This window comes from Bos grunniens, chromosome 7 (genome assembly GCF_055505025.1).
Source record: "Bos grunniens cultivar Pamir isolate PY7600 chromosome 7, Bosgru_T2T1.0, whole genome shotgun sequence".
Taxonomy (NCBI): Eukaryota; Metazoa; Chordata; class Mammalia; order Artiodactyla; family Bovidae; genus Bos; species Bos grunniens.
Window position 1 is genome coordinate 12,034,583 of NC_141171.1, and position 1,130,045 is coordinate 13,164,627.

Below are 1,130,045 nucleotides of genomic sequence, written 5' to 3' on the forward strand. Positions count from 1 at the left end.
TACTGTGATGTTTCTGAGCTGAGAAGCACTTTGGACCTTTGATCCTGCAACACGACTGTGGTAACATCACAGGTTGTGATATATCACTGCCTCTGCTATTTGGAGGAGGTAATTATCCACTTCTTTCTAATTACCTGGTCAGAAGGGAGATGAATAGTCCTGAAGTCACCAGGGGATTTAGCAGCCTTGGTGGATTTAGGATACTTCCCCATGTGTGGGTGGCTGATTAGCTATATTTGCCAAGTACCTAACAGCTGCTATTAGCGTTTAATGATCTTAATTCCCCAAGTGGCTTGGTGGCAGAAAAGCTGTTCTCTGGATTTTTCCCTGCCAAGGTTCCCAGGAGACAAATATTTGCTCTCCGCATCTGTATGTTAGGGACCAGGAAGGCGTGTTCTCCGGATCCTGAAAATTTCTATCCAAGGAAATTTGTAATAGAGCCCACATTTGGTGAAAAGATTAAACCCTGAGATTGAAACTGCTCTGACTTCATCCCAGCGGCAAATGGATTATGTTCTCTCAAAGCATTTGCCTCTAGAGATGAACCAGGGAAATTTTTTTCCCCCTCTATATTCAATAAGAGTTTGGCTTCTTAGTACTAAACTGCAACTCGTTGCTTTGCTAGCTTTCTTGTTCACAGTCTTAGGAATGTCCTTACTAGTCCCCCAAAGAATTACTTTGCAGATAAACACAAAGTAATGTTTGGAAATGGATTTTCTTAAGATTTTCAGCTAGAGTTTTAAAACTTCAGCTATGCTACTTAGCGGCTGTGGGTCACTGGTCCCATCACTTAGTCTTTCTAGACCTTTATTTTTTTGTTTATAAAATAAGATTAACAATAGTAACTACTTCATCGAGTTGAAGATTAAATGAATTAATACAAATAAAATATTGGGTTGGTCAAAAAGTTAGTTTGGATTTTCCCATAACATCTTGTGGAAACTCAAAAGAATTTTTTTGCCAACCCAATACTCAGAATGGTGCCTGGCATAGCATATGTAAATATTAGCTATATTATTACTGTTAGTAAAGACAAATGTAAGTAAATCCCAGCATGCTCTCATCCCCTTCCTTCCATGGCAGGCACTGTCTTTGGTGTCTCCAGTTTCACCAAGATAAGCTTAGTTATATATTTCTTTTTATTTATTCTGTTTGGGCTATGTTATGCTTCTTGAATCAGAGGATTAATTTTTTATACGTTCTAGAAAATTTGTAGTTCTTGATCTCATTAAGTGTTGCCTTTCCTCCATTTTCTGTTTTTGACCCTCCTGGGTCTTTGATTAGATGTGCCTTGGGTTTAATCATTTTATTCTTCGTTTCTCTTATTCTTATTCTATATATTACCTTTTTGTGTGTGTTACAGTCCAGTTTATTTCCTCAGCTATTCTCCCAGTTCACTCATTTTCTCTTGGGTTGTGTTTAAGCTGCTTTTAATTAGTTGAGTTTTATATTTTTTTATTTTTACAGATTTTATTTAAAAAACTCTATTTCCCCCTCAACTTTCTTGTTGTTTGATCTTTGTTACTGCATCCTTAATTTTATTTTTACTATTTCACCTGTTGTTGCCTTTGTACCTGACAATTCCAGTATCTGAGGGCCTTGGAAAGGGGTTCAAGTCTGTTGCTGATTATTTCTCCAATCTTTGGGGCAGAGCGGTTTCTCATGGCTTTGGACTTTTTAAAATTTTGAAATTAAAAGTATGAATTTAAAATTACTCATCTAGTGCTGTGCCTGTGTATAAGACTCCTGGGACTGAATCATTTCTTTGCCACCTGCTAGCATTGTGAATGCTACTTTTCTGTGTCTCGGCTCCCTATCCAAAAATGGGGTGAGTAGGGGTATCTCATAAGGGTGTTTCTGAGTTTCATGAGTTGATAACTGCAAAGGGTTTACAACAGTGCCTGACACATACTTAGTCCTCATTAGGGTGACACTTTGTTTATACCAATACTCATTTATTGAATGAATGATAAGTGGATGAATGCAGTCTTGGTTTTCTCACCTTAAAATAAAGGAGTTAAGTTAAACAAATTGGCTGTACAGTCCTTTCAAGTTTAAAATTCATTGGTTTCCATATTTAATATGTATGGCTTGTAATATTTCTGCAGGCATATGAGCATATAAGTGTGACATTTTACTAACAAAATTTGTTAATAAAATTCACAAGGAATAAAGGATAATATAACTAAAGGCACAGGCTATGCCCCAAATGGAACTTGGCTGCATTGCACCTCTGGGCTTAAGTTTCCCCATCTGTAAATGTAGGGATAATGATGTTCATATCACTGAGGATTAAATCTATTATGCTAAGAATGCAATGATATTATTCAAAGGAGTGAAAATTGGGTTACATGTTTGAAAATGGAACAGAGGTAGCAGGACAGAGAAGCTGGGAAATGCAAGAGGAAAGGATGGTTGGGGAAAGGAGTGAGAGCTCTTCCAGTGCCCTGAAATAAAGCCCTGCTATATCAGATAGCTCCCCTGTCTCAGTTACTCATAAATTAACATGAAGTCTTTAAATTTATCAAAATTACTCTGGTTTCGAAGGTGAATGATATCAATGCCATATGAGTGATGTTTCATGCAGAAATCAGAGTCCCTCACCCAATGGAATGGTTCAGGTTGGCAAGGCAGTTCCCAGTGGTCACTCAGGTTCCCAGATTCCTCTTCTTGCTTCATCCTCCCTAAGGCATTAGTTCCCATCCTGACCACACACTGAAATCACCTGGAAAGGTACTTTTTCTCTGGCTGCTTTCAAGATCTTCCCTCAGTCTTTGATGTTCACAGTTAGGGTTAAGCTTAGGGTTAGGTATAAAAATATATGGATCCCTGACCCTGCCATTAGAGATCTGAATTAATTGGTCTGCAGTGGGATCTGGGCATAGGTTTTTTTTTAAAGCTCCCCAGGAGATTTAATGTATAGCCGTGTTTATGACCCACTGTCCTGTAGCACTGGTGTATTCCTCTGATCAACACCAGGTCACCATTACATCTCAGTTCCAGCCAGTAGGAAGGAGAAAGAAAGCACACAGGAAATGTGTGTGTTATCCATAAGATTCAAGCCAGGGAGTGAAATATGTCACTTCCTCTCATGCCCCATTGGTGGGAACTCAGTCACATGGCCTCACCTAGCTGCAAGGGAGGCTGGGAAATGTCTAACTGGGCAGTTATGTTCCTGGCTACCATTCTTTATTTATTTTTTAAAAATAATTTTACTTATTTATTTTTTGGCTGTCCTGGGTCTTTGCTGCTTTGCACAGGCTTTCTCTAGTTGCAGTGAGTGGGGGGCCACTCTTCGTTGCCATGCTTGGGCTTCTCATTATGGTGGCTTCTCTAGTTGTGGAGCACAGACTCGCGGCATGTGGGCTTAGTAGTCATGGCTCCCAGGCTGTAGAGCACAGGCTCAGTAATTGTGGCCAACTGGCTTAGCTGCTCTGTGGCATGGAATCTTCTGGGACCTGGGATGGAACCCATGTCCCCTGCATTGGCAGGCAGATTCCCATCCACTGCGCCACCTGGGAAGTCCCTGGCTACCATTCTGTTGCTTTGGAAGAAGAGGATTTGGGACAAAGGATGGGGTTCAGAAAACAAGTGGGCTGGTAGAGCTGGCTCTGGCAGTGACTGGCACTGGCCAATGTATTAATTTCCAAGGCTTGCCACAAATTGGGTCACTTAAAACAATAAAATGTATTTCCTCCTAGTTCTGGTGGCTAGAAGTCTAAAATTAAGATGTTGGTGGGGCCACAATCCCTCTAAAACTTGTAGGGGAGAAACTGTCTTTTCCCAGCTTTCAGTGGTTTGTCTGCAATAAACCTTGGCATTCCTTGACTTGCAGCTATACCACTTCAATCTCTGCCTCCTTGCTATGTGATGTTCTTGTGTCTCAGTGTCTTCTCTCTCCTCTTTCTTTTTATTTATTTTTTGTAAACACTTGGCAATCCTATTCTTTTTCATATGGTTACATTTATTTATGTTTTGCCTGAGCTGAGTGTTCACTGCTGCTTGGGCTTTTCTCTAGCTGGGGAGAGCAGGGGCTACTCTCTAATGGCTACTCTCCCATTTTTTAAGATTTTTTTTTTAATGTGGACCATTGTTAAAGTCTTTATTGAATCTGTTACAATATTGCTTCTGTTTTATGTTTTGTTTTTTTGTGTGTGTGTGGGCTTCAGTGTGTGGGCTTCTCACTGTGGTGGCTCCTCTTGTTGTGGAGCACAAGCTCTAGGGCATGCAGGCTTGAGCAGCTGTTGCATAAGGGCCCAGTAGTTGTGCTTCCCAGGCTCTAGAGCATTGGCTAAATACTTGTAGTGCTTAGGCTTAACTGCTCAGTGGCATGTGGAATCTTCCCAGACCAGGGATCAAATCTGAGTCTCTTGCATTGGCAGGCGGATTCTTTACCAGGGGAGCCCCATCCTCTTCTCTTTTTAGAAGGACACCAGGGACTTCCCTGGTGGTCCTGTGGTCAAGACTGCCTTCCAAGGCAGGGAGTATGGTTTCAATCCCTGGTTGGGGAACTAAGATCCCACATGCCTAGAGGACAAAAAAACAAAACATAAAACAGAAGCAATATCGTAACAGATTCAATAAAGACTTAAACAATGGTCCACATTAAAAAAAATCTTTAAAAATGGGCAAGAGTCATATCTACAATGATCCTAATAAGGTCATAATTTGAGGTACTGAGGTTTAGTGCCGGAGTTCAGCTCCAGCAGCCAGGGATTCAACCTGAAGAGATGAACGGTGTCAGCGATGAGACAGCCTCTCAGTTTTCTTGGACTGCCTATTTATTTCAACTTTAAGATTCTCTTTTATACTTTTACAAAAGCATTAGGTCAGAGGTTTGACATTTTCAGTTCCCCCTCATCCAGATTTATTATGTCCATAAATCACTGTTGCTCTTCAAACAGAGTTCCTGCTTCAGTGATTCTCTCAGGATCAGCCTTACCGTCTATTACCTACTTCCTCTAATGTGTCCTATAGTTAACTTGTGGTTACTTTGTAACTCATGCTACATTCCTCAGTTTACTACTTGTCTTCCTAAATCCTGTTTGCCCCTAACATCCTGAGCTCACTATCTCTTAAAAAGGCTTCTAGCTATAGTGTTTCTAAAAATTCCTAATTTCTATAAGCTATAGTAAAATATGCTAACTTTACAACATTCCTTAAATCTTTAACTTCTAACTATTTTAATTATTTTTAACCCCTAGATTCCGGAGAAGGCAATGGCACCCCACTCCAGTACTCTTGCCTGGCAAGTCCCATGGATGGAGGAGCCTGGTGGGCTGCAGTCCACGGGGTCGCCAAGAGTCAGACTTGACTGAGCGACTTCATTTTCACATTTCACTTTCATGGATTGGAGAAGGAAATGGCAACCCACTCCAGTGTTCTTGCCTGGAGAATCCCAGGGACGGGGGAGCCTGGTGGGCTGCCGTCTATGGGGTCGCACAGAGTCGGACATGACTGAAGTGACTTAGCAGCAGCAGCAACCCCTAAATTCAGTAAACTCCTTTGCCATAAACATTTTCCTCACAAATAGGCTTCAGATAGCAATCCCTCCCATGGCCTCAAGCTGAGGCCTATGTGCTCATCCTGGAACACTCTTTTGTAAAAGTCCTTAAACAAATATCAATGATTAACTTTATGAATTATTCTCTGAGCACAGCTGCAGAAGAATAGGCTTTGTGCTTTCTCATGCTCCTCTCAAGAGCAATAAGCACCTTAATATTCCTTTTCAGTCAACTCAGATGAGGAGAGGAAAAAACAAGTCAGAATTACAAGGCCTAACTCCTTCGTCCCGGGTCCGTGCCTGCGGAATGAGGAGAGGGGGCTGGGGCCATGCCTCCATTTTGTCAGTAATGCCTAACGTGGCTCCCAACAGTTTAAGACTTAAACATTTTGTTGTTGTTGTTGAGGATCACAATTCAATCCATAGCAGCCAGGAATCAAGAACGAAAATGATAAGGCACCTTTCAATGTGGCCATCACAGAGAGACAGTGACTTGGCAACTTATCCTTCCTTTCTCTGTGCCTCATCCCCATCCTAGGCACCATGTGAGGCCCAAAAAATTAAGATGCAGCATTATGGCACCAAGAAAAAGCACCCCACCAAGCAGAAGAGAACCCTAAATTGTCTGAGATGAAGTTTCCCATTGCACAGAATAAGGGTTGGAACTAGTCATGAAAGTAAAAGTGCTAGTTGCTTAGTCGTGTGTTGTGACTCCATGGTCTGTAACCCATAGGCTCCTCTGTCCATGAGATTTTTCAGGCAAGAATACTGGAATTGACTGCCATTCCCTTCTCCAGGGGGTCTTCCTGACCCAGGGATTGAACACATTCTTTACCATCTGAGCCACCAAATTGTTACCAAAAAACAATTAACATCTCTCAGGTATGTAAACTGGGCACTGAAATTGACATAAGCAACATCCTCAAGGGTTCAACAGAACGAAGTGTTAACAAACTCCCAGATCAGGTGTTGGCAAACTATGGCTCACCAGCCAAATTTGCTGGCTACCTATTTTCGTAAATAAAGTTTTACTGACAGCCACACCCATTCATATACCTACTGTTTATGGCTGTTTTTTAAAATAACAGTTAACATTTATTTATTTATGGCTGTGTTGCGTCTTTGTTGCTGCGCGTGGGCTTTCCCTAGTTGCGGTGTGCAGGCTTCTTATTGTGGTGGCTTCTCTGGCTGCACAGCATGGGCTCTGGGGTGTGTGGACTTCAGTAGTGGCAGCGTGTGGGCTCTAGAGCACAGGTTGAGCAGTGACACAGGGGGTTAGTCTCCCCAAGTCATGTGGGATCTTCCTGGACCATGGATCGAACCCATGTCCCCTGTATTGGCAGGTGGATTCTTAACCACTGGGTCACCAGGGAAGTTACCTATGGCTGTTTTTAATGCTAAAAAGTTAGATTTAAGTCACCTCGATAGAGACTGTACAATCTGCAAAGCCCAGAATATTTATCATCTGGTCCTTTACAGGAGTTTGCCAACCCCAGTCTGGATCAAGCTTTCAGATCCTCTACAATTTAAGACCAGTTTTTCAAACATATACTCCAGTACTCTTCCACCTAAACTTTCCAATATATTAAAACTAGTATCTGCAACATAGGCACTTCCTATGTTCAGAGCAGCACTATTCACAAGTGGCAAGACATGGAAGCAACCTCAATGTCCACTGACAGGTGACTGGATAGAGAAGATGTGGAGCATGTATATGACAGAATACTACTCAGCTATAGAAAAGAATAAAATAGTGTCATTGTCAGCAACACAGATGGGACTAGAGATTATCATACTAAGCGAAGTAAGTCAGAGGGAGAAAGACAAATATCATGTGATATCACTATGTAAGTGATATCACACTTACATATCGTATTTTAGATATCCATTCCTTAAGTAATGGAATCTAAAATATGACACAAATGGATTTATCTTTGAAACAGAAACAGCCCCACAGATACAGAGATCAGATTTGTGGTTGCCAGGGAGAAGAGGGTGGAGGAAGGAGCACTGGGAGTTTGGGGTTAACCGATGCAAACTATTATACACAGAATGGATAAACAACAAGGTCCTACTATATAGCACAGGGAACCATATTCAATATGCTGCGATAAATGGTAAGAAGGCCTTGTGTTAGCCAGTTATGTCTGACTCTGCCACCCCATGGACTGTAGCCTACCAGGCTTCTCTGTCCATGGAATTCACCAGGTTCCTGTGAAACCTGTATGCAGGTCAAGAAGCAACAGTTAGAACTGGACACAGAACACACTGGTTCAAAATTGGGAAAGGAGTATGTCAAGGATGTATATTGTCACCTTGCTTATTTAACTTATATGCAGAGCACATCATGAGAAATGCTGGGCTGGAAGAAGCACAAGCTGGAATCAAGATTTCTGGGAGAAATATCAATAACCTCAAATACGCTGATGACACTACCCTTATGGCAGAAAGTGAAGAGGAACTGAAGAGCCACTTGATGAAAGTGAAAGAGGAGAGTGAAAAGGCTGGCTTAAAGCTCAACATTCAAACAACAAAGATCATGGCATCTGGTCCCATCACTTCATGGCAAATAGATGGGGAAACAATGGAAACAGTGATAGACTTTACTTTCTTGGGTTCCAAAATCACAGCAGATGATGACTGCAGCCACAAAATTAAAAGACACTTGCTCCTTGGAGGAAAAGCTATGACAAACCTAGACAGTGTATTAAAAAGCAGACACATTGCTTTGCCAACAAAGATCCGTCTAGTCAAAGTTATGGTTTTTCCAGGAGTCATGTATGGATGTGAGAGCTGGACCATAAAGAAGGCTGAGTGCTGAAGACTTGATGCTTTTGAACTGTGGTGTTGGAGAAGACTCTTGAGAGTCCCTTGAACTGCAAGGAGATCAAGCCAGTCAACCCTAAAAGAAATCAATCCTGAATATTTATTAAAAGGACTAATGCTGAAGCTGAAGCTCCAATACTTTGTCCACCTGATGTAAGGAGCCTGTCCAACATACATTTCTCTTTCTTCTGTTAATATAGTTCTTCTGATTTTCTTTTTGGGGAATCATTGTCATTAGAAAAGAACCTGATGCTGGGAAAGATTGAAGACAGGAGGAGAAGGGGATAACAGAGGACAAGATGGTTGGACAGCATCACTGACTCAGTGGACATGAGTTTGAGCTAGCTCCGGGAGATGGTGAAGGAGAGGGAAGCCTGGTGTGCTGCAGTGCTGCTGCTGCTGCTGATAAGTCGCTTCAGTCTTGTCCGACTCTGTGCGACCCCATAGACGGCAGCCCATCCCTGGGATTCTCCAGGAAAGAACACTGGAGTGGGTTGCCATTTCCTTCTCCGTGCTGCAGTGCATCGGGTCACAAAGAGTCGGACACGACTGAGTGACTGAACAACAACAGCAACAAGAATACTGGAGTGGGGAGCCATTCCCTTCCCCAGGGGATCTTCTCAACTCAGGGATCGAACCTGGGTCTCCTGCATTGCAGGCAGATTTTTTTAACATCTGAGCCACCAGGGAAGCCGGTGATAAACCATAATGGATATTAAAAAGGAATATATGTATGTATAACTCAATCACTTTGCTGTATATCATAAATTAAGACATTTAAATCAACTATGCTTCAACAGAAAAATTAAAAATAAATGATATCCATAAAGCCCTTTGGAGAAGGCAATGGCACCCCACTCCAGTACTGTTGCCTGGAAAATCCCATGGGTGGAGGAGCCTGGTGGGCTGCAGTCCATGGGGTCGAGAAGAGTCAGACATGACTGAGTGACTTCACTTTCACTTTCCACTTTCATGCATTGGAGAGGGAAATGGCAACCCACTCCAGTGTTCTTGCCTGGAGAATCCCATGGACAGAGAAGCCTGTTAGGCTGCAGTCCATGGGGTCGCACAGAGTCGGACACGACTGAAGCGACTTGGCAGGCAGCATAAAGCCCTTTAAATCAATTATCTCTAAAAAATTTTTGTCCCCCAGGAGAGAATCAAGACCCCACCTCTTCCCACCATCCAGTGGATGACAGTTGGATGGTTAAGAAGACACGTCATCCTGAACACATCCTAAAACTTAGGTAATAGTGTGTACATATGCTTTAGCAGTAAGAGCAGAGCTCCTCTTTTCATTCCATACATATATGACTTAAAGTCTACTTATTGAAAAATTATAGGCCAAAAGTACTGCTGATGCAAATGAGTGTTATTAAATACTGTAGGATTTGCCAAACAACCCACGACAAATTAAACTGATAATAACAAGCTAAGCCCACAGTAATTTATCATTAGCTAAGCAAAAAGAACAGCATTCAAAAACCATGGCCAACTCAAGAGAATACAAAGGCAAAATGTTCCTTCAGGGAATTATCGAAATTCCTACTATTGGTGTATACATGTGTGTGTGATACTGTGGGTTATTATTTGGCAGCCAGACTTCTAGGTGGAATACCAAATAAAAATGCTCAGTTAGCTGTAGTGACTTGCTATTTTAAATTTATGAACACTATGTTTTAGTAAGCCTCAATGACTCACTTAGCATATATAGGCATAATGGATATCTGTTGGGTTTGCCTGTCCAACATACATTTCTGTTAAAATGTTTCTTCTGATTTTCTTTTGGGGAATCATTGTCTCATTCTATTTTTTTTTTTTTTTTTAATTTATTTGGCTGCACCGGGTCTTAGCTGTGGAAACACGGAATCTTTGTTGCCACATGCAGGATCTTTGCTTCGCCATGAGGATCATCTGTTGTGGCATGCAGGCTCTTAATTGCAGCATGTGGGATCTTAGTTCCCTGACCAGGGGTCGAACCCAGGCTCCTCTGCATTGTGAGTGTGGAGTCTTAACCACTGGACCACCAGGGAAGTCCCAATTGTCCCATTCTTATCCATGTGACTTGAGAAGGGCCAGCTTTAGAACTGGGCCTAGAACCAAGACTGGCCATTCAGTGTATGACATCTCTTTGCTCATAGTTCAGCCATGAGCACATATCTCAAGGTGATGAGACTTGCTTCCAGGATTTCTGCCATGGTTGCTAAGCTTGGAGAATGAAACTGCCTACAGCAGGGAGAACCAGACAGCTAACGGAGACAACAGAAAGGGAAGCAGGGCTGGGAATGGACAGATTCCTGACACTGTTTGAACACATGCATCCAGCCAAGCCTGAAGCCTTAGGTGAAGTCTCCCTTAAGAATCAAGGGATTTGTACTTTTGGAAGGAATGATGCTAAAGCTGAAACTCCAGTACTTTGGCCACCTCATGCGAAGAGTTGACTCATTGGAAAAGACTCTGATGCTGGGAGGGATTGGGGGCAAGAGGAGAAGGGGACGACAGAGGATGAGATGACTGGATGGCATCACTGACTCGATGGACGTTGAGTCTGAGTGAACTCCGGGAGTTGGTGATGGACAGGGAGGCCTGGCGTGCTGCTATTCATGGGGTCGCAAAGAGTCGGACACGACTGAGTGACTGAACTGAACTGACTGAGGTGTCTCGAGGGGCTTCCCTGGTAGCTCAGCTGGTGAAGAATCCTCCTGCAATGTGGGAGACCTAGGTTCAATCCCTGGGTTGGGAAGATCCCTTGCAGTGGATTGCAGGGCAATCCACTCCAGTACTCTTGCCTGGAGCATCCCCACGGAAGAGTCGGACATGACTGAGCAACTAAGCACAGCATAGCACAGGTGTCGCAAGACCATACTCTGGAAGAAATTCTAACCTGCACATGCTGAAACCTTGTACAAGCCCCTGTGTCTTTGTCTTTTGAAGTAAAATGCTGACTCAAGAGCGAATGAGTGGGAAATGTGAAGGTGTAGAAACAAAGAATAACTATTGGGCTAAGGAACTGGTAACAATTTAGACAATAATTCCGCTGCATAGCAGAATCACTGAATTCCCAGTTCCCTGAAAGATACAGATAAAGGCCTGGCACACAGTCCTAAGTTGTTTTTACAGGAAGCAGACCAGATGAAAACTGCTTACCACAAGAACACAGACCCCAGACTGGATGAAACCAGAAGGTTGATGAGGCTTGAAACTTCATCTTGATGCCAACCAATCCAAGAACTGTCCATGAGCTGATCATGCCCCTTCTCCTTGAACACTATAAAACTCCTTGCTACCCGCTCCAAGGTGGGTCACATGATCTTGAGGGCATTGGCCCACTGTGGAGAAGGCGATGGCACCCCACTCCAGTACTCTTGCCTGGAAAATCCCATGGACGGAGGAGCCTGGTGGGCTGCAGTCCATGGGGTCGTGAAGAGTCGGACACCACTGAGCGACTTCACTTTCACTTTTCACTTTCATGCATTGGAGGAGGAAATGGAAACCCACTCCAGTATTCTTGCCTGGAGAATCCCAGGGACGGGGGAGCCTGGTGGGCTGCTGTCTGTGGGGTCGCACAGAGTCAGACACGACTGAAGCGACTTAGCAGCAGCAGCAGCAGCAGCAGCCCACTGTGGCCCCCTGTGCCTGGCAAAGGAATAAAAGCTGCTCTTTGCTACTTCACCCCAAACTCCCTCTGTGTGTTTCTGTTCAGCACCTGTGAACAGAGGCCAAGTTTCGGCAGCAATGCCAATAAAGTCATATTTTATTTTTTTAAATTTATGTGGCCATGCGGAGTCATAGTTGCGGCATATGGAATCTTTGGTTGTGGCACATGGGCTTAGTTGCGGGCCCCGGGCCCCCACATTGGGAGCTTAAAGTCCTAACCACTGGACCACCAGGGAGGTCCCTAAGTCACATTTTATAACTGAGGATATGTGTTGGAAAAATAAACCCCAGATGGGATTTTTTTTTTTAATGTTTGCTATTGGTTGCTGAGTGAAATTCAAGAGCATTTCTTCTTCCCAGAGATTATGAGGGAAAAATAAGCATACCTCCTCCTGTAAGCCGGTTCTCTGATGTGATATGAGCTCAAAACTTTAGGCTTCAGGATATGATAATAAATGATGAAAGCAAATCACCCAGAGAAAAAGAGAAATGGAGAGAGAAGATGAGAGTGGAGTGACTGTGTTTTGAGAGGTCACTTGACAGTTATTTTTCCAGTTGTTCCAAAATGTTCATTACAGATGTTAGACAAGGCTTGGCAAACATGTGCTTCAAATTTCCTGTGTGGTTGTGTTTGTTTGCTAGGATTGCCGTAACAAAGTGCCATAAGCTCAGGGGCTTAACAGCAGGGATTTATCGTCTCATAGTTCTGGAGGCTGAAATCTGGGATCAAGGTGTCAGCGGGTTCTTTTTTCTTTCTAATAATTTTATTTCTTTAGTTTTGGCTGTGGTGGGTCTTCATTTCTGGGCACTTTTTTTTCTCTAGTTGCAGCAAGTGGGGTTACTCTCTCGTGGCAGGGGCTTTTCTTTGCGGTGGCTCTAGGGCTCATGGGCTTCAGGAGTTGCGGTTTCCAGGCTCTAGAGCACAGGCTCAGTAGTTGTGGCGCAGAATTAGTTACTCCCAGGCATATGGGATCTTCCCGCGCCAGGGATGGAATGGGTGTCTTCTGCATTGACAGGCAGATTCTTTACTACTGAGCTAATCAGGCAAGCCCAGCGCTGATTCTTCCTGCAGGTCATGAAGGAGAATCTGTCTCATGTCTCTCGCCTTACTTTTAGTGACTGGCTAGCAATCTTTGGTGTTCCTTGACTTGTAGAAGCATCTCCCCAATCTCTGCCTTCATCTTCATAATGGTGTTCCTCTTGAGTGTGTTTGTATGGGTGTGTGTGTCTGTCCAAATTTCTCCCTTTTCTAAGGACACTGGTCATATTGGATTAGGAGCCCACCCTAGTTCAGTATGGGGGCTTCCCTGGTGGCTCAAACAGTAAAGAATCTGCTTGCAGTGCAGGAGGTGAAAGTGACACGGCTTCGATCCCTGGGTCAGGAAGATGCCCTGGAGCAGGAAATGGCAACCCACCCCAGTATTCTTGCCTGGAGAATCCCACGAACAGAGGAGTCTGGCGGACTACAGTCCATGGGGACTCAAAGAGTTGGACACGACTGAGCGATTAACACACTAGTCCAGTAGGACTTTAACTAATCACATCTGCTGTGACCCTATTTCCAAATAAGTTCCCATTCTGAAGTATTGGGGGTTAGGACTCCAGCATATCTTTTTTTTTTTAATTTAAAAAGTTCGTTTATTTTTCATTTGGATGCTCCAAGTCTTAAGTTACGGCACTCAGGGTCTTCATTGCCACGTGGGGAGTCTTCCTTGCAGCTTGCAGTCTCTTTAGTTGCGGCATGAAGGATCTAATTCCCTGACCAGGGACTAAACCCAGGTTCCCTGCATTGGGAGCACAGAGTTTAAACCAATGGACCAAAATGGAAATCTGCTAATTTGCCTTTTTTTTTTTTTGGTAGGGGGACACAATTCAACCCAGAATTCTCCATCTCATTTTATAAAGTCTTCAGTATAGCTGTGCTCTCAGGGACACATTTGAGGGGTTTTGTAGAGCTGGACTCTCTCACCCATTGGTTTCTCCAGCCTCCCATGTTTACCTCCCTGGAAAGCCTTGTCCTGCTTTCATCAGTGGGGTTAGTTGCTCCATTGTGTCTGACTCTTTGCAACCGCATGGACTGTAGCCACTAGGTTCCTCTGTGGATGGGGATTCTTCAGTCAAGAATACTGGAGTGGGTTGCCTAGCCCTCCTCCAGGGGATCTTCCCAACCCAGGGATCGAACCCAGGTCTCCTGCACTGCAGGCTGATTCTTTACCAGCTGAGCCACCAGGGAAGCCCTCAAATGTCAGTGTATGTCTCCCCAAATGGGTAGGAGGATCCTCTCCCCAAGGACCTTGGCTCATTCAGGAATGCCCCTCCAACAGCCAGGAATATAACCTCAGGTGACAGAAAGTCCTCTCTTGTCTGTGCATCCAAACCACTCATGGATTTTTTTTGGGGGGGGGTAGTTTTTAAACTTTCATTTTCTATGCAAAGAGCTAATATTGTTTCCACATAAGGTAGATGTGCTGAATGATCTATCCAAGGAACTTCAGTTAGTCTGATTTAACAAAGCCAACGTCCTTCATGTACTGGTGGCCCATATTGAGGCAGTGTTTCCGGATCAGACCGTGCCTGTTTGAGCAGACCCGGCAAGCGAGAGAACCTTCGCTGAATTTTCTCAAATGGCCCCATTAGAGCTGCTGGTGACCCACGTTGCTGTCTTGACTGCAATGAGGCAAAAGGCTCACATATTTTTTTAAATTAAACACATTAAGTTGTAGTCAACTATGTGTCATATACCATTTTAAAGTGCATACAGTGCAGTGGCATTTACTAGTTTCATGGTGTTCTGCAGCTCTCACCTCCATCTAGTTCCAAAACATTTTCATCACCCCAAAGGAAGCTCCATACGATTTAGCACTCCCTCCCCAGTCCTTCCCTCCCCCCCGTCCCTGTCAACCACTCATCGGCTTTCTGTCCCTATGGATTTATCCTGAATGTTTCAATACATGGAATCACTCAATATGTGACCTTTTCTGAGCGGCTACTTTCACTCAGCAAAATGTTTTTGAGGCTCATCCACACTGTACCAGGTATCAGTGCCTCTTTTCTTGTGGAGACCTTTTGGTTTTATTAATTTTGATTGGAGTACAGTTGCTTTACAGTGCTGTCTTAGTTTCTGCTGTGCAACAAAGTCAATCAGTTATACGCATACGCGTACCCACTCTGTTTTTTAAGAATTCCTTCCCATTTAGGTCACCACAGAGCACTGAGTAGAGTTCCCTGTGCTATACGGTAAGTTTTCATTTGTTATCTATTTTATACATAGTGGTATATATATGTCGATCCCAATCTCCCAATTCATCCCATCTCCTCTTCCCCCATGGTAACCCTCAGTTTGTCCTCTAAATCTGTGACTCTATTTCAGCTTTGCAAATAAGTTCATCTGTACCGTTTTTCTAGATTGCCTTGTGTAGCTTTTTAAAGACAGACTTGCCTGGACAAATACATCTAGGTAAGGGTTGAAAAACTACGCCCGATGCGGGGTGGGGCTTCCCAAGTATGGCTCCCTGCCTCTTTATATAGCCTGTGAACTAAGAATGATTTTTACCTTTTAAAATCATTTTAAAAAGTTAAGTGAAGAATAGTCCATGGTGAGAATGATATAAATCTGAAAATTCAGTGTCTACAAAGTTTTTCTGAACCACAGCTACTCCCATTTGTTTCCATTTTGTCTATGGCCCCTTTCAAGCTACCAAGACAGAGTACAAGACAGAGTTCAAGGCTGGTCTGAAGGTAGTGAGTTATCTCAATTGATTGTTCACAGTCAGTTACAGATCGAACTCCTCGTTCTGCTGACTAGAAAAAAAAAAAAAGAAAAGAAAAAAAAAGACACAAAAAAGACAGAGTTCAAGACGGAGACGGTCTGGCCCCCAAACTAATGATACTGACCACTTGGCCCTTTAAGGAAAGTCAGCAGATCACTGTCCCAGGGAATGGACACCACCTAAATTTTCATCCATTCCTTATAAAGGACTCTTTCTCTTTCCCCTCATCTTCCCCCCCGACAAATGAAGCCAAACTCCTCCCAGAATCCACACGGAGACCCCTCAGTTAGAAAGATTAGTTCAAACCCATACATATCAGTTTGCTATACACTTGAAACTAACACAACATTGTAAATTAATTATATTTCTGGGAATTCCCTGTCAGTCCAGTGGTTAGGACTCCAAGTTTCCACTGCAGGGGACATGAGTTCAATCCCTGGCAGGGGAACTAAGGTCTTACATGTTGTGAGGTGCAGCCAAAAAAAAAAAAAATAGAGCAATGATGGAATAGAATCAGAGGACCTGGTTTAGAACGAGGAGATAAAGTAAGCCTCTCTCCAAGGAAGAATTTTGATTCTGATGATTCTGATACTAATTCCAATGTGTGGCTTCCCCTTCTCCCCGCTATACCACCAAGCAATTTTCCAACGTACTGGGTGTCTTGCATTTCCACTCAGTTTTGACACAACCTGCAGATAGCATCAGGGTCCACAGGTTAAGGACTCGGTCCCATATGACTGCCCCCACTGCAGATGCCGAGCACAGTTCCAGGTTGTTACCTGTGTTTCTGACCAACTGGGTATAAATCAGAGGTTCCCATTGAGTCAGGAGATGGATGAGCCCCCGGAGGAAACAGTTAGAGTTGGTTCTCTGTGGACCGATTCTCTAAGAAGAAAATAGTAGGACAGTCGAGGGAGGAGGCTAAGCCCTGCCCAGATCGAAGATAAAAGCACCACGTATTTCCCATTCTTGAAGTCAAGGAAACTCTCTTGATTAGAAAGCTCCTTGGAGGTAAAAAAATGGAGGGGGTGTCACACACCCTCTTGGCCTCTTCGGTGGAATATATCTTGACTGACAGATGTTCATACACACATAGGGGGATCCTGAGATATACCACATATAGACTCAGAAGCAGGTGAATCAAAATGATTGGCCAAAGGAAACCCCGAAATGAATGCCCCTTAAAAGTAATTGACTACCAGAAAGGGGTGACTCTCTCTCTGAGTCTGCCCACGAGACTATCCACATGTACTATACTCTTTTCTTCCTCCTAGTAAACACTTGTTTCGCTGTGTGCTGTGCTAAGTTGCTTCAGTCATGTCTGGCTCTTTGTAACCCCATAGACTGTAGTCCGCCAGGCTCCTCTGTCCGTGGAATCCTCCAGGCAAGAATACTGGAGTGGGTTGCCATACTCTTCTTCAGGGCATCTTCCTGACCCAGGGATGGAACTCGGGTCTCCTGCATCGCGGGTGAATTCTTTACCTGCTGAGCCACCAGGGAAGCCCCACTTGTTTCACTACTTCTGTCTTTGTGGGAATTCTTTTTCTGCAAAGTTGAAGAGCCAGGGTCTTGTCACTGGCCTCTGGTCTAGCGGCTAGGATTTGGTGCTCTCACCGTTATGACCCAATCCCAGTCTCTGGCGGGGAACTGAAACCCTGCTTCAAGGCACTGCAGGACGAGGCCACCTGAGATCACCGTGACCCCCTTCTTGGGTTTGATTAATTTCCTACAGTGGCTCACTGAACTCAGAATACTAGAGTTTACTCACTAGATCATTTGTTTATTACAGTGAGACTCAACAGCCAGATGCAGAGAGATACACAGGCAAGATCCTGAACAAAGGAACTTCTGAAAGTGTTCTGGTTCACCAACCTAGAAGTTCTCTGGACCCCAATCTTTGAGTTTTTATGGAAGCTTCATTACATAGACATGATTGATTAAGTCCTTGATCACTGGTGATTGAACTCAATCACCCCAGAGGTTGGGAAGTAGGAGTGAAATTTTCAACCCTCTAATGACAAAGCTGGTTCCAATGGCAACCCACCCACGTCTCTGTGTGCTTTCCCTAGCATAACAAGACACGTTTATCACTCTTATCACAGAAATTCCAAGGTTTTAAGAGCTGTATGATAGAAACAAGGATGAAGACCAAATATATATATTTCTTTTTATTTCTTTATTTTAGTTTTGATGTGCTGGGTCTTCCTTGCTGTGCTTGGGCTTTCTCTAGTTGCGGAGAGTGGGGGCTACTCTCTGGTTGCAGTGTGCGGGTTTCTCACTGTGGTGACTTCTCTTGTTGGGGAGCAGGGCCCTAGAGAGTGGGCTCAGTAGCTGTGGCACATGGGCTTAGTTGCTCCAAACCATGTGGATCTTCCTGGACCAGGGATTGAGCCCATGTCCCCTGCATTGGCAGGCAGATTCTTAACCACTGGACCATCAGGGAAGTCGCAAATATATGTATTTCGTATTATAAATCACAATATCACAGATCTCAAGCTTCCCTTTCTTGACTTGTCAATCCCAGGAAATTCCCATGATTTTCTGCCTGTCCATAAAGTATCTGGAATTGTCGATGGCCAGCTGCCTTATCACCTTAGGAAATCCTTGTGTAAACTCTCTTTCCCCCCATGAGTGAGAAACGTGGTCTCCATGGCAGCGAGGTTAAAGTTCTCTCTGATTTCATGTCACTTCATTGGCAGTTTAATTGTCCAGGACATGAGAAAAACAAAACACCAAACGCCTTATACTGATATGTGTACAACACAGATTTTGAATAATGCCCCTGAGGGAAACATTTCTACCTTTCTTTTCTGTTGCTCCATAATAAATTCTCAAAAATATTTCCCTGAAGCAATGTGCTTCAGTGCTTAAAATCTGCCTTAACATCTAGTGGAAATGAGACAGGAGGGAAGGGGGCAGACACAGCCTTTAAAAGAATGATGTAATCACTGAGGATACAACAAAAACTGATTAAAACTAATTAGCCCCAAGATGACAGGCTGCCCTGGGGGCTCAGATGGTGAAGAATCCACCTGCAATGTGGGAAACCTGGGTTCGATCCCTGGGCTGGGAAGACGCCCTGGAGAAGGGAATGGCTACCCACTCCAGTATTCTTGCCTGGAGAATTCCATGGGCAGAAGAGCCTGGAGGGCTACAGCCCTGGTGGGCTGTACTCCACAGGGCCACAAAGAGTCAGACCCGACCGAGCAAATAACACTATAGCACAGGGAACAATATTCGATATTCTGTGATAAACCATAACAGAAATATGTGTGTAGCTGAATCACTTTTACTATACAGCATATACTGCCACAATAAAATTTTTTACAGAGTCAGCCAATCTGAGATATTCTGTTATAGCAGCCCAAACAGACTAAGACAGTTTCTATAATGGAAGAATTACTATTAAAAAAAGAACTCCACCTTGCTTATGTATCCTTCAGGTCTATGTCCTTGCGGGCAATGTGTCACTTGGAAAATCCCATGATCCAGATGGGAGCAAAAGTTCCCAGCTGTAGCCAACTGGCTTCCTAAATTGAGACTAGATGTTTGGATTGGCTTCTCTGGTGGCTCAGATGGTAAAGAATCCACCTGCAATGTGGGAGACCTGGGTTCGATTCCTGGGTTGGGAAGATGCCCTGGAGAAGGGAACAGCTACCCATTCCAGTATTCTGGCCTGGAGAATTCCATGGACAGAGGAGGCTGGCAGGCTACAGTCCATGCGGTCTCAAAGAGTTGGACACAACTGAGTGACTTTCACTTTCAGAGGTACCGTGTGTGCCTGGGCTGATCACTAGTGTCTAAGGCTGTTCAATTTCTTAGTACATGTGATGCTGAAATTCTGTGATGTTCTGCCACTGGAAAGACACTCAGCCGTGGGATTCTGAGAGATACTCTGTGGTTGTCATGGGAGCACTTCAGGCAGAAGAGATGATCAGTTCCTAGAGTTAGGAGAAAGCTGTCCTCATAGAGTTAGGAGAGAGTGAAGGGCATCAGGAAGAAATTTAATGTTCAGAATGGCTAGCTGAAGTGAAGCCAGAAAGAAAAACAAAAGCCATATGATATCACTTATATATGGGGCTTCCCAAGTGGTGCAGTGGTAAAGAATCCACCTGCCAGTGAAGGAGATGCAGGAGACGTGGGTTCAATCCTTAGGTTGGGAGGATCCCCTGGAGTAGGAAATGGCACCCCACTCCAGTATTTCTGCCCGGGAAAATCCCATGGACAGAGAAGTCTGGCAGCCTACAGTCCATGGAGTTGCAAAGAGTCAGACGTGAATGAGCAGCTGAAAACACACACACGCACACACACACACACAAGCATACATACATATATGTGTGTGTGTGTTCTTTTATCAGATTACTGATATATATATATATATGTATGTATCTGCCATGTGCGCTCAGCCATGCCCGACTCTTTGTGACCCCATGGACTGGAGCCTGCCAGGTTCCTCTGTCCATGGAATTTTCCAGGCAAGACCTGGAGTGGGTTTCCATTTCTTACTCCAATATATATGTGACTGAATCACTGTGCTGTACACCTTAAACTAAAATGATATTGTAAGTCAACTATACTTCAATTAAAGAAAAGAAAAAAACATTATTATTAGAGCACTAATTCTTAAACTTTTTGGTCTCAGGCCCCCCTCTTCACTCTTAAAGTTACTGAGGACCCTACACAGCTTTCTTAAATGTAAGTTGTAGCTATCAATACTTACTGTTTAAACATTAAAATTGAGAAAATTTACAATGTGGATTTAAAATTTACTTAAAATAACAATAAAACCCATTGAATGGTAACATGAACAACATATTTTATTATATTTTCCAAACCAAAAAATTTAGTTAGAAGAATAGCATTGCTTTACATATTTGCAAATCTCCTAGAAGACAGTTGTATTCTCATTTGTGAGACTACCTTATTACTCTGTTGTGAAATGTCATTTTAGTCCAAGTCTATGAAGAAAACCTACAAGCATCTAGCTGAAAAAAGTATTTCAGTAGACTTCTCAGGAACTCAAGAATTCTTCTTTCAGATCAGATCAGATCAGTCGCTCAGTCGTGTCCGACTCTTTGCAACCCCATGAATCGCAGCACGCCAGGCCTCCCTGTCCAACACCAACGCCCAGAGTTCACTCAGACTCACGTCCATCGAGTCAGTGATGCCATCCAGCCATCTCATCCTCTGTCGTCCCCTTCTCCTCCTGCCCCCAATCCCTCCCAGCATCAGAGTCTTTTCCAATGAGTCAACCTTTGGCATGAGGTGGCCAAAGTACTGGAGTTTCAGCTTCAGCATCATTCCTTCCAAAGAAATCCCAGGGCTGATGTCCTTCAGAATGGACTGGTTGGATCTTCTTGCAGTTCAAGGGACTCTCAAGAGTCTTCTCCAACACCACAGTTCAAAAGCATCAATTCTTCGGTGCTCAGCCTTCTTCACAGTCCAACTCTCACATCCATACATGACCACAGGAAAAACCATAGCCTTGACTAGATGAACCTTTGTTGGCAAAGTAATGTCTCTGCTTTTGAATATACTATCTAGGTTGGTCATAACTTTCCTTCCAAGGAGTAAGCGTCTTTTAATTTCATGGCTGAATTCTTCTTTAATGCTATACTAAAACTTGAAAAACTGGTAATTTAGTCAAGGTTAGTTGTAGTGGGGACTCTCCATTTCAGTGAGTTCTATTTTATTAAAATCCATTTGTCTACCTTGCACTTTTCATGTATTTCTTTTTTTTCTCAATATCACACACATGTGGGATCTTAATTCCCTGACCAGGGATCAAATCCATGCCCCCTGCCTTGGAAGCACAGTGTCTTAATCACTAGACTGAAAGGACAAGTCCTACCTTGCACTTTTTATGACTCGTTCATTGGTCTTTTGAATAATATTACTTCACTAAGTCATACAGATCTTCCAAACATCGACGCATTTCATTACATAATATTTTAAAAACTCCGTTTGTTAATATCACCACCAATCTCAGAAAAGTCTTTCAGCGTTGGAACATTGTCAAACATGGTGACAAACACGTGTCTTCCAAAATTAAAATTTTCCCTTGAAGCTCAAATTTTACCACTGGCAACAAACACTGTCAGTTGTTTTCCTTGAACCAGCAAGTTCATTTCATTCATTTTTGAGAAAATTTCTGCCAGAACCCAAGTAGAAACCTCATAGACTGTCAGTTTTTTCCAACAAATTATAGTTCATGGAAAACTGGCCAATTCAACTCTTAAACACTCAACCAACTGCGGGCCTTAAGGTATCTACTATCTGTCTATTGTGATTTGCTCAGAGGTGGTCATGTGATAAAGGCTGGACCAATCAGAGTGCATCTCAGAACAAAGAATTTCTATCTCCTTCCCTGAAGTTTGAAGCTTCAGGGCTACTGGCAGAGAGCTTTTGACCATAGGGTTGGCCAACCATAGTTTGAAGCCAACATCGTGAAGGGCACAGCAGAGAGACGGGAAGAAACTAAATTATTGATCACATCGCTGAGCCAGAATACCAAGTCGTTCTTAAAAACACATCTTACTTTTTCATTTATGATGTCTGCTTGGGTGTATCATCCACTGGGTGACTTAAATAACAGACATTTAATTCTTACAGTTCTGGAGGCTAAGAAACCAACATCAGTGTTCCAGTCAATCAGGTTTCTAGTGAGAGCTCTGTTTTTGATTTTCCGATGGCCTCCTTCTTGCTATATCCGCACATGGCCTTTCCTTGGTTCAGGAACATGGTTGTTCGGTCACTCTGTCATGTCCCACTCTTTGCAACTCTATAGACTGCAGCATGACAGGCTTCCCTATCCTTCACCATCTCCCGGAGTTTGCTCACACTCAGATCCATAGAGTCAATGATGCCATCCAACCATCTCATTTTCTATTGCCCTCTTCTCCTCCTGCCTTCAATCTTTCCCAGCATCAGGGTCTTTTCAAGAACATAGAGACAGTGTGATTTCTCTCACTTCCTCTTTTAAAAATGTTTTATTTATTTATTATTTTTGTCTGTGCTGGGTCTTCATTGCTGCACAGGCTTTCTCTGGTTGTGGTGAGTGGGGGCTACTCCCTAGCTGAGGTGTGTGGGCTTCTTATTGTGGTGGCTTCTCTCATTGTGGAGCGTGGGCTCTAGGGAACACGGGCTCCAGAATTGCAGCATACAGGCTTAGTTGCTGTATGGCAAGTGGGATCTTCCTGGACCAGGGATTGAATCTTTGTCCCCTGCACTGCATTGGCAGGCAGATTCTTAATCACTAGACCACCAGAGAAGTCCCTCTCTTTGTATCAGGACTGCAGCTTTACTGAATTAGGCCCCACCTTTATGGCCTTATTTAGCCTTGGAAGTGAAAAATGTTAGTCATTCAGTCACATCCAACTCTTTGCCACCCACAAACTTGCAGCCCATCAGGCTCCTCTGTCCATGGAATTCTCCAGAATTCTGGAATAGAGAGTCCAATATTGGACTAGAAGTCATAGAATACTTAGAATTCTCTACATAGAATACATGGAACAGAAGAATACTGGACTAGATAGTCATTCTCTTTCTCTAGGGGATGTTCCCAACCTAGAGATCGAAATCAGGCCTCTTCCTTTGCAGGCATATTCTTTACCATAATTGCCTCCTAAAAGCCCTAATCCAAATACAGTCAAGTTGGGGGTTAGGGCTTTAGCATATGAATTTTAAAAGGATGCAATTTGGTCCAGGGCACCTAATGCTATGTCCAATTCAGTTTGAGATTTTAGTCACAACCAGAAGTATCCTAAACAATGCAGTGGAAACTTAAGTGATTTTTAGTAAGTCTGAGCCTCAGTTTTCTCATCTGCAGAAGGTTTAAAAGCAGGAGGTCCTTGTCATCATCCACCACGGAGATTAAGTGAAACAATAAATTTGTGAATATTTGGAATAATATAAAGTTCATGGAAGATATTAATTAAAATTAACAAGAAGGTTGGAGGACTTCCCTGGCAGTCCAGTGGTTAAGAATTCATGCTTCCAATGCAGGGGCTGTGCGTCCAATCCCTAGTCTGGAACTGGGATCCTGCATGCTTCGTGTTTGGGTCAGAAAAATAAGCAAATAAAATAAACAAGAAGGCTGCCAGACCAAGGGTCAGAGGTAGGCACAGCAAGGTGAGGAAAAAAGAGAGAAATGATAACCCTGTTTTTCTAAAGAGATAGATAAATAGTGATAGGAGCATGCATACTTGGGATATGCATGCCTGTCTCAGAAATACAAAAATAAACCTTCAGACCCTAAATGGGAAGAGTAATTATAAATAGAGCAATATTAGCTGTGAGTGACAAGCCCAATTAGAGAATGTAAAGATGATTTAGAAGGTCTTCATGCAAAGCATCTTGGGTTGCTATAAAAATATTTGATATTTACAGCTCAAGAAAGAGATGAAAATTAAGAGAAGATAGTTCAGGATCTGACTGTTGATCTGCTCTGTTGTAGGTGCTGTCAATGCCCAGTTTTTTCCTTCTCACTGTCAGTCATTACACCCTGGCCCAACTTCCAAAGGCCAGCTCTGCTGAGCTGTGCTCAGTCACTCAGTCGTGTCTGACTCTTTGGGGCCCCATGGACTGTAGCCAGCCAAGTTCCTCTGCCCGTGGGATTTTCCAGGCAAGAATACTGGAGTGGGGTGCCATTTCCTTCTCCAGGGGATCTTCCTGACCCAGGGATTGAACCTGCATCTCTTGTGTCTCCTGCATTGGAATCAGATTCTTTACCTGCGGAGCCAATGGGGAAAGCCATCAAGGTTGCCTGGAACCACTTTTAAAGTGGTTGGCATTGAAATGAAAACTGACCTTTTCCAGTCTGGTGGCCACTGCTGAGTTTTCCAAATTTGCTGACATTGAGTGAAGCACTTGAACAGCATCATCTTTTAGGATTTGAAATAGCTCAGCTGGATTCCATCCCCTCCACTAGCTTTGTTTGTAGTAGTGCTTCCTAAGGCAAACGACTTCACACTCCAGGATGTCTGGCTCTAGGTGAGTGATGAGACTGTCATGAGCATCCTGGTCATTAAGATCTTTTTTTGTACAGTTCTGTGTATTCTTGCCACCACCTTTTCCTTTTAATTTCTTCTGCTTCTGTTAGGTCCTTACCATTTTTGTTCTTTATTGTGCTTGCTTCATCCTTGCATGAAATGTTCCCTTGGTATCTCTAATTTTCTTGAAGAGATCTCTAGTCTTTCCAATTCTGTTGTTTTCCTCTATTTCTTTGGACTGTTCACTTAAGAAGGCTTTCTTCTCGCTCCTTGCTATTTTCTGGAACTCTGCATTCAGATGGGTGTATCTTTCCCATTCTCTCTTGCTTTTCACTTCTCTTCTTTCCTTGGCTATTAGTAAAGCCTTACCAGACAATCACTTTGCCCTCTTGCATTTCTTTTTTGTGGGGATGGTTTTGGTCACTGCCTCCTTTACAATGTTACGATCCTCCATCCATAGTTCTTCAGGCACTCTATCATATTTAATCCCTTAAATCTATTTGTCACTTCCACTGTATAATCATAGGGATTTGATTCAGGTCACTCCTGAATGGCCTACTGGTTTTCCCTACTTTCTTCAATTTAAAACTGAATTTTGCAATAAGGAGCTGATGATCTGAACCACAGTCAGCTTCCAGTGTTGTTTTTGATGACCACAAAACAACTTAGAGCTTCTCCATCTTCAGCTGCAAAAACATGATCAATCTGATTTCGATATTGACCGTTTGGTGATGCTCATGTGTAGAGCCATCTCTTGTGTTGTTGGAAAAGGGTGTTTGCTATGACCAGTGTGTTCTGTTGGCAAAATTCTATTAGCTTTTGCTCTGCTTCATTTTGTACACCAAGGCCAAATTTTCCTGTTACTCCAAGTGTCTCTCGGAGAAGGCAATGGCAACCCACTTCAGTACTCTTGCCTGGAAAATCCCATGGACGGAGGGGCCTGGTGGGCTGCAGTCCATGGGGTCGATAGGAGTCGGACACGACTGAGCAACTTCACTTTCACTTTTCACTTTCACGCATTGGAGAAGGCAATGGCAACCCACTCCAGTACTCTTGCCTGGAAAATCCCATGGACTGGGGAGCCTGGTGGGCTGCCGTCTATGGGATCTCACAGAGTTGAACACGACTGAAGTGACTTAGCAGTAGTAGCCAAGTGTCTCTTGACTTCTTGCTTTTGCATTCCAGTGCCCTATGATGAAAAGGACATCTTTTTTGTGTGTGATGAAAAGGACATCAAAAGATCTTGTAGGTCTTCATAGAACTGGCCAGCTTCAGCTTCTTTGGCATCAGTGGTTGGGGCATAGATTTGGAGTACTGTGATATTGAATGGTTTGCCTTGGAAACAAACCAAGATCATTCTGTTGTTTTGGAGATTGCACCCAAGTACCATGCATTGGGTTTTGCAAGTAAATGCAAAACTTGCATTTACTTGCACTTTGGACTCTTTTGTTGACTTTGAGGGCTACTCCCTTTCTTCTAAGGGATCCTTGCCCACAGCAGTAGATATAACGGTCGTCTGAATTAAATTCACCCATTCCCATTCATTTTAGTTCACTGATTCCTAAGATGTCAGTGTTCACTCTTGCCATCTCCTGCTTGATCACATTCAATTTACCTTGATTTATGGACCTAACATTCCAGGTACCTACGTGATATTCTTCTTCACAGCATTGGACTTTACTTTCATCACCAGATACATCCACAACTGTCATTTCCACTTTGGCCCATCCGCTTCATTCTTTCTGGGGCTATTAGTAATTGCCCTCCACTCTTCGCTGGTAGCATATTGGACATTTTCCAACACGGGGGGCTCACTTTTCAGTGTCATATCTTTTTGCTTTTTTTTTTTAACTTTTATTTTATTTTTAAACTTTACAATATTGTATTAGTTTTGCCAAATATCGAAATGAATCCGCCACAGGTATACCCGCGTTCCCCATCCTGAACCCTCCTCCCTCCTCCCTCCCCTACCCTCCCTCTGGGTCGTCCCAGTGCACCAGCCCCAAGCATCCAGTACCGTGCATTGAACCTGGACTGGCGACTTTTTGCTTTTTTATGCTGTTCATTGGGTTCTTGCGGCAAGAATACTAGAGGGGTTTGCCATTCCCTCCTCCAGTAGACTATATTTTGTTAGAGCTCTCCGCCATGACCCGCCCATCTTGGGTGGCCCTGCACAGCATGGCTCATAGCTTCATTGAGTTCCACAAGCCCCTTGGCCACGACAAGGCTGTAATCCATGAAGGGGACATACACTGTACTTCCATTTATATGATCTCCCGGTAATGACAAAACTGTAGGGACAGATTGCTATGGGCTGAAGATGCCGGGAGGAGTTAATTACAAAGGGTCTTGAGGGAACTGCTTGGGGTTGATGAAACTGTTCTATATCTTGATTTTGGAGATGGTTCCACAGCTGCGTGCATTTTTCAAAACTCATAGGACTGTACACTAATCAAGGGTGAATTTGGCTGGATGTAAATTAAGCCTCAATAGAAAAGGTCACTTAAAGAAAGAGCGTTCATCATCATTGTCTTAGCTGGTTGTCATGACAACCCGGCAACAATCAGGCATGATTATTCATTTTTTCAGCCAACTGTTTTGAGCCTATCCGCACTTTGCAATGCCGCGTCCTTCTAAACCTGCTACTGATTGCTTTCTAGCCCACCAGTCCTCTCAAATTGTTCTTGTCGAGGTCATTAGTGACCGCATATTTGCTCAAGCCCGTGGTTAATTTTCAGCTCTCACTTCCTTGACCTTTTTTCTTTCTTCCTTTCTTCCTTCCTTTCGCTCCTCCCTCCCTCCCCCTCTTTCCTTTCTTTTTTAATTTTTTTCAAGAAACAATCTCAATTTTTTAAAATGTTTTTTAAAAATTTTAATTGGAGGCTAATTACAATATTGTGGTGATTGTTGCCATACATTCACATGAATCAGCCATGGGTGTACATGTGTCCCCCATCCTGACCCTCCTTCCCACCTCCTTCCCCATCCCATCCCTCAGGGTCAAGGTTATTTATTTATTTATTTGGCTACACTGGGTCCTAGTTACAGCAGGTGAGGTATTTTAGCCGCAGCACACAGAATCTTTTGTTGGGGCACACAGACTCTTAGTTGCGGCATGTGGGATCTTGTTCCCTGCCCGAGGGTCAAGCCCAGTCCTCCTGTATTGGGATCAGGGAGTTTTAGGCATTGGACCACCAGGGAAGTCCCTCCTTCTTTCTTTTTCTCTCTCTTTCATTCTCTCTTTCCCTCCCTCTCTCTCTCTCACTGTCTTTCATTCTTTCTTTCCCACTTGGCATCCCAGATGCTCACACCACAGCTCTGTCTCCTCCAGCCTGCAGCTTTCTCGATGCTGCTCTTTCCTGCTCTGCCTTTGACTGTCCTCAGTTTCTTCTTTACCCCATCCCTCCCCATTCACCTGCTTTTCCTCTCCTCCCCACCTCCCTAGGGGAGCACATCCAGCCTTTTGGCACCAGATAGCTCTTAGATACTCATGACTGCCAAATCTGGTTTGCATCTTATCCCCTTCCTTCCTGCGTACCTGGATTTCCAGTGTAATTTTCGTCAGTTGATTTTGCAGTCTCCAAAAAGACATTAAATCAGGGAAGCTTTGACTCACAGCTCAGGGCTGCTGTCACTAGGTTTCGGGCCACTTACTTCACTTCACATTTTCTTTAACTGTTTATTTATTGATGGACATTTAGCTTGTTTTCATATCTTGGTCATTGTGAATAATACTGCAATGAACATGTGAGCCTCAGATATCTCATCAAGACCCAGATTTCTTTTTCTTTGGATATACACCCTGAAGTGGGATTGCTGTCTCACAGGGTAGTTCTATTTTTAATTTCTTGAGAAACCTCCATACTGTTTTCTGTGATGGCTGCACCAATTTGTATTTCCTCCAACAGTGCACAAGTGTTGCTTTTCTCTACATCATTGCCAATACTTGTTATCTCCTGTCTTGTTGAGAATAGCAAAGGTTCATAATCTTGACCTCAACTGGCTAAAAACAACACTGTCCTGAATAAAGCTGATTAAAAGAGCACTATTTCATCTTCTTTTGAATTTGTATAGCTGTAAAAGCTATACACTTCAAAAATGCAAAAACTGGAAACTGATGACCTCCATTAATCTCTCATGGAGAGCTCACCCATATTTGTAGCTGTTGTTCAGTGGCTAAGTCATGTCCGACTCTTTGTAACCCCATGTACTACAGCACGACAGTGTCCCCTGTCTGTCACTATCTCCCAGGGTTTGCTCAAACCCATGTCCATTGAGTTGGTGATACCATCCAACCATCTCATCCTCTGCCACCCCCTTCTCCTTTTGCCTTCAATCTTTCCCAGTGTCAGAGTCTTTTCCAATGAGTCAGTTCTTTGCATCAGGTGGCCAAAGTATTGAAGCTTCAGCTTCAGCACCAGTTCTGCTGTTGCTGCTGCTGCTAAGTCGCTTCAGTCGTGTCCTACTCTATGCGACCCCATAGACGGCAGCCCACCAGTCTCCCCCGTCCCTGGGATTCTCCAGGCAAGAGTACTGGAGTGGGTTGCCATTTCCTTCTCCAATGCATGAAAGTGAAAAGTGAAAGTAAAGTCGCTCAGTCGTGTCCAACCCTTAGCATGGACTGCAGCCTACCAGGCTCCTCTGTCCATGGGATTTTCCAGGCAAGAGTACTGGAGTGGGGTGCCATTGCCTTCTCCACAGCACCAGTTCTTCCTGTGAATATTCAGGGTTGATTCCCTTTAGGATTGACTGGCTTGATCTCCTTGCTGTCCATGGGACTGTCAAGAGTCTTCTCCAGCACTACAATTAGAAAGCATCAATTCTTCAGCGCTCAGCCTTCTTTATGGTCCAACTCTCACATCTGTTCATGACTACTGGAAAAACCATATTAGTGATTTGCAATTAATCCTCTCAAACATTTATTAAAAATGCCAATTTTCAAAGTCAGAACATGTTGTACATTCTGTTCTATCTGATTTATTTACTTGATAAGATATATTGGCTGTTTGGTGATTTGGTAATTGATTAATTAATTGCATATTTTTGGTTGCTCTGGATTCTCGTTGCACGTGGGCTTTCTCTAGTAGTTGGGAGCAGGGGCTACTCTTTGTTGCGGTGCGTGGGCTTCTCATTGCAGTGGCTTCTCTTGTTGAGGAAACAGGCTCTAGGTGTGCAGGTTTCAGTAGTTACAGCTCGTGGGCTCAGTAGTTGCGGCTCATGGGCTCTAGAGAGCAAGCTCAGGAGCTGTGGTGCTCAAGGGCCCAGCTGCTTCTTGGCATGCGCAATCCTCCCAGACCAGGGATCAAACCTGTGTCCTCTGCACTGACAGGTGGATTCTTATCCACTGCACCACCAGGGAAGTCCAGAGACAGGATGTCTTTTAATTTTTGCCTCTGGTCAGTGTTTCTCAATGGGGGAGAGTTGTCCCCCAGGGGACATTTGGTTATAACATTTGAGGGTGGTCGTGTCCATGGTATCTTGGGGGTGGAGGCTGAATATGCTATTAGATGGAAACATCTTACAGAGAACAAGACAGCCCTGCCCTACCCCCCACCACAAAGAGACATCCTGGATTATCCAAGTGGTTCCAAATGTAATCACGTGCATGCTCCATTGCTTTAGTCGTGTCCAACTCTTTGCAATCCCATGAACTGTAGCGCACCAGGCTCCTCTGTCCATGGGATTCTCCAGGCAATACTGGAGTGGGTGTCATGCCCTCCTCCAGGGGATCTTCCCAATCCAGGGATCAAATCTGGGTCTCCTGCATTGCAGGCAGATTCTTTATTGCTGAGTCACTAGGGAAGTCCAATGTAATCACAGGTGTCTTTATATTAACAAGGGGCAGGAGATCAGAGGCAATGTGATGATGGAAGATGGGGGAGAAAGGTACCTGAAGATACTACACTGCTGCCTTTGAAGATGGAGGAAGGGGATGAATCAAGGGATACAAGAAATGCATCTCTAGAACCTGGAAAAGTCGAGGAAGTATGTTCTCTTCTAGAGCTTCCAGAGACATCAAGCACAGGCCTACCAACACTTTGGTTTCAGGTCAGTGGAACCCAGCTGTGAAGTTAAAAGATGCTTGCTCCTTGGAAGAAAAATTATGATGAACCTAGACAGCATATTAAAAAGCAGAGACATCACTTTACCAACAAAGGTCCATGTAGTCAAAGCTATGGATTTTCCACTGGTCATGTATGGATGTGAGAGCTGGACCATAAAGAAGAATGAGCACTGAAGAATTAATGCTTTTAAACTATGGTGTGGGAAAATACTCTTGAAAGTCCTTTGGACAGCAAGGAGATCAAGTTAGCCAATCCTAAAGGAAATCAACCCTGAATGTTCATTGGAAGTACTGGTGCTGAAGCTGAAGCTCCATTACTTTGGCCACCTGATGCAAAGAGTGACTCTGTGCAAAAGACCCTGATGCTGGGAAAGATGGAGGGCAGGAGGAGAAGGGGGGGGCAGAGGATGGTTGGATGGTAGGATCAACTCAATGGACATGAGTTTGAGCATACTCTGGGAGATAGTGAAGGACAGGCAAGCTTGGGGTGATGCAGTGCGTGGGGTCGCAAAGAGTCAGACACGACTGAGCAACTGAACAGCAACTACAGTGGAACCCATTTCAGACAATACAGTTGTGCTATTTTAAGCAACTGAGTTAATGCATGTTTGTTAGAGCAGTGAGAAGAAACTAATACAGATGCTGTTCCATGTTGTGGCTTAATTTATCTAACCAATTTCCTACTGATGTCATTTAGGTTACTTAGAAAAGGTTATTTTATTTTGTGGTTTGTTTGTTTAGAAGGATAATTGTTTTACAGAATTTTGCTGTTTTCTGTCAAACCTCAACACGAATCAGCCCGTGTTTGTTTGTTTTTGTTTCTTTGGCAATTACAAATGATGCACATGGTAGATTGCCAAAATGGTATCAATTCTTCACGCTTCTCTTTTGCCAGTCACTTTGTAGCATTTTATTATTTTTGAATTTTAATTAAAATTTATTTATTAATTTATTTTCGGTTGCACTGACTCTTCGTTGCTGCACAAGGGCTTTCTCTAGTTGTGGTGAGTGGGGGCTGCTCTCTGTTGTGGTTCAGGAGCGTCCCATCGCAGCGGCTTCTCTTGTTGGGGAAAGCCCTGGGAATGTGAGCTGCTCAGTGGTTTGCTGGCTTTAGAGCTTGGGCTCAGTAGTTGTGGCACATGGTCTCAGTTGCTCTGAGGCACGTGGAAAGTTCCCAGACCAGGGATCAAACTTGTTTTCCCTGCTTTGGCAGGTGGATTCTCAATCACTAGACTACCAGGCAAGTCCTAGCATCCTACTGCTTTTACTGTGGGTTTACTATGACTTGCTTTGGGTCAATGGCATGTTGGTAGGAACATGCTTGAAAGGTCCCTATGTGACTAGGCTAACTCTTGCACCACTGACATCACCACGAGGACACACTGGGGATAGCCTTCAGGAGAGTGAGAGACGTGCGGCACAGAGCCAAGTTGCTCTTGTCACTCCACGGTCAGCCAGCTAACCATCAGTCATGTGAGCAAAAAGAGCTAAGATCAGCAAAGCCATTTGATCCTCCACTGACCTCAGACATATGTGCAACAAATTTACTGTCGTATGCCATTGATCACGACGCAGACTTTCTTATCTCTCCTTGCTATTCTTAGGAACTCTGCATTCAGATAGGTAAACCTTTCCTTTTCTCCTTTGCCTTTAGCTTCTCTTCTTTTCTCAGCTATTTTGTAAGGCCTCCTCAGACAACCATTTTGCCTTTTTGCATTTCTTTTTCTTGGGGATGATCTTGATCACTGCCTCCTGTACAATGTCACAAACCTCTGTCCAGAGTTCTTCAGGCACTCCATCAGACCTAATCCCTTGAATCTATTTGTCACTTCCACTGTATAATTGTAAGGGATTTGATTTAGGTCAAACCTGAATGGTCTAGTAGTTTTCCCTGCTTTATTCAATTTAATTCTGACTTTTGCAATAAGGAGTTCATGATCAGAGCCACAGTCTGCACCAGGTCTTGTTTTTGCTGACTGTATAGAGCTTCTCCATCTTCGGCTGCAAAGATTATAATCAACCTGATTTCTGTATTGACCATCTTGTGATGTCCATGTGTAGAGTCATCTCTTGTGTTGTTGGAAGAGGCAAAGGAGAAAAGGAAAGATATACCCATCTGAATGCAGAGTTCCAAAGAATAGCAAGGAGAGATGAGAAAACCTTCCTAAGTGATCAATGAAAAGAAATAGAGGAAAACAATAGAATGGGAAAGACTCTTCAAGAAAATTAGAGATACCAAGGGAACATTTCATGCAAAGATGGGCACAATAAAGGACAGAAATGGTATGGACTAACAGAAGCAGAAGATATTAAGAAAAGGTGGAAAGAATACACATAAAAACTATACAAAAAAGATCTTAATGACCAAGATAACCACAATAATGTGATCATTCACCTAGAGCCAGACATCCTGGAGTGTGAAGTCAAGTGGGCCTTAGGAAGCATCACTACAAACAAAACTAGTGGAGTGATGGAATTCCAGATGAGCTATTTCAAATCCTAAAAGATGATGCTGTTAAAATGCTGCATTCAATATGTCAGCAAATTTGGAAAACTCAGCAGTGGTCACAGGATTGGAAAAGGTCAGTTTTCATTCCAGTCCCAAAGAAGGGCAATGCCAAAGAATGCTCAAACTACTGCACAATTGCACTCATCTCACACACTAGCAAAGTAATGCTCAAAATTCTCCAAGTGAGTTTTCAACAGTATGTATACCTTGAACTTCCAGATGTTCAAGCTCGATTTAGAAAAGGCAGAGGAACCAGAGATCAAATCGCCTACATCCATTGGATCATAGAAAAGCAAGAGTTCGAGAAAAACATCTGCTTTTGCTTCACTGACTATGCCAAAGCCTTCACTGCGTGGATCACAACAAACAGTGGAAAATTCTGCAAGAGATGGGAATACCAGACCACCTTACCTGCCTCCTGAGAAATCTGTATGCAGGTCAAGAAGCAACAGTTAGAATCGGACATGGGAAAAAAAAAAAAAAGAATCGGACATGGAGGAAAGGAATACATCAAGGCTGTATACTGCCACCCTGCTTTTTTAACTTATATGCAGAGTACATCATGCGAAATGCCAGGCTGGATGAAGCAAAGCTGAAATCAAGATTGCTGGGACAAATATCAATAACCTCAGATATGCAGATGATACCACCCTTATAGGAGAAAGCCAAGAGTAATAAAGAGCCTCTTGATGAAAGTGAAAGAGAAGAGTGAAAAAGCTGGCTTAAAACTCAACATTCAGGGACTTCCCTGATGGTCCAGTGGTGAAGACTCCAAGCTCCCAGTGCAGGGGGCCTGGGTTTGATCCCTGGTCAGGGAACTAGATCGCATATGCTGCAACTAGGACCTGATGCAGCCAAATATATATATATATGAACTCAACATTCAAAAAATCAAAGGTCATGGCATATGGCACCATCACTTCATGGCAAATAGATGGGGAAACAATGGAAACAGTGACAGACTTTATTTCCCTGGACTCCAAAATCACTACAGATGGTGATTGCAGCCTTGAAATTAAAAGGAACTTGTTCCTTGGAAGAAAAGCTATGACAAACCTAGACAGGATATTAAAAAGCAGAGATGTTACTTTGCCAACAAAGGTCCATCTAGTCAAAGCTATGGTTTTTCCAGTAGTCATAAATGGATGTGAAAGTTGGACCATAAAGAAAGCTGAGCACCAAAGAATTGAACTGTGGTGTTGGAGAAGACTCTTGAGAGTCCCTTAGACTGCAAGGAGAGCAAACCAGTCAATCCTAAAGGAAATCAGTCTTGAATATTCATTGGAAGGACTAATGTTGAAGGTGAAGCTTCAATACTTTGGCCAGCTGATGTGAAGAACTGACTCACTGGAAAAGACCCTGATGCTGGGAAAGATTGAAGGCATGAGGAGAAGGGGATGACAGAGGATGAAATGGTTGGATGGCATCACTGACTCTATGGACACGAGTTTGAGCAAGCTCCAGGAGTTGGTGATGGACAGGGAAGCCTGGCGTGCTGCAGTCCATGGGGTTGCAGAGTCGCACACGACTGAACGACTGAACTGATGCCACTGATATTTTGTGTTTATTTGTTACACAATATTATCATAGAAATAGGTAACTGATACAAGGTTGTTCTGAACATTTTTACAATTATCTCTCTGGGTTAGGGTTAATGTCAGAAGTGAAATGTTAAGAAATTGGATATCATAGTGGATACCTTTTGGAGTATCTACTTGTCCACAATCCTCTAACCTCCACCCCCTCTCTCTGGGAATCATTCTCCCATCCAAAGGAATGGTTCAGGAAGCCATGTTGGTGCAATGTGATTGCTCTTTCCTCCTAAATTCCAGACACAGTTGATTAGATTTGGAAGTGTATCTCACCCAAACTGTTTTAAAGCCTTAACTCTCCTTTGTAATTGGGACTAAAAGATTTTTTGGTTTAATGTACGCTTGTCCATTGATTGGAAAGCACCATGGAAAGGGGATTATTTTTATTTCATTCCCAACATACTGCATGTAAGAAAAGAATCACCAACCACAGGGAGTGATTACTGGGTTCCAGTCATTCTGCGTTTATTATCTAATTTTCTCACACTAGCCCTATTATTCAAGTCCCACGGTCATTCCCAATTTACAGATGAGAAAACTGAGACTTAGATTAAATACTTTGCCCAAGAGCACGTGTCAGAAAGAAGCAGAGACAGATCTGCCTTTCACATAGCCAACCACAGTGCCGTGTATTCTGCCAGCACGTGGCAGGTGGTCAATAAACATTTGAACATGAATGAAGGGATGGAATCTTTTTTGGTGTTAATTCTAGCAGGTCCTGTAGGTCTGTATAGAATTGTTCAACTTCAGCTTCTTTGGCATTAGTGATTGGGGCATAGACTTGGATTACTATGATGCTGAATGGTTTGCCTTGGAAACAAACCAAGATCATTCTGTCGTTTGTGAGGTTGCACCCAAGTACTGCATTTCGAATTCTTTTGTTGACTATGTGGGCTACTCCATTTCTTCTGAGGGATTCTTGACCACAATAGTAGGTATAATGGTCATCTGAATTAAATTTTTCCTTTCTGTCCATTTTAGTTCAACTGATTCCTAAAATATCAGTATTCACTCTTGCCATCTCTTGCCTGATCACATCCAGTTTACTTTGATTCATGGACCTAATATTCCAGGTTCCCATGCAGTATTGTTATTTACAGCATCAGACTTTACTTTCACCACCAGACACATCCACAACTGGGCATTGTTTCTGTTTTTGCCCAGCCTCTTCACTCTTTCTGGAGCTATTTCTCCGCTCTTCCCCAGTGGCATATGGACATCTACCCACCTGGGGGGCTCATCTTCCGGTGTCGTATCTTTTTTGCCTTTTCATACTGTTCATGGGGTTCTTGAGGCAAGAATACTGGAGTGGTTTGCCATTCCCTTCTCCAGTGGACCACACTTCATCACCGACTCAATGCACGTGAGTTTGAGCCAACTTTGGGAAATAGTGAAGAACAGGGGAGCCTGGTGTGCTGTAGTCCATGGGGTCACAAAGAGTTGGACATGACTTAGCGACTGAGCAACAGCAATAGGGATGGTGCAGAGTGAGAAGACTGAAGCTAACGTGCAGGTATTGAAGACCTACTACGTTGTGATGATTTTTTAGGACAGGTCCTAGTTCCTGTGAGAAGAAAATTTGTTCTGCATTATATGCGGTAAGGCATGTCCTTCCCTTTTAACATCATTATCAGCATAATCATAATTTTGCTTAAGCTACCTTTATTTAGCTTATGCTAAGAACTTCTAAAAAATAAATAAACATAAGATGCATATTTAGGTTTTAAATAATATTTCTGTAATATAAATGTAATAAATAATATTAATATAACCTTGCCCTCCCAACAGTTTATAACAATGTTTACTCCCACAACAGCATAAATTAATGTCTGTCTTTCCACATCCTAGCCCACACTAGATATTACCAATTAAAAAATTTTTTAATTTACTTTTTGTTTAAAAAAAAATTTATTTATTAATTTGACTGTGCTAGGTCTCAGTTGCAGCATGCAATGTCTTTAGTTGCAGTGTCCAGGATCTTAGTTCCCTGACCAGGGATCTAACCCTGGGCCCCCTGCATTGGGAGCGTGGAGTCTTAGCCACTGGACCACCAGGGAAGTCCTTCAGTTTTTTTTTTTTTAATGTACAGGGAAGAGACAAGCTTCCTTTTATTTTCTCCGGGCTGGTAGATAAAGTTCTCCTGGTACCCATTCCCTAGGGTACTACCTAGTCCCACCGGAGTTCCAGCTCTATGTGGAAAATGTCAATTGCTATTTATCTGTTCACTCAGGACATGAGGCCCCATCTCTTGCCTTGCAGAGTCAGTAAAGCCCCTAATACTTCCTCTGTATTATGCTCTACAAGCTTTCTTGGTGCCATGTTGCATGCTTACCTCCTGACTCTCAGCTGTCTCTTTTCTGACTTCTGGGAAACCTTTTATTTCTTTTAAACGTTTTGTTTATTGTTTATTGGCTGCACCGGGCCTCTGTTGCTGTGAAAGGGCTTTCTCTAGTTGCGGCGAGGTGGGCTACTCTCTAGTCGCGGTGCGAGGGCTTCTCATCATGGCAGCTTCTCTCGTGGTGGAGCATGGCCTCTAGAGCATGCAGGCTTCAGTAGCTGTGGCACATGGATTTAGTTGCCCCTTGGCATGTGGGATCTTCCCAGACCAGGAATCGAACCCATGTCTCCTGTACTGGCAGGTGAATTCTCAACCGCTGGACCACCAGGGATGTCTCTTTTATTACTTTAAAGCTCACTTGTGCGTGTATGGGGCTTCCCAGGTGGCTCAGTGGTAAAGAATCTGCCTGCCAATGCAGGAGCCACAGGAGACTCTGGTTCAATCCCTGGGTCGGGAAGATCCCCTAGAGGAGGAAATGACAATCCACTCCAGTATTCTTGCCTGGATAATTCCACGGACAGAGGAGGCTGGTGGGCTATAGTCCATAGGGTCACAGAGTCAGATATGACTGAACACGAATGCAGAGACACACACGTGTCTATTTGTATGGCATCATTGAACATTAGGGAAATGCAAATGAGAACCCCAGCAAGATTTGACTACACACTCACCAGAATGACTATCATCCAAAGGATGGATGATGCCAATTGCTGGCAAGGCTGGGGAGTATCGTGCCCACTGCCGATGGAAAGCAGTATGGTAAAAGCTTTTTTATGGAGTTAAATGTATGCTCACCAGATGGTATTTCCGAAGCTGAGTACTTTCCCAGGATAAATGAAAACACATGTCCACACCAGAGCTTGTATGTGATCATTCACAGCAGCTCTGTTTGTAATAGGCAAACATTAGCAGCAAGCCAAATGTCTATCAACAGGTGAGCAGACAAACCGTGGTCCAGCCATACAATGGCATATAATACAAAGGAACAGAAACTGGTACACAGACCAATGTGGATGAATCTCAAAAGCATTATGTTTCGTGAAAGGAGCCGGACACAAAAGAGGAGTTCATTTGTGTAAAATTATAGAATAGATGAGTTTACTCTACAGTGACAGAGAACAGATTGGTGGTGACTTGGAGGCAGGGATAGGGTGTTGATAATAAAGGGGCAAGAGGGAACTTTTGGGGTGATGGAAATGTTCTGAATGTTGATGGTGTTGGTGGTGATTACAGGTGGTGTGCGCTAGTAAAAACGCATCAAACTGTATACATCAGATGGATGCATTGTATTGTAGGCAATTTCTATCTCCATAACATTGATTACAGTGTGTTCTGTGTTATCTGGTAAGGACTCAATATATTGTCAGGGTTTTCTCCATCAGACTCCACCTGGAGGTCTTCAGCATATCTTTTGCCAGACCAACCGTTTTTAAGGACCCACTTTGTGGGGGACAGTAAAGTGATGTCTTTTTAAAAATAATTGTATTTATTTATTTATTTTTGGCTGTGCTGGGTCTTCATTGCTGCGCATGGACTTTCTAGTTGAGACCAGCTGGGGTTGCTCTCTGGTTGTGATGTGGGGTTGCTCTCTGGTTGTGATGTGCAGGCTTCTCATCGCAGTGACAACTCTTGTTGCAGAATATGGGCTCTAGGTGTGTGGGCTTCAATAGTTGTGACTTCTGGGTTCTCGAGCACAGGCTAGATAGGTGTGGCCAACAGGCTTAGTTGCTCTGCGGCATGTGGGACCTTCCCGGATCAGGGATGGAACCTGTGTCTCCTGCATTGGCAGGCAAATTCTTTATCACTGAGCCACCAGGCAAGCCCCATAAAGTGCTTTCTTATTTAATAATCCCTTCATCATGATTATCCATTCAAGATTTTTAATTTTATAAGGCTTCATAGTAACTGTTATGGATTGAATAATTTTTCCCCACAGTCTTAGACCCTTCAGGCTGCTATAACAGAATATGATAGTCTGGATGGCTTAAAAACAACAGAATTTATTTCTCCCAGTTGTGGAGGTTGGGAAGTTCAAGATCAAGGCACTTATAGATTCAGTACCTGTCGAGGGCCTGCTTCCTAGATGGCCAACTTCTCCTTGTGTTCTCAGGTGGCAGAAGGGATGAGGGAGCCCTCTAGGGTCTCTTCTTAAAAGGACATGAATCAGGACTTCCCTGGTGGTCCAGTGGTTAAGAATCCACCTTGCAATGCAAGGGACACTGGTTCAACCTCTGGCCCAGGAACTAAGATCCCACATGTTGCAGAGCAACTAAGCCCATGTGCCACAGCTACTGAGCCAGCACTCTAGAGCTTGGAAGCTGCAACCACTGAGCCCATGTACTACAGCTACTGAAGCCTGCGCACCCTAGAGCTCACGCTGCACAACAAGAGAAGCCGTTGCAGTGAGAAGGCTGCGCGTGGCTATGAATAGTGCCCTTGCTTGCTGAACTGAAGAAAGCTAACATGTAGCAATGAACACCCAACACAGCCAATAAATAAATAAATCTACAACAAAAAAGGACATGAATCTGAATCCCACTCTAGAAGGCTCCACCTTGATAGCCTGATTGCCACCCAAAGATCCCCTACCGGCAATTCCATCACATTAGGGTTAGGATTTCAACATATGACTTTTGGAGGAATACATTCAGTCCATAGCATACTTGAAAGTCTTACCTTGAAGCCCTATCTCCCAGAACATGGGAACCTGACCGTATTTGGAAATAGGGTCATTGCAGATGTAACTGGTTAAAATGAGGTCATTAGAGTGGACTCTAATCCAATATGACTGATGTCCTTGTAAAAAATGGGAAGCACAGTCACAGCCATGCCTATAGGGAGAATGCCATGTGAGCATGAAGACAGCCATCTAGAAGCCAAGGAGAGAGGCGGGAGCGGACTCTTCCCTCACAGCTCTCAGAAAGGACCAGTGCTGTTGCCGGCTTGAGTTTGGACTTTTAGTCTCCAGCACCATGAGTGAACAGTTTGATTGTTTAAATGTCCCAGTCTTCCTTCAGTATCTGTGGGGCATTCTTTTCAGCACCCCCACGGGTACCAAAACTCAGGGATGTTCAAATCCCTTACAGTTGGATTTATGAATTCATGGGTCCCCAGATCTGAGGACTGGTTGAATCCCTGGAATCCCTAGAACCCACATATGCCGAGGGCCAATTGTAGTTCATCCTGGCTGACCTAGAAAACTAAAACAGCAACTTAGGGTTCACTTTGTTATACAGCAGAAACCAACACATCATTGTAAATCAACTATATCCAATAAAATTAATTATACCACATACATACTCACACACACATATGTACATGTATATATATATGTGTGTGTATATATATATATAAATCATTAAGATAGGATGTGCCAAAGCTGGTCTGACCACAGATTCAATTCCAGAGTTTGATCGCTTTCACTGTGTCCTTTCTTGGTTAAATGATTGGCTCACACGAGTAAGGGACGGGGGCATTTCATCTAGCATTTTGATCTCTTGCTTACCTCTCTCCTGATTGCCTCCCCCTCACTTTACAGAGAGACTGGACTTTGCTCAGGATTTATAAGCAGCAATTCTCCAGCCTGGGTGGCTGGCAAAGACATTCGCCGTGTGGGCGGTGGATGGTGTCAGAGTGTCGTATTTCCCAGCAGCTCCCTGTGTGCAGTTTCAGCTATGGGACTCAGAGAGTGACCTCCACCATGCTGGAGGGCATGATATGTTTGGCCAGCTGCCTGCTCTTTCGGCCAAAGGAAACATGATTGGGAGAACATAAATAATGACCCTCTTCCTTTGGGAGAGCTGGCTTAACGAGAGAGATCACTATAGATGTAAATGTGTATGTGGAACAGTTCTTAAGATTTATTGGGGGTGAGTGGGATGGATTAGGAGATTGGGATTGATATATATACACTGCTATATATAAAATAGATAATTAATGGAACCTACTGTATAGCACAGGGAACTCTACTCAGTGCTCTGTGGGGACTTAAATGGGAAGGAAATCCAAGGAAGAGGGGATATATATAGACACTTGTGGCTTCACTTTGCTGTGTAACGGAAACGAACACAACATTGCAGAGCAACTACATGCCAATAAAAATGATTTACTGGGGATTCCTTGGAGAATGTATTTTCCCTTTTGTATCTGTTCCCTTTGGTAGCCAGTGAAGAAAAAAAAAAATCAGGTCAAGCACACTGCTGAGAAAAATGACCTGAATCACAGGGATTCAGAAAGTAACTGATGGTGCTCTGGCAACAAAAAACTCGTTAAAACTCCATTTGCCATCCGGTTCCACTCTCTCCTGTTTTCTACCTTGTTCTGTGCCGTTGGAGGCTAACCAGTAAGAATGACATCACTGGGTTTTATTGTCTCCTGGCGTACTGGTGAGTGTTCTCCTGAGTAACAACCAATGTGGTTGTTGTTCAGTCGCTAAGCCATGTCCGATTCTTTGCAACCCCATGGACTGCAGCATGCCAGGCTTTCCTGTCCTTCACTATCTCCTGGAGTTTGCTCAAACTCATGTCCATCGAGTCCGTGATGCCATCCAACCATCTCATCCTCTGTCACCCCCTTCTCCTCTTGCCCCCAGTTTTCCCCAGCATCAGGATCTTTTCCAGTTGAGTTGGCTCTTCACATCAGGTGGTCAAAGTATTGGAGCTTTAGCTGCAGCATCAGTCCTTCCAATGAATATTCAGGACTGATTTCCTTTGACGGGTTTGATCTCCTTGCAGTCCAAGGGACTCTGGAGTCTTCTCCAGCACCACAGTTTGAAAGCATCAATTCTTCGGCACTGAGCCTTCTTTATAGTCCATACATGACTACTGGAAAAACCATGGCTTGGTTAAAGAGCCTCTTGACGAGGGTAAAACAGGAGAGTGAAAAAGCTGGCTTAAAAGTCAATGTTTGAAAAACTAAGATCATGGCATCCAGTCCCATCACTTCATGGCAAATAGAAGGGGAAAAAGTGGAAACAGTGACAGATTTTATTTTCTTGGGCTCCAAAATCACTGTGGATGGTGACTGTAGCCATTAAATTAAAAGACGCTAGTTTTCAGGTTAGGTACAGAAATGACCTCTCTGAGTGAGTGATATTGTTAATGAAAGTGGGGGTCCAGCTGCTCACTGCTCACAAGTGCATAAAGGGGCAAAGTCGGTGGAAGGGAAAGTTTACTTTATCTGGGATGTTGGCAACTAAGTGGGTCGGGGAGGTGGGTCCAAAGGCTGACCTCCCATTCTGCACTCTACACTTTCCACCTGAGCCCCGATTTTCCCCTCTCACACAGTCCCCGCCCTGGGAAGGCCACTGACAATCAGCGGGCAAGAGCTTTTATAGATGGAGGGAGGGGAATACATGCAGAAAAAGCACAGTCAGCTCTGACAATCATCTTGAAATTGCTCGTGCAGTCTGACAAATGTCATCTTGATTTTTTTTTTGGCCCTGCCTCACAGCTTGTGGGATCTTAGTTCCCTGCCCCGTAATTGAACTTGGGACCCCAGGAGAGAAAGCGCAGCATCCTAACCACTGGACCGCTAAGGACTTCCCCCATCTTGATTTTAGTCGAGTTAATCTTCAGTTCCAGGGTCAGTTTGTCCCCATTTCCTTGAGGCCAGTTCTTGGAACTGTGGAAGCTTATGTCACGGCTAAAGTTTGGTCATCATGTCGTTAACTTCTTCCACCTGGTGGGGGTTTCAGTATCTACCAGACAGCTCACAGAATGTGGCTCAGAATATTATCTGTAGCCCTTGGGAAGGAACTAAAGGGCCTGGACTTTGGTTACTGACTAAACTATTGTTGTGTAGTCTTGTTTGACTGCTTGTCTTTGTTTCTGCATTTTCTTGCTTCTCTGATTAAACTTACTCTGTGGGTAAAGTTTTTTCACAAAAGGCAGGTGGAGAACATGGTGGGAAGGACCATAGGGTCCCACTCCATTACAGTATTATATCAGAGACCTGAACAAGTGATGGGGTGAGCTTGTGGGTTCCCTGAGACAAGGCAGAGGGAACAGCTGGTATGAAGCCCCTGAGGCCTAGTTTTTTGGCTAAATGTTCAGTGGGGAGAACACGTTTATTGAACACCTTAGCATCTCGCAGAAAGTTTATTAAGTGATCTCACCACACATTAAATCATTCCAGCAATGACTGCTGAGCATTTACCAAAATCCACCCCCTCTTCTTCTCAGGGATGCAGCTAGAATACATTCTCTAGCCTTTCTTGCAGTGGGTGCAGCTGATTTAAGTGGGAATTAAATGAAGTACCATCCTGGATATGTCTGAACTGGCTGACCATTATCCTCCCAGTCTTCTGATTGGCTCAGCACGTTACACTGCCTTCTAAAACGTCTTCGGTCATCATTTTTGTGGGCAGAATTGGAAAAGCAGTGGAAATTGTTGAGAAGGTACCCAGACTTTATCTGTTGGGCCAACTTCATCTTTCTTTGGGCTTCCTTGATAGCTCAGTTGGTAAAGAATCTGCCTCCAATGCAGGAGACCCAGTTCAATTCCTGGATTGGGAATATCTGCTGGAGAAGGGAATGGCTACCCACTCCAATATTCTGGCCTGTATAGTCGATGGGGTCGCAAAGAGTTGGATAAAACTGAGTGACTTTCATCTTTATTCCTTTGAAATTCTGTTTTAAACTTTTTAATTGGAGGATAATTGTTTTACAGTGTTGTGTTGGTTTCTGCTGTACAACAATGCAAATCGGCCATAAGAATATATATCCCCTCCCTCTCGAATCCCTCCCACTCCACCCCCATCCTACCCCTCTAGGTGGTCACAGAGTGCCAGACTGGGCTCCCTGTGTTATATAGCAGCTTCCCACTACTTATCTATTTTACACATGAGTGAGTGAAGTCGCTCAGTCGTGTCCGAATCTTTGCGACCCCATGGACGGTAGCCTACCAGGCTTCTCGGTCTATGGGATTTTCCAGGCAAGAATACTGGAGTGGGCTGCCATTTCCTTCTCCAGGGGATCTTCCTAACCCAGGGATCGAACCCAGGTCTCCTGCATTGCAGACAGATGCTTTACCGTCTGAGCCACTAGGGAAGCCCTATTTTACACATAGTAGTGTATATATGTCAATGCTACTGCCTCAATTAGTCCCACTTTCTCCTTTCCCTGCTGTGTTCTCAAGTCCATTTTCTGCATCTGCATCTCTATTCCTGCCCTGCAGATAGTTTCATCAGCACCATTTTTCTAGATTCTGTATATATATGTGTATGTGTGTGCATTAATATACGATATTTGTTTTTCTCTTTATAACTTACTTCACTCTGTATAACAGGCTCTAGGTTAATCCACCTCAGTTCAACTGACTCATCAATACTTTAATAAGTCCACGTAAAAATTCACTCTAGGTGCCTTGATTATACGCTGCTTATATAGAATGTTTAGACATGGAAGCAATATCTAGACCATGCGAAAGAGATGAAATGGTTACTCCATCTCAATGTACATTGTTTTACCCCATGCATATAACTGCTCATAGCATGGAGAAACTGTCACAACAAATCAATGGGAAGCATCTTTCTTTTTACTTGTAAGCAGTAAAAAGAAAATTAAAAGTAATTTTTTTTCTGAAGAAGTAAATTTCTTTAATTAATTATTTTTTTGTTTGTAAAATTTTTACAATTTTGTGTGGGTTTCTGCCATACAACAACATGAATCAGCCATAGGTACACATATATCCCCTCCTTTCTGAACCTCCCTCCCATGTCCCTCCCCATCCCACCTCTCTAGATTGATACAGAAGCCCTGTTTGAGTTTCCTGAGCTATACAGCAAATTCCTGTTGGCTATATATTTTACACATGCTAATATGAGTTTCCCTGTTACTCTTTCCATACATCTCACCCTCTCCACCCCTCTCCCCATGTCCATAAGTCTGTTCTCTATGTCTGTTTCTCCACTGCTGCCCTGTAAATAAATTCTTCAGCACCATTTTTATAGATTCTATATATATGCATTAGAATACGATATTTATCTTTCTCTTTCTGACTTACTTCACTCTGTATAATAGGTTCCAGGTCCATCCACCTCATCAGAACTGACTCAAATGCATTCCTTTTTATGGCTGAGTAATTTTCCATTGTGTATGTGTACCACAACTTCTTTATCCATTCACCTGTTGATGGACATCTAGGTTGCTTCCATGTTCTAGCTATTGTAAATAGTGCTGCAATGAACAATGGGATACATGTGTCTTTTTCAATTTTGGTTCCCTCAGAGTATATGCCTAGGAGTGGGACTGCTGGGTCATATGGTGGTTTTATTCCTATTTTTTTAAGGACTCTCCATACCATCTCCCATAGTGGCTGTATCAATTTACATTCCCACTGACAGTGCAAGAGCTTTCCCTTTTCTCCACACCCTCTCCAGCATTTATTGTTTGTAAACGTTTTGATGATGGCCATTCTGACTGGTGTGAGGTGATATCTCATTGTGGTTTTGATTTGCATTTCTCTAATAATGAGTGATGTTGAGTATCTTTTCATGTGTTTGTTAGCCATCTGTATGTCTTCTTTGGCAAAATGTCTGTTTAGGTCTTTTTCCTACTTTTTGATTGGGTTGTTTGTTTTTCTGGTATTGAGTTGTATGAGCTGCTTGTATATTTTGGAAATTAATCCTTTGTCAGCTGTTTCATTTGCTATTATTTTCTCCCATTCCGAGGGTTGTCTTTTCACCTTGCTTGTAGTTTCCTTTGCTGTGCAAAAGCTTTTAAGTTTAATCATGTCCCACTTGTTTACTTTTGTTTTTATTTCCGTTACTCTAGGAGGGGGGTCATGGAGGATCTTGCTTTGATTCATGTCATCAAGTGTTCTGCCTGTGTTTTCCTCTGAGAGTTTTATAGTTTTGGGTCTTACATTTAGGTCTTTAATGCATTTTGAGTTTATCTTTGTGTTTGATGTTAGGAAGTGTTGTAATTTCTTTCTTTTACATGTAGGTGTCCAGTTCCTAGCACCGTTTATTGAAGAGGCTGTCTTTGCCCCATTGCGTATACTTGTCTCCTTTGTCAACAATAAGGTACCCATGAGGGCACCTTGCGCTGCAAATGCCTGCACAGCGGAGCAACCCTGAGTGGTTGGCCCAGCCGACAGGTCTTACCAGTTAGTGCGGATGACTCAACCAGAGAACATGTACACTCTGAATGGATTTACTGTCAGATCCAAATGTGTTGTGTGGTCAAGTCTCAGAAACATGTGGTCTAAACGTGAGATTTTGGAAATAACTGAAGAGGGCACAAAGGTTTTGGACCTTTCAAATGGCGTAGAGGAGGTGGTGAACACTGAGATGTCTGGAACGGTACACCCAAATTGGATAAGAGTCCGTCTGAGAAAAGAGGCCTGGAGATGACAGAGATTTAACTGTGGATCTGTACGTGTGATCAGTCAGTCCAAAGCTGCTCTGCAATAAGTGCCATCTTTACCAGACCAACAAAAATATTTGAGAAAATTGAGAGGTGTAGACGAGAAATTGTCATTTTTGAAAACTTTGTGTTGAAAACAAAACAGATCTTAGACTGCCTGTGTGGTGTATTCATAGTGCTGTTTCTGTATATGTGGAGGTGAGATGTTTCCTCTCCCTTTAAATATGTCGTCTTTCTAATCAGTTGGGAGGATTTATTTTGCTAAACAGTTTGCTAACACATTACTCACATTGCAAAAAAAAAAAAGTGTATTTTGGTTTCTTCTGAATAATAGTGTTTAAGATAGAAAATTATAGGTTTCTGACAAGCATATTATATGATACTACTTGGGGGGATGGCTTTGTTAGCAGTAACTCCTACAAAATTTTTGTTTTGTTTCTGAAGCTTTGCTGTTCCAGTTTGACTAATACTCTGAATTTAGAAGTATACTAATATGACACAAGATTTAAATCAAGTTTGTCCTTAAAAGTTAAAAAAAAAAAAAGATACTCATAGGTGCGTGGATTTATTTCTGGGCTTTCTATCTTGTTCTGTTGGTCAATATTTCTGTTTTTGTGACAGCACCATACTGTCTCGTTGACTGTAGCTTTATAGTATAATCTGAAGTCAGGAAGGTTGATTCCTCCAGCTCCATTCTTCTTTTTCCAGATCGCTTTGGCTGTTCGGGATCATTTGTGTTTCCATGTGAATTGTGAAATTTTTTGTTCTAGTTCTGTGAAAAATGTCATTGGTAATTTGATAGGTATCTCATTGAATCTGTAGATTGCATTTGGTAGTATAGTCATTTTCACAATATTGATTCTTCCTACCCAGGAGCATGGAATATCTCTCCATCTGTTTGTGTCATCTTTGATTTCTTTCATTAGTGTCTTATAATTTTCTGTGTACAGTTCTTTTGTCTCCTGAGGTAAGTTTATTCTAGATATTTAATTCTTTTTGTTGCAATGGTGAATGGGAATGATTCCTTAATTTCTCTTTCTGATTTTTCATTGTTAGTATATAGAAATGCAAGTGATTTCTGTGTATTGATTTTGTATCCTGTAACTTTGCTAAATTCACTGATTAGCTCTAGTAATTTTCTGACACTATCTTTAGGGTTTTCTATATACAGTATCATGTCATCTGCAAAGAGAGAGAGGCTTACTTCTTTTCTGATCTGGAATCCTTTTATTTTTTTTCTTCTCTGATTGCTGTAGCTGGGACTTCCAGAATTATATTGAATAATAGTGGAGAAAGTGGACACCCTTGTCTTGTTCCTGATCTTAGGGGGAATGCTTTCAGTTTTTCACCATTGAGAATAATGTTTGCTGTAGGCTTATCATATATGGGTTTTACTATGTTGAGGTAGGTTCCTTTTATGCCCATTTTTTGAAGAGTTTCAACCATAAATGGGTGCTAAATTTTGTCAAAGGCTTCTTCTGCATCTATTGAGATTATCATATGATTTTTATCTTTCAATTTATTAATATGGTGTATCACATTGATTGACTTGCATACATTTAGGAATCCTTGCATCCCTGGAACAAATCCAAGTTGATCATGGTGTATGAGCTTTTTCATGTGTTGCTGAATTCTGTTTGCAAAAATTGTGTTGAGGATTTTTGCATCTATGCTCATCAGTGATGTTGGCCTGTAGTTTTCTTTTTTGTGTGTTGTCTTTGTCTGGTTTTGATATCAGGATGAATGGTGGCCTTGTAGAATGAGTTTGGAAGTGCTCCTTCCTCTGCAATTTTTTGAAAGAATTTTAGAAGGATAGGCATTGGCTCTTCTCTAAATGTTTGATAGAATTCTCCCTTGAAGCCATCTGGTCCTGGGCTTTTGTTTTTTGGGAGAATTTTGATCACAGCTTCAATTTTAGTACTTATAATTGGGTTGTCCATAACTTCTATTTCTTCCTGGTTCAGTCTTGGAAGATTGAATTTTTCTAAGAATCTGTCCACTTTTTTCAGTTTATCCATTTTATTGCCATATAGTTGTTCATAATAGTCTCTATAATCCTTTGTATTTCTTCATTGTCTGTTTTAATCTCTCCTTTTTCATTTCTAATTTTGTTGATTTGATTCTTCTCTCTTTTTTTCTTGATGTGTCTGGCTAAAGGTTTGTCAATTTTGTTTATTTTCTCAAAGAACCAGCTTTCAATTTTATTAATGTTTACTATTATTTCTTTCATTTCTTTTTCATTTATTTCTGCTCTGATCTGTATTATTTCTTTCCTTCTACTAATTTTGGTGTGTGGGTGTGTGTTTGGTTCTTTTTCCAGTTGTTTTAGGTATAAAGTTAGGTTGTCTATTCGATGTTTTTCTTGTTTCTTGAGGTAGGATTGTATTACTATAAACTTCCCTCTTGGAATGTGGCACCCCACTCTAGTACTCTTGCCTGGAAAATCCCATGGATGGAAGAGCCTGGTAGGCTGCAGTCCATGGGGTCGTGAAGAGTCGGACACAACTGAGCGACTTCACTTTCACTTTTCACTTTCATGCATTGGAGAAGGAAATGGCAACCCACTCCAGTGTTCTTGCCTGGAGAATCCCAGGGATGGGGAAGCCTGGTGGGCTGCTGTCTCTGGGGGTGCACAGAGTCGGACATGACTGAAGTGACTTAGCAGCAGCAGCAGCATAGGTTTTTGAGTTGTCATGTTTTCATTGTCATTTGTTTCTAGAAATTTTTTTACTTCCCTTTGATTTCTCCAGTAACCTATTCGTTATTTAGAAATGTATTGTTTAATCTCCATGTGTTTGTGTTTCTTACAATTTTTTCTTGTAATTGATATCTAGTCTCATAGCATTGTGGTTGGAGAAGATGCTTGATGTGATTTCAATTTTCTTTAATTTACTGAGGTTTGGTTTGTGACCTAAGATGTGGTCTATTCTGGAAAACGTTCCACGTGCACTTGAGAAGAAGGTGTATTCTTCTGCATTTGGATGGAATGTCCTGAAGATATCAATGAGAATCCATCTCATCTAAGACTTGTGTATCATTTAAGACTTGTGTTTCCTTATTAATTTTCTGTTTTGATGATCTGTCCATTGGTGTGACAGGTGTTAAAGTCTACTATTATTGTGTTACTGTCAGTTTCTCCTTATATGTCTGTTAGTGTTTGTCTTATGTATTGAGGTGCTCCTATGTTGGGTACATAGATATTTACAATTGTTATGTCTTCCTCTTGGATTGATCCTTTGATCATTATGTAGTGTCCTTCCTTATCTCTTGTAATCTTCTTTATTTTAAGGTCTATTTTGTCTGATATGAGGTATTCTCCAGCTTTCTTTTGCTTCCCATTTGCATGGAATATATTTTCCCATCCTCTCACTTTCAGTCTATATGTGTCTTTAAGCCTGAAGTGGGTTTCTTGTAGACAGCATACACATGGGTCTTGTTTTTGTAACCATTCAGCCAGTCAGTGTCCTTTGGTTGGAACATTTAATCCATTTATATTTAAAGTAATTATTGATATGTATATTCCTATTGCCATTTTTTTAATTGTTTGAGATTGATTTTGTAGAACTTTTTTCTTCTCTTGTATTTCTTGTCTATATAAGCCCATTTAACTTTTGTTGTAAAGCTGGTTTGGTGATACTGAATTCTCTTAACTTCTGCTTGTCTGAAAAGCTTTTTATTCCTCCATCAATTTTGAATGAGATCCTTCCCGGGTACAGTAATCTTAGTTGTAGGTTTTTCCCTTTCAGTACTTTAAATATATCCTGCCATTCCCTTCTGGCCTGCAGAATTTCTGCTGAAGGATCAGCTGTTAAATCTTTGGGGTTTCTCTTGTATGTTACTTGTTGCTTTTCCCTTGCTACTTTTAATATTCTTTCTTTGTGTTTAGTCTTTACTAGTTTGATTAGTGTCTTGGTGTGTTTCTCCTTGGGTTTATCCTGTATGGGACTCTGTTCCTCTTGGACTTGATTGACTATTTCCATTTCCATGTTGCGGAAATTTTCAACTATAATCTCTTAAAAATTTTCCTATACCCTTTATTTTTCTCTTCTTTTTCTGAAACTTCTATAATTCAAATGTTGGTGCATTTGATAATATCCCAGAGGTCTTGGAGACTATCCTCAGTTCTTTTCATTCTTTCTACTCTATTCTGCTCTTCAGAAGTTATTTCCAGCATTTTATCTTCCAGCCCACTGACTCATTCTTCTGCTTCAGATATTCTGTGATTGATTCCTTCTAGAGTATTTTTAATTTCAGTAATTGTGTTGTTTGTCTCTGTATGTTTATTCTTTAATTCTTCTAGGTCTTTGTTAATTGATTCTTGCTTCTTCTCCATTCTGTTTTCAAGGTTTTTGATCATCTTTACTATCATTATTCTGAATTCTTTTTCAGGTAGTTTGCCTATTTACTCTTCATTTATTTGGACTTATGTGTTTCTAGTTTGTTCCTTTTCATTGTTATTTTTTTAAACTTACTGTGTTTGCAGTCTCCTTTTCCCAGGCTTCAAATTTGAATTCTTTATTCCTTTTGGTTTCTGCCCTCCTAAGCTTCGACATGGAACAACAGACTGGCTCCAAATAGGAAAAGGAGTACGCCAAGGCTGTATATTGTCACCCTGCTTATTTAACTTATATGCAGAGTACATCATGAGAAACGCTGGGCTGGAAGAAACACAATTTTCCTGGAATCAAGATTGCCAGGAGAAATATCAATAACCTCAGATATGCAGATGACACCACCCTTATGGCAGAAAGTGAAGAGGAACTAAAAAGCCTCTTGATGAAAGTGAAAGTGGAGAGTGAAAAAGTTGGCTTAAAGCTCAACATTCAGAAAACGAAGATCATGGCATCCGGTCCCATCACTTCATGGGAAATAGATGGGGAAACAGTGGAAACAGTGTCAGACTTTATTTTTGGGGGCTCCAAAATCACTACAGATGGTGACTACAGCCATGAAATTAAAAGACGCTTACTCCTTGGAAGGAAAGTTATGTCCAACCTAGATAGCATATTCAAAAGTAGAGACATTGCTTTGCCAACAAAGGTCCGTCTAGTCAAGGCTATGGTTTTTCCAGCGGTCATGTATGGATGTGAGAGTTGGACTGTGAAGAAAGCTGAGTGCTGAAGAATTGATGCTTTTGAACTGTGGTGTTGGAGAAGACTCTTGAGAGTCCCTTGAACTGCAAGGAGATCCAACCAGTCCATTCTGAAGGAGATCAGCCCTGGGATTTCTTTGGAAGGACTGATGCTAAAGCTGAAACTCCAATACTTTGGCCACCTCATGTGAAGAGTTGACTCACTGGAAAAGACTCTGATACTGGGAGGGATTGGGGGCAGGAGGAGAAGGGGACGACAGAGGATGAGATGGCTGGATGGCATCACTGACTTGATGGACGTTAGTCTGAGTGAACTCTGGGAGTTGGTGATGGACAGGGAGGCCTGGCGTGCTGCGATTCATGGGGTCGCAAAGAGTCGGACACGACTGAGCGACTGAACTGAACTGAAGCTTGGTCCTGTGGTTTGTGTAAGTTTTATATAGGGTGAGATTTGTGCTGAGGTTTTGTTTGTTTGTTTGTTTGTTTTCCTCTGATGTGCAGCATTGAGTGAGGTGGTGATCCTGTCTGCTGATGATTTGGTTTGTATTTTTGTTTGTTGTTTAGATGAGGTGTGCTGCACAGGGTGCTACTGGTAGTTGGGTGATGCCAGGTCTTGTATTCAAGTGGTTTCGTTTGTATGAGTTCTCACTATTTGATCCTCCCTAGGGTTAGTTCTCTGGTAGTCTAGGGTCTTGGAGTCAGTGCTCCCACTCAAAAGGCTCAAGGCTTGATCTCTGGTCTTAAGACTCAGTGAAGTGAAGTGAAGTCACTCAGTTGTGTCCAACTCTTTGCGACCCCATGGGCTGTAGCCTACCAGGCTCTGAATAGCCTCTCAGTCCATGGAATTTCCAGGCAAGAGCACTGGAGTGGGTTGCCATTTCCTTCTCCAGGGGATCTTCCCAACCCAGGGATGGAACCCGGGTCCCCCGCACTGCAGGCAGATGCTTTACTGTCTGAGTCACCAGGAAGCCTATAAGATTCAGAGGGAGGAGCAAATCTGAAAGGCTAAAGCTGAAATACAGTGAAAGTCTATCTTCATTAAATTCTTTTACCCACAGATCCTATGTCTAGGAGCTGTCTTCACAGGATTCAGCAACTTTCTGTGGGTCTCACTTTGTTGCCAAAAATATAGTCATTGCTTTTACATCCTTCATTAAAGAGACAACAATCCATGGATTGGGATAACAAGCAGCACAGCCCTCTTTACAAGGGATTTGGGACAAAAGCGAGTTCTACAGAGCATTAGAAGGGACAATGCAGAAGTGGGGCACCAGAAGTATTTTTAATTCAGTCTCATTGTGCTTGAATTTCACAGGCTTTGGGCTTCTTCTCTGGGCCAGTGGATCAGATGTTGTTGTTCAGTTGCTCAGTCATGCCTGACTCTTTGCGACCCTATGGACTGCAGCATGCCAGGCTTCCCTGTCCTACACCTTCTCCTGGAGTTCCTTCAACTCATGTCCACTGAGTTGGTGTTGCCAACTCAATGCCAACCATCTCATCCTCTGTCGCCCCTTCTCCTCCTGCCCTCCATCTTTCCCAGCATTAGGGTCTTTTTCAATGAGTCAGCTCTTTGTATCAGGTGGCCAAAGTATTGGAGCTTCAGCTTCAGCAGCAGTCCTCCCAGTGACTATTCAGGGTTAATTTCCTTTAGGATTGACTGGTTTGATCTTGCAGTCCATGGGACTCTCAAGAGATTGTTGCAATTGTGCTGCATTACAAACTACCCCAAAGCTCAGTGAAGTGAAGTGAAGAGAAGTGAAGTGTTTGTTGCTCAGCCATGTCTGACTCTTTGACCGCATAGAATGTAGCCTGCCAGGTGACTCTGTCCATGGGATTCTCCAGGCAAGAATACTAGAGTAGTAGTCATTCTTTTCTCCAGGGGATCTTCCTGACCCAGGGATTGAATCTGGGTCTCCCACATTGCCAGTGGATTCTTTACCATCTGAGCCACCAGGGAAGCCTAAAGCTCAGTGGCTTAAAGCAATAGACATATATACCCATGCACCTCTGAGTCTGCTGGGTTGGCCAATCTGGATAGGGCTCGACTGGTTGACTCAGCTCCATTGGTCTTTTATCTTTATTCTGGGATAGTTGTGCTCATGCTGACAACTCTTTTGAGAAGCAAGAGGGCAGGTGGGGCATGGGAGGTCTCTTTAGACCCAGGCTTGGAACTGGCTTATTGCCACTTCCGCCCACATGCTGTTGATCAAAGCAAGTCCAAAGTCAAGGGTTGAGGAAACACATGACACTCACAATAAGCTGTGACGAAGAGGGATACAGGAAGGAGTGAATAATTGAGGCCAACCTATTATTCACCAACTCTTGCAAAAGGCACAAGAGTTTAAAAGTTGGTTGACTCAGGATGGCCTCATTTGCATAAAGGAAAAAGCAGAACTTTTTGACATTTTCAAAGGACTTTTAAAGAAACCAGGATGGCTATTTATGTTCATCATCAAGTGACTCATACAAGTCATGTGATTTAAAAATAGGAAAATTCAATGCTAATTGCATAGACTTCTGGCTTCTGGCATAACAATAATAACATCTTACATTGCAGAGCATTTTACAGCACACAATGCCTTTTCATATCATATGTCTCATTTTATACCCAAAACAGTCCTCCTCAAGTGTTATTATCCTAGTTTTGAACAGGAGGTGATGGAGGCTTAAGTGACTTGCTCAGGGTCACACAGCTTGCCACAGTTCAGCTCTGTCCTCCACACTCTGGCTTTTCTTTGAGTTACTTTGAAGCCTGGGGGTTCACCTAGTTGCTGAACTGAGGTTCCAGTCTCCCACAGAGAATCCCCCTCTACCCCACTTCTGTTGGTCCAAACCCACCTTCAAGGGCTGCATTTTTCCTAATTAATGTTTACCTCCATCTCTTTAAAAAAAAGAACATTTTAAGCACAAAGCAAAGAGAACACAATGAAAATAACAGTGGACGCCCTTGTCCCCAGAAGCCAGCTTCTTCAGTGAGCAATGTTGTGTTGGTCATGTTTATTTTCCCCTCCCTTTTGCACTGCATTAAAAAAAAATTGGTGGGAAATTCCTTTCACATGAAATTAACCTTTTTATTTATTTACAATTTTTTTTTTTTTCTGGCTGTGCCAGGTCTTAGTTGTGGCATGTGGGATCCAATTCCCTGACCAGGGATTGAACTTCAGGCCCTCTCCACTGGGACTCTGGAGCCTTAGCCGCTGGCCCACCAGGGAAGTCCCTAAAGATTTTTTTATGTGGATCATTTTTAAAGTCTTTATTGAGTTTGTTACAATATTGCTTCTGTTTTATGGGGGTTTTTGTTTGTTTTTTGGCTCCTTGACCAGCCAGGGATTGAACCTGGCTGGTTTGAACCTCCTGCCCTGGAAGGCAAAGTTTTAACCACTGGACCACCAAGGAAGTCTCTAACCCTTTCAAAGAGAACAATTCAGAGCATTTAGTACATTCACAGTATCATGCCACTTTTCTATCTCATTTTAGAACATTTCCATCACCTCAAAATGCAACCCTATACCCACTAGCAGGCACCCCCTATCTCCCCATCCCCCTGCTCCTGGCAACTGCCAATCTACTTTCTGTCTCTGTGGATTTGCCTATTTTGGATATTTCATATAAAGGGAATCATACACTACATGACATTTTGTGTCTGGCTTCTTTCACTCAGCATCATGTTTTCGAGGTTCAGCCATGTTGTAGTATGTCTCAGTGCTTCTTTACCTTTAATGTGTGTGCGTTAATCACTCAGTCATGTCTGACTCTTTGAGATCCCATGGACTGTACCCCTCCAGGCTCCTCTGTCCATGGAATTCCCCAGGCAAGGATACTGGAGTGGGTTGCCATTCCCTTCTCCATCAGATCTTTCTGACCAGGGATTGAACCTGATTCTCCCACATTTCAAGCAGATTTTTTACAGTCTGAGCCATCAGATCAGATCAAATCAGATCAGTCGCTCAGTCGTGTCCAACTCTTTGCTACCCCATGAATCGCAGCACGCCAGGCCTCCCTGTCCATCACCAATCAGGGAACCATTATTTTTAATGACTGAACAATATTCCACTGTACAGAGGTGTTACTGAATCCAAGTTCCTACTGCTTGCTGCACAACAGGCCAATAAATCAAGAAACAAGTTGTGGGTAAGCAATATCGACTTTATTTGGAAAGCCAGCTAACTGAGAAGATGGTGGGCTAATATTCCAAAGAACCATCTTCCCTGAGTTAGAATTCAGGCTTCTTTGATACTGAAAGGGGAGGAGGTGTGGTTGGTTGCTGCAAACTTCTTGATGTCAAGAATCCTTTGTTCGTGCAGCTGTCTGGGTAGGTCAGGTCACCATGTTCAAGTAAACCTCCAGCAAGACAAATGTCATTCTCTGTTCTGCAACTTTGGGGGGGGTGGTGCAAACTGTGTTCATTGTAGTCTGCTGCTAAGTCACTTCAGTCGTGTCCGACTCTGTGTGACCCCATAGACGGCAGCCCACCAGGCTCCCCCAGCCCTGGGATTCTCCAGGCAAGAACACTGGAGTGGGTTGCCATTTCCTTCTCCAATGCATGAAAGTGAAAAGTGAAAGTGAAGTCGCTCAGTCACGCCTGACCCTTAGCGACCCCATGGACTGCAGCCTACCAGGCTCCTCCATCCATGGGATTTTCCAGGCAGGAGTACTGGAGTGGGGTGCCATTGCCTTCTCCGTTATTGTAGTCTAGGGCTTATAAAAAGAGATTGGAAAACACGTGGAATTAGAAAAAAACATTTAAACAGCAAACATTGATAAACACAGTACATCTGTGGCTACAAGGGGGGAAATCCATGGACGTTTGGCCAGAGTACACTGTTTGGGGCAGGCACTCAACAGGGGGTCTTTCCAGCAGAGCATGAGAACCAATGGCTAGAAGCGTACCCAGTACTGACTCTGGTCAGGGCGAGCTGGTATGTGTATCCAAACCAAGCAAGTTCAGTCGGAGGAACCCAAGCACGTATTCAGCAGAATGTGCCAGCTGCCCTCTGAAACAGCTGTTACATAATCATTTATAAAACAGGGGGCAAGAGCGAGAGGCTGTGGGGCAAGAGAGCCTGACCACGCCATCTTGGCTAATTTGCTCTCCCCCCACAAAAAGAGGAAATTGTAGGAAGGCAGGAGGAATCAGCATTTTCAAGAACCCAAATCTGCACATCCTGTGATTCCCATCAGCAACGTCAACCCATCTTGTTGCAATTGTTGTTTAGTCACTAAGCCGTGTTCTACTCTTTGCAACCCTATGGGCTGTAGCCCACCAGGCTCCTCTATGAATGGAACTTCCCAGGTAACAATGCTGGAGAGGGTTGCCATTTCCTTCTCCACATTCTGCAACTTGTTATTTCTATGTGAATGGTAAAGTGTTATACCTTTAAAGGTCAGAGGCTTGAAAATGGGCTATCCAGTATATTTCAGGCTATAGGCAACATTATTGTAGCAAAAGCAATAGACTACAAAGGTTAAAGTAAAAGATTCAATATGGAGTCACATTTCTTCTCCCCTATTACAGAGGATCTGAAATTTTGTTTATGCATTCATTACTCCTGGAAACGACCTATCACCTTAAGCATAAATACTTCAATATGCATCCCTAATACATAAAGACTTTAAAAAACAACATAATCAAAATACTGGGATTCCCAGGTGGTAACAGTGGTAAAGAATCCACCTGCCAATGCAGGAGACACAAGGGATATGAGTTTGATCCCTGGGTAGGGAAGATCCCCTGGAGTAGGAAGTGGCAACCCAGTACAGTATTCTTGCCTGGAAAATCCCATGGTCAGATGAGCCTGGCGGGCTACAGTCCATGGGGCAGCAAAGAGTCAGACAGGACTGAGCACAATCAAAATACTACTAAGAAACTTTATAAAAAGAACACTAATGCTTTAATATTCCTTAACACCCAGCCCAGGTTTAATTGCTCCTGTCTAAACAATGCTTCTTTCCCCACCGAGGTAAATCCTCCCATTTTGATTCCACCTTACGAAAAACATGAGGCTTCTCTCTGCCCTAGATGCCTCTTATAAGACATACAGCTCATCTTTAAAAGGAGCTTCCTTTAAAAGGAGAAAGGGGGTCACCCCAGTTTTGGAAACCTAAGTCTACGCATGCAGCAAACAAACCTGTGAAGCTTGCCATCAATTGCCTTTTTGCATCCAAAGACTCAAATTTTCTTCTTGCTGCCTTTGTATTCAAATCATACAACTGCCTTTGCCTTAAGGGGGTGGGAGGGAGCTCAAAGAAAAGCTATTTCGCCGGAGAACAGAAGAGGCTGGGGGTGGGGTGGGGTTAGCAGCTGTCCTCTAATTAGTGTTTTTGTAAGGGCATCAATAATTTAGGTAATCTGGCGGAGGGGAGATGGTTAAATTATAAGTGTGATTCCACATCCATGCTGCTTCCCGCCTGCTACACACGCCCCTTCCGCAAACCCACTAAGTAGGAGAGACAGAGCCTTTTCTGGCTCCTTAAAAGAAGCTGCTCTGGAAGAAGGTAGAGGGGTGATACACAGCATCCTTCCAGAGAGTCCTGCCCCGTGCTGGGAGGTCGCGGTCCAGTGTTAAGGGGCAGAGAGAGGAGAGTAAGAATTCCCTTTTATTTTCCCCTGAGGAGCACTGTGGATGGGAGGCTGGATAGTCTCCCTGTGGTGGGTTCCCGAGCACTAAGTACTTTGCTGGAGATGATCAGGGGCTGATGACACGTTAGTCCTCCCCTGTCTCCTCCCAACATTAGGGAAACCTCCTCCTCTTCCTTCTCCCTTTCCCCCCTGTCAGCTGGCACAGAAGCCCTGTTTGGCACCTGCCTTTGTGGGGAGCCCTCAGCTCCGAGCTTGGCTGCTCTTGGCATCCCCTTTCTCTCTCCTTTCTCCGGGGCCCCCTTTTCCTTTCCATTGGGCAGGCAATGGATGCGTGGGCATCTGCTGGCTTGGACCCCTGGGCGCTGACAAGGTGGGACCCTCGGGACAGCCAGAGGACTCGCTGCGCTGCCCACTAACCAAACAGCCTGAGCGCCAGAGCCCATGCCACACAGGTGAGTGAGCGATAAAATCTGGGGGGCAGAGTTTTGCAGGGAGTCTAATCTTTATTTCCTTTTTGCAACCTTACCTATATAGGCAAAGGTAAGAACCCAATGACTCCCTCTTTCCTCTGAATAGCTTTTCTTTGGGGGTGGGCAGTTTATTTCTCTCCGCAGTTTCTCTTGCTGGGGGCAGACCCCCTGATTTCCAGCTTTTACTTCTTGCTGAAATATTCATTTTCTCTCGACTGCCCTTAGCCCTCGTGTACTACTTGATGTCTCTGCCACCTGCTCTGGGCCTGTGACATTTCCCCAATATTGATAGTTTCTAAGCTAAGTCTAATTCTACTTTTTTTTTAATGTCTCCCCCAACCCCGTCTCCTGTCCTCCACCCCGCCCCCGGCCATCACTCAAGTCTAAATTAGTCTCTTTTTGCTTTAAGATCCAGGCAGGCTGGACTAAGTGACGAGCTTAGAATCTTGCGCGCCTTCCCCTCCCCCATCGCCTACGACTTTGTTGTGGGGTGGGGGGACGGGGTGGTGGTCCCGGAAACAAAAGTTCACATCGCCCGTGTCGCCGGTCCTTGTTTGCTGTGCTCTAAGCAGCGTAAATGCGTTTGGAAAAAGGGAGATGGCAGATGGCTGTTGAGGATAATTACGCCGTCTTAGGCAACCTCTTGTTCTGTTTAATATTTAATATTCTGCCCTCCCTTGCTCCAAATGAAAAGCAGAGACAGTGCTTGGCACCCCTCTAGACCAACCCCTCCTTTAGGAAATGTTTGGACAGAGCTGACTCTCCGGGTGGCTTTTATTTCTCAAGAAATGAGAGAAATCACTCTCCTTTCTGGCTCTCGCCCGCTGACAGCTTCTGAGAACACGTGGCTGGTGGGGGCGGGAGGGGGAAGCACCCCGCGGGCTGGGCTTCTCTGCCTTTTCCCGGGGCTCGGGCTTTGAGGGTTCCTGAGGGACTGAGCTGGAAGAAGGAATCAAAAGGAAATGTAAACAGGAGGACCAAATAGCTTCCAAGAGGCAGTGGCCTCCGCCGTGGTGAACAGACAAGAGGGGGCGCTCTTCCCTGGGCCGCCGCCTCATTCCTTAGCTCCTAGGTGCGGGGGTGGGAGTGGGGTAGGGATCTCCACTAGGTATTCCGGCTCCATCCTGAGTTTCCTGTTCAGAGTCTGACCTGCCATTTCCCCTGCGGGGTCTTTCAGGGACAGTCTTAGGTCTCTGGGGGATGGAGGAGGGATGCGGGGGCGGTGGGGAGGTGGGGAGAAAGGCAGTCTCCTGTGTCTATGGCTGACTCTGGCCCTTCACCCCCAACTTGGCTTCTAGACTTTCGAAACCCAAGCCCGGGGTTGCAGGAAAGCTCCCAGCTCCAGAGGTCTTAGTAGCTGACTATCCCATTGGTGTTTTCCTCTAAAACACTGGGATATACAGGCACGCATAAAGGTATTCCACCCAATGTATGGTGCCTAACTCTGCTTTTTGTAGAAGGAAATGGAAACCCACTCCAGTATTCTTGACTGGAGAATTCCACGGACAGGGAAGCCTGGCGGGCTATATAGTCCTTGGGGTTGCAAAGAGTCCGAAACGACCAAGTCATTGAGCACATAAAGATATTACTTGAGGCAAATGCCATCATCCCTCTAGATAAGACTAGATTACTTCAGTGCTGCCCCTCTTGCTCCCCCAAAGTAAGTGGAAAGATCAGAACTAAGGTTTTGGAGGCAAAGGGCAGATTTTTTTTCTTAACGTGTGTTTTTTGGGGTGGGGTGGAGTCGGGGGAGGTGGGCAGCACTGGCATATGGGATCTTAGTTCTCCCAGCAGGGATCAAACCCATGCCCCCTGCAATGGACGTGTAGAGTCTTAACCACTGGACCACCAGGGAAGTCCCCCAAGGGTGGATTTGACATTGAACAAATTACTGGGTAAATGACCTGCAAAGTAATGCCAAGTGCAGCTCTTGAACATCATAGCATCAGCAGAAGGTTTGACTTACTTGTTTTCTTATTCTTTTCAAAATGCTAGCTTACAGGACAAGAGGGCCCTTAGTGGCCGAGGGCAAGTGAGAGAAAATCTTATTCCAGGATCTTTCAAGCCAACTGTCTTCACAGTGACAGGCGAGGGCTCTTGGCATGCTCTCCTAACCCCCTCCCGGCAAGGCCAAGCCTGTCTGATGGCGGTCAGCGAGACTGACTTAACTGAGCGGAGGAGGGGAGGGGAGCTGGTCAGAATCCTCAGACCTTCATCTCAAAGTGCAGACCCTGGACTGACAGCATACTCTGCGAATGCAGAGTCTCAGGCCCCACCCAGGCCTATTGAGTTAGAATCTGCATTTCAACTGGTTTCCAGGGCAGAATCAGTTTCTTAGAAACTGGGGGCATAAGTCTGTTCATCAGTGTTCCTAGTTGACAGGCCAATTGTGGCATCCCAATAGTAGAGGTCCTGGGAGACCAGGCCAGGTGATGCTCAGTGCTGGGCACACAGTAAGTGCTCACTAAATCTTGGCTACTTGTTTGTTGTTGATATTCTTGCAAGAATTGATTAATGAATGTAATGTGGTTTTGTAAAGTTTCATTTATTATGGGCTTCCTAGGTGGCTCAGTGAAAGAATCTGTCTGCCAATGCAGGAGATGTAGGAGATGCAATTTCAATCTGTGGATCAGGAAGATCCCCTGGAGGAGGAAATGGCAACCCACTCCAATATTCTTGCCTGGGAAATCCCATGGACTGAAGAGCCCGGTGGGCTACAGTCCATGGAGTCACAAAGAGTTGGACACTACTGAATGACCGACTTGTTGTTCAGTTGCGAAGTTGTGTTCGATTCTTCACTACCCCATGGACTGCAGCACCCCAGGCTTCCCTGTCCCTCACCATCTCCCAGAGTTTGCCCAAGTTCATGTCCATTGAATTGGTGATGCCATCCAACCATCTCATCGTCTGTCACCCTCTTCTCCTTCTGCCTTCAATCTACCCAGGATCAGGGTCTTTTCCAGTGAGTTAGCTGTTCTCCTCAGGTAGCCAAAGTATTGCAGCTTCAGCATTAATCCTACCGAAGAGTATTCAGGGTTGACTTCCTTTTGGATTGACTGGTTTGATATCCTTGCTTTTCAAGGGACTCTCAAGAGTCTTCTCTAGCACCACAGTTCAAAGGCATCGGTTCTTCAATGCTCTACCTTCTTTATTGTCCAGCTCTCACATCCGTACAAGACTGTGAAAAGACCATAGCCTTGACTATGTGGACATTTGTCAGCAAAGTGATGTCTTTGCTTTTGAGCACACTGTCCAGGTTTGTGATAGCTTTCCTGCCAATAAGCAACCGTCTTCTAATTTCATGGCCGTATGCACCATCCACAGTGATTTTAGAACTCAAGAACAGGAAATCTATCATTGCTTACACCTTTTCCCCTTCTATTTGCCATGAAGTGATGGGACTGGATGCCATGATCTTAGTTTAATATGGAGTTGTAAGCCGGATTTTTCACTCTCCTCCTTCACCCTTATCAAGAGGCTCTTTAGTTCCTCTTCATTTTCTGCCATTAGAGTGGTATAATCCATGTATCTGAGGTTGTTGACATTTCTCCCGGCAGTCTTGATTCCAGCTTGTAACTCATCCAGCTCGGCATTTCCCATGATGTTCTCTGCATATAAGTTAAATAAACAGGGTGACAATAAACAGCCTTGTCGTACTCCTTTCTCAATCCTGAACCAGTCAGTTCCGTATAGAATTCTAACTGTTGCTTCTTGGCCCGCATACAGGTTTCTAGGAAGACAGGTAATATGGTCTGGTATTCCCGTCTCTTTAAGAATTTTCCACAGTTTGTTATGATCCACACAATCAAAGGCTTTAGTGTAGTCAATGAAACAGAAGTCGATGTTTTTCTAGAATTCCCCTGGTTTCTCTATGATCCAGCAAATGTTGGCAATTTGATCTCTGGTTCCTGTGTCTTTTCTAAACCCAGCTTGGACATATGGACGCTCTTGGTGCACATAATGCTGAAGTGTAACATGCAGGATATTGAGTATGACCTTTCTAGCATGGGAGATGAGTACAATTGTCCGATGGTGTGAACATTCTTTGATACTGCCCTTCTTGGGAACTGGGATGCGGTCTGAACTTTTCCAGTCCTATGGCCACTGCTGGGTTTTCCGATTTGCAGACATATTGAGTGCAGCACTTTAATAGCATGATCTTTTAGGATTTTAAATAGCTCTGCTGGAATTCCAGCACCTCCAATAGCTTTATTGGCAGCAGTGCTTCCTAAGGCCCACTTGACTTCACACTCCAGAATGTCTGGCTGTACAAAAAAGATCTTAATGACCCAGATAACACAAGGATGTAGTCTCTTACTCAGAGCCAGAATGAACGACTTAGCACAAACTTATTTATTACCTTTCTAATCATTAAAAAATTGAAGTATAGTTATTTTACAGTGTTGTTAATTTAATGTTGTGTTAGTTTTAGGCGTACAGCAAAGTAATTTATATATACACACACACAATGCAGGAGACCCTGGTTTGAATTCTGGGGTCGGGAAGATTCCCTGGAGAAGTGATAGGCTACCCACTCCAGTATTTTTGGGCTTCCCTAATGGCTCAGCTGGTAATTATCCACCTTCAATGTGGGAGACCTGGGTTTGATCCCTGAGTTGGGAAGATCCCTGGAGGAGGTCATGGCATCCCATTCTAGTATTCTTGCCTGGAGAATCCCCATGGACAGAGGAGCCGGGTAGGTTATAGTCCAGGGGGTCTCAAAGAGTCAGACACGACTGAGTGACTAAACACAGCACAGCATATGTATGTATATATTTTCTTTCTCAGATTCTTTTCCACTATAGGTTATTACAAGATATTGATCACAGTTCTCTGTGCTAATTTTGGCTACTTTTAAATTTCTCTCCAGAGCAAGGATGTGTATCCAGTTTCTTTTCTAATTTAAAATACACCCAACATAAAGTTTACTGTTTTTACCATTTTAATTTCACCAGTTAAGCAATATTAGTATATTTGTAATGTTGTGCCACCATTAACTCTATTTATTAATAGTTCCAGAATTTTCTGTTCATTTCAAAGGGAAACTCTCTACCATGAAACAGTTGCTCTCATTCCTCAATCCCCTGGCACCTGGCAACCACCTACCGGCTTTCTCTCTTTATGGATTTCCCTCTTCTCCGTACTTCATAGAAATGTGTCTGGCTTCTTTTCACTTCTGATTTCTTTTGTAGCTCAGACTTCAACTTTCCCTTTCTTTCACGTGTCCCACCCACCCCTCCCTTAGGGCATGCAGGTCAGATGAGTATTGGAAACATATCCTAAACCCTATTATTTCACACATTCATTCTTTTTTATTTTGAACTTTTTTTAAAATTGGCGTAGAGCCGATTAATGTTGTGATAGTTTCCGGTGAGCAATGAAGGGACTCAGCCATACACATACATGTATCCATTCTTCCCAAATCCCTTCCCATCCAGGCTGCCACACCACACTGAGCAGAGTTCCCTGTGCTATACAATACGTTCTTGTTGATTATCCATTTTAAATACAACAGTGTGTACATGACTGTCTCAAACTCTCTATCCCTTCCTCCCCTGCCCCAGCAACCGTAAGTCTGTTTTCTAAGTCTGTGAGTCTCTTTCTATTTTGTAAGTAAGTTCATTTGTATCATTTCTTTTTAGATTCCACAAATAATAGATATCATATGCTATTTCTTATTCTCTGTCTGAATTGCTTCACTCAATATGACACTCTCTGGGTACATCCGTGTTGCCATGAATGGCATTATTTCATTCTTTTAATGGCTGAGTGATATTCCATCGTGTATCCACATCTTCTTCATCTATTCCTCTGTCAATGGACATTTAGGTTGCTTCCATGCCTTGGCTGTTGTAAATAGTTCTGAAAGAACGTTGGAGTGCACATATCCCTTCGGATCATGTTTTTCTCTGGATATATGCCCTGGAGTGAGATTGCAGGGTCATATAGTAGTTCTAGTTTTGGTTACCTTAAAGAACCTCTGTCCTGTTCTCCATAGTGGATGCACCAATTTACATTCCCACCAACAGTCCCATGTTCATTCTTAGTGAGCAAGAACAATGTAGGGAGGCTCAGTCTTCAAATATTCTTTTTTCAGGACTGGACACCCAGACTACTCACATTTTCTTTTTCTAAAAGTGATTCCGATTTTGGTATCCAGCTCTTTCCCTCCAGCCAAAACCATCACTACAATTTCTTTCAGCTCCAATGGGGAGGCTGTTTCTAGATGATATCTTGAGAGTTTTAAGCTCTCAAGGTGTGGAATAATTGAGTCACAGTGCCACAGAGTTGGTACACAGTAAATATTTGCTGAACAAACGATGTATGTCAGCACTGACGATTACTGTCATAACGGATTCATGTCTTCACGTAGTAATATGTTGATAATCATCCACAGCCGCTGGCTGGTCAAAGGGGCAGAATGAATGAGGGAGATCATGAAGTTCCTATTAATGCTAAATGCCAAGTGAAAAACACATGTACTGGGGACTTCCCTGGAGCTCCAGTGGCTAAGACTCCGTGCTCCTAATGCAGGGGGCCTGGGTTCCATCCCTGGTCAGGGAACTAAATCCTGCATGCTGCAACTAAGAGTTTGAATGCTGCAACTAAACATTCTGTGTGCTGCAGCTAAGCCCCGGTGCAAGCAAATAAATGAATAAAACCCATGTATTGAAGGCAAAGGATTCCAAAGATGCAGTTTGTAGGCAAAACTGTGCCCCTAACCCTGAGAACACAGAGGACAGCAAATGTCCCTTAAATGTTTAGTTTAAGGGAACAACATTAGAGCCTCATTCTCTCCTGGGAGGAGTTCTATTTTATTTTTTCCTGGCAGTCTATTTTTTTTTCCATTTAACCTTCCGGTTCCAATGGATTCAAGTAAGTTTAAGAGAGAAAGCGACAATAAAGGATGACAAGTGGAGTCAGTCGTCTGGAGCATGACTCCAGTTGTGATATTGCTCTGCACAAGAGGATCTGCCTTGTTTTTTTTGCCACACAACTTGTGGAATCTTGGGTTTCCCTGGTGGCTCAGACGGTAAAGAACCTGCCTACAATGCAGGAGACCCAGGTTCGAATCTTGGGTTGAGAATATCCCCTGGAAAAGGAAATGGCAACCCACTCCAGTATTCTTGGCTGGGAAATCCCACGGACAGAGGAGCCTGGCGGACTACAGTCCAGACACAACTGAGCATGCGTGCACTCCTCACATGTAGGAAATTACCATGTGTGGGTCACTGTTGCAAGCACATTACGTAGAATGAAATGATTTCATCTTCACAAGAGCTTGATGAAGTCTGTGCTCTCATCATCCTCATTCTACAGATGGGGAAACTAGCTCAGAGAGGTGAAGTGGCCTGCCCAAGGTCACACAGCAGGAAGGGACTGATCCAGGAACCAAGCAGGCTGGTTGCAAAGCTGGGGGCATTTCTCCACCAACTCTCATCAATCATTAGTTGAGGAATATTCCAAGGGTATTAACTTCGCAGAACCTCTGGCCTGTCCTTCGATCCTGCAGCCAGAGCTAGCCCCATGCAGGGAGTGGCAGATGCTGGAGGTAGAGAGCCATGGACACGTGAGCAGGTGAAGGATTTGGGCGCTGGTAAATTCTCTTGGAGGCTTCATAGCAGAATAATCTTTTTTTTTTTTTTTAAGATTCATTTATTTTTGGCTGTTCTGGGTTTTCATTTCTGCCTGAAGGCTTTCTTGAGTTGTGGTAATCAGGGGCTACACTTTGTTGCGATGCTCGGGCTTCTCACTGCAGTGGTTTCTCCTGTTGCAGAGCACAGGTTCTCAGTTCGCAGGCTTCAGTGGTTGTGGCCCAAAGGCTTTGTCTCTCTGAGGCATGTGGGATTCTCCCGGACCAGGGATCAAATGTGTGTCCCCTGCATGGGCTGGTGTTTTCTTAACCACAATTTGTCATTGTTGTTCAGTTGTGTCTGACTCTGCAACCCCATGGACTGCAGCACGCCAGGCTTCCCTGTCCTTCACTATCCCCTGGAGTTTACTCAAACTCATGTCCATTGAGTTGATGATGCCATCCAACCATTTCATCCTTTGTTGGCCTCTTCTCCTCCTGCCCTCAATTGCCACTCATTAACCACTAGACCACCAGGGAAGCCCCAGAAACATCTTAAAAAAAAAAAAAAAACAACTACAATTCCCCTTTTATTTATTTATTTTGGCTGTGCCCAGGGGCATGGAAGATCTTAGTTCCTTGACCAGGGATCAAACCTATGTCCTCTAGCACTGGAAACGTGCAGTCTTACCACTGGACTGCCAGGAAAGATCCGCAGAAACATCTTTTGAGCTGGACTTTGGAGGTGGGGAGATAGAAGGATATTCAGGATGGAGGCAAAGAGGTGTGGAAGTTAGGATGTGTTCAGGATTGGCAGTGGGAAGTCTTTTGGGGATTGGCCAACAGATAACCTGATAGGCTATGATGAATTGAAGGGAGAGTTAGGGCTCAGAACACAGAGGAAAAGATTACAGTCCCTCAGCATGGATCGAATGAGGGTCTGAACCTTGGCAAGTGAAAGTGAAGTATGAGGCAGAGTTAGTAGCCCTGATGATGAGTAGAATGTGGGGTGAAGCAGGGAGAGAGGGAGCCCCACAATGGTTGGGTGATCACTTCTACGACTTTTTGGGTTTCTTACAAATCTGACCTCCAGGGAACGCCTGAGAACACCTGAGTCAGGTCATGTCCCTCCTCTGCTTAGAATCTTCCATGGCTCCCATCTTCAGTCAAATCAGTTCAGTCGCTCAATCGTGTCCAACTCTTTGTGACCCCATGGACTGCAGCACACCAGGCCTCCCTGTCCATCACCCACTCCTGGAGTTTACTCAAACTCATGTCCTTTGAATTGGTGATGCCATCCAACCATCTCATCCTCTGTCATCCCTTTCTCTTCCCACCTTCAATCTTTCCCAGCATCAGGGTCTTTTCCAATGAGTCAGTTCTTTACATCAGCTGGCCAAAGTGTTGGAGTTTCAGCTTCACCATCAGTCCTTCCAGTGAATATTCAGGACTGATTTCCTTTAGGATGGACTGGTTGGATCTCCTTGCAGTCCAAGGAGACTCTCAAGAGTCTTCTCCAACAGTTCAAAAGCATCAGTTTTTCGGTGCTCAGCTTTCTTTGTAGTCCAACTCTCACATTCATACATGACTACTGGAAAAACCATAGCCTTGACTAGACGGACCTTTGTTGGCAAAGTAATGTCTCTGCTTTTTAATATGCTGTCTAAGTTGGTCATAACTTTTCTTCCAAGGAGTAAGCGTCTTTTAATTTCATGGCTACAGTCACCATCTGCAGTGATTTTGGAACTCCCCAAAATAAAGTCTGTCACTGTTTCCATTGTTTCCCTACTATTTGACATGAAGTGATGGGACTGAATGCCATGATCTTAGTTCTTTGAATGTTGAGTTTTAAGCCAACTTTTTCACTCTCCTCTTTCCTTTTCATAAAAAACAACAAAAACAGCAACAGCAAAATCCTATGTCCTCTCTGTAATCCAGAAGGCTCTCTACCATCTATCCCTGTCACCTTCCTCTCTCAGCTCACTCGCTCACTGTACTCCAGCCACACGGGCCTCCTTGTTTTTCCTTGAACTCATCAGGCACGCTCCAGCCATGGGGCCTTTGCACGGGCTGTTCCCTCTGCCTGGACCTCTCTCTCCCTCTCCTCCCCCCACCCTCATGGCTCCTCCCTTACCTCCTTGAGATCTTTGCTCAAATGGATCTTTCCCACAAGGGTCCTTTCTGACTACCTTCTTCTTCTTTTTTAAATTATTATTATTATTTTTATTTTGGCTGTGCAAGGTCTTTTTTTGCTACATGTGGGCTTCTCTAATTGTGGAGCATGGTCTCTGGCTCAGTAATTGCGACAGGCAGACTGAGTTGCCCCACAGCAATGTGGGATCTTAGTTCCCCAACCATAGATGGAACCCGCTTCCCCTGCATTGGAAAGTGGATTCTTAACCGCTGGACCACCCGGGAAATCCTACCTTCTGTAAATGACATTCCGCTTCCCCTTCCTTTTCCTCCTCTTCTGTTTTCTTTCCTCTGTCTGCATACTTTTACTTGTTTATCTTGCTTCTTGTCTGTCTCGCTTACTAGAATGTCAGTTCCATGAGGGCAGGGAATCCATACTCCCTTTTGTTTACATATTCTCCTTTGATTACTGCTGGGTCCCCTACGATAGACACATAGTAGGTGCTCAATAAATATCACTGGCTAGATGAATGAATGAATGATGGAAAGGATAATGGAGCCATGAAACTATAATTGGGAGGAAGAATTCAGCTTGCGGTGTTTCCCTGGTGGTCAAGTGGTTAAGAATCCACCTCCCATTGCAGGGGATGTGGGTTCGATCCCTGATTGGGGAATTAAGATCCCACATGCTGCGGGGTAGCTAAGCCTGCCAGCCTCAGCTAGAGAGGCTGCTTGCTGCAACTACGGAGGCTGTGCACTCTGGAGTCCGAGCACCACAACTGGAGGGAAGCCCATGCCCTGAAAGTACGACCTGATGCAGCCATAAATAAATAAATATCAGTGGTTCACCTGGATGTTGCCCAGAAGCCTGCACCGCAAGGGTTTCCCCTCCTTTCTCCTTCCTAAAGCCCAATCGGTGTCCAGAGGCTGCTGTGAAAAATCATCCAGCAATCCCAGGGAATCTGTTCATCCTGGTGGGAGGGAGTGTGTGTCTCCCTGCACTGTGATGGGCAACTGAGCAAGCAGGTGAAAACCAAGCCCAGCTGCGACATAGTTTCTTCTCACCAGGGGAGGGACCTTTGCAGCTGTACTCAGGGCTATTGCTGGCGTGCTGGTCTCAGCCTAGCCTTCAGCCTTTGCCATCTGGCTTGGCATTTTCTGTAGCTCTGTTCTCGTGTATGTGGGGCAATTCTGGAGTTTGGCCCCAAGTGACAAGAGCTCTTATTGGCCCTGGTTTTTTTCATTTCACCTGTCTCTTAGCTTCTCTTGGCGTAGGTGGGGTATGGGGTGAATTCACTCTGCCTTAGACAGAGTGGCTTTGGGTTGTCTGAATTAGCATGAAAGCTCTGATCTATGTCTAGATCTACTTATTGGTGCCCTCAATAAGTGGATGTCTGCACTGCTATATTTAAAATGGATAACCAGCAAGTACCTACTGTACAACACAGGGAACTCAGCTCACTCCGCTCCTTATTATGTAACAACCTAAATGAGGAAAGAGTTTGAAAAAGAAGAGACATATGTATATGTATAACTGAATCACTTTGCTGTACACCTGAAACCAACACATTGTTAATCAGCTATACTCCAATATAAAAGAAAAAGTTTAAAAAACAGGGTATTTTTAAAAATTTATTTATTTTTGATTGTGCTGGGTCTTTGTTGCTGTGCTCAGACTTTCTCCAGTTGCAGCGATGGGCGGCTTCTCTCTGTGGTTGCTTCTCTTGTTTTAGAGCACTGGCTCTAGGCAGGCTGGCTTCAGTAATTGCAGCATGCGGACTCAGCGGTTGCAACTCAAGGGCTCTAGAGTGCTGGCTCAATAGTTGTGGCACGTGTGGGATCCTCCTGGACCAGGGTTTGAACCCGGGTCCCCTGCACCAGCAGCCAGATTCTTAACCACTGGACCACAGGTAAGTCCCATAAGTGGGCATTTGACAAGACAAGAAGGCTGAAATGCTGGGGCAACTGTGAATAGTTAAGTACCTCCAAGAAGATGAGTGGATGTTTTTTGATCACCTGTTAAAGAGTTTTTTCCTATATGTTTTTTTGGGGGTAAGATAGACATAACATATCATTTACCAGTTTAACAATTTTTCGGTGGTCTTATGTGAAAGTGAAAGTCACTCAGTCATGTCCAGCTCTTTGCCACCCCATAGACTATACAGTCCATGGAATTCTCCAGGCCAGAGTACTGGAGTGGGTATCCTTTCCCTTCTCCAGGGGGTCTTCCCAGCCCAAGGATCGAACCCAGGTATCCCGCATTGCAGGCAGATTCTTTATCAGCTGAGCCACAAGGGAAGCCCAGGAATACTGGAGTGGGTAGCCTATGCCTTCTCCAGCGGATCTTCCCTACCCAGGAATCGAACCAGGGTCTACTGCATTGCAGGTGGATTTTTTACCAACTGAGCTATCAGGGAATTATGTACATTCATAATATTTTGCATCATCGCTATTCATCTCCAGGACTCTTCTTCGTCTTCTCAAGTGGAAACTCTGTCCCCATTAAACATTAAATCCCATTTGTCTTCCTCCCAGCCCCTGGCAACCCACCATTCTACTTTCTGTCTCTATAATTTGGCCTCATATAAGTGGAATCACAATAAACTGTGGAAAATTCTGAAAGAGATGGGAATACCAGACCACCTGACCTGCCTCTTGAGAAACCTATATGCAGGTCAGGAAGCAACAGTTAGAACTGGACATGGAACAACAGACTGGTTCCAAATAGGAAAAGGAGTACATCAAGGCTGTATACTGTCACCCTGCTTATTTAACTTCTATGCAGAGTACATCATGAGAAACGCTGGGCTGGAAGAAGCACAAGCTGGAATCAAGATAGCTGGGAGAAATATCAATAACCTCAGATATGCAGATGACACCACCCTTATGGCAGAAAGTGAAGAGGAACTCAAAAGTCTCTTGATGAAAGTGAAAGAGGAGAGTGAAAAAGTTGGCTTAAAGCTCAACATTCAGAAAACTAAGATCATGACATCTGACCCCATCACTTCATGGGAAATAGATGGGGAAACAGTGGAAACAGTGTCACACTTTATTTTTGGGGGTTCCAAAATCACTGCAGATGGTGATTGCAGCCATGAAATTAAAAGACCCTTACTCCTTGGAAGGAAAGTTATGACCAATCTAGATAGCATATTAAAAAGCAGAGACATTACTTTGCCAACAAAGGTCCATCTAGTCAAGGCTATAGTTTTTCCAGCGGTCATGTATGGATGTGAGAGTTGGACTGTGAAGAAAGCTGAGCGCCGAAGAATTGATGCTTTTGAACTGTGGTGTTGGAGAAGACTCTTGAGAGTCCCTTGGACTGCAAGGAGATCTAACCAGTCCATCCTAAAGGAGACCAGTCCTGGGTGTCCATTGGAAGGATTGATGCTGAAGCTGAAACTCCAATACTTTGGCCACCTCATACAAAGGGTTGACTCATTGGAAAAGACTGATGCTGGGAGTGATTGGGGGCAGGAGAAGGGGATGACAGAGGGTGAGATGGCTTGATGACATCACTGATTAGATGGACGTGAGTTGGGTGAACTCTGGGAGTTGGTGATGGACAGGGAGGCCTGGCGTGCTGCGATTCATGGGGTTGCAAAGACTCGGACACGACTGAGCAACTGAACTGAACTGAACTGAAGTGGAATCATACAGCACTGTCCTCTTGTAACTAGTCTCTTTCATTGAGCATAATACTCTCAAGGTGCATTCATATTGTAGCATGTGACTGGATTTCCTTCCTTCTCAAAGCCAAAAAACATGCCATTGGATATTTCGTTTGTCTTCATCTATCGATGGACATTTGGATTATTTCCCTGTTACCTTTCAGCTCTTCCACCAACAGTGCACGAGGGTTCGCTTTTCTCTGTATCCTTGCCATCACTTGTCATCTTTTATCCTTTTAAAATAATTTTATTTATTTATTTACTGGTTGTGCTGGGTCTTCGTGGCTGCTCAGGCTTTTCTCTAGTTGGGGCGAGCAGGGGCTATTCTCTAGTGGTGCAGACTTCTCCTTGTGGCGGCTTTTCATTGTGGAGCATGGGCTCAAGGGCGGGAGAGTTTCAGTAGCAGAGGCACATGGGCTTAGTAGGTGCGAGTCCCGGGCTCTGCAGCACAGGCTCAGTAGTTGTGGCATATGGGGTTAGTTGCCTGCCGGCAGGCGGTATCATCCTGTATCAGGGGTCCCACCCATGTCTCCTGCGTTGGTAGAAGGATTCTTTACCACTGAGCTGCCTGGGAAGCCCTCTTGTCTTTTTGATGGTAGTGATTCTAAACAGCGTGAAACAGTATCTCATTGTGGTTTTGATTTGCATCTCCCTGAGAATTGGTGATGTTGAGCACATTTTCATTTGACTATTGGCCATTTGGATGTCTCTTTTAGAAACATGTCTATTTAGTGCCTCCATTTATTTTTTTTTTAAACTATGTTTTGACTGCACTGCAAAGCATGGGGCATCTTCATTCCCTAACCAGGGATCAAACCCATGCCCCCTGCAGTGGAATGTTGAAGTCTTAATCACTGGACCACCAGAGAAATCCCCTCTGCCAAGTTTTTTAATTAAAATTTTTATTTTGTATTGGAGTATGGCTGATGAACAGTGTTGTGATAGTTTCAGGTAGACAGCAAAGGGACTCAGCCAGACAATCAGTTTTTTTTTTTTTTTTTAAGCTACTGAGTTGTATGAGTTCTTTACAGATTTTGGATACCAACCCTGTATCTGATATATGGGGCTTCCCCCAAGTGGTGCTGGTGGTAAAAAATCCACCTACCAATGCAGGTAGATTTTAGAGACCCAGGTTCCATCCCTGGGTCCAGACGAGCCCCTGGAAAAGGAAATGGCAACTCACTCCAATATTCTTGCCTGGAGAATCCCGTGGACAGAGGCACCTGGTGGGCTACAGTCCTTAGGGTCGCGCAGAGTTGGACACAACTGAAGCGACTTAGCACTCACATCCGATGCATAACTTGCAAGTATCTGCTCCCATTCTGTAGACTGCCCTTTTGTTTTGTTGATGGTCCTTTTGCTGTACAAAATCTTTTTAGTTTGATGCAGTCCCACTTATCGATTTTTGTTTTTGTTACTCCCTATTTTTTTTAATTTGAAGAATTATTTTTAAGTCTTTTTTTCTTCCCATTTTAAAAAAGTTTTAATTGAAGGATAATTGCTTTACAATATTGTGTTGGTTTGTGCCATACATCAACATGAATCAGCCCTAGGTATACATATGTCCCCTACCCCTTGAACCTCCTTCATCTTTTTTTTTTTTTTTGGCCTCACTTCGTGGCATGTGGGATCTTTCCTGACCAGGCTTCAAACCCATGCCCTCTGCATTGGAAGTGTGGAGTCTTAACCACTGGACTGCCAGGGAAGTCCTTTTTTTTGTTATAAGTTTTTACTTCTGGGTAGAACCCTGCACTTGTCCCTTACCTGTTCCAGAGATTGTTTAGGATCCAGAAATCACTTTTGCTGCTGCTAAGTCGCTTCAGTCGTGTCCAACTCTGTGCGACCCCATAGACCACAGCCCACCAGGCTCCCCTGTCCCTGGGATTCTCCAGACAAGAACAGTGGAGTGGGTTGCCATTTCCTTCTCCAATGCATGAAAGTGAAAAGTGAAAGTGAAGTTGCTCAGTCGTGTCCGACTCTTAGCGACCCCATGGACTGCAGCCTACCAGGCTCCTCTGTCCATGGGATTTTCCAGGCAAGAGTACTGGAGTGGGTTGCCATTGCCTCCTCCAAGAAATCACTTTTACTATCAGCCAAGTAAAACATCTAGAAAGCGATGAATGCATTTGAAGGGCGGTTGAAAATGACATTTGAATTAGCTTCGTCCTGGCTGTTAGAATCCACGGTCTGTTGACTTTCATACTCTTCAGCCTAGAACTCAGGAAGAGATACCATTTTTTCCATAGGTCTTAGCAACACTTGTTTAGCCTGGGGCTAGTTAAGATGCCTTATTAACGGAGATCTTAGCACACAGAGCAATACAGGAAGGCATGAAACTACCTAAGAGAGCTCAAACAGCAAGTGGAAGAGAGAGAATGAAGGCTGAGAGAGAGGACAAGAGGGAAGAGGTGAGAGCAAATGGTTTTGTGCAGAGATGCTATCTTTAGCTGTCTTTTTAATGAACACTTTGGTGTTCTCAACAGGACTCCACACCTGTGTGAATTCTCCTTGAATGCAAAGCTTTCAAGGCATGAGAAAAACATTCATTGAATGAAACCAGTGTTGCTTCTATGAAGTAGTGTATCAGTTGTGTGTGTTAGTCACTCAGTCATGTCTGGCTCTTTGTGACCCCATTGACTGTAGCCTACCAGGCTCTTCTGTCCATGGAATTCTCCAGGTAAGAATATTGAAGTGGGTTGCCATTTCCTTCTCCAGGGGATCTTCTTGACCCAGGTCTCCTATATTGCAGGCAGATTCTTTACCATTAGGGAAATGCTATGTACTGGCTTATGTCCCCCTAAATTCATATCTTGAAGTCTCTAACTTCCAATGGGATGCTATTTGGAGATGGGAGGTCATGAGGTTTAAGTGAGATCAGGAGGTTGGGGCCCTCGTGATGGGATTGTTGCTGTTCAGTTGCTAAGTCGTGTCTGACTCTGTGACCCTATGGACTGTAGCCAACCAGGGTCCTCTGTCCATGGGATTTTCCCAGCAAGAGTACTTGAGTAGGTTGCCATTTCCTTCTCCAGGAATTACTGCCCATATAAGAAGAGACACCAGAGCACGCAGTCTCTTTCTTTCTCCTCCATGTAAGGACACAGAGAGAACGTGGTCATCTATACACCAGGAAGAAAACCCTCCTCAGGAACTGACCTGGTCTTGGAGTTCCAGCTTCCCAAACTGCGAGAAAATAAACGTTTGTTATTTAAGCCACTCAGTCTACGGTATTTTATTATAGCAGCCAAGCTAAGACAGGAATCCTACAGTAACAAATAGGCCCCCAATTGGGTGGAAAGTTAAAGGAAGAAGTTTGTTTCTAACTCACCTGATTACCCTGGAAGGCTGTTTCTGGTCAGTGGATGACTCTCCTCCTCCACATGGTGACTCAAGAACCCAGGTCCCCACCTTTTCATGGCTCCAGCACGCACAGGGCCCTTACTGTCTCCCATGTCTAGCCAGCAGAGGAGAAAAGGAACTTGTTGAGGGCGTGCCTGCTCCTTAAAGCTTTGACCCAGGGTGACTCTTTTCACTGCTGCTCACATTCCATGGGTGAAGATGAGGCACATGGCCACACCAATTCAAGAGGAGCTGGGAAGGTAATCCCTGGCCACTGTTTATTCCCCAGGGTGGTGCCTCGATTTTGGTTGCAATATCTGTCAAATTTTCTTTTCTTTTACCATTTGATTGGTTGATTGATTTTTGGCTGCTCTGGGTCTTCATTGGTGCATGCTGGCTCTCCGGTTGTGGCAAGTGGTGGCTACTTTCTAGTTGAGGTACATGGGCTTCTCACTGCGGTGACTTCTTTTCTGCAGAACACAAGCTTGGGTCTCCCAGGCTTCAGTAGCTGTGGCTCACGGACTCTGGGGCACAGGCATAATAGCTGTCGTGCACGGGCTTAGTTGCTCTGTACCACGAGGGATCTTCCTGGATCAGGGATGGAACCTGCGTCTCCTGTATTGGCAGGCAAATTCTTTATCACTGAACCACCAGGGAAGCCCTTCTGGCAAAATTTAAAATGCACACAATCTTTGAAACAGCAATGCTTCTTCTAGAATTCATTCTACAGAAATACTTGTAGCATGGACTTCCCTGATGGTCCAATGGTTAAGACTCTGCACTTCCAATGCAGGGGGCACGGGTTCAATCCCTGGTCAGGGAACTGGGTCCTGCATGCTGCATGACATGGCCAAGAAATAAAAATAAATAAGAAAAGTAAAGAAGTTAATAAAAGAAATACTTGCAGCAGCTTCATGGGGATTTATATATAAAATGATGGCTACAACATTTTGAGGAATAGAAAAAATGAAAAGATCCAGATGTCCACACTAGATAAATTCTATGGGTTCGTGGAAAACTATAGGAACTGGTGTAGAATGTTGTTTAAGATATAATATTAAGTGCAAAAAAATTCAGACTTTTATGTATATACACAATACATAAAACATATATGTATGTGTCTATATAGACAACTATGTGTATATGTGAATATATGTATATATATGTATATGTGTGGTCAGTTGGGCCTGACTCTTTGTGACCCCATGGACTGTAGCTGACCCACCGGGCTCCTCCATCCATGGCATTCTCCAGGCAAGAACACTGGTGTGGATTGGCATGCCCTCTTCCAGGGGATCTTCCTGTCTCAGTGATTGAACCAGAGTCTCTATGTCTTCTGCATTGGCAGGTGGATTCTTTACCATTGTACCACCTGGGGAGCACCCATATGTGTGTGTATATATATGTATAATTTCACTTTTTTTGGGCTAAGCCACGTGGCATGGGGGATCTTAGTTCCCTGACCAGGGATTGAACCTTGGCCCCTGCAGTGGAAGCATGGAGTCCTAACCAGTGGACTGACAGGGAATTTCCTTTTTTTTTAAATCTCACTTTTTTTTTTTAAACAAATGCTTGTACAGTTCTTTTTGTACACATATGGGATTGTGTAGTATTTTTTCTATGCTGCCATATCTAATTACCACAAATTGAGTGGCTTACCAACAGCATGCCGTTTCCATGGGTTGGAGGTCTGATAGGCTTGACTGGGTTGCAGTCAAGGTGTTGGTGGGCTGCGTGCTTTTCTGGACACTAGGGAGAGTCTATTTCCTTGTTCATTCAGGCTGTTGGCAGAAGTTGGCTTCAAGCTCTTGCAACTGACCTGGGGTTCTGTTTCCTTGCTGGCTGGCAGCTGGACGTTGTTCTTAGCTTCTTGAGGGTACCAGCATTCCTTTGCTTGTGGCTCCTTCATCTCAGAAGTAATGACCCAGGGTCAAGTCCCTCTCTCTCCCATGCTTCAAATCTCTCCTGCCTCATCTTCTGTTGCATTGCTGACCTATTCTTCTGCCTCCCTCTTACTTTTTTTCTTTTCTTTTTTTTCCCTTTTCTCTGTCTCTCTCTCTTTTATTTTTTTTTTTTTTTCGGTTTATTTTCAGCCTGGTGTTGAGGGCTGACTTTCAATACATCGCAGCGAGGGAGCTTCTCTGCTACTTCTGAAACTCTGACCTCTTTTACTTTTTAAAAAAATTTAATTTATTTTCAGCTGGATCTTCATTGCTGCTTTTGTTTGAGTTGTGGTGAGTGGGGGGCTACTCTCTGGTTGCAATGCTTGGGCTTCTCACTGTGGCGGTTTCTCCTGTTGGGGAGCGTGGGCTCTAGAGTGCAGCCTCAGTAGTTATGGCTCACAGGCTCAGTTCCCCCTCGGTATGCTGAATCTTCCTGGACCAGGGAACAAACCTGTGTCCCCTGCATTGGCAGGTGGATTCTTAACCCCTAGGCCACCAGGGACGTCCTGCCTCTTCTTTTAAAGACCTGTGTGATGAGCTTGGGCCCACGGAAATAACCCAGGATATCCTCCCTATTTTAAAGTGTGTAACCTAGGACCAGTTTCTTTCACCATGTAATATAACATACTCAGGTGCCAAGATCATGGGGGACACACTCTTGCCTACTACAGATTATGTTTCGGGAGAAGTGTTCTTGGTATGAAAAAGGCTTAGTGTCAGACTCTGGGTTGGACCTCAGAGAGAGGTGTTAGGAACCCCGAGAAACCTAGATTTGTATCCCTGGCCTGTTTGTTCCATGCCGTGGGACCTTTGGTGAGTGGTTGCACCTCTGAACCTCAGTCTTATCTATAACACAAGGGAGTAGATTTCCCACTTCCTCTGGGACTTGTGTTTGGGTGGGGAGATTTGGCTAATATCCCTTTTTCTGCCCAAATCAAAGCTTAATTGTAGGGAGGAAGGGCATATCTACTTGCTCTTAGTGAATTTAATATGATTATTTTGCCTTTAAAAATATTTGTTGGTATTGTTGTTCAGTCACTTCCTGTCTGACTCTTTGTGACCCCTATGGACTGCTGCACACCAGGCTTCCCTGTCCTTCACTATCTCCCGGAGTTTGCTTAAACTCATGTCCATTGATTCAGTGATGCCATCAAATCATCTTATTCTCTTTTGCCCCTTTTCCTCCTGCCCTCAATCTTTCCCAGCATCAGGGTCTTTTCCAATGAGTTGGCTCTTCGCATCAACCCACTCCAGTGTTCTTGCCTGGAGAATCCCAGGGACGGGGCAGCCTGGTGGGCTGCCGTCTATGGGGTCGCACAGAGTCGGACACACTGACGTGACTTAGCAGCAGTCCTCTTTATGGTCCAACTCTCACATCCGTGCATGACTACTGGAAAAACCATAGCTCTAACTACACGGATACCTCTGCTTTTTAATACACCGTCTAGGTTTGTCATAGCTTTTCTTCCAAGGAGCAAGCGTCTTTTAATTTCAACAAACATGCCGAAAAATGCACAAATGAATTTTTACACAGAGTGTCAGACTTTATTTTTCTGGGCTCCAAAATCACTACAGATGGTGACTGCAGCCATGAAATTAAAAGACGCTTACTCCTTGGAAAGAAAGTTATGACCAACCTGGATAGCATATTCAAAAGCAGAGACATTACTTTGTCAACAAAGGTCCGTCTAGTCAAGGCTATGGTTTTTCCTGTGGTCATGTATGGATGTGAGAGTTGGACTGTGAAGAAGGCTGAGCGCTGAAGAATTGATGCTTTTGAACTGTGGTGTTGGAGAAGACTCTTGAGAGTCCCTTGGACTGCAAGGAGATCAAACCAGTCCATTCTGAAGGAGATCAGCCCTGGGATTTCTTTGGAAGGAATGATGCTAAAGCTGAAACTCCAGTACTTTGGCCACCTCATGTGAAGAGTTGACTCATTGGAAAAGACTCTGATGCTGGGAGGGATTGGGGGCAGGAGGAGAAGGGGACGACAGAGGATGAGATGGCTGGATGGCATCACTGACTCGATGGATGTGAGTCTGAGTGAACTCCATGAGTTGGTGATGGACAGGGAGGCCTGGTGTGCTGCGATTCATGGGGTCGCAAAGAGTCGGACATGACTGAGCGACTGATCTGATCTGATCTGATATACTATGTTCCTACCAGGAACCACGTAAAGAGTTAAGGAATTTCTAACCCTCAGTGGGCTGTCAGTTTAAACAAATTAAAAAATATAGAGAACACGTAGTTAAATTTGAATTTCAGATAAACAGTGAATAGATTTTGAACTTCCTATCAGTAGAATCACACAGTGGGTCCTCCTCTGTGTTGTTCTGTGAGATTCATCCACGCTGGTGCCTGTAATGCTTTCTTTTTCATTGATGTGTAGTGTTCCACTATACGGATACACCACAATCTTCCTATTTTCTTGTTAATAGACCTTTGGGTTGCTTCTAGTTTTAACCTACTAAAAATAGAGCTTTGTGAACCTGACTTTCAGTGGCTAGATGCACTTAGGAGCGAAACTACTGGCCATTTTTAGTTTAAAAATTTTCCTCCCAGATGGGAGAAAAAGACATCCTCCCACACCAGTGAATAAATTGAAGTCTTGTAGGTTACATTCCAGCCCCCAGCCTGGTCTTATTTTTATTTCCTGAATGAAGGACCTTGTGAGCATTTTGAGTTTCCATCTTCTCTAATGGGTCTAAGGAGCCTGTGAAGCTTTAGAGAATGTTTTTTCTCTACTTTTAATTTTATTTTCAATTTTGTAATTGAAGTATAATTGATTTACAATGTTATGTTAGTTTCAGGTATGTGGAAAAGTGATAGTTTCACAGTGATTCAGGAACATGTCCTTCAGTCACTAAGCTGTGTCTGACTCTTTAGACCCTGTGGTACTCTGGGCTTCTCTGTCCTTCACCATGTCCCGGAGTTTGTTCAAACTCACGTCTATTGAGTCGGTGATGCTATCCAACCGTCTGTCCTCTGTCGCCCCTCTTCTCCTCCTGCCCTCAATCTTTCCCAGCTTCAGGCTCTATTTTCAGTGAATCAGCTCTTTGTATGGTGGCCAAATACCTTTTCAGATTCTTTTCCTGTATAGGTTATTACAAAATACTGAGTATAGATCCCTGTTCTATACAGTAGGTTCCTGTTGCTTATCTGGTGTTGTATGTTACTCTCAAACTCCTAATTTATCCCTCCCCTCCCCTCTACGTTTCCCCTTTGGTAGCCTTAAGTCCTCTAATTTTAGGGGCCATATCTTTTACTGATTTTTAGGAGAGAGAAGGCTGCTTCAGGAGTTATTGGTACTTGTTTAACCCATGGATGGTGAATCCTGGTGCCCAGCACAGCCATGTAACTGTCCCTGTCCAAGTGGGGGTGGTGCACAGAAGCCACGCAGACTGCCTTGCAGTCCCTGCCTCCCTGCTCCCTCTCCCATAGCTCCTCAACCAGCTATATTCATCAGGAGCATCTCCAGGTGCCATCTGGTTGCTATGGCAACTCAGGCTGGTCCAGGCTTGGCAGTGGGGGTCAACCCCCATCTCGGCTGCAGTTCCAATTTGGATTCAGGGAAATAGATACACACGATACCTGGTGCTTTGAGGAAGTCCTGTTCTGATTACATTAACAGTAAGATTTTTTTTGTGGTCTCAGGCTTAATGCCGCTTCTTTTCTTCTATTTGCTTTACCTCCGTTGTCATCTCTTTGCACCGTCTGTTCGTGAAACCTGGCCTCTTTCTAAGGGATGCAAACCCCACGCGCTTTGCCATTTCCTCTGTGCTGTGGTTGAGCAAACAGAGAGGGAGCAGCACACCTGGTCACAAGGCCCCGCAGGCGCCAGGAACGGACCCCCGGCTGGAAGCGCCCATTGGCTGGGGATGTGTTTGCTTCTTGTGTGTACACACGGGGCAGCTGGGGCTCTGTTGTTGGAAGCGCGCGTGATGGCTCTGCAGAGTGAGCTCCGTGGTGTTGCTTGAGCAGCCGTCCCCATCGCCCCCTACCCTGCCCCAACCCATCCAGCTTCCAGGCTCCACCCACCTGCCACAATGTCAACCTGAGAGCCAGTGTTGACCAAGCGCTTTCCATGGCCTGGCGCTGTGATCAGAGCTCTGACAGGCGCCCACTGACCCTTCACTATGGCTCCCTGTACTACTTATCCTTATCCCCACCTTGTGCAGGAGAAAGAGACTCAGAGGATTAAATAATGTTGGGGAACACACAGCTAGTTGATTGTGTGCTGGAGTCTGACGGGCCTGGCTCTGGAATAAATCTTTCCCACCACAATTTATCCCTTCCCTGCCCTAGACCCCAGGGAGCAGTGTTCTATGTGTTTGGTGATGTTTTCTTGGGTAGACTCATCCTTAAGATCATTCATCCATTCAGAATGCATGCAGGCTCAGTCGCTCAGTTGTGTCTGACTCTTTGCAACCTTATGGACTGGTGGGCTACAGATCTTCCCGACCTAGGAATGGAACCAGCATCACCCAAGTTGGCACATACATCCTTTACCATCGAGCCACCTGGGAAGCCCAAGTTGTCAGGGACCCAGTGGCAAGCAACATAGATCAAGATCCTTGTATGCATAACACTGACATCCTACAGGGGACACCAAAAGGCCACGAGGAAGACCTCATTGGAGGATGTGATGAGGAGTGCCTACATCCGACCGCAGCCTGAATAATGAGAGGGAGCCGACCCGTCACAGACGAGGGGAAGAGCATTCTAGGAAGTGGCCTGTCTGCATGCTTGCTCAGTCATGTCCGACTCTTTGTGACCCCATGGACTCTAGCCCACCAGTCTCCTCTGTCCGTGGGATTTTCCACACAAGATATACTAGAGTGGGTTGCCGTTTCCTACTCCAGGGGGTCTTGCAGACCCAGGGTTCGAACCCGTGTCTCTTGCAGCTCTTGTGTCTTCTGCACTGGCAGGCAAATTGTTTAGCGCTGCTCCACTAGGAAGAGGGAACAGCAATTGCAAAGATGGAATGAGCTTGGCAGAGACCAGGAGTGGCCAGGCCAGTGACTCTGGAGCTTAGAGGCAAGAGGGGGAAGGGGAGGGGTTGGGGCAGCCTGTAGGGAGTGGCTTTTATTTCTCTAAGAGCAAAAGAGTGACTGGCTCTTTTCAGAAGCTTCTCCACTGACTGCAGAGCAGAATGCAGGCTGGACGTGGGGAGTGAGAAAGCCAGCTGGCCCAGGAGAGGCAACTGCCCAAGTCCAGGCCAGCAGCGAGGGAGGCTTTGCCATGGAGGAAAGTGATTGCATATGGGATCTATTTTGGAGGTGAATGGATGGCACCAGCTGATGGCTTTCAATCAGAGAGTGAAGGGAAAGGGAGAACCATGTGATTTGGGCACCAAGTTAAATTGGGAGGCCTGTGATGAGATGGGGGATATTGGGAGCAAAGGGCTGTAGAGAAGGAGCAGGGAAGGGAGGTTTCTGTCTTGAGCCTGTGGGACCAGCAGGTGGATGTCTCAAAAGATGGCACTTGGGCCTGTGCCTTAGGTTTTGTCTTTCCCACTCCGTCTCCCATTTTCCCAGGTACAAACCTCCCTTCTCTAGGTGCCTGAAGCTTTTTCCATCACGCCTTGGCTCTGGGGTTTTAGTTGCATTGGGGATACTACACGGAACATCCAAGTTGTAAGCTAGGTTCTTTTCATTTTTCAAAAATTTTAAAGTATGATTGATTTTCAATGTTGTGTTAGTATTGAAACAGGAATCTGAATTCATGTTCACAGAGCTGAAGAATGAACTTAACAAACATGCAATCAATCACAGTAGCAAGCACATAGGATTTATTTTAAAGAGACGAAAAGAACAAAGCTCTCAGCATAGACACTGAGAGACACTGAAGTGCCCCCAAATGTGGGACTTACAGCATTTATAATTAAAATGCTTACAGCACTTAACAGCATTATATCCTTTCTAGTATCGATCTGTACTTTTTTGGTTGGCTCTTGTCCTTAACGTATGTCATTTCTAGCCAATCAGTTTAAAGGTTACAGTGTTTAACTTGGCATCTTTATGGCTTCTTTTGATCCCCAGTTTCTAAGTCTCACACTTTCAGTCACCATCGTGTGACCCTATCTTACGAGCCCTGGCCATTTCACAGAGGATCAGATATGGGCCAAAAGTTGATGGTCTACCTGTTGCTTTTCTTTTAGATAAGAGGGCCAGGAGTTAATGGTTGTCCTGTCCTGCATCTGGGTGTTGATGATCTACCAGACCAAGGATGCATTCCTCTGAAAGTCAGGAAACTGGAACAAAGGATATAGCTTTAGGTTAGTAGAGTGAGATGTTTACTGAAAAAAAGACTGAGGTCTCAGTCTCACACTGACTGCCTAGCAATTTCTACCTCAGTTTCAGGTATACAGCCCAGTGATTCAGTTTTATAATCTGTGTCTATATCTATTCCTTTCCAGATTCTTTTCTCTTATAGGTTATCACAAAAATATTGAATATAGTTCCCTGTGGTGAATTCTTTCTTTAATATTGACACAGTAAGCACATTTTGGGGAATGGGACGGGCGACTCCAGGAAGTAGAAATGGAACAGGTAGCAAGACACTTGAACCTTCCTTTTATCCTCAGTTTTTTAAAAGTGTGTGTGTGTGTGTGTGTACACATACATATATTTATTTTGGCTGCACCAGGTCTTAGTTGAAACATGCAGGATCTTTTTTAGTTGCAGCATGCAAACTCTTCTTTTTCAGATCTGGCATGTGGGATCTAGTTCCCTGACCAGGGATCAAACCCAGGCCCCTTGCATTGGGAGCGGGGAGTCTTAGCCACTGGACCACCTGGGAAGTCCCAGTCTTCAGTTTTATTTCTATAAAATGGGAAGGAAAATGCCTTTGAGGCATAAGTGCTTATAAAAGGAATAAAAGGCTTTTTTTTTTTTTTTCAATGCGAAGGGAATGTATTTAGAAAAACACAAAAGGCTTTATAAATTCACAGTTGTAGGCGATTAAGAGTAAGTTTTCATGGGAGTAAATTGAACCTTAAAGGCGTCATGAAGATAGGCCTATTAAACTCCATTAGTTACAAGATTTGAAAAAAGAAACCTCCCCGGAGGGAAACAGCGTTCATTAAACTGATATTGAGTTGATCTACTTAGGAGAGGCTTACTTAGGAGAGGGAACGTTCTTACTTCTTGGAAGCCTTCAAGCAGAGCAAGAAGAAATAGTCAGCAGGGAGATAAGCCTCCACTCCCACTCCCGTTTCTTTGCACCATCTTCTTACGCCTCTGGGTGTTGAGGTGACTCTTGCAATGTTTATGCATGGGATTTAGGCTCCTAATTCTGTGTCATTCAGGCTGGCCTTCCTGTGGATTTCCTTTTCTTGGACAGACACTGGGAGGCTAGTGATGGGGGGCTGTTAGGTGGAAAAACTCAGTTTGGGTTGAAAATATGTTGTTGGGTAAGCTGTGGATCTGAACACCATGGGCCATCTCACTCCTAGAAGGAACAAGAAAAATTTTCTTCCCATGGCCCACAAGGTCCTGTGTGATCTGCTCCATTACCTCCCCACCCTCAACCCTATTACACTTCTCCTCTCACAGCCACTCAGGCCTCCTCATTGTTCCTTGAGCAAATCACACATAGCCCTGCCTCAGGACTTTTGCACATGCTGTTCTCTGCCTGGAATGCTCTTCTCTCATACCCAGCATGGCTACTGCTTCAAGGTTCAGATGTCACTTCCTCAGAGAGGCCATCTCCGACCCCCTATTTAATACAATAGCCCACCCACCACTTCCTGTCATCCTGTGGTGAGCAGAATTGTGTCTCCTGCCCCCAAATTCATGTGGTACAGTTCTAACCCACAGTAGCATGTGACTGTATTTTTTCTTAAAGATTTTTTTTTTCTTTTGACATGGGCCATTTTTAAAGTCTTTATTGAATTTGTTACAATATTGCTTCTGTTTTATGTTTTGGTTTTTTGGCCCCACGGTATGTGGGATCTTAGCTCCCTGACCAGGGATGGAACCCGCCCCACCCTGCGTTGGAAGGCAAAGTCTTAACCAGTAAGACTGCCAGGGAAGTCCCAGCATGGGACCATATTTGGAGATAGAGCCTTTACAGACATAATTAAGGCTCCTCTCCCCTGGCTGCATTCCTGCTAGGCCTCCACATGAATCCCTCGTGTCCTGCCTTGGCCTGATCAGCTTGGGATGCCCTGTAGACCCTGGAGGTGGGTGCTGTAGGGCCGTAGGAACCTGGTGGGCTGAGGCTGTCTGCCCCCTGGACTGCCTGGCTGCTCCTGCTGGCTGGAGATCCAGATCAAAAGCCCAAGGATGCTGGTGTTCAGTTTCTCTTGACTTTGAGGACCTGGGAAGGTCATATGCACCACGGGTATGACTAGTGTCAGATTGCCCAGCAGTATTTTAAGAAAGCCAGATGCCTGGATTGGAGACTGCAGACACCTTCACACAGACACTGTGCTTTCCTGTAACTGATACTTCTATTTTTCTAGCATCAAGTTAAATGCATAATATTATAAAACTTTTTTTTTCTTTTTTGCCACATGTCAAAGCTTGCAGGATCTTGGTTCCCCAACCAGGGATGGAAACCAGTCCTCCTGCAGTGGAAGTACAGGAAGTGTGGATTCCTAACCACTGGACTACCAGGGAATTCCCATAAAATACTCTTTTATAACATCATCTCACTGAGATCTCCAGGGCTTTTATGTTCACTTTTTTTTTAGTTTTTTTAAGAATTTTTTTTTGATGTGGACCATGTTTTTTTAAAAGTCTTTATTGAATTTGTTACAGTATTGCTTCTGTACTATTTTATTTTAATTTTTGGTTGCGAAGCATGTGGGATCTTAACTCACTGACTAGGGATTGAACCCACACCTCCTACCTTGGAAGACAGTCTTAACCACTAGACCACCAGGGAAGTTCCCCCAAGGCTTTTAATATCTTCAGAATCTATATTCCCACTTTCCGAAAGACTCAAAAGTCATATAAACTCTAAGAAATCTACTAAAAAGATGATGAAAAAAATCAGAAGATGAAGGGGACTCTGATGAAGAGTGTGACCATAAATGAGATGAGTGAGCAAGAAGAGAAGCCCGAGGACAAACCCAGGGTGGTTAGACAATCTTTATTAGGTGAAAGTGGTGTAGTCTTTTCCATAGGATGTTATCCTGAAGCCAGACCCAGATAGTGGAAGAAATAAGTGAACGCTCCAAAGGTGGACTCAGGCTGAATAGGGGAAAAATTATGGAAGACGAGAAGAAGGTTGAAAGTGGGAGATACACTGGCTCTTCTAATGGGAGAGGATAAATAAGCAGAAATAGAGATGGTGATGCAGATTCTCCTGGAAAAAAAAAAAGTGTTTGAAGAGAAGACTGACAGAAATACCGAGTGGTGCTACGACGGTGGAAAAAGTAAAAATTGCCTAAAAAGAATATGCTCAAATAAATGAATTGTTTTTAGCAATAAACCTGCTTTCTAGTGGTGGGGCAAAGGACCAGGTTAAAAAGAGGATTTTTTTTTTTAATTAAAATTAAGTTCTCCTATCATTTGGAGTGGGAAAGAAAAAAGAGAAAAAATGAGAGAAGAAAAAAGAGGCAATTAGGGGCTTCCCAGGTGATGCTAGTGGTAAAGAACCCGGCTGCCAATACAGGAAATGTAAGAGACTCGGGTTTGACCCCTGGGTTGGGAAGATTCCCTGGAGGAGCGCATGACAACCCACTCCAGTATTGCTTGGGGGATCCCATGGACAAAGCAGCCTGGTGGGCTACAGTCCATAGGGTTGCAAGAAGTCGGGCACGACTGAAGCAGTTTAGCAGGCATGCATGCAAAGTAAAATTAGAAGGACATTAAGACACACACATACCCCGAGGGGAGACCATGAGAAGACACAGGGAGAAGACGGCAGTCTACGAGCCAAGGAGAGAGGCCTCTGAAGAAACCAGCCTTGCTGACCCCCTTGATCTCCAACTGTAGCCTTCAGAACTGGGAGGAAATAGATTGCTGTTGTTTAAGGCACCCTGCATGTGGTACTTTGTTACGGCAACTCCAGCAAATGAATATACCTCTCCTGCTGAATTGCCCTCCATGGCACTTTAAACAATTTTTATTTATTCATATGGCTGTGCTGGGTCTCCATCGCTGCTTGGGCTTTTCTCTGGTTGCGGCAAGCAGGGGGCTACTCTTTAGTTGTGGCGCTTGGGCTTCACGCTGTTTGAGGCTTCTCTTGCTTTGGAGCTTGAGCTCTGGGTGTGTGGGTCTCCATAGCTGCAGACACTGGGCTCGGTATTTGCGGCTCCCGGGCTCTAGAGCACAGGTTCAGTAGTTGTGGCACATGGGCTTAGTGGCTCCACTGCATGTGGAGTCTTCCCAGACCAGGGATCGAACAGGTGTCCCCCCACATTCAAGGGCAGATTCATATCCGCTGGGCCATCAGGGAATTCCCTCCACAGCACTTTTCAACTCCCAGGCTCCACATGAGGTATTTATTTTCTCCACAGGCTGCCTCCCCCTCTAGAACCTCCATTCCAGCATAAGGGTGACATTTGTTTGTCTCATCCACACTGTGTCCCCGGCAGCCAGCGCAAGACCTGGATGCAGCGGTGGCTCACTCGGCGTTTGTTGAGTGAATAAGTGAATGATATGGAGACAAAGCTTTTTCCCGGCTCTTAGACCCTCTGGGGTTTAACCACCTGATGCATTCATAAAGGACAAGAACTCTGTCCCTTTTCTCTTTTATTAAAATTTTTTAAATTTATTTTTTTGGCTATGCCTCACAGCATGTGGGATCTGAGTTCCCAGACCAGGGATCGAACCCACATCCCCTGCAGTGGAAGTGTCCACCCCAGGGAAGTCCCCATTTTCTCTTTTTAAAAAACCAGCCAAGGTGGCAAAGGGCAGGGCTCACTCACAGATGGCCATATCCTGTGTGGGTTTTAAAGCCAACCCATAAACTCCCCCTTTTAGTTTTCTAAGTGACTCTCTGGAGCTCAGAGGATCCAGGGACCAGAGGAGAGTGAACAAGTAGGCTCCTGGCGGCCCATTTTGCAGAGAACGCTGAGATGCTGAGAAATCACCAGAACCGCCCTCGGTGGCCGGCACCTGGGAAGTGGAGCGAGTGTCCTGCGACACAGCCTCCGCGGTCTTTTGCGCCACGGTGCTGCCTTGGTTGCCGGGCAGCTCCTAAGAACTGGCTTCCCAGGCCTGAGTTGCCAAGGAAATACTAATTCCCGTTGGGCCGGTCCTGGGGTGTTTTTTGACTTCCTGTGAAGGAGGCTGGTCGCCTGTGCGGTCCTGGTCCCCTGAGCGCCCTTCTCTCTGCATCTCCCTCACCTTTCCTCTTTCTTGCTCTCTCCTGTCTCCTCCTCTAGTGTCCTCCCGGGCTGGAGGCAGAAGACCCTGGGATTTCTGAGTGAGGCCCATGGATGTCGAAGTCCTCCCGGGTCCTGGACCCCATGTTCTCGCCCCGCAGTTACTATGATGCCCTGTACGACCGCGGCTTGGGCCCCTCAGGTCCGGACGGCGCCCCCGCGGGCACAGCCCGCGTCCCGCCGGACGCGCGGTCCCACCTGATGAGCGGCGGCAGCTGCGAGGGGCCCCCTCTGAAGCGACGGGGCGGCGTGGTCGACCACCGCGATGTCATCTTGGCCCACCAGGCGCACAAAATCCACAGCACCCCGCAGGCCAGAAGGAAAGAATGGGAGTGAGTATGCACGGGGTGGGCGACCGACCCCCAGCATCCCGGGATGGGGAGCAGCAGTAAACCGGGGTCTCTTGGGGTCAGGAAACGCCTATTTCTGACAAGCTTCTGGGGCGGGGGAGGGGGGGCCATTCGTATGGCTGGTTGCTGAAGTCTCCAATTCCTTTCCTACCAGTTGATCGCATAGCCTTTGCCTTGAGTCCCTTCGGTGAACCCCCGGGGCACACACGGTGCAGCAGCAAAGGGGTTAATTGTGGGCGTGGCAGGGCGTGCTCAGGATCCTGCTCTGTGAGTGTCCACTCAGAGGGGTCGGCAAATATTTCCCATGGGATGGACATTCCCGAACCAGGCTGAGAAATGCTCCTTTCTCGGGGGTGGGGGTGGGGGTGAGGTGGGGGGATGGGGTGGGCAGGTGAGGGGTGGGAAGAGGAAATCACACTGTTACCTCAAGGCTTCAGTCTAAACCTGAAAAGTGGTGTGGGAGTGGGGGTGGGGGTTTGGGAGGATGTGATTCTGATCCCGGGTTCCCTTTCTCTTGGCCAGTGACCCTGAAAGTGGGTCTTCTCCTGGGAGCCATCGTTGGATGGACGAGTGGGGTTAGAAATGGCTCCGGGGGCTCGCTCTCCACAGTGAAATCTTTCCAGGCTGTTTGAAGATTAAAAGCGGTTTGTGTGGAGAAGGTTCAGTCCCCCATATGGAGGGAGAGCCGGTGCTTTTTTTCTTTCTCTTTTTCTCAAGAGCTGCTTTGGCCAAGGCTTAGAGCTGGGGGGATTCTTGGGCAGACAGCAGGCAAGTGGGATGTGAATACGAATTCAAGGCTATTGGAGCTGAGGCTGTCAGGGTTGCTAATCACTCTTGTAGCCCCAGAAATCCCGTCTCCCACCCACCTCACATCTGCCAGGTCTGACCTCTTGGAAACTAGCAACTTCATCACTAGGCTTAGGCTCCGGCCTCCCCCACCTCATGCCCCTCATCCCCATTTTCTGTCTGCTTGAAGAGGGAACTGGGTTATAATGCCAGTTGGGTTCTGGCTGTAGTGATGAGGGAAGTATAATTACAGAATGCAATGAAAACTGTATTATCAAAATGTTCAGTTGCTCAGTTGTGTCCCAACTCTTTTCGACCCCATGCACTGCAGCACACCAGGCTTCCCTGTCCTTCACTATCTCCCGGAGCTTGCTCAAACTCCCATCCATTGAATCAGTGATGCCATCCAACCATCTCATTCTCTGTCGTCTCCTTCTCCTCCTGCCTTCAGTCTTTCCCAACATCAGGGTCTTTTCCAATGAGTCGGATCTTCTTATCATATGGCCAAAGTTATGGAGCTTGGAGCTTTAGCTGAAGCATCAGTCCTTCCATTGAGTATTCAGGGTTGATTTTCTTTAGGATTGACTGGTTTGATTATTATCAAAATGAGCCAGTGTTTGTTTTGAATCAGAGGGCTTCAGGTAAAGTGAAAACTCCAATGTGGACTCTGACATGGTTTCCTGAGGTTAGACTGACATCTGGTGGCATGTTTGGGCATCACATATAATAGGAAATGGTGTAACCAAACTATTTTTTTTTGCCCATGCTGTCTTCCTTTTGACATTCGCTCCTCTCCATCCATACATCTAGCCACCCGCCCACCCACCTTCCTACTGACCGTCCATCATCTGTTCATCCATCCACCCATCCATCCATCCACGCAGCAATCTTCCTATCCATCTATCCATTCATCCATCTCCCCACCCCTCCCTCCTTTTACCTACACATATTTCTATCCATCCATCCATCCATCCATCCATTTACTCACCCATCTTTTTATGCGTCTATCAATTCATCATCTCCCTGTCTTTCCTCCCCTCCACTCATTCATCCATTGGCCTTCCCTGTTTCTATTCATCCAACCTCCCACCCACCCATCCATCTTCCATTTGTTCACCCATCGTATGCCATTCATATACCCACTGATCTATATCTCTGTCTAGTCTTCCTCTCTCTACCCATCCTTCTATTCCTCAGTACATTCATCCATCCGTCCACCCACCTATCATTTCATATTTCATAAATAACCAGTGTTTTAGTCGCTAAGTCCTGTCTGACTCTTGCGACCCCATGGACTGTATAACCCACCAGGCTCTTCTGTCCATGGGATTTCCCAGGCAAACATACTGGAGTGGGTTGCCATTTCCTTCTCCAGGGAATCTTCCTGACTCAGGCACTGAACCCACATCTGCATTGCAGGTGGATTCTTTACCTACTGAGCCACCAGGGAAGCCCTAAAGTGTTTGTTGCTCAGTTGTTTCTGACTCTTTGCAATCCCATGCACTGTAGCCCACCAGGTTCCTCTGCCCAAGGAATTCTCCAGGCAAGAATACTGGAGTGGGTAGCCATTCCTTTCTCCAGGGGATCTTCCTGACCCAGGGATTGAACCCACGTCTCCTGCATTGCAAGCAAATTCTTTACTTTCTGATCCAGCAGGGAAATGGTACGTCTAATAAATGCAGCTGCAACGCTAAATACCGCTCCTCTATTATGCCCTCTCTGGGCTTCCCTGGTGGCTCAGATGATAAAGAATTTGATTGCAATGCTGGAGACCTGGGTTCGATCCCTGGGTTGGGAAGATGCCCTGGAGAAGGGAACAGCTACCCACTCCAATATTCTGGCCCAGAGAATTTCATGGACTGTATAGTCCATGGGTTCACAAAGAGTCAGACATGACTGAGCAACTTTCACTTTTTCACTTTCATTATCCCCTCTCTAGGATTCACCTGCTCTCTCCTCTCTTTTCCCATTTATTTCCATTCTCCTCTTGTTTTATTTTTTATTGAAAAAGAAATTTGATTAACTCTCAAAGAAACAGCGAAGCTTCTTTAAGGGGTTAGAATGAGTTATATCAGATGACCTGCAGAAAAGAGATTTTTGGGATAAGGAAAAGTGTCAGTGAATTAAAGAATTAAAAAACCCGTTGCTCAAGGGAAATGATAACTATAATTTCTAACAATAATGACAGCTAATGTTTATTGGCCACCTACTGTATGCCAGACACTTTTTAAAAAAATGTTTATTTATGGCTGTGCTGGGTCTTCGTTGCTGCGTGGGCTTTTCTCTAGTTGTGGTGAGCGAGGGCTACTCTTGAGTCGTGGTGCTTGGGCTTCTCATTCCTGTGGCTTTCTTGTTGCAGAGCACAGGCTCTAGGGTGCATGGGCTTGAGTCATTGTGGTGCCCAGGCGCCAGAGCACAGGCTCAATAGTGGTGGCGCATAGGCTTAGTTGCTCCGCGGCCGTGGGATCTCCCCGGATCAGGGATTGAACCCGTGTCTCCTGCATTGGCAGGCAGATTCTTTGCCACTGAGCTACCAGGGAAGCCCTGCTTGATACTTCTTGTCATACCTCTGTCCGCTGTAGATTCTGCATTATCTGTACATTACAGATGAAACCAGAGAGGGTGGGATAGGCAAAGTAACTTGCTAGAAAGTGGCAGAACTGAGATTCGAACTCCGGCCTGTCAGACTCTGAAACTCAAGCTCTTTGTCATTTGGCCAAAGAGTTTTTACTTGCCAAATAGTAAGTGGCAAAGATTTGCTTTCCGCTAACTCAGAAAACAAAGAAAGTCAATCACATCAGGGAGAAAGACAGAAGAACCATGGGATTAGGTGTCTCGTCTACCACAGCCTCACTGGATGGTTAACTTCTGCCTTAGCTTGCCATCGCTTTCCCCCAGTCTCTTTCTGGGACCATAAAATAGTCCTGGAGAATCTTTCTAGCCATAATCTCCAAACTTCTGAACGCCTACCTCTGCCAGCAAAGCCAACACATTTTCAGCACGTGTACATATTTTTTCAGCTTTATTTTTGTTGTTTATTGCCTATTTTTCTTTTCCATTATGGTTTATTATAGGATATTGAACATAGTTCCCTGTGCTATGTAGTAGAACCGTGTCGTTTATCTGTTCTGTGTACAGTAGCTTGCTTCTGCTAATCCCAAACTCCCAGTCCTTCCCTCTTCACCTCCCCTCCAGCTCGGCAACCATAGGTCTGTTCTTTATGTCTTTGAGTGTGTTTCTGTTTTGTAAGTTCATTTGTGTCTTTTTTTAGATCCCACGTGTAAGTGATATCATATTGTATTTGTCTTTCTCTTTCTGAGTTGATTCACTTAGTGTGATCATCTCTAGGTCTATTCATGTGGCTGCAAGTGCTGGCATTATTTCACTTTTCACGACTGAGTAATATTCCATTGTATATGTGTACATGTTTATTCATTCAGTGGTCAATGGACGTGTAGGTTGTCTCCATGTCCTGGCTATCGTGAATAGTGCTGATATGAACATAGGGGTGCATATATCTTTTCTTTTCTTTTTAAACTATAGGATTTTTTTATTTAAAAAAATTTTTTTTTAAATTTTATTTTATTTTTAAACTTTACAATATTGTATTAGTTTTGCCAAATATCGAAATGAATCCGCCACAGGTATACCTGTGTTCCCCATCCTGAACCCTCCTCCCTCCTCCCTCCCCATACCCTCCCTCTGGGTCGTCCCAGTGCACCAGCCCCAAGCATCCAGTATCGTGCATCGAACCTGGACTGGCGACTAGTTTCATACATGGTATTATACATGTTTCAATGCCATTCTCCCGAATCTTCCCACCCTCTCCCTCTCCCACAGAGTCCATAAGACTGATCTATACATCAGTGTCTCTTTTGCTGTCTCGTACACAGGGTTATTGTTACCATCTTTCTAAATTCCATATATATGCGTTAGTATACTGTATTGGTGTTTTTCTTTCTGGCTTACTTCACTCTGTATAATAGGCTCCAGTTTCATCCACCTCATTAGAACTGATTCAAATGTATTCTTTTTAATGGCTGAGTAATACTCCATTGTGTATATGTACCACAGCTTTCTTGGAGTATAGTTGAGTTGCAGTGTTGTGTTAGTTTCTGCTGTAAGGCAGAGTGAATCAGTTATGCATATACATATATCCACTCTTTTTTAGATTCTTTTCCTGTATAGGCCATTACAGCATGTTGAGTAGAGTTCCTTATGCTATACAGTGGATATGTATTAGTTATCTATTTAATATATATATGTATATAGTATTGTATATATGTCAATCCCTATCTCCCAATTTATCATTTGCCCCCTTACCCCTGGTAACCATGAGTTTGTTCTCTACATCTGTAACTCTGTTTGCTTTGTAGATAAGTTCATCTGTACCCTTTCTTAGATTCCACATATAAGCAATATCTTAGATTTGTCTTTGTTTGACTTACTTCACTCAGTATGACAATCTCTGGGTTTACCAGTGTTGCTGCAAATGGCAGTGTCTTTTTCTTTTTCTTTTTCTAGCTGAATGCCCTTCCGCTGTATTTGTGCACCTGTCTTCTTTATCTAGTCCCCTGTTGATGGACGTTTGAGGGTGGTCCCGCGTTCCGGCTGTGGTGGACAGTGCTGCTGTGAACCGTGGGGTGCATGTATCTTTTCAAATTGGTTTTGCCCAGATAAACGCCCAGGAGTGGCACTGCTGGAGCACATGGCAACTCTGTTTCTGGTTCACTGAGGAACCTCCGTATGGTTCTCCATAGTGGCTCTTCCTCACATTCCCATCAACAGTGTGGGAGGGTTCCCCTTTCTCCACACCCTCTACGGCACTTCTTATTTGTAGACTTTTTAATAATGGTCATTTCTGACCAGTGTGGGGTGATACTTCATTGTAGTTTTGATTTGTATTTCACTAATAATTACTGATTTTGAACATCTTTCCATTAACATATTTTTATTTATGTGTTTATATAAATATTCCACTAAAATTATTATATGCACTATAAAATCTACAAAAATCAAAATGTTAAAAGAGATAAACATTTTTAAGTGGCTTTAATTTTTGAAAGTTATCCTGTGTTTTGTAAGAGCTTTTAAGGGCTTCCCAGGTGTCACAGTGGTAAAGAATCTGCCTAACAATGCGGGAGACACAGAACATGGAGCTCAATCACTGGGAGGAGGAAATGGCACGCCACTCCAGTGTTCTTGTCTAGAGAATCCCATGGACAAAGGAGCCTGGAATGCTGCAGTCCACGGGGTGGAAAAGAGTCAGGCACGACTGAGCACGCACGCACGAGCTTATTCTGAAAATATTCAAATACACTAAGAGTAGAGAGAAACCCACATACCCATTACCCAAATATAATTATCAGCATTTAGACTTATAAGTCCATTTTTCTCTTTATTTTTGAGCTACTTTAAAGCAAATTCCAGACCTCATATGATTTTACAATCTTCCGTCTACATCTCTTAAAAGCACACACGTATTTTCTTACTGCTATCACACTGACAAAATTAACAATGATTTTTAAATGTCATCTAATTTACAGTCCACATTCGGATTTTCCTGCTTGTCTTTTTACAGTCAGTTTCTTTGAATCGAGAAAGTCTGTCTCTTACATTTGGTAGTCATATCTCTTTTTACAAACTGTAGTGAAATAGACATAATATAAAATTTGCCATTTTCACCACTCTGAAATGGTGACGTTCAGTACATTCATATTTTTATGCAGCCACCACCGCCATTCATCTCTAGAACTCTATTCATTTTGCAAAGCTGAAACTCTGTCCCCATTAAGTACTAGCTCCCATCCCTCTCCCCCTTCTTTCGGCAACCACCATTCTACTTTCTGTCTCTATGAATGTGGCTGTTCTGGGGACCTCATATGTGGAATCATACAGCATTTGCCTTTTAGCATAATGTCCTCAAGGTTCATCCATGTCACACGTGTCAGAATTTAGTTCTTTTTTGAGGCTGAATACTATTCCACTGTGTGAATGAACTGCATTTTGTTTATCCATTCGTCCACTGATGGACACTTGGGTTCTTTCTGCCTTTTGGTGATTATGAACAATGCTGCTGTGAAAATACGTATATATCTATATCTATCTTTGAGACCCTGCTTTCAGCTCCACTGGGTCTGGTACACAGAGTGGGAATTGCTGGATCATATGGTAATTCTGAATCATATGGGCTTCCTAGGTGGCTCAGTGGTAAAGAATGCCAGCCAGTGCAGGAGCTACAGGAGAGGCAGGTTCGATCCCTGAGGTGGGAAGATTCCCTGGAAGAGGAAATGGCACCTGACTCCAGTATTCTTGCCTGGAAAGTTCCGATGGACAGAGGAACCTGGTGGGTTACAGTCCATGGGGTCTCAGAAGAGTCAGACACAACTGAGTGACTGAGCACACACTCATGGTAATGCTATAGACTTTTTTTTTCAAACGTTTATTTATTTGACTGCGTCTGGCTTAGTTGAGGCATGTGTTGTGGCATATGGGCTTCCCTAACTGCAGCACACAGGCCCAGCTGCCCTGAGGCATGTAGAATGCCAGTTTCTTGACCAGGAATCAAATCCGAGTCCCCTGCACTCTAAGGTGGATTCTTAACCACTGGGCCACCAGGGAAGTCCCCTATATTTGTATCTTTGAGACTCTACTTTCAGCTCCTCTGGGTCTGTTGTACACAGAATGGGAATTGCTGGATGATATAATTCTATGGGCTTCCCAGGGGGCGCTAGTGGTAAAGAACCTGCTTGTCAATGCAGGAGACGTAAGAGACGTGGGTTCTATCACTGGGTCAGGAAGGTCCCCCGGAGGAAGGCACAGCAACACACTCTAGTACTCTTGCCTGAAAAATCCCATGGACAGAGGAGCCTGGCAGGCTACAGTCCATAGGGTCACAAAGAGTCAGACATGGCTCTTTGAGCACAAGAGCACGAAGGAAAATGAAGTGTATCGCCACAACACGGTTATTTATCTTGTTTCTAGTCTGTCTTGCGCAATAGAATGTCCACGGAAGGGATGGTTGTCTGGGTCCTCAGTACCTGAGACTGAGGCTGGCACTCACAGGTGCTCAGGAAATATCTGTTGAATGAAAGCACCAGATAAGAATGAGTGAGCGGGGGTTGAGCTCAGACATGTGGATTTGGTCCACCATATACGCAGGATTAAGAAAGTGCAACACTTTGTTTCAGATGAAACAATAGCAGACATGGAAGTTTGAGTATTTGGTTCTACACGTTCACAGATGTCCTCTCTGGGGTGGCCCTGATCCACTCTGGAGGTTCTTAGACCCAGAGTTGATTGCAAAGAGGCTCACTCCCCCTCCTCCTCTCCCTCTGTGTTTTCCCTTCTCTCCTTCACTGCTCCCTCCTTTCGTCTCGCTGGCTCCTCCCTCCCTTCTTCCCTCTACCACTCCATCTCTTTTTCTCAGCCCCACATCTCTTCGTCCTTCTTTACTACAGCACCCTCTCTCTGCCTCCCTCCTATCCATCCCCTCCTCCCTTCTCCTCTCCACACCCTCCCTCCTCCCTTCTCTCCACCCTTCCCTCCTCCCCTCTCCTCTCCATCCCAGCCCTCCTCCCTTCTCTCCCCTCCTCCCTCCTCCCTTCTCCCCTCCACTCACCCCATCTCCTTTCCTCACCCCTTCACCTCTCCCTGCCTTCCTCCCCTCTCTCCCTCCACCAGTATTTAGGACACCACCATGCTCAGCTCAGTGAGGGGCCTTGGGGATGCATCAGTCAACAGTCAGCTCTTTCCAGAATGACACTCTGCAGTCAGCAGGAAAATCCAGCATGAAGCAAATGGTGACAAGCAGGAAGAGTGCCCAGAAAGGGGCTGTATAACAGTCTGGGGGGAGCCTGGGGAGTGTCCCCAGGAAGAAATTTCCAGGCTAGTTCCTCTCACACTTGACTATACTTTTGAACCTCTATAGAGGGATTTTTTTGGAAGGAATGATTCTAAAGCTGAAACTCCAGTACTTTGGCTACCTCATGCGAAGAGTTGACTCATTGGAAAAGACTCTGATGCTGGGAGGGATTGGGGGCAGGAGGAGAAGGGGACGACAGAGGATGAGATGGCTGGATGGCATCACTGACTCGATGGACGTGAGTCTGGGTGAACTCCGGGAGTTGGTGATGGACAGGGAGGCCTGGCATGCTGCGATTCATGGGGTTGCAAAGAGTCGGACACGACTGAGCGACTGAACTGAACTGAACTGGAGGGTCTTGTTAAATGCAGATTCTGACTCAGCAGATCTGGGCCAGGGCCTGAGACTCTGTGTTTCTTTCTAAGAGTCTCCCAGCTGGAATCAGTGCTGTTGACTGTGGACAGTAGTCTGAGTAGCCAATTCTGAGCCATCATTATCATTATCATCAAACAGAGGATGTGGGTGGGAGAATGGAGGGCAGGGAGAGAAGAGCTAAGCAAACTGCAAAGAGTATCGTGAATAATACTCGTGCTGTGATGATAACGATGATAACAAATATTTGTGGAGGACTTAATATCTGCAGGGCACAGTTCCGAGCCCTTTATATTAACTCATTTAGTTCTCATCATTGTTATAAATAAGATTGGGCAGCATGCTATTGTTTTCCTAAGCATTTCTAAGTTTCATATCTGACTGCAAGCACATAACAGTCTCATGAAGCAGCCAGGGCAGGCATTTTTGCTGTTATTATTTTTTTATTGTGAATTTATTATTATTATTTTGGCTGTTCTTTGATCTTCGTTGTGGGGCTTCCCTGGTGGCTCAGATGATAAAGAATCCTTCTGCAATGCAGGAGGCCCAGTTTTATCCCCAGGGTCAGAAAGATGCCCTGGAGAAGGGAATGATAACCCACTCCAGTATTCTTGCCTAGATAGTCCCATGGACAGAGGAGCCTGGCAGGAGTCCGTGGGGGTCGCAAAGAATTGAACACGACTGGGCTGGAACAGCGCCTGGCACAGAGTAAGTGTTCTGTAAGCAACCAGCTTTGGTCATTGCGTGGGGAGAAGGAGGCCGGGGGACCCTACTCTCCCCTGGGTTCACCCCTTTTCACTTGCGGCTGCCACCAGGTGGCGCTGTGGCTTCCGCGTCTGGAGAGCACAGAACAGAAGCGAGGTGCTGGAAGCGGTCCGCGAACCTTCCACAGTACCTATTTCCTGGCTTCATCCTTCCTGCTCTCGGTGGTCTGAGAAATGGACTGCTGCTGCTGCTAAGTCGCTTCAGTCGTGTCCGACTCTGTGCGACCTCATAGAGAAGACAGCCCCAAATCAAGAATCCAGTTTTCATCAGCTAGTACTCAATCGTTCCATATATGGCGATTTCTTTTCCATACACAAAGTGCTTGGTAAAGACGCATTGAGAGGACTCAGGGCTTGATTAGCTTCCAGAAGCGCTAAAAGGTTTCAGGTGGGTCCTGGGGTCAAGTGTGGGGCCCAGCTGTCTTTGTTCGGGGGTGTGGTTGAATTCCTGGACTAGGAGCCAGATACTGCTAAGTCACTTCAGTCGTGTCCGACTCTGTGCGATCCCATAGACGGCAGCCCACCAGGCTCCCCCGTCCCTGGAATTCTCCAGGCAAGAACACTGGAGTGGGTTGCCATTTCCTTCTCCAATGCATGAAAGTGAAAAGTGAAAGTGAAGTCGCTCAGTCGTGTCCGACTCCTAGCGACCCCATGGACCGCAGCCTACCAGGCTCCTCCGTCCATGGGATTTGCCAGGCAAGAGTACTGGAGTGGGTTGCCATTGCCTTCTCCGAGGAGCCAGATAGCAGGGGTTCAAATTGCAGCTCTGGCTCTCCCTGACTCTGGGATTATTCTCTGCTTTGCCTCAGTTTCCTCATCTGTAAAATGGGGACAACGGTAACACCCGCTTTTGGGCTTCTGACAAAGATGAAATTCAATGCATTATTAGATAGCAAGCGTTTAGAACAGTGCAGGTGTATAGTAAGCCTTGATAACCATTTGCTATGGTCTGGAGAAGGGTAGGCCTTTAAGCTTCTGGAAGCCTAAGTTAACACACAGTTACAAAGAAGAAAGAACAGCAGGTTGTGAAGACATCAAAACTGAAACCTGGCCTTTAAAGAAGACCTGCTTGAGAATCAGAGCACCTTTTTTTTTTTTTTTTTTTCCTTCTCTTTTCAGGGAGGCAGTTGGACAATTCTAGCCTAGTTGATATTAAAAAAAAAAAATAGGTCTGGTCCCAGGGAGCTTCTTTTTCAGTGCTGCTGTCTGGTTTTAGTGCAGAAAGACCCTCCTTTTGTCCTTTGAATTAGCAGCTTTGGCTGCAGCTAGCAGTGGAGGGCCTGGGGAAGCCACCCTGCCCCCCAGAGATGGCGTCCTTTTTGATCTATCAGATTTTCCACGTGGGTCTTTGGAACCCAAGCAGCTGGTGCGATCCTCCCAGAGTCACCATCCTGCTTACCGCTGCCGCCATCTTTTATTCTGCCACCATCACTCCGAAAGTCTGCCCTTACAGCCCTGCAAGGCTCTTTTGATGGTGTCTGTGCACTTTCGCTCCAGGCTCTCGCAACCGCTTCCACCCAGGGGGCTCTATCGGCTTCATCTCTGCCTACGCTTTTACTATTATTATTCTCACTTTTGGCCAGGGCTCACTAGACACTTTGCTGTTCTCTGTGTTTGCAAGTGCTGCTCACCTCAGGACCTTTGCACTGGCTCTTCCCTGACCTGCAGTGCTTTTGCCATGGCTGGCTCCAGCTTGCCTTCCAATCTCAGCACAGATGTCACCTCACGTAAAGCTGCCCCCTCCCCTTCCCAGGGATCACATCACTCTGTTCATTACCGTTAGGTATTTTCTCTTACATTATTAGACTGCCAGCAACTTGAGGGCAGGTTTTCTTTTGATCTTTCTTGTCCACTACTGTGTCCCCAGGGCTTGGGAAAGTGCCCAGAGCATAGAAGGGGCCAGTGTTTGTTGTTGCTCAGTCGCTAAGTCATGTCTGACTCTTTGAGACCCCATGGACTGCAGCACATCAGGCTTCCCTGTCCTTCACTATCTCCTGGAGCTTGCTCAAACTCTTGTCCATTGATTTGGTGATGCCATCCAACCATCTCATCCTCTGTTACCCGCTTCTCCTCCTCCTGCCCTCAATCTTTCCCAGCATCAGGGTCTTTTCCGATGAGTCGGCTCTTTGCATTAGGTGTTTGTTGAGTGAATAGCCAATCAATCCTTGGGAACCTGAACATCTGTATTGATGATCTTTCTATGTCTCTGGCTTAGAGACCCAAAAGCCCCTTAAAACAAGTGAACCCAATTTTCTTTTTTTAGTTCTCTGCCCGGGGCATCCTCTGGTTCCAAGTTCTGCATGCTCTACTCAAGGGGGTCTGCCTGGAAGAGGAGACAGACAAGCAGACTAGTGATTGCCCACAGTCTCCAGTACACTGGGACCAGTCTCTGTTTATCCCACAACTGCCAAAAGGCCAGCCTTGGGCTGACGGGCTTAAGGTATGGGCTCAAGATGCCCTTCCCCCAGCACCCATTTCACAGAGGAGGCAACTGAGGCACAGAAAGAAAAATAATGAATCCAGTAGGGCAGAACCAACCTTGGAACCAGATCTGTTCAAGTCCAGAACCCAGGTTCTTGATTTCTCTCCTTACATGATCATGAATTTGGAAACACTTGGCACACAGTGGAATGAATGAATGAAGTGTAATCATTAAGTTTCCCCCTGCATTTTAGGTACTCAAATCCACAGAGGCAAAGCCTTTCTCTATTGATCCTTGAATCTTTGGAATTGTTGGCACAGAGCTTGTGGGTAGAAGGCACACATATCTGTTGAACTTGATTGTGTCAAGTCTGAGATGGTTTCAGAATGAAATCTATAAAATCCTGAAGGCATGACTCATTCTCTAAATCCTGGCCACTAGAATGAGCCTGATGAAGGCCAAATTGGGATAAAATGATATAACTTCTTACCTTCTAACATTTCCAATGTTTCAAAGCTCCTTTGGATAGGGGCAGGCCTTATAACCCTCAGATGAGCCCAGAGCCACAGAGCAGATCAACAACAGTGCAGTTCAAAAATAATTCCACCATCTCCTTGAAATGCCACTTTGCAAAGCCAATGTGTTCTGTGGGCTTCCAAGAAGGCTATTCTTGCCTGTTTAAAGGTTTTCTGGACTCCTCCAGGCAGACCCTCTGAAGTAAATCACACAGGACTTGGAACCAGAGAATGCCCTGGGCAGAGAACTAAAGAGAAAATGGAGTTCACTTATCTTAAGCGATTTTCAGGTCAGCTCTCTAAGCCAGAGACATAGAAAGAGCATCAGTACAGATATTCAGGTTCCCCGGGATTGCCTAGTTATTCACTCAACGAACATTCCCTGGAGACGGAAATGGCAACCCACTCCAGTATTCTTGCCTGGAAAATCCCATGGATAGAGGACCATGGCAGGCTACAGTTCATGGGGTCACAAAGAGTTGGACACAACTGAGCGACTGAGCACAACAAACATTGTTGCCTTCTATGCACTGGGCATAGCACTGGGGACACAGTAGTGGACAAGAAAGACCAAAAGAAATCCTGTCTTCAAGTTGCTGGCAGTCTTAACATAGGAGAAAATACCTACCTGTAGATAATAACCAGAGAGATATGATCCTTGGGGCGGTGGGTGTGGGTGTGTGCTCTGTATGAGGTAACATCTGTGCTGAGATTGGACGGCAAGTTTAGGCCAGCCATGACAAAATCACTGCAGGTCTGGGAAGAGCCAGTGCAAAGGTCCTGGGGTGAGCAAGCACGTGCAAATACCAAGAACAGCAAAGTGTCTAGTGAGCCTTGGCCAAAAATGAGAGCAATAATAGTACTGCTTTTCTGGAGGGCCCCAAATGTGGGACAAAGAAGAGATTGGAAAGCAAAAGGAGCTGCCTTCCAATCTGAGACCATCCCATTAGAGCTGGGTGATCCTGAGCAAATGCCACAGCCTCTCTGAGTGCTGGGGGAGGTTACAAAAGTTCCTGGTCTCGGGAGTGCATTGATGAGGCAGGGCTCAGATCACAGGGTTTTGGAGGAAAATTCACTCTCGTCTTTCCCCCTTTCTAGTCTGTGGACCACCATGTAGCTCCTCCAGTTTGCATCTTGGCTCAAGGGGTGCTGAATAAGAGACCCACACAGCTTAGGGGTTCTGGAGTTAGCCTGGCTGGATTTATGCTCTGGTTCTTCTATTTGCTGTGTGACCTTGGACAAGTGACCCCACCTCTCTGAGCATTGGGAGCACGGAGTCTCAGGCACTACACCACCAGGGAAGACCCTGAATGTGTTGAGTTTTTCTGCAGCTGTGTGGTTGAAATTCCTTACAAATTGGTGTGGAGCCTGCCTGTGCATTGGGCCTATTGATCAGCCTATTGGAACATTCTGGAACTCTTCAGTTCTTGCTTCTGAATAAGAAGTCCCCATTTAAAAGAGGTTTCATCAAATGAGGCCATACTGGAGAGCTGATTTGGTTTCTTAGCCATGAATTAGTTCCTGTAAGTGCTGCCAACTCTTTAGATCTGTGTCTGAAATCTCCGGTCCTGAGTTGGGTATGTGTACTGGACTCCAGCTGATCTCAGCAGGTTAGCAGCATGGCAAGTCTTGGATTTCTTTGTGGTGGAAAAGAGTTTTTGGTGACAGTGCATCCGTGTGGCTTTGGCTGTCCTGCAGGATAATCAGTAGAAATGTTTTAATTCTGGCAGCCTTCACAGCTCTAAGCACCCTTTTGTTGTTGTTCAGTCAGTAAGTCGTGTCCAACTCTTTGCGACCCCATGGACTGCAGCATGCCAGGCTTCGCTGTCCTTCACCATCTCCCGGAGTCTGCTCAAACTCATGTCCATTGAGTCGGTGATGCCATCCAACCATCTCGTCCTCTGTCATCCCCTTCTCGTCCTGCCTTCAGTCTTTCCCAGCATCAGGGTCTTTTCCAATGAGTCGACTCTGCATCAGATGGCCAAAGTATTGGAGCTTCAGCCTCAGCATCAGTTCCTCCAATGAATATTCAGGGTTTCTTTCCTTTAGGATTGACTGGTTTGATCTCCTTGCTGTCCAAGGGACTCTCAAGAGTCTTCTCCAGCACCAGCATTCGAAAGCATCAATTCTTCAGCACTTAGCCTTCTTTATGGTACAACTCTCACATCCATACTCTTTAGAGGGACTGTGAAAAAAACTCAGGTATGGGGCTTCCCCGGTGGTCCAGTGGTTAAGAATCTGCCCACAAATGCAGGGGACACAGGTTCCATCCCTGGTCCGAGAAGATCCCACATGCCATGGAGCAACTAAGCTCGTGCGTGCGTTTCACAAGTACTGAGCCTTCAGGCCTACAGCCCATGCTCTGCAAGAGGAGAAGCCACTGCAAGGAAAAGCCCTCACATCACAGCTAGAGTAGTCCCTGCACGCCACAACCAGAGAAAGCCTATGCACAGCAACAAAGACCCAGCACAGCCAAATAAATAAATTAAAACAAACAAACAGATCACAGGTATTGCAGGGCCCACTTGGAGGTTTTGATTCAGCAGTTCGGGGGCCTGAGCATCTGTACTTCTTACAAGTTTCCAGGTGATGCTACTGCTGGTCCAGGGAGCACATTTTGAGAAGCATGTATTTCATTAAGTAGTTTCCAACTTAAATGCACATGAAGATCACCCGGGAAGGGACTTGCCTGGTGTCCAGCAGCTAAGACTCCACACTCCCAATGCAGGGGTTCAATCCCTGGTGAGGGAACTAGATCCCACATGCCACAACTAAGAGATTGCATACTGCAACTAAAAAAAAAATTAAAAAAAGATCTTGTGTGCTGCAAGCAGGGTCCGGCACAGTCAAATAAATAAATGAATGTTGTTGTTGTCATTCAGTCACTAAGTCGTGTCTGACTCTTTACGACCCCATGTACTGTAGCCCACCGGGCTCCTTTGTCCATGGGATTTCCCAGGCAAGAATGCTGGAGTGGGTTTCCTTTCCCTTCTCCAAGGGAATCTATCCGAACCAGTGATAGAACCCACGTCTCCTGACTTGGCCGGCAAATTCTTCACCACTGAGCCAGTTGGGAAATCCCCTTGGGAAGCCCTAAATAAAAAAATATTTTTTAAAAAAGGTTACCTGAAATGTTTTTAAAAATTCCCAACACCCAGGTGGTACCCCCATTAAATCTCTGTCTGGGGTGGAGTCCAAGCATGGGCACTTTGAAAGTTTCCAGGTGATTCTCATTGGCTATTATGCTTGAGAACCAAAGGGTAGGTCGTCACTCTTCACTTTGCTCATGATACACTCACAGGAAGCTCCCAAGTTTACATACAACTAGCAAATTAAAAATCTGCTGGGGGGATTAAAAAAAAAAATCCTGGTGTACTAATCCATTCCTCAATGTGAAATTATTCTCCTCTGATTCGTGGCTTGGATTCTTACTCTTTTGGCTTCAGTGATCTCCTCTTTGTGTATTCAGTAGAGATGTTCAGCTGGGAAACATCGGTATAGCTGACTGTTCAAATACTAGCATAGTTCCATACTGGTTCAGTTCAGTCAGTCGCTCAGTCGTGTCCGACTCTTTGCGACCCTATGAACTGCAGCACACCAGGGCTCCCTGTCCATCACCAACTCCCGGAGTTCACTCAGAGTCATGTCCATCAAGTCGGTGATGCCATCCAGCCATCTCATCCTCTGTCGTCCCCTTTTCCTCCTGCCCTCAATCCCTCCCAGCATCAGGGTCTTTTCCAATGAGTCAACTCTTTGCATGAGGTGGCCAAAGTACTGGAGTTTCAGCTTCAGCATCAGTCCTTCCAAAGAACACCCAGGACCTATCTCCTCTAGAATGGACTGGTTGGATCTCCTTGCAGTCCAAGGGACTCTCAAGAGTCTTCTCCAACACCACACTTCAAAAGCATCAATTTTTTGGCACTCAGCTTTCTTCATAGTCTAATTCTCACATCCATACATGACCACTGGAAAAACCGTACTGGTTAGTAGCTATTGTCTGGAGCCCCTGAGTCAGTTCCACCTCCAGTCACGTCCCTTCCTGGGTTCTCCTATGCCTCCTGGTAACCTACATTCCAAGGGTGGTACCTCTTGCTGGTCATTAAGTATTCTGAATTTCTACACAGTGCATTTGACCTGTTTGCCCATCTCTATATTTTTAGCTGTTTTTTTTTTTTTTTTTTTTGTCTGAGCAAAGGGGTATCTGGAATAGGTAGAAGGTGGGTTTGCAAACTCAGGAATGCATGAAAGTGCCTTTATGTTTGGAGATGGGGTGGTGCTGATTCCAGTCCTGGCTGTGATCTTGACCTGCTGGGGAAGTCCTCTAACCTCTCTGTGCTTCAGTTTCCCTCTATGGTTTGGGTGAAGCTCAAATGAATTAATGCATGGACAGGTCTTAGAATGGGACCTGCTCTGTAGTTATCATCATTTAAGTGCTAGCTATTTCTGCTTTATTGATTATGGCAAAGCCTTTAACTGTGTGGATCACAATTAACTGTGGAAAATTCTGAAAGAGATGGGAATACCAGACCACCTGACCTGCCTCTTGTGAAACCTATATGCAGGTCAGGAAACAACAGTTAGAGCTGGACATGGAACAACAGACTGGTTCCAAATAGGGAAAGGAGTACGTCAAGGCTGTATATTGTCACCCTGCTTATTTAACTTATATGCAGAGTACATCATGAGAAATGCTGGGCTGGAAGAAGCACAAGCTAGAATCAAGATTGCCAGGAGAAATATCAATAACCTCAGATATGCAGATGACACCACCCTTATGGCAGAAAGTGAAGAGGAACTAAAGAGCCTCTTGATAAAAGTGAATGAGGAGAGTGAAAAAGTTGGCTTAAAGCTCAACATTCAGAAAACTAAGATCATGGCATCTGGTCCCATCACTTCATGGCAAATAGATGGGGAAACAGTGGAAACAGTGTCAGACTTTATTTTGGGGGGCTCCAAAATCACTGCAGATGGTGATTGCAGCCATGAAATTAAAAGATGCTTACTCCTTGGAAGGAAAGTTATGACCAACCTAGATAGCATATTCAAAAGCAGAGACATTGCTTTGCCAACAAAGGTCCGTCTAGTCAAGGCTATGGTTTTTCCAGTGGTCATGTATGGATGTAAGAGTTGGACTGTGAAGAAAGCTGAGTGCCGAAGAATTGATGCTTTTGAACTGTGGTGTTGGAGAAGACTCTTGAGAGTCCCTTGGACTGCAAGGAGATCCAACCAGTCCATCTTAAAGGAGATCAGTCCTGGGCGTTCATTGGAAGGACTGATGCTGAAGCTGAAACTCCAATACTTTGGCTACCTCATGCGAAGAGTTGACTCATTGGAAAAGACTCTGATGCTGGGAGGGATTGGGGGCAGGAGGAGAAGGGGACGACAGAGGATGAGATGGCTGGATGGCATCACTGACTCAATGGACATGAGTTTGAGTGAACTCCGGGAGTTGGTGATGGACAGGGAGGCCTGGTGTGCTGCGATTCATGGGGTCGCAGAGTCGGACGCGACTGAGCGACTGAACTGAACTGAACTGAAGTGCTTGTGTTTGTATTAGTTATCTAGTGCTGGGTAACAAATGGTCATAAACCATGTAACAAATTCCCACAAACTTAGTGACCTTTTTGTGTGTGTGTGTGTGGCCACGCCATGTGGCATGCAGGATCTTAGTTCCCTGACCAGAGATCGAACCTGTGCCCTGTGCCCTGGAAGTGCAGAGTCTTAACCATTGGACCACCAGGAAAGTCCCTGTAGTGGCTTTAAATAACACATGTTTATTATCTCACAGTTCTTATGGATCAGGGATCTCCATGTTACCTCACTGGACCCTCTGCTTTTGGATCACTCACAAGGCTATAATCAGAGTGTTGGACAGAGTTGGGTCTCATTCAAAGGCTCGACTGGGGAAGGATCTGCCTTCAAGCCACACCTGGTTGTTGGCAATGTTCAGTCCTTGCAAACTGTTGAACTAAAGGCCTCAGTTCCTAATTGTTGGACAGAGGCCACCCTCAGCTCATCCCCAATATGACAGCTTGCTTTGTCAAAGTCAATATAGAGAGTCTGCTAGCAAGACAAGCTGGAATGTTTTGCAGCCTAATTACAAAAGTAACATCTTTTTGATACATGGATACAATGGAATACTGTTGTTGTCTTGTGTTTATCACTCCAGTTGTCTCAGACTCTTTGTGACCCCATGGACTGGAGCCTGCTAGGCTCCTCTGTCCATGGAATTCTCCAGGCAGGGGATACTGGAGTGGGTTGCCATTTCCTTCTCCAAAGGATCTTCCTGACCCAGGGATTGAACCCAGGTCTCCTCATTGCAGGCAGATTCTTTACTGTCTGAACCACTAGGGAAGCACACAATGGAATACTGCTCAGCCACAAAAAAACCAAAATAATGCCATTTGCAGGAACACAGATGCAATTAGATATTATCATACTAAGTGAAGTAAGTCAGACAGAGAAAGACAAATACCATATGATATCACTTATATGTGGAATCTAAAATATGGCAGAAATGAACTTATCTACAAAGCAGAAACAGACTCACAGACGTAGAGGTCAGATGTGTGGTTGCCAAGGGGATGGGGTAGGGAGAAGGATGGACTGGGAATTTGGGGTTGGTTCAGTTCAGTTCAGTTCAGTTTGGTCACTCAGTCGTGTCCAACTCTTTGCAGCTCCATGAATCGCAGCGCGCCAGGCCTCCCTGTCCATCGCCAACTCCCGGAGTTCACTCAAACTCACGTCCACCGAGTCGGTGATGCCATCCAGCCATCTCATCCTCTATCGTCCCCTTCTCCTCCTGCCCCCAATCCCTCCCAGCGTTAGGGTCTTTTCCAATGAGTCAACTCTTTGCATGAGGTGGCCAAAGTACTGGAGTTTCAGCTTTAGAATTGGGGTTGGTAGATGCAAGCTATTACATTGAGCATGGGTAAACGACAAAGTCCTGCTGTATAGTACAGGGAATTATATCCAGTCTCCTGGGATAAAGCATAATGGAAGCGAATATTAAAGAATGTATAAAGTGTGTGTTAGTCGCTCAGTCTACACGTGTAAAACTGAGTCACTTTGCTGTACAGCAGATGGCACAATAATGTAAATCAGCTCAACTTCAGTAAAGTGACATCGTCTCAATGCTGAGATATTCCATTGGTCAGAAACAACCTCTTCAGGAAAGAGAACTCTGCAGAGCCGTGAGAACAAGCAGGTGGAGTCCATTGGTGCTGTCTTAGAAGCTGCCTTCTGCAGTATTTTTTTTTTTTTCATTTTTGGATATAGGTAATATAACCTTGGCCTTCCTTGGTGGCTCAGATGGTAAAGAATTTGCCTACAATGAAGGAGATTCAGATTCAGTCCCTGGGTCAGGAACATCTGCTGGAGAAGGGAATGGCAACCCACTCCAGTATTCTTGCCTGGAGAATTTCATGGACAGAGGAGCCTGACAGCCTACAGTCCATGGGGTCACAAAGAGTCAGACACAACTGAGCAACACACACACACACACACACACACACACTGTAACCTCAGTCATCATTTTTCCCTCTTGGGGCATGGGTATCTTGGGGCAGTATCAAAGCATCCAGAAGCCCCTTGAATCATCAGTCCTCACTGGTTACCTTTGAGACCTTCCCACGTCCCAGAATGCAGGACTCCTTCAAGTTGGAGATTCATTGGCTTCTGAGACAAGTTGGGGACCTAGGAATCTTTGGGGTTGCCTAGAACTTTTCACGAGGGCCTAGCCACCCTGGATACTCCATGCATCCTTCTGCTCTTTGGGAACATTTTGCTCATGGGGAATCCCCCAACCTCCAGGTCTTCTACTTGCTGACCCTTCAAGGCATCTGGGGACCTTTGGGCACAGCTAATGTAAGTTCCTCAGTGAGTTCAGGATTTCGTAAGAGACAAGGAAGGTGTTGACTTCAAAGCTTTTTTGTCTCTTCTGAGGCAGGAGACCACAGCTTTCTGTAACAGAAAGATGTTCCGTGTTGGAAGAGAGTCATACAGCAAATTTCCACTGGCCATCTATCTTACATATGTTAGTGTATATGTTTCCATGCTACTCTCTCCATCCTGTGGGGATTTTAATGTAATGTGTTCAGTCGTGTCCAACTCTTTGTGGCCCCATAGACTGTAGCCTGCCAGGTTCCTGTGTTCATGGAATTTTCCAGGCCAGAGTACTGGAGTGGGTTGCCATTTTGTCCTCCAGGGGATCTTCCCGACTCAGGGATTGAACCTGCATTTCAACATCTTCTACATTGACAGGCAGGTTCTTTACCACTAGCACCACTTGGGAAGCCCTATGGGGCTTTTATAAGGATTAAATAAGGAAGTATTTGTAGAACATTTTGTAAACCAGCATTGCCAGACTTAGTTGTCAAGTAACAAAGGATTGGAGCAGGCTTGATTTAAGGTGAGACGTTTGAGTGAATTCTCAGCTTCCATCCCAGACAACAGGGAATGGTGAGGCCTGTGGCCAGTTGGAAAGCTCCAGCCCTGCCCCCTCTCCCCCTCCCCAAGGATACGGTCGTCATTTGAAAGAAGCTGGTTGATGCCAGATGGGGATATGGCTCAGTGTGGCTAAACCTACTGATTTTATGAGAAGAGGCAAAAATTCCATCTTTATGTGTAATCTCCTGATTGTCCTTGTATTTATATCTTAAGATGTAGGTAGACCAAGGATGTTTTTGTGAGCTCTCTTTAGCATCTGCCATAAAACCTAGTACTCTAGATACTAGTTATTAATTTCCCAAGGGTTCGTAAAACTGGAAGGCAAGGTGAACCAGAGGGAGACCTAGAAGGAGGAGATGCCTTGTGACAGTGAAGATAAGGTGGATCTGTACTGGGACAGTAGTGTGCGGAGCAAAGATTGGAAAGACCCAGAAACATTTCAGATGGAGGATCAGTATCATTGACTAGGGCAGAGATCCTTCACATTTGCTGAGTCATGGAGCCCTATGGGGGCTTCCCTTGTGGATCAGCTGGTAAAGAATCCACCTGCAATGTGGGAGACCTGGGTTCTATCCCCGGGTTGGGAAAATCCCCTGGAGAAGGGAAAGGCTACCCACTCCAGTATTCTGGCCTGGAGAGTTCCATGGACTGTATAGTCCAAGGGGTCGCAAAGAGTCGGACACGATGGAGCCCTTTGGAGTCCAACGAAGCCCAGGAACCCTTTCCCAGAATTTGCGGATTTTTTTTTTTTTTTTTGGCCATGCCATGCAGCATCCAGGATCTTGGTTCCCCAACCAGGGATCAATCCCTTGACCCCATGCATTTGGAAGCGCAGAGTCTTAACCACTGGACCATCAGGGAAGTCCCCAGAATTGTGTTTAAATGCATAAAATCAAACACAAATAAGACCAATTATATTGAAAATTCATTATCAAAATATCTTTAAGTGGTGGATTTGCATACGTAACTAATGTGCTTCTTTAATAACCTGTGAGAAATAAGACCTGATGACAGGCCCGACAATTTCAAGTAGTGATGAGAAGCCATGATATTTTAAGACACCTACGGTGATTGTAATGCAACATAAACAGACACTTTCTGTCTATGACAGAGTCACAGGTGCTGCTAACACTGTTAATACGACTGTGATTTGTTACCCCCATTCATAGTTTTGGCTAGAGGTAGTGAAAATTAAGATGTGACTTTTTTTTTTCCCAACCAAAGTCACAGACTCCTCGAATTAAAAACAAGTTCAGTACCACTTCGTCTTGGAAGTGAAGGAAGAGGTAGGTTCAGAGGGAACTCTGGGGAAGATCATGGTGGAGTTACCCAGCAACCTGTCAGAAATTACAGGAGAGAGCATAGTGGTTAAACCCATGGGCTTGGGAGCCTGAGTGCCTGGGTTCAAATCCTGATCCAATTTCTTATCAGCTTTATAATCATAGTGTGTTCAACAGCACTCCACTTCTGGTACCAAATCTAGACTCCACGGGCTTGTATATGCACTACTGGCTCAACCTCTTGTGCCTCAGTTTACCCAACTGTAACATGGGGTGATAATTGTACCACCTACCTTCTAGAGGTAGTACAGCGTCAAATGAGTGAATTCATACATGCAAAGCATTTGGCAAACAAGTACTGTAAATTCTTGGCACATAATAAGTACTGTACATGCATGCTTAGTCACTCAGTTGTGTCTGACTTTTTGTGACCCCATGGACTGTAGCCCACCAGGCTCCTCTGTCAATGGGATTCTTCAGGCAAGAATATTGAAGTGGGTTGCCATTTTCTCCTCCACGGGATCTTCCCAGCCCAGGGATCAAACTTGCATCTCCTGTGTCTCCTGTATTGGCAGGTGTATTCTTTACTACTGAGCCACTAGGGAAGTCCCCAGTAAGCACTCTATAGACATAGCCATTATTATTAAAAGGAACGGAAGTGGATGTTTATTCATTAATCACTCATTCAACGCATATTCATTGGATACTTTGAGATAGAGGACAAATCAGACAAGGACCCTACTCTGATGGGGTTTAAATTCCCTAAGGGGAGACAGATGATATGTAAGTAAATAGATAATGGAATAATTTTAGAAAGTGATAAGTGACAATAAAACAGGGTGACGGGTGAAATGTGATCAGGACAGGATCTTGTTTTTTAAGCATTCTTTTTTCTTTTTTTGGCTATGTCACACACTGTGTGACTGTTCCAGTGAAGTAAATGCTTTCAGAGAGGTATAATCGAGAAATTAGTCACAGCTTTTTAAATTTATTTTTATTAAAATTTTTTTGTAGGAGTATAGTTGATTTACAATGTTATGTGAGTTTCAGGTGTACAGCAAGATGAATGTATTATACGTATACCTATATCTACTCTTTTTTAGATTTTTTTCCATATAGTTCATTACAGAGTATTGAGTAGAGTTATCTGTGCTATACAATAGATCCTTATTATTTACCTATTCTTTTTGTAGTGTGTATATGTCAGTCCCAATCCCCAAGTTTATCCTTCCCCCTCACCCCTAGTAACTATAAGATTGTTTTCAATGTCTGTGACTCTGTTTATGTTTTGTAAATAAGCTCATTTCCCCCCTTTTTTTTTTAAGATTCCACATATAAGCAATATCATATGGTATTTGTTTCTCTGACTTACTTCACTCAGGATGATAATCTCGAGGTCTAGTATTGCTGCAAATGGCATCATTTCCTTTTTTATGGCTAAATAATATTTCATTGTATATAGGTACCCCATCTTCTTTAGTCACAGCTTTCTCAAGGACTCCACAATCAAGACCCAAATCAGGAAATCAACTCCAGAACAGAACAAGAAAGATCATAGATGCTACCTAGAAGAACCAGCTAAAGAGATCACAATTAGATCACGAAAAGCAAGGGAAGGTAGTGTTTTGAGGAGAATGGGGTCCTCAGGGTCAGATCCAACAAAGAGACAAGTAGAGAGACTGGGAAGGAGTCAGGTATTGGCCAAGTGGGGGATTTCCAGGTGAGCAATGGCTGAAAACCAGATGGTTGACTCATGGGAGTGGAGAGGGACTTGGGTGAGCTGTACATTCTTTTCCTAATCACTGAGCATCAGGATGTAGGAGTCAGGTTTTGACTCATCTCTTCCTTTCAGTTTTGGTAATCAGTGTGTCATCGAGCACTTTCCATTCTTGCTTTGAAATGTCTTGCTCATCCACCATTGGTGGGTATCAAAGAACCCCACTTCCAACACCAAGTTCTGTTCTTCATAACTTCTGTGCCAGTGAATGGACCAACCTCTTCACTATTTTCTCAAACTTCTGCCTCCTCCATCCATGTATCATTTGTACTTTTTCAGTGTGCTGCACTTTCATTTGCTGCCAAACCTTCGCATTTGATTTATCATCAGACATTTACTCTGCTCCTATGTTGTTCCAGACATTGGGATGGGGGTTCAATATAGCCATTGTTACCATTTATTGAGCACCTAACTTTGCAAAGTCAACTTGAATGAGGTTCTTACTCATGAGCAGTCTGATGGGAAGAGCAATTAGGGAAGTGATGATCAACCTAGTTATTGGTAATATTTATCGCTAGTGATATTCACTGAATATTATCCTTGGTGCTATTTCTGGCCCTCTGATTCTTCTACGTGGAGGATAGATATGACCACATGACTTGCTCTGGTTAGTAAGATGTAAGTGAAAGGGACTTGAGTCATTTCTAGGTGGGAGTTTTAAAAGCCAGCGTGTGACATGCCACATTCCCTTTTTCCTGCCGTGATGAGATGGAACTTCTGTCATCCTGGATCCAAATTATAACCTCCTGTCTCCTCTGTTGGGAATGAAGCAGGGGAAAATGAAACATTTGTTTTGTTAAGTCCCTGGGACTTGGAATTCTTTGTTATAGTGGTGAAATTGGGCAATCCTTTGGTCATAGCATTTGTGAATCACCTAGATATTGCATGCTGGTTTCTCCTTTACTATTATGACCACATTCTTCCTTTTGTTTCTTTTTCTTCTTAAGATTTTTGTTTTATGTGGATCATTTTTCAAGTCTGTATTGAATCTGTTGTGATATTCCTTTTGTTGTTTATGTTCTGGTATTTTGGCCAGGAGGCCTGTGGGATCTTAGCTTCCAGACCAGGGATTGAACCCCCACTCCCTGCATTGGAAGGTGAAATCTTTACCACCGGACCTTCCCTTCCCTTCACTTCTGATTCCTTTCCAAATCCTGCTGCTGCTGCTAAGTCGCTTCAGTCGTGTCCGACTCTGTGCGACCCCATAGACAGTAGCCCACTAGGCTCCTCTGTCCCTGGGATTCTCCAGGCAAGAACACTGGAGTGGGTTGCCATTTCCTTCCTATCACTGTTTAAAAAACAGTTTCAGTGAAGCCTTCTTTCTTGAAAATTGAAGTATAGTTGATTCACAATGTTGTGTTGGTTTCTGGTACAGCAAAGTGATTCAGTTATAAATATATATATGCATATTCTTTTTCATATTCTTTTCTATTATGGTTTATTACAGGATATTGAATATAGGGTTTCTCTGATGGGAATACCAGACCACCTGACCTGCCTCTTGAGAAATCTGTATGCAGGTCAGTAAGCAACAGTTAGAACTGGACATGGAACAACAGACTGGTTCCAAATAGGGAAAAGAGTACGTCAAGGCTGTATATTGTCACCCTGCTTATTAACTTATATGCAGAGTGCATCATGAGAAACGCTGGGCTGGATGAAGCACAAGCTGGAATCAAGATTGCCAGGAGAAATATCGATAACCTCAGATATGCAGATGACACCACCCTTATGGCAGAAAGTGAAGAGCCTCTTGATGAAAGTGAAAGAGGAGAGTGAAAAAGTTGGCTTAAAGCTCAACATTCAGAAAACTAAGATCATGGCATCTGGTCCCATCACTTGATGACACATAGGTGGGGAAACAGTGGAAACAGTGTCAAACTATTTTTTTGGGCTCCAAAATCACTGCAGATGGTGACTGCAGCCATGAAATTAAAAGACGCTTACTCCTTGAAAGGAAAGTTATGACCAACCTAGATATCATATTGAAAAGCAGAGACATTACTTTGCAAACAAAGGTCTATCTTGTCAAGGCTATGGTTTTTCCAGTGGTCATGTATGGATGTGAGAGTTGGACTACAGAGAAAGCCGAGCACTGAAGAATTGATGCTTTTGAACTGTGGTGTTGGAGAAGACTCTTGAGAGTCCCTTGGACTGCAAGGAGATCCAACCAGTCCGTCCTAAAGGAGATCAGTCCTAAATATTCATTGGAATATTGAAGCTGAACCTCCAATACTTTGGCCACCTGATGCAAAGAGCTGACTCATTTGGAAAGACCCTGATGCTGGGAAAGATTGAAGGCAGGAGGAGAAGGGTATGACAGAGGATGAGATGGTTGGATGGCATCACCTACTCAATGGACATGAGTTTTAGTAAACTCCAGGAGTTGGTGATGGACAAGGAAGCCTGGTGTGCTGCAGTCCATAGAGTCGAGAAGAGTTGGACACGACTGAGCGACTGAAGTGAAGTGAACTGAACTGAACTGGTAGCTCAGCTGGTGAAGAATTCACCTGTAATGCAGGAGATCCCAGTTCAATTCCTGGGTCAGGAAGATCCACTGGAGAAAGGAACAGCTACCCACTCCAGTATTCCGGGCTGGAGAATTCCATGGACTGTATACTCCATGGGGTCACAAAGAGTCAGACACGACTGAGCGACTCACTTTTCTTTCCCTTTCATTGAATGTAGTTCTCTGTGCTATACAGTAGGACCTTGCTGTTTATCTGTTTTACATACAGGAGTGTGTATCTGCTGTTTATCCCTCCCCCTGCCCCCACAAACACAACTCTGTTCTCTACGTCTGTTTCTGTTTCATAGATAAACTCATTTGTATCGGATTTTAGATTCCACATACAAGTGATATCGTATGGTATTTGTCTTTCCCTGTCTGACTTACTTCGCTTGATATGATCATCTCTAGATCCATCCATGTTTCTTCGGATGGCATCATTTCATTCTTTTTTATGGCTGAGTAATATTCCATTGCATATATGTACCACATCTTCTTTATCCATTCCTCTGTCAACGGACATTTAGGTTGGGTGAAGCCTCCTTTTTATGCTCATAACGTTTACAGTCCCTCCATCACTATTTAACAGCTGGTTGTTTGCTGCGGAGTTTTGGCCAGTTTCATAGGTTAGTCTTATTTCACTATTAGGGGCTGAATCATGTTCCCCACCCCCCCACCCGCCCAAATTTACATGCTGAACTTCTAACCCATAGAACTTAAGAGTGTGGCTGAATTTGGAGATGGGGCCTTGAAAGAGGCAAGTAATGTAAAATGAAGTCATTAGGGTAGGTCCTCCCCCAGCGTGACTGGGATCCTTTTAAGAAGAGGGGCCTAGGACAGACATGCCCCGAGGCAAGGTGATCATGAAGACACAGGGAGACGATGCCAGCAGCCAACCGAGGAGAAAGGCCTCAGACATACTGATCTCAGGCTTCCAGCCTCCTGAGCTGTAAGGAAATACAGTTCTGCTGTGTAAGTTGCCCGGTCTGTGGCGCTCCGTTATGGTGGCTCTAAAAGACATTTACCATGGAGACCAAGAACTTCTTGAATGTTGGGACTTGGAAGTTTCTATTCCCTCTTCTTGAAATGCTTTTCCCCTGGATATTCTCATGGCTCCTCCCTCACCTTCAAGGCTTTCTTCAGATGTCACCTTTCTAGTGAGGCCTTTCCGGCTACTCTGTCTATAATAGGAGCCCACGCATTTTCCCTATTCCCCATTCCTTTGAATATCTTTTCTTTCCTCTCTCTCTTTTTTAAGGTAGAAGAGTTCTTTTTTTTTAAATATTTATTTTGATTAATTTATTTATTCATTTGGCTGCCCCGGTTCTTAGTTGTGGCACACAGGATCTTCAACCGTCTTTGGGGCGTCTTCTAGCTGCGGTGTGAGGAATCTTTAGATGTGGCGTGGGATCTAGTTCTCTGACCAGGGTTTGAACTGGGGCCCTCGGCTTTGGGAACACAGAGTCTTAGCCACTGGACCACTAGCTGCCACTGCTGCTGCTAAGTCACTTCAGTCGTGTCCGACTCTGTGCGACCCCATGGACTGCAGCCTACCAGGCTTCTCCGTCCATGGGATTCTCCAGGCAAGAACACTGGAGTGGGTTGCCATTTCCTTCTCCAATGCATGAAAGTGGAAAGTGAAAGTGAAGTCACTCAGTCGTGTCTGACTCTTAGCAACCCCATGGACTGCAGCCTAACAGGTTTCTCCATCCATGGGATTTTCCAGGCAAGAGTACTGGAGTGGGCCACTAGGGAAGTCCCCCAAATCTCGAACAGTTTGCCCAATCTATTATACACTTTACTTATTTATCCTGCTTATTGTTCATTTCTCTCCACTTACAATCCAGAACATCGGCCCTCCCTAGGTAGGACTTTTATCTGTTTGCTGTCTCTCAGTATCTAGAACCGTGCCAGGAGTCAGTAGGTATTCAGCACTATCTCTGAATGAATGAGCAGATTGATGAATAAAGAATGAGAACTTTTGTGGAACTTCTTTTGAATCCCTCATATTGCCTTGGCAGTGCAAAGTATATAGTAGTTGCATAATAAAAGCAGGCTGATTGAATGAGTGAAATCACAGCTTCTTCCCAGGAATGTAGGTCTTAAATTTTTTTTCTTTAATTTGGAGTATAATTGGCTCAGATGGTAAAGAATCTGCTTGCAATGCGGGAGACCTGGGTTCGATCCCTGGGTTGGGAAGATCCTTTGGAGGAGGGCATGGCAACTCAATCCAGTATTCTTGCCTGGAGAATTCCCATGGACAGGGGAGCCTGACAGGCCGTATTCCATGGGGTCACAAAGAGTCAGACATGACTGAGCGACTAAGCACAGCGCACAGCACATAATTGCTTTACGATGTTGGTTAGTTTCTGCTATGCAACAACATGAATCAGCTATATGTGTACATACATCCCCCATCCTCTGTGTCTCCCTCCCACACTGCACCCTTCTAGGTCGTCGGAGAGCATCCAGCTGAGCTCCCTGGGCTACACAGCAGGTTCACACAACCTGTCTATTTCACGCATGGTAGTGTATATATATCAATGCTACTCTCTCAGTTCATCCTACCTTCTTCTTAAATTTTTCTGAAAATTGAAGTAAGCCAGAAAGAAAAACACCAGTACAGTATACTAACGCATATATATGGAATTTAGAAAGATGGTAATGATAACCCTGTATGTGAGACAGCAAAAGAGACACAGATGTATAGAACAGTCTTTTGGACTCTGTGGGAGAGGGAGAGGGTGGGATGATTTGGGAGAATGGCATTGAAACATGTATAATATCATATAAGAAACGAATCGCCAGTCCAGGTTCGATGCAGGATACAGGATGCTTGGGGCTGGTGCACTGGGATGACCCAGAGGGATGGTACAGGGAGGGAGGTGGGAGGGGGGTTTAGGATGGGGAACACGGGTACACCCGTGGCAGATTCATGTTGATGTATGGCAAAACCAATACAATATTGTAAAGTAATTAGCCTCCAATTAAAATAAATAAATTTAAATTAAAAAAAATTCTATCTGGAATTTTAGGTAGAGACTTGCTAATAAAAGACAAGATGAAAAAAAAAAAGACAAGATGAATATGGGCTAGCATAAGGAAGACAGAGTCTGAAGGTTGGTAATGCAAACAAGTCTGAGAAATATGGACACAGGAAATCATGTCCATAGGATTCAGGGTAGGAGAGTGGAAAACTCAGTTTTGGGGTCATGGTTATGAAGTTTTGGCTGTGAGTAACAGAAAACTCAACTCACATTTTTTTAAATTGAAGTATAATTCATATAATATAAAATGAACCACTAGTCACTTAAAAATATGCAATTCAGTGGCATTTGGTACATTCACAATGCTGTGCAACAATCACAAGACATTTTCATCACCCTAGAAGGAAACCCCATATTTATTATTGTCTTTTGTTGATTCTCATAGCCACAGGTCTAGTGGGATGTGGGCTTCAGGCAGAGTTTGATCAAGGATCCAGTTTTATCTGTCTGCTATTCTTTCAGCATTCACCTTCCCTGAGAGCTGGTTTTGTTTCCAGGCTGGCTACTCTCAGGTTTGCACAATGGTTGTTATCCCAGGTAACAAGGCCTTTGCTTACATCTAGGAAGAAGGAAAGACTGGCTTCCTGGGATGCTCTCTTTAGAACAAGAAGCTTCCTTACCAGAACCTCCTCCTGCGCTGTAAATCTTTCCTTGGATCATTTTGATCCTTGCTGTCCCCTGCCATCCATCCATGAACCAATTGCTAACAATGGTTGACCATTGTTGTCATTCAGTCATTAAGTTGTGTCCAATGCTTTGCAGCCCCATGGACTATAGCATGCCAGGTTTCTCTGTCCTCCATTATCTCCCAGAGTTTGTTCAAACTCATGTCCATTGAGTCAGTGATGCTATCTAAGCATCTCATCCTCTGCCGCCCCTTTCTCCTTTTGCCCTCAATCTTTCCCAGCATCAGGTCTTTTCCAGTGAGTCAGCTCTTCACATCAGGTGGCCAACATACTGTAGTTTCAGCTTCAGCATCAATTCTTCCAATGAATAGAGTTGATTTCCTTTAGGACTGACTGGTTTGATGTCTTTGCAGTCCAAGGGACTCTCAAGAGTCTTCTCCAGCACAGTTTGAAAGCATCATATTTTGGTGCTCAGCCTTCTTTATGGTCTGGCTCTCATGTACTTTCCAGTAGTATATGACTACTGGAAAAATCATATACAGACTTTTGACTATACGGACCTTTGTTGGCAAAACAAGCATCTTTTAATTTCATGGCTGTAGTCACCGTCTGCAGAGATTTTGGAGCCTAAGAAAATAAAATCTGTCATTGCTTCCACTTTTCCCCCTTCTATTTGCCATGAAATGATGGCACTGGATGCCATGATCTTAGCTTTTAAAATTATGGTTGACCATAATCCACCTAAGGGCTTTGCTCATAGCTCAGTCGGTAAAGAATCTGACTGCAGTCAAGGAGACCCTGATTGAATTCCTGGGTTGGGAAGATCTCCTGGAGAAGGAGATGACAACCCACTCCAGTATTCTTGCCTGGAGAATCCCTTGGGCAGAGGAGCCTGCAGGCTACAGTCCATGGGGTCTCAAGAGTCGGACATGACTTAGCAACTAAACCACTGCATAATCCACCTAAATTAGCTAGTTAGATGGCTGGGCTCTGACCCACTGCCTGAAATGAGCATGAGTGTGCATTCCTAATCCATCAACTCCTAGCTGTGTGATTATTCACCGATGACTCAACCTCTCTGAGCTTCAGTTTCCTAATCTGTGAAATGGAGATCAATAATGACACCTGTTCATAGAGTTCCTAGGAGGATAAAGTGAGTGACAGATACAAAACACCCAGTGTAGTCACTGACAATTTTTCCCACAACCAACATCCTAGCAGATAAAGGTGTTAGCAATAGCAGCTATGTGCTGCTGCTTTGCACAAGTCCTGGATCACCCTTTACACAAGCTAAATACGCAGTGGTGCCCCCTGGAATTGTATAGCATGGCCAATTTCCAAAATGTTTTCTAAGGATTAACTTTAAGGATCTTAGGACTTCCCTGGTGGTGCAGCAGACAAGAATCCGCCTGCCAATTCAGGGGACACAGGTTTGATCTCTGGTCTGGGAAGATTTCACATGCCTCAGAGCAACTAAGCCCTGTGCCCCAGCTACTGAGCCCGAGCTCTAGAGCCTGTGAGCTGTGTGTCTGTGTGTCGCAACTACTGAATTGCACGCACCCTAGAATTCGCATGCCACAACTACTGAGCCCCCGAGCCCAGAGCCTATGGAGAAGCCGCTGCAGTGAGAAGCCTTCGCACAACAAAGAGTAGCCCCCGCTTGCCGCAAGCAGAGGAAGCCTACGCACAGCTATGAAGACCTAGCACAGCCAAAAATAAATAAATGATGTTTTCTTTAAAAAGAAATCTTACGACAACTCCATGAGTTAGGTAGTATCATTGGCCCCGTTTTGCACATGGGGACTCTGAGGCAAAGAGAGGTGAGGTCACTTGCCCTGGATCACACAGGGCTCATGTGACGCTTGAGCCCAAGCAGCCTGCCTCCAGTTCTTGTTCCTTGTAACCACTGAGCTGTTGGTCTCCAGTTATGCGTGTGTGCTCAGTTTCCGAGTCGTGTCTGACTCTGTGACCCTATGGAGTGTAACTCACCAGGCTCCTCTGTCCATGGGATTTCCCAGGCAAGAATACTGCAGTGGGTTACCATTCCCTCCTTCAGGGGATCTTCTTGACCCAGGGGTTGAACCCAGGTCTCCTGCGTGTCCTGCATCTGTCTCCAGGCGGATTCTTTACCACTGAGCCACTTGGGCAGCCCCTTGGTCATCAGTATTGCCAGCCATTGTGCTCAGCCCCCAACATTTCATCATTGAGGCACAAATCATCAGTACCATTTACAGGTGCACTGAAACAGAATGCCCTAGTGCTGGGCAGGTCAGTTACAGGAGCTGGGATCGAACTCATGTCTGCTTGACGCAAGCGTGCAGCCTCTTAACCCCTGTACCAGGTATCACAGACGGTTTGCACCAACCTGAGCTCCCAAGAGACAACCAAGATGGAAATCCAAGCCATTATTGTGATGGTTGCAAATATTTTAGTGAGTGGGTTTCAAACACTGTTAACAGGTTTAGTCGTCTTCCACTTTTTTTGCAGTGAGGCAATTTACTCAGCACAGAGTAACCCGAGCTAAATTTAACCAACCAAAAAGCTGGTGAGCCAGGGCAGGAGCCTGGAGGAGGGACTACCTAGGCAGTACCACATAAGATAGCTCGGTGCTCTGTGATGACCTAAAGGGGTGGGATGAAGGGGTGGGAGGGAGGTTCAAGAGGGAGAGGATATGTGCTGGGAAAGATTGAAGGCAGAAGGAGAAGAAGGTGACAGAGGATGACATGGTTGGATGGCATCATCAATTCAATGGACATGAACTTGGGCAATCTTCAGGAGGTGGTGAGGGCAGGGAAGCCTAGCATACTGCAGTCGGTGAGGTTGCAAAGAGTCAGACATGACTTGGCAACTGAACAACAACAAATAGCTGATTCACTTTGTTGTAGCAGAAACTAACACAACATTGTAAAGCAATTTTACTCCAGTAATAATGATAATAATAAAAAGGCAGCCAGTGCATCCCAGTGCCTTGGAGCCCAGTCGGTGTTGGGGCAGGAAGTGGGTAGAGCTCCCAGGACCTTAACATGGATTGTAGTCATGCCTTTGGACACTGGGGCCAAACCTTTTGCATCACTCCCATCACCAATGTTTCCCACAACTGTGCCTTGTCAGTCCCATTTTACAGATAAGGAAACTGAGGCATGGTAATTGTAATCACTCTATCTCCTTCAGATCCCAGTTTAAAAGTTTTTTTTTTTTTTTTTTTTGCCACACCCCGTGCCTATGTGGGATCTTAGTTCCCAGACCTGGGATCGAACCTGAAACACCCTGAATTGGAAGCATGGAGTCCTCACCACTGGACTACCAGGGAAGTCCCATAAATGTATACATATATCTGAAGTTATCTTTACACACTTGTGGCCTGATCAATAACCCTTATCTCTTTATTAGAACATCAGCTCATTGAGGGCAGGGATATTTATTTTGTTCACAGCTGTATCCTCAGACTAGAACAACATTTGGCATACAGCAGGTGCTCATTTGTTGCCTCTCTGACTGGTGTTTTGATTGAGTGACCCAGATAGTTCATTAATGTGCACTGGATTCCACCCTGAAGGGATCCAGAAATTCTGAATTTTCAAGTGGAAGAAAGCCTAAAAATATGGCCAAAGGAGTCAGCTTGGCTCATTCAGTGCCTTACCAAGGCTAAGACTCTAATGAGAGCTGCTACATCCATCGGAGGGGAAATGTCAGCTGTCCTGAGAGGGAGGCTGCTGTGTGCAGTGGAAGAGAAGAGAATTAAAAATAGTGTGTGATCTTTCTTGTTTCGTGGGCAATTGTGATGTGGTCCAAGGGTTTTGTGGCTCCAAGCCCAGCTGCAGGATGGACGGTTGGCTGTGTGTCTTGAGCAAGGTCCCTGGCCTCTGTGAACCCATTGCCACATCTGAAGAATGGGGACAAGAGAGTCTCTCTCCCAGTTTTGTTAGAAGAACCCTAGGGAAGACTCTGGCTTGGGTGTCTTGTGTGCAGTAAATAAACTCTCTCCAAATGAGGCAGCGTTACATTGCTATTAGAATCAACTAATAATTATTAGTAATGAATATTCCTGATGATTAATGTTATTATCATTAGAGTAATCATTAAGACTGTTATAGCCACAATAGTCAGGGGGCAGCTGTAACATAGCAGTTCAGAGACTGGACAGTTGGCCCAAATGGTCTGGGTTCGAGTCCTGCTTCTGCCACTTACAAGCTGTGTGACTTTGGGCAAGTCACTTCACCTCTCTGGGCCTGGGTTTCCTTATCTGTAGGGTGGGATGGTGATCACATCTGCCTTGTTAAGGTGAGTTAATATGTGTAAAGTGCCTGGTATGTAGGTAACACTAGGAAAGTACTTCCTATTTAATCTTTTAAAACATTTTTATTTATTGATTTATTTTTGGCTGTGCTGGGTCTTCATTGATGTGCAGGCTTTTCTGTAGCTGCAGCGAGCAGGGGCTGCTTTCTAGTTACAGTACATGGACTTCTCATTGCGGTGCCTTCTCTTTTTGTGGAGCACAGGCTCTAGGGCACGCAGGCTTCAGTGATTGCGATTCCTGGGCTCTGGAGCACAGGCTCAATAGTTGTGGTGCATGGGCTTAATTGCTCCACTGCATGTGGGATCTTCCCGGACCAGAGATCGAACCCATGTCTCCTGCACTGGCAGGTGGATTCTTTACCTCTGAACCACCAGGGAAGCCCCCTAATTATTCATATTCCTATTCTCGTCACTACTATTACATCTGTCAAGTTTGAACCTTCCCTGTAATTTGAGATTTCTTCTTTGTGCAGAAAAATGGGTAATAAAATAGCTGTTTCCAAAATAACCTCTTTGGATGGTGCCTACACCCCTGAGTGGCTTCCCTCTTCTCTTCCTCTCCAGCACTTCTGTCCCTTCCCCCAGTTCTTGCGTATGTGTTAGTCACTCAGTTGTGTCTGACTCTTTGCGACTCCGTGGACTGTAGCCCACCAGTCTCCTCTTTCCGTGGAGTTCTCCAGGCAAGGATACTGGAGAGGGTTGCCATTTCCTTCTCCAGGGGATCTTCCTGACCCAGGAATTGGACCCAGGTCTCCTGCATCACAGGTGGAGTCTTTATCATCAGAGCCACCAGGGACTCCCAGTTCTTAGGAAGATGCTGAAGGTCAGTGGAAAGGTCAGAGAGATCCAGCCCAGGCAGCCTTCAGCAGGCTTGCATTCACACGGTTGATGTGCCAGGAGGATTTTGGTGTGTCTTGAAATGGTCGAAGTGTCACCAAAGTGTTGCATCTCAAGACGGCCAGTGCCATGGTTCCCACATACTAATGACCAAGGATAAAGGCTTTCTTCAAAGTGGCTTTCACACCTCAGAAGCAAACATAAGAAGTAGATGAACAAGGCAGAGCTGAAATTGCCAAGGGGGTCAACTTGAGAGATGACAGAGACAGCATCAGTCTTGCCACTTGCTTTCTTTTTTTATGGTTTATCAGAAGATATTGAATTCAGTTCCCTGTGCTACACAGTAAGGACCCTCTTGTTTATCCATCCTATACATGATAGTTTGCATCTGCTAACCTCAAACTCCCAATCCATCTCTCTCCTACCCCCTCCCCCTTGACAACCAAGTCTGTTCTCTGTGTCTGGGAGTCTGTTTTGAAGGTAAGTTCGTTTGTGTATATTTGTGTGTATTTTAGATCTCACATGCAAGTGATATCATATGCTATTTGTCTTTCTGTATCTGACTTCCTTCACCTGGTATGATAATCTCTAGGTCCATCCATGGTGCTGCAGATGGCATTGTTTCATTCTTTTTCATGGCCAAGTAATATTCCATTGTGTACATGCACCACATCTTTATCTATTCAGCTATTAATAGACATTTAGGTTGCTTCCATGTCTTGGGTATTGTGAATACTGCTGCAGCGGACAAGGGATGCATGTATCCTTTTGAAATAGAGTTTTGTCTGGATATAGGCCCAAGAATGGAATTGCTGGATCATAGGGTAGCTCTATTTTTATTTTTTTGAGGAACCTCCATACTGTTCTCCATAGCGGCTGCATCCCTTTACATTCCCGCCAACAGTGTAGGAGGGTTCCCTTTTCTCCACGCCCTCTCCAGCATTTATTTGTAGACTTTTAATGATGGCCATTCTGACTGGCGTGAGGTGGTACTTCGTTGTAGTTTTGATTTGCACTCTCTAATCATTTTGCTTCTCTCTCAAAACATCTTTGAGGGGGAATGAGGGATGCAGAAAGAATAGCCTTGGGGAAGGGAGAGGTGAAGCCCCAGGATGGCAGCAGGGGCGGATAAGAAAGAGACCAGTTTCTTTAAGCTTCCTCAGCCTGAACATGTCTCTTTGGAAGGCAGAGAAGGAATATGCAGAGGTGGGTGAGGACCCACTGGCCACAAACTTTAAATCATGGAAAATGCCAGACAATGATTGCCTGGATCAAGGGGAGGCAAGTGAGACATTTGGTTTGCATGCAGAATTTAAGAGGCACCCCAAAAACTCAGTCTTCAAGATACATATTTTAATGCAATATTTGAAAACATAAAAATCAATGCAAAAATCCTTCATGAACAAAATACCACCATTTTATTTTTTTTAGTGTTTTTTTAAAGTTTTATTTTGTTTTTGGTCACTGTGTCTTCATTGCTTCATGGGCTTTTTTTCTCTAGTTGCGGCAGGTAGCGTAGTTGCGGTGCACAGGCTTCTCGTTGCGGTGGCTTCTCTTGTTGAAGAGCACAGACTCTAGGGCATGTGTCTGCTGTCACCCTGTTTATTTAACCTATACGCTGAGCACATCACAAGAAATGCCGGGCTGGATGAGTTACAAGCTGGAATCAAGGTGAAGTGAAGTGAAGTGAAGTCGCTCAGTCATGTCCAACTCTTTGCGACCCCATGGACTGTAGCCCACCAGGCTCCTCTGTCTATGGGATTCTCCAGGCAAGAATACTGGAGTGGGTTGCCATTTTCCTTCTCCAGGGGATCTTCCCAACCCAGGGATCCAACCCAGGCCTCCTGCATTGCAGGCAGATGCTTTATCCTCTGAGCCACCAGGGAAGCCATCAACAACCTCAGATAAGCAGATGATACCACTCTAAAGGCAGAAAGCCAAGAGGAACTAAAGAGCCTCTTGATGAGGGTGAAGGAGGAGAGTGAAAGAGCCGGCTTAAAACTAAATATTAAAAAAATGAACATCATGGCATCTGGCCCCATTACTTCATGGCAAATAGAAGGGGAAAAGGTGGAAGTAGTGGCAGATTTCCTCTTCTTGGGCTCTAAAATCACTGCGGATGGTGACTGCAGCCGTGAAATCAGAAGACGATTGCTTCTTGGCAGGGAAGCTATGGCAAACCTAGACAATATGTTAAAAAGCAGAGACATTACTCTGCTGATGAAAGTCTGTATTGTCAAGGCTTTGGTTTTCCCACTGGTCACATATGGTTGTGAGAGCTGGACCGTAAAGAAGGCAGAGCACTGAAGAATTGATGCCTTTGAACTGTGGTGCTGGAGAAGACTTCTGAGAGTCCCTTGGACAGAAAGGAGACCAAACCAATCAATCTTAAGGGAAATCAACCCTGAATACTCATTAGAAGGACTGACGCTGAAGCTGAAGTTCCAGCATTTTGGTCATCTGATGCAAACAATTGACTCACTGGAAAAGACCCTGACGCTGGGAAAGATTGATGGAAAAAGGAGAAGAGGGTGTCAGAGGATGAGATGGCTGGATGGCATCACCAGTGCAATGGACATGAACTTGGGCAAACTCTGGGAGACAATGAGGGACAGGGAGGCCTGGCGCGTTGCCAGGGTGTCCATGGGTTTGCAAAGAGTTGGACACAACTGAGCAACTGAACAACAACAACTTTTCCTTTTAGGGCTGCCCTGGTGGCTCAGACAGTCAAGAATCTGCCTGCAATGCAGGAGACCCAGGTTCGATCCCTGAGTTGGGAAGATCCCCCAGAGAAGGGAATGGCAATCCACTCCATTATTCTTGCCTGGAGAATTCCACAGACAGATGAGCTTAGCTGGCTACAGTCCATAGGGTCACAAAGAGTTGGATGTGACTGAGTGACTAACACTTAACTTGTTTCTTTCCTCCCTCCTTCATTCTCTCCCTTCCCTTCTAACTTCCTCCCTCCTTCTTTCTTTTAAATAACAGCTTTTAAAATGTGATTTACAATATTATATTAGTTTCAGGTGTACAGCAGAGTGTTTCAGTATTTTTGCAGATTGTATTCCATTATAAGTTATGACAAGATAATGGCTATTAATTCCTGTGCTATGCAATATATCCTTGTTGTTTATCTATTTGTTTATATAGATATATCATATGTTTATAGACATGTATGTCTATATCATATATGTTTATGTATATATTTATACATAATAGTTTGTATCTGTTAATCCCATGCACCTCTTTTGCCCCTCCCTCTTACCTCTCCCCTTTGGTAAACACAAGTTGTTTTCTATATCTGTGAGTCTGTTTTTGCTTTGCATATACATTCATTTGTATTATTTTTTTTAGATTTCATATACAAGTGATATCCTACAGTATTTGTTTTTCTCAGTCTGAGTTTAAATAACAACTTTCTTGAATTCACATCCATAAAATCCACCCCTTTAAAGTGTTTAATTCAGTGCCTTTTTAGAATATTCATAAGGTTGTTCAACCATCACTAACATCTAATTCCAGAACATTTTCATCATCTCCCTAAGAATCCCATATGCATTCTAGGCTATTGTCTTCTGGGTTCAACATAAAACCAAAATGACTTAGCTCAGGTCTTACCTGACCAGCTCACATAAAGCTGATGACACGTGAGTTTCCCCACCAAGGACTCATCTCTGTGATAATCGGATCGGGCACTGGGGTCAGTCAGTCAGAGTTCGTAACCCTAGTGTAGGGTCCTGGGTCTCCTTTAAGTACCGAAATCACCCCTTTAAATGCTGGTGTAAGGGGAGGTCCAGGATGGCTTGGAGGAAGCTCCCAGACAGCAGATGGTAGGCCCTCAGGGAGACTAGAAATAGTAGTTATATATCAACTGGAATAAAAGTATTTCACAGTTGTAACAGCCCAAAGGGTGAACAACAATTGCGATTATATCCTCCCAGTTGGAGATTTCTTCTTTTAAACACTAACTTCCCAATTAGACCTTGAGCTATTTAAGAGCAGCGATCCACAAATCAGTTATCAGTGGCTTTGGTGCATACATGGCCATTTTGTGAGTGCTCAACAAACGTTTGTCCAATTGAAATTTAAAGCCTGGAGAGTAACCAAGTTTGTGGGGGGAAAAGATGGTGAGCCGGGTTTCCCCCACGATGAGCTTGCAAGAAGAGTACTCCCTTTTGGAGGGGTGCAGCTTGTTGGACAGTGATGTGGTTAAAAGGTGGAATCTTGCGCTCATCCATGTTACCTCCTTACTGTGTCACCTGGAATGGCCTTGAGCTTTTTATGTTTCCAGGTCTGTAAGTTGGAGGTGATAACAATTCCTCCTCTGGCTGAGTTTGGGGTCTCCGGAGGCAGATCCCGAGATAAGAATTCAAGTGCAGGACTTCTCTGGTGGTCCAGTGGTTAAGACTCCGTGCTTCCAATGCAAGGGATGCAGGTTCGATCCTTGGTGGGGGAAACAAGTTTCCACATGTTGCATGTTGTCGGTCAGTTGCTCAGTTGTGTCTGACTCTGCCACCCCATGGACTACAGCGTGCCAGGCTTCCCTGTCCTTCACCACCTCCCGGAGTTTGCTCAAACTCATGTCCATTGAGTCGGTGATGCCATCCAACCATCTCATCCTGTGTTGTCCCCTTCTCCTCCTGCCTTCAATCTTTCCCAGCATCAGGGTCTTTTCCAGTGAGCTGGCTCTTTGCATCAGGTGGCCAAAGTATTAGAGCTTCAGCTTCAGCATCAGTCCTTCCAATGAATATTCAGAGTTGATTTCCTTTAGGATGGACTGGTTGGATCTCCTTGCAGTCCCAGGGACTCTCAAGAGCCTCTTTAATGCCACAGTTCGAAAGCATCAATTGTGTGGTGCTCAGCCTTCTTTATGGTCCAACTCTCACATCCATAAGTGACTACTGGAAAAACCATGGCTTTAACTATCTGGACCTTTGTCGGTTAAAAAAAAGATCGCAAAAAATTAAGTGCACATACTTATGTGGAAGGTGATCCCAGGAAACACTAGGAGAGAAAGGGGGAGGGAAACAGGGAGAGGAACTAGCTGGTGGGTGGTGTTATCAAACCAGTTACCACTGTGGGAACTGGGGCTCTGTTCCAACAGTGACCTCCATGAGGCAGCAGACAGCATGCTCTTCAGATTCATCCCACTTAAGTAGAGATAGAGCTAGCATATTTATCTACCAGTTCCCATCTGGTGTTGATTGAGGACATTAATTACTTCTCAGGATGTTAGCCACCCAGCACTTCTGTCTGTCTTCCCTCTTTTAAAACTCACCAGGGGCGATGTCATGGGTGGGACGTCCAATAGCAGCTGGCTTAGGGTTCTTATGAAAATTTGCTGAAACAATGCAAAAATTTTGAGACAATTTCAAACAAAAATTTTGAAACAATTTCAAAATTTGCTGAAAACCACAGGTCCTCAGCTTTGGGTGCTCTTATCTCTGAAGCTTTTATCTTATCTCTTAGCTCCCAAGCTCAATGTAAAGAAGGCAAATATAAGGTTAGGCGAGGCTGCTAGTACTAATTCAGTGACTTAAAGAGGGTAGGAGTTTAATCCTCTCTTTTGTTGTAGACTGGATTGGTGGTGTGGCTCTGCTCCAGGCAATCATTCAGGGGCCAGGTTCCTTCTATTCTCTGGTTCTGCCATTGAGTAGATGCGACTGATGCTTCACCCATAACTCCCCGGCACTTTTGCACCTGCAATTACCATTCTCAACAGACAGCACCTGCACCTCTTTGTCTGAGAGCTTTTCCTGGTAGCTGGAGCTCACTGGGTGTACAAGTAAGGTAAGCTTGAAGTGCTGGAGAACTTCCCCTCTCCAGGGAGCAACTCCCGCCAATGACCACTGAGGCTTGGTGGATAAATACAACTCCCTCCCCCTTGCATGGGATGGCTTTGAAGTGTGTGTTCTCTGCTGCCTTCTAGCACTCTAGCAGGATTGAATCTCAGGCACCCATGGTGATAACTGGCTGCTTCCCCTACTCTGCCTTACTTTCCCACTCCCTTGCTGTATTTTTTTCTGGGATCACTTCACAAATAAATATTTACATTTGAAACCTTGTCTCAGGGTCTCCTTTTGGGGAACCCAAGCCTAGATAGCATCATCCTCTAGGTATTGTCATTTGCTGGCTCACCAAAGGTGGCAGCTAAATGGGAAGAGATGTCCTTTTCCTTAAGGTCCAGAATGCATTTCACTGGTCATTTGACCACACTGAATCACAAGGGTAGCTGGGAAATGTAGTCCATCTTCATGCTAGGAGATTGGTGAATATGACTAATCTCTTCTGCAAAGGTGACTGATGGAGAATGAAAACGTGACAACCTTTTTTTGTAAAGTGCACAGTTCGCTGGTGGATAGCATCGTGTTCATAATCACGTCTTCCTCCCTACCTTAACCTAAAGTTTTCTTTTTGACTCATTTCCAAGAGCAAAACAAGTTACCTGCCCGAAATCTTAGTATAACAGCACCTGAAAAGTGAAATGTAGAGAAATCTGCCTTTTTTTTTTTTTTTCTGATTAGATGATACATCTAAGGATTAGATGTCTGGACCCTAAATTACCTGCCCTGATACAAGGCTGCCAACCAGACAGTCACAGAGCCCCAAAATACGCATGCATTTTTTTAGTTAGGTTGACCTAGTATTTGTACCCAGTTTTCTTGGGAACACTTTCTGGCTAAATATTCTTTAGAGGGCTTAAAAATATTTTTTAAAGTGAGCTCTATTATCATTTTCTGTGGGGGGAAGGGGAAGTTGCTGGTGAAGCTTAAACATCCTGACTCTTTTCTCTAGAGGAAGCAGGTATGGGTGGGAATGTCTCCAGCCTGCCAGGCAATGCATCCAGAGCCCAGAAAAGCTGGTTCTTCATCCTTTTTGCCTTGGAAGCATTTTTTTCCACCACCCCAGCATCTTGCCAGCCAGTTCTTCCATGCTCTCCTTTTCCTCCCCCGACTCAGAGCCTTTCTTCAAAGCTCTCAGATTAAAAAGTGCTGAGGCCAGTGTCTCTCAGTGCTCTGCCATCCTGTTGCCATGGCAAAAGGAGCTGACAAAGATGCACTAACTCATTCCTTCTCGGGACTAGCAACCTGGGGCCATGGTTGAACCTAGGGCTTTAGCCCCTCATAATTCCCAGTAGCAGCCCGAAACCAGCTTGAGTGTCACCCTTACTTATTATTTACTTACTTGTTTGTTTAGTTAGTCATTGCATTGAACAAGTCTTTTAAAAAATGAAATGTGCAAAGCATATATACTTTAACTTCATAGCTTCTTGAATTCTTTTTTATTTTTAGTTGGAGGATGGTTGCTTTACAGTGTTGTTAGTATTTGCCATATAACAATGTGAATCAGCCATATGTACACATATGTGCCTCCGTCTTGGGCCCCCCGCCCACTCTCCCCCCATCCCACCCCTTCTGGCCATCGCAGGGTACCGAGCTGAGTCCCCTGCGTTGTGCAGCGTTCCATTAGCTGTTTCACGCATGGTAGTGTACACATGCCAACGCCACTCTTTCCGTTTGTCCCACCCTCTCCTTCCCCCGTTGTGTCCACAAGTCTGTCTTCTGTGTCTGTCTCTCTTCCTGCCCTGCAAGGTTCATCAGGACCGTTTTTCTAGATTCCATATATGTGCATTAATATATGATATTTCTAATCTTTACCAAGGTGTATAACAATGCCAACATACTCCGATCCAGATGTAGAACAACCCTGCCCCTGCAAGCCTCCTCAATGCCCCTTCCCAGTGCCCCCCATTATTCTATTCTATTACTATTGGTTAAGTTTACCTATCTTTGAACTTCAATACATGGAAACCCCCACTGTGTTCTTACTCTTTGCCATAGACAATTGTCATTTTCCCAGCTATAATTGTAACTAAAAACATTTTTATGAAACTTTCCTGTATTTGATTGACTTATGACAATAATAGCAAGTGTTTTCATTGTTCTTACTGTATGCTGGACACTGGTCTGAGTGCCTTGCTTATATCAATTCTTTTTTTAAAAAGCTATTTTTATTTATATGGCCGTACTGGGTCTTTGTTGCAGCATGCGGGTTCTTTAGTTGCAGAGTGTGAGATCTAGTTCTCTGACAATGGCACCCCACTCCAGTACTCTTGCCTGGAAAATCCCATGAATGGAGGAGCCTGGTAGGCTGCAGTCCATGGGGTCCCTAAGAGTCGGACACGACTGAGCGACTTCACTTTCACTTTTCACTTTCATGCATTGGAGAAGGAAATGGCAACCCATTCCAGTGTTCTTGCCTGGAGAATCCCAGGGACGGGGGAGCCTGGTGGGCTGCCGTCTATGGGGTCACACAGAGTCGGACACGACTGAAGCGACTTAGCAGCAGCAGCAGCATGATCATTTCTCCTTTATCTTTTCCCTTCTTTTCTTCCTCCATCCATTTCTCTTTTGCGTGCCTTCTCCCTTTTCCTTTTCATAGGGAGGAAGGGTGCTTGAATTCCGACAGTATTCTGTGTGGGTCTGTTACCAGTGGCTGGGAAGAGAAGAATGAACTAAATTAGAAGATGCATTTGGCTAGCTCAGGGAGCAGTGGTGGAGAGTTGGAGCCAGCTGGAATGAAATAGACACATCTTCCTCCCTTTTTCCATCCGATCTCCCCCGCCCCCTCCTCAGACAAATTATTTCTCATTGTTTCTGGGGATCCAGAGGAGCTGAGCCTGGCAGGTGGGCACGGGGGGCCAAGGCTGGACACACAGCAGAAGATGAAAGAAAGGCCGGCTGCTGGCAAGAGCCACCCACTCCTTTATCTGCCTGTCTCTGAAGTCCCTCTGTTCCCTTCCCACACACCTTGCCTGCTATTTAATTGGGGGAGAGAATGCAAGCCTGAGCCCTGAAGCCACCATCCGGCCTTTGTTTTTCTTTCCCTTTATAAAAATAAATCCATTGTCAGAGGAAGGTGACACTTTTACTATTTAATCATTCATTTACTTGTTCATTCAACACAACAGCTATTTACTGGGTGCCGCTGGGGTCAGCACTGTGAACATAAACGTAAAAAGGCCCTCATATTTTCTTGCCAAGAGTGAGCAGTCTAGTGCGGCTGAAACATAGATCAACAGTCATCGCGGTGTCAGACAAATGCTGCAGTGGGGAACATGCAGAGTGCAGTGGGAACCCCCTAGCTTTGCTCTGTGGAATCATGGAAGCTTACCCAGTGGAGGAAACGTTGAGTGGTCAGCTAAAGTTTGTTAGGCTGATAAATGTGTTGGTCTTGGGGAGGGCATTCCAGATGGATAGGAAAACCCAGAGTTATCATTTTTTCGGGCTTCCCTGGTACCTCAGCTGGGAAAGAATCTGCCTGCAATGCAGCAGACCCTGGTTCGATTCCTGGGTTGGGAAGATCCCCTGGAGAAGGAATAGGCTACCCACTCCAGTATTCATGGGCATCCCTGGTGGCTCAGATGGTAAAGAATCCACCCGCAATGCGGGATACCTGGGTTCAATCCCTGGGTCGGAAAAATTCCCTGGAGGAGGGCATGGGAACCCACTCCAGTATTCTTACTTAGGGAATCCCCATGGACAGAGGGCTCTCGTGGGCTACAATCCATGGGGCCGCAAAGAGTCAAACACAGCTGAGTGACTAAACAGCATATCATTCTTTTAGTTGTAAGAGGTGGAAACAATGCAAACTGACTCAGGTTAAAAAAAAAGAGTGGTGGTACTGGTGAATTTTATTGATTCAGATAACTTTAAAATAAGGCTTCAGTGCTTGTATCCAGGGACTGAAATAAGGTCGGTTTTTAGGAATGGCTGCATTCTGGGGCTGGAACGAGGTCCTCAACCAGTGGCATATTAATAATAAAAAATATCTGGGCTTTGTCCCCAGTTCCAGAATACAGCTTCTAAAACCCCTGGGATCTTCAGAGTGATGGGTGCTTTTGGTATGCTAATAGGGTGACTTTGGGCTGAGGGGCTCCTGTTTGTCAGCAACTGTTCCGATGGAGGGGGCTGCAAAAGATAAGCCGCAAGCTGTCCTCTCAGGAGTCTTACGTTCTAGACGGAGCAAGCAGCCATGGTGAGATAGGGATACACAGGGACTCCAGGGGCGACTGGTTGGTTCTTTTGAGAACTATTAGAAAAGAATTTATTAAGTGTGGGGTTCTTTTTAAAATTCATTCATTCATTAATTTTTGGCTGAGCTGGGTCTTCATTGCTGTGCACAGGCCTTCTCTAGTTAGGCTCAGTGGGGGCTGTGCTTCCCTGCGGCTCGAGGGCTTCTCATTGTGGTAGCTTCTCTTATTGCAGAGCCCAGCCTTTAGGCTGCATGGGCTTCAGGAGCGGTGGCACCCAACCTTAGTTGCTTCATGGCAGATGGAGTCTTCCCAGGCCAGGGACTGAACCCATGTCCCCTGCATTGGCAGGCAGATTCTTAACCCCTGGACCACCAGGGAAGTCCCAGAGTGTGATTCTTGATATGGGTTGGTGCATATCAGACACTCAGGGAGAGAGTGGGTTTCCAGGGTGAAGGGAAATTGGTACCCAAAGGCCTAGAGGTACGATACATCTTTGGAACTGCTGCGGCTGTGCTGTGCTCAGTGTGTCCAACTCTACAACCCCATGGACTGTCGCCCTGCCAGGCTTCTCTGTCCTTGGGATTTTCCAGGCAAGATTACTGGAGTGGGTTGCCATTTTCTTCTCCAGATCTTAAGTACTAGAGGAATGGAAAGTGGCTGAGCACAGCTGCCTATGCTTCTCCAAGAAGCCTGCTCATCTGAAGTTCTGGGGATCTTAAAAAATAAAATGCCAATGCCAGGACCATGCTGCCGACCTAACGAAACAGACTCTCAGAAGGTAGGTTCTGGAGACTCTAATGGGCAACCAACATCTCTGGGCTAGAATTTATGGTTCAAGAAGGATGCAGCAAGATAATGATCAGGTACACAGAAATAAAATCAAGGCTTTTGACTTTATCCAGTGGGCAGAGGGCAATCTCTGGTAACTGTGGGTGCTGAGTGAGAGGCATAGAGACCTAGAGCAAAGGAGTTAACCAAGAAGCAAGAGTCATTAAATGAATTACCATTGGTTGCTGTGTTGTTCAGTTGCTCAGTCATGTCCGACTCTTTGCAACCCCATGGACTGCAGTATGCCAGGTTCCCCCATCTCCTGGAGTTTGCCCGATTCATGTCCATAGAGTTGATGATGTCATCCAACCATCTCATCTTCTGTCGCCCCCTTCTTCTCCTGCCCTCAATCTTTCCCAGCATTGGGGTCTTTTCCAGTAAGTCAGCTCTTTGCATCAGGTGGCCAAAGTATTGGAGCTTCAGCTTCAGTCCTTCCAATGAATATTCAGGGTTGATGTCCTTTAGGATTGACTGGTTTGTTCTCCTTCCTGTCCAAGGGATTCTCAAGAGTCTTCTCCAGCACCACACTTTGGAAGCATCAATTCTTTGGTGCTTACGAGTATATACCCATAAGAATTGAAATCTGGGTCTTGAAGAGATGTTTGTATACCATGTTCCTCGAAGCACTATCCACAATAATCAAAAGGTAGAAGCAGCCTAAGTGTTTACCGATGGGTGAGTGGATTTAAAAATGTGATGCATACATGTAGTAAAGTATTAATTCAGCCTTAAAAGGGAAGGAAGTTCTGACACATGCCATGACATGGATGAATCTTGAGGATATTACACTGAGTGAAATAAATACAAAAGGACTAATACTGTATGATTCCGCTTATATGAGATCTCTAAATTAGTCAGAGTCATAGAGGCAGAAAGTGTAAGACTGTCCTTAACGCCACTGAGCTGTATATTTCTGCTGTGCTGTGCTGCTGCTGCTGCTACTGCTGCTAAGTCGCTTCAGTCGTGTCCGACTCTGTGTGACCCCATAGATGGCAGCCCACCAGGCTCCCGCTTCAATCATGTCCAATTCTTTGTGACTTCGTGGACTATAACCCTCCAGAAGAGAATACTGAAGTGGGTTGCCATTTCTTCCTCCAGGGGATCCTCCTGACCCAGGGATCAAACCCAAGTCTCTTTCGTTCTCCTGCATTGACAGGTGATTCTTTAGCACCACCATACACTCAAATGTACTTAAAATGGTAAGTTTTATGTTATATGTGTTTTCCCACAATTTAACAAAAAAGAGAGTCACCAAAGGATTTTGAACCAGAGAGTCCTCGGTCAGAAGTGTGAGAAAGAGTCGTCTAGGGGCAGTGTGAGAGATGATGGAAGGAAATTAATAGGGAGGATACTGCAATGGTCCAGGCAATTGATGTCGGAGGCCTGAACTGACTGGTAATGGGGATGAAGAGGAAAGGATGGGCTAGAGGGGCATTTGACAAGTGCCTGGTTGATTATTTGAACAGTGATGGTAAAGAAGACCTTGAATCTCTTTAGTTCTATCTGTTGTTCAGTTGGTAAGTCGTGTCCAACTCTGTGACCACATGGACTGTAGACCGCCAGGCTCCTCTGTCCATGGGGTTTCCCAGGCAAGAATACAGGAGTGGGCTGTCATTTCCTTCTCATGAATTGACAGATTCTTTACCACTGAGCCAGTTGGGAAGCCCAGGAAACTATATAACACAGGGAACTATATTCAGTATCTTATAATAACCTATAATGGAAAAGAATCTGAAATGAATATATATACATATTCTGAGAAGATATAGATCCTTATATCTATATATAGCTATAGATATATATGATTGAATCACTTTGCTGCACACCTGAAACCTTGTAAATCAACTATACCTCAAGAAAATAAAAATAAACCCACATGATTTAAAAAAGAGTCCATTAAAAATTGCAATTTTTAATTGCAAACACAATACCATTTTTTCAAAATAAACTTTTAATTTTTATTATTATTATTTTCGGCTTCACCACGTGACATGTGGGAATCTTAGTTCCCTGACCAGGGATTGAACCCATGCCCCCTGCTGTGAAAGCACAGCACCCTCACCACTGGACTGCCAGGGAATTCCCTAAAACTTTTCATTTAAAAATGATTTCAGATTTACAAAAAGTTGGAAAGATAATGAGGAATTCCTGTGTGCCCCTTGCCCAGTGTCTGCTAATGTTATCATTTTACATTAGTGTGATCGTTATAGTGGTACATTCCTATTGACTGAACCACAGGTTTTATTCAGATTTTACCAATTCAAAAATGACAATAGTTTTATAAAATAATTCTATTTATTGTTTGACGGTGCTGGGTCTTTGTTGCTGCTCAGGCTTTTTCCAGCTGTGGTAAGAGGGGGATATGCTTTGGTCCATGGGCTTCTCATTGCAGTGGCTTCTCTTGTTGCAGAGCACGTGCTCTGTGGCACGTGGCTCAGTGACTGCAGCTGCCTGGCTCTAGAGCATAGGCTCACGAGTGTGGCACACAGGCCTAGTTTCTCTGGGTCATGTAGGATCTTCCCGGACCAGGGATCGAACCTGTGTCTCCTGCATCGGTCAGCAGATTCTTTACCACTGAGCCACCAGGAAAGCCCCAACTATAGTTCTTTAATATCATCAAATATCCGGTTATTATCATCACCACCCTCGTTGGTTGATACGTCTCATAAGTCTCTTGAAATCTGTAACTGTTCAACCGCCTTTTTGTCTTATTGTCATTTATTTATGGAAGGAACTGGATCGTTTGTCCTGGAGACCATTCCACACATTGAATCTTGCTGATTGTATCATTTGCGTGCGTGCTAAGTCACTTCAGTTGTGTCCGACTCTCTGAAACCCTATGGACAGTAGCCCGCCAGGCTCCTCTGTTCATGAGATTCTCCAGGCAAGAATACTGAAGTGGGTTGCCGTGCCCTCCTCCAGGGGATCTTGCTGACTCAGGGATCAAACCCACATCTCTATGTCTCCCGCATTGGTAGGCAGGTTCTTTACCACTAGCTGCCAGCTGGCATCCTTGGTAGTGTTGGTTTAGCATGGTCCTCTGTCTTCCAGATGCCCTGTGAACTGGTGCCTAGATCAAGCACAGAAGGACAGTATTACAGTGGCACGATTGAGGATGGCTGAGGAAGAGGGAGAAGTTGAGGTTCCCTCCTCCGTCTCACCCATGAATCCCTTCCCCGGTGCCTGAGTGTGATGCAAAGGCGATCACAGCATCCTGCTCCCCTGCGCACCATCACTTCTTTCCTGTGCTCCAATCTCTCTTTTTTATAGACACATAACTGTGCCTGTTCCCAGGTGCCCCATCATCCCCCCTCCTCCCTGACCTGACTACACACACAGGTGCAATGCTACCCAGCTGTGTAATTTGGGCGAGTTACTGACCCTCTCCGGACCTCAGTTTTTTCACCTGTGAGATGGGTTGGCTGTTAGGGTATATCTACATGGCTGTAATGAGTTAATACGTTGTTGTTCAGTTGCCAGATTGTGACCGACCTTTGCGACCCCATGGACTGAAATGCCAGATTTCCCTGACCCTCACCATCTCCCAGAGTTTGCCCAAGTTTGTGTCCATTGAATCAGTGATGCCATCCAATTTGATTGAAATATAGTTGGTTTACAAAGTTGTGTTAACTGCAGGTGTACAGCAAAGTGATTCAGTTAAGCACGCTCAGTCACTCAATCATGTTCAACTCTTTGCAGCCCTAAGTTCGGTAGCCTCCAGGCTCCTCTGTCCATGGAATTGTCTGGGCAAGAATACTGGTGTGGGTTGCTGTTTCCTCCTCCAGAGGATCTTCCCAACCCAGGGATTGAACCTGTGTCTTGTGCATTGGCAAGCAGATTCTTTACCACTGAGTCACCTGGAAATCCTGCTTCAGTTATGCGTATGTGTATATCTTACCTGCCTCCTGAGAAATCTGTATGCAGGTCAAGAAGCAACAGAACTGGACATAGAGCAATAGACTGGTTCCAAATTGGGAAAAGAGTACATTAAAGGTTGTATATTGTCACCTTGCTTATGTAACTAATATGCAGAGCATCATGAGAAATGCTAGACTGGATGAAGGACAAACTGGAATCAAGATTGCCAAGAGAAATATCAATAACCTCAGATATGCAGATGACACCACCCTTATGGCAGAAAGCGAAGAGGAACTAAAAAGCCTCTTGATGAAAGAGAAATGTGAAAACACTGGCTTAAAACTCAACATTCAAAAACTAAGATCATTTCATTTTGATATTTGGCAAAACTAATACAATTATGTAAAGTTTAAAAATAAAATTAAAAAAAAAACACAAAAAAACTAAGATCATGGCATCTGGTCCCATCACTTCATGGAAAATAGATGGGGAATCAATGAAAACAGTCAAAGACTTAATTTGGGGGGCTCCAAAATCACTGCAGATGGTGACTGCAGCCATGATATTAAAAGATACTTGCTCCTTGGAAGAAAAGCTATGACTAACCTAGATAGCATATGAAAAAGCAGAGACATTACTGACAAAGGTCCATGTAGTCAAAGCTACAGTTTTTCCAGTCATGTATGGATGTGAGAGTTGGATCATAAAGAAAGTTGAGTGCCAAAGAATTGATGCTTTTGAATTGTGGTGTTGGGAGAGTCCCTAGGACAGCAAGGAGATCAAACCAGCCAATCCTAAAGGAAATCAGTCCTGATACCTTGGCTACCGGATGCAGAAAACTGACTCATTTACCCTGATGCTGAGAAAGATAGAAGGCAGGAGGAGAAGGGGACGACAGAGGATGAGATGGTTGGATGGCATCACCGACTTGATGGATATGAGTTTGAGCAAGCTCTGGGCGTTGGTGATGGATAGGGAAGCCTGGCATGCTGCAGTCCATGGGGTCACAAAGAGTAGGACACAACTGAGCAACTGAAATGAACTGAACTGATATATCTTTTCAAGATTCTTTGCCTTATAGGTTATTGCAAGATATTGAGTATAATTCCACATGCTATACGTAGGTTGTTTTTGATTGTCTATTTTATGTGTAGTAAGTATATATTAATCCCAGACTCCTAATTTATCCCTCCCTCCCCTTTCCCCTTTGGTAACCATACCTTTGTTTGCTGTGTCTGTGAATCTACTTCTGTTTTGTAAATAAGTTCATTTGTAACATTTTTTAAGATTCCATATAAAAGTGATACCGTGTGTTTGTCCTTACTTCACTTAGTATGATAATCCCTAGATCCATCAGTGTTGCTGCAAACGACATTGCCTCATTCTTGGCGATGGCACCCACTCCAGGACTCTTGCCTGGAAAATCCCATGGACGGAGGAGCCTCGTGGGCTGCAGTCCATGGGGTCGCTAAGAGTCGGACACGACTGAGCGACTTCACTTTCACTTTTCACTTTCATGCATTGGAGAAGGAAATGGCAACCCACCCCAGTGTTCTTGCCTGGAGAATCCCCGGGACGGGGGAGCCTGATGGGCTGCCGTCTATGGGGTCACACAGAGTCGGACATGACTGAAGCGACTTAGCAGTAGCAGTAGCAATGTTCTGTTATATGTGTGTGTGTGTGTGTGTGTGTGTGTATAGTGTATATATATCCATTCATCTGTCTATGAACACTTAGGTTCTTTCCACGTGCTGGCTATTGTAAATAGTGCTGTTATGAACCTAGAGGTGCATGTGTCTTTTCAAATTAAATTTATGTCCGTATATTTGCTCCGGAGTGGGATCACTGGTTCCTATGGTAACTCTATTTTGAGCTTTCTGAGGAGCCTCCGCACTGTTCTGCGTAGTGAGTGCACCATTCACACCTCCAGCAGCAGTGTCGGAGGGTTCCCTGTTATCCACACCTTCGCCAGCACTTACTGTTTGTGGACTTTTTGATGATGCCCGTTCTGACCATATAATGCATTTAGAATAGTGCCTGGCATGAAGTGGGTGATACGAATCTGAACTATGATTATTATTTTTTGTGGTGGTCCATAATGCATTAAACCACTGATGGATACAGGGGTTGTTTCCAATACCGTACCATTCTATCCAATGCTGCAATGAGTAATACTGTGCCTCTGCTGCTTTGAAAAGCATGTCAAGTGTAACATGGACAATGGGAATGATACGTTTGGAGACATTGGATTGCTGGTCAAAGAGTAAAAGCCTGGGTAATTTTGACTGACACTGCCAAATGACCTTCCATGAGGCCCACACCAATTTCCATTCCCTCCTACCCCCCTGGTGCCCCTCAGCCCAGCTGGCAGGGCCCATTATCATGCCTTCAGATTTCTGCCCATGTGCTAGGTGGGAAGTGGCATCTCAGTGCAATTTTTGTTTTGTTTTAAATTTATTTATTTTTTTAATTGAAGGATAATTCCTTTACAGAATTTTGTTGTTTTCTGTCAAACCTCAACATGAATCAGTGATGGGTATACATAATCCCCTCCTTTTGAACCTCCCTCTCATCTCCCTCCCCATCTCACCCCTGTAGATTGATACAGAGCCCCTGTTTAAGTTTCTTGAGCCATACAGGAAATTCCCATTGGCTATCTGTTTTACATATGGTAATGCAAGTTTCCATGTTACTCTTCCCATACATCTCAGATTCTCCTCCCCTCTCCCCATGTCCATAAGTTTATTCTCTATGTCTGTTTCTCCATTGCTGTCCTGTAAATAAGTTCTTCAGTATCATTTTTCTAGATTCCATATACATGTGTTTGAATACTGTGTGTATCATTCTCTTTCTGACTTACTTCACTCTGTATAATAGGTTCTAGATTTGTCCACCTTAGTAGAACTGACTCAAATGCATTCCTTCCTTTTTATTGCTGAGCAATATTCTATTGTGTATATATACAAGAACTTCTTTATCCATTCATCTGTCGATGGACGTCTAGGTTGCTTCCATGTTCTAGCTATTGTAAATGGTGCTGCAATGAACAATGGGATACATGTGTCTTTTTCAATTTTGGTTTCCTCAGGGTATATGCCTAGGAGTGGGACTGCTGGGTCATATGGTGGTTTTATTCCTTGTTTTTTAAGGAATCTCCTTACCATCTTCCATAGTGGCTGTATCAATTTACATTCCTACCAATAGTGCAAGAACGTTCCCTTTCTCCACATCCTCTCCAGCATTTATTGTTTGTAGACTTTTTGATGATGGCCATTCTGACTGGTGTGAGGTGATATCTCATTGTGGTTTTGATTTGCATTTCTCTAATAATGAGCGATGCTGAGCATCTTTTCATGTGTTTGTTAGCCATCTGTATGTCTTCTTTGGCGAAATGTCTGTTTAGGTCTTTTTCCTACTTTTTGATTGGGTTGTTTGTTTTTCTGGTATTGAGTTGTATGAGCTGCTTGTATATTTTGGAAATTAATCCTTTGTCAGTTGCTTCATTTGCTATTATTTTCTCCCATTCCGAGGGTTGTCTTTTCACCTTGCTTATAGTTTCCTTTCTGTGCAAAACCTTTTAAGTTTAATCAGGTTCCACTTGTTTACTTTTGTTTTTATTTCCGTTACTCTAGGAGGGGGGTCATGGAGGATCTTGCTTTGATGCATGTCATCAAGAGTTCTGCCTATGTTTTCTTCTAAGAGTTTTATAGTTTCGGGTCTTACATTTAGGTCTTTAATGCATTTTGAGTTTATCTTTGTGTTTGATGTTAGAAAGTGTTGTAATTTCATTCTTTTACATGTACCTGTCCAGTTTTCCCAGAACCATTTATTGAAGAGGCTGTCTTTGCCCCATTGTGTATTCTTGTCTTCTTTGTCAAAAATAAGGTGCCCATGGGTGCATGGATTTATTTCTGGGCTTTCTATCTTGTTATATTGGTCTATATTTCTGTTTTTGTGCCAGTACCATACTGTCTGATGACTGTAGCTTTGTAGTATAACCTGAAGTCAGGAAGGTTGATTCCTCCAGCTCCATTCTTCTTTCTCAAAACTGCTTTGGCTATTTGGGGTCTTTTGTGTTTTCATATGAATTGTGAAATTTTTTGTTCTAGTTCTGTGAAAAATGTCATTGGTAATTTGATAGGGGTCTCATTGAATCTGTAGATTGCATTTGGTAGTATAGTCATTTTCACAATATTGATTCTTCCTACCCAGGAGCATGGAATATCTCTCCATCCGTTTATGACATCTTTGATTTCTTCGTTAGTGTCTTATAATTTTCTGTGTACAGTTCTTTTGCCTCCTGAGCTAAGTTTATTCCTAGATGTTTAATCCTTTTTGATGCAATGGTGAATGGGATTGATTCCTTAATTTCTCTTTCTGATTTTTCATTGTTAGTATATAGAAATGCAAGCGATTTCTGTGTATTGATTTTGTATCCTGTAACTTTGCTAAATTCACTGATTAGCTCTAGTAATTTTCTGACACTATCTTTAGGGTTTTCTATGTACAGTATCATGTCATCTGCAGACAGGGAGAGTTTTACTTCTTCTTTTCTGATCTGGAGTTATTTTATTTCTTTTTCTTCTCTGATTGCTGTAGCTGGGACTTCCAGAACTATGTTGAATAATAGTGGTGAAAGTGGACACCCTTGTTTTGTTCTTGATCTTAGGGTGAATGCTTTCAGTTTTTCACCATTGAGAATAATGTTTGCAGTAGGCTTATCATACATGGGCTTTACTATGTTGAGGTAGTTCACTTCTATGCCCATTTTTTGAAGAGTTTCAATCATAAATGGATGCTTAATTTTGTCAAAGGCTTTTTCGGCATCTATTGAGCTTATATTGTATTTATCTTTCAATTTGTCAATATGGTGTATCACATTGATTGATTTGCATATATTGAAGAATACTTACATCCCTGGAATAAACCCAAGCTGATCGTGGTATATGACCTTTTTGATGTGTTGCTGAATTCTGTTTGCTAAAATTGTATTGAGGATTTTTGCATCTATGTTCATTAGTGATATTGGCCTGTAATTTTGTGTGTGTTGTCTTTGTCTGATTTTGGTATCAGGGTGATGGTGGCCTTGTAGAATGAGTTTGGAAGTGCTCCTTCCTCTGAAATTTTTGGAAAGAGTTTTAGAAGGATAGGCATTAGCTCTTCTCTAAAATGTTTGATAGAATTCTCCTGTGAAGCGATATGGTCCTGGGCTTTTGTTTTTTTGGGAGATTTTTGACCACAGCTTCAATTTCAGTGCTTGTAATTGGGTTATTCATAATTTCTATTTCTCCTGATTGCATCTTGGAAGATTGAATTTTTCTAATAATCTGTCCATTTCTTCCAGGTTATCCATTTTATTACCATATAGTTGTTCATAATAGTCCCTTATAATCCTTTGTATTTCTACATTATCTGCTGTAACCTCTCCTTTTTCATTTCTAATTTTGCTAACTTGATTCTTCTCTCTTTTTTTCTTGATGAATCTGGCTAACGGTTTGTCAATTTTGTTTATCTTAAAGAATCAGCTTTTAGTTTTATTAATCTTTACTGTTGTTTCTTTCATTTCTTTTTCATTTCTTTCTGCTCTGATCTTTATCATTTCTTTCCTTCTACTAATTTTGGGAGTTTTTTTGTTGTTGTTGTTGTTCTTCTTTTTCCAGTTGTTTAGGCATAAGGTTAGGTTGTCTGATGTTTTTCTTGTTTCTTGAGGTAGGATTGTATTGCTATAAATTTCCCTCTTAGAACTGCTTTTGCTGCATCCCATAGGTTTTGAATTGTTATTTCATTGTCATTTGTTTCTAGAAATATTTTGATTTCCCTTTTGATTTCTTCAGTAACCTGTTGGTTATTTAGAAACGTGTTGTTTAAACTCCATGTGTTTGTGTTTCTTGCAGTTTTTTTCTTGTAATTGATATCTAGTCTCATAGTGTTGTGGTCAGAGAAGATGCTTGATATGATTTCAATTTTCTTAAATTTACTGAGGTTTGATTTGTGGCCCAAGATGTGGTCTATCCTGGAGAATGGTCCATGTGCACTTGAAAAGAAGGTATATTCTTCTGCATTTGGATGGAATGTCCTGAAGATATCAATGAGATCCATCTCATCTAATGTATTGTTTAAGACTTGTGTTTCCTTATTAATTTTCTGCTTTGATGATCTGTCCATTGGTGTGACAGGTGTTAAAGTCTCCTATTATTATTGTGTTACTGTCAGTTTCTCCTTTTATGTCTGTTAGTGTTTGTCTTACGTATTGAGGTGCTCCTATGTTGGGTGCGTAGATTTTACAATTGTTATGTCTTCGTCTTGGACTGATCCCTTGATCATTATGTAGTGTCCTTCCTTATCTCTTGTAATCTATTTTAAGGTCTGTTTTGTCTGATTGCTATTCCATCTTTCTTTTGCTTCCCATTTGCATGGAATATATTTTCCCATCCTCTCACTTTCAGTTTATATGTGTCTTTAGGTCTGAAGTGGGTTTCTTGTAGAAAACATATATATGGGTCTTGTTTTCATATCCATTCAGCCAGTTTGTATCTTTTGGTTGGAGCATTTAGCCCATTTATATTTAAAGTAGTTATTGATGTATGTGTTCCTATTGCCATTTTCTTGTTTGGGGTTGATTTTGTATATCTTTTTCCTCTCTTGTATTTCTTGACTACATAAGTCCCTTTAACATTTGTTGTAAAGCTGGTTTGGTGATACTGAATTCTTTTAACTTCTGCTTGTCTGAAAAGCTTTTTATTCCTCCATCAATTTTGAATGAGATCCTTGCCAGGTACAGTAATCTTAGTTGCAGTTTTTTCCTTTTCAGTACTTTAAATATATCCTGCCATTCCTTCTTGCCTGCAGAGTTTCTGCTGAAAGATCAGCAGTTAAACATATGGGGTTTTCCTTGTATGTTACTTGTTGCTTTTCCCTTACTGCTTTTAATATTCTTTCTTTCTGTTTAGTCTTTGTTAGTTTGATTAGTATGTGTCTGGGTGTGTTTCTCCTTGGGTTTATCCTGTATGGGACTCTTTGTCCCTCTTGAACTAGATTGACTATTTCCTTTTCCATGTTGGGGAAATTTTCAACTATAATCTCTTCAAAAATTTTCTCATGCCCTTTGTTTCTCTTCTTCTTCTGGGACCCCTATAATTTGAATGTTGGTGCATTTGATATTGTCCCAGAGGTCTCAGAGACTATCCTCAGTTCTTTTCATTCTTTTTACTCTATTCGGCTCTTCAGGAGTCATTTCCACCATTTTATCTTCCAGCTCACTGATTGATTCTTCTGCTTCAGATATTCTGCTATTGATTCCTTCTAGAGTATTTTTAATTTCAGTAATTGTGTTGTTTGTCTCTGTTTATTCTTTAATTCTTCTAGGTCTTTGTTAATTGATTCTTGCATTTTCTCCATTCTGTTTTCAAGGTTTTTGATCATCTTTACTATCATTATTCTGAATTCTTTTTCAGGTAGTTTGCCTATTTCTTCTTCATTTATTTGGACTTCGGTGTTTCTAGCTTATTTCTCTGTTTGTGTAGTATTTCTCTGCCTTTTCATTGTTATTTTTTTAAACTTATTGTGTTTGAGGTCTCTTTTCCCAGGCTTCAGGGCTGAATTATTTCTTCCTTTTGGTTTCTGCCCTCCTAAGGAGAAGGAAATGGCAACCCACTCCAGTACTCTCGCCTAGAAAATCCCATGGATGGAGGAGACTGGTGTCCATGGGGTCGCAAAGAGTCGGACACGACTGAGTGACTTCACTTTGACTTTGACTTTGAAAGTTAGTCCAGTGGTTTGTGTAAACTTTGTATAGGGTGAGATTTGTGCTGAGTTTTGTTTGTATGTTTGTATGTTTTTCCTCTGATGTGCAACATTGAGTGAGGTGGTGATCCTGTCTGCTGATGATTTGGTTCGTATTTTTGTTTTGTTTGTTGTTTAGATGAGTTGTGCTGCACAGGGTGCTACTGGTGGTTGGGTGATGCCAGGTCTTGTATTCAAGTGGTTTCCTTTGCGTGAGTTCTCACTATTTGATCCTCCCTAGGGTTAGTTCTCTGGTAGTCTAGGGTCTTGTCGTCAATGCTCCCACTCCAAAGGCTCAGGGCTTGATCTCTGGCAAATGCTTGTGCCAGGGCTCTGGCCCCACTGTACCAGTCACCACCTGGGTAAGCCTTGGACTGTGGTTGTTTTCTTCAATATTTCCCTATGCACAATTCTGATATGAATTCTTTACATCTCTCAGCTGCGTTTTTTTTTTTTTTTTTTGCTCGTTGGCTTTATTTCCTCCAGATGGTGATCTTTCCTGTGCCCTTTAACACTGGTGGAGATGGATGAACTGGAGCTCCAGAATAAGGCTTATTATCCAAAAGGAGGGCTTCAGTGCAATTTTAATTGCTTTTGTCTTATTATGAGTGAAAATGGGCCCCTTGTCGTCTATTTCGGGGCCATTTGCATTTCCTCGGGCACCTGGGGAAAGTGATTACTAAAGCAAAAGGCAGGACATGCATAATAGGTTGACTGGCCTATTTTTAAATCCCAGCCTCTGCTGCCAGTCAACAGTGGCAGCCCTGATTATCATTTGGCTTGGTTTTTGGCATGGAATTGGCATTCTCACCTGCTTAAGTGCCTGAAGTCTCGGATTAAACGACACCTCCCCAGAACACGTCTTGTGTGTCATCTTCTGGTGCCACCCAGTTCATTTGTATGTTTTCTATTGTCTTTGCTTGCTCCCTCGCCCTCATCTGCTCGCCCCCAAAGAGAATGCAAACCCCATGAAAACAAAGATGAAGGAGGATGTGGTTTTAGAGTTTTCAAAAATGGTTTTAGATGAGTTGTGCTCATCTAAATGGTTTTAGATGAGTTTTCATGGTTTTGCTGTGCTATGCTATGCTAAGTCACTTCAGTCGTGTCCGACTCTGTGCGACCCCATAGATGGCAGCCCAGCAGGTTCCCCCGTCCCTGGGATTCTCCAGGCAAGAACACTGGAGTGGGTTGCCATTTCCTTCTCCAATGCATGAAAGTGAAAAGTGAAAGTGAAGTCGCTCAGTTGTGTCTGACTCTTAGCGACCCCATGGATTGCAGCCTAACAGGCTCCTCTGTCCATGGGATTTTCCATGCAAGAGTACTGGAGTGGAGTGCCATTGCCTTCTCCTTCATGGTTTTAGAGTAGTCAAAATGACAGCTGTCCCTGGTTTCCTTTGGTCTCACAGGTTCAAACTCAGCATCTTGAGGAGAAATCCATCCATCCATTCATCCATCCATTCAAGCATCTACCTGTCTATACATCCTTCCATCCAATTGTCCATCCATCCAATCATCCATCCAACTTTCCCTCCAGTCATCCATCCAGCCATTCATCTATATTTATTAAAACATATTAATAAACCTGCTAAATGCCATGTGCCATGCTAGACCCTGCAAGCACAATAATGAACTGTACAGACATAGTCCCTGCCAGCCAGCATCCTAGTCAAGCAGGTAATTGGAGTTCTCTGAATGAAGGACAAGGTTTATAATTTCAGGGTCAAATTATAATTCCAAAAAAGGCTTCTTGGAACAGTGGTTCAGTTGATAAAGAATCTTCCTGCAGTGCTGGAGACTTGGGTTTGATCCCTGGGTTGGGAAGACTGCCTAGAGAAGGAACTGGCAACCCACTCCAGTATTCTTGCCTGGAGAATCCCATGGACAGAGGAGCCTGGCAGGTTACAGCTCATGGGGTCGCACATGACCTAGAGACTAAACCATCGCCACCCAAGCTGAAACCTGGAGTGAGCAGAAGTTGGTTGGGGAAGGGAGAAAGTAGGGGAGAATGCTTCTGACTATGAGGATGGTATTACAAAGATGAGAAAAAGTGATGGTGCATTTAAAGAAGTGAAGGAAGTCCAGGGCAGCTATTGATAGAATATAGAGTATGAGAGAGAGGAGGCTGGGACTGGGGTAGGGGCCAGATCATAGAGGGTCACATTAATGGAATTGGAATTCTTGCTAAGAGATGATGGTGGCCTGGAATTTGATGGAAACGATGATGGAGAGAAATGGATGGATTTGAGAGATATTTGGACATAGAATCAATACCTCTTGGCAACTGACTGAACAGAGTGGGATAAGGAAGAGGGAAGAGTTAAAAAAAATATTTACCCCCAGCTCTTCATTTCAGTAACTGAATTATCTTAAAAGCGTACATGCTTGGTTTGCTTAGTGGCTAGAGAACAGTATCTCCAAGGCCAAAGTCATGGATATGTTGTTTCCAACTGGCTTTTAATCTGGACTATAGCAGTAGACAGCATCTCTGCCCATTTGAAGCACATGCTTCAAAGTGAAATTGTTAATCCCTCAGTTGTGTCTGACTCTTTGTGACCCCATGGACTGTAGCCCACCGGGCTCCTCTGACCACAGAATTCTCCAGGAAAGATTACTGGAGTGGGTTGCCATTCCCTTCTCCAGGGGATCTTTTTGATCTAGGGATTGAACCTGGGTCTCCCACATCGCAGGCAGAGTCTTGACCGTCTGAACCACCAGGAAGCACATGCATGGTCCTGCCATATTCTTTTGTATTCCAGGTGGTGACCCGGGCAGGGGCAAAGACACAGAGGTGAGAAACCGGTTAGAGGGATTGTGACAGAGATGGGGATACCTAACAGACAGAGGTGCAGGTGCTCCAAGGATGGTCTGGGTCTTGAAGGAGGATGGATTCTCCCTCACGGGGAGGAAAATAAAGGTTGAGAGGCAGAATTGAAGAGAATGTCAGCTCTCCTCAAAACCTGTTGGCTACCCGCACCATTATTGAAAAGGTGTATCAGTCATGATAAGTAATGCCAGCTGCTGTAACAAATAAGCCCTGAATGCTCAGTGGCTGGATATAGTGGAAATGTCCTTGCTCACTCTATCATCCAAGGTGGATGGTTCTCGTATGTAAACCAGATAGCCAGAGGGAAGCTTCTGTGTGACACAGGGCACTCAGTCCAGTGCTCTTTGACAAATGAGGGGTGGGATGGGGTGGGCAATGGGAAGGAGGAGACGTATGTATACTATGGCTGTTTCGTGTTGGTGTATGGCAGCAACCAACACAGTGCTGTAAAGCCATTATCCTCCAGTGAAAAAAAGGAACAGTGGATGGTTCTCTTGGGAAGCTTTTATCCAGGTGGTGACTCAGGGATCCAGGGTCCTCCATATTGTGCTTCTGCTTTCTCCTAGGTGGAGCTTTGGAACTCCCTGGTGGGTGCTTTTGTATTTGGCTGGCAGATGAGTAAAGAGAAAGAAGAATCTGGGGGACTGTGCTGGGCATTTCTTAGGGACCAGGCTTGGAAGAGGTTTATGTTACTTCTGTTTCAACATCATTGGCCAGAACACAGCTCCAGAGCCCTAACTAACTGCAGTGAAAGTTGGGACATGTAGCCTTGCTGTATGCCCAGGAGAAAAAGGAAATAGGATTTGGCAGATGTGTAGCTTTTTCTCCGCCACAAATGAGACTAGCAAGAGAGAGTGGTTGAATAAATAAAAATCCATCTCCACAATTTACTAAACTTGGAGGAAAATGAGTGCATACCCAGGGTATACCCTTGGTGGTGAAGGGTCAGGAACATGTACTGTGAAGATAGATAGCATTTTTAAAAAAATGAAATATAGTTGATTTACAATGGTGTATTTGTTTCAGGTGAATGGTAAAGTGACTCAGTTACACATATATAAATATATCTATTCTTTTCTCAGATTCTTTTCAATTATAGGTTATTACAAGATATCAAGGGATTCTCCAGGTGGCTCAGTGGTAAAGAACCTGCCTGCCATTGCAGGAGACACAGGAGACCTGTGTTCGATCCCTGGGTTGGGAAGATCACCTGGAGGAGGAAATCACAACCCGCTCCAGTATTCTTTCCTGGAAAATCCCACAAACAAAGGAGCCTGGTGGGCTACAGTCTGTGGGGTGGCAAAGAGTCGGAGGTGACTGGGTATGCACAGGATATTAAGTATAGTTCCCTGTGCTATATAGCAAGTCTTTGTTGGTGATGGATAGCACTTTAGGGTCAAAAGCCTTTTTCATCCTACCAAGATCCTACTGAATATCAGAAACTACTTTAGAAATAGCTTCTCCTTTTTTAAATACCCACCTTCCTTCCTGACCTCAGGGTCTCTTTATTTTGACAGGGCCTTCAGAGTATATATATATATATTTTGGCCAATGCCTAGCTCCTAGGCTGATTTTCCTTTCAAATGTCTCCTTAAGCCCTTGGTCGTTTCTCCAGTACAATTGATTATTTTCTTTGCCAGCCGCAGGCAAGAGAGAGACTGAGCAGTTGTATACTAATTACTAGGCTATTACTGTTATTATTCAGCTGTGGAAGAGAGCATTCAGAAAGCTCCAAATATAATTCACCTTGTTGACACCTCTCTCTGTCTCTGTCTCTCTGCCTCTCTCTGTGTATTTCTCTGTTTCTCCATCTTCATCCCTCTCCTATGCATACATATGCATGCTAAGTCACTTCAGTCGTGTCCAACTCTTTGTGACCCCATGGACTGTAGCCCTCTAGGATCCTCTGTCCATGGGATTCTCCAGGCAAGAATACTGGAGTGGGTTGCCACACCCTCCTCCAGGGGATCTTCCCGATGGAACCTGTATTTCTTGTGTCTCCTGCACAGGCAGGCGGGTTCTTTTCTAGTGCTACCTAGGAAGCCCCTCTCTCCTATACCTCCTTCTACATACTTTGCTTCCGTCACACGCCATTCTTCCATTACCCTTGATGTATGATTAAACCAGTAAAGGAACTTTTATTAGTAGTAAAGTAGAACAGATTATGATTGGAGAAGAAACTTCTCTACCGTGGAGAGCAAAGAAAATCTGAGGATGAGAAAAAACGAATCTGGCAGCAATAGAAGGGTTTTTGACATAAATGATTTTATTTTTCCTGATAACATTTTTATTATTTATTGGAAATTGATTTTTGTTTTGTTCAAAGCACAGAAAACAGAAGGCAAAAACCACCCATAAATGGGACAGCACTAAATTTTCCTACTATCATTGTAATGGCTCTATAAGTTTCTTTTCCTTAGAACCTACCTAACAATTCTGCTATTTGGGGGCATGCTTTGACATTATAAAAAAATGCTACAATAAAATTTCTACATACCTTTCCTTTCTTTTGGATTATTTCCTTTGTGTAAGATTTCTAGGAGCAGTCGTACTGGGTCAGAATAAAGAACCTATTTAAATTATTTCTGATACATATGGCCAAATGGTTTCTCTAAAGGCCATTGTAAATTACATATCTACTACTGATACCTGACTCTCCTGATCTAAGTGTACACTGACCAGCACTCAGGTACCCAGCTGGCCCCTGAACAATGCAGGTTTGAATGGCAGGGATTCACTTGTATGAGAATTCTTTCAGTAAATAGGTACTGCAATACTACAGGACCCAGGGTTAGCTGAATCCATGAACTTGGACTTGGAAACTCGAATAACAGTGTGGACTACAAAGTCATCCAGGGATTTCTGACTTCTGGGGGTTGGCGCCCCAACCACTTCCATGTTGTTCAAGGGTCAACTGTATTAATGTCTTAAAATATTTTTGATAATTTCATAGACAAAAAGATATCTCCTTATAATTTTTTCTTTCTAAACATTTTTTTTTAATTCCTGGGTTCGTTTTATTTTATTATTTTTTTAAAAAAACATTTTGGCTGAACCCTGCAGCATGTGGGACCTAAGTTCTCCAACCAGGGATTGAACCCTTGCCCCCTGAATTGGAAATGAGAGTCTTAACCACTGGACTGCTGGGGGAAAGTCCCTCCTTATTATTTCCTAATTCTGATATGTTTGATGGGAAGTGAGTTTAGTTATCCCACGAATGTTTGTTAAACTTCTCCATGCCTGGCTGTGTTCTGGGACTGGGGAAATTGGTGAGTAAAACAGGTGTATATTCTCTACTTTCATGGAATTTACCGCCTGGTAGGAGTTTCTCTCAAGGTTCACAGAGGAAATAATTCACTTGCCTGCCCATCTCCAACCTCACACCACAGCTCAAGTCAAGAAGCTTTAAGGAGGAGTTTCCTTGAAGAGGGGTGTGTGTGTGTGTGTGTGTGTGTGTGTGTGTGTGTGTTTACTCAACCACTCAGTCATGTCTAACTCTTTGTGATCCCATGGACTGTAGTGCACCAGGCTCCTCTGTCCATAGGATTTTCCAGGCAGGAATACTGGAGTGGGTTGCCATTTCCTTCTCCAGGGGATCTTCCCAATCCAGGGATGGAACCAGAGTCTCTTGCATCTCTTGCATTGGCAGGTGGATTCTTTTCCTCTGGCGCCACCTAGGAAGCCCCTTCAAGAGGTGTAGACAGAGTTAAAGGGGACCCACAAGGGATTGGGGAGTACCCAGTTGCTAGCAATAGCAGAGAGCCTTGAGTTGAAGAAATGGCAGTGCTGGAGCCATTAAGAGTTGGAATCATGGAGGGACTTACCTGGGGGTCCAGTGGTTAAGCATCTGCTTTCCAATACTGGGGGATGCATGTTCAGTCCCTGGCATTCTGGAGCAAGTGAGCCACAGTGAAGAGTCTGTGTGCTGCAGGGAAAGATCCTGCATGCCTCAACTAAGACCTGAAGCAGCCAAATAAATAAATAAGTAAAATTAAAAAAAAAAAAGAATTGGAATGATGGAGGAGGAGCTGCTTCATAGGAGCCGTCATTGTGGAGGGACCCAGCCACTGACCAGACACATGACACCAAAGCAAGGAGGCAATGGGGAAGAAATACCGCGATCTCTTTCTCCTCCCCTGCTCTGAGTTCCTCCTGGTTCCTCCAACTGGCTGAAAGCAACAGATCCCAAAGGATCCGGAAACTAGATGATGCTCAGAGTAGAAAAGAGCCGAGAATGGGTCTGGCATGGGTGGGGTGGGCAAATGAAGAACAACCTTCTCAAGTGAAGATGCTTATAAAGTGAATAAATGAAAATAGTTGTTGCAAGGACTCTGAGGGAAACCAACGAGGTGTTGAGATGTAGAGCAATGATGGGGTACCAGTGTGGGAGGTCAGATCTACTCTTGCTAGGGCTGGTGGGGTTCATGCGGTCCCAAAGAGTCAGACACGACTGCACACAAGCACACACATACATGCACATTGGGAAAGAATAAGAGCGAGGGCAACATTTAAGCAGCACTTAGAATAGAACTGTTAGCATTCTTGATCTTTGGGTGACTAATGTGACCCTCACAGAAAGTCCGTCAGTAGATACTGCTGCTATTCTCATTTCACAGATGTGCTTTTCCCAGGCTGTAGGAATTCACTGGGGTAGGAGGTCTCAGATGGCATCCCTGGGCATTTTGTCATTTAAAAGTTGTCCCGTTGTTTTTTAATTGTAAAAGTAGAGTTGCCTTGCTCACTCAGTAATTCATTCAACATGATTTTTAGGTGACACTGGACACAGCACATGGGATCTTAATTCCCTGACCAGGAATTGAGCCTGTGCTGCAGCAGAAGGGCAGAGCTTTAACCACTGAAGCACCAGGAAAGTCGCTTCATTTGATATTTCTTGAGGGCTCAGAAAGCGAAGTAAAACTAGTTTCTGGACTCAAGGAGTCTTATGAAGAGGAACAGGTGAAAATACAGCTTGTTCAGCTGTCTGTGTGTATCAGTCAAAAATTGTATTTGTCTGTTCATAAAGTGCTATAATAGCCCACGAATGTCATGGCTGAGGTACTCTTTACCTTCCTCTCATGATCAGCCTCAGAGTGGCTTCTGCAGCCCCAGACATCACATCTGCATTCCAGGCAGAAAAGAGGTCAAATGGCAAAGAATACTTGAGACCAGTGCCCGGTGTTTCATTGACTAGCATTTTTGACAGGGCTAAACCTCCCTGCAAAGGAGTCTAGGAAATGTAGTTCTCTTTTATTGCTGGATACTGAAAGCTAGAGAAGAGTGGATAAAATGTGGGCAACCAGCTGTCAATAAGATTCTCTTATTTCTGGTGTCTATTGCAGTGCCTGGAACACAGTAGACATAAATAAATGAACAAGCTAGAATATGGCAGGACCATTACTATATAATAGTTACACAAATAATAGCAATAGAACTGGGGACTCTAATCCAGTGTTGGCAGAGGATAAGAGGGATAGAGTGCGGCTGCCAGTGGGAGGAAGTATTTCCTTTCATTTTCTCCTAGGTTGAGAAGTCCTTATCTCCTCAGTCCTTAAATTGCTAAATATCCATCCCTGCAATTATTTTCTTGTTTCCTTCAGAAAATATTTTCTAATTCTCTTCAGCTCTATTTGTGGTCTTATAGAAGAGTAGATGAAGGAATGATAACGTTAGATTTCTTTCTTTTTCTTCTTTTTTTGGCTGCACTGCACCTTGCAGCCTTTGGGATCTTAGTTTCCCAACTAGGGATCAAACTCACGCCCCCTGCAGTGGAAGCACACAGTCTTAACCACTGGACCACCGGGGAAGTCCTGATAATGTTAGATTAAAAAAGATTCTCACACGAGGCAGAGACTGCTTTTCTCCATATTCTCCCTGATGGCACTTTATTGGCTTTGATAGCTGTAGAGCTTAGTTTGGGATTCTTCTGGCAAAATTCCCAGAGAGAAGGGTTTATCTAAACTACCTAATATGCAGCATTTGCAAATAATTATTAATAGATGTTTGCACTTTCATTCTTTATGAATGCTGCTGTGGGGTGATTCTGTAATTCAAGGGGGACGTGGCAAGTCAGTGTGAATTGCTTCATCCCTCCCGACACTCCCCCTCCCTCCGTCTTCATCTTAGCCGATAGCAGCTGTGTCCTTAGGCTGTTCATGTTAAAGTCCCCGAGGTGTCCTTGGCTTCTCTCCTTCACTCACCTCCCCACGTCTAATCCATAAGCAACACCTGTCTGCTTAGCCTTCATAATAAATGCAGAAATAACTCTCTATGGTACACACCTGGTTCCAGCTCCAATCATTTCCCACCTGCACCAGTGCAGCTGCCTCTTCCCTAGTCTCTCAGTTTTTACTTCTCCCTCTGCTTTCCTGGTCAGAGGGAGACCATGAATGCATGATTCAGGGCATGTCCCTCCTCTGCTCAGAACCCTCTATAGCTCCCCAAACCCAAAGACTTGACTGCAATCCATAAGACCCTGAACAATGCACCCTCACCAACTTATCTGTATACATGAAGCACGTGCCTGCCTCTGGACCTTTGCAGTTGCTGCTGCCTTAGCCTTCCCATACCGTCTTCCCTGGTGGCATGGACAGTAAAGAATCTGCCTGCAGTGTGAAAGACCTGGGTTTGATCCCTGGGTCGGGAAGATCCTCTGGAGAAGGGAATGGCTACCCACTCCAGTATTCTTGCCTGGAGAATCCCATGGACAGAGGAGCCTGATGGGCTACAGTCCATGGGGTTGCAAAGAGTAGGACACAACTGAGCAACTAACACTTTGACTTTTAGCCTTCCCATAGATTTTTTTAAAATTAATTTGTGTTGGAGTAGAGTTGCTTTACAATGTTGTATTGGTTTCTACTGTACAGCAAAATGAATCAGCCATGCATGTACATACACCCCCTCACCTTTACTGCATTAAGTAGAGTTCCTTGAGCTATACGGTGCTTTCTCGTTATTTAGTCACTAAGTCTTGTCTGACTCTTTGTGACCCCCCTTGGAGTGTAGCCTGCCTGGCTTCTCTGTCCATGGTATTCTCCAGGTAAGAATACTGGAGTAGGTTGCCATTTCCTTCTCCAGGGGCATCTTCCTGACCCAGGGCTTGAAGCTGCATCTCCTACGGCTGAGCTACCTGGGTTCTCATTACTTATGTTCTCATTTCTTATCTATTTCATACATTGTATCAATAGTGTGCATGTGTCAATTCCAATCTCCCAATTCCTCCCACTCCTCCTTCCCCTTAGCATCCATATATTTGTTCTCTCTATCTGTGTCTCTATTTCTGCTTTGCAAATAAGATAATGTACACCATTTGAGGCTCCCTTCCTCACCTCCTTCAAGTTTCTTCCAGAATGTTACCTTACCAAGGAGGCTCTCTGAATATTAACTCTCTACCCAACCCTACCTTTACTGCCATGCCCTAGTTCATGCTTTGCTACCATATCTGCCATATTAAATGATTATTGTCTGAAAGTGAAAGTGTTAGTTCCTCAGTCGTGTCCTACTCTTTGGGACCCCATGGACTGTAAACCTGCCAGGCTCCTCTGTCCCTGAGATTCTCCAGGCAAGGATACTGTAGTGAGTTGTCATTCCGTTCTCCAGGGGTACTTCCCGACCCAGGAATTGAACCCACGTCACTTGTGTCTCCTGCATTGCAGGCAGATTCTTTACCATCTGAGCCACCAGGGAAGCATGTTTACTGTCTATCTTCCCCCAATTAAAATATCAGTTCTATGATGGCAGAGATTTGAGGCTCTGTTGTTCTGAGTTGTGTCCCAGGTGCCTAGAACAGCTCCTGGCACACAGTAGGGACTCAACAAATATGTCTAATATACAAGAAGCAGAATCATCTCGAATGTTTCTGATGGCCAGGTACATCTGTGCAGCCTGTTTAGAGAAACACTGGAAATATGTATCAAGGATTTTACAAATGCAATGGTTCCACAGAAGGGACATATCTTTGTGTTCAAAACACCAGGAAACTACATCACTTGTTGCCCTATTATATTTAAAAGCCCCTGAAAGTGAAAGTGAAAGTTGCTCAGTCGTGTCCGACTCTTTGTGACCCCAAGGAATTCTCCAGGCCAGAATACTGGAGTGGCTAGCCTTTCCCTTCTCCAGGGGATTTTCCCAACCCAGGGTTCGAACCCAGGTCTCCCGCATTGCAGGCAGATTCTTTACTACCTGAGCCACAAGGGAAGCTAAAAGGACCCAGTTGGAGACGTTATTAAAAGCCAAATGGAAATAAGTAAATGTAACCTTTAAAATGATAGTTATACTATGGTATTCAGTGAGAAAGTGATCGAAGCTTCCATTTGAGAATACTTACTACTGGCAAAAGCTTCATGGAGACTTCCTCGGTGGTCCAACGGCTAAGACTCCTCTCCTAGTGCAGGGGCCCAGGGTGAACCCCTGGTCAGGGAACTAAATCCCACATGCCACAACTAAGAGCAAGACGAAACTAAAGGTCCTTGTGCTGCAACTAAAACCTGGCGAAGCCAAGTAAGTTTGTTGTTGTTTTTTAAAACAAAAATCTCTTTAGAGTGAACCCAGTGAAAATAGGAATCCAATTGGGACTTTGTCCTGTACAAGGAATCCAAACTTCATAAACCTGAATTTATTTTTAGATCCTGTTTAACAAAATTTAAATAATAGTCACAAATACGCTGTAATTCATTAATTAACAAAGAATGAGTCAAAAGTTGATATTTTTGCATGTATATAATTTCCTATTGAAAACTTGTATGGCGGATAGTGGAACATCTCTCATTTCATCTTTGGCTTTTGGGAGGTGTTCCTTTTGTTTTTCAGTCAAAGTCTGACTCTTTGACTCTTTGTGACCCCGTGGATTGCAGCACGCCAGGCTTCCCTGTCCTTCATCATCTCCTGGAGTTTGCTCAAATTCATGTTCATTGAGTTGGTGATGACATCCAACCATCTCATCCTCTGTCATCCCCTTCTTCTCCTGCTCTCAATCTTTCCCAGCATCAGGTGTTCCTACAGGGGGTCTTTATTTATTTATTTTTGGCACACTTATGCGAGATTTTCATCCATTTTCCCACAGGGCTTTTAAAATCATTTGCTGGTCAGTTACCACTCTCTGGAGCATCACTGTTTCTTGTTTTCTGACTTTCCATTGGTGGGACTTTACAGGTTCCTCATTTGTCAGTGGGGTCCTCTGCATTGCAAATGTTTCTCCCACATCACTTTCACTGACTTCAGAAATCCTGCTGTCTTTTGCAAAGACTTCCAATTTTCATATTACAATCAATTCCCATCATTTTGAATTGTATTGTAAAATCTCAAACAAACATCAACAATCAGAGGTAAACACTGGCAAATACATTGATTGGTGGGGCTTCAAAGTGGTGTTTCTGTTAGTCCAGAATGAATCATTGTGTAATTGTAAGTTTATTTGTGAATATTTTTATGTTAGGACAACGTTTGCTTCCCTAAACTCATAACTATGTGGGTATCTAGATAATGAATACTCAGATGATAAGGAACTATTATATATAAAATATCTTTTCACTGTAATTACCTCTATATGTAAAATAAAAACACAGGGGGTGAGAGAGAAACTAGACAGAAATGCAGTAAAATTCCCACTGTGTTTGTTGTGTTAAGGGTAGTCTGGGGATAGAGGCCTAAAATTTTTTTAATGTGAAAATACTTGACTTTTGAAAGCTATTTAAAAACAAATTATAATTAAAAAAAAAAAAGCATCACACTTATTTGGAAATCTGTTTGGTAACCAAAAAAGACTCCAAGTTGGAGGCAAGGAAAAGTAGGTTCTGAGTTTAACGGTTAGACACCCAGGTTCTGAGTCTAGCATGGTCTGTGGATTATCTCATTTAATTCTCACAACCAGCAATTGAGTGAACACTGTTATCAGGGTTTTCTCGGGTGGGAGGGCCATGCAGTTTGTGGGATCTCAGTTCCCTGATCAGAGATTGAGCCCAGGCTGTGACTGTGAAAGTGCCAAATCCTAACCACTAGACCATCAAGGAACTCCCTGAATGAACACTGTAATTTCCCTGTTTTACAAATGAATATGCTGAAGCCAGAGAATTTGGACAACTTGTCCAAAGCCACACAGTTGGATCACACATTACACTGCCTTGAAACAAATCTGTAAGCCCAGTTAAACTTCCTTGCTTCTGGTCCCAACAGGGTGACTTGGGTTTTTTTTCTTGATTTGAGACAAGTTTGAGACACAGCCCTTAAGTGAGTGTCTCAGATACATGAGAGTGAAGTGATTTATCTTGGCATGGGATAAAAGTATTTTCCACAACAAAAGACATGGGTGATGCCAGAGAAGGGAATAAAAAAGGCCTAGAAAAGAGGTTTAATGTTGTGTCAAGTCAACCCTCAGTTGGTAAAGAATCTGCCTGCAGTGCAGGAGATGCTGGTTCAATTCCTGGGTCGGGCAAATCCAGGGATAGGCTACCCACTCCAGTATTCTTGGGCTTCTCTTATGGCTCAGCTGGTAAAGAATCCACCTGCTATGTGGGATACCTGGGCTTGATCCCTGGGTTGGGAAGATCCATTGGAGAAGGGAAAGGCTACGCACTCCAGTATTCTGGCCTGAAAGTTCTATGTCCATGGAGTCGCAAAGAGTTGGACACGACTGGGCAACCTTCACTTTCACTTTCAAGTCAACCCTTTAGCGTGTCTCTATGAGACAACAGATATTCCAGAAGCCTGAACACAAATACAGTCATGTTTCTCTCTGAGTGTAATTCTTAGATGGAGCTTTTATTGTCTTCTGATGACTTGTTGGGCTCTGTTCCCTATTATTTTGTCTGTGACTTTGGTGGGTCCTTCCCTGCGTTTTGCCTGTCTTGTTTCTGAGGCATCAGATGCTTTCAGGGAATACTTCCTTTTAACCCAAGGTGCAATTTCACCTACACACACAGAAAATACTATCATCAACACAGCCAACATTCATTCTCTGCTAATCTGTGCCCAGCCCATCACATACAGGGTGTCATCTCTTTCTTGATCACACAGGGTGCATACTGCCCTCATTCCCATTTTGCGATGAAGAGACTGAGGCTTGGAGAGATTCAGTGATGAGTCAAGCCCACAGTAGAACATAGCTTGGACATTAGTGTGGAGAGGTGGTATTATTACATTGTTATTGTTGCCGTGTTGTTTCTAAATGAGGAAACCCTCTTCATGGGATTAAATATCTTTAAAAATAATTTTATTTATTCATTTTTTTTTATTTATAGCTGTGCTGGATCTTCATTGCTGTGCAGGCTTTTCTCTAGTTGTAGCAAGCAGGAACTATTCTCCCACTGTGGTGTGAGAGCTTCTCTTGTTGCAAAGCAAAGGCTCCAGGCTGCTCAGGCTCCAGTAGTTGTAGCTTGCAGGCGCTAGAGCACCAGGTCAAAAGTTGTGGCGTATGGCTTAATTGCTCCGAGCAAGGCATGTGGGCTCTTCTGGGGCCAGGAATGGAACCCCTGAGGCCTGCGTTGGCAGGCGGATTCTTTACTACTGAGCCACCAGGGAAGCCCTGGATTAAATGTCTTGCCTAAGTCATGGAGCTCCAAAGTACAGAGCTGGGTAATCATCCAGACCAGCGCTGTCCTGTAGAAATACAGCATAGTCACCTATGCAATTTTAAATGTTCAAGCAGCCACATTAGAAGACGTACAAAGAAACAGGTAAAGTTAGTTTTAGTAATACATTTCAGATAACCGAACATATTGCAAGTGCTATTGCTTCCACCTATAATAAATATAAAAATTATTGAATGTTTCACATATTTTTCTTGTACCAAGTTTTCAATATCTGGTGTGTATTTTACTTTATTGTTTTTTTTTTTTTTTTTGGATTACACATGTGTAAGGGCTTAGTTCCCTGACCAGCAATTGAACTGTTTGCTGCTTGCATTGGAAGCTCAGAGTCTTAACCCCTAGAGCACTAGGGAAGTCCCCTGGTGTGTATTTTATTCTATTTTTACCTATTTTTAAATGAATTCTATTATTTATTTATTTGACTGCCTTGGGCTTTAGTTGTGGCAGGCAGCATCTTCTTCCTAAAGTCACATGGGATCTTTCACTGTGGCACAAAGACTGTGGTTGGGGTGCGTGACCTTAGTTGCTCCTTGGCACGTGGAATCTTAGTTCCCCGACTGGGGGTCCATGAACCGCCAGGGAAGTCCCCCTCTGGGGTGTATTTTAAGACATCTCATTTTGGGCCACATTGCCAGTACTCAGTGGTCACCTGAGGCTTGTGGCTACATTTGAAGACGGTGAGTCCAAATCTTCTGACAAGTAGTTCTGTGTTTTTTTTCTATGACACAGTGAGGCCAGAATAGCACATATATTGAGGGGTAACTAAACGTTTGTATTCAACTTTTATCCTACAAGGCTTTCAGACTCTTTTTTGAAGAAGGAAGAGTGGCAGGGGTGGGGAGGGGAGCGAGAGAGAAAGGGAGAAGAGGAAGAGGAGGGGAAGGAAGGAAAAAGGAAGGAAGAAGGGAAAGGAAGATTTTCCTGTTGCCTAAAGATTTTGAAATAACTAATAACAGACTCTGTCCAACTCCATTGTCATAGTTGGATTCCCCCCAGAAGCAGTTTTGGAAGCAAAGATTCACTTGTTTTGTGGTGAGGTCATAGGACACATTGGCAGAGAAGCCAGGAAGGGAAGAACCAACGAGTAATGAATGGATGTGCCCTCAGGCAAGTTATTAATACTGCAGCAAATCACTACTGTATTCTGTATACTGTATGAATACTGTAGCCAATTACTACTGGTTTTTCCAGTAGTCATGTATGGATGTGAGAGATAGACTATAAAGAAAGCTGAGCACCAAAGAATTGATACTTTTGAACTGTGGTGTTGAAGAAGACTCTTGAGAGTCCCTTGGACTGCAAAAAGATCAACCAGTCAATCCTAAGGAGATCAGTCCTGAATATTCATTGGAAGGACTGATGCTGAAGCTGAAGCTCCAGTACTTTGGCCACCTGATGCAAAGAACCGACTCATTGGAAAAGACCCTGATGCTGGGAAAGATTGAAGGCAGGAGGAGAAGGGGATGACAGAGGATGAGATGGTTGGATGGCATCACTGATTCGATGGACATGAGTTTCAGCAAGCTCCGGGAGTTGGTGATGGACATAGAAGCCTAGCATGCTCCAGTCCATGGGGTTGCAAAGAGCCGGAACCGACTGAGCGACTGAACTGAACTGAGCGAATCACTGGGACTCGGTACCGGTGGAGACCTCTGGGGGGGCAGCAGAGAGCACCTTGCTCAGAGTTACCACATCCTAGGACCAAGGACTGATGCCAGAGAATTGATGCTTTTGAATTGTGGTGCTGGAGAAGATTCTTGAGAATCCCTTGGACTGCAAAGAGATCAAACAGTCAATCCTAAAGGAAATAAACTCTGAATATTCATTAGAAGGACTGTTGCTGAAGCTCCAATACTCTGGCCGCCTGATTTGAAGAGCCGACTCATTGGAAAACACCCTGATGCTGGGAAAAATTGAAGGCAAAAGGAGAAGAGAGTGGCAGAGGATCAGATGGTTGGATGGCATCATCGACTCAATGGACATGAGTTTGAACAAACTCCGGGAGGGAGATAGTGAAGAACAGGGTAGTCTGGCAGGCATGCTATAGTCTGTGGGGTCGAAAAGAGTCAGACTTAGCAACTGAACAACAAAAGACCCAGGGAGCTGAGGTATTTATCCACCAGCTTCCATCAATCACAAGTTGCAGGATGCTCCCAGAGAAATTCCCCTGAGGGCTGGTAGTGGGAAGCCTCTCCTGTATGCACGGAGGTGGCCAGATCTAAGCTGGACAGTGCCAGCAACATCCACGACACGTCTACCTTTTCATAATTCAAAAGGTTTTCTTTTTCATCACAAACTCTCTTTAACTTTGTGCATTAACTTGGTGACAGTCGGGATGCCATATGGGACATGAAATTATTTAGCTGTTGTCATCTCAGTGACAGAAAAGCAGAACGGCTATGAAAGGACATCACAGATGTATGCATATATTTACGCGTAACCTCGTGAACACGTGTACGTGTTCCCATTCATGTTGTCACTAAGCTTAACTCTTACCACCTTCTTTGTTGTGTGTGTGTGTGTGTTTCCTGCTCTTTTTTAGTCACGGAGGAAAACACAAGAAAATAAAAGGAGTAAGTCCACATTTTCTGGGGAAATAATTCTGCTTTGATTTTAAGCAGGTGTCAGGATTAGACTTCCCCTCAGCTCTGCCTTCATTCACTTCCTCTCCCTTTTGGGAAGTCATTTATTGGTCTCTTGTTTCTTTTTAAAAAAAATATGAACAAGCACTTTTTATATTTTCATGCATTCTGTCTATCTCATAAAGATTGCTCACGTTCCTTACTTCTCTGTAACTTGCCCTTTTCATTGATCAAGACAGTGGGGTTCTTTTTTAAAATATTATTTATTTAGTTTTTGGCTGTGCTGGGTCTTCGTTGCTGTGTGGGCTTTTCTCTAGTTGTGGAGAGCGGGGCTACTCTCTAGTTGCTGTGTGCAGGCTCTGCGCTGCAGTGGCTTATCTCATTGAGCACAGGCTCTAGAGCACATGGGCTTCAGTAGTTAGGGCATGTGAGCTCAGCAGTTGCAGCTCCTGGGCTCTAGAGCACAGGCTCAGTAGTTACGGCACACGGGCTTAGTTGCTCCTCGGTATGTGGGATCTTTCTGGACCAGCAGACTGTGTCTCCTGCATCGGCAGGCAGATTCTTTATCACTGAGCCACGAGGGGAGCCTGGGTTCCTTTTTCTTGTTTTAATATTTATTTGTTTATTTGGCTGCACGGGGGTCCTAATTGTGGCACGGGATCCTTTATCTGGCATGCAGGAACTTTTTTTTAAGAGTTGTGACATTCGGAATCTTCTAGCTAGAGCATGTGGGATCATTAGCTGCAGCATGCAGAATCCCATAGCTGGGACATATGGGATCCAGTTCCCCAACCAGGGATGGAACCTAACCCCCCCAAACACACACGTGGGGAGTGTGGAGCCCAGCCACTGGACCACCAGGGAAGTCCCAAGATAGTGTGTTTTTATTTTGACCTTTCTCAGTTGCTGAGGCTGTAGCAGTGAACAGGTTAGGCAAGACCTTGTTGTTTAGTTGCTAAGTCGTGTCCCACTCTTTTGCAACCCTATGGGCTGTCCATGGAATTCTCCAGGCAAGAATACTGGAGTGGGTTGCTGTTTCCTTCTCCAGGGGATCTTCCCAACCCAGGGATCAAACCTGTGGCTTCTGTCACATCTCCTGCATTGCAGGTGGGTTCTTTACCACTGAACCACTGGAGGAGACTTTATATAAAAGGCAAGACCTTGGGGTTCCAGAACTTAAAACACTTTAGGAGGCATGAAGTGACTTTACAAGAGGAAAAGTCTTCTGGGCACATGTCATAATATAAATGTATTAACCATGTCTGATGTAGTGCTTTGGAATCTGGGTAACTCTGCAGGACTGCTTCTTCCAGGGTTAGCCTATCCTCTGAGACAGGAAAGGATTCAGCCATGAGCATGCATTTCAAATACAAACACACCAGTCCAGAGCTTACACCCCAACAACCTCCTCTATCGGACTCTCATATTCAAGACCACTGCCCTTATCACCCCAAGGCAAGTACCAGACAACTAGGAAGAGCCCCTATGCCCCATAGCCTGCTAACATTACTAACACCAGCCAATCCTAAGCCTGCGTAGCCTGACTTACCTTTTCCTTTCTGCAGAAGCTACAGTGAAGTCTCTGGTCCACTTTCTCATCCTGCTGTCATTGCCTCCTGACCAACCGGCCCTGGTGCTTCCCCGACCTCCATTTTGGGATTTTTTAAAAATATTTATTTATTTAGCTTCCCCAGGTATTAGTTGTGGCATGTCAGACCTTCAATCTTCGTTGTGGCATGCGAGATCTTTTTTTTTTTTCTTTTCCAGTTGTGGCATGCAACTAGTTCCCTAACCAGAAACTGAACTCGACAGGCCCCCTGAACTGGGAGCACGGACCTCCAGGGCAGTCCCTCTGCACCGGGAGCATGGAACCTTAGTCACTGGGCCACCAGGGCAGTCCTCTCTTGGGGTCTTGGAGTAAAACAAGCTATTTACTCAATGGCAGTTGACTCTTGATCTTTTGGCCTCATCATGCTGTATGTTGTGCTTAGTCGCTCAGTCTTCACCATACCTGAAAAATAATAAACTTTGTTGTTCCATCGCCAAGTCATGTCTGACTCTTCGAAACCCCATGGACTGCAGCACGCCAGTCTTCCCCGTCCCTCACCATCTCTGGAGTTTGCCCAAGTTCATGTCCATTGAATCGGTGATGCCATCCAACCATCTCATCCTTTGTCACCCTCTTCCCCTTCTGCCTTCCATCTCTCTCAGCATCAGGGCCTTTTCCAATGAGTCAACTGTTTGCATCAGGTGGCCAAAGTATTGGAGCTACATTGTAAACAAAGCTACATGATAACAGCTACGTTTTTAAACAATAAAGCCCCAATAGGGCTCCGTCCACCTCCCTTATCTCATCCCCTCTCACCTCTTCACTCTGGCCATGTGAGCCTCCTGTTTTGAACACCCCAGTCACTGTCTTCACAAGCTTTTGCTGTTGACGCTTCCTCGGCCTGCAAACTCCTCCCCCTGTATCTGCATCTTTGTCCCTTTCTCTCCTCCAGTCGCTGCTTCAGTGTCACCTTCACAGAGAGGTCTTTCCCACATAATTCCCTTCCCCTTTCTAGCTGGACCCATGCCTGCTCCTATTTTTCTAAAAATGATCTCTACTTGACACATGCTAGAGCTATCCAAGTTCTCTTATTCCTTGTTTCTCTGACCTAAAACATGAGTTTCTTATTTGTTCTATTCATGGCTGTGTCTATCCTCAGGGCCTGGGGGTGAGGCCTCATAGTGAGCATAGGCGCTCAATAAACATTTATCAAAGGCTCACAGACATAGAATGGGAAAGGGGGAGAGGGATAAATTAAGAGTTGGGGATTGAAATATACACGCTATCATATACAAAATAGATAAACAACAGGACCTACTGTATCGTACAAGGAACTATACTCAAAATCTTCTAGTAATATATAATGGAAAAGAATCTGAAAAAGAATATATGCATATATATACACACACACACACAAGGGGGTTCCCTGGTGGCTCAGTCGGTAAAGAATTCATCTGCAATGCAGGAGAGCCAGGTTTGATTCCTGGGTCGGGAAGATCCCATGGAGAAGGAAATGGCAACCCACTTCAGTATTCATGCTTGGAGAATTCCATGGACGGAGGAGTCAAGCCTGGTGAGCTACAGTTCATGGGATCACAAAGAGTTGGACACAACTGAGTGACTGACAATTTCACTTTCCTATATATTCATACATACACACATATGTATCTGAATCATTTTGCTGTACACCTGAAACTAACACAACATTGTAAATCAACTCTACTTCAATAAAAATTTTTAAAAAGAATAGATATTTTTAAAAACTCATTTGTCAAATGGATGAGTAACTGAGCAAATGAAGCTGATTATTTTTCTCAAGTGTTCCAGGTGGAATGACATGCTCTATTCTGCCACCTGTGACTTTATCTCTGGGTGTGGTAAACTTATGAATTTGCAAATCGAGGGGATCTAGCTCAGTTCTCACGGAGAAGGCAATGGCACCCCACTCCAGTACTCTTGCCTGGAGAATCCCATGGACGGAGGAGCCTGGTGGGCTGCAGTCCATGGGGTCGTGAAAAGTTGGACACGACTGAGCCACTTCACTTTCACTTTTCACTTTCATGCTTTGGAGAAGGAAATGGCAGCCTGCTCCAGTGTTCTTGCCTGGAGAATCCCAGGGCTGGGGGAGCCTGGTGGGCTGCCGACTATGGGGTCGCACAGTCAGACACGACTGAAGCGACTTAGCAGCAGCAGCAGCAGCAGCTCAGTTCTCAAGAAAAACTGAGACAGGAATTTCTATAAGCAGATGTAGTTCATTTGATTAAATTTCCCTTCCTAACTTCTCAGGATACACAGGAATATATAAGTAAGCATTTAATCAAGCTTCTGACTTAACAGAGGGGCTAGATGCTGAATATAATTTGTAATTGCCTGAGAATATAGTAAGCTTAGTACTTTTGTTTCTATAATTGTGAGGTTCTTGTTGCAATATGAATCAAGATTATTTCAAGTACTTTATATGAAAAGAAACTCTTTCTTTTCCTTTTGGAAAAGCTCAGATATATACAGAAGAGAGAATAGAATAATGGCCCTCCACGGTGCTATCTTCCATCTTCAACAATTATCAGCTTAGGACGTATCTAGTTACTGTATCACAACCTTTAGCATAACCTTACTCTGCAAATCAAAGCAAACCTTTTATTTTCTCTATAACCCTGGGTCATGTTAAAGCAAATCTCAGGCATCCTGTGATTTCATCTGTAAATATTTTGATATGTACTTCTAAAAGCTAAGGACTCTGCATCTACTATGGAAAATGGTACTGGGATCCCTCAAAAAATGAAACATAGGGACTTCCCTGGTGGTCCAGTGGTTAAGAATCTGCCTGCCCAAGTAGGGGACATGGGTTCCAGCCCCGGTCTGGGAAGAACCCACATGCCACCGGGCAATTAAGCCCATGCACCTCAACTGCTGAAGCCTGCACACTCTAAAGCCCTCATGCCACAGCAGGAGAAGCCCCTGTGATGCGAAGCTCACCCACCACAATGAAGAGTAGTCCTGGATTGCCACAGCTCAAAAAAGCCCAAGTGCACCAACAAAGACTCAGTGCAGCCAAAAATAAAGAGGTGCTCAGTTGCTCAGATTCTTTGTGACCCCATGAACTGTAGCCTGCCAGGCTCCTCTGTCTATGGGATTCTCCAGGCAAAGAAGGCTGGACTGGGTTGCCATTTCCTCCTCCAGGGAATCTTCCCAACCCAGGGATAGAACCCACATCTCTTGACTCTCCTGCATTGACAGGCAGATTCTTTACCACTAATGCTACCTGGGAAGCCCCCCAAAATAAACAAATTTTTTTTAAAAAAAAGAAGTATTAAATTACCGTTTGATCCACCAGTCCCCATTCTGAGTCTATACCTTAAAGAATTGAAAGCAGGGACTCAAAGAGCTCCTGGTATACCCACGTTCATAGCAGCATGGGGCAGAATAGTCCAAAGGTGGATGCGACCCAAATGTGTATTAATGGATGGTTGGATAAACAAAATGTGGTCCATCTAGACAATAAAATATTATTCAGCCTTAAAAAGGAAAGAAATTCTGACACATGGATGAATGTTAGAGACTTTATGCTAAGGGAAACAGGTCGGTTACAAAAGGACAAGTATTATATGATGCCACCATGGCAGGGAGCTGGAGTGGTCAGATTCATAGAGACAAAGTAGAAGGGTGGTTGCCAGGCACTGAAGTGAGAGTGGGAAATGGAGAGTCAGTATGTAATGGGCACAGAATTTCAGTTTGGGAGCAAGACAGAGTCCCGGGGTTGGCGGGTGCTGCTGCTGTGAGCACTGGTGTGCGTGTGTCGTTTCAAATTAGAGTTTTCTTCTTTTCTGGATATATGCCCAGGAGTGGGATTGCTGGATCATATGGTAGCTCTATTTTCAGTTTTTTTTTAAAGAACCACCATACTGTTTTCTTTAGTGGTTGCACCAATTTATATTCCCACCAACTGTGTAGACAGGTGCCGGAAACGTTCTCGATTGTGCTGTCCCGTGAGATGGCCGCTAGACACATGTACGAAGAGTCGACTCCTTGGAAAAGACCCTGATGCTAGGAAAGTTTGAAGGCGCAAGGAGAAGGGAGAGGCAGAGGAGGAGATGGTTAGATAGCATCACGGACTCAATGGACACGAATCTGAGCAAACTCTGGGAGACAGTGAAGGACAGGGAAGTCTGGCATGCTGCAGTCCGTGGGGTCACAAGGAATCAGACACGATTTAGCAACTTAACAACAGCAACGAGACACATGTGGCTTTTGAGTTCTAGAAATGTGGCTTGTATAACTGGGGGCTGGGTTTTCCATTTGTTTAATTATAAGAGTCACATAAAATAGGCTAGTCACTGCAGCACCAGAGAGATTTACACTGGCCACTAAATGCTCCAACTTGGAAGCCACCCACTTCCTTCCCACCAAGAGCTCACGGCCAGAACTAGTTGCATGGCCTCAGCAAACACAAGGGGATCAAGGAATGCCATCTCATCATGTGCTGGAATATGGAAAAAGGGATATAGCTGGTGAACAGCTCTAATGCCGCTGCCTGAGGATAAGTTTTTTTTTGGAAACCTGAAGAAGAAACACAGTTTTTTAAATTTTAGGATGAGAAGGTAAACTTCCCTGGTGACTCAGACGGTAAAGAATCTGCCTGCAATGCAGGAGATTCGGGTTCCATCCCTGGGTTGGAATCCCCTGGAGGAGGAAACGGCAACCTGATCCAGTATTCTTGCCTGGGAAATCCCATGGACAGAGGAGCCTGGTGGGCTGCAGTCTATGGGGTCACAAAGAGTTGGACACAACTGAGAGACTAACACTTTCACTTCACTTTCAATATGATAGTTCTCTCTTGCTATGTCACCAATTATCCAAAACTTAGCATCTTTAAAGAGCAATCATTTAGGACTTCCCTGGTGGTCTGGTGGTTAAGAATCCACCTGCCAATGCAGGGGACATGGGTTCGATCCCTAGTCCAGGAAGATTCCCCGTGCCATGGACAACTAAACTCATGGACCGGAACTACTGAAGCCTGTGCACCCGAGAGCCCATGCTCTGCAACAAGAGAAGCCACTGCGGTTAGAAGCCCAAGGGCTTCAGCTAGAGAGTAGCCCCTACTCACTGCAACTAACAGGTACCTGCAGCAGGGAAGATCCAGCACAGCCAGAAATAAACAAAAAGTAAAAGAGCAATCGTTTATTACCTTACAGTTTCTGTGGGGCAGGAACCAGGGTCCTCTGTTTCAGGGTCTCTCATGAGGCTGCCAACAAGGTATCAGTAGAGGCTTCATCTTCATCCGAAGGCTTAACTGGGGAAGACTTCCCTTCCCAGCATGAACATGTGACAGTTGGCAGAATTCAGTTTTTCATGGGCTGCAAGACTGGGGGTCTCTGCTCCTCACTAGATGTTTTCTGGACACTGCTCTTGGTTCTTGGCCATGTGGGGCCCTCCATAAGGCAGCTCACAGCATGGAACCTGGCTTCCCTCAGAGTAAGCAGTAGAGAGAGCTAGAGAGGGCATGTAATGTGCAAACCACAGTCGCTTTGTAACTTGATCTCAAAAGTGCCATCCCATCACGCTTTCATCTTTTATTCATTAAAAGTGAGTCACTAGGTTCACAGATATGGAAAATGAACTAGTGGTTACCAGTGGGGGAGGGGAGGGGCAACATAGGAGTCGGGGAATGGGACTCCCTGACAGGCTCAAGGATGCATTGTACCCCACAGGGGAAGGGACTTCCCTGGTGATCCAGTGCTGAAGACTCCACACTCACAGTGCAGGGGGCCCAGGTTCAATCCCTGCGTGTTGCAGTTAAGACGCAGCGCAGCCAAATAAATGATTTTAAAAAATGGGGGAAATAGTCAATATTTTGTAATATCTGTAAATGGAAAGTTACCTTTAAAAGTTGTATGTGCTGTGCTTAGTCGCTCAGTCATGTCTGACTCTTTGCCACCCCATGGAGTGTAGCCCACCAGGTTCCTCTGTTCATGGGGATTTTTCCAGGCGAGAATACTGGAGTGGGTTGCCATGCCCTGCTCCAGGAGATCTTCCCAACCCAGGGATCGAACCCAGTCTCCTGAATTGCAGGCAGATTCTTTACCATCTGAGTCACCAGGGAAGCCCTGTTTGTATAAAAAAATATTTAAAAAAATTTTAAAGGCAAAGAATTTTTAAAAAGTTACTAGGTCCCACTTTCAAGGGGAGGGTGTTGCACAAGAGTGTGAACACCAAAAGGCAAGAATCATCACAGGCCTTGTCAGAAGCTGCCTTCTACATTGAGAGATCCGAATTTAAGTGATATTCAGTTGACAAATTCTTATGGGAAGCAGATAGTATATATTGTCTGCACTGCTTTGTGTAACGTGTCCCAAAGACCTTTTTGACTCTAATTCCCAGTTTCTGCACTCTCTATTCCCCTTTCCTGCTGTGTTCTTCTCCTTTTAAAAATATTTATTTATTTATGTATTTATTGGCTGCAGCAAGCGGGATCCTTTGTTCTGGCACTCAGGCTCAGTAATCGTGCTATGCAGACTTAGTAGTTGCTCTGTGGAAGTGGGATCTTAGTTCCCTGACCAAGGATCGAACCCACATCCCATGCACTGGAGAGCAGATTTTTTAACCACTGGACCACCAGCAAAGTCCCTGCCCTACTCAGCACTCAATACCATCTGACAAACTATGACTTTCCTTCTTTATTCCATTTCCTGCCCCTGTTTCCACCCAGTCCCACAATGGTAGGGTTTTTGTCTGTCTTGTTCTGCACTTGGAAAAACCACCTGGCACATAACAGGTGCTCAACAAAATGCATGAAGGAGTGAATGGAACTTGTACACATGTAACTTTTTGTAGCCACTTGTTTATTTATTTTGACTTTTTATTTTGACAGAATTTCAGACTCACCAAAGAGTTGCAAGCACAGTAATGAGAATTCCTGTACATTCTTCATCCAGGTTCCCCAAATGTTGACATACACCACTTCCACTTCATTCCCTCTCTTTCTCTCTCTCCTCTTGAGCCATTGAGGAAAATTTATAGGTATGATGGCCCTTCAGCCTTATATACTTCAGTGTATTCTGAAGGGCAGTTGCTTCTGTAACACAGCACAATGATCAAAATCAGGAAATTGGCATTGATACTCTATTTAATCTACAGACCTTATTCAGCTGTCCCAATAACATCCTTCATAGCAAAAGAAGATCCTGACTCCCTTGTTAGATTCAGTCCTCATGCCTCCTTTAGTCTGGAGAAGTTCCTCAGTCTTTATTTGAGCTTCCTGACATTAACAGTTTCAAAGAATACAGAAAAGCTATTTTGTAGAAGGCCCCTCATTTTGAACATGATGGAATTCAGTTTATTCAAATGATACAATCATGGCAGGAAATCCCCAGAAGTCATGTTGTAGCCTTCTTGATACATCATACCAAGACCCACTTGAAGTCAATTTGCCCCCTCACTGGTGTGGCTCTTGAACGATTGCTTATCTGCCAAGGCACTCTGCAATACAGTTGCTACTTTTACCATTAAAATGAACCATCATCTGTGGGGAGTAACTGTATAAATCTGTTACTCCTTGAACTTTCATCTATAATAGTTCTTGTAAGTTTTGGGGGATTGCCAAGTTGCCTCCACATATAATTTCCACCAAAATAAAAACTAAAAATGCAGCACTGCACCCAGCTCTGAGATTACTAAATATCATTCTTCAATGAAAGGAACCAGGGATCCTTGGAGAAATGGCTGATTCTAGTGCATGGCAGTGAGGGATGATCCTGGAGCCTTGTGTGATGCCAGAAAGTAAGGAAGCTTTGAAAAAAAATGGGAGCACATCAAAGGAACACAGGAACCAGTCTGAAGGAACTCCCAATGGCCAACGGGCATATTTCAAGGAACAAAATAAATAACATAGTCTGGATAATCCAAAGAAAAAAATAAATATATGAGTCTGTATTGATATAAATAAAAGATTAAATAAGTGGGTAAATGAATATGGGAGAAGAGACAAATTTTTTTTTTACAAAAGAATTCTAAAGAATGTAGAGCTACCATATGATCCTGAAATCCCACTCCTGGTCATATATCCAAAGAAAACCATAATTCTAAAAGATATGTGCACCCCAGTGTTCATTGCAGCACTATTTACAACAGCCAAAAACACGGAAGCCACCTAAATGTTCATTGACAGATGAATGGATAAAGATGTAGTACATACATACAATGGAATATTATTCAGCCATAGAATTGAATGACATAATTCTATTTACAGCAACATGGATGAAACGAGATTATCATACTAAGTAAATCAGATAGAGAAAGACAGATATCATTTGATATCACTTACATGTTGAATCTAAAAAAAAAGGTACAAATAGATTTATTTCCAAACAGAAATAGATTCACAGACGTAGAAAGCAAACTAATGGTTGCTAAAGGGGAAAAGGAGGTAGGGAGGAGGGTTAAATCAGGAGGTTGGGATTAACATATACGTACTACTGTGTATAAAATAGATAGTCAGCAAGGATCTACTGTGTAGCATAGGGAACTATACTCAAAATTTTGTAATGAACTGTAAGGGAAATGAATCTGAAGTATATGCATGTGTACAGGCTCAGTTGCTCAGTCGCATCTGACTCTTTTATGACCCCACGGACTGTAGCCCGCCAACCTCCTCAGTCCGTGGGATTATCCTGGCAGAATACTGGGGTGGGTTGCCATTTCCTCCTACAGGAGATCTTCCTGACCCAGGAACTGAACCTGAGTCTCCTGCGGCTGCTGCATTGGCAGGCAGATTCTTTACCACTGAGTCACCTGGGAAGCCCAAAGTATATATATTCAGTTATATATGTATATACACATAGAAGTGAATTGCTGTGCCATACACCTGAAACTAACACAATCAGATCAGATCAGTCGCTCAGTCGTGTCCGACTCTTTGCGACCCCATGAATCGCAGCACGACAGGCCTCCCTGTTCATCACCAACTCCCGGAGTTCACTGAGATTCACGTCCATCGAGTCAGTGATGCCATCCAGCCATCTCATCCTCTGTCGTCCCCTTCTCCTCTTGCTCCCAATCCCTCCCAGCATCAGAGTCTTTTCCAATGAGTCAAAACAATAATATAAATCAACTATACTTCAATTGAAAAAAAAAAAAAGAATATATGTAAATACACTTCCCTCCAGGAGATGGAGCTTAATCTCCCCTCTCCTAACCAGTTGGGCTTCCCTTGTGGTTCAGCTGGTAAAGAATCTGCCTGCAACACGGGACACCCGGGTTTGATCCCTGGGTTGGGAAGATCCCCTGGAGAAGGGAAAGGCTAGTCACTCCAGTATTCTGGCCTGGAGAATTCCATGGACCGTATTCCATGGGGTTACAAAGAGTCAGACACAACTGAGCGACTTTCACTCCTAACCAGTGTGGGCTGGGGTTAGTGATCATTCCCAAAGAGTAGGTTAGGTAAAGGGAAAAATAGTAACTCGACAGTGCAGAAACCTGATAGAGATCATTTTAACCAAGGGATCAAGGTCAACATCATAGTAATAAGTCACCTGGACATCATGACTCACTGATACGATGCAATGAGGACATCATTTCATCTCTCTAGACTTATTCCCCCAAATCCATCATCATATTCTAATCATGAGAAAACAACTGGCAAACCCAAATTGAGAAACATTTTAAATACTGCCTGACTAGTACTCCTAAAAATGATCAAAGTTTTGAGAAACAAGAAAAGAAACTGTCACAGGCCAGAAGGGGACTATGGAGAAAAGATGATGCAAAAGAATGTGGTATCCTAGATGAGATCCTGAAACGGAAAAGGATATTAATGGGAAAACCAGGGAAATCTGGGAGAAAAAAAAAAAAGGTGTACAGTTTAGTTAATAGAATTGCACTCTGTTGGTTTATCAGTTTTAACAAATGTACCTGCCCCAACCCTCCCCATTATCAACATCCCTTTCAGAGCAGTGAATTTGTTACAATTGATGAACCTACATTGACACATCGTTAACACATCATGTCAATGTAGTACATGGTATAACAAATGTATGTACAATGTATGGACACTTTATAACCAAAGTCCATAGTTAAGGTTCACTCTGGTGTGTACCTTTATGGATTTGGACCTCTATAGTCTCATACTGAGTAATTTACTGCCTTAAAATTCCTCTGTGATCCACCTATGCATCCCTCCCTCTACCCTAACCCCTGACAACCACTGATCTTTTTACTGTCTCCACAGCTTTGCCTTTTCCAGAATGTTGTATGCTGCTAAGTCACTTCAGTCGTGTCCGACTCTGTGCGACCCCATAGACGGCAGCCCACCAGGCTCCCCCGTCCCTGGGATTCTCCAGGCAAGAACACTGGAGTGGGTTGCCATTTCCTTCTCCAATGCATGAAAGTGAAAAGTGAAAGTGAAGTCGCTCAGTCGTGTCCAACCCTCAGCGACCCCATGGACTGCAGCCTACCAGGCTCCTCCGTCCATGGGATTTTCCAGGCAAGAAGTACTGGAGTGGGGTGCCATTGCCTTCTCCGGAATGTTGTATAGTTGGAATCATACAATATGCACAGCCTCTTATCTTGGTAATATGAATTTAAGTTTCAACCATATCTTTTCATGGCTTGGATAACTCATTTCTTTTAACACTGAATGATATTACATTGGGGCTTCCCAGGTGGCTCAGTGGGTAAAGAATCTGCCTGCAATGCAGGAGATGTGGACTTGATCCCTGGGTCAGGAAGGTCCCCTGGAGGAGGAGGGCGTGGCAATCGGCTCCAGTATTCTTGCCTGGAGAATCCCATGGACAGAGGAGTTTGGTGGGCTATAGTCCACGGGGTTGCAGAGTCGGACATGACTGAAGTGACTGACCACACACGCATGCATGCAACATTCCATTGTCTGGATATATCACAGTTTATCCACTCATGTACTGACGGATGTCTTGGTTCTTCCAAGTTTTGGCAATTATGAATAAAGCTGATATGAGCAACTGTGTGCGGGTTTTTGTATGGACAGTTTTCAACTCCTTTGGGTAAATACCAAGTAGGGCTGTTGCTGGATTGTATGACAAGAGTGAGTTTAGTTTTCTAAGAAACCAAAGTAGCTGGACCACTGGCATTCCTGCCAGCAGTGAGTGAAAGTACCTGTCGCTCCACATCCTCACCAGTGTCTGGTGCCGTCAGGGTTTTGGATTTTAGCCATTCTGATAGGTCTGTAGCAGTGTCTCGTTGCTTTAGGTTGCATTTTCCTGATGACATACCAGGTGGGGAATTTTTTCACATGCTTATCTGCCATTTGTATATCTTCTTTGGCAAGGTGTCCTTTGAGATCTTTGACCCATTTAAAAATCAGGTTTGTGTTCTTATTGTTGAGTCTTAAGAATTCTTTTAGTATTTTGGATAACTGTCTTTTATTAGTGTTGAGTTTTCCTATCCATGAACATGGACAATCTCTCCAGACTCTGGTGATTTAAAAAAAAATCTATTTACCATCATTCTTGGATTGCTTATTATGTATTAGTCATTGTGCATGCTTACTGGCTTGGTCTTAATTAATCCTTACAGTAATCTGTGGCGCAAGGAGTCATGTCTCCATTTTACACAAAGAAACTGAGGTTCAGAGAGGTTAAGCACTTTTCCAAGAGCTCACAGCTAGGAAGTGTTAGAGCTACGATTTTTACCTGAGTCTGCATCCAGAATTTGACTCTATCTCATTTGTTTTTGGAAATACTGCTATGCAATGTTATGCCTGGAGTGACAGCCATATTTCATCTCTGGATTCACTCTTGACTGCCTATATCATGACCTGGAAATGTCTAGATTATCAGATTTGGTTTTTGTGTTTTTACCCTTCAACTCCCAAAGATCTTGGTACTCACTCCCAATGAGTATCCAGACCAGAAGTTGGAGACCAAATGTCTTTTGGCTGATCCATTCTTGCAACTCAAAATGACTGGATTAGTTGATAATTGTTTTAGCAGCCAAATGAATGCAATTTGCTGTTATTTATTTAGGGCATTTATTTCAGAGATGCCTGCACTGTTCAATTGAATATAATTCTCAAAGCCAGTCTGGTAGTGCTGCTGCTGATTGATAAATTAAGTCTCCAGCTTGCAAATGTGTTAAAGATTAGAACCAGTGGCTAAGACTGATTTTTAGAGTCCCACTATTAAACTGCTTCTGTCTGCAATGCTAATGAGTTTCTAAATCTTTCTACTGGGTCAGTGTTTACTAATTTGGATTAATGGTGGAAAGAGGACAAGGAACTACCTACTGCACTAATTTGAGGAGTCTATGATGATTTCTTGCCCATTCACTTCCATTTGCTGGATGGTATGTAAGATTCCAATATTAGAGATTCATTCCTTTGGCTATATAGAAATTTTTGGTCTTTGAAAAGTGAACCCATTAGATCCCTGTCACACTTTAGCGTATGTGAGTTGAGTTCTTTCCAGAAAAGGGAAATAGAGCAATTGAGAGGGTTGGAAGACTTTGGAAGTTTCTGAGGAAAGAGAGAGGAACTCCACCATGTCAAACTTTAGAGTTAAGCAAGCTTTGGGAATACCATCTGGTGAGATGAAAGCATAGACTCTTCTGCCACTTTGACAGGGGGAGGGTAGATTTGGAAATGAGTGGGGGTATTTTTGCTTTTCACAAGACTGGGATGCTACTGACCCTACATTGGACATATGCCAGGGGTGCTGAACAGCCCAGGATGTACCAGACACGTGAATGCCAAAAACTGTTACATCAAAAATGCCAGCATTGCCACCATTGATAATTCTTATTGTTCAATCACTAAGCCATGTCTGACTCTTTGCAACCCCATGAGCTGCTGCACACCAGGCTTTCCTGTCCCTCACCATCTCCCAGAGTTTGTTCAAATTCATGTCCATTCAGTCAGTAATGCTATCTAACCATCTCATCCTCGGTCACCCCCTTCTCCTCCTGCTCTCAATCTTTCCCAGCATCCGGGTCTTTTCCAATGAGTCAGCTCTTCACATCAGGTTATTGGAGTTTCATCTTCAGCATCAGTCCTTCCAGTGAACACCCAGGACTGATCTCCTTTAGAATGGACTGGTTGGATCTCCTTGCAGTCCAAGGGACTCTCAAGAGTCTTCTCCAACACCACAGTTCAAAAGCATCAATTCTTTGGTGCTCAGCTTTCTTTATGGTCCAATTCTCACATCCCTGCATGACTACTGGAAAAACCATAGCTTTGACTATATAGACTTTTGTCAGCAAAGTGATGGTCTCTGCTTTTTAATATGATGTCTAGGTTTGTCATAGCTTGTCTTCCAAGGAGCAAGTGTCTTTTAATTTCATGGCTGCAGTCATCATCTGCTGTGATTTTGGAGCCCAAGAAAATAAAGTCTGTCACTGTTTCCACTTTTTCCCCCATCTATTTGCCATGAAGTGATAGGACTGGATACCATGATCTTAGTTTTTTGAACAGTGAGTTTTAAGCCAGCTTTTTCACTCTCCTCTTTCACTTTCATCAAGAGGCTCTTTAGTTCCTCTTTGCTTTGATAACTCTAGATAATGGTAAGATAGGAATAGTAAGTTTGTATGTTCCAGAGCAGTGATTAGCAAACCTAGATGTACCCCTATAGACTGGCTGAATGAAAGTCAGGGCAGAAGGAAGGCCCAGGACTCAAAAGTTTTACAACACTTTGCAGGCAGTTCTGACAAGCAGCCAGCTTGTTTCCTGTCTAGACTTGGGTCAGGGCATCTAGGAAGATTTCTCTTTGTCTTCTGGTTGAAAAGGCTGCCAAAGTTTGTTGTAGGACTTCATGGTTCAAGTCCACAAGGAGAACTATCACAGATCACTATAATGAGTAGTGCTCCCTGAAATCTACATTCAGAAGCATTCCAAACATTTTCTATTGAGCTGGAGGACACATAGAAAACCATACAACTCATAGGTGCAGCTTAATGAAATCTTACCAAATGCACGGTATTTACAAAGTGAATACACCCGTATCATTACCACTCAGATCAAGAAGCTTCCAGAAGGCACCCCTTGTGCCAGTTTCTCCCCAGCCCTCCAGAGTGACTACTACTTTGACTTCTAACAGCATGGATTCATTGTGCCCATTTTGAACTTTATATAACAGAGATTCCACACCATGTTCTATTGTACTCTTGGCTCCTTTGGCACAAAATGGTGTGTGTGAGACTCATCCAAGCACTTGTGTGTGGCTGCCAACTGGTCATTATTGCTGCAGAGGGCTCCTTGTGCAAACACTCCACAGTGCATTGACCTATTCTGCTATTGGTAGACGTTTGGGAAGTTTCCAGTCTTTAACTAGTATGAATATGATGCTATTCACATCCCAGGGAGTGGACTTACATCCACGTACATCCTCATTCCTCTTGCGTATATACCCAGGAGTGCCAATCCTGGGTCACAGGGTATTCAGATGTTCAGCATTGGAAAAAATGGCCAGTTTTCCAAAGTGTTTCTATAAAATTCTCTCCACCCAATAGAGGCAGAAGTAGTTTCAGACCCATTAGTGACCTAGGCATATTTTAAAATTCTCTCTTAGCCTCAGTATTTCCATCTGTAAAGTGGGACTTCTATGAAGACTTGTAGATGCTTCATCTTAGTAAGGACTTTCCCAGTGAGGAGTTAACTCTTTTCTGAAAAGCTCTGGGATCTTTAGAAATCCCTGTAGGTAATGCTTATGCTATGAAACTCAACTGTCTTCTCAGAAAAGTCCATCGTAACAAATTATGTGCATAAGTTCGCTTTGCAGTGCAGCCTTCTTATATGACTGGCTATTTACATCCGTGCATGTGAGATTACTTCTCAATGCATATTAACTATTTGCCTTTGAATTCTGAAACATTAAGTAGAAAAATCTTCAATGCTTACTGAGAATCCTACACAACCCATCTCCTTGCAACTCTGATCACTCTTGGTTTAATCATTTTGTCCATACCTTGACAAGATAGAAAATCTCGAAAGTGCTACAAGCAACCTGTAAAGTCTTACCCACAGGCACAGAATGGAGAATTTATGTAAAGTCACCTTTTCTAGTGTGTTTCAAATGAACTCAAATACTGATGTTCAGTTCAGTTCAGTCACTCAGTCCTATCTGACTTTTTCTGACCCCATGGACTGCAGGGTGCCAGGCTTCCCTGTCTAACACCAACTCCTGGAGCTTGCTCAAACTCATGTCCGTCGAGTCAGAGATGCCATCCAACCATCTTATCCTCTGTTGTCCCCTTCTCCTCCTGGAGATACTAAACAGTATCTGATACAATATTGATACAGATACTGATGGGAGAGCACTAACTAGGATTCGACCAGCTGAAGCTTGGAAAAATATTTATCTTCTTCATCCTCTTCCCTTTCTCCTCCCTCACCCCTGCCTTCCAGTCGATATATTGCTTTTGTGAAAATTCAGTGGTTTCTTGGTAGAAAGAAACCACTTTGGAAGACAGTTTAATGACATATTACAAATCTGAAGATATGCTACTTGGGACCCAGAAATTCCATGCTTAAGGCTCTTCCTATAGAAATGTATACTTATAGGAACCAGGATTACTCAAAGCAGGAATTTGTTTAAGAGCCTCAACTGGAAACAACTTAGATATGTATCAAGAAGATAATGGGTAAACAGATTCTGGCTATTCTTTCACTGAAATACTATACAGCAGTGAAAATGCGATCAGTTGCAGTTACATGTGACAAAAGTAGATGAATCTTAAAGACAATTAAAAAATCTTATTTCATTGAATTACAGTTGATTTACAATGTGTTAATTTCTGCCATACAGCAAAGTGATTCAGTTTTATATATATATATATGTGTGTGTGTGTGTGTGTGTATACACACATACATTCTTTTTCGTATTCTTTTCCATTATGGTTTATGAACTGTATAGTTCTCTGTGCTATACAGTAGGATCTTGTTCATCCATTCTGTATATAATAGTTTGCATACACTTATCCCAAACTCACAGTCCTCCCCTTTGCCACCTACCCTCTACCCACCTTGGCAACTACAGTCTTCTCTATGTCAAAGACATAATGTTGAACCAAAGAAATCAGACATCATAGAGCATATACTGATGATTATATTCATATAAGGGGCTTCCCAGGTAGCACAAGTGGTAAAGAACCTGAAGGCCAATGCAGGAGACATAAAAGACTCAGGTTCGATCCCTGGATTGGGAAGATCCCCTGGAGAAGGAAATGGCAACCCACTCCAGTATTCTGGCCTGGGGAATCCCATGGACAGAGAAGCCTGGCAGGCAACAGTCCTTAGGGTTGCAAAAGAGTCAGACAAGACCGAAGTGATGTAGCACACACACACATACTCATTGAAAATCTAAGGAGATGCAAAGTGGAACTGTATTGTTTAGGAATGCACAGTAAAGTAGTAAAAGTATAAAGAATAGCAAAGTTATTAATACCATACAGTCAGGATGTGGTTACATTGCTGAGGAGAATGGGTATATGTCTGTTTCCAGAGAGGCAGCAAGGTGCCCTTTCCATCTGAACTTGGGTGTTGGTTTCATGTGTGTTTGTTTCACAGCAAATTCTTAAACTGTGTATTTATGCTCTGGGTATTTTTCTGTGTGTTTTCAGTTTCACAATATAAAAAAGGCCCTGTAGTGGCTCTGGAGGGAAGCAAACACCATGGGACACACATAAGCCAGACCTTTATCCAGCCAAGCAGGACCTGGTTAGTTATCTGCTCCTGGCCATTCAGATTTGACACCCCTGAGGGTCTTTCCGAAGACAGGGGTCAATATTTCATTCCAGTTTGCAGGGCCTGGGTGATTTGAAACTTTCGCAGAAGTATCATCAAACCATGCTCCCGGTTTTTCAAATTGGTGTATTGCTAAATAGAGCAAATTTGGGTAGAGGACCCTAGACTTGCATTTCCATCCTTCTCTGTCTGTAAGTTTCTTCCTCCCTCCTTCTCCTTGCAAGATGCTAGGAGCGTCCGGCTGTCTGCAACCGAAATGGAACCCGTTGGAAAACAAGGTTTCCTCCCAAGGGAGGAGAAATCTGTCGTCCCAACTTCCCCCTTGCCACCCGACCATCCGGCTGTCCCCTCTCTCCCCCACAAAACTCCGCGGAGCCAGGTCCCCTCGCGCCTCCGCGATTGGTCGCAGGCCATCATGTGTCCCCCACTTGGGGTGGGTCTTTCTCCCGTTAAACTCATCAAACGCTCCTCTTTGGAGCTTCGCTGGCCAGTGGTTCAGACCTTTGCGCCCGTTTCCCCCACTTCTTTCCTCTTCCCCCCGCCATCCTTCCACACCAGTCTTATTTTAGCAAAATCTAGAGAAGAAGGAGGAGGAGGCATTGGGGCGGGGAGAGGGGTGGTGGACGCTAGGCATTGCAGCATCCGGAGCAGCTATTGAGCGGCTAAGAGAACCGCGCATCCCTCTCCCCCTCTCGCGCTCTCTCTCTCGTTTTTTTTTTTTTTTCCCCTCTTGTTGGGAATTTTCAGGATTTCATTGCTGCAATTTAACCCCAAGATGAGGCACGGTTGAGTGAAACGCTGCGCGCACACGCACATTCACACTCCTCCTTGGGCAGAAGAGGCAGCCGCTGGTGATTCAGGAAGGAAAAAAAAATCACCGGGACCCTGCGGCTTCAAGACTCCTTAAGACCTCTTCGGAGTGTTTCCCTCCCCCTTCCCCTTCTTTCCTTTCCCCTTAATACTCTTAATTTAATTTTTTGGCTACAGATCTTTCAGCATTTTTAAGGTCTAGGAACTCAAAACAGAAAGGGTTCTTTTCTTTTTTTTTTTTTCTTTTGTAATTTGGGGGCTGCCTTTCCCCTTCCCCCCAGGAAAGACTTGCTTTTTTTTTTTTTTAAATAAAAACTGTTTTAATGGGCCGAGCGCACTGCTTTTGCAAGATGCCAGCCTGACCCGGACCCCGGAGGGGATTTGAAGCTTCCACTGCGTCCCGGGGGGAGTCCTTTGCAAATCCTTCGAGTCTTAAAGGGGGTGTGCGTTTTTTTTTTTTTAAACTGCCTTCCCCCCCTCCCTTTTTTTTTTTCCGGAGTGGGTGGATTGGGGATTGCCTGGATTCCTTCCTCGGTTATTTTTTGCCTCGCTTCTCTCTCCCCTCCCCCCTTCCCCGGCCCCCGCGCCCCGCCCCCGCACCCTCCTCCAGCCCCTCCTTCTCCGGGGTCAGCCAGGAAGATGTCCCGAGCTGCTGCTATCCCCGGCTGGGGCCGGGCAGCCGCCTTGTGAGCCCCCGACCCGAGGCGCCGAGCCGCCGCCGCCCGATGGGCTGGGCCGTGGAGCGTCTCCGCAGTCGCAGCTCCGGCCGCCGTCTTCACAGCATCGGCGGCGGCGGCGGCGCCTTCCGCATCGTTCGCCGCAGCGTAACCCGGAGCCCTTTGCTCTTTGCAGAATGGCCCGCTTCGGAGACGAGATGCCGGCCCGCTACGGGGGAGGAGGCTCCGGGGCAGCCGCCGGGGTGGTCGTGGGCGCCGGAGGCGGGCGAGGAGCCGGGGGCAGCCGGCAGGGCGGGCAGCCCGGGGCGCAAAGGATGTACAAGCAGTCAATGGCGCAGAGAGCGCGGACCATGGCCCTCTACAACCCCATCCCCGTCCGACAGAACTGCCTCACGGTCAACCGGTCTCTATTCCTCTTCAGCGAGGACAACGTGGTGAGAAAATACGCCAAAAAGATCACCGAATGGCCATATCCTTTGCCCCGAACCCCCGGCAGCTGCGCCTCCCCCTCCTCCCTCCGCTTCCCCTCTTCCAGGCTGGGAGAGAGACCCGGGGGTTGATGGGAGGTGGTGGGGGGGGGGGTCTTCCAGGGGGTGGGAGAGGGGGCACCAGGGAGGAGTGCGGAGCGTCTCTCCACCCCGATCTGGGTTGAGCTACTGTGCAGGCTTGGGGTTGGGGGGTGCCAGGGGGAGTGGATTCCTTCTAAGGACCGATTTCGGAAGGAGGGCTGGGCCCTGGGGGTCGTACAGGGGCCTTTAGAGCCAGTTCCGGGTGGGTCAGAGTTCTCCGGAATGAGCATGGACCCGGCCAGGGCCTGGGTGCTCTGGCCGGGGCAGGGGAAGGACCGGGGCGGGGGAAGGCCTTGGCTGGGTTTCCCTAGCCGCCCCTCACCAGAGTCCACGGTTATCTCTAGAGCCGGGCCCAGTCTCAGCTCTCAGCCTCTCCACCTCTGCTGGCCCCGAGGTTGGGGGCCGCCCTCTCAAGGAGGGGACCTAGGGGCTCCCAGGGCCAAGAGCCAGTATGAGAGCATATGGCCTTCATACGGAGGGGCCAGCACTGGCCAGAATGAATATTCCCTAGTGGGCCGCTGGCTGGGAAGGGATGAGGGGCATTTATTCTCCCCCATGTCTGCAGGTTCCATTGCCTTCTGCCACTGATTAGGGATCTCATCATCTTTCGGGGTGTAGGATACATCCCAGTTTGCCCCATCTGGGGCCCTGACCTGAAAGACCCAGGATGGGCCACTTCCATAAGAAAGACAGGACAAGAGAAAATGAGGTGCCAGGTCCTTCCTGGGGTGCCGTGTCAGGCCTTGGGTTGGAATCGGCTTCTTCCACCCTAGAGACCCAGGAGGGGACACCAGGAGAGTCAGCCTCCATGTGGACATCTCAGGCAGGTAAATGCCTTTTTTTTTTTTTTTAAATTAAAGCTCCAGAGGAAGAAGGTGGAGTCCAGATTTCCCTCTGTGGAGATGCTATTAAAATGCAGATCCCCCCGTGTTTCTTTAAATTCGTGCCTGCTTGAAATAAACCTTGAGGAGGGCTTAACATCTGTTGAGATGTAGGCAGACAAGGATGGGTAATTAGTCGGGCTTTCTAGCAGTTATCTAAGCATGACCCAGATTCCAAGTCGGGGGAATGCACCCTGCTCCCCAGGCTGGCCGGACACCGTGCCGTGCCCAAGTGTGCCGCTCCTCGGCTGGGTTCCAACTGGCTGCCCTCAGTGTAAAAATGAACAGGACTGGCTGGGTCCCTGGGCTTCACTGATGAGCCCCCCATCCTCTTTGCATATGGTTTTGACTGTTATACACCCTACAAGGCTGAGCCCTGGGTGGTCCTGGGGTTGCTTATTGGAGGAACATGTTGGCTGGTGGATCCACTTTGAGCAGGATTTGGGCTTCTGGGCGCCGAAACTGCAACAGAGGGCTCTGAGCTTTTGGAGTGTGTGTGAACAGTCTACTTGGAGGGTGGTGAAAATTCAGAGGTTCAGCGGCTGTCTTTTGGGAGGGGTGTACCACTAATCATGATGTCATTTTGATGGGTGCCCCAGGCAGGAGCCAGGTCTTTGCCTCCCAAGTTTCAACCTTGTGATGATCTGTTGAAATGGTCCGGCGTCTTGTATTCACTCTGCCTGTCTCCTCTCAATCCCTGGAGGAGTAGGAGGGCACAGAGAATGGCAAGATGTCAGTGTGTGCAGGATCAGATAAGTCGGAGGTGCCCAGGAAGGATTCACTGGGCTGACAGGTTTCCGGGTTGAAAATGGTTTTAGATTGCCTTCCGGAGCCTGTATTTAGAGTCTTCTAAGAGGAAAGGAAGAAGGTGGGAGTCCAAATGTGTCCTTAGCTCACCCCAGTCCAGCTTGAATCCTGCAGATCAGAGGACTGTTGGGGAGGGGATGGCAACAGTCCTTTGGAAGGAGGAATCTTAAAAGAGAGATGCAGGTGACCTGGGAGCATTCGGTCCTTGAGAGGTTTTCTCTGGCTTTCATGCTCTCAGGAGCTTCGTGATGAGTTTGTGCATTTTGCTGTTTGCTGTCAGTTTCTGTTCACTCTCTGGGCCCGAGGCAGCAAACACATTATACAGTCCCACTCTCAAAGGGTCAAAGGGGAGAGCTCTCCACTCCCCTAATCTGTCCCCAAGCAGAATCATCCAGGACTGAGCTTTCTGGGGAGGAGCGGGGGGAAGGAGAAAGGATGAGAGGGGAGGGGACAGAGAGATGGGGGCTGGGTAAGGAAATCTGGGCCAGTGCAAAGAGACGGGATGTATGGAAACATGAGGAGTCAGGGTACCGGGGCAGAACATTGACTTGAGTATCCAAATATTTCTGCCATTCAAAAATGTGTTTAAGTACTTATTTAGAACTTTAAAAGTAATGACTTACATATATGTATATATTTCCCTGTGTTTATATAGAGAGAGGAAAGTACCCAAGTCAAGTCCAGCTTAGTAAGTGAACATTCATGCCATTAGCATCTGGGCCAAGGAAAAGAAAGTGACCAGCTCCCCAAAAGTCCCCTCCTGCCCCCTTCCAGTTAATCCCCCTACAAGGGTTACCGCTACCCCGACTTCTGACCCCATGGGTTCATTTGGACTCCTTTTAAGCCTCCTGGAAATGGAGTCAGAGGCTGTGTTCCTCTGTGTCTGGCTTTTTTTTTTTTCCCCGCTCAACAATCTGTCTGTGAGATGGATCCATGTCACTTCAGGTCATTGTTGGTTTTCCTTCTCAACACTGTGTGCTACTTTATTGTTGACTCTCTGCAGTGTAGCTCTCCGTTCTATGGTTGAGGGCCATTTGAGTAATTTCCAGACTGTGGTGCTGGGATCATTCTTGTGTGTGTCTTTGGTGGAACTTTGTGGGGAAGGCGTTTCTCTTTGAGTTTGTACCTAATAGCGGATGACGTGTACTTGGAAGTAGCATTTACTGAGGGTCGCAGGTGAGTGGGCAAAGCAGATTTCTCACTGTCATGTGAAGGAGGAGTCATTACGCATCCCATGAACTTGGCTGTGGGCTCCTAGGGCCTAAGCGTTACCTCCACATGCAAATTCCAGCATGGTACGCTGGCGGAGGGTGCAACCTTGCATTCTCCATGCTCATGGGCACTTTGCCACTGTGATCCACCACCCCGCCCCAAGCTCCATTTCTGCACCCCACTGTCCTCGGCAGCTTCAGCTTGAAGCCAGCAGATTTAAAGAGATTCTCAGGAATTTCATTTTTCTCTTCCTAAGTCAGAAAACCCACATGGAAATCTTTGATGTTCGGGTTTCCATTGGTTTCCTTCACTCTCGAAGGAGTCCAGTCAGCAGAGCTGTCTGGACCACACACCTGGGTTCCGTGTTCTCGTGGATGGGAAGGCTGATTTAAATATGGCTGTGACGGGCTCTGATGATGACTTCTAAAGAGCTCAAATCTGTCAGCTCAATAAGGTGCATCTGTCAACCTTCCTCAAGCCCCCATTTAATGCCACTCACTCCTGACGCTCTTCCTGGCGCCAGTGTGAATGTCATCTTCCTCCAGCCCTGCTGATGCCAGCAGATCGTCCCCTGAGCACTGTGTAGGAATGTGGGCCATGGCAAGAGCCGCAGACTCTGGTCTCTGTCTTATCCTGCTCCTTCTCCTGAAGCACATGCAGGATCCCAGGTTTTCACCCTTTATTTTCGGGAATCTCAGTGAGAAACCCAGAGTGCCCTCACATCAGATGCCCACTTTTTTTTTTTTAATAAAAAACTCTCTAAAGAGGAATGTTCTGTATCGGAAGCAGACGTCGACGCCCTGGGAGATGTTGGAGCATATTATCAGAGCCTTGGCCCACTCAGAAAAGTAGATTGTGCTAGAAGGGCAAGGGAGAATGGCTATCTGATTCTTCTCCTAGATCAGTGTGGCAGATATTTCCAGAAGAGCAAAACTCTGTGGAGTAGATATTAGTGTGACTTTTCCCTTGGGATTTTTTTTTTCCCCTCCACAATCCCCAAATGCTGACAAATAAAAGATCAGCTCATTGAGGAGTTAAAAACCTACCTGGAGCTGACCCCAGTGTCTACTCTTAATTTACGGTCTTCATTGATCCTACTTGGTGTGCATTTTGGGCTTCCCAGATGGTGCTAGTGGTAAAGAACCCACCTGCCAATGCAGGAGGCATGGAGGTGCAGATTCACTCCCTGGATTGGGAAGATCCCTTGCAGGAAGATATGGCAACCCACTCCAGTATTCTTGCCTAGAGAATCCCATGGGCAGAGGAGCCTGGCAGGCTTCAGTCCATAGGGTTGAAAAGAGTTGGACATGACTGAAGCGACTTAGCGTGGTGTGCATTTTGGTATATTTTACTGAAGAAATGGTAGGTATGCTTGATTCTGGGGTGCTGCTCCAGCCATCCCACTGCAAGTGTTATTTATATACATTGTAGTACTTTCTAGACTTAACTGAGTGTGAGGATTGCCTTGTTAAAATGGTGAGTTTTGTCCAGCAAGTTTGGAGTGGGGTTTGAAGTCAGATGGGGCTTCCCAGGTGACTCAATGGTGAAGAACTCACCTGCCAGTACAGGAGACATAAGAGACGTGGGTTCCATCCCTGGGTCAGGAAGATTCCCCTGGAGGAGGGCATGACAACCCACTCCAGTATTCTCACCTGGAGAATCCCATGGACGGAGGAGCCTGGTGGGCTACAGTCCATGGGGTCACAGAGTCAGACACAACTGTAGCAACTTAGCACGCACGCTGGAGTCAGACAGGCTACCATTGCACCATGAAGTCACTGGGGTGGGGTCTTTTCTAACAAGCCTCCAGGGATTGACCATGCTGTTTGTCCACAAGTTATAGTTGGAGTATCCAGGTCACATCATAGATGCATCCTTTTTTTTTTTTCTTTTTCTCAAAAACCGGGTTTATTGAAGTATTCAATATAAATTACTTCCAGTGAAATTCACCCTTTTAAGCATATAGTTCTGAGTTTTGACAGATGCATGCAGTCATGTAGCCAACACCAGAATCAAAATAGGGAATAATTTCATCAACCTAGAATATCCCCTGGTCCTCTCTGAGTCAGCGTCCCACTATGCAAGCCCTGATCTTTTTTCCATCCTTATTGCTGTTGTCTAGTCACAAAGTTGTGTCCGACTCTTTTCGACCCCATGGACTGTAGACCACCAGGTTCTTCTGTCCATGGGATTTCCTAGGCAAGTATACTGGAGTGGGTTGCCATTTCCTTCTCCAGAGGATCTTCTCAATCCAGGGATCGAGGCTTCTGCATTGGCAGGCGGATTCTTTACCACTGAGCTATCTGAGAAGACTCTTTATATCCTTACAGTTTTGCCTTTTTTAGGAGGTCATATAAATAGAATCAGACAGGACGCAGCCTTTGAGATTCACTCATGTTGTTGTGTGTATCATTTATTCATTCTTTTGAGTGCTGAGTCGTATTCCATGGGATGGTTGGAGCAGAGTGCATTCTTCCATTTCCCAGGACATTTTGGGTGTTTCCAGTTTGGGCGATTATGAATAGAGCTGCTACAAACATTGGTAGATGGGTTTTAGTGGGAACATTTGGGAAGGTACATTTTATTTCTCAGATAAATACCCAGGAGTAGGTTTGCTGGGTTATGTGGTAAGAATGTGTTTAGCTTTGTAAGAGAATGCCAAACTGTTTTCCAAAGTGGTTGTGCCATTTTGCATTCCCATCGTGTGATCCCTTTAAAAGCAGCGTGTTCTAAGCTCCAAAGTGCGTCTGGCCTCAAGGGTTTAGCATAAAGGGTTGTGGATGTGTGGAGAGTAGCAGAAGTGATAGCAGTAAGTGCCAGTCAGAGAAATTAGAAGGGGTGAGGATGTCATATGAAGCTATGTGCCTGCTCTGGTTTGAAGTCTAGCAATGGAGTGGAATCTCCAGTGTGGCAGAAGAAGGTCTCTGATGGAGAGGGGTGCTTTGGTTCGGTGCCTCGGCAATAAAAAGTCGACCTCTGAGGCTGTGAGACCTTTGCCCACCACCCTTTTCCCCACTGCCACCCCAGCACATTTGGCACAAAGTAGGTACTCCATAAATGTTTGTCCAATGAATGACAAAAATGTCCCTCTTTACCCATTTTCCAAATTATAGGGATCTGATTCACCTGTGTACCCATGTTTTAGGTTTTCAGTGGGTTTTAGGTTCGGATGGTGGGATGATGGGAGGCATGTGTATACATGAGGTTAATAGACCAAAGAAGATCTCTGAAGTGTTAGTGCTAGAGAAATCGGGGAGCAGTGGCCCCTTGAGAGTGGAGTCTTCCCCTGGGGCTTTTGAGGGGACATCTGTTGGGTTGTTGTTCGGTAGCTAAGTCATGTCTGACTCTTTGTGACCCCATGGACTGTAGCACGCCAGACTTCCCTGTCCTGCACTATCTCCCGGAGTTTGCTCGAATTCATGTCCACTCAGTCAGTGAGGCCGTCCAGCCATCTCATCCTCTGCCACCCCCTTCTCCTCTTGCCCTCAATCTTTCCCAGCATCAGAGTCTTTTCCAGTGAGTTGGCTCTTCACTTCAGGTGGCCAAAGTATCGGCGCTTCAGCATCAGTCCCTTTCCAGTGAATATTCAGGCTTGATTTCTGTTGGGTACCTGGAGCTTATGGACACCCCGCCCCATTGCTCGCCCAGTAGCAAGCACACACATGCACTCCTTCAACCATGGAAGGCACCGCTAGGAAGGTGGAATCAGTCCAGAGATATGGGGTCTATCGTTCATCCTGAAGCCCCAGTTTATACATTTCCAGGGATGCTAACTCAGCTCCTCATAAAAGGATGCAGGTGGTACCGTGAAATATAACAGAGGTGAGGGAGAGCACTGTGAGCTTTAGGTCAGCCAGGCCTGGGTTCAGATGACTCACGAGTAGCCTTGAGCATCAGAGCCTCAGTTTCCTCATGCAGTTGATGAGGATATTGCTTCTGAGTTCATGTTCCTGGGCAGACTCTCGAGGAGGTCACAGGGGATCAGGCATGAGAAATGCTCAGCCCAGTTTCCTGTTACAGAGAAAGCTCCAAAATGCATGAACCATCACATTGGAGAGTACTTTCTTCTCCTTACGTTCTATTTTGGAAACGTTGTCGAGAAACCAGGCTCTCTGGGTAGGAGTGGGAGAGAAGGGCCCCTCTGTTGACTGGCTGGTTTGGATTTATTAATCTGAGCGTGCACCCTTTTCTTTTAAATTGAAATACAATTGATTTACAGTGTTGTTAGTTTCAGATATACAGCTTAAAGCTTTAAGATTCAGTTATGCATATGTATTTTTTTTCAGAGTCTTTTCCCTTATAGATTATTATAAACTATTGAATACAGTTCCCTGGGCTGTACAGCAGGTCCTTGCTGTTTGCCTATTTTTTATATAGTGGTCTGTTTATCTCAATCCCAAAGCCTTAATTTATCCCTCCCCTCCCCCTTTCCCCTTTGGAAGCCCATTTGCGTTCTCCTTTCTCTCTGGAAGCTTTAAGTTGGGGGCGGGGAGGAGAAATACATGGCCACTTGACCTATTTTTCTATTCTCTTTGGTCTGAGGTAAAATTGTCTTCCTCTCCCTTGGTTCCTTCCTTTGTGGGTGACAAGGTGAGGGAGTTTCAAAGTGTATAATTAGCTTCCCTGCCCCACCCCTTCTCCTTCTTCTGAGCCAAAGGGTCCAACACAGGATGGAGACTGCAGGCCTAGGACAGTTGCTGTGGCCGTCCTGGGCGACTCCTGAGAGTTGAGCAGTAGACCCCTGCTCAGCTTTGCAGTTAGATTACATCCCCTTCCCTTCCCCAACAGTTTCTGTCTTTCTTCTTTCTCCCTTCTCCCTCACTTCCTGGGAGCATAGAGGAAGACAAGGAACATTCCAGGAGAGGAATCCAGGTGTTCAAAAACCACCGGGCGTTAGTCCTTGTCTGGGTAGGGTGACCAGATGTCCCTGTTTGCCTGGCCCTGTCCTGGTTTTAACATCTTGCAAAGCCCAGCAATTTGGGGCTAACAAGGACTTTGGTGGCCCTACTGTTGAGTTTTTCTTTTTAACTGGAGGATAATTGCATTGCAGTGTTGCGCTGGTTTCTGCTGGACAACAATGTGAATCAGCTATAGGTATACATATATCCCCTCCTTCCTGAGCCTCCCACCCACCCTTGCATCCCAGCCCTCTAGGTCATCGAAGAGCACCAAGCTGAGCTCCCTGTGCTATTCAGCTGCTTCCGGCTCGCTATCGATCTACTAGTGAATTCTTAACACCCCAGGGATGTAGGGAGCCAGAGATGGTGCCAGTGCCCAGGAAAGATGAAGATAAGTAAGTTTTTTTCCTCTGAAAAGCTGAGACTTTATCTTGGAATGAATTGTGCTTTTGGAAGCTACTTATTTAAGGCAGCTAATGCGAGAGAGATCCCAGCTCTGAAGCGCGAAATTCCAGAGTTAAATACGGATCAAGTTTTGTCGTCTCTCTTGGGTCAGAGGCGGCTTTATCTTCTTTTCAGCTTCGGAACATTCTTGGGTCTTCCTATAAGGTGTTCTTTACTCAGGTTGGACCTGGAACTCGGGTATTAGCAGCCCTTCCCCCAACAACACTATTTAAGAGGCCCACCCCGCCCCCTCCACGGAGCAATGAAGGAAAACGCAATTTCATCGCCCACCTGCCAGTAAATAATATTCATGCTGTTAAGTTCTGTTCTCATTTTAGGTCTGTGCGTAAAGTATTATATAATTTTAAACCAATTTTAAAGTATTTTTATACAAGCGTTTGCAGGAGGGCGAAGTCTGATCTTAAGAATAAAACCGACAGATTCGTCTTAAACGAGACTTGGGTACAGACCTAGAACTTGTTCTGTGAGGGGGTTACCCAGTTTCTGACCTTCCAGAACTTGCTATATCCTTTTTTAAAACTTTTTTTTAAAATTAAACTTTTTATTTGATCCTGGAGTATAGCTGATTAACAATGTTGTGATAGTTTCAGGAGAACAGCAAAGGGGCTCAGCCATCCATATACATGTATCCATTGTCCCCTAAACTCTTCTCCCATCCAGGCTGCCACATAACCTTGAAGAGAGTGCCCTGTGCTGTACAGTAGGTCCTTGTTGGTTATCCATTTAATTTTAATTAACAAAAATTTTTTTTGGCAAGGGGATTTTCTTTATTTGAAGAGGCACTCTTGGTTTGTTTGTTTGTTTTAAAAAGACTTCTTATTTTGTATTGGGATATTTCCCTGTCTTATAAAATAGGTCCTTGTTGGTTATCCATTTAAAATATAGCAGTGTGTACATGTCCATCCCAAGCTCCCTAACTGTCCCTTCTCCCCATCCTTCCTCCGCCCCCTGCCAGCAACCATAAGTTTGGAGAACCTGTTGTGTTTTTTTATTCCATTAACCTTTATTATTTCCTTTATTAGTAATAATGGGCATGGGAACCTCTGCTGATCCTCACTTGCTGCTATGAAATGTTTGTGGTGTCCATGGAGGGATGTGCTTGTTTGAGTAATAAGCACCAGGGTTGGAGGCTAAAAGGAGAAGAGGTTGGGAGGGAAGGTGATACTGGTGGAGGTGAAGCAAAGGGTTTGGGAATAGGTGGCCCCGGTTGTGCATCTTAGCTCCAACTCCCAGTAGCTGTGCCTCAGTCTCTTCGTCTGTAAAATGGGCATAATAGTCCTACAACCAGGACATCATGAGAGGATTAAAAGATACATGAAAGCATGTGGTGGATATGATTATTTTGTAAAAAGCATCGGAATGGGGGAGAGTATCAGAATGGATACTGTAGATCCATGATTGCCAGGGCTAGGTCTGTTGTGGTCACCACTCTGGCCCTGTGCTTGACACCTACAGTAGCTGAATACGTGACTCTGGGATGTTTTCTTGCACCTTATTTGAACAGTGACTTGCTTTAATCCTGTTCTGGGTTCACAACACATTCTGAATATTGTCTCTCCTTTCGTTTGTTTTTCCTTATTTATTTTAATACCATATGGAAACACACTGATGGATCCACTACCTGAGTAAAGAACTAGAACAGTGGCTCCCAAAGTGTGGTCCCCAGGCCTGCAGCGTCAGCAGCACCTGCTGCAGGGCCGAGATGCTTACCCTTGGGCCCACACCACTGTGTCCTGGGGGGCTGTTGAAGCACAGGTGGTTGGGCTTTGCCCCCAGAGTTTCCGATTCAAAAGGTTTCAGGTGGAACCCGAGAATTTTCATTTCTAGCAAGTTCCCGGGAGCTGCTGATCCTGCTGGTTTGGGGATCCCTCTGAACTAGAACATGCTCAGTAATTTACTTCTACCTATAGCCTCTGACCCTGCCTTGGCTTCCCGCCCCTCCCCCACTCACTCCCCCAAAGGCAACACTCTCTCTTGGATTGGGTGTGTAATTTTATTTATTTATTCATTTATTTACTTAGGCTGTGGTGGGTCTTCGTTACTGCGTGGGCTCTCTCTAGTTTCAGGGAGCAGGGGCTGCGCTCTGGTTGTGGAGTGCAGGCTCCTCATTGTGGTGGCTTCTCTTGCCTTGGAGCTCGGGCTCTAGGGCACGCGGGCTTCAGTAGCTCTGGTTCCCAGGCTCTGGAGCACAAGCTCAGTAGTTAGACGCATGGGCTTAGTTGCTCTGCACAACGTGTGGAATCTTCCCAGACCAGGGATCGAACCCATGTCTCTGGCACTGGCAAGCGGCTTGTTTACCACTGAGCCACCAGGGAAGCCCCTGGATTGGGTGTGTCTTATTCCCTTTCTTTCTTTTTAAAGATGTTTTATCACACATTTACATATGCCTTAACTCTAATGTTTTACTTTCGTGGTTTCTGAGCCTTTTTAGCCTTCTGGAACTTGCCCTTGCTTTTTTCACTCAATTGTATGTTTCTAAGATTCATCTCTCTTATTTGAGTGTAGCTGGAGGTCATTTATTTTTCTCCGTATAATATTATATTCTGCGATGATACAACAATTTATCCACCTTCCTGGATGATGGACATTTGGGATGTTTCCAGGTTTCTTGTTTTTTTTTGCTATTATGAACAGTGCTGCAGTACTGAATAAATAATTTTGGAATGAATGAATTCAAGGTGTTAATTTTAGTCTGTGTACTTGGGAATGTCGCTTCAGCTAGAATCAGCTGAGATTCATCAGCATTTATGGAACACCAGCCATCTGACAGGCACTGGCTAAGCCATTTCACAGTCTACCCATCCTTCTCTCTAAGGGCTGGGTCAGCCAGACAGCCTCTGTTCTTCCTTGTCTTCTGAAAGTCAACCTGTGTCTTAGGCATTGGCAATTGCTGTTAGTAGAGGGGTATCAGGGCTGATTTGAGAGCATGGACTCTGGAGCCAGGGGAATGGGGTTCCAATACTAACTCTTGCTAGTCACTAGCTGTGTGACCTTGCTCAAGTCATTTAAGTTATTCTATGCCTCAGTTTCCCAGTTTGTCTAAAGGGGGTTCTAATAGCACCTATCTGGGAAGATCAAATTAGTTAATACATGTTACGCTTAGAAAATAGTGCCTGGAACTTAGCGCTATATGTGTTTATATATGGATGAATGGAACAATGGATTGATGAGAGGGAAGAAGGAAGGATGGGCTTATTTGAGTGGCCTTTCTGACCCAATGCTTGGAATAGTGCATGACACATAGTAGGTGCTATGTGAAAGTGAAAGTGTTCGTCGCTCAGTCGTGTCTGACTCTTTGCAACCCCATCAACTGTAGCCTGGCAGGCTCCTCTGTCCATGGAATTCTCTAGGCAAGAATACCGGAGTGGGTTGCCATTCTCTTCTCCAAGGGATTTTCCCAACCCAGGGATCAAACCTAGGCTTCCTGCATTTCAGGCAGATTCGTTACCACTTGAGCCACCAGGAAAGTCCTACGTGCTGCATAGTATTAGTTATTATTCTGCCTTTGCTTGCCAAGGCTCTTAATCCCCTTGATCTCTCTTATTCTTTGGTATCTATCTTGAGACCCCATCTTCCTGGATTATCAACTGAACCACCATTGCGCCAATGTAGAATTCAAGGGGAAAACAATCAGGGGGGTCATGTTATCAATATTTGTAGATACTAGAATTCCATGATTCCAAGGCCCAGGCAAATTTTTTCTCATCTCAGCAATCCTTGTCTATATCCCTGATCAACTTCCTCTCCCATTCCCTATACCCCACTGCCAGGCTCTTTCCAGTCTGCTTACAACTTCCCCTTCTTCTAACCATACCCTGCTTTCTAAGTGTACCATCTTTGAAGACATCAAAGACTTCAAACCAGTGAGAATAGGCCAGCTTCTGTGCAGGTCTTATAAGGACTTGGAGCATTTGGGTCTTGCACAAATTAGAATAGTCAAAATTTTTTGGAAGAGTTGTTAGAATGTAGAATTTTAACAATTTGGCCTGTTCCTAATCACAACAGAGTCTAAAGTTTAGGATCATTGATGAATATTTGTGATTTAGAGGGGAGAAGTATCTTATGCAGATGAGTGGATAGTTGGATAGATTTGTGGATGGTTGGACAGATGGACAAATAGGTGAATGGGTTAGATGGAATGAAGGAGGGCAGGATGGATTGATGAGACAAAGAAAAGATGAATGATACTGGATGGATGGGTTATAAGTGGGTGGGTAAGTAGATTGATGGGTGATAAGGAGATGGGTGGTAGACAGATGGATGAATGAATGAGTGATGAAGGAAAGAAAGGATGAATGGGTAAATACATGAGTGGATAATAGATGGCAGGTGACTGGACTGAAGAGTAAAAAGATGAATGGATGGATGAATAGATGGATGGAAATGGATGGATGGGTGGGTGGATGGGTGGTGTTAGATCTCAGGGTGTGTGGAAGGGTGGGTGTCCGTGTCTGGGTCTCTGATACTTGATGTTCTTATTGGCTTGGAGATTGAATCCTTCCACTTACCACCCTCAATGCTAAGTGACTCTTGCTTGCTTTGTGAAAAGCAGTAAGATGGTATGCTTGTGTCTTACCTCCCATTAGAAAGCTCCTTGAGGGCAGGGAACAGTGATGTACCTTCCTCACATCCCCCAACAGTTCCCACATTGTATGATGCACGAGTGTTTGAGTAGTGATGAGGAAAATTAACAGTGTTCTTGACAAAGATTATTAAAATTCTGGAAACAGCACTTCCATTTTTTTTTTAATTTCAGTACTGGGACTAAAAGTGGAATTCCTTGGATTTTGCTCCCTTGGTTAATAGTGGTGGGCTAATGGAATATGTCTCTTCCAAGTAGGTTGGGTAAATGTCCCAGATGCTTCCTCACTGGTCAGAGATTGCAGATTATAGATGTACTAGGTTCTACAAGGCCCCTCATGATCTAAAAAGTCCCTGTTTTGTCTTTGATCTCATTTCTTCCATTCTCTACCCCTTCCACTCTGTCCCAGCCCCACTGACCCTTTTTGCTCAAATCCGGCTTTTGCATCTGGAGGCATCTGTGCTGGCGCTTCCCGCTGCTTGCATCATTGTTTCTCCAGGTCTCCCAATGGCTGACTCCTTCTCTTCGTTTAAGTCTCAGCCCAAAAGTAACCTCCTCCAGGAGGCCTATCCTCTTCATTTGTTGAATATCTGAAGTACAAAGAATATGAAATACATGCATACTCTCCTATCCAGAGTGAATCTCTGGTGACATTTTAATCTATTTCATTCCATCTATGCTTATGGATATAAGCTTTTATGAACACATTTCCATGCCACTAGATATTCCTGGACAGCAACATCAGGACTACCGTGTAGAGCTGTATAGACTGCACACTGCACAAGGGTATTGTATCTCCTATCATAACTGTACATTTATTATTTTAGTTTCTCAGATGATGAAAGCTTAAGTATCTTGTTCTAGCAAAATGAAGATATTATGACAATCTTTTGACAGATGGACCTAACAACTTGCTAAAGGGGCGTCTTATTTAAATCCACACAGTGGTGCTGTATGGGTTGGCATCAACTCCAGAAAAGACTGTTGCTAATATCTGATGACATTCCACTTTATGGATATACCATACTTCTTGTAACCAACCCCAGTCATTTGTTTTGTTTATAAACAACAGCACAATGAACATCTTTGTGCGTAAAGCTGTGTCCACAGTGCTGAATATTTTCAGACTGAAAATAATCTGGTCTAGAGGTTGCATTCAAGTCTTAAAACTGTTGCCGCCTCTTTCCTTGAATCTGAAAAGAGATTTGGAGACTAGGTGACTTGAAATTTGGGAAGTCGAGGAGGAGTATGGAAAGAACAGTTGATTGGTTTGGAGTTTTTCCTAGGCTGCATGTGGAGCAGTGCTTTTGAACTGGGGGGTGATTTTGCCTTCCAGGGGACTTTTGGCAATGTCTGGAGATATTTTTGGTTGTCACGAATGTGGAGGGCGGGGTGCCACTGGTACTTAGCAGATAGAAGCTGGGGATGTACTGAGCATCCTAAAATGCATAGGACGGCACACTCCTGCTCCCATCCATGAAAAACTATCTAACCCTAGATGTCAATATTGCAGAGACTGAGAAATCTTGATGTAAAAGATGTCACGGATTCCTTGAGTGGGTGGATTTAGGGTTTGGGGGTTACTGAAATTTTACTTACAGTTTCTCTTGCTAGCTGGGTGTCTGAGCCAGCTTTCTCTGAACTTTAGATCCCACACTATCAGCAACAGGCTTGCTACTGACAGATTCGTTGATGTAAATATAGATGAGTATATAGAAGGAAGTCTCAGCTGGAGTTGGAAAATGTTGGAATGAAAGCTGCTGCAACCTTCCTTTCTCTCTCCTTCTCCTTCTGTTGCCCAGTTTTTAAATCGTGTCTCACTTTCTTTGGGCTCCTGGCATGGTGAGTACTGCTGGAAGAGACAGTGGTTCTGTTTCTTTAGTCTCCACACCCAGGGCTGGCCTTGGGCATGTCTAGGACACCCCTGAGACAGATAAGCTTGGAGATGTGAAGGGGGAGAAGAGTGCGTTCATGATAAATTCATTCATTCTTACTGAGCACCTCCTATGTGTCAGGCAAGGGAGGGGAGGTGCAGGGAGGCAGGTGACAAGGGTAGATTGTGTGGACCACAGAGAAGACTTTTACTCCAAAGGAAATGGCAGCATCATTCCTGTTTTCCACCTGACACGTGTATACCTTTTGTTTTCCATCACAGAAAATAGGGTCTTTTGTGTGTACACAGTGTTTTGCTGTCTTTCCTCCAATACCAGCCACACTACAAGGACCTCACTATTTCCTTAGGACAGATTGCTGGAGGTGGCATGGCTGGGTCATCTATCAGGCTTTGGGGCCAGGTTGCCAGGAACAGCTAGACTGTGTCTTTTTAAACTCTGAGGTCCTGTTTCCCTGATCATGTGGCCCAGCTAGCTGTCCTTGATTTTACATCATAACCAATCAGATAAGTGAAAAAAAATGGACTCTCTTTGTGATGCAATATACGTTTCTTCAGTTTGCAAAGATGCAGAGCATTTTCCAGATCCATACGGGCTATCTGTGTTTCCTTTGTGATGTCCCTGGTCGCATCGTTAGCTCCATTTTCTCTAGAGACATCTGTCACAGATAGCTTTTGGGGAAGTGGCACCAGGTTCTATAGACACTGAGGGGTTCTTTGATTCTACATCGGGTTTGAAGCAGTGTAGTGGTTAAGAGGGAGGGCTGTAGAACCAGGCTACCTGGGTTAAATCCCAGCTCTGCTTCTTTCCAACCTCTTAATGCTGGACAAGTACTTCACCTTCTGGACCTCAATTTCCTCATCTGTAAAATGGGTATAACATGAGTTCCTGTCTCGTGGGGTTGTTATAAGGCTTAAACAGCACTTAATGCCTGGCACATGGTGGGTGTGGAATCAGAGTTTGCCCTTATTATTGTGTGCTTATGTTGGTGCTGAAAACCCTCTTATTTCAGGGTGTGGTAGCTACCACGTGATTTAGAGCAAGCTGTCCAAGCATTTAGTGCTAGTCACAGCTCTTCCAACTAACCAAACAGGATCTGCGCCTTGCTGTCCCCCCAAAAGCAACTGGATCATTTGCCGCATTTATGATGGGTTTCGTCTCTTCAGTCCTTATGCCTGTTCGTGCCTGGAATTTCACTGGAGCTCCAATAAAGAGGAAGTGTTTTTCAAGTCTAGTTGGTAGCGTCTCTGTATGGAGAGCTTAGGAGTCCTCAGGCTAGATGGGAAGCTCTTTGACTGATTTAATCTTTACATCAGTCCTGCGGGCTTGGTGGGTTTATTTTTGCCCCCGTGTAACATATGTTCGCACTGAGGCTCAGAGACTAAACTCGATCCCTGGCTCTGAAGGACAAGGACTCGTTCTTGCTGGAAACAACTTTTACTTTCTTTGGGCATCTTAACTCCACTCTTTTTTTCTGGAAGGTGGTCTCCTCCACTCCTGGCTTGCACCAGTGCTCTGCCAAGGTCTCACATCTAACAAATGGGGAAACCTCATGGGACAGCTAATGGCATGGCAGGAACAAAGGCCCAGATGGGGCAGATGCTCAGGTTATGCCTGGGAAAACGTGTGCTTCAGAGAGGTTGGCATGCCTATAGGAAGAGATAGTATAAGGGAATAGTTAAGAGACATTGAGGTCAGCCAGGACTGGGGCCCTCTCTGACAGTTGGTGTTGCCAACTGTCAGAGAGGAAAGATATTGAACTTCAGCGATCCTCAGTTTCTTCATCCGCACAATGGGAATAGTGTTTTCTGCCCAGGGATGTTTTAAGGATGAAATCAATATGATGAGTGAAAAATATCATGCTTGGCACAGTGTAGATGCTTGGCAGGTGGCTGAAGCTCTTTGCTTTCTCCTTAGTACAAGCACTAGAACACAGACACAGACAGACAGACCCAAACCTCTGCCCTGATGCGGCTAACATCTAGCTGGGGGACAGACCAAGGACCACATAAAGGCTCCAGTTGACATGCGGTTAAGTGCTACAGTGCAGAAATAAAGCAGGAGAGAAGACAGGGTGGTGAAGACAGAGGGTGTTGGTACTGACACCTGAACTAGAAGAGATCTGAGGAGAGGTGTGGGCTTGATTTGGGTCGCTCTAGGGAGCAGGACGGAGAAGGCGATGGCACCCCACTCCAGTACTCTTGCCTGGAAAATCCCATGGACGGAGGAGCCTGGTAGGCTGCAGTCCATGGGGTCTCGAAGAGTCGGACACGACTGAGTGACTTCACTTTCACTTTTCACTTTCATGCATTGGAGAAGGAAATGGCAACCCACTCCAGTGTTCTTGCCTAGAGAATCCCAGGGACGGGGGAGCCTGGTGGGCTGCCGTCTATGGGGTCGCACAGAGTCAGACACAACTGAAGCAACTTAGCAGTAGCAGCAGCAGGGAGCAGGAACGGAGAAGGCACTGGCGACCCACTCCAGTACTCTTGCCTGGAAAATCCCATGGACAGAGGAGCCTGATAGGCTGCAGTCCATGGGGTCGCTAAGAGTTGGACATGACTGAGTGACTTCACTTTCACTTTTCACTCTCATGCATTGGAGAAGGAAATGGCAACCCACTCCAGTGTTCTTGCCTGGAGAATCCCAGGGACAGAAGAGCCTGGTGAGCTGCCGTCTATGGGGTCGCACAGAGTCGAACACGACTGACGTGACTTAGCAGCAGCAGCAGGGAGCAGGAAAGATGAGGAGCAGGTGTGGTGAGGCTGGCGGTCTCTTTCCTAGAGGATTCTGTCTAGATGGTGAAAGGGGTAGGTTGGGGAGACCCAAGGTAGGGCTGATGAAGGGAACAGGCGAGGGTTTCTGAGCAGGTGAGAGATGCTTTAAAAAAAAAAAAAAAGAACGGAGAAGAATCAACTTTTTGGCTCTTGAAGATGTCTTCTCATCCTTTGTGCCAGGTCTTGGGTCATTTAAAGATGTAGTCAGGGACTTCCCTAGCCATCTAGTGTTTAAGACTCCCAACTTCTGCTGCAGGGAGTGCAGGTTCGATTCCTCATCAGGGAACTAAGATCCGGCATGCTGGGTGGTGCAGCCAAAAATTAAGGAGAAAAATGACACAGGCAAAGAGAATGAGCTCTGGGTTATTTTCAAGACTCTACGTTATTTATTCAAGTTCGAGGATATAATTTTTTCTAACTTGTTGGATGTCTTGCATCTTTCTTTCCTTGGAATTTGTCTAGACCTACACTGCCCAGTAAGGTAGCCACTAGCCCCACAGAGCTATTTCCACTTAAAAATTCATTACAATTAAACAAAATAAACAAGTCAGTCCCTTAGTTGCAGCAGCCAAATGTCACGTGCTTAGTTACCATGTGTGGCTAGTAACTATTGTATCAGACCTTACAGATGAGAGCATTCCGTCATCGTGGCAAATTCTGTGGATGTGCTGTTGCAGAACCTTCCTGGAGGGGAGCTTGTTGGAAATGAGAATCTCTGTCCCTCACCCCAGACCTGCTCAATCCCAAACTGTATCTCAGCAAAATCCCCCAGGTGAGGTTGGCTCTAGTTGCAGTCTACCTCAAAGTTTTAAAGATGCTGATGCCCTGAGCCTCACCCCACAGATGGTGATGAGATTGGTCCAGGACTATCCCTAGGCATGGGGATTTAAAAAAACTCCCCAGGTGATTCTAAAGTTCCGCTGGGATTGGCAGAGAGCACTGGGTAGTTAAGAACACTCAGACAGTAGGTGGACTGGAGTTGGAGCTGTGCGACCTAGGGCAAGGCACTTACCCTCTCTGAGCTGTGGATTCACCTCTCTGTAAAACCAAGGACCTGTTGGCATCTCCCTCCCAGGACCGTGAGCATAAATGATATGATGGTTCCTTGTGCTAAGTAGGGGGCCAGGGATGTGGGTAGTGAGCACTTCGTACATAAATGTGTTAATTTTTAAGAAATTAGTTCATCAGCCTTAGAGCTAATAGTTGGAGTAGAGGAAACAGAACTCTTTATAATGGGTAATTTTTCCATTTTTTAAAAGATGGTAGTAAAATTCACATATAATTAACCATCAACCTTTTTATTTTTTAATCTGTATTTTGTATATTACATAGTTGATTAACAGTGTTGTGTTAAGTTTCAGGTGTACAACAAGGTGTTTCAGTTTTATTAATACATATAACTGTTCTTTTTCAAATTATTTTTCCATTTAGATCATCAGCCATTTTAAAGTGTACAGTTCAGTGGCATTTAGTGCACTCACAGTATTGTACACCAGTCTCGTTCCAGGACATTTTCATCACCCCAAAAGGAAACCCCACACCTATTAAGCAGTCACTCCCCACCCCCACTTCCTCCCCCGGTTGCTAGTCTGCATTCTTTCTTTATGAATTTACCTATTCTGGCTGTAGACTTTTATAAGTGTCCTGTCCCTGGCTCCATCACCCCTTGGCATCCTGTGTGAGACTGGGAAAAGGCCCAGCTCTCTTTATCTCTGGGTCTTTCCGCCTCGGATGAGGGATGTCCCCGCCTGTGGCCCCCTCCGGCACCCTGGGTCTCACCCGTCAGCCGCACTTAATCCCAGCAGCAGGCCCCGTGTTCTTCTCTCCTGGGGCTGCCACAAATGAGAGGTTTCATCTCAGCTGGGTTCCTCCTAGTTAAATATTTAATAAATAAGACCTACAACTTGTGATGCTGGGAGTGTTTGATAGTGAAATTAATGAGGAGGAGAGAGTCGCAGGCTGCCCACAGGTCCGTCCATGTCTGAGCCTGGCCACAAGTGCCCTGGGGGCAGACATCGAGGCCACCACGATGGACCCTGCCATCCTGTGTTCCCCTGGCTATTGACTCCCTAGCACTGTGTCTGGCACAGAGTAACTACGTGATAAATATATGTTAAAGAGAGATCATGTGTTAAATATAAATTATGTGTTAATAAATATGTATTAAGGAGACAGTGTCTTAAAAAGCAAAGATATTACTTTGCCGATAAAGGTCCGTGTATTCAAAGCAATGGTTTTTCCAATAGTCATGTACACATGTGAGGGATCATAAAGAAGGCTGAGTGCCAAAGAATTGATGCCTTCGAACTGTGGTGCTGGAGAAGACTCTTGAAGAGTCCCTTGGACTGCAAGGAAATCAAACCAGTCAATCATAAAGGTAATCAATCCTGAATATTCATTGGAAGGGCTGATGCCAAACCTGAAGCTCCAATACTTTGGCCACCTGATGTGAACAGCCGACTCATTGGAAAAGACCTTGATGCTGGGAAAGATTGAAGGCAAAGGAAGAGAGCGGCAGAGGAGGAGATGGTTGGATGGCATCACCTGCTCAATGGACATGAGTTTGAGCAAACTCTGGGAGATGATGAAGGACAGGAGAGCCTGGCATTGTTGCAGTCCATGGGGTTGCAAAGAGTCAGACATGACTTAGCGACTGAACAACAAAGAGAGATTGTATGTGATGTGTGTGTGTGTTTCTAGAAGAGGTGGAGAAGGGAAGGAAAAGGAGGGAGAAAGAAAAATGGAAAGAGAGAGAGATGGAAGGGGAAAGAAAAAGATCTGGAGGAAGGCAAGGAAGACGATGATGGGGGTGGGAGAAAGAGACCCAGAGAGAGATGGAGAGGGAGAAAGATGGAGGAAGAGAGAAATAGAGGGAAAGTTCATACAAAGAAAAAAGAACAGAAAGAAGAGAGACAATATCGCTTCATGTATCTTTTCCCCTCCTCATTATCCTTGACAGCCCTTTCCCCCCTTATTTCGCTCTGTCTCCCCACTTTTCATTTCCTTACTGATGCCTCTTGCCAGTCCCTCATCCCTTTTCATTTCCTGTGTCTCCGTTATCTTTTAATTTTCTGTCTCAGTGTTTGTCCCTTTTCTCTTTCTCTTCATAAACCAGCATATGTGTCTTGTTTTTTCTTAGTCTTTGGCTGACTCTCTGTGTGTGTGAGAGAGGAAGGGACGGGGAGAAAACAAACTTAGCGGAGAATGTTGGAACATAGATTAGCACTTTAAAAACTATCAGTTCACTTCTGTTCAGTCGCTCAGTTGTGTCCGACTCTTTGCGACCCCACGGACTGCAGTACACCAGGCTTCCCTGTTCATCACCAACTCCTCGAGTTCACTCAAACTCATGTCCACTGAGTCGGTGATGCCATCCAACCATCTCATCCTCTGTTGTCCCCATCTCCTCCCGCCTTCAATCTTTCCCAGCCTCAGCGTCTTTTCAAATGAGTCAGCTCTTTGCATCAGGCGGCCAAAATATTGGAGTTTCAGCTTCAGCATCAGTCCTTCCAATGAATAGTCAGGACGGATTTCCTTTAAAACTCATGTCATGATATAAATGAACATATTTACAAAACAGAAAAAGGCTTATAGACACAGAAAGCAAATTTATGATTACCAAAGGAGGGAGGGATAAATTAGGAGTTTGGGATTAACAGATACACACTGCTATATATAAAAGAGATAAGCAACAAGGTCCAAAGTATATAGCACAGGGAACTATGTTTCATATTGTATGATAACCTATAGTGGAAAAGAATCTGAAAAAGAATGGATATGTATTTATACGTATAATGGAATCACTTTTCTGTACATCCAAAACTAACACAACATTGTAAATCAACTTTATTTCCTTTTTTAATCAACTAATTAGTTTTTGTTGTTGTTGCATTGGGTTTTTGTTGCTGTGCATGGGCTTTCTGTAGTTGCGGCGCGTGGGGGCTGTTTGTCATTGGAGTGCAGTGGCTTCTCTTGTTTCAGAGCACAGTCCCTAGCGCTCAGTCTCAGGTGTCGTGGTGTGCAGCTCTAGGGTGCTCAGGCTGCAGTAGTTGTGGCTCATGGGCTCCAGAGCACACAGGCTTAAGTAGTGATGGCTCGTGGGCTCTAGAACATAGGCTCAGAAGCTGTGGTGCATGGGCCTACTTGCTCTATGGCATGTGGAATCTTCTCGGACTAGGGATCAAACCCATGTCCCCTGCATTGGCAGGTGGATTCTTATCCACTGTGCCACTAGGGAAGCCCAGCTATATTTCAATTTAAAACATTTTTTAAATTAATTTATTTATTTTAATTGGAGGCTAATTATTTTACAATATTATAGTGGGTTTTGCCATACATTGACATGAATCAGCCATGGGTTTTTTGCCCAGATCAAGAGCCAGGACACCACCATCTCCTCAGATTTTCCCATATCTTCCATCACAACCCCTCCTTCCCTCCTGGATGAACCACAATTGAGGATTTTATGAGGACCTTTAGCTTGCTTTTCTTCATGGTTTTACCATCTAGCTTTGTGATATAGTTAAACGTTTTATGGTTTTTAACTTTATAAATTTAAAATTCTGTGATATGAATTGTTTTATATTTTGACTCCTGATTGCATTGGAAAGATCCATTTTTACTGTGGTCACTGTGGCTCCTTCATGGTCATATTTGTTCGCCAGTGATGAACATGTTAGTTTGTTCTTTTTGTTGCTAACGATAAACGGCGTTGCTAGTTGTTGTGGGTTTTGTTGCACACGTACAGGAGTCTCTCAGAGGTACATGCCTCTGCAAAATTGCTGTATATTAAGAGGCGTGTGTCTTTAATTTGACTAAATACCTCTAAACCATTCTTACACAGCGTTTGTGCTAATTTACACTCCTGCCAGCAGGAGCTGAGCGTTCAGGTTGCTTCACATCCTCACCAACACTTGGTGACTTTTTTTAACTGCAGCCTTTCTGGCAGATGTGTGTCAATTTCTTGCTTGTGAGCCGCGTTTGTGCTACCCGATGACAAGGTGGGTGAATGTATTTTAATGCGTTTATTGGCTGGTCAAGTTTCTTTTGTGAAATGCCTCCTCATGCCCTGTTCACTGTCTTTTTTGTTGGGTTGCTTGGTTTCTTTTATTGATATGTAGGTGATCCTTATGTATTCTGAAAACTAGTCCTTCATCATTATATGCCATGCAATATCTTCTCTTGGCTTGTCTTTTTGTCTTTTTTTTATGACATCTTTTGATCAATAGCAGTTCTTAATTTTAATATAGTTGAATTTGGAGCTCCTCTCCTTTATGGTGTGTGGGTGTTGTATCTTATTTAATAACATTTTTTCTACCCTGAGGCCGTATTATTTCTAAAACATTTACAGTTTTGCTCACTGTATGGCTTTGATCAGCGTGGTATTGATTTTCGTGTATGGTGTGAGGTAGGGGTCCGATTTCCTTTTTATTCCATAAGAGTTGTCCCTGCACCATTTTCCAAAAAGCCCATCCTTGCCTCAGTGATTTGCAAGGCGACCTCCCTCACTGTTTAACTTTTACCTCTTTTGGTCTTGAGTATTTTCATGCTCAGAAAGTCAAACCACACATATGTATTAAGTGCCAACCATGTACAAGGCACTGGGTTACCATGATGAACATGGCAGACGCAGTCAGTGCGTCCATGGAGCTTACAGTATGGCAAGGACGACAGGTGAATAGCTACGGCCACTTAATTTACAATTATAAATGCTATAAGGCCTTAGGAGGGACAAATCTTGCTCTGAGAGGAACAGAGAAAACAGCTTGTACCCAAGGAAGTGGTGATAAAGCGAGTCTTTAGTGGAACTTTGATATAGAGATGGCAGGAATGGTGGGAAATATGTTCTAACCAGAGGGAACAGCATGTGAAAAGGCCCTGTGGTAGATGCTTAAAAATTTGATATTTATCCTAAAGGCACCGTCCAGTCACTGGAGTATCAATGCAATTAGATTATATCTGTGAACAGCCCCACTAACTGCTGTGTGGAGAATAAATTCTATGGGGGCAAGAAAGAAAGCCCTGAGACCAGTGAGGAAATTATTGTAGTCCTTAAAGGAAGAGACAGTGTGTCATAGACTGGCATGATGGCTGCGGAGATGGCAATCATTGGTCAGATTAAAAGGTATTTTGAGCTAATATTTCAAATGGATAACCAACAAAAACCTTTTGTATAGCATACGGAACTCTACTCAAAGTCATGTGCCAGCCTGGTTGGGAAGGGGTTTTGGGGGAGAATGGATCCATGTATATGAGTCCCTTGACTATTCACCTAAAACTATCACAGCATTGTTAATTGGCTATACCCCAATACAAAACGTTTTTGGTGTTAAAAAACTAAATTAAAATTATATATATATATGAAAGGTTCAAAAAAATCTTGATATGGCAAAATTTTAAAAAAGTTAATTTTGGGCTAACATGATTTTTCCTGGGGGCTTCCTAGGTGGCTCAGTGGTAAAGAATCCACCTGCAATGCAGGAGACTCAGTTTGATCCCTGGGTTGGGACGATCCTCTAGAGAAGGAAATGGTGACCCACTCTAGTATTCTTGCCAAGGAAATCCCATAGACAGAGGAGCCTGGAGGGCTACAGTCTGTGGGGTCGCAAGAGAGTTGGACACTATTGAGTGATTAAACAGCAGCAGCAATGATTTTTCCTTCTCTGCTCGATCGCTGTTCCTTTTCTGGTTGAGTTTTCTGGGTGAGAAAAGCTGTGTTCCTGCCAAAGATACGTATGTGTTCTGGAGGATATATTTGCCACAGATGGTCTTTGGAATTCTAGCCAAGAGAGTCACTGGACAGCCCCTGGACCCCAGGGTTTTCTGGAATTAATTCAACAATGGCCACCTATTAATAGCAGTATGTTATTTATGAACAATGAGTGGATAGTTCTTTCTTCAAAACACTGATTAGCTATTGCATCCTGTGTCACCCCAGCTAATGCTAACGAGATAAGTAAGGGAGAGGGGGAAGAGTTTTTATCTGTTTTATTTTGCATTAGGGCGTGCTTGAAATCTCACCAAAAAATGTTGGTTTGGGGATTGGAATTCAGTACTTTGACTTCTGGCCCAACCCCATTTATATAAGATCACAAAATACTCTTTTGCAAGCCATTTCCTACTAGAGTGCTTCAGGGTAATTAATAGGGTATAAGAATACCCACTCCCATATTCTTGCCTGGGAAATCCCATGGACAGAGGAGCCTGGAGGGCTACAGTCCACAAAGTCGCAGAAAAGTCACACCCGACTTAGCAACTGAACAACTGGACGTTTAGTCCATCTATGCGTCTAGGAGGTGGAGGCTTGGTGAGCATATTACATTGTCTATTACATAAGCCCAGGTGGCCAAAAAAAAAAAAAAATCTACTTTTCTGCTATTATTAGTGGTGATGGTGGTGATTATTGTTTTGCTCTACATGCTAATACCTCCTTCACTCTTTCCTTGCTCTGAGAGTTCTTTCTCTTTTAGTGGAAATCTTTGGGTGTCCTTGAAAGGTGTTCAGTTCTATGCCAGGTTTGAGTGCGGGGCCCTCTGCTTAAGACACATGATAGTTTGGCTGTCAGCAGGCAATCTGTGCCCCTGGCAAGACTCTTGGCGTCATCTCAGGCTGTGGTGGGGGAAGGAAGGTACGTGGATGGAGTCAGAGAGGGAAGCTTCCTGTCCAAAGAAACTGATCATCTAGCTGGAGGTGAAACCTAAGGGAGGTGCCTCAGGCTGAGCCAGGGAGGTGGATTACAGGCAGGAAGCAGGAAGCAGCTCCCCAACACCCCTCATCTGCTCCTCCTTCTCTTTGGCAGCCAGAAGTAGGTGCACAGGTGAAATTGTAGCCCGGAGATGCTAACAATGGCTCGTGCCCTCCCTGCCCCAATCTAGTGCAGCTGTATTATCAGTGGATCCCCCATCTCCAGCCTCCTCCGGGGTCAGCCCAGTGGCTGAAACAATGGCCTGTTCCCTCCCAGCCTTGCCCATTTCTTTGAATCCCTCGAAACTCCATGTTGATAAGGCAGCACTGTCTTGACTTCCTCCATTCAAGCTTAACTGGCCTCTTCCCACCTCGCGGTGAGCGGAAGAGCAGCCCCTCATTGCCTCTGGCAGCCAACCAGCCAGGTCCCTTCCCACCCCCGGCCCCGCAACAACTCCAAGATCGAGGACAATGAGGAGAGAGGTGGTCAGACCCAAGTCCCCAGGGTGATGTGTGGGGTCTGCCTCTCATGAGCTCCATGGTTCCTGATTTTCATCACCCTCTTCCCAACTTTGCTGGATCCCTGCTTCTGACCATAATGGCAGCACAGGTTCATATCTCAACCGGACCACTGGACCAATGGGCAAGTGACTTCCCTTCCCTCTGCTCCAGTTTTCTCATCTGTCAACAAAGACAGTCATAGGAACAGGAGTTCCTATGACTCCAGGAGTTCGGGACAATAGGGCAACCACCTCAGGAGTTCGAGACAATAGGACAAGCACCTCACTTGCATCAATTAAGTTCGTCCTCTAGATGCCTTAAGGCGTGGGCACCACTGTCATCATCCCATGTAACAAAAGAGAAAACCAGGATGGGGAGAGGTTCAGTAGCTTGTCTGAGCTTGCCAGGAGCAACAGCGGTGGGGTTTGAACCCAGGCTCCCTGGTTCCAGAGTCTGTGTTCTTTATCAACAACAGTATTAATGATAACGTCCTAATTTAATGAGCTGTTGAACAGATTTAACGCGATGACATAGGCAAAAAAAGCTTCATCCAGTGCCCAGCACCTGATGAGTACTTACAGTAGATGTGAGTTATAATCATAATTACCTCATTTTATGTTGTAGAGTTATATATTAATATATAAACATATGCTGTAAGTACTTCACGTTTTAATATGTAGTTCTACCTTGTTGTTATGGTTACAGGGGCCGGCGTAACTTTTTCTGCAAAGGGCCAGGTAGTAAAGATCTGAAGCTTTGTGGGCTGTAAATCTCTGTCAGGGCCACTCAGCTCCACTGCTCTAGCAGAGGCACCCATGGATAATACGTGAAGAAATGGGTGTGGCTGTTTTTCAATAAAACTTTATTTATAAAAGCACACCATGAACATCAGCTTCCAGGTGGCACAAGTAGTATGAAGAACCCACCTGCCAGTGCAGGAGACGTAAGAGGCATGGATTTGATCCCTGGGTTGGGAAGATCCACTGGAGGAGGCATGGCAACCCACTGCAGTATCGTTGCCTGGAGAATCCCATGGACAAGCGAGCCTGGTGGGCTACATTCCATGGGGTCACAAAGAGTTGGACACTGCTGAAGTGACTTATCACACAGGCACGCCCACCACAAAGGGCCGTACTTTGCCAAGACCAGATATAGTAAGTATTAATATGTATCAGCAGTTTCTTTTCCGTGTTCCTCTGTTTAGATCCTGCTTTTCCCTTCCTTTTTCGCCAGGCCAACCTTTCTCTCCGTTGTTCTGGTCTTTTAGGAGGCGTGTCAGGCCACTGGAATGTACTTGCTCTCCTGACACCAGGCTTGTTTGTGTGATAGAGACACGCAGGCTGAGGGTGGTGGGAACTCAGCTCAGGCTGCTCTTCCCGCCCCCATTCCTGAAATGTAGAAGTCACTGTTCCCCTAAACCGTCACTGGGCTTCTGTGCCTCAGAGAAGCCCAGGAGGATTTCTAGGCTCCTCTCCCCAAAGCCCTCACTCCTGCCATGCTGGCCTCTCTCCTCTTCCTCAGAGCAAGAGTAGCGCCTCCGTCGCTTCCTCAGACACACCAGCTATGCTCCTACCTCCGGATCTTAGCACTGGCTCTTCCCTCTGCCCGGATCCTCCTTCCCTTCCTCCTAGCAACCTCATGGCTTCTCTCTTATCTCCTCCAGGTCTTTACCAGAAGGCCACCTTCTCAGCATCCACCCGATTAAAAAAAAAAAAATTATTTATTTGCCTGTGTCAAGTCTTAGCTGCGTCCCATGTGGGATCTTCCATTGCGATGCTTGGGTCAGTAGCTGTGACACAGGGGCTCAGTTGCTCCGAGGCATGTGGGATCTTCCTGGACAAGGGATTGAACCTGCATTCCCTGGGGTTCAATTCTTAGCCACTGGACTGCCAGGGAAGTCCCCACCCAATTTTTAAATTGCCCACCCAGCACTTCCCACTCAGTCCCCTGCTTTGTTTCTCCCTTTGGCACGCTCTAGTTATATGTCTCCCCACTTTACTGTGGCCTCCACAATGGCAGGCGGTTTTATTGGTTTTGTCCACCAATGTGAATTGGAACCTTCTAGAACATGAATAGTAGGTGGCTAATAAACATGTGTTGGATGAGTGAGTACTACAGTTTCATTCATTTTTATTGCTGAGTAGTATCCTATGGAGGTATCACAGTCTGCTTATCCTGTTGATGGACATTGGTTTTATTCTTGATTTATCTTATAAACAGAGTCGTTGTGAAATTCTCTGACCTTCCCCCAACTCTTCACTTGGAGAAGGCTTATAAATGCTTATAAATCTCCCATTAAATGGTACATTCTTAGAGACCTTTTCCTGGCCCAGTCACCACCACCTTCAAGTCTAAATTAGGTCTCTCCTCAGCATTCCTCAGAGTGCTTATCAGAGATGGGGAAGCAATGGAAACAGTGACAGATTTTATTTTCTTGAGCTCCAGAATCACTATGGCAGCTATGAAATTAAAAGACACTTGCTCCTTGGAAGAGAAGCTGTGACAGACCTAGGCAGTGTATTAAAAAGCAGAGAAATCACTTTGCCGACAAGGATCCATATAGTCGAATCTATAGTTTTCCAGTAGTCATGTATGGATGAGAGATTTGGACCATAAAAAAGGCTGAGCATCAAAGAATGGATGCTTTTGAACTGTGGTGCTGGAGAAGACTCTTGAGAGTCCCTTGGACTGCCAGGAGATAAAACCAGTCAATTCTAGAGGAAATCAGTCCTGAATATTCATTGGAAGGACTGATGCTGAAGCTGAAGCTCCAGTACTTCGGCCACCTGATATGGAGAGCTGACTCATTAGAAAAGACCTTGATGTGGGGAAAGGTTGAAGGCAAAAGGAGAAGAGGGAGGCAGAGGATTAGATGGTTGGATGATATCACCGACTCAATGGACATGAGTTTGAGAAAACTCTGGGAGACGGTGAAGGACAGGGAAGCCTGGTGTGCTGCAGTCCGTAGGGTCACAAAGAGTCGGATGTGACTTAGCAGCTGAGCAAAAAAAAAAAAAATGGTGGGAACCATGGAGGGTTCTGAGCAGAGGAGAGACGTGATCTGATTCAGAGGTGCACAAGCTCCTCTGAACACTGTGGGGGAGGTGGAATCAAATTGTGGCAGGGGGAGGGTAGAAACTGGAGATTGGGGAGGAAGCGACAGTACTGGTTCAGGCCGATAGGGGGTGGGACTAGCTGTGGAAATAATGAGTGGTTGGATTCGGGCAACCTTTTTTAAATGTTTCATTGTGGTAAGATACATATAACATGGGTTCCCAGGTGGCTCAGTGGGTAAAGAATCCACTTGCAATGCAGGAGACACAGGAAACAGAGGTTCGAGCCCTGGAGGAGGACATGGCGACCCACTCCAGTATTCTGGCCTGGAGAATCCCAGGGACCAAGGAGCCTGGCAGGCCACAGTCCATTGGGTTGCAGAGAGTCGGACACAGCTGACGAGGCTGAGCATGCACACACACATAACATAATATTTACTATTTTGAGGTATACGATGTAGTGGCCTTTGGTACATTCACAATGTTGTACAACCATCAGCTCTTTTAGTTTTACAGCACTTCATCACCCCAGTAGGAAACCTTATACCTGTAACTATGTGCTCAGTCTAGCTAAGTCGTGTCCAACTCTTTGAGACCCCACAGACTATAGCCCACCAGTCTCCTCTGTCCCTGGGATTTCCCAGGCAAGTATACTGGAGTGGGTTGCCACTTCTTCTCTACTACTTGTTGCTAGTCACTTCCTATTCTCCTTCCCTTCCTCCCCAGTTCCTGGCAACCACCAGTTCCAGATATGATTTGAAGGTTGACCAGTAGGATTTCTGGATGGATGGTTGGTGAGGGCTCAATGAATTAATGTGCAGAAAATACATAGGCGACTGAGCAACTTCACTTTCACTTTTCACTTCCATGCATTGGAGAAGGAAATGGCAACCCACTCCAGTGTTCTTGCCTGGAGAATCCCAGGGACGGGGGAGCCTGGTGGGCTGCCATCTCAGGGGTCGCACAGAGTCGGACACGACTGAAGCAACTTAGCAGCAGCAGTAGCAGCACATACTAGGTGCTCTCAACTGAAATGGTGGTGATGGAGAATGCTTTCCTACAGCTTTGCTCTAATGCTAAACTGGCCTCCCTATCTAATTAGAATTCTTGCTTGCTGGCTGAGTGTACAGTAGAGCCAGGATCTCTCGCACTTCCAGTCTGGCTTGGGTAGGGGTGGGGGAAGAGTACTGAGAAAAGCCAAGCCAGCACCATTCGTTCTGGAACACCATCCAACTCCAGCCCTGATTTCCCAGAACCGTGCAGGAAAATGTCCAGGGAAGGGACAATGCCACTGATGGGAGTTCTGGCAAGCGTGGCCTTGGCTTCCTGAGGCTGCTGTTATACCAACGAGTGGTTGTTGGCTCTCCAACCAAGATGGTGGCTTTCAGCGCAAGATCAAGAAGCAAACTCGTCCTCATCATGGTTGTGCCCCCATGTCCTTACGTGGTTTCACACAGATCCCTACTCCATCCTCTGTTGCTGACATCTCTGAAAGATGCGTAAGACTCTTTGTTATTGTCATTGTTGTTTAGTCACAAAGTCATGTCTGACTCTTTTGCAACCCCATAGACTGTAGCCTGCTAGGCTCCTCTGTTCGTGGGATTTCCCCAGACAAGAATACTGGAGTGAGTTGCCATTTCCTTCTCCAGGGAATCTTCCTGACCCAAGGACTGAACCCAAGTCCCCTGCATCGCAGGTGGATTCTTTACTGCTGAGCCACCACGGAGGTCATGAGACTCTTCATCCCTTTCCTTATATTGGTGATGTGTTGTGCTTTCTAAACAGACCTCTTTGCTTGGGCTCTGTTCTTAGCTTTCTGCCTCCCACCATCTCTCCCTCACTCAGTGCATTATCCTCCTTTGTCCCTTCTCCCCCTACCTCCATTGATATTTATCCTCCCTGTTATCTAGACTTTATTGCCAGTTCTTGTCCTGTGCAGGATGGTAGAGCTTAAAGAACAGGCCCCATAGAGTCCTGAACTCTGATCCCACTTCTGCCACCTTTGAAGTTGTTTTGATTTTGAGCAAGGCATTTAATCTTCCTAAGTGGAATTTATTCACCTTGCTTAGCTAAGATTTTCTGGTTCTTCTCTGATTACACAATGGGATGTCTTTTCCCCTACCTCCTTCAAGACAGGCATGGCCATGTAACTTGCTTTAACCCATAGAATATGAGAGGAACATCACAGGTGTCTCTTCCAGGTAGAAGCTTTAAGAGGCAGTATATGATTCACTGCGTTTCCTTTTTCCTGCCTCCACCATCAGACACACCCAGAGAGGGAGCCTTCCTCAGTCTAGATGCTGGAGAGAGAATGGTGTAGAACAGAGTCCTCAGCCCAGCTGCAGTGGACATGTAGCATGAGCAAGAAAATAGACCTGTGATGTTTTCAGTCACTAAGATTTGGAGTTTTTGTTACTGTAGGATGATGTAGAATATTCAGAATGTATATTCATCATCTGTTCACTGGGGCTAATGTCTAAGCACAATATTCTCATGAGGGGTATGTAGACTCACATTTCAATTTCCAGCTAACAAAGATTATTTCCCTTCTGCTTTCTTCCTGTGGGGAGGGCTCCACTTCCTGTCTCTGTTTTTCAGTCTTTAAAAAATTATTTATTATTTGGCTGTGTCGGGTCTTAATTGCGGCACGAGGGTGCACAGACTCTCTAGTTGCGGCGTGCAGGCTCAGTCGTGGCATTGGCTTAGTTGTTCCGCAGCATGTGAGGTCTTAGTTCCCCGATCAGGGATCGAAGAACCCACATCCCCTGCATTGCAAGGCAGATTTTTAACCACTGGACCACCAGGGAAGTCCCTGTTTTTCAATCTGGAAAAAAAACATTGACAAAGAGTTGACTTTTCCTTTGGGGGAGATGAATGGTTTCTAACCCCCTGGGCATTGATTCAGTCACCCTCAACCTCCTTTTTCTTATGACTTCTTTCTCTCTCCTTCCCTAACCACATTGTAACTGTGGAGGGGTGAAGGAATCTCTGTTTTAACTCATTCAGTTTTTAACTCTTACCATCTTCAGCTTCCTTTTCCCCACCTCCCCTTTGCCTGCTCTACTCCCGCTCACCCCACCAGGGAGTTTATCCTCGGGTTCTAGAACCCACAGTGTTCCTCCACTATCTTTGATTTCTTGCTTGCTTAGCACCCCCTGGGAATCAGCTGTAGTAGCAAATTAACAAATAGCGCTGAGGTACCTCAAGTTTGAAGACATTTCCTTTTGCTCACCTAAGCAGGATGCTGGAGCAACTGCAAATCCACTGTCCACTACTGTAAATCCTTCTTCATCATTGCGAGAGAATCCGTCAGGATCACTGAAGACCCAAGCAGAAGATCTTGGCCAAGCCTTCTTGCTGTTTCGGCTGCACTGGCTGTTGTCATATTGATGAAGCTCCTGGGACCGTTGCCAGCAGCCTCTAGGATTAAATCAATAGAGTTTGCAAAAGTAAAAGCTTCTTTTGGAGGCAGGGAATATATTGGTTTATTTTTTAATGATAAAGCCTCAAGGAGCATCTTCATGGATGGCAGAGCCAGCAGAGAAAAAGGCCGGGAAGACCCAGATATTTGAAGACGTGCATAGGGGAGCAAATGAAGGAGGTGTCACCTGGGGCTTGGGGCTTTCCAGAAAATCTGTTTAACTTGGGTTGCCAATGCAACAGCTGGGAGAGTTGGAAGAGAACGTGAAAGATGCAGACGGACCGCTGCTGAGATGTAGAGAGAAATGAAATAGATGAGGATTCATTTACTCATTAGACCAACATTTATTGCGGTCTTGCTGTGTGCTCAGCACTGGGATGGGTGCTGAGGATGTAATGGTGAGTGAATTCTGTGACAAGTGTTCTTAGAAGAGGTGAGGAGGAGAGAAGATCCAGGAGAAGGTCATGTGAAGACAGAGGCAGAGATTGGAGTGATGCTCCTGAAAGCCAAGAAACACCCAGAGTCACCAGAAGCTAGGAGAAACAAGAAAGGATCCTCCCCCAGAACCTTTGGAGGGAACTTCTTGCTGACGCTTGAATTGTGGATTCCTAGCCTGGATAACTGCTAGGGAATAAATTTCTTTTATGGGTTTTTATGGGTGGGTTTTAAGCCAGTCAGTCTGTGGTAATTTATTACAGGAGCCATAGAAAATGAATATAGATGTACCTATGAAGTTTGAGATGTCTCTGGGAAGGTACAACAGGACACAACCATTGCCAGAACCTCACTATGGATCAGGGAGGAAATGGAGGATGAAGAAATACCCCAACTCCCCATCTTTTCCTCCAGTCTCTTGCTTCCCATTGGCCAAACCCACCCAGAAGGCAGGAGATGAGGAAGGCTGGATAATGCCATTTACCAGAGGAAGTCCTGCTTTTCCCAGGACACAGAGCAAAGCAATGAGTAGATAGATGGGAGGAAAGGGCAGAAGGAGGCAACAAAACACATCAAAATGTGTAAGGCCCCCTAGAAAGTGGATCTAGGTAAAAAATGGAAGAAAACTGAGCCCCAAGGAGAACCAACATTGAGAGATTTAGTAGAAAAGGGGGCGTGAGAAGGAGAAAACAGAGAAATAGTGACAAGAAAGTTAATAGGAAGACATCAAAGGGGGGCATGACCAAGTCACCTGAGTGGAGAAATGTGGCCCTGGGATTTGGCAATCTAGAGGAATTTGGCGACCCTCGCTAGAAGAGTTTGAAGAGGGACTTAGTTGTGGCACATGGGATCATCGATCTTTCCGTGCAGTGCGCAGGATCTTTAATTGGCCTTTGAACTCTTAGTTTCAGCATGTGGGATCGGGTTCCTTGACCAGGAGTCAAACCCAGGCCCCCTGCACTGGGAGCGCAGTCTTAGCCACCGGACCACCAGGCAAGTCTCCAGGATGCTATAAATCTTGAATGGCCATACAAGGTTTAGAATCAGAAAAGCAACTGGTTGGGTTCATCCAGAGGTGTACTTTTCCTGGGAGTGATATATAACCATCCTACGTGAGACTGACAAGGAAGGTGATTAAGGTAGGAGAGAGTGCTGGGAAATGGTGGAGTCAGCGGGGTACAGGACTTCCGAGTTGGTTAGCTGGGAGGAGGAGTGGTTAAAGAGAAAGATGATGGGAGGGGCATTTGGCATTTTGTTGCTTGCGGGTGTGCATGGCTCAAGTGGCTTGGAGTTGACATTGGTTGTTGAGGAGGAGGTAAAGATGTCCTCCAGTGATCAGGGATAGAAGGGATGAGCTTGGACAATGGTCTCTCCACATGGAAATTGAAGATCATAGTTATAGGCTCTCCCAGAGTCTTGGGACTTCCTTGGTGGCTCATCAGTGAAAGATCCACCTGCCAATGCAGGAGACACAGGTTTCATACCTGGGTCAGGAAGATCCCCTGGAGAAGTGGCAACCCACTTCATTATTCCTGCCTGGGAAATCACATGGACAGAGATGTCGCAAAAGAGTTGGACACGACTTAGCAACTAACCAACAGCCAGATTTGCTCCTAGCTTTTGTTTTCCTGTGGACCCCAGCATCCTGGCTGCAGAGGCTTTGACCTTGGGCTTCCTGCTGAGCCCAGTGGCCCTGGGAGGGACCTTTGTGGCCTTGTTTGGTTTGGGGGAGGGGATCTCTTGGCCTTGCTGCCTTCTCAGGGCCTTCTCATTGGCTGCACCTGGTTTTGAGGGAGCCTTCTTCACCTCAGCTGGCTTCTTGCATACCTTTCTCACCTCACCTGGGTTGGGAGGGTCCTTCTTTGACTCTCTTGCGGCTCTTCTTAGGGTCATCATTGCAGATGTCTCCCTGGTTTGGATTTTCCTTTTATTTGGGGGAACTAATTTGAAGCCACCACTGGCCCTCTGTGCTCGGAGTTAATTGTTTTCAGGATATTTCCAGGTTTGGATTTAAGCCAAAGGGTAGATGGAATGTATAGAGAAGATGCCAAGGGAATGGAGGATCTCGCTGACCACGGCACAGGAATGACAGTACAACGAGATCGGAGAACAAATCTCCCCTCGGTAGCCTGAACATACTGGGGAGCGCGGCTATAAATTGGACCAGGAGCCAGAGTTCTCACATCATTCAGGTGTCTCCAGGGTGTCTCCAGGTGTCTCCTTACTGGGAAGACTGTCTTTTTTTACGTGAACTCTAGTTGGTTCACAATAATTTTTAAAGTAATTAATTACTTTACAATATTGTGATGGTTTTTGCCATACCTCAACATGAATCGGCCAGAGGTGTTAGTTTCAGGTGTACAGCAAGGTGGTTCAGACATATATACACACACACACACATAATCTTTTTCAGATTCTTTTTCATTCTAATTACTACAAGACATCGAATGTAGTTCCCCATGCTGTACAGTAAATTCTTGTTGTCTGTCTATATATTGTGGTGTGTATTTGTTAATCCCATACTCCTAATTTATTCATTCCCCCACCCCCTTTCGCCTTTGGTAACCATAAATTTGTTTTCTGTATCTGTGAGTCTGTTTCTCTTTTGTAAAAAGTTCATTTGTATCATTTTTTTTTTAGATCCCACGTATAAACCATATCATGTATGTGTCTTTCTCTGACTTGCTTCAGTTAGTATGATAATCTGTAGGTTCATCTGTGTTGCTGCAAATGGCATTCCTTCCTTTTTTATGGCCGAGTAATATTCCATTGTTTATAGGCACCACATCTTGCTTATCCATTCCTCTGTTGATGGACATTTAGGTTGCTTCCATGTCTTGGCCGTTTTAAATAGTGCTGCTATGAATATTGGGGTGCATAGATCTTTTCAAATTAGAGTTTTCATGTTTCCCAGAGGTATGCCGGGGAGTGGGATTGCTGGATCGCATGGTAGCTCTAATTTTTGTTTTCTAAGGAGCCTCCATACTGTTTTCCCATAGTGGCTGCACCAGTTTACACTCCCGCCAACAGTGTAGGAGGTGTTTTAGTACAGCCTGAAGGAGGTGAGAGAGAGCAGCCAGTGTGAAGCATGTGTGTAGAGGAAAATCCGAAAGAGAAACACCAAACTGCTAGCACTGATTATCTCTGGGAAGTGCAGTGGTGTAAGGACTTTTCACTTTTCAAGTGACGTATTATACATTTTAAGAACTAAACATACAATAAACACATATTCCTATTATAATTAAAACCATTTGTTTTCTAAAAGGGATCTTGAGGGCTGTCTGAGGAAAAAGTTATCTGCAAAGGTCAGTGACTAAAAGCGTATGAGGGGAACTCTGAAAATCAAGGGGTGGGGGAAAGGAGAAAGATAAAGAACAGGGTTTTTTTTTTTTTTAATTAAGATTCACATAACTAAAGTGAACAGTTCAGCAAATCAACTATATTTCACAACCTAAATGTCCATCAACAGATGAATGGATAAAGAAAATTTGGTGCACTTATACGATGGAATATTACTCAGCCGTGAATAGGAGGGAAATGGGGTCATTTGTAGAGATGTGGATGGACCTAGAGAGTATCACACAGTGAAGTAAATCAGAAAGAGAAAACTGAATATTGTATATTAGCACATATATGTGGAATCTAGAAAAATGGTATTGATGATCTTATTTGCAAAGCAGAAATAGAGACACAGAAGTAGAGAATAAATGTATGGATACCAAGGGGGGAAGTGGGGAGAGAATTGAGAAGGGGAGGAATTGAGAGGCTGGGATTGACACATACACACTCTTGATACTATGTATAAAATAGATAACTAATGAGAACATGACTGTTCACAGCACAGGGAACTCTGCTTAATGCACGGTGGTGGCGTGAATGGGAAGGAAGTCCCATAAGGAGGGATATATGTACATGGCAGGTTCACTCTGCTGTACAGTAGAGACAACAACATTGTAAAGCAACTATACTCCAATAAAAATTAATTAATAAAAAGTAAAATGACAGTTGAGTGGCATTTAGTAGTTCTCCACCACCACCTTGATCTAGTTCTCAAATATCTTCATCACCCCAAAAGGAAACACTGTAGCCATTATGCATTCCCCCTCTTCCTCCCCGCTATTCTTGAGGTAAACAGAAGATTGAAACCACCCCAAAGTGGGTAAATGGATAAATAAATTGTGATGTATCCATACAATGGGATATTTTTCAGCCATAAGAAGAAGCAAATTATGGATACATGCCACAGTGTGGATAAACCCAAGAACATTATGCTATGTGAAGGAAGCCAGACACAAAAGCTTGTGTATTATAGGATCCCGTTTGTATGAAACATCTGATGGGTGTTTTTGCAACATTTATTTTAAGCCTGATATTCAGGGAGTGGACTCACTGTGTTTTGTTCCTGAAAATGCTTCGGATTTGAAAGACAACCTGATCAGCCATGATAAGAGTAGGTGTTTATACTCTTCAGTGAAGGGAGGGGAATGAGACTACATGACTAAAAAAGAAATTGAAAAAGTTAATAATACTAGTGGTGGCATTTGAAATAAAAACAATAAACATTGATTGCATGATTACAATGAGATGAACCTCGTGTTATGCTTTCATAAGCATAGAACGTTTTCTGATCATCATAAGAACCAGAGTAAACAAGAACAAAATACTCAGATTTACTGAATACATACTGGGTTGGCCAAAAATTCATTCGGGTTTTCAGAAACATCTTACAGAAAAACCTGAGTGAACTTTTTGGCCAACCCAATACTATGTACCAGGCCCTGTTCTGCATGTATTATTGAGTGTATCCACTCATTACATTCTCAGTCAGCCCTAGGAGGTAGGTGCTACATTTCACATTATATGTGTGTGTGGAAACCAAGGCTTGGAGAAGGAAACTCCTTTGCCCCAGGCCAAAACCATGTCTGACCCTGAAATCCTTTCAACTGCCCTGCTCTATGATTTCTCATGCAGATATATCCAGTTTTCTGAGCAAAAGCACAATTTAACTGCCCTGGTAGACTTCTCTTTTCAGAACCAAAGAATTGGAAATCATTGTGTACTTTAAAAAATAAATAGCACATAAATCTATTTAAATTTGTATTTATTATTTGGCTGTTCTGGGTCTTCGTTGCTGCACACAGACTTTCTCTAGTTGCAACGAGTGGGGGTTACTGCCTAGTTGCTGTGTGCAGGCTTCTCGTTGCAATGGCTTCTCTTATTGCGGAGCACTAGCTCTAGGCACACAGGCTCCATACTTGCCAGACACAGGCTCTAGAGTGCAGGCTCAGTAGCTGTGGCACCTAGCTTAGTTCCCCTGCGGCATGCGAGGTCTTCCTGGACCAGGGATCGAACCTGTGTCCCTGCAATGACAAAGGATTCTTAACCACTGGACCGCCAGGGAAGCCCCAAAACTTTTAGTGTTGGGATTTAAATTTTCTCTGAGATTTTCCTGCTGACATAAAGGATCTTTTGTGTGTATGTGCCTGTACTGTGTATGTTAAAAGTAGGTCTTTGCAGTTGTCTCCGAGACTTGACTTGCCGTGTAATTAAAAGCCCGCCTCATGCCACTGGCCATGGTGCTGAAACATTCTGGGCATCGCCAGAGTTGCCCTTGTTAGTGCTTCACATCCATCGGTCTCAAGCTGATCCGCTGGTGGAGAGAGTTCGAGATATCTGCGATTTCAAGAAAGACCCTTTGGATTGTTGGAAGTTGATATTGATTGTTATGACCCATTCTGGCTGGTCTTATGAAGAAGTGGACTAGTATGCAACGGTTGATAATTACTATATTAGATTGTGTCAGTGGCTGGAACTCAGGTGAAGACTGATCCAGTTGGCCTCATCATGGTTAAAATCCCAGGTATACCCCAACTCCAGTTTTTAAGTAAAGGCCAAAACATCCACCTTCTAGCAAGTAGGCGTAAGCTGTTGAGTGGTCTGTGGGGACCCCCACCAGCATGACTTTGAAGTGAACCATAGCATATATATGACCTTGAGCAATCTGTTTAGCCTCTCTGAGCCATAATTTTCTTATCTGGAAAGTGGAGCTTGCAATAGAACCTACCTTGTAGAATTTTTGCAAGGAATTAACTGAAACAGTGAGTATATAGTGGTTAACTTGGTGTCTGCCCAACAAAGTGCTCAATAAATTGCAGCTGTAATTATGATTGTTGTATCTGTTAATGGCCTCATAATAGTTGATCATATTTCTAAATTAAACCATGGCATCTGTTTAGTGGAGCAGGAAATATGTCCTATACCCAAGGCCTTGGTACCCCCTACTCTTTTCCTGGTAATGGTGAAAAGCATGGAAGTAACATGAAAATAAGACTTGCTTGGCTTCTCCCCACAATCTCAACTGCCTGATTGACTCATTGAAGTATCTGTTTCCTCAGAACACATCCATCAGGCAGCCCCTGTAGTAGAGACAAGACTTTGATGGGTTAACAAACCTGATTTGATTTTTCGCACTAACTGCAGAAGGCTGGAAATGAGATGGGAATGGGGCAAGGTACCACAAAGAGAAGGATGGATCATTTGGACGTTCTGCAAGGTCTTGCTAAGGGGCTGGGATCATCAGCTATGCCCACTTTACAAATTGATTTTCCTTGATGCTCTGGCTCCCAAGAACAGCTCCTATTCACAGACACGGCCCTTGTTCCCTGTAAAGAAATCACTGGGTCATTTCCTGTGTCACACACAGCCCCTCTCTAGGGCCACTGGGGGTCCTGATCTATCTTATTGTGGGGGAAGTTTTGTGTATCTGTATTCGCCTGTAGGGCTGTTTGCTAGTCTGACTTCCATGAGCCATTTCAGGAGCCAGCTTTTCCTCCCACCAGGGGTGCGTCTCTCCTCCTCATCTCCCTCCCTCTTCTTTTGGCCTCTTTGGCTGGCTGATTAGTCTGGATCCCGCTGACACAGGTGTTTTCTCCGTGAACCAATCGGGGAGCAGGAAGGCTCAGCTCAGCTCACAGAGGCATTGCTCACCACAGCTGTGAGTTAGAACCCAGGCTTTCTAAATAGGGAGGATCAGGCACAACTCAGGGTTGGGCTGAAAATGCCTCATCTCCCCCTGCCTGGACAACCTTTGACCTCTACCTGGGGAAAGAATCTCCTGTGCCAAGAACTCAGTACAGTGCACCAGGCACATCACTGCAGATTTCAAGGAGTTGATCTGTGTCCTTAACGTGCCTACAGAGATTTGGCACATGACGAAGTGAGGGGAGAGATGTGGACAGCAGGACCCACCCACCCTTCCTTTCTTCCATAGGTGTTTACTGAGCACCTACTCTGGAACAGATGCCCTCTTAGGTGCTGAGAACAAAGCATCAAACAAAACAAAGTGTTTTGCTTGTACAGGGCTTATAGTCTGTTAGGCAAAAGAAACAGAGAAACCAGGTAAAGGAGAAAAATACAGCAGGTGTTTGGGGGCAAGGGCCAAGGAAAAAATTAAGTAGGGAGATGGGGTAAAGGGCCTCACTGAGGATGAGAAAAGAGAAAAGACCTAGAAGAGAGGGAGGGAATCTTGTGGGTCTCTGGGGAAAGAGCATTCTAGGAGAGAGAATAGCAGGTGCAAAGGCCCTGGCAGTAAAAGGTGCCTTGTGTGTTTGAGAAAGATGGAGAGGCCAGTATGGTTATAGGTAAATGAACCAGGGGGAGAATGGAGGAGATGGGGGCAGGTCGTGCAGGACTGCTGGGAGGGCTTTGACTTTTCTTCTGAGTGAGGTAGTAGCCATGGGAGGGCTGTGACTGTTTCCATGTGCAGTAAACCAGAATTTTCTGTGCTGCGTCTTCATCTCATTCCAACATCACTCTTGATCCATGAAGGTCTTGGGTTTCACCTTGAGTGGAGGCAGAATACTGGTCCAGGCCTCCTGAATTCTCCTCCTCTGGGGTCAGAACATGGAGGAGAAGGCTTGGAGCAGAAAGGCGAGCCCCCACTTCTTTCTGGATGACTCAAAGCCACAGTAACCGGGGCTCCTCCTCCCCCCTGAAATAGATCTAAGGCAGCACTTTCCAAACTTCAGTGTGCACAGAGCCCCTAGAGATCTTGCTGAAGTGTATGTTCTGACTCAGCAGGTCAGCATGGGGCCTGATGCTCTGCTTTTTTTGCTGGGTGTTGGCCTCTGCTGTTTGGTTCCTGGACCATGTGTTAAGTAGCAAGGGTGTGGACCACACCTTAAGTAACAAGGGTGTAAGGTCAGTGTTGCAGGTTCCCATTTGGGGCGTGTCTTTGGACATTGGCAGGGTGCATGGAGAGAGAGGGAGGTGACATTTGATAGCCAGTGTATCTATGCATGCATGCCTGCTAAGTGGCTTCAGTCATGTCTGACTCTTTGCTACCCCATGGACTGTAGCCCACCAAGCTTCTCTGTTCATGGCATTCTCCAGTCAAGAATACTGGAATGAGTTGCCATGCCCTCCTCCAGGGGATCTTCTCAACCTAGGGATTGAACCCATGTCTTCTGCATTGCAGACAGATTCTTTACTGCTAAGCCATCAGGGAAGCCAGTGTATCCATACCTGACCAAAAAAAAATAAGAAAAAGAAATAAGATGGGCATGGGCAGCCTCTTTCTGTTGGTTTGCATGCTGACTAAGACTTCATTGTCATACTGGAGAGCTCTGGGTCTGAAACCCAGGTGACCACGGCAATTGAAAGCCCGATAATGCAGCCCATGAAAGTGCAGCTTGCTGCTGGTCTTGTGGGACTCTTCCTGGAACCTCAGCTCGAATCAGATACAAAGGAAGTCACATAGGGGCAGGAGGCCAGGGGGCCCCAAAAGTGAGGCAGCAGCTTGGTGCAGAAGCACACAGGGAGCTAGTTGGCAGAGAAGGAAAGCGAAATCATCAGATTCAAATCATGGCTTCAGAAGCCTCGGCAAGGGGAGGCCGGGGAAGGGCTTGGCATTGCTTCTTTGTGTACAAATATTGTCTCTTATTTTCTGGGCTGCAGGGTGAGGCAGAATGGAGTATTTGTGCAACACAGCCCAGCTTTGTTCTCTGTACTTCTAATGACCGTCAGCTCGGAGGCAGGAAGCCAATCAGAGATGATCGTCAGCAGGAATGGCTTTTGTTGACTCCCCAAATTGCCCTGAGTCTTGGATTTGCTTTTCAAAGTGTGCATGGAGCGTGGCTCGACTGCTTTCAGCTGAAGGCAAAGGCTGAAGCGGGTGACAAAGAAGACCTCTTTTCCTTTCTTAGACTCTTATTCCCAGGTTGCCTATTTCAGACTTTATTTTCACACCTGGAAAGTGGGTATATATTCCAACTCCTCCTCCTCCAGCCTGTAAGATCCCTTGGTTTTTATGAAACGTCCATGATACTAAATGTAACTCTAGAGCCAAACAGGATACCGAGGCTAGTTAAGTTTCCAAGAGAGAAAGCTGGGAGGAGGGCAGTAGTTCATCAACATGGCCAAGTTCAAGATATGCTATTTAATCCTTCTGCACAACAGTGGATTTCAGTGTTCCCAGAGGACACTGGACAATATCTGGAGATGAATTTTGGTTGTTATAAGTTTTGATTCTCATAACTGGAGAGGAGGATGCTACTGGCATCTAGTGGGTAGAGGCCAGGGATGCTGGTCAACACCCTACAAAATGCAGGACAGCTCCTGTGAAACCCCACCCACAGAGAATTGTTATTGTTGTTCGGTTGCTAAGTCATGCCTGACTCCCTGTGACCCCATAGACTGCCTCATGCCAGGCTTCCCTGTCCGTCACTATCTCCCGGGGTTTGCTCGAACTCATGTCCATTGAGTTGGTGATACCATCCAACCATCTCTCCTCTGCCACCCCCTTCTCCTTTTGCCTTCTGTCTTTCCCAGCATCAAGGTCTTTTCCAATGAGTTGGCTCTTTGCATCAGATGGCCAAAGTATTGGAGCTTCAGCGTCAGTCTTTGCAGTGAATCTTCAGGATTAATTTCCTTTAGGATTGACTGATTTGATCTCCTTGCTGTTCGAGGGACCCTCAAGAGTCTTCTCCAGCCCCACAGTCAGCCCCTCATCATGTCAGTAGTGTGGGAGTTGGGAGACCCAGCTCCAGAGTAACCAATTCCCTCAGGCTTTCTCCCTCTGGCATCCATTTCTCCACACCTAAGCCTCCTTCTCAGAAATTTCCAGCTTTGTTGTGTCAGTGTGTTAGTTGCTCAGTCGTGCCCGACTCTTTGCGACCCCATGGACTGTAGCCCACCAGGCTCCCCTGTCCATGAGATTTTCCAGGCCAGGATACTGGAGTGGGTCACCATTTCCTTCTCCAGGGGATCTTCCCAACCCAGGGATTGAACCTGGGTCTACTGCACTGCGGGCAGATTCTTTACTGACTTTTTTATTTAAAGTAATTATTGATATGTATGTTCTTATGGCCATTTTGTTAATTGTTTTGAATTTGTCTTCCTAGGTCCTTTCTCTTCTCTTCCTCTTTTGTTCTCTTCCAATATAAAATTTTAAAAATTAAATTAAAAAGAAAAGAAATTGCCAATTTTGTTTATTAAGGCTGTTGGCCTGAGGATGCTTCTGCAGATCTGGCCGGGGAAACAGGGATATTGTGGATCACCCGCTGATCAGCAGATCAGGTCCTGATATGAGTGAGCAGGACAGACCCTCCCCAAGGGCAAACCCTCCAGTGGGACTGTCTAGTGGCTGGAGCAGTGTTCCAGGTTTCAGGGAGGCACTTGTGCCCAGAGAGAGAGGGAATATGCCTCTAGAAATGGCCATATGACCTACACCTTCCCTCCTTTGGATCTTGAAAGGGCTGATTCTTGGAGGCTTGACTACCATGTTGTTCTTTATTGAGGTGAAATTCACATAGCAGTACTAGCCATTTTTAATTCCTTGGTATTCAGTACATTTGGAATGTGTTCAGCTATCACCTTTATCTAGTTCTAAAACATTAAGTAACCACTCACCATTGCCCACTCTCCCAGCCCCCTCAGTCCTTGGCAACCACCAGTCTGCTTTCGGACTATGGACTTGCTTGTTTTGAACATTTCATATCAATGGAATTCATACAATACATGGTCTTTTGTATCTGGCTTCTTTGACTCAGCATGATGTTTTTGAGGCCCCTCCACACTGCAGTGTGAGTTAGTGCTTCATTTTTATGGCAGAATAATATTCCATTCTATAGATATATCATATATTGTTTAACTATTCATTCCCTGATGGACATTTGGGTTGTTTCCACCTTTTGGCTAATTGTGAGTATTGCTTCTGTGAACATGTATCTGAGTACTGGTTGTCCAGTGCTTTTGGTGTATACCTAGGAGTGGAATTGCTAGCTTTTATGGTAATTCTATGTCTTAACTTTTTGAGGAGTCATCAAACTATTTTGCTCAGTGGCTGTACTGTTTTACATTCTCACTAGCAATGTACAGTGGTTCCAGTTTCTCACATTCTCACCAACACTTTATTTTTTAAATAAATCAACCCAGTTCTTTTTTTTAAAGATTTATTTATTTATAGCTGCACTGGCCTTTATTGCTGTGTGTGGGCTTTCTCCAGTTGCAGAGGGTGGGGGCTCCTCCGTTGTTGCCAGGCACGGGCTCTAGGGACATGGGCTTCACCAGTTGCAGCTCATTGGCTCAGCAGCTATGGTGTCCAGGCTTACTTGTCCTGCAGGGTGTGGGATCTTCCTGGACCAGGGATCAAACCCATGTCCCCTGCATTGGCAGGCTGATTCTTTACCACTAAGCCGCCAGGGAAGCCCACCAACACTTGACTGTTTTCTGTTTTTTTCATTCTTATCATCCTACTGGATGTGAAGTGGTATCTCATTGTGGTTTGATTTGCATTTTTCTAACCTTCTTTGGAGAAATGTCTTTTCAAACTCTGCCTGTTATTTAATTGGGTTGTCTTCTTATTGTCTAGTTGTAAGTGTTCTTTATTCTGATACTAGACCCTTATCAGATATATGATTTGCAAACATTTTCTTGCATTCTGTTGGTTTTTTTTTTCACTTTCTTGACAATGTCCTTTGATGCACCAATGTTCTAAATTTTGGCAAAGTCTGATTTGTCTATTTTTGCTTTTGTTGATCATGCTTTTGATATCAAACCTGATCACTGTATTTTATTTTTAATTTAATTTTTATTTTAAATTGGGATGTAGTTGATTTACAGTGTTGTGTTCGTTTCAGGTGTAAGCAAAGTGAATCAGTTATGTACACACACACACACACGTATATATATTCATTCCTTTTCAGATTCTTTCCCCATATAGGTTATTACAGAATGTTGAATAGAGTTCTCTGTGCTATAGAGTAGGTCCTTGTTGATTGTCTATTTTATATATAATAGTGTGTATATGTTAATCCCAAACTCCTAATTTATCCCTTCCCAACCCCACTTTCCGCTTTGGTAACCATAAGTTTGTTTTCTGAGTCTGTGAGGCTGTTTCTATCTTGTGAATAAGTTCATTTGTATCATACTTTAGAATCTACATATAAGTGATGTCATATGGCATTTGTATGTATCTGACTTACTGTATATGATAATCTCTAATTGCCTCCATGTTGCCACAAATAGCATTATTTCATTCTTTTTTATGGCTCAGTAATAGCCCATCGTATGTATGTACCACATCTTTATCCATTCTTCTGTGGATGGACATTTAAGATGGACATTTTGATATCTGATCTGATCACTGTATTTTAAATTGCGACCACCAACCTCCTCTCCTGCTTTTTCTCTCTGTGGCATTCACCGTACAGTACCGTATGCCTCTCTTCTACAAGGGCAGAAATTTCTGTGAGTTTTACTCTCAGCTGTGACCCTGTGCCCAGGACCTGGCACGCAATAGGTGCTAAATTGATATTTGTCCAATGAAGGTTGGAGGTGAGATGGAGGAAGAACATCTACAGTTTCCTTACGGAGTCATCTGCTGGGTTTTCATGGCAGTGAAACTCCTCTGTATGAAGCTATGTTGGTAGATCCATGTCATCATACGCTTGCTCAGACTCACAGAATGTATGACACCAAGCATGAACCATAGTGTAAGCTAAGGACTTTGGATGATAGTGATATGTCAGTGTAGGTTCATCACGGGTGACAAAATGCACCGCTCCAGTGGGGGACGTTCATAACAGGGCAGGCTGTGCCTATGTGGGGGCAGGGGACATGTGGGAAATCCCTGTATCTTCCACTCAGTTGTGCTTTGAATCTAAACAAAGCTGAAAAGATTTTCCTTAACTCTGTGATACTCCCTTTGAATATATGATTTTAGCCACCATCATAGCAAACTGCATCGTCCTCGCCCTGGAGCAACACCTACCTGATGATGACAAGACTCCGATGTCTGAACGACTGGTGAGTGATGTTTCCCCGCCGGGGTCTCTGCTTTGGGGGCAAACTGATGTGCCTGTGGGATCTGAGAGCAGACTGGGCTCTTAGTCTTGTCTCCAAGAACCAGATCCTGGGCCCCCTGCCTGTTGTTGTTTAGCTGCTAAGTCCTGTCCAACTCTTTTGTGACCCCATAAACTGGAACCCACCAGGCTTCTCTGTCCATGGGATTTCCCAGGCCAGAATATTGGAGTGGGTTACCATTTCCTTCTCCAGGGGGTCTTCCCAACCTAGGGATCAAACCCGTGTCTTCTGCATTGCAGGAGGATTCTTTACCACTGAGCCACCATGAAAGCCCTGGGGAACCTAAATTTCATGAATACTAATAATCTGGGGAGAGAGAAGTCCTCGCTGCCCATCCTCCACTCTTGCCCCCCAGCAGACCTTTTGTTAATCTGGAGAGGGATGGAGGGGTTACGTTGTCCATGAGGAGTCACATTCAGAACAAAATTTTGGGGAATTCTCTGGCAATTGGGTGGTTAGGACTTGATGCTTTCACTATCAGGGCCCAGGTTCAGTCCCTGGATGGGGAACTAAGATCTTGCAAGTCTGGTGGCACAGCCAAAAGAATTTAAATAAATAAATAAGTTTTTAAAAAAGAAAAACAAACAAAAATTCTTGTGAAAAATATTAACCATACATAGATACATGGAGAACAGTACCATGAACCCCTCATGAACTCCTCATCCAGAGACAACAAATATCAAGATTTTGCCTCACTTCATGTTTCCTTTTGTTTTTTATTTCCTTGGTTTGTTTTTCTTGGCCAAAGTATGTTAGGGCAAATCCCAGGCAATACGTCAATTCACTGCCATATACTTAAGTCTGCATTGCTCAAAATATGGGCACTTTCTGGGACTTCCTGGCAGTCCAGTGGTTAGTACTTAGTGCTTTCAATGCCATGGCCTGGGTTCAAACCCTGGTTGAAGAACTAAGATCCCGCAAGGCACATAGAGTGGCCAAAAAAGATGCTTTCTTACATCACCCCAGTGACATGTTGACATCCAGCACGCCAGTGGTTCCTGGGAATCATCAAAAACCCAGCCAGTAATCAAATATCCACAATTACATCAGAAATGGCATCTTACAGGTTGTTTTGTTTGAACCAAGATCCGTACATGGTCTAGATTTGATGTTAAGGCTTGTAATCTAAGGCAGTTATCTTCCCTCCTGCCATTGACTCTGCAGAAACCAGTCCAGTTGCCCTAAGGAAGGTCCCACATTCTGACTTTTGCGTGATTGCATGCTTGCTGCTGCTGCTGCTGCTAAGTCGCTTCATTCGTGTTCGACTCTGTGCAACCCCGTAGACGGCAGCCCACCAGGCTCTGCTGTCCCTGGGATTCTCCAGGCAAGAACACTGGAGTGGGTTGCCATTGCCTTCCCCATTGTGTGAAAGTGAAAAGTGAAAGTCAAGTTGCTCAGTCGTGTCTGACTCCTAGTGACCCCATGGACTACAGCCTACTAGGCTCCTCCATCCATGGGATTTTCTAGGCAACAGTCCTGGAGTGGCTTGCCATTGCCTTCTCTGGATTGCTTGCTTAGGGTATCATTTAGCTGGTTTCTCTTTCCCCAGGTTTACTACACATGAATATCAGCTCTGGAGTCAAAATCCAGTCAAAATCCAGTTTGATCTGGTGGAACTCTGCAGAGCTGTCAAGTAGCACTAAGTTCTCTCTTGATCCCAAGCCATCCCCCATCCCCCTGGTTTGCCTCCTGGCATTCTGACAACCCCAAGAAGGAGACCTCGCTCCTTCCCATCACCATTTCAAAGCCAGCTTTCAAAACTCAAGTGTAGGGAGAGAGAGATTTTAAAAGTCATTCCTTCCTAATCCACATAGTATTGATGATTTCAAGGCTCTTACATGTTAATAGCTGTGTATTGGGCTTCCAAGGTGGTGCTGCAGAAGAGCCTGCCTGCCAGTGCGGGAGATGCGGGTTTGATTCCTGGGTCGGGAAGATCCCCTGGAGTAGGAAATGGCAACCCACACCAGTATTCTTGCCTGGGAAATCTCATAGACAGAGGAGCCTGGTGGGCTACAGTTCATGGGGTCACAAAGAGTCAGACACAACCTAACACACATGCATGCAGTTATGTATTATAATGTGTTTCCTAAAAATAGATAACTAGTCCAGAAAAACAATGACTTAAAACTTTTTTGTTTGTTTTTGCTTAAGATCAGGCTAAGTAAAAAGAGTTTGTTTAAAGAATAGTAAGCAAATAGTAGTAGCGATGGTGAGCTGGTATGGGAAAGCTCATAGAGGCAGAATGAAAATGACTGAAGCTTGAGAAGCATTGTCATTAACAGATGAGGGAGACAGCAATGGAGAGGCTCTGAGGGAACAAAGCTTATAGCTTAATTCCAAGTATTAATACTATAGAGTGTCAGCTGGAAGCCAGGCCTGGCCGGAGGCCTGGTGGGGAGCTGGGAGCTGGAACATCAGTCATTTACCAGCCAGTGCAGAAGTATTCATTCCAATATTTTCTCAACCTGAACTGCTCTACTGGTGCACACCAGCTTAGAATCATCACAAGTGTCAGATTTGGGGGCTTGGAGGTGAGGTCAGTGCACAGGGACCAACCCCAGGGTCCTGGATGATGTATGTGACAAGTAAACATTCTAAACCAACGCTTTCTTGTGGAACTTTCTACAGTGATGGAAATATCCAACATCTGCACCGTCCAATATGTTAGCCTGGAATGGGACTAGTGTGACAGCAGAACTGAGTCTTTCGTTTTATTTCACTTAAATTTATTTTTTATTATATATTTATTATTCTTGGCTGTGCTGGGTCTTCGTTGCTCTGCCTGGGCTTTCTCTAGTGGCAGTGAGTGGGGGCTACTCTTTATTGCAGTGCACAGGCTTTTCATAGCAGAGACTTCTCTTGTAGAGCAAGGCTCCAGGTGCATAGACATCGTAGTTGTGGCACTCAGGCTTAGTTGCCCCATGGCATAGGGGATCTTCCCCAATCAAGGATCGAACCCGTGTCCCCTGCATTGGCAGGCAGATTCCCAACCACTGAACCACCAGGAAATCCCTTCATTTCAATTTAAATAGTCACACATGGCTGCCTAAGTAGTGTGTAAAGTTGGCCAAATGGAAAGGAGTCGTCTTCTCCATGCTTCTGTTTTTCTCGCAGTAGCCTTTGGACAAGGTTACTCCAGGCAGAATGCAGTGAGGCGCGGTGAGGGCTGGAAAGTCTGGAGAGGTGAGGGGAAGTGGGTAGAGATTCTGAGTGGGTGGTTCCCTGTTCATGCCGCCCTCTGTCCAGCCAAAGACACTAATCTTACCTTCTCCCCCTTCCAGGATGACACAGAACCATACTTCATTGGAATTTTTTGTTTCGAGGCTGGAATTAAAATCATCGCCCTTGGATTTGCCTTCCATAAAGGCTCTTACTTGAGGAACGGCTGGAATGTGATGGACTTTGTGGTGGTGCTAACAGGGTAAGTGGTCTGTGGTGTGTTTCTTAGAATTATCTTGAATGATGAGAACTCTGGAAACATAAGGATTGGCGGCATCCGGGCTGGGCTCAGAAATGCTGAGCCCCCATGTTCTTCCATGTGCTTCTGCCCTCTTACCCAACCCCCCTCACCTCCTCATCTCGGCTGGAGATCACGGCAGATGCTTTCTGTTACAATTAGAATAAATAGCTTTTAGAATTGACTGCTTCCAAAGTGCTTTACGTGCATTCTCTCATTTAATCCTCACAACAATCCAATGAATTAGGAAACATTAATATTCCCATGTGAGCGCTGAAGAATCTGAAGCATAGAAGGAACTTGCTCGCGATCACCCAGCTAGTAAGTGATGGAGCTGGGATTTGAACCTGAGATGATATCATTCCGGAACTCGAGTTTGTAACTATTGCGCACACATAGTCCTTTTGCTTTGCTTGGGCGAATACCTTGCCTTTATTTTAAATTGGTAAATGCTTTTTGAGGACTTCAGGGTGCGAGAGATTGTGGTGGGATTATGGAGAAAACCAGCTGAAGTAAGGTGCAGTCAGTGCCTCTGAGGAGGTTTCAGATCTGATACAATGAGCCAGAGGTAAAAGGTAAAAGGTGAAGGTGTATACTCTGTCCACCTTGTATAAGGTAACTCTAGCTACTATAACAGCAACAACAAAATCCAAAACTAGGTAATGACTTAAACACAACAGAAGTTTTATTTCTTGCTCGTTGAAAGATCAAAACAGTTGTTTCTCACTGGCAGGCTTCTCTCCTCTGCACAGTGACTGAGGGACTCAGGCCCTTAATATACATTGTGGTTTTTCCTATTGTTGACTCACAGATTGGGTCTGCTTGTCTACAGGAAATCATGGAAGAGACATGAACGTGGATGGTGATGCTTGGGGCAGGGAGGCGGTTGTAGAGTCCTGGCTGGAACCTGGCTCATAACCTCTTTCACTCATACAGACTTCTGCTCGAATTCAGGCACATGCCCATACATGGCTCAGGGAAGCTGGGAAACAGCACACTGTGCTTAGAAGGAAATGGAAATGGATTTGGTGGATGGTCAGCCAGTCTCCGTTACTGACCCCAAAGCCCTTTATCCAGTCCCAGTATAGACTTTACCATTTTGTGATGATTTTGAACTCCTTTGCTTACTTATTCCTCCCCTCCAAGCTAAGTCTTTTTCTTCTCTCCCAAGAGCCCTATTCACTGAGAGATATTCCTCATAGTTCTCCTACATGAGAGCCCAGTTTTCCTCTATGGGATTATAATCCTCTATGGGATCATTTTTGGGGGGTGCTCCAAAATCACTGCAGATGGTGATTGCAGCCATGAAATTAAAAGATGCTTACTCCTTGGAAAGAAAGTTATGACCAACCTAGACAGCATATTAAAAAGCAGAGACATTACTTTGTCAACAAAGGTCCATCTAGTCAAGGCTATGGTTTTTCCAGTGGTCATGTATGGGTGTGAGAGGTGGACTATAAAGAAAGCTGAGCGCCGAAGAATTGATGCTTTTGAACCATGGTGTTGGAGAAGACTCTTGAGAGTCCCTTGGACTGCAAGGAGATCCAACCAGTTCATCCTAAAGGAGATTAGTCCTAAGTGTTCATTGGAAGGACTGATGTTGAAGTTGAAACTCCCAATACTTTGGCCACCTGATGTGAAGAGGTGACTCATTTGAAAAGACCCTGATGCTGGGAAAGATTGAAGGTGGGAGGAGAAGGGGACGACAAAGGATGAGATGGCTGGATGGCATCACCAACACAGTGGACATGGGTTTGGATAAACTCCGGGAGTTGGTGATGGACAGGGAGGCCAGGTGTGCTGCGGTTCATGGGGTTGCAAAGAGTCGGACACGACTGAGCAACTGAACTGAACTGAACTGATGGGATCATTTCTGTGTGGGAATCACAGTTCTCTCTGTTATTTAGTCGCTAAGTCGTGTCCAGCTCTTTGTGACACCATGGAATGTAGCCCACCAGGCTCCTCTGTCCACGGGATTTCCCAGGCAAGAAGACTGGAGTGGGTTACCACTTCCTTCTCCAAGTTTTCTTCCATGGGATTCTATTTCTCCTCTGGGCCTTGTTGCTGCTCCAGGTCCGTTCTCTCTTGGCAGACGTCATGGGTCTTAGTGACCATGCTGTGTTGGCTGGCCTTTCATAATTCAGGTTTTAAATGTATCTGTTGTTTCAAAGCAACATTGCTTCTCACAGAAGGAGCTGTGTCAGTTGGGCTATTTTGGTAGAGGCTTTCAGGTTTGAGTGGTCTTTTATGAGGGCTAGCTCTAGTGTTTTCTGACAGGGGCTCTGCTGTGCCCACGGTCCTTTGCCTCATGACCTTGGAAGGTTCCTTGGATGTGTCATGGCATTGAGCACTTTTCTCTTTGCTTACTAGGAAACTTGTGTGTGCAATAGCTCAGTGGTTGACTTTGTTGTTGTTGTTTAAAAATGTATTATAAAAAAAGGTGTGATAGAAATAATCATTTCTAAAAAGGTATAATAGAATAATTCTAAAAGAAGTAGAGAATCATATAACAAATGCCTGTGTAACAAATTCTAAAAGAAGTGGAAAATCATATAGCAAATCATATAACAAATATTCGTTGAATGAATATTTGCATTCATTGAATGCAAATATTGAATGAACAATATTCATTCAGTGAATATTTATTAGGCAACTACCATATGCTCTCGAACACAGCAATGGTCAAAACAGACAAAAATCCCTCCTCTTGTAGTGCTGACATTCTAGTGGTGAAGAAAGACAAGATGCATGAATGAATACAATATCTAGTGTGTTAGATGTTGATGAGATATTTTTAGAGAAAAAATAAAGCAGAGAAGGGATGGGTCGTATTATGGGCAGGAGGGCTAGAAGTCAGGGAAGACTAGCATGGGGAGGTAGTATTTGAATGAAAACCTGGAGGAAGTGAGTGAATAAGCCATGAGCCGAAGGAGGAGAGTGCCAGGCAGAGAGAGCAGCAAGTGCCAAGGGCCGGAGGTTGAGCTGCATCTGGTGGGTTTGAGGAACAGTGACGAGGCCAGCATGCCTGGAGCAGAGTGGGTGAGGGGAAAAGTCGGGGAGGTGAGCACAGGGAGGTGATGGGGCAAACTGCCATCGAAATGAAACCTTTACCTGATTAAGAATTTGATATTCCATTTAAAGACTACTTGTTCAAGTAGATTAACCTTTACACAGATTCAACAATACATCATTTGATTTTCTTTTATCTTTTCCTTTTCTCCTTCAGTCAGTAACTTTAGGAAGATCTAGTAAAAAGGTCTTATCCATATTTCACTGAAGGTTCTTTTTGACTAAGAAAACAGTATATTTCAACTGTCCTTGAAAGCACATGGAAGTTGCAGTAAAATATACAACCAATGAAAGTAAACATATTGGTGACCAAAAAAAGCAAAACCTTTATGTATAGCATAGAGAACTCTACTCAGTACTCTGTAATGACCCATGTGGGAAAAGAATTTAAAAAGAGTGGATGTGTGTATATGCAAAGCTAATTCACTTTGCTCTATACCTGAAACCAACACAGCATTGTAAATCAACTATACTCCAATAATAACTTTTTTCTTAAAAATGCAACCGTTTTAATACGGCGTAAGCCCCTGCATTCCCTTTCCTGGCCCCATTCTTTTCTCTCCATCCAAAAGCACTTTCCTGAATTTGTGCTCATCATTTCCATTTATGTATTTACACTTTTATATAAGAATATAAGAAATATGTGATACTTATGTTACAGTTAATTAGATAAGCATGTAAGAAGTATGAGCTTAATCTGCTTGACAAGAATGGTCCCATCCATCCGTTTTCGCTGCTTCATGGTATTCTGTGGTATGAACATTCTACCACGTATTTATACATTTGGGTTGTTTCCAGCTTTGTGCTATTTTGAACAAAGCTGTCCCCTCGTTCTTGTGAGTGCATTTCTCTAGGGCATATGCCCAGGAGTGGAATTGCTGAGTTGTATGCTCTATGCATTCCCAGCTTCACTAGATCCTGCCAAATTGCTCTGCAAAGTGGTTGTACTAACTTATGCTCCCTGGGGGCTGACTTCTGCTGCCAGAGGCTGGCTTGACCTTGATGGCAGGAAGAAGCCTTCAAAACCCCTGTTTTCTGTGACATGGTTCTTAAAACACCTAGGGAAGCTCATACACTGTTGAGCATATAGTAAGTCTCAATAAGTGATTAGTAAGTTGAAAGGCAGGGCTTCCTTGGTGGCTCACATAGTCAGGAAACTGCCTGCAATGCAGAAGACCCAGGTTTGGTCCCTGAGTCGGGAACATCCTCTGGAGAAGGGAATGGCACCCTGCTCCAGTATTCTTGTGTGGAGAATTCCGTGGGCAGAGGAGCCTGGCAGGCTACAGTCCATGGGGTCGCCAAGGGTCAGACATGACTGAGCGACCAAGACACGCACACACACACAAGTTGAAAGGCAGCCTTGATAGGTCAGTCTGCTGCCTGGATGTTTCTATCTACTACTCAGTTACAACAAGGTGATCTTTTTTTCTCAGCTTCCTGATATTTGATGAGCCTCTAGAGGAGAGAGTCTTCCTCTGGGGCAGATTGATCCTAAGGATGCAAGCTCGTAGTTGGAATTAATGGGATCCATGAGCCATCTGAAATTTCATGCCAAAATTGTGTATGTGTGTGTGTGTGTATTTTCCTGGTCTGTAGTTTTCATCAGAGTCTCAGTGGGGTCCTGATTTGAACGCTACAAGGAGCCCCCCTGCTGTGGATTCTATTCATTTCTTAACCCCCTCTCCTTTCCTTCTTTATTTGTCTTCTTTTTTCCTTTCTCTTGCTTTCATCTTACTTCTCCAGTAATCAGCCCTTCTTTCTTACTGTCTGGTGGTTCTGTCTCCTTCAGATCGGGCACATAGCTCAAATTTTATTACTTCAAATTCCAAGGGGCTGTTGAGTCTCCTCTTGGGTTATAAGCCAGGAACAGACAGAGAAGACTTTAGTGTCCCTGCACGCCTAGACTTCTGTGCAATGTCAGCGATGGGGAAATGCAATAAACTCTTAATTTTGTGTTCTTGGGGGAAGGGGACTCAAGTGTATCAATTTGACATTGAAACAAAGATGACTTGAATGTGCGCTTTCTGATTAAAGCATTGTGTTCTCATATTTCAAAGCAATCTGCAGCATTAAAATACCATTCACTTCTCATGGATTACCAATGTTTTGGCCATCTTTTGGTGTGCCATTTGGTGAAAAAGATCTTATCCGTGGATTTTTGTGTGCTCTGTGTAGCTCAAAGCCTCAGAGACATTTTAACTTTGTAGTTGATCAACCCTATTTATAGCATCCTCCACTTGTATTTGAAATTTGATCATTAAACTGAAAATGTATAAGAGGAAGATTTGAGAAGCTTGGTTATATTTCTGAGATAACAGAGATACTGTAATGTTCAAATATATGTATACATCAAAGAAGTCAAATAATACACTTGTGCATGTTAAGAAAAGAGATTGCAAATACTGCCAGGGTAAGAGCGAAGATGATTGTTTTTTTAATTCATGAGCTTAGCCCTGTACCTGACATATAATAGGTGACCAGTAAAATAAATGTTTTGCCAAGCTGGAAGGTGGTAACATTTCTGATAATCAGAGTGTTCTGGAAAAATCTGTTTTTGCTGTTTAGTTGCTAAGTCATGTCCAACTCATTTGTGACCCCATGGACTGAGCCCCACCAGGCTCCTCTGTCCATTGGGTTTCCCAGGCAAGAATACTGGAGTAGGTTGCCATTTGTTTCTCCAAGAGATCTTCATGACCCGTGGATTGAACCCATGTCTCCTGTATTGGCAGATGGATTCTTTACCACTGAGCCACCTGAGAAGCCCTCTGGGAAATTTACCAAGCTATTTAAGGAGATGGGGACCACTGCTTTGATATAAATAGTTGAACAGTCTAGGAGTCTAGATACCCGGATACCCAGATACCCCGTTCAGATACCCTGACATCAGCTAAGGCAGACAAGGGGCAGTTGAGTAGGTCTTTACCTGCTCTCATATTTTGTGACTATAAAAAAACAAAGGTTCCTTTTTTGAAAGGTCCTATGAACCACCCCAGGCTTTGGGCAGTTTTGTGTTAAGGACAGAAGTGAGGAAAAGACTCAAGTACTTGGAGACCAGCAGGAAAGGATGTTGACTTTGTTTTCACAGCATCATTGAATGTTAGGACTCAGTGGACTCTGGCAGGCCCAACCCCTTTATTTTACTCACAGGGAGTAAAGACACAGAGGGGAGAAGTAATTTGCCCAAAGTCACGTGGAGATGGTGGGTGATCAGAAGTCTTCCAAAATCAGAAGGTATGTTCATGTCAAGGAGGCTTGGTGTCCCAGTTTGGAGGTCAGTGGGGGTGGTGTAGATAACTAATGCCACCCCTTGGACTCCACCATCAGAGCTTTGCCTTCTCTTTCCCTCGTCTCCCCAAATGCCCAGCTTCTGGTCCCTTTCTAGAGATATAGGAAGCCTCAGAGAGTAATTCCAGTTTCCCATTTTTTTCCTTAAATAGTTGAAGAAACTGAGGGCCAGAAGGGTCAAAGTGACTTGGCTAGAGTCATACACCTCTCACATTCTCTTGCTTTTTTGATTAATTGAACAGCACATGTAGTTGTTCCTCAGCCTCTGCTGCATTGCTTGCAAATGAAAACAGCATTCCAGACAACAATAAAGCACAACTAACATTCTGACTCACAGGACCAACTAATGGCTCCTATAAATGCCAGCAGCATTTTATTTTAATGTCTCTTTGCATTAATCCCCACCCCACCCCCCAGCAGAGGATCAGTCAGTCACCCCTGGTACCAGAAAGATTCCCCACTGTGGCACAAATGCTTTTTATCGTTCAGAGAGTTTTGTCGTTGAGAGCGCATCGATCTTTTTAGTGTTCAGAGCATTTGGTTGTCATGATATTTGCTGAACCATGTTCCATCAAGAATCGCTTCACTTCCTAGCGGCAGGAGCTTGTTTGTCCATCTTGGAGCAACAGTGATGATAAAGATGCTGGCTGCCATGATTTTTATTCTCATCATTTATTGAGCACTTACTGTGTGCCAGCACTATATTAACAATTTCATGTTTGTTATCACTTTTCACTTTCACAAGACCTTTCTTTAGAGGTGAATTTGAGGCTCAGAGAGATCAAGCTACTTACAAAGGGTCCCACAGTTAGTAAATGGCAGATTAGGATCTCAGCTGCCCTGCTAGGACACATCCCTAAGTCTAGGATATCCCTGGGTCAAATTAAGTTCAGACAAAGAGCTATATTCAGCCCAGTATCCTTATGAACATAATACTTGTTATTAAGAACAGTGACAATATCGACACTCTAGAACTTACAAAGCAGTTATAACATGATATACTGTATATATATTAATATATGCTCAATTAATTCTTACAACCCTCTGAGTTAAGTACCACTGTTATCCCCACTTCACAGATGAACAAACTGAGGCTCAAAGGACTTCAATAACTTGCCCAAATTCACCTACCTCAAAATAGTGCATCCAGGATTTGAACTCAGGCGGATATGGATCTAGAATCCATTTTTCTTGAGTCCATTTTCCCTAAAGTCAAGTTTTTCAGGGAAGTCAGCAAGCAGTCCTTCATTTTCTCCCTCATCTTGGGCTCTGTGGTGGCAGGAAAGAACTGGGCAATGTAGGTTTCCAAAAATGGGAAATTGGCATAGTCTACATAGCTAAGACCTGGGTCTCAAAGTCAGGGGCTGACTGTCTGCCACTGATGAACTTGAGAATGTGAGTTGATCTCTCTGAACCTTGGTTTTCTCACCTGGAAAATATGAGTAATGAGAGCGTCTACCTGTTAGAGCTGTGGTAGGGAATTGTTGTTTAGTCACTAAGTTGTGTCCAACTCTTTTGTGACTCCATGGACTGTAGCCTGCCAGGTTCCTCTGTCTGTGGGATTTCCCCAGGTGAAAATACTGGGAAGAGTTATCATTTCCTCCTCCAGGGGACCTTCCCAACTCAGGAATGGAACCTGCACCTCCTGCTTAGCAGGCAGATTCTTTAACCCTGAGTCACCTGGGAATAGAGAAGGCAAAATAAGTGTCAGATACTGTGACCTGTGCCCCTGAAGGTGTTTGAGTGCTTCATAAATGGGAGTTGGTGAACTGAAGGGAAAGTTAAAGCAGATTCTTTTGGTGGAGTGTGGTTGTTGCTGCATGTGTCCCTCTTCATTAGTTCATCTCACCTCTGGGTTTACCAGCAACTGTAATGGGCAGTTCCTATGCAGCTCACCTCTTTGCACCTCCAGCACTCTCATCTTTCTGCATCTCTGATGCAGAGTCTTTTCCAGAATCATAGGAGTTTGTTCAGCCCATGTGACAGACATTGAACACCAGCCAGGAGCAGCCCTCAACCAATGAGCAAGGATGCTGATGTATAAATACCCTTGCTTTCCCATTGTTCAGTGAGAAAACTCAGAGGTTTGTTCTACAGCCTCTTAAAGAGTCTTAGCAGGATTGAATTCCAGTTGCTCACATTGAAACCTATTCATTGGTACACATGTTACCAACTTTTTGCTTCACTCTCTTGTAATTCCGTGGCCTCCCAAAAGTCCTTGTCTTGGATCTCCTTTCAGGGAATCTCAAATCAACACAAGGAGTAGTAGCCAGACACCCAATGGGTTAGAGATTTCAGCACCCTGGACAGCGCCCAGCACACTTGCTTGTCTAAAAGCGTCCTCCTTTATCGCTCTGCCCCCACCTGGGGTGGGGCAGGATTGAGAGAAGGCCAGATGGCCAGGTGACGTTGTTCTGTGCTGAGCTTCTTGGCCATTTTCCCTGTGTGGCTGGAGAAGACCTTGCCATCTATCTCTCTGCAGGTTTGGGGGCTGATAGAGGTCTTGTCCTCTTGAATTGCTGTGACAAATGCCAGCCGGCCTCTGAAGAGGCATCTGGTCACTGCTTCTATAGTTTTCAGGGCTGATGACTGCTCTCTTCTCACCAAGGCAGGGAGACAGCTGTCCTGCGGGCAGAGGAAATCTCAATGGAATGGGAAGCAAGTGGGTGCCTGGGGCCAAGGTGGAGGCTGCCAGCTGAAAAGACACTGTGCTTTGATTTATGCCGGAAGGAACTATGGGACCTAACGATGCTGTGTTGTGACAGAGGTTGTAGAAGCTGGACAGCCTCTCCTCTCTCCAAAAACCTGGGCCTGATCCAGAGACAAAAGGCTGTCACCTTCAGTGGGGTTGTGTAGTAGAAGGATGAAGCTAAGAACTTGGGAGGGGGTAGAAGAAATCGAGGGGGGTGGTCATTTAAGAAAAACAAAGAACCCATTTTCATGACTTCTCTGGTTACATTCAGCCCTTTGGCTATCTCATCCAACTTTAAGAGTTTAAATACTCCTTCTAGGGACGTCCCTGGTGGTTCAGTGGCTAAGACTCTGTGTTCCCTAGTCAGGGAACTAGATCCCACATGCTGCAACTAAGATCTGGCACATCCAAATAAATAAAAATTTTAAAGTATTTTAACATAAATAAATACATACTCCTTCTATGTTGCTGTTTCCCAAACTTACATCTCCAACCTGGACCTCTCTCAAAATCCCACTTTGGAGGAGGAGTTAGTTCACCATCCAAAACTAAGCTCCTGATCATCCAATATTGTCCCTCCATCTCTTCCCCTGACAGTGAACAGCAGCTCTGTCCTTCCAGGAGCTCTGACCAACAATCTTGATGCCTCCTGGCATGGACATAGCAGTAATGTTTGACTCTTTGTGACCCCATGGACTGGAGCCCACCATGCTCCTCTGTCCATGGGATTTCTCAGGTAAGAATACTGGAATGGGTTGCCTTTCCCTTCTGTAGGGGCATCTTCCTGACGCAGGGATCGAACCCAAGTCTCCTCCATCATAGGCAGATTCTTTACCATCTGAGCCACCAGGGAAGCCCCCAATTCTATAGGTTCCAACTTTAACATGCATTCAGTACTTATTCCACCTCTGCTGTCTCCACCCTGGGCTGGGCCATCATCATCTCTTGCCTGGCTTGTTAGAGCAGTGTCTACCCAGGGCTCTCTGCTTCTGCCCTCCTTCCCCACAGTCTGTTATCAACACAAGCAGCCAGAAGGATCCCTTTAACACCTAAATTAGATCAAATCACTTTTCTGCTCACTTTTCTACTTTGGCTTCTCCACTGAGTGAACCATCCCTCCTGTGGTTCACTCATTGGAGAAGCCAAAGCCCTCAGCCTGGCCCACAAGGACCTACCTGCATCACCTTGCAACTTCATCACTCCCTATTCTCCTTCTCACTCACTTGGCTTCAGTTGCACCAGGCTCCTGTTCTTACTGTTCCTTGAACACTTAAGGCAAGTTTGAAAACTCAGGGCTTTTGCACTTCTAGTTCTTCTGCCTGGTATGCTCTTTCCCCAAATATCTGCTCTATCCATTCCCTCATCTTCACGACTTTACTCCAGGGTTCTCTGACCTCTTACTTACAATTTTAACATTCCCAACGCTTTCTGTCCTCTTTCATTTATTGATTTTTTCCCACATACTTGGCACTTTCTGACAAGTTGAACACTTTACCTATTTATTTTTTGCCCATCTTCTTCACTAGGTCAAATACCATGAGGCAGGGATTTCATTTCTTCTGCTCAAGGTTGTATTCCCCAGTGCCTGGAGTAGTGCCTGGCACAATAAGTGTTCAATAAATGTTTCTGAATGAATGAACCAATCAATGGTACTTATGACCTGCCACTGTTAAGGGAAGTTTCACTGAAAAATAAACTGATCCAGAGGTCGAGAAGTCCCTACCTGAATGCTCATGCATGTTGGCTGGTCTAGGTGAAGTGGTGCAGTTTTGGAGGGCTGTAGCCATGAAATTAAAAGACACTTACTCCTTGGAAGGAAAGTTATGACCAACCTAGATAACATATTCAAAAGCAGAGACATTACTTTGCCAACAAAGATTTGTCTAGTCAAGGCTATGGTTTTTCCTATGGTCATGTATGGATGTGAGAGTTGGACTGTGATGCTTTTGAACTGTGGTGTTGGAGAAGACTGTTGAGAGTCCCTTGGACTGCAAGGAGATCCAACCAGTCCATTCTAAAGGAGATGAGCCCTGGGATTTCTTTGGAAGGAATGATGCTAAAGCTGAAACTCCAGTACTTTGGCCACCTCATGCGAAGAGTTGACTCATTGGAAAAGACTGATGCTGGGAGGGATTGAGGGCAGGAGGAGAAGGGGACAACAGAGGATGAGATGGCTGGATGGCATCACTGACTCAGTGGAGTCAGACTCACTCAGTGAGTCTGAATGAACTCCTGGAGTTGGTGATGGACAGGGAGGCCTGGCGTGCTGTGATTCATGGGGTCGCAAAGATTCGGACACGACTGAGTGACTGAACTGAACTGAGGAGTGTCAACTTAATTAACTGCTGCATGTACTGGGGGCTGGAATATACCTACACCTGGTTGTGGTCCTACTCCAGGAGTTATGGCATATCTTTTGCGTCATAGCTCTGAGTGGACTAAAACTCCATTGAAATCAGCTTCGCTAGCTACCTTGCATCAATAAAGTGGTATAAGTATGAACAGATTTGTGCAGAAGGGGGAGAGCCTGCTCAAGGATGTGTTCTCAGGCTTACTGTGTGTGGTTTTACACAGAACCAGGCAGCTGGAGTACATTTTCTTTTTTAAAAAAATTTCTTATTTATTTTGGCTGGGCTGGGTCTTTTTCGCTGTGCGAGGGCTTTTGAGTGAGTGGGGGCTACTCTTTCGTTGTGGTGTGTGGGCTTCTCATTGTAGTGGCTTCTCTACAATGTAGAAGAAGACCACTAAAGGGAACGATAGGAAGAACTGACCTCGCTATTCAAGCGTTATATTCTTCCTTTTTCTTTTTATATATGTGCTAATTCCATATTGATGATTGCATGCAGGCTTCAGTAGTTGCAGCTCTTGGGCCCCAGAGCACAGGTTTAGTAGTTGTGACACTCAGGCTTAGTTGCGCCGCAGCCTGTGGGATCTTCCTACACCAGGGATTGAATCTGTCCCCTGCATTGGCAGGTGGATTCTTATCCACTGTACCACCAGGGAAGTCCTGGAGTACATTTTCTTTCTTTTTATTTTATTTAAAAAAAATTTTTTTAGGAGTACATTTTCTAAGTGTATAATTCACCTATGTGTAAATCTCTTTTGGAGACATCATGACTAACGAGTATCGAATACTTTGCTCCCAAGACTGCCTTCAGCCTTATGAAGCTTTGATTTCAGAAGTCAAGTTTTTTTAGGTGGTATTGAAGGGACATAGGCTGTGGCTTGTTTTGTTTTCACTGCTCACGGGCACATTTGGAGACCACCCACAGAATTTCAGGACATGAAACTCTGGCATCAGGGACAGAGGCAGGAAGGAAACCCAAGATTCTTAAGTCTTGCTCTGGGCATGAAAATGTGGCTGGTGCTGTTTCTTTTGCTTCATGTTGGTATTCTAGAGATTATAGGATATTAATAAGATTTAACGGACAGAAGGGATCAGACTGGGAGGTCTTCATAAACTAAACTGAGGAGTTTATACTGATAGGAAGTAGCCTGGATGTTTTCAAAGAAGAAACTGCAAAGTGTGCAGCAGAATCACATCTTATGCAAATTTGACTTTCACAAAATCATCAATATGTAATTAGCACATATATAAAAAGAAAAAGGAAGAATATAGTAATTGAATAGTGAGGTCATTTCTCCCAATCATTCCATTTAGTGAACTTTTTCCAAAGAGTCAGCTGAAACCATTCATAGATCCTAGTACATCAGTTTGGAATGCTTTTTTTCTGTAAGTAACAGTAGAGACAACTTTCACATTAGAGGCTTTTGTCACCTGACTTGGAAATCCACAAGTCAGTGGACCAGGACTAGTGAATGGCCCAGTGATGTTGTTCTACCTTCCTCAGGGTGTCGTATTTTTACTTCAGGCTTTCTTGCCTCGAGGTTGCAAAGTGGCTGTCATGTCTCCTTCTCTCACAGCTTCATGCAAAATTAGAAATATAATGGTAGAAAGAGAAAACCTCCATTGGAGGCTTTTCTCTTTTTAATCCAGGAAATCTTCCCCAGAAGTTCCCAGCAGGCTTCCCCCTACATCTTATTGGTCATAACTGGGTCACATGACCATTTCTAGCTTCAGGAAAGACCAGAAACATGAATCCCTAGCACTTTTGCTATTTTGGGAGATTGGCTCTGCCTGTAGAAAAGATGGGAGAGGGAAATGGCTGTGACAGCAGTGTCCGATGTGGCATGCTATTCTAATTCTTTTGTATTGCACATTATATACACTTATTACTGCTCAGGTTTAACCACACAAAACTGTACTTCGTGGATCATTTAAGAGTTTTTCAAATGTATTTTTGAAGTATATACAATTTTTCCTTTCTGCACTGACTTCAGAACCATAACTCTCCCATGTAAGACAAAATATCAGTTTGGAGATGTGGATTCAAACCCTGACTCTGCCACTAAGATACGTGACTCTGGGAAATGACTTATTCCACTTAGTCCTTATTTTACTTATTTGTTAAGCGAGGCTCGTCTTAACACCTCTTTGGGCTGAGGTGAAGATTTGTTGTTGTTCAGTTGCTTAGTTGTGTCCAGCTCTTTGCAACCTCACGTACAGATAGCACGCCAGGCTCCTCTGTCCTCCACTATCTCCTGGAGTTTGCTTAGATTCATGTCCATTACTTGGTAAAGATTAGATGGGATAATTCTTAGTCCATAATAGAGTCTCAATAAAATACAGTCAAGAGGAAGAGGGAGAAGGGGGAGGAGGAAGAGAAGGGAAAAGGGCAGAAGAGGAGGAGGTTCCTGACTGTGATGGACTAAGTCCCTTGAGATGATTCTAAGTCTGGGATGATTTGGGACTCACTTAGTGGCAATAGGAAGGAAAAGATGGACTTAAGGTCTAGTTCACCAGGAAAAAGAACATTCCAGAACATGACTATCAACTATTTTTTTATTTTTTCAGTTGAAATATAGCTGATTTACAGTATTGTGGCTGTTGAATTTTTATTTATTTTGGGCTATGCTAGGTCTTCATTCCTTCACTCGGGCTTTCCTCTAGCTGCAGTGAGCGGGGGCGACCCTTTGCAGTGCGTGAGCTTCTCATTGTGGGGGCTTCTCGTTGTGGAGCTTGGGCTCTAGGGCACATGGGCTTCGGTAGTTGTGGTGCGTGGGCTCAGTAGTTACGGCTCGAGGACTCTAGAGTGCAGGCTCGGTAGTTGAGGTGCACTGGCTTAATCGCTCCATGGCATGTGGGATCTTCCCGGACCAGGGATGGAACCCGTGTCCCCTGAATTGGCAGGCAGATTCTTTACTGCTGGACTACCAGGGAAGTCCTCAGCTGACTACTGACTGGTATGATGGTGCTGCCATTGCAGGAGTACAGGATGCTTCTAGTGAGAAGAACTTCTTTCAGTCATGTTGAGGTCCCTGCAAGACATCAAAGCAGAAATATTGCTTTGCAGACAGATGGGGATATGTTTAAAGCTTGACTGCCTGTCCAGATTTGAGAGTCATCCACAGAAAAGGTTGGTTAAAGCTGAAAGTGACTGAGCCCTGTAGGCGTGATGGTGTCACAGACAGGAACACAGGGTCAGAGGGGCACCCACAGCTAGGGAACAGAGGGAGAAAGAGGAACAGAGAAGGAAGCAGACGTGGTAGACAGGTAGTTAGGAAGACAGACCAGCTGTGTTGATTGCAGCAGAAGAGACAAGAAAATCCCTCGGGCTTTGGGGCTTTCTACTGACATACCTCGGAGATATCGTGGGTTCAGTTCCAGGCCACCACAATAAAGTAAATAGTGCAGTAAAGTGAGTCACATGACTTTTTTGGTTTCCCAGTACATGTGAAAATTATTTTCGCACTATACTGGTGGTCTATGAAGAGTGCACTAGCATTCTATCTTTTTTCCATGTTGTTGAATGTATCAGAGCTTTTTAAGTTTTTTAAATCTTTATTGGAATATAATTGCTTTACACTGTTAGTTTCTGCTGTACAACGAAGTGAATCAGCTGTAAGGATACATATATCCCCTCCTCCTTGAGCCTCCCTCCAGTCTCCCCATCCTACCCCTCTAGGTCATCACAGAGCACCGAGCTGAGTTCCCGGTGCTACACAGCAACTTCCCACTAGCTAGCTATTTTACACATGGTAGTAAATATATGTCAGTGCAATAGCATTCTATTTTAAAAATGTACATACCTTAATTTTAAAATATTTTATTGCTAAAAAATGCTGACCATCCAAGTAGTAACATCAAAGAGCCCTGATCACAGATCCCCATGCCAAATATATTATGTTAATAATATTGTATGTGTTATTATTAATAATGAAAAGTTTGAAATACTGTAAGAATTATCAAAATATGACACAGAGGCATGACGTGAGAAAATGCTTTTGGAAGAAATGGCAATAGATTTGCTCAATGCAGGGTTCCTACAAGCCTCCAATTTGTAAAAAATGCAATGTCTCCAAAGCACAATAAAATGAAGTATTTCTGAAAAGGGGCTTCCTCTATAGCTCAGCAGTAAAGAATCTGCCTGCCAATGCAGGAGACATGGGTTCAATCCTTGGGTCAGGAAGATCCCCTGGAGAAGGAATTGACAACCCACTCCAGTATTCTTGCCTGGGAAATCCCATGGAGTGGGGTGCCTGACAGGCCTCATTCCATAGCGTCGCAAAGAGTCAGACATGCCTGAAGGACCGAGCATACACATATATGCCTAAATATGAGAGAAAAAGAGGGTTGTTTATAGGGAATTTTGGGGTGCATGAAATTTTGGCAGCAGATGTCTGATTGAAAAGGAAAGTAAGCAATAAGTCTAACTCATTCAGGAAGCTTGTCAAAGACAGGAAGAAAGAAAACATTTGGTCATTCCTACCATCTCTGCCCAAGATATGATGGGTTAGGTGGTCTCATTGGAGAATAGCTCAATTTCCTGGGCCTTTTTCCTCTCCTTAAAATTTTGTATCAGAAGTGTTAGATCGTAGGCATGTTTAGAAAGATGAAGAAAATGAGCATCACATATGTATTGTGTGCTGTGCTAAGTCACTTCAGTCGTATCCAACTCTTTGCGACCCCATGGGGTAGCCCGCCAGGCTTCTCTGTCCATGGGATTCTCCAGGCAAGGGTACTGGAGTGGATTACCGCCTCCTCCTTTAGGGGATCTTCCCGACCCAGGGGCTGAATCCACCACTCTTAAGTCTCTGGCATTGACAGGCAGGTTCTTTACCACTAGCACCACCTGGGAAGCCCATATTATTATATATCTCTTCATAAATAAAATTCTGGTTATATTATACCATGGTGACTAAGACCACGGGCTTTGGAATTGGAACAGATTTAAAACCCAGCCCTATTGTATCCAAGTTGTGTGGCCTTGGGCAAGTGACTATATCTCTCTGAATGTTAGCTTCTTCAGATGAAAAACAGGAGTAATGATACTCCCTTCCCATGTAGAGTTGTTTCTAAAGGTTTAATGTGTTACTGTCTGACACATTGTGCATTGAGTGTATGTATGATATTTACCAATGGTTGGTCTGAAGAAAGAGGAAGGGATATGACGCTTCTTTGGACCTCAGCTTCCTCATCTGTGAAATGGGAATAATGATTGTACCTACCTATCAGGTACGATTCAATGAGATAATAGTTGTAAAACACTTAGAAACTGGCAGAGAGTAAGTGCTCAATATTAGCTATTATAAGACTAATAACTATAATTATAGTGATGATAATAATTATTACTACTGCTCCAGGCACAGTTCGATAGACTAGCAAGTTAACTGTAGAGAACATTTGCTCTTATTAGTTGGGGACTCAAATTCCAATCTCTTCTTCCAGTCTGGGGAGAAGCCCCCCCCCTTTGTGTGCCATCCTGCTGAACCACTGGGCCTCATACTCACAAGCTGAAGGTTGAAGCAGGGGGATGTCTTCCTCTCTCCATCCCTTGGTAGTCAAGGCATGTGAGTTAACCTCAGCCAGTCCCAAGCTTCCTCCCTCAGGAATGTGAAAATGGAGTAAGTGCTTCCCCAGTGGCTCAGTGGCAAAGAATCTGCCTGCAGGGTAGGAGATGCAGGCTTGATCCCTGGGTTGGGAATACCCCTGGAGAAGGAAATGGCAACCCACCCCAATTTTCTTGCCTGGAGAATCCCATGGACAAAGGAGCCTGGTATGTTATAGTCCTATAGTCCATGGGGTCGCAAAACGAGTTGGACATGACTTAGCAACTAAACCTCTGACTCAATCATAAAGGATGGTTCTGGATTCCTTCATGGTAGCCTGCTGCAATGAGGGTTAGTCTGGCTGTATTTTTCCTGCTGATTGTCCAAGCCCCCTCCTCTGGCCTCTTGATAATTATCATCTGAGCTTCCTAAAAATCCCTTTTATGCCTAAGACATCTGGTCAGTTTTTAGGTTTTGCAACCCAGAACCCAGACCAACCTTGAGACAAGGATTTGAGGGCCAGTGGTTGTATGCCGATGCCAGGAAACGAAGGAGAGGAGAGGGCTCAGATAATGAAGATGAGGCAGCCAGTAGAACAATCCAGCCAGTCAGTGCAAGGGGTGCAGGTTCGATTCCTGGTCGGTGAGCTAAGATCCCACAGGCCTTGCGGCCAAAAAACCAAACCATAAAACAGAAGCAGTATTGTAACAAATACAATAAAAACTTTAAAAATGATACACATTTTTTTAATGCTAAAATTTTTAAAAATTTAAAGAAAAGAAAAATAAACAAACAAAAAAAAAGGTTGGATTAGCAAATGAGTTAATATGGGCAACTGGGCTTCCCTGGTGGCTCAGCGGTAAAGAATCTGCCTGCAGTGTAGGAGATGCAGGAGACATGGGTTTGATCCCTGGGTCAGAAAGATCCCCTAGAGGAGGGCAGGGCAATCCACTCCAGTATTCTTGCCTGGAGAGTCCCATGGACAGAGGAGTCTAGTGGGCTGCAGTCTGTAAGGTCACACTGAGTCGGACACGACTCAAGCAACTTAGCTTGCACATGTGGGCAACTAGCTCTTGTTTAATCTCTCTGAAGAACATTGTGAGGCCAAGTGGAACATGCCCCACAGAGTCAGCCCACCAGAGAAGTGAGGGAACTGGACTGTGGGAGGCCTTCTGGGGTGTGAGCTCTCTAGTTCTCCGGGCTTACTCCGCACTTGGGTTGAGCATGCTTCTGTGGCCAGGAAGTCGTAGCTGTTCACAGTGAAGTGTGGGACACAGGCATGGCAGCCACGGTTTCTGCCTTGCTGGCCACACTCTCTTCGTCCTGCTGTGAATTGTTGCTCAACTGCTTATGTCTCCTGGTGAAACGGTTGGAGAATCAGTTCATCCGTAAGCCTCACCCGTTTGGCCCCAAATACAAAGTGAGAAAACAGGTGCTGCTCTGTAGGGAAGGGAGAAATAAGGGGTGGCTGAAAGCCTGACCCTTGTTTTTTGGGGAGTTTTGGCTCCATCCATATTCCTGAGACAGAGCACTCCCTCTCCTTCCTGGCCTGGGTCACAGGATTTCAGTGCAGAGAAGAACAGAGGCCAGCGTGAATTAAAGGCATGGAAATTCAAAGCAGAAGAGTCCAACAGGATTCAGGTGGATCCAGGACCCAGGATTGGGGATGAGTTAGCAGTGTTTTTTACTGACTTTGGCTGGCAATAATGAGAAGAATTTGTCCCCGGAAGGGAGAAATGAGCAAACTGGGCTTTTCTCACTGGGAGGTGAGAATTGCATCAGCAGGGTAGCCTCTGCACCAAGGATGGCACAGCAACCTGTGTCTTCATGCCTGAAAAAGGAAGAAGTGTGGGTCCTCTGTTCCTATTGTGGCATCTTGCTGCTGCTGCTGCTGCTGCTAAGTCGCTTCAGTCGTGTCCGACTCTGTGCGACCCCATAGACGGCAGCCCACCAGGCTCCCCCGTCCCTGGGATTCTCCAGGCAAGAACACTGGAGTGGGTTGCCATTTCCTTCTCCAATGCATGAAAGTGAAAAGTGAAAGTGAAGTCGCTCAGTCGTGTCGGACTCTTCTCGACCCCATGGACTGCAGCCTACCAGGCTCCTCCGTCCATGGTATTTTCCAGGCAGGAGTACTGGAGTCGGTGGCATCTTTTGTGGCCTAGAAACAGGGCCACGTTTGAAAGCTGTGTTAGGAGTGCATTCAGTGACATGGAACAGAAAATTAAAACTCGTGGAGGCTTAAACAAAGCAAACAATATTCATTCTTACCTTGCAAAATGTCTGGGTGGGTACTGGTTGGCATCTCTAATATGCCTGGCCTTTACCTCGTGGTTGCAGAATGGTTGCCAGAGCTCCTAGCATCACGTCCACATTCAAGACAAGGGAAGAAGCAGGCTGGCAGTTTAGGTGAGACTTAGCTGTGTGCTTTACCTGGTCTCAGTTGAGCTCATTCAAGCCTCTGTGGTCAACTGTGGGGCAGCTGGGTGGCTCTCCTGTTTAGGTGTTGGCTGGCTGTAGGGCGACCTTGCCTGGGACCACTGTGCTCTGCTCCACGTGGTCTGGTCCTCCCACAGGCTAGCTTGAGCTTGTTCACACGGAAGAAGCAGGGTTCTAGGAGAAAGAGGAAGCACATGGGGTCTCTGGAGAGCTAGTCTAAGGAATGGACACCCTCAATTTGGCCACTGTTGGGCAAAACAAACGAGTCTAGTCCAGATTCAAGGGGTAGGGGGCGGGGGGAGGTTGGGGGAAGAAATAATACATAATATCACAAAGGGTATGTATCCAAGAATTTACTTACTAGGGCCATTGTGGCCCCAATTCCTGTCCCGTGAGGCCTTCTGCCCCCTTTCATTTCATTCCTGACTCTTAGCGAGAAATGAGGATGATGTACTATTATTACCATGTCAGTCTCCTTTGCAGTGTAAAGGAGAGAATATGCCAGCAAAGGCTGTGCCCAGAGTCCAGGGCCTGTCATACAATCACCTGGGAATTAAAGGTGGGAAAGATTACAAGCCTCTTCAGATTCCTTCCGCTTTTATCAAATCTCAACTTGGTATCTGAGTTCTGAGCCCTCGTGGGTGGCTAAAGCAAGATAAAAGATTTCTTGCCTGCCATGTTGACCCGGCATAGTTCACAGTCATGCAGCCCAGCTCCCTATGTTAACGGGGGCTTTTGATTTCATTTTTCCTTTTAAATGTCACTCACTGCTGATTATAGCTGGATGGAAAACTTATTCTGACTCTGTCAGCTCAGAGGGACAGAGGCCAGGCTGGTGAGCGTCTACTTGGAGACCTTTTTGTCCATCCCAATGCTTTCTTTTGGTTTCTGCCTTCTTTTTTGTAACTACCCCACCTCTCTTTCCTCTTGCAATTCTAGCTTTATGAGAAGCCAGGCCAGTGGGGGAGATCAAACTCAGAGAAAGGAAATTGGCATTAATTGAGCATCAGCTATGTGCCAGGCCTTTTACATACCTTATCACCTTCAAGCCTCCCTCCAACTCCATAAGTATTATCACAGATGAGGAAAACTAGACTCAAGAGAGGTAAAGTCGCATGTCCAAAGTAACACAGATTGGAGGTCCTAGAGCCAGGATTTTGAATGCAGATCCACCCCATTGTAGAGTTAGGCTTCTTGCTGTCCACTGTTGCAAGTTAGAGGGAGAAGATAAGGAAAGGAATGCCAGCCTCCTCTACCAGCTGTACCTGCCCAGTCACCCTGGGATCTTCGCACACACTATTGCCTGTGTCTGGAATATGTTGTCTTCTCTGTGTCTGATTAATTCTTACTCAAACATGATATTCTAAAGGGGAGGGTGGGACAAATTGGAAGATTGGGATTGACATGTATGTATACACTACCGTGTCTAAAATAGATTGCTAGTGGGAAGCTGCTGTATAGCACAGGGAGCTCAGCTCGGTGCTCTGTGATGGCCTAGAGGGGTGGGCTTGGGGGACGGGGGAATGGGAGATTCAAGAGGAAGGGGCTATGTGGATACATAGAGCTGATTCACTTCATTGTACAGCAGAGGCTAACACAACACTGTAAAGCAATTATACTCCAATAAATAAAGTGTGTAACATCCAGATGGCATGAGCCCTGACCAGTTAGGAGGGAGGCTCCCTTTTTGGGCCAAGTGTGGGCCTTTTGTCTTCTGCATCATGGGAAGCTCCAGGAGACTTAGAAAGGGGCTGAGATGCTGGGGAGCACTCACGGGCCTCAGGGAAGTGCATATTTAATGATATAAATGGTCTCTTCCTGGGACTTCCCCTGGTGATCCAGTGGTTTAGAACCTGCCTTCCAATGCCAGGGGACACAGATTCAATCCCTGGTCAGGGAACTAAGATCCCACATATCACTGGGCAGCTAAACCTGCATTCTATAGCTACTGAGCTCCTGTGCTCTAGAGCCCACGTGCCACAGCTAGAGAAGCCCCCGTGTACCACCATTGGAGAAAGACCGCACACCGCAACGAAGGACCTGTGTAGCCCCCGCCAAAAAAAAAAATTGTTTCTTCCTTTAGCAAACCTTCCTGGCCTCCCCACCTAACGGCTACCATGAGGCCAGTTCAGATCTCTTCTTCACGGGCATCTGGTGGTATCTGTGTGAAAACCCTCACCGTTGTTTACTGGGTTAATCGCCTATCTTCTTCCTCTGGAGGACAAACCTAGAACCTAGACCCTAGACCCTAGAACCTAGTACAGAACCTGAGAATGCAGCTTGGTGAACACCTATTGAGTGCAAAAGTGATTGAATGAATGAATAAATGAATGAATGAGTTTATAGCTGGTGTTAGAGAGAACCACACCTTTAAAAAATTTATTTTTAATTGGAGAACACTTGCTTTGCAATGTTCTGTTGGTTTCTACTGTACAACATGAATCAGCTGCAAGTGTGTCTATATCCCTTCCCTCTTAAGCCTCCCTGCCACCACCCCCACCCCATCCCTCTAGGTCATCACAGAGCGCTGCACCAGGCTCCCTGTGCTGTAGAGCTGCTTCCCTCTAGCTGCCTATTTTACACAGGGCAGTGTATATATGTTGGTGCTCCTCAATTTGTCCCACCCTCTCCATTCCCTACTGTGTCCACAAGCCATTCTCTGTGTCTGTATCTTTATTCCTGTCCTGCAAATGGGCTCATCAGGACCATTTTTCTCCATTTCATTGATCAGTTAGTCACTCAGTCATGTCCAGCTCTCTGGGACCCATGGACTGTAGCCCACTGGGCTCCTCTGTCCATGGAAGTCTCCAGGCAAGAATACTGGAGGGGGTTGCCATTATATACGTTAATATGTTATTTGTTTTTCTATTTCTGATTTACTTCATTCTGTATAAGAGAATCTAGGTTCATCTACTTCACTACAAGTAGTGAATTTGGATAACTGAGTAATATCCCATTGTCTTCCATGATGGCTCAGCAGGGAAAGAATCTGCCTGCAGTGCGGGAGACATAGAAGACTCAGATGCAGTCTCTGGGTCAGGAACATAACCTGAAGAAGGAAACGGCAACCAGCTCCAGTATTCTTGCCTGGAGAATCCCGTGGACAGAGGAGCCTTGCGGGCTGTGGTCCACAGGGTTGCAAAGAGCTGGACACGGCTGAAGCGACTTAGCATACACAGTGTTTTCTGCATGCCAGGGGCTTGTCCAAACCCTTTACATAGATCCACTCATAGGTGCCTTGTGGTGATTCTGAAATTGGGGCCATTAGTATCCCTATTTGTGCCTGAGACCCCAGGGATGAGGTTAATGATCTGACCTGCACCCCTCAATCAGACCAAGGTTGATCTCAGCCCAACTCAGGCCCCGATCCAAGGCTCTGGGTACAAGCTAGTTTCCACATCTCTAGGAGTCCATCTCAGCTGATGTAGGATGTACTGAACTGAGTATGACTCTGACAGAAGAATTCTGGTCATTGTTGCCCAAACCAGCCATCCTCTCCATCTTGGTTAAGACAGCTTCATCATTCCAGGTGCTGGGGCCCCAAACCTCGGGGTCTTTCTCTTGTCTCTTTTTTCCCAATCCCCTGTGACACACATGCTCAGTCACATCCAACTCTCTGTGACCCCGTGGACTGTAGCCCACCGGGCTCCACGGCCCATGGGATTCTCCAGTTAACAATACTGGAGTGGGTTGCCATTCCCTTCTCCAGGGGAATCTTCCTGACCCAGGGATTGAACCTGAGTCTCCTGCATTGGCAGGCAGATCCTTTACCATTTGAACCATTGGGGAAGCCCATTAGCAAATCGTGTTGGCTTCTGCTTCAGCATCCACCCAGAAATCCCCCTGCTTCTCACCATCTTCACAGCCCCACTCTGGTTGTGCCGCCATATCCTGGTCTCTTCATGTCCCCAGTCACCCTTTCCCCCATGATCTATTCCTCTCCCACCCACCATAGAAGCCAGAGGGCGCCTCTGAGTTCCTGAGTCGGTCCATGTTCCTCCTCTGCTCAGAACCCTCTGTGGCACCCACCTTCCTCAGAGAAAAAGCCCAAGTCATTGTCATAACCCACAGGGATCTGCATCCTCTGCCGCATCCTTTGCCCAGCTTCACCTCCCCCTGCTGTGCTCACTCACTCACCCAGATCCAGCCACTTCGGCCTCTTCACTGTTCCTTAAACACACCAGTCATCATCTAGCCTCAGGGCCTTTGCGTGGGCTGTTGCCTCTCACTGGTCTCCACATGACTCCTCATTTGCTCTGGGTCTTTGCTTAAATGTCCTATGACACTGTAGCCACCCCACCCCTCTCCGCCATCTCCATTTTACTGCTCTAATTGGGTGGCAAGGTGCCCAATCCTGCCTGATACTCCAAGGCACTCACCTTCCTCCTCCTGCACACCCTGTTCCGTCTCCTTCTGACCAGCTTGCCTCACTGTTCCTCCTTTCTTTAAAAATTTTAATTACAGTAAAGTATGTAACAAAATTTACCATTGTAACCATTTAAAAAAATTATTGATGTATAGGTAATTTACAATATCTTATTAGTCTCAGGTGTACAGCATGGGGATTCAGAATGTGTGTGTGTGTGTGTGTGTGTGTGTGTGTGTGTGTAGGCTTCCTGCTACTGCTAAGTCACTTCAGTTGTGTCCGACTCTGTGTGACCCCATAGACGGCAGCCCACCAGGCTCCCCCGTCCCTGGGATACTCCAGGCAAGAACACTGGAGTGGGTTGCCATTTCCTTCTCCAATGCATGAAAGTGAAAAGTGAAAGTGAAGTCACTCAGTCATGTCCGACTCTCAGCGACCCCATGGACTGCAGCCTACCAGGCTCCTCCATCCATAGGATTTTCCAGGCAAGAGTACTGGAGTGGGATGCCATTGCCTTCTCTATGTAGGCTTCCTAGGTAGTGGTAAAGAATCCACCTGCCAGTGCAGGAGGCAAGAGACTTGGGGTCGATCCCTGGGTCGGGACGATCCCTTGGAGTAGGAAATGGCAATGTACTACAATATTCTTTACCAGCTGAGCCACAAGGGAAGACTTGCCTTGGAAATCTCATGGACAGTGGAGCCTGGTGGGCTACAGTCCATGGGGTCTCAAAAGAGTCAGACATGACGTAGTGACTAAACAACATCTATAGTCTTTTCTCAGGTTCTTTTTATAGGTTATTACAAAATATTGAGTAGAGTTCCCTGTGCTATACAGTGGGTCCTCACTGGTTACCTATTTTGTACATAGTATTATATATATGTTAATACTAACCTCCTAATTTACCTCCTTCCAACCCCTTTTCCCTTTTAGTAACCGTAAGCTTGTTTTCCATGTCTGTGAGTCTCTTCCTGTTTTAGATTCCTCATATATGCAATATCATTTGGTATTTGTCTTTCTCTGTCTGGCTTACTAAGCTTAGTATGATAATCTCATTTTAACCATTTTTAAGTGTACATTAAAGTTCAGTGGCATTAAGAACATGCACATTGTCATGCAGCCACCACCACCATCCATCCCCAGAACTTTGTCATTTTCCGAAACTGAAGCTCTGTCCCCATTAACACAAACTCCCCGTTCCCCTCCCCCCAGCCCCTGGCAACCCCCATTCTACTTTCTATCTTGTGAATTTGATGCCTCTAGGGACCTCATATGAGTGGAATAACACAGTATTTGTCCATTTTTTTGACTGGCTTATTTCACTGAGGGTAATGTCCTCAAGGTTCATCCATGTTGCAGCGTGTGTCAGAAAGGCTTTCCTTCTTAAGGCAGAATAATATCCCATTGTGTGGATGGACCTCATTTTACTTATCCTGTCGTCCATTAATGGACACTTGGGTTGCTTCCCCCTCTTGGCTATTGCAAAGAATGCTGCAATGCACATTGCTTGTGCAAGGATCTATTTAAGTCCCTGCTTTCAGTTCTTTTGGGTATATACCCAGAAGTAAAATTGCTGGATCATTGTTCTTCCATAAAAAAAAAAAAAAAATCAAGATTTTTTTACTCCCTGGGGCCCTAGAGGTCTCATTAGCTAAAGCTTTCCTCCGACCTATTGGAACTAGAAATGGGGTGAGGGGTACAGTGTTGGGGGAGGGGAAGCGGCATCTCTTGTGTTAGCTTTTTTTTAAAATAGACCAGGAGGAAGACCTGTGAAATCTCTCCCACCTCACCCGCTCCAGTATCTCAAAATACCCGCCCTGCTTTAGGAAATGGCGGTGGCATCAGGAAGGCAGCGTGTGACATCTGAGACACAATATCTAAAGTGGCTGGGAGCCCAGAGAGAAACCAGGACAGACGCGCTGGGGACACGGGCTGGAGATGGAGCTAATTTTAGGGGCTGAAGAGGCTGCGAGAAGAGAAGGCTTGTGTGCGCGCGCGCGCACGCGCGCATACACGGCACGCACGCGCGGTGTCCGGGGCCTCGTGGGGGAGGAGCTGCTGAAGAAGTTAGCTTGGGGAAACGGAAGTTGACGGGGGACCAAGACCCAGCACACGGGGGTGGTAAGGAAGTCCCAAGGTGTGAACCCCAGGATCATGGCGATGGGAGGTGTTCGTGGACACGTGGAATCGAGGCGATTGCATTTATGGAGACCTGCCGTATGAGGCGCTTTTCACTCACATTATCCTCACAGTCATTTTTTTTTTTAATATTTATGTATTTATTTGGTTACACTAGGTCTTAGTTGCGACATGCGGGATCTAGTTCCCTGACCAGGGATCAAACCAAGGCCCCCTGCATGGGGAGCACAGAGTCTTAGCCACCGGACCACCAAGGAAGTCCCATGATGGTCATTCTGTGAGAAAGACACCATTATTATCTTGAATTTGTGATCAGGGAAACTGAGGCACTGGACTAAATAACTTCCTCCGTAAAAAGGAGGGAATGGACCAAGAGGAGGAGGGGAGGTACAGGGTCAAGGGAGAGACAAAACCATAGGAGCCAGCAGGCTCTCCCGGCATGCTGATTAGCTATGAAATCTCTAAGGATGGTCAGATTGAAGGGAAAATTCGAGGTGACTGAGCACTTAGGATGGAGGTGGTGGAAATTCTGGCTCTTCCACTCACTGGCTGTGGGAATCTCTCTGACCCTCGATTCTCTTCTGTGAAATGTGGTGGTGCCACCTGTTTCCCAGCGTTGTTCTGAGAATGTAATACACCCAGCAGGGAGCCTGCCCCAGGCAAAATTCTCTGTAAATGGTAGTCATGGGAATGATAACTAGCAGGTAAAGGAAGAATCCTCTATTAATTCAAAAATCGCTTAGTTCCTACTATGTGCCAGGCTGTGAGGATGCAGTGGTCAGTAAGACAGACATTGCTCCTGCCCTGGGGAACTTCAGTCTAACCACACTGCACTCACTCATCAACCTAATGATTCTCTTTAATCGTGGTAAGAATAGCAACTAGCACTTAGTACGAACCAAGCACTGTTTTGAGCCCTTTTCCAACATGAGCTCATTTCCTCTGTGACAACATAGAGGGGTGGGAGGGAGGTTCAAGGGAGAGGGGACATGTGTATATTTGTGGCTGATTTGCGTTGTATGGCAGAAACCAACACAACATTGTAAAGCAACTATCCTCGTTATTAAAAAAAAATAATAAAAATAAAAATAACTCACTTAATCTTCACGACGTTTCTGTAAAGTAAGAGCTGTTATTATCCACATTTTATATGTGAGGAAGGTGGGGCCCAGAGAGGTTAAGTAACTTGCCCAAGGTCACACTGCTCGTGACCCACACCCAGGAGAGTGGTTGCAGCATCATGTTCTTTACCACTGTATTTTCCTGCCCCTCTGATAGAGTTAATCTTCAGTCACATTGAGCTGTTGCTGTGTGCTGTGTGCTTCACACACATCTCATTAGACCCTCTCAGCAATCCAGTGCAGCTGGTTCTCAGGGATTCCCATTTTATAGAGAGGGAAAGCGAAGCACAGAGAGGTTGAGTAATTTGCTTGAGACCTTACAGCTGAGAACTCTGGATTTGTAAGTTAGGTATGCCTCAGACCCTGCATCTGAGGCTTCTGTGGCTCCCGGGGGAAGGCTTTTCTAGGTTCGTTTATTCCATTTTCTCCGCCTCTGTACAAAGATAAACACTCGGAGTCCCTTCACCATAAACTGTGGGACGTAATTATTTAATGGAAGGTAAATGCTTTAGAGATGGAAATCGCTGTGCTTTTTTCCTTAGGCATTGTTGCCGGCACACTAAAGCAACACAATGTGTCTTTTTTCTGTCTGGCGTTATAGACAAATTCTATTTGCCTCAAAATATTTTACCAGAGAAAATAGCAAATAGGGAAGAAATTCAGAGACACAATCAGGGAGAGGAAACCATTCTCTTGGGTTTAAATAAAACAGCAGAGAAGTTAAGAGTGTGGATCTCAAGTTAGGGAGAAGCTACTTTTCAGCTGCTAGCGAGATGCTGGTTCCTTTGTGTCTCTGCCTATTTGTCCCGTGAGCAGGAAAACTGGTCCTGCTCCTCACCGGTTTACCAATTCCCTCTCTAGCTGGATCTAGTCTGCTTTTAACCGTGCCCTTTCCTTTTAATTTCGTGTATTAAAATGTTCATTTCTGTGAGTTACATCTGGTCCTCTTCAACCTACTTCATCTTTTGAATTAACAGTAAACTTATTTGCCTATGGCAGGGTTTCTCAGCCTAGGCACTACTGATATTTTGGACTCGATGGTACTTTACTCTGAGGGGCCACCGTGTGCACTGCCCAGGGTCCCCAACTTCCAGGATAAAGTGCACAATAAATGTAATGCACTTGAGTCATCCTGAAACCATCTCCCTGCCCCGATCCGTGGAAAAGTTACCTTCCACGGAACTAGTCCCTGGTGCCAAAAAGGTTGGGGACTGTTGCTGTAGGTGTTGAGCAGCATCCTTTTATCTGCTGCTGCTGCTGCTAAGTCGCTTCAGTCGTGTCCGAATCTGTGCGACCCCATAGACGGCAGCCCACCAGGCACCCCCATCCCTGGGATTCTCCAGGCAAGAACGCTGGAGTGGGTTGCCATTTCCTTCTCCAATGCATGAAAGTGAAAAGTGAAAGTGAAGTCGCTCAGTCGTGTCCGACTCTTAGCGACCCCATGGACTGTAGCCCACCAGGCTCCTCCGTCCATGGGATCCTTTCATCTACCCACCAATAAATGCTAGTGATGCCCCCAGCCCAGTAGTGACAACCAAAAATGTCTTCAGATATTGCCAAATGTCCCGTGAAGGGTAATTCTCATTGCCCCCTGAGAATCGCTCTACAGGTACTTTCAAGCTCACATCTTCTATTTCCTTAAACACAATATGCAAAGAATTAGCTTATCATCAGTGACTGATAACTTAAGTATTTAAATTATTTTGGGCTCTTTTCCTGCTGTCTCTTGCTTCCTTGAGTGTTTTATTATTCTTTTCTTTTCATAATTGTATTTATTTTTGGCCGCGCTGGGTTTTCTTATTTTGTGTGGGCTTTCTCTAGTTGTGGAGAGCAGGGGGCTACGCTTTGTTTCATTGTGCTGTGCGGACTTCTCTTTGCAATGGCTTCCTTGTTGCAGAGCACAAGCTCTAGGCATGCGGGCCTCAGTAGCTGTGGCACATGGGCTTAGCTCCTTTGTGGCATGCGCAGTCTTCCCAGACCAGAGATCGAACCCATGTCCCTTGCATTGACAGGCAGATTCTTATCCACTGCAGTACCAGGGAAGTTTCCGAGTGTTTTATTATTCTTGATTGTGACATGCTCATTTTCTTTGGGACGTTGTTGGAGGGAATTCTTTGAGGCCTGAGATGAAGGTGTATCTTTCCTGGACATTTTGCACTTATTTCATCCGGATGCCTGGGGCACTCCCATTCCAGGGTCACCTTAAACTTTTGGACCACCTAAGTGTTGAGAATTTAGGATGCTGGTGTTTGCAAAGGCCAGCTTATGGTTGTTATTTTTTTAAAGACCTTTAACTTTTATTCTCCTTCTGTGCTAAGTGTGAAAAAGTAACTTTCCTAAAATGCTTTTGGAATGGGAGGATGGAATAAATTTACTCCAGATTTCTTACCCTGAAACGGTAGCACTTTGGGGTCCTGTCCTAATTTTGGGGTGCTCCTTTTGTGTGTATTCAGTCGCTCAGTTGTTCCAATCCTTTGTGGCCTCATGGACTGTAGACCACAAGTTGTAGGCCACCAAGTTCCTTTGTCCGTGGGATTTCTCAGGCAAGAATACTGGAGTGGTTTGCCATGCCCTCCTCCAGAGGATCTTGCTGACCCAGGGATTGAACCTGAGTCTCCTGTGTCTCCTGCATTGGTAGATGGATTCTTTACCAGTAGTGCCACCTGGAAAGCCCTGCAAAGGGCTGTCTTAGGTGGGTCCTGGGCTTTGCCTTCTTCCCCTGTTCACCAGGAAGCCATGAAAATTCAATCAGCAGTTCTCTGAGTTAAGCAGATGCCCTCAGAGCAAGTGTGGCTTTGATGCTCTGCCTACCTCATGGAGGTCTCTGATTTCACTAAATGTGGGACTGATAATTACCTACTAAGTAATTACCTACTAAGTAATTACCTACTAAATTGTCCAGACTTGAGTGCTTCAATAGGAGGGCCTTAGGATTTTATGCAGAATTCATGGTTGTTTTTGGCAGGAGGGTCAATCCGATTACCCAGGCTCCTGTGTTACTGAAACAGAGGTCTGTCGTGTGGATTATATAAAATAGCAGGGCATCTTGTGCAGTGCTTAATGTGTGTTGGCTATTTGTATTGTTACTGAGGATAGGGTGAAAAAGAATGAAGAATAGTAAGGTCTTGGTTAGGGGCATTCCCTGGATGGCAAGGAGAGGGGCTGTAGGGTAGAAGAGTCAGAGAGTGTGATACACATCCCCTTGGATGATATTTCAGATTTTAGCCAACGTTGGACAAGAGCCTCATTTATTTCTTGGAGTAGCTTTGAGTATGCAAAATGCTGCATTGTTCCAGTTGAAGTTTCTGAAGGAAAATATTCTCTGGGGTTCAATCCTGGCTCATGCAGCATTGGCTGCTCCATTTTACCTCCTCCTCACTCTGAGATATACAACATACACACACACACACACACACACACACACACACATCAACTTAATCCATGAGCTGAGAGCTGCTCCTTGTCCCCATTCCTGGCCAGAAGTTAAAAAAGAAACAAACCCACTCACCTTCCATTACATACTCTGCCATGAAAGAACTCCACATCCTTTGTATCTTGCCCTCTGTCTTCTGAGCTACTTGTAGACAGGGACCAGTTTGGTCTATTTCTAGAATTCACGAAAGCTCTGTGCCAGGCAAACAGGCAGAACTTCTAAAATGTGTCAACTGGCATTGCTTTCCCGCGAGATGCAACTAGAACAGGAATCTTATTGCTCTGAAGCATCCTTAAGATTATAAGACCATGTGTGATGGGTCCCCAAGACCACCTTCAGGTTTGATGATTTGTTAGAAGGGTTCACAGGACCCAGAAAAGCTGTGATACTCATGGTTAGTTTATTACAGGGAAAGGAAAGTCTATTATAGCTGAAAATCTGCAAAGCAAAAGGTGCTTAGGGCAGAAGCTAGGAGAGACCAGACACAAGCTTCCAATTTTCCCCTCCCAGTGGAATCATGAAACAGTGCTCAGTTCTTCCATCATCAATGTGTGACAACAGGCATGAGGTATTGCCAACCAGGGACAGTGCATGGTGCTGTCCTTGGTGTCTAGAGGTTCTACTGGGATTCAGTCACATAGACATGAAGCACCCATGTGACTGACTTTAACTGCTTAGCTGCCAGCAGTTCCAGAGATCATACATGGCATAGCCCAGGATCCAGGTGAACACGAATAAGCATTCACCATAAATCACATTGTTATGATTTATAAATAAATTTATATTTATACCAAGACCCCAGGTATAAAATGATACTCTTAGCAACAGGATATTCCAGGGGTCCAGAGATTATTTCCCAGGATCCATTCAAGAGGCAGTCATTTCTTTGGAATATGCATGGTTCAGACATCCCCAACCCCGCTGAGTTAACCCTTTACTTGACAAAATAGAAATCTAACCAAGTCATTCTCGTCGTAAAGTCCTTCCAAGGTGATCCATTGTTCTTAGCAGGGCTTTGAGGTCTAGTGTCATCTGGCCTTTGCCCTTCTCACCTGGGTCATCTCTCCTCTGTAACTACATTTCTTTTTCTTTTTGGCTGCACTGGGTCTTCGTTGCTGCATGCGGGCTTTCTCTAGTTTCAGTGAGCGGGGGCTACTCTTCATTGCGGTGCTCAGGCTTCCCATTGTGGTGGCTTCTCTTGTTGTGGAGCATGGGCTCTAGGCACACGGGCTTCAGTAGTTGTGGCTCTCGGGCTCTAGTGGATAGGCTCTATAGTTGTGGTACTTGGGCTTAGTTGCTCCAAGGCACGTGGAATCTTCCCAGGCTAGGGATCAAACTTGAGTACCCTGCCCTAGCAGGCAGATTCTTAACCACTGGGCCACCAGGGAAGTCCTTGACCTTCTTTAAGATTCTCTAGCAACCTGTGCTTTCTCTCACTGGGCAGCCTCAGTAGTGGTTATCCTTTTTCTTGAAATATTCTTTCTCTCTTGGCCTTCAAATCTCAGAATAGGCACCATTTCCTCCAAAAATCTTTTGCTGAATCTCCAAGTCTGGATTAAGAAACTTCCCTGTGCTCTGAGAGTGCCCTTGTTCTGTTATATCAACATTGAGATTTTCATAGTCTACTTTCCCCTGTCTGTCTAGACCGTGAGGTCCGTGAGAGCAGAACCTTTCCTGTTAAGTTCATTGTCACATCTCCAATGCCTGGAACATCTTAAGTGTATAATCAATATTTGTTATATTATGTGGTAAAGCTATGTTGCTATAATAAGAGACCTCAAAAAAAATCAGGACCTGAAAACAATAAAGAATTTTATTTCTCCCTCCCATAATGGCTTCAAGATGAGCTCTGCATGTTGGCAGAGAAGCTCTGTTCCAAAAGTCATTCAGGGATCCAGGTTTCCTGGACGCCTTCTTGCTGCCAAGGGGGTTGGCATCATTTGGACAATCAAAACCAACTGGCCTTATGAAGGCAGAAGAGGGAATAGAGAGGATATTCTGGTCGCTTAAATCTTAGACCAGGAAGTAGGATGGTACTTGTGCTTACACACTATTGGTGGAAACAGTCATGTGATCACACCTAGCTGCTGAGGATGCTGGGAAATGTAGTTTTGCTGGGAAGCCAAGGGCCCAGCTAAAATTCCATTACTGTAGAAGATAGCAAGGGGGAGGATGGATTTTGGTGGGCATCTGATGGTTAACACCCTATTTATTGGATCAAATTGTCAAACAGGATCTATCTGATAGGAAGACACTTCAAAGTAAATGAATAGAATTGAGGGCATATGGCCTCATTTTTCTCTGCTTATATTGGTTTCCTAGGGCTGTATTCTTCCCTGGTGGCTCAGACAGTAAAACGTCTGCCTACAATGCAGGAGACCCGGGTTTGACCCCTGCGTCAGGAAGATCCCCTGGAGAAGGAAATGGCAACCCACTCCAGTACTCTTGCCTGGAAAATCCCATGGACAGAGGAGTGTGGTGGGCTACAGTCCATGGGGTCGCAAAGAGTCAGACACGACTGAGCAACTCCACTTTACTTTAGGGCTGTATTACAAAGTACCACAAACTCAGTGGCCTAAAACAACAAACATTTATCTTCTCACAGTTCTGGAGGCTGTGAGAAACCAAGGTTTTGGCAGGGCTGTGCTTCCTCTGAAGGCTCTAGGGGAGAATCCATTCCTTGTCTCTTCCAGCATCTGGTAGCTATAAATGTTGCTTGGCTTGTGACCACATCAGTTCAGTCTCTATCTCTGGGTCACATGTCTTCCTCCTCTTCTCTCTCAGAACTCCCTCTTCCTACCTCTTATAAGGATGCGTATGACTGCATTTAGGGTCCACCCAGATAGTTTTCTAATAAGCCCTTCCTCTTAAATCATCAGGGCTTCCCAGTTGGCTCAGTGGTAAAGAATCCACCTGCCAGTCAAGAGATGCAGATTCGATCCCTAGGTTGGGAAGATTCCCCTGGAGAAGGAAGTGGCAGCCCACTCCAGTATTCTTGCCTTGATAATCCTATGGACAGAGGAGCCTGGTGGGCTACAGTCCTTTGGATTGCAAGAGTGAGACATGACACAACTTAGCAACTAAACAACAACTCAAATCCATAATTTAATTACACCTGAAAAGACCCTTTTTCCAAATAAGGTTAATTCACAGGTTCCAAGGATTAGGCTATGGACTTACCTTTGGTGGTGGGGGCTGGGGGGTGGGACATTACCATTAAGCCCAGCACACCTACAGTGCACTTTAGAATTCAACTTCAGACCTCCAAGGGTCATCTTGCATTTAATACCTGGGGCATCCTGCCCCCCCAGCCCAGAGGCTTCATTCCACTTGTGACATGCCAGTCTGTTCTACAGATTTTGCATACATCAACTGATTTCACTCTCTGTGTGGAAGAAACCACAGATAAATCAAGGCACAGAGGGGTTAAGTAACTCCCCCAAGAACACACAGTAAGTGGCAAAGCCAAGATTCAAACCTGTGTGATCTGACTATAGATGTGTACTTGAACCATGTAATAAGTGTTGTCCCAAATACTTTTTGAGCTTCCGCTGTGCTAAGTGCCAGGAAGAAAAAGAACAGGCGGCCAGGAGAGCCCATGACAGACCTGGGGATGGGTCTCTGCACCTTGATCGAGGATGGCCTGGATCTTGTTTAACTTCTTAGGCTGAATTTATCGGAGAAACCACACCAGTTCACCTCAAGAAAGCCAGGCATTTGCATGCAGAGCTGAACAGGAGCAGAGACAGTGCTGCTGGCTGATTGAAACCTGCCTTCTTCCCTCCACATTGTGCTCAGGTGGACTATTCCATTCGGGGAGCCAGACACTCCCACTCTCAGCTCCTGGCCACTCTCTCCTGCTGTCGCCGCAGCTGCTGGGCATGCAGAAACCCAGGCATGACAGCTTTTTCTCCCTGTTCCTGCCCAGTGGAGTGGAAACCCCCCGGGACCTGGACACCAAGCGTGTACGGCGGCAGAGAGCCGCACAGTTAATGCAACACTTCTCCTCCAGCCCTCCGGATGCAAGCTGACAGATTGGCAACTGGCTGACTGCCAGTCCAGCAAGTTCTTGCCAGTTGCTTTCTGACCTGGACACATGACTGTTCCCTCCTGGAGCACCTGATTGCCTCCTGGAGGAGGGGGTGGTGGTCTCTTCTGAAAGACTGTGAGCTTGGAGGTGGTCATCAAAGCCATCTTTGGAAACATTAGGGTTGTACTTGTTCAATTCAGTCTCTGCTAGCCATATGCAGATTAAAATTTTCTTTTGCTATTTTCCAAGTTATAGTAAAATATGCATGACATAACATTTTAACCATTTTTAAGTGTACAATTCAGTGGCATTAAATGCATTCATATTACTATGCAGCCATCACCACCATCCATTTCCAGAACTTTTTTGATCTTTGCAAATTGAAACTCTGTCCCTATTAAACGTCTACTCCAGGTCACCTTCCTGAGCCCCTGGCACTCACCATGCTACTTTATGTGTCTGTGAATTTTACTACTCTAGGGACCTCATGTAAGTGGAATCATACAGTATATTCCTTTTTTAATCCAGCATATCTCACTTAGAATGTCCTCGTTTCATCCATGTTATTGCATATTGCGCAACTTCTTCCTTTTCAAGGTGAATAAGCTCTCAATAGGCTATACAACATCCTACCTATAATCGACAAGAATTGTACACTTACAAATGCGGTGAGAGGCTGTATCTCATGCTAAGCATCTCATCACACTAAAATAAAATAATTTCTTAGAGCAAAAAAGAAAGACATGAGCCAGGCTGATAAGAGACTCATCTTCTAGTTGCAGGTCTGTTGCTCACTTGCTAGATGACCTCAGACAGCACTCTCAGTCCCCCTGAAACTTCTTCCTCATTGGCACAATCAGGAGATTGGCTTCAGTCACTTTTGGGGCCGCATCTGGTTCCCAGTGTTTTATCACTCACCCAGCTCTGGATACAGAGAGAAGAATCTTGTCTGTCCAGTTCTGACATATGGGCACCTCTCATCTTCTCCTTGGAGTATGATAAAGACTGGTATGTTGCTGAGGGTTTGTAGTGAGCTCACAAGGGCCATCAAGGATGGTGTCTAGCTCCTTTCCCTATGCACTTTTCCCTGTCTGCACCAGCTACCTCTGCCCTGTCACACACACGCACGCATGCACACATGTACACACCCTGTCTCCGTCTCGAAGAAAGATAGAATTTTCAAAGCCCTCAATCCTGCAAGGGCTGGATTATACCTGCTTCCTTCTCTAGCCAGTGCCCTGACTCTCTCAAAATTCCTGAGAATGTGACCCACTTTCTTTCTCCTCACCTCAGCAGACTCTATTCCCACTTTCCCCAAAAATCACTTTGGGAATGGGAGAAGTCCCCAGTGCGTAACCAGGCTGTCCTGTTCAAGCATCCTAGAGCTCATCTCTCTTGTACATGCTAAGGCATGTTGGCAGTGTCTCCTCTCAACTTGATGCTTCCTATCTTGCATTTCTTCTTTACTAATTACTCCTTCCCAGTCCCCATGATGGGATCATGAGTGTCTTCTACCCACTGAAAGGGTACCCTTCTCATGCCACGCATGATTCCCAAGCTATCTCTGACAGCCCCAGGGTTTTAAACCTTCCATTGCTGTCAACTGTTCAAAATCCTTAACATGACACGTAGAACCACCCTCACCTGCTCTCCCAGTGCTCACTTCTTGTGTTATCCCAACTCCACTGGAACCTCTGTGCATGCAAGCCTTCTCATACTTCCAAGGCTTTGCTCATACTGAGCCAGCCCCCTAAATCTCTCTTCCCACTTCTTTATTTCAGAGTCATCTGCACTACCCCAAGCTACACTCTGCTCCCTCCATCATGCTTCCAAAGCAAGTGATAACATACATACACAGAACAGAAGTTAAGAGCCCATACTCTGATGCATGGATACATATGCCTGAGTCCCTTCACTGTTCACCTGAAACTAAACCACAGTGGTAACCCAGATATACCCCAATACAAAATTAAACGTTGTTTTAAAACAAGCACCCGTATACTTCCTGGGTCCAAATCCCAGCTCTGCCATTTACTACCTGTGTGCCTTTGGGCACATTTCAAGCCCCTTTGGGTCTCAGTTTCCTCATCTGTAGAATGGAAATAAATACAAACAGCTTCTTCATAAAGTTCTTTGGAAGATTAAATGAAATGATATGTATAATCATGTTAGCTATTGCTGGAAAGGAAAGGGATGGTGGCACATTTCTCTCTGTATCTCTGAGACTGAGAAAAATGACTGACACATAGTAGGTGCTCAGTTAATTGAACTAAACCGAACTATCACCTATGTGCTGAGGACAGTGTATGAGGATAGGCTAATTGCTGTAACAAACCACTTGCAAATCTCAGTGGCTTGAAGGATTATTCCTTGCTCATGCCACAGTCTGATTAGAAGGGGGCAGCTGGGCTCTGTTTCACACGGTCATGCAGGGACCCAGGGTCCATGCTTCCTGTGGCTCTGCCACCCTCAAGTCCTCCACTGGGCCAATTACAGTTTGATGCTGGACAGAAGAAGAGAATGAGCGTGGAGGATCTTGCAGGAAGTTTTAGGAACCTGGCCCTGGAGTGGCTTATGTCGTTTCCTCTCCCATCCCATTGGCCGGATTTAGTCTCCTGACCCTGTTTTGTTGCAAAGGGTGCCAGGAAATGTAATCTAGCCATGTGCCTGGTCAGACAAGAGCATGGACATTGGAAAAAGCCCAGTCTGTGCTGAGCCCCTCACCCCCAAGTTTTCTCTAGGAGCTCTGCAGCTAAATATCTAAGCAATCCCAAATCACCAAAAACTCAAGCCTTTTCTCCTCCCCTCCTACTCAATGACACCATGGTTGCCCCACTCACCCAAACCAGGAACCTGGAAGCCATCATTGCCTTCTTTCTATCCCTCCCTCCTTTTATCCCAACAGTCATTACATCTGTTGAGCCCACCTCCTGAATGTTTCTTGGAGCCATGCTTCTGTGGGGTTGGCTAAAAAGTTCACTTGAGTTTTACCTGTAAGAATGAACTTTTTGGCCAGCCCAATATTTTTCTCTATGCCCTGTCTTTCCTCAATTCAGGGTTTATCATCCTTCCTCTGGACCACCTGATCCTATGGTCATCATCACATTGGGCTTTTACCTCCAGCATCCACTCCTTCTAACCCACTTTCCAAAGTTCTAACTAAATCATCCTCTAAGATTTAATCTAATATTTAAGTCAAATTGTATCATATCCCACTTTAAACATCTAAACAGTTGTCTTCAAACAGTTTGAAAGCAATGGAACCCTTTCTGCCAAATCAGCCTTATCTTGAAATAAACTTTTTGATTTGAGAATAATTTTAGACTTAGAACAAGGTGGCAAGGGTAATAGAGAGAGTTCCCACATACCCCTCTCCCAGTTTCCCCTCATGTTACCAGCTTATATAACCACAGTACTCTAGTCAAAACTAAGTATAGGGCTTCCCTGGTGGCTCAGTGGCAAAGAATGCACTTGGAAGTACAGGAGACACGGATTTGATCCCTTGATCAACCCCGTGTTGATCAGGAAGATTCCACGTGCCACAGAGTAACTAGGCTCATGAACCATAACTACTGAGCCTATGCTCTAGAGCCCGGGAGACACAGCCACTGAAGTCCAAGCGCTTGGCGCCTGTGCTCCGTAACAAGAGAGGCCAACCCAACAAGAAGCCCATGCACCACAGCTGGAGAGCAGCCCCGGCCCACTGCAACTAGAGAAAAGCCTGAGCGGCAACAAAGACCCAGCACAGACAAAAATAAATGAATAAAACATTTAAAAAACCTGAGTATGGCACAGGGAACACCACTCGGTGCTCTTCAGTCACCTAAATGAGAATGAAATTCAAAAATGAGGAGATATGTGTGTGCGTAAAGCCGATTCACTTTGCTGTACAGAAGAAGCAACACAACATTATAAAGCAACTAAGAAATAGATATTAGTACATTACTATTAACTAGACTTCTGTAATGTTATTTGAATCCCAATGTATAAAGCCATCAAAATGAAGCTTTGAACCAGAAAAAGACTTTCCAGAAAGTTCCACGTGGTGGCCCCCACCCCGCCTCCCCTTTGCCCATGAGTTAACTCCTGAGACACGTCTGAGGAACCCAGTTTGAACTCACTAACCTTAGGGCACAAGACAAACTCTTTGTTGTGGCCACTTTCTCTGGCCCTTGTCCAGTTCACTAGCCTTCCTTCACGCTGTTCTCTTCATTCAGTCAGTCAGCAAACATTTATTGAGCATGTACTATGTGCAAGGCGATTTTCTAGGTGACAGGAACAGGATACAGATTAATTTCCAAAACCCATGAAGCCAATAGTCTAGAAGAGGGGATGCAGACCACAGACAATAAACTTAATAAATGAAATATATAGTAAATAAGGGTCCCTGGTGGCTCAGTGGTAAAGAATCTGCCTGCAATTCAGGAGACCCGGTTCGATCCCTGGGTCAGGAAGATCCCCTGGAGAAGGAAATGGCAACCCACTCTAGTTTTCTTGCCTGGAGAATCCCATGAACAGAGGAGCCTGGTGGGCTACAGTCCGTTTTTGTGATAAGTGCTATAGAGAAAAATAGAGCCAGGAGAGAACAGAGGGAATGCTGGGGTCAGGGAAGTGAGTCACTTAGTCGCCTCTGACTCTTCACGACCGCATGAACTGTAGCCCACCAGGCTCCTCTTTCCATGGAATTCTCCAGGCAAGAATACTATAGTGGGTAGCCATTTCTTTCTCCAGGGGTCTTCCTGATGCAGGGATCGAACCCAGGTCTCCTGAATTATAGGCAGATTTTTTTTACTGACTGAGCCACCAGGGAAGCTGGGGTCGAGGTGCAATTTTTAAAAGGATGGGCACAGGAATTCCCTAATTGGCCAGTGGTTAGGACTCCATGCATCACTACCAAGGGCCCGGGTTTGATCCCTGGTTGGGAAACTAAGATCCCACAAGCCGTGTGGCATGGCCAAAAAAATAAACAGGATAGTCATGGAAAGCCTGACTGAGGAAATAGAAGGATTATTCTGCCTGCTTAAGTATCAAGAATAGACTGAAGGCAGAACATATACTCACTATTTTGTAGTAACTTATAAGAGAAATATATATATATTTCTATCTGAAACATATACGTATCTATCTGAAAAATAATAGATATATTTATGTATGTATGGCTTTCTCAGGTGGCCCTAGTGGAAAGAATCTGCCTACCAATGCAGGAGACATAAGAGATGTGGGTTCAATCCTTGGGTCGGGAAGATCGCTTGGAGGAGGGCATGACAACCCAGTCCAGTATCCTTGCCTAGAGAATTCCATGGACAGAGGAGTGATAGGGTCACAAAAAGTCAGACAGGCCTGAAGTGACTGAAGGGGGAACTTACACTCAATATTTTGTAATCACTTATAAGGGAAAAGAATCTGAAAAGGAATAGATATATATGTATGTACAGCTGAATCACTTTTTATACACCTGAAACTAGCACAACATTGTAAGTCAACTATATTTCAATTAAAAAAGAATAGGCTGGAGGGTTTGTGGAAGCAGAGACATTATTTGGGAGGTGGCTAGAAGGATGAATTTACCATTGACTAAGATGCGAAAATCCCATGGACAGAGGAGCTTGGTGGGCTGCAGTCCATGGGGTCGCTAGGAGTCGGACATGACTGAGTGACTTCACTTTCACTTTTCACTTTCATGCATTGAAGAAGGCAATGGCAACCCACTCCAGTGTTCTTTCCTGGAGAATCGCAGGAATGGGGGAGCCTGGTGGGCTGCCGTCTATGGGGTTGCAGAGTCGGACACGACTGAAGCGACTTAGCAGCAGCAGCAGCAAGATGGGAAGGAGATGGCATTGGGGGGTGGGTTAGGAGCTCAGCTTCAGACTTGCTAAGTTTTCCCTGCCCAAGTAGAGATGTTGTATTGGCCACTGAGTATGTGGAGCCTGAAGTTAAGAAGAAAAGACAGGACTGGAAGTACAAATGCGGGAGTCATCAGCCTGCACAGGTTATTTATAGCCATGAAACTGGATAAGGGAGGGGATGGAAAAGGGCACCAAGGACTGAGCCTGGGGTTGGCTGTCCGTCATTACAGAGGTGGGGAAAGTGAAGAGGATCTAGCAAAGGAGACTGAGATGGAGCCAGTGAGGGGAGTGTGGGTCCAGAGGCCGAGTGGATAGACATTTCATACTGTAGGAGGGAATGATGGATGGTGTCAACTGATGCCCGTGGGTTACTCAAAAGAGAAATGAGGACTTCCCGGGTGGTCCAGTGGCTAAGACTCCACACTCCCAATGTAGGGTCCAGGTTCAATCCCTGCTCAGGGAACTAGATCCCGTATGCTGCAACTAAAGACCTGACACAGTTGAATAAATAAATAAGTAATAAAAATGTGTTTTTAAATTTTTTATCCAAAAAAATTAGAATTAACTGTTAGATTTAGCAGCATGGAGGTCTTTGGTGGTCCTGGCCTCAGTTGCTTAGAGAGAGGTTGAAGCAAAAGGCTATTGGAAGGATTACTAACAGTTCTCTTTTTTGAAATATAGTTGATTTAGCATGTTGTGTTAGTGTCTGGTGTACAGCAAAGTGATTCAGTTACACATATACAATTATTTTTCATATTCTTTTCCATTATGGTTTAATGCCCAGAGTTCCTCCCTGTGGCTCAAATGGTAAAGAATCTGCTCCCAATGCGGGAGACCCAGGTTCGATCCCTGGGTGAGGAAGGGAATGGCTACCCTCTCCAGTATTTTTACTAGAAACTTCCATGGACAGAGGAGCCTGGTGGGCTACAGTCCATGGGATCGTAGATAGTCGGACATGACTGAGTGACTAGCACTTACTTACACATATGGTTTACTACAAGATATTAAATATAGCTCCTTGTGCTAGACAGTAGGACCTTATCCTTATTAGTTCTTTTAAAGAGTTTTGCTGTGAAGGGTGGAGGGGGAAAGAAAAGGTGTTAGCTGGTGGGGAAATTGGAATTGAAAGATTTCTTCTTTAAGGTCAGAGAGCTAACAGCAGAGTTTATGATGATGAGAATAACCCAGGAGGAGGAAGAACATGATGATGCCGGAGAAAAAGGAGAGAGTTGGCAGGATGGACATCTCTCAGCTTCCAGGAGAGGGTGACATTTGTACAAGTGGAAGGTTTTGTTTTAGATAGAAGCATATACAAGCAATCTATAGAAATATAAGGGCAGGCACTATATGGGCTGGGAGCTGGGGAGTAAATGTAGTGGTGGGTGCTTGTGGAATTTCTTTTCTAATGCTTTTATTTTCTCATGCTTTATCAAGGACAGGCTTGTGAGCAACAAATCCAAGTATATTCAGTAATTATTTGTCGGATGTTGACCCTGTATCATGCACTGTGCTGGGAGTTGGGGTATAGCTGCCCACAAAGGCACGACTAAGTGCCTACTGTATTTCTACTTTCGGTCCAGTAGAAGACACCAGACAGACACACATGAGACTCTGTAGGACCAGCAATTTCAGGTGTCAGCATCGGAAAGCACTGTCAATTCCTCTCCCCTGTCTCCCGCCACCTCATCTTCATCTTGCTAGATTTTAAGTCTTTTAGCCTTCTCCCAGCACATCCCAGAACCCTCTCGACTCTACTTCCTGCTATGGTCCCATCCATTCCCCCAAGGCCAACGCTCTCTTTCAGGAAAGCAAAGTTCCAAAGAATCAAGATTGTATCAATGGGCCTGTCTCCATGGCAGCAGTCATGAATGAGCCAAGCAAGGTAACCCTGGAGATAGCATGAATGAGAAGTGGTCTGTTGCCACGGAGATGTGCTGAATGGAAAGGCCCCCACTAGCAGGGATATGTCATCGAGATGGAACAGTCAGCGTGAAGTTGGCGTGCCTATTTTCAACTCAGAGTTACAAAAATACATTTTAATAAAGCTCACGATCTACCTCATTCCTCCCCACTCCCTCCTCTTCTTCACCCTTCGTCCTACAGCTCAACCCAGGCTTGTCAGGTCTCAAGACCTTCAAGTCCCTCAAGGACACCCCAGGTGGAGGCTGTTCCTTCACCACGTAACTTCCTCTCCTGGGCCAAGTTAGTCCCCCTGTAATGATCTACTATCTTCCCTTTAGGAAACAGCAGTATCCTTAAAAGTCATGAGTTGATGGGAAAGACATTAACTACATTCTTTGGGGGCTTCCCTCATGGCTCAGTGGTAAAGAATCTGGCTGCCAGTACAGGAGATGCAGGTTTAATCCCTGAGTCGGGAAGATCCCCTGGAGAAGGAAGCGGCAACACACTCTTCTGTTCTTGCCATGGACAGAGGAGCCTGGTTGGCCACAGTCCATGGGATCACAAGAGTCAGACATGACTTAGTGACTAAACAATAGCAACAACGTTCTTTGGGGCAAGAGCAGTTGAGAAACTGAATCAAGTCAGCTCACACCTACAAGGATTCTCTCACTGGGTATACTAGTTCTCTTATCTAGAAACTGACATAATACCCCCTGTACAGTGGTATTATCTAATCATACTCATGGTGCTGGACATATACCCTTAGTACCACTTGGAAGCAATTTGTAAAAGCCCAGGATTCATTGCCTAGGAAGATATCTTTGAAGAGCTATTTGAATCTCTGAAACTCACCCAAGTTCTTTCTGTCCTACTCAAATTGCATTTCTTCATATATCTCTTTACTCTTTGGTTCTTTTCCTTGTTCAACCATATTTATTAAGCATTGTTATAGCAAAGAGCTAGAAGTAACTCAAGTGTCCAATAACTCAGTGTGTGTGCTCAGGTGGTATGTCGGACTCTTTGTGACCCCCTGACTATAGCCCAGCAGGCTACTCTGTCTGTGGGATTCTCCAGGCGGAAATACTGGAGTGGGTTGCCATTTGTGTCTCCAGGGGATCTTCCCAACTCAGGGATTAAACCTGCGTCTCTTGTGTCTCCTGCATGGGTAGGAGGTGTCTTTATCACTGAGCCACCTAGGAAGCCCCCAATAACTCAGTAGGGAACTATTACATAATTTATGGTACATCCATCTCACAGATTCTATGAAGGCATTAAAAAAGGAAGAAACAGATGTTTGGGTACTGCTAGGAGCTTAGCACTTACAAAGCACCTACCATATAAAAGGCACCATTCTAAGTATTGTTGTAAAGTGACTATTAACTCATGAATCCTATAATAAGCTTGTAAGGTAGTTCCTGGCATGTTCCCATTTTACAGATGAGGAAACAGGAATTTCCATATCCAAGTTATATTGTCAAGTGAGAAGAGCAAGTTTCGTTGTACATATAGCAGTACCATTTGCTCGTAAATGCACAGACTATTTCTGGAAGATTCCATAAGAAACTAATAATTGTGTTTGCCTCTGTAGAGGGACCCTGAGAGACTTGGAAATGGGTGTCCAGAGAAAACTTACTTTTCACAGTAAATGCTGTATGTTTTCTGAATCACATACCACGTATGTATATTATATTCCACAAAACCTAACGGAAAATGGCCATTCCCTTAGTCCATTCAGGCTATAGCAAAATGCATAGACTGGGTGGCTTAGAAACAATAAACATTTATTTCTCATAGTTCCAGAGACTGGGAAATTCAAGATCAAGGTGAGGGAAGATTCAGTATCTGGTGAGAACCAATTTCCTGGTACATAGATGACTGTCTTTTCACTATATCCTCACACAGGGCAATTGAGCTGTCTGAGGTCTCTCATAAGGGCACTAATTCTATTCGTGAGGGCCCCACCTTCATGACCTAATCAGTTCCCAAAGGCCCCCACTTCCAAAAACCATCACATTGGGCATTAGGATTTAACATACAAATTTTGAAGGGACAAATATTCAGTCCAGGGCTTCCCAGGTGGCTCAGTGGTAAAGAATCTACCTGCCAGTGCATGCAGTTCAATCCCTGGGTCAGGAAGATCCCCTGGAGAAGGAAATAGCAACCCACTCCAGTATTCTTGCATGGGAAATCCCATGGAAAGAGGAGACTGGCGGGCTACAGTCCACGGGGTCACAAAGAGTTGGACACAACTTAGTGACTGAGTGTGAGCACGAAACATTCAGTCCATAGCAGTTAGTAAGTCATATTATGTGCCAGATGCTCCTAGATTCTAGAAAAACGTGGATGAGCAAAATATTTTACTGATGAGGAAGATGAGGTACGTTAAGTAATGTGCCCAAGTGGCAGAGCTGGGATTCAAACCAGACAGTCTGGATGCAAGATTTATGCATAAAGGAAAAAGAGTGTAACAGGAGCTCTGTGCATGCATATGTTCGTGTGCATACATGTGTGCACAGAAAAGCTCACACACAGGCGTTAGTGTGTGACTATGTGTGCACGTTGCCCGTGAGCATGTAGGTGTGTGTGTGTGTCTGTGTGTGCACACTTGTGCTTTTGTACTGGGAGAGGAAAGTGGAAAAAGTGGAATCTGCAGAAGGTCAGGCCATGTTTTGAGGATCTGGACATTTATCCTGAAGGTACTAGGGAGCCATGTAAAAATTTAGACAAAGGGGTGGATATGATCAGATTTTTATTTAGAAGATCACTCTGTCTGGAGTGTGTGGCCAGGATACAAGTGGACGTGAAGGATTCCCCCCACCTCGGTATGAGGATGCTTGCCCTCCCTTCCATCCAGCACAGTATCTGAGAGCAGACTAGACACGGGAGCTTCTAGTGAAGCTGAGCAACTCCACTCTGAGGTCAGGGAGTGGGTATCAAGTGTACCAGCTTCTTGTCCTGCTCAAATCCTGAACTGTAGCTGTCCCACTAATGTGGGACGTGTAAGCCTGGCTTGAGGCTAGAACATCCAGCCAGTGGTACTGATGTGGGCATTGAAACAGAAAGGCAACATGGGTTAATCTAGACTCTGTCACCTGATGGCTGTGTGACCCTGGGCAAGTCAGCCAGCCTCTCTGTGCCTCAATATCCTCATCTGTGAAGTGAGGCCCATAGCAGCCAACTTCAGGGTGTTGTAAAATATATAGAACATCATTATAACTGTGAGGAGGAAGAGACTATGTTACCAGAACACCATCTAGGTTCAAACTCACCCTGCCTCTTGTGTGCTGTGTGACTAGGAGCAGATTCCTGAACGTGTCTGAGCCTCATTTGTTTCTTTCATCTCTTCAGTGGAGATAATAATAGTCCTACTTCCTAGAATTGTGTAGGTAATTCATTGAAAAAAAATCCATGTCCTTAGAACAGCTCCTGGCTCCCTGTAAGTGTTCGAAGAATTTTGTGCCGCGCTCAGTCACTCAGTCGTGTCTGACTCTTTGTGACCCCATGGACTGTAGCCTGCCAAGCTCCTCTGTCCATGGGATTTTCCAGGCCAGAATACTGGAGTAGGTTGCCATTTCCTATTCCAGGGGATCTTCCCAACCCAGGGACCGAACAGGCATCTCCTGCTTGGCAGGTGGATTCTTTACCACTGCACCACCTGAAGCCAAATAAATGTTATAGACCATTATCCTCCTCCTCCTCCTCATCTTCTTCATCATCATTTCATCATCATCACTGTTACTAAGGGCCTCTCACTCTGCCATTTCACCAGTTTTCTCGAAATTCCACACATTTCTATTAGGATAGCCATGTTCATTGTCAGTGACCCATCCTTGGGGATTTATTAGCTCATTTCTGGAAAGCACTCAAGCGCTTCATGTGCTTTGCAGCCTGGATACTTTGCTGGGCTTGGACGACACCTAAGCCAACACTAGTTCCTTTGACCTGAAGGAGCTGAAGGACACAAAAGAGATCTCTTGTGGCTTCTCTCCCGGCCCATCTCTGCTCTGCTCTGGGCTGTTTTCTGTCTTGGCATGGTGAGGAGCTTCCTGTTGCCTGGAGAAAACAAGAAAGGAGATTGTCAGGGCTTGTGTAGAACTTGGGGTGCCTGTGGGTCTGTGTAAAAATGAGAAACAGAGGCACAATCACTAGAGGGTTTGGTTGATGGGTCTTGAGATGGGAATTCGGGGACATTCTTCTAAGACAAAGAATAAAATGACTCAGGTTTGGTTTTTTGCTGCTTGCTCTCCAAGCCCTGCATCTTTTCTGCTTTTTTTTTTTTCCTTTCTCATTTTTGGATCCAGACTTCTGCTGACTCATCTCTCTGAACAAGGAAGGAGGGAGGAAGTCAGAATTGTTCATTGACCGTTTTCTTTCTTCAGTGACTCAGCTGTGAATCACATTTTAATTAATGAAGGAGAAAAACCCGATCAGGTCTAAGGCATGTGTCCAATCACCCATACCTCCAGGCTGGATATATTAATAAGAATCCCCCCCTCCAACCAAAAAAATGTGGGATGCCCTTAATTAAACTACAGCTCGTTCTGTCTCTTAGTCATGAGAACTCCACTAGGCTCTCCAAATTCTGGGTCCCCACTGGACCTTCCTGATTCACAGACAGCAGGTCTGAGCCCCAAAGCAGCATGGCTAATTCCTGCAGAGTTAGTCTGAGGTCAGAACTGAGAAGTGGCGTGTGGAGCCCTCTTGGGACGTCAAAAGGATCATGGGAATGTAACAGCATTTCCTGAGTTGGTCTTTGGCTATAATCCCAGCTCAAGCCCTGATTCTCCCCTCCCCTCACTCCCGATACCTTGGGGCCTGAAATTTGTCAGAGTCAATTGCCAGGGCAGTGTCTGAGCTTTTGGTTTGCCCGGAGAATGAGAGTTCAGATCCTCGTGACCGCTACTTCCTGAGGGCTTACTATGCATTAGGCAGTGTGCTCAGCACTTTTCATGAATGGTCACATTTAATCCTCCCACTGTCCACAAAAAGCTCTTATGTAATTCTCCATGCCCCCGTCCCCGTGAGGAAACTGAGGCTTGGAAATTTGCCCAGTGTGGACAGATTAGTAAATAATGGGGCAGGACATAAACCCAGCCCCTTCCCATCTGAGAGCCAGAACTCACATCTGCTACACCTTTCTGCCTTTCACTCAGCTGGAAGAAAACACTGAAGCTTATGGCACATTCAGTAGATACTTACGGAGGCCCAGCGTATACTGGGCATTGAGCAGTGGGCACTGAGTTTTAGGCATTGAGCACTAGGGGTCCATCAGTGAACAAGAGACAGATGATAGTCTGCATAACTTCATGCACCTTTTTTTTTTTTTTTTGCCGTGAGGCGTGTGGGATCTTAGTTTCTCAGACCAGGAATCGAGCCCATGTCCCCTGCTGTGGAAGCTCCAAGTCTTAACCACTGGGCTGCCAGGGAAGTCCTAGCAGCTGACATTTGAGATGCACAAGTGTATCAGTCACTGCGTATTAGGATACTAGGAAGTGTATGGAAATTTCCTGGTGGTACAGTGGTTACCACTCCACGTTTTCACTCCCATGGGCCTGGGTTTGATCCCTGATTGGGGAACTAAGATCCCACAAGCCACCTGGCACAGCTAAAAAAATATATACTAGGAGGTGTCTTAGATACTCCTTATTGCTGTAACAACAACAACGAAAAAACAAAGTATAAGGGCTCAAACACAAGGACAGTTTTGTTCTTGCACACACAAAATTCAAAGTGAATAGTCCTGACAGGTGGTAGCTGTACTCCAAGTACAGAGGCAAAAGCCCAGACTCCTTCTATATTGTGGAGTGGGTTCCCATTTCCTCCTCCAGGGCATCTTCCCAACCCAGGGATCAAACCCAGGTCTCCTATATTGCAGGCAGATTCTTCACCGTCTGAGCCACCAGGGAAGCCCAGGAATACTGGAGTGGGTAGCCTATCCCTACTCCAGGGGAACTTCCCAACCCAGGAAATGAACTGGGGTCTCTTGCATTGCAGGCGGATTCTTTACCAACTGAGCTATCAGAGAAGCCCAGATACTCCTTATCGCTGTAACAAAAAACCCCCAAAGTGTAAGGGCTCAAACACAATCAAAGTTTAGTTCTTGCACAGACAGTATCCAAAGTGAATAGCCTTGAGGTATGGGCATCTCTGTTCCAAGTACAGAGGCAAAAGCCCAGACTCCTTCTGTATTGTGGCTCCTTGTCTTCAACCCAAGGCTTCTAAGGTTTGGCAGGCTCCTTGGCATGAAGCCAGAGAAGGGAAAAGAATATGGAGGAAGGAACCTGGGAAACATTTCTGGGCCAGGCCACATCACTTCTGCTCACCTTCCACCTGGCCACCCGTATTTGCAGACAGGAAATGTAATCTAAGTGCTCGGGAAGAAAAAATAAATAAAAAGCAGTCTGCTTTGGGTCTTCGCAACAATCAAGCTCCACGTCTCCATTCATGTCACCTCTTTACAAGTCCTACCTTAGGACAGCTTTAAGAAACACCCTTATCTTTTTCTACCCAACTTCCTCTGTTTCTTTTTTCAGTAATCTTTTTATTTTTTTACATTTTTTCAATTTATTTTGATTTAATTTTAGTGTAATTGCTTTACAATGTTGTGTTAATTTCTGCTCTACAACAACATGAATCAGCTACAAGGGTATCTATATCCCCTCCCTCGTGAGCCTCCCTCCCACGCACCCCCCATCCTAGCCCTCCCAGTCATCACAGAACACCAAGTTGAATTCCCTGAACTAGTAATTTTATTATTTTAGTCATGTACTCAGGGTGAATTAACCCCTGAGCCCTAAAAGAACAACAAAAATATATTACTTAGATATTTTATAATCTTGGTGCCTGAGATAAAGACAAACAGAAAACTATGTCAAAACATTAAAAAGTTGCAAATTTTCACTAAAAGTATTTACCTTTGTATTCTAATGCAAAATTTATACAAATAATCTCCTCTGTTTCTTGGACTTCCTGTAAGGAATTGTTCTTGGCCTTAAACATGGTGAGGCAGAAACCTTGCAGAATGTCTTTCCCCCAATCTGAAGTCTTATTTGGAAAAGGCAGCTGAGTATTTCTGCCCACTGGGGTAAAGGAACGTAGACTTGGATCCTGTTTCTCCAGAGACTTGGTCTTAGAAACGCCGGGCTTTCTGGAGTTGAGCTGTAGGAGTTGCTTGTATATTTTTGAGATTAGTTGTTTGTCCGTTGCTTCATTTGCTATTATTGTCTCCCATTCTGAAGGCTGCCTTTTCACCTTGCTAATAGTTTCCTTTGTTGTGCAGAAGCTTTTAAGTTTAATTAGGTCCCATTTGTTTATTTTTGCTTTTATTTCCAATATGATCCAGCAGTCCCACTGCTGGGCATACACAGTGAGGAAACCAGAAGGGAAAGAGACACATGTACCCCAATGTTCATCGCAGCACTGTTTATAATAGCCAGGACATGGAAGCAACCTAGATGCCCATCAGCAGATGAATGGATAAGAAAGCTGTGGTACATATACACAATGGAGTATTACTCAGCCATTAAAAAGAATACATTTGAATCAGTTCTAATGAGATGGATGAAACTGGAACCTATTATACAGAGTGAAGTAAGCCAGAAAGAAGAACACCAATACAGTATACTAACGCATATATATGGCATGTAGAAAGATGGTAACAATAACCCTGTGTACGAGACAGCAAAAGAGACACTGATGTATAGATCAGTCTTATGGACTCTGTGGGAGAGGGAGAGGGTGGGGAGATTTGGGAGAATGGCATTGAAACATGTATAATATCATGTATGAAACAAGTCACCAGTCCAGGTTCGATGCACGGTACTGGATGCTTGGGGCTGGAGCACTGGGACGACCCAGAGGGAGGGTAGGGGAGGGAGGAGGGAGGAGGGTTCAGGATGGGGAACGCGGGTATACCTGTGGCAGATTCATTTCGATATTTGGCAAAACCAATACAATATTGTAAAGTTTAAAAATAAAATAAAATTAAAAAAAAAAAGAAAAGAAACGCCGGGCTTCTCAGGTCAGCCATTCCCACCATTTATCAGTCAAGGTCTCAACAGGAGACAGAATTCACCCATCAAGTGGTTTTAGAAACGCTCTTGTTCACCTCCAATCGCCAGAAACCCCTTCGTGACATGGAACAGAATAGATTAGTCTTATTCTTTTTGTTTGGTTGGTTGGTTGGTTGTCTTGGGCGTTTGGGGCTTAGCTGTGCCACATGGCTTGCTCTTGATCTTAGCTCTCTGACCAGGGATAAAACCCGTGCTCCCTGCAGTGGAAGCACAGCGTCCTAACTACTGGACCACCAGGGAATTCCCTAGTCTTGCTTATTCTTGTGTTGTAAATACATAGGGTGATGCATCTTGCTCTTATTGGTTTCTTTCTCTTGACCTTGTTTGTGTGTGTGAGATCCATCCATGTTGTGACTTGTGGTTGTAAGGTTGTAAGTCATTCATCCTCATGGCTATGTTTGTCTACTGCACTGGTGAAGGGCATTTGGATACTTTCCACTTTGAGGCTGTGACAGAGAAAAGTGCTGTTGACATTCCTGCTTGTCATTTGGTGACCACAGCTCCCATTTCTCTGGGAGGTATTCCTGGGTGGAATTTCTGGGTCATGGGGCAGAATCTGTTTAGCTTTGGGCAGAAACCACCTAACAATTTTCCCAAGTGGTGGAACCAGTTGCAATTCCCACAAGCTGCTGGCGAGAGCTTAGCTTTTGTTTTTGTTTTGCTCCTTGAGTGCCTCTCCCGTGGGAGGTGCCCACTGAATGTCTGGGAATTCAATTGAAAACGTGGTTATCCATTTTCTCAAGAGCTTTACTCCATCAGATGTCTCGTTCGGACCTTCAGGCTCTCCTTCTCCAGGGACACAATGCCCTTCTCTTGCAAACTTGGACAAATCTCCTCTACTTAGGAGAATATTCTGTCTCCACCCGCCTCAGGTGGTCACCACACTAGCTTCCCATGTCTTCTTATCCCAGTCTCTCAAGGAGAGATTTCCCTTCCATTGCTTCCTTCAGCCTTGCAATCAGCAAGGTAATGCAGCAATGCCCCTCAAGCTGACCTTCACTCAATGGCCATCTCTCTCTTGTTCCCCACAGATGCGGCCCTCTCAGGGGTCTTGTCTTTTCTAGAAATCACTTACCTCACACCTTCTGGGATTTTTTTCCACCTGCACCTTCTCCTTTTTATTTAAGAAAACACTGCACTTTAATACAGCTTCAGGAATCACCCAAAATAGCAACGTGTCCTTTTGTGCCGTCTTCTACTTTAGAAGACAAATAAGAGAAAGAACTGTTCCATGCAAAGGTCAAGGCACTTGAGAGGACCTTGGATGAGTGGTAAGAACTTCACATGAAGGGAGAAAAGGCAGGAGGATATCTGTGCAACCCCAGGAGAGGGGGAAGGACTTCTTAAATTTAAAAACCAAAACTCTAAGGCAAAAACAAACCACCACCACCACCACCAACAAAAACTTGATTATATGAAAACTGAGATGGGGGCGGTTTGGTTCCCAGATCCGGATCCTGGCCATACCATGTCCTGCGAATCCTTGAGCAAGTTACTTCACCTCTCTGTGCCTCAGTTTTCTCATCAATAAAACGGGAAGAATAGCATCAACTAATAGGGTGTTAGGAGTCGGAAATAAATTAATGTTTATAATCATATTTCTTTATGTAAATTTTATTTTATTTTTATTTTGGCTGTACTGGGTCTCCATTGTGGTGCAGGGGCTTGTCTTGTGGAGCACGGGCTTAGTTGCCCCACAACATGTGAGATCTTAGTTCCCTGGCCAGGGATCCAATCTGTGTCCCCCGCATTGGAAGGCAGATTCTTAACCACTGGATCACCAGGGAAGTCCCTTACAATCATTTAAAATAACACCTGAACTCAAGTGTAGTTGAAATATAGTAACCGTATGCTGTCTTTTTGTAATAATTTAATTTATTGCCAAAAGGATTTCTTGACTCATGGTGTAAACCATGTTGCTAGGTTCTTAAATGCTAAGTGAATTAATGAGAAATGACAGTGCTGTTTTCTTCTTTCTTGGATTCTTAAACATTTAAGATTAAGTGACAGTGTACATGTTACTTTAGGTCACAAATAAATGCAAAAATTTTTTGTTGGGGTGGAGTTCATTTATAGTGCTGTGTTGGTTTGGGGTGTACAACATAGTGATTTGGTTACAAAGAGTCGGACACGACTGAGCGACTGAACTGAACTGATATGGTATATATCTATATTCTTTTTTTCAATTATTTTCTACTACAGTTTATTACAAGATCTTGAGTATAGTTCCCTGTCCTATACAGTAAATCCTTGTTGTTTATCAAACACATTTTTAACTAATTAATTTATTTATTTTAATTGAAGGATAGTTCCTTTACGGTGGCTTCCCTGGTGGGAAAGTAAATAAATAAATAAATCAGATAGTAAAATATCTGCCTGCGATTCAGGAGACCCAGGTTCAATCCCTGAGTTGGAAAGATACCCTGGAGAAGAGAATGGCTAACCACTCCAGTATTTCTGCCTGGAGAATTCCATGAACAGATGAGCCTGGCGAGCTAGTCCTTGGGGTCACAAAGAGTCAGACACAACTGAGTGACTGACACTTTACAACATTGTGATGGTTTTTAGCATACATCAGCATGAATTGGCCGTAGGCAGACATGTGTCCCCTCCCTGCTGAACCCACCTCCCTCCCCACCCCATCCCTCCAGGTTGTCAACAGCACTGGCTTTGGGCTCCCTGAATCACACACATCAAACTCCCACTGGCGATCTGCTTTACATATGGTGATATATATGTTTCAGTGCTCCTCTCTCAAATCAACCCACCCGCTCCTTCCCCCACTGTGTCCAAAAGTCTGTTCTTTGTGTCTGTGTCTCCCTTGCTTCCCTGCACGTAGGGTCATCAGTACCATCTTTCTAGTTCTGTGTATATGCATTAATATATGGTGTTTGTCTTTCTCTGTCTGACCTACTTCACTTTGTATAATAGGCTCTAGGTTCATCCACCTCATTAGAACTGATTCAAATGTGTTCCTTTTTATAGCTGAGTAATATTCCATTGTATATATGCACCACAACTTCCTTATCTGTTCATCTGCCAATGGACATCTAGGTTGCTTCCATGTCCTAGTTGTTGTAAATACTGCTACAGTGAACACTGGGATACATGTGTCTTTTTCAGTTCTGATTTCCTCAGGGTATATGCCCAGTAGTGGGATTGCTGGGTCATATGGTAGTTTTATTCCTAGAAAGAATCTCCACACTGTTCTCCATAGTGGTTGTATCAGTTTGCATTCCCATCAACAATGTAAGAGGGTTCCCTTTTCTCCACACCCTCTCCAGCATTTATTGTTTGTAGAATTTTTGATGATGGCCATTCTGACCCGTGTGAGATGATCCCTCATTGTAGTTTTGATTTGCTTTTCTCTAATAATGAGCGATATTGAGCATCTTTTCATCTGTTTATTAGCCATCTATGTCTCTTCTTTGGAGAAATGTCTGTTTAGGTCCTGCCCACTTTTTGATTGGGTTGTTTCAAATAAATTGTAATTAACATTATTTTGACCCTAAATGTGTATGCTCAGTTTTTTAAAATTAGGTTGTTTTAAGATGATTCTGTCAGAGCCATATTTAAATAAAGTATTTTTGTAGACTTTTAAATAATTACAGAATAGGGACTTCCCTGATGGTCCAGTGGCTGAGATTTAGTCTTCCAATGCAGGGGGTGTGGGTTTTATCCCTGGTCAGGGAACTAAGATCCCACATCCCTTGTGGCCATAAAACAGAAGCAGTATTGTAACAAGTTCAGTTAAGACTTAAGAAAACAGTCCATGTAATTGATTACAGAATAAAGGTTATCTCAGTGATATATTTTATACTGCTTTGCCCCGAAAACATCTGATAAAATGTAATGCTTGTTTTATGAATTTAATAATAAAATAAAATTGAGTCTCTTACTCCCTCAAGGGAAAAAAAAAAAAACCTGACATGTGTTAAGAACTAAAGTAGTGTTTGTAAATAGTGCATACGATGATAGGAAAAAACTGATCAGCAATTAATAGCTAACAGCTGTCTGGTATGATAGTCCCTAGGCACATGCAACTACTTAAAACATTTTTTTCTTTTCCATTATGGTTTATTACAGGATAGTGAATATAGTTCCCTTTGCTATACAGCAGGACCTCATTTATTCATTCTATATGCAATAGCTTGCACTTGCTAGTCCCAAACTTCTTATCCATCCCTCCCTATCCCCACTCGCCCTCAGTCAGTCAGTCAGTTCAGTCACTCAGTCGTGTCCGAATCTTTGCGACCCCATGAATCCCAGCATGCCAGGCCTCCCTGTCCATCACCAACTCCTGGAGTTCACTCACACTCACATCCATCAAGTCAGTGATGCCATCCAGCCATCTCATCCTCTGTCGTCCCCTTCTCCTCCTGCCCCCAATCCCTCCCAGCATCAGAGTCTTTTCCAATGAGTCAACTCTTCGCATGAGGTGGCCAAACTCCTGGAGTTTCAGCTTTAGCATCATTCCTTCCAAAGAAATCCCAGGGCTGATCTCCTTCAGAATGGACTGGTTGGATCTCCTTGCAGTCCAAGGGACTCTCAAGAGTCTTCTCCAACACCACAGTTCAAAAGCATCAATTCTTCGGCACTCAGCCTTCTTCACAGTCCAACTCTCACATCCATACACGACCACAGGAAAAACCATAGCCTTGACTAAACAGACCTTTGTTGGCAAAGTAATGTCTCTGCTTTTGAATATGCTATCTAGGTTAGTCATAACTTTCCTTCCAAGGAGTAAGCGTCTTTTAATTTCATGGCTGCAGTCACCATCTACAGTGATTTTGGAGCCCAAAAAAAGTCTGACACTGTTTCCCCTGTTTCCGCATCTATTTGCCATGAAGTGATGGGACCGGATGCCATGATCTTCGTTTTCTGAATGTTGAGCTTTAAGCCAACTTTTTCACGAGGCAGTCACAAATCTGTTCTCTATGACATGTGACTATTTTTAATGGAAATGAATTGAAAGTAAATACAATTTAAAACTCAGTTCCTTAGTCATAATGGCCACATTTCAAGAGCTCAATAGCCACATGCAGCCAGTGGCTACCATACTGGCCAGTGTCAATCAACACTATAGGAGGGAAATGTTGTTTAGTCGCTAAGTTACGACTGACTCTTTTGTGACCCCACGGACTCTAGCCCATCAGGCTTCTCTGTTCATGGGATTTCCCAGGCAAGAGTACTGGAGTGGGTTGCCATTTGTTTTCCAGGGGATCTTCCCAACCCAGGAATCCAACCCAGTCTCCTGCATTGGCAGGCAGATTCTTTACCTCTGAGCCACCTGGGAAGCCCATGGGGGGAATTTTCAACCACAATAACACAGCAGCCCTGCTAAGCCTGCTAAGGAGGAGTCAGGGGAGGGTTGGATTGGGAGTTTGGGACCAGAAGATGCAAACTATTATACACAGAGTGGGTAAAGGACAAGGTCCTACTGTATAGCACAGGGAACTATATTTAATATCCTGTAAAAAAACCAAAATGGAAAAGAATACAAAAAAGAATGTATATATTTATGTTTAACTGAATCACTTTGGTCTACAGCAGAAATTAAGACAACATTGTGAATCAACGCAACTTCAATAAAAATACAAATAATAATAATAACGAAAAACAAAAATAGCACAGCAACCCCAAGAGGAAAGCAGGCAAAAAATGTGATCAGTTTAGGGAATAAAAGTCTGAAAAGCTAATCAGTAGATGACATGGAATTCAAAACCACTTGTAATCAGAAAGATGAAAATTAAAACAGTGAGTGTCTCTGTATGGCTCTTTGAGTGGAAAAAATTAGAAAGGTGGTTAAGGGAAGGGTCAGCCTGTTGTGGTGACAGAGGAAGCTCCTCCCCCTCATGGGGGTGTGGCCTGAGCGGCCACTGCAGAGGATGATCAGCGGTGGTTGGTCCAGTTAAGTCCAGATCCAGGGGCAGTTATGCTCTCAGGTACATAAGTCTCCGTGAGACTTTTATTGGTTTTATAAGGAGTGGGTATGAGGTTTTCCCTCCAGCACCATCTGTGGAGGATGAGCTGAAGACCACCTGGTGGCTGTGCCTGGGGGACGGGCAGGTGGGATGTGACGGGTGCACTTCGGCAGCTCCCAGGCCCAGCGAGAACCCCAAACTGCACGTCTGCTGTTCTGGGTGAAAATAGAAAACAAGAGAATAGTCCTGACAGTTGCCATTGATGTAAACTTAAAATACATGCGTTCAAAATAAAGCGCATGTTTTACAAGAATGCACTCCAATAAGACCAGATTAAACATATCAGTTTTCTCTGGGGGGGTGGGGAATGAAAGTAAAATGTGGGGATGAAAGGGATGAATGAATGAACAAGTGAACGAGAAAGGTGCATTGCACAAACCAAATCTTGACTCTGCATTTGAGGGTTTAGAAAAGGAATTTTAGGAATAGTTTTTCCAAGAGAAGCTAAAAGCCAGGTGATATAAGAATAAACTTGAAGAAGATTTGCAAAATCTACCAATAGCAAGAATACAGACGCAGGGGAAGCAGTTATGCTCCGAATACTTATCTCAGAAGGATTGGAATGGATCTGCGGGGCAGATGCTTCTTTATTTTGCATAAAGGAAGTCTGTTTATTTTAATATTTTCTTTTATCTGCATGGGTTTTTCTTTTTTACTGGAGTATAGTTGCTTTGCAATGTCATTTTCTGCTGTCCAACAGAGTGAATCAGCTATTCAGTTCAGTTAGGTCGCTCAGTCGTGTCTGACTCTTTGTGACCCCATGAACCACAGCACGCCAGGCCTCCCTGTCCATCACCAACTCCCGGAGTCCACCCAAACCCATGTCCATTGAGTCAGTGATGCCATCTAACCATCTCATCCTCTGTAGTCCCCTTCTCCTCCTGCCCTCAATCTTTCCCAGCATCAGGGTCTTTTCAAATGAGTCAGCTCTTCGCATCAGGCGGCCAAAATATTGGAGTTTCAGCTTCAACATCAGTCCTTCCAATGAACACCCAGGACTGATCTCCTTTAGGATGGACTGGCTGGATCTCCTTGCAGTCCAAGGGACTCTCAAGTCTTCTCCAACACCACAGTTCAAAAGCATCAATTCTGCGCTCAGCCTTCTTTATAGTCCAACTCTCACATCCATACATGACCACTGGAAAAACCATAGCCTTGAATCAGCTATACATATACATATCTCCCGTCTTCCCTGGATTTCCTTTTCATTTAGGTCACCACATAGCATTGAGTAGAGTTCTGTGCTATACAGTAGGTTCTCATTAGTTAGGCTTCCCAGGTGGCTCTAGCAGTAAAGAACTCGCCTGCCAATGCGGGAGACCTAAGAGAGGTGGGTTCAATCCTGGGTCAGGAAGATCCCCTGGAGAAGGGCATGGCAACCCACCCCAGTATTCTTGCCTGGAGAATCCCATGGACAGAGGAGCCTGGTGGGCCACAGTCCATAGGGTTGCAAAGTCAGACACAACTGAAGTGACTTAGCACACACTCACATTAGTTATCTATTTTATACATAGTAGTGTATACATGTGGAGAAGGAAATGGCAACCCGCTCCAGTGTTCTTACCTGGAGAATCCCAGGGACAGGGGAGCCTGGTGGGCTGCCATCTATGGGGTCGCACAGAGTCGGACACGACTGAAGCGACTTAGCAGCAGCAGCAGCAGCAGTGTATACATGTCAATCCCAATTTCCCAATCCATTCCACCCTCACTTCCTTCTTTGATATCCATATGTTTGTTCTGTATGTCAAGATTTTAAAAATATTATAAAAGTATAATTGATTCATGATGTTGTGTTTCAAGTATACAGCAAGGTGATTCAGTCATACATATATATGTATGTGTGTATATTCTTTTTCAGATTCTTTTTATTTAGAGGTTAATGGCAATCCACTCCAGTATCCTTGGCCTGGAAAATCTCATGGACAGCGGGGCCTGGTGGGCTGCAGTTCATGGGGTCGCAAAGAGTCGGGCACGACTGAGCGACTGACACTAACACACACACATAAAACACTGAGTGTAGTCCTTTGTGCTGCACAGGAGGCCCTTGTTGGTTATCTGTTCTATGTATGGTAGTGTGTATATGTTAATCTCAAATTCCTAATGTATCCCTCCCCCCCGACCCCTTTGGTAACCATGTTTGTTTTCTATGTTGGTGGGTCGATTTTTGTTTTGTAAGTAAGTTCATTTGCATCATTTTTTTAGATTCCACATATAAGCGATATATGATATTTGTCTTTCCGGCTTAATTCACTTAGTATGACAATCTCTAGGTTCATCGGTGTTTCCGTAAATGGAATCATTTCATTCTTTTTTATGACTGAGTAATAATCCATGGTATATATGGACCACATCTCCTTTATCCATACGTCTGCCAATGGACATTTAATAAGGTTGCTTCTGTGTCTTGGCCCTTGTGCATAGTGTGGGCAGGTGCTTCCTCTGAATAAGGTCTGGTGGGTGAGGTCAATGAGGCCTCCATCCTCTCCCCTGTTTTCTAGCCACACTAATATCTTCTTCTCGTATTCTCCTGTCCTCTGCCCCTGCCCCTCATCTGGTAACCCCGCTCTTCTCCGTACATTCTCTGCAGCCCCAAGGCCTTTGCACATGTTCCCCTCCTCACCCACCTGGCACAAAGTAGTTGCTCCTCTGCAAATATTTATTGACATTCTGACTTCCAGGGAGCTAGAGAAAAATCTAGATCCTTCCTATACTTGGGTTGACAGAGACATAAACTTGGCTGAGATCCTGGGAGAGGGTAAGTGGGTGGGGGAATTAACCAGGGGCAGCACAGTGGAGGCAGCCAAGCCAGACTCGGGTTACAGGTACCACATGTTAGCTGTGTGATTGTGGGCAGGTACTTAACTCCTCAGAGTCTCAGTGCCCCTGTCAATTAACTAAGTGTAGAACACTCACCTCCGAGAAGGTGATGGCACCCCACTCCAGTACTCTTGGCTGGAAAATCCCATGGGCGGAGGAGCCTGGTAGGCTGCAATCCATGGGGTCGTGAAGAGTCAGACATGACTGAGTGACTTCACTTTCACTTTTCACTTTCATGCATTGGAGAAGGAAATGGCAACCCACTGCACCGTTCTTGCCTGGAGAATCCCAGGGACAGGGGAGGCTGGTGGGCTGCTGTCTATCGGGTCGCACAGAGTCGGACACGACTGAAGCGACTTAGCAGCAGCAGCAGCAGAACACCCACCTGGTAAAGATACTGAGGCATAAAATGAGACCTCAGTATTTAAAGCCACAAGCATATAACCTGGCAAAGAGAATAAACTTAATGAATGCTGGTTCCTTCATCAGTCAATTCTGGTATGACTTAGGGGCAAGTAATAAAAATTTAAATGATGATGATAGCAAACATTTATATGTTGTTGTTTAGGTGCTAAGTCGTGTCCAATTCTTTTGCGACCCCATGGACTATAGCCCACCAGGCTCCTCTGTTCATGGGATTTCCCGGGCAAGAATACTGGAGTGGGTTGCTGTTTCCCTCTCCAGGGGATCTTCCCGACCCAGGGATCAAAACTGCATCTCCTGCTTGGCAGGTGGATCCTTTACCTGGGAAGCCCAAAATAATAAATGCAATTTAATAAGCAATATAATCCCAGAGAGTTCTCATTATCTAGAAGGGGACATGAAAATCCTCTTTGAGAAGAAAAATTTGAACTGCAGCCTGAAAGATTTGCAGAGGGCCAACTAGACAAGGAGGGAGAGGGTTGAAGGCAAGTGTTAGCAGGAAAAGAGATGGCCGTCATATGATTGCATGGTAGAAAGGAGATTTTCCTGTTGGAAGAACAAAAGCCAAAGTGGCTGGAGTACAGAAATGGTGGTCAGGGGAAATCAAGTCAGGCAAGGTCTTGTGGTCATGGTATAACCTGGGTTTATTCTAAGCCTGATGGTAGCCACTGGAAGATTTTAATGAGGGAATTACAGACATCTGGCTTCCCAAACTCAGTGTGTCCACCATCCAGCTCTTTCCCCACTTTTTATTGGAATTTAGTTTCTTTACAATGTTGTGTTAATTTCCGCTGTACAGCAAAGTGAATCAGCTCTCTCTCTATATATCTCCCCACTGTGTCACCATGGAACTCTGAGTAGAGTTCTCTGTGCTATACAGGACTTTCTCAATAGTTATCTATTTTATACCGAGTAGTGTGTATATGTCAGTCTCAATGTCACAACCCAGCTCTTGATCTTCCTTCAAACCTCCCCCTTCCTGCATCTTCCCCGTCTCAGTTGATAATTCCATCCTTCAGGTGGCCCGGTCTTAATTCCTCTTTGCCACCACACACTCCATCCTTCCATTGGGAGCACTGGTGGCCGCCATACTGTTTTCCGCAGCACGACACGCCATGTGTCGTCCCATTGTCCCAAAGTGATCCATTGTCACTCTGCTCATGGTGGCATCCTGAGGTCCTCCTCCCTGAGTGTCTGGTGCATAGCAGGTACTCCACAAAGCCTTGTGAATAATTGAATGATCATCACTTGGTGGTCCGTTTATAACCAGAAAGCCATTCTTCCCTTCCTTTTCTTTCCCACCACTGCACCCACCCCATCCAACAAGCCATGTGAGGTGGAAAACTGGGGTTCTGGAGTCCTGGGGTCCTGGGTTCACATTCTCTCTTGGCAGCATGGACCTCTGTGCCTTTGTAACTTCTCTGGGCTTCCGTTTCCTCGTCTATAAAATGGGACTCCTCCTAATGATGGCTTGGACGCAGGGAGCACTTGGTGAGCCCAGGCAAGTTTCCTGGTGCACAGTGATCTGTGGCAGCTATATATAAATTGGGGCCTCCTTTGTACTCCCACTGCCTTTGTCCTAGTTCTAGTCCTCATTACGCTGGTCTGCTCTTGCGGCTGCCTTCTAACTCCTGCCTCCATCACCACCAATCTGTCCTTTCAGCTGTCAGGCTTGTCTTCCTGACGCCAGCCCTAATCACATCCCTTCCCTGCTCCGAAACCTCACATGACTCCCACTGTCCACACAGCAGGACCCACCTCTTCCGCCTCCAGTTCACAGCCTCCAGTGGTCCAGCCCACCCCAATTTCCCACCCCCCTCCCATCATGTTTCCTGAGGGAAGTTTTCTGCCTCTATAGGGCATTCTCAGTCTGAGAAGCCTCTCCCTCCTCCCATTCTGCTCCTAATTCCCTGTCATCCTTCCAGGGAGGGGCACAGGAGATAGTCCATCTTGGGTGCCCACTAGGATAGCACTGGGCAGGAGGGAAGTCAGATTCGCTGCATTTCAGAGGCTCAGAGAAGTTAGCGCAAAGGCTAGATAATGAGAGGATGCAGGGTCAGGGTTTAACTCCAGGTCTAAGGTTTTGTTAAGATCTTTTGCTTTGCTGCATTTTCAGACTTGGGCTCCACAATCACACTGTCCCCCGCCCTCCTGTCTGTATTCATTTCCTCCTCCTTCCTGCCTCCGACAGCCCTGAGGCCAGAAGGACTTGTACTTGACTCTGTCATCCACTTACTTGCGTGGTCATCTAAGGGCAAGGCTGAGTTCATCTCAGTGTTATCCTTGTGTCCAGCACAACTAGATCTAAACCCATCATCTCTCACCTGGACCACTGTGGTCATCTCCGCCCACTTCCAACCTCCCAGTTTCTGGTCTGGACCCCCAGAGGGATCTTATTTTAGTATGTAAGTCAGATCATGTCTCTGTAATGCTCAGAACCTTCCTTTGGCTCCTGCTTTACTCAGAACAAAAGTCCAAGTCCTCACCATGGCCCACAGACTCCTGCACACTGCCCCATCACCTCCCTGCCCTCATTTCCTCCAGCTGACACCCTGGTTCATTCAGCTGTGTGGCCTTCTTGACATTCCTCAAGTGTACCAGGCATGGTCCTGCCTCAGGACCTTTGCACTGGCTGTCTTTCTGCCTAGAGTTTTCCTCTAACATATTCCTGTAACTCACGTCACATCTCTTCCCCACTGACTCTTTCTCTGGACCTGACCTACAAGGTACACTCAGCACTGGCCGCGCGTAGCCATCATACACCTGAGTTGAGATGTACCCTAAGTGTAGAATATGCTAACCAGATTTCAAAGACTTAAAGTCTAAAGGAAAGAATATATAAAATGTCTTATGAGTAATCTTTCATAGTGATTGCCTATTTAAATCATAATACTTCAGATGTTGTTATTTAGTCACTGAGTCGTGTCCGACTCTTTGTGACCCCATGGAATATAGCCCACCAGGCTCCTCTGTCCATGGGATTTCCCAGGCAAGAATACTGGATTGGATTGCCATTTCCTTTGCCAGGGGATCTTCCTGACCCCAGGATTGAACCCATGTCTTCTGCTTGGCAGGCAAATCTTTACCACTGAGCCACCTGGGAAGCCCAATACTTAAGATATACCTGGTTGAATAAAGTATATTATTAAAATTAATTTCATCTGTTTCTTTGGGCTTTTAATGTAGCTGTTGGCAAATTTTAAATTTCACACATAGTTCTTCCTTTTTTTTCCTTTTTTCTTTTCTTACTGAAGTATAATTGATTTACAATGTTGTGTTAATTTCTGTTGTACGCCAAAGTGATTCAGTCATACATATATATAATTCTCTTTTTTATGTGCCTTTTCATTACAGTTTATCATAGGATATTGAAGAGTTCTCTGTGCTATGTAGAGAGTGTTTATTCATTCTATATATAAAAGCTTACATCTGCTAACCCCAACCTCCCACTCCATCCTTCCCCCAACACGCCCCCCTTGGCAACCACCAGTCTGTTCGCTATGTCCAACATACGGCTCTTCTTGAAGTTCTACTGGGCGATGCTGGTCTGAACACCTTTAACACTGAACTACTACCCAGCCAGGCGGGAAAAAGCAGTTGGCCTTTACTAATTGAAATGGTGTCATCGCTCCCCTCATCCTGCCCCACTTTGCCAGCACGCCCTCTTCCCTGCCCTGCTTTTCTGCCTTGTACTCATCGCCCTGACATCTGGCACATTTACGGGGTTTATTCTCAGCCTCCCACACACAGATAGGGATTCCTATGACTCGTGTCCCCAAGACCTGGCACACTGTAGATGCTCAGTTAATGTTTGTGAAGTCAGTGAATGAAAACTCAGGGAATGCTTGTCCAGGTGGCTCCGTGGTAAAGAATCCGCCTGCCAGCTCAGGAGACATGGATTTGATCTGTGGGTGGGGAAGATCCCCTGGAGGAGGAAATAACAATCCACTCTAGTATTCTTGCCTGAAAAATCCCATGGACAGAGGAACCTGGCAGCTACAGTCCATGGGATCGCGAAGAGTAGGACACGACTGAATGAGCACACACGCACACGCACACACACACACACACACACCCTTAACAATGGCTTTTACCTGCTGAGAAAGAAGAAAGTAAAATAGACTGGTGATCTACAGGATGGAGTTTGAGAAATCCAAATGAAAATTGGGAGAGGAATAGAAAAAATATATAATTAAATGAATGAAAATTTCCTTGGGGTTGCTTGGCAAGGCCCTCACCTACACTTCAGCTTCATGGCATCACCCAAATCCCCACCATGCGCCATTTCCTTCCTTGAATTTGCCTTCCCACCCCAGGCTGTCTGTCTCAGCCATTTCCTCAGCCTAGAAAGTTCTTCCCCCACTGATCAGATTCCACCTGCTCATCCATGAATCCTCAGCTTGAAACGGGAATCTCCCGGGGTCCCAGATGAGTTAACACTACCTGCTGTGTACCCTCAGAGCTGTTTTTTTCACCTGCTCTCTCTAAGAATGCATCACACCCCCAATGGATTCAATCTCTGTGTGCATTTTTTGATGAAACTGTTTTTCTCCTGCATCAGCCCTACAAAGCAGGGAGCGCCTCAAGTATTGCTTTGCCCAAGACATACGATGTGTTTAGATGTACATTTGATGATGGTGGAAGAGGAGGTTAGCCCAATCTAATAAACGCATCTCTGTCCTGGGAATGGTGTCTCTGGTGGTAAAGAGCTACTCTTAGTGCAGGAGACCCGAGATCGATTCCTGCATCAGGAAGATCCCCTGGAGAACGGAATGGCGGGTGGCTCCCCACTCTAGTATTCTTGCCTGGAGAATCCCATGGCAGAGGAGCCTGATAGGCTACAGTCCGTGGGGTCACAAAGTGTCTGACACAACTGTGCGACTAGCACTTTAACTTTCTGTCCTAGGAGTAGTTGGGAAAGAGCTGGGAATACTCCTGTCTTAGTTTGGAGTGCCCCCACATTGACGCTGAGACAAGAATTTGGGTCCAAGTAGTTCATCTGGGAAGTGACTCCAGGAAATATGGGTGGGGGACAAGGGTGGGGAGACAGGGAAGAATGAGGACTTGAGCAGGTTACCCTGGAGAGGCAGCTGGGCTCAACCTCTCTGGGAGCCTGTATGAAACTCACACCTCAGAGCAATCTGGAAGGAGGGGGCGAGGGACCTGGGGAATTCATCCACCTCTTCCCAGCGATCTTTGGTGGAGGGCTGCTCTCACAGGGGAATTCACTGCCTGGGTCTGTCTTAGCTTCAGAGAAAGTCCTGAGACAAAAGCAGGCCAATACAGTTTATTAATACAGGTGCCAATACAGGTTGTTAATAGATGCAGATACTGATGGTCTCAAAGACAAAGAGATGTACTATTACTATATATAAAATAATATATTTATATTTATATATAAAATAAATCATCAACAAGGACCTACCGTATAGCACAGAGAACTCTCCTCAATATTTTGTTAAGTAATCTATATAGGAAAAGAATTTGAAAAAGAATGGTTGTATGTGTATGTATAACTGAATCACTTTGCTGTCCACCTGAAACTGACACAGAGTTGTAAATCATTTATACTCCAATATACAATAAAAATTAAAAAAAAAAGACAAAGAGGGACTTCCCTGGTGGTCCAATGGTTAAGACTCCACACTTCCACTGCAGGGAGCATGGGTCAGTCCCTAGTCAGGGAACTAAGATCCTACCTTCTGCATGCGCAGCCAATAAATAAAGACAGATGTAGATACTGGTTATTCACAGGCCAAAGTTGTAAGACTCAGACTCCTGGACAAGAATGAAGATATCCACCAAATTACTTCTGTGGTCTCCATCCTGTTAATCACAGTACATGCTCAGTAGCCTCTGACGGTTCACAACCCCATGGATTGTAGCCTGCCAGGCTCCTCTGTCCATGAAATTTTCCAGGCAAGCATACTAGAGCAGATTTCCTACTCAAGGGGATCTTCCTGACCCAGGGATCCAACCTGTGTCTCCTGCATTGGCAGGCAGATTCTTTCCCACTGTGCCACCTGGGAAGCCCGTTCTTAACCACAGAATCCTCTGTTTTTCCACATTCCTTGCTCATCATCTGAGGTTCCAGTGACAACCTTTTCTGTGCCATGGTGCCATGGTCATCCCTACTACGTATCTTATTTAGGAAACAGGTCTAGGGGGTTCCTTGGGCTGAGGAAGGGCTGTGGAACCCCTGGTCTCCCTTGTCTCACCAGAAACACTTTTACAAGTGAGGTCTTAGGATAGGGTCTTTATGTAAGGGGTGAGGGAAGGGGGCTTTCTGCAGAAGGCTCATCTCACCTATTGCCATGACTCTTACTTGCATTTATAAGAGTGACTTTTTGCCCTGAGGCTTTGGGTCTGTAGCCCTCTCTGGGGCTGATGCCAGCTAGTCCACCCCAGCAGGGCCACACCCATTATTTGAGGTTTTGGGGTGTTTTTTTTTCCATTTATTTCCCAATAGCTTAACACACTTCCTGTGTGCCAGGCACAACACCTACCACTTCACATGTATTAATTTGTTTCATCCTCACATCCCTTTGAGGGTTCAGTACTGTTGTTATCCTTGTTATCCAAAAGGGAGAACTGAGGCATGAAGTGGAAAAGTGACTTACCCACAGTCACCCAGCTGGGAAATGGTAGAGCTGGAATTTGAACCCATGCAGGCGTAGGTCTTAGTACTAAGCTACTTTCTTGCCGGTTGGTAAAGTGACCTGAGCCCAAAGGGTCTGTCACTCCCCTGGTGCCTCCAAGCTTCCCCACAATCCATCCTGATCTTGGGTTATGAAATACACCGAGTATCACCCAACCATGTGCCATGGGGAAAATTTCTCTTCTCAGCCCAACATGTATTGAGTGAAAGGAAGTGAAAGTCACTCAGTTGTGTCTGACTCTTTGCAACCTCATGGACTATACAGTCCATGGAATTCTTCAGGCCAGAATACTGGAATGGGTAGCCTTTCCCTTCTCCCGGGGATCTTCCCAACCCAGGGATCGAACCCAGGTCTCCCACATTGCAGGCGGATTCTTTACCAGCTGAGCCATACAAGGGAAGCATTTATTGAGTCCTTGTAAATCATCTTTTATCCTGTGAAGCAGGTACTATTAACACTGTTTTACATATGACAAAACTGAGACCCAGCCTGTGGTCACCCTGGGTCCTTGTAAATCATCTTTTGGGGTCCTTGTAAATCATCTTTTATCCTGTGAAGCAGGTACTATTAACACTGTTTTACATATGACAAAACTGAGACCCAGCCTGTGGTCACCCTGCCAAGAAACCAACCTGGCGCTCTGTGACGACCTAGAGGAGTGGAATGGGAGCAGGGAGAGAGGCTCAAGAGGGAGGGGATATATGCATATATATGTATATATGTATCAGTCAGTCAGTTCAGTCGCTCAGTCGTGTGCGACTCTTTGCAACCCCATGGAATGCAGCACGCCAGGCTTCCCTGTCCATCACCAACTCCCGAAGCTTGCTCAAACTCATGTCCATCGAATCAGTGATGCCATCCAACCATCTCATTCTCTGTCATCCCCTTCTCCTCCCGCCTTCCGTCTTTCCCAGCATCAGGGTCTTTTCCAATGAGTCAGTTATTTGCATCAGATGGCCAAAGTATTGGAGCTTCAGCTTCAGCATCAGTCCTTCCAGTGAATATTCAGGACTGATTTCCTTTAGGATTGATTGATTTGATCAATCAATTGTATATGTATAATTGAGTCTATGTATAATTATGGCTGATTCTCATTGTTCCACAGCAGAAACGAACACAACACTGTAAAGCAATTATCCTCTAATTAAAAAATTTTAAAGAAACCACAGCATTGAACCCTCCACCCACCTCTCTGACCCTGAAACCCAGCGTCTGCCTTCTGTTCTGGCTTCTTTCTTCCAGCATCTTGGCAACAGTTGGGACGGAGTTTGACCTAAGGACGCTGAGGGCAGTTCGAGTGCTGCGGCCGCTCAAGCTGGTGTCTGGAATCCCAAGTGCGTGAGTTTCTAACCCTGGCAAGGGGTCTGCTCAGGGGTCCTGGGAGCCTTCCATTTCCCTTCTGCAAGAAGGTCTCATAGGCGCCCTCAGATGCTTCCCTAGCCTGGGTCAGGGCAGCCTTATCTTTGGGGAAGCCCCTTCAGGGACCTCCACCCCTAGGAATGTGGCTGCAGGTCTGGGTGAGCTCCTAAAAGCCAGCCAGGAGCCTCACCCATCACCACAGCACCCATTAACTGAGCACTTCTCTATTAGGAGCCATGCTAAGCACACCCAGGACCCCATTCTATAATCACAACCCTGTGAAGTTGATAGGACCAAAATCTCCATTTTACAGAGGAGAAAACTGAGGCTCAGGGCGGCTGAATAATTTGAGCAAAATCATGTGGCTGAGAATGGAAGAGTTAGGAGTTAGCCAGTCTGCCCCCACAGCCTGATTAATATTGGTGGCAATGATGGTTACCATTTATTGAGTGCCTACTGCATACCAGGCATGGCAGAAAGAGCTTTTTGTGTATTATCTTTTCCAATGTGTTGGCTCTTTGCATCAGGTGGCCAAAGTATTGGAGCTTCAGCATCAGTCATTCCAATGAATATTCAGGGTTGATTTCCTTTAAGATTGACTGGCTTGATTTTCTTGCTGTGCAAGGGACTCTCAAGAGTCTTTTCTTCAAGAGACCAGAGATGCCTACATCATGTTAAATCAAGTTCCATCCCAAAGCTAATACTAATAAGAATCTCTGTTTAATGACCATCTATGATATGCCAAGGGCTTTGCTAGGTATGAACCCTCTCATTTAACTGAGAGGGAGGTGCTAAGTCTCATCCCCATTTACAGATGAAGAGCCTGGTAAATTAAGATTCTTAGTTGGAGTTTCAATATTAAACTCTCAAAGATTAATAGAATGAATATATAGAAAAGTAGAAGGATATAGTAGACCCGAAAAGTACTATAAACCAATTCAACATAATTAAGATTTATATAGTTTTCACCCAACAGTAGGATACGAAGTTCTCATAGACTATAAACTGGGAGACACTGAAGAGTATCCAAGGACATAAAACAAGAAATCCTCATTTTAACCACATAATTTGTTGTTGTTTAGTCATGTCCAGCTCTTTTGTGACCAGGGATCAAACCTGTGTCTCCTGCATTGGCAGGCAGATTCTTTACTGTTGATCCACTTGGGAGCATTTTAACACAGACTTTCCTAAAGGTTGGTTACAGACATGGGATTTGACATCAAGTCCAACCTGGGTTCAAATCCTGGCCCCGTTATTTCTCACACCTTGAGGCTGAATCCTCATTTTAAGCATGACATCCTCTGAGCTTTGCTTCCCACCTCTGTAAAATGGGGATGATTTTACACATGTACCTGCCTCATGGGGTTGTTGCTAAAAGCCAATGAAATAATATCTGGGTTTGGGTTGGAACTAGGATGTTGACTGCTTTCCCAGAAAGAGCTGCAACTGATGCATATGGCATTGTATGAATTAGGAAAAAGACTCCCCCTCTTGGTGGAAAAAGGTTAGAAAAAGGCACCCTGATCTGCATGAAAATTGTGCAACACCCAGGAATAGGGCTCAGAAAGCTATGAATTTCCACTTCTTACTTGCCTCAAAAGTCATCAAACAGGACAGCCTATGCCCAGTACTTTAAAAAATATTTTTAAAATAGAGGTGGGGAATTTCCAGTGGTTGGAACTCAGTGATTTCACTGCCATGTTCCTGGGTTCAGTCCCTGGCCAGGGAGCTAAGATCCCGCAAACCAAATGGTGCAGCCGAAAGAAAACCAAAAAAAAAAAAAAGTGCTTAAAATATAAGGAAGGATTGTTCCTGTTATTAAAGTGAGCAGCCTCTATGTCTTCCGTCCATCTTCCCTCACCATTGCCCCGTCCTGTCTCCCACATCCCGCGTGCTCTGAGTTTCCTCAGGAGGCATCTTGGGGGTGGCATTTCAGGGTACCTCCTCACAGGCCTCTGGGGCCTCTCTCTCTCTGTGTCTCCCCAGGTTTACAAGTCGTCCTGAAGTCGATCATGAAGGCAATGATCCCCCTGCTGCAGATCGGCCTCCTCCTATTTTTTGCAATCCTTATTTTTGCAATCATAGGGTTAGAATTTTATATGGGAAAATTTCATACCACCTGCTTTGAAGAGGGCACAGGTAGGTCCGAGCAGCATCATAGATTTTTTTTTTCCCAGCCTTCCTCCCCTTTGTTTTCTCCCTTGGGGACAAGCTCCTGGACAAGATCTGCAGGGCTTTGCTTCGTTCTCCTGGAAGCTGGGAGAACATCTTCCCAAAGCTAAGGCAGGCAGGGGATGAAACCGCCCCAGAGATCTTGGTTGTTGCTGGGATGTTACACTGGGGTACCTGAGAAGCTGTCCCAGGGTAAGTGGTTTATTGGGGAAGTGATCCCAGGAAACACCTTCAGGTGAGTGAGAAAGTGAGACAGGGGGGATCTAGTAACATCTAGGAACGTTATCAAGTAGGTTACCATCTTGGGCAAGGTCACCAGACCTCAGCTCCATTGGGCACCTAGGGGAAACAGGGTAGGTTGCATGCCTTAGACCCATCCCACATGAGGGGCACAGGAGCTGGGTATTTATCCACCAAATTCTGTCCGACATTGGCGGGGATTGAGCCCCTTATGGGCATTAATGCCCTGGCATAGCTGGCTGCCCCAAACGCTGGGCAGGTAAAGGCATCAAAGATATTTTCAGTGGGAACATGTAGGGGCAAAAGACAGCAGAATACAAATGCAGTGCCTACAGCCTCTGCCTAGCTACCCTGCAGCGACCCGAGACCCTAGCATGTGCTGAGTTCTGAACCTCCTTGTTGTTGTTTAGTTACCAAGTCGTGTCCAACTCTTGGTGATAACATGGACTGTAGCCTGCCAGGCCCCTCAGTCCATGGGATTTACCAGGCAAGAATACTGGAGTAGGTTGCCATTTCTTTATCCAGAGGGTCTTCCTGACCCAGGAATCGAGCCTGCGTCTCCTGCATTGGCAGGTGGATTCTTTACCACTGAGCCACCAGAGAAGCCTGAAACCTCCTTACCCTGAAGGAAGGGAGAGTTAAGGGTGACTCGTCCTAGTCTCCCCAAGAAGATGCCTTAAAACATCCCACTGGGAGTCCTGGCACCAGCCAATCAGCATCAAGCACAAACAGGATCTTGGCTCCTCCCCTCCCCACACTGTGCCACAGTCAACCCCTTAGCTTAGCGGCTTCCCTGGTGGCTCAAGTGTTAAAGAAGACCCCTGCCAATACAGAGACATGGTTTTAATCCCTGGTCCTGTAAGATTCCCTGGTCCTGTAAGATCCCCTGGAGAAGGAAATGGCAACCCACTCCAGTGTTCTTGCCTGGGAAATCCCATGGACAGAAGAGGCTGGCAGGCTACAGTTCATGGGATCACAAGAGTCGGACATGACCTAGAGACTAAACAATAAACAAGAAAGGATCGGGGAGGATGACTCAGGAAAAAAACCAGGAAGACCAGAAGTCACAGACTTAGTCTCTGAAACAGCAGTGAAACAGCCTGGGTGTCCCTCAGTTCAGTTCAGTTCAGTCGCTCAGTCGTGTCCGACTCTTTGCGACCCCATGAATCGCAGCACACCAGGCCTCCCTGTCCATCACTGACTCCCGGAGTTCACTCAGACTCACGTCCATCGAGTCGGTGTCCCTAGCTATCCGTATACTCAGGGACCTAATAGCTTCTGCATTCATCTTTGACTACGTCTCCTGCTATGCAAACCTGGCTACTTGCTCTCTGAAGCCAAAGAACCAAATGAAATCAAATAAGAGGGAAGCTTTTATTTCAGTACTTGGACCATGGGCCTCCTTGCTGTGGACGGGCTGAATGACAGTGTTAGTCGTGGGTCAAGGAAACTGTGAATGGAGACAGGGGAGCCTGTGTGAGAAGGGAAGGAGGTTTCAGGCCTGCCTTATTGGGAAGATAATTCTGTCCTGGAGTGGCTTCCCATCCACCTTCTCTTCCTGGTGACCCCCAGGTAACCGAACCCTCTCCCCAGACCTCCCAGAGGGCAGGAAAACCCAGTAAGGAAGGTTTATTCAAGATGCTCTTTTTTTTTTTTTTTGCTTCCTTTTTTCTTGCTCCTCCCATCTCCTTCTCTCCTGGGCTTGTGAAGTTTGCTCAATATGGGATGTCCTAATTATTTCTTTCCCCAATGAAGAAGGTGTTAATTGAGACAGAGCTATTTCTGCTCCTGGCCTCGACACCTGGGCGGAAATGCTGGAGGGAGAGATGCAGGGCAGGGCCCCTTGGAAACATCAGCCGAGAGCAGAGAAACCAGGACTCCTGGATCCTGGGTTTTTTGTTTTTGTTGGTTCTCTCTCTATCTCTCTCTCCAGCCAAGGGGACAGAGGACTGGCTTGAGTCTAAATCAGGGTTGTAAGGGGACAGACGTGGGTGGGGCAACTGGAGGGTAGGAGGCCTTGATTTAGGGAAGATGACTGAAAAGCTCACAATTAAAAATATAAGAACGTGTGAGTAAGAGACAGATATATACAGACACCCAGGCAGCAGGTTAATTTTAAAATATATTTATAACCAAATTCCTCAGACTCTCTGGATGGTTGCTTTTCTAGAAGCAGCCCCCAGAGTGTTTCGTGATGAGGGGGCTGGCAGGTCATAATCAGGAACACCGCTGGGCATAGCTGCTGAAGGTGGTCAGATTTCTCCTGCAGACAGGTTCTCCTTATAATCAGGAACCAATTTCCTGTGTGCCCAGCACTGTGCTAACACCCAGAGAAAGGAAAGGTGGGAGAGCTTCCTGTTTTCCAAGAGCTTCCAAAATAGTTTGAGGAAACAAGATTCCTCATCTGGAACTAGTCTGTAGCAGTGCAGGTTAATGCCTGCTTTTATCTCCTCACCAAATGTGAACATTTGGAAGCTATTGTAGCCCTGAGGTGGGGAGGAGGGGCAGGAAGGGACCAGTAGACTGGCCTAATCCAAGAGAGGGGAGGGTGTTGGTGGATGGGAATTGAGCCAGACTTGGACAGAAGGTGAAAATGGAGAAGGTTTGGGACAGAGGCAACCTTCCCAACAAACCGTGGTTCTCATTCATGATAGGAGCCCATGGAATTTTCCCTTGTGCCCCGAGTCTTATGTTTAAAAGATTTTGCCTTCCAATCTGTATTCATGAAATCAGCCCCTGTACCAAGTCTGACATGAAGGGGAAAAGTATTTCCCACAACTTAAACTAGCGATTGGGATGTCAATCCTTCTTGAGTTGTAGGCATCCCTTCTGATATGGCAAATGTCATTTTGCATGGCCTAGAGTTTCTATTTAACAGGAGTCTCAAAGGCCAGTAAGATTCATGCACTCTGTGTTGGCTTATTTCTCCCTGTTTCTTGCTAAGTGGAGGTTAAGAATGGTCTGTAAACCCTGTATGTGGCATGTGCATTGAGATATATTTTTGTTTCATGGGGAGTTTACACACTCAGCTGTTTGATTTCTTATCGGACAATATCACTCTCTAAAAATCTTCAAAAGTCTCACTCGCTGAATAGGATCCTGTCATATCTGTGGCTCTGGTCCAATGGGATGCTCTGTACACACCCAGGATGTTCTGTACTCCCCTGAGTCCGTGTTCTCGTGAAGGCATCTCCTCCCCCTCCCCTTCAACACCTTAGAATTCAGACTCAACCTTGATCACTCAGTCTGAGTTTGCCAGGAAGCTGCCTTTGGTTTCCAGCAAAAGGGGTGCCCACTGACATGTGTCTCTTTCCTTGTGACATTTTCACAATCTGCCTCTTGCTGTCTGGGGAGAAAGCTTAGCTCCTGTGCCTAAGGTGGAGCACTGCGTGTACTGGCCTCCCTCGCCCCCAGAACGGCTCCCTGAGCCCAGTACATCTCAAGAAAAAAAAAAAATCAGTCAGGCTATAGAAGAATAATACAACACAGTTGACGAATTTGTGCTAATGGAAGTCTGGAAAACACTGCCCCCAACCACTTCAATTTGATATTTGGCAAAACTAATACAATTATGTAAAGTTTAAAAATAAAATAAAATTGGAAGAATAAAAAAAAACAAAAAAATAAATTCCACAAAATGCACACAGCAGATTTACCAAAGTTGACTGTTGTAGGGACCTTAAAGTCTATCTCAACAGATTTCAAAGGACAGAATGATACAAAACATATCTTCTGACCACAGTGCAATTAGGCTAGAAATTGGTAACAAATAGATAACACTAAAAGTGTTTGGAAATTAAGAGACATGCTTCTTATTTGTTGATGAAATGCTAAGATGTCTGAGATTTGCTTTTAAAATATTTTAGTGTGGGGAGGGGATGTGGATGAAACAAAATTAGCCCTGAGTTGATAAATGTTGAAATTGGTGATGGGTACATGGGAATTCATTACATTACTCTATTTTTGTATATATCTGACAAATTTTTGATGCTTCTTGGTTATCCACAAATCAGAGAATAAATAATAATGGAAACTGCTGAATATTTTACTTGAACAATAATGATAATAATGCATGACAGAATTTGTGAGGTGCAGTTAAAGCTGCACTTAAAGGGCAATTTATAGCCTTAAATAACATTAATCTATCTCAAAAGTCTAGGAAAAGAACAAAAAAGGGAACACAACTTAGAGAAGAAATTAATGAAATAGAAAACAGTGAATAGATCAACCAAGCCAAGCATTGGACTTTTTAGAAAAAGCCTGATAAGTCCATCCTAAGAGCCATTTTCCTGCAGATTCAACAGCATTGAATGTTCACTGGCCTGTTTCCCAGAGCTGGTTTTGCTGGCCCTTTCCCCTGACTTTGCTCCTCTTCCATTTCCTAGATGACATTCAGGGTGAGTCTCCAGCACCGTGTGGGACAGAGGAACCTGCCCGCACCTGCCCCAATGGGACCAAATGTCAGCCCTACTGGGAAGGACCCAACAATGGGATCACTCAGTTCGACAACATCCTGTTTGCAGTGCTGACTGTTTTCCAGTGCATCACCATGGAAGGGTGGACTGACCTCCTCTACAACGTAAGTGATGGGGGTGGTGGAGAGCCAGGCCCAGCCAACTCCTGAGGCTGGAGTGGAGGGACCCTGAACCAGGGAGGCAGCCAAAGGACAGCTCAATATGGCCCCAGGAGAGCCAGCCTAAGGTTCCGTCCTTTGATGATATGGGCATCTTGTCCTCAGAACTCTTAATAGGAAAGGACCTTTGGGAGGTGAGAATCTAGAGGGCACACAGATGCTGAATAATTTTTAATTGCACAAGTTTTTAAGTATAATTTTAGATTTTTGAACATGTAAAGGTGGCGTGAAGTTAAAAACCAACGTAGAGGAAAGACAGAGATGTGTCTTGGACACCTGTCCAAAGGGATTCTGTGCTGGAGCTCTTGCTAACTCTCCTCCAGCTGTGCCCCTCCCTATGGTGCTGATGGGAACTGGTGCCACCACCCCTCCACTTGCTAGATCATATTTTGGGTCATCTGAGATCCTAGCATTCCCTGCCCAAGCTTAGATTCCATGAACTTGGATTCTTCCATGAGTCTATTCTCTGACTACCTTACCCTTGTATCCCCTGAGGTCTAAGAATGTCCTTGGGGTAGCTGTTGGCACAAATGCGGCTGGAATGTGGACATACAGATTGGCACGTCCAGGCATGTGTGTGGAGCCCTCCCTCCCCTGCCCCCAGGTGGAGGCCATGGTCAAGGGGCAGGGAAGCCTGTCCCCACCCCTTAACCCAGTGCAGTCATCCAGACTCTCAATTCTAGACTGACCTTCCCAGTGCTTATGAAGGTATGTTTGTGCAGAAGCATAGAGCATGTTTTATTTAGTAGTTTTTAAATATTCACACATATTATGTGGGCCTCAGTTGGTTCTCTTGTCCTCAGTCTTGAAAATGTTAAGGACAGGTCTGAAAGGATGTGCACGCCTCCCTGCCTCCCATTCTACCCTGTTCCCTGTCCCCCATCCCTGGACAGTTACGTACATCACACACTGCACAACCGCATCTTGGGAGTGTCATTCATATTATAGACCACATAGATTTCTACCATTATGTCCATATGTCCATTAGACAAATGTAAAGGATGTGGGGAAAAGCCATGGTGGCCTAGTTTGCCTAAAGACCTGGCCTGAGCATAGCATCTCTAGGAACAGACAGCAACTTGGAGATCGTCAGGAGCTTTCTTGGGTCAGGTTGTGTCACGGGGTTGGACATCCAGAAAGAGGTTCAGAGGAAGACAATGGGAATGTGCTCAGTGGTGGGTAAGGAAATGTGAGCAGGACAACAAATTTCCAGAGGGTTCTATAGTCGGAAGAGCCACTGTCTGAGGAGATACTTACCCTGGAAGCTTCGAGCTGAACCACCTTGAGAGACGCAAGCTCAGGGGAAACAGTTGAAAGAACAGAGTTAGGCATCAGGCTGCCTGGGTTCCCTTCCCGACCCCACCACTTCCACGCTGTGCAACCTTGGGCAAGTCGCTTGCACTCTCTGTGTCTCCGTTTCCACATGTACAAAATGAAAAGCACAATCCTACCTACAGGGCACAAGGACTCAGTAAAAGTGAATATATGTGAAGCATTTAGAACCATGGCTGTAGGTAAGCTCTCTATAAGCCAAATTTTCCACCCCAACAGGCGCTCCTTTTTAGAAATATATGAATTTTTCATTGTGAAAACTCTGGCAGCAACTGAGGAAGTGAGGTGAGCCATTGGGTCCCACTTTGTTACCCGCTCTCACCCCACTGGTAACTGCCGCAGAGTAGCCATCTAGAACTTGCCATGCAGTTATATCCTACCTTCATGCTTTGGTAGAAACCCGAGCAGGAATTTGAGCCTGATGTGAGCCAAGAGCAGTAATAAAGTACCACACTGAGTGGCTTAAAACAACAGACATTTATTACCTTACAGTATGGAGGCCAGAAGGTGTTAGCAGGGCCAGGCACCCTCCAAAGGCTCTCAGGGAGAATTCTTCCTCGCCTCTCCCATCTTCCGGTGGCTGCCAACAATCCTTGGCATTCTTTGGCTTATTGATTCTCTGTCCTCCTCTTGAATATCCCATCTGCACAGGGCCATCTTCTTATAAGGACACTTATCGTGTTGGACTAGGGCCCACCCTACTCCAGTATAATGTCATCTTAACTAATTACATCTGTAATGACCCTATTCTTCTTTAAAAAAAATTTTTTTCTTATGTGATTTTTTGGCTGGCTGCACTGGGTCTTCACCGCCGTGAGCAGGCTTTTCCTAGTTGCAGCACAGGGGCTTCTCATTGCAGTGGCTTCTCTAGTTCTGGAGCACAGGCTCTAGGGCATGAGGGCTTCAGTAATTGTGGCGCGTGGGCTAGTTGCCCCATGGCATATGGAATCTTTCAGGACCAGGGATCAAGCCTGTGTTCCCTGCATTGGAAGGTGGATTCTTAACCACTGGACCACCAGGGAAGTTCAACCTTATTTCTAAATAAGGTCACATCCTGAGGTCGTAGAGGTTAGATTTTCAACTTATCTTGGCTGGGGGGTGGGGGGGTGGGGCAGTGGTGAGGGGGAATTGCATAATTCAGTTCATAGATCTCCCAAATAAACTACTTGCACTTGAACCCTTGTCTGCTGCTGCTGCTAAGTCGCTTCAGTCATGTCCAACTCTGTGCGACCCCATAGATGGCAGCCCACCAGGCTTCCCCTGTCCCTGGGATTCTCCAGGCAAGAACACTGGAGTGGGTTGCGATTTCCTTCTCCAATGCAGGAAAGTGAAAAGTGAAAGTGAAGTCGCTTAGTTGTGTCCAACCCTCAGCAACCCCATGGACTGCAGCCCACCAGGCCCCTCCATCCATGGGATTTTCCAGGCAAGAGTACTGGAGTGGGGTGCCATTGCCTTCTCCAGAACCCTTGTCTGGGACTTCCTAAATTAAGACAGTCCACCTCCCATGGGAGGAAGGCTTAAGAAGAAAGGGATATATGTATACTTATAGTTGATTCATGTTGTCATACAAGCAGAAACTAACAAACATTGTAAAGCAATTTTACTCCAATTGAAAGTAAATTTATAAACAAAAAAAAGAAAAGACAACTCCTCAACCCAAAATACAACCACTAGGATCACTCATTGCTAAGGGCAGAAGCTAAGGTGGGATCTTTGAGTTTCTGCTTAGTGAAGACAGAGCTGTTGCTTTTCCAGACTCATCTGAGCCCTGCCCATGTGCTCTGCCATCTGCCAGGCCTGCCCTAGGACACGCCTAGCTCCATCCGGCCACAGGCAGGAGCAGTGTCTGGACTCTTTGTCCTTTATCTTGTGCTGGAGCCAAGCCCGTGGGCATGGCCTTACCAGCCATTGTCAGGTGACATCCATGGGAGAGTCCGGAAGCACCTGCTTCAAGCATTTTAGAATCCACAGGCATGGAGGCCAAACATCTCTTTTCTTTTCTCAACATTGAAATCCATTTGTTTATTCCATAATTACTTATCTTTAATTATTATTTTTAAAATGTAACTAATTAATTTATTTTCAGCCAACTTGGGTCTTTGTTGCTGCACGCACCTTTTCTCTAGTTGTGGTGCCTGGGTTTCTTATTGCGGTGGCTTCTCTCATTGCAGAGCATAGGCTCTAGGGCATGCAGGCTCAGTAGCTGTGGCTCACGGGCTTAGCTGTTCATGGCATGTGGACTCTTCCTGGACCAGGGATTGAACTCATGTCCTCTGCATTGGCAGGGGGATTCTCAACCACAGAGCACTAGAGAAATCCGATAATTACTTACTGAATGTCCAGTGTGTGCCAGGGAAATGATCAGGTGATCAGGGATAGCACAATGAAGAAGAGAGACAAAAATCTCCACCCTTGTTGGGGAGACAGATGTGACCAATAAACGTTGGTAAATAATAAACTACTCAGAATGTGGAAGATAGACCTTAAGCAAGTGTATAATGTGGGACATAGTGACTTGACCCATTGTCCCATGAGGACCACAGCAGCATGAGAGGACAAGCGATGGGGTGCAGGGGCCAGTTTAGGTCAGGCAATCAGGGAGGGCTTCTCAGAGGAGGGGACGTTTCCACAGAGAAGAGAGTCAGGCAGATGTTTTAGAGAAGAGCGTTCTTGGCTGAGGGAACAGCAGCTCACCTCATGGTATGTTGGGGCCCCGTCCAGGTTTTTCTATTTTTCAGTTTATCTCTTTTCTTTCCCACTTGATTTCCCAGTTAAAGTGCTTTTAGAAAAAGCCTAACCTTAAGTAATCAGAAACACTGTCGAAGATTTATATCAGGATGTGCACCCCAGCATTATCTGTAAAAATAGAACAAAACTGGAAGCAACTGGTAAAATACCGTATGGTCCCTCCATATGATGGAGTATCATGTCGTCATTAAAAATCATCTGTTTGGAGAATATTTAAGGATTCAGGGAAATGCTCACCATATATAATGACAAGTAAGGGGAACTGATTCTTTTAAAAAGAACCAAGGTGTGCATGCTGTGCTAAGTCACTTCAGTTGTGTCCAACTCTTTGTGACCCAATGGACTGTAACCCACCAGGCTTCTCTGTCCATGGGATTCTCCAGGCAAGAATACTGGAATAGGTTGCCATGCCCTCCTTCAGGGGATCTTCCTGACCCAGGGATCGAACCAGTGTCTCTTAGGTCTCCTGTGCTGACAGATGGGCTCAGGCTAACATTGCAAAATACCATAGACAGGGCAGCTTAGACAACAAAAGTGTGCTTTCTCATAGTTCTGGAAACTAGAAGTCCGAGATCAGGGTGCCAGCATGGTCCAGTTCTGGCGAGGGCTCTCTTCCTGCTTGCGGATGGCTGCCTTCTCACTGTGCCCTCTCATGGTGAGGGGGGAGAGAGAGAACAAGCTCTCTGGGATCTCTTTTTACAAGGACACTAATCCCATCATAGGGGTCCCACTCTCCTGACCTCCTATAACCCTAGTCACCTCCCAAAGACACCATCTAAAAACTGCCATTACATCAGGGATTCAACTTATGAATTGTGACATAGTTCAGTCCATAGACCCTTATAATCTCAAGTGTATAATCTTGAAAATATAAGGGAAAAAAAGACTGAATCCACTGTACCAAGATGGCATCTAGGTAGTGGGACTTGGGAATCTTTTTCTTGATACTTCTCTATATTGACAAATTTGTCTACAATGAGCACAACTGACTTTTTAAAACTTTTTTATTTTATATTGGAGTATAGCCAATTAACAGTGTTGTAATAGTTTCAGGTTGACAGAAGGGGCTCAGCCATACATATATGTGTATCTTTTCTCCCCCAAACTCCCCTCCTATCCAGGCTGCTACATAACATTGAGCAGAGTTCCATGTGCTATACAGTAGATCCTTGTTAGTTATCCATTTTAAATATAGCAGTGTGAACATGATTGATTTTTATCCTCTTTTTTATTGAAGGATAGTTGATTTACAGTATTGCATTAGTTTCAGATGTTCAGCATAGTGATTCCATTATTTTTTGCAGATTGTATTCTATTTTAGGCTATTATAAGATATTGAATATAATTCCCTGTTCTATACCATAAATCCTTGTTGCTTATCAATTGTGTGTATAATAGTTTCACAATTTACTTTTATAATCAGGGAATATATTTAAATTTGTCTTGCTAAGTGTTTAGGAGGGAAGAGAGATGTTTTGGTTACTTATAGACCAGGAGATGGGAAGAAAGGGCAAGAGAGAGCATTTTCTGGGTGCCCACTGTATTCTGGGTGTTTTTATTTACATTACCTGTTCAGAGAGAGTACACACAAAAATAAATAAATGACTTCTTGATTCACATAACAGTAATAAGTAGTCATCTTATTACTTTATTATTAAATTAACAGAATAAGTAAAGAAGGGACAAATCTTTACAGAAGAATTTCATCCCTTTCTCCGGGGGATCTTCCCAATCCTGGAATCAAACCCAGGTCTCCTGCATTGCAGGCAGATTCTTTACTTGGGAAAGTGAAGGGTTAACTTTTTCAATGTAAATTCAGACTCCCTAGTTTCTGTTCTCAGACCCCAAAGGATTCCCACCCCAGTTGAGACTGAGAGAATCTCACAGAGACTTCTTTGGTTACAGTGGCTAGGAAAACCCTCCAGGGAGGTGATAGTTTAGCAAGTAACTCAAGTTCTTGCAGTCTGTGTCTGGCTCAGCCCCCACCACAAGTTACCAAGTCCAAAATGTCAAGAGTGTTGATGTTGAGAAGCCCTGCTCTAGAGGACCAGGGATCCTTGGAGATGGGCCACTGGGGCATCCCTGAGCATGGTAGACCTATCTCCATTAGGATTTTGTGGTAGGGTAGGAAGACGATCAGCCCTGGGATTTCTTTGGAAGGAATGATGCTGAAGCTGAAACTCCAGTACTTTGGCCACCTCATGCCAAGAGTTGACTCATTGGAAAAGACTCTGATGCTGGGAGGGATTGGGGGCAGGAGGAGAAGGGGACGACAAAGGATGAGATGGCTGGATGGCATCACTGACTCGATGGACGTGAGTCTGAGTGAACTCCGGGAGTTGGTGATGGACAGGGAGGCCTAGCGTGCTGCGATTCGTGGGGTCGCAAAGAGTCGGACACGATTGAGTGACTGATCTGATGTGCCTATCCAAGCCCAAAGACTGCAAAGGCAGGTATATGTTGAAATTCTGTGCCAGAAGTGTAGTCCAAGTCATTTTTAACTGCTAGAGAATGAACCTCAGTCAACATAGCCAGCTCCCTTGTCCCGAAGCCTCTGAAGGACCCACATGGCTCCAGTGCCCACTGGACAAGCCTCATTGCTGGACCTTCCTGGGGACCAATCTGGATCTGAGCAACATACTGGAATAATAGTGAATTATCAGCCATTTCATCTATGCCACATTATTCTAGGTGTTTCTCTGTGCACCACCTGTGACTCCTGTGGTAGAGTCTTAAATATCCCCATTTTACAGATGAGGAAACTGAGGCCCAGAGCCACACATATGGAGTTAAGGTTGGAATCCAGCTCTCACTCAGCACTGGCTGCCTTGGAATCTGCCATTTGCCGCCTCCTACAGCAAACAGGCTGGAGGACTGGCTCTCTGAGCTCAAGGGGGTGGGCTGGGGGAAGCCCAGGAGGGCTGCACTGGGGCCGTTTGCTAGAGCATTGTGTGCTGCTTGAGCGACAGGCAGTCTCATTTCACAGGGACCCCCTCACCATATGTGCCTGCATGACTCAAAAAAAAAAAAGAACAGAAATCACCCCACCCTACGCGAGGACATCCCCAACATGTTCCTCATCATCTGGGCCAAAGTAGAGTGGGAGTGCGGTGTGGGTGATGGGACCTGCCCTCTTTTGGTTGCTACCCGGGCAGGAAGCTAAAAGACTGGGGTCCTGGCAGACCCAGTACATCTAAAGTTAACATTTTGCCATTTGCTGAGAGCCTACAGCATCCATCCCTACATCTTCCTTTTATCATCAACTGATCCATAAAACAGCCTCATGGAACTTCGCTGGTGTCCAGTAGGGAAGACTCCGTGCTGCCAATGCAAGATGCCTGGGTTTGATCCCTGGTCAGGGAACTAGATCCCACCTGCTGCATCTAAGACCAAGTGTAGTCAAATAAACAAATGAATATTTTTAAAAAGTCATGCGGGGAGATATTTTTAGGTCCATCTTCCAGATGAGGAAACTGAGGCCCACAGTGATGCAAGGACCTGTCAAGATCCCCTAGTCAGAGTGGTGTAATCAGGATTCAAACCCAGCGCTGGGCATTAACTACTACACTCCCCTGGTGGTGGTGTTTAGTCAGTAAGTCATGTCTGACTCTGTTGAACTCCATGGACTCTAGCCCGCCAGGCTCCTCTGTCCATGGGATTCCCCAAGCAAAAATATTAGAGTGGGTTGCCATTGCCTTCTCCAGGGGATCTTCCTGACCCAGGGATCAAACCCTCATCTCCTGCATTGCAGGCATATTCTTTACCACTGAGCCACTCCCTCCATCTCTCTAAAAACTCCCTTTCTCTTTTTCTTTTTCCCTCTCTGTCTGTGTCTCTCTTCACTCTTGGTCTCTGTCTCTTTCTACATCTTTCTCTCTCGCCCTTTCCTTTGTTCACTTATTTCTCTCTCTCCGTCCCACTTCTCTGTACTTTTCTTTGTGGCTCTTACTCTCTGTTACTCTCTCAGTGTCAATTAGGAAAGCCACAAAGCTGTGCTTAGTCGACAGTTAAAATGCCAGTCACGAATGGTAGAAACTAATCCTTGACCTCAGCCCTTGTTAATTCATAGATATTCATCTTGGCCAATATCAAAGCATCAGATCTCGGCAAGGGGGGCGGAGGGGGCACTTTGGATTACACATTCACACAACAAACACTCATTGGATGTGTACTGCATACAGGCAATTTTCTGTGCAGCAAGAGGAAGAGACAAAAATCCCTTTCTGGAGGGGAGTTGACATTTTGGGGGGAGAAGCAAGCTGTCAACAAGATAATTAAGAAATGTTTATATATATGGCAGAATCTTTAATATTTTAGGCTTTGTGGGTCATGCAGTCTCTGTCACAACTACTCATTCTGCTTTCGTAGCACAAAAGCAGCCACAGAGAAGATACATAATGAATGGGCATGACTGTGTGCCAAAAAACCTTTAATTTACAAAAACAGGTGACTAGCCCTTGGGCAGCGGTTTGCCGACTCCGAGACAAATAAAGCAGTAGAAGTGTTGTGGACCCTCAAGGTGAGAGGTTGAAGCTCTTCCAATAAGACCTGAAAGAAGTGAGGAGGGTCCATACAGGGATGTGAGGAAAGAGAGACCCAGGTGGACAAGACAGCCAGTGCAAAGGCCCTGAGGTAGCAGTGTTTCTGGCATTTGTGAAGAGCAGCGAGGTGGCCCATGTGGCTGGAAGTGAAGGAGTGGGGAGCAAGGGAGCTGAAGAGGCCAGAAAAGTTGATGGGAGACCTCAGAGACAGAAAGGCCACATAATTTACCACCCAAACAAAGACCGTTTTGAGGGTGAATGGAGGAAAGGAGGGCTCAAAAAATAATTAGCAGGCATTGCATGATTTAATAACAGGCATAAACTGGGGTTTCACTGGTGGCCCAAGGCAGTAAAGAATCTGCCCGCAATGCAGGAGACCGGGGTTTGATCCTTGGGTCGGGAAGATCCCCTGGAGAACGGAACGGCTACCCATTCCGATACTCTTGCCTGAAGAATCCCATGGACAGAGGAGCCCAGTAGACTACAGTCCATGGGGTCACTCAGTCAGACACGACTGAGAAGCTAACACTTTTTCATAAACTGGGACAGAAATAGAACCTCCCTCATGGCACCTTGGGGCTCTGGGTCTTTCATGGTCAAATCCACTCCATTCTTTTGTCCCACATCTTTGTCCATTTCTCTGTTGATGGACATTTAGGGTTGATTTCCATTTGTCTCATAATTAGTGACCGACTCATTGTGATCCCATGGACTGCAGCCCACCAGGCTCCTCTGTCCATGGAATTCTCCAGGCAGGAATACTGGAGTGGGTAACCGTTTCCTTCTCCCATTGATCTTCTCGACCCAGGAATCAAACCCGGGTCTCCTCCACTGCAGTCATATTCTTTACTGTCTGATCCACCAGCATCTTTTCATGTGAAGTGTGGCTTCTTTATTCTTTATTGGCATATAGTTGCTTTACAATGTTGTGTTCATTTCTACTATATAGCAAAGTGCATCAGCTATACGTATACATATACTCCCTCTATTTTGGATGTTCTTCCCCTTTAGGTCACCACAGAGCACTGAGCAGAGTTCCCTGAGCTCAGAACATATACAACAGGTTCTCATTAGTTGTCCATTTTATGCATAGTAGTGTATATATGGGCTTGACAGGTGGCTCAGTGGGTAAAGAATCCTCCTGCCAGTGCAGGAGACACAAGGGACGTGGTTTCAACCCCTGAGTCAGGAAGATCCCCTGGAGTAGGAAATGGCGCCCCACTCTAGTATTCTTGCCTAGAAAATCCCATGGACAGAGAAGCCTGGCAGACTACAGTCCATGAGGTGGCAAAGAGTCGGATATGACTGAGCACAGCAATACAGCAGAGTGTGTATATGTCAACCCAAGTCTCCCAATCCATCACACCCTCTTTTCCCCTTGGTAACCATACATTTGTTGTCTAAACCACCCCATTCTTATCCTTTATGCTGGGGAGTTGGGTGTTCTTTTGGGCTGAGAGTTGTTTGGTTGTTTTGAGGGGGCTTATTTTTGCATCTTCTACACTTTTTCTGAATGAACCATGCCCAAAATATTAGAAGAAAATAAGCCATAAACCAGAAGGCACTTAAGGATTTTACTGGGACTCAGCCATTAATTTGTTTGATGAGTATTTATCGAGTGCTTGCGAAGCACCAGGCGCCTCGCTAGGTACCAACAGTGCTGAGATGAATCAGTATTTTCCCTCTTCTTTAAGACTCTCTTGGGCCAATTTTTCTAAACAGAAAATACTATGTAAGTGCAGTGAATGAGTGAGATAGAGAAAAAATCAGTCGGATGCAAGCCAGGATGATGGGTCTAGTCACAGCCATGCCATCCACACTGTGTGTGAGCCAGGCAAATCATAGCATCTTCCACAGCCTCGGTTTCCCCCATCCACTGGGTGTGGAGACTGTGGGAATCGAGGGGTGTTTTGTCAGCTCAAACAAGCTCTACTAGAGTGAGAGAGGTTGTCCCACCTGCCTCTCCAATGCCAGCAGAGCTACACTACCTCTGAGACTCTGGGTAGAATTCTTTTTTGCCTCTTCCAAACTTCTTGTGGTGACCATCAACCCTTAGCCTTCTTTGACTCACAGCTGCATCCCTCCAGCCTCTGCCTCCATCGTTACATGGCTATGTGTCCCTGTCTTCACCTGCTGTTTTCCTTTTCTTTTCTGAATATTATTTTTATTTTATTTCTTTATTTTTGTCTGCACTGGGCCTTCCTTGCTGTGCATGGACTTTCTGTAGTTGGATGTGTGGGCTTCTCACAGCAGTGGCTTCTCTTGTGAAGCATGGGCTCCAGGTGCACGGGCTTCAGTACTTGCAGTGCATGGGTTTAGTTCCCTTGTGGCATGGGGAATCTTCCCAGACCAGGGATCAAACCTGTGTCCCCTGCATTGGCAGATGGATTCTTAACCACTGGACCACCAAGGAAATCCCTGTTTTCCTCTTCTTAAGAGGACACCAGTCCTATTGGACTAGGGCCCACGACCATGACTTCATCTTAACTTGATAGCAGCTGTAGAGACCCTGTTTCCAAGTAGGGTCCCATTGACAGGTCCTGGGGGTTAGGATTTCAACATACCTTTTGACAGGATACAATGTAGCCCACAACAGGGATCTCGGACATGAGACCTGACCTCCATTTGCCTCAGTTTCCTCACCCAGGAAAATGGGAAGGATCACACACCACATTTTGTGAGAGGATCAAATGGGCTCCGGTAGGCTGAGGCCCTGGCATCGTGAGTGTCTTTTATGCCAGGCAGCATCACGGGGCCAGGTGCTTTAAGGGCATCAGGGAGCTGGGGTGTAGGCAGATCCCAGGATGGAGGGGCTGGCTTGGGACCAAGGGACCTCAGCCACTTCTCCCCCATTCAGGCCTGCCCTCCTCCGCCCACCCCCCACCACTCTGTCTCCACGCCAAATCTGCCTCCTGAGACAGCCCAGACTTTTTTCATCTGTTGGCCAGTGCAGGCTTTCCCTTCTAGGCTATATTTAGCCCCAAGAAATGGGAACAAAATGCCTCAGCCGCTGCAGCACTGGAGGGGGAAACACAAAGCCAGTTCTGCCTTCTGTCCAGTCCTTTCTGCTGACCCTTTTCTTTCTTCCAGAACCTTCCAGAAGCAAAGCATTAGAACTCTGTTAGAACGCAAGTGTGAGCTGGGACTGGCACATTCATTGTCCCCAGAACCTGTCTGTGTCCATGATGATAAAAGTTGGCTTTTTTGGTTTGTTTTCTTTCTTAATTATTGTGACGAAATAAGTATAACCTAAAATTTACCATCTAATCCATTTAGGTGGCCACTTCATTGGCATTAAGTGCATTCATGTTGATATAAATTGTCACCACTGTCCATCTCCAGAACTTTCTCACCTTGCAGAACTGAAACTCTGTCCTCGTTAAACACTAACCCTCTGTCCCCCTCCCCCAGACCCTGCCCACCGTTCTACTTTCTGACTCTGAATTTGACAAATGTGGGAACTTCATATGAGTACAATCATATAGTTTTTATCCTTTCATGTCTGGCTTACTTCACTTAGTATAGTGTCCTCAGGATTCATCCACACTGCAGCATGTGTCAGAATCTCCTTGCTTTTTTAAGGTAAAATTGACTTTGTTTGAAAAAAAAACTTTGGGGGAGGTTCAAGTGAAATCAATATACAGAACACTTCACAAATCATAAGCAAGGAGCTTGATAAATTTTTACAAACTGGACTCGTGGGTATAACCAGCACCCAGAATCAGGAAACAGAGCGTTCTCAGCCTCGAGAGCTTCTCCTCTTGCTCTCTCCTCAGTCACTACTCTCTCCAAAGGATACTCCATCTAGACCTCAGATATCATCAGCTTGTTTGCCTGTTTTTGTATTTTACATGAATGGAATCTTACATATTGGGCTGGCCAAAAAGTTCTATTGGGTTTTCTGTAACATCAGGTGGAAAAACCCGAATGAGCTTTTCGGCCAACCTAATACATGCTCTTTTCTGTCTGGCTTTTGCTGGAGGCCAGGTCTGTAAGGTTTCATGTGATGAATGGCGGTCTTCATTGCACAGTATTCCATTTATTTATTTTCTCTCTTGTTGACAAGGATTCAGATTGTTTCCAATGTGGGGCTGTTATGAAGATCACCACTATGAACATTCTTACATATATCTTTGGCATAGACAGGTTCACATTTCTGCTGGATAATATCCCAGGGGTGCCATGTTCAGGTCATAGTGAAGGTCCATGATTAATTTTAGTAGAAATTCCCATCCCATTTCAAAGTGGTTGGACTATGTGTGATGGATTGAATTGTGCCTCCTCCCAAATTCACATGTTGAAGCTCTAACCCTTAGTACCTCAGAATATGACTTTATTTGGGAATGGAGTCATTGCAGGAATAATTGGTAAAGATGAGGCCATTAGGATGGGCCCTAATCCAATGTGACTAGTATCCCTATAGAAAGGGGAAATTTGGACACAGAGGCAGACATGCACAGAGAGAGAAAGTCATGTGTTGATGAAGACAGAAATCAGGGTGATGCATCTACAAGCCAAGGAACCACCAAAGGTTGTAGCAACCCAGATACCAGGGGAAAGGTATGGAACACATTCTCCCTCAGAGCCTCTAGAAGGAACCAACCATGCTGATACCCTGATCTTGGGTTTCTGGCCTCCAGGACCAGTAAATTTCCATTGTTTGAAGCCACTCATTGGTGGTTCTTTGTTACAGCAGCCACAGGAAACTCATACACCATGTTACCCTCCACTGACAGCATGCGAGTGTTCTAGTTCCTTCACAGACTCACCAGCACCTGGCATTGTCAGTCGTTCGCATTTTAGCCTTTCTGCAGGGCAGCAGTAGCACTGAATGTGTGTTTAAAGGTGAGCTTTTAAAGCCACATTTGGGGGCCCCACATTCTGCGGATGTCACAGAGCTGATGAAGCACCAGAAGGCTTCCCACTAGGACTGGGGTTAAGTCCATAGGCTCTGGGGTCCGGCCACCTGGTTCAAATCCTGTGTCCACCACTGTCTAGCTCTGTAAGCTCAGGCTTCAGTTTTGACTTCATGGGGCTCGTTTTCCACAATTCATGACAATAACATAGGGACATCATGAGGATTAAATGAGTAAATAAACCAGCATCAGTAATATGCTTAGAAGGATGTCTGGCACAAACAAAAAAAGTACTAAGTGCTGGATTTTATGTTTCTTTCTTTCTTTAGTCTTGATTTTCTTCCCCTCCTAACTTCCTCCTTGGCATAGTGTCCTGTTCTCCCAGAGAGGAATGTTCTATTTGTGGACAATCCTCCCCCTTGAGAATTGACTAGATAGGCTTTTCTGGCAATTTTTCTGTGGTTGACATTGATGCTGCAGGCAATAGAAGTGGAGGACACTTGAGGAAAAGTTTCATGGTCCTGCTGTCTAGCTTGGTGATTAAACCTAACTCTCAGACCTTGCCACCATGCACCTCCTCTCAAGGGAGACAGTATGACTGGGAGAGAGGGAGGGAACTAAGGGTTTATTTCTACACTTCAGTGGGGTTTTCCCCTCCTGCTACTGGAGTTTGGTGTGGGGAGTCCTCCTGAGTTTCATGCTGGTTTTTGGTCCCCTGAAAACCTGTGAGTCGGAGGGAGCTTTGTCCTTCCAGTGGTACCTCTGTAGTTTCCCCCACTGGTTGATCTTGTGCTCTCTTCCCCTCTCTGGGCTACCAGGACTCTAGGACTCCACAAGCCAAGGGCATTTGAGAACAAAGCCCCTGGAGAACCAGAGCTACCCCTCCACCTTTCAGGTCATACCTAAGTCCCACTCTGTACTCACCTGCTTTCCTTCCTCACCCCTCGTAGAGCAACGATGCCTCAGGGAACACTTGGAACTGGTTGTACTTCATCCCCCTCATCATCATCGGCTCCTTTTTTATGCTGAACCTCGTGCTGGGTGTGCTTTCTGGGTAAGTCTCTGCTGCTCCTCCCATCCCACTCCCCAACGCCATCTTTTCCCCAGGAAGATGCCATGAAAACTTTGTTTTCATTCTCCAGGCACAGAATAGGTCTCTTCTCTTGCTTTGGGTTATTGGTGCATTATCAGCAATCCATGTACAGATGCTCAAATTGTGTACTTCTGGGGACACCCAGTGAAAAGATTCATGGGAACTGAAATCCAACCCAGGCTTCACTCACTAAGCTTCACCCCTGGCACTGAGCTACTTCCAAAAGGTAGCTCAGTGATTTTTTTTGAAGGTTTTCTCAAATTTTTCAGACCCACAACACAGAACACAAGAAAATTCTATAGAGTTTTAATTTCTATAATTTACATTTAAAAAAAATAACAGGTTGGGTTTTCCCCGTCCCTTATTTTCCAAATATAAAATTGTAGCTTACAATCAAACATGCATTTTCATAACACACATTGTACCCTACCCCCAAGATTGTTTATCTGGCTTCATCATAAATGAGTTTAATTTTTCTTACTACAAGCCTGGGGATTGGTTTGCTGGCTCCATGGTGTCGTGATAGACCCCAGCTTCTTCTAGCTTTCCATGCTGACATCCTTATTGGAGACTTTAAATCTCATGGGATTCTTTATGGTCTCAAAATGGCTACTTCATACTCACAAGATAGGCATCTCACACTAAACAGGAAGAGGAAAAAGGGAAACCCGAAGGGTCCTATATCATGGAAGTGAGATTGCCGCAGAAATCTTCAGCTTATGTGTCACTGGCATAACTTAAAAAAGGGATGAAACTATTCTTTAGCCAAGAATACAGAGAATGAGAATGGGGTTTACAGCCAGCAGTGGTTGGCATGACATGGTTTATGGTTTTGTGGGGTTTTTTTCTCTAACTGGGTGTAGTTGGTGGGAAACGTGGGAAGCTGGCAGAAATGCCCACTCCTATAGTATTCTAATCTTCTCCCAGAAGACCTGATTCCTCTTGTTTAAATGCACCGCCCTCCAGGGATTCTGAATCCCCAAACACACACACGCACACACTCCCTAAAATTTCTGAAACAGCCAGACCTGACTCTCCTGCGCTTCTTCAGGGAGTTTGCCAAAGAAAGGGAGCGGGTGGAGAACCGGCGGGCATTTCTGAAGCTGAGGAGGCAGCAGCAGATTGAACGAGAGCTCAATGGGTACATGGAGTGGATCTCAAAAGCAGGTGAGGCCCTTTCATCCTGGGGCCCAAGAACTGAAATCTCATGTCACGGAGCACAGTGAGAGTCACGCATGCAGTTTGGAGATGGATGAGGGGAGGGGACAGAGGATCTGAACTGGTAGTCCCGATGTTTAGCAACGGGAATCCAGAGAGATGAAGCCAGGACATGACGTAACATTATACTTGAGAGCTCTAAAACCAGACATTGGTTTAGATCCCCACTCTGCCACCTCCTAGCAATGCTCCTCACTGCCCTGTGCCTCAGTCTCCCAGCCTGTTAAACAGAGATCATGATAGTACCTACCTCATAAAGCTGTTGAGATGTCCCTAAGGTAATCTAAGCTAAGTGCTTGAACTTCCCTGGCTGTCCAGTGGTTAAGACTCCACACTCCCACTGCAGGGAGCATGGGTTCAATCCCTGGTCAAGGAAGATCCTGCATGCCAAGTGGCTCAGCCAAAAAAAAAAGAGAGAGACAGAGAGAGAGCAGTACCTAACATACTGTAGGTATTGTACATGTTTATTTGTTTGGTAATTCAGACAATTATGGGGAACCTGCTGTATGCCAGACAGTGTTCTAGACACTGAGATTTGGTCTCTGCCTGCAGGGCTCTGATAGTCTAATGAGAGAGACAGAAAATAACCAAATACACATAATATTGGGTGTTGCTAAATGCTCAGAGGAAAAATAAAACAGGGTAGGAGGCAGGAAAGAGAGACAGCAGGGTGATCAGAGAGGGTCTCTCTGAGGAGGTGACCTCTGAGCAGAGACCTGGAGGAAGTGAATAAGGAAGCCCTGTGGATGTCTCGGGGAGGGGCCTTCCCGCCAGAGGGAACAGCAAGTGCAAAGGCCCTGGGGTAGGAGCAGAGTGGAGTCACAGCAGGGAAGCCAGTGGGGCTGGGGCAGAGTGAGGGGAGAGCAAGAGGAAAGGAGGACTGGGAGGTGACAGGGGTCAGGTCAGGCAACATCTTATAAGTTATGGTTAGGAGGTTGGTTTTGATTTTGAAGCAGATAGGGATGATGTTGGCATTACAATGTTGCTTAAGTGGGGCTGGGAGTCAAAAGCAAGTTAGCAAGCACATCTCTGGCTGATAGAGTTGTCACTCAGCAAGGGAAGACTGGAGTGCCTGGGAGGACTCTTCTCCTTTCCCATCCAAGGGAACCCATCCCCAGGAGAGTCCTCCAGATGCTGGAGCGTAAATTAACTATGTGCTCTTGCTCTTCAGAAGAGGTGATCCTCGCCGAAGATGAAACTGATGGGGAGCAGAGACATCCCTTTGATGGTAACTGCTCTGAACCTGGCTTGGGGGTTGGGATGGGTCCCAGGGAACACAGGGGGAACCAGAGCTGGGGGGATGGGTTGCTTCTTTTTGAGGGGCCTCCAGGGAATGGATGTTCAGGGCCCAAGTGATGCCAAGAACTAACACAAGACTGGGCCGCGCTCAGGAAGATATGGAGAATGGTGAGACTCTGTTTCCTCAAGGAATTTCAGGACTTTGTCACAGGGTTCCTGTTTCCTGCCTGCCCTCTCTGCTTTGACCACGTGCCCAGCTTCTGCTTTGTGCCTCCGTTTTCCTCATCTGTCAAATGGGCGTGATAATTACCATACCTACCTGAGTTGATTGTTTATGACTGTCACACTAAGTATGGTAGATAGAATGCATAGGACGGTGTCTGGCTTGGGGTCAGCCCCATCTATGTTCACTAAGTAAAATAATAATAAGCAAAATAAGTAATAGTAATTTCAGGGACTTCCCTGTCAGTCCAGTGGTTGAGACTCCCTGCCTCCAATGCAAGGGCCACAAGTTCAATACTGGGTCGGGGGACTATGATCCCACATGCCACAAGATGCAGCCAAAAATTTTTTTTAAAGTAATTTCAGCAATGGAAGTACCCTGGTGGTTGGTCCAGTGATTAGAACTCAACACTTTCACTGCAGTGGCCCAGGTTCAATCCCTGGTTGAAGAACTAAGATCCCACAAGCCATGCACTATGGCCAAAAATAAAATAATTTCACCAAGAATCCAGCTTACTATTAAGGACAGTTGTCTTACATTAGAAATTTGACTAGACAGAGCAGTGACTGTGGATTGAAGAAACCAGGAGTGAGAAGGAAGGAAAGGAGATGGGGCTCCATCCTAAGAGTAACATGGATTTTACTCTTTGAGACAAGAGAAAGACAGTACCCATAAATGAAAGTGAAAGTCACTCAGTCGTGTCCGACTCTTTGCAACCCCATGAATTGTAGCATGCCAGGCTCCTTTGTTCATGGGATTCTCCAGGCCAGAATACTGAAATGGGTAGCTGTTCACTTCTCCAGGGTATCTTCCCAACCCAGGGGTCACACCCAGGTCTCCTGCATTGCAGGCAGATTCTTTGCCATCTGAGCCACCAGGGAAGCCCAAGAATAATGGAATGGGTAGCCTATCCCTTCTCCAGTGGATCTTCCTGACCCAGGAATCAAACCAGGGTCTCCTGCATTGCAGGTGGATTCTTTATCAGCTGAGCTACCAGGGAATGGGGGTGTCTAAATCACTTTATTGGAAGTATGTGCCTGAACTCACTATCCCCTGGAGAGCTCTTGGAGTGTAGAACCTAAATATTAAGGAAGGGCTCCCACAGTCCCAGCCAGCCTGGCAAGTGCGCTAAAGGTTAAGGGGGTGGGCCGTTTTCATAGGAGTCTACATGTCCAATCCCAGGACTCCTAGAGGGAAAATGTTGACCAAGAGCCCAGACTTAGATTAAGCAGGAACTTGGTTCTCATCTTTACCTCATAAGCAAAGTCATGTAACCTCCCTAAGCTTCTGTCCCCACATCTCTGAAATGGGCATGCTGTTACTTCCCATGAAACCAGGCTGCTACGTGGGTGAAATCCAACAACATGGAGAAAGTCCCTAATAGAGCGCCTGGCACCCAGGGACACACGCAGTCAATGTCATTGTTATAGCAAAAAGGGTAACATCTTTTTCTCTTGCCGTGTTTCCAATGTTGGAGCTCTGCGGAGAGCCACTATAAAGAAGAGCAAGACAGACCTGCTCAACCCCGAGGAGGCTGAGGATCAGCTGGCCGACATCGCCTCTGTGGGTAAGTCCCCCAGCTGCTGCCTGGCCATCATTTATTATTTCCTGGGAGATGAAGGTGAGGGCTTGGAGCTGCCTGGATTGGGTTTTAATTCTGCCCGTCCTCAACTGTATTTCCTGGGGCAGATGACATGATTATGGGAATAACAACAGCGCCTGTCTTCTCGTATTGTTTCAAGAAGTAAAATTAAATAACACACGTAGAAGTAACTGGACCTATGTCAAGTAAAACTAAATACCCACTGGACTGCACTTCCCTGGTGGTCCAGTAGTTAAGACTCTGTGCTTCCACTGCAGGGGGCACAGGTTCGATCCCTGGTCAGGAACTAAGATCCCACATGCCTTCTGCTGCAGCCAAAAAAAAAAAAACACACACATATAGCATTTAGAACACCATGTGGCAGAAAAGAAGATCCCCATGATATTGGCTAATATTATTCATGAGTAACGTTATTATTCATTAATGCTTACTCAGGAGGCTACTGTTACTGAATGCCCATTTGTGAACAGGACCGAGATCAAATCCCTACCCTTGTGGAACTTACAGTCCAGTGCAGAAAATAGATATTAAGCAGGTAATTACAGAAATAAGCTTGTAATGATAACGACACTGCAGAGGAGATGCTCCTCACTCAGCTGCTCTGGAAGAGTGGAGTGTAGTCAGAGAGGGCTTCTTGGAGGAGGTGACATTGTTCTGAGAACCGAAGGGAAGATAGGAGTTTGCCACAGCAGTGGGTGCAGAGTGAACCAGGCAGAAGGCTGTGCCCAGGCCGTTGTCATTGGTTATTGCCGAGGACAGAGTTTGAGGTGGGAACATTTGTCTTTCCTTTTTACCCCTCTTGGGTGAGACTGTTGCTTTGACCTTCTCTAAGGAGATTCTGTTATTTTTTTGAAACTGAGTCTTCATTGCTGCACTCAGGCTTTCTCTAGTTGCAGCAAGTAGGGGTCTAATCTGCACTGTGGTGTGTGGGCTTCTCCTTGTGGCGGCTTCTCTCGTGGAGCACAGGCTCTAGGGTGCTTGGCCTTCAGTAGTTGCAGCGCATGGGCTCTGTAGTTGCGGCTTGCAGACTCTAGGGCACAGGCTTAGTAGCTGTGGTTGTCTGGCTTAATTGCTCTAGAGTCTGTGGAATCCTCCCAGACCAGGGTCGAACCTGTGTCCCTGCATTGACAGGCAGATTTTTATCCACTGAGCCACCAGGGGAGAAGGCAATGGCAACCCACTCCAGTATTCTTGCCTGGAAAATCCCATGGATGGAGGAGCCTGGTAGGCTGCAGTCCATGGGGTCGCGAAGAGTCGGACATGACTGAGCGACTTCACTTTCACTTTTCACTTTCATGCATTGGAGAAGGAAATGGCAACCCACTCCAGTGTTCTTGCCTTGAGAATCCCAGGGACGGGGGAGCCTGGTGGGCTGCCGTCTCTGGGATCGCACAGAGTCAGACATGACTAAAGCAACTTAGCAGCAGCAGCAGCAGAGCCATCAGGGAAGTGCCTGAAATAGGTTCCTAAAAATTCCAGTTATGAAGGGGATTCCCTGGCGGTCCGGTGGTCAGGACTCTGCACTTTCACTGCCAAGGGTGCAAGTTCAGTCCCCGATTGGGGAACTAAGATCCGACAAGTCACATGGTGGGGCCAAAAAATAAAATAAAAATTCTAGTTATGGGGCCTCCCTCATGGCCCAGTGGTAAAGAAACCACCTGCCAATGCAGGAGACACGAGTTCGATCCCGGGTCTAGGAAGATCCCACATGCTGAGGAGCAGCTAAGCCCATGCACCACAACTTTTGAAGTCCGTGAGCCTAGAGCCTGTGCTCTGCAGTGAGAAGCCACCACAGTGAAGAGCCGGCAACCCGAGAGTAGTCCACTCACTGCAACTAGAGAAAGCCGGTGCAGCAGCAAAGGCCCAGCACGCCTAAATAAATAAATGGGTTTTTTTTTTTTAAAGTCTAAGTATGAAGAGTAGATGAGAGAGCTTCCAGGCAGAGAAAATAACAGGAGACTCTGAGAGGAGCAGACATTAAGGCTGAATGGGTATCGTGTGGCTGGAGTGTAGAGGCAAGGTTGGGGGAGGGAATTCAAAATATACACGTGTTTTGGGGAATTCCCGGTCAGTCCAGTGGTTAGGACTCCAGACTTCTATTGCAGAGGATACAGGTTTGGGCCCTGGCTGGGGAACTAAGATCCCGCAAGCTGAACAGCACGGCCAAAAATAAAAATCAAAAGGTACTTGTGTTTCTAATCCCTAGGAACCCACTACTTCATACTCAGGTTGCTTCACTCCCCCCTAGTTTATAAGCTTACTGCTGAGTTTCAACATGATTTCCATGCCATCCCACACTCCAGAGGGTGGCCACACTGTGGCTTGCTCAGCCTTAGCTTTATTATATGGTATCTGAGTTGTTTCCAGTTTTTGCCTTTACGAGGAGCACTGCTGGGAGCATTTACGTACAATGACTCCTCCCACCCTTTGGGAGGATTTCTTTGGGGATAATTATAGGATCAAAGATATTAACAGCTTTTCAACTCATTATTCACAGAGCTGTTCTGAGTTTCAAAAACATTGAACCCATTTATAAACCTGCCAAGTATGCAGACGTTTATGGACTCTCCCACCCCGGCCATTGCCTGTTACGTGTTTAATTTCCTTTCTGGATAAATCAGTTTGTAATGATACCTTAAAGCTTGTTTTAATTTGCATTTTAAATTTCTAGCCAAAACACTCTTTTTCCTCATAATGATGAACAAATCCTGCTTCCACTCGTGGATACATCTGTTTCTGTCCTTCTAGAAAATTCAAGAATCAGGGTGCTCCATCATCGCCCTGTGCGTTTGATTGGTTATGTCCGTCCCACAAATCTCCCATTTAAGTTGCCCAATTTTCTAATCTGTTACGTTAAATTTTGATAGGCAAACATTTTTGTCTATACCACATGTATTAAATGCCAGGCACTGAAACCGTGGGGTACCCAAGTCAAACTCTCCTTTATGGCTGAGACTGAGTTGTTGTTTAGCCACTAAGTCGTGTCTGACTCTGCGACCCCACAGACTGCAGTGCACCAGGCTTCCCTGTCCTTCACTATCTCTGGGCGTTTGCTCAGACTCATGTCCATGAAGTCGGTGATGCCATCCAACCATCTCACCCGTTCTTAATTAACAGGGAGATACTATTTGTCATCAGTCCTTCTGGAAAAGATGAAGAAGTATTACTACCCAATGTTGGCAAAGATGTGAAAAAATGGGCATAGCCTTATGCTGTTGGCAGGAATGCAGTTTGCAGTGTTTTCTGATGTATGGTTGGGCGTTATTTAATTGTTGATGTTTATATTCTTTGACCTAGAATTTCTGCTTCAAAGATTTCTTCATGTATGCCAGAGATCTATGTACCAACCTTCTGTTTCTGGTATTCAGAAAAGTAAAAACCAGAAACAACCCATGTGCCCCAAAGTAGGGAGATGGTTAAAGAAATTATATAACATTTATATACCATCGAATACTCTGCTGCCAGGAAAAAGAATGGAGCTGTTACGGCATGGAAATATGTCTGAAATGTATTTTTTGGTGAAAAAATAGCAAGTTGTGCAACACCATGTAAAATATGTGGTCTCATTTTTAAAACAATATTAAGAAATGTGAGAGATACTTAAAGATGTGGAAACTGAAGGGACTGCAGAGGATTTTCACTTTCTTCATGACGTTTTCCTGAAATGAATGGATTAGTGACAGGCATTACTTTTTAAATTGTTATTTATATCAGGCCTTCGTTGCAGTACACAGGATCTTCGTTGCATCATGCAGAATCCTTCGGTGCAGCACACAGACTCTCTAGTTATGGCACGCGGGCGTAGTTGCTCTACGGCATGTGGGATCTTAGTTCCCCGACCAGGGACCGTCAGGGAAGTCCTAATTTAATTACTTCTTGAAAAGCCCTATCTCCAAAGACAGTTGCAATTCAGAGACACCTGAGGGGCAGGAGGTGGTTAGAACTTCAGTCTGTGAATTTAGGGGGTGATACGGGGGGATAGTGAGAATGACCCTGAAAGCCACAATGGATTCACAGAGGGTCTGTCTTGTGGCTGAGCTAAGAAAACTTGGAGAACCCATGTTCAAGGCTGGCATTCGATGAACATGTGATAAAAGGAAGATAAGAAACCAAAGTAGAAAGCCGTCAGACTGAATAAGGACCGACACTGTCCCATGGCACCTCTGTTAAGAAAGCAGGTGAGGGCTTCCCTGGTGGCTCAGTGGTAAAGAATCTGCCTGCCAGTGCAGGAGACACAGGTTCAATCCTTGGTGCAGGAAGATCCCGCATGCCATGCAGAAACTAAGCCTGTGTGCCACAACCATTGAGCCTGTGCTCTGGAGCCCAGCTACTGAGCCCACATGCCACTACTACTGAAGCTTGGGTGCCCCAGAGCCCATGCTCCACAACAAGACAAGCCACTGCCATGAGAAGCCCACGCCCTGCCAGGAAGGGTAGGCCCCACTCGCTGCAACTAGAGAGAAGCCCACGCAGCAACGAAGACCCAGCATGGCCAAAAAATAAATAAATAAATTATTTTTAAAAAAAGAAAGAAAGCAGGTTGACTTTCAACTTTGTCAATAGGTTTAAAACACAGGCCAGTGGCTTGGTCTCCCAGGACAAGGTTTGCTACCGGCAAACCCACCTAAAGCCAGCTCCCTTGCCTGGTATAGCTCAAAAACCCACAGGAAGGGGTTCCTATGCTGGCAGAGACTTCGTAAATAATCTTGAAAGAGACCTCTGAAATTCCAGGGTTCTGGCAAGGAGACACCTTCACCTTATTTATCTCTGTAAAATAATAACGTGTTTCAAAGTCGGCAGGAACATGTGGCATTTTGCCCTGTATTATTTTTCCCAGTAAATGCTGTCTTTAAGATCTTTTTTTATATAGTTCTGTGTACTCTTGCCACCTCTTCTTAATATCTTCTGCTTTTGTTAGGTCCATACCGTTTCTGTCCTTTCTTGTGCCCATCTTTGCTTGAAATATTCCCTTGGTATCTCTCATTTTCTTGACGAGATCTCTAGTCTTTCCCATTCTTCTGTTTTCCTCTATTTCTTGTAATTGATGATTCTACCATGTTGTCAGTTGATAAACATATCACAAAACGGTCTCATATAAGGGACTTCCCTGGTGGTCCAGTGGTTAAGAATCTGCATTCCAACGCAGGGGACACGGGTTCAATCCCTGATCAGGGAACTAAGATCCCAACGCCACCAGGCAACTAACCCAAGTGCTGCGACTAGAGAAGCCTGTGTGCCACAATGAAAACCAAGTGCAGGCCAAAAAAAAAAAAAAAATGATCTCATGTAGAGTTCATCAGCTAACGGGAAATATGGACCTAGTGCCATCACTAGGAAAAGTTGAACCACGAATGGAATCGGCCATCACGCCACCAGTACTTTAGGAAAATCAGATTCCCTTTAGGTGATTTTAAGGACAGAAGTTCCGCGTGGGCTGTGTTCATTTGCTAGGGCAGCTGTCACAAAGTATCACAAGCTGGGTGGCCTAAAACAACAGAAATGTATTCTCTCACAATTCTGGGGACCAGAAGTCCAAACGGAGATCGAGATGTTGGCAAGGGCTGTGCTGCCTCTGAGGACTTCGGGGACAATCTGCCCCCATGCTGGTCTCTTAGCTTCTGGTGTTGTCGGCAGTCCTGGGCTCCCTTTGGCTTTCACTCACCTCATTCCAGGTTCTGATTCTGTCATCACGTGGTCCTTTCCTGCTTGTCCCCATGTCTCTTCTACTCTTATAAGAATACCAGTCATTGGATTAAGGCCCATTCCAAACAGACCTGACTTCATCTTAATTAGATGGCATCTCCAAAGACCCTACCGGGGGTTCGGATTTCAACCCTTACTCGGTCCCTCTCTTTTGTTTTTTAGCTGTGCTGGGTCTTCATTGCTGCGAGGGCTATTCTCTTGTTGTGGCAAATGGGGGCTTCTCTCTAGTTGCAGTGTGAGGGCTTCTCAATGCAGTGGCTTCTGATTGTGGAGCACAGGCTCTAGAGCATGAGGGCTTCAGTAGTCGTGGCACATGGACTCTAGAGCACAGGCTCAACAGTTGTGCCACATGGACTTCGTTGCTCCACAGCATGTAGGATCTTCCCAGACCAAGGACCAAACCTGTGTCTCCAGCACTGGCAGGTGGATACTTCCCCTCTGAGCTATCAGGGAAGCCATCAACACATCTCATCAATAGACAGTTCAACCCACAACTTGGGAAGCACCTATTTCAATTCACCAAGAATTTGAAGGGCATATAAATTGCCAAAAATCCTGAAACTAAGCCTTAGTGGTGGCCTCCTGCTATCCTCACTGTGAAACTTTCTAGACTAAGACTGGCCACCTCTGACTTTTGGCTCTTTGAATGCAGCTGATCTGAATGAAATGTATTCCATACTCACACATTAGATTTGACATACTTTAGCTCCAATAGTTTGGCCACCTGATCCAAAGAGCTGACTCATTGGAAAAGACCCTGATGCTGGCAAAGATTGAAGGCAAAAAGAAAAGGGAGCGGCAGAGGATAAGATGGTTAGATAGCATCACTGAACTCAACGGACATGAATCTGAGCAAACTCCAAGAGACAGTTAAGGATGGAGGAGCCTGGCGTGCTGCAGTCCATGAGATCGCAAAGAGTTAGACATGACTTAGTGACTAAACAATGTAAAGATTTGGAATACTTGGTATCAAAAAAAAAAGAATGTAAAATATCTTTTTAATAGATTTCTCTATTGATTCCACATTGAAATTGACATCTGAGATATATGGTGTTTCATAAAATAGTTTATTAAAATTATTTTTAAAAACTAAGGATTGCCTGCAAATTTTCAGACCATGGAGGAAAAGTAGAGACAAGAGTGTACAGAAAAAGGGGACTTTTCTGGTGGTCCAGTGGTTAAGACTCTATGCTTCCATCTCAGGGCACAAGTTCAATCCCTGGTCAGGGAACCAAGATTCTGCATGCTTCGAGGTGCGGCCAGAAAAAAAAAAGGTGGGGAGTATTGACAAAGGGAGCATGGATCAGGGGGAGTATAAATGCAGCAAATAGAGGAGACAGCACAGAGCTGGCACACGGCCTGGCACAGAATAGGGGTTCAGTTGATAGTCACCTTCCTCTCCTTTCTTGATGCGTGGGATGCCTATTATGGGGTGTGTCTCCAGGCCCTGTGATGAGGAGAGACTTCCTCCATGAGTTGGCCTGTGAACAGTCCTGATTTTCGCTCTTGCCGTTGTAGAAAAAGACTTTATGTCCAGTAAGCATATGCCAGCATCATGCCGGGGCTTCCCAGGTAGCTCAGTGGTAAAGAATCCTCCTGCCAAGCGGGAGACGTGAGGTCAATCCCTGGGTCAGAAAGACCCCCTGGAGAAGAAAACAGCAACCTACTCCAGTATTCTTGCCTGGGAAATTCCATGGACAGAGGAGCCCGGCAGGCTATAGTTCATGGGATCGCAAAGAGTCGGACAGGACTTAGCGGCTGAGCATGCGTGCAGCGTTGTCTTGGGGTTAGTTTTTAAATATTTATTTACCTATCTGTTCGTTTGGCAGCACCAGGTCATAGTTGCCCCGTGCAGGATCTTTTAGCGGAGGCATGTGAACTCTCAGTTGTGGCGTGTGGTATCTAGTTCCCTGACCAGGGATCAAACCCAGGCTCCTGCATTTGGGGCTTCTGCATCTTCGTGCATTAACTCAGTGATCTTTCCCAATGGCCCGGTGAGGTGGGAGGCACTGGAGTCCCAAGACGCATGGTAACTTGCCCAAGGTCACCTGCCCGAGGTCACTCTGTGGTTGGTGATGGAGCTGAGCTTTCACGTGGCTCCAGGAGAAGGTCAGGGACCTCCTGCTCCATGTGATTGCCAAACCTTGTGGATGCCTGTGGGTCTGTGCACATCTTTGGGAGCCAAAAGAACCAGAAATGTCTCAACTGGGAAGGGCTGTGAAGAGCCACCTTGGGGTTCCCAATGCCCATGGGATCAGACAAGTGATGGACATGAAGGGAGAGTCCAGCTACCAAGCCTGGCCAGCTGCTGCTGGGCAGGCCTGTGGTTGCTTGCTCACGGCCACAGGTTCCAGGAGTGAGTGCAGTGTGGTGGCTGCAGGCCAGAGTGCAACAGGCTCTGAACTGACCTGAAGCTTCTTAGTCAATTACTGGACTCCCCTCAGCCTCTGTTTCCTTGGGGTGTAAAAGGAGGTTAGTGATGGTCCCTACTTCCTAAGGTTGTGATGAGGCACTTACTGTGTAAACTGCATCCCCCGCAGTGCCTGTTAAATGTTCGATAAATGTCAGCTGTTATTTTCATTCATGAGAAGCTGAAGTCCATATTTGTATGGAAAATCTCCCAGTTTTTAAATGCAGACCAATACGTTCAACCTTCACAAGTCTCAGATGAACCAATATGGCCCCTGGGATGCCAACTCACAACCTGTGTTTAGAATTTTGCTAATAGGAAGTGGCATTCTGAGAGATGTTTTTTGGGTTTGGCTGGTGTGAGGTTGATGGACAGTGCTTCATGGATTAATGTGCAAATGAACAAATGAATGGATGGATGGATGGACGGATGTGTGAATAAATGATGAAAGAAGAAATGAATGGATGGGAGCTTCCCCTGGTGGTACAGTGGTTAAGACTCTGCATTTCCAATGCAGAGGCCACAGGTTCGATTCCTGGTCAGGGAACTAAGATTCCACATGTGGCATGGTATGGCAAATTTAAAAAATAAATAGATAAATTAAAAAAAAACACAGAAATGAATGAGTGCACTAATAAATGAATAAATGATAAAAGAATAAATGAATGAATGTGTGACACGCATACCCATGAGTGAGCAAATGGGTGAATGAATGAGCACACTGATGAATAAATGAAAGAATGAATCCACCAGTGAAGAAGAATAAACTAATGAATGCAATGAAAGATTTTCAAGAGGAGATATTTTAGAACACAAAATCAATCTATGTGAAGCTGAGCCCTGAACCTCCCCCACAAACCTGTCCATTCTCAGTGGATGACAGCTTTGTCCCTCCTGGGGCTCTCAGTCCAAAAACTTTGGCTTCTCCCTCTCTTCTACCCACGCTTGATCCATCAACAAATGTTGAAATATACCTTAAATAATAATACCCCAGGGCTTCCCAGGTGGCTCAGTGGGTTAAAGAGCCCACCTGCCAATGCAGGGAACATGGGTTTGATCCCTGGTCCAGGAAGATCCCTCATGCCTTGGAGCAACAAAGCCTGTGGGCCACAGCTATTGAGCCTGTGCTCCATGGCAAGAGAAGCCCACACACCACAACAAGGAGTAACCCCCCAACTCACTGCAGCTAGAGGAAGCCTGAGCAGCAGTGAAGACCCAGCACAGCCAAAAATAAACAATAATAGAGAAAATTGAAAATAATAATACACCCCAAATCGGCCCAGCCTGCCTCCTCCTCAGCTGCCATGGAGTCCAGCCCTGGTCATCATCTGTCTGGACTAGAGCAGTCATCCCCGCTTGGCTCCTCCCTTGCCTTCCACGGTCTGTTCCGTGCCACAGCAGCCAGAGGACGTCTGAACCCCTAAGTCAAGTCACACTCCTCTTGCCTCCATACCTCCCGCCTCACTCAAAACAAAAGCCCCATTTGTCCCTGCAGCCCCCAAGGCCCTTCAGAACCTGCCAAGCCCCACCCCCCTGCCCTCACCTCCTCCTCTTTCTCACCTGAACCACTTCACTCCAGCCATACTGTTCTCTTTATGCTGTTCCCCAAATACGTCAGGCAGGCATATTCCCACCTCAGGGCCTTTCCACTTGCTGTTTCTTTCCTCTGCCTTAGATACTAAGGTGACTCAGGCCAACCCCTTCACCTTAACGCCTTGGTTCAATGCTGCAGCTTGCCCAGTGGTCCCTCCTAGGGCTCCAGGTCCCCTTATTTGGCTCTGCTTTCTCTTTTTTTTCAAAGCACTTTGCACCTTCCATCACACTATTAATTTTTTATTTATTTATGTTTGAGTTGCACGTGGGCTTTCTCTAGTTATGGCGAGCAGGGGCTACTCTTCATTTGGTTTGGGGGCTTCTCATTGTGGTGACATCTCTTGTTGCAGAGCACAGGCTTCAGCAATTGCAGCAGGTGGGCTCTAGGGTACACGGGCTTCGGTAGTTGTGGCACACGGGCTTAGTTGCTGTGCAACATGTGGAATATTCCCGGACCAGGTATTGAACTCAAGTCCCCTGCACTGGCAGGCGGATTCTTAACCACTGGACGACCAGGGAAGTCCTACTTAGTATATTATGTTTGCTCTCTGGCTCCCACACTGGAGTATCCATCCCAGGAGTGCAGGACTCTGATAACATGTATCCTGAACACCTGGGACAGAGCCTGGCATAGTAGGTGCCTTATAAATGCTTAAGAGCAAAAATATATGTGAGCAGAGGGCACAGCTGGCTCATTCTTTGGTGATTATTTTTAAAGTGAAATGTCCATGATAAACTAGGATCCTAGCCATACCTCCTCCTGGAGGCTTTCCAAGAACGGTGTATTCAGCTCTGCCGCCTGCGTCTGCACTGGGAGTCCTGAGCAGAGGTTCCAGCCTCATCCCACCCTGTAGCATGACCCCTAGAGTGATCAGACAGTGCCAGGAGAGGGAGATACAGAACGATGACTCCAGCAATGGAGAGCCATAAGCCTCCCCATTCTGAGCCATGCCATGCCATGCTCAGTCACTTCAGTCATTCCTGACTCTTTGCAGCCCCGTGGGTTCTAGTCCACCAGGCTTCTCTGTCTAAGGCATTTTCCTGGCAAGAATACTGGAGTGGGTTGCCATGCCCTTCCCACCCAGGGATTGAACCCACATCTACCTTCATTGCAGATAGTTTCTTTACTCCTGAACAACCAAGGAAGCCCCCTACCACCACATCCTGAGCACTCTGGTTATTTCTAGCACTGTTATTTTCAGGGACATTACCTTCTCATAAGTCCCATCTCTGGAAAGCTAAGCCCCTGAGTCATAATGGTTCCCGGGGGCTTGCCTGCTTGGGAAGCTAATGGGTTCCCTGGCCAAAATCCGTGCCTGGGCCACACATCGGTTAATTTCCTCTGCAGGAACACCCTGACATTCTCCATCCTTTCCCTGGCAGGGTCTCCCTTCGCCCGAGCCAGCATTAAAAGTGCCAAGCTGGAGAACTCAACTTTTTTTCACAAAAAGGAGAGGAGGATGCGTTTCTACATCCGCCGCATGGTCAAAACTCAGGCCTTCTACTGGACTGTGCTCAGTCTGGTAGCCCTCAACACGCTGTGTGTCGCTATCGTTCACTACAACCAGCCCGAGTGGCTCTCCGACTTCCTCTGTGAGTACCGCCTGGCCCCATCCCCACCAGCTCCCTGATCCCTTCCTCACACCCTTTCTCTAGTTCTCTTTCTTTGGCAGTATGTGTTCCCTCTTTCCCCTTTTACTTGGGCCCTGTTTATAACTGGAGATAGGGCTGAAGTTCCTGCTGCCTCAATGACAGAGCCCAATTTGGGGGAGGGGGCGCCTGAGAGCTGGAAGCTGGAATTTGGGCCATCAGACACATGATCACTTTCTAAGAAAGGCACATAGAGGTGCATTGAAATAAAGACAGAGAGGGTCAGACTGCAAGACAGCCAGATACAGAAACATACATATGATTTCTAGGTGCATCCCTGGGAATCAAATTTATGGTTGAGAGATGAAGGTGCATTAGAGACAAAAAAGTAACCTGTATGTTGTACTCATCTTTTCTTCTCATTTCTCTCTGCTTCGTCTCTTTTCTTTCAAATCTTCTGCTTCTTTCCCCTTTCCTCTCTTGTTCTTTTTGACTTCCTTATGTCTCGGATTCATTCCTAGACAATAGCCTCCAACAACTGTGAGAACATCTTGCTCCTGCAGTGAAAACCAGGATTTCCAAGACTTTGCCCTTTTGGGCCTGTCCCCAAATTTCAGGAATTAACATGAGATAGTATCAAAATGGCAACCCACTCCAGTACTCTTGCCTGGAAAATCCCATGGACGGAGGAGCCTGGTAGGCTGAAGTCCATGGGGTCTCAAAGAGTCGGACACGACTGAGCGACTTCACTTTCATTTTTTATCTTCATGCATTGGAGAAGGAAATGGCAACCCACTCCAGTGTTCTTGCCTGGAGAATCCCGGGGGCGGGGGGCCTGGTGGGCTGCCATCTATGGGGTCGCACAGAGTCGGACACGACTGGAGCGACTTAGCAGCAGCAGCAGCAGTATCAAAATTGTTGACCACGTTGGGGGAGAAGCAGGAAAGGAGGGAAGATCTATGAGCAGGGCTTAAAAAGTAAAGAGCTCTGAGAATTCAACAAGGGTAGTGGCTGGAAAGTGAGGAAGGCAATTGGATGCCTTGGCTCTGGCGTATGGGCCCCAAGTGAGGACTCCCCAAAACCTTTTTGCCTGCTGGTTGCCCTCCTCCTGCATCTTTTGGCTTGTCTGAATTAGGTCTGTAGATTCTCTGCCCTTCTGACCTGGTTCAGATTAACCCACGCAACCACTGGAGAAATCAAGTCTTCAGCCTCATGAGGCCTGGGTGTCTGGTGCAGGTCATTGTCCCCTTGTAACCCTTACTGTTCCCAGTCACGTTGGCTGACCACCCCCCCAGGACACTCCCCAGGGGCCAGTTCTCCTTCCGAGAGCCCTGACCTAGTTCCAACCTTAGTAATTGCATTTGGTCCCCCTGGAGTCTCTTACAAATGAGAACTATTTACTTTTTGTCTTAACCTCCTCGGATAGCCTATTTTTAATCTCCCATATTCTCCCCACTAATCACCTTGCTTTGTCTGTCCTGGTTCGGGAACAGGGGGTTGAGACTTCCTGCCTGCCTGTGGCCTTTCTGTCTATAAACGTCCTTTAATTATCAATTTCCAGTTGAGAAAACTGTGACCCAGAGAGGTTAAGTAACTTGCCCAGAGTCACACAGCTAGTTAATGATGTAGCCAGGATTTGAACCCAAGCTATATCTGATGGTGCATCCCTGCCGTGATCATCAGGTACCCTGGGTTCTCAGTGCCTGCTCTGCCCCCAACTCTCCATGTGACCTTGGACAAATTATTACCATTATCCATCAAATGAAGACATCTTCAGTTATTGCTGCTGCCATTTAGTTGCTAGATGTGTCCGACTCTTTGCGACCCCGTGGATTGTACCTCACCAGGTACCTCAGTCCATGGGATTTCCCAGGCAAGAACAACGCAGTGGGGGCTTCCCTGGTGGTCCAATGGTTAAGAATCCGCCTCCAATGCAAGGGACACGGGTTCCATCACTGGTCAGGGATCTAAGATCCCACGTGCCATAGGGCAAATAAGCCCATGCTCCACAACTAGAGAGAAGCCCCCACACATCATAACTAAGACCCAGCACAGCCAAATAAATAAATGATTTTTTTAAAAAAAGAACAATGGATTGGGTTGCCATTTCCTTCTCCAGGAGATCTTCCAAACCCAGGGATTGAACTTAGGTCTCCTGCTTGGCAGGCAGATTCTTTACCACTGAGCCACCTCTTCAATTATATGGCACTCTTTTATTTTTATTTTATGTGCCACTAAGAAAGGAAACAATGCTGCCATCTAAACTAGGGCAGGCTGGTTTTAAATTACACCCCAGTTTCGGAGATGTCAAAACATGAACAAAAATATGTGTTGTAATCAATGAAGTGTAGTCGTTTCTCTGGGTCTCACATTTCTCTTCTATACTTGCGAGAAATTGGATTTGATGACACTGAAACTTCTTCAGATCCACCAGTGCTTAGAGATCAGTAATTCTCTCAGGTCTTGTGTGTCACCAACTCTCATGATTCCATGGTAACTGGGAAACAAGCATCTTGGAAATTCTTACATCCTCCCCGAATTTCTTCTGGGGGCTTTTGGAATGCATCAGATGTTACAGACAGATTTCCTCACTGACGTTTCAATCTTGGGGGCTCTGGAGACCCCAGAGTTTCCCTCAGACACTGAAAGCTCCCTGGGGTCCTAAAACTAAGGGAAGGTTCAGTAATCATGAATGAGTGGGAAAGACCTTGACAGTCAGTTCAAATCACCTCTTAAAAGAAGGATATAGAGACTTCCTTGATGGTCCAATGGCTAAGACTCGGCACTCCCAGTGCAGGCAGTCAGGGACCTAGATCCCACGTGCTACAACTAAGTCCCAATACAGCCCAATACATAAATAAATTTGTTAAAATTGATTTAAGAATGATATACTACGGAATTCCCCAGTGGTCCAGTGGTTAGAACTCAGCAGTTTCACTGCTGAGGGCCCAGGTTCAGTCCCTGGTCAGGGAACTAAAGTCCCGCAAGCTGCGTGGCACAGCCAGAATAAAATCACAAAGAACTAGAAAAAAGTCTTATACCATTTTAAAAGAGAGTGATATGCGTGATATAACAAATACTCTTCACCTTCAAACAGAGCTAGCTATGTGACCAGAATGGAATTCTCAGAAGTTTGAGGCCTCTGTCTTCGATTTCTATATGCTTTCTTCCTCTCAGAATCTCTCTTACCTCTCTTTCCCCTTTGAAAGGTGACTGCTCACGCCCTTCCTGACCACTCATCTTCCTACCCCACCAAGAAAACCCTCTTAGAAAAGGAATTGCTATTAACCATTTCTTTGCTGGAGCGAACAAATACTCATAGTTACCTCTTCCCAAGGCAAAATTTTCACCATTATGCATTCTCATCGAAAAACAAAAGGCTTTGTCTTACATCAAGACTTTTAGACATTAGCAAGACAGGATTTCTAGGGGACATCCAATGAGTTTTCCTAGTTGGGAGAAAAGCCATGCCTTAGATTGGTTGCCTTTGGCACTCCCAACTAAGTCCCTAACACAAGGATTACAAATAGGACACTGTTATGATTTCCATTAATATTTCTATCAGTCCTTTGGAGCTCAAGCATATAAAAGCAGTTGAGTCATAATTCTTATGTATTATTACATAATTCTTAGTAATAGTACTTTGTTAGTTATAGAGTTAGTTATTAGCCAGTTAGTTCATTCATTCATTTGTTTTTTTTTAATTAATTTTTATTGGAGTATAGTTGCTTGCTCATTTTAAAAACATAGGAAAATGTATAAAATAAACAATGAGGCTCTACTGTATAGCATAAGAAACTATATTCAATGCCTTGTAGTATCCTATAATGGAAAAGAATATCTACACACACACACACATATATGTATGTATGTATAACTGTATCACTTTTCTGATTCAATTATATATACCTGAAATAAGCGTGTGTGTACAGTTGCTCAGTCATGTCCAGCTCTTTGCAACCCCATGGACTACACTCCACCAGGCTTCTCTGTCCATAGGATTCTCCAGGCAAGAATACTGGAGTGGGTTGCTATTTCCTTCTCCAGGGGATCTTCCCAACCCAGGGATCGAACTTGCATCTCCTACACTGGCAGGCAGATTCTTAACCACTGAGCGACCTGGGAAGCCCATACCTGAAACAACTATACTTCAATTTTAAATTTTCTTAATTAATTTTTAAAAAACCATAGTAAGCACCCAGGAACCCACCAGCCAAGTTTCACTTAATAGGAACGTCAGAGCCACCTAGCAGCTCCCTCCACAAATCTAATCTCCTCTCTGTTTTCCCCCCTCCCTTTCTAGACTATGCAGAATTCATTTTCTTAGGACTCTTTATGTCCGAAATGTTTATAAAAATGTACGGGCTTGGGACGCGGCCTTACTTCCACTCTTCCTTCAACTGTTTTGATTGTGGGGTAAGTGCTCTGGTTTCTAAGGAGTTCATTCCCCAGCTGATGTGCTTAGAATGGTTGATACCTGGGGACACAGGAGAGAGAGAAGTAGGGTCACGCATGGGTATGACAGATCCTGCTGAGTGCAAAAGGAATCAGAGGATAATCCCCAACTTTGATGAAGATACAGAGCTCCCAGAACCCTCCCCAACCACTGCCAGTGCAAGGGGAAATTTACGGACCCATTTTGGAAAGTAAAGGATGACCTGGCAAATCCACTTCTGGGGATTCACTCTAGAGAAACTTATGCGGACACCTAAGAGACATATACAACAATGCCTTGAGCGGCTTCACTAGTCCCAAGCCAAATGACCCAAATCTCCCTTTGCAGTAGGGTGGATAAATAAGTTGTATATAAATAATGCAGTTCTCTGCACCAGCGAGAGGCAGCCAACAGTAGCCACACCCATCAGCCACATGGTATCGCACAGGAAGCAGAACTAGTCCATATAGCATGATTCTGCTCATGAAAGTTCAGACGGACAAGACCAAGCTATACGGATTTCAGAGGATCCTTGAACACTTTAAGGCAAAGACCTCGAAAACATAAGTCAAAGAAGCCAGACATAAAAGGTCACGTATTACGTAATTCCATTTATATCCAGAACAGGCAAATCTCCAGAGTCAGAAAGTAAATTAGTGGTTGCCAGGGGCTGGGAGGAGGGGGCTGGAGAGCGACTGCTCATGGGTCCAGGGTTTCCTCTGGGAGCGATGGAAATGTTTCAAAAGTAGAGAAGGGTGATGGTTATACACTGTGAACATGCTAAATGCCACTGAATCGTGCATTATTTTAAATGAACCATTCTGGTTAATTTTCTGTTGTGTGAATTTCACCTCAATTTTTTTAATGCAAGGAAATAGTTATTATAAAATTCAGGGTGGTGGCTATGTCTAGGGTTCCCCAGAGGCTTTCAGGGTGCTGACATGCTCTATTTCTCGACGCAGATGGTGGTTGCATGGGCATTCACTTTGTAATTATGTTTCAAGAATTCTTTGCACTCATGTTAATAAGTTTAAAAAGAGAAGGGATAAGAGGCGTGTGAGACACTCACTATGATTTCATTTGAGTGGGGGGAGTTGGACTGGGTTCCTGCAAGGTCCAGACCCAGGCACATTTGCAAGGAGCATGGACACAAGACCGGGATCCTTTGTTCTAGGTCATCATCGGGAGTATCTTTGAGGTCATCTGGGCTGTCATAAAACCCGGCACATCCTTTGGAATCAGTGTGTTACGAGCCCTCAGGTTATTGCGTATTTTCAAAGTCACAAAGTAAGTCTTTGGGTTCCCTGGCATCCCAAGGTGGGGATGGGGGCTGGGGCGGGGTCACCTCCTTCCCATGTTGGGAAGATGGGCTCAGCTGCTGCCACCCTGGCCCCAGCCTGACCCCCATACCCCAACCCTGGCCTCTCTTGGCAGGTACTGGGCATCTCTCAGGAACCTGGTCGTCTCTCTTCTCAACTCCATGAAATCCATCATCAGCCTGTTGTTCCTCCTTTTCCTATTCATCGTCGTCTTTGCCCTTCTGGGAATGCAACTCTTTGGCGGCCAGTAAGTGCTCAGCAGCTTCTCTTGACTTGTGCTTCCCTGGGGTCCAGCCCAGGGCCTCCCACCCTTACCTTGCTCACTGCCTCCAGAGACCCAGGCCCACCTGCACCACACAGTCTGCCTTCCTCATGGCCTGGATGATGCCCAGTGCACCCACCCAGATGGGCAGGGCCCTGGGTACCACTCAGTATGTCTTTCTAAAGGAAACAGAGATGCTGGCGATGTTGCCCTGGAAACAAGATACTGAGCCAAGCCCTCACACGCCTAGGGTGGGACCAACGTGAAATGTTTGTGCCCTCTCCACAGGTTTAATTTCGATGAAGGGACTCCTCCTACCAACTTCGACACTTTTCCAGCAGCAATAATGACAGTTTTTCAGGTACAACCTTCACCCAGTCCCATGAATGCAGGGCCCCATGGAGAAGCACCAGGGTTCATTAGGAGGGGGACAGGAAATGTGGGCAGGAGCCTTTATTGTGGCTGTTCCACAGGAAGAAATGGGTAAGGCAGGTTAATCAGGCTTAGGATTGGCTAGTTTGAATAATTTCGGCAAGTCCTGGAGCTGTCTTGAGTTATATGGAACCTGACCCTGGGCTAATTCCAACAGTAGAATATTGGCCTAAGTGTAAGAGCCCAGTAGTGGAGATGGTTTGGAGTGTGGGCTCTGAATTGGTTGGTTTTCATTTTTTAAACCACACCCACAGGCAAATTGTGTACTAACTCTAAGAATTAGCTAGTCCTGACTCCCCCCAGGATCAGTAAGACCCCTCCCATATGTCAAAGCATCAGAATATAGAAAATAATAGACATCGATAATACACCATCTTCCCCGTGACTGGAAGACACCCCAATTCCGTATTCCAAAGCAGACAGATTGACCGTGGGTGGTCCCGCCAAACCAACTTCTGCACCCATGTAGGCACATGCCCCAAGGTTTAGAACTGGCCAAGCTGGGACTTCCAGAGCCATTCCATGTGGGTTCTGTCTCTTTAGAGAACAGAAAGTTTATGGGAAAATGTGACTTCACTCCTCTCTTCTCCTGGGGGAAGGGGAACTTCTGAATGAGACCTGTAGACAGGGGCTTGGAAAGGGAAACCATCCATGAAATTCTGAGCCTTTACATCAATGATTATCGATAGTAGTCATCACCGCCCATATGTCTTCAGCACAGGGCTTGTTGCCCAAGAGGTATTTGTCCCCCAAGGACACCTAGAAGTATCTGGAAACATTTTAGGGTTGTCGCAAGTGGGGTGTGGGGGTGTTACTGGCATCTAATGGGTAGAGCCCAAGGATGCTGCTTAATACCCTGCAGTGCACAGGACAAGAGGAAGTTCCCAAATGCCAGCAGTGCCAAGACTGCAAAACCCTACCTAATGGATTAACATCTTTGGAGTTCTTTCATATTTACTTTATCCTCATGAAAATAATGGGGCTTCCCTTGTGGCTCAGATGGTAAAAAATCTGCCTGCAATGCAGGAGAGACCCAGGTTCGATCCCTGGGTTAGGAAGATCCCCTGGAGAAGGGAATGGCAACCCACTCCAGTACTCTTGCCTGGAAAATTCCATGGACAGAGGAACCTGGCAGGCTACAGTCCATGAGGTCACAGAGCGCTGGACTTGACTGAGCAACTAACACTCTCACTTTTTTTCACTTTCATGGAAATAATGCAAAGGAGGGAAGCTGGATATTTTTTTAACAACCGTGTAGATCCTGCATACACATCCCTTTAGCCCTTCCCATACACGTCAGCATCGTGTCTGTTTGCCAGCACTTGCGTCTCTTTACCTGAGGCTTCCTCTGATCACCTGTACCACCACCATCCCCACCCCCAGATACAGCAGTCCAGAAGTACCTGTGGATATATAGCAAGAGAAATTTATGTCTCACAGTTCTGAAGGCTGGAGGTAGATCAGGGTGCATCCAGGGTTGATTCCAGGTGAGGACTCTCTTCTGGCTTGTAGACAACTGCCTTGTCACTTCTCTCACACACAGCAGGGGGAGGGAGGGAGACAGAGAGGCAGAGAGAGACCAAATTCTCTGCTGTCTTTTCTTATAAAGGCACTAATCCCCTCATTGTGGCACTTGTGGTAAAGAACCCGCCTGCCAATGCAGGAGATCTATGTTCTGTCCCTGAGCCAGGAAGATCCCCTGGAGAAGGGCATGGCAACCCACTCCAGTATTCTTGCCTGGAAAATCCCATGGACAGAGGAACCTGGCAGGCTCCCGTCCATGGCGGTCACAAAGAGTTGGACACGACTGAGCACACAATCCCCTCATGAGGGCCCCACCATCATGTCTTCAGCTAATCCTAATTCCCTCCCATCTCCCAATAACATCACATGAGGGTTTATAGTCTCAACATATACGACTCAGCCTATAGCAAAATCTCCCTATCATATCAGAAAACCAGAAAGATCTGAAACTCCTCTTCCAGGGTCCCTTTTTGCTAGAACAGGCTGAGAGCTCCTCCACGCAAGGACAGCCGTTTCCTCTCGCAAACGGCCAAGACCATCCCCACCCAGAGACAAAGGCCGAGAAAGGGCCCACACGCCAGGTTCCGGCTCCACAGCTGCATCTCTGAGGGGCCCAAGGTTGAGGGGGGGTTGGCTGTGTGTTTCTCCCTCCCCTTTCAGATCCTGACGGGCGAAGACTGGAACGAGGTCATGTATGACGGCATCAAGTCTCAGGGGGGCGTGCAAGGCGGCATGGTGTTCTCCATCTACTTCATCGTGCTGACGCTCTTCGGGAACTGTATCCTCTGGGGGGGCGGATGAGCCCGGGGCCTCAGGGAGAGCAGGGGAAGCATAAGGGAGGGGTTCAGGAGTCCCAGATATCAGGGTTCATGTGGCAATGCTTTCCCTAACTCCAGCGTTTGCAGACACCCTCCTGAACGTGTTCTTGGCCATCGCGGTGGATAATCTGGCTAACGCCCAGGAGCTCACCAAGGTGGAGTTGGTGGGAGAATGTTGCTGTGCAAAGTTACCACCTGCTCATGGCAGATCAGGACCGTGCCAGGCAGGGGGTAGGGTGGGGTAGGGGGACACGAGCTGGGGTCAGAGCCTTTGTCCCGGCTTCACTGTGCCAGGGAGAAAGGCACCTCCTCCCCCACCCCCAAAATAGACTGTCCCTCATCAAGTGGCTTCTTCAGCAAAGGAGGGCGGAGGTGGGGGTGGTTAAGGCAGCAGGGTTGCTGCAGGAAGCAGATGGCAAACTCCACCAGAGTGCCCGTTTATAGGGAGTGGGCAGTGTCGAGGGGCTTCCAAGGAATGCGGCAGCCTCCAGGCGAGCAGGCACTGTCAGCACCCTAAACCCGGAAGGAGGGGACAGATGGAGAGTAGCCCAGACAAGGTTCTGAGGCTCAGTGTGTGTCCCCGTGAGCTTGGGAACTGGCCGGACTTCACCACTGAGCAGCAGCAGTAAAGAATTATATGATGCTCATGGTTCCAGGTGTAACTGTCATTTCCCTTTGGCAGAAGAGGGGACTGAGGTTCAGAAAGGCAGAATCACCGACCCCAGATGGGATGATGACAGCTGCTATTATTTAAAGCATCATGCTATACATGTCAGGAGCTCAGCATAATTTGGGGCATACAGGAAGTGATCAATAACAGGAACCTTTGTAAGTCACTTCGCATGACCAGAGATCCGGAGCTACAGCTCTTCATTTTACAGAGCTGGGAAAGGGAAGGCTAGGATTCAAACCCAGACTTGGCAAGTTCCAGAGCCTGAGTTCTTTACCCACACACCCTGCCAACTTTCATTTGAGCCCCAGCTGAGCAGGTAACGATCAAAATAAAAATTAACAACCACCAAAGGAAACGTGATGGCCCCTCTCGTATGGCAGACACCAGAAAGCATGAGATAGGGAGTAACTGTTATCCCCATTTTGCAGATGGGAAAACTGAGGCCGAGAGAGGCCAGGACCTTGCCACATAGCTAGAAACTGAAAGAGCAGAGGTGTGATCCCTCAAAGAGCAGAGCACAGTAAATGAAATCAGAAAGGAATTTGGGGTGTGGGGGTATGAACTGTTCATGTGAGGAAGCAGCCCAGTTTTCATTCATGGTCAGTGGTATTGGATTATTTGGGCAAAATCTTATGCCAAATGCCCTTAGGGCAGCCCCGTACTCCCTGAGATTCAGGTCCACCTCAGCTAGGCACAGAGAAGGCAACATTGCTTTCAGGAACACAGCTTATGCCCTCGGGATAGCCCCTGAGCAGGGCTGCTAGGAAGGGTTGAACGGGTACTGCACCGCACAAGGGAAGCCGAGCACCTTTTGCAGTTTGAGGGGAAGCTGTCTGGAACAAAGGCATGCTAGGAGGTGGTCGTGGTCTAGCCCAAGTCTTTCACCTGCAGCCCTATCACATTAAGAGAACATATGCAGAATCATTCAGGAGGGCCAGGCCTGGGGCCTGCCTCAGCTTCACCGCCCCATCCCCCATGCCTTAAGGTACACAGGCCATATTCAGGGAACCGAACTGAACTGAGAAGACTGCCAACCGTCCATCTGCCAGCCATGGCAGGAGGGAGGGAGAGTTTCCCAGGCCCAGCCCTGACTGGAGGAAAGACGGAAATCTCTGCCACCCCCTAGCATACGGCCACAGTCCTGGCCACCATGGGGCTGACTGGTGTCACTGTTCCAGGGGCTGATTTTAACCATGAGCTCATCTTGGTTCCAAGACCCCATCCTCAAGGGCTGCTGTCGGGGAGGGGGTGCCCCAGGAGGGTGGGAAAAGAGAGGGAGAAAGCTCATCGCCTGTGAAATGACATCCAGACCCTCATTCTTCCCTTCGTTTATTCCACAAGCATTTCTTGGGCATTTAAAATGTGGCAGGGACCCCACTCAGCCCCTGATGTGGTTAATTTTTTTTGATTGAGGTATATTTGATTTATAATGTATTAGTTTCTGGTGTACAGCAAAGTGATTCAGTTACAAACATAGATTATTTTTCATATTTTTATTATAGTTTATTAGAAGGTTTTAACTATAGTTCCCTGTGCTACATCATAGGACCTTGTTGTTAGACAGGTTTTTATCTCATTTAGCCCTCACAGAAAACCTCATAGGCAAATTCTCTGAACCCCATTTTACAGACTTTGTTATTCATTGAAAAGCATTTATTGAGCATCTGCTGTGAACAGGGCCTGGTCTAGGGGCCAGGGAAATAGCCAGGAATAAAACAGACAAATCTCTGCCTTCATTGATATTCTAGCAGAAGATAGACGAGAAAGAAACTTGTCAGCTAGTGATAAGTGCTAAGGAGAAATATGAAGGAGGGAAGTCTAGGAGTTGAAATTTTAGAGGAAGATTGTGAGGTACAAAGAAAGACTTCGTCCAAGGTAAGCAGAAAGTGGAGGAGCTGCTATTTGAATCCAGACGGATCCAGAATTTGTGCTTCTAACCATATGCTGCACGGCTTGAACTCGAGCGTGTTTCAGACTCACCTGGGAGCTTGTTGAAAACGCAGATGCTGGGGCCCGGGCCAGGTTCTTCAGGAGGCCTGGGAATCTGCATTTGTGCATTTGCAGTGTATCCGAGGCAAGTAGTCCAGGGACTCGGCTCTCAGAAATGCTTGGATGTGATGCCAGAAAGAGGGGTGGACTTGGGAGAGCAGGGTGGCCAGTCGAGTCCCACCCCTGTGTTGTCACTGACACAGAGTGTCCTGATCTGACCATTTCCGAGGTGGTAAGGTTGCTTCTTGCCCCAGAGATCCCAGCGCAGTGGGAGAGGTGCCCTGCCACCGCATGATCTTGCTTATTGGCGGGTTTGTCTCTGGCCATTTCTTTCTCGTTGCCTTTTCTTTGCTTTTTCTTTGTTGGCTTTTCTGTTTTACGAATGAGGCCCTGCATGAAGGCTGAAGAAGGATTTAAAGCCCCAAAACGTCTTTTTCTGTATGTATTTTATAAAACATCTTCCCCCATCCTCCTCCTCTCTGAACCTAACCGGCTGAGAATCTAAGTTCCTCTCCTGATTCCCCTTCTGGAGGCTGTTGGCAGTGCATGGGATGGGCTGTGGGTGCCAGATTTTTCTGCACGTGGGGGCTTATTGGTGTTTTATTTAAAGTCTTGGTTCAGAGAGCTTAAATGACCCAGGAAGTAGAATGAGAGGAAAATCTTTGCATTAATTTCCAGCTCATTGAGACAGAAAAATCTCCATTGTGGGAAAAGAAGGCAGTCTTTTTCCTTTCCTTTTCTTCCGTGTGTTAAAATAGGGTTCAGAATGAGCTGGATATCAAGCCTGGACATGAAGGGGATAGCAGTACACTTAACCAATGAGTATACATTCCGATTAGGGGGCCTCAGCTCTGATTGGTTGATACCCAAGCCAGACCTGTTTGTAAATATCTCAAATGATGCCCCTGGTTAACAGTAGGGTCAGAGATGCGGCCCCAAGGCCCAGTTCATAGTTTGTGAACAGGGATCCTATGTGCCTTTTAGGATGAACAAGAAGAAGAAGAGGCTGCCAACCAGAAACTCGCCCTCCAGAAAGCCAAAGAGGTGGCAGAAGTGAGTCCTCTGTCTGCAGCCAACATGTCCATAGCTGTGTAAGTGCCACCAACTCTGAGATGCTCTCTGGGCTCCTCAGCCTCTGCATCCTCCCAGTCAAGGATTTGGGGGCAGGGAGCAGTCCCTAACTGTGTTGAGCCTTAGGAAAAAGTACTTCTGCCCTCCCACCCACTTTCAGTCAAGAAATAGTTAATAAACACATACTCTGTGCCAGACACTGTTGCTGAAAATACAGCATTAAAAAGAGGTTGAGGTGTATAGGGAGGGCTAGGAGTGATGAGCGTTATGATTTAAGTGAAATTGTCAGGGGTGGTCTCAGGTGACAAAGCCTGAAGAAGGTGAGGGAGGAGCTCATCTCAGGCAGTGGGAACAGCATGTACAAAGGCCCTGAGGCAGGAACGTGCCAGTGTGGTTAGGGTACCAGAAAGAAGCCCATGTAACTAAAGTAGAGTGAGTAGGGGTGGAGAAGTGGCAGGAGGTAGAGGCAGACAGGTGATGAACAGATCCTGTAGGGCCTTTTGGGCAGTGGGGAAGACAGAGAATTTTGTTCTGAGCCAGGGGAGACACATGGACAGTTCTTAAGGAGGAATAGGGACTCAGGTGCCCTGTAGGTACTATCAGGGGAGCAAGGGCAAGAGACCAGGTTGGAAAGGACTGCACTGTTCCCTGCAAAAGAGATAATAAGGAATGGACCAGGGTGGTGCCAGAGCAGGTGATGGGTATAGCTGAATTGTAGACAGATCGTGAAGGTAAGAGTGAACCAGAATTTGCTAGTGGATCAGAGGTGGTCAGGTGGTGAGAGTTAAGGTGTTTTGATTAAAGAAAGATTCATTAACACTGCTGCTGCTGCTAAGTCACTTCAGTCGTGTCCGACTCTGTGCGACCCCATAGATGGCAGCCCACAGGCTCCCCCATCCCTGGGATTCTCCAGGCAAGAAGACTGATACACCGATATTCTGAATCGTGCCTTTGTTGGGTAGTCCCGGGACTTTGCAACACTGTGGGGCAGTGCATCACTGGACAATGTAGAGGGGTCTTTCTTTCCCAGAAAGCAAGGAGGTGGCTGTGAAAGGAGAACACAGGGAGATACATGCTCAGACATGGAAGCCCATAGGAGGTGATGGTCTGTATACAAATACAGATACACACAGAATGCCTGGAAAAATCTGAATGTTTGAGGGCTTCAGTTGGCACCCCCAGCAACAATCCCACTGGTGTTTTTCACCATCTCCATAGAGATACTGTCTCAAGACTCCCAAGTGCCTATGCGAGGGCTTCCAGAACCTGCTGCAGGTCAGTGTTCATTATGATTGGCTGTCTCAGAGATTAAGAGTATTCTGAACATCAGGACCGCCCCCAGGGGCCCTGTACTACAACTTGAAGAGGAATAGAGAGGTCAGTCGATGAACATACACCTGACTGAGACCCCCATTAGACGAAATGCCCAGCCAAGCCAGGATACCCAAGATGCCCACCTGGGCTGAGACTCCTGTAAGGCTGAGATGACCAGCCAGGTTGAGTTTTTCCACACACATTAAAACACCTAGTTGGGTGGAGATACCCAGCCAAGTCAAGATATCCCACCTGGTCCAAGAGACCTCCCCCCTACCCAGGTCAACATGCCTTTCTGGGCCAAGGTACCGATACAGGTGGAGATGCCCACTGGGCCGTTATACCCACCTGGGCAGAGATGCCCACTTGGGTCAAGATGTCTGTCTGGGCCAAGGTACCTGCCTGAGCAGAAATGCCTACCTAGGTCAAGATGCCCACTGAGACAGGTATCTGGGTGAAAATGCCCACTTGGAGCAAGACATCCACCAAGGTGGAAATACCTAACTGAGCTGAGATCTCCACCGGGGCCCACACACCTGTTGGCCTGAATGGCCCCTGCAGGCCACGACGCCCAGCAGTTCCATAACCCCGGCACGATTTCTTTACAGGAAGGAGCAACAGAAGAACCAGAAGCCCGCCAAGTCGGTGTGGGAGCAGCGGACAAGCGAGATGAGGAAGCAGAATCTTTTGGCCAGTCGGGAGGCACTCTACAACGAGATGGACCCAGACGAGCGCTGGAAGGCCTCCTACGCTCGCCACCTGCGGCCCGACATGAAGACCCACCTGGACCGGCCGCTGGTGGTCGACCCCCAGGAGAACCGTAACAACAACACCAACAAGAGCCGGGCGGCCGAGCCCACGGTGGACCAGCGCCTCGGGCAGCAGCGAGCCGAGGACTTCCTCAGGAAACAGGCCCGCTACCACGACCGGGCCCGGGACCCCAGCAGCTCCGTGGGCCTGGACACCCGGAGGCCCTGGGCGGGCAGCCAGGAGGCCGAGCTGAGCCGGGAGGGGCCTTACGGTCGCGAATCGGACCACCACGCCCGGGAGGGCGGCCTGGAGCAGCCGGGGTTTTGGGAGGGCGAGGCGGAGCGGGGCAAGGCGGGCGACCCGCACCGGAGGCACGCGCACCGGCAGGCGGGCAGCCGCGAGAGCCGCAGCGGGTCCCCGCGCACCGGGGCCGACGGAGAGCCCCGCCGGCACCGGGCGCACCGCAGGCCGGGCGACGAGGCCCCGGACGACAAGGCCGATCGGAGGTCCCGGCACCGCGAGGGCAGCCGGCCGGCCCGGGGCGGCGAGGGCGAGAGCGAGGGCCCAGACGGCGGCGGCGAGCGGAGGCGGCGGCACCGGCATGGCCCTCCCCCAGCGTATGACGCGGACATGCGCAGGGAGGACAAGGAGCGCAGGCACCGCAGGAGGAAGTAAGTGGAAGCGATGAAACCCAAGGAGTATCAGCTAGCTACCTGGTACTCTCCCGAGCCGCTCATTTCCTCTTCTTACCAACCCGCAAAGATAGATGGCATTGCCATAGCCCATTTCACAGATGGGGAAACAGAGCTGACTTGCCCAAAGTCACACATCTAATAAGTAGCCTTGAACCCAGGTCATCTGGCTCCAGAAGCTGCAAACTGTCACGCCCTTGTATCCGGGAAACTACAAAAACTCTCCCCCAGAATGGTATGGCTCTTCCATGTGCTTGCGGGTCGCCTTGGCCAAGGGACTCCACGTCTCTGGGCCTCAGTTTTCTCAATCTGTAAAATGGAGATAGTGGGATTGAGTCGTTCCGGGAATTAAATGATGTAGTAGATGGAAAGGGCCTGAAAGCAACCGACACGTAAGTGCTTGGGAAATTTAGATCCTTTTAGCTGTTACTGAGTCAATCATTTTTTCACCTTACATTATTTTGCTGGGGGGTGGGGGGGCAGGGAACGGTTGTTGAAAAAGCCACTCTGGGTCAGAATTGAAGGATGAGCAAGGTTCAAGGCTTTTGGAGGCATCTCCCAAGCCAGAACCTCACCCAATCAGAAATGACACCCTCTTTTTTATAACAATATTCCGTAACACTACCTAGAAGATCCTACAGTGTTTGTATACTGAGGAACCCAAAAACTTAAATGCTGAAACAGCCAATGATCTTTTATTAATTAGCATCCTCTTGTTTTCTATCACCTGCCACTAGGACATCATCTTGGTTGTTTCTTTTTTAAAAAGAAAAACAGTTTTTCTAAGTCTCTGTGTTTTCTTTTTTTGACATTAGGTATTCTTTTTCTCAGGTTTTATTGAGATATAATTGCCAGGCAGCATGGTTTAAGTGTTAGGTTTCCCTGGTGGCTCAGATGGTAAAGAATCCACCTGCAATGTGGGAGACCCAAGTTCGATCCCTGGGTCAGGAAGATCCCCTGGAGAAGGGAATGGCAACCCACTCCAGTATTCTTGCCTGGAGAATTCACTAACACTTTTACTTTAATGGTACAAGTGTAAGGAGTATAGCATAATGATTTAATTTACATACATCAGTGACATATTGGTTTTTAATAATGTGTTTAAACGCTTCTGTTATACTCCATATATACTAAACTAGTACTTCTCAAAATTAAATGTATACAAGAATCCCCAGGGATCTTGTGAAAATACGGATTCTAAATAAGTAGGTCTCAGATGCAGCCTGAGATTCTGCATTTCTAAGGAGTCAGTGCTGGTTGGGGAACCACACTTTGAATAATGAGACTCTAGAGAACCAAATGAAGCAATTCTTTTTCTTTTTTTAATATTTATTTATTTGGGCTTCCCTGGTGGCTCGGTTGGTAAAGAATCTGCCTATAATGCAGGAGACCCAGGTTTGATCCCTGGATAGGGAAGATCCCCTGGAGAAGGAAATGGCAACCCACTCCAGTATTCTTGCCTGGGAAATCCCACGGACAGAGAACCCTGACAGACTACAGTCCATGGGTTCCCAAACAACTGGACTCGACTTAATGACTTAACCACCACCTTTTATTTATTTGGCTGTGGCCAGGGCAGGGGTGATGGTGGAGGGGGAATCTTCCGTTGCAGTTAGCCAGCTTCTCTCTTGTGACACACGGGCTCCAGAGTGCTCGGGTTCAGTCGTTGACACGCACCGGCTTAGTTGCCCCATGGCATGTGGGATCTTAGTTCCCCAACCAGAGATGGAACCCACATCCCTGCATTAGAAGGTGGATTCTTAACCACTAGACTGCCAGGGAAGTCCCCCAGAGTGAAGCAATTCTGTTGCAGGCACCTATGCACAGAATCACCATGAATGCGATAGGTGCAAATGCCAGCTGCCTCAGGGTGCCAACAATTCAAATGACATGAGGGAGTTACCATCAGTGTTGAGATGTTCCAAAATGGTGAAGTTCCACGTGACTTAGTCTACTCTTCCTTCAGTTTGTCTAATACTTGCATTCCAGGAAGATGCAATGAGTATTTAAAACATGCAGCAGGACTTCCCTGGTAGTTCAGTGATTGAGAACCTGAGTTTTCACTGCAGGGGGAAGAGGTTCCAGCCCTGGTCAGGGAACTAAGATTCCCCCATGCCACACGGTGTGACCAAAAAAAATACTTTATGCTGATCTGTAAAACAGAGTTAGGTTAAAACTCAAGGCTCAGGGACCTCCTGGTAGTCCAGGGTCCAGTGGCTAAGACTCTGTGCTCCCAGTGCAGGGGGCCTGGGTTTGCTCCCTTGTTGGGGAACTCGATCCCACTTGCTGCGACTAAGAGTAAGAGTTCACATACCACAACTAAAGATCCCACGTACCTCAACTAAGGCCTGGCAGCCAAATAAACAAGTGAATAAAGAAAACTTAAAGGTTCCGATCATTACAAGCAGATCTTTCACCTGTGTGAGGGACGTTAGAAAGTCGTGAAGGAAAAAGAATAATTCTTCCCCAGTGAGACTGCCTTGCACATGGTAGGATGTTTATACACCTGCCTCCCATTTCCTAAATGCTCACAGTGCCCCCTAGTTATTATGGCATTAGTTCTCCACAGCTCCACAACAGCCCTCTGAAAAACCATTGTTCCCCAAAAGGGAATAGTGTTCTAGGCTAAGAACAACATATGCAAAATCCCCAAGATGGAACAGAAGGAGGCGAGTTTGCAGTTTGGAAGGTAAGGAAAGAGTGGAAGAAATTGAAGGGACGATAATAGGTCAGTAGAATCTTGAGTCCTTCCCGGGAAAGGGGAGGCCACTGGAGGGGGATTTAGGTGGAATAAAGTCTAGCATAGGACTCCATGACTAAGACCTGGAGAAGAAAGTGGCACCCTGGCCAGTATTCTTGCCTGGAAAATTCCATGGACGGAGGAGCCTGGCGGGCTACAGTCCATGAGGTCACAAAGAGTCAGGCACAACTGAGCAGACACACACCATAATTAAGAACCAATGGGTCACTGGTGCTATTAATACGACTAATATTCCTGTTGTTATCATCCTCATATTTATACCTCCTCCTATCATTGAAGGAGGCAGAATGACAAGGATAGAAAGGGAACACAGCCTGGTGGTGAAGGGCAAGGGTCCTGGAGCCAAGAGGTCACACTGCTGCCCCATTGCTTGCTAGCTGTGTGACTTTCAGCGTGTTACTTCCCCTCTCTGGGCCTCCATTTCCTCATCTGTAAAATGGGGATAAGAACGGTACCTACCAGGACTTCCCTGCTGGTCCAGTGGTTAAGACTCTGTGCTTCCACTGCATGGGGTGAGAGTTCGTTCTCTGGTCAGGGAACTGAGGTTCCACATGCCTTGTGGAGTAAACGAATTATATTTTAAAAATGGTACCTACCTCCTAGCATAGGTATAAAGTTCAAATGAGTTAATACTTGTAAAATGCTTTAAATAGTGCCTGGCTTATAATCAGTGTTCAGGAAATATTAGCTCTTATTAGTATGAATATGATTATTCGATACTCAAATGTTTTTAGTAGTAGCACTAGTAATAAGCATTCAATAAGTTTTAGCTCTTTCTATTGTTACATCGTCATTACTATTAAGACGCTTGTATCAATTGACATAAAAACCAACTTTAAATCCATAGCCTTTAGATTGTTCACTTAAACTGCCTCTTTTTACAGATGGGGAAACAGGCCCAGAGAGGGAAAGGTGTTCCTGAAGCGGAGAGCCAGCCGATAGTAGAAGTGTGATAACCCAGCTTTCCTGAATCCCACAGGTGGCCCTTGCTCCCCCTTCTCTCCAAGTACTTCCCCACCTCTACCCCCAAATCCACACCAGGAGGGCTCTGCTCACTCCTTTATTAATAGATGTGTCAAAAGCCCTGGCCAGGAGAGGCGTTATTCATTTGGCTGATAAAAAAGGTTCTAATGCTCACTGGAAATAAAACTTCATAAAGATTCAGACACTTTTAAAGAGAAAAAAAAAAAAAGAAAAGCCATTCGTCTGCTTGGGGAAAAAAAAAAAAAAGAGGGATTTCCCTGGTGGTCCAGTGGTTTAGACTCCACACTTCCACTACAGGGGACACGGGTTCCATCCCTGATCAGGGGAACTCAGACTCCACATGCCATGCAGTGCAGCCAAAAAAAAAATCCACATATAGCATTTGGAACAATGCGTGGTAGAGAATAAGGTCTCAACGATCTTAGCTAATATTATCCCACATGCTGCATGGCACGACCAAAAAAAATAAGAATGGTGAAGATAAAATTTTATTCAAGGACATAGCATACTAAAAAGACATTTCAGTTCTATATTATGACAAAGCCAGTGACCCCAACAGTCCTGCCTCATGCATTTCTGCTCTTGTCATTCCTTAGGTTTTTCCCCAGACATGCTCTGTGTTTTTGATTCTCTAGAGCATTGACAATTAGTGTAATTGCTTTCCTGTAGTCCCAGCCTTCCCCCCGCTCCCACATTTCTACTTTCATCTCTTCCTCTTCAGCTTTAACTATCCCCCTCCTCTGAAACTTTAACTAGCTTCCCCCAGTGGAAAGTGAGTGGAGCACATTCTGTTTTGTATTATTAAACAGTTGCTGGCCCCTGATTCCTCATACCAGGCAGCTGAGCCCAGTGTCACCCCAGGCCCACCAAAATGAAAACGGAGCTTTCTCTGAATCGCTGCAAAAATCTGTGGATTGCAGGGCATCCACCACTCCCTGATAACCAGGCAGTGCCTCCTGCTTGATTTGGCTGAGCCAGAGGACGTTTTGCCAAGACCTGTACCACCCGAGAATTAATATCTCAGCTATTGGCACACTAGTTCCACCTGCTCCCATCACCATGACAACCTACTTCCCAAAAGGAGCAAGAAGAGAGAGACTGGACTTCTGAGCCTCACAGTTGATCCTTCATGGGATGGGGTGAAAGGAGGGGCTCCGTCTTTTAATACTGATTCTTATAGTATCCTCAATTTGCTTTGGCCAGTCTCCTCAGCACCTCTGTCCCATGCACCCCAAGTCATCCATTGCCCCCATGGTCTTCACTGAATGGTGCTGTAGCTTAAGAGCTGTAGGACCAGAGTCCAGCTCAGCCTTTTCCCAGCGGGGTGACACCATGCCTTTACCTCTCTGGGCTTCATCTTCCTCATCTGTAAAATGAGCCTAATCCTAATGGCAGCATCTCAGATAGTGGCTGTCGTGGGGACTCAATGAGTTAATAGGTGCACTCCTAAGGACGGTGGACCACAAGGAAGCAGGCCCACCCATCCTCTGGACCTAGGGACTGGAGCATGCCCTGGGCAAGCTGTCCGTAATCCTTAGCAACCAGATGCTGAAGTGATCAGCTGGCAACGGGATGCGGGCGTTATGCAATCAGTTGCCTATTGCAAGCAGATGATGGCAGATCCCCAAGAGGGAAGGGGGAAGGGGCCTGACTTCAAAGTTTCTGCCCCTTTTGAGTTCTCCTTGGAGACACTTCGAAATAAAACATCCTGGAGACTGATATAGGCCTCTGCAGGCTGAGCTTGTTAAAACTCCATGGCAAGCAGAGCCAACAGAAGAAACAAAAACAAGGCAAAACAAAAGACCTTCAGATCCCCTTCCATCTGAACAAGGGGCTTTCGGTCCGTGCGTGAGGCCGTCCCTTTAACAAAAGGCACGCTGTGGTCTCAGCTGCTGTGTTATTTAGTACAGTCTCTCTGGGTGGTGACCAAAGGATTCAGATTCTCTTTGAAATGATAACTTCACTGAGCCCGCTTTTGGGTAGAGCTCTGCTTAAAACAATATATAAAATGAGAAAATATCCCCAACCAGCTTTTTGACTGATGTCCAACTTCTAAAAAGGTACCGGGAGGGGATTAGCATTAGCAACCTCTTTGTGGGCTGTGGAAGAGGTTGAGGAAATATTGGTTTAAGATTTATTTCATTTAATCCACACCATCAGAGCTGATGCTCAGTGTCCAGGGATCAGTGTCAGTTTCCCAGGGCTGCTGGCAATCCTTGGTGTTTGCGATCCCTTGGCCGATAGAAGGATCACTCCAGTCTGACTTCATCTTCACACTGCCCTCTCCTCTGTGTGTGTTTCTCCCCTTGTCTTCTAAGGACGCTTGCCATTAGATTTAGGGTTCACCGTCATCCCAGATGATCTCAAGATCCTTCATTACATCTGCAAAGACCCTTTGTCCAAAAGATGGGTACGGGGAACTTCCCTGGTGGTCCAGTGGTTAAGAATCCGCCTGCCAATGCAGGGGACACGGGCTCGATCCGTGGTCCTGGAAAATCCCACATGCCGCGGAGCAACTAAGCCCGTGTGCCACGACTACTGAGCCCGAACGCTCCATACCTGTGCTCCGCAACGAGAGAAGCCACCACTGTGATGAGAAGCCTGCACACCACAACTAGAGTAGCCTCCACTCGCTGCAGCCAGAGAAAGCCCGCCCACAGCAACAAAGGCCCAGCGCAGACAAAGCATAAAAAAAGATGAGGAAACTGAGGCTCAGAGAGGTTACTCAAGCTACAGAGGGTCGCACAGCTAGTAAAATGGCCTTGGTGAGACTCAAAGCCAAATCAGTCTTCTGAAGTGTCAGCCTAGCACCTGCAAGTGACGAATTGGCCTGGGCCTGTCCTTCTCCCTGTGAGGCCTCAGAGCTGCTGCTGCTAAGTTGCTTCAGTCGTGTCCGACTCTGTACGACCCCGTAGACGGCAGCCCACCAGGCTCCCCCGTCTCTCGGATTCTCCAGGCAAGAACACTGGAGTGGGTTGCCGTTTCCTTCTCCAGTGCATGAAAGTGAAAAGTGAAAGTGAAGTCGCTCAGTCGTGTCTGACTCTTAGCGACCTCATGGACTGCAGCCCACCAGGCTCCCCATCTCTGGGATTTTCCAGGCAAGAGTACTGGAGTGAGGTGTCACTGCCTTCTCCGAGGCCTCAGAGACACAAACCCAAAAGTAAATCACCTCGTCTTTCTTCTGCTTGGTTAAAAACACCATGGACTTTTGCAAGTTAAAATCTAAAATTAAAACAAGGAAGATGGTACTGGTGGTTTAGCCAGTGGAAGGACCTCCAGGGGAGGTCAGCTTTTTTTTATGAATTTTTAAACGGAGGATAATTGCTTTATTTTTTATTGAAGTATAGTTGATTTACAGAGGCCGACTTTTAAAAAATTTTTAAGGGTTAGATAGATTCAGGGTTCCAGATTGGGCCTTGAGAACCAAACCCATGCTGTCCAGGGGCCTTGGTTCCTGTGATTGCATCTAATCTCCCAGGTGTTCCATGAATGGATGCAATCTGAAGCTGTCTTTTGCTCGTTTCTGGTCTCTTGAGTGAGTGTGTGATGGAGATAGCCTGACAAAACCATTCTCTAGTATACCTGACTCAGCTTCTTTGGGCCTCAGTTTCCTCATCTCTGTAATGGACACAGTAGCCATTTGGACCTCATAAGATTGCTCCAGAAGTTAGTGAGTTGAAATAGAAGAGAGGCTGGCCCACTCTATTGGTGGTTACAGAAAGCGTCAAAGACTTCCCTGCATCCACCGACTGTGGGCTGACCCCCCTGGGAGATCTCAAACAGCTTAGTAAGAGAGCTGCAGGGTCAGGTGGGGGTTAGCGTGGGTGCTGGAGCCATGTGGTCTGGGTCCAAGCTCTGTCTGCTACCAACTATGTAGCCTAACTACGTAACTAACTAACTAACTACATAACTACCTAACTAACTAAGCAGGGCCCTTCCTGTCTCTGGGCCTTGGTTTCCTCATCTTAAAATGGGGATAACGGTACTTCCCACTCCCTGTTTTTTTTGAAAATGAGCTGACGTATGTCATGTCTGGCACACAGCAAGTACTCCGTGAGTGTGAGCTCTTAGGAGGAGACATGAAGGGCATGGGGTACAGAATTAGGGGTTGCCTTTCAGAAGAGTCAGAGGGAGGGACTTGCCTGCTGGTCCAGTGGTTAAGACAGCACTTCCACCGTAATGGTTGAGGGTTTGATCCCTGGTCAGAGAACTAAGATCCCACATGCCACGTGATGGGGCCAAAAAAAAAAAAAAAAGGCACCATTTCCACCACTAAAGAGGTGGTATTTATGGCTCTGCTTTAGCCACCCCTGGAAGCAGTGTATGTCCTTATCCTGCCAAGGAGCTAATGGGAGACACAGACAGGAGCAGGAAGGTTTGGATTGGAGAGATGGAGGCTCTGGCAGAAAGTTCTTTTCCACTCTGATTTCTCCATGAAGGAGTAACCTCATCTCCTAGGAAGCAGCCCTTCTGGCAGGAGAAACACCACACTGAAACCTGCAAGGGTGGGCACTTACATCCCCATGAGGTCTTTTTTGGAAGCACAGAGCCTTAACCACTGGACCACCAGGGAAGTCCCCCCCAGGGCATCTTGATCCCTAACAAGAATGGACCAGGCACAGGAGAATTTCAGAACACAGCCCCTCGATGGCCAATGGAATCTTAGGCAGGATCCAGACATGTCCCCTCTATGTTCTAACTCACTCACGGGTTCTTTTTTGTTGGCCTGCCTGCTGCAGAGAGAACCAGGGCTCCGGGGTCCCCGTGTCAGGCCCCAACCTGTCGACCACACGGCCAATCCAGCAGGACCTGGGCCGCCAAGACCCCCCGCTGGCCGAGGATATCGACAACATGAAGAACAACAAACTGGCCACTGCGGAGTCAGCCAGTCCCCACGACAGCCTCAGCCACGCCGGCCTGCCCCAGAGCCCAGCCAAGATGGGGAACAGCGTGGACCCTGGCCCCACGCCGGCCCCCACCACCACGGCCACCAACCCTCAGAACGCCGTCAGTCGCCGGACAGCCAACAACCCGGGGAACCCGTCCAACCCCGGCCCCCCCAAGACCCCTGAGAACAGCCTTATCGTCACCAACCCCAGCAGCACCCAGGCCAACTCAGCTAAGACTGCCAGGAAACCTGACCACACCACGGTGGACATCCCCCCAGCCTGCCCACCCCCACTCAACCACACCATCATCCAAGGTACGAACCCCAGTCTCATACATCCCTGGGCAGGGGAGCCGGCCTCCTGGGCTTCCTCCCCAGAGGCGCAGCTAAGGGACTCCGGACAGTGACTCCACCTCTCTGGCCTCAATTGCTTCCTCTGGAAAATGGGTAGAGACATAGTTCCTGCCCCCACAGGGGCTGCTAGGAGAATTAAATGAGATAGTATGGATATGATGCCTGGCAAGTACACAACAGGTTAGCAAATTTTCCTGCCTCCCAAATTCCCACAGGGGAGCCAGGAAGCCCCCATATCTGAGGGGTCAGCAGATTCCTCTGATGGAAGTTTGGGGGGAGTGAGATAATTCTCTAGGCCAGTGCCATCCAAAAGAAATGTGATGCAGGCCACCTGTGTAATTATTTTTTTCACCTCTGTAATTTTAAATGTTCTAGTAGCCATGTTAAAAAAGAGAAGGGAGGAAAAGAGGAAGCAGAGGAGGAAGAAGGAAGAAAGACATACGTGATTTAAAACATAAAAAAGAGGGACTTCCCTGCCAGTCCAGTAGTTAAGACTCTGCTTTCCAACGCAGGAGGCAGGGGTTCAATCCCTGGTCAGGGAACTGAGGTCCCACATGCCACAGGGTGTGACCAAAAATTTTAAAAAATAAAAAGAAACAAATGAACTGAACTTTAATAATAAATTGTATTTAACCCCAAATGCTATTGATTTATATCCAAAGTATTAACATTTCCATGTGTCAATAATGTATTTTACATTATTATTACATATAGTTACATTCTTTTTCTCCTACTCAGTCTTGAAAATCTAGCATGTTTCACACTGCATACCGCAGTTTGGACTGGCTGTGTTTCAAATGCTGGACAGTGCAGGCCTAGCACCTTGAGGAATTGGCTGTTTTTGCCTCTTCCCAAAACCTCCCACATGTAATACCGTGATCCAAGAAATTTGGAAATTATCCAAACTGGAAATTTGGAAATTATCCCCTGGGTTTATTATTTTTAAGATGATAGCAGTAGCCCAGTTCTGTGCAAGAGCTGTCCATAAGTTTACCCTGTAAATCCTTGCCACAGTCGTACAAGGTAAATCTTGTCACTGTGCCCATTTCACAGATGAAAAAACTGAGGCTCAGTAAGGCTCAGCCTATCCATAAACCCATAATGCAACTAGCCTATGGGATCAGTGCTCAGGAGGGTGGTGCCTCACCTCAGTCAGGAGAAGGGTGTTAATGGGGGGAATCCTACATTTTGACTACGGGAGGAACTCAGTATTCCCATCTGCAAAGTGGGGCTTTGGGGACTCACCCTGCCTGCCTCCAAGTGACAGTATGAAGGTCATCAGGGCCTGAGGACAGGTCTGTATTAATATCTGGTAAAGGTCACAGCAGACTCAAGGCTGTAGAATGATTAAGAGCAAGCCCTCTGGAGCTGGGCTGCCCAGGTTCAAATTACAGCTTTGCCACTTCCCAGCCGTGTGGCCTTAGGCAAGTCTCTGCACCTCTCTGTGCCTCAGTTTCCTCATCTGTAAAGTGGGGATCATAAAGTACCAACCTCACAGGGTCAAGTGAAGGTTCAATGGCATAATAGGGTGCCTGGCACATAGTAGGTGCTTTGCGTCAGCTGCTTATTGCTGCTTTGGGAATGAGGCAGGAGATCAGAGGTGGGAAACCACGGAGGGAGCCCTGTGTTGCTTCTTGTCCCAACAGTGAACAAAAACGCCAACCCAGACCCACTGCCAAAAAAGGAGGAAGAGAAGAAAGAGGAGGAGGAAGACGACCCCGGGGAAGACGGCCCCAAGCCCATGCCCCCCTACAGCTCCATGTTTATCCTCTCTACGACCAACCCGTGAGTATGGCCCATGGCCAGGGCAGGGGGCCCAGGGCTCCCACTGGGGCAGTGAAAGTCAGGCCAGAGGGCAGACCCAGACAAAGTGTAATGGGGGAGAGTCGCCTCTAAGACCATTAGTCCATAGAGAACTTTTGAGCAATTAAAGAATGATGTCCCTTTCTTAAGTTGTATAAGATAGAAACTTATCATAAAGTACTTATTTCAAAAAACTGATTCCAACTGGTTTGTTGGAAAAGACCCCCTCCTGCCATCAGCTAGAAAATCATGATCATAAATACCCAAATCTGCACCGTCTGTGCTGTGAGAGGTGTCCTGTAGAAATGGCTGCTTTGTACAGTGCACAACGTTTACAACTGTACATGACAGCCCTGGTTCCTGAGCTCTGCTCCTAACTTATGCTCCATGAGGGTTTGGATTCTGGGTAGATGGTTTTTGAGTTCCATGGCCCTTTGTCTTGGGAGGGCCTTGAGGAGGCCAGATTATTTAGGGGAGAAATTTATCACACCTATGTCTTGCTGGCTCAAAGGTTGTTTTGGAATTGCATTTTTCCAAAGAGTGTTTCTTGAAACTCTGATCCCTCAAAATGCTTCTTGACACCAAGAAGAATCACGTCAAATAGCTGCAGGGGAAACGGCTTTCTCTAACCTGCCTCTCGGAGACTCAGCCTGTGTGTTTACTTTTTTATTTGGTTGCCATTCTTGATTTTAATAAAGAAATTCTTATATGGCACTCAGCACCAGACATGGTTCTGAATGCTTTACAAAAAAAAAAAAAATTTCTCATAATAACCCTGTAGGAGTTGGTACTCTGCTTATCCCCATTTGACAGATGAAAAAACTGAGGTCCAGAGAGGCAAAATCACCTGCCTAAAGTCAAACAGCAAGCAAGTGGGAGAGCCCAGAGAGACTGACTCCGACGTTGCTATTCTTAGCCACCCAGCCCTGCAGCCATTCATACAATCTCATGATATTTTTATCATTATTAATCCACTTAAGTTAATTATCTCATTATTGTGTCATTAGTGTATTAAAGGCACTGATAAGGCCTGCAATTCATAATTTAAGTAACTTTTTGGAGCCCCTACCATGTACCAGGCATATATTAACTCTTTTGATCCTCACATTCTTATTAGATGTGATTATTATGGTCGTTTCACTGATGAGGACACTGAGGTACGATAACTTGCCTAAGGTCACTCAACTAATTAAAAAAAAAAAGAAATCTACTTAACCCAGAATTTCCCAGTTTGGTTTGACTATATAACATTTTATGCATAGAAAGGTTTTTCATCTCCTACAGATTCAAGGACAGTATTCAACTCAGTCTGTGAGTTAAGATGTTCCAGGAGGGTGGTTTGCAAGTGATAGGAACTTATAAACAGAGGTGGGAATTACCTTCCCCTGCGGAGGGCTCCCCTGCGCTAAGAGGGCCCCCAGGGGTAGGAGCTTGATACTCTGTTGGGTGTGGGACCGTGGGAGTTAGAGATCCCAGATAGTGGTAAGTGATATAAGGAGATGACAGAACAAAAGGGCTCAAGAGCTGTTGTCTGCGCGTCTCCCTGTCCTCAACAGCCTTCGCCGCCTGTGCCATTACATCCTGAACCTGCGCTACTTTGAGATGTGCATTCTCATGGTCATCGCCATGAGCAGCATCGCCCTGGCGGCCGAGGATCCTGTTCAGCCCAACGCACCACGAAACAATGTGAGTCTCCCCCAGCAGGCTCCTTCCCAGCCCAGCTCCTCTGTCCCTTTCTCCTGCCTCGTGAAAAGCTGATAGCTGGGGTCGAAGGAATGTTAGGGTCACCCCTGGCCACAGCCCCCATGGCCACTGGTGGGGAGGGGAGGCTCTGATTCTGGGCTTGATGAAGGATGTTCCTTGAGACAGTGGTTCTGTGTGCCTGGTGGGGAAGAGATGGCCCAAGAGTGGCTGGGGCTGAGAATTGCTGGAATCTCTGGTGAGGAGAGTGAGGCCATAGGCTGTGGAAGGGCACAAGCTCTATGTGGGATGTAGGGGAGTCCGAAGGCAGAGGGTGCTCCGGCAGTATCATCTGTGCAGCCAGGTCTCACCAAACGGACTTTTTCATTCTGACTTGGAGTTTTGAAAGAAAGGATTGTTTTGACTCAAAAAAAGTAGAAGTGTTAGTCTCAGAGGTGTCCAACTCTCTGCAACCCCACGGACTGTAGCCTGCCAGGTTCATCTGTTCATGGGATTCTCCAGGCAAGAGTACTGGAGTGGGGTGCCAGTCCCTTCCCCAGGGGATCTTCCTGAACCAGGGATGGAATCCAGGTTTCCTGCATTGCAGGTGGGTTCTTTACCATCTGAGCCACCAGGGAAGCCTTTTGACTTAGTCATAACCTGAACTTTTAGTCAGGCACAGCCTAAACTTTGAGATTTTAGTGGGCTAAGAGCTAAAAAACTCTCCTTTTGGGGCCCCAGGGTCTGCTAACAGCCCCTGTTCACCGAGCACTTGCTGAGTTTCAGGCGCAGCCCCAGATGCTAGGGGTATCCCCGTTGGACAGATGAAGAAACTGAGGCCCAGAGAGGTTAAGTGACCTGTCTGGGGTCACACAGCAGAATTCCAATTCTGCCCACCCTAGATCTCCCAACGCTTCCCTCAGCTGTCACCATTTATCAAGCACTTACTGTGTGCATGTCCCCGCTTGAGTCCTGCCGAGCAGAAATGAGTGTTGTTGAGAGGGGAAACCAAGGCACCAGCAGGCCAGGAGGTGACAGAGGCTGGACTGATGGCTGTACCATCTTCCCCAGCTCCTTTCTCTACCGCCATCACCCCCAACACATGGGAACCATTTTCCACTGGGAGCCTGGCCTGCCGCCCTCGCTAAGTAGGTTAGGAGCCTTGGCGAGGCTGGCAAGTCCCATAAATCAAGCCTGTCTGCAGCTTACTTTGCACTTTCCCTGCCTTCACTGGCCTGGCAAGCCCCTTAGGGACCTGATAGGGGAGATGGAAGGAAATAATTAGAACAAGGCCCCCAGAGGAACCTGGTACCAGGGCAGGGCTGAGGCTGCACTCTGTTATCTCCTGCTGCCCACTTCCCCCATCCCCCAGGACCCAGGGAGCCAGGCTCAGGGAGGGGGCATCCTGAGAGAGGTCAGCAAACCCCCTGTCGACTCTAGGAGACTGGAGCAGGCTTCATCTCTGGCAAGGAGAGCATGGGCATGGGGGGTTCCGGGGATACCCCTGAGCTCCTGGGGCTGAAGAGAACCCTGACAGGGCTAGGAGCAGCCCCCGTGGAGCATTTGCAAAGTTCTGGCTCCTCCACCCCTGCCCCATCACTCCTAGTTGAAGCATCTCTCCCCAAAGCCCTCCCTCTTCCGGGATTCCCTGGTGGTCCAGGGGATAAGATTCCACACTTCCATTGCAGAGGGTATGGATTTGATCTCTGGAGAACTAAGATCCCACATGCCCGGTGGCATCAGCCAAAAAAAAATTTTTAAAGCCCTCCCTCTTCAAGTGCATGGTGGCCTCTTATTGGCAACTGACACCCTGGGACCCCTCCCCAAGTTCTGTTCATTAGCTGGTCTGGAACAGGCCTCAGAAAAATGAACAGAACACATACAATCCATTCATTTATCAAGGATTTTAAAGTCACACACCCATGTAAGCACCACCCAAGGCAAGAAGTATTAATAGAACAAAACAGACCTCAACCACAGGCACCTCTTCGATTCATCCTTCCCTGTGAAGCTGGGTTCACAAGCAGGAACAAGGTCTGCAGACATGTTCAGGTGTCAGGAGTTGGAGCATCAAGGGTGTTGCTAGTAGCACAAGAGGGTAGGGATCAGGGACACTGTTCATCACTCTGCAGCACACAGGGCAGCCCCACCACAGAGAAGAATCTGACCCCTATTGTCAACAGTATGTAAAAAGCCCTGCCCTAGAGGTATCCAAACCCTTACTTCTGGAAAGAGCATTTCTTAGCTCCTCTCATTTTCCCAGCTACACGTTCATCTTTAAACACTAGAATTTATTTCTTCCTACTTCTAACACTGAACAGATGGAATAATTCTGTGCATCTCTTCCATCACTCAACCTTGAGATGAGTTCTTATTTTCTTGGGTGGTGACAGTCATTCTTTTCCATTGCTGTGTAATATTCCACTCTGTGGCATAATTTGTTCTTTCATCTTCTGGTTGACGTGTATTTGGATTGTCTGCAGTTTAAAATGCTGTCACCATATCCCCCTACTCCTGACATGGGGCCCCTGGGCTTGACTCTCTCCAGGGTATAAAACCAGAAATTGAGTTTCTGGATCATAGAATTTGCATATGGTCAGCCCCAAATTTGCAGCCAGAATGTTTACTGAGCGATACAGTGACACACACCAGCAACATCCAACAAGGCCTTCACTGCGCCACAGTCTTGCCAACACTTGTGCTGTGGGTTCTTTCATTTAGCCAACCTGGTGGGTCTGGAATCTCATCAGGATTTTGATTTGTATTTCCCTATGATAAATGAGACTGAGAATTTTGGATTCCACTGAGTCACAGAAAATTGCCATTTGTAGAAGTCAAAAGGATCTATATATTAGATATGGTTGAACCTAATTTATTGGCCTTTTGATTTCCTCCTGCTCCATTTATTAAGTTCTCCAGAATTTGATTCACCTGACCGCCTGGCCTACCTTTCTTTCCATTCATTGCTTTATTTAGTAATTATTTAATAAGCAACTACCATGTGCCGGGTGCTGAGCTAAACAGCAAGGATTGACAGGCTGTACGATCGTCCCTGCACTCCCAGAGCTCGCAGAGCACCAGACCTTTATGCATGTTGTCTCAGCTGCCTGGTACACCTCAAATGCTCTCCCACCACCACCCCCTCAGCCTTCCCAGAACCTTCCAAGTCCTTGCACCTGCCACCCATCCCAGGAAGTCAGCTATCCTGGCCACTCTGGTCTCGGAGGGCCCTCCAAGCGCCACACATGATGAGAACGTGAGCTGTGACCACACAGATCGCAGAGCCCAGCTCCTGCAGGACCCAGGGCAGCCCCAGCCTCGTGCATTCAGTCAGCAAGCATTTCTTGAGTATCTGCTGTATGCCTGGCCCTGAGCTATAAGCTGGAGATAGCACAGGGACAGGCAGACATCCCTGCCCCCGTGAGGCTGATGTTCAGGTGGGGGAGATGGACAGTGACGTTACTAATAACTATGACAAATAGTTTGCCAGGAAGTGATAAGTGCCAGGGGTGAGGGATGTAGGGGAACGGGTAGACTCGGTAAGGAAGATTCCAAGCTTCAGGAAAATGGAATTTTAAACAGGCAGTCAGGAATGTGATATTTGAGCCAAGCCATAAAGGAGGAGAGAGAGAATATCAGGTGGAACATGGGACAGAGTATTCCAGGCCAACAAACCTGTACAAAGGCCCTGAGGTAAGAATATCGAGGGTGGTAGAAGTGGAGTGAGCCAGAGGAAAGTGGGACAAGGTGAGGGAAGGGAGGTGGCCAAACAGATTGTCCAGGGCCTTGGAGGTCAAAGAGGACTTTGGCTTTCACCCTGAGTAAGGTGGGAGCCATAGAGGGTTCTTGAGCAGAGAAGGGGGCAGTGATCTGACTTGTGGGCTCACAGGCGCCCTCTGGTGGCCTGCTCAGTAATTAACAGCCCTCACTACAAGCCAGATCTGAGGTCAGCCGCTGGGGTTACCGCGTGCTGGGCACTTTGCCAGCATCCTCATGCCACTCAACATCCTCACGCCAAGGTCACACAAGGGATGTGCTATGGCATGGCCAGGAAAGAGACCAGAGTGCAAGACATTGCCTGTCCAGAAACCGCTAGTACTTGGTCTTGTGTAAGTTAGCGAGGAGAGGGAGAATCAACCCACTCTGATGAGGGTATGGCTGCGTACTTGGAAGGAAATGGATGCCGCAGTGAGGTCGGGCCCAGTGTCTGTCCTGGAGGCTAATCATATTTAGGAAACTCTATGCGGTAACAGTTGTTCACCCAGGAGACCAGAAGGTCAGAGACACTGGGGGATCAGACTTGTTGCCAAAAGAAGTAAGAGTCTTTCCTGAACTTCCCTGAGGCCACCTCTAGTCCATTTAGGGCTTTGGGCAAGTGAAAAGAGGCACCCTTCCCATTGGTAAGCAAACGATCCTTAACAATGGTTTTGTTAGGACTTTGCTGCCATCTGCTGGACAGTTTCATTCACAACATACAAATCTGCACGGAGACAGGCTGGGAGGGGCCCTTGTGCAGTGCAGGACCTGCCCCTCTGTACATGGCTGCAGCATTTTCTCATGTGGGTGGAGACTCTGTTCCTTGGGGACCTTGCTAGAGGCCACATACCCCAGTGGGCCATGGCTAGGATCACGGGGACTCTGCTGGAGCAAGCCAATGATCCTCTGCCCCCTTGCTTTTATCCCCTGCAGGTGCTGCGATATTTTGACTACGTTTTTACAGGCGTCTTTACCTTTGAGATGGTGATCAAGGTGAGTGCCAGGGCTCCACAGGATTCTGCACTCTCAAGAATCCCACCTTGGTGCAAGAGGCTCACCCCAGAGATTGGAAATACTTGGTGTGTTTGTGGAGCAGCGAGGAAGTTGATGTGGCTGAAAGTGAGAGAGGAGAGTGGGGAAAGCAGAGCAGGGAGATGAGAGCAGAGGTGACTGGGACGAATCAAGCAGGAACGTGGGGGCCACGGGACAGTCTGGGGCTTTTATCCCGAGTGAGGTGGGAGCCATGGAAAGGTCCGAGCAGAGGGACGTGACGACTCGGATGTTCACAGGCACCCTCTAGCCTCCGTGGGAGGTCAGACTTGGAAAGAGGAGCAGGGTGGGAGGTGGGGAGTAGGGGATCCAAGAGAACTGGGAGCAGATGATTGCTCTGGTCCAGGCAGGAGATGATGGGAACCAGTCAGGGTGGTGGCAGACAAGGTGGTAAAAAGTGGGCAGATTCTTGGAACGTTTGGAAAGTAGAACCAATGAGGTTTGCTGATGGATCTGATGTGAGGTGAGAAGCCGGGGGGACCCTGAGGTTTTGACCTAAGAACCAGCAAGTCAGAACTACCTTTCCCAAGGTGGGAAGCGGCCTTGAGCAGGGGCTTCTCACTCCTCCCTGAGGTCCCCTGGCCTCTGACCCATCCCCTCAGGATGAGGTGGTCCTGTTGGCTACCATGCTTCCTCCAGGGGCCCCTCCACCAAGCCTAAAAGGGTAGATACTGCTCCCCAGGGTGGGGATGAGGGATCAGAACACTGTCTCTTCCTCCTCAGATGATCGACCTGGGGCTCGTCCTGCACCAGGGTGCCTACTTCCGTGACCTCTGGAACATTCTCGACTTCATAGTGGTCAGTGGGGCCCTGGTGGCCTTTGCCTTCACGTAAGTCTCCTCCTGAGGACTTCACTTACCACTTTGTCCCTCCACCCCCAACCCACTGGATCAGGGGACATGTTCTCGAGGTGTAAAGATGGGAAAAGGGGGCTCTGGGGTGGCGGGAGGCATCCGCATGCTACCAGGAAGAGCTTCGATTGGCTTCTGCATGATGGCCACCATGGAGGAAGAAGGAGAAGGGCCCCCACCTTCTACCTCCTCACACAGCCATGCCACCAACCCCTTGCTGTGCTGCTTTCTGTAGACTAGCCCCACCAGGACATTTCATTTTCCTTCTGCTCTACAAGCTCCACTGTCTCTTTGGGGAGCCCCTAAAAAGACAATTAGGAAATGAATGTGCATGAGAATTTGGACCCCCACCCTATGCCTGCAGGCCCTGTAATTCTAGACCTGATGACTCCCCTCATGTGTCTTGAACTTCTCCTGGCAGTCCTAGGACACTCTGAAAGGTCATGTCTCATCAGGCCACTCCAAGATGGCACCCGAGTTGTGGGCAGCCATTCTAAAATAGCACCCCAGGGGCTGAGAAGCCATTCCAAGATGGTGCCTAGATTCTGGGCAACCATGTCAAAGTGGCAGTTGAGTTCTGGGCAGTCATTCCAAGATGGCACCCAAAGGCTTAGTAGCCATTCCAAGATGGTGCCCACATTCTGGGTGGCAATTCCAAGATGGCATCTAAGGACTGAGTAGCCATTAGCTCTTAGGGCCCTGGTAGCAAACTTAGCAGTACATTCCTTAAGTCGTAGATGTTTGGGGTCAAAAAAACTAATCAGCTCCTAATCCAGAAACAATTCTTTTTACAGACCTTGTCTGTGCCCAATCACAGTGGATCATTCCTAAAAAGGAGTCTCAGAAGGACTCAGACCCACCTCACCCACATAATGAGAAGTCAGGGGCTTCCTCTGTGCCCCTGCCTCCTGGCCCCCTCTCAGCAGACCTGGAGGAGTCCTTGAACAGCCCCCCGACCACACAGCGAGGACTTGGTTTGTCAGGAGGCCAGCGTGGTGGCCCATTTCCAATTTAAGGGCTAAAGTGGGCCACTCCTGGGAACACAATGAGGTCAGGTTGTGTCAGAAGAGCTAGAACTCTCCAGAGTTTCTGAACACCTCTGAGCTGGTAGAGATGTACCATGAAAGTCAGGAGGCGGAATGTAGTTCTGACTCCAGCCAGACTTTCCGCCTCCTTCTCTTTATCGTCTACTTTCTCCTCCTCTTTCGGTCCACTCTCCCTCTACCCTCCTTTTCTTTCTCTTTTATTCCTCCCTCCCTCCTCTCCCCCTTCTTCTCTCTCTCCCACTTTTTTAAGTATTTGAGTATTTGGCTACATTATTATTAAGATGTCCTGTAGATTTAATAGTAATAATAATCAAAGTGAAGTGCACAGCAAATTAGAGGGGAAAGATTGCCACAAATAAAACAGGGCATCCATGGCCTTCATATATAAAAAGCAGCTACAAGTCAGGAAGAAACACTGAACCTCAATAGTTAAGTGAATACAGGATTTAACATAGAAGTTTCACAGAATGCTGATTAATAAAAATGACCAAAAAAAAAAAATTCAAGGTACAATTGGTTTCTTATCAAGTGAGCACAAATTTCTTCCCCCCAAAAAAGATTTTAAAAGGCAATACACTGTGGATATGAGAATGTAATTAAATATGCTTCTCCCTCCATCCATCAGTTATTTGAGCGACTCCTACAAGGAGGAATCAGTTAGGAATCATGCTAGCTTCTGAGAAAGTTTCAATTCTGAAAAGCCTGGGGTGAACCCCTCGGATCCCCTTCCCTCCCTTGGTCCTGTTGCTGTCTTTCTCCGTCTTTCTCTTTGCCCCTTTTCTCTCTCCTGCCCTCTCTCTGACTCCCTCTCCTGCCCTCTCTCTCTCTCTCTACCCCTAGCCCCTTCTTCCCCTCCCCTCCCCCTCCCTTCTTCCCCTCCCCTCCCCCTCCCTTCTTCCCCTCCCCTCCCCCTCCCTTCTTCCCCTCCCCTCCCCCTCCCTTCTTCCCCTCCCCTCCCCCTCCCTAACCTTCCCCATCCTTTCTTTCCTCTCCCTCTCCTCCTCCCATCTCTTTTTCTCCCTTCCATCCTCTCCCTTGCCTTGACCTTCTGTCTAACCTGGGCCATATGGCCTGGAGAAGGCGGGCACTCCACCATTCACTCTGGCATCAAAGACCCAGTCCCCACCATGTTCCAACCTGGCGTGGTCTCCAGGAGCAGGGAAGGCAAGTACGGGGAGGCACCCCCTCCCACACTTCCTCCAGCCCTCCAGGATGACATCTGGCCAGCAGCTCCCAAGTCCCCCAGGGCTCAGGAAGAGGCCACGTCCATCTCCACACACAGCCCCCCTACTTTGCCCCCTGTGGCCTGGCCTGGGTAGTGGGTTTCGCCCTCTGTTTTACACCCCTAGGTGTAGGACAATAGAAGTAGTGTCTGCTGCCCATCAGTTCATCCTTGGAACTTTCCTTCCAGACCTCTGTGGGAGCCAACAAGTTTCATTGCCAAAGAGGGGGCCCCCACCATTGCCCTGTCCCACCTCCATCCCCCATTTGACCTCACAGTTTGGGAAACAAGCCTCTCAGTCATAGAACTTTTGCCATAATGGGCCTAGTTTCCCTGAAGCTACAATTAGACTCAATTTGAAGCAAGCCTAATCTGCAAAAAACAAAATTATTTTTCCACCCAGAATCAATCAGCAAAAGGATTCTTTGTGTTTGCAAAAGAATCTGCCACAGGGAGCTGATTTTGTGTTTTTAATTTTTTGAGTTTTCCCTTTAAATATAAAGTTATACAAGGGCATTCAAAATGAGCCTACAGCTCACAGAAATCTGGCAGCGTGTTTGCAGAGTCAACCTTTGAAACTGGTTTTATGAAGTTGCTACAGGCATAAAGCCAGCCAGTCCGTGCCCTTGAAAATCCCTGTTTCAAATTGTTTTTTAAATTCCTATTTGAGGAAAGGGTCTGGAAAGGGATTTCAGGTCATCCCTGTGAGTCTCAGTGAACTTATATGTCTTGCAGGAACTGGGGTGTGTAGTTTTGCCAGTAGGATCCTGACGAGTGTTAGGGATGTTCTTGGGGTTTTAGAAGGGCTGACAACCCGGGGAGCACCTTTATGTGATGGTCCTAGGGATGGAATAGGTAGGCTCTGAGACCCCACCCCTGCCACACCCTCCCCGCCTCACTGCCAAGAATCCATCTGGTCCTGCCACTCCCCCTCCAGGGCAGGGCTACAGGCCAGGCACAGCTGGTGGAGTGCCTTGATCTAGCAACTTGTGCATGCCTGGCCATTCCACCAGAGAAGGAGCCCTCAAGCTGCTATTCTTTTCCCAAGAAAAGTTTCAGAGTCCTCCCTTTGGCTTCAGGTTCCTGGCCTCTCTTACCTGAGGTCTCTTGCCCTACGAGGCCTTTCCTTGTTACCAGATGGATGTCATGTTGGCAGGAGTAAGGGATGCTCTGCAGAGAAGGCACTGGCACCCCACTCCAGTACTCTTGCCTGGAAACTCTCATGGACAGAGGAGCCTGGTAGGCTGCAGTCCATGGGATCGCTAACAGTCGGACACGACTGAGCAACTTCACTTTCACTTTTCACTTTCATGCATTGGAGAAGGAAATGGCAACCCGCTCCAGTGTTCTTGCCTGGAGAATCCCAGGGACAGGGAAGCCTAGTGGGCTGCCGTCTATGGGGTCACACGGAGTTGGACTCGACTGAAGTGACTTAGCAGTAGCAGCAGCAGCAAGGGATGCTCTGACAGCCTCCACTTGAGTGCCCAATCCCAGAGTCCTTTGCTTCCTTCTTTCTGTTCTTTTAATTCATGTTTTCTGTCCTGTGTCCCTGTTTCCTCATAGACAAAGCTGAGGTCCTCAGCAAGTATGAAATAAACCTGATTGTTGTAAAAAAAAAAAAAAAATGGTTCCTGCAAGCCTGTTTGGTTTCTCTCTAGATGTGCAAGTCCCTGAACCTCTCTGTGCCTCAGTTTCCCCATAAATTTGAGATACTTGACCAGATAATAATGACAGTAACAGCCTCCATTTACTTAATCTTTACAGCCCCATATAAGAATTTCTCTTATTATTCCCTTTTAGTACATGAGGAAACAAGCCCAGAGAGATTGTGGCGGGAAATGAGTCTAGCAAGATCACTAAGGGCTTAATGGCCCAGTGGTTGAGAATCCGCTTGCAGTGCAGGGGCCTCAGGAGACACAGGTTCAATCCCTGGGTTGGGAAGATGCCCTGGAGGAGGAGATGGCAACCCACTCCGGCATTCTTGCCTGGAGAATCCCACGGACAGAGGAGCCTGGCAGGCTACAGTTTGTGGGTTCGCAAAGAGTTGGACGTGACTGAGCGACTAAGCACGCAGGCAGGATCACTAAGGTTGAATTCAACTGTCAGATTCAAGGTTGCCGCCCAACTCTCAGCCCTGAATGTGGACGCTTTCACAAATCAGGAGGATGAGACCTGACAGCCTGGCCTGGCTGGGTTCCTCGAGTCTCCAGCAAGGCCTAGAAGTCCAGGGGAAGAGGGCATGAGACTATTCCCTTCTTTGTGGAAAGGAATCTTGCTGTTCTGGCCTGTTGGGGTGGAGGCAAGGATTCTGCAGTGCTGTGATTGTGGCCTCGTCTGGGATATGGGAAGATGATCCCTGTGGTCTTCCAAAGGATGTGTCGAAGCTCTCGTGTTGGTTTCTACCCCTCCTGCACCTCCCCTAAATATCCGTGTGTGTGTGTGTGTGTGTGTGTGTGTGTGTGTGTGTCCTGCTCCATCCACTGACTGTGTGCCGTGTCCATGCGACCATTAACACACCATTTCATGAGTCACCACACATGACATCACGCTCTGTGCCCATGCATCGGGGTGGCCAACTGACACTTCTCAGCAGCTGGGGGATCGTGGTCCTGCCCTCGCTGCCAAGAGTCCATCTGGCGCTGCCAGTCCTCCCGAAAAGCAGGCCAGCATGGCCGGCAGAGCGCCTGGGTCAAGCCACTCCTGCGTGCTCAGGAGCCCAACTGCAAGGAAGCCGAAGGAGGAAGCCATTTTTTTTATTATCCTCCTCAAAACAGGCCCTACCTTTGAAGGCATTCTTTTGTGTGTGTATAATGAAATGGAAAGAAATAGAAGATTAGAGTGCAAGATACACAAACCTGGGTTTGAAGCTCAGTCTGTCACTTGCTGGCTGTGTGACCCTGGATAAGTCACTTTCCCTCTCTAAGTCTCAGCTGCCTCATCTGGAAAATGGGTGTAATAGCACCACCCTCCCACAAGCAGATGCAGTGACATTCAGAAGACTCCCGTATTACACCTTATGTCATCCATAAGGTTGAGCAGAAATACTGTTGTTGAAACATTTCTCCAGGGACTTCCCTGATGGTCCAGTGGTTAAGACTCCAAGCTTCCACTGCAGGGGGCATGGGAACTATAATCCCACAAGCCATGGATTAATGTTTTTAAAAGTTAAAAAATAAATTTGAGAAAACCTTTCTCAATAATCCAAAAAGGAGAATGTATACCATTCTGTCTGTGCACTAATTCCTAGATACATTAAGCTTTGAGAACCACTGAGGTATCATGATAAGGTAGCAGGAGGGGTAAGAATCCAGTGGGAATATTTGTAGGCATTAAACCATTATATTTTTAGAAATATCACTAATTTCAAAAGAGGGGGGGCAGGTGGGAAATTCTGAAGAGTATCTGTTTGGCAGGGGCACTGTTCTATTAATAATGGCAGTCAAGTTTCTCACACCTTGATCTCCAGTCATGATTGGAGGGTCGTAATAAGACTGAGCCCTGATTCCAAAGATGAGTTGTGCAAGGGGCCACTGCCAGATGCAGAGAGGTTTCCCCAGGCCCACATTTTCCCAAAAGACTCTTGAGAGTCGCCCCTTAATTTCATCCCGAACTGGAACTCCTAGCGGCCTTCTCTCATCTTCATAACTTAGGGGGTAAAGTCAGAGCCACAAATGTGTATCAAACCTCAGCATCCCCAAGGGCTGTTTCAGAGATGAGGATGAATTAAGGGCGACTCAAAGCAGCTGGATTCTTTCCTCTTGCTATGTGAACAGATACTTCCTGTTTATCTGTTTGCTTTATTCCAATACTCATCAAGTGCCCATTCATCCCAGCAGAAATCTATTAGAAAATTAGTTCAAAAACAAACACACAAAAAATTAAAGGCAGTGCTGGGATTCAAACCCAGGTCTCCCCAGCTCCAAAGTTCATCCCCTGCAAGACATTTTAAAGGACTTCTTAGCAGACCAATGGTTAAGACTCCGCGCTTCCAATGCAACTATAGAGTTGCAGGTTCGGTCCCTGATTGGGGAACTAAGATCCCACATGCAGCACAGAGTGGCTGGGGAGGAAAAAAATTAAAAAAAGACATTCTAAAGTCTTCCAGTCCCAGAAACCCTGAAGAAAAGGGTTTTTTCGCCAGCTCTTGGCAGTGACCGTTAGTGGCAAATTTGCCTTCGGTAGTTGATAACTTTCTGGCTGTCCTGCGACTTGAAAATTTGGCTTCCTCGGTGCTGTTTGGCAGTGCCGGGAGCCTGCCAAGGGCAGGGGTCGGAACGGAGGTCTTCCAGATGGAAGGATGGACACCATCCGGAGCCACAGCCTGAGGCGGCCCCTCCCGGTGCCCGGCCGGGCAAGGGCGCGCTCCGGTGTGCGTGCGTGTATGTGCGTGTCCTGTGTTCTTTCTTCTGAGGCCGCTTACGACCTGTCTCTCCCTCCGACGCCACCTCACCAGGAGCAGTACACGGTAAAGTGCCCCTCTCTCTCTCTCTCTCTCGTTCTGTCCTGTTCTCTGTGCCCTGACGCAGCCATGTTGGCTCTGGGCCTGTTTCCGTAGCTTCGTGTCATTGCCACCGTCCTGTCGCTTGCAGTGACTAGAGCCCCTCAGCCTACTCCCCAGGGAGCCTGAGCCTGGAGGCGTCTTGGCCACTGCCTGTCACCATGACCCACCGTTTAGCCCAGTTCTTGGGCGTGGAGGGCGCTCTCCCTATGATCTGAGATCAAGCCGGATGGGTGGTTATCAGGGGAATGAATGTCTAACTTCCCAGGTGGGAGAAGCATGGACATTCCAAACAGTGAGGGCTTGTGCTTTAAGAGGAATAACTCCCCTTCTCCAAGAACATCAACAGTCTCAACAAAGTGATTTGAAAATCTGGTGGTTTTCTGTGAGAATACCTTGATCAAGCCATTCCTGCATGCTCAGGAACCAAACTGCCAGGAACAGTCTCCTTGGTGTCTCAACACAGAGGATTATTTCAGCCTCTCCCAAGGGAGATGTGCCTCCTGGGAGAGAGACATCCCCACAATGGCCATAGAGTACTTTTTAGATGAGTAGATGTGCCCCAGGAGGCGTGTTTGCAAATGTCAGCAGTTTGGTGCATCAAGATTTTAGCCAAATTCAACACTGATGTACGGCAGAAACCAACACAACATTGTAAAGCAGTTATCCTCCAATTAGAAATGAATTTTAAGAAAAGAAAAAAAAATGTTAGCCAGTTCTGCATACAACCTAGATGTCCACTTGCTTGACTTTTTCCCCAGCAACATAGAGTCTAAGCTCTATTGCAGTTTGCTAGAAGACCTTATGTCATCCCCATACAACCAGTATCGTTGACCTCAGATAGAATGGCAACTGCAAAAGTGAATTCAACAGAAGTGAAACGGTCGCATTGCAAGTTGTTGCATTCAAGCTAGGTTCTTTGTTAAAAGGGAGATTAGGGAGTGCTAAAGAGACATTAAGGGAATCCCTGGTGGCTCAGAGATAAAGAATCCGTGTGCCAATGCAGGAGACTCAGGTTTGATCCCTGAGCCAGGAAGGTCTCCTGGAGTAGGAAATGGCAACCCACTGCAGTATTCTTGCCTGGAAAATCCCATGGACAGAGGAGCCTGGCTGGCTACAGTCCATGGGGTTGCAAGGAGTCGGACATGTCTTAGCGACTACACCACCACCAACCGCCAGGGAGGCATTAGACACATATGAACACTTACCAGAGATTTCCTCTCTGACCAAAGCAGAAAGCCTGGAAGATAACTTGAAGAAAACATAGCTGTTTCCCTGTGCGATCCTGTTACTTGTGTCTGTGTTCTGCCTAAAAGCATCTCAGCAACTCTCCTGATGTGTCTCATACTTTGGGGACACAGCTTTGAGATCATAAAGATGACTTCGGTTTAGATAAAGAAAAAAACCGTGCTCAGACTGCTGAATCCTGGAGCATGGCTGTGCCTGACAGGTTAAAGTCCAATTCTCTTTTTCTCTGCAAAGGGAGAGAAAGGAACCCTTAAAAAAAAAAAAAATTAAAAATGATTTTGTACCTGGATAGACAGGCACAGCATGGAGGATGTCTCTGAGGCAGCTCTATTCACGACCCAAGAGGTGACTGTAGGGAGGTGTTTGCTCACTGGTCCCCAAAGAACTCCAATCTGGATGCATTCACATGTGTCCTGAAACTACACACCAGGCACGTGCTGGGGGCGGAGACAAGAACCCAGATTAAAGGGAAAATGAACACGTAGAAGGATAAACCACAGTTCTGCCTTGGGGGCATTTTCTGGCTAAAGCCAGGGCTTCCCAGGTGGCTCAGTGGGAAAGAATCTGCCTGCCAATGAGGGAGATGCAGATTCCGTCCCTGGGTTGGGAAGATCCCCTGGAGAAAGAAATGGCAATCCCACTCCAGTAGTCTTGTCTGGAAAATCCCATGGACAGAGGAGCCTAGTGGGCTACAGTCCGTGGGGTCACAAAGAGTTGAACACAACTGAGCAACTGGGCGTACACACACACACACACACACTGTCTAAAGCCAGAGCCAATGACGGAAACAAAAGCGATTCTGAACAAGCACTGGGGTTTGGCAGAACCCAGAGGCAGTCAGCAGAGATTGTGAAGGGACATTTTCCTTGGGCGTTGAAGGCTGCATAGTTCTGTGAATGGAGCAGTGGAGGAAGGGCAGGAACAGAAGCCAGAGCATGTGGCTGGGGTTTGGGGTGTGTCATGATCAATGGGGATGCAAAGGGAAAGGTAAGTTGGACTAGATTTTGAAGAGCCTTGAATGCCAAGTTAAGAGATGGCACTGCGAGGAATTCAGATGCTCCAGAGGGGTTTGGAGCAGGAGAGTGGCATGATTGTTTTGGTCGCTGTGTGCAGAAAAGGTGGAAGACGAGAGAGACTTCGAGTGGGGGGGAGTTGGGAGGTGGATCATGGGGGTCTGACCTAGGATGGTGGCCATGGTAGGAGGGCGATGAGGATGAACATGACTATTGGGTTTCTGCCTTGGGCAGCTGGGTGGGTGGTGAGTTCCATTCATCACAAGCCTTTGATGACCACACCCAGTGCCCTCCTCATTGCAGGGTCGGGTGGGGGGGTTGAATTATGGTTGGCTAAGGGTGTCATGGCATCTACAGTGCTAGGACTCATGCCCAGTAGATCCTGGGCTGGACTTTTACGCAGCTATCTGACAAAAATGAGCTAAGAGACCCTGAAAGAATGAGGCAGTGATTCAACATCAGCATCTGATGTTCCAGTTCTTTTTGCCCCATGGGTTCAGGGAATATTGGGGGAGGGGTAGGGGAGGAGAGTTCTTGTTTAAATGCCACTTTAAGGACTTTATGGATCCTGTTGGAAATGTGGAGGGGGGGTGGGGAGGGCATCCCATTTTCTAAAAGCTCAGTAAGACCAGCTCCGAGGAGAGCACACAGGTTAGGGTAGGACCTAACTCCTTCATGCTGGATCTGAGGGCCTCCCGCCCCCATGCAGTTGCTCAGGCCCAGCCCAGCAGTGGAGGGCCCTCAACAACCCCAAGAACCTCAGAAGGCCATCTGCTCACTAACCCTTGTGCCCAGATGTAGCAGGGGAACTGACTGCTCTTCAGCAAGGCAAGGTTATGCCAGGTTTACCCCAGATTCCTAAACCTGGGAGGCTGGGGTCACGTGCGGCTACAGGCCACCCACCACCCAGCCTGACCTTGGCTCCCTCTCTTCCCTTCTCCCCATCCTAACATCCCTCCACAGTGGCAATAGCAAAGGAAAGGACATCAACACGATTAAATCCCTCCGAGTCCTCCGGGTGCTACGACCTCTTAAAACCATCAAGCGGTTGCCAAAGCTCAAGGTGAGATCGGGGTATATGGGAGATCTCCCAGGGTTGCCATGTACAGTTGAGCAGTTTGCACACTGCTCAAGGACACCGCGTTGAAAGGGATGCTGCTACTTTTTGTGTTGGATTTACTTATTACTACAACTTTCCAGTAGATGGCAGTAGAGTGAGTTAATGGAACAAAATCTGTATATTATGGTAATTTTCCATTAGGTGAAATGTCTCATGCAAAGTTGAGGTCCCTTTTCCTAATTCCCATGAAGGCATCATGTGGATAAAACAGGGCATAACCCGAATCTGGGAAGCAGGAAACTAGGTTTCTGGTCCCACATAACCTTAAACTTTTCACCTGCCTATTCTAGGCTCCAATATCTCCTGTTCCAAAACAGCATGAAGCAGCATTTCCCAAACACTTGTCATTTCAAATTTTTAAAAAGGAAAGAAGAAAGGATATGAAGCTTAGTCATTCAAACACCCTGTTTCAATTTATGTTGCACCTGTATTATCTTAATGTTTAAGTCACTTTATTTTTTTTTACTTAAGTGGATTTATTTTAAAAGGACATGCTTGTCAAGTTTCTCAAGTTGGAAAAACCAGAATCCACTGTTCATAGAAGGTAAAATTAAATATCTGTTAAAAAAAAAAAAGATAACTATTCTCAAAATCTAGCCCAGAAGAGTTGCCTGACAAAGATTTTGAGTATGGATGCTTGTTCTTTCTTGCTTAAAAAATGAGAAGTATAGGGACTTCCTGGTAGTCCAGTGGTGATGACTCCACACTCCCAACATAGGAGACACAAGGTTCCGTCCCTGGTTGGAGAACTAAGATCCTGCATGTCCTGTTTTGGTGGGCCAAAAACAAAAGAAAACACACAAACCAAAAAAACAAACAAACAAACACCTAAGCATAAAAAGGAAAATTATAAATGTTATTAACACAGCAACAGCTAAGGAAGACTTTCTCCTTCACTCAAAAGGATTGAGAGAATTAGAGAGAGAATAACTTTGCAACCATGCAATCAGTGTTACTTGGTTTGTGGCTCCTGTAAGGACCTAAACGTATTGTCTGATATCACTGGTGGTGGGCTCCTCCCCCATAGTTTGGGAAATAATGATTCGACGCCCCCTTTTTGTTGATGAATTATTCAAAGAGGAAATGTGGCTACCTTCCGGACTTGAAAACCGGCTTGCATTGAAATACGTGGAATCCAGCAGTAGTCGGTTCAGTGGCTCTTCCCGATTTTCTGGGTCACAGCCTGCTTTGAAACCCCCATGAGAACTATGCACTCTGTCCCCCAGGGAAAGCCAATAAAGCTAACATGCGATTGCAGTAGGTTCGATGACCCTTGATGCTAACTTGTAGTTAGAACCCACTGTGATTCATAGCAGAATGGGGCTGGGGGTGGAGGGTGGGGATTGGCAGGATGATGGAAAGATTTCATCTTACTCAAGGCAGAATCTCCAGGGCACGTGGAGTCAACTCACAAATCCAGAGCGCCCCCTAGTGATCGGTGGGCAAAAAAGGAAGAGATCGCACAACTCCAGATGCTGGGAAAGAAGAGTGACCCTGAGGCAGGGACACAAAGAAGGAACTGGGAATGACCTCTCCACTGACGATCTCTGCTCTTGCCCTAAAGAGCCATGAGCTTACCTTGGAGAAGCTCGGAGAAGTGGCCCCCGTTCCCCAGGGGTTAGAATTGGGGGGTTGGGATGCATAAAAACTCAGAACTAGATGCAGCCCCCACACTTACTTCTCAGAACTGCGCGGCGGTGGCTCATGTCCTCCTCTGTAAAATGGGAATCCTGTACTTTGATATTATGAGCTGCTGGAGGTGGAGGCTGGGCCAGCTCCCAGCCTGCTCACACCCACTCTCCCGCCCGATCGACCAGGCCGTGTTTGACTGCGTGGTGAACTCTCTCAAGAATGTCTTCAACATCCTCATCGTCTACATGCTGTTCATGTTCATCTTCGCCGTGGTGGCCGTGCAGCTCTTCAAGGGCAAGTTTTTCCACTGCACAGATGAGTCCAAGGAGTTTGAGAAAGATTGCCGGTGAGTCTTGACTCTTCTAGGCGTCCCCATCAGGGCTGGTGGGTGGGAGGCGATCAGAGGCACCAGTCTCTTTGTAACCACAAGTGGGGATCTGGCTGCTCACTCCTCAAAAGCCAATAAAAATGCAAGGTTGGTTTAGGAAAGTTTGCTTTATTTTGGATGCCAGCAACCGGGGGGTGGTGAGTCCTGTCCAAAGGCCAACTACCCCTTCTCTGCTGACAATCAGTGGGTAAGAACTTTTATAGATGGAAGGAGGGAGCTACATGCAGAAACAGCACAGCCAGCTGTGAGGGTCATCTTCAGATTGGTCACTTAATTGGTCAGCAGCATCTTAATTAAGTACAGTCAACCTTCAGTTCCAGGGTCGGTTTGTTTGCATCTCCTTGAGACCCATTCTCAGAACTGCACGGCAGCTTATGTCTGGCTACAGTCTGGTCATCGTGTAGTTAACGTCTTCCACCTGGGGGGGATTTCAGTATCTGTAAGACAGCTCACAGGATATGGCTCAGGATATTATCTATAGCCCTTGAGAAGGAGCTAAAGGCCCTTGACTCTGCTTAATGACTAAACTGTTATTAATGTAGTCTTCTTTGATTGTTTTCCTTTGCTTCTGCATTTTCTCACCCCTCTGATTAAACTTATTTTTTGGCTGAAATTTTTCCGCAGACAAAAGGCAGGCTGAGGATACGGTAGGAGGGGGACGACCGTAGGGTCCTGTTGCATTTCATCTTGGACCTGGAAACTGAGGGCTTGGGTATTGAGGGCGGCCCGGATCTGCAGCTTGGATCTGCAAGTAGAACATCAGTTGTAGAATAAGAGTCCCTGCCCCATGAGCCCTAAGCTGGTTGCTCAACTTATGAGTTGCCACCTTTGTCAAGTAGGGGATAGCAATACCCATCTAGTTCCTTGTAGGAAACCTTTACAGGCGGATAAATTCAGAATATGTTGAGATTTTTAGAAAAATTGCGAGGCGCATGTCCCACATAGCACCTCACACCTTCAGTTGATTAAAACAGCCTTGTGATCCAATGCAATACTTCTGCTAGGAAACATGCAACTATTTGCACCAAATGGGATAAATAACAAGAACAAAGCCTCACATCCAGCTGGGTCTGGTTTTGTTGCCAAACGCATTAGATCAGAGATGGGCAGACTTTGTCAAGGGCCAGATAGTAGCTATCTTTGACTTTGCATACACCTTCCATGACAACAAATGAAACTCAAAAGCCGCTGCAGACAATAAGTAAAGGAATCAGAATGGCTGTGTGCCAATCAAACTTTGTTTCTGGAAACTGAATTTCTTTTCATTTTTATCTGTCGTGAGTGAATTCTTTTGATTTGGTCTCAACCATTCAGGGCTTCCCTGGTGACTCAGATAAAGAATCCACCTGCAGTGCAGGACACGCAGGTTCGATCCCTGAGTCAGGAAGATCCCCTGGAGAAGGGTATGACTACTCCACTCCAGTATTCTTGCCTGGAGAATCCTGTAGATAGAGGAGCCCGGCGGGCTACAGTCCATGGGGTCACAAAAGAGTCTGCAACTAAAAACAACAGCATTTTAGTGACTTAGCAACTAAAAAACATTTTAAAATGTATACAACCACTGCTTAGCTTACTGGCAACCCAGAGACAAGTCTAGATTTGACCTTCAGGCTGGAATGTGCCAGCTGCCATTAGGGAAAAGATGTTAGGTTTTCAGAGCTTTCTGGATTTTGGAATTGTAGCTCAGAGGTTGTGGACGTGAAATCCCCCCATCTTTGGGTTATCTTCCTGATGGGAAGTTCTAGACTCAGTCCAGGAAAGTGCTGAGCCTCTCACTAACCAAATGCCCAGTCAGTACAGCTTTTGTCACCAGTATAAAGGGTCGTGCACGCGTGCATGCTAAGTCACATCCAACTCTTTGTGACGCTATGAACTGTAGCCCAGCGGGCTCCTCTGTCCATGGGATTCTCCAGGCAAAAATACAGGAGTGGGTTGCCATGCCCTCCTCCAAGGGATCTTCCTGACCCAGGGACTGAACCCACATCTCCTTCAGTTCCTGCTTTGCAGGCAGATTCTCTACTGCTGAGCCACCAGGGATGCCCGTTTTACTATGTGGCAAAGGACTCCCGGCTGTTTTTTTGTTGGCTGAAATTGGAAAGATCCCAGGCATTAGGCTAAGAGTCTGGGGCTAACCTTTGTATCCTACCCTGAGAAGGAGCAGCAGCTGCATACCTTGGTCTGATGAACCGCAAAATGTGCCTTTCTCCTTCCTTGCTCTTAACCACCCCGCAAGCCTGACGCTCCCACCGTTGGGAGTAGAAGTGTTCAAGTTAGAAAAGGATGTGAGTATCTGAGTCCTCTCCCCCTGGACTCAGGCTGTGGCATTCATGGATGTGTCTCCCAGTGGATGCACACACTCCAGGGAGAAACGGGGTGTTGCTGCTTTGCAGGCTGTGGGAGGCAGTGTGGGCTGGTGGCCCCACCCCCCTCCTCCTCCTCCTCCTCCTCTCTCTCTCTCTCTCTCTGGAGCCAATGATGGGTTTCCCTTTGTTTACTTGTTGTTGTTGCTCAGTCACTAAGTCATCTCTGACTCTTTTGCAACCCCATGGACTGTAGCCCACCAGGCTCCCCTGTCTATGGGATTTCCCAGGCAAGAATACTGGAGTGGGTTGCCTTGCCCTCCTCCAGGGGATCTTCACGACCCGGGGGAGGAACTGAGATTCTTTACCACTGAGCCACTGGAGAAACCCCTCCACTTACTAACGGTCCCCATTTTCTGTGGCAGCGGCAAGTACCTCCTCTATGAGAAGAATGAGGTAAAGGCGAGGGATCGAGAGTGGAAGAAGTATGAGTTCCATTATGACAATGTGCTGTGGGCGCTGCTGACCCTCTTCACCGTGTCCACGGGAGAAGGCTGGCCACAGTGAGTGGGCCAGGAGGAGCTCGGAGGGGCGGGGGCCCGGGGGCAAGAGAGAGAAGGGTCTGAGAGTCCGGTGCTGAGACAGGTCTGGGGGAAGGAGAGGTTCATTCCTGGCTTCCGGAAGTGGGGACAATGCAAGATACAAAATGCACTAGAGTGGCAGCCCCCACATGTGGTTGGGCTTCGAAGGGTGGAGATCCAGCCATCTCTCGGCTCACCTAACCCTTGAGTGTATGCTTCATGCTCCCAGAACAGGCACTGTTTCTGATTTGCAGAAAGGCTGCACGTAGATACACAGGTGGTCACATCCCCTTAAACCTCCAAGACGGGGCTGTGGACTCGACATTCTCCAAGTCAGGACCTATCCATCCCAGACAGGGTTAGGGCTGGGGGGATATGGGTGAGACTAACTCATGCCAAGATTAAAATTGAAGCCCCAGATTTAATTTTTTTAGGTTTTTTTTTTTTTTTGACCATGCTGCACACAGCATGTGGGATCTTAGTTCCCCAATCAGGGATCAAACCCACACCCCCTGAACTGGAAGTGTGGAATCTTAACCACTGGGACCACCAGGGAAGTCCCCAGGATTTAAATGCTTGATATTTTGTTCATCGTGGGCTTTGGGGCATTTCTTTTGACTTTCTAAAATATTGCAGGAATGAGACTTCCCTGGCAGTTCAGACTTCCCTGCTGGTCCAATCGTTAAGACTTTGCCTTTCAATGCAACAGGTGCAGGTTCGATCCCTGGTTGGGGAGCTAAAAATCGCACATGTCTCAAGGCCAAAAACTGAAAAAACATAAAACATAAGCAATATGGTAACAAATTGAATAAAGGCTTTAAAAATGGTCCACATCAAACAAAAAAAATCTTTTTAAAAAATTGCAGAAAAGACTAGACATTTGGGTAAAATGCTGTTTCCCTCGATTACTGAGGGGTCTGGCACTCCCTGAATTTGTGTCTCAGCAATGCCTCGGGCTCCCCACCCTAGTCCCGGTCCTCCTCCCAGAGGTCTCTGCTGAATCCAAGTTGAAGGTCTGGTAAGTTTGCAGCCTGTGCCTTCAGCATCCTCACCTGCTTCCCTCGCTCACCAAACGCCCTAACCAACACGTGCCTCTCTACTCACCCACACACAGTACCCACACACGTGAGACCGGTGCTTGCCCATTAGACACCTTTGAGTGAATTTTTAGATGCCCCTTTCTCAACAGACATCACTTCCATCTGTCAGAAAAGCATTGCAGTAATACTTAACGATCTCGCTCAAAGAAGGCACTTTAGGGCTCCCTGCAAAAAAAATTGTCATCGTTAACACACGAAGCTGAACGGTGCCACTTAGATGCAGAGCCCTTGAGCAGTGCATGACCTGTGCGACTGTACGGAGCAGCCACGGGTACACTCATTCCCATGTGCAAGCTCTTCACACCTCCTCAGTTCCCACCACCACCTGTGCTTAAATACACAGACACACACACACATCCCTGCCTCCATGACCCCCTACCCACTCCCATACATGACTACAAACCCGTTTTCAAATCCCAACCTGACCCCATCTCAGTGGGCGATCTACACAGCAAGTCACTTTGAATTGCTGAACCTCAGTTTCCTTGTGTGCAACATGGAGCCTGTAATAACCTCCCTGAGAGGGTTACTGGAAAAATAAATAAAAGGTTGAATACCTTTTCTGGCACATAATAAACCCTCGATACAGGGCAGTGTGACAACAATACTGATGTTGTTGTCAACACTCCCCAAAGACAGAAAGTGTTGGGAAGATTATGGCTTCATAAAGCAACCACTGTGACCGCCGTCAGAAACAGTGACTACTCTTCCTTTCTTTTCTGTCTCCTCTTGATACTGTCCTCCATCCCTGTTCCCCTGCCTCACTTTGTCCCGCTCCCCACCCTGGTTCTCACAGGGTCCTCAAGCACTCCGTGGACGCCACCTTCGAGAACCAGGGCCCCAGCCCCGGGTACCGCATGGAGATGTCCATCTTCTACGTCGTCTACTTTGTGGTGTTCCCCTTCTTCTTTGTCAACATCTTTGTGGCCTTGATCATCATCACCTTCCAGGAGCAGGGGGACAAGATGATGGAGGAGTACAGCCTGGAGAAAAATGAGGTACCACGTTCCAGTTGCATCCCCATTTAAAAGCTGACATCCCACCACTCACACACACACAGACACACACAGAGGAACCAGCTTCTGGGGGCATCTGGGGAGGGCACAGCAGCATTCTCCAAGCAGCAGCCACTCTGCCTGAAGGGTAGCTCTTCTTGGGGTTCCCAGAAGAAAGAGGGGTTGTGTGTGTATCAGTCAGTTTGGACTAGGTTGTGATGCAGTAACAAGCATCCTGAAAATCTCAGTGCCAGACATGCACAAACGGATTGGACTGCATATCCAGGCTTCCTGTCGTCTTTGTTCTGGTTCCCCTCTGAGAAACTTCAGATTAAAAAAGAGAACAGCAAAACACGTGTCACATCTCACATTTCATCAGCCAGAGCGAGTCTCATGTCCATATCTGATTTCAGTGGGGGCAAAGAAGTACAGTCTCTCCCAGAGAGGGGTGGAGAACATGAACGAAAGAAAATCCAGTCCACCAGGGAGTATAATCATGACTGTTTGCCCTTCTAGAATCATCCAAGCTAGGAAGAGGACCTAGAATGCATTCTTCCTCTGCTTCTTTGGCCCTTAAGACTAAATAATCATTATTCTTCCCTGTCTGCCTCCCTCAAAAAGAAAGAGAAGCTAAACATTTGGTAAGAAGGAGTGGTTAGGCTTTACAACATGGATGGACCTAGAGATTATCACACCAAGCGAAATAAGTCAGAAAGAGAAAGACAAATACCATATGATACCACTTGTAAGTGAAATCTAAACCTCAACACAAATGAACCTGTCTACAAAACAGAAACAGATCCACAGACAGACAGAACAGACTTGTCATGTGTGGGGGGTGGGGGAGTGGAGGGAAGGACTGAGAGTTTGGAATTAGCAGAAGCAAACTATATAGAATGGATAAAAAACAAAGTCCTATCATATAGCACAGGAAACTATACTCCACATCCTGTGATAAGCCATAATGGAAAAGAACATGAAAAGAATGTTGGCGGTGGTTTAGAGGTTAAATTGTGTCTAACTCTCGTGAACCCAGAGACTGTTGCCGGCCAGGCTTTTCTGTCCACGGGATTTCTCAGGCAAGGATACTGAAGTGTGTTGCCATTTCCTTCTCCAGGGGATCTTCCTGGCTCAGGGATCGAACCAGGGCCTCCTGAATTGCAGGCAGATTCTTTACTGACTGAGCCACCAAGGAAGCCCATGAAAAAAATATGTATATGTATAACTGAGTCATTTTGCTGTGCAGCAGAAATGAATACAATGTTGTAACTCAATTATACTTCAATAACAATTTTTTAAGAGAAGAAAGAATGGTTAGGCTTTTAACCATTCAGACTCTGGTTGAAATTTGAGATTCACCCACTTGGTAGCTTTGCCACCCTAGGCAAGTGGCTTAACCTCTCTGAGCCTTTACTTTCCTCATCTGCAAAGGGGGGCTACTGACAGTACCCACTGATCATGTTTGCGGAGGGGATTCAATGGGCCGAGATCCAACCAGTCCATTCTGAAGGAGATCAGCCCTGGGATTTCTTTGGAAGGAATGATGCTAAAGCTGAAACTCCAGTACTTTGGCCACCTCATGCGAAGAGTTGACTCATTGGAAAAGACTCTGATGCTGGGAGGGATTGGGGGCAGGAGGAGAAGGGGACGACAGAGGATGAGATGACTGGATGGCATCACTGACTCGATGGACGTTGAGTCTGAGTGAACTCCGGGAGTTGGTGATGGACAGGGAGGCCTGGCGTTCTTCGACTCATGGGGTTGCAAAGTCGGACATGACTGAGCGACTGAACTGAACTGAACTTCTCAATGAGCCGTGAAAGTGAAAGTGAAGTCGCTCAGTCGTGTCCGACTCTTTGCAACCCCATAGACTGTAGCCTACCAGCCTCCTCTGTCCATGGGATTTTCCAGGCAGAGAGTACTGGAGTGGGTTGCCATTTCCTTCTCCAAGGGATCTTCCCGACCCAGGGCTCGAACCCGGGTCTCCCACATTGTGGACAGACGCTTTACCGTCTGAGCCACCAAGGAGCCGTAGCTGTCGGGAAAAGAAAGCATTCATAATAAGTTTATGGGAAACGGGAGAGGGTAAGAGAGGCAGACATCTGGGCAAATGTGCGGGAGAGCTGTGTTGGGTGAGTTGAGGGGCGCTCACCTCGCTCCTGCCTCCGGCCCTCACGCCACCGGGCTCTCTCCCACAGAGGGCCTGCATCGACTTCGCCATCAGCGCCAAACCCCTGACCCGGCACATGCCGCAGAACAAGCAGAGTTTCCAGTACCGCATGTGGCAGTTCGTGGTGTCCCCGCCTTTCGAGTACACCATCATGGCCATGATCGCCCTCAACACCATCGTGCTCATGATGAAGGTGAGCCCTCCTCCCCGCGCGTGGCTTAACCACGCCCCCTGCTCCCCGCCCCACACACCCGTCCTCCCCTAGCAAGATGGCACCCACTAGAAGTTTCCCAGACAGACCGCACTCTGTTACCACCAAGCCCTTGTTCCTGCTGTTCCCTCTGCCTGTCACACGATTCCCAGCACTCCATCTGGCCAGCCCCTTCCGGCTGCCCCTGCAGAGCCCTTCCTCTGGTAAGCCTTCCCTGGTCTCCCAGGACCATATGAAGTCTTAGCAAGCATCCTATTTGATTTTTTTTTTTTAATATTTATTTATTTGGCTGTTGCACATCTTAGTTGCAGCATATGGGATCTTTAGTTGCAGCACAGTATCTCTTAATTTTGCATGTGAGATCTAGTTCCCTGACCAGGGATCGAACCTGGCACCCACTACTCTGGGAGCTCGGAGTCTTAGCCTCTGGACTACCAGGGAAGTCCCACCCTATCTGTTACCGCACGTGTCACAATATCAGTATTGGGTTGTCTGACAATCTGCCACCCACCTGTCTCAAGGGGCTGAGACAAGTCCTGATCACCGCTACATTCCAGGGGTTCAGAGAGGCCCTGACTCCAAGGGAACAAGAGCCCCCTGATAAATGTGTGATGAATGAAATGAGGAGGAAAGGGCAGGTAAGGACCTTGTAACCCTTAGAGCCAAGGAGCCTCTTCAGAGTGAAATGTCAGGACCTTTGACCCTGTGCTTTGGAGACCAGAGGTCTGAATTTGAGCCCAGCTCTACCGTTTAATTCACCACTGAACCTTGAGCTAGTGACCAGTGGCATGAGACGCACTGGTCATCTCCAAAGCCCCTGGTTTCCCTGTCAATGAAATGAGAATTATTTAAAAAATAGCACCTTCCATACGCCTGGTGGGGATTAGGGTTGAATGAGAAAATTCCTGCAAAGACATTAGCACATTTCTAGATTCTTAAAAACACTCTATAAATTTAGCTGTTGATTTTTTTAAACTCATGTTTTCTATTTTTGACTGTGCTGGGTCTTCATTGCTGCGCACAGGCTTTCTCTAGTGGCAGCAAGTGGAGGCTACTCTTCACTGCGGCACGTGGGCTTCTCACTGCAGTGGCTTCTCTTATTGGGGAGCACAGGCTCTAGGCATATGGGCTTCAGTAGTTGCAGCTAGCAGACCCACTCTAGTGCGTGGGTTCAGTAGTTGTAGCTAATGGGCTTAGTGGCTTCTCGGCATGTGGAATCTTCCCAGACCAGGGATTGAACCCATGTCCCCAGCATTGGCAGGGGGACTCCCATCCACTGCACCACCAGGGAAGTCCTAACTATTGATTTTGTTTGAATAGGCAAAAAAGCAGTGCCTGGTGTCACCTGAAAACTCATCTCTGCAAGCAAGTGCTTTTATCTTTCCATTGTTAAGATCATAAACACTTGTAAACAAACAAAAGACAGAAGGATAGAACAGCACAGCCCTTCTCAGCCCGCTCCCAGATCATCTGGGCATCTTGTTAAAATGCAGATTCCTCTTCAGAAGGGCCGGGTGGGCCTGGGACTCTGCATTTCTAACCAGTATCCCAGTGACGCTGATGCTCCAGGTCCCTGGACCACATCCTGATTATCCAGGCTCCTGTAAACACCCAGTCTCCATCCTCAGGGGCACCCATACAGAACTGCTCTGTTTGCTTAACTTATTTTTTTTCACGTTTTTTCAATTGAGTTGAAATTCACATAACACAATTCCCATTTCAAAGTGTACTGTTGTGTTTATTACATTCATCGTGTTTGCAACCACCACCCCAATTTCCAGAACATTTCCATCACTCCAAAAGGAAGCCCATCCCCATTAGCACTCATTCCCCATGCCCCTTCCCCCAGTCCCTGGCAACCACTCATCCACTTTCTGTCTCTATGGATGTACCTATTCTGGATATTTCATCTATTTTTTTAAGTACTTTAAATGATAGCACGCTATTTCACCCTTAAATTCTTCGGTATGCATTTCTGAAAAATCAGAACATTTTCCCACATGTTCTTATACTTGACAAGATTAGTGTTAACACCAGAAGATCCATATTGAGTTGTCCCCAAAATGTCTTTTACAGTGAGTTGTTGAGCCAAGATCTAAGTGGCTACACATGGTCTCCAATTTTTTTGTCTTTTAAATTTGTCTTCTGCCCCTCCACCCCCCGACCATTCCATGCCCCCCCCCATTATTAAGTTTCTAAGGAAACCAGATGAATTAAATGAAAACTGTCTCACCTCTGGGTGCATTGGTTTCCTCCATCTTCCGGATTTCCTGTAACCTGGTGATAGTGAAAAGACAGTGAAAGTGTTAGTCGCTCAGTTGTGTCCAACTCTTTGCAACCCCACGGACTGTAGCCCGCCAGGCTCCTCAGTCCATGAAATCCTCCAGGCAAGAAGGCTGGAGCAGGTTGCCAATTCCTACTCCAGGGGATCTTCCCAACCCAGGGACCAAACCCGGGTCTCCTGCATTGCAGGCAGATTCTTCACCATCTGAGCCACCAGGGGAGCCTTTACATGCAACCTGGTAGATAGGTGTAAAGGTTATGGATTCCATATGAAAGTGAAAGTCGCTCAGTCGTGTCTGACTCTTGAAACCCCGTGGACTGTAGCCCTCCAGGCTCTTCTGTCCATGGAATTCTCCAGGCAAGAATACTGGAGTGGGTTGCCATTTCCTTCTCCAGGGGATCTTCCCAACCCCAGGATCGAACTCCAGTTTCCAGCATCACAGACAGATTCTTTACCATCTGAGCCACCATAGATTCCATATGCCACAGGGCAGCTAAGCCCTCAAGCCACAGCCATTGACCCCACGTGCCCTAGAGTCCATGTTTTGCAACAAGAGAAGCCACCACAATGAAAAACCCACACGCCACAACTAGAGAAAGTCCAAGCAGCAGCCAAGACTCAGCGTAGCCATAAATAAGTAAATAAAAGTTTTGAAAATTACAAAGAAGATGCTGTAGACATCCTCCTGCATCACAAGGAGCCCCATCCGGCCAGGCTGTCCCAGGACTGTTCCAGGATCTTGGCTGTTAAGTAAGACAGGGCTCAAGAAAGGAATTTTTGCTTTGATGTGAAAAGATGAGCTGAGCCAGTGAAGAGCTGGGCTGCAGCTCAGGCTGGCTCCACAGAACATCAAGAGGGAAGCCAAGTGTCCCAGCCCCGCCTGCCCTGAGGAAAAGACAGCCATGAAGCCACCCCCGCACCCCTACATGTGTTCCCCAATACCATGCCCACTGACCCCACCTCTCTCCCTCCTTTCTCATCTAGTTCTACGGGGCCTCTGTTGCTTATGAGAATGCTCTGAGAGTATTCAACATCGTCTTCACCTCCCTCTTCTCACTGGAATGTGTGCTCAAAGTCATGGCTTTTGGGATTCTGGTAAGTCCGGCCATGGGGCTAAAGCTGTGGGTTAAGGGAGAGCCCAGAGGAGTGCTGGGTGCTGGCAGTGGTCTCCTCACCTGGCCCCTCTGCCCCCAACCCCAGTGGTGACTTGAGCGTCCCTCCAGTGCACACAGATCCCATATGCTTAGGTGTTCTCATACTTCCCAAGTAACACCAAACTCTGTGCATCTTATTAAATGATGTGATGAGAGAGGGTAATTATGATTTTGGAGATAAGGAAACGGAGATCCAGACAAGCCGAGTCCATAGTATTCAAACTGTTCTAGCCACAATCTGCAGTAAGAAATACGCTTTGCAATGGAGCCCAATACACAGAAGTACATGCATGCATGCATCCTAAGTCGCTTCAGTCGTGCCCGACTCTTTGCAACCCCTGGACAGTAGCCTGCCAGGCTCCTCTGTCGGTGGGACTCTCCAGGCAGGATAATGGAGTGGGTTGTCATGCCCTCCTCCAGGGGATCTTCCCGACCCAGGGATGGAACCCACATCTCTTATGTCTCCTGCATTAGCAGGTGGGCTGTTTACCACTAGCACCATCTGGGAAGCCCACACAGAAGTGCAGACAACCGAAATGAAATTTTCTCAGAATCCATCTCTCCCGTTAGAATATACCCTATACTCTGAGGTTGTCTATTTTCTTGATTCCATGTTCGCACCCCACCCCCTTTTTTTATTTGCCGGTCCCACAGCATATGGGATCTTAGTTCCTCAGCCAGGGATGGAACCTCCACCCCCTGCAGTGGAAGCACAGAGTCTTAACCACTGTCCTGCCAGGAAAGTACTGCCCCCTCCTTTTTATAATGTAATTCATGACCCACTAACAAGTACAAGTGGCCTTAACCTGAGGTCTGTTGACTCCCAAAGGGATCTGTGGATAGGGGACAGATTTCTGTGAGGGGACCCATGAAATGAGATGTGAAAAAATTACACTTGTATTTTTCACCAGCCGCTAATTGGACTTTAGAGTTTCCTTCTGTCTTAAAAGTAGACGGCAGACCCCCCAGGGTTACCAATATGATCTGTGCCACTGAATCAAATCACACGTTCTCATACTGAATCCAAGAGCTTGCAGGTACGTCAGCCCTCCGTATCTGTAGGTTCTGCATCCGAGGACTCAACCCATTTGATTGGCGGTTGGTTGAATCCACAGATGTGAGACCTGAGGATATGGAGGCCCACCTGTCAAGCACTTGAGAATATGCTTAGCCCACCTCTCTAAGAAGAATGACCTGCAGCTTATGGTGTTAGCAGACGGAGGCTGGGTTCTCACCTCAGCTTCCTGAGATGGTAAAAAGTGTCAGCTTTGGCACAAGACAGACCTCGAGTCTGATTGTATTCAGGCTGTGTCACCTCCGCTCTCTCCTCCGTCACAAGAAAAGCCCATCCTCTGTGTCTCCCTCAGAAGAGCTCTTGCAAACCTCAAATGCAAGTAATGCGAGTCTGGAGACTGAGGGGGAAGCCTGGCATGTTGTGAGTGCTAAGTTACTTCAGTCTGTCCGACTCATTTGCAACCCTATGGACTGTAGCCTGCCAGGCTCCTCTGTCCATGGGTTTCTCCAGGCAAGAATACTGGAGTAGATTTCCATGCCCTCCTCCAGGGGATCTTCCTGACCCAGGGATCGAACCTGCATCTCCTGCACTGGCAGGCGGTTCTTTATCACTGAGCCACCTGGGAAGTCCTGGAGCACCCATACTTGAGCACTCAGCCCCTTTCTAGACATGTGACCAAAAGCAAAGCATTCAGCCCCTTTGCTTTTGTGTCTACATCTACAACATGAGAGAACCACACACCCAGCCAGAGCTGAGGGGATCATGAGCATGGACCCAACTGCCCAACGCAGTTGTGTCTTATGATTTTTTTTTCCCCCAGTCAGTGTTCTGGTGGTAAAGTGATGCAATCTGCCAGGGCCTGGAACCCCATCTCCTCCACCCCTGATAATCCTGCACAGTTCTGCACTGAGCCTTCCCCTTCAGTCTTAGATGAAACCCCAAGTTCCCCATGTGGAATTTAAATGATAGAAGGGAAGCTTCTAGTCCAGGGGGCTTGAAGCATGTGGCCAGCCACCTAGAAAGTTGTATTTGTGGCCCCGCATAAGTAGAGCCTGAGACGAGAATTGAATGCAAGGGATTTATCTGGAAGGTGACCCCAGGAAGCCTCATAAGAGAGAGAGGGAGTGAGACAGAGAAGGGAAGGCTGCCAGCACAGGGTGTCTTGTTGAGCAGCTTAGCAGTGCTGGCAACTGGAGTGCAGTTCCATGGAAGACCTCTGAGAGGCAGCAGAGATCACATACTCTGGTCATCTCACCCATGGTGAGGGAGCTGGGGTATTTGTCCCCCAGGGCTCATAAGCCATAATGAAGAGCTGCTCCCAAAGAAGCTGTTAATTACCCCCAACAAGGATGCTGCTACAGAACACCCCTGGGCAGAGTGACGAGGTTGCACAGTCAAATATGATTACATATGGGTAGGACCCTAGCAGCAGCTAAATACCCAAAAGTGCCTGTGGAAACTGAGTTCCTCTCAATCCTAAAACAACATCCATCTATTGAGAACCTGCATGCATGCATGCTTAGTCATGTCTGACTCTGCAACCCCATGGACTAGCCCGCCAGGCTCTTCTGTCCATGGGATTTTCCAGGCAAGAATACTGGCATGGGTTGCCATTTCCTCCTCCAGGAGACCTTCCCAACCCAGAGATCGAACCAGCATCTCCTGAGTCTCCTGCATTGGCAGGCAGATTTTTTACCACTGAACCACCTGGGAAGCCCTACTGTATACCAGACCCCACACTCAGTGACTCACACGCATTATCAGACTGTTGTTATACCCTTATGTTCCATAAGAGGGCCTTGAGGCCAAAGCAGTCCAACTCTGAGGACATTTGATTCATACATGCTAGAAGAATTTGATCCTGAGAAGCACGGCTCCAAAGCCCAGGTCCATCTCTGTGAGGCAGAGGGGCTGCTGCTGTGTGAGATGCTTAGGGGAGAAGCTGACTGTTTAGAATGGCGTCCAAGCTCTGTCCCACCCTCTGCTTTTGTGAGAATGCTGGGAAAGCCTGTGTTTAGCGTGGGGCCCACTGAACCTTGAGAGAAGAGCTATTTGAGCCACACCCTTAGATCCAGGCAGAGGTGCTTCCTCACTGTGGGCTCAAGCTGTGTGACATATTTCAGTGTTTTAACAGCAGCATACTATACCTGTGTCCCAGTTGCACCAAAATCCAGCCCAGGGATGTATCAGTCATGATAGATCAAATTAAGCTGCAGTAACAAACAGCCCCCATATTTCAGTTGCTCCAGTCAACAAAGGGTTTGTGGACACCCAGCAGGAGTGGAGCGGGGGTGGGGGAGCTGTTTGCCTTCAATTACTCAGAGATCCAGGCTCACGGAGCAGCTGCCACCTGGAGCAGCTGCCACCTGGAACACTGCTGGTCACCAGACCCAGGGTGAAGAGAGTTCTGGCGAGTACTGTGCTTGCCCAGAGGGGAATCCTGCTGCCTCTTGTTCACAACCCATTGGCTATAACTGGACTCACAGCCTTGTGTGTAACTAGATACACAAGGTGACCAGGAAACGGAGGCACAGAGAGGTTAAGTCATTGGCCCGCAGCCACATGGCTGGATGACAGTATAGCTGGGATGTGAGCCCAGAGGCCATTGTCTTAGCGAGTTTGCTATAAGCACAGTCCTGATTCAGCGTGGTCCTGTCCATGGACCCTGGATTGGCCCAGATTTGGGTTCAAATCCTGTTTCTTCACCTCTGTGATGCCTGAGGTGAGCAACTTTGCTCTCTGAGCCTCAGTTGCCTTGTATAAAACAGGTGATAAGCCTTCCCTCTGACGGTCTTTGCAAGGATCCCAGTGACGTCAATTATGATGCATCCGAGGTCTCAGGGGAGCCTTGGAACTGCTGGAGAATCAAGGCACAGCCCAGAAGGGCAGCCCTGTCGCCCCTCGACCAGTGAGGCTGAAACAGCACCTGGAGGGGCCCCCCTCTGGGATCAAGCAAGCCATGGGAAGGCAGAGGGGGTCTCAGGGAGGGAGGGGGCACTCAGAGTACATGATATCTGAACAGCAAGGTACATTCTGCTGTTTGATTGACTGTAACTGTTCCGGGCACTCAGTCTGGTCTGCAGCTGTGCCTCTAATGGGCCCCCTGGGCTGGACATGGGGGCTAGCCCTGGAGCCCTGCGTTGGCATGTCTATCTTGTGGGTCCCCATTCTAGAATTATTTTCGCGATGCCTGGAACATCTTCGACTTTGTGACTGTTCTGGGCAGCATCACCGACATCCTCGTGACCGAGTTTGGGGTAAGTGTCCCGCCAGCTTCTCTCCGGGCAGTTCCTGGCTGGGCTGGGAGAGGTGAGGAGGAGGTCCCAGAGGAGCAGAGGGTCCCGACAGCCACAGCTGGGCAAGCCAGCACTTGACCTTGACCAAAGAGGGGTAAGCGGGGGCCCCCGGGATCAAGGCAGCCCTTCAGGGGGCTATGTGGGGAGACGGGGGTGTCCAAAGCCCCCAGCGCTGCAGTGTGAATTCCCTGCATCTTGGCTACTGATGTATGAATAGATACTGTGGGTAAGCTCATTGAGAAAACAAAGACACTTAAAGGATCTCAAGGCTGAGCCCTGCCCTCCAAACAGCACAGTGTTGAGGGTCCAAAGGGAACCAGCTTCAAGTCTATCCTGCTTGAACTAACCATCTTCTGGCTCATGGGCAGGAGGGAGCCACGGCTCTCAGGTTAATGGGGGAACACCCTTCCCAGGACTTTAGGAGGGTCCCCTGGACATGTGTCTTCCTGTATCCCCAGGCCTGGCAGGTTCCCAGTGTGGGGGTCTCTGGATGTAAGTGTGGTGGGCTGTGGGCCACATCGTCTTTCCCCCTTGTCTGGAAGATTCAGGGTCCCAGAGCTGCTGTCTCAGACCCCTTCCTTGGCCATTTGCCAGTGAGCCCAGGCTTGAGGGCCCTTGGGAGGCTGGGGGGAGGGTAGGAGATCCTCGCAGAGGAAGCAAAAGGGCAAAGAATGTCAGAGCCAAGGGCCAGGGGTAGTATCAACCTTGTCATAATAACAACAAAAATAAATGATAGGTGACAAGAATCATGCACTCACTGCATGCCAGGCTCTGTGCCAAGCGTTTTATGGATTAACTCATGGTTCAGGTTGGGAGGTTCAGGTTAGTAGGTTCAACTGAAGGGATCTGAAGGCAGAGACCACTCACCGGGCAGAAGGGAAGGAGCCCAGTCACCGTGAGGAGCTGTTGCCTGCCCAGGTGCTGAAGTCAGAGAGGGGCTACCTGGTGGAAACTGTGGGCACCGAGGGACGGAGCACCCACCAAAGGCAGGCCAAACCAGGCACAGATCATCAGCAGAAATACCCTACCCTTCTCTCCTCCCACCCTCTATCTCCTGCCACCCACTTCCACTGGCCAAACCCAGCCAGAAAGGAGCCAGGAGGCCGGAAAGCCAGGGCAATTCTCAGAACAGGCAGAGAACAGAGAGTAGACCTGGGTGGGGCGAGGCCCAAGGAAGAGGGTGTTGCCCCATTTCACAGATGAGGAAGCAGATGCTCAGGAAAATGAGGGACACACCTCAGGGCCTGCAGCCAGGCCTGGTGACTCCTGGGGGCACGGTGGTGCTCCCTGGGGCATCCCTAACTGAGCCCCTGGCAGAAAGGGATCATTTGGGCCCCTTTTCTGCCCTGTCAGCCTCGTACAACTGGGAAGCTCCACCAAAGAGGGACCATTCTCTAACCCATCTGCCAACACCCCCACCCAAGTGGTATTCTGGCCACAATTCCTTGCCTTCAGCTCCAGTGAACCCAAAGTTCCCCCTTCCCTCGTCTCAGCCCTGACACCTTCCTCTAGAGAGGTCATGCCCAGCTGGGGGCTATCCCCATTGGGGTACCTCCATCTGGCCACTGTCCTCTCCCTGGCAGAGAGCCAGAGCTTAGACCTCATTGTCTGTCTGAGGTTTTTAAGAGGTCTGGGCTCCTCCTGACAATCAAAATTATCTTGCCACCCACCCAAAGATAAGACAGCCTTGAACCAAAATCTCTCTGGATCAAGATCTTAGAAGAGGTGACCCACCACCCCAGTAGGGCAGGTAGAGGAAGTTGGTTGAAGCTCTGGTTGCCAGTAAGAGATCTGTAGGATTGGACCCCAGTGGCTTGTTCTCCCGACTACAAGATGTGGGAAGGAAGGATGGGGCATGGGATCCAATTCAGGGATGTCAGGACTGTTGTAGTAGTCAAACAGCCCTCCCTACAAGCTGTTTGACCTTGGGTAACTTGTATTACCTCTTCTCGTCCTGAATCTGGGACTAACCTTCATAACCAACCTCATCAGACCCTTGGAAGCCTCACGTTCACCCATGCATTCATAGAAGTGCACATTAAGCACCTGCTGTATGCCAGGCACTGGTAGAGGTGCCGAGGACAGAGCAAAACAGACAAGAATGCCTGCCCCCGGAGGGCTGACACTCTAGGACAGGAGAGGGCAACTGTGAACAAATCAGACTGCTTGACGTAAAGTGCTTGGCACAGAACCAGCCAGGAATTAGTTCACGAATGGTGGTTATTATTATTGTTCTTGCTGTTATTACTGTGAATGAACTTGGGGTTGAGATCTGTTAGGCAGCACCCCAGCCCTGAATTCTAATCACTTGGTGGGAAAGATAGAGGGTGGGCATTTGGACCCTTTTACTTTTAGGAGGATAAACTCCCAACCTGGAGGCAGGGTGGGGATGGGCTGGGGGTGGGGGGTGGTCACCCTACTGAGCAAAGAGCCCTCAGCAGCCCCTTTCTGCCTCCCAGGTAAGCCCACTAGGTCTGAAGGCAGCGTTCAGCCAGGCTGAGGCAGGGGGAGCCAGACCACTGGGAGAGCAAGTCCCCAGGGTTTTGGGGGAGGGGGAGAGGGTGTGAGGCCCATTGGGCCTCAGCTGCGCCCCCAAGTGGCTGGGGTGACATGGGTTTGCCCTGCGTGCGATGGATAATGACTGTGTTTCTTGTCTTGTCTCTTTTCATGCCTGCTCTTTAAACTGTATATTGGCACAACGCCGTCTGAAAAACTCATCCAATCAAAATGCACTATGAAATTCATTTGTTCATCCATGACGTGGTCTGTGTGTTCATACACCAATGACTATCTCCCAACCCACCACCACCACCCCCACTCCCCGCCCGGGAACCGAAACCCATTGGTTTTTTGGCACTGGTTACAAATCAACCTAAAAAACGCTGAACACGCCTCCCCAACTGCCCCCGCCCGCCCGCTCCCCCTCCATCTTCAACATCTGCATCTAGAATCCGGTTGGTCTTACTTCTTTCTGAAGTCTAAATGCCTTACATTAACTGTGAACGCATCTTCTCGCATCAGCATTGCATGTCACGCCCTGGGCTTTTTAAACTTGGATTGCCTGATGCACCCTCCTATCCCCGCTGGGTCTGTCTGTCAGTCTCTCCAAACCCTCCTGACTTCCCTCCTCCCCTCATTCCCACAGTCTCTCTTCCTCTGGTTTTTATTGGGTTTCTGAGTTGGGGTTTTCTGTTGGGGTTGGTTTGTGTCTTCTGCAAAGAGAAGGATGGGTTTGCCCCCCAGGCAGCGCCTCCCCTAGGACAGGCTGGCTGGCTGCGTCTCCCACCCCATTCCTTACACACAGCCCTGTACTCAGAGCCCTCAGCCACTCTCTCAGCACTCCTGTCCCAGTTCAGCTCCATGGAGCCCCGGGGCCCCAGGAAATCTCCACCAGTCCCTTACCCCATTCCAAGCCCATGAGCTCTTCCGGTTTGAGGACCAGTGATGTGCATCTCCAAGTCTGATGGAGGAGGTCTGAGGGCCCTGCAGTGTGTGGGCAAAGAGGCTCAGGTGAGGCGGACACAAAAAAGCCAGGACTCAGGTCTTGCTGCTTCCAGGTGGGCCAGCCACCTGACGCCCTCTCCTGGAGCCCTGAGATGCAGGGGCTTCTGTCCCCCTCCCCCCACCCAGACATAGTCCCTATACACGCATGCTGTCTGCTCTTTCCTGTTCAGCCTCTGACTCTCCTCTCTTTCTCTCTGTCTCCCTTTGTCGCTGTCTCTGTCTCTCTTTCCCTTTCTCTTTTTTGCTCTTGCAGTCTTCCTGTCTTGATCCTCCCCCACCCACCCCCCCCCCCACACACACACAGTCCCTCCCTTCTGTTATATCCATCCACCCTGCACACACCCGCACCCCCACCCCGGATGCCCCGTCTCCGTCTCTCCCTCGCCTAACTTATTCGGCTCCCTACATAACTGCACACTCCTCCCTCTGTTCAATCCCACTTGGGGACTTCCCTGGTAGTCCAGTGGCTAAGATTCTGTGCCCCAAGTGCAGGGGGCCTGGGTTCAATCCCTGGTCAGGGAACTAAGATCCCACATGCCACAACTGAAAGATCCCACAGGCTGCAGCTAAGACGTGGTGCAGCCAAACAAATAAATAAGTATTTTAAAAAGAGAGAGAGAGAAGAAGTCCCACCTGCCTCTGCCCCTCCCCCACCCTCCCCTGAGCGCCTTTGAAGGATGCCTCTCAATGGCATCTTTGCACCAGGATCTCCTCTCCCCTGCTAGTTAGCCATACATAAGCACTCACCCACTAGACACTTAATGAACCCCAATTCAGTGCCCCAGATTGGGGGGTTGGATAGAGGCAGACACCATCACTGCCCCCTCCCCCATCGCATCACCTAGTCGTGTAGTGAGGGGGGGGAGGGTAGGCATTGGTCAAATAAGCCCTGAAACACACTTGAAATTTAACTGTGTTGCACGCTGAAGTATAAACAGTGTTAACAAGGTGGAGAGGGGGAGAAAAGGGCATTGGAGGCCCAGGATAGCACATGCAAAGGTCCTGGGGCAGATCAGAGCATGCAGGGGCCAGGGTCTTCAAGTGAGAGGATGTGGCTAGAGCAAAGAGTGGAGGAAGGCTGATCTGGAAAAAGTGAAGAGGTCAGAAGGGGACAGGACTGGGCCTTGTTGTGGGGGTCTGGGAGGATCTGGAGCAGAGGAGGTGTGGTAGGAAGTGTGGTTACACCAGACGCTGCAGCTGCAGAGCAGGGAGTAGGAAGGCAGGGGGCTGGGCTGGAAGTGAGCACCAGGAATCCCAGTGAGAGATGACATCAGAAGAGGGAGGGAACAATCGGAGGACTGGCCATCTGAGCAGGGGCCTCTCCAGGACCTGGAGATGGGTCGGGTCTGGGCTGGGGGTAGACAGAAACACCTCAAGGGTTTGAGTCTGGCTTGAACCATGAGACAGAAGTTAGGGAATGCCAGGAGAGGGTCAGGTAATGGGAAGAGCACAGGTGTGGGCACAGTAGGCTTGACGGGCACCCTGGAAGAAGTCAGGTAGGCAGGTGGTTATGGGAGCTGGATTCCCAGGCAAGATCTGGGCTGGAGATGGGGTCTTCAAGTGGCAGGATTTCTCTGGAGCACTGAGGTCAGTGGTTCCCACGTCCTTCTAAGCACTCACATCCCCTGCACACAGCAAGCCTTCCAGGGCCTGCATCCCTCCCCTTCAGCCTAGAACCAGGAAGCACTAGGCAGGGTTGGAGGAGAGGACTGATCCTTCGCGGCTGTGGACAGAAAGATGGAAACTAGGAAGAAGGAAGTCAGAAGTTCTGCAGGTACTTGAAGGACTCTATGCAGACCCAGGGGGAGATAGAAGAATGGATGAGGGCAAACTAGAAACTTCCCCTGTCCTGTCACCCAGACCTCTTTCACCTCTACCCCCTCCCCCGCCCCCTGTGTGTCTCCTCTCTCCCTGGCTCAAAGAAGGGCAGCATGCTCTCTGCACGCGTCTCCCGGCAAAGCCCCCTTGCTTCTCCTGCATGGTGGCAGCTCCCACCTCCTGCTCTGCCCCCAGCCCCCAGAGGCTGCTTCCAGGGCCTGTCTGCCTTTGCATGAATCCACATGTTATGCCCCGCTCCATGAAGGGATGGCTCGTACTCTGGGGGGTGGGTGGGAGGGGACTGGGGACACCTGGGCCGTCGGCCCTGGTCCCAAATGGGTGGCCGAGCAGGGCTGGGAGTCAGGTCCACAGGGCACGGAGGGTGACTTTCAGTCAAGCTGGGTTGGGAGGGTTTATTTAAGGCACTCGAGACATTCTCATTCTGGTTGGGCCCCGTGTGGTCAGGGTAGGAGCCCCATACCCCTCCTCCATCCTAAATGTCTACCTAAGGGTCAACTGATATGTTCCAGAGAGCATCCCAGACTTTTCTGGCAAACCCAGAGGCCTCTTACCATCTTTAGAAATTCCTTGAACCACCCCTCCCATTCCTGCCTCTCATCTCCCAGGCCAGAATTAGCTAGATCCAGTGTCTGGGAAACCCCCAAGAAGCACTAGATAGATTGCCCATATAATTCATTGTCCAAACTTTTGAGGCCAAAAGGGTCGCTGAAAAGGGGGCAACCTGAATGACCACCCCTGTGCCATTTGTGGGGTGAGGGCTAGGCCAGTTTTGACGCTGCTACATGGCCTTATCTAGAGCTTCTCCTAGTCCCCTGGTGGCCCCTCTGCTTCCAACCCACTGATGAGTGGTGGTTTCTGGGCCTGCCTAAAATGCCTCATACCACAAATACCTCTGGTCCCCAAGCAGATACCAGAAGCCAGGAAACCCGTTCCATTTCTAGGAACCTTGGTGAACTGGAGGACACGTGGCCTGCTTCAAGGCAGGCGGCCACATCTAAGCCTCAAGTAACTGCTACCAGCAGAAGCAGCCTCAGGATGGCCCAAAAGGCAGATTTGAGGGCAAAAATCTGACTTAAATGGGCAACTATTTTTAATTTCTAAAAGAAAACTCCTTGGGCCCAACAAAATAGTTTCCTTGGCCAGATTTGGTCCATGCGTGACTTCCAGTCTCTGGCACCCCAGCAGCACCCTTGAAGCCCCAGCAGGCAAGCCCCTGGACAGTCACGTGGCAACCATCTAGTCACCGAGACCCAACAGCCCTGTCTCCCCACCCCCACCCCACCCGGGGTTCTGGCTCGGGAGGGAGGAACTAGAGGCAGTGACTGCCTTTGAGCAGAGGCAGGGTCCACCCAGGGAGGTCCTGCGGGCAGGGACAGCCTCACCTCCCGGCCCCCAGCACCAGCCCCTCGGTGGACTTGGGCTGATGGCGAGCTCACCCACCCACGGGCGCTGCGCACTTCCTGCTTCCCGCAGGCCTGGTCCCGCGCTACTCCACCCAGTCCCAGAAGCTGAGAAGCCATCCCTGAGAGGGGGGAAAGGGCCCCAAATGCATCTTCTCCGACTCAGCGGGCAGCGAGGACTCGCCCTGCAGCCGAACAGCCCCAGCTCCCTCCCGTCCTCCCCATTCCCGCTCGCCAAGGGGGTAAGAAAAGATGCTCTTCCGCTTCTCCGATTGGCTCAAGCCGCTGCTCCTCTTGGCCGTGGGGTGAGGTCAGGGCGGGCAGGAGCGGGTGGGCAGCTCGGCAGGGCAGGGTGCCCGGTGAGTCCCACGACAGATGCATTTCTGGCCCGGAGCATAACATGCCCTCGGAACCCGCACATGTCCACCAGGCCTGAGCGTGCTGGCTGCCCCCACCCCGCCCTGGTGTTTGTGCATCGTACACGTGTGATGGATTCGGCAACTTGACCCGCTTGTGTCCTATCGTCTCAGTGCATTTGGTTGTTGGGAGAAACAAAAACCATCTCGATTTTTTTCCTGATTGGATGATTCGGATATATTTTCTTTCCTTGTTCTTTTGTTATTTCTTCCCCACCCCACCCACCCCCATTCCTTTCTCTTCCTTCCTTTTTCTTTCCTTTCCCCTTTGCGGATGGGGCTGGCAGGGAGGGTTTATGCTTTTGAGTTGATGCCTTTTCCTCCCTCTCACCCTTTCTCCTCCCCATCCCCTACTTCATTTTTTTGAGTTTTTTTCCTCCGCACCATTGCATTAATAGAGCTTTCTCTCCTCTCCCTCCTTATTTGGGGTCTGGCTTGCTTTTTCCTGTTGGTTGGCTTCATGTAGGGGCCTCTGTGAGTGGTGACAGCTCTGAGCCCCTGGGGGTGGGTGAATGGTCACCCCTCTTTCTCCATCTCCCCAGAATAACTTCATCAACTTGAGCTTCCTCCGCCTCTTCCGAGCTGCCCGGCTCATCAAACTCCTCCGTCAGGGTTACACCATCCGAATTCTTCTCTGGACCTTTGTGCAGTCCTTCAAGGTGAGCCCCAGCCCCTGCCCCTGCCCCTGCCAGGCTAAGAAGAAAAATCAGGATCTCTCCCCCACCCTCACCCCCCTGCCTGCTCTGGTTGAATCTAGAAATCATGTGGAAATGCCTTTATTAATATCATATACCTTACTGGGAATGTGTTATATGCAGGACTCTTTTCTAACTTCCTGCCCCCGGTATGTCTTGAGGGCTCCAAAGGGAATCTCCCAGAGCCACCAAAGATGCCTATCATCCCTGGCACCACTGGCAGCATGCGGCCACCCAACCTGCGGGGGTTGAGCACTGGGACCAGTGAGGGAAACGGCATGGGTAAGGGGCACCCAGCACTATTCTTCATTGCCTTCCTTCCCACCAGGCCCTGCCCTATGTCTGTCTACTGATTGCCATGCTTTTTTTCATCTACGCCATCATTGGGATGCAGGTGAGTGCCAGCCCCCTAATGTTCCGAGAGCACTCCCAAGGAGGGCCACCCCGCTTAGGTAGGGGTGGGTTAGGGGAGCCCGTTTCAGAGAGGCATCACTGTAGATTGAGTGGAGTTTTTCTGAAGCTTCTGGCACCCATGGCCACTCCTAGTCATCATTATCTAATTCCCCAGGTGTTTGGCAACATTGGCATCGATGTGGAGGACGAGGACAGTGATGAAGATGAATTCCAAATCACTGAGCACAATAACTTCCGGACCTTCTTCCAGGCCCTCATGCTTCTCTTCCGGTGAGGCAGGGGCACGCTTTTATCCTTCTCTTCCAGTGGTGGGCGTGTCCTCGTCTTTCTCTTCCGGTGGGGGCGTGCCCTCTACCTTTTGTTCCACTGAGCTTTGGGGTGGGTGTGGAGCGGCCCAAAGACCCTAACAGGGCAGAAGCTGAAAGCCCTGGGATGCAAGCATGAAGGCATTTTTCAGGGATTAGCTCATAGAATCTTCTTGAGGATCCTGTCAAGGGATTCTTGGCAACTGCACCTAACAGATGAGAAAACATTCTTACAGACTCTAAATAGACCGCTGAGGCTTGGTTCTTAATTCTGATTGCACTTAGGGTTCCTTCCTTCATTCATCAGAGGTTTATTGAGCACTTGTTGTATTTACTGCTGTAAATACTGAGAACAAAGCAGAGACAACATTCTCTGCCCTCTGAATGCTTATATTTCCATAGGGGAGGCAGACAATCAGTAATCTAATCATAGAAGGCAGGAGGAGAAGGAGAAGACAGTGGATGAGATGGTTGGATGGCATCACCAACTCGGTGGACATGAGTTTGAGCAAGCTCAAGAGAGAGTTGGTGATGGACAGGGAGGCCTGGTGTGCTACAGTCCATGGGGTCACAAAGAGTCAGACACGACTGAGCGAGTGAACTGAACTGAATTATAAAGGATATTATGAGGGAAAGAGGATATGGTAAGATTAAGGATATTATAAGATTAAGGGGGGAAAGGAAGCATGAAAGAACAAGTAATGTATGATTGCACTTACATGAGGTACCCAAAATGGGCAAATTCTTAGGGAAAAAACTATTCAATATCAATATTGTCAGGGGCTGGGGAAGAGGAGCAGTGTAGTTAGTGTTTAATGGGATACAAGTTTTCAGTTTGGGAGGATAAAATGGTTCTGGAGATGGATAGTGCTAATGGTTGCACAGCATTCTAAATGTGCTTCAGTTCATTCAGTCACTCAGTCCTGTCTGACTCTTTGCAACCCCATGGACTGCAGCATGCCGGGCTTCCCTGTCCATTCCCAACTCCCAGAGCTTGCTCAAACTCATGTCCATCGAGTGGGTGATGCCATCCAACCATCTCATCCTCTGTCTCCCCCTTCTCCTCCTGCCTTCAATCTTTCTCATCATCAGGGTCTTTTCCAGTGAGTCAGTTCTTCTCATCAAGTGGCCATAGTATTGGAGCTTAGCTTCAGCATCAATCCTTCCAATGAATATTTGGGACTGATTTCTTTTAGGATGGACTGGTTTGATCTCCTTTCAGTCCAAGGGACTCTCAAGAGTCTTCTCCAACACCACACAGTTCAAAAGCATCAATTCTTCGACGTTCAGCTAAATGTGCTTATTACCATTGAATTATACACTTAAATGTTTAAGATTATAATATTTATGTATATTTTGTCACAAGTATTTTCTCATTTAATAACAACCAAAAGAAAGAAATGGAGGCATAATGGGTCTTGCCTCCCTTGAGGGAGATGATATTTGAGCAAAATAGTTGAGGAAGGGAGCCATGTGGATATCTGGGGAAGGGCAGTTCAGGTGGAGGGCATGATACGTGCAAAGGTCCTGAGGCAGGAGCACAGCTGTCATGTTGGAGGACAAGGAACCCAATGCACCTGGAGCAGAGTAATCTAGGGAGAAAGAAATAAGAAATGACAGTCACCTAGAGAGAGGGAAGTTTCTAAAACATATCTGTATCTCCAAGCCAGTTCACTTTAATACCAAGTCTGTGGGAGTGGGGGGCATTGGCATCAGCATTTTAAAAAAACATTCTCCTTGGGCTTTAAGGCACAGCCAAGGATGAGAATTCCTCCCCCTCTCTAGGCTCAAAGAGGAGAAAAAGTGATTTACCTGGGACCCAAACCCACATCAGTCCAGCTCCAGAGCTTAAGTGTTTAACCTTAGCACTCTGCCTCCCTGGGAGTAGGTGTTGGTTGTCCAGGGCTGCATATCCAGGTCACTGATGCCCCCTCTCTTCCTCAGGAGTGCCACTGGGGAGGCTTGGCACAACATCATGCTTTCCTGCCTCAGCGGGAAACCCTGTGATAAGAACTCTGGCATCCTGACTCACGAATGCGGCAATGAATTTGCTTATTTTTACTTCGTTTCCTTCATCTTCCTCTGCTCGTTTCTGGTGAGTCCGTGGACATGTGTAGGAAAGCTTCCTAGACCTCAGGGGTGTGAATTCTCTGGAATGTGGCTGTCACACACTTTTTACCTCCAAGACTTCTCTGGACCAGCCCTCGATTAGGTTAACCAGGGTTTCTCACCCATGACACTCGTGACATTGGGGGCTGGATCATTCTCCGATGAAAGCTGTTCTGTGCCTGCTCGCATCCCTGGCCTTGGTCCGCTAGATGACAGTAGCTCATACCCCGCCACTCTCCCAGCTGTGACAACCAAAGATGTCTCCAGACATTATCAAGTATCCCCTAAAGGAGGGAGCAGAATCTCCCCCCTTTTGAGACCTGCTGTGTATGCTGAGAGAAAAACTAACGGAGCTCAGAGCTTGCCCCAGCTCCCATCTAGTTGAGCTGTAGGAGACTCCCACCTGCCCTCTGAAAGGTGTGTGCCTTCCTCTATATGATCAGGAGGCAGGAAAAAGTCAGCCACGTGAACATTCTCTGGAGGCTGTGGGGCTTTGCAAAAAAACTGAAAGGTTTTCACTAGTAAAAGATGAATTTGTTAAAAGGAGGAATCTCCTCAGACCTGAGAATATAATTCACTGTCAGACTGCAAAAAGGAACTAGGAATTAAAATATACATATCAGGAACCTGCATCCTGTTCTGTCTTTCTCTCTCTCTCTCTGGGGTCTCATCTCAGCAAATCTTTTCTGTTTTCCGTTCTTCCTGGAATGGTTTGAGCACAGTCAGAAGAATTGAAATGATCTAGGTATTTCAGGCAGAGGGGATTTAATATAGGGATTGGCTACACAGGGTTGAAAGGGCAAACAGATAACGCTGACGTCACCAGGGATTAACCGTGGCAGGAAGGCCAGGGCTGGGGTATTAAAAGGAAAAGAGGGTGTTGACAGCCAACTCAGCCACCATGGCACCCCTGCCCTGGCACCCTGGCTGTATGCTGCCCCCAGACAACTGAAGACAGTGTTCTGTGGCTGCTGTCACAAAGAACCACAAACTTGATGGCTGAGAACAACAAAAATTGATCCTGCCACAGTTCTGGAGGCTAGAAGCCTGGCCGTGGTGTTGGCAGAGCCATGATCCCTCCAGAGCAGTTAGGAGAGGATCCTTCCTGGCCTGCCGCTTCTGATGGCCACAGGTGTTCCTTGACTTGTGGCAGCATCTCCCCAGTCACTGGCTCTGTCCTCACATGGTCGTCTTCATGTGTGACTGTGTCCAGACTTCCCTCTTATGAGGACAGCAGTCATATGGAATTTAGCCCACCTTGATCCAGTGTGATCTCATCTTAAACTGACAATGAGAGTACAAAGACCATTTTTTCCAAATAAAGTCACATTCGCAGGAACTGGGGGCCAGGATTTGAATGTATCTCATGGGGACACAGTTCAGTCCACAACACAGAGCCATGTGGGAAGCAGAAGGAGTCTCCTCTCCTCCTAGTCTCTCCTCCCCAGGTTGGCCTCCCTCCCACTCGTGGCTCCTGCTGGCAGGATATAAGCTGCCCAAGGAGTATGGGAGCTATTGTATTCAGACCCCAGCCCAAACACCAGCATCTCTCAGCAAAAGCCCAACACATCCACTCTCTTCAGACCAGCAGCCTCACACTGAGATACCCGCAGGCTAGGTCTCAAAGCATCCCCCACCCACCCCGAGTCCAGTGGCAACAGCCATTGACCTGGACGGTCCACTGTTATTGCTGTTGTTTGGTTGCCAAGTTGTGTCCAACTCTTGCAACGCCATGGACTGTAGCCCTCCAGGCTCCTCTGTCCATGGGATTTCCCAGACAAGAATACTGGAATGGATTGCCATTTCCTTCTCCCGGGGATCTTCCCGACCCAGGAATCAAACCCACGTCTCAGCATTGGCAGGCAGTTTCTTTACCACTGAGCTTCCAGGGCCCAGAGGGACCGTTGCCCAGTGTCAGATTCCCAAAAGAGAGTCTGAATGGGCCATCCTGGCTCCTGCTCAAATAGCCACCATTGTCTTAGTAGCTGTGGGTTCATAGGGAGACACATTCATACTACAGCCCATCTGGGAAGGGCAGGCACCCTAGAAGACATCTACTGCCCTTGACCATCAGCCCCTAAGAGGCAGGAGCTTTTGTTTTGTTCACTGCTGCATCCCCAACACCTGGACAGGGACTGGCACACAGTACGTGCTCAATCAGTGTCATGAAATGATGAACTGAAGTTAGGGACACCTAGAAATAGAGCTCGGAGAAGGCAATGGCACCCCACTCCAGTACTCTTGCCTGGAAAATCCCATGGACAGAGGAGCCTGGTAGGCTGCAGTCCATGGGGTCGCCAAGAGTTGGACACGACTGAGCGACTTCACTTTCGCTTTTCACTTTCGCGCATTGGAGAAGGAAATGGCAACCCACTCCCATGTTCTTGCCTGGAGAATCCCAGGGACGGGGGAGCCTGGTGGGCTGCTGTCTATGGGGTCGCACAGAGTCGGACACAACTGAAGCGACTTAGCAGCAGCAGCAGCAGCAGAAATACATCTTATATAGTAAGCACCTACTATGTTTACATCTGCACATTTGCTTCATACCTACTATGCGCCAGGCCTTATGCTAGGTACTGGGGATATAAGGAGAGAACATGTTTCTCTCAGTTTGCAGGGGTGCTGGGCAGACAAGTCAGCAGACAGTAATGGTATAATCTGATATGTGGTTTGATAGGGAAGACAGAGTGAGAGAAAGATTTCTCCCCCTGAGGGCCACTCAGGGACGGTGAGCAGGACTTAGACCACATATTGATCAAATTGGTTGCATATAGGGACTTCCCGGTAGTCCAGTGGTTAAGACTTCACCTCTGTAATGCAGGGGATGCAGGTTCAATCCCTGGTCAGGGAGCTACAATCCCTCATGCCTTGCAACCAAAAATCCAAAACATAAAACAGAAGCAATATTGTAACAAATTCACTAAAGACTTTTAAATGGTCTACATAAAAAAAAAAAAAAAAAACACTTTAAAATTGGCTGCAAGTAACAGAAATTCAACTGAAACTGACGTAAGTGAAATACACAGTTCACTAACTTATACTGCTGAAAAGTCCAGATGAGGCTGGGTCCGGGCAATAGCAGACCCTGTCCTCTTTGCTGTTTTCCTCCACTCTGGCTTTATTCTCAGACTTTCTTCCTGTGGAGGGAAGATGGCTGCCAGAGTGCCAGCAAAAATCCCAAGGAAGTCTCTCATTTGCTACTCTGGGTCACGTGCTCCTCCCTAACCAATCACAAGCCTGGGTTATGTGACCACCACCTATGAAGCCAACCACATCCAACAACAGCATATAAGTATAAAGCGGGGGAGGGCTCGCCAGATGTTATTACTCAAAAGGAGAAAAGTGATGTCCACTGAGGGAGCAACATTTACAAAGGTCTGGAGGCAAGACTGATGCAAGCTCCCCATGTACTAAAGGCTAGTACACTAAAGGCATGTGACAAGCTGCTACAAGATGTAGACAAAGGCAGGAAGATGCATCCATCCATCCATCCATCCATCCAACAAATATTTGCTGAGTAATTACTTTATGCTGGGGATGGAAACATGATAAGGTTCTGGTCCATGGAGTGTGCATTTTGGTCTTGTTGGGGGTCAGGTGTGGGAGGATCTGGGACCATGGTGGTCCCCTTGGTGTTGGCTCCTATGTCACATAACCTCTCCACCTCTCTCTCCAACTGTATCAATCTTGGTCTCTGTCTCTGTGTCTCTCCCCCATCTCCATTTCTCCATATCTCTGTTTCTGGGCTCCTTCTGTGAGCATGTGTCTTTCCTCTATCTCCCGCCATCTCTTTCTCTGACTTCCTTTTCCCATGTTTATCTCCCTCCCTCTCTCCCTCTGGGCCTCTGTGTATATGTGTTTGGATGTGTCTTGCTCTCCCCGACCCCGTCTTGGCCCCTGGGGTCCCCACAGATGCTGAATCTTTTTGTTGCCGTCATCATGGACAACTTTGAGTACCTCACCCGAGATTCCTCCATCCTGGGTCCCCACCACCTGGATGAGTACGTGCGTGTCTGGGCCGAGTATGACCCTGCAGCGTGGTAAGCAGTCACCCCAAATCCTCCAACCACATCACCCACCTTTCTCTGGTACTGGAGCATAGTCTAGGTCAGGCTCCAGACCTTAGGCTGTTGTCTCCCTGGGAAGCTGGCAGGGATTTCAGTAGGATCAGTCAGAAAAGAGATGAGAATCAGTACCCTTGCACATCCTGGGTTAAATGATTTGGGTACCACTGCTGCCCATACCCAAGGCCTTCTGGGAAGTGAGGGAGAGACTCCACCATGAGTTCATCTCCTGTGAGTCTCTCCTGTCCCTGACTGTGAGGCCTCCAGATGGTGAGAACAAGTTAACCAGGCCCCAGGGAGGAAGCCAGAGGCCTCTCAGCCTCAGTTCTCCAGGGAGTATGGGGAGAAGGGCTGGTTTAGTTCCCTTGGGAGACAGAATTAGCTACAAGATCAGAGTGGCAGAACCTAGCTCCCATTGGGATTCCAGGACCCTGGAACATGAGGTCACACGAGCCCAGGGGAGAGGACACAGAGCCTCGGTGGTCCTTGTATGTTCGTGATCATGAAGGGAGTAAGCTCTCCCATCTCCATGAGCAAGGGAGTGCCCCCTCCTAGTTGGCAGGTGATGGTTCCCAAGAGTGATCTCCACCCTGCTCAAGTGTATTGAGTACCTTCTCAGCACCAAGCCCTTGCTGGACACTCAGATGTGCCACGCTGATGCTCAGAGCCCAGCAACCACAGACTGAAGATTCTAGTTCAGGCTGAGCTTGGGGGCTAAGAAAGCGTTAAATAGAGGCCCTCAGCAGCCTGAGCACTGGAGGGGAGGCCTCATGAGGAAAGCAGGGAAGGATCAATCCTTGCCATTCTTACAGCCCCAGACAAGTCCTCCATGAGACCAAGAGGCTGGGGTGAGCCACGGGGCTGGGGCTTGACTTTCAGCTGGTTCCTAACTCTTCCTCTTTTGATTTTAGGTCACAGCAGTTGGATGCTGTCCCCCTGTCCTCTATGCCACGAACCCCCCCCAGCCCCCAGTGTAGCCATGTAGATTGTGGAGGAGGGCGATACAGAAAGCCCTGGGGGAGGTTCTCCCAGCCCAGAGTTCCCAGCCCACTCCGCACAAAACCTTCTGCCCACCCCGCACCCCCAGGGTCTGCAAGTGTCTGGGACCATCTCAGGGACCTTTATGCATCCTATGTCTCCCTTACTCCTTCAAGCCAGGGGTTTCCCAGGCCCTGACATCGTGACCTCACTTATGAGCACGGGGAGCCAGTGTGATGCAGCTTGACCCCGTGCCTCCACTAATCCCCTCTCTTCTCCTTTCAGCGGTCGGATTCATTATAAGGATATGTACAGTTTATTGCGCGTAATATCTCCCCCTCTCGGCTTAGGCAAGAAATGTCCTCATAGGGTTGCTTGCAAGGTTTGATTTCCACTAAAACCTGCTAGCATCCATGGAATGAGTGTGGCTTGGGGTTCTTCAATATATATATTTCATATATATATATATATAATCTAAAAAACAGAGCCATCTCTCTCTTTTGCATTAAACTAGAAAACTCTCTTAGCCAACAGAATGCAGTCACGTAGACTTGATGAAGCATGGAACGTTTATCTCTCCGTTCCCTTCAGCCATTTCTGCTTGCTCTTAGCTGAAGCTGCCCATCCCGGGGTCTCAACGGCACCCCAAAATCAGACACATCCGAGGGGACCGTAACTTTGCATTGACCGCCCCCCCCCGCACCGCCACCATCTCCTCCACTCTCTCCCTCTCCACCCTTCGCCTCCCGAAGCCCCAGCCCTTCTCCCACTGTCGTGGCCCCTCTTCCCCATCTAGGCCCCCTCAGAGACCAGCCTCAGCCAAACCAGAGAACTTGACCCAGTTCTTTAAATGACACCGAACCAAAGAATTGCTCCAGACCCTTCTGAGTGAGAAGCCCTCCCCCCGCCCATTCTGTCCGCATTCCACCGGAACTAGAGCTCAGAGTCAAAAGTGAATCTGACTTTTCTCTTTACTCTGTCTCCCTGCTCATAAGCAGTGAAATAATATTTTTTAACTACCTCTCCCATTTTTTTCTCCTCTTTTTTATTTATTTGAAACACCTCTTTTATCGTTCTCTGCATCTTTCTCTCTCTATTTTTTCGGCTCGTGTGATTTTTTTTTTTCTTTTGGTTTTTCCCCGTCCTTTTCTTCCCCTCCCTCCACCCACCCTTCCTTTGGTTCTCCGTTCCCACCTCCGTTTTTTGTTTTCGGTGCTGCCAGGGGCCGCATGCCTTACCCGGACATGTATCAGATGCTGAGACACATGTCTCCGCCCCTGGGTCTGGGGAAGAAGTGTCCGGCCAGAGTGGCTTACAAGGTAGTTTAACCCTTGCCAACCACCGACGTCCAGGCACTGGGGATTTTTCAGTGCTGACCAGGAACAGCCAGCCGAGTCTCTTTTTCCAGCGTTACTCTTCTTTTTTTCCTTTTTCTTTTTTCCTTTTTTTTTTCCCCCTTTCCTCCTCAAGTAAATGGATCATGACCATCCCTTGATTCTAAGCAATTTACTGTGTCCGTCCTTTCTGATCAGTGTGTCTTGGTGTTTTGAGACTCTCTTATGGCCAACATGCCAGGGTGGGGAGGGGGAGGGGAGCCCCCAAGTCCCCTCGCACCTGGTCCCCCGGGAACCCAATTGGACACAAACACTTTGAGAGGTGGGATTGGCACTGAGCCCAGAGTGGCCCCCATTGCCCAGACCTGGGCAAGCACCTTGCAGAGAGGGGCTTGGACCCCACCTTTTATATCTCAAGCCCCCAGGTCTCATGGTCCCCTATACAAACCTGAAGCTGATCTCTGACCTAGGGCCTTGGGGCATCTGAGACCTTCCGGGGAGCACCCAGAGCCTCTCCCCTCTTCCTTGCCCGCTGGAGTTGCTTCCCCAGTCTTCTGTCCCTAAGCCACCCATCTCCCCCCAAGACAACCCAACATGCCTCTCCATTGTTCCAGAGTGGGCAGGCGGGCCGCAGCTGGACCCCTGGACCGTGGCACCCTGACGCAGGCCATGCACGCTGCCTTGGCGGGGGCCTGGGGCGGGCAGGCACCATGGCCGACCTGGGGGGTGGTGCATGCTGGCTGAAGGAGCCGCCAGGCGGCTGGGCCGGGCCACCCCTCTAGACCCCTGTCCCGGAATCTCCCTTGGCACCCAAGGACAGATGCTCTGTTCCCCACAACTCATCCACACGAAGTTCAGGGGATGACTTTGACAGTCAACCCCTCCAAAAAGTATGGTCCCATCATTCCATTCTCCCATCCCACCTTGGCCCCCGCTGTGTCTGAGAATCCTTCCTCCCCTTCTGTGTACCTCACTTCCTCCTGTGTCACGTAACCACCTCCCCACATCCTTACTCCTCCTCCTCCCACTGGGCACCCCTGAGGTGCCCCCACCAGCCCCTCCCTGCACCTGTCCCTTTTCTACCTGTGCTTTTGTCCATCTCTTGATCTCTGCTTGGCTGAGTGTCGGTGTGTGTGTGAGCGTGTGCAAGAGAGAGGGCGAGTGCCCTTTCCTTCTTGGTCTCTGTGCAGGGCCACCATGGGTTCATAAGCACCTTTGTGCCAATTTGAAACAAGCCTCCTTTCCACAGAACACTCTGTCTGTGGGGAAAATACTGGAATCCACCCATGTGGGGACAGCATGATACTTTTCCACTGTCAGCTGGGAAGGTGTCATTTAAACGCAGATCCATGATTTCTGAGATAGGGAGCCCTTTGTGCAGTGTACAGCTCTGCACAGTGGCCCAGTCTGTTTCTCTGTCTACCGCCTCCCTCACCACCCTGCCCCAACCCATTTTTGTCTTCTGCTCTGAGTTTGCCATTCCCATCCCCTTCTCCAACTCTGTGCTTCCCCGTGTCTGCTCTGGTGGACATCGATCTTCATCTCCATGCCACCTCATCCTGGGCTGGTGCACACCAGCCCAGCGTCTTCTCCCATGCCACCAAGCATGGGGGACAGAGCCCCTGCCTGGGATACAGGGAATTTTTTCTTCCCTGGGCCATGGGAACACCCTGTCACCCCTTCCCCATGCCATCGCACAAAAAGCCAAGACCTGGACATGCCCCTGAGATACACTTTCCACGGAGCTATGAATGAGTCTCGAGATTCCGTCTGCATGCGCCCCCGTCCGCTGTTCTGTGTGTCATGGCCTCACTGCATGTCAGAGAGGGGCCCGCCCCATCTGTAGTCGGGGAGCCGCCTGCCTGCCGCTTCTCGGAGGAATGATGTGGTCTGTGCCCATCTGGTCTGGTCTGGGCCGAGCCAGGGGGTAGGGGTGGGGAGCCGGCGGCCCTCCCAGCGGCTGTGGCCATGGACCCCTCTGCCTGGCTGCTGCATGTCTGCTGCGATCTGGCTTGTGCTCTTCTTCTTTGGGGTCAGAATGGAACGGAGCTGTCCAGAAGAACTCTGGGGCAGGGCAAGGATACGGGCCAACCCTGGAAATGTCACTTCTAGGGTCCAGTAGGCGGGTGAGGAACGGGCAGCATAGGAGAGTCCCCAGTGCGCCCCCTATGGGTCACCAGGGGCAGTCAGGAAATGGAACACTGGGACAGGTAACCTGAGGGGTGGGGGGCACCCTAGCCGCTGCCTTCAGAGTTCTTCCTGGGGCTCCCCTGGTAGGGTGGGTCTGGCTTACGGGATGGCGGAGGGGTCCCTGGGAATGATTGCCCTTGCCTTTGGTTTTCTGCAGAGGCTCCTGCGGATGGATCTGCCCGTCGCTGATGACAACACCGTCCACTTCAACTCTACCCTCATGGCTCTGATCCGCACGGCCCTGGACATCAAAATTGCCAAAGGTAGGGGCAGGAATGGAAACTGAGAGGTGGGGCAGGGTGGATGGAGCCAGGGCCTCAGCTGCTGCTGCTGCTGCTAAGTCGCTTCAGTCGTGTCCGACTCTTCGCGACCAGGCTCCTGCGTCCCTGGGATTCTCCAGGCAAGAACACTGGAGTGGGTTGCCATTTCCTGCTCCAATGCGTGAAAGTGAAAAGTGAAAGTCAAGTCGCTCGGTCGTGTCCGACTCTTCGAGACCCCATGGACCGCAGCCCACCAGGCTCCTCCGCCCATGGGATTTTCCAGGCAGGAGTACTGGAGTGGGGTGCCACTGCCAGAGGACTCAGCAAATTCACCTGCTTCAGCAAATATCTGTGTGCGGGACACCACTCTAAGCCTGGAGGACACTGACACTTCCAGCAGCGGGGGGAGACCTCCGTAAGGAAGCTGTGAGGGAGTCACGTGGATACCTGGGGAGAAAACACTGCAGGCAGAGGGACCAGCCGGTGCAGATCCCTTCCGCAACCCCACCCTGAGCTGTGTTGCACTGACTTGCACTTTCCGCATGGGGGCGCCACGCTGTCTCGTGAGCAGAGGCAGGCTCAGCTCCCTCTAGCCACAGTGGAAGCTAGGAGAGGTAAAGTGTCAGTCACTCAGTTGTGTCCAACTTTTTGCCACCCTATGGACTGTAGCCCACCAGGCTCCTCTGTCCATGGAATTCTCCAGGCAAGAATATTGGATTCGGTAGCCATGCCCTTCTCCAGGGGATCATCCCCACGCAGGATCCAACCTGGGCCTCCTGCATCGCAGGCAGATTCTTTACCGTCTGAGCCACCAGGGTAGACCGGTGGGCTAGGAGGAGCCCTGACATAAATCAGGGGAACACAGGATAGGGGCTTGGAAGGAGGGCATATGAAGTATTCACATTCTGAATATTTCCTGGGAGTCAAGATGACCAGATTGCTGATGGATGGATGTGGAGCGTAAAGAAAGAGAGCATAAAGGCCAACCCCAAGGGGTGGGGCCCCAGCAACTAAAGGACGGACCCAGCCCCAGTTGCCTGAGAGAGAAGAGACAGAAGGAGCAGGTTTGGGGCCAAGGGAGAGCAAAAGATTGGTGTTGACAGTGACACGTGGACATGGGGGCTAGAAGGGGCTCTCCAACTTACATTTCTGGCATTCCCCCCACCCCAAGGTTCTGAAGGAAGTGAGATGGTGAGTCCTCCTGGCTAGGCTGGCGACATAGAGTCAGGAGGCATGACATGCTGACAGGTGTTAAGCCAGGAGACTGGAGGAGCTCTCCAAGGGGACAAGAGAACCAAGAGGCCCCCGAAGACTGAGCCTGGGGCCACCCCAGCATCTAAGGTGGCCGAGAAGGAGTGGAAAGGAGAGGCCAGGGAGGTGGGTGGAGAGCAGGGCAACACTGACTCCTAAAAGGCATCTCCAGTGTTTAAGCACTGCCTAGGACCAAGACTGACCAAGAGTGAGAACCAAGACTAACCGATGGATTCTGTGCCAGGTCACAGCCAATCACTTTGACCAGGGCAGCTCTGAAGATTGAGGACCATGAGCGATCAATGGGTTTTGTGCTTTGACCAGGGCAGCTCTGAAGTAGACTGCCCAGAGTGGGTTTCAGAGGCCTAACAGTAGACTGGGTGTGACTTGGCAGCTGATGAGACAGCAGGGCAGGGACAGAGGCGCATGGATCACCAAAGAGAAGGAAGTTGGGGGAGTCGCCAGTGGAGGACTGGGTCCATTGTCCAGCAGAGGGTTGGAAATCTCAGTGGGGCTGAAGAGAGAGGTCAGGGCTGCACCCAGCTGAAGCCCCTGAGAGGTCACCAGGAAGGAAGGCCGCACTGCAGACGCATGTTCTTTCCAGGGCCCTGAGGAGAAGAGGGGAAGGAGGCTCCAAGGCCGGAAGTTGCTCGGAAGGAAGACATTCAGGGAGGGAGACCAGCAGCTTCCAGTGAGACAGTGCCTGGTGGGGCGAGGGGGAGGGGCACATTGAGGACAGGCATTGTTGGAGCAGGAAGCATGCAGATCAAAGTAAAGAGAGCAGGGGGGGTGCCCCCAAATCGAGAGAAAGAATCAGGAGTGAGGGTGAGACTCGGAACAGCATAAGTGGAGAAGGGGAGGGGTCAGGGCTCAGGCCCTTGTCTGACACACATTAATTTCTTTCTCATGCAGCAAGTCGGAGGCAAGCGGTTCGGACTTGCCAGGCATGCTGGCACATGCGTCTAGTCTGGACCCGGGGCCTGTCTGGGTTGTGGCTCTGCCTGCCCCAGACTGTTTGCTTATCAGCATGGTTGAAACCGAATCTGCCTGCAATGCAGGGGACCTGGGTTTGATCCTTGGGTCAGGAAGATTCCCTGGAGAAGGGCACGGCAAACCAGTCCAGTATACCTGCCTGGAGAATTCCACGGACAGAGGACGTGGGCCAGCTACAGTCCGTGGGATCGCAAAGAGTCAGACACGACTGAGTGACTAACTGGTCCAGTGAGACAGAAACTGGTCCAGGTCGCCACACACATGGTTGAAACTGGTCCAGGTCCCAACCCAGGGAGGTGAGGAAGCAGAATCATGGGCAGCTGCTTTCTTATAATCGTGTGGAAAAGTGGACTCAGCTTGCCCACCTACCTGCCCTGTCCTCCATTGTAAACTTTGGCAGAGGACCTCACCTGCTCTGAGTCTCAGCCCATGTATTAGCTAGCAATGCCATGTAACAAATGACCACAACTTTAACAGCTTATTACACACCTATTTATTAGCATATAGGTATGTAGGTCGAAGTCCAGATAGACTCAACTATGCTCTCCGTCCACAGTCTCACAAGCCCAAAATCAAGGTGGCCAGGCTGGGCTCATCTTTGGAAGCTCTGGGGGAAAATTTACTCCAGGGCTTATTCGGGTGTTAGCAAAATTAAGTTGTCTGTGGCTGCAGGACTGAGGTCCCCATTTCATTTCTGGCTTCTCGCCAGAGTTTATGCTTAGCTCCTGGGGAGGCATCTAATTCTTTACGTGCTCCAAGTCTCTCTGACTTCTCTGCTGCTAAGAAAATGCTCTGCTTTTAGAGGGCTCACCTGATTAGATCAGACCCACCTAGATCAGCTCTGAAACTTATAGTCAACTGACTTGGGACTTTAATTACATTTGCAAAGTCCTTTTATAGCAGTCCCTAGACTATCATTTGATTGAATAAGCAGAATCTTGCTGGGAGAGAAGGATAAGCTTTAGAATTCTGCCTGCTACTGTTCCCGCACCTGTAAAATGGGTCTAACAGGGCACCCGCTCTTGGTACATGCATGCATGCAAAGTCACTTCAGTCATGTCTGACTCTTTGCAACCCTATAGACTGTAACCCGCCAGGCTCCTCTGTCCATGGTATTCTCCAAGCAAGAATACTGGAGTGGGTTGCCATTCCCTCCTCCAGGGGATCTTCCTCACCCAGGGATCGAACCTGCAACTGTTATGTCTCCTGCATCAGCAGGCAGGTTCTTTACCACTAGCGCCACCTGGGAAGCCCCTACATAATACCTTTGTATCCCAGCTGCTGTTTTCCTCTGGAGAACCTGTGTCTGGGGGTCCCAGGATAGCCCAAAATGAAGGTTCAAAAAAACAAAAAAGGCTTGGATTCAGTGATTTGATAGAACCCAGAACTGAAAAGAATTGTTTTACTCACAGTTGTGGTTTATTACAGCAAAAAGATACAGACTAAAATCTGCAAAGGCAAAAGGCACCTGGACAGGGTCTGGAAGAGACCAAGAGGGAGCTTCCACCCTCTCCCAATGGAGTCACATGCACAGTGCTTACGTCTCCCGGCAGTGATGTGTGACAACACGTATGAAGTATTGTCAACCACCCAAGCCCACCTGAACTTTGAGTCTAGCATATTTATTGAGAATTAGTCATGTAAGCCTGGCTGACCTCAGTTGCTGAGCCTCTGGCTCCTCTAGAGGTCACACTGGTACCACATGGCTCAAGACCCCTGCCATAAATCCCACTGCTAGGATAAATTCCCTATGGATGGCGACTGCAGCCATGAAATTAAAAGATGCTTGCTCCTTGGAAGAAAAGCTATGATAAACATAGCTTTAAAAAAAGCTTTAAAAAAAGCAGAGATACCACTTTGCCAACAAAGGTCTGTCTAGTCAAAGCTATGATTTTTCCAGTAGTCATATATGGATGTGAGAGCTGGGCCATAAAGAAGGCTGAGTGCCAAAGAACTGATGTTTTGAATTGTGGAGCTGGAGAAGACTCTTGAGTCCCTTGGACTGCTAGGAGAGCAAACCAGTCAATCCTAAAGGAAATCAACCCTGAATATTCATTGGAAAGAGTGATGCTGAAACTCCAGTACTTTGGCCACCTGACGAGAAGAACCAACACATTGGAAAAGACTCTGACACTGGGAAATATTAAGGGCAGGAGAAGAAGGGGGCGACAGAGGATGAGATGTTTGGATGGCATCACCGACTCAATGGACATGAGTTTGAGCAAACTCCGGGAGATATGGAAAGACAGGAAAGCCCAGCGTGCTGCAGTTCATGGGATCGCAAAGAATTGGACACGGCCTAGCAACTGAACAACAACGGTTCTGCAAAGTTTTGAAAGGGTGGGATTGCTGACAACATTAGAGTGTGTGCAGGGTCTCAAGTGGGCTTAGATGCTAAGTCGTGTCTGACTCTTGAAACTCCATGGACTGTAGCCTGCCAGGCTCCCCTGTCCATGGGATTCTCCAGGCAGGCATACTGGAGTGGTTGCCATTTCCTTCTCCAGAGGATCTTCCCAACCCAGGGATCAAACCCTGGTCTCCTGCATTGCAGGCAGATTCTTTACCAACTGAGCTACAAGGGGAGCCCTCTCCTAATCTTGGTGAGTTTCTCCAGCCCCTTTAATCTTGCCTCAAGTGGCTTCCTGGCTGCTGCTCCCTTGATTAGCAACTGTTGGAATCCACCCTTTGGAATTCAGGCAAGGTCAAGGAGGCTGGAGTCTTGCCTAGAAGACAAGGGGGAGGAAAAAGGCCTTGGTGCCTGGGAGTGCCCCAGGGCCCTGCTCACCATTAATCTGACCTGCCTGTGTTACTACCAGCTCACTGAATGAGAGCCCCATTGGGCACATGCTGTGTGCCCAGCCCTGTGCTCAGCAAGTGGCACGTGGCAGGGAAGGACAGACGAACCTCCAGCCCTCATGGGGCTGTGGGGAGACAGGCAACAGAAAAGTAGGCCACTATAAATAAGTAGACTATGTAACGTGTTCAAAGGCCAGAAATGTTGTGGAAAGGAAAGAAAGAGTAGGGTCGGGGGTGAGGAGCCTGGTCAGGGGTTTAAACTCTTAAGTCAGGGGTTCTCAACCAGGCATGATTCTGCCTCCAGAGATCATTGGCCATGTCTGAAGACAGCTTTGGTTTTGTTTTGTTTTGTTTTGTTTAGCCTGAAAAATGATGATTTATTCATTCTTTAGAACTTTCATATTAAGGAGCATGTGGCAGAAGTGGAAGCTTTTGATGAACTAATAGAAATTGTTGTCAGTTCTAACAGACCAAAATAACACAGAGATGGCAGCAGGTGCTCCCATCTTATTTTACCACCTCCTTTGCCCATTGGCTTCAATACCATACAGAGAAGAAACCTTCTTCCTATCTGGGTGCCAGCAGTTCACCCCAGGGAAGGCTGAAGACAGTTTTGGTTGTTGAAACTGGAAGTGGGCTGGCCCTTATGGTACCTGGCATGCCAGGGAGGCTTTTTTTTTTTTAATGTTTTAGTTTATTTATTTATTGGCCACGTGACATATGAGATGTTAGTTCCCCAACCAGGGATTGAACCCAAGGCCCCTGCTTTGGGAGCATGGAGTCTTAACCACTGGACCACCAGGGGAGTCCCAAGAGAAGCTCTTGAATGTTGCCACGTGCCTGGGACAGATCCTGCAACAGAGAAGGCTCACCAGGGGTGTGTAGAGTGATGTAGGGGAGGGGAAGACGCTGGGACTCAACTGGTTTCTGGGGGACTGATGCCCAAATACAAGGGTACCTTCTGTCTTTGAAAGTGAAAGTGTCAGTCGCTTAGTCATGTCAGACTCTTTGAAACCCTGTGAGGCTCCCCAGTCCATGGAATTCTCCAGACAAGAATACTGGAGTGAGTTGCCATTTCCTTCCCCAGGGGATCTTCCCGACCCAGGGATGGAACCCAGGTCTCCTGCGTTGCAGGCAGATTCTTTACCATCTGAGCCACCAGGGACGCCCTGGGAGCCCCAGTATTAACAATTCCATACCTGGAGGAGGAGTCAACGTGGGATTCAGCCTTGAGTGGATCCCATGACCCCAAGGGAGAGCTGCCTTGAAATCCCCTAAGGAGTTTCCCTTCATAGTAAGTCCCCTACATATGAATGAGTTCTGTTCCAAGAGCGTTCATAAGTCCAATGTGTTCCTAAGTCCAAAAGACTAGCCTAGGTACCAAATGAACATAATCAGCTATACAGTACTGTACTGTAATAGGTTTATAATGCTTTTCACACAAATAATATATAAGAACAAACAGAAAGAAAACATTTTCAATCTTACAGTATAGTACCTTAAAAAGTACAGAGTATAGCATAACAGCTGGCATACAGGGGCTGGAATTGAGTGAGCAGGCAAGAAGAGCTACTGACCGGCGGAGGGAGAGGAGGCTGAAGATGGCAGAGTGGAAGGATCTCAGCAGTAGGACATGGAGGGAAGCTGCAGTTTAACTCATGCCTGGCCTGACACTGATGGAACGCACGTTCGCATCTTTGAAAGTTCTCAACTTAAAGATTCACAGGCAGGGTATTTACTGTATTTCCATGGGAACAACAATCCCGAATGAGAGATTAACATGTGAATTGAAGCAGAAGGAGCCTAAGGTGGTGATTCTCAACCGGAGGCGTTGTGTCTACCAGGGGACACCTGGCAATGTCGGGGACAGGCTTGGTTGTCGCTACTGGTAACTGGTGGGTAGAGACCGAGGATGCTTGAAATCCTACAGCGCACAGGACGGCCCCACAACCAAGAATGATCCAGCCTCAGTGTCTGACAGGGCGAGAAACCTTGACCCTGCCTCAACCATTCACCAAGAACAGGTATCCTAGTCAGCTCAGGCTCCCATAAAAAAATAGCAGAGACAGTACGTAAACAACAGAAGTTTACTTTCCCACAGTTCTAGAGACTGGACATCCAAGATCAAGGTGCCAGCACGTTAGGTCCCTCCTGAGAGGCCTCTAGGCTTGCAAACGGCCGCGTTCTTGCTGTATCCTCAATGGCCTTTCCTCTGTGCGTATGCACGCCTGCTGTCTGTCTCTCTTAGGGACCGCCCTTATAGCTTCATATAACTTTAGTCACTTCCTTGAAGGACCCATCTCCAAATGCCATTACATTGGGCATTCAGGCATCAATGTGAATTTTGGGAGGACACAATTCAATCCATAACAATAAGTGGCTTCCTTTTCTCCACCCGAGACAGGAAATACGTAAGCTATTGGGCAAAAGTGACTTTTCACAGGAATGTCACGTTCTCTTCTTTCCCTTCCCATGTCTCTGAAAAGGAACCAGAGGCCCCAGGCACCTCACTTAGCTACAGAGGATGGGAGATGTAGCTATTGATTCCAACTGCTTTCCTAGAGGAAAGAAAAACTGTTATAGGTTGGTGTCAAGGGTGTTGAAAGGCCAGCTACAGAACAGATGATTATTTGAAGGGTCTCCCGCAACCTGAGTCCAGGCCCACCCATCAGCCCCACCCCCACACAGCTTGGCCCCAGTGATCTCTGCACCTTTAGACCCCACAGACACCAGAAGTGAGGTGGTGAGCAACAGCACGAGGCGATAAGTACAGAATGGAGAAATAAAGCCAGAAAAAGGCATAGAAGTGGGGGGCTGCTTTAGGTTGGGAGGCGGCTAGAAGACCTCTTTGATAAAGGATCTGGGCAGGGACCTGAAGTGGATGAGGGAGGGAACCACACCGATACCTGTAGGAAGGACCGTCCTGGCAGAGGAAACAGCCTACACAAAGACCTTGAGGCAGGACGATGCTTGGCGTGGTTGCGGAGCATGGAGGAGGTTGGTGTGGCTGGAACAGAGTGACCAAACGGGAAAATAGAGATGAGGGCAGATGGTTCAGGGTCTCGTGGACTTGGGGAGATCACCCTGGGTGAGGTGAGAGCCTTGAAGGGCTCTGAGCGCCGGAGACGTGACTGATGCAGGTGTTCGGGGGCGCCCTCTGGTGGCTATGGGAGGGCTATGGGAGGTGGACCTGGGCAGAGGCGACTGCCCTCAGGTGTTCACGAGCGCCCTCTGGTGGGTGTGGGAGGACTTGCGCAGAGGCCACTACACTGGTCCAGGCGGTTCAGCTCCCTGCTGCCTCCAGATCCTCACTGTAGAATAGGATCTGTGCTTGACTTGACAAAAGACCCTTCTGAAAGAATTTTTCTCAAAATAAAGACACCTGTCTCTGGAGTCACACAAGGGAAGATGAATGAAAGCACGGAGTGCCTGGCAGATGTCTGTGCTTTGACCCACATCTGCTGAGGAGAAACTGCACAGGAGGTCCAAAGACAGTCCTAGGCTGGATCCGGAAAGTGGAGTGGGAGAAGGAAGGGCCATGAGAGCAGGTGGTGGGCGACAAGAGGTGGACAGGGAATGGAGGCAAAGGGGGTTCTTGGGGCTACCTGGGTGGGTCAGCTATTCAGCCAGCAGGCCCCCATGGATGGTGGTTCAAACACTGAAATACTACTAAACTGGCTGATAGCCAGCCCCTGCCCTTCCCCCAGATCTCCTGGACCTCCTCCCATAATCCAGCAACCACAGGGTTAATATTTGGCCCAGCAGAAAGCCCTCAGACCCTTTCTCTAGCTGTCATCAATGTCCCTGCTAAGTCACTTCAGTCGTGTCTGACTCTGTGCGACCCCATAGACGGCAGCCCACCAGGTTCCCCCGTCCCTGGGATTCTCCAGGCAGGAACACTGGAGTGGGTTGCCATTTCCTTCTCCAATGCATGAAAAGTGAAAGGGAAGTCGCTCAGTCATGTCCGACTTCGCGACCCCATGGACTGCAGCCCACCAGGCTCCTCCGTCCATGGGATTTGCCAGGCAAGAGTACTGGAGTCGGGTGCCATTGCCTTCTCCAATCAATGTCCCTAACTGCTGGTAAATGTTAGGACAGCACCCCTGTGCCTCATGTTGGGGGCTGTGAAACAAGAGTCGAAACAGGGTCCAGGCTGATGTATCAGTCAGGATGAATGAGAATGTGCCGCTGTAACAAAGAAGGTCTTGAACCAACAAAGATTCACTTCCCACTTGCATCATGTGGGAACGTCTTCCAGGGTCGGCAGGGTCTTCTGTTCGTTAGTCACTCAGGGACCAGGCCTGAGTGGGCAACCACGGTCCCCAATGTTACCAGTTGCTGTGACAGAGGGAATGAGAACTCAGGAGGGTTCTGCACTGGCCATTAAATGCCCAAAGTGGCACCTCACTCTGCTGACACCTCATTGGCAAGAACTCATCTCATGGCCCCAGCCAATCCCAGGGAAGGCAGGAAGGGCTACACTCGCATGTACTCAGGCAGAGAAGACAAGTAATCACCATGGCTGGGGTGAGGGGCCAGGGGTCAGCTAGTTCCAAGGTCAGCATTCATAGAAGGGGAAATTTGGTTGAGGGACAAACCTCCTCTATCAGAACTATTCCCTGAGGCGTACCCCAGGCTCCCTACAGCAGACATAGTTCTAATGCTGCCCATCAACTACTCTGATCTTCAGATAACTCACTGAGGCAGGTACTATTGCCATCATCCCCATTTCAAAGATGGGCAAACTGAGGCACAGCACAGTAGACTAACACCCATGTCACGCAGCTGGTAAGTGGGAACCAGGCCAGTCCCTCTGGATGCTGGAGTGTCTCCCACACAGTCTTTCAAAGGCCCCAGCCCTGCTGGGGACCAGGACCCCAGAGCCTGGATCAGAAGGAGCCTATGGCTTTGCAGCTTCCCCAGAGGCCAGCTGATGCCTCTCTGTTCCCACTCGCAGGTGGAGCTGACAAACAACAAATGGATGCTGAGTTGCGGAAGGAGATGATGGCCATCTGGCCCAATCTGTCCCAGAAGACGCTGGACCTGCTGGTCACCCCCCACAAGTGTAAGAGCCAGGCCCGGCCTGGGACAGAGAGGGGGGAGGGAAGAGGAGGCCTCGGGATGGCGGGGCTGGTGCATACCGGGCCTTCACCCACGGTGAGCTCATCCTGTGCCCCCAGCCACGGACCTGACAGTGGGGAAGATCTATGCGGCCATGATGATCATGGAGTATTACCGGCAGAGCAAGGCCAAGAAGCTTCAGGCCATGCGCGAGGAACAGGTATGGCTGCAGCCCTGACAGCCGCTCCTTCCTTTGTCCATCACTCTGTGGACACCCAGGCTGGGAGACAGTGTCTCTCTTGTCACCGTGAGGACCAACCAGAACAGTGGGGTGACGTCAGGCTCCAGGACAGGTCACTGAAGGAGGAGGGCAGTGCCAAGGAGACATAACGTGGAGTAACTCATTTGCTCCACCGACACTTACTGGGCAGGGACTACCCTGGTGGTCCAGTGGCTAGGGTTCCACGCTCCCAATGCAAGGGGCCCAGGTTCAATCCCTGCTCAGGAAACTGGATACCACGTACTGCAACTAAGACCCAGTGCAGTCAAATAATCCAATAAGCAGAACAAATAAACTTTTTTCTTTTATTAATTATTGGGCACCTATGGTGTGCCAGGCACCTTTCTCAGCTCTGGGTATGTGTCTGTGAGCAAAACAGACCAGAATCCCTGCAGAGCAGACCTTCCAGTTCGCAGAAGGCCACCAATGATAAATGATGAAATTATATCGCACTACAGAAAAAAGTAAGTGCCACGAGAAAAAGCAGGGGGGCGGGCAAGGGAACGTGATTTGAAAGGGGTAGTTTGGGAGGCATTGCTGAGGAAGTGACATCAGAGGAAAGACTTGAAGGAAGAGGAGAGAGAGCCAAGCAGATACCTAGGGGAAGAGTGTTTCAGGCAGAGGGAACAGCCAGTGCAAGGGCCCTGAGGCAGGACCATGAGTTTGAGAAATAGCAGGGAAGTCAGTATGGCAGAACAGAGTGAGCAAGAGGGGCAGGGGAAGGAGACGAGAGTGGGCAGGTGACAGGACGGATTATTCAGGATTTGTGGGCCTTTGACTTTTGCTCAGAGTGAAGTGGGAGCCACAAGGGTGCCTCAGGAGAGGTGGGAAGTGATCGCTTGCCGCTGCTCACTGGTGCTCTCTGGTGGCCATGGAGAGTAAGGGCTGGAGCTGGGAGCCTGGGAGGGGGCAGTGGTCCCGGCCAGACTGATGAAAACCAGGATGGGGGTCATGGAGCGGTGAGAAGTGATCTGGTTATGGATGGATTTGGAAGAGTCTAGAGGACTCGCTGATGGATCAGACTTGAATGTGTGTGTGTGTTTTAGGGTAGGGGTGGGTTTCAAGAATGGCTTCTAGGATTTCACCCCATGGGTGGGCTAAGCATACCCTCCATAGCCTCCTCACTGCAGTCTTGAAACCAAAGCCTCAGCCTGGGATACCCTCTTCCATCTGTCCCCTCTCCCCCCACCCCCTGGCCACCTTGTGTACACACGCTGCTCTCTGCTTCCCCAGAACCGGACACCTCTCATGTTCCAGCGCATGGAGCCCCCATCGCCAACACAGGAGGGGGGGCCTGGCCAGAACGCCCTCCCCTCCACCCAGCTGGACCCAGGAGGAGGCTTGTGAGTGTCCCTCTTGGCCAGAAGGCAGGGCAACAGGGGTGCGGGGTGCCAGGTGCAAAAGCCACCAGAGTGCCCACCATCACCCTGGCCTCTGTACCCCACACAGGATGGCTCACGAAAGTGGCATGAAAGAGAGCCCATCCTGGGTGACCCAGCGGGCCCAGGAGATGTTCCAGAAGACGGGCACATGGAGCCCAGAGCGGGGCCCCCCCACTGATATGCCTAATAGCCAACCCAACTCTCAGGTACCTCCATGGCCCCAGCGCCCCCTTGGCTCCCCGGCCCGGGCAGGACAAGAAGGAGGGGTCTGGGCCCCTCACCTGCAGCTCTGCACACACCCAGCCAACCCTCTACCCCGGGGTCCCCCAGCCAGGCGGCCCCGGGGCTCACCCAGCCTCGCCATCTGCCCCGCAGTCTGTGGAGATGCGAGAGATGGGCAGAGACGGCTACTCTGACAGTGAGCACTACTTCCCCGTTGAAGGCCAGGCCCGGGCCGCCTCCATGCCCCGCCTGCCTGCCGAGAACCAGGTGAGAGCTTTCACCCACCACCCTGGGGACTGGACTTGGCCTCTGGAGTCCCAGCTTCCCTATGCAGCCCAGGGACCCAGGGCCAGGGGGGACTTCTGCACCCTTGGCTGCAGCGGGCAGGGTCCACACCTCTGGAACCCTCAGAGGCCCCAATCCTCTTAGTTTCTCCCTGACAGAGGATTGAGAGGGGACGAGGTTCCTCTGGGGCAGGGCACCATGGCCACCGCCTCGGGGTTTGTCTCTGCTCCGTTTAGGGATGCTGAGGCCGGAGGATATGGAGGACACATATCGGGGATGTGGATGGGGGATGGGAGGGGATGTGTCAGGCCCCGGTGAGAGCTGCAATCAAGAATATCCATGCACGCACGCACACACGCATGCGCACAGAGGCGCATGCACACAGGGATGGGTGTGCTCATACATCGTACATGCTCTGGGGAACTTGGCAGGTCCCAGGACCTGGTAGCATGTCTGGGGTGGGGCCTGGGAGTCGTTTGTCTGGTCTCTGTGAGAGCCGCTGGGGAGGAGCAGGTGTGTGTGCCTGACGCGTGTCTGTGTGTGGCTGCTTTACCCAGCTGCGGGCTTGGTTGTCAGGGGGCAGGGTCCCACTGCCCCTGGCCCCCCAGGACAGAGGGGCCAGAAGCATGGCTGGGCTGTCCACCCAACCTGAGAGGCAGGGCGGCATGTCTGACTGTGGCAGGCTGCCCGTGTGCTATGCCGTGGCATCTGCGCAGGGTGGGGGTGGCAGGGGTTGGGCTGTGCTGTGCCTGGCTGGGCCAGGGTCGCCCAGGGGTGTGGCCTCTGGCTGCTGGGAATTTGGGTGGGAGGCACCCAGCCTGCATGTGACTGTCCAGTCCCATCCCGATGGGCCCCCCAAAGCCCAACCAGGACCGAGCTTCCAGGCCCCAGGAGAAGGGGGGCACAAGCCAGCTGACGGCCACCCCACCCCACCCCCGAAGCTTTGAGTGTCAGCGGAGCCAGGGCTGGGCGCATTGCATGAGGCAGAGTCCAGGGCCAGGCGCCTGCGGCCACGTCGCCCCATCTGTCGGTCTCGTGCCTTTGCCATCTGTGTGCTCCGTCCCCATGGGAGGAAGGCCAGCTGGGCCTGGGGTCACCCACACACCGGGGACGTTAACCTCTCTCCCCCTCCCCCTTCCCTCCCCACCTCAGGTTCTTCTCTCTCCCCGACCCTGGCATTCTCCTCCATCTCCCACACACCTCTCCCTCTCCCTCTCGGCTTTTATATTTATTTCCTTCTTTCTGTTTTTTCTGTGTGCACCATCCCGTGGGGCTGTGACAGAGGAGAAGGGGCCGGCCACGTGGGAATAACCTCAGTGTATGTACCGCGCCCGCCCGCGCCGCCCAGCTGGGCTCCGGCCCCCTCTTCCCGCCCACCCCCCCTCGTGGGAGTTCTGTCATCTCTCCGGGTCCTCGGACCCCACCCTTTCTTCGCAGACCGCACCCCTGCCCCCCACCCCGTGGAGCCCCATCCTCATGTGTTGTGTTCTCTGTGTGCCCCACGTGTGCCCTGGAGGGGTGACCCCGCCCTGACCCCCCACCTCCCACCCTCTCTTCAGAGGCCCCCAAGCCTGGCAGGCGGGCGTCCATCGTTCCAAGAAGCCTGACCTGTAGCCCTGCCTGGCTCACTCTTTCTTGGGGGCTCTTTCCCATGACACCACCTATGAACCTCTGGTCTCAGCCCCGAGTCCCTTAAGACTCCAGTCTCAGGCAGTGCCACTGGGCCAAGCCCTGGGCAAGTCTGCTCTGTCTTCTTTCTCTCCTCTCCCAGCCGCAGGGAACCCAGTTCCACCCAAGGGTGCAGCAAACACACAGGCCCCCAAGCTGCAGGCCAAGGATGAGGAGAGCAGGTCCCCCCGGGGGTCTCAAATGCCAGGCCAGTCCCTCAAAGGCTTCCCATAGAAGCTGGACTCAGGTGGGCAGGAAAGTCCGGTCCCAGTTGGCCAAGGAGGACTGTGTGTGCTGGGTGCCTGGCCCTGGGCCGATAGGCCTGGCAGCAAGGAGAGGCTGAGGCTCCTCACTCGCTTTGGAGAGCAGGCCGGGCTGCCCAGGGCTCCCAGGTTTGTACTCCAGATGGGAGAAGCTCTGCCCTTCAGCCAACCTGCCTGTCCCAGCAGGAGGTGGAGAGAATGGGGCCTCCTGGAGGAACCCAGGAGGAGCTGGGGAGGGGACAGAGGAGTCCTGGAGCCTGAGGCTCAGGGCTCCCCCAACCAGATCCCACCCCTGGATGGTCACACCTCATCACTGATGGCGGATGGGGCAGACCGGGACTGCTGCGTCCCGGCCACTGACCCCAGCCCACCAGCCTGTTCCCCCCCACCCCAGACCATCTCAGACACCAGCCCCATGAAGCGCTCGGCCTCCGTGCTGGGCCCCAAGGCCCGGCGCCTGGACGACTACTCCCTGGAGAGGGTGCCGCCCGAGGAGAACCAGCGGCACCACCAGAGGCGCAGAGACCGTGGCCACCGCACCTCCGAGCGCTCCTTGGGCCGCTACACGGACGTGGACACAGGTGGGTCGCCCTGCAAGGCCCAGGGACTGGAGGCTGTATAAGGGGACAGAGCAGGGGAGATGGGGGAGAAGGCAGAGCAGGGTAAACACTGAGTAAGGAAAGACAGAAGGGCCTGGATAGGACCCAGGGGGACCGAGATGCGCCAGCTGCTGCTCACACCCTGGTGACCAGCTCCCCCACACACACCCACCAAGCCACCCTGGGCCCAAGGGCAGGTGCCCGCAGGGCCCGCAGTCCCGCTTAGAAGCCGCCCACATGCACGTCCCATGCCGCCCTTTCCTCACAGCCATCTGTCTTGTCTGACCCCATGCGGCCCTAGGCTTGGGGACAGACTTGAGCATGACCACCCAGTCTGGGGACCTGCCATCAAAGGAAAGAGACCAGGAGCGGGGCCGGCCCAAGGACCGGAAGCATCGGCAACACCACCACCACCACCACCACCACCATCCCCCGCCCCCTGACAAGGAGCGCTACACCCAGGAGCGGCCTGAGCACGGCCGGCCCCGGGCCCGTGACCAGCGCTGGTCCCGCTCACCCAGTGAGGGCCGGGAGCACATGGCCCACCGTCAGGTGGGTGTGGCAGGAGGCACTGTGGACCCCTCCGGGAGAGGATGGGGGGCCACAGCCCACAGCCCCCTCTGGGCGGGGTTCCCCACTCCTGCCGTGATCTCTGACCTGCCCACCATGGGGCTCCCCAAGCCAGGGGGTTGGGCTCGGGCAGGGGTGGACACTGGCCCCTGCCACTCTGGCTCCCCACTCTGCACCCCAGCCCCCTGCCCGCCTGCCACCCCGCTCCCCGCCGCCCGCAGCTGCTTCCTCTTTGGTTGTGGATCACGTTTGAGTTTCGGGCCAGCAGTGGTCTTTACGACTCACGCCCACCCTGGCTACCTTCTGCCTTTTGCTTTCCTTTAACCCAGCTTCCGTTTTTTGTTTCAATTATGATTTCTGTCCTCTGGACGCCTGTGAGTAATTTTTGAAACTTCTGCTATTTTTAACCCCGAAACTTACAAAACTCCATTTCTCATTTCTCTTTTCACTTTGTTGTGTTGGTTTTCGACTTCCCCCGACCCTCCTTGTCTCACTCCCCCTCCTCCTTGTCCCCTCCTCCTCCTCCTCCCACCTGTGGCTGTTGCTTTTTTCCTTTTTTTCCATTTGAACGTCCTGTGTGTCCTCCCCGCCCACCCTCCTCCCCCGTCCTCTGAATTTTCCTTCGCTCCCCACCCTCCCGTCCTCTGTGTCTCCTCCCGTCTCCTTCTGGTTGATTTTGTTGTATCTTTTTTTTTGATTTCCTTTGTTTCAATTTTCGTGTAGGGCAGTAGTTCCGTAAGTGGAAGCCCAGCCCCCTCAACATCTGGTACCAGCACTCCGCGGCGGGGACGCCGCCAGCTCCCCCAGACCCCCTCCACTCCCCGGCCGCACGTGTCCTATTCCCCCGTGATCCGTAAGGCCGGCGGCTCGGGTCCCCAGCAGCAGCAGCAGCCCGCGGCGCGGCCGGGCCGAACGGCCCCCAGCGGCCCGCGGAGGTACCCGGGCCCCGTGGCCGAGCCCCTGGCCGGGGAGCGGCCTCCCACGGGAGGCCACGGAAGCAGCCGCTCGCCCGCGATGGAGCGGCGGATCCCGGGCCCGGCCCGGAGCGAGTCCCCCAGGGCGCCGTGTCGCCACGGCGGGGCGCGATGGCCGGCGTCCGGCGCGCACGCGGCCGAGGGCCCCCCGGGCCCCCGGCACCACCACGGTTACTACCGGGGCTCCGACTACGACGAGCCAGACGGCCCGGGCGGCGGCGGCGGGGAGGAGGAGGAGCCCCGGGCCGCCGCCTACGACGCGCCGCCCCCCGCGCGCCACGCGTGCTCGCCCAGGACTCCCCGGGCCGCGGGCCCGGCCTGCGCCTCGCCTTCCAGGCACGGCCGGCGACTCCCGAACGGCTACTACCCGGCCCACGGACTGGCCAGGCCCCGCGGGCCGGGCTCCCGGAAAGGCCTGCACGAAGCCTACAGCGAGACCGACGACGATGACTGGTGCTAAGCCCGGGCGAGGTGGCGCCCGCCCGGCCCCCCCACGCACCCCACGCACACGCCCCCCTCGGGGAGGAGCCGCACCGGCCGCGGGGCCACCTCGCTGCCACCTGCCCAGCACACGGGGGCGGGGAGGCCCGGGAGGGCCCAGGAGAGGACCAGCCGGACGACCCCGGACTCTGGAGGGAGTCCCCAGGGCCGGGACACACCAGGGTGTCCCGGAAAGACCCTCCTGGGCAGCGACGGCGCCCCCCACCCAGCCCCGATCCCCCACGACGACGGCGGGGGGCCCTCGGGGGCAGACAAACCACACAGCCAAGGGATTCGAATTAACTCAGCCATTTTTGGAGAACCTTGGGGAAAATGGAAATTTCAAAAAAAAAAAAACATTTTTAAAAGAAAAACGGGGAGAAAAAAAAATTGCTTCTATTGATGAGTTTTATCATCTCAATTGAAATCTTTCCTTTCCCTGGTGAACGCCTGCTGGTGGCCCGTGTGTGTGTGGCTAGAAGCCGGAAGCGAAGAGGAAACCCAGCGTCCCACACAGACCGCCACCAGACACACTCATACCCCACACACGTTCTCAGACACACACAGGAGTGCTTGCTGGTTATACCAAACCCTACTATTACTGCCTGCAGAAATCAATTTAAAAAAAAATAAACAATTTTAAAAAGGACAAAAAAATTAATGATTGAGAAAAGAAGCATTTTTTTCTGACATTTGGTCCTGCTTGAAATAACAAAAGAAAAAAGAAAAAAAACACCACCACTGATTTCCTTTGCTTCTTTTTTCCTTTTTCCTACCTTGTTTGAAAACTGTGGGCTTGGGACTGTGAATTATTGCATGACATTCAAAAAGAAAAAAAAAAATAAAAAAAAGTTGAATCAAAGGGCTTCTGTGTTGGAGTGGTCTTTATAGCTTCTGCAAAGTACTCCCCACGTCTCTTTGGGGGTACTTTGGTAGGAGGCACTTGGAAAGTGGTTAAGGATGAGAAAGCGGTAGCTCTCCAGCCAGGACTCTTTGCAAAAAAGTTAAAGCCAGAGACACTGGCTGGGTCTTTACCTGGTTGTCCTGGTTGGGGGACAGCAGGGCAATAGAGCCCCACCACCACCACCCCATGCCTCCACCCTCAGACCACCCCCCACCACCACCTCCCCAAGGCTCCACAGTTTGCTGGATAATATTCCTGCATGATCCGGCCAGTGAGGCCCCAAAGAGAATGTGTGAGGCCTCAAATATTAGCAAAATTCCTATTGGAAACACCCTGCAGGAGGTACCTGGAAGCCTAGCTCAGGACCCCCGAGTCCAGTGGGAGGTGAGCCCTACCCGAGGCCTCTGGCGCTCCCACCCCACTCACCGGCACCCAAGAAGCTGCTTCTGAAGGGCTCCATCTCAAGCTGTATTCCATTTCACAGACTTTCCTAAGATGCCCCTGAATTACCGCAGCCATCAGAGAGTCCTAGAACCTAGAGGTCAAGGTTCAGAGCAGCCTGTCGGTAGCAGAAGAGGGTCATGGCCAGTTCAAGGTGAGGGCAGCATATCAGAGGTGGGGTGGGGTTCTTAAGAAGGGACTGACAGCCTGCCCTCCCTCCACCCCCAGCCCCATCTGTCCATCTGCCCATCAGCCCGCAGTGCACCTGCCGGCATCCTCCCACTCCAGGCTTCTAGAAGCTGGCTGCATGATGAAGAGGGTAGAGCACCTTCCACCCCCAGGGTCTTACCTCCCTGCCTATTCTGTGAATGCTTCTGTGAATATAGTCAACAGCCAAAAACCATTGTTAATAACATCAGGAGGTCAGAGAGCTATGTTGATTTAGGTGAGCAAAAGGCCAGTTATACCTGTTGTTTAGGGGCTTCCCAGGTAATTCTGTAGTAAAGAATCCACCTGCCAAGGCAGGAGATGCAGGTTCAATCCCTGAGTCAGGAAGATCCCCTGGCGGTGGAAATGGCAACCCACACCAGTATTCTTGCCTAGAAAATCCCATAGACAGAGGAGTCTGGTGGGCTGTAGTCCACAGGGTCTCAAAAGAGTCGGAAATGACATAGTGACCCACACATCCCTTGTTTAGGCTGACATGAAAGGCCTTTGATCTGAAAATGCAACTCCTGGTTCTCCCAAGAAAGGGCTTCAGAGAATCATGGAGAGGTAGATGGTCTTCAAGGAACAACGGAGTACCATATGAAGGGGAATCAGAGGCCAAGAAGGGGGACACTAACCAAAGACATCTACCACACCCCAACTTTGGAGTCAGTCATTTGACCCTGAGGGGCTTAGCTCAGCCCCAGCCTTACTGACTGTGTGATCTAAGGAAAATGACTTTACCTCTCTGTACCTCTATTTTCCCATCTGCAAAAGGGAAACAGTAATAGAGCTGTTCATGAAGATTAAATGCATTATTCTACATCAGTCCAGCAAACTTTCTCTTAAAGGATCAAAGAGTAAGTATTTTCAGCTTTGTAGCCCAGATGGTCTCTCTATCTCTTTGACTCTGTCATTGCACCAGGAAAGCAGCCTTATGTAAAGGAGTGGGTGTGCCTATGTTCCAATAAAACTTTATTTATAAAAACAGGCAGCGGGCTGGGTTGGACCATTCTTCTACATCCATTTTTCAAACACTTTGGTCTCAGTACCTCTTTCCATTCTTTAAAAAATATACTTGAGGGAACTTCCCTGGTGGTCAAGTGGTTAAGATTCCAAGCTTCCAATGCAGGGGCCATAGAACTTATTCAGGGAATTAAGATCCCACATGCCACAACACCAAAAGAAAAAATAAATTATATATACCTATATATAATGTGCAACATGGCAAAAAAAAAACATATATATATACACATATACATCTGTTTATATGGGTTATAGCTACTGATATTTGCCATTTGTAGATTAAAACAAAAAAAATAAAACTGCTAATTTTAAAAACTGTTAGTTTTTAAATCACAATCCATCTATTCATGATAACAAATAACATTTTTAATGAAAAATAACCACCTTTTCCAAAACAAAAATATTCCATAAAAAGAGAGACATTGTTTTCCAATTTTGCATCTCTTCCATGTCCATTGAACAGAAGACAACTGGATTCTCACATCTGATTCTGCATCCCACCTGTTGCAACAGGGACTCTCCCCTGGAAACTCCACCACACACATGTGAGAGAAAAAAAGTGACAGAGGCAAAGGACATCTTAACATTAATATTAAAAATAGTTCAAAGAAAAAATATTTTTAAATAGTTCAGGGACTTCCCCAGTGGTCCAGTGGTTAAGATGCTCTACTTCCGATGCAGGGGGTATGGCTTCTATCCCTGGTCAAGGAACAAAGATTCCCACAGGCTAAAAATAATGTTTTAAAGTAGTATCAAATATTTATTTAAAAAAATGAAACACTTCAGTCTGATGGACCCCCCTGGAAGGGTCTCAGTGGCCCCCAAGTTTCTGAACCCCTTTGAGAACTGCTGTTCTCAGAACAAAGGGTACCTGGCCCATAGTAAGTGATTTTTTACTATGGCTGTTATTACCATAGCAACTGAGGGTTCCGAGAGGTCTTGCTCCAGCCCCCAAGCCTTCAGGCTGCCTCGGGTAGAGAAGGCTGAGGGACTACTAACTCAGGGTGGGCTGCGCTCCCTCTGTAATAATAGCACCTAAGAAGAGAACAGAGGAATAAGAAAATAAAGGGTTTTTTTAATTATTATTATTAAGTATAGTTGATATTGCTCTAATGGCAGAAAGCAAAAGGAAGTGAAGAACCTCTTGATGAGGGTGAGGGAGGAGAGTGAAAGAGTCGGCTTAAAATTCAATATTAAAAATACTAAGATCGTGGCATTCAGTCTCATTCAGTTCAGTTCAGTTGCTCAGTCGTGTCCAATTCTTTACAACCCCATGAATCGCAGTATACCAGGCCTCCCTGTCCATCACCAACTTCCAGAGTTTACTCAAACTTACGTTCATCGAGTCGGTGATGCCATCCAGCCATCTCATCCTCTGTCGTCCCCTTCTCCTCCTGCCCTCAATCCCTCCCAGCATTAGAGTCTTTTCCAATGAGTCAACTCTTTGCATGAGGTGGCCAAAGTACTGGAATTTCAGCTTTAGTATCAATCCTTCCAATGAACACCCAGGATTGATCTCCATTAGAATGGACTGGTTGGATCTCCTTGCAGTACAAGGGACTCTCAAGAGTCTTCTCCAACACCACAGTTCAAAAGCATCAATTCTTCGGCGCTCAGCTTTCTTCACAGTCCAACTCTCACATCCACACATGACCACTGGAAAAACCATAGCCTTGACTATGAAAGGTTGTTGTTGAATCACGCAAAGACGCCGGGATTCGTGACCCCTGGAGGAGAAGAATTCAATCTGGGGCCAGAGACGAGGCTTGATCGCTCAGAGCTTTTGTGTAATAAAGTTTTATTAAAGTATAAAGGGGATAGAGAAAGCTTCTGACATAGGCATCAGAAGGGGGCAGAAAGAGTACCCCCCTGCTAGTCTTCAGCTGGATGTTATATAGTCACTAGCAGTCTGTTAATAAAACAAAGGAATGTCTTAAAACTCAGAATGGCACCAGGCCCCTCACCCATAAGATGCATTTTGGGATAATGTTGGCACCAAATGGTTCATCTTGGACCATAAAATGATTAACTTGAATCTTGAAGAAGGGCAGATCACCATACAAATAGTTTCATTTACAGAGATTAGGGAAACAATATCTGAGTATAACATACTGGCTTGTCAAGTAGGTTCTGAGCCAAGAGGCGGAACCAACTTGAAGACAGAGTCTGGGGTAAATGCATAGCACATTAGCATAGCTTAAGACAAACATTTCCATAAGAGAAATGCATTGGTTATCTCTAGGTTTGAGAATAGTTAACTTCAGGTGAAACCAGGTGTCATTATGGCAACACAGTATTTTAAGAGAAACCTCTTTTTAAATTTGTATAGAGAAGGACAAAATATCACTAGTTTGCTTCCTCCTGCCAGTTAAGAGAGATAAAAATGTCTGACACTTGCAGGCTATTTCCTCCGTTTGGAGACCCCTGGCCTTCCTGCCTGTTACTCTCTCAACTAGTTGGACCTTTGTTGACAAAGTAATGTCTCTGCTTTTTAATATGCTATCTAGGTTGATCATAACTTTCCTCCCAAGGAGTAAGCGTCTTTTAATTTCATGGCTGCAATCACCATCTGTAGTGATTTTGGAGCCCCAAAAAATAAAGTCTGACACTGTTTCCACTGTTTCCCCATCTATTTGCCATGAAGTGATGGGACCAGATGCCATGATCTTAGTTTTCTGAATGTTGAGCTTTAAGCCAACTTTTTCACTCTCCTCTTTCACTTTCATCATTACTTGATGGCAAATAGAGAGGGAAAAGGTGGAAGTAATGACAGATTTCCTCTCCTTGGGCTCTAAAATCACTACAGATGGTGACTGCAGCCATGAAATCAGAAGATGTTTGCCTCTTGTCAGGAAAGCTATGGCAAACCTAGACAGTGAGCTGAAACGCAGAGACATTACTCTGCCGACAAAGGTCTGTATGGTCAAGGCTATGGTCTTCCCAGTGGTCACGTACGGTTGTGAGAGCTGGACCGTAAAAAAGGCAGAGGGCCAAAGAATTGATGCCTTCAAACTATGGTCCTGGAGAAGACTCCTTAGAGTCCCTCAGACAGCAAGGAGATCAAACCAGTCAATCGTAAGGGAAATCAGTCCTGAATACTCATTGGAAGGACTGATGCTTAAGTTGAAACTCCAGTATTTCGGTCATCTGATGAGAACAGTTGATTCATTGGAAAAGTCCCTGATGCTGGGAAAGATTGAGGGCAGGAGGAGAAGAGGGCATCAGAGGATGAGAATGAGATGGCTGGATGGCATCACCAATGCAATGGACATGAACTTGGGCAAACTTCAGGAGATGGTGAGGGACAGAGAGTCCTGGCGTGCTGCCGTCCAAGGGGTCGCAAAGAGTCAGACATGAGTGGATGATTGAACAACAACATAGTTGATTAACGATGTTGTGTTAGTTTCAAGTGTACAGCAAAGTGAATCAGTCATATATATACACTCAGGGGAGCTGTTTTTTGTTTTTTTGGCCATGCCGCACGGCATGCAGGGTTCTAGTTCCCTGACCAGGAATCGAATCAACCTAGAGATTGTCATCCTGAGTGAAGTAAGTCAGACAGAGAAAGACAAATACATGATATTGCTTATATGTGGAATCTTTAAAAAAAAAAAAAGGCATAAATGAACCTATTTGCAAAACATAAATTGAGTCACAGATGTACAAAACAAATTTTCTAGATTTCCTCAGTAGTCCAGGGGTTAAGATTCTGCACTTCCACTGCAGGGGGGCATGGACTCAATCCCTGGTCAGGGAACTGAGATCCTGCATGCCACCCAGCATGGCCAGAAAACAAAGAAAAGAAAACAAACTTCTGGTTTACAAAGGGAAAGGGGGAAAGAGGGAGAGGGATAAATTTTGAGATTGGGGTTGACATATACATTACTACCTAGTTTACAATAGATAACTAATAAAAATCTACTGTATAGCATAGGGAACTCTGTAATGACCTATATGGGAATAGCAGTTAGAGAAGAGTGGATCTATGTATGTATATAACTGATTCGCTTTGCTATATACAGCAGAAATGAACACAACATTATAAATCAACTATACTCCAAAAACTAACTTTAAAAAGTAGAGGCTGGACCTCCCAGGTGACTCTGGTAAAGAATCTACCTGCCAATGCTGGAGATACTGTTTCACTCCCTGGTCCGGGAAGATCCCACATGCCATGGAGCAGCTAAGCCCATGAGCCACAACTACTGAGCCTGTGCTCGAGAGCCCAGAAGCCTCAACTACTGAAGCGAGCACACTCTAGAGCCCATGCTCAGCAACAAGAGAAGCCCACACAGTACAACGAGAGAGTGGCCTCCACTCGCTGCAACTAGAGAAAAACTGCCAACCTAGCACAGCCAAAAATAAATATTTAAAAAAACTTATGTCTAAGAAAAAAAAAGAAGAGGGCGTTGCTGCTGGCTGGAGTAGAGTCTGCAGAAGGAATGGACATAGAACTAGCATCATTCCACCCTGCTCTCCATCTGCCCTGTTAGTCCCATCTGTTAAACATGACACCCACTTTTCACTGGACTTCTGGTCTCTGCCCAGAACGGTGGCCCGTGCCCTTCTGCAATTCCCCATTAAGTCCCTGGACCTAGGACCCTGCAAGCTGCTCAGAGATGGGCCTTCCTCCCCACCTCCCCCACAGTTCCACCCAGACCCAGCCACTCCCCACCACTTTCGCCCTCACCCACCTGGCTGCAGCTCTTAAACAGGAGAAAGGCTTCACCATCCAGGCAGTATCTTCCAAGACTCCATTTGTTCAATAGAAAATCTGGAGATATGTACAGCTAGCCATGGACCTGTGATGTTTACCTCTGAATAGGGTGGGGAAGGCCCTCAATGGACGGGGGTGTAGACTTGGTGTTGTACTGAAATTATTTCACAAATACTCATGCTCACTTTTGTAATCAGAAACAGTTTTTAACGGCATCCAGATGCCTTATGCAAAAAGGGCTTTGTCTGATCTCCAGATCGCCCAGGCCAATCAAGGACCACATGATAATAACCAATCCCATGGACAAGCAAATGAGACTCAATGTCTCCCCAAAACCAAGGCCTGGTGCACCAGGCAGGCAGCGCCACCTAGAGGCCAGATGGTGAATGGCCGAGCACGTGACTGCTGTGTACCTAACGGGTCTTTCAGTCAAAGCTTTGGGTTTTTCCAGTAGTTAGGTACAGATGTGAGAGTTGGACCAGGCTGAGCGCGGAAGAATTGATGCTTTCGAACTGTGGTGCTGGAGAAGACTCTTGACAGTCTTCTTGGACAGCAAGGAGATCAAACCAGTCAATCTTAAAGGAAATCAACTCTGAATATTCATTGGAAGGGCTGATGCTGAAGCTGAAGCTCCAATACTTTGGCCCACCTGATGTTAAGAACTGGCTCTTTGGAAAAGACCCTGATTCTGGGAAAGATCAAGGGCAAGAGAAGGGGACAAGAGAGGATGGGATGGTTAGATAGCATCATGGACTCAATGAACATGTGTGTGTGTGTGTTAGTCACTTAGTCACGTCCAACTCTTTGTGACCCCATGGACTATAGCTCACCAGGCTCCTCTGACCATGGAATGTTCCAGGCAAGAATACTAGAGTGGGTTGCCATTTCCTTATCCAGGGGATCTTCCCGACCCAGGGATTGAACCCAGGTCTCCTGCATTGCAGGCAGACTCTTTACCGACTGAGCCACCAGGGAAGACCATGAACATGAGTTTGAGCAAACTTTGGGCAATAGTGAAGGGCAGGGAAGCCTGGCACGCTGCAGTCCATGGGTTCACAAAGAGTCAGCCGAGACTTGGCAACTGAGCAACAGCAACAGGGATCGTGGGGGTGGAGCCAGAAGAGAGGGCTTGAGACCACCCCTACCACCCTCTCCAAGGTCAGAAGCAGGACAGCGGGACGTCAGGCAAGTAAATCCCTGGATGCTCTATGGAAAGGACTTTCTAACAACTCCTCAGAACAGAGCAGATGGTCCAGGGAGGCCCACCATCCAAGCCTGCAGAGGCTGGTTGAAGCTGGAGGTCTCGATAGCCTCTAAGTTTCTGCCTCCACTTTTCTGAAGAAGAGCGCACTGGAGAGGGAGGCCAGCAGAGAGGCTCTGGGGAGCATCGTGAGAGGAGGGGCTGGATAAGAGATGCGGGAGGCATCTTCAGATCAAAAACTAAGAGTCAGAAAGTTTTGATATATTGTCAGAGCTCACATGGAAGGCAGAAAGGGTAGACCTTGAATCCGATGCAGTTGGGTTCCCTCCAGTCAGCCGTGGTGCTCTCTGCAGGGTAAGGACATGCCGCTCCTGGCTGGAAATGAGCTACTCCCTCCCCAACCCACCCCCCACCATCTCCTCCATGCTGTGTCCCCTTTTCTGGTTCTTCTCTTATCTCATCTTAAACTCGGGCTTCCCCAGTGGCTCAGTGGTAAAGAATCCACCTGCAATGCCGGAGACACAGGAAATGTTGGTTCAATCACTGGGTCGGGAAGATCTCCTGGAGAAGGAAATGGCAACCCACTCCAGTAGTCTTGCCTGGAGAATCCCATGGACGGAGGAGCCTGGAGGCCTACAGGTCATGGAGTTGCAAAGAGCCAGATAGGACTGAAGCAACTGAGCACAGACACACACATCCGAAACCACTCCTAGATGACGCCTCCTTACCCACCAGGACTGCTGCGGGTGCAAACCACCAATCGACAGGAACAGTCTGCAGGTCTTGGGGACGTCAGATGGTCAAAAGTTCAAGGTGGTTCAAAGAACTGCACTTAAGTATTATCTCCAATCCTCTGGCCAGCCAGCAAGCTCATGTTCCCTCACTATCTGAAAGATGCATCACAACTCCCCTGGTGGACAGTGAGGGACAGCCATAGCTCCCCTCCCCTCCTCCTCAGCCCCCAGGGCTGCAGCTCCTTCCTGCCCTGCTCTGGGTCAGCAGTGGTCCAGGGATTTTTCACCTGCCATGCAGAGGATACAGGTGTTATTTGACTCCCCTGGAGGCACAGTGATCTAGCCCAGCCACGACCAAGGGCAACTTGAAGTGAGTCACATTTGTGTTTTCTAGTTGCCACATTAAAGAAAGTAAAAAAAAAGAACAAGTATTTTTTAGTTTTGTTGTATTTTTTTTAAATTGTGGTGAAATTCACATAACATAAAATTAACCATTTGTGGTGTACAATTCATTTAGTACCTTCACAATGTCGTACAACTACCGTGCATGCGTGCTTAGTCGCTTCAGTCGTGTCCGACTCTTTGTGACCCCATGGACTGCAGCCCTCCAGGCTCCTCTGTCCATGGGATTTCCCAGGCAAGAATACTGGAGTGGGTTGCCATGCCCTCCTCCAGGGATCTTCCCAACCCAGGGATCAAACCCAGGTCTCCTGCAGCTCCTGCAGTGCAGGCAGGCAGGTTCTTTACCACGAACACCACCTGGGAAGGCTGGGCAACTACCACCTCAAGATAATTTCAAAATATTTTATCATCACTCCAAGATAAACCCCATCCCCACTAAGAGCCATTCTCCATTTCTCCCTCTCTCAGCCCCTGGTCACCACGAATCTACTTTCAGTTTCTGTGGACTTGTCTCTTCTGGACATTTCATATAAACGGGATCACACAATAGGTGACTTAGCCCATCTTCTTTCACTCAGCATGTTTTCAAGGTTCATCCAGGTTGTAGCATGAGTCACAACCCCATTCCTTTTCATGGCTGGATACTATTCCACTGTGTTGCTGGACATGTGGCTTGTTTCTACCTTTTGATGACTGTCAATGGTGCTACGCTACACTTGCACATACAAGTTTTTGTTTTTACACCTGTTTTCAATTCTTTGGGATAGATACAGGGGTGGAATTTCTGGGTCTTACGAAAACTCTATGTTTAGCTTTTTGAGGAAAGGAAGTTTTTTAATATTTATTTGTTTGTTTGGCTGTGTTAGGTCTCAGTTGCAGCATTCGGGATCTTTGATCTTCATTGGGGCATGTGGGATCTTTAGTTGCAGCAGGGGAGACCTGGTTCCCTGACCCAGGATCAAACCCAGGCCCCCTGCATTGGAAGCACAGAATCTTAACCACTGGAACACCAGGGAAGTCCTAACGGGAGATTATTTTGAAAGATATATTTATTTCCTAGTGCAACATAGCCAAAATACAATCAACATGTGATAGATATGATTCTCATAGTAATCTTTCATGATCATTTTTTATACTGAGTTTTTGAAACCCAGGGGATGCTTTTCACTCAGATCACATCTCCATTCAGATCAGCACCTTTTAAGCACCCAATAGCCCTGTGTGGCTCATGACAACTGTCCTAGACAGCACTGGTCGACCTCACACACCTGGCGTCATTCTTGAGCTCTGTTGTCCCTGGGGGTCACCCCTATTACTGCCCACTAGTGTCCAGATGCAAGACCCCACTCATCTGTGGGCCTCAGCACTGGGGTAAGAGGGTGACACCTACCCAGTCAGGTTGGACAATCCCTGCTCTGCCACACACACATATGTATCCTGCTATGATCTGGACATTTGTGCCCCACAAAATTCACATGCTGAAGCCATAACCTTCAGTGTGATGGTATTAGGAGGTGAGGCTTTTGGGGTGATCAGGTCATGAGGGTGGAGTCCTCGTGAATGGTATTGTTGCTGTGGTTTAGTTGATCAGTCGTGTCCAACTCTTTGCAACCCCATGGACTGTAGCCCTCCAGGCTTCTCCATCCATGGGATTCTTCAGGCAAAAATACTGGAATGGGTTGCCATTTCCTCCTCCAGGGAATCTTCTCCACCCAGGGATCGAACTCATGTCTCCTGCGTTGGCAGGCGGATTCTTTACCACTGAGTCACAAGGGAAGCCCATGTGAATGGTATTAGTGCCCTTATAAAAGGAATCTTGGTGGTTAAGACTCTGAGATCTCACTGCCAAGGGCCCAAGTTCAATCCCTGGTCCAGGAACTTAGATCCCACAAGCCTCAAGATGTGTCTAAATAAATAATTTTTTTCATACCTTTTAAAAAAAGGAACACCAGAGCACTGGCTTGTCTTTTCTCCCATGTGAGGACTCAGTGAAAAGACACCATGACTCGGTGAGCCACACAGCCCTCACTGGATACCAGACCTGCTGGCACCTTGATCTTGGACAATCCAGCCTCCACAATGTGAGGAATAAGTGTCTGGTGTTTATAAGCCTTTCAGTCTATGGTATTCTGTTATAACAACCTAAAGATACATTTCCCACCCTGGACTCAGCCTTCTGATCAATAAAATAGGAGTGTGGTAAGAACAGTGTGTGCAGGCCCCTGGGAGCTGCCCGGCACCACATGTGCATATGGTCCCAACCAGGGCAGCACATGGTGATGCTGTAAAAGCAAGAAAAGATTACCGCGCATCCTCAGGAGGATGTGGATGCCTCTGGAATTCTGCAGGTATTATGCAGCTACATGTATGCTAAGTCACTTAATCATGTCTGACTCTTTGTGACCCCATGGACTGTAGCCCGCCAGGCCCCTCTGTCCATGGGATTCTCCAGGCAAGAATACTGGAGTGGGTTGCCGTGCCTTCCTCCAGGGGATCTTCCCGACTCAGGGACTGAACTCTAGTCTTTTATATGTCCTGCACTGGCAGGCGAGTTCTTTACCACTAGCACCACCTGGGAAGCCCTATATGGCTACAGAGGCCACTGAACAAGCCCAGGGAGCATCACTGGCCTTCAGCTGCCTGTGGGTACCCCTGAATCAGGCGGTCATTCATTGGGCTTCTCACGTGGCACAGAGCTGGGGCAGGGGTTGGGAGGGAGACCTGAGCAAGGAGATATCAGAACAGTAGGGGCCAAGCAGCTGGGGCTGCTACAGAATTACTTCCTGAAGAGTTTGCTCCCAGCTTCTCAGGGTGGACCCAGCCAAGCATTGGGGGCCACACCAGCCTTCCCTCTGACTCATGAATCCTGGTGGGAACCCCACAGTGGAGGCAGAGAAAGAAGCCTTTAAATAGAGCTCTGAACCATCTGAGACTGTGGGCTGATGGAAGGAAGCCAGAGGCCGCCCCTGGCCCAGCCACAGGCCTGGAGAGGCTGGGCTCTGATAACCCCACCTCTCTGCCTTCTCCTCGCTCCCCTTGCAGCCTCTAACAGCCCACTGCCACGAAACCCAGCCTCAGATGTTTTGGCTTTATGAAAATGCAGGATATAAAAAGAACCATGGGGCGGATAGAAGGGTGGGGAATGGCCACCAGCTTGCTAAAAGCTACCACCCCCAGGCTGCCCCTAGTGCAGCAAGCATCCCGCTCTCCCCAACCACCACCCTTAGAGATGCAGGCTCGTGCTTGTGTGCAGACGCATTGTGACAAGCCAGCATTTGGAATCAGGGATAAGGAGGCCAGCCAGTTGGGGGGAAGCCAAGTCTGACTTTATAAAGGTCTCTCTCCTGGGCCAGAACTGGGCACTGGCCATTGTAATTTATGCAGATGCTCCCAGTTGAAGCAAGTCAAGCCTGCCCCAGGAGCTTACCTCTCAGTGTGGGGGTGAGGAGGCACCTCAACACTGTGGACCTCTGGCTGCCGGGCCCAGCCTGGCCTCCCCAGGCTCTGAACAGTGCATTCAGAAATGACCACCTGTCAACAGCATCATCTATGTGCCCCCTCAGCCCCACCTCCTCCCAATCACGCTTCCGGTCCTCACTCCTGCCCCCTGGTCCAGCTCTTCATGCCCACTGCTCAACTTCCAGAGACCCTTGCTCCGGGGTAACTGCAGCCCCCAACCAGCCGCCCCTGCTCCCAACCCCTGGGCTCTCTGCTCATGCAGCCCACCCCAGCTGCAGCCTAAGCTCCCCACACCACTAGGAGCTCAAGATGTCCACCACCTGCCTTGGCCCATTTCTCCCTCCCTTGCCAGGACTTTGTGCTGATCCTTTCACTATACATAGACAGGCTTGCCAGGTGGCTCACATGGTAAAGAATCGGCCTGCAGTGCAGGAGATCTGGGTTCAACACCTGGGTGGGGAAGATTCCCTGGAGGAGGGCATGAAACCCACTCCATTATTCTTGCCTAAAGAATCCCATTGACAGAGGAGCCTGGCGGGCTACAGTCTATGGGGTCGCAAAGAGTTGGACACGACTGACTAACACACACATTCCACTATACATAGGGCAGGGTGCCAGGCAAAGGTCAGGAGCTGGGAACGCACAGCGGTAAGACAGGCGCTGTCACACCCTCATGGACTCCCAGTCAGATGGAGGAGGCAGAGGGCACATCAACAAACCTACACTAACAAACCAAAAAGAAAAGGCAGGGAAAGAATGAATTACAACTGAGATGTGTCCTATGAGGGAACAGCGGGGAGCACTGTAGAGAGGTGGGCTTTCCTCAGGAGGGGAAAGGAACGTGTACACAAGGATCCCATAGAAGAAGAGGAAAGAGTGGGGACTTTTTATACAGGGAAAGAAGCTCTGCTGTTGATGTTGTTTAGTCCATAAGTCGAGTCAGACTCTTTGCAACGCATAGGCTGTAGCCCACCAGGCCCCTCTGTCCATGGGATTTCCCAGGCAAGAATACTGGAGTGGGTTGCCATTTCCTCCTCCAAGGAATCTTCCAGACACAGGGATTGAACCTGAGTCTCCTGCTTGGCAGGTGGATTCTTTACCACTGAGCCACTGGGAAGGCCCTAAATAAGCTTGGAGAAGGAGGAAATTGAGATCAAGATGCCATGTGCATCCCCCTTGGGACTATTTGGTCTCTATCCTGAGAACAGTAGGGGCCTACTGAGGGTTCAGGAGAGCCGGCATGCTCAGACTTCAATTTGTGCAAGCTCACTGACTTCGAGACAGAAAGGACAGTGATTACCAGGGATTGGGGTGAGGGGAATGAGCAGTCATTGCTTAATGAGGACAGAGTTGTTTCATTGTGTTTTGGCTATGCTGCATGGCTGTGGGATCTCGGTTCCTAGACCCGGGATCATGCCTCCTGCACAGAAAGCTCAGAGTCCTAACCACCAGGGAGTTCCCAGGGACAGTTTCAGTTTGGAACGATGAAAAAGTTTAGGAGCTGGATGATGGTGATGGTTGGGTGACAGTGTAAATGTATGTAAAGCCACGAACTTTCACTTAAAAATGGTTTAAAAATGATAAATCTTATACATATCTTACCACAACTTATAAAAGTTTAAAAAGGAAAATTTTAATTTAGGTATATTTATGTCACAAGTTAAGGTGGAAGTAACCCACATGCCCCTCCACAAAGGAATGGATTTAAAAAATTGTGGTACATCCATGCAATGGAGTATTCATTCAGAAAAGGATTGAGCTTTAGATACCTGCTACAAAGTGAATGAGTTTCAAAAACAAGCTAACAGGAATTCCCTGGTGTTCCAGTTGTTAGGACTCTGCACACGTTCATTGCCGAGAGCCTGGGTTCGATCCTTGATCATAGAACTAAGATCCCACAAGACATGAGCATGGCCAAAAACAAAATAAACAAACAAAAACCCCACCAAGCTAATGAAAGACTACCTGGTGTACGATTCCATTGATATGAAATGTCCAGAAGAGGGAAACCCACAGAGACAGAAAACAGATTACTGGTTGCCAGAGACTAAAGGAAGGGGGTGGGAGTGACAGCTCACAGGTACAGGGTTTCTTGGTGTGACGGAAGCTTCCTGCAGATGGGTAGTTGGTGACGGTTGCCCAACCTTGTGTTTCTCCTAAATGCCAGGGCCTTGTACACTTTAAAATGGTTAACTTTATGTTCATATATTTTGTCTCCATTTTTTTTAAAAGGAAAGAAGAAAAAAGAAAGAAAGATAGGAAAGTTAAGTGTGCAGGCTACACTGAGAAAAGAGATGAGGGGTCAGGGACACTGAAGCATGAAGTTGGGGCACATCTCCAGACCCAGACAGTGACAGATGATGGCACCAGGGAGGGACAGGGAAAAGCAGAGGAAAGGGAGAAACAGGAGGTAGGGTCCCATGACTGGTTAGATGACAGGGTGGTGGTGGTTCATGGGATGCTTCTGTCTCATCTGTCAGCTCTGGTGGGTGGCCAGGGGTGGGGATTACTCGAGGCAGATCTAGGCTTCCTGTCTGTGACCCTGCTGTGCCTCCATCAGCCTGCCAGTCTCAGCACTCAACCCCATATCACCTTGAAGACACAAATGTCCCCTCCCCGGGGGGTATCCTCATCATCCTCTCCCTAGTGTTAATCATCAGAACCTTCTGCGTGTCCCCGTGCCCCTCCAACACCGACTCCTTCCAACCTCTTTGCTGTGCCAACCAGTAGACACCCCCAAAAGCCCCAAGTCAGCATCAGCTGACATTCAGACCTCAGGCTCCTTTAGAGCAGGGGTCTACAAAGATCTGGAAAGGGCTGGACTGGAAATATTTTCTGCTTCAAGGGCCAGGCTGTCTCTGTTGCAATGACTCAATTCTGCTTTGTAGCATAAAAGCAGCCTGGGATAATAGGTAAACAAATGAGCACAACTGTGTGTCAATAAAACTTTATTTATGGGACTTCCGTGGTGGCCCAGTGATTAAGACTCTGCCAGTTCGATCCCTGCCGCGAGCCACTGAACGACTAAGCCCAAGCTCCACAACTATGAAGCCGAGGTACCTAGAACCTGTGCTCTATAATGAGAGAAGCCACCACAGTGCCCCTGCTGGCTGCAACTAGAGAAAGCCCATGCACAGCAATGAAGGCCTACCAAAGCCAAAACATAAATTAAATTTTAAAAACAACTTTATTTATGGACTCTGAGTTTTCAGATAATTATTTTATTTTTTATTTATTTGACTGTGCCAGGTCTCAGTTGCAGCACCTGGGCTCTTCCATCTCCATCACAGCATGAAGGCTCTTTTAGTTGTGGTATGCAGTATTTTTAGTGGCTACATCCAAACTCTTAGTTACAGCATATAAACTCTTAGTTGGGGCATGTGGGACCTAGTTCCCTGACCAGGGATTGAACTCAGGCCCCCTGCCGTGGGAGCACAGAGTCTTAGCAAATGGACCACCAAGAAAGTCCCATGGACTTTTTAATTGAAATATATTTGACATGTAACATTGTATAAATTTAAGGTGTCCAACATTTGATACATTTATATAGTATAACTGACATATATTGTAATATGGTTGCGATTGTATCCATAATTAGCACCTCTGTGAAAATGTTGGTCTCTCAGTCATGTCCAACTCTTTGTGATCCCATGGACTGTAGCCCACTAGGCTCCTCTGTCCTTGGAATTCTCCAGGCAAGAATAATGGAGTGGCTAGCCATTCCCTTTTTCAGGGGATCTTCCCAATCCAGGGATCAAACCTGGGTTTCCTGCATTGCAGACAGATTCTTTAACGTCCGAGCCACCAGGGAAGCCCAGATGTTATATAATCAACATTTCTTTTTAGTGGTGGAAATAGTTAAGTTGCTAGTCTCTTAGCAAGTCTGATGATTATAATACAACATTTTAACCTGTATTTACTCTTCTGTGCATCTGTGGAATTCTAGGATTTATTTACTACTCAGTCCAAGTTTATACCCTTCAGCAATGTCTGTTCTATCCCCCCAGCTCCTTGGTCACTGAAATTTGAATTGTAGATCATTTTCAACTTGTGAATTGTTTTTTCCAGCCATTTGAAAATGAAAAGGCCATTCTTAACTCACTGGCTGTACAGGAACAGGCAATAGGCTGCATTTAGCAACCAAGGCTGTGGATAACTCCAAACTATCTCTTGCCCACATTTGCCCCTTATAATAGTGTATATCAGGGAGTCTTGGGTATCTTTATAAGGGCACTAATCCCATTCACAAGAGACCCACCCTCATGACCTCATTCCCTTCCAAAGGCTGTACCTCCTAATATTATCACCGTGGCGGTTAGAATTTCAATACAGAGTGAGGGGGTGGAGACACAAACATTCAGACCACAGTTGTGAGTATCCAGGGTTTTTTTAAATTAGTATTATTGGCAATTCTCTGGTGGTCCATTGGCTAAGATCCCAATACAGGGGCCCGGTTCAATTTCTTGTCAGGGTACTAGATCCCATGTGCCACAACTAAGACCCACTGCAGCCAAATAAATTAAAAAAAAAAAACAACTGCTCTGAGACACTGCCTTGACACCTGGGATACCAGGTCTTGTCATCATGGCCACAGTCAGAAAACAGAAAACTCCTAAGCACTCCCAGGGTCCCCAGCTGCCCAGGAAGAACAGGTTGGCAGAGGCCAGATGAGGGGCTTTCCAGCGACAAACACAGACCTCCCTTCCACGCCTCCACTAGGAAGAATATACAAACATGTCCCTGACTATCTTTCTCAATTAGCCATCACTCTGCTTTCCCCCAGCACTCTCTCCTCTCATAACCCCAGTGTATTTTCTTAAAGGTGTTTATGTTTTTCAGAGCTTATCAGTGTATTTAAGCATCAAATATTGCCTGTCCCCACCTCCTCAATGGAAGGACAACCATTTGTACAGTCCAGAGATCAGTTAGGAATAAGTCTCGGTTGGGGTTGTTGTTGTTGTTCAGTGGCTCAGTCATATCCGACTCTTTGCTACCCCATGAACTGCAGCACGCCAGGCTTCCCTATTCTTCACCATCTCCCAGAGTTTGCTCAAACTCATGTCTATTGAGTCAGTGATGCCATCCAGCTATCTCATCTTCTTCTGCCCCCTACTCCTCCTACCCTCAATGTTTCCCAGCATCAAAGTCTTTACCAATGAGTCGGCTCTTTGCATCAGATGGTCAAAGTATTGGAGCTTCAACTTCAGCATCAGTCCTTCCAATGAGTATTCAGGACTGATTTTCTTTAGGATGGACTGGTTTGATCTCCTTGCAGCCCAAGGGACTCTCAAAAGTCTTCTCCAACACCACAGTTCAAAAGCATCAATTCTTCTGGGCTGGGTGGTCATAACAATTTCACTCTGCCTGTGTAGTGAAAACACACACCTCAGATCGGAACTAGAACCCATTTTTTAAAAATATATGGATCGTTTTTCAAAGTATTTCTTGAATTTGTTACAATATTGCTTCTATTTTGTTTTGTTTTGTTTTGCTGATAAGCATGTGGGGTCTTAGCTTCCCTACCAGGGATCAAACCCACATCCCCTGCACCAGAAGGTGAAATCTTGACCACTGAACAATGAGGAAAGTCCTTGGGTGTCTTTTTTTAATATTATTTTTATTTATTTGGCTGTACTAGGTCTTAGTTGCAGCACACGGGATCTTCAATCTTCATTGAGGCATGTGGGATTTTTGTTTCGGCAGGTGGGATCTAGTTCCCTGACCAGGGATCAAACCAGGCCCTTGCACTGGGAGCACAGAGTCTCAGCCACTAAACCACCAAGGAAGTCCACCCCACTGTCATAAGGAGACCAAACCAGTCAATCCTAAAGGAAATCAACCCTGAATATTCATTGGAAGGACTGAAGTTGAAGCTGAAACTTTGGCCACCTGATGTGAAGCGCCAACTCATCAGAAAAGACCCTGATGCTGGGAAAGACTGAAGGCAGAAGGAGATGATGGTTGGATGGTATCACCAACTCAACGGACATGAGTTTGAGCAAACTCATGGGAGATGGTGAAGGAGAGGGAAGCCTGGCGTGCTGCAGCCCACGGGGCCGCAAAAAGTCGGACATGACTGAATGACTGAACAAGAACAACAAATCTATTACAGTGAGCACATAATGAGGCTCGAGGTCCACTGGAAATCTCATCTTCCACCATGTTATATCTAATCACTTCTGAAAAGTTTATGTTGTATCCTCAGTGACAACATCACTCTTTTATTTATATTATAATTGTATTTAATTCATTAATTTATGCTCTGGCCGCTGCATGCAGGCTTTCTGTAGTTGCAGTGCACAGGCTTCTTATTCGAGGCTTCTCACTGCAGTGCCCCTCCACACACACACTGCAGAGTATGGGCTCCAGGGCACACAGGCTTGGGAGTTGTGGCATGTGGACTTAGCTGCCCCAAGATACATGGGATCTTCCCAGACCAGGGATCAAATCTGTGTCCCTTGCATTGGCAGGCAGTCTTAAAAACTGGACCAGCAGGGAAATCCTATGTCACACTTTTAAAGGTTGTGCCCCGCCCCCTTCCCTCCTGTCTCAATAGAACAAAAGCAGCCGCAGATATGAGGATGACTGCTATCAGGAAACAAAACAGAAACAAGTGTTGATGGGGACATGGAGAAACTGGAGCTCCTGTGCATTGTTGACAGGAACGTGAAAGAGTATAGCCACTGTGGAAAACTCTACGGAGGTTTCTCAAAAACTTAAAAATGGAATTACCACACAACCTAGCAATTCCAGCCAAAAGAACTGAAAACAAGGTCTCCAAGAAATATTTGTGCATCCATGTTCACAGCAGTATCGTTCACAATAGTTAACACAAGGAACAAACCAAGGCTTGGAATTACCAAAATGTGTTATATCCCCACCGTGGAATATTATTCAGCCTTTAAAAGGAAGGAAGGATAAAATTAAATAAATAAATAAAAGGAAGGAAGGAGTTCCCTAGTGGTGCGCTGCATAAGAATTCACCTGCCAATGCAGCAAACACGAATTCGATCCACGGTCCAGGAAGATTCCACGTTAGATTCCAGCAGCTAAGCCCATGTGCCACAACCACTGTGCCTGTGTGCCCCACAGCCTGTTCTCCACAGCAAGAGAAGCCACAGCAATGAGAACCCCGAGCACCATAATGAAGAGTCATCCCCACTCACCACAACTAAAGAAAGCCTGTGCAAAGCAAGGAAGACCCTGCACAGCCAAAAATTTAAAAAGTAATTAAAAAGAAGCTATTGTCTAGGGACTCACCTGGCAGTCCAGTGGTTAAGACTCCACGCTTCTCCTGCAGAGGGAGTGGGTTCCTTGGTCGGGGAATTATTAATAAGATCCTGCATGGGGCAAAGAGTGGCAAAAAAAATTTAAAAATAGTAATAATAGATACATAAAAAGAAAGGAAATTCTGATACATGTTACAACTTGGATGAACCTTGAGGACATTCTGCTAAGTGAAATAAACCACTCACAAAAAGACAAGTACTGTATAATTCTTATAAGCACTTATATCAAGTACTTAGATTAGTCAAAATCATAGAGACAGAAAGTAGAATGATGGTTTCCAGGGGCTGAGGGGAGGTGAACGGGAGAGTTAATAGGTATAGAGCTTCAGATTTACAAGAGTTGTGGGGGTGGGACTTCCCTGGAGGTCCAGTGGTTAGGACTCCGGGCTGCCACTGGAGGGGGTAGTTCAAACCTTGGTCAGGGAACTAAGATCCTGCATACTGCACAGAACAGCCAAAAAGTAGGGGAAAAATGGGGGGTGGGGGTGGGGAAGAGTTGTGGGGATAGATGATATAATGGTTGCAGAGCAATATAAATGTATTTAATGCCACTGATCTGTATGCTTAAAAAATAGCTAAGATGGTACATTTTTGTCATGTGTATTTTAACTCAATTTTAAAAAAAAATGGCACATGAGTCTGAACAAAGTCCAGGAGATAGTGAAGGACAGGGAAGCCTGGCATGCTGCAGTCCATGGGGTCGCAGTCCATGGGGACACAATTGAGCGACTGAACAACAACAGCAAAGCAGCCAGACAGGAATGGACATGACTGTATAAATGTAATTTACAAGGGCTGAAATCATAATTCATAAGATTTTTATGTTTCAAGGAATAATCTTTTGTTTTCAACTGCTTAAAAAATATCAAAACTAGATCTCCTTGGTGGTCCTGTGGTTAAGACTGAGCTTCCATTGCAGGGAGCTCAATGATTTGATTCCTGGTGGGGGAACTATGACCGAACGATGCCCCAGGCATTGCCCTACAACCAAAAATAAAAAAGAAAGAAAAACAGAAAAAAGTGTCAAAACCATTCTGAGCCTGAGGGCTGTGCAGAGAAGAGGAGCGGATGTTCTCCCCATCCCCCCTCCGTCCCCCACCCTGCCACTCCCCACCCTGAGCTGGGTTGTGGTTTGGGGACTCAGGTCTAGTTCACCTCTTGCTTTCCTGCACATCTCACGTCTGACTGAGAACAGACGAGGCTGTACAGAAAGCTGCATCGATGAACACATGTGTGCATGAATATGGCAAGAGCACACTCCTGCTTTGCAGCCAGCCAGACTACAGGCAAACCCTGGTGGTGCCTTCTCTTCTTTCCTGAGCAGCCTTAGGAAAACCACTTAACCTGTCTGGGCCTCTGTGTTTTCAACAGCAGATGATCCAGCATGGTGCTATGCAGGACATGCCTCCACTTCTAGGACCTCCCCCGTCCTCCCCGCCTCTGCCCCTGGGAAACCCTCTGCCCCTGGGAAACCCGGGAGGTCTATAAGAGGGAGCTCGCTCTCTACACTGGCTCACTCCTCACTGCCACCAGGCCAGTGCCTGAGACTGTGCCCCACCACACACACTCTCTCATTCTGGCCTAAATATATTCCAACCTTAGAGATATCTCATGCCCCACACACATTTCTGTTTTCCTGCCATAGCCTAGTGCCAAGGAAAAGAAAAAAATCCCACCGGTGGGGAGCAGGGAGGGAAGATGGTGGTGGTGTGCAGGGGAGTGTGAAATGCAGCCTCAAGGGTCCTGGTCTTAATGGGGTGCTGGGAAAGCTGGATGAGGGGGACACCCCACCCTGCACCCTGTTTCTCTCCTGGGCTCTGCCGCTCTGAGTCACCACTCTGGCAGTTGCTGGCCGGGAGCCAGGGCTGGGTGGGATGTGAGGGCGGCAGGCAGGCGGGCAGGGAGGCCTACTTTAGCTTCTGGTTTCTTCTCCACACCCACGAGGGCCCTTGGATCTCAGAACACACACCTGGGCAACACCCAGTAAATTCTGATGCCAGGTCAGGGCTCCCCACGCCTTCTGGCTCCTGGGCTGTGTCTGGGCCATCGCCCACCTCTGGGAACCAGGAAGGAAGAAAAGCTGGCCTGTCTCCACCCACCAGGACCTGGGGAACCAGCACCCCATGGCCTAGGATGACAGTCCCACTCAATCTCTCCCCAAGATGCCAGAACCTGCCAATCACCTCCATCCTCAGAACTCTATACCTGTTTGGGGGAAAAGACACACACACACAGTGATACTTTGCAGGCAGGCATCTATGTAAAGAGGCAGGGCAGTCAAAAGTGGGTGGTGAGCCTGCCCTCCACCCCACACCAACAGGAAGCCACATCTGGGGACATTATTTGTTGCCATGACTGTAGGAGGTAGTGCTCCTCCGGTACCCAGTATAGACAGATAGGATTGGGGCGGGGGGCGGGGGAGGGGGGAGCCTGAAGAAAGAGAACCAGACTTCCTTGACAAACGTGAAGTCATTTTTAGCTTAAGCCATTTGGGGATTTTAGCCTGGCCATAAGGCTTGTCCTTGAACAGGTCTCAGTAATCAATGATCTCAAGGGAAGTGAGGGAATGGAATAACCTAGGAAAAGCAGTCAGGAAACAATTGTTCAGCCATAAAACGCAGTCCTGGTTCCTCCTGAACAATCTGATACAGGTCTTTGAGTTCTGCAGGAACTAAGCCCCCCTCCGCCAAGGTGGAGGATACATTGATTTTGTTGACCCTCCTGACTTGAACCAAATAGAGCTTGGACTCTATTTTGTTTAGTCCCTCATTCCTGTCCGACTCCTTGTCACCCCATGGATTGTATGTAGCTCACCAGGCTCCTCTGTCCATGGGGTTTTCAGGCAAGAATACTGGAGTGGGGTGCCATTTTCTTCTCCAGGGATCTTCCCCACCCAATTCTCCTGCATTAGCAGGCAGGTTCTTTAAAACTGAGCCATTTGGGAAGCTTTGGCTGAATTCTATGCTGCGTTCTCCTCTGCTCAAGCCAGCTCCTGAATAAGCATGTATCCTTAGCTTAAAACTTCCCCAATTTTGCTGGTCTTGGAGACACAGCTTTGGGAAAGCTCGCTGGTGTTCTTCAGTTCAGTTCAGTCACTCAGTCCTGTCTGACTCTCTGCGACCCCATGAACCTCAGCATGCCAGGCCTCCCTATCCATCACCAACTCCCGGAGTTTACCCAAACTCATGTCCACTGAGTTGGTGATGCCATCCAACCATCTCATCCTCTGTCGTCCCTTCTCCTCCTGCCCTCAATCTTTTCCAGCATCAAAGTCTTTTCAAATGAGTCAGCTCTCTGCATCAGGTGGCCAAAGTATTGGAATTTCAGCTTCAACATCAGTCCTTCCAATGAACACCCAGGACTGATCTCTTTTAGGATGGACTGGTTGGATCTCCTTGCAGTCCAAGGGACACTCAAGAGTCTTCTCCAACACCATAGTTCAAAAGCCTGGTGTTCTTACTTGCTGCCAAGTATTAAGCCACTACTCCCCCTGATCTTTGACTTGGTTGTGTCTTTCTTTTTTCTAAATATTTGGTTGCCTCACGTCTTAGGACCCTTGCTGCACATGTGAGGTCTTTCATTGCTGCGTACACTTCTCTTGTTGCAACTTCTCTCTAGTTGTGGTGCATGGGCTCCAGAGCGGGGGTGGGTGGTGGGGGTGGGGATTGTTATGGGTTGTGATTCAGACTTAGTTGTCCTGCGGTATGTGGGATCTTATCCCCCCCACCCCTCAGAGATGGAACCTGAATCTCCTGCATTGGAAGGTAGATTCTTAACCACTGGACCACCAGGGAAATTCCTTGGTGGTGTCTGGCTTGATGCCCAACCAAGAAGTGAACCCAGTTTCCAGGTAACACTAGTGGATGGAAGCCAGGACTGCAACTCAGCATTCTAAGATGCACCAGGCAGCGCCCCCATCATTCCCAACAGGGAACGATCCAGCCTCAAAAGTCGAGAGTCAAGAAATTGGCACTTTTTTGCTATCTAGTAGACTACATATTGGAGAAGGCAATGGCACCCCACTCCAGTACTCTTGCCTGGAAACTCCCAGGGACAGAGGAGCCTGGCAGGCTGCAGTCCATGGGGTCGCTAACAGTCGGATATGACTGAGCGACTTTACTTTCACTTTTCACTTTCATGCACTGGAGAAGGAAATGGCAACCCACTCCAGTGTTCTTGCCTGGAGAATCCCAGGGATGGCAGAGCCTGGTGGGCTGCCGTCTATGGGGTTGCACAGACTCGGACACGACTGAAGTGACTTAGCAGCAGCAGCAGCAGCAGACTACATATTAGCTGGCAAGCTATCCAAACTCACTATGCCTCAGTTTCCACAATGTGAAATGAGGATAAGGCAATAAATCTTTGTGATGACGACTCCAGAGGTGAAGTGCCTAAACTAGGAAGCAACAGCTGTTGTGATGACTGTCGTTCTTAAGACCTACAGATCTGGGATTTCCCTGGTGGTTCAGCGGTTAAGAATTCACGTTCCAATGCAGGGGACTCAGGTTCGATCCCTGGTCAGGGCACTAAGACCCCACATACATAGGGGCAACCAAGCCTGTGCACAACTAAAGAGAAGACCACAGGCCACAACTAAAGACACCTGTGCACTGCAGCGAGCAATCCCACATGCTGCAATGAAGATCTCCCATGCTGCAACTAAGACCCAATGCAGCCAAATAAATAAATACTTTTTTAAAAAAAAAGGCAAATGACTATTTAAAAAAAAAACAACCTTACTCTCCAAAGTCTCTCATAGATCCGAGTTCAAATCTGAAATTTGTATAAGTGCTATCACTGCCCATCTCAGAGTCATGGGAGGAGAGACAGGTGAACTGCTGGGGCACACAGCCTCAGTGAATGTGGGGGACACAGGGGGACCGAGTGACTCTCGCTGAGCTCAGAAGTGTCTGAGCCTAGAAGGGACATCAGGGAACAAAAGACCACCTGGCTTCTGGGTACAACAGATGCCATGGCAACGGGGCAGGATGGGCTCTGCTCCAACAGGAGGGAAGGTTTGGGGGAAGAACTGCGCTGGCCTTGAGCACAAAGCAGGGAGCATGCCTGAGAACCCGGCCCATATGATGGGTGGCTGGCAAGAGGGTGGGTCTCACTGAGGATCTTTCCCCAGCTTTCTAGAATGTATTGGTAGCTGCAAGGAGGAAAATGCACCAAGGGCAGGGATACTAGGGTAATTCAGGACAATCAGAGGGAACCTGGGCCATTCAGAGGGTGGGCAGAAACTTTCACAGAGCCGTGTGTGTGTGTGTGTGTGTGTGTGTGTGTGTGTGTGTGTGTAACCTGCTGGGCCCAGAGTGTGTGTGTGTGTGTGTGTGTGTGTATAACCTGCTGGGCCCAGAGTGTGTGTGTGTGTGTGTGTATAACCTGCTGGGCCCAGAGTGTGTGTGTGTGTGTGTGTGTGTGTGTGTGTGTAACCTGCTGGGCCCAGAGTGTGTGTGTGTGTGTGTGTGTGTGTGTGTGTGTGTGTAACCTGCTGGGCCCAGACTCAGCCTCAACTCAGGGTGTTGAAAAGACCCAGCCTGCCCGCCTGTCCACCCAGTCTGACCAGAAACCCAGGTCAAGCTTGGGACATGTGGCCCTGCGGGTGCACCCTGGCTCCAGCCTCCCAGCCTCCAGGGACAGGACTGGCTTTAGTCACAGTATAACCACTGGGAGATTGGGCAACAAGTATGTCCCACCCACAGATGTCCAGAGAGTCGTGAGAACCGGGACAAGGGAGGGTGGCCGGGGAGACAGAAGAACGCTCAGGCTGAAGACAAATGCGTTAGTGCCTGCTGACTGCAGAGTCCCCAGGGGCCCCCTCTTGCACACTCCCTCCTCCGTGGCCCCATCTCCCAAGCAGCAGCCCTGAGATGCATAGCAGAGCAAGGGAGGGGAAGTACCCTCCCTGGCTAAAAGTAAGGCTTTGGAGATTTTGGGGCAAGCCCCATCTCACAACCTCAGTTTCTCCCTCAGAGGGACTTTCCTGGCAGTCCAGTGGTTAGGGCTCCATGCTCCCACTGCAGGAGGCAAAGATTCCTTTCCTGGTCAGGGAACTAGAATCCCGGAAACCAAAAAAAAAAAAAAGAACTGGTTTCATCCCCTCCCTTCTCAGAAGGTAACACCTAGTCCCAAACAACAGGAGAGTACTTCTAAAATCCAACATCTGTTTATAAGGTGATGTCCACGGGGCTTCCCTGGTGGCTCAGAAGGTAAAAGAACCTGCCTGCAATGCAGATCCAGGTTTGATCCCTGGGTCAGGAAGATCCCCTGGAGGAGAAAATGGCAACCTACTCCAGTATTCCTGCTTGGAAAATTTCATGGACAGAAGAGCCTGGTGGGCTATATAGTCCATGGAATCCTAGTAAAGAGCCAGACACGACTGAGCGACTAACACTTCATAAAGAGGAGCCAGAAGGCAGCAGGGGATTATCTGAAGGTGGAAGCTGCACACAGCCCTGGGGGGGAAGAGCTCCACTCCCTGCCCCACGTTGAGCTTCCGAGAGGAGCGGCTGCCGGCAGGGTCCCAGCAGTGAGTAATTGCAGGCTTGTTTTGGCCTTCCTGGTGGCCTGAAGCCAGAACAAGGTTCATTCCGGAAGGGCGGGCCACAGCAGGGGAGGGGGGAGGGTAGGAGGGGAAGAGGAGCGGGTAAGAGAGGGGAAGGGAGCTCAGGTAGAAGCTGGTTGGCTGGGGGGTGGGGTGGGAGTGGGGGAGGGGGTTGGGGGTGGGTGGGGGAGGTGGGGGGCACTGGCTGGAGTTCGAGATGCTGGGGCCGAGGGCCAATCTCCTGTGGCCTCCGACACGCAGCTAACAGGGCTGGCAGCCTTTGATGGCCCCTCCTTGTCCGCCCTCACCCTCGGGTCTAAACGGTGAAGCGGTGAGCCATTTCCTGTCCCAGACACCAGCAAGGGCCCCCACCCCCAGCCCGAAGCAGCCTTTCTAGTCTAGCAGTGGTTTGGATTTGCTCAGTTAGTAATAATCATCGAAAACATGAAACAACAAACACCCAAACTCAAACCCAGGGAATTCCCTGGTGGCCCAGTGATTAGGGCTACATGCTTCCATTGCAGGGGGCACGGGTTCCATGCCTGAACCCAGGTCAGGGAATTAAGATTCTCTAAGCTGCAAAATACAGCAAAAACACACACACACACACACACAAAACACCCAAATACAACTTCATCCTCATCAAACCCCTGGGCCAAGCATGCACAAATTGGCCCCCAGGGATGTTTTCACCAGAAGCAGCAGGAGAAAAGATGGTACAGAATTACCCAGCAAGTGGGTGTGAAAAAGCTGAAGAAGGAAGCTGGTGGGTGAAGCCAGTGGGCGGCAAGCACAGGAGGCCAGGAGAGGAAACACTGCCTGGTGGTGGGCGAGAGACCTGGACGGCGGATCTCACCACCCTGAGCTCTCTTCCTTATCTGTGAACCAGAGATAAGTTGCTGGATATATACAAAAGTCCACCTAACCATCCACTCCATCCTCCAGCCCCAAATCCAGGAGAGAAAGAACAAATGGCTTTGTATTACTAGACATGTTTGCTCCGTGCCTCAACTCCCTCATCCATAAAATGGGGTTAGTGAAAGTGCCGACTTTAATTCTGACCCAAATTTGGGGCAGGGTTTTGTGGTTGTTCATTCGCATCCAGCTCTGTGACCCAAGGACTGTAGCATACCAGACTTCCCTGTCCTTCACTATCTCCCGGAGTTTGTCCAAACTCTTGTCCATTGAGTCAGTGATGCCATCCAACCATCTCATCCTCTGTCGGACCCTCCTCCTCCCGCCAATCCTTCCCAGCATCAGTCTTTTCCACTGAGTCGGCTCTTCACATCAGGTGGCCAAAGTATTGAAGCTTCAGCATCAGTCCTTCCAACGAATATTCAGGTGGCACAGTTTAACTAAGTGAATATGTATACCCAGCAAAGCACCTGGCTGGCAGTTAAGTATCAACATACACTGTCTCTTCGTAAACCAGGGCATATTATCTGGTCTCTAACCAGAAGCCCCTGGGGTTGGATGCAGAGTCTCTGGGGGCCCTTCAGAGGCTCACAGAATCTTCTGAGGATGCATCTCAGGTTAGCTCTGTAAACACAGTGGACTTTGCAGGAAGCCTCAATTAACACAGTGGCTAATTCCCCAACATATCTTCCCAGGGCTCCTAGGAAGAGCAGCGTGTTTCCAAGACCCTCGGCTTAGCAAACTGCCACTCTGGCCCCTCAGGACCGCCTGGTGCTCTGGTCCAATGCTTGGGAGAAATCCTAAACTGAGGGAAATCAAGGCCCAGCCCACTTTGGGAATGGCTCAGGGGCTGCAACCTCCAGCTCACCAACAAGGCAGTTAGAACCACGGTTGGCAAATACAGCTGCACTTCGGGATCACCTGGGATGCCTGGGTCCCCCGCGGGGCCAAGTCCAGCCCCAGAGATCTCGGGATTTCTAACCATGCCCCATCCCCTGGGGGGCACAACCCCCAGCCACAGAGGGGAAAAGAAACGCCCAGAGTGACTCCACTGAGGAGGGCAAGGTCCGCATTCGCCTCACCGCTTCCTGATACTTTCACAAACAAGACGAGGAACAAGAGAAAATGCAGTGCATTTGCTGACTTTGTCAATCCCCTTGCCTCGCTCCCCCCTGCAGCCGGGTCTCCAGGGAAGGGTTTAACAGGAAGCGCCTGGCGTCCGGGAGCCACAGAAGACCATTGTTCTCCAGCTGGTCCCCTCCCTCTTGTCCAGGAAGACCCTCTAGGGAGCCCCTTCAAAAGGGCCAGGCGCAGTGTCTCCAGACTGCAGGCCAGCCTGTCGGGAGAGCAAGCACCGGAAAAGGAAACCCACGGGGCGCGGGCTGGGGCACAGCTGTCACCGCAGAGTCTTGGGGGGTTTCCGAGGAAGGGGGGGGCTCAGGCTTACCCGCGCCCCCAGGGGGGACAACCCTCCCCCACAGCCCTCATCTGGAAGGCAGACGGCTTTGATCTCAAGCTTTTAGGTACAACTTAAGCTCCTGTCTCCCTCCACCCATTTCCCCCACCCCCAGCATCTCTGTGTTGTAAAGTTTCACACCCCACCCCTTCTCTGATTTCAGATCTCTCTTCCAGGCACTAGGCTAGGACTTTTTCTGATTAGCAGATTTGGATGGGGGGCCAGGGAGGGGGGGAAGGTTCTGCTTTGGAGGGGCAGTCTGGATTTGGGGGCACAGAAGGAGGCAGAGAGCTGTGAGCAATTCCCTAGGAGACCCTGGGGGGCATGCAGGGTGAGGGCCAGCAGCTGACAACCAGATGTGGGTGGACAGGCTGAGGGGGAAATTAAATGGTGCCAGTCAGGTGGTGGGCGGAGAAGACAGGACCCCAGGGGGCCTCCGGAGAGCTGCCTAGGTATAAAAAGGAGGGTGGCCAGACTGTGAAGCCTGAGATAGCCTCTTAACTGTGAGTCAACAATGTCCTGGGGAGGGGGTGATGATCTGAAGCCAGTGGGGCCAGGAGGCTGGAAGGGAGAAAGAAAAGGGCAGAGAGGCGAGGCGGAATGGGGACCCAGGGGGAATTTCTGCTGGGAGGGACTGCAAGAAAGGGGCAGGCCGAGAGATGCTATTAGGCCTGGACGTGCAAGTGGAGGGCCTTAGTCCCTAGGCTGAACTCCCCTGAACACAAATTTGGGGAGACCTGAAGTTCCCCCAACACAGGTGGGCCGAACACCCCTCTAGGCTGCGCCTCAAAGCAAACAGATATGAAATGACCTAGTGAGTAACCCCGGACACGGATGGGGAAGGCCTGAGCCCCCCTGAACACAAGTGTGTGCATCTGAACTCCACTAGACATTACTGGTGGAGGTGTGTGTGTCCTGGCCTCCCCTGGTCACCACTGTGGGGGTCTGGGCTCCTCTAGGCAAACATGGTGGGGGAGGGTTTCAGTAGCCCCTACGCCGAGGGCGAGTAGCTCGAGCCTCAAACTCTGGCAATCCCGTCCCCCTTCAGCTTTCGGTGGCATTTACCTGATTCCGAGCCGACCCCCAGCCCCAGGAGCCCACAGCACGGCCTCCGCCTTCCCGCTCGGCTCCTAAACCCCACCCCTACATCCGCGGGGCACTGGGATAAGGGGGTGGCTAAGCTCCGACCATGTGGGCGGAATCCGGGAGGGACGAGCTTGGGGGAGGGACGAGCTTGGGGGAGGGGCGAGCTTGGGGGAGGGGCGGAGCCGCCTGAGCCACCGACCGACTCCGGGAGTTCTAGGAAGTAGCTCGGTGCAGCGCGGAGGGGCGGGGCTCAGAGAGAAATGGAAAGCTGCTTAATTTGCATGTTCCGCCCACGTACGTGATCGACACCCGGATAACCCCGCCCTCTACCTTGGCTAAACCACTCACCCCCAGGGCCCAGCCTAGGACTCAAAGTTCCAAGGGTAGATCGAGCGCCCGCCCCGAGCCGCTGGCAATCTGGTCAAGGTCTGCGTCTTAACCGCCTAAGGCGGCTGGACCTCGCCCGCGCTCCAGGAACCGGCTAAACCGGTCTGGGAGCCGCTTCTGGCTCTAGTCTTGACCTGTGGACAGGCCCTTTCCCAGCTCAGCGGAGTCCAGAGCTGGGGCTTGTGTTCCTTGGGTCCCACACAGTGGAGGAAGTAGGGGTGGGTGGGGGTGATAGCGAATCTCTAAATGGGGATTGGGGCACCACTAGAGCTATCCCCTACTTGCTCTCCCTCGGGGCAATCCTCTCTGGACATCAGTTTCCCAGTATGTGAAAAGTGGGCATTAAAAGGACTGGCCTTAAAGCAAAGTAGCAAATGCATCATTCATTCACAACAACCACTTAGTAAGCGCCTACTGGGTTCATCTCTGCCCTCATGGAGACCGCAAGCTAGAAGAGGAGACAAAACCAAAAGAAAATGTAACACTGAAACTGTGACAAATACTACGACCGTCATCACCAATACTACTACAAAGTAGCTCGTGATCAGAATGGAAATTAACATAGGGGTCTTAGACCAAAATGGAGGGCAGAAGGGGAAATTCGGTGATGATTTGCTCTTGGGCTAAAATGAGTTAACTAGGTGAACAAGGAGGAGAAGTTGGCCTGGTGGCTTAGTGGGTAAAGAATCTGCCTGCAATGCAGGAGACTGCCTGTAATACAGGAGACCTGGGTTCGATGGCTGCATGGGGAAGTTCTTCTGCACAAGGAAATGGCAAGCCACTCCAGTATTGCCTGGAGAATCCCATGGACAGAGGAGCCCCGAGGGCAGGCTACAGTCCACAGGGTGGCAAAGAGTCAGACACAACTGAGTGACTATAAACCACCATAGGGAAGAGAAAAGAATCTTAGGCGATAACAACATATACAAAGGTCCTGTGGCTGGGAAGGTTGTGGAAATACAAGAAACAAAAAGTAGGTCAGTGTAGCCAGAGAATGACACAAGATTAGCCAGGGATGGGCGGAAATCGAGCAGCATCTTTCAGTCATAGGAGTTTTGTCCTTCTTCGCAAAGCAGAATTTTCCTATTTCTGGGACAGGGGGCAAAGTGATTCAATGTTATTTAAATAACTTAAGGAATCCCTCAGAGTCTCTCCCTTTTCAGCTAGTCTAAGGACCTGCATGCATGCTCAGTTGTGTCAGACTCTTTGCAACCCCCATGGACTGTAGCCTGTGAGGCTCTTCTGTCCATGGAATTTTCCAGGCAAGAATACTGGAGTGGGTTGCCATTTCCTTCTCCAGGGGATCTTCCTGATCCAGAGATCGAACCTCTCATCTCTTACATCTCCTGCATTGACAGGCGGATTCTTACCACTGCCAACGGCCAAGCAGTAGCCTGAGGACAGTCTTCCTTTGGCAACAATGTCTTTAACCTTAATCTTCCTTTGTAACAAAGAAAGCTGTCTGGAACCTCACACTAGCTACTGTTTCAGCAGGGTCTTGTGATATTGTTTCATTTTCATTGTAACTTTTTAAACTGTTACCTTCCATGCATCATGGTGTTGTTTAGTCCTCAATTACAAATTGGCACTTTCCATGGGTGCTTGCCATCTACCTCTACAAGGATTAAGTTGTGTAGTGCTACAGCTGCTGAGGTCCAACACCCCCTGAAGGAGTTCAGGGTGGAGAGCAGAAATGAGGCATTCTGTGCTGGGGGTTGTGGTGGGGGCTGGCAGGACAGGTCTTCAGACAGTTAGATGTTCTCAGGAGCTGATTTTCTGAGCCTAACTCTTGAATCTCCTCATATCGAGAAAAGCACTAAAATGCTTCATGGTGATGACTAGTGGAAGCTTCAGAAGATCAGGAAAAATCTACAAAAAATTGTTTGCTTGATTGCATGTACTCCCCTTTACCAAAATCACATCCATACTGTCCTTTCCACCTACATCTTTGGAATTGTTTCTCAGAGCTATCTGAGATGCTGTCTCCTGGGCTGCAGTTCTCATTTTGCCCCCAAATAAAACTTAACTTGAAACTCTCATGTTTTGCTTTCTTTTTTTTTAAGTCGACAGTCCTTAACTCATGTCTGACTCTAGTGAGTGATTAACAAGTGAGTTAAAAGTTAGAAAAATACATATTACTTAAATAACGATACATTTGTTAAGCAGATGTGACAAAAATCCTGACCCTGAAATTTGGGAAATTCAATTATAAGGGCCATGGGAAGCCAGTGAGTAATGGGATAAAAAGTATTAAGCCTTTAGCACCCCAGACAACCATATTCACTCATTCAGGCCTGGACTAGGCATTTGTGGAACTGACATTTGAATGGGGGCACGGATGCTAACCCCAACATAAACATCCGTAGATGAGCAGTGCTTTAAGGAAGGCTGAGCAGCGGGATACAGGAGCAGAGTAGCACAGTGGGGTGTTATTGTTATTTTGGATCAAGTAGCCAAAGAAGGCTTCCCCAAGGAGGTGACATTACAGCAGAAACCTAAAGAAAGTGAGGATGGACTTGTGCATATCTGGGAGAAGAGCATTGTAGGAATAAGGAACAGCAAGTGCAAAGGCCCTGGGGCTGGAATACACCTGTCCTGTTCTCCAAGCAGAAAGGATGTCAGTGTACTTGAAGCAGAGGAAAGCTGGGGGAGTCATATGATCCAGTTTGCATTTTATAAGGTCAGTGCAGCTGCTGCATAAAACAGATTGTGGGGGTCAAGGGCAGGGTGGAAGCAACTGCCCGATCCCAAGTGAGAGGTGGGATCCCAGCTCAAGGAGGGTGGGAGCCATGGGGTTGGGAAAAACTTGGAGTGGGATGGGAAGTCTAGTTGACAGCACCTGAAGAAGGAGAAAAAGGAAGTCAAGAAAGATTCCACCTCAGTTGAACTGCTGGCAGTAAGCAGCAAGAATCTTCTTTAGTTCCTGCTAGGTTTGGAATACCTTAGGCCCTCAAGGGGAGACAGAGAGAGAGGGTTTGGCCAGACAAGTCTGGAGGCTGGGAGGGGAAGTCCAAGAAGGAGAGTGACATATGGGATTCAGTATAGAGGTGGGCTTCCCTGGTGGCTCAGACGGTAAACAATCCGCCTGCAATGTAGGAGACCCAGGTTCAACCCTTAGATGGGTCAGGCTCCAGTATTCTTGTCTGGACAATTACCTGGACAGAGGAGCCTGGTGGGCTACAGTCCATGGGATTGCAGAGTCAAACACGACTGAGCGACTAACACACACACACACACACACACACACAGACATATGCACACGCACACACAGACACACACACACACAGAGTTGGCAGTTAGGGCCTGAAGACTGAATGAGGCTGAGGCTTCCCTGGTGGTTCAGTGGCTAAGAGTCCAGCTTCCAGTGCTGGGGGCCAGGGTTCTGCCCAGGTCAGGGAACCTAGATCCCACATGCCACAACTGAAAGATCCCGCATACCACAATTAAGACCCAGCACAACCAAATGAATAAATATTTTTTAACAAGAAAAAATAGTCTAAGGTTGACTATATATATAGTCAACCTTATAGTCTAAGGTTGACTATAAATAGAGACCAGTGCAGGGCCTGAGGCGGGAACTGTTGGTGAGGTGGGGAGTAAACCAGGAGTGTGAATGTGGGGCTTAGGAGGAAGAAAGAATTAACCCTGTCAGACCATTAGGATTAGAACAAACTCTGGAGCTGGGAGGGGAGTTCTTATTCACATTGGCAGAGGGAGCCATTCCTTCAGCTCCCTGGGCTTAGCACAGCGTCTGTACCCACTCTCCCATACATCATACTTGTATTGCTGCACGTGCTTTTTTTTTTCAAAACAAACTTTTTATTGAAGCATAATTGATTTACCACGTTACGTTAGTTCAGGTGTACAGCAAAATAATGCAGATATACAGATAAATACTATTTTTCAGATTATTTTCCATTATAGGTTATTACAGATATTAAATATAGTTTCCTGTGCTATACAGTGGGTCCTTGTTTCTCTATTTTATATACAGTAGTATATGTCATATGTGCTTTTATTTATTTTTAAAATTTATTTTATGTATTTATTTGGCTGTGTCAGGTCTTAGCTGTGGCATGCCGGATCCTCACTGCTTCATGTGTGATCTTTCGTTGTGGCACAGGGACTCTCTAGTTGTGGCTTTTGGGCTTAGTTGCTCTGTGGCATGTGGGATCTTAGTTCCCCAACAAGGGATGGAACCCATGTCCTCTGCATTGCAAGGCAGATTCTTAACCACTGAACCATCAAGGAAGTCCTTGTATGTGCTTTTATTTTAAATTTTTATTTATTGATGACTGCAATGGGTCTTAGTTGCGGAACGCAGGCTTTTGTCTAGTTGAAGAGCGCAAGCTCAGTTGGTCTGAGGCACGTGGGATCCTGGTTCTCCGGCCAGCAATTGAACCCACGTCTCCTGCATTGGAAGACAGACTCTCAATCACGGGACCACCAGGGAAGTCCCCTTGTATGTGCTTTGAAATGAACTGTTGCCATTCCAGCCTCTAACAATAATAAAGTACTAACAATAAACAATAATAATAATAATTATTAGCCTCTAACAATAATAAATCATAAAGTGGCATACCTTGCATGTCAGGCACTTTACTAAGCACTTTTAAGTATATTATCTCACTTAACTGTCAGAATAAACCCAAGAGATAGGGACTATTATTGTCCATAATAAAGTCAGGGAAACTGAGGCCCAGAGAGATTAAGTGACTTGCCCAAAGCTGCACAGCAAGTACAACTGGTCATCTGGCCCTGGAATCTGTCCTCATCCGGCCACTTCCACACCTGGGCTCTGTCACTCAGCATGTTGGTTCTGAGTTATCTCCACCCCACCCCTCACTCCCGAGGAGATCTCTCAGGCTGAGGCCTTTCATCCTTTAGGGAGGGAGTAATGGACAGTCCACATTCTACCAGAGGAGTCCAGTCGGATGGGCACGTAGGTTGTTTTTTCAATTTGTGCCCACTTTGGACAACACTGTAGTGAATACTCTTCTGGAGCCTCTTTCTGCAGGTCTGAGGTTCCCTGGGGTATCCGCTGGTCATAAGACCGGTGATACTTTTAATTTTCACAGCTGTGGTCCAGTCGATCACTGCCCAGAGGGTTTGTCCCAATAACCCAAGGCCATGTAATGGCGTGGACACCAAAGTCGATTGTTGTGACAAAATTTTCAACTTTGTCTATTCTTATGGGGCATGAATACACATTCCTTACAGGGAGGCCTGACCGGCGGCAGTCCTTGGGGTCGCAAGGAATCGGACACAACAACAATTCTTATGGTGAAAGGGGGCTTTCCAGATGGTTCAGTGCTGACGAATCCTCCTGCCAAGCAAGAGACCTAGGTTCCAGCAGATCCCTGGGTGGGGGAAGACCCCTTGGAGGAGGAAATGGCAATCCACTCCAGTATCCTTGCCTGGGAAATCCCATGGACAGAGGAGCCTGGCGGGTTACAGTCCATGGGGTCGAAAAGACACGACTTAGTCTAAACAACAAATGGGTGAAATGGGGTCTTAGGGAGGGGAACGTATTAAGGGGATGTATGTGTGTAGGGGGGTATTCGTCCTATCTCCCACGGCATCGTCTCCAGCCCTCAGCCCCCGCGACCGGGCGCCGGAAACCCCCAGGCGGCCCGGGCGGGGGCGGGGGTCGGCCTAGCAGCTTCCCGCGGAAGGAAGCGCCAGGCGGTTCCTGAGACAGGATGCGCGGTGATGCCCCCTCCCCAGTCGCCGGGGACTTCCCGGGCCGGGCCAGGTTTGCGAGGGAGTTGCTCCCACGCGGACGCACTGAGCTACCGCCAGTAGTGTGGGGTTCCAGTCCCCCCACTACATCCCTTTGGGGAGTTGTGGGTCGATCCCCCGAGAGGGCGGCAACTGAAGTCTCATATTTCCCGGGGGGGAAGGCTGCGGAGGAGGCGAGGTTCCCTTGAGGTGAGGGGTGGGAGGTGGGGTTAGGAGGGAGGAGGCTGAGGGACACAGGGAGGCGGGGGTGCGGTGGGTGAACGAGCCTGGAGGGGAGCCAGGGGCGGGCGTTCTGGGGCGGGGCCGCCCCTCCACCGCGCCCTCCTCCTCCTCCCCTCCGGCCTCGGGGTCAGGTCCCCCGGGTCTCGGGAAGCCCGCAGTGGCGGGGCCGGCCGTCTGGAGGCGGGGCAGGAGCTTTCCCAGCGCCTCCCGCCGCCCTCACTCCCCGCACCTGCGGCTCCTTTGTCCTCCCCACAGCCCCCACGCCCACCCCCTGGGGCAACCCCGACTGTCACTCTCCCGAACTGGCGTTGGGGAAATTGTCAGGGTTTTCTCTCGAGGTGGCGAATCTAGGGACGGGGTGGGGCCAAAGCCAACGAGTGCTCCCGCGGGTATTTCTAAACCAACAGTCTCGAAGGGAAGTTGCTGGGGCCCATTTCGCGTATGAGGAAACTGAGGCTGGAAGCTCGGGTCCTTGCCTGAGCCACACAGTTAAACTGCTTGAGACTGGAACTGGGCGTAAAGGGCGCTCCAAAGCTCACCTGTCCAGCCCCACCCCAATCCTGGGAACCCTGCCGATTCAGTTAATCAAGTGGGGGGAGGGTAGCTATCCTTCCATTCTCCAAAGGAGGCCCGATACCCAAGTCGGCTAGGGGCACTGTTCCCAGCAGTATCCCCCAAACATCTGAACTCGGAAAGCCTTCTCACCCAGAGTTGTAGGGAGGGGGTGTGTGTCCAAGATCCCGCCAAACGTGCGACGTTTAAGGAAAGGTCGGAGCACCAGGAGCCCAGTACGAAAGTGCTCTGGCAAAAAGGGGTCGGCCCCTTCCCGCCCACTCTGCCCACGTGGTAGCGGTCAGACCGGTTTCTGGGGCTCCAGCAAGCCGCCGCCAGCTCTTGACCCTTTAACCCTGCCCCTCCCCCACCAGGGAAGAAAACCAGACGGGCTGCACAAACTTTGTATACAATTGGTCTTTATTTTCCTATCTGGCGATTCTAGCAAAACGTCCAGATAGAGGGAGTTACCAGAATCCACCAGTAAAGGCAAACAGAACCCCAAAACGCCCTGGCGAGAATCTCCCGCCTCCCCCATACTGGCCAGTCTCGCCAGCCACTGATCCCAGCTCAGCCTTACATTGCTCCCCCCATTTTTGTGATTCCGACCAGGAACGTCCGGGTTGATCGTTTCTGTGGGTCTGAGGGTCAAGCTTGAGACGGTGAACATCCCCACCTCTAACGCACCACATGAGAAAAAATTTTAAAATGAAATTAGATCGGCCCTCTACCACCGGAGGCGTAGGGGCTTCGGGCAATAACCCGCAGCAAGGCGCAGTGACTCAGGCCGCCCTCCTCCCATTCCCCAGGGCGGTCCACACCCCAGGTCCTCCTCCCGGCCCCCACCCACGCACGGCAGCAGGAAGCTCCCCACGTCTGCCCCATGACGCAACGATGACCGCTTGCACAAGTATGTCACTGGAGGGGGAAGGGGAGTGCCTGGAATTCTCTGAAGTTGGAAACGCAAACACCAACGATTGAAAAACCTTATTGAAAGGGCAGCATAGCCCCCAGTTAAAAAAAAAAAAAAAGTCCGACCCTGAGGAGTTTCAAGAACCAAGCCCTTCTCCCAGTTCCAGAAGGAGTCGGTGAGGTTCACCTCCCAGTCCGTTAAAACAGCACCGATGGGAGCAGCAGGTCTGGGGGGGAAGGCGCCCGCGCCCCCGGCTCAGGCTCCTCGGCGTCGCCGCTGCACACAGGTAGCGACGGTTCCCCGGCGGCAGAGTCCCTCTCGGGGCCTCTGGGCAGCCCGGGAGACGGCTCCTCTCCACGGCTTCCGCGAGCGCTCCCCCGGGGGTGGGCCTCGCTTCGGGTCTGCGTACTCTGGCCGACGGGTCGGCCCGCGATCTGGGCTCCGGTATAGCCGCTCAGGAACCCTCAGAAGGCCACCACGGCCCGCACCAGCACGTTGAGCATGTTGTCCGCCGGGCGGCAAGCTGGCTTCGCCTCGCACGCCGGGGACGCCGTCGGAGAGCTGGCAGCAGGACTGCAGTTCAGGAGACCGGAGAAGCGCCTCTGCAGGACGCGCGCCAAGTTGGGGAAGGCGCCCTCGGCTTGCGCCGGAGGGGGCTGCAGGCGATCAAGGACCTCCGAAGAGGCCCCTTCCTCCTCCTTCTCTTCTTCTAAGCGGGCTTTCTTGCTCGGAACCAGAGCGGCGTCCGCACCATCGCTAAGGCTGCTGCTCCGCCGCTTGCGGCTGATTTTGGCGGGGCGCTGGACACAGCGGGGAGGGGTCTCCTCGGCTCTCGGTGCCTCCTGCGTGTCCATGGGTTCCGGAGAGGGCTGCTCACTGTTGCCGGTCGCTGCCTTGGCTGCGGCTTCCCGAGGCGGGTGCAGGCGAGGGTCAGGGGAGCGGACGGGCGGCAAGGGCACCTCGGGTTCCTGGGCTTCCACCTTGGCTGAGAGGTAGAGCTCCCGGGCGCTGCGCATGACCAGCGACAGCTGCAGGCTCCGGTGCAGCCGCAAGCCACCGCGCTGCATGCGTGAATGGTACATCTTCCACACCGACAGGGTCATGATCCGTTGCGCCTCCTTCTGCACTTCCATAGCTGCTGGACGGCGAGGGCGGCAGAGACTCCCGGCTGGGCACGGCAGGTGGCAGGTGCACTTCGGACAACGCGCTCCTTCACGCCACCCTCAGCAGGACAAGCCACGCGGAGACACTGCCAGGACGCTCTGCCCGGGCGCCCGCCACCCAGGCCCTTTTGTACCAGGAGTGAAGTCACCGAGACGCCCCGCCCAATCAGAGAGTCGCATCCGGGCTTTCCGCGACGCCTGGGCGAGAGACTCCTTAAAGCGACAGAGTGGAATTTACTGAGAGAAGAAAAGGGACCCGAACTCCTGTGAGGAGAAGCGTCCCCCAATCCAAACTGAACTCTCGGGGTGGTCTGCTTTCTCAGGGCCCCTCACTGAACCCGCGCGCAGGCCCGGTGGAGGGGGGCCGTGGGTGGTGCTCAGGGCCCACCCACCGGTTGTGTCTGGAGACCCCAGCGGGTCGTAGGCTGCACGTTTCCCTTCGCACCCGAGAAAACTTGAGTTCCAAACGGTAGATCCCCGGTGGAAACTGTATCTACCATCTACCAGGAGCCTAATTAATGTCTGTTTTGGTTTTTTTTAATCAATAATGGTGCTAACATTATGCACTTGCTAAGTGCCAGGCGCTAAAGGCTTTCCTATCATAAACATCTCATTGATCTCTCACTTCCATCCGTGGAGGGTAGTTGTATCTTATTTCTTTAGGCGGGGACATCCAGGGACAGTGACTCGTCCAATATTTGCTAAACGAATACTTGAGCCACTGCGGTGAAAGGGGACCAGTGGAGTCTCCAGCATTCCTGTCTTGCCAGCCTCCGCCCACCCTCCTCACTCCCCTTGTTTGGAGGCGGTAAGAAGGCGGGACACACTGGCTGGCTCTAGGGCAAAGTTGCCACTCCAAGGGAGGTGGATCTGCAGACAGGAGCGCAGCCCAAGCTACAGTCTCTGTGTTCCGCATCGAACATCCCCCTCAGTTTCCCTCGGCACGAAATCCACCGTGGGCGTCCATGCCCTAAGGCGGAGGACCCGGCAGCAACACAGGCCGAGTGAACACGTGGCTGTGGCCCCCCAAACGACGCAGCCGAGCTCCGCCTCTGCTCCCGGGGAGGCGGAGTTGGATTAGGACTTGGAAACTCAGCAACGCAGAGATAGAGCAGACAGAACACATCGGCCCCACCTTCTGCTACGCACTAACATTCCAAGAAATACTATTTCCAGTTGCTCAAAAACCGCGAAATTGTTCTAACAGCTCTCTTCATTCGTGGTGTGGGCCCTTTAAGGGCAAGCTCCCCCGCCCCCTCCACACCGGTGCGCGAACCTTCCCGCCACTCTATCAGCCATACTTCCACAACTAAATTTGGAAGTAGTGACGTCGGGCCAGCTCCAGCCGCTTCCGGATGCCCTAATAAGGACAAGGGCCGGGATCGCAGTACAAGACCTTAGCCGGCCTCTTCCGGATGAGCGGGGGTGGTGCCTTAGCCTCCCTGCACGCCCCGCACCCCGCCGCCCACCCGCCACCCCCACCCCCGCCGCCCGCTCTCCCTCTACCGGCAGCTAGAGCTGGCTGGAGCCCCCGGCTTCCGGAGCCGCGTCCAGCGGGGTCGGCGGAGAGTAAGAGGAAAGTTTCGCTTCCTTCCCTCCGGAGGCCAGAAAGGTGTGACAGCTTTCCGGGAAAGCCCCCTGCCGGCGGGCTCGCATTGAAGCCACCTCCCAGAGACCTACACAAAGACCTTGCCAACACAAGCAGCTACTCCCTAAGGACCTAAGGATCACTACATTCCTGTCCTCGCCACCCCTCCCAGGGAAACTCTCCCAGACCCCCATTCATGTATTTCTGCACCTCCACTAAACACTGATCTTCTGCACCTTTGGAGCATGCTCAGATCCTCCACACCCAACCCCGGCACAGGGAAACTCAGCAAGTATTCTCTCCTCTAGAAGACTTCTCCCCAAACTGTCTCCATTCAGCGATCCTTCCACATATTATGGCAACCTGCTGAGGACGCCCCCATTTCTTGTCCCTTCCCTCCACGAAACGTCACAACGACATCTCCAGCTCAGAAGCTCTCTCTGACGCACAACAGAGGCAACCCTCCAAGGACTTCTTCAGACGTCCCGCTCCAGAAATCCGGACCCTACACAGGGGACAGCTGCTTCCCTCCTATAAAAAACTGATTTTCCCGGCGACGCCACACAGAAGGGCTCTGTCACATAGGTGGCAATCCTATGAGTCCCTCTCCAGACCTTCCCGGTCCCGCCTCACACGCAGAGGACTTCCCCGCAGACCATTCTCAGAGCCACCACCACACCCATTCCGGCGACCCCAAGGGTCGCACCCAGAAAGACCTCACCACCCCGACCCCCACCCCCATCCCCTGAAGCTTCTCTAGGGCCCCTACTCAGGGCCAACCCGCTCCAGGGCGACCTCGAGGCTTCCCTCCTCCGCAGGAAAAAAGAGGAGAGGAAGTCTCCCCCAGAACCTCACATAGAATGCCCGCACTTCACCTGCCCCCAAACCTGCCACTCCGACCCTGGCCTGGGACCATCTCGCATCTCCTAGGACAGGATCTGGGTGCAGGCTCAAGGAGTCCATAACGATGGCCCACAAATGAATGAGCCCCTTCCCCAGCCATAATCTCGCCTGTTTTGAAGGAGACATTATGTACATTGCTCGGAAGGGAAAACTGAGGTTGCGCAGCAACAATCCGAGGGGCTGGGTCTCGAACCGATGGATTCGAAGCTCTTGAGTCGAACCCAGTTAGATAGAACTAGGACACTGCTGGGGACCGGGAGCGAAGGGGCGGTCCGTGCAGACAGGAAATCGTCTCTGCCCACAACCAAGATGACTGAAGAGAGAGCGGATGTTTCCGCACTTCGGGCCGAGGGCCACTCTTTCTCCCCTGGCGGCCCGGCTCTCGGTGGTGGCATGGGTCACGTGACGGGGGGCGGGGTGACGGTGCGTCCCGCACCTCTTGGAGGGAATTAGCTTCTGAGGCCGAGAAGGGAGGGGATTCGGCCTCGGGCGGGTGGGGGGCGTGATATGTCTCTCGAAGATCCATTTTTTGTAGTCCGAGGGTGAGTGACAGCGATGCGGGAGGACACGGGGTATTGTGTCCCCTTGCCAACCAGTGCCCGCGTGCCAGCCGGTGCATGTCAGGCATTCTGGGCACCGCCGTCGGGATCGCCCCGTGGCCATGTGGGAGGGGTCCGCAGGGGGATATAAGGGTCTCCTGAGCTCCCAACCTGTTTGGGGGCGTAATGGTGGGCGGAAGGACCGCCTGCTCCCCGCCCCCGCCAGCCGCGCCCGCTGTGCCCCTGCCCGCAGCGAGGTGCAGAAGGCGGTGAACACGGCCCGCGGGCTGTACCAACGGTGGTGCGAGCTCCTGCAGGAGAGCGCGGTGGTCGGACGCGAGGAGCTGGACTGGACGACCAACGAGCTGCGGAATGGCCTGCGCAGCATCGAGTGGGACCTCGAAGACCTGGAGGAAACCATTGATATCCTGGGGGGGGGGGGGCGGGGAAAGGGGGGGTGGCATGGGACAGTCCATTGCAGGGGCAGGGGGCGCTGAGAGCCAACATTTGGGGGAGGCTGCACACCTAAGAGGTGTTGAGGACTTTGAGGCGTAGCAGGGCGCACGTTCTGTTGGGCTCTGGCCTTGACTCGACTCGCCGCATACGCATAGTGGAAGCCAACCCCGGCAAGTTCAAGCTTCCAGCCGGAGACCTGCAGGAGAGAAAGGTGTTTGTGCAAAGGATGCGGGAATCCGTGCAGGTGAAGAGAGTTTCCGATGGGGTGAGGAAGGTTAGGGCGTCTTTCATTCTCTGATGCTGTCCTTATCTGTAGGAAATGAAGGACCATATGGTCAGCCCGGCAGCCATAGCCTTCATGGAGAGGAATAACAGGGAGGTAAGGCATTCCAACCCAGTGCCCTCACCCCCCGTGTCTCAGTGTGGTCCTCTGAGTGCACGCCTGGCCCCTCTGTGCATTCGCCTGTCTCCTGGGGACCCGTGCGTCTGTCCCTCTGCTTGGGTCCTCATCTTCATGCACAGTTGTGTCCATGCTCTCTACCTGCCTGCTCTTTCTGGATGAGCCCAACTGATTTCTCTCTGTGTGTATAATCCCTTCTACCATCTCCTGTGGGTCTATACTCTACAGGTTTTCTGTGTGTGTGGCAGCCTGTCTCCTTTTCTTGCTCTCTGTTATTGTTTCCAGGATATGTGTTTACCTTTTTTTTTTCTCCTTTTTTTGGGCTGTGCCCAGCAGCACATGGGATCTTAGTTTGCCCAACCAGGGGTCGAACCCTTGCCCTTGTGGCCCCTGCATTGGGAGCTTGGAGCCTTAACCACTGGACCACCAGGAAAGTCCCTGTGCTTTTTTTTTTTTTTTTTTTTTAATCTGTGTAGGCACTTGACCTCTCTGAACTTGGCCCCTGAGTGGATCCCTGTCGGCCTTGGGTAGATCCACTATTTCCCTTTTGTGGGTGTAGTTGCCCTGTGTGTGTACCCACTCCTGCCTTTTCTGCGCATTCTCTCTGCTGCCTCTGTGTTGATGTTCATTCTTTGCATGTTGTGTAACAGCAGCCTCACTCAATACACCTACATGGGGTCTGGAAGGGTGGGGGGCTGAAGCCTGCAGCAGCTTGGGGTCCTATGGCAGGATCCACGTGCCTTCCAGGTGTGCTGTTTTGGGGATTAATGTTCAAATCCTTTGTATTTATTTATTTGGCTGCATCAGGTCTTAGTTCCCCCACTGCATGTGGGATACTTTTTTAATTAATTAGTTTTTGACTGTGCTGTGTCTTTGTCACTGCACAGGCTTTTCTCTAGTTGCAGTGACTCCTCTCTGGTTGTGATGGGCCCAGACCTTGAGGGCTTCAGTAGTTGCAACATGTGGGCTCAGTAGTCGAGGTTCAAGGGCTCTAGAGCACAGCCCCAGTAGTTGTGGCACATAGGCTTGCTTGCTCCGTGGCATGTGGGAATCTTCCCAGACCAGAGATTGAACTCATGTCTCCTGCATTGGCAGGCGGATTCTCTACCACTGAGCCATCAAGGAAGCTCTGACATGTGGGATTTTAGTTCTCCAACCAGGGATGGAACCCATGCCCCCCACATTGGAAGGCAGATTCTTAACCACTGGACCACCAGGGAAGTCCCTTAAGTTCAGATTCTTAAATACCTGTGTTTATAGGTTTATAAACATGCCAGGATTAATTTATTAAATCCTTGTTCCATCCTCAGAAAACAGGGTTTATAGCCCTCCCCATTTTACAGATGAGGAAACTGAGGCACAGGAAAGTCAAGTGGTATGGCCTTGGGGTCACCTTGCTAGTTAATAATGGCCCTGAGGACCCAGGCCATTCTACTCCTGAGACTGCCTTCCTGAGTAGGCACCATCTAGATTTGCCACAAACCTTGTCAGTCTCTGCCGGGAGTGGGCGACCCTCCTTGAGCCTGCTGTATGGGTCCCTACAGATGCTGACAGGCAAGCCGGCCATCCTGAAGTCCTCCAGTGACTTGCTGGATGCCAGTGTGGTCTCGACCACCTCTCGCTACATTGAAGAGCAGCAGGCCACACAGCAGGTGCGTGCAGGCAGCTGGCAGCCCCAGGCTGGAGGAGACTGCGGACAGCTCAGGGCTCCTTGCCAACCTCGGTTCCCACCCTTCTACCCTGCAGCTGATCCTGGACCAGCAGGATCAACAGCTGGAAATGGTGTCTGGGAGCATCTCAGTTCTGAAACACATGTCCGGCCGAGTTGGGGAGGAGCTGGACGAGCAGGGCATGTGAGACTGGGACCCCGGGGGTGGGCCAGGAGCCCATGGCCAGCTGCTCTGGTGTGCACAGAGCCTCCAGGGGCTGATGCCTTCCTGGTCTTGGCAGTATGCTGGACGCCTTTGCTCAGGAGATGGACCACACCCAGTCCCGGATGGATGGGGTCCTTAGGAAGATGGCCAAAATATCCCACATGACCAGTGGTGAGTCCCCTGGGGTGGGAGAGTGGGGAGGGGTGCTGCCTCCCCTCTGTGAACTCTGACCCTCTTGCCCCCAGACCGCCGACAGTGGTGTGCCATTGTGGTGCTGCTGGGGGTGCTTCTCCTGGTCCTCGTCCTCTTCTTCTCTCTCTGATTCCGGTCCTCCCCAGGGGGCAGCCCCTCCAGCTGCGGGGAGCTGGCAGGGCCCTGTCCCCTGGGAGGATGGGGAGGTCATGCCGGGGGAGCTGTCCCAAGGCTCTCATCTAGAGAGGACCCTCAGGGCCCCGGGCTGGAGCCCCTACCACCAGTCTGGTCTTAAGTGCACTTAGGGGGTGGGGGAGGAAGGGAACCTCAGACACACCCCTCCCCATCTCTACTCCCCAAAGCCATTGCTTTGCCCCTGTGCCTTCTACATGTGCCAACTTGGAAATAAAATCCCAGCCTTTATTATATATGTTTGTATCATACGATATGGTGATCTGAACTGGTGGCTGCCCCTGAATGGGAACTCCTGTTCTAAGACGCCTGCTTGCACACCCTGGGGCCAACTGTGCATGCGTGCCCATGTGTGTTAGGGATTTCAACGGTTGACATTCAGTGCAGAAAAGACTATTCTGGTGTATTTCTCAGATTTCTTTTATTACCATCAAAAAAATCCAACCACTGATTTTTCCTTGAGTTTTTGAACTTCAGCCTGAACATCTTTTGCTTGTTCTGTGTCGCCAGTAGGTGAATCCCTTTAGCTGGGGAGCTCAGCTATGACTTCTGAGGGGCCTCTCAGTACCACGAGGCTCTCTTGTACACCAGGTCATTTCCATCCTTTTGTGATGCAGTGTTCTAATAAGGTGTGAGCGTGTGCTCAGTCGTGTCTGTTTGCGACTCCATGGACTGTAGCCCTTCAGGCTCCTCTGTCCATGGGATTTCCCAGGCAAGAATACTGGAGTGGGTTGCATTGCCATTTCATTCTCCAGGGGATCTTCCCGACTCAGGGGTCAAACCTGTGTCTCCTGCATTGCAGGCAGATTCTTTACTGCTGAGCTACCTGGGAAGCCCGCTACAAGGGGGCGTTTGTAGATTTAAGGACTTTGTTGTAGAGCCTACCCGAGTCGGAAATGATCCCTGTAAGCTGGGTAAACTTGTAAGTGAATATTCACTTAATGTCCTGGATGTTTCCATCCTGAGCAGTATGTAATCTGACATCAGAACCACCTTGTATCTTTGACACATTGTTATGTGTTATGTGTTACAAGGCTGTCTGTCATCCCATTCAGCCCCAAAGGCTGATTTGTCAAGAAGAACCAAATATGTACAGATTCCCTTTTTTGGGGGGGGGGAGCTGTGCCAAGCAGCTTGCAGGATCTTAGTTCCCCGACTAGGGATCAAACCCAGGCCCCCTGCAGTGGAAGTGCAGAGTCTTAACCACTGGACCACCAGGGAAACAGGGAAGTCCCCCTCTCTTTTTTTTAATTTTTATTTTTCTTAATATATGTATTTTATTGAAGTATAGTCGACTTGTTTTTCCCTTTTTTATTGTTGTTTTTAGTGCAAAACCACTACCACTGATGTTATGGTTCAGGTTGTCTCGATCCATTCTATACTTGGTTCTCAGTCTTCCTGGGCTTAAAAGACGTGCTTCTGGGGGTCTGACACCACCTTGCTGGGATTGCTTACATGTTCAGACAGGGCTTTCTGTTCCTTGAGATGACTTTGGACCAGAATCACCTCAGGATTTTTGTTGGTGACGCTGTTGGCTCCCCCAAACCCTGCTTTCTGTTGGCTGAAGCGAGGCTTCAGGACTCCAGAGGGGGCTGGCCTTACTGAAACATGCCCAAGTGACCCTGTGAATTGTCACCCTCAGTGATCTTCCCTATCGAAGTCTGAGACTCCCTCCAGTCCTCATGGGGTGGTGGGACCTGGACTGGGCGGAGATGAAACCTCTCTGTCTACGTCCCCAGCATGGATATCTTGATTTGATGGATTCTCTTAAGATCAGTCAAGTCCTCCCTCACTGCTTGAGACATCTCTGAATCCACAGGCTCCTAAGGTATGTTTTGTCTTTTGTTTCAGTTGATAGAATTTTCTTCTGTTCATATCCTCAGGATATGAAGATTCATATCCTCTTTAAAGCTATCCTGACTTATATATATATATATACATATTTTTTTTTTTTTTTTGCTGCACAGCGCAGCATGTGGGATCTTAGTTCCCCTTGATCAGGGATCATAGAACCTATGCCCCTCTGCACTGGGAGCAGTCTTCACTTCGGGACACCAGGCAAGTCCCCCAGTGTTCCTCTGAATGCACTGGTTCAGGATGGGGTGAGGGGTGTGGATGCAGGTCAGGACTTGTGTCTGGGGCTGGGGGTGTCAAATACCATGGGAGGGCAGCAGGTGAGGGTGTCAGTAATCAATTGATGGAGCTGCTGCCCTTTCAGCTTTGGAGGGGATCCTGGGGGACCCCAGAGCAGGATTTAGGGCTTACACCTGTGAGGCAACAACCTGGGGTAACCTATTGGCTGCCTGAGTCTGAAGCTGTTTCCCCATCTAAAATGGGGTCCCCCTCAAGCTGACTGAAGAAGGAAATGGCACCCCACTCCAGTATTCCTGCCTTGTAGAGGTAGATGGCAAGCACCCATGGAAAGTGCCAATTTGTAAATGCCTTGGATGGAGGAGCCTGGAGGGTTACAGTTCATGGGGTTTCAGGGTTGGACACAACTGAGCAACTAAACTCAAGTGACGTTAAGGCATAACGTTTGGCATGGCCATCCTGAGGGCCCCCTACCCCCACTGCGTTTGTCAGTGTGACACCCTGGGGTATGGGGGTGTGGACGGAGGGTGGGACCCACCACCCCATGCCCCAAGTGAGCAGCTGGCAGCAGGGCTGTTACAAAGGCGTTTAGTTTATTCTCCTCATCAGTATCACTGATATTCTCACGGTTCACATTTCCCAGTGCGGCTCCTCTTCTTACAGTAGTTAATGTGCAATCTCACTTACGGGCCCGGGGGTGGGGAGGGGCTCGGCCCAGGGCGGGGAGGGCGTTGGCACTCCACGCAGACAGACTGTCCTGCGTGAAAGAGGCGAGGGTGAGTGGGCGGCCGGCAGTGGGGAGGGAGGTGGCCCCCCCAGTCTTTTTTGCGTTGGTCGGTGGTTCTCCATGTTCCTTTCTGGCTGCCCGGGCTTGGGGGTCCATGCAGCGCAGCGCAGGGCAGGGTGGGCTCGGGTGGAGGGGGCAGGGAAGGCAAGAAGGAAAAGCAGCAGGCCACCCAGGAGCAGGAAGCAGGGCGGGAGGGCGCAGGGGTGGCTCCCGGGGTAAGGCACAACCCTGTCTTTGGCTCTCCTGGTGAGGAGTTTCCTCCCCTGCACCCCTGCCCAGCCCCACTCCCCACCCCTCCCCAGACCGCCAGGGGGGCGCCTCCTGGGGTCCCTGAAACAAGAGGGCTCTGCTACCCAGCCCAGTGCTGCAGGGGCTCAAGAATAAAGGCGAGGAGGGGCTGGACAGAGGCCTGCCCAGGACAAGGGGGTGGGGAGGGAGAAGACCCCAGTCCCAGAGAGCTGGCCCCCACTAAGGCCTGGAAGGAGGGGAGCGCCTGGGGACTCCGGCTTCCTTGTGGGGTCTGGCTGGAGCCCCAGCCCACCTCTCGGCCTTGGTCGGCCCGGCAGCTTGCCAAGTGACCAGGATATTGTGCTTTGGGATCTATGCTGGGGTGGGTGCTGAGACCAGGATTGGGGTGGGGGGGGCAGGATAGATGTGACTAAGGTGCTTGTGCTTTAGTTGGGGTGTTGACTCCCCCTACACACTTGAGCCAGCTGAGGCCAAGAAAGCAGAGTCCCAGGACCCCAGCTGGACTGATCCCCCCACCCCTGCAACAAGCAGATGTCAGGAAGGACCCCCCCACCCCGGCCCCACAGGCTGGTGGGGGCTCCTGGGGTTCGGGGGGGGTAGGCCTCCAAGTCAGGTTTCAAGGGTCCAGTGGGCCCCCACCACCTCCTGTAGTCCCCTTGCCTTTGGAGAGAGAGGCTGCTGGGAGCAATGGGCGAGTCAGATTGGGGAGAAGACAGAGGCATGAGAACAAGGGCTAGAGACAAAAATGTGAAATTGCAAAGAAATGACACCCAGTGGGTGTGTGTATGGGGGAAGGGGAGTAGAGTTAAAAAAAAAAAAAAAAAACCCCTCTGAGTTTACATGTAGAACTCAAAAACCTGGGACACCCTTGCAATGGAGCCCCATGGGGGAGGCATTGAGGGGTGAGTGGGAGCTGGCCGGACCCAAGGAACCCAGGCAGAGTGGGGCTTGGGGGGGGCCCCACCTTGGAAACGCGCACCCACACTCCACACACATGCGCAGCACATTCAGCCTGCCCCCTGGCCCCCACCCCGTCCTGCCTTCCACAGCTCCACAGCTCCGGGGACCAAAGGGGACATCAGACCCAGTCCCATTGGTTTGAAAAATAAAAGGAATCTTATACTTCAGTATTTCATTAGCTAAAAAAATGTTTTAAAAAGTATGTACAGGGGGTGGGGGCTGGGAGCCCTGCCGTGGGGGCGGGGTAGGGGTGAGGAAGGGAGGGAAAGGCAGCAGCCCCCTCCCCCTAGCCGGCTCCCCTGGGTTCCACCCCTGGTCCTACTGCCTCTTATGTCTTCATTTGTTTAAGAGCAAAACTTCTACACACGCACGCGCGCACACACACACATGCACACCCACACGCTTCTGCACGCCCCGGAAACCTCTCCTCCTGTCCTCAGACCCACGGTCTGCCCCCAAAGGCCCCCCTCACTCAGGACCTGCCCCTCTCAGGCCCCAGGGGACTGGTGATGGCAAGAGAGGCTGAGCACAGGGAGGGGAAGAGAAGGGCGCTGGGCCTGCCACCGCCCACCACCTTGGGTCGGTCAGTTTCTCTGAGCCTCAGTTTCCTCAGCTGTAAAATGGGCAGTCCTCATGGCCTCGCCTACCCCAGCCCCCAGGTGCAGGGACAGACGAGGGAAACAGGAAGGCGCTTTTGGAAACGTGGAAGCACTGGGAGGTGGTAGTCGGAGGGGTCCTGAGAACCCGGGGGCCCCTGCAAGTCCCGAGGGGCTGCAGTGGGGGGGCGGAGCCTGAGGAATGCTCCCGCTTGGTGGCCCAGGGCGTGGGAAGGGGGTCTTCCCAAGCTCCCCCAGGCTGGCCCCTCCCTGTGCCTGGCCTGGTGAGTGGGGAGAGAGTCACTAGGGGTTAGGAGACGGGGAGCAAGAGCCCCCCGACTGTGCATGAGTGTGTGCTAGAGAAGGCCACGCAGACCTCGCACCACCTGCCATCCTCTCCCAGCCCGGATCCCCGATCGGCTTGGGGTCAGGGGATGGGACAGGGGAGGCAGAGGAGCCGGGAGCATGCAGCACCCCCCGCGGGTCCTGGGGAGGGACAGACAGTAGTAGCTCGTGACCAAGATGGCGGGTGGGTGTGACAGGAGGGGGAGTGTGACGGCCCCGCGGGAGGGTCTGGTGGGGGTTACTGGAGGGCCTCCTCGGCCGAGGGGCCGGCCTCGCCATCGTGGCTGGCCGTCTCGAAGCCGTGCTCCACACCCATCATGTCCGGCTCTATCTTGCCCGTGTAGCTGATGAAGGTGGTGTAGGCGTCGCCCTCGGCCATGAGCGGCTTGACCTTGGGGATCCAGCTCTTGCGCACAACGCGGCGGGCGTTGGTGCACATGTCGGCCGCAATGGCGTTCATCTCGCTCTCCTTGAAGTTGGGGGCGAAGTTCTGGCAGTAGTCTGCAGGTGGAATGAGCCACCCTGGGTAAGCTCCCCTCCCAACAGGCCCTCAGCTGCCGCAGAGCTGGCATCCTCCCCACCTCAGGGCACCTCTGCCCACCCCTCAGAGCTGAGGGGACTGAGGCCTTGCAGATGGTTGCTGCTGTTGTTTAGCTGCTCAGTCGTGTCTGACTCTTTGTGACGCCATGGACTGTAGCCCACCAGGCTCCTCTGTCCCTGGGATTCTCCAGGCAAGAATACTGGAGTGGGTTGCCATTTCCTTCTCTAAGGGCTCTGCCCAACCCAGGGATTGAACCTGCGTTTCCTGCTTGCCAGGCAGATTCTTGACCACTGAGCCACTTGGGGAGCCCGAAACCTTGCAGACAGCATGCTACACTACATCAGTGGCCCAGGCTGGACCCAGCTGGGCCATGTGTGTGGGCTATGTGGAGCTGATGCGGGACACCTGGGTGCTCTTGAAAACTAGGCGTCATTTGCCAGAATTTAGAAACCGGGATTTCCACTAGACTTTCCTCTTGACAACTGGCTGAGGCCTGCAGGGAGATCTATCACTCCACGACCAGCCTACGTTGGAGACCCTCTCCTGTCGGCTCTGTGGCTTTCCTTCAGTGTCCTCCCCATCAAGAAATCTCTAACCAATCACAGCCCTCTTCCCAAGAAGCCTAGACTGAACTTCAGAATCCTTCTTAACATCAAAGCCTACCTACTGATCCATCAGGACCAACACCAGAGAAAAGGACCCCCTGCCCGCCTGTCCTGGGCCCCCAACCCTGACTCCAGAATGGCAGGCACTCACACTTGACGGCGTGGAGTACGCGACTGTCCAGCGGTTTGCGGCTGGGGTTGTTACTGGAAGAGCGGATGCCGGTGCCACAGCTGTTGGCCAGCGTGTTCCTGGTGAGGGCACAGGGGAGGGGAGTCAGGCCCCCGCTGGTGGTGAGCCCTCCAACCCTGGGGGCTCTGGTGGGGGCCTCACCGGTCAAAGAAGGAGGCCAGGAGGCGCCGCAGCAGGACCTTGTGCCGGGTGCCCGCGCTGACGTGGCAGTTCATGAGCTGCGCCCTCGTGATGTACACGTTGGTGCCTGGAGGGGGAGGGGGGGCGAGAGGATAGCCAGGGCCCAAACTGCCACATTCCCTACTCGTCCAGGGCCGACCAAGACCCCCCTTGATAACTCAACCCAGAGCTGCCTTCTCGACACTCAGGAAAGGAGAGAGACTGTGGCACCACCATCCACGGGGCACCCAGGTGCCCACCCAGCCACCAGTGTCAGAGAAGAACAGGCAGAGAGCATGGAACCCTGGCACCTTGAGTCCTAGGGCCAAATTCTTAACCGCTGTGTTGGTCAACCCTGGAACCACCCCCACGAAACCACTGATCTATGCCAATGTGGCTGAAAATGCCAGCCAATGCTTATACCCGCCTCTGGGGTGGAAACCTACAGGCCAGCCTTTGATTTGTATCATTATGAAGGGGCATCAGGGGCCCCAGGACCCAACCCAAATGAGGGGGCAGGGGGAGCTCAGGGAGGAGGTAAGGCCAGCCCACCTGTCACCAGCTCCAGCTTCTCTGAGGGGTCACCCTCGTCGTAGAGCTTGGGGTGGCAGCGGTTGCCAATCTGGTTGATGAGCTCGGCGGGGAGAGATGCGAGGTCCTGCCGCACTCGGATGCGATTCCGAGACTCGGGGGCCACCTGCTCAGGGAGGGCCTCCACCTTCTCAGCTGTGCAGGGGGGAGAGAGGTGTGCTGGGGTCGGGGGTGGAAGTGGTGGGGAGGGCAGTGGGGCCAGGCTGGGGGCTGCGGGGGCACCTCACCAGTCTGGCCGACGTTCATCATGCTGTACATGGTGTACATGTTGCAGATCTGCCGGTACTGCTCGTCCGTGCCCTCCTCGCCCGCGTCCTCCTCCTCGTCCTCCTCGTTGTGGTAGGAGCCGGGGCTGTCGCTGGTGTAGGCGCTTGAGGTGCCGGGGCTGGTCCGCTCTGATGTGCTGGGCCCACTCACCACACCGCCTGCTGCTGCCGCCGCCGCCGCCGCACCCCCAGTCGGCGGACCGGCCCCCGCCCCCGCCGCCACCCCGGTGGGCTGTGCCGCCGCCACCACGGGGGCCTGCTGGGCCGGCCGGTTGACAGCCAGGTCTGGCGTGGAGAACTTGGCCATTTTGCGGCTGCCGTTGCTCCCGCCGCCGCCCCCAGCCTCCTTCTGGCCGCTGTCCCACAGCCGCTTGGCCACGGGCGTGCACTGCACAGAGTCCGACTCCTGCTGCTCCGTCTTGACGCGCGACACCAGGGGCAGCGGAGTGCCACAGGCCGGCCAGCTTGACGTCTGCGCCACGGGGCTCTGGGGCTCGGACGAGGGGGCTTCCTCAGAGTGCAGGCCCTGGGAGTCGCAGCTGGGGGAGCTCACCTTGAGGAAGAATTCGGTCCCCTTCTCCATGATCTCCTGGATCTGCAGAAAGCCGGCCGTGTACATGAGCAGGAACTGGTCACCCATGTTCATGCTCAGGCGGCCCGTGTAGCAGAAGCTGAGGATCTGCTGGAAGGACTGGGGCTGCACGGCTGCCGGCAGCTCCACCACGGCGCTCCGGCTGCTGTTGAACAGGTCCCGGAAGTAGGAGCTGCTGGCGGCCAGCACGGCCCTGTGGGCCTTGAAGGCGTGGCCCTTGACCACTACCGAGACGTCACAGTACAGGCCCTGCAGCCGCTGCTCGTTGAGGCACTCCAGGATGCTGTTGCCAAAGTTCGGGATCTCCATCTGCAGGGTCTGGGCCATGGCGGCAGCAGCTGCGCGGGCGACAGGGAGAGATGGGGGGCGGGGTCAGGTGGTCGACCCAGCCCGATGCCGGGATACAGGCAGGAGTGTGGACAGCAGCCACGTGGTGGAATCTGCCAGGACTATAAGAATCACAGGGGCCGCCCACTCCTGTCCCAGCATGGCCTGGCCTTTGTGACAGGCTGTCCAGTCAGCTAAGTTGGGGTGGCCCATGCTGGGCTTCTTTCTGCACAAAGAAGGGCAGGGACTCCCTGGGTGGTCCAGTGGCTAGGACTCCATATTCCCAATGCAGGACACCCAGTTTCGACCCCCTAGTCAGGGAACTAGATCCGACATGCCACAACTAAGAGTCCCCATACCTCAACTAAAGATCCTGCATGCTACTACAATAAAAATTATTAATAATAAAGATTCTGCATGCCCCAACTAAGACCTGGTGCAGGCAAATAAGTGTTAAAAAACAAACAAAGGAGGGCAAAGGCATTCTTACGCATCTGTGCTTCAGCATTAAATGAGATAACACGGCGAGCACCCCATGAGCACTAACCAGCACTAGGACTACACACACAGGTAACTGGCATACAAACACCAAGAAGGCAGAGTCATCTGATTTTTCACACTGCCTTTGCAGGGCTGAGCACGTGACCCAGAACCACCATTTGTTGAATGACTGAATGACCACTCAAGAAACCCTGAAACTGCACGAGAACATTAACAGTCACCAGGGCAATGCAAATCCAAACCACCGTGAGACACCATTTCACACCCACCAGGCTGGCTAGAGAATCCAAGGACAGAGGAGCCTGGTGGGCTACAGTCCATGGGGTTGCAAAGACTCAGTCACAACTGAGCAACTAACACACAGGCTGGCTAGCATAAAAAAGATAAATACTCTCAGGGAAGATGAGAAATGACTCGGGACCCTCCTATATTGCTGCTGGGAATGTGAAGTCATGCAGTTGCTGTAGAAAACCGCTCTTCAAATGGTTAAAGCTGAAGTTACCGGATGACACAGCAATCCCACCTCTGGGAAGTGTACTTGAGAAGTGAAAACATAACATCCACCAGCAGTTAAGGCAGAGAATGTTTGTTGTTGTTTAGTCACTCAGTCACTTCTGACTCTTTTGCTTCCCCATGGACTGCAGCCCGCCAGGCTCCTTTATCCAGGGGGTTTCCCAGGCAAGAACACTGGAGTGGGTTGCCATTTCCTTCTCCAGGGGATCTTCCTGATCCAGGGATCAAACCCATGTCTCCTGCATTGGCAGGTGGGTTCTTCACTGCTAAGTAAAGAGCCTGGGAAGTCCCATGTGAATGTTTAGAGCAGCACTGTTCACAACAGGCAAAAGGTGGAGCCAATAACCTCAAAGGCAAATAGATAAACAAAATGTGATCCACCCACAGTGGAACACTGCTCAGTCATAAAAAGGAGCAAACAACTGATACACGCTACAACTAGGATACCCCAAAATATGCTAAATGCAGGAAGCCAGACAAGAAGACCACGCGTTATACGTATTTCATACACCACAAATACGAAATGTCCAGAATGGGCAAATCCATAGGGACAGAAAGCAGAGTTGTGGTTGCCTGGGGCTGGGCAGTGGGTGAGGGTAGGGGCTGAGGACTGGGGAAGCGTAAGCAAACAGGAACGGGGTTTCTTGTTGTCCTCGCAAGAAACATCCAGTGATTGTGGTGACATATGCACAACTATGAAGGTACCGAAAAGCTCTGAACCAGCACACTTTAAAAACGGGTCAACTGCTTGGTATGTGCATCTGACGCTGTTTAATGAACAAAGAAATTTTAAGACTAATGTCCCCTGTGCAGAACTGAGGATGAGACTTGCCACGTACAGTCTCTATTTTGTTGTTTAGTCGCTAAGTCGTGTCCAGCTCTATGTGACTGTAGCCCACCAGACTCCTCTGTCCATGGGAATTCTCCAGGCAAGAATACTGGAGTGGGCACAGTCCTTTCTAAATTTTGAACCTGGTGTATGTACTACTTACCAAAGTGAATATTTAAAAATAAAGTGTATGAAATCACACTGCAAACATCTAAAGGGCTTTAGGGGGTGGGTGGAGAAAGAAATGTGAATTTAAGGAACTGCCTAATAAGACCCTGCTCGAGGAGCCCACCCCAATCCTGACCCAGAAGGTACCACCGGGGTGGGGGCTCTGGCACCTCTCAAATGTATAAACTTCTGCATCACAGTCTATTCCATCAGTGCATGTTCCAATCCAGGAGGAAAAACTGATCCGGCGAGGACGGCACAGCTGATACTCTGGGGGCAATCATGACCCCCTCCCACCCCACTGGTAACGGTGAATCCCCTGCCATTCTATTGGTGTGGAGGGCGGTGGTCCTGAAAGGGCAAGTAGGGGAGAGAAGAGAGGCCTGAGCAGAGTCAGGCTGGTGAGAAGCAACAGTAGAAAAGTGTGCAAAGGCCCTGGGGAAGGAACGGTCTTAAGCTTCCCCAGCCAAGAGCCAGGGGTGTGAAATCAGCCCCATAGGCTGCTAAGAGGATTCAGGGCGCTCATGCAGTCACATGTCGACTGCTCTGGTAGCCTGGGTGCTGGGAGGGCAGGGCCAGTGTCACCCTCAGGGTCTCCCAAATGGAGCAGCTCAGTGTGTACAGGTTTGAGTGTGCAGAATCAGGTTGGCCTTATCAGGGTTCATTTCCAAATGAAGAAGCACAGATATGGAGTTCCTGGTCCCAGAAGCAAGTCAGTTCTGGAGCCAGGACTCACGCTGGCCCCAAAGTACAGGCCTGAGCCTATGGGCACATGGCTCCTTCTCTTCCTCCACGGAGCCCTTTCTCAATGAATCCGGAGAGGGCCCAAGTCTGCACTGCATCCCCAGTGCTCAACCCAGAGGCAGCTTAAGACAGACTTAACAAACAAAACCCTGAAAGGTGCATGAGCTAAGGTGGGAGTGAGAGACGAACAGCTGATGGGGCGCTGGCTAGTTGCTGCCCCAGGGCCCTTGCACACACTCTTTTCACCTTTCCTCATCAAAATCAATGTCACTATCACGAAAAACAGAAAGGCCATCAGGGGACTTCCCTGGTGGTCCAACGGTTAAGAATCTGTCTTGCAATGCAGGAGACACGGGTTTGATCTCTGGTCTGGGAAGATCCCACATGCCAAGGAGCAACTAAGCCCGTGCATCACAACTACTGAAGTCTGTGTGCCCTAGAGCCTGTGCTCTGCAACAAGAGAAGCCATCGCAATGAGTAGCCTGTGCACAGTAGAGAGTAGCCCCACCTGGTGCAACTAGAGAAAAACACTCATGCAGCAATGAAGACCCAGCACAGCCACATCATTAGTAAGTAAATTTTAAAAACACTGCAGAGAGAGCACCAAGGGAATAGGTGACCGACTCCTGGCATCGGGGGAAAGCGGGGAGCTTGGGTGAGGAGGGTAGAGGGCTGAGGCTGTAGAGATATGGATGTGGATGCTTTTGGGGCTACGAAGGGCATTCCACTCCTAACTGCACTCGGTGTGCTGGACAAGGCTGCACGCATGTCCCAATGTGCTCAGAGCACCCCGCAGTGAAGGTGAGCGGTGCCCCACTTCATGGGTCTGCATGGGTCCCAAGGTGCTGGACTTCAGGGCCTGTCCCCGCAGTGAGAACTGGTGCAGGTGGCTTTGTGGGGAGCACTTAGCTTGGGAGTGCGAATATCCTCAAGATAACGGGCGGGAACAGACACACAAGGAGGGGGCTCCTGAGGGCAAAAGCCAACCTGATATTCAGGCTGGCATCTCCAGGCCTCATGAACCCCATGCAGCCCCAGAGCCAAGCACCAGGGGGTAGACGTGGGATGATCTAACGGGGCAGTGGCAGGCTGGGAGGGTGGCCATCAAGGCACAAGGAAGGCATGCAGAGCCTTGAGGAAGAGGCAGGCACGATCCTTCCAGAAAGTGGACTCTGGGCTCTGCTGTGAACTAAGTTGTGTGTGCATGCATGCTAAGCTGTTTCAGTCGTGTCTGCCTCTTTGCGACCCCATGGACTGTAGCCCGCCAGGCTCCTCCATCTATGGGATTCTCTAGGCAAGAACACTGGCATGGGTTGCTGTGCCCTCCTCCAGGGGATCTTCCCGACCCAGGGATCGAACCGATGTCCCCCACCCCAATTCATAAGCTGAAGTCCTAATCTCCAGTGTGGCTGTATTTGGAGACAGGGTCCTATTTGAAGGTCATTAAGATTAAATGAGGTCAAAAAAATTGGGGCCCTCATCCAACAGAACTCTGTTCTTAGAAGAGGAGGTCGAGAGATTTCTCTGTCTCCAAGCACACACTGAGGAAGGGCCATGTGAACACACTAGATAGATCCCAACCAGAACCTGACTGCGCTGGCCTCTTAAGACTTCCAGCCTCCATAACTATGAGAAAATAAATGGCTGTCAAGTTAGCCAGTCTATATGGTATCTTGTCATGGCGTCCAAGCAGACCAGCATCTATTCACCCCAGAGCTCCCTCATGGGGCCACTCGCCTGGACCTCCCGCCATGGACAGGAGACTGACATGTACCCCAGATGCCAACACAATGCGTCCTCGGTAGAGCTCTCGCCGCCTCAAGCCTGCTTGGGTCACAGTGTACGTGGGCTCCAGCCCTCCTTGCTTGGGTCAAGACTCCCAGATCGGACTTCCCTAGGGGTCCAGTGGTTAAGAACCCACCTACTCCAAGAAGGAAATGGCAACCCACTCAAGTATTCTTGCCTGGAGAATCCCATGGACAGAGGAGCCTGGTGGGCTACAGTCCATGGGGTCGTAAGAGACTTAGTGTTTAAAAAAAAAAAAAAAAAGAATCCACCTACTAGTGCAGGGAACACGAGTTTGATCCCCGGTCTGGGAAGATTCCACATGCCCCAGGGCTACTAAGCTCGAGCGCACTAGAGCCTGTGCTCCATAACAAGGGAAGACATCACGATGAGCAGCCCTCACACGGCAACTAGAGAAAGCCCTTGTGCAACCACAAAGACCCAGCACAGCCAAAAAAAAACAAACCCCAGATTCACACCCCTGACTCCTTCAAAAGCAGTCTCACCACCTGGGCCCCTGTGATGTGTACGGGGCCCCTGCATGGTAAGGTTCACCCACTCTGACCTAAAACGCAGGACCCAAGATGGTCACGGCCCTTCAAACTCTCCTGATCACCTGTGTCAAATTTCGGAAGTCAGAGCCTTTCCCAACCCCGATTCCTCCGGCCGCTTCTCCTGCTTGAGTTTTCCTTCTTGGCGCTTCTCACCATCTCTGACAAGTTCCTGTCTCTGTGTCAGTTCCACCAGGGCAGGGCATCTGCCCACCTACCCCAATAACCAGGCAAGCACACAGCGGGGGCACGATCGTTGCTCATAGAATGAAGGAAGAATTACTTCTGTTACTTCCAACTGGCACGCGTGCTAAGTCACTTCAGTTGTGTCTGACTCTTTGCGACCTCATTGAACTGTAGGCTCTGTCCATGGGATTCTCCAGGACAAGAGATACAGGCAAGAATACTGGAGTGGGTTGCCATGCCCTCCTCCAGGGGATCTTCCTGACCCAGGGATCTAACCGCTGTCTGTCTCCTGCCTTGGCAGAAAGATTCTTTACCACCAGTGCCACCTAGGAAGCCCTGCTTTCAACCAGACTCCTCTTTTAGTTGCGTTATGACTAAAAGAGAGCAGGACTAGAAAAGGTCTCTGAGGCCGGGCAGGGGTGCCACCCACACTGCGGTGGAGGCCGCTGGGGCCGACGGGGGTGGGTGGGGGTGGTGATGTCCTCTGGCAGCCCCGCCAGGTAGCTGACCTGCAGCCAGAGTCCCACCCAGGGCTCAGCAAACTTGGGATTCCCACTGATGGCTCCAGCTGCCCCACCACCAGATCCCGCTGGGGTGATGCAGGCTTGAAATGGAAGTGCTTGTGTGGCAGTGCAATTCCTGGGGGTGGAAAGTGCCAGCTTTTTGAGGAGGGCGCTCTGAAGTCCCCAGAGGCTGGGACTGTTTCACCAAGCACTGTCTCTTTCAGCTGACCTTCCAGGGAAGCGGTGAGCTGCCCGTGGACATGGAAGCCCATTAAGGGAAACTGCCAAGCCCAAGTGTAAGGACTGACGACCCCTTGGAAACCTCCAGAATCCTTCACTCAGCTCAGCATGAAGTCAGAGTGACGGCTGGGGGGGTGGGGCGCAGGAAAGCCACACAGCCCCGGGCTGCTTGGGGGTGCATTCTTGGCCCAAAGCCAGGGGACCCTCTGAGAGGCAGCTTAGGCAAACACCACCTAGTGAAGAACCAGGCAGTCAACCACACAGGCCTTTTTCATGGACATGCACATTTAATTCCTATTCTTTTCCCCTGAAAAGCTCCCATTAACTCCACAGCAGGGAACAGGATGAGCAACCCTAGGTGGCCTGGACATTGCCCCTACTGTGCACCAGCACCTGGTGAGGCTGTTACTCCTCTCGCCAGTTTCTGAGGAAGAAACGAGTCCTCTTGCCATTTAGAGGAAGAGGGAGGCCCAGGATGGCACCCAGGCCCCGCGGCTCCAGTTCAAGGCTGGCCTGGGCTTCCCTGTCCTCCACCTGATGCTGCCGCTCCCTGGGGGCAGGTGGCCACCACAGCTAGACCCATTTCTTGACTGGGCAGACTGAGAAGCTGGAGCCAAGACGACAAGCCCAGTGGGGAGCTCCAGAGCTGGGGTCTGTGGCCCACATGGAGCCTCCACCCAAGGGTTCCGGGTGCCGCTTCCCGCTCGCCCTCAGGAGGCTTCTTCCTCCGCCCTGCCTCCCCCAGCTATTCTCTGTGCTTCCTCCTCTCACTGCCACCTCCGGGAATGAGCAGTCTAGCCTGCTGCCTCTCCTGCCTCCCTCCTCCGCTCTCCTCTTGCAGGACTCGGCAATCTGGCCTCCCCGTGCCTGCAGCAGCTCCTAGGAGAACCCAGCCAGGCCCCACCCGCCTCCCACCAGGGCCACAAGCCCACCTTTCCGAGTTACCTCACTCTCCCCAGCGTGCCTTCAGACCCGGAGGGCAGCGGGCGGGGCAGCAGCTGCAAAGGTCCTGAGGTCACATTGGGCGGCTAGCACAATGGATTCGGGTGGTTACTGGGGTGGGGCTACTGAGAGGTGCTTGGAGACCCTGCAGGGCCTTGGCAGGGTAGAAGAATTAGAATCTTGTTTTTCTAGGATCAAATATCCCTTACAAAGTTTCCAGTTTAGAATTATGTTTCCCTTCCTCTTAACGCCTAGAAAACATTATCCCTCCCTCTAGCCCCATGTCAGTCTTTCCCAACTATAAAAGGAGCAGCCACCTCATAAGGTTGTTTTAAGGCTTAAACCACCTTAGAGTAATGCAGGGAGATTTGCAGCCGGTGTCCAGCTGCTGTTATTAGTGATGTCCCCTTCTGTCCCCATGACCCCTCACAGGACTGCAAACTCCCTGACAGCAGAGGAGGCATCTTCTACTGCTCACCAGCCCCCAGAACCTTAGGCCATTTCATCAGTCACGGGTATTTACTGAGGGCTCCCCCACTGCCTTCCCAGCATCATCAGGTCGCATCCCAGACAGTAGCCTCTCATGTAACTCTCATGATAACCAGGCAGCAAGGAGACCAGCCCCAGCCCTGCTGCCGTGGGGCCCAGATCAGTCTGTGGTGGTGGCTGCCCCGTACATTCTATGAGGAGCACTGCCAGTCTCTACTCCCCAGCCTCAGCTGTGACAACCAAAAATGTCATGAGACGATCTTCTAAGTGTCCCCTGGGCAGGGCAGAATCACCTCTGATTAAGAACCCCTGCAGTGCGGGAATGCCTGCTTGTTCCCACTTATCAGATGCAGAAACTGAGATGGCAGGCGAGGTCACGACCTTTGCTCAGGCTCTCCGGGCTAAGCAAGGTGGTGCTAATGGTTGAATCTGACTCTCCACTACAGCATGTATGCCCACCTTTACCCACCTTCTGCTTAATTCAGTCACAGTCCTCACAGGTGGTGCAGTGGTAAAGAAATCTGCTGCCTGCCAATGCAGGAGACACAGGTTCAACCCCTGGGTTGGGAAGATCCCCTGGAGGAGGAAATGGCAACCCACTCCAGTATTCTTGCCTGAGAAATCCCAGGCAAGAGGGATGGCGGGCTACAGTCCATGGGGTCGCAAAGTCAGACACGAATGAGCACACACACCCCGCTCAGGGTCTCTAAGGATGCTGGGACCTTTGCACCCTGTCTGTCCAGAGGAGACAGGGGCAATGACCACCACCAGACATTGCACACAAAGTGACAGCCACCCAGTCAGTCCCACCTCACGGCTTCTGTGGCTGAGAGCTCTCCTGGGGAGACAGACGGATGACACTCTTGGCCAAGGGGACCCAGGAGCAGAGGCAGGGAGGCGGGCCCACATGCTCATGCTAGGCAAAGACCAAAGTGAGTTAAAAGTGGGTAAAAGTGCTCAGAGCAGCTTGGCACCCAGGAAAGGGATGGGAGTGATGAGAGGCGGGGAGGACCTAAGAGAAGGAGCTGAGGCCGGTACAAACACCACCTCTGTCTTCGAGGCCAGCTCACTGTCGCCTCAAATGTTGCAAGCCCCACCAGAACCTGGCAGGCCGTCCTCCAACAAAGGCTCTGGCGGTGACATTGAGGAGCCAGGTCAGACCTTGCTAGACCAACCTGAAAGCCTCTCCAAACCCCGTGCCTTCAGGCTGACCTCCACGACAGGGCCTGCCAGACTGACCAAAACTCATCTCACAGCCCGGCTCAAGAATCCACTGGGGCACATTTTAAAAGGCTTTGGATGCAGGCCAAGGGGTCTGGACTTTGCCTCTGGGGGTGAGGTGGGGATCCAGGAGACCCCAAGATCAGGTGCTTCTTTTCTGGGAATGGCACTAAGGGTCTCCACCTCCACACCAGGGTTGCTCTCCCTTCACTTCTTTTCCTCATGAAGATAAGATGTTTAGGGCTCTGAGCCGGAGCCTGGCACATGCTTTATGAAGGCTTTCAATGTGCTGTCCCGTCTGCCTAGAACATCCACCCCTCCCTGCCCCAGCTCCCCACAACCCCCACCCACCCTGCCCCCAGCAGGCTGACTTATTATTCAGAGCTCAGCTCACCTGAAAGCCTTCACTGACCCCCTGAATCTAATGCTTTGCCCCCCACCCCAACACCATCACTTCACTCCATTTTACTATATTCCTGAACATAGGGCTATCAGAAACACTCTTGATCATTTGTCTGGGGTCGATCACCTTCACTAGAAGTTGCCGAGAGCCATTCCCTGGGCCCCAGCAGGGAGTTGGCACCCATGCGACATCAAACTGTCCCCAGGGTCCCTTTACTTTGTGGCTCTCACCCGCCAGGCTATTGTGGCTCTCCTCTGGCGAAGTAATTATGAAGAGTGCTTTCTCCAGCTCTAGGCACACAGACTCACTGCTCCCTTCTTGGCCATCCACGCGCCGTGGCCTGCTCCTTCCAGTCTCTGCCCCGCTTCCAGCTAGCTCTGTGACTGGGGGCAGCCCCCGCCCCAACCCTTCAGTACCCAGCCTAGAGCCCTGCTGAGGCCCCAGTCTGCAGCCAGCCTCAGCCCAACCAGGCAGGGAGAAGGCTTCATTACGTGGGGCTGCTGGCCCAGTTTCTACCCCTCCCAGAACCAGGAGGCCAGCCAAAGCGGGGAGGAGGGCCCAGCCCAGGTGGGGGCAGTTCTAGGAACTCTGGGGAGATCGGGGGAAGGGAGGTGATCATTAAACCTAGATCTGCCTGATACCACTCAACCCAGCCGTTTGTGGTTCCTGCCTCACGTGCTGAGGATCTCAAGTCAGCGTTCCCAGGACCCATCGGTAATAGCCTTGCAGTTAGACTCCCTGAGAGAAGGAACAAAAAGTAGGGGTGGTCTGACTGGGGACCAAAGTGAGGAAAAGACAATCCAGCCAGGCTCCATCCTTATAACCACCTCCTTCTGCCAGCCCACAGCTCTGTGATCCCTGACCTCCGGCTCCCATTAGGAGAACGGGGGTAGGGGATGACCTAGCCTCTGGGAGAGAAGCTTCCACTGATCTGGTTCCCTGGGACACCAGGAAAACTCGGTCCACAAGGGTACAGACCCATCCCTCGGGATGGGCAAGAGAAAGTCCTGGACAGGGAAATACCACCAGGGAATCCAAAATAGTGTGACCTCGTCCCGTCACGCCCCTCAAAGGCCAGCTCCAGGGGACCGAGGGTTGGGGCTGAGGGTCAATCAATCCCAGCCCATTGATGTCTAGCTGGGCTCCATGTGGAGCCTCAGTTTCCCACCCTGTACCACGGAGAAGATCTAAGCCGATTTGGTGGTGATGGTGAGCCATCAATGAGCTCATCTAACCAGCAAGCTCAGCACAGGGCTTGGCCCAGGAGATGCACCCTAGAGGCCAAGCGCTGGGACGGGTAGCACCAAAGGTCTGGGTACCTGATTTGAGCCCCTTCTTGGTGACCCGCATTCACCTCACCAGAGCCTCCAAGACACAATGAACAGAGCTTTATAAGCTCACCTCCCAGTAACTCACCTGCAGAGAGCTGGTGCCTGAAATGCTGGGAGGTCCCAACCTCTAGGCTTGGGCCTCAAAGGTCTGGTCACAAAAAGTGCACATAGAATCTCAGGACCCTAAACTACTCAGGTAACAGGGTGTGTGTGTGTGTGTGTGTGTGTGTGTGTGTGTGTGTCTACCTCCCTGCATATATCTGGGGTGGGGGTGGGCCAGAGGGTGGTAGACAAGATGCCGGAGCTAGGTGTTCCAAACTATTTCCCAAGCTGTCCACACAAACACCCACCTGGCCACCAAGCCTCTTGGAGCAGCCCACAGAGGCTTGCCCAAAGGGTAGGTAGGGGCCCAGAACCTGGCAGGGATGAGGTGTGAGGAAGAAGAAACCCCTCAGGTTTGGCCCCAAGCTAACACCTGGCCAAGAAAAGAGGGGGGCGCACCTTGGCACGTGTCTTTTGATCATACAAGTTTCTCCGGACCTGCTCCCACACCCCCTCCAGCCTACTTAGTCCAAAAGCTTGCCTCCCCCTCCCACTCGCAAAGCTCCTACCGAAGTTCCTCAACCTACCTGATCGCCCCTGTATCTGGCTCTCGCCACCTGCAACCCCTCTCTTCGAATCCTAACCCCAAGTGACCCCCGCAAACGTCCCAGGGATCTCCTAACCGCCCCCACTCGAACTAACTCCGCCCACACCCACCCTGCCCCACTTCCTGGGCTTCTCCTCAGCCGCCCCCAAGCTTGTAACCTGACCCACCTCCTCCAGCGCCCCGACGGTACCTGCAAGCCCGGGCCCCTCCCCGCCCCCCTCCCCCGCCTCAGGGCCGTTTCCCTCCGGCCACGCCGCTCTCTCCTCCTCCCCCATTCCGCCGGCCCGAAGCCTGACTCCGCCTCCCCCTCCCCCTCCGGTCTCCCCCGGCGCCTCCTCACTTTTCCTCCACCAGCCTCCCTCCAACTTCCCGGGCCCCCCGGCACCTGCCCCGGCATGGCCTCGCGCCCCTCTCGCGGGGAATGAGAGGAGGAGCTCTGGGCCAGATCCCGACGCCCCCAAGCTCCGCGGCCCGGCCCGGAGCTGAACGCTCAAGGCCGCTCGGCGCGGGCCGGGACTCCCCGCACTCGCCGGCCCGGCCACAGTGTAGATTACTAGCCAGGTTCCTCTCCTGTCGGAGGAGGCCCCCATGTCCTCCCCTCTCAGCCCTTAGCCGGACCTCAGATGCCCTCGGGCCGCCCTGGCTAGAAGGAGGCCGGAACCGGGCCTGGGGCAGGCCGCCTCACCTGCGCCGTGGCCGCGCTCCGGGGGCTCCCGGCGGGCTCCGCAGCGGCAGCTGAGGCCGGGCCTGGGCCCGGGGCGCGCCCCCCTGCGCCGGGGCCTCGGCCTCCGCCTCCGCGGCCTCCGCGGCCTCCGCCTCAGCAGCAGCGGTAGCCGCGGCGGCCATTCATTGTGGGCCAGGCCGCCCCAGCCGAGCGCCGAGCGAGCGCTAGGCGCGCCGCCGCGGCAGCCAGGCCGGGGAGAAGCGGCCGTGGCCCCGCCCGTGTACCGCCCCCGGTTCCCGCCCCCGAGGCTAGGCCAGCCGAGCGCCGAGTGCGGCCCTTCGTCCCTCCTCAGTCTCCTCCCTCTACCCCTCGGAATCACGGTCGCAACCTAGGCTATGCTGGAGAGTTCGAGTCCCGATCTCGCCACTTTTTAGTCCCGCGATCTTAAGCAAGTGGCTCTATCTTTCGGAACTTTAGTTTCCTGGAAAAAAGCAAAGAGTAATGCCTGCTGTTTATTGGGCCAGGCACTGTTTTATAGGTTCTTTATGGGATTATCTCGTTTAAACTTCACGGTAATATCTTTAGGTAGGAATTATTTTATCAACACACACACGCTATAGAAAAAAAAAAAGAGGCACATAGAGGTGAAGAAACGTGCTCAAGATCACACAGCAAGGAAGTGAAGACGGGGGCTAGATTCAAACTCAGGCCCAATAAACAACAGTAAAACTTAGTATGTGTATGATGCTTATGCGACGCCAGATTCCATTCTAAGCATTTAACTCATTTAATTTTCATCACAACTCAAAAACGAACGTTTAAAAAAAATTTGCCCATTTTGCCAACGAGGAAATACAAACAGAGGGAGTTAAGAACAACTTACTGAGGGTTTACTATGTGAGAGCCTACTTTGCACATTTTCAAGGCATTCTGCTCTTTAATCTTTGCTCTGTCTTGGAAGTTAGGAGTCTTTTTTAACAGGTAAAGATGGTGAAGCCCAGAGAGTTTAAGCAACTTGTCAAGAGCATGTGGTACTACGGGGATTCAAACGCAGTAAATCTGATTTCAGAGCCTGAGTGATTTCTGCAGGGTCCCCTGAAATGATGTGTTTTACAGAAGCCAACACACAGGAGACGATCAGTAGGTATTGGGTTTCTCCGCTTACCGCCCCTCTTCTGAGCCTCACCTTCCTCATCCGTGAAATGGGGCTAGTGACGTGTCTCCCCTCGCCCCCCGCCGCAAGGGAAGCCGCAGTGATTAAGTCCACCGCACAACACGTTCAGCGCTTTTCGCCATGCATTTTGATCCCAATCGTCCACTGTAGTCAACCATCACTGATTGACTGAATTCTGTCACATGATCTGCCCGCCCTCTGTGCCAACATGTCGGCGCCCAGGTCCTAATCCGGCAAGCGTGCACCGAGACCAGTTCGATTTTCAGTGTCTCGAGAGACGGTGAGAAGGGCCTGGGAGACGCGAGGAGGCATCCGGACCATGGGTGGACCCGCTCGAGAGCTTCCGGCTTCTCAAGCGTATTCTCCAAAGATGGGGGGTGGTGTCACTTTACCGAGGTCCCGGGGTCTCTTTAGTCCCTACTTTACAGCTGTCTAGGCCACCCGGCCCAGAAACGCAGCTATCTGATGCTTTGGCTATTCCTTCTTCTACCCTCCCAACCAGGACTGGCGGGCAGAGGCGCGCGCGGATGTCCCGTGCGAGGACCGTTCTGTGGCTAAGCCCGACTCTCCGCTCCGTTCTCAGTCTCTATAGAGCCCGGTTTATGGAGGGGCAGCCCCAAGGGCCGCCAAATTCAGCAGCCATGGAGAATGGCACCGAGCCGGACGGAGAAGAGCGCCCACCTGGGTTCCAGGAGACGACGATCACCGAGGGGGCCGCCAGGATCGTCTTTCCCAACGCCAACGAAGTTTTCTACAACCCAGTGCAAGAGTTCAACCGGGACCTAACGTGAGCAGGGATCCGGGGTCAGTTTGGCAGAGGGCAATGGGTCTGAGATAGAGGGGTGTGAGCTGACTCTCCGTCTCCCGCAGATGCGCTGTGATCACGGAATTTGCTCGTATTCAGCTTGCGGCCAAAGGAATCCAGAGTGAGTGAAGGTCCAGGCTCCTGATGGGCCGGGGTATCACACACAGCTCTCTCGGTGCCCCGCCCCTTCTGTCCCTGACCTTGCAGAAAGGCTCCAGCCTTATATAGCAGGTCCTGGGCTCAGCTCCTTAGCCTGTCTCCAGGGACGATTTTCTTCCCTGCATCTTCTGTATACCGAAGAGTTCGTGCATGCTCAGTTGCTCAGTCGTGTCCAACTCTTTGCCACCCCATGGACTGTCCAGGCTCCTCTGTCCATGGGATTTCCCAGGCAAGAATACTGGAGTAGGTTGCCATTTCCTCCTCCAGGGGATCTTCCCCACCCAGGGATTGAACCTTTATCCCTTGCGTCTCCTGCATTGCAGGTGGATTCTTTGCTGCTGAGCCACCTGGGAAGCACATACTGAAGAGTCGGGGGAGGTTTCTCAGAGGGCACTTTGATATCCCCTGACTTGTGCTTCTGGGTGGCTGCAGTCAAGGTGCCAGGTGAGAAGGATGTGCAAAAGGTGGTCGTGGACTTGTCAGAGCCAAAGGAGGACAAGGCTGAACTGAAAGAGGGTGCAAACCTGGCCCTGGAAGACCAGCCTCGAACAGCCGCCGTGGGGGAGATCTGTGAGGTGGGGCCTGAACATAGGAGGCAGCAACCCTGGAGTCTAGTGGGTGATGAAGGAAGGAAGAATCCTGGAGGGGGCGGGCTAGAGGAGGTGGGGGGCGGTGGGGGCTCCTTGAGGGGTGGGGGATCCAGCACAGGATGGCGGTGTGGATGTGAATGGGGCTCTGCTTACTCCAACAGGAAGGCCTGCGAGTGCTGGAAGGCCTGGCAGCCTCCGGCTTACGTTCCATTCGCTTTGCTCGAGAGGTGCCTGGTCTCCGATCCGTGGTTGCCAATGACGCCTCTGCCCGAGCTGTGGATCTTATGCGCCGTAATGTGCAGCTCAACGAAGTGGCCCACCTGGTACAGCCCAGCCAGGCAGATGCCCGGTAGGTGCTGGGCATAGAGTGCTGGCCACTGGAACAAAGTCACCTGGGGTCACATCCTGGCTGTGTCATATTCTTGCTTCGTGATCTTGAGAGAGTGGCTGTAGCCTCTCTGAGCCTGTTTCCTTGTCTGTGAAACAAGGACAGTAGTTTTATAGGGGTTGGTGTATTGATTATACTTGTATAGTTTGTGCTCACAGGTGGATATAAATACCATTATGGACTCCATTTCAGACTTAACTTCCTGCACTTTTAAAAACTATTTATTTATTTTTATTTATTTGTTTGGCTGCCCTGGGTCATAGTTGTGGCACCCAGGATTCTCCATCTCCATTGTGACATGCGAACTCTTAGTTGTGGCATGTAGAATCTAGTTCCCCGATCAATCGGGATGGAAACCGGGCCCCCTGCGTTTGTGAGCGTGGAGTCTTAGCCACTGGACCACCAGGGAAGTCCCATCTTCTTGCACTTTTATTCAGTCAAGTGAACCAGTGTATATCCAGTGCTCGTCACCATTCTTACTGTCAGGACTGCGTCGGTAAACAATACAGATAAAACCCCTGACCTTGTGGAGTTGATAATGCAGGGATCAGCAAACTACAGCCTGCCAGGCCCACAGCCTGTTTTTGTGTGTGTGTGTTTTTCTTAATGGCCTGCTATCTAAGAATGTCTCTTCCATTTTTAAAGGTTTAGAAAAAGAAGAATATGTGACAGACCACATGTGGTCCTAAAATATTTACTACCTGACCCCTTACAGAAAATAAATGAATTAAAAATATTTGCTGGGGACTTCCTGGGCCGTCCAGTGGTTAAGACTTTTTGCTTCCACTGCAGGGGCTCAGGTTCCATCCTTGGTTGGGGAACTAAGATCCTACATGGTTTTCTGACCATATTAGAATCTAATAGGAAGCACAGATGATGACAAATAAGTAAACTGTGTAGCGGTGAGAAATGCTGGAGGGAGCGGGGAAATCCAGGGTATAAAGGGTGGAGGAAGGGAGGGAGGGTTCCTGTTACAAATAACTTGGTCAATAGGATTTGCATTTTCTCACCTGCAGAGAACAACAATAGTTTCAAATCTGTGGAAGATTCTTGAATTAATACGTCTATAAACTGCCTGAAATGGTGTCAATTATATATGTGCTACGGGCTTCCCAGGTGGCTCAGGGGTAAAGAACCTGCCTGCCAATGCAGGAGACTTGGGTGTGATCCCTGGGTTGGGAAGATCCCCTGGAGGAGGAAATGGCAACCCACTCCAGTATTCTTGCCTGGAGAATCCCACGGACAGAGGAGTCTGGTGGGCTACAGTCCATGGGGTCACCAGGAGTCGGATACAACTGAGCATGCACACACATATATGTTCTACATCAGTATTGACTAGTTTTTTTTTTTTTTTTTTTGGCCACACCATTCTGCAGGTGGGATCTTAGTTCCCTGACCAGGCATCAAACCCTTGGGCCCTGCAGTGAAAGCATGGAGTCCAAACCACTGGACCACTAGGGGAGTCTCAGTATTGGCTATTATTATTGCCATTGTTAGATGAGTAGCAGATCCAAGGAGGAAAAGTTAATACAGTTAGCAAGTGGCTGAGCCAGAATCTAAACCTGGGCAGCTGGCCCCCAAGTCCAGGCCCAAACCATCACATGGCGTGAGTGTGAGGCTGTGGTGGGGTCCCTGGGGCAGCGGGCTGAAGATCTGCCTCCTTGCTCCCAGGATGCTGATGTACCAGCACCAGAAGGCGTCGGAGAGGTTTGACGTCATCGACCTCGACCCTTACGGCAGCCCCGCCTCTTTCCTGGATGCAGCCGTGCAGGCTGTGAGTGAAGGAGGTGAGGCCCCCCTGCTGCGGGGGATCCGAACAAACGGAGTAGGGCTTGGGGCGTTACCGAGTCTTCACTGCTCCATCCCTCCCCACAGGGCTGCTGTGCGTCACCTGCACAGATATGGCGGTCCTGGCGGGGAACAGCGGGGAGACCTGCTACAGCAAATACGGGGCCATGGCCCTCAAGAGCCGGGCCTGCCACGAGATGGTGAGAGGCCTCCGGGCTCACCTCCCCGCCCCCCAGACCTGCTCAGCTTCCTCCAGGCAGCCAGAGCCAGATCCATCCCCAGACGTTGACCACAAACGTGTTCTTTTTTTATATATGTGAAGTTTATTTATTTTTATTTACTTATTGGCTGTGTTGGGGTTTCATTGCTGCACAGGCTTTTCTCTAGTGGCAGCAAGCCGGCAGCTACTCCCTAGTTGCGGTGCACCGTCTTCTCTTACAGCGGAGCATGGGCTCTAGAGCTCGTGGGCTCAGTAGTTGTAGCTGCCAGGCTCTAGAGCACAGGCTCGCTAGTTGTTGCGCACACGTTTGTTTGCTCCAAGGCATGTGGGATCTTCCTGAATTGGGGATGGAATCCATGTCTCTTGCCTTGGCAGTTGGATCCTTTACCACTGAGCCACCTGGGAATCCCGACAAGCACGTTATTTCTTTTATTATTATCTTTAAAAAAAATTATTTTTATTTATGTATTTAGCTGTGCCAGGTCTTAGTTGCTTACTTGAGGCATGTGAATTCTTAGTTGCTGCATGTGGGATCTAGTTCCCCCACCAGGGATTGAACCCAGGCCCCCTGCACTGGAAACGTGGAGTCTTAGCCTTAGTCTTAGCTTTAGGACACTAGGGAAGTCCTGACATGCATGTTTTTTAACCAGCATAATTCCTGAGAGCATGCATGGCTGCAAATTGGTTGGGGGGGGGGGAGTTTTTCCTAGGATAAGAGTGGGTGATTACAGTCTTCTTTTTCTCCTTTTAAAAAAAAAATTTTTTTTTTTTTTATTAATTTGGCTGCACTGGTCTTAGTTTCGGCATGTGGAATCTAGTTCCTTGACCAGGGATGGAACCTGGTCCCCCTGCATTGGGCGTGTGGAGTCTTAGCCACTGGACCACCAGGAAACTTCCACATTATTCTTTCTAGTATTCTCTATTTCAACAACTGAAGTTTTGGTTTTTTTTTTTGGCCATGCCTTGTGCCTTGCAGGATCTTGTTTCCCAGACCAGGGATTGAAACTTCGGCCACAGCAGTGAAAGCCCTAAACGTTAGACCACTGGGGAACTCCAGTGGTCTAGCGTTCTTTTTTAAAGGCAGTTTTTCCAGTTTTGTGTTTGGCTCTGAATTCAGGTCCTAGTTTTGCTGGTGGCTTTGGACAAGTGACTTCACCTTTTCCGGGCCTCCATTTTTGCATCTGTGAAATGGGTGTGATGTTGGCCCAGAGCCCATGGAGTTGCTGTGGAGATTCAAGAAGGCAAGGCTGGCTATGTCAGGGGGCTGGAAAAGGAGGGCTCTTGTCCTTGGTCTTTAGGAGCCCTGCTAGTCAGCTCAGGGAAGTGCTACCTCCTTGCTGAGTCAGAGCCTCACTGCAGCCTTGGGCCACATCACCCAGCATGGGGCATACATGCAATGTTAACTGGAAGCCATTTGGTTAACCGGTCTGTGCTTTGTTTCCTTGGGCTTCTCTGGTGACTCAGTGGTAAAGAATCTACCTGCCATACAGGAGCCACAGGAGGCTTGGGTTTGATCCCTGGGTCCGGAAGATCCCCTAGAGAAAGGCATGGCAACCCACTCCAGTATTCTTGCCTGGAGAGTCCCATGGACAGAGGAGCCTGGTGGGCTAGTCCATAGGGTAACGAAAAGAGTCAAGAATGACTGAAGCAACTTAGCACGTACACACGCTTTCTTTCCTTAATCGTTTAGTGTCCCCAGTAGGGCCAGAAAGAGACAGACTGGTGTGATTTTACAGATGGGGAAGCTGAGGCTCTCCCTTGCCAAGGGTCACTCAGCGCTGGGCTCAGAACCCGACAAGCCGGTCCTGCCTCTGTACCTGTGAGCCCCTGGTGTGGCTCCGTGTAGGGAAGGTGGCGGCAGGGGCAGGGCTGATGGCTGGCACCCATCCCCCACACCAGGCCCTGAGGACTGTCCTGCACAGCCTGGATCTCCGTGCCAACTGCTACCAGCGCTTTGTGGTGCCACTGCTCAGCATCAGCGCTGACTTCTATGTACGGGTTTTTGTTCGTGTCTTCACTGGTCAGGCCAAGGTCAAGGCCTCAGCCAGGTAGTCTGGGGCAAAGAAGGGTGATGGATGGAAAGAGGCAAGAGGATCTTTCCCAGGGTTGGTTGGTGGGCAGGACTTGGGGGACATGGTCCTGCCTTGGGGAAATGTTGGGGGGGGGGTCCCAAAGGGAGTCCAGTCAGGCTGAAGGAGGAGCTGGGATATGGTGACCATGCTAGGAACTGGCGGCTGCCCTTGTCCCCCACAGCAAGCAGGCGCTGGTGTTCCAGTGCGTGGGCTGCGGGGCCTTCCACCTGCAGCGTCTTGGCAAAGCATCAGCAGCCTCCGGTGGCCGGTGAGCAAGGGTGAGCTGGGGAGGAAGGGGAAGGGGACAACCCAGCCAAGGTTGCCACCCCGCCCAACCTTACCCCTCTTTGAGCAGGCTCAAGTTCTCTGCAGCCTGCGGCCCCCCCGTGGCCCCTGAGTGCGAGCACTGTGGGCAGCGACACCAGGTGGGGCGAGGCAGGTCTGGGGGGAGCATTTGAAGGCGGAGGGCCTGGCATTCTTGGTTCCTGCTCATCTGGTCCCTGTGTGTTCGCAGCTTGGTGGCCCCATGTGGGCAGAGCCCCTCCATGACCTGGAATTCGTGGGCCGTGTCCTCGAGGCTGTGAGCGCCAACCCTGGCCGCTTCCACACCGCAGAGCGGATCCGAGGAGTGCTGAGTGTCATCACGGAGGTGGGGACCGGGGCCTGTGACCAGAAGTGGGGCAGCCATCCATCCTTGATGGGCCCCACACCTATCCCATGGTCCTGCTACAGGAGCTCCCGGACGTGCCTCTCTACTATACGCTGGACCAGCTGAGCAGCACCATCCACTGCAACACACCCAGCCTCCTGCAGCTGCGGTGAGGCTGGGCCTGGGCTGGAGCCTGTGCCGGAACCCCTGGGTGCCCTTGGGCGAGTTGGGCCCCTCTTGGGCCAGAGTCCCCTGGAAAGTAGAGATCAAACATAATGCAGGTCTAGGGCTTCTCATGCACGAGGGCTTAGACCAGTTCTTAGAAGCCATGAGCCCTGGCCAGGGGGGATGTTAGGATCTTGCTGTTAGGATGGCTGGCATCATGCAGGCATTGCAGTCACCGGTAGATATACAGCCATACGAGTCCATGAAACTAGGCTCACACCCCCACACATGGGTCAGCACTGACTTCGGGGTCCAGCCTTCCCCCTCACCATCCCTCCTGGTCCCCAGGTCGGCCCTCCTCCACGCTGGCTTCCGGGTCTCCCTCTCTCATGCCTGTAAGAATGCTGTGAAGACAGACGCTCCCTCCTCGACCCTCTGGGACATCATGCGGTGCTGGGTGAGGCCCGGCCTGACCAGGTGGGATCGGGGAGGCAGGGGGTGGTCAGTGCCAGTGCCCTGACCTCTGACCTTTGCCTCCCAGGAGAAGGAGTGTCCAGTGAAACGGGAGCGCCTGTCAGAGAGCAGCCCGGCCTTCCGCATTCTCAGTGTGGAGCCCAGGTACGGGCATGGTTACGGCTGCCTACGGGCTCGGGGAGTAGACGACCCGGACACTTCCCCTCATAGACACATGCTCATTTTTCAAGTGAGATCTGGAGTCCATCTACTCTCTCCCACCCCCTTCTGTCCTCTCCCTCTTCTGGCCCCAGTTCTGCTCATCTGAACCAATGCAGTCCCCATCCCCCTGGTCCCCCAGCTCCTCCCCATCATGAGCTGTTCCCTGGACAGCAGCCAGAGGGCACCTGTGAGCACAAGTCAGATCCCGGCCCTCCTCTCCTCAGAACCCTCTGTGGCTCCCACCTGACCCAGTGGAAACAGTTCTGTCTGCAGGCCCTGTACTGTCTTCCCATCACTTCCCTGCTCTCATTTGGCCCTCCTACCTCCGCTCCTGCACCCTGGCCTCCTCACTCAAACTTGGCAGGCGCAACCTCTGCATGGCAGTTCCTTCTGCCTAGAGTGCTGTCCTTAGGCTCCCCCACGGCTCTTCCCAAACTTTCTTCCTGTGTCCCTGTTGCCCTGTTCTCACCGCACTCCTTCCCAGACTCCCCGTTGCTCTACCCTGCTCCCTTATGTCCTCACACAATATAATTTGCTAGTTTCTTCCTTTATTATTTTTGGCTGTGTGGGGTCTTCATTGCTGTGCATGGGCATTTTCTAGTTGGAGTGAGTGGGGGCTACTCCCTAGTCGCGCTGCTCGGGCTTCTTCTCGTGGTGGCCTTTCCTGTTGCGGCTCTAGGCGCACAGGCTTCGTCGTTGTAGCGTGTGGGCTCAGCAGTTGCAGCATACAGGCTTAGTTGCTTCATGGCATGTGGGATCTTCCCAGACCAGGGATTGAACCCTGTCCCCTGCATGGGCAGGCGAGTTCTTAACCCCTGGAGCACCAAGGAAGGCCAGCTGTCTGATTTCTGACTTGCCTCCTTGCTCGTCTGTCTTAGGCATTAGAATGTCAGCTTTACTGGCAGCAGATTTGAGGCCCACTGTAGGCACTCAATAAATGTTTATTAAATAAATGATAGAAGCCCTGCACCTGCAGACACAGTTTTCCCAAGGTCCATCGAGCTGCACCGACGTGGGCAGGCAGCCTAGGTGGTGTGTGCCCAGCCACCTGGCAGATGCCTTTCAACCCCCACTCCCATTTCCCCAGGCTGCAGGCCAACTTCACCATCCGGGATGATGCCAACCCCAGCTCCCGCCAGCGAGGACTCAAGCGCTTCCAGGCCAACCCTGAAGCCAACTGGGGTCCCCGGCCCCGTGCCCGGCCAGGGTGAGCGAGAGTTGGGTGAATGAAGGTGGGGCTTAGCTGGGGGGAGTGGGCACAAAGGCCGATGGAGCCTCCCCTCGTCTCCCTACACAGAGGCAAGGCAGCAGGAGAAACTGTGGAAGAGAGACGTAGGCTGCTCCAAAATAAGCGAAAAGAGCCGGTGGAAGACCCAGCTGAGCGGGCTGCCTGGCTCAAGACATTTCCCTGCAAGAGGTTCAAGGAGGTGAACCAAACCACCCCCCAACCGAAGCACCCATGGGTTCTCCCAGCTACAGGACTGGGCCAATGGGCCAGCAGGGCGGGGGGAGGTGGGACCAGTCAAGTGGGTGGGAGTGAGCTCCCTATCCAGGGAAGGAACCCAGAGGAGGCTGCTGTGCTCCAGAACGGGGTTCATTCACACCCATTGTCTTCCTACCAGGGCACCTGTCAACAGGGGGGCCAGTGCTGCTACTCGCATAGCCCCCCCTCACCTAAGGCCACTGCTGAAGCCACCCCCACTGACTGTCCAGAGGCCCCCAGTCAGAACCCCGCTGAGCCTGGGGCTGCTACTGGTCCAGGCACAGAGTGAGCTAATAAAGACCTTTTCACTTTCCCCTGACTGTCATTTGTCTGAATGGGGAGGCTGCCTGGGGTTTCTCTGTCCATCTACCTAAGGGGCTCTGTTCATCTCTTTAGCTCCTTGTCTGAGGGCTGTTTCTCTGCCCATCTGTTTTATTGATTTTATTTAGTTTAAATGTTTTATTTATTTGGCTGCACTGGGTCTTAGTTGTGGCATGCAAGATCTAGTTCCTTGACCAGGGATCTCAAACTGGGGCGCCCTGCACTGGGAGCTCAGAGCCTTAGCCACTGGATCACCAGGGAAGTCCCTCTGTCCATCTGTTTTAACCCCCTTGGTGAGCTCTGTGCATCTGGTATGTTGGTCCCTGCCTGATGAGGTATTGTCAAGTGTTTCTGACTGGAGTGTTCTGTCTGTATTAGGGAGGTAGGGAGTTAACGGTTGCCTGCAAGGCGCTTTTGTTTGTGTAGTCCCTAAATTGGGTCCAACTCTTCTGCAACCCCTTGGACTATAGCCCACCGGGCTCCTCTGTCCATGGGATTCTCCAGGCAAGAATAGTGGAGTGGGTTGCCATTTCCTTCTCTAGGGGATCTTCCTGACCCAGGGATGGAACCTGCGTCTCCTGCACCGCAGGCAGCTTCTTTACCGCTGAGCCACACATTTGCTGGTGCCTGCGATTCCCAAGGTGGCCACGGGGCGGCAGCCGTGCGCTCACGCCCGCGGGGGCCTTTACCTTCTTCCCCTTCTTCCCATCCTCCAAGCGTGGGCGCACCCCCAGTACTCAGACCTGTCCTCTAGGCACTGCGCCCGCATATGGGCTCGCGCCCCAGTGTCTCCTCCTCCTCCTCGCCGCCTGGTTTCTCTGGCCCAGCTGCCCCTGAGGGCCCCAGTGGCGGAAACTGGACCGGAACCAGGCGCCTCCTGCATCCGCTCCAGACCAGGTGCTTCCTGCCCTGCGGCCCCTTGGGCTGGTACACTGAGGCACCCAGCAGCCTGTGGCAACCCTTTCCCCGCCAGAGCCGGGGAAGGTAGCAGCATTAACTAGAGGACTGGGGCAGAATCCCCACCCTGCCACGTGGTAGCCATGGGACCGTGGAGGCAGCCCTTACTGGCATTGTATCATCTGTACAATGACCCTAAACCTAATTCCAGAGCCCAACTAGTAGGCATCCCAGAGTTAACTCAAACATTCAGAACTGTACTCTGGCTTCCCTGGACAGTAGGATGGTTGTCTGTGGGGTTCTGGGTTTCACTTGATTCCTGAGTGTGAGCCTGCTCGGTGACTCACTCGTGTCTGACTCTTTGCCACCCCATGGACTTGCAGCCTGCCAGGCTCCTCTGTCCATGGGATTTCCGGGGCAAGAAGACTAGAGTGGGTTGCTGTTTCCTTCTCCAGAGGATCTTCCTGACCCAGGGATTGAACCCAGGGGCCTGCCTGGGCACTCCTGCAGTCACACGGGGCAAAGCATGACTGACCCAGGTGGGAGCACACCAGGGGTGGGAACAGGGTCATACCTTGAGCTTCATCACCATTCCAAGATATTGACCCAATGCCTCTTTATCACTGTCCACCCTGAAGTGGCCCACACAGCGGGACAAAGGCTGGGGGTCTCTGAGCTGGGGCCATGTGAGCCTGCGGGGAGAGGCCCCGGATGGCGGGGACCTGGTGGGCACACCTATCAGAAGGTTCGGCCACTGGCACTGGCCGCACCTCCCCAGCTGTGGTATTTTTCTTTAACCCTCCTGGACCTGGCGTGGTGGTGTGGAGGGTGCACCAGGGGCCCAAGACACTGGCCCAGCCTGGACACCCAGGGCCAAACTGTCAACACTGCCCTGCAGTCAGTGCAGGGTGGGGTTGGCAGAAGAGCGAGGAGGCACTCTTGTAGAAAGAGGAACCGGGCAGGCTGAGGAGGAGAAGGGGGCCCCTGGGTCACGAGGCCCCAGCAGAGCCGGAAAGGACTCTCCACCCCCATCAGCACAGGACAAGGGGTATTCAAAGCTGGAGGACAGGCCCAAGTAACATAGGGACTGCTGCGTTTCCGCCTCAGTTTCCCCTCTGCATGCAACCGGGCACCTCACTCCCAAGGGTGTATGCTGGAGCAGGGATCCTGCAGCGCCTGGGGGACAGAAGGTGAGGCCTTGAGGGTGACAGGCGGTCCTGCCTGCGCTGGCGGGGGGCGGGGCCCGGAGGCCCGCGCTCGGGGGATCCCCGCCCGCCGGGTTTCCTCCGGGGTCAGCCCGGCTCCTTATCAGGCGCGGCCAGGCAGCCAGGCCCTTATCTGCACTGGCCCAGCATCCTCCAGCCACTGCGCCAGGGGTGAGAGGGAGGAAACCGGGCCGCCAGGGGCGGGGAGAGGGTGGGCGGCCTGGAGCTGCTCACTTTCCCTGGAGGGACCTGCCCTGTTGCTGCCGCTGCTTCTGCCGCGGTGGCCCTTGGGAGCCAAGGAAGAGGGGTGGCCCGACGCCACAGCCCGGAGGGGGCGGCCGACTAACTACCAGGGCCACGGAGCACAGAGGCTGGAGCAGGGTGCTGGTGTCTCGCCTGAACCTGGAACCGCATCCTAGCCCTGGAGGACAGAGTCAGGGCCATCTGCAGGCAGCCGTAGCAGTGCTGGGGTAAGAGTGGAGTGGGCCTGAAAACGGGATCCCAGACCCACCTGCAGTCATTCATTCTTTTCTGCCTTCATGCATCTGGTGGGCCCACTAAGTAAGAGGCCGAGCAGCTTCCCCAAGGTCTAGCTAGGGAAGACAGGGCAGAGGGGCTAGCAATCCCCGATGTTGCCCGGACACGCCGGGCCGCGAGGCCAGCAGTGAGCAGGGCTGTGGAAGCAGGGTGCAAAGGGGTGGTTACTGCTTATGGGTAGCGTGGGTGGGAGGATGCCAGAGCCAGAGAGAGGACTTGTGCATGACTGTGTGCCGGGGAATAGGGTTAGCATCCGGAGTCATAGTGTCAGCAGTGGAGTCGTGGGGCTTGTAAGGGGGAGATTTGGGAGGAGGGGGTCACTGGAGTGATTATGGAGGACTTTCAGGGTCTGACATGGAGACAATGAAAGAGCCTCAGGGTTAGAGCCAAGGACCCCATGGTCAACCTGGGGGCAGTGGTAAGTGAAGGTCAGCCAGCCATGGAGAGTTGGCAAGGTCCATAGTGTCAATGAAGGGTCTTGGATCTGAGGGTTATGGGGGTATCCTGTGGTCAATGGGTCTGTCATGGTTCCCTGCCTTACCCCTCCCTCCAGGCTCCAGGCCAGAGAGGGTTCTGGAAGAAGGGAAATTTGCTCAGGGACTCCGCAACTAAGGCCTCATGGGTCACAGACAGCTCAGAAGCATCACTGCTGAGCTCAGTGCTGCACTGCACCTCAGTGGGCACCCCCTGTCCTTGTGTTGGACCCCCTCCCATGTCCTGGGAGTTTCTGGGCCCACTTCCCATCTGCCTTTGCCCGTCGGACTGCCACCCCACCCCCACCCCAGTCTCCCTCCAGGTGAGGGCTTGCTCTGTTGGGTTAAGGGTAGAGGGTGGCATCTGCCTCCTCCCTCCCCACTGGCTTCATTCCTCCCACAGGTGAGCACCCCCTCGGGGTCCATGTGCCCGCCCGAGGCCCAGGCGGAGGTGGGCCCCACCATGACCGAGAAGGCCAAGATGGTGTGTGCTCCCAGCCCGGTGCCTGCCCTGCCCCCAAAGCCTGCCTCGCCTGGGCCCCCAAAGGTGGAGGAGGTGGGCCACGGAGGCTCCGTCTCGCCACCCAGGCTGCCCCCTGGCGTGCCAGTGATCAGCCTGGGCCACACCAGGCCCCCAGGGGCAGCCATGGCCACCACAGAACTCAGCACCCTCCGTCCCCCGCTGCTGCAACTCTCTGCCTTGGGAACCGCCCCACCCCCCCTGGCCCTGCATTACCACCCTCACCCGTTCCTCAACAGGTCAGTGGGGGACCGGGGCCTGGGGGGAATCCAGGGGCAGGGTCCTTACCCACAAGGCATTAGTGACCCACGACCCCTTACAGCCTCTACATTGGGCCAGCAGGACCTTTCAGCATCTTCCCTAGCAGTCGGCTAAAGCGGAGACCAAGCCACTGTGAGCTGGAGCTGGCTGAGGGTGAGTATGGGTTTATGTCCACCCAACTGTCTCTCCTGGGGCCCACGTCTGCCCTACAACCTTCCACTGGGAAAAGTGATGCCCCTGCACACAGACACACACAGGGGCTCAGTACTCAGGTTACACTCATGCAGCAAAACCACAGACTCATGGCCAGTTCTACAACAACCCCTGTCACCCAACAAGCCACAGCAATTCATGGCAAAACAGCCCAGCATGGGGGCTCCATTCGCATGCACAGCCACACAGGAAACAGCCACAGGGCAACATCCACTCAAGAGACAGCCACAGGACCACAACCACACAGGAGGCAGATACACAACCACAGCCACTGAGGTCCACAGCCACACAGGAATTAGCCACACAACCACAGCCACATGGCAGTGATCACACACCACAGCCATGTGGATATGGAGGAGTTTACATGACCACCTGAGAAAGGACAGGACCAATCACGATGAAGGAAACTCTCAGACCCACGAGCACACCCAGCCGCACAGAGGGACCACACAGAATGGGAATCACAAGGACAGCTCCCCAGCCACATTCCCAAGGGAACCCCAGCTGTTGACATAAAGGAGTGGACAGAGGTACAGGAGGCTTCGGTTATCTGCAACCTGGGCCTGTGATAGTCCTTGTCTAGGCAGCTTGGGGGCTTCCCTCTTAGCTCAGTGGGTAAAGAATCTGCCTGCAGTGCAGGAAACCCGGGTTTGATCCCTCTGTCGGGAAGATCCCCTGGAGAAGGAAATGGAGATCCACTCCAGTATTCTTGCCTAAAGAATCCTATGGACGCAGGACCCTGGCGGGCTACAGTCCATGGAGTCGCAAGAGTCGGACACGACTGAGCGACCAAACCACCACCACCACCAGGCAGCTTGGGGGTGGGGGTGCGGGGGTTGCTAACTGAGCTACACGTGGATCCTACACGTGAACCCCTTGGATGGAGAAAGCCTCAGTCCACTGCCAGTGTTGAAGTCCCCCAAGAGGGTGTTGGGAGTCTCAAGAAAGGGTAGGTGGGGGTGCCTGCCTCTCTTGGGCCATGGCGCCAATCCTGCCACTCCTATCCTCAGGGCATCAGCCCCAGAAGGTGGCCCGGCGCGTGTTCACCAACAGTCGGGAGCGCTGGCGGCAGCAGAACGTGAACGGCGCTTTCGCTGAGCTCAGGAAGCTGCTGCCAACGCACCCGCCCGACCGGAAGCTGAGCAAGAACGAGGTGCTCCGCCTGGCCATGAAATACATTGGCTTCCTGGTGCGGCTGCTGCGCGACCAGGCGGCGGCTCTGGCAGCAGGCTCCGCCCCTCCGGGGCCCCGCAAGCGGCCGGCGCACCGAGGCCTGGACGACGGCGGGGCCCGTCGTGGGCCGTGTCGCAGGGCCGAGGTAGTGGCGCGCCCCCAGCCCGCGCCTTCCGGCGGCCCCGACAGCAGCCGCGGTGGGACGGGCCGACCCATCAAGACAGAACAAGCGGCTGTGAGCCCAGAGGTGCGATGACCTCCACGATGTCGCCTCTGAGCCGAAGGGCACTGGAAAGCCAGCCCAGGGCCATGTAGGAAGGGGCGGACGACGTGCTCGCAGGGCCTGATCTGGACCGAATTCTCCCGAAGAAGGACCAGTGAGGAGTCCCCTACAGGGGAAAGGGCCCGGCGGTCCCGAAGGGCGACCGTCTCCCCCAGGGGCTTGAAGACCCTTTTATCGCCCACGGCCCGCTGGAAGTGGCCTTGTCCGCGTACCCCTTCCGCGGGGTGAGGTCCGGGAACCAACACATCAGAGTGGCCATTGGACCCAAAAGGGGCCTAATTTTTCCGAGCTGGGGTCACCGAGGGAGTTAAGCAGGGGCCTGAGAACACGCTCCTTTCTCACTGGCGCCCCCTCCGGGAGACTGAGAGATCCGCACTCCTCGACGGTGGCGGTGGCTGGCCTGGCTCGAGGCTGTGAGGCGCGGAATCCACGCGGCGACCCCATCCCACCGATCCCGAACCTGCCCCGCACGATTGCGTTAGCGAAGGCTCGGGCGCTCTTGCTTTTGTTTTTCTTTATTTCTTTATTTCACATACACATTAGCCATTCAATGGAGAAGCCGGAGAGAGTCAGGCAAAGATGGTATAACAGAAGCGCAGTGACGGGGGCGGGGTGGGGTGGGGTGGGGTGGGGCGGGGCGGAGAGGGAACGTACGGGCTGGCTGCCTACTTGCATTCCGCTAGGACACTGAAAACCCAGAAAACAAAACAGACAGTAAACTACCCTTGTTTCTTATGTATCTCAGTGCAGAGACGGGGGTGGAGGGCAGAGAGAGGGGGAGACCAGGCTGAAGGAAGAGGAGCGGAGGGACGGGGACGCTAAGGGGGAAGCACACCAAATCCATTAGTACTATATATAGAGATACTCGTATATACTGCGTTTCTTAGCCTAAGAAGAAACTTGTTTGACGGGACGGGCGGCCTTTGCGGTCCGCGATGCTGGTGCTGGTCGGGCGCACGGATCTCCCGGGCCGAAGCGGGGCTGGCCCAGGCTGGCTGGCGGGGGGACGGGGTGGGGGGCGCCCCAAGGGTGGGTGGGGGGAGCAGAGGCGGGGCTGGGGTGCCCCTCGGGCTCTCGATTGGGGGACGAAAATTCTCGTGACTTTATTGCTCCTTTATTTTCTCTCGTGTGTGGGGGAGGGTCCGTTCAGCACGGTCGGGGTGGGGAGGTGGTGGGTCGTCTGAGCCACCCGGCCCCTCTGGGACCCAGAGCGCGGCGTCCGCTCCGCCAGCACGGGGGTGAGAACAAGGCACTAGGTCGGCCGGCCAGCGCGGGGGCGGGTGTGTAAGGCAGTCGACGGGGGTTGGTTGCAGGGTGGGTAGGATGGGGCTGTGTGCGGGGCCATGTGCGTGCGTGCGTGCGTGCGCGGGCCTGGGCGAATCGACCTGTCAGCTTGGCTGGTCCTATCCTGGAGCGTCGAGCCTTCCCCGTGCTCCCCGGAGGGTGACGGTGGTGGGGGGCGGGGGTGGGAGAAGTGATGTCGAGTCGCGGGCGCCGGGGAACGGGGAGGGTGGGGTGGGGAAGAAACTACCAACTTGCCGAGCGCGCTCCTGATAATGCTGGTGAGGGTCAAGTTGGCGTCTGGCTCAAAGAAGGACGCTTTGGGGACCTCTGAGGGAGGGAGGGGACCTTTGTTCGTTGGCATTGACCTCTGCGGGGGAGGGGCTGGGGACCCGCCGCCGCGCCCCCGGGCCCGGACCGTGGATCGGGCGAGGAGGGGGCGCTGGGCCCCAGGGAAGGGACGCCCGGGGAGACCCGCGGCCAGAGCAGCCCGCCGCCGGGCGCACGCCGCTGTCCCGTTCCGTTAAACTCAACAAAGAAGGGATATGCGTGTTCCTAACAAGTGCAGGATATTTAATTGATTCATAAACTTATGTATAATAGTTTGTGGGTTTTTTAAAACGTACTTTATAATGTAAGAAGCACCAGGGTTTTTATGTTGAATTATCTTTAAAATAATTTTCTCTCGTCCTTTTCCTTTTTGATCTTGTGTTGATTTTTAATGTCGAGGTTTTGTTTTTTTTTTAATTCTAAAATGTGAACGTTTCCTTCAGCCCTCCCACCGAAACCGAGAACGAACGACGAAGCAAATAAAAACCCCAGATCATCCTCGTCAACGCAGGAAAACGACTTAAAAAAAAAAAAAAACAAAAAACTGAAAACGAACGAAAAAAAAAAAAAGGAAAAAACACTCAGCTTTCGTTATCCCCGCACAGGGCGGGGCAGGCCCGGTTCTTTTAGCGTCCCCAGAGCCGCGAGGACATTACAACAAAAATAGAATTTTTTTTCTTAATCTCTTAACATACAAAGATAGGAAAACTCTCTGATGCATTGCACTTGGTTCAATGAAAAAAAAAAAAGTTCATTTCCCCCATATATATTTTTGTGGGTTTTTTTTTTTTTTCTCTTCTAACACGTCCCCACATCTCCTGTCGCCCTCGTCTGCCCCTCACAACGACACTTAGGAAAGGAGCGGCCCCCCACCCCCGTGCCCACCCGGGCAGCCCTACAGGGCGCGCTCCCGCCCCGGCCCAGCTGGCCTGCAGCTTCCGACCTCGCCTGGGCGGGCGCCCCGCAGACCCCCTGCCCCCGAGGGCCCACCGCGCCCGCCGCCCCGATTGTCTTCGAGGGAAGGGGCGCGCGCGGCCGGGCAGGGGGACGGGGTCCCTTCTGCTCCCCTCTCAGCTCTGACCCTGTTTAGCCAACCAAACTGAAAAATCATTGCACTTTGACCGCGCGTCACGCCCGGCCCACCCGGCCCCCCACCACCCCCCGCCCTACTCCCCACGACCCCCAGGCTCCCGCGGGTTCCCCCGTCCCCTGCTTCTCAGACCCGGTCCTCCCCGAGGGCTGCACGCGGATGGGGGAGGGGCTTCGCTCGACTTCCAACAAAAGCCACCCCTGGGGCCAGCCACCTCCTTGGTTCCAGCTGGGGAGGAGGCGACCGCTCGCCGGCCCCTTTAGCCCTAGGTGAGGGCCCTCCGCTCCTCCCCAGCCTCCTCCCTCCCCTCCTTCCCTCCCTTCGCTTGGGGCCACAGCCTCACAAACTAGATTCACAATAAATAAAGCCCAAAACCCACCCCTATGTGGTGCAATGTTGGGTTGCTTGACTTTCAGAGGATCCTGACCTGTGCTTTGTGTTTTCATACAGTTAAGGAGAGAGAAAGAGAGAGGCACAAGGACTCCAGAAAGGGGCGCAGGAGGGAGATGCAGGGAGGAGGGAGTAAGGCACAGAAAGACAAGCCAGCGGGGCCAAGCCACACCCTGGAGGGGGCTGGGCGTGCTCTTGCTCCCATCCCTCCCGGGGGGCTTCTGAAGACCCTCTGGACATGCCCCCAACCATCCCTTGGAGGAGGAGGGGGCTGCGGTGGGGAGGAGGGGGGGAAGAGCTACTTCTTGCGGTGTGTTATCAAATTGTTCCCAAGTTGCTCAAATGGAGGGGTTCCCAATTGCAACAGCAAAAACCGAAACAATGAATGCCCCACCCCTAAATAAAGAGTAAAGACATTACAGCTGAAATCCAGAGAGAAGTGGCCATGGGGGTGGTGTGGTGGGGAAAGAGGGGGGGTAGGGCAGAGAAAGCTCCAAAACACTTTTTGAAAAAGGACGACACCCAACACCCTCCAAAGGAACTGAAAGTCGGCGAGCAGGACGCCTACCTAGCGCAGGTGGAGGTTTAGCCGACGGCAGCGGCGGCGGCTGCCTCACTCTCGCTCGACTCCGGGGTCCCCTTTCTGCTCCACTCTCCGGCCCCGCCGCGGCAGGGCTGTCTGCGGGAGGGGCAGGGGCGGGGACCGATGGGGCCGAGCATGGGCACCCGCATGCGGGGCTGGGGTGTGGGCGCCACCTGGGGGCCCGGCTCCCCTCACTCGTGGCCGGCCAGGACAGCGACCTTCCTGGCCTGCCTCAGGAGAGAGGGGAGAGGGCACTTGTCCCGGGCTGGGAGGGGCCGTCTGGAAAAGCATTCCGATTTTTCTCCTATGGACTGTACAGAGGGGTTTGGGGCCTGGGGAACTGGCCCTGCAGCTCAGGGTGGGGTGGCAGAACACCCTCCTTTCTGGAAGCATGAAACTAGCTCCAGGAGATGCCCCTTTCCTAGCCAGGGTTGGGGGGGACACTTCTAGCCCAAAGGAGGGGCAGTGGGATCTCAAGGCTACCCTGCCTCACCCAGTCCAGGCCAAGAAGCCAGAGGCAAGGCGGGGAGGGAGGGAGAGAGGGGGTGGAGTCTGCAGGGGAGAGCCCTGGGGATCTGCACCCCATCATCTTTACAAGCTGGTCCTCTGAGCTCCCAAGTGAAGCTCCGGCTGGAGTCAAGGGTGGGGTTCCCCTGGGAAGGGTGAGGGTAGGGGACAGGCCCCTTCAGAATTGTGCTGGTTGCTTTGTTTGGGGATTTTGCTCCTTCCCCAGAAGGCCGGGACGGGATGTGGGGGGGAGGGAGGCAGTTCTGCATCCTTTCTTTCTGTCCTCTATTTGACAGAGTCCGTTTTGCATGTTTCTTTCTGCTTGGCTGCTGGCGCACAGCTCCACCGAGACCTCTTCCGAGGCTCTCTGAGAACTGAGCTGCTTCTGGGGGCCTGCAGGGGTCCCCGGGCTGGAGGAGAGAAGGGCTGAGTGGCTGACGACGTCTAATTTTTGCTTTTCGGTGGGGCTGGGCTGGGCTGGGGGATTTTTTTCCACGTCTCAAAATTTCTTCTCCCCCCGTTTGAGGAACCTCTTCTTTTCATTTTGTCATTTCTTTTGTCGATCTTATCAGAGGAACCAGGACTGAAATAGGACAAACAAAAAAAGAGGTGATATTGAGATGAGCAGGGGTCGGTGCCTTCTTGCCCCTACCTGGTCCTGGGACTCCAGATTGGTTCTTAAAGCCCCAGGGGGGTTCCAGCTCCAGTCGAGTCAAGGACACCAACACCTCCCGCAAGGGTCCCTCCTATGGGAATCCTACTCCCCCAAGAGACCCGCCTGCAGTGCTAGAGTCCAGCTGGCCTTCCCGTGGGCACAGTGCCCAGCGGGTGGGACCCCCATGGCTGGCGCTGGCATGGGCACAGACCTGGGATCTGGCCATGTTTCCAATTGTTAGGTTTTTGTGTGGGTCCTGGAGCAGGGGGGAGGATGCCAAGCTACAGCTTTTGTCCCCAGAGGGGTTTGGGAAGTGGGGTGGGGCAAGCCCAGCTTCTTGCTGAGTTTTCTTTCTGTCTCTTTGGATTAAAAGCAGAAATTCCCATCTGTATACCTCAGCTAAGGTCCCGCAGGCTGAAAGGCTGGGGAGGAGTGGGTACCACATGACTTTTGTCCCTCACAGTACCAGGCCCAGGGGAAGGGATCAGTAGCCCAGTGGGCACCACGCCCTGGGGAACAACCTGAGGCTCCTCCAGCGGGCAGCTGCTTCCCTCAGGATGCCAGCAGGGGGCGCCGCCTTCCCACAAACGCTCTGGCAGCCGCTAAGCACAAAACACACCCAGGGTGGACCCCCGGGACTGGGCTGCCTGGCAGTACCCTGCACAAAAGGCGCTGGCCCCACCTCATGGCCAGAAGGATGGGGTGGTGGGGGGCGGGGCTCCTCTATGGTCTACAGTGCCTGGTGGTACCCTTGGGACAAAATTGAAGGAGTCCTTGAACAAAATGCATCCTGGGGTCTCCCAGGCACTGGGTCACAGACTCAGGTCAGCAGAGGCCAAGCACAGCTAACTACAGAGCACGCACAGGTACAGACGCATTCTGTACGCATCCCCACTCCAACCCTGCACAGGAGCCAGGTGAAGGGAGGGCGGCTGTCCTCCCCAAGGCCACACAGCCCACACTGCCGAGCAGGGACTCGATGCAGGGGGCAGCTTCGAGTCCATGCTCCTCACTGCTGTGTGGCGCGGTCCCAGGGAGGCAGGGTCTATGGTGACCAGGACACCCGCACTTTGCCAAGGCTGCAGCCAAGGCGGCCACGTTGGGGTGAGGGCCTAGGGTGGCTAGGTCAGCCAATTTTTCAAAAGAAGCTGAAAGTCCAGACAATTTCATGTGAAAATTTCCAATATTTAAAAGATGTGTTTCAGTCACACAGATTCTGCCTCCTGGTCAGGCTCTGGTTTGGAACTGCAGGCCATCGTCCACTGTGAGGTGGAGACTTCAAGTTTTAGAGTTAGAAAGGGCCCTGATTCTATGAGCGAATGGACATTTGCTAGACATGTTGTGGGAGTCACTTCCTGAGGTATGTGAGTCAAATTGTTCTGTTGTACACCTTAAACTTATACAAGACCATCTGTCAATTATATCTCAGTAAAACTGGAAAAAAGAAGAAAGAAAGGGCCTCGGAGATCATCTAGAACTTTCTGGGATGATGGAAATATTCTCTAGTTGTGCCGTCCAACGCAGTAACCACCAGTAACACATGGCTTCTAAGCAGTTGAAATGCGTCTAGTGTGCCCGAGGGTCTCAATTTCTCTCTAGTTATTTGAACAGCCATATGTGGCCAGTGGCTACCACACTAGACAGTGCAGATGGGGGAGCACTTGGCCATGTGGGGGTTTGGGGTTGCCATGGTGACTGGGGGCACTGCTAGCATTTCCTGGGCAGGTGAAGACACCACACTTCCTGCCATGTGTGGACAACACGCACAGAGACCTGCCTTCCTGCGGGGGAGCCCCTGGAGCCCCTACCCAGAATCCAACCCCATCAACTGATTTGAGGCCAGAAGGAGGCGCAGGGGGGCCTGGTAAGGTGTGGGCAGAAGCCAGGGCTGAGGCCTTCCCAGAGTGCCTGGGGGAGGGCGGCTGCAGCAGCAGGCTTCTGGCCCGAGGGAGAGGGGAGCTTCCTGGGTGAGCCCCTGGGCCCTGCAAGCTCGAGTGCTGAGTGTTCCCTGGGACGCCAAGGAGGGACTACACTGGCACCCTTACACCACCTCCCTGGCTGTGAGCCCACCCCTCCCCGCTTCCTGAGCGGGAAGAGGCTGGGACGACGGGGCAGGGAGGGCCTGTTTGGCCCCTCTGCCCACGGCAGGCCAGACCAAGGCCCCAGGCTGTCCCCTGTGGGGGTCTCCTGAGCTGCACGGTGGCAGTGGGGGGTGGGGGGGACAACCACCAGTGCTCAGGTTGAGGGGCCCCCTCAGTGGAGGAAGACTCCAGTTCCAGTTCCAGGCCTAGAGTTAGGGACAAAAACAACTCCAGTGGGACTCCCTGGTGCTGCCCCGCGGGTCCCGGGAACGGGAGGTCTGCTGCCAAGCCCGGAGTGGCTTTTTCTGCTCACCCCTCCCTGTTTCCTGAGCCAGGTCCAAAATTGATTAAAACTAAGTAAAAAGCGCTGCCCAGGGAATGACAAAATTGCTAAAATTCTCTTTTCTTCCCTCATTCTATTGTTCTCTCTCCATCTGGTGCTCCAGAGATCGGCTAAAGTCACTGGTTACTGTGGAAACCACCCCCCACTGTACCCCCTGCACCCGCTGCAGCAGCCTGCCTGCCCCCAGGCCTAAGGGCTCCCTGATCAGCTTGTCCGACTCCTCTGGCCCCCAACCCCCATCCCCAGACACACCTGCCTGCTCAAGGCCCTGGGCCCCAAAGCTCCTTGTAGGAACCAGGGGAAGAAAAAATGTTTCCCAAACTTGTCTCAGATTCTGAGTTGGCCCCACTATCCAACCAAAGTGAGCAGAGAAAGTGAAGCAGGGAGAGCATGAGGAGGCGGAAATGGGGTGAACGGGGAGGGAGGGCTCGTGGCTGTGGTCCCCGAGAGTGAGCAAGCACGAACATACTATACAGTCAGAGCTACAGGGCGGGCAGCAGGAGGAGGGAGGGTGGGCAGGCCGGCACGCTGGAGCCCTGCCGCCTGGTGCCAGCCCCGAGCCAGGAGGGGAGGCCCGCCTGCTGTCCCTTCCTCTGGCACCCCCTCCTGCCCTCTACCAGCAGGGCTCTCGCAGCCTCCCTGGCACAGAGCGGAGGGGGCTGGCTCCAGCCCCTGCTCGAAGCCATTGTTTTTCTTCTCAACACCCCCAAGTTCAAGTTCATCTGGGTGTTACATCATGTCTGGTTGCTCCTGGAAACCAGACGGGTCAGACGTGACTCTGGGGAAAGGGGGTGGGAAGCTGGAGGGGGCTGAAGTTCTCCTCCCCTCCCCTCCTTGCCACTAGGGAGCTCTGAAGTTTGAAGTCTGACAAAGTTTTTGGCTTTTTTTTTTTAGGGAGGGAAAGGAAAAGGGAAAAAAACAAAACCTTAAACCACACACACAAAACTTCCATCCACCAACTTTCTTTGGACCTGGGCCTCAGAGCAAAGAGAGAGCGGAGGCTGAAAGAGGTGGCCCGGGGGCTAAGGAAGCCTCCAAGGCTCTGGGCTCACAGGGCGATGTTTTTGTCGAATGTGCAAAAGAAAAAGATCTTTGCCTGTTCTCCCTCCACTCCCCAGAAGCCCACACTGTAAACGCTGCCTGAGCCCTGCTCCTGGGGCTGGTCCCGCCTGTGCCCTGAGGGCCCTGGGTTCTACAGGTGGGTGCCAGCCTCCCAGGGACTGGAATAGGGCAGAAGGCCTGCGAGCACCAGGGTGCAAAGACGCCTGCGCAAAGCCGGGTCCAGGAGCCTCCAGCAGCGGGGCTGGGGGTACATTTCCTCGTGAGAACCAGGGGCAGATGGGAGCAGGACTAGCAGCTCCAACAGCCTGGCCACCCCTCTGACAGGATTCACAGGACGTGGGGGAGGTACCTCCAGGGCAGCTTTGGGCCCTGCCTCACCCCCAGTGCCAGAGTCTCTGGGCACGTGGCCCACCCAACTCCAAGGAGAGGGGAGGGCCAGGGGCAAGCACATGCCCCAGAGCGGCAGGAAAGCAACCGGGCAGACCTTGTCCTCCTGATGGAGCCTCCCACTTCCACCTTCGCTTCCACCAGGCCTGGCCCAGAGCGCCTCTAGCCTTGGGTCCTTGGCTGCCTTCCCCAGGGCCAGGGCTGTCAGAGCTAATTATCCAATTAGCTGATTAGCCAGGGGGCCTGGGGGCTGCCTGGGGAGGCAGGCTCAGCTGGGCGTGCAAAGCCTGAGCCCTCCAGCCCTGCCCTGGCCTCTTCTCCCAACTGCCCCGAGGACCCTGGCCTCCTCCAGAACACCGGAAGGCCCCCACCCCTGCCTGTGTCCACTTAGTGGGCAGGGCCTCCTACCTGAGACTGCTGTGGGATGTTCAGAAAGTTGCCGTCCCGGGGTCCGATGCTGACAAACCGGTTGGCAGAGGAGGCGCCTGTCGTTGCGAATGCTGTGGGGAGCAGGGGAGAGAGGGAGAGACCCCGTGAGGACTGGGGGCCCACCCGGGCACTGCCCCATAGGGCTGCTGAGAGAGGGAGAGACTGGGTTAGACCATGCTGCCTGGGCTGAGGCTGGCGGCGGGAAGGCCAGGCCGGAGGGGCCCCCTTATCCTCTCACTGACCAGGAGCTCGCGGTCCCCCAGCCCCAGCACTCCATCTGCTGCAGCCAGGGAAGCTCCTTTGTGGCCCTGGAGGCTCTAGCTGTGGCTCAGTGGACCCAGTTCTGTCCCCTCCTCCCTGAAGTAAGAACACTTGCTTTCCTGCTGGGCCTCTTGCTTTTGGAGAGAAGGGAGCCCAGGAGGCTGGGAGCTCTGGGGACTGGCCCCAGCCTGCTGGGAGAAGGCCATCTCAGCCGGGCTACCCCTCCAACAGGGGCGCCTAGTTGGGTGCTGCACCGCTTACCACCCTGGGCCCAAGGTCTGGGCCCGTGGCTTGGGGAACTTGAAGGGTCCCAGTAGAGGGCTAAGCTGGGTGGGACAGGTCAGAGAGGGTCTGGGAGCTGGCTGCTGGCTCAGGCGCAGGGGCGGCAGGGCTCAGGCCTGGCAGGCATTCTCCTCCTCTGATGGATGAGCCAGCTCCTATGGTCCTGCGGTTCCCAGGGACCAAGATGGGCCCACGTGCAGAGAAGGAGGAGGCCGGAGGGCCTGGCAAAGCCCCAGGGTGTGGGCAGCAGAGGCAGTTGTTCTGAGGCCTGAGGGGGCAAACGGGCCAAACATTCTGGAGCTCTTCTGGGTTGTCTGGCTGGAGCCCTACGGGAAGGAGCCGGCCCTGTACCCTGGGAGGAAGGAAGCCCCCAGAAGGGATGAGGAGTGTCACAGGCTAACTGGGAGTCCACCTCCCATCCCTCCCAGCACAGGATACACCCCAGGGACCCCGTGCTCACCAGATTCTGTCCATAAGCGGCCCCCAGCCACCCTGCAGCCTGGCCCCCCTCCCACCCTGCCCACCTCCAATGACCATGACCATGACTTCGTGTCTTGTGGCAAATGCAGATGAGAAGATGACGTGAAGAGGATGAAGAGGGGAAAAGAACTCAAACCATGAAAAAAGAAGGTGAGGCAGAGAGCGCGAGGCCGAGAAGAGTGGTGAGATGGGCCGCCCCTTCCGCCGCCATCCCCGAGTCCTGGCCCACAGCCTGCCAGCCCCGAGCGCTGCCCACCCCCGCCCACTGTCCCCCAGACGGCACACCGCCCACCCTCCGCCTCTCCTGTCCTTCATGCGTCGTCGGGTCTAGCTGGGGCCTCTCAACTCAGATTTTTCTCTTCCCTTTGACAAAATTTGTCATCGGTTTAAAAAAAAAAAGAGAGAGAGAGAGAAAGAGATGAAGTAAGCCAAGGTCCAGAGCCCTTCCTTGTTCTTGGAACATCCAACCTGGGAAGAAATTGAGGGAAAGGGGAGGGATGGGAGGGAGGGTAAAAAAAAAAAGAGGAACAACGAGAAACCAAATGTGAGACTGAAGGCTGGAGGGGAGGGGATCAGGGGCTGGCCTGCTGCAACTTTAGAGGCCTGAGGGGCCCAGAATGAAGGTGAGGGGGCAAGGCAAAAAGGGGATGGTGGCGTCGCCTTGTGGTCACATTCAATTTTCTTGGTGTGGGGGGAGGGGCACAACGAAACAACAAAAAATCAAAAAACGAAAAAACGAAAAATGAAAAAAAACAGCAGTTAGGCATGAAGATGGCATGGCTGTGCCTCCCCTCCCCCCGCCCACCCTGGCCAGCACCCCTGGCCTGGGTGCCCCCACTGTGCCCCCTCTCCCGCCCCCCGGAGGGGCCTGGGCCAGGGGCCCCAGCTGGGAGCAGTGGGCGGGCAGTGGGGCTCGTGGGGTGCTGGCTGGTGCAACTAAGGCCCCAGAGGCCAAGGTCGGGGGGCTCAGCTCTGTCCTCATCTGGGTGGGAGGCACTCTGGGTTGGGGGGCTTTGGCAGTGAGGGAGGGGACTCTTCTTTTTGCAGTGGAGACTGTTTGGACGGGCCGGGGATGCTGGGCGTTGTGGTTTCGGTTTCATCGTCCACTTACAAGGTGACGGAGGAGTCAAGGCGGCGCCGTCTGGGGCAGTGCTGGTGGATTTGGAATCAGGCATAGGAAGGGGCACAGGTCTGGCCACTGGAGGCGGCGGTGGTAGCAAAAATGACCCCGGGACTTTGCCCTGGCCGCTACCGTTGGGCTGCGAACAACATAAATAGAGTGACGCATGAAGGCACATCACACACAGACACACGCTCCCCTGCGCGGACACGCCAGCTCGCTCCTGAGAGCCGGTGGCGCTCCCGGCGGAAGATGCGGGGTGGGGTTCTCCTCCAGGGCGCCAGGTTGGTGAGGGCATGAGGCCTCTATTTGGTCTCTCAAGTGTTTCTCTTTTTTTTTTTTCCGCAGTCCTCTTTCGAAGTGGTGGGAGGGAGGAAGGGGGATGTCCGACGGGTGGTTTGTTATTTCTCAGGGAACAGGTTTCAGGTACCAAAACTTGCCATTTAACTATACAAGCAGCTGCGCTCTGAACTGTCACACTCTGAAGACTTTCTCCTATGGCAGCAAAGATGCACCAGCTTACTCCCTGTGCTCCCCCAAAACACACACGTGCCTCCCCTGGGTGGGCTCCTGGGGTAGGATCAGCTGACCCAACCAAGGACCACGGGCCCACCAGCGCGTGCCCCGTGTCATGGCCTCGGGGGGAAGCCAGGGCGTGTGCCTGAGGACAGTGGATGCTAGCCTATCTGCTACAGAGCAGCCCAAGAGGAAATCCCATTGCTGGCAGCCCCAGTTCCCCCAGAAGCCAGGACCAGCTACCAAAGCCACAATTTGTCCATTACTCCCTCTTGTGCCTTAAACTTGAGTTTCCTCCTCCAGGCCCCACGTGTGGCCTTGTGTTCATCAGCCTCTGGGGTTCAGGGCATGACGGCCCCACAGAGAGGGGCAGAGGTCCCTGGCTCCTGGCAGACACAGCTACCCTGGACTTTGTACCTCCTGCTGCTCCAGGCAGTGCTCACTATGACCACCTGCAGCCTGGGCTCATGGGGGCCAGGCCAAAACTCTTCCTCCTAAACTGGCCTCTCTCCTGTGGCTCAAACCTCTGTCCTCCTAGCACCCCCAGGTTTAAGACCATGGGAGGTTCACAAGCTCTTCCTCCTGTTAGCAAACCCTGTAGAATCCAGCCCTACTCTGTCTCCAGCTCTGTCATCCTTCGATCCTGACTGATGTCTCCTGGACTATGAACATGAGATTCCAAGGGGCCTCCCCTCTGCAGAGAGTGCTCTTTAGCTCAGCACCTGTCACTGAACCAGGCACCTCACCCAGGCTGTCCAGTCCTCCAACCACCTCTAAGGTAGTGGTTCTTGTTCCTGCCTGCCCCCCAGGGGTACTGACGGTATCTGGAGACACTCTGGTTGACACAACTTGAGGGTGTGGAGGCTGAGGATGCTGCCTGACGCCCACCCTATGGACCCCCAGGACCAAGGCCCAGTGGTCCACAGGCTGATGGTCCCGAACCCTTAGGAGAAGGGAAGCGCCACTCTCCCCCGTTCACAACAGAGGAAACTGAGGCTCCTCATGGTTAAACGTTCTAGCCACGCTGCAATGGGAAAGGCCTGAAGTTCATGGCCACGTCTGTCTGATTCCATGGACCCAGAGACTTATCAACCCTCTTCCCAAATCCAAAGGAGTTCAGACACCCCAGTGCCCCAAAACCTTCCATAGCTACGATGACATCTGACATAAAACATTGTCTCCCCGGTCAGGCTGTTGGTTCCAAGCAAGAGCATGCCACCAGCTCTGCAGGGTGAGGCTGACACAGAAGTGGCAACTGCGTTCCCTCATTTCCACAGCCTATCTGGTTCCTATCTTGCTCTTCCATCAGGACAGGAAGTAGAATGGTCCCAACTCATCACAGCCTTACTCCTCTCCAGGCTGTCCTGAGCTTGGGCTCCGGGGGCGGCCGGGACATGGCAGCTTTCTGGGCAGCTGCTGCTCCCACAGGGTGGCCTCTGCTTCCCCAAGAGCCTGTCTCCCCCGAGGAGGATCTGAATCACTAATCTCATCTGATAAAACAAATCCTAGCCCGATACGGCCAGACATGGAAAGCTGCTGATTTACAACATTCAGATTCTAGAAGCAAGTCCCAACCAGGCTAGGCTGTCTCCGCTCTGGTTGGGGTACGAGTTGAAGTTTTAAAAAATCTCAAGATCTTGGGACTTTGTGGTGCCTTAAGACCTTGTGACTTAAGAGCTTAGAAGTAAACTAGAAGCTGGGATAGCACCTCCCTTTCATCTGACAGATGAAGATGCGGGCCTGGCCACTCTGCAACTGGAGAGCGAGGCCGAGCTGGAACCAGGCTTTGTGCCTCTCAGAGCCATGGCCTCCCATCAGTCCCTGGATCTTCTCTATCATGCTCACTTGGCGGTCTCTTCTCTATGCCAGAAATACAGCTAACTGGGCACCCTCTTTCTGCCCTTGGCGTGTCTTATAATCAGCAGTTCCCAACCTTTTTGGCACCAGGATTGGATTCGTGGGAGACAAATTGTCCACGGACTTGGGGGAGAAGGGGATGGTTTCGGGATGATTCAAGTGCATTACATGTATTGTGCACTTTATTTCTAACCTAATGCCACTGCTGATCTGACAGGAGGTACTGGTTCATAGCCCAGAGGCTGGGGATCCCTGCCCTAAGTGGATCTCCACTTGGCCTTGGTCTTTACTGATCTGATTTTCTCAGTCAGGGACTTATACTGGGGTCTCAGAGGTACCTGGGAACCATTCTGCACACTGTAAAATTTTGTATGCATGTAATGTTCTGCAAAGATGGTTCATAACTTCAGATTCTCAGGAAGTTATAATTTACTCCTCTAGTCTCTACATCAGTGGTTCTCGAAGTGGGTCCCCTGACCAGAAGCAGCAGCGTCACCTGGGAACCTGGGGAGAAATGCAGATTCTACACCCCACACCAGAGCTGCTGAGTCAAACTTAGATGAGGCCCAGTCACGTGTGTGTCACCTCCAAGTCACTCTCACACACTCTGTGACTAAGAACTACCTCTCTGGGGTGGCTGTGGTGCAAGCACAGTCCAGTACCCCCACCCTCTGCCACCAGGTCAGCTGCAGAGCCCAGGGCCTCTGGCTCCTCCTCCACTCCACAGTGCCATCTCTAGTCTCCTCTCAGAAACCAGACCTCAAGGAGCAGGCTCACTGCAGACTTCCACCCCAGACCCAACTCTCGGGCACAACAGGCCACAGAGGAAACCTATAGAGACTGCTCTCCAGCCAAACTAGACTTTCTCTTTAACCAGAGGGGCTGTTTGCTCCCCTGTCAATAAATAGCTTTTTGTCAACGGTCTACTCAGAGCAAGCACCTGCCTTGAGAAGAGAACTTTGGAGGCCAAGGAGCCCTTGATCTTTTCTTTGTTTGCCATGCCACACAGCTTGCAGGATCTTAGTTCCTTGACCAGGTACTGAACCCAGGCCTTTGGCCATGAAAGCGCGGAGTCATAACCACTGGATGGCCATGGACTTCCTGAGCCCTTGATCTTGAGTGCTCAAGTCAAGGGGCTGTCAGGATGCCCAGGGATGGACTGACCCACACCCTGAGGGTCCTGTGGGTTAGCTTTGGTTCTCTGGGCTAAGTCGGTTCCCCAGGTGGGTCATATTTCAATTGAAACCCCAGATGCCCCCATAGCTGAGAAGCAGGAACAGCAAGATTCCTAGCCTCTCTGATCCAGATTCCAGAATCCACGACCCCTGGGGCTGGGATACAGGCTGGCAGCTCCCATAGACTCCACTGGCATCTCTGAAGGAAGCACAGAAGCTGTTGCAAATCGTGTCCACTTTTCCCTCAATGCCCCTACAAGTGGACAGAGCTTGTCCAGAGAGGTGGGCAAAACTCTGCATATACCAAGGAGCTGCAGAGCCAGCAAAAGAAACCCTCGCAGGGCAGAGGGGAAAAAAAGATGAGAAAAGCAGAAAAGGGGAGAAGAGCAGGAGGGAGGGAAGAAGACTGGCCTCTGCCCTGGACAGCAAGAACAAGGGGGCCGAGCTGCAGCCCTGTCCCACATCGAGCCGCCAGCACTACGCAAGCGCCCTGCGGCAGCATCAGGCTGAGCAGCTGAGGGCCGCCCCCTCCCGGGGCGGCTTCTGGCACGGGGTTCCGGATGCCTTTCCCTGCCAGGGCACTTTGAGTGTCCACCACACCTGACCTCTCACGGTGCAGTTCCAGGCTGGACCAACTGGGAGGCAAGCAGCTGGGCCTTCTTATAGCATGCTGCTGGAGTTCCAGAACATTCCCGGAGGTCTAGAGATCACCATGCCCCAACCTGGAATGGTCTCCCAGGAACTACACAAGGACCACTGTCCCACTGAAGGGTCACGGTTGGCTCATTGCCATCGGGAATAGTTCTCTGCTCAGTGGATCTGTGTCTCTGCTCTAGGGCTCGCTGATGGAGAAGGACAGTGAGCCTCAGAGCTCCATGGGGAGCCATCTCTCACCCAGGCTGAGGAGCAGAAAGACTATTCCAGAACCGTGACTGACCTGAGAGCCCTTCATTAAGAGTCCCGCCAACAGGAGTCTCGTGACACAGCCTGTGGAAGGAAGCCTGCCCTCTCCCAAGGGCTTCTCACTGGGGATGAGGAAGGTGCCCCCGAGCACACTGAATCTGGAGACGTCACGACCAACACAGCTGGACAGAGGGCGCTGTCTCTGGCATCAAGTGGGTGGGGGCCAGGCATGCTGCTGAGCACCCAGAGCGCACAGGACATTCCCACACCACAGAGAACGAACAGTCCCAGGTGTCAGCAGTGGGAATCCTTGGTCTAGAACCTATCAAATCCTTGCACCCCTGAGGTTTAAGAGGGGTGTCAGGAGCTAAGGGGTCTGGGCCCGGATTGGACAGATCATTGGTTCACCCCTGCTACGGGGAAAGACCAGAGGAGGGTAAAGAGCCCAAGCAAGGCGGGCCCAGCCACTGCCCCGTCCTGTCTGGACCGGGATGAAGAGGCCCCGGGCGGACATATGGAGCCCTGCTCCCAGATCCAGAAGACTGAGGTGTTCGGTAGTCCCAGCTCTTGGCTGCTCCAGCCCCAGGTGGGCTCCCGGCTTTGGGGCCCTCTCCCCGTGAACCCTGAGACAGACAGACAGACGCAAAGATGAGCTGTAGGGGGGCTCGTGGGGTCCTCTGGACTCACCTGTCCGGTGGCCTGGCCCGAGCCATCCGAGCACACAAACTGCACAAACTCCTTCAGCGAGTCCTGCCCGTGGTGGTGGTGGTAGCGGATGGTCGGGTGCGTGAAGTACGGGCTCGACTGCTGGATGATGGATGTGGAGGGGAAGTGCAGCGCTGACGCCGTGGCCCGGGGGCTCCCTGCGTGCACGCAGCAGGAAGGAAAGGGCATCGTCAGGGCCTAGAAGGCCGTGGCGAGGGACACTGAAGACGAGGAGACCTGCAGGTCAGAGCCCTTTGGGTCCAGAGAACGGGGCAGGAGCAGGGCAGGGACCAGGGTAGGGAGAGTGAGGCGCTGACTGCTAGTGTAAAACTGTGTAAGATGGCGCCAAAAACACTCAGTAAAATCAAAGTAAATAATATTTGCATGTGATATTTTAAAAAGTTGAATTGGCAAAACTAGGGATGGCCCAGAGACCAGCTGCTTCTCTTTATAAATAAAGTTTGATTGGAATCAGGGCCACAGTTAGGGTGAGGTGAGACGTGTGTGCGTGCTGAGTCGCTCAGCTGTGTCTGAATCTTTGCAACCCCATGGACTGTAACCCACCAGGCTCCTCTGTCCATGGGATTCTCCAGGCAAGAATACTGGAGTGGGTTGCCAAGTCCTCCTCCTCAGGATCTTCCCAACTCAGGGACTGAACCCACATCTCTTACGTCCTGCATTGGCAGGTGGGTTCTTTACCGCTAGCGCCACCTGGGAAGCCCCGTGAGGTGAGGCAGGGGTATGCAATTACAAGGTCAGTCCTTTTATTTAAAATACTGATATTCTCTCATCATGTATCTTTTGCAATTGTTTAATTTTTAGAACATTGCATTTAATATTATTTATAAACTTTGGTGACTGAAATTTCAGGTGCTCCCTGACATTCTGCGCCAAGGTCAGTGCCTCACACACCCCTCCCTGGCACAGGGTCTGGGCGGGAGCCTTGGGGAGCAGGCAGACCATTCGGTGGGGCTCCGGACAGACACCCGGCCCCGTGCCAGTGCGAGAGGGGGCTCCACAGGGCACACACACGTCCTGCATGAGGCTGGGTGTGCACCTCGCTGCAGGTCCCCAGGTCACATTCTTCTGTGCTCGGGCCTCATGGCTCGTACACACTGCCTCGGACGCACGGCTCCCACCCCGGAGCAGGCCCCAGTCCTTCCCCAGCCAAGTCCTCCCTATCCTGTCTGTTTCCAATCAGCTCGCTCTTGCTCTCGGTTTCATTAGGGGCCTAAAGAAACTTGGCTTCTCTCTGGAGTTCATAAAAGCTGAGTGGAGCGGGGCCTGCCGCCCTCCCCTGCCTGTGCGGAGGGCCTGGGCTCCCCACCCCCACCCCACAGCCACCACGCCCTGCCCCTCTGCTGGCTCCCAGCCAGGAGGCCCTGAGGAGGAAGCCAGGAGGGTAACCCTCCATGTTCTCCGTGTCCTACGCAAGGGCCCGGGAGGTGGCGGGCAGACACAGGGCAGTGTTCAGAAAGAGTCCAGACCTCTCTTAAGAGGGAAGAGGCTCCCACAGTTCCCCACCTGGTTCCATCCCCTGCAGAACCGGGCGGCACCCTCCCCTCAAGCTCTCTCTCTGCCAGACTGGAGCAGAGAGTCCCCCCACGCCCCCCGCCCCCGGCAGGCAGCCGCCGGCTCCTTTCCTTTCCCCTTGGCCTAGTCCTTCACTTCTGGAAAAGAGCGGGGAGGCCTCGAGCAGGGAGCTTGGGCCCTTGTGAGGGTCCCTTGGAGTAACCTGGGCTGGTGCCAGGGAAAACAGACCCTGGGCACTTTGGGGCACTGAGAGAGAGGAACTGGAAGGAGGGCAGACACAGAAGCCTGTGCTCTCCCATCCACAGCTGGCGGGAGGCAAGGAGAGCTGGGAGGAGTGGGCCCAAGGCCTCAGGACAGGCCTGTGCCACACAGCACACAAATGTGCACATGGCACGTGAGCACACACAGCACATACATGTGCACATGTCGCGTGTGCACGCACAGCACACGTGTGCACACACGGCACATGTGTGCACATGGCACACACGTGCACACAGCACACACGCGTGCACACAGCACACATGCACAGCACACACGTGTGCACACGTCCACACAAACACACGAACACATATACATCGAATGTATGCACATAGCATCCTCACACAAACATAAGCAGACACACATCCTCACATGCATACACAGCGCACAAGCAGGTGTGCACCCTGGCACATGGGGTGTGAGAGGCAAGTGGGAGAGTGTGGGGGAACACAGTGAGAAGGCCCAAAGGCCAGCCTGCTGCTGTGGAGGGAGGGCCCGTCCCCACGCCCACCCAATGCCACACCACGGCCAGTTCAGAGAGCTGGGCTGTCACTCAGGGTTCCCTGGCCAGCTACCCCTCAGGCAGGGCTCCTCTGCCACCCCCACTGCCCCCCTCCGGGCCCTCCATTTCTCACCTGGTCTGACTCCAGCAAGCACAGGCAGCGGGTGGTGAGTGAAAGCCATGCGCGGGGAGCTGCCCTGAGAGGAGAGGGCACTGCAGAAGTCCAGCTTTCCTGACTTCTTTAGAGAAGCCGGGCCTGAGGGGAGGAATCAGCAACACGGGGCAGGTTTAGCTGGGCCAGGAAGGGAGCGGGGGAGGTGGGAAGCCAGCAACTCACTCCTTCTCTCCTCAGCCCCCTCCTGGCTGCCCCCTTCCCTTCAGGGCTCCCCAGCCTCCTCTGCCTGATCGAGGCTCTGTTTCTCAGGCCCTGCGTGCAGACCATCCGCTGCTGACAGGTGAGTGAAATCAGCCCCTTTGGTGCGCTGGGCAGGGCGTGAGCAAGCGGGGCCATCTTGCCCCCCAACAAACAGATTGTGAGCTCCAAGATGCACAGAATCAAAGCGCGGAGGCAGGACCAGAGGGCAGGGAAGGTGTGCAGGAGGAGCCCTGGAGAGCAGCTTCAGAGTCAGGGACCAGGAACTTCCCTGGGGGTCCAGTGACTAAGACTCTGTGCTTCCACTGGGGAAACTAAGATCTCAGCCAAAGGAAAAAAAAGAAAAGAGTGAGGAGGCCCCTGAGGAGGGGCAGGCTGGGGTCTACTCCATGGGGTCCTGAGCTACAGGTCCCATTCTGCCAGGAAGAAGCCAGGACTCCTTACTGGAAGGGAAAGCACAGCCATGGGCCCTTCGGACCACTGTGGAGAAATAAAATCCGACAAGGGAGCAGGGAGGAAGCTGGAGGGCCTGGGTGGGAGCTGGGGGAGAAGGAGCCAGGAAAGGATGCCCTTGGTCAGGCACCCAGAGGTCGGACTGTCAGGGTGGGTCATTCCTGGGCTTTGTTCTACTCCCAGGACCGGAGAGGAAGGTGGCATTTGCCAAGAGACAGGGACACAGAGAGCGCCCCATTTGAGCTCACCTCTAACAGCCTGATGATGCCAACCAAGATCATGTCTGCGCCCAGTGGGCTCGACATCCAACATGCTAAGACAAAGCAGGGCCCCCAGGCCAGGGCCCCCAGGGGAACCAGTCTCCTGTCCTGGAAGGACAAGGTGTGGTCGGGGCAGGTGTCCAGAGCTGCCATCTTTGGAACACGAATCGAATCAGTTTGGGTGGGGTGTGTGTATTGGGGGTGGGTGGGGGGTGCTGCAGAAGAGAGAAATAAGAGCTGTCTTAACCACAGAGGGAAGAGGCGGGGGAAGGGCGGACTCCTAGCCGCCAGCAGAGGTGTTATCTGGCAGCAGCTGTGTGCCACCTGATAGCTGGCACGATGCTGGGGGGGGGCGGGGAGCGCCCCCACCAGCTGTGCACAGCTGTCCCCCTGGCCGCACAGCACCTCCCCAGCTGTTCCCAGTCCTGCAGCTGGGCTGCTTAATTGGCGATTTGTCCCAGAACAGGGAAACAACGCAGTGTTGGTGGGAGGAGGGGGTGAGTATGGAAGAAAAGAGGGGAAAAGCAAGGGAGCCGGGGGTGCCACAGGAGGACGTGGGGCCATGCGTGGAGGGACTGCTGGCGGGAGCGGAAATGGCAGGCTCGGCAGCAGACAGCCAGGAAAGGAGGGAGCCGGAGCTGGGGAGGGGAGCCTCCCGGGAGCCAGGTCTGGGTGGAGCGACCCGGGGGCCCACGCCTCAGGAGCCAGCAGTGGACACGGCCCTCTAGGCACACCAGTCCCTGAGGAAAGACTGCACTTCAGCTGGGGATTCTTCAGGGCCTCTCCACCCCTTGTCTCTGCCCCTCCAGAGGCTCCCCCAGGGCCACGTCTGTGCCCTGCCGGCTCAGGTCCCTGCTGGCCACAAGGGCGCCCGGAGAGGGGCCCCCAGAGCAAGGTCGGCAGGGGCGGGGCTCAGCCCGGGGCCTGGAGCTGAGGCCTCCTCCTCCCAGGGTGCAGAGAGCGAAGGCCAGAGGCTGCAGCCAGGGCAGCAGGGGAGAGGATGCTCCTCCTGGCCCTTCGGTCTCGCCTTCCCCCCAGCCCTGGCCCCTGCCCATCTGCTTGGCCCTTCCTGGCATGGCAACGTCTGGAAGATACCAAGGAAAAGACTATCAGGTCAGCACTCATCTTCCTGCACCACACAGCAAGGCCTCCATCCCCAGGCCTAACCACAACGGACACATCCCATACAGAGGTCTGCGCTAGCTGGCCCCAAGACCCCTGTACCCGGAAGGTACACATAGGCTGCACCAACAACGTGTCAGGCAGAAGCATTCTGCAGGCAGCCTCCTGACACACGCCTGTGCACCACACACACACAAACACACACATACCCCTCCCTCTCTCCCTCTACTCCACTTGGGCTCTCCAGGCGTGCCCACACCACCTGTCAAAACAGGAGAGCCCCCCTGGTGAGCCCCTCCTCTCACCAGGAAGGGGCTGGTGAGAGTATCGAGAGGCCTGACAACAGTTCTGCTCACTTGCTTCTAGGGTCTGCTCCTCTCTGTGAAGCTGGGCCCCTCCTTAGACCAGGGGTTCTCAACTCAGGAAGATTCTGCCCCCACCAGGACACAGCCATGTCCAGAGACCTTTCTGGCCATCACACCTAGTAAGGAGGTTTGCTACTGGCATCTAGTGGGCAGAGGCCAGGGCTGCCGCTCCAACACCCCACAGGGCACAAGATGGCCCCACCACAGACAATGCTGGAATGTTCAAGAACGCCCAGTCTGAGAAACTACCTTAAACCATGAAGATGGTAGAGTGGGGGCAACCTCCCTGAAGAAAAACCAAGAGGAGGAGGAGGAGGAGGCTCTGAAGGGGAAGCCATGCCCGCCTTGCAGGGCACCAGAGGCTCAGGGCCAGGGCTTTCCTTCCACAACACCGGTGGGCCCTACTGCCCACGCGTGACAACCTGCCCACTCGCCTCTGCTCTCCAGGCCTGTGCCCGCTGGAAGAGCGGGCTAGGGGAGGACAGGCGGTGCCACCGGCAGCAGGAAGCACCACGGGAGGCTCGCCAGGGAAACTGAGGGGGAGACGAGGCTGCATGCCGCCTGCGCTCCAGGTCGGGCCTCGCGGCGGCGCCCATACCTGCATCCACATCGTTGGGCCAACCGCTGGACTGGCTGCTGCCAGCTGCCGGGGAGCGGCCTGTGCCAGGATAGAAGACGTCGTCGACAGGGCTCTCCATCTCACTGTCATCGATGGACTTAGGGCGCTTGGTGGTGCTGGGGAAGGAGGACAGGGGTCAGGTGGGCCTCAGGCGAGTGGCCGGACTGGGACCCGGACCCAGGAAGCCTGCACTGATGGCCTCCGTGTGGTGAGTGGGCGCCCGCTGTCAGCAGCATCTCAGAGCACTCGCTGTGTGCCCTCTACCCAGGTCAGACTGACAGCCCCTTCTCAGCCCACAGGACCATCCGCCGTCATTTACCCAGCTACCCAAGCGCAAGAAGCGGGCCAAGCCCTCAGCTGCCTCCTCAGCCGCCTTCTACTTCCCATCAGCTCCCACGGCCAGAGGAGGTGAGTGAGGCGCTGGCCAGGGGCAAAACACCAGGGGGTGACGCAAAACTCAGTCATTGTGATACTGTGTTATTTTATATTAAAATACGATTAACTACAGAAATATCATAACATTTTAATGTAATATTCTAACATATCAAAATGAATACTTGAACCTCACAATGAACCAAAATGCTCATTTTTTTTTAAAGGGACAGGATCGCACCCTGTCCTGCATGACTGGCCCTGACCAGGGTCCACTGTGCCTACCTCCCAAATGGCTCTCAACTCCACTCCTTCCTCTCAGGCCGATCCCCCACCTGACTCAGGCCTTCCAGCCTGAGTGGGAGAGCCTTGAACTGACTGTCCTGCCCACGAACACTGCTTCTAGAAGTCTTTCTAGAACACACATCCCCAGCATCTGTTGCTTGACCCCTCTGGCCTGTGAAGCCCACTGTGGGATAGTCCTGCCGGCCTGCCCAGCCTCAGTTGGGATGGAGGGTGCTCTCTGCCTGGAGCGCCCACCCCAGGCCTGTACCAGCCCCCCTTTGTCTGGGTTCAAAGGTCACACCCCCCAGAGAGAGGCCTTCCCCAGTCCCCACAGGGAGCACCTTCCTGGCAGAGCTATGGCCTCGCTTGAGCTTGTGTCCCTGAGGCCAGTGCAAAGCTCAGGGGGTGGGCAGCAGAGCAGGCCCTGGCTCTGGAGCCAATGCCCTCAACAGGGGGTGGTGTGCTGAAGCATGCTGCCCAGAGCACCTGAGGCATCTCGGGGGGCTGAGGGGAGGCTGGGGCGTGGGACTCACCTGGTGGAGGGAGGGGAGGTGATGGACCGCCGCCCCAGGGCCACCTGGTTGATATTGTAGTAGCTGGGACTCTCCAGGTCTGCCAGCGAGAAGTTGGGCCCTGATGCTGTTGCAACAGGAGCTGGTAAGAAGGGAGAGTGTGATGAGGTCTGGAAAGCATGGGCAGCTGTTTCATTGCCGGGAGCAGCTCCCTGGAAGCCCTGGGGTGAGTTCACTGTGAAGGCTGCTGAGGAAACCTCCTCCTGGCTGACGCTTGTTGGGAAGATTCCTTGGTTATGATTTTTTTTTTCCTCCAAAGCAGTGGAGGTCAGAGGTGGGGCTCTCCACTCTGGCTCTCCAATGCCTCCATCCCACCCAGCCCGGTGCCAATGAGGCCAAGAGTGTCCCAGGAAGTCTGCCTGCCCGTCCCCACCTGAGACCCCATCAATGGCAGGGCTCCATGGGGTCCAAGTCCCACCTCCTCACCCCCATCCCTGCAGACCCAACCCTGGCCCAGAAGAAGGAAGGACTCACTCTGTGATACTCTCACCAGCTCCGTCACATTCCAGACCCCGGAAGTCACAAAACAGTCCTGGAAACTTAAATGCCCTGAGGAGGGAAAAGGGCAGGTGAGCAAGTCGAGGCACGGCCAGGAGGGGCTGTCTGCCTATCTCTCCCGATCCCTCCCCACCCTCAGCTTGTTCCATCCCATGACCCGTGTTCCAGCCCCAGGCTGGCCTTCAGGGGTCCTCAGATCTCCATGGATGTGAAGTATGCCCCCATGAGTGCCCTCCCCCATGGAACAGCAGCCTCTGTTCAGTCAAGGGACAGCTGAGTGAAGGGGTTGGCAGGGGCAGGCCCACCCTGGCCCGGGAGGGCAGAGAAGGGTACAGGTTGGGGGATGTGGTGGACACAGCAGGCCAGGGAGGCTGGGTTCAGGCAGGAGGGCAGGGGGCACTGACCGTTGGGCAGTGGTTTGATGTCCGCATCTCCTTGCTGGTTTGAACTATCTGATTGTCCGGATTCTGCAGGAGACAGAAAGGGTGGGGATGGGTCAAGACCAAGTGCCCTACGCTCACCAGGCAAGCAGCTGCCCTCCAGCCCTATGGACACCTTCTCTCCCCCTCCCTTCCTGAGCAGCCCAGGGAGGCCAGGAGAAAAAGAATAGCTGCTGCTGTGGTGAGGCCACCCTGCAGACTGCAGGGTGCTGGGCAGCATCTCTGGCCCCCTCCCACTAGATGCCAGTAGCACCCCAGTTGTGACAACCAAAAACCAGTTTCCAAACACTGCCTGAAGTGCCCTGGGGGTGAGCAGCCCATGAGTGAACAGCCCTGGCCGAGAGTCAGGGCAAGAAGGCGCCCAGGAGAGAAGCCCTGACTGTCCCTTTGCACAGCTGGGTTGGACCCAAGGGGTCCCCCGTTTTCTACCCCACTCAAGCTCCAGAGGGAGCAGCCCTTTCCCTCCCTTCATTAATTAGAGCCAATGCTGCCTGCCTGCGCCACCCCCACCTCACCTTTATGCATACAGGCAGTGCCTGGCAACACGGAGGGGGGAGATCTGCCTTGATGCTGTCGCCCGCTCTGTGCCAGCCTGTCTGGGCTGTCTCATGCCCCAGTGCCACAGCTGCTCGGAGGGAGCCCTGAGACAAGGGCCCATTGTGCGGTGGGAGCTCACAGAGGACTGGGGGCAGGGTGGAGTGTGTGTGTGAATATTTTGCTGAGCTTGGGAAAGCCCCCCGCCCCTGCCCCCCAGGTCCTCGAAGCTTTGTGTGCCAGGGGCACAACGGGGACCTCCAGAATGCTTGCCTGGGCACGACAGCTGGCGAGAGGGTGGCGGAGGGGGGCCAGGGCAGGTTGTGGGGCAGGAGAAAGGCAGGCATTCAGCAAAGGATCAGCTGCTCACGGGGGGACCACATGGGGTGGCCTCGGAAAACTGGGCCCATTGGCCAGGGCTTCGCTCCACTCTTTGGAGCAACCCTGCCTCCCGGGTCTCACCCGCCACCCCACAACCGGCCCGCTCGCCACGGAGGCCATCCTCTACCAACCTTGCGGTCAAACCGCTCACATTGGGGAGTGAATAGCAAGGAGGTTCCTGAAGAGTGATGTGGGCCCAAGAAATAGAAGTGGGGGGATCCTGCAGCCACTTGGGAAAGAAGGAAGAGCTCCAGGTGTTGGGGCCTTCTCAGAGCTAAGGCCCTATGATGCCTCAGCCAAGTTCCTGGCCTCTTGCATCCATGTGGCCAGTGGGAAAAAGACAGGCTGCCCCCAGGATGGTTTCAGGCCCCATTTCCCCCATCCTTTATCTTGTTTCACTTAATTTTTTTTTTTAATGCATTTATTTTGCTGTGTTGGGTCTTGGTTGCGGCACGTGGAACCTTTGTTGCAGCATATGAAGTTAGTTTCCTGGCATCATGTGGGATCTTAGTTCCCCAGCCGGGGATCCAACCCGCATCCCCTGCATTAGAAGGCGGACTCAACCACTGGACCATCAGGGAAGTACCTTTTTAGCCAGCCTCTACTTTTTAAAAATTCCAAATGATAATAATAATGAATCCTGTCACAAATCAAGAAAATGGACGTTTATAAGCTAACAGGACCCCTCACCCCCTTGTGTTTGGGGCGTGTCCTTCCATAACTTCCTTTGCACCCACCCTAGCAGTGTTTTCAGGGATGGCAAATTCCATCCCAGGCCACTTCTTTGTCGTGGTGGCACTCTGCTCTGGAGAGAGCCCGTGGGACTTCCTCCCACGCCCCAGGGAAGGGCAGCCTCTCTCTGCATGTGAATTTTCTTGTTGCTCTCTTCTCAGCCTGTTTCTGACTCTCTGGGTCTGATTCAAGCCCCAGCTGGTCCAGGAGGGAGCAGGCAAGGGGCTGAGGCAGTAGGTGGCCCACCTTAGGGCCTCCGTGGACCAGTGCCCCGAGCCTAATGTCTCTCAGGGCCGTCCTTTCCCAGATTCACAGCTCAGAAAGCACAGCTGCAAGACCCGCGTGTGGAGCCCAGCGAGGGGCACACGGTCAAGGCTTTGCTGCAAAGGCTTTGCCCTACTTGTCCCAGGACCAACTCGGTCCGCACAGAGCCCTCCAGGCCAGGGACAGTGGAGTAGGGAGGATGGTAGGAGGCCATCCAATTAAGAGTGGTCTCAGCCCTTCAAACGTGGCCAGGTGGAGACAGAAAGCCACGCGCATGCGCACACCCGGCCCGGGGACAGAAAGACGAGAGAACCCGACAAAGAGATGGAGGTGGGCCAGCGATAGAGGCAGAGACAAATGGGGCTCCAGGAGAGCGCGACAGACAGGAAATCCTTCTGAACCAGGACGCTGCCCTGAAACGTTACTGCTGTTATTACCATTAGCGCCATGTAAGGGAGCAGGCAGGAGCGGGGACCGGCGCGCGAGGCCCGCTGCCACGCGCCTGCAGGCGGTGCTCCGGGCGCTGCTGGCAGCCATCTTAGCCCTTGGCAGCCATCTTACGGCTGGCGGCCCCGCCGGCGCCCCGCACTGCCGCCCGCCCCCGGCGAGCGCGGCCCGGCTCCGGGACAAAAGGCAGAGACGCTGGAAACCTGGACCCGGGCTCGAGGGCAGGGGCGCTGGCCCGGCCAGCGGGGCAGCTGGGGCTGGGGCTCCGCTGTCCTGCTCAGGCGGCCCCCTTACCCCTCCTGGCCCGTGCAGAGCGAAAAGGGCCGAGAGGCACGAGGCTGCGGCCCGCCCGTGAGCCACGCAGTGTTGCTGAGGCCCCTCCTCAGGCCAGACCCAGACCCAGAGCCTCAGTTATTTTACCGCGTAGACCCCTGCCCCCATGAGGTGACAGGGGCCTCCGAGGACAGTAAGGGGAGAGACGGGGGCAGGCCCTTGTCCACTCAGTCAGCTTGGAGGTACACCGTGGGCACACGGGGGTGGGGGGGGGCACTGGGCTGGTGGTGGACAGGCTCCTGGGGAGGGCGAGGAGATGCCCCCCAACCCAGAGGCAAGAGCCCACCAGGCCAGCTTCCTGTAGCCATGGGCACTCTGGGGAGCTGTGCCCTGGGGCTCGGGCCTGCTCTGGACAGCCCCTAGGGACCAGGAGCTCGACCCCAGGCTGGCACCCCAAGGAGCATGACACCCCAGTGCCTGACCCCCTTCCCTGTCGAGGCTCCCTGGGGAAGGGAGGGAGTAACCCCAGGCCTTGGGACACAGAAAGGCAGGCCCCTTTATGACACCCCTCCCCAGGCCCCGCCTCATGGTTGCTTGGCTTTTATCTCACAGAATGGGGCTTATCAGAGCCACCAGCTGAACAAACACACAAATCCACGGTTAGTGAGAGAAAACCCTCTGCCTGAACTCTTTATCTCCTGTTCGCAGGCCCCGAGCACTGCCCCCTGCCAACAGCACAGGAGGAGCCCTGACTGCTGCGCCATGAGGGCGCCTCCCCTGGCCACCCCCCTTCTCCCCTCGCCCCAACCCAGCGCGTGGTGGCTGTCCCCTGGCAGTCCCTATGAGGCGGGCGTGCATGAGTAAGCTCCTGCCACACGGGAGCCCCCCTCCAGTGTCTGCTTTCTCACTGGGGACAATGGGCCAGCTGGTGGCCTGTGGGCCGGTGGACGGGCAGAGAAAATGTTGGCTGGCACCAGGCGGGCAGGTGCCCGGCTCCATCCTTTATCCTCTCCCGCTCGGCCCACGCCCCCGAGGCTGTCACTCGGCTTCCCCAGCCTTCCAGGGCCACGTCCCCTGGCAACATTTCCGGCCTTGGCTTTCTCTCCAGCCTGGTAGACCGAAGCAGTAGGGACCCTAACCACCCACTCCCAGCTTGGGGCCACCCTGACTGAACCCCAGCCCCCCAGGCCTGCAACTCTCTTCAGGGACAAAGGCTGCCTTGACTTTCTGGAGAGACTGGAGAGGGGATGGAGGGGCCAGAGGCACCGCAAGCTCCGTTCAGTCCTGAGGTGACATGTTCCCGCATCCTGGTGCCCAGGGCCAGACAGTGCCTCCTGGGCTCTAAGCTTCTTTCCACTCAGCCATCACACACAGCTTCCTCAAAACCAAGTCCAGCCACTGTGTCTGAGGATGGCTGCCTGGGTGTGCAGGCGTCAGGCCTCTGCCTGGTCCAGGCTTAGGGGATGAAGAGAATTTTGGAGGCTGCTGCTTGTCCTTGAAGCCACCAGGGTGGCGAGGGGTGTGTTCAGGCTGGCTCACATTGCATGTGTGTGAGCGCAGGCTCTGCTTCCTGTCTTCCCCTAGGGACCGGGGTACTCATGCAGTCCACACCCTGGGGCAGAAGGCAGGACTTCGTGGGGGTAGGTGACGAATCTGGGCTCTTCCTAGGTGTGGGACCAAGTGGGTTCTGCAGAGCAAGGCTCTGAAATGGGATTGGTGCTCAGGTCCCAGGCTGCTCTGCCTTCATCCCCTCACGGCTTCAGTCACCCCCAACCCCCGGTCGGCGCTTGTAGCCTGGAGGCCTCGTGCAGCACCCCGACCTAGGCCAGGCTCAGCCAGAGGTTGGCAGCATGGGACCCTCTCTTCCTCAGGGTTCTTCTGTGTCTCCTGGAACAGCCCTAAGCCCTGAAATACCGTTCTTCTCACCCGCAGCTCTGTTCATCCTCGACCTCTGCTTAGTTATTAAAGCCCTCGACTTCCTTTCTTCAGCTCCTCGCCTTTCCCTCTGGAATCCTATTTCTGGTCTCATTTTGCTCTGTCTTGGTTCCATGCCCTTCTCTCTGTCCTTCCTTCTCCTTCGCTTTCCCTCTCTTTGGGCCCCTTTCCTCTCCCCGTCCTGCCTGTTTGCACAAGTGTGTGCGTGTGCACACGTGTGTGCTTCGGAGAGGCCTCTGCCTCTTCATCAGAGCTGTAAGAGGGGAAGCTCCAGCAGCCAGAAGGAGCCCAGAATCACACATAAACTCCAACTGACAGCATGTTTTTAATATATATACTCCCAGCCATAGACAGGGAGATATTTATGGCTCCCACTAGGTGAGGGAGGGATTCCTGCTCACTGCAGCACACGCTCCGCCTCGGCGCCCGCCCCAAACAACTTCTCTCCGAGAAACAGGCCACATGTAATTCACCGGTTGGCTGCCCCCACGCACATCACAGACTGAGTGCATTTTTTGGGGGGGCTGAGAGGGCCATGCAGGCACAACCGCACTGACACATGCGTACCCAGGCACATGTATGTACTAGGGCGCACATTTGCTCTACATCCAGACACACACACACACACACCCCCAGAGATGCCACCAACCACTTGATGCTGTCCAGCAGGGATGGGGTGAGTTGGTGTATTAAGAGCGGTGGTCAGGACGCTCACTGCTAAGAGGAACCTCCTTTGGCTTTATCCAGACCACTGGCCTTTGAGGGTGGGCAGGGAGAGGCCAGCCCTCTGGGCATGCCTGCCCTTCCCCTCCCCCAGCTCTTCCCAGGCCTGAGGTTGGAGAAGCAGGCAAGAGTATGCTCTGTTCTGGGGGTGCCATCTCAAGGACCAATTCTGGAGCTGATCCCTGGCCCTGCCCAGTGTGGCACACCTCCTCCCCCCGCCCTCCTGCACGCACACACACACACACCCCTCTCTTTGCAACTGAGGAGCATCCAGGGCAGGAGAAACCCAATCTCAAGGGGAGCCGAGGCCTGGCCTGCAGCAATCAGAGCTGGAGAATGTAACTATTGTGTCTCCTGAAACCCAAGTCCGAGAATCTGAGACACCCTGAGGAGGGGAGAAGCAGATGGATGGGGGGCTAGGGGAATGGGTCACAGAGGGGTTCTCCCTGTCTCTGCAAACAGAAGACTTGAGACCGAGGAAGTCCTTGGGAATGCAGGGCAGCCAGAGGACAGAGGAGGCTGGGCTCGACCAGGCCGGGCCCGGGAGCTTTTCAATCTTCCCCCCATTTCCCTCCACCACCTCCATGAGCCAGCGTGTATGCTCACAGGACCTGGGGCCCTCCTGGGGTTTCCTCTCCTCTGTCATCCTAGACCCCACATGGTTGGAGAAAAAAGCCTGAGCAGGAAGCACAGCTCTGCAGCTGTGGGTGGGGGTGTGGGCAGGGGCAAGGCAGGGAGACATGTCCCTACCCCCTGCCCCATCACCCTGCTCTCTTCTCTCATTTCCCCTTCCCTCATGGAGCCAAAGGGGCTCAAGCTTTTGACTCGGGTCACCTGTTGCGGGGAGGAAGAGACAAGAGACAAGAAAGAGAAAGAGACCAAGTTACAGCCTCGACACACACGTGGTCTAGATCCGCCCCAGCTGCCCCTGGGGCCTAGGTTCAAGGAAGGCCATTGGGGGTGTGGGTGGGGACAGCAGGTCAGGCCACAGGGATCTGGCAGGCCGGGACCAGTAGACTCAAAACGGGACACTCGGCTCTCATCTCTGACCCCGATGGCACTGCTTTTCCCCCTCAACCCACCCTGCCTCCACAGCTGCTATCGGGGGTCCCCTAGGGAGCAAGGGCCGAGTCTGGCTACAGCAGGGCTCATGGCCTGGCAGGGGAACTGGGGGAAGGGAGGAGAAGGCAAGTCCAGGGGCTTATGTGGTGCCCAGAGGAGTAGCAGAGTGGATCTGAAGGCTGGGCTCAGGCAGGCGGCTCCAAGCCTGTGAGGCTGCTCCCTGGCGTGAGCTGCACAGCGTTCTCTGACCTGCACCTGCCAGGGGAAACTGTCAGCTCTGCGCCCAGCCCAGGGAGAGCTAGAGATCGGGCCTGGGCACTGGAGCATGGGGGACCTGGGTGCCCAGCTGCTCCTCCCCCAGGCATGACAGAGAATGTGCAGCAAAGGAGAGAGGAGGGACACCCCAGTGCAGAGCGAAGCACCCAGTAGGTTGATGGAGGGAATGAAAGTGAGACAGCCCCTACCGCAAAGGGAGAGACCTGGGGTGAGACAAAGGCAGGCAGGAGCCCTTGGTCCCAGGTCTGCCTCTGCTTCCACCCTGAGCCCTCCACCTCAGGCCACCCTGAGGGCACCCCACTCCCATCCAGGGAGGTATCCTTCTGCAGGACAGAGGGGAAAGGGGGGCACACCAAGGGCAAGGGGAAATGGAGGGAGGAGGAGGGCAGCCCACCAGGTGGAGCGGGGCTCCCCCGAATTCACATCCATGCTCTGGAACCTACGGGCCCAGTGGTCCTGGCCAAGTTCTGAACTGTCTCCTCATCTGTAAAATGGAGATGCCGCCTGCCCCCTGGTTTTCCTGCCTGAGGAATAAGTGAGAAAATGGGTACAAGGTGCTCGGTCCGGGGCCTGGCTCACAGTAGGTGTTCCCTGAACGTCAGCTGTCTTTCCAGTGCGATCACCGATTCCCTTCACCTCCCTCAGCTAAAACCCTACTCTGTCTGGGCTCAGCTCAAATGCCAACTTGGTGGGGACGCTGTGGCTAACCCACAGCTCCTCTCCCACTGGAGTTCGTACTCTTTATGATACATTGCGTGCACTTGACATGATGGTTCTTGGTATCTCACCCTAGAGACCACTGCCAGTGAGCAGAGGAGCTCCCTCAAGACTTGGCCCATTACCCTCTGCAAAGAGGGGCAGGGAGCCTTCTTGGGAAATAAAGGGCAGAGCAGAATGTCTTCTACGCGTACATCTCTCCCCAAATACAATGGCCACAGTCCCAGGGCAGATACCACATTGGAAACAGTCAGGGAGAGGCAGGGCCAGGGATTGCCAGGAGACGGCAAGGCTAACAGGGAGGCAGAGAGAGACTTGTGCCCCAGGATGCTGAGGATGCTGAGCGCAAAGCCCTGCCCACACTAGCTGGGCGCTGGGCATACGGGGAGCTGAGGACACCGGGGCACAGGCGTGGCCACACAAGCGGCCGGGTGCCTCTCCTGGCAGCACAGGCTGGTGCCACGACTCAGCCGGCAGCAGGAGCCAACATTTCTGAGAGGGCCTGGGGCCAGGCGTCATGTGATGCTGGGGGCCCAGAAAAGTGGCCCCCCGGCCCTGAGGCTTCTCCTCCCTCGCCAACCTGATGGATAAAAACTGATAGTGGAGAATGCCCTCCACACCAAGAGAAGGCAGGGCCGCGGCAGAGGGGCCGTGTCCAGGTCAGGGGCCCGCAGAGCGGCTCCCCCGCCCCGGCCACTCTATTTCCAGTGCTGCCCTTTCTGGCCCTTCGAGCTGCCCCGGCCCGGCCCGGCCAGACAGCCACCCCCACCCCCAGCTGCTCTTAGGACTATTAATAGTGTCCCTACCTCCCAGGGCCAGGCGTCACCTTCTCCCCCAACCCCCCAATACACTTGCCCTTGGTCTAATTATTTGTAAAGGGACAGAGTACTCTGGCTGCTAATGCCAACTAGGGATGAGAAAGGGGAGGCAAAGGCTCTGGAGGTCACCTGAGGGACATTTCTGAGACAAGCAGGAATGTAAGGGAAGGAGGCAGTGGAGCCAAGAGCAAGAAACAGACAAAAAGACAAAATTAAAACTAACAGACAGAGAGGGAGGGACCAAGACAGAAAATCAGTCAAAGCCAAGTAGTTCAAAGAAAGAAGTCTGCTATAGAAAGAATCAGAGGGGATTCTCTGGCAATCCAGTGGTTAAGACTCTGCGCTTCCACTTCAGGGGGCACAGGTTCAATCCCTGGTTGGGGAACTAAGATTCTGCATGAAATGTGGCCCCCTCCCAAAAAAAAAATCAGAGAAATAGAAGGTTAGAGAAGAGGCAGGGAAAAGAGGGAAAAGCAGAGAGAGAAAGAGGAAGCAAAGGAGGAAATGATACATTAAAAAACAAAAACAAAAGGGGAGAACATTTTCCTAGAATTACTCAGGAGTGGCTTCATGAACACAACAGCCTGGTCTGCACTAGCTACCGGCATCTGTCCTAGGGTGCTGGACAAAGTGAGGGGCTGGGGAGACTCCAGGCCCAGAAGCCCTACCCACCCACCCTCACAATGTTCTGGGTAAAGGAGGAGATGAAGAGAAGGAATACCTGACCAGGAAAAGAAAATGGGAAGATCAACTCCCCAGGACTAGGAAACCCACTTTCAGACCTGGGCAGGGGAGGCCTCCGCACTTGGAGCCTCTTCGAGTGTTGGAGAGGCAGCTGGGTAGGCCAGAGGATGGTGGAAATCGGGGAGCATCAGTGCCCCTGGCCTCCCTGCCCTCCGTGTTCCCTCTCTCTCTAACTGTGAGCAGAATCCTGTCCCGCCCTGCCTCCCACTGCCCCTTTCATTGGGAGAATCCATCCGGGGACCTTGGGGGCCTGGAGAAGAGCCCACCTACTTCTGTTCTCCTCTGGGAAGCAGAAGCAGACAGAGGCCACCTGTTTCCCACCCTCAGGTTCTCTAGCTTCCTCAGCCTCCTAAGAGCACCCAGTACCCAGGCTGGCAACCCTGGAGGAGGCTCCTCTTGCAGGGGCTTGCCTTGTGTGGGGGAGTCAGACTTGGACTCTGATTTTGGACAGCATGAGAGACCTAAGAAACTGACCACCGGGTCTTCCAGGTTAGGGATTTCTGACTAGGAGTGCCCCACCAGACCATCAGGCCCTCGAGTCCAAGGTCTCTCAGTGTTTTGCTCATTACACTCTCCCCCACACCTGAAAGTGTAATTTGAGTGGAAGACTCAAAGAAACCCTCTAATCGTTCCAACTACATAGACCGTCTGGGTTTTCCAGGTGGCTCAGCGTAAGGAACCCGCCTGCTAGTGCAGGATACGTGGGTTCAATCCCTGGGTTGGGAAGATCCCTGGAGGAGGGGTTGGCCAGCCACGCCAGTATGCTTGCCTGGAGAATCCCATGGACAGAGGAGCACACGGACCATCCAGGAGACAACTAGCTGGCCCCTCGCCTCTCCTGAGAGCACATCTTTCCTGAAGACCCAAACCTCGACACACATACCCAAGGAACTGATTGAGAACACCTAAAACAGCTAATACTCCTGTAAAACCCAACTGGGTCTGGATGCAGGGCTGGACACACTGGTCTCCATGCCCGAGTTCTGGACTGACCACAGGAAGGAACAAGAGTTTCCCTGAGAAGGGAAGGGCAGAGGAGTGCTCTCACAGGCCTCCCCACCCTGGAGGCCTTTAAAGGCAGCACCGTCCAGAGCTGCCCAGGCAAAACATGAGGAATTTGTGAATTTGCCAACCTCCAACTCGGAGCCCTGAGGTCCCAGGCAGGGTTGAATGGATGGGCAGGTGGGTGACCTCCCTGAAGGCTGAGACCTCTCTGGCTGCTGGAAGGAGCCCTGGGCTTGGAATCAGGAGCCTGGGGTCCAAATTCTAGACCTGCTGTTATTAGGCCCCCAGTGTGTCTCCTGGGCCTCCTCTCCGCTGTGCAACACTATCCCAGGCTTGCCTCAGAGGGCACGGGGAGACGTGGGCAGGAATTTTTACAGTGAAGGAAGCGGGAAGGTTTTATGCACTATAGAGCGCCAAGCACACGTAGGGAGCTACTGATGGGGTAAAGGGGCCAGCTTCTGGGACTATATTTTAGGGACGGCGGGGATACTAAAGAACAGCGGAGGGGCATTTTCTACACCGAGTATGGAGGCTGGTGTGAGAGGCAGCTCCCCAGACTCAGGGCTGGGACAGTTCAAGCCGTAAGGGGACAAAATGATACCGATCCTACAAGCCTGCTGCTGCTGCTACTAAGTCACTTCAGTCGTGTCCGACTCTGTGCGACCCCATAGACGGCAGCCCACCAGGCTCCACCATCCCTAGGATTCTCCATCCAAGAACACTGGAATGGGTTGCCATTTCCTACAAGCCTGGCAGGTGCCAAATTCCCCACTCACAAGGCTCTGAAGTACCGAAAGGGACTTCCCAGGGCTTTGGGGCTCAGCGATCTGCACCCCCGGAGAGCGGTGTACTGCACTCCCCGACTCGGCAGCTAGGTGGCACAGCGAGTTAACGCTAGCTGCCCTCTGCAGGCTGCGGCCGGCGCGGAGGCGGCGGCGAACTTGCGCGCGGTCTGCCCCGGGCCGCAGGGGCCGGGGAACCCCTTGCACAACTGCAAGGTCCGAGCTGGCACCAGGAGGACGCGGCCGCACTCGGGCCCCTCGGACCCCGTGTTGTGCGGCCCGAGGCGGCAGCTCTGGTTGCGGCCGCTGCCAAGCACATCCCGTGATGAGATAGGAGGGCCGAACTTCCCGTGCTCATTGATTAGGAACAGCTTGCAGTGCGGGGGCCGGATGCAAGGGGGCCGGGGAATGGGCTAGTGAGGAGAAGCAGGAGGTGGAGGGGGGCCTACCAGGTGCACGGCTGGGAGGGGTAATCCAGTGAGCTCAGGCCCCCTCTGAGCCGCCGACGCCGCTCAGAGCCCCGGCCTGCCTCCCCCAGCGTGGGGCTGCCCTGGATGTGGGCTAGTCTGCGGCTGCGTGACCCCTGGAGTGTTCCCAACACGCCCACGACGCCCCCACCTTTTGGCAACACAGACCTGCCTCTGCGCCTGATAAACGTTTGGAGAGGAAGGTTCCTTCCTTTTTTTTTTTTCTTTCCAGCTCTCTCAAGAAGTTAAAAATGGAGACTAAAAGTCAGAGATCAGAAACCAAAAAGAGGGATAGAAATGGAGAAAAGTCGGGAAGAAAAAAAAAAAAAAAAACTCAGCATAGGCCAGCACTCTCGGCAGCGGTGGCAGCAGTCGGGCAGGCACACCCTCCCGGGCAGGCGTGGAGAAAGGCCCCTTTGTTCCGCAGGGAGGTTAGCCGAGGTGAGGCCCGCCCGCCCCCTCCCCCCTGACCCTGGGCAGCGCAGATCGCTTCTCAGGGCCCCCGTACTGGGCCCAGCTACTTCCCTGTCCCCCCAGTCCTCCTCCCAGCCAGCGCAACAGCCCAGCAGATGGGGAAGGGCTGCTCCCTACCCTCTGCCTTGCCCAAGCACCAAGGGTCACACATGTGGGGCAAGGCTGGGCTCCTCCAATGGGCCCCTGGATGACCCTGATGCCAGACATTAGCATCTTGTCCAGGCTGCTCTTTAACTGTGGGGTCCGGGGGACAGATTCTGCACACAGCCGGACCTCCACCAAGGGATGAGCAAAGGAGGTGATTCGTGCTAGAAGATGGTGCCCCAGGAGGTACAGGCTGACTGACCAGGTGCCTCTTGCCCACAGCGAGGCCCCAGGGTGTCCTGTGTGCCCATTCCAGATATGGGCGCTTTCCAATGCCCTTGGGCTCTAGGAAAGGGTGGCTCCTGCAGGTCTTCCTCAAAGCAAAGGCTGGGCTCTGGTGCTGGGGTTGCCCTCAGAGGAGAGGCAGCGCCTGAAGTCACTCCATTTGATCCGCACGGAGGGGCCAGAGTGGGCTCATGAAGGGGGGCTGCCAATGGAGAGACAGCAGAGGGGTGGGGAGGGAGAGAAAGTAAAGAGCATCTCTTTGCTCCGCAGCACACCTGCCGCCCCCAGCCCCTCTAACAGCCCAAGTTGGACAGGGGACCTGAGGGGTGGCTGTCCTGTGTGTCACTCAGGGTGTGCCCACCATGGGCACCCTGACCCTGCCCACGCAGGCTCCAAGCCGCTCAGCAGGGATGCAAGCCTCAGACTTTTCAGGCAGAACTTGGCGGCTTTACACTTGGCCAAGAAGTTTCCACCCAGCAGCCCTCTCCAGCTCCCACCCCAGGCCCCCGGCAGCAGAAATCCTGGAAGGAGGGACTGGCTAGATCCTGGTGCTCCAGACAGTGCCCTGGCTTCATGCTGAGGGGGTACCTGTTCTACTGGAGGCCCCAGCCCCCCACCAACAGCAGTGGAAGGCAAGGCAGTGACAGATGGGAAGAGGAGTAAGGTGTTGCTGACCTTGCCCTCCCCAGGCGAGGAAGTGGGGGAAGGAGAGGGGAGAGGAGCAGCAGCAGCTGGAATCGCAGGGACCCTGGACTGTCCTGTATGGCACCGAATCGGCTAGAAGACGCTGCAGCTCAGATACACAGTGTCCTGCCAAACCCCAGTCCTTTAATTCAATTAAGCGTGGGACAGACTTCCCAGATTTTTCTGCGTGTTCGAGAGCATGTGAAAAGCCGAATGTGTTGAATCCCGGGAGTGCGAGCGTGTGTGCCTGTATGCACACATGTGGATGTGTGAATCCTGACGGTGGAGGAGGGAGATGAGCGGATGCAAATGGTGAGGGGCAGGACAGGGGTGGGGCAGAACGGCTCAGGAAGAGTGAGTACCTACATCTTTTTAGAGAGCCAAACTCCAGACGAGGGTTCTCAACCCCCACCCCATGGACCCTTCTTGGGTGGAGCCATCCTGTGCAACAGCAGGAGGTGTCTCTGGCCTCCGCCTCCTAGGTGCCAGGAGCATCATGCTGCCTCAGCTGGAACAGCCCCAAATGCCTCCCCATGGCCAAGCGCCCCCAAGGGCAGTGGTGGAACCCACTGTTCTTGGGCATCTGTTGATAACCACAGTCTGTGTATTTACTACCAGGACTTCGCCTTACCTCTCTCCCTTGGGGCTTAAGTCCCAGAGTGCTTGGCTTCCCAAGTGTCTCGGGTCTGGTTCTTTCTCCTGAGATAGTCTCCCTATCTTACCTATCTGGCCAGAGGAGGTCTAGAGCTACTCGGGCTCAGCAATGGTTTAATAAAGCATTGGGGTGTTAGGAAGTATAGCAGTGGGGGGAGCCCATGGACAGGTAAAGTGAAAGCTCAGAGCTTTCATTCCTTAAAAGTCAGGAGCCAGAGGTCATACCCAGGACCTGAAAGAAGGCTGAGTTCTACATCGCTGGAGGTGAAGCCCACAGGAGAGATGGGGACTTGCCTGGGTGCAGACCCCTGGGAAGATGCCCTGCTCAGCCCCCAGAGGCCAGCAAAAGTCCTGCACAGCTCTAGCCATCAGACCACCCTCCTGTTTGGGGGCGCCAGAGAAGCAAGAGTTTAGGTGTCCCTAGCTAAACCCCAGCCCAGGTCAAACCCCTCCCCTGTTCCTGGGGTCACCTGTAGCTGTCCTGGTTGGGGTGGGGGGACCCAGTTCCAGCAGCCCTTCTTCCCTCTGGCCCAGGAACCCTGCCTCTCTCCCTGGCCCTCCAGGAACCCTGAACAGCCCCCTTCTGGGAGCAGAGCCAAAAAGATGGAAGAAGGATGTTTATAAGCTGCTAAAAGGGAAAAAGGAAAAAAGTGGGAGGTGGGGCAGAGAGGCCCAGGCTTCCAGGTAGTGTGGATGGGGCCTCGGCGGGGAGGGTGCGAGGCCACCCTCCCCAGGAACCCTGCGGCCCAGATGACCTTCTAACTGGTGAGATGGCGCCCCCTGCCCCTAGCTGGGCCACAACCAGGCAGGCCTAACAGCATGCACATGCAGGAGTCTCTCACCCAGAGCGCACGCATACTGAGTTGGTTCAGCCGTGTCCAACTCTGCGCGACCCTATGAACTGAGGCCCACCAGGTTCCTCTGTCCATGGGATTCTCCAGGCAAGAATACTGGAGGGGGTTGCTCTGCCCTCTTCTAGGGGACCTTCCTGACCCAGGGATCAAACCCAGGTCTCCCGCATTGGCAGGCAGGTTCTTTACCACTAGCGCCACCTGGAAATACCCCACAGTGGGCTGCCAAATGACGGCTTCTTGACACTCTTACCCTAACCCACAGGACTCTAAGACGCTACTGCTTCTAGCTTATGCCCCACCCCCACCCCAACCCCGGCCCCAACACACACTGCTCAGCCTGGGCAGGGCAGAACCAGGGAAGGGTCAGGGCCCTGCGGATGGGGGCTGGGGTGTGGTGACAGGAGCCTGGCTTGGTGGGAGCGAAAGCCGAGTCCCGAGCTCACAGGGCTCGGCACACAACTAATGGGAGGCTGGCAGTGGCAAATTGTTGTTTACTTTTAATTAAGTAAACAATGTCGGCTTTCCGCCTCCTCCCCTGCCATCCCAGCCAGTAATTTGGGGGATGACAATGGGGTTGTTTCCTTCCTCCTGACTTCTTCTCTCCCTCCAAGCACTCCTGCTCTCTCCCTGCTCTTATATAGCAGCCACTGGAACTCGCTAGAGCTGAGGCCCCACGCAGTGGGGAGCGGGGAGGAAGGTCCAGGCTGACCCACTGCCTGCGGGGTCCCGAGGTGACAGGTACTAGCTTAGAGGGCACGGTTCCACTGGCAGGGTCTCTGGAGGGTGGCAAGGGGAGCCTTGCCCCGGGAATCTCTCGGCGTGTAAGCTGTAGCCTTCTCTCTGCTCCCTCCCCCCACAGGCCTCCTCCCTGACCACTATCTCTCAAATCCAAAAAACGGGCGATCCAGAGTCTCTGGTGGAAGCAGAAGCAGAGGCCAAAACGAGGTGAGCAGGAGACATCTCCAAAGTCAGATGGGTCTCCCTTACAAGTAGCCACCAGGCGGGACCTTCTGGTCTGCTCAGGCAGAACGGGGTCAGGCCTGAGGCTGGTCAGCCTCGGGGGCCAGAGCTCACTGAGCCAACCGGATGCTAGGCGGTGGGTACCAGCTTTTCCTCGAAGCAGGGCTGGCTCCATGGCCTTGGTTAGTGCTCTTCCTTATGGTGAAATTCTTAACTTTTGAACAAGGGGCTGTGCGTTTTCATTCTGCTCGGGGCCTTACAGATTCTATAGGTGGTTCTGCTCAGAGGCCCAAGTGAGTGAGGAATGGGAAGAAGAAATGAAGCTAAGCCAGTCTTGGTCTTTCCCCAACTGGGTCCCCTGGCCTGAGCTAGGGCAGGTTGGGGGCAGGCGCTGGGCTCCCCTGAGTGAAGAGGCAAGCCAAAGGGGCTGAACCCTGAGTCTCTGTGAGAGGCTGAATCTCCAGTGACTCCACGTGGGCAGGCAGACAGGCACAGGGCACTTATGTGGAAACAAAATGCTTCGCACATCCTTTCTCAGGAAGACTGTAAATGGACCCACCTCTCCAGGGCTCAGTGGAGGCAGGGGATGGGAAGCTCCTTGTCCCCCTCCCTCCTCTCCTCCGATGGAGCCAGCAGGTCTTGAGCCCAGCCCGGCCTGGAGCTCATTCCTGTCCCCTCCTCCCTGAGAGGCAGAAGACTCCTCCAAGGTGTTGGGGGTTGGGGAGTTGTGTGCAAGCCCCGCTCCTCCCCCTGCCCCCCTCACTGCTCCCCCACCTCCTTCCAAAGGGAAGGGAGGGACTACGGCAGTGGAGCTGGCTGGGGCTGGATGCAATTTCAGCCACGGAGCAGGGCTCCCTGGCTGGAAGCAATTTTCTCATTAGGACCCCGGGCTGCCTGCACGTTGGTTCTCAGCCCTCACTACCCTCCTGCAAAACCACACCCCACAGGCCTCCCCACAGACCACTCACACGCACAGGGAACCCATGTGTATGACTCAGGGGGACGACAGTGGGGTCAGTGCGGTGGGGGTGCAGGAGAGAAGTATTGGCCCAAAACCCCTGCAGGGAAGGCCAGTGAAGAGATCAGGGCTCCCCACCCGGCAGTTGGCCACCCGCTGCTGCCTGTTTAGGGCTCCCCAGCACAGACGCACAGATAGCCGGCCCCTCCTTGCTCACCGCAAGGAGTGAGGATCCCAGCCCCCAGGACCGAGAGCCTGAAGGCTGGCTTCACACCACACTCCTGACTGCTCAGCCACCTCACCAGCCCATCCCCTTGCTCAGCGGGGCTGGGGGCGAGCAGATGGGCTCTGGGGAAGCAGACCCCCTCCCCCAGCCCCAAGACTGCTCAGAGTAAAGGGTGGTCTCAGGCAAGGAAGGAGGGGGACCGAGGCCCTGTGAGGGGCGGCTCCGCGCTCTCGCTCCGCAGACACATGTGGTTGGACTTAAAAAGCTATTAGGGAGCGAGGCGCTGGCGGGAGTGTGGCCGGCCCTCACACTAGCAGTGGGGAGGGGAGGGCAGATGCCGAGGCGGTGAGCTCAGCACCTCCTGCTCCCTCCCCAGCAGGGCCCCTGGACTCCAGGAGAACTCGGGGACCCTCACTCAGCAGGAGAAGGGGACGAGCTCTCGGGGGAGGGCAGGCAGGCTGCCGGGCCGGGGCCGGGCACAGATTCCAGGAGCTGCTGCTATCCGAGGGCTCTAGGCCGGCCTTGGCAACCTCTGGGGGCAGGGGGACAGGCCCCGGAGTTGTTCCATGGCTCGGCAGGCCCCAGGAGGGTACACACAGGTTCTCAGCCTGACTTCGGCTTTCTTGGGGTGACAGTGGGCTGGAGGTCTCCTGTGTGCTTGGCAGGGCTGGGGAGGGGTGATTATTAGGAGAGCGGGAGAGAGCGGGAAGGGAAAAGTGAGCCCCACCCATCACGAGGCCAGAAAGGACCGACGGAAAGTTCCCTAGAGCTGCCAGCTTGTAAAAAGCTTCTTTTCTTTCCAAATTATGAACATTTTTTAACAACGGGGCGGGGGGACGGGGTAGAAAACTCAGAGCGGCAATCTAGGACTTCATTAGGACCGTGTGTGACCGTGCCTGACTGGTGACTGAAGGTGACGGATGCATATGTGCTGGGTGTCTAAGATTTCTACTCCAGAAGCCCAGCCAACACGACCTGGGGCCCCCTGCCCCACCCCCTCCTCGGTCCCCTTACTTTCAGAGACCTAACTCTCCTTGCCCCACGCCTAACCCAGAGAAGGCTGACACCTCAAGTGGTTGTCAAGAGGGGCAAGGGACACGGAGTGGAACCAGGCCTGGATTGGCCAGTCACTTGCTAAAGATCCAGCTCCATCCCTGAAGGAGAAATCCCAGGGGTGGCTCTGGGTCCTCCACAGGACTCTAGTGAAAGGCTCCCACCCAAGGCTCCTGAGGTGGCTTCCCTGGTGGCCCAGTGGTGAGGAATCCACCTGCCAATGCAGGGGACCCAGATTCTATCCCTGGGTGGGGAACATCCCCTGGAGAAGGAAATGGCAACCCACTCCAGTATTCTTGCCTGGGAAATCCCATGGACAGAGGAGTCTGGTGGACTATAGTCCATGGGGTCGCAAAAGAGTCAGACAGCAACTTAGCGACTAAACAACAAGGCCCTTGAGGTTCTCGAGGCTGTTCAGCCATTCACTGAGGTCACTGACAGCCCCCCAGGCCCCTGAGGGAGCAACGCAGAAGTGGGGAGCTCAAGTTACACAGTGCCTCCGCTATGTGGTGGGCAGGACCTGGGTGTTTGGGAGACATTTAATCTGTTTGACACCCCATGGAGTGGCTGTTATTTCCCCCAGTTTTAAAAGATGAGAATATCAAGGTCCAGTGCCAGATCAGCCAGAGCCCAGATGGACGGCATCTCCACAGGTCTGGTGGCAGAGCTCCCAGGGCTCCTCCTTCTCGGCCCGATCTGTAAACTGGAGGGCTGGGAGCCGTGAGGGGACCCCAGGCAGGGCAGCAGAGAGAAGACTGCTCTGAGCCCCAGGAGTTAGGCCGGTGGGGGAGGAGCTGACCACAGAGCTGGTGCCGGATCGTGCTCAGGAAACACGCAAAGAATGCGGCTGGCAAGGGGCCAGTGGGCCAGGACCACAAAGAGGCCTTTGTTTTCGGAGGTGTCCAGGGAGTGGATGGACAGAACAGCAGAGGTGGGGGCAGCACCCCTTGGGGGTTTGCCTGGGGAAGGGCAGCCATGCCTGCACTGTCCCCACACACCGCCCGCTCCTGTCTCCCCTGCTTCTGGCCCCTGCAGGGCTGGGTTCTCCTACCCAGCCGCAGACTCCAGGGGAGAGAGCCCCTGGGGCCAGGTTCCCCCATTCTCAGCAGCCGCCACCTTGGCTTGAGGGGTGCTCCATGCTCTATCCCGATCCACCCTCTGAGCCCCAGAAGTCACTTCCCCTGCAATGTGATGCTGCGGTTCCCTGGAGCCCCGCACACGTTCTGCTCCACCTCCAGGCCTCCCAGCGCTGGCTGCAAGAAGTGAGGATCCTCGGGGTGAGGGTGAGGGGGTCGGGGCAAGAAATGGGGCCTCTGACCTCCAGGTGGCCGTGTGAAGTACTGGAGAACCCATGCCCCCCAGCGGTCCCTCTTTTCCACCATGGGAGAGGGGGAAAGCCCCGGAACATGTTCCCTCCTCCTTCCCTCTCTGCAGTTGCAGGGCTGCTCCAGCCACCCTCTTCTTGGCATCTGGAAAAGTTTGGGAAACTTTAAAAAAATTTTTTTCTGGAGTTTGTCTATGGTTCCCCAGCCTTGGGGAGCCACAGCCAAGAAGAACGGAAAGGGGAGTAGGGGGCAGAACAGAAACTCAACAAGAGAAACAGAGCAAGCAAGGAAGGCAGGGAGACCAGGGAGACCCCACTAGCCAGTCCGGCCCCTGCATGGCCTGACCCTTTGGCCTACCAGCCTCTCCACAGCCAGCAAGAAGGGTCCCCACAAGACTGTCAAGCACCCCAGGCCTGAGATGCCACCTCCTGCTGAAGTCCCACCCAGCGCACTGCTCAGCATCCTCCCCAGGACACCCCCTGCCAGACATGTGTGCACCCAGGTGGAGGGGCAAGCTGTGTCTGTGACCCCCAGGAAAGGAGAAGGCATCTTAGGATGGGCAGCTAGAGGCAGGAACAGCAGCGGGAAAGGGGGCCTGAGGAGAAAGTGGGTGGGCTTTTCTATTGGTAGGGTTTCTATCTAGGTTTCCAACTCCCTGTGAGCAGGAGGAGGGCAACATGGGAGTTGGCAGAGACCCCCAGGGCCCAGCAGTCTCCCTCCTCTGAGGAGTGTGTGGACGGGCAGCAGCACAGAGCAGCTGAGGCAGTGCTGAGGTGGTCTGGGGTTCACACAAAGGGCAGGATGGAGGGCGTGTTATAAGCAGAACTCTAGGTTCATCCCAAGAAAGGGGGCACGTGTGACACGCGACTCTTTCTCTACGAGGACCCAGATCATCACGTCAGAAGGGTGCCCCCCTCACCCTGACATGGTCCCCACCTGGGTCAGGGCTGGGGAAGGCAGGAAGCTTTTCCTGACCCCAGGGATGCACGGTGGGCCCCTCCTGACCGCCCATCCTCAGGCGACCCGCCCTGTGCCCTCAGAATACAGTGGTCACTCGGGGGGTCGCCCCCATCAGGACAGCTCCCCTTTGAGCCCCCTGCCCGGGGGGCCAGCAGTGTGCGCCTCTCAGCTTCCAGACTGCCTGGAGGGCCTGTGGCACCAGGAGACCAGCTGGGAATGCAGATCCTGTTTGGGGCAGGCCCAGGAATCTGTGTGCTAATACGCCATCCAGGGGACTCTGATGCAGGCTCTGGGGTGAGAATCACTGGCCGAGGGGGAGGATCTGACTGGGATGGCAAGTGGGGGGAGGAGAGAGAGAAAGGGAGGAAAGGAGGGCAGTGGGGGTTGGGGGGGCATGGGGCACAAAGGCAGCACCACCTGAATGCAAGGGGGCACTGGGTCCTAAGTCCTCCAGGCAAAGTGGAGGGCGGAGGAAAGACAGAAGGAGGGGTGGCTGGGAGGAGGGGGGCAGTGGGCAGCAGGGGGTCTGCCTAGGAAGAGCAGGAAGAGGGGGGCGGAGGGCAGACGCACAGCGGGGAGCCAGTGGCACTGTAGATGCGCCTTCCCACCGCGGCCAGAGCTCCCAGGAGCCACCCCGCCCCCTCCAGGCACCTGCTAAGGCGGCAGCACAGCAGCGGCGGGTTGTGTTTCTTTAACCCCTGGGGCCTGTTGACACAGATTAGTATCGCTGGTCAGGGGTCAATAGGGAAGGCTCTTGAGGTCAAGACCTGAACAACTGGAGTTGTAATGAGCCACGTGGGGAAGAGGCCCAGGCAGAGGAGAGGGCCGAGGGGGAGGAGGAGGAGGGCTGAGCTGTGCCTAGGAAGGCAGCAGCCGGGCTCCAGGAGGGGGCCCTGGGGAACCCTCCTGCACTTGGGGCGGGAAGGAGATCAGACTCGTGATTCAGGCAGAGGAGAGACACACCGCGGGCTGCCCAGAGCTGGACCCGCAGCCAGGGTGGGACGGTGGGGGGGTGCTCCGTGCGAGGGGAGATGGGAGACCAAGGGGGGCCTCACCTGACCACCCCCTGCGGCAGACCCCTCAGGTGCAGACAGCACCCCTCTCCCCTCCGATGACCTTCTGTACCCTGAGTGGGCATGACCCTGCTCCCCCTGAGTCTGTGGTAGGGTGGCTGGGGTGGCGCTGCGCCCACCTGAGCCGTCCACCCACCCTGGGCCACCTGGTGGAGCCTGAGCCGGGTGACTCATTTGGAGCTCGAGTGCGGCTGGTGCGTGGGCCCTGGCGGGACCGCCTCTGCCCCACCTTCTGTGACAGGAGTCGGGATCCAAGATCCACGGCCCCCACCCAAGTCTGGAGCAGGCACTGCCCAATGCCTCTGCTCGCCCCTGCCCCGGCCTCGGAGGCCCCCTGAGGGCCACAGGGCCCCGAGCCCGCCTCCACTCATGGCCAGCAACGCTGGGCCCCAAAGGCCACCCCAGGGCCACTTCTTGAGGGGCTGGTCTGGGTGGGAGGAGTGGACAATGTGAGGCCATGGAGGTGGAGGGGCGAATGGGAGGACACCGACACCCCAGGGTACAGGGGGAGGTGGGAGGCAAACTAGGAGTGCATGTCTGCAAGGGCACGGGGGTGGGCCACACGCAGATCTGTGACGTGCAGGAGAAGCAGTACAGTGCCTTAAGGTCAGTTTGACAAGGTTGTTAAGCATCTACTACCTACTAGATGCTGCTGCATGAGGGGCTGGAGAAGCTGACTTGAGTAACTCTCCCTGCAGCTGGAATCTGGGTGCACAGGGAACACGCTACAAGCCCACCCCACCCTGGACAGGGGGATAAGCTCTGGGGGCAGGAAGCGACGCGGGGGAAACTGTACCAAGAGGGCTGACAGCTGAGTTGGGGTGTGAAAGATAGAGGCGTTTGGACAAAGGGGAAAAGAGAAAGGCAGACTGAGTGGAACATGAGCAGAAGCCCAGGGAAGAGGACAGCATGGCAAATGCAGGATCTGCAGAGAGCTCCGTTTGCTGGAGCACACCGTGCCTGGAGAGCGAAGGGAGACAACGCTGAAATGGTCAGTAAAGGCCTGTCAGAGACCCTGGGTGCCTGCCTGAGGGGACAGCACCGCTGGGAAAGAGTGTGACCAGTTACCCATTTGAAGGTGGTTATGAAATGCTAAGAGACAGCAATTCCCCTGCTAGGTATATACTAAAGAGAATAAAAAATATGTGTCCACACAAAGACTCATACACAAATGTGCATAGTGCCATTATTCACCATTGACCCGAAGTGGAAATAATCTACATGTCCATCAATAGAAGAATGGATACATAAAATGTGGTATAGTCATACTGTGGAATACTACTTAGCTATGAAAAGGAACGAAGTTCTGACACTCGCTGCACTGACGCTGCTCAGTGAGAGAAGCCAATCACAGAAGACCACACAGCATGATCCCATTGATACGGAATGTCCGGATCGGGCAAATTCATAGAGGCGCACATTCAGACTAGTAGCCTCCAGGAGCTGGCAGGAAGGAGGAATTGGGACAGAGTGCTAACAGATACGGAGAAGGCAATGGCACCCCACTCCAGTACTCTTGCCTGGAAAATCCCAGGGACAGGGGAGCCTGGTAGGCTGCAGTCCATGAGGTCTCTAAGAGTCCGACACGACTGAGCGACTTCACTTTCACTTTTCACTTTCATGCATTGGAGAAGGCAATGGCAACCCACTCCAGTACTCTTGCCTGGAGAATCCCAGGGACGGGGGAGCCTGGTGGGCTGCCGTCTATGGAGTTGCATAGAGTCAGACATGACTGAAGCGACTTAGCAGCGGCAGCAGCTAACAGATATGGGGGTTTTTGTCTGGAGCTGTGATGGAGCTATTCTGAAATTAGATAGTGATGATAGTTGCACTCCATTATGAATGCAGGAAATGCCATTAACTAATATACTGTAAAATAGTGAACTTTATTATGTGAATTATAACCCAATAAAAAACAAATCCAGAAGAGAGGAGAAGAAGCTGAATTCCGAAAATCACAGTGGTGAAGAGGTAGGGACACTCTGGAGCCACTGCAGGGCCACAACAGTTTGCTTGCGAGGGCTCGTGAGCTGGTGACACCCCCAACCAGGACTAGGCGTGGGACAGGGAGAAAAGAGGGGAGCTGGGAGTGCGGTGAGGTCACTGATGGACACAGGGTGGGGAATCAGCTGATGTCTGCCCAGGAGCTGGAAAGAAGAGTTCGGAGAGTTTAGATCTAAGAGACACCAGGGGCCCGGGGGTGGGCAGCGGTGACAGGGAGAGGTGCCCAGAGGGGATGGGCCCCAAGCTGCCACTCCCTGGTTCAAGGCCGACAGCAAAGTTCTTACAGACACTGGCCTTCCAGGCATAACCCAAGGATTAGCGCCTAGTGCATCACACTACTGTGGACTTAGATGGGGCTCGGTGATGCTGACCAGTAGCATCAGCGATTACAGGAGAGAGCGCAGGAGGAGAAGAGGAGAAGGAGCAGACCCAGGGGAAACCAGCCTCCACAGGGCAGATGCAGCAGGCGGACCTGACCAGCCTCCACAGGGCAGACGCAGCAGGTGGACCTGACCAGCCTCTACAGGGCAGACGCAGCAAAAGCGGGCCTGACCAGCCTCCACAGGGCAGATGCAGCAGGTGGACCTGACCAGCCTCTACAGGGCAGACGCAGCAGGTGGACCTGACCAGCCTCCACAGGGCAGACGCAGCAAGCGGACCTGACCAGCCTCCACAGGGCAGACGCAGCAAGCGGACCTGACCAGCCTCCACAGGGCAGACGCAGCAAGCGGACCTGACCAGCCTCCACAGGGCAGACGCAGCAAGCCGGCCTGGGCGAGGCGCACGGAAAGAAAGGGCCTGGGATGCCTCAGGGCAGAGAGAGGGCCCTATCGTCCTGGGTCCAAGGACCAACTAGACCACAGGCAACTGCCTGTGGAAAGCCGGGCCTGGGAGAGGAAGCCGAGTGGTAACCGATCGGGGTCCTTGACCAAGTCCTGTGGGAAGTGTGGGAAGCAAGCCGCTCGTCCCCCAAGCCTCCGATCCCCTGCTTCTACCCTCCTCACCCCACGCGACAGCCTTGCCCACGGTGCTGGGCCCTGGAGCTCAGCACATGGCACCACTCAATGGTTTCTGGCACCGGAGAGGGATTTATTTCCTGGACGAAGCAGCCAAAATCGTTCTGTACCTTTGTTCGCGAGCACGGTGCAGTCGGAGCCGACATTTTCTAGCTGGGCTGGGGAAGAACAACTCAAAATGGATTCAGGGAGGGTGTCGGCTGAGGAGCAGCTGAAATGCTGCCTTCCGTGGTCTGCAAGGCTGAAGGCCAACGGGGGGAAAGGATGTGGTCACGTTTATAAAGTCCAGTCAAGCAGGGTTTTTACTGAGCTTGCTGTAAGTCAACTCTGGGGATAGATAAGACACCTGAAGCTTAAGATGGGGCTGATCTAAGGCAACAAGAAGTTTTACTAAAAAAAAAAACAAGAGTGGCCTTGCAGACTGTACCTAAGAGACAGCCTCATGTCCAGGGGAGAATGGCTCTGATTCATGGGTGGAAGACTGACATCGCTCCGCTCCCAAGAATGTAAAGTGATGCAGAGAATAGTTCCCTCTGGTATCCACCTCTCAGGGTCTCTGAGTCCTGGATACCTGGACGTCAAGTTCAGGTTCCAAACCTATGGCCTGAAAGGGGAAGGCAGGTCCCCTGTCCCACCCCAGCCCTCTGAACAGCCAGCCCGGAGGCTGACAGTGGCTTCCTTTCCGATGTTCCCATTGGCCCCTCAACAGTCTGGGTCTTGGGCCCTCTCCTGATAAGGGCCTGTGATTTAGACCAAGACAATGTCCTGGAAGGCAGAGACCCATCCCAGGGCCCCCAGAAGCCATCTGTCTCCTCTCTCCTCCCTTCTCCTTCCTCTCCTTCTCTTCCCTTTCTCTCCGATCCTGCCATTCACACACGGAGATGTGCACAGACACAAAAAGGCGCTCCCGTGCGCTGGGGTCCACGTAGAATCATCGCCTCGCAGCCTATTTACAGACGTTTTACCAAACAAAACATCAACCCCCAATGTTTGACAGGAAGCCCCTCCCCTCTTGTCAGGAGCGATGCCTCCTGAAGGGGGTTCCCAGCGATGAGCAGCAAAAACCCCAGGAAGGGGAGAGGGGGAAGAAAAGGAACGCACAGGGCGGGAGAAGGTAAAATTATAAGGTTGGAGCTGTCAAGGCAAAAAAACAGGGGAAAAAGGCAAAGCGACTCCACTATTAGGGACTCGGTGTGAAACATGAAATTCACAACAGCCGAAAATCTTCGTGCTTTGTCTGTGGAAAACAGAGACACAGCGGCCTAAGGGCTGGTAGGGCCTTGCAGCCACTCCGCACACAGCCTGCGTGTAAGCAGTGCACTTACCCTGAGATACAGGACTGAGCCCACAGTTGCCTCCCCCAGCCCCACAAGCCGCTCCCCACTCTGCCTGCTAGTCACCACCCTGCCCTCTCTCCCCAGGGGCACCCTGGGAGGGACCCGAATTGGAAACAAAAGTGCAAAGGGGGCAGTACTGCCCTTTCGGTGGCAGGAATGAATGGTGGAGAAGCCCATCCAGAAATGAGCAGACTTGGGGTCACTCAGTCCTGCTCAGCTCCACGCCTCAGAGGAGAAGCTGGGCTGGAGGTGCTTTCTGGAGAAGCCAGAGTGTGGCCGGTGTCCTGGCAGGGTCGGAGGAACCCTGAGGGCTCAAGCCCTTCCCATCCCTGCACACCTTCTTCCAGTCCTGTCACTCAGAGAGGCCTACAGGCTGGAGCTGAGGGGCAGGGTCTGAGCCCTTCACTCCCAGGTGCCTCGGTGGGCAATGAGGACACGAAAGAGGGGAACCAAGGGCAAGAACCCCAGTCTGGGTCCAGTGCTTGCTTCTGGAAAAGGAGGGAAAGGCCTGCCACAAAAGGGAGGGGGGTGGATAGAAGAGTGCGTGGCCTCGGGTCCTGACACCCACCACGGGATGAAGCACACTAGGGTTGTCAGCCTGGGGCCCCTGCTTGCCCCTGCCTCCCCAGGAGCAGAGCTGCTGAGCACCCTGGGCCGAGGTCTCGAGAGGCAGCCCCAGGGAGTCCTGGGGGCTCTCTTTTGTGCTGACTTGCCCGTTGCCATTCACTCCCTCTGCTGTGGTCAGGGTTTTCCCACTGTGACGCCCCGGACATCAGGGCAGGACCGCTCTCCGCTGCGGGGCTGTCCCATTCCTTGTAAGACAGGTAGCAGCAGTCCTGGCCCTAACCCGCTAACTGCCAGTAGTGACCCCACCACAACCACGCAATGACAACCAGAAAGGCCTCCAGACATCGCCAGCAGTTCCCTGGGGGCAGAGCTTCCCCCACGCTTTATGATCACCCTTGTCCCGTTCTCCCAGGACTGCGTCACACGCAGCTTTGGACCCACGCCAGCAGGGACCAGGTACTTGTCTATCCAGGAGACAAGTGGCGGCTGTGGAGCCCCTGAGAAGAGGGCTACTGTCCCACCCTGACTGCCACCATGTCCCCTTCATTCTGTGCCTGCAGAGGCCCATCCGTTCCCTAGGTGGCCTGTGAGGTCTGGGTGCCGGGCGGGGGGCGCTCCTCTGTCCTCCCCCTCCTCAGCCCTGATGAGCTCCTTGTTTCATGCCAGAGCCTTAGTGGTACCCCAGCCCGCCTGCCCATACCCCCAGCCAGGGCTGTTATGCCCGCACTGTGTCCAGACACCGGGCTTTTAATAGCAGCTTCCTCTGGGGCTGGGCTCCCCCAACCTTCGCCTCTCACTCAGCCCAGCTCCTGACGGGGGAGCCACAGCGCCCTGTAATTACAGCAATTGTAATCTCTTTTACTAACAGGTAGATTAATAGCGAGGCAGGTTCACAAAGAGCCCCAGACAGGAGCTGCTCAGCTGCCGAGCGGGCTGGAAAGGCCTGACACCTCGCAGCAAGGATGCACACCACTGACTCAGACGTTCGCTCCAGGCGCGAGGAGCTCGGGGCCTGCAGTCTGGGTTGGTCGTGCCCCTGGGTGACCGGGGAACTCACTGGGTGACTGGAGGCAGGTGCTCTCCCTAGGCTTCAGTGTCCTCATGGGAGCAACAAAGAGTTTGAACTTCATAGTCCTCAGCATTTACTCTCACATCCTTGAGGTGTGACTTGCACTGACCTTTATTCACACACTCCAACCCACACCAGGACACAGATACCCACCTCCTGACACTCGGCCACACACGCACAGACACTTGACAGGGTCACACATGCCAAACACGCAGAGTTAAGGAACAAACTGAGCTTCACGAACACAGGAGCCCCACCCACCATGGGATGGCTATGGGCCCTCTGGGAGCTGGACGCCCGCATCGTGGCCACAAGGGAGGAGGGGAAAGGCTTCTGTTGCCCCTCCCTGTCCTGCACCAGCCCCTCCTCTGCTGCAGATCACGGGCTTCCCACCAGGCCTCAGGAGTCCTAGCGAAGCTCCCACCTCACAAGGCCCAAGGATAGTTAAGTTCTGGGCAAGACAGGGCATCAGGTAGAAGCGGTAGGTGTCAGATGCCAAGACACTGCCAGCTTGACGGACCAAAGAAATGTAGACAGTGATGTGGAGAGGTTCAAAGTGAATGAATACACGTGTGTGCACGCAGGCGCGACAGCCTATGAGCAGAGCCAGTGGGGACCGAGCCCGACCAGGGCAGGCTTGCGTGCGTATGCCTGGGGACCCTGGCAGAGGAGATGGCCCTGGCCTGGGGCTGTCTGTGTGTGTCCCGGCTGTGTGGCCCTGGGGGACGCCATCTCTAGGGCACTGTGTGTGTGTGTGTGTGTGTGTGCGCACGTGAGTGAAGACCAAGTCCACAGCTTGGAGGACAGAGCTCACCATCCCCGAGCCTCCCCTCCAGTCACAGGGGGACACACACTTCACCAGACAGTCTCAGGGTCCTGGGGACAGACTGTGGCGCTGGCCTCAGGGATGGGCAACAGCTGCTTCCTCGAGAACTCCTGGTGCCCGTGCTGGCGGCCACCACGGGCCTGCGATTCGGCAGTGGTGCTGGGGGGCTGCTGCCATTAAGGCGCCATGGCCAGCACCTGCTCACTGCCAAGCAGTCCCCGGGCTCCCCTGCCCACTCCCAGCCTGAGAGAACTGGCACCGCCGTGCCTGAGGCCCTCAGGAACAGTCCCCTTCTAGCAGTGCCAACAGAGAGAGGCCTGGAAGAGGGGGCCTCAGACTCACAAGGAGACGCAGGTTGGAGGACGAGAGTGTGTCGGGTGACGTCCAGGAGTTCTTTCGTTGGTCGACAGCACGCGTCCACCAGGGGACGTGTGAGCGGATGTAACCGACGCACACCTGTGACAGGGATGGGAGCGTGGGTGCGTGAGAAGCATGTCCGCGTGTGGTGTGTGCGAACGACGGCAGTGTCTTTCTGTGGCTCTTGTAGTGAGAACGGGGTACAGCTGGGGATGTGGTGAGATGGACCCTCACATGCCATCTGTGGGCATCAAATTTCCAGACAGCAATTTCACAACATATGTGACAAGTCTTATAGACGAGAGTCTCTACCCTATGCCTGGTAATTCAACCACTGGGAAGCCTTGTCTGAAGTTCATAAACAGAGCCACAGTGCTCAGTGCGCCCAGATGTCCATCCCAGCAGAATTTACAGCTCAAAGGCCTCCACACATGAGGGACCGCATCAACTCTGGAACACTCAAGCATCATGAGTCGCTCAAAAAGCATGTCTGTATTTTTAAAAATAATCATATGTTACATTTATAATAAAAGGTAATTTCCTATTTCCAAAATGAAAAGAGAAGTCACTAGAAATGTTGGTAATTAGGAACAGTGCAGCTAATAATGAGATGCTAAACAACCACAGAGTATTTCTGAAAAATTGTGACATGTTGGAATATGCAGTGGCATTAAATTTTTATAAGTAGCACGCCAAAGTGTTTCTATCACTTTTTAAAATTTTAAAACCTAAATTTAAAAAAATACAATGTTGTGCATGAATAGGTATAAAAAATGCAACAAAAGGCTATTCATGGTTGAGAGGTAGAATTTTGATAATTTTTATTTACTCCTTTAGATTTTGTGCTTCTTTGGTACTTTAATGATGGAATGCGCACTAGTCTTATAACCAGAAAAATGCCTTTTCAAAAACAGTAGATGTACGAGAGGCTATATGTACCTGACTCTCTCCCCAAATCACAGCAGACAGTAATGAGGTGATAGCAAACCACAGCCCTGTGGGTGCAGCCGCATTCATGTTCCTTGAGCCAGGCAGGCCTCCACCTCAGGAACTTGCATTCCTGTGTCCCAGGCCAAAGGACACAGAGAAGGAAAGAAGGCGACACCCCCAACCTACCATCACACCTGCAAACTACACTCCTGAGACAACGGGGCACCAGGCCACCCCTCCACTGGCAAGGGGACCTTTGGAAGGGAAAGCAAATCTTTGAGAAAGTCAAGGACAGTCACAGGGGGCCAGAGGAAAAGAGGCTTACAACCAGGGAGGAAGCAGACTGGAGATTCTTAAGGCAGAGTGAGGAGAGCTGGGGATTCACTCGGAAACCAACAGAACTGACTCTAAGGTCTGAAGCCAGTGGAGGGGCAGCAACGGCAGAATCAACTTCAGAATCGGCCCAGAGAAGTGGCTCTGCGTGTGTGAGTACATGAGACACGCGCTGTTCATGTTGCTTTAATAATTCATTGTTAAGAACCAAATCTAGCCACCAGAGCTGGGAGCAAAGCACCAGCTGGGGAGCGGCAGCCATCTCCAACCCAGGAGGCCTGGTCCTGAGGGGTCCCCAGGAGGGAGTGGCAGGAAGAGCCAGCCCTGTGTCTGCACCCACAGCCGCACAAGAAGCCTGGAGGCTGGGGCTTCCGGGGAGAGGGGCGGGGGTGAGGAGACCCCTGAGCAAAAGGCAAACAATCCCCATGCCCTGAGGCTGCTCCCTGCCACCCTGTGCTGCAGGGCACCTGACAGGCAGGCTGGCCGGGTAGGGAGGGCCTGGCCTGGGAGGAGTTCCCTTCGCGTGTGGGCTGGGAGTTGGCAGCGGTGGTGAGCTGGGGGGCACACAGGCCTTGCCCCTTCTATCAGGACTAGCCACGGAGACACCGGGAAGGCCGGGATGAGGATGAGATAGGTCAAGCTGGAGCCTATGACCCCCCAGCAGTGGCCCCTCTAACAAGGGGTCCAGGGAGAGGGCAGCTCCTTCCCCATTTTCCTGACACCTTATTCTCATTCTCAAAAAGGGAAAAAACAAACATATTTTGAGAAACCAAGTCCTTTTCAATCCATTAACCCACAGCTTCCCACTTGCCTGCCACATTCATTCCAGCCTTTCAGAAGCTTCAATCACTCCTCACCTGCCTGCATTCTCTCCTCATGATGCCCACACAGAAAGCACACCACCACTCTCCCTGGCCCCACTCCCGTCCTTTATCAGCCCCATCTCTGATTTTTATGCCATTTCATGCCTTTGCATCATCTCAAGGATGGGATGGGCTGTCAGCTGCTTCCCATCTGAAGGTAATTCAATATTCAAAATGGGTTTATGGGGTTGTATAAAACTATACTCTGGGTGAAAGCCAGATGCCAAGGCAGATAAAACATAGTCCCAGCACAAGATTCCAGCCTAGCAAGAGAAAGCTACAAAATTAAGTGCAAAGTGTCACAGAGGAGCAAAATTACCCGGCCCTCCACCAAACCTGGGTCCAGCTTGCATTCAAACAAGGCCTCGCCCAGCTGACTGCTCACTCCTGCAGAAGACTCTCCAGAGGTGCCTGTCTCGTGACAAGACACATAAAGGCAGGATTTGGCACTGTGGGAACGCCCGGCCTCTCCCAGGAAGGGTTCACTGGGGAAGCCAACACATGCCTGCAACCACCATCCACAAACCGGGGAGCAGGGCTTTGGCTCACCAGGGACGGCCCTGCAGCCGGAGTGCTTGGTTGGAGAGAAATACAACTCGGGAGGCCCTGCCAAGCCAGGCTGGCATTTGAGTAATTATATTAATGAGTCTCCAAGTTTCAAAATCTAGTATTAGACGGTGGCTTCAGGACCATCATCCTCAGTTACTGTCCCACATGGCCAGGGACACTCCTGGGCAGCAGCATGGCTACAACAGACTGTGTGTGTGTGTGGTTTAAATTTTTTTTTTTTAATGCATGTATTTGAAACTCTGCCCATGAATAAGTCAGAGAACTCTGGACCATCCTTGGGGCAGGGGCCTCTCATTTGGCCATACCTCTCGGGCTGGCAGTGCCCCGAGAATTACTACTCTTGTGGAGCAATGGCCTTTGTGTTCAAAGCCAGCACTGCTCCCCACAGAGTTCCCCTTGGCACAGCAGGCCAGACTTGCCTGCAAACCCATGGGCCCTTCTGTCCCACCCGTGCTCATTAGCTGCCCAATTCCAAGTCCACACTCAAAAGCTGGGCTCAACACACACAAGGGGCAGCTGATCCTCCTGCTCCCGCCAACCCGGTACAGACTAGACCACTGCACTGCCATCCTGGCCGCCATCTGTGGGCCCTGTCCCAGGCCAGCAAAAATGATGACCTAGTTGGCCATGCTTTACATGTGGTCAGGGTCAGTGGGGGCCAAGTACACTGCAGCCAGGTAGCAAAGTAAACTGGCACTAAACACAGGTGAGAAAGAAAGAGTTTGCTATACCCTGTGAGTACAATTCACGTACGCCGTGCAAAATGTAATCTGCTCCAAAGGACATCAGGTAGCTTAGAATCCAAATTTCGGTAAACCTCACACGCTCCTTCATCTGTTCCATTTGTGAGGTCTCTTTGGGTGGCGGGCTGGCCCTGGTTGCTGGGTCTGGGAAACTGGCTTTTGTGGAGACAAGTTCTCTTCCTGGGACGAGTGCACTCGTGGTGGGGCCCGTGGCCTGGAGGCTGCAGTGGCCTGTTCAGGTCTATGTGGGAAGCAAGCACGTCTTGCCTCTTGGAAACTCTTTGATAGGCAATGAGGCAATAAGTAATCTTTCATTACTATTGTTTTTTTTTAATAACAGGCAAAAGATCCACACTGCCAGGTGGGGCTTACTCTCAGCATCATCTCCATCTTGACTGCAAAGGGACTCTGAGCCTTGAGAAGGCAGAAAGACCCTCTTAGAAGCTCCGTGATTCCCCTAAAAGGTCTCCCAGCTCCACAACCCTACACACAACCAATCAAAACACAGAATACAGAGCTGCAAGAAATTCAGAGGGAGGCTCAGCAGGGTTTGGGGTCTCTGCTAACACAGGCTAGGGAGGGCTGTCGTAAGGAGAGACACACAGGCTCTGCTCACCCACCTCCAAGGCAGGGCTGCTCTGTCTCACCACTACAGACAGTCCATGATTTCTGATGGTTTGACTCGATTTTTGACTTTACGTGGTGCAAAGCAATACGCAGTAGAAATCATACTTCAAATTTTAAATTTTGATCTTACATGTATAGGTATGGCTGAGTCCCTTTGCTGTCCACCTGAAATTATCACAACATGGTTAACTGGCTATACTCCAATATAAAATAAGAAGTTTTAAAATTTATTTTAATCTTTTCCTGGGCTACTGCTACTGCTAAGTCGCTTCAGTCGTGTCCGACTCTGTGTGACCTCGTAGATGGCAGCCTCCTCCGTCCTTGGGATTCTCCAGGCAAGAATGCTGGAGTGGGTTGCCATTTCCTTCTCCAATTCGTGAAAGTGAAAAGTGAAAGTGAAGTCGCTCAGTCGTGTCTGACTCTTTGCGACCCCATGGACTGCAGCCTACCAGGCTCCTCCGTCCATGGGAGTTTCCAGGCAAGAGTACTGGAGTTGGTTGCCATTTCCTGGGCTAGCGATATGCAGTATAATATAATATACTGCATATACTGGTACTCTTGTGATTCTGGGCAGTGGCAGTGAGCCACAGCTCCCAGTCAACCAGTCAGGAGGGTAAACAACCATTACACTTATAACCTTTCTGTACCCATGTAATCGGGCATCCCAGGTGGCTCAGTGGTAAAGAACTCGCCAGCCAATGCAGGAGTTAAAGGAGACATGGCTTTGATGCCTGGGTCAGGAAGATCCTCTGGAGAAGGAAATGGCAACCCACTCCAGTATTCTTGCCTGGGAAATCCCATGGACAGAGGAGTCTGGTGGGCTACATATAATCCATGGCGTCGCAAAGAGGCAGACAGGACTTAGCGACTAAACAATAATAACAACCCACATAATCCCTCTGTTCTTCACACTTTTTTTATGGTACAGTATTCCATAAATTATGTAAGGTATTCATCAGTTTATTATAAAATAGGCTTTGTGTTCGATGATTTTGCCCAGTTGTAAACTAGTGGAAGTGTCCTGAGCACGTTTAAGGTGGGCTAGGCTCAGCTGTGATGTCGGTAGGTTAAGTGTATTAAAAGCATTTTTGACTTACAGGATTTTCAGTTTATGACGGGTTTATCAGGATGTAGCCCGACTGTCGGTTGAGGAAGATCGACAGTGACGTTTGGGGCCAGGTGGTTCCTTGTTGAGAGACTGTCCTGTGCACTCGCCCTGACTCACGAGATGCCAACAGCACCCCCCCCTGGCTGTGACAACCAAAAGCGTCCACAGCAGTTGCTAAATGTTCCTGAGGGGCAAAATCAGCCCTGGTGGAAAACCACTGTTCTCAGATGGCCAACCATCCTGGTTTTCAGGGGACAAAGGGCTTTCCTGGGAAAAGGGACTTTCAGCGCTGAAACCAGGAAACTCCTGGGCAAATGAGGACAAGTAGGTCACTCACCCTTCCTCCCAACTAACTTCAATCGCTCCACCTGCCATCAAAACGCATTTCCTCCTCCATCTTCAGGGATGCAAGCCTCAGCTCTTCATCACTGTGTATGAAACCACTTCTCATACACCTGAAGAAATGACATCCCACCCCACAGATCCTTCTGGGGCCAAAACATCATCCTTGCCTCCTCTTCCTTTCTGAGCACCATCTCCCACGGCCATGACTTCCACAGGCTCTCTGAGACATGCACCGAATTGCTCACATATTTTTTATATTACTAAGGCCGAAATTGACCTAAAACCTCCGCTAGGAGCAACGGCCCCACCTTGGTGAGGACAGAACTGGGGTGCAGAGCCCTGGTGGGCGCACATTTCAACTCCCCTTCAGCAAGTGGCCCGGAGCTGTGGAGAGACCCCCTAGGAGGCAGGAGGATGGAGAGAGACCATTTGGCTCTCCTGTTCTCCCCAGCACTCAGCTGAGTCTCACACGAGCTGCTAGACACAGGGACGGGACCTGAGACCCTCTAGAGAGGACGTGAAAGGACATGGAATTTTCTCCCTGGTGCTGGTTGAACACCTGAGAGTCCATTGCGCCGGGGATCCCACCTGGTAGGCCTCAGGATTAGCATCCCCCCTCCCCCCGCCCCCAAAGCTTTCTATCCGTTTGCCTCCTCCCTTTAAAGGCCTCTCTTCATTTGGTCCCCCAGGGAGCCGTCTGTTACTACAGAAACAATGATGTCATGTGGGGGGTGGGGCTGCAGGTCCCTCCCACCCCTCCCTAGCTAGGTATCACGCCTGCCTACATCACGGCTCAGAAATTTATAGCCCAGCGCTGGGTATTTATAAGGTGGCTCTGGTGTGACCACAGATTCAGAGCTGGGCTGGTGACTATTTATAGCCAGAGGATATACACTTATTACATGCCCCCCCCCCCGTATTCTGGGCCACGTGTTATATAACTGCCATTATGCAATAACACCCATTACATAATAATTATACACTAATGGGGATATAATCTGCAGGCGTAATAAGGACACACTCCCCAAGGCTGCACTCGGTAGGCCTCCCGCAGGCCGCCTCCAGGGATCTCTGGGTCTCTCCGCACGCTCCACCCCGTCCAGGAGTCAGCAGGTGTCACCCTGCTCCCGGCTGTCATCCACAGCCTCCCCAAGGCCATCAGACCCAGCCGCAAAGCTCTATCCAGGCTACTTCTTCCTGTCTTGTCCCTGCCCCTGGCCTGCAGAGAACACTTCTGTCTGCTGTATCTTTGAGCCCAACACAAAGAATTATGAAGGGGTAATTCCTAGAAGGCTGAGAGACACTTCACTCTCCATTTCAAGAAAGGAAAAAACCAGCAGCAGTCACCCCTGGAAGGAGCCTGTAGGGTCTAGAAAAGCCTCCAGCATGCCAGGCCAGTTGGCAGAGGGTTGGCCCCATGCAGAGGAGCACCCTGGCCCTCCAGGAAAGAGCTGGAAAGAGGCAAGGACTGGGGCCAAGCCAGGCCCGGTCAGGCAGGCCACTTCCCAGTGGCTCCTCCTTCCCTAGTCACCCCGCAGGGGCCAGGCTTTCCGGGGGCCCTGACTGCCGCCATCACCGTTGGCGTTACACCACTGGCAGGAATGCCCCAGAGCAGAAGCCTGGCCGGTCGGATGACAACACATGCTCTATGGTCACCCTGCTCCCAGGAAGGGCAAATAGAAACTGTCATCTCAGGGGAAAAGAGGACAGGGACTCTGCACCTGGGGTGACAGGGGACACGGGTGGAATGGGCAGGGGACAGGAAAATTTAAGATCGCGATAACACATGATGGAGTCAATTCAATTAGCCTAAATATACCATCCACTCTTAAAATAGATAACTCTGTATTTAAAAGTGGTTTGATGAGAAGTTAACTGATGAAAAACTAGAAGAACCTATACAGATCTGGGAAGTAAGTTTCTTTCTGGCACAGGAGGGTGGTTTGGAGAGCCTGTCCCTTACATTTCCCTGTTGTTTGAAGTTCTAATAAAGAGTGTGTCTTACTACCATAATAAGAAAAATCAAATACGTCTTTTAAAAAGAGTAGTGCCAAGGCGCAGGCGACACTTCCAGTCTCCGCATCCCATGCTGCAGAAACAAAATGCCGCTCTCTGGGCTCTGGGGTGGGCCTCATGTGGTCACTGGCTCTCCCCACAGGCCTGGGTCAGCTGAGCCATAGATCCCAGTTCCCGTCCCCAGAACAGCAGCCCGGGCACCAGACAGACTACGATGCAAAACATCAGGAGGGACGTTCAGCAGGAGACTCAGAGCGGTACTCGTGGTTCCCAAGGGGAGAGGAGCCCCCGCATGGTTTTAGTCCAGGGTCTTTCTGCCCAGAAAGGGGCAAATGGAACCAGACAGAAGGGGAACAGCCAGGGCTCAGAGGTTCTGCCACCACTCGAGAAAACATAAATGGGTCCTAAACTGGAAGAAAGGCAAGAGGTGAATCTGGGGAACGTTTTGTCCGAATCTCTCCATTTCTTATAGGCCAGAGGATCTCAGCTGGGGCAACTCTGCCCTCAGGAATACTTGGAAACGTATGAAAATGTTTCAGTTGTCGGACGTCCCAGATGGCACCAGTGATAAAGAACCCGCCTGCCAATGCAAGAGACGTGGGTTCAATCCCTGGGTCTGGAAGATCTCCTGGAGGAGGGTACGGCAACCCATTCCAGTATTCTTGCCTGGAGAATCCCATGGACGGAGGAGCCTGGAGGGCTACGGTCCATAAGGTCACAAAGAGTCAGACACGACTGAAACGACTTGGCAAGCGTGTATTTTGGTTGTCGCACCTAGGGGTGAAGGGTGTATCTAGTGGATCAAGGCCAGAGGTGTTGTTAACCACCCTATGATGCACAGGACTGTCTCCATGACACAGAAGGATCCAGCCCCAAAGTCAACAGCATCATGATTAGGAAACCCTGTTCTATGGGACCTGATTTCAATGGTTAAGAGGTGAAGTCTCTATCTTCTTTGCCAGGGAAACAGGAAAATCTTCAGCAGTGAGCTATCCTCTCTCACACCCAGCCCCCTTCAGCATGTTGGAAGAGTTTTTATATACATAACCCTGAAGTTTTCAAACTTTCAGAAAAGGGTAAGAGGGAGAGTCTACGTAAATTCAGCAGCATAAAAGGCAATAGACAGCAGATTATTGCAAAACTTCCAGCGATCATCTGGTTAATTAGGATAATTATATTCACTTTTATTTCAAGCTGCAATTCCAAAGACTCCCAGGAAAAAGGGCGTGACCGAGCAAGGATCAGGGATTCCCAAGATCCAGCCAAGCCTGCCTGGCCGCACACCTGGACCTCCTGCACAGTCTACCTTCCCCAGGACGGGGCGCCAAGAAGCCGAGCTGGCCAAAGCCCGACGGGGGTGAGCAGCCGGCCTCCCCGCCTGGTCTGCGCTAGCGTGCGGCCTCTCAGCTCAGGGGCAGGGGGCTGCCTGGCAGGAGCAGAGGCCGCCGTCAAGGACGGGCCAGGCCCCCGCGGTCTGTTTCCACCCTACGTGCTCAGCAGCTGGGGGAGCCCTTGAGCTGAGCCACAGGCTGGGCTCCAGCCCCTCCGTCTCAGCTCCTGGAGAGCAAGGGAGACCACAGGGACCTGTGCAGCTTTCTCCTCTGAGACCCCACCAAGGCCAGCAATCCCCATGACGTTCAAGGAGCAGCGAGGCCCACAGAGGGGAGCCAGGGTGCTCGCTGACCGGAAACCTGGGTCCTTCTGCAGGAAACTGTGCAACCCAAGCGCCCTGACATCGCTGTACTGGGTTCCCTTCTCTGTACGGCGGGGATAATGATACCTGCCCTGCCTATATCACTCAACCATTGTGAGGATGCAATCAGCCCCAGACAAGCTGAAAAGGCTCAGCCAGCTGACAAAAACGAGCTAATTCCTCACTGTCTTTCAAGGTGAAGTTCAAGCAGGTCACCTTCCAGGAAGCCTCCCAGGTCCTTGAGTCTGGTTCCCCAGGTCCTCACTACACACAAAGACCCCTGTGTGTGTCACCTGAGTGCACACGCTCACCGCTGGGTACGCGGGCTTAAAACCAGAATCGATGTTAAGAATTTGGGTGGTTAACACGCGAACAGGACTCAACACGGTGCCTCGACCGTAATGGACCTTCAGTGGAAAAATGGAATTAAAGCAGAGCATGGAGACCACAGGTGTGCCCTCTCCTCCACCAACAGGGCACCTGAGCAAAGCAGTGTCCCTTAAGTTATCAAGTGTCCTCCAAATTAATAACAAGCGATGCACAGAGATCTCTTCTCAATACTCTGTATTCATCTATATGGGAAAAGAAGCTAAAAAAGAGTGGACATTTATGTAAGTATAACTGATACGCTTTACTATACAACTGAAACTAACACAATATTGTAAATCAACTATGCTCCGGTAAAAATTAAAAAAAAAAATGATGGCCCTGACCCTGGCGCAGTGGCATGCCAGGTTGTCATTAAGATATCAAAAGTGAGGAAAAGAGTCAGAACACCCCCCACCACTGATAGCCAACCAGCCACGGTGGCTGCTGGGGGCACAAGTCACTTGGAAGACAGGCCCACAAAGGGCAATCCTAGAATATTTTCTTAAACCCCTAGAAAATCAGATATTAGACATGCATACAAACAATGTAAGGAACCCAGGTACCCGGGTGGGAAGGGGGTGAAGCCCAGTCCAGCCAAACCCCCCTGCCGCCGCCCCTCTGCCTGCTGGGACCCTTTTCTAATGCCAACAACTCTTCAGCTCAAACATGCTTAAAATGGCGACGGCGGCCTGCAGGGCCAGGCGTTTGTCGTACTGTTTGCCACTGTGCCCTCAGTGCCAAGAAAAACCTATCATGAGAAATGCCATCAGCTATATTTATCTATCTCTCAGCCCCCCAGCCTCCTCCTTCCGTCTGCCAAGCAGGCCTGCGGAGCCCCCCTCACCCAGTGGGCACACTTCCCTGTTGCTGACGCCCGTGACCACCTGCCCAAGCCTCGCTTTCCGGCTCTCTCTTCCCCAGCCCCGGCAACCAGGCTCCATACAGACACAGCAACCAACAAGCTGCACGGCTTCTCACTGGTACATCAGGTGTGCCCACATGAGCTTAAGGTCATGCACCCACATAGGTGCTGATCACCACGTCTGTGGCCCCAAACCACGGGCACTGGTGGTCCTCCGTCCCCTTTCAGTCTCGGCTCCCTTCTCGTCAGCCCGAACCAGTCTGCCCTCTGTGAGCCGTGGGCCGGATCCTCTGGAAGGGGAACCCATGCCGCACCATCTCAGAGGCCACTCGTCATGTGGAGACAAGAGGCGTGGGGTGAACATGTGAGCCTGGGAGGACAGGGGCTCCTCCTGGGCCTGTGTACCATTGTCGGCAGGATGTTCGGCTGGAGGGCAGACCTCTCAGCCCCCCAGTTCCCAGATAGAGAGTGGGGAGCCCCCGCCTGTATTCCAGAGTGCTAAGAGTTTCCAAGGAGTCTACATGTTAAAAGGACTCCCCCCATCCCCTTCCCATCCATCCAACCAAGAAGGCCACGGCAGAATCGGGGATAATAAAGGGAAAACGGCAAAGTCAAGGTTCAGGACCTTTCAAATCCTACAGCTGCTGGGGATGCGGCTCACAGGGGGAATGTCCTTCCATGCCAGGCACTTCCGACCTTTCCTTACACAAGCAGCAGGGCTCCTAGCTGATCCTTTCCACCTTCAGGCCTAACACAGAACATGTGAAGGTGAATTGGCGACTGTATCCTAAGCCCCCTTGCTTCAGAAGGCAGTGCCCACACCCCGTCCCAGGCTTCTCCCCAGAAGGCTGCCTCCCGCCTCTGAGCCCCTCACTCAGAAAAGAGTTCCTGGGAGCCAACTCCTCTGAGAATGAAGCAACCCAAATAAAAATTTTAAAACCCAGAAGCTCTTTCTCTCCTGCCCCCTCCCCCTCTACTGGCAAATGAAAACAAACAAGAAATCAAAGAGGTCTTTTGTGTGAGCACCGCGCTGACACTGCTGGGGCCTTTGAAAGGACTTCTGAATCGGACACTGAAGGATAAAATAACTGAAGCGTGGCAGCTCCTGAGACAGGGGGTGGGGTAGGGGTGGGACTGACGCGGCAAAGAGAAAGAGGGGTGGGGAGGGAGACACCTTCTTCCCAGGACAGAAAAGGGGCTGTGTAGCTGTACCTTCTCTGCTCAGCGGCTGCAGGACTCCAGGACAGAGGGGGACCAGGGCACAACCTTCTACCCCTTTGGCCTACCTTCCTCAGCATCCCAGGTCCCTGCAACTCTAGAAGGCGCTGAGATGGGCCCTGCCTCCTCCTTCACAGCCCACCTGGAGCTGTCCTGTGAAGCCCTGAGGGGTCTCCCTTCACCTCTGGCATGGATCACTGTTCACATCTATAGGTCAGTGCCTTCTAGAAATTATCAGGGGACCTTTGCTCAAAGCTTGCAGACCGCATGCAAGAGTCTCTCATTCTTAGAAGGGCCTTGCTCACAGTAGGTTCACCAAGTGTGCATGTATTTCATGAATAAAGAAAATTCAACCATCTTCCTGCAGTGCCAAAAAGTAAGCCGAAGCCTCAGGAAGTCCTTCCACACGTCTGGCCCCCAGCCCTCCTGCTACAGAGCGGCCCCGTTTCCTCTGGGTGGGCGGTGGAGCACAGCTGGTCACCATGCTCGGGCTCCCAGGTCCCCTCTGGCTTATTCATGGGCCAAACTCTGCCAGCTCAAACTCAGACAAAGGTAGTTCTTTTTTTCCCCCTTGAGCTACAGCTTCCAACTCAGCCATGACAGTGAGCACTCCACCAGGACCGCCTGCACATTGCAGCCAGCGGGGACCCCTGACTGGCTGGAGGGACACACTATGGACAAAGGGGTTACGAGCAGATGGTTAACGGAGTCCTTGAAAGAGACCAGCCTGGGGGGTCTGGGCATCTCTGATCTCTTCTTTGGGGTCACCCCCTCAGAAGTCAGCCTAAACTGTATTACCCCTTCACATCACCCCATGTGTGACCCGTGTCACAGTAACAGAGTAAAGGCGGCCTGGGCAGGCTTCTCAGGTGTGCAGCCTAGGCCGTCATGCAGACCCCGTGCTTGGTTTAATGATCTAACTATCGTCTCTTTGTAGCTCCTAATCATTTCGAACCAGGAATCCCTCATTTTCATTTTGCAAAATATGTAGCTGGAAGGCCTAGCAAATCGTGTGGCTACCTTGGGATCTGCTCAAACTTGGAGTTTCCGTGTCCGGTATAGAATGCTCCAGTTTAAGAGGGCCTCCAAGGGGGTGATGACCAAATGGCAAGGGCGCAAGGAGCTGTGTCAAATGTGGGAGGCGTGAGAGACTGGCAGTGTTTGCCCTGGAGAAGCGACAGCTTCCTGGGAAGAGGGGTGGAGAGGAACTGTGAGCCCTGTCTCCAGCACTTGAAACCCTTCTGTGTTACAGAAAAATAAGCTTTCACCTCGTTCGACCCTTAAGGCAGAAATAAAACCAATAGGTAAAGGTGACAGGGAGATGTCCTAGGGCTCAGGGAGTTGTAACATCAGAATCGCAGCAGCCGTCATCCACTGCTTGCTTGCTATGTGCCAGTACATTTACATGTTAGCTGTTCAGTCCCTTTAACCATGTTCTGAATTAGCTGAACAGCAGACTTTTACAATGACGGAAGCTGATCCTTGAACCACAGTGACATCTCTTCTGGGACACTCTCAAAGGCACCTAACCCTACACGGGTGTATCTTGCTGGTTTTAGGAATCTGGTAACTGGGCTCCACAGTCTTCAACAGCCCTGGCACCAGATGGTGCTGCCTCAAAAACAGACCAGCGCCCTTTCTGGGCCTGGAAACAAGAGGCATGGGTGAAGAGGCACTGGGGCCTCAGGAGGAGCAAGGCCTCTGGAGAGGGCAGCTGGTGTGCCCTTGGCCACTCCCATGCACTCACACCAGAGCCACCAGATGGGGCCAGGCATCCAGCAGAAGCCTGGGGGACACCACTGGCACCGACCACATCTTAGCAGGGCTGACATGGCGGGCCAATGCCCTCCGCTGCCGAGGAAGCCCTCGCTTGGACCAGAAAACCGGCGCTCACTGAAAAGCCCCAAGCTCTGAAACAGACAGTGAAAACCAGGGAGCTCTTATACTGAGAAGGGCAACTCTGCACTTGAGAAAATTCACTTGGACAGATCCTTGGGTGCTAATCCATTTCCTGTGACAGGTAAGGCCCACCTGTCCTCAGACCTGGAGATAAGGAGGGAGGCAGAAGCTCCTTTTGGAGCAGCACATTGACCGATGCAAGGGAACACAGCCTGCCGAGCCCAGACAGGGAAACTCTACAGGAGAAACCATCAGGTCCCTTCCACAACAACAACCCAAAAACTTCCAGGAAAGAAACCAATATGAAGAAGGAGGAAGAAGGGGAGGATCGCCTAGAGATCATGAGACTTCCAAGACGGAGCAAGCCACTTTAGCGCATGAACTTGATCAGAATCCTGACCTACACAAACAAAATTCGGAGACTATTAGGGAAATGTGAACACTGCCCAGCTAAAGAAACCATTTTCAGTGTGATAGTAATACTATGTTTCCATTTTTCAAGAATCTTTATCTTTAGAAACATGCAGAAATATTAAACACAGGAGAAGCTATAAGGCCTGGATTTTCTTCTAAACAACTCAGAGTAGGTGGCCATCAGGGGCTGTGGCTGGATCGAAACTAACCATAAGTTGGCACTGGTGATGGGGGTTCCTTCTATGTGTAAATTTCTCTGTAGTGAAAAAGCAGAGATAAAGAAAAGAGCCACCCCCTGAACACCTGGACTTAATGGGCCTCCACTGTGGGCCTGTTGGAGGGATCTGACGGGGAGAAGCTGACGTTTTCATTCAGTAAAGCATTTTATTACTTTCAGATTTTTTTTTTCTCTTCTAGGATGGAGGCCTAGATTAAGGATGGTCTGAAGATGCCCGTTTACCTTCAGATCCTGGCAGAAGCTTTGGGGAGAGTATAGCCATGCTTCCAGATCAGTTCAGCCACCCTTCCTTACACAAGCATCTTTCCGCCTGGCCCCAGGTTCTCCTCTGTCTCCAGCCACTGCCCTGGGACACCCCCTTTAAATGGAAGGACAATGTCAAAAATGTACAGCCTCCTTCCCATGGCAGTGCTCTCCGACCCGGTTCTGCTTCAACATACCCTCCTGAATGGGAAAGGTACCCAGCAGGAAGGCCACCCTCATGAAGGGTGCAAAACACTCTGAGTGGCCTTTTAGGGCCCTGTGTTCCGGGAATGGGGCTCTTGACGTCACATACACTCGTCCTTTAGTCCCTCTCAACCATGCCACTTCTTAAAGCTTCATGTGAGACAAAACAAGGGCCCACAAGGGCCAGGGATGACGGATGACAATGGCGCCTGCAGGGGAGGCCACACCCCCAAGCTTACGATCACAAGTCTGCTTGTCATCAAACCTGGCACACCAGTTCAGCCCAGATCAGGTTCTTCAGCCATTTGAAGGGAAGGACAGCATTTCTTTTAGAATCTAAAGTAACCCTTGTCTGAGCCCTTGCTGCCCCAGCCACCAACCCTGGTTTATACTGGAAGGAAGGAACAAGTTGCACCTTACTGAGTAGATCTTCGCATGGACATGGAAGAAGAAGGTTGTACTATTGGACTGGCACTGTTGGGGGGCTCAGCCAGGAGAAGACATTTGCGGGTAAATTGGAGTGGTTTGGAGAGAAAGCCATGACCACCATTCCATGCAATCTCGAGCCATCTACCCAAGGCCCATGCGTAGGCCACACCATATCCACTTACCCCCACTCCCTCAGAAAGGTGCCCTTGAGTTAAAGCAATTTCAGCAACAAAATTCCTACCTTCCTGGAAACTATCTGGAGTCCAGGGACCTGAACTGTTGACAAATTATAAGAAAACATCCTCATTTCTCCACTCAGCTTTTGTCAAGGAACTCAGCCTCAGCTGGGACAGAGGGGGCCAAGACTACATGTGATGGGCATGGATTTACTCATATTCCTGGGAAAGTCTTCTCATTATGTCTAGCGGGCAAGTAGGGGTGCCACCCTTCTCCTTACACCTGCCTGGTCAGTTCAGGAGCCAGCTGGCTGGTCAGGAAACGGTCTCCATCACACATACTTCACCCTACCTTGGCCCCCTGCTAGCAGCAGTAAAAAATACGACCTAAAATAAAAGAAGTCAGGGAAACAGCTCAGCTACAGGATCCAGCTACAGAGCAAGGTAGAGGAAGCTGGCTCAGGAGGAAGATGGGTATTGGCTTCACCTTAGGGGCCCTAGGTCCAAAATTGGAAGGTACAGCAGCCCCTCTAAGAGGAGCTATCTGACAGACGCAAGCTCAGGTCTTCAAGTCTGCCCCAATCCACTTCCAATACCACTACCTCCCATTCTGATTTGCTGCACAGACAGAGAAGCAGGGAATAACTTTTAATTTTTGCTTTGGTCTCCTTTCCAGAAAGAAAAAAGATGAACAAGGAAGAGGACCAGCAGTTGGTCATTCTTTGTGAGGGGGCTATGATAGTCATACAGGGCCAGGTACAGGCCTAGAAAGATCCACAGAGGGAAATACAGTGCGGGAGGGGGGAGGGGGGTGGTGTTCACTGCCTCCATCCAACCACCAAAGCCACTTCTCAGAAGAGAGAATGAGCAAGAAGAGAGGCCTAAAATATCACCTTTTCCTCCTCCTGAGTTTCCCAATATATAAACTCTCAGTGCTAATCCGAATCGAGTCCTCAACCCTGACGCAATACTGAAAGTGCCCCAAAATTTCCTTTTTGGATTAAGTCATCTCTCTCCTCCCAACATCCCAAACAGGCAAGGGGGTAACCACAGCAGAAAAGTGAGTTGCTTTTCTTTTTTGTGAATGAACAGGAAGGAAGATACACACACACACACACACACACATATTTGCGGGGAAAGAACATTCACTAGAGTTGAAGTTAAGCCACATTCTCTTACATTCGCATGAAGAGAGAAAGAAGGGGAGAAAAGGAGGGGGAAACGTTGGAATGGTGGAAAGGAAAAAAAAAAAAAACACAGAAAGAGAAAGGTTTGGTAGCCCTCTCATTACAAGTTGGTTGGGCATAATGTAAACACACTTCTGCCTTGCTTAATCACAGAGTGCCGCCGTTTAGGTTTCAAAGGCGGCAGTAAATTGGGCGTAGCTGAGTGGAGGCTAAAAATTAACCAGCCATCTCTGTTTCAATTTGTAAGAAAACAAAAGCGGAAAGAAATTATAAAAAGGGAAAGGGTAGGGAGGGGAAAAAAAAAGGAACAGAGGAGAACTGAACCACCGCAACCCAAAATGCAGGGTGAAATTGGAAAAGCAAAGAGGAGAGAGAACACAAAAGGAAAAGGAGATTTTGCAGAGTTTTGATTGTTTGTTTCTTTAAGACCTCTTCCACTGCAATACCTGCTCCCCCAACCCCCAGCAGAGGTGTTGGGGCTTGGGGCATCCACTCCCGGAGGGTCTCACTACTTCAGCTGAGACCCGCAGGGGAAGGGGCGGTAAAGGGGAAGAACGCAAGGGAGCTCTGCTCATTTTCACTCTCTACGAAATCGAATGACTTTTCTCCTCTCTGTCAGCCAAAACAGCTCCCGCCTGGGCATCTGGGCCCCAGAATCTGCCCGCCTCTGCCTTCTTTCCTCTTTTCTATTCATTCTGTTTCAGATCCCAGGGTTTTACACGCCCCTCTCTCCACCGAACCACTGCCCACCCCGCTTGTGCCAAATCTGGCTTCTCCCCAGGACTTGAAGCGAAGCTGCAGGAAAGCCGGTACCTGCCTCCCAATACTTTTTCTGACTCATTTAAAATCAGAGCAAGGAGAGGTGTTTTTTTTTTTTTTTTTGGTGATGGTGGTGGTGTTCCTCACAAACTCTCACCATCGCGGGCGTCCTGGCCCCAGTCCTAGGACCTGCAGCGTCTTTTGAGTCCTCCAAAGATGGAGAAGCACGAAAATCAAATCGGTAACATGGCAAATGAGCAGAGGAAGAATGGAGCAAGTGGAGGGAAACAGAAGGGAAAGGGGAACATCAAAGGAGCTGCAGGCCTCAGCAGAACGGGTGCACCAGTTAGGCCCCTGGTGTGTACATGCAAGGATCCCTTGGAAGGAAGAGGTACAATAAACAGAACAAATGCCAGCAAGTAAAATAAAATGGGGCGGAGGGAGAAGGGGGCATTGAGAGCGACCTACCCGGAGTGTGGACAAAGTAAGCCAGATAAAGATCCAGTTCTTTGATTGTGACTCCAATGTGATGTGGCTGCACGCACAGGCCGGGGTTCGAGCACTGGGGCGACTTGTAGAGCCGCTCCCCGTCAGTACTTTCCAGGGGGATCCCCTTAAACAAAATCACCATGACCAGGTCCAGCCTCCACACCTTGTCGGCCTGGCGAAGGCAGTCAATCCGCCGGATCTTGCCCTTCTGGTCGGGGTTGGAGAGCACACAGCAGGGGGGCTTCTTGCCCGTGATGGTCAGCACAAAGTCCTCCCGGAACTCGGGCCGGATGTCTTTGCGCAGCTTGGCCAGCAGCCGGGATGCCCACTTCTGCTTGATCTCGGGCTTCTCGCCCAGCAGCTCGTCCTTCACCGCCCGCTCCTCGTCCTTCGACATCCGCTTCTCGTGCTTCTTGAAGTACTTGCGCTTCCGCGCCTGCAGGTTGAACCAGGTGTAGGAGAAGGCGCGGACGTGAGGCAGCAGCGCCTCGATGAACGGGTGGAACTCATCCTGCAGGCGGCAAGCCGGGAGCATGCGGGGCGAGGGGAGACGGGAGGAGGGGAAGACGGGGTGAGGGGGGGAAAGAGAAAAGGAGAAAAGAAGCGTTAGAAAGGGGGCACAAGGAAAATCGCCTTCTCCTCCTCCTCCTCCTCCCCCCCCACCCCACGACAATTTTCTCTTGCAATTGTTCTAGGAAAGTGTGGTCTGGAGCCGCCACCAGCCTAGCCTGCCGCTCGCTCCCATCTCAGCCTCAGCAGCCAGACAGAGACACCCAGAGCCTGAGCACACACCTATTCTCTCTCTCTCTCTCCCTCACTCACTCACACACACGCGCGCACAGACAACGTTGCCGTCCACACACACACACGCTGCTGGTATCCCCGCCAGGCTCTGTCGCGCCCATGACATCTCCATGTTCTATGCAGTCTCGAACTCGTGTCAGCTCGCCCCGGCACGAAGTCCAGTCTGCACGAATGCCCGTGGACGCACACGCGGGGCAGGCGAGGGCCGCTTCACGCCCCGACACCGGTAGGTTTTTGGCCACCCCCAGAAGAGCGAACATGACATCCACGAGTCAGCGAGCCAGGAAACGGATTTGGCTTCCCCCTCCCCAGGCTGTTTTCATTCTCTCTTCTGCTCCGATTGGAACATCCACCCCAGCATTTTTTAAATCAGATCTAAATCCTAAATATGTGATTTCAGCTTTGTTATCGACACCAATACTAATGTTAACCACAGTCATAAGGAACAAAACGCTTCTTGTTAGCACAAATAAGGTGGTGGTCTCAGCCACAGTAGGGTTAAAAGCTACGGGGGGCATCCTGTGCCCCGTCCCCACTGACCCCTTCACCCTCTTTCCCACTCAGTCAGGTGACAGAGGGCCGGGCTCTCGCTTTTTGTTTTGTTTTTTTTTTTTTTCCTTTTTTCTTTTTCTTTTTTGCTTGTTTGCTTGTTTGAAGTTTAAATAATAATTGATTTCTGTTTACAAAAATAAAACTGGAAAAAAATAAATAATTACCATTGATCTGAAGCACCCGGCAAAGCCCAACGCCCGATTCTGAGCTTCTGGACTCAACAGAGTTGTGAGTTGGGGGCGGGTGGGGGGAGGGGGCGGGGGAGGAGCAGGGGAGGAAGGTAAATGTTTTAAAGGGGGTTATTATTGGTGTTCTGGGGACTAGGGGCCGGGCTTGGGTGGATTCTCAAACCCTTCCCCCTCCCCCCCCCCCCCCATGCTCCACTGCACAGAAGGGGGAAATTAATATTTTTTTTAAAGGAGCAAAAAGAAAGGTCAGGGATAGCAAGCAGAGAGAGGGAGCGAGTCGATTACCACACACGCCAGGTAAACAAAAGCCAACAAAAAATTTTTTCTTTTTTCAGTTTCACCCCCTGTGCATCCGCTTCCAGCTTTTTAAAAAAATAAATAAATAAAAGAAAAATATACAAAATTTAAAAGTCAAAAACCTACCTCCCACCCCACCCCACCCCCAACACACAACACGCCCTACCCCACCCCTGTGCAAAACAAAAACAAAAACAAAAACGGGGGTGGGGGGGATCGGCAGCTGAAGAAAAAGGCTTTCGGCTTTGGCAGCGGCACAGGGGTGTAAACTTCGGGCTGCCTCCCTCCGCCTCTGAGCCTGATCGCAGGCAGAGGGGGAGCTCACAGATTCCCGGGGAAGAGGACGAGTTCGGACCGGCTGCAGACCGTCGCTGGCAGAAGCGTGCAAAAGAGGGAGGGAGCGAGGGAGGGAAGAAGGGAGGGAAGGAGAGAGAGAGAGGGAGAGAGGGAGGACGTGGATGGGGCTGTGTGTGTGTGTGTGTTGTGTGAGTGTGTGCGTGTTTGTGTGTATGTGTGTGCGCTGGTTGGGTTTGGGGTTTTTTTTTTTTTTTTTGCTTCTTTTCTCTCTCTCAAACTCCCTCTCTCTCTCCCCTTTCATGCTCAATCCCCATCCATTCGCTGGTGCCAAAGCCAGTAAAAAGGGTGGGGGGGAGAAAGGGGGGAGGGAGACAGAGAAGGATCCACCTATTTGGCAAAGAGACATCCTCGAGCAGCCAATGGCTGCGTCCAAGGGGAGGAGGGAACCGGGCGAGCCGAGAGGGTGGGGAGAGCCCCCGGCAGTTGGAGACCAAAAACAATTTGCCCAATCGACAAGTTCACGTCTAATGAACAAGCAAAGTCCAGCAGTTATGAATTTTTCATTCCAGGCTCCTACTCGGGTCTATTTGGCAGTGGCCACCCAGCAAATCTGAAGGGGGTTGAGGGGGACTGGGACTGAGAAAGACATAGAATTTTTTTTTAAGCCAGAAAAATAAATAAATAAAGGCCTGACTCCGGGCGGGCTGGCGGGCGGGAGGGAGCCCCAGAAGGCCTTGGGGAAAGCAGCTGCGCCTTCTCTCTGTGTTTTGGTTTCAGTCTCTTTCTCTAAGACCCGCACACTCTTTTTCTGGTTCTATTTCTTTTTTTATTTATGGGACGCACAGGGGCGAGTGGAAGTTTTCCTCCCCGGCCATACACACGAGCCTGCCTGCCGTGCTATGAATAGAAAGAGAAGAAGAAAGAGAGCTTGGAAAGTGCCCATGCCAGCAGCACTTCCAGGGCAGGGACCCGGCGTCCAGGGTGCGGCCACCCCTTCCCCCAGGCTGGCGGCGCTCCCCGGAGCGCTCCCAGACTGGGAGGCAGGCCCCCAGCACTGCCCGGCCTCCCTCTCCCCAGCCCCCATCCAGCTCGGTGCCTCCCTCGGCCCACACCCAGCCACACACGCTCCATTAGCGGTGAAGAGGGATGCCAACGCAGTGCAGCTCCGATGGAGAAACTGCAACAGTTTATTAAAATAGCCTCCTGTCACAGCACTCCGCTGACAAGCACTACACTCAGCCACAAACACAGCAGCCAACCCCAGGGGGAAGTGACAAAGTCAGGAAGGTGGACACGACTTCCAGACCCTGAGCCTCGCCACCGCCACCCCCGAACCACCAGCGCCTCCTAAACTCTTAGTTCTTTGCGCTCTCCAGCTCTGCCTGCTCCCCTTGCTCTGTGTTTAGAGTTCCTTGGCTGGAGGAGGGTGAACACTCACCTATGCCCTGTTCAATTCAGATTAAAGGGCCCAAACCATACGGAGCAAGGTATAAGAGCATAAAATAAGAAACCTAACGGAAGGGAGGCAGCTAAGAAAGGAAACAAGGCAGAAGAGAGCCCTGTCAGGAAATGTGAGACAGCCTTGGGGAAACCGAGTCACCCGAATGCGCTCCCCGGGGGCCCCTGCTCTGGGCCTTCCTCCCCGGTGGGAAGGGGAGCGTGGGGCAGGGCAGCTAGGAGAGTGGAAGTCTCTGCGGGGTCCTTTCTGGTAGGGGCTCCGGAGCAGCCAAGCTTTAGGCCTTTGTAAAGCAGTTAAGGAGGAGACAGTTATTAAAAAAAATGCAAGAGCGGAGGAGGAGGTTAACACCGACTGAGGGAGGCTGACCCTACTCAGAAACCAGTTCCTGCAGCTGTCCTCTCCCCAGGTGAGGCTCAGCCCTCAGCTGGCAACAGAAAGGTCACTGCTCACTCTCGCCCCTTTCTTCCCCATCTGAAACCCTCAGTGGCCTTTAAGCCCAGCGGAAAGATTCGAGGAAGAGGGCCAGGGGTGTGCCCCAACAGAACATGCAGCCCTGAGCCATTGCTGGACCCAGACAATGGGGAAGGCGCCACCCAGCACCTGGTACCCCAGGCCAGGCCCTGACTGGCCTGAGTGAGGTCATGGGCTGCCCGAGAGAAACAGTTAAGAGGGGAGAGAGCAAGAGGCAGGTGTCACTGCAAGACAGGCCTCTTAGGGTGGCATTCAATAACTAACATCACGTTAATAACCACCTTCGGTCCAATTAGCCAAAGATGTTAACTGAGTAACATAAGATACCAAACCTTGCTTCTCCATCTCAAGATGAGATGAAACAAAAAATAAGTAAATGAAGTCAAGATGAGATGGTAGAAACTACAAGTGAGTTTATATTTGGCATGGTATGTTTCTCTGGTATTTTGATTCATACTAAATGCTGGACACCGAACAGAAAATGGCCAGAGTGAGCCTCCTGAAAAATTCTATCATGCTCCCCTCACAGACCACCCTGCCAGGTGCTCAACATGGGTCAACTCTGAATCCCAGTGGTACAGTTGGGCAGGTGGCAGGGGAGATGATGGGTAGAAGGATTCCACTGGAAGTTAGGGAAACAGGACAAGATCTTGGATGAAGGGAGAGGTCAAAGGTCAATGGAATGGTGGAGAGACTGGACAGAAAAGTGGCCCCGGACAACCAGTGGAGTATCTCAGTGGAGCCTGGGGACCCACTGTGCCCCCTCAACTCTCCCTTAACAGTAGGAGCAAGGTGGCCCTTCCCAGGGGAGGAACGGGGAAGGAGAACAATCACCATTTGTTCTTCACCTGCCCTGCTGGTGGGGTGGCCAGCAACCTTGAAGGTGGGCTGAGGGACTCCCAGGCAGCACTCTCCCCTCACCCTGCTCCTTCAGAGGGAGGCCTTCCTGGGTGAGCAGCCAGGGGAGGGTGTTGAGAAGATCTCTCTCCCTCCTGCGGGGCACACTGAGAAGAATTGCTCAGGTTCCATGAGAAACACTTGGTGTGCCCCACCCCTATAGCCCCCTCCTCCTGAATGCCACTGGTGGCAGCTCTGGGTCCTGGACACGCCCCTCAGAAGCCCCAGACAAAAGGGGACTGTCCCCCTTTTGTTACAAGAGCAGAGAGGCTCCTTCTGGAAGATTACCTGTCCCAGACCCAGCCTCCTTCTCTTCTCCCCTTGGTCTCAGGTCTCGCTGGGAGCTCAGATACTCTGCACCCTGCACCCCGAAGACAGCCAAGACACACTCACACCAAAAAAACCCTCTGAGGAGTCAAGGCTTCTCCAGGGCTGAGTCACCCACAAATGCAAGGGCTCAGGGGCTGGAGGGAGCAAGGGGACAGGCAGGCCTTGGAGGAGGAGAGGGGAGGGAAGAAAGGGAATGAGAGAAAAAGCAACGAAGGGGTAAGGAAGCCAGTGATGTTGGTGAGAGAGCAGTGAGCAAAAAAAGAAAATTGAAGACAACAAAGGAAAAAACTTAGGCAAAATTTGGAGGGGAAGGTATTTTCCCTCATTTAAAACAAAAATCTGAGAAGTCAGAGATTAGACTTTTAAAATTCACATGAGCTTTTAGTTTGTGGAAAGGAATTTTTCTGCCTTTGCTCGAGAAAGGCCTCTCTCATTACTGTCACGTATATAGAATTTGATTTTTTTTTAAAGCAACAGTTTTCACGGAAACATTTCTGAAATACCCGTGCTGGTTTTAGCCATCACTAGGAAAAATGTGCCTTCAAAAGAAAAAGAATGAACAGGCCGCAGGAGGGGAAAAAAAAGAGGACTAGGGAGAGGGAGAAAGAAAGAGAGAAGGAAGACCAATCCTGAGAAAAACAAGCTGGGCCCAAAACTGCAAAAAGAGAGGACAGAGAAGGAAGGAAAGAGGACACAGCTGAAAAGGAAAAATGAGCAAGGAGAAAAGATAAGGACTCTAGGACAGGGGCGAAAAAAGAGAAAAAGAAGAGGATGAGGAAGAAGGAAAACTAGCTAAAGTGACTGCTTCTAGCTTGAGAAAGTTAAATGTGTGGTTTTTCCAAAAATCGACAGAACCAAAGAGGCCTTGTGGATTATTTGAGGGAAAACAGGGACATGTGTACAGAATCTCACTCATATAGACAGTATTCAAAATCTTCAAGGAAACAAAATAATTTTCCCAGCCTGAGACAGGTTTTGCAATTGACTTATACCTGCCAATAGTGAAACACCTAGAAGTGCAAAAAACTGATATCTTTAAAAACAGGGTCCCTGTTTGGAGGTCATCTTATCTTAAAAAAAAAAACAATTCTTTTTGTCTACATCCTGCCTTCTTTAAGGCTCAGATTTATTCTTTCAGACTCTGGACACATACTAATTTTATATCTGTCTGTGTTAATTTGGAGAACTATACGCAAAGAGAGCAAATGACTCACAAAACCTACTTAGGATTTACCAGACATATCAGGATCCATTGTACTACTGTATATCTGCAGCCTAGTGAAAAAAGACACAAGAAATTTTAAAAGGCCACAGATAGAGACCTGATGAGCCAGTTTAATTCCTGGGATTTTATAAGTCAGCCTGGGTCTGAACTGAAAAGAAGCTAACTACATATCTCTGAGCCCTCCCATCTTGTTCCACAGAAGGGGTACAAGAAAGCAGTGGCCCGACTCCCCGACAGAAATGGAAAGAGAACCACCGTAGGCAGCAAAAGGAAGGGGCTGACTGCTTATCTGAGAGGTGGGTGGGGCCTCCCCTTGCTGGGGGGGCAGGCAGGAAGGGGCTCTGCAGCCAGTGTAAAGTCATCCAAGCCTCTGGAATCGCCAAGCATGGAAACCAGAAAATGCACATTGCGAGGAGGCTCGAAGAATTTGGACAAAGCGGGTTTTTGGCTGACTTGGGCCTGTTTCCCTCTGCTCAGGAATGGCGGCCCGGACAGGGTTTTCTGGCACCCTCAGCTGGCTGAGTGGACTTGCCCCACACCCTGGGCTGAGTCTAGGACCAGGCCTGCCTCAGAATCAGGCTGTGCTCTCCTCTCCTCTGAACTGACCCCCACTCCTTCCCTTCCTTTTCTCCTCAGGACTACAAACCCGAGCGGTGGCCTGGGATCAGGCCAACAGGCAGCGTCGTTCTGGCTCCGAACACCACCCTGCTCCAGGCACATCTCCCTTCTCCCTCCTGGCCCTGAATAAAATCGGGTGGGAAGGGAGGTGTTGGGGAAGACAGTCTATTCTCTCTAGTGCAACTGGAAATTGTTTACTTTCATTGTTTACAGAGTCGAAGAAGCAAAACCCTCGTCTTTAATTCACTACCTAGACTGAAACTTTCTTGTATTACCAAATAGATGCAAAAGCCGGGCAGGTCGGAGCCCAGTCGTCCATCCAGGGGTCTACTTGGGGATGGGAGCCTCCGAAGATAAGAACGCCCAGGACAGATGACAGCCGAGGGCTTCACAGGGCGAGGGCAATGCGAAGCCTGAGCCTCACCCACCCACCACGTTGGTCTGCAAAGTGTCACTCCTGGTGACCAAGGGCCCGGGGAAGAAGGAAGAACCCCACAAGCCAACTTTACAACTTTCACTAAAGGAGAACTGAAAAACTGACAAGAGGCACGGGAAGGGGAGACAAGCACGTGAAGATGAGGTCTGTGCCCAGCTCATTGTGAAAATATCTGGAGGGCAAGAGAGGAGGCCAGAACAAACAGCAAAATATTGAAAACCCAAAGCCCGGCCACCAACTACCGACCCCAGAAAAAGCCTAGGGATCCTCCAGGGAGGACAGTCCTTTCCCTTCCCCCACCGCTCGCCCCTGCGCTTTGGAGGCAACTCCTGCGGCCTTCACAGGTCCTCTTGGTGGGCTCCTGTCCTGACACCCCCTTGTTTGCCGGGTCTATTGCCTCTGCCACAGGAGAAAAGGGCCAGGGCAAGAGGGGAGTTTCTCTGAGCTCCGGGTGCCCTCTGCCTGGTCTGCACTCCCCTCGGCCCAGAGAGAACCTCTTTCTTGCAGTTGCTGTGGCAACAGGCAGTGCCCAGAGCCTGGGGCAGAGAGCCGGTGGCCAGGATGGGAAGAGCCCGAGGTTTTCACTGCTCCGAGGGCTCGGGGAGCTGGGCGGGCCCTGTTCAGGGAAGCGGCTTCCCCCAAATGCACAATTTTAGGAGTTGGAAGGAAGACATTTTTCAATCTCTCAAAATGCATTGTCCCCCGCCGCCCAACTATTTTATTATCAGGATCACTGCCAAGGAAATCCGAGAATCCTCATTCCCCTGGTGTGGAGCCCCTTCGGAGGCTGGCACCAGGGTGCTCAGAGCTTAGGACTGTGCCCACCCCTCGGCCACAATCCATCCCTCACTGGCTCCCTTTCTTTCTTACCCTCTCTCCCCCTCTTGTGTCCTCCAGCTCCAACACAAACTGTTTGCATGGGAAGTCTCCCTCTATGACCCGATTCAGCACACACAAGAGAAAACTGTGGGCGACAGACCCGACGTCCTAACGAACTTGAGTTAATTAATGCTAAGGAAGAAAAGAGGCGCCCTCGCTCTGTTGAATCACGGTTCACTAGCCCTTTCAGTTTGCTGTGGGTGGAGGAAAAAAAAAAAGAGGCTTTTTGGTTCAAATATTTTTGGGGGGCGAAGGGAAAACAAAAACACCGCAGAAGGGCCGTGGAGGGCGAAGCTGTCAGTACCTGCCCAAGGGAGCCGAGGCAAGGGTAGCCAAGCGCTCTCCCCCGAGCTCTGGGCCTGAACGGTGCTGGGAAGGCGAGAAAGGGTTGGATAGGGGAGGGGATTATCCACTGATTGCCAGCTTGTTCAAATAAATCGCTCAAGAAAAATTACACTGTCAGACTGCAAGACACAGACACATACATATATATTTTTTAAAGCCCAAACGCAGCAACTTGATTTCATCAGAGCCGTGAAAATGTTTTAACAGTGCAGAAAACTGAAGTACGGATGGCATAAGAACAAAAACTTTAAGTGTGCAGAAAAAAAAAAAAAAAAGACGAGGTGGTAATGGGGAGGGGAGAACAGCTGCAATTTTGTTTTCCAGATGTTGACAGCAAAATGTAATTGGCATGGAACATCTTCCTTACCACTTTTTATCCTTTGGTCCTGAGATGTTAAAATCCCACAGCTAAACCTAAGTCTGCAGAGTTTCCAGGCGCGGTGCACACGTGGATGGGTCAGGAAGTCTCCGTGGGCCACATGCCTGCGAGTTTTTTTTTATCAGCCCACTAACTTTTACAAGCCCTCCCACCATTCCTCAGTGGGGAGACCAGAGCAAAACAGGGTGGAGAGCATTGTTATTTATATAATAGTTATTATTATTTTGTAACCCTCGGCCTTTACTTTTGAGGCTGTGCCTTCCTTTAAAAAAATACAACAAACTTTTAAACTTAAGTGTGACACACAGAAAGAAAGCACATGGTTCTAAGGCTTCCACTCAATATGTTTTCACAAAGTGAACACACCTGTATACCCCCACCCAGATTAAGAAATAGAACATTTTCAGCACCGCTCAAGGGGCCTTCAGTTTTTCAACTCCAGTGTTCTCATAATTCATATGTCTTAGAAATAGATCCTGCCCACACCGGTAGCCTCAAATTTGAGCACCTAAGTATACACGTGTGTTACAGAGATGAGTGCACTACTCATGTGACCATAAAAATTCATAGTGTAAAGAAGCCTCTTGAATCCTCACTGCTGCAGAGGGGTATCTACACCTCTGTCTGTCTCTTTCTGTGCCTGCCCTACTCTGATCCCTTCAACAGGGCAACCAACTGCGCAGTGGGGTTAGCAGACTAGCAGGGCAAATGTGGGAGACATACAGGGCCCACCAAGCTCAATTCAACAGAATAGCCACAGTGACTGAGGGGGAGTAAGCAGGCAGGAACTGGGGGGCCCTGGTATGCGTGGGTTGTAAAAGAAACGTGGCTCTGCAGAGTCAGGGGTTCCTGAAGAGTGAATGAGCATCTATCAGGAGAGACTCTCCTCATCCCTGTCCAGAAGAGCCTCCCAGGGAGAGGAAGGGGGTGGTGTCGGCAGAAGGGGGCCTACATTGTGAGGGGGTCCTGAGGTGGGGCTGGGAGGCCCAACTCTGCTGCAGCTGCCTCCACCTTCCCTGAATCCAGCCCCAGCTGGCTCCCCCGTCACTTTCACTCGCACTAAATTTACTTTATAATTTTAAAATTAAATTTTAAAAAAAGCAGGAAAGAGAAAGCACTGAAGGCAAAATACCTCCCACAATATCTCTCCGAGGAGGAAAAAAGTTTCTGCTTATGTAAAAAAAAAAAAAAAAGAATGCAAGGGATTGCTGAAAAGTCTAAGCACCGAATAACAAGGAAAATAAAAGAGGAACACATTTAATTGAAAACACCTGAGGTAAATAAATAAATAACTCCCTCTGCAACTCAAAGCCACTGTACAAGCCCCTTACCCCCAATTTCTTGCCCACTTTCACCTTTCCTTTCTCCTAGCAGCTGTGTCTTCCCGGAGCTTGGCAGAAGCCTCTCTTCCTTTCAAGCCCGCCCACCCCCTACACCTGGGGGAATGACCAAGGCAGCAGCTTCCTCTCTGAGGAGCCTGGAGCAAACCTCTGCAATCCTTATGAAGAGCTTCTTCTTTCTATTCTCATATCTCCCTAGGCTGTTCCCACCACTGCCCTGGACCCTGCAGTCCTGCCCCAAATCTAGGCCCTGTGGTTAGCAGCACCATGGTGGGGCTGGACGCCAGGCCCAGCCCAAGTAGGCAGCTCTCCCCTCTACTAAGGGCACAGGGCTGCCAAGGCAAGCTCTCGAGGACTGAATTTTCTCTTCCTATTGCATATGAGGTTGGAAAGAAAGAACTGTTCTGCTTCATTTAAAATATGACAAGGGATCTGAGCTCTATGAGCCTACAATCTTTAGAAATATTTGATTACTTGTTTTTTGGGGGGGGCGGGGGGGAGAGTTGCAGGGCAAGATTCTGCATCTGAGACTCTACACCCGACAGCCACCGGGTTTGACTCTCCCACCAGCCAGCGGCCAGGGAAACACGCCCTCGGCTGGCACGGGGGTACCAGAGCCCGGCTCCTTTCTTCCCTTCTTTTTTAAATCGCTCTAGCGAAAACCAGGCAGTGGGTCAGGGCCCAGAGGCGGGGGAGGGACGAGGAGAGGGTTGTCTCTGAAGAGGGGGGAAAAAGGAAAGGGAGGCTCCAACTCCGGGAGAAGAACGGCGGCAGAGGCAAGTTTCCCGGCTTGTGCCAGTTTGGGGATTTGCGAATCAGACCAGAGCGGAGGGAAGGCAGTTGAGGGAAAAAAAAAAAAAAGCCTGCATTAAAACTAACCAGCTTTGCCTAAAAGTGCGCCTTCCACCCTTTAAATAAGACAATGCTGAGGGGAGAGGAGAGACGAGTTATTTCTCACTCTTTAATTATTCCAATGCTTAGCATTATTAAAAAAAAAAAACCACACACATTAGCCAATGATATATTCTAACCCTCAACAAAGCTGGTATTTTTCTCTGATTACAGACTTTGCCGTGGCAAACCCGGGCTCCGACGACAGAGGCAGTGCAGAAGCGCGCTCCTAAATGAGAGACAATTTTATTAAAATCATAATCATTCCTCGCATTTCTCTAGCGCCTTTTCAGCGGCAGATATCCCAGGTGCCCCACGCCGGTTCTACCAGGGAACCGGCGACCGAAAAGCTCAGTCGCCTGGCGAGGCTTGAGCTCCACCGACTGCCGGCATATATATCCCCCCCGCCTTTTTTTTTTTTTTTTTAATGCGTTTCCATTATCCAGCCTCTGTCTCACGTTAAGAAAAAAACAAAAAAAAAGTACAAAAACTCCTTTACAATTTTGAAAATAATTTTTTTAGAGAAGAGGGGAAATACGACCCGAAGAATAAAAAGAGAGGAAAGGAGAGCTAAGTGTGGTCTGGAAGCTTGGGGGGAGTGGATGCGGCGGGGATGGGGCACCTCTGGGTCAAGAGTACGGAGCACAGTGTCAACCGCTGCCCCGGGTCACCTCCCCAGTCGCAGCTGGAGAGGGCTGAGTCATCTGCACGTGGAAAAAGAAAAGGACCTAACACCATCAAAGCGCCCTGAAGTAATTCGGGTGACGAGAAGTCGGGTTTATGACTGGCTTCCGAGAGGCGGATCGGAGCGCTTTCTCTGAATGCCGGGGGCTGCTAGAGCTTGGCGGGGTGGGGGTGGGGTGGAGGAGGCGGGGGGAGGCTTTCAACTAGGGAGATGCCTACCAGACATTAGCCTCCCCTCCAACAGGTTAAGTCGGGGCCCACTCGGCGCACATGTTCTTTTTCCACTTTTCCTCTTCTCCCCCCTGGCCTGCCCAGAAGTGCTGCAAAATGGCTGGTAGCAATGGGTAGAGAGGCCTTAGCGCCCCAAATTCAAGAAGTCAGGGCCCAGGGAAGGTGATGTCGATCAGAGTAGATCTGGAGGGGAAATTTTGTGTAAAGGTTCTTAGAAGCTGCGCAACTCCCGCGGCCTGAGGGCGGAAAAGAGGGAAAGGGAAAGCGCATTTTCTGCCACTTAGTCACATTTCTTCCCTGTGTTCGCCGGAGGCCAAACGCCCCCAAACCCAGCCAACCCTTGAAACAAACAAAAATGCTCCCCTGCTAAATTTCCCCCGCCCTTATTCACACACAAAAAGAGGCGACTTGAGGAGAGATGGGGAGGCTCGTCCCGAGGCTTAGGGTCTGGCGGCTGAGGCGAGCACGAGGGATTCTCTCCATACTGACGCCCCAAAGTTGCCCTCGGATTCTGGGGCACTTAAGCTCTAAACGTCCTTCGAGCGGCCAAAGAGCAGGAATCATGAATTTCGCATTCTTTGCAAAGCCCTATCTCGCATTATCGCCCGTTGGATGTCGAGAGGCCACCGGAGGAAGGGCAGAGGCCACTGCGGCCCCGAGCCCCACCCCGCGCGTCCGGGGAAGGGACCCAACCAGCCTCGAGGCCAAAACGCCGCCATCTGAGCCCCTCTGGCGCAGGCCTCCGGTGCTGCAAATGGCTAAAGTCCCAGCATGAGAACCAGGCCGGCCCTCGACGCCCGCGCCGGGTCCCTTTCTGCTGGGCCGCGGGGAAGGTTGGGCCGCGCTCCGGGCGAGAGGGTGTCGCGCCTGCGCAGTGCAGGGTCCGAAGGATGCCACAGCCCCCCTCCGAGTCTAGTCAGCGTCATTCTGGGACTTCGGCTGCGAGGCAAACGCCCAAAGCCTCGCCTGTTGCCACTTTCCCTTCACACCCGTTCCCAGGCTCCCCTCGCCTGCCCGCGATGGCAGCGGCCCTCTCACTCCTCACTCGGCGCTCGTTCCGAGCGGTTCCGCCACGGGAGCGACCCAACCTTGTGCCACAGACGCTTTCCGAATCCGGGGCTTTAGGACCCCGCTTCCCGCCTTTTCGCCCGGCGCACGCGCACACCCGACTTTGCTCAGGGCCCTCCAAGTATCCCGGCCATCCGCACCATCGAGGGCTGTGCGCGCCCCTCTACCCTATGGTGTGCGGCCCACGCAAGTGACGATAGTCAGCACCCAAGTTCCGTGCATGGAAAACACCCAGCCCTCCCCTTGCCTGAGCTCAGGGCAGGCCTCTCCACCACCCACACCCACCTATGTTCCCCCTATCCAAGCGTGAGCCATTTGAAACGGGTCGGGGACCTGTCACACGCGAAAAGAATACCCGGGAGGCGACAATGAAAGAAGCTGTTGGCGGCAGGAACCTGGCTAGGGGCATACCCTGGGGCTAGCACACAGGCACCGGCGGCGCGTCTCCGCCGGAGTTTCCACAGATATACAAGCGGACTAGGGGGCTTCAGGGCGACGTGAGGGACCTCCTGGATCCTCTCTTCCGGGCGCTTGGGAGAAGGCACGGAAGGCGATCTTTCTTCCGCCGGGCCCGGAGCATCCGGAGCGCTTTGGTTGAGCAGTGGGGCTATCTAAGGAGTCCTGGGACACCCTCCCCCACCTCCGTTCAGCCCTGCGCTTCTATTTTAAGACATCTCCCATCCCTCCAAAACCCACCCACACTCGCTCCTGAGGTCCAAAGTGCGCACAGGGAACCCGCCTCCAAGCCCCCGGGCGCACCTGAGGGAAAGTCCAGGAGGGCTGGTAGCGCGCGGCCTGAGCTGCCAAGCTGGACTCAGGGGGGGCACATGGAAGTTTCGCCCGAGATGCCGGGCGCGGGGCGGGGTGGGGGGGGCGTTAAATGGCCTCTTTGTGGAGAGGAATTGCGGGCCGTCACTCAGGATTAATTTAAGCAGCAACAGCAAACACACCAAAAAGCAATGTCTCGCCGCCAGCACCCACCCCCGCAATTGTGTTTCGGGTAGGGCTGAGGGATTCAGTGATGTAGCTCGGCCTTTCGCGGGAAGGGGGGTCCCTAGCCTTTAAGAACGACGGGCGTCCACAGTTGTGGGGGGCAACTCCCGCCTCGCCCCACGGCCCCTGCAAGGAGAAATGTGTGTGTGCGCGTGTGTTTTTTGCATGTTTGGGAAGAAGCCGAATAGGGATGGTAAAACCCAAGTACAAACGTGGAGCGGAATGGGGGGGAGGTTCTTACTTGTAAGAAATATATATATAAAGGTACAAATTTCCAATATAAATATAGCACATGCAGGGGCGCCACTGGGCACCCGTTCTGGGGCGTCTCACCTGAGCCCCAGGGACATTTGGGGAGGCGGGTGTTCCAAGAGAAATGGAAGCGGTGGGAACTAGGCCTCCGGGTCCCAGTCCCCTCCCCTCCAAGCCTGAATGCGGCTTTGCCGCCAGGTGCCCTGGGCGGCCTGGCAGGTGTGCAGCTCACGTGAAATACACGCGTGTGCAGACTGGGGAGGTGCGTGCCCGCGTGGGCCTGTTGCCATGTGCGTGGGCACCGGCAGTTCCTGCAGGCTCATCTACCCACCTAAGCTCGGGACCCCCAGTGCCGGCGCAGGGCAGTACTCGCGCTCTGAACACCGTTCAGGATGCAAGCAGGAGTGCAAGTGTGTGATGTGTGTGTGTGTGTGTGTGTGTGTGCGCGCGCGCGCGCGCGTCTGTGTATATGTATGTGTGCCAGTCCCCCATCTGATGTTGGGCAAGGGTATATATTTATGGAAGGTGTGCTTCCAGCAGTCCCAATGGGGTGTGGGGCCTGCGTATGCGCAGAGCAGGCAGTGCCTGGGATCCCGGTCGCCGGCGCCAGGCTAGGGAACGTTGGCCACTCGGGTCTGAGCTTCTGTGCTAGAGCTTGCTTACGTGCGTGCGCAGACCCGGGAGTGCGCCCACCCAGGCGCCCAGTCGGGGCCGTTGCGCCGGGTGTGCGCATGTGCTTGCCCTAAGAGCCGCCACGTGCGCAGGGGCCGCCGTCGCCGCCACGCTGAGCCAGGATTTGGCCCCTGAGCGGGCCAGGGGGCAGGGCCCGCCGCCGCCCGGCGGGTCTCAGCGGGATGTCGTTGGAGCGGTGTTGGTTTTGGCCGTGGCTGCTCTAATGGGGGAAGCCCCGGGGAGCGGACGGGGGTGGAACAAAGAAGGGGAAAGCAAGGGAAAGAGGGCTGCAGAGGAGGAGGAGGAAACGCACTGGAATGCGGAGATCCCTGGGGAGTAAGGGTGCAGGGCAGCCCAGGTCCCCTGGGCATGGCTGGGGCCGAGGGACTTGCCTGGAAGCCTAAGGCTGCCACTCCCACCCCTCACTGTAGATGGAGACATTAGTTTTGCCGACACCTCTCTGCCTTCCAGAACCCTGGCCCCAGCCAAAGGCTCTGCAGGCTGCAGCCACCACGGGCCACAGCAGCAAAGTGACATTTGGGCTGGAGGGCATGGTTCGCGTTTCCTCAGTGGAGGGCAGACCGTTTGAGCCTTTTTAAGCAAGGAACCGGGAGGCCCCTTCCCCTGTTTTTTTGCCTGGGTTGCTTAGGACCTCAGTTTTCCCCATCTGGGGAATGGGAAGGGAACTCCCATGGGGAGGGTCAGAAGGAGGAATGTCAGTTGCATAGGACTGGGTTGAAAAGCAGGGTGATCTGTTTCAGTCTTGCTTGCCCCTGGGGGCCTTGCTGAGTACTTCCTGCCATCCCACTTCTAGCCTCCTGACCTTGGCACTTAACCTTCTGGCCTCTGTTTCCTCATCTGTAAAACAGGTTACTCATACCTGCCTCCCGCTGGGGAGGTTACAGGAGGTCACGTGCACCCGCCCACCCGCTGCCCAGGCATAATTGCTCTGGAGTTGCTAGCTGTTATTTTTATTGTGAAGTCTATGGCTGTGACAAGCTGTGACGCTTGGTGTGATCGCGTGAGGCTGGCTGTGTGTGTGACTGTGCCGCTGTGTGTGTGTGCGTGTGTGTGACAGGTTGTGTGTGAGACTGTGCGTGGACGACAGATTGTGCCGGTGTGCGGCAGTGCCTGTGACAGGCTGTCACTGCGCGACAGACTGCGGGTGGCGGGGTGTTGCGCGTACCGACTGTGAGTGGAGATGAAGTGGTGTGTGGGGCTGGGACCAGGGACCCCCATAAACCTACCTCAGTGAGGGTCTGGCTGACAGACGAGGAGATTCTCGGGACCTGGGGGTAGGTCAGTCCAGTGTCCTGTCCACCTTGCCCTTTCTATTGTGCAGCGGGATCCCACCTGCTTACAAACCTTGGGAGGTGACCCTATGATGGAGCCTACCCCTCCCCAGGGGGACGCACTATGTCAGCTCAGATACCCATCTCCACCCCAGGAAGGTCATCAGGATCCTCAGGGCATGGAGGATCCTAGGCCCGGCTGGCTTTGGTGAGGGACACACACCCTGAGCCTGTTTTCCACAATTTCCCTGAGCTCCAGGCCTGGGGAGGGCTGGTGGAGACCCAGAGAAGGAGGGATTTAGGGAAAGACCAAGAAAAGCCAAGAGAGAAATGGAGGAAGAAGATGAGAAAAACAGAGACTTCCTAGGAACTGGCGAACCTAGAGTTGCTTGAGGTCTGGGCCTCCAGTCAGGGTGGACACCCATCAGGTTTTTGGAAATGCCAGCTGACACCTACAAGCATTGCTTGTGCCCCAGGCCTTGTGCTCAGACCCCACTTTTAAGGGACTCACTGCTCCCTTCACTGATTTCAACCCAGTCACTCTTCTAATCAGTGTGGGATTCTGCTTCTTACACCCCTTCCTGGGGCCAAGCGCCTCCTTCTACACTTGGAGAAACTGAGGCTGAGAAAGGGGAGGGGACCCATCTGAGTACCCACTCATGGCCAGGAGACCTGAGAAATCAGGACTCCAAGCTTTGTGTCATGCACTTCCCCAGTGTGGAAAAACCTCACCAGCTGGAAAAACCCCAGGGCCTGTGGGTTGGGGGCAGTACCCTCCAAACCCCACCCTGCCCCCCTCGGTGTGTCATTATGTGTGCGCTGGATGTATGTTCTGGGGAGTGCTATGATCCTCGGCTGTCACGTGTCTGGTGTCACAAGCCACGGCATGATGTGTATGTCCCTCTGCTAGTGTAGGCCTCTGTGTGTCTGTGTGTCCGTTCAGGACCAGCCCCTGCCAGAGAGAGGGGAGAAGTGTCGAAGCACCCCCCCACCCCACCCCCCCGAAAGTGTGTCTTTGATACTTGCAGCCTCGGCAGCGAAAAACAAGTTTCCACAGGGCCGCCTTGGGCTGAGGCCAGGCCGTCCTCAAATAACATTTGAAGTTACTTAGCAAACTTTGTTTAGTGCCGAGAGAGGCGGGCACCAGGCTGGGGTGGGTGGGGGGGGCGGGCAGTAAACCGGTTCCTCCTAAGGCCCTTGTCCCTCTGTGGGCACAAGTGCCTAGCATGGGGCTTGGTTCCCCCAACCCCATCTCTGGTGAAGGGGAACAGAAATCTTCAAGCCCAGGGTGGGAGGGGGTAGGCTTGTCGGAGCAGGGGTGGGAGCACCCTCCAAATGAAGCCTAGCTCTTCCCATTTCTGTCCAGACCCTGGGCTTGGAGAGAAATGCCCGCCTGGTCTCCCTGGGGCCCAGAGGCTGACACCAGGCCCTAGGGTCAGTTCAGAAGTGGGAGTGTCTGCACTTCTCCGTCACCCACTTTCTGCAGCCCAGCTCTGCCAACCTCGAGGCTGGTTGCACGAGCTGGCTTGAAGCATGTTTCCTCCTCCAGATGCACACACACAAGCACCCAGAAAGCCCCCTTTGAGCCCATATGCTCGGCCCCCCAAACCCTCTCTTCCAAGGTCCCCAGCCCCAGGCAGCAGAGGCCAGAGAGCCAGCAATGGCAGGTTTGGAAGTGAGGTTGGCGCCTATGGGAGGGGGAGGGGAAGGAGATGCCAAAAATGGTGAGCCATTACAGGCAAGCAGGCGAGAGAGGGAGGAAGCAAGCAGGGAAGATGGAAGCCAGGCGGGCATCCTCTCTGAGCTCCGGGATGCAAAGGGGCAGCGGAAAAAGCAGGCTGGGCCCTTCCACGGAGCGGGCATGGGGGACAAGCCCCAGGTGGCACGCGGTGGGCAGGGGGCCCAGGAGGTGCCCAGCGTTCCCCCACCCCCACCTCAAGCTTCGAAATGGAGACTGGCAGCAGCAGCCGCTCGGCTCTGCCCGGGCATGGGGTGGGGGTGGCGGACAGGCAGGACGCCAAACCAAATGCCACCAGGCTGGGCACAAGGGTTGCCAGACAGCAGTGCCGACCCCACCAGCTCTGGTCCAGAGCCCTCACACCTGGAGCTTTGGGGGTGGAGGGAAATGGGGGTCCAGCGGTGGGAATTGGGGGTCCAGCAGACAAAGCTGGGTCCCCTCAAGCCATGGGCAGGTCCCCAAGACCCTACAAAGATGGCGCAGCCTGGCACTGCCAGGGAGACAGGCTGGGTAAAAATAAACTGGACCCGCCCCGAGGGAGCTAAATCGAGGGGCCCAGGTGGAAGTGCCACTCCGGGCCACCAGCTGCCCCAGCCCCACCCCCCAGCTCAGAGCAGCCCAGTTGAGAGCACCCAGTGTCCATCGAGTCCCGGTTTTTATAGAGAAGAGGCCCCGGCCATCTTATCCCCGGGTCTTAGGCCGGCAGCCACAAGTACGGATAACGGATGACCTCAGACAGCAGCAACAAGAGGCTGTGCGTTCCAGGCGGATGGTGCAGGCAACCAGGCTAAGTCACGTACCCCTGACCTCTGCACCGCCCCGTGGAGAGGGCAGAGGACCTGGTAGGCCGCACTTGAGCCATGGCAGAACAACCAAGTTGAAAGTCAACACTGAGCCACGAGGCCGCCAGACCACCTCCACTAAAAACCATGGCTGCCCAGCACTTCCGAGGGCCCTACCTGTTCTCGTTCCCCCATAACACCTATCGCAGTCTCAATACTGGACACTCCCTTGTTTATCGGGTTCACAGTCTACCCTCCCACCGGGGCTGGCACCTTCACTGATTTTGCTCCTTGCCGAGCCCCCAGGGCCTAGAACAGGGCTGGCACCCAGGAGGTGCTTAGCAAATATTTGTGGAAGGAATGCACAGGCCCCCGGCTGCACCCCCAGTACGCGGGCTCCGGCGAGGTGCCCGGCGAGGTGCCCGGCAAGGTGCCTGGCAAGGTGTGGGAGAGGGCGTTGGGCCCTGCCAGGAAGGTGAGGACAAGCCTGGCCGGTGGGTGTGCAAAGAGGGTGGGATGACCATCCACTCTCATTCTGAGCCCTGGGACAGAAGAAGAGCTGAAGGTCAGAGCTGTAACGAGGGTTCAAGGGTCAACAGCTAGGACACGCTTTGAATGGGGGCCGAGAGAGCCACTCTGAAATTTCATAAAGGTCAGAAAATTAGCTAGATTTTTCTCCCATCAGTAAGATTTAGGATAGTGGTGATCAGAGAAGAGAGCAAGACTCTACCACCTTCTAGCCCTTGGCCCTGATACAGGACACGTCTTCTCTGAATCTGTTTTTCATCTATCGAATCAAGCACTTCCTTCACATCAAGTACTGTTTAAAGCACTTGGGATAAACCAACTCCTCTGATCCTTTCCACAACCCTAGGAGAGGAAACTGAGGCCCAGAGAAGTTGAACGACTTGCCCAAGGTCACACAGCTACTGAGTAACAAAGCCAGGATTCACACCCAGGAAATTGGCTCAGAAGTCCCACTCTCCTAATAATGTCCAAATGTCCCAAACGCCAACAGAGCCGAAGTGGAGCAACCTGGTCTAACATACTGTCAGACACATACATGGGCACAGCTAACCCTCACCATATCCACCTCATGTGGAAGGATTCACGGAGACAAGCTCGGGAGGCACATAGCTCAGGTCAAGACACAGCGCACATTCAGCACACTTTGGCCATTGCTGCGATTCTGAGGACCAACACTCATGCACTTATTATCCTCTGAAAGGTTTTCTTCCTGTAGGACTCCATCAGCCACCTTTCTTCTACTCTTTCTCCAGAGTCAGAAATGAGGAGTCAACGGCCAGAGGATTAATGAGACAGCCGCACGGAGAACCAGAGCCTCAGGGGTCAGCCTCGCCTCCATCCTGGACTGTCTCAGTGGCTGCCAGAAGCAAGACTGTGAAACGGGGGCCCAGAGGCAGGGGTGTTGTGGGCAGAGGTGGGCATGTGGCCTCGTAGGAGTATCCCCCAGGCGTCAACGAACCAGCACTGGGACTCAGAGCTCTCAGTTCCATCAGGAGAGGCAGGGGTGGTTGGATCTGCCGCTTAAAGACAGCTGGGAGCAGGGCAGGCAGGTAGAAGGGAAGGTACAAGGAGGGCAGGTCTCACCTCTGAGGCTCCATTTCCAAGCAGGGCCAAGTGGCCCAGGTGCGAATGGGTATGTGGGTGTGACCCTCATCTCTGTGTGCTGGAGCAACACGGGATTGTGTACGTGCCCCACCATTTGTGCCCAGGCTTGTGTGTCTGTGAGGTGGGGGGAGGCGTGCATTTGTTGACAACACCTGGGTCCTGGTGAGCGAGAGTGTGAGACACTGTGCTAGCCAGACTTGTCCGGGTGTATTTGTGTGTGTGCACGCACGCGCTCTGTGGGTGTCAGGGGCTACCCGGGCTCAGGTGTGTGTGACTGTGTGTATCTAACAATATACTAGAGCCGAGTTTTTCCACTTCAGCCCAACGGTCGACATGAGGGCTGGATCATTGTTTGCGGTTGGGGTCACTTCTGTGTACTGCGGGTGCTGGGCGCCTCCCTGGCTCCCACCCACTAGATGCCAGCGGCAAACTCTCCTCCAAGTGTGATGACCAGATGTTTTCAAGCATCGCAAGGTGTGTGTGTATCACCGTGTGTCTGAGAGTGTCACTGCGTGCGTGTGCCGTGCACTTTTCGCCACATGTCTGCGGGGCTGTGTGCTGTTGGGTGGTGGCGGTGCCTGTGTCTCATGGTGTCTCATTGTGTGACCGTGCGTGCCCCAGAGTCGGCACCCATGCGCGTGACCCCGTGCATGGAGCCGGAGTTGCTGTGTTTGGTGTGGTGGGGGCATCTCTAAGTGTCTGTGTGTGAAGAGAGCCCCTCTGTGTGGGAACCCCAGTGTGTGTGTGCTCCTGTGTGCCATGCCTGTGTGACGACGTGATTCTTTGTGCCTGTGTATGCCAGTGACCATGTGCAACTTTGTGGGAGACGGACCCAGAATAAACCCCCAAGATGATTCAACTGAAGCCGATATTTGGATGGATCATCTCGGATGATTAGGCCCTCACCCCACCCCCCCAGCTCCTGGCTGCCCCGGACAGAAAGCTGCTTCCTGGGGCCAAAAGGGTGGGGTGCTCCTCCAAGTTGCCCCTTCCTCCAGCTCTGCTCCTGCAGATTCAGGTGGGGACAGACCCCCGCCTTTGCCTGATATGTGCCAGGAAGGCTGGCACGGAGCTTCCAACCGAGGGGGCAGGGTTCTGGGCAATGGTGGTGGCACTGCCCCCTGCCTGCTGCTGGCCACCACCCCCAGTCTCTGCTCAGGGTGGGGCCCAGTGGGGGGAGAGCTCCCCAGTGCAACCCCGGCTTCCGATTGGCTATGGAGCGCCGCAGTGCCCGCCACCCGCCTCCCCCTCCCCGGCTGGCGCAGCCACATCGGTAGTGATGGCAAACGCAGCTCGGAGTTCTGGGCACAGCTGCGCCTCGCAGAGGCCTGCCAGCCCCACCAGAAGCCAGACACCCCAGCTCCGTGCCCCCGACCCCTCCCCACCCGCCCGCCCACCCAACCCGGCAGCAAAGTCACCCCAGCCACTGCTCGCTCAGGCTGCCAGGCCCAGTCCACCCAGCCCCCTCGCCCACTGGGCCTGTGCTCCCTTTGGCCCAGCCCGCTTGGGGGCCCAGGCCCCTGCACGAGGCCACTCCCGCCCTCAGAGGGGCTCCTCCGGAGTGGGGGGGAGGCGGCAAGGAAGGGGGGCGGGGAAGGGGGGAGCTAGCCCTTCTTTTAGTGAACGCGCCCAGAGCTGGAGCCAAAAATCGAGGAGGAGAGATATTCAGACAGAGCCAAGATGCGTTTGGCAGGAGGAGAGAGAGGGAGAGAGGGAGCGGGAGGAGGGGACGAGAGAGGGAGGAAAGAGAGGGGGCAGGGGAAATCAGGGAGGGGGCTTCAGTTTCCAAACCATGCTCTCAGAGCCTCCGAGGGTCAGCAGGGCGGTGCAGGGGCGGGGGACCCGGGGCCGACTTGGCCCTGGGGGCAGTGGGCTCAGGCCCATGGAGACAGCCGGACACCCCAGCTGGCCAGGCCAAGACGGACACAGGCAGAAGCCAAGATCAATGTGCGCCGGGCAGACAGAGCGAGGCCTGTGGGCGGCCCAAACATACACCCGCACCTCACCACACAACGGGCTTCTGTCCATGCTGGGCCAGGGGCAAGGGTGGGGCCCACAGCAGGGCCACCACGGCCGCCAGACCTCAGGGGAAGCCTTGGAGAGGCCGGCCCACTCCCAGCCGCTAGTTTGGTCGCCATAGTGGGCCCTTCGCAAGGTGCCGAGAGGCCAGGGGAGGCCACGGAGAGGGGTCCCAGTGGAGAAACACCAATCGATTGTCACCGGGACAAGCCCAGGACACACAGCGCCATGGGGGTGATACCTGTCGGCTCACACAGCGAAACGGGTACGCCCACACAGGTGGACACAGACAGGCCGCCCCACACAGTAAGACACACTGATACACACTTGTTGTGATGGCCAGACACAGGAGGCTTCGATCGATGATTTGTTTAGTGACGTACCGTAGTGGCACTATGACACAAAGACCACATCCGGCATCCTGACACCCATGGTGACACCCCTACCTCGGTGTCACCTCAATACACAGAGATGGAGCTGGGGATAACTCTCAGAGACAGCAGGCAGCATCCACTGGCACACCCTCGGAGACACAGGGACCCTCGAAAAGGGAGCCACACAGACACGCACAGCCACCTTCTGGGAAACGGTCCTCCGCGGCTCGCCATGCCGATGAACACACACGCGAATCCGGAAGACTCTGGGGAGCTGCTCAGGGGTGTCCCCCTACCTGGTCCCTTCACCTCTACATCCAGGGGTTTGGGGGTAGGAAAGCACAGACTACATTCTCTCCCCTCCCCCCGCCACTAGGAGGGACAGGACCCCCCTCCTCAGCGCTGTGCTGGAGGGAAGCACGGGAGTCCAGGCCTCCTCAGCCTCTCAGTCCAGCTGGAGGAAATTGTGAGACACCCCCCCCCCGCCCCCTGTGCCTGCACTTCAAGAGCAGAGGACAGGAATCAAGGGGACCAGAAAGGCCAGGCTCCCAGGGGGCTGGAAATGGAAGCCAGTGGCCCGACACTGACCACCAGGGAGCCTTTGCTGCCAGCCACAGCTGCACGCCCGCCCCCTGCCCATCCCCACAATGCCCACTGGACCCTGTCAAGTGCCCTCGTAGGGTCCCGCACAGGCATCCCATCCCCACGATGGGCCCAGGTGACGATATGCCCTGATGCAGACACAGAAATGACTCTGGAGCCACGAGGATGTCAACACCAGGACCCACCCAGATTCCTAGGTTTTTCTGACCCACTCACATCTGAAGACTCACGTGTATACACCCTTGCACACTCTGGCCCAAGGCCTCAGAGCCTGGCCTCAAAGCCAGCTTGGTCGAAGTCAGGGAAAGGACCAGGGGCAACTGAAGCCCCCCACGAATGCCATCTGGTTCCCACAGGGCAGCCCAGGTCTTGGCTCTCTCTCTGTCCCCTCCCTCACCCCCACTATCACCTCTCCCTGTCTTGAACTCCTGCCATCCATCCCTCCCGCGCCCCCACTGCCCTGCCCACTCACCTCCCACCCCCTGCCGCCTACTTGGCCTCCAGTAGCCCATCTGAGGAAAAACAGCTGGGCCATGAGCTGGCCTCTTTCCTTCCCAACTCTTCTCTTGCTTCCTCCTTCCTACAGGCAGTCCACTTGGATTTCTATGATTGGGAGGTGCTTGACCCTGCCCTCCATCACTCTGGAGTGGCCTGCCGTCAGCTAGGAGGGCCTGCGGCTGGCCTAACAGTGATAACCAAAACGACCATCATTCCTTTCCTTGAGCACACGGTACATGCCAGACACAGCCCTGAGCCTAATCTCAGCATGAGAAGTCAATATCATCATTGCCCATTGAAATATTTTTAATTATCTTTTTACTGCCCATTTCACAGACCAAGAAAATCCTGTGCTTCCAGTCGTGGAATTACAAGATGCAGAGCCTGAGCTCAAACCCTGAGCTATCTCTGGCGAAGTCTCACACTCAACCTCTGCGCCTACAGCTCCACCTGGGAGCCCTTGAGTTCACATAAGACCTTCTGGACTGGGCCAGGGACCCCTGGCTCCAGTCCCCTCTGTGTTAACCCAGCAGAGCCCTCAGCTCTGAACTCTGTCTATCTGAGTTCAACCTAGCCCCAAGCATGGTATACTCTGTCCCAGCTAGTCGCCACACTTGCCTCCCGCCCCCACCCCCACCCCCAGCAATGGGCGCTGAGCAGGCAGGGCCAGAGCCAGGGAGAAAATTTGCCATAACAAGGGGGTCTCGTGTTGGCATCAGGATGGGGAGGAGAAGCTTCACAGGGACAGAGAGGTAGCCACAGAGACCCAGGGAGAGAGCAGGGGGACATCAGGAGGGCCCCAGCCCATCACCCTCTCTTGAGGGAGTATGTATGTGGTTGTGTGGAAATAAGGGTATGTGAACATTTCACTGCTCCTGTGGCCGCGTGGCACACAATATTGGTGAACATGCGTGTCTGTGTACCCACCCGGGTAAGCCAACAGCCTCATGTCTGTGTCAAGGTGTGTGTCTTGTATCAGGTCTGTGTAAGCAAGTGTGGGGGTGAACACACACTTGAGTCAGCCTGTATCCGAAGGTGTCTGGCCAGTATCGCTGTGTCTCCGTGAGTTTATGTAGAGACACATGTCCTATATCAACGGGTCCGTGTGTGTTGATATGTGTGTGTGTGTGCTGGTGGGGAGAGAACACAGGTCCACCTTTTTCTGTGTCCATAAGTTCGTCCGTCCATGGCCGTGTGTCTGGACGTCAGCACAAATGCGTCGTTCGTGTCCTCATCTTGGCGGCAGCAGCGGTGTATCTGTGTGTGCACATCCGGTGTGCAGCTCTGTTTGTTAGGAGTGGAGGGGCCTACCATCTACCCCATTCCCCTCAGCAAAGGACTCAGGCCCATGGCTGCAGTGGGCTCAAACAGCCCCAGCAAGCACCCCACCCAGCCACCCTGGATTTCGACGCTTTTTCCACCAGGAGATTTTTCCCCCCCGCACCATCACACCCGCCCTTCCCCCTCGCCCACAGTGCCTTTCCCCGCCAGGGCCCCGCTGCTCCAAGCTCGTTCCTGCTCAATCATTTATTGACTTTAAAATCGAAGCCAATTCTAGTTTGAAAAAAAAAAAAAAGACACACACACACACACACAACGAGGCCAGGGAGAGACAGAGTCTGAGACTCGAGGGGAGGATAGAGCAGAGATGGGGCCAGTCAGAGAGGGACAGGGAAAGACAGGGACAGTCACAGATATAGGACAGCGAGAGAGACGGAAAAGGGGCAGAGAAAGACAGAGATACAGGGAAAGACGAGACTGGCAGAGCAAACTAGGGAAGCAGAACAATTTATAAAAACAGAGACTAGCTCCCAGAAATGTGACTGGCAGGAGGGGCAGGCTGGACTCCGCTGACCAGTCAACAGCAGCTGCCTGCCCAGAGCTGAGGAGCGCAATCCAGCGAGCCCATGCCCCTTTCTCTCCCCAGATGCCCTGCCACACTCAGGACTGCCACACAGAGCTGACCCCTTGCTCCTTTCTGGGGTGTCAGAGAGCCAAGGCCTGGCCATCGCCCTGAGTCTGGGGGCTACCCCAGCCCTCCCTCATCTTGTCACCAGTGTACCAGCTGGTGTTTTCTTTCTCAGGGTGCTGTGATGTCTGAGGAGCCAATTTCTCACCCAGGCCAAGGAGGAGGGCAGGCCTGGGAGCTAAGCAGGGGGCTGGTGGGCCAAGGGCCGCTCAAGCATGAGGTCTTGATTCCACTAGGCCCCAAATACCAGCCACACTGGCCAGCCATAGCTCACACCCAGCTAGGTGTATAGGGGTCATTGTGTGGGGGGCCTAAGATGGGGTGGCCGGCCAGTCAGAGAGGCCACCCTGACTGATGGTGGGTGTGGGGGCCCCCCACAGTGCCATCAAGGCCAGAGTGCTTGCTCACACCTGCATACATACTATGACACACATGTGTGCATATGCACCTCACTAACATGTACTCACACCTGCTTCTGTACAGGAAAACCCTCGCTCCTGGCCACACACATGTCCATACCACGCAGGGCTGCCCATGCCTGACCCACAAGGCCACATGCAGACCCTGAGACTGACACTTACATACCACACACACACACACACACATCTGTGGATACAAGCAGTCTGTTTGTTGGGAGGGGGGCCGGCACAAACCCCTGACATACCCTCTAGCCCCTTGCCACAAACCACACCCGCATTGCAGCCATCTTCACGTGGACTCCCATTCCCCAGCGTGGGCACACTTGGCACACAGCTGGCAAGGTTCAGATCGGCAGAGAGGACAATTAGTACCCCAGACTTGGCCTAGAGATGCCCCCTCCCCACAAACGTAGGCTCTGCTGGTAGGCAGAGCTAGGCGGCCCCGAGGTGTCCCTCTGCGGAGTCTGGGTTGCCAGCCATAGCATGGCCCAGGAGACAGTGCTACCAGGGCCTCTGTGGGGCTCTGGGTATCTTCTGTGCCCTCTCACAGCCTGAAGCCACCTCCAGGGAAGGTGGGCTGGCAGGGCAGACATCTCCCCCCGGCTTCCTTCGCCCTGCACCGAGCACGGTGCTGGGAACTTCGCTGGAGGCGGGACGCGCTCTCGCAGCGCGCCAAGGTCGGCACAGCGCCGGCGGCTGACTCGACGGCGTGGCCGCAGCACGATCGGCAGTTGTCCGCGACTCCTTCCCGCCCCTCCCGCCTCCAGGCAGCGGGACGGGATTCCCCAGACCCGCCTGGTCCGCGGCGCGGCAGCCAGCCGGGGTCGCCGGGGCCGGAAAGTTTGCGCTAAGGAAAGTTTTTTTTTTTTTTTCGGGGTGGGGGGGCGCGACTGCGGCGTCCAGGGTCGGCGAAGAGGCGCGGCCTGGGCTGGCAGCCGGCCCGTCCCTCCCTCCCCTCCCCTGCCCCACAGAAATTTGGGAGCCCCGCCATTTTCTTAGCCCCGCTCCCATGTGAGGCCTGAACAAAGACTTTGGGGAGACGCCCGGGCCGCTTGGCCCGCCCCGGGCACCCCGGCAGCATGCAGGGGCCATCGCCACGCACGCCGGCCGCTGCCACCCTCCGGAACCGCTGCGCCCGCCCTAGGGAACGCCGCCAGCCCCAGTCCCCGCAAGGCGCCCTGAGGACCACCCCCTGCTACTCTGTCACCCCGCAAACACTGCCAGCGGCCACGCTGTCCGGGTGCACGCCACAGTCGCCCACAGGTCGGCGGGAGTCCCGCTGCCCACTGCACCCCAGTCGAGCGCGCGCGCGCGCACACACACATACACACACACACTCACACACACGCACTCCGGCTCCGCGCTCCAGGGGCAGCGCCACGCACGCAGCCAGCCACCCCCGGAACCCCAATAGGAGTCTGCCCCTGGGCCAGGGTCGCACGCGCACCGGGGCGTCCAGACGCGTGCCCGGACTCCCCATCGCCCGGCTTGCACCCCTCGGCCACCCGCGGGCTCACTCCCCCCAGCCGCCGAGCTCCCCCTCCGCCCTCCCGCCCGCGCCGCCGGCCGGCCTCCTGCGCCCGCTCCCCTCCCGGGTCGCGCGGGGGCGGCGGCCGGTACCTGGGTGAGGCAGTACGGGGAGTACATAGCTGGACGCCCGGGCGGGAGCGCGGCGGCCGGCCGCGGCGAGGGGAGGCCCGGCAGGCGGCGGCCGCGCTCGGGCTCCGGCTCCGGCTCGGCTCCTCCGGCCTCCGCCGCGCTGCGCCCGCCCGGCCCGCGGCCCCGCGCTCGGCCCGGCGCCGCTCCGCGCTCGCCGCTCGCAGGCTCGGCCCCGCCGGCTCCGGGGCCGCCGCCGCCGCCGCGCTCGCCGCTGCCTCTCGCGTCCGCCGCCGCCGCCGCCGCCGCGCGTCTACTCCATGCCGCCGCCGCTCGGCCGGTCACCCTCGCCCGCCGCCGCCGCCGCCGCCGCCGCCGCCGCGCTGTGAAAGTGAAAGTTTAGACAAAGTTTGGAAGCGGCGCACTCCGGGGAGAGGGAGCGGGCGGGCGGCGCGGGCGGGAGGAGGGGCGCGGGGAGGGGCGGGCAGGGCGGGGGAGCGACGGCCGGCGCGCACACACATACACACACACATGCACGCACACATGCACACACACACACGCAGACACGCGCGCGCGGGGGCGCACACCGACGCGGCCACCCCGACACGTGCTGGCTGGCGTTCCAAAGCAGACACACGCTGACACGCAGTGAGGCTCGGACCTCTCCATACATGTCACGTACAGAACTCATTGCCACACGTTCCACATTCCGACAAAGCACACGCAGACACCTACACACGCAGCATGGACACACAATCCACACACATGCACTGACACACAGGCACACACATACACAAGACTAGGAAAGCAACCTACGATGCACGCACTGACATGCACACCGGGCCCACCATCACACGATGATGCCCACACACATGCATTTCAACAACAAATCATGTTTAGACTCCCCAGTACAGGTGGACACACTCCAATACGACCTCAATGGATACACACTGATACCACCAAGACACACATCAGTGCAGGTTGATGCATATAGGTTCATCCTGGTACACTGACACTGGCATGATCATACAACCACATCCTCACACACTCCAGACACACAACTGCTATACACAGACACCCAGAATGCACCTGCAACACACACACACAAAGTTGCACCAGAAAACCATCTTGGCAGTTATGAAGATATACTAACACATTGTCACACAAAGACACACCATCAGACACCAGGACATACATGCCAAACACAGGGAAAGCACTGCTACAAAGTGACAGCGGCAGTCACAGCGACACACAGGCACACACACCACACCCCTGATGCCCAGATGCACACAAGTATCACACACAAACACCCAGACCCCTCCCCTCACACACACACACTTGTCCTTGAACCTGCTCATGTACATACACAAATCTTCCAAGGGTCACATGTCCCAACCATCAGGGACAGAAATGGACATGGAGGCCTCAGGTACAGTACTCACACTCCCTAGTGAGGCTCCATCCCCTCGTGCAGGCCCGTGATCCCCCATATCCGGATCAGAAAGGAATGGGGGGAAGGTTGGTGCTGGGGATCCTGGCATGGGGGCAGGGGGAGCCCTTGAATGACCCCCAGGGTGGGTGGGAAGGCAGTGCCTGCAGCCCCCAGGCAGCTCCTGCCCAAACAAAGCTCCCTCCTGCTGCCAGCACCTTCTCACCCTCCTGGGCCAAGAAGCTGTGGCAATTCTCAGCTATGCATTGTCTGCTGGAAGCATGTCGATGCCCAGGTGTGTGTGTGTGTGTGTGTGTGTGTGTGTGTCCGTGTGGGGTGAACATATACCTGAGGGCGTATGTTTCCGGTCACATTGCATCATTGAGGCAAGGTGGCCAGCGTTGCCTCTCAGGAGTCTGGGTGGGTCTGGTTGTCCTCTGGGGGAAAAGGAGATGGCAGGTCAGCGTATGTCTATCCAGGAGTCTCTGAATGGACCAGTGTGGTGAAGTAGCAGTGCAGGTCTGGCTGTGTCCTGGGGGTGTCTATGAGTCAGAGGCGAGTGTCTGCCAGGCTCTGTGCCTAGCGCTGGGGACATAGTAAGGAGCAAGACAAAAGATCGTGCCTTGGGTGCGCTGACAGTCTAGTTGGAGTCAGGTATATGGAGGGTCTGCTCTTTGACAGGAAATGCTGGTGGTGAGGGTGCCACCGTGTGTGTGTTTTGAGCTGACCCCAGTATGTGCACCAACTCTGAGCCTCTATCAGAAAGTGTCAGTGAACGTAACAAGCTTGTGTCTGTGTGGTATGGACATGGGTCTCTCTGTGTGTCCCAGAGCATGTGTACCCAGTTAGTCTGTCTGTATAAGGAGCTGTGTGGCAGAAAGAATAAATGGGTGTCCCTAGAAATGTGTTTCTCTCTGCGGGGTCCCTGTGGATCTGGGGCCGTGATGAAGATCTGTGTGTACCAGTGTGTGTACACAGGTGCCTGTGTGTGTCACACAGCCAGGGCTCTGGGTCTTTTCAGAGAGTGGGGCTGTGTGTATCAGGCTGTGTTGGTGAGTATGACTAGGTGTGTGTGCGCGCGACGCGTGGGGCGGGGGAGGTCTCTGTGTGCCTGAGGATGTGCCTGGTTACGTGTGTCTGTCACTGCCGTTCTTGGGGGGGCTATATCCCAGGGTCCCACCCATCTGACCCGGCCTTCCCGCTCAGCATCGCAGCCGCAGCCGATGCAAGGCCGCGGCAAAGGGAATCGATACGTCCTTAAAAATTCAAGGGCTTCTCGTAAACAGAAACTTTTAACACCGTTTAAAGTTTCAGGGCTGCCGCTGCTGCCTCGCCGCCGCCGCCACCGCTGCAGCAGGAGGGAGTGGGGGAGGAGGCACTGGAGGCGGGGTCGGGAGCCAAGGAGAAGGGGCGGGGCCACATGGGGGATGGAAGAGAAGTTGCGGGAGGGCCTGGGGGCTCTGCGAGGCTGAGGGGAGGGGCAGAAAGGGGATTTGGGGATCATGGAGGCCGGGGGCCTGGATGGCTCAGGAAAGGATGTGGGGGATAGGCTAAGGGGTGGAGAGAGGGGGAGGGGAGGAGAGCAGGAAATGGTGGGGGCGGGACGGGTCTGGGGGCCTTTGAGGAGGCCCAAGAGAGGCTGGGACTGGCTAGGAGAAGGAGCTAGGGATCTGTAGGTCCAGGAGGGGTTTGGGGGGACCAAGGTGGGACTTAGATGACTTAGGGGAGAATCAGAGAATAGATTTTGGGGATAACGGGGCCTGAGTGAAGGGGACACCAGAGCAGTGTGGGCCTCTGGGCTGGTGGAGGGGGCGGGAAGGTTTTGGGGAGGGGGGAAGAAATGGTTGAAGGGTTTGGGAGTGTCTGGGATATTTAATATAACTCGAAGCTTGGGGAGACCCCCCACACAGCTAGGGGGGCCTCCTTGTAGTGCAAAAGTGTTAGTCACTCAGTCATGTCTGACTCTTTGCCACCCCATGGGCTGTAGCCTGCCAGGTTCCTCTGTCCACGGGATTCTCCAGGCAAGGATACTGGAGTGTATAGCCTTTCCCTTCTCCAGGGGATCTTCCCTACCCAGGTATGGAACCCAGGTCTCCCACATTGCAAGCAGATTCTTTACCGTCTGAGCCACCAGGGACCCTCCTTGCTCCTCTGCAAATAGCCATGAAACGGTAACCCCTCAGAAGTTCAGGCACCTTTGGCTCAGGCCTCTCCCTACCTGGCGGCCCATCCTCCCAGCCCTGTTCTAAAAGCTGTGCCCACTCCCTCCTCACCCTCCTGGTCCTACATCTGGGCTCTGCTGCAACCAGCATCTCATACCCACTTCATACATGTATGCCATGTGTACACACACACAACGTCCATACACACACACAACAGCCATTCTTCTATTCACACACCCCCTCACAGCACAACACCTTTCCCATGAGCACACATACACACTCTTCCTTTCACACTCACACATGTTCACACAAACAGAACATTCGTCCCCATATTCACGCACAGATCCACACTCAGAATTCTCTCCACACATTTACTCCCATACACACAACACGCCCCCCCTCTGTGCACACACACATCCACTCTGCTCCCCCCTCCACAGCTGTCAGCTGGGAGGATTTTTGCAGAGAGGCTGAAGGACACAGTGGTGGGGGAGCCTCCCTTCCCCCTACCCCTCTCCCCTGCAGAGCCCAGGTCTTAGGACCACACCTGGCTTTCAAGAACTCGCAGGGGAGGAGGGTGCTGCCAGGGGGCTGGGCACAGCTGGAATGCCACAGCTGGAATCCCCCACATTCCTCCCTGCCGGGGCTGCCCACCTGGCTGCAGCTGGCAGCAGGTGTGTTCTTGAAATGCAGGTGTGTGGGGAGAGGAGGAGGGGGGAGGAGCAGGCGCTAGGCCTATGGCACTCCCTGGCCAGGATGCTGGGGGCTGAAACATCTAGCCTCCAGCAGCCAGGTCCTGGGCCACCAAAGGTGGGCTTAGGCGTGGCTGGGCTCGGTGGGCAGGTGGGCAGGCCCTCCAGAGAGGACAACGAACATCTGGCAATAGGATCAGTAAAGAGCCAGGCTGCAGATGCTGCTAGGGTCGGGGGGCGGGGGTGGTGCTCTAGGCCCTCCCGTCAGGACTGGGGATCCCCACTCTTTAAGAGGGCTTTATGTCTTCCTTGCCCAGCCTGGAGGGCATGGTCTGTGCCCAGGCCTGGGGTCCCAGCCTTGTGCTCGCTGCCCCCTCTGTGGGCTGGGAACCCCTGTTGGGGACTGCAGAATCACAGGTCCTGCTGCCAAGGTGCCCCTGGCCAGGCACCTGCATCCATGTCACACACACACACACACACACACACACACACACACCAGATTCCTACAGTCCACAGGCACAAAATCACAAAGACATATACAGGCATACCCAGACACACTAAAATACCAACCCTCCTCCTCTTCTGAAGGGGTCATATAAATGCTATAATCACACAGACACAGGATCACACCAGAGATGCTGGCGCACACCCTTAGTCCACAGACACACAAGCACACACACAGCCCCAGAGAGAACCCCACACAGACCTCCCCAGAGCCATCCCACAGAGTGACACCAGTAACACTCCAGTCACACACAAAGACCCTCACCCTCACATCGACACCCTCCCTAGAGATGCAGACATACACTGACCCACAGAGACACAATCAGACAGGGTTATACAAACTCCCAGCATCACCTGCTGAGCCTGGTTATGCATACACAAGGCCACACAAAGTCACACAATGACACACAGTCTTACAGACCTTTTGAGCATACACTGATGCTCTCAAAATCATCCATAGATGTGGCACACACAAAGTCACACAGAGACATACAGATGGCATACACAGGGACACACATACACAAGAGCAGCCCTGGTCACACACAGTTAGATCACACACTGACACCCAGAGACATACATAGGCACCCCCAGATCACACATGGGGACGCTCAGGCTGGCCCTCAGCTGCATACAAGGTCCCGTAGACACACACTCACACGTGCCCCAGCAGTGCAGCCCCTACCAGGCCGAGGACAAGCAGGCGGCAGGGCTTCCGGTGGCAAGCGCTCATCTGGAGGCAAGGAAAGAGCTGGGGAAACGTTTCATTTGCAGCCGGCTGGAGACCCACCCCACCCGTCCTGGAAACCTGGCCCTGGCTCCTGAATGGGGCCTCTGTATGCCGCCACCGCCCAGCCGACCAGGGTGTGGGTACCGGGACGGGGGGGTGGTGAGGCCAGCCACACCATGTCCCTGGCCAAGCGTCAGGGGCCACTCAGCCACCCAGTCCCTGGGCCATGCCAGGGCCCAGGCTGGAGTCCTTCAGACTGGAGGAGCCCTCTTCACCCTCATCCCCTCCACATTTAGAGGCCATTTCCCAAAGCCAGCCTGCAGAGGGAAGTCAGTGGAACCAGGCAGGGCCCCAGCTGGCCCTGGATCTCCAAGTGTCCCCTGCCTCAGGTCCACATATGTCCCCAAGCCGGGCAGCTGCCAGTCCCATGCCACAGGGCCACTCACTGCGGCACCAAGGTGAGATGCCACAGGATGTGACCGTATCTCTCTGTGTGTGACACTGCAACTGGGCTCCCTGTGCTGCCTAGGGGTGGGGGTGGGGCCATCATAGGCCCTTGTCTCATGTCATCACACACAGAGTGTCACCGTCACACCTTCTATCACCCAGCCACACACAGCCGCCACTGTCTCATCGTCAGCCACACTGTCACACACAACCACACCGTCGCACATGCTGGCACACACAACCACACCGTCACACCTTCAACCACACACAGCACTGCACTGTCACACCTTCAGCCAGCAACACTGCCTGTCACACCCTCAGCCCACGCTGTCACCCACAGAAATACCGTCACAGCCTCAATGATGCTGGTCACACATGCCTTCAACCACACCGTCTCACACCTCCTCACACTGACCCTGACACATTGACCCCCACCCTGTGTCAGCATCACGTTGACCAGCAGGGGCGCACTTGCATACTCGGTCCCGGTGCCCCTGCAGCTGTGCTAGCCACGTGGCCACACAGTCACAAGAAGGGGAAGCCAATCTGATCACTTCAGCCCCAGGGTGTGGCATGCAGCTGCCCCTGGAGCAATGTTTGAACTCAACCAGTTACTCCAATAACTCCACAGCACACCCTGATTGTCACAGAGCAGGTCACCAGAAGGTACAGGCCACTCTGGAATTGCTTACAGGTATTCTTACAGCTACTCTCCTCTACCCACTGCAGTTGGAGCCTGGAGAGCAGGGGGTCTAATGGACACGCAGCTGTAGGCGGTGGGTGCCAGCCCCCCACCTTATGAATATTCATCAGCTGGGGCTCTCCTGAAACCTGTGAGGAGTCGGAGGTCCCAGGCAGCTGGGCACCCCCTTCCATGCCAGGAGGCTCTTAGGTGAGGGGGGCTCAGTCGAGCCCCAGCAGTTCTTGGAACCCACACCCAGTTACACACGTGAGCACATATGTTTGTGAAGCTGGACCCCTAGACACACAAACAAGCATCACACAAACTCACAACTACACCCCACAACAGGGTCATCCGCCATCACACACACATGTGCACGCATGCACACACACACACACACACACACACTCGGCATGCAAACACAGGTACACAGACTATCACATGAATGCACAAACACATAATCACGCCCACACCAGACACTTGCACCACACACACACACACCAGGCATACAGACATGGACACACACTGTCACATGAATTCACAAGCACACATTCACATCCAACCCACAGACACCCACCACACACACACACACACACACACTCCAGGCATGCAAACACAGGGGCACACTGTCACAAGACTGCTATCACACCCAAACTACGCAGACACCATCACACATAGGCATGAAAACACACACACAGATACACAGGATCTCACTCTGCCCACCCCTGACGTTTTACAGAAGGGGAAACTGAGGCACTGAGTGGCTGAAGTCCCCTTAAAGCAGGATGGCCCCTCCTGACTCCAGGCAGAGGCTACCTCCGGGCGCCCCCTGCTGGCCCGGCCCCTTCACGAGCGCGCGGTACGGGCACGCGCCTGACGTAACCATGGCATCCTCTTGGCACGAGCGGCCCGCGCGCAGGGAGGGCGGGGCGGGCGCGTTGCCATGGCGCCGGCGGGCCGCGTGAATGGGGCATTGTTCGCCCCGGCGCCCAGGCCCGGCTGTCCCGGACCCACCCGGACCCACTCGAGCCGGCAGAGACGGGGAGAGACAGAGATGGGGAGAGACAGACAGAGCTGTAGATGGGGAAAGACACTTAGAAGCCGAGTCAGAGGCAGAGAGGGAGAAAGAGATGGGAGAGACCTGCAAGAGAAACTCACAAATAAGGAAGGACAGAGGGAAGGAGCCAAAGGAAGGCAGAGCCGGAGACCTAGATGGAAGATGAAGGGCTTGAGTGGGAGACAGGACCAGTCAGCTGGTACCCATGGAGCCCATTCTGCCTGGCAACCAGGACATGTAGACAAAGTCAGAGATGCTAAGAGGTGAGAAGAGACACTGCTATACAGAGATCCAGGGAGGACAAGGGTCAGAGATAGGGAAGGAATGAAGGAAATACTTTGAGTGTGTCTGGTCCCACCCACCTGGGTCCCCTCTCCACTCCCCTTTGGACCACAGGCCTTCCCTGGTCAGACCCTCTCAGAAGGCACACCTCTGTTCTACATGTCTTCACACTCCAACTGAGAAGACATCATTGCCACAGGGACCAAGTCAGGGACACTGCCCCAGACACCCCGAGACACCCTCATGGGCACGGTGACACCCACAGATATACACACAGACTCCCAGTGACTCAATCATGGTCCCAGCCAGACACACCCATATGACATGGGATAGTACCCCCACACCGCCAGAGTGACCCTCAGAGTTACAGATGTAGCCCCATCAATGTACATCATATGAGGACCCTGCCAGTCTCAGTAACACATGACCACACCACCACACAGGCTCACATGCCACGGGATCACTGTCTGGGGTGCGCCCACACCAGACACACAGTGCACCCTCACATATGCACTCATTGACGCCTTCACAGACACACACAGGCCTTCTCAAGGCACACATCTCTTCTCAATCTGACCCATGGACTGGGTGCCCTGTCCCCTGGTCCAGACTGCCAGCAGTGGGAATGCTGGGTCCAGATCTCCATGCTTGAGAGACATCAGTCACCAGGTGAGATTGAGAGGGGTGGGGAAGGAGGTGAAGCCTGTCCCTGTACACCCCCAAGGGCTGGGTCCATCTGGGCCAGGGTGGTCCCCTAACTCCTCTGTCTGGGTCAGCTTGGCCCAAGTCTGAGCCAAGGGTGTCCCCTGGTGGCCATGTATATTCTCTGCACCCATCAGGTTGGGGTGGGAGGTGGTGTGGAGTAAAGGGAGCCCACTGGCCCTGTCCGAATAGAAGGGCAGAGAGGACAGGCCAGACTCATCACACAGAACTCAGAGATGGGAAATCAGGCTCCAGAAGCAAGAACTCAGATCCAGAATTCATAGCCTGGAATCCAAACTCCGGAATTCAAAACCAGATCTCAGAATCAAACCTGAATCTAGATTCCCAGATACCAAGATCTAGAATCCAGATCCAAGAACTCAGGACCCAGAATCTAAAGTCCAGGTCCATGGGACTTCCCTGGTGGCTCAGTGGTAAAGAATCCGCCTGCCAGTGCAGGAGACACAGGTTTGATCCCTGATCCGGGAAGATCCCCTATACCACAGGGCAACTACACGCGTGTGCCACAACTACTGAGCCTGGGCTCTGGAGCCCAGGAGCTACAACTACTGAGGCCACATGCCCTCGAGCCCATGCTCCACAACAAGAGAAGCCACTTCTGTGAGAAGCCTGCAAACCGCAGCTAGAGGGTAGCTCCACTCTCCGCAACTAGAGAAAAGCCTGTGCAGCAACGAAGACTCAGCACAGCTAAAAATAATACATAAATAAAATCACTTTTAAAATTAAAAAATAAAAGTCCAGGCACAAGTGTCCACAATCTAGAATCCAAAAATCTAGATCCTGTCCTCCAGAATCTAGAATCAAGGGCCCAGTGGGAAATTACCTGGCAGACCAGTGGTTAGGATGTGGTGATCTCCCTGCCAGAGCCCTGGGTTCAATCCCTGGTTGGGGAACTAAAATCACATAATCCACCAAAAACAAACAAAAAGAAAGAATAATCGAGGACCCAGAATCCGGATCCAAGAACAGAGGGTGTCCCTCGGAGCCAGCTCCCTGCCTTCTTCAATCCCCCACATTAGAGCTTTGGCAGCAGGGGCTTTGAGGAAAGGAACACACTGAAGGGGCAGGAGAGGAGCCCTGCGCCGGCCACACAGAGAGCCTCTCCCAGCTGCCGCCCCTGCTCATTTTCAAACATGCACACACACCACTTCAATAGGATCTTCTACACAGACCCACATGCCCAGACATACAGCCTCTGACCATCAGGTGTACAGCGCCACACACCCTCAGCTACACATGCACAACCACACACACACACATACACCATCACACACACCATCACACACATTACATCACACATTCACCCTGACACACACCATCATCCAGAGACACCCAGAACTGCCATACACTCCTCCCAGCACCTGAACACACACCCATCTGTGTACCTACATGATCTTAGCGCTGCCCCCCAGCCCTGGCCAACCTCCTAAGCTCAGACACACAACCACCACACCCAGAGACACACAAAAAGCCAGGACTCCCAGCCCTGCACACAGATACACTCACAGAATTGTGGAGGCTGGCATGCACACACACACACACACACACATGAACTCTCCCAGGCACAGAGAAGCCCGTGCCTTGGCAGCCATGCAGCCCCTGGGAACGGGACCCCCGGGACAGGGCTCACCGTGCACCCCCGTGCCCACCCCAGCCCTCCCCTGCCTGGCCGGCTGGCGGGCTTTAATACAGATGCCAAACTCATAATTGTAACTGAGGGTGACAGGGTCACCTTGAGCCCCAGATGCTCGCGCGGTGACAGATGGCGTTGGCAAACCTGATTATCGGCCCCCGTGCCAGCGCCTGTGGCACCTGCATCCCCCGCCCCTCCCCGCTCCCCCAGCACTCATTACCCACCCATTACTGGGCCTGGGGGGTGGGGGTGGGGGCCGGCTGGCATTGCCCAGGAGGGGGCAGGGACTCCAGGGGCCCCCCCTGGCACCAAGGTTCCCAGCTGGCTCCCCGGCTGGCAGGAGGTGGGCACAGCTGAAGCAGGGCAGGGAGGGGGAAACAGCCACCTCGTGCCTGCCAGATAGAGGGGTGCTCACAGTGCCAGGGCCAAGCTGCCCACTCGGACCCTGCTTGGGGTTGGCACAGAACCCTGGAGGGAGGAGGGAGAGCATGCCCCTCTCTGTGGGCCTCGGGTGACCCTCCCCCACTCAGGGCCCTTGGAGCAGGGCCTTGGGAGCTGCCCGCCTGGCCTGTTCCCACCCCCCTGTGCAGGCCTGTGGGGTCAGAGGTCACAGGCTCCCACGCCCCGCAGGCCCATCTGTTTCCTCAGGTCCCCTCCTCCTGCTCCCCTCACCTGGGGCCTTCCTTCCTGAGGCAGGAAGAGGGCTGAGAGGGGCCTGGCCAGCCCCCCACCCCGCGCTCCAGGGGGCATTTGGAGGGAACCCCGACAGCGCCACATGTCCCTGCGTCTGTGCCAGACGGATCCATCTGCTAGGGCCCTGGTTCCAGCCGCCCAAAGCCGGGCTGCCCTCATCCACTGCAGAGCCTGCGCCCAGCTGAGGAAAGGGCACCCCAGATGCCCACGCTCTAGTCCGGGGCCACCCATTCCCAGGAAACCTGACTGGAGGGATACACACAAACACACATGCACGCATATCTACACACACATACCATCTACACACAAACATACATCTATACACATATATCTACACACATACATCTACACACACTACACACATGTACACACAAATATCTACACACATCTACACACATGTACACACACCATCTACACACATCTATACACACAAATATTTACACAGATCTACACACACACATGTGTGTGTTTAATTGCTAAGTCACGTCCAACTCTTTTGCAACCCCATAGACTGTAACCCACCAGGCTCCTCTGTCCATGGGATTTTCCAGGCAATAATATTAGAGTGTGTTGCCGTTTCCTTCTCCAGGGGAATCTTTCCCCCTCAGGGATTAAACCCGCATTCCCTGCATTGGCAGGCGGATTCTTCACCACTAAGCTACCAGGGAAGCCCCCACACATGTATATACACACACACAACTAGATTTGATCAAGCTTTATGGAGTTCCTGTAGATGCCACACTGAGCATGAAGCTGCATGGAGACTCGGGGTTGGGGGTGGGGATGACAGGAGGGGCAGCTGGGGGCAGATGGGTCCTGTCTCTGACTCAGGAAGCCCAGGTTTCTCCCAGCAGCTCCATCTGTCTCCTGGCCTTGGTTTCTCGGGAACCCTAGGACCAGGTCAGCACTGTGCCTCCCAGTCTGGGCTAGGCCATCTGTCCTCCCTGCAGCTGGAAGTATCTTTGACTCATTCTATGAGAGGAGGTCCAGCTCAGTGGTTTAAAACAGGAACCACCAGGCCTTGGGTTTGAATGCTGCCTCTGCCACATACTGCTGTGTGACTCTGAGGAAGTGATTTTGTCTCTTGGGGCCTCAGTTTCCTTTTCCATAAAATGGGATGCTACTGGGACTTCTCTGGTGGTCCAGCAGTTAAGACACGGCATTTCCACTGCAGGGAGGGTGAGTTCAATACCTGGTCAGAGAACTAATGTCCCACATGCTGAGTGGAATAGCCAAAAAGTAAAAAAAAAGAAATGAAAGGATGCTACTGACCTCTATATCATGGGGCTACTCTGAGGATGACATGAGTTGTGAAAGTAGTGAAAACGTTAGCTGCTCAGTCGTGTCCAACTCTTTGCGACTCCATGTACTGTAGCCCGCCAGCCTTCTCTGTTCATAGAATTCTCCAGGCAAGAATACTGGAGTGAGTAGCCATTCCCTTCTCCAGGGGATCTTCCCGACCCAAGGATCGGACCCAGGTCTCCTGCATTACAGGCAGATTCTTTATCATCTGAGCCACGAGTTAGTGCCTATCAAATACTTAAGAGCAGGGCCTGGCAAACAGTAAATGCTCAATAATTGTGTGCTTTGACCCCCACAGCTGGGGCTGGGCCTGGCGTCCCCAAGAGCAGGGAGGACTCTGGACATCCGACTGGCTGTCCCTGCATCCCTGGTTGCTGGACCCAGTGTGCATGGTCCAGGTCAGCGCCTCTCTCAGCCTGTCTTCCTGCATCTCTCCAAGGTGCGTGCATCCGTGTGTCTATCTGTGATGCTCAGCTCATGCCTTTGGGCTGCACTGACACTTCTCATCCCAGATGTCGCTAGTAATAAAGAACCTGCCTGCCAATGCAAGAGACATAAGAGACTAGAGTTCAATCCCTATGTCGGGAAGATCCCCTGGAGGAAGAAATGGCAACCCACTGCAGTATTCTTGCCTGGGAAATCCCATGGACAGAGGAGCCTGGCAGACTACAGTCCATGGAGCTGCAGAGAGTTGGACACGACTGATGCAACTTAGCACACACGCACAACACCCCTGCTGACTGGAGGATGGGCTACCGACTCAACACCAGAGAACCACAGGTGCAAAGTGCTTGCGAGCAGCACACAGCTGTTGGAGAGAAGAAGCAGGGCAGATTCCAAGGCAGAGATGTAGAAGGAGCAACATTAGCCAAACAGAGGTGATTTCGAAGGTGGACAGCCATGCAGCCCAGCTCAGAGAGCACCGGGGGCTGGGAGCAGAGAGATGAGTCAAGAGCAGTGGAGTCTGGACTTCCCTGGTGGTCCAGTGGTTAAGGATCTGCCTGCCAATGCAGGGGACACAGCTTTGCTCCCTGGTCTGGGAAGATCTCACAGGCTGAGGGGCAACTAAGCCCACATGCCAAAACTACTGACCCCGAGTGCCGCAACTACTAAAACCCCACAGCCTAGAGCCCGTGCCCTGCAACAAGAGAAGTCACGGTGATGAGAAGCCACGCACCACAACTAGAGAATAGCCTTCACTCACTGCAGCTAGAGAAAGCCCTCGCATAGCAATGAAGACCCAGTATAGCCAAAGTTAAATAATAAACAAATAGATAAAATTTTAGGAGAGAGCGAGCAGTGGAGTCTGGAGCCAGGGACTCCATCCTACCTTGCCTGGGTTCAATACTGACTCTGGCATCTGCTGGCTGTGTGAGTTGGGGCAACTTACTCAGCCTCTCTGGGCTGCAGTTTCCTCACCTGCAAAATCATCAATGTTCAACCAGGGGAAAAAAAAAAAAGAAAACTGCTCTAGGCCTTTCAAAACAGAGAATTAACGCAGACCAGGGCTGCTTTTCGAAAGCAGGAGACGATGAGGTGGCCTGAGGACTGGCACTTGTAGGAAGCTGCTGCCACCTCTGGGGTGAGGGACAATGGGAAGGGTGGTATTCCAGGATCCTTGGGTAGGCGGGGTGGATTAAACAGAAAACCCTTAGCTCACTGCCTGGTACATAGTCCGTACTAAAAAAATGCTAGTTCTTCCTGTGAGCCCTTCCAACTGAGTGGATCCAGAACTTGCTTCCAGAACATGGTCCTTCTCTGCTTAAACCTTGCACCCCACCATCCCCTCTGCCCACCTCTATATTTCTGCAACCCTTCCCTGCTCTCTCTGCCCCAGCCACCCTGGCCTCCTCACTGTTCTTTTTTTTTTTTTTTTTTTTAATATTTATTTATTTGGCTGCACCAGATCTTAGTTGCAGCATGTGGATCTCATTGTTATGTATTAACAGGCATGTATTAACAGGATCTAGTCCCCTGACTGGAGAAGGCAATGGCACCCCACTCCAGTACTCTTGCCTGGAAAATCCCATGGACGGAGGAGCCTGGTGGGCTGCTGTCTATGGGGTCGCACAGAGTTGGACACGACTGAGCGACTTCATTTTCACTTTTCACTTTTCACCTTCATGCATTGGAGGAGGAAACGGCAACCCACTCCAGTGTTCTTGCCTGGAGAATCCCAGGGATGGGGGAGCCTGGTGGGCTGCCGTCTATGGGGTCGCACAGTCGGACACGACTGAAGCGACTTAGCAGCAGCAGCAGCAGTCCCCTGACCAGGGATCAAACCTGGGGCCCCTGCACTGGGAGCACAGAGTCTCAGCCACTGGACCACCAGGGAATCCCCTCTTTTCTGTTATTTTAACTGAAGTATGTGTATGTGTGTGCTCAGTCCCTTCAGTTGTGTCTGACTGTTTGCAGCCCCACAGACTGTAGCCTGCCAGGCTCCTTTGTTCATGGGATTCTCCAGGCAAGAATACTGGAGTGGGTTGCCACGCAGTCCTCCAGGAGATCTTCCTGACCCAGAGATCAAACCCAAGTCTCTCTGTCTCCTGTGTTGCAGGCAGGTTCTTAAGCACTGGTGCCACCCGGGAAGCCCCTCATTGCAGTAGAGTTGATTTACAGTGTTGTGCTAATTTCTGCTGTACAGCAAAGTGACTCAGTTATACATATATATATACACTCTTTTTAATGTTCTTTTCTATTATGGTTTATCCCAGGAGATTGGATACAGTTCCCTGTGCTCTACAGTAGGACCTTGTTGTCTATCCATTCTAAATGTAATAGTTTGCATCTAGTAATCCCAAACTCCCACTCTGCCCCTCCCCAACCCCTTTCCCCACTGGCAGCCCAGTTTGGTTCTCTGTGCCTGTGACTCTGTTTCTGTTTTGTAGGTAGGTTCATTTGTGCTGTATTTTAGATTCCACGCTTTCTCTTTCTGACTTCACTCACTTAGAATGATAATCTCTAGCTGCATCCATGTTGCTGCCAATTGCGTTATTTCATTCCTTTTTACAGCTGAGCAATACTCCATTGTATAGATGTACCACATCTTCTTTATCTGCTTATCTGTTGATGGACACTTAGGCTGTTTCCAGGTCTTGGCTATTGTGAATGGTGCTGCTATGGGCATAGGGGTGCACCTATCTTTTTGAATTACAGTTTGGTTTGGGTCTAGCCCCAGGTGTGGGACCGCTGGATTGCACGGTAGTTCTGTTCCTTGCTGTTCTTTCAGTGCACCTAACTTGTGCATGTGTGCGTGCTACGTTGCTTCAGTCATGTCCAACTATTTGTGGCCCTACGGACTGCAGCCCACCGGGTTTCTCTGTTCATAGGATTCTCCAGGCAAGAATACTGGAATGGGTTGCCATGCCCTCCTCCAGGGGACCTTCCCAACCCAGGGACCAAACCCGACTCTTACATCTTGGCAGGCAGATTCTTTACAAGCACCACCTGGCAACCCCACACCAAACTTAGGCCTGCCTCCAAACCATTGCCTCTACCATGCCCTCCACCTGGATCTCTCTCCCATCCATCCTCCCAGAGCTCATTGCAACCCACCCTTCCCCCCTCAGAAGCACATCCAAGACAAATTCACCCTCCTGGTGGTCTCTCTCTCAGCACTCTAATCTCTTTCCTAAAGATTTATTATTATGTCTCTTTAGGGGATTGCTAATGTTCCTCTCTCTCCCAGCATATCTACTCCCTGAAGACAGGGAGTCTCTCCCTCTTGTTTACATCTATAGCCCCAGGCAGTGCATCGTAACAAAATCGAACACCAAACCCTAACACTCTGCCCAGCCCATGCTACTCACCTTCAAGGAACTCACTCCTTCCCACCATGCTGCGAGGCTGGAAGCATTATTATCCCTGTTTACAGATGAGGACACTGAGGCTCAAAGAAGTCCCTTGCTTGCCTGAATCTATACAGCTGCTGAGGGGCCTGCTATCCCTTAGAGCATCCTTGTGTGCCCCCTGGGAGAGCAGCAGCTCTGGAAGAGGGTACACAGCTGGATCCCAGGCCAAGAGTCCCCTCCACTGGGTGCCAGATGGGACAATGGAGGTGGCTGGTCCAGAGCTGGGGGATCACCACTGAGTTGCCTGGATTCAGTGAAGTTTTGCTGAATGGATAGCAAGCCAAAGGGTCTTGGGAACTGACACGCTGGTAGGCATGGTCCCCCCAAACTAAAGAAGGAAATGGCAACCCACTCCAGTATTCTTGCCTGGAAAATCCCATTGCCTAGACAGAAGCCTGGCAGGCTACATACAGTCCGTAGGGTTGCAAGAGTTGGGCATCACTTAACGACTAAACCACCACCAGGCATGGTTCCAGACAGTTTGCATGAGTTCTCAACTATCTTTTTTTAAATATTTATTTATTTGGCTGGGCCAGATCTTCACTGCGGAATGTAGGATCTTTTTTTAGTTGCAGCCCACAAACTCTTAGTTGTGGTATGTGGGATCTAGTTCCCTGACCAGGGATCAAACCTGGGCCCTCTGCACTGGGAGTGCAGAGTCCTAGCCACTGGACCACCAAGGAAGTCTCAGTTCTCAATTATCATTAACTGTCTTTTGCAAAGGTGGGAATTGAGGCACAAAGGGAAGCCACTTGCTCCGGGTCACACAGAAATCAGCAGCTAAGGCAGAAGTTAAGCTGAAGTATGCCTAGCTTCAAAGCTTGGACCATAAACGACACTTGGTAGGAATTACCAGAATCTTTATGGAGCACCAACTGAATGCAGATGACAGTGCTCCCTGTCCCCCTCTCGTTCAGGCTGTGCAATAGCCCTTAGAAGGCAAGTACTACTATTACTTACTCATTTCTTCAACAAACATTGTGTGCCTGGCTCTGCTGTGCTAGAGCAGGGATCGGGCTACAGAAGTGATTAAGGCAGGACTTCCGTGATGGTTCAGTGGCTAAGACTCCATGCTGCCAATGCAGGGGGGCCTGGGATTGATCCCTGGTCAGAGAACTAGACCCCACATGCCACAACTAAAAAAATCCTTCATGCCCTCTGGCCACGAGATGGAAAAACAGACTCAGGGGACAGGCTGGCCATAAGCAGAAGCTGGGGCCAAGATGGTGGCAATTGCACTGGCCTGGGTGGGAGAGAAAACTAAAGATTAGAGACATTCAGCTGAAGCATGCAAGGCTGACCCTAATCTGTCTGGTGCCACAGGCTGTGCTCTATCAGGACTGAGACCCAGCCCTCTCCTCCTCCTACCTGTATACTTCCTTGCGTGAGGGGCCAAGCCTTGCATAGCTCTGAGGCCACTTCCCGTGGATCCAGTGGAGAAGACACAGTGGCATCCACATCCTGCCCATGCTGCAGCCTGCCTATCCCTAGTTACCCAGTTAGGTGCAGTCCAAGAAGGTCTTCTGGCTGCCAAGGGCAAAGGGGGGCACTGGGAAGGCTGAGGCCCCTTGACCCAGAGACCCGGTCTGATTGGCAGCAGCCCTGGACTGAGCTGGAAGATCTTGGGGTCCAGGCTTCCCCAAACTTATGGGCAGCCAGGCCCCGCTGAGCTGGCTGAGGATCATGGGTCTATCTGTCTGTTGGTCAGTCTGGGACCGGGTTCAGGGCCTTAGGCAGCCATCCCTGCTGTCTGGTAATTGGAATCTGGGGTCTCCAGATCCACTTTTTCCTTTTTCTGGCTGTTTTTCAAGGCTTGCAGGATCTGTGCAAGGATCTGTGATCAAACCTGAGTTTGATCTGCAGGGATCAAACAGGCACAGCAGTGAAAGCACCAAGTCCTAACCACCAAACCACCAGGAGACTCCTTCCAGATCCACTTTGAATAATTTGCCCCTGAGCTGGGCAGCCTGGGAGGCACCTCTACAAACCTACAATGGGGAGAAGAGTAAAACCCCTACCTGCTGGGTTCTCACGCCTCCCCCTAGCCTGGCAGGGTATCTGGGGACTGGGCTGTGAGTGTGTAGGCTGTGCAGACCAAGAAGGGTCGGTGTAGAAACAGGGGTTCAAGACACAATGCTGAACTCCCTAAGGGGCCCTTTTACCATTGGGGCCCCATTCATCCTTTAGCAAACTCAGACTTTGCAGTTGGGCTTCTTGGGCTTCACTTCTTTTTTTGCAAAACACCTCAAATTTTACTCATGGTACAAAAGCATTTAATAAGTGCTATGTTGGTATAGAAAAACACACAGCTGTAGCTCATCCTTTAAAACCAGAACAGCCGAGTGAAAAGTTGGTCGAGATTCTTAGTTTTACTTGAAAAATAAAAACAAACAAAAAACTAAGGTACATATTGGGAACTGAACAACTACAGGTTTTCTTTCTAGAGATGTGACATCCATGTTTTCTGGTCAGTGATATTCTATCAAACACTGTACCAAACACAACGTGCCTAACATTGTTAATTGGCTGTACCCCAAGACAAAATGTTTTAGGTGTTAAAAAAATTTTTTTAATAAATAAAAAGAAAAAAAAAGAGACAATGTACTGAATCTAAGCAGACGGATGACCAGTAAAGTGGTTTGCTATCTCCTACCTGTGCTGAGCTAGACCATGGAACACACTCTTGGTAGTACCACTGTGTTGGTTTTTTTTAAGCTTTTTAGTTTTTTTAACTTAAAAAAAATTTATTTTTGGCTGTGCTGGGTCTTTGTTGCTGTGCAGGCTTTTCTCTAGCTGTGGGGAGCAGGGGTGGCTCTAGTTGCGGTGCACAGGCTTCTCATCACCGTGGCTTCTCTTGTTGCGGAGCATGGGCTCTGGAGCACAGGCTCAGTAGTGGTGGCACATGGGCTTAGTTGCTCTGAGACATGTGGGATCTTCCAAGATCAGGGACCAAACCCGTGTCTCCTACATCGGCAGATTCTTTACCACTGAGCCACCAAGGAAGAACTTGGACTTCACTCTTGACATTGAAACTTCTGACTGTGCAATCTCAAGTCCCTGAATCTCTCTGGGCCTCAGTTTCCTCTTCTGTAATATGGGGATAACAACAGTCCCTACCTGGGGGAATTCCCTGGAAGTCCAGAGGTTAGGACTCTTGTGTTCTCACTACCATGGCAGGGGTTCAAATCCTTTTTGGGGAACTAAGATCTTGCAAGCTGGGTGGTGTGGCCAAAACACAAGACAAAAGAAAAAGTCAATCTCTACTTAGCAGGCTTGTTCTGAAGGCAGGAGATAATTTATGTAAGGAGCTTCAAGCAGAGGTTGGTACACGGTAGCACTATGAGTAAGCTATGATGAACGCATTGTTGGTTCGTTTTGTTTTTTTTTTTCCCTTTAGCACAAATTAGAAGCCAGGAATGATTCTAGGCCCTGGGGTTACAGATGGACACCACAGAAAATGGGTCTTCACTGGCACAGGCTTTTTTTTTTTTTTTTTTTTTAACATTTATTTATTTGGCTGCACCAGGTTCTAGTTGCAGCATTTGGGATCTAGTTCCCTGACAAGGGATCAAACTCAGGCCCTCTGCACTGGGAGCTCAGAAACTTAATCACTGGACCACCAGGGAAGTTCCTGGCACAGACTTTAAATTGAACTGCAGAAAACAGGCAACACAGGATAATTTATAAGATGATTTATAAAATGATTTATAAGATAATTTATAAGATGATTTCAGAGTCTTAACTGTTGAAAGTGAAAGTTGCTCAGTCCTGAATGACTGTAACAGTCCATGGAATTCTCCAGGCCAAAATACTGGAGTGGGTAGCTGTTCCCTTCTCCAGGGGATCTTCCCAACCCAGGGATCGAACCCAGGTCTCCCACATTGCAGGCGGATTTTACCAGCTGAGCCCCAAGGGAAGACCCTTAACTGTTAGGAAGAGACTAAAATGGAATGTGCCTTCGAGGGGTCGGGGCCCCCAGGGTGGCCAGGGAAGGTCCCCCTGTGGAGGTGGATTTTTGCAGAGACGCTAGGTGGGAACGGCACAGTGGGGAATGGTGGTTGGAGTGCTCGAGGCAGATAAACGGTCGGCCGCGTCGTGTTAGTCTTTGGGACCTCGGGGTCGCCTGGCCCTGGCATCTGCGAGGTCCCCGTCTCGCACCCAGGTGAGGAGTTGCAGCCAGGGGGCTATGGGAAGCGGCCGAGCCGGTCCTCCCCGCGCCTCCCCGCGACTGTGATGGGGTGCGCTTGCCCTCTGGCGGTAACTCTCGGCATTGTATGCCGTCCGTGCAATGGACACCAGCCTCATAGCTCCCCACGTGAAGGTGCACGGGTACCTCCCACTCACCCTTCTACATCCGATTCCTTGAACGTGCCCCCCTCTGCGATCTTCCCTTCCGCTGTCCTCTAGACCGAGCTGATGGCAGCTCCAACCTGCCAGATACTAAGGCTCCAAACTTGGGAGCATCTTTAACCTCTCTCTGACTCCACCCCTTCCCCAGTTTGGTATGACGGCAGGTCCCATCCACTTCAGAATATGTCCAGAATTCGCCCACTTCTCACTGCCTCCTCTGTCCCGCACCTGGACATGGTCTCCATCATCTCCCACCTGAACTTGAGCCCCCTCCGCCCTGGGACCCCAGCTCCTGCCTCCTTCCTCCCCAAAATCTGTTCCCCGTGCAGCCCCCAGAGAGTGCCTGTGAGGACTTGAGGCGGGGCACGCCCTTCCTCTGCTCCTCCGCGTTCAGGGATCCCATCTCACTCAGGAACAGCAAAGAATTCTCCCTGCAGCCCTCCAGACCTCGCCCTATCTGCTCCCATCACCTCCCCACACACCCGCAACCCCCCTCCCCACCCCCCATCCCCTACCCTCACCCCATCCCCCACACTCATCTCTCCACACTCTCTCCCCCGTTTCCTCACTGCCTCCAGTCACGCGGTGCTGTGCTCAGTCGCTCAATCATGTCTGACTCTTTGCAACCCCATGGACTCCTCTTTGCAACCTGCCAGGCTCTTTTGTCCATGGGACTCTCCAGGCAAGGATACTGGAGTGGGTTGCCATGCCCTCCTCCAGGGGATCTTCCCGACCTAGGAACAGAATCTTGTCTCTGGAGTCTGCTGCAGTGCAGGTGGATTGTTTACGGCACTCCGGACCTCTTTACTATTCTCTAGACTCACCAGGCCAGAAAAAGGCGATGGCACCCCACTCCAGAACTCTTGCCTGGAAAATCCCATGGACAGAGGAGCCTGGTAGGCTGCAGTCCATGAGGTTGCTAAGAGTCGGACGCGACTGAGAGACTTTACTTTCACTTTTCACTTTCATGCATTGGAGAAGGAAATGGCAACCCACTCCAGTGTTCTTGCCTGGAGAATCCCAGGGACAGAGGAGCCTGGTAGGAGGCCATCTATGTGGTCACACAGAGTCGGACACGACTGAAGCAATTTAGCAGCAGCAGTAGACTCACCAGGCATAATCCCATAATCCCACACAGCTATACAGGGCTGCAACACTCTTCAAAGTTTCAACATGGAAAGAGCATTAAAAAAAAAAAATGAAGTTAAGAAAATTTCACAAGGTGCTGACCTTTTGGGGAAGGACATTAATTTACAGATATTTGCACAGTGAAAAGAGCAGCAGGATTTTCCTGTTGGGGAGGGGCATGTAAATAGGCATGATGAGATGGGGGGCTTCATTTTAGAGTTTAAAAATTCAATACAAAAAAATGCAAAGACAAAGATAGAGAAATACATACCCGAAAACAATGAATACCTTTGTTCTGCCCCCTGTGTTTTTGTTTTGCTTTGCTTTTTTTTTTCCTGGTTGCACAGTGCCCCATGAGTAATCTCAGCTCCCCAGCCAGGGATTGACCCCGTGTCCCTGCAGTGGAAGCTCAGAGTCTTAACCACTGGACAGCCAGGTAGTCCTGCCCCCTTGTTTTTTAAGTGAAGTATTGATATTTTGGGCATTCAAACAAGTATAGATAAAAATAGATAAAACACATTATAGATATAGATAAATATATGGTAATATGCATATAATATAGGTATATACAAATAGAATATATAGGGATGCCCCTGGTAGTCCAGGGGTTTCCCTAGTGGCTCCGCGGTAAACAACCTACCTGTCAATGCAGGAGACTTCGGCTCAGGCCCTGGGTTGGGAAAATCCCCTGGAGAAGGAAATGGCCACCTACTCCAGTACTCTTGCCTGGGAAATCCCATGGACAGAGGTGCCTTGCTGGGTTACAGTCCATGGGGTCACAAAGAGTCAGACGTGACTTATCGACTAAACAACAACAATTGGTGGTCCAGTGGCTAAGACTCCTAGTTTCCAGTACAGGGGGGCTGAGTTCGATCCCTGATCAGGGAACTAAATCCCAGCAGCCGCTACTGAAAAATCCCTCATGCCTCAAGGAAGATCCAGCATAGTCAAGTAAATACATTATATATGGGGGGAGGGGAGAGAAAGATAAAAATACAACACCACTGTACTCATTACCCTGTACTCATTCGTTGGATCATAGAAAAAGCTAGGGAATTTTCTTTAAAAATCTATTTCTGCCTCATTCACTACACTAACCTTTGACTGTGTGGATCACAACAAAACTGGAAAATTCTTAAAGAGATGGGAATACCAGACGACCTTACCTGTCTCCTGAGAAATCTGTATGCAGGTCAAGAAGCAACAGTCAGAACCTTACATGGAACAACTGACTAGCTCAAAATCGGGAAAGGAATATGTCAAGGCTGTATATTGTCACCCTGCTTATTTAACTTATATGCAGAGTACATCATGCAAAATGCAAAATGCCGGGCTGGATGACTCACAACCTGGAATCAAGATTGTTGGGAGAAGTATCAATAACCTCAGATATGCAGATGACACCCTAGTGGCAGAAACTGAAGAGGAACTAAAGAGCCTCTTGATGAGGGTGAAAGAGAAGAGTGAAAAAGCTGGCTTAAAACTCAACATTCAAAAAACTAAGATCATGGCATTCAGTCCCATCACTTCATTGCAAATAGATGGGGGAAAAGTGGAAACAATGACAGATTTTATTTTCTTGGGCTCCAAAAGCACTGCAGATGGTGACTACAGCCACAAAATTAAAAAACACTTGCTTCTTGGAAGAAAAGCTATGACAAACCTAGACAGCATATTAAAAAGCAGACACATCACCTTGCTGACAAAGATCCGTGTAGTCTGGGCTATGGTTTCTCCAGTAGTCATGGATGGATGTGAGCTGGACCGTAAAGAAGACTGAGCACCAAAGAATTGATGCTTGCAAACTGTGGTGCTGGGGAAGACTCTTGAGAGTCCCTTGGACAGAAAGCAGATCAAACCAGTCAGTCCTAAAGGAAATCAACCCTGAATATTCAGGACTGATGCTGAAGCTGAAGCTCCAATACTTTGGCCACCTGTTTTGAAGAGCTCACTTATTGGAAAAGATCCTGATGTTGGGGAAGGTTGAAGGCAGGAGGAGAAGGGGGAGACAGAGGATAAGATGGTTGGATGGCATCACCAACTCAATGAACATGAATTTGAGCAAACTCCAGGAGATAGTGAAGGACAGGGAAAGCTGGCATGCTGCAGTTCATGGAGTCACAAACAGTGACTTAGTGACTGAACAACAACTCATTACCCCAATTGAGAAATAAAAGGTTACAAATATGAGAGAAACTGGCTTTATACTTGTCCTTAAACCTTGAATTTGCCAATTTTAATCCTGGAGACTGGTAGTCACAGTTTTACTATGTACCCGTCCATTCAGAAAAGATACAAAAGATTGTTTTGTATAAAACAATACATATGGTATCTTAATGTATCCTTTTAACCTTCATCTGTCCTCCCCTTCACGTTCCTTCATTTTCACTGCTTAAGAGTATTTCACTGCACATACCTACTCCCCAATTTTTTTCTCCATTATCCATTTTTTTAACCATCACAAACCATCTTGCAAAGAATATTCTCAAAAGTGGTTCTTCTGCACCTGGCTTTTTGCACTTACTCTATCTGCAAGTTTGCTCCTTATCATGGTTCAAGTTCCTGGCTGCATGTTAGAGACACTTGTCCAGACTGTGCTGCAAATCAATCACTACATTGGATTCCCAGCTTACAACTCAGCATGCATGTGTCTGCTCAGTCGTGTCTGTCTCTTTGAGACCCCATGGACTGTAGCCTGCCAGGCTCCTCTGTCCTTGGAATTTTCCAGGCAAGGATACTGGAGTGGGTTGCCATTTCCTACTTCAGGGGATCTTCCCAAACTAGGGATCAACTCCCGTGTCTCTTGCATCTCCTGCATTGGCAGATAGATTCTTTACCACTAGCACCACCTGGGAAGCCCCTGGTCCCCAAATTTCCTAGTCTGGTAGCAAATCAGCTCAGAAATCCACATCTGTCTGCCTATCAGCCCCATTCCAGGCACTTTCTTCCTGCTTCATCTCCACTGTAATTATTTGTATGTCTCACCCACAAGACTGAGGTGTTTGAGGTCAGGGACCGACTCTTTAAAGGTGTTTGAGGTCAGGGACTTCATTTTGTATGTCTTCAAAGTTCCAAGGGCTTCCCAGGCAGTGCTAGTGGTAAAGAACCCACCTGCCAATGCAGGAGACACGGGTTCCATCCTTGGGTTGGGAAGATCTCCTGGAGGAGGAAATGGCTACCCACTCCACTATTCTTGCCTGGAAAATTCCATGGACACAGGAACCTGGCAGGCAGTCCATGGGATCAGAGAGCCAGATACAAGTGACTTAGCATGAACAAAGTTCCAAGAAGCCAGGGAGGTGTCCGCTGAGTCAAACCTGAATGACAAGGAATAGCCTACCATGGGGGCTTCCCTAGTAGCTCAGATGGTAAAGTATTTGCCTGCAATGCAGGAGACCCAGGTTTGATCCCTGGGTTGGGAAGATTTCCTGGAGAAGGAAATGGCAACCCACTCCAGTATTCTTGCATGGAGAATTTCATGGAGAAAGGAGGCTGGCGGGCTACAGTCCATGGGGTCTCAAAGAGTCAGATATGACTGAGCGACTAACACACACACACCATGGGACTTCCCTGGTGGTCCAGTGGTTAAGACACCACACTTCCCCTGCAGGGGACTCAGGTTCAATCATCAGGGAACTAAGATCCTGCATGCCTCGAGGCATGGCCAAAAAAACAGAAGAAAAAAAAAAAAAGAGTCCACCAGGTATAGATCCTGGGAGACAGTTCTAAGCTTGGCAGCAGGAAAAGTAATGCAAATGCCCTGAGGCCAGTGCAGGTCAGAGGCCACCCTGGTACCCCAATGGGTACTTCTACCTCCTAATGCCCCTTCTACCTCCAAATGGGTCTTCCTGCTTCTCTACATTTTGCTCCATCAATGTTTTTTCTCTTCAGAAGCCAGAGGAGAATCATAAGTCATATTCATTACTGCTCTGCTCAGAGACCTCCCATGGCTCCCCATTGTCCTTGGAATAAAACCAGAAACTCTTGCCCTGGCTTATATTTCCTGCATGGCTGGCCACTACCTAACACTATTCACTACACTTCCTCCTTCAATCCACTTCATTCACAGGACTTCAGCCACGCTGGTTATCTGTCCCTCAGCAAACCTTGGGGACAGACTTGTTTGAGCACCTCAAAGAAAGTTTGGGGGTGTACATGGGGACACAGTAAGGGCAGTTTACTGAAGCACCATTTCACCAATCAAGAAAAATTGGAAACAAATGTCCATCACAACAGCATGACAGAATAATGATAGTTTATTCATACTATGGACAATATCAAACAGGTACTTTATTTCATTTTTTAGATTATTTTCTCCCTGTGGCATGCATTCTTAGTTCCCTGGCCAGGGACTGAACTTGTGCATCCTGCAGTGAAAGCACAGGACTTCCTAATCACTGGGCCACTGGGGAAGTTCCTGAGCAGACTTTTTTTTTTCCAATTTTTTAAAAAATCACTAAACACAGTAAGAAATACATTTTATATTATGAACTAGAGGTAGCAGACTGTAGTTTCCAAAAAGGCCTCAATAATATGCCCTGGGACTTCCCTGGTAGCCCAGTGGTTAAGAATCCGCCTTGCAATGCAGGGAATGTGATCCCTGGTCAGGGCAGTAAGATCCCATATGCCATGAACCAACTAAGCCTGAGGACCACAACTTCTGAGTTTGAGTGCCACAATGGACAAAGCTGAATGACACAATGAATATCCCACACGGTACAATGAAGGCCAGATGCAGCCAAATACTATAAATAAATAAATACTTGAAAAAATATAATCCTATCCTACATGTTCTACATACAATCCTTTGTATGCAATTGTGACAATGTGACCCTGAGACTCCTTTGAGTGAAGAGGTCTCTGACCCCTACCCTTGAACCTAGATAATGTTGGTGATTGGTGGGACCAACAGAGAGATCACTGGTGGCTGTTCCAGCCAATACCTTAGCTGAATATCCAGCCAGAAGCCACTGTAAGTCATGAATGAATAAAGATGCTGTCTGATGGTCCTAGCTGCCAAGTGTTAAGTCACTCAACTTTCAGTTATTCCCACTGGGGGCTGCAGACAGCATGGAACAGAGACAACCATCCCCACTAGGGCCGGGCAAACTCCTGATCTACACAATCAATAAGCATAACAAAATAGTTGTTTCGGGAAGGTATGTTACCATTGATGATAACTGCATCACCAGTATACATACATACATGCATATGTGACAGAAATAAATGTTTTACCAAATAATACTTACCGTTAGTACATGTGATACAACCTGACATTTTAATATTCTGTATTTTTCATTAATAATAGCTGCTATTTTACCCATGTCCACAGGAGCATTATTCACAATAGCCAAAAGGTAGAAGCAGCCCAAATGCCCGTCAGTGGATAAACAGAAAAACACACAGTGGTGAATATCTGCAATGAAATATTACTCAGCCTTAAAAAAGAAGTAAATTCTGACCCTTGAGGACATTATGCTCAGTGAAATAAGCCAGTCACAAAAGGACAAATACCGTATGATTCCACTTACATGAAGTCCCAAGAGTAGTCACATTCACAGAGACAGAAATTAGAATGGGGATTACCAGGAGCTGAGGGAAGTGGAGAATGGAGAGTTAGTTGCTTAATGGGGAAAGAGTTTCAGTTTTACAAGATGACAAATTCCTGGAAGTGGATGGTGGTAATGGTTGTACAACAGTGTGAATGTGCTTAATGCCACTGAATAGTAGTGGACCTTAAAATGGTTACGAGAATTTCCTTAATGATCCAATGGTTAAGAGTCCACCTGCCAATGCAGGGGACACAGGTTCAATGCCTAGTCTGGGAAGATTCCACACGCCGTAAGGCAACCAAGCCCTTGTGCTACAGCTACTGAGCCCACATGCCCTAGAACTGGTGCTCTGCAACAAGAGAAGCCACCACAATGAGAAGCCCAAGCACCACAGCTAGAGAGCAGCCCCAGCTAGCCACAACTAGAGAAAGCCCTCAAGCAGCAGCAAAGCAGCATAGCCAAAAAAAGTTACAACAGTAAGTTTTATGTGTGTTACATCATTTTAAAAAAGAAATAATTTTTAAAAATTAAAAGAAGTTTTCTATGAATCATTCTTCCCTTAACTGTAAACCTAGAGATAAATGCTGGTTGGAACCCAGTTCCCTGACTTCCTGAATCAATAATGGGCCCTGTGACCTACACTGTGAAAAACACAGCTGCTGCTGCTGCTGCTAAGTCGTTTCAGTCGTGTCCAACTCTGTGCGATTCCATAGATGGCAGCCCACCAGGCTCCCCTGTCCCTGGGATTCTCCAGGCAAGAACACTGGAGTGGGTTGCCATTGCCTTCTCCAATGCGTGTAAGTGAAGTCGCTCAGTCGTGTCCAACTCGTAGAGACCCCATGGACTGCAGCCTACCAGGCTCCTCCATCCATGGGGTTTTTACAGGCAAGAAGAGTACTGGAGTGGGGTGCCATTGCCTTCTCCAGAAAAGCAGAGCTACACTGTAGAAATCTAACTGAATCCACTTGGAGATATCTGGAAACCAAGAGGCTGAGGGAAAAAAGTTGCAAACTAATATATTCAGGATACCATTTATGCAAACTGTTTAAAATATATTAATGCATTAATATTGTTCTCACACTCTAGATAAGTAATGAATGCATAAAGACTGGTCTTGGAAGAATAAGCTGATTTCAAAGTAACTGTTAGTCCTGAGTAGGGTGATGGGTGCAGGGGGTAAAGGGTGGAGGGAAGACTGGCATCTGTAGGCAGAGGCCTTACTGTCACTAGAAACTTTTGTAATAGGGCTCGTTTTATTTAAAGAAATTAAACACACACACACACACCCTGAAGCAAGGGAGCCAAAGCATGAGTATTTGTTAAACCTGGGTGATGACACAATGACTGTGGTCTTCTGTCCTTGTGAAATAAATAATCCATTAGCACTGTAAATAAGACACTATAGGGACCTCCCTGGTGGTCCAGTGGTTAAGACCTTGCCTTCCAATGCAGGCGTTGTGGGTTTGATCCCTCATCAGTCAGGGGGTTAAGATCCCACATGCCTTGGGGGCCAAAAAACAAAAATACAGAAAGAAGCAATATTGTTAACAAATTCAATAAAAATTCAAAAAAAGAATGTATAAACCAACGGTAGGATACATAAGAAACTAAAACAAGTGATGGAGGAGGGGCTCCAAGGAAGCAGAGGATGAGAGACAGGTGGGAGTAGGACTTCTCGCTGAAATCCTTTTTGTTGCGTGTATTTTCATTTTTCTAAATTGCAAAATATAATAAAGCTACAGGAAAGTGTGCAACCCACACATATACAATTATATCCAACTGAAAGAATAATTATAACTCAGGCATCACTAAAGCCTAGATCAAGAAATAACACTGAATACAGTCCACTTAGAGAAACGCTAACAGAATGGGAATGCCCAGCTCAGTAATCTGCTACAAAGCAAACCCCTCCCACATCTGCCACATGACCACCACCCAGCTGCCTCCTTATCCCCACCAGAGGTGTACCATCCTGACTTCCAGAATGGTCACTGTTTGGCTTTTCTTTATCTTTTACCTCTTAAAGACTGCATCCATAATAACACTAAGATTTTTCAACTTTATATGAAAAGGACAATTTGTGTAAACTTTGTTTCTGTTGTTGAGTTGCTAAGTCATGTCAGACTAAAAGAGCCCTTGGACTGTAGCCTGCCAGGCCCCTCTGTCCATGGGGTTCTCCAGGCAAGAACACTGGAGTGGGTTGCCAGTTCCTCCTCCCGGGGAGCTTCCTGACCCAGGGATTGAACCTGAGTCTCCTGCCTTGGCAGGTGAATTCTTTACCACTGAGCCACCAGGGAAGCCCTTCCATGACCAAAAACATTCCTTTCTGAAAAAGAATCATTTGGGTCCCACTTCCTTTGGTGCATAAGATGTTGATGAGAATCATCCACAAGGCAGTGAGCAGCTGTGAATGCTTGTGGTATTCTGTTGGCTGAAACATCAACATTCAGGGATCTACTCGACTGCAGACGGACTCAGGTGCGAACTGTTTTCAGCTTGAGATTAATATGTATGAAATAGATAGTACTGATATGAACTATGAACATTCTTGTCCAGGCTCCCTGGCTCACTGGGCAAATGGCATTTTTTAAAATACTAAAATATACATAAAATTTACATTGTAACCATTTTCAAGTGTACTGCTCAGTGGCATTAAGCACATTCACAATGTCGTGAAACCACCATCACCACCCATCTCCAGAACTTTCTCATCATCCCAAACAGAAATTCTATACCTATTGAGCACCTATACTCAATACAATATATATCCACTGTACCTATTGAGCAGTAACTCCCATTCCCCAGTCCCCTGCCCCTCCCAGGCAAGCTCCGACTTGCTGACTCTATGAATCTGACTCCTTTAGGGACCTCATGTAAGTGAAATCATATAACTTATGTCCTTTTCTGACTGCCTTATTTCACTCACTATAATGGCTTTCAATTTCATCCATGCTGTAGCATGGGTCAGAATTTCCTTCCTTTTTAAGGTGGAAATCCTTTTTCAAAAATAGTATTTAGTTTCTACACCAGGATTGAATGTTTTAAACATTTTAACATACAAAAACTTAAAAGGCATATAGTAACTATTTACAATATGATGTAAAGTAAAATTTCTATATAAATATCGTAAATAATATTGACATTCAAATTCAAGTGTTATAGACAGAATTGTTAGTGTTAGCCCCTCAGTCATGTCCAACTCTTTGCAACTCCATAGACTGTAGCCCACCAGGCTCCTCTGTCCATGGAATTCTCCAGGCAAGAATAATACTAGAATGGGTAGCCATTCTCCTCTCCAGGGTATCTTCCCCACCCAGGGATCAAACCCAGGTCTCCTGCATTGCAGGCAGATTGTTTACCATCTGAGCCACCAGGGAAGGCCCACAAAATGTAAACATTTAAATAAATGTTAAGGAAAGTTTTAAATAATTATTCAAAATTAAAATTTAAATAAATATATTAAAATCAAATGAAAAAGCATAATATGAATAGTTAATGTTATGAACAATGTTTGCTGCCAAGTCGCTTCAGTCGTGTCCTACTCTGTGCGACCCCATGGACTGCAGCCTACCAGACTCCTCCATCCATGGGATTTTCCGGGCAACAGTACTGGAGTGGGGTGCCATTGCCTTCTCCCATGAACAATGTTTAAATAAGTATTTATATAAAATTTAAATATTTAGGACTTCAGTAGTGGTGCTGTGATTAAGAAATCGTCTGCCGACATGGGACACGGTTTGTTCCCTGGTCCCGAAGATTCCACACGCTGAAGGGCAACTGAATCCCTGTGCCACAAGTACCGAGCCAGCGTGCGGCAACTACAGAAGCCCATGGCCCTAGAAAATAGCCAGGGATTGCTTTCCCCTTGGTTCAGCGGGTAAAGAATCCTCCTGTAACGCATGAGACGTAGAAGACACTGGTTCGATCCCTGGTCAGGAAGATCCATCCCCTGGAGGGGGAAATGGCAATCCACTCCAATATTCTTGCCTGGATTTAAAAAAATTAAATATGTTGCATAGATTTAAAAGTTAAAATATAAAATACTACGTAGATTGAACTTAAAACGAAAATATTTCAGTGTTTTAAATAAATATTTAAATGATCGTTTAAATTTAAAACATTTAAATGTTAATATTTAAAATAAATGCTATTTTTAACATAAAATTAAATTTTAAATATGAACAAAAAACTAAGAAAAATTTAAATACGATTTTAATAAATTAACTGCTACAGGAAATTTTATAATTATACTTGAAGATGTGTAAAAAATAAGACTACCCCCTCTTCTCCCTGCGCAGAACTGGGGCGGCCAGGGAATGCCTCCTCCCGGCCCCCAGCGGACCTCACGCGCAGGCAGCGCCTTGGCCAGCCCGGCCTGCTCGCGAGGACCTCGCACGGCCAAGATGGCTGCGCCCGTGCGGCAGACTCGCAGCCTGCTCGGGTGGGTGACGACCCTGGGCCCGGGCTCCCGCGGCTACCGAGCGCCGCCGCCTCCGCGCCGCTCACGGGAGCCCTGGTGGCCCGACCCGGATGACCCACTGACCCCGCGCTGGCAGCTGGGGCCGCGCTACGCAGCTAAGCAGTTCGCGCGGCATGGCGCCGCCTCCGGTGTTGACCCCGGTTCTCTGTGGCCGTCGCGGGAACAGCTGCTCGAGCTGGAGGCTGAGGAGCGAGAATGGTACCCGAGCCTGGCGGTCATGCAGGAATCGCTGCGGGTGCAGCAGCTGGCCGAAGAGCAGAAGCGACAAGCCAGGTGCGTGCGTGCAGTCGGGCGGGAGCGGGACTGCGGGCCGACGGTGAACTGTGCATCAACAGTGCTTACTCCATCGGGCGGTTTGCATGCAGTATTTACGTGCACGCTCACCTAGATGCGAAAAGGCTTCTGGCTAAGTTCATTTAGTCATCGGTCAACAAATCTTTACATAGCGCCTACTCTGAGCAAGGCCATGTCCCGGGTGCTGAGGGCATAGTGGGGAACAAAATGAATTTCAAATGGTGACCCAGAGTCATTAGGAAGATAAAATTGGGTGGAGCCTGCAGGCCTGAGGGTGACTTCGCCCTGGTAGGCCTCAGGCTTCTCTGAAAACTTGACATTTAAAATGTTTAAGCAGAGACCTGTTGGGCTTCCCTTGTGGCTCAGCTGGTAAAGAATCCACCTGCAATGCGGGAGACCTAGGTTCGGTCCCTGGGTTGGGAAGATCCCCTGGAGAAGGGAAAGGCTACCCACTCCCATATTCAGGCCTGGAGAATTCCATGGACTGTATAGTCCATGGAGTCACAAAGAGTCGGACATGACTGAGCAACTTGAGAGAGAGATGAATGATCAGCGGTAGCCATGGAAAGATCTTAGGGAGAATGTTCTTCGTAAAGGGAACAGCTGGTGCAAACGCCCTGAGGTAGGTATGTGCTTTAAGAAACAGCCTGGACATTAGTGTGGCTGGGGAAGGTGTGAGAGGTAATGGAGCATGGGATCAAGGGTACAGATCGGACTTGGGAGGCAGGTCTGAAGGACTTAGAGGGAAGAATGGAAGCAAAAGCGAAGATACTGATTGTGCCACTTACTGAAGAGAGGGGGCAGCGAAGGCAGGCGAGTGTGTTCCTGGTGTTTACTGTTCTTGTCCTCACAGCAGCTCTAAGAGGAAGAGGGAATCACCCTTATTTGAGAGATAGGAAACTGAGGCCAAGGAGGGTGAAGTCACGTGTCCAGTCGCCCAGTGAACGAACAGAGCTGGGATGTGAACCTATGTCAAATAAACCCAGTTATCCCAGCTGGCTGACCCTACCATGGGGCTTTCAGTTTCATGTTGCTAATCCTTAAAATGGAACAGTGACTCACACCTACCACCTATTGGAGGGAAAGGTCCGATTCATTTCTTGCCTCCACTCCTGTATCTAGAAGTGGGCCTGGCATAGAGTGGGTACTCACTGATGTCTGTAGGATGAAGGAATGTGCTATGGGAATAACACGTGGCACTTGGATGGCTCAGGAGACAGCTCAGGGAAATGCTGGGTTGACTTGGGGTCTGCTCCTAGAGTGACTGGGGCTTGCTCAAGGTTAAATACATATTTATTTCCTTGGTGGTTCAGATGGTAAAGAATCTGCAATGCAGGAGACCGGGGTTTGATCCCTGGGTTGGGAAGATCCCCTGGAGAAGAAAATAGTTACTCACTCCAGCATTCTTGCCTGGAGAATTCCATGGACAGAGGAGCTGGCAGCTATATAGTCCATGGAGTCTCAGAGAGTCAGACACAACTGAGTGACTAACACTGTCACTTTCACACTAGTTCCTCTCTCCTGCCTCTTGCTTCACTTGTCAAGGACTTTTCTTGACAGTTTTAATGACTACCATAAGCCTTCCCAATCTTTCATCTTGAAATATAGGGGAGCTGGAAGAGGCAGGATGTGGGCAAAGGCTTGGGGGTGGGAGGTGGGTGGATGGGTACTGCTCTGGCTGGGTGGGGCTGCCCTCACCAACCACCCTCCTTCACCGGCAGGGAACAGCTCATTGAAGAGTGCATGGCCAAGATGCCACAGATGATTGAGAACTGGCGGCGGCAGCAGCAGGCACGCAGGGAGAAGGCGCAAGCAGACAAGGAGCGGAGGGCCCGGCTGCAGGCGGAGGCCCAGGAGCGCCTGGGATACCACGTGGACCCGAGGAGTGCCCGCTTCCAGGAGCTGCTGCAGGACTTGGAGAAGCAGCATCGCAAGCGCCTCAAGGAGGAGAAACAAAGAAAGAAGAAGGAGGCACGAGCTGCTGCAATGGCCGCTGCTGCGGCCCAGGATCCAGCAGACTCTGAAACACCCGACTCCTGAGCTGGGTTCTTTCCCAATAAAACTTGCCCCACCCCTGAAGAGCTATGTCCTCTCTTATCACACCCCTCCCTGGGCACATTGGTTCCTTCTCCAACACCTGGAGCCAGGGAATCCCCCACCCTTCCCTGGCTCTGCTCACTCAGGGGACTCAAGACCATGCTGACCAACTCGGGCTTCAGGGGGAAAAGAGGGCGGGGCACAATGGGGAAATAATGGAGGAGCAGATGGCAGAGGAGAAGAAGGCTTCTGTTTACCAACATTAATCTCCAGTAATTAGCCAATTACCAGGGGGGAAGTGTAGCCAAAACAGACTGTGGTGATGATGGGGGGGTGGAAAGAGCAGCAGCCCTTCCAAGGCTGGGGCCCACTGCCTGGGAATAACACAGCTTGGTGGTGGGGGCGGGGTACACTAGGAGCCACAATCTATAGAGGCAGACAGACCCCTCTGCCCCTTTCATGGCATTCCCCCATCTCCTGTGCCCAACTAGCCCCTAGACCCAGACCAGCTGGAGTGGGAAGCCCCAGTAGGGATGAACCACAGGACTGGCTTTTAAAACTTTATTCACTTCAAAACCTTTATCAGAGACAACAGTTCTCTTCTGGGGTGGGGGACTAGCCTCAAACTCCAGAGCAACTCTGATGTTTCCCCTTCCCCAAGCAGGACAAACCAGACCTTCCCCCCGCCAGCAAAGGGATGCAGGATGGAAGCCTAGGCCAGACCACAGAGGAGTCCTTGGGCCTCTTGAGCATTCACCCCAGATGGAAAGATGTGAGACACTCCAATGGAGGATCAAAAGTTTGGAGCTCCAGCTTCCCCTCACCCTGGAAGAGGGCGGGGGAGGTCTCGGGGGCTCTCGGGGGGGTGGGGAAGCAAGCAGCCGCCTCTCCATCTGGCTGCAGGGAGCTGGGACACAGGCCAAGAGGGGCCCATCTGTCACCTCCAGTTCTGCCAGCTCCTTAGAGCAGGCTGGGCTGGGGTGGGGGATGGGGAGAGGGGGACAGCTGTCTGGCCCAGGTCTTTTCAGGCCAAGATGGGAATGAGGGACCACTTTAGGAGAGTGGGAAGTTGGGTTGGAGTTTCTTTTTTTTAGTTTTTGATTTTTTTTTTCCACTTCTTAAATAAACATGAATATATATATATATTTTTTTCTTTTATAAAACTTTTGTGGAGAGGGGATGGGAGGGTGGGGAGGAGGGAGCGGTGGGCAGCCTGGCCTCCCAGCATCACTCGTCATCAAAGTTCTGACTCAGGAGGAAGTTGGCAGCCAAGTTCTCGTTTTTTTCACAAGCGAAGTAGGCCTGGATCACCAGGCTCTCTGGGAAGCCCAGGGCCTTCAACTGTGGGAAGACGGGCAGGTATAAGCAAGAGGTGAGGGCCCTGCCCACCCACGAGGTCACAACCCTCTTGGACAGGCCTCTTACCCTCTCTATAGCTTCTTTCTCCTGTGGTGTCACCTGGATGTAGTTCATCTGCGGGGCCTCCTCACCTATGGCGCCCACCTCGCCCTCCACGTCTGAGATGTCCACCAGCTCCCCGGGGGGCTCATTCAACATCTGGATGAACTGCTCCTGATGCCGGCTGATTTGCTGTGGGAGACAGAGGAGGGAAGGGTGACCCACGGCCTTTGTCCCCGCTCCCCCAGGTCCCTATCACAGCCCTTTGCACTCACTCAGCAAACATTTACAGGGCACCTACTCTGGCCAGCCACACAGTGGTGGACACGGGCCCTGTCCTAGAGGAGCTAATGTCCAGGATGAGGAGATAAGCTTTACACACGCAAGTAAATTGGCTATTATTTACAATGTAAATACTGACCCTGCCATACATCAGAGTAGACCTTGGTCTGGGAAAGACACTTTAAGCCAGGAGGGAGGGGCCTGTGATCCATAGGATGGAGAAGAAAGTTTCCTTCCACATAGAGCCAACAGCAAGTGTAAAGGCCCAGGGATGGGAGTATATTTGGAAAACTCCATAAACAAAAAAATCCATATGGCAAAACTATAAACAAGAAAGGAAAGGAGGAAGCAAAAGATGAGATCAGAGAGGGAGGCAAGGTCTAAACCGCTTTCTTCTAGTGCCTTCTAGCATAACGGGACACCACAGTGGTGAGAATCAACTAGGAAAAGACATCTGTGTACTTTTTAAAAAGATGAATTCATCTGGGTGTTGCACATCTGGGGGGTTTTGATATGCCCCTATTTTTATGTACATTTGACAATTTTCACATCAAAAGAAAAAGCACTTTTTCAGGAATCTGGATTCTGGTGGAGAATAACCACAGGAAAAGTGCAGAAGCAGAGGCCTGGATAGTGGCCACCTGGGGACCCAGTAGAAGATGAGGTGGCAGCCACAGAGGTGGAGTGCAGGGCTGGGCTGAGTGTTATGCAGGACAGAGCAAACAGCCCCAGCAGGCCCCCAGGTGCCTGGGGCTCCAGCAAGCCCAGGTTGGTCCTGGCAGGGTTAGGGAAGGCTGGGAGAATCTGCTCTGGTCTTGGATATGTAGAAAGCATTTTCATGGAGGCACCCAGTCAGTCACGGAGAACATGGCATCCAGAGGGTCCAGGCTGATCATACAAATTTAAGGCAGGGAGGGGGTTCCCTGGTGGCTCAGATAGTAAAGAATCTGCCTGCAATACAGGAAACCCAGGTTCAATCCCTGGATCGGGAAGATCCCCTGGAGAAGGGCATGGTAACCCACTCCAGTATTCTTGCTGAGAATTCCATGGACGGAGGAGGCTGGCGGGCTACAGTCCATAGGACTGCAAAGTCAGACATAACTGAGTGACTCACACACACACAGAAATTAAAGGCCCCAGGATTGACAGCAGATAAAGAATGAAGATGTGCAGCTCGGGCCCTCCAGCACCTGGAGGAGGGGAGCAGGAGGCAGGACAGGAGACTGAAACGTCTGGGGTAGAAGCAGCAGATGCCTGAATCAGGAAAGGCAGGCTTCACAGAGAACCCAGAGGACCCTGTCACACTCAGGGGTCACTGCTCCTCTGCCTTGGAACCTTCAAGGGCAGGATGGAGCTTTGCTGAGCTCAGTGGTCTCAGAACCAACCAGGGCACAGCAGTCCCACAACCCTAGGGGTGTTTATGAAGCAACAGCTAAATGTGGAGCCAAGTCAGAGTGCAGGCCCCAGAGGCTGGCGGCAGACATACTCCACCAGTTGCCAGGCTGCTCCAAACCTCTGGCGCCTTCCTCTGCGGGAGTGTGACAACAGCACCTACACCTCACAGGTGGCTGGAGCATCAGGTGAAACCACGGAGGCCATCAAGTCACAGGGAACAGCAGGAGACTATCGTGTCAGTAGTGCCTTCCAAGCTGAGACTCCCCTACCCACCATGCTGGGCTGGGCTCTCTCTCTCTGGGGACTATGGTACCCACAGGTAGGGGAGATGGGGCCTGCACCAACTCCCTCTGCCCCCAGGCCTGTACCTGTAAGAGCTGGGGGTTCTCCTGGCCCAGCTGCTGGAGCAGGGCTGGCAGCAGCGCAGGGTTCTGCTGAATCACCTGCCGCATGTTCTGGAACTGAGGCTGGTCTCGCAGAAATTCCAAGGGGTTCTCTCCTGCTGGCAGGGGGAAGGGGTGTGGTCAGACACCACCCTGGGCTCCCAGAAGTACGCGGTGGGTGGGATGAGTCAGGTGCCGCAACAGCAGGCACCCCATGCGCACACCTCCCAATCACTTACCTGCTTCTGTGGATGGCTGCTCTGAAACTTGGCTCTCCTGGACAGAACCGTGTTCTGGCTCGGGGCTCCCAGGAATTCCCTGTCAGGCGTCCTTTTAAGTTCCAAGCACAGACTGCCCACTGCCGCCCCTCCTGCATACTCAGCCCTGGCGGGAGACACAGGAGGCCTCCGCTCTGCCCTCCCAGGCCCACCCCACCGCTCTCCTCCCGGCTCCTGCAGGAGTTCTTTCCTGGCTAGAACCCTAACCCAAACGTTTTGGGGGACAGATTCTGACTACCCTTCAGAGCACTGAAGTCCGCATGCTCCCTTGAGAACTCCCCGGGAGGCAGCAGCCCCACCTCACCGTGAGTAGATATTCCACAGCTCGGTGGGGGTTGTTGTAGCTGGCTCTCAGGGCAGCCACAACTCGCTCTCGCTCGTAGCCCATGGACATGATCTCCGTCAGCATTGTCTCATACTCAGAGCCCGTCACTGTGGAGGGAGCAACAAAGGCTGGGTCACCGAGAAGGAAGGGCAGCTTCCCGGCCCTCCCATGCCCACAGGATGCCCCTGGGGCATCCAGCCATTTTCAACTGGGGGACCACCCACCCACCTAGCGTGGAGGCTGCGTCTTCCTCTCGCCCGCCGCTACCTGAAGAGGGAACAGAGCTGCAAATTCAAGAGAGAGAAATCGGACCCTGGCTTCTGGAGGCTTGCCCTCCCCCCAGGTGTGTGGAACCATGACCGTGGGCGCTGAAAGGGGCAGGGAAGACAGGGCCCAAACTGGGGCTGCGGCTCCTTGCCTTACCCTGACACAGACTCCGGGGACGTCGTGGGGGCAGATTCCTCCGATGGGCTTTTGTCTTCTCTGGCAGTAGGTGGGGGGTGGGACATGCCTGAGGCAGGGGCTGACGGGAAGGATGTGGAAGACTCCGGGGTGGCAGTGGGTGAGGCCTCTGAGGGTACTGAGGTGCCTGGGCTGGTTTTGGCCTGTGACACCCAGAAAAAGGGAGCAGGCATCAGTACCCCTATCTAGCCCCGACATCCCTCCACAGCTCCGCCCCACCCTGTTCATGGCTAATCTCTCTTGGGCACAGGCTGTTTGCCAGCTCCCCAGCCAATCCACCCACCCTCCCAACCAGCAGACATCACCCACCTTGGTCACCATGACAACCACGAAGTTCTTCTCGTCAATGCGATAGTCCCTGATGGGGACATCGTCACTCAGGATCTTGCCAGCATAGATGAGTTTCTGTCCGGCCACGGGGAAAGCATCACGACCCTTCTCAGCTTCTATCTTCTCCTTTAGCACCTTCACCTGGAGGAAGGGGTAGATGATCATTGCAAACTTCCCAGATTCTCTCTTCCCTGGTAGTTTGGGGGCAGGCTGCAGGCCCTGATGGCTGAATAGCTAAGCTTTATAATCAAGCATAGTAGACCATTCTCCATTCAACGATATATTTACTGAACACTGAATATGTGTCAGGTGAAGTTTTAGGTACAGGTGACAGAGCACAAAGACTCAACACATGTCCCTGTTTTCATAGAGGACACTCACGTGGGAGAATAAAAAAACTAATACGTATTTCAAATGATGTAAACACGATGAAATGCAATTCAAAATAAAGGGGAGACCTAAGGTTGCTGACAGTGGTGTTTACTGAGAGAATCCTAAGTTGATAGTGCTATTATAAATGTATACGTCACAGCTTTAAAGCCTTGTAACAACTGAGTGGAATAGGTACCATGAGCCTCATTTTGTATTTTTTAAAAGCTATTTATTTGGCTGCATAGGATCTTAGTTTTGGCATATGGGATCTAGTTCCCTGACCAAGGATTGAACCCAGGCCCCCTGCACTGAAAGTGCAGTATCAACCACTGCACCAGGAAGCAAGTTCCATATCCTTTTTTTATATTTGAGAAAAATAGAGGCACAGACATTACCTAACTTTCCCAAACAGCTGGGTTGGTCAAAAAAATCTGAGTTTGTTTCCTTTTTACAAAAAATGAACTTCTATATCTCCCTCATGGGGGAAATTGTGCAAAAAGTGCGAAATATACGTTTTTTAGGTCCAAAGTCTCTTTCCGGCTAAAAGCACAGCATCATCTTTAGACCGTGGGCTCTAGAGACTTGAGGCAAATCCGAATTGAAATCAGCTCCGCCACGCCTTGCTGTACGCATTTGCGACTATAGCAAAGTTCTTCAAGCTCAAAGTTTCCACATCTGTTAAGTGAGGACACGCAAGAGTGCCCAGATGACAAGCCTACTTTGCAAAGTTAGTAAAACATCATGAAAACGCTCAGCGACTGGTGAAAAACAAACACGGACCACTGAAACTCAGACCGTTTATTATCATCATAGTTGCTGTCATCACCCGGCATCTCCTGATCACTACTCCCAGATTTGGCCACCAAGGTCCCGAGGCAAAGCCTACAAAAGTGGGAACTCGGAGGACCCATTCCAGAGAAAGCTGCCCGGCCGGCAATCTGAGCCTGCGGATCCCGCGCCCCGCGAGGGCGCTGACATTGGAGCCGGGACCTGGCGGGCGCCCCGGAGGTGGGGCCTCGCCTCGAGATCGACCCAAGAGCGCCGCCCGAGCCACCAGGGGCAGAGCCAGGGACCATCAGGATATCTGGGAAAGTCAGGCCCGTAGGGAGAATGGGCAGGGCGCGACCCTGCGCCGTCTTCCCCGCCTCTGTCGTCGGGATCCCGGCCTCCCCGCCCCCACCCCACCCGCTGCACCCGTCGCTCCCGCTCCGGAGCTCCGGCCTGGCTCGCACCGTCTCATCAGGCTCCATGCGGATCTTGAAGGTCTGCTGCTGCAGTGTTTTGAGCGTGATAGTGACGGCCATGGTGGGACCCGAGCGACACAGCGGCCCCGGAATCCTCACACGACATGCAACTCACGCCGCCGCCATCTTAGCGCCCAGCCGCGCCGCACGCCGACAGCTTCCGGGGCAGGCAGTGCGCGCTCCGACCACCACAACACGTGACATGAGCGCGCCCCCTTAGCCATCGCGAGCATGCGCACGAGCGCGGCCTCGAGTAAAGCATGCGCAGACTAAATTCTATTCCGGGAGAGGGGAGGGGGACTTCTTGCTCTACCATGAAGTGGCTTCCTGCGAGTGACGCCATGCCCGTTAGCGGTGACGTCATAGGCCACAAAATGGCTCCGAGACCCCCAGTTTCACGCCTATGAGTTTGTTGACGTTTAACAAGCAATGTACTTGCTAAATTTTCATTTCTTCCACAAAATCTTAATGTCTTTTTGCTCGTTCCAAATGAGCCTTACTCTGGTCTGGCCACCTGACAGGAAGCCTATCAAGCCCTGAAAGAACTAGAAAGTATACTTGAAAGGTCACCAACAGTTAAACACGGAAATCGACCACGGATGTGGGGACACAATGCCATTCTGTGGCCTCATTAATCCCTAACGGAAGAGCTGGATTTTTGGAATGAATCTTAACAGCTTCTGGGTCTCCCTCTCTGCTGCCCCTCCCCTGATCACTTTGTTCACCCAACTATCTCCATCTGACTCCATCAAGTACTCCATCTGAGTACTTGAGGAAGATTTCCCTACACTGAACACAAAATTCTCTCCTTAATTTTCCCCGGATATGCTAATTCCGGAGGCCTCCCAGAAGGGTGGGGCTAGGCCCCAAGACACTCGGAAGGAGTCCTACCCATGGAACAAGGAGTGAAGGGTTGGTTAGCCAAAGCTGAAGGTGCTTTGGCAGACAGGATGGAGGTGATGTACTTGTCTTCCATTTAGTGGGTGAACTTTCCACCCTACTCCCATCCTGAACGGACTATTACCTGCCACCTAACCAGCTCTTCTTACCATTCACATCTGAGAAAACACCAGGCGGTGGCCTGCCACCTCACTCCTTACCCAACTATTACCAGGTCCTGCAGCTTCTCCCTTCACAGCATATCCTGTGCTAGTAAGCTTTCACAAGCCTAGGTCAGACAGGGGTGAGGAATTCTTTCTTCCTTCTCCTGCAGTTAAGAGACATCAGTTCCCAACCACCCACTGGACATTAATGGCAGCCTTGTGGGGCGCAACAAAGTGGGCCTATGCCAACCTACAGGCCCACAGGCTCTTCTGACACTTTCACTCCCTCCCTTGGGGCCACCTCTTTCCCTTCAAGAGGTTCAAACCCTGACTTGGCCACTTAAGGCCACTGGGGTAGATAACATCTCTGAATCTATTTCTTTGACTATAAAAGGAATTAGTAGCTTTTAACACTGGCTAGTAGTCAGAAAATGTGTTTAAAGCTAATATCTGTGTAGTCTTGCTCCTTCACCAGCAAGAGATGTGTATGCGGTTCAATGTGAAAGAGTTCACATGAATTGATGGCTAAGGTGTGGGTTCAAAACCCACTTCTTCCTAAATCTGTCTCAAACTCAACTGATACTAGAACGAAAACTCACCAGTTTGATGAAAGGACTCCACGAGCTAATAAATGGAGTGTATTTGTAATGACACTGGAAATGGTTACTCTTTCTCATTCACCTGAGGTTCTGGAGATAAACAAGGGCTCCTGTAACCTTATGGGGACATTCAGCCAACAATTCTAGTGGCTAAAAAACAAATCTCACTGAACAATTACCTCTCCCAGAAGACACAGGAGGAAGACACAAAACTTAATTTAATAGAAATTTTGTTTGTAGTTCTTACATTCTCAGCATGAGCTGAGCTAGAACCCGCTGCCCCAACTCAGAAGTGGCCCAGTCCTGGGGGCAGGGAGAAAGGGGAAGGGATCAGAGCTAAGGCCTTAAGAGCCCCATTCTTCCTCAGTGCTGGGGGGCTGGGGATGCCACCCTCTTCTCCTACCCCACCCTCTGGGATCCAGGAAGAATAGATGGAATTTTGGGCCTGGGGCTTCTCCTCCACACCACATCCCACCCTGAGTCCCCAAGCTGGAAGGGAACTTAGGGATCTGGAGTGAAGGGGACAGAAGAAAGCAAAGATGTCAATCAAGACAGATGAAGGCCAGGGGTGAGGGCTGAAGAGAATCAGAGACAAAATGCCAGTAAAAAAAAAAAAAAAAAAAGTTAAAAAAAGTGGGGGATGGGGGAGCCAAAAACAAAATCCACCCCAAATTGGAACCCGCCTGGAAAAAAATCAAAGTTCTCCAGTCTCATAGAGACATTATTTGGCGCAGCCGGCTCTGCGGCAGGAGCGCTCAGGCCTCAGTCCAGCCCTGGAAGCAGAGGTGGCCCCTACAGCTCATCCTTGGCCTGGCCAGCGGCAGCATCTTCTTCCTCCTCCTCTTCCTTCTCATCTTCATCCTCCTCATCCTCATCCTTGTCTTCGTCATCATCTTTGTCTGCCTCTTCCTCCTCCTTGCCTTTCTTCTCTTCCTCCTCCTCGTGTAGCCTCTGCTCTTCATCCTGCTTGTCCTTCATTTGCTTTTCTGCTGCCTGTGTACAAACCACACACACATCCCTCAGGCCTGGACTCCCCTGCCAACCCTTCCCACCCCCAAACCCAGGCTGGACCTTGGTTTCACCTTTGTAACACCCCACGTCTCGTTGCCAAACTCCTCAGCATACGCTTCATCGTTGGTGATGAGGAAGTTGTCAAAGATGGTGCCAGACTTGACCTGTATAGGGCCAGAATGGGTGGTCAGAAGGGATACCTGTTGGCCTTGGCCTTGAAAAGGTCTCCTGCCCATGCTCACATAACCACTACACAATACTACAGTCTAACATTGCAGTTGAAAAATAGGCTGCCTGGATTCAAACCTCAGCTCTGCCATTTACTATATATGATCTTGAGCTGGTGACTTCATCTCTTTGCACCTCAGTATCTTCATCTATAAAATGGGGTCTCATTCTCTTCTTCAAACTATCTTTCTAGTACATTCTATGTGCCAAGCAGCATACCAGATGCAGAAAGTACGCTGGCAAACAGGACAAAAATTCGGTCCCTGTGAAGCTAAGTTCTAATGGGGTTATCTACCTGCCTGTCTAGGCTGTTGGGTGCAATTAAGTGAGTAAGTTCCCACAGAGATTCTTGGAAGTAGTACCTGGAACATATTAAGTACAAGCCAAAGCAGGTGCTGTAAGAACCCCGTAATGACAAACCAGGAAATTCTTAAAAGAAAAGGGGGGGCACCATTCTGGAGTCTGCCCGCCCTTGTCCCCTTTTCTCCTGGGTTGCCCTGAGCACCTGAGGTCCCCTAGGGAGCCGCCTTTTCCCTCCATGTCTCACCTGCCAAAGATCCAAGCCTAGAACAGCGAAGTTTTCATAGGCATAGATGTTGCTGTCAGGGGAATACTCAGGGTTGTCAATCTCTGGATGGATCCAAATGCCCTTGTACTCTGGGTTGTCGATCTGCCTGGGTTTCCACTCCCCCTGCAGAAGTAAACCGATGGGTGAGCGATGATCATTGCCTTCCCCATTGTGCACCACCCTCCTCAGAGTGCCAGACTCACCTTGTACTCTGGGTTCTGAATAACAGGTGGTTCCCACTCTCCGTCCATCTCCTCATCCCAGTCCTCAGGTTTCTTAGCATCAGGGTCAGGAATGTGCTCAGGCTTGTCCCAATCCTGAGGATACATTAGGAGGTCAGAGTAGGCCCAGCTGTCCTCCACACTCTCCATGGTGGGGAGCCCCTGCCCAAGCACCAACCTCAGGCTTGGAGTCTGTAGGGTCATCGATCTTGGCGCGATCGTCCCAGTCTTCAGGCTTAGCGGCATCAGGATCCTTTATCTTCTTGGGTGGCAAGAAATCCCAATCCTCCTCCAAGGAGCCTGACTCCACCTGGCTGTTGTCAATCTTCACCTCATAGGTATTATTAGGCCGCACAATCAGCGTGTACAGGTGGGTGAATTCATCGTCCTAAAGAGAATGGAAGATGAGTGGCCCCGCCCACCAGCCTGGGCTCAAAGCCTCCCCTCACAGCCATTTGTCACCACCCCCAAGGCACACCTTGCAGCGGATATCCTTGTTGATCAGCACATTCTTGCCCTTGTAGTTGAAGATGACATGAACCTTCTTGGTGCCAGGGCCACAGATGTCCGGGCCTTGATGAAAAGCAGATCTGGTCACAACTACAGTCTGTCCACCATTACAAGCCCCTGCCCACCCCATTAAAAAAAGACAACTTGGTTCTTTAACTCAGGACTGTCAAGCTGAAAAAACACACTTCAGACCTTCTCTCTAAGGAACTGGGGGAGGACACTTCAAAAAAAAAAATCAGTGCTCCAGAACTCAGTATCTTCACTTGCACAACTAGGAACGAGGAAATGCCTATATAGTAAAATTGCACGAATTAGTCTTAGGTCGATGATCAAAATGCAGTAAGTCATTCCTAACTATTCCCTCACCTTCCCTATCGAAAATATGTCTAAAGCATTTAAGTGCTTTCTGTGCTCTCAAGACCACCGTTCATGGGCTATAAAGAACTCCCGGGGTTTTAAACTCCCTCTAAGTGACCAAAAATCAGCACCAGGGTGGGGTCCCCTCACCAAACATTATGTTGTATTCGGAGTCTCCGTGCATGTCTGTCTGATCCAAACCAGCTGGAAACAGCTTCACATAGCCGCCCCCACAGTCGATGTTCTGCTCGTGTTTCACCGTGAACTGCACCACCAGCGTCTGACCCTTGTTGCTGAAGGGCTCAAATCTGGCCGACAGAGCGTAGAACCTGGCATCCTGGCTAGTCTGCAGGCCTACCGAGAGACTATAGTCAGATCAGGGCTCAGCAGCTACCCCCCGGGGAACCCTAAGGATGTAAAATACAGGCCAGTCCTCCTTCCTCCACCTGCCCTACTCCTAGGGATACCCAAACTCTGTCCTCCTGGATCTGAGCACCCACTCCTAAGTTCTTACCTTTATCTTTCTCTTGGTCACCATAGAACTTGCCGGAACTGAGAACGAATTTGCCAAAATCCGGTTTGTGCTTGGATTCGATCCAGCGCTCGGTCCACCCGTCTAGAGGACCAAAAAGGCAGGTAAGCGCGGCGGTGCTGATCAACCCCCCACCAAACATCTACCAGGAACCACAAACTGCTGGGAGCAAGGAAGGAGACTCCCCCCTCCCCCCAGACTGTCCCCACCCCAACCTCTAGTTTGACATCTCTGGTGACTTTGAAGATCTTCGGGCAAACCCTAACTCCCGCCTCGGAAAGCCGCTGCTCCCTCCACGCTCCCCAGGGACGCCGAAGGAAGGCTCGCCTTCGGCTCCAGTCCCTGAAGGAAACCGTGTTGGCCCTCTGAGCAGTAATTACAAGCGACACGCAGATACGGGCCGGGGGGCCAGCCGCGTCGTTAGGACGATCTCGAGCGGGACTAGTCGTTACCTCCGTCCAGAAACTGCTCCTTAAAGTAAACGGTGGGATCAGCGGCGGCCAGGCCGAGAAGGCCGAGCAGCAGCGGCACGGGTAGCAGCATGGCGGGCCGAGGGGGCGGTGGCGCGCGGGCCCTTTAAGTTGCTCGTCCGGCAGCAGCTCTGCAGTGGGGACGGACGCCGCCGCCGGCCGTGCCTTTTTATACCCCGCCCGCTCTCAAACCAGCCTGGTCCGGCCTCTTGGCCCGCCTCCCTCACTTTATCATTGGTCTGTGGCCATAGCCCTGCCTTTCCATTGGACCCTTCTGGGCTCAGCAGGTTAGGCTGTGCCTCGGAACGCTGGGTTCCCAGATGGCCGATTTCTATTGGCCGCACCACTGGCCAATGAAGGTCGACCACGCGTTGTGGGGGACGCCCACCGGTGAAGTGGGGGGCCTCGAGCCCCTCAGGCTAGGTCATGTGACCAGACCTCGGCCCAGCCCCGCCCTCCCCTGCGCGCGGCGTTCGGGATCTAGGCGTTTAAAGAACACGCGCGAGCTGTGATGTTCCGTGAAGCTAGGGTCCGGCTCCATTCTAGACTCCGCTCAACCCTTCTACAAGGATGAGTGGGCAAGGTTTTCCTAGCGTCTTTCTATTCTGAGTTTGGAGAACCCCACCATTCCCATCTTCTCTTTCTCTTCCTTCCCACTCCTCTTCCCGTCCTCCCCCCGCCTCCCTCCCCCTCGCCTTCCTCCCCACCCCTTCTACCCCCCCCCACCCCGCCCCCCAGAGGGCACCGAGCCCTGGGGCTTCACTTCCTTCCAGCGCCGGAGCGGTGCAGGCCTGGGGGAAGAGTGCCTGTTCTCTTCTCCGTACGGCCCCTTTAGTGACCTGGCAGCCTGTCAGACCGCTTCTGTGTGAGCTGGGGCAAGTCATTCAACCTCTTTGAAATCACAGGATCTCTTGACAGGCCAGGAGGAGCGACCCCGGCCAGCTGCTGCCCGGCAGAAATGCTTTCCAAGCTTTTAGGGATTTTCTGGAACAGAGGGAAGGACCCTGACGGCTCAAAAGATGTGACGATAGGCTGTGGTTCCTCTCGTTGCAGCCTGTCCTTTACCTCCCTCCCATCCCCGCCCCCCAGCCGGTAAATGAAAGGGGTCGCCGCCTTGTGGTCTCCCGCAAACGGCCTGCTTTTGCAATTAAACGGCTGAATATGAGCGGGCAGGGGGTTCCGTTGGGGAGGAGAAAAAAAAAGACAGATGGTGAGGAAGATAAGGTCCAAGAGAGGTGGGCAGGACCCCTGAGACTAGAGCCTTCTTCTGAGGCCGCCGGCACAGGACAGACAGTGACTGACACCAGCTCCATACCCCTAGGCTGCAGGAAGGAGGAAGGAGAACTGGGACTTTCCCAAACTGAGCAAATAGGCTCTGGACTTGGGAAGTAGGAATAAACTGGCGAAGAGAGGGGGGGATTCTGGCAAAAGAGTGGGGAGGGGGCTCTTCCCCTCCAGTGGTGGGGACTCGAAAGGGAGGTATGACGAGTTTTGAAGAAGTTGGGGTTCTACTCCTGCCCCCAAACAGTATGGCGTATAACCCAAATTGTTCCTCGCTGATGAAGCCCACACCCACCAAGTCTGGGATGACCATGCTAGGCTTTGCACTGACGTTCCTCCCACCTTCCCTCTCACCCACCATGTGTCATGGACACAGGGGCTTGGTGCTTCCTTCTGGACAGTAGAATCTGTGCCTGTCCTGTTCACCTGACCATTCCACAATGTCTCCTATAGCACGAGGCACAGAACAGGCTTAAAACCTACTTGATATATATATAAAAAAACGTACCTGATATGTGACAGAAGAAGGGGACAAAGAACTCTTGCTAGAATTAAAAAAGCAAAAATGGAGAAAATGCTTTTTTGGGGGGCAGTACAGAGTCTCCATATGTGTGCGGGGGCTTGGGGGAGGCTTCTCAAGTTGTGAGCAGGGGCTACTCTCTAGTTGTGGTGGGCAGGCTTCTCCTTGTGCCGGCTTCTCTTGTTGCAGAGCAGGGGCTCTAGGGTGCAAGGGCTTAGTTACTCTGCAGTATTGGAATCTTCCCAAACCAGGAGTTGAACCCTGGCCCCTCAACATTGACAGTTAAATTCTTTTTATTTTTTTTATTGAAGGATAATTGCTTTGCAGAATTTTGTTGTCTGTCAAACCTCAACATGAATCAGCCATAGGTATACATATATCCCCTCCCTTTTGAACCTCCCTCCCATCTCCCTCCCCATCCCACCCCTCTAGGTTGATACAGAGTCCCTCTTTGAGTTTCCTGAGCCATACAGCAAATTCCTGTTGGCTATCTATTAAAGGTGGTAATGTAAGTTTCCATGTTACTCTTTCCATGCATCTCACCCTCTCCTCCCCTCTCCCCATGTCCATAAGTCTATTCTGTATGTCTGTTTCTCCATTGCTGCCCTGTAAAATAAATTCTTCAGTACCATTTTTCTATATTCTGTATATGTGTGTTAGAATACGATATTTATCTTTCTCTTTCTGACTCACTTCACTCTGTATAATAGGTTCTAGGTTCATCTACCTCATCACAACTGACTCAAATGCATTCCTTTATATGGCTGAGTAATATTCCATTGGGTATATGTACCACTTCTTTATCCATTCATCTGTCGATGGACATCTCGGTTGTTTCCATGTTCTAAGTATTGTAAATAATGCTGCAATGAACAATGGGATACATGTGTCTTTTTCAACCCTCGTTTCTTCAGGTTATATGCCTTAGGAATGGGATTGCTGGGTCATATGGTAGTTTTATTTCTAATTTTTTAAGGAATCTCCATACTGTCTTCCATTGTGGCTGTATCAATTTACTTACATTCCCACCAACAGTACAGAGCATTCCCTTTTTTCCACATCCTCTCCAGCCTTTATTGTAGAGTTTTTGATGATGACCATTCTGACTGGTATGAGGTGATATTGTGTAGTTTTGATAGTTTTGATTTGCATTTCTCTAATAATGAGCGATATTGAGCATCTTTTCAAGTGATTGTTAGTATGTCTTCTTTGGAGAAATGTCTATTTAGGTCTTTTCCCCAGTTTTTGATTGGGTCATTTGTTTTTCTGGTATTGAGTTGGCAGGAGAATTCTTAACCACTGGACCACCAGGGAAGTCCTGGGGGAAGTGCTTTAAAACTCAGACGAGACTTTGAGGAATGCATTCTGAATTTTTGTCGGGACCTCACTATAAGTCCAGAATCGGGGGATATTAGTAACCCCATTTTCCAGACTCAAGTAACAATTGTGATGGCTGAATGAGTAAATAGGGCTTCCCAGGTGGCCCAGTGGTGAAGAATCCACCTGTCAGTGCTGGAGATGGGAAGATCTCCTGCAGAAGGAAATGGCAACCCAGTCCAGTATTCTTACCTGGAAAATTCCATTGATAGAGGAGGCGGGTGGGCTCCATGGCCGGGGAAGAGGGGGTGGTCACAAAAAGTCGGACACAACTGAGCCACTAAACAACAACAAATGAATAAATGCATGCTGCTTAGACTAGCACCTGACTCAGAGTTCATACTCAATACCAGCAAATACTGCATACATGTGTGTCCCAGCAAATACTACATTAAGTACTATTGTACCTAATTCTCAGTTACCTGGGCTCATATCATTTCCATCCAAGGGAGGAAACAGGCACAGAAAGATGAAGTGATTTTGCTGGGTGACAAAAATGGCAGATCTGGGATTAGACTCTACTTGTGCTGCCTAATGTAGTCTCCACTATTGACTATAGCCACGTGTGACTATTGCCTTTTGAAATGTAGCTGTTAACTGAGATGAGCTGTAAGTGTAAAATATACATCAGAATTTAAAGACAATATGAAAAAAAAAGAATAAAATATTTCACTAATATTAAATAATGAAATGAAAGTTTGGACAGCTCAAGTTCTATAAATTCCTCAAATTAATACCACCCCCTTTAATTTTGTATTTAAAATTTTTTATTTATTTTTGGCTGTGCTGGGTCTACCTTGTGGCACACAGGCTTTCTCTGGTTTCAACGAGCAGGGGCTACTGTCTGGTTACAGCACCTGGGCTTCTTGTTGCAGTGGCTTCTCTGGCTCAGGAGTTGTGGTACACTGGCTCCAGAGCACATGAGCTTCGTAGTTGCAGGGCAAAGGATTTAGCTGCTCTTCAGCATGTGGAATATTCCTAACCACTGGACTACCAGGGAAGTCCTGACCCCTTTTGTTTTAAACATCGACAATTAGAAAGGGTAAAATTATATTTGTATCTCAAATTACATTTCTTTGTTTTGGCCAGGCCTGAGGCATGCCAACCAGGGATCAAACCCATTCATTCTGCAGTTTAATTGTGGAGTTCTAACCACTGGAAAGGAAAAGGCAATGGCAACCCACTCCAGTCCTCTTGCCTGGAAAATCCCATGGATGGAGAAGCCTTGTAGGCTGCAGTCCATGGGTTCACTAAGAGTTGGACACAACTAAGGGACTTCACTTTCACTTTTCACTTTCATGCATTGGAGAAGGAAATGGCAACTCACTCCAGTGTTCTTGCCTGGAGAATCCCAAGGACGGCAGAGCCTGGTGGGCTGCCGTCTATGGGGTTACACAGACTCAGACACAACTGAAGCAACTTAGCAGCAGCAGCAGCATCAACCACTGGAAAGTGAAACTTTCCAGTATTCCCTCAGTAGGGTCTGACTCTTTGCGACCATGTGGACTGTACCCCGCCAGGCTCCTGTCCATAGAATTCTCCAGGCAAGAATACTGGAGTGGTTGCCATTTCCTGCTCCAGGGGCTCTTTCTGATCCAGGAATTGAACCCAGATTTCCTGCATTGCAGACAGATTTTTTACTGTCTGAGCCACCAGGTCAGACCCCCTAACCACTGGACCACCAGGGAATTCCCAGTATCTTGAATTGCTGATATGCACTACAAATGATTTCCCTGACATTGATCTTCTCAGAGTAGTGGTGTGGGGGAGGGACGGCAGGCTCTGGAGTGTTTATGATTTCTGACACTATCTCCACCAATTCCTTGCAGAACCCTTGCGCAAAGCGTATCACCCAGCTTCAGTTTTCATCAGTGAAATGTAGATTATATCGGTATGTACAGCACACAGTTTGGAGGAAAGTGAAATAAAGACCCCTGAAGCACTTAGCACTGGCCTGGGGACAAGTGAGAATGACCATGCAAGTTAGCAGCTACTTTGAAAATAGCTAGTCTTCTGATTTTTATAGGGCTGGTCCCTACCCAGTCTCCCTTTGAAAATTTGAAAGTAGTTTACATCAGCGGTTTGACTATGTCTGGAGTCCACCACCCAGAGCCCTCCTGTGGGGTAAGAAAGAATTCCTCCAAGGGCTGACTGTTTCAGGCCCAGAGAGAGAAGTCCAAGGTCACACAGCCCACAGCAGGTGGAGCTGTGTGAAGTTTAAAACAATGCTGTGAGTCTGCTTTTGAGGGCATTAATTTGACCTCTCTGGTAAACCAGACACCACTGCTGCTGCTGCCAAGTCGCTCCAGTCGTGTACAACTCCGTGCGACCCCATAGACGGCAGCCCACCAGGCTCCCCCGTCCCTGGGACTCTCCAGGCAAGAACACTGGAGTGGGTTGCCATTTCCCTCTCCAGTGCACGAAAGCGAAAAGTGAAAGCCAAGTCGCTCAGTCGTGTCCGACTCTCCGCGACCCCATGGACTGCAGCCCACCAGGCTCCTCCGCCCATGGGACCTTCCAGGCACCACTGCTGCTGCTGTTGCTAAGTCGCTTCAGTCATGTCCGACTCTGTGCGACCCCACAGATGGCAGCCCACTAAGCTCCCCCGTCCCTGGGATTCTCCAGGCAAGAACACTGGAGTGGGTTGCATTTCCTTCTCCAATGCATGAAAGTGAAAAGTGAAAGTGAAGTCGCTCAGTCGTGTCCAACTCTTCGCGACCCCATGGTCTGCAGCCTTCCAGGCTCCTCCGTCCATGGGATTTTCCAGGCGAGAGTACCGGAGTTCCAGGCACCACTAGGGGGTCCCTAACCCCTCTGAAGTGCTGTGACACGCTCAAAATGGCGGCACCCCGAGCCCTGCAACATTGTCCGCCACATTCAAGATGGCGACGCAAGCGCGCCCCACCCCCCAATCCTCGGGGCCGTTTCCGGTTCCGGTGGTTCTGGTAGCCGGCAGGGACACGCGGAGCGCACTGGGAGCAACCATGGCGGACGGTCCGGTGGCGGAGGTGCTGCTGCGGCGGCTGGAGGCGGCCGATGGCGGCCTGGACAGCGCGGAACTGGCGACCGAGCTGGGCGTGGAGCACCAGACTGTGGTGGGCGCCGTGAAGAGCCTGCAGGCGCTGGGTCAGGTGAGCCGGGCGGGTGATACTGGGCTTCCTCGCTTTTGCATCTGCAGTTCTTTCGCCAGGAGGGCTCTGCCTCCAGACCAGATTCTCTCAGTCCTGGTTAGAGGTGATTGTATCCGTGTCCAGCCCAGAGTGCGCAGGCGGGGAGTCAGGAAAGAGTGAAGACCCAGGCACGCGGACGCTCCCGTGCAGTAAATGTCCATTGAGGCATTGATTAATTTTGAGCGGGTGGGGAGGAGGATGGGGGACGAGAAAGACGCAATCGTTGCCTTCGTGCAGGTTGCGGTGTGATGGATGTACTCAAGTGACCGGAGTAATGGAGGAAGCAAAGGGAATTCAGAGGTGTTAACTGCCACAGCCTTGAGGATCAGGGAGAGCATCCCAAAGGAGATGACACTTGAATCCGGTTTCTGCACTGAGTACAAAAGCCATGGCACTTCAGCGATCAATGGGGTGGGAGTGGAGGACAGGTAGTGAGAGAGACACTGCAGAGCCAGATTTTGCAAGGCCTTCTCGGTCTTTATCTCACAGGGGTACTAGGGGGCCATGGCAGGAGCTGGAACCTGTCAGACGTGCTTACTGCCTACATCCATCTTGGCAGGGGCAGGACAGGAGGCAAAGGGACAACGGCAGAAACTGGCATATCTCCAAACTAGAGCGTAGCTGGACTGGAGAACGGGTTCAGGTGAAGGAATGAAATTGAGTTCATGGCAAGGTAGGGAGAGCCAGAATGAAGCCCGGCCTTCTAACTTGGACAAGTGAAGGGTGGTAGATCCAGAAGGAGAGGATGCTGATGGACCCCTGGGCCACCCAGCAGCCTGGATCCATGAAGCTAGGACTCAGAAAACATAGCTGGACTGTTTTTTCATCAAAATCATATAATGTGCTCTTTCTGGCCTCAGCTTTTTTTTGACTGAGTCGGGTCTTAGTTGCTGGGATCTTTCCTTGTGGCCTCCGGACTCTCCGGTAGTAGCCCTTGAGCTTACTTGTTTTGAGACATATGGGATCTTAGTTCTCCGACCAGGGATTGAATTTCAGGGATTGAATTTGTGGTCCCTGCACTGCAAGGCAGATTCTTAACCACTGGACCACCAAGGAAATCCCTGACCTCAGCTTTATTTTTCATTCAATCTTTGACGGAACCTTAGATTTACATAAGAGTAAGGGGATATGTGGAGACAGAAATAGTAACCCATCCACTATTCTTGCCTGGAAATCCCATGGACAGAGGAGCCTGGAGGGCTAAGTCCATGTGGTCGCAAAAGAGTCGGACACAGTTTAGTGACTGAACAAACAAGGCGATACATAAGATGTAACTCTTATTTATTCCCAGGTTGAAGATATGGGACAGCTTCTAAGCATTGGTCAGAATCATCAGTGTCACCAGAAGGAACAGGCAAACCTGAATTAGAAATTAGGCACCCAGGCTGCAGAGCCTGAGGTTGTCAGCGCAAAAAGGGAGTGAAGCTATGGTGTGTGGGATAACAGTACCTTGATTGATGTGAAACTGACATTTGTGTAGGCTACAGAGGGTTAAGTAGTGGCAGTTTAATGTGGTTCATTGTAAGAATGATGATGATATTAATCGATAGTAGTAGTTAGGTTTATACGGCACTTGCTGCATACTAAGTGTTCTGCATCCTTTCTTTGTTTTTGTTTGTTTGGCCCCAGTGGGCGGCATGCGGGATCTTAGTTCCTGGATTAGGAATTGAACTTGTGCCCCCTTCGCTGGGGGCTTAAACTCTTAACCACTGGACTGCCAGGGAAGTCCTCTGCATCTTTTCTGTTTAGTTACACCTCAAAACAACTCTCTGAGCTAAAGCCCACCACACCTTTTTCTCACACATAAGAAATTTTGCTCAGGGAGGTTAAGCCGTTTTCAGCAAGGTCACACAGTAGGTGAGGAGCAGACCTAGAAATTAGAATGGCATGGGAGCCTAGGCTTTCTGGGTGCAATGTGGATCCCTGGGGTTTTTCTCTGACACCTGAGTACTGAGATGCAAACACATAAATCATTTCATCTGAGACTTTAAAAATCTTTCCAAGGTTCAAAAGTGGTGGTCCAGTGGCTAAGACTCCATGCTCCCAATTCAGGGCACCTGGGTTCAATCCCTGGTCAAGGATCTAGGTCCCACATGCTGAAACTAAAAGATGCCACATACCACAAGGAAGGACTTCCCAGGTGGTACTGGTGGTACAGAACCCACCTGCCAATGCAGGAGACGCAGGAGAGGCAGGTTTGATCCCTGGGTTGGGAAGATCCCCTAGAGGAGAAAATGACAACCCACTCCAGTATTCTTGCCTGGAGAATCCCATTGACAGAGGAGCCTGGCAGGTTACTGTCTATGGGGTCACAAAGAGTTGGCACACACACACGAAAATGCTGCATGCTGCAACTAAGACCCAGCACAGTTGAATAAATAAGTACTTTTTTTTTTTTGTAAGTGATGGAATTTGTTCTTTTTCAGGCAGGTAATAATCCTTAGTACTCTACCCTGCTCTCAGAGGTGTGAATGATTTTTGTCATTATCCTCATGTCACAAAAGATCAACCAAGACTCAGCAAGGGCAGATCACTTTGCTCTGGAGTGGTACAGCTGGGATGCGAAGCTGGCTTCAGAGGCTGTGCACCCCCAGTGCTGTGGCGAGGGGGTACCTGGATCTGACCCCTGTCCCCGCTGTGCCCCCCTGTTATTCTACAGATCATTGAGACTGAGCTGCGCTCCACCAAGCGCTGGGAACTTACTGCTGAGGGTGAGGAGATTGCCCAGGAGGGCAGCCACGAGGCCCGGGTGTTTCGCAGCATCCCCCCAGAGGGCCTGCCCCAGAGCGAGCTCATGGTAGGAGCCTGAGGGGGCCGGGGCCTCAGGAGGTGTGTTGGGGTGACAGCAGCCCTCGTGCCCGTGCCCCCCTCACTGCAGCCTTGTTTCCCCAGCGACTGCCCAGTGGCAAGGTGGGCTTCAGCAAGGCGATGTCCAACAAGTGGATCCGGGTGGACAAGAGTGCTGCTGACGGGCCCCGGGTGTTCCGAGTGGTGAGTCCCTGCTGGAGGGCGGTGGGCCAGGTGGTCGGGCAGGTGGGCCCCTGGCCCTCAGGGTCTCTCACACCCACCCCTGTGGCAGGTGGACAGCGTGGAGGATGAGGTGCAGCGCCGGCTCCAGCTGGTCCGGGGTGGGCAGGCTGAGAAGCTGGGAGAAAAGGAGCGGAGTGAGCTCCGGAAGCGGAAGCTGCTGACTGAAGCGTGAGTGGGTGCCACCCCCAGGCTCACACCTGGGTCACTTGCCTGGCCCTGGAGTTGGGGAGGGGACAAGGAGGCGTTCTGCCCGTACCGGGCTGGTATGCTATCGGGCTCCTCCCCGCCCCGCTTTACACTGGGGTGGTCAAATGCACTTGCCACACTCATGCCCCGACAGGCCCTTTACTTGTGCTGTGCTTCTGCCCAGAAAGACCCTCTCACTGTTCTTCAAGGCAAGTTCTGACATCATATCTCTGTTCACATGTCAGCTTAGCGAGGCCATCACCCTAACACCCTTTCCTCTCTTCGACTTCCATAAAAGTTCCACACTCCTGATCTCCAGCCCTTTTGCCCTCCCTGTTTACTTCCTCTACAGTCCAAAGCACTGCCTAGAATTTAAATTAAATATTTGCTTATTTACTGGTTTTTGGCTGTGCCGCACGGCATGTGGGATCTCACTTCCCCAACCAGGAACCAGAGCCATGCCCCCTGCATTGGAAAAGTGGAGTCATAGCCACTGGATGGCCAGGGAAGGCCATCTGGATGGCCAGCACTGTCTGGACTTGATAGGGCTCAGGGCTCTGCTGTCACGGGGCCGACGTCTCCTCGAGCAGATGCAGCAGTTACAAGAACGCAGACTGGAGTAGGGCTGCCCAGTTCACCTCCCAGCTCTGCCATGGGTTAGCTGTGTGACCTTGACTGAGTTACCTGATCTTTCCAGGCCTCTGTTTACGCATATGTGAAATGGCCCCTTTTCACACATAGTTATGGGGTGACTTTATAGAACAGAGCCTAGTGTAGAATAAGCTCTCTAAACTTGACTTATGGGGGGACGTACCTGACTTTGCAGGCTTAAGATTCCCAAGCTTCCAGTGCAGGAGGCATGGGTTTGATCCCTGGTCAGGGAACTTGGATTCCGATGCCATGCAGCAAGGCAAAAAAGTTTTTGTTTTAATTTTTCATTTTTAAAAAGGGCTTCCCTGGTGGCTCAGCTGGTAAAGAATCCGCCTGCAGTGTGGGAGACCTGGGTTCGATCCCAGGGTTATAGGAAGATCCCCTGGAGAAGGAAATGGCAACCCACTCCAGTACTCTTGTGTGGAAAATCCCATGGACTGAGGAGCCTGGAAGGGTACAGTCCATGGGGTTGCAAAGAGTCGGACACGACTGAGCCATTTCACCTTCCCTGGTGGTCTTTGCTTAAGAATCCATGCTTCCACTGTAGGGGGCATGAATTCCGTTCCCATCAGATAACTAAGATCCCCCATGCCCCACGGTACGGCCAGAAAATTAATAAATAGGCTAATTTGACCTATGATTATCACTCATAGCTCTATGGTTAGTGCCTTGAACAGGCCCTAGCACATAGTAGGTTCTCAATAAATGTTGGTTGAATGAGTACGTGCATGAACATAGGGATGTAGGTGGGGCTAAATAAGGGTTTCAGGAGACAGTAAGTGTCGGGGAGAAAATGGCAGCAGAGTTACTTGGCGGGTGAAGTGGGGTTAGCATCAGTTGGGGGGTCAAGGGAAACCACTTGAAGGAGGTAACAGTGATGTCCCCTGGCCTCAGGACCCTGAAGACCTACTGGGTGAGCAAAGGTAGTGCCTTCAGCACCAGTATCTCCAAGCAGGAAACAGAGCTGAGCCCAGAGATGATCTCCAGGTAGGGGGTGGCCCCAGGGTTGGGGACTGGTTGCGGGAGGGTGGTAGGCAGCCCCCACCATGCCCACGTACCCTGCACCGTGCCCCTCCCATAGCGGCTCCTGGCGGGATCGGCCCTTCAAGCCCTACAATTTCTCGGCCCATGGCGTCCTCCCTGACAGCGGCCACCTGCACCCGCTGCTCAAGGTCCGCTCCCAGTTCCGGCAGATCTTCCTGGAGATGGGGTGAGCACGGGCCCGGGGGCGGGGCCAGCCCAGGCCAGGGGCACAGGCAGGGCAGTCAGGCTGCGTCTCCCACTAGGTTCACCGAGATGCCGACCGACAACTACATTGAGAGCTCCTTCTGGAACTTCGACGCACTCTTCCAGCCCCAGCAGCACCCGGCACGTGACCAGCATGACACCTTCTTCCTGCGAGGTGGGTGCGCCCTGCTGCCCCATGCCACCCGAGGGGCCGGGCCTGGGCAGAGCCTTTCGGGGCAGCCTACCATCTTACAGGATAAACTCCATCCTTCTCAGAGTAGCCAGCAAAGCCTGTGTGAGCTACTGTCATCAACTTCTGTGATCTCCCGCCTCCCCTCCTCTCACCTCAGGGTCTTTGCTGTGTGTTCTGCCGAGAAGTGTCTTCTCCCAGGTCTTCATGACCGCTTCTGGAATCAAATCTCTGCTCACATGTCAGCTCACAGAGGCCCCTGACGACATGCCCTTGTCCCCCCAGGTTCCTTTTTTTTTTCTTTTTTTGGGCTGCACCAGGTTTTTTGTTTTTTTTTTTCATTATTCATTTGGCTGTGCTAGGTCTTGGTTGTGACGCGTGGGATCTTCAGTCTTTTTGCAGTATGTTGGATCTAGTTCCCTGACCTGGGATTGAACCCAGGCCCCCTGCATTGGAAGCACAAAGTCTTAGCCGCTGGACCACCTGGGAAATCCCTGTATCAGGTCTTAGTTGCAGCACATGGGATCTTCATTATGGCATGCAGGATATAGTTCCCTGACCAGGGATCGAACCCGGGCCTCCTACGTTAGGCATGTGGAGTCCTAACTACTGGACCACCAGGGAAGTTCCCCTCTCCAACCAAGCTCTAAAAAGCTTCTCACTGCTAGTCTTCAACTTTGGTTCCCATTTCTTTTTTCCACAGTCCTCAGTGCTCTCTGAAATTGCTTGACTTTTCAAAATAGTCATTGTCTCCTCACCACCAGGAGAGCAGACAAGGCTGTTGTGTGCCTGTTACCCAGCCAGGAGCAAAATGTCATTGTCATCATCACGGCATCCAGAACTTAACCAGGGCCATCCATAGCGGTCCAGTGGTTAAATTTTCCAGACTTCCACTGCAGGGGGTGTGGGTTCAATCCCTGGTCAGGGAAGTTGCAACAGCCAGAAAAAGTATTCTAAACAAAACTTACTGGGCTGCCACTCTCCTAGTCTTCCTACCAACTACAGGAAGTAGACTGTCAGCCGCATTTTGCAGATAAGGAAACTGGGACCCAGAGAGGAAACATCACTTGCCCAGGGTCACAGCTTGTAAGAGGTGGAGCTAGGAATGGATGTGTAGCTTTTTGGGTACAGTAAAATTGTATTTCAGGACGGGAATCATAAGAACTTGCATATTCATGTGGCATAGGGTCACTGAGCTCCTGTGCATTGACTTCTCTGTTAAACCTCTGGGTCACAGCCACAAATGAGACAGAAGTCCTTGCCCTGAGACCCTCATGTCCTCGTTGGGCAAGATGTGCCTTAAATCCTGAGTAAGGAAATGGCAACCTACTCCAGTATTCTTGCCGGGAAAATCCCATGGACAGCCTATGGGGTCAAGAAAAGAATCAGACGTGACTTAGTGACTAAACAACAACAAGCTGTAAACGTGGCGATGCAAGATGGCAGTAAATGAGATGGAGGAACTGACATTGTGTTGGGGGGTGTACACGGTCAATTTAAAATAAAGGCTGCTAGGATTTGGACTTCTTTGGAAGTCTATTGGTTAAGACTTTGTACACTATGCAGGGGGCGTGAGTTCAATCCCTGGTAGAGGAACTAAGATCTCACATGCTGTACAGCATGACCAAAAAAATTTTTTAAAAGGCTGCTTAAGCAAAGATAGGAGAAGGTGAGGGAGGGAGCTATATCTGGGGAAGGAAAGTTCCAGGCAAAGGGAATGGCCAATGCAAAGGCCCTGAGGCTGGCACATGCCTGGTGTGCTTACAGATTGGCAGGGAAGCCCTGTGGCTCGAAGAAGTGATCAGTTAGGAGTGGGAGGAGGGAATTCTCTGGTGGTTCAGTGGTTTGCACTCCATGCTTTCACTGCCATGGGCATGGGTTCAATACCTGAGTTGGAGAACTAAGTCCTGCAAGCCCTGCAGCATAGCCAGGAAAAAAAAGGGGAGGCAGGACCAGGGAAGGTTCTGGCAGAGGAGGGGTATGAGTGACTGCCTCAGGTGTTCCCAGGTGCCCTCCAGCAGTTACAGAGGGCAAGCGAGGGAGCTGCCTAAGTCACCGTTTTCCTTGTGGTGGCTATTTGAGTAATGCTCATTATTTATTTGGCTACGCCAGGTCTTAACTGCGCCATGTAGGATTTTTAGTTGCAGCAGGTGGGATTTAGTTCCCTGACCAGGGATCGAACCCAGGCCCCTCGTGCATTGGGAGCTCGGACTCTTAACCACTGGACCACCAAGGAAGTCCCAAGAAATGCTCCTTGACTGACCAGATGTTGCTCTGTCTTGCCCAGATCCAGCCCAGGCTCAGCAACTCCCAATGGACTATGTCCACCGCGTGAAGCGGACCCACTCTCAGGGCGGCTATGGCTCACAGGGGTAAGGGAGGACCAGGACTTTGGGTGGGGAAGAGGCTGGGGACCGGGAGCTGCATCATAGACTTCCTTGCATGTCCCCCTGAAGGTACAAATACACCTGGAAATTGGACGAGGCTCGGAAAAACCTGCTGCGCACACACACCACGGCAGCCAGTGCCCGCGCCCTCTACCGCCTGGCCCAAAAGGTGTGGCCGGGCTCTGGCAGCATTGGAGGGAGGGGCTGGGCTGTCATACTGACCTCCTCACCCATGCCTGGGCCTGGCCTGCCTGTCACCCCCAGAAGCCCTTCACTCCGGCCAAATACTTCTCCATCGATCGAGTGTTCCGGAATGAGACCCTGGATGCCACTCACCTGGCCGAGTTCCACCAGATCGAGGGTGTCGTGGCTGACCACGGCCTCACGCTGGGCCACCTCATGGGTGTCCTGCGGGAGTTCTTCACCAAGCTGGGTGAGCAGGCGGGCCAGAGTGGGTGGTGTTGGTGGGTAACAGGAAGACGCCTTGGTCATCAGCCCGATCGTCCCTCCAACTCTGTTTGCCTGCCTCCCCACCCAGGTATCACCCAGCTGCGTTTCAAGCCAGCCTACAACCCCTACACTGAGCCCAGCATGGAAATATTCAGTTACCACCAAGGTCAGGCTGGAACCCGGTACTGGGGCAGGGAGGGAGGTCTTGGGCTGCCCACAGCTCAGCCCAGCTTCCTGTTCCTGAGGACCCCATCTCCTGAGCTCATTGCCATGCCCAGTATCACCCACGCGAGCCACCCCATTGTGTTCCTGCCTCCACAGGTCTAAAGAAGTGGGTGGAGGTTGGAAACTCTGGGATCTTCCGCCCTGAGATGCTGCTGCCCATGGGGCTCCCTGAGAATGTGTCGGTCATTGCATGGGGTCTCTCCTTGGAGCGGTGAGTACCCAAACCACTTAGGGTGTTGGCTGCCTCACTTGGGTGACTTGTCAGGCATGGGGGCCTGTAGACTTGCAGCCCCCTCCATTGATTCATTCATTTGAGAAATCCTTAGTGAGCACCTGCTGTATGCCCATTCTGTGCTGTGATTACAACACACATCTCTGCTCTATGAAGCTGGGGTGCTAGTGGACCAAGGAGGATGAGAATTAAGTAAATTCAACAAATAAAGCTTAGAGTATACCCAAAAGCAGTGTTATGGGGATTCCCTGGTGGCTCAGTGGTAAAATCTGCCTGCCAGTGCAAGAGACATGGGAGACTCAGATTCAATCCCTGGGTCGAGACGATCCCCTGGAGAAGGAAGTGGCAACCCACTCCAGTATTCTTGCCTGGGAAATCTCACAGGTAGAGGAGCCTGGCAGGCTACAGTCCATGGGGTCACAAAAGGGTCGAACCTGATTGAGCAACCAAATAACCACAACCTCAGAAGTAATGTTAGAGCAGAAACACAGCAGGGAGAGCTAAGGAGATGTCAGGGAAGGCCTCTCAGAGGAGGTGACATCTGAGCAACGAATGAAGGTGGCTGAGTTGGTAAGCTGTGACAATATCTGGGGAAGGGTGGTCCAGGCAGAGGGAATAGCCAGTGCAAAGGCCCTGAGGCTGGAGCAGGCCTGCTGTATATGGAGGACACTGAGGAGGCCAGTGTGACTGGTGGGAGGAGTGAGTGAGTGAAGGGGAAGAGTGGGAAGAGAGGGGTGAGGGAGGTGACAGGGCAGATGGTGTGGGGCCTTTTGAGCCCCAGGGAAGACTGGGGCTTTTACTTCTGGGAAGGTAGCAAGAGAGGTTCTGATCAGAAGAGAGCATGACCTGACCTTGTGTTAAACCCTGTCCCCTCCCCCCTCCAAGCCCGACGATGATCAAATATGGCATCAACAATATCCGGGAGCTGGTGGGCCACAAGGTGAACCTTCAGATGGTGTACGACAGTCCCCTGTGCCGCCTGGACGCTGAACGGGGGCCCCCTTCGACACAAGAGGCTGCGTGACATGAGCTGCCCCCCATAGGCCACCTTCCCCAAGGCCCTGCTACCCCCTTGCATCCCTGCCAGTGACCCCCTTGTATTTATGAGGCCTCTGTGAGGCCCATCCCCCTGCCCCGGTGTCTCCTCTTCCTGATCAGCCCCAGGGTCCTGGGAACAGGGGAGCGGGTAGCAGGTTCATTCTGTTGTCCACCCGTGAGGGTGGGCCTTGGGGAGCCCTGCAGGCCAGCTGTTGGCTAATAAAGTGGGCATGTGCCCTCATCTGGTGCCTTTCCTTAGGGGTAAAAGGTGCTGGAGCCCTGGGTGTAAGACATGATGGGTTGGAGGTCTTGGATCCTGGGGACCTCCTTGGCCAGCCTGAGCCATATCCCCACCAGGGAAGACTGGCTCCATCAGGCATTCATCAGTTTACTTCCTGGTGCCAGGTCTCTTCTAGGTGAAGGGGATAGAAACCCTTACCCCTGTGGAAGGGGTGAGTCCAGGGTGGTGGTGGGGCCCTGGGAACCAGGATTCCCACTGATTGGGAGTCAAGCATTGGTGGGATGGGGTGGATAGCCTTATTTATTTACTTTAGGCTGTGCTGGGTCTTTATTGTGGCCTGAGGGTTTAGTTGTCCCAGGGCATGTAGGATCCCTGACCGGGGATTGAACCTAGGTCCCCTGCATTGGAAGGCAGGTTCTTAACCACTAGACCACAAGGGAAGTCCCAAGCTGAGCCTTTAAAACTGCTTTTTGTTGTTGTTGTTAAAGAGCAGTTTAGTTTCAGGTTCATAGCAAAATTAAGTGACAGGTACAGAGATTTCTCAAACCCCCTGCGTTGATGGCATCGTAATCACCCACGGTCCATAGTTTACATTTCGGTTGACTCCCCATGTTGTATGTGGCTTTGGATAAATGTATGCTGACATGTGGGCTTCCCTGGTGGCTTATTGGTAAAGAATCCATTTTCTTGCCAATGCAGGAATGCAGGTTCGATCCTTGGGTCAGGAAGAGCCCCTGGAGGAGGAAATGGCAACCCACTCCAGTATTCTTGCCTGGAGAAATCTCCTCCAGAGGAGCCTTGTGGGCTACAGTCCAAAGGGTCACAGTCAGACATGATAGCGACTGAGCACAAACGCATGATGACCTGTATTATGATATCCTAATGTTTCATAAATTTCACTTCCCTAAAAGTCCCCTGTGTTACACGAATTCATCCCTTTGTCCTCCCCCTAAAAAGCTACTCTTAAAAAAAAAAATCTCATAAGGATTTCACATGAGCCCAGAATAGAAACATGAGTGAATAGGATAAAGTTCCATGAGCCTACCGCTCACACTGACTAGTGAGCACACCTGTTTCTGTGAAAATATTTCAAAGCAAACCCCAGGAATTCCCTGGTGGTGCAGTGGTTAAGACTTCAAGCTTCCAGTGCAGGGGGTGCAGGTTAGATCCCTAGTTAGGGAACTAAGACCCGATGTGCCACTAGGCCTGGAAATCCCAGCAATCTTGTCACCCACCCCAGAGCAGCGCATTTTGGGAAACATGGACAGCTTTTATGTAACCATGAGGTCACTTTTATGCCCAGTGCAGTTAGCAGTCAGCTGGGTTCTTTTTGGTCTCAGGGCCTGTGGATACCAATCTTACAAGGGCTCCTCACTCACATCTTTTATTTCAAAGAAAATAATCCAGTCATACAGAAAAATACTTCTTCATTCAATAAAGGTGCATCTCTTTTAAGTGCCAGCAGTGGGTAAAGTTGTTCCAGGTCCCTGCCTTTTAAGAGCTGACACTGTGTTATCTGTGGATGAAGAGAGAAATACCGAAACGGAGGGAAGAGTAGAAGCCATGTAAAAAGTAAAGGTTAGTGAGGATGAAACATTTATAATACAAAGCATAATAAACACCCAAGAATCCACCCCTAGTTCTTTTGAATCTGAACAGATATTTGCACTGGATCTTTCACTTAGATCTCTGTGACTAATGTTTTGAAGACCCTTAGGAGCTTGTTCTAGTTTCTTTTGCCCCCCGCCCCACTAAGATTGCCCCCTCCTGAATCTGGTATTTATCAGTCTCTTGTGCTTTTAAACTTTTGCTATTTACATGTTACTTTAACAAGACATGGTTTCATTTTGCATGTTTTCAAAAAAGTTACACAAACTGCACCATAAAAATCATCCTGCACCTTCTGTGTTGCCTTTGTTTTGTTTTCTTAATTTTTGGCCGCATGCAGGATGTTAGTTCCCCAACCAGGGGTCAAACCCATGTCCCCTGAAGTGGAAGCTCGGAATCTCAGCCACCAGACCACCAGGGAAGTCCCTGTGTTGCCTTTGTCTTGATTTGGTCCTTGTGTTTGTGTGCACATGTGTGTGCATGTTTAGAAGTTAAGTCTGAGATTTTTCTCCTTAGATAATCCTGCAATCTTCAAATCTGATGCTGCAGGAAGATACAACATGTAGCTCTGCTACAAGATACTAATGTTAGCTACTGTTCATTAAACTCTGAATGTGTTCCAGATGTTTACCCCTGAAACCCTTACAAATAGTCTCATGTTTTAGATTTTTTCACCTTGGTAATAGACAAAGATGAGTTCTGTGAGTGAGTGGCAGTTTAATGATCACCCCTGTTATTGGTAAGAGACAGCCCAGATTCAAACCCCTAGGGCTTTCCAGAACATAGGTGTAAAGGGGGTGTGCTCTAGTGTGTGGCCAGGGACAGAGCCCTGAACAGAAGGGCTGAGTATGTGTGTGTGTTTGGGAGTTGGGGGCGGGGGGGCGGGTGGATTCCAGTTGTCTTCCCCTCGTGGACACTGTGACATAAATACAGAAATGGAGGGAGGGGTAGAAGCCATGTAAAAAGTAAAAACAAGTGAGGGTGAAGCATATATGATACAAAGCATAAGAAACACCCATCTCTCCAATCAGGACAAAGTCCCAAACCTTGACCTTGACTCAGCCCAGCCCCTACCAAACTCTTCATCCTTCACCCACTGCTTCCGCCAATCCTTGCTCTCCCCACCAGACCCGACTGCTCCTCAAACACACTGAGCTTGCTCAGACCTCCGGGCCTTTGCACACACCGTTTCAAATCGTCTGTCCCCCTCCCGCCGCCCCCTTTATTTTTTCTGCCTTACTGAGTTCCAAGAGGTCTTTGTAGACACTGGATACAAGTTCTTAAATATTTTCTCCTCGTGTGCCAATTATGACTACTGTTGTCACTATTCATTATTGTTATTACTATCATTGAAGGGTATGGGCTCAACTCTGTAAGGGCCAGCGACGCCATTTCAAGGAGCTTCTGGTTTTGGAGCGCAGATAACTGATTCAAGGTGGTAATTACATCAGCTTTTTTCAGTAAGGGCAGTAGGTCGTAATCAAATGACAGCAAAAGTCAGACTTTTTTATTGGCAAGATTTCTTTGGCCTGAGCAGATGAAAAATGAACTGAAACATACGAATGAACACATGGTGCAAGGTATTCCGCCGCTCACCTTGTGCCCTGGTGCCGCCTCACACATGCGCACACGCGAGCACAGAACCCACCGGATCCTCCCGGCTATGCGGGCTGCGCGCGCAGCGCCTGGACAGCCCAACCGACACTCAACGGCCGCTCCTGCCGCGCTGCGCGCGCAAGTTCGCTAAAAGAGGCAGGGCCCAAGGTTCGCGCCGCTACGCATGCGTGGGGGCGGAGCGTTCCGGGGGCGGAGCCAGCGTGTGCGCAGAGGGCACGAACGAGAAGGCGGGAAAAGACGGAATGGAGCGACAGGGAGTACGCTGCACTTGTTTCCTTCGCGCCGGCGGCGGGCTGACAGGCAGGGAACGGCAGCGATCTTGGGCTTCCCCGACGAACCCGAGACCGGCCGCTTGTCTCCTGCCATCCAGGCCGCTCCTCGCCCGGCTGGGCCCCGATTTCCTGACTGACCTCCCGGGCTCTGACTAACCGACTGTATGACTGACTCGCTGACAGCCCTGGCCAGAAGGACCTACTTCCACCCATGGCGCGTGGCAGGAGTAGGGTAGAGAAAGACTCAGACACCCACGCACCGCACCCGTTTCTCTTCTTTTTCTCCTACTTCTCTCTCCTCGAAGGACTCGAGCCGACTTACACACCAATTAGGAGCCCAGGCACCCTAGCACCCCAGCAGGAGACCCAGGCCTCACCCCGTCCCCTCCAGGTCTCCCCACCTCAGTCCTCCTGTGCTCCAGGCACAGGGTCCCCCCCGTCCACGCCCCCGTCCTCGTGGTGCCCATCCCAGCCCCGCCCATCTCTCCTGCAGGTCCACAGCATGCCGCAGCAGCACCCAGAGGTGCTCAGGGTTGAAGGGGAGGGAGGAGGGGGACCTGACCACTTCCTGCCCTCCCTCCCTCCCTCCTTTGACCTCTCAAGCGCTAGCTGTGCTCACAGGTGGACATGCCCCACGTAGAGTTCAAGGACCAGGAGCCACAGCTGCTGGGGGAGAACCAGGAACAGCAACAGGGTGAGGAGACCCGCGATGAGGAGGCTTGTCAAGGGCCAGCTAGGTGAGGAAGAACCCGATCCATCGGACCCAAACAGACCCTTGAGTCCCTCATTTACCCTTTTCTTCTTCCAGACCCTACCATTGTCTGCTCTTGGTGTATTTGTTGCACATACTCGTCCACAATACTCGCCTGGGATGGAAACACTGGAGACACAGTGATGCCAAAATCTTGGCTCTCTGTGCACTGATGCTGAACAGAAATACAAAGAGTTATGGAGGAGAAATTTCTTTGCCAAAGAGGAAACACAGTAGATTAGCACCTCAAGAACTCTGCCCCGCCCCCTCCTGGGGGAAGGTCTTATAGACAGGGTTCATGGTCAGGGTAGGTAATAAGGATCAATGTAATGACAGGCTTGCATTGTTCTGAGGGGGTGATGGTGAGGGAAGTAGAGTCAGCATCAACCTTCAAGTCCAGCTGGTCTGGGGTCTACCAGTTTGTGGGCAGCCTACCATCATTAATCATCAGCTTCTTCTACCTGGAAGGGGTGTCAGTATCTGCAGAAATAGCTCAAAGATATTGTGTATATCCCCTGGTGGGGAAATAGGACTTTGCCCCAAGGCTACTTTTGACTGTTTCTCCCAGGTCTCCCATCCCTTCCTTTCCCTAACAACTGTTTGAATCAGCCCATTGGAACTCAGGGAAGCATGGAGGCTGAGTGAATGTTGTTTCCTGTAATCAAAGAAACAGGGGCCACAGAAAGGTCTTAAGCCCAGGAGCCCCACAGGGCCATACAGGGTATCAATAGCATTGAGCTGACATTTTAGGATAAAGTCTATAAACTCAGGAATATATGGCAGTCAGGGGATGCTGAGTGTTCTGGGGGAAAAAATAGGGAGAGTGTGGCAGATGGCCAGTTTAGATTAGAGGCTCAGGGAAGGCTTCATGGGGAGATGATACGAGAACCATGAGGGTAGGGAGGACTACATTCCAGGCCAAGAAACAGCAGCTGCAAAGGCCCCAAGGGAGGATTGTGCTGCAGCAAGCATGGGTAAGAGGGAAATAATAAGAGATAGTTAAACAGGTGATGGGACTTTGGGTGATAGTTACCCATGAAAAGATATGGAATTAGAGGAGCGACAGGAATTGACTACTGCAGGGTGAGGCGTTTTTTTTTTTTGGCGAGGGGGAATGGGCTGTGGCATGTGGGATCTTAGTTCCCTGACCAGGGATGGGACCTGTGCCCCCTACAATGGAAGCATGGAGTCTTAACCACTGGACCACCAGGGAAGTTCCAGGATTATTGTTAATAAAGTTTTATTAGGACAGGGCTGCTTCTCCAGAAGCAACCCAGACCATATGGCCTGCAAAGTGGAAGTGTTCCTATCTGGCCCTTTTTTGAAGTGTAGTCCACTGGGCTTCTCTTGTAGCTCAATCAGTAAAGAATCTGCCTGCAGTCCAGGAGACCTGGGGCCTGGGGTTCGATTCCTGGGTCAGGAAGATCCCTGGAGAAGGAAATGGCAACCCACTCCATTTTTGCTTGGAGAATCCCATGGATAGAGGAGCCTGGCAGGCTACAGTCCATGGGATCACCAGAGTTGGACATAGTGACTAAACCACCATAGTCCATTGGACTAAAGTTTTAAAAGGCTTCCTCTGGCTGCTGAGTAGAGAATAGATTATCAAAGGCTGGATTGAAAGCAGGGAGGCCAGTGATAAGGCAACTGGAATAATTTAGGTGCAAAATGAGTGTGACTTGACCTAGGGTAGATCCATGGAGGTGATGAGAAGTAGTCAAATTTTGGCTAGATTTAAGAAGATAAAACTAACAGAAATTGTGATGTTGGAGCAAGAAAAAGAGCAGTGTTGCAGATTACTTTAAAAAGACATTCTTGTCTTGCACATTTATTCACCAGATATTTATCACGAGTCTTCTTTACCCAAACCCTGTTTTAGATGCTGAGGATACAATAGTGAACAAATCAGAATTCCTACTCTCTTGGAGCTGACTTCTTTTCACCTATTGAACGACATCTTGGTTGCTTTTAAGTTTCAGCAATTATGCTTCCAAGTTTTATCAATTTAGTTGTTTATGTAGTTACAGTAAACATTTGTGTGCAGGTTTTGTGTAGATGTAAATTTTCACCTCCTTTGGGTAAATACCAAGGAGCACAATTGCTTGATCATACGCTAAGAATATTTTTAGTTTTGAAAGAAACTGCCAAAATGTCTTCCAAAGTGGCTGAACCATTTTGCATTCCTGTTTTCAATGAATGAGTGTTCCTGTTGTTCTAGGTCCTCACCAGCATTTGGTGTTGTCGGTGTTTTAGGTTTCCCCCATTCTAATGGTGGTATCATTGTTATGTTGATTTGAAACTTCATTATGAAGTATGAAGTTAAACATCTTTCCATATGCTTATTTGACATCTGCACAACTTTTGGTATGGTGTCCAGATCTTTGACTGTTTTTAAATTGGATGTTTCTTTTCTTTTTTTTTTTTTTTGGATTATTTGTTTATTGCTGAGTTTCATGAGTTCTTTGAATATTTTGGATGTCAGGCCTTTATCAGATTTGCAGGTTTGTTTTTTTTTTTAAGTCTTTTGTTTTGTCTTTAAAAAATTATTAATTATTTATTTACTTAGGTTATGCTGGGTCATATTTGCTCTGCGGGCTTTTCTCTAGTTGTGGTGCCCAGGCTTCTCATTGCGGTGACTTCTCTTGTTGTGGAGCATGGCTTGAGGGCGCGCAGACTTCAGTAGTTGCAGCATGTGGGCTCAGTAGTTGTGGTGTACAGGCTTAGTTGCCCCAAGGCATGTGGAATCTTCCCAGCCCAGGGATCAAACCTATGTCTCCTGCACTGGCAGGCAATTCTTTACCACTGAGCCACCAGGGAAGCACCAGGTTTGTGTTCTTTAAAGATTTGCCCCAGTCTGTGACAGGTCTTTTCATTCTCTTAATGGTGTCTTTTACAGAGTACAAGTATTAAATTTTAATGAAGTCCAATTTACCAATTCTTTGTTTTGATATTGTGTCTAAGAAGTCACCACCAACCCCAAAGTCACTTATATTTTCCCCTATGATGTCTTATAGGAGTTTTATAGTTTTGTGTTTTACATTTCAGTTCAGTTCAGTCACTCAGTAGTGTCTGACTCTTTGTGACCCCGTGGACTGCAGCATGCCAGGCTTTCCTGTCCATCACCAACTCCCGGAGCTTGCTCAAACTCATGTCCATCCAGTCGGTGATGCCATCCAACCATCTCATCCTCTGTCGTCCCCTTCTCCTCCCACCTTCAGTCGTTCCCAGCATCAGGGTCTTTTCAAATGAGTCAGTTCTTCGCATCAGGTGGCCAAAGTATTGGAGTTTCAGCTTCAACATCAGTCCTTCCAATGAATATTCAGGACTGATTTCCTTTAGGATGGATTGGTTGGATCTCCTTGCAGTCCAAGGGACCCTCAAGAGTCTTCTCCAACACCACAGTTCAAAAGCATCAATTCTTCTGTGTTCAGCTTTCTTTATAGCCCAACTCTCACATCCATACATGACTACTGGAAAAACCATAACTTTGACTAGATGGAACTTTGTTGGCAAAGTAATATCTCTGCTTTTGAATGTGCTGTCTAGGTTGGTCATAGCTTTTCTTCCAAGGAGCAAGTGTCTTTTAATTTCATGGCTGCAATCACCATCTGCAGTGATTTTGGAGCCCCAAAAAAATAAAGTCTGTCACTGTTTCCATTGTTTCCCCATTTGCCATGAAGTGATGGGACCAGATGCCATGATCTTAGTTTCCTGAATGTTGAGTTTTAAGTCAACTTTTTCACTCTCCTCTTTCACTTTCATCAAGAGACTCTTTAGTTCTTCTTCACTTTCTGCCATAGTTTTACATTTAGGGCTATATCTGTTTTGAGAAAATTTTTGTTAAAGGTGCAAGATCTGTGTCTAACTTCACTTTTTTTGCATGTGGATGTCTAATTGTTACAACTCCATTTGTTGAAAAGATGCTCCTCTCTCTGCTGAATTTTGTTTGTTCCTTTGTCAAAGATAAGTTGACTACATGTGTGTGGGTCTATTTCTGGGCTCTAGTCTGTTCCACTGGTCTATTTTATATTCTTTCACTGGTATCACATCAAGTAGCATCAGTCCTCCCAATTTCATTCTTCTTCAATATTGTGTTGACTATGTTGGGTCTATTGCCAAGCTGACCTTCTAAAAGTCATGACCAACCTAGACAGCATATTAAAAGAAGCAAAACTATGACCAACCTAGACAGCATATTAAAAAGAGACATCACCTTGCTGACAAAGATCTGTGTAGTCAGAGCTATAGTTTTTCCTGTAGTCACGTATGGATGTGAGAGTTGGACCATAAAGAAGGCTGAACACCGAAGAATTGATGCTTTCAAACTGTGGTGCTGGAGAAGACTCTTGAGAGTCCCTTGGACGGAAAGGAGATCAAACTAGTCAGTCCTAAAGGAAATCAACCCTGAATATTTATTGGAAGGACTGATGCTGGAGCTGAAGCTCCAGTACTTTGGCCACCTGATGTGAAGAACTGACTCATTGGAAAAGACCCTGATGCTGGGAAAGATTGAAGGCAAGAGGAGAAGGGGATAACAGAGGATGAGATGGTTGGATGGCATCACCAACTCAATGAACATGAGCTTGAGCAAGCTCAGGGAGTTGGTGATGAACAGGGAAGCCTGGCATGCTGCAGTCCATGAGGTTGCAGAGTTGGACACGACTGAGCAACTGAACTGAACTTTCTAAAAGATAATTTTTTTTAATGTCATTTCAATTGGTGGCAAGTGCTGTAAAGAAACAAAACCGAGGAGCAACTAGAGTGACAGGGAGTTTGGAATAGTTGATCTCTAAGGAGGTCACATAAGGAGGAGCCAGCCAGGAGGTGTCCAGAGGCCCATACATTCCAAGCAGAGGGAGCTGCAAGTCTCTGAGGTAGGGACAGGGAAGGCCAGTGTGTCAGGCTTCGTGATTGGTGGTAGTGATACCCTGGTTACATTGGACAGACAGGCTCATACATTCTCAGTGCTTCCATCTGATGAAAAAGGCATTTATTGAACAAGCACTGACACGAAAGAGGTCAGGTTGCTGGGAAAACGTATCCTCTGTAATCATGCATGTGTGTGCTCATTCAGTCATGTCTGACTCTGCGACCCCATGGACTGTAGCCTGTAGACAGGCTCCTCTGTCCATGGGATTCTCCAGGCAGTTATACTGGAGTGGGTTGCCATGTTCTTCTCCAAGAGATTTTCCTGAAACATGGATTGAACCTGCATCTCTTATGTCTCCTGTATTGGCAGGCGGGTTCTTTACCACTAGTGCCACCTGGCAAGCCCATGTCCTTCCTAGTCCCTGGCAACAATTCTACTTTCTGTCTCTACAATTTGCCTCTGCTGGATATTTGATATAAATGAAATCATACAATTGTGTGATCCTTTGTGACTGGCTTCTTTCACCGAGCATAATGTCTTCAGGATTCATCCATGTTGTAACATGTATCAGAACTTCATTCCTCTATATAGCTGAATAATATTCTAAACTATGGATGTACCACATTTTATTTATCCACTCATCAGCTGTTGGAAATTTAGATTGTTTCTGTTCTTTGGTTCTTGTGAATAAGGCTGCTGTGAACATCCGTGTATAAGTTTTTGTTTCTGTTAGGTAGATACCAAGGCGGGGAATGGCTGAAATCAGAGAAGTGACATGCTCAGGTTCCTGTTATAAAAAGACACCAGCTGTTCTGTGAAGAATGGGTGGGAGGGGGTGGGAGTGGACCTGGGAGATAGGTGGGAGGCTTCTGCAGGATGTCTAGCGGGGCAGATGGAGAGAAGATTGGCGGGGTGGGGGTGGGGGCGATTCATTTATTGAGGCATGAGAAAAGGGATGAGCTGACGAGGTCTCCCAGCTGCGGTGTGCTAGAGCCTGGAGCTCGCTCCTACCAGCAGGAGCCAGTTCTACACATCTCTTCCCAGCCTGGCATTTAGTGACTTCATGTTGGTAGCTTGAAATTGGCTATAGTGGGAGTCTGTGCACCATGAAAGTTGAATACTACAAATCAAGGTTTCCCCTGCCACCTCCTCCTCTACTCCCTAGAGAGCCAGTTGCTAAATGCTTACCAGCACAGAAAGGGCTGCCCGCTTTCTGGCTCGAGGTGGTTTGGTTTCCAACTGGCAGAGGCATGAGTTGCATTCTGCCCTTGCTGAGTTTGAGGTGGCCAGAGACATACACAATCTTAGAATCAGGATTGCTGGGAGAAATATCAATAACCTCAGATATGCAGATGATACCACCCTTGTGGCAGAAGGCAAAGAAGAACTAAAGACCCTCTTGATGAAAGTGAAAGAGGAGAGTCAAAAAGTTGGTTTAAAACTCAACATTCAGAAAACTAAGGTCATGGTATCCAGTCCCATCAGTTCATGACAAATAGATGGAGAATCAATAGAAACAGTGAGAGACTTTATCTTTTTGGGCTCCAAGATCATTGTTGATGGTGACTGCAGCCATGAAATTAAGACACTGCTCCTTGGAAGAAAAGCTATGACCAACCTAGACAGCATATTAAAAAGCAGAGACATTACTTTGCCAACAAAGGTCCATCTAGTCAAAGTTAATGGTTTTACAAGTAGTCATGTGTGGATGTGAGAGTTGAACTATAAAGAAAGCTGAGCACAGAAGAATTGATGCTTTTGAACTGTGGTGTTGGAGAAGATTCTTGAGAGTCCCTTGGACTGCAAGGAGATCCAACCAGTCCATCCTAAAGGAAATCAGTCCTGAATATTCATTGGAAAGACTGATGCTGAAGCTGAAACTCCAATACTTTGGCCACCTGATGCGAAGAACTGACTCATTTGAAAAGACCCTGATGCTGGGAACGACTGAAGGTGGGAGGAGAAGGGGACGACAGAGGATGAGATGGTTGGATGGCATCACCGACTGGATGGACATGAGTTTGAGCAAGCTCCGGGAGTTGGTGATGGACAGGGAGGCCTGGTGCGCTGCAGTCCGTAGGGTCACAGAGTCCGACACGACTGAGCGACTGAACTGAACTGAGAGACACACGCATGAATAAGTCCAGGACAGGGTTGGACTTTCTGACCGAGCACTCAGGATGGGTGGGGCCGGGGGCCAGAGAGATGGCGCTGTGGGAGTCACTGTTTCCGTGAAGGAGCTCACCTGGGAATAGAATGAGGCTCAGGACAGGGCCGCTGAGGACTGTAGGCAGAAAGCCAGCTTCGTCTTGCCTCCCAGAGGCCTCAGTTGTAAAACAGAGCACAGTGTGGAACGGTTTCCAAGTGTGTGCTATTTATTGGAGACCAGAAAAAAAGAGAACTAAAGTAGTTTGTTTGATGACACCTTCCTGCAAATAGTATGTTTAGACGGTGATCTAAGTGGTGAGGAGACACAGACAATTGCAAATCATTGAGACTTTGAGGAGTTCTAAAAGAGCTTTGGGTTGAGAAACATGGATTAGAACCAACGTAAGGGCCAGTTAACAGATCCCTCAGCAGACTGTCAGTGACATGATTAAAATGTGAACACATTTCACGAGAGATGAGCAGAGGGTGAAAGGAGTGGGCTCTGCAGCTTCAATCAAACCTTCCCCTTTCCTGGCTGTACTTCAGCAAAACATCATTTTGCCAAGGCGCCAGAGATGCTGTTGTGTTCCTCCTTGAATGTTTGATTAGCTCACCTCCCCTCCTGGGACCACCGCCTGCGGTGGTCGTAAGTGGCTGGCGAATTGTTTACTTGTGTATCTGTTAGAGGCCCGAGGAGGGAGGGCCCCCACCAGCGGGGGGCTCTGGCTCTCACGCCTGCCAATCACAGCTTTACCTGGAGCGAACAGATGGTCTCTCTGCTTAGACCCATTTCCTCCGCCGTTCCTGGGCCTCCTGCCAGCGTGGGCCCTGCTCGGAAACTAGGTCCTAATCCTCAAAGCTGAATTAGGAACTCCTTAGGACAGACCATCATAGATGAGCGTAGGGATGTGTTCACAACCCCCACCCCTGCCCCCCACTGCCCCACCCTGAGCGCAGGCAGCCTGCTCTGTTGGGCCCACTTCCAGTCCCTGGCCTCCATCCAGGGTTGGGCAACAGAAGCAGGCCTGAACCAGGGAAGCCAGTGGAGAGGACACGGTGTGTTTTGTTTATTAAAGTTAATTGGTGAATGCAGGCCCAGAGAAGCCTGTGATTCATTAGCGTCCTGATTAATATGCAGCTGCTGAGTATTAAGAAAGATGAAATGTAAAGGAATAAAACCCCAAAGGGGAGGTTGGGGAAAATCAAGATGCTCTCTGCAGACATCTGATGCAGGCCTTTGTCCCACCACGGAATTTGAATGAGCCGATTTCAAGTGATTTTTCACCATTTGTGTAGCTGCCACGGAGACGGGTTCCAGCTTCATCCCTTGAGCCTGAGAAAGGAGCGACTTTGAACAGTTAGCAGCTCAAGCAGGTTGTGAGCAATGACACAAAAAAGAAACACCTGGTTCTCTCATTGATTTTAATTTCAGAGCCCTTATACAGTGGGGACAACAAAGCAACTGCGGGTACAAAGTGCCTTACGAGCAAGAATGTTACATCCATCTCAGATGGTAATTCTTTCCTTTAGGTGTTCAGGAAACAGTGGTGATGCCTCTGGAATGAATACAATGCACTCTCTGCCCAGAGTGCATAGGGCGCCTGGAGGGAATTGAGCATACAAACTGGCAGTGTTGTGATTAGTAAGCGATGGTGAGAGGGGTGCTCTGAATGCTGTATCATGAAGTTGACAGAAAAGAAAAGTCATTTCAGGCAAAGGCTAATGGATTTGGTGAAATTGTGGAAGGTTCCAAATTGCTGGGAGTGGAGGGTGAAAAGAGAAGATGGAGGCCTTTCCACAGCTCTGGAAAGCCTTGTGTGCTGTACTAGGGAATTTACTTGATCCTGCAGCTGGTGTGGGGGGGTGGGGGGTGTCTTGTAGGCTGTGGAGCAGAAGTGGGATTTCTGATTGTGGTTCAAAGGGCCCTAAGGCCCAGGTAGGAACAGTAGGTATGAAATGAAAGGTTTTTGTGACAGGATTCTTTTTAAATTAGTTTATTTTAGGTTGTGTTGGGTCTTTGTTGCTTCACGCAGGCCTTCTCTAGTTGTGGAGAGCAGAGGCTACTCTTCATGTGCTTGGCCTTCTCCTGTGTTGGAGCTTGGGCTTTAGGTGAGCGGATTCAGTAGTTGTGGCCCTTGGGGCTTTGTTGCCCCAGGGCAGGAGAGATCTTTCAGGGATCAAACCCTTGTCCCCTGCATTGGCAGGCAGATTCTTAGGCACTGGAGCACCAGGCTAGTCTGATATTGTGATGGGATTTGTTTCTGTTGGGTTTGTTTTTTTTTTTAATTTTTTCATTTTTAAGAAATTTTATGTATTTATTTATGGCTGCACTGGGTCTTCGGTGCTTCATGCAGGCTTTCTCTAGTTGCAGTGAGCAAGGGCTACTGTTGGTGTGGAGCTGTGGCTTCTCTTGTTGTGAATCACAGGCTCTAGGGTATGTGGGCTTCAGTAGTCGAGGCGCAGGAGCTTAGTTGCCCCCCCGGCATGTGAGATCTTCCAGAACCAGGGGTCGAGTTCATGTCCCCTGCATTGGCAGATTCTTAACCATCTGACCACCAGAGAAGTCTGATATTGTGAGGGGATTTGGAAGGACAGAGAGAAGCCAGGCTCCAGGGTGGCTGCCAAGTTTCTGGCTTGGGTACCAGGTGACTTTTGGTGTTCTTCAATGACAGGAGGAGGGTGGACAACTTTGAGTTGGTGTGCAAATTTAGAGAAGTTTGAAATGCCTCTGGAACAGCCAAGTGGAGAGGGCCTAGGGGTAGTCAGGTACCTTACTGGGAGCTCAGAGAAGAGGCCTGGGTTGGGGGTAAGTTTGGGAAACATGGGAGCGTGGATGGTAATGAAAGCCCTTCCTAATCACTCATTCATTTATTCGATGCACTATTACTGTTCTTCCCATGAGAGGCAGGTCAAGAGGACAGCACAACCTTTTTTTACAGGAATGCCCAGGGAGCCTTTAGTTGGTCTTTGTTTTCTATCAATAAGGTTTTGCTATAAAATATCTGCCTTGATCAGAGGCACACCTTCTCGGGTGTGCCTGAACACAGAGCATCTGTGACAGATGCTCTGAACACAAGCGTCTGGCTCTGCAGGCAGATGAACTTGCATGCGCTGTGTAATGCCAGAACAGGGAGGACTAGATCAGTGTCCTTCATTCACTCGTTTGTTAACAGTGGAGGACTCAAAATGTGCTGGATCCTGGGAATGCAGAGATAAATGGGGAGATAAGAGCGGCATCAGAGATAAGCGCACAGTGGTAGAGATAGGCACGGGGTCACAGGCAGCGCTTCAAAAGAGGCATCAGGGGCTTCCCTGGTACCTCAGTGGTTAAGAATCTGCCTGCCAGTGCAGGGGACACGGGTTCAATCCCTGGTCCAGGAAGATCCCACATGTCAGGGAACAACTCAGCCCATGTGCCACAACTACTGAGCCCACATACCGCAAGTGTTGAAGCCCGAGTGCCTAGAGCTTGTGTTCTGCAATAAGAGAAGCCACCACAATGGGAAACCCACACACCACAACTAGAGAGTAGCCCCTGCTCATTGCAACTAGAGAAAGTACGTGCAGCAGCAAAGAGCACAGTCAAAAATAAAAAAATTTTAAAAACAAACGAGGTAGTAGCCTAGGCTAGGTCTCACTGTCAGAGAGCAAGTGCAAAGGCCCAAGGACAAAAAGCCCATCTGGTAAGGAGAACATGAGATCCAGGACACAGCCAGGGGACACAGTCTCAGGCCTGAGGACTTCTGTGTCAGTGAGAGCCTGGCCACCCTGGCTGTCATGCACTCAAGTTTCCCTGTGGTTGTATCCTGAGCCAGAAGAAAGAGCTCAAGCAGTTGGAGAAAAGCCAAGAAAAATATTTGTGTGGAGGAAGCATCCAAAAATGACGATGTGTTTTTCTCAGTAGCTGTGCCTGGCTTGCAGTCATGGCTTTATGGTTGTGTGTGAACTGGTGTGTGGAAGAGCTGCTGTGTTGGCACCTCCGAGCCTCAGCCATTCAGAGCTGGAAGCACCTCAGGGTGAGGAGGAAGACGAGAACTTCGGAGGAAATGGCCCAGGCTGGGGGTCAGGCCAGCTGGGTGCCACACCCAGCTCTGCACAGATTAGGGATCCTGAGAAAGTGACACAGTCGTGCTGAGCCTGTGTCCTCAGCTATGAGGTAAAGACAATGGGGACAGACCCCAGAGTGTGGTTGTGAAGGTGCAGCAAGATGAAGCGGGTACCTTAGCATGGTGCAGGGCAGATAAAACAAAAAAAATAGCCACACACACAAAAAAATCATCTTATCTTAAACCCTTTATCTTTCTTTAAAAAAAAGATTTATTTATTTTTTGGCCGTGGTGGGTCTTCATTGCTGCATGAAGGCTTTCTCTAGTTGCAGTGAGTAGGGGCTACTCTCTAGTTGTGGTGTGTGGGTTTCCCATTGCAGTGGCTTCTTTTGTAGCAGAGCACCGGCTCTAGGGTGCACGGGCCTCCATAGTTGCAGCTCTTGGACTCTAGAGCACAGGCTCAATAGTTGTGGCCCTCAGGCTTAGTTGTTTGACAACATATGTAATCAAACTGGTGTTCCCCAGCATTGCCAAACTGATTCTTAATTACTGGGCCACCGGGGAAGCCCTTTAAACATTTTATCTTAATTTAAAACACCAGTGGATCTGTTGATCAGATCACTTTTTTTTTTTGCATAAACCTCATTCATATGCATTACCCACAATTTCCACTTTTGTGTTTTTATTTCTTTTACCGTCTTTTCTTTTAACTGTGCCAGGTCTTAGTTGTGGCTCTCAGGATCTTTCGTTGCAGCATGTGGGATCTATCAATAGTTCCCTGACCAGGTATCAAACCCAGCAATGCGCATTGGGAGCACCGAGTCTTAAACACTGGGCCACCAGGAAAGTCCCCCACTTTGGTTTTTCTAAAGCAGAGCAAAAACTTACAGGCCTTGACAAAGCGGTCTGTATGCAAAATACTTCTAAATTTTTCTGCTCTTGGCCCTGATACATCATTGTTTGCCCACACTTGATTTAATAGTTGTATTTTATCAGGTTCACCTTTGTTCATTCTATTTAGCTTTTTTTCACCATTTCACTAACTATGCATTTAGTCGAATTGCATAATATTAGTCACATGTACAGTACTAGTACTGCTTCCTAAGCGGCACTAGTGGTGAAGAACCCGCCTGCCAATGCAAGAGACATAGAGACATGAGTTGGATCCCTGGGTCAGGGAGATCCTCTAGAGGAGGGCATGGCAACCCACCCCAGTATTCTTGCCTGGAGAATCCCATTGACAGAGGAGCCTGGCAGGCTACAGTCCATGGGTCGCAAAGAGTCAGACATGACTGAAGTGACTTAGCACACACAGTGTGGAACAAACTCTTCTGGGGGTATTTTTTTTTTAATGTTTTTATTAAATTATTTTTGGCTACACTGGGTCTTGGTTGCTGTGCACAGGCTTTCTCTAATTGTGGAGAGGGAGGGCTACTTTCTAGCTGTGGTTCAAGGACTTCTTATCATGGTAGCTTCTCCTGTTGCAGAGCTCAGGCTCTAGTGTGTGTGGGCTTCAGTCATCGTGTGCATGAGCTCTGGAGCCCAGGCTCAGTAGTTGTGGTGCACAGACTTAGTTGCTCCACAGAACGTGGAATCCTCTCAGAGCAGGGATTGAACCCGTGTCCCCCCTGCATTGGCAGGCTGACTCTTAAGCTGTCCCTTCCCCTCAGGGGCAGGGTGGGGGAGGGGTGTGAATGAAATAAACAAGTGTCAACAACAGAAAACACCAGGCACAGGTTCTCCTCCCACCACAGAGCTAATTCAGATCAGCCACTCTCAGGAAAGTTTGGTGCTGATCTCAAGTTTCCTATACTTTCAGAAGTCAGGTTTCTAGCCCCTCTGTCGCCACCTCCAGTGCCAACCGCCAGCTGATGATGCTGGAAGGAAAGTCAGGACCCTACTTTTCCTCTCTGGACTCGAGCATCGACATGCTGAAGAAGAGGGCCCAGGAGCTGATCGAAAACATCAACGAGAGCAGACAGAAGGACCATGCCCTCATGACCAACTTCAGAGACAGCCTCAAGATCAAGGTGACTGATTCCCCCCACATACTGCAGAAGCCCAGGGAAAGGGAGGAGGTGTTCCTTATGTGAAACATAAAGGGGGAGGCAATGAACTGCTGTTACGTTCCCCACATGTTCTAGACAGTCTGCGTATGGCACCTGATTTCACCCTTAGAGCAATCCTGCAGAGAAGAGCTTGGACCATATTGCAGACGGGCAAAGTAAGGTTTGGAAATGATTTGCCTGAGTGAGAGAGCCAGGATGAGAAGCCAAGATACACCTGTATCACAGACTAGCCCCTTACCTTCATGCTGGGCTAATGGCTGTGGCAGGAGGGGACTGAGGCATAACCTGAGTTATCACACCCACTTGTCCTCCCGAAGTCACATGATTTGGGAAAGTGAAAGTCCCTGAACATGCCTGGGGCTTATGTCTAACAAAACCTAATATTATGTTCAGGTCTGTTATTAATAGTTGTCCCCGATGCTTCTTCAGAATGTGTCCTATAAGTCAGACAACTTGTGAATTCCACACATCATCTCTCAATGACAGGCTGACTTCCTCCCTCAGCCGCATTCCTACCTACCTGGTACATAGCAAATTTAGAGAAAAATATAACATAGCAGAAAAAAAAAGATAAAAATATTCAGATGATACCATAACCCAGAGGCCACTTTGTTGCATGTTTTCCTCTAGTCTCTGTTCTAGATACTTTCCTCCTAACCTGACTGAGCTTATATACATAATTTTGCACCTTTCTTTTTAAAAAGAAAAATGATCTGGGATAAGGTTACACTAATACATATATATAAGTAATATATAATTATATATTACATAATTATATATGTATAATGTAATATAACTATATAATTATATATAAAGTATATAATTATATAGTTATAATCACAAATATATAATTATAGATTATATAATTATATATGTAATATATAATAATATAATACATATATGTAAAGTCACATTCTTCTACTTTGTTTGACCTAAACTTTTACTGTCTCTTGAATCATGTTTTTAATCACTCTTTGAAGATGCATCAAGTTGAAATTATTTCTCATAAAAAAAAGAAAAATTTAACATAGGCCTTTTCACTGCCAGTCACCAGAGTTGTTTTTACCACTTTTATAAGATAAACTGCAGAAATCTTAAAGAGCCAGTCAGAAAAAATGTCTCTTGACGCCTCTTGTTTGATTTTCTAAGATCACCTCTTATTCCTTCAAAGGTTTCAGACCTGACAGAGAAGCTCGAGGAGAGGATGTATCAGATTTATAATCACCACAACAAGATCATCCAGGAAAAGCTCCAAGAGTTCACCCAAAAGATGGCAAAGATCAGTCACCTGGAAACAGAGCTCAAACAAGTATGCCACACCGTGGAGACTGTGTACAAAGACCTTTGTGTCCAGCCTGAGGTATGAGAGTTGTAGGGGCTAAGATGAAAGTAAATGTCAGCAGGGACTTCCCCTGGCTGTCCAATGGTTAAGACTCCATGATCCCAATGCAGGGGGCACGGGTTCAGTCCCTGGTGGGGGAACTAAGATCCCACATGCCATGAGGTATGACCAGAAAAAAAAAACATTTTTTTTTAAAGTAAATATCAACAGAGAGCGAGGATTTTAGCATCACCAGGCTCTAAACCCCACAGGAGCCACTGTCTGCAAAGGCCCCGGTGCTCTGGCCACCCTACGCATGGCCCCATGCGCCTGTATGTGGTGTGTCCGAACTAAGAAGCCGGACTGTTATTTCCTACACTGTGTGTCCGCTCTGTGGTGGGTGACAAAAAGGACAAAGTCCCCTTTGCCCTCAGCCCCGAGCCCTGGCAGTGCCCACCTGGGTTTATTTATTACAGCCAAGCCCAAGACTCCAACATGGCCCAGATCACTTCTGGGCTGGGGAAATCCCTGCTGGGTCCCAGCGTGCTTCACAGCCCTTTCACGTGTTCCTTTTTCCTGTTACTGGTTACCAGAAAATGTGATCCAACACGGTGGGGTCAGACATGCACACTCTTTTATTATCCTCTCTCTTTACCCCTCATTCTGCTCCAGCGTCCAGCATAAGGCACTTGCCCCCAGATGGGAGGGTCAGAGGGTGCAGAGTGAATGTTGCCGTGTGGATGGAGCAGTTCACTTAGACACTGGTGGGTCTCACAAGTTGCTTCCATGTCACTCTCCTCCCCACTCCCTGCTCCCCTGTCGAGGAGCCTCTGTTCCAAGGCAGGTAGAGTCCATGCCTGTTCACGGTCAAAACTGGATTGAGACACTCAGTACAGAAAGTCCCATCTTCTCTTTAAGGAACACATTTGAATGACTTCAAAAGGGAAATTTTGATATTTAAAAATCAGTGTCTCTCACTTCCCACCAGAAGAACTGGCTCCATCTGCCACCTCTCCAACTAAGCTCCAAGCCCTGTGTCTCCCTGGAGAGGGGTTTGGTGCCATCTGGGCTCCCAGGTGAAGTGGGTTCACTTGCCGGCCACGAACGCCTGGATCCCTGTGATAGCCCTTCCAAGGATCAGAGCATGGATGTCATGAGTACCTGGACAAATAAATGCAGAGTCAGTTTGCAGTCTTAACAGCTCGCGATTTCCCTTTATTTTTCTTTAAATTTTGCTTATTTATTTTGGATGTGCCACATGGCATGTGGGATCTTAGTTCCCCAACCAGGGATCTTAATTCCCTGACTGTGTCCCTTGCAGTGGAAGTGCAGAGTCCTAACCACTGGCCCACCAGGGAAATCCCCCACAAATTGCTTTTAAAGTCAATCTTCATGTCCCCCCACAGGCTACTACTCTGGAAGAAGAACAGATTCACAAAGATGGCGAATGCTGATAGCTACCAGGAGAGTCACTCTTAGTGACAGCCACCAAGGAAGGCCACCGTTTGGGCCATGCTGAGAAAATTGTTTTTCAGAGTTCTGCAATGCTTCTTTGGCAAAAACAAGCAAACAAAACCCAACCGATGCTCTTTGTGCCAGGCCTCAAAGCACAGCAAGTCCAGCCCCCACCATGGGCCCAGCTTTGGTACTCTCCCAGATTCACCCCACCCCAACCCCACAGTTGATTAAATGTTTGATTTTCAACCCAGCCATGCTTTCTTCCCGCAGAGGTGGAAAGAGCTAATGAGCTCTGCGGGAAATGGATCAGGCCCTTTCTTACCCGCAGGAGGGACAGGAAAGCAAACATCAGACAATTAATTGCCTGTCCCAGCTGATCCCTGCCCCCCTCATCCTGGAGCCACTGCCCCAAGCCACACATCCCACATCCCACCCCACATCCACAAAGGCAACACTCTACAGCCCTCCTGTTCTCATCTGTTCTTCCTTAGCTTCCCAAGGCAGAAACCAGAGATTATGCCCTCCCTTTTACGGAGCAAAATAATTCTCTTTTCTTCCTAAAGTGCAAATCTGATCCCGCCCCTCCCCTGCATAAAACCACCTGGAGGTCCCCTCAGCTTGTCCTCAGGGTCCCTGTCATGCCTGTAGAATCCCCGCCCCCTCCCCTTTGCCGTCTGGAATGCCCCACCCAGACAGCACTGGACGCTACTTCCATCTCTGCCCAGGGAACTACACCTCCCTCAAGGCTTCTTATGGTTCCACTTTCTCCCTCAGAGACTGAGTCCTGTTAAAGCTCCCTCTAGTCTGCATGGCTCACACTAGAATTACATATCTCTCTTCTTTTTTTCATCCACACCTTGGCTTGTGGGATCTTTGTTCCCCAGCCAAGGACTAAATTCAGGCCACTGCAGTGGACGCGCCAAGTCCTAACCACGGGGCCATCAGGGAAGTCCCCGCACCTTTTTTCTTTTTAATTATCTTTTTCTATGTCTGTCTTCCTACGAGGCAAGGGGTTCTGGGCCCACGGGAGTCATAACCAGTTACCAGGTGCAGACACCACAGCCTGCCAGTGATTTACCGTTTTTCTTTTTCTCACGTAAAATGGAGTGCTGATTCCTGTGTGTAGCTGCACACTCACCTCCTTGAATTCGCCAGCCCACTGGGTGTTGTGCCCCCATCTGGGGATGCCCGAGGAAGCCGTAAGAGGGCTTGGGAACATCCCTCCTTGAGCATGACGGGGGAAAGGACTGGGAGTGTGGACTTCCATGGTCCCCCTGTGGGCCACTCCAGATGCAGGACCGAGGAGGGGACTTGCCCACATCATGCTGCCAACTGGTGCCAGACAGCTGACAGCAGGAGCTGAGCCTGCTGCCCCTGCCCCTCCTTGCTGTCCCCTTCCCCAGATGTGAGGCCACTGTGAACCCCCCCACACACCCCAGGAGTCCAGCCCCCACCTTCATAGGTGTTCACAGACTCCAGGTTCATGACATGCCGGATCACGTGATACTCATCAGAAATCCCATTCCCCCCAAGCATGTCTCGGGCCTGGCGAGCAATGTCCAGGGCCTTCCCACAGTTATTCCTCTTCAGCAAAGAGACCATTTCCGGGGCGGCCCTGGAAACAGCACAGACGTCACAAACACTGGGTTACAAAGAGCTGACCCTGCTCTGGGCACCCAGGCATCCCTACCCCCAGGCAAAGCCAGCCGGGAGGAGGGTTACATCACAGCAGCGGACATGGCTCCCGGTGAGAGAGAGGTAGGCAGGGCGGGGTCCCCAGGGGCCACCAGGCAGGAAGGTCCTCTCTCCAAGGCCCAACCACCACCATGCCTGGAAGGGGCACCAGGTCCTCCTGCCATAGCTGCCTGCCCCTTCCCACACACAGAGCCCCTACTTGTCTTGATCCTTCAAGCGGCCGAGCTGCAGGCAGGCATGGAGGCCCAACGTGATCTCGGTGAGCATGTCCGCCAGCTTTTTCTGAATCAGTTGGTTCTTGGCCAGTGGGACACCAAACTGGATCCTATGCAGGCAAGGTCAAGGCAAATCTTACAGAGGAGGGCACTCCCCAGACCTATCCCAGGGCCTTTCCAGGCTGCCCCAGAGTGAGCTGTGTCCCCACTCAGCTCACTCTGGCCCTGCTGCTGACTGAGCCCCTCACTGCTCAGAAGGACTTCCTCAGCCAATTCACAGAGCAGGGAACTTAGGTCTGGTGGCTGGGTGCCAAGGGTGGAGGGGTAAGTGATGGAGACCAAGCCTCCCGCCCCATACCCCTGGGAGTTGGCATGTAGCCCCCACACACCTGTCCAGAGTGTACTGCCGGGCCGTGTGCAAACAGAACTCAGCAGCTCCAAGCACACCCCATGTGATGCCATAGCGGGCATTGTTTAGGCAGCCGAAGGGACCCTGTAGGGTTGAGACAGGGCCTCAGCCCCACCAAGAGATGAGAGAACCTGTAGAGAACTATTAAGTGCCCCCTCCCCAGACACCCCTGATATGCAGTCAGTGTAAACCAGGGAGACTCAGGACAACTGTTGAAGTCACACATGGCTTTGGCATCAGAGCCAACAATGCACATAGGGTTTTGCTTCTTGCCTACTCACTCTTGGTTTTCATAGAGTTCTCCCCAGTCCAAGATCTGGACGGGAGGCTCAGATCTAGGGTCTGAGGTAAGGAGACAGGAAGATGCACATGCAAGCAGAATTAAGTTGGTTCAGGCCTCTATGTGTCCCAGGCCAAGCCAGCTTGAGTGAGATGGTCACCAAAATGGGGCGGTTTTGGGTTTCCCTTGTGGCTCAGTGGTAAAGAATCCACCTGCCAATGCAGGAGATACAGGTTTGCTCTCTGGTCCAGGAAGATCCCACATGCCACAGAGCAACAAGCCAGTGCGCAACTATTGAACCTGTGCTCTAGAACCTGGGCACCTCAACTACAGAAGCTTACACACCACAACTAGAGAGTAGCCCCTGCTCACTGCAATTAGACAAAAGTCCATGCAGCAAGGAACATCCAGCACAGCTAAAAATTAAAAAGGAGAGGGGGGCAGTTTCAGCACACATCAGTGAGCCAGGCAGAGCCTCTCCAAGTCACTACTGTTTGGCTCCATGGGTATCTCTTCCCCAGCTGGGTCCCTAGCAAGGGGCCTGCCCAAGAAAAGAGAAGCAGCAGGTGACTTGCTATCAGTTCCCAAGGTGGCTGCTGCTTACCGCCAGACCAGACACCCCGGGCAGCACATTCTCCTCTGGCACCTCCACATCATCCATAATAATCATCCCTGTGGATGATGCCCGCAGAGAGAACTTGCCCTCAATCCTGGGGGTTGAGAGGCCCCGCATCCCCTTCTCCAGCAGGAAGCCCCGAATGCAGCTATCCTCACACCGAGCCCATACTATCAGCAAGTCGGCCACAGGCGAGTTGGTGATCCTGGAGGCGGGACAGGCAGTGAGGGCTCTGGCCATCACCCACTGCCCCTGCCCACCTGCCTGAAGACCCCAGGCTCCCGCCTCACCAGGTCTTGGACCCATTGAGGATGTAGCTCCTGCTGGATGGGTTGTGGCGGGCTCTGGTCTCCATGCCACTAGGGTCACTCCCGTGGTTGGGCTCCGTGAGCCCAAAGCAGCCCAGCAGCTCCCCCTTGGCTGCAGACATGAGATGAGATCATGAGGCTGCCGGTCACCCATCCAATCCCTCTACTGAAAACTGCGGGCCTTTCCACTGAGCCAGGCCAAGACAGACCTGGCCCTGCCCTCACGGCACTCCCAGGTGGTGGGGGGAACAGATATTTCACCCAGGTCATAGTCACAATGCCATAATGGGGGGAGGTCCAAACAGGAGTCGGGAAGGGGTTGGCTAAACTGTCTTGAAGGGCACTGAAAAGGAGTTAAGCAGGAAGAGGTATGCAGAAGAGCAGTCCTGGCAGTGAGACCAGGATGTGCAAAAGTCCAGGGGCACAACTGAGAATTCCAAGCTGCTGAGTCCAACTGCAAAGGAGCAGTCAAGCGAGTAGTCAGAGACGAGCTGGAAAGGTCAGCAGAGGTCTGCCCACATGGGGTCTTGTGGATCCCGTTGGGAAGTTAAGACTTTAAACTTTTAAACTCTAAACTTTTAAAGTTTAAAGTTAGACTTTAAACTTTGGGCTGCAATGGGGAGCAGAGAAAAGCAAATCACAGGGGATATAATGGTGGTGAGAAAGGGGCAGAGTCAAGAGAGACCTAGGAGAATCAGATTTGGGGTGGGGTCCACGGTCTGGCAGGGGGCCTGAGGGGCCATTGGCAATACCCTTAGAGGTGAGAACACAAGGCAGGCCTGAGGGACAGCCCTGGTCCTGAGTTTCAGATCACTGGGACTATCTTCTGTCCACCAGGCTCCCCAGGCGGCTACTCACCCAGCCGGGGCAGGTACTTCTGCTTCTGCTCCTCGCTGCCATACGCATAGATAGGGTACATGACAAGGGAAGACTGGACACTCATTGCTGACCTGTAGCCGCTGTCCACTCGCTCCAGCTCTCGGGCTAGGAGCCCATAGGCCACCGATGAGACTCCAGCACAACTATACCCTGGGGTGGGGGGGGGGGGGCGTGGAATGGGCCAGGGTTGGGTGGGGAGGGGAGAGAAATAGAACAATGTGGAACAAAGCCCTGCGCACTTGAGACCAGTGATTCCTGTTGCCCAAGAGACAGAGCCCCATAGGAGCACCCAAGGAGAGGGCACCAAGCTGGCTCTAGCTTGAGGGTTTATTAATTTCATCCCCACAGCTGCTTCAGAGACATAACAGCCTCTCTTTGCAGACTGGGAAACTAGGCTCAGGGAAAGAAAGGGGCTTTTCAAGACACAGTGGAGGGCTGCAGAGTATGGAGAGAAATGTGTCCTTACCTTGGATGGTGGGGCCCAGCATACCGAGCTCCCCCATCTCTGAGACGATCTCCCGGTGAAAAACTGCAAAGGGATAGATGCCCCAACTTCAGGCCCAGCCTTGGCCCTCTGGAGCACTAGCCCAGAGCCAGAGGTGCTCTAAAGCCCAGCCAGAGCAGGCAGAGCTGGTGTGCATGATGGAGGGTGCAGGTTCAGGTGGCAGTGGGAGCTCCAGAGTGCCCAACCGCCTGCCTGAGCACCTTCGTTGCGATTGGCCAGCAGGATGCGGGGCATGAGGCGCTCCTGGCAGTAGGTGCGGAAGGTGTCCCTGATGAGGATCTCATCTGCTGTCAGCTGCTCCTCCAGCAACAGTGGGTCCCTCCAGTCAAACTCAGGCCGCGAAGCTGGGCGGGGTTGGAGGAAGTGGGACTCTACTCAGCCCTGTCCACCCGACCACCACGCCCTCCTCTCCCCCAGAATCCTCAGCCCCACCCCTCAACCCTCAACTAATGTCGGCTGCAGACAGGACTGGCAAAGTGGTCTTTCTGGGGAAACTCACTGCCTCAGCGCCTCTGGCCCTGGCCACGGCCCTGCCTCCCCGCCTGGGCAGACCCCGGATTCTGGGACAGAACCCATCGGGGACAGACAGACAGTTGGACGAGGGGACTGTTGGATGAGGGGCGCAGACGCACGGCGCAACCAGGGGTCCTTACGCTTGGCCGATCGACTCTGGGTCTTCTCGCCTTTCTCTGCAAACATAGGACGGGAAAAATTACCCCGAAAAAGCTCCCGAGCCTCAAGTTTCTCCCTCCCCATTCCATCCCAGGTCCAGCACTAACCGGTCTGCGCTGTCGCCGAGCTCCATGAACGAAAGACTCGTAGGCCGGGTCCGCGGTTCAGTAGCTGCGCGTAGACGCCTCTCAGGGCCATGTGGGCAGCGAGCGGGCAAACAGAACAATTACAGCCGACCTGGAGAATTGGAGGCGTCTGAGCAGAGCGGCTCCCACCAAGTGCCCTGGCCCTTTGCACCCTTCGCCCCTCTCGCGAATCCTCACCTGGAGCCTCCGGGTTCACTGCACAGGCCACAGCGCCATAGAACGAGACTTTTGACCTCCGGTGGGGATGGGCGGGGCAGAGGCTAAATGGGGCTTGTCATTGGTTCGTCCTAGGACCCTGCTCTTTCACGGCTCTGCCTTTTAAAGGGGCTACGGCAGCCTTGCAGGTGGAAGCGGCGCGCCTAGCGGAGATATCTTAACCCCCTTTAAGGAGCGGAAGCACCGGTAAGGGGGGGGGGGCTGAAGGCGAGCCGGTCAATCCGATTGGCCCGCTGTATTTCTGCTCTGATTGGCCCTATGAGGGGCTCGGCCCGCTCTTGGTTGGTCAGTTGTAGGGGGCGAGTGCAGAGAGATTCTGGAGTTAAAACAGGCAGCTGAGGCTCGAGAAAATGAGTACTAGAAATCACGAGCCCAGATCTCGAGGTCTCCTTTAATGGGGTTCTGTGAGAGGAGGTGGGCTCAGGTGGAAGATCTCAGCCCAAATTGTCTGCCAGTTTGTCCCAGGAAGCTTGCTAACCAAGTTACTGTATGTGCGTGCGTGCTAAGTCGCTTCAGTTGTATCCGACTCTATAAGACCCTATGGACTGTAGCCCGCCAGGCTTCTTTGTCCATGGGGATTCTCCAGGCAAGAATATTGGAGTGGGTTGCTATGCCCTCCTCCAGGGAATCTTCTCAACCCAGGGATCGAATCCGCGTCTCTTTGACTCCTGCATTGGCAGCTTGGTTCTTTACCACTAGCGCCACCTGGGAAGCCCTACTATATGGGATTTCCTATGCTTTGTGATTCTGTGTGGTTGACTGAGCCTATGTGACTATGTATCTGTATGTGAGTGGAGCTGACTGTTTCTGTGACATTGTGGGGCTGTTGACTATGGGCAGTTGTGTGTCTAACTGTCTGTGACTGTTTCTGTGTGGCTGAATGTCTTTGTGGTTTCTTGTCTAATTGTAAGCTTGTGTAATAGTATTCTGTGTAATCACGTGTCTGTGTGGTACTATGTGCATGACTGTTCTGATGGCTTTCTTCGTAAATGTGGCTGTTATCTTCGTGAGAATGTGACTAGCTATTTGTGTGTGTGCATGTGGAATTGTCTATATGTATATGTGTCGGTGTGACTTTGTCTATGTGTTGTGTGTGCTTGTGAGCGTGAGTATCTGCCTGAGTGAATGGCTATGCTTACCGAGATCACTTTTATGAGCATACATGTGGTGTGCTTTTGCATCTGGATGCATCATGCTTGACCATCTCTGACTGAAAGCCACTCACCTACTATGACCTGTCCATTTTCCAGCTGTGGAAAGTGAGGTCGGGAAAGCAGAATGGTCTTGCTTAAGATAAAAATAGCCCAAGTGCAGGGGCTTCCTTGATGGCTTACTGGTAAAGAGTCCACCTGCCAATGCAGGAGACACAGGTTCCATCTCTGGTCCAGGAAGACCCCACATGGCGCAGAGCAACTAGGCCCCACACGCTCCGCAACTATTGAGCTTGTGCTCTAGAGTCCAGGGAACCACAACCACCAAGCACGTACGCTGCAACTGCTGAAGCCAGCACACTCTAGAACCCGCCACGGTGAGAAGCCTACCCACCACAACAAAGAAGAGCCCCACTCGCCGCAACTGGAGAAAAGCCCACACGGCAATGAAAACCCAGCACAGCCAAAATTAAATACATAAAACCATATTTTTCTTTTATCTTTTAATTTTCAAAGTAGCAGTGACGAGAAAGGCAGAGGGGGATAGAGAGGAGAAGGAAGAGCCCAGTTGTGTCTGACTCTTTGTGATCCCTATGGACGGTAGCCCACCAGGCTCCTCTGTCCATGGAATTTTCCAGGCAAGAATACTGGAGTGGGTTGCTATTTCCTATTCCATAAAATTATATTTTAAAAAAATGGACCAGGTGCAGAATAAGGACCAGGCCCGGGATCCGGTCTTCCTGCTTCCCAGGACAGGCCCTTCCCTGCCCACCCAGGAACACCTCTTCCCACATGTCTGTGTGTAGAATGCTGTGTCTCACACATTTTCTCTGACTCTGATGGGAGTAACTGAGACTGTGTCTGAATCTGATCACTAGCCTGTATATCCCCAAGGGGCTTGGGTGTATCTGGGCCCTTCTGGCCTCTAATATCCATGATTTGAACCCTCCTCCCCACTCAGAGAAAATCACCACCCTGAAATGTCTGGGATTCTGCATAATTCTTATTCTTTTGGACACCCCCCCCTCCACCTGGAGCCAGTGGCCTCCCTCCTTTTATCCTGCCCTTTCACCAATGCTCCCTGCCCTGGAGTCATTGTGAGCACAGGAATTCTCTGACGCACAGAGGAGGTAGAGGGTGATGACAGCATGCACAGTAGGAAGCCCAAATGTACACTTAGGCCTTGTCACCCTGGGAAGTCTGTCAACTGTACTGGCCACATGCTCCCAGAGGCCTGGCCTCCCAGCCAGACACCCCCCAACTCCCACCCTGGACCCTCAGCCTTTTGCCCCACCTTCCAGAGCCAAACATGCCTGTTAGTGCCTTATCCTAAATCAAGGAGATGTCTCCTCAAGAGAGATTGCTCTCCTCTCCAGGAAACTGCTCCAGGAAACCACTCTAATTTCAACCATTTTGTTTGAATAAAATGAAATTCACATAACATAAAATGAATTTTTTTTTTTTTGCACCTGTGCCACATAGCTTGCAGAATCTTTGTTCCCTGACCAGGAATTGAACCTGGGCCACAGCAGTGAAAGTGCCAAGTCCTAACCACTGGAGCCAGGGAGTTTCTCTAAAATGAACCATTTAAAGTATACGATTCAGACTTCCCTGGTGGTCCAGTGGTTAAGAAGCCACCTGTCAATGTAGGGGACAAGGGTTCAATTCCTGGTCTGGGAAGATCCTACATGCCATAGAGCAATTAAGCCCGTGTACCGCAAACACTGAGCCTGCATGCTTTACAGCCTGTGCTCTGCAACAAGAGAAGCCACTGCGATGAGAAACCCACACACCAAAAGTAGAGAGTAGCCCCCACTTGCTGAAACTAGCAAAAGCCTGAGTGCAGCAAGGAAGACCCAGAGCAATCAAAATAAAGTGCACAATTCAGTGGCTTTTAGTGTGTTCATTGTGTTGTGCAACCACCACCTTTATATAGTTCCAGGTCCCTTCCATCACCCCAAAAAGGAGACCTTGTACCCATTAACCAGTCACTCCCCACTTCCTCCTCCCCGCAGCCCTTGGCAACCAATAATCTGTCTCTATGGATATGCTTTCTCTGGATATTTCATATAAGTGGAATCATATAATGTGACTTCTCTTAACTGGCTTATTTAACATAGCATGATTTTGAGGATTATCCATCTTGTAACATGTATTAGCTCTTTATTACTTTTCTGGCTGAATAATATTCCATCGCACAGATGGGCCACTTTCTGTTTATCCATCTACTCATTAATGGACATTGGGTTGTTTCCACCTTTTGGTGGTTGTAACTAATGCTACTGTGAACACTACTTTACAATTATTTGTTCATGCGTGGGACGTTGCTTCAGTCGTGTCTGACTCTGTGTGACCCTGAGAACTATAACCTGCAAGGCGTCTCTGTCCATGGGGTTCTCCAGAATACTGGAATGGGTTGCCATGGAGTCCTCCAGGGGGTCTTCCCAACTCAGGGATCGAACCTACATCTCTTATGTCTCCTATATTGGCAGGTGAGTTCTTATCCACTAGCACCACGTGGGAAGCCCACTTGTTTCAGTTCAATTCAGTTCAGTCACTCAGTCGTGTCCGACTCTGCGACCCCATGAATCGCAGCACGCCAGGCCTCCCTGTCCATCACCAACTCCTGGAGTTCACTCAAACTCATGTCCATCCAGTGGGTGATGCCATCCAGCCATCTCATCCTCTGTCGTCCCCTTCTCCTCCTGCCCCCAATCCCTCCCAGCATCAGGGTCTTTTCCAATGAGTCAGCTCTTCACATAAGGTGGCCAAAGTATTGGAGTTTCAGCTTCAGCATCAATCCTTCCAATGAACACCCAGGACTGATTTCCTTTAGGATGGACTGGTTGGATCTCCTTGCAGTCCAAGCGACTCTCAAGAGTCTTCTCCAACACCACAGTTCAAAAGCATCAATTCTTTGGCGCTCAGCTTTCTTCACAGTCCAATTCTCACATCCATACATGACCAGTGGAAAAATCAAAGCCTTGATTAGACGAACCTTTGTTGGCAAAGTAATGTCTCTGCTTTTGAATATGCTATCTAGGTTGGTCATAACTTTCCTTCCAAGGAGTAAGCGTCTTTTAATTTCATGGCTGCAATCACCATCTGCAGAGATTTTGGAGCCCCAAAAAATAAAGTTTGACACTGTTTCCACAGTTTCCCCATCTATTTGCTATGAAGTGATGGGACCGGATGCCATGATCTTAGTTTTTTGAATGTTGAGCTTTAAGCCAACTTTTTCACTCTCCTCTTTCACTTTCATCAAGAGGCTTTTTAGTTCCTCTTCACTTTCTGCCATAAGGGTGGTGTTATCTGCATATCTGAGGTTATTGATATTTCTCCCGACAATCTTGATTCCAGCTTGTGCTTCTTCCAGTCCAGCGTTTCTCATGATGTACTCTGCATATAAGTTAAATAAGCAGGGTGACAATATACTTGTTTCAGTACCTGTTCTCATTTTTTTTTTTCTGTTCTCAATTTTTTTAGGTGTATACCTTGGAGTTAAATTTCTGCCTCATATGGTAACTCTCCTGGAGGAGGGCATGGCAACCCACTGAAGTATTCTTGCCTGGAGAATCCCACAAACAGAGGAGCCTGGCGCGCTGCAATGCACTGCGGTCTCACAGAGTCAGACACGACTGAGTGACTCAGCAGCAGCAGCATGGTAACATGTTGAACTTTTTCAAGACTCATAAAACTGTTTTCTACAGTAGCTGCATCATTTTGCATTTCCGCCAGCAGTATACAATGGTTCCAGTTTTCCTGCATCCCCACCAATACTTATTTTTCCTTTTTAAAAAATAGCCATAGGGACTTCCCTACTGCTCCTGTGACTAAGACTCTGCACTCCCAAGGCAGAGGGCTGGAGTTGGATATCTGGTCGGGGAACTAGATCCCACATGCCATAACTAAAGATCCCGCATGCCGCAACTGAAGACCTGGTGTAGCCAAATAAATAAATAAATACGAATAAATATTAAATAGCCATCCTAGTGGGTTTGCCCAGCTCTTACATTATTTTTATGTCTGCCCACCACTCTTGGGATTTTAAAATCTTTTTATTTATTTATTTGGCTGGTTCCATCTTAGTTGCTACACACAGAATCTTCATTGCATAATGTGGGATTTTTTGTTGCAGTGTATGGACTCTCTAGTTGTGGTTTAGTACTTTTATTTATTTAGTCTGTAGTGTGTCTTTGTTGCTGTGCGGGCTTTTCTCTAGATGCAGGGAGCAGGGGCTACTCTCTAGTTGCCATGCGCGGGCTTCTCGTTGCGGTGGCATCTCCTGTTGTGCACAGGCTCTAGGGTGCTCGGGCATCAGTAGTTGTGGCTCTTGGGCTCTAGAGCACAAGGTCAATAGTTGTGGCGCACGGGTTTAGCTGCTCCACAGCATGTGGGATCTCACCTGTGTCTCCTGCTTTGGCAGGTGGATTCTTTACTGCTGAGCCGCCAGGGAAACCCTTGTAGATGTGCTTTACACTTTTGCATCTGAGGCTTCATCTGTGTTTGAAAGAGGTTGTGTGGCAGCATCTTCTCTAGTTCTGTGACAGTGTATCCGGGGATCTCCATGGATCTGTTTGGTTGCAGCAAAACCGAGGGTGTGGTTGTGCGTGATCTGAGTAACTGTGTGTCATTGTCAGCACCTGATCATGAATTCTATGTCTGAGGCAGTGTATGACTATAACATTGTGTAATGATGTAGTAGATGGCTGTTTTTGCATCTGGGAATTGTATGTTTATGCATGGTCTCTGTGATGCACAGACATACAATTATCTGAGTAGGAACTTATATGGGGTGTGTGACTTAGGGACCAGGAATTTGTGTCATTATACAATTGCATAATGTCTGTGTGTGACTATGAACTATATGTCTGTGTCATCACCTGGAATCCCTGGGCACCATGTTGGAGGTCTCTGGTGCAGAACCTAGATTTCTCCCCACTGTGAGGTAGAAAGTGAAAGTTGCTCAGTCAAGTCTGACTCTTTGCAACCCCATGAACTATACAGTCCATGGACTTCTCCAGGCCAGAATACTGCAGTGGGTAGCCTTTCCCTTCTCCAGGGGATCTTCCCAACCCAGGGATCAAACCCAGGTCTCCCACATTGCAGGCAGATTTTTCACCAGCTGAGCCACAAGGGAAGCAGTAATCGGGTCACCTCCCGATCAAGTACTTCCTATGGCCTGATGCAACAATCCCATCCCACCCAGGCGAGTAGGTGGCCTCCTCATCCCAAGGCCCCCCCATCTAGAGCAGTTGTATTTGCACCAGCCTCAGCCTCCCCATACCCCCTGCACGTCGCCTGGGGTGGGGGGTGGGGCTGTCCATGGTAGACAGTGACCACTGATTGGCAGGGGCCTCTCCTGCCACTGGGCTCAGACCTGGGGAGCTCACAACCCAGGAAATTGAAAACCAAGTTAATCCCCAGCCCCCGGCCCTCCCACTCACTGGGGACAGAGCCTTGGCTGTTCCGGGCCCCCACCTGATAGCAGCTTCCAACGTCTGGGGAGTCTGATAATGCTTGGCTTGGCAGAGAGTTCATGCCAAGTCCCGCCATCAGCATGGTAGCTGCTGTTTATGGGGAAGGGGAGAGCTGCAAGGCCTCGGTCAGGGGCAAGGGGGTCTTGAAGCTCCTTCCCAGAATTCCCATTGTGCCTATCACCTCTTCTTCAGGAAGGTAGCTGAGAACAGGCCCCCAAGTTTCTCCTTCTTTGGAAACACATGGCCTCACTCTGCCCAACCCCTGAACCCCCATCTCCTGAACCCCTATCCCCTGAACCCTCAGACCCCGAACATCTGATTGGCTTCAGATACACGGTCAGTCTTCAAGACTCAGCCCTGAACAGGCCTGGGTGAAGTCTGTTCCCCAGAAACGGTGACCCCCGCCTTTGCCTGGCCCTTATCAGGGGCTGCAGCCAATCAGCTGAGGGCAGAGAGGAGCCCTCCAAGGGGCCATCAGAGCCTCAGAGCCCACGAGGCCGCCAAGGGAGAGGAGGCCTGAGCCCCAGGGTGGGCACCAGCCAGCCATGGCTGCAGCGGAGACCGCCTTGCCCTCCATCAGCACGCTGACCGCCCTGGGCCCCTTCTCGGACACACAAGAAGACATCCTCAAGGTGGGGTCAGGTGGGGGTCTAGGTGGGCCGGCAGGGGTTCTGGGCCCTGGCCACAGAATTGGGGGACCGGGTCTACATCTTGCCCTGGAATTCACATCTTGCCCTGCTCAGGACCGGGAGTCCTCAGTGCAGGCCAGGGGTCTGAACTTGGTCTAAGGTCCTATTTCTGTCATGAAAGACTGAGGCTGGGAACAGAACAACACAGGGATCTAGGCTCAGTGAGACACCCCCAGATAAAAGAGGGAAATGACAGCTGTGGCTAGGTGACACCCAGGAATTAATCTTGTTAGGGGACCTGGAAGGGGAGGAAGATTCTTGAGGGAAACTGAGGCAAGGCTGAGCCTCCCCTAGCCTTCCATTCTTGGTTCTGCCAACCCTTCCCCCATGCCTGAGCGTGGCAGGAGACTCTAGATAATATAAGCCTTATCTCCTGTCTCCAGCCTGACCCGATAGACCGTCTCTGGAGCTGGGGGGGCTGAGGGGGGAGACGGACAAGTGTGAGGGAGTGGGACAGACTGACATGACAGACAAGCAAACAAGACCCCTTTACTGAGCCCCTGGCCAGCCTGCCCCCATCAGGGCATCCGGCCCCCACCGTCTATGGGCAGGATACCTTGGTGTCCGCTGAAGCTCCATGTTACCGGCTCCTTCCCCCAGTGGTGGCGCTCTGAAGACGTGCAGGACTTGGGCCCGGGCCCCCCCGACCATACTGGACCACCCCTCCACGTGAGGCCTGAGCTAGAGGACGCGCCTGGGGAGGACGAAGATGATGACAGGGATGCAGCTACCCCCTGGGACCTGGATCTCCTTTTCACCAACTTCCCATGCCCAGAGCCTGGCGGCGCGCCCCAGACCTGCGAGCCTCAGACCTGCGCGCCTCAGGCTTGCGCTCTGGCGCCCAGCGAGGGCTCCGGAGCGCAATTCCCACCGCCGCCCGAGACTCTGGGCGCGTATGCGGGCGGCCCGGGGCTGGTGGCTGGGCTCTTGGGCCCTGAGGAGCACCTGGGCTGGGCGCGCCCGGCCCCACGAACCCCGGCTCCCGATACCTTCGTGGGCCCATCCCTGATCCCGACCCCCGAGCCCAAAGCGCTGCCGTTGCAGCCGTTGTACCCGGGACCGGGGTCGGGTTCCTCCGGCAGCTACTTCCCGAGGACCGGGCTTTCAGTGCCTGCAGCGCCGGGCGCCCCCTACGGGCTGCTGTCCGGGTACCCCGCGCTGTACCCGATGCCACAGTACCAAGGGCATTTCCAGCTCTTCCGCGGGCTCCAGGCGCCGGCCCCCGGCCCCCCCTCGCCCCACTCCTTCCTGAGTTGTCTAGGGCCCGGGACGACGGGTGCAGGACTCGGTGGGACTACAGGAGACCCAGGAGGGACCACGGAGGCCGCGCCATCCAAGCGCAGCCGGCGATCGTGGGCACGCAAGAGGCAGGCTGCGCACACGTGCACGCACCCGGGGTGCGGCAAGAGCTACACCAAGAGCTCACACCTGAAGGCGCATCTACGCACGCACACAGGTGAGGGGGCGGGCCCCGGTGCAGGGGCTGGGCGGGCTGGGCGGGGCCTTGGGAGCTGGGAGCTGTCGAGGAGCTGGAAACTGGAGCAAGGGGAGGGGCTAAAACAAAGTCTCTGAGCAAAGGGCTACGCCGAAGGAGCTGGGGTGCTTGGAACATCAGGAGTCGGCCAAAGAGCAGAGGGGAAGGCGGGTGGGGACAGAGAGAGAACCCGGAAAACATTTCAGGAAACCAACGGCAAAGACCTGGACCAAGGAAGTGCCGAAAAGCAGAGAGCCGGGCAAGCTGTGTAGGGGCGGGGCTAGAGGAGGGACCGCTGGAGAGAAAGCCGGAATGCCAAGGGCGGGGCCAAAGACGCAGGGTTCAAGTTTGGGGCAAGTGCGAGTAAGGGCTTCAGGGGCCGCCGTGCTCAGACTTGTCCAATTCTTTGCCACCCCATGGACTGTACTCTGTGTGGGGCGGGGGGGGGGGGGGGTGCGGGGGAGGGAGGGGTGTCTCCCGGATCCAGGGATCGAACTCTCCTTTCCTGCGTCTCCTCCATCCACAGGCGGATTCTTTACCACTGCGCCACCTGGGGCTCGGTTGGTAAAGAATCTGCCTGCAATGCAGGAGACCCGGATTCGATCCCTGGCTCGGGAAGATCCCCTGGAGAAGGAAATGGCAACCCACTCCAATACTCCTGCCTGGAGAATTCCATGGACAGAGGAGCTGGGCAAGCTACAGTCCAGGGGACCGCAAAGACAGAAAGTGTGCGACCAACTCACTTTTCACCTGGGAAGCCATTCAGGGGCCGTGCTGCTGCTGCTAAGTCGCTTCAGTTGTGTCCGACTCTGTGCGACCCCATGACGGCAGCCCACCAGGCTCCACCGTCCCTGGGATTCTCCAGGCAAGAACACTGGAGCGGGTTGCCATTTCCTTCTTCAATGCATGAAAGTGAAAAGTGAAAGTGAAGTCCTTCAGTCGTGTCCGACTCTAGCGACCCCATGGACTGCAGCCTACCAGGCTCCTCGGTCCATGGGATTTTCCAGGCAAGAGTACTGAAGTGGGGTGCCATTGCCGTAGCCAGGAATATAAAGAGGGAGTGGCTTAGCCAGACTGTAGGGGGCGTGCTGGAGCTCAGGAGGTTTAGTTTGAGGGGCCCAGATGCAGAGGCAGTTCCTGGAGTTTGAAGATAAATAGCTGGGAAACAGAGGAGGGTGGGCACAGGAGGAAAAGCGGGGACCCAAGGAGCCAAAGAAGGGCGGGGACAGGGACTAGAGGCCCAGGAGGAGGAGGAAGGAGACCTGTGCCTAGGGGGATGGGGTCACGTGTACAGACCTGTCCAGGAACGCAGGGAGGAGGGTCCAAGTCTAGCTGAGGGAAAAAGTAATCACCCGGGACAGGGCGTGGAACACGAATTGGATTTCGGGGCTCAAGGATCAAGGCCAGCAACTGGATTGAACAGCAGCTGGAGGGTCCCCTGGTACAGTAAAGAGCCTGGAACACAGGGAGCAGTGCCAAAGGACAAAAACTGGGAGGGCATTAGTACGCTGGGGCAGGACGTGAGGACACAGGAAGCAGGGCCAGCAGCATAGACAGCGCGACTTGTGCCCCGGAAACGAAAAGGAGCCTGGCGCCAGCAGGTACAGAAGAGGTACAGAGGTCGCAGATATCGGTTCTGGGTGTAGATTCAGGCCGTCCCGGAGACTGAAAGCCTCCTTAAATTTCGATCTTGGTGCCTCACTGGCCTCACACTAGGCGCTAGTGGTAAAGAACTCGCCTGCCAATACAGGAGACATGAGAGACTCGGGTTCAGTCCCTGGGTGGGGAACATTCCCTGGAGGAGGGCATGGCAACCCACTCCAGTATTCTTGCCTGGAGTATCCCATGGACAGAGGAACCTGGCGGGCTCCATGGGGTCGCAAAGAGTCCGAAACAACTGAAGCGACCTAGCATCCACGCAGTCCCGGCCTAGGCTAGGAGGGAAGACCTTGGGACCAAGTATGGTGGACAGTGGCGTTCAAGGCTTCCTCATCTCCGCAGGGGAGAAGCCATACGCCTGCACGTGGGACGGCTGTGGCTGGCGGTTCGCGCGCTCCGATGAGCTGACCCGTCACTACCGAAAACACACAGGACAGCGCCCCTTCCGCTGCCAGCTCTGTTCACGTGCATTTTCGCGCTCTGATCATCTGGCCTTGCACATGAAGCGTCATCTTTGAGCCCCGCCTCTGGCACTTGGACCTTCCTGGGGACTGGGGTTGGAACAAGAGCGGATCCACGCAGGGTGGTTTTCCCTCGGATGAATCCTCATCTGGACTCTAGGCCCCACAGATCCAGCAAAATATCAAGGACTGGCCCATAGACGCACCTGGGAGAGCCTCCAACATAAGTTCCCACAGGTCCTCGGCAACAGACAGCCAAGATCATGTAGACCCAGCAAGACAGACCTCCAAATAAACGGACTCAAATGGATACTCAGATACTTCTGACAAAGAGACAGACTCTCAGAGAGCTGGACCATCAAACTTGCTCACAGGTGACCCTAGGCAGTGAGTGGATGAGGCATCCCAGAGATCCTGATTCTAGAAGGCTTCACACTGTGACACCTGAAACTCCACATAGAGGCTGGTATTGCTGTGAATGCTTATGGGTCCTGTAAAAATGCCCCTCCCAGATAAAACTTGTGTTGGCCTGAATTTGTGGATTTTGGCTGTGGTAGTTGGGAAGAAGCCATAACTCCAGAACTGATATTGGGGAGCCATACCCACGACTTAGTGATTGAACAACACACATTTACACACTCATCTCCTAAAATCCGACAACCTTCCTTGGGCACTGACTGCCTTGCCGCCCCTCCTTCCCCAACCCCAAGGTCAGGCTACATTGTCCTTGCTTCCTGCCTTGAAGCCCAGGGACATTCACAGGGGCCTTCTTTTCTACTTAAGAATCTTCTTCCTCCACTAAGAATCCTAAGGGAATTCCCTGGTGGTCCAGTGGTTAGGAGTCTGGGCTTCCACTGCAGGGGGCACGGGTTCGAGCTCTGGGGAGCTAAGATCCCATATGCCATGTGGAGTGGCCAAAATAAATGAGAAAAAAAAAATTTTTTAAAGGAATCTTCAGCTCGGTCCCAGAGCCCCAGCATCCTTCACCCTACCATGATCCAAAGTGACCCCTTGGCTAGCTCGTGTACGGTGGCGGAGTGGGGCTGGGGGGGACCAACAGCACAAGCTCCCTCTAAAGGAGCAAAAGTCACACGAGGTGGACCTCAGCCTGTAAGGCAGGAAAGGATAAAGTCCAAAATTGCCTCTGACGGATAAACCGGGGAAAGAGCACCGTTAAGTAAGAGTGTTCATTGGGATTAGGCGGTAATGGGGCTTCCCTGGTGGCTCAGATGGTAAAGAATTCGCCTGCAATGCGGGAAACCTGGGTTCAATCCTTGGGTTCCATCCCTGGAGGAAGACATGGCAACCCACTCCAGTATTCTTGCCTGGAGAATCCCCATGGACAGAGGAGCCTGGCGGACTACAGTCCACGGAGTCTCAAACAATCGGACACGACCGAGTGACTAAACACACCCAGCCTGAATTTGAAAGAGACGGAGGCAGGGCCTAGCAGAAGGACGTGAGCTGTGGTTGGCCAGGAGCAGAGTCGGAGGCGGGCACTGGAAACTGCTTAGCCTTGAGAGGGCGCGTCTGGGCCGAGCCAGAGGGTGGAGCCTATCAGGGACTAGACGGCCGGAAGCAGGAGGAGGTCCCAGGCTAGCCGGATCCGGGGCGGACTCAGGTGGGGCGGGGTCGGACTCAGATGGGTGTGACGGCCGGAAAGAAAGTCCAGCCCCTGGGAGGATCCTGGACTGCCTTTTTAAATCTCTGCTTCTCACCTCGCGGGCGGGGTCTCCAACCTCTTGATGTCTGGGGTAGGGTTCCCAGGCGGATTTGGGGAAGTGAAAGTCACCAGGGGCTGGGCCTGTCCCAGCTCGTGACCCCGCGCCTCGCCCTCTTGACACAGATTTCTAGACCCCAGCTCTATGGCCACGCTGAGCTCGCTGCTGTTGACCGCGCTGCTCTGGGTCCCTGTAGGAACCCTGACCTGCTACGGGGACTCGGGGCAGCCTGTGGACTGGTGAGTGCGCGGGCGCCCACTGTTCCTCAGAGCCGCACTGGGGCTTGCTGCACTCCTAGGAGAAAACAGGTTCCTTCCTGTCTTCCTCCATTCTGTCTGTCCCCCAACCTATAGGTTCGTCGTTTACAAGCTGCCGGCCCACACAGGGTCGGGAGATGCGACGCAGAACGGCCTGCGGTACAAGTACTTTGACGAACACTCAGAAGACTGGAGCGACGGCGTGGGGTTCATCAATAGCACCACCGGTGCCGTGGGCCGCAGCCTGCTGCCGCTGTACCGAAACAACAACAGCCAGGTGATGACGCCTCCGGCCGAACCTGGGGTGGGACTCTAGGGTGGGCCTGACCTGAGGGAACCTTCACGTTGCCCCTGTCCATCTTCCCCAGCTCGCCTTTGTGCTCTACAATGACCAACCGCCTAAATCCAGCGAGTCTAAGGACTCTTCCAGTCGTGGGCACACGAAGGGTGAGGCCACATTGCGGGCTGGGGGAGGGTTCTGGTTTCCCTATGCGTCTTCTTCAGCTGATTCCTGACCTGCCTGTGGCTGAGGGTGAGCTGCTCTGGCAGGCCCTGGATATGTTTCCCTATCTTAAATCACCGTGGTCCTTCTCTGAACTATAAGAACTGATGGCTGTGGAAGCTGAGCTCAGCAGTGGTCCTGACACTCATTGCCCACTGCCTGCTGGTCCTGCAGTCCGGGCCCCCTACAGACTGAGTGTTCCTGGTTGCACATGTGCTTGTTGCGACATCTCAAGCAGTCCCCTCCCCGCCATTAGCTCCAATTTCTGGTTCAGGTGTGCTGCTCCTGGACCAAGAAGGGGGCTTCTGGTTGATCCACAGCGTTCCGAACTTCCCTCCACGTGCCTCCTCTGCTGCGTACAGCTGGCCTCCTGGTGCCCAAAAATATGGGCAGACCCTGATCTGTGTATCTTTTCCTCTCACCCAGTTCCTGGATATCAGTGAGTAAAGACAGGGAGACAGGGTGAGTCCCTGATTCCTAGATCAGAATCTTAGAACAGTCCCTCATTTTCTTCTCTCCTTGCCCTCCAGGCAAACAGCTGACCTATACCTATCCACTGGTATATGACCACAGGCTGGAAGGGGACTTTGCCCAGAAATTCCCCTACCTGGAGGAGGTAGTCAAGGGCCATCACGTTCGCCAGGGACCATGGAACAGCAGTGTAACACTCACATCAAAGAAAGGAGCCACATTCCAGAGCTTTGCCAAATTTGGAAACTTTGGAGATGGTGAGGCCTGAGGTTGATGTTTGGAGAACTCTTTCTCTGCAGAGGGACTGTCTGGTGTGTCCATGGCTATGGGCAGGTCATGCGTAGGGATTGGGACACATCAGAGTCATAACCACATGCGAGGTAAACAACCAACATACCTGTGTTTAAGTATTGGTTTTTGGCTGTGTGATACATGATTTAATCAGGGTCTCAACTTACCTGTCTGAAAAATGGGAATAGTAATGGTATCTGCTTGAAAGGGCTGCTGTGTGCAAAATGATACATATAAAGCATCTAGTAAGGGCTATTACTCTTAATGTTATAATCCTCCAGATCGCCAGGAATTGACAACTGAGGAAACAGCTCAGAGAGGAGAAGTGGCCTAGGGAATCCCTAGGATTGATCCTGACCCTGTCCATGCCCTCTTTCCATCTTCTGCAGACCTGTACTCTGGTTGGCTGGCGGAAGCCCTTGGCAGTACCCTGCAGGTCCAATTCTGGCAAAGATCTTCTGGTATCCTGCCCTCCAACTGCTCTGGGGCCCAGCATGTATTTGACGTGACTCAGACAGCTTTCCCTGGGCCAGCTGGGCCAGCCTTCAATGCCACAGAAGACCATTCCAAGTGGTGTGTAACCCCAAAAGGGCCCTGGGCCTGTGTGGGTGACATGAATCGGAACCAAAGAGAGGAGCACCGGGGTGGGGGCACTCTGTGTGCCCAGATGCTCTGGAAGGCCTTCAAGCCTCTGGTGAAGGCCTGGGAGCCCTGTGAAAAGAAGAGCAGGGCCTACTCTCTAGGAAGCCCAGCAGGACTGTGGACTTGAATTTGAATCTATTTTGTCCCTTCCTATTTGTTTGGCCTTAATCATGTGCCTTAATCTCTGACTCATCTGTACAATGGGAATCATAACACCTTACTTAGAATTGCTGAGTAATAAAAAGAAACTGGTAAATGAGACTGTTATTCTTCAGCTGGGCACTGGGACTCTGAACAGCATTGCAGCTTGCTCAGGGTCTGGGGGCAGCTGACCCACATAGGTGGGACGCAGAATAGGACCCCAAGTAAGGGTCCACCCAAGACCTACCTCCCCTCTTTATGGTAACTAGGACTGGAGGAAGTTTCACCCCTTAACAAGCACACAGGCAAGGGGGTGGAAACAGGATGTCCTGCCGTGCTAGGGGAGGAGGGGCGAGCTCCAGAAAGCTCACACAGCAGGGGCGCACTTTATTTATATGTGTACATATGTATACAGGCGGCTGTACAGCACGGGGCCAGTGGCTCCCACTGCTATGGGCCTGGGGGCATGGGGCAGGGCGCCCCTTTTTTGGTCGGGCCTACTGAGGGCACAGCTTCAGCAGGGCACCGAGAGGTTGGCCCCACCTCAGGCTTGGTGGTCGGGCCCGGCAGCGAAGCAGGTGGGGCTGGGGGCCCGGCACTGCTGGGCACATTTTTTGTTGGGGCTTGGGAGGGGGTCTGGGGGTCTGGGGAGAGCTTGGGAGAGGCAGGTTTGGAACGAGGCCCGCTCAGCGTGGTCCGCTCCTCCACCACCTCCAGCACCCAGCGCTCCCGGCCCCGGAGGGCATCAGGTTGGGGAGGCGCCAGGGGTGCAGATTCGGGCAATGCCTTGGAGTCCGCACTCGGGGTATGCACACTCGGGGGCTGAGACACCTCGGCTTTCGCCCCAGGTCGTAGGGGCTCTACGACAATGGGCACGGGGGGCGTGCCTGCTTCGCCCGAGCTGCTGCGCCGGCCGGTCTCGTGTTCCTGCACCGGGCTCAGCGCGGACTTGGCCACGGCCCTGGCCGTCCCGCCTGTACCGTCCTCGGTCTGCACGCTCTGGTGTCTCGCGCCGCTGGCGTCCCGCTCCAGGGTCCGACCCCCAGGGGTCGTCGCGCGGGGCGGGGTGCAGGCCTCGGCGCCACCCGGGGACTCTTTCTCCTTACTTGATGCCAGCGGCCTGGGGGCGCCCTCGGGCAGCAGCGGGTCCGCGCCCAGGCTCAGGGGCGACTCCTGGCGGCCCAGGCGGCGGACGGCGACCTGCCGGGGCGCGCCGGGACCCTCGATAGGGGGCGTCTCGCCGTCCGACTCTGCGAGGCTATGCAGCGCTAGCTCGCCGTGGAAGTCCTTGCGGAAATCCGGGTGGCCCACCTCGAGGCTGTGTTTGCGCAGTGCGCCCTTTTTGTCGGCGCCCAGCGAGGCTCCCAACTTCTCCGCCGACTGCACCCGTTTGAGGAGCGGCGAGCGTGGGGGCTCGGCACTCTTCGGGCGCGGGCGCACCACCGGCGGCGACGAGTGCAACTTGGCCGGGAAGCTCTGCGTGGTGTGCGAGCTGCCCACCGTGTGGCCCGGCAGCGGCGGCGGCGACGCCTGTGTCGGGGACGGCGTGTGCGCCAGCGGCGACAGCGGGATGTTGCCTGCCGACTTGCAGCGCGCAGAGCGGTACTGGCGGTGCAGCTTCGGCGACAGGCCGTGAAGCGTGCTGGGCCGGATGTGGTGCGACGCTGACGACGCCGGCGAGTTGGGCGTGCTCGAGGCTGGCGAGCTACTCTGGGACGAGGCGCCTGCGGGCGGGCGAGAGAGGGCAAAGAACTGGGTGGGCGCCGCCAGGGCACTGCCCCGCCCGCACATGCCGCCCGCCCCGCGCAGGCGCAGGGTCTACCTAGGTAGGCGGAGTCGGGCGTGGAGCGGTAGCTGTGGGTGGGCGAGCGCGCCGGCAGGCCGTGCGTGGGAGAGCCGGGCAAGCTGTCGCTGGACGACAGCGAGCGGTTCAACGATGACAGCGAGCGACTAGTGTGCAGCAGGTTCGACTGCTTCGTGATCTTGCGGAAGAGGGAGCTGCGCTTCTTGCTGGAGGACAAGGAGGGAACCAGTTTCCCTGGACCAGTCTAGAGCTGCCGGCTCTTCCCACTTCAGGGCCTCAAGGAACCTCCTGGAACCACCCACCCAATCTGGACCCTCCCTCTTCAAAAACAACACTGTTGGAGGCTGGAGAACTTCTCTTATCTCTGTCCCACTTGGCTCCTCCCACCTGGCCTACCCATTGCTTTTTGACCACTCACAGTCCAAGCTAGAAACATTCTTCCAAACAGAACCAACCTATTCTGGCCCCGTCCACCTTTCTAGCCCCTCCCTCTACAGCTAAACCCACCTATCAGGGCAGGAAGAATTTCACTGGCCTCAGCCTGAGGCATCTCACTCCAATCCCCACTCACTCTTTGTCCAGGCCAAACCCCGCTGATCAAAACAGAAAACTCTCCTGGCTGCACCCACCTCTCCTAACTCTGCATTATTTGTAAGGGAAGAAATTATTTCTACTGGCCTGGTATGCTCCTCCCAGGTAGAAGTCTCTTCTCCTGGCCCCTCCCAGTCTCTTAAATGCATCCAGCAAAGCAGGGTCATCTCTTGGATGGTGCCCTCTTGGTCCGTATCCGCTGGCTCTGCTCTACTCCCAGAGTTTTGGAGCTTGGTACATCTTCTTTTCCCAGCTCCTCCCACTTTCTCAGCCCCTCCTTCTCTGTCCTTTCATTATTGCTCTTCACTCGGTGGCCCCCAGGTGGCCACCCTGGGGGTAGCCAGGTAAAGAACCCGCCTGCCAATGCAGGAGACGTGAGACTGGAGTTCTCTTATGTCTTCCCGATCCCTGGGTCGGGAAGATCCCTTGGAGAAGGGCATGGCAACCAACTCCAGTATTCTTGCCTAGAGAATCCCATGGACAGAGGAGCCTGGCGGGCTACAGTCCATAGGGTCCCAAAGAATCAGACACGACTGAAGCGACTTAGCACACACGTACAGTGGCCCTGGCCACCTTTCCTGTGCACAACTTCCATTCCTGTGAATATGCCTTCTCCTGTCCTCTCCTATACCTATCCCACAAAAGCCCATTTTCTCAAAAACTGGAATGCTCCAGAGGGCCTGCTGTTTATAGCCCCGCCCACTGCACTTGGCCCCACCTACCTCTCCTGACCCTCCTTGGCAGAGGGCCTCTTGTTCCTCCGAGCCATTTTGGCCTTGTAGCTGCTGCGCCGTGCAGGGCCGATACGGATGGAGGTATTTTCGAAGGGCGTTGTGGTAACGGCCACTTTATTGCCACTCTGGAGTTAGAAAGGGGGAAAGTTCTCTGCTGGAGGCTGTTCTGGCAACTCCAGCTCCCCGGGACCTCCCTCACCCTTCACTCCCTTCCACTCCCCCGACAGTTCGCTTTTTCCCCATAGACTCACCTTAAGGATCAGCTCAACGACCTCAGGATGTACCATGCCATGCACCGGCTCCCCGTTCACGTGAGTGATGAGGTCCCCGGCACAGAGTCCTGCCTCCTGGGCTGGGCCCCCCTCCTCCACGTGCTGGGGACAGGGCACCCCACAGGGGCAGGATTAACAGGATTGGTAACAAGGAAGTCTCCCTAAGCTTCTGTTCCAGACACCTAACTCTGTAGGCACAGTAATTAATCATAACACCAAGCGAAACAACAATCATTCTTGCCAGTTTACAAATGAAGAAACTGAGAGTCAGAGAGGAAAGTGACGGGGTGAGGGGGTGTCACAGAGGAGTCTCATTCAGGCTGCCTAGTTCCAGAGTTTGAGCTGTCCCTCATCCCTTGGAGCGGGGCGGGGAGGTGTGGAACTCTCTCTCCCCACCTAGAATACAGGCTCATCCATGACTGCTCACCCAGACAATGTGGTGTACACTGTAGACATCTGAGTCACCCATGTAGACGCGGATGGCACGCAGTGTGAAGCCATACTTCTTGCCCGAGCGTTGGATGGTGATGGGGGAGCGAAGTCCACTGACAGCCGGAGAGTAGTCCCGGCTGGGTGAGGAGTCCCGTGAGGATGGGTTGGAGGAGAGAGATCGCGGGGACATGGGGCTAGCCAAAGGTGAGCTCCCATGTGGGTCCACTGCAGACACAGACCCATGGTCAGAGATCAGGGCGGACAGACACAGCTCTCCCTGTGTCTGCTCCTCCCTCCTCCCAAGTGAAAGTCCCAGGGCTCTCATTGGCCCATCCCAGAGCAAATCATGGTGGACCCGGAAAACGCACCAACGGGGGCAGCCCATCCCCTGCCAGGTTGGACCCAGCATCACCTGCAGGGATCATGACAGACAAGGCAGTGGCCGAGGCTGACTTGATGACTTTGCCCCCGGTTCGAGAAGGCCGCTTCTCTACTGCGGGATCTCCTGATAGCTGCTGGTGCCGCGCTCGGCGCAGAACCAGGTCATTGGTGGCTCTGGGGCCTGATGGGTCCCCATCCTTAGAGGGTGGGCAGAGGTCGCCTGGGCGGTCAGCTGCAACAGAGCAGGTGGGTTAGGGGGTCAGTCCAAGGGCATAGTTCTCTTAAATGGTATTCCCTCTACATGCAATGCTCTTCCTACCTCTCTCCCTTCTGGATTGTGAATTTCATAAGAGCAGGTACCCTATACATCTGGAACAGCTCCTGACACAGAGAAGTGCTTAAACACATTTGTTGACTGACTGAGCATGGAATAGGGGTCTTTCTCATGTTGATGAGAATTCCAGGTTGGAGTGTGAAGAGTACAGGAGAACTTGCATAAGCAGTAACCAGGCTTATTGAACAATCATATATGGCCCCTGGGGAATTGGGGAAGGCAGCAGGAGGGGGCACTTACTAGCCTCCGAGTCCCCAGTGCTGGGGGCGCCATCCCCTGGAGGTATCTCTTTGGCGGCCCGCGCATCCAGTGAGCCTGGGGGGTCGGAGCTGGGCCGGGGAGGCCTGCGCAGCCGAGCCTCATCCTCTTCCTCTTGCGGGGTGCTGAAGCGGCTGGGCTCCAGCAGCGCAGAGAAACGGCGGCGGGCGCCCAACGGGGGACTGGCCTCCCCCTCCAAGAAGCTGGCCTCAGATGCCGAGAAGCGCTTGCTGCGCAAAGGGGGCGTCGTCAGAGGAGTTACTCCCCTTTGGGCCCTGCCCCCAAACCCAGCTCTGCCCTTGCTCACATCTCCGGGGAGCCCCCTCTCCAGGTCTTCTCGCGCAGGGTCAGGCCACCCAGGCCCTCCCGCTTGCTGGTCACCTTCTCCTCTGGGCCCTTGGCGGTCGGCTCCCTCTTGCTGGTCCCCGCTGCCGCCACGGGGGTCTTGGGCTCGTGCTGCGACAGCTGCTCCATACTGCTATACACCTGCAAGTGGTAGTGGAAGGAAGTCCAACCCCCAGGTTCTGCCTTCCCTCCTGAACCAGTAAACTTCCCGCTACTGTTGTTCAGTCGCTCAGTCGTGTCCAAGTATTTGCGACCCCACGGACTGCAGCACGCTAGGCTTCCCTGTCCTTCACTGTCTCCTGGAGTTTGCTCAGACTCATGTTCATTGAGTCGATGATGCCAACCAACCATCTCATTCTCTACCTCGCTACTGGAGCCTGCCAAACTAAGCTCCATCCTAGTAAAGCTGGGTCCTGCCCATTCCTGGACCGAGCCCGACCACCCACAATTCTTCAGTTCTGGCCCCACCCCACGAAATGAGGCTCTGACATATTCTAGATCCTGCCCTGCCCAAGCCGTAAAGAATCTCACCTCTCCAAGTCTCATCCAGTTATGCTTACCCTCTCCCAAGCTAGGTCGTGCACCCCCCTACATTGTATGTGTGCTCAGTCGTGTCCGATTCTTTGTGACCCCCGCTACATGCTGTTCCTCAAAATAAAATAGTGCCCAGCCTCGCCACGGCCTAGCTCCGCCCTCACTGCTCAATCTCTCCATTCCCAGGTCCTGACCCCGCCCGGTCCAGATTAGCCGCTCCTCCTGTTGGTCATTTCCATACTGTTCAGGTTCTCATTAGATTCCACTCAATGCCAAAGGCATCTTCCCTGGTAGCTCAGACAGTAAAGCGTCTGCCTACAATGCGGGAGACCAGGAGATCGGGAAGATCTCCTGGAGAAGGAACCCACTCCAGTATTCTTGCCTGGAAAATCCCATGGGTGGAGGAACCTGGAAGGCTAGAGTCCATGGGGTCGCAAAGAGTTGGACACGACTGAGCGACTTCACTCACTTTAATGCCAAAGGCCACTTCCAAGACTATGCTGCTTCCCCCCACTCCACCCCCTCTGCCACTAGCCTCATCACGCAGATCCTCACTCCCTCTGTAAATTCTCTAGTCTGAGACCTTAGGTCTGTGTGCCTGCTCCCCACAGCCTCCTGAGCCCCTGCCCACTTCAAGCCCACCTCCATTCCCTCCCTCAACACCTGCCCCGCCCTCCCCCGGACTCATCCCATCCCTACCCCCCAATTTGGCCCACCTTGCTGAAGCGCGGGGAGCAGGAGGAGAACTGACGGATCTCCACAGGCTCTTCCTCGGTGGTGTCATCCTCATCGTAGGAGTTCACGTGGTGATACCTGTCTGAGCGGGCTGGGGTGGAGGTGTGGATAGTGACCGCGGGCACGTCCACTCCTCAAATCACACTCCCACAAAAGTCAGGTCTAGGTCCTACAAGCCTGGCCACGCACGCCCCTTCTCCTTACTAGTAACTGATTCAGACCCCGCCCCCACGCTGAGTCCCAGTCCCACTTTCTCCAAGGCTGCATGTAGCCCCGCCTCTATAAAGCCACACCCCCCAGACTCCACCTATGGTGCTCTCCACCCTGGCTCCGCCTCTGCCAGCCCAGGCCCTTGGCTGTTCTGGGTCCTAGCACCGCCCGGCAATCCAGGCTCATTCCCAATTTTAGAATTTACTCCGGTCCAGGCTCCACCCCTACCCCAACCTCCTTTCTTCTCTGAGCCCCGCCCCTCTGCCAAGCCACGCCCCCGGCACGACCTCAGCCCACTTCTCTGTTCTAGCGGGCTAGTCTCCTACCCAACCGGGTTCCAGCCCAGGCCATACCCAAGGGCCCCCTCAAAGGATTCCACCCGCTGTCCCCGCTCACTGTCGAAGTAGCTGGTATCATCTTCAGACTCCAGATGGGGGATGAACTCGGCCTTCTGCCTCAGCAATCCTGTCCAATCCAGGTCTCGAAAGAAACTGTGCTGCTTCACTTCAAAGGCACCGCCTGGGGAGGAAGGAGTGGGCTGGATCAGGGAAGGAATTTAAGCGACAGCTATGGCTAGCCCAGGCTTCACTGGTGACTCAGACTGTAAAGAATCTGCCTGCAATGCAGGAGACCCAGGTTCAATCCCTGGATCGAGATCTCCTGGAGAAGGGCATGGCTGCCCACTCCAGTATTCTTGCCTGGAGAATTCCATGAACAGAGGAAGAGGAGCCTTATGGGCTACAGTCCATGGGGTCGCAAAGAGTCGGACACGACTGCATAGCTAACACTTCAGGCTAGCCCAGTAGCCCAGCAGCCCAGCTCACCCATTTTCCCGCCCAGGGACACAGCGCTGGAAGCCCTGCTACGGACAACAGACACCACTACCCACCCACCCCTGCCTCAAATCATATTCTCTGCACAGCAGACCCTCCCCTACCTGCACCTAGACGGATCAAGGGATTAGTCTGCAGGAGGCTGGATATCAGGTGCTGGGCATCCGTGGGTAGGGCCTCCTCCCCTTCAGGCCACAGGATGTCGTCTGCAGAGCAAGGTGTAGGGTGGGGTTCGCTTTTAGGTCCATGAGGCCTTGGGCCCTCCCTCGTTTCCATGCCCCCTGCCTGCCCACCGCGGAGGCACGCACCACTGATGACCTGTCCAAAGAGCTCTTCGGGAGTGTCTCCAAAGAAGGGCACACAGCCCACCAGGAACTCGTAGAGAATGATGCCCATGGCCCACCAGTCCACCGGCTTGCCGTATCCCTGACGCAGGATGACCTCGGGTGCGATGTACTCTGGGGTCCCACACACCTGGGGGCAGGTGGTCAGCCCATGCCCTGGCCACAGGAGGGGCCTCCTGGGGGAGCAGTGCCCCTCCCACGCCAGGCTCAGGGCCCACACAGTCCTGCCGGGTCACTCCACCCGTGGTGACCCCCACTCCCGCACACACACCTGTTTGTCCAGGAACTCCCGGGCGTCCTTCTCGATGTGGCCTTCATAGAGGTTGGTGGTGAGGCTCATGAGCCCCATCTTTGAGAGGCCAAAATCCGTGAGTTTGATGTGCCCCATGGAGGTGATAAGGAGGCTGCAGAAGCAAACTGGGGTCTTAGAGGTGAGGACGGTCCTTCTCACTCCTGGCCCTTCTGTGCCAGGGCTCCCCCGACCCCCGAGGGACAGGGAAGGAATGATGGCGAAGGTCAAGGCTCACTTGTCAGGCTTGAGGTCGCGGTGCACGATGCCGTAGTTATGCAAGTACTCCAGCGCCAGCACTGTCTCAGCAAAGTACATGCGGGCCATCTCCACAGGCAGTGCCCCAATGTTCTTCAGCAGGGTGGCGCAGTCCCCCCCTGGGGGTGAAGGAATGGACGCATGTGAAGAGGGAGGCAACCCTGGGCCAGAGCTGAGCATTCAGCAGGCAGCATAGCACCAAGTTCTCTTCTCACATGGCCCCAATTTTACAGCTAAGGAAAACTGAGGCTCAGAGAGGGGCCTTCCTCTCCCAGCTTCCACTGGGAGTGCCCTCTGCCAGGCTTCTCTTGTTTTCTTAGCCATGCTCCAAAGTCAGCACAATCAGTTGATTTTACACAGGAAGGGATTGGTTTACACCCAACCTCAGAGAGAGGTTGGGTCAGGCAGGGAGTTGATGGTGGAGGTAAAGTTTGGTTGGGACTGAGGCTGCCCGCTTATGAACTGAGTCTGGGAGAATGGACCCTGGTCTGGAGTCTGAACCTTGAGGGTCTGAGGTTTTAAAATATAAATTACTTTGCCCCACCAGATTTACTGTCAGCAGCATTCATATTTTAGTCTCCCTCAGCTTCCATTTCTCCTTTTTCTCACAAGGGTCAGATTTCCTTCCAGGTTTAGCTGCTGGGTCAGCATGTAACCCAAGTTCGGTCAATGACTTTTCCTTCTTTTTTCACAAACATTGCTAAGCTCATAGGATGTAAGCTGGGATCTGTTGGATGGTAACCTCACTATATCAAGACCTGTTTCATTTTATTTATTTTTGGCCATGCCATGTGGCTTGTGAGATCTTAGTTCCCCCAGCAGGGACAGAGCCCATGCCGCTTGCAGTAGAAGTGTGGAGTCCTTAACCATGGACGATCAGGGAATTCCCTATCAAGCCCTGTTTACCGGGACGTCCACACGTGGGAAAATAGACCCAAGAGATGGAGAGAGTACTAATAACATAATTTGAGCACCTAGATAAAGCCATTCCCGAAGTTTTCTTTTTTTTAACCACAAGTTGATAAATTTCTCTCTTTCCTAATTTTCCCTAAAGCTAGATTTATCTCAGTGTCAGAAAGTAACTAATCAGACTTTCTCAGGGTGGGCCCAGGAATCTGAATCTGGCCATAACCCCAGATAATCCCTACAAACATTATGCAGAAAACAGAGTGTCCATGGCCTCCTTGAGCTCTATGTCCCTTGTTGCCATCCTAACTATATGAAACAACCTTTTTCTTTTTTAGCTTCTTTTCCTTGTTTATTGTATACAGTTTTATTGTATGTTTTATTGTAGGTCTATTCCCTCTGTGAGGGAAAGGTGTATCTGTCCAGGTCTCCACTGTGTCACCAGCAAAGCATGTGACATGAAGGAGATGATGAAGGGACATCTGTTGAGTGACTTAACGGTCAATTAAGACTTGGAGGTGGCACAGCTGTAGCCCTGTGAGATCATGTATGTAATCGTAGTCCTTCTGTGTTTGGAAGATGGATGGATTAATATTTGGGATGGTTAGATAAACAGATGAAAAACATATATAGTGGTGATTGGATGCTTGGATGGATGGTAAAGGGATGGTAAAGGGATTAATTGTGAATAAGCAGATGGAGTTAGACTGCTAACTAGATAAAATGAGATAGCCGCTAGTGTGGAGGTTTGGATGAATGAATACAAATAAGAATAGTAAATAGATGGATGGAAAGAGGGATGGATGGATGACAGATTAATAAATAGGTAAATAGATGGTGGTGGATAGATGGATGTTAAATAGGCAGGTGAATAAACAGATGGATGAATGAATGCCTAGATATAGAAAAAGAGGGATGGATGCAAAACAGATGCACAACACAGTGAACCCTAATATAATTTAGTTAATAATAATGTACAGTATGTGTTCATCAATTGTAGCCAAGGTATCACAAGATGTGAACAGCAGAGGAAATAGAGCAGGAGCGGAGTGAATACCTGGGAACTCTCTGAGCTTTCCAGTCAGTTTTTCTATAAACCTAAAACTGCTCTAAAAAAGGAAGTCTATTACTTTTTTTTAATAGATGTGGGAGCTTCCCTGGTAGTCCAGTGATTAGGAGTCTGCCTGCCAATGCAGGGAACACGGGATCAACCCCTGGTCTGGGAAAATCCCACATGCCGTGGGGCAACTAAGCTGGTGTTCCACAACTGCTGAGTCAGCACTCTAGAGACCTCAAGCTGAAACTACTGAAGCCGGAATGCCAGTACTGAAGCCCTAGTGCCTACAGCCCATGCTCCAGAGAAGAGGCCCTGCAATGAAGAGCCAAAGCACTGCAATGAAGAGTAGTCCCCACTTGCCCCAACCAGAGAAAGCCCATAGCAACAAAGACCAGCACAGTAAAAAATAGATAAATCTTTAAAAATAAATGTAATATAATATTGTACATCAACTACACTTGAATAAAATAAATAAAGATGTAATGGATAAACAGATACATGGATGGACAAATAGATGGGTAATCGGATGGATAGATGGAGAGATGGCATGTAGATATATGGATAGAAAAGTGGAAGGATTAGCAAACGAACAGATGAAAGGAAGGAGGATAGATGGATGGATAATGGAATGGATGTACCCATACTGAGAGAAATTAAAACAGATAAATCAGGCTTCCCTCGAGGTCCAGTGGTTAAAAATTCGCCTGCCAACGCAGGGGATGCATGTTTGATCCCTGCAGGGAAGATCCCACATGCCGCAGAGCAACTAAGCTGGTGTGCCATAACTACTGAGCCTAAGTGCTCTAGAGTCTGTACCCCCCAACAAGAGAAGCCACCCCAGTGAGAAGCCCATGCACTGCAACTAGAGTAGTCCCCTGCTTGCTACAACTAGAGAAAACCCACACTCAGCAATGCAGAAGCAGCCCTGCCACAAATAAATAAATTAAAAAAAAAAGAAAACAGATAAATCAACAGATGACTGGGTAGAAATAAACAGATGGAATGTTTGAACAATGGCTGGATGAATAAATGGGTGGATAAACTAAACACACAGGTGGATAGTCAACATGGTGACTGGGGTTTGGGCAGGCTACCCCTAGCGGCCATCCCCTCATCTTCCCCACAGCCCTGCAGGCGCCCACACCTTCCACATATTCCATGACCATGCAGAGGTGGCGCCGGGTCTCGAACGAGCAGAACATCCCGACCACAAAGGGGTTCTCGGCAAACGTGAGGATGTCGCGCTCCACGAAGGCCTGCTGGATTTGGTTGCGCAGGATCAGGTTCTGCTTGTTGATCTTCTTCATCGCGAAGCGCTGCCTTGTTTCCCGGTGCCGCACCAGGTAGACGGCGCTGCAGGGGGAGAGAGCGAGGACCGGCCGTCACCTCCGAGACACCCGGCCTCCGCCACCCTCCCCCCGCCAGAGCCCCGGGTGGCTCACCCGTAGGCACCATTGCTTATGAGCTTTATGGTCTCAAAGTCATTCTCTCCAGGCGGTTTCTTAGCCTTGGTGCTGCGGCCCTGTGGAGGAAAGATGGAGACCACGGCACCATCATCATCATCATCATCATGAGACTGAGACTCTTGGTATTCCACTTAACACATGGGGAAGTTGAGGCACAAAGTCAGTGAATGAGTCCTTCATCCAAGTGCCACAGTGAGGGAGTAACAAAGTCAGAACTTAAACCCAAGACTGGCTGACAGTGAAGTCATATAACAAACTTCTCTTAATTAGGAAAGAAACCTACAAAATGGCTGATCATCCTAATATATAAAGAGCTCCCAGAAATCAACAATAACATTAACAACTGAAGAGAAAAAATACACAAGATATGTAAACTAGACTTAGAGCTGTTAACCATGTGAAAAAAATGTTGAACATCACAAATAATGACAGATAGGCAAGCTAAAACTACTCTAAGATACCATTTTTCACACAGTAGATTGGCAGGAAAAAAAAATCCAAAAGCCTGGCACATTCTGTGGGCAAAGCTGTGCAGAAACAGATACTTCTATATCTTGCTGTTGGGAGTATAAATTGGTACAGTCTCATTAAAGGTACTTGGTGTATATCAGAATTACAAATGTATGCTTCCTTTAATCCAGCAATTTTCACCTTAAAAAAGTTTTTTTACACTTTTGAATTCATGCTATAGATATGCTTTCACGTGTGAAAAATGACACAGAGAGGCACAGGGGCTGGAACGGGGAGCTCCGCTTCCGGCGGCAGGGTCTGGGGAAGGGGCGGCAGGGTCTGGGGTAGGGGCAGCAGGGTCTGGGGTAGGGGCGGCAGGTGCCATGTCAGGCCGCAAAACTGGCAAGAAAAAGCAGCCCAAGAAGCAAGCCAAGGAGATGGACGAGGAAGATAAGGTATTCAGGCAGAAGCAGAAGGAGGAGCAGAAGAAACTTGAGGAGCTAAAAACAAAGGCCACAAGGAAAGGCCCCCTGGCCACCGGTGGAACTAAGAAATCTGGCAAAAAGTAAGCTGTTCTTGTGCCTGAGGCAACGATGACCCTTAGCGCCATTCCTGTTTAAACATCTGGATTCCCTGCCATAATATCTATTGCCACCTTTAGCTAGAATGAAGTGTTGTCTTGGAGCCTATTGTACATTTAAGAATAAACTTTTGTAAAAAAAAAAAAAAATGACAGACACATATTTTCTTACTCATTGCAAGATTGGAAATAACCCATACATAGGAAATTGGTTAAATAAAATACGAAGGGATATAATATAAAGGAATATTGTGTTACTATTTTGTTGTTGTTGTTTGTTTGTTTTTGGCCATACCGTGTGGCACACATGATCTTAGTTCCTGAACCAGGGATTGAACCCATGCTCCCTGCAGTGGAAGCAGAGTCTTAACCACTGGACTGCCAGGGAAGTCCTTTTCCACTGTTTGTTTTTTTTTTCTTTTTTTTTAAATGAAAAATATTTCTGTACACTTATTCAGAAAGTTCTCTGAAGTACTTTATTAAATGGGGGGAAAAACAAGGAACAATGTGTACTGTATGATTTTATGTAAAAAGAGGGACAAAATATAATTATATTTGAGGTAATATGGGTACGGGGGACAAGAGTGGGTATAAGATTTTTTGCTGTATACCATTTTTGAAAATAATTTTTATTTTTCATAGGGACAGAGATTTATTACATTAACAGTTCACAAAAAGATCTATGAGGTTTAAAAATATTGAACTTCTATGTTCCTTAGAACGTAGCCCAAAAAAGTTTGACAGAAACGTTGGCAGAACTACAAAGAGAAATTACTCAAGACAAACTTAACACATCTCTCTCAGAAACTATCAGATCAATCTGGCAAAAAAAGAAAAATGAATAGGAAGATGGAAGATTTGAATCACTCAATTAACAAGTTTGATTGAACGGAATTACAACGGATCTACAAACAACAATTAAAGATAAATACCTTTTTAGAGTTTTAGACTTGTGAGTGATGTCATTCCATTACCTATTCAAAAAATTAAATGGCATATAATGGTATAATGAGATTTTTTAAAATACAGGACAGATGTGTGTGTGTGAGTGTATGTGAATTCATAGACATAATCTGAAACAAAGGACACAAACCCAAATGCCTTCAGGGACCAGGCATACCGGTGAGAGTCACGGGTGACGGGGGTGTAGGTAACCCCGTGTCATAGGCCAGCCCGCATTCAACGCCAGCTGGTTCCATCACAGTCTTGTTAGAACTTTTGATTCTTTTTAAAAAGGCACAAACCCAGATTTTACCTTTAATCTTCTGATTTCTATATTTTGTTTCACACTTTTGAAAACACTAGGCAGCTCAGAGAAAACACATGTATGGCCATTATGGTGGGTAACCTCCACCAGACATGGGGAACATCTACCAATGTGTGGTTGGCCTGTGGGTGGAATTAAGTAATTTTTTGTGTGAGTTGTTAGCACATAGAGACAGTCAACCCATTCAAAAGTCCATACAGATTTCTTCAAGAAATTAAATATAGAGTTACCATGTGACCCAGAAATTCCACTCCCAGGTAAATACCTAAAAGAACTGAGACAGTTGTTCAAACAGATACTTGTACACAAATACTCACAGCAGCACTATTCACGAAACAGCTAAAAGATGTGAACAGCCTAAAGGCCCATCAGTGAGCAATGGATAAACAAAACGTGGCATATACTATTCAGCCACGAAAAGGAATGAAGCACAGATTCATGCCATAGCATGGGGAAGCCTTGAAAACATTATGCCAGCCACCAAAGGCCACAGAGTGAATAATTCCATTTATATGAAATCTCCAGACCCAGCAAATATCCAGACCCAGTCTCCATAGAGACGGAAAGATCTGGAAAGCAGATCAGTGGTTGCCAGGGGCTGTGGGGGAGGGAGGGGACGGAGAGAAACTACTTCATGGGTACAAGGTTTCCTTTTGGTATGATGAAAATGTTTAGGGGCTAGATGGTGGAAATGGCCTCACAACGCAGTAAATAACAACAAATTGTTCATTTTAAACTTGTTTAAGTGTACGTTTAAAAAATTAAACACAAATTTTATGTTTTGTGTATTTAATCATGAAAAGAAAACTACCTGTGGAGGAAGAACTATTATTAACCCATTTTACAGGTGGGGAAACTGAGGCTCAGAGCGGGGACCGAGACATTTGCTCAGCCTGAGGACCAAGAGCCAGGCGGTGAGCCCCGACCAGTAGGGCCAGACCAGCAGGTTGCCCACGCCTCCGGGCCTCACCTCAGAAAGGTCGTCCTGCTCGGGTGTGTTAGAGCCGCCACTGTCTTGCTCCTCCAGGTGCACCACATCTAGGAGGGGAATGGGAGTGAGTCAAGGCCTGGGTCCCAGTCAGCCCACCCAGAGTCCCCAGCACCGAGCAGTCAGCACCTGGAAAGGGGTCACGGGTGAGGCCTAGCTGGCGGATGATGTATCGGGGGATGTCTGTCTTGACAAGGTGGCCCTCCTTAGCATGGCCCTCAGCCGCCTCCAGCAAGTGGTAGAACTCCTCGGGATTGAATTCCTAAAGCAAGGCAGGGTGAGTTTGGGGTGACCTCCAAGGGGCACTAGCCAGCCCCCCACCTCCAGCACCTCCTCCCATGCCCATGCCCAGCCCCCTCACCAGGCATTCCAGCAGCCTGGCTGGACGTGAGATGATAATAAGCAGCTTCTTCACCAGCTGAGTGACGAAGGCCACCTCTAAGCTCTCGGAACGCTCATAGGCCTGGGATGTGGGCACAGTGCGAGTGGGGTTCACAGGCGCCTTTCCTGGCCAGGCTCCTCTTCCATCCCCACAGGAAAGGACAATACTGCTGCTACTGTCCCATTGTACAGGTGAGAAAACTCAGGCCACATGGTAGAAATCATTATTATTGTTATAGCAAACATGGTCCTAAAATGTTCAGTCATTCAATCTATCTTCAAAGCAATTCTACAGTCCAGGCCAAGTTAAAAATCCCTCTGCCTAGCATCCTCTCTCCTCGGATCTCTCCATGGCTCCCTACTTCTCCTATTTTAAGTCTCTGCTCAGCTATCAGCTCCTCATGGAGGCTTGCCCTGACCCCCTCCAATTCAAAATTGCGCCCTACCTACTGCTAAGACCCTCAATCGCCATTACTCTGCTCGCATGTTCTTGTTTTCTATCGAACAGGCCATATATTAATTTCTCTATCATGCCCATCAAAGTCAATACTACAACCAACGATTGAAACCAGCTGGGTTCTAGCAGTGAAAGCGCCGAGTTCTAACCCCTGGACTGCCAGGGAAGTCTCAGTGAAATTTAAATAAGGACAGGATCCCAGAGGGCTAAGCCAAGCCCTACTGGAAACTGATTCAAAAGAAAAAGTGTAGGGACTTCCCCGGTGGGCCCAGGTTCAATCCCTAGTTGGGGAACTAAGATCTCCCAAGCTGTGTGGTACAGCAAAAAAAAAAACAAACAAGTGGGGCAATCTTTATGTGTTTTTGTTTTTCAAATGATTAATGGTTTTAATAAAAATACTATTGATTAGTTTGTTTCCATTAAAACCAGGAAAGTAAAATTATAGAAAATTTTGGTTTAATTATAAAATATTTTAACTTAACATTAAGTTTTTTTAAAATATAAATTTATTTATTTTAATTGGAGGCTAATTACTTTACAATATTGTATTGGTTTTGCCATACATTAACATTAAGTTTTAATATATTTTCTTTTCAATTTGTTCAATCATTAATGTTCTAAAGGGGGGGGTGGGGAATCACCTGCTTCATCCTACTCTCAGTCGTAATGTCACCCAAGAAGGCAGCATTTGAGTAGAGACCTGCAGAGGTGAGCGAAGTTAAATTCCTGCTTCCTGGGGGTGGGGTAGGGATAAACTGGGAGACTGGTACTGATGTGCTTTCTGTACGCTAAGTCACTTCAGTCGTGTCCAACTCTCTGCAACCCTGTGAACTGTAGCCCACCAGGATCCTCTGTCCATGGGATTTTCCAACCAAGAATGTTGGAATGGGTTGCCATGCCCTTCTCCACGGGATCCTCCCAACCCAGGGACAGAACTCAAGTCTCTATGTCTGTTGCATTGGCAAGCAGGTTCTTTACCACCAGTGCCACCAGGGAAACCCCGTATATAAAACAGATAACTAATAAGAACCTACTGTATAGCACAGGGAACTCTACTCAATACTCTGTAATGACCTATATGGGAAACGAATCTAAGAGTGTATATATGTCTATGTATAACAGATTCAACTTGCTGTACACCTGAAACTAACACAGCATTGTAAATCAACTATAAATCAATAAACATTAATTAAAACAGTGGGGGAAAAAATGAAAGAAACTTTGGCCAAGCCACGCTGCCTGTGAGATCTTAATTCCCCGACCAGGGATTGAACCTGTGTCCCCTGCATTGGAAGCGGAGTCTTAACCACTGGACCGCCAGAGAAGTTTCAAGAAACTTAAATTATTAATAGTACTGTCAACATCACCATGTGATATTGTGAAAATCTTGGTATAACAATATAGTGATTTTGATAAAGGCAAAAGGTGCATTTTGTGGGGGAAAAAATGATTCCTACTTCCTCCATCAGATCTAGAGTTGGGATCTAGTCTTTCTCCTCCACTCTTCAGTCTTCGGCTCCACACCAGCCACTTGGCACATGTTAGGCGCCCCCTGAATGGATGTGGCGTGAAGGAAAGGATAGGGACATTGGGCCAGTTTTGGGGGTTCAGAGCCCGAGGTGGGGTTGGCCCCTCGGGGTACTCACGTCCTGCAGCAGCTTCTCCAGGTTTTCCTGCAGTTCGTAGAAGTAGACGGTGGTAATGAGGCCGTCGCGGGACTTGGTCAAGCAGTCTCGAGCCAGCTCGATGATCTGGTGGTGGATGAAGCTGAGAACGCCGTCGGCCAGCGGCAGCACGCTGTCCGGTTCGTAGGCGCGGGCGAAGTCGCGCAGCTTCTCTTCCATCTGCGCGGTGGCCTGCGGGAGGGAGGGAGGCAAGGCGGGGATGCCCGCGCGGGGCTCGGCCCGGAGGTTGTTTCTGCCAGGAGCCTGCACGCCGCGACGCCGGCCACCAGGGGGCGCGCGGAGCTAAGGTGAGCGAGGGCTCCGGCCGCCCCGCTTCCCTGCGGCCGCCCCCGGCCCCGCCTCACCTTCGGGAACCTCTCCTTGTAGACATGGTTCATCATCACGATTTCGTTGTCGTAGGAGGAGGGGGATCGCCCGGGACTGCGGAGAGAGAAGCCCATTGCGTCCAGCCCCTTCCCTCCCAAACTGCAGACGAGGGTCTCGCAAGGCACCAGCCCCCAGACCCACCAGGTTGTTCATGGAGGGGGAGGCAGACCCACCTGAGGCTCCGCGAGCGAGGCCGCACGGCAGGGGAGCGGCGGCCGCCATCCTCGTCTGTGATGCTCTCGGTGCTGCCGAAGTGTTTGGAGAGGAAATGGAGCTCATCCACGGTGGGCTGGTAGGGCAGCTGGTGCAGACGCTCCTGGGAGGAGCAGGAAGACTGGGGGGAGGGGCAGGGCCGGGGTCAGGTCACCACGGTCCCCCCACAGCTCGGGACCCTGGCCTGGGGCTCCCGCGGCTGGCGGGCCACTGAGCAAGGCCAGAATCTGGACCTGACTTATGATCCTTGGATCCCAAGGCCCAGCTTGGGATTCCTGGCGATAGACAGGGGAGCAGGGACACAGACATGAGTGTGACCCGAGAGAGCCTGTGAAAACCCAAGTCAAGTCACAGACGCCTCTTCTGTTCAGAACTCTCCAGGGCTCCCACCTTACTCCTGGTGAATGCCTAAGTCCTCTCCATAGCCCACAAGGTCTTTTCAAGATCTAACCCTGTCTGCCACCACCTCCTCCCACTCTCGCCCCCCCACCCCGCCCCCACACCCAACCTGCTCTGCTCCAACTGCACAGGCCTCCTTGATGGTCTTTGAACAAGCCAGGCACAGTCCTGCTTCCAGGCCTTTTCACTGACTGTTCCCTCTGTTTCTCCCACATCTACTATGGATCACTCCTCCAAGTCTTTGCTTTAAAGCCACATTTTAGGCATCCTCCTCTGACCACACCCATCATTCTCTTTCGTTTCCCCAACTCGCTTCTTGCTGACTTCTTGTCTCCTGGCTTATTACTGTACATCTTATGACTTATTTGTTATTACTTTCTGCTCCTCCAGAGCAGGAACTTGGTTCTGCTTAGTCCCTGGTCCGGGCATGGTATGCAGTTGGGGCAATGACAGACCCAGACATCAGTGGAGAAACACAAGGACAGCCACCTGATTCTGCTGGCAGAATAATCTTTTTCCACATGACATCACTCACTTTCCCGCTTAAAACTCCCCACCCCGTCATTACCTATTAAAATAATCTCCTCAGTGTACATAATCTATGACATGTGTACCTGTGTGCTAGGTCACTTCAGTCATGTCTGACTCTTTGGGACCCTATGGACTGTAGCCCACCTGGCTCCTCTGTCCTTGGGATTCTCAGGCAAGAATACTGGAGTGGGTTGCTGTGCCCTCCTCCAGGGGATCTTCCTGTCCCAGAGATGGAGCCTGCATCTCCAACATTGCAGGCAGATTCTTTATTGCCAAGCCACCGGGGAAGCCCAATATTTGACACTCAGAATCATAATTTCAAATATTAATAGTTCAGACTAAAATCTTCATCTAAAACAAAAAAACCTTTCTCTGGCTTCCCACCACGTTTAGAATAAAATCCACCTTGCCACCCTGGCCAAGAAGCCACAGCGTGAGTGTTGCTGCCTGCATCACCTCCATTCTGCCGCTTCCAACCCAAAGCTCCAGCCACACAGGCTATTTTCAACTTTCCCAATGTGTGAAGTTCTCTGTTGCCGCTAAGAGTTTGCACATGCTGTTCCCTCTTCCTGGAACACTCTTCCCTCCCTTCTTCCATCTGCCAACCCCCTGCTGATCCTTTGTCTTGGCTTCAATGCCACCTCTTCCAGGAAAGCTTCCTTGACCCTCCCTCCAGCTTAGTCAGGTGCCTCCCCTCTGCTGTCATCACCTTGCCTTATGCTACCCTCATCACAGCTCTGACCACTCTGGCACCCCAAGTTGTAAATGCCTTCTTACATATCTGACTCCTCCCATGAGGGCTCTGTGAATCCTTGGGCCCTGGTCCAGCTTGTAGAGCCCCACCTGCCACATGAAAGTCATGTGATAAATGTCTACTGAGCATCATACCAATGTATGGACAAGCGAACCAGAGAGGTCTGAAAGGAGGCAGACGGAGAGACAGACTTTGCGTATTGCGGTGGGTGAGCAAATGGTTCCAGGTGAAGGATGTGGCCTGGCCCTAGCCAGCTGCAAACACTTGGGCAAGTGGCTTAACACGTGAGCCTTAATGTCATTTATCTGTAAACTGAGTCCACAGTGAGTAGGATCCCCAAAAAGATATATTGAAGGTGGAGAACAGGACCTTGGAAGAGACTTGGAACATGAAGAGATGGACAGGTGACACCTTTGGAGAACTAGAGAAACCCAAAGCTCTTACTAAAGCCAGTCCAGTAGGCCCCCTGCGGCTCCCACCCACTGGCCCCGCCTGCCACACTCACCGAGACAGTGGAGCTGGGTGTGTTGGTGCCATAGCCAGATGAAGGGAGTGAAGCCAGAGACCAACGGCGTCCATCCGCCCTGGAAACCAGCCAACTTTCTCAGAGGCTGCCAGGCCCCATCAGTCCCCCCACTCCTCAAGGTGTGAGAGAAGCCTCTGACCATGGCCAGGGTTGGGGGGTGAGAGGATACATTTATGCTCTGAGATCCCTGAAGGCCCTCAGGGTTAAAGAGGTGAAGAAGAAATCTACCAGCCAGGCACCCGGGACCCAGAGCAAAGATCAGTCTCCTCTGCTCCTTCCCATGACCCTCATCCTCAAGCCAAACAAGCCCCCAGAGTAAAAAGTCCACTCAAGGAAGTCATCCCAGAGGGGCCCCAAAAGATGACCCCTAGAGGATTCCCTCTGAGAAAATTCTCAGAGGAAGATCATTTGAGTCTTTTCAGAGAAGAAACTTCCCTTCCTCATAAGCACGTACACACTGACACGGGATCCCATAGACACAATCACTCTTCTGGCCATATCCAATCCTGTTACTAGTATGGTTGAGTTCACACACTGAAAGTCACACACATTCACACCACGTGACTCTTCAGCATAGATACTCACAGGCATTCATTAGCTTGTGTATGTGTGTGTGTGTGCTCTAAGTCGCTTCAGTCATGTCCAACTGTTTGCAGCCCATGGGCTGTAGCCCGCCAGGCTCCTCTGTCCATGGGGTTCTCTGAGCAAGAACACTGGAGTGGGTTGCCATTCTCTTCTCCAGGGGATATTCCTGACCCAGGGATTGAATCTGGGTCTCCTGCATCGCAGGCAGATTTTTTACCATCTGAACCACCAGGGCAGCCCCTCACTGTCCCATTTGTGGACCTAAATATCACGTTTCCAGGCTAACACACAATCACACATGCAAAATGAGACCTACACTTACAAAGACACAAACAGAGAGACCTGGTACTCACACTCTGACATATACAGACACACTCCCCCACACACTCTAGTCTGTCACATTAACATGACACACACTGAAGACACCCTCTCGCACTCAGTCACACATTCAAATTCTCACAGGGCTACACACCCATTCACACTCCCACACAAATTACACATTCACATGCAGTCACGCATGGAGGTACATGTTTCCTCAGCTATTCACACACACATTTACAACCCTACCAGCACACAGTCACACATGTTCACTCTCACACCCATGGATCCATGTGCAGGCGTGGGCTGCCTCACGTATTCATGACCTCACACACACACACACATCCACATCAGCACACAGATTGCACTTTCACAGGGACACACATTCCCATGCACTGGACTCCTCTCCTCAGGCAGTGTCCTGGCTCAGCTCACCCTCCATGTAGGTGACCACATCCGGTCCAATATTTTCTGACTCCCCATTGCCCTCAGCTGAATTCCATGGTCGAGGGGAAACCCCCACCCTCCCAGAGGAGCTATCCTCTGTCCCCACAGTCTCCTGTGACTCCCCCCCACCAAAACTGTCACCAGCCTTTGCAGTGATCTGTGTTGCTTGCCCAAACTCAACTCCAAGGTTACAGAAGGGATGCGGTTCACCCCATACCCCAGTTCTCAGAACACAGTAGCTGTTCAGACGTTTTTAGAATGAATAAATTTCGATGAAAAAGAGATCCGCAAAACACCCTGGTGAATCCTAGACGTTTCCCCCTCAAAATCAAAGATTCTCTCTTCCTCCCCCGATTTTGCCAAAGCTCCTCAGAAAATTCATCTCAGGGACACTCCAGAAACCCACAGAACCTCCGGAGGGAAATCTGAGATTCCTCCTCTTGGGTCTTCTGGGGAAATAGCCCTATGCGCCCTCCCCCACATCATGGACCTAGTCTTTCGATGGGTAGCAAGCAGTCTGAGCTTGCGCACTTCATCCCTGCTACCCTGTCCTGTTACTATGGGAACGCCTGGCCTGGAGAGCCAGGCTTGGGAGACGAAGACCCCGGGACCAAAGCGCAAGCGCTTTCGCTCCGCGGCAATGGAAGCCCCGCCCCTTCCCCATTCTGAACAGGCGACTGGCCTCGCCTTCTTGTGGTCCCGCCCCTAATGCTGGGCGCCTGTTCCCGCCAGGACTTTGGGGGCACTCTGCCGGTCCCTCAGGCTCTGACTCAGATGCAGTGATGACGGGAACAGATGGTGGCCCAGACGGTGGCTGGGGAGGGTATGGCCAGGGTTTGGGGGCCCTGGGGAGAGGGACTCACCTTCGGGAAGAGGCAAAGGAGAAATGGGCTGGGGTGTTGGGGGAGAAGTTGCGGGGGCTGTCCAGGGGGCTGCTACCTGTGGCAGAAAGAGGGGGATCTTCAGGCCAGGCGTGGGAGGCAATCCCATCAGACCTCCTGATCCTCAAAGCGGGTTCCAAACAGCAGCTTGTCTCCTCCTTAGTCTAATCTCACCCGTGTATGAATGGGCCATTTACCTTAGCTGTGGCCCCTCCCCAAAACATGTTTTGGCTACCAAGTCAGCCCAGCCCCTCCTCGGGTCGATCCCGCCTTTTTCTGGGGAGCCCCGCCCCTTAAGGATGGCTCCTCCTTTCTGCCCCATCCCCTTTCCAAACAAGCTCCTCCTGGGCCTCCGCACACAAATGCCCGTCCCTTTGCGGAACCGCCGAGCCCACACAAGGATGGCCCCGCCCCTTGTCCAATCCAGGTCCTCTGTGTCCAAACTCTGGACCACCCCTCCTGTGGCATGGACACACTCCTTTCCTATGGCCCCGCCTCCACTAGTCTGGCCCGCAAACCCATCACCTGTCTTACCCAGGTGTCCTGGCAGGGGGGAGTGGGGTCGCGGCAGCGTGGGCGAAGTGCTGGTCAGGATGAGGCTTTTCCGGTTACTGGTGCGGCAGCTGCGGGGAAGGCGAGGCAGGGAGCCGGACCCGGCCGTAGCCCAGTGAGTTTGAGGGTTCGACCCATCACCTTCCCATCTCAGATCCCTCCTACCTGTCTCCCAACCGAGTGGGTGCTCAAATGTGCCCCCAAAGGACTGCTCAGAGGAGGACTGTGAATGGGAGAGGATGCATATGTGATGTGTTGGTGCAAGCCTCATGGATCACATGTGACCATGTATGGGGTGATAGTCATGTCCACGTGATACCAATGGAGATTCTCGTGTCTATGTGTCTTTGGGTCTTTGCATGACATTTGCTGTGTGGATCCAGGCGTGGCACCAGGTGTGTGAATTCAGCACTGGGACCACTCGAGTGTGACATCATGTGTGACAGTCCTTGAGTTTATCTTGTGTGACGTGACCTGTGGCTTTGTGTGTCTGTCTGACACAGTCTGTCTAGCCACTTGTCCATGACTAGATGTGCCACTGTGGGCTGTAAAGTGTACCTCATGCATGATTTCTGCTGTGTCTATACTTTTGTGTAGCAGTTGGAGTCTGTATGAGACACTGTCCTTGTGTCCGAGTGTGATATTCACCATGTGTGTCCACGTATGGCATCTGTATATGTGTGATACAGCATATAGATGATCTACACCTCTCTATGTGTGTGAGTTTAACACCCTGTGACACTGGGCACATCTGAGCATGCCACCGTGTGTGACACAGATGAAAATGTGTGAAAACCTGTGGTACTGTGTGTGTCTCTGACTCTCTGGGTCATTCTGTCATCTGTGTGACACAGCATGTGACATGCTTAGGTGATATTGTATACTGTGACATTGCACAGATGTCATTGCCACATATGTGTCTCTGTGCATCTCAGATGGCACAGTCGTGTGTGTGTGTATCACCACACAAGTGACATCTTCCTGGGTGTACGCTGCACTGTGCCTGCAGACTTACTTGTCTGTGTGATTCTGGAAGTGTCCCTGCGTGTCTGTGCGTGCCTCTGACCTATGGCCACTGTATGGCTGGGAACTCGCGGCGACTCCCGGGTGTATCTGGGACACTAGGGCTGTTGTGTGTGTATGTGTGTGTGACATCATGTCCTGCGTGACTCTGTGTGTCACTATTTTTCATATGAGGCTGTGTTCTTTGGGAGGGGCGGCTGGGCTATAATAAAAGCCCCCCCTTTCATTCTGCACCTCAGGATCCCAGCTTCCAAAGAGGGACCCTTCAGCCCCTCCACTCCCTTCACCCCCCGCCCAGAGCAGTGACTGAGCATATTTGCGCGGCCAGAGCACGCGGCATGGCGGTGAGGGGAGGCCAGGCTGGGGCTATTGTTCTGAGGGTGCTAAGCCCCCCACCCTCCCCTTCTTCCCCTACTTTCGTCCTCCGGCTGCGGGAACCCGCAGCACCAGCAGACAAAGGCTCCGCAATCCCCCACCAGGCGCAGCCCCCTCCCCCCGCGGCGATCCTTTCTAGCGTGCAGTCCCCCCGAGTCTCGGCCCACACTGCCCCCCATTTAGCCCCAACCCCGGCAGGAAGGCTCAGCGCGGGCACCTCTGGCGCAGCTGGACCTGGTGCAGCATCCCGGGCCCCGCCCTGCAGCAGCAGCAGGAGGGCGGCTTTGGGGGAAGGGCCGGGTCAGGGTCTGAGGGATCGGGGGTCTACCTCTTGGTCCGGCGGAACATACTGCCGCCAGGGAAGGAGGGCATCGAAAAATTGGAAAGCGCGATCCAGAGAGAGTCAGACATGACCCGGCGGCGGCGACATGGTGGCAGGTGCGGCAGCGGCAGCGGCGGCGCGGGGAGCGAGCGCGCGGGGCGGAGGCTGGAGCCGCAGCGGGCAGGGGAGGGCGGGGGAGGGGAAAGGCCTGCGGCTACCGCCCGCCAGGAGGGGGCGCTGCTGGGCACCAGAGCGCCTGGCCCCGCCCGCGCGCGCGCCTGGCGCCCCTACCCGAGCTGGAGAAAGGGCCATCAGCCCCGCGCATCTCTCCCCCAGGGCTCACCTGCTGCTTTTCCGGGGCAGGGGCAAATCTTTCTGGAAGGCAAAGGAGCAAAAGGATAGAGGTCAGCGAGGACCGACAGCCACTGCCCAAAAGCCCTGTGTCAGCCCCTTGGAGGGATAGAAGTCGGGTGGGACAAGTCCTTCATCAGCATCGTCACCAGCGCCTCGGCCTTGGGTTGAGGGATGGGATCCTGGGCAAAAAGTGCCAGGGTGATTCCTCTCCTGACCCCGAGAGACCAGCACAGGAGCCCCATATAGGACTCCTGAGTTGGCGTCTCAATGTGTGTTTTTGCAAATGAAACAGGAGTCGTTATCTGAAAAACGTTTCTTGAGCACGTACTGTATGGCAGACCCTGGTGCTAGGCACTGGGGACACAGCAGTACATGAGACAAATAAAAATTTCTGCCCTTTTGGGACCAGTATTTAAAGGACAGAAGCAGACAACATTAATGTAGAAGTGAATGAAATAATTTTAGACAGAAATAAATGTTATGAATAAAATTAAGCAAGGTGGAATTTCCCTGGTGTTCCAGTGGCTAAGACTCCACCCTCCCAAAGCAGGGGGCCAGAGAGAACTAGATCCCATGTTCCACAACTAAGACCCGGTGCAGCCAAATAAAATAATTTTTATTTTATTTTTTTAGTTAAGCAAGGTGACGTAATGGGAAATGGCTAGGAGGGGAACATGAGGGCTAGAGGGCTGCTCTGTAGAGGTGACTTTTAAGTTGGTTGCTGAAAAATAAGTCAGTCATGGGAGGATCTGTGGAGAGAGCATTCCAGGTAGAGGCAGTTGCAAAGCCCTGGAGGCAGGAATAAACTTGGCATGCTCAAGCAGGAAAGGTTGAATGACTGGATGAATGAATGAATAAGCCCTCCACATCTCAGTAGCTCTACCCCACACTCAACCAGATTCACAGAATTGGGGTGGGGGTCATTAGCGGGGCTCAAAACTGAGATCTGAAATGGAAATCGGGGGACTTCCCTGGTGGTCAGGTGGTTAAGGCTCCAGGCTTCCACTGCAGGGGATGCGGGTTTAATCCCTGGTTGGGGAACTAAGATCCTACATGCCATGTGGTGGACCAAAAAAAAGGGAGGGGGGAATCGGGTGATGGCTGGGTAGTCTTTTCAGTAATGGCAGTGATAAACATGATAACCATGGGTAGGTTTTAGTTCTGTCCACATTAGAAGACGTTTGCATTCTGTTTGTCAAACACACAGGAAGCCACCACTGGGACCAGAAATTAGAGATCTGGACACTTTTCTGAGAGCACTGAAGAACAGAAGGGAGAAGCAACATCGTCTTCCAGCCAGTTCTGTGTCCACAGGCTAAGGTGAATAGAAGGGACTGGGTAGGGCTGCAAGTAGAAAGATTCAGATGAGGGTTTCAAAACCTCTTTAGTGGGGACTCCAGCCAGTCATCTGTCTGGTGGCACAGACAGTAAAGAATCTGCCCACAGTGTGGGAGACCTGGTTTCGATCCTTGGGTCGGGAAGATCCCCTGGAGAAGGGCACAGCAACCCACTCCAGTATTCCTGCCTGGAGAATCCCATGGACAGAGGAGCCTGGCAGGCTCCATAGGGTCGCAAAGAGTCAGACACAACTGAAGCCCACCAACCAGGGAGAATTGAGGAATGTTCTAGGATCTCTGATATTAGAAAGTCCTGAGTTAGAATCCCAGCTTTACCACTTAAAACCTTGGCAAATGACCTTCCAATAGTTCATGCCTTCTAGAGGATTCTGCAGATGATGCAGGTGCCTAGCACCTTAGTATGCTGCCTAGCACACATAGTAATTGCTCAGTAAATATTAGATCATAGGAACATTGTGGATGTATATGCTGCATGGCAGAAGATGAGCCAGAGGGACCTCGCAGTCCCAAGTACAGAGGACAGATGGATGGTTGGGGTCAAAGGGCACATTGTCCAGATTAGTAGCTCTGCCATCCCGAGCCAGGGGTGACCAAAAATCTGTACCAGATTTTCCTTCTGTCTTTGCAGAATTAGCTTGAATGAGCCGCCCCTTGGACCAGCCTTGCCAGGCGACTGCAATGGCCCAGTCAAAACCAAGATCTGGATTTTCTGGCCATGGAGTCCGGTACTCAAAACTCAGAGACACTGTGGCCTATAAGGCTGAGCCCCAGGGCTCTGGGTGCTCTAAGTGCTACCCAGAAAAGTTTTCGACTCTAGCCCCATCTGCTAAGCATAACTAAACATTTTAGCATCGAGGAAAGGGAAAATGTGGAGAGGCAGAGGATTTGGACCTCTGTGTCAGTGTGAATAGAGGCCACTTCCATCGCCAGTTACAAAACTGCTTTGCCCAGAGGATTCTGCATCTCCTTGGGATTAAAGGAGGGCCCTGCCGACAGGGCATTTGAACTTAGATTGCTATACGATCCGAATTCACACGCGGAAAACTTAGGCGCTCTACAGTTGTGGGACAGCTCCTAAGGGGTTGCACCAATGTGTGAGAGTGTAGTCAGGCTGCAAAGTGGTTAACCGTGCCAGAAGGGAGGAGGTTGGGGCAGGATCTCGGCGGAGTAGCTCGGCCAAGACAAGCTTTGGGAAGGATAGGTGGGTGAATGGGAGGATCCTGGGATAGGGGCGTGGTCTTGCGGGGAGAACGAAATCCCGCGTGGCACTGAGCCAATGGGAGTCGGCGCCGACCCAGGGGGCGGGAAACCCTAGGAAGGCTCCTCCCTTTTCCCCCTTTATTCCAGGACCCGACGGCGCGGACCCTATCTGGCTACTTCAGTACTTGTTCGGTCTTCGCGGCATCTCCCTTCCTTTTATTAGAACCCATTCTCCTAACCCAACCCAGGGATAAGAAGGGAATCAGAGGAAGACCTGAAGAGTCCATCTGGGCTGTGGTTAAAACCCAGGACTGGTTCCAGCATCATCCAGACGCCTGAAAAGTCCTTACCCTCTGAAATGACCCCTTCCCAAAATGGAAGAGGGCCCTGGGTGAGGGTTTGAATTCTCTCCTCATCCCAAGCTCCAGACTAGGGATGCAGCCTGAGACTGGGCGCATTCTAGGCTTTACATAAATTCCTCCAGATTACCTAGCTTGGGGCTGTGCGTCAAGGAGACTCAGAAGAACCAGATGCCAGGCAGGCCTTAGGGTGAAGTTTTGATCAATTTTCGCTCTGGAGTTAGTTTGGAGGCAACACCGAACCCCCATATTAACCCTTAAAAGTGCATGCTGCGGACCAAATAGAACCCTTCTCAACTTCAGAATCCTCACCCGTCTAGGAGGTGGGAGTTCCCCGCACTCCACAGCAAACCTCAGTATCCCACTCCGTGCAGTGGACCCACATTTCCTGCGCCTGCGCAGCCTGGAGACCAACATCTTCTAAGGCTGCAAGGAGCTAAAAATCGCTCCCGCCCACCCACAAGCTGGGCTGGACTTGAGGATCGCGGAGTGGGGGCGGGGGTAGGGTAGTGTTGTAGTGAAGAGGGGTGGAATGAAGGGTGAGGAGGAAGACTGTCTAGATCCCTGTCCAATTAGGGCAGTAGGAAGAATCTCGGTGGCCAAGCAGGTCCGTGGAGGTCATAGGGGGTCCCCATGACTCAGAAAGGGACTCCTGGGGTAATGAGGGGCGAGGCTGCAACACAAACATGTTTACCGCTGCTGCGGCACCTGCAGCCCCGGGGAGCGCGAGCCCTGGGGCAATAACTTTGCCCTGCACCCCCTCAACCCGAGCCTGGCCGAGCACCAGGGCAAAGATCTCAATCCCAGCCCCCTATCTCCTCTGAAGGGTCAGGCGCCCCTGGGCTATCCTCGAGGGGGAGCGCTAGGCTGCATGCCCCTCCGTTAGATCCCTGGGTTCCCGGGCAGAGCCTGAGGGGCGGGGTCCCCAGCGCGGCGGGACGCGCGGCCACTGCGTTCCCCCCGGGTAGCTTCCCGAGGCCGTGGGAGGGGGTGCCGGGGCCCACCCCGGCGTTAAGTTCTCCCGCCTGCTGCCGGGCTCCGCCCCAGGGCGCCGACCCCTTCCCATCCACCCGGGGCCGCCGCATACCTGCAGCCTCCGGCGACGAATCAGGCCGGAATCGTCCATGGCGGCGGCGGCAGCGGCTTCGGCCCCCGGGAGGGAGGTGGGAGGCGGCGGCAGCGGCGGGAGGAGGGAGGCGGGAGGGAGTGAGAAGCCGCGGGGACCGCGGCGGCGGCGGCTGGGGCGGGGGGGGTGGGGGGAATGGCGGGGGGGGAGAACCGGAGGGAGGTGGCGGGGGCGGAGCAAAGTGGGGCGGACCCGGCACCGTCACTGCGTCTGGGCGCCCGAGCCCGGCCTTGGCCGAGGCTGCCCGCGATGGGGGAAAGGGGGTAAGCGTGGGGGAGGAGCCTCCAGATGCCCCCAGTGAAGTCAAGCTACCGTGAGACCCCCGTAAGGAAAGACATGCCAGGGGAGAGACGTGCTCGTGGGTAAGCGCCCAAAGCAAGAAACACCCCAAGGGAGACAAGCTCACTAAGATACATTCCCTATGCAGACAACTCCCTCCCTGCAGTGATCCCCTCAGAGAGACATTCCCACGGGGAGGTAGTCCCCGCAGGGAGGTCCTCTCCAATCAGGAACTCCTTTCACCCTGACAATCATTTCTGAAACAGATGGTCTCTGAGAGGTGACACTTCCTTTCAAAAGCCCACCCTCCAAAGAAGAGACATTTCCGTAGAGAAGGACCCGCGCCAAGTTATTTCACTTGGGGAGCCTGGTGAGGGTACCCTCAATGAATGACCCCATAAAAGCCATAGTCTCTATGAGAAATTGCCCCCATCCACGAGACTTCATATCCCAAGGACAGTCTCTTACAGAGTGTATCTGCACTGAGGAGACCCGTCCTCACAGGAGATCCCCCCTCAGAAAAACACTTACAGACATATATGAACCCCCTTCCCAAGCAGAGACTCCACGGGGAACCCTGCCACCCCCTCCCCCAGCGATCCCCTCCCTCATCCTTAGGATTAAGAAGCCAGGCTAGGCTGGGCTGTATTTATAGGAACGATTAGCTGGTGGATGGGGAGAGGGGGCAGCGGGAGCGATTTTCACCACTCCCCCGCAGTGTTACTACTGCTGAGGCCAAGCCAACAATGCTTCCCAGAGTTGGAGTGGAAGCCCCCACCCCAACGTTGACATTGGGGGGGCATGGCGGGGTGGCGGCTTCCCAAGGGTCTCAGCCCATAACTTTCTCGAAGGCCCTGGAGGGCGCGGTCACTGGGCCGGAGCGACCTCTGACAGTCAAAGTGAGCTAATTCGAAGTCTACTTCTTGGTGTTCCCCAGGCGCTTTTCTACTCATCTCTGCGCCTTTGCCTGAGTTGTCTTGATCTGTTTCTCTCTGTCTCTGTCGGCATGTTTGTGTTGCCATCCCGTCGAGTTTGTTCCTCGCACTTCTCTGTCCAACGTCGGGACATTTCTCTTGCCCCCGATTCAGCCTGCAGCCTAGGGAACTCTCCGTGGTGCTGATCTGAAGCACTTCTGTCCGTCGTGCTGAAATATGAGCGCAGGGTTGGGGGCGAAGGTCAGGGGAAAGGAAGGGTTATCGGGAGTCACAGCCTAGAAAATGGACAGATATGACCCACGAACACCCTGGACTACCCCAAGATGGAGCGGGTGAGGGCTAGGTCCACCGGATACTGGTTGCTGAAGCCAACAGCGTGTACCCATGCAGCGGCCAGGAGACAGTGCCTCTTGATTCATTTATTCAACAGGTATTGAGCACCTACTGTGTGCAAAGAAGTGGTTTGGATTTTGGGAGTACATCCGTAAAAGATACAGACAATAACTCTGCACTAGTCTGAGACGAGAGGGAGAGAGATTGTGGTAGTGGTCATTGGTCTCGAAAACACATGCACACTCTACGAGCACAGGCACACACACACACACACACACACACACACACACACTGCAAACTTACACATGAACATAAACATACGAACACATGCTCAACAAACAGACTCGCATAGACCTATTAACACATTCTGGAAACACTCCACAAAACATACATTCTGCAAATACACACACATACAAACACATACGAAGCAAACACAGAAACACATATACACACAAACTGACATTCTGCAAACATACATCCAAACACATACTTAGAAAACACAGACATACACACACTCAGCAATGCAGGCACACACAACACATACAAACACAAGCATATGCAGGCATACACACAACCATAATCCAAACCAAGGGAAGCTCAGCTGCACACAAAATACAGTATGCAAAATACAGACACATTATCCTCCCAGTACAAAACATGGACACACATCCACATACTCATACACTCACTGGAAGGTTGTTTTTCTTTCTTTCTTTTAGTTTTAGTTTATTTTGGAGGGCTGTTTTACTTATTGGACACTGCCAGTAAACTGTCAGCTCTACGAGGATTGAGATTTTCATGTCTTAGTCAAAACATTGCATCCCCAGAAGCTGGTATGCCATAAGTGCTCAATAAATGTTTGTTGAATGAATTGAGGGGATGTTTGCAGGGGACAAAAATTCACAGAAACTTCAGAGGGGGCATGCACACACACATTTTAGAGAGAGACACACACTGTCTCCACACATGGTACCTCTATATTCACTCATTGTCAACATTCATAGTCAACAATTTTATCCACCAACCTATTCACAGTATTTCTGCAGGATACCTACCCTCATCCTACATCCCTCTCCCCAGCATTTATTATCTGACTCTTACTCAACTGGACACACTAGGCTTGGAACATTTACAGACCTCCTTACCCAGATTTTGAACATACACACACACATATGCACACAAATCCAAGAGATTTGCATAAACATACCCTCACACAACAAACACATATAAACCCTCAGTACACACACACACACACACACACACACACACACACACTCATCCAAAACACACACACTCTTCACACATACAGAGTTTAAGTCACAAGCTCTACATAAAGACAAACACAAGGATATATACACACCAGCCCCTGATCCTTTGGTCTTTGGTCACCTGGAGCAGAGGGAGGGGCTAGGGAAAACCACTCCCCTGCATCAAACCACGCCCCTTTCAGCTGTTGGTGTGTCTGGATTTGAGCCTGAGGTGTCTCAGCAGCCGCCTAGACTGCAGTTCAACTAACAGGTGAGAGGTGGCCAGAAGTGGCCAGAGGAAGAAGAGAGGGGGAAAGAATTGCCTTGACTTCACAGACCCCCAGTTTCCCCTGCCCTGGGGACTTTGGATCCTAGGGGCAGGACCCGAGTCCTGCCACAGTCAAGGTTGGCTCCAAAGGTCTAGCCCTGGGTGTCAGTTCCTAAGCCGATTGTAGGCCGAGAGAGAGAAGGTGACCATGAAAGGGGCCAGCAGGGATCAAGCGGGAAGGAGGGAGGAGACTGGGCAGAGGACAGGATGGAATTACTGGACAGAAGAGGGGACTGGAAAATCCGGGAGGTCCCCTTAGAGGATGGAGGAGGTTGCCTGGGGTCCTGTAGGAGATTGTTTCAGGGGAGGGAGATGGGGAACCATGGTCAAACAGGAGTGAGGTCATTTGCACCTGAAGGGATGGACGGGACATGAGCCTCCCATGGGGGGCTCCTGGGTCAGAGGCAGGCCTTGGTGGCCCCGGGGGAATTGAGAGTGTTTGGCTATTGCTTCCTCATCAGCTGCCCATTCTTTTGTCTGCCTGGCATTGTCTCCTGGCTATGCATCAGGACAGTGCCACCCTGAGCTACCAGAAAGGGACAACTGAACCTCACCCTGCATCCCAGCTACCTCTCATCTCAGGAGGACATGGCCTGCAGGGGTCGCACTCGACCCAGGGCCTTGGCCTGGGCCCTGCAACTGACCCTGGCATGGATGCTGTTGGGGGCTTGTGGAGGGAGCCACCCACTCCCAGCTAGATCACAGAGACACTATAGGCTGGCGACCAATCTGGGCACAGACCAACTGCACCTGGAAGGTAAGCATTCCAGATTATGCCTAAGCTCTAACATCTAGAAACCTCAACTCAACCACAACAATGCCAGAATTTCCTTACCAGAGGGATTTAGGGTGACTGGGTCTAGTGGTGATTAAAGAGCACGAATTGCCTAGATTCAAATCCCAAATGCCTCTTCATAGCTGTGTGACCCTGGGCGAGTCACTCAACCTTTCTGAGCCTCATATGGACCAATAAGAAAGGAGGAGAAATAACAGATCTACCTCATAGGGCTGCTGTAAAGGAGTATATGTAACCATATGAGAACTTACATCGCTGCCAGGAATGTAATAAATGACAAGTTGATTTTGATTTGTGGTTATTACTAATTGAAGCTACATTTACATCCCAAGTGAAGTGTCTTTAATTTTTATGTTTGGGAGGACTTACATAGTTAGGATTTCCCAGTTCAGAGGGACCCCAAGCCTTGGTTCCTCAGCTCTACCTGAGGACACAAGACTGGAACTCACTGGAGTCCCTTTCTCTGTGGCCCTCTTTTCCCTCAGAGATGAACCCACCAGAGGCATCGGACTCTGGGCTCGTCCCAGTGCGCTGTGGGGAGCTGAGCCCCAGGTGAGTACACCCACCTCGGGCGTGTCTCTGGGTTCTTTGCTCCAGTTGCCCCAACTAGGGGCCAAAGCCCTTGAGCATCCTGACCTATCCGTCCTGTCTCTCTCGATGTCCAGGTGCGAATCCTTCCTGGTACACCTCCAGGCTGCCCTTCGCAGTCGTTTCCACCTGGTGCTCTTGGGGGTACGCCAGACGCAGCCGCTGTGCTCTGAGCTCTGCGATGCCTGGTAGGAGAGGCGGTGTCTGAGGGGCGTGGCCTATAGTTTGGGCGGGGCCGAACGAGGTATCTGCCCCTTGATCCTTCGGGCACCTGAAGGGGAGTGGCCTGAGTCCCAAGCCTCTAAATCTAAAGGACGAGGCATTGTGTTTAGAGGCTAGGTAGAAAGCGGCAGAGCTTGTGGAAACCCTGGCTTCTATGATTGGCAGTACGGAGGAGTAGCCTTCCGTGGAGCTGGCTTTTTTTTTTTTTTTTTTTAAGGGTAGGGTCTCTTGATTGAGAAGAGGAGCTAAAAGGGTGACTGGCCTGGAACAGATAGTCTGAGGCCGGCAAGAATGAGTTCTCAAGTGACAGAGTCCTGGGTAAATGCAGAGAATATGGGGTGGGTTAAAATCTAGGGAATGGTTTTTGTAGGAGCGTGGTTCTAAGAGGCGGGGCCTGGATCTGGTAAGAGACATATGGGGCAAAGCCTTGGAGAGCAGGAATCCTACTAGCCTTTCTCCACCTTCTTCTCTACACACACCATTCCCAGGTTTGCCACTTGCGAAAGTGATGTCATCTGCAGCCCGACTTGGCTCCCACTCCTAGAAAAGAGGGGCTGCGAGCCTGGCTGCACTACTTACAGGCAGGTGAGCATGGGGCAGAGGAACCAGGGAAGAGACTGACACCTACCTTTACTGTGTCCAGGGTTAACACGTCTAGGTCCCAGAGTCTGGACTGGCATGGCACACCGAAACCCCCTACTCCCACCCTTTCCCCTTCCACAGCCCAATCTCCATAGCAGGATATATCTATAGCATTCCTAAGGTCCACTGAGTACAGATTTGCCCTCTCCCTAACCTCTGCTTATCTTGTGGCTCAGATGGTAAAGAATCTGCCTGTCAATATCGGATACCTGGGTTCGATCCCTGGGTTGGGAAGATCCCCTGAAGAAGGGAATGGCAACCCACTCTAGTATTCTTGCCTGGAGTATTCCATGAGATACAGGAGCCTGGCAGATCACAGTCCGAGGGGTCACAAAGAGTCGGACACGACTAAGCGACTAACGCACACACACACAAACACACAAAGGATGGTCTCTGCTCTAGGCCCATCCACAGTCCAGGGGAAGGCCCAGAAATCGGAGTCTCCTTCCCCAAGGCCTCAGTCTTAATCTGGTTCTCCCCGCGCCGGAGCCCCCTGAGACCCCCGTTACGAGCTCGCCCTCCCCATGGCCTCACCCCCACTATGGTCCTGCCCCCTAGACTCTCGGGAGGACCCAGAAGTGAGAATAGCCTGCCCTAAGATCTCGCCACAGCCCCCTGGGTCTCTAGACTCCACCCACTCAGGTCCTGAGTCCACTCCTTCGCCCCAGACTTTTGCAGACGGAGCGGAGCTTTGCCGCTCGCTTCTGGGCGACGCGCTACCAGTGGCGGATCCCGGCTCTGGTCACTGCCTCAACATTTCCGTCTCGATGTTGCCGCGTCCCAGACGTGCACGAAGGTCCCGGGGAACCGTTTTCCCGCGCTCCCGCCGCTCTCGCACCGGGATCCTGGACTCCGCGAGCAGCGGGAGTGGCAGTGGAAGTGGCAGCGGCCCCTAGGGGGCGCCCGGCCCTAAATGGAAGATACGCTTCCTCTCCCCCACCCCCGACCCCGCCCCTCAAGACAGCCAGCGTCCCATTCTTGTCCCTCTCTGCCTTCTAGTTTCCAGAGTCCCATCCTTCCTCCCTAGGTCCCCAAAGACTCGCCCCTCCCCAGATTATTTGAGAAATAACCCACGTGTATTAATAGCTCATTTTTTCCCACTACCCCCTAAATAAACTTTGCAGTTAGAGCACGTGATGTGGCTGCTTCTTGGGGGAAATGGGTGGAAAGGATAGTTGCCAGAAAGCGTCTCTTGAATCCGCAGGTCCTAAAGCTAGAGCGACTGATTCGTGCGAGCATGTAAATGAGGGCTGGTCTATACCCTAGAGCATCGCACAACTTGGAATATCTCGGATGCCAGAAATGGGGAGGGGTCCAGAAGAAGGACTGACAAGAAGAGGTGTGCTCACCCACAGGGCGCCACCAGTCCCACCAAGCTTCTTCATTTGTACAGAGCTCCAGACACCCTTTTATGGCATTTACCTCTGATTAAGAAGCCCAAGAGGTGTCTCCTTTCCTTCCTCCATTTCTCCCAAATGCCATTCCTGGGGACTTCTCTGGTGGTCCAGTCGTTAAGACTCTTGAGTTTCCATTGCAGGGCTCCACCCCTGGTCCGGGAACTGCACGCTTCGAGGTTCAGCCAAAATAAATGCAATTCCTGGACCTAAAGCAAAGGACTGGACTCAAGACTTGGGATTTGGGTTGTAAGCATTAGTCTTTAATCCTCCTCGTTATCCACAGGAGAGATAGTTTCCTCACCTGGAAAATAGGGGCAATATCCCTTTTGTTGCTGTTCAGTCACCAGGATCCTGTTCAGATCCGACACTTTTCGACCCTGTGGACTGTAGGTTGCCAGGCTCCAAGGTTCTATCTCCCAGAGTTTGCTCAGATTCATGTCCATGGAGTGAGTGATGCTATGTAACCATCTCATCCTCTGCCGCCCCCTTCTCCTTTTGTCTTGTCTTTCCCACTATCATCGTCTTCTCCACTGAGTCTTTGCATCAGGTGAACAAAGTATTGGAGCTTCAGTTTCAGTTCTTCCAATGAATATTCAGGGTTGATTTCCTTTAGGATTGATATCCCTTTAGGATATCTCTTTTATTTGTGTTCAATAGCACAGATTGGTGGATGCCTCGTGTGTCCAGGCCCTGTGCTAAGATATATCAGGCCCATTCCTTGCCCTCAAGGAAGATGAAATAGCATAAGAAGCAAAGTGTCCTACTGAGAGAGTAGCAGATTAGCATCTTTCAGATGCCAGAGACAAACTCAGTTCAAAGTGCCTTTAGGGACTTCCCTGGCCATCCAGTGGTTAAGACTCTGCACCTCTGCTGTATTGAAGGCACAGGTTTGATCCGATTGGGGAACTAAGATCCTGAGGCACGGCCAAAAACAAAACAAAAATCAAAGCCTTTAGCCAAGACAGTGATAAGTTTCAGGAATGGCTGTATCTGGGTTCTTAAATGATGTTAGGAATCTGTTGTTTTTTTTTTTTCTCTTGGCTGTCCTCTGAGACAGGATCTCCTCACATTAGCAAAGACGGACAAGCAACTCCGTGATTTTAGTAAAAAAAAAATGGGCCTATTTCTCTGTAAAACCAACAAAGGTTCCAGGGCTGGCTCTCATTGGTCCAATCTCCTCATAAGCCCATCACTAAAGTCAATAATTGTGTCAGGAGAGATGCTGTGCTCTCACTGGCCTGACCTAGGTTTTGTTTGTACCTAAAGTCCATGGTGAGATGAGTTCCATCTGAGCCACATGAACTGATGGATGGGTTGCCTCCCCTCAAAAGAAATTTATGGGTTGGAACCAGGAGAAGGGGAAGGAGTGCTGGTCAGGGAGTATATTGACCACAAAGAATGGTGGCTATGACCTTGACTCTGTAGTATATCCACCTGGGTTCAAACCTCAGTTCTACCATTTACTCATTCTGTAACTTTGGGCTATTGAGCATTATTTATGAGCTTCAGTTTCTTCATCTGTAAAACGGGGATCATAATTGTTCCTCTAATAGGGTTACTGGGAGAACTGAATGAGTTAATACAAGTTGTTATGGTAAGCAATACTGTGTAACAAATAACTCCAAACTTAGTGGTGTAAAACAACCATTATTATCTTTCATGGTTCTGGACTTTCCCTGGGCTCAGCTGGGTGGCTTTCTATTCAACTTCAGATCGTGGATGGGACTGGAATCACATTCACACATCTGGTGGTTGGTACTGACCCTTGCCTTGAACCTCAGCTGGGGCTGTTAGCCAGAATAACTACACACGGTCCATCCCAGTGGCTTGGGCTTCCTCATAACAAGCCATTGGGTTCTACAGGTACGTGTCCCAAGAAAGAGAGTCAGGTGGAATGTGGAAGTTGTCTCACTTTTGATTAGCAAGTTGTAGAAGTCAGTGTTGGAATTCCCTAGCTGTCCAGTGGTTAGGACTCAGCACTTTTACTGCCAGGGCCTGGGTTTGACCCCTGGTCAGGGAACTAAGATCCCAGAAGCCATGCAGTGTGACAAAAAAAAAAAAAAGTCACACAGTGTCACCTCTGCTTTCTATTCACTGAGTCACTAAAGACAGCTCTTATTTAAAAGGGAGGTGTTCTACACTCCTAATGGTAGGGATGTTAAATAAAATGCTTAGAAAATACCTGGCATGTCATTAACACTCAATAAATGTAGACATCATCCATAATCACTGTTGTTGCTGATGTTTTATATATAATGCTATTGTGACAAAGAAAAGAAACAGGCATTTAAGGAAGAGGAATGAGGTAAACCTTTGAAGGAATGCCAGCCAGGCCATGGGGAAGAGCATTTCAAGGAGGCCTGAGGGTTTCAGGTTCTGGGAACTCCCAGCTGCTCAGAAAGCCTGGAACAGAGCATGGACATTGGGGTCAGAACATGGAAGGCCCCGAATGCTAGGCAAAGGCACTTGGACGAGTTAATGAGGGGTGTGAGAGCCGCAGAAGGTTTAAGTGGGTGTGTGTGTGTGGGGGGATGATCCATCTGACTGACACTCTTGCAGGCCACCAGCAAGCAAGCCAGGGGGAGGGTGAGATTGGAGGACCTTGGGACAGGAACTGAAAAATGGGCAGAAGGGGATGAATGAGAGGGAATCAGAGGAAAAACCCACAAGGCTGTACTGAGGAATGTGGGAGCGACCATCTGAAACTTTCAAGAACCAAATGTTGTTGTCAACTTCAGTTTAAATAAAACCTTGGGGATCTTAGGCAGGTCTGATGTGGGAACCTGAACTCCACATTTCTTTTTTTTTTTTTTTTCACTCACATATTTATTCTTTATTTTCCACCCAATTCCATCTTCTTTGTGATTCTCCTGGTTCTCTATCACGGTCTTAGGAAGGTTGCCTCAGTTCCAAACAGCTGGACTCCACATTTATAACTGCCTGGTGAACTTGATGCTGCTGGCCTTCCTCGTGGGACACAGGCTTCTTAAGTTATGGTGCATGGGCTCTGGAACTCACGGACTCAGTTGTGATGCAAGGGTCTCACTTGCAGCATGTGGGATCTTAGTTCCCGTGATCAGGGATCAAACCCAAGCTCCCTGCATTGGTAGCGTGGAGTCTTATCCCCTGGATCACCAGGGAAGTCCTACTAGACTTTTGTAGAAGAAATATTTGTGAGTTACAGCTTGACAGTAACCCCTAGTTTCTGCTTGTCACCAGCTGGGAGGAAAAAGGGTAACAGTTTCTCCTTCTTAAGTGAAGTCGCTCAGTCGTGTCCGACTCTTTGTGATCCCATGGACTCTAGCCTACCAGGCTCCTCCATCCATGGGATTTTCCAGGCAATAGTATTGGAATGGATTGTCATTTCCTTCTCCAGTGGATCTTCCCGACCCAGGGATCGAACCCGGGTCTCCCACATTGTAGACAGATGCTTTACCATCTGAGCCACCAGGGAAGTCTTTGCGAGTCCATGGAATTCTCCAGGCCAGAATACTGGAGTTGGGTAGCCATTCCCTTCTCCAGGGGATCTTCCCAACCCAGGGATCGAACCCAGGTCTCCCTCATTGCAGGTGGATTCTTCACCAGCTGAGCCACAAGAGAAGCCCAAGAATACTGGAGTGGGTAGCCTATCCCTTCTCCAGGGGATCTTCCCGATCCAGGAATTGAACCGTGGGCTCCTGCATTGCAGGCGGATTCTTTACCAATTGAGCTATCAGGGAAGCCGTCAGAGGTCCAATGATTTCAAGATGAACTGTACTTCTAATAATTCTGAGAGGGAAGGAGGCAAGTCTGAGATACTCAACATTTATGGCATAGAAAAGGGCAGAATTACAAATGGAATCAGGTTGGGACTTCCCTGGTGGTCCAGTGGTTAAGATCCTGTGCTTCCACTGCAGAGGGTGTGGGTTTGATCCTTGGTCAGGGAACTAAAATCCCACAAGCCTTGCAGGTGAATTAAAACACACACACACACACACAAATGGAATCAGGTTTTACATTTTGCAACAATAGTGATAGCCACAGGCAGAGGAGTAAATAGAAAGATGTCTTTAGGCAGAAAAACAGGGTGGTCACGGCTCTTCCCAAGGTCTGGCCTCATCACCTCTACTCTGGGGCCTTCTTGTCCTCTCATCTCAGGTCTCTGCACTTGCCATTCCCACTGCCCTGAACAACCTTTGCACACATGTGTGCTTAGTCATTCAGTTGGGTCCGACTCTTTGTGACCCCGTGGACTGTAGCCCACCAGGCTCCTCTGTTCATAGGATTCTCCAGGCAAGAATACTGGAGTGGGTTGCCACTCCCTTCTCCAGGGGATCTTCCCGACCCAGGGATCGAATCCAGGTCTCCTGCATTGCGGGTGGATTCTTTACCACCTGCGCCACCAGAGAAGCCCAGAACCACTTTTACCCTTCTGTTATCTGTTTCATCCCCCTCACACTTCAGATCTCAGCCAGTTGGGTCTTCAGGCTCTAGGCAGGAGCTGGCCTCCCCATGTGCACTCCGGGAGCTCTCAGATCCTCAGTGGAGGCTTCTGACCTTGACTGGTCAGCCCTGGCTTCCCCATGTCCAGCACAGGACTCACAGAGTGCAGGGGTATTCTCTGAAGAGCTGAATTGCACCCATCTACCCCCAAAAGTCATGCTGAAGCCCTAAGACTTGGTACCTCAGAATGTAAATATGTTTATAGATAAACCTTAAAAGAGGCAGTTAAGGGGCTTCCCTGCCAGTGGAAGGGTCCAGTGGTTAAGAGTCCACCTGCCAATGCAGGGGACACAGGTTCAATCCCTGCTTTGGGAAGATCCCACACACCATGAGGCAACTAAGCCCCTGCAACATAACTACTGAGCCAGTGCTCCAGCACCCTCGAGCCACAACTGCTGAAGCTCGCATGTCCCAGAGCCCATGCTCTGCACCAAGAGAATCTGCACACTAGCTCTCCTGTGCAGCGGCAGACACAGTGCAGCCAAAAATAAAATAAACCAACAAATAAATTTTTTTTAAAAAAGAGACAGTTAAGGTAAACTGAAGTCCTATGAGTGGGCCCTAATCTCATATGACTGGAATCCTTATAAGTAGAGATTAGGACACATACAGAGGGAGGGGATGACAGGGAAGAAGATGGCCATCTACAACTCAAGGAGAGAGACCTCAGAAGAAGTCAACCCTGCCGATACTTTCATCCTGGATTCTGCCTCCAGGACTGTGAGAAAATTAATTTCTGTTGGTTAAGTGTCCCAGTGTAAGATACTTTCCTATGGCAGCCTTGGCTGACTAATAATACACACTCCATGAATAATACTCCCACAATGCCCTGAATTTTTTTTTTTTTTGCCATTAGAGCATTTACTAAAAAGTGAAGAGCTGGGACTTGGCTGGTGGTCCACTGGCTAAGACTCCACACTCCCAATGCAGGAGGTCCGGGTATGATCCCTGGTCAGGGAACTAGATCCCACATATCACAATCAAGAGTTCTCATGCTGGGACTAAAGATCCTACATGCTGGGACTTCCCTGGAGGTCTAGTGGTTAAGAATCCACCTTCCAATGCAGGGAATGTGAGTTCGATGCCTGGTCATGGCTTGTGGGGTCTCAGTTCCCCGACCAGGGGGAACTAAGATTCCACAGGCCATGGGGTAACTAAGCCCATGCACAACTAGAGAAGTCCATGTGCTGTCAGATCCAGCACAGCCCTCCCAAAAAAAGATCCCACACGCTGCAACACAGAATTGGCACAGCCAAATATTCTCTCCTTTTCTTCTAAAATCTCACTGGTCAGGAGTTCCCTGGTGGTCTAGTGGTTGGGACTCGGTGCCTGCACTGCTGTGGCTTGGGTTCAATCGCTGGTCAGGGGACTGAGATCCCACAAGCCATGCAGCTAAAAAAAAAAAAAAAAAAAAAACCAAACAAACCCAAAAAGGCAAAATTAAAAAAGAAAAAAGAGGGTGAAATAAAATCCTACTGTTCGAGTCAAGGTGTGTGTCTGGTGATCAAGAGTTGGGGGAAGGGGCAGATAAGGTATCAGTATTTAATCCTTTACCCCAGATATTCCATTCCCCTTGCAACAGATTGCTTCAGGCACAGACGTGTCCTACTTTCAGCCAGGAAGAGAAAAGGTGGCTGCTTGTAGATGAGGCCTTTGAAGGTTGGGATGTGGTATCTTGAGCTGTGGCAGCCATCCTGGGATCATGAGAGGCAAAACCTGCCTAAATTGGCAAAATAGAAGATGGACTAAAAGAACAATATCTTTGCAACTTCCCTGGTGGTCCACTGGTCAGAAACCTGCCTTCAAATGCAAGGCACATGGGTTCGATTCCTGGTCAGGAACTAGGATCCCACATACTGCACTCTAGGCCTGCACACTGCAGCTACTGAGCCCTTGTGCCACAGTGGGAGAAGCCTATGGGCCTCAATGAAAGACCCCACGTGTCACAACTAGGACCTGATGCAACAAGATATTTAAAAAAAAAAAAAACAGAAAAAACAAAGATAGGATTTAATGTTGAGCTCCTGACTTCCAAATTTCTCATGGAGTGAGATAAACTTGTCCTGGTGCTGGCGCGGCTGTGAAGGAAACTAATGCTCACTTACATTGTTTGTGGGAGTGCCACTGAGCACAAGCCTTCACAGAGGGAATCTGGATATATCTCTTCAAATTAGATAGTCCCTTTAACCCAGGAAACCTACCCCTAGAACTTTGTTTTTACAGACACAACAGTGTGAGAAAATGATGGCAAACCTGTCATTCCCTGCTGTACAATTAAACAGAAAGCTGGGGCACAGCTCAAGGTCTAGTCAAGGTGTTAAACAGGACAGTCACGCCACAGAGGAATCTGTAGCCGTTATCAGAACAAGGAAGGCTTCTGGACACGTATTTGAACTATCCTAAGATATATGTGGTAAAAAGAGCTATGCCTGAACTTCCCTGGTCGTCCACTGGTTAAGGATTCAGCTGCCAATGTGGGGGACATGGGTCAATCCCTGGTGTGTGAAGATTCCACATGCCACAGGGCAACTGGGCCCGAGAGCTGCAACTACCGAAGTCTACGTGTCCTAGAGTCCGCGCTCCACAGCAGAAGTCACTGCAGTGAGAAGCCCAAGCGCCGCAACTAGAGAGCACCCTCTGATTGCCCCAACTAGAGAAAAGCATAGTAAGGAAGACCCAGCTGCAGCCGAAACATAAATAATAGACAATTTATTTTAAAAACAGCTATGCAGACTATCTAAGATATACTTTGTTTTCATTTGTTTAAAAAACAGAACCTCAGTTACAATGTATCTGTGTATATACCTGTATCATGCCAGGGTATCTCCAGAAGGGCCTAAGAGGCACCTGCTATGGTCCGAATGTTTGTACAGCCCCCAAAAAACTCAGGCTTAAATCCTAACCCCCAAAGATGGTCTTAGGTGTAAGGAGGACACCTTACACCTTGGGAGGGGACAAGGTCACATGGGTGGAGCTCTCTCATGGGTGGGATTAGTGCCCTCATAAAAGGGACCCTGCAGAGATTCCTCACCCCTTCACGTGAGAACCCAGGGAGATGGCAGTCTGTGATCTGGATGAGGGCCTTCCCCAAAGCCACCTGGCTTGGTACCCTGATCTTGGACTTCCGGCCTCCAGAACTGTTAAATATAAGTAGCTATTGTTTATAGAGCGCCCAGCCTGTGGTATTTTGTTACAACAGGCCACAAAGGACTGAGACACCCCATTAAGTCGACTAGGGTGCTGGGGGGTAGTATGGAAGGGGAGCTTCTCAGTGTGGTATGTGGTGGGACCCTCAGTCACTTCAGGTGTGTCCAACTCCTTGTGACCTTATAGACTGTAGCCCACCAGGCTCCTCTGTCTACGGGATTCTCCAGGCAAGAACCCTGGAATGGGTTGCCATACCCTCTTCCAGGGGACCTTCCCAACCCAGGAATCAATCCATGTCTCTTATGTCGTCTTCATCGGCCGGTGGGTTCTTTACTACTAGTGCCACCTGTGAAGCCCTTAGCTGCTCAGCATACTGGTTCCTAATTCTGCATCAAACAAATCTACTAGGCATTTAAAAAATCAAATTAAATCAACCAATACCCATCCTGTTTAGGTTCCAGAAGTTAGTGACTGGGTCCAGATGCACATGGAACATACTTCTATCCCAAAGTAGAATCCCCACACTTAGCTTTCCTTCAAGAATTTTAATCACGAACTGAGGGGGGATGGGTGTTGGGGAGCAGGTAAACGGGGTCCAGGCTGGATCCTAGAGGACAGTGGCTGACTCCAGGCCCCGCTCCTGGAAGTACCGATGGGGGAGGCGGAGGCAGGTTTGGGGGCTTTCACTGAAGTAGGACTTGATCTTCCCAGGTCCCTTCGGATCCCCAGTCTCTGAGTCCTCCCTGTGGGAGAGAGGTGGTGACTCCAACTTCTGGGGGATTGGTCCTCCCAGGCAGGGCGGCGCCCTGGCCTCTCACCCTTGCTTCCAGACACCTACCACTTCACGTCTTCCGCCTCACTCTCCAGGATGCTCTGGGCTGTGCGCCAGCTGAAGCGGACAAACTGGGGGAAGCCGAACACAGGGTCCACGTGCTTCCTCAACCAGGCTTTCGTCTTGGGATCTGGGGGCAGGGTAGGGTGGACAGTGGGAGAGCCCTGCCGTGATGTCCCAGCTTCTCAGCTTGGCATCTGAGGGCCCACCACCTCATCTCAGGCCTCTTCTTGAGTATCCAAGGAACCCATCACTGTCTGAGACATCTTCCTGTCTAGGGACCCTTGCACAGGCTGTTCCCACTGACCCTCTGCCTGAGAGGAGGTGCTCAAGGTGAAGTGCAGGGAGACTGCCTCTGGGCCATCTCGCTTACCTCCCCAAAGACAACAGGCACTGAACCAGCCTTTGTGGGCCACTAGGTTAACACCCATTTCCCATGCAACCACCAACTCAGTGGGCACAGGGAGGTCCCTGCTTGTCTTGCTCATGGCTAAATCCCCAGGGCTTGGCTCTGCAAGGCACATACGAGGTGCCCAGTAAGCAATGAACACCACCCAAACTGTGTTTGGCCTAGACTTGATTTTCCTCCCTTTGGCCTCACCTAAGTCCAATCCCAGACTTGCTAGGTTGCCCCACCCAACTGCCAAAGGGTTCCTGGTACCCAGCCACTGAATCATCGCCTCTGCCCTTATGTATCTTCAGCAGAGTTTACTGGGGAAGGGCACAGTCATTTCCACCTTACAAACAGGGAGACTGAGCCTCCTAATGAAGAAAAACAATGAATTCAAGCTGGGATCACTGGACAGGAGCTGGTACCCCTCACTCCGCCCCTTAGGTCCACCACGAGCCTCTGTGTTTCATTGGCGCTCCAGAGAGACAGCAGGGAGGGAGGGAGGGAGGGAGAAGGGAAGAGGGGCCTGCCAGCTGGAATACAGCGCTACCTCAGCCTCTTCTGCTGCAGAGCAGGCTGAGAGGAACAACTTAGAAAACCTCAGAAGCACGCCAAGCCCGCCTTGTTAGTTTACTGTGGCTGCCATCTGCTCACCATTAGGGTAGCCCGAGCCATAATCAGTGTCCAGGTCCTGCAGTTTCTCCACAAACTTCCAGTTCTTCACAGCCTGGTCTCGGGCCACCTGTGGGCAAAACAGGTGCTTGGGATCTCCCACAGGCACCGTGAAGCAGCCACGCCTGCCTCCTTGCCCAGGGGGATGCTGAGAGCTGGCCATGGCCAGTGGGGGCCTAACCTTGGCACAGATACTGGCAGCACTGACCACAGGGTAGAGGGCATCTGCCTTGGCCTTGACTGTCACCTCAATGCCAGGGAAACGCTGCTGCAATCGTTCCTGGTATGTCTCTGGGAGCCCCACGGTGTCCACAAATACCTGCCGTGGTGAGAGAAATGTACTCAGTCAACAAACACCCAGAAAAAACAACTGTGCCAATGGCCCAGCTTCATGGTCCTGGCATTTGCTGCTCCCACTGCCTGAAATATTCTTCTCTCAGCTCATGACCAGGCCCAGGCTGCATCCTTCTCTCAGGGGTCTCAGCTCAAACATCACCTCCCAAAGAGGCTTTCCCTGATCACACTATATCCATTGTACGTTTACTGAGCACCTCCTGCATGCCACGGGCTGCTCTAGGTGTTGGAGACACAGCAGCGAACATGCCAGAGTAGACACTCTGGAGGACCACAGACAAGAAAGAAGATAAATAATAAAGGATAGGGGAGATTGAGAAGAGGTTATAATCTTCAATAGTTCGGGGGTATTTTAGGAAAAGTCACTCTGAGGTGGTGACATCTGAATAAAGGTCTGAAGGAAATGAGGGAATGAGCCATGGGGAGATCTGAGAAAGAGTGTTCTAGGCAGAGGGAACAGCCAGTGCAAAGGTCCTGAGGCTGGACCATGCCAAGAACTCTGGACAGCAGTAGAGAATACATGGCTGGAACAGAAATGGGGTCAGAAAAGTAACAGGACAAGGGATCTCCATAGCTGTTATTATTCTCAAAACCACCTTTATTATTTGCTTACCAGTTGCCCATCCGTCTCCCCTGACTTGATCATGAACCCCTGAGGGTAGGGTCCTTGTCTGTTTCAGCACTGCATAGGCAGCTCCACATTCTTTGCATAGGCAAAGGTCCTTGTTTGTCTCCAAGGCACTGCACAGAGTCCTGGACCTGAGCCACCTCCTCAGCAAGGCCTCTCTTGTTACATTCCCTATCTCAAGTGTACTTGCCCTTCTGATTCTCTCAAAACAGTCTGTTCTTTGCCTCAGAGCACTGGCTGCAATGCCAACTTCTATTTCTCTCTGGTGATTTAATCTCATTTCTTCACTTGCCTGTGAGTTTTCTTAATTCCAACGGTGCTCAGAAAATTAAATGCCAAGATTTACATTCCAAAAATATAAACGACTGTCTGCTGTGTGGGGAGCACGCAGTAGGGGAGGGGGCTGGGGGAGGATGGAGGCAAACATGTGGGTTTCGTTCTAGACACTGAACTGTTAGGATAGAGACACAGATTAGATGGGGGTGAGGCTGGGGGCTCCACAATGGTCCTCAGTGGAGCACACATTTGGGGTAGAAGAAACAGTTGGGGGAACTTCCCTGGTAGTCCAGTGGTTAAGACTCCATGCTTCCAATGCAGGGGTGGGTGTGGGTTCAATCCCTGGTGGGGGAACTAAGATCCTACATGCCATGCAGTGTGGCCAAAAAAAAAGACAATACAATAAAATAAAAACAGTAGAACATCAGCAGCAGTAACACACGTTTCTGAGATATTCTAGGTATGTCTGATGCAGAGTCATCCACTGCACTTCGACACTCCTATTTTATCCTGAGATGATCAGATGGGGGCAATCCAACAGTTAGCTCACCTGGGCCACGTTCACACCCTGGTCCAACGCAAACTGCACTAGCCCAGTGGCTGTATCATGAGAGAGGGCGTTCAGGTTGTATTTCACCCTGTGGTGGTGGACAGAACCCAGTCAACTTCGTTCCAGCCACCCATCCCTTCCAACCCACTCTGGTTGCCCCTCCTCCCGACCCGCTCCCCCACCCTCCGGGACCCCTCACCGCCCAAGCATGCTGGTAGAGATGAGGTTTGGAGACAGCACGTCCAGTGCCCAGCCCACAAAGTCCCCGTCCTCCTCCATTTTCGCAAAGAGCCTGTCCCGCTCGCTCTCCGACAGGGTCTTTGAGTCTGGGAGGAGGGTTGGGAGAGAAGGGGAGGGGCTGGTTCCCCCAGTTCCTGCTTTCCCCCTCCAGTCTGCACCCACCCGTGCCCATGCCCAGGAACCCCCTCCCTAGACGCACCCCAGTGCTCACCTGCCACTTTCAGAGCCTCCAGATCCTCCAGGCGGGACAGGGGACAATAGCAGATAGCATAGACCATGGGGCCTGGGGAAGAGGGAGTCCAGTGAGCCCTTGAAAGCCGCCACCTCTATTCCATCATCACCCTTTTTTTTTCGGTGCCATCACCAATGCCATCCCCATCACCACTATCACCCTCCTCCTCGAGTCTGGTGCAACCCCAGCTCCGGTTCCACTGCAACTTGCATCGCCCTTATCATGCCCCTCACCCACCCGGCCCTGGGGGCGCACCCAGCACCGGGCCCCGGCCTGCTTCATCGACGCCCAGGACGCAGGGCTCTTTGAGGCACACAGGAGGCACAGGCGAACTCAGGCGACAGCGGCCCGTATTGTCTCTTTCCAGCTCGCTGAGATCCATGCCGCCTCGGCCGCCGCCACCAGCCGTAGTAGCGAAGTCTGCAAAGAAAGGTCTCCCCGCGCGTTTTCCGCGGGCTCCGCAACAGTGCCAGCTCTCGACCTATCGGCACGCAGGACACGCCCCCAACGCGCCAGCCGCCGTTGACGTTTGCGCAGCCTTTGCCGACGCCGCTGCAGTGCGGCTTCCTGGGAATTGTAGTTTCCGAGGCTGACAAGCGAGCTCCGCAATTGGGGAACCGAGTGGGCGGTGTCGCTTTCCAAGCTCCGCCCCCGTGTCTCTGGAGCTCCTCCCGCCGCGGCTAGTGGGCAGACAAGGGGAAATTGAGGGGGAGCCTTGAAGGACTCGACCTCATCAAAGCCCTCATCAAAGCTTGTGCTGTACTTAGTCTCTCAGTCGTATCCGACTCTTTGCGACCCCTTGGACTGTAGGCTCTTCTGTCCATGGGATTCTCCAGGCAAGAATACTGGAGTGGGTTGCCACGCCCTCCTCCAGGGAATCTTCCCAACCCAGGGATCGAACCCAGGTCTCCCGCATTGCGGGAGGATTCTTTACCGTCTGAGCCACCTGGGAAGCCCCGTCAAAGCCTAGAAGGTCAAATACCACTAGACTCCGAGGATTCGGTGTCTGCATCACTGAGTTCCCAGCCTCCATCTGGTTTCAGGCCCTCCTGTGTTCGAGGTCCCTGGAGCGCCCCACAGTCTAAGCCCCCTATACTAGGTATTCTGGCTCCCACTGGACTCAAACCTTCGGACTTGGAACCCCCAACTCCCTCGTAGCTCACCGGAAGCGCCTCCCCCTTACCCCCGCCCGGTTCGTATTCTCTCTTTCGGGCTAAGCCTCCTCTACCCCTGAACAGAGATCCCAGACTTCTCCAGAATCCGCCTTGGAGTCTTCGTCCATCACGCAGGCTCCCTCCCCCTGCCAAACTCAGGGTTCAAGCCCCCGCCCCCTCCTCTGCTCTTTCCCCTCTTTTTCTCACGTCTTAGCGAGGAGCACGCCTCCTAGATTTGTTCCAACGAACGCATCTCTTTCTATTTTCTGCTTTCATCAGGGCTCACGCCCTCAGCTTGTGGGTTTCTGTTCCTCCATCTCCGTTTCCCCCTCCCCACCCCCACCGTCTATCTTCCTTTCTCCTCGGTTATCAGCGGGGCTCACATCTCCTAACTCAGCTCTCCTTTCACACGCTCTGCTTAAGCCCCAGATTTAGTGTTCCTTTTCCCGATGCCCGCCTCGTACCCGCGTCCCCACGTCCAGCCCTTCCTCTCTCCCCTCCCACCCTGGGGACTCAGGGCCCCGGACAAGCCAGCCCGCAGGGGGTGGGGTGCAGGGGTGAGGGGGGCGCCTCCTCCACGTCCGCTGCTCACCCGGCCTCAGAGCCTCCAGTCGCAGTCGTTCGGCTCGCAGGATGAACAATCCCGTTGCCGGCAGGGTCGCACCTGCACCAGATTCTCGCGGTCCATGAACACCGGGCCCGGAGACGTGCCCACAACCTCGCGGCTGCGCTCCTGCTTGCCCAGGTCGCAGAAACAGCGCCACTTTCCCCAAGGGCCAAGGACAGAGTCTTCCAATTCTAGGGATGGAGGGCCAGGTAGAGGGGGAACCTATATCCCCCCATTCTAAGGAGGGCGGAGGAGAAAGATACTAACAAATAACAGTTTCAGACTCTGGGAGATGGTGAAGAACAGGGAAGCCTGGCGTACTGCAGCCCATGGGTTCGCAAGGAGTCGGACACGACGGAGCGACTGAACAACAGTATATATGCTCAGCTGTGTTTCTCTGCCACCTATCCCGACACAGATGATCTCTAATCTTCCCATTAGTCCCAGGTGGGGAAACTGAGACCTAAGAAGAGCAATCCACCTTTCCAAGCTCACACATCTGGTGAGTGGCCCAGAGGAGCTGCAAAATGACACTTCCCATCTGTGCCTGCCTGTCCATTTGGGGGTGTGGTACAACACACTTGGTGGCCACCGTCTGAAGGTGACTCCTCTCTACAAGGGTGTGATCACAAGCCGGTCCAACAAGTCCAGTGTCACCTGACCAGCGGTGTTACCAGGTGGTAAATTAAAGGACATAATTAGCATAATGAAGGTACTTAAAGCCCCTGGCTATGCACGGAATACAAAAACAATTATCTTGACCACTTTTAAAACAGCTACATTTATCAGACGCGCCCTTTACAACTGTTGTTTTACAGACTTCCCTTCGGCCCTAGTTGACAAGTCTTAGCTCAAGTCTGGGGCTCAGAAAGTCCTGACACCTCATGCCCTCATCAAGCCTCTGCCAGACAACACTGGCTTCTTTCCATTTGTCTTTCCATCTTGGCACTTGCTGTTCCGACTCACTGGCGCGCTCCTCCCCTTAAATCTTCGCATTTGGAGCTCTTTGCTTGTTATTCCGGCTGCATTGGTTACCTATTTTCAGCCAGGAGGCCTTCTCTGACTTTAGAAGTTTACATGCGCCCTGCCTTCTCTATCTCCGCCTTTCTCAGCACTTATCCATGAATTTATGGACACGTCTGCGTTGGTATTTATTGCCTGTCCACTCCCCTCTCCCCATGTATACTGCTTAAAGACATTATCTTAATTTACAGATGAGAAAACTAAGCCAAAGTAACCAGCCCAAGAGGTACCCCCAGGGCTCAGCAAAGCAGAAATTTGAAGTCCCTGGAGAGGGTCTGTCTGCAGCCAGATGGTGAGGTGGGGGCAAATGAGGCCCCTTTCTGCACTGTCATATCCGCGGCCTGCAGTTACCTTTTTCCTGATGCTGCAACCGCAGCTGCTCCCAGGTGTCCCCTTCGCCCTGCTGGCCGAAGTACTGGTAGTCGGGGGAGACCTGGGCAGGGGTCACCAGCAGCAGGAGCATCAGAGACGGCAGTAGCAGTGCCGCCCGGCTCCGGGCCATGCCGGACTCCAACCGACCCCGGCGCGCTCCAAAGAGAAGGCCCCGCGCATCACCCCCCGCGGTCGGTGCAGTGGTCTGGGCCGGAGACTGCGCGTCTCCCCCCGCCACTCGCGGGCGCGTGGTCGCGGCCGGCTCCGCTTCCCCTCCCCTGCGCTTCTTATAGTGGACCCGACCGCTCCGTAAGTCCGCCCACCTCCCCGCGCCCTAGGCGTCATGGTTCGGGCCGACTATAAAAGGCGCCGCTGGCCTGGGCTCTTGGCCCTGCGAAATCAAGTCGGTGCATCCTAGAGTCCCTGCGTCTCGCCCTTACCCACGCAGGTATGGACACCGGGAGTGCATCGGGCTGCGGGGTGGGTCCCCTTGGAGCAGCTCAGGCCCAATCCAGACCTCAGGGCCAGCCGCCTTTGTTTTCCGCCCGCCGTAGCGGCAGCCTTTGTCCTTGTGGGGGTGGGGGTGGGGGGGGGGGCGGGAAACCGAGGCCAGAACCTTGGAGTAGCTGCCGCATCCCATGCGTCCCCTCCCCAACTCTTGACATCTCCTGGGCGGGTGGGCTTGCGCGATCGCGCTACGGCCGACACGCTAACTGGGGACCCGGCGGCAGCAGCCCGGCCGCCCTGGCTGTCCAGGTGGGCGGATCTCCTAAAAGTCTCCCGGCCGCGCCGACCTGGTCCCGGAGAGGGTGCGGGGCAGGGCTGCAAGTGTCTCCGCCGCCCTGACTCGGTAACTCGGCCGGATATGCAGCGTGACCTTGGGAAGTGAAGACAAAGGGTCGTCCTGGGCGCACTGACCCGGCGTGGGTGGGGCGGGGGGGGGGCTCTCAGCTTTCAGTCATGGCCTGCGTCTGCAAGGCGCACGTCGGAAAGCCCGCCCCGGAATTCCAGGCCACCGCGGTGGTGGATGGTGCCTTCAAGGAGGTGAAACTTTCCGACTACAAAGGTGAGGGCCTAGATGGGGGCCGCGGTGGGGGCGGGGCACAGGCCTTAGAGGGCCCGAGCCCCAACTCCTCGTCTCTTCCCACCCCTTTCCCCAGGGAAGTACGTGGTCCTCTTTTTCTACCCGCTGGACTTTACCTTTGTGTGCCCCACGGAGATCGTAGCTTTCAGCGACCGTGCTGCGGAGTTCCACAAGCTGAACTGCGAGGTGCTGGGCGTCTCGGTCGACTCTCAGTTCACCCACCTGGCTTGGTAGGAATGGAGATCACCAGCAAGGAGGGAGGGTACAGCTAAACCTACACCTCTCTAAGGCCCCAGCTGTGTGTTCTCCTGGTCAATGGGCAACCTCTGCGTATCCCTTTCCCAGCAAGAAAATAATGGAGAGAGTGAGTCCCAAGTCCTTCACGATGATGACAGTAATTAGCCTTTGAAAAGTAGTTTCTGTGGCATAGGGGGTTGATAAATGTTTTATCTCAGGGCAATGCAGTCTGCCTCCCAAGGACTATTTGAGCCAGGTGGAAACTGCAGTTTAAGAGTTCGAAAGAGGAGGATGAGGACTTCAGGGCAGGTTCTCTGCCTCCCGTTGCTGCTGCACACGTGAAGTCACTTTGCTAGAGTATTAGCTTAGTCTTCCCAGCTGTGGGAAGCAGTCCCTGCACCCACTTCAGGGTGGGGTGGGCGGGGCTCCCTGGGACTTGCTTTCAGGCCGCTTATCTCTCACCTCCAGCACCCCCTTCTCCAGCCCTTATCACACCCAGGCCCTTATCACAGAGTAAGGACCCTGCTGCACCAGCCATCCTGAGGTCCCAACCTTCTCTCCCCCACCCCCAGGATCAACACTCCCAGGAAAGAGGGAGGCTTGGGCCCGCTGAACATTCCCCTGCTGGCTGATGTAACCAGAAAGTTGTCCAGTGATTATGGCGTGCTGAAGGAAGATGAGGGGATCGCCTACAGGTACTGTGGGAACCTCGGGAAGCCACCATCCTCGGGGTGAGGGGACCACTCTCACCCTGCGGTTAGCAGGGAGTCTGTGTTCCCTCCCCGGGTCCTGACAGTGGGAGCCCCAGCTCCTCACTGTGAACTCCAATATCTCAGGGGCCTCTTTGTCATCGACGGCAAGGGTGTCCTTCGCCAGGTCACCATCAATGACTTGCCTGTGGGACGCTCTGTGGATGAGGCTCTGAGGCTGGTCCAGGCTTTCCAGTACACAGATGAGCACGGGGAAGGTGAGCAGACACACCCAGTCACATGTGTCCACACATGGGTACATACGCAGTCCCTGTGTCATGCACACATATGTTCACGGCCTGCTCTGTTGCTTGTGTGGAGTGGATGTGAGGCCCCAGAGAATATTCAGCTCAAGGTCTGCAAGAAATTTCTAGTCCAGTGGGGGAGATACTACCCCAATATAAGGGCAGACAACTGGGGAGGTAATAGAACTCCATAAAAGATATTTGAGAAGGCCTGTACCAAGGCAGGCTTGAATGTTAATTGGATGAGAGTTATCTTCTGTGAAGGCCACTGGCTCTTGAAGTCCACTGGGACGGGGGCTAAGAGAGAAAGATGTGATTAAAGGAGTCGGAAAGAAATTAAAATGTCATCCAGGGAATTCGCTGGCTGTCCACTGGTTTCCAAACTTTTACTGCTAAGGGCCCAAGTTCAGTCCCTGATCAGGGAACTAAGATTCCATAAGCCACACGGCATGGCCAAAAAATAAAATAGGGACTTCCCTGGCAGTCCAGTGGTTGAAACTTCCACTACAAGGGATACAGATTCAATCCCTGGTCGGAAAACTAAGATCCCACATACCTTGAGACACAGCCCCCCCCGCCCCCCCCCCCGCCCAAATGTCAGACAATCCTGCAGCTGAGCGTGGAGGGCTTCTTTCATCATGTGGCATGGTCTTAGGCCTGGAGCACTTGGCTCTAGGCTTTTTCTTCTGCGACTCATGCTCTCGCGCCTCTTTTTGTCCCTTCACTACCACTCTCCCTTGAACATGCACTCTAGCCTCACCTGTGCATCCCTGTTTTCCACAGTCTGCCCTGCCGGCTGGACACCAGGCAGTGACACAATCAAGCCCAATGTGGACGACAGCAAGGAATATTTCTCCAAACACAACTAGGCTGGCAGATGGTGGCAAGCCTGGGCTCTTGGCCCACCTCTGTGCCCCTACCTATGTGTCCTGTACTGACCCAGGAAATGCCAGACCTGCTCCTTCAGACTCCACAGTCCATGACCACAGAGGGTTAGGCCAAGTCCTTCTCAAGCTCCCAGCTGCGAGCTGGTGAATGGTGACCCCCTCCTTGGAGCCCACATAACTGGGAACAGGCCTATAGGTGACTAATAAAGTATTAGGGACAGATCTAAGTCTTGTGTTTTGTGTGGTTTGTCCTGGTGTGTACCACCCGCGGCCGCATTCTCCAGGCTGTGGCCTGGGAAACTGACAGTCTGGTTACCAATCTCCACCACAAGGTGGCAGCCTTGCCTCATGCTCACTGCTTCTCCGTGGCCTGAATGGGGAGGTGGTTGGCGCTGTTGCCCCTTGCAGGGAGCGAGTCCCAGGCTGCCTTACTACCTGAAACCTGGCCAGGCAGGGCAGCGCCCACACCTGAACAGCAGCCAGCCTGAGTTAAAAAGCCGCTTAGGAGCTGTGGTCTAACCTGGGTCTTTTCAATAGCAAAACGGGAATATAAAGACGACCAGTGGGAATGAAGACAATGCATGTTAAAAGAGGTAAGTATGTGAAGATCAGGACTCTATTAATGGTTAATAGGACCAGGTTCCTGGGACTGGAAGAGGGTGGGGACCCAATCCTGAAAGTAGAACCAAGAGTGGGAGCTTGAGGTACATGCATAGTTCCTGCTGCAAGTTCTGTACCACCAGAGCTTGGAAAGTCTATGTCCTGCCCCTGAAATGGAAGGGTGAGGGTTAGACAAGAAGGCAGGTGTTAGGAGCAACACAGTGTTCTAAGGTGCAAAGTTTGATGCTGTACTTTTTCAGTCAAGTGGTGTTTCCATTCTTAGCCCTCATTTCCTTCCACAGGACTGACATGCTCATTTAATCCATAGGCCCATTATTAAATTAAGCTTCCCTAGTGGCTTAGTAAAGAATTTCCCTACAATGCAGGAGTCGCAGGTTCAATCCCTGAGTCAAGAAGATCCCCTGGAGGAGGAAATGGCACCCCACTCCAGTATTCTTGGCCTGGAAAATCCATGGATGGAGGAGCCTGGCAGGCTACAGTCCATGGGGTCACTTAAGAGTCAGACACAACTTAGTGACTAAATCACCATTAGTAGTACTCCAGCCTAATGCCCTCCAAAGTCACTCATCTCAGCCTTGGAGTTTTTATTCTATTGTTTTTAAATTTTTAAAATTATTTTGACTACACTAGGCCTTCATTGCTGAGAATTGGCTTTCTCTAGTCACAGTGAATGGGGGCTGCCCTAGCTGCAGTGCATGGGCTTCTCTTCTGAAGCAGGCCCTAGAGCACTGGCTTCAGTAGTTGTGGCATACCTCACTGGCTTAGTTGCTCCGCAGCATGTGGAATCTTCCCAAACCAGGAATCAAACTCGAGTCCCCTGCACCACCAGGCGGATTCTTGGCCACTGGACCACAAGGGAAGTCCTCGGCCTTGGAATTTTATACTCCTCCACAAGGCCCTACGTGGTCTTCCCTGACCTCATCTCCACCTCCGTGGGTTCACTCCATTGAAGCACAGTGGCTTCTTGGTGTTCTTTTAACAGGCTGATCTTGTTCTGGCCACAGATGCATATACTATTCTTTCTGGCAGAACTCTGTTAACTCAGGATTTTCTCAGGGGTCAGCTGAAAAATCGCCTCATTAAAGTTCCATGTTCCCAATTCATTCTCCAAAGCAGCTCACCTCCCCTGCTGCATCACGACCAGTTTTTTTTTTTTCTCTTCCTGGCACTAAGAACCATCTCCAAATCATGTTTGCTTGTTTATTGTCTGTCTGCCCTGGTCCAGCTAGTGACTCCAGGACCGGGTCGTTCAGTATTTTATAAACAAATTAATGAAGCGTCTGTTCTACCGCACCTAGGCCCTGTGGCCTGGTTTCTCAGTCTGTGTTCTTCTCTGCTGTTCTGGGGGCTTCCAGCTCCGAAGCCGGCCAGATCGTCATCGGGGCTCGCCAGCCGCCCTCCCACCCGTCCTAGCTGCGGGGGAGGCAGCCCCGTGCGAGGGCGGCGGCGTCGCCCGGCGGCCGGAGCAGCCGCCCCGGCAGGACCAGACCTGGCAGTCGCCCCGCTCCCGGCCTGGCACCCGGGAGGGGAAACTGGCAGGCGGGCACCGCCCTTCCTGGCGGGGGTGGGGAGGGGATCGCGGTGGCAACGACGCGCAGGCAACTGCATCCCCCCGCCCGGGTCAGGTCAAACGCAGCGGGCGTGGGCTGGGCAGGACCCAGGGGCCAGCCCGATGGGGGAAACTCTGGGGTGGCTCCTGGGGCTCTGGAGCGCGGCCCGCCCACAGCGGACGCTCTGGACCCAGGCCTGGGGCTTTCCGGGCCTCGGTAGCCGCCAGCCTGGGAAAATCCCGGCCCCCTTCCCGGCGCCGCAGCCCTGCCGGGCAGAGCGGGGGAGGGGATTCCCGGAATCTGCCCGGAGACCGCTGTCGCGTCACTGGGCAGAATCAGCCCATGTTTGGACAGCGCTTCCGCAGCGTCAGCGGGGAAAGCCCCGGCGCGCGCGGCTGGGCGGTGCCGCGCCTGCGCGCTGAGCGTTTCGCTCCAGGCATCCTGTCCCCTGGCGCTGGGGGCGGGGGGGTGGGGGGGGGGGCGGTGGCTGGACTGTGTACACGCCCTGGACCTTCCAATCCGGGAGATCAGGAGACGCAAGAAGGGTTGGACACCCGGGCTGAGGGCGCAAGATGCCCGAACAGAACTCGCGAGGTTGACACAGTTACAGGAGCAAGCCACAAACAGCCGTGGGGTGGGGACTGCCCAGTACTCCCCTCCCTCCGCCCGCCCGGCTTGAAAAAAAGACAACAGAAATTAATAAAGAACTTTTTTTTTTTTTTACTTAAATAGATTCAATAAAAAGTAAGGACAATAAACGAACTAACACATAAACACAAATTAAAATAAATCCTTTAGAAACCGACTGCGTGTTTCTTCTCCACAGTACGGTGCAGAGGGGGGAGGGCAGGGGGCGGGGGTCCCCTCCCCAGTATCCCCGAGGGCTAGAGTACCGGTCGGCGGGGCCAGCTCCGCCGCAATCGCCCCCTCCTCCCCTCCCTGTTAAATACACAAATATATTATATTCAATATGAATTGAGTTCTGCAGGAAAAAAAAATTAAAAACAAAATAGTGGAAGAGGGGCTTGTAAACGTTGAGGTGGAAGGACTGGGCGCAGAGCGGGAGGGCAGGAGTCCAGTGTGGTTTGTAGCGCCCTCAGGCCCCGGGGCCAGTGCCCACCGCCTGCCCCCTCGCCCCATGGGAGGCGTGCGCCCAGCCGTCCAGGTTGGGGAAATGTCCGTACGGGGGATAAGGGGGCGCTCAGAAGGCGTGTCCCTTGACCCCAAGCAGCAGTTGGCAGCCGTTGCTGACGTGGGTCATGACCTTCTGTTTGAGCTGGGCCACCTGCTCCCGGAGGAGGCCGGCAGTGCTGGACAGCCCCGCGTTCTCGGCCTTGAGTGTCTTCACCTTGTCCTCCAGGCGCGCAATGCGCTCCAGCTTCCGCTTCCGGCACTTGGTGGCCGCCAGCCGGTTTCGCAGCCGCTTGCGCTCTACTTTGATGCGCTCCTGGTCTTCCATGTTGATGGGGGACACCGGCGGCGTGGCATCGCGGCTGCGCGCCTCAGGCACGGTCTGCGGTTCCTCCTTGAAGGCGGAGGCGCCACGGCCCAGGCCTAGCTGCGCCGGGTGGCCGCCGGCGAAGGGCGGTGCGTGTGGGAGGTAGCTGATGGTGGCCGTCGGGTACGAGCTCCCTGTCCCAACGGCGGCCCCGGCTCCTCCGGAGGGCGCAGAGGCCGGAGAATAGCTGCTGAGGTTGGTGTAGACTGGAGGCGGCTCCGGGCCGGCGTAGACGCCCCCGGGCCCGGCTGGGGGGCCCCCGCTGGCGCCCAGGGACACGTTGGGGGGCGTCACGTGGTTCATCTTGTGCAGGTCGTCCAGCGCTTTTACAAAGCCGTCGGCGAAGCCTTCCTGCTCCTCCGTGACGCCGCCCCCTGCGCCCCCCGCACCTCCACCGCTGCCACCCCCGCGGGGGTAAAAGTACTGTCCCGGGGGCGTGGGCGTCGTCGTGATCACGCCGTTGCTGTTGGGGACGATTAGGCGCTCCAGCTCCGATGAGGCGAGCTTGAGCGACGCGCCTGTGTCCGAACCCTGGCTGGAAAAGTAGCTGCCTCCGCCGTTGCCCTCTGGGCCGGGACCCCGCGCACCGGGTGCTTTGAGATTTCGGTAGGGGTCTGACAGGTTGAGCGCCAGGCTGGGTTTCAGGAGTTTGTAGTCGTGTAGAGAGAGGCCGCCTGGGGTCCGGCCGTATCCCGCTGCTGCGTATGAGTCGTCGTGGTAGAAGGGCTGTTCCATTTTAGTGCACATCCGGGCGGCCCGGGAGGTCTGAGGGGGTCCCTGCGGGGCCGCCCCGGGCCTCGCTGCAGCGAGCCGCGCGCAGTCCGCGGCTGTGCCTGTATCGGGTGTCTGGACGAACGTTCCTGAGGGCTGGCACTGGTCGGAAGAGGCCGGTCGGAGGCTGTGCGAGGAAGCTCTGTGCGGCTTCTCGAGCCCCTTTGCCCCTCTCTGGCGCGCTCGTTTTCTTGGTGTCGCTTCCCCCTTGCTCCCCGCTCCCTGCTGGCTCCGGTGCTGGCCTGGCCGTGCTCAAGGTCCCGGCCGCTCCGCCAGAGCCACAAGCCTTTATACCTCGGTTGTCAGCCGCGGAAGTGCGCTCTGATTGGCTGTCGCCAGAGCCAGGCCCCCGCCCCCCCCTTCTGGAGCGTGGGGAAGGGGAGGAGGCGGCTCGCGTCATTGTCAGGAAGCGCGTGTCCTTGTAAACAGCGGCCACGGGCTGGGTGGCTCGGAGCGCCTGCAGGGGGAGGGGCCATAGGACCCTAGGGTGCGTGAGGAAGGGGGTGCTGGGGCGATCCGAGGCACACCGGGAGAGGTTTCGGGGAGGGTGATGATTTCCCTGGAGTACGCGATAAGGGATACGAGGAATTCGTACTGAGCAAGTGTGTGCGTGGTGGGGGTAGGGGGTGGTCCCGGGATGCACACGGAAAGGCCTGAGTGATCTGGAGTCTTTCAGAGGTGCTGAAGAGCTGAGAATACACTGAGGGACCTTGCAAAGGAGAGACAGGAGGGTTAAGCAAGGTAGATGGGGAAGCGGGGGAGGAGACATCTGACTCAGAAACTGAGTGGGGGTCCTGGGTACAGAAGGGTTGAGGAACTGGAATTTTCCCGGGAGGAGCTGAACCCAGGTAAAATAAGGAGGAGAGATCAAAAGTGTACCCGGGAGAGGCTGGAGGGTCCACTATGCAAAAAATGAGTCAGGGTCCTGGAGCCCACCGGAGAGAGACAGAGTCCCCCACAAGCGGGAAGGGGAAGGCATTGAGAGAAACTAGAAATGCATGAAGTGAGTGAGGGTCCTGGGGTACACTGAGGCAAGGAAAATACGTGGGGTAGAAGATTGGGATACTGTCAGAGGTTGGGGGTCACTGGGGTCATCTGCGAAGCCCCAGTGAAGGAGAGAATTAGAAGGGTCGAGGCACCCTTTCAGAATTGACATAACATTTGAGAGGGTCCCCGGTTGAGACCTGAGAGAAGGAGGGGTCTTTGAGGATCCTGGGGACCTTCCATGATCGGCTCCCCTCTCGTGGGTGCCTGTATACTCCCCACCCCAAAGCCCTCCCCTAATGACCCTGAGGTTGACCGACAGCGTGTCGGCTCCTGGTGCCTAGACCCAGCCCGACGGCTGGGGCGCGGTCGCCCAACCCCACTCCTTCCTTAGAAACAGGCTGGGGAACGAGCGCCGCGGCAGGAAGTGTGGCAACAGCCCCGGGGGACGGAGCCCGGCCCTGCCTCCGTCACTCGAATCCTACGGGACCAGGCGCCCCGCCCTGTGTCCGGCGGGGTTCAGGGCCTCGGAAGAGGAACCTGAGCAGGCGACCCCCGAGGAAGCCAGGGGCGCTGAATAAGCCCAGCTGCCGAGGTCTCCAGTCACCGATCCCCACCCTAGTAATGGTTCAGTCCTCGGAGCCCGCAGGCAATGGAGGAAGCTGGCAGTCCCGGACGATTCCATTGGCCCGAGGGAGGGGGACCCACCGGGGAGCGGGGCCTGGTCGCCATGGCAACAGGCGGGAGTCCGCTGGCCGGACTGGGGGCGGGGCGGCCCCCGGAGTCTCGCCCCGACGCCCATATAAGGGCACAGGAAGGGGTGGGTCTAGCGCTGTCCCGGGGCCGAGGGCCCCGGTATCTGCCAGGTCCCAGGGCACGCCCGGGCCCCCGGACGGCTAGTCCCGACCAGCCCCGGCCGCCGCCCCCGGGGCCCCCACGGCCGCCTGGCCCGGCCCCACCCAGCCGCTCTGAGGCCGCGTCCTGCCAGGCCCTGCCTGGCCCGACCCAGCCTGGCAGGTCCCCGCCTGCCCGCGGGCCTGGGTCGGACTTCGCCCCCAGCCCGACGGGCGAAGAGGGGGCGGGCCAATGCCTCCAGGCGACCCAGGCGCCTGGGCGGGCTGACACGGCCGCCTCTTACCTCGAGCTGGGTGCCCTTACTTTCTGCCAGGAGGTCTGGCACATACGTCCGTAGGGGCTGCGGTGCCCCCTCCTTCACTCATGTGGGTGAGAGGCCCTACTCCTGTTTTAGTATGGGGGCTCCTCACCATCCAGAATACCTAAAGGGGGATCCATTCCCTCACCCTAGGTGTCTCCCTCATCTGAGAGAACCCCTCCAGAGCCCCTTCTCCAGGAATAAGTGAAGCTTTAGATGGCGAGGCTTCGATTTAGACTTAAAGTGGAACTTCCAAGCAGATAGGATACCAGCCACTAGAACCAAAGTCTCTCAGAAAGTGAAGCCTCTATCTTTGGGGAGAAAGATGGAAGTGTCTTTAGGGCAGAGAGACGCTGGGGGAGAGAAGCTAGCCAACAGGTCAAGCACAGAATTCACGAAGTGTGGAGGAGAGAAGCAAAATGAAAGAAGGCAAAAAGAAACTGAGCTTTGCGGGGGCTGGGGAAGTCCAGCAGAGCAGTGGCGCGTTGGGGAGGAAGGTCCCATGAGAAGCTGGGGGTGTCCCCATTTTTGGAGGGTCCTTGTGACCCCTGGGTACCCCCTCCCCTCCTCCCTTGCTTGAACTGCTCCCCTCCCCCGCCCTAGGCTCAAGGGAGATTCCAGTGGCCGCTGAGTCTGGCAGGCACGCTGCCAGGTCTGTGTCTCCCGCCCATGCTAATAACTGCAGCTGACATCTGGCTGGGCCCTGCGGGGGTGCAGCGGGCAGCGTTGGGGGGCTGGGCAGGTCTGACCAGAGGGCAGCATCTCAGGAAGCCAACCTGCAGGTCCCACGGGCCAAGAGGCCACAGTGAGTCAGCCCTGACCAGTGCTGAGGCTGGCCATGACAGAGGAGTCCTGGAGAGAGGTGAGACTGTCCCAATGAGGGTAGAGATGGAGGCCAAGCACCCAGCAAGGAAAAATGGGTGTATGGGGGTGGGGGTTAGGGTAGGGAGAGCTGCAGGGTTGGAGTCATGCAGACAGACAGCACGACTCAGAGACACTTAAGACAAGCAGACAGAGAAATAATTATTTTAATAGCTAACACTTATATGGCTCTTTCCAGGAGAAGGAAATGGCAACCCACTGCAGTATTCTTGCCTGGAGAATTCCATGGACAGAGGAGCCTGGCCCAAAGAATTAGACACCACTGAGTGACTAACACACACACACACATATGGCTCTTACCATAGGCCAGGCACTCTTCTAAGTGGTTTACATAGAATAACTCATTGCCTGCTTCCAACAACCCAGCAAAATATATGCTATTTGCTATTAGCCCTCTTTAAGGGACTAGGCACAGCAAGGTAAGGAACTTGCCTCGTGTCCCATAGCTCAAAGCCCTGGGGTTGACCTAAAACCTGAGCTGTCTGGCTCTAGAGTGTTAGCCACTTTTGTGTAATCACAATCACAGAGGCATGTATGCAGTACCAACTGTATGCTAAGCTCTGCAGGTCCTTTCATAAAGGGTCTCCTTTATGGGGGTTGGGCACAGGACAGAGGGGTGCTGGTGTGTTTGGGGGCAAGACCAGCATGCTGTCTGCACGAGTGTTTGAGCAGGGGGTGGGGATTAGGCCAGGAGGGAGGGCAGGGGCCCAGCTGAGCTGGTACAGCCGGTTCCAGGCCCCTGCCAGTCTCACCCTTGTGGCCTGGGCACCACCCCCTCATGCCGCCCCACTGGCGCCAAGGCCAGCCCCGTGAGGAGGGTGTGAGGAAAGCCCCCTCCTCTGACTGTGCTGAGTGCCCGGACTAGCAGCTGGGTACTGCCCAGGCCATGGGTTTCAAACAAGCATCCGGCTAAGGAGACTGTGCCCAGGCTTTCCTCATGCCCAGGGGCCCAGGACCTGGGGGACTGGATAAGGAGGAAGTTTACCCACCCCCACCCATGGGTCTCTCTGGGGCTTTTGGCCTTGGCAGGAGGGACTTCTCCTTCTTATAAATAGCCTGGTGACCCCCCTCCACCCTGGCCCCACTGGCCAGCAGGGCCCTCACCAGGAAACTGGGCTGGGGGCTGCCTGTGAGTCAGCCAGTGGGCAGGCCAGGGCGAGAACCCGCAAGTCATAGCACCCAGGCTCCCTTGTCCCTGCCCCTGGGTGTGGACAGGCAGCTGGCAGGAAGAGGCTGAGAATCACGGAGGCCCTCCCCCAGGAACCCCTAGCTTGTCAGCCGTATCCCTCCTTCACCTCTGTGGTTTGGGGGGTCCCTATCCCTCTCCTGGGGAGGAAGCAGCTCAGTTTTCTTGGGCAGGAAGGAGAGTCTGTCCTCAGGCTGACTAAGCTGGGCATGAGGGGAGTTTCCCACAAGACTGTTTCTGGTCCCCCCCACACACACACTGCTGGTGAGGTCTTGGGGGGCCTGAACATGGCTGAGATCCCGGGTGCCCCATTTATAGCGGATGTGCTGAGAAAACAGGCCCACATCCCACCAGGGACCTAGGCTGCTGAGCTGGGCCTCCTAGGGGAAGTGACAAAGAGCAGTCTGGGAGGGAGGTGGGGGGAGGTGTTTGGAGAGAGTAAGCGCCAGGATCTCTGGGTGGGGGTAGAGAAGGGCTGGCCAGCCCAGAACCCCACAGTACCTCATCATGGTCCAAGGGCGCGCGCGTGTGTCTGGCTGGCTATGGGTTTGTGTGTGGCTGGCCTGTCAGGGCGTGTGAGAGTGTGTGTGAAGCCTGTCTTCTCAAGGCATGTGTCTGTGTGCTGGCCCAACCCTGCAGGGGTGTGTAGGGCCTGTCTGCTTTGGGTCAGGGGTGGAGGGGGGAGGTGGGTGAGTGTGTCTGTGTGCGTGTGTATGGTCTATATGATATGTTGTATTGTAGCTGGCCTGTATACAGGAGTCTAGGGTGTTCTGGAGTTCTTACTGCTAATCTATTCGTGTCTGGTCTGTACGTGTATGTGTGTCTGTGTGTGAGGTCCATGGCTTGCCTGTGTGAGGTCTGTGTGTGAGGTCCGTGGCTGGTGTGTGTCTGTGACCGTGTGTGTGTGTCCATGTGGGCTCTGTGGCTGGTGTGTATGTGTGCATGTGTTAGTCAACAGGTTCTGTCAGGGTGTCCTTGTGCCAGCGTGTTAATGAATATCCGACTGGGGCCTGTCCATGCTTCTCTGGGTTGGGTGTGACTATCTGGCCAGACTGTGTCTGTGAATATGTCAGTCTGTCCACTTTCATATGCCCAGTCTGTCAGGGGGTCTGACGTGTGTGTTATCAGTGAGGACTTAGTGTGTATCTATAAGGCTGATTTCTCGTGTCCTCAGAGCTTGTCTGAGTATGGATGCAAGCAACTGTGTGTGTGCTGTGGGGGGGTGGCGGCTGGGGCTCTCTGTCATGGTCTGTATGTGTCCTTCCTGTCCTCTCCATACGTTTATGATTGTCTCTTTCACCTCTGAGTTGTCTTTTTGAATTGATCTTGCTAGTGTGTGCACGTGTGTATGCCTTTGTGGCCTTCTCCGGTGTGTCAGGATCTAACAGTGTCTGAACATCTCTTGTGCACCTCTTGGGGCACTTGCATTGAAAGTGACCGTCCCTTATCTCTGAGTCTATCCACATGCCTGTATTGCCCACTTGTGTCTGTGTGTCTGTCCTGCCTGTTTCTGGCCTGTCACATTTGTCTCAGGACATGCAACTGTCTGCCAGGCTGTGCACTTCTCACCTGAATGTCAATATCCTTGTGTTTGTGCTTGTCAGTGTGTCCATTTTGCCTGTACGCTGAGTTCACTTATCTGTGTTACCTTTATGCTTCTGGCCTGTCAGTATCTTCGTTTGGCAGCATTTCGGTCTTCCTCTTTGGCCTACCCTGTCACCGCGTCTGCATTTGACAGCCGTCTTTACCCAGATTTGTGTCTGACCCTGTCAGTGTGTCCCCGTTTGGCAATCCGTCTGTGGCCAGGGTGACAGGAGTTTTGTGTGTGTAGACTGGCTTTCTCTCGGGGTGACTGTGTATGTGTATGCTCCTTGCCGCCCCTCCGAGTCTGGCTGCTCTGGGCCGTGTTTACTCTGCCCCCAGCCGACTGCTGTCCTGCCCGGGGAGGGGCTGACTCTCCCGTCTGTCCAGCCAGGAGTCCACAGGATGTTCCCGAGACGCTGTCTCCGCCGACATCCCCTCCCTTGGGCCACCCTCGGGTCAGGACCCAGGCGTCCAGGACGGTGGGGGTGGGGCCACAGCTTATGTGGGGGGGGCATGTCAGGGCCCCGGAATGAGGGTGGGGGGGGGTGGGGAGGCGACGGGCCCAACAGGTTCCGCCTCATTCCTGCCCCGCCTCTCACTTCCTGGGTGCCTGCCCCGGGCAGGGGGTGGACGGACGGGATGAACCCTATGGCCTCAGAGCGCCTGGGTGGGGCATGGACTGCCCCACAAGGACTCACTTCTGCTGGGCACCCGGCACCCAGGCCTGGGAGACAGGAGGAGCCTGGGTCCTTTTACCGACCAAGCCCCCTTCTCTGCTCCTGTGCCCAGCTCTGGAAACAAAGTTTCCCATCTATTATTCACCTAATCTCACAATGCCGCAATAAACTGCTCAAAATTATCCCCCATTTTCAGATGGGGAACCTTGAGAACCAGAGAGCAATGAGGGCAGAGGCAGGATTTGAACCCAGCTCTGTACATGCCACCCAAGAGTCCCCCAGTCAGCTCACCAACAGCCTTCCCTCCCCTCTCTAAAAATGGTACGTGTGGGGAGTACGAACCCAGGCCCCCACGAGGCCCGGCTCAAGGGGGCGCCTGGCTCGCTCTGAGTCAAAAGGGGCCCCTGGACGAAATGAATAAGAAAACGGCTTTAACCGTTTCATCGCCAACGGGCTCTGCCAAAACTTCCTGTGGGCTTGAGGGGGAGGGGTTGGGGACTTGGTTCCCGGAGGGTTTTGGGGGGGTAGATACTGCCAATTCAGGGGTGGGGGAAAACGCCTCTAGTGACCTTGGTGAGAGGTGGCTAAGGGAAAACACTACACACCGACCCTCGCTGGAGGGAGAGCCCCACCCTTCAAGCTCCAGGTCCCCAGTACTGGGTTCTCAGCCCCCACTGCCTGGAAGGGGGTCTCAGAGTCCACAGCCCCCTCCCCAGGGGCTTGAGTCACCCACGGGGAAAAGCCGCGAGGGGTGAGTCACGGGGTGGAGAAGGGGGAGCGAGGTCTGCTGTGGCCAGGGGACCCTCAGGCTGGCCTGAGTCACACACGTCCCGGCCTCGCTGACCCCAGCCCCTTCCCCGGAGATTAGGAGCGGGAAGCCCATTATCGGTGGACTGTGGAGTTAAAGGAAGAGCCGGGACGGGGGAGGAAGCACGCGCCCAGGCGCGCGGGAAGCTCCGGTTCCCATGGTAACTGGGGGGGGGGGTCTGTCAGCTCGGTGGCGGGGTTCCTCCCTCGTCAGGGACGGTCCCCGAGCACTGGGGAAGCCCCCGCGCGCTCTGTCGAGGGGCCACAAGTTTCAGGTCAGGCAGGAAGGGGTTAACGGCGCTGCGTCCCGCCCCACCCCCCCCCGCCAGGGTTTCACCCGCGCCCAACTGTCCCGGCAGGGTGGGGCTGCGCCCAGCGCTCCCCCGCGCGCCCAACCCCCGCGGCTGCCCACGCACGCACGCACGCACACACGCACGCACGCACGCACGCACGCAGCTAGCCTATTTCCACTCTCTCCCCGCGCTCGCAGGCACGACCGCGTCGGGCTCCACGCAGGCAGCGACCCCCGTCGTGCCTCACGTCACGCACGACGCACGCGCCCCCGCAGCGCAGGGAGCGGGGCCCAGAGCAGCAGAGCTCGGGGGTTTTTTACACCCCCGGAGCATGTCACTGCCTCTGCCTCCGCTAAGTACGCTGTCTTGTGTGACTTTGACACCCCCCCACAAGGTCACAAACTCTCGATCTACAGTGTCACACGGATACAAACCTGCCACACGTTGGCACAAACCTTCACTAATCCAGCCAGTCCCGCAGCGAATGCGGGCAGGGTCACACTGTCACACGCCGTTTGTGGTAGGGACACAGGGCCATCTTCATACACAGGTGACATATACACTCCTATAAAGCCACACCAACAACACAAAGACGCAAACAGATAAAGTCTCGGACCTCAGGAATCCAGTTGTCATGCAGCCACTCCCCTCACATGGAGACTGTAGAGTCACAGACACATTGTGGGGACAGACTCGATGGTCATACTGTCCGCGTATATCACAGGGCACAGAAAGTAAGTCAAACCCACAAGGCTGCATACAGGGACACCAGATTGTCTCGGGGACATGGGCAAACCAAGGCCACCCATGACAGCCTCATGCTATCGCAGAAAAACACATGACATAAAGTAGGACACGGTCACAGAAACAAAGGCATACTGAAGTACTGATTATCAGTCATTCACTACTTACACAAAGAATGACACAGGGATATAGACACAAAGGTTTTCCCTGGTAGCTCAGTCGGTAAAGAATCTGCCTGCAGTGCAGGAGACCCCAGTTTGATCCTTGGGTCAGGAAGATCCCCTAGCGAAGGAAATGGCAACCCACTCGTGTTTTTGCCTGGAAAATCCTATGGACAGAGGAGCTTGGCAGGCTACAGACCATGGGGGTCCCAAGAGCCCCACACGACTTAGCGACTAAACCAGCACCAAGGTCCCATAAAGAAAAACACGTGCCCTAGTCCCTGACAGCACACCCCTCCTCCAAAAAAACCCCACCAAATCACACACGCATAGCCTGTTGTGTAAATTCCCAGGGCCTCAAGACTCACCAAGACACAGGTCGATGCAGACACAGGCCTGTGCACACACAATCACAGACCCACCATTTCTCATCTACATAGCCGTGAACACATTTCACATGGACTCAGAGATACATATACAGACACGAGGAGGGGAGGAGGTCAGGATGGGAGTCCAGGCAGAATGTCAGTGTCTGGAGTGTAGAAAACCTGCCAGAGTCCCTCATGATATGGGGTGGGGCATGGTGTCCACCCTGAGGCTGTGATCACTTTCCGAGGGGAGCGGCACCATCTCCAACAGTGTGAATTTAAGGGTCCCCATCCCAGCTCTCATGACTGGGTCTCTGCCCAGATGTGAAGGCCAGAGGGGGCGGGCGGGGGTCCAGCTGTGGCCACAGGGAGGGGTTGACTCACCCGCTTCCCAGCAGTACAGCCCAGGCTGGGCCCAGCTGTTCCTGGAAACAGAGGGGAAAGGAGGGGGTGGGGTCCCCAAACCAGCTGGGGGCTGCTGGCCCAGACCAGCATCTCTGTCCTTAATGGAGGCCTTCAGATCATTCCCCAAACTTTGGGGCTCTCTCCATCAAAATGGGGCTTTGAATCTTTTCCCCAAATAAAAGATCCCTGCTTCAGAATGAAGGTTTGTAACCGGTCTCCTTGGAGGGCGCACGGATGCCTTCAACAGCGGGGTTCCCTGTGTCCCATTATTAGGGATTGCTGCTCTTCACCACAGTAGGGAACTCCTTTTCCCCTCCAACATAAGATTCCTTGCCGCCCCAAATGGAGGGTTGTGACTCCTTCAAAGTGAGGGTACCCAGACCTTCCTTTAAATCTGGGGACTTTGGGGTCCCTGAATATCTATAACGCCTATAATATCACGGCAACGTTAAAACAATTCAAGTCCATGCTCCAGATATTTAGATCCCTCCTAAACATCAAGATCCCTGCGGGTCTTGCAAATATTGGGGACCCCACTCCCAATATTTGGCGGTCCCAGCACGTCCCCCGACATTGGGTGACTACATCCTCTCACAAATATTCCCAGCCTCCCAGCCTTGTCACAGCCGTAGTTTCGGCTCACCTTCCATTTCTGCCAGGTGGCAGGCCCCCCCCCCCCCGTTTCACCCTATTGGCAGCACCCTCTCCCTTGACGGGTGCGGGTAGCGAATAAATGGCAGTTGTTCTCACGCCCGCCGGAAGAAGCCCAGTCCGGAAGCCCGCACTGCCGGCCCTTGTCCCCTTCCTCCCTATTCCTTCCCTCGGCTCTGCTCCCAGAGGATGGAGACTGAAAACGACTCGGGAAGGGGATGTGGGTGTGTAGACGAGCCTCCAAGGTCCTTGCGTGTGTGCGGTCGCACGTTTGAGTGGGCTGTAAGCTGGAGTCTGTGCTGAAGTGATTGTGTTCCCGCGATACTGCGGGAAGAGGGAATGCAGGGAGGGGGTGTTAAGAGGGGAGCTATTATCATCCTGCCCGAATTGCTGGGGTAAGGCGGGGGCGCGGGTAGGAGTCGCCAGAACCAGACTCCAGGTTGCAGGGAGCAGCTCTCCTTCTTTCAGACCTAGACCCACCCCCAAAGCAGAGCCCGCCCCTCCCTCTGGGTACAGCTAATAACCTCTAATTACTACTCATTACCTCGCCCGCCCCGCGGGGGAGGGACTGCAAGGGAACTCAGGCGTCAGAGGACGCCGGCCAGGGCTTTACCCGCCTCCCAGGCCCCCAAGCCGGATCCACCCAGAACCTCTTTCCTCTCTTGCGCACCGGGAATTATGAGAGCCCTTGCTACCTACAGTCGTGGAGATTCCAACCAACTATATAGTTAAATCGCTTAGCGCAGAGCTGCATTCTGTAGGCACTCTATAAATAGTGACTGCGAGTTTATTGTTACGTAGTACTGTTAGCATTTTCCTTTTAAGCCTTCTTCACTGCCCAGGGGTCTCAGAGTAGGCCCGTCGTTTCCCCTCTAGGCTGCGTTCCTGCGGTCCGGGCGCCCCCTGGTGGGCCGAGGCGACCAGGCCGGCCCGGTAATGGGTTCTGAGGCGCAGGGCTCAGAGAGGGGAAAGGGCTGGGAAAGCTTAGTGAAGGACGGATTCAGGGTAGGCAAGTATGTCTGTTCACTACCCAGGACTAACTATCCTGCCCTTGACTTAGGACCCGAATCCCCTTGTCTACCCTTGGGCAAGACTATCAAATCCTTGCCGCTGGGAAGAAACTTTAGTGTTACCTAAGTCCATAGAATATGTTATGGCCTGCCCTTCTCCCGCGCAAAGGCTCCGATCATAATGTGGTTAGACAGCAGAATTTCTTTCAGCTGAAGGGAAAGGACGTGAATGCGCCTGTATAACAGGGTGGGGCAACTCCACCTCGGTTGAGGAAAGACGGCGAGGTCTTCACTACCTCAAAAAGAGCTCGGGGAGGAAAAGAGGCGAGGCCACCCTTGGGATGCGCAAGGTTGGCCCAGACTGACCCCTAGCGGCACTACAGCGCTCAAACGGCTTCCCGGATCCAACATGGCGGGTCTGAAGGCCTGAGCTGGAGCCTGGAGGAGATCACGTGTCTAGGGCGGGGCCTGCGCCTAGGGGGCGGGGCGGGGCTCTAGGCCGAGCGGGAGGTCGGGGCTGCTGGCGCTCGCTGTTGGCTGATCTGGACGCCGCTGCGGTGGCGGGGCTGCACGGCCGGGGTCGAATCCGATCGGGAGCCATGAGCATGGACAAGGAAGAACTATGCGGGTCTCTGCTCACCTGGGTAGGTCGGGGGCGGGGCCAGGGACAGGTGTACGCCAACTTGGCTCTGTCCACCCACTCCGTCCTGGGGCTGGGAGGAGGAGGGGGTCGTCGGCCTGCTAGGTAGTGGAACTCTGGCCTGAGCACCTGCCCCGTCACGTGGCAGTTTTGCTGGAAAGCACAGGTGAGGCCACGCCCCTTTGTGGCTGGGTCTTGTAGAAGGGGAGGGCCCAGGTGAGGTGGCCTGGTCACGTGGTGCCTATGGGGACCAGGTGACTTGTGATTCTGCCCTCGCTTGGTTGCGCGGAGTTTGTTCGGCAGCGGTAGAGTGAGGCCACGCCCCCTCTGGTCGGTCCAGGTGAGCAGAGGCCACACCCCCACGGAGCTGGCTTGCTGGAGCAACTGGCCAGCAACTTCCGCCCAACCTTGTGAGGGTCCTGCTGACAGGATAAGTCTGCGAAAGGGGCGTGGTTCCTTGGTCCCGGCCCCTGATTCTGGTTGTTGTACTTTCCTCTGCTCCCTCAGCTGCAGACGTTCAATGTCCCGCCCCCCTGTACCAGCCCCCAGGACCTGAGCAGTGGCCTGGCAGTAGCCTTTGTGCTGAACCAGATGTGAGTGGGGCTGAGGGGGAGGGTTCCAAAGGAATCCTCCAGCAGCTCATCCCACCTTCTCACCCCCAGAGACCCTTCCTGGTTCAACGAAGCGTGGCTCCAGGGCATTTCAGAGGACCCAGGTCCCAACCGGAGGCTGAAGGTGACAGGTGGACTCAGGAATGGGGGACAGACTGGTGAAGAGTTGATCAGGGACCGGTCAGTTAGATATATCCTGGGTGATGGACAGGAAGAGAGACAGTTGTATGGGGACCAGCTAACTATGTATTTGTTCATTCATTCTTGTATTAAGCAGGCCTGGGTGTGCAGCAAGGAGTAACACAGACAAAAAACTGCATACACAAGCATTAACATTGACTTCTAATAGCAGTTAGCTCTATGAAGAAATAAAAGCTGGGTCGTGAGAGACAGCCAACTGAGAATGGGTGGGTGGTTACTCTAGACGGGCTGATTTCCAATGTGAGATTTGGAGGAATGGGATTCCAGACTCCAGGAAAAATTGGAAAGGCCTTCAGTTGGGAATAAGCTTGGTGTGATCGAGAAATGAATGGCAGGGAGGTTAGAACAGAAAGCAGGAGTGTAGGCATGGTAGATGAGGTCATCAGGGACCTGGCAGGCTGGAGCAGGGAGGTAGATTCTATTTTAAGCTGTGTAAAGTCAAGAAAGGATTTTAGTAGAGGAAAGACACAAACCTGGCTGGGGCTTTGAAAAACTCCCCCTGGCTGTTTGTAGAGGAATGGAGGGCAAGCAGCAAGACTGGAAGCTGTTGTAACCATTCACGTGAAAGAAGATGATGGTTAGGGTCAAAGGGTAGTGGGGCAGGTGGTGAGAAGTGACTGGATCTGTGGGACACGTAAATAATATGGGCAGGTGGAGAAGAGCAGGCAGTCAGACAGGTCAGTCCTAGGAGGGCGGACATTGAGACAGAGAATGGGACCAAACAGGATGAGACGACCAGGGATTAGGAGGTGAGGCAGAGAAGAAGAGGATGAGCTAGACAGGTTCAGGGTGGGGTCTGCCTGGCCCCTTCTGGGGGGCTTTCAGACCCTGGACACAACTCCTTGCCCCTCCCCAGGTCAGCAATCTGAAGGCGATCTTACAGAGCCTAGTGGAGTACTCTCAGGATGTGAGTAACTGTAAAGGGATTTAGTGGGTTAGGTTGGGAGGAGCGGGGGGGTGGGGGGGAATCCTTGAGCCCCTGATACCCCTTCATCCCCCCATCCTCAGGTCCTGGGGCATCCCATTTTGGAGCAGCACCTTCCAGATGTGAGCCTCATTGGCGAGTTCTCAGACCCAGAAGAGCTTGGCAAGCTGCTTCAGCTGGTTCTGGGTTGTGCCATCAGTTGCGAGAAAAAGCAGGGTATGGGAGGTTAGGGGTGGTCCCTAATGGGAAGACCTGAGAAAACCCTCCTTGCCTCTCCGACCCTCGCCTCAGTCTCCCCCACCTTGACCCTCAGAACACATCCAGAGAATCATGACACTAGAGGAATCCGTTCAGCATGTGGTGATGGAAGCCATCCAGGAGGTAGGTGGGGGTGCCCACTGTGGGAAGGAGCTTCAGGGGAGGGGACATTTCCAGGGCAGAGGCAGCTGGGCACAGGCTCTGCCCTGGTAAGGCCTGGGCTCTGTGTGGAACTCAGTTGGCCAGATTTCTCTGTCTCATGTGTCTGCCAGCCTCTCCCAGCTCGAAGTCACAACCTACCATGCTAAAAGGGCCAGGCCTCAGGAATTCTCAGATGGTCCAGTGGTTAGGAATGAATGCTTCCACTGCCATGGCCTGGGTTCAGTTCCTTCTCTGGATCTAGGATCTCAAATACTTTACAGTGCAGCTGGGAGCTGGGGGGAAGGACCAGGACTCCCTGTTTGTTGGACATATGGGGCAGCCTCTGGACTGGGGTTGTTTTTGAAGGACGAGGATTCTTGGGCTGGATTGTAGGAACTTTGGAGTCTGCCCTCAGAGGCCCCAGCTCATCTCAGTGTTCTCCCACTGCCCTCTCCCCTCCCTCCAGCTCATGACCAAAGACACCTCTGACTCCCTGTCACCAGAAACATATGGGAACTTTGATAGCCAGGTAAAGGGTGGGGACCTTGTTAAAGTCCACCCCTCTTACTGATTTTCCAGGGCTGCCTAAGGAGGAGGGGCTTGACCTTAAGCCTGTAAACCACTCCCATCCCCCAGGATCCTAGTCTCTTGCCAGGTCCCCAGGGCTCCCGAGTTGCCTTTCCTCCAGTCCCCTCAGGTCCAAGCTCTCTCTTAGATCTGAGGGTTTGTCAGCTCCCTCTGCTCTGTCCCTGGAGATCCCAGCCTCCCTTTCTGCATCCTCCTCCCCTGGATCCCTGAATTTTTTTCTTCTCCCCGTCCCTCCACTCCTCTCATCAGTCCCGCAGGTACTACTTCCTGAGTGAGGAGGCTGATGAGGGGGACGAGCTGCGGCAGCGCTGTTTGGATCTGGAGCGGCAGGTGGGGCCGAGATGGGAGTTCTCAGGTGCTCCCAGGGTAGGGTTGCCCGCACAGCCTCCCCTCCCAGCTCCAGCTTATCTGTATGCCCTGCCTGCCCGCAGCTGGTTCTCCTGTCAGAGGAGAAGCAGAGCCTGGCTCAGGAAAATTCGGTTCTAAGGGAGCGGGTGGGCAGGCCCGAGGATGAGGGCGCCAGCGGCCTCACTGCCAAGAAGCTGCTGCTCCTGCAGACCCAGTTGGAGCAGCTGCAGGAAGAGAACTTCAGGTATGGCCAGGCGGGGGACAGGGCCAGCAGACCAGGGGCCTGGGGCAGGTACAGTCCCTTTATGTGACGCTTCCGCCATCCCCCAGGCTGGAGAGTGGCAGGGAGGACGAGCGCATGCGCTGTGTGGAGCTGGAGCGGGAGGTTGCCGAGCTGCAGCAGCGGAACCAAGCGCTGACCAGCCTGGCCCAGGAGGCGCAGGCTCTGAAGGATGAGATGGATGAGCTTAGGTGAGTGGCAGGTCCCCACTGCCAGATTGCCTCTCTGACGTCACTGTACCTCTGTAACCCCCAAATTCCTAGTGAGCCCTCACAATGCCCCATAGACTCTAAAGTACTGCCCTGAACACTGCAGCACTATCCTGGAACCCATCATGTCCTCTGGAGAACACCAAAGTCCCTGGATCCATGGTGGCCCCCCAGGACCCCACGATGCAATAACTTTGCCCTTGGTGACACCTCTGACCCCCCATCTCATGACTATCCCTTCTTATGATGCCACAGCATCCCTGAAACCGCAAAGTGCATTGTGGGCCCCCATAGTACCCACCCCTGAACCTCAATGTGCCTTCTGTAGCCTCAAAGAGCTCCCTTGTGATCCCTATGACACCTCTGTAATGTTAAAAGTTCCTAGTGAGCCCCTACCATATCTTCAAGAACCCCATATTGCTGTGCCTCAGAGATCTCCCATGACCCCTCCATGGCCCCTGCACCCACAATGCCCTTATTGGCCCCACAGCCATCTCATGACCCCAGAGTGTCCAAGGAGGCTCCTCAGATCCTCTGGGCCCCATCATTCCTCTTGTAACCCCAGTCGTTTTGTGTCTTCCAGAAAACCCCTGATTTTAATCTTGGGGTAACCATTGATGTTTGGGGCTTCCCAGGTGGCTCACTGGTAAAGAATCTGCCTGCCAATGTGGGAGACACATGAGATGTGGGTTCCATCCCTAGGTCGGGGAGATCCCCTGGAGAAGGAAATGGCAACCCACTCCAGTATTCTTGCCTAGAAAAATCGCATGGACAGAGGAGCCGTGGGGTCCCAAAGAGTCAGACATGACTGAGCCACCGAGCACGAACACAACCATTTATGTTTAGGTCTTCCTTTATGCTCCCTAATGATCCCCCAACATCACCAGGCCCCGCTGACCCCTGACCTTCGTGAACCAAATGCCCAAGGCTGACCTGACACCTTCCCCTGCCCTGAGGGCCTCGCATCCAAGCTGAACCCTAGCAGACCCAAGCAGACCCCCACCTCCTCTTCCCACTTGCCCCGGCCCCCCAGGCAGTCCTCCGAGCGTGCCGGGCAGCTGGAAGCCACGCTGAACAGCTGCAGGCGCCGCCTGGGCGAGCTGCGGGAGCTTCGGCGGCAGGTGCGGCAGCTGGAGGAGTGCAACGCCAGCCACGCGGAGCGCACACGACAGCTGGAGGAAGAACTACGCCGGGCCGGATCCCTGCGTGCCCAGCTAGAGGCGCAGCGGCGACAGGTGTGGGTGGGAGCCTGGACCCGGACTGGGGTGGGGTCTCCTCTAGGCTGGCTACTGACTTTGGCCTACCCTCAGCAGAGTGCTGAGCCAGTCCACCCAGAGCCCGCCCCCTCGTTTACGTAGAGGCCACACCCTCTAGACTGGACAGCTCTGCTCTAGCTTTGCAAGCCCCGCCTCTTCACTTAAGCCCCGCCTCTTCCAAGTCTCTTTCTGCTGGTCCCTCTGGCCCCGCCCTTTCACCTTGTACTCAGTCCCTGTCCCTCCCTCTCACCCTGTAGTCTTCTCCCCTCGCCTCTGTTCAGGTTCAGGAACTGCAGGGCAAACGGCAAGAGGAGGCCATGAAGGCTGAGAAATGGCTATTCGAGTGCCGCAATCTGGAGGAAAAGTATGAGTCGGTGACAAAGGAGAAGGAGGTGAGACTGAGGTCCTACTGCCCAAGCCTCACCCTGCCCATCAAGGCAAAGCCCATTTCCCAGGAGGCCGATCCTGCCTCAAGTGGCCTGTTGCACCCTGTCCCTCCAGCGGCTGTTGGCAGAGCGGGACTCCCTGCGGGAGGCCAATGAGGAGCTGCGCTGCGCCCAGATGCAGCCTCGGGGGCTGGCCCAGGCCGGTGAGTTGGAGGTTCATCCCAGGGCCTGGGAGAGCGCTGGCCTGGAGCCTTACCTGGCCACATGCGCTGTTAGGGCAAACAGAAAAGGCAGTGCCCAGGGCTTGTCTAGTTTGGGGTCGCAGAGCGAGGCCATGCTGGAGGGAGTCTCAAGTGGAAAGAGGTGATGTGGCCCAATGGAAAGCAGCAAGAGCTGTCCTTCGGGGCTCTAAGGCGGTGAGCAAAGGCAAACTCAGGCCAAATATCATGGCTCCCTTTCAACCTGGGTGTGGGGTTTGTGTCAAGTCAGGCATTGGCCAAACTTGAGTCCCCAAAGATGCTTCATCCAAGGATCCTAGGGATGGGGACAAGAACTGTGGCACCACCTGAAGACTTTTCTCACATTCTCCAGACCCCTCACTGGATCCCACCTCACCGGCTGTGGGAAACTTAGCAGCTGAGATCCTTCCTGCAGAGCTCAGGTATCCAGGGGTCAGTCACTCAGAGCTCTGGTCCCACTGGAGCCTGCCAGTTCCCACCCTGAACCCCGTTCCCACCCTCAACCCCATCCCCAAAACAGGTACTTACCACTTGCCAGACCTGCTCAGCTTGGTTCCCAAGTCCTAGCCAAGCTTTTTTTCCTCCACCCTATGGACTGTAGTCAGAGAAGGCAATGACACCCCACTCCAGTACTCTTGCCTGGAAAATCCCATGGACGGAGGAGCCTGGTAGGCTCCAGTCCATGGGGTCGCTGGGAGTCGGATACGACTGAGTGACTTCACTTTCACTTTTCACTTTCATGCATTGGAGAAGGAAATGGCAACCTACTCCAGTGTTCTTGCCTGGAGAATCGCAGGGACGGGGGAGCCTGGTGGGCTGCCGTCTATGGGGTCACACAGAGTCGGACACGACTGAAGTGACTTAGCATAGCATAGCATGGACTGTAGTCCACCAGGCTTCTCCATCCATGGAATTCTCCAGGCAAGAATACTGGAATTGGTTGCCATTCCCTTCTCCAGGGGAATCTTCCTGACCCAGGGATCCAACCCAGGTCTCCTACATTGAAAGCAGATTCTTAACCATCTGAGCCACCAGGGGAGTCCTTTATGCTCACCCACTTCTAATTCTGCTTTTACCTGTCTGGGACTCTAGCCCTGTTGGTGGCTCCCCTCACCTCTTTGGGATCGACCCTCAGTGCACCAATTAGATCCAACTTATCTGTCTCCACTGCCCAGGCAAAAATCCTTTGCTGGGCACCGCCCACATCAGGTTCTGCCCCCAGGACACAGCCCTGTTCTCAGTGTATTCCCTACTGGGATCAGTGTCCTATATCCTGCCCACATGAACTCCCAGTCCAGCTTTCCTCTTTGCAGTGTTTTCCTATCCCGGAGCCCCATCTCAGTGCTCATGGCTCCGTCCACTTTGTGCCACCCCACCAGCGCTCCGCCCACCCACTCCTAGGCTCAGTCCCAGGTACTCTAACCCTACCCTAGGGTCTGACTGGGCCCTTCGCCTGGGCTTTGTCCCTCTCCCGGCCCCGTCCACCCAGTTTCCCTCCCGGAGCCCTGTAGGCCTGAGTGGTGACCCATCCCCAGCCCTGCTCACTCCTTCCCCATCCCCAGGGAAACACTCCTGCGACTTCAATTGGAGAACAAGCGCCTGTGCCAGCAGGAGGCGGCCGACAGGGAACGGCAGGAGGAGCTGCAGCGCCACCTGGAGGAGGCCAACCGTGCGCGCCACGGCCTGGAGACGCAGCACCGGTGAGGACCCTGCAGAGGAGGGCCTCCCCCTTAAGCTTGGAGGGGGAGTGAGGGAGGGCGCAGGCACTGAGCGGGGCCCCCACCTCCGCAGGCTGAACCAGCAGCAGCTGTCGGAGCTGAGGGCCCAGGTGGAGGACCTTCAGAAGGCCCTACAGGAGCAGGGGGGCAAGACTGAGGACGTGAGTGCCCACCTCCTCCCTGCCTGGCCCTCCCCTGTGCCCACCACTAACCCTCTTCTCTCTCCCCACTGCTGCCTGGTGCCCTGTGAAGTCCATAGTAAGTACCTTGGGCTCAGAGTGCCACTCCCAACCCTCACCCGCCAAGAAGGTTGGGACCTCTGGACACCTCATCCCCACACTCACCCAGCGCCTCTTCTCTCCTCCAGTCAATCCTGCTGAAGAAGAAGTTGGAGGAACATCTGTGAGTCGGGTGGGGGGAAAGATTGGGGCAAAGATGTAGGGGATGGATCTGGTGTCCATGGGGAGTTGTTTATGAGGCCAGGGGGTCAGCTGACACACAGACTAAAGTGTCAGCTCCCCTGGGGTCTTATAGACCAGAGGAAGGTGTGTGGAGTATTTTGGGGGAACAATTGGGAGTCACTCAGGGAATTTCAGCAAGGTTGTGTGACAAAGTGATAGTCAGCTTTTATTACTTTTTTGCATTGCAAAAAAAAAAAAAAACAACTTTTTTTTTTTTTTTCATTTTTGAAAACACAGCTCAGCTTGTGGGATCTTAGTTCCCCAACCAGGGATAAAACCTGGGTCCACAGCTGTGAAAGCTCCACGTCCTAACCACTGGACCACTAGGGAATTCCCAAAAAATAAAGTTCTTTATTAAAAGAACTTTCTTAAATAAATAAAGAAACTATTTTAGATAGCTATCACAATTATAATTTAAAAACCAAAAGGTATACCAAGTTATACAGAAATAAAGGGTAAACATCTCAGTCTTCCCTCATTAACTCAGTTTCTGCCCCATTCCAGCCCCATTTCTATTAGTTCATTATGGAAAATTTTCTAGAATTTTTAAAGCAAATTCAAATGAATGTGAATATAGCTTTTTACTCTCATTCCTAATTTACACAAAAGGTAGTATAATATGTACACTTTGCTTTCCCTACTTAACCAGTTAACTGGGGAAATTTCTTCGTATGAATAAATAAAGGGAGACCTTATTATTAATTTCTTGATATAGCAGTTTTTGTCAGCTGGGGTTCCATGGGGAAACTGGACCTTACAGAAAATGATTTTCATGACTATTCTCTCAGTTCTGCCAAGACTGGAATGTACCTAATGCCAACCTAGAGCACAGAAAGGTATTTCCTTATAGAGGATGAATACCTGGAGGCATTAGGGCTTAATTCTGTAGAATTCTGGTCTAGAAGGGCTGGCATATAGCATTTTTTTGGTAATATCATAATTGATTTAATTCATTCTTTCTAGGCATTTGCGATTTCAATGTGTGCAACAAAGTAAAATCTTATATATGTATCATTTTGTTTGTGTGCAAATATATCACACACACACACAAAGGAATGGGTGGCTCCCAGGGCATATGGGTTTGTAATTTTAGTAGATATAGCCGAAGGTTCACTATTAGATGTTATACCATGTTCCAAGTCCATAATACATGATATTAGTCTCACTTATAGGGATCTTTGGGGTTTTGCCCCAGGTGGCAGAGTGCAAACTATTAGCTTGTATTTCCTTTCATTAGAAGAGATTTGCATTCTAGAGAGATCCCTGGCTGCTGGGTGGGGAATGGAACTAAAGAGCTGAGAATAGAAGGCTGGCAAGGGATGATGGTGCCTGGACCACCATGTGGGCTGTGGAATGGAGAGAAGTGGACAGATGGGGGAGGGAGGGCTGGTGCAGGGGCCACCTGGTGAGGGTCATGGAGGGTTGTGGCTCTGATGGCTGAAGAGATGGCGGTGCCGGGACACATAGCCCCCAGGCTTGGAGTCAGGTGGAGAGGTCTGCAGGAACACTTCTGGGAAGCAGAGAAATGGGCCTGGAACTGAGACTGCCTCTGGCTCCCCACCTGCAGGCAGAAGCTGCATGAAGCAGATCTGGAGCTGCAGCGGAAGCGCGAGTACATCGAGGAACTGGAGCCCCCCAACGACAGCAGCAGTGAGGGGGGCGCTCAGTGGCCTGGATGGGTGGGGGGAGCCCCCAAGCTCAGCACAGAGCTTAGGGGCCACCTTGACCCCCAGCAGCCCGGCGTATCGAGGAGCTTCAGCACAGCCTGCAAAAGAAGGACGAGGACTTACGGGCCGTGGAGGAGCGGTACCGCCGCTATGTGGACAGGGCGCGTACGGTGAGGATGCTGGGTGCCCCAATGGCCTCCTGCCCAGACCACTGCTGCCCACCTGGCAACTCTCTGCCTCCTGGCCCCATGCCTGTCCTGCCGCATCATGTCACAGACTTCTGCATCATGGCCGGTGGGGCCAAGGTCACCTTGACTGTGTCTTTCCCCACCCCTAGGTCATACAGACCCTGGAACCCAAGCAGCAGCCACCTGGCGGGGCTCCCCTAGATCTCCATGCCCTGAGGACACAGCTCCGGGAGCGGGACGTCCGAATTCGGCACCTGGAGGTTGGTGTCCTAACCCCTTCTCACTGCCACCAGTATATCCAGTCCCTTGACTATTCCCTCCTTAGCAGATGGACTTTGACAAGAGTCGAAGTCAGCGGGAGCAGGAAGAAAAGCTGCTCATCAGTGCCTGGTATAATATGGTGAGTTCACCATCACCTGCCTGAAGTACTGGGAGCATGGAGGGTGCTGGTGTCCTGGAGGCTCATCTGACTCCAGCTGTGCCCCTCCCTCCCTCCCTCCAGGGCATGGCTCTACAGCAGCGAGCTGGGGAAGAGCGGGCCCCTGCCCATGCTCAGTCATTCCTGGCACAGCAGCGGCTGGCCACCAACGCTCGCCGTGGACCCCTGGGACGCCTAGCAACCCTGAACATGCGCCCTGCCGACAAGCACTGATGGATCGCAGGATCCTGCCACCTGCCCAGCTTAATCCACCCTGGATTCCCCCAACTCACAGGGGGCCCAGAATTATGCCTCAGCTGGTTGCTTGAGAGCCTTGAAGTCACAGTCTCTGCCCCTTTCTCTCTCAGCTGGGACAAGAGTGTAGGAGGCAGGTGGGAGGCTAGAATGGGCCTACTCTTTTTAGCAATGTGATTCTTATTCTTGATTTTCTCCCTGGGGTTAGTGAGCTGCCAGGGGATAGAGTGATTTTATATTTGAGAAGAAAAATAATAAAGACTTTTAATCTGACCTGGCTGGACTCTGGGCACTGAGGGCAGGGGGAGATGGTGGGCAAGGGGCTAAGATCATTGCTTTTAAGAAAAGGCTGGCTTATGTTCTTTGTTGGTTTTTTTTTTTTTGTGGCTGAGCTGGGTCTTCATTTTGGCGCAGGATTTCTTTAGTTGTGGCGAGTGGGAGCTATTTTTGTTGTGGAGCACGGGCTCTAGAGTGTGTGGGCTCAGTAGTTGTGGCCCAGGGGCTTAGTTGTTCTGAAGTATGAGATCTTAGTTCCTCAGCCAGGGATCAAACCCAAGTCTCCTGAATTGCAAGGCAGATTCTTAACCACTGGACCACCAGGGAAGTCCCCCTTAGCTTTTATTCTAAGTGAAGTGGGAATCACAGATGGTTCTGAGCAAAGGAGGAATGTGACCTGATTCAAGCGTTCATAGGCTCCTTTTGGTCCTGTGGGAGGAACAGACTGTGGAGATGTTAGGGTCAGAGCTGAGAGACCAAGTCACTATCCACATTGGTGGTTGGATGATAGTGAGGGCTCTGGCCAGAGTGGGAATCCTAGAGGAATGGGAAATGGTTGGATTCTGGATACAATTGGAAGATTAAGCTGATGGGATTTGCTGTCCCATCACTTCATGGGAAATAGATGGGGAAACAGTGGAAACAGTGTCAGACTTTATTTTTTTGGGCTCCAAAATCACTGAAGATGGTGACTGCAGCCATGAAATTAAAAGACACTTACTCCTTGGAAGGAAAGTTATGACCAACCTAGATAGCATATTGAAAAGCAGAGACATTACTTTGCCAACAAAGCTTCGTCTAGTCAAGGCTATGGTTTTTCCAGTGGTCATGTATGGATGTGAGAGTTGGACTGTGAAGAAGGCTGAGCGCTGAAGAATTGATGCTTTTGAACTATGGTGTTGGAGAAGACTCTTGAGAGTCCCTTGGACTGCAAGGAGATCCAACCAGTCCATTCTGAAGATCAGCCCTGGGATTTCTTTGGAAGGAATAATGCTAAAGCTGAAACTCCAGTACTTTGGCCACCTCATGCAGAGTTGACTCATTGGAAAAGACTCTGATGCTGGGAGGGATTGGGGGCAGGAGGAGAAGGGGACGACAGAGGATGAGATGGCTGGATGGCATCACTGACTCGATGGATGTGAGTCTCAGTGAACTCCGGGAGTTGGTGATGGACAGGGAGGCCTGGCATGCTTTGATTCATGGGGTCGCAAATAGTCGGACACGACTGAGTGACTGAACTGAACTGAACTGATAAGGAGAAGCGATGAAAGAGAGAGAACCTGGGGACTCCCCTGCCAGTCCAGTGGTTAACACTGTGCTTCCACTACTGGGGGCCTGCGTTTGATCCCTGGTCAGGGAACCAAGACGCCACTTGCAGCTCTGCGTGGCCAAAACATACACATATGTGTGTGTGTGTGTATATATATATATATATATATATTTTTTTTTTTTTTTAAGGGACTTCTCTAGTGGTCCAGTGGTAAGAATCCACCTTGCAATCATGAAACACAGGTTGGATCCCTAGTCAGGGTACTAAGATGTCACATGCTGTAGAGGAACTAAGCCTGCACCAAACCAAAAGATCCTGCATGACCCAACGAAGATCTCGTGTGCTACAACTAAGATCCAATGCAGCCATATAAATAAAATGTTTTTTAAACAAATAAATGAACTTTAAAAAAAAAGAAGTTGAAGGTGACTCCCAGGTTTTGTCCTCAGGAAGAACAAAGCTGATGGAAGATAAACAAGTAGGGAGTCAACAGGGAACTGGTTTGGGGAGCATGTTATGTTCAAGGTGCCCATGAGATCTATACATAGAGATGTTGAGTAGACAGGTGGCTCTATGCATCTAGAGTGTGGGAAGAGACCCTGGCTGGACTTCTAAATTCAGGAGTCATCTACATACGATTGATGTAAGACCTAGAGCATTGTAGAGGCAGAGGGGTCACTTGCAGAAGCAAGGCTGGCAGGAGAATTCCCTGGCGGTTCCGTGGTTAGGACTTCTCACTCCATTGCAACGGGTCCAGATTTAATCCTTTATCGGGAACTAGGATCCCTGCAACTAAGCTGCAGGGCGTGGCCAAAAATAAACAAAAGGTTGGGGGAAGAAAGCATGGTCCTGGGACCTGTGAATCCTATATTGATGAATGCGTAAAACCATGGGCACTGAATGGGGCCATTTCAGAGAGTAGAATTTGGAAGTGGACAGGACATCATCAAATAATCCTTAAAGCTTACCTAGCATAACTCGCCTGGCAGGAGTTGGGTTTTTAGAAAAAAAAAAAAAAAAAAACAATTTTATTGAGCACCTATTATGTATCAAACATTTTTTAAAGCCACTTTCATTTCATCCACACAGCTCAGGAGATGGGCACTCACTTATATGTCCAGTCTAAAGAAAGAAGAAAGGCAGGTCACAGGGATAAAAGCCTCTCACGCAGTGGCAGGAAGTAGAGCTGGTGGTAAGGCCCAGCTAGCTGGAAGGATACCCCGCCCTTAGTGCAGCCCTCGGCCCACAGGAGGCGCTCCAACGCTCTGTGCCAAACGTAAAGTTGGCGCGCAGGCACGTAAGAAGGGGGCTGGCCGAGTCCACACGCAGCTTATGCAGACCCAAACTGCTGCAGGCAGGCTTGTTTCCCGGTCCTTGGGAATTCAGGGTCCAAAGGTCTCAGGCTAGACTCTCCTCCTCCTCGCCAATGGGGCTGGGCAGCCAGGGCGGAGCCGGCCCCCGGGTCCCAGACAACGGCACCACGGTTAAGGGCTCAGCGGGCGCCCTGGGAGCGGGGACGGGGGCAGGCGACTCGGGGCCGGTGAGGGGCTCAGACTCCGGCTCCGGCTGGCCTAAGTCGACCAGCGGGCCTTCGCAGCCACACTCCGGGACCGCGCCGTCGGGAGCGCCTGCGCACGCGCAGCTAGCAGCCATGGATTCCTCCGACACTTGGCTGTTCTTGCGGCGCAGCAAGGGCACGCGCCGGCCCAGCAGGCCACCTGTGCCCATGCCCGTGCCCACTGGCAGGAGGCGCTGCAGGAAGTCGCCGTATGCTTCACTCAGCGGCGCCTCCAAGCCGTCCTGACGCTGGAACTGCATGTCCTCCTTGGCCAGCCTGCAGGAGAGACAGAGGGTCAGCACTTGCGCCTCTCCCGTCTTCATCAACAGAGCTGAGACCGAGGCACGGTACTTTTCCTGCCTCCACCCATCTCATTGTTCCACTTCTCCCAGAAGTCTTGGCTTGCCCCTTCCAGAGCCTGGCCTTATCCTCTGGCTCTGGCTATGAGCAAACTTAGGCCTTAAAAGGCTTAGTTGGGGCTCTGCCTCGTGTTGCTTCTGTTCTGCCCAATCCTCATAGACTGTAGCCTTTAGTGTCCCGGCCCCAGACCTTGACCCGGATCCCGGACACCTCATCCTAGTTCTATTGACTGTAGCTTTTAGCTCCGAATCTCCAGGGTGTAGCCTTTAGCCCCGTTCTGGTCACCCACTGCCCCTTCAATTAGACACAACCTGCAGTCATGCATCCAGAGGATGAGATGGTTGGATGGCATCACCAACTCAATGAGTTTGAGCAAACTCCAGGAGATGGTGAAGGACAAGGAAGCCTGTTGTGCTGCAGTTCATGGGGTCCCTAAGAGTTGGACACAACTGAGAGACTGAATGAAGACACAGTCATGAGACCCCACCCAAGAGGCCCTGTCCACCCCCACTGGCTCACGTGATGTCGAAGGTAGAGCCCTGGAAGGAGGGCTGCTGCATCAGGAAGGCGGTGGCTGCGGTGTAGGGAGCTCGAGCCTCAGCCGCGTCCCAGTACAGGTCCTTCTCCAGCATGGCCAGGTCATCATACATCTCGTCCACAGCCAGCATTGACACCTGCGGGAGAGGATATGCAGGGAAGAGTGGGGCATGGAAAAGCGCTGGCACCACAGGGTGGACCCCTCAGGATGGGTAGGAAGGTGGCTATCAAAGAGAGAGGATGGTTCAGGAATGATGTGTGGAAGAGTCTTGGCAGGGCTGGGGCCAGGGTCCCTTTAGGAGCCTAGGGATGGTCTCAACTGAGAGAATCTCACCTGGAAGCATCGGTCGATCAAAAAGTTGGTCTCAAAGTCATCGTCGTCCTCTCCAAAGGGGTTGATGAGCTGCTCAGCTACCTGAGTGGGGAGAGGGGAGGTAAGCAGAGCCCTGAGAACCCCTGCCCACTTCGCCCCTGTAGTCCTGGCCTTGGGACCCCCACCCACCTTGAGCCAACCAGCATAGAAGAAGAACTGCAGCAGGGTGAAGATTGGCACACACAGGTCCAGGTCATGGTCTTTGTAGCCCTGTGCTGGGTCCAGGAACTGGCGGCCAATGAGGCAAGCCAGGAAGTAGCTGTACACAGCAATGGTCACCACCTGGGGGAGGGACAGGATGGGGTGCCAGTCAGGTCTTGAAAGTCATGGAGAGACCAGAGCTAGGACCACTAGTCACTGTGACAGGGTCTCAGCTAGTCCTTAGTTTTTCCTTGAGACCAATGCTCCAAAGCCTCTGACACAGGATATAAAAAGGCAGAACCAGGTTACCTGGGTGTAGACAAGGGGCACGCTAATCCAGTCATAGTGAAAGAGCATCCCACATTTGCTCCGAAACACATTCAGCTCCTGGTGGGGCGGATATAGGTCATGAGGGGGCTGAAATGTGAGCTCACACATGGGGATTAAGTAGGGGGTTACCTGGGATGGAGGTGAGTGGTCACCTAGTGGGAGGCGGGCATGTGCTTCCAGGGACTAGAGAGTCTTCAGTGGTGAGTGTGTATACCTAGGGGCATTATTCACCTAGAAACCGTCCCATAGAGATACGTGTACACCTCGGGGCTCTAGATAAGGGTGTTTGGAATCCGCCCTGTGAAAGGCACGTGGCAAGTCAGGATATGACACACCTCAGGGTGGGTGGGGTACATTTTTTTTTTTTTTTTTAAGAATGACCACCCGGATAACCCACCTCCAGTAGCAACTTAAAGGCGCCGTTGTCGCGGATGCGGCCCTCGCGCCGAGCCTGCGCCGCCAGGTTGCAGAACCAGACGCAAGGCACCCAGTACTTGTTGTAGGATGAGTTTAGGTTCTCGAACTTCTTGCGCTCCTCGCGGGTCATAAACCCTGCGCGGGCGAGGTCGGGAGTTATTTACCCCGCCCCTACCTTGCCCCCGCCGCCTGCGTCCTGTTTTGGCCGGAGCCTCACCTGCTTCCACCACATGATCTATGGTGGGGAAGCGCTTGAAGACCGCGGTGCTGACCGAGCGCAGGATAAGCACCCCGGAGAGCCCTGCGTAGCGCATGAGCGTGCGTCGGTAGAGGCGGCCGCGCTCATCGTGTCCGTGCACTGTGCCGACCACGACACACATGAGCGCGTCGGTCAGGGGCATGGATAGGTACTGGTTCCACCAACGGTGCACTACCAGCGTCACGTAGAAGCCTGCGGGAGAGCCGGGGATGGGGGAGAGGGCTCAGTTGGGAAACTAGGGTCAGGGAGTTGGGAGCCCAGATCAAGGGAAGAGGAGCCGACCTGGGTCTTGCATCAGGAGCACGGGGTAACTGGACACCCAGACCATGTGGGACCACGTGGGCTGGGAACCTTAGGATCTAGCCCTGAGGTCAGAGGTTGGTGCAGGCTGAATCACCCTGGCTGCTTGGATGTCATCTGAGATGGGAGATTAGGATCTCCATATAGAGGTGAAGGACTTCCCTGGTGGCTCAGAAGGTAAAGCGTCTGCCTACAATGCAGGAGACCCGGGTTCAATCCCCGGGTCGGGAAGATCTCCTGGAGAAGGAAATGGCAACCCACTCCAGTATTCCTGCCTGGAAAATCTCATGGACGGAGGAGCCTGGTAGGCTACAGTCCATGAGATTGCAAAGAGTCACACACGACTGAGCGATTTCACTCACTCAAAGAGGTGAAGGAGGGCTTCCCAGGTGGCGTTACTGGTAAAGAATCCTCCCGCCAATTGGATCCCTGGGTGGGGAAGATCTGGAGTAGGAAATGGCTATCCATTTCAGTATTCTCGCCTGGAAAATCCCATGGACAGAGGAGCCTGGTGGGGTACTGTCCGAGGGATCTCAAGAGTCAGACACGACTGAGCACACACATCGAGGTGAAGACATGGAGCCCACAGGTAAGTTGTCACCAAGGCCATAGGGAGCCCCTGAGCCAGGGGTGTGTGAAGGGGTTGGGCACACGGTCTAAGTTAGGAAACCTAGGGCAAGCTGGTCACCGCATCCCTATGGGCCCAGAATGGTGGGAGGAAGGCTGATATTATGTGAAATCATTGAGGACAGGGAGCTGGGGGGCTTGTCAGAGAGATGCCCCTCAGGATGGACTTGAAATGAGGGAGTTCTATGGGATCTTTGGAGGGGGTCCCTGGGATGGCTCGGATGATAAAGAATCTGCCCCAAGTGCAAGAGACCTGGGTTTGATCCCTGGGTCTGGAAGATCCCTCAGAGAAGAGAATAGCAACTCACTCCAGTATTCTTGCCTGGAGAATTCCATGGTCAGAGAAGCCTGGCAGGCTATAGTTAACGGGGTCTCAAAGTGTCAGACATGACTGAGTGACTAACACACACTGGGGATCAAAACATGTGAGGGAAGGCACTGGTAAGCCCATGCAGACACAGATGGGAGTCCCTGAGGTGACCAGGGATAAGCCTGTGGATGACACGGAGCTCTCTCATGGGGGAACTTCAGGGGATACACTGACTAGGTGACCTCCAAGGTCCTGGGAATCGATGCCATACCTGGCGTAAAGGATGCAGAAATGGGGATGTGCGGGGATGGCTTTGAGGAAGGGTCTCAGAAAGCAGGAATGGCTATGGGTGTCTCGGGATGAAAAGAATGGGAAACTCCGGAGCGCGAACCCACCCAGCACGAAGGAGACCGGGATGAGACTGGCGTACCGGTCGCAGTAAAGGACGAGCTTCTCGAAGTAGCGTTTCTGCTCTTCGGTCAGTACGAAGCTGCGAGGGAGAGGGGCACCGGGTCACCGGCGAGCCCCCGTCCCCAGCAGCCGGTCTCTTCCCGCACCCACTCCGGGGCCGCCTCGGAGCCCCTCCTGAGACCTCCCTCAGGCACGGCACTCTCCATCCCCTCCCCACCCTACCCACCCCCGGGGCCGCCTCACCGATAGGCGGCACTCAGCGCCATGAAGAGTCCGAGGAAACAGAGCAGCTCGCGCCACAGAAGTTTATAGATGCTCCCGCGCCACAGCAGCAGCAGCTTCGAGAAGCCGCCGAAGCGCGCCTTTGCCACGCGCGCCGTGTACGTGACGGTCATCGCGGCGCCCGGGCCGGTCGCGCCAAAGGAGAGGGGGCGCTGGATCGGACTTAGGCTTGGGGGCCGAGGAGTAGGGGGCCGGGACGGAGCTGGGCTGCAGGGTATGGGCGGGGGTGGAGAGATGCGGGCCCGGCTCGACTCTGCGCGCTGTTCCGAGCCCGACCACCTTACCAGCTCCTGGGTTCCGGCTCTTGCTCGGGTTCCCCTCTCCTCCCACCTGCTCTGCCCTACCCTAGCCCCCAGCCCTCCTCTCCAAGGCCCCCTCTTCCAGGTCACTCCCTTCCTAGGACTCCCGGTCCCAGCGTCTTGTACAGACCTTCCCTGGCCCTCTCCGTCTATCTCCCACCCTCAAGACCCTTAGGTTTTATCCCTCTCAGATCCCATACCCCTTACCTGGACGCCATCTACACTTTCCTCTGCTCCCTGAGTCCTGAACTCTTTAGTTTCTAAGTTCCCAGGGCTCCAACTGAGTTTCGTCCCCAGTTCTCTTTCCTCAAGTTCCACTTCGACCTTTCCTCTCCTCCTCCCCTAACCCAGTCTGGGCCCATTATCTGCCCTGCGCTTTCTATTGAAGTCCTCCAAAGCCTGGCCTCCAAGCCTCCTGGCCCCCAGGTCCCTTCCCACAGTTCCCCAGGCCTCAGACTGGCTCCCCCTGCTGCACAGCAGCCCCAGTCTATCCCCCTCCCACTTAATCGCCCTGCCTCTGCCCCCTCCCCCTGGCCCTGGATCCACCTGGACATTTCCTGTGTCCTTTCCTTGCTCGCCTTCCACACCCTACCCTGAGGATTCAGATGGATTCTCCCTCGCAGACAGACTTGTCCTCAGGGTTCCCGGTTCCCCCAGGCCTGGGTCCTTCTCACCTGATGGCTGGTTCAGGGACACTTGGGACAAGGACAGGATGGGCTGGGTGGGTGGCTTCAGTGTTGGGTGGGGCTTAAGCCAGATTCTGTGAGGGAGGGGGCTGGGGAGTGGACTTGGGTGGCCCTTCCCTGGCCCTCCCCCCAGTCAGTTGCACAGTTACAGCCTAAGAACTTTGTTTGAAGTCTCCTCAGTTTGTTACCTGGGGCGGAGGGTGGAGAATTCACCCTGACCTCCCTAGCTCCTCCCTGTCCTGTCTCCCAGTCAGTCAGTCACTGGCAGGTCCCAGAAACTTTAGCCCTAGAGCTCGGGGAGGGGGCAGGAACCCTGTCTTTACCCAACCCAGTTGTACACACACTGCTCAGTGAGGCTGGGTCACTCGAAACTCACCTGTAAATTAACCATAAAGATGCACATGGAAACATACCATAGATCCAGACACAAATTCAACTTTCCTCAACACAGCCTCCCACAATCACCGTGTCCCAGAAAGAAGTTACTCAGTCACAAAGATTCCCAGAGTCACACAAGAGACACTTAGCCATACCCCACCCCCACTAACATGCAGATATAAAGCCAATGGACCCTAAACCAAACCCACCAGGTTCTCAGCTCTCAGGCACCCACACAGTGCTCCAAACAGCCACCCAGGAACACAAGGGCAGGGACTCAAGCACTGAATTCCTTCATAATTGTACTAGGTAATAAAGACACACACAAGGTCACACAACCAGCCAAGTGCAGACCACAGCCCAACCCCAGAACACCATCACACAGGTGACCATCACACAGGCGACCATCACACAGAGGGAAGTAGCCTACATTTATTCCTGATCTCCCCCATACAAAAACACACCTGTGATCACATGAGTTTGAGCACGCTCTGGGAGTTGGTGATGGACAGGGAAGTCTGGCGTGTGGCAGTCCATGGGGTCACAAAGAATCGGGCATGACTGAGGGACTGAACTGAATTGACCACACATTAGATGCAGGAGCACCACCCCTCAACACAGCAGCCCACAGTCCTGGGATCAGATCCAGGTCTGGTGGCCCCTTAGATTTGCCCATGTTGCAAAGACATATTTGTGCAACACTGACCCCTCCCAACAGTCCCACAGACCCAGAGGGTCACATCCAGGAGTCAGGCCATAATCCCTCATGAAATTCACCTGCATTTATTTGTACATCAATCCATAAGACACACCCTCCCCAATACCCCCTCACTTTGGGTGGTGGCGGGCAGGTGCGTACACACACCCTGGGTTGCAGTCACTTTCGTCATTGTCATGAACACACAAGCTTAGGGACACAAAACTTTGTCCCCACACTTGGCACGGATACAGGACACATGTTCTCCTTTCAGAGGCACACCTACACAGGGGGCACTCTAGCCTGGCACAGACAGCCCTCCATCCTCAACTTTGAATGCATAGTCCAGTGTGGGAGGGGCAGAGGCTCAGGGCTCTAGCCTCAAGAGGGGCGTCCTGGAGTGTCCCTCAGACTCTCCAGTCCACCCTAGCTCCAGAAGTGCATATGGCTCCACTCGACCCCACCCTGAGGTCCGGCCAGCCAGGACGCTGTGTTCCTAACCCAGCAGGTGTCTGCCCCACCCGGGGTAATTAGGAACCAGCCCGGACTGTCTGTCCTCGGACCCATGCCTCCGCTGTCCAGCTGCTGGACAGCTCATAAAAGAGGGTGAGGAGTGATGCTGGTAGCTAAGGCAACTGGGGAGGGGACAGGCTTCAGGTTGATGGGCTCCATACTCATCCTGGCTTCCCTTGTAGCTCAGCTGGTTAAGAATCCACCTGCAATGCAGAGACCTGGGTTCAATCTCTGTGTTGGGAAGATCCCCTGAAGAAGAGAAAGGCTACCCACTCCAGGATTCTGGCCTAGAGAATTCCATGGACTGTATAGTCCATGGGATCGCAGAGTCAGACATGACTGAGCAATCCATGGGATCGCAGAGTCAGACATGACTGAGCAACTTTCACTTCATTTCATACCCGACCTGAGGCCCCTATTTCTTTGGATGTATCCTTACACACAGCTACCAGCCCTCCCCCCACTCCCCCACCCCCGTGCTCATCTCCCATCCTCCAGCTCCCAGTATCCCCACACACTTTTGACTGCTGGACCCCTGCTGGGGCGGAGGCAGGTTGCCCAGGCTAGTTCACATGCTTACTAATTGTAACAGCGAATATTAACAAACACTCCTTGGCAGGTACATGCCTGGGGCTGTTGTAAAGGCGTTACCTATTTCATCTCATTGTGTCTTTACAAGCAGGAAATGTGAACTTGGTGACTTTGTTATTCCCGCTATTATTCCCGCTAAACTGAGGCCCTGATGACACACAGCCCTTTCATGACACACCTGGGATTTGAACCCTGAGCAGTTTGGTTAGGTTACAAGCACTTCCCTGACATGGACCTGCCTATACTGGCTTGTATGCAACCCGACGGATTTGGGGGGGACACGTCTAGGCTCGTGGCTGGGTTCCCCTTACATATGCACACCCTAGCCCACCTAGATCCTGGATGTGTGCTATCTAAACACTGCTTCCTGACTCATGTGTGTCCCCAAGCACCCCTTCTTCCCCCACCCACATTTAGCGCCAGCTTGGAACTTGCAAATGCCCAAGATCATGCCAATCCTGGGTCTCTCAAGCAGGGTGTGACTGTCCAGGGAGTGGCAGAGGGAAGCGTGAAGGGGAGAAGGTGGACTGTTAGGTGTCTTTCAGGCTGGTGTGCTGACCCTTCCAAGGTCAGGTGAATTTGTGCCAGGGCCCTATGAATGGCCACACTTCTGTCTCCATTTTAAGAACAGGGGACTGGTACTCAAACTGCAGGAAACATGCTACAGGCCACTAAGACTGCTCTGGGGGCAGGATGGGACTTCAGGGCCCCTCTAGCCTCTGAGATTTTTTGTCATCTTGTCCCCTAAACTGTCCCCCTGTTGCAGTCCTGTGCTGGGACAGGCTGATGCCACGCCATTCCATAGAACAGGAATTGGTTGTGGGGGAGAGGTGGGTGGAGACTGTTAATCCCCAGTCTGGCAAGCCCAGCCTCTGCCCAGGGCGCCCACTAATTCGCAAACCAAACAGCAGGCAGTGCTGGGCCCGCTGCCGGCCTAATCCGCTCCCCGCCAGCCTGGGGCTGGCCAAGGGGCCTCTTGGTTCCCACGCTCTGAGCCCTGAAGGACGTGGGCAGATGCAACTTCTTCTACTCCAGGCTTTACAGCTCTGAAGGACACCCTGACCCATAAAGACCAAGAAAACAGCACCCCTTTACCAAAGAACCCTCCTTCCAAAATTGCCACAATAAACATGCATCTCTATTAGATTTCTGTTGTGACAATGCCTCTCTGGATGTGACATCTTTGTGCAGTGTACAACCTGTGCAACTGTACATGAAGGTATTAAGCCCCAGCTCCCACCTCATATCAATATCCACAGAAGTTTAAGATCATTTTATTGAGGGAGGAGAAGTGGGGAGAGGTGGGGGGCAGCTATAGCTCCCCCAGCCCCACCAGGGGGAAAAGACCCCCTCCCCGCCTCCCATCCCCCAAGTGGTTCCCCTGTATTAGGGGGGGAACTTTGTGCAAACTCTGCCCCGGTGGGTGGCGGGTGGGTGTGAAATGGCAGCTGGGGCTGGTGGAGGTGCTACTGCGCGCTGGGGGGCTTGTAGGGCTCCAGGAGGAGAGCGGAGAAGGTGTTGACCTTGTCTGCTCCCCGAACCTCATGGGGCAGCAGCGGCAGCTTCACAATGTGGAAGTCTTCATATAGGTCCTCCATCTGTGGCGGGGGCAGAAGGCAGCAGTCAGGGGGCCCCGGGGCAGGGATAGGATGTGATCGGTGTAAAGGGTCAGGCTGGGGGGTCTCAGGTCAGGGAGAGAATATGAGCAAGGACTTCACAGGGTCATGGGTGGGAGTGACGCCAGTGAGGTCAGAGATCACAGGCCTGGACCTCCCACTCCCCAGGATCAGAGATACCCAGGCCAGCTAGTCTACAAAGGCCAGAATTAGGTCTGAAGCAGGAGATGAAGGGCAGGGGATTAGGCAGATGAACAGAGAGTGAGATGGAGCAAAAGATCAGAGAACACAGTAAAAGGTCAGCTGGGCCGGCTGGGCTGGGCTAGACCGCAGCTTCTGGGGTCAAAGTGTGAGACTGGCGGGAGGGTGGGTGTGCACACCTGATCCAGGTACTTGGCTTGGATCTTGTGGCGGGCCTCACACATCTTGCAGGGCTTCTCGGGATCAGGGAAGACGAGCTGGTTGACGATGATGTTGTGCGTGTCAATCTTGCACTTGGCCAGCTCCTGGATCAGCCGTTCGGTTTCATACAGGGACAGGAACTCCGCGATGCACACACAGATGAAGGTTGTTTGCTCCTGCGGGAGGCAAGAGAGGACAGGGAAGGGCAGGTCTCAGCCCTGTCCCCGTGGTTCCCGGAGCCTCTCACCGCCCACCTGGACCTGAACTCACAGGGTCCTTGAACTGCTCGCTGACTGAGCGGATGACAGGCAGCGTCTCCTCTAGCTTGGAGGCCAGCTGGTCTGCGTTCATGTCGCCGAGGCCCAGCATGTTGCACATCTATGGGGATGGGAGAGGGCTCATGGTTTACCTGGTGCCCATTACACTCCCTGGGTCCAGCTCACTAGACAACTTGGTTGGGGAGGGCAGGGCGGATGGGGGGAGATGGGAGGAAACGAATCCCAACACCTCCCAGTGGTTTAAGATGTGGGCCCTTGAGCAGATCATACGGGTCCAGCCCCAGCTCTGCCATTTTTGTGGGACCATGGCCAGGTTAGTGCCTCGGTTTCCCCATGTGTAGAGCTGCTGTCCTATACAACACACTGTCACACACTCAGAAGGGTGCCTGGCACACAGGAAATGCTCCACAAATTTTACTATCTGAGGGGGGCTTCCCTGATGGCTCAGTGGTTAAGAATCCACCTGCCAAAGCGGGAGACATGAGTTTGATCCCTGATCCCAGAAGATCCCACATGCTGAGGAGCAACTAAGCCTGTATGCCCCAACTACGGAAGCCCCTGCACCTAGAGACTGTGCTCTGAAACAAGAGAAGCCACTGCAGTGAGAAGCCCAGGCACTGCAACTAGAGAGTAATCTCCGCTTGCTGTAACTAGACAAAAGCCCTCGCAGAAATGGAGACCCAGAGCAACCACCAATAGAAAAAAAAGTTACTACCTGAGATTCAAGTCCCCACTAGGGGACCACCCATAACCAGGGAGGTGGGAGTGGTGTGCAGAAGCGTGGGGTCAGTAGGGTTGTCATGTTTGTGCTAACAATAACCCATGGTGGGGGGATTCACATGCTCTCCATTTGACAGACATGGCCTAGAGAGGGGACGTGACTTGAGGTCACAGAGCAGTATCACACCAGAGTGCAGTGCATCTGAACCTGGGTCACCTGGCTCTGGATACGGTAAGTCCCCTAAAGAGGAACCTTCAAGTTGTGAACTTTTGAAGATACAAACATACATCTGGTTTCAGCCAGAAACCAGAGCTTGTGCTATTAATGTCAGGCTCGACTGAAACTGCAGCTTGCCCTCTGTCTCCTATTGCTGACGATCCTTCAGCTCTACCACCTCCGACCTCCTCTCCCTTCTCCAGTCAGTAACTCTTCTTGCCTGATCTGTATGCCAACTGTTGTACTGCACTACTGCACTTTCTAAGGTACTGCCCTGTGAACTTAAAAATGTTTTATTTTTTGTATTTTTTATGTATTATTTGTGCAAGAAGTATTATAAACCCATTACAGTATGGTATGGGCTTCCCTGGGGGCTCAGCAGTAAAGAACCCGCCTGCTGATGCAGGAGACTCAGGTTTGATCCCTGGGTTGGGAAGATCCCCTGGTGAAGGAAATGACAACCAACTCCCGAATTCTTGCCTGGGAAATCCCATGGACAGAGGAGCCTGGTGGGCTACAGTTCATGGGGTCACAACAAAGTCAGAAGCGACTGAGCAATTAAACAACAGTACAGTAGAGAACTACAAAGACAACTGTGTTCTTTGGGTACCTGGTTTCTGTGTTGAACTTACAGACAAACTGGACTTACAAACTTGATCTCAGAACGGGACTCGTTCATATGTACTGGACTTACTGTATGTGGTTTCAAGCTCTGTCTGGGGCACTCAAGAGGTGGAGGCAGGGACATCGAGGGCTGTGGAGGGGGGCAGACAGTTCCTCCACAGTGAAGACCCAACCCACCCACTGGGAAGCGCTGAGTGAGAGGGCACGTGGTAAAGGCCTTTGTCACGGTGTGACTGGGAGCCCTGCTCTGACTCAGGGGATTCCTGGCTGCCCGGGGGCCCTGCCTGCCTGTGAGATGAAGGGGCTGATCTGGTTCTTGATCTGCATGAGGCGGCCAAGCCCCCGCTCGACGATGGTGGGGAAGTTGAGCAGCCTCAGCGTGTGGCCTGTGGGCGCAGTGTCGAACACCACCACGGAGAAGTTCATGCCCTTCACCAGCCTGCAGGGAGAAGAGGGTCAGGCCCGCTCTGCCCTTTCTTCTGCCCCCAGCCCCAGGCAGCACCCAGTACCCCTGGCCGCGCCTGACCTCATCACCTCTGCGTAGCTCATGGCCTCGTCGATGCCTGGGAATGCGCTCATAGCTTCTTGCATCATCTTTTTGCCCATGCTCAGCATGTTGTCCTCTTCAAAGAACTCGTCTGGCAGCTCCGCCACGCCCAGGCTGGGGTCAATCTCCTTCGGGCCGAAGGGGTCAAGATTCAGGCTGCTGTGGCTGGGGCCTTGGCACCGAGGCACAGAGCCTGAGGGAGCCTGGGGTGCACCTGAGCACAGTCCACCATTGGTCACAGCTGAGGAGACCCCCGAGGTGCCATGACCCCTCCCTTAGGCACTTCAGGTATTCAGCGACCACAGATTGTCAAACAAGCAGATGGAAGATTGTCAACTGTCCTCAGTGCCCAGATGGAACCCAGAGCCCACTTCAAGGCCTTTTCTTTTTATCTGGCCACATCACGCAATGTGTGGGATCTGAGTTCCCTGAAAAGGGATCGAACCCGTGCCGCCTGCAGTGGAAGCACGGGGTCTTAACCACTGGACTGCTGGGGAAGTCCCTGCAGGGACTTTTCACTGGCTGTTCCCCGACCCAGCCCAGGACCTCTTCCAGATCAGTCCTGTAACATGAGTCTTCCTTAAATGCCCAACCTAACAGTGCAGCCCTAGCCCCCGCGGCCCTCTTTTCCTTTCTCCTTAACATCTGGCCTCTTGAAGATCCCCTGGAGAAGGAAACGGAAACCCACTCCAGTATTCTTGCCTGGGAAATCCTATGGAGAGAGGAGCCTGGTGTGCTACAGTCCATGGGGCCATAATGGAGTCAGACACAACTTAGCAACTAAGCACACACGCACATGGTGTCTACTTATCACATTTATCACCATCTCCACACCAGAGTGCCGGCCCCATGAGGGAAGGGGTTTGGATTGTCTTGTTCACTGTGGTGTCCCCAATACCTGGGAAGTGTGTGGCACAGAGTAGCTCCTCAACTTGGATGTAGGATCCATGAAAGGATAACCAGCCTGGGGTCCCTGGCCTGTCTTGCACTCAATGCCTCTCTATCCTCTGCCTGCGTTACCTCTTTTTCTTCTTTTTTTTAATAATTATTTTATTTATTTTTGGCAATGCTGAGTTCTTCTTTGCTGCAAGGGCTTTTCTCTAATTGTAGTGTGCAGGCTTCTCATCGCGGCGGCTTCTCTTTTTGTGGAGCACAAGCTCTAGGGCTCTCGGGCTTCAGTAGTTGCAGCACCCAGGCTCTAGAGCACAGGTTCAACGGTTGTAGCACATGGGCTTAGTTGCTCTTCGGCACGTGGGATCCTCCTGCATCGTGGGGATCAAACCCGTGTCTCCAGCATTGTAGGTGGATTCTTTACCACTGAGCCACCAGGGAAGCCTGTACCTCTTCTTTCTGAGTTCATGGTTTCTGTGGTGAATCCCTCAACTCCCTGGCCTCAGAGACCACTTCCCTGTGGGGGAAGTCACACCCTTGATGGGTTATTCCTAGCTACTGGCCCACTCTTTGACCCCAGCTCTCTCAACTTCTAGATCTCTCTGGGCCACCTCATCCCCACCCCTCTGCCCCCTTGTTCACTGTCGGTGTTCCTCTTGGCCAGCACCCTTATCCAGCCGAGTCTCCAAAGGATGCTTCTGCATACACACACTCTCTTTTCCCTCTGCAGTTGGCAAAAGCGCCATTCTCATTATTTGCAGCTCGCTGGCATGGCTGCACCAAGGTAAACATCCGAGGAACACGCCTGACAAATAGCTTCACCTTGCTCCCCACTGCTGATCGCAAATCTCCAATGGGCATTTGACGAGCCAGACAATGCACCGGTGGGAGTATTAACGCCACATCTTCTCCTTCCTCAAACACTTTCTTTCACAAGTGGCCCGCAGTCTCTGCTGGGGCTTGTGCCTCAGTGAGAAAGTGAAGCCACTGGCCACCAACACTCTCATTTCACCCTAGAAAATGCCCCAGTCCTTCCTTCCAAGCCCCTGGTCCTGGCAGAGCCCAAGTCCTGGGTCTGTGCACTGGAGCAAGCAGACGCCCACTTGAGGCCCCTCCTCGGCTGGCATCCTTATTCCCTCCTGAAGCATTTTTTTTTTTTTGGGGCCACACTGAACAGCTTCTGGGACCTTAGTTCCTGAACCAGCGGTTGAACCTGGTCCTCAGTAAAGAGAGAGAGCCCAGAGCTCTAACCACTGGACTGCCAGAGAATTCTCTGAAGCATTTGTATCAGCAAACACACGTGCTCTTAGCATCTCCTTTCTCAGAAAAGCCTTCCTTAACGCTCGTTCCCATTTCCCTCCAGGGATGGCCACGCTCACTTCTCTGCTCCCATCATGGTGATCACTGTCTCCACTTTGGTTCACCCACTCCAGGCAGGCTTTTGTGCCCATTCCCAGGGTGATCTGCTTAAAACAGATGTGCCTGTCAGAGCCAGCAATCTTTCTGCCCAAGTCCCTTTGTCCTCCTCAAGTTTAGGAGCCGGGACTATCTTGCTTCCCTCCCACCTCACCTGGGGCTCCTCCTTGGCCTCTTTCACTGATTCTTCCTCTTCCTCTGCTGGACCCTAAATGCTGATATGCCCCCAGAGTTGTTTCTAGGCCTCTCTATTCTCTCACTCTTTTCTCTATTCATGCAGCTTTAAATAAATATCACCCTTGGGACAATGACTCTCAATGCCAACCTCTTCCTCTAGGCTCATATAACTAAGCCACTGTCCTGATGTCTCCATCTGGATGACCAGTGGGCACCTTGGTCTTACTAAGCCAAATAAAATTCCCCATTTTTGCCTTCTACACCTGCTCCTCTCCCAGTCTTCTCCATCTCAGTTGCCCAGGGAGTCAACTAAGACATGTACTGAATTCATTTCTTTTCCTCATGCATTATAACCAAACAGTCAAACTGCTTTAATTCCAAAATACATCCCAGGGATTTCCCTGGTGGTCTAGTGGTTAAGAATCCGCCTTCCAATGCAGGGGATGCAGACACAATACCCGGTCAGGGAACTAAGATCCCAATGCCATGGGGCAACTAAACCCACATACTGCAACAGAAGCCCCTGTATATGACAATGAAGACCCACTGCAGCCAAACAAATGAAAATAAATCCCAAATTTTGCCACTTCTCACCTCCCTCCCCACCAAGTTTTGGCTGCCACCATTTCTAGTCTGGTCACTGTCCCAGTTCTCTTTGTTTTCATTCTTGACTTTAGAGTCCAATCTCTTCATGAAAGCTACAGGGAACTTTTCGAAAAACGATGAGGCCCATGACATTATTCGGCTTAAAACAAACAGCTTCCCTTTAAACTCGGAATCAGGGACTTCCCTAGTGGTCCAGTGCCTAAGACTCCACCCTCCCAATGCAGGGGACCTGGGTTCAACACCTGGTTGGGAAACTAGATCCCACATGCTGCAACTAAAGATTCTGTGTGCTGCAACTAAGACCTGGCACTAAGGTCCAGAGCAACCAAATACGTAATAAAAATAAATATAAAAATATGTATAAACTTGGAAACAAAGCTGAAGTGCTCCCAGTGGCCTGCTAGGTCCTATACCATATGACTCTTATTGATGTCTCCCTCCCCTCCCCTTGCTCACAATCTCCAGCTACTCTGGTTTCCTTTCTGATCCACAAACGTCTCTCACCCAGTCCCCTGTGGGTATGCTGAAGAGGGGAAAGTGGAGAGACAAGAGGCTGGAGAACCGGCAGGACATGGTAGCTAATGATGGGTGTTCACAGGAAAGGCCTGAAGGTGCCTTTGACAGAATTCGGGGGTGGGGCGTGGCGTAGGCCTGAGCCCTATTGCACTCACCATGGCAAAGAGGTTGTCATAGCCTTTGACCTTGGTAGGCACCTTGGAGAACTTCTGGTCAAATGCATCGGAGATGTTGTGGGCTGGGTCGGTGGAGATGATCAGAACACTCTCCCGCCCCTTGGACAGCTGGACTGCTAGGCTGCAGCTGGGCAAAAGAAAGGTCAAAAGGTGGGCGGGGGTGGTGGTGGTGAAGAGTCAGGCTCTGCTCCCTAGGTCTGCAAGGGGAGATGAAGGGTCGCAGGAGCAGGGGACCTGGATCAGTAAGGGCCTTGAGAGAAGAGTATGGAGGACTGTGGGATCAGGCCTCAATCTCTGCAGTGGGACCCTCTCAGATCTCACCTACTGAACCTTTCACCTGACTAGACTGGTAAGATTCGGCTGAGTGTGTCAGTCTGGTGTGATGTCTGCTTCTTCGCTGGCACAGAGTGGCATCATGATCTGGCTGTCCAGCCAGCATAGCCTGACCCTGTGTCCGCTCCCTCAACGCTAAGCTAAGGGGTCCTTTGCACCTCTTGCTAAACTCGGTGGTTCGGTCCATTTGTCCAGGGTAATCTGCTCGGGGGATCCCTCCCTCTCCTCCCAGCTGATTGGGATAGCCTGATCATGTGCCCTCCCTCCCGCCTTCCACCCCCACGTGGGCAGAGAATGCCAAGGTTCACCAGATTAGGATAGTTCGCTCAGGTGCCCCTCCCCTTCTCTGGGCACACTCTGGTACAGTCTACCTGATGGGACATCTAAATGCTCTCCCGGACCCCGTGCGCTGTATTCAACGTGGTTCAGCCCTTGTGCCCCAAAAGGGATGGTCCAACTCAGAGGGTGCCCGGCCGGCTTTCAGGAGATATCTTCCATTTGCTCCAGATAACTTCTGGAGAGTACAATCCAGAAGACCCCGCCCCAGCCCTCTTGCCCGGCTGGTGCTGGGGTGCTGTAAGACCCGGTCTTTCGCCTCCCCTTCACCCTGTGGTACATCCCACCCGTTTTCCCGGCCCCCACCGCAGCCCTTTTACCTGCAGGTTGTTTTGCCAACTCCACCTTTGCCCCCAACGAAGATCCACTTAAGGCTGCGCTGCTCGATGATGTTGCTAAGCGTGGGCTCCAGCGGCTCCACATCAGGGGCATCCTCGAACTCCTCTGCCTCAACCCCCCACCCGGCCACCCCTGCCGCCATCTTGGAACCGGCTCACGTGATCAAGCGGAGCGCACCATGCAAATTACCTGCAGGGGAACTTTCCTATCATATCCCCATCAGGGCTAGAAGGGTGAACTAATTTCCTCATAGCTTAACTTCTAGGAGCTAATAGAAGCTATATGTCCAATGTCTTCCCTTCCAAGCTTCACCATGTCAGCCTCTTGTCTACATTTTCTTCAAAGACTCCCCCTGTCTAATTAATGCATTGGTACATCCCAGGATACCCCCTTTACTGATTGGCCTCTAAGTCTAGCAGCACTCCTTTCATTGGCTACATCTTTTCTTACTTTCACCAAACACTCTCACGTCCCGGTAGCGCCAACCTCCCCTTAGCAACCGACCAAACACCCATTCCATGCCCTTTTCAAGAAGTTAGTTCCGAGGTCCCCCCCTGACCTGACTCCATAGGCTCAACTTCTTGTCGATCATTTCCCGCCCCTATTCTCCGAACTGGGTCCCAGCACCCCTCAGGTACGTCTCTTCTGTCATTCAATTGGCTGGGAGCCATCGGGCTCCGGATGCAAACCAATCACAGACGAACCGATTAGTTTGGCTGGAGACAGTTTCGGCGCTGCGAGTGGGTTAGAGAGAGAATTACTCCAGTTGTGGGCGAGGTCCGCAGATCCTTGTCTAGTGAGCCCTGAGCTCCTATGCGGGCTTGCATCCTTGTCGTAGAAGGCACCCGATTCCCCAAAGCCTGCTTCCACTTTACCCCAGGTTCGAGGGGAAACTTCAATTCAGCCAATTCTGTTTTAAACTCTGCCCTGGGCAGGAATATATGCTTGGTCCCAGGCCCTTTTGCGGACCCACTCCAGTACTCTTGCCTGGAAAATCCCATGGATGGAGGAGCCTGGTAGGCTGCAGTCCATGGGGTCGCTAAGAGTCGGACATGACCGAGCGACTTCACTTTCACTTTTCACTTTCATGCATTGGAGAAGGAAATGGCAACCCACTCCAGTGTTCTTGCCTGGAGAATCCCAGGGATGGGGGAGCCTGGTGGGCTGCCGTCTATGGGGTCGCACAGAGTCGGACACGACTGAAGTGACTTAGAATACCTTAGTTGGAGACTCCAACCTAGAAATATCCGCGGCTTCATTTCAGTACTCTAGCACATAAAGAACTTCACTTTCACTTTTCACTTTCATGCATTGGAGAAGGAAATGGCAACCCACTCCAGTGTTCTTGCTTGGAGAATCCCAGGGATGGGGGAGCCTGGTGGGCTGCCGTCTATGGGGTCGCACAGAATCGGACACGACTGAAGCGACTTAGCAGCAGCAGCACATAAAGTAATACCCTGATTTGCAGATATGAACCTCTCAGCTTCTTGGAGTGAGCTGCGTCTGTTTCCAAATGAAAGCTGCATCCCAGAAATAGGTACCTAATCAAGAGATACCCCCATTTCTGTTCTCGGGGACCAGGCTAGATATGCCCTCTAGCTAGTTTTAGTTAGGGACCCAGGTTCCGAGGTATCAGCTGAGCACACAGCCAGGCAACGTCTCTCCCCTCATTGAAATTATCCCGGGTGTCAGAAGGAGATTCTAGCCCCGAAAAGCCAGTACACCACCGAGTCCCAAGCGGGAACCTCACTCCGAGAGCCAGCTACAATACCCAGAACCAAACAATAGTCTCATTCCGGAAGAGACCATCTCTGCATAACGCCAGCAGGAGCCTAGCAGGGTTATAATGTTCCGCGGGACCCGGCGGGGCGGGCCGGGGCGGGCCGGGGCAGCTGCTTGAGGGCGCGCCGCGTCAGGCCTTTTCCCTCATTTGCCCCGCCCCTCATGCCCCGCCCCCACTGCGGTCTCCTAAGCACCAAGACGGGTCTTCCCGGCATGCATTGCCCGGGACCAGGCTTGTCGGGCGCCAAGCGCGGGGCCGGGAGCGGCCTTCCCGGAGTCCTTTGCGCGGCACCTGGTGACAAAATGGCTGCCCGAGGGAGACGGGCGGAGCCTCCCGGTCGGGAGGCGCCGGGCCCCGCGGGTGGCGGCGGCGGCGGCGGAAGCCGATGGGCTGAGTCGGGGCCCGGGACGTCGCCCGAGAGCGGGGATGATGAAGTGTCGGGCGCGGGTTCGAGCCCGGTGTCGGGCGGCGTGAACTTGTTCGCCAACGACGGCAGCTTCCTGGAGCTGTTCAAGCGGAAGATGGAGGAGGAGCAGCGGCAGCGGCAGGAGGAGCCGCCCCCGGGCCCGCAGCGACCCGATCAGCCAGCCACCGCTGCCGCCGCGGGTCCCGGGGATCCGAAGAGGAAGGGCGGTCCGGGCCCCACGCTCAGCTTCGTAAGGAGCCGCGGGGGTGGGGGCGGGCGCCAGGGTCTTCCTTGGCCTGGGGAATCGGGACCGAGAAAGGGGATCGGGATCCAGGTCCACCCTCTGACCCCGATCAGGGGGCCGTCCGGGTCACCCGCTGAGGATTCAGAACCTGGATTCCCGACAAGAGAGGTCTGGGGGCGGAGATGGGGACCCCAGGAGTCTGCCCGCAGGAACTGGGAGCTGGGGGGGCGGGGGATTCCATTGGAAACAGCGTTCCGAGGATCGGGAGACCAGGGTACTAGAATTCCTGTTTGAGTGGTACTCACCCGAACTTTGGATTTGGGGACCATCTTCTACTATGGGAATGGGTGTCATATTCAAGTCTGGAGTCTGAGCTGTGTGAATGAAAGACTCAGACTGCTTACTGTGTGACCTAGGAGATTTGCTTGAGTTCCATGATTCTCATTCGTCCGGTGTCCATTTATTGAGCACCTTACCTTGTGCTGGTCACTGTGCTAGGTGATGGATATGCTGTGCTGAACATGACAGGCATCACTGCTCTCCTGGAGCGTCTGAGATGGCCTAACCTCATTTTCCCTGCTTGCAAAAGTGGGCATCTTCTTATGTGATTACCACTGGGCAAGCCTTACAGGAAGGACTAAACCAGTGGTTCTCAACTGGGGACGATTTCCCCCTACCCCATCTCCACACTTGACGAAGTCTGGGGACATCCGTGGTCGTCAGAACGGACATTCATGAGCAGAGGGCAGGGCTGCTGCTCAACATCCTGAAACAGAACAACTCTCTCCTCCTCCTCCCCAGCAAACATGATCCAGTTCAAAATGTCATTAGTGCCTAAGATTGAGAAACTCTAGGCTAAAAAAGGGCACCTGTATTGATTGTCAACCCTGAGCTGGCTTTGTCTCTGGTGTTGAGAGCAAGTTCCTGTGGTGTGGAGAAAAAAAGTGTTGACTTAAGAGTAATGGACTTGGGTGGGGGTGCGTCAAGTTTCTTCATCTGTCAAAAATGAGTGTGAGAATAGTCTCAGCAGCTCAGGTCACTTTACACCTGGTTGAGGGCTAGGGACAGGATGTCTGTAAAGCCTGTCACGACCCTTGGTACACAAGAAGCCCTCAGTTTGTGGGAGAAAATAGAGGACCGGGAGGAAAGTTCAGGCTAAATCTTAGATTTGAAGAATGGGAAGTGACAGGGCCTGGGCTGGTGTGAGAACTGGGTGGCAGCCGAGTGCCCCCCTGTGAATGAGAGTAGCAGTAGTTGTCACTGCCTTTTCCATTTGGTCATCGAGGGGCCATTTGTGGGAGCACCCTCAAAGAGGCCAGGCCAGGTTAGGTGTCAGGGAACAGCATTAGGCGGTGGCTAAGACTGCTGCTCCCTGGACTCAACACACCTGACCCTGAATCCAGCTCCACTGTCTGCTGTCAGCATGATCCAGAGGACAGCCTTCTCCTTTTCAAAGGTGTTTCCTCATCTGTCCAATGGGGACGGTTGTCACCTTCATCTTAAGGTGACTGTGAAAGTGGAAGGAGATGATACATCCAAAGCCACTTGGCACAGGGCTTAGTATACAGTAAGTGCTCAATAAAGGGAGCTGTTGCTGCCTGTGTGGTCTGTAATAGGGGATAGTGAGGACAGAGCTCATCCCCCTCCTGTGGGGATTCTTCTCTCTCCCTGGGAAGACAGCTGGGGGGCCCAGGACTGCCTGGGCATCATGGGCCCAGGGCAGGCGCTGAGTCGCGTGTGCTCCTCTCTGATTGCTGCGCAGGTCGGCCGGCTGGCGGAGCTGGGCGCGGCGTCGGGACGGGCCACCGGGCCGGGCTAGGAAGGTGTAGTGGGCCTCAGCGCCGCCAAGGGCGGGCCCCGGCTCCTGTAACCGTTGCAGTCTTCTGTCCCTTCACCCAGGTGGGCAAGCGCAGAGGCGGGAACAAACTAGCCCTCAAGACGGGAATAGTAGCCAAGAAGCAGAAGACGGAGGATGAGGTGAGCAGACCGGTTGTGGCAGGGACTGCCTCTGTTGCCTTTTCCTTCTAGCCTCAGCGCCTGGCCGAGGTGCCCCATCCCTCCCTCTTCAGTATCTGGCCCTTGGATGGATGTACTGGGTGGGGGAGGAGGGCTTTCAACCCAGCTCCTGGATAACTTGCTTCTGCTTATCTTTATCTCAGACCCAATATGCTGTGGGTAGGTCAGCTGTCTCAGGACAGTCCTGACCCTGGTTCCTGGCATCCCCTTCCCAACCCCCTGTGTATCCCTCCTCCCCCCCCCACAGGTATTAACAAGTAAAGGTGATGCATGGGCCAAGTACATGGCAGAGGTGAAAAAGTACAAAGCCCACCAGTGCGGTGATGATGATAAAACGCGGCCCCTGGTGAAATGACCCCCCTCCCTGCCTGCCCACGGCCTGGGACTCTCTGCGATGTACATAACTATTTAATGCAGTGGCAGCGCGGCAGCCTTTCCCCCCAAGGACTTATACACAGAAGGAAACCGAGATGCTTCCCGCAGCTGCGGATGATTCTCCAGGACTCTTTTTTACCTTGAGCACTTGCCTCCTGAGACTTCATAGAACAGTGTTTTACTGTCCCCTCTCCTCCCTCCTACTGGCTCTTTCTGTCTTCCTTTTCTCACCCCCACCTCCCACCCTTTAGCCATCACTTCTGGGAAGTAAAGAACATGACTTAGTGCCGGAGTTGTGTGCTTGGTTTGCCTTCTTTGCTCTCTACAACTTAAGCCCTTCCCTCTTGGCTGGTTGCACACCCACCAAAGGCTGGGTCTGCCCCAGTGATGTGGGGGTGTCGGGGATAACGGGGGTGCAACCCCTCCTGGGGTTGAACTCTCCTCAGGATTCACGCCTGAGACACACACCCCACGCCCTGCTGTTGTGCTTGTTCAGTGTCTGCACAGTCCCATCTGGGCTGGGCCAAAGCTGTCAGTTCAGATCCAAAGACAAGGAGCACCTACTGGGTGCCTGGGTTTTTCTAGGCCCTGTGGCCACTGCAGTGAACAAAACAGACCACGTGTGCTTCCTGCCTTTGTGGAAAGAAACAGACACAGATAAAAAGGGGAACCCATTTGGGGAGATGACTGCAAAGAAGTACAGGAGAGAGGCTGTAGGGAGACGTCGGATCAGAGTCCTGAGGGAGGTGAGGAAGCCTGTCTGTGGGGTAGTGAACAGCCAGTATACAGACAGGGAGGGTGCCTGGCCTTCATGGGGAGCTTTGAGGAGGCCACTGTGAGTGGAACTAGCTGAGTGAGAAGCCCGGATGTGTTATATGCAGAGTCTCATGTGCTAGGCTGAGAATTTGGGACTTTATTCGTAAGAAGAAACCTTTGGGGGGCTGTGGTAAGGAGCGGCATGGTATGTTTTATATCTTAACAGGATCCCTCTGGCTGAAAGGGTCTGGGCAGAACCTGGGAGACGGAGGAGACCAGGCTGTGATCAGGCAAGAGGAGCTAATGGGGTGTTGGCAGTGGAGGAAGTAAAGAGGACCAGGATCTGGGTTCCAGTGGGGTTGGTCTGTCCTGCCAGCGACTTGTAGCCCTTCCAGGGAAGGTGTGGTTTTTTATATGATCAGGAAAAAGAATGCAAAAGGGCTTGTTTCTTCCACCTTGCAGAACAGGACAGCTGCTATACTAGGGGACAAGATGTCCTGAAGGAAGCCTGATGCCCCTCGTCCCCTACTAGTGTTCCTTGTAATTCTGTGTCTTCCTGGCCCCACTGCTCATCCTATTTGGAGCTGAAGGCTACCTGGCTGCCTGCTCTCCGTGGAGCCAACCAAGGTGTTAAGATGACTGTGCCTCCTAACTCAAATCTATTATGGAGCAACATCGAAGCATCCCAGCTGTGGGGCCATCTCCCAGGCCTTCCCAGGCATGAATGCTGAGCCTCTTGGCACTTGTGCCCATCCTATGGCCAGGCTCCAGTCCCTCTTCTATTAGGGGAGCATCATGATTCCAAAGACCATGGTGGTCACCACATGCCTGGGACCTGTAGAGGCAGAACGATGAAGGCTGAGTTAGCACCTGTCCATGGGGCCTCACAGGTGGCCCAGTGGTGAAGAACCTGCCTGCCAATGTGGCAGACACAGGAGACGTGGGTTCCATCCCTAGGTCGGGAAAATTCCTTGGAGGAGAACATGGCAACCCGATCCAGTATGCTTGCCTGGGAAATCCCATGGATAGAAGAGCCTGGTGGGCTACAGTCCATGGGGTTCAAAGAGACACAACTGAGCCCCGCCCACCCCCCGCCACAGCTTCACACTGCAAGATTCAGACTGTGCGGGGTGGGGAATTGCAAATATCAACAGTCCAAATTCCCTGTCCTAGTGGAGCTAACATTGTGGTTGTGGGGGAAACAAGAAACAAAATACACAACACCATTATACATTCTATAGGGGATTGGGGGGTGGGGAGGGGAGTATGAAAGGGGATCTGTGATGAGAGGGGGAACTGTAAACTGGTCAAGAATGGTCACACCATCTGTTGCAAGTCCTGAAGGAGGTGGGACAGGCAATGAGGATGGTCCTTGGAAGAGTGTTGCAGGCTTGAGCAACAGCAGGTGCAAAGACTGAGCTGAATCATGCCCAGCTTGAAGACTGAGCAAGTAGACTTTGAAACAGGTGACATTCCTCCTTACTTCCTGCTAACACACAGTAAGGCTTGTCTGGTTTATTTCCCACATGAGGCAAAAGGTCTCCCTCCTTTGATGATGCTGAGCTGGCCCAGGTGTGATGTTCGCCTTGGAGTTGTAGTATGGGGGAAGGGATATAAGAAGCCAGTGGAGCCATCTCTACCTCCTCTTCCCTCAAAGCCACCAACAGCCGCTGGATCTTTAAAAAGAAACAAGTGGGAGAAGTAGGTCAACCCTGCAGCAGCTCAGCCTCTATTCTGGAGTGTCAGCACTTCTTTTCACTGAGCTCACCTGCCCTGACCTGGGAAAAGAGAAGAGGGCAGAGAATCAAATTCAGGTTTTGGTGGGTCACACAGTCCCGGTTTAGCTGTGTGATCTTGGGTGAGTTATTTAGCCTTTCTGTGGTTCAGGTTATTCATCTATAAAATAGATGAAATACTGAAACATCTAGAATGAAGTTCTAAAGTAAGAACAATGCTCATATAGTCAACATTAACCCTGACATTCAAAGGGTCTGTTGTTGTTTCTCAAGGTGAAGCAGTTGCTTTGTGTCTGGGGACCTTGTTTGAGAAATATCTTGAAATGTGGGTGCAATGTGATGTGCTCAGGCAGGGAGGCTGTTGTAAACTGAGATGTGTTTGTCTCTTATCTCAGATTCCTGTTTTGGCTCCAATTTTTTGAGTTTCTTTTCTGCACTGAGCTCTTCTAGTTGAAGTAAGTTTGCTGTGTACAGGGCTGTTGTGAGAATACCATTTATACACTGACAGGCACTAGGTGCATAAGAAATCAACGGGCTTTTTTTTTTTTCTTTCTTTCCGATTTTTCGATTCAGTACTGAAACCCACCATCTGGGGAAGAGAAAAAGACCCGTGATCATATGAGGGCCGATACTGTGGATCATACTGGCAGCAGCGCTCACATTCTTCTTCCCCGACTCCTCCCCACAAAGCCTGCGCAGAGCCGCTGGAAACTTGACATATCAAAAGTAGGGGGAGGGGCATTTTCTTGGAGATCCAGTGGTTAACACTCCGCACTTCCACTGCAGGGGGCACAGAATGAATCCCTGGTCAGAGAACTAAGACTCCCCGGATGTCACACTCTACGGGCAAAAAAGGAAAGAAAGTAAAGAAAAAGGGGGGGGGGGGTGAGCATTAACAAATTCTCTCCTGCATCTCCAACTCGCTCCCTACCCGACCCTTTCTGAGGCAACCCCTAACCCTGAGCAGAAAACTGATTTGCACCCTCTCCCTCAACCTCCAAATCTAGTCACCACCCCTCAACCTCGTTCGTCCTGCTCAACACACAACTCCAGAAAGTCTCTAGACCCCTCAGGTTTGAGTCTCAGCCAGAGTTCGTAAGCTCGGCGACGCCTGCGCAAGGCAGGATGGGATTCGTAGTTCTAAGCCCTCAGGTCGCACGAGGGAAGAGCATTGCGCGTGCGTAGGCGGCTTTCGGCGCGTGTCTCTCAAACCCAGTTCCTGTTCAGCGGAGCCGGCTGAGGTGGGACTCGTCTGTTTCTTTGGGATCCTGACTCTTAGAGTGGAGTGTGGATTCAACTGACTCGCCCCAAATCCTGGCGGCCTCGGTTTTCGTCAAGAGAGGCCTTAGGTATCTATTTTTCATGAATGAACGGAGCCAGGACTGACATTGCCAAGGGCAAGTGGACTGAGAAATCTGTCTCCTTCCAGTCTGGGGCTAGAGTTAACCTGTGCCTCCCCGCAGGCCAAAACGGCCTTCAGGGCAGGACTGGGATGTCCTTTGGGATTAGAGCCCTAGTTGATTCAGTAAATGTTGGTTTAGGAAGGGTCCAAATGCAGTAAAAGGACCACCTTGAACCTCGGGGAGTAGAAACCACGTTTTTGAGGAACAATTTACTTCAGGTTTTGTAATGCTTAACTTGGATTATCTCTAACCCAGCAAACTAGTCTTGTATCTGTTCGACAAATGGAGAAACTAAAGTTGGAGTGGCAGAACGTCGCCCACCTTTTTTGTCAGCAGGGTGGAGACGTGGATGGGGGTGGGCTGGGAGAGGAGGAACCGGGACTCTCCTGCTCCTGGAAAAGAGGTGCCCTACTTTGTCCTCAGACGGTGCAAGAATCACGGAATGTCTTTTTTCTTTTCATCTTCCTGTCCTTAAATTTCCTGAATTGTTTCACCTCATTTTGAGTCAGGTAGAGAAAAGAGTTAGGTCTTTTGCTCTAGTGTTTATTATTTCACTTCGTTTAAAATTTTATGTCCTCGTAGGGTGCCTTATATATTTGTCAAACAGCACTGTAAATAGGTAACGCAAAATATGGCAGAGGCTTCTTTAGGAACCCAGCCAGTCTCAGGCACTCCCTTTGTCTGGCTCTCCCTCCTTTGTCTATGGGGTATAAAGTCCACCCTAGGCTCTGTCCCCTCAACTCTTTGCTCGCACAGTACTCCTGCTAAGTACTCTCAGAATCGGGGAGGAAGGCACAGTTCAATTCTGGGGGGGGGGGGGTAGGGGGGTTGGTGACAAAGTGAAGATGCTTCTGGCTGAGGGGAGTTATACCTAAAAGTCCCGCGCGCCACCAAACTCGTTTCCAGCAAAGAGCTCCTGTCAAGCCAGCGAGCGAGGCTGAGAAAACGAGACGGTGGGAGGACCAGCTGGCCAGAGAGGCCTAGAGGGCCGCCGGCTCTTTGGTCACGTGACCCGACCTCGGCGGGGCCTAGGTCTCCCTGGTGCCAGGCCACGTGCGACCGCTGCCTCCCGCGATTGGGTCATTTAGGCCTATTTGAACGGCGTACGGAAGCCGCCGCGGTTCATATACAGCCGCGTTTTCTTTTTCTTTCTTTCTATTTTTTTTTTTTTTTTTTTTACTCCCTCTCTTTGGCTCCCTCCTTCCGCGCGAGTCTCAGGAGAAGCCGCAGCTTAAGGCCTCGCTGCTGCCGCCCGAGGCCGGGTAAGTGAGTCTCACCCGGACCCCGACCGGCTTGGCCCTGGCTTTCGTCGACCCCCGCCGGGCTCCGGGCCTGCGCTGCGCGCGGCCCGGGCGTCGGGGCCGCGCCTGACCGAGAAAGGCCGAGAACCTAGTTGGGCCCAATTGGAGAGGCAGCGAGAATGGGCCGGGGCGGGGGATGGGGGAACCGAGCCTGGCTTAGGGGGTGGGGCCTCGGAGCCGGGCCAGGTCCGGGTGCCGCGAAAATTGGGCCACTGGGGCGGCTGGGGTCGGGCTGGAGGGGGTCTGATTGGGGAAGTGTATGGGGACTACTTAGGGCCTGATTAGGGGACGTCGCGAGGATCGGGTGTGTGTGTGGGTCTGTTTCGGCGGGGCTTGGTTGGGTCTGACTGGGAGGCCGCGTTGAAAAGTTGGGGGCGGCGGTTTTGGGCCTTGATAGGGAGGGGCGTGAGACTTCGGCCTAGAGGGCTTTGCTGGCTCTGACTGCGAGGCGTAGCTGGGTGCATTTGGGGGAAATGCTTCGGGGGTATTTGGCCAGGCCTAACGGGGGAGCTGCAGGGCTCGGACGAAGACGTTTTCCGGCTAGAGGTGGTGGGGGGCTTGGTCCAACTTGATTAGGGGAAGCAGTAGTGATCCATCAGTGGGAGTTAGTGCTGACTGGGGCGTGGGGTTGTTGGAACGGTGTGGGGGGAGGCTTGGCCAGACCTGATTGGGGAAGCGACAGGGACTCGTCCAGGGGGCTTCTGTTGTCGAATAGGCGGGCCTTTGCTGACTCTCATTTGGAGAGGCATCGGGGACCTGTCTGCCGACTGCTCTGGGTCTGATTAGGGGAATCGCTGGACTGCCTGCCGGCACGGGAAAGACCAGGGGGGCTGGGGCGCTGTCGTGTTCTGGGGCAGGGCCCCTGAATGGGGAGGTGGCTGGGTCCTCGCCGAGCAGCCTCAAGGGAAGTGGAAGCCTTAGGGCCCGCAGCCAAGCGCGGCGGCATGGGCCGAGGTGGGACGAAGGCCCGGCGTTGGGTGGGATGAGGATTCTCCGGGTCCCGCCGCCGCCTCGCATGGCCCGCTTCCACATACCCCCGCCCGCGCTCCCGAGCCCGCGACTGCGTGGCCGTGGATGGCGCAGCTGGCGGGGACCCCGCACTTGGGCGGGCGTGGATCGGAGGCCTCCGCCCGTCCGCCGAGGACGCTCCAGTCCTGCTACCGCCGCCGCCGCCATCACCTCAGCGGGGGCTCAGCCTGGGACTGCCACAGAGCCTCCGAGGTACGGTGCTGATCCCGGCCCCTACCCCCGCAGTTCGCCTTGCGCCATGGACTGGCAGCCAGACGAGCAAGGCCTCCAGCAGGTCCTTCAGCTGCTCAAAGACTCGCAGTCGCCTAACACAGCCACGCAGCGCATCGTGCAGGATGTATCCTTGCTTCCTTCTTGGTCTGGGGGGACCGGGCCGACAAGTGCATCTCCCGGAGAGAAAGGGGTCGAATCCCAAGTTCCCAGACCTTCTGCTGAGGCAGGAGCGGACTTCGGCAAAGAATTAAGGATTAGGATTCTTGGGTCCCTTTCCCAGCAGAGAGGGAGACACTTTTTGCTGGTGCTTGGCTTTAGGTTCGTGAGTAAAATTTCCTTTTTTCAGTTGGTCGTTTAAAATACTGTTAAACTTTTAATCTATTTATATATACTGTAAGCAAATTTCACTTGAAAGTGTGAGGTCCCTTTAAGAAAAAAAAGTATGCTGTGTTGAATTGCTAGTGAGCAGAGCTGAGTATCGGAGAAGGCAATGGCACCCCACTCCAGCACTCTTGCCTGGAAAATCCCATGGACGGAGGAGCCTGGTGGGCTGCAGTCCACGGGGTCGCTAAGAGTCGGACAGGACTGAGCGACTTCACTTTCACTTTTCACTTTTCATGCATTGGAGAAGGAAATGGCAACCCACTCCAGTGTTCTAGCCTGGAGAATCCCTGGGACGGGGGAGCCTCGTGGGCTGCCGTCTCTGGGGTCGCACAGAGTCGGACATGACTGAAGCGACTTAACAGCAGCAGCAGAGCTGAGTAGCCTCTGCTAATTTTCAGATACAGCAGAGTTTGTTCACCCTCTCCTGCTCTGGCCAGATCTTCAGGAGTGGTGGGAAGCTGAGGCATCTTCCCCTGTCTGCTGTATGAATCTCATGTGTCTGAAATGCTTCCTTACTCTGGGTGTGGGGGTTGACATGTGGGGTCCCAGGAGCTGGCTGCCCAATCCCAGCAGTCAGAGGTTATATGGCAGTAAGAGTGGGGGTCCCTGTCTGCCAAGACCCTTAACAACCTAGCAGAAACTCAAACAACTGAACCAGTTTCCTGACTTCAACAACTACCTGATATTCGTCCTGACGAGACTTAAATCGGAAGGTATGCTCTTGGCGCCCCTCTACCCAAGGCGGACCCCACTTTCTCCTCTGTGGTCTCCTGAGCCCCAGCCCTCTTCCCACAGATGAGCCAACTCGCTCTCTCAGTGGCCTCATCCTCAAGAACAACGTGAAGGCACATTACCAGAGCTTTCCACCGCCTGTGGCCGACTTCATCAAACAGGAATGTCTCAACAACATTGGCGACGCCTCCTCGCTCATCCGGGCCACCATAGGTGAGAGAGCGCAGTGGCAGTTGGCCTCTGATGATGCTCTGAGCTGGCACTCTTGGCCAAGAACCTTCTCAATATGTTAATTATGTTGATTCACTGAATGTTCCAGCACCATCGGTTGGTGGTACTGTTATTGCTCCCATTTTACAGATGTGAAAACTGAGGCACATAGATGTGAAGAGGCTTTGTCTGGCCAGTAACAGAGCTCAGAAGTGACCAAATGAGGTCCATGCTCTGAACCACTCCCTCCCGAAACAGCTGTTCTTACTTCTTAGGCAGTCACTCAGCATCCAGAATTTTCTGTTAGCTCCAAGGATACAGCAGACTAAAATATGAGGGCTCTCTGCTAACTCACCAATGATAACTTAGGAGAAATGTGGGTTAGGTTTGTGTTGGAACCTTCCTGTCTCCAAAATACTGCCTGAGGAAGTTATAGGAGGAGGACTAAGAACTTTCAAGCAATTTTACCTTCAGCCTTTTCACTACTGATAAACACCAGCCCTACTATTGTTCCCAACTTACTTCCCCCCCTCAGATTTACTGAGATGTAATTTTTATTTCATTAGTAATTCATTAATTTTAATTAATTAATTAATAAGTTCCCCTACCAGTGATTGAACCTATGCCCTTAGCAATGAAAATGTGATTCTAACCACCACTGGATAGCCAGGGAATTCCCCTGAGATATAACTGACATATAACTGACTTAAAATTTTAAAATTTAATTCTATATCAACTTTAAATATTACTTTTAAGTGGGAATTGTATATAACTATTTAAAACAAGACAGTGGTTAGGATTGTTACTGCAGGGTTCTGGAGTTCAATCCCTGGTCAGGAGCCTTAAGATCCTGCAAACCATGCAGCATGGCAAAAGAAATGTGGGAAGGGGAGACAGATTTGCTTGCTCTGTACAGCAGGGTAGACTTCCCTGGTGGCTCAGATAGTTTTGGGAGATGCAGGTTTGATTCCTGGGTTGGAAAGATCCCCTGGAGAAGGGAATGGCAACCCACTCCAGTATTCTTTCCTGGAGAATTACATGGACAGAGGAGCGTCATGAACTACACAGAGTCAGAAATGACTGAGCCTTGGACATTTTCACTTTCAAAGGGAAGGTAGCGTTAATCATAAATGCAATGAAGACAAAAAGATGGTATTAAAAATTTGAGCTAGCTACTGGACCTGCTGGAAGTGTTGATCTTGGGGCCTGTTGTCTTTGTTCAAAGTGACCCTTAGCCTTCTCTGAGGCCACCAAGAGGAACTGGACTTAGCAAACTCATTTTCGGCACCAGTTTCTGCTCTTAAGTACTTGAGTTAAATCACTGAAGCCTCCCAATCACCCTAAGCTTGTAGGATCTTAGTTCCCCAACCAGGAGTTGAACCCCGGGCAGTGAAATTGTGGCATCCTAACTACTGGACTGCCAGGGAAGTCCCAGGCGGGTGGGGATCCTTATTCCCATTGAGTCATAGAGCCCTTAGGTAATGTGGCCAAGGTCACACAGACAGGGATGGGCCTGGGGACTGCATTGCCAGTCTGCCCACTGCAGGGAATGTCTTTCCCAGCAGACATGTGAACCAGGGTCATCTGGAGTGTTGGCGATGGCAGCTTCCCCCGCCTTTGGGAAACACTGCCACTTCTTGGCTCTAAATATACTATCTCTGCACTGACATCACCCGTATTCAGCTCAGCTGCCAGACTGCTCCAGAGTCCGTGCACTTCACAACTTGGGTCTCTAATAAGCAGGACGTGGTCCTCCCTGAAGCCACTGTGGCCCTGCACGATGTGCCTCCTCCCCGTCCCAGCCCTCATCTCTTGCCACTCTCCCTATCGTCCTCTGCTCAGCCCCGCTGGCTCCTTACCATCCGTCTTGGAGCACACCAATTCTGTGCATGACCCTGGACTTCTTATACCTGCTGATCCCTCTGCCTGAGATGTTCTTTCCCCAGGGACCTAGACAGTTTCTCCCCCACCTCCTCAGGTCTCTGCTCAGATAGCAAGGTGTCACCCAATAAGGCCTTCTTGAGCCTCCAAATTAAAAACTGTTACCTTCACCCTGAGTCCTTCCTATTTTCTCAGTTCCATTTCCTCCCTCAGCTCTTGGCATCTCGCCTCCCAGGACTTTTACTGATTTATCTTTATCCCAGGCAGCCTCCCTCACTAGACAGATCCGCTCCTAAAGGCAGGGATTTTGTGTTTAGTTCTGTGCTGTATCTCAGGGCCTGAGACAGGCCTGGCATACAGAAAGACAAAGAGAAATCTCAAAAGTGTGTAGGGGACTTCCCTGGCAGTCCAGTGGTTAAGACTCTGTGCTTCCCGTGCAGGGGGCAGGGGTTTGATTCCTGGTCTGGGAACTAGGATCCTACGTGCCACGTGACCAAAAAAAAGAAAAAAAGAATAAAGTGTGTGTAGGGCTTACAGCGGAGAAGGCAATGGCACCCCACTCCAGTACTTTTGCCTGGAAAATCCCACGGATGGAGGAGCCTGGTAGGCTGCAGTCCATGGGGTTGCTAAGAGTTGGACACAACTGAGTGACTTCACTTTCACTTTTCACTTTCATGCATTGGAGAAGGAAATGGCAACCCACTCCAGTGTTCTTGCCTGGAGAATCCCAGGGACGGGGAAGCCTGGTGGGCTGCCATCTATGGGGTCGCACAGAGTCGGACATGACTGAAGGACTTAGCAGCAGCAGCAGCAGGGCTTACAGCGTGTGTGCTGGTGGAATGATAGCACAGCAGGGAGGGCCGGGGCGCCACGCAGGCCTGCACCTAGCCTGAGGCAGCCTCCTTTCCCGGCCGCCCCAGGCATTCTCATCACCACCATCGCTTCCAAGGGTGAGCTGCAGATGTGGCCCGAGCTGCTGCCCCAGCTGTGCAACCTTCTCAACTCGGAGGATTACAATACTTGTGAGGTAGGCGACCAGCCACGGCCTGCCTGCCTAAGCGGGAGCTGGGGTCCGACTGGGACTCCTGCCCATGTGTCTGCTGCTCTCCACTCAGGGAGCCTTCGGAGCCCTGCAGAAAATCTGTGAGGACTCGTCTGAACTGCTGGACAGCGATGCCCTCAACAGGCCCCTCAACATCATGATCCCCAAGTTCCTCCAGTTCTTTAAGCACTGTAGCCCCAAGATCCGGTGGGTGGGGGTCTGCAGGGGGTTGGGAGGGGGCAGGATGGGTGGGATTGGGGGTGACCCATGTGCTGACCCACTCCCTGCCAGGTCCCATGCCATCGCCTGTGTGAATCAGTTCATCATGGACCGGGCCCAGGCGCTGATGGACAACATTGACACCTTCATTGAGGTAGGCCATGGGCTGGGGAGTGTAGGGAGAGGGCTGAGGGCCCAGCCGCAGCTGACCCCGGCTCCCCTGCAGCATTTGTTTGCCCTGGCTGTGGACGATGACCCTGAGGTGCGGAAGAATGTGTGCCGTGCACTAGTGATGCTGCTGGAAGTGCGGATTGACAGGCTCATCCCCCACATGCATAGCATCATCCAGGTACACCTGGCCAGGGCCAGCCCATGGCAGTGCTGTGGGGTGGGAGGCTCGTGGGGAGCCACCCCTCACCAGGCCTGGCCTTAGTCTTTCTCCTACCCCACCCCAGTACATGCTGCAGAGGACCCAGGACCACGATGAGAACGTGGCCCTTGAGGCCTGTGAGTTCTGGCTGACGCTGGCTGAGCAGCCCATCTGCAAGGAAGTCTTGGCCTCCCACTTGGTCCAGTGAGTGCTGCTCCTGCCCTCTGTCCACCCCAGACTCCACCCCTCTGCCTTCCCTTCTGTGCTAGCCCATCCCAATCAACTGTCTTGGTTTGCTTTTATTCCTGTGTGCGTTTATTTTGCAAATGGTAGGTATGTAGCTTTAATGGATTAAAAATTATGTTAAGTTATAGGTGGAAAAGATGAAATCAACAGAGAGGGACTTCCCTGGTGGTCCAGTGGTTAAAATTCCTTGCTCCCAATGCAGGAGGCCCACGTTTAGGTCCCTAGTCAGGGAACTAGATCCCACATGCCTCAGCTAAAAACCCCTCATGTCACAGTGAAGATCCTGTGTGCCCCAACTAAAACCTGGCACAGCCAAAGGGGAAAAAAAGGCAACAGAGGCTTCAGGCATAGCTGGATCCAGGTGCTCAAAGGATGTGAACGGCAGCCCGTCTGGGCTCAGATCTACTTCCTCTGTGTCTACTTTGTTCTCAGGCACAGCCTGCCCTCATGGTAGTACTTTCTGCAGCCTTCTAGCTTGGGAACCTCAGAGTAAAGACAGTCTCTCTTTACATTACTCTTTTACAGTGTCTCTGTAAAAGTTCTAGGGCTGATCCTCTTTGATCAACTTGAATCACTTGTCTGTCCCCAGCTCAGTGAAGACTCTAGTCAAAATCTCTGATCCTGAGGTGCATGGGTTCCAGTGGAGTTGGGGAGGCTGCCCTGCCTGTTAGCTCCCCAACCTGGCCCCATGCCAGGAAGTGCCTGGTGACAGGGCAGGGCCGTGTGTCACTGCTTTATGGCATGTTAGGAATCAGGCTTCCCTGGTGGCTCAGTGGTAAAGAACAAGCCTACCAATGCAGGAGACACAGGTGTGATCCCTGGGTCAGGAAGATTCCCTGGAGAAGGAAATGGCAACCCAGTCTAGTGTTTTTCCCTGGAGAATCCCATGAACAGAGGAGCCTGGTGGGCTACAGTCTGTGGGGTTGCAAAAGAGTTGGACAGGATTTAGCAACTAAACAACAAGGGGTCAGACACTATTCCAAGCTTCTCAGCATGTGTGGGGGCCTGGAATTCACTGAGTGGCCAGGGGTCTGGATCAAGAGCATTCCTGTGGAGCTAGGAGTAGTGTCAGCTCTGACTCAGTCACAGTGGCTGAGACTCTGTTGGGAATAGTGCCCACTAAGGGAAATTAATGGATGCAGGACAAATGGAATCAGCATGTATGGTCTACCCATCGGCGCCTTGATGCTCCTGCTTGCAACTCCTCTCCACTTCCTCTTCCCCAGGCTGTAAGCTGTCTCTAGGGCCCCTGCATCCTGATTAACAGCCTCTCTCCCAACAGGCTGATCCCCATTCTGGTAAAAGGGATGAAGTACTCGGAAATCGACATCATCCTGCTGAAGGTTAGCTAGGGCTGACTACCAGTCATGGGCAGGGTGAAGGAAGGCTGATGTTCTGGGGGCCTCTGGGGGTCTCAGCCATCTGCCTGATTCCACAGGGGGATGTTGAGGAGGATGAGGCTGTCCCTGACAGTGAACAGGACATCAAGCCACGTTTCCACAAGTCACGCACGGTGACGCTGCCCCATGAGGCTGAGCGGCCTGATGGCTCAGAGGACGCGGAGGATGATGATGACGACGACGCTTTGTCGGACTGGAATCTGAGTGAGTGGCCTGGCCTGTGGTATGAAGTGGGGAGTAGGGGACAGCAGGCCCTGGGCTCCCTCTCAGAGGGAGGGAGCCTATGCAGAGCAAATCACAAAGATTCAAATCACGACCTCGGATCCCAGGGGTTACAGAAAGGAGGGCTGGTGGCCTGCCCCATGTGCCTCCCTGAGCCCCGCCCCCCTCCCCGATTTCCTCTCCCGCCCCAGGGAAGTGCTCGGCGGCTGCACTGGATGTCCTGGCCAACGTCTTCCGGGAGGAACTGCTGCCCCACTTGCTCCCCCTGCTCAAGGACCTCCTCTTCCACCCTGAGTGGGTGGTCAAGGAGTCAGGCATCCTGGTGCTGGGTGCCATTGCTGAGGGTAAGTGACTCTCCAGCCTGACTGCGTGTGACCTCTGAGCCTCATGCTGGTGTGAGATGGGGCTGGCTCAGGGAGGGCTGGTGGGGGCGAGGCTATCCCCAGGTTCTCTCTAGCGGCCTGCTCACCCCACTCCAAGCAGCTCAGGGATTTGAATCTTTCCCTCAGCCCAAGAATAGGCTTCCTAGGTGGCTCAGTGGTAAAGAATCCACCTGTCAATGCTGGATACGCAGGCACGATCCATGGGTTGGGAAGATCCCTTGGAGGGGGGAATGGCAACTCACTCCAGTATTCTTGCCTGGGAAATGCTATGGACAGAGGAGCCTGGCGGGCTATAGTCCATGGGGTCGCAAAGAGTCGGACAAGACTTAGTGACTAAACAACAACCACCTCAGCCAAAAGGCCTGAAAGGGACCCCCAAATGCAAGTCCTCTCCTTAATTCTCAAAGAAAGGCAGTTCCATGAGGTCTTAAGCATAATTCCAGCAACGGTAATAACAGGCAGCCCTGTCCTGTGGGCTTAGCACCACCTGAGGAGGTAGGTTTCTTGAAACTCAGCTGCAAAGAGAATTACACCACTTCTCTTGTCACCTGGGATGAAGCTAGGCCTCAAACCTGCTCTGACTGCGAGGCTGGCCTGCCAGGATCAGAAGTGTGCAGAGTTGGTGTTTCCTTCACTTTTCTGGCTCCCTTTGTCCTGTTGGTGTGCACAGGGTGAATTGCCAGAGGGCTTTCCAGATCTGTGATAGGAGACACACACGACTACCTCAGCACCCAGGTCTGCTGTAACATATGAAGTGTTCTTCATTTTAATGGGAAAGATCTCAAGGAATTGACCTGAACTGGTAAAAATAGATCTCAGGGCTGGGATGATCAAGGGGTATGCTGTTACTTGTGATCTGCAGTGAAAAAAGAGACAGACACATTCAGAGTTTTTTTTTTTTAGAAAGGGAAGATGAAAAGTAGGGGGAAAAAGTCACAGACATCTAAGAAAGGTTTCAAAAGAAAGGTGCTTTCTGTCCACTTCGGTTGCTGCTGCCCATAAAGGCTGAGTTAACTCTGCAGCCCAGCCATCTATGAACTAGTGACCAGGTAGCTTCCTAAGTGTCCCAGTGGTAGAGAATCCACCTGCCAGTGCAGGAGATGGAAGAGACGTGGGTTTGATCCCTGGGTTGGGAAGATCCTCTGAAGGAAGAAATGGCTACCCACTACAGTATTCTTGCCTAGAGAATCCAATGGACAGAGGAGCCTGGTAGGCTACAATCCATGGGGTCGCTAGGAATTGAACACGACTGAGCACATAGAGTAACCAGATGACAGCACAAGCCCTGGGATGGGGTGGAGCTGATGGAAAGGAAAGTATTTATTTATGTATTTTGGCTGCTGGGTCTTTGTTGCTGCGAAGGCTTTCTGTAGTTGTTGCAAGCAGAGTCTACTCGTTGAAGTAGGGGCCTCTCATTGAGGTGGCTTCTTTTGTTGTGGGCTCCAGTACTTTGGCCACCTCACGTGAAGAGTTGACTCATTGGAAAAGACTCTGATGCTGGGAGGGATTGGGGGCAGGAGGAGAAGGGGACGACAGAGGATGAGACGGCTGGATGGCATCACCAACTCGATGGACGTGAGTCTGAGTGAACTCCGGGAGTTGGTGATGGACAGGGAGGCCTGGCGTGCTGTGATTCATGGGGTTGCAGAGTTGGACACGACTGAACGACTGAACTGAACTGAACAGGCTCTAGGGTGCGTGGGCTTCAGTAGTTGTGGCACGTGGGCTTAGTTGCTCCACGAGACATGTGGGATCTTGTCAGACCAGGGATCAAACCTGCATCTTCTGCATTGGCAAGCAGATTCTTATCCACTGGACCACCAGGGAAGTCTGATGCCATTTCCCATCCCCACCTTGCCTTTCACTGACTCTGTGCCTCTGAGACAGTTATTAACCTCCATGCCTCAGTTTCCTCCTCTGCCCATAAGGGTGGATGTGGCCTGGCCCAGTTGGCTCAGCCTCGCGTCTGTGCCCGGTCCTTTCAGGCTGCATGCAGGGCATGGTGCCCTACCTGCCTGAGCTGATCCCGCACCTCATCCAGTGCCTGTCGGACAAGAAGGCCCTGGTCCGTTCCATCGCCTGCTGGACCCTGAGCCGCTATGCCCACTGGGTGGTTAGCCAGCCCCCCGACATGCACCTGAAGCCTCTGATGACGGAGCTGCTCAAGCGAATCCTGGATGGCAACAAGAGGGTACAGGAGGCGGCCTGCAGGTGACCCTCGACCCCTGGCCCCACAGACCTCACCTCACCTGCCCCACTGGCTGCCCTCCGGGAAGTGATGATACTTATGACTCCTGACAGTGCGCTGATTTCTCACCGTATTCGTACTGGCTGATCCCGAGTGTCCCCTTCCTGAACCCCACCCAGAGCCCACCGGTGGCGGCCCACTGAACACTTCTGCCCCTTCCAGTGCCTTTGCCACCTTGGAGGAGGAGGCCTGCACGGAGCTGGTGCCTTACCTCAGCTACATCCTAGACACCCTCGTCTTCGCCTTCGGCAAGTACCAGCACAAGAATCTGCTCATCCTCTATGACGCCATCGGCACCCTGGCTGACTCTGTGGGCCACCACCTCAACCAGCCGGTGAGACCCCACAGCAGCTCCCTCCTCCTGATCCCCCTGTCCCCCTCCCCGGCATCCAGTGACCTGGTGGCGACCCTTGTCGCACGCCAGGGACGTGGCCATGACCTCGACAGGCAGGCAGACAGACCCGGCCCCTGCCCTCGCCCTGCTCTCAGTCTAGTAGGGGAGACAGACAGTTATGAGACAGCGTGGTAAGTGCTGGGCGGGGGGAGCTCAGGGGCCCATGGGAAGCAGGAAGCATCAACTCGGGTGGGGCTCAGGATGGGTGAGAAGGGAGTGAACTAGAAGGGCCTGGAGGTCTGGCTACTTGGCGAGGACCCCAGGAGCCAAAGGAAAGCGCCTAGACCTCATGGTTCAAACAATGAGCGCCTCTTGAGTCAGAGGGAGTCATGTTGGTTCCCAGGCTGCCACCTGCATCCAGGGGTCCCCAACTTGCTGCTCCCTCTCCAGGAATACATCCAGAAGCTGATGCCTCCACTGATTCAGAAGTGGAACGAGCTCAAAGATGAAGACAAGGACCTCTTCCCCCTGCTGGAGGTGAGTCAGCTTCAGGCCCTCTCCCGTGGCCCTGTTCCACACTCCTAAGCTCACCTCTCCTGCCCTTCTCTCTGCCAGTGCCTGTCATCAGTGGCCACTGCCCTGCAGAGCGGCTTCCTGCCCTACTGTGAGCCGGTCTACCAGCGCTGCGTCACCCTGGTGCAGAAGACGCTGGCCCAGGCCATGGTGAGCAGCCCACCGCCATCACCTCTCCATCCATCCCTCTGCTGCTGCCCCAGCCTGAGCTCACTCCCCTCTCCCTGTCCTCCCCCTTCTGTGCCCAGATGTACACCCAGCACCCTGAGCAGTATGAGGCCCCTGACAAGGACTTCATGATTGTGGCACTAGACCTACTTAGTGGCCTGGCTGAGGGCCTGGGTGGACACGTGGAGCAGCTGGTCGCCCGTAGCAACATCATGACACTGCTGTTTCAGTGCATGCAGGTGGGTGGACCCCTCGCGGGCCTCTCAGTGGACAGTGGTGACCCCCAGCAGCCTTTGTGGGCTCCCTGGGGTGGACTTAGGGCCTTAGTTATGCCCCGAGGATATTAAAGAGAAGGGACTTGTTAAAAGAGCTGGTGATTATTTTAGAAAGTGATTCAAATGAGACATGAGTAAAATCTCATTGAAAAAGTCAACAGAATAGGAAATTAAAAAGTAGAAAATAGGAAATGTGAAAGCAGAAGCTTCTCCAACATCACTTCCCCACCCCCAGTGTATCAGTATGGGCGGCAGTTCTAAGTGGTATCCTGCGCAGGGCACTCATTCATGTGCCCCTGAGTCCTGGATCTTCAGATGGGCCTGCAGCCTTGGTGCTAGGAAGAGGCAGGATCAGCTCATGCTCTAAGAACTGTGCCGCTAGCTGGTTGGGGGAAGGGGAGCCCTGCCACACTGACCCTCCTCTGACCCCCAGGACTCGATGCCTGAGGTCCGGCAGAGCTCCTTCGCCCTCCTGGGAGACCTCACCAAAGCCTGCTTCATCCATGTCAAGCCCTGTATCGGTACGACACCCATTGCGTCCCCACCCTATGACCCCAGCCCTGGCCTCAAGTGATGGAGATGACAACCTGGGAGTACTGTGACCGAACTGGGATGTATTCGTACTGTCTGATGGGGCCTGCCCCTCGGGTTTCCGGAGGCTTCACCCTGGCTGGCCCCTCTGCTTAGCACCCCTCTTTCTCCCCACCAGCTGAGTTCATGCCCATCCTGGGCACCAACCTGAACCCCGAGTTCATCTCTGTCTGCAACAATGCCACCTGGGCCATCGGTGAGATCTGCATGCAGATGGGTAAGTGCCCATAGGTGGGCAGGCCCTTTCCCTTCCCGTTGGCTTGTTCCCAGCCTGGTGGCAGGGAACCCTGATCAACAGGTTCCCTCTAGAGCAGGGGTCCCCAGCTTCTGGCATCTAATGCCTGATGACCTGAGGTGGAGCTGCTGTAATAACAGAAGTAAAGTGCACAGTAAATGTAACGTGCTTGAATCATCCTGAAACCATCCCACCGCAGTCTGTGGAAGAATTATCTTCCACGAAACCAGTCCCTGGTTTCCAAAAAGGCTGGGGACCACTGCTCTTGAGGGTCCTGGTGCTCCTTGAGGCAGGTGCTGATTGGCCAGGGATGAGGGGACACCTCTGAACATTTTCATCTGAGATGGGGACAGATGGCTAAAAGACCATGTGTAACTGGCTTCTCCAAAGAGGCACAGGGACAGGAGGCCTGTTCTTATTGGACTCATCGTCACCTCCTTCCTCTACAAGCAACTGACTGAAAGCCCCACTGGGATCCGTTGGGAGACTTTCTCTGAAGGTTCCCCTGGCCCTGCCTACCCCATAGGGAGATGGGGTGGTGTAGTCTCACCCTGGTGTCCAGCAGTGACTCCAGGGAGGCTTCTGGTGTTGGGTGGGTGCAGGTCTGTCTCTGGTTGGCCACGGATCCTGGACTGCAGACATCTAGAGATGGCTTTTTGCTCACTCACTGGTTAGCCAGTGTCTGGATGGGACTAGGGTCGGTGTGGGTGCTGTGGGCCACGCAGGGCTCTGATTCTTCTGTTCCCTAGGGGCAGAGATGCAGCCCTATGTGCAGATGGTCCTCAACAATCTGGTGGAGATCATCAACCGGCCCAACACACCCAAGACACTGCTGGAAAACACAGGTGGGCAGCAGGCCTGAGCCACTGGCAGCCTCCCGGGGGTGGGGCTTCCCAGTCAGTAGCTGACAAAGAGATCTTGGGAAAGACCCAGGGAGGGTAATGGGAATAGGGCAGTGGGTGGAGGCCTGGGAAGGACGTTGGCCTAAGGGGAGACCTGGGAGAGACCCCAGTTGGATGGGGAGGAGACCCTGACTGGGCCAAGCTTGGGGACCCAAACAGCTGGCAGGAGCTGTTCCCTTGGGGCCCGTGGGGTGGGGCTGGCGCCTCGTGCTGGAGGCCCCGCCACGTACCCGGGCCGCTCGGGGTTGCAGGTCGCCTGACGAGTCCCTCTGCCATTCCAGCCATCACCATCGGCCGCCTGGGCTACGTGTGCCCGCAGGAGGTGGCCCCCATGCTGCAGCAGTTCATCCGGCCTTGGTGTGTGCCCACCCGGGTCGGGCCCCACCCCATCCCTCACCAGTACCCATCCAGCCCTGCCCTGCCCACCCATGGATACACGATCCAGCCCCACTGAGCCCTGACCTCCTGTTTCCCCCAGCCCAGCCCCACCACCCACTGACCTGCCGCCGCTCCCCAGTGTCCCCCATAGATGTCCACGGTGCCCCAGCCCCAGGGGCTGATTCCCCACCGCTTACCTCCCCCCTCCCCCCCCCCCCACTCCACCAAACCAGGTGCACGTCCCTCAGGAACATCAGGGACAACGAGGAGAAGGACTCGGCCTTCCGTGGGATCTGCATGATGATAGGCGTCAATCCTGGGGGCGTCGTGCAGGTTGGGGCAGCTGGGCTCGGAGGGAAGGCGCTGGGACTGGGCTTGGACGGACCCTCACACGGGATCCGTCACGTTTCAGGACTTTATTTTCTTCTGCGATGCTGTAGCCTCCTGGGTGAGCCCGAAGGATGACCTTCGGGACATGTTTTATAAGGTGAGGCCCCCCAGCTGGGCCCTAATCTAGTCTTGGGAGGTGGCGGGTGGGGAGAGACTGAGATCACCCTCCTCTTGCCCTGCTCTGGGGCGCCCCTCACCACACCTCCCTCACTGCAGATCCTCCATGGCTTCAAAGACCAAGTCGGGGAGGAAAACTGGCAGCAGTTCTCGGAGCAGTTCCCGCCACTGCTGAAGGAGAGGCTAGCAGCCTTCTACGGGGTCTAGACAAGCATCGCGACTGCCAGGTGTGGGGCCTGTGTTCACAGAGGGCTGGTGCTGTCACAGGAGCCCTGATGGCACAGGCCCTAACGCCCTCCTCTCCCCACAGGTTTCTGTCTGCGTTGTTGTCAGAGGGGTTGCTGGGGAGCGTGCTGCGTCCAGAAGTCGCTGTGCCCTGGTCGAGGGGGGTTAGGGAGGAGTTAGCGGGACCCAAATCCAGACGCCTTCCCTGTCCATCTACCTGCCATGGCTGGCCGGAGGTTGGTCAGAGGGTGGGCAGGTGGGTGGGGCCTCCACGCTCATCCTAGAAACGGGAGGGGGGTGGGACTTCTTAGCAGCAAGGACCCCTTGCTCTAATTGGGGTCACCTCAGGCAGCCTACTTGGGCGAGCCACGTGGGAGGGAGGCATCAACACGGCCGACCAAATCCGGCTGAGGATGAGGCAAGGGAAAAGCAGGCGGGGAGGGGGGTCCTTGTAGAGACATGTACACTCACATGTACACACATGGCTACACGCATGTGCGGGTGCTGTCGCCAGCCAGGCTGGGCCAGCCGCCCCACCATTTCCCCGACTGCATGGAGACAGTAGAATTAGTGAACCCCTGAGTTAACTCGTAAGGCCTTCCGTGTAACCTGCATCTAGAGTTTAAGAAGCTTCTGCTGTTTTGCCGGAATTGGCAGTGATTAGGGAGGGCTGGGTGGGTTGGGGACCTCCACTGGGACCCTGGGGTGGGGGTGAGGGGAAGAGGATGGCCACCTTGGGGCCACTCAGTCAGCACGCGCACGCTTTGGACCTGCTCTGCACACTTCTTGCCAGCTCTGTGGCAGCCTCAGCCAGTGTGTCCCCCTTCCTTCTCCCATCCCAGCCAGAAAAGTTGGGACCACCAAAGTGGCCAGGGCTGGCCAGAGGTCACCTTTTTTCTCCCTCCCCTGAGCCCCAGTGACTTACGGAGATGCTGGGCTGGATGGAACCTTTTCCACTGAAGAGAGCTGGGAGCAGCCAGAGCTGCTATAAGCAAGTCCGTTTCAAAGGCAGTTCATTTCTCTGCTTCCAAGAGCGCTCTTTCAGGCCTGACTTTTAACACAAGGGCCAGGCTAGGGCATTTAATTGATGGTGACAGAAGACAAAGGTTTAGGTTTTGCCAGCCAGAAAGAAACTGAAAACTTGGAGGAAGGGAAGGGCGGTATACTCCCTTACCCACCTCTGGCCCTGGGACTTCCTGATCACAGTTCCAGCAAGTCCTAAGACCCCACCAGACTAGGACAGTGAAACTTGTGGGATTGTTTGGGGATTCCTTCACAGTGGGAGAGACTCCCCTAAGGTGGAGGGGTGGTTACTTCCCATTTGGCCTAGAAACTGAAACCAAGCCTTGCAACCCCCTTACTGGGGTTTTCTTTTCTCTTTTCCCTGCTTTCTATTTCTTTGGGGGCCTCTTTGCAATTTGCGATTTGCTGGGGTGGGGGTTGACTGGATTCCTGCGTCCTGGGGCCTGCTCCATCCATCCCTCTGGGGCCCTGCCAGAGGGGCTCTGGTGCACATTCCATAAACCCAGCTGGTTCCCCGCTGTGAAACTCCAGCAGGTCTCTGGAAGCCATTTGTAGAAAAAGAAAAGAAAAAAAAAATAATCATTTAATTTTCTGGTAATTCCAGTGCTTTGGAGAATCCTCTGCTGGGTCTTGGGGTGTGTGGATTGGCTGCCTGATGGGATTGGTAACCCCTTCTCCATCCAAGATGGGGGGCCTGGTTCTAGTTCTTCTCTTTTTTTTTTTTTTTTTAAGAAGACTATTTAATTTTTTAATTTATTTTGGTTGATTTTTGCACAATGAAGTTTCAGCTTCTCAACCTTTTTCCCTTGCCTAGGGCTGCAGACCCTGACTGGCCTCGATCTGCAGTCCCTCTCGTTCCCACATCCCCCCTTCCCCTCATCCTTTTCTTCCTGCGGGCTCCAGGGTCTGTCCATTTGTTACTGTGCTGTGCTGGGGACTGGCGCCAAGGTGGCGTGAGATTCCACTTGTGTAGAACTTTGTTGAGTAAAGATCAGTTTCTTGTGAAACCCTTGGTCTCCATCTGGCCTCTTGTGTCCTTGGGTTTTGGCAGTAGAGAAGAGATGTAGAGGGGGGCCTGGAAAGTTTTAGAAATGGGATGTACAGGAATCAGGTCAGGAAATAACTGGAGGAGTGGGGAAGTAAGAGTAAACATTAAATGTGGTAATATAGCACATGCAACACAGTCTCTGGGACATAATTGCAGTCTGGGAGCTCACTACAGCACAGATTCAAAATCACCATGGGCTAAAGACTAAACTGAGTGGCAAAGAGCAAGACCTTGCAGCACTCTTGGGCTGGTTTCACAACTCTGGATTTGTATAATGCTCAGCCCAACGTCAAGGCTGTGGGACCCAGGAAAACATGCACAACAATTAAAGGCAAATAAAAAATCTCTTATCTGGGTATGCAGAGGCCTCAGGATAAAATCTTGAAACCTCTGTACAACCCAACGATCACCTGCATCAACCTGGAAGAAATTTTTAAATGCTGACACAACCAATTTTCATTTAAGTGTGTGCATTTTAGAAAAAATAAAGCTAACCAGTGAAACAGTGGTATGTCCCATAGAGAAAAATACAGTGGAGGGAGGGGAGAAAGTACGTTTTGGAAAATGACCAGTTTTACAGTACTCTGGGTACTTAGGGTACTCTGCTAAGGTGATTGAGCAAAGAGCCACGTGGATATCAGAAGAGGGAACGGGCTAGTGCTGCTTAGAATTTGTTTAACTTTCACCGAGGGCTCTGCAGTGTGTTTCTGGGTCGCTAAGAAAAGACAGGAATCACTGGCATGCCTAGACTTCGAACCAGGAAAAGAAATTTATTTCTTAGGTTCCGTGTCTGTGAGAAGTGCTTTAGGGCCGTGTTTTTCAAACCAGAGTCCAATGGCCCTTTGCATCAGCAACATCAGACATGCTAGTTTAATAAACGCAGGAACCAGGAATCAGGATTTTTCCAGTCCAAGGTCGACGCAGCTTAAGAACTAGACCTTTCCGAGGAGCCCGCATCCAGCACGCGACCAGTTTCCACGCGGGTTGCTTGGTTCCGGCTGGCGCCTAACGTCATCAGGCAGCGCCGGAAGTGCCCTCGTGCTGCCTAGGAGACAGGACGCGGGCTCTGAGTCTGACAGAGCAGGGCCAGCCGCGCCCACCCGGTCGCCATGGAGCTGCCTCCAGGGCCGCGCGACGATCCCCACGCCTGGGACGATGACTCGGACCCGGAGCTGGAGCCTGACCCCGACGCGCAGGCCGAGGCTTACGTGGCCCGCGTGCTCAGTCCTCCAAAACTCGGGCTGGCACCCCCGCGCGCCCCTCCTTTGCCCGCGCCCACGGTGTCCTTTGGCGCTCTGGAACCGCGGGCCGCGTCCAAGGGCCCGACTGTGGCAGTTCCGGGCCTGCTGAGCCTACCCCCGGAGCTGCTGCTCGAGATCTGCGCCTACCTCGACGCGCGCCTCGTGCTCCATGTCCTGCCACGCGTTTGCCACGCGCTGCGCGACCTCGTGCGTGACCGTGTCACCTGGAGGCTACGCGCGCAGCGCCGCGTACGGGCGCCCTACCCAGTGGTGGAAGGTGCGCGCGCCCGGGGGTCGCCTGCCCAAGTCAGGCCTGGGGCGAGGGGGAAGGGGTCTAGGGTGTCGTGAGCACACCCACTGGAGAAAACTCCCTGGCTGTCCTGGTTCAGGGTGGCTGAGGTAGTTACTGGTAGTACCAAAGCTCCTGACCTCTGGGTGAACCATGAGGCAGATACTTGGGATCCTGAGGCTATAGAAATCTACCTGGATAACTGGGGTCCCTGAACTCAAGATCCAATGATTCTCAGGCCGGGGGTTGCTACAGCGACTTAAAGTCTCAGGCTGTCAGGCTGCTTGGTGCTCAAAGTAAGACCAAGAATCCCCAGGTTCTGGGTGTAGATGCTAAGGCAGCAACTGGTAATGTAAAAGTCCCTTACCCCTAGAGTCTTGGCCTAGGTGAGGGTGAGACATGGACACAGGTCCAGAGCCTACAACCCTTGAACCTAAGCTATGGTTTAGAGGTTGGGATCTCTGATACCAGCAGTCACAGATCCTCAAGTTCAGGGTCTAACCTGTGATCTCAGACAAGGGCTGGTGGTCATTCCTTCTGCCACCAAAGTCTTTGGTCCCTAGAGGATAATGCAGCCTGCTGGTCTTGAATTGATGGGACTTTACTGAACAGCTTGATTAAAATATAGATGTTTGGGTCAAGGGCTTGGGTTCTGCTCCTTGACAAGGGTCCCAGGTTTGGGATACTGATTTTGGGGAACACTTCCATGAGTCTGGTTCAGGTGGCCAAAACAAGAAGGGTTAGTTATGTAGTCCTAACTCTTGTGCCCAGCCAAAGGGGTAGGGAGGGTGAAGCTGAGGTTGGACCACAGCCAGGGATGAGGCAGGACTTTAACATCCTGAGGTTGGAGAATGAGGCCTGGGAAGGTGATCCTGGGGCTCCAGTTACCCAATATCTGGAAACGGTAAGGAGCAGCCTTAGACCTGCATGGCAGGTGGGTGGGCTGGTGGTCCCAAAGCTAGAGCCTGGGCTTCCTTGGGTGGGGTAAGGGATCCAAGTGGGATTCTCTCCAAGTCTTCTGCTCCCCAGAAGCCAGTGGTGAGCTTGGAAAGCTGGAGTGGGTGGCAGGGTTCCTGCCCACTGGGGACCCTGGTATTGCATCCCACAGAGGAGGACTTTGACTGGCCGACGGCCTGCATTGAGTTGGAGCAGCACCTGTCGCGTTGGGCAGATGATGGGCGCAGGGCTGAGTACTTCTGCCTAGCCGATGGGCACTTTGCTTCCATTGACTCGGTGCTGCTGCTTCAGGTGAGACAGGGGTTGGTGGAGGGCCTGGCAGTGGGGGGCCAGGGTGACCCCTACCACACCACCTCACTCCTCTCCCAGGGTGGGACACTCTGCCTGTCTGGCTCCCGAGATCGCAATGTCAACCTGTGGGACCTGCAGCAGCTGGGGGTGGAGCCCAGCAGGGTTCTGGTCAAGACCCTGGGGACCCAGAAGAACAGCACTCACAAGGTGAGGGGATAGGAGATCAGGCAAAGGTAGGAGCTAGGAGGCCTGGGCAGGCTACTGTGGCTGAGGGCATGGGTTTTGGCACCAGAGCTCATTGATTTATTTTTTTTTAATTTTTATTAATTTTTTGGTTATGCTGGGTCTTCATTGCTGCGCTCTGGCTTCTAGTTGTGGCGAGCCGGGGCTACTCTTTGTTGAAGTGCTCAGGCTTCTCACTGCGGTGGCTTTTCTTGTTGCGAGGCACAGGCTCTAGGTGAGAGCAGGTTTATTTAGTAATTGCAGCACATGGGCTCAGTAGTTGCAGTGTGAGACTTTAGGGCGCATGGGCTTCAGTAGTTGTGGTGCGTGGGTTTAGTTGCTTCTTGACATGTGGAATCTTCCCAGACCAGGAATTGAACCTGTGTCCCTTGCATTCGTAGGTGGATTTCTATCCACTGTGCCCCCAGGAAAGTTCCAGACCTCATAGATTTCAATCTTGGTCTGCTATTGTTTGTGTGACTTTGGGTAAAGTCAAAGTCATATATGACTTCTCTGGGCCTCACTTACTGCTTCTGTCCAGTGTCAATTAGGATGAGGTTGAATGAGGTGACTATGCATTAAGAGCTTCACTCAGGCTCATATAGAGTAGGTGCTCAGATGTCGGGTTTACAGATACGTGGAATCTAGTTCCCTGACCAGGGATCAAACCCAGGCCGCCTGCATTGGAGCCTTAGACATTGGACCACCACAGAATTTCTGTGGAGGTCCTATTCTTAATCACATTGTCATGTGGCCTCAACCTGTGCTGGTGCTAAGGCTCTGCAGTACTTGATTTAGGAACATTATTAGGTGGGGGTGTACATGTTTTGGGCTTCCCTGGTAGCTCAGCAGTAAAGAATCTGCCTGCAATGCAGGAGCCATGAGTTCGATCCCTGGGTCTGGAAGTTCCTCTGGAGAAAGAATGGCAATCCATTCAGTATTCTTGCCTGGATAATTCCATGGACAGAGAAGCCCGGTAGGCTACAGTCCATGGGATTTCAAAGAGTCGGACATGATTTAGCAAGTAAACCACAACAACAACGTGCAGGTCTTTCGGTTCTGAAGTCAGACCCGCAGACCTGAGCTCTAATCTCTCCTCATGCTGACTCACTCTGGGTTCTGTGAAATGGGGAAGATCACAGGACATGGGTCTGGTCCCACAGGGCTGGGTGTGGTCACTGGCAGCGCTGGACCACCGAGTGTGCTCCGGTTCCTGGGACAGCACAGTGAAGCTCTGGGACATGGCGGCTGACGGGCAGCAGTTTGGCGAGATAAAGTGTGAGGGGACCTGGGCAGGAGGGCCTGGGTGGGCAGTGCTCTGTCCGGCCCCTTCCCCAGCTCTGTGGTCTGTGTGTCCCCAGGGGCAAGGCAGCTGTTCTGTGCCTGTCCTACCGGCCAGATATCCTGGTGACCGGCACCTATGACAAGAAGGTGACCGTCTACGATCCCAGAGGTGGGCCCTGGGGCCTAGGTGGGGACAGCAGGGCTGCCTGGGGTCTCCAGGGTCATTTTGGGAAAAGAAACACTTGGTCCTCACAGTCTGACTTGGGTAACAATCACACAACCAGAGGCTGGCCACTCCAAGTGGCCTGTGTTGTGCTGGGGGCCACAAGGTGACTGCTGCGTGGGGATACTAGGGGCAGAGGAAGCCCTGTCTCCACGTGGGATGGGGTGATGGACTGGAAGGCCCCCAGAGGAAGCCACAGAGGATGGAGATCTGGGGTCCAGGGGGGCCTCCGAGGGGGCTCTGATGTTGCTTTCCTCCCTGGCCCCTCACCTGCAAAGTTGGCCCAGCCCTGCTGAAGAGCCGGCGGCTGCACTCCAGCGCCGTGCTGGCACTGCTGGCAGACGACCGGCACATCATCTCAGGCAGCGAGGACCACACGCTCGTGGTGTTTGACCGCCGGGCCAACAGTGTCCTGCAGCGGCTGCAGGTGGGCCATCCCCCGGGGGCCCAGGGGGCCGGGGCTGTGTGGAGTGGCCTGGACTGGCCTGAGCCACTCCATCTCCGTCCCTCCTGCAGCTGGACTCCTACCTGCTCTGCATGTCCTACCAGGAACCTCAGCTCTGGGCTGGCGATAACCAGGGCCTACTGCACGTCTTTGCCAACCGCAGTGGCTGCTTCCAGCTTGTCCGGGTCTGCCGAGGCCCTCGCCCCTGCCCGACTCTCCCTGGGCTGCCTCCCCGCCTCTTAACCCCTGGGGGGCAGTGGGGCACTGGCCTAGGGAGAGCCACACCTGAGTGTCACCTGTCCCTCCCTCCCCCAGTCCTTTGATGTGGGCCACAGGTCTCAGATCACGGGGATCAAGCACTCCCTGGGGGCCTTGTACACCACGTCCACCGACAAGACCATCCGGGTGAGGGCCCAGGACAGTGCCTCTTCTCTACCCACCCTCAACTGTCGGGGACACGTCCCATGACCTTTGCCCACTGCCCCTCACCAGGTACACGTGCCCACAGACCCACCAAGGACCATCTGCACTCGAAGCCACCACAATGTGCTGAATGGGGTAAGGCCCTGTCCCACGCGCCGCCCCCGCCCACCGAGAGCACCCCTGACTCCTCCTGTCCCTGTCCTCACAGATCTGTGCCGAGGGCAACCTGGTGGTGGCTGCCTCTGGGGGCCTGTCACTGGAGGTCTGGAGGCTGCAGGCCTGAGCAGGTGGATGTGGATGTGGGTCTGCCTACCGGCAGGTGGGGCCATGACCTCTGTTCTCGGGGGCGGGGACCTTCCCCCATGCTGGTGCTGCCTCTGCCCTGCCCCACAAGCCTATGGCACAAGGGGTCCTGGCCATGGCCATGTGGGGTCCCTGGGCTGGGCCCCACGCCAGGGGAGGTGAGCTTTGTGTTCCGGCCCACCCAAGGGGGCTGGTCCCCACCCTCGGGCCCTGTTTTTGTTATGATTTGGATGCAGGCTCTGCCTTGAGAGCAAAGAAATAAACCTGCTGTACTGGTGCTCCGGCCTGGAGTATGAGCCTGGTGTCACCTGAGGGCTCTGTCCCTCCCTGCTTGGGGCCAGGGTACCAGGGGTGGGTGTGTGTCTGTGAGATGGGGCCTGAAAGCCTGGACGACAGCCACTGCTGTGTGTGCGTTTGTGGTGGGGGGGTGGGGGGGGCGGGTTCTGGGTGCGCCTGTGCCTGCCCGGGTGCATTTCAGGGATCATGTGTGCCCGAATGTCCCCAGGGAGGCCAGTCAGGCTGTATATGCGGTTTGCTGTTGTTGTTTAGTTGCTCAGTCGTGTCTGACTGTTTGTGACCCCATGGATTGTAGCCCTCCAGGCTCCTCTGTCTGTGGGATTTCCAGGCAAGAATACTGGAGTGGGTTGCCATTTCCTTCTTCAGGGGATCTTCCCAACCCAGGGATCGAGACTGCGTCTCCTGTGCTTTCTGTGAGGGGGAGGGAGACACTTGAGAAGTGGCACTTGTCTGTATGATGGTACCTGCGTGTGTGAACTGTGTGTGTGTGTGTGTGTGACACGCGCTGATACATAGATCGGGACTCTAACCCTGGGTGTTTGGGCAGAGGGACCGGGCGTCTGCTAATGCTACCCCCTGGGCCGTGGGGAGGGGGGCAGTCAGGGAAGGGGTAGGTGAGGGAGGGGCATGCTCCTCTATTCAGGGTCCAGGGTGTGCCTCTGTGGCCGTGACCCTGGCGTGGGTGAGGAGGGAGGCTGGGCCAGGCACACCCCACACCTGGTCCCTACAAACCCAAAGTCCACCACGGAAGCTTGGCCAAGCCATGCCCTGAGGAGCACTCACTTCATCTTTATTGAGGCCCCCTGGGCGGTCCGGGCTGCAGGGTTCACAGGATGGCGCAGGGCTTCTTCTCCTTGAAGGGGTTGGTGGCGGCTGGGATGCCCACGAGAAAGGGGTCGCTCTTGGCCTGCTCTGTGCAGAACTGCAGCAGGTCGGTAGCTGCCTTGGATACCTGCAGACCAGCCCGGTTAGCCCGACCTGGGCTGGGCCGTCCACCTGCCCTGCTCTCTCAGATGCGCCCGCCTCACCCTGGTCCTCACCTTCACGCGGTCAATGCCTGCCTCCATCCGCAGCTGCTCCACGGCCCGGCGGGCTTGCCCAATGTCACTGCCAATGGTCACCTTGCTGGACATCTGAGGGAGGGTGAGCAGAGCCACAGGCAGCAGGCTGCACCCCAAACCCCAAGCTCCTGCCTCCTCCTATGTCCCTGGTGCCTGAGGCATGGGGGTGGCTGCTCCCCAACCCATCAGGACCATGTACCTCAACTGAAGACTCCGGCTGACTCCTGGCTGCTCGGTCCTCCTCCTGCGGCCCCACTCTGGAGCCCTCCCCCAGCCCAGCCTCTCCAACACCCCCCCCAACCCCCCACAATGCCTGCAGAGACTTTGAAGCCAGGACATTCACGGAGTGAAATGTCACCAGCGGCAACAGCAGCTGTCGAGGCCAAAGGGGTCCCTGCCCCAGGAGGCCCAGTGGCTGCTCTGTCATGTGTCACCTTTACTGGGGGAGTGTAGGAGCCCCAGGCTGTCACAGATCTGCTTGATCCCCTGCTAACTGGCTCCTCCTCTGACATGAGGAGGCACAGCGTGAACCCTGGTTCAGGTGCAGCCCTGCCTCTCCTGTGTCTGTCTATACTCATGACCCAGGGCCCTTATCCACAGATGACTCAATTCACTCACTTATACTGATGGCTTCCCCTGTGTCCCAGCCCCTTCCCTGACCTCTGACCCGCATGAGGACCCTCCTCCCTCCTCGGTCCATCACCCCCACCTCTCAGTTGTCTCTCACCTAACCTGGCCAAAGTTGGACTCTGGATCCTCTCCCCCAACCCCAAACCTCCATCCCCCAAATTCACCACCATCCACCCAGCTGCCCTGGTTCCAATCTTTAACTCCTTTATTCCTTTCTTCCAGTATTCCTACATTTAATCCTTCATCAAGAGCCGTCAGAACAACTTTCTTTGTTTTTAATTAATAATTTTTTATTGGAATAGTTGATTTACAATGCTGGGTCAGTTTCTGCGCAGCAAAGTGAATCAGTTATACATACACATATATCCAGTTGTTTTTTTTTTTTTTTTTTTAATATTCTCTTCCCATATAGGTCATTACAGAGTATTGAACAGAGCTCACCGTGCAGTTTATAGATGAACTTTCAAATTAGGTTGTCAGACTGGTCACTTCTCCCCACCCTGTTGGTAGCATTGGGGTCCTGCCCCCCCATCTCAGTTTGCCTGGACCAGTGCAGTTGCCTGGTCTCCCCTGCCCTGCACAGCCTGACCCCATTCTACTCCAGTAAGTCAGTGGGATCTGTTAAATCACATTACAACATGGATGAAACTTGAGGACATTCTGCTAAGTGAGATAAACCAGTCACAAAATGACAGCTAATACATGATTCCCCTTATGTGAGGTAGGAGTAGTCAAATCCCAGAAAGCAGAATGCCAGTTGCTGAGGAAAAGGGGGGATGGGGAGTTGTGTTTAATGGGTACAAAGTTTCAGTTTGGGAAGATGAAAGAGTTCTTGAGATGAAGGAGGTGATGGTTGTATAACAATGTAAAGGTACTTAATGCTTCTGAACTGTGGACTTAAACATGGTTACAGTGGGGGACTTCCCTGTGGTCCAGTGGCTAAGACTCCACATTCCCAATGCAGGGGGCCTGGGTTCAATCCCAGGGAACTAGATCCCTCCTGCCATGACTAAAGATACAACATGTTGCAAGTAAGACCCAGTGCAGTCAAATAAGTATCTTTTAAAGAAGAGACAGACTACAGAGCTTTCTTTCTTAAAAAAAAAAAAAAAAAAAAAGGTTACAATGTTAATTTCATGTTATGTGTATTCTACCACAGTTTTATAAATTGGAGAAAATAAATCAGTTTTTCATTTTAAAAACTCTCCTATGGTTTTTCAGCCCCTGAGAATAAAACCCACCCTCCTTACTACAGCCCACAGGGCCCTGCCTGGTCTGGCACCTACTGTCCTCTCTGAATCCTTTTCAATCCCTCCTTCATTCTTCATGGATCACCTTGACGTCTTTGTGTGTGTTTCATCCATTTTTGCTGAGATCCCAATGTGTGCCCAGCACTGCACAGACTGAAAAGAATAGCAGTGAAACCAGACATGATCCTGCCTTCACAGAGCTGGATGGCAGGGAGGGATGAACAGCAGCAAACAGAATATATCCTGCACTGTGAAAAACAAAAGCAAGGTAAGAGCAAGAGCAGGTGGTCAGGGCAGGCCTCTTGGAGGAGGTGACATTTGGATTGAGGCCCAGAGGAGGAGGAGCTGGGGAAGCAGGTGTTCCAGGCAGAGAGAGCAGCAAGTGCACTGCCCCTTGGTCAGCAAAGAGCTTATTGGGCTCTAGAACAGTCAGGTTAGTGGAGCTGGAGAAAAGTGAGTGCGGCCAAGTGGTAGGGGATGAGGGTAGGCAAGTCAGTGCCTTCTTAGGCCACAGGGAAGAGCCCGAGTATTACTCTTACTGGGAAGCCACAATAAGAGGGTTTTTCTTTAAAAAATTATTTATTATTTTTGGCAGTGCTGGAATATTTCTACCTCATTGCTACCCGGTCTCTGGGTACTCTTCATTGTGGTGTGGAGGCTTCTCATTTTGGTGGCTTCTTGCAAAGCATGGGCTCTAGGGCACGTGGGTTTCAGTAGTTGTGGCTCCCAGGCTCAATATTGTGGCACATGGGCTTAGTTGCTCGGAGGCATGTGGCATCTTTCCGACCCAGGTGTCAAACCCGTGTCTCCTGCATTGGCAGATGAATTCTTTACCACTGAGCCACCAGGGAAGCACACAGTATATAGTGCAGACTCCATAAATTGTAGAGTGAGTGATTACAGGGGTCTCACTGGACTAAACCCTATGTATGGTTAGGAGGACCCATAAGATCATAGACCCCCACCCTCTAGCATCTCACAGGCTCGCTAGAGGGAAAGAGATATCAGCCCTGGGTCCCACAGGAGATCCCTGACCCAGAGGAAAGTCAAGGAAGACTTCAAAGAGGATATGGCAGCTCAGCTGCCAGAGACAGAAGACCAGGGGTTATGCTGCATATGGAGGCTCAGGAGACTTGCAAGACACGAACAGCGATCACTGTTCCAATTTGACGAGAGACTCTCCGAGGCAGAAACTGTCTGATACCTCCTGGTGATTCGAATTCCGTCTAACGGCAACGTCTGAGAAACCATTCTCTCTCTGAGAGGGTAGACACGAACCGGTAAGCTCCACGCAACGCGGTGGGTTTCCAGCAGGCGGCAGTAAAAGTAAAAATCATTCATCGGCGGCTGGGAACATACGGAATATAAATAATGGCTCCCCGCGGCTTCCGTATTACGGACTGTACAAGACAAGATGGCCGCACCCTTGATTCCGGGCGCGGCGGGTCATGTGATCAAACATCTTCCGGCCCTCCCCAGGTTTTCCCCAGGCCTTGAATCTCCTACTGAAGTGCGTGCCGGGGCCTAGAGCAGTTCGAGGCCGCCAGAGGGCTGGCCTGGGGCGGCTCTGACTTGAGAGTGCAGCTGCAGGACAATGGAGGGTCCCCAGGAGAGGGAGGTGCCCGCGGCGGCACTGGCCGCCGTGCTGAAGCACAGTTCGGCACTGCCGTTCGAGACCGCGCAGGTCCGGGGCTACGACTTCAACCGTGGCGTGGACTATCGCGCACTGCTAGAGGCTTTCAGCACCACTGGTTTCCAAGCCACCAACTTCGGGCGCGCGGTACAGCAAGTCAACGCCATGGTGAGGCCTGGGTGAGGCTTCCTGGGTTGAGGGGGCGTGGCCTCCAGTAGCATCCAGCAGTAGCTGGGGGCGGGACTTCTCTGGGAGGTGTGTTCTTCGTCCAATAGTGGGAGAGAGTATGGGGCCCGGGAGTTTTGTGCTGGGGAGTGGTTGGGACTGATTCTGGGGCGGGGAGCGGGCGTTATAGGTAACAGGTGAAGGTATTATGGAAGGGGCGGAGCCTGGGCTAGAGAGTGCATTTGAGCCAGGAATTGGAGGTGGACCCTTACACCCGCCCGGACCTGAGCTTGGGTTTGCTTTTCCCGGTGGGGAGAGGGGTCGGGCCTGAAAAAGTGATGCTCTCGGATTCCTGAAAAGGGGCAAAGCCTAAGCATGTGACCTGAGACTTGGGCTGTGAACAGGGCGGAGCCTACACAGGGGTGTTCCTTCCCCTGTACCAGGTAGAAGTGTTTCTCTGTCCCTGAGTGGTCAGAGCCTGGGCGGGGAGTCTGACACCAAAACCCGCCGCGGGTCCTTGGGGTGGAATTTGGAGCCAGAGGTTAATTCAACTCTGCCCTTACCTAGATAGAGAAGAAACTCGAGCCGCTATCCGAGGATGAAGACCAACATGCAGACTTGACCCAGAGCCGACGCCCACTCACCGGCTGCACCATTTTTCTGGGCTACACATCCAACCTCATCAGTTCAGGCATCCGTGAGACTATCCGTTACCTCGTGCAGCACAACATGGTGGGACCTGGTGGGGGTGTGGCCTTGGGCTCTCTGGGTCTTAATGGGCAATAAGGTTACTGGTCATTTAAGTGAGACAGGAAGATATGGGTCAGTTTTGTTTTGCAGCAGAGCTCCCCACAGGGGTCAATGGATGAGAGTTGGGAGTTAGGAGTTCTGCTTGGGATAACTTCACTGCCTTGTGGCTGCAGGTGGACGTCTTGGTGACCACAGCTGGGGGTGTGGAGGAGGATTTCATCAAGTGCTTGGCGCCCACATACCTGGGCGAGTTCAGCCTCAGGGGGAAGGAGCTACGTGAGAACGGGATCAACAGGTGGGTGGGTGGGGGCTGAGCGGTGCTGAGTAAGGGAGGCAGGCTGAGGGTCCTGGGCCCTGATGCCCATCCACCTTCTGTCCCCAGGATTGGAAACTTGCTGGTGCCCAATGACAATTACTGCAAGTTTGAGGACTGGTTGATGCCCATTCTGGACCAGATGGTGCTGGAGCAGAACACAGAGGTGAGGCTGGAGCAACCTGGGGCTGGGGGAGGGTGCGTCAGGGGAGGCGCTGCTGCCTGAAGCCAATGTCTCCTCCTAGGGTGTGAAGTGGACACCTTCCAAGATGATCGCCCGGCTTGGCAAGGAGATAAACAACCCAGAGTCCGTGTATTACTGGGCCCAGAAGGTGAGGGACCGGCGGGGGCAAAAATGCCAGGCTTTGGCATGTGTTGTTTCATTTTCACAGCCACCTGGGTAGTTGGTACTAGTCTCCTCATCCCTGCTCCTACATAAGGAGCCTCAGAAACAGAGAAGTTAGGCAGTTTGTCTGAGGTCCCACAGCTATTGACTGTGGATCTGGCATTCTGGCTCTACTCCTAGACTGCTGGGAAGCAGTTGGGCAATACTTAGCAGCTCCCATGGGGACTCTTGGAAGGCCCCATGCTCCTCAGAGGCTCTGGGGTCCAGCAATCAGAAAAACAAGAATACCATTCTTCATGTGCCAGGCCCAAGTGAAGTTAAGCTCCCTGCCCAGAATCAGGCAGAGAGGAAACACCTGCAGGCTGCACCTACAGGGCTTAGATCCGGCCCCCCCGTCTTGCTCTTTCCTAGAACCATATTCCTGTGTTGAGCCCGGCACTCACAGATGGCTCGCTGGGTGACATGATCTTCTTCCACTCCTATAAGAACCCAGGTCTGGTCCTGGACATTGTTGAGGGTAAGATGTTGGGGCTGCAGAGGAGCAAGGGAGGAGGGCTGCCTGGGCCTGCGGTGGCCTGACTCAGCCCTCTCCCCCAGACCTCAAGCTCATCAACACACAGGCCATCTTCGCCAAGCGTACGGGGATGATCATCCTGGGTGGTGGCATGGTCAAGCACCACATCGCCAATGCCAACCTCATGGTGAGCAGGGATGCAGACTGTGTGGCCCCTAGTGGGGGGTGGTACTCGTGCCTGCTGTGCAGACAGGCCTGTGTACTAGGCCCATGCCATGTGCTGGGAAACAGTTGTGGACTAGACAAGCCAAGATACCTGCCCTCCTGGAACTGATGTTCTAGTGGGGAGATGAACAGCAAACCAGTGACAAGGTGACATGTACATCAGGTGGCAGTATTGGCTACAAAGAAGAATCAGGGATGACGATGAGAGGGCAGGAGAAAGGCATGCTATTCAGAAAAGGGAACACTTCCTGGGAAGTGTGACCTGTGAGCAGAGGTTTTTCAGGGGCTGCTCCCATGAACCATGTGGTTAACTTAAGGAGTGGGCGTGAGATGAGTTTCTGGCAGGATTGGCCAGTGCAAAGGTTCTGAGGTGCCTGATGTAGGCACATCTTGGAGGCCAGTGAAGTGGAGAGTGAGAGGAGGTGAGGCCAGAGGTGACAGCCACAAAGTGCGAGGCCTTGAGGGCCACTCAGGTGCTCATAGGCACCTTCTGGCTGCTGTGTGGGGAACAAACAGTGGGACTGGGATGGGGACCATAGAGAGGGAAGAGGTGTGGAAGTCTTCTCTAGAGTTGGTGGCAGATGTGGGTGGGCTCTTGCTACCTAGGTGAGTCTGGAGCAAAGCCGCCCACTGCCCAGCATCCCATGACACTCCCACTTGGCCCAGTTATTGACATGGAGCCCTTCCCTTGGAGTGAAGGCCACCAAGGGCTTCCTTTATCTGGGACACATCCCTGTGCCTTTAGCTAGTGTCCTGCCCTGGAGTCTGTCTGGCTGACCAGCCCATCCTGTTCCTCCCCACAGCGGAATGGCGCTGACTATGCCGTCTACATCAACACTGCCCAGGAGTTTGATGGCTCTGACTCAGGCGCCCGGCCAGATGAAGCTGTCTCATGGGGCAAGATCCGGATGGATGCACAGCCTGTCAAGGTGAGGGTCAGCCAGCCAGCTGGAGCACAGGGTCTCCTAGGCTGCAGCTGTGGATCCTCTGGCTCACCTGGGTTCCCTCCATAGGTCTATGCTGATGCCTCCTTGGTCTTCCCGCTGCTTGTGGCTGAAACCTTTGCCCAGAAGGTAGATGCCTTCACGCCCGAGAAGAATGAGGACTGAACACTGGACGGTGCAGCCCCAGGGAGGCCTCACCCCCCTCCTCTATTTATTAGTTTGCAGACCCAGCCCCTCCCCACTTCTTGGTCAGCAGCATGTCTAGAATAAATGATCTCAGCGGTCCTCCTTAGGCTGTGTCTCTGTCCTTGGCAGTGGGTCCCCTGGCTTCAGCCTGGGGCACCTTCAGCCTCGTAGGTCTCCTCCCGCCAGCACTGGATGCTGCCCCCCATGGCAGTCAGCAGGCAGGGCTCTGTGGGGTGGTAGGTCAGCGATTGCACCACACCGGGACCTACAGGCAGGGCCAGCGCCAGGGCACCCTGTGGAGCGAGGGGTGGGCAGTGGTCATCAGTGTGTCTCCCTCCTCCTGGCCGCCTCTCCCCTGGTTTCCATTATAATGCTTCTAATTGCTTCCCAGACATTGCAAACTTAATCAGTCCCAAACTGAGCCCATCAGTCAGTTGTCCTTCCAGGTGCTCAGGTCAGACACCTTGGATCTTCCTCGTACATCTCAAGTCCTTTTGTCAGTAAATCCTCTTGGCTCTGCCTTTAGACTGTGCCCAGAGATTGCCATCTGGGCTCCACCAGCCCACCTGAGAGCCTCAATGCTCCCTCCTTTTATTACCCTGCAGTCAAGTCTCAACATATTGGGTTCTTCTCTCCACCTGCAAAATGTCCTTTCACGTGCCCTCCCTTGCAGGATGACTGCCAGTCTACTGGACCCTCGAGACGTAGGCAAAACCTTGGTGCCTTCTGAGTTCCCAAAGGGAGAGCTGGCTCCTCAACTCTCCAGGGCCCTCCAGTTCCTTCATCCTCTAAGGGGCTTCTGTAGCCAAGCTCCAGCCCTGACCCCATGAAGTCTAGCTGGTCAGTTCCCATTCTGACGTCCCCACCAGGCTGAGACACATCAGGACAGAGCTCACAGGGCTCACGGGGGGAAATCACAGGGATGCTCAGACGTGGCTCCGATTTCCTGAACAACTACAGCCCCATCTCACCTGGGGTGAGATGCCATCACCACCCTCCCTCCCCGAGGGTCAGTCCCAGTGGCCCCACCTGACCTGGATCCTGCTGCCACCACTGCCATCCACAGCACTTCCATTTCCTGACCGATACATGGGTGCCACACCTCCAAGCTTTGGCATGTGCTGTGCTCTTTGCCAGGACTGCCCTTCTTTCTTCATTCTCTCATTCCTTCTAGCCCCCAGTTCTAACAGAACACCACCCCCCGTTCAGGCCTGAGAGTGACTCAGGTAAGGACAAGGCAGGCACCCCAGCGTGGAGTGGGGGTGGGGAGGCTCACTTCCACCAGGTCCCAGAAGAACACCTTCCCGTCCTCAGAACAGCTGACCACATGTGTATCGCGCTCGCTCAGGCAGCAGTCCAGCTTATACTCCTTGTTCTTATGGCCCGTATACCTGGGGGTGAGTGGAGTCAGAGCGGGTGTTAGGGGCGGGCTTCACTGGGGGTGGGGGAGGGGCCCCACGCTCCTGAGGACTCACTCGCCCAGCAGCTCCCCTGTGTCCTTGTCCAGAAGCCGCAAGGTAGAGTCTAGGCTGGACACCAGGGTGCACTGGCCATCCCGGCTGAAGCAGATGCAGGTGATGGGGCCTGGGGGCAGGGGAAGGCAGGCATGTCAGGCTGGGTCCCCTGGGCTGTCCCCACCTTCCCTGCCTGCCCCCCAGCACCAGCCACACTCACTGCCCACGTAGTCTGAGAAGAGCTGCCCCATCCTCAGGTCATAGCGCCTCACCCGGCCATCTACGGAACTGCAAGACAGGGCGGCTGCAGCTGAAGCACTTGCAGGGGCCTGTAGGTCCAGGGTGCCAGCTTTGGTGTCCCTGTATCCTCTTCACCTGGCCAGGGGCCCGAGGGCAAGGCTAGCACCTATCCTTCCCAGTACCCTTCACTGCCACGTCATGCTTAGGATCGGCCACGGAAAACACACTGACGTGAACTCAAGAGTGGAATTCTGGGTCTTCCCAGGTGGTCCAGTGGCTAAGACTCTGAGCTCTCCATGCAGGGGGCCTGGGTTCAATCCCTGGTCAGAGAACTACATCCAACATGCTGCAACTAAGACCCGATGCAGCCAAATAAGTAAATTAAAAATAAATATAAAAAAAAAAAAAGTGGAATTCTGAGGCAATGGCTTTAAGACACAGACCCAAGGGCCAATCAAGTCCCATTCCATCTGTTTCTGCTTTCCACTGAGCTCCCTCTCTGGGCCAGACCCTGTACAGAGACTTGGAATACAGCTGCTACCAAGCCAGGAGCACTTGCTGCCAAAGTGGAACCTCGTGGACTGAGGGGCATCAGCTCCCAGGAGGTGACACTGGAATTGAGGCTTGAGGCTGAGAAAGGAGCCAACCATGTTCAGTTCAAGGGGGGGATGTGTGGGAACTGGGTGGGCTGACAGGCCAAGCAGTCCAAACACCCCCAGTGGTGGGATCAGCACTCCCTCAGGTTGTGGGAACACTTGGGCAGCCCTGCATGGGAATTTTTTTTTTTTTAATTGTCTCCTGCAGCTAGACTGTCAAATCTATGTAGGCAGGGGTTTTCCTTGTTTTTCTATCTTGTTCACTGCTGTATGCTGACTAAAAATGGGACCTGTAGGAGGTGCTCAGATACACTCCAAGTAGTATAGAACAGTCCAGGTGGAGAAAGGGCAATTGCATGTCGGTCCCAGAGTGGAAGCATGTGTGGTATATTTAACAGAAATTAGCTGCAATCCTTTGGCCACCTGATGCCAAGAGCCGACTCATTGGAAAAGACACTGATGCTGGGAAAGATTGAGGGCAAGAGAAGGGTGCGACAGAGAATGAGATAGTTGGATGGCATCACTGACTCAATGGACACGAGTTTGAGCAAACTCCAGAAGATAGTGAAGGACAGGGAAGCCTGGAGTGCTACAGTGCATGGGGTCAAAAAGAGTTGGACACGACTTAGTGTCTGAACAACAACCACATAAAAGCTGAGAGCACAACAGAGACCAGACCATGCAGGGCCTTATGAGCACAATGAGGAGAGTAGATTTTTTAATCTAAATACAGAGACAACTGTGAACCTCGGTGGCACCTGGCGAGCGACAAGGTCCTGGTCCCACTCACCCTGCGAGGACCTCATGGTCTGACACCTTCACGCTGGATATACCATCTCTGGCTTCGTCCAGCGTCTGTACTGGCTCAGGTTTCCGAGAGCGACAGTCCCAGCAGCGGATGGTGGAATCGATAGAGCCTGTAAGGCCAGCATGAAGGTGGATCAGGTTTAGAGGGCGGAGGCAGTCTCCTGGGCCCACCTGCCAAGGCCCTGGACTCACCAGACAGGATAACTGTGGCCTCTTCATTAAACTGCACTGTGTTCACCTTCTGTGAAACAGGAACTGCCGCTTAGAGGATGAGGACAAAAGCAGGGTTCCCAGTGCAAGTTAAAGCAAGGGAAAAAGGTTAAGGGTAAGGGAGATCAAAGAGTTGGGGGGAACTGCAAGGATGGGGCTTGATGAAGTGGGGGCCATGGGGAAGGATCCTTGCGCTGTAATTGCGTGGGGGGGGGGCGGAGCGGATCCCTGTTACCACCCACATGCTAATCAGATTTGCTTTAATGAGACCCCTTCTTGCTTGCACTCACCCCCGCGTGGCCCCGGAATTTCCGCACGACTTGCCCTGACGCCACATCCCACAGCACCACCGCCTTGTCCCCACCTCCAGAGCAAAGACTGCTGTTATCAAAGGAGCTAGAAGGCAGAGCACAGAATATTTAGCATCTACTTCTGTTCCTGGCCTCAGCGCCCCGATCCCGCCTTGGCCCCCCGGCTCACCCAGCCGCATCCAGCACCTCGTAGCCGTGGCCGCTGTACGTCCGCAGTAACGTCCCCCGCAGCGGGTTCCACAGCTTCAGGGTCTTGTCGCTGCCGCAAGTCAGACAGTAATTGCCATCCACTGGGGAATACCAGGGGGGGTTACTGGGCCGTCGACCTTAGGAGGCGGGAGGAGGACTCGGAAAGATCAAGGCGCTCACCATTAAATCGCACAGCTCGAACCGCCCGCTGCCCGCAGTCCAACGTCTTCAACCGTTTCTGCGGCAGCTCGGGGCCCCGCGGTTTTGGCTCAGGGAAAGCCATCCTTCGGCTTCCCCTTCCTCGCCACCTTACACGCGCCGGCACGGAAGCATTCCTTGCCCTGGGAGGGTGTAACCTTACTATTGTCCTCCATAGTCTACTTCCTACTTCTCACTTCCGGGTTCTACATTTAGGCTCTTTGGAAATAGTGTTGGAAACACTGAAACTTGTCTCCAGCTTCCTAGTTTCCTTCCCCACTTCCGGTCTTCTAGGAGCATTTTTAGCTTCTCCGAATTCTCTGTCCCCTGGCTGGGGGGAGTTCCGGTAACCGTCGATAGGAACGGAAGCGCGAGGGCTGAGAGTGTTACTCTAAAAACTATCCTGTGTTTCCAAGCTGGAAGCTGCCGGAAGCTGCCGGAAGCTGCCGGAAGCTGCCGGAAGCTGCCGGAAGCTGCCGGAAGCTGCGATTCCCGCAGCGGAAGAGGCGCGACTTCTGACTCGCTATGTCCGCGAACAATATGTCGGACCCACGGAGGCCCAACAAAGTGCTGAGGTGAGGCTCCTAGTTGTCATGGTGTTAAAAAAAGAAAAAAGTTCAGCTGTAAATTTAAACGATATAATTGGCTTTACCAAATGATCATAAATTGGACAACATCCCATCTAGCAAGTAGAGGGGAGCGCTAAAGAGCTATAGAAAGGAAAGTGTTATTTAAAGGCAGGACAAGGAAGTCATAAACAGGATGATTTCAGATTATATTAGTTTCCTTTTGGGGAGAAAAGGGTCTTATTAGGTGGGGGTTACCTCATTTTCCTTTTGAAGGATGGAGAGGGGAGAGAGCCCATGTGACAGACTGCCTCATTGGTGCTGACCAGAAAATTCGTGACTGACCGATTAAGACTGCATTTCTGGAGGAAGTTGAAGCTTCTATTAGGTTAGATATTAAGCCCCGATTTGGTAGCTTGGCCAAGTACAGATTTTTGGATCTGTGGTATTCTTTTTAACAAATCTTCTCTCTCTTCCCTCCTCCCCGCTCCCAATCAGAGTCTGTCTGACTGAGAGACGTGATCAAAACTTAAGGCATGAGCGCCACTCTCAGCTGCTACTCTGAGGTTCTCTCAGTTTTGTTCTTTTGCAGGCTATTCATAGTTAACCCCTGTGATAGTCACAGGTCCTTGCTGGCTTCAGGTTCACAGTCTCTGAGTTGGTTATTCTCTTGTTATTTTTCTGATGTTCTAGTCATAGGGAGATCTTTTGCTTGATGATTAGTGGCTGTGATTATGCATTGAAAGCTTTTGAGAGAATACAGTGCATTCAGTTTAGTTGCTCAGTCGTGTCCAACCCTTTGTGAGCTCATGGATTGCAACACACCAGGCTTCCCTGTCCATCACCAACTCCCAGAGCTTGCTCAAACTCATGTCCATCCAGTTGGTGATGCCATCCAACTATCTCATCCTCTGTCGTCCCCTTCTCCTCCTGCCTTCAATCTTTCTCACCATCAGGGTCTTGTTCAATGAGTCAGTTCTCTGCATCAGGTGGCCAAAATATTGGAGTTTCAGCTTTAGCATCAGTCCTTCCAATGAATATTCAGGACTGATTTCCCTTAGGATGGACTGGTTGGATCTCCTTGCAGTCCAAGGGGCTCTCAAGAATCTTCTCCAACACCGGAGTTCAAAAGCATCAGTTCTTTGGCCCTCAGCTTTCTTTATGGTCCAACTCTCACATCCATACATGACTACTGGAAAAACAATGTATTTGAGTAGAAGTCCAGTGTTCTTGCCTAGAGAATCCTAGGGACGGGGGAGCCTGGTGGGCTTCCATCTATGGGATCGCACAGAGTCCGACACGACTGAAGTGACTTAGCAGCAGCAGCAAACCATTACTTTGCCAGACCTCTGTTGGCAAAGTAATGTCTCTGCTTTTTAATATGCTGCCTAATTCAGTGCATTAAGGAGATTATTATGATTATAATAAGCAGGATAATTAGCAATGTTTGGAGTGCACTTTGGAGCCATGCTCTCCAGGATTAAAACCAGGCAAAATCAAATACATGAAAGAGAGTTCCCACTGGAACTTCCCTGGTGGTGTGCTGGTTAGGACTTGGTGCTGCCAGTGCAGTGAGCAAGGGTTTAATCCCTGGTTTAGGAAAAAAAAGAAAAAAAAATTCCCCTTGAAGGAGTTACCTTCTTATGCCAGCTGGCTTGCTCAGTGATCTTATGTAATTGAGTTTCAGCTTCCCCAGGAGGAGTAATCCAGTGTAGCAGGTGGTGTTGACCACAGCATAGACACTCCTTGCTCAGCTAAAAGATAAACAAAGACTGTGTGTTAGTCGCTCAGTCGTGTCTGACTCTTTGCGACCCCATGGTCTGTCCATGGAATTCTCGAGGCAAGAATACTGGAATGGGTTGCCATTCTCTTCTCCAGGGGATCTTCCTGACCCAGGAATTGAACTGGGTCTCTTGCGTTGCAGGCAAATTCTTTACTGCCTGAGCTACCAGGTAAGCCCCTAATTAAGGGCTGTTCTGTTATAAAAGAACAACTGGCCAGAGAATCTAAGGATCTTTCTTGGGCTGATGGCCTTGCCAAAGGACACGAATCCTGAGTCATGAAATCCTTATCATTCTTTTTAACTTCATGATGTAAATCCAGGGGACTTGACCAATGAGGTGTCTTAGTTCCGTTGTGGAAAGTTAGGAGCCCAGTTTAGTAACCTAAGAGGCATTGCCCTCTGTGCACTGGCTGTCTAGGCATTCAGAGGCTAAAGGAGAATGATAACCATTATGGACAAAGACTGACCCTATCGGGGCACAGACCATTTCCATTAGGGGGTACTGTTAATGGATTCATTCACAGGGATTACTGCAGTTACCCATTCAAGCCAGATGTCAGTCAGGTTTTCAGCACATTTGGGAATAGATTCTCCCAGCCTGAAATATGAAGTGTTGCTCCAAACACCTTGCCAAGATAGGTGCAGTTGGTGAGGTCTCTTAGTGAGTGGGGGCAGATCTGATCTAGATTATCATGAGAATGTGGGGTGCAAGTGCAGTGAGATTTACCAGTTAATTGTGTCTAATTGAGTATGTACGGTTATGATGGGAGAAAGGGAAAAACAAGGTATAGGTTGTTCTGGCTGTGAAAGTTGAATTGCATAAGAAACTTTCAGGGGGTTTGGTTGTAGTTTCCTGTGACCTTGAGAACAGAAGGAAAAGCTGGTCACAAGGAGGACCAGGAGGTCTCTAGCATCATGAATAGATTGGAATTTTTTTGTTTTTGTTTTTGACTGTGCAGTGTGGTATGCGAGATCTTAGTTCCCTGGTCAGGGATCAAACCCACTGTTCCTTGCATTGGTAGTACAGAGTCTTAACCACTGGACTGCCAGGGAAGTCTCAGATTGGAATTTTTATTTATTTATTTATTTTTGGCTGAGCTGGGGGGTCTTTGTTGCTGTGTGGGCTTTTCTCTAGTTGCCGCAAGTTGGGGCTCCTCTTGGTTGCAGTGCAAGGGCTTTTCATTGCAGTGATTTTTTCCTGTTGCGGAGCACAGGCTCTAGGCATGCGGACTTCAGTAGTTGGGGTTCCTGGACTCTAGAGCCCAGGCTCATTAATTGTGGTCCATGGGCTTAGCTGCTCTGCGGCATGTGGAGATCTTCCTGGATCAGGGATTGGACCTGTGTGCCCTGCATTGGCAGGCAGATTCTTTACCACTGAGCTACCAGGGAAGCCCCCAGATTGGAATATTTAATGTCAAATCCATTGGTCTGAAAGCTTACTTTCCTCAGCAATGGCTGGGAGATAAGGGTGAGAACATCATCTTTCCAGGTGAAAACCATAGTAAAAAAAAGAAAAAGAAGAAGGGTTTCAGTCTAGTTAACATATGGTCTTGATCTGGTGTCTGGGACAGAAGCAGTCCACCTTGACGCCAGCTATTCTCTTCCTCATCAGTTTGATTCAGAGGTCTCCAGCGTCTGTTTAGGACTGGATGTCTGACGGAGCTTTCCTTAGCTGTGGGATGTGTACCCACGGCTCAGTGCCTTCTCATTTTGCATCTTTGTCAGTGGTCAGGAGCACTTGGTAAGGTCCCTTCCCATGGGGCTTGAGGGCTGTTTTCCTCTGATGATGTTTTCAGAATACCCAGTCAGCAGGCTCCAGTCTGTGACCAACAGGATCCTTTGAGTTGGGATCTGGGAGGGCTTCTTAAACCTGTTAATGATAGCATAAGATGTGAAAGACTTATAGTAGCTGGTCCTATTAACGTTAGATAGCAAGGGATCAGCAGAAAGTTGTAGAGCAATGGACATTGGTCTACTGGTGACTGTTCCATGTGGAGTGAGTGTATGTTTTCATAGAGGGTACTGGCAACAGTTGGCATGGCCAGAGGCAATATCTTAGGCCAAGGGAGTTCAGTAGTTTAAGCAGTCTAGAGGTTTTCGAGGATCCCATTAGTTCTCTCTACCTTGCCTGATGATAAGTGAAAAGGAGAGTGATAATTCCAAGGAGTCTGCAAGGTTTTCATTAAGGCTTGTACGATTTGCCCAGTGAGGTGGGTGCCTCAGTCCCTGAAGACTATGGAAGGTAGACCCCAAGTTGGAACCACATCTTCTAACAGGTTCCTTGCCATTGTGAGGGCATTAGCCTTGTGGCGAGGGAAGACTTCAGCCCATTAGGAAAGCATGTGTAGAGTAACAAGAACGTACTGATAACCCATACTGGGTGGTGGTTGGATAAAGTCCAGCAGTAGGTGCTCAGAAGGTCCGGGGTGGGGAGGTCTGAGGCCTCTGGGAACACAGATGGTTCTTCCAGGATTGCAGGCCTGACAGGTCAAACATTGATGGTAAACTGCTTTTGTGATTTTGTCTCCCCACCCATGTCTATTCGTCATTTGAGTCATCTTAAAATGCACTGTGATGGGTGAAGGAATGCAAAAACTGAAAAATGAGATTTGTCAGGGAGCTGGGAAGAACCACGTGGCCATCTTGGGTTTCCCATAGCCTTGAATGTTTATCTAATTTACAACCATTGTTTGCCCATCTTAATTTCTCTGTTCAGGAACAGACTGATGTTACAAGGGCATCAAGATGGCCAGGGTCTGGCAATGAGAGGTCATGTTTTGCTGAGGCAGAATGGTCTTCATCCATCTGTATCATAATATTTATTTATTTTTCCTGCTCTGTAAACTAGATCTTAGTTCCCCAATCAGGGATTGAACCCAGGTCACCACAGAGAAAGTGCCGAGTCTTAACCACTGGGCCGCCAGGGAATTCTCAATGCCATGATATTTATAGATTCTGTTGCTGCTGTCTTTGCATGAAACGTAACTAGGGCATTTCCTGAACTCTGGTTCAGTCCTTTTAGTGTGAGTCTCAATTTTAATGACAGGTAATTTCTTACCTTCAGAAAGTAAGAGTAGTTTACTTGTTGCCTTTAAAAAAATTTTTTTTTTTTAATTTATATTTTTGGCTGCCCTGGCTCTTCTTGCTGCGCGCAGGCTTTCTCTACTGCGGTGAGCAGAGGCTGCTCTCTGGTTGCTGTGCTCAGGTTCTTACTGTGGTGGCTTCTCTTGTTGCGGAGCATGGGCTCTAGAGCGTGGGCTCAGAGTTGTGGTGCACGGGCTTAGTTGCCCCACAGTATGTGGGATCTTCCAGGACCAGGGGTCCAACCCATGTCCCCTGCATTGGCAGGTGGATTCTTAACCACTGGATCATGAGGGAAGTCCCTATTGCCCATTTTTGATGGGGGCCCGAGAGGACTTCAGAAAACCCCTTTGTTTCCATAACATCTCCAAATCATGGATAATCCTAAAGGCATACTGATTCTTGGTAAAAATATTAACAAGCCCTCTGGTAAGGGCTTTTTGGGCCACTTTCATTTATGGGAAGTTTCCTTTTCAAGTAATTCATAATGGTTAGTAATAGCATAATCAGTTTGGGAACAAGGTGTCCCTTCTTCATTTTCATTTTAGAGTATGGCCCATCAGCAAACAAGATTATATCAGGATGTTCTTACCTGACAGTTAAGGGGCTTATCTTTGTCAGTAGGGGTAGTGATGTAGCAAGTTAAAGGTGTTGCAACATTTAAGATGTTGCGTAAGTGGAGGAAGCAAAAGGATCTCATAGAAGGTTAATATGCTGGCAGAGACATGTTGAGTCAATTCAGAGTTAAGAAGACCGGTTTTTTGTTTGTTTGCCTTTTTAATACATTTGGGAGATCAGGAGATGCCCCCTCTGCATATATATATATATATTTATTTATTTATTTATTTACTTAGTTACTTACTTATTTGGCTATTCCAAGTCTTAGTTGCAGCATACAGGATCTTTTAGTTTTGGCATGTGGGATCTAGTTCCTTCCACAAGGATTGAACCCAAGCTGCTTGCAGTGGGCCCACAGAGTCGTACTGGACCACCAGAGAAGTCCCAAGAGTTAAGAAGATTTTGGACAGCGTGAGGAGTCTATAAATAAATGCTGTTACTTCAGATTAGATCTACTGAAGCTTCTACTAACTTTGTAGTTGCAGCTGTAACCCAAGACAGTTGGTATAGGCACTGGCAACTGAATCCAGTTAAATGCTGTGAGAAGAAAGAGGCTGTGTTTATTGCTATGCTCTTGTGTGAGCATTCCCAGGGCTTGGTTATTTCTTTCATGCACAAATAAAGTGAAAGGTCTTGAATAATTAGGTAGGTCTAGGGCTGGTGGTTCTTAAAGCACTTTTTTTACTCTTCAGAAAAGCCTACTTATGTATATCTTCCCTAGAAAGGGGCTCAGGGACTAGAAGTTTAGTAAGGTCATTGGGTGGGGAAATGAATAGGGAAAAATTAGGAGCCCATAGTCTACAGTAGCCAATCAAGTCTAGAAATCCACACAGCTGTCACTTAGTTGTAGGCCTAGGAAATTCTTGGATTAGCCTGATCCTTGTTGGGTTCCTTCAGCACTAGGTAATGAACATTATCTACAGATAATTGTTAATTTTCCCTTGAAGAGTTTATGTTCCTTTTGTCAACTGAAATAATAACCAACCTATAATAAGAATTTTATCTGGGCCAAACGGAGGCCTATGGCCCAGGAAACATAGATTCAAAAGCACTTGAATTGTTTTGCCGGACTACAGTATGGCAGAGGCTTATTCAGGCAAAAACCTCAGTTACAGAACTTGTTTGTCAAGAATTATAATTGGAACTTCCCTGGTGGTCCAGTGGTTAAGACTGTGCTTCCACTGCAAGGGGCATGGGTTCTATCCCTGGTCAGGGAAGTTCTGCAGGCCTGCAGGTATGGTCAAAAAAAAAAGGGGGAATATGATTAGAGTCGGCAAGATATACGGGTGCTTGTTAAGCAAGGATTCGTTGGGGTCTGAAGATGTTGAGGCCATAAGGTTGCAGTTAGCAGCTGCTAGCAGATACCGTCTTAAGAATAGCTGGTGGTGTGGTTAAATTTGATACAGTTCAGAAAATTCAAGTCCTCACTGATGCATTAACATGGCTACCCGGCTCCATTTGGATGCCTGAAGCACAGTTCTGTCTTGTCCGAACAAAGAACAAACATCAGACACAATGGGTACATTGCTTCAGGGTTTCAAGAGACAGATTAGCACATACACAGCAAGACAGCATGACCTTAGGTCAGGGAAGGGAACCTCATATTCAAAGGAATTGGTACATTGGTATTGTGGGGATAAGGTGAAAGAACATTTATCCCCTCTTCAAAGTGGACATTCTGCACAGTCTGATAACTGCACTTTTTTTTTTTTTTTTTGGTCTAATGGTTAAAGCAGATGTCTGTCTGAGAGGCCACAAGACTGTCTGTTCTAATGAGCATAAAGTTTAAGCCCAGTCATGTCTTAGCTAGGATGACTTCTCCATACCACAGTATGAAAAGTTCTTCCATCACTTTTTAGCAGATAAATGGAATCTTTTATGGATGTGTCTTTGGTTACTGAGCACAGTAAGCAGTCATCCACCTGTTGTGAAAGAGCTCATTTCCTGGGGACTGGTGGGTCCTTACATCTTGACGGAGCACTTGGGAGAAATCTGAAGGGGCCTCAGTGAACCCTTGAGGCACGAGTGTCCAGGCTTACTGCTAATTGTTCCAAGTTAAGGCAGATGGACATCAGCTGTTGGAATCTATAGAGATACTGCAAAAGGCTGAAAAAGATCCACAACAGTGTTTTGAGCCTGCTGGAATTTATGACAAAATGGTGTTCCAGGTTTGGGACAACTGGGAAGGGGGAAATAACTTTGCTAATAACCCTTGAGTCCTGCTTGTTGTTTAGTTGCTCAGTCTGGTCCAACTCTTTGTAACCCCATGGACTGTAGCTTGCTAGACTTCTCTGTCCATGGGGTTTCCCAGGCAAGCATACTGGCTGCTAAGTCGCTTCAATCATGTCCGACTCTGTGCAACCCCATAGACGGCGGCCCACCAGGCTCCACTGTCCCTGGGATTCTCTAGGCAAGAACACTGGAGTGGGTTGCCATTTCCTTCTCCAATGCTTGAAAGTGAAAAGTGAAAGTGAAGTTGCTCGGTCATGTCCGACTCTTAGCGACCCCATGGACTGCAGCCTACCAGGCTCCTCCGTCCATGGGATTTTCCAGGCAGGAGTACTAGAGTGGGGTGCCATTGCCTTCTCCAGGGGACTTTCCTGACCTAGGGATTGAACCTGTGTCTCCTGCTTTGCAGGTGAATTCTTTACTGCTGAGCCACCAGAAGCTCCTGAGGGAAGGGATAAATCAGGAGATTGGGACTGACACATACACGCTGGTATATATAAAATAGATAACTAAGAAGGACCTACTGTGTAGCTCAGGAAATTCTACTCAGTGCTCTGTAAAGACCTATATGGGAAAAGAATCAAAAGAAGAGTGGCTATATGAACATGTATAACTGATTCACTTTGCTGGACACCTGAAATAACACAGCATTGTAAATCAACTATACTCCCTATAAAAATTAAAAAACAAAAGAAACTTTCCCCTGAGGCTGGAGTTGGGGGAGGCTCTTAAGTTATAGACAAGTCACCATCCTCACCCATTAGGTTTCCAGACTGGCAGGATCTGCATGTTGTGGTGGCTTCTATAGGGCGTGCCTAATTAGCCCTGGGACATTAGGTCTTCTCTTGTGGGTGTGCGGCTTTGTGTGGTTTTAGGCTTCAGAGGATATTGATGTAATTGAGGGAGAGGTTTAGTTATGTGTCTCTGAATCTTTATAAGCTCTGTATTTTTTATTCTTGCAATGTCAATATTAGAAATAACGCACAGAGGATTTCCCTGGTGGTCCAGGATTTCGATTCCTGGTCCAGGAAGATCCCGAATGCCGCAGGGCAACTAAACCCGTGCACTGCAACTACCGAGCTGGAGCTCTAGAGCCTGCGCTCTGCAACAAGAGAAGCCACCGACACTAGAGTAGTCCCAGCTTGCCGCAACTAGAGAAAGCCCGTGCGCAGCAGTGTAGATTTGGTGCAGCCCAAAAGAAAGAAAGAAAGTACCCAGAGATTTTGAGACACCTCAATTAAATTCAGGGACTTTTGTTGGAATTCTTCCTCTCCGTCAAGGACAGATTGTAAGAACATAAAAGATCTGGTTCACGTTGGTCAGGAAATTTTAAGGTGAAGTCCCCATTGGAAACAAAATGTCTTAGCCCTTTTAACTTAGAAAGGAGAGCTCTACCTAAATAGATCGACTGGGGCTACGTCACATAGTGAAAAAAGAATGTTTTTCAGTCAGAAGTCCCCCAGTCCTTTGTACTGGTTGAGGTAGAAATTCTCTCTGAACTTTTGTTAGATTCTTCCAGTTAGGAAACCTCTTTTTCACTCTGAGGGAGTTGTCATCCTAAGGGAATGGGGTGAAAACATAGCTCCAGACTGCATGGAGATCAAACCAGTCAATCCTAAAGGAAATCAACCCTGAATATTCATTGGAAGGACTGTTGCTGAAGCTCCATTCCTTTGGCCACCTGATTCGAAGAGCCAGCTCATTGGAAAAGACCCTGATGCTGGGAAAGATTGAAGGCAAAAGGAGAAGGGGGTGGCAGAGGATGAGATGGTTGGATAGCATCACCAACTCAATGGACATGGATTTGAGTAAACTGGGTGATAGTGAAGGACAGGTGAGCCTGGTATGCTGTCGTCCATGAGATCACGAGGAGTCAGACACGACTTAGTGACTGAACAACATCTCAGGAAAACACGTGCGAGTCTCAGCACATAGCTTGGCTGTGAGGGACCAAAGGAAGGCCTGCAATCTTGAGAATTCCTGCTGAAGAGGGAACAAGCGGTGTGAGGCAGGTGCATTCAGAGAGAAGGTCTGACAGAGTCACAGAACTGAACAACAATAAGTATCATCGAGAATTTGATAAGGTTTCCCATTAGATTTAATTTTATTTTCCCCTTGGCTGTTTAAGGGGATTACAGATAACAGCTTACCAGAGAATCCCTCGGAATACTGAGGAGACAGATATGGGGGCAAGTTGATTACATTTGAGACATTGGTCCTTGGGCCAGCGTTTTGTTGGCGGACCCCTAGGAGGGCATTATTTTAGCTCTCTGGTCTTGGAGCTGTTGTAACTGTAAGACCAACAACTTGGAGAATTTTTGCTTGTAGTCTTACTCTAAGGTCATTTCAAAGTGCTCAGCTGTGGTCATTGGCTCCATCAGCCTGGTGGTCTCCTATCCTCTCTTCTGTATTTTTATCAATCCACTAATCTCAGGAGATAATCTGTGAGCAAACAGGGCCACTAGAGCAGGTTAGGTGACTATCACATGGAACCGAAGCACCATAGGAGGAGGGCTTCCAAGCAAGTGTCTTAAAGTCGGTCGGATTCACCTTTCTTTGTTTTGCATGTTTGAATAACAGACCAGTCAGTAGGGGTAGGGAAGATTCTAGGAACGGTTTATAAAAGGTCTGTTGCTTTTTAAAAATTTTATTTATTTATGGTTGTGTTGGGTCTTTGTTGCTTTGTGCAGGCTTTCACTAGTTGCAGCGAGCAGGGGCTGCTCTATGCGGACTTCTCATTGCAGTGGCTTCCCTTGTTGCGGAGCACAGGCTCTAGGCATATGGGCTTCCGCAGTTGCAGCACACAGGCTTGGTAGTTGCAGCTCGTAGGCTCTAGAGTTCGGGCTCAGAGGTTGTGGTGCACAGGTTAGTTGCTCCACAGCACGTGGAATCTTCCCAGACCAAAGATGGAACCCGTGTTCTTTGCATTGATGGGTGGGTTCTTACCCACTGCCCTATCAGGGAAGTACAGTTGCTGTTTTGCAAGCTTTGTCTGGTTGAGGATTTTTTTTTTTTTTTGGCTATGCCCCATGGAATGCAGGCTCTTAGTTCTCCAACCAGGGATAGAACCTGAGACCCCTGCAGTGGAAGCTTGGAGACTTAAACCACTGGACCGCCAGGGAAGTCCTGAAACCCTCACTTTCAAGGGCAGTCTTGTCTCAGGGAAACCTTCCCCATGACAGCCATAGTAATTCTAGGTTGTTTTTAGTCATACTTTGCCATTTTTGTAGATATTTACAGCTTCTGAGATTATAGTTCTTGGTCATAAAAATAAGCAGGTGTGCCAATGGGTAGACTCATTAAAGGACATGGTGGAGTCAGAGATGCTCCCATCTCTCTTGGCTGGCCTTTATCTACACAAAGGAAGACAGACAGACATGAATACTGTAACACTGCAGCCATAACCAGTTACTGTGGCCTGGCCAAGAAAAAGGCCCTGTGCACACCATCACTGACTGCCTACGTGGAACCTGGGGCTGGAGAAAGGCTTGAACCAGGAGTAGATCCTACATGGGGACTGTGGGCTGATTCCAAACAAATGGGGAACTGCAGACCAAACCGCCAGCACGGCCCAACAAGGAATCTGGGAACAGAACCAAGGGCCTAGGGTTTCCAGCCAAATGAGGAACTGTAGTCAGAACCACCAGCAGCTCCCAACATGGAACTAGTGATTCCAGACAAATGGGGAACTGGCTGGAAAGCCAGTTAGGTCGGGAGCATGACACAAAGAGAGCAGAGCTCAGAACTGAGAGGAACTTACCCATGGCCTCCAGATCCAGCGAGAAAGACCGTGAACTCAGAAGGGGATTCATGGTACCCCTCCTTGTGTTCCTTGTTGTCCCTGAATGTCAGAGGTTCACTTTGGATCCTGTTGCTGCTACCAAATCTCTTGAAAAACAAAATTCACCTGAGTAAATTCTAAAGGTCTAATTGGCTTTATTGAAGGATTCATGAATCTGGCAACATCTTGTCTAACAAGTAGAGGGGAGCCTTAAAGGCCTATAGAAACGGAAAGGTTTTTAAAGGTAGGGCAAGGAAGTCATAAACAGAAAAAAGGATGATTACAATGTCAGAGACTACATTTCTGGAGGAGGCTGACGCTCCATTCAGGCTAGGTAGTAAGCCCCAGTTTAGTGGCATGGCCTAGCATAAATGACTCCATTTTGGACCTGTGGTTTTATTTTTAACAATGGGGATGGGTCTCAGATTGTGGGTTGGAGGCCCAGGGAAGCATCTGCCCACCCTAGGGGTAGAAGTCGAGTGCCCCTGACCCTGAGCCTGCCGCAGGTACAAGCCCCCACCGAGCGAGTGTAACCCAGCCCTGGATGATCCGACACCAGACTACATGAACCTGCTCGGCATGATCTTCAGCATGTGCGGCCTCATGCTCAAGGTGGGCAGGGCTCGGGTGATGCTAAGTGGAGAAAGCCAGAGCTGTCGTGAAGCCAGAGGTCCGGGTCAGGATGGGCACATTGGATGTTGGTCTGAGGTTTTAAGGCAACTTGGTGAGGTCCTTAGGGTGATGGGGGATGTCAAGGGCTAGGCTTCTTAGGCCTGAGGGGACATGGTGGGGTCAGAGATGCAGTTCAGGGAGTAGGACCAGAACTTGGGTACCTGAGGTTAGCTTTGGGAGGCTGAGACTGAGGGACTCCTGGGGATCAAGGCTGGAGCTGCAACAGGTGAAACTGGGATTGGAACCGGTGGGAGAATGGCTCATTGGGGTGCCTCTCACTGACCTAACCCATCTGTCCACCCACCTCTTCCAGCTGAAGTGGTGTGCTTGGGTCGCTGTCTACTGCTCCTTCATCAGCTTTGCCAACTCCCGGAGCTCTGAGGATACGAAGCAGATGATGAGTAGCTTCATGTGAGGCTGGGTCTGGGGAGGGAGGGACTCCTGGGGGAGGGGTGGGAGCCCCCCCGCCTCTCCATCCTGGACTGACACCTCTCTCCCATCTCAGGCTGTCCATCTCTGCCGTGGTGATGTCATATCTGCAGAACCCTCAGCCCATGACGCCCCCCTGGTGATGTCAGCCTAGAGGGGTCACGTCCTGGGCCTCTCTAGCCACCTTGCCCTAGGCCTCACCTGTGGCTGCTCAGCCTCCTGCCGTCAGCTGCGGTGCTGGGCTTCCCTTGGCGAGGCAGTCTCTGGGTCTGCAGCTGGACAGAGGGAACCTGGCCCTGACCCTGGGATCTCACGGCTGCTGGAGCAGAGAGAGGAATCCCCTGGGCCTAACCTCCGACCCCCACCTTTTCCTGCCCTGCCTGCTCCCAGGGGAGACGCTATCCATGTTTCTAGGTGTACCCACTCATTTTCTTGTTGAAACCCGTTAATAAAGTTTTGCATTCTGGCTGTTCTCTGCGACCCCTCTCTCCTGTGCATGGGGGCTGTTTGTCCTAATAGAGGGAAGGGCTCCACCTTCCCACTCAGTCAGGTCTGGGGTGGGGCCCCAGTCTGGAGCCTTTTGGTTAGTTCATTTGCTTATTTCGCAAGACTCAAGCCTTAAGCCAGCTGCCAGAGGCTAAACAGTGATCTCTGCCCTCTGACAACTCAGAAGATAGCTCTGCTGATCTAAGGAATCTGGGCTTTGGTTTTCTCAGAAGAGTGAGGGTAATGTCAGCACATCGGATGGACTGGTAGGGACTGGGGAAGGTAGGAAGTTCTCCCCTACCTGTCAGGTTCTCACTGCTCACAGGAGGACACTGATATCTCTTGAACAAGGCTGGAGGTCTCCCGTCTTCAGCACTGTAAGGGTAATTCCTTTATTTAACGTCTCAATCCATAGGACAAAACAGAGCCCCCATTAACCTCAGCTCCTAGCCAACTTAGGTCCTTTGCAAACCATAGCCCTGAAGGTCGATGGAATACCCTAGAATCCTAGGCAATACTCTACCTCCAAGGCAAACAGCATCCGCGGGAAAATCTGAGACTTATGCGCCGGTGGTGGTGGTGGTGGGGGGCACACTATAGGGCACTCCGGTCACATAGAGGCCACAAGACGCTAAAGGCTCCACTGGCCAAAGCAGCACCCTGAGGGTGTGACGCCCCAGTGCCTTCTTTCGCTCCTAGAGCCCCCAGCTGTACCCAGAGCTACGGCATTGGTCTCGTGATGGACGTGGTCACGCCTCGGGCACGCCCCCGCCTGTGCCCATTGGCCAAGTCGTGTTCTGGAGGCGGAGCATTTACTCGGCCTCAGCCTGGCCGGGGAACCCCGGTAGGTGGAGGCGGTGGCGGCGGCGGCTGCAGAGCCATGGTTGGTGACGCGCGGCCTTCAGGGGTTCGCGCTGGCGGCTGCCGGGGCGCGGTAGGATCCCGGACGAGCTCCCGCGCGCTGCGGCCACCGCTCCCGCCTCTCTCCTCCCTCTTCGTGTTGTTCCTAGCGGCGCCCTGCGCTTGGGCGGCGGGATACAAGGTGAGCGCGGCCCGCTAGCGGAAATGTACAAGAGCCATAGTGAAGCCTCCAGTAGAGTCGGAGGTGTGTGCGTGGGTCTGTTTTGTGGGTGCCCAGTGAATGGTTGCTAATATGACAGTGTGATCTGGTTCATGCTTTGTGTTACTGAGAAGACTGGCTGTGTTAGTCTGAGAATGGGGCTGTCTGTGTCTGTCTCTTGCTTCTGTAGATTGGCTTACCTGGACTTGGCAAGCATTTACACGAGCGGGCTGTGTGGTGGGGACTGGTTGAGAGTTGGGAGTCAGCTGCCTGAAGTTTTAACCTGACTTCTCCACTTGTGACCTTGGCCAAGTCACTTCACTTCTCTGATCCTCTGTATTCTCATCTGAAAACTGGAGATAATGTTGCCCTCAGGTCCCAGGGTGGCTGCTTGGTATTAACAAATGCTTAATAAACATGAGCTACTACTAGTGTTTTCCGAGGGCATGAACGAGAGGTGCTCTGAGAAGTTCTGTCAGTTGGGGAGTACATCTATGACACAACTATGTGTGTCCTTCTTAGGGGAGCCGATCCCCACCTGTCACTTGCTTCTAGATCAAGACTTACCTTATATCCTCCCAACCCCCCACTGCAGCCTGCCTCTTAACCTTGGGGTTACTGACAGAGTGAGTGTGTGTTTGGGGTCCCTGTGCAGACATGCCCGAAGGTGAAGCCGGACATGCTGAATGTACACCTGGTGCCTCACACACATGATGATGTAGGCTGGCTCAAGACGGTGGACCAGTACTTCTATGGCAGTGAGTAGAGGAGGGTGGGGAGTGACCCCTGGGACTCCCATGGTCCCGCGGAGCCCTTAAAATTCCTTTTCAGGCCTGGACAATCAGGGTGGGGGCAACGCCCAGCTTGGGCTCCTGTGTCTAAGAATGTTTCCCTTGGCTTGCTGATTTCTGATTGCCTGACCCCTGTGCCCACAGTCTACAATAACATCCAGCCGGCGGGTGTACAGTACATCCTAGACTCTGTCATCTCTTCCTTGCTGGCGAATCCCACCCGCCGCTTCATCTATGTGGAAATCGCCTTCTTCTCGCGTTGGTGGCGCCAGCAGACAAATGCAACACAGAAAATCGTGAGGGAACTGGTGCGCCAGGGTGAGCCTCCCTTCAGGAAGTGAAAAGAGGAAGCCAAGCCCAGCTTCTATCTCTAGCACCCTGGCTTCTGAGATTTTATCATGCCATTTGCAGCCTCTATGTGGCTGCCGTTGCTGCTGCTGCTAAGTCGCTTCAATCGTGTCCGACTCTGTGTGACCCCATAGACAGCAGCCCACGAGGCTCCCCCATCCCTGGGATTCTCCAGGCAAGAACACTGGAGTGGATTGTGTTCCATAGCTCTCTTACACTGGCCTGAGAGTGACCCCTGACCCTTCTCCTCTCAGGCCTGGTCGTTTAGGCAGGTCTTCTCGTCCCTGGCATCACCAACCCTGGCGCCACTCCTGGCCCTGACAACTGACTTGGACTTTGCCCCTCCCGGCACAGGACGCCTAGAGTTTGCCAACGGTGGCTGGGTGATGAACGATGAGGCGACCACCCACTACGGAGCCATCATCGACCAGATGACACTCGGACTGCGCTTCCTGGAGGAGACGTTCGGCAGCGACGGGCGCCCCCGTGTGGCCTGGCACATCGACCCATTCGGCCACTCTCGGGAGCAAGCTTCACTGTTCGCGCAGGTTTTCAGATCTCTTGGGCCCGCCCCTTCATTCCTTCTGACTCCTCCTCTGTCATCCAAGCCCCGCCCTTTTCTGCAAGTTCACCCGAACCGAACCAGGCCCTACCCCTGGCCCTCTCGCCACTTAAGACCCTGCCTCTTGGGTGACCTGTGAATCCCATTCTTTTTGCTCTGGCCTTGGCTCTGCTCTGTCCTAGCCTAGGTTGACCCTCATCACCTATTCCCATACACCCCGGCCTCCCTTGTCCAGCTGAGTCTTCCCCCTCCCCTGATTCCATCCAGTTTGCTCTGATCCTGGCTCTTGGCCAAGCTGGGTGGCTGGTTAGGGCCTGCGGTTTTTCAGCCAGCTTCGTTACCTGTGCCATGACCATCCCCCTTCCCTTGCTAGGCTGCGGAAAGGGGAAGGCCTCCTAGAGCTGGGGAAGGTGGAGGTGGGTTGTAGCGTTGGACTTGCTCCCTCCCGGCGCTTCCGCAGGGCTTCTGACCTTCCTCAGCCTTTGAAATGAACTGGAGGGCCTCGCTGGTCTTTGACTTGGTTTTTCTCCCTGTGCGTGAGAGGTTGGTGGTTGGTGATGAGAGGACCGGTCCCTTATGCATCCTGCCCTCTCTTGTTCTCCCATCCCACTCGTCATCCCTCCCCATCTCCAGATGGGTTTTGACGGCTTCTTCTTTGGACGCCTGGATTATCAAGACAAGAAGGTGCGGAAAAAGACGCTGCAGATGGAGCAGGTGTGGCGGGCCAGCACCAGCCTGAAACCTCCCACTGCTGACCTCTTCACCAGTAAGGTGGTAGAGTGGAAAGAGGGCCGCCCCCGTGCTCAGAAGGGCCCTGGGCTTGGTTTATGGTCTGCTATCATTGTCTTGAAATTCCTAGTAGTTTATGAACAGGGGCCCACCATTTGCAGTTTGCACTGGGCCTGGCAAATTCTGAAATCCATCCCCGGTGAGGCCTGGCAGGTCTAGGGGCCATGACCACCCCCTGAACCTAATGTGGTCCGCAGGTGTGCTCCCCAATATGTACAACCCGCCGGAAGGTCTGTGCTGGGACATGCTGTGTGCTGACAAGCCGGTTGTGGAGGACACGCGCAGCCCAGAGTACAACGCAAAGGAGCTGGTCCGTTACTTCCTGAAGTTGGCCACTGACCAGGTAACCGGGTGTCCAGAACCTATGCCTCCAGTGTACACGCACTGGGCCCTTCTATCAGCCCAGACAATCCCTAGCACTTCCTCACCTTCACTGGGGGAAGGTAAAATTCCATTCACCATCACCATACCCTGCTCCTGGATTTGTGTGCATTTCTGATTAGAAAGGTGGAGCCCTTCGCCAGAGCACATCCCCACCATGTTTGCTAGACAGCATGGCACAGGACCTCAGTACCCATGTCTGGGTGGTAGGCCCAAGAGAATTCCTCAACCGCTTGTGGCTCTTTTTCTGTGTGTCCCTCTGCTCCCATGTGACACACTTCCACCCCTACCCCCCATGCCTCTGTGCACTCACATTCTTTTTATTTAAAAAAAATAATTTTATTCATTTGTTTTTGGCTGTACTGGGTCTTTGTTGCTATGCGGACATTTTTCTAGTTTGGGCAAGTGGGGGCTACTCTCTAGTTGTGATACTTGGGCTTCTCATTACGGTGGCTTCTTTTGTTGTGGAGCATGGGCTCTAAGGCTCTTGGGCTTCAGTAGTTGCACCTCCCAGGCTGTAGAGCACAGGCTTGAGAGTGTGGTGCAGGGCTTAGTTGCTCTGAGGCATGTGGGATCTTCCCAGATCAGGGATCGAACCCATGTCTCCTGCATTGGCAGACAGAGTCTTTACCACTGAGCCACCAGGGAAGCCCTGTGCACTCACATTCTTGACCACATATATACCAAGACACAGCTGTCCACAGGGGTGGGCCAGGACACCCTAGCCTTAGGATACCCCCATCTTGCCTGCAGGGTAAGCTCTACCGCACCAAACACACTGTGATGACCATGGGCTCAGACTTCCAGTACGAGAATGCCAACACGTGGTTCAAAAATCTTGACAAGCTCATCCAGTTGGTCAATGCCCAGGTGAGTGTGCCTGCCCCGTGGGCACTTGTATTTGTATCCCAGGGCTTTGAGTCACATACATTATCTATAGGTGCTACCTTAGTTTTCTATACTTTAATAAGCTACCACAAACTTAGTGGCTTAAAACAATAGCAAGGATATTACCTTACAGTTCTGTAGGTCACAAGTCTGACATGGGTCTCACTGGGCTAAAATCAAGATGTTAGCAGGGCTGTGTTCTTCTGGAAGCTCTAGGGGAAAGTCTCCTTGCCTCATCCAGCTTCTAGAGGCCGTCCACATTCCTTGGTTCATGGCATCCTCCATCTTCAAAGCCAGCAAGGTAGCAGCTGTCTGACCCTGCCTCTGTTATCATATCTCTTTTTTTCTCACTCTCACTTCTTTATCCTCCCTCTTCCACTTGAAGATAACTTTGTGATTACATTGGGCCCACTAGATAATCCAGGATAATGTTTTAAAGTCAGCTGATTAACAGCCTTAATTCTGCAGTTTTAATTCCCTTTTACCATGTAACCTAACAGTCACAGGTTCTGGGGAGCGGGACATGGACATCTTTGGGTGGCCATTATTCTGCCTACCAAGGAGGTGTTGTCGTGGCCCCTGTAAATGGCCTGTGGCAGTGTCAGCAGGCAGTCCCTCTGCCATTAGCACAGAACCTCATCTCCCCTCTCCCATCACTTCCATCCCCAGAATTGTCTACTGGCACCATCTTTAACGTCCTCACTTTTCACCACCTGCTGCACTGCTGTTTCACCAAAAACAGTTCTCAGCTATGTCACCAAAGGCCTTCCAGATGATATTTCCCAGTCGTCCCCAAGCCCCTGGTCTCTGAGGACCTTTCAACACCGTGACCACTTCCTCCTGCAAATACCTATGTTCCTGGGCTACTAGGAATTCATACTGTCATACTTGGTTTTTCTCCTGCTTTCTCGTTCACACACTACATTTTACTGGAGATGAAGTTCAAAGCCTGGCTTTGCCACTTACTGACTCTGTGACCTTGAGGAATGTTTTTCAGCACTCAGTGCCTCAATTTTCTTATCTAGGAAATAGGCACAGTGGTGGGTCCCACCTGATAGGGCTATTTTCTTTTTAAAAATTTTTATTGCAGTAGAGTTGATTTATAATGTTGTGTTAATTTCATGTGTACAGCAAAGTGAATCAGTTTTACATATACATATATCCACATTTTAAATTTTTTTTATTTTTGAGGCAAGGAATACAACCTTATTCAGAAATCCGTCTGAGTAAGAAGATGGCAGACTAATGTCTCAAAATAACCTTCTTGTCGAGGGCTGGATGCCAGTTTCTTTTATAGAGTCAGAGAGAGAAGCAATAAGGAACTAAAGTCAAAGGCATAATAGAGAGGGAGTAGCAGTATATCCACTCTGTTTTAGATTCTTTTCCCATATAGGTCATTACAGAGTATTGAGTAGAGTTCCCTGTGCTATACAGTAGGTCCTTATTAGTTATCTGTTTTACATATAGTAGTTACGATAAGCCTATTGATGAAAGTTTAATGAGCTTGCATAGACCAGTAGAACAGCTCCAGGTAAATAAAAAATGTTAGTATTGTTTATTATTATTACTTGGGGCTGAAAAACTTCTGTTTCTTCTTTAAGACACCAGTTGCGATGTCTTTTTCTCCAGGAAGCCTTCACTAGGCCCTAGGTGGAAAGCTTGCTTTTTCCTCTGGGCTCACAGGAGTGCCCACAAATATCTGTGATGTTACATCTAGACTGAATGTAGTCAACTGACCAATCTCTCTCCTCTGCACTTGGCTATGAATTCCATGAAGGCAGGGCTGGCCGCTGGTTATAGATTGTGTCCACAATCCTGAGCATATTAAGGAATTGTTTGTTGAGTGAACATTGGGTGTAAATGTGTATATGAGTATTTGTTCAGCGATGTATTAATAGAAATGTGTTTGCATATAAAGTCATGAAGTCCTATGCATTTCCCTCATTCACTCAAATGTTTATTTTTAAAATTGAAGTGTAGTTGATTTACAGGGCTTCCCAGGTGGCAGGCTAGTGGTAAAGAATCCACCTGCCAATGCAGCAGACATAAGGGACACAGGTTCTATGTCTGGGTCAGGAAGATCCCTTGGAGGAGAGCATGGCAACCCACTCTAGTATTCTTGCTCAGAGAATCCCATGGACAGAGGAGCCTGGTGGGCTACAGTCCATAGGATCAGAAAGAGTTGGACATGACTGAAGTGACTTAGCAAGCACGTAGCTGATTTACAATATTAATATTGTGTTAGCTTCAAGTATACACCAAAATGATTCAGTTATATCTATATATTATTTCAGATTATTTTCTACTATAGGTTATTATAAGACACTAAATACAGTAAATCCTTGTTGCTTATCTATTGTATGTATAGTTTGTATCTGATAATCCCATACTCCTAGTTTATCCCTTCCCCCCTTCCTTTCCTGTTAGGTAAACATAAATTTGTTTTCTATACCTGTGAGGCTGTTTTCTACATAGATTCCCTTGTATTATTTTTTAGATTCCACATATAAGTGATATCATATGGTATCTGTCTTTCTCTGACTTACCTAAGTATAATGTTCTCCAGGTCATTCAAGTGTTTACTGAGCACCTACTGGGTACAAGGCACTGGGGACACAACTTGAGCAGAACAAACATCCTTTAATTCATGGAGGTCACCTTGTTCCTCTGCCTCCCTCAGTTGAAAGTGAGCCTTCATTCATTGTAACAGTTGTGTCATTTGGCAATAATCTTACAGTGCTGAGAAATTATTATTCCTGCCCTAGAATGTCATATTTCATTTCTCCATGCAAGTTTTAAGTAATAAAATTGGAATATTGAAAGTTTAGTAAAATCTCAGGTTTATTCTTGCATCCCTCAATTTCTCTCCAGGCCAGGCTGGTAATTAGCTTGGGCCAATGTTCATTTTCACACTTAGCCGTTGGTTTGTACTTAAACTCTGTATTTAAAGAAAGAGAGAAACTTTGAACCAACCGGGTGCATGAATGTGTGTGCCTGTGTTTGTGTGCATGTGCACACCTGTGGGCCCGCCCGGGAAGGGCTCCCGAGGGCTCACATAGGCACACCTCCCCTCAGCAACAGGCCAACGGGATCCGCGTCAATGTTCTCTACTCTACTCCGGCCTGTTACCTCTGGGAGCTGAACAAGGCCAACCTCAGCTGGTATTTGGGGGGACTGGGGAGCCTCGGGGGGTTGGCATGCCCTGTGGGTCGTGGCCCTGCCCCCAATGTCTCTGCTGCTGCAGGTCAGTGAAAAAGGATGACTTCTTCCCCTATGCTGATGGCCCCTACATGTTCTGGACCGGTTACTTTTCCAGCCGGCCTGCCCTCAAACGCTACGAGCGTCTCAGCTACAATTTCCTGCAGGTAGGTGGACGCCAGGCTCCAGGGGCTGGCCCAGGGGTCCTGACAGGACTGGTGCCCCAACATACCACCTGCTCCACAGGTGTGCAACCAGCTGGAGGCGCTGGCGGGTCCGGCAGCCAACGTGGGACCCTATGGCTCCGGGGACAGTGCACCCCTCAGTAGGTGTCGGCGGGCGAGGGGACAGCGGGGTGGGACTGAAGCTGGACTCCAGACTTCTACTGTCCCTTTCTTAAAGCCTTTAAGAACCCAGCCTGCCAGACTTTTCGCATGTCCTTGGGGTCTGGGCCGAGAGTCCTGCGGAGACCTCACTTAGGCTCACCGTCTGGCTACAGATGAGGCGATGGCCGTGCTCCAGCACCATGATGCAGTCAGTGGTACCTCCCGGCAGCACGTGGCTAACGACTATGCCCGCCAACTTTCAGAAGGCTGGAGGCCTTGCGAGGTGTGAGGGTGGGGCCTGGGGGAGGCGGAGACAGGAAGGGACTGGACCTGGACAAGGGGGCCGGGAGGTGGGGTGGGGGCGGGGGTGGGGGCGGGGGTGGGGTCGGACTTAGGAAGGGGCGTGGTCGAAAAACAGGCCGCCAGAAGGGCTCGTGGGGCGGGGCTTGTGAAAGGAGGGACGGAGAGAGGCAGGGGCGGGGCTGAGAGCGGGATCGCCAGGAGACCGGCAGGGGCGTCCAGAGTGGAACTTTTGCTTTACACGCCTCCCCAGGTTCTCATGAGCAATGCGCTGGCGCATCTCAGCGGCTTAAAGGAGGACTTCGCCTTTTGTCGCAAGCTCAACATCAGCATTTGTCCACTCACCCAGACAGCAGAGAGAGTGAGCCGGCCTGGAGCGGGAGAGGCGGGGCTGGGGGCAGGTCCCGTGGGTGGTGGGTGGAACGAGAACCAGAGAAACCTCTGGGCCCAGTGAAAAGGAGGAGGGGCTGATGGGCTCAGCTGGTTACTGAGCACTCTGGGGCAAGATATTTGAGGGCTCAGTGAAGCTGGGGCAGGACGGGGACCAATGCACCACTTGGAGGCTTGACTCACCCAGGGACGTTGCTGCATACGTGGGTGGGTTTGCAGAAGGCCTGTTGTGACCTGTGTCGGCTCTGACCATCCCACCCCAGTTCCAGGTGATCGTTTATAACCCCCTGGGGCGGAAAGTGGACTGGATGGTGCGGCTGCCTGTCAGCAAACACGTTTACCTCGTGAGGGACCCCGGTGGCAAAATTGTGCCCAGCGATGTGAGCCCATTTCCACAAATATTCCTCCCTGTATAGCACACTTGATGAATACCTACCCCCTTGGAAACCTCCCCCCATGGGCATTTCTCCTTTACCCCCATGGACATTTCCCCTAAGATTATCTCCTCTACGGATGTCTTCTCTCATGGACCCCTCCCTTTCTTGGATATCTCCTCCTTCATGAATATTATCTGCCCATTACTGTCTCTTCCTCTAAATACTTTCCCCCTCTGCTCCTTTAAATCATACCCCCTTGGGAACATTCCTGCCCCTCGCCTATGAGTATCTCCCCCTTGTTAATATCTCCCTGTGAAAAAATTTCCTGTTTATGAATATTCTCCTCATCCTGAGGACCTCTCCCTCCTAACCACTTCCTCCCCCCAGAATCTGTTTTTCCCTCCTTCCCCTGTCTCAAGAGTCTCTTCCCACGCTTAACTCCCTCACTTCTCCCACTTCCTACAGTAGGTCCACCCTTCTGGTAGATTTCCCACCTTCTGAATCTTGGAATCTGTTTCTCTTTTTTTGGCCATGCAGCTGGCAAGATCTTAGTTCCCCCACCAGGGATCAAACTTGTGTCCCCTGCAGTGGATGTGGAGTCTAACCACTGGACTGCCAGGGAATTCCCTCTTTGCCATCTTTAACTCAGCATTTCTGACACTCCCACCCTCTCTGCCCAACACCTAAATTTCTTTTCCCCATCTGGCAGGTGTGACTCCTTGCCCTCCTCAAGTTTGACCCCTTCCTGTTTGTGTGGTGTGGCTTCATGCATGTCCTCCCAGCTTCTTGACTTGGTTTCTTCCTCCCTTACCTGAGGTGGTGACCATTCCCAGTTCAGACAGTCAGGAGCTGCTTTTCTCAGCCTTAGTGCCTGCCGTGGGCTTCAGCATCTACTCAGTCTCCCAGATGCCTAACCAAAGACCCCAGAAGTCCTGGTCCCGTGACTTGGTCATCCAGAATGAGGTGAGACCCTACTCAGACCCCCTTCCATTTCTGGGTGATAGTTTTGAGATGTGGCAGTAAGCCACATGGACTGTGGGTGAGTGGGCGTGAAGTTTATGGTCTTGTGTCATCAGTCCTCCACTGTATGTTCTCAGTGTCCTCTCTTGGGGCTCTTATGTCACCCTTGGGTGACACTTGATAGAAATGTCAGAGCTGATGGAGGTATGGGTTTGCAAATTCAGTGAGGTGTGTCAGAGACGTGGAGGAGGTAGCTGTGTGGTCATTTGGGGTAAGAGAGATCCAGTCAGGCAGGGAGCACCCTCAGGTGGAAGGGTGTTGGGTGTTCAGAGAACACTCATTGTGTCGGAAGCCAGGTATTGGGGATGGGGGCAGGTGACAAGTCAGATCGTGTGGGCCTTAAGGGCCAGCAGAGGGGAGGACTCTTTTACTATGAAGGAATCACAGGAGAAACGGTTGCATTAAGGCTGTTGTGGGTCCTAGCATTAGCCTTTGTGGGTCCCTCCTTCCATAGAAAAATGCTAAAAATTATATTTCATGATAGTATGGATATGAATATGAATAGTAACCATGCAGACTTTGACCTGATGTATTCATTATTACTTCATTCAAGTTTTCTTCTGATCCTAAAAGAAATGGAGATTTATACATTTCTATGGGCCCTAAAAATCTTGGGTCCTGGCCTTGTGGTTCCTCTTTCAGTTGCACAAGCAGCCTGGGTCCCAAGCAGATGGAGAAGGAAAGGCCATGGAAGTGGGGAGAAGTGGTCAGATTGAGGATAAGGTAGAAAATGGAGCTGTTAGATTTGCTACCAGTGATGCACAATGAGAGAGAGAGAGGAGGGAAGGGTGGGTGGACCTTATTTTCCCCACCAGGGATTGAACACTCTCCTTCTACCATGCAAGCTGTGAGTCTAAATCACCTGTCTGCCAGGGAATTCCCACTTTGCAGTCTTTAATTCAGCATTTCAGACATGCGATCCTTCCTGCCCAACACCAGTGTTTGCTCCTGAGCCCTGGGAAGAGCCATTGGTTGAAGTGATGGTCATTAATGTCTGTCCACCCTTTTCTCCCCAGTACCTCCGGGCTAGGTTTGACCCTAACACAGGGCTCTTGATGGAGTTGGAGAACCTGGAGCAGAATCTCTTGCTGCCTGTTCGCCAAGCCTTCTACTGGTGAGAGAGGACCACCAGGTCACGGGGTGGGGTGTGTGAACAGAGCTGAGGTCCCTTGTCTGACTCTCACCTGCCCTGGCCCTAGGTACAACGCCAGTACAGGTAACAACCTAAGCTCCCAGGCCTCCGGTGCCTACATCTTCAGACCCAACCAGAACAAACCACTGTTCGTGAGCCACTGGGCTCAGACCCACCTTGTGAAGGTCAGGGGGCTGAGAGTGGGCACTTGGGGACAGGGCGTGCAGGCTGGGGTGCATGTGGAGGGTGATGTGCCTTGTGAGGGGTGGTGGGGAGAATTTACATCTCCAATAGATAAGAAGGCTAAGACCAGAGGGGAATACTTGAGGATTTTCACACAGGGTTGATAATCACAGCTGGTTGTATGACAGTTACACATGGAGGCCCATAGAAAGGCATTTCACATCTGTCGTGGGGATCAGGAGTGTACTTAGCTTTGAAATTGGTGGTAGGCTGTTCCCATTTGGCCCCTGAATGCACAGAGTCAGGTGTAACTGCCTGAAAATTTCATTAGGGATCTGCGATAGGAAGGGATTTTATCTAGGGTGATTTGAGGGTTCACACTTGGATAAGGTTTGGGTGATTCTCACCTAGAATGGATATCTGAGGGTGCATCTGGTTGGAATCAGGGGCTCATGCTTGCAGGTTTCCTGAGGCCTCTCACTGATGTTTCCTCTTAGGGAGGGAGTGGGGCAGGTAATGGCAAGTCTCACATGAGTGAATACCTGCATACCTGGGTCACTGTGTTAGGATACAGTTTCGCCTGTTGTAACAGAGTTACTCAAATAACCATGCCTAAAACAAGATGGAAGTTTCTTTTCATCTAATAGAAAGTTTAGGCAGGTGGAATGATCCAATAATCATCTAGGTCCCTTCTATCTTATTTTTTATTATTTTGGCTGAGTTGCACATGGCATGTGGGATATTAGTTCCCCAACCAGAGATTGAACCTGTGCCCCCTGCAGTGGAAGTGCAGAGTCTTAACCTCTGAACTTCCAGCAAAGTCCTCCTTTCTAACTTATTGCTCTGCCTTCTGTACATTCACCTTCCACTTCATGGCCCAAGATGGCTGCTCAAGCTCCAACCATCACATTTACATTTGAGCCAGTGGAGGAGAGGAAGGGGCAAGGAACTTTGTTCATAACACTTTGATCAGTTTCCAGTAGGCAAACATGGTCACACAGCTACTGCAAGCCTCAGGGAAGACTGAAAAATACAGTCTATTCCAGGAAGCCATGTGCAAAGCTAGAATCCTATTCTAAGGAGGGGAGATAGGTAATGGTGGGCTTCCCAGGTGGCACTAGTGGTAAAGAACCCACCTGCTAATGCCGGAAACATAAGAGATGTGGGTTCGATCCCTGGGTTGGGAAGATCCCCCGGAGGAGGGCATGGCTACCCACTCCAAGTATTCTTGCCTAGAGAATCCCATGGACAGAGGAGCCTAGTGGGCTATAGGCCATAGGGTTGCAGAGAGTTTATATACAACTGAAATGACTTAGCACACATGCACGGGCAGCAAGAATGTATGCCACACTCAAAAAAACTTACATGGCAATGACTGAGGTATAAAGTCATTTGATGTTTGATGACTAGGCATCAAACCTAGGCAGGTAGGGAAGGTGGGCTGGGCTCCGAAGCTATTAGTGGGGTTGACCCTGACGTAGGCCTTTGTGATCTTCACAGCTGGGGTGGACATTTGCAGGGCTCACCTTTGCTCAGGTGCGCGCTTACACCTGCCCCCACTCCCGTGTGCCCACAGGCGTCCTTGGTGCAGGAAGTACACCAGAACTTCTCAGCCTGGTGTTCCCAGGTGGTTCGCCTGTATCCCAGACAACGGCACCTGGAGCTAGAGTGGACAGTGGGGCCAATACCTGTGGGGTGAGCGGGGCTGGGGGCTGGGGGAAGGGCAAAGTGAGGTTAAAGTGAAGCTCACCACCTTGCCATCCCATTGGGTATAGAGACGGCTGGGGGAAGGAGGTCATCAGTCGCTTTGACACTGCATTGGCGACACGCGGACTCTTCTACACTGACAGCAATGGCCGGGAGATCCTGGAGAGGAGGTGGAGAGACTGGGGGCACCGAGGGGTGGTCTGTGGTGTGCTGGGGCCCAGGGCAGTGAGGGGGCATCTGCTGATCCTAATGACTGTGGGAGGGAGAGGATGAAGGAGGAGTGGGTGAGTGGGGGGAAGGGAGCCAGACTCCAAGCCTGATCAAATCCTAACCCCACCCCAGGCGGAATTATAGACCTACCTGGAAGCTGAACCAGACTGAACCCGTGGCTGGAAATTACTATCCAGTCAACAGCCGCATTTACATCACGGTACCCATCCCCCACCCTGCTCCCCACCTTTTCCTGACACCCCTTTACAGAGTGGACTTCACCTGTTCTTGACATCTCCCAACTGTCCTCAGCAGTCTCCACCATCCCTGTGGGGCCTGCCTGGGAGCCGGGGCTGGCCAGCAGTGCAGCCCCTCACTCACCCTTTACCCCTCAGGATGGGAACATGCAGCTGACTGTGCTCACTGACCGGTCCCAGGGGGGCAGTAGCCTGAGAGATGGCTCCTTGGAACTCATGGTTAGTGGTCTGAGCCCCCATCTAAGTCAGGGTCCTTCCACCAGTTCCCTTCCTGCCCTCTACAGGACCTTGAAGCGTTTCTTTTGCTAGGTGCACCCCTCTGTTTGTGGTCCCCGCTAAGCTGAACCCTCCATTCCTCTGTGAGACATTCACTCCGTGCTTTTATCCAATCCCTACCCAAACTTCCGCTCCAGGCCCTGATTTACCCTATGCACGCCCGCATTAGATCCTTACCGCCGTCTGCCCTAGCCCGTTGTTAGGTCGGATCCCCACGTTTACTGGGGATCCCTTACATTCTCTTCGTCGTCACCCATTTCCCCCAATATTCTTTTTTTTCCCCTTGAAATCCCCACGTACTTTCACCCAGTTTCCGGCCCAGAAATTGGCTACAGGAACCCTCACTCTTTGCCACTCTCCCCGCAGGTGCACCGAAGGCTGCTGAAGGACGATGCACGCGGAGTTGGGGAGCCGCTGAACAAGGAGGGGTCGGGGCTTTGGGTGCGAGGACGTCACCTCGTGCTGTTGGATAAGAAGGAGACTGCGGCCGCCAGGCACCGGTTACAGGCGGAGATGGAGGTCCTGGCCCCGCAGGTGGTGCTGGCTCAAGGTGGCGGCGCGCGGTATCGCCTCGAGAAAGCCCCACGCACGCAGGTGAGGAGGCGCGGCAGAAAGAGGACCCTAAGAACGCCTGCGGAGGGAGGGGCGGAGTTGAGGGCGGGTTTTCCTAGGTTTAACTGAGACCCACCTCACCTGTTCCTACTCGTCCTGGGGTAAGCGAATCCCGTTCGCTTAGCTCAGCGTAGTCTCGGTCCAACCCTCTCGCCCACTCAACTTCTCCAACAGCGTCTCTCTCCTGGCTTCATCCCAATCCTAACTCTGTCAGGGGATGAGAACCGTTCTGCTGCTAACCTGGCACCGCCGGGTCCCCTCATTGGCTCAGTCTTCCCAGTCCTGGCTGAGCCCCGCCTCCTGAGCACGGCCAAGGCCCGCCCCTCCGCGCTGAATCTCCGCCTTCTGAAGCCTCTCAGCCCCGCCCCTCCCGGCTCAGCCCCGCCCCTCCCGGCTCAGCCCCGCCCTGCTCTTTCCCTCAGTTCTCTGGGCTCCGCCGCGAGCTGCCACCCTCGGTACGTCTGCTCACATTGGCCCGCTGGGGCCCGGAGACACTGCTGCTGCGCTTAGAGCACCAGTTCGCCGTAGGGGAGGACTCGGGCCGGAACTTGAGCTCCCCGGTGACCCTGGACTTGACGGTGAGGATAGAGATGGGAAGGAGACTGGGGAGAGGAGGGAGGGGAAACCCCGCTTTGTCCCAACGCATCCGGGCCCCTTCACTGCCCGCAGAACTTGTTTTCCGCCTTCACCATCACCAACCTGCGGGAGACCACGCTGGCGGCCAACCAGCTCCTGGCCTACGCCTCCAGGCTCCAGTGGACAACGGACAAGGGTAGGAGCCTGCCCGGAGCGGGGTGGCGGCCGGGGGTCCGGGGGGGGGGGGGACGGGTCAGTGTGGGAGGTGCGGGAATGTTGACCGGGTCCAGGTATAGAGCTTGGAGGGTCGGAGTCAGTCGGTGTTCAGATTTAGGTTAGGGGTTTAAGGGAGTGATGTGGCTTGACAGTCCTTGAGAGTGGGACTTGTGGGTGTGAGGACAGTGCCCAGACACTGGGGAGAGATTTGAGCATCTGGGGGTGGTATCTAGGCTCTGGCAAACAGTTGAAGGGTCTGGGAGTGAGGGCCTGGGGAAAGATTTAAAGCGGTATGTCTGTGTTCAGGGGAGGGCGCACAGAGGATGTTAAGGCGGAGGAAGTCTGCATCCCTCACTTCTCCCCTCCACCTCCCCAGGCCCCACACCCCATCCTTCTCCTTCCCGTCCGGTGTCTGCCACCATCACGCTGCAGCCCATGGAAATCCGTACCTTCTTGGCTTCGGTCCAATGGGAAGAGGACGGCTAGACCCACTGGATACAAGACTACCGGCTCCGAGCCTGAGTTCTCTCTCCGGGGGCGGAGCCAACTCTCCCCCTTGTTGCTCTTACTACCACCAATGAAAGCCATTAAAATGTCACTACCGAGACTCAAGTCAAGGTGTGACTGAGTGTGGGTTTCCTTTTTTTTTTTTTGAGGGCAGTGGAATTTATGACCTAGAAAGGTCAGCAGGGGCTTCCCAGGTGGCACAGTGGTAAGAATCTGTCTGCCAATGCAGGAGACATGGGTTCAATCCTGGGTTGGGAAGATCCCTGGAGTAGGAAATGGTAACCTGCTCTAGTAGTCTTGTCTGGAAAATTCCATGGACAGAGGATCCCGGCTGGGTACAGTCCATGGGGTCGCGAAGATTTGGACATGACTGAGTGACTAAACACTAAAACACAAGGTCAGCAAATCCTAGCTGACCCTTGACCCGAGTTCTTTCAGGAAGGCCACTTGCTGGCCTGAATCCTCAGACCATAGTCTACACAGTTCATATCCCACCCCACCCACCACTCCCTCCTCCACTCCTGCTTCACTCTTCCATCCCCTAGGGCTGTGACACATCTGTGTTTTTGTTTATTTTTTATTTTTGCTGCCCCTTGTGCCTTGTGGGGTCTTAGTTCCCAGATCAGGGATTGAACCCCAGGGCCATGGCAGTGAAAGCGCCGAATCCTAACCACTGGACTGCCAAGGAGATCCCTGGCACAGCTGTTCTGAGAAGCCACTGAGGACAGACTTGTATTGGCTTGTCCTGGGCCCAGAAAGCCAGACATACCCTGCAGGCCTCCCAAACTCTACCTTGGCGCCCTGAAGGTGGGGAATCTCAGCGGTCCTGGGGGGGCGGGGTATGAAAGAAGAATCAGAACCAGGTTCCAAAGCTAGGCCTTGGACAGGTGGGCTGGAGATGTGGGCCTCCCAGGAGACAGGCAGAAAGCCTGGCATGCCCTGGTTCTGGTGTTCTGGAATATTCTGGAATCTGTCTCAGAGGAAGGAGACCTGAGGCTTAGAATTGAAAGAAAGTCAGTACAGTTTTGTGTGGGTCCCTTGAAGGCGGTCTGGAGGCTGGGACGGCATTGCCACGCCCACCTGCAGCCCACGTAGAGACCATTGTTTGGATGCTTAGGCCCCTGATTGTCAGATGTGCCTCCAGAAGGTATGTCTACAGCCTCCTTGGGTGGGTAACAGGCATGGACCTGGGCCAGCTTGGAGCCCCTGGGCAGATCACAGATGGGATCTGGGTGCCAGATGCACTTCTTGAAAAGTTTTCTAAGTCTCCCTGTAGAGAGAGAAACCAGAGAGGCCCCAGGAGGGCATCCAAGTCTAATTGCCACACTGCATGCGGTCCAATCACTGGATATACCTTCTCCAGATGGATGTACCTTCTCCAGATGGATGTGCCTTCTCCAGACTTTTTTTTTTTTTTTTTTAATTTGGCTTTGCCAGGTCTTAATTGCCACTTGCAGGATCTTTATTATTATTATTTTAAAATTTATTTATTTTTGGCTCTGCTGGGTCTTCATTGCTTTGTGTGGGCTTTCTCTAGCTGAGGCATGAGGACTGCTGTTCGTTTCAGTGTAGGGGCTTCTCTGATGGTGTCTCACGCTGTGGAGCATGGGCTCTACGGCGCGTGGGCTGCAGTAGTTGCAGCAGCGGGCTCAGTAGTTGTGGCACATGTGTTTAGTTGCCCCGTGGCATGTGATATCTTCCTGAACTAGGGATCAAACTCGTGTTCTCTGTACTGGCAGGTGGATTCTTATCCACTGTGCCACCAGGGAAGTCTGTGTAGGATCTTTAGTTGTGGCATGTGAACTCCCAGTTGAGGTATGTGGGATCCAGTTCCCTGACCAAGGATCAAAACTGGGCCTCCTGTGTTGGGAGCACAGAATCCTAGCCATTGGGTCACCAGGGAAGTTCATGTTTCTCAGACTTTTGAATTCTCCTGGATTGAATCCAGGGCCATGACAGTGAAAGCGCCAAGTCCTAATCACTGGACCACCAGGGAATAGCCATCCTCAGAATTTTTAAAGTTTCCGTCCGGGAGAGGAAGAGCTGGCCAGCACAGTCTGGGGGCATGTGCCCCAGGGCAGTCTGCTGTCCTGCATCAGGCCCTATCATAGGAAGCGCCCACCAAAACTGTTGGTAAGTATTCTGCTGGAGGCAGGGATCCATCTGGGCCAGGATGTTTGCCCTAGGAATAGCATTTCGTGTCTGATTATCCATATGCCTTCTAAAAATCCAGGGCGACCTGGATCCAGGGAGACCCATGGAGGTCACCCTGGGTCCTTCCTCAGTCCTGCCTGGAGCCCAATCACTGATGCATTCCTGTAAACCTCTCCAAGGTGTCCTTGGTGGTGGGGACAGGCACAGTCTAGCCAGAGAGGCTCAGGATGGACGTCTGGGCCAGGCTGTGGTTCTTCTGCATGGGTCCTGGTATTGGACCCATGGCACCTGGTGGTGCCTCCTGAAAACATATCCATGTCCCCATTCAAAGAGGCAACAACCTGGGCTTCCCTGGTGGGTCAGTGATAAAAAACCTGCCTGCCAATTCGGGAGACATGGGTTTGATCCCTGATTTAGGAAGATCCCACATGCCGAGGGGCAGTCACAACTACTGAGCCCGTGTGCTGCAACTACTGAAGCCCGAGTGCCTGTGCTCCGCAGCAAGAGAAGCCACTGCAGGGAGAAGCCTGTGCACTGCAACTAGAGAGTAGCCCCTGCTTGCCACACTAGAGAAAAGCCTGCAAGGCAATGAAGACCCAGCATAGCCAAAGAAATGAAAAAAAAAAAAAAAAGAAGAAGTAGAGGCAGTGGCCTGCGCTGAACATTCTGGCCCATAGTCATGGGCTCAGGTGCTGTCATTCTTTGGTCTCGGTCATTGAGACCACTTCCTGAAAAGTTTATGTGACCTTTCGTGGAGGTGAGCTCTGGCCTGGGCCAGAGAGGGAGGCCCAAGGGCACAGCAACCCAGCTGCTGTCCAGTGTGGGTCCCTGTTGGCAGAAACCTACCCCTGCAACATTTCTAAGTCCTGATCTAGTGTGAACAGGCTCCAGGCTAGTCAGGGAGTTCTGGGTGGGGGCCTTGGCATGCCAGTGGTTGTGTGTGGGACCTGATCTTAAGAGGTGCCCAGCCAAAACGTGTCTAGTCCTCTCTGGTGGTGTAGACAGGACTGGATGACCAGTGTGTTCTGTGGAGTGGGACCATTGTGCCCTGATCATTGCATCCTTCCATCCTGAGCAAGGGCACGGACCCAGAGAGGCTGGGTGAGGGCACACCAGCCCGTGGTGGTTCTCTGTGGGTGCCAACCTTTAAGATTGCCTTTTGAAAAGATCTCTAAGTCCTCCTCACTAGACTGGGGCCAACCCAGGTGTATAGGAATGCCCATGGCCTGCCTGGGGCCTGGACCAACCAGGGAGGGTGCCCCAGGTCCACCTAAGGACCCACCTGAGGCCTGGTCACTGGAGTGTGTGCATGCTCAGTTGTGTCTGACTCTTTTGTGACCCCGTGGACTGTAGCCCACCAGGCTCCTCTGTCCATGAGACTTCCCAGGCAAGAATATTGGAGTGGATTGCCATTTCCTTTTCCAGGGGATCTTCCCGACCCAGGGATTAAACCCGGGTCTCCTGCATTGTAGGCAGACACTTTACCGTCTGAGCCACCAGGGAAGTCCTGAATGAAGGCCATTGGCTTTGGCTTTGAGGGCTCCCACTTCACTTGCAGATACCTGTGTGGCTCAGTTTCTGGAAGCACTCTCCACAGCCCCCCTCCATTTTTCTAAATCTTCCTCTGGAGGAGACAGCTGATCCTAGCCATCCAGGGAGGCCCCAGGAGGACATTCTGGGCCTAGCCAAGGTCACTGATGGGCCATGTTCATCACATGTGTTTCCAACTCCTCCTCTGGAGATAGGCAGGGACAAGGAGGGCTAGGGACCACCGTGGTGGGTGTCCAGGATTTGGGGGAAGTCCTCTGTGGGGTTGGGTTACCAGGGGTGCCCCCCTAAATATTTTTAAGCCCTCTTGAAAGGGGGAGACAGAACTGAGGTGGTCTGGGAGGCCCTGGAGAAAGCTGAGTCACAGCCCTACGTGGGCCCAGGTCATGGGTTGTTATTCAGTCATTTAGTGACCACCTTTTTGTGATCCCATGGACTGCAGCACACCAGGCTCCCCTGTCCTTCACTATCTCCCCAATAGTTTGCTCAGATTCATGTCCATTGAGTCAGTGATGCTATCTACCATTTCATCCTCTGCTGCCTCCTCGGTTTGCCTTCCGTCTTTCCCAGTATCAGGGTCTTTTCCAGTGAATTGGTTCTTTGCATCAGGTGCTCAAAGTACTGGAGCTTCAGCGTTCAGATTTTTCACATCCGTATATGACTACTGGAAAAACCATAGCTTTGACTATATGGACCTTTGTTGGCAAAGTGATGTCTCTGCTTTCTATTACGCTGTCTAGGTTTGTCATAGCTTTCCTTCCAAGGGGCAAGCGTCTTTGAATTTCATGGCTGCAGTCACTGTCCGCAGTGATTTTGGAGCCCAGGAAAATAAAATCTGTCACTGCTTTCACTTTTTTCCTTTGTATTTGCCCGTGTGGTGAGACCACTTGCCATGATCTTAGTTTTTTTAATACGGGGATGCCTCCTCAAAAATTACTAAACCCCCCTTTGGTGGTGATCAGTCTCGGCCGGCTAGGGAGTTCCATGCATGGTGTCCCAGTCCCACCAGGTCACCCTCGGGCTGCTGAGCTAAAGTACACTGTTCCATTAAGACCCAGGAGAGGTGGTATCTGGGTTGCAGGTTTGTCCAGGTTGCGCTGGTTGTCGGGCGCCACCTGGTGGCCACTTTTTTTATCGTCCCGGGAGCTTGGTTGAAGTGGGATGACTGCCTAGCCCAAGGGCGAGTTCCATGAGGCCACCCGCGGTTATACGAGCCCTCTCTGCCTCCGAACTAGGGCTCCTCTGAGTCTGTCACTGCAGTATAAAGGAGAGGGGCACCTGGGAACTGCATGGGCAGGGTGCCTGGCGCACGGTTGTCCCCATCACCAGCGAGGACCGACTTGAGGCGTTTCAGGTGACCAGGATTTGGGAGCCCTGGGCTTGGCCGCATTCCCACCTGGTGCTGGATTGTTGGGAGCGCCTGCTGAGAATTTTCTGGGTCCTCCTCTTGGCGCCAGGATCACGCAGGGCACTGTTGCTGGATGTGCGTCCAGAAAATTTTCCCTCTTGAAGAGGGAACTGGGAGGCGGAGATAGGGCACCCAGTGACCAACTGGAGTCGACCTCATGGACTGCAGCCGGCCAGGGTCCTCTGTCCATGGGATTTTCCAGGCAAGAATACTGGAGTGGGTTGCCTATTCTTGGACACTCCCCCAAACCTTTGCAAGCCTCCTTCCAGTGGCAGAGACCATTCCAGGTCAACCAGTAAGTAGGGTGCAGGGGAGGGTATCATGGACAGGGTCACCAGGAGATGCTTGATCATCTGAAGTAGCAGTTGAAATCATTTCCAATTCGTCCTGGGGTGAGGGTGTAGCCCTGATCCCCAGCAGGTCAAGGAGGTGCCAATAACTTTTCCTGGGGACTTCATGTCCATGTAAACTTTCCAAAAACGTTCTTTTTAAAGTAATTAATTTATTTGGCTACACCAGGGTCTTAGTTGTGGGAGGCAGATCTTTCTTAGTTGTGGCATGCAAAATGTTGTTTTTAAAATTAATTTTTATTGCAGTAGCATGTAGAATATTTCATTGAGCCATGCAAACCCTTAGTTGTGGTATATGGGATCTAGTTCCCTGACCAGGGATTGAACCCAGCCTCCAGCATTGGGAGTGTAGCGTCTTAGCCACTGAACCACCAGGGAAGTGATAGCATATGGTGAACAATGTCAGATCCGTGGTCCCTGAAGAAGAAGATTTAGCTTTGGGACTAGGGACCAGGCTTGATCAGTCAAGAGCTTTTGTGTAGCAGAGTTTTATTAAAGTATAAAAAGGGGCAGAGATGGAAAGCTTCTGATACAGACATCAGAAGGGGGAAGGAGAGTGCCCCTGCTAGCTAGCTAGTCTTATCAAGGCCTTATATACCCTTACCACACTCGTCATGTCCAACTCTTTGCGACCCCATGGACTGTAGCCTATCACAGTCCTCTGTCCATGGGATTCTCCAGGCAAGAATACTGGAGTGGGTTGCCATTTCCTTCTCCAGGGGATCTTCCCAACCCAGGGATCGAACCCAGGTGGTGGTGGTGCAGGTTTCTGGCAGGCAACTGTCCTCAGTGAGACCCAAACATCTTGAAAATGTTTTCTGAGGGCAGGAAGGCGCTGGGTCATCTTCCTACACCAGAAATACAGTGACGTGTTTCCTGTTGGTTGAATCCGCCACCTGAAACATTTTCAAAGTCTCTCTGTAGTAACTAGTCCTCGAGCCATAGAGGTCCTCCAGCTGCTGAAGCAGGGTGCCCGGATCTTGTCCACAGCTCAGGTCAGGCCTGGTAGTTAGGGGACATTCCTCCAAACATTTCTAATTTCCCCTCCCCAGGCTGTGATCAGCTCTGACTGGCCCTGGAGGCCGGAGAGACCATTCTTGTCCTGGCTATGGGCTCATGTAGTTTCAGTTGTCATATTTGTCCCTTGAAAATGTTTCCAAGTTCCCCTCAAGACGGGGTCACCACGGGACTTCTCTGGCAATCCAGTGGTTAAGAGTCTGCACTTGCCCTCCAGGGAGTGTGAGTTCTTTCCCTGGTGGGGGAACTAAGATCTCAGATGTCCTATGGTGTGGCAAAAAAAAAAAAGAAAAAGAAAAAAAACCAGCTTGGTGTTATTATAACAACACTTTGTAAGTCCACTTTTTATTTCCTACATGATTTATGAGACTAATACATTAAAAATTAGTGTAGGTTTGACAGGAAACAACAAAATTCTATAAAGAAATTATCCTGCAATTAAAAAAATAAATAAAAACAAATAAAAATAAAAGTTAGTGTAGAAGCTAATGTTATTGCAGCTTTGGCTTGTAACACCTGGTGGTATTTTCTATATAATTTAAAAAACTAATAAGTTTTTAAAATTATTAGTTTATATTTTTGAACACAAAGTATATAAAGATATAATTTGGGGACACAGACAACTGAAAGAATTAGGGATAGAAATATAAGGAAGAGTTTTTGCATGTTATTAAACTGGTGTAAATTCAAATTAGCGTCATAACATAAAGATTTAAATGTAATCTCCATGGTAACTACAAAAAATAACTATAGAATATACGCAAAAGGCAATGAGAGAGGGACTTAAACATTTCACTACAAACAACAACAGAAAACTAAACACACAGGAAGACAGTAATGCAGTAAATGTGGGCCAAGACACCTATATGGTATACAGAAGGCAAATAGCAAAATGACAACAGTAAGTCCCATCTTAGTAAAAGAGTAAGGGAATTCTGATACATGCTGCACAGTGGATCAACCTTGAGGATATTATGCTAAGTGAAATAAACCAGTACCAAAAGGACAAATCCTGTATGATTTCACTTCCATGAGGTACTTAGAATAGTCAGAATCATACAGATAAAAGGTAGAATGGGTATTGCCAAAGGCGGAGGAAGTGGGAAATGGGCAGTTACTGGTTATAATGGATACAGAATTTCAGTTTTGCAAGATGAACTGTTCTGTACATAGATAGGTGGTGATGGTTTTACAACAATGTAAATGGACTTAAAAGCACTGAAATGTTACTTAACCACAATAAAAAAATAATTTTAAAGAATCAGTTAGTGATACATGCCACAGCATGACTGCATCTGAAGATATGATGCTAAGTGACTTGTTGATCACAAAGACAACATTATATAATTCCATTCACATAAAAGTCCAGAATAGGGAAGTCTTTAGAAACAGAAAGTGTATTAGCAATTGCCTAAATAAAATCCCTTATGATTATACAGTGGAAGTGAGAAATAGATTTAAGGGACTAGATCTGATAGATAGAGTGCCTGATGAACTATGGACTGAGTGAGGTTTGTGACATTGTACAGGAGACAGAGATCAAGACCATCCCCAAGAAAAAGAAATGCAAAAAGCAAAATGGCTGTCTGGGGAGGCCTTACAAATAGCTGTGAAAAGAAGAGAATCGAAAAGCAAAGGAGAATAGGAAAGATATAAGCATCTGAATGCAGAGTTCCAAAGAATAGCAAGAAGAGATAAGAAAGCCTTCCTCAGCAATCAATGCAAAGAAATAGAGGAAAACAACAGAATGGGAAAGACTGGAGATCTCTTCAAGAAAATTAGAGATACCAAAGGAACATTTCATGCAAAGATGGGCTCAATAAAGGACAGAAATGGTATGGATCTAACAGAAGCAGAACATATTAGGAAGAGGTGGCAAGAATACACAGAAGAACTGTACAAAAAAGATCTTCACGACCCAGATAATCACGATGGTGTGATCACTCACCTAGAGCCAGACATCCTGGAATGTGAAGTCAAGTGGGCCTTAGAAAGCATCACTACGAACAAAGCTAGTGGAGGTGATGGCATTCCAATTGAGCTATTTCAAATCCTGAAAGATGATGCTGTGAAAGTGCTGCACTCAATATGCCAGCAAATTTGGAAAACTCAGCAGTGGCCACAGGACTGGAAAAGGTCAGTTTTCATCCCAATCCCAAAGAAAGGCAATGCCAAAGAATGCTCAAACTACCGCACAATTGCACTCATCTCACATGCTAGCAAAGTAATGCTCAAAATTCTCCAAGCCAGGCTTCAGCAATACATGAACTGTGAACTTCCAGATGTTCAGCTGGATTTAGAAAAGGCAGAGGAACCAGAGATCAAATTGCCAACATCCACTGGATCATGGAAAAAGCAAGAGAGTTCCAGAAAAACATCAATTTCTGCTTTATTGACTATGCCAAAGCCTTTGACTGTGTGGATCAGAATAAACTGTGGAAAATTCTGAAAGAGATGGGAATACCAGACCACCTGACCTGCCTCTTGAGAAATCTGTATGCAGGTCAGGAAGCAACAGTTTGAACTGGACACGGAAAAACAGGCTGGTTCCAAATAGGAAAAGGAGTTCGTCAAGGCTGTATATTGTCACCCTGCTTATTTAACTTATATGCAGAGTACATCACGAGAAACCCTGGACTGGAAGAAGCACAAGCTGGAATCAAGATTGCTGGGAGAAATATCAATAACCTCATGGCAGAAAGTGAAGAGGAACTAAAAAGCCTCTTGATGAAAGTGAAAGAGGAGAGTGAAAAAGTTGGCTTAAAGCTCAACATTCAGAAAACGAAGATCATGGCATCCGGTTCCATCACTTCATGGGAAATAGATGGGGAAACAGTGGAAACAGTGTCAGACTTTATTTTGGGGGGCTCCAAAATCACTACAGATGGTGACTGCAGCCATGAAATTAAAAGACGCTTACTCCTTGGAAGGAAAGTTATGACCAACCTAGATAGCATATTCAAAAGCAGAGACATTACTTTGCCAACAAAGGTCCGTCTAGTCAAGGCTATGGTTTTTCCAGTGATCATGTATGGATGTGAGAGTTGGACTGTGAAGAAGGCTGAGCGCCAAAGAATTGATGCCTTTGAACTGTGGTGTTGGAGAAGACTCTTGAGAGTCCCTTGGACTGCAAGGAGATCTAACCAGTCCATTCTGAAGGAGATCAGCCCTGGGATTTCTTTGGAAGGAATGATGCTAAAGCTGAAACTCCAGTACTTTGGCCACCTCATGTGAAGAGTTGACTCATTGGAAAAGACTCTGATGCTGGGAGGGATTGGGGGCAAGAGGAGGAGGGGACGACAGAGGATGAGATGGCTGGATGGCATCACTGACTCAATGGACATGAGTCTGAGTGAACTCCGGGAGTTGGTGATGGATAGAGAGGCCTGGCGTGCTGCAATTCATGGGGTCGCAAAGAGTCAGACACGACTGAGCGACTGAACTGAATTGAACTGAGGGCTGGGACTTAGAGGAGGAAGGTGGGAAGTTAGGAAAGTGATAGCTAAAGAGAAGATTTTCTTAAAGGTGTTGAAACTGTTCTAAAATTGACTGTGGTGATGACTGCATGTATCTGTGAATATACTAAACCACTGAATTGTAAACTTTAAAGGAGTCTATTGTGTAGTGTGTGTGTGTGTGTGTGTGTATATATATATATATATATATATATACTATCTCAATAAAGTTCTTTTTAAAAAAAATTAACAATATTTATTTGGCTGCTCCAGGTCTTAGTTACGGCATATAGGATCTAGTTCCTTGACCAGAGATAGAACCCAGGCCCCCTGGATTGGAAGCTCAGAATCTTAGCTACTGGACCACCATGGAAGTCCCTCAATAAAGCTGTTTAAACAAACAAATAAATGCATTAGCTTTGATCCAATCTGTTAACCATATTGCGAGTTTTCAGATACATTCCACATTTACATAACCTTTATTTTATATCAGTAAAAATAAGAAATTCAGTTGCCTTAGGGATATGATAGATACTTGCATTTCAAAATTCTCTAGGGAAACACTAAAACACGGAGGTAAACGTCCTTCCAGTGTAAAATGTGAGAGCTTTATTGAACAAATCTCAGTTTGTGGTTGGTCTTAGAAGAGTGCCTATGCTCAGGCTAGGCCTGTGTTCAGACTGTCCACAAGAGCCAATTTCATTCAAGGCCATGGATATCTTTATCTAAAGTAACAAATATGTGGGAGCGGGGAAGGAATGGGTGGAAGCCTCAGCGCTGTCAGCAGTCAAAGATGCAAATGGAGCCAGAATATATTACATTTGGTCCTTTAAAAAATATTTTATTTGGCTGTGCCTGGTCTTAGCTGTTGCACAGGTTCTTCGATCTTCCTTGCGGCACGCAGTCTCTTTCTTTAGCTGCCGCATGTAAAGTCTTCACAAGGTTCACAGTTCCACGTGTGGTCTCAAAGCATTATCCCAAGACCCTGACTCTTGCAGGACATCACGCTGTCCTGTTCTAACCTGACTTGGATTGGGTGTTCCTCCTTCTGAAAATTGACACTGAAATTCCCTGGTGCACACCCGTTTCTTGCTTTCAGAAGAAGCTGCAGTGACCGACCAGGCAGTGAGGTTACCTATTTACAAACAGCACTGGCGGGACATATGGGCCCACATGTATGGATGTGAGAGTTGGACTGTGAAGAAGGCTGAGCGCCGAAGAATTGATGCTTTTGAACTGTGGTGTTGGAGAAGACTCTTGAGAGTCCCTTGGACTGCAAGGAGATCCAACCAGTCCGTTCTAAAGGAGATCAGCCCTGGGATTTCTTTGGAAGGAATGATGCTAAAACTGAAACTCCAGTACTTTGGCCACCTCATGTGAAGAGTTGACTCATTGGAAAAGACTCTGATGCTGGGAGGGATTGGGGGCAAGAGGAGGAGGGGACGACAGAGGATGAGATGGCTGGATGGCATCACTGACTCGATGGACATGAGTCTGAGTGAACTCCGGGAGTTGGTGATGGACAGGGAGGCCTGGCATGCTGCGATTCATGGGGTCGCAAAGAGTCGGACACGACTGAGTGACTGATCTGATCTGATCTGATCTGAATGCTTAGGCGCAAAGGGGCGGAGCCTTAAGAAATGTCCAATTAGGGGCGCCTCTGGGGAAGGTGGGTGGGCGGACGCTCCCTTAACGTAAACGTAAACGGCGGCGTGGCCGTCTCTCACGCCATTCTCGGGGTGGATTGGCGTTGCCTTCGACCGCGAGGGCCCCCGGTGGCTCTGTCGCTACGTTTGTCGCGCTGTGACCTACACCAGTCGTGGGACCGGACGTGGGGGCCCTAGTGACGACTCTAGAGGGACACCGGAAGCCACAAAATGGTGAATACGGGAGACAAGAGCTGGACGAAACTGGCCATGGCTGGACCCGGCCCTTCCCGCTCTCAGTTCGAGTTTGCGGAGCCGAATCGTCTGGGGCGCCGCTCGGACCTCAGTCCTGTCTGATTCACAGCGTGGTTTTTGGGCTGGCAGCTGGTACCCCGAGCGTCTGGCCCAGTCACGGCCCCCGGCATCATTGCCTCCAGGACTGGAGCCTCTCTGTTCCCGCAGCCTGCCTGTTGTCTGCCCCGTATCGTGCGGTGAGCACGGGGAAGGTCAACAAAGGACAGTCTTGACTCAGTCACCGTGGGTTCGTGCGTGGGAGGCGCTGTGGTCTCTGGGGCGGGTTGGGGGGGGGTGTCCACAGTCCCGTTTTCTCCTGAGTTTTCCAAATGTTTGAGAAGCAGGGCTCAAATTCATGCCCCTACCCACCTACCCCCGGGGCCCCTGGGTCTAGCTCTTCCCAGGGCTGGCAATAAATGCCTGAATGTCCAGGACCCATCCCACTTTTTCAAACGCAAGCGTTCGTCCTCCGGTCGTGATGTTATTATCATTCAGTAGTGGTTCTCTGGGTGCACTCAAGTGGACGCAGTACTTTATTTTAATGTTTATTTGGTTGCGTTGGGTCTTAATTGCAGCACGTGGAATTTTCCACCTTGGTTGTGCAAGCGGAATCTTTAGTTGTAGCATGCGACCTCTTGTTATTTTTTTTCATGCGAACTCTTAGTTTCGGCTTGTGGGATCTAGTTCCCTGACCGGGGCTGGAACCCCGGTCCCCTGCATTGGGAGCACTGAACCACTGGACCACCAGGGAAGTCCCAGATGCAGGGTTTTAATTATCATTTTTCCCACAGAGCCAAGGACGTATGCTTATTTTACGGATTTATTTCTTCTCTGTGGATATTTTTACATGAGAGAAAGCCGAAAACAACCAGCTAGAACTACATCACATGGAATCCTTGTGCCTCTCCGGTTGTCTTTCCTACGGGAAGTCCTTTGGTTGGAAGTTTGTCTTGGTAAACTTTCATGGCTGATCTGTCCTGTCAGCACTGCCCCTCCCTGGCTTTGTTACCTGAAAAGTTGTCCAACAGGACTTTTAGGCTAGTTTTACCATTCATGTGCATTGTGCGTGTCCATGATTTCATAGAGAACTAAAGATGCGATCATGCGGTCAATAGTTTCACGTTTTTTAGATGTCATTATCTTAGTAGGAGTAGGAAATACACAGCACAGAAGGCAAGAAACAGCCACTTTATAACATACAAATGATAATCAAAATCATGAGTAGGAGTAACAATGTCACCAGTAAAGATTTAAACCAGGATCCTCCTGAACCAAACCATTGTTCTAGTAGTTTCCCTAAAATTGGGAAGAGGATCATTCAGAGCAGAAATCTGATTCTTCATGTGTGTTATGACACAGGTTATATTAGAAAACTCATCAGGTATCAAAACATAGTTTGAGAGTTGAAGTTCCCCATTGGAAAGCAGTTAGAATATCCGGAGATGAACGATTCTGTAGGACTGCTTTTTTCATCATGGAAACTTCCAAGTTGAGCACACCAATAGCTTGATTACTGTTAATCAAGGCTTTCCGGGTACATTTTGTTAAAGCCTTTATGTGAGTAAAGGCTTCCCTTGTGGCTCAGCTGGTAAAGAATCTGGCAGCAATGTGGGAGACCTGGGTTTGATCCCTGGGTTCAGAAGATCCCCTGGAGAAGAGAAAGGCTCTAGTATTCTAGCCTGGAGAATTCTATGGACTGTATAGTCCTTGGGGTCATAAAGAGTCTGCACGACTGAGCGACTTTGACTTTCAGCTTTCACTTATGTGAGTAATATCACCTTCTCCGAGTGAAGGAACAAATATCTCGGCCAGATGATCACACTAATGGAAAACTGATTGAACCCGATGTGCTCCCAATTAAAGGTAGATTGGCAGGCGTTATTTCCAGGGTGTTTCCATAGTTGATCCTGGGCCCAGGGGAAGTCAACTATGCATTTGCCTAGCCAACCTGAGGGAAATCAAGATCTTAAATTTGTTCCACTGATACATTGGGTCTTATTAGGAGCCACCCAGTGTATTCCTGGCTCTCCCAACCAGGCAGTTCTAGTCACTATTTTTTTTTTTTTAATTTTTTGGCTGCACTACATGATATGTGGGATCTTACCATGCCCCCTGTGGTATGGTAAGATCCCGCCTATAGGGCTTCCCTGATAGTTCAGCTTGTAAAGAATCCACCTGCAATGCAGGAGACCCTGGTTTGATTCCTGGGTCAGATCCCCACTGGAGAAGAGATAGGCTACCCACTCCAGTATTCTTGGGCTTCCCTGGTGGCTTAGCTGGTAAAGAATCCACCTGCCATATGGGAGACCTGGGTTTGATCCCTGGTTTGGGAAGATCCTCTGGAGAAGGGAATGGCTACCAACCCCAGTATTCTGGCCTGGAGAATTCCATAGACTGTATAGTCCATGGGGTTGCAAAGAGTCGGACACGACTGAGTGACTTTTACTTCACTGTGATGGAAGCACGGAGTCCCAACTAATGAACTGCTGTGGCAGTCTTGAATCACTGTTTTTTGTTTTTAAATTTAATTGGCTGTGCTGGGTCTTAGTTGCAGCATGTGGGCTCTTAGTTGTGGCATATGGGATCTAGTTCCTGGACCAGGGATCAAACCTTGTACCCCTACATTGGGAGCTCAGAATCTTAACCACTGGACCACCAGGGAAGTCTAGAATCACTGGTTCTTAAAGTTATAGTATGTTGACAATTTTCAGGCAGTATTCACCCTGTTTTATTCATATTGTTGGGTTGATTGTCTTTGGTATACTTGGTTTGTTTCCAGCAAAGAGAGGCCTTCATATTTAGGTGGCCTTATCCTGGGATTTCCAAATAAATTCATCCCCTAACTGGGGAATAACACCACCAAAAAGATGGGTTGTATTTTTAGGTTTAACTCTAGCATGTTGTTCTGACTGGGGCTGAGTAACATCTAGTGAAAAGGAATATTTATGGTCAGGTTCAAAACAGGTGTGACTTCTCTGGTGGCTCAGACTGTAAAGCCTCTGACTACAATGCAGGAGACCTGGGTTCGATCCCTGGGTCGGGAAGATCCTTTGGAGAAGGAAATGGCAACTCACTCCAGTATTCTTGCGTGGAAAATCCCTTGGATGGAGGAGCCTGGTAGGCTGCAGTCCATGGGGTCGCAAAGAGTTGGACACAACTGAGTGACTTCACTTTCACTTTCAGAACAGGTGTCACTAGTTGGCCACGTAAGAGGGCCCTACCGAGTGATACTGATAGCTTACATGATCTCCAAGGAAGATTTAGCTTCGGGACCAGGGACCAGGCTTGATCACTCGACACTTGAGAGCTTTTGTATAACAGAGTTTTATTAAAGTATAAAAGCGCCAGAGAAAGCTTCTGACACAGACATCAGAAGGGGGATGGAGAGTGCCCCCTCCCACACACTAGTCTTATTAATGCCTTATGCCAGCAAATTGGGAAAACTCAGCAGTGGCCACAGGACTGGAAAAGGTCAGTTTTCATTCCAATCCCAAAGAAAGGCAATGCCAAAGAATGCTCAAGCTACTGCACAATTGCACTCATCTCAACACGCTAGTAAAGTAATGCTCAAAATTCTCCAAGCCAGGCTTCAGCAATATGTGAACCGTGAACTTCCTAATGTTCAAGCTAGTTTTAGAAAAGGCAGAGGAACCAGAGATTAAATTGCCAACATCCGCTGGATCATGGAAAAAGCAAGAGAGTTGCAGAAAAACATCTCTTTCTGCTTTATTGACTATGCCAAAGCCTTTGACTGTGTGGATCAGAATAAACTGTGGAAAATGCTGAAAGAGATGGGAATACCAGACCACCTGATCTGCCTCTTGAGAAATTTGTATGCAGGTCAGGAAGCAACAGTTAGAATTGGACATGGAGCAACAGACTGGTTCCAAATAGGAAAAGGAGTATGTCAAGGCTGTATATTGTCACCCTGCTTATTTAACTTCTATGCAGAGTACATCATGAGAAACGCTGGGCTGGAAGAAACACAAGCTGGAATCAAGATTGTCGGGAGAAATATCAATAACCTCAGATATGCAGATGACACCACCCTTAGGGCAGAAAGTGAAGAGGAACTCAAAAGCCTCTTGATGAAAGTGAAAGAGGAGAGTGGAAGAGTTGCCTTAAAGCTCAACATTCAGAAAACGAAGACCATGGCATCTGATCCCATCACTTCATGGGAAATAGATGGGGAAACAGTGGAAACAGTGTCAGACTTTATTTTTGTGGGCTCCAAAATCACTACAGATGGTGACTGCAGCCATGAAATTAAAAGACGCTTACTCCTTGGAAGGAAAGTTATGACCAACCTAGATAGCATATTCAAAAGCAGAGACATTACTTTGCCAACAAAGGTCCGTCTAGTCAAGGCTATGGTTTTTCCTGTGGTCATGTATGGATGTGAGAGTTGGACTGTGAAGAAGGCTGAGCGCTGAAGAATTGATGCTTTTGAACTGTGGTGTTGGAGAAGACTCTTGAGAGTCCCTTGGACTGCAAGGAGATCTAACCAGTCCATTCTGAAGGAGATCAGCCCTGGGATTTCTTTGGAAGGAACGATGCTAAAGCTGAAACTCCAGTACTTTGGCCACCTCATGTGAAGAGTTGACTCATTGGAAAAGACTCTGATGCTGGGAGGGATTGGGGGCAAGAGGAGAAGGGGACGACAGAGGATGAGATGGCTGTATGGCATCACTGACTCGATGGACATGAGTTTGAGTGAACTCTGGGAGTTGGTGATGGACAGGGAGGTCTGGCGTGCTGCGATTCATGGGGTCGCAAAGAGTCGGACAGGACTGAGCGACCGATCTGATCTGATACTTTTACCAGACTCACTCCCACAGCATGCATCTTAAATTAACAAGATTAGAACTAACAATGGAAAGGTCTCACCAGACCCACTCCCACACATACCTGTTAAGATAACAGGATTAGTCAGAAGGTTCTTGTTAAGGAGAAATATGTTCTCAAGCAAGATACCTTGTTATACTGACTAAGACAAAGCAATGTAGAAAAAGAATGTTTGTCCTTTTCTCTTCCTTGAGAGCCTTGGACCACTTTCTCCTGCTCGGGACCCTGGACTTCTTATCAATCTTCCTAGGAATTGACTCTGTCAATACCAGCTGTAGCTTGCCTGGTACTAGAGGTTCTGGTAAGATAAAATCACTGAAGACTAGCCAGTCTGAACCCCAGAGAGGTAAAATCCGTCAGGGTAATTTAGAAGTGCTGGATGTAAGTAACTGGCCAAAAACCCAGAAGTTGGATTGATTTTGATGCTTACATCTGATTGAACCCAAGGAAAATACATTTGGCTCATAAGCAGAAATGTAAGAAATCAAGGTGACCATTATACAGGCCTTGTCTAGCATCTTGGATCAACTGTCTACTTCAGGTGTCATCTTCTCATTCTGGTCTGCTAGAGCTGGTGAGTAGAAGCTGGGTGTCAGGAGGGGACATTTAAATTGTATCCATTCAGGAGAGGTCTTTTTATTTTTTTTAAACTAAAAACATTTTATTTGGCTGCGTCAGGCCTTGGTTGTGGCTCAAGAGGTCTATCATTGCATCCTGTGGGATCTTTTGTTGCAGCACATAGGCTTCAGTAGCTGCAGCGTGGGCTCAGTTGCTCTCAGAACGTGGGATCTTAGTTCCCTGACCAGGGTTTGGACCCATATCACCTGAATTGCAAGGCAGATTCTTAGCCACTGGACCACCAGGAAGTCCTGGGAGAAGTCTTTTTAAGGTGATAAATATGAATCCAAGAGCTTACTCCTTTAAGATCTGGAGCACCAGAATTTGTTAGTAATACCTGATATGGCCCTGGATACAGTTAACATTAGGCAGGTTGATAAGGAGTCCAAGGCCCCCTTAAGAAGGAGGTGTAATATATATTCTTTGTCTTAGGTAGGCTCCATGTTAATGACTAAATAACAGCAATGTATCTATCTTTCTTGAGAACATGAACTCTGTTCCTTCTGGCTAATCTTGTACTGATGTTATCTCAAGATGTGTGTTGCAGGAGAGGGTCTGGTGAGACCTTTTTGACCTTGAGATATTCTTTTGATCTATTACTAGTAACCCGTTGAAGACGTATATAATGCTCTACTTAAGTCAACCATGGTGGGTACTCTTTATACCCCCTTCTGATGTCTATGTCAGAAGCTTTCTCTGTCCTTTCACTTTAATACAATCTCTGCTGCACAAAGCTGTGAGTGACTGAGTGCATTTTTGGTTCTGGAGTGAAATCTCCTTTGGAGGTCATGAACCTGACACTGACCACCATAAGTTATCGCCCCTTTCAGTGTGGCTGTAAAGAGTTCTTTGTTGTTGTTTTAGTCTCTTAAGTTGTGTCTTACTCTTTCGTGACCCCAGGAACTGTAGCCCGCCAGGCTCCTCTGTCCATGGGAGTCTCCAGGCAAGAATACTGGAGTGGGTTGTCATTGCCTTCTTCAGGCTATCTTCCCAACTCAGGGATTGAACCCATTGTCTCCCGCATCAGCAGGCAGATTCTTTACCACTGGGCTGCCAGGGAAGCACAAAGAGTCCTTTATTTTGTGTCTTTTCCAGTAGACAGAATCTCCAGGTAGTAGCCTGTGGTCCTTAAGGTCTTTGTCTCCCAGGTGCTCGCTGTGAAGATAGTTACTAGTTTTTCATTTTCTTTTAAGTGCTTTAATGAGCCCTTTTGACAGTAGTGTATCACCTTTAAGTAATACTGATTCATACATGCCTTCATCTAAACACATAGGTTGCCCAGTGATTATTTCAAAAGGAGACAAGTGATGTTTTACCCAAAAGAGTGGACCTAAGTTTGAGAGGAACCAAAGGGAGAGCTTTTGGCCATGAAAGTCCGTGAGAGTTTTGACAATTGAGTTTTTTTTTTTTTTTGGAGACAATTGAGTTTTGATGGTATTGTTAATTCTTTCCACCAGTCGTGAAGTTTGGGGAATATAAGTACAGTGAACATGCTGTATCATTGGCCAAATATTAGAAATGGATTTAATTATTTGTTAGGTGAAGTGAGTCCTTAAGTCACTATGCAACTCAGAAGGGATCCCCCAAACAGGAAATATCTTTTCCAATAGCAGTTTCTGTGTGCGCGCTCAGTTGCTCAGTTGTGTCCAACTCTTTGTGACCGTGTGGACTGTAGCATGCCAGGCTCTTCTGTCCTTGGGATTGTCAAGGCAAGAATACTGGAGTGGGTTGCCCAGGGATAGAACTCACAGCTCCTGCATTGCAGGTGGATTCTTTACCGCTGAGCCACCAGGGAAGCCCCCGAGAGCAGTTCATCGTCTGTTTAATCTGTTGCTCTTGTTCAGGAAGAGCTTCAATCAGTGTGAAGACACAAATCATTGCCAAAATATATTTGTATCCTTCCAATTGCCATAACTCAAGAGGTCTTTAGGAAGGGGAAGGTGACCTTGTGACACATGGAGTGGTTTTCTGAGATTATACTTAGGGCAACCAGTGCATTGAGTATGTGTCCTGTGGGCTACCATAGGGATGGGCTTCCACATACACTGTTTCCCCCATAAAATTATTATTATTTTTTTTGAGAGGGAAATAAAGTTTATTAGAGTGGGAAATGCTGTAGAACAGCGGGCCAGCTCAAGGGAGAACCGACCTGTTTCCCCCATAAAATTATTTTTTCAGGAGCCAAATGGGCCGGGGAAGATACATGCTGGAGTAAGGATAACTGAGCTCCTATAGGCACTACAAGTCTCTTACTTGGTCTAAGCCATATTTGTGAGGTGGGATCAAAGGATCAACCTTTCTTTTTCTATATTTATTTTTCATCTTCTGGTACTAAGTTTTTTTAATTTAAAATTTTCTAATTTTTGTTTGCTTTTATTTTCTGGCTGCACTGGGTCTTCATCGCTGCCTTGGAGTTTCTCTAGTTGCTCTGGCAGAGGCTACTCTCTGATTGCAGTGCACAGGCTTCTCCTTGTGGTGGCTCCTCTAGCTGTGGAGCACGGGCTCTTGGTGTGTGGGCTCAGGAGTTACGTGCACAGGCTTAGTTGCCCCACGGCATGTGGGATCTTCCGGGATCAGGGATCAAACCCATGTCCCCAGCATTGGCAGGTGGATTCTTTACCACTGGGCCACCAGGGAAGTCCCTGGTACGGAGTTGTGAGCCTGTAGAAGTTTCCTAACAGTTACACTGGAGGTCAGGTTTGAGCAGCAGACATTCTTGCAACTAGACAGAAATAGAACTTAAAGCACCTCCTTTAGCAGCTGTGTCAGTAAATTCCCTTTAGCCTCTATTGAATCAAATTTGAAATGTCCAGGTAGTTTAATAATGTCCAGTTGTTTAGGTAATTGTATAGAGTCTAATAAAATTCTGACACTAGCTTCTTATTCTTTATGAGTTGACCTGAGGAAGTAAGAAGTACCCTTCTCTTTCAGAGGATTCCAAAATCAAGAGCTACTCCTAAAGCAGAGTAGCTGTCAATGTAAATACTTGCTACTTAATCCTTAGCTAGCTGGCAAGCTCTGTATAGAGCAATTAATGCAGCCTGTTGTGCCAACTTTGAGCCTGGTGAATAAGAGCTTTCAATTATGTCCACCATGGATATTATTGCATATCCAGCTAGGTAATGTCCCAGTACATCCTTTAAGTAAAATCCATCTGTTAAAGAAAATTAAGTTAGCAGTATCAATAGGAATTTCTTGTTAAGTCATCTTGTAAGAAGGTAATGAGTTAGCATAGTACAGTCATGGTCATTATCATCCTGGGTTGCTGGAAGTAAAGTTGCATGGTCAAGATTACTACATCAAGCCACAATAATATTAGGTAAAGAAAGCAACCATACCTCGTGAGAGGAGAGTTGGCTCACAGAATAATGCCAAGTGTGATGAGAATTCAAGAGGTTCAACTGAGTGGAGATAGTCAAAAGAGACGCCATCCTAAATTCTTCACTAGCTTTGCACAACAGAGCGGTCATTGAAATGACTCCTCCCTAAAGAGTGGGAGGCCTTTTACTACTGAAGCTAGCTGCTGACTATAATATCCTGTGGGTTGATGCTAGTCACTGTGGTCAGAGTTAACATCCGTAGAGTGTTTCTATTATCTTCATGCCCAGAAAAGATAAAAATGGTAACTTATAGTTCAGTTCAGTTCAGTTGCTCAGTCGTGTCTGACTCTTTGTGACCCCATGAATCACAGCACGCCAGGCCTCCCTGTCCATCACCAACTCCTGGATTTACTCAAACTCAAGTCCATCAAGTCGGTGATGCCATCCAACCATCTCATCCTCTGTCGTCCCCTTCTCCTCCTGCCCCTAATCCCTCCCAGCATCAGAGTCTTTTCCAATGAATCAGCTCTTCGCATGAGATGGCCAAAGTATTGGAGTTTCAGCTTCAGCATCAGTCCTTCCAGGATGGCCTTATTCTCGAGCCCATGCAGATTTTACTACGTAGCCTTTTCTTCTGTTGTGCATTCAATTAGGTCTGGCCTGTAGAGTTCAGTTCAGTTGCTCAGTCATATCTGACTCTTTGTGACTCTGTGGACTGCAGCACGCCAGGCCTCCCTATCCATCACCAACTCCTGGATTTACTCAAACTCAAGTCCATCGAGTCAGTGATGCCATCCAACCATCTCATCCTCTGTCGTCCCCTTCTCCTCCCACCTTCAATCTTTCCCAGGATCAGGGTCTTTTCAAATGAGTCAGTTCTTCGCACGAGGTTGCCAAAGTATTGGAGTTCCAGTGCAGCCAAAAAATAAAAGCAAACAAAAATTAGAAAATTTTAAATTAAAATTCAACATCAGTCCTTCCAGTGAATATTCAGGACTGATTTCCTTTAGGATGGACTGGTTGGATTTCCTTGCAGTCCAAGCGACTCTCAAGAGTCTTCTCCAACATCACAGTTCAAAAGAATCAATTCTTCGGCCCTCAGCTTTATAGTCCAACTCTCACATCCATACATGACTACAGGAAAACCCGTAGCCTTGACTAGATGGACCCTTGTTGGCAAAGTAATGTCTCTGCTTCTTAATATGCTGTCTAGGTTGGTCATAACTTTCCTTCCAAGGAGTAAGCGTCTTTTAATTTCATGGCTGCCATTGCCATCTACAGTGATTTTGGAGACCAAAAAAAATAAAGTCTGTCACTGTTTCCATTGTTTCCCCATCTATTTGCCATGAAGTGGTGGGACCGGATGCCATGATCTTAATTTTCTGAATGTTGAGCTTTAAGCCAACTTTTTTACTCTCCTCTTTCACTTTCATCAAGAGGCTTTTTAGTTCTTCTTCACTTTCTGTCATAAGGGTGGTGTCATCTGCATATCTGATATTTCTCCAGGTTATTTATATTTCTCCAGGTTATTGATATTTCTCCAGGCAGTCTTGATTCCAGCTTGTGCTTGCCCCAGCCCAGCGTTTCTTATGATGTACTCTGCATATAAGTTAAATAAGCAGGGTGACAATATACAGCCTTGACGTACTCCTTTCCCAATTTGGAACCAGTTCCATGTCCAGTTCTAACTGTTGCTTCCTGATCTGCGTATAGGTTTCTCAAGAGGCAGGTCAGGTGGTCTGGTATTCCCATCTCCTTCAGAATTTTCCATAGTTTATTGTGATCCACACAGTCAAAGGCTTTGCATAGTCAATAAAGCAGAAATTGATGTTTTTCTGGAATTCTCTTCCTTTTTTCATGATCCAGCGGATGTTGGCAATTTGATCTCTGGTTCCTCTGCCTTCTCTAAATCCAGCTTGCACATCTGGAAGTTCAGGGTTCAGGTACGATTGAAGGCTGGCTTGGAGAATTTTGAGCATTACTTTACTAGCGTGTGAGATGAGTGCAATTGTGCGGTAGTTTGAGCATTCTTTGGCATTGCCTTTCTTTGGGATTGGAGTGAAAGCTGACTTTTTCCAGTCCTGTGGCTACTGCTGAGTTTTCCAAATTTGCTGGCATATTGAGTGCAGCACTTTCACAGCATCATCTTTTAGGACTTGAAATAGCTCAATTGAAATGCCATCACCTCCACTAGCTTTGTTCATAGTGATGCTTCCTAAGGCCTACTTGACTTCGTGTTCCAGGATGTCTGGCTCTATGTGAGTGATCATAGAATTGTGATCATCTGGGTCATAAAGATCTTTTTTGTACAGTTCTTCTGTGTATTCTTGCCACCTCTTCTTAATATTTTTGCTTCTGTTAGGTCCATACCTTTTCTGTCCTTTATTGAGCCCATCTTTGCATGAAATGTTCCCTTGGTATCTCTAATTTTCTTGAAGAGATCTCTGGTCTTTCCCACTCTATTGTTTTCCTCTATTTCTTTGCACTGATCACTGAGGAAGGCGTTCTTATTTCTCCTTGCTAGTCTTTGGAACTCTGCATTCAAATGGGTATATCTTTCCTTTTATCCTTTGTTTTCTGCTTCTCTTCTTTTCACAGCTATTTGTAAAGTCTCCTCAGACAGCCATTTTGCTTTTTTGCATTTCTTTTTCTTGGGGATGGTCTTGATCCTTGTCTCCTGTACAGTGTCACAAACCTCCATCCATAGTTCATCAGGCATTCTGTCTATCAGATCTAATCCCTTGGGTCTATTTCTCACTTCCATATAATCATAAGGGATTTGATTTAGGTCCTACCTGAATGGTCTAGTGGTTTTCCCTACTTTCTTCAATTGAAATCTGAATTTGGCAATAAGGAGTTCACGATCTGAGCCACAGTCAGCTCCCAGTCTTGTTTTTGTGGACTGTATAGAGCTTCTACATATTTGGCTGCAAAGAATATAATCAGTCTGATTTCAGTATTAACAATCTGGTGATGTCCATGTGTAGAGTCTTCTCTTGTGCTGTTGGAAGAGTGTGTTTGCTATGACCAGTGTGTTCTCTTGGCAAAATGCTATTAGCCTTTGCCCTGTTTCATTCTGTATTCCAAGGCCAAATTTGCCTGTTACTCCAGGTGTTTCTTGACTTCCTACTTTTGCATCCCGGTTCCCTATAATGAAAAGGATGTCTTTTCAGGGTGTTAGTTCTAGAAGGTCTTGTAGGTTGTCATAGAACTGTTCAGCTTCTTCAGCATTACTGGTCGGGGCATAGACTTGAATTACCGTGATATTGAATGGCTTGCCTTGGAAACGAACAGAGATCATTCTGTCATTTTTAAGATTGCATCCAAGTACTGCATTTCAGACTCTTCTGTTGACTATGATGGCTAGCTACTCCATTTATTGTAAGGGATTCTTGCCCACAATAGTAGATATAATGGTCATCTGAGTTTAATTCACCTATTCCAGTCCATCTTAGTTCACTGATTCCTAAAATGTCAACGTTCACTCTTGCCATCTCCTGTTTGACCCCTTCCAGTTTGCCTTCATTCATGGACCTGACATTCCAGGTTCCTATGCGTTATTGCTCTTTACAGCATCAGACTTTACTTCCATCACCAGTCACATCCACACTTGGGTGTTGTTTTTGCTTTGGCTCCCTCTCTTCATTCTTTCTGGAGTTATTTCTCCACTGATCTCCAGTAGCATATTGCACACCTACCGACTTGGGGAGTTAATCTTTCAGTATCCTATCTTTTTGCCTTTTCATACTGTTCATGGGATTCTCGAGGCAAGAATACTGAGGTGGTTTGCCATTCCCTTCTCCAGTGAACCACATTCTGTCAGACCTCTCCACCATGACCCGTCTGTCTTGGGTGGCCCTACACGGCATGGCTTATAGTTTCACTGAGTTAGACAAGGCTGTGGTCCATATGATCAGATCAGTTAGTTTTCTGTGATTGTGGTTTTCAGTCTGTCTGCCCTCTGATGGAGAAGGATAAGAGGCTTATGGAAGCTTCCTGATGGGCGGGGCCGTGATCAGTAAATCTTTAATCCAATTTTCTGTTGATGGGTGGAGATGTGTTCCCTCCCTGCTATTTACCTGGGGCCAAACTGGTGGACGGAGAAGGTAATGGCACCCCACTCCAGTACTCTTGCCTGGAAAATCCCATGGATGGAGGAGCCTGCAAGGCTAAAGTCCATGGGGTTGCTGAGGGTCGGACATGACTGAGCGACTTCACTTTCACTTTTCAGTTTCATGCATTGAAGAAGGAAATGGCAACCCACTCCAGTGTTCTTGCCTGGAGAATCCCAGGGACGGGGGAGCCTGGTGGGCTGCCGTCTATGGGGTCGCAGAGTCGGACATGACTGAAGTGACTTAGCAGCAGTAGCAGCAGCAAACTGGTGGAGGTAGTGAAGATAATGGTGACTTCCTTCAAAAGATCCCATGCAAGTACTGCTACACTCAGTTCCCCCAACCCTGCAGCAGGCCACCACCGACCCACGCCTCCGCTGGAGATGTGGATGCTCCTGGGCAGGTCTGGGTCAGTCTCTTGTGGGGTCACTGCTCCTTTCTCCTGGGTCCTGGTGCACATAATGTTCTGTTTGTGCCCTCCAAGAGTCTATTTCCCAGTCCTGTGTAAGTTCTGGTAGCTCTGCTGTTGCTGCTGCGTCGCTTCAGTCGTGTCCGACTCTGTGCGACCCCATAGACGGCAGCCCACCAGGCTCTCCCGTCCCTGGGATTCTCCAGGCAAGAACACTGGAGTGGGTTGCCATTTCCTTCTCCAATGCATGAAAGTAAAAAGTGAAAGTGAAGTCGCTCAGTCGTGTCCGACTCTTAGCAACTGCATGGACTGCAGCCTACCAGGCTCCCCTGTCCATGGGAGTTTCCAGGCAAGAGTGCTGGAGTGGGTTGCCCTTGCCTTCTCCTCTGGCAGCTCTTTGGTGGGGTTAATGGTGACCTCCTTCAGGAGGCTTATGCCATACCCAGGTCTGCTGCACCCAGAGCCCCTGTCCCTGTGGCAGTCCACTGCTGACCCGTACCTCCACAGGAGACGCTCAAACACAGTTCTGTCTCAGTCTCTGTGGGGTCCCTGGGTCCTGGTGTGCACAAGGTTTGTTTGAGCCCTCTGAGCATCTCTGGTGGGAATGGGGTGTGATTCTAGACATGAATTCGCCCCTTCTACCATCTTGCTGGGACTTCTCCTTTGTCCTTGGACATGTGGTATCTCCTCACCACCGCCCCAGCACCGTGCAGCCGTTAGACTTTAGATGTTGGTTCAAGTCTAACTGGTCCGTTAGACTTTAGTAACACATAGAGGAATTGGGGCATGAGGGACAAATTAGATATCCAGTTCCTGCAGTATGCAGTCAGACCTGGAAATTGCCTCATCTGTTTTTCTTTTTTTTTCCCCTAAATTGAAAAAAAAGTTATATTTGGCTATGCTGAGTCTTCGCTGCTGTGTGCAGGCTTTCTCGAGTTGCAGTTAGTGGGGGCTACTCTCTAGTACTGGCGCTAGGGCTTCTCATTGCAATGGTTGCTCTTACTGTGGGACCAAGAATCAAACCTGTGTCCCCTACACTGGCAGGCAGATTCTGAACCACTGAACAACCAGGGAAGTCCCTCTTAGCTGCTGCTTTGTTCTGGGAAGCAAGAAAGCCAAGATTTCCTTAATTTTTTGAGAGTCAGTTAACAGTTCTTTGGACACCTTATGTCCCTTAGAGGCTAACTCTTGTAACAGATGCACAGTTTCTCTGTTCAGTTCTACACCACAAAAGCAAATCGTCTACATATTCAGTTAAAACAGTCATTAGGAAAGTGTCCATCAGCCCAATCAGCTTTAAGTATTTGAGAAAAATAAGTAGGGCTTTCAGTGTATCCTTGTGGCATCTAGGTGTTCAGATGGTCTTCCCATGTAAAGTCAAAAAGACGTTGGCTTTTCTCTTACACCAGAATACTAAAGAACACACTGCATAGGTCTCTTACTGCAAAATAACAGGTGTCTGCTGGAATGCCTGAGAGTAAGGTGTGAGGATTAGGAACCACAGGGTGGTGAGGAATCACAGTGTTATTTATAGCTCTCATGTCCTGTTGCATTTGACTTTTTTGCCAGCAAAATGGGGGTACTGCAAGGACTAGTATGAGGAATTGTAAGTTCGTTCTCAAGGAATTTCTGAATAACAGGAATGCCTCTGGTCTAAATAGGTTTTGTCGGGACTTCCCTGGTGGCTAAGCCTGCACTCACAGTGTAAGGGGCCCAGGTTCCATCCCTGGTCAGGGAACTAGATTTCTGTATGCCTAAACGAAGACCCAGTACAGGCAAGTAAATAAATATTTAGGAAAAAAACGAAATAGTTATTGCCAAATACTGGGTAGAGGCTTGGGATTGTCAATAATTGTTGTTGTTATTTTTCAGTTGCTTTTTATTTATTTTTGGCTCTGCTGAGCAGCATGTGAGATCTTAGATCCCCCACCAGGCATCGAACTCGTGCCCCCTGAAGTGAAAGTGAGGCGCCCTAACCACTGGGCCGCTGGGGAAGCGCCATCAGTAGTTATTCTAATTGAAGTGGCTGACTCGATTTTTCCAAATTCTGAGGAGGACAATGACCATAATTCCTCAGGCACTTGTAACTGAGTCATCCATTTCCCCTTATCTGTCTGAGCTTTTGTTTTCCCAGCCATGTTTCTTGGTCATTATGTTCTGGTCTGAATTGAAGTTTTCTAACTCTAAAATCACTTCACCCTTCAGGCAGTATGGGCATTACATGCCTCTAAGAGGGCTCATCCTATCAAATGAATTGGAGTGCATTTCACGAAAAGGAACACGTGTCTTCCTGAGATAGTTCTAACTGGAATATTATTGTTTCTGATTTTAAAACTCACATAGGTAAATTAGAAACACCTGTAATTTGAATTTTCTGTTTACTCTGGGGGAGAGGGCAGTGAATGAGGGTAGGGCTGAGAATGGATAAGGTTGCCTCCATGTCTACAAGGGCCTTAGAATTTAGAAGTTGCCCTTCTGAATGTTATTTTGGTTTCATCTGAGGTGTTTGTGAGGAGAGGGAATACCTTCTCATAGTCCTGGGAGCACCCCTGTTCCTTATTAAAATCATCATGTCCTGAGTCTAATTTAAACCTGTGGCAGCCTTTTTAAATTTTATTTTTGGCCTTGCCACACAGTATGTGGGATCTTAGTTCCCTGACCAAGAATTGAACCCTGAGCCTCCTTCATTGGAAGCTTGGAGTCTTAACCACTGGACTGCCAGGGAAGTTGCACATGGCAGTCTCTTTTAAAATGTCCAGGTTTTTTTGCATTAAAAACAGATGTGGTTCTTTTGTTTTCTTTTTTTTTTTTAATATAAATTTATTTATTTTAATTGGGGGCTAATTACTTTACAATATTGTAGTGGTTTTGCCATACATTGACATGGATCCACCATGAGTGTACGTGTGTTGCCCATCCTGAACCCCCCTCCCATCTCCCTCCCCATCTCATCCCTCTGGGTCATCCCAGTGCACCAGCCCTGAGCACCCTGTCTCATGCGTTGAACCTGGACTGGCAATCCGTTTCACATATGGTAATATACATGTTTTGGTGCCATTCTCCCAAATCATCCCACCCTTGCCCTCTCCCACAGAGTCCAAAAGACTGTTCTATACATCTGTCTCTTTTGCTATCTTGCATATAGGGTTATCATTACCATCTTTCTAAATTCCATATATATGCATTAGTATACTGTATTGATGTTTTTCTTTCTGGCTTACTTCACTCTATAATAGGCTCCAGTTTCATCCACCTCATTAGAGCTGATTCAAATGCATTCTTTTTAATGGCTGAGTAATAGTCCATTATGTATATGTACCACAGCTTTCTTATCCATTCATCTGCTGATGGACATCTAGGTTGCTTCCATGTCCTGGCTATTATAAACAGTGCTGCGATGAACATTGGGGTACACATGTCTCTTTCAATTCTGGTTTCCTCAGTGTGTATGCCCAGCAGTGGGATTGCTGGGTCGTATGGCAGTTCTATTTCCAGTTTTTTAAGGAATCTCCATACTGTTCTCCATAGTGGCTGTACTAGTATGCATTCCCACCAACAGTGTAAGAGGGTTCCCTTTTCTCCACACCCTCTCCAGCATTTATTGCTTGTAGACTTTTGGATAGCAGCCATTCTGACTGGTGTGAAATGGTACTTCATTGTGGTTTTGATTTGCATTTCTCTGATAATGAGTGATGTTGAGCATCTTTTCATGTGTTTGTTAGCCATCTGTATGTCTTCTTTGGAGAAATGTCTGTTTAGTTCTTTGGCCCATTTTTTGATTGGGTCGTTTATTCTTCTGGAATTGAGCTGCAGGAGTTGCTTGTATATTTTTGAGATCAATTCTTTGTCGGTTGCTTTGTTTGCTGTTATTTTCTCCCATTCTGAAGGCTGTCTTTTCACCTTGCTTATAGTTTCCTTTGGTGTGCAAAAGCTTTTATGTTTAATTAGGTCCCATTTGTTTATTTTTGCTTTTATTTCCAGTACTCTGGGAGGCGGGTCACAGAGGATCCTGCTGTGATTTATGTCGGAGAGTGTTTTGCCTATGTTCTCCTCTAGGAGTTTTATAGTTTCTGGTCTTACGTTTAGATCTTTAATCCATTTTGAGTTTATTTTTGTGTATGGTGTTAGAAAGTGCTCTAGTTTTATTCTTTTACAAGTGGTTGACCAGTTTTCCCAGCACCACTTGTTAAAGAGATTGTCTTTTCTCTATTGTATATTCTTGCCTCCTTTGTCAAAGATAAGGTGTCCATAGGTGCATGGACTTATCTCTGGGCTTTCTATTTTGTTCCATTAATCTATATTTCTGTGTTTGTGCCAGTACCATACTGTCTTGATGACTGTGGCTTTTTAGTAGAGCCTGAAGTCAGGCAGGTTGATTCCTCCAGTTCCATTCTTCTTTCTCAAGATTGCTTTGGCTATTTGAGGTTTTTTGTATTTCCATACAAATTGTGAAATTATTTGTTCTAGTTCTGTGAAAAATACCATTGGTAGCTTGATAGGGGTTGCATTGAATCTATAGATTGCTTTGGGTAGTATATTCATTTTCACTATATTGATTCTTCCAATCCATGAACATGGTATATTTCTCCATCTATTTGTGTCCTCTTTGATTTCTTTCATCAGTATTTTATAGTTTTCTATATATAGGTCTTTTGTTTCTTTAGGTAGATATATTCCTAAGTATTTTATTCTTTTCATTTCAATGGTGTATGGGATTGTTTCCTTAATTTCTCTGTTTTCTCATTGTTAGTGTATAGGAATGCAAGGGATTTATGTGTGTTAATTTTCTATCCTGCAACTTTACTATATTCATTGATTAGCTCTAATAATTTTCTGGTGGAGTCTTTAGGGTTTTCTATGTAGAGGATCATATCATCTGCAAACAGGGAGAGTTTTACTTCTTTTCCAATCTGGATTCCTTTGATTTCTTTTTCTGCTCTGATTGCTGTTGCCAAAACTTCCAAAACTATGTTGAATAGTAGTGGTGAGAGTGGGCACTCTTGTCTTGTTCCTGACTTTAGGAGAAATGCTTTCAATTTTTCACCATTGAGGATAATGTTTGCTGTGGGTTTGTGATACATAGCTTTTATTATGTTGAGATATGTTCTTTCTATTCCTGCTTTCTGGAGGGTTTTTTTTTTTTTTAAATCATAAATGAATGTTAAATTTTGTCAAAGGCTTTCTCTGCATCAATTGAGATAATCATATTGTTTTTATCTTTTAATTTGTTAATGTGGTGTATTACATTGATTGATTTGTGGATATTGAAGAATCTTTGCATCCCTGGGATACAGCCCACTTGGTCACGATGTATGATCTTTTTAATATGTTGTTGGATTCTGTTTGCTAGAATTTTGTTAAGGATTTTTGCATCTATGTTCATCAGTGATATTGGCCTGTAGTTTTCTTTTTTGTGTGGCATCTTTGTCTGGTTTTGGTATTAGGGTGAGTGTGGCCTCATAGAATGAGTTTGGAAGTTTACCTTCCTCTGCAATTTTCTGGAAGAGTTTGAGCAGGATAGGTGTTAGCTCTTCTCTAAATTTTTGGTAGAATTCAGTTGTGAAGCCGTTTGGACCTGGGCTTTGTTTGCTGGAAGATTTCTGATTACAGTTTCAATTTCTGTGCTTGTGATGGGTCTGTTAAGATTTTCTATTTCTTCCTGGTCCAGTTTTGGAAAGTTGTACTTTTCTAAGAATTTGTCCATTTCTTCCACGTTGTCCATTTTATTTGCATATAGTTGCTGATAGTAGTCTCTCATGATCCTTTGTATTTCTGTGTTGTCTGTTGTGATTTCTCCATTTTCATTTCTAATTTTGTTGATTTGATTCTTCTCCCTTTGTTTCTTGATGAGTCTGGCTAATAGTTTGTCGATTTTATTTATCTTCTCAAAGAACCAGCTTTTGGCTTTGTTGATGTTTGCTATGGTCTCTTTTGTTTCTTTTGCATTTATTTCTGCCCTGATTTTTAAGATTTCTTTCCTTCTACTAACCCTGGGGTTCTTCATTTCTTCCTTTTCTAGTTGCTTTAGGTATAGAGTTAGGTTATTTATTTGACTTTTTTCTTGTTTCTTGAGGTGTGCGTGTATTGCTATGTACCTTCCCCTTAGCACTGCTTTTACAGTGTCCCATAGGTTTTGGGTTGTTGTGTTTTCATTTTCATTCATTTCTATGCATATTTTGATTTCTTTTTTCGTTTCTTCTGTGATTTATTGGTTATTCAGCAGCGTGTTGTTCAGCCTCCATATGTTGGAAATTTTAATAGTTTTTCTCCTGTAATTAAGATCTAATCTTACTGCATTGTGGTCAGAAAAGATGCTTGGAATGATTTCAATGTTTTTGAGATGTGATTCTTTTCAAAACGACTGAAATTTGGGCTGGGTGGTTTTCATGGGCCACTGAACTGTTGTTTATAATGTGGCAGCTTTCTTTTTCTCCTTTCTGTAAGGTTTTGGAGAGTTGGCCGCCAGTAGTGACAAACACATTAGAAAGCAGAGTAGGCTAATCAAGCTCATATCTTTTAAACAATCATGCCTATTTTTCATCTAATCCTTCTGTAAAAGAAACAGTGTTAAAGAAAAAAAAAAAAAAAAGTGCAGCACTGGGTCTTTCTGATGGTCCAGAAAACCCTCTGGAGCCATGCTAGAGTGTTGTTTGCAGTGTCTTTTCAAATCTTTTGAAATCATCAAAAATAGTCTCTTGACCTTTGTTTGCATTGACAGATTTTGCCTACCTGTTTTCTTTCCTTTTTAAAAAAATACTTAAATATTTACTTGACTGCATCAGGTTGTAGTTGCAAAATGTGGGATTTTCCCTTGTGGTGCACAGACTCTCTAGTTGTGGCGTGAGGGCTCAGTAGTTGCAGTGAGTTTAGTTGCTCCGAGGCATGTGAGATCTTAGTTCCTCAGCCAGGGATCAAACTCACGTCCCCTGCACTGCAAGGCAGATTCTTAACCACTGGACCACCAGGGAAGTCCCTAGCTAGCTTTTTCTAATTGAGGGCCCAAATAAACCAGTTTAGGTAAGTCAAAAGTGCTTCACCTGGGCCATCTCAGGGAGAAGTTATCGTTAGTCAGACATGCCATTTATTTAAATACTTGGAAGTGTCAGATCCTTAAGTGTTACATATAAACACAGCTAAGGTTCCAATAGGTGATTATCTGTCAAGGAGCTGTTGGGCCTTTGAGGCATGACTTCCCATTCTTGATTTGGCTGCCTAATTTAGATATGATCTAACCAACTGAAAAAAAATATTTATTTCTATCTATCTATTTTGAGCACGCCAAGTCTTAGTTGAGGCACATGGGAACTTTGGTGGTAGTTTAGCTGCTAAGTCGTGTCTGACTCTTGCAACCCCATGGACTGTAGCCCACCAGGCTCCTCTGTTCATGGGATTTCCCAGGCAAGAATACTGGAGTGGGTGGCCATTTCCTTCTTGAGTTGCATGCAGACTCTTAGTTGTAGTGTGTGGGACCTAGTTCCCAGACCAGGCATGGAACCCAGACTCCCTGCATTGGGAGAGCAGAGGGTTAGCCACTGGATCACCAGGGCAGCGCCTGAACAACTCTGAGGACAGTATGATGAATCAAATGCATTCAGCTTCTTAGTCCCATTCCCCAAGGAGTTACCCTTGACTCAGCTCAACTCTTACATGTCTCGATTTCTCCCTCCAACAGTCTAAAACCACCACAGTGCTTAGAGCACTAGGCGATCAGCCTGTGTAGCATGTCTCTGGGTCAGTCCTCCAGACACTTGCACTAGGTTTTCAGATGCCTGAGGACACCTTGTGGCCAGAAAGAGCAAGTTTCTTTTCTTCACGGTTGGGTAATTCAGTTTTTCATTTCACTGGCAGTTTCTTGAAACCGTTTTTCAAGTGAAGCCAAACTAATGAGAACTAGCCACCTATGTCTCCTGCCCTGACCACACCACCACCTTGGTCCTTGCTTAGGAAAATACAGCAGGGCCCCTTAAGGCCCCAAGTCTAAAGTAAAAATAGCTCAAATGAAAATTGATGTCTTTGAAATGGGTGCCTCAGCTGTCAAAAGCTTAAAGTCACATGCTTATGTTACAGTAAACAATGTACCTTGTAGTGGGGCACTCACGCTGTACATGTCTTAGAGACAGGAGGCACGCACGCCACAACATCCCATGCAGGGCCACGTGGGAATGATACAGGGGCAGTCAGGAGGCAACAGACTCGGGGCTGGGGTGGGGGCAGCCTTTACTGGGACGCGAGTCACGGCAGAGCGAGCCGTTTAGGATTGGCTAGCTTGAATAATTTTGGTGGGCTTTGGACTACGGGGTGGTCCCTAGCTGTGTGGCCCTGGCCCTGGGATGATTAAGATGGGAAATATTGCTGGGGAGGGAGGGAGAGGGTGAGTACAGGCCAGATGGAGGAGGTCTGGCTTTGAATTTGTTAGTTTGCACATCAAAGGCATGCTTCTAGCTGGGCTCTTTGCTATCTCTTAAAATGTCCAGAATGGCATTGAAACATGTAAAATATCATGTATGAAACGAGATGCCAGTCCAGGTTCAATGCACAATACTGGATGCTTGGGGCTAGTGCACTGGGACGACCCAGAGGGATGGTATGGGGAGGGAGGAGGGAGGAGGGTTCAGGATGGGGAGCACATGTATACCTGTGGTGGATTCATTTTGATATTTGGCAAAACTAATACAATTATGTAAAGTTTAAAAATAAAAAAAAAAAAATGTCCAGCCCTGGAAGGGATGGTTTCTTCCCAGCCAGAAAGGTTTTATAAGATACCAAAATATCATAATACACAGAAAATTTAAAAATACTTACAATTAGCCCTTTGATGTTTTGACATATTAAAGAAAGTTTGAGGTGTTGATAGAAAGGTGGAGATTAGAGAGTATGACATAAGTTGCCCTAAACAGCATAGAGTATTTTACAATGTGTAAAGGAGAGATACAAACAGAAGTGTTGCAGGATGGGGGGCCCCTTCCAGGGCCTAAGAGTCGCCTCTTATCTAACACTTGGAAATGAATCATCCAAGGAGACACATGTGCTGACAAAGTAAGAGACTTCACTGGGAAGGGACGCCTGGGCAGAGAGCAGTAGGGTAAGGGGAACCTAGGAGAACTGCTCTGCCACATGGCTCACAGTCTCGGGTTTTATGGTGATGGGATTAGTTTCCGGGTTGTCTCCAGCCAATCATTCTGACTCAGAGTCTTTCCAGGTGGTGTATGTATTGCTCAGCCAAGATGGATGCCAGCAAGGAGGATTCTGGGAGGTGGTGACACGTGGCATCTCATTTTGACCTCTCCTGAACTCTTGCGGCTGGTGGTGGCTTGTTAGTTCCATGTTCCTTGCCAGGACCTCCTGTCATAAAATAACTCATGAAAATGGTTACTGTGGCACCTGGCCAGGGTGGGTGGCATCAGTCAGTGTGTTTCCCCTAATAGAAGTACGAGGAGTCACTGTAGGCCGGCCCTTAACTGAGGTCCCCATCGTATGGTGGGTGATGGTGCATGTGTGCCTAGTCGTGTCCGACCCTTTGCAACCCTATGAACCACAGCTTGCCAGTCTCCTCTGTCCATGGGATTCTCCAAGGCAAGCATACTGGAGTGGGTTGCCATTTCCTTCTCCAGGGGATCTTTCTGACCCAGGGATTGAACCTGTATCTCGTGTGTCTCCTTGCATTGGCAGGTGGATTCCTTACCGCTGAACTGCCTGGGAAGCCTCCCTCCCCCATTGTACAGCATTAGCTAAAATTTATCTGAAATGTGGAGGTCTCTAACATTATCTTGGTGGAGTTGTGAAGTGTTAGGCATATGGGCAGGTCAGGTTATGCTGTTGGAGGTGTTGATGCAAGTAATCAATAAACAGTCTATAATAAGGATAGAAAAGAGTTTTATTCAAGGCAAACTGAGGACTGTAGCCTGCGAAACAACTCTCTGGAGCAGTCCCTTCAGAGCTACTAAGAGGTAGTGGAGGACCAGTACATTTTTTTTTTTTGGCTGGGAAATACATGTAGATAAGCATATGTTTTGGTAAAAGATTATTGCTAATCACAAAGTACAGACATCTCAAGTTAATGCTTTTAGTGATTTTTCATCTATGGGGAGATGCAGGAATCTGGGATCCTTGAAATTCTTTCTTAAATATGCATCTTAACTATCTAGGAGCCCCTTATCCAAAGCATAGAATGGTTCACCCTGTTTTCCCCATCCCCAGTACCCTTCAGTGGGTGACTGCAGCGGGTTGTGACTTAATCCTCTGTATGACTGGAAGATGAGGGACATGCTTCTATAATAGCTAAAGCAGATGTACAATGTATGTTTGACAGGCTCTAAGACAGAGTGTTTTTAAAATTAGTTTTGGCTGTGCTGGGTCTTCGTTGCTGCACGTGCGCTCTCTCTAGCTGTGGCAAGCAGGGGCTGCTCTGTGGCAGTGGCTTTGCTTGCTGCAGAGCACGGGCTCTAGTCAGCTCAGTAGTTGAGGTGTATGCACTGAGTTGTCCTGTGGCATGTGGGATCTTCCTGGATCAGGGATTGAACCTGTGTCCCCTGCATTGGCATAAAGATTCTTAACCACTGGACCACCAGGGAAGTCCAAGACAGAGTATTTTAGTTAGCATAAAGTTCAACTTAAATCATGTATGCCCTAATGACTTCACTATACCTCATTATGTGAAACTTTCTTCCGTCAGGGGGTGTGAAATGATGAGTACATGTAACTTATATTAGAGTGAGTGATACTGGCATATAATTAAAGGTAAGGGGTGATTATCAGGGTCATGGTTGAAAGCTGGAGAGCAGTAGGAGAAAGCCCTGTGGAGTGAGTGGTTCTCTTACCAGGGGCTCCAGGGGTTAACTGGTTAAGAGGCAGGTACCTCCTGGGGAAGCAGCAGTTTCCATTAATTTTCAGAATGGTGCAGATAGTAGTAATCTTTTCCAGACCACCCCACCCATGCCTTTTTAGAAGGGCCCAGTGTTGTATATTTTAAGAAATTTATTGAACACAACAAAAATGTTGGAACACTGAAGGCAGTAGGAGTATGTTGGTGAGTTCTTGCCTTTTGGCTTCAGAAATCTGGTGGCACAGATGAGTAATATGCCTATACAAGTGTCTGCCATGACCAGAGCATAATGAATAGCTCCTGCAAGAGGTTTGAGGGGGTCCTATAAAGTCTATTTGCCATCAGCTCTAGGAACCCCCCACCCCTAGTTTGGGAAGTAAGCCCATCAATTTTATTGCCAGTGGAGTTTTCAAATGTGGAATAAGGTGCATTCCAACACAGAGGGGGAGGGGGGGGATGTCCCAGCATTCTATCTAGGCCCTTAGGGCAGAGGCCTCTCAATGTTTTTTCTGTTTTATGAATGTCCTGTTCAGTTCAGTTCAGTCACTTAGTCGTGTCTCTTTGCGACCCCATGGACTGCAGCACGCCAGGCCTCCTTCCCTGTCCATTACCAACTCCCGGAGTTTACTCAAACCCAAGTCCATTGAGTCAGTGATGCCATCCAACCATCTCATCCCCTTCTCCTCCCACTTTCAATCTTTCCCAGCACCAGGGTCTTTTCAGATGAATCAGTTCTTTGCATCAGGTGGCCAAAGTATTGGAGTTTCAGCTTCAGCATCAGTCCTTCCAATGAATATTCAAGACTGATTTCCTTTAGGATGGCCTGGTTGGATCTCCTTGCAGTCCAAGGGACTCTCAAGAGTCTTCTCCAACACCACAGTTCAAAAGCATCAATTCTTCGGCACTCAGCTTTCTTCGCAGTCCAACTCTCACATCCACACATGACCACTGGAAAAACTATAGCTTTGACTACATGGACCTTGTTGGCAAAGTAATGTCTCTGCTTTTTAATATGCTGTCTAGGTTGGACATAACTTTTCTTCCAAGGAGCAAGTATCTTTTAATTTCATGGCTGCAGTCACCATCTGCAGTGATTTTGGAGCCCAAAAAATAAAGTCTGTCACTGTTTCTGTTGTTTCCACATCTGTTTGCCATGAAGTGGTGGGACCGGATGCCATGATCTTAGTTTTCTGAATGTTGAGCTTTAAGGCAACTTTTTCACTCTCCTCTTTCACTTTCATCAATAGACTCTTTAGTTCTTCTTTGCTGTTTGCCGTAAGGGTGGTGTCATCTGCATATCTGAGATTATTGATATTTCTCCAGGCAATCTTGATTCCAGCTTGTGCTTCATCCAGCCCAGTGTTTCTCATGATGTATGCCTATAAGTTAAATAAGCAGGGTGACAATATACAGCCTTGGCATACTCCTTTCCCAATTTGGAACCAGTCTGTTGTTCCACGTTGTTCTAACTGTTGCTTCCTGACTTGCATACAGATTTCTCAGGAGGCAGGTCAGGTGGTCTGGTATTCCCATCTCTTTCAGAATTTTCCACAGTTTGTGGTGATCCACACAAAGGCTTTGGCATAGTCAATAAAGCAGAAATAGATGTTTTTCTGGAACTCTTTTTGTGTTTTTGATAGTGCAACGGATGTTGGCAATTTGATCTCTAGTTCCTCTGCCTTTTCTAAAACCAGCTTGAACATCTGGAAGTTCATGGTTCATGTACTGTTGAAGCCTGGCTTGAAGGATTTTGAGCATTACTTTACTAGCATGTGAGATGAGTGCAATTGTGTGGTGATTTGAGCATTCTTTGGCATTGCCTTTCTTTGGGATTGGAATGAAAACTGATCTTTTCCAGTCCTGTGGCCACTGCTGAGTTTTCCAGATTTGCTGGCATATTTGGGCCAAGGTCATATATAGCATCAGGTCTGAGATGTAGGTATAGGTCTCAGAAACTCAAGTCAGTTTATTGTGTACTGAAATAAGCCTCTGAAGCTTTGAGGTTTTATTATGTGCATGGATGTTTGTGACCTGAACTTATGTGTGGGTAATTGTGAGGCAAGATGTTATGACTTCTTTATTCCTAAAGGGGTGACCTTGGATAAGTTGTTCTTGGTGGTGGGACCAGACAGCTAGACCATTGGCAGTGGCCTAATGATATGCAATAAAGGGTGCAGATATGCTTGACTTAAAAGACAGATCCTGAGAGCCCTCTCTCTTCTCTCCAATCGTGTGTAGGCAGAGGGCAGGTGCAGCCTTAGAGGGTACTTCCTAATTAAGGTGGGGTTGCAAGAAAGGCCTGTTGGGGGCTAAGTCCTTTCTCTCCAGGTCTTCAATTCTTCATTCTGTTAAGTATGATTACTGTCACATGCAGTAAAGACTCATGGTTACTACTGTATGCAATAAAAACATTTTAACTATGGCAAAAATGGAGATGAACCACGTCTCTATCTTTATGGGAAACCATTGCTGTTAATCCCAGGAATGCAGGACTGTCAATATTGCCCCCACTTTTTACATCTGCAACCAAGCAGTTCTTCAGAGTGTTTAAGACACAAGATGGTGGGGAAAAAAAATGATCTGTGATGACATCCTCACTTTTGAGGCCCCAGCCCTCCACAGACACACATTCCCAGTGTCCTTATTATCCTATAGCATTGTTTACTTAAAAAAAATTTTTTTTGGTTGTGCTGGGGTTGCTGCACACAGGCTTTCTCTAGTTGCACCGAGTGGTGACTACTATTCATCGTGGTGCCACAGGCTCTAGACATGCTGGTTTCAGGTTAGTTACTCTGAGACGTGTGGGATCTTCCCAGACCAGGGACTGAACCCACATCCTCTTCATTGGCAGGCAGGTTCTTATCCATTATACCACCATGTAAGTCTGAGTTGTTTACTTTCTTCACAGCCCTAATTTTCATTTATAAACCCAGACTGTGCTGTTTATTAACCATCTCTTTCCCCCCAGAAATGAGTACCAGGATGTTTCATGCCCATATGTCTGGAGTGCACAGCACCCTATCTCTGCTAAATTGTGTATGTTTTGAGCCTATAGTGCCTAGTAGAAGAGTGATGGTGAAAAATGAGCACCAAGAGCATGGTTTCTGAGCAGGAAAGCCTTGCTTGGACTAGTAACTGTCGTTATCCCCTGTTGGGTTTGTGTTTTTGACAACTTATCGAAACTCATAAAGCCTCAGTTGATTTGAAATTTTGAAAAGGAGATAATATCTAACACAAGTCCAAATCCTGTAAGATGACTTTTTGGACAATCTTTTACCGATACAACCTATTATCATTTATGGTTTGTGGCCATCCTTATTGTGATTTGTTCCGCCCTTCTGTTTGAATACAGGTGTGAACCTGGTAGTTTTTTTTTTTTAATTAAATTTTATTTTCTTATTGGAGTATAGTTGCTTTACAGTGTTGTGTTAGCTGCTGCAGTACAGTGAAATGAATCAGCTATAGGTATACATATATCCCCTCCAACCTGGCAGTTTTTGGCAAGAAGGCACTAACAAAAAAAGACTGAAAATTTTAATTAAGAATAAATGAGAAATCCATTTTGACAAAAATTATACTATGGAAAAATAAAATCTGCCTAAAGAAAAATATACATGGTAATACTGAGTCAAAATGTTTAATGATTAACCTGAAAAAAACACCAAGTTGATATAAAAATCCACAATTACAATAGGATGTTTCAATATATCCTAATTTGTTACTATAGAAGTTTTTTGAAAGAATTAATGAAACACTTCTTAAAAATCTACAGAAGCATTAGACCTAAAAAAACGAACATCGTTTTCAGTCACATACAATTAAACATAACTGAAAATGTACTGAGGAATTATGTTCAACTAACTGAGTAATTGGAAATAGCCACAATTTATCTGGTAAGAGGAAGGTGCCGATTCTCACATGGAAGGACTGGGTCACAGATACACTGAACAGCGCAGCAGAGGAACACACAGCAGATCATGTGGTTCCTTTGATGGCACCATCATAGCTATCGCTGTGGAATCAGGAGCACTTGGTCACTAGCACGATCAACAGAACCAAGTGTTTACTACACAAATTAGACCTTATACAAATACAATATAGAGGAGGGGAGTCAGTGCGTCACCAAACTTTTTCAGCCTCAACAGTCTTAAATTTGTTGTCCAGTGGACACATGAGCACTTAAAGGAGAATCCAAACTGTGCTGGGTCTTTGTTGTGGAACAGGTCTGAGGAAGTGGAAGTCATTTGGTGGGGGTAACCAGGATACTTTGGACTGGCTGAGCCAGAATCAGGAAAACGGGCTGGAACCAGGTATATGTGAAACTACTATGTGGCTCAAAAACTAAGGCCTTTTTACTTTGCCTTCCAGATGTCATGCAAGGGAGGCTAGTGAATTCTAACATAGAACCCTAAAAAGAACAGGTTCTAGAAAATGTAGGTCACTGCGTATTACTCATGTTGACAGAACACACTCCAAGAGACCATCTCCAATCTACATTTTATGGTCCTGTCACAGGTCTCTCTTCTTTTCATAAATATAAAGACTTACTGGTCTGTGAGTGTTATTACAAAAATAAATAAAAGTTTAAATGTTAATAGCATGACATTTCTAGCTACTTTTTAATCTCACAGACTTGAAGCCCTGTGACAGGAGGAACCACATCAGTTATGTTCACTGTTTGTTCACAGCACAGGCACATAGTAGGTGCTGAATATGAATGGAGGAATGGTAATGCTACTAGTTGACTTCAGAGATATCTTATAGTTATTCTAACTGTATTATGGCTGAAAGAGACCCTAAATGGTGATATCAGAATACTGTAGGAGGATTTTTAATGTGCTCTTGGGGGAAAAAATGTCACTACAGTGCAAAGGTGTAGTTATAAATTTAAATCTAAAATAACCAAACTCACAAACAATGTAAAGGTGCTTCATTTAAGTATGAAGGTGATGTCAACATGGGTCTCTTTTCTTAATGTAAAGCCTATTACCCAAATCACAGTCAGATGGAATGACAGAGTTGAGAGAAAAGGTGTAACTAAGTCAAATAAGATTATACTCTGTGATAAACTTTGCATACTTACAACTTTATGGCAACTACTTATTAGCAAGGAAAATGGAAAAATGCTCTTTTGACAAAAGTTTTTCTAATAAAAGATGAATATTTACAGTGGGTAAGAAATATCCAGTACCTGCCACAGGAAGCCAATAGGAAAAATCCCAACAACTACCAGTGTCATTATTCCATGACCCCTTTACTTACAGAACAATTTAAAAATTATTTATTTTGGCACACTATATAATGTTGGCACATTACATTATATTCCAGTTCACCCATAGTGCCAATTTCAAAATGGAAAGACAAAAATTCTATGAGCTAGTTTAAGGAAAAATACTACCCACTAAACTTGCTAAGTACTATTGCTTGAAGAGTTCTTACAGAATTGTTTCAACTCAGTCTTCATTTGCAAAGTTAACAAGTAGAATCCATAACTAACGGCTGAGTTTCAGAATAAGCCACTAATAAAGAGGATATATTTTTAACTTTTAAAACATTTATTTCATGTGACTTTTCTGGAGTACTATTATATGTTAATTAATCCGCATCAGGCTTTCCCATGTTATTTACACTTTATAGCATTTCTCTCCAGTAGTTTTAACATGACTTTGAATGTGTTTGTTAAGCTAGAAAACTGCTGTATTTATCAGTTATAATTCATCTAGTGTGCATTCTCATGACATGTTTATGTAAGGATGTGGGCCAATTGAAGGCTTTCCCACAGTGCTTACATTCAAGAAGTTTCTCTCCAGTGTGAATTCTCTCATGACTTCTGTATGAACTGGGTCGACTAAAGGCTTTCCCACAGTCTTTACATTTATATGGTTTCTCACCAGTGTGCACTCTCAAGTGACCTCGAAAGGTTGTCCGGTAAATGAATGCCTTCCCACATTCCTTACATTCATAGGGTTTCTCTCCAGTGTGAGTTCTTTCATGTACTTGAACATAACTGGAACAACTGAAGGCTTTACCACATATTTTACAATCATAGGGTTTCTCTCCTGTGTGAGTTCTTTCATGTATTCGAAATGAACTAGGACAATTAAATGCTTTCCCACATTCTGTACATTTATAAGGTCCATCTCCAGTGTGCGTCATCATGTGTCTTCGAAAGCTTGTGAGAGAAACGAATGCTTTCCCACATTTCTCACATTTATAGGGTTTCTCCCCAGTGTGAGTTCTTTCATGTATTTGCAAACCTAGAGGAGAACTGAAAGTTTTTCCACACTGCTTACATTCATAGGGTTTCTCTGCAGTGTGAGTCCGCTCATGTCTTCGAAAGGAAGTGGGACAACTGAGGGCTTTACCACACTGCTTACATATATATGGTTTCTCACCAGTGTGAGTTCTCACGTGGACTTGAAAAGTGGTGAGCCAATGGAAGGCTTTTCCACATTCCTTACATTGATAAGGTTTCTCTCCAGTGTGAGTTCTTTCATGTGTTCGAAATGAACTGGAACAACTGAAGGCTCTACCACATTGTTTACATTCATAGGGTTTTTCTCCAGTGTGAGATCTTTCGTGTATTCTGTATGAACTGGGACAGTTGAATGCTTTCCCACAGTCCTTACATTTATAAGGTCCAACTCCAGTATGTGTTATCATGTGTCTTTGAAAACTTCCAAGAGAAATAAAAGCTTTTCCACATTCCTTACAATCATAAGGTTTCTCTCCAGTATGAGTTCTCTCGTGTTTTCGAAGAGAACTGGGACAACTGAAGGCTTTACTACACTTTTTACATTCATAGGGTTTTTCTCCAGTATGAGTCCTTTCATGGCTTCGAAAGGAACTGGGACAACTGAGGGCTTTACCACATTGCTTACATTCATAAGGTTTCTCTCCTGTGTGAGTTCTTTCATGTGTTTGAAAGGTTTGATGGTATCGAAAGGCTTTTCCACACTGTTTACACTGATAGGGTTTCTCTCCAGTGTGAGTTCGTTCATGTTTTCGAACAGATTGACGATATCTAAAGGATTTCCCACATTCCTTACATTTATAGGATTTTTCTATACCATGATTACTTTCATGTTTTTGGAAAGGCTGGAGATAACTGAAGGCTTTCCCACACACTCTACATTTATAAGGCTTCCTTCCATATTCCTGATGATACTTGGATGGTTTGGGTGCAGTGTGAGATCTCAGGTGCCTATTAAGGGATGAACGACTCATGAAGACTTTTCCACACACACTGCATTCCCATGGTTTAGTAGAATTTTTCGTGTTCAGATTAAGATTTGGAATAAGGCCACTGTTTTCTCCACCTTGACTACCTTCTTTACTTTCACAGAGTCTCTGTAATATATGACTTCTGTTAAAAAAGAAATTAGAAACACACTGTTAATGATTTTTTAATGATTTTATAATAAATAGTATTACATTTTTACTATTTACAAGGAAAGTGTAGGGTTTTATGCACTATATAGTTTTTAAAAGTGAATATATTGAATGCTCTGTAAGAAAGCTCAACCATTGCTATTATCATAGTGATATTTATATATGCAGTCTCTGAATATGTTTCAAAGTAAACTATTTGGGAAACAACATCCATGACATAAGAAAACATTTTTGGTTAAAATTTTCTGACAAATAAATTTGAAACTGTGCCCTTTTGTTTCCACTTGTTTTTAAATTTTCATGACATGAGATTCTCATGTGGGACACAGCTTCACATTTTAAGTACAACTCACCTCAGATTTCTTTCCTGGTTCTTGTACTGATCTTCAGTGTTATGGTCCTCCCATTTATCCCCTAAAATGCAGACCCCAAAAGATCAGTAAATTAATTATTACTTCACACGTCTATGATGACCTCAAAGTATGATTTATTTACCAAAGAATTCCCTTTCCCCATTCCAAATCTGAGAACAACATTGATGGGCAGGAAGCACTTGTTCTCTAAGTGAAGGAATGTCATCATCCTTACTTATTAAGGCCAGGTTACTCAAAGTTTCCCGCATCACATCTCTGTAGAGTTTCTTCTGCGAAGGCCCCAGCAGAGCCCACTCCTCCAGGGTGAAGTTCACAGCCACATCCTCAAAGGCCACTGGGTCCTAAAACATCACAAATATGTGTACAGGAAGATGGGTGAGATGGACAGTACTGGGAACTGTAGTCCATCCGTAAGTTTACATGTGCTGCTGTTATGAAACTTACTTATTCTGTGACCTGATAATCAAAATTCTTTTTTTTTTAAATCTTTTGCGGCGGGCTCAGCCCCGCTCTGCCCGGGCCATCGCGGCGCGCGCTCGCCCGGCCGAGAACGGCGCCGGTGGCGAGAAGGGAGCGGGGCTGGCCCCGCCGCCAGCTCGGTGCTGGAAGCGTGTGCGGCGGGAGCGCGGTGGGAGGAGAGGGCCGGCCCCCGCCCGCCCCTTCCCCCGCGCCGCCGCCACCGCCCGGGGATAATCAAAATTCTTACTCTCTACCACTTCCTCACAAACTGAACAGCATCATGAAAATTATTTCTAATTTTTACTATGATCACTTAAGTCTTGCTATTCTTTAATGGCAGGGTCCAGAGCATGCTGGAGCAATATGAACTCCAAATGAAAGAAATATTTCCATTTTAAGACTGTCAGTTCTGCCTGAGAAAAACTCATCTCCTTTAATACCCACCACATCACACAGTACTCCATTAAGCACAGGGTCACATATGCATGGGGTTTTAATGGAAAAAAACAGTGAAGAACTGAAAGTTTTTTCTTCTACTCCCATCATCAAACATGAGAGGCCAAGAGTCCTATGTAAATCCAGCTTATTGTTAGGCCCAGCTGACCACACTGTCCTGAAGTAATCCAGGCTACCAGAAGCAGTCAGACGCAGGGGACTTCCCTGTTGCTCCAGTGGCTAAGACTTCACACTCCTGATGCAGGGGATGCGTTCAGTCACTGGTCAAGGAACCAGATCCCACATGCCACAACTAAAGATCCCATGTGCTACAACAAAGACCCAGCACAGGTAAATTAAAAAAAAAAAAAAAAAAGTAGTGATCAGATAATGAATGAAAATAATCTTGTGGGAAAGTATTAACTTTTACTTACTTGACAGAGATTCAGTTATTCCTTTTTATTTCACAGTCCTATTTCATGGGACTAGGAAGCTATTCTGAAGTTAGTGCTCAGGCATAAGCGAAGACATGGCAACTTAGACAAAATCTCTATATTCATGTGCCTCAGAGCAGCTTCACACCATCTTTACCACATCTATGTGAATACACTGCAAAGATAAGATGCCAGAAGAGCCTTTTCTGGCAAAATCGTAACAGTGTACCCTGGACCTTGAGGAACTGAGTAAGAACTGCAATTTGCAAGGGAGTCTGCTGAAGACCACAATGGCCTGATGGTGAATGTGCCCTTCATTATAAAATACCAAGGGTTCAGTAGTTCTTTCCTCTAAAAGAACATAAAGCTTCCCCTCTCCAGTTATAGGAGGCAGTGATTCTCAACCAGCCACTCCCTCAAGAGGCAGCCTCTCCACTGCTCTCATTTCCATGACCTTCTGTGGGGCACAGGAAAGTAACAGCTGAGCCTCTGGGCAGAGGAATCCCTCAGCCACATAATTTCCCTAAACACTGGACTCTGTAAAGGGTCATCACTAACTAACCTACTGATATCCACGTGGACAGGACAGAGCGAAGGTTCCCTCACAGTCATTACCATGGTAGGATTTCTTCATTCAGTTATGGCACAGAGCCAGAAATCCCCATCTCTTGTTTCTCTCACAGGAACTGATGGTCTTAAATGGAAACACTTCTTTCATTTGTGTAGCATTTCTCTCAAGGTGCCCTGGACCCTGCCGTTATAGAGCAGTAAGACTTTTAGCGATCAGAAGAAATGCAGAAATAATTTTCACATGTTCATGTTGTAGTTAAACCTGTGAGGAAGTAACCACTTCCTGCTTTGGCCAACTCTAATTACTCTTTCCATAGTGGGTCCACAGTGCTTGTTCCTGCTGCTGCTAAGTTGCTTCAGTCATGTCGCACTCTGTGTGACCCCATAGATGGCAGCCCATCCTCCGTCCCTGGGATTCTCCAGGCAAGAACACTGGAGTGGGTTGCCATTTCTTTCTCCAATGCATGAAAGTGAAAAGTGAAAGTGAAGTCGCTCAGTCGTGTCCAACCCTCAGCAACCCCATGGACTGCATGCAGCCTTGCAGGCTCCTCCATCCATGGGATTTTCCAGGCAAGAGTACTGGAGTGGGGTGCCACTGCCTTCTCCGAGTGCTTGCTCCTAATGGTGTCCTATTACAAAGTGTGCAGAAGAGAGTCACACTAGCAGGCCTGGGAGGGCTGATCCTTAGGAATGCCTGCTCACAGTGTTTGTCCTTGGTTGGTTATCTGGGAACCAGGATTTATAAGTGACCCGGCCAATCTAGGGCTTCCTTGGTGGCTCAGGCAGTAAAGAATCTGCCTGCAATGCAGTAGACCTGGGTTTGATCCCAGAGTCGGGAAGATCCCTTGGAGAAGGGAAAGATGACCCACTCCAGTATTCTTGCCTGGAGAATTCCATGGACAGAGGAGCCTGACGGGCTACAGTCCATGGGGGTCTCAAAGAGTCAGACACAACTGAGCGACTAATACTTTCACTTCATTTTCCACCAACCTAACTGGTAAGAATGGTTTGGTGTATCTCAATTGTTTATAGTACATCACAAACTCTCTTCATTCTCAGTGACTGAATTTTGTTATGCTCAGCAGAGAGTACTTACATGATCTGAGCACCACCCCCTCCAATCACTCTTGGGTATTGTTTCTAATGAGCTAGTATTTTACATGTATTGTCACAACCTGCTGCTTGTAGGACTGAGCCCCTCCTATGTGATTACACTAGGAAAGAATATCTAGAAGCTTGCATCTGGCTTCTTTAAGAACACATTTAATTAGGTATTAAAAAAGAATGAATGAGGTATTTAATAATCCTCATGGAAAAATTTTATTTTTGTTGGATAACATTAAAGGAGATAGATGAAAATATGAAAGATGTTCTTGATGTTCCCACTACAGAAATATATCTAAAACAATCTGTTATCTAACTGGGAAATGCACTGTATCATCCCCTTGTACTGCATGGACAATAGCCAATTCATTATAGATGTAAATGTGAACAGTTAAACTGGGACACTTTTACAAGTCCCAGGTAATGCTTCATTGATCCAAAAATAGGGAGAACTCTCTCATTTAAGAAAAAGAAAAAACAGCCTTGAAGCAAGAACCTGACCAATGCAAACATATTAAAACTAAGGGAGTTATAAGACAAAAGATTAGAAGACAATACAGATGTTAAAAGGTTAGTATGTGAAGATGGACACCATAGTTTTAAAATAATGGGAAAATAACCAAACCTGTTTTACAGAAGATGAGAGACGACACATGAAAAAATGTCCATTTGCTTAGTAATAGGGAATAATGAGGCAACATGTCAAGCAGATTATATTTCACTCTAAGGACAAAAATTAGTTAACTAAATAATCCCAAGTGTTGATGACCATAGACAACAAATATGTAAATTAGGCATGAGTAGAGATGCACCCCACTGCCATTTCCTGTAAATCTGAACTGGATCGCCATCAGTTGTCCTCCAGAGTCCAGAGAATTTACATGTATTTGTACTTGGAGACCGATACAAGAATATAGAAAATATATTTTCAATGAGATTAAAAATTCAACTAGGGGGAATTCCCTGGTAGTCTAGTGGTTAGGACTCCACACTTTCACTGCCAAGAGCCCTGGGAACTAAGATCCCACAAGCCACTCAGCATGGCCAAAAAGAATACATAAATAAGTAAACTGGAAAAAGCCCAAACCCCATAACCACTGCAATGGATGAACCTTGACTGGCCCCCAGTCTCAGACACTAGGTGTGTATCAAACGTCTGCTGCTAAAAGTAACCAAAAAACATTTTGAATGTAATTTAATACTTATTGAAAGGTTAAAGCAGACAAAACTAAAACAACACTGAATAGTGAAAAGAGCAGATGGTAAAGGTATGACTAAAGAATCAACAGAGATCCTCTATGGGCAGCATGGAGATGAGCTGGGGAGCAGAACATCAAAAGACTCTAAAAACTGCCCAAAGGCCCACTTATGAATCTTCACGGTTACAAAGATGTTTATACTCTTATTATTGCTACACACTCCAATAAAGCATTTTGTACATTCTTTTTTGGAAAATATGTGATGATTTAAAAAAAAGGAATTAAGTTTGGAGAAGAACATAATTTTACTGTGTTTGCCCTGTGATGGGGCAATCTTGAGTTTTAACTCAGATTCTGGCAGCAAAAACTGCTAATAAGACAGAGGTCTATTTTGAAAGAATTGGTTACATAACCTCACCCCTGCACTTATTTTTTAAAAATAAAGGCTGGGGCTTCCCTGTGGCTCAGTGAAGAGTCTGCCCTCTAGTGCAGGAGACACAGACCCTGATCTGGGAGATCCCACATCTGCACAGCGACTAAGCCCGTGGGCCACGACTACTGGGCCTACGCTCTAGAGCCCACACACTGCAGCTCCTGAAGCCGACGGGCCCCAGAGCCCACACTCCACGAGAGAAGCCACTACAGTGAGAGGTGTGTGCGCTGCCAGTGAAGAGTGGTTCCCCTCTCATAACTAGAGAAAGCCTGCAGGCAGCAAGGAAGAGCCAGCGCAGCCAAAAATAGATTATCTGTGTATTTAATAAACATATATAAAAGGTGACATGAACTGGTATAGGAAGATGTGAAGGAGTTTTCAATAGAATGATTAAGTAGTGTTACAGTAGAAAAGCCACATTCCCTCTTCTGTAAGTCTTACAGTCTCCTGCACAAGCATGTGGACTACATCTAAGATTTGGCTCAGATGTCTAGACTGATGACAACATGCACTCAATGTCAAGAGTGTATGACGCTTTTCATTTTCATAATCCAAGTGTCTGGGGAGGGGAGGGTGGGCTTCTCAAGCATGGGAAACGCCTTCAGAGAGTAAGATAAGGTGCCTGGCCTGGATTTTTTTTTTTTTAATTGAGATTAGAGGGTAGGCTAGGGTGAGAGTTTGCATACTCCTGGGAAGAAACTACTATGGCCTTACTTGCTTGCCGGCACCAAAGGCAGGAACCCTTAGGTTTTCTTAGCATTTTGTACAGATGTGGGGCACAAAGTGGAATAAAGAGGAATAAAAGTACAAAGCTGTCAGCAGACGAGGATGGACATGTACACTCTGCTATATTTAAAATGGAAAACCAACAAGGACCTACTGTATAGCACAGGGAACTCTGCTCGATGTTCTGTGTGTGGCAGCCTGGATGGGAAGGGGAGTCTGGGTGAGAACAGATACATATATGTGTATGGCTGCGTCTCTTTGCTGTTCACCTGAAACTATCACAAGAGTGTTTGTTAATCAGCTATACTCCAATATAAAATAAAAAGTTAAAAAAAAATTGAGGTCAGAGACTTCCAGTTCCTGTTCGGTCATGTATGGAGTTTAGAAGCTAGCATTAGCATCCTCACAAGATAGTCACCAACTAACAACTAACAACCAACAACTCTTCTTAGACCCAGAACCATCAGAGAATTTAGGTAATGGGGACACTGCTGTCTCCAAAATCAGCGAGACAAAAAAACAGCCATTTAAAAATATGCCCAAGATATTCTTGCTCTCCAAATGTCGGAGTAGAGGACAAAAGAGCCCGTGACAGTGATAGGTCTCCCCCGCTCCGTACATCAAATATGTGTGGCATCTCTTAACATTACTGCTCCAACTCTATGTCATCAAAATATGTGGCCACCCATTCAGGTCAATTCTAACGCTCCCTGGAGTTAGCGTTAGACTTCACAGATTGAACACTCACTGCCACAAGACTGCCCCCATTTAAGCTGCTGGCCACAAACAAGGTGCCTGGGCTACTGACATTTCTACTCAGCTGCCTGTACATTCATAGATCCCCTTGACACTCCCTCAGGTTTGCTAATTTACTGGAATAATTCTGAGAACTCAGGAGGACACTTGACTTACTATGGTTGGTTTATGATAAAGGATACAACTCAGGAACAGCCAAATTTGGAAGAGATGCATAGGGAAAAATGTGGAACAGAGGGTGAGGGGGTGGGGTCAAGGAAACAAAAGCAAGTGTTAACTAATGGGGCCTAATCAAACTTACCATTGACAAAGAAACCATTGAGAAAATGAAAAGACAATGTATTGAATTAGAAAGATATCTGCAAATGTTAATGACTGATAAGGGGTTAATATCCAAAATACAGAAACAACTCATACAACTCCCAGAAAAAAAATAACCTGATTAAAAACTAGCAAAAGGGGGACTTCCCATGTGGTCCAGTGGTTAAGACTGTGCACTTCCAACACAAGGGCACAGGTTCAATCCCTAGTTGGGGAACTAAAATCCTATCTGCTGTGTGGTGCAGCCAAAAAAAACCACCTTTTTAAAAATGAGCAAAATACCCGAGTAGATATTTTTCCAAAGAAGGCACACAGATGGTAAACTGGCATATGAAAAGATGCTCAACATCACTAATTACTGGAGAAATGCAAATCAAGACAATTAGTGATCCCATCACACCTGTCCGAATGGATACCATTAAGAAGCCAAAAATAACAAGCGTTGGTGAGGATGTGGAGAAAAGGGAACCCTTGTACACTCTTGGCAGCAATGTAAATTAGTGCCAACTAATAGGGAAAACAGTGTTGAGGGTTCTCAATAAACTTAAAATAAAACTGTTGTTGTTTAGTCACTAAGTCATGTCCGACTCTTTGCGACCCCATGGACTGTAGCCTGCCAGGCTCCACTGCCATGGCATTTCCCAGGCAAGAATACTGGAATGGGTTGCCATTTTCTTCTCCAGGGGATCTTCCCAACCCAGGGATTGAACCTGCATCTCCTGCATTGGCAGGTGGATTCTTCACCACTGAGCCACCAGGGAAGCCCAAGAACTACCATATGATCCAGCAATTCCATGCCTGGGTATATGTCTGAAGAAAACGAAAGCACTTTAAAAAAGATACACACTCCCCAGTGTTCACAGCAGCATTATTTAAAATAGCCAAGATATGGCGGCAACCCAAATGTCATCCATCAACACATTGATGGATAAAGATGTGGTACATATATACACTGGAATACTTCTTGGCAATAAAAAAGAATGAAATTCTGCTATTTACAACAATATGGATAGATGGAGGGTACTAAGTCAGTCAGACTAAGAAAAACAGATACTGTATGATTTCACTTACAGGTGAAATCTAAAGGAAACAAATGAAAATAACAAAACAGAAACAGCCTCACAGATAGAACAAACCAGCAGTTTCCAGTGGGGATGGGAAGTGGGGAGGGGAGATAAGGGTAGGAAGTTAAGAGGTACAGATGTATAAAATAAATAAGCTACAAGGTTAAGGTTAGCGAATGTAAGCTTTTATATACAGAATGGATAAACAACAAGCTCCTACTATAAAGCACAGGCAACTATATTCAATATCCCTATGATAAACCATAATGGAAGAGATTAAAAAATATGTAAGTGAATAATTTTGTTATGCAGTAGTAACTACAACATTATAAATCAGCTATCAATTCAGTTCAGTTCATTTCAGTAGCTCAGTCGTGTCCGACTCTTTGCGACCCCATGAATCGCAGCATGCCAGGCCTCCCTGTCCATCACCAACTTCCAGAGTTCACTCAAACTCCTGTCCATCGAGTTGGTGATGCTATCCAGCCATCTCATCCTCTGTCATCCCCTTCTCCTGCCCACAATCCCTCCCAGCATCAGAGTCTTTTCCAATGAGTCAGTTCTTCGCATGAGGTGGCCAAAGTACTGGAGTTTCAGCTTTAGCATCATTCCTTCCAAAGAACACCCAGGACTGATCTCCTTCAGAATGGACTGGTTGGATCTCCTTGCAGTCCAAGGGACTCTCAAGAGTTTTCTCCAACAGCACAGTTCAAAAGCATCAATTCTTTGGCGCTCAGCCTTCTTCACAGTCCACCTCTCACATCCATACATGACCACAGGAAAAACCATAGCCTTGACTAGATGGACCTTTGTTGGCAAAGTAATGTCTCTGCTTTTGAATATTCTATCTAGGTTGGTCATAACTTTCCTTCCAAGGAGTATCTTTTAATTTCATGGCTGCAATCACCATCTGCAGTGATTTTGGAGCCCTCCAAAATAAAGTCTGACATTGTTTCCATTGTTTCCCCATCTATTTGCCATGAAGTGGTGGGACCAGATGCCATGATGTTCATTTTCTGAATGTTGAGCTTTAAGCCAACTTTTTCACTCTCCTCTTTCACTTTCATCAAGAGGCTTTTGAGTTCCTCTTCACTTTCTGCCATAAGGGTGGTGTCATCTGCATATCTGAGGTCATTGATATTTCTCCCGGCAATCTTGATTCCAGCTCGTGCTTCTTCCACCCTAGCGTTTCTCATGATGTACTCTGCACAGAAGTTAAATAAGCAGGGTGACAATATACAGCCTTGACGTACTCCTTTTCCTATTTGGAACCATTCTGTTGTTCCATGTCCAGTTCTAATTGTTGCTTCCTGACCTCCATGTAGGTTTCTCAAGAGGCAGGTCAGGTGGTCTGGTATTCCCATCTCTTCCAGAATTTTCCGCAGTTTATTGTGATCCACACAGTCAAAGGCTTTGGCATAGTCAATAAAGCAGAAATAAGATGTTTTTCTGCAACTCTCTTGCTTTTTCCATGATCCAGTGGATGTTGGCAATTTGATCTCTGGTTCCTCTGCCTTTTCTAAATCCAGCTTGCACATCTGGAAGTTCGCGGTTCATGTATTGCTGAAGCCTGGCTTGGAGAATTTTGAGCATTACTTTACTAGCATGTGAGATGAGTGCAATTGTGCGGTAGTTTGAGCATTCTTTGGCACTGCCTTTCTTTGGGATTGGAATGAAAACTGACCCTTTTCCAGTCCTGTGGCCACTGCTGAGTTTTCCAAATTTGCTGGCATATTGAGTGCAGCACTTTCACAGCATCATCTTTTAGGATTTGAAATAGCTCAACTGGAATTCCATCACCTCCACTAGCTTTGTTCATAATGATGCTCTCTAAGGCCCACTTGACTTCACATTCCAGGATGTCTGGCTCTAGGTGAGTGATCACACTATCATGATTATCTGGGTTGTGAAGATCTTTTTTGGACAGTTCTTCTGTGTATTCTTGCCACCTCTTCCTAATATCTTCTGCTTCTGTTAGGTCCATACCATTTCTGTCCTTTGTTGAGCCCATCTTTGGATGAAATGTTCCCTTGGTATCTCTAATTTTCTTGAACATATCTCTAGTCTTTTTCATTCTGTTGTTTTCCTCTATTTCTTTGCATTGATCGCTGAGCAAGACTTTCTTATCTCTTCTTACTATTCTTTGGAACTCTGCATTCAGATGCTTGTATCTTTCCTTTTCTCCTTTGCTTTTCGCTTCTCTTCTTTTCACAGCTACTTGTAAGGCCTCCCCAGATATCCATTTGGTTTTTTGCATTTCTTTTCCATGGGGATGGTCTTGATCCCTGTCTCCTGTACAATGTCATGAACCTCCACCCATAGTTCATCAGGCACTCTATCTATCAGATCTAGTCCCTTAAATCTATTTCTCACTTCCACTGTATAATCATAAGGGATTTGATTTAGGTCATACCTGAACGGTCTAGTGGTTTTCCCTACTTTCTTCAATTTAAGTCTGAATTTGGCAATAAGGAGTTCATGATCTGAGCCACAGTCAGCTCCCAGTCTTGTTTTTGCGTATAGAGCTTCTCCATCTTTGGCTGCAAAGAATATAATCAATCTGATTTCAGTGTTGAGCATCTGGTGATGTCCATGTGTAGAGTCTTCTCTTGTGTTGTTGGAAGAGGATGTTTGCTATGACCAGTGCATTCTCTTGGCAAAACTCTATTAGGCTTTGCCCTGCTTCATTCTGTATTCCAAGGCCAAATTTGCCCGTTACTCCATACTTCAATTAAAAAAAAAAAATACTGGGGGGAAAAAAAAAACACAGGAGAAAATCTAGGTGACCTTGAGGGTTTTTTGGTGACCTTGAGTTTGGTGATGAGTTTTTTGATTCAACACAACAAAAGCAGGATTGATGAAAGGAAAAAAAAAATCAGTAAACTGATGTCATTAAAATGACAGCTTTCTCTATGAAAGACAGGGTTAAGAGACTGAAAACAAGCTACAGACTGGGAGAAAATCTCTACAAACCACTTATCTGATAAAAGACCAGCATCCAAAATATCTAAACAACTCTTAAAACTCAACAATAAGACAGACCACACAATGAAAAATGGACAAAATATCAGAACACACCCCTCACCAAGCCACATGGATGGTAAGCAAGCATAAGAAAAGATGCTCATGTCTTATGTCATTAGGATTGCAAATAAAAGAATAATAATATCATTTCTAGATACTTGTTACAAAATCCTAAAATTAAAAAAACAACAACTGAGAATAAGCATTAAAGGATGGAGAAGATGCGGAGTGACAGGAACCCTCACTCACTGCTGGTGGGAATGGAAAACAGTACGCCTTCATGGGAAAACGGGCAGTTTCTTACAATACTTAACCGTATAATCCAGCAACCAGGCTCCTTTGTAGTTTACCAAATCAGTTGAAAACTTGCTGTCACAGGGGCTTCCCTGGTGGCTCCGGGGTAATCTGCCTGCCAATGCAGGAGACACAGGTTTGATCCCCAGTGTGGGAGGATCCCACATGTCGCAGAGCAGCTGTCCCATGCACCACAACTACTGAGCCTGTGCTCTAGGACCTGGAACCTCACGCAGCCTCTGTGTCCTAGAGCCCAGGCTACGCCACAGGAGCTGCTACCACCACAAGAAGCCTGCACACAGCAACTAGAGGTAGCCTCTGCTCTCCACAACGAGAGAAAAGCTGGTGCAGCAAGGAAGCCCCAGTACAGCCAAAAACAAAACCCACCCAGAACATCTTCATTCATAAAAATACCTGTGTGTGAATTGTTTATAAAAGGTTTACTCATGATTGCCAAGACTTACAGGTAAACAAGAAATTCTCCAACAGGTGAATGGAAAAATAATCACTGGAACATCAATATAATGAAATGTTATTCACTGTTAAAAGGAAACAAGGTATCAAACCAAAAAGACAGAGAGAACCTTAAAATCATTGTTAAGTGAAAGCAGCCAACATGATAAGGCTACATACTGTATTATTCCAACCACAGTTCTGCAAAGGGAAAAAACCACAGGACAATGGAAAATCTGCGTCTGCAGGGATTTGGGGGTGGGAGGGAGGAATGAATAAATGAATAGGGGGAGCACAGGGGACTTTCAGGGCATGAAAGTAGAATACACGACATGGACATGACAGAAACAAGCTCATTTTACGTTGCCGAAGCCCACAGACTGTCTAAACAAGAGTCAACGTTGTCCTAAAATGTGGACTGTAATGTATCAGCATTGGTTCAACGAATTTAACAAATGTACCACAATAATACAGGATATAAAAAACAGGGCAAAACTATGATGGCAGAGGGGTTAAGTATGACCTTTCTGTACTTTGTAACCAAGCTTTCTATAAACCTAAAACTGCTGTAGAGAAAGGTAACATCTATCAGGGAAAAAAAAGAAGATGAAGTAAAAAAGGCATTAATATTCATCTCAGATGACTGAAAAAGGCCATCTTTGTTCAGTTGATTTGAAGTTACTTCAGTCACTATGGCACTCTTATAAAGGCCTGTATCCTGCAAACAGAGAATTAAAACCCCACTGAATGCCGTGTTCCAACGGATGTGCTCTGATGTGGTTAAGAGTGTCCTAGGGAGGCCTCAGTATATATACAGACAAGTGTTACCTTGATGTATATTGGGGATACCTGTTAGGCAAGAGATTGCCAGAATTCTTTTATCACACACTCTTAGACGATTGCCCAGGGGTCAGTAAACACATGCTCCCCAAGGCAACTGCTGGTCAGGGCTAAGACGACAGGCTGATGTTGAGTGTGTTGTGGACCATTGAGTCCCCTCCTTTAGCAGGATGTCCAACTAAGGGGTGAAAACCTGGATCATGTATGAATGTGGAGATGTCGTTCTGAAGTCTGTGAACTCCCCTTGCTCGTCACTCAGGGAATCCTAAGGAGCCCACAGGGAGCCTAGGGGTCTGAGAAGGGGTGATGACCTTTAGCATCTGGCAAGGGACCCAGGAGGGGGAAGGCCTCCACGCCTCCTGCAGGTAGGTTATGGTGGGGGTCCCAGGGTCAGCTTTATCTTGTCTCAGGGGGGTCCCCACAGCTGTGCTGAGCTCTTGGGGTGCTGTTTACAGGGTTTCAAATCCTAATGGGAATCTGGATGGGAGGTCCCATTTTCAGGGTTATCTGTTTTCAGCACAGCTCCGTCAGGAGATGTAACTGCAGCTCGAGTGGCCTACAGTGCAAGGCCAGGGCAGGACCTTGGTTAGAAGCCTGTGGACAGCTTCAGGCCTGATGGGAAACTCCAGAGGCAGGAGTGGAGGTCCCTGAAGCCTCTGCTGTGACTCAGGGTTTGACGGCGCAGAGGGGAATGCCTGTCATCTGGCATTTTCACCAGAGTCCACAGCCTTTTTGTTTTTTTGTGCGAACTATTCCAGGTGGGCCATTTTACAAGTAATAGCTTAAATGGGCTCAAATATATTTCAACATTTTTTATGTTCTGATGTCCTCAGAAGAGATGTCATTAATGTCACATCACTCATGCTCAAGGCACAAGGTGGTGCGGGTCAGACCTGCTTGCAGAGACCGTGTGCAGTGGCGATGGTGCTGAGGTTCTCTGAGGCCACCAGGTAAAGGTGAAGGCCAAGTGTGCTGAGAGGCTGCTGAAAGAGACACTGAACAGAAAAGACTTAGCCCAATCTGTGAGGGCAGGATATTTAGCAGCTGCTGAGTGGATGAAGTCAGTCATTTCCAAAATGATGGGGGCTGGGAATTGGGGCTTATTTGGTGAAACAACAGCCTCAAGGTTGCCATAATCCAATGTGAGATGTCATTCATTCTTTCCAGGTTTGTGAACAGACCAAATACGCCAATTAGTGAAGTGAAGTGAAGTTGCTCAGTCCTGTCCGACTCTTTGTGATCCCATGGACTGTAGCCTACCAGGCTCCTCTGTCCATGGAATTTTCGAAGCAAGAGTACTGGAGTGGGTTGCCATTTCCTTCTCCAATTAAAAGGAGGGGTTAATCACTTCCTCACTAAACAGGTTTGTATAATGGTTTTCCATCCTTCAAAACCCTATTTACATTGGGCCATATTAAGTAATTAGCAATAAAGGTCAGTGGAGTTCCATTTAGCAATATAATTTTCCAGTGGCAGAAACTAAATTAAAATTTAATTTATGATTCACTGGGTCAGATCTTCCTTCCTCTCAAGCAGAAAGGAGCCTGGTCTGGATGTTCATTGTAGTTGGAGGCTGGGACTGGGGCAAAAATTCTTGCCCAAAGCCAGGAGCTTGTGTGGCTGGAACCTCCTGTCATCTCCAGAGTGGAGGACCCAGACTTCTCATCAGGTTAGGGCACAAAGGAAAAAAGAAGGTGTTAAAAAGAAACAGTAGACCCCTAAAGGAAAGCTATGACAAACCCAGACAGTGTATTAAAAAGCAGAGACATCACTTTGCCAAAAAAGGTCTATACAGTCAAAAGCTATGGCTTTTCCCGTAGTATGGATGTGAGAATTGGGCCACAAAGAAGGCTGATCGCTGAAGAATCTCCCCCAGGAATGTCATCTTATACCAGTCTGAGCTTATTTTTGCTTTTAATTTGCTGGCCAGCACCACTGAGGTAATCAGCCATATAGGTTTTTATTATCCCTCAAAGCAAGATAATTCACTCTTTCCATACCCCTTTGGCCTTCTACCCATCTAAGCCTTCCTTTTGGACACCTCTCCACTCCCTAGATGCGATGCTGTCTGATTCAATCACTTAATAAAACCAATTAAACCTTTAAAATTTATTCAATTGTATTTTTGTTATTTAACAGATCAGTGGGGCTTAAACTGAAACAAAAAGCAAAAAAAATGTCTGACTACTCATGACAAAGACAAAGGTGGGAAAGAAAAATATGCATTTACAATTGCTTCTTTTTTGATAAAGAAGCACCAAATCAAGATGCTCAAGAAATGGACTTCCCTGGTGGTCCAGTGGTTAAAACTCTGCCTTCCAGGGCAAGGGGTGTGGGTTCAATCAGTGGGGGAACTAAGATCCCACATGCCACACAGTGTGGCCAGAAATTAAAATTTGTAAAGAAAAAAAATTTCACTAAAGCCTTAAAATGATCTACACTGGTTATCTGGGAGCGGCTGAAGCAAGACCACTTGAGAGGCCAGGACGCCCTGGCATGAGTCTACTTTTGACAGTCTTATCTTACAGGTTTTTGCTAACCTTCCATGATGATTTAAAATTAACTGAGTAATATGCATATACTATATATTTAATAGCCTTTATTTTAATTAACTTACTTTTGCTTTGAACTTTTTAAGTTTAGTTTTTACTTATCTACAGAGGAAACCCTTCTAAGATTTACTCCTTTAAATGCTAACCCTTATAAAAGTTTAAACCATAAAAAATAAGAGTTTCAAATCTCCTTTTAACAAAAGTAACAGGGGGACATCATAGCTTCTTGTAGCTCACTCTGGGAGCTTTTTCAGAAATAAGTAACACGTAATGCATGAGGAATTTGCATGTAATCCATTAAATATACTAGGATTTTCAGTGATTTTATGTATATTTTAAATAGTTTTCCTCATGAATTCATTTGCTTCAGCAGTACTGTAACACTTAGAATTTCAAAGTTCTCTAAGGACAAGCACATACAAAAAACTGACCTACAAATGTAAAAGCCACCTAAGAACTCAAATACACTCCTCTCATATCTTGAGGATCTCTTGCCTAAAAGGAAAGAATATTCTGTTTAGTTCCAGAGTTTTTTGTCTTATTCCCAATGTCTCTCTGTCAACATACACCGAAAGCTTGAGAATCATAAACACTTAAAACAATGTCACAGACTATGAAGGGAAACTAAAGAATTGCAACAGGGCCTTCCCTGGTGATCCAATGGTTCAGGGTTCACCTTCCAATGCAGGTGGTAGAGGTTCAATCCCTGGTCTGGGAGCTGAGATTCCACATGCCTTGGGGCCAAAAACCCAAAACATGAAACAAGCAATGTCAAATTCAATGAAGTCTTTAAGAATGGTCCACATCAAAAAATCTTTAAAAAAACCTGCAACATTCAATATATAAATGTATACAAGGAAAGAAATGTAAATATTTGAATCAGTGAGATTAGCAGCCTATTTCCCTATAATTCAGAAGAAACTGAGATTTCCAGGCTTGAGGTTCAGATCTCCCACTGTGGGAATACAACCCCTGGAGTGTGTCAGAGCTGACTCATTAGGAAAGACTGTGATGCTGGGAAAGATTGAAGGCAGGAGGAGAAAGGGATGACAGAGGATGAGATGGTTAGATGGCATCACGGATCTGATGGACATGAGTTTGAGCAAACTCCCGGAGATGGTGAAGGAGGGAAACCTGGCATGCTGCAGTTCATGGGGTCACAAAGAGTCAGACACAACTGAGCGACTGAATGGAGAGCGTGTCAGTGGTGAGGGTCAGCCACATGAATAGCCACAGAAATGAACTCTGGAGGCTCCAACAAATGCTCCCTTTCCAGACTTCAATTCTTACAAGTGAGAAAACTCTTCACCAGATTCAATGTAAAGTTCTAACATAAATGAACTCGCCAATTCATAAACTCTTGTCCAAGAAGACACAATTCCTGACCTTCACAGACTTTCTCAACACACTCAAATCATGAGTAATTCGTATGTACAGTTACAGTACAAAGTTCAACCTGGTAATCAACAGTTAGGGTCTCAGGGCGTCACTCTGTATCCCCCACCGTCGAAAGTGCATCCCCACCTTTCCAGGGCTGTATCTTCTCGCACTATAAAGGCTCCTTCCATGGTTGGTGAGAGCAGGTAGGACACTTGCAGGGGAAGGCTCCCCAGATAGAACAGTTGGTCCTCTGAGTACTTCCCTTTGTAGGCTCAAGGGAGCCTTAGCTAAGAGCTAAGAGCCCACAGGTCTGGGCTCCCCACTGTCATTATCATGAACTCCATTGATATTTTAAATGACACATACCCAGTGTTTGAATAATCCAACAGAACCATTCAATCCAGTATTTATGTACAAAGAAGGGAGGAAAACTGTAAGGCATTTTTTTCTATTTCAAGAACAAAACACAAATATCTATTCCTTTCAGAAAGTAAATGTCAGTCAATTATCATTTCCATGGCAAGAAACTGTAAATAATAATTGAAGAAAAGAAAAAAAAAGATCTTGAATGTTATTTACAGTCAGTTATGTGACAAAAAAAAGAAAAAATGTAACTAATGGAATGGTATAATGGAATATTTTTTCTGAAATTCACCTCTTTATTCCCCTTTGGAAATATTTTATATTCTCTTTCAAGATCTATTGATTAAATACATTTACAGTTACTAAAGATGGAAACTTAGGACTTCCTTGGTGGTCCAGTGGCTAGGACTGCGCTCTCACTGCAGGGAACCAGGGTTCAATCCTTGGTCGTGGAACTAGACCCTACATGCCACAACTAGGACCCATACAGCTAAAAAAAGGCTTAAAAGTGAATAAGGTCACAAACTCAGGGAGGGACAAGGCTGACCTGGAACTATGATGAAAAGACCGATCACCCAGGAGTCTCCCAAGAGGAACCTCCACCCAAAGGGCTTAAACAAAATAGGATGTCTGTGGCTGGGAAAGCTTGTGGGGTGGAGTAAGGAGGGGACGGCACAAGACTTAAATACAGTGTAGTTCCCGGTGGTTAATTTCTGGTTTCTTCTCATGGAAAACATACACAGACAAAAAACTAAACTTTAAAGAGTCATTCATGGCCCTTGTGGATTAATAATAAACAATTTAAAATACTGCGTAGCTTGAAATGCACCACAGAGGGCAAGTAGTTAATAATGAAGCTATGAACTGAAAAGGGGAAGATGGCGTTTGGGAATATCAGGAAAGATCTGGAAATTTAGCCATTTGTTTCCTGCCCTGGGAAGAGCTGGAGTAGGGAGACAGGGTCGTGGATTTGTGACACTGTTCTTCATACATTTGAAAAGTGAGGGGAAATGAGAGTTCCTCCGCCCCGGGGAGAAAGGAGGGACCCCACAGACCGCTGCTCCTCTAATGCAGGGACCCCGAATACTGAGTCACGATTGTCCCGTTACAACCCTCTCCGTGGACACCACACAACCTGGAGCAGACACAGCCGCAGCGGTGAGCAGAGAGGCCGCCCCGGGTCCCAACTGCCCGCTGAGTCCGTGCACTGCGTGCCGCGCTCAGGGTGGGTGGACTCGGGTCCGCGGGTCCGAAGTTGACCACGGGGAGGCCCAGGTCCCACCATGGCCAGTTCCAGCAGGTCCCTCAGCCCCCTTCTTCCAACACCCGGCTCTCCCAGCTCACCATTTTTTGGTTTCTTGGCTTCCCAGTCATCCACTCCCCGACTGCCGCGGCAAGCGCAGGTCACACTGACAGGATGCCGCGGAGCCACCGGAGCCTTTTAAGGACACAGAGAAGGGGATCTGCTGCGCTGCGGGAGCGAATGGGAACCAGCACGCAGTCCACGCCACCCACGCCCGACACTGGAGCGTGGCCTACAGGCGCTCACACGTACGTAACCAGCGACTCCCCTGATTGGACAGCTCGCAAGGCCCCGCCCTGCCGTGCCTGAGTGACAGCAGGCCGGAGGTCACGTCTTTGCTTGGACCTTGACCTGGCAGGGAGGCCCCTCCATGGTCCCTGCATTGAATCCGATGGCCGCGAGGCCCTCACGGAACTGTGACACTTCTTCCCCAGAACGGACACTGAGATGTGGCCTCACCATGTGTAATAATGAGTCTCGCCCCACTTTTGATCTTTGACCATTTGCTGTGAGAGAGACCCATTCTTCCCTACCTACTCTCCCGCGTTTGGAAGACTGAAAAGCCCCCTTATCCTACCCCATCCTCGGGGGCACTTGGCTCAAGTGGGAGGGTGAACCCCACAATCCTAGACCAGCCATGAAGCTTCAGGGCATGTGTGAAACACAGACCGAGAAACCATGGAAGACCTTTTCAATGTAATTTCTTTCATTCGTTGAAAGGTCAAAGGAGGCAAAACTGAAAGGAAATTGCAGAGTGAAAAATAAAAGATGGTGAAGGTATGGAAGAATAAACAGAGAATCACAACCGCCATCATGTAAGGGGCAGGTTGGTGATGAATGAGGCATGGGAAGGTTGGGGACTCTCTCACCACCGCCCACAGGTCATTTATGAATTTTCATGAAGATTCCAAGGATGTTTCAATTATCACTAAATCTAGCCAGGAAACATTTTGTATATTCTTTTCTAAATATATATGCTGATTTTTTTTTTAATTGAAGGATAATTGCTTTACATGCTGATAGAAATTTTAAGCAGTAATTAAGGTTGGCAACAAAATTTGTATATTACTTTGTCCTATAAAGTGGCAATCTGAGTTTTCACTCATGGTTTTGGCAACAACAATCAGTAAGAAGCCAAGTGTCAACTAAGAAAGGATGGGTTCCCTGAGTTCATCATCATATGTAGTTTTTATAAACAAAGGGTATTGCTATGGAAAGATCTGGAGGATTTATCAATAGAGCAAATAAGTACGGTTTATTAAAGTATATATTGGAGAAGAAAATGGCACCCCACTCCAGTATTCTTGCCTGGAGAATTCCATGACAGAGGAGCCTGGTGGGCTATAGCCCATGGGGTTGCAAGAGTCAGATACAACTTAGGGACTAAACAACAATATTGCAGTATATATAAATACCAAGTTACTCTTTCTATAACCTGCAGAGAAAGGCGGAACATGGACCTCCACCTAAGGGTTGGTTGAATAGTGGAGAGGAGTCTGGCCTGTTTTTTTTTTTAAGGCTGCGCTTAGGGGCATAGGCTATGGTGGCAGATCACATGCAGCCTTTCTTATCACCTTGTACAGATTTGGGGCACAAAGGGAAGAAGGGGTAAGACTTTAAAGTTGTCATCAGTCACATAATAGGAAAAATATATCCTAGTCTCTGACCCTCGTTCCTGGCACAGGGCTCCTAAAACCCTTGTAAATCCCTAAGGGAGGGATTTCCCTGGTGGTCCAGTGGCTAAGACTCCCCACCCCCAGTGCCGGGGGCCTGATTTGATCCCTGGTCAGAGAACTAGATCCTGAATACTGCAACTAAGACCCAGTATAGCCAAATAAATAATTTTTTTAAATTCCTAAGGGATAAGAGCACTAGGACCATCTCTCATTCTATTGAAGTGACTCTGGTTGGGCTCCTGGGTGGCTGCTGGGTGAGGGGCCAGTCACTGGAAAGACCAAGTCATGATCATGAACTTGGAATTTTCAGCCCAACACCCTCCCTCATCCTCCAGAAAGGGGAGGGGGCTGAAAATGAAGTTAACAATTAATCATGCCTACATGAGGAAGCCTCCATAAAATCCCAGTGGTAAGGGGGGATTCAGAGGGCTTCCAGGTTGGTGGTCCATGTACAGGGAGGGTGATGCACCCCAGCTCCAAGGGACTCTCTCAGACTTCACCCTATGTATCACTTCACCTGTATCACTTATCATATCCTTTAATAAACTGGTAAATGTATTAATAACTTCAGTGTGTCTCTGAGTTCTGTGAGCTGCTCTTGCAAACAGAACCCAAGGAGGGGCCTGTGAGAACTTCTGATTTGTAGCCATGTCAGACAGAAGTTGTGAGTAATCTGGGGACCTACTCCTTGTGATTGGCATCTGAAATTGTGTGTGGGGGGCAGTGCTGACAGTTTTGCGAGACTTAGCTCTTAACCTGTAGAATCTGATGCTGTCCCAGGGCAGATAGTGTTAGGATTGAGTTAAGTTGTAGGACACCCCACTGGTGTCACAGAGAATTACTTATTGTGGGGGTAAAACCTTCACATATTTGGTGACTGGAAGTATCAGGACTGAAGAGTTCTGGGTAAAAGTAAAGGAGATGCCTAGGTAGGAAGAACTGGGTTTTCTCCGCTCAGGAAGAAGATATCAGCAGTCAAACATTAAAAAATGGAGTTAGAGACCTCTGATCAGCAGATAAGGAGCTTAAAAGGTTACAGTACCATCCTCAACAAACAGACTTTTTATAAAAAGCAAAGAAACTTAAAAATCAATGACTCTTCTTAAATCTATCAAAGGACTGAGGTCACAGGGTGAAGTACTGTCTCCAAAATTGGAAAGAGACTGAAAAATAGCCATTTTGAAATATGCCTACAATATTCTGCACTTTTTAATAAGTCTTGTCCTCAAAAGAATGTATTTCAACTTAGAGAATGAATTTATAGTTCTTGGGAAAAACAGGGAGAAGGGAGTTTAGAATGGATATATACACACTTCTATATTTAAAATGGATAACCAACAAGGACCTGCTGTATAGCACAAGGAACTCTGCTCAGTGTTATGTGGCAGCCTGGATCGGAGGGGAGTTTGAGTGATAATAGATACATGTACATGTATGGGTGAGTCCCTTTGCTGTTCACCTAAAACTATCACAACATTGTTAATCAGTTATATCCCCCCCCCCAAAAAAAATCTATTTCATTAGAGGCTAACCAACTGGGATCCTACCAGTGCCAGAGGGCAGTGCTATGGTGGGAGGCAAAGAGTCAACTGGACTCCCCACTAGTCTTTCTGCGGACCTCTCAGCAAACACCTGGTATGTTTTCCAAAACAACTCCAATTCTCCAACACCAAACACATGGTATGTTTTCCAAAACAACTCCAATTCTCCAACACCAACTGGGTGTCCTGCAGTGCAATTCAAGTCTGACACAAACTAACCAGAATTAACATCAGATTCCACAGTTTATGGGTTGAATCCTATGACAGTACCCACTGTCAGATGCCAGCTGCAAAGTGGGCAGGGGCTGGGCTAAACACATTTCTGCCTGACCCACCACAAATTTAGAGGTTCCCTGGACAACACCTCATCTTTGTTAATTGTCTAGAGCAGCTATCAGAATGAAGACAAGCACTGCTTATTATTACCAGTTTACTTGATTTTTTAAAACTTTTTATTTTGTATTGGGGTTATTGTTCAGTCACTAAATCGTGTCTGACCCTTTTGTGACCCCATGGACTGCAGCCTGCCAGGCTAGAATACTGGAGTGGGCTGCCATTTCCTTCTCCAGGGGATCTTCCTGACCTAGGGATCAGACCTGTGTCTCCTGCATTGGCAGGCGGGCTCTCAGTGGAGCCACCTGGGAAGCCCCTCTATTGGGGTATTTATGTTTGAGTGTGTGTGTGCGCTCCATCATTTCTGACTCTTTTATCAGGAACAGCCACGTGGAAAGGGTGCCCAGGGCAAAGTGGTGGGGGTGGGGGTGGCAGGGAGCTTCCATGTTATCTCCACACATGACAGCTTCCTGGCTCACTGATGGGTTCACCAAGTCAGATCTCTCCGAATCCCGAGCTTTAGGGGTTTCCATAGAGTTTTCTTATGTCGACCGCTGGAGGAGGACTCAATCTTCAGCACCTCCTTCCTCTCTTGAGGCTGGGAACTGGGCTGAAAGTTCTTCCTGGTCACTGGTGACCAAACCCCTACCCTGAAGCCATCAAGGGGCCTAGAAACAGTTGCCTTATTACAACATAAGATGCTCTTATTATCAATAGAGGAGGTATGGTTAGATAGCCTTACTGACTCAATGTATATGGATTTGAGCAAACTCCCATAGGTAGCGGAGGACTGGAGCCTGGTGTGTTACAGTCCATGGGGTCACAAAGAGTCAGAAACGACTTAGCGACTAAAAACAACATCACCAGTATCACTCAGAGTCCAAGGGCCTTGGGAAATCTTTGCTAAGGACTGTGGACAAAGACCAAACATTTTTCTTATCACACCAGAGAAGGGCAGAGCCCATGGACACAGGCTCATTAAAATACTCAGACCAGATCATGGGATGATAAAACTTTCCTCTTAGCTACAACAAACCACTACATCAGAAGACATATGTTTAATCATGGTAGGGAACTCAGAAACAATGGTATGTTCCAGAACTTATTTAGAAGTCTCTAAAGGGCTGTGGCACCCCACTCCAGTACTCTTGCTTGGAAAATCCCATGGACGGAGGAGCCTGTTAGGCTGCAATCCATGGGGTCGCTAAGAGTCGGACACGACTGAGTGATTTCATGTTCACTTTTCACTTTCATGCATTGGAGAAGGAAATGGCAACCGACTCCAGTATTCTTGGCTGGAGAATCCCAGGGACGGGGGAGCCTGGTGGGCTGCCATCTATGGGGTCACACAGAGTCGGACATGACTGAAGTGACTTAGCATAGCATAGCAAAGGGCTGCAATGCAGGAGACCTGGGTTAAATCCCTTGGTTGGGAAGATCCCCTGGAGGAGGGCATGGCAACCCACTCCAGTATTCTTGCCTGGAGAATCCCATGGACAGAGGAGCCTGGTGGGCTACAGTCCATGGGGTTGCAAAGAGTCAGACACAACTGAGTGACTAACACAGTATCCCCAAGGTAGATAGGGGAGACAAAAACAAGGACAACTGAGGATATTTTACCTCTGACAGTGACAACAAATAGTCAACAGAACTTAAGTTTAGACAAATAAACATCAAACCTGACATTAAAGGCCTATTTACCTCAGTTCCTTTTCACAGTACAACCTGTCCAGTATTGGCCAAAAAAATTCAAAGGCACAAGAAAAGATTAAAAAAACACATCTTCAGGAGATAGTTTAGACGTCTCTTTATAGGAAAATGCCCTCAGCAGGATGTCCCTTTCCTTGTCATTTCAGCAAAGCTATAATGGAACTAACTTTTAAACGAGGCACCTACATGCCCTACTCATCTCCCGCCCAAGCACATCTTTCCAATATTTAATCACACAAAACCTTGACTAGTTTGTCAGTTCTTTCTGTAAATCAAAGAAGCAGGTCAAGAGGGAGGAGATGTATGTATACTTATAGCTGATTCATGTTGCTTAGCAGAAACCAACACAACATTGTAAAGCAATTATCCTCCAATTAAAAATAAAATTTTTAAAAAGTAGAAATGAATAAATAGAATAAGAAGTTAACAGATGACCATATATCATCCATAGATTCCCTTTCAGGAACCTCACAAACAAACTGTGTGGCCAAATTGTGTGATTTACGTCTAGAGGAAGAACACAAGTCAATGAGACAGCATGTAGTGGTGAAAAGGGACAACTCTGATCCTCAGCTGTTGCAAGGAAAAGCCAACTCTGACTCTATGATGGAAATGGTTTCTTTGACTTGCTTTTCCTTGCTGTTGTTACTATAATCATACATAATGGCCTGCTTCAAAGGACCCTGACACTTTGTATGCATGGATTAGTCACTCAGTCATGGCTGATGCTTTGTGACCCAGTGGACTGTAGCCCACCAGAATCCTCTGTCCATGAGATTCTCCAGGCAAGAATATTGGAGTTGACTGCTATTTCCTCCTCCAGGGGATCTTCCAGACGCAGAGACTGAACCCAGGTCTCCCACATTGTAGGAGGATTCTCTACCAACTGAGCTACCCGGAAGTCCGACTGTTAAACTATAGTGCTTGTGTGTAGCTAACAGGTATATAATCTCACTCTGCCCACCTGTGAATGGCTGCAACAAAAAGAAAAAATTAACACACCCCTTCCAAAGGCTGGACCTTCCTGGAGATGTTTTGCAAGACTTGTTCAGTCGCTCAGTCGTGTCCGACTCTTTGCAACCCCATGGACTGCAGCATGCCAGGGTTCTCTGTCTTTCACCATCTCTCAGAGCTTGCTCACACTCATGTCTATTGAGACAGTGATGCCATCCAACCATCTCATCCTCTGTCATGCCCTTCTCCTTCTGTTCTCAACCCTTCCCAGCATCAGGGTCTTTTCCAATGAGTTAGCTCTTCACATCAGGTGGCCAAAGTATTGGAGATTCTGCTTCAGCATCAGTCCTTCTGATGAACACTCAGGACTGATCTCCTTTAGGATGGACAGGTTGGATCTCCTTGCAGTCCAAGGGACTCTGAAGAGTCTTCTCCAACACCACAGTTCAAAAGCATCAATTCTGCAGCACTTGGCTTTCTTTATGGTCCAACTCACATCCATACATGACTACTGGAAAAACCATAGCTTTGACTATACAGACCTTTGTCGGTAAAGTAATGTCTCTGTTTTTTAATATGCTGTCTAGGTTGGTCATAGCTTTTCTTCCAAGAAACAAGTGTCTTTTAATTTCATGGCTGCAGTTACCATCTGCAGTGATTTTGGAGCCTCCCCCCCCCGCCCCCCCCCACATAAAGTCTGTCACTGTTTCCATTGTGTCCCCATCTATTTTCCATGAAGTGCTGGGACTGAATGCATGATCTCAGTTTTTTGAATGTTGAGTTTTAGGCCAAGTTTTTCACCCTCCTCTTTCACGTTCATCCAGAAGCTCTTTAGTTCTTCTTTGCTTTCTGCCATAAGGGTGGTGTTATCTGCATATCTGAGGTTATTGATATTTCTCCCGGCAATCTTGATTCCAGCTTGTGCTTCATCCAGTCCAGTATTTCCCGTGATGTACTCTGTATATAAGTTGAATACAGTTTTGACATACTCCTTTCCCAGTTTGGAACCAGTCCATTGTTCCATGTCTGGTTCTATCTGTTGTTTTTTGACCTGCATACAGGTTTCTCAGGAGGCAGGTCAGGTGGTCTGGTATTTCCATTTCTTGAACAATTTTCCACAGTTTATTGTGATCCACACAGTCAAAGGCTGTGGCATAGTCAATAAAGCAGAAATAGATGTTTTTCTGGAACTCTCTTGCTTTTTCGATGATCCAGCAGATGTTGGCAATTTGATCTCTGGTTCCTCTGCCTTTTCTAAAACCAGCTTGAACATCTGGAAGTTCACAGTTCACATATTGCTGAAGCCTGGCTTGGAGAATTTTGAGCATTACTTTACTAGCGTGTGAGATGAGTGCAATTGTGCGGTGATTTGAGCATTCTTTGGCATTACTTTTCTTTGGGATTGGAATGAAAATTGACCTTTTCCAGTCCTGTGGCCACTGCTGAGTTTTCCAAATTTGCTGGCATACTGAGTGCAGCACTTTCACAGCTGCAGGGAACATCAACAAAAGACACTGGCTTCCCTCGTAGCTCAGTCGGTAAAGAATCTGCCTGCAATTCAGGAGACCCCAGTTCGATTCCTGGGTTGGGAAGATCCGTTGGAGAAGGAAATGGCAACCCACTCAAATATTCTTGCCTGGAGAATCCCATGGACAGAGGAGCCTGGCAGGCTACAGTCCATGAGGTCACAAGAAAAGACATAATATGTGCATCATGAAAATCCCATAAGGAGAAGAGAGGGAGAATAGTAGAAAGCTTATTTAAAGAAATAACAATTGGGACTTCCTTGGTGGTCCAGTACTTAAGAACTCTGACCTCCCCACACAAGGGCCCTGGTTCGATTGCTGGTCAGGTAACTAGATCCTGCATGCTGAAGCTAAAGAGCTTACATGCTAATTAAAGATCCCACCAACCACAACTGGGACCTAGCACAGCCAAAAGAAAAAGTATTACAAATCTTTTTTTAAAAGATGAAAAGCATTATATGATCACCTCAATAGATGCAGAAATAGAATTTGACAAAATTTAACATCCTTTCATGATAAAAACTCAACAAATTAGGCACAGAATGAATACACTTCAACATGATAAAAGTCACACATGACAAGCCTACAAGTAACATTGAACTGAATGGTGAAAAGTGACCTCTTCCAAAACTATGGTACCTAGAAAGGGACTGGAGGAGGGGAGGGAGCCCTTTCCTACAGGAAGGCTGAGCCAGAGGCTCAGGTTTGGCTTCATTGTATTTCAAGAGGGTCTTATTATCAGGGGCTTCCCTGGAGGCTTAGTGGTGAAGAATCTGCCTGCTAATGCAGGGGACATGGGTTTGATCCCAGGTCCTAGAAGATCCCATGTGCCACGGAGCAGCTAAGTCCATGCTCCTCAATACTGAGCCTGCGCTCTAGAGCCTGTGCTCTGCAACAAGAGAAGCCACCACAATGAGAAGCCCATGCATCATAAGAGAGAGTAGCCCCTGCTCGCTGCAACTAGAGAAAAGCCTGCCCGGCAACAAAGACCCAGCACAGCCCCAAAAAACAAACTTCATTAAGAAAAAAAAAAGAATATGTTGCCTTCCAAACATCAAAACAACCTAGGAGTTGCTGTGGGTGCAGAGAGGGACCATTGTTATTTTTTTCATAGTCAGGGAGGAAGGAGCCCCTTGTTTATTTACCACATCATTTTCAGGAATTTAACCAAGGGGTCAGGGCCTTACTTATGGATGGGCTAATGACCCATGCACTTTCCATGAGCAACTTTTTTCAGTATCTGCAATGTCCTGAATGTCAAATGAACGTCCTCAGAGGAGAATGTCATCAATGTCATGTCATACCTGTGCTCTTGGAGCCAAGAGGATGCAGCTCACATCCTGCCTGCAGAGCCCGTGTGCAGTGGCAACGGTGCTGAGGTTCCCAAAGCTAACCCGGTCAAGGTGTGTCACGTCCCTTCAGAGATGAGGGCCAAGGGCAGCAAAGCAGCTGTTGAAATAGGCACCAAACACAACAAATTTATCCGAATCTGTGAGAGCAGGGTACCTGCCAGCTGTTGACGGGATGGAGTTGGTAATTTCCACAATGCTGGGGACTAAGTACAGAGGTTCATTTGGTGTGACCACAACCTCACGTGTTCGGTAATCCACTATCAGGGGTCATTCAGTCTTTTTAGATTTAAGAACAGGCCAAACTCAGCTGTGAAAAGGAGAAGTACAGGGAGCAATCACCTCTTTGCTAAATAATTTTTGTGGGGACTTCCCTGGCGGCCCAGTGGTTAAGAATCTGCATTTCCACTTCAGGGGGCACAGGTTCGATCCCTGGGCGAGGAACTAACATCCTGTGTGCTATGTGGTGTGGCCAAAAAAAATTTTTTTTTGTAATGGTCTTCCATCCTTCAAGGCCCTGTTTAATTTTCATTGGCCCATATGATGTAATTTAGGCTTCCTCGATGGCTCAGCGGGGAAAGAATCTCCCTGCAATGTAGGAATAAAGGAGACTCAGGTTTGATCCCTGGGCTGGGAAGATCCCTTGCAAAAAGAAATGGCAACCCACTCCAGTATTCTTGCCTGAAAAATCCCGTGGACAGAGGAGCCTCGCAGGCTACAGTCCATGGGGTCACAAAGAGTCGGATACAACTGAGCATGAGCACAATAATGCAATTTACCTAGGGGGGTAGACTGTGGGGTCCTACTTTGTCAAGCCAATTTGCAATTAGCAAAAAGTATTTAATTTTAATTTTGACTCACTGGTACAGAGCTTTCCTGTTTACTATAGAGTACTTTAGGAAAATCGATCCTCTGACCATGGGAGAATTTGGGCAAGAGAAGAGTTGGCTGACAATCATTAAAGATATGCCTATTCAGTAATTCCTCTAAGATTATGGGGAGTTCCTTGCTTAAGTTTGTTGTTGTTTAGTTGCTCAGTTGTGTCTCTTTTTTGACCCCATGGACTGTAGCCTGCCTGCTCCTCTGTCCATGGAATTTTCCAGGCAAGAATACTGGAGTGGCTTGCCATTTCCTTCTCCAGGGATCTTCCCAACAGGGACCAAACCCGCAATCTCCTGCACTGGCAGGCGGATTCTTTACCACTGAGCCACCAAGGAAAGCCCTGCTTAAGTTTACTGGGATTCTAATATAATTGGAAACCCAGCACTGATTATTTGCATGAAGGTTTGTGAATCAATGCAACACAGCAGATGACCAAATTAATTCAGAAGCTCTGCTGTAGGGGCCCAGAAACCAAAAAGTACCCCTTTATCATCTGGGTTGTTTAAAGTCTTTTAGTGTATTTTAGACTTCCAGTTGGGTCCAATTGTGGACCCTTGTTTCTATATTCTTCCTTTGTTTCCTCTCTCCTGTCCATCCCTGTGTTGTTTTTTTAGTCACTGAACATATTCCAGGGGAGATAGTGACCTCTCCACTGTGGTATTTATAAGATTTTCCCTACTGAGGGCCTCACGTATGTGCCAGCAGGAATAGGGGTCTCATTCATGACAACTGTTGCTGTGTGGTTTAAAGTAAGTTTAAACTAACTTGAGGTTTAAAGTCAGTCTGAACTAACCCCTTGGCTGTGCTACATGTTGCCCCTGTACCTCTGAGGGTCAGGAGCTTTGCTGCAGTAGAGGCGGGGGCAGAGAAACTTAAGAGGAACTTTAGGGTGCAAGTGAGCCCTCTGTGTTAGGGGAGTACGGTTTTAGCCTGCCAACTACTGTCTGTTGCCTTTCCCCTCTCTTCTCTCTCTCTCTCTCAAATTTTTGGCCACACTGGTGCTAGTGGTAAAGAACCCCCCTGCCAATGCAGGAGATGGGGTTCAATCCCTGGATTGGGAAGATCCCCTGGAGGAGGGCATGGCAACCCACTCCAGAATTCTTGCCTGGAGAATCCCATGGACAGGGGAGCCTGGTGGGCCACAGTCCACAGTGTCCCAAAGAGTCGGACATGACTGAAGCAATGTAGCATGGTACAGCATGTGGGATCTTAGTTCCCCAACCAGGGGTTGATCCTGCACCCGATGCAGTGGAAGCTGGGAGTCTTAACCACTGGACCACTTGGGAAGTCCCTCTCTCTTTTCAAATGACTGTTCTTTCAGGAGCAACACTCCTTGAAACCACCTCCTGCACAGCATAGAGTCCCTCTCTCCCACCCCGCACTGGGGTATATCAGGGCCAGCCAACCCTGCCTCTGTCACAGCTTCACTCTAACACACAGATAGATCCCGGCAAAGATATCGACCCAGGACTAATTCGATGAGAGCCCAATTCCATACTTTGTTGTTTAGTCGCTAAGTCATGTCCGACTCTTTTGCAACTGCCATTTCCATGGGATTTCCCAGGCAAGGATACTGGACTTGGTTGCCATTTCCTTCTTCAGGGGAGCTTCCCAATCCAGGATCAAACCCAAGTCTCCTGCATGGGCAGGTGGGTTCTGGCAGCCACCAGGGAAGCCCAATGCGATACTACTGATCCCCAAAGCCAAGGAATTGAAACTGCCACTCTCATCTGCTGAACCTAAGACTGAGGCCTGGTGGGGTCAACAACAGAACACAAGGCAGCACAGCAGCCAGCACAAGCTCACCAGCACCGAGCAGCCCCCAGCACCAGCTGTCAACAAAACGCAGAGCAGGTGAGCAAGTCAGAGCAAGAGAAGACAGACCTCCAGGGGTGCATCATGCCTGGCCATGCTGCTCATGGTGCCAACTGTCATCGTCACCTACAGTGGTCTGGTTCCCACGTTGAGACTGATGCTGGTGTGTCATGCAAACACACACACTCAAGGAGGAAAAAGTCTATGACTGGGACTTCCCTGCTGGTCCAGTGGTTAAGACCCTGTGCTCCCAATGCAGGGGGCACAGGTTCGATCCATGGTCAGGGAACTAAGATCCTGCATGCCACACGGTGAGGCCAAAAAAAAAAAAACACCACATATAAAGAAAGCCGGATTTTCCTGATGGTCCAGTGGTTAAGAATCCTCCTGCCAATGCAGGGGACACGGGTTCCATCCCTGATTTGGAAAGACTCCATATGCCACAGGACCACAGCTACTGAGCCCATGACCCCTAGAGCCTGGGCTCTGCAACAAGAGAAGCCACCGCAATGAGAAACCTGTGCACAGCAACTAGAGAGTAGCCCCCACTTGCTACAACTAGAGAAAGCCTGCATGCAGCAATGAAGACCCAGTGTAGCTGAAAATAAATAAATTTTTAAAAAGCCTATAACCCACATAATTGAGGTCTTAGGGGGTAGGTAGGGCTGGCCTTTCAAGTAGCGCTGAAATGGCTTCAGCAAGCAAGGAAAGGGGGCCTGGCCTGGGTTTTGATCATGGCTAGGGGGTGTTAGAGAAAAAACCATTCAATGACAGAAACAGGATAAAGTGGATTTCATCCAGAACCGTTGGGACAGGTATGGAGACCGATGGGCTGAGATTTCACAGCAGATGGGAAATGAGACTGTGCTCAGCTCTGAACACAGCATATTGAAGCGGGAAATCATGGCCAGAGAGCAAGGTTCGGGGTCAGTGGATAGAAACTTACTTGAAGGAAAAACAGGGCTTAGTGGGTCTGGATACACTGACCTCACAGGATTCTTACTGAAGTTAGGTCAGGGTGAGCACACATCACCTGAGGGGTGGCGGTGGGGCACAGGAACCCAATTGGACACAGAAAATGATCAGATATGAGGAATTGGGGAGCTCTGGGTTAACTGACTTATTAGTGGGGTTTCTGGACTTGCTAAGGAACTACTTATTAGCTAAAACTAGATTTCGCAAGGAACTACACAGATAGGCCCAGGGTAAGGTTCAGGGTCAGAATATTCTTTGGTCAAGCAAAGAATCTTGGGGTGGGGCCAGGACAAGGGTTCTGCATACAGACAGGGGCTTGTGTGGCTGAAGCATGAAGCTAATGCCAGAGGACTACAGACTTTGTCATCAGCTTGTTCAGGGGTGGACACAGCAGGAAGAGAGAGGGGTAAGGCATAAGCTGTCAGCAAACCTCAAAGAAATGTGGAGTCTGAAGAGACACAGAGAACAGACCTGTGTTTGCCAAGAGGGAGGGGCTGTGGCGGAGAGAGGGATTGGGAGTCTGGGATTAGCAGATGCAAACTATTATACATAGCACTGGTTCCCAACCTTTTTGGCACGAGATTGATTTTGTGGGAGACAATTTTTCCATGCACTGGGGTGGTGGTGAGGGGATGGTTTTGGGATGACTCAAGCCCATTACATTTATTGGACACTTTTCTATTATTACTACATCAGCTTCACCTCAGATCATTAGGCCCGGAGGCTGGGGACCCCTGATATATAGAATGGCTAAACAATAAAGTTCTACTATATTAACACAGGGAAATATATCCAATATCCTGGGATAAACCATAGTGAAAATGAATATATATATATATACACACACACATATAACTGAGTCACTTCGCTATACAGCAGAAATTAACAACATTGTAAATCAACTGTATTTCAAAAAATTTTTAAAAATATGGAGTCTGACCACTCCTTACAAGGACAAAATGGGTATGAAAAATATGCATTCACAATGCCTTGTTTTTATGTGAGGAAACACTAACAGGAAGCTCAAGAAATGATCAGAACTGTGTATCTGCAGTGGCTGGAGTAACAGAGATGCACGGGGCCAGGATAGGTGGGCAGTTACTTTGCTTAAGTTAGGCTTTGTATCTTGCAGGTTTATTGAAAATAAGCAGAGAAAAAGATATATACCATGTTTTACTATTTCATAACCTGTCTTTAATTTTTGTATCAAACCAGTCAATCCTAAAGGAAATCAACCCTGAATATTCATTGGAAGGAGTGTTGCTGAAGCTGAACTTCCGATACTTTGGCCACCTGATGCAAAGAGCTGACTCACTGGAAAAGACCCTGATGCTGGGAAAGACTGAGGGCAAAAGGAGAAGAGGGCAGCAGAGGATGAGATGGTGAGAGAGCCTCACTGACTCAATAGACATGAGCAAACTCCGGGAGATGGTGAAGGAGAGGGAAGCCTGGTGTGCTACAGTACATGGGGTCAGAAAAAGTCAGACACAACTTAGGGACTAAACAACAACAATACGTGGGAAACCACAGCCGCTCCTTTAAACACTAATGGCTACAAAAGGATAAACCATACAGAATGAAAATTGCCACATCCTTGCTAACTAGAAGGTTAAGGTACATCCCAGTTTGCACCTTCTCTGTATCTCACATCAAGGAGGGGGAGAAGTATTTTCAGGAATAAATACAACATTATAATGCAACAAGGGTTTGGGTTTAGTTCTTTAAACACAGTAGAATTTTCAAAGATTGGTGTAAGCTTTTATTTAAAATTTATTTTTAAGTGAAAGACAATTGCTTTACTATATTGTATTGGTTTCTGCCATACAGCAACATGAATCAACCCTAGGTATATAAATGTCCTCTCCTTCTTTAACGTCTCTCCCTGACATAAGCTTTGATTAGCTGTCCTCACATCAGTGAAGATAGAAATTCCATTGCTTTAGCTTTTTTTTTCCTTTGGCTACACTGCATGGCTTGTAGGATCTTAGTTCCCCGAGCAGGGACTGAACTCCCGCCTGGGCAGTGAAATCTCCTAACCACTGGACTACCAGGGAATCCCCTGCTATAGCCTTTTAAATTTTAATATATTCTAAGTATTAGTCACTCAGTCGAGTCCAACTCTTTGTGACCCCATAGACTGTAGCCCGCCAGGCTCCTCTGTCCATGGAGTTCTCCAGCCAAGAATACTGGAGTGGGTTGCCATTTCCTTCTCTAGGGGATCTTCCCAACCCAGGGATTGAACCCAGGTCTCCTGCATTGCAGGCAGACTCTTTATTGACTGAGCCATCAGGAAATCCTGCAATATACTCTAAAGATGTGCACACTGACATAAAAGAAAACGCATACCTGAAAATGTAAGCACATTCATCTCACATCTTGAGCTTCTCTTCCCTAAAAGGAACAAAGATTCTATTTAGTTCCACAATTGTCTTGCCTTATGACATCATCTCTGATTTTTTAAAGCCCCAGAAACTAAAAATGTTATTTCCCACACAGGGAATTAATTACAAAGTGTTAAAGGAAGTTAGAGCCAAAGGACTGCACTGTTTAATGGATAGAAGAATCCAAAGGAAAAAAACCACAAACTTTGGAATCAGCACAGATAAGCAGCCTGAGTCCTACAGGACAGACAGAGCCACACTCAGAAAATTTAATACATGCCAGGCTCTCCTGGCGGAGAAGGCAATGGCAACCCATTCCAGTACTCTTGCCTGGCAAATTCCATGGACGGAGGAGCCTGGTAGGCTGCAGTCCATGGGGTCGCTAAGAGTCGGACATGACTGAAGCGACTTAGCAGCAGCAGCAGCAGGCTCTCCTGGGGGGCTTCCCACGTGGCACTGGTGGTAAAGAACCTGCCTGCCAATGCAGGCGACATTAGAGACTCAGGTTCAATCCCTGGGTCCAGAAGATCCCCTGAAGGAGGGCATGGCAATCCACTCCAGTATTCTTGCCTAGAGCATGGACAGAGGAGCGTGGCGGGCTAGTCCACAGAATTGCGAAGAGTCAGACACAATTGAAACGACTGAGCAAGCATGCACGCAGGTTCTCCTGATTAAGACAGAACTGCTTGACCGGGTCAGTTCCTGGTGAAGGAGGGTAGGGGCACTGGAGCAGCCACAGGAATGAACCCTGGGAGCGCCACATGCCCTACTCTCCTTAGGGAATAAAGGGACCACTCCCTTTCTCAGGCATCTGTTCCCCCCAGTGAGAAAACTCAGCAGAATTCAATTTAAGGTGCTGACTCAAATGAACTCCCAAATTTGTGACCCCTAACCCAGGACATGGGGCTTCCCAGGTGGCTCAGGGTGCCTGCTAATGCAGGAAGATGTGGGAGACTCGGGTTCGATCCCTGGGTTGGGAAGATCGCCTGGAGGACAAAATGGCAACCCACTCCAGTATTCTTGCCAGGAGAATCCCATGGACAGAGGAGCCTGGCGGGCTACAGTCCATGGGGTTGCAAAGAGTCAGACATGACTGAGTTACTGAGCACGCATGCAGGAACCCAACCCAGGACTCAGAACTCCTGACTGTCACAAACTTTCTCAACGTAGACAAATTACACTCTGAGCACAGCTACGCTGTGAATGCAAAACTCCAACCTATGACTCGAAACAGCTCTGGGGGGACCATGTTAACAACTTCAAAAGGGAGTCACCACATCCTCTCTCCCCACAAACCCCTTGCACCATGTGCACTTGTATCCCCAGCTTTCCAGGGCTCTGTTGTTTCTCTCAGCTTAAGGGCTCCTTCCATTGTGGGTGTGAGCTGTGATTCCAGCAAAATCACACAAACCTGGTGTTTATGTAGAAAGGAGGGAAGAAAATTATATTCTTCTAAGTCAACAAGAAACCCATAAGTATCTACTACTCTCGGAAAATGTGAATTATTATTTCCACGGCAAGAAATTGTTTTATAAACATGTAATTGGGGAAAGGATAAATTAGGAGTTTGGGATTAAAATATACACACTTCTATATATAAAACAGATAATCAACAAGGGCCTACTGTAGAACATAGGGAACTATACTCAATTTTGATTACCCATAATGGAAAAAGATCTAAAAAATAATATATATACATGCATATATACATATACGCATGTATATATATATCAGAATCACTTTGCTGTATACCTGAAATACATTGTAAATCAACTATATTTCAATAATCTTATTTAATTTCTCTAGAACATTTTATTTTACCTTATTTTTATTAATTTTTATTGGAGTATAACTGCTTTGCAATATTGGGTTAGTTTCTACTGTACAGCAAGGTGAATCAGTTATACAAATACACATATCCTTTTTTAGATTTCCTTCCCATTTAGGGTACCACAGAGTACTGAGGAGAGTTCCCTATGCCATACAGTAGACTCTTATCAGTTATTTTATACATAGTAGTGTAAAGATGTCAACCCCAATCTCCCAATTCATCCCTCGACTCATTTCAATAAAAAATTGTACTTGAACACCTCAAGCCTAAGCCCTGGAATTGCACTGGAACCCCCTCAAAAAACCCCAAAACTGATAAAAAAAAAAAACCCAAAACAAAAACAGACTTCAGAAAATTACTACACCTGTTCCGGGAGGAAGAAAAAGAGAAACAAGAATTTTTAATACAACCAATGTAGCAGAAGAACATTTTTTTTTTTCCCCTGAAGTTCACCTATTCCTTGCCTCTCTGGAAATATTTTATACTATCTTTCAATCTCCACTGGTTACATAAATTTTAATTTTTTTTAATAACTGAGGCTCACATAAATGAATAAATCTTTCCAGGGTGACAGACCAGGGGAGGGGTAGTGCTGACAGGTAAGAATACCCAGGAACATTTCCAAAGGGGAAAATACACCGAAAAGATTTCCCATAGGATGTTTGCACCCAGGAGAGATCCTGGGAAGTGAAGCACAAGGATTTCATACAACGTGGTTCCAGGTGGTTATCCTCAGCTTTCCTCTCATGGAAAATATACACAGCAAATATAAATGTTTAAAAGAGAGCCACCCGCAACTCTGCAGAGAAAGAATAGACAATTAAAATATGATGTCTGTTTGAAACACACCACGAAGGACAAATAATTGATAAAGATGCTGTGAACTGAAGAGAGAGAGTTGGCTTTAGGAATGTGAGAGGGATCTTGGAAATTTAGGGATTTACTGCCAGTCGTAGGAAGAGTTAATCTGGGGAGATAGAGTTCAGGATTTGAAACCCTGCTCTCCAAACTTGGAAAACTCAGGAGAAAACGGGTCCCCCTTGGGTAGAAAGAAGGAACTGGAGAATCCCATACACCAAAACTCCTCCCACGCACAAGCCACGGAGAACAGATCACGATGGTCCCCTGATGACCCTCCCCGGGGTCACCACACATTCTGGAGGAGACGTGGGGCTTTGCAGGCAAAGCTGCCCAGAAAGGCTCCGGGCTTAAAGTTACCGCCTGCAGGGACCGGACGGGAAGCCCGAGGTCCCGGCTGCCGGCCCCATCCCCACTTTGGGAGCCGGAGTGGAAGGAGGTTGAGAGGCGCCCCCAGGTGGACTCGAGGCAACAAACCCTGGGGTGGACCGCACAGGGAGGCGGTCCCGCCGAGGCCGACTGTCTCTCATCATCCCTGTCCCGCCTCCCTGTACCGAGACACCTGGCCCAGCACACTCACCACTTCACGCCTTCCGGGGTTCTCCGGCGTCATTCCTTAGGCTCACGCGGCCTCTGCAGCTCATAGCGGTAATGAAGCTGCAGCGAACTAACCTGAGCTGCTTCAACACGGCGAGACTCCACGCAGAGCGTGCCAGGAGAGGCCGACCACACGGTTTGCGGGACGTGGCCCCACCCACCTTCCCCTTCTGCGGTCCTGATTGGACAGTTCGCAAGCAACGCCTCCTTTATCCTGAGTAATAATGGATCCAGAGGCCACGTGACTGAGCAGAATCAGCTTCTGCAGGTGGGTAGAAACCTACCCCTCTCCAGGGACTTTTGTTTTTAAACCACTCTTGTTACTTGTCCTAGAGGGACAGTGGCAACTTCCTCAGATACTTCAGAACGTGGGGACACAGGTGTGCACAAGGAATTCCAGAGTCAGATCCCAGAAGAGCCGACGTTCTTGTCCAAAGCAAGAGCAGGCCAACTGGAAAAACAGGGTCTGAGGGTCCTCCATCGGGAAAATAGTTCGCGCAGACTGCGGAGCTACTTATGATAACTATGACACTCGATTTCAAACACACTGAAAAATATCCTCACCATGTGTAATAAACCTTCTGGCTCCATTTTTATCTTTGTTGACAGCGTCAAGGCGTACACACATCCCTTTCCCCCTCTCCATACATGTGGTATTTTAGCTAAAGAATCCCATGGCCTCCCAAGCACTTGTCTGGTGGGAAGTTTGAACCCTGCAGCCCTAGCCTGGGAATATGGACTCTTGTCCCATCAACCAGAAGTTGTGCGATGTGTTCAATAATACTCTCAAGTATACATGTTACGTGAGAAGGAAATTTTAGTTTCGTAGTATGTGCCTAGAGATTTTGAAATGTAAACGGCTATGATATCCCAAAGGCAATTCTGTTACTATTGTCACCAATATAACAAGAAACAATAAAAAGTTTTGGAAATGAACCATACACTTGAAAACTTTTGATATTCTTAACATACTGGTTCAAAACTTCTAATGAATTTATCTGAATAGTTTTATGAGGTAAAATACACACACATTTCCTGCAAGACTCCGATGCTGGGAAAGATTGAGAACAAAAGGATAAGAGGGTGACAGAGGATGAGATGGATGGCATCACCGACTCAAAGGATGTGAGTTTGAGCAAACTCTGGGACATAGTGAAGGACAGGGAAGCCATGCATCCTGGAATCCATGGGGTCACAAAGAATCAGACACCACTGAGGGACTAAATAACAATAACCACTAAAAGGATGTTGCCTACAAATATAATATATACATAAGGGCCCATCTTTGGGAACTCTGCCTTCACCTGTGAAGTGAAAGTGAAAGTGAAGTCGCTCAGTTGTGTCCGACTCCTAGCGATCCCATGGACTGCAGCACCCCAGGCCCCTCCGTCCATGGGATTTTCCAGGCAAGAGTACTGGAGTGGTTTGCCATTGCCTTCACCTGTAAGGAGCATTAAACTAAAATACCTTTGTTTAGCTACAGAAAACATCCTGATCAGAACAAGTTAATCACTAAAGGGATGTTGCCTATAAAGCTTAAATTATACGTAATGGCTCATCTCTGGGAACCCTGGGTTGTGTAATGAGCGTTAAGCTAAAATATCTATTTAGTTTACAGAAAACATTCTGATCAGGGTCACCTGTGAATGGCTGCAGGAAGGAAGAAATTAACACATCCCCTTCAGAGTCTGATCAGAACCAGGAAATGTTTGACTCCAACCCTTTCAAAAATTCAAAAGCAGGTTGAATTCTAAGTAAGAGAAGATAGTTCTTTGGGACACTAATCTGCCATCTTCTCAGTCATCTGGCTTTCTGAATAAAGTTGCTATTCCTTGCTCCAACAACTTGTCTCTTGATTTCTTGGCCTGTCATGCAGCAAGCAGTATAAGCTTGCATTTGACAACAATGACTTTTCTCTGCTTCTTGGGAGCACTTCCAGCATCACTAGTGGCACTTCCTATGGATCCTGTGGTATTAAGCAAGGTTTACAGTATTGCACTGAGCACAATGAAAAAGACTCAAGGACCACCAGAGAACACTATACTGCCATACGAAATTTACTGGAGAGACATAAACTGCTCAAGTGCTGATTAGCATCACATGATATTTTATGGATACTCGCACCTCTTGAGCTCACCACAAGAACAACAGGAAGTGGCTACAAAGTTATTACAGTAAGACTTCCCTGGTGGTCCAGTGGTTAAGTGTCTGCCTGCCAATGCAGGCGTCATGTATTTGATCCTTGGTCCCACAACTACTGAAGCCTGTGCTCTAGAGCCTGTGTTCTGCAACAAGAGAAGCTACCACAAAGAGAAACCTGTGCACTGCAACTAGAGAGTAGCCTCTGCTCACCACAACTAGAGAAAGTTGGCAGGCACCAACGAAGATCCAGCACAGCCAAAAAAAAATTTATTACAACACTAGAGTATATACTATAGTTAATTTTCTGTAGTTATGATTTGATACTACATGCTTACACTTCTCTCAACTATGAATGGTGCCATATATGGTCCACATGTATATGAGATTTGATAAATTTTAACTTTTTATAACAGATATATGTATATTTCATGGAAGCAAATGACAAAATAGACTAGTATCTACTTTTAATACATTCACAACATAGCTAGCTTTTCCTAAATTTTTTCAGTATTAATGGGCTACAAGGTTTATCTGCAAGTTTTTTTTTCAAATTGTTGTAAATCTCCAAAGTTTTTTCCAGTATATTCTTTGGACATGTGCAGTTCAAACCCATGTTGTTTGAGGGTGAATTATACTTTCTATAAGTCTACTGAGATGATCATGCCATTTTTGCTTTCTACTGTATTAATACATTTTATTCGGAGAAGGCAATGGCACCCCACTCCAGTACTGTTGCCCGGAAAAACCCCATGGATGGAGGAGGCTGGTAGGCTGCAGTCCATGGGGTTGCTAAGAGTTGGACACGACTGAGTGACTTCACTTTCACTTTCCACTTTCATGCATTGGAGAAGGAAATGGCAACCCACTCAAGTGTTCTTGCCTGGAGAATCCCATGGACAGAGAAGCCTGGTAGGCTGCAGTCCATGGGGTCGCACAGAGTCAGACACGACTGAAGCGACTTAGCAGCAGCAGCAGCAGCAGCAGCAGCATCGAGGCAGCATCCCTGAAGGGCTTCTTAGGTGGCTCAGTGGTAGAGAATCTGCCTGCCAATACAGGAGACACAGGTTTGATCCCTGGGTTGGGAAAGCACCCTGGAGGAGGACATGGCAACCCACTCCAGTATTCTTGCCTGAAGAATTTCGTGGACAGAGGAGCCTGGTGGGCAGCAGCACCCCTGAAGTAAATCCAACTTAATCGTGTTGTGGTTAAAGATGCCGGACTGTATTTTTCAGTATTGTTGATTTTTGGGTGGTATCCATTTTCACATGGAAAATTGCTTTCTTGATTTTTTTTAGCAATATCTTTGTCTGGTTTTAGAATCAGAGTAATACTGGTCCTATAGAATGAGTCTGAAGTGCTGTGTTGATTCTACCTGGGGGGAGGGTTTCTGAAAAATCATTAAAACTTTGAATGTTTTGGGGAAGAAACGCTGGACTGGAAGAAACACAAGCTGGAATCAAGATTTACGGGAGAAATATCAATAACCTTAAATATGTAGATGACACCACCCTTATGGCAGAAAGTGAAGAGGAACTAAAAAGCCTCTTGATGAAGGTGAAAGTGGAAAGTGAAAAAGTTGGCTTAAAGCTCAACATTCAGAAAACTAAGATCATGGCATCTGGTCCCATCACTTCATGGGAAATAGATGGGGAAACAGTGGAAACAGTGTCAGACTTTATTTTGGGGGGCTCCAAAATCACTGCAGATGGTGACTGCAGCCATGAAATTAAAAGATGCTTACTCCTTGGAAGGAAAGTTATGACCAACCTAGATAGCATATTCAAAAGCAGAGACATTACTTTGCCAACAAAGGTTCGTCTAGTCAAGGCTATGGTTTTTCCTGTGGTCATGTACGGATGTGAGAGTTGGACTGTGAAGAAGGCTGAGCACCGAAGAATTGATGCTTTTGAACTGTGGTGTTGGAGAAGACTCTTGAGAGTCCCTTGGACTGCAAGGACATTCAACCAGTCCATTCTGAAGGAGATCAGCTCTGGGATTTCTTTGGAAGGAATGATGCTAAAGCTGAAACTCCAGTACTTTGGCCACCTCATGTGAAGAGTTGACTCATTGGAAAAGACTCTGATGCTGGGAGGGATTGGGGGCAAGAGGAGAAGGGGACGACACAGGATGAGATGGCTGGATGGCATCACTGACTCGATAGACATGAGTCTGGGTGAACTCTGCGAGTTGGTGATGGACAGGGAGGCGTGGCGTGCTGCGATTCATGGGGTCGCAAAGAGTTGGACATGACTGAGCGACTGATCTGATCTGATCTGATGGTGAAGCCACTTAGGTCTGGGTTTTCCTTTTGAGTAGTTTTTTTGTTAGTAATTCAACCATGTCACTTGTTACAATTAGAAAATCCTTTTTTTTTCTTATTTTCTGTAGAATGTATTATTTTTTAGAGATTTGTCCATTTCATCTAAGTTATCTAATTTGTTGTGATACTGTTGTTCATTGAATTCCTTTATAATGTTTTTGTTTTTTTGGCTGCAATGCAAGGCATCTGAGATCCTTGTTCCCTGACCAGGGATCAAGCCCCTGACCCCTGTAGTGGAAGTACAGAGTCCTAACCACTGGAATTCCCCTAAATTTCTTTATAATCCTTTTTATTGCTATAAGATTGGTGAAATAGTCTGTGTCTGATTTTAGGAATTTGAGTCTTCTCACTGTCTGTCAGTCTAGCTAAAGGTTTGTCAATTTTATTGATTTTTTTCCAATCAATCCACTTCTGATTTTATTGATTTTCTGTATGCTGTTTCTATCCTCTCTTTTCTGCTCTATCTTTTTTATTTCCTTCATCTCCTTGGGAGTGGTGGTGTTGGTTGCCCATCCTTTCAAGTGTGATAAGGTACAAGGTAGGATTATTGATTTGAGATCTTTTAAAATCCCATGGTCGGAGGGCCTGGTGGGCTGTAGTCCATGGGGTCCCTAAGAGTCGGACACAACTGAGTGACTTCACTTTCACTTTTCACTTTCATGCATTGCAGAAGGAAATGGTAACCCACTCCAGTGTTCTTGCCTGGAGAATCCCAGGAATGGGGGAGCCTCGTGGGCTGCCGTCTATGGGGTTGCACAGAGTCAGACATGACTGAAGCGACTTAGCAGCAGCAGCAGCACTTCTCTATGGATTTCCTTGACACATGGGGCAGTGTTCTGTAGTCACCTGAGGTGTAATTATAGTGTTTCACATGTCTTTTATTTTCATGTCGACATTTTGCCTACTTGTGTATATAATATTGAAGTGAGATACTGGAATCTCCAATTACTGTTACTTGTTTTTCCCTTCATTTCTCTTTTGCTTCATTTATTTTGGCAAAGTTTCAATAAGTTATGAGAGAACACAGACCTATCAAGACAGAAAGACAAGACACTGTTCCAGTCAAGAGACCATACTCTTGATGCTAATGTTTCAACATCCCTTGGCTTCCCTGGTGGCTCAGATGGTAAAGAATCTGCCTGCAATGTGGGAGACCTGGGTTCGATCCCTGGGTTGGGAAGATTTCCTGGAGGAGGGCATGCAACACACTCCAGTATTCTTGCCTGGAGAATCCCTATGGACAGAGGAGCCTGGTAGGCTACAGTCCATGGGGTTGCAAAGAGTTGGACACGACTGAGCGACTAAGCACACACACACACATTGTTGTGCACTTTAGAGCCAAGGTACCCCATTAGCACAAATAATCCAGGAACTGTAGGACTTGGATACAGCAGCATAAGACAAACAAGTTCTTGCAGCCCTGATGATAATATTTTTGTGGGAAAAGACACATGGTTAGGAAATGATAAAGCTTTGGCTTATAGATGGAAATGAAGGCTTTGATGGAATGTAAAATAATAATGTGAGATAATAGGGAAACTCGGGTGTATATATATCTTTTCACTGAGGGTAGGCGCCTCAGTGAAATGGTGATGTCATTATTGATCACTGAATTTCTATGACGTAATACATCTTTAAAACTTTTTCAGGAACTCCTTGGCTGTGTAGATAAATGTTTAGTCACCAAAAACTCCATGGACTGTAGGCCACCAGGCTCCTCTGTCCAAGGGATTTTTCAGGCAAGAATACTGGAGTGGATTGCATCTCCTTCCCCAGGGGAACTTCTTGACCCAGGGATCGAATCTGCATCTCCTAATTGGCAGGCAGATTCTTTACCACTGAGCCACCTGGGAAGCTGTGTCAGTAAATAGGTTGCATCAATATAGAAATTCTGCATTCTTGTAATTAAAAGTAAAGATTCCCTGTAAAGAGAAAGACACAGACATGGTTCCTCTTCATTTTTGCAATTGTTAAACATTTTGTATATAGAATGTGTGCTCATGAGTTTGGGCATTGTTGGATATTGGCTCTTGGAACTTCCTAGTGATTTGGGCCGTGTTGTTTGTGGTGGTTTTATTTTTAACCACCTCATTTGAGGGGATTTTAATTTACCTTTAACTTTTAAAAATTGTTACAGTATTTGGTGCTTTCATTTTGCTGCTTAACACACCAATTAGGAGTTCCTCCTATTTAGGGACATACATTCATCTGCACTGTTCAAACCCATCCTGAGTTTATTCTATGAGTAGAGTGATGACTACTTAAGTCTGTTGTGATTTTCCAGTGGAAACATGATAAAAAAATAGTGGATGTTTAGAGGCAATCATACAAGGCATAATTGAGGTGAGCTGTAGGGAGAGGGTATTACTTTGGGTAATATCCTAATTTAGTATAAAAGGAGAAATGAGAAATTTTGTGTCTTTTTATTGCAGGAGTGGTTAGAAGTCTTGTGCATCAGTGATTCATTGGCCTGTTTTACTATTCGAGGTTTCATTTCCATATGCTTAGACTTCCAGCATATGTTGTGTAAGAGTAGGAGACAAAAGTAATAGCTGTGAGTTTTTATGAAGTTTTGTAAATACATATAAAGCTTTTATATTTATTTATAGATAGATAAGAAGAAAGAAAATAACACAAATGCCTTTGTATGCTAGGAGAATATTAAACTCTCCTGAACTTCAAGTGTTCAACTTTGTCCCCCACCACTCTGAGATTCTTTCTAGGAAGAACTGAAGGACTGGGGAAGAAGGACATAGGCCACAACAGGCCTTTTTTGCAACCCTGTCTGAACACCCACTAGGGCTGCACCTCTCCTCGTTTCATCACCTAACTAGGAGTGAAGTGAGAGGGCTCCCAGGTCTGTCTTTGAGTCTAAGTCAGCTTCCTCGAACAGATCTTTGGACATACTGTGGTTCTGAAACCTAAAGGTGTACCTCAAATGGAATTTGCTGGGGACATCCTCATTCAAGTTCATCACCATCAGTTCCCTCCATGGGCATCCACAAACCATTTCCAAGTCATTGTTTCCCAAATCAGGCCTATGAACATCTTTAGAAACCAATGCATATTCCACTCTGAAAAACTGACCTGAGGTAACATCAGGGGCAGAGAGTGACAGAAACATTCAGCAGAACCCATGTCATGGGCATATCCCATTGACCACAGAGACCACAGGCACTGCATATTTATCAGATCCACTTGCTTGCTTATTTACACGACACTTTGAAAGGGGACACAAATAGCTCTAGTATTTTTTTCTTTTTTTTTAAAAAAGTTTTATTTAAATATTTATTTGGCTGCATCAGGTCTTAGTTGCAGCATGTACATATCTCAGAAAATGGATGTCAAACAGTGCATCAGGTCTTAGTTGCAGCATGTACATATCTCAGAAAATGGATGTCAAACAGTTAGTAGTGGTTTTGAGGATACTTGACTGGAAGGAAAAAATGTAGAAAATGGGCTGGAAGATAGTATACCTGAAGCTCCTATGCATTTGGCTCTCTTTAAATATGGTGACTGTGAAATCTGACTAATACCTTCCTTGTTTCTGCCTTCCAAATCTCTGGCAAGTCACACTATTGGTGGACTCTAACAGGGAACCATAAAGAGGATGAGTTCTGGAAAATCTAATCCCTAACATTACCTACAGAGAGGATAGCTCTAGCTTTAGATTTTGTTGCCCCACCATAAGCCTCTCTTCTTTTTTATTTATTTACTTGGCTGCATTGGGTCTTAGTTGGAGCATAGGGGATCTTCATTGCATTATGTGGGATCTTTCATTGAGGCACACAGGCTCAGTTGCTCCGTGGCATGTGGGTTCTTAGTTCCCTGAGAAGGGATCAAATCCAGGTCCCGTGCATTGCAAGGAAGATTCTTAACCACTGGACCACCAGGGAAGTTCCTAGGCCACTCTTCTTAATTCCAAGTCTATTCACCAAATTATAGTCAGAAGGAAAGATACAAAGCAAGATATAAATATGAAAATAATTGTTCACATAGAAACTATATTCATTTATAAGTGAGGTATACACAAATATTTACTGAACAGTTTATTAGTATAGAAAATGTTAAAAGGCTCTTGTACTCTTCACTCCAACAAAAGAGCTTGGTAAGAAAGATAAATAGATATACTGGACTAGAGATATTCGAGAACTGCCACAGCTGTTATGAAAATCCAAATACCAAACTGTCATTTCTCAGTGGCCCTTAACACAGAGCAAATCAAACATTATAAAACAATTTTAACCTAATTGCATTATGAGAAATTTACTTTGATTCACCTATGATCCAACTGGCTTCAAAAAGAAAAGATAAAATAAAACTGATTTAAAGAAAAAGCTCTATTAATTTTATGTACCACTGTGGAAACATGACTTACAGAGTCATCTCCCCTCATATTCATTTCTGAGAGTAATTACTAGAAATCCACTGTCCAATAGTGCACTTTAAGAAAGAGAATTGATAAACACAATGTATTTCCAACTTTAATAACAACTGTTTCCTGTTTTCTGAAAGATTACACATAGATTAATTTTCATCAAGCTTTCTCATATTACTTATATTTATTTCTTTTCAATGTGAGTTTTCACATGTAAAGACATTGTAAAGATTTTCACATGTAAAGATTTCATTGAAATCTTTCTGAAACTGTTTAACTCAGGAGTTTTTGTCCAGTGAGTCCTTTCATTATTTTGGACTTGGAATGACTGACAGTTTTCTGACCTTTTTTTTTTTTTTACATTATATAGTATCTCTCCAGTGTGCACTCTCTTCAAATGGTTTGTGACAAATGAAGGCTTTACCATACTCCCTCCACTCTGATCTTTTTCAAGTCATCAAAGATAAATAAAAACCTCTGGTAACATCTGAAGGCTTTCCCATATCCCTTACAGTCACAGGTTTCTCTTCAGTATGAATTCTTTCATGCATTTCTAAGGAGGTATAATTTTTGCAGGACTTCCCACATTGTTTACAAGGTTTCTCTTCTATGGGAATCCTTTCATGTGTTTGCAAACTTTGAAAATATCTTAAGGTTTTCCCACCTTGTTTACACTGATAGGCTTTCTCTCCAGTGTGGCTTCTTTAACATTTTCAAAGTGAAGTTGGTTGACTAAAGGCTTCTCTGTATTCCTTATTCATAAAATTTCTTCTCAGTGTGAATTCGTTTGTGCTTTTGGAAGGAAGTGTAATATCTGAAAGCTCTACTGCACTGTGAACATTCATAGGGTTTCTCTCCAGTGTGCAGTCTCATGTGTACTCTCAAGGTTTGGTGATGGGAGAGGGCTTTCCCACATTCCTTGCATTTGTAGGGTTTCTCTCCAGTGTGAGTTCTTCCATGTGACTGTAAGGAATTGTAATGACTGAAGGCTTTACCACACTGTTTGCATTCGAAGGGTTTCCCTCCAGTATGACTTCGTTTGTGTTTGTGAAAGGAAGGGTAATATCTGAAGGCTTTACCACATTGTTTACACTCATAGGGTTTCTCTCCAGTGTGCAGCCGCATGTGTATTTTTAAGGTTTGCTGATGGGAGAGGGTTTTCCCACATTCCTTGCATTCATAGGGCTTCTCTCCAGTATGAGTTCTTCTGTGTGACTGTAAGGAATTGTAGTAATTGAAAGCTTTACCACATTGTTCACATTTATAGGGTTTCTCTCCAGTGTGAATCCTTTGATGTATTCGAAAGGAACTAGGAGAAATGAAGGCTCTCTCACACTCCTGACATTTATAAGGTCCATCGCCAGTGTGAGTGATCATGTGTGCTCGAAGGCTTGAGAGACCTCTGAAGGTTCTTCCACACTCCTTACATTCATAAGGCTTTTCCCCAGTATGAATTCTTTCATGTTTCCGAAAAGAACTAGGACAACTGAAGGCTTTACCACACTGCTTACATTCATAGGGTTTCTCACCTGTGTGGGTCCTTTGATGTGTTCTAAAAGTATGATAATATCTAAGGAATTTTCCACATTGCTTACACTGATAGGGTTTCTTTTCACTGTGGGTTGTTTCATGTGTTCGCAATGAAGAAGAACAATTAAAAGCTTTCCCACATTTCTTACATGTATATGAGGCATTTCCAGTGTGTGTTACCATGTGTCTTCGAAACCCTGTGCTCCACATGAAGGCCTCCCCACATTCCTTACATTCATAGGGTTTTTCTCCTGTGTGGATTCTTTCATGTGCTTGAAAGGATGCACGGGAATGGAACGCTTTCCCACATTCCTCACATTTATATTTTTTCTCTCGATTGTGATTTTTCTCATGGGTCTCCAAAAACCGGAGATAGCCAAAGGCTTTACCACATTCCTTACATCTATATGGCTTCTCTCCATATTTCTGATACTCAGGTGGTTTACGTTCAGTGTGATAACTCATATGTCTCTTAAGGGATGAATGACGTGTAAACACTTTTCCACATACACTGCATTCACGTGGTTTCATTCTATTAGTTTTCTTGTTCATATTGAGGTTTGGAATAATGCTGAAGTTTTCTCCACACTGACTACCCTCTTTATTTTCACAGAGTCTTTCTACTATATGACTTCTGTGGAAAACAAACAAACAAATAAGGAGTACATTATTAATGAGTTCTTTATTAACAATTTTATATTTAGTAGGACATTTGAAGTACATTTTTATCACTTACAGCAATAGTGTAGGTTTTATGTGTCTGAATGGTTTCAAGTTTAACATAAAAAATGCTCTTGCAATCATCAAAACAGTGACAATTCACAAAGAGAATTTATTTAAAGTGTTGAACTATTTTGCAAACACTGAACATCTATGTCACATAAGTAATTTTGGTGAAAAATTTCCAAGAATAACTAAATTTGGAGCACTAGTTATTTCCTCCTTTTAAAATTGTATAACATAACAGAATACTCACATGAGCTACTATATTATATTGTGGGTATGACTTACCTTAATTTTCTCCCCTGATTTTTGTACTGATCTTCAATGTCACGATCTTCCCATTTTTCTCCTAAATTGCAGATCAAGGAAAAGGATTCCAAAATATTATTAGTTATAGAAAAATGACTAGATTCTATATCCATTGTTGGCTGTGACCTGGCCTAGTTTTATTTAGCAACATCCTGCATTTCCACATTTAATATCTTGGAACAATAAGCAAGAAACACCTGTTGTTACTAATTAACAAAATAAAGGCAAGTTGTCATCCTCACCTATTGAGACCAGGTTCCTCAAGGTTTCCCGCATCACATCTCTATAGAGCTTCTTCTGTGAAGGATCCAGGAAAGCCCATTCTTCCAGGGTGAAGTCCACAGCCACATCCTCAAAGGTCACTGAGTCCTAAAGCATCCCAAATGTGTGTATAGGAGGATGTGTGAGACTAACAGCCCTGGACATCTATACACCATTTATATGAAGACTCATTTTATGTATGAGTCTGTCACCTCTCTGACTTGATTATGAGAAGCTTACTCTCTGTCCACACTTAATTCCTTATAAATTTAACAGCATCATGAAAACATGCAAATTATTTATACAGTTTATTGTGATCTCATCAGATATTATTTCTGTCTCATCGCAGGGTCCATGCATGTTGGGAAATGACAGAAATGCTACACACATGAAACAAATATTATCATTTTAAGGTCATGGATTCCTTGTGAGGAAAACTCTTCCCTCTCCCTTACCACCCACTGTTTACAGCACTCCATGAGGCAGAGGGTGAAATTTGCATAATATTTTACTAAGTAAAAACATAGTGAAGAACTAGAAGCTTTTACTTCTATCCCTATCACCAAACATGAGTGTCCAGGACAAGTAGAAATCCAGCTTTTAATAAGATCCAACTGGCTATTTAGTCCTTAAGTTCCAGGTTTTTAGAAATAGTACAGTGATGTAGCTGGTGGAATGAAAATATCCTGACTACCAGGATGTATCCCTTTTAACTTGTGTAATATTTACCACAGGCTCAGCTCTCCCTTTCTCTCTCTGATTTTATGGACTTGAAAGTTATTTGGTATTTAGAGCTCAGATACCAGGAAGAACATGTCACAACTTAGACCACAAATTCCCTATACTCATGCACCTTGGGGCTGCTCAAAGGCACACAAAGTCACACAAAGTGGGATAATATGCCAGAAGCACTCTTTAGGGCAGAACCAGAACACTGTGCCCTGTGCTTTGCTGACCTTGAGTAACAGGTTAAGAGCTGAAGACTGCAAGTGTGTTCATTGAAAATCACAATGGATTCATGGTAATTTAATGAAGGATTCAGCAGTGCTTTCCTCCAAACAACCCTAAAATCTCTGTTTTCAAACTTCAGGAAGAAGTGGTTTCAAAACCAGCCATTCTAGAGGCTGTCCTCCCAAGTTCTCTAATTCCCAAACACTCCTATCTGGTCTACAGAAGTATGATGGCTTGACCACTGAACATAAGAACCCCTTCGTTGATGACAGCACACAGTGCCAATAGCATATGAAAGGGTTTACTTCCCATAATTGAGGTCTCTGGGGAAAGTAAGACCTGCTTCTCCAGCAGTCAGGAAATGCCTTAAGAGAGAAAGGAGCCTGGGCTTTTATAAAAAATTAGGGGGTGGATTTGGGTTCACACACAAGAACAGGATTTTATGAGGGCTTAACGTCTTGTTACTGCCAATAGAAAGGAGCACCAAGGCACTCTTATCACTATGTAGAGGTGTGGGTCAAAGAGAAATGAGGGGAAGGGCCCTGCATACATTCCCTTCTCTCTGAGGAATCTGGAGTTTTTCTCTGGTGCATGTAAGGCAGAATCTTCCTGACACCAGTATGGATTTTAAACACTGGTGAGTCTGAAAGGACCACAGGTTTTTCTGCAGCTTTTTTTCTAGCATTTGCCAGCCCCGTGCCTGAAATGATTTGAATACTCTTTCTCCCTGTGCCATTTCCCCTCCCACTTCCACTTCCTGCCTTCCACTGCCCTTGTATGAACGGAGTTTTGTAATTCTAGCTGTTGTATTTTGTGGACCTGTTATTTTTGTTTTTCTGTGAAGCACAAATATTAGATGTGGGAGGTATATGAGACTCCACTGCTCCTGGTCACTCCCTTTATAGCCAGCGATCACTGTCTTGTTTCTTGTAACTCAAGTTAGATTTTGGTCTCTTGCTCCACTGCAAAAAAACAAAAACAAAAGACAAAAAACAAAACAAAACAAAAAAAACACAAGAGAGGGGACAGGAGGAAAGACCTCACAGCTAGATCTGCTGGGTTTGAGGAATGATTTTCTTTCTTCCCCATGAAGAGGAAAAAGCTTTTCCACTGGTACATTTAAAGCTCCCCCAACAATAGGGAGGTACCAGTTTTGGACAAGTGCCACTGCAACACGGAATGCTCAGAGAACCTGAACTTTTAAACTCTGGAGGTCTAAACTTGACTGTTGGCCACTGCTGGGTCTGTCTGGTGTTTCAAAGGAATACTGGGTGCTGCAAATAGGAACTGAAGGGGTAAACTTATTAAACCCATTAAACCTAAGGAAAAAAAGAGAGAAATGGGTGGAGGGAATGAGGCTTTAAAGTTAAAAGCAGTCAACCATCAAAAATGGGAGTCAGAGAACTCTGGTTTTGGGTCTGGTATTTAAGGAACTCTGGTGGTCCAGTGGTTAGGAATTCGCTTTGCAGTGCAGGGGACGCAGATTGGATCACTGGTCAGTGTCTAAGATCCCACATGTCTTGGAGCAACTAAGCCTGTGTGCCACAACTACTGAGCCCAGGCGCCATAACCAGAGAGAGTCCAAGCACTGCAACAAAAGATCCTGCATGACACAACAAAGATTCTGTGTGCCATGACTAAGATCTGAGGTAACCTAAATAAATAAATAAATATTTTAAAGCACTTGGATGCCATTCCCAACCTCATAGAAAAAACTTGAAAACATTTGAAATCAATAACTCTTCTTAGATCCATCAGAGCATTGATGTCACAGGAAAACCACTGTTTCCAAAATTGAGAAAGAGAAAATAAAGATACAAGGCCTGGGGACTTCCTTGGTGGTCCAGTGGTTGGGAATCCACTTTGCAATGCAGGGGTTCAAGAGCTGGATCCCTGATTGGGATCCTACATGCTTCAGGGCAGCTAAGCCATGCACAGCAGCTGGAGGGCCCACTTGCCACAGCTACTGAAGCCTGCCCACTATGTAGCTTGAGGGCCACAATTAGCCTGTGTGCCACACCTGGAGAACTTGTGTGCTGAAGCAATGGATCCCAACTAAGACCCAATGGAGCCAAAACCAAACAAATATTTTAAAAAAGTCATTGATGGCAAACCACAAATGCAGGAAGTTCAGAAAACACTCTATGAAGAGTCTGGCTGCCAGTACAGGAGACACCAGTTTGATCCCTGATCTGGGAAGATCCCACATGCCTTGTAGCAACTAAGCCCATGCACCACAACTATTGAACCTGTGTACCAGAGCCCAAGAACTGCAACTACTGAGCCTACAAGCCACAACTACTCAAGTCTGGGCACTCTGGAGTCTGTGCTCTGTGACAAGAGAAATCCCTGCTTGCCACAACTAGAGAAAGCCTGCACAGCAACAAAGACCCAGCACAGCCAAAAATAAATAAATAAAAATAAAATTATAAAAAAAGAAAAGGCACACCCAAGTATTTCGTATTGAAACTGAAGAAAGAATATATTGAAAAGATGTAGAAGAAACACCTTAGTTTACACAGATTTTTAAAAATTTACTCTAAGTATAGTTGATTTACAATGTTGTGTTAATTTCTGCTGTATAGCAAAGTGAATCAGTTATACACATACATTCCTTTGTATATTCCTTTCCATTCTGGTTGATTGGAAAGTGAAAGTTGCTCAGTCATGTCCAACTCTTTGCAACCTCATGGACTATAGAGTCCATGGAATCCTCTAGGCCAGAATACTAGAGTGGGTAGCCTTTCCCCTCTCCAGGGGATCTTCCCAACCCAGGGACCAAACCCAGGTCTCCCACATTGCAGGCAGATTCTTTACCAGATGAGCCACAATGGTTGATTACAGGATACTGAATACAGTTCGTTGTGTTATAGAGTAGGATCTTGCTGTTTGCCCATTCTATATATAATAGTTTGCATCTGCTAATCCCTAACTCCCAATTCATCTGTCTCCACTTTCTCTCCCCTGTGGCCATCACAAGTCTGTTCTCTGTATCCATAAGTCTGTTTCTGTTTCATAGATAAGTTCATTTGTGTCGTATTTTAGATTCCACATATAAGTGATATCATACGATATTTGTCTTTTTTCTTTCTGACTTACTTTCAGTTCAGTTCAGTTCAGTCGCTCAGTCATGTCTGACTCTTTGCGATCCCATGAATCGCAACATGCCAGGCCTCCCTGTCCATCACCAACTCCCAGAGCCCACCTAAACCCATGTCCATCAAGTCGATGATGCCATCCAACCATCTCATCCTCTGTCATCCCCTTCTCCTCCTGCCCTCAATCTTTCCCAGCATCAGGGTCTTTTCCAATGAGTCAGCTCTTCGCATCACGTGGCCAAAGTATTGGAGTTTCAGCTTCAACATCAGTCCTTCCAATGAACACCCAGGACTGATCTCCTTTAGGATGGACTGGCTGGATTTCCTTGCAGTCCAAGGGACTCTCAAGAGTCTTCTCCAACACCACAGTTCAAAAGCACCAATTCTTTGGTGCTCAGCTTTCTTTATAGTCCAACTCTCACATCCATACATGACCACTGGAAAAACCATAGCCTTGACTAGACAGACCTTTGTTGGCAAAGTAATGTCTCTGTTTTTTAACATGCTGTCTAGCTTGGTCATAACTTTTCTTCCAAGGAGTAAGCGTCTTTTAATTTCATTGCTGCAATCGCCTTCTGCAGTGATTTTGGAGCCCAGAAAAATAAAGTCAGCCACTGTTTCCCCATCTATCTGCCATGAAGTGATGGGACTGGATGCCATGATCTTAGTTTTCTGACTGTTGAGCTTTAAGCCAACTTTTTCACTCTCCTCTTTCATCAAGAGACTCTTTAGTTCTTCTTCACTTTCTGCCATAAGGGTGGCGTCATCTGCATATCTGAGGTTATTGATATTTCTCCTGGCAATCTTGATTCCAGCTTGTGCTTCTTCCAGCCCAGCGTTTCTCATGATGTACTCTGCATATAAGTTAAATAAGCAGGGTGACACTATACAGCCTTGACGTACTCCTTTTCCTATTTGGAACCAGTATGTTGTTCCATGTCCAGTTCTAACTGTTGCTTCCTGACCTGCATACAGGTTTCTCAAGAGGCAGGTCAGGTGGTCTGGTATTCCCATCTCTTTCAGAATTTTCCACAGTTTATTGTGATCCACACAATCAAAGGCTTTGGCACAGTCAATAAGGCAGAAAGAGATGTTTTTCTGCAACTCTCTTCCTTTTTCGATGATCCATCTAAACTTACATTGATGACTTACTTTATTCAGTATGATAATCTCTAGGTCCATCCATGTTGCTGCAAATGGCATTATTTATTTTTTCTTTATGACTGATTAGTATTGCATTGTGTGTGTGTATACAATTGTGTATACACAAATGTGTATATATACACAATGTCCATTCATCTGTGTATGGACATTTAAGTTGTTTCCATGTCTTGGCTATTGTGAATAGTATTGCTATGAACATAGGGGTGCATGTATCTTTTTTTTTTTTTCTTTTTTTTTAAATTTGATTTTATTTTTAAACTTTACAATGTTGTATTAGTTTTGCCAAACATCGAAATGAATCCGCCACAGGTATACCTGTGTTCCCCATCCTGAACCCTCCTCCCTCCTCCCTCCCCTACCCTCCCTCTGGGTCGTCCCAGTGCACCAGCCCCAAACATCCAGTACCGTGGATCGAACCTGGACTGGCAACTCATTTCATACATGATATTATACATGTTTCAATGCTATTCTCCCAAATCTCCCCACCCTCTCCCTCTCCTACTGAGTCCATAAGACTGATCTATACATCGGTGTCTCTTTTGCTGTCTCGTACACAGGGTTATTGTTACCATCTTTCTAAATTCCATATATATGCGTTAGTATACTGTATTGGTGTTTTTCTTTCTGGCTTACTTCACTCTGTATAATAGGTTCCAGTTTCTTTTCTGTTTATAGTTTTGTTTGGTTATATGCTCAGGATTTGGATTGGTTGCTCATATAGCAACTCTATTGCTAGTGTTTTTGAGGAACCTCCATACTGTTTTCCATAGAGGCTGCACCAGTTTACATTCCTAGCAACAGCTCAGGAGGGTTCTCAGTTCTCCACATTCTCTCTAGAACTTTTTATTTGTAGTCTCTTTAATGATGGTCATTCTGACTGCACCTAATTAGGTGGTACTTAATTGCAGTTTTGATTTGCACAGAGAAAAAAAGACTTTAATTAAATCAGACGTGTTTTCAGAAACCATGCAAGGAAGAAGAGAGTGGACTGAAATGCTATACAGGCATACTTCATTTTATTGTGTTTCACTGTAGTTTGTGGAAACCCTACATTGCTGATGATGGTTAACATTTTTTAGCAATCAAGTTTTTAAATTGAGCTATACAAATTGCTTTTTAGATATAATGCTACTGCATACTTAATAAGCTATGATATAGTAGAAACATAACTTTTATATACACTGGGAAACCAAATAATAAGTGTGACTTACTTTATTGCAGTGGTCCTGAACAGAACCCCCAATTTGAGGTCTCCTTGTATTTCAAGTTTTGAAAGAAAAAAAACTCTTCTAGTTTTCAAACCCCAAAGGTAGTCCTTTGAAAATATTAATTTAATAAAATTATAAACAGCCAGTCAAGACAATGAAGAAAGAAAACAGAAATTACTAACATCAGAAATAAAAGAAAGGAGAAATAAGCATGAAAAAGGATTTGACACCAACCAACATCCATTTATGATAACAAACAATGCTATTTGCTGAGCAAGTTTAACAAATGTACCACAGTCAAATAAGAAATAAAAAACAATATAGTGCAAACTGTGGATGCAGAGGAGTTATGTATACTTTCTGATACATTTCTCTATGCTTCCTAATCAATTTTCCTATACACTTAAAACTGCCCTAAAAAAACTTAAGTGTACTAGAAAAAAAAAAAAAAAGATGAAGACAAACTCATTATCCCTGATGACTGACCAATGGCTGAAACAGGATACCTTTCACCCAACTGATTTGCATTTATTCAGTGAGGCAGCATGGTGCTCCATGAGCCTAAGACCAGTAAGAGAGGTGAAACTTCCACTGGATACTCTGTTGGACAGAACTGCACAGCATATTCTGAGAAGCACCATAGTTACTATCAACATCTCTAGAACTCTAATGTGGATGAGAAGTGTCCTGGCAAGACCGTGAACAGTGGACCTAGTACCTGTACAGAAGAGTGGTACCCTGTGACTTCCCTGGAGGTCCAGTGGTTACGCATCCGCCGAACAATGTGTGGGGCATGAGTTCACTTTCTGGTCACAGAACTAAGATCCCACACACCTACTGAGCCCACACATCGCAAAGAAAGATCCCGCCTGATGCAATGAAGAGCTCATGTGCTGCAACTAAGACCCGATATAGCCCCCCCCCCCAAAAAAAATATATATATATTAAGTATTACCTTGATTTGTATTTTGGGTTATCTATTGAGTTCAGAGGTTCTTAAAGTTCTTTTACTACAAAGGGGGCAACTCTGAGACAACTGTCCAAGAATCTGTGAATACAAGTAGATAAGGCCAGTTTTGGGCCAGTATCAAGACAACTGCCTGATGTTTGGGTAGCTGTGTGACCCTGGGGTTTGGATTTTTTTATCAGGGATATTGCAAATAAGGGGTGAAGAGAAGCAATTGTCTTCTGAACTTGTCCTGCAGGAATGTATATTGTCTTCCTTACAGTCATGCATCCATCCCAGAACTGTGCCTTCAATTAACCCCAGGTAAGACTCCATCTGGGAGAATGGAGACCTTTCCCAACACCGCAGCAACTTTTAAGGGAATGAGTAGAAGAGGTCTCCTTCTGCAGGAGACTCAGGCGAGGACAGATGTGACACCATCATGTCACATGGAGGTGTTGGTAAGCATGCTGACCCAATGGGGTGCTGTTTCCAAGGTCACAGGCATAATGAGCAGTTCAGCAGAGGATCACATGCTCAGTGCTTGCTGCTGCTGCTGCTAAGTTACTTCAGTCGTGTCCAATTCTGTGCGACTCCATAGATGGCAGCCCACCAGGCTCCTCTGTCCCTGGGATTCTCCAGGCAAGAACACTGGAGTGGGTTGCCACTTCCTTCTCGAATGCATGAAAGTGAAAAGTGAAAGTGAAGTCACTCAGTCATGTCCGACTCTTAGTGACCCCATGGACTGTAGCTTACCAGGCTTCTTTGTCCATGGGATTCTCCAGGCAAGAGTACTGGAGTGGGGTGCCATTTCCTTCTCCTGCTCAGTGCTTATGTTCTCGAAAAACACAAGTCTGTGTGCCTGATGCACAGTGAGGCCAAACAATACTAAAACACTGGAATTTGGAACAGAGAAAAATTTATTACAGAGCTATGCAAAGAGATGGGTGGCTGAAGAACCCCAAAGTTACTAAAAGCTTTCAGCAAAGCCCTTTTATAAGAAAGGTGAGGGAGAGGCCTGATTAGTTGTTGCAAACTTCTTGGTGTCAGATCCTTTGTTCCTGAAGTTAGGTCACGATCAGGCAACAATCTTCTTGTAAATCTCTACCAAATGAATGTTATTCTTTCTTCTGACAAGAAAGAGCAAGGTCCCAAGGCAAAGCTTTCACCCTCTGGGGTCCTGGTCCTGGCTAAGAGGAGGTAGATCTCAGTTGGCAACTTGGGGCCAGGTTCCCAGACTGCCCAAATGTCATCACTGAGGGAGCCAGGCACTGAACCCAATGGCCCTCAGGGTGCCCAAAGAGTGGGAGACAAGGTCCCACAGACTGTGACCCAGGCAGACTGCCACTGCTACTATTAGGTCACAGAGGCTAGGAGGCGGGAGAGGTTCACTGCTGCCTCAAGGCCTGGGCCAAGACTAGCTTTAGTGAGTGGCTTTACTGAGGGCTCTAGAGCCCCACCAAATAGATTCATGGGATTAGACCTGATAGACAGAGTGCCTGAAGAACTACGGATGGAGGTTCATAACACTGTATAAGAGATGGTGATCAAAACCATTGCCAAAAAAAGAAATGCAAGAAGGCAAAATGGTTGTTGGAGGAGGCCTTACAAATATCTGAGAAAAAGAGAGAAGTAAAAGGCAAAGGAGAAAAAGAAAGGTATATCCATCTGAATGTAGATTTCCAAATCTACAAGAGAGATAAGAAAGCCTTTCTAAGTTAACAATGCAAAGAAACAGAGGAAAACAATAATGGGAAAGATTAGAGATCTCTTCAAGAAAATTAGAGAACAAGGGAACATTTCATGCAAAGATGGGCACAATAAAGGACAGAAACGGTATGGACCTAACAGAAGCAGAAGATATTAGGAAGAGGTGGCAAGAATACACAGAACTACACAAAAAAGATCTTAAGGACTTGGATAACCACGATGGTGTGATCACTCACCTAGAGCCAGACATCTTGGAGTGTGAAGTCAAGTGGACTTTAGGAAGCATCACTATGAACAAAGCTAGTGGAATTGATGGAATTCCAGGTGAGCTATTTCAAATGCTAAAATGTGATGCTGTGAAAGTGTGGCGCTCAATATGCCAGCAAATTTGGTGAACACAGCAGTGGCCACAGGACTGGAAAAGGTCAGTTTTCATTCTAACCCCAAAGAAAGGCAATGTGAAAGAATGTTCAAATTACCACACAATTGTACTCATTTCACATGCTAGCAAAATAATGCTCAAAATTCTCCTAGTTAGGCTTTAACAGTATGTGAAGTAAGAACTTTCAGATGTTCAAGCTGGATTTAGAAAAGGCAGAGGAATCAGCAATCAAATTGCCAACATCCATTGTATTATAGAAAAAGAATTCCAGAAAAACATCTGGTTCATTGACTATGCTAAAGCCTTCATCTGTGTGGATCACAACAATCTGTGGAAAATTCTTAAGGAGATGGGAATACCAGACCACGTTACCTGCCTCCTGAGAAACCTGTATGCAGGTCAAGAAGCAACAGTTAGAACCAGACATGGAAAAATGGACTGGTTCAAAACTGGGAAAGGAATACATCAAGGCTGTATATTGTCACCCTGCTTATTTAACTTACATGCAGAGTACACCATGCCAGGAGAGATGAAGCACAAGCTGGAATCAAGATTGCCAGGAGAAATATCAATAACTTCAGATATGCAGATGACACCACCTTTATGGTAGGAAGCGAAGAGGAACTAAAGAGGCTCTTGATGAAGGTGAAAGAGAAGAGTGAAAAAGCCAGCTTAAAACTCAACATTAAAAAAAACTACGATCACGGAATCCAGTCCCATCACTTCATGGCAAATAGATGGGTAAACAATCAAAACAGTGACAGACTTTATTTTTGGGGGCTCAAAAATCAATGCAGATGGTGACTTCAGCCATGAAATTAAAAGACTCTTGCTCCTTGAAAGAAAAGCTATGACAAATCTAGACAGTGTATTAAAAAGCAGAATCATTACTTTGCCAACAGAGGTCCGTCTAGTCAAAGCTATGGTTTTTCCAGTAGTCATGTATGGATGTGAGAGTTGAATCACAAAGAAGGCTGAGCACCAAAGAATTGATGCTTTTGAACTGTGGTGTTGGAGAAGACTCTTGAGAGTCCCTTGGACTGCAAGCAGATCCAACTAGTCCATTCTGAAGGAGATCAGTCCTGAATATTCACTGGAAGGACTGATGCTGAAGCTGAAACTCCAATACTTTGGCCACCTGATGCGAAGAACCAACTCATTAGAAAAGACCCTGATGCTGGGAAAGATTGAAGGCAGGAGAAGTGGATGACAGAGGATGAGATGGTTGGATGGCATCACTGACTCAATGGACATGAGTTTGAGGAAGCTCCAGGAGTTGTTGGTGGACTGGTAAGCCTGGCATACTGCAGTCCATGGGGTTGCAAGCAGTTGGACACAACTGAGTGACTGAACAACAATTGGAGCCCCACAGGACACAGCCTTCAGCCTGTTCCCTGGGCCCCAGCTCAACTGCTGGCCCAAGGCCCAGTGAGCTGAAGGGCTTCCAGGAGAAGGCTAGGATCCACCTCTTACCTCACTCTCTATCTGATGACCACCAAACCACAGACCGATGGCTGAATTCCTTCCCTTTAAGTTAGTTGCCGAGTCACATTCGACTCTTTGTGACTCCATGGACTGTAGCCCACCAGGCTCCTCTGTCCATGGAATTCTTCAGGCAAGAGTACTGGGTGAGTAGCCATTCCTTTCTCCAGGGGATCTTCCTCACCAGGGATCCAACCTAGGTCTCCTGCATTGCAGGTAGATTCATTACCATCTGAGTCACCAGGGAAGCCTGAATTCCTTCCCTGCTGCTGCTAAGTCACTTTAGTCGTTTGACTCTGTGTGACCCCATAGATGGCAGCCCACCAGGCTCCCCCATCCCTGGGATTCTCCAGGCAAGAACACTGGAGTGGGTTGCCATTTCCTTCTCCAATGCATGAAAGTGAAAAGTCAAAGTGAAGTCGCTCAGTTGTGTCTGACTCCTAGCGACCTCATGGACTGCAGCCTACCAGGCTCCTCCATTCATGGGATTTTCCTGCTCAGTTATTGGTCAGCACTGCAGAGAGCCCTGCCCACAAGTAACAAACTGTCAATAAGGGAATTCTTTCCCTCAGTTCAGTTCAGTTCAGTCGCTCAGTCATGTCTGACTCTTTGTGACCCCATGAATTGCAGCACGCCAGGCCTCCCTGTCCATCACCAACTCCTGGAGTTCACTCAAACTCACGTCCATCGAGTCAGTGATGCCATCCAGCCATCTCATCCTCTTTCATCCCCTTTTCTTCCTGCCCACAATCCCTCCCAGCATCAGAGTCTTTTCCAATGAGTCAACTCTTGGCATGAGGTGGCCAAAGTACTGGAGTTTCAGCTTTAGCATCATTCTTTCCAAAGAAATCCCAGGGCTGATCTCCTTCAGAATGGACTGGTTGGATCTCCTTGCAGTCCAAGGGACTCTCAAGTCTTCTCCAACACCACAGTTCAAAAGCATCAATTCTCTGGCGCTCAGCCTTCTTCACAACCCAACTCTCACATCCGTACATGACCACTGGAAAAACCATAGCCTTGACTAGATGGACCTTTGTTGGCAAAGTAATGTCTCTGCTTTTGAATATGCTATCTAGGTTGGACATAACTTTCCTTCCAAGGAGTAAGCGTCTTTTAATTTCATGGCTGCAGTCACCATCTGCAGTGATTTTGGAGCCCAAAAAAATTCCTTCCCTAGTGGTCCCTTATTGACAATTTGTTACTTGTGGGCAGGGCCCTCTGCAGTGCTGACCAATAACTGAGCAGGACTACTAATGGCTGCTAATCCACAATTGGTTGCTTGTAGGCGAGGCCCACTGAGGCACCAACCAAATGCCGAGCAGAACTGTTGCCTGGTAACAGGGTGAGCAGTAATGACAAGCACAGCAATGGCTGTGTGCTAAGGGCTGTGCTCACTGCATTCTATTACACTTGTGAGAGTCTTAGTTTTCAAGAGAGCCTAGTACATGGTGATAGTTGCACTTCTAAGGCAGTTCTTTGCACCAGAAGCCTATAGACAGCTTAAGGCCATCATGGGTCACTGTAAGGTGCATAAGAGGAGGTCACTGTATCCTCTATACTGAGGGAGACTCCAAGGGAACTAACAGGAGTGCCTGTTGTATGGTCATTTAAACACAGTCCAGAGCCTTCTGTAGTAGGGGTTCTCTCAAGGTGGGGGCCAATTTCCAACTAATAGTAAAAATGGGCTTAAGTAAAATTCCTAAATAAGGAATATGTTGTCTCCTCAACACCAAAAGAACCTAGTAGGCCTTGTGGGTGCTGAGAATGACTACAAGTATTTCTTCACATTGTAAAGGAGGGAGCAGTTGATTACTGAAAAACATACAGAAACTTAACTAAGGGCCTCACATTGCATGGGTTAATGGCCCATACACTTTTTGCGAGATCCTTTTTTCCATATTTGTGTATTCTGAATGAAAATGAAATGAATGTGCTCAGAGGAAGATGTCCTTAGTGTGATGTCATACCTGTGTTCCTGAAGCAAAGTGCATGCAGTTCAAATCTTCCTGCAGAGACTGTGGGATGGCAAGACCACTGAGGTTCTCTGAGGGTAACCAGATAAAGATGTCCCTTCAGAGGGGAAGGCCTCTGCAGCTGAGAGAATGTTGAAATAGATACTCGACATAACAGACTTATCAAGTCTGTGAGAGCAAGATATTTACTGAGTGGATGAAGTAATTTCCACAATGACAGGGACTAGGAATAGGGGCTAATTTGATGTAACCACAGCTCAAGGTTGTTGTAATCCACTATGAGGTATCATTCATTCTTTCCAGGTTTAAGAACAGATCAAATAGGCTATTAAAGGAGAAAATTGGGGGCTATCACTTCTCCCTTAATATGTTTCTTTATAATGTTTTTCAATACAATTCAATGTCGTGGTCCGTGTGCGGATTGGAAAAGAATTTTCAGACATGAGGCAGAATGGGAGGGAAATAAAGTTTATTAGAGTGGGAGGTGCTGTTAGAACAGCAGGCCAGCTCAAGGGAGAACCAACGTTGAACAGGGGTCCTTAGTATACTCTTATACCCGGGGTACAAGGAGTGGGATAGGGGTCTTGCGGGTCATTTGCTGACTGGATGAGGCATGTATTCTGGGTGGGGTAAGAGTAAGGCAAATACCTTCTCCCTGTGAGGTAGGAGGGAAAACAGGTTATATTGCTCAGGAGGACCTGAAATCTGTTAATAGTTACAACACGGAGGAGGGAAGGACAACAAGCAACTGGCTTTTCTGTTCCTGCATTCCAAGACCCTCCTTGGTTTTATTTGCTCTTTTGTCCTTGGGTTATCACATTCAAGGCCCTGTTTAAAACTTTAAATCAGGCCATATTAATAAATTTAACTGTCGGGTAATGTTTGTGGAATCTTATTTTGTCTTGCCAATTTGGAAGTAGAAGACAATTTAATTTTACTTAATGAATCGTGGGTTCAGAGCTTCCCTGCTCACTATGGGATATTTTGGGACAATGAGTGATACAACCATGAGAAATTTAGGCAAGAAGAGAGTTCTGCTGCTGAAGGCAAAGTATACCTATTTGTCCTTTATACTCTATTCAGTCATTCCCCTGAGATGATGAGGTAAACTGCTTAAATATAGTGGGATCCCCACGAATACCTGCAATTTGAAACCTAGTTTAATTACATGAAGTTTCATGAATTAGAGTGAGGTATACAGGAGATGTTAATATTAATTTAAATTCGTATTACAGAGGACCAAAAGTCAGGCAGGCTCCTTCTGTCTTTTTACTATGGAAACTCTTCTAGCATATTTTGGACTTACAATTGAATGAAACTGTAGTCCTTTCTTTCAGTACGTTTTTTGTCTGGTTCTCTCCCTCCAGTCTTTCTTTGTTGTGTATTTTAGGTCACTGAATATACTCTGGGGGAGAGAGTGTCCTTTCCACCCTAGCATTGATAATTTTTTTCCTCTAGAGAGCCTCACACCAGTGTCATCAGGGTCAGAGGCTTCCTTCATGACAACTGGTTAGGTTATAGAAATTAAGTACCCCAGGCTTAAATTGGTTTAAATTAACCCCTTTTCTGTGCCACAGTGAGGCTACAGGTGTTGCCCACCTAACGCAGAGGGTCAGCATCTTTGTTGCAGGTGCTTCTAGCAGGTGCAGCAACAGCAGAGGTACTGAAGGGTCCTGGTGAGCCCTCTGGTATTAGGAATGGACTCAGCCTGCCACCTACGGGCTGCCTTTACTCTCTCTTCTCTTTCTCTCTCAAATAATCTTTTCAGAGTGATCATCTGAGGGGTTTACCTCATTCACAGGGTATAATCAGCCAAGTAACCCCCGAAGATCCCTCCTCTCCAAGGTCTGGGTGAACCCAGCCTCAGTCATACCTGCACTAAAACACAGACAGGTTCCATCCAAGCCATGGACTAAGGATCACTAGGAGGGTCCCATCCTCATTCTACTCCCACAGGACACGGCATTAACACACACTGTCATCTTGGTGTCCTCTGTATATAGAACCCAGGTTTGGTGGGGGTCAATAATGCCACACAGGGCAGCACAGGGCACAAGCAACCGGCAGCTCACAGAGCAGGAGCCCCCAGGCTTTCTTATCAGCCTGTCCAGGTAAGACGTACTAGGGGAAATGGGAGCGGTGAGGCTTATCTTTCAGTACTAGTCAAACATCAAGTATGTGGAACCTGACTACTCATTACAAGAATCAAACCCAGGTAAGAAAAACATGCATCTGCACTGGATTGTTTCCATATAAAGAAACATCAACAGGATGATCAAGAAGTAATTATAACTCGGTATTTGTGCATGGGTGGAGTAAGAGCACAGGAGTGGAGGAGGACATGTGGGCTAGGAGTCCTAAGCTAGTTTCCCATTTTAGAAATATTTTTAACCTTCACATGCATTATTTAAAATCAGGAGAGAAACTGATATACATCTTATCTTCCTATGCTTAACATTATTTTAAATTAAATTTTGCTTTTTCAAATTAATCCTAACTTTTCTACATAGGAAACCACTCTAAGATTTAATCCTTTAAATGCTAACATATAAAACTGCACACCATAAAAGATTTACAAATCCCCTTCTAATGAAAAGGACAAGAACATTATAGTTTGTCCCTCCACTATATTTCATACTAGGGATATTTTCAGGAATGAGTGGCATAATATAAAATATTAGGGGTTTGGAATTAAACCCAGAAATAGACTTAAAAGATGTATATAAGCTTTAAAGTGTTTTCTTTATATCAACAAAAATATTAATTCAATGGCTTTTCCCTCACATTCATTAAAACAAGAATTCATTTGCTTTAGGAACAGCATGGCCTTCTAAATGTTTAGGGACAGGAGGGCATTATGCTAAGTGAAATAAGTCAGACAGAGAAAGATAAATACTTGATGACATCACTTACATGTGGAATCTAAGAAACACAACAAACTAATGAATATTACAAACAAGAAGCAGACTCACAGGTACAGAAAATAAACTAGTGGTTATGGGGTTGATGGGGGCAATGCAAGTGTAGGGAACTGGGAGTCACAAACAATTTGGTTGTAAGACAGGGTACAGGGATATATCGTACATCTAGGGAATATAGGCACTATTTTGTAGTAACTGTGAATGGAGTATAACCTTTAAAAATTGTGTAATAAATTTTTTTTAATGGAAAAAACATTTGAGCACTTAAACACACCCATCTCATACTGAGGCTCTCTTTGCCTTAATGGAACAAAATTCTAGTTGGTTCCAGAATTTTCTTGCTTTACTCACATCATATCTCTCAATTAACTTACACATTAAAAGCCCCAAAGCTAATGGAAACTAGAATTAAAGGACTGCAACGTTTAGCTAAGAAATAAACATATATTTGAAATGACTGATTTTAAGATTTCAGTATTTATGTGAAAATTTAACAATTTTTGAAAAGTGCTTGGAAATTGAATTGGCTTATTAAGCTTCCTTACAGTAGAACTGTAGAGTTTGTCAAGCACTGGAACTGTTCCCGGCTTTGGATCAATCGCAGAACAGAGGAGGACCACCTCTCACACACACACATACAACCTCCCTGATGCAACAAACCTGGAGAACTTGCAGGAGGAAACTCATTTTAAAAGGAGAAATGGTAAAGTTGTTTTTAAACTTTTTATTTTCTATTGGGGTATAAGCTGATTAACAATTTGTGATAGTTTCAGGTGAACAGTGAAGGGACTCAGCCATACATACACATGTATCCATCAGGAGACACTTCCAGTGCAGGGGGTATGTGTTTGATCTCTAGTCCAGGAACTAAGATCCCCCGTGCCATGTGGTGTGGCCAAAAAAAATTAATTTAAAAAATGACATATTAATTTTATAAAATAATTTATTCTGCTAGAAATCACCTTTAAAAACTTTTAATTAAAAAATTTATTTATTTATTTTAATTGGAGGCTAATTACTTTACAATATTGTAGTGGTTTTTGCCATGAATCAGCCACGGGTGCACATGTGTTCTCCATCCAGAAACCCCCTCCCACCTCCCTTCCCATCCCATCTCCCACGGTCATCCCAGTGCACCAGCCCTGAGCACCCTGTCTCATGCATTGAACCTGGACCAGCGATCCACTTCACATATGATAATATACATGTTTCAATGCTACCCTCTCAAATCATCCCACCCTTGCCTTCTCCCACAGAGTTCAAAAGACTGTTCTTTATATCTGTGTCTCTTTTGCTGTCTCTCATATGGAGTCAAAAAAACAGTGTTTTAATTTGGTATACACAACACTTTTGGATTAAAAATTGTCACAAAAGTAATTAAAAAAAAAAAGAAAAGATTGGAATCAAAACAGATAAGTAGCCTTCTTGCTACAGTTCAGAAGAAAAATACACTTTCAGAAAGATGACCAAAGTCCCATACTTGGGGTCTAAGATACAGTTCCTAGAGCAGGTTAGTCACTGGAGAAGAAGAGTAGGGACAGTTGAGCCACAAGAATGAATTCTGGCTCTACATGCTCTCCCGTGTCCCCAAAACATGGAAGCACGGACTCTACTAGGTTCTAGTCTCACAAGTGAGGAAACTCTATGTCTGATTCAGTTTAAGATTCTGATCCAAATGCATAAACCCTTTGTCTGCAATACAGAAGACATGATCATAACAGCCTCTTTCAGTGTGCATAAATTACACTGAGTGTACCTACACTGTGAACGCAAAACTGAAGTTCCGAGTTCTGCGTCCACAGTGTCCAACTCTTTTGTGACCCCGTGGACTGTAGACTGCCAGGCTCCTCTGTCTATGGGATTCTCCAGACAAGAATACTGGAGTGGGTTGCCATTTCCTTCTCCAGGGGCTCTTCCCAATTCAGGGATTGAACTCACACAGGAAGTTTTAGGCCTCCAACCTCAGAAATGAAATCAGTCCCTACTACTGTGTGCAGTTGCATCCTCAGCTTTCCAGGGCTCTGTAGCACCTCTCAGTATAAAGTCTCCTTCCATTGTGGGTGCGAACATGTAAGACACCTGCCGGGGCAGGGAGTGGGAGTTGCTTCCCAACAAGAATAACTGAGTCTGCAGGTCGTTCTCTTTACAGGAGCCTCGGCATGGATCACTGACTATAGGCCTCTGCTCTGCACTGGGGTATCTTTGGAACACACTTGATGTTTTAATGGACACAGACTTAGTGTTTGAACAATCCAGCAACACAATTTAAACCTATCATTTATGTGGAAAGGAGGAAAGAAAATTGTAGGGCATTTTCACTAGTTCAACCAGAAAACCTGAAATAATATTTACTCCTTTCAGGAAAAAAAAAAAAAAAAGATGTCAGACAGTGATTATTTCTACAGTGAGAAATAGGTTTGTAAATAATTAATCACACCTGAACACTTGGTCTGGACGTCTAAGCAGATACCACACAACCAGAGAATTTCATTTGAAATCACCTATAAGTAAAGAATAGTCCTGAGGAACATACTACACATGCTCCAGGGGAGAAAAAAACAGCAGAACAAAACTTTTCAAATGAAATGTAATCCTGGAATTTTTTTTCCCCTAAAATTCACCTTTTTTGCCTCTTGGGAAATATGTTATACTATCTTTTAGGCTGTATTGATTAAATGCATTTTACTTTGATTGAAAAAATGGCATTTAAATATGTGAATAAATCTTTTAAAGGTGACAATCTTTAAATCTTACAAGTAGGGGCAACCCTGACAGGACACATGACCCAGAAAGTTTTAAAAGGAACTTCCACACATTAGATGTCTGTGCCCAGGAAAGAGTCTGGGAGGAGAGGCACCAAACTGCTGAACAAAGTAATTTCAAGTGGTTATTTTTTACTTTCTTCTAGTGGAAAACATCCACAGACAAAAAAAAAAAAAAAAAAAGGAAAAAAGAGCCATTTAAGGCTCTGGGAGGAAAATGATAAACAGTTAAAACACTGCGTCTGTTTGAAATGCACCACGGAGGACAAATAGTTGATAATGATGCTGTGAATCTGAGAGGGAATTTGGCCTTGGGGATGTTGGGTGAACTCCGAAAATTTAGGGAACTCACTGTCAGCCCTAGGAAGAGCTAAGCTTGAGCGGAGAGGGGCGTAGACTTGAGACTGTTGGTACTCAAATAACTGGAAAACAAGAGAAAATGGGTGCCCCCCGGGAAAAAGTCAGGGACTGGGGATCCCACACACCACGCACGAACCACGTAGACCGAGTCACGAGGGTCCCTTGACAATCCTCCCCAGGGGTCACAACACAGTCTGAGGAGGACGCGGGGCTGCGGGGTCGAAGCCGAAGTCGGGGCGCGCAGTGACTGGACAGGACGCCCGGGGTCCTGGCTGCCGGCCCCGCCCCCCCACGCGACCGGAGGGAGGAGACTGAGGTCCGAGCAACGCCCCTCGGGTCCGCAGGCTCTGGGGTTGACAGCGGGGAGGCCCGACACCACCACAGCTGGTTCGGATCCACTCCAACCAACGCCTCCTCCCCTCTCGCTCCAACTCTGCACCCGGATAACGCACACTCACCATTTCTAGGTTTCCTGGGTCTCCCTGAGTCCTTCCTACGACTACCACAACAGGTCACAACAAGACAGACTCTGAGGCAGTGCCGCCAGCGTCTCTGAGAGGTGGGAAACCGGATCACTAGGCGATCCTGAGGGAGTGAAAACGGAGCCGAGGCGGTGCGTCGCCCCACCTACCTGCCCAAGCGGCACCCCTGATTGGACAGTTCTCAAAGCCGCACCTCCTAGTACTTGAGTGACAGCTGGACAGAAGGACTTGTGTCTCTAGGGAACTAGCTTCCTCCGACAACCCCCAAGAGGCGCCCAGACCCGCGCTGAGGGCAGTGGGTGGAGCAGAGAACTGACCCAGCCCGACGCGGTTACTCGGAAACAAGTTTTTGCAAGCCTGGAGCGGCCTATCTCGTATTCGCCCAGCTCTTTGTGCACACGTGAAGGCGGGGAATTTCTCATTGAGTTTCCAAAAAACAGAGCATGAGGTTGACATGGCTCTTCTTTTGCTCTGTGCATCCCCTACCAGGACACCTGGTACACCTACCAGTACACCTACTCACATGATGGCTCCTCCCTCTACATCTTAGAGCCCAGACACTGAGTTGCCCCAGGCTATTGATTGTTCTACTCTTTCGATCAGAGTATCTCCACTTGCATACTTCATCAAAGGGGTGTTGAGGGGTGTATGCCTCTGCTGGTTTCCTTGACAACTGATGAGCCAATTTGAGGTCAATTTTTCTCTATAGCTGGTTGCTGCTGCTGCTAAGTCTCTTCAGTCGTGTGCGACTCTGTGCGACCTCATAGATGGCAGCCCATCAGGCTCCACCGTCCCTGGGATACTCCAGGCAGGAACACTGGAGTGGGTTGCCATTTCCTTCTCCAATGCGTGAAAGTGAAAAGTGAAAGTGAAGTCGCTCAGTCGTGTCCGACTCTTAGCGACCCCATGGACTGCAGCCTACCAGGCTCCTCCATCCATGGAATTTTTCCAGGCAAGGGTACTGGAGTGGGGTGCCATTGCCTTCTCTGCTATAGCTGGTTATTCCCACCCAATTTTCTGTATAACTTTTCCTGCCTGACATCTGACCCTTTTGCTTCAGATGTGTAAGATAAGCATTGATGCCTCTGTCGCTGAATCCAGACTCTTTCTTCGGTCTTGGCAATTACTGAGCTTTTGAACCTGCAGGGTGCAGTCCAACACCCCAACACAGGGCCACACTGTAACAAAAGGGTCTTACTGTTGCAGAGAGAAGCCAGTTCTGACTCCATGTTGGAACTGTTTCTTTGACGTGCTTTTTGTTGCTTTTATTATTACAACCATACAGAATAGCCTGCCTCAGAGGACCCTGCACCTCTACCTGTTAAACTAAAGGATCTTAGTTCTTATGTCTTAGAGACATAATCTGACCCTCCACACCTGTGAATAATTACAACAAAAAGAAGAGTTTAACACACCCTTCCAAACGCTGGCCCTTCCTGGAGATGTTTTACTGAAGACTGAATACCCTTTTTACTTTACTTTCTCATTGCATGTCCCTCTTGTTCTGCCTTTTGACTTCAATTCCTCATTGCTTCTCTCTGTCTGACTCTATAAAAGAACCTGGCATCCAGACCCTGGACAAGATACTTTCAGACATTAGTCTGCTATCTTCTTGGTCAGCCAGCTTTCCCAATAAAGTCATATTCCTTGCTTGAACACCTTGTCTCTCAGATTCATTGGCCTGTCATGTGGCGAACAGAGCGAGCTTGGACTCTGTAACATTATGTCCTCTAGGGGTCAAGGTGTTAAGGGTGAATTTAAGGTATTTTCTTGATCACCAAAGCAGAGAGCTTTAAGTACAGTGAAGTTTTATTTAAGCAAGAGGGAGAGCAGGTAGGCATGTGGGGAGCTGCTGTTCTGGGTTTCTTTTGAAGCTGGTTATGAGAGGCATATAAATGAAGGGATGGACTATGTCAGGCGAGTGTATGCTCCTCAGTTCTGTCTCGTCACAACAAAGATTTGGAATGACGGACATTAAAGCCCTTGGTGCGTCATAGCTCCCAGGTCTTGGACAAACCATGTTATAGCTCTTAGACAAATCAGTGTTACAGCTCTATTTTATTTAGAAGATAGCGGGAGAATCTACCCTCGAAGCGTGAGAGCATGCCAACCCAAAGACTCAAAGAGAGTGGAGGAGTGTGCCAACGAGTGAGGTGGGGGGTGGGGGTGGGAGGTGGGGGGTGGTGAAAGAGAGAGAGCAAGGTAAAGAGCACACACATGCGGTGGGGAGAGAGAGAAAAGGGCTTTGGCTCCTCCTTTTATATGTTTTTTCCTCCCCCTGGGCCTGCCCTATGTAAATTGGGTTAGCCAGGAGTGCTGTTTGTTCTACCTGAGGTCCTTACTCCAGTCCTTGGACCTTCCTTTGACCTTCCTTTGTTCTATTTTCGTGGGCTTTTCCCTTTCTTGTCTTTTAGCCACGGCCATTTTGGACTCCTGTTTCCTATTCTAACTACCTACAGACTATTAAGCAGCAGCAGCAGCATCAGACTATTTACTGGGGAAGGAGGAGTTTGGGGGTCATCTTCCTTGATTTTCATCCCAGCTCCACAGTCTCGAGGGGAGAAGGGATTTTCATCCTCATTTAGCTTAGATCAGAAGTGTCTGGGTGTTGCAGAAACCAGTACTTGAGAAACCAAGCACCACACTCGGACAGTTGGAGAACTCAGGTTTATTATGCCAAAGGGCCCAGAGGAGTTAACACTCTAAGCTTTGAGCCCTGAACAAAGAGGTTACAGAGTTCTTTTTTTTTTTTTTTTACAGAGTTCTTATAGACAGACTATAGTGGGCAACACTAGCTGCTAATAGGCTGGTTTAAACTAAGGGGTTTCGAGTGAGTGGGAACAGCAGTCAAGATGGGGAGGGGGATGCATGATTAAGCAGGTTCGCAGGGGCTGGGCAATTGCAAAGAGTAGGACAACGGTGAGATCAGCTCCAGTTTCTAGTATCCTAAGTCCCCACTTTCTGAGACTACGTGACCTATGTGACCCAGACTTTGCAAGGGGCAAGCTGAGTTACAGAGGCAGAACGAGCAGGTTATGTAAAATTTTAACTTTTCCTCTTCATGGGGGCTTCCCTGGTGGCTCAGTGGTAAAAAAAAATCCACCTGCCAATGTAGGGGACATGGGTTTAATCTGTGGTACTGTTGCAGGCAGGGGAACCCCTTCCAGGGCCCGAGAGTGGGGTCTTGTCTAACACTTGGAAATGAATTGTCCATGGAGACATTCATGCTGACAAAGCAAGAGACTTTATTGGGAAGGGGCACCCAAGTGGAGAGCAGCAGGATAAGGGAACCCAGGAGAACTGCTCTGCCACTGACCCACAGTCTCAGGTTTTATGGTGATGGAATTAGCTTCCAGGTTGTGTTTGGCCAATCACTCTGACTCAGGATCCTTACTGGCAGCGCACTCATTGCTTAGCCAAGATGGTTGCCAGCAAGAATAATTCTGGGAGGTGGAAGGACATTTGGTGTTTCCTTTTGACCTTTCCCAAACTCTTCTGATTGGTGGTGGCTTCAGTTCAGTTCAGTTCAGTTCAGTCGCTCAGTCGTGTCCGACTCTTTGCGACCCCATGAATCGCAGCACACCAAGCCTCCCGGTCCATCACCAACTCCTGGAGTTCACGCAGACTCACATCCATCAAGTCAGTGATGTCATCCAGCCATCTCATCCTCTGTCGTCCCCTTCTCCTCCTGCCCACAATTCCTCCCAGCATCAGAATCTTTTCCAATGAGTCAACTCTTCACATGAGGTGGCCAAAGTACTGGAGTTTCAGCTTTAGCATCATTCCTTCCAAAGAAATCCCAGGGCTGATCTCCTTCAGAATGAACTGGTTGGATCTCCTTGCAGTCCAAGGGGCTCTCAAGAGTCTTCTCCAACACCACAGTTCAAAAGCACCAATTCTTCTGTGCTCAGCTTTCTTCACAGTCCAACTCTTACATTCATACATGACCACAGGAAAAACCATAGCCTTGACTAGACAGACCTTTGTTGGCAAAGTAATGTCTCTGGCTTTTGAATATGCTATCTAGGTTGGTCATAACTTTTCTTCCAAGGAGTAAGCGTCTTTTAATTTCATGGCTGCAGTCACCGTCTGTAGTGATTTTGGAGCCCACAAAAATAAAGTCTGACACTGTTTCCACTGTTTCCCCATCTATTTGCCATGAAGTAATGGGACCAGATGCCATGATCTTCGTTTTCTGAATGTTGAGTTTTAAGCCAACTTTTTTACTCTCCTCTTTCACCTTCATCAAGAGGCTTTTTAGTTCCTCTTCACTTTCTGCCATAAGGGTGGTGTCATCTGCATATCTGAGGTTATTGATATTTCTCCCGGCAATCTTGATTCCAGGTTGTGCTTCTTCCAGCCCAGTGTTTCTCATGATGTACTCTGCATATAAGTTAAATAAGCAGGGTGACAATATACAGCCTTGACGTACTCCTTTTCCTATTTGGAATCAGTCTGTTGTTCCATGTCCAGTTCTAACTGTTGCTTCCTGACCCACATACAAATTTCTTACTAGATCTATATTCCTTCCCAGGCCCTTCTGTCATAACATAACTCACGTTATAACATAACTCAGGTTACTACAGTACCTGGCCAGGTTGGGTGGTTTCAGTCAGTGTGCTTCCCCTAAAAGTCCGGGAAGACCCACATGCTATGGGACAACTAAGCCTAAGAGAAACTACTGCAGTGAGAAACCCACGCACTGCAACTAGAGAGTGGCCCCTGCTCACTGCAGCAAGAGAAAGCACAAGCATGTGCACAGCAATGAAGATTCAGTGTAGCCAAAAATAAGTAAATCTTTTAAAAAAATCTGTTTTATTTGTGGGGTGGGGACAGAATCACTGGACTATGTAAGTCAGATGAGGTTCTTGGCTTTTATTCCTCACCTTTGGTCTGATCAAAAACCTGAAGGGTCAGTGTGTTGTCTCACTGCTCATTCCCCAATCAGATAAGGTTCAGGAAAATTAGTTTTCCTTGAGGAAAGGCCTAAGTTGTAGAGAAGGGAATGCTTTGTGTGTATATCAGAATGTATCCCCCACACACCATTTCCGGCATGGAGCGGGAGGCCATTGTTCTCACTCTTCACAGTGAGAACCTGCTTGGGCTCCTGGAGGAAAAATTAATAAATTTGGGGAGGCTCCAGAGGACTGGCTCCTCGAAGAGCTTTGAAATGTCAAGTTAATCTGTACTGTGTATCCAGCAAGTCTTCTATCATACTTTGTGTGTTCCTAGAAGTTGCTCGCTCCCATAGCTTCTGCTTTCAGTGATTTGCTATAGTCAGCTAACTCTTTTGTTTGGAGGGAATTGGTTTACCATATAACCTCAAATATCTTATGGAGGGAATTCCCTGGTGGTCCAGTGGTTAGGGTCCAATGGTTAGGCTCCACACTTCCACTGCTGAGGCCACAGGTTTTATCCCTATTTGGGGAACTAAGACTCTGTACGTGAACAGCGTGGCAAAATAAATAAATAAAAAACATTAGAGCCACTAGGTGCTTATGGATTACATGCACTCACAGCCAAATTTAATACCGTTAGATCTCAGGCATAAGTATGTGGTCAGAAAGTCCAGTAGGTATATTGCCCCTAGCAGTGAAATGAGCCTCTGCAGATTGATGTTAATATGTGAAGAGTAAGAGTGGCATTGATTTGTACTTGCATATTGCAGGCTTCCTCGATGGCTCAGTGGGTAAAGAATCTGCCTGCAATGCAGGAGACACAGATTTTATCCCTAGGTTGGGAAGATGCCCTGGAGGAGGAAGATGGTAACCCATTCCAGTATTCCTGCCTGAAAAACCTTATAGACAGAGGAGCCTGGTGGGCTACAATCCATGGGGTCACAAAGAGTCGAACATGACTGAGCAACTAATATACTGTAAGGCAAGTTAACTTTATAGAGTTCTTTATGCCTGAGGAGGAAACCTTGAATAAAGAGTTGTTGTTATTGGTAGAATCAGACAGGTATATTGTGGGCAATAGCCAAAGGATCTCTAACAGTGGAATTGATGCTTTTGAACTGTGGTGCTGGAGAAGACTTTTTAGAGTCCCTTGGATTGCAAAGAGATCAAACCAGTCAATTCTAAAAGAAATCAGTCCTGAATATTCATTGGAAGGACTGTTGCTGAAGCTCCAGTACTTTGGCCACCTGATGCGAAGAGCCAACTCGTTAGAAAAGACCCTGATGCTGGGAAAGATTGAAGGCAGGTGAAGGGGATGATAGAGGATGAGATGGCTGGATGGCATCACCGACTCAATGGACATGAGTTTGAGCAAACTCTGGGAGATGGTAAAGGACAGGGAAGCCTAGCATTCTGCAGTCCATGGGGTTACAAAGAGTTGGACACGACTGAGCAACTGAACTGACTGACTGATGTGTTTGTTTAGCTGTGCTGAATATTAGTTGTGGCACGTGGGATCTATCTCTTAGACTAGGGATTAAACCTGGGTCCCCTGCATTGAGAGCACAGAGTCTTACCACTGGACCACCAGGGAAGTCCTGAGTTTGATTCTTGGCAAGGAAATTCTCTGCTAGCATGATTGATTAGTTTGACTAATCCATCTGATTCCTGGGTCGTCTGTCATCCCAGAAGGCCTGTTTGCTCTAGAGACAAAATGCAGCGTCTTTGCAGTGGACCCCATCAGGTGCAGTGGCAGCACGCTGTATGTGAACACTCTGGTCAGCCGTGTGATCCCAAGTGACTCCCAAAATCGCCAATGTGTCTAGAAAAGAAATGACCTACTCCAGAACAGATAGCATCCATCATAGGAGAGGTCAACACACTTCCTCCTCTAGGTGGGATATACCAGAAGCACCGTGTTTAGCTCTATTCTATAAATACCAATATATATTCAAAGAGAAGGCCTCTAGTTAGAAAGCTTGAGAGATCCTGCATTTATGACCCAATGCCAAATGGAAAGCTGACTTTAAGGGATCATCAGCTCAGACACTGGGAAGTGGAAGGTCCTCCATTACAAATAAACTGTCAGTTGCCAGCAGTGGCATCAGTAACTGTGTTCAGTAACAGCTGAGAATAGTTTCTGGCATAAGAATGCTTTGGATAGTACTTCTCTGCTGGCTTGGTGGTAAAGAATCTGTCTGCCTCCAATTCAGGCGATGGGTTCGATCCCTGGTCCAGGAAGACCCTATATGCTGCAGAGCAACTAAGCCCATGAGCCACAATTATTGAGCCTGTGTTCCAGAGCCTGAAAACCACAACTACTGAAGCCCGTGCATCGTAAAGCCCATGCTCTGAAACAAGAGAAGCCACTGCAATGAGAAGCTGGTGCAACACAATTACAGTAGCCCCCAGGTCGCTGCAACTAGAGAAAGCCTGCATGCAGCAGCAACGACCCGGCACAGCCAAAATAATTTAAAAAAATATAGCCACAAAAACGGAGTTTCCCCAGGGTGGAAAACAACAGGGAAAGAAAGAGCTGCTGTAACTGGGAGTACAAGGGGTCCCCCAGAGGAAGACACAGCTCAACAGCTCTGCCTTAACCATGGCCTCCCCTCCCTCCCTCAGGTGGGCAGGAGTCCCTGTCCCCCACCTATTTTCCCTGTAGGTAAGTGTCATCAAGAATCTGTAAGTTGCTTCAAGTGTGAGAACACGGCTCATTCAGGACTCCCTCCCTCTCCATTATCCTTCTAGTTTCCACACACTGGACCAGTCTGAGGAGCTCCCTGGGACCGGGCAGTGGAGGAGCAGCTTGGTGCCCTGACCACCCAGTGTCTTGCTCTGGCAACGGGAAGCCACCCTTGTCCTTGTCCCAAGGTTATGAGACTTTGTCCTTTGCTTTGATGTCACATGATTGGAATAGGGTCCCAAAGCCCATGTGATTACTTCCCCAACATCATTTTCTGGTATCTGCAGGATCCTTCTTCTTGCAGGTAGGGGAAGAGGGCTCCAGGGCTGGCCAGGAACATTTCCTGAAGGAAAGTGGGAGCTTCTGATTCTAAGGCCCTGGTCTAGGTCTCTCTCCCAAACCCCAACCCTAAGGGTCAGGCCTTGGGCCAAATCTGCCATAGTGGGGGTGGGGGTGGGGTTCTGCTAAATTTTCTGACTAAACAAGCAGTAAAAGGTTCTAGGCTGACACTGTTTTGAGGACCCTTTCTGCTCTCCTTTGGGTCTCCTTGTCTCCAGGTGCAGGAAGAACCAGCACCACCTTCCTTCCTCTCAGGCTTGTCCACGTGTCCTGAGGGACTCATGACCAGAGCCCAGGATGGCCTGGTGGGAAGGTTTCTGCTGCTTCTGCATGAAGCCTGGCTCCACAGGCCTCATTCTCACCAGAACCCTGCAGTTCCTCGCTAGAAATGCTGCACCCCCCAATCACCCCCTCCTCCCTTTTCTGTAGAGGCAAATAAGTCTAAGCAGGGTTCATCTGTGTGCATCAGAGCCAGTCTGAAGTCATTATGTGCTTTCTGGTCTCCAGTGTCAGTGTGTTAGGAGCAAGAGATGATTGCAAAACTTGCTCCTTAGGGGTATCAGGCCAGACTCAACTTTGGAGGAGGGCAAGATTGAGAAGGAACCAGTTCACCACAGGATCTGTTTCAGGTTTCTTACCAGCCCTTCCTGTTTGAGGCTGGTTTTGGGGGATCAATAGGCCACCAGGTCTGGTAATGCCAGTTCAGTCTAGTGTCTGCCTGCTGGTAACTACAGCCAAACCCCAGGGTGGTTGGCTGGAGGGTCCAAGATGTCTTGGAGCTGGTGGGTGGGGCTGAAGTCTAAGGGGTCCTGGAGTTAATGCTAGATCACTGGTGGGTAGAGCCAGATCCTGGGGTCTTTCACTGCTGTAAGCTGGGGGTCTCAGAGCTGGTGTCAGCCCACTGGTGAACAGGGCTTATTTCTGTCACAGATGGCTACAAGGCCTGTGGGTGTTAGTCAGTTGTGTCTGACTTTGTGACCCCATGGACTGTAGCCCACTGTAGCCATGCTCCTCTGTCCATGGAATTCTCCAGGCAAAAACACTGAAATGGGTTGCCATTCCCTTCTCCAGGGTATTTTCCCAACACAGAAGATCAAACCTGGGTCTTCCACATTGCAGGCTAATTTCTTACTGTTTGAGCCACTGGGGAAGCCCAAAAAGGTCGAAGGTATCCCAAAGCTGATATTGCCCCACTGGTAATCGGGGTTGGGCCCCGACAACTGGCTGTGGTGCTACAGGGGCCCCAGGACAATTGGGGGCTCAAAATGTCTTCAGGCAGCTGGTCATATGGTGCGTGAGGCTGTGACCTTGCCTGGTTAGCTGTCTGGCCTGAGGCATCCCAATACTGGTGCCAACAGGCTGATGAGTAGCACAGGTCTCTCACACTAATAAACTAGGACCAGCACCATTGTCCTTGTGGTAGAACGAGCTTTCCAAAATGGCTGTCATCAGTGTCTGTGTCCCAAGGATAAGCATCAGTTGCCTCCTGTTTCTCCAACAGTCTCCAAAATTAGCAGGTGGGTCAGACTTATGCCCCTTTCAAATTACCGCTTTTCCCCTGAGCATGTGAGATTTTATGTGCACCCCTTAAGAATGAGTCTCTTAATTCTTCCCTACAGCCCCCTTACTCTCCTGTAAGTAAGCCCTGCAGTCTTCAAAGCCAAATGTTTTGGGGGCTCATCTACTCAGTGCAGGACACTAGGCTTGGGACTAAGATGGGGGCAGGGGTTGGACCCCCTTGCTCCTTGGGACAACTTCTGCAATTATGACTATCCTCCTGTTGTGGGTCATGGGTCTTGACTATAACTTTTATTTACCCTTCCTACTGGTCTCACTGTGGGTCCTTCTTCCTCTCTTCACCTGTAGATCTTTTCTGCTAGTGTTCAGGTCTTTCTCATCAATAGTTGTTTGGCAAATAGTTGTAATTTTTCAGCGATCAATGCAAAGAAATAGAGGAAAACAACAGAATGGGAAAGACTAGAGATCTCTTCAAGAAAATCAGAGATACCAAAGGACCATTTCATGCAAAGAGAGCTCGATAAAGGACAGAGATGGTATGGACCTAACAGAAGCAGAAGATATTAAGAAGAGGTGGCAAGAATACACAGAAGAACTGTACAAAAAAGATCTTCATGACCCAGATAATCACGATGGTGTCATCACTGACCTAGAGCCAGACATCCTGGAATGTGAAGTCAAGTGGGCCTTAGAAAGCATCACTACAAACAAAGCTAGTGGAGGTGATGGAATTCCAGTGGAGCTATTCCAAATCCTGAAAGATGATATGTGAAAGTGCTGCACTCAATATGCCAGCAAATTTGGAAAACTCAGCAGTGGCCACAGGACTGGAAAAGGTCAGTTTTCATTCCAATCCCAAAGAAAGGCAATGCCAAAGAATGCTCAAACTACCACACAATTGCACTCATCTCATACGCTAGTAAAGTAATGCTCAAAATTCTCCAAGCCAGGCTTCAGCAATACGTGAACCGTGAACTTCCAGATGTTCAAGCTGGTTTTAGAAAAGGCAGAGGAACCAGAGATCAAATTGCCAACATCCGCTGGATCATGGAAAAAGCAAGAATGTTCCAGAAAAACATCTCTTTCTGCTTTATTGACTATGCCACAGCCTTTGACTGTGTGGATCACAATAAACTGTGGAAAATTCTGAAAGAGATGGGAATACCAGACCACCTGATCTGCCTCTTGAGAAATTTGTATGCAGGTCAGGAAGCAACAGTTAGAACTGGACATGGAACAACAGACTGGTTCCAAATAGGAAAAGGAGTATGTCAAGGCTGTATATTGTCACCCTGCTTATTTAACTTATATGCAGAGTACATCATGAGAAACGCGGGACTGGAAGAAACACAAACTGGAATCAAGATTGCCGGGAGAAATATCAATAACCTCAGATATGCAGATGACACCACCCTTATGGCAGAAAGTGAAGAGGAACTCAAAAGCCTCTTGATGAAAGTGAAAGTGGAGAGTGAAAAACTTGGCTTAAAGCTCAACATTCAGAAAACGAAGATCATGGCATCCAGTCCCACCACTTCCTGGGAAATAGATGGGGAAACAGTGGAAACAGTGTCAGACTTTATTTTTGGGGGCTCCAAAATCACTACAGATGGTGATTGCAGCCATGAAATTAAAAGACGCTTACTCCTTGGAAGGAAAGTTATGACCAACCTAGATAGCATATTCAAAAGCAGAGACATTACTTTGCCAACAAAGGTTCATCTAGTCAAGGCTATGGTTTTTCCTGTGGTCATGTATGGATGTGAGAGTTGGACTGTGAAGAAGGCTGAGTGCAGAAGAATTGATGCCTTTGAACTGCGGTGTTGGAGAAGACTCTTGAGAGTCCCTTGGACTGCAAGGACATTCAACCAGTCCATTCTGAAGGAGATCAGCCCTGGGATTTCTTTGGAAGGAATGATGCTAAAGCTGAAACTCCAGTACTTTGGCCACCTCATGCGAAGAGTTGACTCATTGGAAAAGACTCTGATGCTGGGAGGGATTGGGGGCAGGAGGAGAAGGGGACGACAGAGGACAAGATGGCTGGATGGCATCACTGACTCGATGGATGTGAGTCTGAGTGAACTCCAGGAGTTGGTGATGGACAGGGAGGCCTGGCGTGCTGCAATTCAATGGGGTCGCAAAGAGTCGGACACGACTGAGTGACTGATCTGATCTGATGGGAGAAGGTGAGCTCAGGGTCTTCCTACTCTATCATCTTGGACTCTTCAGTTTTCAGGATATTCTTGACTGGCAGAGCAAAAAATGAGCAAAGTAGGCTTGAAGCAAATGCCTGTAAAAGCCCTATGCTTCTTGTCTCTTTCCATACAGGTGGCTCCAAATCTACCTAATACTATTTCACTTTGCATTTCAAGTTACCTGTCTATTCAGGTTTGGTGAATTCTAACATGGGACCATAAAAGCAACAGAGTCTAGAGACTGTAGTTCACATTACTCACATTGACAAAACAGTTAAAAAGAGTCATCTCCAACTCTAGATTTTATTGTCATCACACAGGTCTCTCAATATTCCAGAGCCCAAATCCTAGCCAGAAGGAATGACGAATAACAAAGGACAAAAGATGAAAAGAATAATTCACATGAGACTACATGAGGAACTCTGCATACTTACAAATACATGCCCAACTCTTTATTACATTTCTGTTAGGAAGGAAATGGAACAAAGCTCTTAAGCCAATGAAAAATTTGAATATAATGTAAAAGGGATGTTGAGTACTTGCCACAAGAAACAAGTACCAAAATGTCATTTTTTTGTGTTCCCTTATTTACACAAAAATTACAAAATTATTTAAAAATGAAACCTACTTGTATATTAGAAATACACTTCAAATCACCCATGGATCAGAGTCTTAACAGTAAAAATAAAAAAATTTAACTGATAAAAGGTTAAATTACTTATTAAACTTAGGAATGACAGCCTAAAGAGTATCTACAGAATTATTTTACCTCAATATTTACTTGCAAAAATAAGTAGAATTCCATACTTCAGAGAATAACTTTAAGAGTATGCCACTGGTAGGGAAAATGTATGTTTAAAGTTTATAACATTTCCTCCATATTGTAACTTTGAGAGCATTCTACATGAATTTGCAGAGGCTTACCCATATTACTTACATTAACATGAGTTTTTTCCAGTGCAGTTTTCATATTACTATAAAGATATTTGTTTCAAATTAATAGTTTTACTTTTCATTTCAGTTATATGGTATCTATCCAGTGTACATTCTTACATGGTTTTAAGAATGTAAGGCAAATTAAGGTTTCCATATATTGTTTGCATTTAACAGAATTCTCTCTAGAGGGAGTTCTTTCCCAAGAATATGAGAGAAAATCCCCCAATTTCTCACATTTACATGATGTGCATCATCTTGCATTCTTAAAATGTCATGTGACAAAGGCATTCTAATATTCCTTACGTTCAGTTTGTTAAGAGTTCTTTCATGCATTTGAACATAACAGGAATTGCTGAAGGCTTTACCATATTTTTTTTGCATTCAAAGTAGTTCTCTACAGTGTGAATTCCTTTCTGTATTTAGAATGAACTGAGACAACTGAAAGTTCTCCTATATTTCTTAAATTCATAGGCCTACTTTCCATTATGAATGGTCTCATGGTTTTGAAGAGAACTGGGACCACTGAAGGCTTTCCTATAATTTTTACATTCATGTGGTTTCTTACCACTGTGAGTTCTGACTTCATAATGAACTGAAAAAATTGAGGGTTTTCCTACATTTCTTAGATTATCCAGTGTGCTTCACCACATATCTTGAAAATTTGGTGATAGAACTAAAGGCTTTCCCACTTTCTTACATTCATAGGGTTACTCTCCAATATGAGTTCTTTCATGGTTTTGTAAAGAATGAACTCGACTGAAGGCTTTACTACAGTTCTTACATTCAAACGGCTTCTCTCCAGTGTGTGTTCTTTCATGGTTTTGTAATCAACTGGGACAACCGAAGGCTTTCCCATATTTCTTACACAAATAAGGTCTGACTCCAGTGTGCTTTATCATGTGTAAATGAAATTTTGAGGGAAAAGTGAAGGCTTTCCCACATTCCTTACATTCATAGGGTTTCTCTCCAGTATGAGTTCTTTCATAACTTCAAAGGGAACTGAAATAAATGATGGCTTTACTACATTGTTTACACTGATAGGATTTCTTCCCAGTATAACTCCTTTTGTGTTTTTACAGGAAACTGGGATAACTAAAGGCTTTACCACACTCCTTACATATATGAGGTTTCTCTCCAGTATGAGTTCTTTCATGTTTTTGAAGGGACCTAGGAGTACTGGAGGCTTTATAACGTTCCTTACACTCAACGGGTTTTTCTACACTGTGAATCCTTTCATGACTTTAAAAGTAACTGGAACAATCAAAGATTTTCCCACACTCCTTACATTTATAAGGTCTGTCTCTAGTGTGCTTCATTACATGTCTTTGAAATTTGGTGAGAGAACTGAAGGCTTTTCCACATTCCTTATATTCATAAGGTTTCTCTCCACTATGACTTCTTTCATGTTTTTGACAGGAATTTGGACTACTGAAGGCTTTACCACATTTTTTACATCCATAGGGCTCTTCTCCACTGGTCTCCTTTCATGGCTTTGAAAGGATCTGGAAAAACTGAAGGCTTTACTACATTGCTTACACATACAGGGTTTCTCTCCACTATGACTTTTTTCATGTCTGTGAATGGAAGTAGGCCAATTGAAAGTTTTCCCACATTGTTTACATTTATAAGGCTTCTCTCCTGTGTGAGTCCTTACATGTATTTGAAATGAACTGGGAGTAACGAATGCTTTCTCACATTCTTTATATTTATAAGGTCCATCTCCAGAGTGTCTTATCATGTCTGCTCTAAGGCTTGAGAGAAAAATAAAGCCTTTTCCACACTCCTTATATTTGTAAGGTTTCTCTCCAGTACGATTTCTTTCATGTTTTTGAAGAGAACTGGAATAACTGAATGCTTTACTACATGTTTTACATGTGTAGAATTTCTCTCCATTGTGATTTCTTTCATGGTTTTGCAATCCTACAGGAGAAACAAAAGCTTTAACACATTACTTACATTCATAGGGTTTCTCTCCTGTGTGAGTCCTTTCATGTATTTGAAAAGTTTGAAGATATCTAAAGGTTTTTCCACATTGTTTACATGGATAGGGTGCGGGGAGCGAGCTCCGCCCCTGGCAAAGGTCATGAAGGAGGCTTGGCATACGCAAAGGCGGGATCAAGCCTCAGGAGTCTCCCTGGAAATTCTCGAGCAATCTACCCCCCCAAACCAGAGTCTGCCTACTTTCTGCTTTGTGCTTTCACCTACACCTCTGACTTTACGGGGGGCTGTCCCCCACTACCTCTCTGAAAAGAGTTAGCTTACAGCTCCAGTTAATAATTCCTGGGTGTGACAGTGTTTCAACCTACAAACTCCCTTGGAAGTCCTCTAGCCTGCCTGAATAGGTTTTTCCGGCCACATGTGATTGCTCAGAGCCTCCAAACTGTGAGAGGCATGAGATGTTCTAAACTGTCTAAATACAGATTCCTTTGAGCAGTCAAAAGATTGATTAGAAATTGTATTGGTGAAGGGATTTTCACTTGTTGGGCCAATATTTGCTGCTAAGTCTCCATATCCCTTACCTGCTGTGTCCCTGGCAGTGTATTGATTAATATAATTGGTGTAAGTAGTAGCTTTAATGTTTGTAATCTGGGACCCTTGAGTTAATTCTTTTTCTTGTTATAGCCCACCACACCTTTGCTCTGTAGGAATGCAACTTTATCTAATGCTTTTTGGAGGCTGGCGCCTGACTTTAGAATAATCACCTTTAGAGAAAAAGGCCTCTGGGCCAGAAGATGATGCAAATCACCTAAACTTTTGCATATGATAAGTTTGCAGGAAGAAAGCCTGGCTTACTGCATGACTCTACCCCTTCCCCCATTATCCTCTATGCATAACTTAAGGTATAAAAACTACTTTGGAAAATAAAGTGCGGGCCTTGTTCACCTTGTTCACCGAAACTTGGTCTCACCATGTCGTTCTTTCTCTTACCTTCTGGCTGAATTATTCAGCCTCTTTTCTCCACTGAATTTCCTCACTGAGCTATCCTCATTCTATTACTCTTTATATCCTTAATTAAGGTTTAATTAAGCAATTGTTTCCTGATCCTCGCCGACGCCGTCCCCGCTTCGAATTCCCTGGATCCACCGGGGCTGGACCCCGGCAATAGGGTTTCTCTCCCATGTGGGTTTTTTCATGTATTTGTAGTGAAAATCTTAAAAAACTAAAGATTTTCCCATTTCCTTACATTTATAAGGCACATCTCCAGCATGCGTTATCATGTGGCTTCATAAGGTTGTAAGCTACTTAAAGAGTTTCCCACATTCCTTACATTTATAAGGAGTATCTTCTGTGTGGGTTATCATGTGTCTTTGAAAGGTTGTGAACCACATAAAGGATCTCCCACATTCTTTACATAGGGCTTTTCTCCTATATGAATCCTTTTATGGATTTGAAAGGAAGTGTGAAAACGAAATGCTTTCCCACATTTCTTACATTTATAGTTTTCCTGTCCATTGTATTTCATTTGTGTTTTTCAAAACACTGAAGATAACTGAAGGGTCTACTACATTCCTTACATTTATATGGCTTCTCTTCATATTTCTGGTACTCATCTAGTTTGTGTCCATTATGACGGCTGATATGCCTATTAAGGAATAGATGATGCATAAAGACTTTCCCACATGCACTGCATTCAGATGGTTTCACTCTAGTAGTTTTCTTGTTCACACTGAATTTTGGAAATAAGGCTGTGGTTTCCTGCATGCTGACTACCCTCTTTACTTGCACAGAATCTATCACATGACTCCTATAAAAAATGGGGATCATACTAGTAATGATTTCTTTACTAACAATTTAATATTTATTAGCAGGATACTTCGGAGAAGGCAATGGCACCCCACTCCAGTACTCCTGCCTGGAAAATCCCATGGATGGAGGAGCCTGGTAGGCTGCAGTCCATGGGGTCGCTACCAGTTGGATACGACTGAGCGACTTCACTTTCACTTTTCACTTTCATGCATTGGAGAAGGAAATGGCAACCCACTCCAGTGTTCTTGCCTGGAGAATCCCAGGGATGGGAAAGCCTGGTGGGCTGTCATCTATGGGGTCACACAGAGTCGGACACGACTGAAGTGACTTAGCAGCAGCAGCAGCAGCAGGATACTTGAACTACACTGTTAGGATTTATAGCAAAAGTATAGGTTATCTCCCTTGTCTGAATGGCTTTAAATTGAAAAAGGAATGCCCTGCAAGATTTCACTCTTGGAATTACCAAAAGTGACATTCACATATAGGGCTTGTTAAATACTGTTTTCAAGAGAACTATTTTCCAAATGCTGGACATCTATGTCCCATATTATAAAGGATCTGGAGAAAATTTTTTCAGAGAATAAGTAAATGTGAAGCAGGCATCATGTGTTTAGGCCACTTCTTGTAAAATTTTATCACAAACGAGGAGCCACATATGAGGCACTACTTTCTGTTCTGGGTGTGACTTACCTTAGTTTTCTCCCCTGGTTTTTGTACTGATCTTCAATGTCATGATTCTTCCCTTTCCCCCCTAAATTGCAGATGAAGAAAAATGATTCCAAAATATTAGAAATTATACAGAAATCATTAGATTCTACATTCATTGTTGGCTGTGAACAGGTCTACTTTATTTGCCAACATCCTCCCTTTCACATAGACATCAATGAGTAAGAAACATTTGTTCTTTAATTGACAAAGTAAAGGAAAGCTGTCATCCTCACCTATTGAGGCCAGGTTTCTGAAGGTTTCTCACATCACATCTCTGTAGAGTTTTTTCTATAAAGGATTCAGTAAAGCCCACTCCTCTGGGCTGAAATTCATAGTCACATCTTCAATAGCCTAAAACTAAGTCCTAAAACATCCCAAATATGTGTATAGCAGGATGTGTGACACTGATGGGACTAGACATCTATCTATACACCATTTATATGAATAGGTTATGTATGATTCTGTCATCTCCAAACATTTATTTTATGACTTGATCATCAGGAATTTACTCTGTCTATACGTCCTCACAAATTTAGCAGCATAATGAACATGGACATATTTACTCTGATCACATTACATCTTATTTCTCACTAACAACAGGGTCCAGAATATGCGGAGAAGTGAGAGACATGCTATATAAATGAAGCAAATGTTACAATTTTAAGACCATCAATACCTTGTCAGGAAAAACTTCCATATTCTTCACTTTACTCACCATTTATAGCACTTATGAGGCAGAGGGTCAAATCTGCACAAGGTTTTATGAATAATAACATAGTGCTGAACTGGAAGCTTTTACTTCTATTCCCAGCACCAAACAAGAGAGTCCAACAAACCTGTAAAACTTTTAATAGGATCCAGCTGGCCAATTTGGCCTTAAAGTATTCTAAGCCTTTAGAAGCAGTCAGATGTTGATGATGGAAAGAAAATATTCTTGTGGGGAAATATGCCTTTCACTTCTACAATATTTACTACAGACTCACTTTTTTCTCTCATATGATGCACTAGAAAGTCAAGGCTTTCCAGGTGGCTCAGTGGTAAAGAATCTGCCTGCCAATGTAGGAGACATGAGTTTGATCCCTGGTCCAGGAAGATCCCACATGCTGCCCAGAGCAACTGAGCCTGTGCACCACAACTCCTGAGCCTGTGCTCAAGAGCCTGGGAGCTGCAACTACTGAGACCATGTGTCACAACTACTGAAGCCCGCATGTCCTAGAGTCCATGCTCCACAAGAGAAGCCACCGCAATGAGAAGCCCATGTACTGCAGATAGAGAATAGCCCCCAGTCACTGCAACTAGAAAAAAGCCCGTGCAGCAATGAAGACCCAGCACAGCCAAAATGAATAAAATCTACCTATAGAAAGTTAATTGGCACTTACAGTTCAGACACTAGGAAGACAGTCTGAAAATCAAACCACAAAAGCCATGTGGCTCATGTACCTCAGGGCTGCTGAAAGGCACACACAGGCACACAGAGTGAGCTAATATGCTGACAAAGCTCTTTATGGCAGATTCAGAACACAAGTGCCCAGTGCCTATTCAACCCTGAGGAACAGAGTTGTAAACTGCAAGTGTGTTCATTAAAAATCCTAAGAGTTTGATGGTAAATCTGCCCTAAGTATTTATAAAACACGTAAAGGATTCAGAAATACTTTCCTCCTGAAGAATATAAAATCACCATTTTCAAATTGCAGGAGGAAGTTATTTCCTGACCAGCCACTCTAAAGGCTGCCCTGCCACAAGCTCCCACAAGGTATACGGAAAAAGGATAGTTTGAACCTTGGGTCTAAGAATCCCTTACATGATGACAGCACATGCTGCCAATAGTGTATAAAAGGTCTTATTATCTAAATAATTGATATATCTGAGCAGAGTGAGGCAAACGTCTCCAGCACTTTCATGAAATGGCTTCACAAAGCAAGGGAAAGTATCTGAACTTTTTAAAAACTGAAGTTAGGGGCTGGGTTAGGATGAGGGTTCACATACAAGAACAAGATCTTAAGAAGATAGAATCTCTTGCCACTAACAATGGAAGGAAGACTAAGGCTTTCCAATCACTTTGGATTGATGTGGGTAAAAGCAAAAAGAGGACAGGTAAGGATTTTTAAAGCAGTCAGCAATCAATCATCAAAAATTGAAGACAGAGACTTAACAGGTTAGAAGCTAGCATTTAAGGCACTCAGAAGCCATCATTCTTGGCCTCAAAGGAAAAAACTTAGATGAGCGAATTGAGTTCACAGGCAAAATACTCTCTCCAAAACTGGAAAAGAAGAAATAAAGATGGCATTTAAAAATAAACACCAAATATTCTGTTCTTAAGAAGGCCCATACTGAAAACAATCCATTTCACCAGAGGCTAACAGAAAGCCCCAAACACCAAAACCAAAACCCAAACAAGACAGGACACAAAATCTATAAACTGTAGAGTACCGGGTCCAGCCCCTGCAGGAGCCAGGGATTCCCTCGGGAGGACAGCGTAGGACAAAGAATAGATGAAGAGGTACAGAGATAAGGAAAGAATTTTGCAGTTAAGAAAACAGAGGAGAGAAAAGAGGCTGATATTCCTTGGTTTACGCAGAAAGCCAATAAAGCCCCAGCACGGGACTTGCTCTGTTCATGTAGGCCGCAGGCTCCCTCTCAAATAGCGGAAGGTGCCCCACCTAGGCACCTTCTCGAGTGGGTCTTAGAAGCCCAGGCAGGAAAGTGAACGCAGAGAGCCCCTGCACTCCAGGGAGATCAGCCTGAAAAGGAAAAGGAAAGAGAAAGAACGACATGGGGAGACCAAGGCCCGCACTTTATTTTCCAAAGTAGTATTTATACCTAAAATTGTGCATAGAGGATAATAGGGGAAGGGGTAGAGTCATGCAAGGTCAGCAGTCCTTGATCCTTATCGAAGCCAGGCTTTTTTTCTGCAAACTTATCATATGTAAAAGTTTTAGGTGATTTACATCATCTTCTGGCCAGGAGGCCTGTTAACATTTTATGACCCTTTCTTCAGAAAACTTATTTTTCTCTAAAGGTGATTATTCTAAAGTCAGGCGCCACCCTCCGAAAGCATTAGATTAAGTTGCATTCCTATAGGGCAAAAGTGTGGTGGGCTATAACAAGAAAAGAATTAACTCAAGGGTCCAAGGTTACAAACATTAAAGCTACTACTTACATTTCTATACACCAACTATATTAATCAATATAGTCTCAGGGACACAGTAGGTAAAGGATATGGAAACTTGGCAGCAAGCATTAGCTCAACAAAGAAATCCTCTACTAGTTCTCTTCTCTGAGAAGCTCTGCATTGTTAGAATATCTTAAGCTTCTCCTGCCTCTTGTGGTTGGGAGGCTGTGAATCTGAACAAACCTGTCCGGCAAGCTAGAAAGTCATCAGAGGGGTTTGAATTGAAACACTCCTGTTATGCCCAGGAGACTTATTAAGTAGAGTTTTAAGTTGATTTTCTTACAGAGAAAGGTGGTCAGGGATAGCCCCCCGTTAATGTCAGAAGAGTTGGTGAAAGTCGTAAAATAGTAAAACAGATTCTGGTTTTGGGGTAGATGCTCAGGCAGGCCCAGGGGGCACCCCTCGAGTTCTGGCTTGCCTTGCCCACCAGAACCCTCCCACATGACCTTGTCATGGGGTGGGGACTCCCGTGCAGGCAAGGCAGTAGAGCAGTGACAGAAGGTTTAAAATACACAAAATGGGAATATCTAAAAGAAAAGGTACACAGAAAGGAACAGAAAAAAAATGAGTAATAATCATTGAGATTTTCCTAAAATTAATGATTGATGGCATGCTGTAGATCCAAAAAGCTTAGAGAGCACTAACCATCAAAAATGCACACTAAGTCTATCATATTCTAACTTGGGAAATATCAAAGAGAAAGAGAATATATTGAAAAAAGCCAGATGGGAAAACCCACCTTACTTTTATAGGGGGAAAAAAAAAAAAAAAAGATTAGACTTAGATCAGACTTCTTTTCAGAAACCAAGCAGGAAGAGAGTAGAGTGAAATTTTTAAAGTTTTGAAAGGAAAAAAACACTCTCCTACTTTTCAAAACCAAAAGCTGGTCCTTAGAAAATATTAATTATAATAAAATTGATTGACATCTAGACAAGGTAACAGAAAAGGCAAAACAGAAATAATATCAGAAATGAAAGGAAGGAGAAATGAACATAAAAAGATTTGATACAATTCAACATCCATTTATGATAACAAACTAATAATAGAGGGAACTCTTTGTTTTGGAAAAAAATCAACAAGATACCTGCAGCTAACATCATGCTTAGATACAACACCAAAACTAAACAATCCATGAAAGGAAAAACCAGTAAGTGTCCCTTCATTAAAAGGAAAACTCCTGTGGTGGAGAAAGTGTTAAGAGAATGAAAATCACAGACTAGGAGAGTGTCTCTGTAATGTACATATCTGATAAATGACTAGTAATTTCAAATACACAAAGGATTCTTAAAACTCAACAGTAAAGAGATAAACAACTCAATTAAAAATGGGAAAAAGATCTGAATAGATGTCACACCAAACAAGATACACAGGTGGGAAATAAGCAATATGAAAACATGCTGAACATGTCTTTGGGGAATTATTAATATAAATAAAACAACAATAATATGTCACTACACACTTATTAAATGACTAAATTCAAAACACCAAACATTAGTGAAGATGAGTAGCTGCTGGTAATCCTCATTCCTCGGTGGTGGGAATGAAATTTGGTATGCCTACATTGGAAGATAAGAACTTCCCATGAATCCTTAACATACTCATACATATAGGAAGATCCAGCAATCTCTGCTCTTTGGTAGAGACATAAATTAGCTGAAACCTTCAGTACACACAAAAGCCTAACACGAATGTTTGTATGTGCTTTACTCATAATTGATAAGAGTTAGAGTTAAGAATGTCCTTCAAGAGTCGAATGGATAAACAATCAGTGTCATTACTACTATAAGAAGATGAAATATTGTTCAGTGAAAAAATGAAATGAGGTATCAAGCCATAAAAACACATGAAGGAACCTCAAAAGTACATCAGTAAGTGAAAGACGCCAATCTGACAAGGCAACATAAGATTCCAAGTAGATGATATTTTGGAAAAGACATTATTATGAGCCATAAAAATATCTTTGGTTCTGAAGGATTTGGGGTTTGGAGGAAGAGATGAATGAAAAGGTGAAGCATAAGGGATTTTGAGGGTAAAGAAATGATGGATACGTGTCATTAAACATTTACCAAAACCTATAGATCTTATAACCCCAAAAGATACCAATAATGAAAACTGTGGACTTTAATACATTAATACTGGCTTAGTAATTGTTATAATGTAATGCAGCAATACAAAACTTAAAAAAATAGTGCAAATAGAAGGGTTATATAGGAACTACTGAGGAAAAAAATTATAGAACCACCATATTCAACAGATAAAGGAATCCAAAGGGAAGAAAAGAAAATATTTGAATCAGCTGAGATAAGCAGACTGCTCCCCTACAGTTGAAAAGGAAAACCCACATTCAGAAAGTTAAATACGTTCTTAAAATCTGGTCTACAAACTTCCCTGGTGGTCTAGTGGTTAAGATTCTGCCTGCCAATGTAGGGGACATGAGTTCAATCCCTGGTCCTGGAAGATTCCACATGCTTCAAGGCAACTGAGCCCATATGCCACAACTCCTGAAGCTGCAACTAGAGAAAGCCCAAGTGCAGCCACGAAGACCTGGCACAGCCAAAATAAATACATAAAGTAATTTTAAAAATTGTGGTCCAGATACTCCCAACTGCCATAGAACCCTAAAAGTGAGTCAGTCTCTGGGGAAGAAGGGTATGGACCCCAAAAAGGCCACCCCCTCTTCCATTCTCACAAGCGAGGAATTTCTCAGCAGGTTTCAACCCCAAAGAACTCCCAAATTCCCAAACCCTTTGTCAAGGAAACAGAACACCAATCTCCACAGACTTCCCTGTGCACATATTACACGGAATGCACCATCATTATAAATGCAACACTTAGGCAAACCATGATTACAACTTCAGAAAGAGAATCATGAAATCTCCTCCATCCCCCTGTTCAGTCACTAAGTCATGTCCAACTATTTGCAACCCCATGGACTGCAGCATGGCTTCCCCGGCTTCCCTGTCCTTCACCATCTCCCAGAGTTTGCTCAAACTTATGTCTTTTGAGTCGGTGATGATATCTAACCATCTCATTCTCTGTCCCTGCCCTTCTCCTTTTGCCTTCAATCTTTCCCAGCATCAGGGTCTTTTCCAATGAATCGGTTCCTAGGAGGAATCAATGGGCCTTCACTTCTAACTCTCTTTATAGGCTCACAGTGGGGCTTAGTTTGGCTCACCCACCACAGGCCATACTCCCCACTGGAGTCACTTGGTACCATTATTATTACATTTTAATTATACAAACACACTGAACAATCCAGCAAATTCAATCAGTGTTCATGTGAAGAGGAAGAAGGAAAACTGAAATGCACTTGTATAATCAGAAAATCCTCAATGTATATTTCTTTCAGCAAAGAAGATGTTAGTTAATTATTATTTCCATGATAAGACTTGTTTTGTAATTAACTCTATTCGAACACTTCTGGTCTGCAAGTCTAAACTCTGGAATTTCTTTGGAAATCACCCAAAAGTAATGAACAGCCCTCTGAAACTTAACTACAGCCAGGTTAAGGGATGAAACCAGGATCTTAAATGAAATGTAATGATGAAATTCTTTTTTTCCCCTGAAATTAACCTTCTTCTTGCCTCTTTGTAAATGTTTTATACTGTCTTTCAAGCCTATTGAATAAATAAAAAATGTATTTACCCTTACTGAAAAATGGACACTTATAGCAATAAATCTTCTCAAGTCAACAAAAGCAGGGAGGGGCAAGGCAAGGACAGATCACCCAGGAAAGCTTCAAGAAAGGAATCTCCATCCAAAGGATTTCCATAGGATGACGGTGCCCAGGAAAGATCCTGAGATTAGAGGCTCAAAGATTTCATGCAACATAGTTCCAGGTGGTCATTCTCAGTTTTCCTCCCGTGTAATATATATATACACAAACAAAAAAAACGAGGTTTTAGTAAATACCCATCTGGGAACTTCCCTGGCGGTCCAAGGGCTAAGACTCTGCTCCAGAAGCAGGAGTCCCAGGGTTCGATCCCCGTTAACGGAACTAGATCCCACACACCACAAAGACTTGGGTGCAGCCAAAGAATTAAATGAGTACATATTTTAAAAATAAGTAATAAAATGTATTATTATTAAAAAATAGCCATCTGTGGCTCTACTGACAAAAGAATACATTAAAATACTGAGAAAATATGAAATGCACCACAGCAGGCAAACAGTAGAAAATGCTGTGAATCAGAGAGATCAGAAGATGGTGTTTGGAAATGCGAAGTGAAGTGAAAGTCGCTCAGTTCTGTCCGACTCTTTGCAACCCCATGGAATTCTCTAGGCCAGAAAACTGGAGTGGGTAGCCTTTCTCTTCTCCAGGCGAACTTCACAATCCAGGAATCGAACCCACGTATCCCGCATTGCAGGCGATTCTTTACCAGCTGAGCCACATTGGAAACCCTTGGAAATGCAGAAGGGATTTGGAAATTTAGGGATGTATTGGCAGCCCCAGGAAGTGCTACGCCGGTGAAACCGGGTTGTGGATTTAAGACCCTACTCCCTCAAATTTGAAAAACTCAAGAGAAATCGTATCCCGTTGGGGAGGGATTGGGGATCCCACACACCACAGCTCCTCCCTCGCATAAAGCCCAGACACCGAACCTAAAAAATTTCCTCGTGGTCATCGCACATTCTGGGGGAGACGCCGAGCTGCGGGTGAAGAGCTGCCCAGAGAGGCGGCGGGGTCGGGGCCGAGGTGGCCGCGTGAGGTGTCCCGTGAGAGGACAGGACGCCCGGGGTCCCGACTGCCGCTCCCTGCCCTCAACGCTGCGAGCCGGACCGGACAGGTCCGAGAGATGCCCCAGGGGTACTCGGGCCAGCAGATTCCGAAGTTGACTGCAGGGAAGCCCGGTCTCCGCCATGGCCAGGCCAGTTCCAGCCAGTCCCTTCTCTCCGTCTTCGCACTCGGAGACTCACACTCATCATTTCTACGTTTCTTCAGTCTCCCTAACCCCTTCCTATGACTCCCACGACCACTGCACTTCACAGAACAACAGAGCCCGTGGCCGACGAGAATTACCATTAAGCACCCTCGTTTCCGGAGCAAAGCCAGAGCGATTGGCTACTTCTCGCCGTAGTCCGTCGCCCCATCTACCGTCCCCAGTTACCTCCCTGATTGGACAACTTCCAAGGCCGCGCCCCCTCGTGCCTGAGTGACAGCGGGGCGGGAGGACGCTTGGCTTGTGCAAACCGGTTTCGGCCTTTGCCGGTAACTTGTCCCCGCGAATGTTTGAATTTAAATAGAACATTTTCCTTTTCTAAGGCTGACTGTAATCTCCCCTCAGCTTGGTCAGAATGCGAGGTCACAGGTGTGCATAGGGAATTCCTGATTCAGTTTCAAGATGAAGCAAGTATAGACAAGAGGGTGCCCAGACCAGGACTGGAACCAGAGGGCTTTGTGTCAGCTCTGTGTGCAACTGAAACCAAGGGGTTTTGTGTGCAACTGTGACCCTTGTTTAGAAATGTAGCCGCTTCAGTGTGACATCACCATCTGAAATAAAGAGACGAGCTCCGTTTTAATCTTTGAAATTTGACAAGTTTGAGCTTTCTTCCCATCTCTTCCCCACTCCCATTCATTTGGTACTTTGAGTCCTAGAGCCCTTCCTTGGCCCGGATGGGAAGTTTGAGCCAGGCAAGCATAGCTGGGGGTACTCTTCTCTAAGCAGAGGGTGTGAGACGTGTCATTAAAATATTAGGTTTCATTAAATTCAGTTTACATAGGAAGGTAATTTATTTTAGATCAATGTTAGCTTGTGTCCCTAGAGAACATTGAAATTTGAACAGCTATAAGATCCCTAAGGCAACTGAATTCCTATTTTCACTAATTATAACAACAACAAAACAAACCATAATGTAAATGTGAGATGCCCCTGGAAACTCAGGAGAGACAATGCTCTCCTGAGGTATAAATTACTAACAAAGTGGCCTATAGTTGAGTATGGCAATATGATTTGAGATACTGTATTGTATAAGTGAAATTTGCTGAGATGGGGATCTTAAGAATTCTCACCACACACACACACACACACACACACACACACAAGAACAATTTGAGGTAATGGATATTTTAAATAACCTGGAAATTCTTAGATGTCTAAGAGCAAGAATTGCTGAACTCTGCATTGCAAAACTCTTAATGCATTTATCCACTTACCTGGACACTTTTGAGATCCAGCACACATACTATATAATGGACCCTTTAATGTCTATAACTCACTGGTTTTCACTGAAACTGAGTTTCCTCTGAAATGAAGTTCCCTCACTGAGCTTATGATTAACCTCTCTATTAAAAACTTTATTCCTTTTATCATCCCTTTTGATCTCAATCTTCTGACCTCAATGCTGACTGAACACTAATCAACTGGAGTCAGATGACTACAATTGCTGTTGTAGATAACATTGTTGTTCTTGTTTAGTTGTTAAGTCCTGTCCAACTCTTTGCAACCCCATGGACTGTAGCCCGTCAGACTCCTCTGTCCATGGGATTCTCCAGGCAAGAATATTGGAGTGGGTTATCATTTCCTCTTCTGGGGGATCTTCCTGACCCGGGGAACAAAACTGCGTCTCCTGGATTGGCAGGTGGATTCTTTACCACTGAGTCCCCAGGGAAGCCCAGATAACATTCTTAATGTACTTCAATTGTTATTATAGATATCATCATTAATGTACATACTCAGATTGTCTCTCCAGGTCAAGATAAGCTAACAGACCTCCAGGCCATGGCCCATCTGGGCTGAGACTCATAAACCAGGGACATCCTGACTCCCGAAACTATGACTAAGAAATGTCACAGGAGTGTCACAAGATGATGATCAATCCCAGCCTCTTTGTTTTTCCCCCTTTAAAAAAACCCCTTAACTCACAGACTAAGTTGGAGTGGATCTGAGATTTGTCTCCCACTCCCTTCCTTGGCTCCCTGCAAACAAACCCGTACTTTGCTGCAGATACCTGGTGTCAGAGCTTAGCTTTCTGTGCTGTGGGCACACGAGCCCTTGCTCATAGCATCAGTATATTCACAGGCAGATGTAACTGCTACTAGAGTCAATTTCAGAATATTTTCCTGTCCTCAAAAAGAAACTCCTTTCAAGACTTCCCTGGTGGTCTAGTGGCTAAGACTCCTCGCTCCCAATGCAGGGAGCCTGGGATAGATTCCTGGTTGAGGAACTAGATCCCAAATGCTGCAACTAAGGATTCCAAGTGCCGCAACTAAGACCCAGTGCAGCAAAATAAACACGCACACACAAACTCCTCTGCTTTTTAGCCATCACTCCCAATCTTCCCAATTTCTTCTTCTAGTCCCTGTGCCTAGACTACCACTAATCTTTCTACCTATATAGATTTACCTATTCAAGGCTTTCAAAGGAATGGAATTGTATAATATATGGTCTTTGCAACTGACTCCAGTCACTTAGCCTACTTTTTTCAAGGTACTTCAACGTTGAATGTATCAACACTTCATTCATTTTTATGGACAAAGATTGAGGGCAGGAGAAGGGGGCGATGGAGGATGAGATGATTGGATAGCATCACTAACTCAATGGACATAAACTTGAGCAAACTCTGGGAGATAGTGAAGGACAGGGAGGCCTGGCATGCTGCCATCCATGGGGTCCCAAAGAGTTTGACACAACTTAATGACTGAATAACAATATTCTGCTGGGTGGACAAAACCCATTGCATTTATCTGTTCATCTATTGTTGTTCAGTTGCCAAGTTGTGTCTGACTCTTTGTGACCCCATGGACTGCAGCATGCCAAGCTTCTCTGTCCTTCACTATCTCCTGGAGTTTGCCCAACTTCATGTCTGTTGAATTGGTGATGCCACCTAAACATCTTATCCTCTGTCACCCTCTTCTCCTTCTGCCTTCAATCTTTCCCAGCATCAGGGTCTTTTCCAATGAGTTGGCTGTTCGTAGGCTGAGCGCTGAAGAATTGATGCTTTTGAACTGTGGTGTTGGAGAAGACTCTTGAGAGTCCCTTGGACTGCAAGGAGATCCAACCAGTCCATTCTGAAGGAGATCAGCCCTGGGATTTCTTTGGAAGGAATGATGCTGAAGCTGAAACTCCAGTACTTTGGCCACCTCATGCAAAGAGTTGACTCATTGGAAAAGACTCTGATGCTGGGAGGGATTGGGGGCAGGAGGAGAAGGGGACGACAGCGGATGAGATGGCTGGATGGCATCACTGACTCGATGGACGTGAGTCTGAGTGAATTCCAAGAGTTGGTGATGGACAGGGAGGCCTGGCGTGCTGCGATTCATGGGGTCTCGAAGAGTTGGACACGACTGAGCAACTGAACTGAACTGAACTGAACAGGTGGCCAAAGTATTGGAGCTTCAGCTTCAGCACCAATTCCTCCAGTGAATATTCTGGGTTGATCTCCTTTAGGGTTGACTGATTTGATCTCCTTGCTGTCCAAGGGACCCTCAAGAGTCTTCTCCAGCACCAGTTTGAAAGCATCAATTCTTCAGCACTCTGCCTTCTTTTTGGTCCAACTCTCATATCTGTACATGACTACTAGAAAGACGATAGCCTTGACTGCACAGATCTCTGTTGGTAAAGTGATGTTTTTGCTTTTAATACACTGTCTAGGTTTGTCATAGCTTTCCTTCCCAGAAGCAGTCATCTTCTAATTTCATGGCTGCAGTCACCATCTGCCGTGATTCTAGAGCCCAAGAAGAAATCTGTCACTGCTTCCACCTGTTCCTCTTCTATTCTATTTTACCCTTCTGTCTGTTCATCTGTTAATATACATTTGGAATGTTTTTACTTTTGGCTATTATGTTTTCATGTACAACTTTTTGTTTGAACATATGCTTGTATTTTACTTGGGTGTATAGGTAGGAGAGAAATTGATGGATCGTATGATATTTCTGGGTTTAATTTTTGAGGAACTGACTAGACTGTTTTCCTAAGTGACTGAACCATTTTTTTTAAAATTTGCACCACCCCTGTGCAAGGGTTCCAGTTTCTCGATATATCCTCAGCTATGTTTGTTAGAGTTACAAGGGGACAACACCCATGGCATTCTTGTGGCACAGGTGAGGGATTAATTCACATCTGACTTAAGTTTGGGCTCCTTAAACCCTGTAATGCAACCAGTTGTCCTGGGGAAGACTCCTTGATTGGCACTGTTTTGAGGCTCTCAAGAGGAAAAAAATGATAAAAACCAGGGTAGAGAGGTACCCTTTCCCCAAAGTATATCCAGTGAAGAAGAAAACAAAACAAGGTAGATAGATAAAATACTAAAAAAAGGTCCACATTTTTAGCCAAGTGGAAATCCAAAATATACTAGAATAATTTATACAACAAGGACTTCCCTGGTGGTCCAGCGGCTAAGACTCTACTCTCCCAATGCAGGGGCCCCTAGTCAGGGAACTAGATCCCACATATCACAAATAAAAGAATCTGCATGCTTCATCTAAGACCTGGTGTAGACAAATAGATTTTTTTTTTCAAATACCAAAATACAAACATTTTTTTACACACAAAAAAATGAAAGTACACTGCCTGGCTCAGAATTACAACAGGCTCAGAATTAATTTTGCCGTCTGATGTAGGGTACTAAGTCACCTTTAAGCAGTTAATCAATGTTGCTGTTTAGTTGCTCAGTTGTGTCCAACTTTGCAACACCATGCACTGTAGCTCACCAGGCTCTTCTGTCCATGGGATTTCTCAGGCAAGAATGAGGAAGTGGGTTGCCATTTCCTTCTCCAGGGGATCTTCCCAACCCATGGCTCGAACCCATGTCTCCTGCACTGCAGGCAGATTCATTACTGAGCCACCTAATTTAACCTGAGATCCCAACAAATTTAAGCAAGATACCTCTGATAATCTTAGAGGCACTAATGAACATAGCATAGAAGACAAATAGGACAGTGTTTCTCTTTTACTATCAAAACCATGGTTGTGCCTAGATTCTCCATGGTCATAAAACCCACTGTCCTAAAATATCCCATATTGAGCTGGGAAGCTCTGAACCAATGACTCATAGATCAAAATTATGGTTTCTGTTACTTAAAATTTGGTTTGGACCTTACAGACCTTATTCCCCAAATAACTTAGCTAATATCAGTTCAGTTCAGTTGCTCAGTTGTGTCTGACTTCGCGATCCCATGGACTGCAGCACGCCAGGCTTCCCTGTCCATCACCAACTCCCGGAGCTTACTCAAACTCATGTCCATTGTGTTGGTGATGTCATCCAACCAACTCATCCTATGAAGTCCCCTTCTCCTCCCCACTTCAATCTTTCCCAGCATCAGTGTCTTTTCCAATGAGTCAGTTCTTTGCATCAGGTGGCCAAAGTATTGGAGTTTCAGCTTCAGCATCAGTCCTTCCAATGAACATTCAGGACTGATTTCCTTTAGAATGGACTGGTTGGATCTCCTTACAGTCAAAGGAACTCTTAAGAGTCTTCTCCAACACCACAGTTCAAAAGCATCAATTCTTCGGTGCTCAGCTTTCTTTATAGTTCAACTCTCATATCCATACATGACTATTGGAAAAACCATAGCCTTGACAAGATGGACCTTTGTTGGCAAAGTAATATCTCTGCTTTTTAATATGCTGTCTAGGTTGGTCATAACTTTTCCTCCAAGGAACAAGCATCTTTTAATTTCATGACTGCAGTCACCATCTGCAGTGATTTTGGAGCCCCCCAAAATAAAGTCTGTCACTGTTTCTATTGTTTCCCCATCTATTTGCCATTAAAGTGATGGGACTGGATGCCATGATCTTAGTTTTCTGAATGTTGAGTTTTGAGCCAACTTTTTCTTTTTTAAAAAATTAATTAATTGGAGGCTAATTACTTTACAATATTGTAGTGGTTTTTGCTATACATTGACATGAATTAGCCTTGGGTGTACATGTGTTCCCCATCCTGAACTCCCTTCCCACCTCCCTCCCCATCCCATCCCTCAGGGTCATCCCAGTGCACCAGCCCTGAGCACCCTGTCTCGTGTATTGAACCTGGACTGGCAATCTGTTTCACATATGATAATATACATGTTTCAATGCTACTCTCTCAAATCATCCCACCTTCGCCTTCTTCCACAGAGTCCAAAAGACTTCTTTACATCTATGTCTCTTTTGCTATCTCACATATAGGATCATCGTTACCATCTTTCTAAATTCCATATATATGCATTAGTATACTGTATTGGTGTTTTTCTTTCTGACTTACTTCACTCTGTATAATAGGCTCCAGTTTCAGCCACCTCATTAGAACTGATTCAAATGCATTCTTTTTAATGGCTGAGTAATATTCCATTGTGTATACGTACCACTGCTTTCTTATCCATTCATCTCCCAATGGACATCTAGGTTGCTTCCATGTCCTTAAGCCAACTTTTTCACTCTCCTCTTTAACTTTCATCAAGAGGCTCTTTAGTTCTTCTTCACTTTCTGCCATAAGGGTGGTGTCATCTGCATATCTGAGGTTATTGATATTTCTCCCGGCAATCTTGATTCCAGCTTGTGCTTCATCCAGCCCAGCGTTTTTCATGATGTACTCTGCATAGAAGTTAAATAAGCAGGGTGACACTATACAGCCTTGACGTACTCCTTTTCCTATTTGGAACCAGTCTGTTGTTTCATATCCAGTTCTAATTGTTGCTTCCTGACCTGCATACAGATTTCTCAAGAGGCAGGTCAGGTAGTCTGGTATTCCCATCTCTTTCAGAATTTTCCACAGTTTATTGCAATCCACACAAAGTTTTTAGTGTAGTCAATAAAGCAGAAATAGATGTTTTTCTGGAATTCTCTTGCTTTTTCGATGATCCAACAGATGTTGGCAATTTGATCTCTGGTTCCTCTGCCTTTTCTAAAATCAGCTTGAAAATCTGGAAGTTCACGGTTCACGTACTGGTGGTGCCTGGCTTGGAGAATTTTGAGCATTACTTTGCTAGTGTGTGAGATGAGTGTAATTGTGCAGTAGTTTGAATATTTTTTGGCATCGCCTTTCTTTGGGATTGGAATGACCTTTTCCAGTCTTGTGGCCACTGCTGAGTTTTCAAAATTTGCTGGCATATTGAGTGCAGCACTTTCACAGCATTATCTTTTAGGGTTCAGAATAGCTCAACTGGAATTCCATCACCTCTACTAGCTTTGTTCATAGTGATGCTTCCTAAGATCCACTTGACTTCACATTCCAGGATGTCTGGCTTTAGGTGAGTGTTAATGGCCCAACATAAATTACACAGGGCCTTGATGGACTGAAAACTATGTACAAAAACTAGTTAGTAAAGGGTTAGTTATTCCCAGTCCTCCTTCTAACAGCCCAACTTATCCTATTAAACCAAGAAAGGATGACACCTCACAGTGAATTAAGGCAACCTTGAGGTTGTGGTCCCACCAAACAGAACCCTATATCCAGTCCCCAATATTATATAAATCACTGACTCTGTCTAATAAGCTGGTAACTGATAAGTATTTTGATAGATTTGATAAGTCTGTCATAGATTTGATAAGTCTGCTCTGTTCAGTGCCTATTTCAAAGGCCTCTTGGCTGCACTTGGCCATCACCTCTGAAGGGTCATGATATACCTTCACTGAGTTATCCTCATGGATCCTTTTGATACTGATGTTGCTGAGGCAGCATCTTTACCTATGGCTGCTTTGACCTGACAGGTGAAATTACATGCTCTTTCATGGACCTGTACATTAGCCAAGGACCAAACTGCTGGTGTTTGTACTGCTGAGATATACTTTTGCGGTAACTCATGATTTTGGAATGTTGTGGACAACATGCCTCCCTTACTTCTAGTGGAAAGGAAGTTAAAAATGGCCTCCACATTCAGGAATTACTAATGCAATATTACCCCCTGCCACATTAGCTATTGTTAAGGTTCTGAGGCTTTTTTTTTTTGACCCCACTGTACTTCTTGCCAAATATCAGTTCCTCAACTAGGGATTGAACCTGTGCCCCCAGCAGTGGAAACTCGGGAGTCTTAACTACTGGACTGCCAGGGAATTCCCCAGTGAAGCCTGTTTGTACTGTTCCTGAATATTGAAAACTGCCTAATGAGGCTAGGCAAATGGATTTCATGCAGCTTCCTCTAATGGATATAAATAGTCACGGTCTGTGTGTTTTCACACTGGACTGAAGCCTTCCCTTGCAGATGCAGGAACTCTAACCCTAATTTCTACTGTGGCTAAAATCCTTCTTGAAAATAGTATACATACCAGAGGAACTCCTCTTGAATTTCATATTGATCAAAAAACTCATTTTACTGGTTAGGTGCTTTGACAAGTCTCTTCCGTATGACTGGTTTTACATTATCACTGTGATTACTACCCTCAATCCTCTGGTTTAGTCAGACACACTAATGGCATAATTATGACTCGGCGGAATTTGTTGAGGCCCTATAAATACCCTGACCAAATGTATTGCCATTAGTTCTAAATCTCAGAGCCAGACCTTTTGGAACTCACAAACTCTCACCCTTTGTGACAGTCACAAGATGCCCAATGCAGGACTACTGCTTCTTTTGACCTACAACTGATAAAAGAGGAGATGCTTCAATATTGCAAAGGCCTAACTACTTCTATGAAAAGTAACCATGTTTTGGTAGAACAGTCTTTTCACAGTACCCTTGGGAAACAAAGACCTTATGGATCACATCTTGCAACTTAGAGATTTTGTTGATTCAAGAATGCACTTCTAGGGACTTCCCTGGTCCAGTAGCTAAGACTCCAGACTTTCAATGCAGGGGCCAGGGTTTGATTTCTGGTTGGGGAACTAGCTCCTACTGCAGTAAGTAAAAGTTCACATGCTGCAACTGAAGATTCCACATGCCACAATGAAGATCAAAGATCCTTTGTGTTGCAACTAAGACCTGGTACGACCAAATATATAAATTAATTAATGTAAAAAAAAAAAAGACCTCCAAAAGAATTCTCTTCAGCCTCTCTATATCTGGACCAGGTCTGCTGGAAGTTTGTTACCAAACCCTTGATGATAACATAACTCTTCAGATGATACCCAATGGCTATGATCTTAATAACATACAGGCTAAAGTGCCTGAAGGTTCTTCCTCTTAGCCCTTCTTGTTACTCAAATGTGACCTTAGTAGGTTTCTTATCTGGGTACTTTCCCTTTGTCATGAGACAATAAACCCCAGGAAAGGTTCTTCCTAACATTGAGGGGAAAAAAGCTGCTAAAACTGGAAAACCTGACTCTTGCTAAGTGATGTTTTCAGAAAAAGATCTTATACAGAAGAGGAAAATGTAAAAAATTTAATAAACAGAAACCACAAATAGGATGGGCAGACCGGAAGGGGGAGCTCTCACATCCTGTAATGATAACAGAGCCCATCAGGAAGAAGCAAGATACTTCTTTCCTGGCAAGGACTCAGCCAATGAAAAGTCATGGTTTCTTTATTAGAGCCCTCCCAACTTCTTTTTCTACTCTATAAAAGTGTCCAAATTCCTGTGCTGTGTGAGAACTTGAAATGTGCCCTGCCATATTACAGACTATGAGTTGCAATTTTCTGCTGATTCTGAATAAATCCTTCTTGCTGGAGAAATACACAGTGGTCTATTTGTTTCAGATCAAGAAGGTATAAGGTTAGATTATTGATTTGAGATCTCTCTTTTATTACTGTAGGCATTAACTACTATAAAAACATTTTTATTTACTGTTTAAGATGCAAACTATAAACTTCGACTCTTTGCACATGATAATTATATCTTAAACAAAGCAAGGTGTTTACTACACAAATTAGACCTTAGACTAATAATATCTAGAGGACAAGGCACTCAGTGCTTCAGAAAATATTCTCAATCATGACAGTCAAAATTTCTTGCCAGGTGGACACATGAGGGTTTTCAGGAAAATCCAAACTGTGCTGGATCTTCAATGTTGAATTTGAGGACAAGTGTAGAAGCCTACAGTTCAGATCAAGTAGAAGTCAAGCAGTCTGTGGAGGATTTAAGGATATACTTGATTGACAGGGAAAAGAATGTGGAAAATGGGCTGGACCCAAGTGTCCGTAAAGGCCTGTGCTTCTGACTGCTTCTATACAGTTGATTTCAAAACCTGACTAAATCATATTTCTGCTTTCCAAGTTTCATATAAGTTATGCTTTAGTGACTTCTAACATAGGACCATAAGGCAACACATTCTAGAAAATACAGTTCATACTACTCACATTAATATAATAGGATCAAGAACAGTTATTGCCAAATCTAAATTTTATTGTCTGCTCATAAGTCTCTCTTCCTAATGGAAACCCCACAGTCCAAATATCAACCAGAAGAAATGACAAAGTGTACAGGACAAAAGATTAAGATAATAATACATAAGAGACTGAACTGTGATAAATTTTGTATACTTATAAATAAATATATGGCTATTGTACATTCCAAGGAAAATAGAATAAGGTTCTTCAGGCAATGAAAAGGTAGTTTCTGCTGAGTAAGGTAGAAGATATGACATGTAAAATGAATAAGGCATATCTGGTACTTGCCACAGGAAGCCAGTGAGGAAAAAAAAAACAAAGCATCATTTTTCAATGTCCTTTTCCTTACACATAACTTACAAAATTAGGTAAAAATTAAACCTACTTGCATATTAGAAATAAACTTCAATTCACAGTTTCAATAGACTTCAAAATAGACTCACAAAAAATTGCCAGACAACTAAAGGAAAAATTACCTATTAGTTTTTTAGGAAGTATTGCTAAAGAGCCTCTTGATGAAAGTGAAAGAGGAGAGTGAAAAAGTTGGCTTAAAACTCAACACTAAGATCATGGCATCTGGTCCCATCACTTTAATGGCAAATAGATCGGGAAACAATGGAAACAGTGACAGACTTTATTTTGGGGGGCTCCAAAATCACTGAAGATGGTGACTGCAGCCATAAAATTAAAAGACACTTGCTCCTTGGAAGAAAAGAATGTGGAACCAACATTCTATGACCAACCTAGACAGCATATTAAAAAGCAGAGACATTACTTTACCAACAAAGGTCTGTCTAGTCAAAGCTATGGTTTTTCCAGTAGTCATGTATGGATGTGAGAGTTGGACTATAAATAAAGCTGAGTGGTGAAGAATTGATGCTTTTGAACTGTGGTGTTGGAGAAGACTCTTGAGAGTTTCTTGGACTGCAAGGAGATACAACCAGTCCATTCTAAAGGAAATCAGTCCTGAATGTGCACTGGAAGGACTGATGCTGAAGATGAAACTCCAATACTTTGGCCACCTGATGCTTGGAAAGATTGAAGGCAGGAGGAGAAGGGGATGACAGAGGATGAGATGGTTGGATGGCATCATTGACGCAATGGATATGAGTTTGAGTAAGCTCCGGGAGTTGGTGATGGACTGAAAAGCCTAGTGTGCTGCAGTCCACGGGGTTGTGAAGAGTCAGACACAACTGAGCGACTGAACTGATTGCTTAATAAGTACCTACAAACTTATCTCACCTCAATGAATACTTGTAAAACTAATTACAAATCCATACAATAGAAAATCACTTTGAGAATGAGTCAAATTATAAAGAAAATATATGCACAAAATTTATTTCATGTTGTGAATTTTCTGACAGCTTACCCATAATAGTACTTACATGGATGATTTCTTTCCAGTAGAATTTTCACATGACTTTGAAAATATTTGTTAAAATTGGAAGTTTCCCTTGTTTTTCAGTTATAAGGTTTCTATCCCATGTACATTTTTATATGGTTTTTTGTAGGGACGTGGGGCAAGTGAAGGTTTTCCTACATAGTTTACATTCAATACAATTCTCTCCAGTCCTTCTGTGGCTTCCCAAAGAAATGGGACTAAAGGCTTTCCCACATTCCTTACATACGTAACATTTCTCTCCAGTGTGTACTCTCATGTGTCCTGGGAGGGATGCGTGATATATGAGGGTTTTTCCACATTCTTTTCATTCATTTTCTCCCTGGTATGAGTTCTTCCATGTATCTGAACATAACTGGGAGTGGTTTGCCATATTGAAGCTGAAGGCTTTGTCATATTGTTTACAAAAATTGGGTTCCTCTCTAGTGTGAGCTCTTTTATCTATTTGGAATGAACTGGGACAAATAAAGCCTTTCATACTTTTTTTACATTTATGGCACTATTTTCCATTATGGATTTTTTTCATGGTTTCAACAAGAACTGGGAAGGCTTTACTACAAGTTCTACATCAACAGGGTTTCCCTCCAGTGTGAGTGATTTTATGTGTTCTTAATGAACTAGGACAATCAAGGCCTTTCCCACAGTCCTTAACATTTGCAAGGTCCATCACCAGTATGCACGATCATATGTCTTTGAACATCTGAAGAATAAATAAAGGCCTTTCCACATTCCTTACATTCCCAGGATTTCTCTCCAGTATGAGTTCTTTCATGTTTTCAAATAGAACTGAGGTAAGTGAAGGCTTTACCACACTGCTTACATTCATAGGGCCTCTTCCCAGTATGACTTCTTTCATATATTTGATGACAACAAGGAAAAGTGAAGGCCTTATCACATTCCTTACATTTATATGGCTTTTCTCCACTGTGAGTCCTTTCATGACAATGAAAGTAATTGGGACAATCAAAGACTTTCCCACAGTCTTTACATTTATAAGGTCCATAGCCCATGTGCTTCATCATGTGTCTTTGAAATTTTGTAAGAGAACTGAAGACTTTCTCATATTCCTTACATACATAGGGTTTCTGTCCAGAATGAGTCCTCTCATGTTTTTGACAGGAATTTGGACAAGCAAAAGCTTTATCACAATTTTTACATGTATAGGGCTTTTCTCCACTGTGTCTCCTTTCATGACTTTGAAAGGATCTAGAATTACTGAAGGCTTTACCACATTGCTTACATTCATAGAGCTTCTCTCCAGTATGAGTTCTCTCATGTTTTCGAAAGGAACTTGAACAACTGAAGGCCTTACCACATTTTTTACATTCATAGGGCTTTTCTCCAGTATGTGTCCTTTCATGTCTTCGAATGTAACTGGCACAACTGAAGGCTTTACCACATTGCTTGTATTCATATGGTTTCAATCCACTATGAATTCTCTCATGTTTTATAAAGTAACTGGGACAACTGAAAGCTTTACCACATTGCTTATATTTATAAGGTTTCTCTCCAGTGTGTGTTATTTCATGAATTCGACAGTATCTGAGAGAACTGAGGACTTTACCACAGTGCTTACATCTATAGGGTTTCTCTCCAGTATGAGTTCGTTCATGTTTTTGAAAGTTGTGGTAATATCTGAAGGCTTTTCCACATCTTTTACATTCATAGGGTTTCTCTCCAGTGTGAATTCTTTCATGTCTTTGAATGGATTGGCGAAGCTTGAGGGCCTTCCCACATTTCTTACAATCATAGGGTTTCTCTCCACTGTGAATCTTCTCATGCTTATGTCTAGATTGATGATGCTTAAAAGCCTTCCCACATTCTTTGCATTTATATGGCTTCTCTTCATATTCCTGATACTCACAGGATTTTGGTGTAGTATGAGATGTCATGTGCCTATTAAAGGATGAATGATGCATGAGGACCTGTCCATATATACTGAACTTATATAGTTTTATTCCAGTAGTTTCCTTTTTTTTGATTATGATTTGAAATCTGGCTAAATGTTTCCCCATACTGATTACCTTCTTTATTTTTACAGCGTCTCTACCATATGACAGCTGTAAAAAATAAGAAGCATATTATTAATTAATGGCTTATTAATTATATTTATTAATAGTTATGACAATGAAAATTTTACCATTTACAAAGAAAGTGTAGGTTTTCTGCACATTCTAATTGAAAGTGAATATAATAAAGCTCTGAAAGATAATCAGCAATTATTAAAACAGTAACACTCATAAGCGGTGATTCTGAATATAATTCCAAGTGTACTATTTTTCATACACTCAACATTTAGGATAAATTTGAGGGAAAAAATGATGCAACAATTCTAAGATTCATTAATTTTAAGGCTGAGCTGATTTATTTTCTTTGTTTTAAAATGTCATGGCATAGACCATCTTGAGAAAGAAGAATAAGCTGGAAGAATCAAGCTCCCTGACTACAGACTATATACCTCAAGAGCACAGTAATCAAAACAGCATGGTCATGGCACAAAAACAGACACATAGATGAATGGGATAGGATAGAAAGCCCAGAAAAAAACTCATGCATTTATGGCCAATTAATCTATGACAAAAAAGGAAAAAATATACAGTGGAGAAAAGACAGCCTCTTCAGTAAATGGTGTTGGGAAAACTGGACAACCACATGTAAGAGTGAAATTAGAACATTCTCTTAAGACCATATACAAAATAAACTCAAAATGGATTAAAGCTGTAAATCTAAGACTGGACACTATAAAACTCCTGGAGGAAGACATAGGCAGAACACTCTTTGATATAAATCACAGCAATATTTTTTTTGATCTGTCTCCCAGAGTAATGGAAACAAAAGCAAAAATAAACAAATGGAACTTAACTAAACTTAAAAGTTTTTGCACAGCAAAGGAAACCACAAACAAAATGAATAAACAATCTACTGAATGGGAGAGAATATCTGAAAATGATGTGGCTGACAAGGGATTCATTTCCAGAATATACAAATAGCTCATACAGCTCAATATCAAAAAAGCAAAGAACACAATCAGAAAATGGGCAGAAGACTGAAATAGAAATTTCTCCAAAGAAGACATACAGATGGCCAACAGGTATGTGAAAAGATGTTCCACGTTACTAATTGTTAGAGAAATGCAAATCAAAACTACAATAAGGTGTCATTTCACATTGGTCAGAATAGCCATCATCAAAAAATCTACAAGTAATAAATGCTGGAGAGGGTGCAGAGAAAAGGGAACATTCCTACACTGTTGGTAGGAATGTAAATTGGTATAGTCACTATGGAGAACAGTATGGAGATTCCACAAAAAAGTATAAATAGAATTACCATATAATCTAGCAATCCCATTCCTGGGCATGTATCCAGAAAAGACAAAAACTCTAATTTGAAAAGAAACATGTCCCCCAATATTCACAGAAGCACTATTTACAATAGCCAAGACATAGAAGTAACCTAACTCTCCACTGACAGATGAATGGATAAATAAGATGTGGTATCACTTTCATGTGGAATCCAAAATGATACAAATGAACTTAACTACAAAACAGAAACAGACTCACAGGCACAGGAAAAAAACTTATGGTTACCACAGCGGAAAGGACTGGGGACGGAAAACCGATAAACAACAAAGACACACTGTATAGCACAGGGAATTATATTCAATATCTCAGAATAACCTATAATGAAAAGAACTAGGAAAAAAACGGATATTATATATATATGTGTGTGTGTGTGTGTGTGTGTGTGTGTGTGTGTGTATGTAACTGAATTACTTTGCTGACTACCTAAAACTAACACAACATTGTATATCAACTATACTTTAATAAAAAATAAATTTTAAAAGATGCCATTGCATACTAACATTCTGTTATGGGACACTGCTTTCTCCTGTCAGTGTAACTCACCTCAGATTTGTCCCATGATTTTCTTACTGATTTCCAATATTAAAGTCTTCCTGTCTTTCTCCAATAATGCAGACCAACAAAAAAATCATTATAAATTATAAAATATTAGAGAAAAGTTTTACATGACAGACCTATGACCATGCCTGCTTTATTTACCAACGCAGTCTCTTTCCACATTTTACCTCTTGAACATGTTGATAAGCAAACAACATAGGCTATCTAAAGGATTAAGTAATTAAGAATGTCATCATCCCTTACCTACTGAGGTCAAGTTTTTGAAGGTTTCCCGCATCACATCTCTGTAGAGTTTCTTCTGGGTTAGATCCAACAGACCCCACTCCTCTGTGGTGAACTTCACACTCATATCCTCAAAGGTCACGGAATCCTAAAACATCCCAAGTTTGTGTGTGAGAGTATGGGTAGGATGAAGAGCACCAGCAATCTATACTCAGTTCACAGGAAGTTCACATATGACACTGTGGTCTCCAGATGTTTGTTCTATAAGTTTGTCATTAGAACTCTCACTCTATGGTGATACTCCCTCATGAATTCAAGAGCATCATTAACACAAGGAATTTATTGTTACATTGGTCTTTGACCAATTCCAAGTCTTTATTGCTCTCTTTGTCAAGACAGAACACCTTGTACTTCCCTGATGGTACAGTCGATAAGAACCCATTTGCCAATGCAGGGGACATGGGTTCGATTCCTGGTCTGGGAAGATTCCACATGCTGTGGAGTAACTAAGCCTACGCATCATAACTAGTCAGTGCTCTAGGGCCCACAGGCTGTAACTACTGAAGCCCACGTGCCTAGAGCCTGTGCTCCACAACAAGAGAAGTCACCACAGTGAGAAACCCATGCACTGCAACGAAGAATAGTCCCTGCTTGCTGCCACTAGAGAAAGCCCGCACACAGGAATGAAGACCCAGTGCAACCAAAAATAAATAGTTAAATAAATAGAGCACTGCTGGGAGCCAGCGTGAGGAACTCTGCCCGTGGCAAAGGTCATGAGGAAGGAGGCTCGGCATATGCAAAAGGCGGGATAGAGCCTCAGGAGTCCCCCTGGAACTAACCCCCCAAACCAGAGTCTGCCTACTTTACTGCTTTGTGCTCTCACCTACACCTCTGACTTTACGGGGGGCTGTCCCTCACCACCATCTCTCTCTCTGAAAAAGAGTTAACTTACAGCTCCAGTTAATAAAGTTCCTGGGCGTGACAAGAGTGTTTCAACCTACAAACTCCTTTGGAAGTCCTCTAGGCTGCCTGAATAGGTCCTTCCGGCCACATGTGATTGTTCAGAGCCTCCCAACTGTGAGAGGCGTGAGATATTCTAAACTGTCTAAATACAGATTCCTTTGAGCAGTTAAAAGATTGATTAGAAATTGTATTGGTGAAGGGTTTTTCACTCTTTGGGCCAATGTTTGCTGCTAAGTTTCCATATCCCTTACCTACTGTGTCCCTGGCAGTGTATTGATTAATATAATTGGTGTATAGGAATGTAAGTAGTAGCTTTAATGTTTGTAACCTTGGACCCTTGAGTTAATTCTTTTTCTTGTTATAGCCCACCACACCTTTGCCCTATAGGAATGCAACTTTATCTAATGCTTTCGGAGGGTGGCGCCTGACTTTAGAATAATCACCTTTAGAGAAAAGTTTTCTGAAAAAAGGATCTTAAAATGTTGACAGGCTTCCGGGCCAGAAGATGATGTAAATCACCTAAACTTTTGCATATGATAAGTTTGCAGGAAGAAAGCCTGGCTTACTGCTGACCCTACCCCTTCCCCCATTATCCTCTATGCACAACTTAAGGTATAAAAACTACTTTGGAAAATAAAGTGTGGGCCTTGTTCACCGAAGTTTGGTCTCCCCATGTCGTTCTTTCTCTCACCTGGCTGAATTTCCATCTGGAGAGTGGAGGCTCGTCAAGCCTACTAATTATGCCTGGGCTTCTAAGATCTGACTGGGGAGGCCTTAGTGTCTCCTCTTCTTGGGGAGAATGGGAGGACGCCTGTGGCCTACGTAGGTGACGTAAATTCCTTGTATTGGAATTTTATTAGCTTTCCACGTAAACCAAGTTATTCAGCCTCTTTTCTCCACTGAATTTTCTTGCTGAGCTATCCTTATTCTATTATTCTTTATATCTCTAATTAATATTTAATTAAAGCTATTGTATCCAGTTCGCCGACACCATCCCCGCTTCGAATTCCCTGGATCCACCGGGGCTGGACCCCAGCAGAGCACCTTGGAGAAATAAGTGAAATGCTCTACAAATGAAAGAAATAACTCCATTTTAAGTACACCAGTTCCTTCTGATAAAAACTTTCCCACTCCCTCTTTAATAATCACCATATTGTGCAGCACTGTACAATCACAGGTTCACATCTGCATGAGGTTTTAACAAATAACAAGTAAAGAACTGGAAGGTTTTTCTTCTATTCCCATCACCAAATGTGAGGCCAAAAGTCCTGTGGAAATCCAACTTGTAACAAGATCCAACTACACATACTGTCCTGAAGTATTCCATGCTAATGGAAGTACTCCAATCCAGGTGGCTGAATGAAAATATTCTTGTGGAGGAGTACAAATTAAAATTTGTATAATATTTATCACATGCTGGATTTTGCCTTCCTTTCTCTATCTCACTTTATGGGGCTAGGAAATTATTCAGTGTGAGAGTCCAGGCGTGAGGAGGAAAACAGGACAATCTGCACCTCCACAAAAATCCCTATATTCATGTGCTTCGGAATGGCTTCCAAATAATTTTAGGATGCAGAGTTGCCCATACTGAGATGGTGTGATCACAGAAGACCTCTTTCTGGCAGAACCATAAAACTGTAATTTGGGCCTTGATGACCTTGAGGATCAGGTTTAGACTTGAAGCTTGCAAGGGCTTCATTAAAATCTACACTAGTTTCAGAGTGAAGTTGCACAAATTATAAAAAACATAAAAAGTTCAACAGTGCTTTCCTCAAAAAATAAAATATCCTTTCCCTAATTTCAGCAGCAAGTGATTCCACTCTCAAGGCTGTCCTTCCACCTTCTCTTATTTCTGAGCTCCCCCATGGGACACAGCAGCTTGATGGCCCATCCTATGTATAGGAATCCCCAGTGGCAAAAGTTTCCTAAATGCTGGTCTCTAAGAGAGAACAATTATCCATTGATGTCCATGAGGAGGATACAGAAAAAAGGCTCCCATTTATCATGACAATGCTTGAAGTAGAGTAACGTGAATGAAGGAACATCTCTCTTGTTGTGTGTCCAGGGAGTAAGAGAAGCTGCCTAAAGGTAGCCCTGATTACTCTTTATTCACTGGAACAACAGTGCTTGCTCATAACAAATCCAACTGCATTGTGTGCAAAAGACACAGTGAACATTAGCAGGCCCAAGACTGCTTATCCTTAGAAATGCTTGCTCACAAATTTCGTCTTTCAGTAGGATCTGTGGTTTTGGGAGTAAGCTCAACAACCTTATAGATAAACATGCCTCTGTAAGTCTAATGTGTTTATGCGAAAAACAGGGTATATGGTAAACTGATCAGAAGATGCCTACCTGATCAACCCCACATCTCCTCAAACAACTCTGGAAACTGGATAGACCATAATACACATGTATACTCACAATTTATTTGGAACTGAGCCCATTCTATGTGATTACAGCAAGAGACAACATTTGAGAGCTTACTTCTGGTTTTCTCCACACCAGATTTAATTCAATACTAAACAAGACTACTACAAAATATGTAGTGATTTTCATTAAAATTTTTAAAAAAATTATTGGGTGATGTCAAGTAGACTGAAATAAGTACAGTGACAGCACGTGTTCGTAGAAAGAATTCAGCATTGCTCAGATGTCACCTCTCCCAGATGATATATTAAATTATTAAATAGCTAAATATATTAATATGTTAAATACCTAAGACAGTTATTTTTTCAACTTTATTTATTTATGGCTGCACAGGGTCTTTGTGCTTTTCTCTAGCTGTGGCAAGTGGGGGGCTACTCGTCATTGTGGTGCGGGGGCTACTCTTCATTGTGGTGCAGGGGCTTCTCATTGTGGTGGCTTCTGTTGTTGCAGAGCACAAGCTCCAGGTGCCCAGGCTCAGTAGTTATCCTGTGGCATGTGGGATCTTTCTGGATCAGGGACTGAACCTGTGTCCCCTGCCTTAGCAGGCAGATTCTTAACCACTGAACCACCAGGGAAGTCTCCCTGAGACAGTTTTTAGGGACTTAATAAAGACTACTCCTCCAAACTGAACAGGAAGAAGCAATATCCAAAACTGCACAGTCCCCTATGGAAAAATGTGATGGTCTACCTCTATGGTAATTCAAATGATACAAGTATTAACAGAAAGAAAAACAAACAGAACGAAGGAAAGGAAAAGTGTCTTCCATAGGCCAGATATGTGGAGAGCTGATTAAGGAGAGAGCAGGAGAGCAGTGGCAAATATCATGAACGTTTGCCTACATAAGAGACAAACTGTTATCCAACTGGAAAAAAAGCAGCATATTTCCCTCCATTCCATAGACAATAGGCTGCTCACTGTAAGATTTAAATGTGAAGACAAAATGAAGCCACTGTTAGAAGTTACAGGTAAATATTTTATTGATAATAGAAAGAGTATTGTCACATAAGCAAAAGAATGAGCTACAAAGCCAGAGACAAATTCAAATATATTAAAATTAAGGTAATTAAAAGATACACAAAAAAAAGGAAGAAAAATATCCTTTTGAGGATAAGCCTAATTGGAAGATCAAGAATGTGTAATTATTTAAAAGAGCAAGAACCAGAAACTATTCAAAATATATTGGGGACTCCTCTGGTGGTTCAGGGGTTAAGAATCTGCCTGCCAATGCAGGTGGCATGAGTTTGATCCTTGCTTGAGGAAGATTCCACAAGCTGCAGAGCAACTAAGCCCATATAGGACAACTACTGAGTGTATGCCCTAGAGTCTGTGTTTCCCAACAAGAGAAGCCTGTGCACTAAAACTAGAGAGTAGCCCCAACACTCCACAAGTAGAGAAAGCCCATACACAGCAACACAGACTCAGTGAAGCCGAAAATTAAATAAATACGATATTTTTCCTTAAAAAAATTAGGAATCCATTTATCTTAGAAATAGTTCAGTTCAGTTCAGTCGCTCAGTCATGTCCGACTCTTTGTGACCCCACGAACCCCAGCACACCAGGCCTCCCTGTCCATCACCAATTCCCAGAGTCCACCTAAACCCATGTCCATTGAGTTGGTGATGCCATCCAGCCATCTCATTCTCTGTCGTCCCCTTCTCCTCCTGCCCTCAATCTTTCCCAGCATCAGGGTCTTTTCCAATGAGTCAGCTCTTTGCATCAGGTGGCCAAAGTATTGGAGTTTCAGCTTCAACATCAGTCCTTCCAAGGAACACCCAGGACTGATCTCCTTTAGGATGGACTGGTTGGATCTCCTTGCAGTTCAAGGGACTCTCAAGAGTCTCTAACACCACAGTTCAAAAGCATCAGTTCTTTGGTGCTCAGCTTTCTTTATAGTCCAACTCTCACATCCATACATGACTACTGGAAAAACCATAGCCTTGACTAGATGGACCTTTGTTGGCAAAGTAATGTCTCTGCTTTTGAATATGCTATCTAGGTTGATCATAACTTTCCTCCCAAGGAGTAAGCATCTTTTAATTTCATGGGTGCAATCACCATCTGAAGTGATTTTGGAGTGCCCCAAAACAAAGTCTGTCATTGTTTCCACTGTTTCCGCATCTATTTGCCATGAAGTGATGGGACCAGATGCCATGATCTTAGTTTTCTGAATGTTGAGCTTTAAGCTAACTTTTTCACTCTCCTCTTTAACTTTCATCGAGAGGCTCTTTAGTTCTTCTTTACTTTCTGCCATAAGGGTGGTGTCATCTGCATATCTGAGGTGATTGATATTTCTCCCGGCAATCTTGATTCCAGCTTATGCTTCCTCCAGCCCAGCATTTCTCATGATGTACTCTGCATAGAAGTTAAATAAGCAGGGTGATAATATACAGCCTTGACGTACTCCTTTTCCTATTTGGAACCAGTCTGTTGTTCCATGTCCAGTTCTAACTGTTGCTTCCTGACCTGCATACATATTTCTCAAGATGCAGGTCAGGCGGTCTGGTATTCCCATCTCTTTCAGAATTTTCCACAGTTTATTGTGATTCACGCAGTCAAAGGCTTTGGCATAGTCAATAAAGCAGAAATAGATGTTTTTCTGCAATTCTCTTTCTTTTTCGATGATCCAGTGGATGCTGGCAATTTGATCTCTGGTTCTTCTGCCTTTTCTAAAACCAGCTTGAACATCTGGAAGTTCACGGTTCCCGTACTGCTGAAGCCTGGCTTGGAGAATTTTGAGCATTATTTTAGAAACAGTAGAGCCTTTTAAATGTCAAAGTTCTCTAGAGACAGGCATATAAACTGATCTAAAAGTAGAACATCTGAGAACTTAAATATACCCATCTTACATCTTGAGGTTCTTTTGTCTAAATGAATCAAAATTCTATTTGGTTCCACAATTTTTCTGCCTTACATCATCTTTCTCAATCAACTTACATTTTAAAATCCCAAGTGCTACTGCAAACTAGTTAAAGGGTTGCAATATTTAAGACAAAAGAATCCAAAGGAAAACAAACTCAAATACTGGAATCAAAATAGATAAACAAGATAACGAACAATGACCTACTGTATAGCACAGGGAACTCTACTCAATATTCTGTAACCACCAATATGGGAAAATAATCTGGAAAACAGTAGATATATGTATATGTATAATGGAATCACTTGGCTGTACACCTGAAACTAACACAACATTGTAAATCAATTATATTCTAATATAATATAAAAATTAAATTAAAAAAAAAACCCAGGAAGCAGCCTGCTTCCCTACAATTCAGAAGAAAAATCCACTTTCAGAAAGTTGAACATATTCCAGACTTGTGGTCTAAACACTCTTGAGTTGAGATGGAACACCTATAGTAGGTCATCCCTGGTTAAGAAGGACAGGGTACATGTGAGCAGTCATAGTGATGAACTCTGGGAGTGCCACATGCCCTCCCCTCTTCTGTAAGCATGCAAATTTGTTGTGGACAAATTATACTAACTGCACCTACTCTGTGGATGCAAAACTCAAACACCATGTCTAAAAATGTCTAGGCTGGGGACTTTCCTGGTGGTTCAGTGGCTAAGACTCCACACTCATACTGCAGGGGGCCTGGGTTCAATCCCTGGTCAGGGAACTAGATCCCACATGCTACAAGTAAAGATCCTGCCTGCTGGAACGGAGATCAAAGATCTGCCTACAGCAACTAAGACCCGGAGCAGCCAAATAAATAAGTAAAAAAAAAAAAAAAGTCTAGGCTTATGGAACCAAAACAACCTCAAAAAAGTCATCATCCCCACTCTTACATAAAGGTGCACCCTCAGGTTTCCAAAGCTCTACATCTCTTACTATAAAGCCTCCTTCTGTGATGCGTGTGAGTATGTAGGACACCTGTAAGAGGAGGCTTCCCAGGAAGAAGTAACTGGGCCTTGGAGTACTTCCCCTTGCAGCCTCATGGGGGCCTTAGAGAGGCTCACTGACTGCAGACCTCTACTCTCCCTGAACTTCCTTTGGATCACTGAGATTTTAAATGACACGAGCTAGCTTTTGAGCAAAGGCAAACCATTCAATATCACGGTAATCCAAGTCTATGCCCCAACCAGTAATGCTGCAGAAGCTGAAGTTGAACAGGTCTATGAAGACCTACAAGACCTTCTAGAACTAACACCCAAAAAAAGATGTCCTTTTCATTATAGGGGACTGGAATGCAAAAGTAGGAGGTCAAGAAACACCTGGAATAACAGGCAAATTTGGCCTTGGAGTACAGAATGAAGCAGGGCAAAGGCTAATAGAGTTCTGCCAAGAGAACACACTGGTCATAGCAAACACCCTCTTCCAACCATACAAGAGAAGACTCTACACATGGATATCACCAGATGGTCGACACCAAAATCAGATTGATTATATTCTTTGCAGCCAAAGATGGAGAAGCTCTATACAGCAGCAAAAACAAGATCGGGAGCTGACTGTGGCTAGGATCATGAACTCCTTATTGCCAAATTCAGACTGAAATTGAAGAAAGTGGAGAAAACCACTAGACCATTCAGGTATGACCTAAATCAAATCCCTTATGACTATACATGGAAGTGAGAAATAGATTTAAGGGCCTAGATCTGATAGACAGAGTGCCTGATGAACTATGGATGTAGGTTAGTGACATTGTATAGGAGAAGGAAATCAAGACTATCCCGAAGAAAAAGAAATGCAAAAAAGCAAAATGGCTGTGAAAAGAAGGGAGGCAAAAAGCAAAGAAGAAAAGGAAAGATATAAGCATCTGAATGCAGAGTTCCAAAGAATAGTAAGGAGAGATAAGAAAGCCTTCCTCAGCGATCAGTGCAAAGAAATAGAGGAAAACAACAGAATGGGAAAGACTAGAGATCTCTTCAAGAAAATTAGAGATACCAAGGAAACATTTCATGCAAAGATGGGCACAATAAAGGACTGAAATGGTAGGGACCTAACAGAAGCAGAAGATATTAAGAAGAGGTGGCAAGAATATACAGAACTATACAAAAAAGATCTTCAAGACCAAGATAATCATGATGGTGTGATCACTCACCTAGAGCCAGACATCCTAGAATGTGAAGTCAAGTGGGCCTTAGAAAGCATCACTATGAACAAAGCTAGTGGAGGTGATGGAATTCCAGTTGAGCTATTTCAAATCCTGAAAGATGATGCTGTGAAAGTGCTGCACTTAATATGCCAGCAAATTTGGAAAACTCAGCAGTGGCCACAGGACTGCAAAAGGTCAGTTTTCATTCCAATCCCAAAGAATTCAATGCCAAAGAATGCTCAAACTACCGCACAATTGCACTCATCTCACATGCTAGTAAAATAATGCTCAAAATTCTCCAAGCCAGGCTTCAGCAATATGTGAACCGTGAACTTCCAGATGTTCAAGCTGGTTTTAGAAAAGGCAGAGGAACCAGAGATCAAATTGCCAACATCCGCTGGAACATCGAAAAAGAGAGTTGCAGAAAAACATCTATTTCTGCTTTATTGACTGTGCCAAAGTCTTTGACTGTGGATCACAAGAAACTGTGGGAAATTCTGAAAGAGATGGGAATACCAGATCACCTGACTTGTCTCTTGAGAAATCTGTATGCAGGTCAGGAAGCAACAGTTAGAACTGGACATGGAACAACAAACTGGTTCCAAATAGGAAAAGGAGTATGTCAAGGCTGTATATTGTCACCCTGCTTATTTAACTTCTATGCAGAGTACATCATGAGAAACGCTGGGCTGGATGAAGCACAAGCTGGAATCAAGATTGCCGGGAGAAATATCAATAACCTCATATATGCAGATGATACCACCCGTATGGCAGAAAGTAAAGAAGAACTAAAGAGCCTCTTGATGAAAGTTAAAGAGAGTGAAAAAGTTAGCTTAAAGCTCAACATTCAGAAAACTAAGATCATGGCATCCAGTCCCATCACTTCATGGCAGATAGATGGGGAAACAGTGGAAACAGTGGCTGACTTTATTTTTCTGGGCTCCAAAATCACTGCAGATGCTGATTGCAGCCATGAAATTAAAAGATGCCTACCACTTGGAGGAAAGTTATGACCAACATAGACAGTATATTAAAATGCAGAGACATTACTTTACCAATAAAGGTCCATCTAGTCAAGGCTATGGTTTTTCCAATGGTCATATATGAATGTGAGAGTTGGACTATAAAGAAAGCTGAGCACCAAAGAATTGATGCTTTTTAACTGTGGTGTTGGAGAAGACTCTTGAGAGTCCCTTGGACTGCAAGGAGATCCAACCAGTCCATCCTAAAGGAGATCAGTCCTGGGTGTTCATTGGAAGGACTGATGTTGAAGCTGAAACTCCAATACTTTGGCCACCTGATGCAAAGAGCTGACTCATTGGAAAAGACCCTGATGCTGGGAAAGATTGAGGGCAGGAGGAGAAGGGGATGACAGAGGATGAGATGGTTGGATGGCATAACCAACTAAATGGACTTGGGTTTGGGTGGACTCTGGGAGTTGGTGATGGACAGGGAGGCCTGGTGTGCTGTGGTTCATGGGGTTGCAAAGAGTCAGACACGACTGAGCAACTGAACTGAACTGAACTAAACCCAGTGTTTATGTGTGAAGGAGGAAGGAAAATAGTAAGGCACACAAGTAGTTCAAGCAGAAACCCCCAAATATCTATTCCATCCAGAATAAAACATGTCAGTTAATTACTATTTCTGTGGCAAGAAATTCATCTGTAAATAATTATACTTGAACACTTTTGGTCTAAGCCCTGCAGTTTCATTTGAAAACATCCAAAAGTAAGCACAGGCCTCAGAAACTTACTATACACGTTCAGGGAAAGAAAGAGTGAAAGCAAAATTCTTAACAAATGGAATTAATACAAAAATATTCTATTTTGTCTCAAAGTCACCTCTTTCTTGCCTGTTTAAACTATTTTATACTGTCTTTACGGCTGTATTGATTAAATATGTTTTTCCTTTCTTGGAAAACAGACTTAAATCAATAAATCTGTTCAAGGTGACAAACCTCGGGAGAGACAGTGTTGACAGATGAGAATGTCGTGGAAGTTTCCAAGGAATAAACTCCACCCTAAAGACTTCCCACAGGATGCATGTGTCCTTTTGCGGGGAGAGGCAAAAGGTTTTCATACAATGTACGTGATTCCATGTGGTTCCTCGGCTTTCTACTCATATAAAATATCCACAGATGAAAAAAAAAAGTCTTTAAGAGCCATCCATGGCTCTGTGGGAAAAGGATAAACGTTGTTAAAATACTGGGTCTCTTTGAAATGCACCGCAGAGTTATCATGATGCTGTGAATCCGAAAGGTGAAGCTGGCTCTGGGAATGAAAGGAAGGACCTGGAAATTCAGGGTTTATTGCCAGAGCTAGGCTGGGGACGGAAGTTGGGGTGATGCAGAGCTGTGGATTTGAGACCCCGCTCTAAAAACAAAACCACTTGTAAAACTCTGAAGAAAACGAGTCCCTCGCCCTCGGAGGGGAAGCCAGAGACGATGAACTCCACAGAGCACTGTTCCTCCCGCGTACAATCCCTGCAGACGCAGTCACGACTGTTCCCTGATGACCCTTCCTTGTGGAAACCTCACAATCTGAGGAAGACGCCGGGCTGCGGGCGCTGAGCTGCTCAGAGGGACTGCGGGCTCAAGGGCCAAGTCCCCGTGCGTCCTGTGAGAGGACTCGACGCCCGGGGGCCCAGTTGCCAGCCCCGCATCCACGCTGATTGATAAAGGGGACAGAAGTCCGAGCGGCGACATCCACGCATGGCATCCGCAGACCCGAGTTCCGCCACGACCGGTTCCGACCAGACTCTCCACCCCGACTCCACATCTCGGGGCAGCCCACTCACCATTGCTAGGTTTCCTCGAGTCCCTCCTATGACTCCCACGACCGCTGCAAATCACAGCGCGAGAAACAGTGCGACAAAGCAGATGTCATCAGCGACTCAAGATCTGGAGTGAGGGGGGCACTTCTGCGCCGCTATGGCACCTTACCCAGCGGGGCTCTTGATTGGACTGTTTGAGAGGCCACGCCCCACGCTTGAGTGACAACAGGGCAGGAGGTTGGTGTCTGCTGAACCAGCCTCCGTTGGCGGGCGGCGTCCTGACCCGGCAACGGATATTTGCATTAAAGCGGAACTTCCTAGCTGGGAGCTGCCTGAGTACACGTCTTCGTCTAGTTCTTTCTGAACTCCGAGGCACAGGGAAACACAGATTGAATTCCCAAATGAATCAAGTAAGGACAGCACACGAGGACGGCCTATATCGGGCGACCCTGAAATAATAGGGTTTTATGTCCTTATAGGCGTCAGGGTCTTAAATCTGTCAGATCAGTCCAAATTGGGACCCTTGTTTAGAAACACAGACACTAAAGGTGACTCCACCACCTGTAATAGTCTGGCTCCATTTTAATAGTTGGCGTTTGCTGGCTTTGAGCCTTTAATCCCCCCGTGGCATTTCCCCACTCATATAAAACTATGAATCAGCTTGCCACTTGCCAATTTCTTACAAAGATGTTAGCTGGCATTATGATAGGTATTACATTGAATCTTCATATCCTTTTGTGGAATAGTGCCAGTGCAACTATATTAACTTCCCTAAATCATGAAATTGGGATGTTTTCCCGTTTATTTACACTTGTTTTAATTTCTTTTCACCATGCTTTGTAATTTTAAAGACACTCTCATTTTATACTTCTTGTTCTTTTTCTAGTTCTTTGAGGTGTAAATTTAGGCTGTTAATTTGCTCGCTTTCCTAATATAGGTGTTTATAAGTTTCCGTTTTACTAGTCTTTATGTTGTCTCCAAGTGTCCTTGTGTATCTGCTGTGTTTGGGTATATCTAGAAACTCAATCTTTAGTAGTCTGTGTCTTTTTTTTTTTTTTTTTTTTCAGTCTGTGTCTTAAAACTCTGCTTTAATCCACTCTTTTTATACTGAGCTCTGTTTATATGATAGGATGGTACTGGTGTAGAAAAATGTTCTCTTATGATTACACCTGTAATATTTTGGCAGGACAGAATCCCTGGACTATGAGCCTCCTAACGGGTTCTTTGTATTCATTCCTTCCCGTTTGTCACAGGGGACAGGGAGTGTCTAACTGCTCTGTTCCATTTCAAATAAAGTTTTGGAAAATTAGTTCCAAGAGAAAGCCTGAATTAAAGGGAACAGAACAGACTTCCCTGATGGTCCAGTGGTTAAGACTTTGACTTCCAATGCTGGGGTGCAGGTTCTATTCCAGATTGGGGAACTAAGATCCCATATCTCTCACAGCCAAAACCAGAACATAAAAAAATAACAGAAGCAATATTGCAAATATTTAATAAAGACTTAAAAAAAATGGTCCACATAGAAAACAAAAACCAGGAAATAGAATGCTTTGAGTGCATATCAAAATGGTTTCCCTTGATTCCTACGTGAACAAAGAGACATGTTTTTCCATCATTCAGCCCTGGTTGGGCTCCTGAATGAAAAATTCATAAATTTGAGGGGTTCCCTGAGACTGAATTCTCAAAAGGTTTTAAATCTCAAGCTGGTCCAATCTGTATCTCCAACAAATTCAAGTTACCAATTTAAATGTTCCCTGAGGTTTACTGGCCCTAGCTGTTTCACCTCCAGGTAACTGACAATTCTATGTCTGTCTCTGGTTTGGGAAGCATTGTTGGCCATGTACTCAAATCTCTCATGAATCTAAGAACAGGTCTTGCTTTTCAGGTTTTTCAACTTTTTTTTATTGTTGTGAAGATAACAAATGATCACGCAGAGCTCTTTACAAATTGGAGCAGAAACTATCCACTCAGTTGTTGTTGTGTTCTTTTTTTTTTTCTTTTTAAGACTGTTTATCATTTTCACTATTCATTCCTCTGCTTGTGATCATGTTGGTGGTTTTGAGTTTTTCTTCTCTCATCATACTTGGATATCTTTCCTCATGTTCTAAAATATCCTATGCTGAATACATGTTTGTCACAGAAGATAATGTCACATTATCTGTGCATTATCTTCTGTTTTATCATTACCCAGTGGGATCAGATGTCAACACTGATGTCAAGTACATCAATAGAAAGAAGTTTATTACTCAAAGGTACTTTCTAAGGAGAATATGGCAAGCTAGTTCAGGTGCCTTGGCTTGGCTCTTTAATGTCTGTAGAAGTAAACCAAACATGGGCACCCAGGAGGCCTGTAGAAATCAAATTTTTACCAAAGCCCACCTGGCCACACAGTCCCAAAGTCCTCCAGGCCTTCAGAAGTAATCTAATGTTCCTGACTAAATGTAAATCTTCTTGTGGGGAAGCCTTGCTTTTAAGTTGTCTAATAAAGATCACAGACTGTGTTCTTCCCTTTCCACTCTCTCCATAATTTCATGCAGCTGGGAAGTTATTCTAAACTTAGAGCTCAGACCTGAAGAAAAAGGAATAACAACTGAGACCACAAAAGCCCTCTATTTGTGTGTCTCAGAGCTTCTTCCAGCCAAACTATAGAGCCCACACTGAGATAATAGCCAGAATAGCTCTTTCTGGTCAAACCCTGTCCCCTTGAGGAAAGGATAATAAGAGCTACAGATAGCAAGCGTGTTCACTTAAGTCCATATGCACTGATGGTGAATTTGTCCATTTAAAGGTTTCATCAGTGGATGCCTCCAAAACAACATAAAGTCTCCATTCTGCAATTGCAGGACCTAGTATTTCTTGAGTAGACACCCTAGCTGCTGCCTGGCCAACTTCCAGTCTGGAGTTTATGACATTAGAAGTGGTGATTCCCAATCTCCTGAGAAGAGAATGAAAAAATTTGAAGTAAAGTCTTCCTAGAACCATGAGACTGGTGACTTCAAAGGGCAAACTAGTATCTCCAAAACTAGGAAAGAGAAAATAAAGATGCTTCTCAAATATGCCACAAATATTCTGTTAAGGTCTGTGCTGGGGGGGAAAAAAAGTTACACCAGCGAATGCAAAAACAGAAGAAAAATATCCAGAAACCTTAGCATATTCTTTTTAAACACAAGATTTTAAAATACATATAATGAAAGTAACTGAAGCAAAAGAAAGAAACAGAGGCATAACCAACAATCACTGAGATTTTCCTAAAATGAGCCAGAGACAACAATGGTAGACCCATGAAGCTCAGTGAACACTAAACATGAAAACACCTGAAATGGAGACAAAGTATATGATATACAAACTAGTGAAAAATCAAAGGCAAAGAGTATATTTTAAGAATCTAGAGGGGAGGGGACGTCCCTGGTGGTCCAATGGTTAAGAATCTGCCTGCCAATGCAGGGGACACAGTTTGATCCCTGGTCCAGAAGATCCCACATGCCTCAGGGCAACTAAGCCCTTGTGCCCTAGAGCCTGTGCTTTGCAATAAGAGAAGCCACCTCAGTGAGAAGCCTGAGCACTGCAACTAGAGAGTAGTCCCCGCTCGACTCAACTAGAAAAAGCCAGCACACAGCAACAAAGACCCAGGGCAGCCAGAAATAAGTACATTAAAAAAAATTGTATAAGATTCTATATCAAGCACTATTACTTTTAAAAAATAAAGAAGTAAAAACTTTCTGAGACAAAAATTCAGGGTATTTGTCATTAGTCAACCTGCTTTGTAAGCAATGTTCAAAATTCATAAGAAAGAATACAAATGATGAAAGTGGATTAGAAGAGACAATTTTTATATTATCATATATAATAGATGAAAATATGTAAAATAGTATTAGCAACATTAACATTGTTAATGAAAACCTTGTGGATGTGAAATATGATGGGGGAATTGAGAATAGTTTGGTATGAGGTACCTGTACAACCACTGAAGAAGTCAAGTGTTACTTGACATAGGATTGTGGGTTAGTTCTAAATGGAAAGCCCAAGGTCAACCACTAAAAAAGTTTTTAAAAAATGTAATTAAAAAAAGAAAAATATGTAATTGATAGCCTAAAAGAGGATAAAACGAAGAACCAGGTAAAATGGTCAATAAAGCCAGAGAAGGTAGAAAAAGGTGACGGGGTGGGGAGGTGGGGTGGGGAGGCAAATGAAAGAAAAAGCCAGGGCAACAAACAGAAACAGTAGAAGGTGTGGTAGATATTAACCCAACTGTATTAATCAGCACTTCAATCATCAATGGTCTCAAAACAAATGAAAGACAAACATAGTAATATCAGGTGTTAAAAATTGTAACTGTATGTTGTATAAAAAGAAAAATTTTAAATAGGAACACACAGGTAGATGAAAGCTAAAGGGATAGAGAAAACTGCACCATGCCAAAACTAATGAAAAGAACGGTGGCACTAGTTAAGAATTTCAGACAATGTAGATTTCAGACCAAGGAAACCTCAGAGACAAAAAGCAGCTTTACAAAATGACAATAAGCTCCATTCTCCAAGAAGGCAAATGAATCCTTCATGTGTACACTCAGAACAACAAAGGGGCAAAGTAAATGAAGCAAGGTCTGCAAGAATGCAAGGAGAAATACACGAATCCATTATTACAGTCATACATCACCACCCTTTTATCAAAAGCTATAAATTTCATCAGGCAGAAAATCAGGAAGGGCAGAGCTGAACTGAAGAAACACTATAAAACAATTTGATTTAATTGTAATTTATGGAATGCTTTATGCAACAAGGGCAGAATACACATTCCTAAGTTTACATGGAACATTCACCAAAACAGAATACATTCTGGGACATAAAACATACCTTAACAAATCTGAAAACACAAAAATCATACAAGCTATGCTCTTAAGACCACAAAGACATTTATCTAGATATAAACAATATAACGATAAAAAAGTAATAGATATCAATAGCAGCAAGAGAATTGGTAAACCCCTCAACACATGGAGATTCAACAACACGCTTTGAAATTATATATAAGATTCAAAGAAGTCTCAAGAAAAATTAAATTTATTTTGAAATAAATTAGACCACAATGTTTCAAAGAATGTGAGATGCAGCAAAAACAGTGCCTAGAGGGAAATTTATGCCATGAAACAAATATACTGTGAAAATGCTAAGATGTATAAACAATAATATAAAGGCATGTACCTTAAGAAATGATAAAAAAAAAGCATATAAAATGCAAAGTAAGCAGACTATAAAAAGCAAAAATTAGGAAAAAAAATTTAACTTGGGCTCTTTGACAAGATTAATAATATTGATAAAGATCTAGTCAAGATAACTAAGGAAAGAAGGAAGACAAAAAGTATAAATATCAGAAAGGAACAGAGGAGAAAATGAAAAGGATTTGATAAAATTCAACATCCATTTATGAATACAAACTACTAACAGAGGGAACTTTCATTTCTTGAGAATGAACATCTTAATGACACTTGTAGCCAAATCTGTAACATTTGTTTGTATAACACGATTGATTATCCTTGTGAAACATCTGAAAGAAATCACAACGACAGAGATAGCTACTGGAATTAATAGGAGAGAGACTGAGGGTTAATCAACTACATTCCATGATTGAGCCCCAGGTTCAATCCTTGGTCAGGGAATTAAGATCCTGTAAGCTGTGTGGTGCAGCTGCAAAAAAAAAAAAAAAAAAAAGAAGATGAAGACAGATCTGTACAACTCATCCTGATGATGCCTGATGTTTAGTTAGATGTGGTGACCCCTTGGGTTTGGTTCTGCATGAAGGCTGTTCCCATTAAAGGATGAAGGCCGGCAAGTCTCCACTGAGCTCCACCACGCACCAGGGTGCAGTCATCCTTAGTCTAGGCACTTCCCTGAGCTGTGCAATCAGTTCATCCCAAGCAACTACAAGGGAACCAAGGTGTTGGAGGAGGGTGGCTCCTCTAGCACCACAGCATTCTTTAAAGGATCGAAGAAAGAAATGTCTTCTCTCCAAGGGAGGTATAAGCCAGAGGGCCAAGTTTTGGGTTCATCATACCACAAATCAGTGTGAGTAGGGGAGCAGAGTTGCTGGGGTGCTATTTCCAGGACCAGGACTATAATAGGCACCTCAGTGGAGGGCCATACAATCAGTGCTTATGGGAGGCCTCTATTTTTTAGAGAACCCAGAATATGAGTAACCAAGCAAGACCCTATTGGGCCTTTTGGGAACAGACACCCACATCTACCTGCTCTTGTCTATAGAAACACTTTAGCCTCCTGGTCCCTTTGTGTCTTGGAGTAAATTTAATCAGAGATGTGAGCAAATGCAGAAAGAAAGGAAAACAGTTAAGTAAGACAAAGTAATATGGAATAATAAATCGTAATGGAAGGAGTTAACTCTAGGGGCTTTCTGGTGGCTCAGTGGTAAAGAATTCGCCAATGGCACCCCACTCCAGTACTTTTGCCTAGAAAATCCCGTGGACGGAGGAGCCTGGTAGGCCCAAGGGGTCGCTAGAGTTGGACACGACTTAGCCACTTCACTTTCACTTTTCACTTTCATGCATTGGAGAAGGAAATGGCAACCTACTCCAGTGTTCTTGCCTGGAGAATCCCAGGGATGGGGAAGCCTGGTGGGCTGCCGTCTATGGGGTCGCACAGAGTCGGACACGACTGACGCGACTTAGCAGCAGCAGCAAATGCAGAAGATTCAGGTTCAGTTCCTGATCCTGGAATATCCTACATGACTGAGAGCAACTAAGCCTGTGGGCCACAACTACTGAGCCTATGCTCTAGAGCTCAGGAATTGCAACTACTGAGCCCATGTGTTACAACTTCTGACTCCTTCGTGACCTAGAGCCCCTCCTACACAAGAGAAGCCACAGCAATGAGAAACCCGCAAACCACAACTAGAGAGCAGCCCCCTGCTTGCTACAAGTAGAGAAAATTCTATGCAGGAACTAAGACTGAGAAGAGCCCCCCTTCCCCTTACCCCCCAAAAAGTTAACTCTATACTGGCCACAAACAGGTAGACCCCAGACTGGTTGGAAACAGAAGTTTGATGATGTTAATTCAAGATTACATCACCACCAACCAATCAGAAGAATGTCTACGAACTGATCACATATCCCACAACCCCTTCCCTCACCTTGTCTTTAAAAACCTTTCTCAGAATCTTTCAGAGCATCTGGGCCCATTAAGCACTAGCTACATGGATGCCTGGCTTGGTGCCCTGCAATACACGCTGCACTTCCCTTCACCACATCAGTGTCAGTAGACTGGCTTTACTGCCCACTGGGCAAGTGGACCCAAGTTTGTTTGCATTAACACATAGAGATAATTACAGTTTTGTTGTTCAATGCTAAGTTGTGTCCAGCTCTGCAACCCCATGGACTGCAGCATGCCAGGTTTCTCTGTTCTTCTCTATCTCCCAGAGATAGTACTCAAACTCATCCACTGAGTTGATGATGCCATCCCACCAACTCATCCTCTGCCACCTCCTTCTGTTTTAGCTTTCAATCTTTCCAAGCATCAGGGTCTTTTCCAGTGCGTCAGCTCTTCGTATCTGGGCAAAGTATTGAAGCTGCAGCTTCAGAATCAGTCCTTCAATGAATATTCAGGGTTGATTTCCTTTAGGATTGACTAGTTTGATCTCCTTGCAATCCAAGGGACTCTCAAGAGTCTTCTACAGCACCACAATTTAAAAGCATCACTTCTTTGGCACTCAGCCTTCTTTATGGTCCAACTCGCACATCTGTACCTAACTACTGGAAAAACCATAGCTTTGACTATATGGAGTTTTGTAGGCAAAGTGATGGCTCTGCTGTGGCTGTTGGTCCACCATTAGCCAGGGGGCAAGGATCTTTGTTGCAATAGATGCAGGGCCAACAACCCAGAATTACTTAGAACTTTTGGTGAGTCTTCTGGAATCTCACCACCTACTGGCTACCTTTTCCTGTCTCTTCTCCTTTCTGTCAGAAATAACTGCTCTCTATGCAGTATTCTTACCTGGGAAATCCCATGGACAAAGCAGCCTGGCAGGCCACAGTCCATTGGGTCGCAAAAGAGTCAGACACAACTTGGCCTCTAACCAAAAACAGGGTGTGTGTGTGCTTGCTTCTTCAGTCGCTTCAGTCATGTCTGATTCTTTGAGACCCCATGGACTGCAGCCCACCAGGCTCCTCTGTCCATGGGATTCTCCAGGCAAGATTAATAGAGTGGGTTGCCATGACCTTCTCCAGGGGATCGTCCTGACCCAGGGATTGAACCCGTTGCTCCTGTGTCTGCTGCATTGCAGGCATATTCTTTACTCCCTGAACCACCATTGAAAGCTCCAAGGTAGTAACTACCTTTTGGGCTCACCTCATTCACAGGGTACACTCATCCTCCTAGCCCCCGGTCTTCCCTCCAGCTCTAATGTCTGGGTAAAACCAACCTCAGTCACACCTTCACCCTAAACACAGATAGGTTCCAGCTCAGACATCAACCCAGGACCGCTGGAAGGACAGCTCCGTTCTCATACTCCTGCTCCCAACTCAGAAACAGCCAACTCGGATCCTCCGAATAGAGAACCGACGTTTGACACCACCACACATGGCACAGGAAAATCTCCCCAGCAAACAGTAGTTCAAAAAGCTGGAACCTCCAGGCTTTCTTATTAGAGTCAACTCCACAGACTTTCGAGTTGTCCACCAGGAGGCCGGTCCCGCCAATCCAGGCCGAACAGAGCCTTCGGCGGGTCTCCGCAACCCCGGGGAGCTCTCTCACCATTGTGACGTGTTCTGGACCTTTCTGCGTCCTTCCTTCATCTCCAACGACCAGTGCTGGTCAGTGCAACGGACACCGAAGGGCTACCGTGAACACAGAAGGGTAGGGAACACACTACCGGGGAGCCCAGGTAAGGATGAAGGAAGTCTTAGCTCTTGAGGTGCATCGCCCCGCCCACCGGCCTCAGAGGCCTCCTGGTTGGACAGATCCCAATACCCGCGCCTTACGCCTAAGTGATGAGCTACGGACGATGGGATGGGACCTGCAACCTTCTGGCACTTTTGATCTGTGACAGAACTATTTCCTGGCCTGGGATCGCCTCTGCTGTCTTCTGGGGTTCCTTCTGCAATGGGATTCTTGATTCTGTTTCAAGGTGGAGCAAGTACAGATGAGAGAGTGGCCCACACCAGAGCAGACTGGAGCAAGGAAGCCTTATGTCCTCCAGGGGTCAAGGCTTGATGTAAGCCTGTGTGGCAACTCATGGAACTGTGCTTCTTCTTAAAAAAGCAGAGGCAGTCCCTCGTGGTCCAGTGGTTAAGAGTCGTCTTGCCAATGCAGGTAACACAAGTTTGATCCCAAGCTCGGGAAGATCCCACAGGCCTCTGGGCCACTGAGCCGGAGGGTCACAACTACTGAGCCCCCTGAGCAACAAAAGAAGCCACTGCAATGAGGAGCCCAGACAACACAATTAGAGAAAGCCCGCATGCAGCAATGAAGACCAAGCAGGGTAAGAAAGAAAGAAAAGAAAAGCAGACCCTTAAATATGAACTCATCAGGTAAAATAAAACATACCTACTGTATAGAAATATTGTATAGGAACCTGGAATGTCAGGTCCATAAATCAAGGCAAATTGGAAGTGGTCAAACAAGAGATGGCAAGAGTGAATGTCGACATTCTAGGAATCAGCGAACTAAAATGGACTGGAATGAGTGAATTTAACTCAGATGACCATTATATCTACTACTGTGGGCAGGAATCCCTCAGAAGAAACGGAGTAGCCATCATGGTCAACAAAAGACTCTGAAATGCAGTACTTGGATGCAATCTCAAAAACGACAGAATGATCTCTGTTCGTTTCCAAGGCAAACCATTCAATATCACAGTAATCCAAGCCTATGCCCCAACCGGTAATGCTGAAGAAGCTGAAGTTGAATGGTTCTATGAAGACCTACAAGACCGTTTAGAACTAACACCCAAAAAAGATGTCTTTTTCATTATAGGGGACTGGAATGCAAAAGTAGAAAGTCAAGAAACACCTGGAGTAACAGGCAAATTTGGTCTTGGAATATGGAACGAAGCAGGGCAAAGACTAATAGAGTTTTGCCAAGAAAATGCATTGGTCATAACAAACACCCTCTTCCAACAACACAAGAGAAGACTCTACACATGGACATCATCAGATGGTCAACATTGAAATCAGATTGATTATATTCTTTGCAGCCAAAGATGGAGAAGCTCTGTACAGTCAACAAAAACAAGACCAGGAGCTGACTGTGGCTCAGATCATGAACTCCTTATTGCCAAATTCAGATTTAAATTGAAGAAAGCAGGGAAAACCACTAGACCATTCAGGTATGACCTAATTCAAATCCCTTATGATTATACAGTGGAAATGAGAAATATATTTAAGGGCCTAGGTCTGATAGATAAGAGTGCCTGATGAACTATGGAATGAGGTTTGTGACATTGTACAGGAGACAGGGATCAAGACCATCCCCATGGAAAAGAAATGCAAAAAAGCAAAATGGCCTCTGAGGAGGCCTTATAAATAGCTGCAAAAAGAAGAGAAGTGAAAAGCAAAGGAGAAAAGGAAAGATATAAGCATCTGAATGCAGAGTTTCAAAGAATAGCAAGAAGAGATAAGAAAGCCTTCCTCAGTGATCAATGCAAAGAAATAGAGGAAAACAACAGAATGGGAAAGACTAGAGATCTCTTCAAGAAAATTAGAGACACCAAGGGAACATTTCATGCAAAGATGGGCTCGATAAAGGACAGAAATGGTATGGACCTAACAGAAGCAGAATATATTAAGAAAAGGTGGCAAGAATACACAGAAGAACTGTACAAAAAAGATCTTCACGACCCAGATAATCATGATGGTGTGATCACTCACCTAGAGCCAGACATCCTGGAATGTGAAGTCAAGTGGGCCTTAGAAAGCATCACTATGAACAAAGCTAGTGGAGGTGATGGAATTCCAGTTGAGCTATTTCAAATCCTGAAAGATGATGCTGTGAAAGTGCTGCACTTAATATGCCAGCAAATTTGGAAAACTCAGCAGTGGCCACAGGACTGCAAAAGGTCAGTTTTCATTCCAATCCCAAAGAATTCAATGCCAAAGAATGCTCAAACTACCGCACAATTGCACTCATCTCACATGCTAGTAAAGTAATGTTCAAAATTCTCCAAGCCAGGCTTCAGCAATACGTGAACTGTGAACTTCCTGATGTTCAAGCTGGTTTTAGAAAAGGCAGAGGAACCAGAGACCAAATTGCCAACATCCACTGGATCATGGAAAAACCAAGAGAGTTCCAGAAAAACATTTCTTTCTGCTTTATTGACTATGCCAAAGCCTTTGACTGTGTGGATCAGAATAAACTGTGGAAAATTCTTCAAGAGATGGGAATACCAGACCACCTGACCTGCCTCTTGAGAAATCTGTATGCAAGTCAGGAAGCAACAGTTAGAACTGGACATGGAACAACAGACTGGTTCCAAATAGGAAAAGGAGTATGTCAAGGCTGTATATTATCACCCTGCTTATTTAACTTCTATGCAGAGTACATCATGAGAAATGCTGGACTGGAAGAAACACAAACTGGAACCAAGATTGGTGGGAGAAATATCAATAACCTCAGATATGCAGATGACACCACCCTTATGGCAGAAAGTGAAGAGGAACTAAAAAGCCTCTTGATGAAAGTGAAAGTGGAAAGTGAAAAAGTTGGCTTAAAGCTCAACATTCAGAAAACGAAGATCATGGCATCTGATCCCATCACTTCATGGCAGATAGATGGGGAAACAGTGGAAACAGTGTCAGACTTTATTTTTGGGGGCTCCAAAATCACTGCAGATGGTGACTGCAGCCATGACATTAAAAGACGCTTACTCCTTGGAAGGAAAGTTATGACCAACCTAGATAGCATATTCAAAAGCAGAGACATTACTTTGCCAACAAAGGTTCGTCTAGTCAAGGCTATGGTTTTTCCTGTGGTCATGTATGAATGTGAGAGTTGGACAGTGAAGAAGGCTGAGCGCCGAAGAATTGATGCTTTTGAACTGTGGTGTTGGAGAAGACTCTTGAGAGTCCCTTGGACTGCAAGGAGATCCAACCAGTCCATTCTGAAGGAGATCAGCCCTGGGATTTCTTTGGAGGGAACGATGCTGAAGCTGAAACTCCAATACTTTGGCCACCTCATGCGAAGAGTTGACTCATTGGAAAAGACTCTGATGCTGGGAGGGATTGGGGGCAGGAGGAGAAGGGGACGACAGAGGATGAGATGGCTGGATGGCATCACTGACTCGATGGATGTGAGTCTGAGTGAACTCCGGGAGTTAGTGATGGACAGGGAGGCCTGGCGTGCTTGGGAAACACTTGTTCCTGAAATTGCAGGCTGGAGACTTTATGTTCTGAAGGAAGCCAATGATGAAACCCTTACATATTTTATAATCATAGAAAAGTTCATCATCAAAGTATCACGGACTTTGGTGAACTCCCTTCTAAACTGTAGCTCTTAACCTGTTCCTAAGGGCAGTAAGTCCCAGGGTATACTGTTAAGCTGTGATGAGAAAGAGTTTTTTCTGGTAGTTAGCTGCCCTGTGTGTTCTAAAATTTGGCTGGAAGGACCCTAAGAGACCCAGTATAGGGATTTTGTGGTCTAAGATATCTTTTAAAATTGATTTTTGACTGTGCTGGGTCTTCATTGCTGCATGTGGGTTTTCTCTAGTTGTGATGAGTGGGCTTCTGACTGTGATGGCTTCTCTTCAGAACATGGCCTCTACAGCACAAGCTCAGTAATTGTGGTGAAAGAGCTTGGTTGTCCTGTGGCCTGTGGGATCTTCCTGGACCAGGGATTGAACCCATCTGAGTCTATTGCATTGGCAGGTGAATTCTTAACCACTTGACCACTAGGGAGGTCCCTAATGCATTGTTTGCTTCTTCCCCATAAGAAGGGGAAGAGGTCTAAGTTTGAAACCACTTTCTACCTGCATCAAGTTTTATATATAGAGAAGAAAAAACAGAGTATGTAATAATTATTACACAACTTAAAGGCAGTGTTTCTGCAGAAGAATATTTATTTTGAGGCAAGTGCATGTGACTTCTTCTAAAGACCTGGAGGACACTGGGACAGTGTGGCCAGCTGGGCTTTGTTAATTGTTTGAGTTCTACAGGTCACTTGACCTCTGATGGTAGGTGATAGGGCTAGAAAAATGCTTCCAGTTCTTAATTGTGTGTGTTTTTTTTTTTTTTTCTTTTTTAACAATCCTTTAAAATTTAATTTTTAGCTCAACTGGATCTTCCTTGCTGCATGGGCTTTTCTCCAGTTGTGGTGTGTGGGCTTCTCATTGTAGGGGCTTCTCTTGTTGTGAAGAATGGGCTTCAGGCACAGGGGCCTCAGCAGTTGTGGCACATGGGCTCAGTAATTGCGAATCCTGGGTTCTAGAGTACAGGCTTAGTAGTTGTGGCAAAAGGCCTTAGTTACTCCTCAGCACGTGGAATCTTCCTGAAACAGGAATCAAACTCATTTCCTCTACGTTGGCAGGTGGATTTTTTGCCACTGAGCCACCACAAAAGCCCATTCATTGTGTTTTTAATCATTAAAACCTCATGCAGTCTTTATCATTGGCATCATGGGATACTGTAAATTTTGGATCATCAGGAAGAAGATGAATGATTTTTTTTTTTTTACAAGAAATGGATGTCCCTAGATATTTATAAAGCATTTCTGTCATTTCCCTACATTCTCTGGAATCTGTCATGATTCCATGATTGTGAGAGTTCCATGATTTTGATATAATTAATAATGTGATCACAGATATGATGTGTAAGTAAATAATTTTTGTTTCTTCGTGATGCTGTTACATTATTGAGGAAGTGTGGAAAGTAAGTTTACTTATGATCAAATCAAATAACTTTGTAAACAACAGAATTGTAGGTAACCTTCCTATATATGGATTCTGGGTATCTAGTTCTGTCAGTCTCATGCTTCTTACTGTGCACATATTTTGGGTGTTTTAGGACTTACTGACCTTTGGGGATGTGGCTGTGAACTTCACCTTGGAGGAGTGGGTTTTACTAGATTTTTCACAGAGGAAACTCTACAGAGATGTGATGTGAGAAAACTTCAGGAACATGGTCTCAGTAGCTAATAATGAAGAAGTTCCCTTCATTGGTCAACTAGAGAACAGCTGTTTCTTACCTGTCTGTATTATTCAAAGATGTGGAATTTTAAAAGATGTAAACAAAAGAAATAGCCCTGTCTGCAAATTTATTCTTTGAAAATATTTATGAAAAATATTTTCTTAAATGTGACATAAATTCAGTGTTTTCAGTGTAGTTCGTTAGATTCATAAACTCCATATTTCACATCACTTTTTAGTAGAAAGGTTGACATTCTATTGTTAAACATACAATTTATTCAATTTTTAATAATACTCACAAGGTAGAAAAGCTCACTATTTCTATATGTCATAATAAATAAAATAAATGTAAAATAATAAATTATTAATGTTGTTCTCATGATTTATATAAGTCCTATCATTGAAGAGTCTCTCTGAAAGTAAATATAGTTTGTGCAGAGAAGACTTCAACCTTATTCCAACTCTCAGTCTGAAGAAGAAAACTGCTGGCTTAAAACCATGGAAATGCAGTCATGTGGAAAAACCTTCATGAATCATTCATCCCTTACTAGACACAAGAAATGTCACACTGAAGACAAACCAAGAGAGCATCTAAAGTACTGTGAGAAGGTATGTAAATGTAAAGAATGTGGGAAGGCATTCATTTCTCCCAGTGCTCTCAGAACACATGAAAGGAGTCACACGGGAAAGAAACTCTATGAATATTACCAATGTGGAAAAGTCTTTAGTATCAAAATTCCTTCCAACTATGCTAAAGAACTCCCACAAGACAGAAACCTTACAACTGTAAAGAATGTGGGAAAGCCTTCATGTGGCAAGTAACTTTTTGAAAACACATGGTAACCCATACTAGAGGTTTACCTTATAAATGTCAGAAAGGAGAGAAAGCATTCCTTTATCCCATTTTTCTTCAAATACATGAAAGGAGTCACACTGTAGAGAAACCCCATGAATGTAAACAATGTGGAAAAGTCTTTCCATATAAAAATCATTGCAAATACACGAAAGAACTCACAGAAGGGAGAAATCCTAGGAATGTGGGGAATCCTTTTTGTGTAAAACAACTTTTCAAAAACACATGGTAACACACCCTGGAGATTTCTTTTATAAATGTCAGAAATGTGAGAAAGCATTCATTTCTCCCAGTTGTCTTAGAATGCATGAAAATAGTCACAATGAAGAGAAACCCTATTAATGTAAACAGTGTGGCAAAACCTTTAAAAGTCCTAGAACTATCCAAATACATGAAAGAATTCACAGAGGTGAGAAAAGCTATGAATGTAACCTGTGTGGTAAAATCTTCAATTATTTCAGTGCCTTCCAATCACAGGAGAGACACCATATGTATGTAAAACATGTTCTAAAGTATTGAGTAGTACCTGCTCGCTTCAAAACCATGAAAGAATCTACACTGGAGAAAAACCCTATAAGTGTAAGGAATGTGGGAAAACCTTCACATTGAATATAACCCTTCAGATACACATGATGACACATACTGGAGATGGACTTTATACATGTAAAGAATGTGAGAAAGTATTCATTAATCCCAGTTCTCTTAAAATACATGAAAGTAGTCATACTGGAGAGAGACCCTATCAGTGTCAATGTGGTAAAACTTTTAGAACACAAAATGTTTTCAGAGTTCATGAAAGTACTCACAGTAGAGGAAGACCCCTACAAATGTAAAATATTTGTGAAAATGTTCACTTCCAGTTATGTTCAAGCACATAAATTAATTCACACTGGACAGAAATGCTGTCAATGACAGGAATGTGGGAAATCCTTCATTTGTCTCTCAACATTCAAAGACAAATTAGACTACACACTGGACAGAAATTATACAAATGTGAAGAATGTGGGGAAGGCTTTTCTGATCTTAGTTGTGTATGAAGGTATTAAGGATTTACTAGTTAAAACCTTGATTTTAGGGCTTCCCTAAAGAAGCTGTAAAGAGCAATATAGCATAGGAACCTGGAATGTCAGGTCCATGAATCAAGGCAAATTGGAAGTGGTCAAACAAGAGGTGGCAAGAGTGAATGTCGACATTCTAGGAATCAGCAAACTAAGATGGACTGGAATGGGTGAATTTAACTCAGATGACCATTAAATCTACTACTGCGGGCAGGAATCCCTCAGAAGAAATGGAGTGGCCATCATGGTCAACAAAAGAGTCCGAAATGCAGTACTTGGATGCAATCTCAAAAACGACAGAATGATCTCTGTTCGTTTCCAAGGCAAACCATTCAATATCACAGTAACCCAAGTCTATGCCCCAACCAGTAACGCTGAAGAAGCTGAAGTTGAATGGTTCTATGAAGACCTACAAGACCTTTTAGAACTAACACCCCAAAAAGATGTCCTTTTCATTATAGGCGACTGGAATGCAAAAGTAGAAAGTCAAGAAACACCTGGAGTAACAGGCAAATTTAGCCTTGGAATACGGAATGAAGCAGGGCAAAGACTAATAGAGTTTTGCGAAGAAAATGCACCGGTCATAACAAACACCCTCTTCCAACAACACAAGAAAAGACTCTATACATGGACATCACCAGATGGTCAACACCAAAATCAGACTGATTATATTCTTTGCAGCCAAAGATGGAGAAGCTCTACACAGTCAGCAAAAACAAAACCGGGAGCTGACTGTGGCTCAGACCATGAACTCCTTATTGCCAAATTCAGACTTAAATTGAAGAAAGTAGGGAAAACCACTAGACCATTCAGCTATGACCTAAATAAAATCCCTTATGATTATACAGTGGAAGTGAGAAATAGATTTAAGGGCCTAGATCTGATAGATAGAGTGCCTGATGAACGATGGGATGAGGTTCGTGACATTGCACAGGAGACAGGGATCAAGACCATCCCCATGGAAAAGAAATGCAAAAAAGCAAAATGGCTGTCTGGGGAGGCCTTACAAATAGCTGTGAAAAGAAGAGAAGTGAAAAGCAAAGGAGAAAAGGAAAGATATAAGCATCTGAATGCAGAGTTCCAAAGAATAGCAAGAAGAGATAAGAAAGCCTTCCTCAGCGATCAATGCAAAGAAATAGAGGAAAACAACAGAATGGGAAAGACTAGAGATCTCTTCAAGAAAACCAGAGATACCACAGGAACACTTCATGCAAAGATGGGCTCGATAAAGGACAGAAATGGAATGGACCTAACAGAAGCAGAAGATATTAAGAAGAGATGGCAAGAATACACAAAAGAACTGTACAAAACAGATCTTCATGACCCAGATAATCACGATGATGTGATCACTGACCTAGAGCCAGACATCCTGGAATGTGAAGTCAAGTGGGCCTTGGAAAGCATCACTATGAACAAAGCCAGTGGAGGTGATAGAATTCCAGTTGAGCTGTTCCAAATCCTGAAAGATGATGCTGTGAAAGTGCTGCACTCAATATGCCAGCAAATTTGGAAAACTCAGCAGTGGCCACAGGACTGGAAAAGGTCAGTTTTCATTCCAATCCCAAAGAAAGGCAATGCCAAAGAATGCTCAAACTACCACACAATTGCACTCATCTCACACGCTAGTAAAGTAATGCTCAAAATTCTCCAAACAAGGCTTCAGCAATATGTGAACCGTGAACTTCCTGATGTTCAAGCTGGTTTTAGAAAGGGCAGAGGAACCAGAGATCAAATTGCCAACATCTGCTGGATCATGGAAAAAGCAAGAGAGTTGCAGAAAAACATCTCTTTCTGCTTTATTGACTATGCCAAAGCCTTTGACTGTGTGGATCAGAATAAACTGTGGAAAATTCTTCAAGAGATGGGCGTACCAGACCACCTGATCTGCCTCTTGAGAAATTTGTGTGCAGGTCAGGAAGCAACAGTTAGAACTGGACATGGAACAACAGACTGGTTCCAAATAGGAAAAGGAGTCCGTCAAGGCTGTATATTGTCACACTGTTTATTTAACTTCTATGCAGAATACATCATGAGAAACGCTGGACTGGAAGAAACACAAGCTGGAATCAAGATTGCCGGGAGAAATATCAATAACCTCAGATATGCAGATGACACCACCCTTATGGCAGAAAGTGAAGAGGAACTCAAAAGCCTCTTGATGAAAGTGAAAGTGGAGAGTGAAAAAGTTGGCTTAAAGCTCAACATTCAGAAAACAAAGATCATGGCATCCGGTCCCATCACTTCATGGCAAATAGATGGGGAAACAGTGGAAACAGTGTCAGACTTTATTTTTGGGGGCTCCAAAATCACTGCAGGTGGTGACTGCAGCCATGAAATTAAAAGACACTTACTCCTTGGAAGGAAAGTTATGACCAACCTAGACAGCATATTCAAAAACAGAGACATTACTTTGCCAACAAAGGTCCGTCTAGTCAAGGCTATGGTTTTTCCTGTGGTCATGTATGGATGTGAGAGTTGGACTGTGAAGAAGGCTGAGCGTTGAAGAATTGATGCTTTTGAACTGTGGTGTTGGAGAAGACTCTTGAGAGGCCCTTGGACTGCAAGGATATTCAACCAGTCCATTCTGAAGGAGATCAGCCCTGGGGTTTCTTTGGAAGGAATGATTCTAAAGCTGAAACTCCAGTACTTTGGCCACCTCATGCGAAGAGTTGACTCATTGGAAAAGACTCTGATGCTGGGAGGGATTGGGGGCAGGAGGAGAAGGGGACGACAGAGGATGAGATGGCTGGATGGCATCACTGACTCGATGGACGTGAGTCTGAGTGAACTCTGGGAGTTGTTGATGGACAGGGAGGCCTGGCGTGCTGCGATTCATGGGGTCGCAAAGAGTCGGACATGACTGAGCGACTGATCTGTTCTGATAAATCTAAGTAAATTGTGAGACAATAAAAAGCAGCAAGAAAAAAAAAAAAGGACTTCTATGCCAGTGAACACTTTCTGAAAGACTACACTCCTTTTACAAAACATTAATTTTATAAAACTATAGTGATATATAGTGTTGTATTAATTTTTGGCTATATAGCAAAATGATTCAGTTATACATATATTGTTTTTATATTTTATTCAATATCAGAATCACAGGATATTTAATACAGTACCCTATGCTATACAGTAGGACCTTGTTGTCTATCTGTTCTATGTATAATAGTTTGCATCTTCCAATTTCAAACTCCCAATTCATCCCTCCCTCCATCCCTTCTCCCCTTGGCAACCACAAGTCTGTTTTCTAGATAAGATTATCTGTGACATATTTTAGATTCCACATATAAGTGATATCATCTGGTATTCGGCTTTGTCTTCTTAATGTACTTCACTTAGTATCATAATCTATAGGTTAATTCATGTTGTGCAAATGGGATTATTCTTTTTTATGACTGAGTAGTATCCCATGGCATATTATTGTTGTTGTTGTTCAGTCGCTCAGTTGTGTCTGACTCTTTGTGACCCCATGGACTGCAGCATGCCAGGCTTCCTTGATGCTGGTAATGATTGAAGGCAGGAGGAGAAGGTGATGACAGAGGATGAGATGGTTGAATGGCATCACCAATTCAATGGACATGAGTTTGAGCAAACTCTGGGATATAGTGAAGGATAGGGAAGCCTGGTGTGTTGTAGTCCATGGGGTCGCAAAGAGTTGGACACAATTGAGCAACTGAACAACAACAAACTTAGGACTCAGCAGGGCAAGATCATTGGGAAGTTTCAAAATCAACTTTCAGCAAAGAACTTCCTATGGGATAGCTGTTCCCAGTAGAAAATAGGGAGGAGAAAGGATTTCTTTGACCTACTTTGCAAGTAATTATTCTTGGCTTTCTGCTCATCTAACATATTCACATACTGCCTTCCCCCCAGCCCCCACCGGTCCTGCAAAATTTCCATCCACTACTTGGCAGTGCAAATAGGATAAACAATTAAAATATTGGGTGTGTATGAAATGCATGGTGGAGGCAAGTAATTTATAGATCATTTGAATCGCAAAGTTTAATTTGGAAATGAGGGAAGCAATCTGGAAATTTTATGATTTCTAGCCCTGCAAAATGTGGGGGCTAAGGTCTTCAATTTCAGATTCTGCACCCCCAAAATTTTGGATGCTCAAGTGGAAAGCAGGTTTTCCCTGGGCAGAAAGGAGGGGCTGGGATTGATGAGAAAACAGCTAATCCTGCCATCTAACCATGGAAATGAGTCCCTATAGTCACCTTAAGACCGGGAGCTGACTGTAGCTCAGATCATGAACACCTTATGGCAAAATTCATACTTAAATTGAAGATAGTAGGGAAAACAACTAGACCATTCAGGTTTGATCTAAATCAAATCCCTTATGATTATACAGTGGAAGTGACAAATAGATTCAAGGGATTAAATCTGATAGACAGAGTGCCTGAAGAACTATGGACAAAGGTTCATAATGTTGTAAAGGAGGCATTGACCAAAACCATCTCAAGGAAAAAGAAATGGAAGAAGGCAAAATGCTTGTCTGAAGAGGCTTTGCAAATAGCTGAGGAAAGAAGTGAAATGAAAAAAAAAAAGGAGGGGAGAAAAGGAAAGATATACCCAACTGAATGCAGAGTTCCAGAGAAAAGCAAGGAGGGATAAGAACGCCTTCTTTAATGAACAATGCAAAGAAGTAGAGGAAAACAATAGAGTGGGAAAGACTAGAAACCTCTTAAAGAAAATTAGAAATACCAAGGGAACATTTCATGCAAAGATGGTCATGATAAAGGACAGAAGGAACTAACAGAAGCAGAAGAGATTAAGTAGAGGTGGCAAGAATATACAGAAGAACTATACAAAAAAGGTCTTAATGACATGAATAACCAGAATAGTGTGGTCACTCACCTAGAACCAGACATCTTGGAGTGTGAAGTCAAATGAGCCTTAAAGAGCATTACTACAAACAAAGCTAGTGAAGGTGATGGAATTCCAGCTGAACTATTTAAAACTATAAAAGATGATGCCATTAAAGTGCTATACTTGATATGTTGGCAAATTTGGAAAACTCAGGAGTGGCCACAGGACTAGAAAAGGTCAGTTTTCATTCCAATCCCAAAGAAAGGCAATGCCAAAGAATGTTCAAACTACCTAACAATTGTCCTCATTGATCTCAGTATGTAAGAATGAAGAAATTTCCTCCTTTTTTTTCAATGAGAGAACAAGTTTTTTACATCAGTATTGTTCAAAGATGTGGAATGTGGAAATGGAGGACATTGGTAAAGAAAGTAGAGGAAAAAAACAAAGAAATTCCCTGGCAGTTTTGTGATTAGGCCTTAACACTTTCAATTGTGTGGCCCGAGTTCAACCACTATCAGGGAACTATTAATAATATCCCTCAAGCTGCACAGTGTGGTGAAAAACAGAAAAAGAAAAAAAAGAAACTGAGTTGTGTCACACAGCTCATCATGGACCTAATATTTCATGATTTTCCTGTAATTTCTAATACTTTGAGAAATTTTTCTAGGTCTGCATTTCAGGATCAAGCCAGAAAGATCTTGACATTGAAGATCAGGAGGAAAACCAGGGGAGAAAATTTAGGTGAGCCATACTCAAAACACAAAACATGTCTCATGTGAAAAGTGTGGTCTGTGATGAAAATTTTAAAAGAAGCAGAGAAAGAAATAGCCCTGTCTTCAAATTTAGTTTTTTTATGAAAAATATTTTGATGTGATATAAATGGTCAGTGTTTCCAATACAGTTCATGTGCCATCAGAATTCATAAAGCCTGTATTTCAACATCACTTTTTAATAGAAAGGTTGAGGTTCCATTGTAGAAAATTCAGTATATTCAACTTGTAACAATTCATAGAACATAGAAAAACTCACTATTTTTGTAAATCATAATAAATACAATAAATGGACGCCCTGCCTACGAGGGGAGTGGCAGAAGCGGGTAAAGCCCTGCGTTTCCAAGGCATCCATGGTCACTGTCATCTCAGTCCCCTGGGCCTCAGCCACAGCCTCGTAGCTGCCCTCCAGCTTCTGCTGCAGCCTCTCCTCCACCAGTCTGTCTTCCACAAACTGCGGCCACACGCGCGCTTCCAAGTGCAAGGCGCACGGCACGCACGGCGCCAGGGTTTCCTCTCCTCCCTCACCGAGACGCCTTCCACCGTGAAAAAAAAAAAAAATACAATAAATGTAAAATAATAAATTAATAATGTTCTTCTCGTGATTTACAGAAGTACTATGATAGAGAGTCTCTCTGAAAGAAAAGACATTAGTTCATGCAGAGAAGACTTTAACCTTATTTCAATATGCAATCTGAAGAAAAACATTGATTTGAAACCATTGGATTACACTGCATATGGAAAAACCTACAAGCATCATTCATCCCTTACTAGACACGAGAAATGTCACATTGATGATAAATGAAGAGAGCCTGAAAAGTGCCCTGAGAAGGTATATAAATGGGAAGAGTGTGGGAAGACATTCGTTTCTCCCAGTGATCTCAGAACACATGAAAGGAGTTACACTGGAGAGAAACCCTACTAATGTTATGAGTGTGGAAAAGTCTTTCCATATCAAAAATCCTTTGACAGCACAAAAGAAGTAACATAGGGGAAAAGCCCTATGAATGTAAATAAACAATGTGGGAAAGTCTTCATGTGGCAAATAACTTTTCAAAAACACATGGTACCACACACACTGGAGATTTACCTTATAAATGTCAGAAATATGAGAAAGCATTAATTTATCCTAGTTTTCTTAGAATACATGAAAGGAGTCACAATGGAGAGAAACCCTGTGAAGGTAAACAATGTGGAAAAACCTTTTAAAGCCCTGAAAGTATTCAAATACATGAAAGAGTTCACAAAGGCCTATGAATGCAAACAGTATGGTAAAACCTTCAGTTATTTCTGTTTCTTTCAAGCACACAAAAGACTGCACATAGGAGAGATACTGTATATAGGTAAAACATGTTCTAAAGAACTGAGTAATGCTTGGTCTCTTTGAGAACATGAAAGAATCCATTCTGGAAAAAAGCCCTGAGTGTAAAGAATGTGGGAAAGCCTTCAGAGTGAAGCCTACTCTTCAGAAACACATGAACACACACACTGGAGAGGGACCTTATAAATGTAAAGAATGTGAGAGCATTCATTAATTCCATTTCTCATAAAACACATGAAAGGAAACACACTGGAGAGAAACCCGTATCAATGTTATAGAAAGTTTTGTAAGTTCATTTGAGAACCCATACTAGATAAAATACCTATGAGTGTAAAATACATGGGGAAACCTTAACTTCCATTTAGGTTCAAGTGCATGAAAGAATTGACACTGGACAGAAACCCTATCAATTTGACAGGAATGTTGGGAATCCTCCATTTGTCTCTCAACCATTCAAAGACACATGAGACTACACACTGGATGGAAATCATATAAAATGTAAAAATTGTAGGAATGGCTATTCTAATCTTAGTGTATGAAAACATAGGAGGATTCAGTAGTTAAAACCTTGGTTGTGAACAGCCTGGGAAGCACTTAATTGGCATATATCATTACATATAAAAACAGAGAGGAAATATACATGTAAGTAACATGAGAAACTTGATGGAAAGCAATCCAGGTGTCATGTTCCAGAAAGTGTTCAATATGAAAGAGTTGTTTTATTGTTGTTTATTATTAATTGTTTTTGGCCATGCCATTGGCATGTGGGATCTTAGTTCCCTGACCAGGGATTGAACCTGTGCCCCCTGCAGTGGAAGCTCAAACTCTTCAATAGTCTGCCAAAAAAGTCCTGAAAGAGAGTTGTTTTAAAACTTTACAGGGACTTCCCTGGTAGTCTAGTGGTTAAGACTCCATGGCCCCAATGCTGGAGGCCAGAGTTTGATCCTTGTTCAGAAAACTAGACCCCAGATGCCACAAAAAGAGAGAGAGAGAGACCCTGCATACTGCAATGAAGATTCCTTGTGCCGCAACTAAGAGAACAACCAAAAAAAAATTTTATAAAAATGTTATGACTCTAAAGATGTTTCCTCAAGTGTATATTTGAATGGTGAAACCAGAGTCTTAACCGCTGGATTGCCACAGAAGTTCCAAAAGAGTTGCATTAAAGTTTTAAAATATGCTGTGCTTATTGAAAATCTTTCTTCAGGTGTATCCTTAAATGATGGATTTTTACTAAGTTTAGAAATGAATATTAACATGATTTAATTCTATAAGTTGTCTTCCAACAATAGCAGTACATAAGGTTTAAAGGTAGTGCTTTCTCCTTTAATCAGATAAGTGATTTTTTTCCTTTTATATTTGCAAACTGTTGAAGTCATCGGTGAATTTAAGTATTTTTAGTATGCAGTGAGGCTTCAATTTTTAAAATGTTCTGTTTATTTTCTGTTAATGGGTCATTGAAAAATGACAGTTTGGTATTTTTAGGGATTTTCCTAGTAGTTTCATGTGGCAATTCTTGGACATTTGTAATTACAAATATTTTACTGGGAAAGATGCCTTTTGCTGGTTGTGCACTTAGGAGTCTTTTGTCATTTTCCATTCTATTAAAAACTTGAAATAAATAACTAGGATGTCAAAGAGTATACTGTTATGTAAATTATGACTTTTTTTTCCTATTTGCTTTTTGTGTTTCCTTCTGACTAGTATTTGTTGAATAGACTGTGGGACTTGTAATAATACACAAAATCTAGAGTTGGAGATATCTTGCTTGTGAGTAATATTAGGACCCAGACTTTTCAGAATCCATCCCATTTGTGGTTCATATCAGCATTCACCAATAGCCCACCTGTGTGTGATTTAAAAGCAGATGCAAATAAGACATTCCTCAGATACTGGAGTCTGACACTGGGAGAGAGGCAGAATATAGGAACTTCAAGAACACCATCTTCCAGCTTATTTTCTAGATTCTGTGTCCTTGTAGTCAGGAGTAACCTCAATAGCAGCAACCAATGTTTGATTTCCATTTTTATAGATGTCTTATCCCCTGATGTCATCACAGCTTCCACATCAAAGATCTCCAGCAGAGTTTGAATCTTTTCTGTGAGGCGTCTTGTGTCCACTACAAAAATATTTCAGAGTTTTATGGTTGGGAATATCTGATTCCACTCTTCTCTGGGTTATATCTTTGTTTCTCTAGTGCATTGTGAAATGCCATCCTTGACCCACTGTTTCCATGTGGGAAGAAGCACCTTCCTTCTGTCAGGAAGGCTGTGGGTGTTTCCTGTTACTTGTAACTGAACATAAGTCTTCAATGTGTTTTTATCATATTTTATTCTCAATGTCTAGAACTAATTTTTTGTGAAACAGTCATTTATGTACTCATTTCAAATACATACCAACCGTTTTTGAAGCATTTGTTAGCTAACACATGTTGTTTTCCATTTCCTCAAAGAATATATTAAAGTGCCCATCTTATTTATGAGTATCCTGAAAAATCTTGCAGTTTTCTTCCTTTAATCATTGTTCAGTATCAGTCAGTTTCATCCCATAAAAAGGAGGTCAGCTACATTATTCTTAGGTCATTTTCTTATTTTCAGTCACAATTTTTGTCAAAAAAGTAATTTGTTATTCATCATGGGTATTTTCAGTGCCATATTACCAGTGACCCATAAGATACACCTCTAGTCAAAGACTGTGATGAAATGAATTCCATTAAGAATGATTACAGGATTGTCTGTGTTGTTCTCACTCCATTCAGTCCTCACAGATCAGCAGCTGCACTCTTAAACAGCCTCAGATGCTTTCCCTCTGTCCCAAACAATTATTGCCCTGATGTGGGGAATCCGACCCTGCTTCAGTTCCCCCACCCTTACAGAATTAACTTATACAGTTTTCATTTCTAAAATTAGGAGAAGTTCACCATTCCAAGATACACTTGAGGAAAGATCCTTAGTAAATACAACATAAACAACATAAAGTTTTAAAACTTTTTCATATTGAAGATCTGGAACATGAGGCATGGATTACTTTCTATCAACTTATCTCATTGTGGGATTTCCCTGGTGGTCAAGTGGCTAAGACTCCACATTCTCAATCCAGGGGGCCTGGTTTCCATCCCTGTTTAGGGAACTTCACCCCACATCCCTCAACTAAATGTTCCCATTTGGCAACTAAAACAAATAAAACTTCATCCAGCATGCCCCAACAAAGATCAAAAATGCCCTGTGCCACAACTAAGACTTGACTTAGCCAAACAAATATTTGTTAAACACTTTGCAATATTTATTCATTTATTTTATTTGGTTGGTCTTAGTGGCAGCACACTTCCTTGCAGCATGTAGGATCTTTCATTGTGACCTTTAGGCTTCTCTCAGGTCGTGGTATGAGGGCTTAGTTCTCCCATGAGGAACTGTATCCTTGTCCCCTGCTTGTGGATTCTTAACCCATGAGGCACCTAAAGTAATTTTTTTAAGTTGACTATTGTGATGATTGCATCTACCTACAAATATTTGAAATCTATAAAATGTACACTTAATGGATGCCTTCTACAATATGTGTAATACATCTCAATAAAGCTGTTCAAATAAACCAATGCATGAAGTGTTTTTACAATGGAAAAGGGTTTTGCAGTGAAGTCTCTTGGGAACCAAAAGGAGTTTCCAGATTACTTAATACATACGTCACTTAGTTGCCTTCATTTTTTGTATGTGGTCCGAATGCTTAAGATCCACTCTTTTAGGACATTTCAATTGTACAATACAGTACATCAGATCATCATCATGCTGTAATCTTTAAATGCAGTTTTATTAGTCAGTGGTTGTTCTTCAGTTGCTAAGTCATGCCCGACTCTTTGTGACCCCATGGACTGCATCATGTCAGGCTTGCCACCTTCACTGTCTGTGGGAGTTTCCTCATATTCATGTCCATTGAATTGGTTATGCTATCTAACAATCTCATCCTCTGCTGCCCCCTTCTCCTTTTGCCTTCAGTCCTTCTCAGCATCAGGGACTTTTCCAATGAATCAACTAGGTATACCTCAATAAAGCTATGCCTATGGAGTGGGACAAGTTTCCAGATGCATTCCTATCTCACATACAATTGTTTTTCATTTATCAGTGGAAATAGGAGTACAACTGTCATATATATATAGATATAGATATAGATATAGATATTGCAAGGTTTTCTAGCCACAGGGAACATTGATTTAAAATTTCCCACATGCCAGGCTCTCAAAGCCAGATGATCCTCTGCTCCCTCTGTAAAACCATCATGGCCACTATGCAGCAGCAGGTACACATGAAACAATGAAATTAGGACACTCCTTAACACCATACCCAAAAATAAACTCACAATGGATTATAGACTTTCAAGTTAGGCTGGACACTATAAAACTCTTTGAGGAAAACAGACAGGATACTCTTTGTCATAAATCACAGCAATCTATTCTTTGGTCCACCTCCTAAAGTAATGAAAATAAAACCAAAAAATGGGATCTAATTAATCTTAAAAGTTTTTGCACAGCAAAGGAGACCATAAACAAAACAACCATCCTCAGAATAGGAGAAAATATGTGCAAATGAAGCAACCACATGGAATTAATCTCCAAAATATATGAACAGCAAATGCAACTGTATATAAAAAAAAAATCAGAAAAAAAAAATCAAAATATGTGAAGATCTAAATAGAGATTTCTACAACAAAGACATACAGATGGCCAAAAACACAAGAAAAGATGCACAGTATTACTAGTTGTTAAAGAAATGAAAATCAAAAGTACAAGGTTCAAAAGCGCCTCACACTGGTCAGAATGGCCATCATCAAAAGATTTACAAACAATATATGCTAGAGAGGGTGTGGAGAAAAGGGTACCTTCCTACACTGTTGTTTAGAATGTAAATTGGTACAGCCACTATGGAGAACACTATGGAAGGTCCTTAAAAAACTAAAAACAGAGTGCCTGAAGAACTATGGACAGAGGTTTGTGACATTGTACAGGAGGCAGTGATCAAGACGATCCCCAAGAAAAAGAAGTGCAAAAAGGCAAAATAGTTGTCTGAGGAGGCCTCACAAATAGCTGCGAAAAGTAGAGAAGCTGAAGGCAAAGGAGAAAAGGAAAGATATACCCATTTGAATTCAAAGTTCCAAAGAATAGCAAGGAGAGATAAGAAAGCCTTCCTCAGTGATCAATGCAAAGAAATAGAGGAAAACAACAGAATGGGAAAGACAAGAGATCGCTTCTATAAAATTAGAGATACCAAGGGAACATGTCATGCAAAGATGGCACAATAAAGGACAGAAATGGTATGGACCTAACAGAAGCAGAAGATATTAAGAGCTATCATAAGACCCAGAAAACCCACTCCTAGGCATATAGCTGGAGAAAATCATAATTTGAAAACACACCTGCATCCCGATGTTCACTGAAGCAGTATTTACAGTAGCCAGGACATGTAAACAACCCAAATGTTCATCAACAGGGGGATGGATAAAGAAAGTATGGTACACATACGTAATGGAATATCAGCCATTAAAAAAAAAAAAGAAAATAATGCCATTTGCAGCCACATGGATGGGCCATGAGATTATGCTGAGTGGAGTGGGTCAGACAGAGAAGGATGGATGTTGTGTGATGTCACTTATATGTAGAGTATAAAAAGGGGGTGCAAGTGAACTCGTTTGCAGGACAGATGGGCTGTGGAGAGCAAATGTATGGTTAATAGTGGATAAAGACAGAGGGATAAATTAGGAGACTGGGATGACATGTACACACTACTAAATGTGGAATATATAACTGATGGGGACCTCTTATGTAGACAAGGGAATTCTACCCTGTACTCTGTAATGGCCTATATGGGAGGAGAATCTAAGAAAAGAGTGTGTGTGTATATTTGTGTGGCTGATTCACTTGCTGTACACTTGAAGCTAGCACAGCATTGTAGATCAGCTATGCTCCAATAATAATTATAAATAAATAAAATTGCCTTCCAGTGTAAAACATACATCTGAGAAATTAAAGCATATACCTCACAGCCTGTGGTTTGACTGAGGTTTGTCCTAGCACACACACATGGCTGAGTGATTCAGAGCTCCTACCGGAGCCAATTCAGTTCAGTTCAGTTCAGTCACTCAGTCATGTCTGACTCTTTGCAACCCCATGAACCGTAGCACGCCAGGCCTCCCTGTCCATCACCAACACCCGGAGTCCACCCAAACCCATATCCATCGAGCTGGTGATGCCATCCAACCATCTGATCCTCTGTAATCCCCTTCTCCTCCTGCCTTCAATCATTCCCAGCATCAGGGTCTTTTCAAATGAGTCACTCTTCACATCAGGTGGCCAAAGTATTGGAGTTTCAGCTTCAACATCAGTCCTTCCAATGAACACCCAGGACTGATCTCCTTTAGGATGGACTGGTTGGGTCTCCTTGCAGTCCAAGGGACTCTCAAGAGTCTTCTCCAACACCACAGTTCAAAAGCATCAATTCTTCGGCGCTCAGCTTTCTTTATAGTCCAACTCTCACATCCATACATGACCACAGGAAAAACCACAGCCTTGACTAGACGGACCTTTGTTGGCAAAGTAATGTCTCTACTTTTGAGTATGCTATCTAGGTTGGTCATAACTTTCCTTACAAGGAATAAGTGTCTTTTAATTTCATGGCTGCAATCACCATCTGCAGTGATTTTGGAGCCCAGAAACATAAAGCCAGCCACTGTTTCCCCGTCTATGTGCCATGAAGTGATGGGATCAGATGCCATGATCTTCGTTTTCTGAATGTTGAGCTTTAAGCCAACTTTTCCACTCTCCTCTTTCACTTTCATCAAGAGGCTTTTGAGTTCCTCTTCACTTTCTGCCATAAGGGTGGTGTCATCTGCATATCTGAGGTTATTGATATTTCTCCCAGCAATCTTGATTCCAGCTTGTGTTTCTTCCAGTCCCACGTTTCTCATGATGTACTCTGCATATAAGTTAAATAAGCAGGGTGACAATATACAGCCTTGACAGACTCCTTTTCCTATTTGGAACCAGTCTGTTGTTCCATGTCCAGTTCTAACTGTTGCTTCCTGACCTGCATACAGATCTCTCAAGAGGCAGATCAGGTGGTCTGGTATGCCCATCTCTTTCAGAATTTTCCACAGTTTCTTGTGGTCCACATAGTCAAAGGCTTTGGCATAGTCAATAAAGCAGAAATAGATGTTTTTCTGCAACTCTCTTTCTTTTTTGATGATCCAGTGGATGTTGGCAATTTGATCTCTGGTTCTTCTTCCTTTTCTAAAACCAGCTTGAACATCTGGAAGTTCACGGTTCATGTATTGCTGAAGCCTGGCTTGGAGAATTGTAAGCATTACTTTGCTAGCGTGTAGACGAGTGCAACTGTATGGTAGTTTTGAGCATTCTTTGGCATTGCCTTTCTTTGGGATTGGAATGAAAACTGACCTTTTCCAGTCCTGTGGCCACTGCTGAGTTTTCCAAATTTGCTGGCATATTGAGTGCAGCACTTTCACAGCATCATCTTTCAGGATTTGAAATAGCTCAACTGGAATTCCATCACTTCCACTAGCTTTGTTTGTAGTGATGCTTCCTAAGGCCCACTTGACTTCACATTCCAGGATGTCTGGCTCTAGGTGAGTGATCACACCATCGTGATTATCTGGGTCATGAAGATATTTTTTGTACAGTTCTTCTGTGTATTCTTGCCACCCTTTCTTCATATCTTCTGCTTCTGTTAGGTCCCTACCATTTCAGTCCTTTATTGTGCCCATCTTTGCATGAAATGTTCCCTTGGTATCTCTAATTTTCTTGAAGAGATCGTTAGTCTTTCCCATTCTATTGTTTTCCTCTATTTTTTTACATTGATCGCTGAGGAAGGCTTTTTCTTATCTCTCCTGGCTATTCTTTGGAACTCTGCATTCAAATGGGTATATCTGTCCTTTTCTCCATTGCTTTTTGCTTCCCTTCTTTTCACATACAGCCATTTTGCTTTTTTGCATTTCTTTTTCTTCGGGATGGTCTTGATTCCTGTCTCCTGTACAATGTCATGAACCTCATCCCATAGTTCATCAGGCACTCTGTCTATCAGATCTAGTCCCTTAAATCTATTTCTCACTTCCACTATATAGTCGTAAGGGATTTGATTTAGGTCATACCTAAATGGTCTAGTGGTTTTCTCCACTTTCTTCAATTTCAGTCTGAATTTGGCAATAAGGAGTTCATGATCCTAGCCACAGTCAGCTCCCGATCTTGTTTTTGCTGACTGTATAGAGCTTCTCCATCTTTGGCTGCAAAAAATATAATCAATCTGATTTTGGTGTTGACCATCTGGTGATGTCCATGTGTAGAGTCTTCTCTTGTATTGTTGGAAGAGGGTGTTTGCTATGACTAGTGCGTTCTCTTGGCAGAACTCTATTAGCCTTTACCCTGCTTCATTCTGTACTCCAAGGCCAAATTTGCCTGTTACTCCAGGTGTTTCTTGACTTCCTACTTTTGTATTCCAGTCCCCTATAATGAAAAGAACATCTTTTCTGGGTGTTCTAGAAGGTCTTATAGGTCTTCATAGAACTGTTCAACTTCAGCTTCTTCAGCATTACTGGTTGGGGCATAGACTTGGATTTCCATGATATTGAATGGTTTGCCTTGGAAACGAACAGAGATCATTCTTTCGTTTTTGAGATTTCATCCAAGTAATGCATTTTGGACTACCGGAGCCAAGTGATCGGAAATTCTTAGGATAAGTACCTCAGGAGTGGGGATGGTGATGGGATGGATGGAAGGCTGAAGGACCAAAGATGAAAATGTAATCAGTTGCTTTATTGTAGATGGTGAATTCATATTTAAGTGTCTGTTTCTCTTTTCTTTCTTTCTGGTCATGCTTGGTCTTCGTTGCTGTGCACCCAAGCTTGCTCTAGTCACTGTAAGTGGGCTTCTCATTGCAAGGGCTTCTTTTATTGCCAAGTGCGAGCTCAGTAGCTGTGGCCCACTGGCTCAACTGCCCAGTGGCATATGCGATCTTCCTGGACCAAGGATCAAATCTGTGTTACCTGGTTGGCAGACTGGTTCTTAACCACTGGACCACCAAGGACATCCTCTGCTTTTTTTGAGAAGAACCACAGTTCCATGAGTGGCCATAGAGCCTTCCACCAAACCCTTGACCCATGGAGGACCTCCATAAGACCCTCTTGTGCCAGTATGGCCTCTGGTGTGGGCCATACTCTAATCTGTACTTGCTCTGCCTTGAAACAGAATCAGGAATCCCAGGGCAGGAGAAACAGGTGAAGACAGCACAGGCAATTTCAGGAGAGGAAATACTTCTGTCACAATCCAAAGGTGCCTGGAGGTGGCAGGTCTCATCCCACCTTCCCTAGGTCATTTCTCATGCATGAGGGGCGGGGCACTGGGATCTGCCCAACCAGGAGGCCGCTGAAGCAGGTGGGCGGGACGATGTGCCTTCTGCGTGTGGTTGTCCTTTCGTTGTCCCTTAGATGCTCGGAAGGAGGCGTTTAGCCTACGCTTCGGGGTTCGTGGTAGCCCTTCATTATCTTCTTGTCTTCGTATATGCACTGGTCGTTGGAATCCAGGGAAGTACACAGAGAGATTCAGAACACTTCACAATGGGGAGTGTGCTGCCCGGGTTTGCGGGGACTCGCCAAAGATCTGGTCGGGATCAGCCTTAACTGGCCTCCTCTCGGTCAACTCGGAAGTCTCTGGACTACAGTGCTCTCCCGGTGCTGCGCAGACCTCAGTACCATATGGTTGGTAGCGTTGGTGTGTGGCTGACAGTGAGGACCCCAAGTGCATGGTCAGGTCCCTGTGGGTGGTGTCTTCGGCCTGACTTGGAGCCTTTCTGGGCAGCTCTGCACCCTCAGCCCTGTGCCTTTTCCAGAGTGTCCCTTGACCACATGGAGGGTCATCATTCTGTCCACAGGGGACCATTCTGTTTACTATAATAGCGGGACAAACCTTAATGTCCCTTGTTTTTTAGTTTGCAAGTTTTTTTTTTTAATAGGTTGCAGTTTTATATCCATTTTCTGTTTAAAGAATCTGATTTTTAAGTTGCTATTGCTGATTTATTGCAAAGGCTATTTTGAAGAATACAAATGAACAGATGGAAGAGATGTGTAAGGCAAGGTTTGGCACAGAAGAGGCACAGAACTTCCATGTCCTCTCCAGGCCTGCCACAGTCCCAGCACCACCATGTGTTCACCAATGTGCAAGCCCACCAAATCTTTTGGTTTCAGAGGCTTTTGTCCCTTTATCTTTTTTTTTTTTTCTTAATTGAAAAATGAATGTGAAAGTCGTTCGGTCATGGTGGACTCTTTACAACCCCATGAACTGTAGCCTGCCAGGTTCCTCTGCTGGGAATTATCCAGGCAGGAATACTGGAGTGGGTAGCCATTCCCTTCTCTAGAGGATCTTCCCAACCCAGGAATGGAAACCACGTCTCCTGCATTGACAGGCAGATTCTTTACCACCGAGCCAGCTAGGAAACACATTTTATGCATAGCAGTGTGTGTATGTTAATCCCAACCTTCTAATTTATCCCTTCCCACAACCCCTTCTTTCTGGAGAAGGCAATGGCACCCTACTCCTGTACTCTTGCCTGGAAAATCCCATGGACCGATGAGCCTGGTGGGCTGCAGTCCATGGGGTTGCTAAGTGACCTAGAGCCAGACATCCTGGAATGTGAAGTCAAGTGGGCCTTAGAAAGCATCACTACGAACAAAGCTAGTGGAGGTGATGGAATTCCAGTTGAGCTATTCCAAATCCTGAAAGATGATGCTGTGAAAGTGCTGCACTCAATATGCCAGCAAATGTGGAAAACTCAGCAGTGGCCACAGGACTGGAAAAGGTCAGTTTTCATTCCAATCCCAAAGAAAGGCAATGCCAAAGAATGCTCAAACTACCGCACAGTTGAACTCATCTCACACGCTAGCAAAGTAATGCTTACAATTCTCCAAGCCAGGCTTCAGCAATACATGAACCGTGAACTTCCAGATGTTCAAGCTGGTTTTAGAAAAGGAAGAAGAACCAGAGATCAAATTGCCAACATCCACTGGATCATCAAAAAAGAAAGAGAGTTGCAGAAAAACATCTATTTCTGCTTTATTGACTATGCCAAAGCCTTTGACTATGTGGACCACAAGAAACTGTGGAAAATTCTGAAAGAGATGGGAATACCAGACCACCTGACCTTTCTCTTGAGAGATCTGTATGCAGGTCAGGAAGCAACAGTTAGAACTGGACATGGAACAACAGACTGGTTCCAAATAGGAAAAGGAGTATGTCAAGGCTGTATATTGTCACCCTGCTTATTTAACTTATATGCAGAGTACATCATGAGAAACACGGGACTGGAAGAAACACAAGCTGGAATCAAGATTGCTGGGAGAAATATCAATAACCTCAGATATGCAGATGACACCACCCTTATGGCAGAAAGTGAAGAGGAACTCAAAAGCCTCTTGATGAAAGTGAAAGTGGAGAGTGAAAAAGTTGGCTTAAAGCTCAACATTCAGAAAACGAAGATCATGGCATCCGGTCCCATCACTTCATGGGAAATAGATGGGGAAACAGTGGAAACAGTGTCAGATTTTATTTTGGGGGGCTCCAAAATCACTGCAGATGGTGACTGCAGCCATGAAATTAAAAGATGCTTACTCCTTGGAAGGAAAGTTATGACCAACCTAGATAGCATACTCAAAAGCAGAGACATTACTTTGCCAACAAAGGTTTGTCTAGTCAAGGCTATGGTTTTTCCAGTGTCATGTATGGATGTGAGAGTTGGACTGTGAAGAAGGCTGAGCGCCGAAGAATTGATGCTTTTGAACTGTGGTGTTGGAGAAGACTCTTGAGAGGCCCTTGGACTGCAAGGAGATCCAACCAGTCCATTCTGAAGGAGATCAGCCCTGGGATTTCTTTGGAAGGAATGATGCTAAAGCTGAAACTCCAGTACTTTGGCCACCTCATGCGAAGAGTTGACTCATTGGAAAAGACTCTGATGCTGGGAGGGATTGGAGGCAAGAGGAGAAGGGGACAACAGGATGAGATGGCTGGATGGCATCACTGACTCGATGGACGTGAGTCTGAGTGAACTCCGGGAGTTGGTGATGGACAGGGAGGCCTGGCGTGCTGCGATTCATGGGGTCGCAAAGAGTCGGACACGACTGAGTGACTGATCTGATCTGAGCGACTTCACTTTCACTTTTCACTTTCATACATTGGAGAAGGAAATGGCAACCCACTCCAGTGTTCTTGCCTGGAGAATCTCAGGGATGGGGGAGCCTCGTGGGCTGCCGTCTACAGGGTCTCATCGAGTCGGACACAACTGAAGTGACTTAGCAGCAGCAGCAGTGTGTGTATGTTAATCCCAACCTCCTAATTTATCCCTTCCCACAACCCCTTCTTTCTGGAGAAGGAAATGGCAACCCACTCCAGTATTCTTGCCTGGAGAATCCCATGGACAGAGGAGCCAGGCAGGCTACAGACCATAGGGTCGCAAAAAGTTGGACACCAATGAGCGACAAACACACAACACACCCCTGCCCCCATCAAAGGACCAGAACTTGCAGTTTTTACGTAGTTTAAATTCCCAAGGGAGGAAAGTATCTCAGACTCCCTTCTCCATGTATTCCCCCACTTCTCTGCTCTTATCTCCAGCCATGCTCAGGTAACCAGTTTAAATAACTACTTTTAGTGTTTCTTTATAAACAATCCAATGCAAAATGCCTATTTTTCTTGCACTTTTTTGTTCTTGAGATGATTATTTGGGATCTACATACTGGATGCTTCACTAGTGAAAGTTAAGCCTCACCCCTTGTTTTCCACTAGGGCATCTTACTTGGACAGGCTGATAAGAAAGACTGGAGGCTCCTCCTCTGTGAGCTGGTGTTTGCTGGGGAGGTTTTCCTGTGCCCTGTGCTGCCCTGTGTGGCATTGCTGACTCCACCAAGCATTAGTTGTCAGTTTGGAGGTCTCAGAGTTAGCAGTTTCTGAGTTGGGGAACAGGAGTTTCCTCTCTAGTTGGAGGACACAGAGTTGGGAGCAGGAATATGAGAACGGGGCTCTCCTTCCAGTGGTCCTAGGTTGGTGTCTTAGCTGGAACCTGTGTTTAGAGTGAAGGTGTGACTGAGGTTGGGGTTACCCAGACATTAGACCTGGAGGGAGGGCTAGGGGCTAGAAGGATGAGTGTACCAGTGAAGGAGGTGAGCCTAAAAGGTAGTCACTATTTGGTTGTTGTTTAGATACTAAGTCATGTCTCATCTTTTGTCCCACCAGGCTCCTTTTGTCCATGGGAATTCACAGGCAAGAATACTGCATAGAGAGCAGTTATTTCAGAGAGAAACGAAAAGTCAAGAGACAGGAATAAAGGCAGCCAGGAGGTGATGAGATTCCAGAAGACTCATCAAAAGTTTTAAGTCACTCTGGGGCTGTCGGCCCTGCATCTATTGCAACAGAGACCCTTGCCCTCTGGTACTGGTGGACCAACACCCAGTCTCAGCTGATGCAGCAAAGGCGTTGGTTCAAATCCAACTTAAGTTCTGATTTCTTAAGCTCTATAAAGTTATCAGTGTCGTGGAGGAGGCCTCTAACCCTCTGGGCCATGATGGGAGGCTCTCTGGAGTAAGGCCTTAAGTTGTCCATAGGCTTCTGATGCAAGGCACAGCCCTGGGTCTCACAGCTATATGCTGGTAGAGCTGTAATTATCTCTATGGGTTTATGGAACCAAACTTGGGTCCACATGCTGTTGGGCAGCAAAGCCAGTCTAGTGACACTGGGATGTGGTGAAGGAAAGTGTAGTGTTTATTGCAGGGCATCGAGCCAGGCATCCAGATAGCTAGAACTTCATAGGCCTGAACTCTCTGGAAGATTCTGAGAGAGGTTTTTAAAGACAGGGTGAGGGAGAAGGTTGTGGGATATGTGGTCAGCTTGTGGACATTCTTCTGATTGTTTGGTGGTGAGGTAATCTGGAGTTAACATCATCAGACTTCTAGTTCCAACCAGCCTAGGATCTGCCTGATTGTGGGCAGCATAGAGTTAACTTCTTTAAAAAAATTATTTGTTTATTTATTTTTCTTTTCTTTTTTGGCTGTGCTAGGTCTTCGTTGCTGCACAGGCTTTTCTTTAGTTGTGGTGAGTGGGGTCTTACTGCGGTGGCTTCTCTTGTTCTGGAGCAGGGGTTCTAGGGTGCAGGGCCCATGAATGTGGGCTCAGTAGTTGCAGTTTCCGGGCTCTAGAGCACAGGATCAGTAGTTGTGGCACGTGGGCTTAGTTGCTCAGAGGCATGTGGGATCTTCCTGGATCAGGGATTGAACCGGTGTCTCCTGCATTGGTAGGTGGATTCTTCACCACTGAGCCAACCCGGAAGCCCCTAGAGTTAATTTCTTCCACTATTATTTATTATTCCATAGAATGTATTCCATATATTACTTTGTCTTGCTTGACTGTTTTTCTTTCTTTTTGCATTTTCTCTTGTCTCTGATTAAATTTACTCTACTATGAAGAAGGCTTCAGAGGCTGTTTTCCTGCAGACAAGAGGCAGGTGTCTTGTTCCCAGGAGGACCAATAGCATCTTGCTCAGTTACTCATATTCTGGGTTCTCTAGAAAATAGAGGCCTCCCATAAGCTCTGATTGTATGACCCTCCACTGAGGTGCCTGTTATAGCCCTTGTTCTGGAAACAGCAGCTCAGCTTGGCTGCTCACACCTACTTGTGGTATGATGGAGCCAAACCTCGTCTGTCTGGCTTATGTCTCCCTTGGAGAAAGGACATTTCTTTCTTTGATCCTTTGAAAGATCCTGTGGTGCTGGAGGAGCCACCCTCCTCCAACACCTTGGTTCCCTGGGTAGTTGCTGGGGATGAACTGAATGCACAGCTCAGGGAAGTGCCTAGACTCAGGATGACAGTGCACCCTGGTGCCTGGTGGAGCTGAGTGGAGACTTGCTGCCCTTTATCCCTGAATTGGGACAGCCTTGATGGAGAACCAAACCCAGTGGTCACCACATCTAACTAAACATCAGGCAGTCATCAGGGGTGAGTTGTACAGATCTTTCTTCATTTTTTCCCCCTAATATACTTAAGTTTCTTTCTTTCTTTTTTTTTTTTTTTTGCGGCTGCACCACACAGCTTGCAGGATCTTAATTCCCTGACCAGTGACTGAACCTGGGGCCAGGGCATTGAAAGCACTGAGTCCTAACTACTGGAACACCAGGGAACTCCAGACTCAGCTTTTTAGAACACTTTCAGGTTAAGATAGAAATTGATCAGAAATTATAGAGTTCTCACATAACTCAGGATTCACTTTAAAAAAATCATGTGTGACAATTGTTGAAACAAACCTGATGCATCAAAGTCCACAGATTACTTTAGCATGGGTTTTTTGTATTGTATTGCATAATGTATGTTTAATGTCTGGGTTTGGCAAATACTTCTGTCCATTGTTTTTGCACATGTTGTGTACTTCTGGGGCTTCCCCGGTAGTTCAGCTGGTAAAGAATCCTCTTGCAATGCGGATAGGCTACCCCCTCCAGTATTCTTGGGCTTCCCTGAGGGCTCAGATGGTAAAGAATCCACCTGCAATGCGGGATTCCTGGGTTCGATCCCTGGGTTGGGAAGATCCCCTGGAGGAGGGCATGGCAACCTGCTCTAGTATATTTTCTTGGAGAATCCCCATGGACAGAGGAGTCTGGTGGATGACAGTCCATGGGGTTGCAAAGAGTCGAACATGACTAGGCACAGCACAGCAGTGTACTTTCACGTCCCTAAAAATATCTGTACTTCACCTATTGATTCGTCTCTTTTTCTAGCCCCCAAATCCTTCAGAACCGAAGATCATTTTACTGTCTCATGCTTTTGTCTTTGCCAGATCGTCATATGCTTGGAACCATACAGTAGATAGCCTTGTTTGATTGGCTTATTTCACTTAGCAATATACTTTTAAGCTTCCTCCACGTGTTTCCATAGCTTGAAACCTCATTTATTTTTGGCTGCGCTGGGGCTTCATTGCTGTGTGTGTGAGGTTGCAGAGAGTGGGGGCTACTTTTTGCTGAAGTGCACAGGTTTCTTATTACAATGACTTCTCTTGTTTTGGAGCATGGGCTTTAGGGCATGGGGGCTTCAGTAGTTGTGGGGCACAGGCTCAGTTGTTGTGGTGTGCTGGCTTAGTTGCCCCACAGCATGTGGGGGATCAAACTGGTGTCCCCTGCATTGCAAGGTAGATTCTTACCCATTGGATCACCCGGAAGCCGCCTCATTTCTTTTTTATCACCGAGTATTTCATCATATGAATATACCACTGATGATTTGACTCTTGAAGCATATCTTGTTTAACTCATGTGAATCATGAGTAAACTTTGTGTACAAGTTTTCTGCAAACATCGGGATAAATAGCAAATTACTAACAGATTATGATTGCTGGATCTTACTATACATAGTAAGAGTCTATTTTCTTGATGGAAATCTTCTTTCACTATTGGGATACCAAGTTCCTTTCCCCTCAGCAGTAACTGAGAATTATATTCACATCTTCACCAATATTTTGTGTTCAACAGTTTTGAATTTGAGCCATTTATAACTGTGTCCTGATGCCTCATGACTGTTTTATTTTCCATTTCCTATTGACATTTGATGTTGAGTATGTTTTCATATAGCCTATATCTTTTCAATATATCTTCTTTGGGGAACTGTTTATTCAGACATTTTGCCTATTTTAAACTAGGTTTTATTCTTCTTACTATTGAGCTTTAATAGTTCTTTGGATATGTTGGATACCATATCATTTATCACATAGGAGTTTTGCAGAGATTTTTTTTCCTGCACCCTGGCTTGCCTGTTCATTTTCTTAACACCATCTTCCTCAGAGCAAGGTGTTTTTTTCTTTTCTTTGAAGTGAAATTCTACCTTTTTGTTTTCTTTTACAGACCTTGCATTTTGGTTATATTTGAGAATTCATCAAAGAAGCCAAAGTCACATACATTTCCTTCTTTGTTAATTTCTAGGAGTTTATTGCTTTTACATTTTACATTTAGATCTAACAAATGTCTTGAATTTTTTTTTGCAATGTGTTAGGCCTGTGTCTACATTTGTTGTGTGTCTGTGTGTGCTTTATGTAACTATGCATTATTTCCCGTGGTATCTGTTTAAAGGATTTCCTTTTCATTTGAATCGCTTTTCCATCTTTGTCCAAGTTCAGTTGAGTGCATTTGAGTACTTGGGTCCAAGTTCACTTGGTTCTGTAGGAAAGCAATTGATGAACCATTGATCTCAGCCTCTTATTAATTCCAGAAGCTATCTTTGTCATTGTATATGGATCCTTTCAGATGTTTTACAGGGATAATCACGTTATAGATTTGGCCACAGGACTCATGAGGGTGTTCCTTCTCAGAAAGTGAAAGTTACCTCTGTTAGTAGTTTGTAATCATCAATGGAGTTTGGATTTTATCAAATCCTTTTTCATTTTCAATTCCCTCTCTGTTCCTTTCTGATATTCATACTTTTTGTTTCCCCTTTCTTAGTTATCTTGACTAGATCTTTATCAGCGTTGCTAATCTTGTCAAAAACTGAGAGTTAAAATTTTATTCTCCATCAATATCCCACAATTATGTTACATTTTCCCCCTAACTTTTATTATTTTTAAAATTCTGCATCTTGGTGTTTTCCCAGTATATTTGTTTCCTGGCATAAATTTCCCTCTAGGCAATGCTTTTGCTGCATCCCACATCTTTTGAAATGTGTTTTCACTTCATTTAGCTGAAAATATATTTCCTTTTTCTTGAGACTTCTTTGATCTTATGTATTTTTTAAAAATTTGTTGAATCTCCACATATTGATGTTTTCCAGCTCTCTTGCTGTTATTGACATCTATTTCATTTTTATTGTTGTTATTATTTATATCTAGATAAATGTCTTTGAGGGGCTTCCTTGGTGGCTCAGCTGGTAAAGAATCCACCTGCAATGTGGAAGACCTGGGTTCAATCCCTGGGTTGGGAAGATCCCCTGGTGAAGGGAAAGGCTACCCACTCCAGTATTCTGGCCTGGAGAATTCCATGGACTCTATAGTCTATGGGGTTGCAAAGAGTCAGGCATGACTGAGCAACTTTCACTTTCACATGCCTTTGAAGAGCATAGTTTATATGATTTTTTTTTTTCAGATTTGTTAAGGCGTGTTTTATATCCCAGAGTGTGTGTTCTGTCTTGGTGAATGTTCTGGGTAAACTTGAGAATGTGTATTCTGTCCTTGTTGCATAAAGCATTCCATAAATTACAACTAAATCAAGTTGTTCTATAGTGCTTATTCAGTTCAACTCTGTCCTTCCTGATTTTCTGCCTAATGAAATTTATAGCTTTTGACAAGAGGGTGAGGATGTATGACTGTAATGATGGTTTCATGTATTTCTCCTTGCACTCTTTCAGGCCTTGCTTTATTTTGCCCCTTTGTTTTTCTGAGTGTACACATGAAGGATTCATTTGCCTTCTTGGAGAATGGAGCTGACTGTCATTATGTAAAGCTGCTTTTTATCTCAGGCTTCCTAGGTCTGCAATATGCATAGTCTGAAATTGATATGCCAGTGCCACCTTTCTTTTGATTAGTTTTGGCATGGTACATCTTTCTGTATCCCTTTACCTTTCATCTACCTGTGTGTCCATATTTAAAATGAGTTTTTTGTATACAACATAAAATTAGAATTTTTAACATCTATTACTCTATTTGTCTTTCATTTGCTTTGAGACTATTGGTGCTTCAAGTGGTGATTAATACAGTTGGGTTAATATCTACCATACCTTCTACTGTTTCTGTTTGTTGCCCTGGATCTTTTGTTCAGTTTCCTTCCCCCTTTTTTCTACCTTCTCTGACTTTAATTGGGCATTTTACCTGATTCTTCATTTTATCCTCTTTTATCTATCAATTACACATTAAAAAAAAAAACAAAAACACGTTTTTAGTGGTTGCCCTTGAGTTTTTGGTGTACAGTTAGAACTAACCCACATCCTCTGTCAAGTAACACTTGACTTCTGCAGTGGTTGTACAGGTACCTCATACCAGACTAGTCTCAATTCCCCCGTCTCTTATTTCACTCCACAAGGTTTTCATTAGCAATGTCATTGTTGTTATTTTTTTTACATAAATTAGTTTTTACATTTGTTATATATAATATAAAAATTGTCTTCTTCTTCTAATCCACTTTCATTTGTATTCTTTTTATGAATTTTGAACATTTCTTTCAAAGCAGGTTGACTAACATCAACTTCAATGTAATGACCAACACCCTCAATTTTTGTCTTAGAAAGTTCTTATTTATTTTTTAAGGATGATATCGCTTGATATAGAATCCTATACAGTTTAAAACTTTATTTATTTATTTTTGGCTCCCCTGGGTCTTTGTTGCTGCATGTGAGCTTTCTCTGGTTGAGTCCTGTGGGGATTACTGTGTAGCTGTGGTGCGTGGGCTTCTCATTGAAGTGGCTTCTCTTGTTGCAAAGCATGAGCTCTAGGGTGCAAGGGCTTAGTTGCCCTGAGGCATGTGGGATCTTCCCAGACCAGGGATCAAAGCTGTGTCCCCTGCATGGCAGGCAGATTCTTAACCATGGACCACCAGGGATGTTTCCCACCCCACCTACTCTAGATTCTTAAAATATATTCTTTTGCCTTTGATTTTTCTTGCTCTGAATATGATATACTTTGGTCTCCATTTCAGGTGTTTTCATATTTAAAATTCACTGAGCTTCATGTGTCTACCATTGTTGTCTGTCATTAATTTTTAGAAAATCTCAGTGATTGTTAGTTATACCTTCTGTTTCTTTCTTTTCCTTCACTTACTATCATTATGTGTATTTTAAATCTTGTATTAAAGAAAGTTATTCTGTTTATGGATATTTTTCTTTCATTTTGCATGTGTAATGAAAAACAACTCTTTTTTTTTTTTTTTTTTTTCCCAGCACAGGCCTTAAAAACAATATTTGTGCCATATTTGAGAACCCTCTTTATTTTCTCTTTCCCAGTTTTGGAGACAACAGTTACCCTTTGAAGTCACCAGTCTCATTGATCTAGGAAGATTTTACTTCAAATTTTTTCACTTCTTTCTCATGAGATTGGGAATCACAGCTTCTAATGCCATAAACTCCAGATGAAGTTGGCCAGGCAGCAGCTAGGGCGTCTACTCAAGAAATACTAGGTCCTGCAATTGCAGAATGGAGACTTTATGTTGTTTTGTAGGCATCCACTGATGAAACCTTTAAATGGACAAATTCACCATCAGTGCATATGGACTTTAGTGAACACGCTTGCTATCTGTAGCTCTTGTTATCCTTTCCTCAAGGGGACAGGGCTTGACCAGAAAGAGCTATTCTGGCTATTATCTCAGTGTGGGCTCTATAGTTTGGCTGGAAGAAGCTCTGAGACACACAATAGAGGGCTTTTGTGGTCTCGGTTTTATTCCTTTTTCTTCAGATCTGAGCTCTAAGTTTAGAATAACTTCCCAGCTGCATGAAATTATGGAGAGAGAGGAAAGGGAAGAGCACAGTCTAAGATCTTTATTAGACAACTTAAAAGCAGGGCTTCCCCACAAGAAGATTTACATTTAGTCAGGAACATTAGATTACTTCTGAAGGCCTGGAGGACTTTGGGACTGTGTGGCCAGGTGGGCTTTGGTAAAATTTGATTTCTACAGGCCTTCTGGGTGCCCATATTTGGTGATAGGAATAGGAAGAAAAGCTTCCAGTTCTCCTCAGAAGACTCATTCATTAAAAATTCATGCAGACTTTACCCTCTATCTCAGAATGTGCTGCTGCTGCTGCTGCCACTAAGTTGCTTCAGTGGTGTCCAACTCTCTGCGACCCCACAGACGGCAGCCCACCAGGCTCCCCCGTCCCCAGGATTCTCCAGGTAAGAATACTGAAGTGGGTTGCCAGTTCCTTCTCCAATGCATGAAAGTGAAAAGTGAAAGTGAAGTCACTCAGTCGTGTCCGACTCTGTGCGACCCCATAGATGGCCTCCTACCAGGCTGCTCTGTCCCTGGGATTCTCCAGGCAAGAACACTGGAGTAGGTTGCCATTTCCTTCTCCAATGCAAGAAAGTGAAAAGTGAAAGTGAAGTCGCTCAGTCGTGTCCGACTCTTAGCGACCCCATGGACTGCAGCCTACCAGGCTCCTCCGTCAATGGGATTTTCCAGGCAAGAGTACTGCTCCACTAATCTATAGCTATACTTGTTACAGTTTTCAGGCATTCAGAGGAATGCATTCCTGGTCTGAAGGGCCATAAAGCATCCAGACCCATGATAAGACAATCAGTAATTGCCATACAGATTATCAAGGAAAAATATACCAGCTAGATCATTAAGTTTTAAATATACATCTGGTCCTTAAACAATAGCCTGAGGTCATGAGAAAGAGTTGCAGGCTGCCAAATGAATGCCTAAAAAAAAAACCCCAAAAGCAAACCCAAGGACTGGGGAATCAAAAAGTCATAAAAATGACAAACTGGACATTTTAGCTTTTTTAACTGATTGGTCAAAAATTACATATAGCAGGTGCCCCAAGCCAACCAAAAATGAACAGATCAATACTGGTAAATATATAAACTGTTGCTATTCTTGCCTTTGGGGGCTCATGCACCCCTCTCAGTTTCTATGCTGAGAGGTTTGTATCTCTACCCTCTAAAATAAACTTTGCCTGTGTGAGTGTTTGCCAGTTTATGAAGTTCAGTTTTCAACTATGCGAACTAAGTCTCAGTTTCCCCTTTTAGTATGAAATGTACCATGGAGGAGAATAGTTTATATCAATATCATTTGAATAGCAGAGGCAAAACTGAATTTGGAAATGAGGGGCGCGATCTGGAAATTTAGTAATTCATTGCCAGCCCTACAAATAGACACTGTTGAGCTAAAGTCTTTGAGTTGAGATTCAGCATCCGAAACATTGAAAAAACTCAGAGGAAAACAGGTGCCTCCTGGACAAAAAGGAGGTGCTGGGTCAGGTCAGACAACAGCTAATCCCATGCCCAGACCCTGGAGCGAAGTCCCCGTAGTCATCCTAAAACCGCGCACAATGTCACCACACAATCGGAGGGAGAAGAAGGGCTGCGGAAGTTGTGTCGCCGGGCCAACCTTCCTGCTGAGACGCTGAGGGTACTGAGGACCCAGAAGAATCCAGACTCTGTGTATCCCCAGATCTGTTACTGATCGCGAGGTGCTGAGTCAAAAAATGACCAGTTTCAGCCAGTGCCAACCAGTCCCTCTGCAAAGTCCTTAGCCCGGGGGTGGGGAGGAACCACACTAACCATTCCAAGATTTCCTAGGTCTGAGTCCATTCCAGCAACTCCAACGAGCAGTGCAGATTAAAGGGCGACAGAAGGTACATGAGAGAGACCAGGCGAGTGAATGGGTCAGGACACAGTAGTCTCTGCACAGAGAAAGGCAGAAGTCCCCACCCAGGAGGCATCACCCCACCCACCTGACTCAGTGGCCTCTTGATTGGACAGATTGTAATGCCCTGCCCACCTCATGCCTGAATGAGGACCAATGAAGGTATTGTTAAGACCGCGGGACTCTTTGAGACATCATGGACTTCAGCAGCTCTGACTTCTCTATCCTCAGTTCTCTCTCAGAGTTTCCTTAATGTCCATTGAGTTAGTGAAGCTATCTAACCATCTCATCCTCCGCCAGCCCCTTCTCCATTTTTGCCTCAGTGATTCCCAGATTCAGGGTCTTTTCCAAGGTGGGATGTGACCTATTCAAGCATGGTTTTGGTTTCAAATAGAACTTTTTTCTACCCTGGGATTGCCTCTGATGTCCTCCACATCTTCTGCATTGGAATTCTTGTTTCACTTCAAGATGGTGCAAGTAGAGATATGAGGCTGACCAGGGCCAGACCTGCCAGTAAGATGGTCTGATATCCTCCAGGGGGTCAAGGGTTTGGTGCAAGGCTCTGTGGCCACACATAGAGCCATGCTTCTTGTTAAGAAATGCAGACACTTAAATGAGAATTAACCATCTCTAATTAAAGGGCTGGCTCCATTTTCATCTTTGATCCTTGACATAGCTACAGCTTCCAACCTTATCTGCCCTATCACCAGTCTTTGGTACCTAAGTGAAAGAATCCCAGAGCACTTTGCTCTGGTAGGAGGTCTGAATCAATGGGCCTAGCTGGGTGTGAGGGCTTCCCAGGTGGCTCAGTGGTAACGAATCCTACTGTGAAGGAGACCCAGGTTCAATATCTCAGTCAGGAAAATTCCCTGGAGAAGGAAATGGCAACCCACTCCACTGTGCTTGTCTGGGAAATCCCACAGAGGAGCAGGTGGAGCCAGGTGAGCTACACAGTCCATGGGGTCACAAAGAGTTGGACAGGACTTTGTGACTAAAACAAGTTGCCTGCAAAGACAAATATCAGCCAAACTACAGGCTGTGAGGTGTGTTCATTAACTTCTTAGGTGTACATTTTACACTGGAAGGAAATGTAGTTAATCTACTAATTTATAATTATTATTGAAGCATAATTGATCTACAGTGCTGTGCTAGCCTCAGTGTACAGCAAGTTTATCAACCACACATATACACTCTTTACTTAAATTCTGTTCCCATATAGGCCATTATAGAATACAGAGTAGAGTTCTCAGGTACACAAGAGGTCCCCATCAGATATGTGTTCTAACTATAGTAGTGTGTACATTTCATCCCAATCTCCTAACTTCTCTCTCCCTCCTTACCATCTGGTAACCATATGTTTGCTTTCTGTAGAAAAGACTATCTCTTTCCTGCAAACAAGTTCCTTTGTCCCCCTTTCTAGACTCCACATATACTTGATGACATATGACATCCATCCTTTTGTCTGACCCATTCCATTCAACAATCTCGTAGTCCATCCATGGGACTTCAAATGGCAGAAAATTATTTTGTTCTTTTTTATGGCAAACATTCCATTGTATATATGTAGCGTATCTTCTTTATCCATTCTTCTTTTGATGGACACTTGGGTCGTTTCAATGTCCTTTTGTATTTATGGACTTCCCTGTTGGTCCACGGTTAAGAATCCACTTTTCAATGCAGGGGACGGGAGTTTGATTCTTGGTCAGGGATTTATGATCCCACAGGCTCATGATGGACCTATGCCTTCACACCACAACTGGACATTTAGTCTATGGGGTGCAACGAAAGGCCAGACACAGCCAAATAAAACAAATATTACAATAAAAGAATTTAAAAAATTGTAAATGATTTAAAATTATTTTTTTATATGACTGAGTCAGGTCTTAGTTGTAGTACAGAGGATCTCCGATCTTTCTTAAGGTATGCTGGATGTTTTAGTTGTGGAATGAGAACTTTTAATGAGAGAGTCAAATCCTAGGCAGGTTGATAAGAAGTCTGGGGGGTCCTCAAGGAGAGGGGTCTGGAATTCTCAAGGAGGAGGAAAGGACAAACTTTTTCCCCCCTCTACATTCCTTAGGATTATATAATAATAATGTATCCTGCTAGAGGACAGTTTCTGGAAAAAACCTGGCTAATCCTATAAATTATGGGAGTGGGTCTAGTAAGGTCTTTACAACCTCCAGACATTCTTTTGATTCACTGTAATAAGTAATTAAAAAGTATATAACTCCATTGCTAACACTAGCAAGGGGGCACTGTTTCTACCCCCTTCTGATGTCTATGTCAGAAGCTTTCTATCTCTTTTATACTTTTACTCTATTACACAAAAGCTCTGAGTCTTTCGGGGTTCAGCAAAGGCCTTTCATTAGTTGTGGTGTGCCAGATGAAGTTCTTGGAACAAGGATGGAACCTAGGTCCCCTGCACCGGAACTATGGAATCTTTGACAATGGACCATCAGAGAAGTCCCAACATGAGATAATTTGATGAAAAGTAATCAATGCCTCATGTTCCAGAAATCTTGAAAGAGTTGTTTTAAAGTTTATAATTATGTTGTGTTTACTAAGCATCTTTCTTCAAGTATATCCTTAAATGGTGGTTTTCCACGAATTTTAGAAATGAATACTAATACGTTAATTCTGTAAATTATCTTTCAACACAAGTACGTAATGTTTAAAGGTAGAGATTTTTCCTTTAATCAGATAATTGAGTTTTTTCTCTTCCCATTTGAAGCCTGTTGAATCCATGGGTGAATTTCAGTGTTACTTCTAGAATGCAACTAGAGTTAAATGTTTACAATGGTCTGTTCATTCACAGGTGATGGGACATTGAAAAAAAATGAGTTTGATATTTTATTTAAATGTTGATTTCTGTTTATGTGGCTGCGGCACTTGAGATCTTTGTTGCAGCATGTAAACTCTCAGTTTCAACATGTGGGAGCTAGTTCCCTGACCAAGGATGGAATAAGGGCCCTCTGCACGGGGAGCACAGAGTCTTAGCCACAGGACCACCAGGGAAGTCCAGGCAGTTTGGTAGTATGATTTGTCTTTCCTTCTGACTGGTATTTGTTGATAGACTATGAGACTTGTGATAATACAAAAATAAATTTATAGTTGGAGATATCTTGCCTGTGAGTAATATTAGACATAGATTTTCTAGAGTCTATTCCCTTTCTGGTTCCATTTTACATTCACCTGTGTGATTTAAGAACAAATTCAAAGACATACATTCCTCAGATATTGGAGCACCAACACCATACTGAGACCTCTCCATCATCTGTAACACAGTCTGAATCCTAATTTTTTTAATTTATTTTTTATTGGAGGAAAACTGCATCGCAAAGTGTGTGGGTTTCTGCCATACATCAACATGAATCAGTAATAGGTTTACATACGTCCCTTTGCTCTTGAACCTCCTCCCACCTCCTACCCCATCACACACTTGGGCAATGATTTAATAATTAATCATAATATATTATTTTTTTTTGCATTGCCATGCAGCATGCAGATCTTCCCCAACCAGGGAGAGAACTGTGCCCTCTGATTTGGAAGTGTGCATTCTTAAACACTGGACCACCAGGGATATCCCAGTCTAAATTCATTTCAATCTTTGATCTTTCCCAGCATTGAGCCTTTCCAATCCCCACTGATTTGGAAATTAAGGTAAAGAATCTGAAAACACTTTGTCCTGGTTAGAAGTTTGAACCCTGTAGCCCAGATGGGATGCAAGGGTTCTTCTCAAACACAATGTGAGATAATTCATTAAACACTCTTACGTACATTTCATACTGGAAGGAAATTTTTGGTCAGGTTTTGCTTCAAACCCTAGTGAACTCTGACATGCAAATAACTACAGTGTCCCTAAGGAAATTGATTCCTGTTTTTTTCTGGTAGAAGTAACACAGTAAATCTTTCCACAAATTGGGATTCACCTGGAAACTGTTCTCCCTCCCTTTCTGATATCAGACAGACAGCTGATATCAGTTATATGTAGAATCTAAAATATGTCACAAATGAATTTGTCTAAAAAACAGAAACAAACTCATAGACATCAAGAATAGACTTCTTGTTGCCATAGGGGAGAGATGATGGCAGGAGGGATGAACTGGAAGTTTCAAACTGGCCTAATTAAACTATTATACATAGAACAAATCAACATCAAGGTCCTACAGTATACTATAGGGTCTATATCTTGTGAAAAACTCTAATAGAATAAAATATAAAAAAACAATGTCATATACAATGGAATCACTTTGCTATATAGCATAAGTTAATACAACATGGTAAATCATCTATACTTCAATAAAACTAATTTTTTGAAAACTGTAAAGTCTTTCAGAAAAGGTTCACTGGCAGAATGGTCCTATCTTTCTCTCGAGCCATCTTTTATTGTCTCACAATTTACATAAATTTATAGGCCTTGATTCGGAGAAGGCGATGGCATCCCACTCCAGTACTCTTGCCTGGAAAATCCCATGGACAGAGAAGGTGGTAGGCTGCAGTCCATGGGGTCGCGAAGAGTCGGACACGACTGAGTGACTTCACTTTCACTTTTCACTTTCATGCATTGGAGAAGGAAATGGCAACCCACTCCAGTGTTCTTGCCTGGAGAATCCCAGGGACAGGGGAGCCTGGTGGGCTGCCGTCTATGGGGTTGCACAGTCGGACACGACTGAAGCGACTTAGCAGCAGCAGCATAGGCCTTGATTGTCATAAGAGAGATTAAAAAATATTACCTAGGATACAGAAGAACTGAATTTATGTATTTTATAACCCTGACCCAGTGATTTAAAAAAATGAAATCATAAAAATAACCAGTAGTTCCCTTGCCTTACTAATATGATTGAATGAAGCTTCTTACTAATTAAGTTTAACTGCATGAGAAAATTTTTGCTTTGAAGAAAATGATTCCAGTCGTCAATGATAAAATAAGCATCTGAAAGCATTAAATAAAGAAAAACACCTTGCTTCCTTGCATAGCAATCCAATCCTCTAACACAAGTGCAACTCCTACAAGAAGGCCTTTGAGTGTCCTCTTACTGTTACATACCACAGTCTCATGGGCTTGTAACATTCGTTTCTTCTTAATTTTTATTGAAGTATAGTTGATTTGCAATATTATCTCAATTTCTGCTAAGCAAAGTGATCTTATATATATACAAATATACCTCATTATATATATTTCTACTTTATTACAGGATGTTGAGTACAGTTTTCTATGTTATACATTAGGATCTTGTTTATCTGTATTCATTCTTAATAGAATTTATTTCATCACAGTAATTGACTACAGGAGAGTTGTGATCTTAAGGGTCACTGGCACAAAGGTATTGAAACATCCCATGATTTAACTTTTACAGTTAGAAATTAAAAATTACTTTTGATACAAAACTGTAACTGAGAGGGTAACAGGCAGGAAGGCCAGGGGTCTCCAAATAGAGGAAATAGCCTGCAAGTGTCAGACATTTTTTATCTCTCTTAAGCGGCAGGAGGAAACAAACTAGCAATATTTTTTCCTTCTCTATACAAATTTAAAGGGAGGTTTCTCTTAAAATACTGTGTTGCCATAATGACACCCGGTTTCGCCTGAAGTTAGCTATTCTCGAGTCTAGAGATAACCAATGCCTTTTTCTTATGGAAATGTTTGTCTTAAGCTATGCTAATGTACTATGCCTTTACCCCAAACTCTGTCTCCAAGTCGGTTCCGCCTCTTGGCCCAGAACCTACTTGACAAACCAGTATGGATATTGTTCCCCTAATCTATGTAAATGAAACTATTTGTATGGTGGTCTGCCCTTCTTCAAGATTCAAGTTAATCATTTTATGGCCCAGGATAAACCATTTGGTGCCAAGATTATCCCAAAATGCATCTTATGGGTGAGGGGCCTGGTACCATTCTGAATTTTAAGACACTCCTTTCTTTCATTAACAGACTGCTAGTGACTATATAACATCCAGCTAAAGACTAGCAGAGGGGTACTCTTTCTGCCCCCTTCTGATGCCTATGTCAGAAGCTTTCTCTATCTCCTTTATACTTTAATAAAACTTTATTACACAAAAGCTCTGAGCGATCAAGCCTCGTCTCTGGCCCTGGATTGAATTCTTCTCCTCCGGGGGCCAAGAATCCCGGTGTATTCGCGTGATTCAACAACAACCTTTCATAACTAAACCTAGGAAAATGCCTGAGGATGAATTAGCTGACCTTCTATGCACAGGATAAAACTAACTGTTATTGTATAATGATTAACTGGAAAAAACTGCAAGGTTTTAAAGAATACTCATAAGTAAAATGGGAACTTTTTCTTTCCAGAAATGAAAAACTAGTTTCTTAGCTAAGAAAAGCTTCCAAAAGACTCAGTAAAATATTTGAAACTACAAAAACTGTTTGGAAAAAAAAAAAAAACTTTAATCATATACAATAAACATATTGGGGGATTATACTGAGGTACAAATAACAAAAAATACCCAAAGGCTTCCTGACAGAAGGAAGGTGTTTATTCTTATGGGGAAACAAAGTCTTTTCCACATTGTTCATATTTTATAGGATTCCTGTCCAATGTGAATGTTTTCATACACCAGCACATAAGAGAAAGTGAAGGTTTTCCTGAATATTTTTCAATCATTGGATGTTTCTACAGTATGGGTTCTTAGATGTTTACTTACACATTCCTTACATTTATAAGGACCATCTCCAGCATGTGTTATTTTGTGTTTCTGGAGGCTTTCCCATATTCCATACACTCATAGTATTTTTCTCCACTGTGGATTTTTTAATGCCTTCGAAGAGAGCTGGGCCAAAAGAATACTTTAGAGCATGTTTTACATACATATGTTGTCTCTCCTGTGTGACGTCTTTTGTGTTTCTCTAAGGAACTCAAATAATGGAAGGCTTTACCCACTGCTTACATTCATAGGGCTTCTCTGCCCTGTGAATTCTTTCACGTTTTTTAATACTTTCAGGACCTTTAAAGGCTTTTCCACATTGTTTACATTGATATGGTTTCTCTACATTATGACTCCATTTATGCTTTTGAAGATCACAGGAAAAAAATGAATCCTTTCTCACATTTCTGACATTTGAAAGGTAAATCACCAGTGTGTGTTACCATGTGTCTTTGAAAAGTTACTTTCCACATGAAGGCGTTCCCACATTCTTTACATTCATAAGGTTTCTCTCCAGTGTGACTCCTTTCATGTGTTTTAAGAGAATTGAAATTAATGAATGCTCTCTCACACTCCTTACATTTATAAGGGCCATCTCCAGTGTGTGTTATCATGTGTTTCTGGAGGCTTTCCTTAAATCTGAAGACTTTCCCACATTGTATGCACTCATATGGTTTTTTCCACTGTGGATTGCTTCATGTATTTGAAGAGCACTGGCACAAGTCAATACTTAAGAACATATTTTACATACATATTGTGTCTCTCCTGTGTTAACTCTTTTGTGTGCCTTTAAGGAACTCAAATTATTGAAGGTTTCCCCACACTGGTTACATTCATAGGGTTTCCCTCCCCTATGAATTCTTTCATGTACTGGAACACTCTCAGGACTTTTAAAGGCTTTTCCACAGTGCTTACTTTGATTGGGTTTCTCTCTATTGTGTTTCCTTTCATGACTTCTAAGCCAACTGGGAGTAAGGAATGCTTTCTCACACTTCTGACATTTATAAGGTAAATCTCCAGTGTGTGTTAACATGTGATTCCGGTAAGTTATTCTCCACAAGAAGGCTTTCCCACATTTCTTACATTCATAGGGTTTCTTCCCTGTATGAGTTCTTTTGTGTTGTTGCAAAGAGTTTTGATATAAAAAAACTTTTCCACATTGTAAACATTCATAGCATTTCTCTCCAGTGTGACTCCTTTCATGTGATATGAGAGCACTGGGAGAAAAGAATGCCTTCCCACATTCTTTGTATTTACATACCTTCTCAGGGTACTTTCGATGTTCTCTTGATTTGTCTTCAATGTGACATTTCATGTATCTAGTAAGGGATGAACCACTCATGATGGTATCTTCATATGCACTGCATTCCCATGGTTTTAAATCAGGAGTTTCCCCCCTCATTTTGAGAGTTTTAATAAGATTGAAGTTTTCTCCAAAGGAACTAATGTCTTTACTTTCAGAGAGTTTCTCTATCATTGGCCTTCTGTAAATAATAAGAACAACATTCTAAATACCTTTATTATTTTACATTTTTGTATTTATTATGATTTATAGGAATAGTGAGGCTTTCTATCTTGTGTGAATTGTAACAAGTTGAATATACAAAATGCTTTCCAACAGAATTTCAACCTTTCTGTTAAAAAGTGATATTGAGGGCTTCCCTGGTGGCTTAGTGGTAAAGAATCCACCTGCCAATGCTGGAGACACGGGGTCAATCCTGGGTCTTGGAAGATTCCATACGCTGCGGAGAAACTAAGCTCTTGTACCACAACTATTTAGCCTAAACTCTACGGCCTGAGACCAAACGTACCAAAGCCCAAACTCTACAATAAGAAATACATAAATAATAAAATTATTAAAAAAAAAACCCTTATATTCAAATGTAGAGTTTATGAATATGAACTATAAACAAATTACATTGGAAACATGGAACATTTCTTCCATATTTAAGAAAATATTTTGGAGAGACATTTTCAAGAATAAATAAATTTGAAGATGGGGCTATTTCTTTTCTTTGATTCCTATAAAATTTTCATTATACACCAAAATTTGGACATGAGACATGCTGGGTATCATGAATATGGCTCACCTTAATTTTTTCCCATGGTTTTTCTCCTGTTCATCAATGTCATGATGATCTGGCCGTTTTGCCACTGAAATGCAGAACCAGAAAAAAATATGACCCAAAGTACTAGAAATTAAAGAAAAATTCATTGGATTTTAGGTCCATGATGAATTCTGACCCTGCCCAGTTTGTATTTCTTTCTTTCTTTCTTTTTTTCTGCCATGTTGTGCAGCTTGTGGGATATTACTTCCTGAACCAGGGATTGAACCCAGGCCAGAGAGGTCAAAGAGTCAAGTCCTAACTTTTGGACTGCAGGAGAAATGCCCTTTCTTCCCTCATAGTTTCTCTACCAATGTATTGTCTTTCCACACTCCACATCTTTGAACACTACAGACAGGTAAGAAACACCTCTAATAGATCAATATAGGGAATTTTGTCATTCTTACCTACTGATGCCAAATTCCTGATGTTTTCCAACATCACGTCTCTGTGGAGTTTCTTCTGTGAGGAATCCAGTAAAAGCCACTCCTCCCAGGTGAAATTCACAGCCACATCCTCAAAGGCCAATGAGTCCTAAAACATCCAAAATATGTGCACAGTGAGACGCATGAGACTGACACACTAGACATTTATACTCCACTTGTAAATATTATGCAGCTTACATATGATTCTGTTCTTTGACAAGAGTTATGCTATGACTTGATCATGAGAAACTTACACTCCACACTTCCTCAATAATGGAATAGCATCATGAAGAAATGAAATTATTTACACATCATTTCTATGGTCACAGTATTACTTATATCACAATCATGGCCAAGCCAGAGAATGGAGGGAAATGACAGGAATCCTTTACAAATGAAACAAATACAATTTCAGGAACACTGATTTCCTGTGGAAAAATTCTTTCATCTTCTTCCTTATGGTCTACATTTTACACTACCCCATGGGGCAGATGATCAACATTGCATAGGGTTTCAATGAATAAAAACCCAGTAAAAAAACTGGAAAGCCTTTTCTAATTGTACAACCTAACATCAGAAGCCAGGTGACCAGTATAACTCAAATTTGACCAAAGCCCAGCTGTCCACACTGTCCCAATGTCCTCCAGGTCTTTTGAAAACAAAATCACCTGTACCTGCCTGAATATAAATATTCTGCTGAAGAAACACTGCCTTTAAGTTGGTTGATAATAATCACAGAACCTGCTTTTCTCTTTTCTCTACATAAAACTTGATGCAGATAGCAAATGATTTCAACCTTAGACCTCAGAGATGAAGAATCACTAACAGTATGTTAGACCACAAAATTTACTCTAACCAAGTGCCTCTGGGCACTTTGAGCTAAACTTTAAACACACAGTGCAATTACACACCAGAAAGACTCTTTGTCATCACAAACTAACAGTATATCCTGGGCCTTACTGCCTTTAAGTACATGTTAAGAGCTACAGCTACATCAACATCCATAATGCTTTGAGGATGAATTTTCCTGTGATCATAAAACATGTGGGGATATCATCATTGGCTTCCTCCAAAAGAACATAAGGCTTCTATCTTGCAATTTCAAGAACAAATGTTTTGCCAGTAGCCACTATAACCCCAGAGAGGCGTAAATCTAGTCTGTGGTTTGTGAATTTAAATGTGATTCTCCATCTCACAAGAAGAGACTGAAAAACTTGAAATAAAGAAGTTATCCCACAACCATCAGAGCATGACTCAAAGGTCAAGCTGGAGTCCTAATACTGGGAAAAGAAAAGAAAGGCATTTAAAAAATTCCTCAAATATTTTGTTCTAAAGGCCTGTACGCCCAAAACACCTGTTTCACTAGAGTCTAACACAAAGGCTAAAAATATAAAAAAACACAGAACAAAATATTCATGAAACCTGACATGACATGACATTTTATTAATGGAATATTTCAGGTACAGCTAGTGAAAATAACTAAATGAAAAGAGAGACAGAAATCACAAGCACTGAGATTTTCCTAACATTAATGACAGACAACACCTGTCCAAGAAGCTCAGTGAACAAAAAATCAAAACTCCTAAAATGGAGACCAATGCATGTTATATTCAAAAGGAGGAAAAAACAAAGGCAAAGAGAATATATTATAAAAAGCCAGAAGTAAACTTTTATGTACAGGAAAAGACTACAGTCAGATTGGACTTCTTTTCAGGACAAACATAAACTAAAACAAGAATCAAGTTGACTGAAATATTTAATGATATCATGTTTAAAAAAAAACTTCCTAGAATTTTGTTAGTAAGCACAATTAGGAAAATTAAGAATACAAAGCCATTTTGAGGGAAAAATTGAGGGAATTAGTCATTAATATAACAAGTTTGAAAGATACCTTTGAAAATTCATTAGAAATGGGTATTTGCTGGTGGTCAGTGGTTGAGAATCCACCTGCCAATGCAGTGGACATGAGTTTGATCCCTGCTTTAGGAACAGCCCACAGACAAAGTGGCAACTAAGCCAATGGGCCACAAGTACTGACTCTGATCTAGAGCCCTAGAGCCAGAACTACTGAGCCAGCATACGGCTACTACTGAAGCTCTTGCCCATAGAATCGATGCTCCATAAGAAAAGGCATCCCAACGAGACAACTGCTCACCGCAAGTAGAGACTGGCCCTCTCTTACCGAAACTAGAGAAAGCCTGCGTGCAGCAAGAAAGACCCAGCGCAGCCAAAAATAAATAAATAAATAAATAAATCTTTAAGAAAAAATTCATCAGAAAGAATATAAATTATGCAGGTGGACTGACTAAAAGTAGCATTCTTCTTGTTCAGTTGCTCAGTCTTTTCTGACTCTTTGTGGTCCTATGGACTGCAGCACGCCTGGCACCGTTGTCCTTCACTATCTCCTAGAGTTTGCTCAGATTCAGTGATAAACATGTAGTCATTATGACTACAAGGGAAGAAAGAAAGAACTAATATGAGGAAGACATACAGGAGAAATGAAAATTTAAAGGACTTAGTAAAATCAGGCACCCATTTATCATCACAAACAAGAAACAGAGGCAACTTCTACTTCCTAAGAAAGAACATGTTCCTGAATTCTGTAGGTAAATTCAAATAGTCATTCGGTGGCACATAACTGTGTCTGTGAAACATTTGAAAGATACTCCAACAACAGATAACTCTTGGTTAAGGAGACATATTCAGAGTCTTCCCTGGTAGCCTGGTGCTTAAGAATCTGCCTTGCAACACAAGGGATGCAGGTAAGAACCCTGCTCCAGGAATTAAAGTCCTGCACATCCCAGGGCAACCAAGCCTGCCTACTTTAGAGCCCCTGGTCCATAACAAGAGAGGCTGAGGTGCCTGAACTACAGATAAGTCAGCAAGCTGCAGCAAAGATCCAAAGCAGTCAAGGTAAAGATAATGAGAATAATAATAATAATCTGGAAAATAAAAAGTTGAAACTTCAAAAACAACGGGGCAAGATTTATCCTAATATTGGAAGAAAATCAGTATCTTCCTAGAGAGCCACATGGAAGTTGGCCAAAGAAAAGGAAAGGCAATTCAAATGAAAATAGAAGTTTTTTAACAAATAGTGCAAGAATTAATAGATATTCACAAACACACAAATAAAATGAATGTTGGCACAGGACTACATATTTTACCAGAAAAACCCTCAAAACCATCACAGATCTAAATGTACAGTACAAAAGTAATAAACTCCTGTAAAATTTCACAGAAGGAAATTAAGTCACCTTGGCTTTGATGATTAATTTTCAAACAACAAACACAAGGCCTATAAAAGAAAATAAGTATAATTTCACTTCATTAATAGAAAATGCCTCCTCTGAGAAAGAGAGTGTTAAGAGAATGATAAGCTAAGTCACAGGACAGGAGAAAATATTTGCAAATCACTTATGTGATAAATGGGGTATTCTGGTAGCTCAGCTGAAAAAGAGTCCACCTGCAATGCAGGAGACCCTGGTTTGATTCATGGGTTGGAAAGATTCCCTGGAGAAGGGATAGGCTACCCATTCCAGTATTCTTGCCTGGAGAATCCCCATGGACAGAGGAGCCTGGTGGACTGCAGTCCATAGGGTCACAAAGAGTCAGACACGACTGGGCAACTAAGCATAGCACCACACATATGATAAATGACTAGTATTCAAAATAGCCCCACAACTATGAAAACTCAATAGTAAGAAGACAAAATAATCCAATTAACAATGGGCAAATGATCTCAACAGTTTACCAAAAAGCATATACAGAAGGGAAATAGGAAATATGAAAACAAGTTGAACATCAAATGTCAATTGGAAACTGCAAATAAAACAATAAACTGTCACTACACACTCATGCTGCTGCTGCTAAGTCACTTCAGTCATGTCCGACTCTGTGCGACCCCATAGACGGCAGCCCACCAGGCTCCCCCGTCCCTGGGATTCTCCAGGCAAGAACACTGGAGTGGGGCGCCATTTCCTTCTCCAATGCAAGAAAGTGAAAAGTGAAAGTGAAGTCGCTCAGTTGTGTCCGACTCTTAGCGACCCCATGGACTGCAGCCCACCGGGCTCCTCCGTCCATGGGATTTTCCAGGCAAGAGTACTGGAGTGAGGTGCCATTGCCTTCTCCAACACACTCATGACTATCAAGAAAAATACTCAGAATACCAATTAGATGTGATCATCCTCATTCTCAGCTATTGCTGTTCAGTCGCTAGGTGGCGACTGTGAGTACCACTCTCCGTATCCCCAGGGACTATAATTAACTATTCCAGGCTCAATAGGGGTGCTCCAGGCAAGAATACTAGAGTGTTTTGCCATTTCCTTCTCCATGGAATCTTCCCAGAGCAGGGATCCAACTGGAGGCTCCTGAATTGGCAAGGGGATTTACTGCTGAGGAAAATGGAATTTGATACCCCTATCAAGGAAGACAGGAGCATTCTTTGAAAACAAAATATACTGTTACCTTACTAAGTATCTTAAGACCCAGCTATACCACTCCTTGTTATTTGCTGAAATGAGGACAACTCTTGTATTCACACAAAAGTCATACAGAAATAGTTGTATGGGGCCCAGGGAGCAGAAGTTAACAGGTAAGCAACAAATCCTGCAAGAGTCAAATAATCAGTGGTACATCCATACAATCAAATAATGTTCACTAATGAAAAGGAATGACAATCTGAAAAAGCTAGAGACTGTATGATTCTAAGTATATGAAGGCCTTCAAGTACGTTCCCTCCACAGGGCCTTAGCTGGGCCCTTAGCCTGAAGACAATGAACCTAGGCTCTGCTCCCCATACAGGTGCTCTACACCACCACTAAAAAGTTAAATACACAAATCCTGTTTGACCAATTCAGCAAAAACACTCAAATCCAGTGTTTATGTGAAAACAAGAGAAGACATGTACAAGCCACGTCTACTACTTCACCCAGAAAACCACAAATAACTTCCCTTCATAAAAATATATGTCAATCATTATTTTCAACACAAGTAATCCTACTTGAATACTTTTTTGTCTGCAACTGTAAATCCTGGAATGCCATTGGAAATCGACCAAAAGTAGAGCACCCCCCGCCCCCATGATTTCGCCATACTCACGCGGAGAATGAAACCAAGTGAAACAAATGGAATGTAAGAATGGACTATTTCCCAACTGACATTCCCATCTTAAGTCTTCGGAAATATTGTATACGGTTCGTTAAGCTCCATTAATTAAATATATCTTACAGTATAGAAAAAAGAAACTTAAATGAGTAGATCTTCTGAAGAGGACTCACAGGGTAGTTCGTCAATAAAGTTTCCAAAAAGAAAAAAAAAAAGGAAAACCTCCATGAAAGGATTTCCTATGGAATATCTGTTCCCAGTAAAAAATCGGGCTAAGAATGGCTATCAGACAACCAACTTCCAGGCGGTTAATCTAGGCTTTCCGCTAAGATAAAATACCTACGAATGTCTCCCCCACATCCCGGAAAAATGCCATCCAAGACTGAGCAAATAGGATAAAAAAAATTAAAATATTGGGTTTGTTTGAAATGCACCGCAGAGACGAATTGATCATTTCAATCGGAATCTTGGGAATGAGGGGAAAGACCTGGAAGTCTAATGTTTACTGCGGCTATGGGATCACACAGAGTCGGACACGACTTTAGTGACTTAGTAGAAGCAGCAGCAGCCAGTCATAAAAAGGGCTTCCCTGATGGCTCACTGGCAAAATTACCGCCGGCCAACGCAGAAGACGCAGATTTCACCACCGGCGCAAAAAAATCCCCTGGAGAAGTAAATGGCAACCCCCTTCAGTATTCTTGCCTGGAAAATTCCACAGACAGTGTAGCCAGGAGGGCTACAGTAGTCCACGGGGTCCCAAAGCATCGGGCACGATCGAGAAACTAAGGCCTGGGAGCCCCCAAACAGCATCTAATCCTACGACCTGGAGAACGAGTCGCGATTGTCCTCTGAAGACCATGCATGTGGTCACGCACAACCTTGGAAAGAAGGGCTGCGCGAGCCGAACTTTCGGCGCGCGGTGACCAGGCCAGATGCCCGGGTCCCGGCTGCTGGGCCATCCCCTCCTCTGCGAGCTGGAGGGGACTGAGGTCCGAGTGGCGCCCCAGACCCAGCGTATCCGGACTCCGGCGGTGACCCCGAGGTGCCGGATCAAACCGTAGCCGGCTTCGGACGGTAGCAACCACTCCACCTCCGGTGTCGGTAACCGAGTCAGCGGACTCACCATTTCAAGTTGCTTGGAAGTTACTCTGAGTCCCTCCCAAGAGCTTCAAAGACTTGCGCAGATCGCAGGGCTTCTGAACGTAAGAGGGACCGAAAGGGTGAAACCGGAAAGACACCGGTCCTTCTCCGCAGGGGGAGAAAGGAAGTCCAGGCATTGGCGCAGAATTGCCCCGCCAACCTGCGGCAGCGGCTTCCTGGCTGGACAGATTCCAGTGTCCCGCCTCTTCCTCCAGAATGACAACCTGTGGGAGGTGGGATTGGACCTCCCCTGGCCTGTTACTTGTGCTTGGAAAAATAATAGTTTCGGGGTCTATGATTCCGTTTCAAGATGGAGCAAGTACAGATAAGATGGTGGCCCTGGCCAGTCCTGCCTGGAACAAAAGGGTCTCAGATCCTCCCGGGGTCAAGGGCTTGGCGTAAAATTGTGTGGCGAGGAGTGGAACTGTGCTTCTTAAAGGCAGACACTGAAATGTGAACTCACCGTCTCTAATACAGGAGTCGCCTCCATTTTCATCTTTGGTCCTAAGGAGGGCTGAGCTTTCCACCCATCCCTGCCCCAGCCCCACTCATTAGGTCCTGAAGCTCAAGAATCCCTTGGCTCTGGTTGGAGGCCTGAATCACTCAGCCTTACCTGGGTGCCAGCACGAACCTCAGTCAAACTACAGCCTGTGAGGTGTCTTCATTAACTTCTTGGGTGTACGTTTTACATTGGATGAAATTTTATTGACTAAGTTATTAATTTTTTTATTCCAGTGTAGCTGATCTACAATGGTGTGCGAGCCTCAGTAGAATAGCAGGTGAGTCAGTCACATATTTATATATGTTGTAGTTTGGTCACTAAGTTGTATATGAAACTTTTGTGACCCTGTGGCCTGTAGCTCACTAGGCTCCCCTGTCCATGGGATTTCCCAGGCATAACTTGACTGTGGAGATTGTTGTATGTATCTCCAAATATATTAAAAGCATAAAAATGATTAATTAATGGGTGCCTTCTACTGGCGGGGTGGCCCGTAATACTCTCCAGGTGTATTCCAATTGACAGTATCATTTCTTGTTTTTATTCTATTATGGGAAATAGGAATACAGTTACCTTACATATATTTTAACTGTTGACATCACAATATTTTGTTGGTACACAGACGGTTTCCAAAATTAATTACTCAATCTAAGAAATAATTGGAATAACTTATTCAAGACAGATTTGAGGATTATAATCTGGGAAGAGCATCTCAGATAGCTCAGTGTAGGAGGAGTTGCGGAGGACAGCAGAAGCAATCCAGGCCTGGGAAAACTGTTAAAGAACCAGAAGTGCCTGGCAGGGATACATCCCAGGGCAGCCGCAGAAATGGCTCCACTGAGCAGCCATCCTCCTGCAGCTTGTCACTCAGGCACGAAGGGGTGGGGTACTGAAATCTACATAGCCAGGAGGCCAGGAAGGCAACTGGAAAGGTCCACTGGCCAGTTTCTAGTTGCCATCCTGCGTGGGTGGGTTTTGCTAATACTTGTGGGTTCCCAGTAGTTCTTGAGTATCTTCTGTGACTTGTGTTTGTCTTCAGAGTCTTTAGGAGGGACTCAGACCTCCTAAAGAGTCTGTTCAGAAGGCCTTGCTACTTTTGATTTCTAACCTGTTGATCTCATTCATTTCATTAAAGACTTTGAGATGCTAGCCCAACCTTTCATCCCAAGAAATAGTCAATCTTGATCATGCTTTATAATACTTTTTTTCATAATGCTGGTTCACAGTTACTAGTATTTGTTGAGATTTTTTGAATCTATATTCAGAAAAGAAAAAGGTGTGTGTTTCTTTGTTTTTTTTTTTCTTTTTTTCTTTTTTTTTGGTAGTTCTCATGTGGGTATAAGAGAAAAACAGGTGTCAAAAATGGAGTGTGGAGTATTGTCTGCATTCTATTATTTACAGTAGATTGTGAAAATCAGTAAATAAATATGGCACCAAGGGGAGCAGTCACAGAGTCCATTACACACGATGCCTAAATAGTGTCGATAAACAAATACTCTTGTTCTAGCCAAGGAATCAAGAAAGCCCAGCTCCCTCATTAAAAAAAAAAAAAAAGGTTTTGGCTGCACCTCGCAGCATGGAAATAGGTTTCCCTTGTAGCTCAGCTGGTAAAGAAAATGCCTGCAGTGCAGGAGGCCTGGGCTCGATCCCTGGGTTGGGAAAATCCCATGGAGAAGGGAAAGGCTATGCACTCCAGTATTCTGGCCTGGAGAATTCCATGGACTGTTTAGTCCCTGGGGTCACAAAGAGTCAGACAGGACTAAGAGACTTTCACTTTCACACAGCATGTTAGTTCCCACACAGCATATTAGTTTCACACATCATATTAGTTCCCAGACCAGGGATCCAACCTGTGCCCCTTGCAGTGGAAGTCAGTGGAGTCTTAAGCACTGAACCAAGTCAGTCAGTGTTACCCTCGTCCCTTCCCTGTACCAAGAGGCTATATGAATGGTTGACAGCTAATTTGAATCAGAGAGGCAAAACTGACTTAGGCAAAGAGAAGTGTGCTCTAGAAATTTAAGAATTTATTGCCAGCCCCTACATAAAGCCCATCTAGGGTGGAAAAGGTCTTTGATTTGAGACTCCAAGTCCCAAACATTTGGAAAAGGAGATTCCACGTGTCCTACCATCGCCCAGAATCCTTCTCACTGACATCCATCTTGACTGACCAATGTGTAGGCCACCAGGAAGAACCCTGAGTCAGAGTAACTGGCCAAAGACAATCCAGAAACCAATCCCATCACCATTAAATCCGGGGCATGTGGCAGGGCAGTTCTCCTGGGTTCCCTTACCTTAATGCTCTCTGCTGCTGCTGCTGCTAAGTCGCTTCAGTCGTGTCCGACTCTGTGCGACCCCATAGACGGCAGCCCACCAGGCTTCCCTGTCCCTGGGATTCTCCAGGCAAGAACACTGGAGTGGGTTGCCATTTCCTTCTTCAATGCATGAAAGTAAAAAGTGAAAGTGAAGTCGCTCAGTCGTGTCCGACTCTTAGCGACCCCATGGACTGCAGCCAACCAGGCTCCTCCGTCCATGGATTCTCCAGGCAAGAGTACTGGAGTACCTTCTCCGAATGCTCTCTGCCTGGACACAATTCATTTCCCAGTGCTAGACAAGAGCTCCCTTTCAGGACACCCAGGGCAACAGCCCCACTAACCCTGCGAATCTAAGGGACCGAGGTCCAATCAGCACACAGAGCCTGGCACAGTCACAAACTCTGGCGGTGATCAGGAGACGGGGTCCAAACATGGTCGGTTCAGCGGGTCTCAAAGAGTCCCTCTGCCGTGGCCGCAGCCGGATCAGCACACTCAACATGTCCAGATTCCTTGGTGTGTCGGAGTCCCGCCTAAAGGACGCCAAAGATTAGTGCAGATCAGGGGGCCAAATAAAGACTTGAAAGTTACCGGGTAAGTTAACCAACCACACAGGAAACAAGGGCAACTTTCTCCGCGGTTCAAGAAAGTAAAGAAGTCTAGGTAAAATCGCCGCATCACCCCGCCCACCTGCAAGGGTGGCCCCCTGGTTGGACAGATCTTAATGCCCCGCCCCGCGGGACTGACTGTCGACCTACGGAAGGTAAGGTGGGACTTGTCCCCCCAAGCCTGTTTGCTTCTGAAGAGAACTTTTTCCTAGTCTGGGACTGCCTCTGCTATCTTCTCCACATTCCTGATTCTTGTAAGGTATAGTTCGAGACGAGGCAATGAGAAAAGAAGACGACCTCAACAGAGACAGGTTACCTTTATTCAGGCAAGGAGAGGCGACTGTCGGTCTAGCGACCAGGCTGAGCGCGTGCGGGATCAGGGAGGTTTCATATTTAAGGCGAGGTTTGCGGAAGCAATACGGGAAGATTTAGTCAGGCGGGGCGTTCTGGGTAATCTTTAGCTGAGAGGGCAGTTTGCGGTTGAACAGCGGGGTCCCGGACAGGGGGTTGAAAGTCTCCCGGAGTATCGGGGTGGGACTTTTAAGTTGTTTTGTTTTCCCCGAAGTCAGATGGTCCAGCACGGGCCTTTGAGATCGTTATCTCCTTTTTCCAGGCCCGAGGACTCCTTCAATTCTGTTTCAAGATGGCGCAAGTATAGAGAGGAGGATGATCCAGGCCAGTCCTGCCTGGAACTTGAGCCTCTTGGGTCCTCTAGAGGCAAAGACTTGGTGTCAAACTGTGTGGCCAGGCATGAAACTGTGCTTCTTGTTACGAAACGCGGAACTTATGGTGAACTCACCATCTATAATAAAGGGACTGGCTCCATTTTCATCTTTGGTCTTCGACAGCGCTAGCCTTCCACTCATCTCTCCCCTGTTGCCACTCAATGGAGACTTAAGCTAAAGAATCCCAGAGCTCGTGGCTCTGGTAGGAAGTGGCTCTGGAAGTCAGCTTAAGGGCGTGCGAGGACAAGTCTCAGTCAAGCCACAGGATGTGAGGAACGTACATTAAGTGTTTATGTGTACATTTAACACTGGAAGAAATTTTATTAGTTAGTTAAGTTATAATTTTTATTGGAATATAGCTGATCCACAATGCTGTGCTAGCTTCAGTTGTCCAGCATAGTGAATCAGTCATTCTGGACAACTGAAGCTAGTATAGCATTGTGGATCAGCTCTCCTTAGATTTTTCTCTCATATAGGCCATTACAGAGTACAGAGTAGAGTTCCTTGGTCTACAAAGCAGGACCCCATCAGTCATCTGTTCTATAGATAGTAGCATGTACACTTCCATCCCAGTGTCCCAATTTATCCCTCCTCCCTTATGCCTTGGTAATTACAAGTTTGCTCTGCACATCCCCGACCCTACCTCTGTCCTGCAAACAAGTTGATCCACGTGTCCTGGTCTGTGCATGGGTTGGAAAAGAATTTCCAGACATGAGGCAGAACGACAGAAGAATAAAGTTTCTTAGAGTGGGAGACACTATTAGAACAGAGGGCCGACTCGACTCAAGGGGTAACCAAAAGCTATTGAAGGCTTTTGGCCAATTTTTATAGGCTCAAGACAGAGAAAATTCCTACTGGAATGGTGGCATTAGGTGATTGGTTAGGATGCTATAGGGTGTATAGTAGGATGAGTATTTTACTTTATATGGGATCAGGGAACTGGCCAGTTTCTATCCAGAGGCTTATGGCAACAGTTGCTATTGGGCTTGGTCAGTTCCAGAGATTTTTACCCTGTGACCTTGGTATAGGGCTCTGCACCACCTGTAAGCGACATCGTGTCTCAAGGAGGAGCCTATTCAGACTCTAGGCTAGGTCTGCTTCTTTTCTTTTTCATTGCCTTTGTTATTAGTTTTGCTCAGAGGCTCTGTGATATCCAACTCTTTGAGACCCTGTGGACTTTAGCCCACCAGGCACCTCTGTCTGTGGAATTTTCTAGGCAAGAATACCGAAGTGGGTTGTCATTTTCTACTCCAGGGGATCTTCCTGACTCAGGGATCCAACTCACCTACATCTCTTGCCTCTCCTGCATTGGTACATGTGAAAGTGAAAGTCGCTCAGTTATGTCTGAATCTGCGACCCCATGGACTATACAGTCGATGGAATTCTCCAGGCTAGAATACTGGAGTGCTTAGCCTATCCCTTCTCCAGCGGATCTTCCCAACCCAGGAATTGAACCGGGGTCTCCTGCATTGCAGGCGGATTCTTTACCAGCTGAGCCACGAGGGAAGCCCCAGCTACCATGGAAGCCCCAGAAAGCGAGCACAGGGAGCCCGGCGCGGGGCGCAGGGGCGATGAGCGGCAGTGGAACCCAACGAGGCGAGGAAGGGGGAAGGTGATCACCAGGGGACCCCGGCCGACTGGTTCTGCCCAGGGCGAGGACGGTCTCCCTCCCACACTCGGTCCAAAAGGGACGCAGACAGCCGCCGCGACGGCGTGGAGGAACCGGGGTGCGAGCCTCGTGGCTGATCGGCCTTCCAGGCGGCGCCGGGAGCGGGGCCTGAGACACTGGTCCGGAGCTTCGGAAAGGCCGAAGCTCCCTCGGGTCCTCCGCTCCAAGGGGCGGGAGGCGCCGGCACCGCGGCGGGTCCACAGCGGCCAGCCGGGGACCGGATCCGCGCTGTGGTGAGCACACCCAAGCTGAAGGCGGCGCGGGGCACGAGCGCTGCCCCTGGTTCAGCACGCGACGACGTCAGCGGACAGACGGGGGCGACGGGCAACGGAGCGGGACCGCGGCGGGCCAGGGGAGCGAGACGCACCAGGGCGCGGCCCCGGGAATCAATAGACAGGACGGACGAGGCTTACTGACGGCCGGAGATGGGCACCGACGGGGTGCTGCCACGTAGGCCTACTTCACAAAGACGCGGCGGCAGCAAAGAACCGGCCGTGGAGGTGGGTGGCCGCTCGCCACTGCGAGGGTCCCAAGGGCCTTTCAAAAAGACCCGGAAGCGAGTCGGCCGCTGGGGCACGCCGCGGGGTCTCACGGCCAGAGACCTCCAGCACAGGCGCGGTCCCGCGACACCCAGGACGCCGAATGGTCTCCCGGGCTCCCGTGAGGCCACATTCCTTGGGCTCGCGCCCACCACCGCTGACACCCAGAGCCACAGCCGGCCTGGGAGAACGCTCTCCCGCGGAGTACCGCGCCCCATGGCCCTTGTTGTAGCCACGCCTTCTGAGAAACAAACTCACTCAGAAGGACAATGGAGATAGTGGAGTGCAGTTTATTACACCCGCCGGGCCCAAGGCAGAGTCTCCTCTTAGCCAAAGACCCTGACCAGTTTTTGTGAAAACCTTGTATACCCTAAGTGTACTTGCTCAAACCCACCTCCCCAAATTTTCCTTGCAACTAGTCTGAACAAGGTAAAAGATACAATCAAAGTTAACCCATGATTCATGTGTCACAAAACTGGATAAATAGTGGATATTTATCAATAGGCCTGTGGTCATATCCTGGTAAACATAATGGAATTTACCACTTTGTTCTGTTACAGAGATAATTAACATGTTCTTTCAGGCAAGGGAGAGTCCAAGTCCCGAAGCTCTTTTATCCGGGGGTCTGGTTTTCCATTGGTATGCCATTTCTATAGACACAGCACAAAGTTCAGTGTTCATTGGGAGGGTGACCGTGCGTGCAGCTTAACGTTTGTAGCCTGGCCTAAGATGGGGTCCAGCTCTGTCTGTTTCCTCCTTCACCCTCACGCACTACTCCTCCGGGGACACCGCCCACGTGAGACAAGACAGGTTCGGTCCCAGAAAGGGGAAGCGGGCGCAGGCGGTCACCGGTCCGGGACCGGGTTGGGGGTGCGGGGTCGGGGGTGAGGCCAGCAGCGGTGGGGAGGGGCTGCAACCACGCACAGCGAGGGCCGCGGGACAGGGTCGCATGCACTGTCCAGGGACCAGAAAGGCCGAGACACGGATGGGCCACTAGGAAAACAAGCGCGGGGTCCCACCGCCACACACAGGACGGCAGTCCTGCGACGCCTGAGACGCCGGACGGCCCCGTCTACCCACGCAGCGTCCCACAACCTGGCCCCACCACCCGGGCTGGCGTGCCACAGCCCCACCGCGTGCAGCGGAGGGGCCCCATCCACCCATCTCCTCCGTCTGTCCTCAGCAGATCGGTCTTCATCCAGTCCGACCCCGAGGCTCAAGTCCTGGAGAGGAGACTTCCAGCGAAACGGCTCAGCCCGTGCCCGACACCGACACCGACACCGGTTGAGACTCAGGTGGAGGACAGGCGTGACAGGCTCCTCACGGCTGCTGGACTGAGGCGCTGCACCGAGAGTCCCCCTCCTCCTGGGCTCACCACGGGGATTGTCCGCGTGCACGTGACGCAAGCGCGGCCTCAACCTGCAGGGGAAGAGACGGGCCCAGCCGGACCCACCGGGACTCGGAGGTGGGAGGCACCGGCTGCCACCTGCATTGTTAGGCAGATTCTTTACGGCTTGGCCACCTTTGTTATTATAATCTTACTGAAGAACTGCCTCAGGGAACCCTGCCCCTCACCGGAAGAGAGTAACACCTCCCCTCCCTAATAGCAGAGACATTACTTTGCTAACAAAGGTCAAGTCAAAGCTATGGTTTTTCCAGTAGTCATGTATGGATGTGAGACTTGGAGTATAAAGAAAGTTGAGCATGGAAGAATTGATGCTTTTGAACTGTGGTGTTGGAGAACACCCTAAGAGTCCCTTGGACTGCAAGGAGATCCAACCATCCATCCTAAAGGAAATCAGTCCTGAATATTAATTGGAAGGACTGATGCTGAAGCTGAAACTCCAATACTTTGGCCACCTGATGCGAAGAACTGACTCATTTGTAAAGACCCTGATGCTGGGAAAGATTGAAAGCAGGAGAAGGGTTCGACAGAGGATGAGACAGTTGGATGGCATCACCGACTCAATGGACTTGAGTTTGAGTAAACAACGGGAGTTGGTGATGGACAGGGAGGCCTGGTGTGCTGCAGTCCATGGGGTGGCAAAGAGTCCAACACGACTGAGCGACTAAACTGACCGAAGAACTTAAAAAAAATAAAATAAAAATAAAGTAGGAGATCCCCGGAGAAAGAGAAACACACATGGCTTTCACGACAAGAAGAAGACGTTTCTGGGTTAACATATTCTGTGATCTAAGCCTGACCTGGATGCTTGCCCTTGAACAGGTCTGAGCCATGATCTTAAAGGAACAAGGAATGAAAGAACAGAGAAAAGGCAGTCAAACACTGCCTAGTGCAATGATACAGTAGAGTCCTGCTGCTGCTGCTGCTGCGTCGCTTCAGTTGTAGTCCTTCCTTAAGGGAGATACATAACAATATATCTTTCAGTTATGTAGGAACTTAGGCCTCTACCCACGTGGAGGATGGAATTAGGAAGTTTGACCCTCCTGATTTCAATCAACTATAGCTTGGACTCTGTCAACTTCTGTCAAATTCCTGGATGAAAAAAAAACTTTAATATCCTAGACAAAGTGCGTGCTAATCACCTCAGTCATGTCCGACTCTTTGTGACCCCATGGATTGTAGCCCACCAGGCTCCTCTGTCCATGGGATGCTCCAGACAGGAATAGTGGAATGGGTTGCCATGCCCTCCTCCAGGGGATCTTCCAGACCCAGGAGTCGAACCTGTGTCTCTTATATCTCCTACATTAGCAGGCAGGTTCTTTACCACTAGCGCCACCTAGGAACCCATCTTAGACCAAAAACACCTTGTAATCAGTTCCCTCAGGATTGCTTCCAGCCAAATTTTAGAACACAGTGCCATTACAGGCCAGAAAAACTCATCACACCTTAACAGTATACAGTAGACCTTACTGCCCTAAGGAAAAAGTTAAGAGCTACAGTGTACAAGGGAGTTCTCCTACATCCACAATAGTTTAATGGTGAATTTTCCCATGATTATAAAATATGTAAGGGTTAAATCATTGGCTTCCTTCAAAAGAACATAAAGTCTCCTTGTAATTTCAGGAACAAGTGTTTCCCAAGCAGCCACTATAACCACTGACAGGTGAAAATCTAGTCTTTGGTGAATTTAAACATTGTGATTCTCCATTTCACAAGAGGAGAATAAGAAACTTTGAAATAAACAAGTCCTCCCAGAGCCATGAGAGCACTGACTGCAAAGGGCAAACTACTGGGTGTCCTAAAACTGGGAAAGAGAAAAGAATGAAGTTTCTTAAATATGGTCCAAATATTCTGTTCTTAAGGCTGGTGTTCAAGAAATTGTTTCACCTAAACCTAACACAAAGACAAAAAACATCATTAGAGGTATAACACAATGTCCTGGAATCCTGGCATGACCTTTATTTATTTATTTATTCATTTTAAAATTTATTTTTTGGCTGCCTTGAGTCTTTGTTGGGCTTCCCTGGTGGTTTAGATGGTAAAGAATCTACCTTTAAGGCAGGAGACCTGGGTTCGATTCCTGGGTTGGGATGATCCCCTGGAGAACAGAATGGCTATGCACTCCTGTATTCTTTCTTGGAGAATGCCAAGGATAGAGGAGCTTGGCAGGCTACAGTCCATGGGCTCCAAAAGAGCTGGACATGACTGAGCGACTAAGCACACAGCACACGTGTCTTTGTTACTGCATGCTGGCTTTCTCTAGTTACAGGAGCAGGGGTGACTCTAGTTGCAGTGCATGGGATTCTGATTGTGGTGGTTTCTCATGATGTGGAGCACAGGCTCTAGGGTGCAAGAGTTGCAGTATTTCCTGCAAATGGGCTCAGTAATTAGGGCACACTGAATCGAGAATGTGTGGGCTTTAGTAGTTGTGGTACACGGGGGAGTGGCCCCGTGGCATGTGGAATCTTCCTGGACAAGGTTCAAACCCGAGTCACCTGCTTTGATAGGCAGATTCTTAACCACTACACCACAACCGAAATCTTATAGCATGACCTTCTTTAACAGAAAATTTCAGATACATATAATGAAAATTACTGAGAAAAGACAGATAGAAGGAACAACCACTGAGATTTTCCTATTATTACTGACCGACAACATTCACAGATTCAGGAAACTTCCTAAAGAGTAAAAATGAAAACATCTAAAAATGGAAACCGAAATATAGTATATGCAAAGTATAGGAAAAAAAACAAACAAACAAAGCAAAGAGCATTTATTGTAAGAAGCCAGAGGTATAGTTTAGGTAGGGAGAAACAAACACTAGAATGAAATTGGAGTTCTTTTCATGAGAAAAAAAAAAAGAAAAACGAAAACAAAAATAAGCAAGAACTGAGACTGCCCTGGTGGTCCACTGATTAAGAATCTGCCTTGCAATGCAGGAGACACGGGTTTGATCCCTGCTTTGGGGACTAAGATGTCACATGCTGCAGGACAACTAAGCCCACATGCGCCACAACTGCTGAGCCAGTGCTCTAGATCCTATGAGTCAAACTGGAGAAGCTCGAGCTCCCTAGGGCTGGTGCTTCGAAACAAGAGAAGACATAAAAGGCTGTGCCCTGAAACAGGGAGCCCCTGTAGTAAAACAAAGATCCAGTGAATACGAAAATAAATACATAAATATATGAGCCAGAACCAAGTGGAATGAAATATTTAAAGTTCTGAAATTAAAAAAAAAAAACAAAAAACTTTTCTAGATTTTTGTTAGGAAGCAGAATTATTCTTAAAAATTAAGAAAGATAATGCCACTTTAAGACAAAACTTCAGGGAATTTGTCACTAGTACACCAACTTTGAAAGACAAGCTTTAAGATTCATCAGAAAGAATATAAATTATGGATGAGGATTAAAAGAAGAATAATGCTAAACACCTTTTATATTTCTTCTATAACAGATGACATGTCTATAATAATTTAGCAACAACGATGTTGGGAATAATAACTTTGTGATTCAGTGAAATAAATGACAGCCATGTGGTGGCTAAGATGGTAGAGAATCCACCTGCAATGCAGGAGACCTGGGTTCGATCCCTGGGTTGGGAAGATCCCCTGGAGGAGGGCATGGCAACCCACTTCAGTATTCTTGCTTGGAGAATCCCCAAGGACAGAGGAGTCTGGGGGCTATAGTCCATGGGGTCGCAAAGAGTCGGAGACAATGAGCAACTAAGCGCAGCATTTGGAAAGGGACAGAGGAGGGGAATTGAGAATAGTGCGGTGTGAGGTACGTGCCCAACTGCTGGAGAGGTACTCTGTTACGTTGCAGAGGATGAATGTTAATTCTAAATGTATACTAAACTCTCAAGGATAACCACTTGAAAACTTTTTAAAAAATGGATAGGCTAAGAAAAGAAAAAAGGATGCAAAAAAAGAAAAAAGGATGCACAAGGTAAAATGCTCATTTAAATCCAGAGAAAGTAAGAAAAAAGAGAAAAAACAAATGAAAGAATAAGAGTAACAAAAAGAAACTGTAAAACTGTGGTAGTTATTAATCCAACTGTATTAATCACCATCTCAACCATCGATGGTCTCAATATATATGAAAGAAATTTTTACAGTAAAATCGGATTATTTGTTTATTTTTATTAAAGGAGAGCTACTTTACAATGTTGTGTTAGAGAGAGAGTTAATTCCTAGGCAGATTGATAAGAAGTCCGGGGTCCGTGAAAAGGAGAGGGATCTGGGGTTCTCAAGGAGGAGAAAAGGACAAACTTTTTTTTCTCTACATTCCTTAGTCTTAGTCACATAAAACTTTTTTTCTTTTTCTTTAAGCCTGGAACTGATGATTACACAACTCAGTTTAAACTCTGTACTAGGAGTTATATAACAACAATGTATCCTGCTTGAGGACAGTTTCTTCTTCCTGAAAACCTCTGACTAATCCTGTTATCTTAGAATGCATATTATGGGAATGGGTCTGGTAGGATCTTTCTATTGTTAAATTCTAATCCTGTTATCCTAAAATGTAAATTGTAGGAGTGGGTCTGGTAAACTTTTCACAAAACTTCAGACATTCTTTTAATTTATTGTAGTAACTAAAAAAGTGTTTAACTCCCTTGCTAACACTAACAAGGGGGGCACTCTCTGTCCCCCTTCTGATGTCTATGTCAGAAGCTTTCTCTTCTGATGTCTATGTCAGAAGCTTTGTCCCTTTTCTTACTTAATAAACCTGCTACACAAAAGCTCTTGGTGATCAAGCCCGGCCCCTGGTCCTGAAGCTAAATCTTCCTCAAGGATTACGAATCCAACATCGTTCACCGTAAGCTATCATCGAAAGTGAAAGTGAAAGTGAAGTCGCTCAGTCCTGTCTGACTCTTTGTGACGCTGTGGACTGTAGCCTACCAAGCTTCTCCATCCATGGGATTTTCCAGGCAAGGGTACCGGAGTGAGTTGCCTTTTCCTTCTCCAAGGGATCTTCCCAACCCAGGGACTGAACCCAGGTCTCCCGGATTGTAGACAGACGCTTTACCATCTGAGCCACCAGGGAAATCCTGTAAGTATCGCTTAGTCGTGTCCAACTCTTTGTGACCCTATGGACTGTAGCTCTCCAGGCTCCTCTGTCTATGGGATTTACCAGGGAAGAATACTGGAATGGGTTGCCATGACCTCCTCCACGGGGTCTTCCCAACCCAGGGATTGAACGCAGGTCTCCCACTTTGCTGGCGGATTCTTTACCATCTGAACCACCAGGGAAGCCCATAAGTATTTATAAATACATGAAGAGGAACTCGAAA

The 1,130,045-nt window shown here is 48.5% G+C and overlaps 36 protein-coding genes, 9 long non-coding RNA genes, 5 other non-coding genes and 7 pseudogenes across 183 annotated transcripts; 27 read left to right on the plus strand and 30 right to left on the minus strand.

Annotated features, from left to right (window-relative positions):
* Nucleotides 1-14,481: 14,481 nt before the first annotated feature.
* Nucleotides 14,482-18,407, minus strand: LOC147368417 (small ribosomal subunit protein uS14 pseudogene; annotated as a pseudogene).
* A 57,815-nt stretch (nucleotides 18,408-76,222) lies between these two features.
* TRNAG-UCC (transfer RNA glycine (anticodon UCC)) lies at nucleotides 76,223-76,295 on the plus strand. The gene has a single exon. It is a non-coding gene; the product is annotated as a tRNA-Gly (tRNA).
* A 9,468-nt stretch (nucleotides 76,296-85,763) lies between these two features.
* LOC147368419 (mitochondrial transcription rescue factor 1-like) lies at nucleotides 85,764-86,834 on the plus strand (annotated as a pseudogene).
* A 1,845-nt stretch (nucleotides 86,835-88,679) lies between these two features.
* CACNA1A (calcium voltage-gated channel subunit alpha1 A) lies at nucleotides 88,680-435,948 on the plus strand. Of its 8 annotated transcripts, none has more exons than XM_086408911.1 (48): nucleotides 88,680-89,088; nucleotides 184,052-184,344; nucleotides 230,251-230,357; nucleotides 233,696-233,835; nucleotides 301,276-301,367; nucleotides 303,379-303,531; nucleotides 308,190-308,383; nucleotides 322,865-322,968; nucleotides 324,059-324,174; nucleotides 325,397-325,453; nucleotides 327,165-327,254; nucleotides 338,380-338,589; nucleotides 342,890-343,002; nucleotides 344,196-344,308; nucleotides 344,456-344,587; nucleotides 344,891-344,963; nucleotides 347,219-347,336; nucleotides 347,464-347,531; nucleotides 351,023-351,129; nucleotides 353,032-353,844; nucleotides 362,350-362,813; nucleotides 364,499-364,637; nucleotides 366,212-366,341; nucleotides 371,025-371,084; nucleotides 371,865-371,971; nucleotides 381,983-382,082; nucleotides 383,957-384,117; nucleotides 386,885-387,022; nucleotides 388,937-389,138; nucleotides 391,334-391,498; nucleotides 394,785-394,895; nucleotides 399,143-399,226; nucleotides 406,967-407,083; nucleotides 407,448-407,513; nucleotides 407,688-407,803; nucleotides 409,783-409,933; nucleotides 413,860-413,987; nucleotides 415,275-415,371; nucleotides 418,671-418,776; nucleotides 428,771-428,878; nucleotides 428,994-429,094; nucleotides 430,388-430,497; nucleotides 430,604-430,742; nucleotides 430,912-431,025; nucleotides 432,326-432,361; nucleotides 433,369-433,555; nucleotides 433,875-434,125; nucleotides 434,867-435,948. In XM_086408911.1, exons 1-48 carry the CDS (start codon nucleotides 88,811-88,813, stop codon nucleotides 435,575-435,577), a joined length of 7,770 nt encoding a protein of 2,589 aa, XP_086265037.1. In that variant the 5' UTR covers nucleotides 88,680-88,810; the 3' UTR covers nucleotides 435,578-435,948. The 8 variants fall into 8 exon arrangements, 7 of the variants coding, with proteins under 7 accessions (XP_086265037.1, XP_086265036.1, XP_086265039.1 ...); XM_086408910.1 differs by lacking the exon at nucleotides 415,275-415,371 and adding an exon at nucleotides 416,212-416,308; XM_086408913.1 differs by lacking the exon at nucleotides 415,275-415,371 and adding an exon at nucleotides 416,212-416,308 and having other exon boundaries at nucleotides 434,872-434,966.
* On the minus strand, nucleotides 349,528-353,097 carry LOC147368421 (uncharacterized). Its single transcript, XR_015166648.1, has 2 exons — nucleotides 352,960-353,097; nucleotides 349,528-352,154 (listed from the first exon to the last, which is right to left on the minus strand). It is a non-coding gene; the product is annotated as an uncharacterized LOC147368421 (long non-coding RNA).
* Nucleotides 435,949-438,519: 2,571 nt separating the features above from the next.
* Nucleotides 438,520-466,034, minus strand: LOC147368422 (uncharacterized). Of its 6 annotated transcripts, none has more exons than XR_015166644.1 (6): nucleotides 465,961-466,034; nucleotides 455,949-456,028; nucleotides 453,842-454,052; nucleotides 442,870-443,580; nucleotides 439,088-439,210; nucleotides 438,520-438,698 (listed from the first exon to the last, which is right to left on the minus strand). It is a non-coding gene; the product is annotated as an uncharacterized LOC147368422 (long non-coding RNA). The 6 variants fall into 6 exon arrangements; XR_015166643.1 differs by having other exon boundaries at nucleotides 438,520-438,705; XR_015166646.1 differs by lacking the exons at nucleotides 442,870-443,580; nucleotides 453,842-454,052.
* Nucleotides 466,035-473,286: 7,252 nt separating this feature from the next.
* Nucleotides 473,287-477,747, minus strand: IER2 (immediate early response 2). 2 transcript variants are annotated; one of them, XM_086408980.1, is made up of 2 exons: nucleotides 477,585-477,747; nucleotides 473,287-475,173 (listed from the first exon to the last, which is right to left on the minus strand). In XM_086408980.1, exon 2 carries the CDS (start codon nucleotides 474,928-474,930, stop codon nucleotides 474,262-474,264), a length of 669 nt encoding a protein of 222 aa, XP_086265106.1. In that variant the 5' UTR covers nucleotides 474,931-475,173; nucleotides 477,585-477,747; the 3' UTR covers nucleotides 473,287-474,261. The 2 variants fall into 2 exon arrangements, with proteins under 2 accessions (XP_086265106.1, XP_086265107.1); XM_086408981.1 differs by lacking the exon at nucleotides 477,585-477,747 and adding an exon at nucleotides 476,467-476,571.
* Nucleotides 477,748-477,851: 104 nt separating this feature from the next.
* On the plus strand, nucleotides 477,852-488,071 carry STX10 (syntaxin 10). 6 transcript variants are annotated; one of them, XM_086408956.1, is made up of 8 exons: nucleotides 477,852-477,993; nucleotides 478,244-478,413; nucleotides 478,596-478,690; nucleotides 478,763-478,825; nucleotides 480,391-480,498; nucleotides 480,593-480,699; nucleotides 480,797-480,891; nucleotides 486,949-488,071. In XM_086408956.1, the coding sequence occupies exons 1-8, from the start codon at nucleotides 477,959-477,961 to the stop codon at nucleotides 487,137-487,139; spliced, it is 864 nt and encodes a 287-aa protein (XP_086265082.1). In that variant the 5' UTR covers nucleotides 477,852-477,958; the 3' UTR covers nucleotides 487,140-488,071. The 6 variants fall into 6 exon arrangements, with proteins under 6 accessions (XP_086265082.1, XP_086265086.1, XP_086265081.1 ...); XM_086408960.1 differs by lacking the exon at nucleotides 486,949-488,071 and adding an exon at nucleotides 480,966-481,340; XM_086408955.1 differs by having other exon boundaries at nucleotides 477,852-478,413.
* Nucleotides 482,253-482,325, minus strand: TRNAG-UCC (transfer RNA glycine (anticodon UCC)). Its single transcript has one exon. It is a non-coding gene; the product is annotated as a tRNA-Gly (tRNA).
* On the minus strand, nucleotides 483,770-501,362 carry NACC1 (nucleus accumbens associated 1). The gene is made up of 6 exons (XM_086408939.1): nucleotides 501,144-501,362; nucleotides 488,446-489,414; nucleotides 488,180-488,353; nucleotides 487,610-487,715; nucleotides 487,430-487,527; nucleotides 483,770-486,633 (listed from the first exon to the last, which is right to left on the minus strand). Exons 2-6 carry the CDS (start codon nucleotides 489,401-489,403, stop codon nucleotides 486,371-486,373), a joined length of 1,599 nt encoding a protein of 532 aa, XP_086265065.1. The 5' UTR covers nucleotides 489,404-489,414; nucleotides 501,144-501,362; the 3' UTR covers nucleotides 483,770-486,370.
* An 876-nt stretch (nucleotides 501,363-502,238) lies between these two features.
* TRMT1 (tRNA methyltransferase 1) lies at nucleotides 502,239-511,603 on the plus strand. 2 transcript variants are annotated; one of them, XM_086408920.1, is made up of 17 exons: nucleotides 502,239-502,576; nucleotides 502,880-503,083; nucleotides 503,167-503,222; nucleotides 503,693-503,835; nucleotides 504,012-504,199; nucleotides 505,910-506,025; nucleotides 506,114-506,226; nucleotides 508,146-508,294; nucleotides 508,500-508,586; nucleotides 508,674-508,743; nucleotides 508,833-508,967; nucleotides 509,051-509,136; nucleotides 509,481-509,589; nucleotides 509,674-509,750; nucleotides 510,895-511,014; nucleotides 511,105-511,234; nucleotides 511,430-511,603. In XM_086408920.1, exons 1-17 carry the CDS (start codon nucleotides 502,479-502,481, stop codon nucleotides 511,577-511,579), a joined length of 2,031 nt encoding a protein of 676 aa, XP_086265046.1. In that variant the 5' UTR covers nucleotides 502,239-502,478; the 3' UTR covers nucleotides 511,580-511,603. The 2 variants fall into 2 exon arrangements, with proteins under 2 accessions (XP_086265046.1, XP_086265045.1); XM_086408919.1 differs by having other exon boundaries at nucleotides 502,366-502,576; nucleotides 502,799-503,083.
* Nucleotides 511,604-512,166: 563 nt separating this feature from the next.
* LYL1 (LYL1 basic helix-loop-helix family member) lies at nucleotides 512,167-518,162 on the plus strand. Of its 2 annotated transcripts, none has more exons than XM_086408977.1 (4): nucleotides 512,167-514,183; nucleotides 515,127-515,482; nucleotides 515,566-515,657; nucleotides 516,728-518,162. In XM_086408977.1, the coding sequence occupies exons 2-4, from the start codon at nucleotides 515,148-515,150 to the stop codon at nucleotides 517,144-517,146; spliced, it is 846 nt and encodes a 281-aa protein (XP_086265103.1). In that variant the 5' UTR covers nucleotides 512,167-514,183; nucleotides 515,127-515,147; the 3' UTR covers nucleotides 517,147-518,162. The 2 variants fall into 2 exon arrangements, with proteins under 2 accessions (XP_086265103.1, XP_086265104.1); XM_086408978.1 differs by having other exon boundaries at nucleotides 513,545-513,698; nucleotides 516,728-518,072.
* Nucleotides 518,163-521,625: 3,463 nt separating this feature from the next.
* NFIX (nuclear factor I X) lies at nucleotides 521,626-615,526 on the minus strand. 15 transcript variants are annotated; one of them, XM_086408933.1, is made up of 11 exons: nucleotides 615,158-615,526; nucleotides 586,883-587,414; nucleotides 541,227-541,289; nucleotides 540,799-540,873; nucleotides 540,286-540,406; nucleotides 539,075-539,211; nucleotides 536,037-536,159; nucleotides 533,593-533,768; nucleotides 528,446-528,593; nucleotides 526,291-526,382; nucleotides 521,626-521,937 (listed from the first exon to the last, which is right to left on the minus strand). In XM_086408933.1, the coding sequence occupies exons 1-11, from the start codon at nucleotides 615,182-615,184 to the stop codon at nucleotides 521,923-521,925; spliced, it is 1,509 nt and encodes a 502-aa protein (XP_086265059.1). In that variant the 5' UTR covers nucleotides 615,185-615,526; the 3' UTR covers nucleotides 521,626-521,922. The 15 variants fall into 15 exon arrangements, with proteins under 15 accessions (XP_086265059.1, XP_086265050.1, XP_086265049.1 ...); XM_086408924.1 differs by lacking the exon at nucleotides 615,158-615,526 and adding an exon at nucleotides 588,424-589,204; XM_086408923.1 differs by lacking the exon at nucleotides 615,158-615,526 and adding an exon at nucleotides 587,769-587,834.
* On the plus strand, nucleotides 526,535-531,399 carry LOC147368430 (uncharacterized). Its single transcript, XR_015166649.1, has 3 exons — nucleotides 526,535-526,673; nucleotides 527,424-527,484; nucleotides 531,269-531,399. It is a non-coding gene; the product is annotated as an uncharacterized LOC147368430 (long non-coding RNA).
* On the plus strand, nucleotides 534,238-539,669 carry LOC147368431 (uncharacterized). The gene is made up of 4 exons (XR_015166650.1): nucleotides 534,238-534,364; nucleotides 534,481-534,505; nucleotides 536,256-536,358; nucleotides 538,478-539,669. It is a non-coding gene; the product is annotated as an uncharacterized LOC147368431 (long non-coding RNA).
* Nucleotides 615,527-631,927: 16,401 nt separating the features above from the next.
* On the minus strand, nucleotides 631,928-632,000 carry TRNAG-CCC (transfer RNA glycine (anticodon CCC)). The gene has a single exon. It is a non-coding gene; the product is annotated as a tRNA-Gly (tRNA).
* Nucleotides 632,001-646,739: 14,739 nt separating this feature from the next.
* On the plus strand, nucleotides 646,740-649,200 carry GADD45GIP1 (GADD45G interacting protein 1). The gene is made up of 2 exons (XM_086408979.1): nucleotides 646,740-647,100; nucleotides 648,843-649,200. The coding sequence occupies exons 1-2, from the start codon at nucleotides 646,751-646,753 to the stop codon at nucleotides 649,159-649,161; spliced, it is 669 nt and encodes a 222-aa protein (XP_086265105.1). The 5' UTR covers nucleotides 646,740-646,750; the 3' UTR covers nucleotides 649,162-649,200.
* Nucleotides 649,201-649,705: 505 nt separating this feature from the next.
* On the minus strand, nucleotides 649,706-655,782 carry RAD23A (RAD23 nucleotide excision repair protein A). Of its 2 annotated transcripts, none has more exons than XM_086408954.1 (9): nucleotides 655,616-655,782; nucleotides 653,991-654,152; nucleotides 653,643-653,824; nucleotides 653,448-653,503; nucleotides 653,199-653,326; nucleotides 652,856-652,934; nucleotides 652,602-652,732; nucleotides 650,584-650,748; nucleotides 649,706-650,499 (listed from the first exon to the last, which is right to left on the minus strand). In XM_086408954.1, the coding sequence occupies exons 1-9, from the start codon at nucleotides 655,685-655,687 to the stop codon at nucleotides 650,386-650,388; spliced, it is 1,089 nt and encodes a 362-aa protein (XP_086265080.1). In that variant the 5' UTR covers nucleotides 655,688-655,782; the 3' UTR covers nucleotides 649,706-650,385. The 2 variants fall into 2 exon arrangements, with proteins under 2 accessions (XP_086265080.1, XP_086265079.1); XM_086408953.1 differs by having other exon boundaries at nucleotides 652,602-652,735.
* A 1,687-nt stretch (nucleotides 655,783-657,469) lies between these two features.
* On the minus strand, nucleotides 657,470-661,310 carry CALR (calreticulin). Its single transcript, XM_086408945.1, has 9 exons — nucleotides 661,149-661,310; nucleotides 660,679-660,780; nucleotides 660,315-660,518; nucleotides 659,776-659,870; nucleotides 659,476-659,685; nucleotides 659,280-659,393; nucleotides 659,056-659,199; nucleotides 658,352-658,444; nucleotides 657,470-658,262 (listed from the first exon to the last, which is right to left on the minus strand). The coding sequence occupies exons 1-9, from the start codon at nucleotides 661,237-661,239 to the stop codon at nucleotides 658,062-658,064; spliced, it is 1,254 nt and encodes a 417-aa protein (XP_086265071.1). The 5' UTR covers nucleotides 661,240-661,310; the 3' UTR covers nucleotides 657,470-658,061.
* Nucleotides 661,311-666,592: 5,282 nt separating this feature from the next.
* FARSA (phenylalanyl-tRNA synthetase subunit alpha) lies at nucleotides 666,593-677,371 on the plus strand. The gene is made up of 13 exons (XM_086408922.1): nucleotides 666,593-667,475; nucleotides 670,174-670,311; nucleotides 670,407-670,505; nucleotides 670,594-670,712; nucleotides 672,276-672,368; nucleotides 672,463-672,591; nucleotides 672,668-672,783; nucleotides 675,086-675,170; nucleotides 675,255-675,354; nucleotides 675,450-675,618; nucleotides 675,724-675,801; nucleotides 675,957-676,071; nucleotides 676,978-677,371. Exons 1-13 carry the CDS (start codon nucleotides 667,227-667,229, stop codon nucleotides 677,114-677,116), a joined length of 1,629 nt encoding a protein of 542 aa, XP_086265048.1. The 5' UTR covers nucleotides 666,593-667,226; the 3' UTR covers nucleotides 677,117-677,371.
* Nucleotides 677,372-678,803: 1,432 nt separating this feature from the next.
* On the plus strand, nucleotides 678,804-697,777 carry SYCE2 (synaptonemal complex central element protein 2). Of its 13 annotated transcripts, none has more exons than XM_086408962.1 (5): nucleotides 678,804-680,853; nucleotides 681,490-681,605; nucleotides 694,503-694,713; nucleotides 695,924-696,112; nucleotides 697,480-697,777. In XM_086408962.1, the coding sequence occupies exons 1-5, from the start codon at nucleotides 680,542-680,544 to the stop codon at nucleotides 697,525-697,527; spliced, it is 876 nt and encodes a 291-aa protein (XP_086265088.1). In that variant the 5' UTR covers nucleotides 678,804-680,541; the 3' UTR covers nucleotides 697,528-697,777. The 13 variants fall into 13 exon arrangements, with proteins under 13 accessions (XP_086265088.1, XP_086265094.1, XP_086265095.1 ...); XM_086408968.1 differs by having other exon boundaries at nucleotides 680,526-680,853; nucleotides 681,509-681,605; XM_086408969.1 differs by having other exon boundaries at nucleotides 680,526-680,853; nucleotides 681,509-681,605; nucleotides 694,506-694,713.
* On the minus strand, nucleotides 696,691-703,493 carry GCDH (glutaryl-CoA dehydrogenase). 4 transcript variants are annotated; one of them, XM_086408943.1, is made up of 12 exons: nucleotides 703,434-703,493; nucleotides 703,218-703,347; nucleotides 703,092-703,127; nucleotides 702,639-702,782; nucleotides 702,400-702,462; nucleotides 701,913-702,083; nucleotides 701,037-701,166; nucleotides 700,735-700,951; nucleotides 699,831-699,934; nucleotides 699,426-699,551; nucleotides 698,986-699,146; nucleotides 696,691-697,234 (listed from the first exon to the last, which is right to left on the minus strand). In XM_086408943.1, the coding sequence occupies exons 2-12, from the start codon at nucleotides 703,306-703,308 to the stop codon at nucleotides 697,161-697,163; spliced, it is 1,317 nt and encodes a 438-aa protein (XP_086265069.1). In that variant the 5' UTR covers nucleotides 703,309-703,347; nucleotides 703,434-703,493; the 3' UTR covers nucleotides 696,691-697,160. The 4 variants fall into 4 exon arrangements, with proteins under 4 accessions (XP_086265069.1, XP_086265066.1, XP_086265070.1 ...); XM_086408940.1 differs by having other exon boundaries at nucleotides 703,071-703,127; XM_086408944.1 differs by having other exon boundaries at nucleotides 703,218-703,457.
* Nucleotides 703,494-710,546: 7,053 nt separating this feature from the next.
* KLF1 (KLF transcription factor 1) lies at nucleotides 710,547-714,904 on the plus strand. The gene is made up of 3 exons (XM_086408983.1): nucleotides 710,547-710,735; nucleotides 711,393-712,248; nucleotides 714,268-714,904. Exons 1-3 carry the CDS (start codon nucleotides 710,649-710,651, stop codon nucleotides 714,441-714,443), a joined length of 1,119 nt encoding a protein of 372 aa, XP_086265109.1. The 5' UTR covers nucleotides 710,547-710,648; the 3' UTR covers nucleotides 714,444-714,904.
* A 970-nt stretch (nucleotides 714,905-715,874) lies between these two features.
* DNASE2 (deoxyribonuclease 2, lysosomal) lies at nucleotides 715,875-718,526 on the plus strand. 6 transcript variants are annotated; one of them, XM_086408952.1, is made up of 7 exons: nucleotides 715,875-716,007; nucleotides 716,233-716,346; nucleotides 716,461-716,641; nucleotides 716,733-716,811; nucleotides 717,141-717,305; nucleotides 717,397-717,594; nucleotides 718,018-718,526. In XM_086408952.1, the coding sequence occupies exons 2-7, from the start codon at nucleotides 716,252-716,254 to the stop codon at nucleotides 718,395-718,397; spliced, it is 1,098 nt and encodes a 365-aa protein (XP_086265078.1). In that variant the 5' UTR covers nucleotides 715,875-716,007; nucleotides 716,233-716,251; the 3' UTR covers nucleotides 718,398-718,526. The 6 variants fall into 6 exon arrangements, with proteins under 6 accessions (XP_086265078.1, XP_086265074.1, XP_086265073.1 ...); XM_086408948.1 differs by having other exon boundaries at nucleotides 715,936-716,007; nucleotides 717,123-717,305; XM_086408947.1 differs by lacking the exon at nucleotides 715,875-716,007 and adding an exon at nucleotides 716,080-716,140 and having other exon boundaries at nucleotides 717,123-717,305.
* Nucleotides 718,527-718,778: 252 nt separating this feature from the next.
* MAST1 (microtubule associated serine/threonine kinase 1) lies at nucleotides 718,779-747,735 on the minus strand. 2 transcript variants are annotated; one of them, XM_086408918.1, is made up of 27 exons: nucleotides 747,653-747,735; nucleotides 743,638-743,669; nucleotides 741,557-741,645; nucleotides 741,005-741,080; nucleotides 738,771-738,849; nucleotides 736,542-736,702; nucleotides 736,347-736,422; nucleotides 735,964-736,173; nucleotides 733,841-733,942; nucleotides 733,609-733,741; nucleotides 733,462-733,529; nucleotides 730,171-730,250; nucleotides 729,873-730,081; nucleotides 726,746-726,884; nucleotides 726,490-726,622; nucleotides 726,183-726,348; nucleotides 725,979-726,080; nucleotides 725,438-725,560; nucleotides 724,813-724,922; nucleotides 723,525-723,703; nucleotides 723,200-723,447; nucleotides 722,657-722,857; nucleotides 722,240-722,469; nucleotides 721,792-721,914; nucleotides 721,529-721,665; nucleotides 720,234-720,421; nucleotides 718,779-720,135 (listed from the first exon to the last, which is right to left on the minus strand). In XM_086408918.1, exons 1-27 carry the CDS (start codon nucleotides 747,689-747,691, stop codon nucleotides 718,862-718,864), a joined length of 4,707 nt encoding a protein of 1,568 aa, XP_086265044.1. In that variant the 5' UTR covers nucleotides 747,692-747,735; the 3' UTR covers nucleotides 718,779-718,861. The 2 variants fall into 2 exon arrangements, with proteins under 2 accessions (XP_086265044.1, XP_086265043.1); XM_086408917.1 differs by lacking the exons at nucleotides 743,638-743,669; nucleotides 747,653-747,735 and adding an exon at nucleotides 743,301-743,464.
* Nucleotides 730,919-731,368, plus strand: LOC147368442 (translation machinery-associated protein 7 pseudogene; annotated as a pseudogene). Its single transcript, XR_015166641.1, has one exon. The product of XR_015166641.1 is annotated as a translation machinery-associated protein 7 pseudogene (transcript).
* A 179-nt stretch (nucleotides 747,736-747,914) lies between the features above and the next one.
* Nucleotides 747,915-754,162, plus strand: RTBDN (retbindin). Its single transcript, XM_086408985.1, has 7 exons — nucleotides 747,915-748,053; nucleotides 750,689-750,756; nucleotides 751,323-751,570; nucleotides 752,095-752,161; nucleotides 752,275-752,385; nucleotides 752,908-753,004; nucleotides 753,730-754,162. The coding sequence occupies exons 3-7, from the start codon at nucleotides 751,402-751,404 to the stop codon at nucleotides 753,955-753,957; spliced, it is 672 nt and encodes a 223-aa protein (XP_086265111.1). The 5' UTR covers nucleotides 747,915-748,053; nucleotides 750,689-750,756; nucleotides 751,323-751,401; the 3' UTR covers nucleotides 753,958-754,162.
* An 8,455-nt stretch (nucleotides 754,163-762,617) lies between these two features.
* Nucleotides 762,618-766,651, minus strand: RNASEH2A (ribonuclease H2 subunit A). The gene is made up of 8 exons (XM_086409049.1): nucleotides 766,518-766,651; nucleotides 766,242-766,313; nucleotides 765,990-766,116; nucleotides 765,791-765,878; nucleotides 764,164-764,301; nucleotides 763,965-764,052; nucleotides 762,926-763,049; nucleotides 762,618-762,830 (listed from the first exon to the last, which is right to left on the minus strand). Exons 1-8 carry the CDS (start codon nucleotides 766,642-766,644, stop codon nucleotides 762,695-762,697), a joined length of 900 nt encoding a protein of 299 aa, XP_086265175.1. The 5' UTR covers nucleotides 766,645-766,651; the 3' UTR covers nucleotides 762,618-762,694.
* A 264-nt stretch (nucleotides 766,652-766,915) lies between these two features.
* On the minus strand, nucleotides 766,916-769,558 carry THSD8 (thrombospondin type 1 domain containing 8). The gene is made up of 3 exons (XM_086409056.1): nucleotides 769,398-769,558; nucleotides 768,009-768,214; nucleotides 766,916-766,942 (listed from the first exon to the last, which is right to left on the minus strand). The coding sequence occupies exons 1-2, from the start codon at nucleotides 769,546-769,548 to the stop codon at nucleotides 768,015-768,017; spliced, it is 351 nt and encodes a 116-aa protein (XP_086265182.1). The 5' UTR covers nucleotides 769,549-769,558; the 3' UTR covers nucleotides 766,916-766,942; nucleotides 768,009-768,014.
* Nucleotides 769,559-769,806: 248 nt separating this feature from the next.
* On the plus strand, nucleotides 769,807-772,847 carry PRDX2 (peroxiredoxin 2). 2 transcript variants are annotated; one of them, XM_086409054.1, is made up of 6 exons: nucleotides 769,807-769,866; nucleotides 770,153-770,484; nucleotides 770,579-770,732; nucleotides 771,312-771,434; nucleotides 771,576-771,706; nucleotides 772,517-772,847. In XM_086409054.1, exons 2-6 carry the CDS (start codon nucleotides 770,379-770,381, stop codon nucleotides 772,600-772,602), a joined length of 600 nt encoding a protein of 199 aa, XP_086265180.1. In that variant the 5' UTR covers nucleotides 769,807-769,866; nucleotides 770,153-770,378; the 3' UTR covers nucleotides 772,603-772,847. The 2 variants fall into 2 exon arrangements, with proteins under 2 accessions (XP_086265180.1, XP_086265179.1); XM_086409053.1 differs by having other exon boundaries at nucleotides 770,370-770,484.
* A 2,640-nt stretch (nucleotides 772,848-775,487) lies between these two features.
* JUNB (JunB proto-oncogene, AP-1 transcription factor subunit) lies at nucleotides 775,488-778,510 on the minus strand. The gene has a single exon (XM_086409047.1). The coding sequence runs from the start codon at nucleotides 777,034-777,036 to the stop codon at nucleotides 775,993-775,995; it is 1,044 nt and encodes a 347-aa protein (XP_086265173.1). The 5' UTR covers nucleotides 777,037-778,510; the 3' UTR covers nucleotides 775,488-775,992.
* Nucleotides 778,511-786,767: 8,257 nt separating this feature from the next.
* Nucleotides 786,768-799,027, plus strand: HOOK2 (hook microtubule tethering protein 2). Of its 42 annotated transcripts, XR_015166656.1 has the most exons (23): nucleotides 788,462-788,609; nucleotides 789,113-789,198; nucleotides 789,241-789,340; nucleotides 790,274-790,324; nucleotides 790,426-790,558; nucleotides 790,656-790,723; nucleotides 791,208-791,270; nucleotides 791,579-791,659; nucleotides 791,761-791,921; nucleotides 792,008-792,148; nucleotides 793,200-793,401; nucleotides 793,704-793,814; nucleotides 793,924-794,011; nucleotides 794,400-794,469; nucleotides 795,361-795,460; nucleotides 795,610-795,747; nucleotides 795,839-795,926; nucleotides 796,133-796,167; nucleotides 797,794-797,876; nucleotides 797,960-798,063; nucleotides 798,231-798,341; nucleotides 798,410-798,481; nucleotides 798,584-799,027. XR_015166656.1 is itself a non-coding variant. In XM_086409009.1 (22 exons), the coding sequence occupies exons 1-22, from the start codon at nucleotides 787,174-787,176 to the stop codon at nucleotides 798,731-798,733; spliced, it is 2,118 nt and encodes a 705-aa protein (XP_086265135.1). In that variant the 5' UTR covers nucleotides 787,016-787,173; the 3' UTR covers nucleotides 798,734-799,027. The 42 variants fall into 42 exon arrangements, 33 of the variants coding, with proteins under 33 accessions (XP_086265161.1, XP_086265135.1, XP_086265137.1 ...); XM_086409009.1 differs by lacking the exons at nucleotides 788,462-788,609; nucleotides 795,361-795,460 and adding an exon at nucleotides 787,016-787,179 and having other exon boundaries at nucleotides 789,268-789,340; nucleotides 798,407-798,481; XM_086409011.1 differs by lacking the exons at nucleotides 788,462-788,609; nucleotides 795,361-795,460 and adding an exon at nucleotides 787,019-787,179 and having other exon boundaries at nucleotides 789,268-789,340.
* Nucleotides 799,028-801,297: 2,270 nt separating this feature from the next.
* Nucleotides 801,298-807,442, minus strand: BEST2 (bestrophin 2). 3 transcript variants are annotated; one of them, XM_086409037.1, is made up of 10 exons: nucleotides 807,097-807,442; nucleotides 806,167-806,412; nucleotides 805,908-806,002; nucleotides 804,234-804,467; nucleotides 803,997-804,151; nucleotides 803,579-803,656; nucleotides 803,258-803,410; nucleotides 803,090-803,170; nucleotides 802,738-802,892; nucleotides 801,298-802,134 (listed from the first exon to the last, which is right to left on the minus strand). In XM_086409037.1, the coding sequence occupies exons 2-10, from the start codon at nucleotides 806,316-806,318 to the stop codon at nucleotides 801,699-801,701; spliced, it is 1,539 nt and encodes a 512-aa protein (XP_086265163.1). In that variant the 5' UTR covers nucleotides 806,319-806,412; nucleotides 807,097-807,442; the 3' UTR covers nucleotides 801,298-801,698. The 3 variants fall into 3 exon arrangements, with proteins under 3 accessions (XP_086265163.1, XP_086265164.1, XP_086265162.1); XM_086409038.1 differs by having other exon boundaries at nucleotides 805,943-806,002; nucleotides 807,097-807,349; XM_086409036.1 differs by lacking the exon at nucleotides 807,097-807,442 and adding an exon at nucleotides 806,712-806,956.
* Nucleotides 807,443-810,627: 3,185 nt separating this feature from the next.
* Nucleotides 810,628-818,719, minus strand: GET3 (guided entry of tail-anchored proteins factor 3, ATPase). Of its 2 annotated transcripts, XM_086409045.1 has the most exons (7): nucleotides 818,545-818,719; nucleotides 817,535-817,682; nucleotides 813,753-813,901; nucleotides 813,515-813,665; nucleotides 811,658-811,765; nucleotides 811,366-811,563; nucleotides 810,628-810,967 (listed from the first exon to the last, which is right to left on the minus strand). In XM_086409045.1, the coding sequence occupies exons 1-7, from the start codon at nucleotides 818,703-818,705 to the stop codon at nucleotides 810,836-810,838; spliced, it is 1,047 nt and encodes a 348-aa protein (XP_086265171.1). In that variant the 5' UTR covers nucleotides 818,706-818,719; the 3' UTR covers nucleotides 810,628-810,835. The 2 variants fall into 2 exon arrangements, with proteins under 2 accessions (XP_086265171.1, XP_086265172.1); XM_086409046.1 differs by lacking the exons at nucleotides 813,515-813,665; nucleotides 813,753-813,901.
* Nucleotides 818,720-820,621: 1,902 nt separating this feature from the next.
* Nucleotides 820,622-823,679, plus strand: TRIR (telomerase RNA component interacting RNase). 3 transcript variants are annotated; one of them, XR_015166661.1, is made up of 3 exons: nucleotides 820,622-821,002; nucleotides 822,759-822,973; nucleotides 823,260-823,679. XR_015166661.1 is itself a non-coding variant. In XM_086409050.1 (3 exons), exons 1-3 carry the CDS (start codon nucleotides 820,649-820,651, stop codon nucleotides 823,365-823,367), a joined length of 540 nt encoding a protein of 179 aa, XP_086265176.1. In that variant the 5' UTR covers nucleotides 820,622-820,648; the 3' UTR covers nucleotides 823,368-823,679. The 3 variants fall into 3 exon arrangements, 2 of the variants coding, with proteins under 2 accessions (XP_086265176.1, XP_086265178.1); XM_086409050.1 differs by having other exon boundaries at nucleotides 822,896-822,973; XM_086409052.1 differs by lacking the exon at nucleotides 823,260-823,679 and having other exon boundaries at nucleotides 820,622-820,979; nucleotides 822,896-822,973.
* Nucleotides 823,680-825,643: 1,964 nt separating this feature from the next.
* LOC147368452 (uncharacterized) lies at nucleotides 825,644-826,994 on the minus strand. Of its 2 annotated transcripts, XR_015166663.1 has the most exons (3): nucleotides 826,902-826,994; nucleotides 826,466-826,659; nucleotides 825,644-825,819 (listed from the first exon to the last, which is right to left on the minus strand). It is a non-coding gene; the product is annotated as an uncharacterized LOC147368452 (long non-coding RNA). The 2 variants fall into 2 exon arrangements; XR_015166664.1 differs by lacking the exon at nucleotides 826,902-826,994 and having other exon boundaries at nucleotides 825,644-825,921; nucleotides 826,466-826,719.
* A 27-nt stretch (nucleotides 826,995-827,021) lies between these two features.
* On the plus strand, nucleotides 827,022-845,380 carry TNPO2 (transportin 2). 12 transcript variants are annotated; one of them, XM_086408992.1, is made up of 26 exons: nucleotides 827,024-827,228; nucleotides 828,501-828,544; nucleotides 829,838-829,949; nucleotides 830,847-830,922; nucleotides 831,005-831,154; nucleotides 833,953-834,059; nucleotides 834,148-834,281; nucleotides 834,366-834,447; nucleotides 834,520-834,642; nucleotides 834,749-834,867; nucleotides 836,192-836,252; nucleotides 836,348-836,513; nucleotides 836,723-836,875; nucleotides 838,900-839,125; nucleotides 839,325-839,496; nucleotides 839,947-840,033; nucleotides 840,112-840,219; nucleotides 840,318-840,476; nucleotides 840,946-841,033; nucleotides 841,222-841,320; nucleotides 842,088-842,183; nucleotides 842,522-842,597; nucleotides 842,852-842,951; nucleotides 843,031-843,105; nucleotides 843,225-843,352; nucleotides 843,436-845,380. In XM_086408992.1, exons 3-25 carry the CDS (start codon nucleotides 829,851-829,853, stop codon nucleotides 843,330-843,332), a joined length of 2,664 nt encoding a protein of 887 aa, XP_086265118.1. In that variant the 5' UTR covers nucleotides 827,024-827,228; nucleotides 828,501-828,544; nucleotides 829,838-829,850; the 3' UTR covers nucleotides 843,333-843,352; nucleotides 843,436-845,380. The 12 variants fall into 12 exon arrangements, 11 of the variants coding, with proteins under 11 accessions (XP_086265115.1, XP_086265119.1, XP_086265118.1 ...); XM_086408988.1 differs by having other exon boundaries at nucleotides 827,050-827,228; nucleotides 842,492-842,597; XM_086408989.1 differs by lacking the exon at nucleotides 828,501-828,544 and having other exon boundaries at nucleotides 827,022-827,228; nucleotides 842,492-842,597.
* LOC147368454 (small nucleolar RNA SNORD41) lies at nucleotides 839,184-839,254 on the plus strand. Its single transcript, XR_015168696.1, has one exon. It is a non-coding gene; the product is annotated as a small nucleolar RNA SNORD41 (small nucleolar RNA).
* LOC147368455 (small nucleolar RNA ZL2) lies at nucleotides 841,075-841,150 on the plus strand. Its single transcript, XR_015168705.1, has one exon. It is a non-coding gene; the product is annotated as a small nucleolar RNA ZL2 (small nucleolar RNA).
* A 1,073-nt stretch (nucleotides 845,381-846,453) lies between the features above and the next one.
* FBXW9 (F-box and WD repeat domain containing 9) lies at nucleotides 846,454-851,377 on the plus strand. Of its 2 annotated transcripts, XM_086409040.1 has the most exons (10): nucleotides 846,454-846,939; nucleotides 848,060-848,199; nucleotides 848,278-848,406; nucleotides 849,585-849,697; nucleotides 849,783-849,874; nucleotides 850,207-850,355; nucleotides 850,445-850,558; nucleotides 850,689-850,778; nucleotides 850,866-850,931; nucleotides 851,005-851,377. In XM_086409040.1, the coding sequence occupies exons 1-10, from the start codon at nucleotides 846,531-846,533 to the stop codon at nucleotides 851,077-851,079; spliced, it is 1,377 nt and encodes a 458-aa protein (XP_086265166.1). In that variant the 5' UTR covers nucleotides 846,454-846,530; the 3' UTR covers nucleotides 851,080-851,377. The 2 variants fall into 2 exon arrangements, with proteins under 2 accessions (XP_086265166.1, XP_086265165.1); XM_086409039.1 differs by having other exon boundaries at nucleotides 850,866-851,377.
* Nucleotides 851,378-852,222: 845 nt separating this feature from the next.
* On the minus strand, nucleotides 852,223-852,529 carry GNG14 (G protein subunit gamma 14). Its single transcript, XM_086409058.1, is given in 3 exon segments — nucleotides 852,223-852,338; nucleotides 852,341-852,427; nucleotides 852,430-852,529. Coding segments are annotated over 3 exon segments (303 nt in total).
* Nucleotides 852,530-855,727: 3,198 nt separating this feature from the next.
* Nucleotides 855,728-859,512, plus strand: DHPS (deoxyhypusine synthase). Of its 3 annotated transcripts, none has more exons than XM_086409041.1 (9): nucleotides 855,728-856,138; nucleotides 856,703-856,867; nucleotides 857,059-857,180; nucleotides 857,268-857,364; nucleotides 857,444-857,530; nucleotides 857,956-858,061; nucleotides 858,142-858,245; nucleotides 859,087-859,212; nucleotides 859,297-859,512. In XM_086409041.1, the coding sequence occupies exons 1-9, from the start codon at nucleotides 855,932-855,934 to the stop codon at nucleotides 859,390-859,392; spliced, it is 1,110 nt and encodes a 369-aa protein (XP_086265167.1). In that variant the 5' UTR covers nucleotides 855,728-855,931; the 3' UTR covers nucleotides 859,393-859,512. The 3 variants fall into 3 exon arrangements, with proteins under 3 accessions (XP_086265167.1, XP_086265169.1, XP_086265170.1); XM_086409043.1 differs by lacking the exon at nucleotides 855,728-856,138 and adding an exon at nucleotides 856,200-856,578; XM_086409044.1 differs by lacking the exon at nucleotides 855,728-856,138 and adding an exon at nucleotides 856,229-856,578 and having other exon boundaries at nucleotides 856,707-856,867.
* WDR83 (WD repeat domain 83) lies at nucleotides 859,404-863,545 on the minus strand. Its single transcript, XM_086409048.1, has 9 exons — nucleotides 863,401-863,545; nucleotides 863,201-863,321; nucleotides 863,011-863,116; nucleotides 862,703-862,751; nucleotides 862,494-862,620; nucleotides 861,088-861,155; nucleotides 860,889-860,997; nucleotides 860,690-860,804; nucleotides 859,404-859,706 (listed from the first exon to the last, which is right to left on the minus strand). The coding sequence occupies exons 1-9, from the start codon at nucleotides 863,501-863,503 to the stop codon at nucleotides 859,557-859,559; spliced, it is 948 nt and encodes a 315-aa protein (XP_086265174.1). The 5' UTR covers nucleotides 863,504-863,545; the 3' UTR covers nucleotides 859,404-859,556.
* A 383-nt stretch (nucleotides 863,546-863,928) lies between these two features.
* WDR83OS (WD repeat domain 83 opposite strand) lies at nucleotides 863,929-877,043 on the plus strand. Its single transcript, XM_086409057.1, has 4 exons — nucleotides 863,929-863,993; nucleotides 875,983-876,088; nucleotides 876,462-876,559; nucleotides 876,654-877,043. The coding sequence occupies exons 1-4, from the start codon at nucleotides 863,944-863,946 to the stop codon at nucleotides 876,718-876,720; spliced, it is 321 nt and encodes a 106-aa protein (XP_086265183.1). The 5' UTR covers nucleotides 863,929-863,943; the 3' UTR covers nucleotides 876,721-877,043.
* Nucleotides 873,774-875,585, minus strand: LOC147368461 (uncharacterized). Its single transcript, XR_015166662.1, has 2 exons — nucleotides 875,456-875,585; nucleotides 873,774-875,048 (listed from the first exon to the last, which is right to left on the minus strand). It is a non-coding gene; the product is annotated as an uncharacterized LOC147368461 (long non-coding RNA).
* An 870-nt stretch (nucleotides 877,044-877,913) lies between the features above and the next one.
* On the plus strand, nucleotides 877,914-893,274 carry MAN2B1 (mannosidase alpha class 2B member 1). Its single transcript, XM_086408986.1, has 24 exons — nucleotides 877,914-878,105; nucleotides 878,779-878,881; nucleotides 879,059-879,232; nucleotides 879,617-879,810; nucleotides 880,458-880,590; nucleotides 880,811-880,956; nucleotides 881,748-881,864; nucleotides 884,958-885,043; nucleotides 885,127-885,247; nucleotides 885,327-885,405; nucleotides 885,580-885,689; nucleotides 885,960-886,067; nucleotides 886,360-886,476; nucleotides 887,290-887,436; nucleotides 888,510-888,607; nucleotides 888,693-888,810; nucleotides 890,385-890,503; nucleotides 890,584-890,685; nucleotides 890,858-890,945; nucleotides 891,121-891,201; nucleotides 891,625-891,852; nucleotides 892,293-892,448; nucleotides 892,540-892,642; nucleotides 893,039-893,274. Exons 1-24 carry the CDS (start codon nucleotides 877,944-877,946, stop codon nucleotides 893,146-893,148), a joined length of 3,000 nt encoding a protein of 999 aa, XP_086265112.1. The 5' UTR covers nucleotides 877,914-877,943; the 3' UTR covers nucleotides 893,149-893,274.
* An 11,579-nt stretch (nucleotides 893,275-904,853) lies between these two features.
* On the plus strand, nucleotides 904,854-906,093 carry LOC147368463 (uncharacterized). Its single transcript, XR_015166665.1, has 2 exons — nucleotides 904,854-905,238; nucleotides 905,833-906,093. It is a non-coding gene; the product is annotated as an uncharacterized LOC147368463 (long non-coding RNA).
* Nucleotides 906,094-932,686: 26,593 nt separating this feature from the next.
* LOC147368464 (uncharacterized) lies at nucleotides 932,687-1,004,272 on the minus strand. 14 transcript variants are annotated; one of them, XM_086409071.1, is made up of 6 exons: nucleotides 973,055-973,259; nucleotides 969,751-969,795; nucleotides 963,688-963,832; nucleotides 937,148-937,274; nucleotides 936,913-936,973; nucleotides 932,687-936,533 (listed from the first exon to the last, which is right to left on the minus strand). In XM_086409071.1, exons 4-6 carry the CDS (start codon nucleotides 937,179-937,181, stop codon nucleotides 934,883-934,885), a joined length of 1,746 nt encoding a protein of 581 aa, XP_086265197.1. In that variant the 5' UTR covers nucleotides 937,182-937,274; nucleotides 963,688-963,832; nucleotides 969,751-969,795; nucleotides 973,055-973,259; the 3' UTR covers nucleotides 932,687-934,882. The 14 variants fall into 14 exon arrangements, with proteins under 14 accessions (XP_086265197.1, XP_086265194.1, XP_086265196.1 ...); XM_086409068.1 differs by having other exon boundaries at nucleotides 937,055-937,274; nucleotides 973,055-973,255; XM_086409070.1 differs by lacking the exons at nucleotides 969,751-969,795; nucleotides 973,055-973,259 and adding an exon at nucleotides 1,004,150-1,004,269 and having other exon boundaries at nucleotides 937,055-937,274.
* Nucleotides 981,570-1,004,292, minus strand: LOC147368465 (uncharacterized). The gene is made up of 4 exons (XM_086409075.1): nucleotides 1,004,150-1,004,292; nucleotides 984,716-984,842; nucleotides 984,453-984,513; nucleotides 981,570-984,075 (listed from the first exon to the last, which is right to left on the minus strand). The coding sequence occupies exons 1-4, from the start codon at nucleotides 1,004,150-1,004,152 to the stop codon at nucleotides 982,665-982,667; spliced, it is 1,602 nt and encodes a 533-aa protein (XP_086265201.1). The 5' UTR covers nucleotides 1,004,153-1,004,292; the 3' UTR covers nucleotides 981,570-982,664.
* Nucleotides 1,004,293-1,017,850: 13,558 nt separating this feature from the next.
* LOC147368466 (uncharacterized) lies at nucleotides 1,017,851-1,018,983 on the minus strand (annotated as a pseudogene).
* Nucleotides 1,018,984-1,019,707: 724 nt separating this feature from the next.
* On the minus strand, nucleotides 1,019,708-1,023,016 carry LOC147368467 (uncharacterized; annotated as a pseudogene).
* A 5,410-nt stretch (nucleotides 1,023,017-1,028,426) lies between these two features.
* LOC147368468 (uncharacterized) lies at nucleotides 1,028,427-1,029,476 on the minus strand. The gene is made up of 2 exons (XR_015166679.1): nucleotides 1,028,975-1,029,476; nucleotides 1,028,427-1,028,773 (listed from the first exon to the last, which is right to left on the minus strand). It is a non-coding gene; the product is annotated as an uncharacterized LOC147368468 (long non-coding RNA).
* Nucleotides 1,029,477-1,040,855: 11,379 nt separating this feature from the next.
* Nucleotides 1,040,856-1,043,024, minus strand: LOC147368469 (uncharacterized). Its single transcript, XM_086409152.1, has one exon. It carries the CDS (start codon nucleotides 1,042,962-1,042,964, stop codon nucleotides 1,041,726-1,041,728), a length of 1,239 nt encoding a protein of 412 aa, XP_086265278.1. The 5' UTR covers nucleotides 1,042,965-1,043,024; the 3' UTR covers nucleotides 1,040,856-1,041,725.
* Nucleotides 1,043,025-1,048,448: 5,424 nt separating this feature from the next.
* LOC147368470 (uncharacterized) lies at nucleotides 1,048,449-1,056,474 on the minus strand. The gene is made up of 2 exons (XR_015166678.1): nucleotides 1,055,473-1,056,474; nucleotides 1,048,449-1,051,199 (listed from the first exon to the last, which is right to left on the minus strand). It is a non-coding gene; the product is annotated as an uncharacterized LOC147368470 (long non-coding RNA).
* Nucleotides 1,056,475-1,070,400: 13,926 nt separating this feature from the next.
* LOC147368471 (uncharacterized) lies at nucleotides 1,070,401-1,071,493 on the plus strand (annotated as a pseudogene).
* Nucleotides 1,071,494-1,078,061: 6,568 nt separating this feature from the next.
* On the minus strand, nucleotides 1,078,062-1,117,332 carry LOC147368472 (zinc finger protein 564-like). 2 transcript variants are annotated; one of them, XM_086409162.1, is made up of 4 exons: nucleotides 1,116,989-1,117,332; nucleotides 1,110,745-1,110,871; nucleotides 1,110,323-1,110,386; nucleotides 1,078,062-1,078,434 (listed from the first exon to the last, which is right to left on the minus strand). In XM_086409162.1, exons 1-4 carry the CDS (start codon nucleotides 1,116,989-1,116,991, stop codon nucleotides 1,078,170-1,078,172), a joined length of 459 nt encoding a protein of 152 aa, XP_086265288.1. In that variant the 5' UTR covers nucleotides 1,116,992-1,117,332; the 3' UTR covers nucleotides 1,078,062-1,078,169. The 2 variants fall into 2 exon arrangements, with proteins under 2 accessions (XP_086265288.1, XP_086265287.1); XM_086409161.1 differs by lacking the exon at nucleotides 1,078,062-1,078,434 and adding an exon at nucleotides 1,107,954-1,109,716 and having other exon boundaries at nucleotides 1,116,989-1,117,322.
* A 3,654-nt stretch (nucleotides 1,117,333-1,120,986) lies between these two features.
* LOC147368473 (uncharacterized) lies at nucleotides 1,120,987-1,123,606 on the minus strand (annotated as a pseudogene).
* Between the last annotated feature and the right edge of the window lie 6,439 nt (nucleotides 1,123,607-1,130,045).

Excerpts from the sequence above, each read along its gene's own strand:
- CACNA1A (XM_086408911.1), top strand. The coding sequence starts at position 88,811 with ATGTCGAAGTCCTCCCGGGTCCTGGACCCCATGTTCTCGCCCCGCAGT. Across the intron at positions 371,972-381,982 it reads CTGGTGGCCTTTGCCTTCAC|TGGCAATAGCAAAGGAAAGG; the intron begins GTAAGTCTCCTC and ends ATCCCTCCACAG. Across the intron at positions 384,118-386,884 it reads GAGTTTGAGAAAGATTGCCG|CGGCAAGTACCTCCTCTATG; the intron begins GTGAGTCTTGAC and ends TTTCTGTGGCAG.
- IER2 (XM_086408980.1), bottom strand. The coding sequence starts at position 474,930 with ATGGAAGTGCAGAAGGAGGCGCAACGGATCATGACCCTGTCGGTGTGG.
- STX10 (XM_086408955.1), top strand. The coding sequence starts at position 478,113 with ATGTGGGAGGGGTCCGCAGGGGGATATAAGGGTCTCCTGAGCTCCCAA. Across the intron at positions 480,700-480,796 it reads GAGCTGGACGAGCAGGGCAT|TATGCTGGACGCCTTTGCTC; the intron begins GTGAGACTGGGA and ends TGGTCTTGGCAG. Across the intron at positions 480,892-486,948 it reads AATATCCCACATGACCAGTG|GCAGATTCTTGACCACTGAG; the intron begins GTGAGTCCCCTG and ends CCTGCTTGCCAG.
- NACC1 (XM_086408939.1), bottom strand. The coding sequence starts at position 489,403 with ATGGCCCAGACCCTGCAGATGGAGATCCCGAACTTTGGCAACAGCATC. Across the intron at positions 488,354-488,445 it reads GATGAACGTCGGCCAGACTG|CTGAGAAGGTGGAGGCCCTC; the intron begins GTGAGGTGCCCC and ends CCCCCTGCACAG. Across the intron at positions 487,716-488,179 it reads GAAGCTGGAGCTGGTGACAG|GCACCAACGTGTACATCACG; the intron begins GTGGGCTGGCCT and ends CTCCCCCTCCAG.
- TRMT1 (XM_086408919.1), top strand. The coding sequence starts at position 502,479 with ATGATCTGCCCGCCCTCTGTGCCAACATGTCGGCGCCCAGGTCCTAAT. Across the intron at positions 508,744-508,832 it reads ACTGTGGGCAGCGACACCAG|CTTGGTGGCCCCATGTGGGC; the intron begins GTGGGGCGAGGC and ends GTGTGTTCGCAG. Across the intron at positions 511,015-511,104 it reads CGGCCCCGTGCCCGGCCAGG|AGGCAAGGCAGCAGGAGAAA; the intron begins GTGAGCGAGAGT and ends CTCCCTACACAG.
- LYL1 (XM_086408977.1), top strand. The coding sequence starts at position 515,148 with ATGTGCCCGCCCGAGGCCCAGGCGGAGGTGGGCCCCACCATGACCGAG. Across the intron at positions 515,483-515,565 it reads CCTCACCCGTTCCTCAACAG|CCTCTACATTGGGCCAGCAG; the intron begins GTCAGTGGGGGA and ends GACCCCTTACAG. Across the intron at positions 515,658-516,727 it reads TGAGCTGGAGCTGGCTGAGG|GGCATCAGCCCCAGAAGGTG; the intron begins GTGAGTATGGGT and ends TCCTATCCTCAG.
- NFIX (XM_086408923.1), bottom strand. The coding sequence starts at position 587,819 with ATGGAGATGTCATGGGCGCGACAGAGCCTGGCGGGGATACCAGCAGCG. Across the intron at positions 540,874-541,226 it reads CATCAAACCACTGCCCAACG|GGCATTTAAGTTTCCAGGAC; the intron begins GTCAGTGCCCCC and ends TTCCCTCCTCAG. Across the intron at positions 528,594-533,592 it reads CGGGCCAGGCCACCGGACAG|CCCAACGGTAGCGGCCAGGG; the intron begins GTGAGTCCAGAG and ends TGTTGTTCGCAG.
- GADD45GIP1 (XM_086408979.1), top strand. The coding sequence starts at position 646,751 with ATGGCTGCGCCCGTGCGGCAGACTCGCAGCCTGCTCGGGTGGGTGACG. Across the intron at positions 647,101-648,842 it reads GAGCAGAAGCGACAAGCCAG|GGAACAGCTCATTGAAGAGT; the intron begins GTGCGTGCGTGC and ends CTTCACCGGCAG.
- RAD23A (XM_086408953.1), bottom strand. The coding sequence starts at position 655,687 with ATGGCCGTCACTATCACGCTCAAAACACTGCAGCAGCAGACCTTCAAG. Across the intron at positions 653,825-653,990 it reads TGGTTGTCATGGTGACCAAG|GCCAAAACCAGCCCAGGCAC; the intron begins GTGGGTGATGTC and ends TGGGTGTCACAG. Across the intron at positions 653,504-653,642 it reads TCCCCGGAGTCTGTGTCAGG|CTCTGTTCCCTCTTCAGGTA; the intron begins GTAAGGCAAGGA and ends TTGAATTTGCAG.
- CALR (XM_086408945.1), bottom strand. The coding sequence starts at position 661,239 with ATGCTGCTACCCGTGCCGCTGCTGCTCGGCCTTCTCGGCCTGGCCGCC. Across the intron at positions 660,519-660,678 it reads TGACCAAGAGAAAGATAAAG|GCCTGCAGACTAGCCAGGAT; the intron begins GTAAGAACTTAG and ends GTCTCTCGGTAG. Across the intron at positions 659,871-660,314 it reads CGAATACAACATAATGTTTG|GCCCGGACATCTGTGGCCCT; the intron begins GTGAGGGGACCC and ends CTTTTCATCAAG.
- FARSA (XM_086408922.1), top strand. The coding sequence starts at position 667,227 with ATGGCGACGCAAGCGCGCCCCACCCCCCAATCCTCGGGGCCGTTTCCG. Across the intron at positions 670,312-670,406 it reads TGCCCCAGAGCGAGCTCATG|CGACTGCCCAGTGGCAAGGT; the intron begins GTAGGAGCCTGA and ends TTGTTTCCCCAG. Across the intron at positions 672,784-675,085 it reads TGACACCTTCTTCCTGCGAG|ATCCAGCCCAGGCTCAGCAA; the intron begins GTGGGTGCGCCC and ends TGTCTTGCCCAG.
- SYCE2 (XM_086408962.1), top strand. The coding sequence starts at position 680,542 with ATGAACACATGGTGCAAGGTATTCCGCCGCTCACCTTGTGCCCTGGTG. Across the intron at positions 681,606-694,502 it reads GCTTGTCAAGGGCCAGCTAG|AAGTCAGGTTTCTAGCCCCT; the intron begins GTGAGGAAGAAC and ends CTATACTTTCAG. Across the intron at positions 694,714-695,923 it reads GAGACAGCCTCAAGATCAAG|GTTTCAGACCTGACAGAGAA; the intron begins GTGACTGATTCC and ends ATTCCTTCAAAG.
- GCDH (XM_086408940.1), bottom strand. The coding sequence starts at position 703,308 with ATGGCCCTGAGAGGCGTCTACGCGCAGCTACTGAACCGCGGACCCGGC. Across the intron at positions 702,783-703,070 it reads TAAGGACCCCTGGTTGCGCC|CTTCGCGGCCTGAGTTTGAC; the intron begins GTGCGTCTGCGC and ends AACCCCGCCCAG. Across the intron at positions 701,167-701,912 it reads GAAGTACCTGCCCCGGCTGG|CCAAGGGGGAGCTGCTGGGC; the intron begins GTGAGTAGCCGC and ends TCATGTCTGCAG.
- KLF1 (XM_086408983.1), top strand. The coding sequence starts at position 710,649 with ATGGCTGCAGCGGAGACCGCCTTGCCCTCCATCAGCACGCTGACCGCC. Across the intron at positions 710,736-711,392 it reads CACAAGAAGACATCCTCAAG|TGGTGGCGCTCTGAAGACGT; the intron begins GTGGGGTCAGGT and ends TCCTTCCCCCAG. Across the intron at positions 712,249-714,267 it reads GCATCTACGCACGCACACAG|GGGAGAAGCCATACGCCTGC; the intron begins GTGAGGGGGCGG and ends TCATCTCCGCAG.
- DNASE2 (XM_086408948.1), top strand. The coding sequence starts at position 716,252 with ATGGCCACGCTGAGCTCGCTGCTGTTGACCGCGCTGCTCTGGGTCCCT. Across the intron at positions 716,347-716,460 it reads TCGGGGCAGCCTGTGGACTG|GTTCGTCGTTTACAAGCTGC; the intron begins GTGAGTGCGCGG and ends CCCAACCTATAG. Across the intron at positions 717,595-718,017 it reads ATTTGGAAACTTTGGAGATG|ACCTGTACTCTGGTTGGCTG; the intron begins GTGAGGCCTGAG and ends CATCTTCTGCAG.
- MAST1 (XM_086408917.1), bottom strand. The coding sequence starts at position 743,383 with ATGTCTGACTCTCTCTGGATCGCGCTTTCCAATTTTTCGATGCCCTCC. Across the intron at positions 741,646-743,300 it reads ATGTTCCGCCGGACCAAGAG|CTGCCGCACCAGTAACCGGA; the intron begins GTAGACCCCCGA and ends CCTTCCCCGCAG. Across the intron at positions 733,742-733,840 it reads CCAGGCTGCTGGAATGCCTG|GAATTCAATCCCGAGGAGTT; the intron begins GTGAGGGGGCTG and ends GCCTTGCTTTAG.
- RTBDN (XM_086408985.1), top strand. The coding sequence starts at position 751,402 with ATGGCCTGCAGGGGTCGCACTCGACCCAGGGCCTTGGCCTGGGCCCTG. Across the intron at positions 751,571-752,094 it reads AGACCAACTGCACCTGGAAG|AGATGAACCCACCAGAGGCA; the intron begins GTAAGCATTCCA and ends CTTTTCCCTCAG. Across the intron at positions 753,005-753,729 it reads GCTGCACTACTTACAGGCAG|ACTTTTGCAGACGGAGCGGA; the intron begins GTGAGCATGGGG and ends CCTTCGCCCCAG.
- RNASEH2A (XM_086409049.1), bottom strand. The coding sequence starts at position 766,644 with ATGGATCTCAGCGAGCTGGAAAGAGACAATACGGGCCGCTGTCGCCTG. Across the intron at positions 766,314-766,517 it reads AGGCCGGGGCCCGGTGCTGG|GCCCCATGGTCTATGCTATC; the intron begins GTGCGCCCCCAG and ends CCTCTTCCCCAG. Across the intron at positions 764,053-764,163 it reads CTGCCAGTATCTGTGCCAAG|GTGGCCCGAGACCAGGCTGT; the intron begins GTTAGGCCCCCA and ends TTTTGCCCACAG.
- THSD8 (XM_086409056.1), bottom strand. The coding sequence starts at position 769,548 with ATGGCCCGGAGCCGGGCGGCACTGCTACTGCCGTCTCTGATGCTCCTG. Across the intron at positions 768,215-769,397 it reads GTTGCAGCATCAGGAAAAAG|AATTGGAAGACTCTGTCCTT; the intron begins GTAACTGCAGGC and ends CTCCATCCCTAG.
- PRDX2 (XM_086409054.1), top strand. The coding sequence starts at position 770,379 with ATGGCCTGCGTCTGCAAGGCGCACGTCGGAAAGCCCGCCCCGGAATTC. Across the intron at positions 771,435-771,575 it reads GATGAGGGGATCGCCTACAG|GGGCCTCTTTGTCATCGACG; the intron begins GTACTGTGGGAA and ends CCAATATCTCAG. Across the intron at positions 771,707-772,516 it reads CACAGATGAGCACGGGGAAG|TCTGCCCTGCCGGCTGGACA; the intron begins GTGAGCAGACAC and ends TGTTTTCCACAG.
- JUNB (XM_086409047.1), bottom strand. The coding sequence starts at position 777,036 with ATGTGCACTAAAATGGAACAGCCCTTCTACCACGACGACTCATACGCA.
- HOOK2 (XM_086408999.1), top strand. The coding sequence starts at position 788,565 with ATGAGCATGGACAAGGAAGAACTATGCGGGTCTCTGCTCACCTGG. Across the intron at positions 790,559-790,655 it reads CAGTTGCGAGAAAAAGCAGG|AACACATCCAGAGAATCATG; the intron begins GTATGGGAGGTT and ends CTTGACCCTCAG. Across the intron at positions 793,815-793,923 it reads CGGTGACAAAGGAGAAGGAG|CGGCTGTTGGCAGAGCGGGA; the intron begins GTGAGACTGAGG and ends CTGTCCCTCCAG.
- BEST2 (XM_086409036.1), bottom strand. Across the intron at positions 802,893-803,089 it reads TGATCGACCGATGCTTCCAG|GTGTCAATGCTGGCTGTGGA; the intron begins GTGAGATTCTCT and ends CCTCTCCCGCAG. Across the intron at positions 802,135-802,737 it reads GGCTCTACCTTCGACATCAC|GCTGGCCAAGGAGGACATGC; the intron begins GTGAGCCAGTGG and ends TCTCTCCTGCAG.
- GET3 (XM_086409045.1), bottom strand. The coding sequence starts at position 818,705 with ATGGCGGCAGGGGTGGCCGGGTGGGGGGTTGAGGCAGAGGAGTTCGAG. Across the intron at positions 811,564-811,657 it reads GCGAGCAGTTCAAGGACCCT|GAGCAAACAACCTTCATCTG; the intron begins GTGAGTTCAGGT and ends TGCCTCCCGCAG. Across the intron at positions 810,968-811,365 it reads AAGCCAAGTACCTGGATCAG|ATGGAGGACCTATATGAAGA; the intron begins GTGTGCACACCC and ends CCCCCGCCACAG.
- TRIR (XM_086409050.1), top strand. The coding sequence starts at position 820,649 with ATGGCTGCCCGAGGGAGACGGGCGGAGCCTCCCGGTCGGGAGGCGCCG. Across the intron at positions 821,003-822,895 it reads CGGGCCCCACGCTCAGCTTC|GTGGGCAAGCGCAGAGGCGG; the intron begins GTAAGGAGCCGC and ends CCCTTCACCCAG. Across the intron at positions 822,974-823,259 it reads AGCAGAAGACGGAGGATGAG|GTATTAACAAGTAAAGGTGA; the intron begins GTGAGCAGACCG and ends CCCCCCCCACAG.
- TNPO2 (XM_086408997.1), top strand. The coding sequence starts at position 829,566 with ATGAGGATTCTCCGGGTCCCGCCGCCGCCTCGCATGGCCCGCTTCCAC. Across the intron at positions 830,923-831,004 it reads GACGAGACTTAAATCGGAAG|ATGAGCCAACTCGCTCTCTC; the intron begins GTATGCTCTTGG and ends CTCTTCCCACAG. Across the intron at positions 840,477-840,945 it reads TGCTGTTTCAGTGCATGCAG|GACTCGATGCCTGAGGTCCG; the intron begins GTGGGTGGACCC and ends TCTGACCCCCAG.
- FBXW9 (XM_086409039.1), top strand. The coding sequence starts at position 846,531 with ATGGAGCTGCCTCCAGGGCCGCGCGACGATCCCCACGCCTGGGACGAT. Across the intron at positions 848,200-848,277 it reads ACTCGGTGCTGCTGCTTCAG|GGTGGGACACTCTGCCTGTC; the intron begins GTGAGACAGGGG and ends CTCCTCTCCCAG. Across the intron at positions 848,407-849,584 it reads AGAAGAACAGCACTCACAAG|GGCTGGGTGTGGTCACTGGC; the intron begins GTGAGGGGATAG and ends CTGGTCCCACAG.
- DHPS (XM_086409041.1), top strand. The coding sequence starts at position 855,932 with ATGGAGGGTCCCCAGGAGAGGGAGGTGCCCGCGGCGGCACTGGCCGCC. Across the intron at positions 858,062-858,141 it reads GGTCCTGGACATTGTTGAGG|ACCTCAAGCTCATCAACACA; the intron begins GTAAGATGTTGG and ends CCTCTCCCCCAG. Across the intron at positions 859,213-859,296 it reads TGGATGCACAGCCTGTCAAG|GTCTATGCTGATGCCTCCTT; the intron begins GTGAGGGTCAGC and ends TTCCCTCCATAG.
- WDR83 (XM_086409048.1), bottom strand. The coding sequence starts at position 863,503 with ATGGCTTTCCCTGAGCCAAAACCGCGGGGCCCCGAGCTGCCGCAGAAA. Across the intron at positions 863,322-863,400 it reads TCGAGCTGTGCGATTTAATG|TGGATGGCAATTACTGTCTG; the intron begins GTGAGCGCCTTG and ends GGTATTCCCCAG. Across the intron at positions 859,707-860,689 it reads TCTTCTGGGACCTGGTGGAA|GGTGCCCTGGCGCTGGCCCT; the intron begins GTGAGCCTCCCC and ends CTCGCTCCACAG.
- WDR83OS (XM_086409057.1), top strand. The coding sequence starts at position 863,944 with ATGTCCGCGAACAATATGTCGGACCCACGGAGGCCCAACAAAGTGCTG. Across the intron at positions 863,994-875,982 it reads AGGCCCAACAAAGTGCTGAG|GTACAAGCCCCCACCGAGCG; the intron begins GTGAGGCTCCTA and ends AGCCTGCCGCAG. Across the intron at positions 876,089-876,461 it reads TGTGCGGCCTCATGCTCAAG|CTGAAGTGGTGTGCTTGGGT; the intron begins GTGGGCAGGGCT and ends CACCTCTTCCAG.
- MAN2B1 (XM_086408986.1), top strand. The coding sequence starts at position 877,944 with ATGGTTGGTGACGCGCGGCCTTCAGGGGTTCGCGCTGGCGGCTGCCGG. Across the intron at positions 885,406-885,579 it reads CGGGGACAGTGCACCCCTCA|ATGAGGCGATGGCCGTGCTC; the intron begins GTAGGTGTCGGC and ends GTCTGGCTACAG. Across the intron at positions 886,477-887,289 it reads GCAAAATTGTGCCCAGCGAT|GTGGTGACCATTCCCAGTTC; the intron begins GTGAGCCCATTT and ends CCCTTACCTGAG.
- LOC147368464 (XM_086409060.1), bottom strand. The coding sequence starts at position 973,087 with ATGACGCCGGAGAACCCCGGAAGGCGTGAAGTG. Across the intron at positions 937,275-973,054 it reads ACCCCGGAAGGCGTGAAGTG|GACCCAGTGGCCTTTGAGGA; the intron begins GTGAGTGTGCTG and ends GTGATGTTTTAG. Across the intron at positions 936,534-936,912 it reads AACCAGGAAAGAAATCTGAG|AAGTCATATATTACAGAGAC; the intron begins GTGAGTTGTACT and ends CTTTTTTAACAG.
- LOC147368465 (XM_086409075.1), bottom strand. Across the intron at positions 984,514-984,715 it reads GAGGAACCTGGTCTCAATAG|GAGAAAAATGGGAAGATCGT; the intron begins GTGAGGATGACA and ends TCTGCAATTTAG. Across the intron at positions 984,076-984,452 it reads AATCAGGGGAGAAAATTAAG|AAGTCATATAGTAGAAAGAC; the intron begins GTAAGTCATACC and ends TGTTTTCCACAG.
- LOC147368469 (XM_086409152.1), bottom strand. The coding sequence starts at position 1,042,964 with ATGGGGAAACATTTAGCCAGATTTCAAATCATAATCAAAAAAAAGGAA.
- LOC147368472 (XM_086409161.1), bottom strand. Across the intron at positions 1,110,387-1,110,744 it reads CAGGAATTTGGCATCAGTAG|TGGCAAAACGGCCAGATCAT; the intron begins GTAAGAATGACA and ends TCTGCATTTCAG. Across the intron at positions 1,109,717-1,110,322 it reads AACCATGGGAAAAAATTAAG|AAGGCCAATGATAGAGAAAC; the intron begins GTGAGCCATATT and ends TATTATTTACAG.